Consider the following 1,087,491-nt stretch of genomic DNA (forward strand, 5'->3'; position numbering starts at 1 on the left):
GGACGGGTAGAGGAAAACATTTGCGTTCTCTCCTTACTCAAACCTCCAGTTCTTTACTGCCTTTATCAAAAACTCCCTCGGGGGCGCGTCAATGAGCAGCGTTGAAAGAAACAAACAAATAAAAATTGCCTCCCCCGTGGACTCAAGGAAGAATCTGCGGTGTCCCCAGTCGCCGCCATGTGACACCAGCCTGGCACCTGCTGCTGCTTCTCTCTCGGCCTTCCTTCCGTAACCGGGGCGGGGGGGGGGGAGCGCCTCCGCCAAAGTCCAACCCTCACTGCGGGGACTCTAGGGCTGAGCTTTGCCCGCCCTGCCCTGGCCCTGTGACGTCCCTCGAATAGTAGCTCGCGGCGGGTGATTCCTGTGAGGAGACGAGTGAAGGAGCAGCAAGTGCTGCGGCGGCCGCAGCTTCCCCCTTTCTTTTGGCTCAGGAAGGGCTTGCAGTGGGTCAGTTGCAGGGCACGCACTTACTCGAAGAAGAACTGCGCCTCAGTCCGCAGGGTAGCGGCGGCACTGCTGCTTTCCCTTGGCCAGGAGGAGAAGCTGTCCTCGGGTCTTGAGGGCAGGATGGCGCCAACAGCCCCTCCGCCTTGGGCGTTGCTCTGGCTCCTTCTCCTCTTGCCCTTTGCTGTAGTGCCTTCCAGACTGAACATCCCCAAAGTGCTGCTGCCGTTCACTCGGAGCACCAGGATTAACTTCACCTTGGAAGCAAGCGAAGGCTGCTACCGCTGGTGAGTGACGAAGGAAGGAGGCGGAGGAGCGGATAAAAAACCGCGGGGCCCTGCGGGGCTGAGGCACATGGCGCAGGTGTCGGCAACTCGCTTTGCTGTGCTTCGTACCACACGTGGGAGACCAAGAGCTCGGTTTCGGTTTGAGCTCTTCTCCCCTGCAGCACGCGACGCTGGCAGGCTGGGGGTGGGGGTCGAGTGCTCGGAACCAACCAACTCCTCTTTACTCACCCCACAGACTGCGCGGTGGTAGTTCCCTGTCCAAAGCGCTCGCAATTGCACCACGCATCGCCCGCCACGCTTTTTGCAGGTCATGCAAGTCTCAGCCCTATCCTATCCATTGTTAAGCGCGCCTAAATGCATAACATCAGACTGTTGGTTTTCTAGACTAGACAGAAGATACCACCCTCTCCACTCAGGAGCCCCGGTTCTGAGTCGGTGTATTTGGTGTGTGCTGCTGATTGAGTTATCAATAAAAAGAGTGGCAATCATGGAACTGTGTTTTTCAAATAATAAAGGTCTACAGTAGGGAAATCTCCAAAATTCTTGGAGTACATTGTGACACGAAACAACAAATTATTGTTTCTCCCAATATGGGAAGAAATGAAGCACAATTGCTGCCACAATACCTTGTTTTCTGACACTATTTGTTACATGTGAACATATGAAACAATTCCTCCTTTTACAAGTATTTTTGCCACTTAATTTTCTCCATCTATACAGGCACATATTCAATAAATGATGTTTGAGCCAGCATAGAGGCACTCTTACACCTGGATTTCAGGGCCTAAATCCAGGGCCTAAATCCAGGGCCTCCACACCAGTGTTCTACCTAACTTTTTTCATCTGTGTGCGGATCGCGTTTTGTTCGGTATCAAGACAGTGTGCACGCAATGCCTTTTGTTCTCGGCGACAGTATCAAGACAATGTGTGTGCACATATATTCAGAATCAGACCTACCTGATTCAATCTGAGTAGGAGCTAAAATTAACTGAGCGGACATCAAAAAGCTTGTGTGCGTGACTTAGAGGGAACACTCCTCCACACCCCTGGGGACCAACACATCCTTTTTAGTCTGTCCTGGGCGGCATGGTCGCTGCGCCGTGCTGTTGGCCCACACTGCGCTGGGCAGCTGAGTGTGATTGTGACCTATGCCAGGTGCTTTAGAGCCAGAAGGGGGAGTGGGGAAAGAAATATGTGGGGTGGGAATATGTTAAGTTGGTGTTGAAATTTATCGGCTAATGCATATTTGCGTAAATATACCTATTGTATATTCTTACATTCTTGTGAGTTCAGTTACTGTTTGTACCCTCAAGAACCCACTAGGGATGTGCACAAGCCTGTTCAGAGGCCCCTTTACGGGCCTCTGAACAGGTTCAAAAGACCAGTAGTTTGGTCTGTTTGAAGGCGGGGGAGATAATTTTAAGGGCGGGGTCTGGGGGAGGGTGCTCTTACCCCTCCCGCTGCATTCCCCCCCACCAGTGCTGGACTTTAAAAGGGTCTGGCGGGGCAGTAGCATACCTCCCTGCCTCCCTGTTGCCTCTTCGGACTGGAAGTGACCAGATGTACCTGGTCCACTTGCATGCGTCAGACGTGCACGCCCATACAAATACACCAGATGTGTGCACACACGCTGGGTACATCCAATTACTCCCGGTCCAACGAGGCAGCGGGGTGGCAGGGAGGTATGCTACTGCCCCACTGGATCCTTTTAAAGTGCAGCACAGGCATGGGAAATGTGGCGGGAGGGGTAAGAGCTCCCCCGCCCTTAAAGAAATTCCCCCCACATTTGAGCCACCCTTGCTGGTTCCATGCACATCCTTAGAACCTACGTGTTAAAAATATTGTGTGTGTCACGGTGTGTGTGTGTAGGGGGATGATGCTTAACTTACTCCAACAAGGCTGGGTGCGGGGTGTGGGGGGCTCCAAAGGCCTTTAGTTCCAGGCTCTAAAATTACCTAGGTGCACCTCTGAGCATAGATAAGGGAAAGCTTTGCTTATTCAAGTGTCACTTACTGTGTGTCTGCCTCCATATGCACAGGAGATAAAAGGTGATGAGAGTTCTTTCAACAGGACTGTTATTTAAATGAAGCTTCAAAATAGCTAATTCCACCTTTGATTAGGAAAGAGAGAGAAGAAAACCGCCACTGAAGAATTATAAGAACATAGAACAATTTATACAGCCAAGGGAAACCACCTCCTAATTTGCTTGTGAGTCCAAGCCTCTTGCTTGGAAGGGGACTGTATGTTATTTTTGCGTTCTCTAGCCATTGTTTTGTTCTCATAACCTTCACTCTTGTCATTGACCCTGGGAATTTAGGACTACATTGGCTACTTTGTACACTATGATACTTATAAAACACTAGTATTTTGAAGCCCGTTATAATAACGGGCGCTAGCCTTTTCCTCTCCCCTTTACTGTTTTTTTTTTAAATGCTGCCGCCGCCGTTGCCGCCGAAGTCCCACCCTCCCTCCCTCCCAACTTCCGGAACCACCTTACCCCGGCCCATGACAGTTGAGCAAAGAAAGACCTAAATTGAAGAGGGAGAGAGGAGCTCGCAAGCAGTGCTCCTCCGTCTGCAAAGCCTCTTTCCGAACTGGCGCTTGGGGCGGAAAGGCTCTGCCCGAGCCTTTTCTCAACTGTCATGGGCTGGGGTAAGGTGGTTTTGGAAGTTGGGAGGGAGGGAGGGTGGGACTTCGGTGGCAGTGGCGGCGGCAGCATTTTCACTTTCACTTTTCTTCGGCCTCCGCTCGGCCCCCGGTCCCGGCCTCTGTCTCCCTGGGCCGGTCTGGACCCCCGCCGCCATTCCCCCTCCCGCCACCCACTGCGGCCCGTGTCTCTGGCCGGGCCGGCCACCCAGGGCTCCAGTGGGCCCGCCGCCGCCCGCGGCTTCGGCCGGGCCCTCTGCTGCCCGGGGCCTCTGCCTTGTCGCCGTGGCGTGTCCTCTGGCCAAGGCGGCGGCGGCCAGTGTCCCCCGGTGCCGCTCACCCGGCTTCTTCGGGGCAGCCGCTTCTGGCCACCCAAGATGGCCACCGGGTGCCGGTGGTCGTGTCTCCCTTGCTTTGTTCTGGGCATGTGCTCCGCGCATGCCCAGAACAGACCAGGGAGGCACGGACACACGCTTGGTGTCCGTCCACGGACGGACACAAAGGGTTTTATTATAGAGGATATTGATCTTAAGTGTTTGAAATGTTGACTTTCATTCATTTCCTGGTGACCCATCTTATGTGCACACCATACTGATAGTAAATGTGTGTATGAAAGTTTAGTTTATTTCAGTGGAGATTACTTGATATAAGTGTGCTTTGGATAGAAGCCTCATAGTGTGATTCTAAGCATACCTAATAGAAGTAAGGTCCTCTGAGTTACATGGAACTTACTGAAGCTGTTCACACATGTGCCAAAAATTGGGTTAAGGAAGCTCAGCCCGGTTTTCAGTGCAGCCACCAGCGGCGGTGTGACAGCAAGCCCACTGCTTAGCCCAGGTTTTTGCTGCAACGGTGCCCAAAAAGCAAGCTAAATGCTTGTGTGTCAGTGCCGTGCAGCTTTATGTGGCACCTACACACAAGGAGCCTCCCGACCGGCATTGGAAGGCTCCCCGTAATGCACCTCCCAGTGCCCAAACCTCCCTGCTCCCTCGCTGCTACTGGCATAAGCCAGCAGTTGTCTGGCTAGCCGATCCACCTGCCCCAGGCGCAGAGCCTGACTGCGGTGGCCCCGCCTCCTGCATCTGATATCAGACACGGGGGCATGGTCTGGCTCCCAAATGGAGCCCCACAGCTCCATTTGGGAGTTGGTATTCAGGCCGGCACTGCATTTGCAGCACCGGGCATTTAACTCTCGAATGGGCTACGTGGCCTCTTCAGGAGCTAGACTGGGGCAGCGCGAGCCATTTAACTCCCGAAGGGGCTGTGTGGCCCCTTTGGGAGTTAGGTTTGGGCTGGAGCTGTGTTCGCAGCGCAGCCAGGAGCAGCCATTTAGCTCCCAAATAGGGGCCGCGTGGCCCCCACTCGGGAGCTAAACCAACACCCATGCGTCTGACGTCAGATGCGGGGGGCATGTCAGGGCTGCGAGGCGCGGCCTCTGATTGGGTGCAGCCCGGCTTCTTTGACCCCATTCACTCAATGGTGGCTCCACCCCTGGGCTGCCCAGCAACATGGACAGGGTCATCTGTGGGGGAGGCAACCTTTTTGCGGTTTCCTCCCCTTGCCCCGTCCAATCCATTCTCCAAATGTGAGAATGTGCTCACTGCCTAGTAAATATGTTTAGGATTGTAGCATTAGCTGGTCAGGGTGTACAGCTCTGATTGTTTGTTGGTTGCACTCTGTGGCTACAGTCCTAAATACCTTAGGAAATGTCCCATTGAACAGTGGAAGAGCATATGTTTTGCATGCAAAAGGTCTTCGATTCAATTCCTGACATCTCCAGGTGGGACAGGGACAGATCCCTGAAACTCTGGAAAGTAGTCACAGTCAATTAGTCAGTCCTAACCTGGATGGTCCTGTAGTCTGATTCTGAATAAGGCAGCTTTATGTTTATAGTGGGACCAAGTAAGCATGTGCTCTATGTATCTTAATTCTCACTTGGAAATACAAACCATTTTAGAATCTCAGAGTTGACGCCCACCAGTTGGTTGTGAAATCCACAGGAACTGTAATAGCAAACATGTACAAAGTGCATATATGTGTGTATTCAATCAGAATTTAGTGTATTGTTGGATTTTATGTATCCCTTCAGGGTCGTATTATACAAGGGAGGTGACTATGTAGCCACAATACTGCATGATGTTTTTTTCAGTCATGAAGTGTATCTATGCCATAAACTTCAGTCATGAAGTGTATCTATGCTATGTGTATCTACTGGGCATAGATTTGCCCAGTATATTAATGTTATGAAATTATATTTTAATTAACATGTTCTTTACATAACAGGATCATCATTTTGGTGTTACTGCTTGATTTGTTATTTCTGAGAAGCATGACATTTAGAGCAAAGCTGCTTAAAATGCAAATTTTGTAAAAATCTAATCCTATTTTAATGTAACAGAAGTATGCCCAGATCAGCTTAACTTGTATCCTGATCCTAAGCATGTTTACTTAGAGCAAGTCTCATTTGAATTAGTTAGGACTTACTTCCTTGTATAGAAACATGATGAAAGGCATCATATCATACTGCACGGGAGGGGGCAATGGTAAACCCCTCCTGTAATTTACCAAAGAAAACCACAGGGCTCTGTGAGTCTAAATTGACTCAATGGCACCCTTGACTTCCTTGTAAGTGGAGTTAAAGATTGCAGGCAACCATAGTGTAATTTAAATTTGAAAATAGCCACTGATCTTTTTAGACTGGCTTTTAATGATATTTAGTTTTTATTGTAATTTTAATCTGCTTTTATGATTTCAATCAGGAAGATTCCATTTCATCATCATTTTCTAGCAAAATTACATTCTTGTTGTCTAATATAACCTAAATACATATTCAGGGAACAGATGTAGGTTTCATTTTTAGAAGGTAGGTACACACTATAATAGATGCACATATCCCATAATGCTGTTTCATATGGGTGACTAGGCCATGCATTTCTTTGTTGCACTGTTTGCATTTTGCATGCATGCCTGTCTTATCCAAAGGTACAGGGACTTCATTAAATATTCCCAAATGAAATCTCATTTTTTGACCTGCTGCCATGATAGGGGTTTCCCTTCTACAATGGAGGATAAACTTGGAAAAAGTTTCCTCAGGACTGCATGCATGAATAGGTTCTGTTCACTTTTGGTTTCACTCTCTGGTCTCCTCCCCTATCCAAACTCCCCTTCAATGCCCAGATCTACTACATCCCCCCCAATCTTCTATTCATCCATTTTCCTTCTTTAATCCGATTCAGACATAATTCTATACAAATGTACAGATGTATCTACAATTTTACACACATTTGTATGAATGACTGTACCTGGTTTCATTAAAGAAGTGAATCTGAATACAGGCTCTTCAAATAAATGGTACAGACAGGAATTATACTGCTGTACCAGTGTTCAACATAACTTGTGTAAATGACTGTACCTGTGAACACTGTACACTTGTTGTACGAGTGTTGAACATAATGTGTGAATGGGCCTAATGTCTTTGCACTTTTAGCGAGGGGAACCAAGGGCTTAACTGCGTGTGCATGCTGCATGTACACCTCCTACTGAATAGGATTGAACAGGGCCTTTGTAAAGGCTCATAGTCATATACGATAAACTGAATTGGAATTAGAATTGGATTGATTAGGTCTGTTATCTCTCATCCCTATATTCTGCTGTTAATATGTTCATAGAATATAATTAGGTGATTAAATTCATGATGATATCTTTGAGCTAGGTTGTGTGTGTATATGTATGTATAAAACTAAAATCAGATTTAAAAATTAAAAATCTGATCTTTGATTTTTGATTTTAAAAAACAAAACATTATTAACCCTGGCCAGTATGCTACAAATGACTTGACACAGACATGGACATGTAGACGTGTACACTAGTAAAATCTTTGTGGTTTAGAAACTTTTTGAGGAAATTCTGCAAAGTTGTTCTGACTGATTGTTTTGTTTATTAAAATATTTATAAACCATCTTTGCCCTCTGAAGAGATGTCCAAGCAGCTAACATACAAAAGAGATCATAATAATATACAAAAGAAACACAATAAAATTACAAAAACCAGCAACAAGCACTCAGTAATAAAAGGCTAAGAAATAAAAACAGAGCTGCATATAGAGAGAAGGCCTGTCAATTCTTTAAAAAAACTTTTTAAAAGCTGTTGAAATGCCAGAAAAGGGTCAAATTTCCTATGGCAGGGAGTTCCCCAGTGTAGAAATGACCTCTTTGAAAGCTATTACCGAAATGGACTCCCAACTGAACACCAACTAGACTACCAAGAATGGCAGGAAATATACTTGTAAAAAATGCATTTTTTTTTTTTTGTTATTAGACCACCACATGATAGTTGGCAAATAGATAACTTTGCTCCACAAAAAATTGCCTGGTCATGTTTAGTTAATGCAGAAAGCACAAAATCACCTGTTATTTACAGGCTGATCTTCAATTCCTATCCTGTATATATTTAGCTGGGGTTTCAATTGTATTTATTGGGGTTAATTATCCTAGAGTTAATATCTTGGTTTCCAGATTTATTTATATATTGTGTTTCTGTACTACTAGCATGTCTCAGCGGATCCTGCAGGATAATAATAATAATAATAATAATAATAATAATAATAATAATTAATAATAATAAAATTCGATTCCTTCCAAAAATGGCTCAGGGCGGTTTACAAAGAGAAATAACAAATAAGATGGCTCCCTGTCCCCAAAGGGCTCACATTCTAAAAATAAACATAAGACACACACCAGCAACAGTCAATGGAAGTACTGTGCTGGGGGTGGATAGGGCCAGTTACTCTCCCCCTGCTAAATAAAGAGAATCACCACGGTAAAAGGTGCCTCTTTGCCCAGTTAGCAGGATGGCTTACATCAAAATGGTTATTAAAAACAGCTGAAAGAATTAAAGCATTATTTCCTGTTCAGAGACACAGGATAAGCTAAGGGAACATCTCCAAATAAATAAATTGACTTTAAACTGGAATTGGATCATTCTACAATAACCTGCATGCTTAAATGTTTAACTAGCCATAACTGACTGACATAATTAGATTTGCCCAGCAGAGCAATGCTCATGAGATGTTAACAATTATTTCTGTGTTCAGAGCTTCCCTGTTAAAACTGCTGGACAGTTGGCTTTTGACATGTATTTGGGAGCAACTGTGTGTAGTACTGCTTCCAGTTTCTGAAGTCATTTATCCATGAAGTATGCTTGTGCTGTTGGCTTGTATGGCTTGTGCTGTTGTGCTGTAGATGTGTCCTTGTGCTGTTTCTTCTGATTATATAGTACAAGTGAACTCTGTTTATCCACGGGGGTTTCGTTCTCCACTACAGCTGCAGATAATGGAACTGTGGATAATGGAACATTAAAGTGAATGGGACGGGGTGGGGTAAATTGCTGGAGGCTGGAAAATGGGCCAAAAAACTGAAACCAAACACACATACCGTATTTTATGGACTATAAGACTCACTTTTTTCCTCGAAAAATATCCGCCAAAATTCAGGTGCGTCTTATATGTTTTAACAGTTTAATATGTTAAAACTCTGAAAAACTGGATTAAAATTAAGGTGCATCTTATAGACCGTAGCGTCTTATAGTCCGTAAAATACGGTAAGCCAAATGTGCTCTGTGGGTCTCCAGCTGTCCAGAAATGCCCCCCGCAGCCCCAAATTCCCAACTTCCCCATGAAAATAACAGAAAAAAAAGTTTTTTAAAATAACCATATGAGCCATAAAATGGCTCCTCTTCAAAAAAAAAAAGAAAGAAAGAAAGAAAGAAAAGAAAAGGAACCAGAAATGACTTGGGGCCATGCCAAACCATGCCATAGAATCTTGGAGAGATTCCTTGACTCAATGCTGCTCAGAAGCAGACTGAGCTTCAGAAGTACACAAGTACTTCTGAGCCCTGCTACCCTCCCTGTGCTCTGCCTGGAAAGGTAAAGCATTTAGCTCCTCTCCTCTGCCTGCTCCTACAAAACTTATTGTCGGCGGTGGTATGCAAATATCCAAGGGTGTGATGGTATGGGAGAAGCCAGCTCTATAGTGTCCTTGAATCTAAGGGGGGCTGCCCCAGGAAGCTGAGGCTTTGAGGGAGACCCCAGCCCAGTTCTTTCAGATTGTAGTCTGGTGTCATGATCCCCTCTGAGACTAGTTCTGGTTCTGCCCTGGTGTCATGGTCCAGGGCTAGGTCTAATGCTGGTCCTGCCTTTCAGTGTCAGACTGAGTGGAGGCTGTGACAACAAATTGCTAAAATGTGAGCAAACGTTAGAACTAATGCAGTTTGTCAGTATTTTCATACCAGTTAAATATTCTCAGTGTTGTAGTGGTGTGAATGAGTGTGTCTGCATATAAATATTTCCAGTTTTGTATAGCCGTTGTTAAGAACAAATATTTAATAGCCTGATCCTACGTAGAGTTACACATGCCTAAAAATTGATTTCAATGGTTTAGGTACACCTAACTGTAAAGAATCTGCTAGAATCTTGCACTATAGGCGAGTGCATTTGCACCACCATTATCTCCCTTTTGACACAGCAAAATGTACGAAAACTCTCTATAATGCAGGCCTTTACTTAAAAAAATAAATAATCTAGGAGCCAGCCTGAAAATGTAGAAGCCGGACAGTGGACATGTGACAAAATTACTAGACTTCGTGTCAGACATTGGGGAGCGGGGGAAGTAAATAGACTTCTCTTTATCCCCTTTACAAGTAACATACTTAGAACAACAACAGGGCTGCCTGGGACAAATACAGATTGTATTAACAACTGTATTTGAATGTCCTAGTCTAAGCAACATGGCTCCATGGCACCTGGGTGTTGTAAAGATCTGCTTTAATGTTGCATTTTAGACTCCTTTTAACATCATATTTTAAATAATTAGTGGTGTACCCCATTACTGACTCCCTGGGCCCATCTATCTCCTGCACCTAAGAAAACCCAACAACCTCAGATTATTCAAAGAAAATCCAGATTTGTAAAGATTCTGTATTTTGCAGCATAATCCTATCTATGTAAATTAGGTCCCTGTAGCTGTCTGCTTGACAGCAATTCAATTATTTGAAATAGTTTATGATATTTTTGATATTTATTCCAGTTCAGATTTGTAACTGCTCTAGTTATTAATGTTTGAAACAAATGGAAACATAATTTCTACTGTATCAATAAATTTAGGTTGCCAATCAAATTCTGTGCACTAGAATTGTTTTGCTGTTCATTGCTTCTTGATTTGGTATTTTCCTTATCAGTATTTGATTCAACTGCTTAAGAGGTGTTATTTCTGCTGCACTGGGGAAAAAAACAACAGGAAGCAGAGTTGCATCAAAAGTGTGTTTAGTCTCATATTCTCTGGGTAAGAAAGAAAACGGAAGTATGATTTTAGATGTGGCTGGGTTTCCACCCACCTCCAGTTAAAACATTATTATACATTAGTATACAGTTTCATCTGGAACTGTAAAACAAGTGAAAATATACTCAATACATGTTGTATTGCTTTAATTGTAATGCTGTCTGGAGTCTAGCAACACACAGTTAATCTGCTATTGTAAATGAGAAAATGTGCAAATACACTAGTGATCTGATTTCATCCACTGTATGTGTGGGGAGCAGGTTAATGAGCTATTCACACATAATGTAATGTGTGTAGAAATTATGTACAGCCAGGGAGCAGGATTGCACCCTCCAGGTGCCCTTTCCCATGCTGAACCTGCACTCTTCACTCCCCATTGATGGATATCAGTTAATTACCAGTTGCAGGGCCACCTAATGGCACAGCGGGGAAATGACTTGCCTAGTGAGCAAGAGGTTGCTGGTTTGAATCCCTGCTGATATGGGAAACACCTATATTGAGCAGCAGCAATATAGGAAAGTGCTGAAAGGCAACATCTCACACTGCGCAGGAGGAAGCAATGGTAAACCTCTCCTGTATTCTACCAAAGACAACCACAGAGCTCTGTAGTCGCCAGGAGTTGACACCGACTTTACTTTATCAGTTGCAGGGGAGCAATGGCAGGAAAGAGGACATGCCCTCACTTCTTGTGCATGGGCTCCCCAGAGGCATCTGGTGGGCCACTGCATGAAACCGGATACAGGACTAGATAAGCCTTGGGCCTTATCCAGCAGGGCTGTTCTTAAGTTCTTATGATATGGTGTGATTTTCCCCACTCCAACTTGAAAAGTAAGAGTTATGCACATTGGGCCTGTGTCTGTTGGACTCAACTCACATTGGCCTAGATAAAAGTTACGCAGTGTGTGGGTGTAAGATGGACCTAGTGCTGAGACTTCTGGGGGATTGAGATGTATGTCCGTACATGTGTCTTTCTGCACAGCCTTATATTCATTACCACAATTCATGTGACTTCATTATCACAGTTCATACTGTCATTAAAGGTAAAGTTGTGCCCTCAAGTCAGTGTCGACTCCTGGCAACCACAGAGCCATGTGGTTATCTTTGGTAGAATACAGGAGGGGTTTACCATTGCCTCCTCCCATGCAGTATGAGATGATGCCTTTCAGCATCTTCCTATTTCACTGTTGCCCAATATAGGTGTTTCCCATATTCCCATATTCTGGGAAACAGATCAGCAGGGATTTGAACCAGCAACCTCTTGCTCGCTAGGCAAGTCATTTCCCTGCTGTGCCATTAGGTGGCTCATATTTTATGTGTCTGTTTAAATGTCTGTTTGTATAGTCTCATATTCTACCACTGTCTTTGCAAGGTGGAAAACCATTTCCCCCCCATTTCAAATGATACAATTTAGATCAAATTGTGACTGGCTCTTCATTTATTTTGCAACTTGTTTTCCCAGGAGATCTAAGATCTCAGTTATAGTACTGGGAGGTGATAATCGGTTGCCATCAACCCATCAACAGTGGGTCTTATGCTAATGCTTTGAATTGTGGTGAAACAATTTGATAAATATTCTTTTTTGCATTGGGGTTGCTCTCCAGAATACAACTGGCAGGATGTGTGGATGATGCATTGTATCTTTTTGTGAAATATATGGAGGAAGTGCAGTACTTTGTGACAAGTCAATTTGCTAGTCTGTATTTTCTGACTTGGCTTTTGTGCAAGACATAGATAAAATCAAGCTGGTTTGGTTATACAAATTGACCTGGTGCATGAGTGAAACAAATGCTGGGAGTCTTAAACAATTAAACAATGCAAGATTTTTGGCACATCTACACAACAAGTTCACAACAGTTTTATTTTTGTTTAGCAGGCATGGATTCCCTCACAGGGAAATCAGAGGTGCTTAATATTCCTTTTCAGCTCCCATTTCTCTGAAGAGATTAAATGACCACTATTACTTTTAAATGTATTTTACAGTGTACGTTTTTAAAAAATGTTATTGATATAGAATTGTTTACCCTGCTTTCCCCCCTTCAAACCAGAGGCACCCAAAGTGGCTATATCATAAAGCAACAGCAAAATGACAAAAGGGTAGGAACAGTGAGCCCACAGTGTCTCAAGAGATTGCACAATGAAGAGGAGGATGAGCTGCTGATAAAAATAGTATTTAGAAAGCAATTTCCTCTCTTACTATGGGCCATTTCACATATAATAGCATAACTATTATTTGGATATTTGTTTGATTCTCCGTCTCCACCTCTGCCCATGTGCTCCATTTACCTTTTAGCCATAGTTTCACATTACATCTGAATCAGCATATCTATCTATCTATCTATCTATCTATCTATCTATCTATCTATCTATCTATCTTTCTATCCATCCATCCATCTATTCATATTTGATTTATATACTGTCCTTCCTAAAGTGGCTCAGGGCAGTTTACACTAAAATAAAAAATACATAACAATTGCAATAAAAAATCAATTAAAATTACCATCAAAAACCAACTAAAAGCAGATTAAAATTACAATTAAAACTAAATATCATTAAAAGCCAGGCTAAAAAGATGGGGGTCTTTAAGGCTTTCCTGGAGGTCTCCAAGGAAGACAGTCCTCTTATATCCATGGGGAGCATGTTCTACAAACTAGGGATGACAAGAGATCCCAGGTCACCACCAAATGAACCTGTGGTGCCTGGGGACTGACCTCTCCTGATGATCTCAATGACCGGTGGGGATCTTGTAGAGAAAAGCACTCTCTCAGGTAACCCAGACCTAAGCCATTCAGGGTTTTAAAGTTAATAACCAGCAGTCTTGGTTATTTGTACTTTGTACTGAAACATAGCAGCAGCCAGCAGCCAATGAAACTGTTTAAGAACAGGCATAATGTGGTCTGCCCACCAAACCAAAATTGGAACCTGATATTTGATCGTGATTTTCAATTCTGCCTTGACAAGTACAAACCATAGTTTTCTTACCTGGATTTGAAGGCAAACTATGGCTTGATAAAATGAGGAATTCTGAGAAGGGATTGGAAGCAGGGTGGAGGGATGAGCCTGAGGCTTGCTCACATAAGGTTAAATCTTGGTTTGGCATAATATGTGAATCAAGGCACTGCACCTCCAACATGCCTGGTTTTATTTGCCTAGCTGTGAACTTGTGTCTTTATTGATTCTGCACAGCAGGGCATAGCAGGACTTCAGCACAGGGCTGGAATGTTTAAGTGCCGTTCAGTCAGGTACTGCATCTTCTGGCAGCTGAAAATGAGGAAGGAGAAAGAGTTACAAATTATATTCATTTTAAAATATGGATCTGAAACACAAAGGAGAGCAGGAGCTTTTCAGGTCATGCCATTATATAATTTTTATTTTTAAATGTTTCTGGATGTTAAAGGTACAGGATTAGAATAGATTAGGTTACTTTTTCTGTATTTGTTTCTGTATTTGTTCATGTATATTCATTTGGGAAAGAGCCTGAGTTGAGCTCTGGTTCTGTAGGCTGGAAAATGAAGACCATTGGTACCTGAGCAAGTGGGTTATTGTTTGATTATCTTCTGAAACAATCTGCCTTTCTTTGTAAACCTCAGTCAGCCTGCAAAGGTTAGTAGGAATCTATAATCTGATATTTGTACTCACTGAGGTTAAAGACAGACCTACAAAGTGTTTGCTGGAGTGATTATATATCTGATGCATTTAAGACAGACATTGAGGCTATTTTCATGAACAGCAAAAATTGGGCTAGGGAAGCCCAGTCTGGTTTTCACTGTGTGTGAGAACTGCCAGGAGTCATGTGGCTCCTGCTGGCAGCTCAGCATTAAGCCTGCCTAAATGCCCTTCCCCTTAGATAAGGTTAACTGAGCGAGTTCTCCATTAACCCCATTTTCCTGGTTGTATGTTATGACTTTGCAGCCACGGCAGGCACACTTGGGGGGGGGGCACTATTCCTCAAGGTGAGTGCATGCACGTTTGCGCACAAGTACCAGCCCCCCGCTCAGAGGAGTCCATCAGCCACGCAATCTCGCTGTGCTCCAATGGCTGCTTGAAGTGCTGGCAGTCTTTTCTCCCTGCTGCCACTTTGTCAGCTCTTGCTGTGGCCAGAGCGAAGAAATTGACTTTCCCCTCCTCTGCAAGCCAGAGGGCCAATTCTCCCATTTAGTAGTTCAGAGAAGGCCCCCGAGCAGCTTCCCAATCTCTTCCCTTCTGCCTCCCCACACCACTCCCTTCAGGTCAAGGCTTCCTTGTCCAATAGGAAAGCTGGGGGAGGGGCTTCTGCTGGGAGCTCCAGTGCTTAACATACTTTAAAAGCCCTTTATTGCAGTTACAGAGGTCTTATATATCAGCGGCTCATATCTCAGAAAGGAGTGTACCTAGCGGGAGGGTGTGTGAGAATGAGTGTGCCTAGAGGTACTGTGTGTGTGTGTATATATATAGAGAGAGGGAGATATGTGGGGTGGGAAGGGGAGGAGTTTACTAGAGGGGCTGTGTGTGTGTGTGTGTGTGTGTGTGTGTATGTAGAGGGGGATTGGAAGAGAAGGGGTGTACCTAGAGGGACTCTGTGTGTGTGTGTGTGTGTGTGTGTGTTGTATCTATAGTGTCACATAATAAAGAAAATGTGCGAACACTGCCTTGATGCTGTCGCCCAGAAGAAAACCCAGTTATTCCACTCACTGATTAAAAAAATTAGAGGGAACACTGGAATGGGGAATCATAGAAATGCACTGTGCAATTGCATGATGCATTACTGGGGCTCTGGGGGGCAGGGCGCTGTGCGGCAGAGCTTCCCTTCATCCGACCCCTGGAGTGCCCAAGCAAACTGCAGCTGGGCAAGTGAGCACTGGAGCAAAGCTGCTGCTTATCTGGGCGGGTGATCCGCCTGCCCAGGGAGAAAGTGTTGATTGTCTGTGGGGAGGTAAGCACTTTCGGGCTTCCTCCCCACAAATCAGGGTAGCCCATCACACTTGATCATGAGATGTATCCCTGCATCACCCTGATCTTCACTTAGTTTAATTTGATTTTTCAAAGCACAATAATTTTCTCTAGATGTGGGCATATATATGTTGAGCAAGCCTATTTTTCACCAGTTTGATCAGTGAGTAGGAAGATAGATCATCTGTGTACTTTGTAGGGCAGTAGAGCTTCAGGAATCCTGAGTCTCTGCTTTTTCTAAAGCCCACTAATTAATTGGGATGAAAATATTGTTCTCTGATGGTGGAGCCAAGATGGTGACTGGTGAGCAGCTTTGCATTGTTGCTTATGGAATGATGGAGCTTTTAATATGATTTAGTTGTTTTATCTCCTTTTGATTGGCTCCATTCCCTTCACCTGGATTAAATGACTCTTTTGGCTGCTATTTGGGATGTTTTGCTCTAGAGATAACTCACAGTGGGAAATAAACATTGCAATGGGAAATAAGCGTAGAAGGAAGCAAAGCCCCAAACAAGGGCTGGATCAAGCAATCCCCAAGGCAAATAAACAGTGCAAATTAGATGAAACGTTGACTAAAAAAAGTAACGGGCAGCTCTTCTGAATTTGTGGGAGTAAACTGGTTCGGATGTTTAGAACCTGAACCCAAACTGTTACTAAGAAATGCTGAAGATGATGACTTGGAGGAGGAGGAGGGTGTGGAGAAAAGAAGAGGGGAGGGAAACTGCTGACATCCACTGCCTCATACTCAATGTCCATCACCTAAATGGGAGTATCTCTAGTAAAGTATATTGACACTAATTGTTTATTTACAGCAGAAACTCTAATTAGTATTTGTAACGAATAGCATATTTAAGCCCAGCCTTTGTCTCAAGGCAAGCCCATGTGGGGAAAAGAAAAATGCTGATTCATTCCCTCCATGTTTGCTCAACAAAGGCTGTTCCTTTAAAAAACTTAAACTGTTTCCTCAGTAGCTGATTTGCTGCCACCACACCCTAATTATTACAGGGTTGCCCCCACCCACCGGATTTGTGTGAATGTCCAGGGAGACCCTCCTTCCCTTTTCTAAGGGAAAAGCCTTACATGTGCAGCCTATACGTCAAGAGAACACTTGGTTGTGATTTGCTGAGGAATTTTTGTTTGCATGTTTGCACCAGAGTAAAACTCTTTTCCTGTGTTAAAAATCCACTCAGGGAATAGGCAAAATGCAAAGAACAAAAAGAGAAAAACTTTATTCAAAATACTGCAGACTGCTTCAGACTGAGGCTCTCTCAGCTTTAAGCTACAGGTACAAGGAACACTCAGTAATTACAAGAATACTTCAAAAAGCACCTTCAGATTATATTGGGGCAGCAGACTTTAAAAACTGTTGTTACCCAGTTGGTTATGTTGGTTACCCAGTCAGTTATGTTGGTTACCCAACATAAATGCAAGAAAATACAAAAAGCCCCCTTGAGAGTTTACAGAGACTTTTACAGTGCCCTAGTTGGAAAAGGACATTGGCTCAGTTTGCCTTGATTTGTTACATTACAAATAAAAACACAATAAACCAGTTGTAAGGATTTGCATAGCACAAAAAGAAAGAAAACAGTCTAGCGCCAGCACACTATTCCCTGTCTAAGTCTTTCCGAAGCCCAAAAAGCCCTTGGCTTCCTTTTCCCTTGAACTTACCCCAAACTCCAGAAGATAATTCAAGTTTCTTGCAATCCTGTCTTTCAAGGATCTGCAGATGTCCTTCCATGAGAGAAGTCTCCAGGCTGGCTGTTGGCCATGAGGCAGCCAGGCTTCATGGCTGGTGCTCACAAAGCCTGCTTCCCATCCTCTCTCACCTGGCTCCTTCTGAGCACAAAGAAAAACAACATTTTCTGTCTCCAGGCCTTCTAGGTCCCAGCCACCATGTGCTGAGTGGCTGATCCCCAGAGGTCACTGCCTGTCAGTCAGGTCAGGGTTCACTTCCAGTTCACTCTTTACAGGAAAGCGAAAGCTGTTACTGCCTGATGGTTACAGTATTTTTGAAAAAATACACTCCCTTAGAGGTAAGATAGAGGTGCTTGGAACAGACATTCAGGCATTTATGAAAGAGCACTTGTCAAATCAAGATCACAGCCATGGCTATGGGATGAAGGCCTTAGAGGATAAATTCTTATCCTCCCCTGGTACTCAGACCAAGCAAAAACCACCCTTAATGAGGTCTGCAAACTTAAAACTTAAAGAATGATCCAGCCAAAAAGGTGGTATTATGTACAGAATGTACTTATAGGAACCAGGAGAGACGGGAGAACAGAAGGCAGGTGCTTCAGTCTCTGTCCCAGATCCTGAAGTGTGGAAAGGGCCAAATTGAACTGGATTCTTTTGAATTTGTGCCACCACAGCAGAACTTTAAGAGACTTTTAGATCAACGGTCCTTTCCCTCATGATACAGTGGCTGAAACCTCTCCTAAAATCCTTTTCTGTTTATGTATGCCACGTCTTCCAAGATTGCTGGCCACAGCAATTAATTACTCACAGAAAGAAATGCAGCCCAAGAGATGCGCCCAACAACGTCACTATGGAGATGTCCTTGGGTTTGCCAGCTAACTCTCTACTGAACTCTAATCTTTCTCAGACTGTGAAAAAACTTGAGCTGCCATTACAGTGATCTGGAACAGAGAAAGAAATCCCTTCTCCTGAGAAAATCTGTAATGAGAAATGGATAAGTTCAAAATTCTCTGAGATGCTTACCTCCAAGTTGAAAAATCAGCTGATCAGTTATACTACATACTCCAGAGGAAATTAGAGAAATAACAACCAGCCCTTTTTAATGAGGAACAAATAATAAACAGTGATGGATTGCTGGGGCAGGCTGCCAAGCAGGATTTACGTACTATTGTTAACCCTTTAGAGCAAATTATTTCTATGGTGATTGACTGCTAACTGGGCAAAGGAGGCACCTTTTTAACATGGTGATTCTCTTTATTTAGCTTATGTTTCTTTTTAGATTGTCAGCCCTTTGGGGACAGGGAGGCATCTTATTTATTTAATATTTATCTATGTAAACCACTTTGGATCAAAGTGCAAATGGCATTGAGGTCACCACTGGCTATCAAGAGATTTTTCTATACAAAAGGAGGAAAACGAATTCCAGCAGCCTTGAAGCTTTTTGAGGCCAAAGCTCTAGTCCAAATCTTATATGGGACAAAAGTGGGTGTTTAGCTCAACCGGGTTTCCCCAGGAGCAAATCCAAACAAAATTATTGCGTTCTATTCTTGCTGCCCCCAGATGTGTGCCTAATGTAGTGCTTAGATTGGAGACTGGGATGCCCAAAATTGAGGTGAGGGCCTGGAAGTGTGTGATCAACTATTGGCTTAAAGAGCAGTTCTTCCCAATTGGATTAACTCATTTGGGCCTTTCAGATGACCATCTGTCCAAGTGGAAATTGGAAATTACAAAGAAGTTACTGTCACTGGGTCTTTCAATAGAATTCCTTATTTCCTTAGGCTACAAGCAAGCCAAACAGACATTTTCTCAATGGGTAGATGATATAGAATATCAAAATGATGTTAACGGAATGTCCTGGTAAATTTTGTATGGGAACCTGCAAGTAATTTAACAATGCTTCCCTTCCCCAGTCTGCAAAAGGAATTCTTTAGGGCAAGACATAATGTTCTCCCCTCCGCAGTCTTGCAGGGTAGATACACAGAAGTGCCATTGGCTGATAGTACCTGCCCAAGTGGGGCAGAGAAGCCAGAAACAGTGCAACATGTCCTGTTATACTGCCCCTTTTACAAGGACTCCTACACAAGATCTATTTCCCCTCTATTGCAGAGTACCCAGAGAAATTGGAAGGGTTCTATACCAAGCTGTTGCTCTCCGATACAAATCAAACCATAACCTACACGGTAGCTAAATTTTGTGTAGCAGCAGTGAAAATACGACAACAATTGGCACAGTCATGATCCAGTTGGTTGTGATATGTTTATGTATGTATTGTTTGTTTTAAACTCTGTACTTGATCTTTGATCGAAATAAACATTGATTGATTGTTCTCTGATTAAAGATAATTATTTTCGGTAATTTTTTTTTTAAAAATAGCATAGACCCATTTTCTACCTGGCAGGGTAGCTAATAAATGGAAACTAAAGTATTTCAAGATTCAACATGGTAAAAGTGTTTGTCATAAGTAATAGGTAAAGTAATAACTTAAAAAATGATCAGCTTGAAAAATGTCTTATTTGAAACTTATTGCTAAAAATGGAAAGCAACTTCATATGTATGAGAGAAAGAGAGAGTGAAAGAGTGTGTTGCCAAAGCTGCATCAGATTTTCAGGTGGTTTAAGCTTACATATTTTCCATTTTTATGGCAGACCTGCTGAGGAAATAAATAATGTGTAAATTATAAAATATTAAGTAAACATCCGGATTTTCCCTAGGCCATTAGAAAAAGTTTTTCAGAGCTTCATCTCCATAAAAATTGGTAGTGTGAGCTGAGTATGACACCATTATTTTATTGGAATCTTTAGACATATATTCAGATATATAGATATACAGGATTACATTATTGGTACTTAGAATGTTTTCAGTTTACAAGATTTGTTAGAGCTATTTAGATGCTACAATAATCACATAGGGGGAAATGTGTTCATTTGCATTCAGTCTGAGTGAGACTATATCTACCCTGTTATCCAGCTGTAAAAGAAGAAAACACACGTGCATGTGCTATGTGTTTCTCTGTATATAAGTCTGTGTATACACAGAGTATAAGTGTATAAGTAATAATATCTGTTTGTATACACAGACAGATATTATTACATATATGAGGGCAGCAGCAATGTGGCAGGGATCTTTTTTCTGACAAGCATCTTAAGGCTAGAAGACAGAGTGTAGCCATACCTGTAGCCTCCATTTTTCTATATAGTTTGAGACCTGTATGTTTGCCATGTTTACTTGAACTAATATATCCTGAACATATGTGCAGTGAAATAAAGCAAAGGAATTGCTTGGAACCAAAATAAGAGAAATGTAGGAATTGCTTAGAACCAAATATTCAAGTGTGAATAAAACACAGATTCCAGTGCAGATGGTGCCGTGCCACACAGCCAACTGGATATTTGGCTAATACAGATATGGAAAACACAAATCAAGGTGCAGTGAACAACAAAACAAAACTAGTGTACATAGTTTGATTCACAGCCTAACTTTATTGACACCAGTGTGAATGCTGGTGCTGCATTGATAGGAGCTATTGATGCTCTAAATTTAAACTAGTATGGCTTTGCAATTTTTTAAATAGGTGCAAGCAATTATAGTTGACTTCTATTCCAGTACTTTGAAGAAGGTTTTATTTTTTATTTTTTAAAATACAGGTCTTCTACCAGGCCAGAAGTTGCCAGTATTGAAGCTGTAGAACAAGATGAACATCAGTGTTCACAGAAGGCTATTGTTCAGGCACGGTCATCACAGTCAACCCGTCTTACTAGTATTATTTTGGCTGAAGATGTTTGTAAGTACAATAATATTTGCCTTTTGTGTTTTTAGACCATTTTATTATGAGTGCAGTCTGCAACATTATAGGGTTTACATGTTTACCCCCGTGAAATCCTTAATGGACACCCTAGCTGGCATACTGGGCAGTCTCACAAGAGTGGAGTGAGAGCTTACCCTAGCAACAAGCCACTAAATTAACTGCAGGCAAAGCTTGGCTCTCAGTGCAGCGTGGACAGAGGGGCATAGAGAAGCAATTTTTGGATTTTCTCTTTCCCCAATATAGCTCTTTTCATGCTCAGGAATATGTCTCTGAGGGCTGCACAACCCTCAGGATCATAGTCCTGTATGCAGTGCCTCTCTGCCTGTGCTGTACTGTGAGCCAAGCTTCACCCACAGTTAGTATAGTGGTTCCTTGCTAGGACATTGCTCTTGATCTGCCTTCATAAGGCTGTGCCAAAAGTTGCCAACTGAGTGTAAAAGTATGTTTTCTTAGTTATGCCTGGCAAATTTGGAACCAGCATGGAAAAAGAGGGGACCCTCTTGAAGTTTGATTAGAACTAAAATGTGAGCATGCTTCCTGTTTACTTCTAGAAGCCACCTCCAATTTTTTTCAGCTGATTTATCTGGAAAGAAATATATGAACCTATCTCATTTTTATATAATCATAAAAATAATTATAATTATATATTATAAATAGTTATAATAATTATAATCATTTGATAAACAAAATGGCTGTAGCTGCAAACACAGGACACACCACAGAAATTGAAAGGCAGAGCAGGTTTGAGCTGTGTGCATTGAGTATGCATAGAGTATACCTGCATTACAACAATGTATGTATTGTATATATTACACGATAATACATTCAAAGTGCTTTGAACACTTGAAAGCTCTATACAAAGGTTAAGTATCTTCTTTATATATATTTCTCTAAGGCATACCCGTGGCTAATCCCTTGTGTGGCAGCTCTCACGAGAGTCCACGAGCAGCTGCCAGATAGCAACGGGTACGGGCAGGGAAAGAAAATGGTGGTGGCAGCTGGCTGGCTGGTGGGGAAAGAACAATGGTGAATGGTAGTGGGTGGCCACTGCCGCCAGGCAGAGAAAAGAGCAGCAATGGGCAGGTATGGGGGCGGGGGCTGGGAGAACTAGAGGCACAGATTCTATGCACCCGGCTCAGCTAGTTGTTATGATTTTACTTATTAGCAATTTACTTTCCTATTTTACTTATTGTTGCTGTTCTATGTGTAACAAAACCATTCACCCCATTATTTGAAAGATAATGGCTCGCTCTCTCACAGCATTTAAATCTATTAGACAAAAGGATGCTGTGGTTTGGGAGATTAAGATGATAAAGTAACTTGGTATTTTCTTGTGTCTTATCAAGTGACTGGCCAAGTGCTTCGCTGTGATGCTATAGTTGACTTAATTCATGGTGTTCACATTGTATCCACCACAAAAGAACTGTATCTAGAGGATTCACCCCTGCAACTGAAAATTCAAGCCTTAGATTCTGAAGGTAAGATTCTTTCTGTCCTATGATTACTAATCTAACACAACCCTTTTGCCCATGCAAGGATTTCTTCCTATTGTCATGTAGGAAGAACTTCCTGCTTTCCAAACACGAAACCTTGTACAGGTAGGCTGAGCAAGCAATTCCTTTTAATCTGATTGAGCTTTATATTTAAATTTCAACGGTGCTGATTTTTTTTTTTAGCTCAAAATTATTAATATTTATATGAATGGGATTTTAAATTCTCTCACTGTTGAACATGACTGACTATGTTTAGAAGCTATATCAGAGATGAAAGGCAAAAAGAAATGAAGGGAATAATAGCATTTGTGCAGCTGATCAATAACATCAATATTTGCCACTTTGGATAGCAGAGATGTCTTCTCATGAATTGGACTAATGGGAAAGTGCTGGTATCAGTTTAAGTAAATGAGAGTGTTGGTTTGATTTCCAAGGGAGTCAGGCTGTCTCCTCCAGGATATATTGGTCAATAGTACTGTAAGGTTCTGTAAGGCTGCTGTGGCAACGCATACTTTAAACCTTGTATTAACCATCCTGGATTAAATCTGATCTGGTTAGAGCCTGATATGGCTTCTGTGCCTTAGTCACATTGTGTTTGGATTGCAGCAGTGCACTCTACTTGGGGCTGCCCCTGAAAAGTATTCAGAAACTTACAAATGGTGCAGAATGCAGCAGCCAGATTGGTCTCTGGGACTGCTTACACTGCACATATTACTGCAGTCTTAAAGGCAGATTTGTTCTCTGTTGTCCCTGAGGACAGGCCTGGAACCACTGGGCTGAAATTACAAGGAAGCAAATTTAGGCCAGGTGTTAGGAAGAGCTTCTTAACTGTAAGAGCTAGGCCTGTGCACCAGGAAAAAACAAACAAATGGATCTGCCCAAATCAGACAGAGATATTGTCAGGTGACTTGCCTCACCCCCACCCTCAAGTATTGTAGTAGGAGTCAAGTTTGATCCAATATTTTCCTGACATTTTGTCATACTTCTCTTTCCCCCACTGCCCAGTTCCTGTCCTCCTGCCTTCCTCCAACCTTTCCATGCCTTTCCTTGCCTTCTCCTTGTTCCTCTTCCTTACCTGAGGATTGCTGCTCAATGTCCTATTCTGAAAACTGGAGCTGTAGCCAGGTGGCAGCTGACTTCCATTCCCATGGCTTGACTTCTAAAATACTCTTTTTTCTTTAAGGTCTTCATAGGATGTATTGTCAGTTTATTGTGGGGTGTATAGTTCTCTTGATACACTCTGATAGTATTCCACCAGTACAGGAGGGGTTTTATTGGAGTTCCAACTGTTGGAGGTTCCGTCTGTCTTGATGGAATTCATTCCAATAATGCCTGACATTTGGCATATCGGGTCTGACATGCCTGTCGGACTGACATGACTGCAGGGCCCTAGGTAGACATGACTGCAGAGCCCTAGGGTGACAGTGGAACAGTCTGCCTTGTGTGGTGGTAGGCTGTCCATCACTGGAGGAGACTAAGAGAGACTAAACAGCCATCTGCCAGGGATGCTGTAGCAGTTTCCTGCACAAAGGAGGGGCTTGGACTAGAAGACCTCCAAGGTAGCTTCCCACTCTAATATTCTATGATTCTGTGATATAGACATTATTGTTAAAGGCATAACAATGTAAATAAATTAAGGACCACCTTCAAATAGTCTCTGAAGGTCCAGAAAGATTTCTCAGTATAGGTCATTTTATATTAAGTCTTGTAAGCAACTTCCATTATTTTGAATTCACAGTTTCTGACACATAGTTGGGCATTTATAAGGGATGCATTACACAGGTTCTTAATTTCCTTCCAGTCCCAGATTACAATGTGGCACTATCATAAATGACTTACTTCTTTAAAAATCTTTTTAAAAACATTATTACAGAGAAACAAACTTTGTTAGTTATTAAAGTGATGCCATGAAATTGACACAATTGGATGATGAAGTGTCCCTAAATGAGAAACTGGCATTGAATAACTATTTATATTCTGTTTCCCCATATGACTGAAGATTGATGCAATAAGTTTTAATAAATGTTTATGCAGTAGTTTCTTTTAGGGTTTTTCAAGTGTCTAACCTCTCAAAGTTTATTGTGGCAACACAATTATTTGTTCAGTTAGGCTTGTGAGACACTTATACTCACAGGTTCCTTTGCAGGAATAACTGCTTATGCAAGTAATCTCTTTAAGTAGTGTAACATTAGGCATGTTTAAGTGTTAAGCTGGTCTATTAAGTATTAAGCTGGTCTAAGGACCATAATAAATTTACTACTACTACTTGGGAATGCATATCCTTTTATTTTGCAGTATCTGGTTTGTTTCATAAATGCCCATTGTAAGAAGTAGGCTAGGAAAAAGCAAACACCTTGAAGTATTTACTTACTGACTTGCTGTCCACTTATGAATACTAGAAAAAGGATTTTTTTTAAAAAAATCCATACAATACAGAACATGTGTGCATCAGAATTATGGAGGCTGTGTAGTGCCTTGCAGATTGTAGCTCTTGGCAAATGGTGTCAAAGAAAAAGAAATTGTATTTCTGAAAGATTAAATAATTAAAATTTCAGCTCTTAGGGTTAATTATGCACTGATGGCTCAGCCTTAATTCTAGCTTTTAATTTCCCACAATTGAAATATCAGTTCTTTCCATTCAAAAAACATGCCTTATTTTTAATTTTAACTTCATTGAGTATAGGTTACATAGTATATAATCTTAGCTTCATTGATGTTACATTACAGAATATACAAAGCTTTTGCTTCTGTTTGATAAGTGAATGTAACTCTGACTAACGTCACTTTTCCCCCAGCCCTTTCACTCACAATTTTATTGTTGCATTTAATTTTGTTGTGGTGGGTGCAATTCTTTCCAGGTGTGTGTATGCATATATATGTATGTGGTTCTGGTTCTTCGACGTGGTCTCTGTCTTCTACACATATGGGCTATGCACCTGCACAGAGACCTTGTCAGAATCCAACAAGCTCAATTTCTCCTTCTTTGGGTGGGAACCCCGCCCCCAGCCGCTGTATGCAGCTGCCCCAGCCCTCAGTCTTTCTTTGTCCGCACTTCAGCAAACATCATGGAGTCTTCAGCTCGGCAATGAGTAGGATCAAACATATCCCTTGATTTTTCTCCCTGCTTATCCTTTCCTAACCTCTTCAATTCTTTCTTTAATTTTCATGTAGTTGCATTTTTTCTTTGGCATTTTTATTTGATTGCGTTTCCTCTTTCTGGAGCTCCAATCTCAGCTGGGATGGAGCGTGGTGGCCTGCCAGCCTTCGACGTCTATGCTGGGCACAAAGAACTTTAAGAAGTGTGTCCGCTGCAGCTTGAAGATCCCTTTCCCTGATACGCACACCGAGTGCCTCTTGTGCTTGGGGGAATCCCACATTGTCTAGACCACACTGTCAGAAGTTTACAAAACAGGCACACAGAAATAGGGCTTTTCGCTTGTGTGTAGCCCTGTGGGATCTGGCTCTCCATTTGTCAGAAGCCTTGTCATTGAAACAGTCCTTGAAAATGGCTGCATCGATACTGTCGGACTGTATGGCGTCTGCTGCTGTGGAGACCAAAAACCAGACCCCGGCACTGGTATCGACACCATCGAATGCTCGGCCTTCGATAGATTCGAGTGAAAAGGCGCACTCAGAGGAGATCCCTTCATATCAGCCTCTGGTAGCACTCAAGGCCTCCCCAAACTCTTCAGGATCAGCGTCAAAATTAAGAAGCAGCTGAAATTACATAGACAACTGCCAGCTGGTCAGCATCTCCCTCTGATTCCCCAAAAGAAGAAGACAGAAGACGTCCTGATATTGGAAGCTCCGGTGCCTAAGAAGACTAAAACAACCTTGGATCATCCAGCACAAAAGTCATCGGTATCAATACGCCCTGGTTCACCCATAGCAGCAGAGTCATTCGATGTGACCCACGAGTGGATGTGGTCAAGCAGAGAATTGGTCGTGATGGATGAGCCGGCTTATGCTTCATCCGAGGAAGAAGCCTACGCTCCACCTAAGCCTGAAGAAAGTGCTTCATGGTTGCTTAGGCAAAGATCTCCCCCTCAACTGCATCAAGAAGATCGCTCCTCATCTTATCCACAGGATCTTCACTGGGAAAATCAGGATCGATATCGAGCACTGGAATATTGTTCCCCCTTATTGGATGCTGAGTCTTCCTGTGGTGCTTGGTGCTGAGACACTGGATCTTATGATCAATACCAGGCGGACTATAGATCGGACTACTCAGACTATACTCGACCTTGTTATGGGTCCCACTACCCAGAAGTCCCTGTGTACAGACAGCCTGTGGTAATGAAGACTTGGCGTGAGCCTTCCTCATATTCTGAAGGGCGACCGCTTTCCCGCTCACCGCATTGTTCCCCATGGGATCCAGCTGACTGAGGTGAACCACTTCCTTCAGTACTAGCGTTCCATCAAGATACTGTACCAGCCCAGGAGTTGCTATTGGATATCCCAGCTTCAGTAGTGAACAACCCCAATAGCACCTGGGCTCCCCTTCAGGTTCGATGCCCACAACACAAGACCCATCTGCCCCTCTGGACCCTGCCTATGAGAGTGATGATAGCTCTCAAGACTCTGAGATTGTATCCATGAGGTTGTCCCCACTTGATATCCAATCAGTCTCTAAGCTGGTCTCTCCATCAGAGAATCTCAAGCTGTACACGGCCTATGTGGCCCGTATGGCTTCAGCTTTGGGTGTAAACCTGGGTAACCAGCAGAAAGGTTAGCTGGACCCCTTATTCCGCTTGATCGATTCAGAGGCCAAGGTACCCACTGCCTTACCCTTAAATCCGGCCTTATTAAAGGTTATGAGAGCCAATGTGGTGTAGTGGTTAGAGTGCTGGACTAGGACCCGGGAGACCTGAGTTCAAATCCCCATTCAGCCATGAGACTAGCTGGGTGACTCTGGGCCAGTCTCTTCTCTCTCAGCCTAACCTACTTCACAGGGTTGTTGTGAGGAGAAACCTAAGTATGTAGTACACCGCTCTGGGCTCTTTGGAGAAAGAGCGGGATATAAAATGTTAATAATAGTAGTAGTAGTAGTAGTAGTAGTAGTAGTAGTAATACTGGAAGAAACCTAATACACTCTCTCAACCAAACAGACGTCTAGAGAACTTCTACAGAGTGCAGCTTCAGGATGACACAGCCTTTTTGAAAAATCATCCCATTCCAAATTCAGTCATCATGGAGGCATCTTTACAGAGGACCAGAGGCCATAGCCAGTCAACACCGAGCGATAAGGAAGGCAAAAAATTGGACTCCTTCGGGAAAAGACTTTATTTGGCTGCAGCCCTGCACTTACGTGTGGCTAATTATCAGGCCTATAATGCCCGATACAACCACTTTTCGTGGGGAAAGGTGGGCTCTTTCCCGGATCTCCTCCTGCAAGACAAGAGGGATCCTTCAAAGGCTTTTTTCAAGGAAGCTATTCAAGTGGCTAAATAAGAACTTTATTTAGCCCGACATTCAGTAGAGTGTGCTGCTAAGGTGATGGCCACACCTGTGGCGCTAAGATGCCATGCTTGGCTTCGGTCATCTGGTCTACACTATGAGGCCCGTGCCAGGGTGGAGGACCTGCCCTTTGAGGTCTCTTGCCTCTTCTCTGAACAAACTGGTGGCATGCTCCAGAAAGCCCAGAAGCTGCAGAGTACTGCACATTCAATGTCATATGCTTCACCGACTTCGAAACTACAGAAACCTGCCAGGTGGTCAGCTCATCGGGCACAGAGGGTCCTGGCCCAACATCAGTCGCCTTCGGAATGGTCCTTTTGGAGCAACAAGTTCCAACTCAGATACAAGTCAGGAGGCTAGTCCAGTAAGCTATCTTTTCAAAAACAGAGCCTGAGTGTTCCCCAAAAGAAGCAATGACTTGGGGCACTTCGGGACCCGCTTTGTCTCGTTCTCCGTGAGTTGGGACAAAGTGATTATGGACCAGTTGGTCCTTATGGATATATGTTTGGACTATGCCCTGGCGTTTGGCAGGTCACATCTGGTTTCTGGGATTGTGGTGACTCCCTGAACCCCAAAGTTGGATCAAGAGGTTGCTGCGCTCCTGGAAAAGGACGCGATTGAGAAAGTCTCCAATTCCGACAGCCCCAGGTTCTACCCCCGATATTTTCTTGTGCCAAAGCTGGATGGCGGTCAGCGCCCTATACTAGACCTCAGTGTTCTGAACAGACATTTGATCTACAAAAGGTTCTGGATGCTTTCGATACCAACCATCATGACCATCCTGGACAGAAACATGTGGATTGTTTCACTGAACTTAAAGGATGCGTACTATCATGTTTCAATATGCCCTCAACATCACCGCATCCTGCGGTTCCAGATGGGGGAATCCCCTATCAATTCAAGGCCTTGCCATTCGCCCTCACAACTGCACCGAGGGTCTTCACAAAATGCCTGGCTCCGGTGGTGGCGTTTCTGTAGGATCAAGGTTTACAGGTGCTGCCATTTCTAGATGATTGTCTAATTGTGGCAAGCACCAGACAGGCAGTTCTGGATGCCCTTGAGATCATGATCGATACCCTGCAGGAGTTGGGTTTCCAGATAAACTTCAAAAAATCTCAGCTGGAACCTAACTGTCAAATTCAGTTCATTGGGCTGATATTCGACACGGCCTTGGAGGTCTTCCTCCTGATAGGCTATATTGTAACTCTCCAGAGACTAGCTGCTGCTTTCCTAGCTGGGGGTCCACAGACCATGCGTTCCATACAATGCCTGTTGGGCCAAATGGCACCGAGTACATACGTTCTACCTCAAGCACGTCTTCAGATGCGCATCATTCAGAGATGTTTTTTGGACATGTTTGATCCTCTTCGTAATCTGGGCCATCTAGAAAGCTCGCCCCTTCTTTGGGTATGGGCAATGGCACAGTGGTGGACGGAATTTCGGCACCTGAGTCAACACAACCAAACCCCTCAAGCCTGCCAGGTTGTCATGACGGATGCGTCGGAGCTCGACTGGGGAGCTCACTTGGACGGGCTTCATCTGAGTAGACATTAGTCCCCCATGGAGTGGACTCGGCACATCAACTATCTGAAGCTGTTGGCTATTTTCAGCACTCTCAAAGGCTTCCTGCCCCTGCTAGGGGGTTGTTCGGTGCTGATACAGACAGACAATACAATGGCGAAAGCCTAAATCAATCACCAGGGTGTCACGTACTCGAGGAGCCTTTTGTTTCTGGCTCTAGACCTGTGGCATTCGTGCCTGCACATGGGGTATTACCTCAGGCAGGCCATATCCAAGGTGTGCTGAATGTTGAGGTAGACACTCTGAGCAGGATGACTGTGGTCTTCCACGAGTGGGAGCTGCATCGGGGTGTTCTGAGGGACATATTTGTGAATTGGGGGGTTCCAAATCTGGACCTGTTTGCTTCCCAGGACAATACACAATGTGCCCTCCTCCCCAGGGGAGGAGAGGGTGAGGATTCTCTGTGAGATGCCTTTGTCTTGTCTTGGATGGGCCCTCTTCTGTATGTGTTCCCTCTGTTTCCTCTCATTCCAAAGGTCTTATGCAAACTCAGGGTGGATCGGGCCAGGGCAATCCTGATAGCCTCTTGGTGGCCCAGGAGGCCTTGGTTTCCGACCCTAAAGCACCTGGAGCTGGACTGGAAATGCCTACCTGTCCTGCTGAACCTTCTATCTCCAGAACAGGGACGGGTGCTACACCCGGATGTTTGGTCCCTCCACTTGACTGCATGATGAGTCCTGCTGACTTCCCTTTGAGTCTGGTGTTGGTGGCAGTCCACGCGGAAGTTGTATATCATTTCATTTCCATTGCTTCCGGGAATGGGTTTGATGGCATTTATTTTGTCTGTACAATACATTTGTAACTATCTATTGTCCCTTAAGGAATCTGGTTTAAAACTTGCATCCCTCAAGGTATGTTTGGCTGCTATTGTGGCACGTTCTTCCTCTGACCAGCCTTCTTGGCTTAAAGATCTGGTGGTTAAAAGTTTCCTGAAGGGTCTGACACACTTGTTCCCAGATGATCAGGTCATGTTGCTGGCCTGGGACCTATCCATGGTACTGGCTGGTCTTCTACAGCCTCCCTTTGAGCCTTTAGCTTCTATTGACCCTCATCTCTTGACCTGGACGGTTGCCTTTTTGGTGGCCATTACCTCTGCCAGGAGGGTGAGTTGAGAGCCCTGAGGGCCTACCAACTGTACCTGCAGTTCCATAAAGTCAAGGTCGTACTCAGAGCGGATGTAAAATTCCTACCGAAGGTGGTGTCCATGTTTCACCGTTTGTACTCACTTTGCCATTTCTTTCCAAATCTTTCATCGGATGTGGAGAGGAGGCTACACCATTTAGATGTTCGAAGGGCATTGTCCTTCTACATTCAGAGATCTGCTGAGTGGAGAAAGTCTCCCTCCTTGTTTGTTCTATACGATGGACCATGTAAAGGGCTCCAAGTCTCAACCCAATCCATGTCCAGGTGGATAGTCTCCACTATTGAACTTTGTTATCAGTTGGCCCATAAACAGTTGCCTGCTACTGTGAAGGCACACTCTATGAGGTCCATGGTGGCCTCTGTGGCCTTTGATCGTACAGTCCCGTTGGACGCTATATGTCAGGCAGCTTCTTGGGCTTTGCCCCATTCATTTATTCACCATTATGCTATTGATATTAGAGCACAGAATGATGCTGTGTTTGGCAATCTATATTCAATTGAATTTGCTTGTTCTGCAATAAAATTTTCTGGCAGATTACATGTTGCCTCTGTTTCTTCCCTCCTCCTTGGGTGCTTGCTTGTTGTGTGCCCATATGTGTATAAGACAGAGACCACATCAAACTACAGGTTACTCACCTGTAACATTGGTTCTTCTAGTGGTCATCTGTACTTCTACATGCCCTCCCGTCCTCCCTGCAGGGTTCGCTGAAGCTGGATTCTGACTGAGGGGATGAGGAGTGGTGCAGCCGCATATAGTGGCTGGGGGCAGGGTTCCTGCCAAAAGCAGGATAAATCAAGCTTGTTGGACTCTGAGAAGGTCTCTGCACAGGCGCATAGCCCATATGTGTAGAATTACAGATGATCACTAGAAGAACCAATGCTACAGTTGAGTAACCTGTAGTTCTTTGCAGTTTCATTTTCATTTACAGAAACCCCTTCCCCCCTGCTCATTTGTAATTTTCCAGCATTTGTGTATAGTTGTATGGGTAATTTCCAAGTTGCAATAAGAATGTATTGCTGTTATGACTTCTGATATATAGTTTCTTGAATTATTTAAAGGAAACACTTTTAGCACTTTGGCGGGACTTGCTTTTGAGTGGACAGTAATGAAAGACCCGGAAGTTAATGGGTTCTCTGATTCTCACAATGCACTGCGGTAAGCATAATCTATGTTGGTTCTCATAATCCTTCAGTTGCTGTTGTTGTATATCTACCTTTATGCATAAAGAAGGGCAAGAGCTTGGCATTGCCCTCCTCTTCCTATCTTTGGCTTCTATGTCCCATAAGCCTCCTAGATCCCTTGATTCTTCCTTTCCTGTGGGCCTGCTTCTTTCTTCTGTCCTCATAGTGCAGTTGCCTGCCTCTTCTGGCAAAGTGTTTAAGAGCACATGGTGGATTTGGCATAAATTATCCCTCATGTATCAGATGATGATGATGATGATGATAAAACAACTGTATTTGTTAGCCGCCCCATAATAAATTGTTCTCTGGATGGCTAACAACACAGGATGAAACCATATAGTAAAAACACAACACATTAAATCATAACAGACAAAAAGGGGGACAAGAAAATACATAATACAATACAAAGCAGTTTAAAAACTCATTTTAAAATTAGTTAAAAATCAAATCAGATCTGAAAATCAGAATTTAAAAGTAGGAGTGTGCACGGAACCGCGGAGCTGCGGTCCGGCACTGGGGTGGAGGGTTCCTTTAAGGGCGGGGGAGGGTTTACTTACCCCTCCAACTGCTTTCCCCCCTCCGGCGCGCATATTCTCGTTAGTAATCAGGGCGGCAGGATACCTCCCTGCTGCAGTTTTCCCCGCATGGCTGTAAAAGGCTTCAAGAAGCCTTTTGCACGTGCGCACATTGCACGCACGCCGCACGCATGTCACGGAGACATGAAGCATGCGCGCAACGCGCACACGTGTAAAAAGCTTCTTGAAGCCTTTTGCAGCCATGCGGGGAAAGGGGCGTCAGGGAGGTATCCTGCTGCCTCGATTACTAACGAGAATACGCGCACCGGAGGGGGGAAAGCGGCGGGAGGGGTAAGTAAACCCTTCCCCACCCTTAAAGGAACCTCCCACCCCATCCATCTGAACTGCTCATGTCCGGACCGTTCCAGAGGCCTGTAGAATGGCCTCCAGACCGGTCCGGGCACATAACTATTTAAAAGGTCTGAGTGAACAAAAAGGTCTTTACTTTACATCTAAAAGAACAAAGTGATGAAGCCAGGCAAACCTCACTGGGGAGGCTATTCCATAGTCACCCGCCTCACCTCATTTGGCAGGAGCACCTGGAGGAGGGCCTCCGAAGAAGTTCTTAAAGTCTGGGTCTTCTTAAAGCAAGTCTTAAGTCCTCTTAAAGCAAGACGCTCTCAAAGATAACCCCAGCCTGTGAACCTGGTCCTTTATGGGGAGTGCAACCCCTTCTAGAACAGGCTGAACATCATTCATCCAGGCAGAGGATCCACCAATCAGCAGTTCTGTCTTCTCTGGACTGAACTTGTCTGTACTTCCGTCTTGTCTGGACTGAATCTCAACTTATTCACCCTCATCAAGCCCAATACTGCATCCAAGCACCGATTCAGGACACTCACCGCCTCACCTGCATCTGAGAGAGATACAACTGAGTGTTATTTGCATATTGATGACACCTCAGGCCAAATCTCTGGATGTCCTCTCCCAGAGCTTCCATGTAAATGTTAAACAGCATAGGGGAAAGAATGGAACCCTGCAGAACTCCATAGCATAACTGCTAAGAGGTTGAACAGTAATCCCCTAGCACCACTTTTTGGGAACAGGCCTCGAGGTAGGAGCAGAACCACCTCCAAACAGTGCCTTTCACACCCAACTTGGCCAGCCTATCCAAAAGAATACCATGGTTAATGGTACTGAATGCCACTGGGAGATCCAAGAGAATTAACAGGATTCCACTCTTACAGTATGTCTCTCTCTCTCTCACTGCATAGGTCATACCACAGAGCGACCAAAGCAGTTTCTGCACCAAAGCTGGGCCTGAAGTCAGATTGAAAAGGATCTAGATAGTCCATTTCCTCCAAAAGTGTCTGAAGCTGGTCAGCCACTACACTCTTAAGCACCAATTGAATCCCAGTTTTTCTTGTCAAAATATCCCAAATGGCTAGCAATTATAAAACATTAAAATAAACATAAAATACAGAAACTAAATAAAATGAATTACTGTCAATAGCAGAAAACAGGTATGGATATGGGTATTTCATGCCTTGATATGAAATATCAAGCCATCAGAAACAACTGAAATTATTTAAATGCTGTGAGTGGTGTGTGTATACAATTTTTATTTAAAAACATAACAAATAACATATAACACAATGCCTATTGGTTAACTGTATTTCAGTTTTCTCTGGCAGCTTCAGAAATGATACCAGGGACAGAATAGCCCCCCCTCGTGTGTGTGTGTGTGTGTGTGTGTAGACAGATAGATAGATAGATAGGAAAAAAGAATACTTCATTTTTTTCTATTTGGTACTATCAACACATTTGTCAATCGTGCATGAGAGGATGGGGCCCACTAGGTATTATTGGATAATCTTTACAAAACCTATTATAGCTAAGATGTATGAACCACAGCTAACTTCTGCAGTTCATGGATCTCCCCATGAGTGAGAACAGTGCAGAACTGTGGAAAGCAAAAATTGTTCATTTGCGTTTCTGCTTTCTTTGCTTCAGAGTTTATGCCAAAGAGTCACTTCATTGCTTTGAGATAGAATTCTTGTGTTTCAGTTTCCATTTTGGTTAAAATCCATCAGCTTTAAATGCTATCCAGGAGCTCTGTCTCTTTGGATATTTTTCATTTCAGGTTTCTCATGTCTTGCTGCTGCTGTGTTATTGATACTGACTCTTTGAAAATAGGTCTTCAGCAGAGCTGAATCTCTTTGTATATCCGAATTCTGTTAGTATCTATCATAATAAATGAAACAACAGGCATTCCATTTGCTTAATTTTCATGGAACCTCAAAAATACATTTCTAGTATATTTTGGAATTTCTGACAACATCCAAAAAGTACACAGAACACTACATCACATTTTCCTCCTATAAGCAGTTTTCACAGGTTAGAGCCAAACAGGACATTAAATTGATGCTCTTAATCAGGAAGCAGAGTCACAGTAAATTTAGCTCCACAGTAAATTTAAATCCATTTCAAGATGCTCATTTATTTTTTTAAAATGAACAAAACACAGCCAAAGTTAAGCACATTTAAGTTTCATTGCTTTCAGTAGAAAGGTGAAGCATGTGCTGAACTCTCTCACATTGAATTCAATGGGACTGAAATGTTTTCAGAGCCTAGCTGAGACACAGAGTTTGATGAAAATTATATCCTACCTTCCCCAAATTTCAGTCTTAAAAGCAACATACAAATGATTATTTGAAATAATACAAAGGGACTTTAAGTTGTGCAATCCCATCTGAAGCAACATGCTCTGCCCACTCTTTGCTTCTTTCAGATTACCCCCATTCACCTGCATTTTCTTCATGGTGCAGTACGTCAGGAAGTATGTTACACAATCTTGGACACCTCAGCTAGTGTTTTATTTCTTATTGGTATATATATTATGTACACCATATCTCAAAAATGGAATTGTAGTGCTGAAAAGGTACAGAGGGCAACAAAAATTATCATATATATTCCTTAAAAGGAAAGGCTATAGAGTTTCAAGCTTTTTAGTAGAGAAACTAGAAATGGGGGTCAAGTGATAATGAATCCAGGATGGACTAGTTAAGGAGAGCAATGGTGGGAGAGTAGGGTCTGCCTTTATCTCCTGCTTGTGGGCTTCTCAAAGATATCTGGTTGGCCACTGTGGGAACCAGCAGGTTCTTCTTAGGTTCTTATGTAAAGTATTTACATTTTTTACAGTATCCTGAAGTTCTCCGAATCAACATATATACCACCTTCTTATATACTGGGGATGGAAAAAGTTGCCAAACAAGGAGACATAGTTTTGGTGTCTGGGATGAAAACTGGGAGTTCAAAATTAAAAGCAAAAATACACGAAGCTGTTTATAAGGTAAGGTACTTTGTTGCTTTATGTAGCTTATTTACTATTCCCGTATCCCATCAGAATAATTACACCCCCCTGCACTATTGCCCAGTGGTTGTAGTAAAATATTTAGCATTATACATAAGTCCTTTTTGCACCAAAACTGACACAGGTATTGTGGCATGAGCTGTTGGAGGCAAAATGCATGAAGCAGACAGTGAAGGTGAGATATACAGACATGTATACACTGTGGAGGAAGAAAATGTTCTGCAAAGTCAGATTGAAAGATACCAGTGGATGTTGACAGCCACCTAAATGTAATTTTCAGCATTCACTTCATATGTTCTAGAAGCTGGAAACTTATATTTTGGGCATTCACAAAAGTCATCTGAGATTGTTGGCATTCACACATGAATGTCAGTATTCATCAGGTTTTGGACACTAACAGATACCTTGCTGTTATTTCCTTGCTTCGTTCTCATTCTGTTGCTCTGTTTTGCCCTTTCTCTTGTGACCACTCATCTTGCCTTCTCTTTACCTCAGATTCATTTGCAATTTCACGTTTAGGACTATTCCCCCATTTCATTATTTGTTATATTATTTTGTTGCTAGGGTTTTGAAGAACTCCTGAAGTGGTGAGATTTCTTTATAAGATTGTTGTAGCTGTTTTACTCAGAAATATTTTTTGAGACTACTTCATTGATTCCCTCCCCCACCTCAGTAAGGCATGCTATAAGTAGAACATTAAATAAGCATATAACCTAGGTTTCTGTTTTCAGGGATCAAAATTTGCAAAAAAGATGCATTGTCTTCTGCATATTACAGTCCCTTTGGGTATTCAGAGGTCTGACAGATAAAAATATGTATCCATAACAAGTGTGGATTTTGCAGCAGCAACAACATTACTGTGGCAAGTCAGCAGGATTCTATTCTGGTTGAACATTATCAGCAGAATTTTATGTGTTTGGAGTATTTGTACTTTTAAATCTGTAGCAAATTAGCTAGGACTCGTGGGGGGAATCTTCAAGGCATAATAAGGAATGATTCCAATTTCTTGATAGGTAAAAATGCAGATTGCTTAAGTCTTTTTTTTTTCTACTGAAGAATATATTCCAGAAACAAAATACTTATTTATATTCCATTTTGTAATAAAATATTCTTTAAAAATATTTACTAAATTTTCTTCTGGAAGTTGATTTAATGGAAATAAACATAGAAGGCAAATTCAGATATAATGTGAAACCATAGTTGTCTGCTATGAAAATAAGCCTGGGAGGCCTGCAAGGTTATTAATTTGTTCCTTCCTTGTCATTAATTTGTAATGGGAGGAGATGCAAAGCTTTCACTTTTGTGTAATGAATGTACAGACATGGGGAACTGTGGTTTAGATCAAACTATGGTTTCACGGCCTGGCTCATTGGCTGCCTTCGGACATCATGGGGAACCTGAGAAAAACTCAACTTGTTGTGCCCCAAAGTCACTTTTACATACTTGCCTGCTCAGGAGCCACATCAGAGTGAAAAGGAGCTTGGCTGCACTGCTACCCTTTGGTTACCTGATTGTAGTATGGGAATCACAGATCAAAACTGGTGAAAAGGTGACATAAGACCAATACCAAGACTTTGTGCAGTTTAAAACTTTATTGAACAAATAATAACACCATAAAGCAAGTCATATCCTAAAACCACCCTTGTATATACATGATAGGTATCTTATGTGTTTGAATGCATGTTAAAAAAATCAGTGTTACATCTAGCTACCAATATCCTCTTAAACAATCTAAGGAGGGGAAGGGTAGAGATGGAGACAGAGAGGAGGCTTGGGGGGGGGGTGGCAGTTATGACCGACTGGGCTGTCAGGAGAGAGAAGGAGGGAGAGGTCAGATGGATAGAGATCAAGGAGAGGTTGCAGAGTTCATCTTTACCAATTCCAGGTGATATCAGCTATGAGCATTCCTAGGATACGTAGCTTGAGAATGGTGGGGCAGCAGCTTAGGCAAGCAGATGGCAGGTCTTGGGGATTCTCTTCCGAAGCTGGCAGATCACAACTTGTTCCAGTTCCCTGCTACACAGAGGAGATTGCTAACAAGCCATGTCTTGTGGGATTTCTGTTTGGCTGGATAGCTTCACAGAGTCAGCAAGTTTGAGCAAATGATTGTTGAATTCATGCCTGCTGCTCCCCAGTCTTTATACTCATTTGATCCTTTGATCTGAACAATCCTTTGATCTGATCTCCATGGTGGTGGGGGTGGCGAAGAAATGCTTTTTCTCCACCTCCATTGCATCTGCTCAGTGCAGACCAGTGGAGCTGTTCCGTGTAGTGAAGACATTGCTGCACAAATTTCCCCAGATAAATGTGGAGGGAAAGCAGAGGAAGTGCACCCTCCCCCACCCTTAAAGTTGTCCCACCCCTGCCTTCAAACCCTTCAAACCGCCAGTGTTGAACCTGTTTGGAGGCCTGTAAAAGGGCTTCCGAACAGGTTGCTGCACATCCCTACAGGATAGGTCTGTCTGTAGTTGCCACTGGCTCATCTGGTGGCTACTCGGGGACCCGCCTTCTCCTCTGCTGCCCTAAATCTTTGAAATGTGCTCCCTGCTGAAATAAGAACCTCTCCATCTCTAACAACATTTAAAAAGATGCATTTGTTCACCCAAGTTTTTAATTAAATACTGTTTTAATATTTTATAGATATAGATATAGATATAGATAAAAATTAAATTGTTGTAATGTTTTAACTTTCTCTGTTACTTGTATTGTTTTATTGTAAACCACCCAGAGATGCAAGTTTGGGGTGGTATAAAATATTTTTTTAAAAAAATAAAAAGATTGTATAACATCTAAAAGAGGGTTGCACAACTCAAATACCGTGGTGGGCCAGAACCAACCATGACTTGGCGTGAGGGCTGTAGTAAATTTTCAGTGCATTATTACATTAATAATATTAATAAAAGCAATTGTTAGCTGCTTGTGGATCTTTCCGCCTCCCCCTGCCCTCCATCACGGGACCCAGCTCAGTCTACTCAGTCTACTCTCCCTAAATTGCTGTTGCTTACAGGCTGCAATTCTGGGCTTACTCTGGAGTAAGTCTCACTAGGTACACTACAGGATGTATTTCTGAACATATATGCATACAGGCTCAGACTGGCCCACAGTGCAACAGTGCATATTCCCAGCGCACCCCACCCATGGGGCGCCCCTGCTGCACTTGGCAGCAATGAATACTCCCACCCTTAAGTCCCTATTCTGCTCAAAACCAGGCACCCTTCCCACATACATTCCACCGCCCTCTCAGTGCTCCTAGTCCAGCCCTGCATGCATAGGATGGTGTTGTAAGGCAGTTTCTAGATAGGACAGAGAATGGCCCACCTCGGAGAAGAGTTCACGAGTTCTTCATGGCTCCTGCTGTTGCTGCAAGATATTCCAACCTGCCTGGGGGGCCTTTAAAAAGTGCTCTCAGACTGGATCCAGCCTGATTGTTGGTTGTACAGGACTCATCTAAAAGTGTAATAAATATGAATGAGTCTAAAAGTCTGTTAGTCTTATTGATTCTAATCTAAAAATCTGTTAGTCTAACTGATTCTTTTAGTCTATGGTTTATGAGATTGCTGACTTCATAAATAAACAAGGAGAAAGGAATGCCCAGGTAATGGAACAAAAGCCACTTTCTACTCATACTTTTCTAGTCCACCTGATGGACTGTTCTAGCAGGTTTTTTCCCCTTAGCTTTTTCTTAGCTTCATGTTTATTTTCTAGTAACATGATTTGGAATCACAATAAGAATTCTAACTGAAAGAAAGTATTGTATGAATTGCTTGCTTGTTCACTGTGAATTTACCTCATTCACTGGTTGCTTGAGTGCAGACATTTCCAATGCTTTGAAAATTAAATGAGAAATCACTCAGATTTGTATAGGACATGTATGACACCCATGCAACTATATGCAGTACAAAGAACATGCTATGGGATAGTGTTTTTGCCTTTCAAGTAATAAATTTAATATTTTTAGTTAGCATGTTAAGTCTTATTTTTAAAACAATATGCTACTTGTGCATGTTAGACACAAGATGTTCAGTACAAACTGTTCTTTATTTCCTATTCTTCTGCAAACATTAAAGTTACTGCTAATACAGATCTGTTAGTATTGACAGGTTTATAATGTGACAGACATGTTTTCTATTCAAAGAAAGATGAAACAAAGCCCATACTTCTGTCATACTCAAAGTAACAACCATATAAATAATAAATAATAATAAACTTTATTTATTAGCTGCCCCATAACAAATTGTTTTATGGACAGCTTACAATAAAACAAATTAAATCGTAACAGATCAAAAAAGAGTGGATGGGGCGGGGACAAAATACAAACCACAATACAAAACAATTTAAAATACAGCTTAAAATTTAAAAGGCCTGAGTGAACAAAAAGGTCTTCACCTGGAGTCTAAAAGAACAAAATGAGAGAATCTCACTGGAAAGGCTATTCTATAAACGTGGTGCAACAAATGAAAAGGCCCTCTCCCTAGTAGCGACCCACCTCACCTTGTTTGGCAGGCACTCAGAGGAGGACTTCGAAATAATATCTTAAGGTCTGGGTTGGGAAATGGGGATTACTCTCATATGTTACACAGGTTAATCTCAAGTAACTTGGTCCCAAGCCATTTAGGGCTTTCAGGGTTAACACTAGCATTTTGAATTGGGCCCAGAAATTGATTAGGAGCCAGTGCAGCTGACGGAGCACTGGCGTAATATGCTCAAAACGTCCAGTCCCAGTTAACAATCTTGCAGTCCTATTTTGTACCAGCTGCAGTTCCGGACCATTTTCAAAGGCATCCCCACGTACAACGCATTGCAGTAATCCAAATGAAAGGTTACCAGGGCATGAGTAACAGTGGCCAAGCTGTCTCTGTCCATGTAAGGTCACAGTTGGCATATCAGCCGAAGCTGATAAGACGCTCCGAGCCACAGAGGACACTTGAGCCTCTAGTGACAGTGCTGGATCAATGAGCATCCCAAACTGCAAACCTGATCCTTCAGTGGGAGTGCAACCCCATCTAGAACAGGCTGAACATCATTCACACAGGCAGAGGAACCACTGAACAGCAGTATTTCTATCTTGTCTGGACTGAGTCTCATCCAATCCATTACTGCATCCAAGCACCGATTCAGGACTGTCACCGCCTTGCCTGCATCTGATGAAAAAGAGAGATACAACTGAGTGTCATCTGTATACTGATGACACCTCGGGCCTAATCTCCAGATGACCTCTCCCAGCAGTTTCATGTAAAAGTTGCTAGGAAAATATAGGACCCTGGGGAAAATATAGAACTCTGTGGAACCCCAAAGCACAACTGCCAAGGGTTTGAGCAATAACCCCACCCCCCGCACCACCATATGTTTCAGTACTGAAGGGCCTTATGTGAGAACATATCTCAGTGGCAAAGCAGGGTTCATGCAGGTTGTTTGGACTTCCTGGCTCCACTTCTTATAGCCTGAGGCAAGCTTCCCAATCACTCTTTCCCAGCCAAAACTCTTGGATGCATGGCCCATTGCATGTAGGTAGGCTTTGAGATGGTGCTAATTGGGAAAACCAAGAAGCCTCAGCACACATTCAGCCAAATGCAGATGTTTGCCAGGGTAATGCACTGAGATACAGGATTAGAGCCAATCTTGCTGGAATGGGAGCTAGCTGGTGGATAGAGGTGGCTGCAAAAGAAAAAAGACAGCAGGAGATGGCTAGACGCTGACCCAGAGAAGCTGAGAGATCAATGCCTGTGAGGAGGAGGAGGAAGAAGAGGAACAGGATGTCTGAGAACTGCTACGAAGAACCCTACTGAGGTATCAAGTGAAGGAAGGGGAAGTTGGGGGAGGACAAGGCAGATGCTCAGCCATGTAATCTGACAAAGTTCAGATTTCTGTTGTTTTTTAAATCTTTGTATTCTGCCTTTCCCTCATAATTGCACCCCATGATGCCTTATAGTAAACTAACAAGGCTATCTCACTGCAGTATAAATAACAACAAAATAGAAATCATAGCCAGTAAAATATTTGTTTGTTTGTTTGTTTGTTTAACATATTTTTAACTCACGTCTCTGGGCAGTTTACAACAAAGCAAACAAAGAGAAAAGGTTAAAACATTAGTTAAAATAAATGACAACAGAAAACTTAAAACATTAGTTAAAACAAAATACACGATACAGTAAAAGTTAAAACATTTCAACCATTTACGTTTAAAAAAAACATTTAAAACTATAAATCTAATTAAAAGCCTGGGTGAATAAATGTGTCTTCAGTGCCTTTTTAAAAGTTGCCAGAGATGGGGAGACTCTTATTTCAACAGGGAGCGCATTCCAAAGTCCAGGGGCAGCAACGGAGAAGCTATGGTGCAGAGAAGCAACAGAGAATTTATGGTGCTGCTTCATTTGGAGTACTCAGTACAGTTCTGGTCACTATATCTTAAGAAGGATATTGCAGAACTGTAAAAGGTGCAGAGGAGGGCAACCAAGATGATCAGGGGCCTGGAGCACCTTCCTTATGAGGCAAGATTACAGCACCTGAGGCTTTTTAGTTTGGAAAAGAGGTGACTATGGGGAGACATGATAGCGGTGTGTAAAATTATGCATGGAGTAGATAGAGTGGACAGAGAGGATTTTTCTTGCTCTCTCACAACCTTAGAACCAGGGGTCATCCCATGAAACTGAAAGTTGGGAAATTTAGAACCAACAAAAGAAAGTACTTTTTCACACAGTGCATAATTAATTTATGGAATTATCTGCCATGGCATGTGATGATGGCTACTAGCTTGGATAGCTTTGAAAGGGGCTTAGGCACCCATGGAGAACAAGTCTATCCATGGCTACTAGTCTGGTGGCTGTGGGTCATCTCCAGCCTCAGAGGCAAGATGCCTCTAAATACCAGCTGCAGGGGAGCAACAGTAGGAGAGAGGGCAGGCCCTCACCTCTTGCCTATGGGCTTCTCAGAGGCATCTGGTGGGCCACTGTGTGAAAAAGGCCTGATCCAGCAGGACTGTTCTTATGCCTAGCGTATCTTCATGTAATATATGATGTCTGTATTGGCATATACATGGTTGTGGTCACCTGGATTTAACATTTTGCAGATATTTTGGTGCTGCTGTGATTGTTTTATGTTGTGTGTAAAGTGGTCTTGTGTAGCAATCATGAATTGTCCCTTTTGCTAAGAAGTACTTGCCTTGGTATGCATTTGAATGGGACACATGTGAGCACTGTAAGATATTCCCCCCGGGATGAGCAGCTGCATGCTTGCATGAAGAAGGTTTCAATTTCTCTTCATGGCATCTCCAAGATAGGGCTGTGAGGGACTCCTGCCTGCAACCTTGCCAGTCTGTATAGACAATACTGAGCTAGATCGACCAATGATCTGACTTGGTATAAGGCAACTTCCTATGTTTCTAGTATACTTCCAGTGGCACATCTTTGTGCATGAGGTGTTTTAGGGCAATTCTGTGCATATTTTGTGGTGATACCAATGTGTATGTAATGCCATATGACATGCTGTGACTCCCATGTGCATGCTGTGGCATGTTAGTGCTGAACATGTTTCCACACTGTACTGCATAGTATGCTGTGCATAGGTATGCTTGTTTCAGTTGGCTCTGTTAAATGGCTTTTCACACTTCCAGCATTTAGATCAGTCGTAAGCTTTTTTTACAAGCTGAAGGTCATGAAAATATCTAATCAGAGAATATACCACTGTGTGAGTCTGAATTCAGTGGGGTATTGTATTGACAATTTAAAAGATAAGAACTCTCAAGAGACAAATTGTACATTCTAGTACAGCGCTTACAAAATCCCAGAACACAGACAAAGCATAAAACAGCAAAATAGTATTGATTACAAAGGCCTTTTAATGAAAAAATAATTACTCTCAGCCAGGAAATTTAGGACCAGCAATCGGAGGTACTTTTTCACACAACGCATAATCAATTTGTGGAATTCTCTGCTTAAAGATGTGGTGGCAGCCAACAACCTGGATGGCTTTAAGAGGGATTTGGATAACTTCCTGGAGGAGAGGTCTATCATCGGCTACTAGTCAGAGGGCTATAGGCCACTTCCAGCCACAAAGGCAGGATGCCTCTGAGTACCAGTGGCAGGGGAGTAACAGCAGGAGAGAGGGCATGCCCTCAACTCTTGCCTGTAGGCTTCCAGTGACATCCAGTGGGCCATTGTGTGAAACAGGATGCTGGACTAGATGGGCCTTGGGCCTCATCCAGCAGGGCTGTTGTTATGTTCATACCTATCCACCGCTTTCTTCAAGCTGCTGAGTATCTGGTGAGGTGTCTGAAGACATTCTGACTTTCCATTTGCACCTTTTTGTCTTAAATTTCCTCATGACACTACACAAAAACATAACTAGAGATTACTAGATAACTAGAGCATTTCCAATATTCTGAAGTTTAAAAAGAGGGGGGAGGTGTTATGTTGTTTACATCCCCCTTACATATATAGTGACACAGGTCCCTAACAAATACACATGGCTTCCATGCTCTGTGTACGTCACAGAAAAAGGCCATCCAGTTTTTTTCTGAAGTAGAGGGGGCACCCAGACCATAGCCTCAACAGAAGATGGGAAGGCTAATATGGGACTAATATGGTTTGAATGGACAAAAGTGTTAATTTGAAATGTACCTGAAAACAAACTGAAACCTCATGCAAATCTTTAAGCACTGGCAAAATATAGCGAGTCCCAATTATTTATTATTTTATTTTATTTTATTTATTTAACATATTTTTATACCGCCCAAAACTTATGTCTCTGGGCAGTTTACAACAAAATAAAAACAGAAAAAGTAAAACATTAGTTAAAACAAAAACAAAACATTTAAAACCTGCAACCTGCCTGCAACCTTGGAGAAGCCGCTGCCAGTCTGTGAAGACAATACTGAGCTAGATAGACCAATGGTCTGACTCAGTATATGGCAGCTTCCTATGTTCCTAAAACGTTACAACAATTTAAAAAATTTAAAACAATATTTTAAAACAGTATTAAAATCATTAAAACAATATTAATTAAAAGCCTGGGTGAACAGATGCATCTTTAAAGAGTTTTTAAAAGCTGTTTGAGATGAGGAGGCTCTTATTTCACTAGGGAGCGAATTCCAAAGCTTCGGGGCAGCAGCGAAGGCCCGTCCCTGAGTAGTCACCAGTTGAGCCGGTGGCAACTGTAGATGGACCTCTCCTGATGATCTCATCGGGCGGTGGGGTTCTGATGAAGAAGACATTCTTTTAATAATAACCTGGCTGCTGTAATCTGAACCAGTTGAATTTGAACACTTTTCATAGGTAGCCCAGAACATATAATGCATTGCAGTAGTCTCATCTAGACATTGCCAAAGAATCAATAACTCTGATAAAATAGGATTTTCCCAGAAAAGGCCATACTTGGTGCACCAGCTATGTTGTTCCTGGTTCTGGTCTCCCAGAGAAAGAGCTGGGAAAGAGGCCCCACATTCCAACTGAATTCCAGACAGAAACCCATCAGAATAACTGGCACATATGCAGCCCTCACAGGTAATTTAGCTGACCCAATTCATATATCCAGTTCTGCAGCATTGCTAAATGTTTATAACGATTAATACCAGTGTCTACTGGTTGTTTTCCCCCCAGGATATCCTATCTGCCCATACTCGCACTCCATTCATTTATTGTTTGTTATTGTATCAACAGTAACAAGGTCAAGAGCGGTAAGCTGTTGGGACCTCTTCTCTCACCTTCCTAATGTCTGAAGGTCAATGCAATGCACAAGATGTGGACCACCCCCAATTTCACCTCTTAAAGTTCAGCTCCCATGCTAGACAAATAGGCAGTTTTAAAATCAGCATATGTTTGAATGAATTTGATATTGATTACTATATTACAAGTTGATTAAAAGTAGATTAAAATGCATTTTATCCTTATTTCAGTAAGGAAGATAGCAAGCATTCTTTATTAACATTTTAAAGTGGGGGTATTTCTCTTATTTCAGCAGGTTCACTCCTTTTTCATCAACTTTTTTTGGCTGAACTGACTGGGTTAATGGAAAATATTCTTTTGAGATTTTGAGGAATCCCTGCCCATTATGTTCTTCATACCCTTTGTGAAAGCTTAGAGAAAATTGAAAACTATACTTCATTCACCCACATGGCAATAAAGAATACCCACATTGCAATACGGAAAACTGTTGCTTAAGTTAACTTGCCATCTTCAATTTTCTTTGACAAGTTGACATCCATTTCTTGCCCCAAAGCACAGAACCTTCTGCTTTCAAGGCAATGTAATTATAACCACAGAATTTAATAATGTACACTTACTCTCAAAGCCACGGACTCAAATTTAAGCAAGGGAATTCTTCAGTTGTAGAGTTATAGATCTGTTTTTTAACCTTAGGGTTCTTAAAAAAAACAACAGACCTATGTACTGAGAAAAATATTTGTCAAATACCGTATTTTTACAAATTCTGAAGACCAAAATAACTTCTCCTTGAGCAGACGCCATAAATGATTGTATACTTTTGATCATCTATAGAACAGTGATGACTGCCCTTCATGCATCTATGTCCAAACACAGTAGACTTAAGGGTAGAAACTAGGTTGGTGGTGTCTTGCCATCTGCCTTTACAAGCTGAGGACTGCTGGGTTTTACACGATATGTTACCAGAAGATGGTACTGCCTCACAAACCTTTGTTTGAGCATTATGAGAAAATAAAACTGGCCAAAGTACGAAAGGCGTTTGGGGTACTCTAGTTTTAATTTTCTTGTGCATCCATTACTAAAATGGTAATGATATTATTCCAAAACAGAGGTAGAGATTTTATGCTTTGTATTCTTACTATTGATTTTTTTTAAAAAAATGTTTGTATGGTATCAAGAGGGATAGTAACCCTTTGAGAATGAGAAAAAAAATCCATGTTTTCCACCCTTCTGCAACTCCATTTCCAAATAAGGATCAACCTTAATGAGGTCAAGTGGCCTTAATATTAGGGATGAGCCTGAAGCGTTTTGGTGCCTCTTTGGAGAGGCACCGAAAGGCATTGGCTCCCTGGCACCGAAATGTTTCGGTGCAGACGAGGGGTTCCCTTAAAAGGAGGCAGACAGGGCCTACCTGACTATCTTCCAAGCCCCCACTGCCCCGCGCTGCCCCACTGCAGCTCTGTTCAAATGAAAATACCTCCTGCAAGCGGCATCGGCACGCAAATGGCATTGGCGCATGATTCAACACCATTTGTATGCTGACGCCATGCGAGGGATGCCAGGGTATGCATCCCATCGCCACGGCATGGCATTTTAAAGGGGCAAGCAGCATAAGCTGCCGCTTGCAGGAGGTATTTTCATGTGAACAGCACCATGGCAGGGCAGCGGGGGCTTGAAGGATGGGCAGGTAGAACTTGCCCACCTCCTCTTAAGGAAACCCCTTGCCTCACTTGGATGTGCACCAAAGCAATGCGGTTCACATCCTTACTTAATATGCTGTTTCATTTCTCATCCCCCTGTAATAATTTTTTTACTTTGATGGATGTTAGGGTATATATTATATCCCTTTTACATTGCATAGGAAACTGAAAGTTCCATGCACTTACAGTGCTAGCAATTCAATATTCCCCACAAAATTCTGCTTTAATTATATATTACTATTTATTCCTATAGATATTTAGGTCAGAACCTATTATTTCCAGTTGTTGTGAAAAAAGGAACACATTGCTTTGAAAATACCACCTTTTATCCTTCTTTTTTTCAAGGAATGTGGTGCATATAAAAGTATCAGTACAAATGGTTTGTGTGGTACATAATATACCAATGATGAAGTAATTTCCTTTCAAAGCTGAACTGTAGTAACATGTTTTTAATATTTAGAACCTTCTTTGCAAAACATTAAAATGTTTCTTTATGGACTTTACACCGAATATATACTTATTCTGTTTGAGAAGTTATTTTGCAAATTTTGCAAGCAACTTGCAGCTTCATGTCAGTAGATGGCCAGACTTAATAGTAATTTTCAATCAAGAAGCTTCAGACGACCCCTTGCAACTTGCTTACTTGAAATGTGGCTGGCATATTCACTAATGGTGCATTCATATAGTGAAAACAATCACACATGCACTGCTAGTGGTCCACTCATGTAAGCAGGGTGATTTTCACCAATCGCCTCCCCATAAGTGCTCCATATGATGTGGAAGTAGGTCCCTGAGGGATGCACAGCTCTCAGGGACCTACTTTCAGCTCGCATGCAGCTATTACAGGAAGTGGGATTGTTGGCTACCACCAGGGGTCCACCCGCACTCTGTGCATGCTCAATCAACAGGCACCAGAGTGAAGAGGAAACTGGTGCTGCAACTCCCACAATTCTGTTTCTTAATATGGTTCATGGATGGAAGACCCAAAGCTATGGAAGAAATGTAAGCTTTATTGTAAGAAAAGAGAACCATAACTTGAGCATCTGGGCAATACTGCATACAATGTTTAGCAATCAGAGTTCAAAGAACAATACTCGCTTCCTAATATTGGATGCATGTAAGCTGTTATCTACTGTCACTGAGCAAATTTGAAAACAAGAGTTTAAACTGAGAAGGGAGGGAGAGAAGACCAACTTAGATTAACGGAAGGAAAAGTTGGGTGGGGGGAAGTGAAGTGGTGAAAAAGGGAAGGGAAGAACAAGGCAATCAGCTCAGACACTCTGGGGCTGTTTGTCAGACAGAAGGGAGGGGGAGGGTTTTAAACAGAGAGGAATTTCCAATATGGCAAAGAGTGTAAATTATCCCATCTAGGCTCAGCAATCAAGCACAGAATCCCAGTTCTGGTCACTCAGGCTGACAAGTGTAGGAAGCAGACATCTCGGATCTGGCCCAGATGATGGTGTCATTAGGAGATTTGCCTCGCATGCCGATAGTGACAAGCCAAAAAACCGCTCTTTCTATGAAAATTGACCTCTGTCAATACTCAAGAGTTAGATGGATAGATAAGGTGGATTGCTTTCCTTATTGTTCTGCCGTATTCATAGGCGTAACTATAGGGGGGGCAGGGGGGCACGTGCCCCGGGCGCCACTTGGCAGGGGGCGCCAAAAAGAAAAAAATTATATATTTTTTTTGATTTATTTTTTTTTGCAGAGCAGTCCCCCTCCCCCGGTCCCGGCACCGCCCCGCCCCATTGGCATTGCTCATCCAGCACTGGGTGCCGCGGCGTCTTCGTAGTCCAAGTCTCTGACTCTCACTCCCCGGTGCGCCCCGCCACCAGTCACGCATGCGTCGAGAGGAGGACATGCACCAGAGCAAACTTCCTGAACAACTCCCTCTTCTGAACAACTTCCTGAACGCCCGAACCAGTTCCCCTTTTTGCTCATTCAAGTCCTTCCTCCCCTATAATCTAACCACGTTTTAACTGAAAAGGTTCAGGGAGGGGGAGATGGGGGGATGTGGAACCTTGGGTTCCACATCCCCCCATCTCTCCCTTCCTGGACTTTTTCACTATGTAATGCAAGCTAATTTAATTATATGTCATCATCAAAATGGATTAGCTGTTTCAGCCCATCAGGAAAGTCTAAACCTCCACCGATTTAATTAACCAGACTGAAAATCAGATGAACAGAGAATGTTTTAATGAAAGGTGGTATATAAATTTAACAATAAGTAAAACTATCATTAGGAGCAATTAGCGATTACTTAAACATTGGTGCTGCCAAGCAATTTGTAAATAAAACTTGGAGCCCTTTGAAAATAAGCTGGAATTAATTGTAGGTTGGGCAGGGGGTGAAAGTATATACTTCTAAACATTTATTGTTAAATGTATATACCACCTTTCATTAAAAACAACCCCAAAGTGGTTTGGTTTCAGTCATGGATTTTAATTTTAATTGCTCTTTTTGTCAATGTGATGAAGATTAGTTAAATCTGAGTGGTCTTAGGCAATCAATGTTGCATCTGAAATGCCATTTCATTTTTTTTGTCATAAATACTCTCCAACCAATTTAAATAGCAAAGGTGTATATTATCGCTTTATTCAATTGCAGGGAATCTCAAAAAAGCAGGATTTGCAACTAAGGCAGTGCATATCTTCTCTAAAATGGCCCTTTTATAGTTTTTCTAACTTTGAAATCGTAACATAAAACAAAGCATAAATGCATAAATGCTTCCCCCTCCATTTGAAACCTTTTCTGGTGTAAATAGCGCACGGTTTTGGAAAAGGGTAGTCTTTCTTTAACAGCGGGAGAATAAGGAGTCTTTAGCACTATCACCCTAGTCCCTCGAATTACTTTGGAGTCCTTGGTTTTCGTTTTGTTAAAATAGTCACTCACAAGGGAAAGTCAGGAACAGAACCAGGGCGTGAGGGAGGGGCATCATAATCATAATAATCATCATTGCATCATAATTCTGATGTTTGAGATACAAGCCAACTTCACAGGGTTGTTGTGAGGAAAAACCTAAGTATGTAGTGCATTTTGAAATTTTTGGTAATTTTTGTAATTTTTTAAAATTTTTAAATAAAAGTTTTCTGAAACGTGTGTCAGTCAGATGTATGTTGGGGGGGCAGCAGGGGGGGCGCAATTTCAGTGCTTGCCCCGGGCGCCGTTTTCCCTAGTTACTCCTCTGGCCGTATTGCCTAAAAACAACTTCCTTTATAGGGCTCCAGATGCGTAGATCTGCCCCTGTAGCTTTCAGATGGATTTTTCCATAACTGTCAATCATGCTGTAAACGATTGTTCTAGAATCAGCATATGCACTCCTGGCCGTCTCCATCTCTATGTGGGTCTCTTATCAATAAAACTCTGTCTCTGAAGAAGCATGTAAATAACTTGCATGGGCAACTCAGTGCCTCTGTCTGGGTCAAGACAGGGAGGGGTGTCAAGGAAGGAACAAAAGGAGGGGTGGGTACCACATAAGAATGCTGGATCATGGTTAAGTGGTCAGTGTTTCCCCACTACCATGCATTGCAGTATTGTTTAGCAAGCAGTCTTCACCATAGCACAACAATATTCAGACAGCTCCAGACAGATAGATTAAAAACTGGTACTTTCAGCATTACAGTAGAATAACAAAATTTTGGCAAGCAATACAAGATATGGCACTTGTATTCTTCATTATATAAGAAGAACATGTCTAGTAATTTCCCACTTTTCTCTGGGTGACTGGTTCACCTAATTTTCAGCCACACCTCTAACCAAAGTGTCTCTGGTAGGAATATTAGGGATAGACACATGCCTTAGTCTATCTATTTGGCGGACCCTTGAAGGTAGGTCACAGTTGGACCTCCTTCTCCTTACACAATCATTAAAAATCATTAAAAATTGCACACACACTCCTGCATGCAAGCATCCATGCTTCACAAGCGGGGTCACTAGCAGTGCATGTGTGGTTGGTTTGTTTTTGCTGGACATACACACTGTTAGTGATGTCAGCTATTATAGCTAGCAAAGTGCCTGGATTAGCCTGGATTTCATCTATCAAGCCTTCAGAAGGCCACTAAAGCCACCTAGGCTAGAGAAATAAAAACTACATTATTAGAGAGCATTGGAAGGGATATGTCCAAGACTATTTCACAGAAGCTTATTTCTCCAGTAAGTCACAGATATAAATACAGGTGGGCTGGCTGCTTCGTTCATATTCCTGCTGCTATTGCTGCTGATCTTGCATTTACATCTGGCTTCTGACAAACAAAGCAAAACAGCTTGCCAAAGAAGAATCTGCCAAGATATTCTTGGAGGATAGCTCAAATTTTGAAGGGTTCAGTGACCTGATTGCATCTGGGGGAAAGGGGGAAAATGTTATGATGATGTTCATTTTATATTTTTTTGTATATATTAAATAAATGATGGGGTACATAATAGCCCTCAAACAGTTTTTGTATTTTTATTAAATTAACACTGAAATAGCATTGACAACAATGACTTATTTTATATTCTAATCCATCACTTAAAAAAACAAAATAGTTAATAAAGTGTTGATTTTTTTTTTACAATGCAATTGGTGTTACAGTAAATCTCTAGTAAAATGCTACAGTAGGTCCCCAGGTTTTAATTTTATTTAAAAAATAAAAATAAACGAACTGTACATACTACAGTAACAGTACAAGTTACTTTAATTTTAAATTCCTTTTCTTTTTAATCAACAGAATGTTCCTGCTGCTGAAGTCAGGTTGTTTATTTTGGAAAACATCCTTCTAAATCCAGCTTATGATATCTACCTGCTGGTGGGAATGTCTGTGCAATATAAAGTTCAGAAAATACGGCAAGGGAAGATTACAGGTTTGTCTTTCTTCCAAGTTTGATATTGTATGGTCAACAGAAACATGCTTTCTCAAGAGATGGATGTAAATATATCTTAGGAAAAATAATTGCATGTATTAAGATAGTCACAGACCTATTTTATTTTATATTCATTCATTCGATTTCTATACCGCTCTTCCAAAAATGTCTCAGGGTGGTTTACACAGAGAAATAAGAAATAAATAAGATGGAGCCCTGTCCCCAAAGGGCTCACAATCTAAAAAGAAACACAAGATAGACATCAGGAACAGTCACTTACTGTGTTGGGGGTGGATAGGGCCAGTTACTCTCCCCCTGCTAAATAAAGAGAACCACCACATTAAAAGGTGCCTCTTTGCCAAGTTAGCAGGGTATTACTCTGGTGTCGTCTTATTTTCGGTAATAAGGCTGTAATAGTCTGTGGGATTTTTGAACTGCTTACTGAATCAACTTTTGATTCAGTCAACTTTTGATTCAGTCTGGCAGATTTCTTGTAGCCCTAGAAAGTAGCATGAAAATTTAAGTTGGGCTGCATAATATTGATCTGAATGTACTCCTACAAACACTGCCCCATGACAACTTTACAACAACGTATGTGCACATGCACAAAAAGGTAGTGCTATAATTATTTACCAGTGCTGTGTCTTAATGATGTAGCAGGACAGCACAGGTAAACTTACTGATAAGGTTGGTATGTGTGCTACTTCTGTCATAATATTAATCTTTGGTTAGTAAGTGCTGTCATACTCTATGGTCCAATGAATGCCACAGGCTACTTTAATTACGCTGCCCTGGACTGTTATGGTACAGCCTGATAGAACTCTTTGCCCATGCCACATTACTAATCTACTTGCCCACTTTGTGAGTGAGGAAAATAATGTTTTGTCGCTTGATTCTAAATATGTATATTAATGCTGTACAATGCCAGTGTCAATAACACATAAAATATTCAAAGCATGTTTAATTATTTCACATTTATATCCCTTCCCTTTCCTAAAGTAGCTCAGGATGATGTATGCTGGAGATAACTTTTTTTTCATCTCTCAAATAACCTCAATAGCAGTAGGGTAGGCTGAGAGTGGGCTTCATGAGTGAGCAGGGTTTTGAACCACATCTTCCCAATCCAAGTAGATAATAGTAGCCTGTAGAAAAACATTAAAGGAATCCAGAATTTAGCTGTAAACTAAATTCAGAGTGTTGGGATAAGTAATTGTAAACCACAGATGAAACTGGAAGAAAAGTTGACTGCTTTAAAGAAACTGAACTTAAAACCCCTTAATCTAATCATTTCCTAAAAACCTTTAGATTTGGCAATGGAAATTTTGATTACCTTTGTAGAAGATTTCCATTACCACACTTCAACGTTGTTCTGCTATTAGAGTCTTAAAAGCACGGTTGGAAATTTACATTTCCTATACCTGATAAAAATATTAAACAAGGTAACATTCTAGCTTAACACAAAAATGTGTTTCTTGTGAAAACAGTTAAAAATCCATTAACTATATAAGTGCTAGATACAAATTTATTGACATGATCCAAATAAGACCTTTTTGCTTTCATTGCTTCTCATGCTTCCTTTATGTACAGAATTAATGATGCCTTCCGATCAGTATGAACTGCAGCTTCAGAACAACACACTCAGCCCTGAGGGAGTTTCAACCTGGCCTGTTGCCAAGCTGGATCCAGCAACTTCCACAGTTACTGCATTGCAGCGGGGACAGACTAACGTTGTACTTGGCCACAAAAATATCCTTTCTGTGTGGTGTTCTTCAGATCAATGGATGTTCTATCTTTAGCCGAATATTTGTAGAAAGTAATAGTTCTGGTTCACATAGCAGCTGGGAATTAACTTCCATGTGTTCAGAGACCTCCAGGTTACCTTAACAGTAGCTGTTAGAAGCAATAGCTACAATACCTGCAGAAAGTACCAGCATTCATCACCACCATAATTGTTCACTGACAGTTAAATTCATTGTTCCTTTAAATGCATTTGTTGACCTTGTACGACTCCATTTCATTTTATAAATAGCATGGAAGGTGGCTATGGAAGTCCCGCCCGCATGGAAGTCCCGCCTGCATCGAAACCCCCATCCGGTCGGGGGTGGTGGTGGTTTGCAATTTATTTATTTTTAAAAATTTACTTTAAATACCTCTAGCCCCTTTGTGGGGCTTCCTATAGGCAGTGTGGGGGGGCGGTCCACGAGGGTTTCCCCTCCCCCTGCTGGCCTCTTAAATCACCACTGCGGGCCTGGAAAAGGCTGCTTTCTGGCTCTGTAAGTGCAAGCGGCGGCCATTCTGGTTGCCACTACTCAAGTGTAAATGGCCTCTGCAGGGCCCCAGGGGACCCCATTTACATATGCACGGCGGCGGCCAAAATGGCCACCACTCACATTTACAGATGCCCAAACGGGCCAGAAAGCAGCCTTTTCAAGGCCCGCCACGCTGATTTAAGGGGCCGGTGGGGGAGGGGGAACCCTTGTGAACCCCCCACCCACTGCCTACAGGAAGGCCCACGAAGGGACTAGAGGTATTTAAAGTTAATTTAAATTTTTAAAAAATTGCGGACTTGTCCAGGGGTTCAGTTCTGGTCTGGATGGAACCGGGTGGGGGGTGGGGCAGTTCGATTTGATCCCAAACTCCCGAACCTCCGGACCAGTCTGCATATCCCTAATGCAAACTGGATTCTAACCATGGCTGGGGCTGGAGGAAAAGTGAAGAGGATTAAAGCTTTGTCTTCACCATAGTTTCGATCCAGATTTTGTAACCCCACATGTACTATTTACATGTAGTACATACTATTTAATGTACTATGTACATTAGAACAATTTAATGGCTTCCATTTGTGCCAGTGCCTCACATGACAGTAGCAAAGTATTAAACCACTCTGTCCTCCACCATGGCTCTGATCTGATTCATGTGTTCCCATGCATACTATCTACAAATTCAGTTCAGTTCAGTTTTATTACGGTCATTGACCAAAAGAAAGCAAGTAAAATAAGTAAATATCAATAAGACATAAACGGCGGAAGTCCTTAATAACGATTTGGAATGGTGGACACCAATCCTGGCTTTCCTATTTACATTTATTGATAAGACTGCTTTGGTCCCTAATGATTGGGAAGTGGCGATAATTATCCCCATTTATAAGAAGGGGGACTGTAAGCTCCAAGCAAAAAAAAATTACTATTTACAAATTAAAATTGAGACTTGCAAGGTCAACAGATGCATTTAAAATTATAGGTGTGTTTACCCTAATTTGCTGCCAAACATCTGACATCTACTAACAGCAGAGAGCAACATGGATGTTACTGTGACAATCCTTCATTCTGACATTATCATTTCTATCATTAGAAAAAGGAAGTCGTTGCAGAATAAGTGAGCTTTAGTAAGTTAAAATGACGTTGAAAGGGCTGAATGGGGGTCTTCTAGACATGCCTTTCACTGGCGAATGGGACAACTGCTACAATCTCAGGGATGCCTCTGAAAATATGGAGGCTGGTTCATGGGCTGCTGTAAGATACAAACAATCATTTTTAGAATGGCTGGGGGAAGTGAGACATAGACCTGGTTCATGCAGTCTTTCAAACCTAGGTTTAATATGTCTTACTGATAATTAGCATGATTGTGTGTACCTATGCCAAGGTGGTTTGTGGTCTCAGATTCCCACCTTGGCATGAGTTCATAAGATCAGAACCCATTTTAAACATAGCTTCAAATAATTGTGTGAAAAGGGTCATCATATATTGAGCCACACAGTCCTCAGTTATTTCAAGTCCAGGACTCAATTTCATCTTGTATTTCTCCACTTTAAGCACCATACTACCAAATGCTGCCAAACTTCAGATAATATTTTGTTTGCTGATTGGTAAGACAACCTGTGCCAAATAGAAATGCATTTATAAAAAATATAAATTTCTTTCTTTAGTGGTTTTCTCCTCTGCAACATTTCTATCACAATTTTTGTTCCTTGACTAATTTTCAAGCATTAGTATGCAAGGTGCTTCCAAATTACCAAACAGCACTATTTATGTTGTGGACCCAGGATACTTAGGTCAGTATTTAATATACTGTAATCCGTCAGCTTTTCTTATTTACTTTATAAACAACCTTTGCATTCTTTGAAATAAATGCTTACATCTAGTAATAATAATAATAGAATAGCTCTATGTTCAGCTTCCATGTATTGTGTTAGTGTGTATGTAGTATAAATTATATTACACTTGTCAGTGGGTGGCTGTTAGTTCAGACACTTATCTAGTATCCCAAGACACTATTTTTTCAATAAAGTTGCAAATGTGTGAGCTGTCTGTTCATTCTGTACTTCCCTATGTTCCCAATCTTCTTTTCATCACATGTCCTTCCCTTTTACATTCTCCAAAGGGAAAAGAAATCAGTTCTTCACTACCTCAATATAAGATCTTACAACTGATTAGTTAGAAATATCAAACACGTGTATATGGTTTATATAATTTATTTCAGTCACATAATTTAATAATCTGCTGGATTTGCTTAGACATCTAGGTTGTAGTTATTAGAAGCCACCTTTTTATATATAGAACAAAGCTGCAGTATTTTTAGAAAGCTGTTTTTTTAAATCAAATATGCATGCCCATGTGGTACGATTTTCAATGTATTTGTGCTTTGTAGGATTTTCAATTCATCCGGGTGATAGGTGGGTCCTGGAAACAGAAAGGCTCTATGAAATAACTGTTGAAGTATATGATAAATCAAGTAACAAGGTGTATTTATCTGATGTAAGTGAAATGTAAGAATACCTTTTCTTATATATGTTAAGTATATACGTCTAATGAAAATATCAGAAATTGTCCTGTTGCTTTAAATTTAGGGTTGTGCTGGAAAGAATAGGCAGCACCAAAAACCCCTGAAAGAAGAAAGGACAAAGCACACCTCAAGCCACTGACTACTTTCAAGCAGTAGCTTTAACTTAAGCCTCCCATTTTCTTTAACATCTTTTTTTTTAAGTTCACAAGTTGCTTACTGGATGTCTTTTTTCCTATGTTGAACATTAAAAATTGTTTTTAATTCATTGAAATAGACGCAGTTTAAAAGTATATATATAATTTAATAGCCTAAATTGAAACTGAAATCAGCTATGGAAGCTGTTGACAGAAAAAGTCCCCTTTCCTTTGCAGCATCGCATGATGTCGTTGGGGGTGAGGTGGGGGTGGGTATCACTAAGAGGTCTTTGAAATGTTGCAAGGTTTTATGGGGATTGTCTTTTGGTGTCCTGCAAGCAGAGCCTAGAGGTTTTAAATCAATATGTCAGCAAGTGGATTTATATGACTGTGCAATTTAGGGTACATCAGTGGTATTAGGCAACCAGAGTGAGCTACTCTTGAATGAGAGTCATTGTTAGTTGAGCAGCTACTGTCCTGAGAAGTGATGACAGAGAACCACCATGGATTGGCTGCAACTCCAAAAATACCCATTCTCTTTCATCTCACTTCCTGAGAAGGATTAGACTATGGAGATCATGGGCCTAATAGTAGTAGGACTTTGTATAATGGTGGTTGGAGGCCTTCTTTTGAATACTTCTGCTGCTATATCCATGCCAGTTTTTCTGCTTCACCTCATTTGGAGAGGAGAGCTGGTCTTGTGGTAGCAAGCATGACTTGTCTGCTTAGCTAAGTAGGGTCCACCCTGGTTGCATATGAATGGGAAACTTGATGTGCGAGTACTCTAAGATATTCCCCTTAGGGGATGGAGCCTCTCTGGGAAGAACAGAAGGTTTCAAGTACCCTCCTTGACTTATCCAAAATAGGGCTGAGAGAGATTCCCACCTGCACCCTTGAAGAAGCCACTGCCAGTCTGTGTAGACAATACTGAGCTAGATGGACCGATGGTCTGACTCAGTATATGGCAGCTTCCTATTAGTGGTGTGCACAAACCGGTTCAAAGGTCATTCAAAGGCTTCCAAACTGGTTCGCACAGGTGCCAGCTCGATGGTTCGAGGCTGGGGGGGGGGTCTTTCTTTAAGGGCAGGGGAGGGTGCACTCACCCCTCCCACCGCTTTTCCCCTGCCGGCGCTCTGTTTTAACTTCTTGGGCTGGCAGCATACCTCCCTACCTCCCCTTCCCCCGTTCCTGGCTATAAGTGGCCAGAAGCAGCGACTGTGCATGTGCCCACCATGTGCATTGCACACATCTCATGGACACATGCACACTGTGCACGTCATGCGTGTGATGTGTGCAACGTATGTACGTGTGTGCGTGTGATGTGCACGGCGGGCACGTGCACGGCAGGTGCACATGCAGTCACTGCTTCTGGCCAGGAACAGGGGAAGGGGCAGCAGGGAGGTATGCTGCCGCCACAAGATGTTTCCTAAAAACGGATCACCGGCAGGCAAAAAGTGTTGGGAGGGGTAAGTGCTCCCTCCCCCACCCTTAAAGGAAGACCCCCCTGGCATCGGACCGCACCGTGTTGGTTCTGTGCACACCACTGCTTCCTATGTTTCTATGTTCCTATGTTGAAAGGGCTGCCCTTCAGAGAAGGGATGTATAACTTGGTTCAGGTATAATTCAGCTTAGTTGCTGCTGTTCATGGTGTTCAGAAATGCTGTAGCCATTTAAAATCCTAGATCATATTTGTGCTGAGTGGTTCTCAAGAATATATTAATCTGTGTCCCAAGACCAACAAAGTGGGTTTTTATTGGGGGTTTTTTAATGTAACATTTTATGCAAAGAAAACAGTACCTTGAACACATAATCAGAAATGCCACCATTATTTCTGCTTCATGTATTCATCTGTATTGTATTCAGAGTACCTTCTTATGCACTGTGTTCAATAATACAGTCACCTTTTTAAAATTTCAGAATCTAAGAATTGATATGTACTGGTCAAATGAATACTTCAGAGTTTTGAAATCTTCTCTGAATGGATCGTATCATCATGTGCAAGCAATAAAGGATGGACAAACCATTATTACTGCTGCTTTAACATCTGTTGTAGATCAGGTATGGCTGCAGAGAAACATTTTGACTTACACTTAAATTTGAAGCATTAAAGTTGAAGCATTTAACCTGAATGAAATCTAACTGATAGGAAATATAACTTCTTATGTGGTTCAAACTACAGCAAAGTCAATAGCAAAAGTCTTACTGATTTTAATAGAACTGCATTATATTATGCAGTTCAGTCATAAACATATTATTTGAAATAAGTCCTGTTAATATTTATGGAATTTACACTGCAGTGTGTGGACTCTACTCCTGACACTTCTTTAGGTCAATTTAATCCACTAGGGATGTGCGAACTGGTTCGAATCTGAACCGGTTCGAATCTGAACGTCGGCAGTTCGGATCCGAACTGAAAGAGTCATCCGGTTCGGGCTGCAGGTTCGAATTCGAACCGAACCGGGGTAGTTCTATTCGGACTGGTTCGGACTGGTTCAGATCGGTTCGGACACCCAATAATTGGTAGGATGGTAGCTGACACCCAGGGGTACCTGTCACCCAAACCCCAAAGCAATCAAACCCCAAAGCAATCGGACACTCGTACGATTTTTAATGAATTTTTGAAAATTATTTTTATTTTTTTCTCATAGGATATAATGGGACTCGAACCAGGCCATTATTCCTTATTGTGGAGCACCCATGGGTGCCAACAATCATGAAAACCCTGAAGCAATCAGACTCCCCTATGATTTTTTATGAATATTTTAAATATTTTTAATTATTTTTCTCATAGAATATAATGGGACCCGAACCAGTCCATATCCCCTATTGTGGCACACCTAGGGGCACAAAAGCGGGGTGGGTGGTAGACAGACAGGGGTGCCTACCACCCAAAAAATCCCAAGGCAATTGGACACTCCTCTGATTATTGGTGAATTGTTAAAGTATTTTTGAATTCCTCATAGAGAATAATGAGGATTGCAGCAAATGTATAGCTTCACGTCGGGGGGAAAGGGGTGTCGTAGAGTGGAGTGTGGTGGCTGGTAGTTCCTAGGGTGGGCAAGGAAGCTACCTGAATTACTTGAAAGGAATTGGGCAAAGGGGCGATTTTTAAGTGATTTTTGAAGTTTACGCGTCTTTAAGGTTTTTCTCCATAAAGAAGCATGGAGGTGTCAGCAAATGTATAGCTTCACATCGGGGGCAAAGGGGTGGCCTTTCTAACCCATGGGGTACAGGGTGCTGTTGTTTCAGAGGATTCTGAGTGTGGATTCTATGATAGCAAATGAGATTTTCAATGAGACACCATGAATCCACTCTAATATGCTATATTAGAAATCCCACAGAACATGATGGGGATTATGTTTGAGTAAACCTGCTTAGTAGGGATGTGCCCGAATCATTTCAGCGCCTCTTTGAAGAGGCACCAGAATGATTCAGCTCCTTGCAGCGGAAACATTTCGGCATGGGGCAAGGGGTTCCTTTAAAAGGAGGCCTACCTGTCCCTCCTGCAGTCCTCCACTGCCCTGCGCCACCCCATTGCAGCACTGTTCTAAGAGAAACATCCCCATGAAAGCAGTCTCCATTAAAACACCCCACCGCAGCGACAGGATGCTTCCTCCAGTATCCCTCGTACGGCGTCAGCATGTAAATGGCATCAGCGCATGTGTCAACGCCATTTGAAGGGCCAGCAAGCTGTTACTGGCTCCGCAAATGGCATTGATTCATGCGCAAGCACCACACGAAGGATGCTGGGGGAAGCATTGTGTCGCTCCCGCAGGGCATTTTAAAAGGGACTGCGGCACAGGCTGCCACTTTCATGGGGATGTTTCTCTTAGAACAGCACTGCGACGGGGTAGCATGGGGTGGCAGAGGCTTGCCAGGAGGGGCAGGCAGGACCTGCCTGCCGCCTCTTAAGAGAACCCCTCCCCGCCCCCTGGGATGTGTCCAGAGTATTTCCTGCCTACTGCTCCTGGTCTCTGCATTTTGACAGTTGCATTTTCTAGTATGTGAGTGTGGATACAAATATGTTTTTCAATACTGTGGCTGACTTCCTAACAAGCAAAGCACATGGTTAATGAGGGAGTGTGGGGATGTGAGTGGGGCTCATGTGTGATTCCCACTGTCCCTCTACCTGCATGCATTTGGCAAGTGGCTGAAATATTCTTGCTCTGTCTCTACTCTGAAAGTGCTGTGGAAGAGAGGAAAAACATTGCTGAGGGTCAGCGACATGTTTCATCTCTTCTAGAGCACTCCTAAGTGTGGGCAAAGCATGGACATTTTGCCAGCTTACACAATAGTGTGCACATAGAGGGACTGGATGGAGCAGTTGTGCACAAGTTCCAGTTGCATTCCTGAAGTCCCTCATTAACCAAGTCTTGGTTAGGATATCAGCCAATGTTTTTTAATTTAGCAGCACTGAGAGTCTCATTCCATGTACCTGTCCTGCCAATTACAGATGGAAAATGCATGCTGTTTTTTGATACCAAGATTCATGTAGGTATCAAAAAATTAACATGTGGAGCAGTTCTAACATTTTCTTGAACGGCTTCTTTTAAAATAAAGACAGAATTTGCTTTCAAGTAAGCACAATATTTAATTACTGTTTATTTTTATAGGATGGAGGTGTTCACACATTACCTGTTCCAGTCGCAAACCAGCAAGAAGTAGACATTTATGTTCCAATCACCCTTTCACCAAGCATTTTGACATTTCCATGGCAGCCAAAAGCAGGAGCCTATCAATATACAATAAAGGTATGTGTTGAAAGCTATTTAAATACAGAAAACAGTTACTTTAGCTATAGCTATCAGCTACTTTGTGATCCTTGCGTTTCTTATCAACTTTTGAGGCTGCAACCCTATTTTGATTAGAGAATGGAATTTTGCTACTATTGTGCCTCAATCTGACACCTGCTGTTTTAAAAGCTGCATTCTGTTTTATGACACAGTCTTATGATTAAGGACTTTTCCTTTAAACTAAGTATGATTGCAAAACATAACCTGTGGTAGGAGAAAGTGATGAATGGAAAACAAATAAAAATGCTTGTGGTTTACAGCATGTAGGCTTCATAAGTTAGCAGCTATATTGACTGCCAAGGAGATATCCAGACTCCAGAGAAGAATGAGCATCTCCCTAAAGCACTGACATTGACACACTTCACTTCCTCTGCTTCATTCACTATAGCAATAATATTGTTATTGGAAGGCAAAGGCCATGGCTTTATTTACTGTAGATCTTCCAACCATGACTTTTCTTCATGTTTTTTGCATTTTCAAGGAATAAGCTTAACCAGAGCTATCTTTTTATAAAAAGATTTTTGAGGGAAATAAATTCTATTATTCAAGCAATGTGTTTTTAAATAGGTAAAACAATTAAGGTTGTAGTTTACAAGATTTTCAGTCTTCCCTTCTCCCATCTATGTGAAATATACATACTGAACAGTTAAACTGATATATTAAAAACAGAAAAGCTAGGGCTCATTATTTTGTCAAACTGTTTTGTTAACCATCTGAAAGTAACATAGTTATATTATTAAAGGTCTATAAGGCTAAAATCCTATGCACTTTTACCTGAAAATAAGTCGCACTGTATATAGTAGGACTTACTTTTAAATAAATGTGTATAGTAACCGACTATAATATGTTCAAATGTTGGAGCTACCCTGGATAATTTGTTCCCTCAAACTCAAATCAAAACAGGGAGTGTAAAATCCTGAGTAGATGCAATACAGGTGGACCTCAATATTCGTGGAGGTTCTGTTCCCAGCTGCAGCCATGGTTATGGAAACTGCTCATATTGAGGCATTGGAGCTATGGGATCACACGGGTTAGGTTCCTTGTCAGTCAAAAATCAGCCAGTTTTCAGGGGGAAACATGGGGGTAAGCTCCTTACCCTGCTTTGCTGCTCCGCCCGAGTCATGCTGTGTCTCAGAATGCCCCCAAATCAGCTGAAAATCGATTTTAATTTTTTAAAAAAATTTTTTTAAAATTAATTTTAAAAAACTTAAATAGAGCTATTTTGTGGCTCCGACGAACAAAATGGCAACCAGAAATTATCTCCACGGTCATTTCTGGCCACCCCGTGGATACGTGAGGTCAATGTGTTTTTTTCTTTCTCCCCCTGCATATGCCGAGGTTGGGTATCTTTTACCCGACCGCAGATACACGAATCCACAGATACCAAATCCATGGATAATGAGGTTCTTCTGTATTTTACATTTGATGAAAAATGGAATTGTGGAATATTGTTGCTAAATATTTTGAAACTGGAGCCAGTTGTCAAAAAAACTTCTTTGATGTGTCTTCTACACAAATGGGCTATGCGCCTGTGCAGAGACCTCGTTGGAATCTAACAAGCTCAATTCTCATGCTTTGGGCGGGAACCCCGCCCCCAGCCGCTATATGCGGCTTCACCATTCCTCATCCCCTCATTCTTTCTTCATCTGCGCTTTAGTGAACATTGTGAGTCTGCAGCTTGGCAACAAGTAGATCTGGATCAAGTTCCATCGAGATCCATAAGAATGGGTTCTGCGCCTGCACAGAGACCATGTGGTAGCCATGCCTCAGCTTGTCGAGGCATCCAAGCCCCGCCTCCACGCTAGCAGCATGCTATTTAAGGGCAGGCTGGGCGCCATCCTCCTCAGTTCTTTTCTGACCGCCATAGCATTTAGACTTCGGTCTGCCGCCTCCTGTCGTTTAAGTTCCTCCATGAGTTCATCTGTTCTTTAAAAAACAAACAAAAAACCAACCCAAAACACACACACCCCTTTGATTATTCAGTGTATGACCTTGGACTGTCTGACGATCTACGTTTTGGCAAATTGACACGTTTTGGCTGACGGACTTGACTGGTTTATTCTGACTCGGAATGCCCCTGACCACCCAATTGCGCACCCCATTATGGCTGAGGAGAAAAAGTCCTTCAAAAGGTGCAACGGCTGTAAGGCTAAGCTCCTCTCAAAGGACTTACATGACTTGTGCTTACTGTGCTTGGGAGAAGAGCACAATGTCTCAACCTGTCGAATATGTTTGTCTTTCTTGAGGCAAACGCGCAAAAATAGAGTGCTTCGTTTAAGGGCTGCCATTTATGACGATGTCTTAAGTCCATCGACACTGGGCAAGCCGCATTCGTCGGCTTTGAGGTCAAAATCGCCCGCGAAATCGGTCTCAGCACCTCCCTCGATATCAACCCCCATCGGTCGAAGTCCACTAAATCGACCCCGGTGTCAACGCTGGCCCGTCCGGCATCGCACCCCTCCGCTTCAACATTGATGGCGCGCACTATTTCTACGACACCGTCCTCAGCGTTGAAATCTGCTCATGTACCACTGAAGCTTACACACTCGGCCTCGACATCCAAGCAATCTCTCTCGGCGTCAAAGCGTCCCAAGTCTAAGCACCGCGCTGACACCCACACCATCGCCTCCGTCAGCTTCGCATTCATCCATGGCTATACGCCACTCCCCAACATCGGAACCGTCGCCAGGGACTTTGGTGTCAACGACCCAACCTCCATCTCTAACACCGTTCTTTTCAACATCGAGAGCCAGGTCCCTGTCTCTCCGATCTCTTCTTCGGACACCGATCTCTTCTTTGGCTCCAACTTCACCGAGACCCCGAAGTACTGCACCGCTGGCGTTGACTCTCCATACAAGGGACTGGCATTTGATGGCATCGGACTTTTCAGTGAAGCCACAGATTCAACTATGGAGCAGCTCAAGAAGTCAAAATTCACTGCCAAGACATTTACAGCTCAAGCCTCCACTTCGTCCTACAACCCAAAGTATCGGTCTTACTCGGGAAGGCAATGATCTTCTTTCTGCCAGCAAGACCGTCGAGACTTCAGGAGACCATACTCAAGAACAAGTCCTCTCAGTCTCAGAGATCCAAGCAGCCTGATTCCCAGAAGCGTCTTTGAGATTCAGGTCTGCCCACGGACACCACTCCACTCCCCATCCCCACCAGCAGAGGCCTTACCACCAGCGCCAAGCAACAACACCAAGCTGGCAAGCCATGCCCCTGTATGGCACCACATAACATCAGAGCGGTGGTACTTGAAAATCATTTCGGTGGGCTACGCTACAGAGTTCAAGTCCCTTCCACATTATTCGGGGATGAGGATCACTCCATGCTCAGACACCTTACGGGAGCAGGTGCGGGAGTTGTTGGAGAAGGGTGCAATCACCCCGGTTCTGTGGGTACGCAGGCGGGAGGGATTCTACTCCTGCTATTTTCAAATTCCAAAAAGGGATGGGGGGATCCATCCCATCATGGATCTCCGCCACCTGAACAAGCTGACCAAGTAAGGAAATTTTGAATGATGGCGTTGCAAGAGATACATCCGCTGCTCCAGGGCGAACAATGGCTTGCAACTCTGGACCTGAAAGACACCTACTTTCACATCTTCATCAGAGAGCATCACAGAAAATATCTCCGCTTCACTGTGGGAGATCAAGTGTACCAATACACAGTGTTGCCATTCAGACTCTGTACCCACCCCCCCCGGGTCTTCACCAAGTGTATGGCTGCAGTGATCACCCATCTCAGGACCCAGGGGGTCACTATCTACCCGTATTTGGACGACTGGCTTTTGGCGTCCGACAGCAGAGGAGAGTTACTTTCGCAGATTCAGTGTGTATTATCACTTCTCCAAGAACTCGGTCTCGAGGTAAATTGGAAGAAGTCGCACCTAGAGCCATCCCAAAGGATCACCTTCATTGGTGCAGTCTTGGACATGATGGCACAAAAAGCATATTTGCCAAGGGACAGGTTCGACTCTATCCAGAATCTGGTATATCTCTTCCAACAACAACCCAGACAACCTGCATGACTCCTACAACGTCTTCTTGGTCTCATGGCATCATGCACAGCAGTGGTTCCTTATACTTGCTTGAAGATGCGAAAACTTCAGCTCTGGTTCCTGTCCATCTTCCATCCCATACGGGACGGCCAAGGGAAGCATCTGGAGTTGCCTCCACAAATCCTGAGATCTCTAACCTGGTGGTCAACTCTGAGAAACCTTCTGAGTGGGGTTCCCTTCAGAAATCCATCTCCGACAATTTTGATGACAACCGACGCATCTCTCCTCGGTTGGGGGGCTCACTGCAATGGTCATCGAACGCAAGGGAAATGGTCCCGGGCGCAGTCCCAACTTCATATCAATTTTCTAGAATTACTGGTAGCCTTTCAAGCTCTGCAAGCTTTTCTGCCGCTCGTCCACGACCAAGTGGTGCAGGTGCAACTCGACAGCCCTGGCATACATCAACTGCCAGGGGGGGACTGTGTCTCGAAGCTTGTGTGCCCTAAGTGTTTAACTGTGGCATTGGTGTATCCAGCATCAAGTCACGCCCGTGGCGATACACATCAAGGGCCTGGACAACGTCCTAGCCAACCATCTCAGTCATGTATTTCTGCAGGAACATCATCACGAATGGTCCCTCAAGGAGGACTGTATAGCCCCCCTCTTCCGCCGCTGGGTTCAGCCAACCATAGACCTCTTCGCGTCTGCCCTGAACACGAAATGTGTACGCTACTGCTCGAGGGCGGGACACGACCCTCAGTCCCTGGGGATGCTTTCCAACTGGATTGGAATCGGGATGCTTTCCAACTGGATTGGAATCATGATCCCTCCACATCCTATAATCAAATGGGTGGTTGCCCAGCTACTGACCTCCCTCACTTCGGGGATTCTGGTAACACCCTGGTGGCCCCACCAGCCATGGTTTCCTCAAGTACTCAAACTATCCCAGGGTCACTTTCTTCATCTCCCTCAAACACCGGACCTCCTGTCCCAAGACGACAGAGTGGTCTTTAACCCAGACATGCAGACTCTCCGTCTCACCGCTTGGCTAATCGGATGTTAGACCATATCCTGCTCAATCAGCGCAAATCTTCCACCAGACACAACTACTCAAGTAAATGGTGCAGATTCAAGTTTTATGCAAGAACACATGGGTTCCTCCCCTTGCGTGCTTCTATACGAGATGTTCTGCTGTATCTGACCACCTTGAAGTCTCAAGGCCTGGCCAACGTCTCTTTGAAGGTCCACCTGGCAGCACTTTCATCAAAACATCCGGGCTGGGAGGGGAAGACCTTGTTCTCACACCCACAAAGTAAGGCCTTCCTGAAAGGGCTCTCTAATGTATATCTGCCCATTCGGGCTCCGGTCCAACCTTGGAGCATTTCCCTAGTTCTCTCATCGCTAACTCAGGCTCCTTTTGAGCCCATGGCCTCTGCACCCCTGAAGCTTGTTTCCTTTAAAACTGTATTCTTGGTTGCCATAACAACGGCACAAAGGGTGAGCGAGCTGACTGCACTGAGAGTGGATCCGCCCTTCACTAGATTATTTCCGGAAAAGGTCCTGATGCGTCTGGATCATGATTTTTTACCCAAAATTGTTTCAGACTTCCATCTGAACCAGGATATAGTCCTCCCCATATTCTTCAGGAGCCCTTCAACCACGTTGGAGCAATCTATGCATGCACTAGACATTTGCAGAGCATTACTATACTACCTGGATAGAACTAAAGACTTCCGCTCATCTCCTCGCCTCTTTATAGCCTACAAAGGCTCTAAGAAAGGCACGAACATCACCAGGCAGAGATTATCCTCATGGCTGGTTGAACTCATCAAGTTTACCTACCACTTGCCTTTCGGGGATATCTTTCAAAGACATTTGCAAAGCAGCTACGTGGTCCTCGGAGATACCTTTTGTAAAGCACTACACGCTAGATGTACGCTCTGCTGTGGAGGCTAACTTCGGGAGAAGTGTTCTAAAAAGGGTGTTACAATAGCTTCTACTGCACCCTCCACCTTTGAGGGAGCTAGCTAAACACTCATTCTTATGGATCTCGACGGATCTCGATCCAGATAAACAGGTTGCTTACCTGTAACTGATGATCTGGGAGAGATCCGTCGACATCCATAAGACCCTCCCGAACCACCCCTCTGCAGTATGGCTAATCTAGGAGCGTAATGGTGTGTAGGCTGTTTTTTCTCCCTATCCACATATTCTTGATGAACTCACCTTCACATCTGGATGGTCGTCCTCCACGGCGGTCATCCAAAGAACTGAAGAGAATGGCGCACAGCCTGCCCTTAAATAGCATGCTGCTAGCGTGGGGGGGGGGCCTTGGATGCCTCGACAAGCTGAGGCATGGCTACTGCGTGGTCTCTGTGCAGGCACAGAACCCATTCTTATGGATGTCGATGGATCTCTCCCAGATCATCAGTTACAGGTAAGCAACCTGTTTGATATTGCTAAACCCCTTGTTGTTTTCTCCCTGCTTCTTTACAAATTTCATTTCTTTAATCTTTGCATAGTAGTGGTATCAATTTTATCAATTTTTATTATGGCTGTTGGCCAGCAGAAATAGGAGTAACAAATATTCCCAATACAACGATCAATAAACAATGCTAAAGCACTTAATAGGGACCTTAACCTGATGGCAATGTAGAAAAATTTAGCGCGTAGTAGTGGTTTTTCTTTGGCGTTTTGTTTGGTATCAGACAAACCAGGTAATGCCTCAGGACAGCACCGAGGGTCTTTACAAAATGTCTGGCCCCGGTAGTGGCATTTCTGCAGGAGCAAGGTTTGCAGGTGCTGCCGTAACTAGACGATTGGCTCATTGTAGCGAGCACCAGGTGTGCGGTCCTGGACGCCCTTGAGATTGTGGTCGATACTCTGCAGGAGCTAGGTTTTCAAATCGACTTGGGGGAAAAATCAGTTGGAACCCACCTGTCAAATTTGGTTCATTGGACTAGTATTTGACACAACCTTGGAAAAGTTCTTCCTTCTGATGGGCTGCATAGTTACTCTCCAGAGGCTGGCGACAGTTTTCCTAGGTGGTGGCCCATAGACTATACATTCTATTCAGCGCCTCTTGGGTCACATAGCATTGAGTACACACGTACTACCTCAAGCACATCTTCAAATGCGCATCATTCAGAGATGAGTTTTAGACGTGTTCCATCTCCTTCAAGATCCAGGCCTCGATGGGTACGGGCGGCAGCGGCGGAGTGGTGGATTGAGTTTCGGCACTTGAGTGTCAGTACTCCTTTTCAGGCCCCCTGAGCCCAATGGATAGTCATGACAGATGCATCGGAGCTCAATTGGGGGGCATTCCTGGAAGAATTCATCTGAGTGGACACTGGTCTCCCAAAGAGAGGACTCGACACATCAATTATCTGGAGCTGTTGGCCGTTTTCAATGCTCTCAAGGGCTTCCTGCTCCTGATTTGGGGTCATTCAGTGATAATACTTATAGATAATACGGTGGTGAAAGCCTACGTCAATCAACAGGGTGGCACATCCTCAAGGAGCCTTCTGTTCCTGGCTCTGGACCTTTGGGATTGGTGTGTGGCAATGCGGTAATGCCTCAGGCAGTTCACATACAAGGTTCCCTGAATATTCAGGCAGACACTCTGAGCAGGATGACAGTGGTCTCCCACAAGTGGGCATTGCATCCGGGTGTTTTGAGGGACATATTTGTAACTTGGGGGCTCCTAACTCTAGATCTAGTTGCGTCCAGGGACGATGCACAATATGCCTTCTATTGCTCCTGGGGGGGGGGGGCGAGGGTTCTCTAGGCAATGCCTTCGTCTGGTCTTGGACGGGCCCTCTTCTGTATGTGTTCCCCCCGTTTCCCCTCATTTTGAGGGTCCTACACAAATTTAGGGTGGATCAGGCCTGAGCAATCCTGATAAGCCCTGTGGTGGCCCAGGAGGCCTCAGTTTCTGACCCTGAGGTGCTTGGCAATGGAATGGAAATGCCTACCTGTCCTGCCGGACCTGCTGTCATAGGAGAAGGGACAGGTGTGCTACCCAGAGGTTCGGTTCCTCCATCTGACAGCATGGAAGGTCCTGCCAGCTTCCCGTTGAGACTTAAGGAAGTTTTGGTTGCTGCTAGAAAGCAGTCCACGCGGAAGTCCTACAATCACAAGGGGACTCGTTTCACTTCCTTCATCTCCCTAAATGGGTTTGATGCATTTAATCCATCTGTACGGAATATATGTAACTATCTATTGTCCCTTAAGGAATCTGGTTTACAGCTTTCATCCTTTAAGGTATATTTGGCTGCCATTGTGGCATGTTCCCCCTCTGACTGGGCTTCATGGTTTAAAGATCTGGTGGTAAAATGTTTTCTGAAAGGTTTAACACACATGTTCCCAGATGATCTGGTTATGTCACCGGCTTGGGACCTGTCAGTAATCTTGGCTGGTTTATTACAGCCGCCATTTGAGCCTTTGGCTTCAATTGATCCCCATCTCCTGACCTGGAAGGTCGCCTTTTTGGTGGCCATTACCTCCACCAGGAGAGTGAGTTAAAGGCCCTGAGGGCTGACCAACCGTACCTTCAGTTCCATAATGACAAGGTCGTACTCAGGACAGATGTCAAGTTCCAGACCAAAGTGATGTCTATGTTTCACCATTCGTCCCCACTCATTTTGCCCATGTTTTTTCCAAATCCTTCATCGGATGCGAAAAGGAGGTTACACCATTTAGATGTTCGAAGGTCGTTGTCCTTCTGTGTTCAGAGGTCTGCTGAGTGGAGAAAATCTCCTTCCTTATTCGTTCGGTATGATGGGCCACGTAAATGTCTCCAAGCCAATCCATGTCTAGGTGGATAGTGTCCACAATTGAACTTTGTTAGTAGTTGGCTCATAAGCAGTTGCCTACAGCAGTTAAGGCACACTCTGTTAACTCTGTGGCCGTTGATTGTGCGGTCCCATTGGACACTATATGTCAGACAGCTACTTGGGCTTCGTACTATTCCTTTATCCATCATTATGCAATTGATACCAGGGCACGGAATAATGCTGTGTTTGACAGGAGTGTCCTTCCATTTTCAGTTGATGTAGTTGTTTCTGAAATAAACAATCTGGCAGATTATATTTGCTTCTGTTCTTCCCTCCTCCTTGGGTGCTAGCTTGTTATGGGCCCATTTTTGTTGAAGAACAACACGTCGAAGAACAACAGGTTACTCACCAGTAACTTTGGTTCATCAAGTGGTCCTCTGTACTTCTACACACCCTCCCGTCCTCTCCGCAGGGGTCACTGAAGCTGGACTCTGTGACTGAGGGGATGAGGAGTGGCGCAACCACATATAGCGGCTGGGGGTGGGGTTCCCTCCCAAAGCAGGAGAATTGAGCTTGTTAGATTCCAATGAGGTCTCTGTACAGGAATATAGCCCATTTGTGTAGACATACAGATGGCCACTAGAAGAACCAAAGTTACAGGTGAGTAACCTGTTGTTATCAAGAATGCAGTCTTAATAAGTTTCCTTTGGTCTTGATTTGGAAATTCTTTCATATTCACTTTTTCTCAGACATGAAGATAATTCTCTTACTGCAAAAAGTAATATATAAACAAATCATTAAATCAGTTATGTAATAAAATATCCAACCTGGCTCCTGCTCAGACACCAATACAGAAAGAATAATTCTGTATAGCTTGGGAACTTGAAAAGCTTATTTCCAGTGTGAGTCATATTGTTCCTTTATTTATTGTTCCTTTGCTGTATTCCTCATTCTTTAGGTCCACCACAGCAGCCACACTCTTTTTATTTGATTAATTGATTCATTAATTGATTCATTAAAAGGACCATGTTCTGTAGCATAAGGGAGAGGAACAAGAGCTGCACCCTTGGAGAGAGGCTGCTATAGAACTCCGCCAAAGGCTTGTCCTGCAGCCCAGCATGTATGGAGCAGGAGCATTTTTCACTGCTTGCCCCTTCCTCCAAGTACCTTTATCTTCCAGAAATATGTCCCTCAGGGACATTTTTCTGGAACTTCTTATTTCACATCATAATGCTGCAGAAAATGTCAGCCACTATTTATATTCCATATTTCCGACCATAATGAGACCCTCAAGGCAGCTAACAATTATCATAAAAAACATATTGTAAATACCATATTTTTTAAAAAGTACAAAGCAATTGAACAAACCACCAGCGGCAGGAACATTAAATGAGCCTTAGCCGACCAAGTGAACGGGAGGATCAATTTTCACTGCTTTTCCCTTCCTCCATAAGTGCTATTTACTTTCCAGAAATATGCAGCCATCAGGGACATATTCCTGGAAGGCAAAAAGCACTTACAGAGGCCGGAGAGAGCAGCAAAAATCATTCCCCCACATGTGCATGCTCTTCTGCTTGAGAAGACTGGCCAAGTTAAGAGCAGTCTCTCCTTGTGAAAACACACCTCCTGCTGCATCCTTGGAAAAACACTGTTTCGGGTGGAGGCCATTATGCTACATAAATTAGCTGTTACAAAACCTGACAAATACATAATCTAAGGTTCCAATATGGTATGAGTGTATTTATTGTTTTAGATATATACTAGCTGACCCTGCACAGAGCATCTCCCCCCACCCCCCACCTTCTGCTCCACTCTTCACTTCCAGGCCCAGCCGCCTCTCCTCCGCACCACTGCCCCCCCACTCCCCCCCCCTTCCTGGGCCAGGCCTATCACTGCCTCTGACCTCTGCAGCCAGGCCTGCCGCTGCCGTGGCAACCAATCCTTCTGGCTGCGCCTCAGCCAATCAGGTGCGTCCACCGCCCAGCCAATCAGTTGATCCCGCACAGAGCATCTGTGTGCTCTTTGGGGCCAGCTGTTACCTCTTCTTCCCCACCTTCTACCCCAGTCTCCGCTTCCGGGCCCATCCACCTCTCCTCCCCACAGCCACTTCTGTGTCCCCCCCTTTCTTTCTCCCCTCCTGGGCCTAGCCTCCACAGCATCTGTGCGCTCTTTGGAGCTGGCAGTTACCTCTCCCCCGACCCCCACCTTCTGCCCCAGTCTCCGCTTCCTGACCACAGTTGGCCTGTGCCAGGCCCAGCCGCTTCTCTGCCCCACCACCACTTCTGCCCCCCCTCCACTTTCTTTCCTCGCTCCTGGGCCTTACCTCCGTGGCTGGGCCTGCCGCTGCCATGGCGACCAATCCTCCTGGGTGCGCCTCAACCAATCAGGTGCCTCCGCCGCCCAGCCAATCAGCTGGGTGCCGGGACACACATTCCAAGGCACACCCAGGAGAATTAAATATATAGATGATGCTTTGGGCAGATTTTGCCTATTGAATATTTTTTTTTTACATTAAATAATTTTAAGTCTAGTTGGTTTGGGGGCAATTTATTTTGTTTCAGTTTTCTGTTACATGTTTTAGCAAATTTATGGCATGATCCAATTCATAACCTTTGTGTCCCATATATACAGCTCCTTGCTCTTGTGAAAAGAGCAGGTCAGCAGGAGGGAATCCACATACAGAATAGTTCAAGGAGAGATGAGGAATTGTTGCTTTAATGGATTGTGTTATTAGTGTTTTTCTCTTTGCCCTAATTAATTACACTGATCAGATTAACAGTAACAGTATGCTACTTACAATGGCGAGGAAGCTCTGTGCTTCTGTATTTTTATTCAGCTATGGAGCTGAAACAGATGGTATACAACTTTGATATCCATTACATACACAGTTATCATGCTGCTTGATGTGCAAAGTCATTCATCTTTCCATAGTCACAGGCTATAAAAACAGTGTAAATTGCATCTCCTTGCCCAGCCTACAAAAATAACATCTTCAGAAATTTAACATAATCTGTTGTAGCCTGGATAGTTTTGATTTCAGGAAAGAGCCTAGATCTGAAGAGACAGATTTTATAGGTACTGGATCCTTTGCGGGACTGACTGAGGATGTAATGCGTAAATGTGTTGAGACCTCTGTGAGACTCATAGTCAATACAGACACTTTCCATTGTTGTCAGTCACTGACTTCTGGTGAATTTCTGGAGCTATGAGTATACGCCACTAACCTCCCCTTAAAGCCAAAATAGAGACATGATGACAGCAAGAAATCAATTTTCTCCCTTTTCTCTGACCCCTTTTACAATTTGTACTTTTCACCAATTCCCGTTGGTGGAAAACACTTTCAGCAGTACATAGGTTAGCTGCACTGAGACTTAAAATCATTCAGTTGGATGTTTCAGGCTCTTGGTAAAAGGAAATTAATCGGAGTTCTAAAAATGCAGGACTCTCATAACCTGGGCCTCTTGTGTGCTGACTTGTGAAATGACGTGCTGACTATAGGCATTATTAATCACTGAGATATCTCTGATTATCAACATTTTAGTAGGTGAGGGACAACCAAGAGAAAGAGAGAGACTTATCTGTGGCCGTTGTAACAATGGGCAGCAATCTATGTGTAAGATTAAAAAGAATTGGTGTATCAATAGCTAATGTTTCCAGTTTAACAGAAGGCTGTTTCTTTCAATGAATTTCTGATCTAGCAATACCGTGATAGACTATTGATATAATCTGAGTAATTTGTTTTGTGGTGGCACATGTATGAAAGCCAAGATACCTCAGTAATAATAACTAATGTTGTGATTTGTTTATGGTCTAGGCTCATGGTGGAAGTGGCAATTTCACTTGGTCCACATCTGACCAAAATGTTGCTACAGTAACAGTCAAAGGAGTAATGACAACTGGAAATGAGATTGGTGTCAGTGTTATACGTGCCAGTGATGTTCAGAATCCATTATATTATGGAGAAATGAAGGTAAACAATACATTTTGCATCTGTTTGCAAGAATCCCTTATCAAAAGCTGCAGAGAAAACATGTGGTGTTGTCAGTTGAGAAGCAGAGGAATTTCATAGTCTTGACCCTTCCAGTATCTAGGGACTTCTGTACGTGAGCTTCAGAGCCGGCAGGAAATGTTGGACATGCTTTTCTTCTCTTTCAGGAAAAGGCTTTCCTAGATGAATTATATCCACAATCTGAACTGAGCACATTTAACCCTAACAGTATTTAAAAAGCAGTTTGGCAACCATAGCAGTTTGGCAACCATCATTACAGGGGTGTAGCAAGGTTGTAGTGGGCCCAGAAGCAAGATTTTAAAATGCCCCAACCTTAATGAAGCTCAGCTCATGAAGTAAAGAAATCTTAAATGAAGCTGAATAGTGGTAACAAAAAACACAGTAAAATGTATGTATATAAAACCTATGTGCCACAATAGAACATCATCCTAAATTATTTTTTTAAAGGTTTTGTATATTGTGGATGATGCAAGTCATTTAATGGTACTAGAGAAAGACATGCTGTTCTAGTAGCTCCAGGTATTAACACTCACATCAATTTCGGAGGATGAATACAACTGAAGCGTACCCTGGGCGGGTGCATGGCTGGAGGAGTCAGTCATGTGACTTGCCTCTGGGGCCCCCCCCCCCAAGGCAGTGGGCCCCCAGACAACTCTCTCCCCTTGCCCTATTATAGTTACACCTCTGCATCATTAAGGGATAGAGCAGAATTCATACATCACCAACATCCTTTATACAGCTAGATCTCAAACAGTGCACTGTTTTGTCCGTGGAGCCAATGCTTTATTAGTGTTGACATGTTAGTATCTAGCTGCTGTAGATACTATCACCCTATAGAAGCTGATTTGAGAAACTGTTCTACACTCCATGCAAATTGTGTATTGGCGACACTTATGCACAAGCACACAAACTTGCACAAGCACACAGAATAAACTCATCTAAAACATTATTTGGCTAGAAAGGGAAGGAGGCTTCTTAAAATGCCTTCCAAATGATTGATTTTTCCTTATATAATGAAACCAGAATTCGTTTAAGCTTCTGTGAGCTGGGTTTCTCAACTTTCAGCTACAGTTATAGATAATATAATAACAACTGAGTTATATATTTTTATATATAATGACCGATCCATAGGGCTGGACATGAGGATTCCTGCACACTCATCTGACAACAAATAGGGGAAGTTATATTTGGAGTTATACTAATTTATTGGGGTACTGGATTCTTACCTCCCAAACATCCAAAAGATGATTGTCACTGTCAGAGTTGACCATATCAAATATCTATAATGAAATGATATGCAAACCCTATATAGCAGGCTTCCCCAAACTGCAGCCCTCCAGATGTTGCTGAACTACAACTTCCAGCATACCCAGCCACAAAAAATTGTGTCTAGGGATGCTGGGAGTTGTAGTTCAGCAACATCTGGAGGGCCGCAGTTTGGGGAAGCCTGCTATATAGCAATGATCACCATGTATGCAGAGCTTGATACTAAAAGTGTGTGTTGTGGGAGAATGAGCTGTTTTAGCCCATATAGGTAAGATCCAGAAGTCACCTAATGGCACAGCAGGGAAATGACTTGACTAGCAAGCCAGAGGTTGCTGGTTCGAATCCCCACTGGTACCCTATATCGGGCAGCAGCGATATAGGAAGATGCTGAAAAGCATAATCTCATACTGCGCAGGAGATGGCAATGGTAAACTCCACCTGTATTCTACCAAAGACAACCACAGGGCTCTGTGGTTGCCAGGAGTCGACACCAACTCGATGGCACACTTTACTTTCACTTTAGATAAGATCCAAATATGCCTAGCATGGAGGCACACTTCTGCTCATGCAAGGTGGATTCCTCAATTTCTGCTGATTTTTCTCTTTTACTACAGTCCCCTGTGCCCCATCCCACACTGTTCCAGAAGTTCTCCCCCACAACCATCAGTGTTGGATTTTGAGGAGGAGAAGTAGAGAGGAGATTGTTGCAGAGCCTCACTGATGAAGCAAAATTCCACTCACACCTGTCTAGATCCATCCCAGCATGTTTTTGCACAATAAGATTACATTCATCAATGATATCATACACACAATTCAGTAAGGTGAAAACAAATACATTAGTCGACACCAGGTCAATTGTTCCTATCAAATTCTGTGGATAGCAGCCAAGACACTTTTAAGCACATATGTTTCTATGCACACAGAGATATTTTTTAAGGGTCCCCACCCCCACCCCCACCCTGATCACAGATCCTTTGTGCTACATCAGAACTGGTTGTTCCCATTCCCCCTGAATGCGGGGAGTGGCTTATTGAGTCGAAAAGATAATATAGCTATGCTGGAATGGGAAGCCCTCAGAAGCATTACTGAGTTTATGGAACTCTTTGAAGATTCAGCCTATGTCTGCTAAGCAAATGATACTTTAATAAAGTACCATAATAAAGTAACAATAGTGCTTTTCACACTATTTAAATTCTTGTATAACGTAGCTTTTAATAATAAAGATCTAAATACAGTGTTGGATCATAGCAAAAGCTAAACTGCTCTGCTTTCTATAGCCAAATTTAGTTCATATGATAAGGAGTTCAGTTCCTGCATCTTTTCACATGGATTAAAAGCAAGCCATTTAAAAAAAAATACTGTTGTGGCTTTTACATTCAGTTGGCCTGTTCAGATTTTAAAAATTGGATTTTATCTGAAATTTCCCCAAATATATAAAATCCAAATCCAATTTTTTACAAAAATTGGAATGGTAAAATCAGAATTAATTCCAAAATATCAAAATTAAGTTTGGAAATATTTCAGAACTAGCAAAATGGAATAGGTTTTTTACCCATAGAGGTGAATGGAAAACACACAAATAATCACTCAAAAATCACTGATTGGTCCTAGAGCCTTCAAACTTGCCACACATGTGGAGAAGGAGGTCAGGACCCACTATAGTGAATTTGAAGATAATTGGTCAATCCTGGTTTGTGGTGAATTTTTGAAATTATTAAAAAATGGCTAAAAACTGTGAAATCTGGCTTGTTTCAAGCCAGCACTTTACAAAAACAACTGAACCTATAGCCCCTCCTTGGACCATTGTTCCACCAGTAGAGGAATCTGCCTTTTCTTTCATGAAAAGGGGAACCTTTTGCCCCCCACTTATATATTTCCGGAGTATATGGATACACAGCTATGAAACCTGGCACACATGAAGTTCACATTGGTAAGACTCTCTATTGGTTTTTTTTCAAGGCTCTGGGTAAAAAAGGACAAAGATCCTTTGATTGGGGGGGAATTATTTTTAAACTAAAAATAGAACAAGAGCTAAAACTGTCTTGTTTCAAGCCAGAACTTTACAAAAGTTCTGGATCTGAAACCCTCCCTAGGACCATCATTTCAACCTCGTGTGGAGGAACAAAGACATAACTGATTTTATATTAATTTTGTTTTCCCCATTGCAGAAGCACACTGTCATACAATTGAAAGTACTTTGAAAGTTTCTGTTTTTGTGATCAGAAAGAAACTCTCACTTCCCCTTCTAGTCATTAAGAGATTAAAAGGTGTGAAGTCTTTTAAATCCCTTTTAAAAGTTCTGCCTGTTCCTGCAATTGGGAAGCGGGAAGAAATATAAAATCAAAGGAATGCCATTTTTCCTCCAGATGGGGGTAGAATAATGGTCCAAGGAGGAACTTCAAATCCAGAACTTTTTGTAAAGTTGTGGCTTGCTTTAAGCCAGATTTCACAAATTTTAGCCATTTTAAACAAAATTTTCAAAAATTCACCAAAAACCAGGGGATTGACTCATAGCTTGGGGGCGGGGGATTACACGGAATTCTACCAATGTGGTCTTCATGTGTGCCAGATTTTATAACTGTATGTCCATCCACACCGGAAAATATAAAAGTGGGGGGGCATGCTGTTACCCCTTTTCATGAAGGAAAAGGGAAGAATCCTCCACATGCTGGTGGAAACATGGTCCAAGGCAGTTCTTGAGTTTCAGAAGGTTTTGTAAAGTTTTGGCTTTAAACAATATAGATTTCATCATTTTTAGCCATTTTTAACAAGGGATTCAAAAATTCACCAAAAATCTGGGGAGTGACCAATGTTCTTTAAATTCACTACAGCAGGCTCTGCCCTCCTTCTCTACATGCATGGCAAATTTCAAGTCTCTAGGACCTACCAGTTGCTTTTCGTAATTTTGTTTCTTATTTCCCCATTGACCACTATGGGGGGAAATCCAAATTTAAGTCAGGATTCAGGTTCTGAATCCCATCAGATTTCAACAGAGCCCATAGAATTCAAATTTTGGATCAGGTTGAATCAAAATTTTCTTAATGTGCACAGGCCTAACATGCAAATCATTTAGAGAAACCGGGTAGCGGTGAGAAAAGTGTTAAATTGTGTCTAACTGAAGAGAATAAAAGCCACCTAATGGCGCAATGGCAAAATGACTTGATTAGCAAGCCAAAGGTTGCCGGTTTGAATCCCTGCTGGTATGTTTCCCAGACTATGGAAAACACCTATATAAGGCAGCAGTGATATAGGAAAGATGCTGAAAGGCATCATCTCAAATTGCACAGGACATGGCAATGGTAAACCCCTCCTGTATTCTACTAAAGACAACCACAGGGCTCTGTGGTTGCCAGGAGTCAACACCGACTTGACAGCACACTTTACCTTTAAAGAGAGTAAAAGAGGGATGATTAAGAGCAATCAGTCAATACTATGCCTGGCTTGTTCATTTTGAGCCTTGAGTCCATAAACATGTTTGTCTGCGTAAACTAAAGAGAGAAATTATCTGTGTACCAGCATACTTATGCCAAACCAATTGTACACCTGTCTTCCAGGCTAGCTGCATGATTGTAATAATGCAGCAACTGGTGTGGAATAATGTGATAATATAGCCTCTTCCAGAAATTCTAATCAAAACCAATCAGAATCCTGACAAAGTCCATATTACATTTTTGTTTTCTAAAAGTCCTTTTGCTAGGCTGCATTTTGCAGGAACATTGTGACTATTCTAGAATGAAAAACCAATTATTAAACAGCCATTTTTGATGTAAAGGTAATATGTGTTTCAGGAAATATCTTTCTAAGCAAGTCTTTCTCACTATAATTGCATTTGCAGTGTCTTTGAAGCCTATAGCAGCTTGCTCTCAATTTATTTTAAGTAGTACATCTATCATCCCAAATGTAGTTTAAATGGACATTAAATATAGTGGTTAAATATTCAACTGTAATGTTCTTCTACTTGTTAGACCACTTTTAAAACAAGATAAAGGCTAGTTTATACTACTGATGTATGGACTGGGCAGTATCTGTGTCCCAAAGATATTGATTTTCAGCAAATGACAGTGGCCTGCACAAGGCTCAGAAATGATGCGTTTAATTAAAACTTTACTTTCAGATTCATGATTCAGAGCACATAGCAATCTGAGTACACTTCATCCCATTTGCACATTGCAGGAGCAAGCATTAAATGAAATGAGTGTCGTCCATTTAAAGATTTTAACTGCCTCTGTTAAACTGTCTCTTGCATCTTGTGTTTTAAAGCAAAAGCATCTGTCTGCTGACCTTGATTTATCAGGTTATGCAAGTAGTCTATAAGTTCCATGAGGATTACAATTTTAACACCGTACCATATGGTCCAACAATTTAACCTGAAGCAGTAGACAGATGGCTTGAAGTTACACACCAAATAAAAAGCTTTGATCAAGCAGTTGTTATGAGATGTTGCTATCCATCTGTGATGGTTTCTTTAATGATAGCAAGGAATAAAATATAAACATATAATTCAAGCATCTGATTATCCCCATGCTTGAGATAGCCTTTCCTCATGTTGTAAGTTTTAAAAGGTCACAATTCATGGCATGCTGACATGCACACACTGTTCCTTTGCACGCAGGTTTCCCCATTTACTTTCATAGACTGAGCAGCACCACATACACCTCCTATTATGTACATGAAGCTTCCTTTGGGGAAGGCCTTGTGCAAGTATGTACCATGTAAACACCAGAGCTTATGTGATTTTCAGGATTGTGTATGCTGACAACATGTCCATCCACATTTCCAAATATCCTGTCTATTTCAACAGTAATTTACCTACAACTAAGCACCTGTAAGCATGTATAGGCACTCAATTCATATTGGAATAAACAGCACCTCAGCAACTGTAAATGTAATAGGTCTTACTCTCTTACTCCTGGTAAATGTCTCCTTTAAATACTAATACTGTGGTTCTAAACCGTGGGATGGGATCCATTTGTGGGACTAGGGACAACAATCCAGCAAGCAATCAAGGGAGGATCCTGAAGGAGAGGCATCTGCCTCCTCCACCAGCCTAGACCTTAGTAGACCTTCACTGATTCTCCTGGGTGTTGAGGTGTCTGAACTCTTATCCTAGTTTGAGTTGAGAAGGATAGAGTTTGGAAAGAATTTCTGCTTTGTACTGGGCCTAGGAAATCCTGTTGGCAGCCCTGGGAGGGATCAGAGATCTTATTTTATTCCCCTTATAATTCTCCTTATTTTATTCCCCTTATAATATAACTACCCAACACGCAGCAGAAAATGTCTGAATACTGCTGTATGCAAGTTTCTCTGCACATTCATATGTGGGACAAATGATTGGTGCTGGATTGGACTCACTGATATTGAACAAGTTCAGTTTAGGCACTTTCACTGACAGCTTGTTATGAAATAAGAGCTGGATGCATTAAATTCTCCTTGCTAACAAAAGAGACATCCAATATAGATTAAATAAACAAAGAAATGGGTTTGTATTAATGTGAACTAGTTGATCAGGTGCAGAGCATCTGTGCCTCTAGTTCTCCATGTATCTCCTCCCCATCTTCATTCTGCTCCCACTTGAGCCCCAGTCCATTCTCCCCCTCCCAATCGGCACTCCGTTGCCTGCCTGGCCAGCGCTTTCCCTCACTGCCCACTGGTGGCACTTTCCCTCACTGGCCAGCCTTCTCCTGCCCGCCCCTGCCTTCTCCAGCCAGCCGCCCCCACTTTCTCCTTGCTCCTGCCGTCATTTGCCTGCCGCCACCATTATTTCCCCAGCCTACTTGTCGGATGGCTGCCACCACCATCATTTCCTTCCCCCACACGTCCCCATCGCTATCCGGCAGCTCATCATCATCATCATCAATTTTATTACAGCCGTTGGCCAGCAGAAATAGGAATAACAAATACACACAATACAACGATCAGTAAAACAGTGCTAAAACACAATAAAACAGAATACAATTCCTCATAATAAATTACTTAAAAACAATAGACAGCTGTCGCAATTAAGCACTTAATAGGGACCTTAGCCTGATTGCAATGTAGCCTGATGTGCAATTGTAATGCCCCCACTTTCTCCTTGCTCCTGCCGTCATTTGCCTGCCGCCACCATTATTTCCCCAGCCTACTCATCAGATGGCTGCCACCACCATCATTTCCTTCCCCCACCCGTCCCCATCGCTATCTGGCAGCTCTCCAAAATCTCATGAGAGCTACCATACATGGGATTAGCCACAGGTATGCCTTAGCAAATTATATACAAAGAAGATACACAGAGTTAATAAATACCTGAAGTTAGAGGTTTGCAAACACCCTCCTGGAGTACAGTACAAAACTGTCTCTCGCAACCACAATTTCTGGTGGTGGTGGAATCTTGGAATAATTAAGAATGTGTTCTAAATAAGAAACTTCCTTTTGAAGTTTTGCATTTTCTATTCAGTTGCTGTTCATTATTTCTGTTCTGACTGCTCTTTCTTACCTCATTATTGTCTCTTAGGTATATGTGACAGAACCTAGTGGCATGGAGTTCATACCGTGTCAAGTTGAGGCACGTGTAGGTCAGATATTGGATCTGCCCCTGAAGATTAATGGCTTAATGAATGTGGAAACCAGTCAGATGGTCACCTTGAGTGACTGTTCACATTTTGATTTAGTTGTTGAAGTTGAAAACCATGGTGTATTCAGTCCAATTCAAGGTGATTTAAAATGAATTCTATGTATCCTTTTATTTTTTTAAGACAAGTAAAAAGATAAACATGTCATACACTTATTGATATGTTAAGGTTTATTAATAGCAGATATTTTAAAATGAGTAAAAGGAACAATATGTCCCATAGATCAGCCTCCTAATTGGCTTATTGCATGCTCACAAGGAATAAGTAGCAATTGGCCTCAGGGAACACCAAAGAAGTAAACTGTACAATGCTGCAGTAGTTTATGCATTATTTTCTCTCTCCTACCATTGAATAGCTCCTCTTGATAGCTCTTAACAGTAGAGCTTTATGACTGTACTAGTAGGTGAGGCCCATTGTTGACCAGGCAAAGACATTTTTGAGTAGATTGCACTTATAAGAAAGTTCAAGAAATTAAATATATGTAGTATAATTTGTTATTAATGCGCTTGCCAATAGGAAGTAATTAGCAGTATACCTCTGCTAACTGAGCAAAGAGACACCTTTTAAAGGGGTAACACTCTTGTATTTAGCAGCGGGGAGAGCAACTGGCACTATCCAGCACAGCCTCCCTGCAGTGGCTCTTGCTGGTATCTGCTTTATGTTTCTTTTTAGATTGTGAGCCCTTTGGGGACCGGGGACCATTTTATTTATGTATTATTTATTTTTCTATGTAAATTGCTTTGTGAACTTTGTTTGAAGAGAGGTATATAAATATTCTTAGTAGTCCTATTCATAGTACTAGTTTGAAATTGTAGGGTTTTAACTTCAAACATTATTTATTTTATTGATTAATGACCATATATGGTAAATTGAAATCATAGTAAAATTTGAAACTGAGAAACATCTTCTGCTTTTCTTGGGCATGGTGTAATTTTGTAATTATTGATCTGATTATTGAATGTTAACTATCTACTGAGAACAATAACAGTTAAAATATGGTGATATTTTATATATTCAGAATTTTTATTTTTTTAAAAATTAAATCCTTTCCCCAGCATCTTCTGGTATAAAAGTAGTACATTCAGCTAATTTAAGTGGCAAGAGCATTCATGCAAAATTTGGTATCTGTTTGGTATCTGTAATTTGCTATCTATTAAAATCAGAAAGTATTATATTCAGAATTTCTTCCAAAAAAACTACCACAAAAATTATTTAATTTTTTGCCAAGCATATTCTGGTGTAAAAATCAGTGCATTCAGCTAATTTCAGTGGCAGCGTTGTGTATGCAAAATTTGGAAGTATGATTTTATTTTGCACAGATTCTTTAAAATATATAATAGATTTGAGCTTTCTGCATGCCTTTTTTCTATTCCATTTGCATTTTTGTCATTTCCTTTAGCCTGCAAGACTCATAAATAATGGTTTGTGGCCAGATTTGTCCACCCATTAACACTAGTGTATAACTAACACTAGTGTATAAACTGGATTAACACTAGTGTATAAACTGGAAGAAAATTTCTTGCACAACTGTATTACTGTAAAAAATAAAATTAAAATCCCCTACTGTATATTAAAAAGCTTAATATAAATGTTTTACACATTTATGCTCTGTTCATGTTTGCTTTTCTTAACAGGGAAACTAAAGGCAACTCCTGACTACTGCAGCGGAGTCAAAGTAAAAGCTGAAGCCCAAGGATACACAGCACTTGTAGTTAGTTACACACATGGTCATATTCACCTCAGCACCAGTATCATCATAGCTGCCTATCTACCACTAAAAGTAAGCTTATAGTTTTTCATTTTAGTTGGTATTTCTGAAAGTCATTTTGATTCTTAAATAAAATCTGATGTAAAATCATGTGTAAATTGAGCTAAACACCTTAGGTTCACCCTTTTGTCCTAACCAAGGCTTACGCTCACAATTAAATTAGCTCCATTCTTTTCCACCGAGATTACTGTGATGTTTTCTACCAAGGATGCGTCTTAATTTTTTTTCAGAGATTGCAGGGATTATAAAATGTCCAACCACTTGTAGGTACATTTACTTTGAGAACATGATGCACATTTTTATTAAGTTTGCACAGTCTCTATAAGCAAAATAATTAAACTGAAAAAATGTAGTTTTATAGAGCCCTCCATAAAATGTTCATTGCATATATTATTCATTCATTCATTCATTCATTCATTCAATTTCTATACCACCCTTCCAAAAATGGCTCACACAGAGTTTACACAGAGAAATAACAAATTTCTCTGCAGTTTACACAGAGAAACAACAAATAAATAGATGAATAAATAAATATATTAGACTAAATGTACCTTGTGGTTAAGAGTACTAGTTGTCCTGCTTGAATGGACAAAATCAGGAACTTTATAACCGCTGATTGTGTTATGTCTTTCTAACTGTTGATGTAGGGACTTCCTAACTTGCCATTTGCCTTTTGCATTCTCTAGTGGTACATTTCTGTGACATAATTTAGCCCTTTTCAGATATTCTGCGATTGGAAGCCACAGACTTCTGATCATGGTTTCAGCATTTGCCTCTTCAAACACATGTTCTAAGGATAAAAGTTCAAAAGCCTTACAGTATTTAAGTTACAAGACCTAACTTAAAGAACAATTAAAGAATTTAATAGAGACCTCACCAGTCCAAATAGTCTTTGATCAAAGTCCAGCAACACAAGGAGAAAAGCAATGGGGTGGTCAAGCCCTGAGCTAGGAAACCTGATATGAATTTGAAGAGAAAGAAGAAACAACTACACCCAACCTCATGACTTGTATAGTCCTTTTCTTAAGGGAAAGGTCTTAGTCTCCCTGGGGATGATCTTAATGTATTTGTTGTTTTGCAATAGGTTATTACAAATTAGAAGTCACTACCCATCTAATTTCCAAAGATGTCATTTAAAATGTATTTTACTGTAGGTTTTGATTACTGTCACCACCATGTTTGCAAAAAAATACTCTGGAGTATTGATGAGAAATATCACACACACACACGTGTCTTGAGTATTGATGAGAAAAAGGTGACCTATTGAGTATTGAGGAGAAAAGGTCATCAATACTCAAGGTTATCTAGGTGATCCCATCTATCACTTGAGCTTTTTTTCCTGCAATATTTTGTCCTCCATCATCAAACTAATGATCAAAACACTTTCAAATGTCAACTTCCAACAACATGAAACAGGGTCTTTTTACCCATTTCTTTTATGAAGCTGTATGATCTGGGTTGAGATCCATAAGAATGGGTTCTGCGCCTGCGCAGAGACCACGCGGTAGCCATGCCTCAGCTTGTCGAGGCGTCCAAGCCCTGCCCCCACGCTGTGCGCGTGCTATTTAAGGGCTGGCTGGACGCCATCTTCCTCAGTTCTTTTCCGACCGCCTCAGCGTGTTGACTTCGGTCTGCCGCCTCCTGTCGGATTCTTCCTTTTTCCTGTGAGTTCATCTACGAAATAAAAGAATAAAACGGACTGAATTACCCTGTGTATGACTTCGGACTGGCTGACGTTCTCCGGTAAATTGTTTCGACCCATTTTTTCTGGCTTCCCTGTCTCTTCTGGCGTTTCTCCGACCCGGACCGGCCCTGACTATTCGCTCACGCACCCCGTCATGACTGAGGAAAAAAAGTCCTTCAAGAGGTCCGAGGGCTGTAACGCCAAACTCCCCTCTAAGGACCTACATGAGCTGTGCCTGCTCTGTTTGGGAGAACAGAATAACGTTTCCACCTGCCGAATATGCTTATCATTCTCCAAACAAACTCGTAAAAATAGGGCGCTACGCCTGAGGGCTGCGATCTACAACCATGTCTTGAGCCCTTCAGCGGCTAGCCACCCGCATTCATCGGCTACCGCTCCTAAGTCGCCAGTACCGAAGTCATTGGAATCTCCCTCTATGTCGACCCCTCATCGCTCTCGGCCATCCAAGAACTTGGCTCCGACCTCGGTCTCGTTACCGACCACTCAGACTTCGACGTCGGCATCATCAACGCGCGGCCCACCGCCGCTTAAACACCGCTTGGGACACTCGTCTTCAAAGCACCGCAAGGCTAAGCACGGCAACCCTTCTCCAGGATCTCCAGTACCAACTAAGCACCAGAAAACGGTCGACCTCATGGGCACCCCGTCGCCCCCGACTGAGTCTCAGGTGCTCAGGCCTTCGCCCGCTTCTCCGGCAATGCACTCGTTACCGAACGTGGTATCGATGGCGGTCTCATCCATATCGATCCACTCGATATCGAGGGCTAGATCGCTTTCTCCAGCACCGATGCCAGTGTCCTCTTCTGCCCCTGCTTCGCCACACGCTCGAAGGCCTGGGCCATCAACATCGAGTCTCCACACTCCTCGAGTCTCGATGTCGACCGCTGTGTCTCCTAGCCGTCCATTTCCCGCTGCCAATGGCGACACCCAAGCATCTCCCGGCGCGGCAGCTTCGACGTTGGGCTCCTCTGCAGAACAGACTCTGCTATCGATGTTGGACTCTGCCACTACCGCTCCAACGCCATCGACATTCACGGGTTTTCCGGCGTCTACGGTTGACCCAAACACACCCGTCGTACCTCCAGACACCACTCTTTCTGCTGTCCACCTCCAAGACTTTTCTTCCTGGCATTCTTGTGGCTTCGTCCACCAGCCAGCGACGGCCCCCTCCGCGGACGATGCACGTACTGCTTCTCCAGCTGCCCCGTACGCGGATGATCACCTGAGACCATGGAGACCACTTCAACTTCATATCAACTTTCTAGAGCCCTTAGCTACGTTTCAGGCTCTTCAGGCCTTTCTACCCCTGCTCCAGGACCAAGTGGTGCAGGTTCAAATTGACAACACAACAGCTCTAGCATACATAAACCGCCGGGGGGAACAGTATCACGCAGCTTGTGTGCCCTAAGTGTTCAACTGTGGCATTGGTGTATCCGGCACCGGATCTCCCCCCAAGCGATTCACATCAAGGGTCTTCACAATGTCCTAGCGGACGACCTTAGCTGGGTATTCCTCGGGGAGCGCCACCACGAATGGTCTCTGAAGATGGACTGCATCGCTGTCCTGTTTCACCACTGGCTGCAACCGACCATAGATCTCTTCGCGACTGCTCAGAACTCGAAATGTGTGCGCTTCTGCTCCAGAGCAGGACACGATCCCCGGTCATTGGGGGATGCCTTTCAGCTAGATTGGACACAGGAAAGGCCATACATGTTCCCCCCACATCCGCTACTCGAGCGAGTGGTTGCCCGGTTGCTGTCCAACCCCACATCAGGGATTCTGGTGACACCATGGTGGCCCCGCCAACCCTGGTTTCCTCAGGTACTCAAACTGTCAAACGGTCTATTATCTCATCTCCCTCAGGTTCCAGACCTTTTGTCCCAAGACGACGGTCAGGTCCTGAATCCAGATGTACAGATTCTCCGTCTCACCGCCTGGTGAATCGGACGTTAGATCACATCCTTCTTAACCAACGTAAGCTGTCCACCAGACGTAACTATGCCAGTAAATGGTGCAGGTTCCGGCTCTATGCTAGAACACGTGGCTTCCTACCCAGATGTGCTTCCATTCATGATGTCTTGCTATATCTCATATCCCTGAAGTCTCAGGGCCTCTCTAACGTCTCCTTGAAGGTGCATCTGGCCGCCCTTTCGTCGAAACATCCGGGCTGCGACGGGAGGACCTTGTTCTCACACCCACAAAGCAAGGCATTCCTCAAAGGTCTGTTGAACGTTTTTCCACCCGTCAAGACTCCTGTACAGCCATGGAGCATCTCCCTGGTTCTCTCATCGCTCACAGAAGGCCCCTTTGAGCCTATGGCTTCGGCCTCCTTGAAACGTATCGCTTTGAAGACCGTGTTTTTAGTGGCCATAACTACAGCCAGAAGGGTGAGTGAGCTCACTGCATTGAGAATTAATCCGCCTTACACCAGATTTTTCCTAGATAAAGTCCTGATGCATCTTGACTCTTCATTCCTGCCCAAGGTGGTCTCGGACTTCCATCTAAACCAAGATATTGTCCTTCCCACCTTTTTCAGGGATCCCTCAACCACATTGGAATGCGCAATGCACGCTCTAGACGTTCGAAGAGCCTTGTTATACTACCTTAACAGGATGAAGGATTTTCGCTCTACTCCTCGACTGTTCATAGCCTACAAGGGCCCCAAGAAAGGCTCTAACATCTCCCGACAGCGCCCATCATCTTGGCTGGTCGAACTCATCAAACTTACCTATTGCTTACAAGGCAAGACTCCACCTGAAGCCATCAAGGCCCACTCAACTCGTGCCCATGCTTCATCGGCCGCACACCTTTCAGGGATTTCTTTCAAGGACATTTGCAAAGCAGCAAACTGGTCCTCAGAGATACCCTTCGTGAAACACTACTCTCTGGATGTGCGCTCTGCTGCAGAGGCTAGTTTTGGGAGGAGCATCCTTAAAAGGGTGTTGCAATAGCCTCTACTGCACCCTCCTCCTTGAGGAGCTGGCTAAACACCCATTCTTATGGATCTTGATGGATCTCGACCCAGATAAACAGGTTGCTCACCTGTAACTGATGATCTGGAAGAGATCCGTCGACATCCATAAGACCCTCCCGAACCTCCCCTCTTCAGTAGGGCTTAATCTAGTCTGCGTATGTTGTGTGGCCTTACCTGTCATCCTTACCTATGGCTCCTTCGATGAACTCACCTGTACCTGTCCTTAGATCAGCGGTCGTCCAAGAACTGAGGAAGATGGCGTCCAGCCAGCCCTTAAATAGCATGTGCACAGCGTGGGGGGGGGGGGCTTGGACGCCTCGACAAGCTGAGGCATGGCTACCGCGTGGTCTCTGCGCAGGCACAGAACCCATTCTTATGGATGTCGACGGATCTCTTCCAGATCATCAGTTACAGGTGAGCAACCTGTTTTTCCTGTCTGTTTCCATTTCTACACACCTGAGAGGCGGGGCAGTGGAGGAGGTTCTCCTTCAGAAGAACATGTTGAAAGCAATACAATAAGCCTGATGCCTAAGTTCTAGACACATTTATCTGATATGATGCCTGTTAATTTTAGTGTAACTCATTTCTAGAAAATATTATTAGGACCACAATATGCATGTGGATATATAGGACAAATTGTCCCAACACAAGGTGAGACATTTTTAAAGTGAGATGGCACCAGATCTAAATACACATAGTGGTTTCATGTGACCCACTTCCTTGGACAGGTTCCTGTAAAGTGATGCAAAGAAAAAAGCCCCCTGATCATTCATGGAAGAATTTAATGTCTGAAAATTTATTGTCCATATATTGAATAAATAAATCGAATAAATAAACTAAAAATAATATATCATGATTCATGATATATGCTTCAGATTGCAATACTCTTGATACAAGCTAAAAGACTTTAAGGTTGTTCAAACAACACAAGCTATTTGGGTAAACTACTATGACAATGATGAATATTTATATACCACTTTTCAACAAAAGTTCTCAAAACGGTTTACATAGAGAAATGAAAATAAATAAATAAAGATGGACCCCTGTCCCCAAAGGGCACACAACCTAAAAACCTCTGTCCTTCCCAAGGCAGCTGTGTTGTCTGGGAGACTAGCCCAGATCCGCTACCCAGGCAAAAATGAGGCTGGACGAAAAAGGAGCCTGTCCTACTTTACTTTTTGATTATCTGCTGCATTGGGACTCTGAAAACAGCCATAGAGCCCTGACTGCAGTGTGGCCAGGGAAGGGAGCCCTGCTGGATTGCAGAAGGCTGTCTATCTGCTGCTCATGCAGGGCATTGTGGGTTGCCCTTTCTTCTGGCAACGTGAGAGGACTTTCTTCTCCCAATCCCATCTCAGGTGACCACTGCAGTGCTGCTCATGTGGGTGTGCAAATGGCAGTGCCCCAAAGGCATGACGATTTTGTGGGGGAAGGTAGGTAGGATCCTGCCTTCACCCTCAGCCCTCCCAAACCCAAACGCCATGGGTTGTGTGAATGACCTTTTAATATGGAAAAATGTGGGATAAGTTGCTTAATGATCTTCATCCTAGAAATGGTAATACAGGACATAAATAAATGCACGTTTGTCCTCCAATATTCCATTAAAAAAGTCTAATGTCAATGTACTTTGAGTCTGCACTGAAAGCAAGTGGAGGAAAAGAGATGAGCTTTTAAGCCTGTGTTAACTGACATGTTAAAATAATAGAAATCTTTATACTGTCATCAAATTGTTCAACTCAAGAGGAGGAGGGCTGATTTTTGATAACTAAATGTGTAGAGTCAGGCAGGTCAAGTGTACCTGTACTGGCAGCAGCTATGCTATTGTTTGTAGCTTTAATATTTCTTAACCATGCCTGATTTCAAGATAAGCTGATTATATGAATCTAATTGGTTAAACCCTTGCTAACTGAGCAAAAAGGCACCTTTTAAAGAGGTGGTTCTCTTTATTTAGTGGGAGACTGCAACTGACCCCATCCAACCCAGCACAGCATCCCTCCAGTGGCTCTTGTTGGTGTCTGTCTGTCGTTACTTTTTCAATTGTGAGCCCTTTGGGGACAGGAAGTCATCTTGTTTGTTTGTTTGTTATTGCCAAATGTGGTATATAAATATTTGTCGTAGTAATAAATTTAAAGACTACGGTGAGAGAACGTTTGGTATTAAATGACCTTTTTTTCAGTATTGTGCATGATTTATATTTCAATCAGCATTAATTTCTTCTTCTTCTAGACTATTGACCCTGTTTCTGTTGCCTTGGTAACTTTGGGCTCTTCCAAAAATATATTGTTTGAAGGAGGACCCAGACCATGGGTTCAAGAACCATCCAAGTTCTTCAGGAACATCACTGTTGAAGAACCACAGAATGTTGGCTTATCCTTCCTAGGGCCATCTGCATCTAGGAATCCTTTCCAGCATTGGGTTAAAGCATCTTGCAAAGCCTTGGGGGAACAGGTAAGTGAGAAAGATTCATGTGCTATCTATCTATCTATCTATCTATCTATCTATCTATCTATCTATCTATCTATCTATAATTGTGGGCCATGGTAATTGAGAGAGACAATTTTAGCTGACAGCAAAGGCAAGAAGTCTTTCAAGAGGTAAGCAGCAGAAGAGCTCAAAGTAAAATGTGATCACTAAATTAGTTGCTGCTCTTTATGCTTTCTGATGAGTCAATATTGCTTGTGCGAATTATGAATTTTTAAGTTATGTTAACGTTATGAGTGCTTTTACACCATATTCCTATGTCGTGAAAGGTGTTAAAAGCTTTAACAGCTCAGTATATTTCCTGTGTATAAGAACATTGCCTGTTCTCAGAGGGCATTGAACCTGAACACATTTGATCATATTAGACATTTCCCTGATTTTGCTGAATTGTAGCAGTGTTTCACATCTTTCCTAATGTCCATACAATGTTTTTTTGGCATTTAGTACAACAGTATGTTATTTGCAGATCTGCTTAGGTGAAAGTAATATAGTGTCCATGTTCAGATATAGCTAAGCATGTTGCTAAGCAATATTACTCTAGCTGTTGATAAGTGCTTGGTGTTAAAATATGCACTGGAAAAGAATTCAGTGGGCCCTGGGCCCCAAAGATTTGAACATTGCTATCCACAATCTACTATGTTTGTTGAAGATTCTGACCTTTTTATTTGTAATGGCTTATCTGGAATATTGCATTACTTAGTTGACATTTCTTGATTTGTACACACACACACACACCTGCCAAAAATGAGCACTTTGTGTATTATCTGAGCACATAATTTCCCTTTAGCTCAGCATCTGAAAGGTATGCTAAACAATGATGACCAAATGCAGATCCTAATGAGTCATGTATGGATGTCCTGCACAAGCCCCATTGAATTGAACAGAAGCAGTGATTTTGGAAAATTGCTCCCATGCTATTTATATAACTTACATATGATATGAAAAATAAGGTGTTTATATACAAATATACTATATACAAATATCGCTCCTGTTGGTGCAGAAACAAAATGAAAACGTTGGGTACATCTACCTTACATTAAGTGCATTATTTACTTCCCTTTCCTGGAAGGAAGGAAGGGAATTTTTCTGTTTCAAAATTTTGAAACTTTAGTTTTTGGTTTTCTGTGTTAAATAAAGTAAAAAAGCAATAAGCAATGCAAAATTGTGCTTTGATAATGTACTGGAACTGCTTCTGAAATTCTATGTCAAAATGATGCCTCTTTATTAGTTAGCAGTACAGGTTATTACTGGAGCAGAAACTAATGTTGGTGAAAAGGTGTTTCTTTGGACTATGCATTAGGCTATTTGTATCTGCAAAATAAATATTTCTAAGCACGGCAGTCACTTTCTCTTTTCATGTGTTTCTTCATATCTTTATGCAGGTGATTTCATTAACAATTGGAAACAAGCCCACTGTTACTAACCCCTTTCCAGCTGTTGAACCTGCTGCTATGACATTGATCTGTGCCACTCCTTCCCGATTGACATTGACAGCTGTATATGCAAATACTCAGCTAGATATCTCCTGTCCTTTTCTTCGCCAAAGCAAACAAGGGGTAAGTGTAAAGAATGAGAAACAGAACACCCACTGCTGAGACCTAAATATCTGTATACATTACAGTTTTTTCTGTGGCTTCATCCCACAGTGCTGGTGAAACATCCAAAGGTAGCACAGCATCATTAGGGGCCAAATTGCACGGGTCCTTCCCACACAATTGTCATCCAATTTGGTGACTATTTTTGAGGGAAATAGTCCCAAACATTTTTTCTTTTGATGAATAAAGACTGTTGGATTGCAGGGCAACACTGCTTTTCTATGACTTTATACATAAATATTCTAAGGATCATTGTTTTCCTGTTTGTAAATCAAATTATTATTTTCTAGGTTCCTGTCTCAAATTATCACAAACCAGTATTGGATTTGGAGGTTTATGATCAACAGGGGCGTAAATTTGACAATTTTAGTTCCCTTAGTATTATCTGGGAATCAACAAAATATTCATTAGCCAGCATTGAGGACAATATGCCAATGGAGCTATCTCTGAAAAATCATGGAAGTGGTCAGAAGAAAATGCATGGTACAATTTTACATTTCATTCTACAATAAATTACTTATTGGGTTGTATCTTAAGAAAGTTAGTCATGACTATGCACCATTGAAATCAAATTATAACTAACTTAATCCTGTTCATTACTGAATACAGTCATTCAGTTGTTTGGTTGAACTGAGTGTACTTTGTATATATGCAGAGTTTTGGTGTGGGAAGGGATTTACTTTGGTCCTAAGCAAGATTTTGAAGGCATGTAACATTTTTCTCAACAAAACATAAATTTTAAAAAATTAAGTCTGCTTTAGGATATTTCAGATGAAATGGGAACATATTATTTACTTTAAGGACTATAATGCTATAGTCATATGCTTGTGATTAACCAATCCACTTTTATCTGCCATTTTTTTAGGTTTGCAGACTGTTTTAGTTCATCATAAACCTGGAACAGCTACTTTATCTGCTACTGCAACTGGATATCATCATTCTCATCTTAATGCTGCTGAAGTGAATAAACAGGTAATGCAATTTTCTTCCATATTTTGCTGTACTGTCGTAATGAAGAATATTTGCTGTCAGCATTTCCTTAGTATATTTTAGTACATTTCAGTGGCTTTAAAAATATGTGTCATAATACAGACATTTATGAGCCTTTCCCCCCTGACAGAGCCACTTAAATGCAGTTTTCAAACATTTAAGTGGCTCTGCTACTCTCCTACACTACTCTCCTTTTTCCTATAGTTACCAAATTAAACATTGTGGGCTCTCTTTCAGTCTTTGAATGTAGGTTTGAAAAAAATGTAGGTTTGGTTCTGTATTTTCACTTATTGGAGAAGTGGTTTTTAAAGTCTTAAAAATTAAAAATCATTACTGCAGATGTGACTGGGAAGGAATTATATTTATGATTTCACTGGGGAAAACAATGTGAGTGGTTTGCTATGTTCATGTCTAAAGCGCAACACATTGGCCACAATCCAGAAAACTGCAGTTGAGCCAACAAAGTGCTTGCATGAGCCAGGTGGCACTTCTAATTCATTTTTAGTCTCTCCTCCTCCGCCCTCCAAAATCCATGTCATATAACAAACTGCTTTTGAAACTGCCTTCTGTTTCTTAAGCCAGGGTTTCTTAACCTTGGGCCCCCAGATGTTGTTGGACTACAACTCCCATCATCCTCAGCCACAAAGGCCATGCCTGGAGATGATGGGAGTTGTAGTCCAACAACATCTTGGGGTCCATGATTAAGAAACCTTGTCTTAAGTTATCCTAGGTTAAGTTATTATTACATTCATTTAAAAAATGAACTATTCAAAATAAAGAGAGGGGGGGTTTAAGAGTAAACTAAACGAGTTTACATGCCCTCAAGATGCTCCTGAGCTGATATAAACCAGGTTTAAAGAGATGCTTGCCAAGTCAGTGGACATAACACTCCAAAGCATCTTATGGAAACAGAATCCTATACCTTGGCTAGTGCCATCTCAAGGCAACACATCTAGTTCCATTGATCCTCTCCACATTGGACATGAGAGACAAAATTGAAGAACTCCTCTTTGATGGAGAAGGTCTCTTTAGTTCTCAGATGGACTAAACCATGGAGAAAATGAAAAAATGAAAACGTCTTGGTCTGAGGGTAGAAACAATAGGAAGACCTTCTAATACTCTCAGAAATGTATTTTTCCTCAAAGACTTAGTCAACAACCACAAAAAAACCAAACTTCAGGACCAGTCCAAACAAAACCTTTGATTTCCTGGCCTTCCTGCCTGTTGGAGATTCTGGACCAACCAAGCTTGCCCTTTGCCTTTCCACAGGCGTCTTATCACATCCAACGCCTGGGTGCTAAGTTTCATCTCTACTGGCTATGCCATAAAGTTCCATACAGGAATAAAACACACACCCTCAACTCCTACCTTATTGACAGAGACTCAAGAACTACTGTCCAAGGGGATGATAGAACCAGTCTCGCAGAAGCACCAATGGACAGACCTCCCCAGATAAGTCCTTGTCGCCACCCTCATCTAGTCTGTGCTCAGCCTTCTGGATAACCTTGGTGTGGAAGTGAACTGGAAAAAGTCCATACTATAGTTCTACAGAGGTCCCTATAATACATAGGAGTGATTTTGCACAGGCACAAAGCCCATGTTGTGAATAATCACCGATGATCTTTTTGATCACCGAAAGATCAAAGGTTAAATGTGAGCGACCTGATTTTATGCATGCCAAGCAAGCACAATTGTCATTGGACTTTCTAAGCCCTACCTGGAGATGCCAGTGATTGAACCTGAAACCATCCGTTATGCATGCCAAGTAAGCACAGTTGTCATTGGACTTCCATCTTGGGGTTTTTTTAAGTAGCAGGCACAGGGGCTTCAGTCGTGACTGGGGACAGCATGGGGATTAGCCCTTTCTCCCCCTGGCATTGCCCTATTGAAAATTACCCCACCATGAAGCTGCTACTTGCTCTGGGAAGGAAGCAGGTCTTGTCATTCAACTATCATTTTCCCAGAAAAAAACTTAAATATTTTTATCTGAGGCTTTGTCACCATTTTATAGTGAAATATTGCTCTGAATTGTTGAAAAGGAAACAGTAAGAGATTATTGGTTACTCTCAGACACAGGCCAGCTGCTTAGAAATTGTCTGTATCCTGCCCACTGTTAGTCATCACTAAGCACCACTGATATACATTAGACGTTCTATGAATGACTACCTACTTCCATCTTAAGAACTTCTCCTGCAAACCCCTTTATGAACATAAGAACAGTCTTCCTGGAACTTAAGCCCTCTTCAATCTTTCCAAAAGAAAGGGTGGGATGCTGCACTCACATACAGCATCCTGAGAGTATACCTGCAAGCCCCAGCCTGGTGATTGCACACTCAAAAGCCTCACCCTCATGCTATAAATGTGAAAGAAATTGTTTCTCTGGTCAGAGCCTAGGGCAGCATCCAGTTCTTTAAGGTCTGAAGAGGGCTTTAGTCATGGCCCAGTGTAGCCTGGATCCTGTCCAGTGCTTTTCTCTTCTGCATCTTTTCCCTAGGGTTTTGTTTCATTGCATTTTTTTCCCTTGGGAAATGTGTGAACATATTTTAAAGGGTTGCACTGGCAGTAAGAGATCCAAATAATGTACTTGATTAAAATAAGCCCTGATCCAGAAAAGCACATATTAACAATAAACTCCCCATCTTGGTCTACAACCTGAGCTTCCATTTGAACAAGCCCTGCTACACCAGCACAAGCTTGTGCACATGCTTAGCAGGTATCTTTTGATCAATGCCAAGAGTCTTTCTCTTCTATATCCTATTGATGCGATCATTTATAAAAACTGGGGGGGAGACTATTTTTGCCAATATCTGTATTAAATGTAGATCTTTAATTACATTTGGAAAGGGTGATTGTCTACATGGGGAAATCAGAGCATTTCTGACCTCCCCAACGTGAACTTGCACAGCCCTACAGATAGACAGTGTTTTAAAAACTGCAATTACTCTGCTTAGTTTCCCAGAGAAATGGGCTAAAAAACCCACCGAAAATATTTTAAAAAACAAAACAAAGCCAGCTTTGTTAATCCCAAATGACCCAAGCCTCAAATCTTGCCTTTTTTGAACTAATCAGTTTATGAAGTCTCGGGTTTTTTTATTTTCTAAGCTTTAATTTTAGGGCCTATCTCTTTATCTTAACAGAGTGAATTGGTTTTGAAAGTGTTCATTGCTAACACTAGATATACAGTATATAGCTTGCTCCCGGGATCTCCCACTTTTATCTACTCTTTCATAAGCAAATGAACTGTGTACCAAACTGATTTTGCATATATTGTCTGACTGTAAATTTTATGCTACAGCCTTTTTTAAAAACCTTCTTTATTCCTTTCAGTATGAATCTCTTATACCTGTATCTGCAGCTATTGAACTGATTCTCGTGGAAGATGTAAAAGTGAGTCCCACTGAAGTGACAATCTATAATCACCCAGCTATCAAGGTAAGGGTTTTTTCCTTGCATATTTTGTTCTAATAGACTGAGAGAGAAAAAGATCAGTGTGAAGATGCAAATTATATAATGTGTATACTCTTTGCAGGCTGAACTTTTTATTAAGGATGGCTCTGGATATTTTTCCATTAATACTAGCATTGTCAATTTGGTAAAAGTGACTTATGAAGAAGCTCAAGGCATTGCAGTGGTGAGTATTATAATGCAAACTGTTGTCTTGCTTTGCCAAGGGATGGGGGGAGAGAGTCATTTAAATAGTAATTTTTGTAAAGCCCATTGAAAGTGTCAATGACAATTATTAAAATTAAGATTTCAAAGGAGATAATGAGTTTTAACTTAAATTGTAGGCCTTTGCACAGGAAAAACATTCCATTTAGAAACTTTAGAGATTTGGAGTGGGATAGGCCAATTTGTTTTGCTGCTTTGATTGTATGTTGTGCTTTGTTTCAATATGCTTTGGAGGCAAAGGTTTGACCATTGACATAAAGGGACTGTCTCTGAGGATATTTCTTGGAGGGTTTCTGGAAATCTAGGCTATGGAGGGATGGCAGACCCATCAAGGATCCTTGACCCTAGGATCTTTCATGGGGGATTGCCCTTCCTCTCAGAGAAAGTTTGGGTCTGAAGTAAAGCTAATGGAAGCACCACACTTTGCTTTGGAATGAAAAATAAACTGAAACCCTATTAAATTGCCCTTAGTTGTTCCTATAGAAACTATGGGCATAGCCCACTAGAAAATGCTCCCAGACTAAACTAATTGGAATGAACAGAAGATATGCAATGTTCTGTGTTTTATTTCAATAGGGCTTCTGTTTCTAGTGTCCAGTTCACCATATTCTTATGAGACTATAATTCAGACACTTTGGCACTGAAGTGAAAAATAGGGATGTGCACGAAAGGTTGTTCGGCACGGCGGGGGTAGGGCTTTAAGGGCGGGGGAGAGTGTACTCACACACCCCCGCCGCATTTCCCCCGCCGGCGCTCTCGGAATTAGAAGCCCCTCGGGACGGCAGCGTTCCTCCCTGCCGTCCCGTTGCCCCCGTCGGCCGGAAGTGGCCGGAAGTCCCGTTCGCGCGTGCGCCCGTCGTGCGCGCGCGCGGCCGTACGCGCGCGCGCATGACGTGTGCACGCGCAAACGGGACTTCCGGCCACTTCCGGCCGACGGGGGCAACGGGACGGCAGGGAGGAACGCTGCCGTCCCGAGGGGCTTCTAATTCCGAGAGCGCCGGCGGGGGAAATGCAGCGGGGGGGGGTGAGTACACTCTCCCCCGCCCTTAAAGCCCTACCCCCGCCGGCACCGAAACGCCGAATCGCCCCCACCACCTGAAACGTTTCGGCGGCCTTTTCAATGGCCGCCGAAATGTTTCGGGCTCAAGCCTAGTGAAAAACCCCAGTCTGGAAGTATATGTGCCTGGGAGATACAGAGTTTCTTCATTTCACTCTGATTGGCTCCCGTCTTTGTCCATTTAGTTATTCAAATTCATCAAGTTATTGGAAATTCATCAAGCTATTAAATCACTAAAAAGCAAAAACAAAATTCCTTCTCCATTATGACCAAATCCTCCCTAGATTAATTTGGTTATTAAATTCACCAACTTATTTATTTATTCATTTAAAATATTTAAAATATTTCTATCCCGCTCCTCCAGTACATTACTGCTCGGGTTGGCTCTCAACATTTATAAAACAGTTACAATAGCACATCGCATTTTAAGCATTTTTCTCCCTCTCATAACACTAGAACCAGCGGTCATCCCATGAAATTGATTGCCAGGAAATGTAGGACCAACAAATGGAAGTACTTTTTCACACAATGCATGATCAGCTTGTGGAATTCTCTGCCACAAGATGTGGTAACAGCCAACAACCTGGATGGCTTTAAGAGGGGGTTGGATAACTTCATGGAGGAGAGGTCTATCAACGGCTAATAGTCAGAGGGCTATAGGCCACCTTCAGCCTCAGAGACAGGATGCCTCTGAATAAAAGTTGCAGGGGAGTAACATCAGGAGAGCAGGCATGATCTCAACTCCTGCCTGTAGGCTCCCAGTGGCATCTGGTGGGCCACTGTGTGAAACAAGATGCTGGACTAGATGGGCCTTGGGCCTGATCCAGCAGGGCTGGATTGATTGATTGATTGATTGTTAAATTTATATACCACCTTTCATTAAAACAATCCCAAGGTGGTTTACAGCAAAATGTAAAAACAAGATTATAAAGAGCCATTTTGGAAGGGCGGTATATAAATCAATCAATCAATCAATCAATCAAATAAATAACAATGGCACAATTAAAATATTAAGCTAAAAATATAAAACAAATCTGATTAAAAAATTTAAAACACAAGCATAAAAACAATACAAAGATGTGACTGCTATGTAAGCTGTTCCTGGGACCCCGGAGCTGTTAAAACAATAGAGCTCAGCAACTACAGGGGCTTCCGTCATGAATGTGCCACTCTGCAAATTATGCTCTATGGTCCTTTCCCCGCAATGTGTTCGAAAGGGCTGGTCCCACTTCTTGCCCCTTCTCAACCAGAGGACAGCTAATGATGTAATGTGGGTTTTCAGTGTGCTGGTGATGTAATGCATTATGGGACACCCACCTCATGTTATAAAATTGCCCCGCTGTAGATGTATGCAGCAGGGTCAATGTGAAGAAGTCCCACCCCGCCGCATTATTCAGCAGCGTGCCCCACTTACAGTGGGGCTTGACTGAAAAAGAAAGTGCCCAAAGAATGATGGCAGGTGTTTCTGTGACTGTGAGGTGATTTTATATTGTCTCAATGAGGCTACCTTTTTCAATCCTTCGTGGACCCCGCTCTTATCTCTGCAAATGGATATGTGGATGCCTCAGTTGTCAGTGCAAGATTTGCAGAGCCAAACGCAGGCTCTGCATATCTGTCTGCAGTGGGGTAGGATATCTCCCTCTCCCACCAACTGTTTATATACTGTTTTCCAACAAGTTTTCAAAGTGGTTTACATAGAGAAATAAGAAGGATCCCTGTCCCCAAAGGGCTCACAATCTAAAAGAAAATGTAAAACATTTTCCCTGCTAACTTGGCAAAGAGGCACTTTTTACTGTGGTGATTCTCTTTATTTAGCAGGGGGAGAGTAACTGACCCTACCCACCCCCAGCACAGTACCAGCGACTGTTGCTGGTGTCTCTCTTATGTTTCTTCTTAGATTGTGAGCCCTTTGGGGACAGGGTTCCATCTTATTTGTTTATTTCTCTGTGTAAACCGCCCTGAGCCATTTTTGGAAGGGCAGTATAGAAATCAAATAAATAAATTAATTAAATAAATAAAATAGGCACCAGCAACAGTCACTGGAAGTACTGTGCTGGTGGTGGATAGGGCCAGTTATTCTCCCCCTGCTAAATAAAGAGAATCACCATGTTAAACAGGTGCCCAGTTAGCAGGGGTACCACCCACATATGGTCTGTGTGAACAGGCCTATTGCCTTCTCCTCATGATTGCTTCAGTGCTGTATAAATGAAATTCAGGGTAGGGAACATTTCTTCCTAAATGTAGGAAGGCCTATTTAAAATTTTTAAATGCATTCTCAGGCCTATTTAAAAATAATTATATTGTCAAAATATTGAATAAAACAAGTTTTTAAAATCTACCAAAAAATGTCTTGCAAGATTTGGGTAAATACAGAATAATTTCTAATTCAGTAAATCAAATACATTCATACTTCATCTGATTTTTCTTTGGTTTCCAGTAGTGAAACTAGGCTAAACCTTTTAGGAAGCATCACACTTCTGCATGATATATATACTTTAGCAGTTTATAAAGAATTTGGAGTGATAAAATATCATGACAGGCAATGCTACAGGAAACAGATTGATGACAGTACAGAAAAGTATATCACTTTGCAAAAGTATAACAACAATACAATTGTAATTAATAACATTTGTTGAAATCTTAAATTGTTTTCATTAAGTTGAGATCCTGTCAATTCATGTGAATCAATTGCAGTTAATGTAAATCATAATTGTCTGCCTTCACAGATATATCACTCTGATGGTGTAACCTAAAAATTCTTAACCCTACAAATAGGGATGTGCACAAAACCGGTTTGCCCAGTTCGGTTTGAATTTGAACCAGGTTCGAACCAGGAGGGGGTGGTTCGATTTTGGTTTTGCTTGAACCTCCCCCTAGTTCAGTTCGAACTTGAACCGTTTTGAAATGGTTCGAACCGGTTTGGACATCCAAAAATCAGTAGGATAGTAGCTGGCACCCAGCGGTACCTGCCACCCAAATCCCAAAGCAATCGGACACTCGTACGATTTTCTATGAATTTTTGGAAATTATTTTTATTTTTTTCTCATAGGGTATAATGGGACTCGAACCAGCCCATTATACCTTATTGTGGAGCACCCATGGCTGCCAACAACCACCCAAACCCTGAAGCAATCGGACAGTACTACAACTTTTTATGAATATTTGAAATATTTTCAGTTATTTTTCTCATAGAGTATAATGGGACCAGAACCAGCCCATATCCCCTATTTTGGAGCACCTAGGGGCACAAAAGCAGGGTGGGTGGTAGACAGACAGGGGTGCCTACCAACCACAAAACCCCAAGGCAATCGGATACTCCTCTGATTATTGGTGAATTTTTAAAGTATTTTTGAATTCCTCATAGGGAATAATTAGGATTGCAGCAAATGTGTAGCTTCACATCGGGGGGAAAGTGGTGTTGTAGAGAGGTGTGTGGTGGATAGTAGTTCCTAGGGTAGGCAAGGAAACTATCAGAATTATTTGAAAGGAATGGGACAAAAGGCTGATTTTTAAATGATTTTTGAAGTTTATGTGACTGTAAGGTTTTTCTCCATAAAGAAGCATGGAGGTGTCAGCAAATGTTTAGCTTCACGTAGGGGGAAAGGGGTGTCCAAGAGCAGAGTGTGGTGGGTGGTAGTTCCCAAGGGGGACCAGGAAGCTATCAGAATTATTTGAAAGGAATTGGGCAAAGGGCTGATTTTTAAGTGATTTTTGAAGTTTATGTGTCTTTAAGGTTAGCAGATGAGAGTGGATTCATGGTTTGTCATTGAAAATCTTATATGCTACCAAAGAATCTACACTCAGAACACTTCAGAAACAACAAAAACCAGTACTCCATGGGTTAGCAACCCATGGAGGTGGTTGGCACCCTCACTCTGGACCACCCCAGCACCCCCCAAGTGCAGTTATGGGCCTGCTGAAACCTCCATTCTTCCCTATAGAGAAAAACCTTAAAGCCATTTGTGGGGTGCTGGGGTGGCCCAGAGTGAGTGGTGGTCTAGTGCAAAGAGGGTGCCAACCACCCCCATGGATTGCGAACCCATGGGTTACTGGGTTTTGTTGTTTCTGAAGTGTTCTGAGTGTAGATTCTTTGGTAGCATATAAGATTTTCAATGACAAACCATGAATCCACTCTCATCTGCTAACCTTAAAGACACACAAACTTCAAAAATCACTTAAAAATCAGCCCTTTGCCCAATTCCTTTCAAATAATTCTGATAGCTTCCTGGCCCCCCTTGGGCACTACCACCCACCACACTCTGCTCTAGGCCACCCCTTTGCCCCTGATGTGATTTGCTGACACTTCCATGCTTCTTTATGGAGAAAAACCTTAAAGACGCATTATTTAATGATAATGATAATTTTCAAAAATTCATAAAATATCGTACGAGTGTCCGATTGCTTTGGGGTTTGGGTGGCAGGTACCCCTAGGTGTCAGCTACCATCCTACCAATTTTTGGATGTCCAAACCAGTTCAAACTGGTTCAAATCGAACCACCCCCGGTTCAGTTCGAATTCGAACCTGCAGCTCGAACCTGATGGCTGGTTCGGTTTGAATTCGAACCTTCGAACCACCCTGGTTCGAATTTGAACCGGTTCGAATTCAAACCGGTTCGCACATCCCTACCTACAAATGCTTCATTTTTTCCTTGGGTTTTCCATGCATTATCATTTCACGAGGTCATATTTTTAAAAGTTGACCTTTCTCAATGATTTGTACTTTATTTTTGTCTTACTGATGCCAATGGGAGAATACAGGATGAGAGGCTACATACTGCATTAGGATCCATTAATGAAGTTGCTACCTACAGGCCCTTTGCACTAACTCAGTGACATGAGATTGCTTAAGTATATTTTACAAATTAACTTGGAACAGCTTTTCCTTTCATAGAAAAATATGTATTTTTAATCTTAGTGCAATTCTCATTTTCTGAGATACCAGCGTTCAACTTATTGGTCTCTCTAAAAACAGTGGCTGATATGATGAGCAAAATTACTCAGAGTGGGCCCATTGAAATTAAAAGGATTTCCAAAAGAAATGTCACCATGTTAACCAGTCAAAGAAATTCAAAGCAGTTACATTAAAAATAGTTTTTAATTTTTATTTATTTCTGATATTTTAGATCTATCCATTACTTCCAGGGTCATTGACTGTAATGATTCATGACTTGTGTCTACCATTTACTAATCTTGCTAAAGCTGAAGTAATTGTGTCTGATATACAAGAAGTATATGTTGGTGTTGTTGACAAGGTTAGTATTTATTTCCAAATGAATTTATTGTTGCTTATAACATATTATTCTCAATTAATAGGGCTCGTTTATTTACATTTCATTTAAAGTTTATCCCGCCTCCCCCAGACACACGCAGTCACACATGTTTAAGACTTCTGGAACTAAGAGTTGTAGAGAGCTAATTCAGCACAGTGGCAGAGAAACTATTGAATTCACTAAACAAACTATTTCTCAGCCACCTGCAATGAGCCACCTATTGAGTTGTATAATAAAAAGTGTGAGTAGGATCAGGGTCATGCAAGTGAAATTCCTGCCCCTGCCTCAGCTCAATAGGAATTCTCAGTGCCTTCAGCTGCAGCCTGGCGGAAGGAAAGGCTGTGAGAAGGAAGCCTTTGAGCAACAGTCCCTGAAGATTGGAGGTTTCGGAGGCTCCCCAGAAGTTCTGGTTAATCATCCTTGCTAAGAATAAGTCCAGTATGTCAGAAAGCAGTTTGGAAGCTTCCACGAAACTTCTGCTTCTGCCAGATTATAGTTCTGTACTCCAGTTACTGGAAAAATGCTTTCTGCCATCAAAGTCTTTAGCCATAGCTTTGTATAGTGGACTATGGTGGCATCATGGAAATAGAATGGGAACAATTGGCTCATCCAGGCAATGACTTGTTATTGAGCTAATATGGCTTTGAGCAATCATGTCTCAAGAGGAATGAGACTGAGCCAGAATTAAACCTTGGCTTCACATGACATTTCAGAACACTGGAAGCATGAACCCACCCCCAATCACTTTCAGTCAAGACATCTGAGCCTGGCTTATTCTAACCAGATGTCTTAAAATAAACTACAGTCTGAACCCAAATTTTGACTCAGGTTCAGATCATGTTTTATTTTAAGAGGTTGTTAGAATAACCCAGGATCAATTAGTTTGGATATCATGGCTTGTTTCTAACCACAATCAGAAATAGAAATCTGTCAAGTCTTGGGCACATTCTAAGACTCTGAAACTTTGCACAATGCTAACGATCTCATCTTGGATCTGCGTGATGCCTGAGCCAGCCCAAAAACTTGCCCTTCATTGCTTTCATAGCAATAGTAATAGCACTTACATTTATATACCGCTGTATAGCCGGAGCTCTCTAAGCGGTTTTACAATGATTTAGCATATTGCCCCCAACATTCTGGGTACTCATTTTACCGACCTCGGAAGGATGGAAGGCTGAGTCAACCTTGAGCCCCTGGTCAGGATCGGACTTGTAACCTTCTGGTTACAGGGCGGCAGTTTTACCACTGCACCAACAGGGGCTCTTCATGGCACTATTTATTTATTTAACATATTTTTATACCACCCAAAACTTACATCTCTGGGAGGTTTACAAGAAGATAAAAAGAACATTAAAATTATTAGTTAAAAACAAAAACAAGAAATTTAAAATATGACAATTTAAAATTTTTAAAACAATATTCTAAAACATTAAAAACAATAAAAACAGTATCAATTAAAAGCCTGGGTGAACAGGTACATCTTTAAAGACTTCTTAAAAATTGTCAGAGATGGGGAGGCTCTTATTTCACTAGGAAGTGCATTCCAAAGCCTTGGGGCAGCAATGGAGAAAGCCCATCCCTGAGTACCTATCAGATGAGCTGGTGGCAAATGCAGATGGACCTGCAGCCGGTGGCAAATGCCACCAGTGGCAAATGCAGACGGTGGCAAATGTAAATGGACTAGCTCTTGTAGTTTGTACAGATGTAAATCAAAAGCTTTAATGAATAGGGAGAATTATTTGCAGAGGAAATATGACTGTTTGTGAACAAATGCATTGCAGGTAGAGATTGGCAAAATAGTTAAAGCACACGTCAGAGTGTTGGATGCCTCCAAGAAATATTTTCTGGCTAAATATTTCTCCTTCATGGACTTAAACCTAAAGGCAGCATCTCAGATCATTTCTTTGAAGTAAGTGTTGTTTTTCTTCATTTATGTTCTTACAGTCAGAAGAGACAAAAGTAACATTAAATGTATTTGCAGATAAGACATTACAACAATGTACATTCAGAAGGGAAAAACACTAATATATTGAGAGGAGTTTGAAATATTACATTAAAAGTTGCTGCATGGTTTAAATTTACATCTTCAATGAATACACATCTTTTGCACTGGACTGGTTGAACTCCAAACCCACTGGGATTTGCAGTTTGACTGAGCCCCTGTACCTGCTCTGAACTCCACCCTGCACTTTCCTCAAAGTACCTTTTTTTTTTTTTAACCCTATGGTTAAAGCTCTTGTTTAGTAAAACCACTAACCAGAGCATTAAGAATTTTTGACTCAGGACCTTAGTCTTGGAATCTTAATTTCTGAACAGCAGAAATAACTGAAGGAACTTTTCATGGTTCAGTCTGAGATACTCAGTGTAATCTTCTTTGCATATTAAAAATTATAATAAATTGTAATGCCCTCTCATCTTGCTTGTTCTGTCCTTATATTGTTAAAAGTTTTATGTACTATTGATGTTTCATACATATACATTTTATAACCTGACTATTGAGCACATATTGGTTTTATTTTATTTATATACCACCCTTCCAAAAATGTCTCAGGGCGGTTTACATCATATTGAGCATTTAACTTACTGTGATATTGTTGCTTCATCTTTGATTTAAAAAAAACTATTCCAGATTAAGTCATTTACAGTGCCATTTTGCATTTAAGCTGAAGCTCTAAATAAAATAAAATATTATTCTGTTTAGGGCATCATCATTATTAAAGCCTAGAGACTAGTCCCTGATACAGAAAGTCCTTCTCTCTTCCTTTTTACAGAAACCACCTTGTCTAATTAACTTGTGTTCATATTGCAGACCTCTCAGTGAAGCTCCTGATGAACACACTGCTGTTTTTCTAGTTCATGGCGTGGCCATAGGCCAAACCAGTCTTACAGCAGTTGTCACTGACAAAGATGGAGAGAGAATCAGTTCAGCTCCACAACAGATTGAAGTAAACATTTTCTTGTTAATAGATACTGGTTTTTTAATTACTTATAATGACAGGGTTGTTTGTATTCTAAAAGAACTAACTTCTCAAATTATTAGAATATCTGAAAATGCTGTTTTTTAAAATTGGCCAAATACAATTTGCATTAAGCAAAAAATATAGGCATGGTAGTTCATTCTAGGTGTTGAGTTTGCTGAAGCCAGGGAATATTTTACTTGGTAGCAGTAGTGCACTATGTGTGATGTCTAACAAAGATGTAATGCAACCCCTGTGTAGCTATTGTTCTTTTGTTTTTGTATTTCAAAAGATGGATGAAGGCACAAAGATAAACTGAGAGAAAAAGCTTCATGAAAATAGAAAGAATGGGGAAGAACACAAAACACAACACATGTGATATAGATTAGAGAGAATAATAGATTGATTGATTGATTGATCGATCGATTAAGTGCCATCAAGTCAGTGTTGACTCTTAGCGACCACATAGATAGATTATCTCCAGGATGAAGAGGAAATAATACCAGAAAAAAACTAAGAATTCCAAGACACCTTCATTGAAAATGTCGAAGTTATACTGTATGGAAGTTATACAGTTATAACTAAAGTTATACAGTATGGAACAGGGGGAAGACTGTACAACACACACAAAAATGTAAGCCAGGATCTGGGATCGGTAGATGACAGTAGTGAAGAAAGTACTAAGTTGTGCTTAGGAGGAGGAAAAGTTAAGAGAAGAACACTGGGAGAGGTTTGAGGATGACATTTATCAGAAAAAGGATTATGTATGCCACCCTGCAGCACAGGGACTAGTGAAAGAGGTGTAATTAGGAGAAGCCAGGTGTCTGAAAGTGGAGCATGTAGGAAGCAGCCAAGCATCACGAATGGCATGTTCAAGACACAGTAGAGATTACAATGGGAAATTGAATTTTTTAAAAATATTAATGCTTATTCTTTCGTTTCTAGGTCTTTCCTCCTTTTAGACTGATACCAAAAAAAGTCACTTTGCTCATAGGTGCAGTGGGTCAAGTGAGTTATTTTTAACATTATTGTGCCAAACTAATACTTGCCTAGAAAATTACTACAGTAAATGTATAAATAGAAACTATAATCTTATTTATTGGTCTCTCAATAGCTTCATACACAACCTATCTACTGTTATGAGCTCTACAATCAGAGAGCAGCCTCTTATGCTGCCCTCTGTGAATAATAATAATAATAGTTGTTGTTGTTGTTGTTGTTGTTGTTATTAAATATATTTCTGTACAGCCCAAAACTTGTGTCTCTGGGCAGTTTACAATTAAAATCATTTAAACAAACATTAAAATCATTTAAAACCCAACATTAAAAATATTAAAACTATAAATTAATTAAAAGCCTAAGTGAATGAATTTGTCTTCAGTGCCTTTTTTACAGTTGCCTTAGATGAGGATGCTCTTACTTTAATGGGGAGCGCATTCCAAAGTCCAGGGGCATCAATGGAGAAGGCCCATTCCCAAGTAGCCACCAGACAAGTTGGTGGCAACTGCAGATGAACCTCTCCAGATTATTTTAACTGGCAGCGGGGCTCATGGTGAAGAAGATGTTCCTTAAATACCCAGGGCCTAAGCAGTTTAGGGCTTTATAGGTAATAACCAGCACCTTGTATTTTGCCTGGAAACATATTGGCAGCCAGTGTAGTTCTTTCAACACAGGAGTAATATGGTCTCTCCTAGATTACCAGAGACCAACCTGGCTGCCGCAATCTGGAACAACTGCAGTTTCCGGACTACGTACAAAGGCAGCCCCACATAGAGAGCATTGCAGTAATCCAGCCTAGAGGTTCCCAGCATATGTACCTCTGTCTTATTTGGATTCAGTCTCAGTTTGTTATCCCTCATCCTGCTCATTACTGCCTCCACACAGGCATTTAGGGAAGTTATGCCTTCTCCTGATGATGTTGACATGGAGAAATAGATTTGGGTGTCATCAGATTTGGGTATCATCATATTGATAACACCCCACACCAAATCTCCTGATGATCTCTCCCCGTGGTTTCAAGTAGATGTTAAACAACATCAGAGACAATATGGAGTTCTGAGGGACACCATACGAAAGTTCAGATCTTGAAGAACAACAGCCTCCAAGAGACACCATCTGGAATCTGCTCATGAGATAGGAGCGGAACCATTGCAAAGCAGTGCCTCCCATCCCCAACCCCCTTAGACATTTCAGAGGATTCTATGGTCAATAGTATTGAAAGCTGCCAAGAGAACCAAAAGAACCAACAGTCACACTCCCTCTGTCAATTTCCAATTGGAGTTCATCCATTAGGCTGACCAAAGTAGTCCCCACCCCATAGCCCACCCGGAAGCCAGTTTGAAATGGGTCTAGATAATCAGTTTCTTCCAAGACCGCCTGGAGCTGGGAGTCCATCACCTTGTCCAGCCATGGAAAGTTGGAGACAGGCCTAGAGTTGCTTAACTCTGAGGGATCCAAGGTAGGCTTCTTCAGAAGTGGTCTAATGATTCCCTCCTTAAGGCAAGGAGGCATCCTGCCCTGCCCTCCCTCAGAGAAGCATTTATACCAGGCCTACCAGGCCCTCTACAACAGCCTCCCTACCAGATAGTATAAGCCATGTCGGGCAAGGATCAAGAGGGCAGGTGGTAGGCCGCACCATTCTGAGCTTGCCCACATTCTCAGGAGTCATGAACTGAAATTGATCCAGGGTCATCACATAAGAGGAGCTGCTGGACACATCGACATCAGGCTCTGTAACAATTGTGGAGTCGGCCCGAATACAAGAGATTTTGTCCACAAAAAAACTCTAGACCAGAACCCAGGTCTTCTGTAATTTCTAAGCAGAGGGGAAGCTAGGATGTGTTGTGTGCCATTGTTGACTGTTGTAATTATTTTTTTTCTTAACGAATTGCAGATTACATCTGAGGGAGGTCCACAGCCTCAATCCAACATTGCCTTCTCTGTCAGTGATACCAGCATTGCTTCTGTGAACAGCAGTGGTCTTATAACAGGCATCTCAGTTGGGAATGGTACAGTAACAGGAATGGTTCAAGCAGTTGATGCAGAGACTGGCAACATTGTGGTAGTATCCCAGGTAATCTTTTGATATATGCTTATTGTATAACTCTGAGCTAAGTTTAATTTGTCTGTGAGTGAGCATACCTGTGCTTGAAGGGATAAAGAAGGGCTTTCTGTAGCAGGGGTCAGAGGTTAAAACTGAGTTAGAGTTCTTTTTGAACCTTCATAGCATGTTCTTGAAAATAATTTGTTTTATTCGAGGAAAGATCACAGCTTGAAACTGTTTCAGCCTATATAGCTGCACAAGAGCAGAGCTTAAATGAACATACAAACAAAACTTTGTATTTGGAAGGTTCAGCATTGAAAGTGGAGCATTTCAAACTCTACAGAATGAAGTTCCCAATATTCCATATTTTATTTGTTTATTATAACAAATAAAGACTATATAAGGAAAAGGGTATATGTAGTAGGGAGCATCCTTCCTTAGGCACCTTTAGTTAATTTTGTAAATTCACAGTAGCACAATAGAAGATAATTATTTATAGGTCCATCCACCTTGATGCTAGTCATCCTCTCCTTATCATAAGTTATACAATATGCACATTGTTTTTATTTTAAAATGTAAGCTCCTGTGTTAATAAAACAATAATTATAGGATTTTACAATCCTTATTTCACTCATTCCCTAGAACAACTTTATGTGATATGTCATATCTGTTCCTGTCTCAGATGGGGAACAGAGATTGAATGACAGGGACTCTTAACAAAAATCATCCTGTGAGACCATGGCTGTGTTAGGATTTGATCCAAGTTCAACACTTCTATAAATTTTATGTTGGTTCAAATTAGAAGTCCATCTCCAATCTCACTTCTGTGCCTGTCTGCCTTTCTTTGTCCAATGAATACCTTCTGCCATTATTTTTTATGGTAAGCACCAATTAAAATGCCTCCATAAACCTGTGTTTCTGAATCTGATACCCTGCCTTCCTTATAGTGTCCTTTTTATAAAAAAGAATCTCAATTCTGTACTGTTGATATATTGCTTTTTCTTGTCTAGATTCTAGGAAAGCACTTCATCCTGAGCTGACTTTGATCTGTCATTGAGTTTTTACAGTTTCCTGATTTATATATCACATCTGAAGTTTCATGCACTGTACTGATATCTCTTTAAACTTCAGTTCTTCTGAAAACTTGTTTGTTGTCAAAACTCAATAGGGAAGAAAAATTGGGGGATGGGGATTAATTTGATTCACAGTAAGATTATCAGATTTTCCATTTAATCATTGTTATGAAAAAACAAATGTTTATACAGGTCTGGATGTCTTTCTTTCCTTCTAAAGACCAGTACAGATCTGTTAGATTTTTTAAAACTGAAACATGAAGGTCGTCAGCCAGACTCACACTGGCCAAACAGGTTCTGCTAGCCAGATGCACTAAGTCAGGAACTTGTGTTCCAGACTTGTGTTGCTTATGTTCCAGACTAGTGCAATTATGTTTGTGCTGGGTGGTGTGCTTCCTGCTGTGAAATCTTTCTTATGGGTTCTGCAGGAACTTTTGCACAAGAGCACAACTTTGAACATATCTGTGACTTACAGCTACACAACTTTCTTGCACTAGCACAACTTGGTTGTGCAAGTGCAGCATTAGTGTGGATGTTGGTCAAAGTTTCCAAACAAAACAGTGGTACAGTTACATACTAAAAGCTTCAGTGTGCCTTTTATTGAAAATAATTGATGATTGATTAAGTGCTGTCAGGTCTGTGTCAGCTCTTAGCAACCACATAGATAGATTCTCTCCAGGATGATCTGTCTTCAACTTGACCTTTAAGGTCTCTTGGTGGTACATTCATTGCTGTCCTAATCTAGTCCATCCACCTTGATGCTAGTCATCCTCTTTTTCTCTTTCCTTCAACTTTTCCCAGCATTATGGACTTCTCAAGGGAGCTGGGTTTTCGCATGTGTATGATAGTTTGAGTCTGGTCATTTGTGAAAATTCTGGTTTGATTTGTTATATTATCCATTTGTTTGTTTTCCTGGCTGTCCATGGTATCCTCAAAAGTTCAAAAGCATCAATGCTTTTTCTATCTTGCTTCTTCGAAGTCCAGCTTTCACATCCATAGAGTGTCACAGGAAAAACCATTGTCCGAACAATTCTGATCTTTGTAGGTATAGACATGTCACAGTATCTAAATATCCTTTCCAAGGCCTTCATTTCAACCCTACCAAGAGCTAGTCTGTGGCATATTTCTTGACTGCTGGATCCTTTACTGTTGATGGTCAATCCTAAAAGACAGAAGTTATCCACCACTTCCATGCTTTCATTATCAGTTCTGAGGCTGGTTGTTGTACCCGTTGTCATCAGTTTATAATAAACTGTTTATATTCAGTTTATATTCTGTCATCAGAATATTATAAAAAGGGTATTTTCTCTATCATTGTGCATGATTTCTGTCATATTCATTCACTCAATTTTTCCCTACTCTTTCTCTAAGAACTTCAGGGTGGCATTCATGGTTCCTTCCCCTTTTATCCTCACAACAACACTGGGAGGTAGCATAGTTTGAGAGAATGACTAATGAGTTTCATGGCCAAATGGGAATTCAAACCCAGACTGTATTGTTCACATTATATGTATATCAATGTAAGCAAGTGCTTTTGATCAAGATCCTACAACCAACATTGGTTACTTAAAGAGCTTGCCAACTTTGCATACCAGCATTTGAGTTGTCCATTTAGCAGTGTCATCGAGTCATCTCTCTAATTTTTTAGCATTTGACCTCAGTGAGATTTCTCAAAAGCAAAGCGAGTATATAAATGCCTTGCTGATTGGAAATAACCTCTTCCCTGAGCAATATTCCTGCCTGACATGTTGCTCTGACATGTCAGGTAGTAATACCCCACTGATAATTGGGTCAGTGTGCCAAGTTGAAACAACAAGGGCATTTTGGAAGTGTTTCTTGAAGACTTCTCTAAGCAAAACTTAAGCTTGAGTCAAGGGGCACCTTTTCAAGTTTACTTTTTACTAGCTTAACTCACGCAGAGCAATTGCGCACTAGTACTTGATTGCTCCCCTCAGCCCCCTCACCTCAGAGATCTCTCCACCCTCACCTAAGCGGCACTCCTCCTCCTCCATCCCATTGCTTCCATCCCCCTCACCCCTCTTGGTTGCAGCTGTGAGATTTCTGGCACCGATTGGCCAAGCCACAGCTCCCTAACCCCAGAGACCTCCCCACCCTCAGCCCGCTCCTCCCTGCCGGAGCAGCAACAACTGACCAGGCCCTTCTTCACTGCCGCCGCCATGGCTGCTCATTCCTCTCAGACCACTGACAGGCCTGGACCCATCCCTCATCCTTCCTTCTTTCTCTCATCCTCTCCTTTCTTTCTCTCTCTCTTTCACTCTCCTCTCGCTCTTCCCCTGTCTTTCTTCTCCTCCTCCTCCTCCTCCTCCTCTCTCTCTGACTTAACAGGTCTTGTTCATCTTGTTTCCTCATCTAATTCGGACAGTGGCAGCCTCCTTCTCCTGAAAGGGGTCTTTCCTTCCTCACAACCCCTCCCTTCGCAGAACCCTGCCCACTAACAGTTGCATTCCAACTGACCTTCACCATCACAGGCTCTTCCTCCCTATCTACATATGGAATCCCCACTGCCCAGTCAGGTGCTTCTGCTCATGAACTCTCACGAGAGCTGCCATGCACAGGATTAGCCATGGGTATGCCTTAGTGAAATATATATAAAGAAGGTTATTTAACACATTTGTATACCGCCCAAAACGCAAGTCTCTGGGCAGTTTACAGCATCTTTACAATAAAAATGGTTCTTGTAGTAGCAAGAATTGATCTTGTGGTAGCAAGCATAACTTGTCCCCTTAGCTAAGCATGGTCCATCCTGGTTGCATATGAATGGGAGACTTGATGTGTGAGCACTGTAAGATATTCCCCTCAGGGAATGGTGCTGCTCTGGGAAGAACAGAAGGTTACAAGTTCCCTCCCTGAGTTCTCCAAAATAGGGCTGAGAGAGATTCCTGCCTGCAACCTTGGAAAAGCCGCTGCCAGTCTATGTAGACAATACTGAGCTAGATGGGCCTATGTTCTGACTCAGTATATGGCAGCTTCCTGTCTTCTTATGTTCTCTTTATTTTAGAAGGGAGAGAGCAACTGTCATAAAAACAAGAATCCTGCTGGATCAGGTCCAAAGCCTGTCTAGTGCAGCATCTTGTTTCACACAGTGGCCCACCAAATGCCTCTAGGAAGCCCACAGGCAAGAGGTGAGGGCTTGCCCTCTCTCCTGTTGCTCCTCTGCAACTGGTATTTAGAAGCTTCTTGCCTCTTAGGCTGGAGGTGGCCCATAGCCCTCAGACTAGTAGCCATTGATAGACTTGTCTTCCTTGTATTTTTCTAAGCCCTTGTTAAAGCCATCCAGGCTGGTGGCTGTCACCACATCTTGTGGCAGAGAATTCCATAGCTTAATTATTTGTTATGTGAAAAGGTATTTCCTTTTGTCTGTCCTAAATCGCTTGGCAATCAGTTTCATGGGATGACCCATGGTTCTAGTGCTATGTGAGGGAGAATTTATCTTTCTCCACACCATGCATAATCGTATAGACCTCTATCATGTTGTCCCTCAGTCGTCTATTTTCTAAACTAAAAGCTCCCATGTTATAGCCTTACCTAGTAAGGAAGGTGCTCTAGGCCCCTGATGATCTTGGTTGCCCTCTTCTGTACCTTCTCCATTTCTATAATGTTCTTTTTGAGGGATGGTGACCAGAACTGTACACAGTACTCCAAATGTGGCTGCACCATAGATTTGTATATGGGCATTATTATATTAGCAGTTTAATTTTCAATCTCCTTCCTCATTTTTCCAAGCATGAAATTTGACTTTTTCACAGCTGCTGCACATTGTCAACACTTTCAGTGAGCTGTCCACTTCAACCTAAAGATCCCTCTCCTGGACAGTCACTGACAGCTCAGATCCCATCAGCGTATAAGTGAAGTTCGGGTTCTTTGTCCCAATATGCATCACTTTAAACTTGCTTTCATTGAACCGCATCCGCCATTTTGTTTTCCTACTCTCCCAGTTTGGAGATATCATTTTGGAGCTCCTCGCAATCTGTTTTGGATTTCACTACCCAAAAGAGTTTGGTATCATCTGCAAATTTGGCCACCTCGCTGCTTACCCCAACTTCTAGATCATTTATGAATACATTAAAAAGCCCTGGTCCCAGTACAGATTGCTGTGGGACCCAACTTCTTACTTGTCCCTATTCATCTCACCATAGTATCTCCCCTAGTTACTGCTTCCAATCTATCATATCATTGTCACGCCCTCGATCTCCGACAGCGAGGAAGAAGCTGTCAGCTTTCCAGCCGATTCAGGAGGGTCTGAGGGGCAGAGCCCGGCTGTCAGCGTTCATGAAATGGCTGTGGTAGATCCAACCGATGATTTAGAGCAGGCACGGCAACCTGAGTCAGCAGAAAGCGTGAGGGACCAATCTGGAGCTTTGCAATGAAACACCAATGACTCCACAACAGCGCAGGCTCACGAGGCATAGGACGCAATTAGAATCTATTAGAAGGAGCAAATGCCTCTTGCTGAAGGCTGATAAGCCGTGAATTATTGCCAGCTGGGAGCTATCGGCTTCCACTATAAATCCTGTCACCAGCTGTCTACTCCTTGCTGAAAAACAATGTACGTCATTCAGTCGACAGCGTTCAGCCAAGCCGTGAACTTCCCTGGCATTTGGCCAGACCGTGACAATCATTGCATCTAAACTATCATATCATTGCTTTTGCTGTGTAGATTGCTTTGTGAACTTCATGTTGAAAAGTAGAATATAAAACTTAATAATAACAATAACAATAATACTACCTTATATGAATTGATTTATTCAAGTGACACTGTAATTAACAGAATGCACTCTTAGTTGTGTTCATATTGGACTTTTGTCTTTCATTTTAGGCTAAAGTTGAAGTGGAGGTAATTCAGCTGAAGGCTATTAGAATCCATGCACCCATTACACGAATGAAAACAGGCACTCAGGTTGGTAGAATTACATGTTTTTGATTCAGTTGGTTGGTTGCTAAGTAAATGGTCCAGTAAAATAGACCCTGATGGCATAACTTCTTCCATTTTTTAGACATTAACTTTTTAAAAATGAACTGATTTTATTGTGATTTCTTTAAAAAGGATATACATCTGTTTCCTTTTTTCTAGATGCCAGTGTATGTGATGGGAATCACCAGTAACCAGACTCCTTTTTCATTTGGCAACTCGGTGCCAGGGCTAACATTTCATTGGTCTGTCACTAAGAGGGATATTCTGGATGTCAAGGCAAGATACAGTGAGGTAAACTCTCAATTTTCATATCAAGGTCGTTCTCGCAACCATTGCAGACCAGTGAGGAAGGCACGGGGGAAGGCAAGATCTGGCTTACCTTGCACCCAGATGATCTTCTTTTTGTCCCGGCTGTCTCCTGGCTCACATGAGCAGCTCTCCTGGGAGCCATGTGGCCATCTGGAGGCTGGGAAAATGTGTCCCAGCCTCCAGATATCCCTAAATACACTGCGCAAGGAGCACAATGCATTGAAGGATTTCCCCTCAAGCTGGGCTGTCTAAGCACCTGGCTTTGTGTCTACTTGGGCTGCCTACAGCCTGAGCAGACACACAGCCCCAGAACAAGGTGCACTCACACCCTTTTACCCAGGTAAAAGGCTGGGTAAAAATCCTGGGCTACCTGGGGAGGCAGCGCCAGGAACAGCCAGGATCCTGGTGCTTCACATGAGCAGTGCTGCCCAGGTAGGGCTGCCCATGCCTGTGTAGGGCTGCTCATGTGAACAGCCTCATTGTGTTTCATTTTCTAAACTTAAGGAGCTATATTTATCCGATTAGGATTGAAAGACAGCTTCTCGGTCAGAGTAGGATTCAAAGACAGCTTCTCGGTCACCTACTTTGTGTATTTCACAGAAGTGTGTGTTTTACTTTTATCTACAGTTTGTTGTTAGCCAGCTGTTCATCAGCTAATGACAATAGCTGCTGTTGTCAGAGCTGATATGATTTGGAGCAAAATGTTTGGAAGATGATATCATTACTATTAGGGGTGTGCATTTTGGAATTTTCTTGTTTCGATTTGTATCCGAATCAAAACACCCCCATTTTGTTTTGTACCCAAATTTTCTAAATCGGAATCAGCCCTGTTTTGTTTTGTAGCCGAATTTTCTGAATCTGAATCCGAATCGATTTGGATTTTTAAAAAGGGTCCCAGGGCAAAAAGAGTGGGTGGCGGTGGTAGTGTCCAATGGGTGGAAGCTACCACCCAAATTTCAAAGGAATTAGGCAAAGGGCTGATTTTTTGTGAATTTTTTAAGTTTACACATCTTTAAGAATTTTCCCATAGGGAATAATGGGGATTCCAGCAAATATATCGCTTCAAATCAAGGGGAAAGGGATGACCCAGAGTGGAGTGTGGTGGGTGGTACTGCCCAATGGGGGCAAGGAAACTTCCAGAATTGTCTCAAAAGAATTAGGAACATAGGAAACTGCCATATACTGAATCAGACCATTGGTCTATCTAGCTCAGTATTGTCTTCACAGACTGGCAGCAGCTTCTCCAAGGTTGCAGGCAGGAATCTTTCTCAGCCCTATCTTGGAGAAGCCAGGGAGGGAACTTGAAACCTTCTGCTCTTCCCAGAGCGGCTTCATCCCCTGAGGGGAATATCTTGCAGTGCTCACACATCAAGTCTCCCATTCATATGCAACCAGAGCAGATCCTGCTTAGCTAGGGAGACAAGTCATGCTCAGCCACAAGACCAGTTCTCCTCTCCATTGGGCAAAGGGCTGATCTTTTGTGAATTGTTGGTTTACGTGCCTTTTAAGATTTCTCCCACAGGGAATAATGGAGGTTTCAGCAGCCCCATAATTCCACTTGGGGGTCACTGGGGTTTCCCAGAGCGAGGGGTTGTGTAGTGCACATAGGGTGCCAACCACCTCCATACCCACAAGCCCTTGGCATACTGGGTTTTGTGTTTCTGGGGTGTTCATTGTAGATTCTCTGGTAGCATATGAGATTTTCAGTGAAAAACAAGAATCCACTCTCATATGCTACCAGAGAATCTACACTCAAAACACCACAGAAACAACAGAACCCAGCACCCCATGGGTTAGCAACCCTTCCCCTGGCCAATGTGGGGTCAGTAAAGAGTGGCAAGAAGCAAAAGAGCCAATGGGGAACAAGGAGGGAATTTTCAGCAGGTCAGCCCATGATTTAGGTCACCGATTAGAAGGCTGGAAGGGTGGGAAATTCAAAGAGATGTCAAACACAAAATGGAGACTGACTCAGAGATAACTACAAAATGGAAGTCCGAAACAACAAAATGTTTTGTAGCCGAAACAGGGACGTTTTGTTTTTTATACAAAACTTTTGGATCTGGAAAATTGGTGTTTTGTTTTGTCTACAAAACTCCAAAACAGACTGTTTTGGGTACAAAACATTTTGTATCCGAAACGTTTCGCACATCCCTAATTACTATGATATTCAGTGGGTTCCTTCATTGCTTAGCCTAATGTTTTGTTTTTCAGGCTTCTCTTCAGCTTTCTTCCCAATATAACTTTGCTATGGATGTTTATGGTAGAGGAAAAGGAAGAACAGGGTTGAAGGTGGTTGTGAAAGCCCTTGATCCTTCAGCTGAACAATTTTACCATATGGCAAGAGAATTATCAGATGAAATCCAAATACAGGTATTATACTGGTAACCATAAAGGCCAATCCTATAATTTATCATGTGAGGTGAAAATTGCTCCACTATTCTGCTGCCACTCTAAATATAGGAAGCAGTACAGGGGCTAGGTGTGCTTCACAATTCTACTTAAGCATAGAGAGGGAAAAGCCCATCAGTGCTGGTCACAGAATTGTTTTGGCCCTCTGAATCTGAGCTTTTTAAAAACAAAAACCCTTCATGTGAAAAAAAACTGAAAGTATGCAGGAAACACCTGGTGAAAAATCTCAATAGATAGAGCAGGGGCTGGAGATTTCTGTTCATCAAGAGGTAGATCAAATATTGTTTCTATTCATCAATATTTCTATTTGTCGAGGTAGGTCAAATATCATGTAGCTCGTTTTCTTCAAATTAGTTTAATTTGCATAAATGGAAGCCACTGACTTTAGTACAAATTTGTTGCTTTTTCTTAGTGCAGACTACACACAGTCCTGGGATTAAGCATTGGAGAGTACAGCAAAATACATAGATCAGTGTAACTGCAGTATTGCACCCAGGACCTTACATGAATAAGTTGTGTGCAGAAAGAGGAACATAGCAGTGCAAGGCACAGCAGTGGCAACACAGATCATAGTTATCAAGGAGATCAGCCCTTGCTTGAAACAGTTTTCAGGCTGACTTTAGATTTGCTTAGTCTAATAAAAACATTAGAGGTTGGTTGCTTGCCTGCTTTGGTCATATTTATATACTTCTTGATATTTGTATCTCTAGGTGGTGAATTATTGGAAACTATAAGTAGATCGTATATGTAGAGGAATTAATGGGTTTTGAACACCTGCTGGATCCTTTAATCCACTTGCTGGGGAAACTTGTTCATGTTTGGGGTGGGGAGTTAATAGGTAATATGCTTATTGTAGGAAGGCTCCTAATGGTAGAGAGTTGGTAATGACAGCCTTCTCAACTATTTGTGCACTAGAAGAGGAAGGTTGCATACAATGCTAATGCATAAAATGATACACTATAAATTAATTTGCAGATGCACAAATCTAAGGCTGACTTGGCACTGCTTTATTAGTGGATTAGTCTGAAACATCTCTGGGAAAATGTAAGGCAGGAAGTACATCCTATTATATAAAGGATAATTTGTTCCATGAAGTGCTTTGGAATATAATTTAAAGACTGTATATACATGATTTATACTGGCATAAGATATGGTTATGATATTGAAAGATCTCTATTCAGGTCTTGTAAATTGTCTTATAATTTAATTCTGAATGCTTTTTTCTCTTTTTTCATGTATACAGTATTTTTAATAAACATGTATAGTTTTTAAAAGAGAAGGCGAGGGAACCCACTTGAACCAGTACTTCATATTCATTCATTCATTCATTCATTCAGCTAGCTAGCTAAAGCCAAACCAACCCCCCCCCACCGCAAAAGTGGGGCTGGTCCGAGTTTGAACCGAACCAGGTGAAGCTAGGATCGAACTGGTTTGGCCCAGTTTGACCATGCTTGTTAGCTAGCTAGCATATTTATATAATGCCCAAAATTCGCGTCTCTGGGCAGTTTACAATAAAATAATAAACTAACATAAATTAAAACAACAATCAAAACATTGAACATCAAAACAGTTTAAAACAATTACAGATTCTATAAATCTAATTAAAAGCCTGGATGAATAAGTGTGTCCTCACAGTCCTTTTAAAAGCTGTCAGGGATAGAGGCTTTTATTTCTGCAGGGAGTGTATTCCAAAGCCCAGATGAGTAGCCACCAGATGAGCTAATGGTGAATGCAGACGGACCTTCCCAGATGACCTTAATATGCAGTAGGGCTCTAATGGAGAAGATGTTGCCTTGGGCCTTTTAAATACCCCAAGCTGTTTAGGCTAGGGTTGTGCACAGAACCGCCAGTGACTCTTCGGTTTGAATTCAAACCAAACAGCCGGTCCCCAAATTGGTTTGTTAGAACTGGTCAGTGGTTTGGTTCATGCTGTCAAACCAGTTCAACCTGGTTCGAATGCCTGGCTTGTACCTTGCTTGTAAAGGGGAATCTGATAAGGCCCATGGTGTGGGGAGTGCCAGCGAGACTGAGAGGAGCCACTGCTGCCGGAGAGCCACCACCACCATCACTACAGCTGGCAAGGTGCCTTCTTGCCCGTCCCTTGAACCCCTTTTGCTTGTAAAGGGAAATCCTGGCCAAATTCCCCATTATAAGCATGGTTCGACTGTGCCTGGTTCGGTTTGAACTTGGACCAGCCCCCCTTTTGGGGAGATCAGTTTATTTTGAGCTTGAACTGGTCAAACTGGGATGGTTCTAACTGAACCAGATTCAATTCAAACTGGTCTGCACACCCGTAGTTTAGGCCTTTATAGGTTATAATAAGCACTTTATATTTTACTTGGAAACGTATTGTAACCTGTGTGATTCTTTTCATATAGGTGTAATGTGGTCTCTTTGAGATGATCCAGAAACCAACCTAGCTGCTGTGCTTTGCTGTAGTCAAGTCTAGAGATTACCGGCATACGTATTACTGTTCTGAGGTTGTTTATCTCAAGAAACAGACACAGCTGGCATATAAACCTAAGCTGATAGAAAGCACTTCTGGCCACTGCCTCAACCTGAGACAGCAGAGAGGAGTTTGGATCCAAGTGATCCAAGATTCCCAGACTGTGTACCCGTTCCTTCTGGGGGAATGTAACCCCATCCAGGACAGGCAGATCAAAGTTGTGTCCTGAGTTCTGACCCCGCACATTAAGAACCTCTGTCTTACTTGGAACATAGGAACACAGGAAGCTGCCTTATATCGAGTCAGATCATTGGTCCATCTAATTCAGCATTGTCCACACAGACTGGTAGTGGCTTCTTTAACGTTGCAGGCAGGAGTCTCTCTCAGCCCTGTCTTGAGATGCCAGTGAGGGAACTTGGAACCTTCTGCATGCAAGCATGCAGATGCTCTTCCCAGAGTGGCCCCATCCCCCGAAGGGAATATCATATCATGCTCACACATGTAGCCTCCCATTCAAATGCAAACCAAGGTGAACCCAGCTTAGCAAAGGGTCCAATTCATGCTTGCTACCACAAGGCTAGCTGTCCTCCCATAAATATTTGGATTCAATATTATTCTATTATCCCTCATCCAATCCATTATCACCTCCAGGCAGGTATTTATGGAAAATTGGCCTCTTCTTGATAACATTGACATGGAGAAATAGATTTGGGTGTCATCAGCATACTGATAATACCCTGCACCAAATCTCCTTGTGATCTGTTCCAGCAGTTTCATTTAGTTGTTATGGAGACAGTATGGCACCTTGTAGGACTCTACAGAAGGTCTTGTTTTGAAGACCAACAGTCTCCTAGTGACACCATCTGGAATCTGCCACAGAGGTAGGAGTGGAACCACTGCAGTGCAGTGCCCCTTACTCCCTCAGTCGATCCAGAAGGATAGCATAGTTGATAGTATCAAAGCTGCCAAGAGATATTTATATCCCACCCCTCCAGTACTGTTCAGGGTGGCTCACAACAGTAAAACAATAAAAGTAATATGCTTTCTCAATGACAAATAAAACACAATATAGAATAAAAACAAAACAGATTAAGATTAAAAACCCATAAGGCTATAGTAAAACACATTACAAGCCTGTCTAAACAAGTAAGTTTTGAGGGAGGATGTATGGTGAAGCTCTTCTGGCACAGCATTCTAGAGCTAAGAAGCCACAACCAAATAGGCCCTGTCTGTTGACTTGCCAACTGAATCTCAGTCGATGGCAGGGCTCGAGATGATGAACGAAGGGCCCTTATAGATTAATATGGGTGAATGCAGTCCAACAGGTACCCCGGCCCCAAGCTGTGTAGGACTTTAGTCAAAACCAACCAGCACTTTGAATCTAGCCCAGAAGCAAACTGGCAACCAGAGAAGCTGCTGCAGGATGGATGTAATAATTGAGAAGCAACTTGCGCCCACAAGCATCCTTGCAGCTGCATTCTGGACCACCTGAAGCTTCTGGACCATTTTCAAGAGCAGCCTTATATAAAGTGCATTGCAGTAATCCAATCTGGATATTTCCAGAACATGAGTGACTGAAGTCAGGTCTGATTTCCCCAAGTAGGGTCGCAGCTGGCATACCAGCCGTAGCTGGTAAAAGGCACTCTTGCACACTGCCGCCACCTGTGACTCCAAGGACAGTATCAGGTCAAGAAGCACCCCCAATCTGCTAACTTGGTCTTTCAAGGGGAGTGTGACTCCATCCAAAACTAGTTTTAGCTCACCACTTGGATAGTCCAGTTATACTCATCCGCTGAAATCTTCAATGTATCTGGCACCAATGTTTTACTGCAATGTAAAAGCCACCTAATGGCACAGCGGGGGAATGCTTGACTAACAAGCAGAAGGCTGCCAGTTTGAATCCCCACTGGTACAATATCAGCCAACAAGCATAGCCATAAAGTTAACTACAGCAATGGCTGAAGACATTGCTGTAGTTAGGCTTATGGCTATGCTTGTTGGCTTGGCATATGCAGGGAACCAGATGGTTTGGTTTGAGTCCAAACTGGACCCGAACTGAACTGGGCCAGTACGGTTCAGCACCTCCTCGAACCCACCCACCATGGTTCAGTTCATTCCGGGGGGGGGGTTTGCAATTTTTAAAAATTATTTTTTAATTACACTTACCCCCTCTGGGGGAGTTGTTCAAGGTGGTGGTGGGGGCACGGAGGTTTCCCCTCACCCCACCAGCCGAAGCATCACCTGAACAGCCAAATTATGGCATAAGGGAGGCTGGTGGGGGGAGGGGGGATCTCCGCGGACCCCACCTGCCACCATGAACAACTCCCCCGGCAGGGGTAAGTGTAATTAAAAAAAAAAAAGTTTTTTAAAAATCGCTAACTCCCAGGGGGCCTCAGTCGAATCAAATGAAACAGGAAGTGGTTTGGTTCGACCCCGAACAGTTGAACCGAACCGGTTCGACGTTGATCATGTTTGACATCAGACCTGTTTGCACATCCCTATTGTTGGCTGCTAAGGGTGCTGCTATGCTGTGGCAGCTGTTGCAAGTAACGACCAGGTCAGAACTGTGTGTGAGAGAAACTTGTGCCAGTGATATTACTGCGGCACAGGCACTGTGGATTCTGAGACCTTGATTCTTTTTTGGACTTCTTTGGACTGTGTGTTTGCCAAAATGTGTTCTGTGTTGGGAAGGACTTTGTGTGCTGCTACTGGTCTGTAGTGTTGTTTTTCAAGGCAGGGTTGTAAAATGTGTGCAGTCACTCTCTGCTTGTTTTGCCCATAAGGAACAATAGGGAACTCAAATCACCCCATTGTTCCCCATGGGTAAGTCCTAGGGACACCAAAGTCAGTTGGATGGTACAGCATGATGGGTGCTACCTACCACCCAACCCACAAAAGAAATGAGCACAATCTTTTGTGGATTGTGTGGTATGCAGCACCACTCATGACCTACTATCCAACCCACTTTGGTGTCCGTAGGATCTATCCATTTCAAACAGTGGGGTGATCCGTGTTCCCCATTGTTCCCTATAGGTGAACATAAGAACAACCCTGCTGGATCAGCCCCAAGGTCCTAGTCCAGCATCCCATTTCGCACAGTGGCCCACCAGATGCCGCTGGAAGCCACAGGTAGGAGTTGAGGGCATGCCCTCTCTCCTGCTGTTACTCCCCCACAACTGGTACCCAGAGGCATCCCACCCCCAAGGCTGGAGGTGGCCTACAGCCCTCCCACTAGTAGCCGTCAATAGACCTCTCCTCCATGAAATTATCCAAACCCCTCTTAAAGCGATCCAGGTTGTTGGCTGTCACCACTATCTCGTGGCAGAGAGTTCCACAAGTTGATTATGAGTTGTGTGAAAAAGTACTTCCATTTGCTGGTCCTAGATTTCCTAGCAATGAGTTTCATGGGATGACCCCTGGTTCTAGTGTTATGGGAGAGGGAGAAGAATTTCTCTCTATCCACTTTCTCCACCCCATGCATGATTTTATAGACCTCTATTATGTCTCCCCACAGTCGTCTTCTTTCTAAACTAAAAAGCCCCAGGTGTTGTAGCCTAGCCTCATAAGAAAGGTGCTCTAGGCCCTTGATCATCTTGGTTGCCCTCTTCTGCACCTTTTCCAGTTCTACAATGTCCTTTATTAGATGTGGTGATCAGAATTGTACGCAGTACTCCAGGTGTGGCCACACCATAGTTTTGTATAAGGGCATTAGAATATTAGCAGTTTTATTTTCAATCCCCTTCCTAATGATCCCTAGCATGGAATTGGCCTTTTTCACAGCTGCCACACATTGAGTCAACACTTTCAACGAGCTGTCCACCACAACCCCAAAATCCCAGTCAGTCACCGACAGCTCAGATCCCATCAGCATGTACTTGAAGTTGGGGTTCTTCTTCCCAATGTGCATCACTTTACACTTTCCAACATTGAACCACATTTGCCACTTTGTCGCCCACTCCCCCAGTTTGGAGAGATCCTTTTGGAGCTCTTCACAATCAGTTATGGATTTCACTACCCAAAAGAGTTTGGTATCATCTGCAAATTTGGCCACCTCGCTGCTTACGCCTACTTCTAGATCATTTATGAATAAATTAAAAACACCGGTCCCAGTACAGATCTTTGGGGGACCCCACTTACTTCCCTCCATTGCGAAAACTCTCCATTTATACCTACCCTCTGTTTCCTGTCTTTCAACCAGTTAGCAGTCCACACATGTACTTGTCCCCTCATCCCATTACTGCTAAGTTTCCTCAGGAATTGTTGATGAGGAACTTTGTCAAAAGCTTTTTGGAAGTCCAGGTATACGATGTCAGCTGGATCACCTTGATCCACATACTTGTTGACACTCTCAAAGAACTCCAAAAGGTTGATCAGGCAAGATTTGCCTTTGCGGAACCCATGCTTGTTCACTCCCAGCAGGGCCTGTTCTTCTATGTGCTTTACAATTTTATCCTTGAGGATGCTTTCCATCAATTTGCCTGGAACTGATGTTAAGCTAACCGGCCTGTAATTTCCCGAATCACCCCTGGATCCCTTCTTGAAAATCGGTGTTACATTTGCTACTCTCCAGTCCTCTGGTACAGAACCTGATTGCAGGGATAAGTTATATATTTTAGCAAGGAGGTCGGCAATTTCACATTTGAGTTCTTTGAGGACTCTTGGATGGATGCCATCCGGCCCTGGTGATTTGTTAGTTTTCAGTTTTTCCAGACAGTTTAGAACAGGCATCCCCAAACTCTAGATGTTGCTGAACTTCAACTCCCAGCATTCCTACCATAATTTATTGTGTCTAGGGCTGCTGGGAGTTGGAGTTCAGCAACATCTGGAGGGCCGCAGTTTTGGGATTCCTGGTTTAGAACATCATCTCTCGTCACTTCTATCTGGCTCAGTTCTTTAGCTGCCATCCCCAAAAGCCTGGTTCAGGAACAGATATATGCTCAGTCTCCTCTGCCGTGAAGACGGACGCAAAGAACTCATTTAGCTTCTCTGCAACCTCCATATCCTCCTTAATTATCCCTTTCACTCCTTCATTGTCTAATGGTCCAACTGCCTCCCTGGCAGGTTTCCTTCTTCTGATGTATTTAAAGAAGTTTTTGTTTTTCCCCTTGATGCTTTTAGCTAAATGTTCCTCAAACTCTCTTTTCGCCTCCCTTATTGTTGCCTTGCATTTCTTTTGCCAGAGTTTGTGTTCATTTCTGTTCTCTTCATTTGGACAGGCCTTCCAATTTCAGAAGAAAGTCTTCTTCCCTTTTATGGCTTCCTTGACAGTACCCGTTAGCCATGCTGGCATCTTCCTGGACTTAGTGGTACCTTTCCTCTTTTTGGGTATACAGTCTAACTGGGATTCTAGTACTGTGGCTTTGAATAAACTCCATGCACTCTGGAGCGAAGTGACTCTCCTGATTTTCCCTTTCAGCTTCCTTTTCACCATACTCCTCATTTTAGAAAAGTTTCCTCTTCTGAAATTCAAAATGTCTGTGTTAGACTTCCTTAGTGATTCTCTCCCCACATGTATGCTGAATTTGATGGCACTATGGTCACTGTTCCCTAAAGGGTCGATGACACTGACATCACGCACCAGGTCCTGGGTGCCACTCAGAATTAAGTCCAAGATTGCCTTCTCTCTGGTCGGTTCCGAGACCAACTGTTCTAGGGCACAGTCATTTAGCGTATCTAGAAATTTGCCCTCTTTGTCACGACCTGACTGTGAATTTACCCAGTCTATGTGTGGGTAATTGAAGTCACCCATGATTACAGCCCTGCCTCTCCTTGACGCCTCCTTGATTTCCTCCTGCAACTCCCAGTCACTGTCAGCGTTTTGATCAGGAGGGCGATAGCACATCCCCAGTAGCACATTCCCTTTCAGGCCTTGTAATGTCACCCACAGGGTTTCTGTGGAGGACTCCAGTCCACCTAGGTTTTCTAGCTTGTTTGATTCTATGCCTTCTTCAACATACAGTGCTACTCCACCCCCAAGGCACCCCTCCCTGACCTTTCTATAGAGTTTATATCCAGAGATAGCAGTGTCCCACTGGTTCTCCCTGTTCTACCATGTTTCTGTTATGCCCACTATATCTATTTCTTCGTTAGCCACCAAGCACTCCAGCTCACCCATTTTGGCTCGGAGGCTTCTGGCTTTGGCATATAGGCACCTATATGCTGAATCTCTCACCTGATGTACACTATCTATCTTTTGACTCTTTGACCAACTGGCACAGTCTCCCATCTGCTCTTTATGTGGTTCTGCTCTGTCCCCTTCTGTTTTATCTGAATACTTTGCACCCTCACACTTTAAAGGATGGCTTTTGCCGAACGGGATACTGCCCCGTTCCCATCGGCTGTTCCCCAGGCATCATTTTAAAAGCTGCTCTGCAACCTTTTTGATTTTAAGTGCCAGCATCTGTTTCCATCTTGGTTCAAGTGCAGCCCGTCCCTTTTGTACAGGCCTTGCTTGCTCCAAAATGTATCACAGTGCCTAACAAATCTAAACCGCTCCTCCCGGCAACAACGTCTCATCCACGCATTGAAACCCCTCAGCTCTGCCTGTCTCACTGTACCTGTGCGTGGAACAGGTAGCATTTCTGAGAATGCTACCTTGGGGTTCCTGGACTTCAATATGCTACCTATCAGCCTAAATTTGACTTCCAGGACCTCCCAACTACATTTCCCCACATTTTTGGTGCCAACATGCACCACGGCAGCTGTCTCCTCCCCAGCACTGCCTAAAAGCCTATCTAGACGCTGCATGATGTCCACAACCTTCGCACCAGGCAGGCAAGTTACCGTGCAGTCAACACGTGGGTCACAAACCCATCTCTCTATACCTCTAATGATCAAATCACCTACTACAAGGAGGCTCCCACCCCCCAGAGGAGTATCCCCTGTACGAGAGGATATGGGCTCATCATCCATGGAAGGGGTCCCTTCTAAAGGAGCATTTCCCTCTTCCTCAGACCAATGTCCTTCTTGCCCAAGACCTTCATTCTCCCTGACAACAGAGGAGCTATCAGCCGTGGAGTGGGATGCCTCTATCACGTCCCTGAAGGTCTTGTCCACATGCCTCTCTGTCTCTCTGAGCTTCTCCAGATCTGCCACCTTGGTCTCAAGGGAATGAACTTGTTCCTGGAGAGCCAGGAGCTCCTTGCACCAAGCACACACCCATGACTTCTGCCCATGGGGCAAATAGTCATACATGTGGCACTCTGTGCAATACTCTGGGAATTGTCCCCTCCCCTGCTGGCCTTCTATCTTCATACTGTTTTTGTTGGCTGTTTACAGTATTTAGAGACAGCTTATTAGAAGGATAGGTCTCAGCTGTAATGGTCAGCTATTTACTGTCCAAACAGCCTTTCCCAAGAATATAAGAAAGGGATTTGTACTTACATTCTCTTCTCCACCAGTCTCCTTGTGATCACCAGGGCTTGTTCCAGGCTCCCCCGCACACTTCCCGCTAAACTCCTGCAAAACTCCTACGTCCTGCTTGCTATCCCTGTTCACTATGTTCTCGGCCCTAAACCTCTTATGTAGAGAGTAGTCTTCCAACTGACACAGGATGTGAGTCAAAGGAATGTGGGGCCTCCCACAGCCCTAGCTGATTCCACCCCCTCCAGGCAGGGACAATCAACAAACACTGGAGTAACCTAACCCTGGCAAATTCTAACCCTTGCAGGGACAAACACCAGAGTTAGCTAACACTGGAGTTAGCTAACCCTTGCAAACTCTAACCTTTGCTATTACTAACACACACAGAGAGACTAAGACTTATCCCTTAAAGAGGAACCAGCCCCTGAAAATCTCCCCTCCTCCTGTTAGTTGGTTTGAAGGGGGGAAGGGCTAGATGCTTAGAAAAGCTTGCTCACCTCCTCAAGATCTGTCTGCTCTTCACAGAGTAGTCTTCCATATGCATAGTAGTCTTCCATATGCATAGTAGTCTTCTATGCATATTTGTCAAACTAGGCAGCAATGGTTCAATGAATTGATTCAGATTTTTATTATTTGATTTGACTTTTTATCTAATTGCAAAGAATGATTTGTGAACACTTCTAGCAGGCACACAGTTAGTGAGCATGGTGGCTGAAACTATTCACTCAAGGATATTATTGAAACCTTATTTACTCCACTTTTATCCAGTTCACTGTGCTGGCAGCCTAAGAACTCACCAATGTTTCCACAATCCACATTCCATTAGGAAATTACATCCATCAGAAAACTATGAAGGTTTTTCTGGTAACCAATTCCAGTAATAAATTATTTATGATGGATTTCTCCTATTGCAAATTTCTGCATGCATTCCAGTAATATTAAAATACTTCTTATCTTCTTAAAGGGTAGGAAATCTCTCCGTCCTTTAGAATTTCTTCTGAAGTGAAACTGAATAGTAACTTTCTATATATTGTATATAGGTAATATTCCTATATTTCTTATATCTCCCTGTATCACATTATTTTTGTTAGTTGTTACTATATGCAGTATTAGTATTGCAGTTTGCCTTGATTTTTGGAAGCTGAAACATTAGCATGTTACTACTCATCATAATAAGAACCTAAGCAAAAATGTGTTATTCTCTAGGTATTTGAGAAGCTAGCTATCCTGGGAATAGAAGCAGAACAGATCTTAATGTCACCAAGCTCTTTTTTTAAAGTTGAAACAAATAGGTAAGTGATTCACATGTTTTTCACATTGTAACATTGTAGGTGTTCTTACAAATAATCTATATTATTAATAGAGTCTATAGCAAAATCAGAGATAGTGATAACCTACCAAAGTCTCAGAAAACAGAGTATTGTGCAGCTTAAAGAGTAATAGATTTACTTTAACATATAACCTTTATGGGCTGTGACCCACTTTTTCAGATACGTTTGATAAAGAAGACTCTAGTCTATGAAAGCCTATATCAAAATAAATCTGTTAGTTTTTAAGGTGCCAGAGTCAGCTGCTGCAGCAACAACAAACATAGCTTCATCTCTGGAATTTGTCATAGAAGTAGAAGATAGGTTCAATAAAAATATGCTATGTTCTATGTTTCTCGATTTACTGGGGTGGGTTCAACAGGGACACAAAGTAGGATTTTTTACTGTGGTGGCACCCACCTTACAGAATGCCCTGTCCATGTAGATATCTTTTGGCTGCCTTCTACCAGCAGAGAAAACTCTCTCTCCCCACCCCCCAAGTATTTCTCACTACTGGTTGTGCTGCTTTTATCTGAATTTGATTTTTTAAAAATTATTGTAACGTGTTGATATTTTTAGTTTTAACTTCATTCCTATATATTTTTATATTATTGTAAGCCACTTGATGTATGGGAAAAAAGAATAATATATATCATTTTGTGTTTGTAACACATCAGTTGATTTTTGTTCTACACTAAATACATGGTGAATAATGGTACTCATGCTAGCATCTGAAATAATGAACAAGGTGATTGTATACTGTTTTCTTCAAGTACATAGTCTTGGAAGTAGTCTTTTGAAATCAATTATTGCATTTAAGATAATGCTATTTACAATATTGTTATTCAGTAATAATATTATTCAATATTTACAATATTATTTACAATCAGATCTCAGTTTTGGAGCATTAACAGAAAACACTTACAAAATATTGTGAGTTGCACATAGACAAGTTACGGGACAGAGATTTCAAATGACTGTCCCCTAGAGATTTACATCATGAATAAGTTACCAAAACGTGCCTCAAAAGTAATTCTAGATTCTGGAAATGTAGCATTTTCAACTGCATCATTTATGTAACACCTGAGGAATAATTACAACTGAGTTACCATATGACATGCATTCATTTAACACTAAGCACACTTAACAGATCTGGAATGAGTACTGGCAAAAACAAATATGATCTTCAGATGGGAGGAAGGTATCTAAAGACCACTTCAAGAGTATACCTTGGTTTGTTCTTTACCTCTGTGTATATAAAATGGTGTGGGGGGGGTAGCTTAAAGAAACCACTTTTTAAAAGTGGGGCCAGTGAAGACAATAATATCACTAAGGATGAGTCAGTTTGCAAACTATAATAAGTGGAGAACCAGATCATTCCAAAGAAACAGCAAATGGCAGGTAGGTAGTCCATCTGGATAAGTCATTTCTGTAGAAATCAAAAAGGTATTCCTATGTTGAACACACATCTTCTATGCCCCTTTCAAGGATTTTAAGGGGCACTATTGCCCATCATCTCCATAGATTGGTGATGCCTATGAATGTAGGCATTGCAGTCTAACTTCATAAGCAGGGCAGCATCTCTTTCAACATGACCTGATTGTGCTGTCCTTGACTGACTCATCTTTGTTGCTTTGACAAAATGAGGCTTGAGTTGATGAAGAGAATGTCTTGATGCTGTGCATTTCTTTGACTTCATACAAAATGCCCACAGTGATTTCCATTGAAATTTAAGTTCTTCCTAAAACAGTGTATACTGAACAAAAAGCATTTTTTGTTTGATTCAATAATAACTAGGCTCTTTGTACTGCTTTATGTGTACTGACCAGTAATTACTTAACTTATAAGGAAAAGCAATATTTTTGGCTGAATGAAACAGCCAGTGCTGCTATGTGCCATGTCCAATATATGTTCATCATATTGTTAATACTGTAATGTCATAGAGAGGCATTACTTTAAAAATCAAGCTTTTGTACAAACAATTTCCAGTTACCTGCTGAGATCCGCTTACTCATTCCTCTGTCTTTATCGTTAATACCAACATTGACCCTGGCCGACTTATCTTGCTCTGAAGACTCTTTATCACAAATACTCTGAAGGCAGCATCCTGTACACTTGTCCATTAGTATTCTGAATCAAGTTTACATCAGTGAATAATAACACTGCAGGGCAGCAGACAGCAAGTAGACTGTAATATATGCACAAGCACAGATAAAACTTTGTACGAGGAGGCTTGAATCAACATCTGAAAACTTGAATCTTTGATAAAAATGCTTTGTAGGGTATATGGCAGCAAGGCAGAAATTGCATGCACCAATAAATGGCAACATGCTATGTATAAAAGGATGATTTAAGCCAGGCCTTGACAAATTTCGGCTCTCAAATTTTTGGCTGGTCCCTAGCTGTGTTCCCTCTAATATTTTTTTTATCAGAAGTCATAAATGTACATTCAGCAATCAGTTCAAACATATCAAATGAAAAACCAAGGAAGTATATGTATGCTGTGTTGCAAGTGAAGGACTATGTGCTGTCTCTTGTCTCAATGACAGTGGAGGACAGTGAGAGGGCTAGAGGGTCAAGACATTGGTCATCCCTTCTCTACTGCTCTGACACTATCCCTTTGGAATGTAGATTGCTACTCTCAGGGACTAACTTCCTTCCTTATTGCTTTGCACTTCCTCCTCTCCTTTCTCTTCCTGTTCCTTCTACCTTGCAACATGCAAGCTCCTCTCCCCTGCACCATGTGTGCAGAGATGCAGAATACATCTGCATCCAGCTAGGTAGATAGATTAGAGATCCTAACTCCTCACTTTCCTGTCTAGAATGGAGTTCTCTAATAAATACCATATATATTGATTTGAAACTATGAACTGGCTCCATGTTACTTTACTCTCAGCACACACGCATGCCTAACTAAATTCCACTGTGTTGTGCCTCTGTGCACTCTGCAATAATAAAAAAGGAATTCTCCTACCAGAAAGAATTCCCAACAGGCTGCAATGACTTCTCTGACTTTACCAATTTCCTTAATAAATATATTTTAAAATAGCTTCCCAGTCATACATTTGCAGTATAGTGTTAAGTAGATACTATTAAATAGATACTTTCGCAGAGAGTGAAAGGGAAGTGTGTGGCTGAATGAGTGAAGGGGAAGGAGTTGGATGAGTCTGTGGGGCAAGGGGTGGCTGCGTGAAGGGGAAGAGGAAGGGGGTGGGTGGGTGAGTGAGTCAAGGGGAGGGAAAGGAGCATAGCACCAGATTCTCAGCTGGTATTCCCTCTGATTTTTGCCGCTGCCAGCTGCTGCTCCAACAATTCTGCCAGACAGTGCTGCATGGCTGCTGTCACCCGCCTCCCCCTTTCCAGTCGCCAAGTTGATATTCCCAGTTAGTATTCCTTTTGCAGCTGCTGCTGCACTGCACAATGCCACCACTGCTGTGGGGGGTCTTGCACGGCAAGATCAGGGGAAGTGGCTCTGATCATCTGTTCACTGCCACCACCACTTGGGTTCTTGCTATGGCAAGAGCCCACACAGCAGCAGCAGTGAACAGGCACAAGAGTCAGGACTTGGAGCCGATTCCTGCAGTCTTGCAGCACAAGAGCCCGTGCAGCAGTGTTAGCAGCAGGGGGATGCAGCAGCCGTGGAGAAGACAGCACTGTCTGGAAGGACCGGGGGAGCACCAGCCAATGGCAGCAAAAGAGCAGCAAGAAAACATCTTCCAGGCAAGTGAGTGGCTCTTCAGGATCTCTGCATGGGGAGATTAAACTTCGTGCATGTTGGAGCTAGAACCCTGGGAGAATCATGCAATGTCTCATAGTGACCATGGGTGGGGGGTTAGGGTCATGGATAAAAGTGATGGACTCATCCTCTCTTTGTTATTCCAGTGTTAGTCTCCATTTTGTATCTAAAGAGATGGCTGTTCCTTTTGGTCTCTCTCTTCAGCCATGTGCTACAGCTGAAATAATCTGCAGGGTTTTTCACATTTGTTTGTAGCCTTTTCTGTAAGTAAATCTTTGTAGTTTTATTTGTATAAGAGCAAAGGCAACACAGCCTGCTTTTCTTTCACTCAAAGATAGAGAAACACAGCATCCTTTGGATCTGATTCATAATGATATTTGTGAAACTATGCAAGTTAATATATCAGGAGGAAATAAATATGTTCTTACTTTCATTGATGACTATTCTAGATATACATATACATACCTGTTAAGTGGAAAGGGACAAGTACTAGGAAGACTAAAAGAATATGTTGCAAGAGTGAGCAACAAGTTTGGGAGAAAGCCACAGATCCTCCACACTGACAGTGGTGGTGAATACACTGGGAATGTTGTCATAAGATTCCTTTAGGAAGAGGGCATTTAACACCAAAAGACTGTTCCTTATACTCTGGAGCAAAATGGAGTGGTGGAAAGAAAGAACCGTTCTCTAATGGAAATGATGCATGCTTATAGATGCTGGTTTGGCAACTAAATTTTAGGGAAAGGCAGTGATGACTGCTACTTACCTGCAAAACAGATTGCCAGAAAAGGCGACAGGAACAATGCCACATGAGTTATGGCATGGCAACACAGCCACTTTGAGTCATATAAGAGTGTTTGGATCTAAAGTATACACCTATATACCAAAGCCAAAAGGACCAAACTCAACTGTAGATCTGAGGAAGGAATACTTGTTGACTACTCCTTAGTATGTAAAGGATATAGGATTTTAGATCTTGCCACAGAAACAATAAAAATATGCAACATAGACTACTTCAATGAAAATGAAAAACCAACCACTTGTGAACTGCCAAAATTAGATCTCAATTATCAGTTGAAAAAAGAATCAAGGCAATATGACCAAAAAGAAGGATCCACTGTAAGTTTTACACTTGGCAGCGATTCAGCAGAAGAGGATGCTGATGATGAACAAAGGGTGTGGCATTCAACATGACAAAATAAAGGAGTTCTGCCTAAAAAAACGTTCCTACGTTGCAAAGAAAGAAAGGTTTCAAGAACCAAGCACATGGGAAAAAATTGATAACTTACCTGTAGCTGAAGCACAAAACTGGAAGGAAGCTGCAAAAGAAGAAATGGAATCATTGCACAAACATAACACATGGACACTCATAGAGCTACTTGAGAGAAGGAGGACTGTGGGGTGCAATTTAGATTGTCCAGCATTACGAAGCAAGACTAGTGGCAAAGGGATTCTTGCAGAATTATGGGGAAGATTGCGATGAGACATTTGCTCCCGTTGTAATACATACCTCCGTAAGAACACTTCTAAGCATTGCAGCAGCACAGAAAATGCAAGTGGATCACATGGACATGAAAACTGCATTTCTTCATGGAGACATCAAAGAAGATATTTATATTGAGCAGCCTCCAGGATTTGTGGAACCTGGTAAAGAAAAACTTGTATGTAAGCTGCAGAAAAGTATTTATGGAGTAAAGCAGGCTGCAGGAGCCTGGAATGTCATATTAAACTAGTTGCTAGTCAGTGAGGGATTCACCCAAGGAAAGGCTGACCGTTGCCTGTAATTTATGCTCAAAGACAACAGATAGACCCATATACTTACTTTCGTTGATGATCTGGTAACTTGTTATGAAAATAGAGAGGCCAGTCTTGAAATAATAAAGCATCTGAATAGTGAGATCGAAGTAAAAGAATTTGTGCCTGTTTCACACTGTCTTGGGATACACGCATAGAGAGAAGAGGATGGAAGCTATTTGCTTAACCAAAAACAGTAAATGATTTACTAGAGTATTTGGGCATTATAGAGGCCAAAGAGACTAGTACACCTATGGAAACAGGTTGCCTAAAACAGGAGGAGGAGAGTGAACTTCTTCCAGACAACAGTGAGTACAGCGATTGGAAAACTTTTATATGTAGCTATGATAACAAGACCGGATATAGCTGCATCTGTGGGAATCTTGAGTAGGAAAGCAGGCACACGCAGCAAAGATGACTGGACTGAGGTAAAGAGACTAGACAGGTACCTAAAAGGGACCATCTATTTAAAATTAAAGTTGCCTGCTAGTAGTGAGCCCAAATTAGTAGGTTGTATGGAGGCAGACTGGGCTGAGAATCAAACAGACTGGAAGTCTCTTTACATAACTAGTGGTTATATATTCCACTATTTACATGACAAGTGGTTATGTATTCTTTTATGGTGGTGGAGCAGTCAGTTGGCATAGCTGCAAGCAATCAATAGTTGCTCTCTCATCTATTGAGGTAGAATATGTATCTGCCACTCAAGCATGTCAAGAGGTGGCGTGGCTGCACAATCTAATGTTGGATTTCATCACAGATGAACCAAAACCCACTGAGATGTTTGAGGATAATCAAAACTGCATCCAGCTCTCACAAATGGAGAAAATGAAATTTAGAACAAAATACATTGAAACCAAATAGCATTGTGTGCAGGATGCACAAGAAAAGGGACATATAAAACTGATGTATTGTCCAAGTGAACAAATGGTAGCAGATGTGCTAACTAAGCCATTGCCCAGGGATTGTTTCAAAACCTTGAGAGAGAAGTTGGGACTCATAGACAGCAGCATGAGCTGATGAGAAGGAGTGTTGGAGCTAGGACCCTGGTAACTTCAGCTCTCAGCTGCAGTGTCTCATAGTTAACACAGGGGGTTTATAGGGGCATGGATAAAAGTGCTGGACTCATCCCCTCTTTGTTCTTCTAGTGTTAGTCTCCATTTGTCTCTCCAGAGATGGCTGTTTGTTTTGGTCTCTCTCTTCAGCCGTGAGCTACAGCTGAAATAAGCTGCAGCCTTTTTCACATTTGTTTGTAACCTTTAAAAAAAAATCCTTGTAGTTCTTCAATATTAAAGAACTGTCTCAAGACTTCTTGCTTTACTGGCTTCAAAACCAAATTGGTTTTGCTTTGCTATTTGGGGACTGGACTGCCATTCTTCCCCTACAGTGAATGTGTATGCGCAGCCACACAGCTTAGAGGGAATGATGGTCCCTAGGTCCAGATAATTGGCACTTAGCAAAATTCCCATACTTGGTGATGGACATTGTGGAGGGGCAGAGTAAATGGGCTTATCTTTATTACCTTTACAATTAACATACTTAGAACAAAAATAGTAACATATTTAGGACAAAGAGGGACACCCATTTTGCCCTTGTATGTCTAATCCGGGAAGGCGGTGATGCCCAGTGCTCCAAGCAACTAAGTGAGGGAATAGCCTTGATTAGCAGGCTTTTCCCTCCAGTAGGAGCGTGAGGAAGAAGGTTCAGCAGCTGAGAGCAGGAAGCAGGAGATTCCCTTCCTCGCAGCAAATTGGCTGTCTCTTTTCTTCCCTATTAGTCTCCTTCTGGGCTGGCTGGACACTGTGAGGTGGGGGTGTTTTTTTTGCCAGCCATGGGCTGTTTTCTATTACTTTGGCGGGGCAGAGTGTTGGCTGCTCCTGCTGTTAGATTTGAGTGACTCAAATCACTCAGCAGCTGTTATCTGTGAGTAGGCCCACTGGAAACAGTAGGATTACCCATGTGTAGTATTTGCTGTGTGGCTTTTACCTCTAGCATCCTTGCCACTGAATTTTAGTGTTTCTCTTGCTTAAGAGGGATGAATGGAACTGGTAGTGAATTACTGTTGGTCAGTCATTGACTCTGAGTAGCCGCAGCTTACAATAATTTTGTTTAAAGTTGCTTTTGATTCTGGTTAATGTTTTTGATTCAAATCAGGGATTTACTATGAGTTCTTGCAAACTAATGAAAGACCAGCTAAAACTTAATATAAGAACACATCTTGCTGCAGCTCAAAATAAAAGTTAAGTTTGAATATTTAGAATTAAATTAGTGGTCTCCTTCCTGTGATTGGAAGAGTTCACCATGCTGATCTCTAATCTGGCTTTAGTGTAGAGATACTCTCTATCAATACTTTCTGAGACAACCAAATTTGGCTTTTCTGAGTTTAAATAGTCTGGTTTTTTAGTTCCCTCTTGTGAAAATCATCTCATTTTTCAGACAGAATGGAGAATGGTGTTGGAGTGGGGAGGGGTCTGTAATAAAGCTGAAAAGAAAATATTGGCTGATTTTTAAGATCTGTAAAGCTGCATCTTGCTTTCTCATGCAGACTCATAGATGTATGAGTCTACTTTTGGAAGAGCAGCAAATTTACTCTTTAAAAACAAAGAACATTTGAAGAATTGCACTTTGGTGTAGCATGTTTAAAAGGATACCCAGTGAATTTGGAGGGAAGTCAATTGAGATACCATTTTAAATTCTATCACAAAGTAAACATGTTTTGTTCAAAACACCTCCATGGGTAGATAACACTCCTTTGTTTGAAAGCACCTTCGTGTCATAGTCTTTCAACATGTGATAAAGTGGTAAGCATATTGTTGAAGTAAGTGTGTGTTTACAGGTTGAGCTTTTGGGAATGATTATATTTTTAGTATTGCATAAAAATACAGGATATATAATAAATTGCTTAACTAAACTTGCAGCCTGTGTACTTGGTGGTAGGTATCTACTTCTCATACAGACTATTACATGTACTGTTTACAAAGCACAATTTGATTATACTTTTGCAGTTCGTTTACCATACATGGCCAAGGTGTCAGGCAGTGAGGCTATTTTCACGATCCCTGGAAAGCGGGCTAAGGGATCGTGGGAACCACAGGGCTCACAGGCTCCCAAGGCAGCTAGCCTGCCTAATTCCCCCTTCCCTTCAATGAGGTTAACAGAGTGAGCACTCTGTTAATCTCTTTTTTTTTTTTTTTTTTGCTTGTGTGTCGCTATGCACCATGGTGACACACAAGTAGACCCCCTACCGGGAGGCTGCAGCCAGCCTCCCAGGTTCAGGGGTCTGTCCAGGATGCCCTGCACACTTGCGCAGGGCATCCTGGGACTTCTGGGGGCTGTGCAGCTCCTGATCCCCACAACCCCCACTGGCTCCGTGACGGAGCCAGCAGTCTTGTGAGCGGCCGATCCAGCCGCCGAGGGCTGCACTTTGATCGTCTAAGGCGAGAGCAGACTAAGCCTGCTCTTCCCACAGACCCGACAGAAGCTCTTCTCACGGATCGTGAAAAGAGCTTCCGTGTCTATCAAGACAGTGTGTGTGCATGTGCATCCAGAGCAGCACCTTCTCGATTGACCCAGTGTGCCCCTGTGCCACCCACATTGGCTCCACCCACCCTGCTTGGCACCCACTCAGTCCCAGGAGTCACCGGCTGCTGCTGGATGCCACAGTTACATTTCTAGGTGCCTTGGCTCCCTAGTGCCTGGGATTTGTTGAGTCCTGGTGTAAGAATTGATTTTGTATTTCAAGAGTCTTGTGTTTACTTCTTTTTTTGTCAAGGGACAGAGTGGCATCTGTAAGTTACCATGTACTGGATGCTCGAGACAGAGTTCCTGTGGTAGAGATAGACGAGAGAGGGCTTCTTAAGTCTGGATCCCTTGTAGGACTGTCAACAATAGAAGTAATTTCACAAGAGCCATTTGGAATCAACCAGACCCTTATGGTTGCTGTCAAGGTAATGTTTTTCAGTTTCTTTTCATTAAGATTAGAATAGGATTATGGATAAATATTGTTTGCTCTGTTTAAAACTGTTTGTTATTATTAGAAAAAGAAAAGTAATTGAAACTTCAGTTTTGGCTGGAAAACATAACCTGAGCATAGCAGCCATCCATTATATTGCTGCACTGTTTTTCTTCTATTCCAAAACTTTAACATTTTAAAACTTTCCAAACATAGTAGTGGTGACCAGATTTAAGGACAGATTGACACACATGATCTAAGGCTTACTAGTATCTGAACCTCTTCTTAGGGATGTGCATAAAACCGGTTCTCCCGGTTCGGTTCGGGTCCGAACCGGGTCCGGACCGGACCGGGGTGGTTCGGTTTTGGTTTTGCCAGACCACCCCCCCGGTCCGGTTCGGTTTCGAACCGGTTCGGATCCGAACCGAACCGGTTCGGCTCACAAAAAGTGGCTGGTTTTGAAGGGGACATTGTGTTCTACCTGCCACCAAAATTTCAAGTCGATTGGACCTTCCTCTGATTTTTTACAAATTTTTTTCAAAAAATAAATTTTTGCCCATAACTCACAATGTGGAGCCCTTAGGGGCAAAAAAGCTGGGGTGGGTGGTAGCCACCCATGGGTGTCCTCCACCCCAAAAATCCCAAGGCAATTGGTGGCTCCTAGTATTATTGGTGAATTTCTGAAGAAAAATTTTTTTTCCATTGGCTAGAATGGGGGTTTGGGGCTGCCCCAGACCCACCTCTGTGGGGTGGCAGCACCCCCAAAGTGGGTCCGGGGCCATGGCAAAAATGCCCTCAGTCCCTCCCAGCAATCCCCGTAGAGATAGGAGTGATGGTTCTGTTGTTTTTCTGAGGTATTCTGAGTGTAGATTCTATGATAGCTTATGAGATTTCCAATGAGACACCATGAATCCACTCTCATTTGCTATCACAGAATCCACACTCACTCAGAACACCTCAGAAAAACAACAGAACCATCACTCCTATCTCTACGGGGATTGCTGGGAGGGACTGAGGGCATTTTTGCCATGGCCCCGGACCCACTTTGGCGGTGCTGCCACCCCACAGAGGCGGGTCTGGGGCAGCCCCGAACCCCCATTCTAGCCAATGGAAAAAAAAAATTTCTTCAGAAATTCACCAATAATACTAGGAGCAACCCAACAATTGCCACCCCATCTTTTTGGCGCCTCTCTCTGGGCGCCCTAACACGTAACACCTAGTCAGTCCATCTTAATGCCTACCTACTACCACCACTCCTATCCAAGCAAGTAAGAGGAGGACACTCAGAGAGACAACACCCACTCTCTGATCTAACAAAAAGGCCACTGCTGTGCTGCCTGCCAGCACAGCAGCAGCAGCGGAGCAGCACACTAAGCACAAGAGCAGCACACACAGAGAAGAAGCAGGAGGCGGAGCAGCAGAGCAGCAGACCTGCCGCTCTGCATGATGGGTGACGTGATGCCCAAAGAAACCACCGCCTCACTCAGTGCCTGCCACTGACTAGGCCCGACAGACAGAAGCCAGCCAACCTGCTCTGCTCTGCTCTGATGCTCCCCATGGATGATGCACACACACCCTACATCTGCATCCCAATGACCAGACCAGACCAGACCAAGTGCGCAGAGTCAGCACAGGCCAGCAGCCACCAGCCCAGCAACAACAACAGCTACTACTGCTACCACCACAACCAGTGTTGCCGCTACAATAACATTCCCAGTCCAGTCACGCGCGCCACAGCCTGAGCCTAGCACACAGCCAACAGCTGCTGCCAGCCAGTGCCTGGCAAGCCCAGCCAACATGAGGAGGAGAGAGCTAACAAGTAGACGGCGCACGCACATCACCAACCCATCACGACGGCGCAACTGCAAGGGGAGAGGGCACAATTACAGGCAGGAGGAGGAGGAGGAGGAGGCGGGCGAGGCAATCCTAGCACAGATTTGAAAGTTTAAAATCCACCAGGACATCTTCTAGAATCTAGACTTCTGTTTTTTCTACCACCAGCTGTAGTGTCTAGTTAGTCAGTGTGCTGTGCAGCTGAGCTGAGCTGAGCTGAGCTGAGCTGCATGTGAGGAAGGGTGATTGTAGCTAGTTCTTTAGTTTCAGCAGACTGAGCATTGAGCATGGGCAGTGGCCTTGGGAAGCAACACAATTACACGACACTCACCTGCTGCTGCTGGTTCTAGAAGTTGCCTCTTCTCGTCTTCACCTCTTTGTGTGTGTGTGTGTGTGTGTGTGTGTGTGCAGTGAGTGCATGCCTTTTGCCTTGCTGGAAAGAAATGCTTCTCTGGTCCACCACCACATATCTGCTCAAGGACACAGAGGCCCAAGGCAGAGGTGGTGGCACCAGTGTGAGTGCATGTGTGCTGGTGGTGTTTGCCACCACAGGTGTTTTGTGTGTGTATGTGTGCGCTGCTAGCTAGGAGGGGGGAGGGAGGCAGGGAGGGAGGCTGGGAGGCAGGGGGGAGGAAAGGGGAGGGGGAGAGGGATGTAGAGGGGATTGAAGGGGGGAGGGTCCGGCTCAGAGTTGGTCAGCCACATATTTGTGCACACACGTGCTCACGTGTGTGCTTCGGTGGGAGAGACCAGACTCTCATCATCTGCCAGACCGGGGTTGGGGGCAGGTGAGGCGGTGGTGGGCTGGAAGGGAGGGAGGATGGAAGGTGGTGAAGAGGAAGGGGAGAGGATGAGAGGGGAAGGATGGAGGGAGGCATGGGGGGGAGGAAAAAAAACATGTAGACAGACACACACCACACTACACACAGAAAGCATCCACACACAGAGACAGTGCTAGGCATCCATTCACACAGACAGACAGACAGACAGACACACAACAGGAAGAGACAGACTGAGCCTGCACCACACACACACACACAGACCCAATTCCCCCCCTGCACAGTTATCAATCAATATGTTGTGTTGGCAGCCAGTTCATTGCTATTCTGATGGTTTTGGGTTTTTTGCCATCAGCCAACATCAACAGTGACCACAATCAAGATGAACATAAGATGATAATAATTCATTCGTTTCATTTCAAAAAATCACCCAATCATTTTCTCCATGTAAACCAAGCCCCCCACACATGATTTCTGGTGACATTTTCAATAAAATCAATTCATTTGGCATTCATCATTTTGTTCTCCCTTTGTCACCTTTTTTTCTTTCTTTTGCATAATTTTGAGGCTTGATTTTGACATGGGGTTTTTAAAGAAAAAATTATTTACATGTTTATTTACATACAGTATTTACATATCTACACTGCATTTTTGAACGTATACCCGCCGCTGCCGCTAAGTCTAGTACTCCGTGGGCTGTGCTACTTTGGGGGGGTGTGCCGTGCCCACGCCAGGTCCCCAAATGCTGACAGGTGGATAGATAAAGGGCCTGTGCTGGTCAGCATTGGGTTTCTTTTTAGGTGGGCGTGGGCATTGTAAACATCTGGCCAGTCGCAGCACTACAACTACTACTACAACTGCATCTCTGTGTGGGCACACTACACGCTGCAACTGGCTGGCACGGCTCAGCATCTGTCACGTCAGCTCAGCTAGAGGTGGAAGGGGGGAGGGTAGGGATAAGCACAGAGTTCGAGCCAGGCAGGTGACCAACCATGGGGCAACCCACGGTAATTACTCGCCCGTCTCAAACTGCAGCTTGGGGTAGCCCAACAGGGGGAGGTTCACCTTAAGGAAGACCAGCTGCTCCACCAGACCAGGGTCCAAGCGGGAGCGAGAGGGTGTCACCACGTCCCCGGCACGTGAAAACACCCGCTCGCTCTGGACACTGGTTGGGGGGCAGGAGAGGAGGCGCACAGCCACCACCGCCAGGTCCGGCCAGACTTGGCGGCGGCTCGCCCAGAACTGTGCGCAGTCCACGCCGTCTCCCTCCACAGGCTCCTCCAAGTACTGCGCAACGCATTGCTCAGCACTGGAGGGGGGCCTGGCAGGTCAAGCCTCCCGCATACCAGGCATGGCGCCATAGCAGAACCGCTGAAACCACTGGGCGGATCTCGAGTCGGTAGCAAATGGCTGCTGCGATGGCGCCGCCTGGGATGCCGCGCTGCTGGACTGGGAAGAGGGAGGGGAAGGGGAAGCTGACGCCGGCTGGCCGCCCATGCTGCTGCTGGGTGCGGGTTGGGCCGCGAGGGCTGCCCCCGCACCACTACCAACACCCTGGTCTCTGCGGGCCCTAGCGGCCTCCTCCTCCCTAACCTTCTCGACCAGGATGCCCTTCCACCTGGGCAAGTCGTCGGCACTCACGGCATTGCCCTTGAGGGCTGGGTGACAGAGACAAGCGAGGACATACTCCTCCCTGTCTCCCAGCACATCAACGAGCCGCTTGTCAACCCCAGACCTCAGCCTCCCAGCCAGAGCACGACCCTCTGGCGTGGTCAGAGAGATATGGAGTCCACCCATCAGCTTCTCGAGACCAACAGCTGTGGGCAGCGCCTGGCTCAAGGGAGTGGTGTCGCCACACAAGCCCTTCGTGGCAAGCTGGAAGGGCTCGAGTGCCGACACCGCCTCGGACATCTGCTTCCACTCTGCGTTCAAGAAGTCGCAGACATCCAAGGACTCGTCCCTCGCCAGGGCGACAAGGGCTCTCTCCTGCTCCAACAGGCGCTGGAACAGGAGGAAGGTGGAGTTCCACCGCGTCTCCACATCCGTAGGGATGAGATGGCGAGGAAGGCCAAGGTCATCCTGCTTCTGGCGAAGCAGTCTCCTGGACTTCTCGCTGCGGTGGAAGTGGGCGGCCAGCTTGCGGGACTTATCCACAAGCGTGGCCGTGGCAGCAACAGCAGCTGCGATGGGGCGGGCCCCCTTCTCCTGGGACGCCTTCAGCTCCTTAAGGCCAAGGGCGTCCCTGACGGTCAGATGGAGCGTGTGTGCCATACACCGTATGTTCACACAGTCCATGACTGTCTCGACAGCGGCGGTAACGTTGGCTCCATTGTCGGTGACAATGAAGCCGCGGGAGAGTTGTGGACACCCGCCAATCCATTCCTCTATCTGGCGGTCGAGTACGGCCGCCACCTCCTCCGCAGTGTGCCTCGTGTCCATCGTCTCCACGTGCAGGACGGCCCACCTGTGCCGTAGTGCATCGGGAGCCGCGCCGGACCCGGAAGCATCGCCCGCGGAGGTCCCCTCACTCTCCGGTCCCCACCAGTGGGCAGTGAGGGCCAGGAAAGAAGCGTGCATCCCACTGACACTGGTCCAGAGGTCAGTCGTGAAATGCACGCTTGTCCCGGCCGGAGCTGCACGCAGCTCGGCCGACACGAGCTCCCTGCACCGGCGGTACAGGGAGGGGACCACGTTCCGGCTGAACGTCGTCCTTGAGGGGATGACTTATTCGGGAGCCAGGTATTGGAGAATCCGGCGGAAGCCGTTGTTCTCGACCACCTGAAACGGCTGGTCATCGGTGGAAATCATCTCCCCTATGAGGCGGGTGAGGTGATGATGGTCCACGCGAACAATACGCTGGCTGCCCGAGGACTGCGTCCACCGCTGGACGGGCAGTGTAGCCTGCCTGCTGGCTGGCACACTGCCGCTGCCCGCCCTAGTGGCAGATGCACAAGGCGCACTAGCGCTGCCAGCCTGTCCCCTGAGACCTGGGTGGTGACGCTCTAGGTGTCTCCACATAGGCGTCGTACCCAGGTGCGCAGGGTCCCTTCCACGGCTGACAAGCATCCTGCAGTGGACACAGCGGGCGTGGAATGGGGCATCTTGAGGGACCTCAAAATGCACCCATGCACCACTGCCCTTGGCCTCCTGCGCCCTGGGCGCCGTCCTAGGCCGTTTCTCGCAGGGTGGCTGCAGTCCTGGGGGGGGGGGGGCGGCCGCCGCTGCCTGCCCACTGCTGCCACCCAACCCGCCCCTTCCGCCCTCCACAGCGGAGGAAGGGCCCGGCTCAACTGGCATCGGAGAGGCAGGCCTCTCCTCCACCACCTCGCCAGACCGCTCCCCACCAGAGTGTCGGGCTTCACGAGGGGGGGCCCCACTGAGCGGCGAAAGGATAGGGGGAAGGGGCCCCAGAGGGAGGGAGAACCTGGCTGCATCGCTGCCAGCCGCACGGTCCTCACCGCCCTCTACCTGCTCTTCCAACTCCACAGTCTCCTCCACCTCAACAACTGGCGGTAGCTCAGCAGCACCTGGTGCCGCCGGCGAGGAGGGACCCGCCACAGCCCTAACAGTGCCTCTGCCTCTGCCGCGATTGGCGGCAGCAGGCGTGGGGAACTGAATCCTGCGCACCAAAGATGGGGCCGGAGCAAAGAATTCTCCAATGGGGAGAACTGGGGTGTCCTCAGGCTCCCCGCGTCCTCTCCCTCCCCGTGCCGCAGGCGCACCCCGCACCTGGCCTCTCCCACCTCTGCCTGCCAGCCTTGAGCGAGCCCTGCCCGCCACACGGCGCTCAGACATGCTGCTAGGTCAGAAGGAGGGAGACTTTAGGAAGAAGGCCAGACAGGGTCAGAAAAATAATTTGGAGGGGCTTAGGGGCCAAAAAAAAGGCAGCTGATTTGGAGGCGGCGGGGGGGAAGTTTGTTTTCAAAAAAGGAAGCCAATTGGGGGGAAAGGAAGACTTTTTGATATGGGGGGGGAAGCCAATCGAAGTGAGGGGGAGGGTGTCCTTTTTGAATTTGGGAGTCAACCACCAAGCCAATTGGGGAGATGGGTCTGGGAGGGGTTTTTTTTAGAAAAATGGGGGGTTAAAGGGTGGAACCCCGGTGTGGGAGGGTGGCACGGGCAGTTGGGTGGAGTAGTTGTGGTGTGGGTGGCAAGTTTTTAGCTTTTTGGGGGGGGGAGAGTGGATGGGGGGAGGGCACAGCACCTACCGGGGGTGGGGGAGGGATGCAGTCAACGCTTGGGAACCTGCAGATCAAAGGAGGAAACCCTTATTTAGTGAACTGGAACACAAAGTGTGGGTTCTGGGGGGTGGTTCTCAAGTAATGCTCCTGTGGGGGGAGCATCAAACTCAATGCAGCCTATTTAGTGACTCTAAATTGCACACAACCAAAACCAGAACCCAGTCACACCAACACAGAGGTTGAACCCACCCACTCTGTGACTCTGCCTGCCCAATGCCATGGCAAGCAAGCAGCAGCAAACACTTGATGGCAGCCTCATGGATTGAACATCATGATCATCATCATACGTGTGTATTGGCCCAGCATGTAGTGGCAGCATCAGAGCCCAGCCCGGACCCCACTCAGACTGCCCCAGAGGCAAGGAAGCACTCTGGCATGGCATGGGCCCAGCATGTAGTGGCAGCATCGCATCAGAACCCTGGACCCCACTCAGACTGCCCCAGAGGCAAGGAAGCACTCTGGAAGGCACCTGTTCAAAAACCACCTGCAAGACGCATGCAATGCAACGCAACACACAGCAGCAATTTCTTTACTGGGCATGGGCATGAAGACACAAGTTTTACAACAGTACATCTCCTCTCCAAGGTTCCCTCCCTCCTCCCCACACCCAAATGCATTTCAGAATAGGGGTGTCCCTATTTAAAACCGCCAGCTAGGGAGAGAAAGGGGCAACAAAAGGTGCACAATCGCACACGCACTAACCCCTCTTCTTCCGGTCCTTCTCCTGCCGCTCACTGCTGGTCACGGATTCGCCGCCGCCAGCCAGCCACCCTGGGCTGAGACACAGCAGGGCGGCCGCACGAGGCACACAGGCAACCGGGGTAGTTCAACAACGATGGAGGGGCAGAAGTGAGGAGACAACACTATTTGTGTCGCTCAACTCACCCCCAAGCAGAGACAAAATCAACCAAAAACTATAAAAAGAAAAAAAAACCGATGGCAGCCGCCAGGTGGGTAGGCTACTGTGTGTGGCTGCAGCTGTGGGAGAGGAGGTGGAAAGTGAAGGGGAGCAGAGAGAGAAAAGACTAAGAGAGAGAGAAAAGAGAGGGGGGGCAGGGACAAAGAGAAAGAGAGGAGAGAGAGAGAAAAGAAAGAGAGAGAGAGGAGAAAGAGAGATGATAGAGAGAAAGAGGAGAGAGGAGAAGCGCAGCGCAGCAGGGAGGGGGGATTCAGGTGTGGGGGGAGGACACAGCAGTAGCAGCGGTCCAAAGAGGTGGGGGGAGCAGAGAGGGTGTGTGTGGTTGGGGGCTAGTGTGTGGCAGGGGGCCTGGGGTAAGTGGAGAGAGTCGGGGGCAAGGAGAAAAAGAGGTGGGGTGGGGGGAGCAGAGAGGGTGTGTGTGGTTGGGGCTAGTGTGTGGCAGGGGGCCTGGGGTAAGTGGAGAGAGTCGGGGGCAAGGAGGAAAAGAGGTGGGGTGGGGGGAGCAGAGAGGGTGTGTGTGGTTGGGGGCTAGTGTGTGGCAGGGGGCCTGGGGTAAGTGGAGAGAGTCGGGGGCAAGGAGGAAAAGAGGTGGGGTGGGGGGAGCAGAGAGGGTGTGTGTGGTTGGGGGCTAGTGTGTGGCAGGGGGCCTGGGGTAAGTGGAGAGAGTCGGGGGCAAGGAGGAAAAGAGGTGGGGTGGGGGGAGCAGAGAGGGTGTGTGTGGTTGGGGGCTAGTGTGTGGCAGGGGGCCTGGGGTAAGTGGAGAGAGTCGGGGGCAAGGAGGAAAAGAGGTGGGGTGGGGGGAGCAGAGAGGGTGTGTGTGGTTGGGGGCTAGTGTGTGGCAGGGGGCCTGGGGTAAGTGGAGAGAGTCGGGGGCAAGGAGGAAAAGAGGTGGGGTGGGGGGAGCAGAGAGGGTGTGTGTGGTTGGGGGCTAGTGTGTGGCAGGGGGCCTGGGGTAAGTGGAGAGAGTCGGGGCAAGGAGGAAAAGAGGTGGGGTGGGGGGAGCAGAGAGGGTGTGTGTGGTTGGGGGCTAGTGTGTGGCAGGGGGCCTGGGGTAAGTGGAGAGAGTCGGGGGCAAGGAGGAAAAGAGGTGGGGTGGGGGGAGCAGAGAGGGTGTGTGTGGTTGGGGCTAGTGTGTGGCAGGGGGCCTGGGGTAAGTGGAGAGAGTCGGGGGCAAGGAGAAAAAGAGGTGGGGTGGGGGGAGCAGAGAGGGTGTGTGTGGTTGGGGCTAGTGTGTGGCAGGGGGCCTGGGGTAAGTGGAGAGAGTCAGGGGCAAGGAGGAAAAGAGGTGGGGTGGGGGGAGCAGAGAGGGTGTGTGTGGTTGGGGGCTAGTGTGTGGCAGGGGGCCTGGGGTGAGTGGAGAGAGTCAGGGGCAAGGAGAAAAAGAGGTGGGGTGGGGGGAGCAGAGAGGGTGTGTGTGGTTGGGGGCTAGTGTGTGGCAGAGGGGTGTTGGGGGAAAGGGGAGGGGGCAACAACAAACAGCAAAGGAGAAACTGGAACAACTCGGGCAGCAGCAGCGATTAGGCTGGATGGGGTGGTTGGGGGAGGAGCTGGGCCTGGGCTAGGGTAGGGTCTGGGAGGAGGGAGGGTGGGGGGGCAGGCGGGGGGGGAGGAGGAGGAGGAGGGTAGCAAAATATATAAAGCAATATATATCAAGAGAACACAAGCCAGAAGTTTAAAAAAAAAATTAAAAGAAAGACTATAACCAGCAGAAAAAACTTGGGGGTGGGGGTGTGGGGAGGGGGAACCAAACACAGACTCTGAGGGGGGCCACTAAGTGAACAGAGACAATGAAACCACAATTGCTGCAAATTAATAATAGCAAATGAATAAGTGGAACCAAGCAAAGAAAACTGGACTCGGTTTGGCAGCAGCAAACTTGGGAGAAGGCTGGATGGGGTGGGGTTGGGGTGGGGTGTGGTTGGACTTGGAGGGGCAAGTTTGGAGCAGGGAACCAAAACTGATTATATGGGACAACAAGAAACAACAACAGAATCCTCTGGGGGTGGGGGGGAGGGATTCAGGGAACCAACTCGCAGGGCAGCAGCAGTCAGCAGAAACAAACAAAATGGTACAATTTAAGCAAAACCAGCAAGCAATATATAACTGAAACCAATGGAATGCAATGTGAAAATCAAAAAGTTGGACAAAAACAAGGCAGGACAAAGAGCAATAATTAATGGAAGAAGATTTAAAGCAATGAGGATGCAGTGGGTGGGAGTGGGGGAGGGGGAGGGTAGGCCCAAAGGATGAGAAGGGAAAGGGGGGGGAGGGGGGGGAGAAAAGCAGACAGACAAGGAACAGGGAAAATTGGGGGAAATTAAGAAGAAAGTAAAGTGAAGTAACACACAGTATACAGACAAGAGACAGACAGAGAGAGGAGACACACAGAGAGTCACAAAGGGCAGGTGGACAAAGGATTAGACAGAGCACACACAGAGAGACACAGGACACAGTCAGGACTCACAGAGACACCAGAGCAGCCAGCAAAGGGCAAGCAGGTCTCAGAGATGATCCCACAACTGCAGCCAAGAGAAGTTTCCAGAGAAGAGGCTTGGGTTTATATAGGTTTGAAATTCCCTCCTTTGGGAGCCCCCACCTTTGCACTCCCCCCACGGCCAACAGGGTGCCAGCTCTCAACAGTGCAACAGCCAAGCAGCCTACCAGACCAAAGGACTCATTCTGGCCAATCAAGGATCAATAGCGCAGCCAATACAATGCCTGGAAATAGCATCACAAAATGGATGCAAGGAGGAGCAAAAGTTTCGGGAAGGAGACACAAAATGGAGGACACACTTGGAACTTTAAAGAGACACTCCAGAGACTCAATTTCATTCCCGAACCGGTTCGGGAAACCCGAGCCGGTTCGGTACCGAACCGGCTCGAATTCGGTCCGGCTCGGTCCCGGAAGGGCCCGATTCGGTCCGGGATCGAGCCGCCGGATCCGGACCGGTTCGGACGAACCGGTCCGGATCCGAACCGAACCGCACATCCCTACCTCTTCTGCTATTCACAGATGCAATTATATAGTGGAAGGGAAGGTGCAGACATGCAAAAATAATGTGGTACATACAAAATTATGCACTTCAGCATAATTTTGTATGAGATATACAAAGGGTAAACCCTTTCAAAGGATCTTGTTTAAAAGCTTGGCCTTGGAAATCAGGTGTTCCCTACTGGTGTAGGAGGTCATCCATCCTGGATTATCCCCACTGACATGCTCCAGAAGACAGGATTTGTGCAAATGAAGAACCCACTAAATATGCCCCCTGTGGGCGGTTCCTTCCAATTCTTTGTCCTGCCTTATCTCCAGAGGGCCACAGATAGCCTGCAGCTCTTCTTTTAGGCCTACCTTTCTGCAAAATATTCTCTCCTGTCCTTTTCCCTCCACTCTGCCTCCATTCTTTCTGCTTTTCCTCCTCATTTCAACTCCTTAAAAACTTACTTTGCATTGGAATCTTCTTCCCTCCTCTGTACTTTCCTGCCTTTTCACCCTCCAGCCTGATGTCGAACAAACAGATGAAGGCTACAGTTCTGGCTTTTAGAGCCAAGCACATCCAAATACAGCTCTTCCTGCTCAAAATGTGGGAGGCCTCCCTGGCAGGAGATTCCAAGGGAAGCTTTGCTGGCACCTTTGGGTCACAGCTGCTCCCCTGCCCCCAGAGCTCACCCAGATGCTGCAAGTAGAAACAGAACCTCTCCTCTCCCAAACAAGGAAAGCATGATTTGACCCCGGTGTGGAGCAAGCACATGGCCACATTGAAGGGCCTGACACCATCAAAGACACTCTCCTCTCTGCCTCCGATCTTCTCCCCAGCCAGGCACAGCTCGCCTGTGGGTGGACGCTCCTCCTCCACCATGCTCACATAGCAACTACAGCTGACCCTGCACAGGGAGAAAGAGGGGCTCAGTCATTCCAGGGGCTCAATGTCTACTCAGCCGGGTGGCTCCAGCAACACAGCCCATACGAATTACGAACTCGGGTGGCAACAGGGAGAAGGGTGGAAAGGAATGTGCTAACAGTAGCACACCTGCAAAGAATTTGGTGAGCCCTCTCCTTTCCCCCAGAGGAGCAAAGTCTAATATTGTTACTCCCTTGCTCCCTCCCTGCCTGTCCCAAAAAGCTTTCCCAGGGCTGGCAGGAGTGGGTCACCCAAGTCATTCAGAAATCGATAGAGGCCAGCCATAAACCTTTCAAGGGCCATGGGAAATGTAGAAGGCACATGAACAGCTCATCCTCATCCTCTGCTGATTCTGTTCCTGACAAGAGGCACAAAAAAATCTGTGAAGAGCAAGCAAGTGTCTTAGCTAACCACACCACTTCTCTGAGTCCTCAGGGTATGAGTCCCCAGATGTATTCCACCCTATGGGGCCCCTTGGAGACACCTGATTCAGTCCATGACCATGCAGCCTTGGAGGAGGGGGAAATATCAGAAGATTCCCCTCGTGCCCCAATCAAAGACTATTTCTGCAGGAGGATTTCCTCAGTTTCTCAAGCCATATCTCCACTGAGACTAAAGTGAATCCCACCTGATACACAGGAAATTTAGTCTAAGGGCTCCTTAGTTTTTCCCAAGCCCATGAGGCCTCGGGCTTCATCACCATGATAAAGCAGGAGTGGAACAAGCCTTCTACATCTAAGTGAACCTATACTGTTGCTAACAGATTTTACAGTTTCCAAGAGGATGCAATTGATTTGTTTAAGGTCCCCCTTACTGACATGCCAGTTTTGGCCCTGCTCAGTGCTGCAATGGTCCCAAAAGATGGGGACTCTACTTTGAAGAAGTCCACTGATAAGAAGGTTGAGGGGGCCATGAATAGGGCCCATGAGTCATCATCTATGGCTATCAGGGCAGACACTGCTGCATCTCTAATATCCAGAGCATCCATTCTCTAGATTGACGAAATATTAAATGACTTGCCTTCAGATCCCAGCAGATTGAGGCATAAACTGCATGTGCAAAGGGCTGCAGCATTTACTTCAGTTGCCACACTGGACTGCATTAGATTCTCTTCCAAGGCTATAGGCTCTAACATACTGACTTGGTGCAATATCTGGCTATGCCATTAGTGTGTGGACCACACATCTAAGGCTAACCTCACTTCAGTCCCTTACACGGGACAAAGCTATTTGAGGACAATGTTTTCATTGAGACAAGGGACAAATGCAAAGCCTCGCCATCCTCTGTTAAGAAGGAGGATAAGGGTTCCAACCGTAGGTTCAACTAACCATTCAGGGCATTCTGCCCCCTCTTTCAAGAGTTTCAGAGGTCCAGCAGGCCATTATGGAACAGGCCGAGGAGCCAGGGTAGACAGTCTTTCCACCCTCAGTCCAGATCCAGTCTCCCACCCCAGGCTAAAGGGCCAGGTAGCAATCCTGTTGCCACCTCTTCATTGGTAGATGGCCATATCATGGACTTTTGTCATGCCTGGGAAAGTTCAACTGCAGATCAGTAGTTGCTCTGGGTTACAAGGTGGAACTGCTGCACTCTCCAAGGAAGAAGTTCCTGCCAACACCAAGGTCCAGAAACCCCACGAAACACCTCAGCCTCTTTCAGGCCATACATCATCCACAGCACATCGGGGCCACAGAAACAGTGCCCCTTCTCAGTGGGGGAGGGGCATGTACTCAGTAATTTTCACTATGCCCCAAAAGGATGTATCCTTATGGCCAGTATTAGACCTGAAGGCAGTCAACAAGTTTGTGGTCAAGAAGCGTTTTCACATAGAGACGCTCAGGTTCAATTGCAGAAGCTCTTCAGAACAGCGACTACCTGGTCTGCATTGAACTGAAAGAAGCATACTTGCACATTCCTATACTTCCTATAAAAGCACCTTCTGTGCTTTTGCTACATGGCTCAGCATTATCAATACTGGGCCCTATCCTTCAGCCTATCATCAGCCCCCAGAGTCTTTACCAAGGCCCTGGTACTCATTGTCACCTACTTGCACTTACAGGGAACTCACCTTTAGTGTTACTTAGATTAGCTCTTTGGGTCCGGTCAGAGGAGGAGGCCAGGAGAGCTCTTCCAAAGACCCTAGTTTGTCTCGGGGAACACGGTTTTCTGAAATGAGAAGAGCCACTTCATCACTTCTCAGCACTGAAACATGTGGGGGTGATAATCAACATGAAGAGGAACAGTTTCTTCCTTCCCCCAGACAAAATTCAGATGCTAATGAATTCAGATGATAATTCTCCAGGGGGATACTGCATGCCGGGTCAGCAGCCATCCTTTGGCTAGCCAGACTGCTTGGTTTGATGGTGGCAGCTATGGAAGCAGTTTCATGGGCCAGACTTATTCTTCAGCCGCTTCAATGGGCGCTTCTGCCTTACCAACTACAATTAGCATGCAAACATCAGAAGATCATTCGGCTCACAGGACATCTCAAGAGTTTGCTATATTGGTGGACTCTCCCTGCCAGTCTCTCAAAGGGGAAACAGTACTCGAAACAATCAGAATTTTGGTGGCCATGGATGCAGGTTTGACCAGCTGTGGGGGCCCCACTGCCTGCACCTCCATGCCCAGGGCATGTGGATACCAAAGGAGCAGCAGCACAAGGCCCACCAGGAGCTGGCGGGGGGACAAGGTCCAAGTCATTATATCTGCTAGCTTTGACTTTCATTCAGTGGGCAGAAGGACACCAAGAGTCCATCCTGGCCCAGCATGTTCGAGAGGAGGCCAACATAAGAGCGGATTGGCTAAGTCACTGGATAACCCATCAGTTGGGCTCACCTCACATTGATCTCTTTGCTTCTCCCAACAACATGACGCTGCTGAAGTTCATTTCATATTTTCCAGTGGGGGGGGGGGGCAGAGGCGGCGGACGCTCTCCTGATGCTTGGCCGCCATTTCTCCTATACGCTTTGTCCCTGACACCAGGGCATTGCAGATTCTGATTTTTCCATTCTGGCCCAGGAGATTGGTTTTCTGAAATAGCGAGCCAGACAATGGAGGGTTTGCTCCACTTGCTGTTCTGGGAGGATCTCCTGTCACAGGGTCCTGTTTCTCATCCAGACTTGGAGTGGTTAGGGTTAACCACATGGAACCTGAGAGGGACCTCTTGAGTTCTCACAGGCTCTCAGGGATGATGTGAAGACGATTCTCATCTTGTTCAAATCTATTGCATCTATAAGACAACGTGGAGGACCTTCCTCCACTGGGCTGCCAGGATTTTTTATACCTATACATGACTGTAAGCTTGCGGAATTTCTAGTGTTCCTTCAGGGAGATCTCTCGCTAGGATTGAAAGCTAATACCTTGAAGAGGCAAGCCTCATGCCTTACACAGATGCTGTTTCAGGATGTTCCAGGTCCAACGGTACATCATCCTCTGTTGCAAAAATTCCTCCAAGTGGCAGCCCATCTATCACCTCTGATGTGTCATTGTTTTCTGACATGCGACTTGCATACGGTTCTTCGCATCCTCCGCCAGCTGCCTCTCAAACCACTGCGTAGTGCTCCACTTTGGATCCTGTCCATGAAGGTGATGTTTTTTGTGGTGATTACATCCACTAGACAGGTGTTGGAGCTTCAGGCGCTGTCTGTAAAGGAGGACCTGTGTATTTTCTCAAAGGAGGCTATGTACTTGATTCCTGATCCTTCATTGATTTCTGATCCTAAGGTCAACTCAGTTTTTCATAGATCTGAAAATATTTACTTAGCTTCCTTCTGCCCTAAGCTGCAACATACCAAGGAGAAACAGTGGCACAAGCTGGACATGTGCAGGACTCTGTGCATATAAATGGCTCACACTGGATCTTTTCATAGGACTGATTCCATGTTTGTCTCATTCCAGCTATGCACCTTGGGTCAGAAGGTCTCAGCGGCCACCCTTAGGCGCTGGGTAAAGGTGCATGTATCACAATGGTGTATGAGCTGCAGCATGTACCTGTACCACAATAAGTAACTGCTCACTCCACTAGGTCGGCTTCAACCTCAGCAGCGTTTTACACCAAGGCTTCTCTGGAAGAGACCTGCAAAGCTGCTACGTGGCAGTCACCATCCACAGTTTCACAGCATTATACACTGGATGTGCATGCCTCATCTAGGGTGGCATTTCCCAGAGGGTCCCACAACAGGTCCTGTCTGGGCAGTAGATTGGAGTCAGGCTTGTTCCCTCTTGTGAGTATGAGCTGTGGCATTTCCCACAGTGGGTTACCTCCTACACCAGCAGAGTAAGGAACATCGGTACTCACTGTGAAGGTTTCTTCTTGCTGGTGTAACGGAAGTCACCCATGCACACCCAGGGTTGGCACCCAGTTCTACCTCCTGGGGGGCTGGATTGGGTGGGCTTGGCTTCTTTCTTTGGTCTTGCCTCTGGCTTTCCTTGGCTGTTCTGCTGTATTTCTTATTCTGCAGCCTTGTATGGCATTGTTCTGTTTGTGGTTGTTTTGTCTGTTTTTGCTTTACTGCTTTGGTCTCTTACTTCAGTAGCTCAAGCTTTTTCTGGACTGGAAAGAACCACCTGTAGGGGGCATATATAGACACATAATGAGGCACATTACTATTTTCTTAGTTACTATTTTTAACCAAGGAGGTTTTTCCAGTCATGATTTATCTCCTACAGATGCTAAGATGTTTTAAAAAGATATCACATTATAGAATTTGTAGATAGTATATTTCCCACAAACATAGTTATGTATTATATACACTGTTCAAAGCATATTTATTAATAGCGTGACAGAGGATTAAGATCAAAACAGAAAAAGATATGAGTACTAAAGGATTTTACCAAATAGTAAATTTATGTAATTTATTTACTAAGTAGTAATAGATTATGTCATCTTTATTGTTTGTATATGAATCTTAGACAACAGAAAAAATAATTTCATATTCTGTTTTCCTCTTAACGTACCATACAGGTGGCTCCTGTTTCCTACCTAAGAATATCCATGAACCCAATTATCCACACACAAAACCAAAATACATTACTGGCATTACCATTGGGTATTAGCTTGTCCTTGACCATTCACTTCCATGACAATACTGGAGATATTTTCCACTCACAAAATTCTGTGCTTGGCTTTGCAGTGAACAGGTAATTGTCAATAGCAGGAATTTAATTTTTATTAACCATAGATACATTGTATGTGCTCGAATTCAAGAGCACATATAATGTATGTGCATCAACAACTGTATGCCCACTCAGGCAACTGTTAATACACTGGCTGATATCCTTATTTTATTGATTATTTATTTATTTATACATTTATATCCCACTCTTCCTTCCAAGAAGCCCAAAGCAGTGTATATAATTACGTTTGTCCTCACAACAACCCTGTGAGGTAAGTTAGGCTGAGACATAAGTGACTGGCCCAGAGTCACCCAGTGTATTTCATTGTTGAATGGGGATTTGAACTAAGGTTTCCCTCAGGTCTCCCTAGTCCATAAGAACATAAGAACAGCCCTGCTGGATCAGGCCCAAGGCCCATCTAGTCCAGCATCCTGTTTTGCACAGTGGCCCACCAGATGCCGCTGGAAGCCTCAGACAGGAGTTGAGGGCATGCCCTCTCTCCTGCCATTACTCCCCCGCAACTGGTACTCAGAGGCACCCCGCCCCCGAGGCTGGAGGTGGTCCACAGCCCTCCGACTAGTAGCCATTCATTTAGAGTAACTTCTGAGTAACACTGTTGAACAACTTTGTCTGGATTAGCAGATTTGAAGAACTGATGCACTGCTGGTGGGATATTCCCCTACCAGATTAATGGCCTGGAAAGTGCACTATGCACTTCCTTTTCATGCAGTTATTCCTGATCCTGCCTGGTTTGCTAATGTTGTGAGATTCAAAATAAAGACTTTGCCTATTTTTTGTGCTTGAATGCTGTTAACAATAAAAATTTAAAAACCATTCAAGCCAAGTCAACATCTTAAATGCTCCAGTTGGCATTTACAGTTATTATAAACACATGTCCTTGGACTAAATTCCAGTCACTTCTACAGAACCCCCAAGTACATAGGATCAAATGCCACTCACTTCTAGGAAAATAATCATTTAAATCAGTTACATAAGGAATTGTAAATTGGAGGTAAAGAACTATCGTAATGACCATACCTTAATGGCTTGGGTCCAGGGTACCTAAGAGAGTGCCTTCTTTGTCATGAACCCTGCCCCCTATTAAGTAGAGATGTGTATGGAACCGCACCTCCGCAGTCTGGCACTGGGGAGGGGGACTCTTTAAGGGTGGAGGAGGGGAGGGTGTACTTACCCCTCCCGCTGCTTTCCCCCCTCCAGCACTCTCGGTTTTTAAGGCATTTGGGGCAGCAGGGTACCTCCCTGAGGCCCCTTCTCCCATTCCTCTGCTAAAAGCTTCAGAAGATGGACTGCACGTGCGCATCACGTCCGTGCATCCCATGCGTTGTGCGCGCAAGTCTGATGCACACACGCACGGGGAGCATGGATGTGACACGCTCACAAGGCATGCACACGCACAGTCCACCTTTTGAAGCTTTCTGCTGAGGAATGGGGGAGTGGGTGGCAGGGAGGTACCCTGTAAGTACACCCTCCCCCACCCTTAAAGGTCCACACACCCCCCAAGCGCCAAACTGCCAAACCGGCTCCAGGTCTGGGCCAGCCCGGAGGTCCTTAGAATGGGCTCCGGACTGATCCGTGCACATCCCTACTATTAAGATCATCTGAGAGGTTTGGTTACAGTTGCCAGCGGCTCATTTTGGTGGCGACTTGGGACTGGGCCTTCTCTGTGGCTGCCCTGGGGCTTTGGCTCTGTTGCTAGATTTGGCTTTTTTAAAGCCAAATTTTGGGTTACGGCCCATTTGACTCACAAGTGTACCCCTTAGGTTCTGGCCACTGATACACTCCCAGTCAAAATAGCATCTCCACCTTTAAAAGATCCTCAAGACTCACCTGTTTTCTTAGGCTTTTAAATGAAAATTAAGTTTAAACTGTTCAATTGTTTTTATTCTGTGAAATTGTTTCAAGTGTTTTTATTCTGTTTTATATTCATTGTGTGTTAGGTTGTGTACACTGCCTAGAAATACATATATCAGACAGTATATAAATATGATAGATAAAGACTTATGTAGTTGACACTGCTTATTCTTTTATTAGATTTCTACCCTACCTTACGCAGGGTGGTTTATCATAGTTAAAAATACAGAACAGATTGACAGCATATAATTTATTTATCTGTTCATTTGTCATATTTTTGTTATGATTTTTATATCATAATGATAAAAAGCCAATTAAAACAAACAGTCTAAAAGGCCTGAGCAAATCAAAAGTTCTTCACCTTCACCTGGCACTGGAAAGCAAAGAAGCCTGACAGGTGAGTTTCCCTAGGAGAGCATCCACAAAGCATCTCTTTCTATAACATGCTAAGCGTGCATGAGTGATTTCTTCTTTTGCTATATTTTCACTTTCCTAAAATAATGCTTTTCTCCCTTGGCTACGACAATGTTTATTATTCAATATTTTTGTCTGCAGAGATGACATTGTACAGGCCGGGAAAGGTGTCTCCAACAACACATTGATAATCCGGACAATGAGTATAGGGCTAAGCTTACTTATGGTTTGGGATGCAAAGCACAGTAGTATTGCAGATTATGTTCCCCTTCCTGTGCAAAATGCCATCTACCCTGAGCTCATAGATATTGTCATAGGTGATGTCATCTGCTTAACGTCTTCACTGGTAAACCAAGAAGGTAAGAAATCACTGAATAATAATTGACATTAATTGGGAGTGAGAGAGTAAGAAACTGAATCAGGAATTGCCATGGAAACTTTGTATGGTTGTATGTGTGGTAGGCTTATGAGATCAGAACAACCAAATACATTATTCATTGTGTTGTTCACTAAACAGATGTAATCAGCTTTTCTGTTTTTAGCCTACTTTCCAGTAGGCTTATGAGATCAACCAGCATTTTGTGTCCATGTGTGTGTATTCCCCTATCAGCTGTGCAATGCCTGGACCAATATGAACCAATTCAGGTACTGTTGTTGTGACATGTAGTGACACCTCAACAGCATAGTTTGTGATTATGTCATCCACCCCAGTTCAAGATGGCAGAAGTGTAAACATTTGAGGCGCAAGTGGTCTAACCTGTGAACTGCCTAACCGATTTAAAACAAATTTGCTAAAGCTATAGGGACACATAGAGATGCCCCAACAGTGTGGTTTGTGATGATGTCATCCACCCCAGTCCAAGATGGCAGATGTGTGAACATTTGAGGTGCAAGTGCAGTAACCTGCGGACTGTCTAACCAATTTGATCCAAATTTGGTACAGTTTTAGTGAGTGACACACAGGGACACCTCAATGGTGTAGTTTGTAATGATGTCATCTCCCCCGATCCAAGATGGTGCACACATGAATATTTGAGGCACAAGAGGTCTAACTTGTGGATCTCAGTTTGAACCAAATTTAGTCCAGTTGTAGGGACAGTGAAAGGAAAGTAAGTAGATTAGTTCTTACTAGAAAAACCTGAGCCATTTTTGGAAGGGCGGTATAGAAATCGAGTAAGTAAGTAATAACTTGTTAATTATATCAGTTAAATATGTCATTTGTTCTGGATGACCGTAATTTCTATTAACATTACATATTTAGTATGTTACATGTAATATGTAGTTTACCATGTATCTATGGAAAAAAGCCAACTACTACTTTAGGCTATGTAAGTCATGATGCAGACCACATTAGTCCAGGAAGTATTGTCATCAAGCTGGGGTTCATGCTTTATAGAAGTCTCCATATATTTGATATACAGGTCCAAGAGAATGAGTTAAACCTATTGTGCCTCTAGAGATGGTATGACTTACCAGATTCTTGGTCTGGAAGGTCCTCTGTGCAGTTGTTTCTGGGCCACGTTGGAAGTAGTCCCGGTCAGGTACTGCACAGATGAGGTATTAGTTGAGTAGTGCCATTGTATTAGTGATTGCATTCAGGCATAGAAAGTTGATAAGTTCTTGGATGCCTTGACATAAATGACCAGGGAGGAGAACTGATCTTTTGGTAGCAAACATGAATTGTCCTCTTTGCTAAGCAGGGCCCACGCTGGTTTGCATTTCAATGGTAAACTACATGTATGAGCACTGTAAGATATCCCCCTTTGGAGATATGGCTGCTCTTTGGAAGAGCAGCTGCATGCTTGCAAGCAGAATGTTCCAGGTTCCCTTCCTGGCATCTCCAGATAGGGCTGAGAGAGACTCCTGCCTGCAGTCTTGGAGAAGCTGCTGTCAGTATATGTAGACAATACTGAGCTAGATGGACCAATGGTCTGACTTGGTATAAGGCAGCTTCCTATGTTCCTTTGCAGAAGGCAGGCAAGCACAGACACAGCAGTGTGGCTTTCCTCACACACTCCTCTGCCTCCAGAAGCCTCATCCACCTTATCTACAGCTGATTGTCGGGTGGGCAGGGAGGAGCAGCAGCCTGGCTTTCCCCACGCTCTGGAAAGCATCTCCTCTGACTTGTGAGGAGAGCTTTCAATTGGCTGGCACCAGTGGACAATTTAAAAGTTGCCGCCCACCCCATGCCAGCCCAGATATGGGGGAAATAGCATCCCAGGCAGGACTGCAGCTGCAGGGGGGAGAGAAACTTATGGAGAGGTGTGGAATGGACACCGCTATACATGGGCCTGAAGCTCAGAGATGTTGTGCATTTTTAGGTGTCATGTGGAAGTCATTAAACTTGCTCAACATTTAGGGTAACCGTACGTGTGCAGGGGTTCTGCACACTCACAGTCAATTTTTTCATATAGAAAAAAATTGGAGAAAACACTGACCACATGATGAGTTGTTGCCCATGAACAGCTTTCTATGCCATTTTAGATCAGTATCTACATATGTCACAACCTTAATGAGTAGACCAGACTTAAGATTACCCAGAGATCTGGAAGTGATCCATTGTCATCATGAGAAATGGGTTACTGTGCCTGCGCAGGGACCTCACAGATGGATTAACTAGGTCCTCACTGGCGCCCCTTCCTGCCGTGCACATGCCACGTGCCTTGCTTTTCTTGGCAGTCGGGCACCATTTTGTCTGAGTTTCTTTTCAACCGCTTATGTGTTCGGACCTCTGATGTATAGCCCCTCAGTTTAGAAAAGAAATTGTTACTTTGGACTGATTTTCTAATAAAACTTTGACTGTGACCTTGACTATTCTTCGGCCTTTCCCTTGGACTTCGTTCTCAGATACTTGAACTTTAGTTGCTCTCAGTGTTGAGCTAAGCTCCCCTCAACTGATGAACATGAACTCTGTTTACTTTGTTTGGGTGAGCAACATGTCCCAGCTACTTGCAGGATTTGTAGGTCCTTCTCAAAGCAAACACTGAAGAATTGCTCTTTACGCCTCAGAGTCGCTCTCTATGGAGACGTACTGTGGCGGCTGATACCGAGGCCGGAATCAACATCGATCTCTATCATCGATCTCAGTGTCGACATCAACATCCATGGGCCTTTTTTCGATGTCTGCCCTGGGGTCTGTCTGCGCACAGTCTAAAACCCTGTGGGATAATCTTGAGGAGATTGTCTTCAAGAAGCCCAAGTCTTCAGACCATGGATATAAGAAGCGTAAACAGCATCGTGTGGCCTTCGATAGCAACTCACCGCTTCAGAAAAAGCATAAGCCGAAGTTGGCTCATTCATTGGGGTCGAGGAACCCCTCGCCATCAACAGTCCAATATCGACCACCACTGCTATCGTCGAGTCTGTCGAAGCCAATGCCCACGAATGTGAGGGCTGATTTTTTCATGCCTTTTTCGGTGCCGTCATGTTCGGTGCTTCCGACACTTCCGTCGATCTTGACCACGACCACCATCTTGACATCAGTGTCAACGCCAGTGTTCCCGGTTCCGAGTCCTGCAGTTTTCCCTTCAACTTCCTCGATATCGATGGTTGATGCCGACACGGGTGTCCAGCACTGTATTCATCCATCACCCCTGATGGCTACCATTGTTCCTCAGCAGCATAAACTGCTGTCTCTTTCGCCTGCAAGGACGCCCTTAAAGTTAACCCTCACACTTTTTGATACCTCTGACGATGCCTGGTTGGATGACTGTACTGCTAAGTCCCTGTTGAGTGTTCTGGACTGTTGAGTGTTCTGTACTGCTAAGTCCCTGTTGAGTGTTCTGTTGATGTGCCTCTAAAGACGCCTTCGGTGTCTCCAGTTTGAATTGAAGCCAAGTCTTCTACCTATATGGTGCCGATGACTGTACCGGCAACTGCTGCTCCACCCTTGAAAACACTGCCCTCCTTTGTGCCACTTCCTTTGGTGCCGCTGAAGGATCCTGTTCATGCCTGCAGGTTCAAACACACTATTTCTCCATCCACACAGCTAGATTGGGCAGAGTTCCAATTGTGGAAAACTCAGCATATGCTGCAGAGCCACTGGTCACCCCTGTAGCACCAGGTCTGGACCGGCCCATGTATCTCCCCCCCCCCAGCTCCATTTGTGACAGTGGAGCCTTTGGAATCTTCAGAAGAGGACTCGTATCATTCTTCAGACTCTTCTGACACAGAAACAGACTGTGACGGTAATACACCCAGACATCCTTCCGATCTGCCTTCAGATGTACCTCCACATCTCCCAACACAGAGTTGGAATCATACACCAAAATGATTCAACAAATGGAGGACGCGCTTGAACTTGAGATCAAACATCCAGCTGCTGATCTTCAGGACCCTGTTTATAAGATGCTGGCAACTGTTCAGTCCATGCAGGTGGTTGTGTTGCCCATGTTGCCTGCCATCACCAAGGCGGCCAAGACTTTGTGGGACATCTTACAAACGTCGGCTCCTAGGTCAAAACGTTTAGAGACACTCTACTATGTACAGGAAGATGACAACCTTTACTTGCTCAAGCATCATCTCCCAAACTCCCTAGTAATTGACTGCGCTTCCTCAAAGTCTGGCCATTGCTGTGCTTCCTCAAAGTCTGGCCATTGCAGGGGTACCCTCTGACAAAGAGGGTAAGAAGCTCAGTGTGTTTGGGCGGCATATTTATTCAACTGCGAGTCTCTCCATTTGCATAGCAAACTATGCAGCCTGCATGGCCCGCTACTGTTACGTGTTTTGGGACACGTTTAGAAGCGAACTAACCACCTCTACTCCAGAAGAGCTGACTAAGAAGTTCGATGACATGCTTACAAAATGTGGAGATCTAATCCGCCAGCAGCTAAGCACATTTAAGCACTTGCCTGTAACTGAATCGAGAACCATGACCTCCACGGTTTCTCTTGGGTGCTTTGTTTGGTTGAGGTCCACTACTCTTAACCAAGCTATGAAGGACCATATTGAACATCTCCCGTTCGGGAAGGGCCTATTCAGTGAGTCTACCAATTCAACTATGGAGACCCTTAAAAAATCCAGATTTACAGCCAAAAGCTTCTTGGTTGCAGCTACTTCATTTCAAGCTTCATCCTGCTACAGATCGTACAACCATCAACTTGTGGGATTCAGATATCAAGACTGAAAGGACTATCAGAAACCATTCAAGCCCTATCATAAAAAAGGATACGGTCAATGCAGTAAACCTCAGAGCTCCCATACCAACAAAAACAACTCCAAGCAGTCTCTTTGATCTGGGAGACTGTCCACCGCTTGCACCATCATCGCCGGCCGATGCTTTGAACACCACTCCACTGGCCTCTTGTGGCATCCCTTCAATTCCACCTCATTTGCCACTCAACTTCATCAGCCTGGTCAGTCATGCCTTGGCATGGCACCAGATAACATTAGACCAATGGGTCTTATGGATTATCACCTCTGGCTACGCGATCGAGTTCATAACTTTGCCAAGTTTAGAGGACGTCAAATCTACCGGCTCTCGGGCAAGAGGTGCATGCTCTCTTGGAGAAAGGTGCAGTAGTCCCAGTGCAGTGGACCGATCATCTACGGGGGTTTTATTCTCATTATTTCCTTGTTCCCAAGAATGACTCAGAGCCATTATGGGTCTACGGGTTCTGCAGTAGTGGGTGAAAAGGCTGCACCCTCAACTGAGGGGAAAAGCTAGCTAGTCACCCATTTCTCATGATGACAACATATCACTTCCAGATAGACAGGCTGCTTACCTGTAACATGATCTGGAGGTAATCCATTGTCAGTCATAAGATCCACCTGTACCTCCCCGCTGCAGCTTTTTCACCTCAAGACTGACTTACCTGCTTGCCCAATGAATCCACACTGTGGGCCTACATTATCATCAGACGGGAGCCAGTTTCTCCAAGAAACTGGCTCCCCACTGCCAAGAAAAGCATGGTGCATGCACGACAGGGAGGGGTGCCAGTGATGAGCTAGTTAATCCATCCGTGAGGTCCCTGCGTAGGTGCAGTAATCCATTTCTCATGACTGACAATGGATCACCTCCATATCATAAGTTACAGGTAAGCAACCTGTCTTTCTCCCCATTCCATTTTTAGCCAGAGATCTATTCATCTCTATTTCTTTGCTGACTAGAAGCAGTGATTTTGAAACTAATGTTGACCAGAGTGGCCACACTGTGGCTTTTGCTAAGGTGGCTGTTACAACTGGATTGGATGCTAGTCTTTGCGCAGGACCAAAGCAGCAATATTGCAGGAAAGATTAAGCTCATTGAGGGAGGGGCTGGAGCTTTTGTAAAGAAATTCAGGTGGACATGAGCAGCACTTCCCCTGCTCCTCCTTAAAATTAATTACTTAATTTTAATTAAGTAATTAATTAAATTACTTTTTTGTACTTTTTTTTGCACTTTACAAAATAGTGATTTTGCAAGGTAATTTTTTGCATAGGAATATTCTGTATATTTGAGGAAGGTGTCAGTACACATTTCATTTACATCATGCATGGCTCATAATTCTGATTTAAAATCAATATTTCACTCTTCACAATCAGCAAGATTATATGTATGCAGTAGGTACTCATTGAAAAAAGAAGAATGAAGTACCTTAACGTTGCCTGTTGACATCTGCTTATGAAGTTACTTTACAAACAGCCTTTCCCCCCACAGGTTTGGCAGGAATATGGAGTTCTTCTGTAAACAGTATTCTTCAGGTTGATTCAAAGACTGGAGTAGCTATAGCAAGAAATTCTGGAACAGCTACAGTATATTATGAGATTCCTGGGCTACTTAAAACGTACAGAGAGGTGAGACATCTCTGATTTTCACTTCTACAGTTTTTATTATAGGTGGAGTTTTCCTGTGTCTAGAGGGGGTGCATATGCTATCTGTGCACTCCCTTCATATCAACTGCCTCTACAGAGCCCCCAAACTGCCTTGGAAAGTCCTCCAATTATAAAACACAATTTGGGATTTAGTGTGAGAGCTGTATAAAGCAGGCCTGTCAAACTGCCAGCCCACAGGCTGGATCCTGCCCATGGAGCTTCTTTTCCCAGTCCCCAAGTAGCTGTGTGTCAACCCTGGCCACCACACTTCCTTCCCCCTGCCCCAACACACAATGAAGCAGTGGCATTGCTCCCCACTTGCTGCAGCTGGCTGGCCAGCCTGTTTGTTTGCTTCTTCCTTTGTGCCGCTGCCAGCATCCCTCTCTTCCCCCACCATGCACTCAGAAGGAAGAATGTCTCCTTCCTCCCCTCCTGCATCCTCGTGGCTCCTCAGTGCGCAGAGGATTGAGGCAGGAGTCAGTGGAGGGCAAGGGAAAGAGGGAGAGGAGAAGAGAAAGAAAGGGAGAGAGTGAGAGAAAGAGAGGAGAACGACAAAGACCAAAGTTACTTTGACCTTCTAAATGGTTCTAAGGGAGAAAAACAAGCAAACTGCATTTTAAGTTTAGGTGCAGCTACTTAGAGGAACATCTATTTCCACCAAAAAGTTGTTTTTTTTAAATCTGGTATGTATTTCCCTCTTCTGCATTACAGCCATCATCTGTCAAAAACAACTATGTCAGCTAATCAGGGGCAGCTCTGTGATGAGGCCATATTAAGCTGTGTCCTTGGCAGTGTTCTCTCTAATTTTTTGCATCTGTGCATGGAATGAGTTTTGCTCTGAGCAGCAGTATCAAGGATTCAGAATGGGCCCTTCTTGATTCAACCAGAACAGGATCTAATATTAACTGAGCGTACATCAAAAAAACTTGTGAGCATGTGCATGTGCACACGCCTTAGAAGGAACACTGTTCCTCAGGTTGCAAGTGTGTGCCATGGGACGGCAAGAGTGGACATGCTTCCCTAAGTATCGCCCTACCTACCTGTTGCTGCCCCCAGTCTTTTGACCCCTCACACTGGGCTTTACCTCCCTCACCAGCCCACATGCCACCTGTATTCTCCATCCCAGCCTCACCTTCTGAGGAAAACTGCCACTGCTTCCTGTTTGCAAACTATGTGAGGGCAGCATGGAAGACACATTGAGCACTGCCAGCTTTGTGTTCTGGCTTCTCCTGTTTGCCATAGTTTTGCATCATGCATTCTCTCTCTCTCTCTCTCTCTCTCTCTCTCTCTCTCTCTCTCTCTTGCTCTCTCATCCCACCCCCACCCTCACTGTCTGCTCTGCAAGACCAAACTTTTCTGCTTTGTCTCTGGACAAGTTTGGTGCTTGAAGTGGGAGTGTGGGAGAGAGAAAACAATGGTGTTGGCTTAGTAGTTCAGCAACAAAGAGAGAAAAAGCCAGTGCCATCTCCTTTTTTCTCCCTCCCTCTCTCAACCCCAAAGACCAAACTTGTCTGGAGACAAATCAGACAGGTTTGGAGCTTGGAGGAAAGAGGCAGCAGTAAAAGAGAGAGAGAGAGAGAGCGCTAGTGTTAACTTGGCAACAGAGTGGTAAAGAGAACACAAGAACAGCCCTGCTGGATCAGGCCCTAGGCCCATCTAGTCCAGCATCCTGTTTTGTACTGTGACCCGCCAAGAAGCTGGCACTTCTTGAAGCATACTTCATACTGCTGCGTGTGGCATACAAACAGCAAGCAGAGGTGGCACCTCCCCAGACAGTGAGACCAGAGGGGAAACAGGGGTAGCATGCGGACCAGTGAGCAGGGAGGGCTGGAGACAGTGTAGGGCAGCATCTGCACCTGTCTCAGCTCAAGGGTAGGGTTGGCTCAGGGGGACGGTGGTTCATGGCATTTGCTTCAAGCAGCAAACGTCAGTGAGGCAGCGCTGCACCTAATATGTTTATTACTTGATCTTTTAGTCTTATGTTCATTTGTTTTCATGGCTAAAGGGTTTACAAGTTCTAAATTGCTTTTGGCTAAGCAATATTCTCTTCTGAATGAAACAACACATTTAAATTCAGTACTAACAAGATTAAGCTATAGTACAATTTTACTCTGCATTTAGTGTTATTACACGAAAATATTTGTTGTTTTATTTCAGCTTCATTTGGGTTTCATTTTATTTGACTTGTGTTTACTTGCATTTGTTTCTCTTCTCTATAGTCCTGTTCTTTATACAAACATCCATTTAAAAATAAAATAAAATTGAGAATAGCATATGAAACAGTATGATATATTTAGAATGCATATAGAGAGCATTTATTGCACACAGTAAATGGAAACATGCAACTAGCTCTCTACATCCAGCAGGCATATGCTTGTGTTCCTTAAACAGCATGAGCATGCACATGTGTACACACATATACACACACTCTTCACACTATACCACATTTGAAAATTTAGTTTTAGAAGGATTTTATAATACATTATTAAGGGAAAGAAGTACTCTCCTGAGTCTCCTCTTACAAGAAAAAATGTTAGAAGTCTCACTCACTATTGGGAAATGCATAGGCATTTCAAAAGTAAATTCCAGAATTGTAGATACCTTTGTGCAACATATTCTAAAATGAGAAAAATGCATTGAGGATGTTCACACAACAAAAACTGGGTAGGACAAGTGTTTGTACTCAGGTTTGGGAGCTCTGCATACTCCCAGTTTTTGGTTGTGTGGGAGCAAACAACTACCTAGGAGGAGAGAGATCATGTGGGAAACAGGAGCTGGGCAGAACAGCTTTTCTTCCTACCTTGGTCAAATGCTGGGTATAATAGCTGGGTAGGATAGCTCTGTACTGCCTAGCTCCTGTCTTCCACACAGTCACTTTTCCCTTCTCCTACCTAGTTGTTTGTTCCCACACAACCAGAAATTGGGAGCATACTCATCTCCCAGATCTGAGTAGGACACTTGTCCTATCCTGTTTTCAGTTATTTGAACAGCCTCATTATTTTACAAGAAATCAAATGTTTGTTTAACATAAAGGAAAATATCCATCTTGCAACTGCCATGTAGCCAGATCCTGTGCATGGATGTGTCACTCAAATGAATGGTACTTAGATTAACTTAAGTGTGTGTAGGATTGCAACCAAAATTTCATTCTGCAGCACTGACCATTTTCTTAGCTCCACAGTCAGTTATAGTGAGATCTCTTCTTTTTCTTTTAAGGTGCTGATTAATGTACCTCAAAGGATTGTAGCTACTCATGTAAGTGGAATGAAAACAAGCTTGCAGGATGATTCAACTTGCAAAATTATAGTTATAATTGGGCACCGAAATAAAAATCTGAAAGGTATCCTTATTAATCTTTCTGCTTGTCTGTTTGGTCCAAGGTTTGCACAATCAATCACCATCCTCTGCTTTTCTATGGTAACATTCATCTAATGTGTCAATATTACACCAAGTATGTCAGTGAATTGTCTGTTCGTACAGCTGCTTATATTTTATTATGGGAAGAAGTCTGAAGAAATATTTTAGAGCGTATATAATTTTTCAAGGTAGCGGAATCGATTAAGCTGAGTATGTTTTAGCAGAACACCCATCTTTTTGTGGAGGAACATCAACCAAGATCAGTGCTATTCAATTTGTACCTGTCTTGGCTCAGGCATGTTTTGCACCTCTTCTGTAATCTACCTCTGAGTCATTCCGTGAGGTCTGCTGCTTTGAAAGTTTTCTTGGAGACCAACAGCCTCAAGGCCAAGGATTGTTATTCTGCAGCAGAGGGAGCTGGTGCCCACATTCCTCCCTGCCACATTTACAAGGCACGATGTGAGCTGGGCACTCTGCTTTTAGGCACATATGGGTGGAAGCTCAGTTTCTTGTGATCTCCTCCTCCACAGAGAAAGATCATGCAGTCTTGTTGGTGATGTCCAAGCTTACGTGTGGAGCTCTTGCTCAATGATGCCTAGATAGCATCAGTGGAGAAGAATGCATTTACCCACACCATCCACCACAAAAATGCAATTTCTGGCTGAATGAGTGTGTGAACTGCCCAACTGTCTGCCAGGCTTGTGACCATTTAACACACCCCTCTTCATCCCTTTCAAATAACTATTAATTCATTATTATGTTTTGGTTCAGAATCTATTTGTCTTAAAGTTATCATCAAGAATGTTTAGAATTGTGGCAGATTTTACAGCATAACTAATGGTTTCTAACGCAAGTTTAAAATTTAATGATTAATATGCAAGTGTAATTTAACAATGCAATGCATAGTGTTCAGCAGTTCCTGATGTACTGAATACATTTCCAGTGGAATTAATGCCCCATTTCAATCCAGTAATAAATGATACCATTCATCTTCTTGACAACCTCTGGCAAACACATTAGCTAGATTTCCATAGTACATGAGACTTTCTAGGTTACAAGGCCTTGATCCAAAGTTTAAATGAAGTAAATTTGCCTGTGGTTCAATATGACCTGACAACAGTTTATACCTCATTCGCTTCCAATAATTATGGTTGCAAAGCTTTTACTGTTAAATGCTTCAAGTCATAGGTGAGAAAATGCACCTGTATAAGTCTTCTAATTCTAATCAACAGCAATTCTTTAAATCCTTAAAAATATAAGAAACATTATAGAGTGACATGAAATGTATTACCATATCTAATTCCAGAATACATTTTTGTTTTCTATTGTATCTTAACTCCTTTATACAATATTCTTTAGGAGAATGCTCACCTGCTCAAACTGAAGTTATTGAAGAAATGAGGCCTCAGTCATGTATCAGTTGCCAACTAAATTTCAACCATGATGCATTTGATTTCCCAGCCTCTGAATTTTTTATAGCAGAGCCTGGATTTGATATAGTATCAGGTAAGGTAAAAGTACCAAATAAAATTGTTGTGTTAAATGTGCAGCCATTTTTTCTGATAATGGTTCTGAATATATTGTAGAAGAAAAAACCCAGATCTTGACAATGTATATTAATATTTTTTCCACAATTCATAGGTTATAGTTACTACTGTTTTCAGGATTAAAAATAAGTGATTTATAACATGCTTACATATAATGAAACACTGTGGGTGTATACACATGGAAGCCCAGTTCAGACAATCCAAAAACCATATGTTTCTGGATTCTGAATGATAGCTTAAAGTTCAGTTCCCAAGCCTGTGTGTTCCTCCCCTCTTCACCCTCTCCTCAGCCTAGAACTATGACAAAAATGTCCTGGTTAGTTAAACTATTTCTTCCCATGGTGTTACCATACCATACTGGTGTTACCAGTATGCTGATGACACCCAGATCTATTTCTCCATGTCAACTTCTTCAGGAGCTGGCATATCCTCCCTACAGTAAATGCCTGCCTGGAAGCAGTAATGGGCTGGATGAGGGAGAATAAACTGAAGCTGAATCCAGATAAGACAGAGGTACTTATTGTGCGGGGTCAGAACTCCAGAGACAATTTTGATATGCCTGTTCTAGATGGGGTCACACTTCCCCAAAAGGAACAGGTTCGCAGTCTAGGAATACTTCTGGATTCACACCTCTCCCTGGTTTCTCAGGTTGAGGCGGTAGCCAGGGGTGCTTTCTGTCAGCTCCGGCTGATATGCCAGCTGCACCCATTTCTCAAGATCAATGACCTCAAAACAGTGGTACATCTGTTCGTAACCTCCAGACTTGACTTCTGTAATGTGCTCTATGTGGGGCTGCCTTTGTACATAGTCCGGAAACTTCAGTTGGTTCAGAATGTGGCAGCCAGGTTGGTCTCTGGGTCATCTCGGAGAGACCACATTACACCTCTGCTGATGGAGTTACACTGGCTGCCTATAGATTTCCAGGCAAAATACAAAGTGCTAGTTATAACTTATAAAGCCCTAAATGGCTTAGGCCCTGGGTATTTGAGAGAACATCTTCTTCATTATGAGCCCCACCGTCCATTGTGGTCGTCCGTGGAGGTCCGTCTCCAGTTGCCGCCAGTTCGTCTGGTGGCCACATGGAGACGGGCCTTCTCAGTTGCTGCCCCAGAACTATGCAATGCGCTCCCTATTGAGATACGATCCTCTTCATCTCTGACAATTTTAAAAAAAAATATTTTAAAACCCATCTTTTTACTCAGGCTTTTTCAGCTTCTTGATAATGTAGTTCAATTTGCAGTTCACAAATTTGCAGTTCACAAATTAATATGAAACCAGTATCAGACTCTGGCTTTATGTCCTGATTTGTAGACTTCGTTTATACACAGCCCCTGGATTCAGACAACATGTGGAGCTGTGGTTTAACTAACAGGTTTCCTGCCTCAGAATGAAGGGAGGAGAAAAGGGAAGGGGGAGAAAGAGTACACAGGTTTGGAATATGGCCACGTTCTAATCCAACAAAAAGCAGCTTTGTTGGATCATCTGCACTGGGCCATACTCTGCCTTAGATTCCTCCTCAAGCCCATTTTTCCATAAAGCCTTTAGGACAGCTCCTTAGTCCTTATCTCCTGCTGGAAGTCAGCCAAAATGTTTGCAGCTGAACATTGTTCTTCCCCTGTGTCATAACTCCTACCAGAGCCAGAGCGGGGAGTTCACTGGGATGAATCCTTGACTGCAAGGGATTCAAGTAGGCTGCCACCATCCACTTTATTTTAATGTGGGACAAACCACTCTTTCCACATAAGATTCCTGGAGGAGGTTCAAGTGGCAAAACCCTCCCTAGATGGGCTGAGCAGTCCTAGCCTCCAAAGACGTGTGACTAACGAAGACTCAAAATGAAGAGTAGCACACTTCACCAATGATGATTTATTATTAGATTAAAAGGAAAAGTTATGCATTAAGAACAATTGTCTTTTCATAAGGCAGATTTGTAAGAGAGAGTTTTCATTAACTTGGCAATTTTACTGTATTTCAAGCAAGATACATAGTAAAGGAAAATAACTTTCCTCACATGTCTAACTTATTACTCACAGGCTGTGGCCTTCCCATTTCCCCAGGAGCTCCTCAGCCAGCTGCTTCCTTGGAGCACTCCTGGGACAGAACTAACCAACTAAGCAAAGCTTTCTCCTCTCCAGTAGGTGGCTGTGTGTGCAGTTCCCACCCATTCCTCTGGACTGATCCTTCAGTTTTTAATTTCCCAGGCTTTTTTCTTTACTAGGAAAGTCTCATCCTCCCAACAGTTGCTCTAAGTGAGGTCTGGTCCTACCTTAAAGCCTTACTATCACTACACCCTGTTTATCATTGCCTCCATAGGCTTTCCCACTCTCTGTTGCTTCCCTCGTATGAGATGTTAGATTACAAGTTTCTTGGAAACTCTGCAAGATTAACCTAACGAAAGGGAACTAGCAGTACAGGCTGATTTATGAAGCGAAGATGCTCTGTTAGTGCCTCATTGTTAACACAATGAATGTTCCTGAGCATGTTTGGTAACCCCTATTGCTGTGATAAACACAGGGAATTCAGTTTCAATTACTTTCTGAAAATGGATTGTGACTTTTGGCATTGTAAACTACATTTACTACATTTCTCAGCATTAATGCTCGTAAAACTTTCACTAACAAAACTCTGGTCTTCAGTGCATGCTCCATTACATTATTTATCATATTAACCTAATTCTGAGTAATAACACTGAGAGTGAAAATAACTACCTAGCACATAAAAATAAAGTAACAACGAGCAACATGAGGATATGAAGGCACAATTGTGTCAGAAAAGCTTAATGATGTTGACAATTGGCTAGAATTACAGTGCTAAATGAAAACAGCCCAGCAGGAAAACTCTGGATATGGTACTGATTGGGGTGTTTTCATGACAAGACTTTCCTTAACTGGACTACCTTCTGAGCAGGGGGATTGGACTATAAGACCTCCAGGTTCCCTTCCAATTCTAAAATTATCTGAATCTAGAATTCTAAGCATGGTTAGTATCAGGAGGCAGAACACTTAACTGTGCTGTCATGTAGTCTGAAACACAGAGAAAAAATAAACAGAAGCTATTAACATTCAAACTATTTCCCCTTTTTAGGACATTACACTTGTTCCCTCACAATGCACAGGCTTGCTGACAGGCAGCTAAAGCAAATGAGTATGAGCAAAACCACTGTTGTGGTAACAGCTGCGATCCAGAACAGCCATATCTCTGCCGAGCAGATCAGTGCTGAAGTGCCATTTAATCCAGGATTTTATGCCAATCAGACTGAAATTATTTTAAGTAATCATTACACAAATTGTGATGTGAAAATCTTTGGAGCCATTGACATTCTTGAAAACCTTGAGGTAAGTCTTGACATATACTGTATTACTAATATTGAGAGTCTTAATGAGCAAATATACGTTTACTATGTACACCACTCTAACAAAGGGGCATTAACTTAGTAATCACATCCCTTGCATGTAGAAGGTCTCAGGTTTAACTCCTGGCATCTCCAGTGAAAAACATTGGTAGGAGATGCTGGAAAAGATGGTTGCCTGAAGAGCTATTGCCAGTATTTAACAAAACTGAGCTAGATGGACCAATAGTCTGGCTCAAAATAACACAGCTTCTTATGTTCATATTTTCAATTATGGAAACTTTTATCTAGATTGAAAAGTCAGAGCAAATTGGTTTTCAGCCACAGAAATTTTGAAGTCATATTGCCAGTCAGTGTTAAAGTTTAAAATAAAAAATTTAAGTACTTTGAAATGTGTTTAGATTCATTAGAGAGGCCACTGAAATGAGGTCAAAGCTAAGATATTAACTTAGATGGACTCAGGCTTTCATCTGTGTGTGTATATATAAAATTACAGTTTTAATATCCTTTAATTGGATGAATGTTATTTTAGGCCTCCTGTGCAAATTCACCTTCAATTAGTTTATATTAGCAAGCTAATAAAATTAGAAGTCTTATTAATTAAAGTTCATCTTCATGTGAACGTACCCATGGGTGTGAGGCAGAATTCAAGCATTATTAAAACTGATCTTTTTAAAAGTGTTTAAATGGATTTGTATTGTATTTTGTTTGGTTTTTTGGTATCATAATTTGATGTGTTATATATTTTTATTGGATGTTTTAATGTTGTGTTGTGGACTGCCTAAAGAACAATTTGTTATGGGGCAGCTAACAAATACAGTAGTAGTAGTTGTTGTTACTACTATTACTCTTACTCTTACTACTACTACTACTACTACTACTACTACTGCTGCTAAAAATGCTCAAGTTATATTCAGTTACTGAAACCATGGCAAAAATTACCACCAACATTTTAACTTTATCACATCTTGTTGAAGCTGTAGGTTAGTTTAGAAAGAAGCAGTTGACAATTAAGGGCATGCATTCATTTTAGGATTCATATTCAAATGGCACAAGCAGAACCCACCATTCTGTCCGGCATTTATCCAAGTCAAACACAATAGCCATAAAGCAATTGTTTGTAAGGGAGCAGTGATCTGTCTAGGCATTTGTGCCTGCTTCATTCCCTTGATTTGGGAATACAAATCATCCCCTTCAGAGCAGGGAAAACTTGACAAAGGAAACGTTTAAATAGTAAATTTCAACATATTCTTGCTGAAGTGTCTAAGGATGACAGGCTTCTTGAAGATACCATGGTACACTGTGGCAAGGGGAGGGATGTGTAGAAATATAAAACCCATGGCAGATGTGGTCTATTCATCTTTCTGCGGGAGTTGCATTGGTTGGGAGGGGAATTGTGTTTGGTGCTTGTTTCTAATTCCAGCAGAACATATTCCTTCAGAGCAGGGAAAACTTGACAAAGGAAACTTTTAAATTGTAAATTTCAACATATTCTTGCTGAAGTGTCTAAGAATGACAGGCTTCTTGAAGAAACCGTGGTACACTGTGGCAAAGGGAGGGATGTGTAGAAATATAAAACCCATGGAAGATGTGGTCTTTTCATCTTTCTGCGGGAGTTGCATTGGTTGGGAGGGGAATTGTGTTTGGTGCTTGTTTCTAATTCCAGCAGAACATATTTTTAATCCATTTTTCCCAGTCTGATGATATCCCATCTTTCTTATACCATGATGATATTCTGGGTTTGTGAGATCTCAGTGGTGAGATCTCAGCATACCTAGCCACAATACCAGCATACCTAGCCACAATAAATTGTGGTAGGAATGCTGGGAATTGTAGTTCAGCAACATCTGGAGGGCCGCAGGTTGGGGAAGCCTGCTCTAGCTAATTGAGGGCTGTTGTTGGGCTGTATTCCTTGCCTTGGCTTATTATTACTTAAAATAATTTTATTTGAATAAATACAGCTTGCAAGATTCAACAGATTTAGCATCATGCTATTCAATTTTTATTTCTATCTATACCATTAGTTTATATAGCAATTAGACTGTGTCTGCAGGTCCCTTTTTAATATACTTTAAAATTGGCTCATTTGGCTCTATCTCTGTGAAATTTGGCATTCTTGATCTCTTAAACAAATCCTCAAATACTTGCGGAGTTCATGTGTATTGGATGGAAAACTGCAATATTATAGGCAGGAAGAATGTTGATGGTTCTCAATGGAAACTAGTGGCTGACATCCAGATGTCAATCTCCCCTTTGCTGCATGACCCTCAGGAACATATTTTTAGCAGGTACAGTGGACTCAAGAATGAGGGGTGGAGAGCCGGTCTTAGGGTAGAAAGTATAAATTGTCCACTCTTTCTAAGCAGAGCTTGCCTTGGTTTGCATTTCAGTGAGTGACCACATGTGATCACGGTCTGCTGTAAGATGCTGCTCTTAGGAAATGGAGTCGCAGCTCAGTGGTAGAGCCTCTGCTTGCATGCTGAAGGTCCCAGGTTCATCCTCTGGCATCTCTATGTAGGACTGGGAAAGACTTCTGCTGAAACCTTGGAGAGCCACTGCCAATCAGTATAGACAATACTGAATTGGCCAATGGTCTGATTCCTTTGTTCCTGTGAGGGAGAGATCCACTAAAATCACTTCTGCCTCACAACAGTATTAGAGAACCAGTGCTGTTCGTCTGGATGTCAGCCAATGGAAACAGACTTATAAAATTAACAAACATGAACAAATTTCATGACAAATATGTGATAAAGATCTTTCTGCATTTTTTAAAATTTATTTAATCGATTTATATATCACCCTTTCTAAAGTGGCTCAGGGCAGTTTACACTAAAATGAAAAATACATACTGATTAAAATCAAAAGTCATTTAAAAGCAGATTAAAATAATATTAAAAGTAAATATTATTAAAAGCCAGGCTAAAAAATGGGTCTTGAAGGCTTTCCTGAAGGCCTCCTAGGAAGATAATCCCCTCATATTCACAGGGAATGAACAGACACACAAAACAATTTTTTTCTTGAACATCCCTGTTGGCAACAGGGATGTCCAACAAATGAGGCAATAAAAAAAACCTGTCACACAAGGAAGAAATTATTACCTATATTCAAGAAGAGAGACTACTAGGTATTCTCCATAAGAAATACATTTTATCTTGCAGGTGAAATCTGGCTCACCTATGGTAGTGGCCTTCGAGAAGGACAGATCATATGGCTTTCCTAGCTATGTAACATATACAGTCAGTTTATCAGATCCCAGCCTCACAAGCAAAGGGTCTTTATCTACCGTACTTACAATATCAAGCACAGAGACAGACCGGTCTATCACTATCCCAGTGACAATGATTTATGTATCTGACAGAATGGTGTCAGTGAGACGTAAGTATATTTTCTCTCTCTCTCTCTCTCGTCTCATTTTGTTAATATCGGAACTGTTCTTCTAGACTTTGGCATGTTTGGGACTGGTGGCATATATTTCATTTATGAAACTGATTATACTATTTAAATGTGCTTGTTTGCCACTGTCAGAACAGTTTGGCATAAAGGTTTTCTTCATCTCTCAGTTCGAGAGAGTTAAGAGTACATCCATGTCAGTATGCGTGCACCAAGGCTTCTGAGCTCCTTGTTCCTATAGCAGCCCCCTGTGCAGTGCGAAAATCTCTCCCAAGGTTGACAGACCTCCAGAATAGCATCGGTTGCAAACAGCAACTGCAATTGAAAGAGAAAATTGTGGAAGCCACAAGGCTTGGGTGTGCTTTGGGTGCACACATGGGAATGAGTTCTGGTTTCTTGTCTCAACATGGCTTCTCATCCATCATAGATCTCATAGGAAACACAGTACAATAGTCTTCATCAATAATACTTCACAATTATAAATTATTTAGGGCAATGGCTTACCACTTTCAAGAGTGATTCGTGTTTTGGGACTTTGGAAGCAATTTGTATTGTCATTTCAATATTTTTTTTCAGCTATCACTGAGAAGTACATTCTAGTAATTACTATCATAACCAAATGCACCCATGCTGTTTAAATAGATATGACATTAACACAAACAAACATTCATAACAAAGAATGCAAAATATGGATGCAATTGCATTCATATTAGAAAGATACATTTCTATTTATAAAATCAGTATCAGTATCTGTTCTTTTCAATCCATTCCACAGATGGAGTCAGCTTATTCGAACACTTCCTTGATTCCTATCAAGTCATGTTTTTCACACTTTTTGCACTGCTGGCAGGAATGGCTGTTATGATCATAGGTAAGAGAGCCAAGTGATACAAAAGTATTTCCCCCTGCTTTTTGAACATCTTGAGCCCTGATTTTAGATGCTTTCATTTTGCAATGTCTTTCAGCTCACTATGCCATGTTCTCACCAAAAGAACAGAAAATGCATCCAGCTTTTATCCCAAGGACATCTCCTCAGCACAGGCAAAACAGTAAGCTAATATTAACCAGTTAAAAGAGAAATAAACTGTTTATCGTGAATATTGCATCAAAGGAGATGTTTCTCATAGAGGTTGCCATGAATTAAGAATAGATACTGCATTTAAAGAGGGTGTTTGACACAGAGATGGTTGCTGGAGCAAAGTGGAACAGCTTGTACTTGGTAGGATACTAAAACTTATCAAATGTGGATCTAAAGTCATGTCCAGCTTTCTTATTTAGCTGTGGATCATCTGACTTCAGTGGAATTAGTGGTGACACTAAGGATCAGTCTAGTCATGCACCTATTTGCATTAGGTGCATGTCCACCCACCATTGTTACATGGTCATCGAATACTTCAATATATATGTATGTATGTATTTATTTATTTATAATATATAATGAGTATTTATATAGTAGAGTATTTTCACTGATTTATGTAACTTGTCTTTTGGCTAAAGTTTCCAGTTTACATGCCAGAAAGGCTGAAGTAGCCATCACTATCGGGTCTCCCTTTTTATCACAGTATTTAAAGGTTATCGGGGGTACTCTGATTCTGGCTAACTTTTTCTACTAAAAATTTGAATAGTCATTTAGAAATTCTGACTCCAGAAGTTTTCCTGTTTGTTAATTATTCTGCATTATTTTATTTATCATAGTTATAAAGCACCTGGTGTTTATCCCTAGGTGGTGTACATTATTTAAGAACACAGCAACCACAAAACAAAATAAAAACAATTAAAATGGTTTTACAGAATAAAAGCAGCAATTAAAACCTTTTAAAAGACCCTTAAGACACACCTGTTTGCTCAGGCTTTTAGTTAAAACATATTTAAACAGGTGTGTCTGAAGGATGTTTTTAAAGGCAGCCAGAGATGGAGAAGCTCTTATTTTGACAGGGCGTGCATTTCAGAGCCTTGGGGGCAGCCATAGAGAAGGCCCGGCCCAAATTTATTTTATTTATTTATTTATTGCTAAATTTGTATACTGCCTTTCATTGAAACAATCCCAAGGCAGTTCACCCAGAAAAGTTAAAACAGGACTATAAAAATTACACAATTAAAATATTAAGCTAGAATATAAAAACATAGATCTGACTTAAAATACAAGCACAATATAAGTTGGCACCAAACAAGCCAGTTGCAATCATAGCCGAATCTCCCCAGATGATCTTAATAGGCAGGAGGGTTCATGACAGCTCTCTTAAATATCCTGAACCCAAACCTTTGAGGACTTCATAGGTGATAATCAGCACGTTGTATTTTGTTCAGAAACATAGCAGCAGCCAGTGCTGTTCTTTTAAAAGCAGTGTTATATAGTATCTTCAGGTTATCCCAGTGACCAATCTGGCTGCTGCATTCTGCACTAATTGTCATTTCCGGACTTCGTACAAAGGCAGCCCCACGTAGACCACATTACAGGATTCAAGTCTGTAGGTTACCAGCATATGTACCTCTGTTTTAAGGTGGTTTATCTCTAGAAATATGTGTAGCTGGTGTATCAACTGAAGCTGATACCTGGTATTTAGAGGCCTCTAAATTTATTTATTTATTTATTTATTTTATTTCAGTTGCCCTCACCTCTTGCCTGTGGGCTTCCCAGAGGCACATGATGTGTGAAGCAGGATGCTGGGCTAGATGAGCCTTGGGCCTGATCCAGCAGGGCTGTTCTTATGTTCTTAAATTGATAAAAAGCACTCTTGGCTATTGCTTCAACTTAAGAAACCAGAGAGATTTTTGGATCCATGAGCACTCCCAGACTATGTACCTGTTCTTTCTGGGGGACTATAGTCCCATCTGGAACAGGCAGATTATTTGATTTAATTTATGTAGAGATTTGGTGGCAGTGGGGCAGGTTGGGGGTGAAAAATGCCTTAAAATAATGATTTTTTTAGATCACTGAGATCAATTATCTTTGGCATCATTGAGGTGAAGTGAGAATCTCCAGGATCCCGTGCTGGGATTTGTGATCAGTGGTATATATGAAAAAGTCCTATATGAAAATGTGAGGACCATAATTCTCCCCCACAAACATATTTTCGACACACACACAAAACCAAACATTTTCTAGTGTCCGATTTATTGACAATAAAAAAATGATGAAAAGATTTATATCTACAATAATCCATGGTTCACATACCATGCAGCTCTCCTTGGGCTTTCTTTTTTTCTTCCTTTCTTTTTCTTTTTCTTCTTTTTGCACTGCTGCATCTTCCAAATACAAGTTGTGCTAAAGTACACTTGCAAGAATGCCAAAATTGTGCAAGGGAGTTGCACAATCACATGGCCATTCAAAATAATAGCCATGTGACTGCATCTCCCTCACACAATTTCAGCATTTGTCCAAGTGCATTCTAGCACAACTTGCATTTGGAAGATGCAGCATTCTCCACACTATGGAATAACCTCCATGCAGCGCTGCACAGGATGTGAGCATTCATGACAGATTGATAGGAAAATTGCAGAGATTTGGAGGAAGGGTGTAATGCACTATTGTACTAGCTGTATCCAACATGTGCATTTCATTTTAAGTCCTTAACCAAGTCTACATGACTCCAGTAAGAGCCTTACACCAAGCCTACAAACAATCTGGCAATGCTCCTATTATATATAATAATTTCTGGGTGTTTGTTTTTTGTTTGTTTATAGCTGTAGGATTTCCTGTTCCATCTGCAACTGCTTTCAGTCCTACGCCATCAAGCAGAGAAAACAGCTCTCGCACCAGGTTATGGAGTCCTGCTTATGCTTCACATTAAAGAAAGCTATTTTCTACACAGTCCCCTGTTCAGATTTGTCGTGCCTTCAGTAGTTCAATACCACCTGGACATATGTCAACATAGATTTACTCTCGTTAATATAAATCTCTTTACTGAAAGAATGCAACACATTAAAAATATACTGTTTTTAATGTGTGTTTTCCATATTTGTATGAGATGGGTTCAGTGGCTGACATGCAGAACAGCATTAGGCTGCTTAACCCTCAAGGACAGATTCCTGGAAGCCAAAGAACCTTTTGGAGGGAGTGGAGAGCAGTGAAAATGATCCCTTCCCTCTGTGCATGCAACCTGCTGTTTGACAAGCCTTTAGCAGAGCTTGAAGCAGCCCTCACTGTGAGAGCACAACTCCTACTCCACCTTCCTAATGCTTTTTTCAGTGTCAGCCAGTTTTTGTAAATCTATTATCTGTCATTATTCTCAAAACGATAAGAAAAATTACTGGGTAATGACCAGAATCTGTGCTAAGCTAGCTTGCCTCCCCCCTGCCTTTTATATATTTCAGTTCATTTTAATTATACCTCTTCAGTGTCAGTACAGATGCACTGCGTTCGTTCATTTACTTCCTGTGGAAATTATATTTTTATAGTTTCATAATGAGGCTTCATATTATTAAAGCATAGTGACATAATAACTAAAACATGAGTCAGAGATGTGAAGACTGCTTCTAAAAGACTAATGTTTTAGTTTAGTTTGGGAAGGGATAATTGAGAAGGGAAGGGATCGTTTCTGATTTTATTAATTTATTTTGAAACTCAGGAAATGAATGTACTGCACTGATACCTTTTTCACTATTGAGCCTTATGCCTTATCTACAATTTGTCAGTTTAGAATGTAGTTATGCTGTAATAACTAAGCGTCATTGTGCTTTTTTGTGTTTGAATAAGAAGAAGATCATCTTATTCTCACAAAAGGTCAACATCAGTTTAGAAAATAGTTAGGCTATAATAACCATGAACAGTTGTGCATACTTGTATACGAGTCATAACAAAACCCCTTATTCTTACAAAAGGTCAAAATTAATTGCTTCATTAACTGCTGTAAAAATAAAGAATCTGTCATTTATTTGTGAATGATGCTCTTTGCTATAGCTACTGTATGTCTATGCAAACATTTTTTTAAAAAAATGAAGACTTTATTTTAACCACTTATTTTCTATACAAAAAAAAAAAGAATGTTAATATAAATGTGAAGGACAGTTCATCTTTATTATCTCTTTGCAAATCTCAAGTACCTCAGTAGAAACTGAGTCTCTCTGTGTATCTATCTGCTGACTTGTTACTGTGACCTGCATCAGCAGCTTCATCCTTCAAGTGCCACATAAGGGCTCTGAATGCCATTGAATTCTGAGCCAGAAATGCAGACCAAAGACCAGTTCAACTATCACAAACTAGCAAACATTTGTTATTTTTGTTATGCTGTCTGTAATATATGAATCTCCGGTGTGAACATATGCATAAGCGAAACAATACTTGAACATGTGCTCCATTGAAGTCTTATTCACTTCAGGCAGAACATAGTTTCTCCCACACATGCACACCTCCATGATATAAATGGTACAAATGATCCCTAGCTGGTTTAATGGGTACTTACTTTACAGCATGTATGTACAACTTAAGTTTCTCAACCTATTACTATATACTTGGATAAAATCAATTACAATCTCATTTCATTTGAATTATTGGAATTGATTGTGGGCTTTTTCTTTCTTTTTTCTGTCTCTGCTGCCAGGAGCTGCAAGTTTCCACTCACTATAGCTGCTGTAAACATTGTTTTGAGATCTTATAGCAGCAAAGAGCTTGAAGTTCACTGAGAGCAATGGTTTCTAAATTTTGATTCACTAACCCACATCTTCACTAGTGCACAGTGGTCCCAAATTTCAAAAGTGCTATTACTGGCCAAGCAGTAGGTTATCATGCAAATGCCATTTTGCAAACCAGCAGGAAACAAAGCTGCTAATAAAATACATTTTTATTTTGGCAAGGACTGAAAGAACAATGTGACGTTACTTTTTCTAAAGCTTTTCCTGGAATAAACATAGTTCTTCATTTGTAGTATAAAATACTGTATGTGATAACTGTATCGTAAAACCTTTTCTTGAAACTTCAGGTTAAATATTGTAACTAACAGTGACTGACTTCTAGACTAATGAATTGCTTGCTGGTAGTGATACTGCACATGCTACAAGTAAGGGGTGATTTTTGTCCATCTCACCTTACCTCTGAAGCCAACTGTGACTCTCCAAATAGGGACATATTTTTGTCAGGTACAATAGACTTCAGAAAGAAGAGGAGGTTGTCCCTCCCCCACCAGCACTAGTGCAGTGCTGTATTAGTCTCAGTGACTGACTAATCTAATCTAATCAATGCCATAAAGGTTGTGACTGAATAATCTGCTTAATCTTTTTTTGACCCATTAGTGAATATAATATTTAATAGAATTTTTTTAAGTTGTGCCAAAAAATCCTGTGACATAAGTTGTATTTGTAAAGTATTATTGAAAAGGCACATTTTAACTTGGATTTGTATAATTTATTTGCCATGATGTTGAGAAATAAAGATGTGCCTTGTCATGACAGTTGCTTGAACTGGTTATATGGATTTAAATATGAACATTTAACTTTTAAAACATATTTCTGAAATATTTTTATAATATAATCTAGGCATGTGCCCGAAACGTTCCAGAGGCCATTATGAAGACCTCCGAAACGTTTTGGCACTGGGGGCGGTTTCGGCGCCGGCGGGGGTAGCGCTTTAGGGGCGGGGGAGGGTGTACTCACCCCTCCCGCTGCATTTCCCCCGCTGGCGCGTTGTTTTTTTAAAGCCCCTCGGGGCGGCAGTGTTCCTCCCTGCTGCCCCGTTTTCCCCGTCAGCCGGAAGTGGCCGGAAGTTGCAAATGCGCATGCGCCTGTTGCATGCACATGCACGCCCTTCTGCCATGTGTGCGCGTGCGCACAACAGGCACACGCACACTTGTGACTTCTGGCCACTTCCGGCCGACGGGGAAAACGGGGCGGCAGAGAGGAACACTGCCGCCCTGAGGGGCTTTTAAAAAACGTGCCGGCGGGGGAAATGCGGCGGGAGGGGTGAGTACACCCTCCCCCAGCCTTAAAGCGCTACCCCTGCCAGCACCGAAGCTTTCCGTGCACATCCCTAATATAATCCCAACATTATGCAGGGGGTTGCATAATTTGGGAGGGGGGGATGAAAAACAAAATTGCATCACTCAATCAATCAATTAATTAAGAATACTTATTTTTTGATTTGATTTGATTTGATTTGATTTATATGCCACCCTTCCAAAAATGGCTCAGGGCGGTTTACAATTAAAACAAACTTGTAAAACAATGAAAAGCTAAAACAAATTAAAAACAATAACACAACAATTGACAATTTAAAAACATTTTAAAACACGAATTAAACATTGTCCCCAGACCCCAGCTCAAGAAGACACGTAGACTTAATATGGATGAAAAGGGCCACAACTTTATTAACTATTACACAGGCATGGCAGACTGGAACACCAGGTGATTAATCACCATTAGAGAACAGTGCGGGCCAATAGAAGCAGGTCAGAACTCTGAAGTCCTACCCTTCACCCTACTGGGCGACACACCCTGGCTCGGGAATGGGCAGGTATGCCCCACTCAATTCCTTCAAAGCCAACCCCCCCCCCTTCTGTAAGAGAGGATCTGGATACTTCTAGGCATTCGTCCACCCCGGACTGCGCAGCCCAAAGGTTGGAGAAGTCCTGAAGCAGGTTTCATGGCAATCATTTTCCCCGTGCCGCACAGGCCACAAAGGAGCGATTAACCAATCACCCTTTTACATATCCAAGGGTGCTCACCGATATTCTAACCATCAAATTACCACCCCGCCCGCACTGTTACTGCCATTGTGGCCAACCTAACTCTAACTATGCACCCAGAACACAGAACGGAGTAGGCGAAAAAAAACTACTTGTTTTCAACAAAAACGAAAAATATACTCGAAAAATATACTCGTTTTCAACAAAAGGTTCACATAGTGATTCACATATCAAAAGGGATGAAACTCAACCACACAACTTTACCTTTACTTTCTCCACACCATGCATAATTGTCCCACAATCACCTTTGTTCTAAACTAATAAGCCGCAGGTGTTGTAGCTCTTCCTTGTAAGAAAGGTGCTCTAGGTCCCTGATAATCCTGGTTGCCCTCTTTTGCACCCTTTCCAGTTCTATTTGCATCCTTTCTAGTTCTTTTTCATATATGGTGACAACAACTCTGCACAGTACTCCAAATGTGGCTTCACCATAGATTTGTATAAGGGCATTATGATATTTATTTATTTATTTATTTATTCTGTTTCTGTACCGCCCTTCCAAAAATGGCTCAGGGCGATTTACACAGAATAAATAAGATGGATCCCTGTCCCCAAAGGGCTCACAATCCCTTCTCTTCTTCTATACACTTAACAATTTTATAATTGAGAATGCTTTCCATCCCAGCACAGATGTTAAGCTAACTGGCTTGTTTTTTCCAGATACCCACTGGATCTCTTTTTGAAAATCGGTGCTACATTGGCTACTTTCCAGTCCTCTGGTACAGAGCCTGTACAAGTTACATCTTTTTGCAGGGCGTTTGGCAATTTCACATTTGAGTTCTTTAAGGACTCTCAAGTCGCTGTCATCTGGCCCTGGAGCTCTGTTAATTTTTAATTCTTCCATCCAGTTTAGAACGTCATCTCTCGTCACATCTATCTGACCCAGTTCTTTAGCCTCTGTCCCTGAGAACCTCAGTTCAGCACAGGTCTACACTCAGTATCCTCTGCTGTGAAGACAGATGCAAAGTATTCATTTATCTTCTCTGCAATCTCCATATCCTCCTTAATAATCCCTTTCACATGCCCTCATTATCTCATGGACTAACTGCCTCCCTGGCAGATTTCCTGATTCTGATGTATTTAAAGAAGTTCGTGTTATTCCCTCCCTGCACATATTGGGTTGTACCTAATGGCAAGCCATTGTTTTTCAGCATGAACAAAAGAATTGGGGGGGGGGAGTAGAGGGGCAGGCTTTCTGCTGACACTATCCCTTGTTGTGAGAATTCCTTTAAAATTAAATGGGTCTACATAGGAGAAGTCATGCTGATCTTATTCCTAATTAACCCAATTTTATCTCAAAGCAGCTGAGAATGCACACTACATTATGAATGTATACCCACTTCTATAGTTTTGTGGGAAGTACCCTCAAGAGTATTGCAGGCGGTTTCATAGTCCCAGGTTGGTAAAACTCCAGCTGGAAAGTACATTTGGCACAGACAGAATGTAGTAAATTATAGTTCAATAAATTCTTTCCCCTACAATGCTAGTCTGTTCCAAAAATCTTCCCCCATGTGCTTTTTTAAAAAAAACATTCAAGTATGAAAGTCACAGCATGTGTAAGAACAACTCTTCTGTGTTCAGAGTATTTGTTCAGTGCTCAGCATTAATAAGGATTACAAAAAAGAGACTGGCATGGCATCTTAAAATAAGTCTGATAAAATCCTAGTCAAACTGTGGCATCTGTCATTGAATGAACTCCTTCCTCAAAGGGATCAGAAAGTCATGCTAATAAAGCTGAAGATGTTTACTGAGTTATAGTTAGCTTGCAGTCAAGAATGAGAGTAGATCAGAATTAATGAATGGTCTTCAGAAAAGGACATGGGAGATAATGTTAAGAATTACCTAAGCTAAATTAACCTACTAGAGATCTTTCTCCACCTCCCCCGGTTTGAATCTACATAGGATCAATAGACTTCTGAAACCTCCTTTTTGCCTAATTAAAGTTAGCCTCAGGTTTTATGTGGCTTTTCATTTCCAGACCATGGCAGGATTAGTGTATAGGATTTTATTCTAACCCTTTGGCAAAATGGTTCAGATCTGTTGCAAAGGATTTACAGCCTGAACTAAATGGTGATGCTACAGTACTAACTTGAGGCAACATAAATTAGCTAAAATGTGTTTGGTGCTATTTCTTCTCTTCTTAATAGTTACGTTTTCCTGTCCTGTGTCATGCTCAGAACTATAAACTGAGTGGGAAATATCCTGAAATTGAATCAGCGATATTTGGTCCTTTAAAATCAGATACTGGCTGGCAACTAGACTGACGCTGCGCTCATGGAACCATGTTACACTAGTTCTAGGATGTTGCACTAGATATTTCCACTAAGTCACAAGTTTGAGTTCCAGGCTAGTGTTGTACTGAAACAACAGGGTGTGCTTGTGCAACCTTTGGCATGTCTCCTGGTGTGAAACCACTTCTTAGGTCCATATATGTTTTAGGGAATTATGCAAAGCTATCATAAGAACATAAGAGGAACCTCGCTGGATCAGGTCCAAAGTCTATTTAGTCCAACATTGTGTTTCACACAGCGGCCCACCAGGTATTTCTGGGAAACCCACAATCATGAGATGAAAGCATGCCCCTTCTCTTGCTGTTGCTCCCCTGCAACTGGTATTTAGAAGCAGTTGGCCTCTGAACCTGGAGATAGCCTATAGTCATCAAGACTAGTAGCCATTGATATACTTCCCTCCATGAATTTGTCTAAGACTCATTCAAAGCCATGCAAGCTGGTGGCCATCAACACATCCCTTGGCAGAGAATTCCATCTATTAATTATGTGCTGTGTGGGGGAAATGATTCCTTTTGTAGGCACTAAATTTCCTGGCAAACAGTTTCCCCCACTTCTTACAGTACATTTCTCCATTGTGAAATGTCAGTTTATTCCTACCCTCTATTTCCTGTCCTTCAATATTCACATGAACCCCGTCCCCTACTCCCCTAATCCACACATGAACCCTGTCCACTACACCCATAACTACTAAGTTTACTACTAATTTTATTCAAGAGCCTTTGATGAGGGACCTTGTCAAAAGCTTTTTGAAAGTCCAGATATACTTGGGGTAGAGAGCCAGTCTTGTGGTAGCAGGGGCATAGCTAGGGGAGAGTGTTCACCCCTCTCCTTGGCAGCCCTCAGAGTGAGGAAGATAATGAAGAAAATACTCGGGAAAGGTGGAGCTGGAAGGCCCTCAGGAGCTTGTGGGGGCTGGGTTCTTTGAACCCATCTGCTCAATTATAGCTACACCCCTGTGTGGTAGCAAGCATGAATTGTCCCTTTGCTAAGCAGGGTTACCTTGGGTTACATGTGATCATGGTCTGCTGTAAGATATTCCCCTTCGGGGATGGGGCCATAGCTCAGCAGTAGAGCATCTGCTTGCATGCATAGGGTCCTAGGTACAATCCCTGGTATCTTCAGGGAGGGCTGAGAGGGTCTTCTGCCTGAAACCTGGAAGAGCCCCTACCAATCACTATAAACCATACTGAGACAGATGGGCCAATGGTCTGACTCCGTGTAAGACAGCTTTCTAAGGTCCTATGAGGTGAAAATCAGCAAAAATCATTCCACCCTACCTCCAGCATAGCATTAGAGCACCAGTGTTGTGTTAGTTTGATATCAGCCAATGGGAGCAAACTTGTGAAATGAACAAACAAAAATGAAAAAAATTCATTACAAGTGCACAAATAGTTGAACAAGATCTTTCTACATGAAAATGAACAGACACACAAAACAACATTTTTTTCTTGGTTAGTGAGGTAAGACTTGCCTTTGCAGAAGTCATGCTGATTCTCCTTCAGCAAGGCCTGTTCTTCCGTACATTTAACAATTTTATTTTTAATTATGCTTTCCATCAATTTAATCAGAACAGATGTTAGGCTAACTGACCTGTAATTTCCTAGATCACTTCTGGTTCCCTTTTTGAGTTCTCACTTCTATTTGACTCAGTTTTTCACCCTCTGCTGAAAAAGGCATATATGCTCTATATTGTGAAGACAGAGGCAAATTCAGCTTCTCTGCAAGATCCCTATCCTCCTTAAGCACCCCTGAATTCCTTGTCATCTAATGGTCCAACTGCCTCCCTGGTAGCTTTCCTGCCTCTGATGCATTTAAAGATGTTTTTATTATTCCTCTTGATGTTTTTAGCCTATGTTCTTCAAACTATTTCTTTGCACCCCTTATTGTCTCCTTGCATTTTTTTGCCATAGTTTGTGTTCCTTTCTGTTTCTCTCCTTTAGGTATGACTTCCATTTTCTAAAGGAAGCCTTCTTGCCTTTTATAGTTTCCTTGGCTTTACATGTTAGCTGTGCTGGCATCCTTCTGGACTTGTGTGTACCTTTTCTCTTTTTCGGTATACCGTTACCCTATTATTTTATTTTATTTTAACATTTCTACAGTTTGCAAACTAAAACAAAATATAATCATTCACAAATCAAACATGAAACCATAAAATCAGAACAATTAGAACAGTTAAAACAAAACAATTTAAAACAGTTTAAAAACCCTGGAAGGCCAGACCAAACAAATAAGTCTTAAGGGCTCCCACAAAAACCAATAATGTATTTAAACCATGAATTTCTGTGGAGAGTGCATTCCAAAACCTAGGAGCGGCTACAGAAATACAAGGTGACACTGAATTTAAGATGAGCCCCTTAAATAATAGAGGTTAAGTACATGTTAGGTTATTTATGCAAAAGGAAGAGGATTCTGAATTTAAGATGACACCCTGATTTCAAACATCAAAGAACTTGGGGGTGGGGGTAACTAGTCTTGGGTTCAGATAAATACAGTAGTATACATTCTAACTGAGATTATATTATTATGCATTTAAATATGCTCCATGCACTCTGGAGTGATTTGATCCTCCCGACTTCCCCTTTCAGATTTCTTTTTACCAATCTCCTCGTTTTTGAGAAGCTTCCTCTTCTGAAGTCAAACATGCCCATGGTGGACTTCTTAGGCAGATCTCTACTCACATATATGCTGGATTTGATTGCATTGTGGTCACCGTTCCCTATTCATTCCATAACCCTTACATCTTCCACCAGGTCCTCAGCGCCACTCAGGATTAAGTCCAGGGTTGTTTTTTTCTCTGGTGGGTTCCATTACCAACTGTTCTAAGGTACAGCCATTTAATGTATCTAGACATTTGGCCTCTTTGAATTTACCCATTACCCTTCTTTAACAAATGCAAAGATTATGTAATTGAACCAAGAACACAAGATACAACCTTGAGCATCAACTGAGCTATGTGGCCTTCTTGCATGTGTGCATCTTTGTTCATTGCACTAGTGCAGCATTGCTTTGGATGTCAGCCTGTATTGCTGAATTTATTAAATCTCTATCATCGTCCATTGATCAACAACAACAACAGATATTTATATACTGCTTTTCAACAAAAGTTTACAAAGAGGTTTACAAAGAAAGAAAGAAAGAAAGAAAGAAAGAAAGAAAGAAAGAATCTTATTTTTGAATGGAATATTGTGGAGGAATTCCCTGGTTGATATTATCTCCCATGAAATAAGCAGAAGGACTCAGCAGTTCTATCATGAATTAGGTATGAAGAAAATTGCTTCTGGAAAGTTTTGGAAGAATCAAGAATAGATCCATCCACTCTATCAAAACTCTTTGGAATCTAGATTGCACTTCAGGCATGCATGGACCAGACTAACACAGTCTGAGGATCTCCCCTATCCTTGACTCACAACTGCAGAAATCTCAAGCATGTGAGGTGATATCTAGGCTGCTAGGCCTCTCTGTGCTTCACCCATCCTTGCTATTTCCAAAATAGGCCTGAAACCAGCTAGAAGGTAATGCATCGGAGGTCTGTTCCAGAATTCATTAAACACAGATTCCTCTTTGAGAATGATCTGTCCTCTTTTTCTGTACTGAATAGGAGATGTGCATAATTATACATTAGCACTCAAAATGTACCATCTGTGCTGTCACAATAATTTGTGGCATACTAATAACCTGAAAGGAAGAAATAAAACAAGAACCAATGTTTTTGCAACTTTCCCTGCTTGGTCAAGTTGAGGTAATTCTTATTACATGCAACCAGGCAAATTGCTACATTGTAATCTTACTTGGTAAACTTCCAGCCTGGTTCATATGTTGAAAAGTGCCCTGTGCAAAGCATTCCTGTTGCAGTAGCCATGTTGGGAAGTTATATAGTACCTACATCGATGTCTGAGCTTTGAAAGGCCCAGTACACATTATTCCCACCCTCCCATGCTGAGGGTGAGAAATCACATGAGCAGGTCTTCCAGAGAAGGGAATCTCAACGTTGGTTCCCCAGATGTTATTGAACTTCAGCTTACATAATCCCCATCCCCAATGGCCTTTGGTTGGGGATTATGGGAGTTGAAGTCCAATAACATCTGGGACCCAACATAGAGAATCCCTGTTCCAGAGGATCAGTCATTGATGTGGACATTTAGTCTCATATGAGACTTACCTCATGCACTGAGACCCATTTTGAAGATATGAACTAAGCAGAGCCCATTTAGCAAAAGCAGTCTAAAGTAGATGTGGATTTAAGTATTCTGCCTGAAAAACACTTTTTTAAACACACCAGATAAGCCTCATGCCCAAGCTGTTCTACTGATACTTTTACACAGAGTACTGTACAAGATTTTGGTTATAATAAACGAGCATTAGACAGTTGCAGACAATTAGCTGAGAGCATTCAACCCATGCCCCGTAGAAGATTTGTAAGCAACCCGAATGCAGAGCAATATTATGAGAAGCCCAATATCAGGCCCAAAGCTCAGCAAATCCAGCACCGTTTCACACACTTGTTCACAGAGGCGTAACTACCATTAGGCAAGAGGAGGCAGTCGTCTTGGGGCCCCACTGCCTCGAGGGGCCCCCCCAGAGGCACATCACATGACTCCCCACCCGCCCATGTTGCGCCCGCTATGAATTATGTTGAGTCTCTTGGAGATCGGCAGGAGCAGAGAGTAAAAAAACTAGTTTCAATATGAACTAGATATTCACCGTATTCATAATGGGGATGTGAGTGTGAGTGCATGTTATATTGTGAAGTGTGTTTGTGTGTGTATATCAGCGAGGGGCCCATTTTAAAATCTTGTCTCTGGGCCCCTTCCAACTTTGCTACGCCCCTGCTTGTTCATACTTGTTCACACTTTTGAAACACCCTGTTTCACACACAGTGAAACCAAAAGCCCTGAAAAGCAGACAGGAAAGAGATGAGGGCATGCCTTCTCTCCTCCTCTCTCAGGCCAGGCCCACTTTGGCTCAAGCTGAGCCCACCAGTCCGGTCCAGGGCCATGTTTGTTTGTTTTTTTCAGGGGGCAGGATGGCAGATTTACTGCCACTGCTGGGCTCCAAGGGGTGCTGTCACCACCATGGAGAGTGTCCCCTGATGTGCCCCTCCCCCCACCAGCCTCAGGAGATTCCCCCCCCCCATGGCCACAATGGCACTCCCAGAGCCCAGCAATGGTAGTAAGTCTGCCACCCCCCCAAAAAAAATATTATTTTTGTCCCACCCTCCCCCCGTGGCCTGAACCAGTTTGGTCTAGAGCTAGACTGGACCAGGCTCTAGTGTGTGCACAACCAGACTGGACTCGTACCGGGTTTTCCGGTTTTGTGTACACCCCTTTCTGCAATCTCCTTATCCTCCTTAAAAATCCCTTTCACGCCCTCATCAATCTCCTTATCCTCCTTAATAATCTCTTTCAAGGCCTCATCGCCTAACCACCTCCCTGGCATGTTTTCTGCTTCTGATATATGTATATAGGTTTTTGTTATTCCTCTTGACACTTCTAGCTATATGCTCCTTAAACGCGTTTTTTGCATCCCTTATTCTCTCCTTGCATTTCTTTTGCCAGACTTTCTGTTCCTTTCTATTCTCTTCATTTGGACAGGACTTCTACTTTCTGAAGGAGCTCTTCTTCCCTTTTATTGCTTCCCTGACTGCTTATTAGCCATGCTGGAGTCCTCCTGTACTTGGTACGTCTCCTCCCTCTTTATACATTCCAACTGAGCTTCTATTATTGTGGTTTTAAATAAGTTCCATGCTTTCCGGAGTGATTTAAACCTCCGGAGTTCCCCTTTCAGATTCCTTTTTACCAGTCTCCTCATTTTGGAGAAGTTTCTTCTTCTGAACTCCAACGAATCAGTATTGGACTTGCTTGACAATGCTCTACTCGCATATAAGCACAATTGGATCACAATATGGTTACTGTTCCCCAATGGTTGTACAACTCTGACATTTCACAACAGGTCCTGGGCACCACTCAGGATTAAGTCCAAGATTGCCTTCTCTCTGGTTGGTTCCACAACCAGCTATTCTAAGGCACAGTCATTTAACATGTTTAGAAATCTGGCCTCTGTGAATTTTCCCACTCACCCACATGTGAGTTTGCCCAGTCCATGTAAGGGTAATTGAAGTCATCCATTATTACAGCTCTGTATCTCTTTGATGCTTCTTTTGTTCGCTTCTCCAGCTCCAGGTCACTCTCAGCATTTTGATCCAGAGGATGATAACATGTCCCTAGTAACACATTTCCTTTCAGTCCTTGTATTGTCACCCATAATGATTCTGTGGAGGACTCCAGTCTTCCTAGGTTTTCTAGCTTGTTGGATTCTATCCCTTCTTTAATATACAATGCTGCCCCACCCCCAATCCCACCCACCTCCGTCCTTTCTGTAGAGCTTGTATCCAGGAATAACAGGGTCCCACTGGTCCTCACCATTCCACCAGGTTTCCATTATGACCACTATATCTATGTTTTCATTAGCTGTCAAGTACTCCAGCTCACCCATCTTGGCTCAGATGCTTCTGGTGTTGGTATATAAACACCTATATGCCAAGTCTGCTACCTGGTGTTGGCATGTCTTATCTCCCTTACAATCATTTGACCTTTACAATCATTTGACCAGCTGCCATGTGTTTTTGTCTGCTCTTTACCTGGTTCTACTCTGTCCCTTTCTGACTTCTCTGAAATGTTTGCACCCTCGCACCTTTTCTTGTCAGAGATGGGGAGGCTCTTATTTCACTAGGGAGCGCATTCCAAAGCCTTGGGGCAGCAACAGAGAAGGCCCGTCCCTGAGTGGCCACCAGATGAGCCGGTGGCAAGTGCAAACGGACCTCTCCTGATGATCTCAATGGGCGGTAGGATTCATAACGAAGAAGACGTTCTCTTAAATACCCAGTGCACAAGCTGTTTAGGGCTTTATAGGTTATAACTAACACCTTGTATTTTGCCCAGAAACATATCGGCAGCCAGTGTAACTCCTTCAATACAGGAGTAATATGGTCTCTCCTAGATGACCCAGAGACCAGCCTGGCTGCCGCATTTTGAACCAACTATAGTTTCCAGACTATGTACAAGGGCAGCCCCACATAGAGCATATTACAGTAATCCAGTCTGGAGGTTACCAGCAGATGTACCACTGTTTTGAAGTCATCTATCTCAAGAAACAGACACATCAGCCGAAGCTGACACCACCATGATCAGAATGAAAGACCAAATCCAGCGTGTGACCAGCAATGTGTGTCAGCTCCGAGACCACTTAGGATAGGCCCATAGTTGTCATGGCCACTATGAACTCCTGATCCGCCCTGGGCAAATTGGTCCCAAAGTGAACACTGAAGTTCCCCAGCACCACAAGCCTGAGGGACTCCAACACCAAGTCCGAGACCAAGTCCGTCAGCTCGGTTAGGGAACCTGTTGAGCAGCGGGGCGATCGGTACACGAACAGAAGTCCTAGTCTATCTCTGGTCCCCAGACTTAAGTACACACATTCGCTATGGTCCAACACACTAACAGGGATCCTAGTAAGGGAAAGGTTATTCTTATAGACCACAGCCACTCCACCTCCCCGCCCATGGTCCCTCATCCGCTCCTTAACAGAGTACCCCGGAGGAAGAAATTGGAACCACACTGGGCTCCCAGCCTCGCCCAGCCAGGTCTCTGTAATACATACCAGGTTGGCACCTTCATCCAGAATCAAATCATGAATGGTTTCTGATTTATTCTGGACCAATCTGGCATTACAGAGGAGCAAGCTGAGGTTCCAAGGGTGGTCGGCACTGCTCCCCAAGGTCAAAGAGCTGGCACGACAGCCAGAAGGGGAAACAGCTATTAGATTTCTATGCCCCCTTCCCATGTAATGGCCCGCTGACCTGCCAGCATTACTTCTTCTGTTCCCCACCACCACCGGAATGGCCACCCCACAGTCAGTGGATGCGCCCCCTGTCTCCCCATTTCCAGGTAAGCCCAGACACATCCTAGCATTATCTCACCCAGGACAAATTAAAACAGAAGCCCCACTATTAAATGGCCCCCCACATACCAATACATGGGCCAGGAGACCTGGCCCTCACGCTCACTGTCCCCCGAAGTGGCTCCCCCAAAGGGGCAACCCCCTTTGGTGTCTCCTCCGCTGCCACTGGCAGAACCTTATATAGCCCTGAGCAGGCAGCTCTAGGCAGATGGAATGCAGGAAACTGCTAAGTCACCCTCCTCCCGGGCCCCAGTCCTGCAAGGCCTCACCTCAGCACAGCAGCCAGTCCTGGGGGGCAGATAACAGACCGGGGGCAGCAGGAGAAGCAAATAGGCAGACACCCAGTCTCTTACCCTGGGGTCTACCTAGGAGCAGATGTTGTCTCCTCTTCTCTCTCCTGCAAGCTTCTTTGTCATGCTTTCTATAAGGGCCAGCAACTGGGTATGCCCTGTGCCAGATCTAGTTTCCAGAAGTGTACAGCCTGACCCTTTCAGTCCACTGATTGGGCAAACAAGGCTCCATGGGCACCCTAATAAGGCAGATGTTGTGTCCTGCCCATCTCCTGGCACCACAACAAGCAACAGAGGAAGGAGCGATTTTAACAAAGAGAGCAACAAGAAGAAAGAACTTTTGAGGCTCTAATCACAGGAGTGGCATTTCCTATTTTGAGTTGCTTTAAGCAATGAACAAGGCATTTCCCATCTTCTTCACCTGACAACCGGCCATTGTCTGTGCAACTTGAGGTAACACAAAAACAGCTGGAGCATTTCAGCTTTGCTAAGCAACACACAACAGTCGATCTGGAGGTAATCTATTGTAATTATATGTGAGCTTTTTTGTATTGCCTGCTGCCTTGAAAGGTAATTTATGATCTATATGTACAGCATATTTTGTAATGGAAAGAATTCCATTTGGATTTGTGGCAGGCAGATAAATATTTAGTATCACATTATTGTATATTGAATGAAGCCCATGATTACTCTCTAGTACAACTGTGTGCCGTCATTAGTTACCCAGCACCAGAGTTTATTACTGTGCTTTATAGGATCCATATGGAACATTCATCTTCACTTAGCCTCTGGCACACAGCAAAATGACTGGATGCACTAAGCTGATTTTTTTCACAATACTTTCATAAGATGGTGCTTTGCAAAGGTAAGGCTGGAATTGATTTTATTTGTTTCTTTACATAGAATATTTTTCATTAAGCTCCAAAACTACAGAAATGCCTGCTTTTATGTACTTAATGCATCTAGCAGAATCAATTCCTCACAATCCCTCTGTCCTTTCCTTTGCCCTCCCTACAATGAGTCTTTTGGGACTGCGAGGCTCTGAGCAAGGACCTTTGGGGGAGAGCTAATAGTAAAGTACCTAGGCACTATTTAATAGTGATGATAATGAAAATGGCTGACATGATGTACAGGCCTAATGGGGATAGGAAGGTATTGTGTGGCAGCTACTGTGGATGCGGAAGCCGTGATGCCACTGGTGAGAACACCCAGAGCATGGTTTAAGGGCACATGATTCCACCACCATGCTGAAGCTAAGCAGGTATTGGTGTGGTCTGTGCCTGATGTATGCCACTGTTGGGGCTGGCTGGAGCTCAGTGGTCAAGCATCTTCTTCACATTCAGAAAGTCCCTGGTTCAAGCCCTGGCATTTCCACATAGTCTGGAGAAAAGATTCTGCTTGTAACCTGGGGTCAGCTTAGGCCCTGGACCAACCCTAAACAACTTTTAAATTAGGCTGCTACTTAACCCATAATATGTTGCACTTAATAATGTAAACTGACTATATATGTGTGATTATTAACTGAAAGCCAAAATCCAATAAGATTATTGCAAAAAGATTATTAAAGCGGTGAAATTAATCATCATTGAGCAACATCCAGAATAAGTTAATCATGATGAAATCCCATGGATTAGTCATGACTAACTTGTCATTGATTGCAGTGGTGCTTAGTCATGACTAACCAGTCTGGATATTGCCCATTAATTAAATTACATTTGAGTCCTGCCTTTCCTACAAGAAGCTGAGGCAGCATATATAGTCTTTCCACCTCTAATGTTATCCTTACAATACCCTGCAAAGTAGCTTAGGCTGAGAAAGAGAGTTGCTCAAGATCTTCCAGTGAGCTTCATGGGTGAACAGAGATTTGAAACCAAGTTTTCCTCTGCCAAGGCCAACACTCTGCACTACACCAGCCTGGCTCATTTCTCAGCTGCCTCTAAATAATTAAATAAGGGCCACAGATTTGTGCCTACGGCTTCAATAAACCAGTATTTGCTTCTGTTTAACATGGACTGTTCATGAGTCTATGTACATTCCTTTCTGGTCAAGTAACTGTAGGGAAAGAATGGCAGTTCAGCTCCCATTAGCAGAGCAAAACCAGTTTGGTGAGAAAGCAGCAAAGCAAGAGGTCTTGAGACTGTTCTTTAGTATTGAAGAACTACAAGGATTTATTTAAAGAAAGGTTACAAGCAAATGTGAAAAAGCCTGCAGCTTATTTCAGCTGTAGCTCATGGCTGAAGAGAAAGAGACCTAAACAAAAAGCTATCTCTGGAGACACAAAAAATGGAGACTAACACTGGAAGAACAAAGAGGGGAGGAGTCCAGCACTTTTATTCATTATCCTAACCCCACCTGTGGTAACTATGAGACATTGCAGCTGAGAGCTGATGCTGCCAGGGTCCTAGCTCCAACAGTAACTGGCCACAGAATTTTGGCCTAGGGGTGTGCAAAATGGCTCGAAGGTTTGGGGTCAAGCCAAAGCACCACTGTTTCGGCTCGACCCTGAACTGAACCAACACCACCAGGTTTGGGGGTTCAATGAAGATTTTTTTAAAAACAAACTTTTTTTAACTTACCCTCTCCAGGGGGCTTCTCCAAGGTGGTAGTGGGTGTCTGCAGAGGTCATGATCCAGGCCACACAGGGTCCCACTGAGCAGGTGTGGTGGCCTCCAAAATGGCCACTGCACCAGGAAATAGGCCTGGAAAGGGCCAAAGATGCCCGAACCAGGCAATTTCTAATAGAAGGAAGCCTGGCAGGGGGAGGTGGAACCTCTGCGGACCCCCCCCCCCTCCACAACCACCTAGGAGAAGCCTCCCAGAGGGGCAAGTTAAACAAAAAGAGGATTATTTTTAAAAAAGTTTGCTGACCACCCCTCCCCAAACCGGAATGGAGGGAGGGGCCAAAACCAAACAGACCCAGTGTAGTTCGAGTTCGGTTCAAACTCAAACTGAAATAGGCTAGGTGGTTTTGCACACATCCCTGTTGCATTTGGGAAATTAGAGGACTTGGTTTTCGTTTATTCTGAGTGATTCCAGAATAAAAGAGAGTGTCACATTGCATAGTATGATCTAACACTGTTTTGTGGTCTGTTTTTGGTTTGATGCTGCTTTTCACTTCATTCCTGGAACTGGTTTCATTTCTGGCTTTTTGTTGGTGATGCATGCTTTGTTCCATCACAACTGTGTAATTACAGAGGAATCCACCATTATAGTCAATGTATGGCAGAGGAGGCAGAGGCAGGTAAGTTTTGGGACAGCTTTTTTCCTTCTAGCTGCAGCTTACCTGTAAGGAGACCTTCCACACAAATTTTGGGTGCTGTGTTCCTGATCTAGGACTTGCTTTTAGTATTTTTAGCATTCTTTGAAGGACTTGTAGTTGGTCTTGGAACTGCCTCTTTGTTAGTCTAGCTGAGGAATGTGTCTTAGCTTATTCAGGGATGGAGAACTAGGAGTGGTGGTTCCTCAGCAGGGGGCGGCAATTTCAATGGTGGTGGGGAACAGAAGAAGAAAGAGCATTGGCAGGTCAGCAGGCCATTACAGGGGAAGGGAAAACAGAGACTTAATAACCATCTCCCCTTCCAGCTGCCCTGTCAGCTCTTTGACCTTGGGGAGCAGTGCCAACTGTTCACAGAGCCTCATCTTGCTCCTTTGCAATGCCAGGTCAGTCTGAAATAAATCTAAAACTAGCTGACCCCGCACAGAGCATCTGTGCAGTTGTGCACTGACCCTGTGGCATCCCCCTGGAGCATTCTTGCTCATTCGCTTTCCCTCTGTACCTCGTTCACATGCTCCCCCCGCAGCTCACTCTCTCGCTCCCCCCACAGCTTGCTTGCTCTCTCACCCCCACAGTTCACTCACTCCCTCCGCAGCTCGCTCGCTCACTCTCCCCCCACAGCTCACTAGCTCACTTGCTCTCCCCCCACAGCTCGCTCTCTCGCTCCCCCCCACAGTTCACTCACTCCCTCCGCAGCTCGCTCACTCTCCCCCCACAGCTCGCTCGCTCCCCCCATAGCTCACTTGCTCGCTCGCTCCCCCTGCAGCTAGCTCGCTCGCTCACTCTCCTCCCGCAGCTCGCTCATTCCTCCTTGCAGCTAGCTCGCTTGCTCGCTCTCCCCTCCGCAGATTGCTCGTTCGCTCTCCCCCCCGCAGCTCGCTCACTCACTCGCTCTCCCCCCCGCAGCTCGCTCACTCACTCTCTCTCCCCGCAGCTCTTCCCATTGGGTGGGCCAGGGTCAGGTCATCCCGCCGCCGCCTTCCACCTCCTCCTCCCGGCTGGTAGGGCTTTGCCCACTGTCTGTTCACCTCCTCGCCACCACCATTATTTCTCACCACCACCACCTCCTCTTCCTGGCCAGTTGGGCTTTGCCCGCCATCCACCCACCTCTTCTGGCCAGAGGGGCTTCACCTGCCGGCCCCCCACCTTTGCATCCTGACTGCCGCCATTATTTCTCTCCGCTTCAATGCTGAAACTCTGGTACGCTCTAGAGCATCTGCGCATTAGTACTTGATTGCTCCCCTCACCTCAGAGATCTCCCCATCCTCACCTGTGCTGCACTCCTGTTCCTCCTCCATCCTGTTGCTTCCATCCACCTCACCCTTCTTGGTCGTGGCTGCAGCATTGCTGCCGCCTATTGGCCAAGCTGCAGCCCCCTATCCCCAGAGACCTCCTCAACCTCACCTGAACCCCGCTCCTGCTCCTCCCTCCAGCAGCAGTGGTTGACTGGGCCCTTCCTTGCTGCTACCACCACCATGGCCACTCATTCCCCTAAGGCTGCTGACAGGCCCAGGCCCGTCCTTGGCCTGCCTGCCTCCCTCTGACAAAGACCTCGGTAGCCCCAAACATCAGCAGTGGTTTAATGGGCCCTTCCTTGCTGCTAGTGCTGCCATGGCCGCTCATTCCCCTCAGGCTGCTGACAGGCTTGGGCCCGTCCCTTGCCCTTCCTTCTGTCTCTCTTTCCCCTCCCTTCTTTTTATCTTTCTCTCTCCTCCACTTGCTCTTGCCCACTCTTTGTTCCCCCTCCCTTCATGTTTTTTCTCTCTTCCCTCCTTCCCAGAGTTAACAGATTTTGTTCATCTTGTTTCCTCATTTAATTCACACCATGGCATCCTCCTTCTCCTGAAGGGGCTCTTTCCTCCCTCACAACCTGTCTTTTTGCAGACCCCTGCCTGCTGCCTTATAGATATATAGATTCATCTCCTCTACCATCAAGAACACCTTCCGACCAGTAACAGTTGCATTCCAAATGACCTTAACCATCATAGGCTCCTCCCCCCTATCTGCATATGGAATCCCCACTGCCCAATAACCATGGTGCTTCTTCTCTCACAGGCTCCTTCTCCCTATCTGCATATGGAATCCCCACTGCCCAATCAAGTGCTTCTGCTTGCAAACTCTGTCAGCCAATCGCCTCGTTTCTACCACGTCCCCATGCATGGCCCCATGCATGGCCCAATAATAATATAGATTATCCATTATTTGATTGTGGATGAGGGAGATGATCTGGCATGCAGTACAGAGACCTGGTTGGGCCCAGCTTGGGCCCAGCTTCTTCATACAGGATATTCTGTTGTGGAGCAGGTGAGAGGACGTGGGCAGGGAGGTGTCCAGGATCCCTGTCAGAGTATCTGCCTTTATTGAGCGTGTCCCAAGACGTCTTGGGACCAGGGATATATTGAGTCTTGGGACCAGGGATTGGGACCAGGTCTTGGGACCAAGGATAGATTGAGTCTTGGGACCAGGGATAGATTGAGCGTCTTGGGACCAGGGACCAGGGATAGATTGAGCGTCTTGGGACCAGGGATAGATTGAGTCTTGGGACCAGGGATAGACTGGGACTTCTATTGGTGAACCAATCACCCCGCTGCCCAACAGAATCCCTAACCAAGCTGTTGGATTTGGTTGCGGAATTGGCATTGGAGATGCCTAGATTGATGGTGGGGGCTGGTGGGTGACTTCAATGTGTACTTTGGGACTGAACTGGCAGGAGCTGCTTGGGAGTTCATAGTGGCCATGACAACTATAGGCCTTTCCCAAGTGGTCTCAGGTTTGACACAGGTTGCTGGTCACATGCTAAATTTGGTTTTTTGCTCTGATCAAGGAGGTATTCCATGGGTGGGGACTCCTATGATTGCCCCATTCATTGTCATGGACAGACCACCCCCTGCTGAAGGTTCAATTTGCAGCTGCTAGTCACCTCTGCAGGAATGAAGGGCCTGTTAAGATGGTCCATCCAAGGAGGATATTGCATCCAATAGGATTCCAAGAAACCTTGGAGGTTTTACTGTTGGCTCTGTCATTGATCTTGTTGACAACCTGGTAGAAAATTGGAATAATGAGCTCACTAGGCTGGTATACTTGATCACTCCTAAGTGTCCTCTCTGACCCACTTTTAAAGTAGCTCCATGGTATACAGGAGAACTATAGGAGCTGAAGTGACTAGGTAGACAACTAGAGTACAAATGGAAAATAGGACTCTACTCAAACCTGACAGATTACACAGAGTACACTTGAAGATCTATGCTCTGGCAATTTATGCAGCAAAGAAGCAATTCTTTGCTGTGCATATTGTGTCCACAGGTTCACGTCCAGTGGAATTGTCAAGGGTGGTGAGGTAACTTGAACATGCCCCCTTCCTCTCCAGCTTTGGAGCCAACATTTAGCCACTGTGACTCCTTTAATGAGTTTTTTTGTGGACAAAATCTCTCGTATTCAAGACGACCTGGATTTCACATTTGGTGCAGAGTCCTTAGCAGGGGTATCCAGTAACTCCTCTTGTGTGGTTAAATTGAATCCATTTCAGTTTGTGATTCCTAAGGATGTGAACAAGCTGCTTAGAACTGTGCATCCTACCACCTATTCTCTTGACCCTTATCCAACATGGCTTATATTATCAAGCCGGAAGATTGTTGGAGAGGGCCTTGTTGAGATCATAAATGCTTACTTGAGGGAAGGTAGGATGCGTCCTTGTTTAAAGGAGGCAATTATTAGACCTCTCTTGAAGAAGCCTACACTTGATCCCTCAGAGTTCAGCAATTATAGGCTTGTTTTCATTCTCCCATGGTTGGCCAATGTGATTGAGAAAGTGGAAGCTTCTCAATTCCAGGCAGTCTTAGATGGAACAGATTATCTAGACCCATTTCAAAGTGGTTTGGGGGCGGGCTTTGGGGTGAAGACTGCCTTCGTCAGCCTGATGGATGATCTCCAAGGGGGAATTGACAGAGGGAATGTGACTGTGTTGGTCCTTTTGGATCTCTCTGTGGCTTTCAATACCACCAAACATGGTATCCTTCTGGGTCGTCTGAGAGGACTGGGTGTAGGGGGCACTGCTTTGCAGTGGTTCTGCTCATACCTCTCAGGCAGATTCCAGAAGGTGTTACTTGGGGACTGTTGCTCTACAAAGAGAGAGCTTTTGTACGGTGTCACTCAGGGCTCTCTATGAGTACCCAGAATGTTGGGGGGCAATATGCTAAATCATTGTAAACCGCTTAGAGAGCTTCCAGCTATAGAGCGGTATATAAATGTAAGTGCTATTGCTATTGCTATTCTGTCTCCAATGCTTTTTAACATCTACATGAAACCACTGGGAAAGATCATAAGCAGATTTGGTGCAGGGTGTACGCTGATGACATCCAAATCTATTTCTCCATGTCAGCATCATCAGGTGGTGGTAAAACTTCCCTAAATGCTTGCGTTGAGGCAGTAATGGGCTGGACAAGGGATAACAACCTGAGACTGAATCCAAACAAGATAGAGGTGCTCATTGTAGGAAGCCACAGTTTGGGGAAAGGGATAGATCTGCCAATTCTGTATGGGGTTACACTCCCCTGGAAGGAATAGATCCACAGTTTGGGAGTACTTCTGGACCCAGCCCTCTCTCTGATACCTCAGGGGGAGGAAAGGGATACATCGCCAATTCTGTATGGGGTTACACTCACCCGGAAGGAATAGGTCCACAGTTTGGGAGTACTACTGGACCCAACCCTCTCTTTGATACCTCAGGTAGAGGTGGTAGTCAGGAGTGCTTTCTATCAGCTTTGTCTGCTTCGCCAACTGCGCCCTTTCCTGGAACTGAATGATCTTAAGACAGTAATGCACATGCTGGTAACCTCCAGGCTTGACTACTGCAATGCACTCTATGCGGGGCTGCTTTGTATGTAGTCTGGAAACTGCAATTGGTGCAGAATGCTGCTGCCATACTGGTCTCCAGGTTGTCCTGAAGAGACCATATTACTCCAGTTTTAAAAGAACAACACTGGCTGCTGATAAGTTTCTGGGCAAAATACAAGGTGCTCATTATAACCTATAAAGCCCTAAACAGCTTTGGCCCAGGGTGTTTAAGAGAACGCCTTTTTTGTTATGAACCCTGTCACCTATTATTTATTTATTTATTTATTTGATTTATATACCGCCCTTCCAAAATGGCTCAGGGTGGTTTGGGCCCTGAGATCATGCAATTAAGATCTTCAGGGAGGCTTTTCTGGTGATAGAGAGGCGAGCCTTCTCTGTAGTTGCCCAGAGCTGTGGAACTCACTTCCTGCTGAACTTAGAGCTGTTCCATCCCTGTTTACCTTTAGCAAACAACGAAAGACACATTTCTTCAGTGAAGCATTTTAGCTATTTAGTGATTTTTCACTATTTTAATTTGAACGTTTATATGTTTTATGTTTTTATTTTAATGTTGTGAACTAGATAGAGACTTTGGTAGTGGGTGGTAAACAAATATGCTAAACAAACAAACAAACAAATAAATGTAGCAAAGTGAAGCATTTTATATTCCAGACTTCTTTCAAGTTGGGAAGAACTGATAGTGGACCCAGAAAAATCTATACTATGTCACAGCATGAGGAGACAAGGCAGGAGAGCAAAAGAAGTAAACTAGGGATGTGCTAGAAACATGATATGGCATCTGAATTGCAGCACAATCCCTTTAAAACTTCACATGCGCAGAGGCCATGTGCATGCTGGCACCACACAAGGGGCAGCTGGGAGAGTGTGCCTCCAGTGCACGCTGATAGCTGGGGGGGGCGCGGGGGCAGGCGCCATGAATGTGGCCATGGCAGAAAGTGGAGGGGAAGCACAGATGAACCTGCTCTCTTCCATGTTAGAGGGGCTGTGGAAGCTCTTTTTGGTTTAAACTGATTGTGCTGTGATTCAGACACCGTAAAGTGTTTTGGCACATGGCTAATGTAAATCAAATAGGGTCAGTTAAAGCCTATATTAACATTACCTTTATCATGTGGTAGCCAATTGACAGATTCTCAGTGTCATGTATTCTTCAGGCTACTGCAATAATGGGCAAATCCTCTCCATGATTTTTATTTTTATTTTTATGTTCCGGAGCATTGGATGCCTCTGCAAAGAAAATGGAAAGAACCCTTGGTAGCTGTAATTTTTACACAGGGCCAGTGAGTTTATCCAACTTTAGTCTTTGAACAGCACAATTTATGCCTGATGAACTATACTCCCTAAAGAACTATATTGGAGGACAGACTACAGTAAATAACAAACTTCAGGAGACTTATAAGTAAGTTGAAATCATTATCCCTGATGGCAAAGAAAGGAAGTGGCAGTTTGGCACTGGATCATCTCTTGCAACACCTGATATAAATAATCTACTGATCTTGCTATAAATATATTTTGCCTTGTTACAAAATTATCTAGCCTTGACATAATTTTCAGTGTGTGCTTGTATGCAATCAGCAATCAGTCATAAATATATGGGCAGAGCTAATCCCACTGAACAAGAATCACTTTTCCTGTAATGCAGCCAAACAAGCTAGCATAGCTGAACAGTCTAGAGATGTGCATGAAAAGGATTTTATGTTCTGTTTCGAGCTGAAAACAAAACACAAAATGGATGAAATGTTCCATCGAAATAGGGGTCGAGCCAGCTGCTTTGAATTAACAAACATGAAATGTTTTTAGTGTTTCAGCTATAAGGAACAATAGCAAACTCAAAACATTCCATTGTTCTCCATGGGTATTTCCTAGGGACACCAAAGTGTGTTGGGTGGTAGGGCATGATGGGTGCTATGGGGGTTTGGGGGGAAGGTTAAAAATTTGTTTTAAATTGCCCACTTGCAATTTTCATTTACTGTTTTTGTGTGTGTGTAAGCCTTTTATTTTTCACTCGTGCAGTTCTGCTGCCGCTTTCTGTTAACTCACCGGGGAGTGCTGAAGGGGGTTGTTGGGTTAGCCAAGCTAACAAATTTATGACAGGTAGGTATGGTGGGTGCTACCTACCATTCAACCTACAAAATAAATGGGCATTTATTTTGTAGGTTGAATGGTAGGTAGCACCCACCATACCTACCTGTCATAAATTTGTTAGCTTGGCTAACCCAACAACCCCCTTCAGCACTCCCCGGTGAGTTAACAGAAAGCGGCAGCAGAACTGCACGAGTGAAAAATAAAAGGCTTACACACACACAAAAACAGTAAATGAATTAAGTCCCCTGAACTGCACTAGGTACTCCCCTCTAACAATAACTGAGTAATAAGTGAAAGAAAACACAAAGCAAAGGAATGAAAATAGCAAAGGACAACAGAAGCAAGGAATTAACAGAACAAAGCAGGAAGCATAAACAAGGCAGACTGGAACTCGGGCAAAGTTTGGGAATTCAATGGCACACTGTCAGCCAGCGAACATTGCAAACAGCACCTGAGCAATTGAGAGACTACCAAATATATATGGCTCAAGAGAACCAGCAGCCAATCAGGCTTCCCTGAATCAGCACTTCAGCTTCCTCTCTAGTGATCTCCTGCGCCAGCGTGACTTCTACAGAGCCTCCCTCTTGAGCCGTCTTCTCAAGACAGGTGAAATCCCAGGCTCCTCCCCATCAGAAATCATGTCTGGCAGCTGTTGCGAATCCTCAGCTCCAGAGTCTGGGCTCCCTGCCAAGTCCTGTTGCTGTGCCTCTCACTAGCAGGTGAATCCTCCCATTCCTGCTCTGACTCTTCTGAGTCAGAAGTCTGAGCCATGACACCACCACACAACCCACTTTGGTGTCCCTAGGAGCTACCCATAGGGAACGATGGAGTGTTTCGAATTTCCCCATTGTTTCCTATTGCCGGAACAAGTTGCACTCACAGAGTGCATTACACAAAAGTTCTGCATTGCAGTTTGCAATATATTTTGCAACTTTGTCTTCAAAAGCACCGCAGAAGCATACAGTAAAAGAGAATCTGTCCCTCCCAGCACAGAACACACATTTCAAACACTGTCCAAAAATGGCCCCCCAAAATTATCACTGACCCAGAATCCACTGCCGGCAACAATGTTGTAACATCATTACCACAAGCTGATCTCTCACACACAATTATGTTACTTCCTAGCATTTCAACAGCTGCCACAGCAGCACCCTTACTTAGCAGCAAGCATAGCCGCTCAACTGGAGCAACTCCAGCTACTGACTTACACCTTGCAATGCAGATTGAAGAGCAGATGGACAAGTGAGTCTCAAGGCCAGACACAGAGCTCATCATTGCAATCACCAAGAAATATTTTGCGCGCACGCACACACACACACACACACACACACACACACAACTGCTCCTGTCCAATTCTTGCCACAACACTATCTCACAAACCACAACTCAAGGAAGGCACCCAAGTTCTGCCTTTGTCGATCTGAGATCCAGCAAAACCAGATATAAAGCAGCAATTGCAGAGCATATTATACTCAATGCTGGGGGGGGGGGGAATCACAGAATCAAACCTTCCTTCCTCCTCTCCTGATGTATACTTTTATTCAAGAAAGGCACAATATAAAGGTGCTCTCTCTGCCTCCCAGTCCCTTTGAATTTGAAATTTCCTCCTTTTGTGTTTCCCCTCTCCCTTACCCCAGCCAATTGGAGGGCAGATGCCCATGGCAATACTTGATTTGTATGCTAACAAGAAGCAAGGAGATCAGAAGCCAATCAGAAGCCAGTGCCAGAAAACCATTCAGCAAGGGAAAAACAAACCTCCAAAATGATGCTCAGAATGTCATAACATTTTGATTGAAATGGGGGTTGTTCTGCTCTGAGCTTGAAATAGGCCCTTTATTTAAAGGGTGTTCTGTTTTGAGCACAAAATGGCCCATTTTGAGTCAAAATGTTTTGCTAGTGAAAAATTCTACACATTCCTAGTCTCATCAGTTTCCCTCCTTATAAGCCTTATGTAATATTTCAAATATTAAAACTGCCTTTTTGATTTTCCCAGAATTTGCCTACTTTCTCTTTCTTACTATATGGAGTAGTAATAGTAATTTATTACAGTAAATAGAGCAGAGTCACTGACTATATAAAAATGAAGCAAAACAAATCCAATTTTATACATGAGATACAATCTTGAAGGTTGCAGGGCAAAATACAAGAAAAATGTTGCCTTTTTTCCCCCCCTTGCACAAAAATGAAATGTTCAAATTTATAATACAGTCCCCCATCCTGTGACTGTAATATGATGTAGCCCAAAGTTTACTTTGGGAGCACTTCAGCAGTACATAGGAATGTAGGAATCTGCCTTATATCAAGTCAGACTATTGGTCCACTTAGCTCACTATTGTTACACAGACTGACAGCAGCTTCTCCAAGGTTTCAGGCAGGAGTCTTCTGTGGCCCTACCAAGAGACACCAGGACCTAGGACCTTATGCATGCAAAGCAGATATCTTATTTCAAGGGGCAGCTTCCAACCCTGTGAGTATAGGTTTGGGAGACCCAAACCTTCTTATGAGGTGAGCACAACCAGCTCCTTATTCATTTCTATGTCTATTGGTAATTATTGGCCTGGGGTTGGATAGGACAGTGTCTTACACAAAAACGAAGCATCAGGTCACACATAAGAATATAAACATAAGAACAGCCCTGCTGGATCAGGCCCAAGGACAATCTAGTCCAGCATCCTTTTCACACAGTGGCCCACCAGATGTCGCTGGAAGCCTACAGGCAGGAGTTGAGGACATGCCCTCTCTCCTGCTATTACTCCCCTGCAACTGGTACTCAGAGGCATCTTGCCTTTGAGGCTGGAGGTGGCCTTTAGCCCTCAGACTAGTGGCCATTGATACACCTTTTCTCCATGAAGTTATCCAAACCCCTCTTAAAGCCATCCAGGTTGTGTGCTGTCACCACATCTTGTGGCAGAGAATTCCACAAGTTGATTATGTGTTGTGTGAAAAAGTACTTTCGTTTGCTGGTCCTAAATTTCCTGGCAATCAATTTCATGGGATGACCCCTGGTTCTAGTGTTGTGTGAGAGGGAAAAGAATTTCTCTCTCTCCACTTTCTCCACACCATGCATGGTTTTATAGGCCTCTAGCATGTCTCCCCACAGTCATCTTTTTTCTGAACTAAAAAGCCCCAGGTGTTGTAGCCTTGCTTCATAAGAAAGGGGCTCTCTAGGCCCCTGATCGTCTTGGTTACCCTCTTCTGCACCTTTTCCAGTTCTACAATGTCCTTTTTTAGATGTGGACCAGAATTGTGTGCAGTACTCTAAGTGTGGCCGCACCACAGTTTTGTATAAGGGCATTATAATATTAGCAGTTTTATTTTCAACTCCCTTCCTAATAATAGCCGACGGGCAGTATCCGGTTCAGCAAATGCCATCCTTGAATGCCTGCTAACTTGGCAAAGAGACACTTTTTAACATGATGATTCTCTTTATTTAGCAGGGGGAGAGTAACTGGCCCTATCCACCTACAGCACAGTACCTCCAGTGACTGATGCTGGTGTCTATCTGATGTTGCGTTTTAGATTGTGAGCCCTTTGGGGACAGGGATCCATCTTATTTTTTGTTATTTCTCTGTGCTAACCCCCCTGAACCATTTTTGGAAGGGTGGTATAGAAACCTAATAAATAAATATAATAATAAATAAATATAATAATAAATAAATAAATAAATAAATAAATAAAGTGTGAGGGTGCAAAGGATTCAGATAAAACAGAAGGGGACAGAGCGAAACCACATAAAGAGCAGACAGAAGGCTGTGCCAGCTGGTCGAAGAGTCAAAAGAAATATAGCATACATCCAGTGAGAGATTCGGTGTATAGGTGCTTATATGCCAATGCCAGAAGCCACCAAGCCAAGATGGGTGAGCTGGAGTGCTTGGTTGCTAACACAGGAATAGACATAGTGGGCTTAACAGAAATGTGGTGGAACAGTGAAAACCAGCAGTGGGACACTGTAATCCCTGGATATAAACTCTATAGAAAGGACAGGGAGGGGTGCCTTGGAGGTGGAGTAGCACTGTATGTTAAAGAAGGGATAGAATCTAACAAAGTAGAAAACCTAGGTGGACCAGAAACCCTGTGGATGGCAATACAAGGCCTGAAAGGAAACGTACTACTGGGCACGTGCTATGATGCTAGGGCATCACTGTTTAATGTGTTATAGCCCTTCTTATGATGCTCATACTGATATTCCAGAGTTATATAAATGTCAACTGGCGTGTAAAGAAGTTCATATCATTATTTATGGTAATACTTCTTGACATAACTGTGAAACCCACTTTATGCTGTCTGTACAACTTTGGAAACTTCTTTATTGAATTTTCTTGCAATAGAAAACATTGGCCGACATGCAGAGTAACACAGGTGGTGCAGAACTGCCTGGGCTTCCACAGGGCTCTAACAGACCCAGCAATGCTGCTGTGCAAGAGAGCTGCTCCAGTAAAGCCTACCCTTGTGAAATCCGAGGTTTTGTGCCATTTGCACTGGGAATAAGCAATTAGCACATGACGTGTGACTGTGTAAGGGTAATCCTTCTCATGCAGCACTGTCACTGTGTGTGTGAGAAAGAGAGAACCCTCCAGCAATGTGGGTGGGTCTGCACCTCCCCTGTTACACTGCAGGATTTGTCAACCATTGGGTTAGAAACCAAGATTACTTTTGTACCATACTGAGATACCAGATACCAAACAGCAATACTCATCATGTTTATAGATGATGTTCTCACACATTCTGTGCAGCAAATGATGAAGTGTGAATGAATGAATGATGGCATGATATGAATAAGGAATTGGTGGTGTATACCCCCAAATTAATCATTGGACCACCCCAAAATCATGCATTCAGAGGACTGGGAGATTGGTCCCTATAATAGGGACCCTATTGTTCCCTATAAGAGGGGGCCAACCCTATAATAGTTTCCAACCCAATGTTTTGTCTTTTTCACAAGTTGCTATCAACATGCTAGTTGCTTGCTGATAATTGCCAATATATGTATACATGAATAAGGAACTGGATGATGCCCTCTCTTGTTCTGTGCACCGTATCATAAATTCTGCCCAAAGTTTCCCTTCCTTTATTATATGTTATCTTAAGTGCAGGTGTTTATTTTAGTCAGTTGTAACTTTTCTATGAGGGTCTATATCAGGATTGGACTATAACAATATTTTATTACAGATTCTATCAACAGCTGTCTCTTGAAATGTTATTCTTATATATGTTTGTTTTATTTATTATTTGGAGGGTGGTGGAATATTTGTGAAACCAGAACAAAGGGTATAACAGCTAATAGTTTTCTCTGTGTGGTGGAGAGACTGGGAGACATTAGGACAATTAGGTTCCTTCTGGCCCATCCCTATACATGTTTACTCGGAAATAAGTACCTTGGGAAATTCCTCCCAGGTAAGTTTGCATTTGATTGCTTTAATCATTTTTTTTTATTTTGATCCCTGTATAATGTTATTTTTAAATGATGTGGCCTTGTATCCCCTATAGACCTTTGATTTGGTTTAATTAATTAGATTGTGAGCTCTTTGCGGACAGAAATACATGTCTGCAAAAACAAAAACAAAAAGGATAAACAGTACGTTATAGATCTGGTAAACAGACAGCTTAAATAAGTCCTAAGACATGCTACCGTCACAGCACCCAAATCTCTCAAACTGGCTACTCCTACGTATTCTGTTCCATATCCCTTTGAAAGCCATTCAACATTTTGAACTGGTCAACAGTATCGCAGCCCTATTGTGGATCCAGGCTGCTACAGAGGTAGTCTTTGTTCTGAGAGCTTAATTGGCTTTCAGTTTGTGTTTTCAGGCACAATTTAAAATGCTAGTATGAACCTTTAAATCTCTAAATGATCTTGGCTGATGGTATCTGAAGAACATGTACTCTGACATCAGTCTTCCATATGGGGGACACTCCCTTTCTTCTATTTGCTTTCATTTGTGACACCATCTTTCATTAGGGAGCTGCAGGGATGATCACCAGGCCTGTTTTTTCATGGCCTTTAGGAGCCTAGCCAAGACAATTTTATTTGAAAGGCCTTTGTAGGAAAGAGCTACTCTAATTTTATTGGTACTTTCTGCATTTCACATTTTTAGCTCTTTAGTAATTGTGGTTTTTGTTGCTTGCCTTGCATCTTATTGGGCTCTTAATTTTGAGAAATTTTACCTCCTGAGAGCAGAAAAATTGTATATACATTTTAAGATAAACACATTGTATAATGTATTTAACTTCATGTATCTCATCTGAATGCTTTTATATTACATACCCCACCTCCCAGCCCTGTAAAATGTTTTGATTCAGACTATATGAGAAGACCTGCAAAATATAATTCAAAACTCAGAAGTGAAAAGACAACACAACTTCAGAAAGCCGTTAGATAAAATATGTTGGTCAACATCTCTATATATAATTATATGAGGCGTATCTGTGGCTAATCCTGTGTGTGTCAGCTCTCATGAGAGTTCTGTTGAGAGAGAGTTGCCGGAAGGGCAGCCACGGCCGAGGAGGGAGGGAAGTCGAAGTGGAGGAAAAGAAAGAAAGAAGAAACATTGAGCAATGGCATTCATCACCACCAAGTCTCCTTGTGAGGAGGACGGCTGAGCCAGGGTGTAAGAGTGCACTGAGGGCCATCTGAGCAGGCTAGAAGGGAAGTCCCAGCTTGGTCGTCCTCGCGAGGAGACTCAGCGGCGACGGGTGCTGTTGCTCAATGTCTGAGGGGAGACTGGCTGAGGAAAAATGACTGGCTGAGGGGAGACTAGCTGGGATGAGGGGAGACACTGAGGGGAGTGGGTGAGGGGAGCTGACCGGCTGAGAGGAGACTGTCTGAGGAGGTGAGGGGAGACTGGCTGAGGAGAGACTGGCTGAGGGGAGTGGGTGAGGGGAGATCACTGGCTGAGGGGAGGCTGGCTGAAGGGAGACTGGCTGGGGTGAGGGGAGACACTGAGGGGAGTGGGTGAGGGTAGATCACTGGCTGAGAGGAGGCTGGCCGAGGGAGTGAGGGGAGGCTAGCTGTGGGGAGACTGGCTGAGAGGAGATGACTAGTTGAAGGGAGACTGGCTGAGGGGAGTGGCTGAGGGGAGATGACTGGTTGAGGCATGGGGAGGAGATTGGCTGAGGGAATGAGTGAGCAATAAAGTGCAGATGCTCTGCATGGGATAAGCTAGTTTTAATGATTATTCCCCAGAAAAAGGTGGTGTTCTTTTCTTTTACAAGCCTCTCCAGGTGGAGTTTTTAACTCAGGAGAAACACAGGTGCAACACAGGCTTCTTCAAAAGAAGTCTAATAATTGCCTCCTAAAGACAAGGAGGCATCCTGCCCTCTATCAGAGAAGCATTCATGATCTCTACTAGACCTTCTACAACAGATACTATAAGCCATGTCAGACAAGGGTCAAGAGAACAGGTGGTAGGCCACACCATTCAAGCAGCTTGTCCACATCCTCATGAGTCACAAACTGGAACTGGTCCAGCCTGACCACATAAGAGTAGTTTCTGGACGCCTCCAATTCAGACACTGCAGTAACTGTGGAGTCTAAATCCAAGTCAGTCTGAATACAAGAGATTTTATCCACAAAAAATGCATTAAACACATCACAGCATGTAATAGCTGGTTCCAAGTTCTGATTCAAGGGAGGAGGGGCACTTACTAGCCCTCTCACAACCCTGAACAACTCCGCTGGACGTGAACTAGCGGACATAATACAGGCTGAAAAGATTTGCTTCTTTGCCACCCGTATTGCCAGAGCATAGATCTTCAAATGTGCTCTATGCTGTAATCTGTTGGATTTGAGTCAAGTCTCCCTCCACTTGCGCTCCAATTGTCTACCTCACCACTTCAGCCCCTGTAGTTCTTCTGTTTACAAAGTCTTTCTTTTAAGATTTTACCTTACAGGCAGGGCTTTGTTTCATTCCTTATTGATCAATAACCCAGTGCATTTTATACATTCCTGGACCATATTTAGAGTTCATAAGAATTACACAGAATTCTGCATATGTGTTTAAGTGCATTTATACATTAGTCAAACAATAAACAGTAGCTGAGATTTATTGAATGCCTTAAGGTGCTGTACTTTCAGAAATACAGAGTACAGAAAACAGCCACTCATTATTGAAGGGATTTGTGTGGAACGGGTTTCGGTGTTTAGATTTCTGGGAATGGAGTTGAGAGATGATCTGACATGGGGAGCAAACACGAAAGATTTGGTGAAGAGACCACAGCAGAGATTATACTTCTTGAGAACTCTCAGGAAGAATAATCTTTCAGATAATCTACTGTTGATGTTCTACCGCTGTACCATAGAGAGTGTGTTAACCTATGGAATCTGTGTGTGGTTTGGGAGTTGCACCGTTAGGGAAAGAGCATTGCTGTCCAAGTTTGTCAAGACTGCGGAGAGAATAATTGGGTGTACTCTCCCACTTTAGACCAAATTTATGCCACCAGGTGTTTTAACAAAGCGGTGGAGATAGTGCAGGATCCCACGCACCCTGGAAACGATCTCTTTCAGCTTCTGCCTCCAAGAAGGAGGTACGGGGTCATAAAGGCCAGGACCAGCCGCTTGAGAAATAGTTTCTATCCAAAAGCGGTTTTAGCTTTGAATGCAGCAAAATACAGTTTCTGACGGGGTTTTTGTTTTCAGTTTTTCAGAGTTTTTTTAGTGTTTCTTTTTAGAGTTTTTTAGGGCAATGGGTATATGGGGGGGGGGGTATATTGGGATATATTTAGCTATTTTTGTTAGGTCCTGTAGGGGTTGTTGTAGATTCTTTCAATCTCGTTGTTCTGTACAGGACAATGACAATAAAGATTTATCGTATCGTATCGTATCGTATCGATATGGGACCACCAGAAAAGTTTATTATACAAACTGTGTGAATCCATTCCATAATCCATATAGAAACAGGTGAACACAAAGACCATATTCTCCAAGTCAGTCCCAGAGCAAAATCTAGACAAACATCATTGGGAAGCAATAAAACTGAGCCGCTCTTCCAGATCATTATGATAATTAAAACATGCCCCAAACAAGCCCTGCAGTAGGTGAAGCTACGAACAACTACAGATATGGACCATTTTGGCCCATCAAAGATGCAGAAATAATTGCACACTGAATGTAGTAATTGTTTTTGAAGGGGTGGGTGTCTGCCTAGAGAAACGTGGTGCTAAATGGCTTCACCGCCTTTGCCAGGCTCAATTAAATACAACTAAATACTGCACAAACCTTCATACAAAATATTCCAGAGAAAGAAAGAAATGTACATCAAGTCCATCCCACAAATGACGAGCAGTGAGGCAGCCACTTCAAATAGATTGGCAGAGGCAGGTGCTCCACTTCCATCGGCTGCCTCATCTCTACACAGGCCACCCTGACTCTACCCTACCTGGCATTTCTCCCGCCACCACTCCTCCACCTCCTCCTCCTCGTCCTCGTCCTCCTCCTCCTCCTCCTCCCCACTTATTCCACTCCGCTCTCTGCCTTTTCAAATGACAGAGCTGTGGAACTGAGCAACAGGAAGTGTGGAAAAGTAGAATGGTGAACAAGCCCACCAATCTACTCCTCCATATTCCCTGTCCCTCTCTTCCCCACCTTCTGTTTTTGGGCAGGGCAGAACAGACGGGAGTAGGTAGAGGAGCAGGAATGGTGGTAGGTCAAGTGTGTGGAAAGGAGACTGGAGTGGAGGAAACTGGCATGCAGCATACTCTCTGCACTGCATAACTGAACAAAGAGACACCCTTAGTGGTGATTTTCTTATATTAGCAAGGGGAGAGGAACTGGCATTCTCCAACCCCAGCACAGCATCCTTCCAGTGGCTGTTGCTGGTGTCTACATTATATTTATTTTTAGATTAGGAACATAGGAACATAGGAAACTGCCATATACTGAGTCAGACCATTGATCTATCTAGCTCAGTATTGTCTTCACAGACTGACAGCGGCTTCTCCAAGGTTGCAGACAGGAATTCTCTCAGCCCTATCTTGGAGAAGCCAGGGAGGGAACTTGGAACCTTCTGCTCTTCCCAGAGCAGCTTCATCCCCTGAGGGGAAGATCTTGCAGTGCTCACACTTCTAGTCTCCCATTCATATGCAACCAGGGCGGACCCTGCTTAGCTATGGGGACAAGTCATGCTTGCTACCATAAGACCTGACCAGCTCTCCTTGTGAGCTCTTTGGGGACAGGCGACCATCTTTTTAATGTATTATTTATTTTTCTATGTAAACCGCTTTGAGAACTTTGGTCGAAGAGCCGTATATAAATATTTGTAGTCATCGACGTAGTAAGTGTTTGTGTGGAAGGGAAGGAGATCACAAGTTGGGAAATCATCGAAGGCACAGAGGCCTTTTGAAAAGGCAAAGCAGGGTGAGTAGAAGGAGGCGGAACAGGAACAAGAGCAGTAGTGGTTGTCACCAGCACATACATTGTATATGGAAAGGAGATTAGTGTGCAGCATATTCTGCACTCTGTAAGTTCATGGGGTGGGGGAGGGGTGGAGAGCATGTGGTGCACAGAGCGCACCACATGCTCTGTGCACCATGGCTCTGGGGAGGAATGGAGTCAAAGGCAGGGCAACTCTGCTTGCCAAGGTGAAGGGGGTGGGAGTCTGCCCATCTCTGTGCAGCTTTTATCTAAAGCATTAGAAAATGTCATTTTATTATTCCTTAATTCAAATAAGCATATTTAGGTGATTGTTCAAACTAACAAATATGCCAGAAAATTAATTTAGAGAGCCAGGAATGGGGCAAGAGTACAGAGAAAGCTAGAAAATGCTAACTACACCTTATTTTTTTACAAAGTTGGCACATAAATGACTGGAGCCCAAACACTCCATGAGTAAATATTGCCAAACAACTATCTAATCTTTGTTAGTACGTGCAGCATCTATTCCTGGTATATCATGCCAAATAAATATACCCTTACATAAGGGACAGTGCTATTCTATTCACTGCTTCTAATATGACTGCTGACAGCTATGCTTTTTCCTTTGCATTAGTTGACAATGTCAGCTTAATTATATAGGGCACCTGGCTTTCAACCTTGAAAACACAGATGTATTGCTAATTTCTGGCAAAAATCCAATCTGAGCACTCGTCTTCAAATCCAAACTTGATGGCTTTGCCTCTGCCTGCATGGTCCATCTTTTCAAATCTTCTGCCACTCTCTTTGACATCACTTTATTTATTTTATTTATTTATCTATATTATTAATTCTCCAAGACCAGCCATGCGTGGGGACATGGTAGAAAGGAAACGATTGGCTGACAGAGTTTGCAAGCAAAAGCACCTGATTGGGCAGTGGGGATTCCATACGCAGATAAGGAGAAGGAGCCTGTGAGAGCAGAAGCACCATGGTGACTGGGCAGTGAGGATTCCATATGCAGATAGGGAGGAGGAACTTGTGGCACCTTGGTAATTGGGCAGTGGGCATTCCCTATGCAGATAAGGAGGAGGAGCCTGTGATGGTTAAGGTCAGTTGGAATGCAACTGTTACTGGCTGGAAGATGTTCTTGATTGTAGATGAGAGGAATCTATATATATAAAAGGACAGCAGGCAGGGGTCTGCAAAAAGACGGGTTGTGAGGGAGGAAAGAGCCCCTTCAGGAAAAGGAGCCTGCAGTTATATGAATTAAATAAGGAAACAAGATGAACAAAATCTGTTAACTCAGGGAGGGAGGGAGAGAGGGGGGAAATGAAGGGAGGGGGAAGAAAGAGTGGGAGGAGCGAATGCAAGAGAGAGAAAGAGAAAAAGAAGGAAGGGGGAAGAGAGACAGAAGGAAGGGACAGGGACAGGCCCAAGCCTGTCAGCAGCCTGAGGGGAATGAGTGGCCATGGCAGCACTAGCAGCAAGGAAGGGCCCATTAAACCACTGCTGATGTTTGGGGCTATGGAGGCCATTGTCAGAGGGAGACAGGCAGGCAAGGGATGGGTCAGCGGCCTGAGGGTAATGAGCAGCCATGGTGGTGGCAGCAGCGAGGAACAGCCCCTTCAATCACTGCTGCTGCTCCTGGAGGGAGGAGCAGGAGCAGGACTTGGGTGAGGGTGGGGAGGTCTCTGGGGACAGGGGGCTGCAGCTTGGCCAATAGGCAGCAGCAATGCTGCAGCCACGACCAAGAAGGGTGAGGGGGATGGAAGCAACAGGATGGAGGAGGAGCAGGACTGCAGCTCAGGTGAGGGTGGGGAGATCTCTGAGGTGAGGGGAGCAATCAAGTACTAACGCACAGATGCTCTAGAGCGTGCAAGAGTTCCAGCATTGAAGCGGAGAGAAATAATGGCGGCGGCCAGGACGAGGTGGAGGGCCGGCAGGCGAAGCTCCTCCAGCCAGAAGAGGTGGGTGGACAGTGGGCAAAGCCCCGCTGGCCAGGAAGAGGAGGTGGTTGGCAGACAGTGAGCAAAGCCCTACTAGCCAAGAGGAGGAAGTGGGAGGCGGCAGTGGGATGGCCTGGCCCTGGCCCGCCCAATAGGGAGAGCTGCGGGGGGAGAAAGCGAGCGAGCAAGATTCTGAGGGAGAGCAAGCGAGCTGCGGGGGGAGCGAGCGAGCTGGGGGGGAGCAAGCGAGCTGGGGGGAGCGAGCGAGCTGGGGGGAGCGAGCGAGCTGTGGGGGCGAGCGGGCGAGCGAGCAAGAGCAGTGCAGGGGGAGCGAGCGAGTGAGAGCGGTGTGGGAAGTGAGCGAGCGAGAGCGCTGTGGGGGAGCGAGCGAGCAAGAGCCTGTGGGTTGGAGCAAGAGCGCTGTGGGCGGAGCGAGCGAGCGAGAGCGCTGCAGGGGGCGAGCGAGCGAGAGCGCTGTGGGTTGGAGCGAGCGAGCGGCAGGGGAGCAAGCGAGCGGCGGGGGAGCGAGTGAGAAAGCCACGGGGTGGGAGCGAGCGAGCAAGAGAGCCACGGGGTGGGACCGAGCGAGCAAGAGAGCAGCGGGGGAGCGAGCGAGTGATGGAGCCGTGGGGGGGAGAGTGAGTGAGAGAGCCGTGGGGAGAGAGAGAGAGCAAGCTGCTGGGGGGAGCGAGCGAGTGAGAGAGCAGTGGGGGGAGCGAGAGAGCTGCGGGGGGAGCGAGCGAGCGAGAGAGCTGCGGGGGGATGCCACAGGCTGACTGCACAACTGCACAGATGCTCTGTGCGAGGTCAGCTAGTTTTGTTTTATTTTTACATTTATATTCTGCTCTTCCTACAAGGAGCCCAGAGCAGTGTACTACATACTTAAGTCTGTCCTCACAACAACCCTGTGAAGTAGGTTAGGCTGAGAGAGAAGTGACTGGCCCAGAGTCACCCAGCTAGTTTCATGGCTGAATGGGGATTTGAACTCGGGTCTCTCCAGTCCTAGTCCAGCACTCTAACCACTACACCACGCCACTACACCACGCCAGCAAACACTTTGAGCATGATCAGGAATGGCTGCTGCACAAATGCTGTTTAAAAGAAATTTTGATGGTGCTTCTCAGTAGAGCTGTTTTTATTTATTAGATAGCACATAATACTATACCAGATTAAACCAACAAAATCTTACATGTAATCTTGCACTGATTTAAAAGTTGCCTTGTATACATATAGTAATGTAATGATACATAGTTCAGCGTAGCTTGATCAAAGTTTTTTGTGAAGTATCATGAGAATACCAAAGGTATTTCACACAAAACAGCAAGAATTACAATGCAGGCTAACTTCTATAACTGCTAGCATAATTATGTGGGTCACTATGGGAAACAAGATGCTGGACTGGATAGGCCTTGGGCCTGATCCAGCAGGGCTGCTCTTATGTTCTTGTGTTATGTGTCACAACTGTATTTTCAATATTGAATATATCATCACTTTAAAAGGCACTCAGTTTGATGATGTGTTGTGTTGCCCATCCGAGGGTTTTAATTTTTAATTTTATTTTTTGCTTACCAAGATGTATTTAAACGATATTCCGAAATTAATGGAAATAAGTGTTGCACTGCATGACATGTTGTGCTATGTTTTTTACGCTGTGTGTGTGTGTGTATGGGAGAGAGGCTCATTCAATTTCTTCCAGAGGTGAAACAAAACAAGGGAGAATACTGCCCAGGCCCCCCAAAAGGCTAAGGGACCCCAACATACAATTATTACTATCTGACAGCATGTGTGGGGGTACAGGAGGAGAGTTCAAATACTTTGTTTTGTCCTGTTCCTTTGCAGCCCTGGTTTCTCCTAACCATGGCACTTAGATTTTCATTGATTGATTTGATTTTCATTGATTTGATTTGATTTGATTTGATTTGTATACCGCTCTTCCAAAATGGCTCAGGGTGGTTTACAGCATGATAAAAACAATTAAAACAACTTAACAATTAAAATCCAACTATTAAAACACAATAAAACCAATTAAACAGCTAAAAACCCTGGAAATCAGGGCAACAATTTAAAACAGTCAATCATTTAAAACCCTGGAAGGCCAGGCCAAACAGATGGGTTTTAAGGGCTCTCCTGAAAGACAGTAATGATCTCAAATTACAAATTTCTGTTAGGAGTGCATTCCACAGCCCAGGAGCAGCTACAGAGAAGGCCCGCCTCTGAGTTGCCACCAGACGAACCGGTGGCAACTGGAGATGGATCTCCTCGGATGACCTTACTGTGCGGTGGGGGTCATGTAGAAGGCGGCGCTCTCTAAGATAACTCGGGCATAAGCCGTTCAGGGCTTTAAAAGTAATAACCAGCACTTTGTATTTTGTCCAGAAACATATCGACAGCCAGTGTAACTGTTTCAAAACAGGTATCATATTGTCTCTGGGTTTCCCCAGAGACCAATCTGGCTGCCGCATTCTGAACTAATTTAAGTTTCCAAACTATGTACAAAGGCAGCCCCACGTAGAGCACATTGCAGTAGTCAAGCCGGGAGGTTACCAGCTGATGCACCACTGTTTTGAGGTCATCCTCTTCAAGGAATGGGTGCAGCTGTTGAATCAGCTGGAGCTGATAGAAAGCACTCCTGGCCATGGCCTCCACCTGAGATACCAGGGTGAGGCCTGGGTCCAGGAGTACTCCCAAGCTGTGCACCTGCTCCTTCTCGGGGAATGTAACCCCATCCAGCACAGGGAGATCTAACTCACCCCTCAGATTCTGAGCCCCCACAAAGAGCACCTCCATCTTGCTTGGATTCAGCTTCAATTTGTTCTCCCTCATCCAGCCCATTACTGCCTGTAGGCAGACATTTAGAGAATGAGTGCCATTTCCTGAAGATGAAAAGGAGAAGTAGATTTGGGTGCCATCAGCATACTGATAACACTCAGCACCAAATTTCCTCATGACCTCACCCAGCGGTTTCATGTAGATGAAAAAAAAAAGCATTGGTGACAGAATGGAACCCTGGGGGACTCCATATAACAGCTCCTGTTTTGAGGAGCAACTGTCACCAAACTCCACCATCCAGAAGCTACCCGAAAGATAGGAATGGAACCACTGCAAAGCAGTGCCCCTTATTCCCAACTCCCCCAGGCGATCCAGAAGGTATCGAACATCGCCAAGAGATCCAGAAAAACCAGCAGAGTCACACTCCCTCTGTCAGTTCCCCAGTAAAGGTAATCCATCAGGCCAACCAAGGCTGTCTCAACCCCAGTTTGAAATGGGTCTAGATAATCAGTTTCCTCCAAGACTGCCTGGAGCTGGTCAGCCACCACCCTCTCAATCACCTTGCCCAACAAAGGGAGATTGGAGATTGGCCTATAACTATCCATCACTGAGGGATCCAGGGAAGGCTTCTTAAGAAAAGGTCTAACTATTGCCTCCTTCAAACATGGAGGCACCCTACCCTCCCTCAGCAATGCATTTATGATATTAACTAGGCTATCTCCAACAATCTCCCTGCTAGAGAGAAGCACCCAAGTCGGGCAAGGATCCAGAGAACAGGTGGTAGGCCACACCGACCCAAGCAGCTTGTCCACATCATCAGGACAAATGCTAACCTGCCTATGCTTTATCCAGATTGTCTACAAGAACAGCTTGTCATCTAGGCATCTAAAAAACCCAGAACCACCACTTCTGATAAATGAATATGCAGTTTTGAATGTGCATGTATTTTGACTAGCGGTGAGCTCAAGCAACCTACTTAGCTTTGGTTTACCTTTTTTATTATTCTAAAATGCCCAGTTTTTTCTATTTGCTTTCAAAAATGTCCCTTTAAAAAAAATCCAAGTACCGTTCACTGAAGGAAGTTGTGCAAGAATGAGCACTGAATGAATTGCACAGATGTTGCTTCTGCGTGGTCAGATTTAGACACTGCACTGGAAACATTTGAAATAGGGAGGGAACCATGTGTGGTTCCAGCACCACACTGTATCATTACAGAATGGATGTGGGGAAACCATTTTGGTATAAAAGAGTGATGCCTTTCAAACATTAAGAATGTGGCATGGAACCCAACATTACAGTAGTGGCCAACGCATTTCACAGGTAATGTAAGAAACAGTCCTCAGTAGCCATGTAACCATTGTCTACTTTGGACCTTGAACCCAGTTCTGGATTCAACCTAACAAAACAAAGGGAGAGAGCTTGATTCCATAGTAAACTTCTGTTGCCCACGTTTATCACATGAGACTTCTAATCCTTAACAAGCCAGCACTTTCCAACAATGGGAAAGGGATTCTCTTGGGGCTGCTCCCCACAGCTCTATACACTTGCTAAATGGAAGAAGTGGACTTAAAGATATTGCTGTCTGAGTCATTAACTTTCTCTTGGTTCTCCAGAAGATTATGGCGAATATAGAGCAAACACCTTGTGTCCAACATATTTCTTTTATCACTGCACAAATAATAAACCTATCTTCTGCTCAGTATGCCATGGGCTATTTCACAAATACTATTGGTGAGGTTTACCATGGATAACCTTATCCTAAATAACAGATGGAACCTGGAAGGACACTATGACAAGACTCATATATAGTTTATCTACTACATGTTAATAGCCCTTCACTTCTATTGATTCTTTGACATTTTCATCATTGGTTTTATATAGTGGCCTTTCAAATGCTAAATCATGTGTGAATTAGCAATATAAAATAAAGAAGTATCTATTAATGTTCCCAACAAAACTACAAGATGGCTTGTTCATATAATGAACACATACTACATTTTCTGTCTAGGGTTCTTTACAGTTTATTGCATTAGAAAAGATAAGAAAAATAGCCAATACAATTATATGTTTTACTTTCTAATAGACATTGATGCTCTCACACAGCTAAGAAGAGCAGGTTTTTGTGCATTTGTCATTTGCTGGATCAGGAACTGCAGGCATAAATCAGATGTGCATCCAAATGTGCATTGGAATATGTATTTGAGTGTGAATGGTGCCTATCTGCACAGCATTATTTTCAGTGAGCTGCACATTTGAACAGACATTCCCTCCACATTCATCCAGTCAACACTGTCCCTATCAGCATATGATGTTGATACATCCACCTTGCCAAGTGGATAAGGTTGCATATTCATATTGTAAACCATGTTAACAGTTTTTACCGATGTGTTACTAGTCACACAAAATACCTTGTTACATACAATTATTTCTGGAATTGGAATTTGTGTGAGGCATTGCATTCTAGATGGTAAGGATTAGTATGAGTATCTGAGCATCACTGATATAGTTAGATCAGCTCTCTTCCAGGTCTAAAGGATGTAGATCCCTTCCAAACCTAGAGGCTGTAGATTTATGTTTTTTCCTCCCTCTTTGGGCTGGTGGCCTATTAAGATGGTTTATCCTCAGTGACATCTCATTTCAAAGGGTTTCCTGATGTTGGAGGGATTTTCTTGGTACCAGGATTAATGACTCTGTTGATGCCCTGGTTGACCTGTTGACCTGGTTGACCTGTTGATGCCCTGGTTGGAGGAAATGACCCAGGTGGTTGACAATTGCATTAAAGTATTATCACCAGCTCTCTGTGTCTCCCTGGTTTATGGAGAGTTTCAGGGCAATGAAGCAGTTGGGATGATAACTGGAGCAACACTGGAGGGAAATTCACAATAAATAGAACCAAAAACAAAGCAGGGAAGCAACCTGCCTAGAGAGCAGGAGGCTGTTGGTTCAAATCCCTGCTGGTGTGTTTCCCAGAATATGGGAAACTCCTGTATCAGGCTGCAGTGATATAGGAAGGTGCTGAAAGGCATCATCTCATACTGCGCAGGAGATGGCAATGGTAAACCTCTCCTGCATTCTACCAAAGAAAACCACAGGGCTCTGTGGTCACCAAGTGTCAACATGACACCAACTCAACAGCACAACCTTTCCTTTTCTTTCCATGGCAGTAAAGAAATCTTACTTCACCACCTCCATCATTGCATTTGCTACGTGTCAGCCAGTGAAGCTGTTCCAGACTGTGTGGAACCTAACTCAATCAGGATTGCAGGGTTGAGTGGAAACTAACCCAATCAAGACCATAGCTTGGTGGCCTGCTGTGAACCATTTGCACTACACTTTGCAGATATATATTCCAACTTGGACAATGGGTCTATTCACACACACATGCAAAACCAGGCTAAGAGAACTCAGCCCAGTTTTGCATGTGCATGTGAGCCACCAGGATCGGGGCCAATCCCAGTGGCACCATGGAGACAAACCTGCCTACAGACCCTCACTTGAAAATGAGGTTAAGGGAGTGAGCACTCTTTTAAACCCATTTTCCAGAGTGTCTGTCAGCCGTGGCTGTAAGCAGCCATGGCTAGCAGACTCAGGGGGAGCTCCCTATAATGCACCACACATTCGCATTATTGGAACTCTGGGGATGGGGTGGCATGTCCTCACATGCCAAACCTCAGAGCTGCCAGCAGCAGCCGGTGCTCGTCTGGATGGGCAATCCACCCACCCAGGGAAGACGGCATGATTGTCTGTGGGGAGCTAAGCTCTTTAGAGCTTCCTCCCCACAAACCCTGTTGCCTTTTCTCACTGCTCATGAGAAAAGGCTCAATGAATTAGCAATTAAAAGTGAACTATATGGTCTTGACACTGACTTGTCAGTTATAGGTTCTTTTCAACTCCCCATGCCCGAGGATGTGAATGGAGGTCTGACACCAATCACATACTCTCAAGATCTGCACTTCTTGGATAATTTAGTCAGCAAGAGGCCACCTGGCACAGTAGGTTACACAGGCAGTGAGGCTATTCTACCATGATGGGGGGAAACTGGGCTAAAGGAGCCAAGCCCAGTTTTTCCCCATTGTGAGAACCACCAGACTCACAGGTGAGCCCAGTGGCAGCTAGCCCGCCAAGGTAGCCCTCCCCTTAACCCAGGTTAGCAGAGTGAGTGCTCCACTAACCTGGGTTTTCTGATCGTGTGCCACTGTGGCACAGCTCTGTGGCACGGTGGCACACGAGGTGACCCCCACTGGGAGGCTCAAACAAGCCTCCTGGTTCCGGTGGTCTCCCCAAGATGCCCCGCACACTCATTCGGGGCATCCTGTGACTATCAGAGACCATGTGGCCCTGATCCCTGCAACCCCTACCAGCTCCAAGATGGAGCTGGTAGTCATGTGGGTAGCCAATCGGGCCACCCAGCAATGAGTGGCTGCCCAGGGGAGAGCGGGCTAGGCTCTACACATGGATCGTGTGTAGAGCCTCAGTGAATGCCTTCTTGGTAAAGGAAGCCATGTTAGCTCCATTAAAGAAGAGAGTGGTGAGACCACCTTTGAAGAGAACCTCACTTAATCCCTCTGATCTTAATAACTATAAGACAGCATTAAACCTGCCATTTCGGTGCAAGGTGCTCAAGAGGGTGATAGTAACCCAACTCCAAGGGGTTCTAACTCATTTCCGTATGGCTTCCAACCCAAGTTTGGAAAAGAAATCACTTTGGTTGCCTTGATCTATGCCAAGAACCAGACAGGACAAGTGTGTCCTGTCTGCTGACCTAATCAGTAGCGTTCGATACCATTGACCATGGTATCCATCCAGACTGTCTGACCAGATTGGGGATTGGGGGCACAGTTCCGAGTTCACGTCCTTTTGGAGAGCATGTTCCAGAAGGTGGTAAAGGGGGAAGGTGGCATCCTTTGGAGTTCCATCCTTTCTTGCCTATTATTTAACATCTACACGAAACCCCTTGAACAAATAGTCAGGAGGTTTGGGTTGGTTGCCATTCCCTATCTCTACCTTTCTTTTTCAACTGGTTCCAAAGAGTTGTGAATGTCCTGAACTGGTGTTTGAGAGTGGTGGTGGACTGGATTTGGACAAACACGCTGAAAGTAAATACAGGTAAGACAGAGTTATTATTGGTCAATAAGACTGTCAAACTGGGTTTGGGGTTTTTACCAGCTCTAATTGGAGTGCTACTCCTCCCTGAAGGTCCACACTAATAGCTTGGGGATACTTCTGATCCAGCCTCTCCACACTTGCTCAGGTAGCAGCCATGGCTAGAGGTGCTTATGCCCAGCTTCAGGTTGTGCATCAGCCATTCCCTTTCCTAGGAAAAGCAGATCTGGAGACTATCACCCAGGTCTTGATTAAATAATACATGCTCTACATAGGCTGCCCATGAAAGGTTTCCAGAAATGTTAGTGCAGCATCTTGGAGCCAGTCTGTTATCGGGGGTCTATTATAAAGATTTTATAATGTCTATTTTTTATCATCTGCATCGGTTCCCTGCTAGGTGCAATTTCATGTTCTGTGTGTTTAAAGTTCCAAATGGTTTTAAAGCAGGTTTGTCTGTGCTAGCCCAGGTCCTACATTTGGCAGTGACTCAGGATAAGGCCTTTTCTATGATGGTACCCAGATTGTAGAATTCCTTCCCCCAGATGTTTGACACCCCCCCTTTCACTATGAGGGAAAAAAAAGATTCGTTTTGGCCAGAGCTTTGGTGGCCACTGATGGGATTTGCTGTGTTGAGGATCATAATTGATTGCTTGGTTTCCTCTGTACCTGCTGCTATTTTTTTAAAATTGCATTCTGTTTCTATTGTTTTTTTAAGTGTTTCATACACTGCTTTGAGTATCTGCTAGCAGAAGAGCAGTATGGAAATCTAAATATATAACAACAACACAACATGCAGTACACTAGCTGTGCAATGCTATGCATGTTTACTCAGATGTAAGTGCCTTTGCACATTTGCACAAGTGCACACTTGTGAAAATGCAAAAATTGCACAAAGGGAGTTGTGTGATTGCATGGCCATTGAAAATACTCTCCAGTTGCACAGTTTTTGCTTTTGCTCAAGAGCAAACCTACACAACTGTGTGCACATTATATTACACAAGTGAATTACGTCCCGTTGAATAACGGGCTCTAGTAACGGCGCTCCTGGCCCCCCGCCGCCATTCCCCCTCCCTCCGCCGTCCGGCCGCCCGCCCTCCCAGCTCCTTTGTGTCCCCCCCCACACACGTTTAAGGGCCAAATCGGCCCAGGCACTTGCCCCCACCAGGCCGGGGAGACGGAGGCCGGGACGAAGAAATATACATCAGACAATATGTTCCAAATAGTCAAGGTCCAAGGTGGCATAGGAGATTACAGCTGCTTTCTGGAATGTTTCAGTTTGCTGTGTGTCTTACTGAGCACTGTGTGGGAACTCGCAGGAGTACAGAAAGCAAAAGCAAGCAAAGTCAAGTAACAGGGCAGCTTATCTCAAGCCTAGTAGATTAAAAAGACAACACCACACACAACAAGAACAGCAATAAATAAGATTGTACAAACACATACCTTTAAAATCAGCCTTTACTAGGAAAGTAGGCAGAGTCAATGGTCTACACTGCTAAATTCAAGTCTGATCAGTTCTTCTTTTGGAGAACACTTCATTAGAAGCACAATTTCAGCATATGTGGTCAGTGCAGAAGTTCACAACTGGGACCTATATATGATTGCCATCAAGTGTGCAGTTAATGTTTTGTGGCATCCAGAAACTAACATTTTAATATTCTAAACAGAACTGATCGCATGAGGGGCAAGTATATTCAGAATGTTCACACAACTAGCATGCTACCCAGAGGAACAGTATATGGTAAAAATCTTGTCATAGAAAACCAGGAAGAACGGGAGATTTACAGTGTACTTCATAAACGCTCAAAATAGCAAAGAAGAAGAAGTCCTCTGTGTATTACTAAAACAGTGCATATAGTATTTCAGACGTGACAAGGACAAGGACACATCACGCCAGCATTTTGATCCGTCCTTGCTGCAGTAGTGCCTGTCACCCAGAGGCGACCAGCTAGCAGAAGTCTTCACAGCACTGTATTAATCCTCACTGTTTTTTGTGTTTTTTTTTTTACTGTACAGGTATTGCTTGTCTCCTCAGCCTTTGTCAGATGGAACTATCATGCTAAGAAATCTAGTATGATAGGAAAATGGCCCTGCTTTTCCAAAAAATAAGCTTGTTAGTGGGGGGAAATGTTATAGTGCTGTGGCAGGAAATAGGGCTATTGGTACCAGCTGCTGCAAAATGCCTCCTTTAGAGACAAGCCTAGATAAGGCCATGAGACTGAACTGTAGAAAACAGAATTTTGCAGCAGAAAAATGTATGAGTGGTTGGTCTTTATGATTTTCTCAGTAGCCTGATCAGTTGTAGAATCAAATGTACTAAAACCTAGTGGCTGTTACTCAGTTAGGTTGTCCTTTTTTGTTTTGGTTTTCCACAATCTTTGATCAAAAACTAAGATTATACAAAATTAGTACCCAATCCATATAAGGAGATCCACGTAGCAGGCTTCTGCCTGTGTGTGAATTGCTGGATCAGGAAAAGTGCAGTAGAAACTGATCTAAATGCATATCAGAATGTATATCCAGTGCTTGCTGTCTGCGCTTTTAATGAGATGTGCATTCAAATGTATTACCCACATTTTGAAGCAAAGAATCTTGTGCAAATGCCTGTTTAAAGTGCAACTAAAATTAGATCAAAGTGGAGATCTTGCTTAATTTCATAATATTTACTAGTGGCAAGATCTCAGCAAAATTTCCAGGGAATGTAAATTAAATCTGTAACTACAGGAGTCTGACTTCATCCACTCACAACCTGTTTCTCTGACAACATTTAACAGAAAGTTTTTTTAAAAAAAGACACACTACAAATAACTTGAATTTAAAAAGAGTTCCTAAAATCACATTCAGTTAATAGATATATGGCAATGAAGTACAGGGATATTATTAACAGTATGCTTTTGAAACAAAGACCTTACTAGCCACTAGAACCAGATTTGCTGGTATTATTTTTCTTTTGAATCATGGCTTACTGCTCTGAGTCACCTACAATCAGCTTCTTACTAAATTTATTCGTTGTTCTACACAATCATTATTGAGATGCTAAAATCTGTTCATTTCTGCTATTTCCTTATAGCACATTACAGTTTGGAACATGTGGAAAGACTATGAATGTTTTGAGTACTGGAGTACTGTGTACAATTCTGGTCACCACATCTAAAAAAGGACATTGTAGAACTGGAAAAGGTGCAGAAGAGGGCAACCAAGATGATCAGGGGCCTAGAGCACCTTTCTTATGAGGCAAGACTACAACACCTGGGGTTATTTGGTTTAGAAAAAAGACGACTGCGGGGAGACATGATAGTGGTCTATAAAATCATGCAAGGTGTGGAGAAAGTGGATAAAGAGAAATTCTTCTCCTTCTCACATAACACTAGAACCAGGAGTCATCCCATGAAATTGATTGCCAGGAAATCTAGGACCAACAAACGGAAGTACTTTTTCACATAACGCATAATCAACTTGTGGAATTCTCTGCCACAAGATGTGTTGACAGCCAACAACCTGGATGGCTTTAAGAGGGTTTTGGATAACTTCCTGGAGGAAAGGTCTCTCATCGGCTACTAGTTGGAGGGCTATAGGCCACCTCCAGCCCCAAATGCAAGATGCCTCTGAGTACCAGTTGCAGAGGAGTAACAACAGGAGGGAAGGCATGCCCTCAGCTCCTGCCTGTTGGTTTCCAGCGGCATCTGGTGGGCCACTGTGTGAAACAGGATGCTGGACTAGATGGTTCTTGGGCCTGATCCAGCAGCGCTGTTCTTATGTTCTTATATAAAAATGTTTCTGTCATTACAATGAATGAAATTTCTAAGACATAGAGAAAGTATTAAGAGGATCTCATGCTCCTTTCTCAGCAATTGATTCAATGTGGGAGGAAGAACCACAGATCTGCCCAATTGTGAGGGAGGTTGTTTGTGTGTGCGAGAGGAAAAGGGATGTTAAAGTTCACTAGTTTTTAATGTGACAAAGATGCAAGGAAGCATGAGACACTGACACATCCTCCCACTGAATTCAAGACTGAATTAGCTCTATGCCATCTCTGCATGTTTGGTTCTTTTTAAAATATGATAACAATGATTTTCCTCTACTAGCACATAAAAGAAGGGAGAGAGAAAGCCCCCAGAAAAATTACCATAGGTCAAGTTACGGTCTCAAACTCTGTAACAAGCATTGAAAATTATTATGTAACATATCTTTAAACATGATTTTAAAAGATTTGTATCTATATATACACAAGTTATTTTCCTCACATTTGACTTAAAATCATATAGACATAAGAGCAAGAACAAATCAGTACAGTAATTTGACATTGTGACAGCACACGGTTCACATCAGCTTTATGTAATTCGACTGTAGTGGCTGCAATATAAACTGTGTAATGTCATAAGTCACAGTCAGGGACATAATAGCACAGACTTGTTATTAAGTCTCTTCATCAACTAAACCAGTGCAGTTAGACCAATTGCTGACATTTAAAAACTATTATGTACATACTAATATATAAAATAACATTTATTATCAAAATACCTAATTATGCATGTGGGTTTGACATGAGATAGACAAAAATGATATGACATTAAAAGATGAAAATATACAGTATTTTAATCCAGAGAACTTTGAGCAGCAGCATGCAATTATAACACAGACATTTCTATTTAATTAATTGTGCTGCATCATCAATGAATACTTCGATCTATGCACTTTGGGGAAAAGAGAACACAAAGTGAAGAGAGAGGTTTTCTTTTTATCTGTCTATATCTGTTATAGTATTAGCAGTGGGAACTTTATTGTGAGCCATCAATGTTACCATTCCACAAGGATTTAGATATAAGGAGTGATTTCTACTAAGTAATTACTAGCACCAGCTTCAGGTTGGAGAGGTTAGGGTTAGAGCAGTGCCAGGCAGTGTTTTGTTCTGTTTTTTAAATTCTATTTTTGTCATTACAAGGGACTAGCAGAGGCTATGAAAGTGAAGCTCTTAGTGCCTCTGGCCACCACCTTGCTTTCCCAACATCCTCATTGCAGCATCATTCCCAGGGCTAGCCTCAAAGGCCAGCCAGGCCCAGTACTGGCCAGAGGGCCCACACCCCATCAGAAAACCCACTGGACTTTCAGTAGCCCTTAAGGCTACTGAGGCCATTGTCAGAGGGAGGGAGGCAGGCAAGGGACGGGCCCGGGCCCGGGCCTGTCAGCGGCCTCAGGGGAACAAGTGGCCATGGTGGTGGCAGCATCAAGGAATGGCCTGGTCAACCACTGCTGCTGCTGGGGAGGAGCAGAAGCAGGGCTCGGGTGAGAGTGGGGAGGTCTCTGGGGCGGAATCTTGTACAATAGGTGGCAGCAATGCTGCAGCCATGACCAAGAGGTGTGAGGGGGATGGAAGCAATGGGATGGAGGAGGAGGAGGAGGAGCAGGAGTGTAGCTCAGGTGAGGGTGGGGAGAACTCTGAGGTGAGGGGGGCTGTGACAGGGGGTGAGGGGAGCAATCAAGTACTAGTGCGCAGATGCTCTAGAGCGTGAGAGAGCTGCAGCATTGAAGCGGAGAGAAATAATGGCAGTGGCCAGGAGGCGGAGGTGGAGGGCAGCAGGTGAAGCCCCACCAGCCATAAGAGGTGGGCAAACAGCGGGCGAAGCCCTGCTGACCGGGACGAGGAGGAGGGATGAGGTGGCAGCAGCAGGCCCTGGCCTGGACGCATGAAGAAAGCGGCGGCAGGCCAGCCTAGCCTGGCCAGCAGCAGCGGGATGGCCTGGCCTGTGGGGGACAGGCGCGGGGGGGAGGGGAGTGGCCGATCGGCCAGCTAGAAAGCTGGACATCCCGGCGTGGGGGGGGGGGGACAGCTGGGCCCAACTAGAGGTGCAGATGCTCTGCACCTGGGCCCACTAGTGTTGATAAAAATTGTGACAAAGTCACCAGTGTGGTAACCATCATCTCTAGACCATTAAATATACCAACAAATAAAAGCCTTTATGAATAGGCTTGAGGTTCAACTCCATTCTATCACAATATGTTAAATTTGGACAGAATACTTTGACCTTTACTACAAAGTATGTTTTCTGTAGTGACTTGGAAGGATGTCACATGAACCTGGGAGGGACAAAAAGCCAAGCAGAAAGTTACCCTAGTGGTGCTTATTCACATTACCCCACCTACCCAGTTTCCAACTCATTTTTCATCCTACTGCTCAGAGCAAGTGGGCAGCTAAAACCGCTGACGTTTTAAGGTTAGATTAGAATACAGCTACAGTTTTTGAATTAATATTATGTTCTTTTGCAAAGGCCACTTGAACGATATGGTGTCTAGAATTACTCAGAGAGACATGTAAGGAGAATGTGGCTGGAGAGGCAGAAGGGCAATAGCACATAGCAGAAACCCAGCTTTATTGCTATGTAACACTGCACATGATTAGAATTTTATTATGCCACTTAGACTTCAGTGTGTCTCAGCTGGATGAGATTCAATATGGCTGTGAGGTGCAATAAGGCTGAGGATTACAGACTGAGCTGATAATTTAAATGACCAGAGGCTATAAATAAATCCTGATGTCAAGAATAGGATCTTTTCTTTTTGCCTTATACTAAGATATTGTTTCTGATGCAGTAGTAATCCTTCCTCTTTACTATTTATATTGCTTGCTTTAATATTCCAGGACTTTAAAAATAAAAAAGGAGTGAGGCTCACTTGTTCTGTGAAGGGTAAGAGGTAATAGCCCTATTCAGACATTATGTTGTATTCATACACACATAAATATTTTGTGTGTGAACAGGACTGCCTTACATATACATACATATAGAAATCAAGGATGGCTATGACTACCCTCTCCTCCATTGTGAGATACCAAGAAGCTTATGGCTAAAGACTATTATGGTCATGGTTAGGATGCTAAACATGGCATTCCCTTGGAATTCTTGACATACACAACCCACAATAATGTGTAAACATCTTCACCTTGGAGTGCATCCATCACGTTGTGAGTCTGCATGCTCTCGCTCAACATTCCGGGAGATTGCTGGTTGGGGCCATAGAGATTCCCAATGTGATCAGTGCTTCATGCGGCAAATATTTCTAGAATGGAATGGAGACAGAAACTTGCCGTTAGACATCATTTTTGGTGGCATCTCTGTGACTATCCATAATGTGTTCCAGCCATTTGATTGCAGCCCTACAAGCAATGCTATAGCAAAGCAGCTACAATCCATGCTTCTGTGCCAACAGAAATGCTTTTAGGGCCTGAGCCACCTGATACACATTGTGCTTTATTTAATTCTTCTGTGGAGGGAAGGAAGGCACTGCTTGAAGTTTTGGAAATGGAACAATTAAGCTGCAAATCTTGCACAGCTAAGAGGGAAGAAGTCCCTTAGTCGTTGTAAAATCTTTTAGCAGACCTGTAGTGAAAATGGTTATGCAGAAATCTTTGACTTTCTAAACATAACATGATCACATTTATCCTTTGTGCAATTCAAAACTTTGGCAGCACACCTTTTAAAAAGGTGATTCACCTGAAGTTCTTTTTTCATTTATATGCTACCTTTTACTGGAAGATTTTGAAATCTTTACAGAATATTTGTCCTCAAAACTCAAACTACTGACAAAGCAATATCTTTCTTGTCTGGAAGAGCTTGCAGGTCCTGCAGAACTTGCCATGGAGCTGCTAAAGGTCCTGGTACCTTGAAACTGATATCTGAGAGTTGCTCACCTTTGCTGTTCAAGCCTTGCTCGGCACCACAGACTCTTATTCTTACTAGCACAGGATACTGGCTGTTCCATAGGCCCAGAAATATTGAGGTGGGTCTCACGATCAAGGAGACCCACCTCGGAAGGGTTAGCGGGAAGAGCAGGCTTCACCCACTCTCCTGCACACGAGCAGTCAGTCTGCTCCGGGCGGCTGAACCGGCCACCCACACGACTGCCGGCTACGTTATGCGAGCACGCAGGGCATGCTAGAGAGACCCCCGAGCCAGGAGGCTGCTTTTGAGCCTCCCGGTTGGGGGTCTACTCGTGAGTTGCAGTGGCACGGAGCCATACGGGAGCCACACGATTAGAAAAACCGGGTTTGCGGAGCACTCGCTCCACAAACCTGGTTTAAGGGCAGGGCTACTGAAGTGGTTGACCTGCTTAGGAACCACCGGGCTCGCAGCCAAGCCCGTTGTTTTTCACGATGGGAGAAAATTGGGCTAGCCTCTGCTAGCCCAATTTTCTCCCATCATGTGAATAGCCTCACTATCTTTATTCATTTTCTCTAATGTTCAGCTCCTGACATCCAGAATTAATTACGCCAGAGTTGTCCTATTCCTGAGTAGTAGTATTAAGTAACTTAGTCTGGACGTCAGTCAGTGCAAAACAATACAACAACAACAACCATATTCAGTAGTTTCCTCCATTGGAAGTTGCTGCAAAACATTCAATAAGCAAGTGCATATGAATTCCAAGCACAGAACTCCAATGCTCAAACTGCAGAGGCAAACCAAGGAAGAGACAGACACCCATTTGAAAGTAAAATGGCCAGAATTTTATTAACAGAAATGTTACATTCTCAAAGATGCTCTAGACTGGGAGCAGGCTGCTATGCCCATTTTCTATCTCTTATCCCAGTATAGGCCTGGCTAGGTTCAAACCTGTCACATTTGTCCCCTACTGCCTAGCAGGCCAGAGGCCTGATTTAACACAGCTGGCAAGCCCTTCAGCAGTCATCAGCTGGAGGGGAAAGTGAAGGAGCAATCAGCAGCCTCCTAGTCTGCTGTTTTCTCGTCCATCAGTTTCCACAAGACTGATGAGCCCACACCAGCAGCATCCAACACAGAGTGGCCACCATCCTCCAAACATTGCAACAAAAGTAGAACACTTGTTTTAAAAGGTTGGGAAACCCTACTATATCAGAACACGGCAAGAAAAAGTATCTCTAAATAGTTAACTACGTAAGAATACTGTCTTTGATAATCAGACTAAATTATGGAGCCCCAGAATTATTTCGTAATGGAATTCTTTATTTACTTTTTGGTTCTCGGACCACATAATGGGTTAAAGTCATCTCCTTTACATTTTTAATTTTATGGTAGCTAAGAGAGAAAAACATCACTGACATTTTCTTAATGGAAAGTCTGAACTGCTTGCAGAAGGCATGGCAACAACATTTGATGAAAATCTTGCATGCTATGTTCTTTCAGGTATGGTAAACCTAGTCCTTGGCCATGTATTGAAAAATGTCAAATAAATTATTCAAATATGTTAGCTCTTGTCTTCTTCTTTTTGGAGTTTATAACTCAAAAGCTAGAATATAAACACAATAAATAAATATTCTTAATAGCAAAGCTATACATGACATCAAATTACCGAAATTCCACTCCTATTTCATCATATTGAAAGTCTATACTAAAATAGATTGTTTAATAAGTAATATATAGTGAAGAAAAGCAAAGAAAAATCTACTAAAGAAAGCCACTATTTAATCCTTATATATAAAAAGGGCACTTTTTCTTCACCTTCATAGAAATGGATAAAGCCTTTCCCACGTAGCAACAAAACAAATTTATCTTGATAAATGACAGGAAATATATCACTTTTCCCCCCTTTAAAGCTCTTTTGGAAATACTGTGTTAGCATCAGGAACACTCTGGTGAAGCCAGCCATGTTAAATGCTGACAGAAGGCTGCATAAATGAGAAAAATTATACATGCAGGAACATTTTGGCCAAAAGAGGGAGTAGGAGCAAATGGTTCTCTTTAGCTCTGACTCGGAAACTGTTTTAATATTTACAAATTCCCATTGTTTCTCATGGGAACTGGGCTTATTTTGGTATCTATAGACAGATGTGGCATTTTTCATCTCAATCCTTAATATACTTAGTTAGAAATAAGTTCCATTGATTTACAAGCTGAAGGACTATATCCTTCAAGTGTTGTTTTGTTTTGTGGCCATAATTCTGTCATTTTCTGTAGGGAAGAACTTTTCCAAGTCAAGAAACAAATGGTTATCTTTTGCAAATATAACTAAGTGCCTATTAATAAATTAATATTAATTATTAGTATTTAATTTGAATCCCACCTGTAACACTAAGTATTAGTATTTAATTTGAATAGTCCCCAGTGAAGATCTTGGCAACCAGCAGGTTCAGGTGGAAAAAGGTGGCCTTTGGGGTAGCATGGTCCCAAGAGCTTTAAGGGTTAAAACCAGCATATACAAAAAAATCAAGTAGAGATGAAGGGTTAGCATGCAATGTGAGCCCTTCACCCCTCCTGAAAGTGCAGGCTAAGTCAGAGGGAACATCAGGAGACCATCCAGTAACACCACAGCCTGCAGTGGTGAATGGCAAGAAACTTTCTCCCCCGCCCACCGTCATCTTTTTTGCCATCCCTGATCCTGTCCGAAAGCTCCACCAGGAAGATGTCGGAAATGACTTTTGGATCCTGAAGAGCCCAACAAGTGCTCCATCAGTGTATCCTCTCTAAACTACTGGACACACCACAAAGGCTGGGGGTTGAGGTCTGTATTCTCATTTACCTTCTCTTTACATTCCTAATAGCGAAGGGATGTCTGTCTCCATTAGCCTCACAGAGACCAGTTTTCACTGACCTGTTGTCCTCAAAGGGGTGAAAACCTGTTTCATACTTAAACCCAGAATGTGTTTTAGTTTATAAAACCGCGTGTGTGGGGGAGCTCAGAAGGGAGGGAGGGATGACTGGTTCTACTGATCTCTGCAATGTCAGGGAATCAGGAAATGGGAGATTTGCAAACTGTACACACCCGATATCTGACAATAAGAACCCGGAAATTTTTGTTGATGAGTTTGCACCATGCCAACCCAATATTTAAATGGGATTTTTATTTGTTTATTTATTTATTCAATTTATATACTGCCCTTCCTAAAGTGACACAGGGCAGTTTACATTAAAATTTAAAAAACATTAAAAATTAACTAAAAACAACAACAACCAGATTGGTATTAATCCTCGTTACATGGGTTGGTGCAGTGCCAACTTGACATTTAATTGCAATCCCAGTTAAATGTTGGGTTAGTGTGGTGACAACCCAGCCTCATCAAAAATTCCTACATGTTTATGTTCAAAAATCAGGAATGCACACAGCTTGCAAATCTCATGATTCACAGTTTGGAGGCATCGTGCAGGTTGTGAGAACCCAAAGAAAGAGGTCTGGTTGTGTGTGTGTGTGTGTGTGTGTGTGAAGTACCTTTAGCCTGCACAAGCTGTTCTGACAAAATACATTGGCCCACATATTGTGCAGCATTATGTGGGTGTTTCTGATTGGGTCATGCTGCTGTGGATGTCTAATGAAATGTCGAGGATAAATACCTAAAGCAGCACACCTACACATCAGGAATGCTAACTTTTTCCAATGTAAGTAGCATGCTCTTGCCCACCAACACTTCCTCAGACACTTGCAACAGTGCAAGCCAGTCAGAAATGCCCGTATAACATTGTGTAACATGGGAGCCATTTTATTGCTCTATTTAGTGGTTCATAATTCAGCAAAGTCCTTAAGCATATACTTTTCATTTTACAAGTATCATGAACTTGCCCTGAGGCAGCAGAAAACAGGACCATTTGGATAGTTTGCTGCATCAACACTTTTAAAAAGCAAAATCACATTAATCACCACCCTTCTGCGATTCAATTCCTTTGCTCCTTTATGATTTTCAGTTTAAGTTAAAATTATCCCACACCTGTACCTTGCAGGAAGCACCAAACTGCTGGACTTCTTACAACAATCTCCCCCATCAGCAAAACGTACACGTTTGGATCCTATAGGGAACCTTCCATTGAACCCACACCCGAGCCTCAGCGCAAAGGAAACAGACACAATAGCTAGGTCAAAGGACCACAACTTTATTGAGAAAACAGAACTGTAAAATCAGCCCCACCACAAAGCAGTGCGGGCCTATCAGATACACGTACCCTAGCCCAAGCCTAAATGGGCAACACACCCCAGCTCAGAGTCTACAAACAGGCAAGCTAATTGCTGTCCCTTTTGGCCAACACAATATGGATCAGGCCTCAATCGTGGGCTTCACCCCCTCAAGCCGTTCAGCCTTTAAGGATTGTGAAGCCCCTGAAGCAGGAAGGGGTGCCAATCTAGCCCCTGAGCTACAAAGCCTCTAGGATCTAATTGCCTGTCTTCCCTCATTTAAACCAGACCAAAGGTGTTTACAGAGATGTCCCCACCTAATCCTAGGCCCAGCCTGCACTGCTCCTGCTACAGGGAAAGGCCAGCCCAGATTGGCCTTACCCCTCAACCCCTCCAAGAATTTGACAAGCCCCACTCTGCAGCTCAAGAAAATAAATATTGTGCCCAGCCACAGAACGGTGAACTCCTCAGGTCTGAACAATTCCGGAAGAAAATGCTGAATGCCAGTGTGAGGAAGGCCCTCCAAAAGCCAGAACCTCCCTACTCAAATCCCTACTGACCTTGCCCCTAGTTTGCTCAAGCCCAAGTGGATTAGCAGCCCGCTCCAAACCCTACGCTGCAACAGATCAGACCAAAGGATAATCACGCACGGTATCCAGCGTGTGATGGTGGCAAAATTTGCCATGGTTTGTCAAATTAAGAAAAGGCTAGTCCTTTGAGCCAAATCATTCTCACCCAAATGAATAACTAATAAAGAGGGCAGGGCACTAGCTGACAGAAATTCACTAAGAGCCAGTAACAACTGGTCCCATAACACCCCCTTCCTTCCCAACTAACAAACAGAATTATCAACTCCTAGGCCCAATTGTGTTCCAATCCTGGAGGTGCAGGCCCATCTGTGTGCCTTGAATACAACTGAGTGGTCGCAGATCAGAATATGCACAGGAGTCACTGCTCACCCAGCACCTGTTGAGAAACCAGCAATATATAAATGCAATGCCATCAAAAAAGTGGGACAAACCATAAAACACAGGAAAAGCAGTGCAACCGGCACAAAACAAGGTAAAGATTAAAAGTGTGCATAACGCTTTAAAACTTTGGAGCACCAGCATCCAATATGACAAACACTGACATTGGACAAACCGGAGCTGGGCTGGCTACAGTAGTGGTGGCTCTAACCTGGAAGGAAACAGGCCAAACAGGTCAGGCAACTGACCAATGGTAACAAAAGCCTTATGCAGTAGTGCAGCATTATTATTGTTGTTGTTGTTGTTGTTGGTATATATTTTATTTTTATTTAAGAAAAGCAACTACAATTAAAGGAAACAAAAACTGAGAGGTACTCTAAAAACCACTACCCCCCCCCCACCACCAAAAGACCCAAAGATAATAGATTAAAAGAGGTGGGAGAGCCCAAGGGAATCCTGGGAGGTGGGGGCAGCAGCCCAGGAATGGCCTCTAAAGTGGTAAAGGTGCAACCCCCAAACACCAAACCAAGGATCGACTGCCCTAGGCACTCCAACCCACAGGACCCCCACCAAAGAGGAGGAAGAAATGGTCCAAACTCAATGAAGGGCTACAGGAGGTTGAGGCAGGGCTGCTGCTGCCACAAACAACAGCATGAGAAAAGGCATGGCTGAGGAGGGAGTAAAGGGCCAGAAATGGCAAACACTGCAAAGAAGGGTGGCCCTGAAAGGACCACTGCCCTGCTGCTGAAGCCACCACAGCTGCCAGTGTAGGGAAGCTGGAGGAACGGAGATGTCCTGCACAAAGTCCATCTCAAAGCCTGCCTAGCATGGAATGAGAGAGAGAGAGAGAGAGAGAGAGAGAGAGAGAGAGAGAGAGAGAGATGTTGCCATAACTGCCTTGGCCAGGCCTCCCTGTCAAACCCTGTGACTCCTGAGGATGTGGATAAGCTGCTTGGAGCGGTGAGGCCTACCACTTGTTCTCGTCACCCTTGTCCAACATGGCTTGTTCGATCTAGTAGGGAGGCTGTTGTAGGTGGCCTGGTGGAAATCATAAATGCTTCTCTGAGGGAGGGCAGGATGCCTCCTTGTCTTAAGGAGGTAATCATTAGACCTCTTCTAAAGAAGCCTGCATTAGATCCCTCAGAGTTGAGCAATTATAGGCCTGTTTCCAATCTCCCATGGTTGGCCAAGGTAATCTTGAGGGTGGTGGCCTCTTAGCTCCAGTCGATCTTGGAGGAAACTAATTATCTAGACCCATTTCAAACTGGTTTTCGAGAGGGCTATGGGGTGGAGACTGCCTTGGTCAGCCTGATGGATGATCTCCAATTGGCAACTGACAGAGTAAGTGTGACTCTGTTGGTCCTTTTGGATATCTCGGCGGCTTTCTATACTATCGACCATAGTACCATCCTGGAACGTCTGAGGGGGTGGGGGTGAGAGGCACTGTTTTACAGTGGTTCCACTCCTACCTCTTGGATAGATTCCAGATGGTGTTCATTGGAGACTGTTGCTCTTCAAAATCTGAGCTTAGGTATGGAGTCTCTCAAGGCTCCGAACTTTCTCCAATGTTTTTTAACATCTACATGAAACTGCTGGGAGAGATCATCAGGGGATTTGGAGCCGGGTGTTACCAGTACACTGGTGACACCCAGATCTACTTCTCCATGTCAGCTTCTTCAGGAGATGGCATATCCTCCCTAAATGCCTGCTTGGAAGCAGTAATGGGCTGGATGAGGGAGAATAAATTGAAGCTGAATCCAGATAAGACGGAGGTACTTATTGTGTGGGGTCAGAACTCTAGAGATGATTTTGATCTGCCAGTTCTAGATGGAGTCACACTTCCCCAAAAGGAATAGGTTCTCAGTCTGGGAGTCCTTCTGGATTCACACATCTCCCTGGTTTCTCACGTTGAGGCGGTGGCCAGGGGTGCTTTCTATCAGCTCCAGCTGAACTACCTCAAAACAGTGGTGCATCTGTTGGTAACCTCCAGACTTGACTTCTGTAATGCACTCTACTTGGGGCTGCCTTTGTACGTAGTCCGGAAACTTCAGCTGGTTCAGAATGCGGCAGCCAGGTTGGTCTCTGGGTCATCTCGGAGAGACCATGTTACTCCTTTACTGATGGAGTTACACTGGCTGCCAATAGGTTTCTGGACAAAATACAAAGTGCTAGTTATAACTTACAAAGCCCTAAACGGCTTAGGCCCTGGGTATTTAAGAAAGCATCTTCTTCATTACAAGCCCCACCACCCATTGAGGTCATGTGAGGAGGTCTGTCTCCAGTTACCGCCAACTCATTTGGTGGCTACACAGAGACAGGCCTTCTTGGTTGCTGCCCCGAGATTGTGGAATGCTCTCCCTGCTGAGATACGGTCCTCCCCATCTCTGGCAATTTTCAAAAAACACCTGAAAACTCATCTTTTCGCCCAAGCCTTTTCAGCTTCCTAATATTTGGGGGGTTTAATTTCTGGTTTATTTTTAAATTGTTAAATTGTTTTTAAGTTTTTGTATATGTTTTTAACTGGTTTTATGTTATTGTAAACCACCCGGAGACTAAAGTTTGGGGTGGTGTACAAATTTGATAAACAAACAAACAAACCCTCCAATAGCTTTCCTCAACCCAGGGGCCCTGAAAAGTGGCTGGGGCAAATATACCACCCTGGCATAGGCCAGGGGTGGCAATATTCTTGATGGTTCTTACCCACGAAGCCTGTTTCATAAGAAACCTTTGCACAGAAAAATAACTTCTATGGAGGGAAAGGATGTACACCATTCAATATGATACAGCACAAATGTCTATTTTACCATGATTCCATGTGCCTGAATACAAATACAAAACCTGATAACAGTTACACAGCTGCTATGTTGATTCAGTACCTAATCAGTTGGCCACTATTGTTTTACTTCCTCTTGTTACCCTGATTGGCTGTCATTTCCACATATTATCTTTACATTTTACAGTTGCATTTTACAGCATTTTTATTTTATTTGCACTTTATAAAAGAGGGAACATTACAGGAAAAGAACAGGATTTGTCAAGACTGATGACCTCATCAGGTCTATCTACATCTGTGATGGTGAAGTTTTTCAGCAACTATGCCACCATAGAAGTTATATACCTGATTTTTGTTGTACAATAGTGAGTGAAAGGAAAGTGGCAGGGAGAGAAGGCAGCTGCAATGGGCAGGATTATCTGAATGGCACTTTCCCATACTCTGTACTTGACTTGTGGCACAGTAGCCAAATACATTGACTACCAGAAGTTCACATTATATTGCAAGTTGTAAGCAATAGGAGTACATGCTTTTTCAGAAGTTCTAATCCGTGTTGTACTTTGGTTTTCTTGTATTACTAAGGTCTCTAAGGCTTAGCTCAAAACATGTTCATAAATATTCATGAAAAGAAGACCAAAACTAGTCTTTTCACACATAGGTGAATGTATGGAATGTGTTGGAAGGCACTGAGAAAAGTCAATGCAACATGTCTAGTTATGGACATATTAAGTTATGGAGTTTTATTTTATTCCAGCATCCCCACCCCCCGCCCCCGGAATGTTCTATCAGTGATCTTGAAGAATATATTGCCAAGATTTGTCCCCAAATTATTCCGAGAATGGGCCTATAGCGGCAGCTGGTGCCTGGTGAGGTTGGTGGGGTGGAGAGCAAGGCAGAGAATGGTAGGTGAAGCCAGTTGTATGGAGCAAGAGATGAACAGCCGGATCCATGTGCATCCATGGCTGAGAACTCAGAAACAAACATGAACTCCCCTTTATTAGAGTACAAGCCTATGCTTGTTTACTTGTAAGTCTATTAGAGCACAAGCCTATGGCTATTTACTTAGGATCATAGGAAGCTGCTTTCTACTAAGTCAGATCATGGTTCCATGTAGCTCTGTATTGTCTACACAGACTGGCTGTGGTTTCTCCAAGGTTACAGGCACGAGTCTTTCTTAGTCCTGGCACTAGGCAATTGCACATGACCTGGAACTCTCGGCTATTCACATTCAGGGCAGTTTGAATGTCTTAGGAGATTCTCTGAGTCAGACGCCTATAATCTCCCACAATTGGACACTACACTGCTCGGTCATCCGGAACCTGTTCCACCACTGGGGCACACCAACCATGGATGCCCTTGCCACACAAGCCAACCACCAGTGTGCTCAGTTTTGCTCAAGGATGGGAGTGGGTTTTCACTCCTTGGGAGATGCCTTTACCCTGTGTTGGGAGGGGATCTTCCTATATCTCTTCCCTCTGATCACCCTGATACCGAGGGTTCTACAAAAGCTAAAGAGGTAACCCACGATGGCAATCCTGGTAGCTCCCTACTGACCATGGAGAATGTGGTTCCCAGTTCTGTCGTCTCTTACTCTGGATGGCCCAATACACCTCCGCAACTGATCGGATCTCCTCACCCAGGATGTGGGTTCTGTGCGGCACCCAGACCCACCGCAGCATGGCTCCTCTCCTCAATGTAGACCCTCATCTGTGGGAAATCCTGGAGGCTGCACAGAAGCCTTCGACCCGCCCAACACACCCAAGAAAGTGGAAACGATTTGTGGAATTTGCAAAGGAGAAGGGGGCTGACCCCTACTAGGCACCTACCCTGCTCCCTTTTGATAGATTATCTGCCTCATTTAAAGTCTACAGGACTCACTATGTCTTCTGTCCAAGTACACTTGGCAGCAGTATTGGCACATGCTATGCCATGGAGTATGGAACCTCACTTTACAAATCCGGTTGTCAAGGGGTTTCTTAAGGGCCTGAACAACCTGTACCCTGATGCACCACTCACATCCCCCCATGGGACCTTCCACTATCACCCAGTTGATGGACAAGCCCTTTGAACCATTAGCTTCCTGTGACCACCACCTACTTACCTGGAAAACCACATTCCTGGTGGCTGTCACCTCAGCGTGCCAAGTGAGTAAACTGCAAGTCCTTCGGGTAGACCCTCCATATTTGGTCTTCCACAAGGACAAATTCCAGTTGTCTCTGGGCATTAGCTTTCTTCTCAAATTGGTAAGCATTTTCCATATGTCCCAAGTTCTGTCCCTGCCAGTCTTCTTCTCAAATCTGACCTCAGAAGTGGAGAGGACCCTCCACTGCCTAGATGTATGATGCTGCTTGGCGTTCTATAAGGAAAGAATGGATCAAATAAGGAAGACTCTAGCCTTATTCATCTCCTATGCCCCCAGATCTTTGGGTTCTCAACCAGCCACACAGTCTATAGCCCATTGGATTGTGAGCATGATCATTCTAGCCTATGAACACATGGGTAAGGACCCCTGCAATCTGTGAGAGCTAATTCCATGAGGGCGGTATCCACTTCCACCGCGTTTGCCAGGAATGTTCCACTTGATGCTATCTGCAAAGTAGCTACTTGGGCCACTCCTCACTCCTTTGTGATGCATTATGCGATAGACCTGCATTCCAGGTGTGATGCAGAGTTTGGGAGAACTGTGCTGCATTCTATCTTCCAGTGACTGTGGACCCACCGCTGGGTAAGTCAGCTTGCGATGCGCCCATTTGTGTGAACAACAGAGACCACGACGATGAACAACAGGTTGCTTACACTTACCTGTAAACCAAGTTCATCTAGTGGTCATCTCTTCGTTCACACTCTCTTCCCTTCCTCCCTGCTGCAGTCTCTTTCAGATTGGCGGACACTCGAACTAAGAGAAGGAGGGCGTGATGTCACCAAGGGGGAAGGGCTCCCACCAAAAAGCTAGTGCTGAAGAGAACTTTAGAAGGATCCTGGACAGACTTTGGGATGTGCCAGAACCGCACTGATGTGAATGAAAAGATGACCACTTCGTTTACAGGTAAGCAACCTGTTGTTCTGTGGCAAACATGTGACTGGTTGAAGTCTTCTGGCCCTTAAACTGCCATACAAGACAGATTATGTTGTAGTTTGTTTTATTTAAAAGATAAATGATTTTATAGGGGAAAAAATGTTTCTCAAGAGCACTTGAATCAACTTTCAAATTTTTCTTGTCACATTTGCTAGCTACAGAACATATCTGTGTAACAAGTGGCAAGTTGGCACACTCCATTCAAGAATCATTTCTTTATAGGTGACTAAGCTCTGTGACAGCACCAGATGGAAATTTGGAGAAGAGTGCATTTTTCAGCAAAAAACGTCACAATTCAAACTCAAGCTGAGCATTTTATAGATGGTGGGAGGGTTGACGCATACTGCACACACATAAGGTTCAGCAAAAAGGGGAGAGAAGAGCAGGAAATTCAAGTCCTGATGTAGTCTTCCTGTGATAGGGTTGTTCGGTACTTAATTAATTCTAGGGATATTTGAAAGCAGTTATGATCTACCACAAGGATTCCATCTGTAGTACAGGACAGGATGGAAGCAGGCACCAGTCCAGCAGAGCTCAGTCAGAGCTGTTTCTCCACTGGGTCTAGTTCTACCACATGCACAAATGCATGAGATATGCCCTTATACCCTTTGCCCATTTAAATTTAATCCTATGAGCTTCTGTGAGTACTGTGTAAGCCATCAGACTGAACAATAATGAAAAGCTTGCTTACCATCAGAACCATTCAGTGGAGCTCTTCTCACGATCAGTGGTTTGTGGGGCAGGTGGCTTTAACCTACCTTTTCCGTAGACCATCTTCCTGGACGGGGTCTTCCCCTGCACCTGCAGGGGTCGGGGTGCCAGGATATGCCGTCACATGTTGCACCACCCCCAGAGCTCCAAAGGATCCTCCCTCCCCACCCCCCTTTGATCACAGCTGGCACACAATTTAAAAAAATGAGGAGTGCTGGCTCCTTTAACCTCATTTTACATGGAGGCTACTTAAGTGGGTTTGCCGCCATGTACCCATTGGGATTGGGCCCGATCTCAGCAGTTTACATGTGCGTGCAAGACAAGGCTGGGATCCCTTAGCTCTGTGTTGCACACACATGTAAATAGCCTCATAATCTTCTTTTTGCGCTTGAAAATGTAAAGTTGCCATAATCTGAATTTTCTTCTTTTTGACATCAGTCTACTTTAGAAAGTAAATAAATAGAAAAAGCTAGAAAGGACAGAATAACCTCCTGCAAATCTTGTTACTGTGGAAGCAATTAAGGGGAAAGGATATGATAAAATATACAGATCAGATTACTATATAGGAATGTTATTTTCTTTGGTACAGTATATAAGTTGTTCATAGGAACATAGGAAGCTGCCATATACTGAGTCAGACCATTGGTTCATCTAGCTCAGTATTGTCTTCACAGACCAGCAGCGGCTTTTCCAAAGTTGCAGGCAGGAATCTCTCTCAGCCCTATCTTGGAGATGCCAGGGAGGGAACTTGGAGCCTAGATGCTTTGGAGCCTAGTTCCTTTGCTCTTATCCTGACTATTATCATGGGCATGACAACTCAGAAAAAAATCAGCTATACAAGACATAGAATTTAAAAAATACATATTATTATTATTATTATTATTATTATTATTATTATTATTATTATTATTATTTACACAATCAGACAGGTGTCATTGACTGGTTTGTTTTATCCAGACATCGAGTCCTTCCCAAGGACCCGGAATGGCTGAATTTTATTGTCAGTGTTGTTGCTGTTTTTATAGATATCGTCGCAGAATATAGGCTGTTCCCAGTGAAGTTGCTTTTTGTAATTGGCTGGTGGTGATTTCTATTATTGTTGTTGTTGTTGTTGTTTACACAGTTAGACAGGTGTTATTGACTGGTTTGTTTTATCCAGACATCGTTGTTATTATTATTATATTAGACATACAATCCAGATTCAGCCATGATACTTGCTGGGTGACTCTGGGCCAGTCACTTCTCTCTCAGCCTACCCTACTTCACAGGGTTGTTGTGAGGAGAAACTTAAGTATGTAGCGCTTAAGTTAAGAGCGCTGAGCTCTTTGGAGGAAAAGCAGGATATAAAATGTAAAATAAAATAAAAATAAATTATATTATTAATATTTAATTGATTAATATAATTAATATTTTAATTAATATTTTAATTTAAGTAATATTTATATTTAAGAATTTAAAATATATATTTTAAAAATATAGGCTGTATGCAGAATACTTTTTGTTAATGATTTGCATGGTATTTAATTATTTACAGCCTTTATTTCTGGGATTCATTATGAGACAGATTTTCTTACAGAAGCAGGTGCCTAAGTTCCTCAAGTCACTCAAATTTTAAGTCTATGCCATTCCTTTGTACAGGAAACAAACCTTCTTCACAAATGGTGTTGTTTTTGTTCAGGAAAGCAGCAGAAAACAAATGTTTGAATGACAGAAAAGCATGTATGCGCCACTACCGCCGCCTGCCCCCCTCCTCCATAATACTCTATTAGCTTCTTTTAGACAGAACTCATAATAAAAATACTGACTGCGATGACAATTGAAATGCCCTCATAGTTTGATGCAATCTGTTCTTTTTCAGCCTGAAAAAAAATGTAATTCTCAGAATGCCATGTTTGCCTGCTTTCCTCCTTGTACTCACAGCAGAGACAAGAGCAAGTAAAAACATGAGAATTCTGACATACTTGGAAGCTATACTGAAGAGTATATTATATTAAAATTATGAGAATCATTTTCCTCCACATTAGGAATATACTTTGGGGGGAAACCCATCTGCCCTTGTGCAACTTTGGGTGACTATGGAGCAGGTCTAACTTTTTGTTTAAAGCAAATTATGGACAGAAAATAATAAACCCATTCCTATGTGCTTCAGAATTTACTGTTTTTCAGATTTCACTGCTAGAACAGTCTCAGACTTCTCAACTGAGTGAGGGCAGAAGTCGTTTTAAGTTCTGATGGCTTAAAATGCAACTGATAAGAACAAATGATGTATATAATGTCATTTCAAAATTAAGATGAGACATCAATCATAAATAGCAAAATAAGAACTGTCCTGTTGGATCATGTTGGAGATGAACTTCCAGTGCATCAACCTTTTGCACCAACTATCCTAATGACCACTAGGGGCATTGGGAGTAGAGACAGTGAGTCGGGGTCTTCCTATCTGTCCCTACTCTATGACCCCTGAACTGACTCTGCAGCACTTTCTGTGCTGAGCCACAATCCTTCCTTTCCTCCTAGAGAGCAGATGGAAACATCTATCTCTCTCCTTACCTATCCACTATGTAGTCCTTTAGATTAGAGATAGGTCTTTCCTATTTAAGTGTATTTAACCAATAAATATTTAGTGTTTGGTCATACAAGGATCTCCAAGTGTTTTCTTTAAAAACTGCAGTATCTGAACCATCCTCTGCTACCTACTCTGTAACTGGAGTGTGTGCTCATTCCTTAGTGCTCTGCTGTTTTACCTATTGTGGGTAAAAATCAACAACCTCTAACAGGGTTATGGGCCCAGCAGGAGCAACAGGCTTCTAGGCACAAGCAGAGTTTATTTTATTTTATTTTATTTTTCATTTTGAAAGTGCAGCTGAGTTAGTTAGGAACTGCAGCATGGATCCTGTGACTACAGCCTACTCACGAATGGCTCCTTCTTTTCCCAAACTGGATGGCAATAACTACGAAACCTGGGCCCTCAAGATGAAAGCGATCTTCATGACAAAAGGAATCTTTGAAGTGCTCACGGAGAGACGGCCAGCCCAAGATGAAGCTGCTCAAGCCTCGTGGGACAAGAAAAACCAACACGCGTATGGCCTTTTAATTTTGAGTATAAGCGATGATTTATTGATCTATTTGGGGGATACTGATTTAGCCTCAGAAGCGTGGGATAGACTGAAAAATCAATGTGGCCAAGTCTCTGCAAATGCAGCTTTTCTCCTGTATAAAAGGCTATGTGAAAGGAAACTGCAGGAAGGGGGAGACTTTGAAGCCCACATAGCAAATATCTTAGAAATTAACAGGCTTTTGAAGAGTAACCAATGTGAATTGAATGAAACTATTCTAATTGGGGCAATCCTACAATCCCTGCCTAAAAGTTTTGAACCCCTAATTGTCACTCTTGAACTGTCTCACTGTGAACTGAAGGTTGATTATGTCGTGTCCACTCTGAGAAATTTTAATATAAAGTTGCAGCAGGAGAAATTTGAAAGCGATGGCACTCTGGCACATTTCAGCAGGCAAAGTAATTCCAGCATTAGCAAGCAAAGTAGCCTCAGTGACTCATCAGCATATAATTCAAAGAGCGGGAAACTCAGAGGGCACAGACCTGGTCACCATGGCAATGAAGTAAACACAGGGATGAGTCATGGCGACAAACAAAGAGGGGAGGAGGAGAAGCACAGACAAGGTGCCTTATCTGAAAGGGAGAGCAATGCCAAAAGCTACATTACCTTAAAAGAGCCAACAAAGGGTCACACTTTCATCCTGGACTCAGGTGCATCCCAGAATATAATCTGTGATCACAATCTATTTATCGAACTCAATAAAAGCCACAAATCTGTTGTGACCTTAGCAGATTCAAGGAAGCTAAGCGTGGCTGGCAAGGGGACAGCAAAGATACTTTGTGGCTCTGCTGCTGAAGCTTATGAGGTTAAGATAACTGATGCACTTTTCGTGCCAGAGATGCAGGTCAACTTGATTTCAATTAGGCATGGACTCAAGAAGGGGTGTAAAGCAATTTTTGAAAATGAAGCATGCTACATCTCTAAAGGTGATGAGTTAATCATGACTGCCCACATGTGGGATGATGGCCTTTTTGAAGTAGACTGTGCTACTGCACAAGCAAACGTGGCAAGTAGTTGCCAACACAAAAATTGTGATTTCTTATGGCACAGAAAATTGGGCCACCAAAGCCTAAACTTTGAAACTGACTCCCAAATGAGGGAACTAACCGAGAAATCAGTGCCAGATTCAGAAGGGGCTGGACAACCAGAACCCAAACTGAGGCACTCACAGAGGCATAACGAAGGGGTTCCACCTAACAGACTCTCACTCATGGCTAAAGGAGGAGAGATGCAAGAACCCACTACATGGCAAAATATAGAAAGGTTGCCGCCTGATGAAGCTGAGAAGTGGAGAAAAGCAGCAACGGAAGAAATTGATTCCTTGCACAAAAATGAGACTTGGAGACTTCTGGAACTACCCGCTGGAAGAAAGACTGTGGGATGCAAATGGGTCTTCAAAGTCAAGCAGGATGCAGAAGGGGATGTACAGCGCTACAAAGCCAGACTAGTAGCCAAAGGATACTCCCAAATCTATGGTCAGGACTATGATGAGACTTTTGCACCAGTCGTGAAACACACATCAATTAGAACATTGTTCAGTGTGGCAGCAGCCAAAGGGATGTAAGTTGAACACTTGGCTATAAAGACTGCCTTCCTACATGGGGAAATCGAGGAAGACATCTACATGCAACAACCACCAGGCTTTGAGGAACCTGGAAAGAAGGGGCTAGTGTGCAAACTGCAAAAGAGCATCTATGGCTTAAAGCAGGCAGCCAGAGCATGGAATGAGAAACTGAATCAATTACTACTTGAGGAGTTCACGCAAGGAAAAGCTGACCCCTGCCTATATTCTAGACTCAGAGACAATAGGTGGACTTACATTCTGACTTACGTTGATGATTTGATTCTTGCACACGAGGAAAGGCAAGACTCTTTTTCACCCTCTCCAGTTCTATAATGTCCTTTTTGAGGTATGGTGACCAGAACCACATGCAGTACTCCAAATGTGGCCACACCACAGATTTGTAAGAGCATTATAATATTAGCATTTTTATTTTCAGTCCCATTCCTAATGATTCCAAGCATGGAATTGACCTTTTTCACAGCTGCTACAGATTGTGTCAACACTTTCAATGAGCTGTCCAGCACATCCCCAAGATCTTTCTCAGTCACTGGCAGCTAGACCCCTTCAGTGTATATGTGAAATGGGCGGGGGGGGGGGGGTGTTGACCTGATATGCATCATTTTACATTTGTTAATATTGAATTGCATTTGACTTTTTTTCCCCCCATTTACCCAGTTTTGAGAGATCCCTTTGGAGCTCCTCACAATCTCTTTTGGATTTCACTACCCTAAATACCTTAGTGTCATCTGCAAATCTGGCCACATCACTACTTACCCAACTTCTAGATCTTTTATGAACAAGTTAAAGAGCACTATCTCAGTACCTATCCCTGGGACCCCACTTCTTACTTCCCCCTGTTTAGAGAACTGCCCATTAATTCCTACCCTCTGTTTCCTGTCCTTCAACCAGTTACCAATCCACACATGAACTGCCCCCCTGTCGCATGACTGCTAAGTTTTCTCAAGCGTCTTTGATGAGGAAATCCATAGAAAGCTTTTTGAAAGTCTAAGTATACTATGTCAACTGGATCATCTTTATCCACATGCCTGTGTTGACACTCTCAAAGAATTCCTCACTCAAAAGGTTGGTGAGGCAAGATTTATTTTTGCAGAAAACATGCTGGTTCTCCTTCAGCAGGGCCTGCTCTTCTATATGCTTAACAATTTTCTCTTTGAGAATGCTTTCATAAATTTGCTGGGAACAGATGTTAAGCTAACTGGCCTGTAATTTCCCAGATTCCCCCCTGGATCCCTTTTTGAAAATCAGTGCTACACTATGGTCTACTGGAACTTTACAGCAATAGAACTTCAAATGTTGGGGTCTGGTTTGAAATCTTCCAGGAATAATTCTTGAAAACATGGAATCATTTTTGAAGAATCAAATATGATTAACTCTGAATCCCCTCCAGTTCTCATTGGGCATATACATCTCACAAAAGAGCCTGATCAAGAGTTAGCTCCCTAAGGGCTTGATGTATTAAATCTAATGTTAACATATGCTGTTTGCAGTTAAATACCCAGGTGTTCTGGTGATCAGATTTCAACTGTTCCAAAATAAACATTTCTTGGGAATCCTGTCCTCCTCCATGTTAAGGAGTTTAAAACAATACTTGAACATGGCATTACTAAATTATACTATCTGAAGCCGCACAGAACATCTGTGCACTAGGACCTTGTTGCTCTCCTTGCCCCCACCCCCGCCACAGCCCCTGCTTTATTGCTCAGTGTCAGCCACCCCGCCCACCCCCTCCCCCTGTCCGTAACAGCTCCTGTTTATGTAATAGAAACTATATACCAAGTCTATTACTTGCTCGTTTACTTACCCAAGTCAGCAGTCTTCTGCATGAGCTATGTGGGTTCTGTAAAACACAACTCAGAGATACAGAATGTAGTTTTTGTTTCTACAAGTTTTGCCAAGCAGTAGGTAACTAATTCTTGATAAGATTCCCACCCTTTTCTGGCAGGGCCTCAATGTCTTTAACCCTGCATGGCAGACAAAATTTGAACAGATGCGGGTTTTCCTGTCATAGTAATGCAGTGCAGGGGAAAGCTGCATCTGTTGAATGTCTTCTGTTGTTAATAAGTCCTAAGCACCAGCTCCCTGCCAGGAGAAAGTGGTGACCTGCCAGGAGAAGGTGGTGATTTGATTTAACTTAATTTAATTTAATTCTTACATTTATATCCCGTTCTTCCTACAAAGAGCCCAGAGCAGTGTACTACATACTTAAGTTTCTCCTCACAACAACCCTGTGAAGTAGGTTAGCCTGAGAGAGAAGTGACTGGCCCAGAGTCACCCAGCTAGTATCATGGCTGAATGGGGATTTGAACTCGGGTCTCCCTGGTCCTAGACTAGCACTCTAACCACTACACCATCCCTTCTCCATATCTGATTTCCAGCAAGGTTTTATGCTCTTCTTAAGTTATCTATAAATAATGGCTGACTTTTTCTGCAGACCTACAGTGGATGAAGCATTACAGGAATATAAAGAGTATGGAAAGTAGCTGCATTTCTTCATTCTTCTGCAGGCCAGCAACAGTAGAAGGCATTTTGCTGCTCTCTCCTCCCTCCGAAAGGACTATTCCCTTGCTGGATGGTGTCATTGAGAGTTACACAGCCTTCGGGGACATACTCCTGCAATAGAATAGTCCTTGAGGAGGGAGGAAAGCAGGGGAGTACCATCCATTAGGCAAGGGGAGACAGTTATCTCCTGGCCCACTGCCTCAAAGGGCCCCCCAGAGGCTAGTCATGCACACCTGTCCCCCACGGCTGCGGTGGCCACCTAATTGCAGCTAGCCGCCTGGGTGGGTCATGCAATGGCTGGTGGCCTCGGTGAAGTGAGGGCAGCAATGGGGGGGGGGCTTTCCCTTCAAGGCAAGACCTGAGCAGCTGTGCCTGTGCGCCCTCTCTCTTCCGGTCCGGGTGGTGGTGGCCCCGGGTGGGGGCCTGCCTTGGCTGGTACTGGGACAATTTCCAGGGTGCCCCAGCCTGTTGTGCCCCCGCCTGCACCTGTTTGCCCCCACCTGCCGCCAGCTCTTTCTCCCCTCTCCGACCCTCTCCCGCACAGCCAGGGCTCCTCCTCCTTCTCTCCAGCTCTGGCCGCAAACCTCATCCAAAATCTCACACTAGAGTCCAAAGTCCCCTCTCATAAGAATTCCATAACTGCTGGTGGAGGTGGATGGCGGAGCGGAAGGGCGGTAGTGCAGCGCAGCCATCACCGGAACAAAAGCCACCATCGGACAGAGCAGCAGCCAGGATTGTAGACAGCAGATCTCACAGCAGAGAGTGCCACTGGGAAAAGAGAGTGTGGTACTGTAGCCCCCTAACTCCGTTTTCTCAATTTTCACAATACCTTTCAGGGAAGTTATTTCTTTGTGATGCATCTGAAGTGTTATTAATCATAATTCTAAAACTGTTGCATTGATAGACATATTAACTTTTGTCAGTGGTAGATAACGCCAGTTTATGAATAAATGTGCAACCAGATTTATCTCCCAGATGTCCTATATAGCCAGCATCTCTGCCCCCCCCCGCCCCATCCCCACAGTGAGAAGCAGTCCCTTTCCATGGCACCAGGAAGAGTGGAGGAGGCTGAGTGAAATGCTGGCAGAGGTTGGTACCGCTTATGCTCTCTCCATTAATTTTGCTCTCATTAACTATCCACCACAGTATAGAAATGTAATAAATAAATGCCATTATCCAGCAAGACCTTTCCAAATATACATGCAGGAAGTTGGGAGGCACACAGTGTGTGTGCCTGAGCCTGTGCATATCCTTCTCATTGAGCAGACTCCTTTCCATCCCTCTAAGTGCTGTTTAAGCTCACTAAAGTCCAGAGAGTTGGACTCAGACATAGGAAATGTGTGTGCCAACTACCATTCACCGAGGGCAAGTCACAAATCTGTCAAACTTCATTCCCCAGCTGCATAAATGTGGCCCAACCCAGCCTTGCTAGACCATTGGAAGTATTTGTCCATGGCAAATGCTGGAAGCATGGACAGCAAGCAGGTGGTGCTTCTGCGTGCATCAGCATGGGGACTAATCCCCGAGGTGTGCTCTCAGGACACTGTGCATAAGTACAGTGACGCTGGTTTCTTTTTTAAGAGCATCTGAAGAGGGCTGTAGGTGCTGTATAAGTGTTGTATAAATTAGTAATAGTCAGCTTCTTTGCCCTTGTGGGTGGACAATCCAGAGAGAGGAGTTGGGTCACCTGCCCCTGTTCTCCATGCATGCATATGAGTATCTCTAAAGAGTCCTCGTGTGTACATGCATTGGGCTCTCTCCACATGTCTGGGAATACTGCTTTTTCAGGTTTCCTGATTGCTCAAGGAGAGCCTGCTGTGTATACAGTTATGCATGCAATTCTGTGCAATGGCCCGCTCGCTGTTATGCATATAGTCACTTGGTGTTCTGGTCATTACGTGTTGACTGCATTTGTGAAGCAGGCTGATAATGCTTCTTGGGTGATGAGTGGGGATCTCAGTATGCTAATAAAACAGCACAAAGAGCCTTGCAAGATAGGCGCCCCGTCACACACATTTGGTGGATACAGAGCTGAGGCCAGATCAGCATTCTCTCTAATTTTTTCCATCTGTGTACGGTATGATTTTTGTTCTAGGCAGCAATGTGATAATACTATTTCCACCATACTAATATTGAAGTATTATCACTTGCCTTGTTTGTATTATACTTTATAATAAAATAGAGTAGAATTGTAAAATACACTTCTTTTTCCTTCCATATTTATGGTGCTTAGTCATTAATTACTAGTTTCAGTGTTAATAAGCTGAAGAAGAGGAGGAGGAGAAAGGTGGGAGTCGGGGTGGGGGAGATTAAAAAAAATTAAAATTAAAATGGGGTGGGGTGGGGTGGGGGCAGCCACCTTTTTCTTTGTCCCAGTGGGCCCCCCGTGTACTGAGCCACCTTTTTCTTTGTCCCAGTGCCCCCCCTGTGTAATTTTTTCTGCACCTAGTAGAAGGTGAAGGAGAGGAAGACAGTGAGGGGCCCATTTTAAAGTCTCGTCTCTGGGCCCACTCCAACCTTGGTGTGCCCCTGGAGGAAAGACCCACAAAAATAGACCCCCACCCGCACCCTTCCACTGTTGCTGGGCTGCGGAAGGGGCACAGCTAGTTCCTTCCAAACTCTTTATATCCCCACAGAGCTCCTTCCATGGTTGTAGCAGTCTGGGGAATATCAGCCAATACTGTATTTACCCAAATACAAAATGACTCTGAATTTAAGATGAGCCCTTCAACAAATAAAGGTTAAATACAGGTCATACCCCTATTTATCCAAAAGAAAAATGACTCTGAATTTAAGATGACATCCTGATTTCTCTCATCAAAGAACTTGGAAAAAACCTAGGCTTGGATTTAGGTAAATACAGAAGCTTGCTATCTACCTTGCTATCTCATAAAGTTGCTTTGCCTAGTTAAGTATTTCAATAATGGAGGCAGGAAAGGGTTGTGATACGGTTTTGTGTTTTTTTAAAGAATGTTATAGTATTTGCTGCATCAGATATCAATGGAACCACATGAAGACTTGTTAAAGCCAGCCATAAATTTCTGTGCCAACTATTTTATGAAAAAAGGATTCCTAAAATGATGTCAAAAGTGAAAATATACCCAAGTAAGGTAAAGGTAAAGTTGTGTCCTCGAGCTGGTGTTGACTCCTGGCAACAGAGCCATGTGGTTTTCTGACAGAGCCATGTGGTTTTCTTTGGTAGAATACAGGAAGGGTTTACCATTGCCTTCTCCCACTAAGTGTGAGATGATGCCTTTCAGCACCTTCGTACAGTATATCTCTGCTGCCCAATATAGGTGTTTACCATATTCTGGGAAACATACCAGCAAGGATTTGAACCTGCAACCTCTTGCTCGCTAGGCAAGTCATTTTTCCGCTGCATCATTAGGTGGCTGTAAGATGAATCAAATATCACAATAGGTGATATTTTGTGATTAGTGATCATGTAACCTGACCAGGAAATTCTGCAGTATGTTTGCACCCAATAGTAACACCTATTCAAGTTCTCAGTTCTGTCTAAGCTATAAGAAAAACATACAAGTTAAACATTCCACAATATCATGCCGAGTTTCATAATCTGAATGCTTGGATCTGGACAAAACACAATTTTAATTTGTTAATCTTAATTATTATTTTTATATTAGGTTTTCTTTTCTTTTCTTTTTTTTTTTTTTTTGGTAATAGCTCTTAATCTTTGTATCCCAAAAATTGGCATCATGGATTTTCAAAAATGCTGCAATTGATAAATTGGGTACATTTAAAAAAAAACACCAGTCCTTTGTTGCACTTGGAATTTGGATACAGGCACTGTGGGGCAAATTTTCTCTTCCAACAGAGACTAGGTAGAAGTCACTGGATTTGTGTTCCTTTGGACTACATGTTCAAAGATGCAACTGCTGCATGTTTTGTGGAAGAGCACCTTTGCTTTTAACAGGAAGTTAGCTTTCTGCTGTAGGGTTGCCTTACAACTTCATTCCTTGTGCTGCACACTAAAGACTCTACAGGACTACTTACAAACAAACATAGGCAATATTGTACATTTCTTGTATGGATATAGGTAAAACATGTTGGCATATATAAGCTAATGGTTTCATGCCAGAGTACTCAGATGTGCCTCTGACAAATGGAACAATGCTGACGTGCTTTGGGTGTTCCACAGGTTCTGTGTGTCACCTCTGATCTTTTCAATGTGACAAGGACTTCACGCTGTCAGAATGGCCCACCCCTAGCTTTTCAATTCCCTTTATCAGTATGAAGTAGCTTAAATGAATGCACAGATAAAAATAAAGCTTTTCTTTAAAGTTGTTTATACAAAGTACAAAGTACTCCTATTTATTGATTTTTATAGTCTGCTTATGGCTAGTGAATGGGAAATATGTGCTTTGACAATCTGGCAAAACAAACTTTAAAACTTCACTGTGATGAATTTGAGGTGAATTGTCTTCATTGGGAGACTGATATGAATTTCCAGAATGTTTTTGGCTGTGATTGCAAAAAATTCCTATCCCCACTCCCAACTTCCTCCAATTGTTACTGGAGAAAGGTCATCTATCTAATGACTACAAACAGTTCAGCTGAGAAGCCCAAGACCAATTTAGAAATATGTGCAGGTGGAAACAGACTATATAGGAGCTGATGTTCTGCACTACTAATTTCAATGACTCAAACAATTCGATAAGATTAACTCCCTCTTGGTAAACAAATCTCTCCCACCCCCCACTAGCAAATTATTTAATTCATCCCCCCACCAACAACCACTGTCTTTTCTGGCAGCCTTATTTTTGCCCATTGACTGGTAAGAAACTTGTAAAAATATGGGACCAACAAAGGAGGAATAAATTCTCCCTCAGGGCTATTTTTTGTATTTTCACAAAGATAAAACATATGTATCTTCATCAGTTTGGTTGCCATGGAGATGATTATGCTGACCCAGATGATTGCAGCTTCAGAGGATGAATAAGCTGTGGAGAAGATGGTGTACTCTAAAGAAACAGATATCTAATTCTCACTTTTCTGTATATAGGAAGGTAACTATATGGGAAATAACATAATAAAACTGCCATGCCCTGAAGAGGAAAGGGGTTTTATGCTGGATAAAAATGTGTTCCTTTTGAGTCAGAAAGAGCGTGTTTTGTGTATGCCATGGTACTCCATGTCTTTTAACTTTTTAACTAAATGTAAAAAACAAAAAGGACTCACTTTCCAGAGTAGTTGTACCAGGAATGTAAGCAGCAATATACGGATATACAGCAGGATGGTGACTTCTTAAAGGTTCTTAAAGTACATTAATATTGAGAAATACCTATGCTGCATCTCATCCTGCAAATAATATGCACTAGAATGGGAAGACTTTGGGTCTTAATATATTATTTTCTACATTTACTGTTTTGGTGAAGAAAGAACAAAAAGGCAAAATAAGAGAGTAATCGAGCTACTGTATAAGTAACTGCATAGCCAAAGACATTGGAAGAATGATAGCACAGGGACTTGGAACTCCATGAACTTGGTCCATGAAAGGACTTCTTACACATTACTTTTCTACGTATTAAGATGCTTTACTGTGCTTTCTAAACTCTGAGTGTACCATATTTATCTTTGTAAACATGGAAAGACGTTTAGACAACATTTATTAGGATTGGCAGCTTCCTGTCAAGTGTATTATTTGTGGTAAACCTAGATTTGCTACCAGATAATGTGTGAAATTACCCTAAATTAAAAAGGACAGGTCAGATTGGGTCTCTTCAATAAATGTCACAGAAAGGTATTCAGCCTGAGGAAACTTTTTGCCCTGGGTTGGTGTTAAGAACCTGTCCTGTTCATCTAAGACTGTTTTGTTCCTCCTTTTACCCAGGGTATTTACAGGGTTTGACAAATATTCTGAGCTTTACCACAGACCTTCATCCATAACTGCCAATGTGTCCTGCAGATATTTAACGTTTGGATGGGTTCGATTAGGACAGCAATGAATGCACCACTGAGAGACCTTAAAGGCCAAGTTGAAGACAGATCATCCTGGAAAGAATCTATGTGGTCGCTAAGAGTCAACACCGACCTGACGGCACTTAATCAATTATCAATCAATCTTCACTGGGATTGCTCAGGAAACTGGCTGTAGGTCTGTTACCTCCACTTTCTTGGTGAAGAGTCTTCCTAGTCTCCCACAGTACCCACTCTTCTTCAGATAATTAATGTTGCAAGGACATTTTGGACAGATATATTACCAGAACATAAGAACAGCCCTGCTGAATCAAGCCCAAGGACCATCTAGTCCAGCATCCTGTTTCAAACAGTGGCCCACCAGATGCCACTGGAAGCCTACAGGCAGGAGTTGAGGGCATGCCTTCTCTCCTGCTGTTACTCCCCTGCAACTGGTATTCAGAGGCATTCTGCCTCTGAGGCTGGAGGTGGCCTATAGCCCTCTGACTAGTAGCCAATGATAGACCTCTCCTCCATGAAGTTATCCAAACTGCTCTTAAAGCCATCCAGCTTGTTGGCTGTCACCACATCTTGTGGCAGAGAATTACACAAGTGGATTATATGTTGTGTGAAAATTTACTTCCATTGGTTGGTCCTAAATTTTGTGGCAATCAATTTCATGGGATGACCCCTGATTCTAGTGTTATGTGAGAGGGAGAAGAATTTCTCTCTATTCACCTTTTTTACACCATGCATGATTTTATAGACCTCTATCATGTCTCCTCACAGTCATCTTTTTTCTAAACTAAAGAGCCCCAGGTGTTGTAGCCTTGCCTCATAAGTTTGCTGCATGCTAAATTTAGAGCAATGTAATGACCAACATTTAGAGCAATGAATCATTTGTGGAAGGATGTTGAGTTAGTGCAAAACTGTTGCTCTGGAGCTTGTGCTTCAAACTAGTGTTGTGCTACCACAACAGTTGCACAGTTGTGCTACCACAACAAACTAGTGTTGTGCTGCACAACTGCAGCATGCCTTATTTGTTTTAGTGGAGACATCCGCACAAGAGCACTGTAGCATAATTCTGCAAATCCCCACTCTTTAGCACAACTGAACTAATTTCTTTCACTAGCACAATTTGCTCACACCAGCAATGGTTTATGACACTGAATGCCAGCCATAGTGTTTACTGGTAAATACACCCAATGGCAAAATCAACACATTGTTGGTTATATTATCAATCTGTGTTGTATTTATTTTTATTTGAAATAAATAAAAGATTTTTAAAAACCCAATATAGCTATTTTTAAAAAAAAACACCACAAAAACATAATTCTAACTTCTATTCTTATTCAGTATTGATGGAAGTTGCTGAGCCAGCACTAAGAGTTATAGTATTATTATTAAAAATATTTATATACCACTTTCCGACAAGAAGAACAAAATCTAAAAAGGGTCTACAAAGGATACTACAAAGTATCCTGCCTGAATGGATGATTTATTTGGTATTTTACTTTGCGATTCTTGAGCTGCACAGGTGCGTAACTATAATAGGGCAAGGGGAGGCAGTTGTCTGGGGGCCCACTGTCTTGGGGGCCCCTCCAGAGGCAAGTCTCATGACTGACTCCCCCAGCTGTGCACCTGCCCGGGCTTCCTTCAGTTGTATTCATCCTCCAAAATTGATGTGAGTGTTAAGACCTGGAGCTACCAGAACAGCATGTCTTTCTCTAGTACCATTAAATGACTTGCATCGTCCACAATTTACAGAACCTTTTAAAAAATAATTTAGGATGATGTTCTATTGTGGCACGTAGGAGGGAGAGATAGATAGATAGATAGATAGATAGATAGATAGATAGATAGATAGATAGATAGATAGATAGATGTGCTTTTTGTTACCTCTATTCAGCCTCATTTAAGATTTCTTTACTTCATGAGCTGAGCTTCGGGAGGGGGGGCATTTTAAAATCTTGTCTCTGGGCCCACTCCAACCTTGCTATGCCCCTGGATCTGCAGGTGACATTAAGGGTCTGAGGATTTTGATACAGTCAATGGTAAGTTAGTTGTGAAGCTGGACCTTTCAGGGTCCTTTCCATTACTACAAGATAAATAGGACAAGAAAGAAAATAACTGGTTTTCAGGACTGAGATGTTCTTTAACATCTACTTAGATAGGCATGGTCTATTGGCTCTTCAGAGGGGTAAGAAATGTTTTGGGGAAGAAAGATGAGATCCTTTTGGTACATCTGCCATTACCTAGATTGCATTTAATCAGCGTAGTCTCGTAGCAATCTTGGAGCCAGTTTAATTATTAATAGATTGCTGGTGTATCAAAATATATCCTAAAAGAGGGTTTTATTATTACAGTTGGCATGATCAGGAATTTAGGTCATCAAGTTGGAAGAGACTGGAGCTATCATTAAGTATCAGTGAGTTAGGGAAGGAAGTTGACTTTGGCAGCAACCTTTATCTTGAGGTGGAGCACAAAGCTGCTGTTGAGTTGGATGAAAACCATACAGAATCAGTAAGACATTGAAATGCTTTGCTGTGAAGAAAGTTACAGTATCTCTGCTGCAGCATTTCCCCTAGAAGTAAAATGAGCTAACAAAACAGAATAATACCAAAGATAAGAGGAGCAGAGAAAATAGCACAGCTCTAGCAAGGGGCAAATTCAAACTGAATAAAGTCCCAGTCCTTCAGGTTATTTTACTTTAACAAGATATGTACTGAAACCAGTAGCAATAACACTTGGCAATGTTGGCCATAGCCTGCGCTCTTTGTCATATCATGGACTATATTAAATCTGACAAATGTGTAATGAGATTAAATCTATCTGCTTTTATAGATTTATAGAGCACTAGTATGGAATAAACTTTGTAAGATCTCAGACTAATAACTACTTGAATTGTGATTAAGACATTACATCTGAAAAGCTCATATATTTTACCTGCTTGCATCCTCCCCACTTGGCAAGTGATTTCCAAAATGTGTTTGCATTAATGTAATCTTTTGACGAAACTGACTTCTAAAGAAATACTCCTAGATAAAATGGGACACAAGGTCATATACTTTTTACAGGACTTTTCTGGGATGCTTACACTAGTGGCAAGAGGCCAAGTGGCATGAGAAAGCCTCCAAGACAGGAGGCTCCAAGAGTAAGAGAAATGAATGCCTCATTTCCTACTGGTGGTGGAATTGCACAGCAACACTAGAGAGGAGATGATAAGGCCAGCACAGTGCAGGTATGCAGCTGGTGGCTGAGATGTATATGCCAATTCTGTCAGTGATTCATGAAGAACACTATTGGCCAGCCAGAAGCCTATATGTTGCTCTCACCAATCCTGCCTCCAGTTACATCAAGCTACATCCTTCAGTGAGGGCATGGGTCCCTATTTAGTTCTCTGTTGCCTCTCAACAGTGGCAGCTGCTTACTTCTGATGCATCACCTGATTGTCTGCCACTAGCTATACAGTGAATTATTTCTGAAATAAGAAGCATCTCCCATATACTTGATGCACAGAGACATTCTGAATCAGGGAAGATTGTACCATCAAGCTATTCCCATGATCAGTAGAAAGCTAAGGGAGCCTAGTCCTCTTTCTACTGATCATAGGGACCACCAAACTCGCATGCGAGCCCGGTGGTTTCTAGGTGGCTAGCCTGCCTAATTCCCCCTCCCCTTAAATGTGGTTAACTGAGTGAGTGCTCCATTAACCTCATTTTTTTGCTTGTGTACCACCACAGAACGTGGTGACACATGAGTAGACCCCTGACCGGGACACTGCAGCCAGCCTCCTGGCCTCTGGGGTCTCTACAGAATGCCCCACACACTTGCATGGGGCATCCTGGAACTTCCGGGGGCTGGGTTATCCCTGATCCCCGCAGCCTCCACCATCTCCGTAACGGAGCCGGCAGTCATGTGGGTGGGCGATTCAGCTGCCCAGGGCTTGGAGGCTGCTCATCTGTGGGGAGAGCGGGCTAAGCCTGTTGGGTCTGATCTATCGATCATGAGAAGAGCTTCAGTAAGTGAAACAAATTACTCCAGTTAGGGATTATGGTCTAATTTGCTATATCAGAAAATATATAGATATATAAATAAATAGATAGATATATTCCCTATATCATGGGAATAGGCCCTCGGGTCTTCATATCACAACTCATGATCTTGAGTTGATCTGACCCTAAGACTCAACAGATATGATTTTCCATAGGCTATCCTGGTTCAATGGATGCTGAGCAAAAAGCATCATCTTATGCTACTGTTTGCATTGCCACCAATACATAGCAATGCATTTTCTGATATTTTTGAGGAAGTCCTTGAAGCAGAACTTGTAACCTATTTACAGATAATTTAGGGTGAAAACTGTTGCTACATTGAGGCCAAAATGGCTGATCCAGGGATGTACCGGTCAATGACCATAATAAAGATTGGATTCCAATTCTGATCCAGGGTGGAAAGGGAAAGCCTGAGAAGCAACTCCTTAATTTTTCTGGGAAGTAGAAAAATATGTTTTGGAAGCAGTTCAGTTTCTTCAGGAGGGAAAAAATGTGTTCTGGGGGCAGTTTTGAGAAAGGATTCTTCAAATGCTTAGGGAAGGATCTGCACCCTTGGGCTAGTCTGACCTAAATTCAAGTACTTTAGCACAACTGGTTATGGATCAGAGTATTGAGGTACAATTTTTATCCAACGAAGTAAATTGTTAACTTTGTTAGTCACTGGAATGAGAATCCTTAGACACATGAAAGTGGCCTTGCTAGATGCTGAGGCTGTTCACACGAGCTGCCCTGAGCTGCCCTTGTGAAGCACTGGGATCAATGTGCCTGCCTCATAAGTCTGGAATTTACCCTAGACTTTAACCTGGGTTAAAGAGTGCAAGTGTGCCCTCTCAGGTTTGGGGTTACATGTGTGCTCAGGCTACATGAAGCCCAAGTCAGTCACACACATAGGTGGGCACCTAGAGCACCCGACTCAAACCGAAATCCCCCAATGCACTCTGCTTGTTGCACAGTGCATTGTGAGATGTCCGGAGACTGGGCATCCTTCACCCAGCCTCCTTGTTTGCTGTGCTGCTTGCCACAGTGGTGCTTGTCTGCATGTGGTGTGGCAAGCAGAGCTTCAGCTCAGATCGTGTGAGGAAAGGCAGGAGCAATCCTGCCTTCTGTCTGTCATTCCCCAGCTCCAAGAAAACAGGTCACGTGCACGACCTTCATGAATACTTAAGAGCCAACCAAGCACAGAATTTGTATAAGATTTGAATGTAGTCTGATAATGATTGTTTTTATATTTATATATCTGGTATCAGATTGTTTTTATATTTTTAGCTAAATACTCTTAATTCATTTTTATTATGTGTTTTAACTTTTGTAAACCGCCTTGTGATTGTTTTAATGAAAGGCGGTATATAAATCTAACAATAAATAAATAAATAAATAAAATGATGGTGTTGCCAGACAGCTCGATTTTGGGGTAGCCCAGAAAGCACTCCTCTTTTTGATTATGCTAACTCTATGGGACTATACGGGATCACGGTCTCCATTTTAGATGTTGCAGTTCATGGGTTCATGAATCTTTCACCTGCCTGGTGTAGCACAACCCACAGCTGGTCACTCAGCATGAGCTAAGCATAGGGCAATGCACCCTAGGGTCAAAATAGTGAAGACCGAATGGGCTGACCCCACCCCACACTTTCATAACAGAAGGTAATAGCCAGTGAGCAGACTCCATTTAATTTATTTTTTATTTTATTTATTTATTTTTACATTTATATACCACCTTTCGTTAAAAGAAAACCCCAAGGCGGTTTACAAAAGTTAAAACATACAATAAAAAGGCAATAAAAACATCAAGCAAAAAATATAAAAACATATAAAAACAGGCATAAAAACAATACAACAGATAAAAACACACAGAAGCAGCAGTAAAAATGATTAAGTAAGTCTTTACAAGCTTTCTAAAAGCCGTGATGGAATCCGAGGAACGAATGGCCACTGGGAGAGCATTCCAGAGTCTAGGAGCAGCAACAGAGAAGGCCCTGTCCCGAGTGCACGACAGCCGGGCCTCTCTCACTGTCGGCACCCGGAGCAGGGCCCCCTCAGATGTCCTCGTCAAGTGGTCAGCAACCCTTGGGAGCAGGCGGTCCCTCAAATACCCCAGGCCCAAACCATTAAGGGCTTTAAAGGTCAAAACCAGCACCTTGAATTGGACCCGGAAACGAACCGGCAGCCAGTGCAACTCTTTGGGGGTGATGTGTTCCCAACAGGCAGATCCGGATAAAACCCTCACTGCCGTGTTTTGCACTAGCTGCAGTTTCTGGATATTCTTCAAGGGCAGCCCCACGTAGAGCGCGTTACAGTAATCCAACGTGACTAAGGCATGGGTAACCGTGGCCAGATCTGCTTTCTCGAGAAAGGGACGCAGCTGGCACACCAGCCGAAGCCGTGCAAAGGCACCCCTGGCCACCGCCTCCACCTGAGCTTCCAAAAGCAGAGCCGGGTCTAGTAGTACCCCCAAGCTGCGTACTTGCTCCTTCAAGGGGAGTGCAACCCCATCCAGAACCGGTAGAATCGCCTCATTCCAATTGGCTCTCCTGCTGACCAACAGTACCTCCGTCTTATCCGGATTCAATTTCAGCTTGTTAGCCCACATCCAACCCATCACGGCCTCCAGCCCCTGATTCAGGACATCCACTGCCTCCCTAGGATCAGATGACAAGGAGAGATAGAGCTGAGTGTCATCCACATATTGCTGACAACTCAGTCCAAATCCCCGGATGACCTCTCCCAGCGGCTTCATGTAGATGTTAAACAGCATGGGGGACAAGACAGATCCCTGCGGGACCCCACAGGCCAAAGGCCACGGGGCCGAGCAGTAGTCCCCCAGCACCACCTCTGGACCCTCCCCCCAAGAAAGGACCGGAACCACTTCAACACAGTGCCTCCGATTCCCATACTCGAGAGGCGGCCCAGAAGGATACCATGGTCGATGGTATCGAACCATCAGGAAAGGAATCAGGAAAAGGAATCCTCTCTTCCTGATTAATCAGGAAGGGAATCCTCCCTCTGCAGAAGATAACGGCGGAGCACTCCTTGCAAGCCACACAGATAACTGGTGCATTTCCTAACCCATCTTTAAATGAACATTGTGGCTGGCAAGGACTCAGGGAAATGAGCGCATCAAAATTGAAGATGTGTAATCTTGAATGCCCATAGTTCTTGAAATAGTCAGTCCAGCAATAATATTCAACACAAGCAACCCATCTACATAACTTTACCTTTGCCAGGTAAATTTACATTCAAAGTCACCAATATTCCACTAGCAAAGGACTTTGTTTTGCATGAAATCTGCCATCTTCAGGGTGGGTAACATAGCTTGGAAACTGCTTCAGGACACATTTTAAGGAATATCTACCTCTAGCCAAAGCACGTTTTTGGGAATCTGTTTGGATCACTACCATATGGTCTGGTAGCCCTCCACTCCTCACCTTTCTTTCTGCCTGCTCCCCATGAGAAGAGGCCAACCAACGTGCAATGAATGCACTAACAAAGCTGGGAAAGAAACTAACATCTTGCCCTTCTAAGCCTCCTTGCCTCCCTCTCTTTTCAGTGTCTCTGCTTTCAAGCACTTCCCACGACAAGCCTTAAGCCAGGCTCTGTTTAAGTACCATGGCCAAGCCAATCTATTTCTAATTAGACCTTTACGCTAATTTTTTGCCAGTTGCATTCTTGCCTAGAATATCAGCTAGGATTTATTGTCTTGCCTAACTAAATATTTGCCTTCCATATCTCCATTTTAGCTTTAATAAAACTGTTGTACTGTATTTCTGCCTCTTTATCTTTTTCAAAACACCGAACTTGCTCACATTTGAAACTAGAACCAAACTGCTCCCACTAGCCAAGCTAATTCCCCATGCTATTTGGACAGTAGGGTAAAATGCTACTACAATATTAAAAAGATCTTTTGTTTTCACCAGAAAATGGCAAAAGAAGGACCACGCAAAACCTCTCTGAAAAAGGACAGGGGGGTTTTTTAACTGAGGAGTTCCCACTTAAAATGCCCTTTTTGCTGCACAACAGTCCAGGGCTAGACACTTAAAGTACTTTTAAAACATGGATTCATTCCACTCATTCAACATGTGCGTGTTTTTCCTGAGGCAGATCTAAGAAGTTATTAGATCTTCCTTGTTATTAGTTTCAATGTAAGTAATTAGGTTTAATGTAAGCAAGTATAAAGTGATGCACATTGGGACCAAAAACCCTAACTCCACATATATGCTGATGGGATCTGAGCTGTCAGTGACTGACGAGGAGAGGGATCTTGGGGTCGTAGTGGACAGCTCGTTGAAAGTGTCGACTCAATGTGTGACAGTGATGTAAAAGGAAAATTACAGGCTAGGGACCATTAGAAAAAAGGGGTTTGAAAACAAGAATGCTAGTATTATAATGCCTTGATACAAATCTATAGTGCAGCCAAATTTGGAGTAATGCATACAGTTCTGGTCGGTCACCATATCTTAAGAAGGATATTGTAAAACTGGAAAGGATGTAGAGGAGGGCATCCAAGATTATCAGGGGGCTATAGCACTTTCCTTACAAGGTAAGGCTACAACGCCTGGAGTTTTTCTTAGTTTAGAACACTAAAAAAGACTGAGGTCTATAAATGATAGGTCTATAAAATTATAAAACATGATAGAGGTATATAAAATTATGCATAGTGTGGAGAGAATGGAGAAAGAGAGAAACTTTTCTTCCTCTACCCTAACATTAGAACAGGTCATGCCATGAAACTGATTGCCAAGAAATTTAGGGCCGACACAGCACATAATTAATCTATGGAATTCTCTGCCACGGGATGTGGTAATGGCCACTAGCTTGAATGGCTTTAAAAGGAGCTTAGACAAATTCATGGAGGATAGGTCTATCAGTGGCTACTAGTCTGGTGGCTAGAGGCCACCTCCAGCTGCAGAGGCATGATGCCTCTGAATACCAGTCGCAGGGGAGGAACAGCAAGAGGGAGGGCATGCCCTCACCTCTTGCTTGTGGGCTTTCCAGAGGCATCTGGTGGGCCACTGTGTGAAACAGGATGCTGGACCTGATAGGCCTTGGGCCTGATTCAGCCGGGCTGTTCTTGTGTTCTTTTTGCCCTCTGACAAATTTGGTAAATAGAGGGTGCAAATAGTGCTGCATTTCCATACACACCCCTTCTGGCCTATTCTATGAGCCTTTGTGATAATATATTACACTTTAGCAAACCATGGGGAATTATATATATATATAGAGAGAGAGAGAGAGAGAGAGAGAGAGAGAGAGAGAGAGAGAGAGAGAGAGAGAGAGAGCTTAATACCAAGTTTATTGAAAGCCAGTTACATACCCTCCCCCTCAAGTTGGGCAGGGTACAGTCATGCCTTATGTACTGAGCAGCCAGCTTCTTACACACAGTAACTAAAGCAACACACTTTGGCCAGAGTGCAGGAGTTGAGAGGAGAGCCAACACCTCTGTTTAGTCGCTGGACTAGCCCAGGCTGAGGCAGTCAAAGAAGTACTCATCAAGGCTATCTTCATGGGCACGAGTTCACTTCGGCTTAGTCACATGCTCTCCCCAGCTTCTTCATCAACTTCACCTCTTCATCCAGGTAGTGAGCCTCCAGGAAGTCACACATATGGGGATTGACATGATATGTCACCATCTGATGCAACTCCAGCAGAGCTTGGTTCATGCTCTTCTCCAGTTGAAGGGCGGCCAGCAAGGCAAGAGCTCCATTCCCTCATTCATCCTGCTCTGGTTTTTTGACATCCTGGAGGACAACTCTCCCTCCATAGAGGTTCTGGAAGGTTAGGAGCCTCTCTGCTGGCTCATGCTTTTCCTCAGACAGGTGCCGGAAGAAGGATGCAAACTTGGATAAAGCCACATCATCCCTGGGTGATGTCATCATCCAAGGACAGGTAGGTGTAGCTGGCTTGGAGGAACTGGTTGACCTAGCAGTTCACACCCACTTTGTTGTTGGTGTGGGAGTTCTGGCGGACCTAGGAGCTCATGGTGTCAATTGGCGTCGGTTGGCTGGACTGGTGAAAGAATGAAGGGTGGGGTGGCCATGACTCTGCTCCATTCAAGCACTGTGGAAGCAAGAGCAAAGCAGCCAAGGCCAAGAAGCAGCTCGGTCTGAGACTGCACATATTTGTAAAGCATTGCTCATAATGCAAGAAGCCTCCCAGGCTCGGGGGTCTCTCCAGCATGTCCTGTGCACTCATGCGGGACATCCTGGAACTTCTGGGGGCCACGTGGCCCCTGATCCCTGCAGCCCCCACCAGCTCCATGACAGAGCCGGCAGTCATGTGGGTGGCTGATCCAGCTGCACAGGGCTGCCTTCTGCTCGGCTGCAGGGAGAGCGGGCTCGCTCTCCCTGCTAACCGCATAATGGCGAATCTCACTGATCATGAGACTCACCTCAATGAGTCTCCACAAGCAAACCTTATTGCTGCAAGGAGGTGGAAGAGCATGTAGGGCTCTAATCTGCATTGGATGATCCTGAGCATTATTTTGCTAGCATGTGAAATTAAGGATATTGTGCGATGGTTTGCGCAATCTGTTAAGTCTCCTTTCTTTGGTATGGGTATGTAGACTGACCTCTTCCAATCTGTTGGCCACTGTGTCATTCTCCAGATTTAATGGCATAGTTTGGTTAGAGCCTTGACTCTTCTTCTGTTGCCTGCCATATTTCTGTAGCTATTCCATCAATTCCTGTAGCCTTCTGACTTGGTAATGACCAGAGTGCTGATCTATCTTCATCTTCCCATACTAGAGGTTCTTGCAAGTAGGGAATATCTTCTAGAGTATCTTGGATGTTGACATTCCTGGGGTACAGATTTTCAGTATACTCCTTCCATCTCTGTTTGATCCTCTCTGAATCAGTTACTGGGGCTATTCTCATGATCAGCAAAAATCGGGCTAGCCTCCGCTAACCTGATTTTTGCTGATCGTGAGAACCATAGGGCTTGGCTGAAAGCCCAGTGGTTCTAGAGCGGGTAACCCACTCAAGTACCCCTCCCCTTAGCCCAGGTTTGTGGAACGGACGCTCCGCAAACCCGGGCTATCCAATCATGAGTAGCCATGGCATTGTGTGGCTACTTGCTAGTAGACCCCCGGAGGGGAGGTGAAAAGCCACCTCCCGGCTCCGGGGGTCTCCCCAGTATGCCCCGCGCACTCACACAGGGCATGTTGGGGCTTCCGGGGGACACGCGGCCCCCAAGCTCCCCAGCCCCCGCCAGCTCCATCATGGAGCTGGCAATCATGGAGCTGGCAATCAGGGCTCCCTCCCCACTCGTGTATGGGAATGGCAGGCTTAGCCCGCTTTCCCCGCACGCTCGCAAAAAACGGGTCTCACTGATTGTGAGACCCAGTCAACTATCTGTCCTTTGGTATCTCTTAACATACCAATTCAAGGTTGGAACCTCCTGAGTTCAGAGATCTTTTGGAAAACTTTCCTTGTTTTTCCATGTCTATTTCCATCCTCAAGGTCTTTACAGATATCATCGTGATACTGCTCCTTGTCTCTTCTAAGCTTTCTGAAATTCCCTATTAAGTTCTTTCCTGTAGTCTTTATCTTTCTTGACTTTGGCTTCTCTCCTCTTCTTGGCAATTTCCACTGTCTGTTCTGACATCCATTTTGCTTTCTTCTGTTTCTTGGTCTTTGGGAGTCTCTTTTCACATTTGTCCTTCTTCTTTGATTTCATTCCACAGTTCCTCTGGTTCCCTATCAATAAGGTTCAGAACCTCAAAGCGGTTCCTGATGTTTTCCTTGAAAATGGCTGGTACATTCTCAAGATCATACCATGTGAAATTAAGGATATTGTGTGATGGTTTGCACAATCTGTTAAGTCTCCTTTCTTTGGTATGGGTATGTAGACTATCCAGTGGAAGCTGGATAGTTTTGTTTTTCTCCTTTAGCTTGACTTGGAACTTGCACATGAGCAGTTTGTGCTCTGTTTCACAATCGGCCCCCGGCCATGCCTTTGCTGTTATAACTGAGCTCTTCCACCTCCTTGCACCAATAATGTAATCAATTTGATTTCTGTGTACTCCATCTGGTGGTGTCCATGTGTATAAGTGCCACTTTGGTTGTCTGAAGAATGTGTTAGCAATGAAAAGATCATTGGATTGGCAGAAACTAACAAGTCATTTTCTTGCTTCATTTCTGTTTCCTAGCCCATATAGTCCGACTGTGTTTTCCTTCTTACCTTTTCTATCTTTGGCATTCCAGCCACCACCAGCACATCTTGCTTGCATGTTCTGTCAATTTCAGACTGAACTTGAGCATAGAACTCATCAGCTTCCTCTACTTCTGCATCAGTTGTCAGAGCATAGACTTGACAATCTGTCATGTTAAAGGGTTGTCCATGAAATCTAATTGATATTAGTTGGTCCCTGACTGCATTGTACCCAAGTACTGTCATTGTCATTGTCCTTCCTGACTATGAAAGCAACACTGTTCCTTCTTTGTTTTTCAAGTCCTGAGTAGTAAACAGTATGATTTTCTGGCTGCAAGTGTCCATTTCCAGTCTATTTTTATCTGCTGATGCAAATTACATCTGTAGTCAATTCATTTCATCTTTCACTGTGTAGAGCAGGCTTCCCCAAACTGCAGCCCTCCAGATGTTGCTGAACTACAACTCCCAGGATACCCAGCCACAATAAATTGTGGCTAGGGATGCTGGGAGCTGTAGTTCAGTAACATCTGGAGGGCCACAGTTTGGGGAAGCCTGGTGTAGAGCTTTCCCATATTCTTACGTTCCACATTCCCATTGTAATCCTGTCTTTGCAGCTTCAGATTTTCCTTTCCCAAATGGCAACATCAGCCACTAGACATACAAAAGGCTTTAGCATAACTGCATCATAAACACCATCGGTACTCTGAGAGATCCTCAGCTCTTCCTCAGTAGCATGTTGAATACCATCTGACCTGAGGGGCCCATCATCTGGCACTATATCGACATTCTATTTTGTCTATCCATGTGGTTTTCTTGGTAAAATACAGTAGTGGTTTACCATTGCCTTCTCACAGTATGAAATGACGCCTTTGTCATTGTCACTAAAGTGACCATCTGCCTCCAGCACCTTCCTTTATCTCTGCTGCCCAATATAGGTGCCTGGTTGCTTTAGCTGGGCAGCTGGGATGACCTTCACACCTTGGGCTACCCTACTGCGAGTATACCTCTCAGCGTACTTCGCTTATCTCTCCCAGGAACACCCCCCCCTGCTACAATGAGGCAGCACAGCAGGATTTGGGGGGATTTGAGTATGGGGGATTGAGTATTGTAGCAGCAGCAAAATGTGCCATGCCTTTGGATGAGGTGTTCTCTCTTCACCTCAGTTCAAAATAGTGGTTTATTTATTGCAGTTGGATAGCATCACTCTCAAAATCTTATTCTTTAAGACCATTTACCATACAAAATACTAGACTCAATTAAATAGTGTACAAACCACCAGTCAATTTCCATCTATGCCAAATTCTTGTTGAGTTTCTCAAATTAACAATAAGAAGTAGTGATTATTCATAATGTCCAACAACCAAGGGCAAGAGGAAAGAAGGAATGTACCCAACTCACTTCCTAAAGCCACCTCCTCCTAGGCAGGATTTCTGTGATTCCAGTAGGAACTGACATCGCAGCTTAAAAAGAGAGGGGGTGGGGTAGAGAAGGAGAGGCAATGATTCACATATGTTCCATTTAATTGCTAGTTAACCCTGATGTGAGAAGATGAAGGCAGAGTTCATTGTCATTTATTATAGGAAGCAGCCTAAAGCTCTGACTAGATCAAAACTACATTCCAGAGAACAGCTTACAGTACAATACAATATACAGTAACTACATTCTAGAGACCAGGAGGCTTTACAGAAAGGGCGTCTACCCCAAATCTCCTTCGAAAGAGAGTGTGTGCATTCACACACCAGCCAAATTTACCCCAATGTCCCTTCAAGCTCCTTGGACCCACTCCACACACAAATAGGGCTTTGTTTTGCGAATTCTAGCTTATCTTGAGTTATTTCCAGGTTTTTAAAATGCTGGTTTTAAGCTACTTTTTCTGAAAGAGCTGGAGCAAATAATTAGCATGAAAAGAGGAATACTATCTTTGAAATGCAGATATAGCTCTTTAGTAATCTTCCCATCCCATTGGCTGTAAGGAAAATATGGAGGCATGCCATGTGAACTTACAAAAACAAAAACCAAGAGCAGAGGGGAAGGGCTACATCCCTCAATGCTATGAGTGTGATTTGAAGTGGGTTCACTCATCATTTACCCTGCAGCATGAAGTCATGTGCGAATAACTCCCAGTTTACAATATAATTGTAATATAATACACTGGCACTTCCCATGTATTGCACAGAGTGTCATATGTATGACTATTTGCTCCATCGGCAGAATTCATGGGTGTGTGCTCGGTGCAAGGAGATCCTGGTTCTCAGGGAACAAGTTCGTTCCCTCAGGACCAAGGTCTGGAGAAGCTCAGAGAGACAGAGAGGCATGCCGATGAGACCTTCAGGGACATGGTAGAGGCATCCCACTCCAAGGCTGATAGCTCCTCTGCTGTCGAGGAGAACGAAGGTCTCAGGGAAGGAGGAAGTCTGAGGAAGAGGGAAATGCTCCTTCAGAAGGGACCCCTTCAGTGGATTATGAGCCCATATCCTCTCACACAGGGGATACTCCTCCGGGGGGTGGAGGCCTCCTTGTAGTGGGCGATGCGATTATTAGAGGTATAGAGAGATGGGTTTGTGACCTGCATGTTGACCGCAAGGTGACTTGCCTGCCTGGTGCGAAGGTTGCAAACATCATGCAGCGTCTAGATAGGCTCTTAGGCAGTGCTGGGGAGAAGACAGCTGTTGTGGTGTATGTAGGCACCAATGATGTGGGGAAATGTAGTTGGGAGGCCCTGGGAGCCAAGTTTAGGCTGATAGGTAGCATACTGAAGTCCAGGACCCCCAAGGTACCATTCTCAGAAATGCTACCTGTTCCACACACAGGTACAGTGAAACAGGCAGAGCTGAGGGGTTTCAATGCATGGATGAGACGTTGGTGCTGGGAGGACGGGTTTTTACTTGTTAGGCACTGGGACAAGCAAAGCCTGTACAAAAGGGATGGGTTGAACTTGAACCATGATGGAACTAGACTGCTGGTGTTTAAAATAAAAAAGGTTGCAAAGCAGCATTTAAAATGAAGTCTGAGGAATGGCCGACAGGAGCTGGGCAGTATCCAGTTTGGCAGATGCCATCCTTTAAAGTGCGAGGGTGTAAAGGATTCAGATAAAACAGAAGGGGACAGGGCAGAACCACATAAAGAGCAGATGGGAGCCTGTGCCAGCAGGTCAAAGTCATAAGAATACTTCAGGTAAGAGATTCAGAGTATAGGTGCTTGTATGCCAATGCCAGAAGCCTCCGAGCCAAGATGGGTGAATTGGAGTGCTTAGTTGCTAACACAGAAATAGATATAGTGGGCATAACAAAACATTGTGGGACAGTGAGAACCGGTGGGACACTGTTATCCCTAGATATAAACTCTATAGAAAGGTCAGGGAGGGGCGCCTTGGAGGTGGAGTAGCACTTTATGTTAAAGAAGGGAACGAATCTAAAAAGCTAGAAAACCTAGGTGTACTGGAGTCCTCCACAGAAACCCTGTGGGTGACAATTAATGGCCTGGAAGGAAATGTACTACTGGGGATGTGCTATCACCCTCCTGATCAAAACGCTGACAGTGACATGGAGTTCCAGAAGGAAATCAGGGAGGCGTCAAGGAGAGGCAGGGCAGTAATAATGGGTGACTTCAATTACCCACATATAGACGGGGTCAATTCACAGTCAGTGATTCTTTCCCTGCATGTATGCTGAATTTGATCACACAATGGTCACTGTTCCCTAAAGGGTCAATGACACTGACATGCCCCAGGTCAATGTCATCGACCCAAGGAAATCTAACACAGACACTTGGAATTTCAGAAGAGGAAACTTCTCCCAAATGAGGAGTATAGTGAAAAGAAAGCTGAAAGGAAAAATCAGGAGAGTCACTTCACTCCAGAATGCATGGAGTTTACTCAAAACCACAGTACTAGAAGCCCAGTTAGATTGTATACCCAAAAGGAGGAAAGGTACCACTAAGTCCAGGAGGATGCCAACATGGCTAACAGGTAAAGTCAAGGAAGACATAAACAAGAAGACGACTTCCTTATGAAATTGGACGGCCTGCCCAAATGAAGAGAACAGAAAGGAACACAAACTCTGGCAAAAGAAATGCCAGGTGACAATAAGGGAGGCAAAAAGAGAGTTTGAGGAACATTTAGCAATAGCAATAGCAATAGCAATAGCACTTACATTTATATACCGCTCTATAGCCGGAGCTCTCTAAGCGGTTTACAATGATTTAGCATATTGCCCCCAACATTCTGGGTACTCATTTTACCGACCTCGGAAGGATGGAAGGCTGAGTCAACCTTGAGCCCCTGGTCAGGATCGAACTTGTAACTTTCTGGTTACAGGGCGGCAGTTTTACCACTGCGCCACCAGGGGCTCTTAGTTAAAAGCATCAAGGGGGAATAACATAAACTTCTTTAAATACATAAGATGCAGGAAACCTGTCAGGGAGGTGGTTGGACCATTAGACAATGAGGGAGTTAAAAGGATTATTGAGGATATGGAGGTTGCAGAGAAGCTCAATGAGTTTTTTGCATCCATCTTCATGGCAGAGGATACTAAGCATATACCTGACCAAGCTATTTGGGGATGGAGGCTGAAGAACTGTCAGATAGAAGTGACAAGAGATGAGGTTCTAAACTGCCTGGAAAAACTGAAAACTAGCAAATTGCCAGGGCCAGATGTCATCCATCCTAGAGTCTTCAAAGAACTCAAATGTCAAATCACTGACCTTCTTGCTAAAATATATAAATTATCCCAGCAATCAGGCTCTGTACCAGAGGACTGGAAAGTAGCAAATGTAACACTGATTTTCAAAAAGGGATCCGGGGCAATCTGGGAAATTACAGTCTCGTTAGCTTAACATCTGGTTCCAGGCAAATTTATGGAAAGGATCCTCAAGAATAAAATTGTAAAGCTCATAGAAGAACAGGCCCTTCTAGGAGATCCAGCATGGTTTCTGCAAATCAGAGGCAAGGAAATATCTTGCCTCATGAACCTCTGGGAGTTCTTTGAGAACTTCCAACAATTGTGTGGATCAAGGTGATCCAGTTGACATAGTATACCTGGACTTCCAAAAAGCTTTTGACAAAAGTTCCTCATCAAAGACTCCTGAGAAAACTTAATAGTCATGGGATAAGAGGACAAGTACATGTGTGAATTGCTAACTGATTGAAGGACAGGAAACATAGGTAAGTATAAACGGAGAGTTTTCACAATGGAGAGAAGTAAGAAGTGGGGTCCCCCAGGGATCTGTTCTGAGACCGGTGCTTTTTAATTTATTCATAAATGATCTAAAAGTAGGGGTAAGCAGCAAGATGGGCAAATATACAGATGATACCAAACTCTTTCAGATAGTGGAATCCAAAACAGACTGTGAGGAGCTGCAAAAGGATCTCTGCAAACTGGGGAAGTGGGCTTCAGTGTGCACATTGGGGGGGGGGCACAAAAAAACCCAACTTCAATTAAACGCTGATGGGATCTGAACAGTCAGTGAATGACCAGGAGAGGGATTTTGGGGTTGTGGTAGACAGCTTGTTAAAAGTGTTGACTCACTGTGCGGCAGCTGTGGAAAAGGCCAATTTCATGCTAGGGATCATTAGGAAGAAGGTTGAAAATAAAACTGCTAATATTATAATGCCCTGATACAAAATTATGGTGTGGACACACCTGGAGTACTGTATACAATTCTGGTGCAGAAGTGAGCAACCAGATGTTCAGGGGCCTAGAGCACCTTCCTTATGAGGCAAGGCTACAATACCTGGGGCTTTTTAGTTTAGAAAAAAGATGACTGCAGGGAGACATGAGAGAGGTCTATAAAATCATGCATGGTGTAGAAAGAGTGGACAGAGAGACACTTTTGTCCCTCTCACACAACACTAGAACCAGGGTCACCCCATGAAACTGATGGCCAGGAAATTTAGGACCAACAAACGATAGTACTTTTTCACACAACGCATTATCAACTTGTGGAATTCTCTGCCACAAGGTGTGGTGTTAGCTACTAGTTTGGATGGCTTTAAGTGGGATTTGGATAACTTCCTGGAGAAGTGGTCTATCAATGGCTACTAGTCGGAGGGCTGTGGTCCACCTCCAGCCTCAAAGGTAGGCTGCCTCTGAATACCAGTTGCAGAGGAGTAACAGCAAAAGAGAGGGCATGCCCTCAGCTCCTGCCTAGAGGCTTCCAGCGGCATCTGGTGGGCCACTGTGTGAAATAAGATGCTGGACTAGATGGTCCTTGGGCTTGATTCAGCAGGGCTGTTGTTATAATACACAGTGAAGCTTTTCTGACGATCACCAGAAAGTGGGCTAAAGGAGCCTAGCCAATTTCCTGTTGATGGTTGGACCACCGGACGAGCCCGGTGGTTCCAAGGCAGTAGCCCACCTAATTCCTCCTCTACATAAATGAGGTTAACGGAGCAAGCACTCCATTAACCTTGTTTTTTTATTTGTGTGTGCTACTGCAGCGCCTAGTGACACATGAGTAGGTCCCCAACCAGTAGGCTACAAGAAGCCTCACTGGCTCGGGGGTCCCCCCAGAATGCCCCATGCATTTGTGGCCCCCAATCCCTGCAGCCCCCACTGATTCAATGATGTAGCCGGTAGTCACGTGGGCGGCCAGTTTGCTGCCCAGGGCTCCGCAGGTGATTGTGTGTGGGGAGAGTGAGCTAAGCCCGCTCTCCTTGCAAACCACCTCGAGGCGCTTCACACTAATTGTGTGAAACGCCTCGGTATGTTTCCTGTGAGCTAAAATTGCATTCATATTTGAGTGATAATATGTGTATTAATGCCCAAATGAATTATACAAAAATTCACATGGCAATGTTAGCATGTTTTTCTTTCATAAAATATTAGCTTATTTTTGTGTTCAGAATGTGTAGTTAATTGTTCAGATTTTAAGTTCTGCTTTTTTAATGTCTAGAAAAGCAGTTTTAAGAGAAACAATTGGGCATTATTATATGAAACTGAACAATACAGCAGTCTCTTCTCTTCTGCTGTCACTGCACATTCCATTCAGGTGCAAAACTGAAATGGATTTAGTTACAGTCATAGAAAGAGCATTTTAATGAATTTCAAAATCCTGTCTTTTTTTTTAAAGCTTACACAATGCACCTGAACTGTAATCCCCCTGCCCCCACCAAGTCCTTTACTGTTTATTTCAGGTGGAAGAGTTATGATGCAGTAAACAAAAGTATTTTACAACTGCAGGCCTATACATAGTTTAGAATCTTGAACAGAATTAATTAAAAATACAATCATTGTACACCATAAATCAAGGAAGGAAGGAGACTGAGGTGGATGGTGGAGCAGAGAGGACAGCAGGTTGAATTACAATTTTTTTTTTAAAAAAAATGTATATATCAGGAACTGTATTAGCAAGGAGATATTTATTATCAGTTAACATTCTGAAGTAATAACAATGGGGAAAACATATGAAGTAGATACAAGTTTGCAGTTCTTGTTAATTTAATAGGACTGTGCTTGCTGTTGCTATAGCATTGAGCAAGCAAGCACATGCTAACAGCTGATCACTCCTATTTGGCCTTAGTTAATTTAGCAAGGAAAAGGTTATAAATATGGTTGGACTACTAATGAGGCTGAGTGAGGCTACCAGCTATGGCAAAAAATGAGGTAAGTGTGGGAAGTCAGAGCCAGGATGAAGCAGAAGAGAGTCTGGAAACCCTGTTGAAGCAGGGGGAGGGAAAATCACTTTGCACACTGCAGGCAGGGGAAGAAAAGCCAGAAATGGAGGAAGGGTGGCACACATTGCATGCTACTGGGAAAATGGTGGAAGGGTCACAAGCATTGTTCCCAGAAAAGCCAGTGGGGAAACGTGAACAGAAGGGAGAGAATAATCTTAACAGAATTCTTCTCAGAATTAGAAGGCAGGAAACAGATGAAGTGGTACCTCACTCAATCCATCCATTCCAAAGACTAACTGATGTATGCATGACTTTTTCTTCCAAACAATAAGCAGCTAAATCTCCCATTCTCACTGTATACGTTCTACTAAATTCAAGAAGACTTCCAAGTAATTGTGCATAAGATTGCAGCCTAAATCTTACACTGCCCACAAGGAGAAGAGGCTGCAGAAACCTGGCAAACAAGCACAGACCAATCCCAGCCATCCCTTTGTTCTGACTTCTTCAACAGTACATTTAAAACAAGCTGTGGTAAGTTGGTGGAACAGGTGTGTAGAACCAAAGAGTCAAGTTTCCATGGACTTGGCTTTCACAACCAGCAAGTTGCTAGGGCTATTCACACAGCTGCACGGGCAGGCGGTTGAGTGGGAAGGCAGACTACTTTCCCCCAGACTTGTTTTCCTATCCTCTGCATATCCCACAAAGCACTGCATGATGAGCACAGTGCCTGGGGGGGGGGGGGATTCCACCATCAGACAGGCACGGTAGGCACCCGTCTCTGTGTCTCCTCAAGATCTGTGGAGCCCGAGGAGACACATGAGCCCAGCACTTGCTGCCTTAACCTTGGCTAGGAGCTGGGCTTAAGAGTGGGATCAGGCTGGGCGGGAGCACTGGGATCCACGCAGATCCCGGGGATCTACATGAGCAGTTTAGCCTGGGCTAGGCTGCTTGTGAGAACAGCCTCACTGTGTTTTCATTCCTTTACTCATTTGCTTCTTCTAAGCCACGTAGTGTGGGTGTTTTCCTAGTGTCAAGTTGTATATGGTCCTTACTAGAACCTACATTTTCTGGCAGGGGTTATAGTTTTGCTAATATATACATTCAAGAAAAAACCCTTGTAACAACATGTTTATGCAGTCAGGAAAGCATAGGTCTATCACATCTCTGAGTTATAATTTATAAACACAAGTTGCATTGAGATGCCAGTGCAAGTTGCAACATTGTGCTAATACAACAATTATTATTGCTGACCATTTAAAAGTTCTTTGCAGGTCCATCAAATCCTCCTTAATTCTCCAATTAAGGAGCAGCCATTATATTTCCCATTATATTGGAGAGAAAGCTGTAGGGTGAAACATTGCTAAACTTGCTAACTTATTTTCCAAGCATCTCTTTTGCCAACATTTCTAAAAATAAAGGGGGAAAAGTAGTTGCTCCATTACAGTAGCCTCCCTTAGTGCCCAGAGTCATGAGTGTGTTGCCCTTGTGCAGCCAAGTAGACTTTGCTTTCTTCAGCCTCCAAATTCAGAATGTTCTACGTCATCCACATTGTAGGAGTTCAGAAGGTCTCCAAGCACATTTCCTTATCCTATCCAATAAATCAGCTGAACAACAGTTTTGCACCTGTGTTTATACTGGCCACTACCTCTCTTTCTAATCCCTTTTGCATTAACTGAATTCTTCAAAACAGCAGGATATGACCCACAGATGCCTTTTGATTCTAGCTAAAAGACAGTATAGTAGAAATCTGTCTGATATGACACAATAAAAATTTCATCTACACAGTTTTACTTTAAAAACAAAAACAAAAACAAAAAAAAACACTACCCAGTGTGTAATTTCTGAATACAGAAATTAAAGCAAGATGGATTGGTATTTTTTTTTAAATGGCCATCATTATGTCGCTCTTCTTGTACACTGCAAATATGTGCCCATAATATGTGCACAATTCCCTTTGATTTCAATGTATTTCAGTCATTGGCACACAGATGTGCACAGCATTTTCATTGATATGCAATTGCCACATAATTTGCCAAGCTATTCCCAAGAGCTCTTTTCTAACCAGGACTGGAGTCCTAATCATTATAACAGTGCATTGTCCAAGCCCAACCAGCATCTACTTTGATCCTGTGTCTCCTAATTGCATTATGGTCATGCAGAGGTGCTCTTAACCCTGGAATTCAGGATCGAAGACCAGGGTCTCCACACCCCCTGGGGCCCCCAAATCCTCCTTAGTCTGTACTGGGTGGTGTGGTTTGTGCCATTAAGAACCTATGTATTTAAAAAGTATGCTTAACTTGCAGTGTGGGGAGAGCTCCAAAGGCCTTTAGGTCCAGGCTCCAAAATTACCTAGGTGCACCGCTGTGGTCATGGTCTGACATGTTTATAAATATTCATCCACATCCATGTTGAAGGAAAGCCAGCCAACTGCAATATCACCCAGCCTGGTTCCAGGAAATGAATGATTTTCAAATACTTTGGATGGGTCATATGTATAAATGTATGTAGCAGATTTAAGTGCAGCCTTTGTTTCAGAGCAAGCCCACATGGGGGGAAGAAAAATGCTGAATCATTCCCTCCAGGTTTTCTCAACAAAAGCTGTTCCTTTTAAAAACTTAAACTGCTTCCTGAGTAGATGATTTTCTGCCACCACACCCTAATTCTTACAGGGTTCCCCCCCCCCACCGGATTTGGGTGAATGTCCAGGGAATCCCTCCTTCCCTTTTCCCAGGGAAAGATCCAAAAACCCTTTCATGTGCAGCGTACACAGGATAAGCACACTTGGTAGAGTGAGTTGCTGAGCAATGAAACTTGAGACGTGTTTGCACCAGAGTAAAACCCCTTTTCTTTCTTTTTTTTAAATAAATCAAGATTTTATTAAAACCCCTTTTCCTGAGTTAAAAATTAACACAGAGGCAGGTAAAATACCAAATCAGAGGCAGGTAAAATGCCAGGAACAAAAAGAAAAACTTTATTCAAAATACTACAGATTGCTTCAGTCTGAGGCTCTCTCCACTTTTGGTTACAGGTAACAGAAACACTCAGTACTTGCAAGAATACTTCGAAAAGCACCTCAGATGATATTGGGGTGGCACAATTTAAAAATCATGGTTACCCAGTTGCATAGAACATAAATGCAAGAAAATACAAAAAGACCCCTTGAGAGCTTACAGAGACTTTTGCAACGCCCTAGTTGGAAAGAAAGGGCAGAGGTTCAGTTTCTCTTAGTTGGTTACATTGCAAATAAAAAACAATAAGCCATTTGTAAGGATTTGTATAGCACAAAAAGAAAGAAATCTGACTAGCAAACTGTTTCCTCGCTAAACCCTTCAGAAGCCCAGAAGACCTGACTTGCTTTCCCCTTGAAACTCACCCCAAATGCCAGGAGAGATTTCAAGCTTCCTGCAATCCTGTCTCTCAAGGATCTGCAGATGTCCTTCCATGAGATAATGATGAGTGGCTGTTCCCCAGTAGTCACTGCCTGTCATTCAGGACAGGGTTAAGTTCCGGTTCACTCTTTAGGGTTAGGGAGGGCTGACTGCTACAATGTATTATCTTTTGGCAGGTGAGCATGAATGGAGACTCTCACACAAAGGCCACTCCTACATGCAAAAGTTCATAAATGGGCAAATGGCTATTATAAGAGCTACCACATTTTCTTGTCTGGCTGCTTTGACCAAAAGGACAGAAATTGGCATTTCTTTAGCTGTTCTGCTTGGAACTATAGAAAGGGAAGACGTCCCTACCCCACAACTGCTGTTTGTCTTCCAGCAATAGCAGATTAATCCCAGAGACCTAGCCCTTGCAACCATTCTTCTGTCTCAAGGGTGTCCCAATCTGAAGAGAATCTGGGCTACAAATTCTTGCTTAAGCAAATCATGTTATACAAGACTGAAATTTTAGGACTACACTTGTATCCTCACTGGCACCAACCATTTTGGTTCTTATAATCCATATATTTATCTTCCTCAATGCATTCCAACTAGTTGGACCATTTAATTAACTTACAAGTGCCAAATTAAAATGGATTTAAATGAGCAGCTTGCCTAGTGATCCAAGTACACTTTTCTTTGTTAAGAAAAAACTCCTCTGTGGCAACACTGTCACACTGATGCTGTGCGTCCCTTTTGTTTGACAATACATGCTGACACAATTGCTGCAGCAATGAGTCAAGAGGTTGAAAAAAAAAGCATTCTCCTGCCTATGTTCTGCATCCCAACTGGGTATTCTGCATATGGAAATTGTGGTGGGTGAGCTTTATACAATGGGATGATTCATAAAATTGCACAAATAAGATACAATTGTAAGCATTTACTGAAGAATGTGGCATAACCTCATCCTTTAACAATTCTGGCCAATTTATCTAGGATGGATTTCTTGTGCCCAGAGTTTATTAAAACATTCACTTGCATGCTTAATCCAATGTCTGCCTTTAGAATGCAAGGCACAGGAGCACTCCTAATGAGCTGCATTATTCTTACTGTCTTTCTAGTAGAAGCTTTTGAGATTATATAGATTCAGAATCACAGGTACTTTGTCCTGGAAGATATGGTCACAGTAATACCAGTTCAAGAAGATGATTTCCACGGGCTGTACTTCTCCAAGAGACAGCTCAGGCATTTGCTTCAGACAGAGCAGCTAAATCCTTTTTCTTCTTCCTCAAGACAATCTTACCTCTGAAAGAAAAGAATATTGAATTACCACTACAGGAAGCCACTGGCCATCTTTTAGGAAGTCAGAAAAATATTCATTACTTGGGCATTAATTTCAAATTCAGTTAAGAAAAAACCTAATCAAGACACAAATTATACAATTACTGTCGGTAATCAGTAGCAAATGACACTGAAAAAGTCAACATAGGGGCTTGTAACTCTCCCTTATGCAGCACAATAGTAATAGAATAAGTAACCCCTGCTAACTTGGCAAAGTGGCACCTTTTAACATGGTGATTCTCTTTATTTAGCAGGGGGAGAGTAACTGGCCCTATCCACCCCCAGCACAGTACTTCCAGTGACTGTTGCTGGGGTCTATCATGTTTCTTTTAGATTGTGAGCTCTTTGGGGACAGGGATCCATCTTATTTATTTATTATTTCTCTGTGTAAACCGCCCTGAGCCATTTTTGGAAGGGCAGTATAGAAATCAAATAAATAAAAATAAATAAAATAATAATAATAGTGCCCCCAGTGAAGCACTACCTTGGTGTGGTTGTGGGGCTTGTGTACTCTGAGGAAGGTGAGAGCTATGCCAGAGGTCAAACCATACTGGACAGGTCTCACCAGAGGAGCCAGACAAAGAGTGCCTCTCCCATCAACAATATGGTGAGACGTAACTTTAATAAATCTATACTGGATCGGTCGTCGCCCGGGTCAACAAGGACCGCACCAGGTGCTGGAGTCCCTGGACATCTGGTGGCAATTGGGCTACAGAACTCAGGATCTTCAATTGAGCAACCAGGGCTGAAGACAGCAAAGTTACTGGAAGAAACGTCGCTTAACCGGGGAAAAAAAATATGAAAAATGCCAACAAGGAAATAATGATCTGCTATAACAGGTCTAGTCCAACTAGAAGAGGTTATTTTAAAAGAATGTACCAAATTTGGAAAGAGAAGCATCCAGATACAGAAATAACAGAACAAAGGCTAGCACACCAGAGAAGATTCATAATAAGAAATAAAGTATTCACAGAAGTTGAGCTGGAAGAACTGCAAAGAGCAACACAGGCTCAAGACATGGAAGAAGAATTACCACCAATTGAAGAAGTTGCTCAGGCGCAGGTGGATGAGGTGCTGGAAATAGAGGATGCCACTGTTGCTGAACTGTTTCAAAATCAAAACCAGACAACCTCCCCTTTGCCTTCACCTCAAAAACCCCAATGCCATTTAACAGAAGAGCAACAAGAACTAAAGCAAAAAATAACTGAGCACATGAACCAAACAACCACCAGGGTTCGACTTCCAGCTCTAAAAACAGTTGCCAAAAAACAACTTGCTCAGGCATTAAAAGATATAAATGCTTCACTTGCAGAAATAACCAATAATCTGCACTGTACCAACTAATGTACAGTGCAGCAACAATAACAACACAAGAGCTTGGATATAAGGTCAGTGGACCTGTAAAAAAAGAAAGCAGTACATCACCTAAATGGAAGATTAGATTAGAAAATAAAATCGCCAGGCTTAGATCAGATGCTAGTCAACTGAAAGATATGAAAGACAAGAAGCTGAAGTATGAAGACACCAAACAGTATCTGATCCAAAAATACCACCTAGATTCAAGGAAAATTAGAGAAGTCCTGGAAATAATAAAGCAGCAAATAACAGCAGTGTCAAAGAAGATTAGCAGATACGAAGCCAGAATTACACAACACAGGCAGAATCTCCAATTCCAGTCAAATCAGAGATGTTTCTACCAAAGCATAGAAGGAGAAACTGCAAGAAACATAGACAGACCAAATAAAGAAGAAACAGTGCAATTCTGGGGGAAATGATGGGACAACCCAATAGATTATAATAAAAAAGCAGGCTGGGTGAAAGAGGTCAAAAAATGTAACCAAAAAATGCAAGATCTAAATACAACACCAGAATTAATAAGTGAAAGAGCAAAGAAAATTAAAAATTGGACTGTACCAGGCGACGATGAACTGCATGGTCTTTGGCTTAAACACCTAACAAGCCTTCATAAACAACTATCAAAACAGTTCAATCACACTACGCAAGGCGGTGATATTGAACAATGGCTAACAACTGGGAAAACTCATCTCATCATGAAAGACCCAGCAAAAGGTGCAGTTCCATGTAATTATAGATCGATAACCTGCCTGCCAACCATGTTCAAATTATTAAGTAGAATAATAGCAGATGAAGTAATGCAACACTTATTAACTAACAAACAGCTTCCAGTTGAACAGAAAGGAAATTGCCTGAACACCAGAGGCACAAAAGACCAGCTGCTGATTGACAAAATGATTTTAGAAAATTGTAAGAGAAGAAAAACAAATCTATGCAAACAAATGTTGCATAGATTGACTACAAAAAAGCCTTCGACTCATTGCCTCACACATGGATACTAAATTGTTTAGAAACAACTGGTGTCAGCAAAAACATTCAGATATTTATTTAAAAAGCAATCAGCATGTGGACTACACAGTTAACAATCAATGGCGAGACACTTGGACAGGTTAGCATTAGAAGAGGTATTTTCCAAGGGGACTCAATACCCCCTCACTACCCCCACTACTCCACTTTCACAAATACTAAACAAAACAGGCCTCGGATACCAAACATCTAAAACATCAAGTAAAATCAACCATCTGCTGTACATGGACGATCTGAAGTTGTATGGAAAGTTCCAGTCAGAAATCGAATCACTGCTAAACACTGTCCGTATATTCAGTAGCCATATAGCAATGGAGTTTGGATTAGACAAGTGTGCTGCATTAATAATGAACAGAGGGAAAATAAGAAAAACAGAAGGAATAGAACTGCCCAATGGAAGCAAGATCAAGAACCTGGAAGAGAAAGAACATTACATATACTTGGGCATTCTCCAGGCGGATAACATTGCACACACTGAAGTTAAAAGAAAAATTGGAAGTGAATACATCAGAAGAGTTAGAAAAACCCTAAAGTCCAAACTCAATGGCGGGAACACCATACACACCATAAACACCTGGGCTATACCTGTTATCAGATACACTGCAGGAATAATAGACTGGGCCCAGGCAGAGCTAGAGACGCTAGATCTTAAGACCAGGAAAATCATGACCATCAATCATGCTCTGCACCCCCGCAGTGATGTAGGTACGCTATACCTCCCTCGCAGCTCAGCTGGAATAGGAATGCTGCAAGTCCATCAAATATCAGAGGAGGAGAAAAGAGGCCTTGAAGAATATATCAAGGACAGTGAAGAAGATGCACTTCAAATGGCCAAGAACGAGAAACTATTCAACACCAATGAAACAAAGCAGGCCTACAAGAAAGAACAAGTCAAGAACTGAGCAGAAACATGGAAAAATAAGCCACTACTTGGTCAATATTTGCACATTGTAACTGGAAAATCAGACATCACCAAGACCTGGCAGGCTTAAGAATGGCAACTTGAAGAAAGAAACAGAGGCTGCACAAGAACAAGCACTAAGAACAAATGCAATAAGAGCAAAAGTCGAAAAATCAACAACAAACAGCAAGTGCCGCCTTTGTAAAGAAGCAGATGAAACCGTGACCACCTAATCAGCTGTTGCAAAAAGATCGCACAGACTGACTACAAACAAAGGCATGACAAGGTAGCACGGATGATACACTGGAACATCTGCAAAAAATACAAGCTACCTGTAGCCAAAAATTGGCGGCACCATAAAATTGAAAAAGTTGTAGAAAATGAAGATGTAAAAATATTATGGGACTTCTGACTTCAAACAGACAAACATCTGTAAACACAATACACCAGATATCACTGTAGTCGAGAAGAAAGAAAAACAAGTTAAAATAATCGACATAGCAATACCAGAGGATAGCAGAATAGAAGAAAAAGAAATAGAAAAATATCACAAAATACAAAGATCTTCAAATTGAAATTGAAAGGCTGTGGCAGAAGACCAAAATAATCTCAGTGGTAATTGGTGCCCTAGGTGTAATTCCAAAACACCTTGAAGAGCACCTCAACACCATAGGGGCCACAGAAATCACCATCAGCCTATAACAAAAAGTAGCTTTACTGGGAACAGCCTATATTCTGCGACGATATCTATAATAACAGCAACAACATTGATAATAAAATCCAGCCATCCCAGGTCCTAGGGAAGGACTCGATGTCTAGATAAAACAAACCAGTCAATAACACCTGTCTGACTGTGTAAACAAGAAATAAAATAATAATAATAATAATAATAATAATAATAATAATAATAATAATAATAATAAATAAAGATGTGAGGAGCCTACAATGTTGAATTACTTTACTTAACATTTGAAGAACAGATGGTCAGAGTGTTACTGGGACTAGCTTTTTTGTTGTTGTTGTTCTTAGACAAATATTCAAGACAGAGCTCTCACTCACTTACTCTCTGAAGAAATATGGTACCATCATGCTGTAAAATGTTATAGCACATTGTGCTAAGACCAATCTACTGAGCCCTTCCCACTCATTCAGATCTGAACTTGAGAATGATTTATAAGAGTTTTCTTGTTCAATCAGGCAATGGACCACCTAACCAAACAAACATTTTCCAACTAGTAGCTCCTCTGGACATTAACGCCATGAAGGCAATTGCCAACTAGCATTCACTGGTAGATGGCATACTACCTGTACAAAGTTTTCCTTCACTATCATAGCTAATAATATTTGATCTATTAATCATGATTCGCTTTTGCCTGCCAAGCAATGAAGGTAACAGTGAGGAAACATCAACTGTTTATATATGACTCTTCAACCACAGTTCTCAAAGCTGTTTATATGGAAAAATAAATAATCCATCAAGAGCTCTGGATTCAGGCCAACATCAGAATCAGCACAGGAACATCCTCTTGGCTGCCTGAGGACTCCCAATGGGCCTACTCAGAAGGTAGAGGCAGCAAGTATAAGCACAGACCTCAGATAAGGGCCAAGCAGTTTCCAAGATGAGGAGCATCATCCTGTTTCTAGATCAACCCTTCACTTGCATTCATGCTTTGGTGGTACAAGAGATCAACATGAGCAGCTTTCTGGAAAATCTACTTCTTTAATCTAAGGCTCCAGCCTGTTAGGCTTCTGATCCCTAGTTTCCACTTATGCTGTTCACTGCCTTGACTGCCCCTGTTCTAGCCTTGGCAGTCACTCCAGTCTCAGACCCTTTAGATGGGAGGGGGGAAAGTAAAAGCAGTCACTGCTGTAGGAGATTGGTCACCACATTGTACATTAAGACACATGAACTGTTGTAAATTAGTTAAAGAATTTCTAGCTGATTATGATAGGCATTTCCTGATGTATTACACATCAGGAATAATATGTACAACACATTAGTGCTCTAGAGAATCTAGGAGGAGGAATTTCCTATGACGATATCTTGAACTATAAGTTAGCATGTTATCTCAACTTTTTAAAGGAATAACTAGAGTTGGTTTGAAACATTTTCCATTAGATTATTCATTCCATGTAGCTATTTTATGGTAGTTCACACAATAAAATCTGATGTAAGTCTGATTTATGTCTAAAACACAAATCTTACTTATTCAACAATTCACTCTGACATATTCAAAGACAAAAGATGTGTGCATGCACACATTTTTTAAAAAAATTACATTTATATTCCACTCTGTCTCCAAGGAGTCCACAGTTAAGTACATAGTTAAGTTTCTCCTCACAACAACCCTGTGAAGTAGGTTAGGCTGAGAGAGAAGTGACTGACCCAGAGTCACCCAGCAAGTATCATGGCTGAATGGGGATTTGAACTAGGATCTCCTGGTCCTAGTCCAGGACTCCAACCACTACACCATGCTGGCTACACCATGTCACAGTCTTACTGCACTAGTTATTTGACTTCAGGATAGGTATTGAAACCTTAAATGTGTGGTTCTTGGAGAAGACAGGTTAAAGTTTAAGTTTATTTTTAAAGAGCTTTTCTTTTAAAGTTTATTTTAAAACTTTAAAGAACTCTGTACCAAGAGGTTTGTTTATTCATGTGATTTCATGTATCTTTAATTTTTCACACAGATACAGCTTCAAATGACAAAAACCAATTTCCTAATCTAATCTAAGAGCAGGCCTAATTTAAGAGCAGGCATCTACACATCATTTGCTAGTTTGCCAATGGTGAGTGCTTCCAGCCCTCTGGGGCAAGCAGGACACTCAGCACCACAGAAATCTGCTCCTCAATGGTCTCATTTCCACTGCTGTTTTTCAGAAGGTAAGAAACAGTAGGAATCCTTTCTGAGCAGTAGGGGTGGGTTCCCATCGTTTCTTACCATGACATGTGCAAGTGGCAGATGACACCCTTCTGCCTGTGGACCAGAAAAGGATCTGATGGAAGAGAGGGAAATGGAGGGAACCACAGGTAATGGCTGACTAGTGAAAGAAACCTAAGTTTGTGGGTCTCTGTCTAAGAGTCCTATCTATATTCTATCCAGTGTTAGTCCAACTGACTCTCCCATTTCTCAAATCTTAACTGCTCCCCTGCCAACATTCCAGCCTCCAAGCATCCTCTCTCTCCCTCATACCTCAACATTCCATGCAATAAGCCATTCCATGCTCTAAGGCAGGGGTTCCCAATAGGGGGTACTAGTATCCCCAGGGGTATTGAAGGGCTCCCAGGGAGTACTTTCTGCCACTGCACACTGCAGCCATGCTATTTGCATTAGAAGTGAGAGTTCTAAAGCATTGCTCTTAGCATTGCAATAACCTCTTCTGGCTGCTGGAGGCATGCACAGATGTTAATAGGTCTGTCTTAGTCAGTTAGAATTGTTCAGTTGTTGAAATATATGTTTGGGTGTATTGGTCTATGTCTCTCTCTTTCTCAGTATGAGGTAGAGAATTTTTTTTTAAACTCAACCTACTGTCTCCAGATAATTTATTGGGCTAAACCTCTTTACCAACAGTACAAACTCTACTGTGTGAGGGCTAATGTTTCTCCTCACACCCCTCAACAGGATTATGGACGCAGAGCTCTGAGACTTGTGAAGAATGTAATTAGCCTGATTAAGAAAACAAGGTTTTCTCAAAGGTGGAGACAGGAAAAATGCTTCAGAGGATTGATTGATTGATATACCGCCCTTCCGAAATGGCTCAGGGCGGTTTACAATTAAAACAGAAAACATTAAAAACAATTAAAACAGAGATACAAATATAAATACAAATTTAAAACAACTTAAAAAACAATTAAACTATCAAAACAATTAAAACCCTGAAAACAATTAAAACTGATTTAAAACCTTGAAAGGCCAGGCCAAACAGATAGGTTTTAAGGGCTCTCTTGAAGGACAGTAAAGAATCAAGATTACGAATTTCCACTGGGAGTGCATTCCACAGTCCAGGAGCAGCTACAGAGAAGGCCCGTCTCTGAGTCGTCACCAAATGAACCGGTGACAACTGGAGATGGACCTCCTCAGATGACCTTAATGTGCAGTGGGGATCATACAGAAGAAGGAGCTCTCTGAGGTAACCTGGACCTAAGCTGTTTAGGGCTTTAAAGGTAATAACCAGCACTTTGTATTTTGCCTGGAAACATATCGGCAGCCAGTGCAACTGTTTCAAAACAGGAATAATATGGTCTTTCTAAGTTGCCCCGGAGACCAATCTGGCTGCCGCATTTTGAACTAACTGAAGTTTCCGAACTACATACAAAGGTAGCCTCACGTAGAGCGCATTGCAGTAGTTGTGCCTGGAGGTTACCAGCTAGTGCACCACTGTTTTGATGTTGTCCTCTTCAAGGAATGGACGCAGCTGTCGAATCAGCCAGAGCTGATAGAAAGCACTCCTGGCCATGGCCTCCACCTGAGATACCAGGGTGAGGCCTGGGTCCAGGAGTACTCCCAAGCTACGCACCTGCTCCTTCTGGGGGAGTGTAACCCCATCCAGCACAGGAAGATCTAACTCACCCCACAGATTCTGAGCCCCCACAATGAGCACCTCCGTCTTGCTTGGATTCAGCTTCCATTTGTTCTCCCTCATCCAGCCCATTACTGCCTGTAGGCAGGCATTTAGAGAATGAATGCCATTTCCTGAAGATGAAAAGGAGAAGTAGATTTGGGTGCCATCAGCATACTGATAACACCCAGCACCAAACCTCCTGATGACCTCACCCAGCGGTTTCATGTAGATGTTAAAAAGCATTGGTGACAGAATGGAACCCTGAGGGACTCCATATAACAGCTCCCATTTTGAGGAGCAACTGTCACCAAGCTCCACCATCTGGAATCTGCCCGAGAGATAGGAATGGAACCACTGCAAAGCAGTGCCCCCTATCCCCAACTCCCCCAGGTGATCCAGAAGGATACCATGGTCGATGGTATCGAACGCTGCCGAGAGATCCAGAAGAACCAGCAGAGTCACACTCCCTCTGTCGATTCCCCAGTAAAGGTCATCCATCAGGCCAACCAAGGCTGTCTCAACTCCATAGCCTGTTCTAAAGCCAGTCTGAAATGGGTCTAGATAATCAGTTTCCTCCAAGACTGCCTGGAGCTGGTCAGCCACCAACCTCTCAATCACCTTGCCCAACCAAGGGAGATTGGAGATTGGCCTGTAGCTGTCCATCACTAAGGGGTCCAGGGAAGGCTTCTTTAAGAGTGGTCTAATCATTGCCTCCTTCAGGCAGGGGGACACCCTACCCTCCCTCAGCGATGCATTTACGATATTAATTAGGCCATCTCCAACAATCTCCCTGCTAGATAGAAGCAGCCAAGTCGGGCAAGGATCCAGAGAACAGGTGGTAGGCCGCACTGCCCCAAGCAGCTTGTCCACATCCTCAGGAGTCACAGATTGAAACTGATCCAATCTAGTATTGCAAGAAGGATTGCTGGACACCTCCTCCATAGACCTTGCAGAAATAGTGAAGTCCAAGTCAGCCCGAATACAGGAGATCTTATTCGCAAAGAACCCATTAAAGGCATCACAGCAGAGCAAACCCGGGGACTGATTGGAAGTAGAAGAAGGGGAAACCAAACTCCTCACAACCCAGGATATCTCCGCTGAGCATGAACCTGCAGCTGCAATGTGCGCAGACCAGAATCTCTTTTTTGCTGCGCGCACTGCCACCGCATAAGCCTTCAAATGGGTCACATGCTGAATCCTGTCAGATTCGAACCTAGTTCTCCCCCACTTGTGCTCTAGTCGCCTACCCAACCACTTCAGCCCCCGCAGCTCCTCAGTATATCAAGGGGCCCTTTTTGCAGCAGGTCGGAAGGGACGCTTAGGAGCAATCGTGTCTACTGCCCTGTTGAGTTCCCTGTTCCAGGTTCCCACCAGGGCATCGACAGAATCACCGGCCGCACCAACGTCAAAATCCTCCATGGCCTTTTGAAATCCCACTGGGTCCAGCAGCCTTTTCGGACGGACCATCCTAATAGGCCCACCACCCCTGCTGGGGTGGATTATGGCTGTGAGACCAACCTTAACTAAGCATACAAAGAAAAATGCATGGAAGCATGAAGAGAATAAGTCTGACAAACATAAAACATATGTTGCTAATACAGAGAATTTAAGAGCTAGTTCTACAAAATGTAGTGCTGGAATTTGTATTGATTCAGGTGCAAATTGGCAATTTCGTTAAGGAGAGAGAGAAAATTATTAGGTTGGACACAAATTATAAGGTTCCCATTTTTCTAGTGGATGGGAAGCAGATGTTTGCTGAAGGCAGAGGTTCTGCAAGGCTACACTGCAAACTGCAAAAAAGAGAAATTGTAAAACTGATGGTTCACGATGTATTGTTTGTTTCCATACTCAAGTCCAGTCTGAAGTCAGCTAAATATGCTACAGAGAAATGTTATGGGGTAAAATTCAAAGGAAAACACTGTTTTGTCACATATTTAAAAAGGTAAGCTTACTTATAATCATCATCATCATCATCATAATTGGATTTCTATACCGCCCTTCCAAAAATGACTCAGGGCGGTTTACAAAGAGAAATAACAAGCAAATAAGATGGCTCCCTGTCCCCAAAGGGCTCACATTCTAAAAAGAAACTTAAGACACACACCAGCAACAGTCACTGGAAGTACTGTGCTGGGGGTGAATAGGGTCAGTTACTCTCCCCCTGCTAAATAAGGAGAATCACCACGGTAAAAGGTGCCTCTTTGCCCATTTAGCAGGGGATGAAAGGGACTTTTCAAGAGTGGTCTATTTGAAGTAGATGGTATAAATGAAGAGGCCAAAATTGGAAAGCAATGTTCACATTTAAAATGCTTGAATATATAGCATAGAAGAATGGGACATAGAGATTCCAATGCGATACTTCAACTGGAGAAGGAGAATCTAGCCAGAGTTCTAAGTATAAGTCATTTAAATATGTCATATACTTAGAGTCCAAGTGTATATGCTGTGTAAGTGTGAAGGGAACAGAGACAGAAGCCTGTTGAGCCTGTTAACTTTCACAGATAATTATTCATTTACTTATTTGATTAGTAAAAAGAACCAAGTACTCGAAAAATTGAGAGAGTATGTTGCAAGAGTTTGCAATAAGTTTGGAAGGAAGCTTCAAATTCGGAGATCAGACAATGGAGGGGAATATACAGGAAATGAGATAACAATGTCTGAAAAAGGAGGGCACTGAACATCAAATGGCTATGCCATATACTTCAGAACAAAAGAGCACTGCAGGAATCAGTTTTTAATAGAAATGGCTAGATGCATGCTGCTGGATGCAGAACTACACAGTAGGTTTTGTGGAGAGGCAATTATGACTGCTACTTATTTAAAAAACAGACTGCCTACTAAAGTTATAAATACAAACCCGCTTGAATTGTGAAATGAACATAAGCCTAATATGGAGCATATTATAGTCTTTGGCTTAAAAGTGAATGCCTATGTGCCAGTCTAAAAGAACCAAATTGAACTGCAGGTGTGAGGAAGGGATAAATTGGCTATGCATCAGGATGTAAGTGATAAACAATACATAATCTTGCCACAGAAATCGTAAAGATGCATAATGTGGTGTATATTGATGAAAAAGAAAAGCCAACTGCTGATATACCAGATATTAAACTGGACATTCAGATGCAAAAGGAGCCTGAACAAGGGGAGGGGGGAGAAATCGGATACAGAAGTTGATGTAATTATCATGCCAACTAACTATCCAAAGCAAAATGAAAACACTAAGGCTCTGCCAGAGATAAGGTGCTCAGCAAGAACCAAGAGGTATTCCAGCAAAAAGATTCTCATATATTACTAGAGAAGAAAATTTGAAAGAGCCTAGCACATGGGAGGATATTGATAGAATTCCGCTGATCAAGCTTGCAATTGGAGAAAAGGGGCAGAAGAAGAGATCCTATCTCTACATTAAAAAAAAAATACTTGGATACTTGTGGGAAGAAAGACTGTTGGGTGCAAATGGGTTTTCAAAGAAAAGCATGATGCAGAAGGAGATGTCCAACACTATAAAGCAAGGCTAGTAGCTAAAGAAGGTGAGGATTATGATGAAACCTTTGACCCAGTAGTAAAACACTCTTCTATAAGAATGCTCCTCTGTATTGCAGCAGTGAGGAAAATATATGAAGACCATTTCATTTAGATGTCAAAACTGCATTTTTACAGGGTGATATTGAGGACATTTGCATGGAACAACCACCAGGGTTTGAAGAACCTGGTAAAGAGGGACTTGTGCGTAATGTCCAAAAGAGCATGTATGGTCTAAAGCAAGCAGCAAGAGCCTGGAACACAAATCAGTTGCTAGTTAAACAAGGATTTATTCGCGGAAAAGCTGACTCTTATCTATATTCAGGGTTTAGAAAGAACAGATGGACTTATATTCTTTCTAACATATATTGCTATTTGATTGTTGTCAAAACAGAGACGGTAGTGATGAAATTGTAAAACATTTGAATGGAGAAATAGAAGTAAAGGAACTGGTCAACATTTCAGTAGAATATCATTGTCTGGATATAAAAGATCACTACCAGCAGCATATCCTCATATGGCTTTATTTCCAGATGCTTCACCATCTTAAGGAAGTGAGCTTCCTTAAATTCCAGGTTGTTTTGTATTTGCAGTTATAAACTTAGAATCTATTTACTTCTGCCACCAGGTGGCACTTACAGTGGATTTATTACATTCAGGAAAATATTGTCCTCAACACTCTAAGGCAAAACATTAAAATCGATTAAAGAGCAGAACATTGTTTACAAATATGGGTTTTATATAAAGAACAACTGCTCTCACTTTTTTTGTAAGAATTTCAAATACTGGTTTTAAAAAACAAAATCACTGCTTGTCCAAAGTTTTTGTATATGAACAATACATATTATGTAAATAAGAATACATATTTGTAAAGATGATCATTTTTGTTGACATTTATGATGCCTGTTATCATGCAGTAAGAATCATAATGTAGTAATTATCCCATGATCACCCAAGAACCCATGACAACATTAATTAGATAAGTAGTAGCAACATTTATTTATGGGCTTTTTTTCTGTCCCAAAGTCACCCAAACAATATATAGCATTTAAAAATCTTAATACAAATAATAAGTAACACAAATTGTTAAACTCTACATTTAAACTAAATTCATGACTGCTCTATCAAAGCCTGCTTTTCTAGGTAAAAGAAAAAAAATAAGGTGGGAAGGAATAGCTGACTTCCAACGTAAAGCATTGTAAGTGACAACAGGTCATGTATTGTATTTATTATGTAAGTTATCAATATATTTGAACCTGACAACCAAATATCATGGGCATTTACTTTCCATTTTGCGAAAAACACTGTTGTACACATTAATCAACAGCACTTGCTTCTTGAAAATTCTAGGCACACTCACAATCCAAAGCACCTGTCTTCGGAAAGTATCCTTGTCTTCAAGTAAATGATCTGACCAAGTGTCCTTGCAGAAAGCATGAAACAGAAGACTATTATTTTCACAACTATCCACTCCTCATCTCTAAGCAGATATAGTTCTTTCCCCAATTATTATTAGGGATCTATTTTGTTTAAACAATATATTTTAATTCATATATTTACCTATTGGCATGCATCCTTTTTCAGGAAATACTAATGGGAGAGTTTATTTAAAACAATGGTTTAGTTTGCATTTTATTTTCTTGGTAATGTATAAAATAAAATCCATGCTAGTTTTTGCTCTTATGCCAACTGTACTAGCACACTCATGTACAGTGGCTCTTATGCCAACGGTACTAGCTTAGAATAGGCAAAATACAGAGTTGAGCTTGAATACTTAAGGTTTACTTCTTTAAGTAAAAGATAAGATCATGATTAATACCTGAACTTCACAGGATTACCAACATGCTGCTTATGTTGACATGTACCTCTGTGTAGATGTGGTTGTATATGGACCAATGGTAGACTCAGAACTCTGCATGATTTACTTTTTGCATGCTTTGGTGAACATAAACTCTATTTGAAACAGTGTACTGGTGGGAGAAAAATATCACACCAAATTGACAAGTTTATTTAAAATCAGAGCAGAATTGCGAAATTTATTTATAATCAATAAAGATCATTGGCAGAGGGCAGATCTCGTGACTACCCCCAGTGTACCATTTAGTCATTGAGGCGGTGATGTACACTTATAGAAATTGGCATGCCTTGACTTTTACAATGCCCCAAGCAAGATTTTGAGTGCTTTGAACAGCACAGGAAAGGTCAATGCAATGTTCCCTCTAACAGGGATTCCCAGATGTTGTTGACTACAACCCACATAATCCCCAAGCAAGAGCCAATGCAGCTGGGGATTATGGGAGTTGTAGTCAGCAACATCTAGGAATCCCTGCTAGAGGGAACACTGTCTATCAGTGACCCACACAGAACTGCCTCCACCCAAAGAGGTAGCCCTACCTCTGGAGGGAGCCATGAGAAGGGAGCCATGAGAATTTACCAGCTGTTTCTACTGAAACCAGAAAAAGCACTAAGCATGCCAGCTAGTCATTGGCACCAATGGGAATTTTGCTTGAGGGGCGGCAGTAGAACAATTGCAGAGGGCCCAGTCTGACTCAGGACAACAGAGGGACAAAGGATTATAGCCGTCATTCTAACACATGTGGTCCCAACCTGGATGAGGCCTCCAGAGCTCCCATTTAGAAAAAAAGCCACCTCATCTCTAATGACACTTCACATGACGCAACATGCAATTTATTTATCCCAAGAAGATATGCAAATATCTAGGATCTGGGTGGGCCAAGCAGTAACCCCTCTCTTTTTAGGAGTCAATAATTTGTATTAATTCCTCCTGTAGAACACTTTTATAACTGGAACCAACTTGTATTACCATGAATCCATAGTATGTGAAGCACTCTGCATACTGCCAGTATTGATGTAGCAAGGAAATCCTTTATGTACAAGTTAAATTTCCCCCCTCTTAATTGTTTTTTGTAATTTGCAAAGAACAAAGAAAAGGGCATTTCAGAACACCTTTTTAGATGGGAAACTCAACTCTTTCGATGGGATAACATCTTGTATCAGAAATCGGATTTAAGACTGTGGAGCAGGAGAACTCTTTGAGGCAATGTACTCTTACACAGCTAACCTGAGGTTGTACTTAGAAATATGGTAAAGGCAGGCAGGGTTTCTTGAAGCAGAAATCCAGCCTGCCTTTGCCATCTTTCTAAGCATATGGCAAAGGCATATGAAGAAAAGGGAAGACAACAAGAAACAGCCACAGAACCACAGATGGTACATAGATAGACAAGTGATGCTTATACATCCCTTCACAATAGCAAAGCAATAGAAAAATATTTATCTTTAATGGCATATATTTTTTAATCAATTGACAGGAAATGGCGTCTGTCTTTAATAAAGATCCAAGCACACTGACCAGACGTCCAATACAGCTCGACTAGCCTACATCACAGCTTCCTCTTGGTTATTCTAAGCAGCAGCATCTAACCAACATAAGAGAATACCATAGGTTGCCAAGACTGTACTCAGAAAGCAGACAGGCTAGAAAATGACAAGGCAGGTTACAATACCAAACTATTCGGGTATTTCAGCAGTGGTAGCAAAATTACTTCCTATGCTTCATGTTGAATATGTGTATTTAAGATCTGTATGGGTGGATTTTGCTACCAGGGATGAAGGCACTAGCTCAGATGGTTTTAAGAACTACAATAGGTTTGGAGGATATCTTACTAGCCCATGCACTATGGACAGTGGGGTCAACCATGCAATAAAGACTGTGCCTCTCTCCTATGAAACAAACCAAAAAAGCTAGTATCTAAGCCAAGCCTGCTCAACTTTGGCCCTCCGACAGATGCTGGCCTACAACTCCCATAATCCCCGGCTATTGGCCACTGTGGATGGGGAGTATGGGCACTCTAGTCCAAAAACAGCTGTTGGGGCCAAAGTTGAGCAGGCCTGGTCTAAGCTAAAACTTCCAGGCGCACACAATGCAAATCCTTCAAAATGGGGAGCTTCCCCCACCTCCCCATTGTTGAATTGTCTCCTTTGCTAAGCAGGGTCTTCCCTGGTTTTCATTTGAATGGGAGACTATGTGTGAGCACACTGTAAGATATTTCCCTTAGGATGAGGCCGCTCTGGGAAGAGCACCTCCATTCTTGCATGCAGAAGGTTTCAAGCTCACTCCCTGGCAACTCCAAGATAGGGCTGAGAGAGACTCCTGCCTACAACCTTCGAGAAGTTGCTGCCTTCACAGTAATCTGTGTAGACAATATTGAGCTAGATGGAGCAATGGTCTGACTTGGTATATGGCAGCTTCCTCTGTTTCTGTCTGGAATAGCTGCTAATCAGGCTATTCTGATTTCTATTCCTTGGGGGTGGCACCCTGCAACAAGCAACAAGTGTACTTTCCCGTTCATCTTGGGGGAAGTTACAGCAATGGGGAAGAGGGGCTGAAGGAAACTCTCTGCTACAGAGGATTCCAGTAAGTTTTAGCTTAGAAACTAGCTTTTGTTGCTATTATTGCAACACTATGTTTGGTGGGAGGGATTCCACTCCCTGCCTTTACTGACTAGCTGAAGAGGGTCAGTAGTAGGGGTGTGCGAACCGGCTCGTGTTCAAGCCAGTTTGCCATCGAACCAGGCCAGGCCCAGTTCAACCTCGAGCCAATCCCCCCAGGCCTGCTCAGAGCCAGTCTGGGGTTTGGTGTGTGTGTGTGTGTGTGTGTGTGTGTATACACATACACACACACAAAATTCACTGCCGGGCATGAGGTCATTCTTCCGCCTATAGGGGCTGCTGCTGCAGCTGTGCCAGAAGGAGATGTCCTGTAAAGCTTCTCCCTCCCTTACCGGCATCCCCCCGGTCTTTTCTGGGCCAGTTTGGCCTGGTTTGGAGCCTTTCCGGCCCTCTCCCAGTGGCAACTTTGAAGGCTGCCATGGATGTGCATGGGCTATTTGCATGCCCGTGTGTGGCAGCTTTTAAAATGTCCCCTGCGAGCCAGGAGAGGCCCAGAAAGGCCCCCAAATGGGCCAAACTGGCCCAGAAAAGGCTGGGGGAGACCAGTGGGGGAGAGGGAAGCTTCAAAGATTCATCTCACATGGCTGCAGCAGCACCCCCCAGAAGTGGCAGAATGACCCTGGGCATGGCGGTGAGTTTAAATTTAAAAAACAACCACATTCAAACCCCAGACTGGCTTGAATTCAAGCTGAACAGGGTGGTGTTCAGGGGTTAAAGGTATTGGATTGAGTTATGCAAAACCAAAGGCGTATCTAGGGAAAATAGCACCTACGGCAAGCACTGAAATTGCGCCCCCTGTCCAAACATCCGACACCCATCTTTCAGATAACTTTACCATATCAGCTGAAAAACACGAGTCAAGCTCATTAATCTTTAATATTTCAAAAACTATTTAGCAGTGGACGTAACCAGACCAAAAAATGATGAAAAACTACAAATTTCAGTATGCTGGGGCTCATGAAATACCCAAATACTACGTGGAGGTGTACTTGGAAAACTAAACAGAAGTGCCTGTCTAATTCTCTACTATGCATTGTAGCATCACTATTACATACGTTTTAAAAATAAATGGAGAATTTGACTTTTCCCAGGTACTCTGAAAATAATTAAAGGATATGCAGAGTAAACTGTGTCACTGCTTGGAATATATTGTAGTATTTCAGAAAGACAGTTAAAATGAAAGAAAGAGAGCAAGAAACTCCCAGTGGCCTTAATACTAAGGATTTCACACTGATTCAAAGACAAACTCCCCATTAATTTTATTAAGACATCACATTTAAATCACTTATCACAAGAAGCAAAGTAAGAGCAAATGAATACAATCCTGGTTCATAAGCTTCAGCTCAGTATTCACAAGCCCTGATTCTCTGTACATAGTGCCAATCTGAACATGTGCACAGTGACTTATATTTAATATTTTTTTACTTGTAGCCCCTTTGGGGGGCTTCCTAAAGGCCATGGGGGTTCTGCAAAGGTTCCCCTCCCCCCTGGCCTCTAGGGCCTCGCAGGGGCCATTTGAGCATGTGTGATGGCCATTTTAAAAAATAATTTTTTTAAAAAAAATGGCAGCTGAAAAAAAGAAGGCCACCATGCATGCTCAAATGGCCTCTATGAGACCTGGCATGGCCTAGGGCCTCACAGAGGCCATTTGAACATGTGCAGTGGCCATTTTGTTTTCGATGGTGATTTTTTTAAATTTTTAAAAATGGCGCCCCCTTCAAGTGGCGCCCGGGGCACGTGCCCTGCCTGCCCTACCCTAGATACACCCCTGTGCAAAACCAACCATGCCCAGACCAGTTCAAGTCCAGTCCAGACTTGAACTAGGCAAACTGCTTTTGTGCACACCCCTAGTCAGTAGAAATTTCTCCTCGAAAGAAGAGGGAGGGACTTTCACTTCAGTGTCTGGACTCTGCCTTACAGAAAACCCAGTTGATGAGCAGCCTCCCCACCTCCCACCCCGCATTCCCACCACTTTTCTCTGTGCCAGTGGACTTGGCCCACTAATGTGAAGGGAAGTGGAGAGAGGGGGCTCCTGCCTTGATGACTTCCTAAGGGGAGAGTCCAGTCACTGAAGCAGAAGTCTTCTCTTCAGCCATTCCCCATTCCAGCATGGGTACTGAAATACCCAAGCCTGCTGGCATGTAGGATTGCAGAAGGGAGGTTCCTGCTTCTGGGCTCTCCCCCGCCCCACTCTCCCTCCAGCCCCCATGCCCACCAACTGTTCCTGCTCTCAGTGCATCCTCCCTCTAATCATATGGCCCAGTAACACAAGTTATTAGGCAAGAAGTTGTCCTTTGCACAAGTTCTAATGAAGAACAGGTCTATCAGCAGCTATTAGTCATGACAACTAAATGCAACCTCCTTGCATTGAACCAGTATACTTCTCAAGAAAAACTGGAAATGGTGATAACTTTCATGCTGTGCTTGTAAGTTCTCAGGAACACCTGGCTGACTGTTGTTGAAATCGGAAAACTAGTCCAGATGAACCTTTTGGTTTGATCCAGGGAGGCAAGTGTGATATTACCTAGGTGTACATTGTTGCTTCATAGATAGAAACAGACAGCTAGGAGTTCTCCCTCAGTTCAACACTGCCAATATATTCAGTGCCAAAAGCTTTCCAACACTCCATTGTGTATGGTACCTCAGGGCTATCAGCTGCAGCAAACCTGTAATTCTTTCTGTTTTTAGTAATACTGTGAAAGTAATACATATTTTTTCTAAAAATGTATTTTCTAAAGTTGTCCATGGAAGTGGAAATACTATATGGTCTACACAATCTAGGGGGCCCCAGGTTTGCTTTGGATTGAGTAATGCAAAAATTAATCTGTTTCTATTCATTTTAAAGAAACTGACAGGGCTACAACCTTAAGTAATCAAATTCAACATTTAAGTTTTGTTTTTTTTAAAAGATTGCTTGGCTTGAAATGTCCTTTGTTTGTCTAACTGGGTAAAGTTAATACCATGCATCTTCATTCCCAGGCAGCTTGCAACTGGCTTTTATGTGTACAGAACTTGAATGCGATACTGATGCTATAAATATGCTTTTTCTCCCTCCTAGTTGGCAAGCTTTCTTAATTCATCTGGTGCAATGAAGTGCATAGGCTGCTTAAAGCTCCTGGGAAGAACTGCGATTTCTCTCTCTAAATGCTGCAGGCAGGATCCCAGCAGCATCTAGCAAAGTAGTGGATGTTCTTAGAGAACCTTTAAGCCAGCTTATGCAATACTTCTGCATTTTTGTCTCTTTCAAATTCCTGTAAAATGAGAAGTTTTAAGGTGATTCTGTCCAACCAAGGTAAAGTAGCTGTCCTTGACCGACAAGTGATCCTCCTAATTAACCTGTTAATGAACTCTGCAGTGTAGATACCACAGCCGATATCCTTAGAGAAAGGACAGGGACAAAGCCTTTGGGGGAAGCTTTTAACAAGCAGATGGAATATATCTAAGATATTTTCTTATCTGAGCTCTGTTGGCTTCTCTTAGAAAAACACAAATAAAGTGGTCTTAAAAGTTAAGTGGTTTTGTTAAGATCTGTAAATAATCTCCAGGAAAGAGATGTGATTTTTTGACATCTTTTTCCTCATGAAGGCTACCATGCCTTTAAATAGCGAATGACAGAATTTAGTTGCAACCTTCTCCCTAATCAGTGTATATGCTTATCACCAGAAGGATTACATTCTCAGAAGACATGAATCTGCGTGTTTATTTAGATAATCAGCATATGATCCCCTGGTGAAGATAATTATAGGCCAGTCCCCAACCTCTCTAGATCCATTTCAAACTGGCTTTAGAGAGGGCTATGGGGTTGAGATGGCCTTGGCTGGCCCAATAGAAAGCCTCTGCCAGGGAACTAACAGAAGGAGTGTGACTCTGCTGGTTCTTTTGAATCCCTCAGCAGCTTTCTATACCATTGACCATGGTATCCTTCTGGATCACCTGAGGCATTTGGAGATAGGAAGCACTGTTTTACAGTGGTTCCTCTCCTATGTCTCGGGTAGATTTCAGATGGTGGTGCTTGGTGACAGTTTTATTTATTTATTTATTTGATTTTTATACTGCCCTTCCAAAATGGCTCAGGGCGGTTTACAATTAAAACAAACCCTTAAAACAGTAAAGAGCTAAAAACAATTAAAATATATATATAACAATTAATTTAAAAACATTTTAAAACAACTATTAAACAATCGCAATAATTAAAAACCTTGAAACAGGGTTAAAATATTAAAACCAATTTTAAAACTCTGGAAAGCCAGGCCAAACAAATATGTTTTAAGGGTTCTCCTGAAGGCTAATAGAGAATTCAAATTACGGATCTCTGTAGGGAGTGCATTTGAAAGCTATAGAGAAGGCCCGCCTCTGAGTCGCCACCAGACGAGCTGGTGGTAACTGGAGATGAACCTCCTCAGATGACCTTAATGTGGGGTGGGGATCATGCAGAAGAAGGCACTCTCTGAGGTAACTCGGGCCTATGCTGTTCAGGGCTTTAAAGGTAATAACCAGCAGTTTGTATTCTGCCCAGAAACATATTGGCAGCCAGTGCAATTGTTTCAAAACAGGCGTAATATGGTCTCTCCGGGTTACCCCAGAGACCAGTCTGGCTGCCGCATTCTGAACTAATTGAAGTTTCAGAACTACGTAAAAAGGCAGCCCCACATAGAGTGCATTGCAATATTCAAGCCGGGAGGGTACCAGCTGGTGCACCACTGTTTTGAGGTCAACCTCTTCAAGGAATGGGTGCAGCTGTCGAATCAGCTGAAGTTGTTGAATCAGCCGAAGCTGATAGAAAGCACTCCTGACCATGGCCTCCACCTGAGATACCAGGGTGAGGCCTGTTGGGAATTCTCTCAGGTAGAAGAAACCCTTTTTCATTATAGCAGAGTGCACAGAAGCACACCACAGTGGAGTTTAGTTAGGCATGCATGTATGCTGAGAGTAAAGTAACTTGGAACCAGTTCATAGTTTCAAATCAATATATATGGTATTTATTAGAGAACTCCATTCTAGATAGGAAAGTGAGGAGTTAGGATCTCTAATCTAGCTAGCTAGCTGGATGTAGATGGATTCTGCATCTCTGCACACATAGTGCAGGGATAGGAGCTTGCATGTTGCAAGGTAGAAGGAAGAGAAGAGGGAAGAGGAAGTGGAAAGCAGAAAAGAAGGAAGTTAGTCCCTAAGAGTAGCGATCTACATTCCAAAGGGATAATGTTAGAGCAGTAGAGAAGGGATGACCAATGTCTTGACCTCTAGCCCTCTGACTCACTAGTCTGTCCTCCACTGTCTTTGAGACAAGAGCCAACGCAAAGTCCTTCACTTCCAACACCTGGCCATGGCCTCCACCTGAGATACCAGGGCGAGGCCTGGGTCCAGGAGTACTCCCAAGCTGCGCACCTGCTCCTTCTGGGGAAGCGTAACCCCATCCAGCACAGGAAGATCTAACTCACCCCTCAGATTCTGAGCCCCAACAATGAGCACCTCTGTCTTCCTTGAATTCAGCTTCAGTTTGTTCTCCCTCATTCAGCCCATTACAGCCTGTAGGCAGGCATTTAGAGGATGAGTGCCATTTCCTGAAGAAGTAGATTTGGGTGTCATCAGCATACTGATAACCGACCAAGGCTGTCTCAACCCCATAGCCCGTTCTAAAGCCAGTTTGAAATGGGTCTAGATAATCAGTTTCCTCCAAAACCACCTGGAGGTGGTTGGCCACCACCCTCTCGATTACCTTGCCCAACCAGGGGAGATTGGACTATAACTATCCATTGCTGAGCGATCCAGGGAAGGCTTCTTAAGAAGAGGTCTAACTATTGCCTCCTTCAAACAAGGAGGCATCCTACCCTCCCTCAGCGATGCATTTCTGATATTAACTAGGCCAGTGTTTCTCAACCTTTTTGGAGTCAAGGACTGCTAAATTCTTTGTGCAGAGTTTCAAGGACCACTACATTCTTCATGCACAGTTTCCTGGACCAGCAGTTAGTAAAGGGGTTTCAAATTTACGTTTGTCAGACTTCTATACTGCCCAAAACTTGCATCTCTGGGCATAAAATAATATAAGCATTAAAATAATTAAATTTGGAATCTTTTGCAAACATGGAATATTACAGGTTTTCAACCTTGGGTCCCCAGATGTTGGTGGACTTAAACTCCTATAACCCCCAACCACAATGGCATTTGGCCATTATGTCTGGGGATTATGGGAGTTGAAGTCCACCAACATCTGGGGACCCAAGGTTGAGAACCCCTGAATCTAAAAGCCTGGGTGAACAAATATGTCTCCAGTATGTGCAAGGTCGGGGTGCTTGTGATTACTCAATGGAGAGGGGATGTTGGGCCCTTAGAAAAATTCAAAAGCTACATGGGGCCAACAAAAACAACACACAAGCAAGCTTTTGAATTCCCCAAAACTCTTCATCAGGCTGGATGTCAAGCAAAGCAAAAAGGAGGTGAGGAGAGAGAATTGGGCAAGTTGTCAGTAGAGCTCGAAGTCTACAGTTTCACCCTCTCTTGATGGAGGTGGAGTTTTAGCAGGAGTTGTGTAGTTGCAGGGCCGGATCCAGACCACGTTAGTCAGGACCACCCACTTAAATTAATTTAGTCATCTCTCATTTGTGTCAATGCTGCTTAGTCATGATCACCTGGCTTGATCTGGATCCTGCTCTTAGATGTGCACTTTGTGAGGCGGATCTAATGAAACCCTTGCAGCTCCTTCAAAACAGTTAATGTGGCAGGTGCTGGGGATGGGTTTTTTTTAATGGTGAAAGAAAACGTGAAGAAGAGCAGTGGGCACCTGGTGTTAAAGGGAAGGAAAAAATTATGAGATAGCGGGGGATGCAGGGCATTGTAGTGGTGGATGCCTCGTCTTCCTCGCTGGGGAGATGAGGCACTGTTCAGGGTGGGCGAGGCAATGGTGCACTTGACCATGCTCAGAAGGTTGCCTGAGTCCAAGAGCTGTCACCGCAGTGCTTGTGCACCAGAGTGGAGCAGGTGTTCCCCCTTCCTCTCTTGCAGCGCACGCTTCTGTGCCCCCCTTCCAACTCTGCTGCATGCATCAATCACAACAGCCTGCCTTTGGGGCCACGCAGCTCATGTTGTCCCACATGCTGCCCGAGCGTCGCTGCGAGGTGAGCCAAGGCAGCCCTCCTCCCTCCCCCCACCGCTTAGCCCTCACTGCGGCATGATCCCAGCCAGAGGTTGTCCCCCCCGCCTGGTGATGTCATAAAGGGGACTGCTGTCTTCCACCGGTGGGGCAGAATAGGGGGTTATAGGAGGCAGAGGGACCACAATGCCCCACCAATGCAAGAGGGAAACGACATTCCCTCTCAAGGTGTCGTGGCCGCAACAGGCAGCTGGTTTTAAATCAGTTGGGATCGGACTCGAACCGTGCTGGGCATCAAATCCGCAGGATCACTTCTTTCCAGTGCCATTCATCCAATGACCCTTTTGCATGAATGCACAAAATGGTATCTTGCCTCTCCCCCGCACCACACCGCCTCCCTCTGCCACTTAGCCCTCCTTGGTACGCGTGCTTGCTCCCCCTCCCCTGAGGAAGGTCCACCTGCACTCCTTTTATTTATTTATTTATTTGAAACATTTGATATACCACCCACTCCGAAGACTCTGGGCGGTGTACAAAAGCATGCAAAACAAGACAGCATTAAAACTACATTCTAAATAAAACTAAAGTAACTAACAGCGGGCAGGGGGATAGATAAACTACAGGGTAAAAGCCTGGCAAAAAAGACAAGTCTTCAATAAAGATTTAAAAATCGACAAAGAAGGAGCTAAACGAATCTGCAGGGGAAGGGAATTCCAGAGAAGTGGGGCGGCAACCAAGAAAGCCCTTTCACGGGTTCTAGAGCCCCGAACCTCTCGGAAATTGGGGACTGACAAAAGGGCCATCTGACCAGATCTGACTGGACAGGATGTAACTGGATGGGAGAGGCGGGTCTGTAGGTAAACAGGTGCCAAACCCCACAAGGCTTTGGAGGTAAAAACTAGGAACTTAAATTGAACTCGGTAGCGAATAGGCAACCAGTGCAATGACTGCAGGAGAGCTGCTACCCTGTCATATTTTCTGGCACCAATAAGTAAATGAGCTGCTGCATTCTGGACCCGTTGTAGCTTTCCAATTGTCCTCAAAGGTAACCCTAGATAGAGGACATTACAATAATCTAGGCAGGAGATAACAAGGGCATGGGTCACTGTCATTAATGCTTGCTGATCAAGGGAAGGGCGTAATTGACTAATCAGATGGAGCTGGGCAAAGGCACTTCTGGCTGCAGCTTCCACCTGCTGTTCAAGCAGGAGGTGTGAATCCAAAAGGACCCCCAAGTCACGTACAAGCTCTTTTGGGTGCAGCGCCACCCCATCTAAAACAAGGTTCACATCCAGCTGTTGGCCGGTACGAGGGCTGAGTAAGAGTAGTTCGGTCTTGGTGGAATTCAGTCTGAGCTTATTTTGATTCATCCAGACTGTAACAGCTTCCAGGCATTGAGTAAGCACAGAAACAGCATCTCCAGAATGGTCTGGGATGGCAGAATACAGCTGAGTATCATCAGCGTATTGGTGAAATCTCACCCCAAACTGGGAAATGACCTGACCCAGCGGCTCCATATAGATGTTAAAGAGGACAGGGCAAGAACTGAACCCTGGGGAACTCCATAAAGGAGTGGCCATGGGTCAGAACATCTGTCCTCAATGCATTCTTACTGGACACACCCGCTAAGGTAAGAACAGAACCACTGTAAGACAGTGCCCTCGATACCCAACCCACGCAGGTGGTCAAGGAGGATAGCATGATCGATAGTGTCAAAAGCCGCTGAGAGATCTAGAAGGACCAGGAGAGGGACACTACCCTCATCAAGGTCCTGAAGAAGGTAATCTACCAGAGCGAGCAATGCTGTCTCTGTGCTATGCCGAGGCCTGAAACTTGACTGATAAGAATTAAGACAGCCAGTTTCCTCTAAGACCCTCTCAAGCTGGGCACATACAACCCTCTCTAACACCTTCACTACAAAAGGGAAGTTGGAGATCGGCCTATAGTTGTCAAGGACCTCAGGGTCCAGGGAGGGTTTCTTCAAGTGAGGGCGAACTATTGCCTCTTTAAGGGCTGCTGGTACGAAGCCCTCACTTAACGAGGAGTTAACCAACTCCTGTAGCCAAGTATTTGTTAGAGGTTGTTGATTTTTACCCACAATAGGAAAACAGCAGAGCACTAAGGTATGAGCACACACTCCAGTTACAGAGTAGGTAGCAGAGGATGGTTTGGATATTGCAGCTATTTAGAGAAAACACATGGAGATCCTTGTATGACTAAACACTAAAGATTTATTGGTTAAATACACTTAGATAGGAAAGACCTATATCTAATCTAAAGGACTACATTATGGATAGGTAAGGAGAGAGAGAGAGATGTTTCCATCTGCTCTCTAGGAAGAAAGGAAGGATTGTGACTCAGCACAGGAAGTGCTGCAGAGTCAGTTCAGGAGTCATAGAGTAGGGACAGATAGGGAGACCCTTACTCACTGTCTCTACTCCCATTGCCCCTAGTGGTCATTAGGACAGTTGGTGCAAAAGGTCGATGCACTGGAAATTCATCTCCAACAGAATTAACATTCCCACCAGCTGTTCTAACCAGCCAGGAGGGACAAGGGTTCAAGCAACATGTTGCCGCACCCATACCCAAGAGAATTGTGTCCATATCCTTGGCCAACTCAAAGGTGTCCCATATAACATCACAGGGCGGAATCTCCTCTATCTGATCGGATCCTACAGAAGTAGAGTCCAACTCTAGCCGAAGGTGGGTGACTTTATCAGCAAAGAATTGAGCAGATTGATCACAGTGGCCTGATTGAACATCTACCAGCTCCTCTCTCCTAAGAAGGGAGCAGGTAATCCGAAATAAGGCCGCTGGACGACAGTCAGCTGATGCGATAAGAACGGGGAAATAGTGGGATTTTGCCACTCTTATCATCCTAGAATATTCCCGAATATAAGCAAGTAGTCGTATTTGGTCATCTTCAGCACCAGTTTTCCTCCAATGGCATTCCAAGCATCTTTTGGTCTGTTTCATCTCCTTAAGCTCCTCAGGGAGCTGGGATCCACGAACCGTAAGGGGACGCTTGGGAGTAATTTCATCTAACGCCCTCGTGGCATCGATGTTCCAAGATTCCACGAGCTGTGATGGAGAAACGCCTACCAGATTGCAAGGAATGTCCACAAGAGCCTCCTGGAATCCGAAAGGATCCATGAGGCACCTGGGGAGGACCATCCATGTTGTTGTGCTCTCCCAGTAGAGACAGAGGGCCTCTGCAAAGCCTGAGCCAAGGTGGCCCTCCTCCCTCCCTCTGCCACTTAGCCCTCACCACAGCATGATCCCAGCCAGAGGTTCTACCCCCTGGCGAGGTCACAAAGGGGACTGCCATCTTCCACCAGCAGTGCAGACCAGGGGGTTACAGGGGGCTGAGGGACCACAATGCCTCACCAATGCAAGAGGGAAACAGCGTTCCCTCTCAAGGCGCCTCAGCTGCAATAGGCAGCTGGTTTTCAATCAATCAACCTTTGGCTGCAAACAATGAGCATGCAAGAACCAGCAACCCTTCAGGTGGCAACCCACTGCCATACTTTTTCCTCAATGCCCCCACACCGCATACAGTTTGAAGCTGTAAAGATAGGGAATGACAGCTGTAGGAAGATCTCAGCAGCATGTGGAGGCAAGGAGGAAGCAGAGTCCCACGCCTTCATGATACTCCTCCTCTTTCTCTTCTGTGCCATGTGAAAAATTGAGGAAGTGAGTGCCTTGATTGCAGTTGTTGGGTGTGGGGGGGGGGGAGTTGACTCCCAATCAGGGACCAGCACTCAACCCTTCATGGACCGGCAGCGGTCCAGTGACCGGTGGTTGAGAAACTGTGAACTAGTCCATCTCCAACAATCTCTCTGCTAGATCAAAGCAGCCAGGTTGGGCAAGGATCCAGAGAACAAGTGGTAGGCCATACCACACCAAGCAGCTTGTCCACATCATCAGGAGTCACAGTTGCTCTTCTATACGGGACCTACGTCTCTGGACAGTATTAAAAAAATACAAATTAAACAAAATTAAAATGATTAAAAAATTTAAATAATTAAAAACCCAACATTAAGAACTATTAGAAATATAAATCTAATTAAAAGCCTGGGTGAACAAATGTGTCTCCAGTGCCTTTTAAAAGGTTGCCAGAGATGGAGAGGCTCTTATTTAATCAGGGAGCACATTCCAAAGTCCAGGGCAGCAACAGAGAAGGCTTGTCCCTAAGTGGCCACCAGATGAGCTCGTGGCAACCACAGATGAACCTCTCCAGATGATTTCAATGGGTGATGGTATTCATGGCAAAGAAGCCGTTCTCTTAAATACCCAGGGCCTAAGCCATTCAGGGCTTTGTAGGTAATAATCGGCTGGTTATTTTGCCCAAAAACTGATCAGCATCTAGTGTAGCCCTTTCAGCACGTGAGCCTCTCCGAGATGACCCAGAGTCCAACCTGGCCATCACATTCTGTACCACAACTGCAGTTTCAAAACTACGTAAAAAGGAGCCCCACATAGTACACACTGCAGACATCCAGTCTGGAGGTTACCAGCATATGTTCTACCATTCTAAGGTCATTCATCTCAAGTAACGGACGCAGCTGGCATATCAGCCAAAGCTGACAGAAAACACCTCTTGCCACCACCTCAACTTGGTACACCACTGGGATAGGTTTGGATCCAGAACCACTCCCAGACTGCATACCTATTCCTTTCAGGGAAGCAGGACCCCATCCAGAACCAGCAGATCAAAATAGTGTCCTGAGTTCCAACACTGCACAATAAGTACCTCCGTCTTATCTGGATTCAGCCTCAGTTTGCTATTCCTCATCCGACCCATCACCTCTTCCAGTCAGGCATTTAGGGAGATTATGTCTTCTCCCAATGAGGCTGACATGGAGAAAGAGATCTGGGTGTCATCAGCATACTGCTAATATGCTGCACCAAATCTCCTGATCATCCCCTCCCAGTGACTTCATGTAGATATTAAACATCAGAGACAGAATGGAGCCCCAAGGGACACCATACGAAAGTTCAGATTTTGAAGAGCCACAAACTCCAAGAGACACCATCTATAACTTGCCCAAGAGGTAGGAGCAGAACCACCACAAAGCAGTGCCTCCAACCCCCAACCCCCTCAGACATTCCAGAAGGAAACTATGGCTGATAGTATTGAAGGCCGACGAGAGGTCCAAAAGGACCAACAGAGTCACACTTCCTCTATAATTCCCAGTTGGATATCATCGATCAGGCCATCCAAGGAAGTCTCCACCCCATAGCCCGCCCAGTTTAAAATGGGTCTAGATAATCAGTTTCCTCCAAGACTACTTGGAGCTGGGAGGTGACCACTGTCATGCCCCTGTCTTCAGATAGCGAAAGGGAAGAGGACACTGACAGCCCTCCAGCCGACGCAGGGGTACCTGAAGGGCAGAGCCCAGCTGTCAGTCCACAGGAAATAGCTGAAGCAGGACCAGTTGCAGTCTCAGAAAAAGCAGAGCAGTCACATGCAGCAGCGATGGGGAGTGGAGAGCAGGACCCTGAGTTAAACGGGGAGCCCCCTCTGACTCCGCAACAGAGGAGAATGACGAGATGGCAATAACAGCTGGAAGTTCTCAGAAGAAGTAAAACAACTCCTTAAAAAGGAAGATAAACTCTGAATCTGTGCCAGCTGAGAGCAATCAAGCCAGGCTATAAATCGAGTCTGCAGGCTGCAGTCGGATGCTGGAAAACAACGCAGTCTATTGTGGAGCATACACCAGCCCCCAGCCTGAGCAAAGAAGATTCCCAGCCATGTGCTGGCCTCTGCGACCCAGACTGGTTTCCCATTTGGACCCCGTCTCCTGCCGTGCCCTGCTCTGTTCCCTGCTTTGAACGCTGAACAGCTAGACTCCACTGCATCGTTCCTCCTGGGAGAGCGCCTTACTTTCTTGCTTCACACTGGCTCTGTGGAATCTGGTCGGAGGAAGCGTCCAATGACCATGACCTACCACCTTGACTCCAAGGCCGGGTGGACAGGCTGCTGACAACCACTCTCTCAATTGTCTTGCCCAGCCACGTAAGGTTGAAGACAGCCCTGTAGTTGCTTAACTGAGGGATCCAAGGCAGGCTTCTTCAAAAGAGGCTTCTTCAAAAGAGGCTTCTTCAGAAAATGCCTTGAGATTGTTTTAAGGAAAGGTGGTATACAAATTTAACAATAAATAAAATTAAAATAAATAAAATGAACACCTTCTTGAGAGAAGGAGGTATTCTGCCCTCCCTCAGAGAAGTATTTATAATTTCTACCAGACACTCTACAACACCTCCCTGCCAGATAATATAAGCCACGTCTGGCAAGGATCAAGAGGGCAGGTGGTAGGCCACACCATTCCAGAATGGAGTCCCTCATGGCTCCATTCTGTAACCAATGTTTTTAATATCGACATGAAACCACTGGGTGAAGTCATCAGGGGTGAGGTCAACTAAATGTCAAGAAGACTAAACTAATGACAATAGGTACAGCAACCAGTCTCAGAACTGACAATGAAGACAGTGAAGTAATGGATAGCTTCTGCCTTTTAGGATCAACCATCAATCATAAAGGATCCAGAAGTCAAGAAATACACCACAGACTAGCACTTGGTAGGCTAGCAATGATGGCCTTGGAAAGGATATTTAGATGCTGTGACGTGTCTACACCTACAAAGATTAGAATTGTTCGGACGATGGTTTTCTCCATGACACTCTATGGTTGTGAAAGCTGGACATTGTAGTAAGATAGAAAAAGTATTTATGCTTTTGAACTTTGGTGCTGTAGAAGACTTTTGAGGATACCATGGACAGCCAGGAAAACAAACAAATGGCTCATAAACAAATCAATCCAGAACTTTCACTCGAGGCACAAATGGCCAGGCTCAAACTATCATTCTTCAAACACATTATGCGAAGACCCAGTTCCCTTGAGAGAAGTCCATAACGCTGTGGAAAGCTGAAGGAAAGAGAAGAGGACGACCAGCAGCAAGGTGGATGGACTCAATTATGACAGCGATGAATGCACCACTGAGAGACCTTAAAGGCCAAGTTGGTCAGATCATCCTGGAGAGAATCTATCTATGTGGTCGCTAAGAGTCAACACCGACTTGATGGCACTTAATCAATCAATACAGGTGTATGGTTTAGGTCCAATCTATTTTATACGACTCAAACTGGGCTCGTTGCCATGCGATAACTCATATGGCGTTATTCCTGCGGCCTTTGTGGGCAATCTGTTTTGCAGGTAAGAAGCAGTCATCACTGCCTCTCCCCAAAATTTAGTAGCCAAACCAGCATCTACAAGCATGCATCTGGTCATTTCCATAAGAGAACAGTTCTTTCTATATGCCACTCCAGTTTGCTAGGGAGTATTAGGAACAGTCTTTTGGTGTTCAATGCCCTCCTTCTTTAGGAATCTTATCCCAGTGTAATCACCACCATTGTCAGTGTGGAGGATCTGTGGCTGTCTCCCAGACTTGTTCTAACTCTTGCAACATATTCTTTTACAAATTGGGTGCAGTCGTAGGGACACATCAACAGCATAGTTTTTGATGAATATAAGAACAGCCCTGCTGGATCAGGCCCCAGGCCCATCTAGTCCAGCATCCTGTTTCACACAGTGACCCACCAGATGCTGCTGGAAGCCTACAGGCAGGAGTTGAGGGCATGCTCTCCCTCCTGCTGTTACTCTCCTGCAACTGGTACTCAGAGGCATCCTGCCTTTGAGCCTAGAGGTGGCCTATAGCCCTCCAACTAGTAGCCGATGAGAGACCTCTCCTCCAGGAAGTTATCCAAACTCCAATTAAAGCCATCCAGGTTGTTGGCTGTCACCCAGGGTGGATTTGATTTAAATCAAACTGATTTAAATCACAATTTAAATCACGATTTAAATCACTAGCAGTTTGGATAAAAATAAAAAAAAATCCGATTTAAATTAAAAAAATCAGATTTTTTTTAATTTAAATTGGATTTTTTAAAATTTAAATTGGATTTTTTAAAATTTAAATTGGATTTTTTAAAATTTAAATTGGATTTTTTAAAATTTAAATTGGATTTTTTAAAATTTAAATTGGATTTTTTAAATTTTTATCCACCCTGCTAGTGATTTAAATCATGATTTAAATCAGTTTGATTTAAATCAAATCCACCCTGCTGTCACCTCATCTTGCGGCAGAGAATTCCACAAGTTGATTATGCGTTGTGTGAAAAAATACTTCCGTTTTCTGGTCCTAGATTTCCTGGCAATCAATTTCAAGGGATGACTCCTGGTTCTAGTGTTATGTGAAAGGGCGAAGAATTTCTCTCTATCCACTTTCTCCACTTCATGAATGGTTTTGTAGACCTCTATCATGTCTCCTTGCAGTTGTCTTTTTTCTAAACTAAATAGCCCCATTTGTTGTAGCCTTGCCTCATAAGAAAGGTGCTCTAGGCCCCTGATCATCTTGGTTGCCCTCTTCTGCACCTTTTCCAGTTCTACAATGTCCTTTTTTTAGATGTGGTGACCAGAATTGTACGCAGTACTCCAGGTGTGGCTGCACCATAGTTTTGTATAAGGACATTATAATATTAGCAGTTTCATTTTCAACCCCCTTCCTAATGATCCCTGGCATGTAATTGGCCTTTTTCACAGATGCCGTACATCGAAAATGTGTTACAAAGTTACAAAAGGATAGGAAAGCTGAGCTCAAGGCTGAAATGGGAGAGAGACTAAACCAACAACCATCTTTGGAGAGACAAAATAGAGACTAACACTGCAAGAACAGAGGGGGGACGAGTCCAGCACTTTTATCCATGACCCTACCCCCCCCCCCGCAGTGGTCACTATAAGATATTACAGCTGAGAATTGATGCTGCCAGGGTCCTAGCTCCAACAAAGATGCCCTTCTACCCAATGCTCTTAAAAGGGGGGGAGGGTGCACATAAGCGTAGAAACATTTGACACCCTGCCTCAAGTGCACAGTGGCCTTTAGCCACCGCTGGCTTTTATAAAGTAGTATATTCAATATTGTTACACTGTAAGGACGGGCATAAATGAGTACAGAATACATTATTTTGTACTAAGTACCTTAAAGAGTAACATTAACAATTTAGGAATAAGCCACCTAAGTTAAACAAGGAACATACTTATTACCCAGAATTAACCCCTTATCACATAAGAATGATTCCATAAATATCTACCAAACAATTCTACAAGATCTTAATAGTGGAGTGGGGGGGGGGGGTGCACGGCGGGACACAGCCTGGTATAATAGAAAGGGCCTAACCCATTTCCTTAAAGTTGATCAGCTATGTAGCCTGAGCCTAGCCATATCTACTCAAAAGTAGAAGACAATACTGAGCTAGATAGACCAATGGTCTGACTCAGTGTATGGCAGTTTCCTATGTTCCTAAGTAAGCCCCACTCAGTACTCATTAAGGATTTTTTAAAAGTAGAGTTTGATACCTTAAAAGCTGTTTTTATACAGCTCTCCAGCACAGAACTGGAAACTTGCCCCTCAGAAGATGACATGAATAATCTTTAGGAAGCCTAAATTTGGAAGGCAACTCTCACCAAGAATACTGCTTATTCAAATAAATCAATGCAATGCACAAACTGCAGAAACCGGGTTAGGCTATTTCTATAGAGGCCTGAGTGTTTCCATAGAGGCAAGAGGCCAAACAAAACTTTCCTCATACCACTGTTCATCAAAGGATATTTAAGAACTCCAAAGCATGCTCGAATTGGGTATCTTTAAAAAAGAAAAGAAACTGGGGAGGGGGGAACACGTTTAAGAAAAAGAAGGTTTATCTTCTTGATTCATCCTGTAAAGATGGTGTCTACATTGATCTATAAGAACAGTTAAAGACAACATCATTGATGATTGTTTACAGAATACTTTGGTTCAGAAATTGTGTTCATGGTAAAGTACAGCTACAGTAAAATTCTATAGCTATATTTCCCCCTTCCATCCTCTTTTGCATGAGTGAAGTGGGAATTTGAGATGCTAGACTATAGTTTCACGAGGTGCTCAGAGATATTATACCCCAGAAATAAATAATACTGAAGGCTGCTGTTTACAGTCCATTTGCTGCAGAGCAACTCTGCTAAAGTCAGTAGGTCTGCTCTGGAATGAGTGCATTTGAGTTGCTTTACAGGAGAAGTAAGGTCCATACCTATAATAGCTCTGCTATCAGCAGCCCTCAGGTCATCTCCTATGCTGAATCACCCTCTTTGCTCAAGCTGCCTTTTCTGTCAAGTATTAGCAAGAATCACAGCCCAGGTTCCAGAGGAGCTGACTTTGCAGAAGAGGGGCCAGTGAAATTAGTGAAGCAGCAAATGCTACTGCGGTATTTGGGTATCAATGAGAATTTAGAAACTTGGGAAAGAAAGGGAGGAGGGGAAAAGAGGAAAGGGAAAATGAATTATTTCTGTGAAGGCATGGTGGGGCGGGGGGGGGGGAGAAGAGAAGAATAAAGCACCACCACCACCTCCTCCTCCTCCTCCTCCTGTTACCTTTGTTTCCCCGCTCCCTAGTCAGCTTGCTTTTGATAAGCTCTTCAGTCAAGACCTCTGGACCTCAGCCAAGAGATTTCCCCACACCAGCTTCTCTCTTTCTCTCTCATTTCAGCCTGATGCGGATACAAGCGTTGCCACTACCCGAGGAATTCACACATCAAGCAACCCGAGAAGAGGCAGGTTGCTGCTTTGCTAGCCAGCAGTTAGCAACCAGAAGAAGCGCGACTTCTTAGGCATATGGCTCGAGAGCTGCTGCCTGGAGCGCCCGGGTGGTGATGTTTTCAAACAGCCTTCGCTCCTGGCAGCAGCAGCCTTCTGTCAGCCCATCGCTCTCCATAATATCCCCCCCGGGAGTGGGGGGGAGTGCGCGCGCGCTATTGGTCTCCACCTCGTGCCATCCTACCCCGCCCTGTTCTTGTCTTAGAAATTCAGTGTTTTCTTCGGAAATCCAGGAGCAACAGTCGTGCAAGTTCAGCACTGCTCTAAACAAACAACAACAACATCCGACTCAGAAAGAGGAGGGGCGCCAGAGGAGAGGAAAACTGCCGGCTTACCACCATTGGAGTTGATCTGAAGGGAACGAGAGAGCCGAGATAACTCCCTTCGGTGCTGCGTGCTCGGGTTTATTATCGGTCAGATTGCAATTGTGGGCTGGCTGCAAGCAAAAAGACGGCCAAATGACTTTAAAGGAGAAGCGAATACATTTCCAAAGAAAATGCACACCTTAGCCACTTTCTCCACACACGCACACATACACACCCTTACCTGACGGCGGGGCTTATACTTTGCCGGATCCTGGCCGCACCTGCTGCTGATAGAGATGTCTCCCAGCTTGGAGCGCGGGGGGACTCGGAGAGCGGAAAGGAGCGCTTTCCTCTCGCCAGCCCACCTGCCCGTGAAAGCGCCCTTCCGCGGGGCTTCTCGGAGCAGGTTCCCGCCAAAAGAGAAGCAACTCTGAAACGACTAGCCGCTCCTCAGCCAGTCCCAGTCCCCCCACCTTCGCAGCCATCCTGCATCTGTCATCATCCAGCCGTCCCTCCTCCTACTCTTGCTGTGGCTCTTCTCAGCCGTGCCTGCCTACTCGCCGGTCAGCAGCTGGGAGGACGCCGCGGTGACAGCAGCAAGCGGCGTAGGGGCTCTCAATCACTTAGTCAGCAGGCAAGGCGGCGGCGGCGGCGGCGTTGCTGGCAACCGCTCGGGACTAGCTCCCTTCTACACAGAGCCTGCAAAGCAGAGCAACACCCAGGACAGAGAGAATAGGCACTTTGCAAACTCCGGGTTGGTCCCTCCGCACCAGCAGGCGGAGAAGAAGAGGACTGTTGCTGCTTAAGAAGACCTGCGGCAACGGCGTGGGGGTAGCGCTTGCGCGAGGCAGGCGGAGTCGGCGAGGGCAAACTTGCTGCGCGTCCCTCCTGGGCTACTGGGCAGTGACTTTTTCAGTGGCTTAGCTGGCGAAGAGGAAGGAGCTTGTTGGCTCGCGCACTGGAGTCGAGGAACGGTCGGCCGGAGGACTTCTACGCGCAGCAGCAGTAGCAGCAACCCCGGTCGCTCAGCCAGGAGCGACCGGAGGGCCCGTAGGCAATGGCGGCCCGAAGTAGAAGCAGCTGCGCTGGGTCTCTTTAGCTGCGTAGCGGACTTGCATCCGCGCAGGGGCCAGGGCAGGTGAGGGGTCATCGGCGCGTGCTTGGGCCGGCGCTGCTGGGTTTGTTGTCCTTGGACATTCGCATTCGAACTGAGTGTCCAGACGTCGTCAGCAGCCCCCGGCCGGTGCCAAGGTGTGTGGCGGGCAGCAGGGCTGGCGGGGCCATGGAAAGCCCGGCGGAGAACCCCAGCAAGGCTGCGGAGTACCTCAAGGAACTCAACAAGATCATCGAGACGCAGCAGGAGCTGCTGGAGAAGCAGAAACACCGGATCGACGAGCTTGAGCAGCAAGTGGCCAAGCTCTATCACGAGAACGCTAGTCTGCAGGACGAGCACCAGCGACACCTGGCCACATGCAGGCTGCTGCTCTTGCAGCAGCAGGGAGCCCTGCCGGCCCTGCTGCCGCTGCCGCCGCCGCCGCCGGGGGACAGCCAGCAGATCTCCAAGGACGAAAAGTAAGGAATAGGGCGGGGAGGGGGGGCTTGGGCTGCGCTGTGCAATCCTAGTCATGTTTACTCAGAAGCAAGTCTCGCTGCTGTGCTAGATGGGATTGACTCGCATGTAAGTGCATAGGATTGTATTCCTCTTTGATTTTTTTCGGGCGTCGGCTTACCCACACAGTAGAGAACCGTCGACCTGCTAGTTTTGTGTCTTTAAAGAAAGCATTAAAGACTAGCCCACCGGGCAGTCCTTGGCGGGGAGAGACAGGGTGATTGGAGCTCGTGCCTCGGCTCCCTCTCTCCCAGGGGGCCTGGGACAAACACCTGGCAACTGAGGTGGGAACTACCTATGCCATTGGGTAGGCTATGGACTCCTGAATAAAAGCGTTTCCTCCCCACTCTCCGGGGTTGCTTCTGTGCGCTGTGCTCGCTCTGGGGTGCCAATGGTGTGAATCGAAGCTAAGACTCTTTCCTCCTCCTCGTATTCATCTACCCCTGTTTAGCAGCCGCAGGGCTGGCTTTTGTTGCTCACCAGCTCCCTTGAATTGCTCGCAAGTAAGAAGTTTGTGCCTTGCTTGAGGAAACGATGGTGGCGCTAACAGTATCGACCGTGCTTTCCTAGATCGTGGAGGCATTAGGGAGGGATGTTTGGGAAAGGGATGTTAAGCGGGACCCTGCTGGTGCCTTCCAGCTCCGGAGAAAGGGTCGGGCCTATAGCGGCAAGCAAAGCAGTGCAGTTAGTGGGTGGCATTTGTAAACTCGGCAGTGGACGGAGGAGTGACGAGCTGTTCATGCAACTGACAGAAAGGGGGTCAGTAAACATTGGCAAGTGGCCACCCAGCTAAACTGTGACTACTTCAAATCTAAACTTGTTGATCTTCAGGAACCCGTTTGCTCTCAATCTCTGTGTCTATTTACAGAGTACTCTAATCTTTAATTAATCATGTACTGCTTACTGCCTATGGGGAGCTGCTTAACTGAATTACTGCTTAAAATAAGGCCAATTCATGAGTAGTTAAAGAACTACACTTGCCCATTTTTTAAACTGTTTAAATATATTTAACACATTAAAGAAAAAATGGCAAACTCTTTCTTAATAAAAGGCCTTGGTATAAAAAGTTTAAAGCATTTGATACTTTGCTCTAGTAGTATATTTATTTCGTATATATCAAGAGTAAAACTTCTAGAGGCTTCTTCAGGAGGCATCAGCTTCAAGACCCTTCTCCTTAATACACTTTATAATTAGCTGCTTCATCTAGGGGCATAGCAAAGTTGTAGTGGGCCCAGAGACAAGATTTTAAAATGCCCCCCCTCACTGAAGCTCAGCTCATGAAGTAAAGAAATCTTAAATGAAGCTGAATAGTGGTAACAAAAAGCATAGTGAAATATATATATATCACACACACACACACACACACACACACATATATATATAACACCTATGTGCCACAGTAGAACATCATCCTAAATTATTTTTAAAGGTTTTGTAAATTGTGGACGATGCAAGTTCTGTTGGCCTTGGTCTTAACACTCACATCAATTTCGGAGGATGAATACAAGTGAAAGAAGCCTGAATGGGTCCGTGGCTGGGGCAGTCAGTCATGTGATTTGCCTTTGGGGGGCCCTCCAAGGCAGTGGGCCCCCAGACAACTGTCTCCACTTGCCCTATTATAGTTATGCCCCTGGCTAGGGATGTGCACGAATGGTCTTTGGCACCGGCGGGGGTAGTACTTTAAGGGTGGGGGAAGGTGTACTCACCCACCCGCCGCGTTTCCCCCACCGGCGCTCTGTAAATTTCAAGCCCCTCAGGGCGGCAGCGTTTCTCCCTGCTGCCCCGTTCCCCCTGTTGGCCAGAAGTTGCGAGCGCACGCACAATGGGCGCATGCACGCTCACAACCTCCGGCCACTTCCGGCCGACGGGGGGAACGGGGCGGCAGGGAGGAACGCTGCTGCCCAGAGGGGCTTGAAATCTACAGAGTGCCGGCAGGGGAAACGCGGCGGGGGTGTGTGTGAGTACACCCTCCCCCGCCCTTAAAGTACTACCCCTGCCGGTGCCGAAGCACTGAATACCACCCCAGCGCAGAAACGTTTCGGAGGCCTTTACAATGGCCTCCGAAACGTTTCAGGCACATGCCTACCCCTGGCTTCGTCAACCGTAGCATAGTTAAGGAACTGGTCTGAAGAACAATGTGTTTTTTTTCAGATGGGATTAAATGTTTAGCTGATTTTAAGAAAATATCTTGATTACTTGAACTGCAGACTTTTTTCTTTTTTAACACAAATTCAGGCAAAACCCAGCAGTGGTCCATGGCATCTTAGAAGAAGTATTCCTTCTCTTTTCCCTCTCACTGGAGAGAATGCCTCTTCTAAGACCTTGCCTGTTGCAACGTATGTGCATTGTGTAAAAACTGTATGTGCTTTTTTCTCCAATTACAACTGGTTTTAATCTTATGCAAACCTATGCAGAGTTAATTAAGCAACTAATCAATGTAACCTTATAAGACTAATTTCTGAAGATAGAGGTCTCTTGTGTATGCTATTAAGTTTCTTGGCAAAGGAAAGTGTAAGGATCTGATGTTGTGATTAACTTTATGTGTCTCTCTTGTGGTTCTATGTGGCCTGTAGACACAAATAAATGTAGCTTTTCTTCAGGGCAGTTTCTCAAACAATTGCACTGCAGTAGTATAAACAAGTCAAGCTAGGCTGATAAGAAATGTTAAACGTTTCACTTTGATATTTCATCTCTGGTGCACATCTCTCTTTCTGAAGGTCGTGGTGAAGAGTACTTTCCTTTACAATGTATATCTTTAAATCGGTTTGGCACTAATAGCAGCATGCAAAATTCTAGTTATGACTGGTCAGTTTTATGGATTAAATATACAATTCTGCCTTTCCTGCCAAGGAATCTCGCAGTCTTGGTGATGGTAGTACATACAGAACTTCAGAGAACTTGAAACGATGTGTAGAGCTGATTTTCAGCCAGGAATATTCGGTTGCAGTGGGATATAAAGGCCTGTGCTCAAACTTCTGCCGCTTACTACTTGATGTGGTGTCCCAGAAGCTCAACTTTGTGCTTTGCAGGCAGGCTTCTAAGCTGCATAGAGATATGTTTAAGTGACTTTTCATTCATTACACTGTGTCCTCTCAAATATTTGTTCCTAACTTCGCTGGTAGTTTGTCTGCCATAGTTATATAAAAGGTTGCTTTTCTTTGTTAAGGTGATATGGGCAACACCTAGAAAAAGTTAATAAGTTTAATTTAAATTCAAATTTAATTGATGGGACTAGTCTAATGTTGCTTGCCACTTTCAGAAATCTATAAGTATATTGTAACTAGTTCTTATTTTTTAATGCTCTATTCAACAGTTTGAAACATATTAGGGATATATCTGTACAAATAAATGTGCATGTAGGATAACTGAAAAAGCAGCAACTCCAACAGTTTCAAGGGCATACATTGCTCTTCAGAAAGCAAATATCTTTCTCTGATAAGATGATGTTTAGGACACCTTGCATTTTAAAAATGCAATTTAATTTTTAATTCAGTATCGTAGAATTCCTTCAATGGAGTTGACTTGTATGCTCAAACAGTCTTCTTCCACCCACACACCAGGCTCTGTCTTGTAACATACTAGAAATAACACAAATTTGTTAACATGGTTTTGCCATATGTGGGTTTTTTGTGTTTGTTTTTTTTTAAAATAAGGTTATTTCCCTTGGCTCTCTAAGGGAGCAATTCTGAGCTACAGCCTTGATGACTCAGTCTTTTAAAGTCTCTTAAGTGGATTTGATGTTGGGATCAGAATTAATCTGGGATATTTATGGAATAGTTATAATCGTTCTGAGGTATCGTCTAAAGAACTCAATGGGAAAGTTCAGATTTACTAGGCTTCTGTAGTCCTGTCCAACACGTAGAAGCTGAACTAGTGGGGTAGTGAGGATGTATAGGGCTAGCTCTCATAAACTGAATGTAGGAGTAGAAGGTGCATAGATTTTATGGGAAATGGGCTTTCTTCCTTGTTAAGCGATCATAAATTGCCAGAAGCTGCTGCCTTGGTTTTTTAGGGAACCAACATCCCATTGACTGATAATCGGTTCCATCTCCACCTGCATTGTTCCTAGGTTATAGGATAATAGGAGCCACCATATTTCCCAGTTATTGCAACAAAAGAGAAAATGTGTGGCTGTTCTTAGTTGTTTTCTGTGCTACTCACCACAGATGACCAAACATTGGTATGCTTTAGGGCTGTATAATGACAAAGGCTACCTGGAAATAAATTGTAGGCCAAAAATGTGATTAGAACTTCTCTCAATACCTGAAGTTCATTAGAGCCCCGCAGGAGACAAACATATTTATCCAGTTTCATTTAGTCTTGGATTGACTCTGACTGCTGTTCTGTTCTGCCTTCTGATTTTTATGGATAATTTCTAATTTGAAGATGGTACATGCACAGTTCCCTCATGACACAGTTTTTCTTTCATTTGAGTGACTTCCCCCCTGTAAGTGATGACATGACTGATGACAAGCACTGAAACAACACATAATCTAGCATGTGTTACTACTTACTACATTATATATTCCATATTTCTGCTATGCATCCCAAGCACTCTAAAGTTTAAAACTATGGCTTAAAATACAATACATGATGCACAAGGGCCAGGGAAGAAAGTAGAAAATAAGTAGATTCAGGATCTAAATCTTTCATACTGTTGGATAATGATAATTACTAACTGGTATGGCCACCTCAAGAAAATTCTGAATGGGAATTGAATCAAGCTCATTCCAGGAGCAATGAAAAGGGTTTCACTTCTCCTTCTGAAAAACAGAAATTGAATGGCTACTTATAGAGACATGAATATTCCTGTTGCTCAAAGCAGAGTGTCTTCAGTTAGCATGTTAGAGCAGTGCAGGCAGTTCCAGCACCAGGTGAGTGTGGGTTGCCGCACAGCAACTGCACTGGTACCAGTCATCTTTGTTTACCAAAAATGCAGTGCTCTCTCCCTATTGCATGGGACCTTGCTGACAGGGAATCACCGTCTCATTCCTCTTGCTAGGCATATTGCTTTGAAAACTCTTTTTATATTAAGTAGTATATGCAGTAAATATTTTCAATCATCTGGTGGTGCAATGCTGATGATGAGCATATTTAATGATAGATGAACAAAAATGGTGGGCTCAATCACATTTAATTTATATGTTAAATAAATAAATCAGTGTAGCTCCAGAAGTGCCATTGTGATAAGCCTCCACAGAGGTTTATGGGAAACATTCCTTGGCCTTTATGGTGGTGGCAGCAGTTTGAATTACTTATACGATCTGCCATTCTTTTTCACCAGAGTATCAGGAAAAGCTTTTCTCTGTTCCTGAAACTTGTAATGATACAGCGGTTTATTGACATTAAATAAACTAGGTTAGAGCAACAACCCATTCTTCTTGGTATTTATCTTCCATGCCAGCTAGGGTGGCAACATTGCCACTGCAGTGTGTGGAACTCTCTGATTGGAGGGGAACTGAGAAAATAATGCTTGCTCCCATAATGATGCAAACCAATTGACATGAAAAAACTGTTCTTGCTGAACTGTGTGTTCTGTTTTATTCACTCTTAAATACTTACATTTTGATAGAAACATAGCTAGTTGAAAAATGCAGCTGCTCAGTAGTTCCAGGCTAAGTATTTGGGAAGGAATGTAAGAAAATAGAGCAGGGTGGATTGATTTATATTAAAGTTATTTTAAAATATTGCTTGAAATACAGCTTTAAATCGCCAAGGGGAAAAAAGTCACAATTTGGATAATTGATTTAAATCAAATTAAATCACATATTTCTGAAAACAATGGTGCACTTAAAACATACATGTTAATTTACAACTCAGTAGAACATTTTACAATATCTAGGAGGGTATATTACATGTAATGCTTAGATAATTTGATTTTTTTTTCTAATTTAGGAAATCAGTGTGGTGTTTTTTTTTAATGTAATGGATAACTTTACTCATTCCCTGTGTCAAGCTGCTCTCCACCTCCTTGTTGCACTGCTCACATTTCACACATTTTCCTTTTTATCTAAGGAAAGCATTTCTTCAAAATATTCCCAGATGGGATGTTTCCTATTCCCAGATGCTTTTACAGTTTTAAAGTCACAAAATGTGAGGCAATACAGGAAGCTGTGTACTAAATAATGCCCTCCCTCTTTTCCCCACAGTTTTTCTACTTCACGTCCTTTCCTACATTGTTTCTTTGTCTTAACTCCTCTGAACATAAGAACAGCCCTGCTGGATTGCAATCACAAGGCCTATCTAGTGCAACATCCTCTTTCACAAACCTGCCCACTAGATGCCTCTGAGAAGCCCACAGACAAGAGGTGAGGGCATGCCCTCTCTTGCGGTTGCTCCCCTGCAACTGGTATGGGAGGTGGGTGGCCTCTAGCTACCAGACTAGTAGCCACTGATAGACCTGTTCTCCATGAATTTGTCTAAGCCCCATTTAAAGCTATCCAAACTAGTGGCCATCACCACATCCTGTGGCAGAGAATTCCATAGATTAATTATGTGCTTTGTGAAAAAATACTTACTTTTGTTGGTCATAAATTTCCTGGCCATCAGTTTCATGGGGTGACCCCTGGTTCTAGTGTTATGTGAGAGGGAGAAAATCTTCTTTCTGTCCACTCTCTCTACTCCATGCATAATTTTATACATCTCTATCATATCTCCCCAGGGGAACCTCTTTTCCAAACTTAAAAAGCCCCATAAGCTGTAGCCTTGACTCATAAGGAAGGTGCTTCAGGCCCCTGAATATCTTGGTTGCCTTCTTCTGCACCTTTTCCATTTCTACTATGTCCTCCTTTAGATGTGGTGACTAGAACAGTATTAACTACTCCAAATGTGGCCATACCATAGATCTGTATAAGGGCATTATAATATAATTTTATTTCATTTTATTTATTTATTAAACTTCTATACTGCCCAAACGTTTGTCTCTGGGCGGTTAACAAAAAAAACAATTAAAACACATATAAAAGTTGAAACAATGCAACAATAGAAAAACACCCATAAAATTAAAAACAGACAATTTTAAAAAGATGGGAAAGCTTTGGTGAAAAGATGGGTTTTCAGGCGTTTTTTAAAAATTGCTAGAGATGGGAAGGATCATATCTCATCAGGGAGTGCATTCCACAATCTTGGGGTAGTGACCAAGAAGGCCCATCTCTGTGTAGCCACCAGACGAATTGGTGGTAACTGGAAATGGACCTCTCTGATATTAGCATTTTAATTTTAATTTTCACAGCTGATGTGCACTGGGTCAATACTTTCAACAAGTTTCCCACCATGAACCCAAGATCTCCTGGTCAGTTACTGACAGCTCATATCCCATCAGTGTATATGTGAAATTGGGTTCTTTTGCCCCAATATGCATCATTTTACACTTGCTTACATTGAGCCGCATTTGCCATTTTGTCGCCCACTCTCCCAGTTTGGAGAGATCCTTTTGGAGCTCTTCATAGACTGCTTTGGATTTCACCACGCTAAATAGTTTAGTGTCATCAAGTGTTTTCTCTCTTTTTTTCATCTGTGTGTGGAATGAGTTTTGTTTTGTGTGGCAGTACTAAGATAGTGTGTGTGCACATGCATTCAGAGTGGGGCCTCCCTGATTTAACCTGAGCGGGATCTAAAATTAACTGAGCAGGCATAAAAAAATTGGTGAGCATACCCCTGCGCGGGGGTGTACCATTAATTAGGCAAAGGGAGACATTTGTCTCCTGGCTCACAGCCTCTGAGGGCCCCCCAAGGCCAGCCCTTTTCCTTTCCCCCATTTCTTACTCTTTCCCTTTTTCTGTTGTTGCAGCAGCAGCAGCAGCAGCAGCAGCAAAGTGGTCCAATATTGTTCTTCTTTGCCTCCTGCCTGCCTTTCAGTGTGGCTGCTCCCAGTTGGCTGTGCGCTGTGCAGACTCACTCACTGAAACCGAAAGCATGCCAATTGAGTGACGTCACACAGGCACGATTCAGGCAGCAGCAGCACTGAGAGGGAGAGCTGGAGGTTTGAAGCCAAGCTGCTGGCTGGAGCCTGCCTGGGGGCTGCATAAAAGCCTTGTTCTGGTTTTTGTTGCTTACATACTGACTCACAAGATCGGGATGAGGAGATTTTAACGGTTCTGGGTGGGGTTGCACTCCCCTTGAAGGAGCAAGTATGCAGCTTGGGGGTATTACTGGATCTGGCTCTGCTTTTGGAAGCTCAGGTGGAGGTGGTGGCCAGGGGTGCCTTTGCACGGCTTCGGCTAGTGTGCCAGCTGCGTCCCTTTCTTGAGAAGGCCAATCTGTTCAGTTACCCATGCCTTAGTCACGTCACGGCTGGATTACTGTAATGCGCTCTACGTGGGGATGCCCTTGAAGAATATCCGGAAACTGCAGCTAGTGCAAAATGCGGCAGCTAGGATTTTATCTGGAGCCTCCTGGTGGGAGCACATCACACCCATTCCGTTTCCGGGTCCAATTCAAGGTGCTGGTTTTGACCTTAAACGCCCTTCACGGTTTGGGCCTGGGATACCTGAGGGACCGCCTTCTCCCAAGGGTTGCTGCCCGCATGATGAGATTATCTGAGGGGGCTCTACTCTGGGTGCCAACAATGAGGGAGGCTCAGTTGTCATGCACGCGAGACAGGGCCATCTCTGTTGCTACCCCTAGACTCTGGAATGCTCTTCCGGTGGCTATTCGCTCCTCAGTTTCCATCAAAGCTTCTAGAAAGCATGTTAAATCCTGGCTTTTTACCCAGGCTTTTATATGATTATCTCTGCTGCTACTCTTTGTATTTTGTACTGTTTTTGTGCTTGTATTTTAAATTTTTAATTAGATTTGTTTTTATATTTTTAGCTTATATTTTAATTGTGTCATTTTTATAATCTTGTTTTAATTTTTGCTGTAAACCGGCTTGGGATTATTTTAATGAAAGGCAGTATACAAATTTAACAATAAGTAAATAAATGCAAGTCGTATTAGGTGGAGGAGGGGAAGAAGAATGTCAAGGAAAAGAAACTGCCTGATGGCTGCATAATCACATTGTTCTGCTGTGCTGACGGACCCTCAAGAAGGTTACTTTTATTTTTAAAAGTAACCATCTGGTCAAGAGAACAAGTGGAATGTGAAGAAAACAAAGGAAAAAGTAAGGAGAGATGGTGAGAAAGGGGTGGGGCCTGCCTTGGTACTGCTGTCTCACAAGAAGGGAAGGAACGATGGGAGGTAAAAGAAACTTGTATTTTAAAAAGTAAGCATGATGAGAACATTTGGTGTTCAGTGTTGGGGATCTTGCAGGTTGAGTCATCCATTTGATAAGAGTCTAAAGAGCTGCTGAATAAATGCTTTAAAAAAAAAAAGACTTGCATCAAAATAAGACTTTGCAAATCAGTTGATGGGGATATTTTTTAAGCTGCCTTTCTCTCATGTCCCTGAAATGCTTACTACTTAAATCCAAAGAAACTGGGATGTCTCCATGTATTTCATTCTGTTGTCTGGTATGAAATCAAATTAGGAGAGATAGAGATTGATTGTCTAAACTGATTACTGATTGCTGGTGGGTGACTTCTCTTTCTGTTGGCATAGCTCAGGGTAGTGCTTGTATGATTCTTTCTTTCTACTTTCATTCTTACAACAATCCTTTGAGGTGGGTTAGGATAAGAGAGAGTATCTAGTTTAAGATTATCCCCTGAGCTTCCTGGCTGAGTAGGGAAGAATTTGAACCCAATTCTCATCCAACACTCCAATCAGGCTTTTAACTAAGTGGGGTACTGAGTGCAGGAGACAAAGGAGACTAAACTCTTTATTTTAGCTATGAAACGAGTACTGGAGTGGCTAAAAATTAGTAAGGTTGGCTGGCATAAACTAAAAAATAACCTCACGCGTACACTTACTCCATAGTAAGTCTGTGTTCACTGGGATAAATTCAAGATTTTTTTTTTGTTCAGGACTGAATCTGTTCCCTATCAGTTGTTTGAGATATACATGGAAATGTGAAGTGGAAGAAAGGAAAAAACTGTGAAATCCATTTTTTCTTTCCTATTTGTAGATATGTGTGTGTACACTTGTATCTATAATGGCACATACAATTTGAACACATTGCCTTGATACTGTTGCCCAAAACAAAATTCATTCTGCACATGGATGAAAGAAAATAGGTGGACTACTGTTGCTGAGGGCTGGCTGACATCCAAAGCAGAAGAGCAGCAGCACAGGGTGAGAATCAGAGCAGATGGGCAAAGAGCAGACAAAGAGCCTTGTGGCATGTTAAAGCAGAAGCAGAAGGCATTGGGTAGATAGGCAACAGAAAGTTGATGATTCCCACTAACTTAACAAGAGCAAGTAAAAAAACACACACACCACACCTCTACCATGACTGGCCTTGTGCTAATTGCTTAGCTTTCAGCCTTGGTGTTCCTTACTAGCATGGTTCCCTTTGACTAGGTGTTTGTGCAGTTCTGCTTTCCAGTGTTTTGTGTTTTATGTTAGAATCCCTAATCTCTGTTAACTGTTGTATACGTTTGTCTGTTAGGGATCATGGGGCTATAGTTCTGTAAAAGAGCACATGTTTTGCATGCAGAAGGGGGGTCCCAGGTTCAAACCATGGCATTGTCAGATAGGGTTGGGATAGGGCCCCTGAAATTCTGAGTGGCCAGAATTTGACCAGTAGGTGGCCATTGGTCTATTAAGGGAAAGCATCCAGAGTAAAGTAATAACTTTATTGGGATCAACTAAAATATCCCAAACAAACTTTGAAGTTACCTTTTTTCAGGCTGAATGTTAGAGAGAGAAGGACAAGCTCCAAATCCTGGTGTTAGGCTTGAGATGGCATAAGGTTAAGACTGATAGGGCTTAAGTCGAGTGGGTGTGTGTCTCTGCCTTGAAAGAACTCTGGGTTTTGGGGTTTTTGGTGCTGGACATAGATTCAACTAACTGCTAGATTTTATATTAAACTGGAGGCAGGGCAGCCACCTTTTTCTATGTCCCAGTGCCCTCCTTCCGTACTGAGATCTGTTCTGCACCTAGTAGAAGGTGAAGGAGAGGAAGGCAGTGAGGGGCGCATTTTACAGTCTCGTCTCTGGGCCCACTCCAAACTTGGTACACCCCTGCATGTGCATACACCTTCGAGGGAACACTGGTGCCATCTGTAAATCTGGCCAGTCTACTGTTTACCGCAATTTCTAGATCATTTATGAACTTGTTAAAGAGCACTAGTCCTAATACAGATCTCTGGGTGACCCCACTCTTACTCTCCTCCGTTGTGAAAACTGTCCATTTATTCCTACCCAATGTTTCCTATCCTTCAGCCACCTCTACTAGGAGGCCTACCACCCCCAGAGGAGTATCCTCTGTCACTGTGTAACAGTATTTGGTTTCATCACCCAAGGAAAGGGTCCCTTCTGTTAATGGGACTGCTCCATGGTGACTGGCCAACATCCCTAAATGCGTTTGCACTTTGTGTGGGGAATTAGTGAGCTGGGGTGGAGCAGTCTCACATCAGAATAATGTTTGCACAAAGTTCTGGTCCCAGGAAAATGAATGGACAGAGGCTGAAGTTCAAAATAAAGTAGTTTTATTTGGGGTTCAGGAGTACAGTAGAATAAAAGTTGATTAAACAACATTACTACTAAAGACGTTATAAAGATGTATTATGTACTCTGGATTAGAGCGAAGTAGAAAAAGAACTGCAAGGGATATGACTGAATTTAATTGAAACTAGAAGATTTAGTTGAAACTAGAAGTGATAGTTGGGAAGGTTGAGGAAGGAAGTGTTCCATCGCCAGCTTAGAGGGAAGACTTGTCTCTTGCCATTCCAATCTAGCCTTTTCTGTTTATCTACATATGTTGTAAACAACAAGGGAGGCTTTCTGTTGTAGGTTTAAACAAACAATTGCATTACAAAATAGCTTTTTAATGCGTATAAATAATTCTAAATATATCTTTTAAGTGGCTTCCATGTTTAATGCAAGTGTAAAATTTAATGTGACTATAAAACTGACTTGTGTGTTGCAAGGGAGAGGCATGTGTTCGGAGAACAGTGGTGTATCTTTGGCACGTGTATTTAAATGATCCACTGCTGGAGTAAGATAAAGTATGCATGATCTGCATACATCCTTTGCCCTTGTTAAGATGCTCACATGGTTTGATTGCTGAAGATGAGGTTAGAAAGTGAACTTGTTGCTAATCTCTTCAGAAAAGACTCCTCACATATAACTCTGGAGGATGCTGCTGATTCCCAGCACTTACTAAAAAGTTTGTGGTAAGAAAAAAAGGACAGCTGTACACTATAGAGTCATTTATTTTAGAAATGTGTTCTGTTCATCAGAAAGATGTTAACTATTTTTGCTGAAAATGAATAAATGGAACCCCCTGCTTACTAGGTGGCTAGGTGACTATTATTGCATCCAATCCATTATACTCTAGTTTGATTACTAATAATGTTTAAGTGAATAGAACTAGAAACTGGAAATAGAAATATTTCTTGTTTTAAACAAATTGAGAAAATGCTAGATAAACATTAGAGTTAAACAATGTAGACATGGGTCTCTTTCTGAAATACAGTATAGGTCTCAAGAAAATTATAGGCAGAATTTCAGAGATGTATTCCAAAAAGTAGCTTTAGGTTTTAAAGGGAACTTGGAGGTAGAGCTGTTCACCCAGTGCAACCTATTTCTGCCAAATGGCCCCAAAGCAATTTAGGAGATGAAATGATAGAACTACAGATAAATTATTAGCACTCTCCATAGTTTCATTTTGTGGTTTTCTACCTAAATAATAGCTGGTTTGCCAAAAGTGAGCATTTCTGGCTTCTGTCATGCTTGGCAAGAGGATCTCAGCACGCTTGGAAGTACTTGCTCAACTTAAGTGACAGGATGGAGCTGAACACTTCTAAAAAGCTGATGACTTATTACTGATTTGGTTTATTTAATTAGAGAGTTGTCTGCCTAGTTTAAAAACAAAAAACAGTTTAGAGGCACCTTACAGAATACCTCATCTACTGTATGGGCTTTTGTAGCTGTACTACTTGATCAGATGAATATTGCCTCCTACAATAGCTCATGTCACAGTAAACAAGATAGTGATTCACACTACCATGTTCATCACTTGAGAACTGTAACATCTAGTTATGGCTTGCTTATGTAAATGAGCCATCGCAGATCTTGATACTTCATATTGTTCAATGATGTACTAAATGCATTTTTTACCAATAAGGTCAGCACATATTCAGGTTTCAGTCATCAAGTGTAAAGTAATTGGGAATAGAAAAATCAAAATAAGCAGGTAAAGCAGGATGAGATACGTCATCGTCCAAAACAGCAGGCCAATACGGCTGTTTTTTCTGAAACTTGACTCTGGTGGTAAATGCCATTTTAAGGATGCTTTTGTTTCAGTCAATTTGCAATGTAAATCCAAACTTGCATGGGCCAGAATATTCTTGTCTGTTGCCTTCTGTCACCATTACACTTTTACCTTATGGTAGGACGGAAGGCTAAACTCAGAGGTGATTTAAACCTTGCATATGAAAATGTTCTAAGCCTTATTGCATAACTAATCAAAGGAAAAGTCTGATTAGTACATTATTCCTCTCCTGTTAATGTGTGCAGCACAGCATCTGAAGCCATTTTTTTAAAATCCCATTTATCTAGTACTGCATTTTCTTTCATTCCAGACTAGGTTTTGTACTTGTCAGAATCTAGATGTGGTATGGGTATTCTGACCATACATTTGCTGTAATGGCAAGCTTGCAGACACTTAAGTCATTTGCTCATGGTTCTCCTCTGCTACAGAAGAGATTGTTGAAAAGAGGCTCACTCACTTAGCTTCATGGCAGAGAGAGGACTGAATCAGCTCTCACTTATCCAAGTCTCCAACTCTTCTGTTGTAGTTTTTATGGATGACCTATAGAGTTAAGTATAAGCTGGAGATTAATGCATGACAAAACATATATATTTTAAAATCTAAAATAATCCATAAATGACTTGGGAAACATTTAAAGCAACATCCATGGTCTGGTTATATTTGGGTCTCTTATTTTAAAAAGACTATCAAGTTAGAAATTATTTCACTATATAAGCTCATATTTAAAAGCAGAGGATTTAATAAAGCATCAAATGAATTTGTCAGCTAAAGTAATACTGGAATTTATAAAGTCTAAAACGCTTCTATACAAAAATATTTTGAGTACAGAAATAAACACTGTAAGTTGCTAGCAAATGAATAGAAATGTTTCAGATATTAAAAACAAGGATAAGATGCTTGCATATCTGAAAAATTATTGATAGATTTGCAAGATATTATCTTTGATACTTTGCATTATGATCTTGGATATAGGACACTGAACATGGGACAGTGCAAGAGCTAATGAGTTTTTGGAATAAAGGTAAAATGTCTTTACAACAGTCTCCCATTCTGAGTTATGCTGATGTTGATAAATGTGGTACTGGGCAACTAAATTCTCTCCAAAGCATATGGTTTCTGTTCATATCTTTAAAAACTAAACAAAAACACATCTATTACACAACACATTTTAGATGGCAAATACTTTACCAAGCATTCTGTAGAAGAAACAATACTGCCTTGCATAGAAAGGTAGTTTGTCATTTATACAAGCACAAAGTAATATGAAAATGTGAAATATAATACAGTATTAATAGAAAAACTCTTGAAACCAAAATGGAACCACATCAGTCTGATAAAAATTACAAAAAAATTTAAGCTCAGATCATATAGGAAAATTATATGCCTATTATAGGCGTATTATAAAATGCGCCTATTAGTAAAAAAATGATTATTATTGTTTAAAAAATAACCACCAAACAATTCATCTAAGTATTGAACTATATTTCACTTTAATTCCAGAATAAGTTATTCTTCCACAAAACCTTTCTTTAAGAGTTCTTTCTACCACAATCACTTTCAAGCTTTAAAACATCTTACTACCTGTGGCAGTATGCATGTGATTTCCCAGTAATAATAAAAATAATAAAATAAATAAATGTAAATAATAAAATGTGTGGACAGCCAGTAAAGATCGTTTGGATAATATCAGGATAGAATAATGGATTCTCCTTTAGTGGGTAATTCTGTATAAATGACAAACTCTTTTACAGCCTTTCAGTGTCTGCATTGAGCACCTTAAGGTTTTTTGAGGAACCTTTCTTCTTGTTTGATGCCTCCTGTTGTTCTCATTTGTTTATAAGCACATTTTTCTGAACAAAGGTATAAGTTTATTTTAAAATATTTGTATATAGTTTTTAAAACCTGGTTAATCATTATTAACAACTTCCCCAATAAAAATAACAAAACAAACAAAAGTAAACTTTTCAGGGGGCATTTACAGACATTTTGAAATTGAGGAGGTAATGGTGACAAAGAGAAGGTAAAGTTGCTCAGTTCCTATCTTGTCTTGGTTTTCTCCCAAAAAAGAAACTCTGTGCAACTTCAGGAAAGCAGTGTGAATGGGTGAGGCGTCAGGATTGCTGGTCAAGTTTGATGAAGAGTTGGTCAGGAAGCACCCATTTATCTTAATGAGCTTAAAACTTCAATGCTGTATGATTGCATCCTAGGATACTAAAAGAACTGGTTGACATACTCTTGGAACTTCTGTCTATAATCTGTAAAAGACCCTGAAGAATTAATGCCACAGGATGGATATAGGCTAATTTCCCAGTTTTAAAGAAACAGGATACAGGAAACTACAGATTGGTTGGCCTGTCTTTAGTATACAGTATACTGTATATATTTAGTATACAGTCTTTAGTATAGTTATGCATTTGTGAGGGTGGGGGGAGCATTAATATGGGATGAGGAATAGCTGACTTGGAAGTGGTACATGTGGTCAACTGCTATCCCAAGAGTTTTTTCACTAGTTGGACATGCATCCGAAATATAATGCAGCTGCAAAACTTCATTAATAGAACCATGTTTCCAATTCATGAGAAGTAATAGTTCCATTTTATTCTACTCTAGTAACACACAATCTGCAGTTCTGGGTGCCATTTTTTTTAAGAAGACTGTAGACAAATGGGAATGGGTTACAGAGAGGAATAATTAAAATGGTGAAGGGTCTGAAGAATAAGTCCTGTGAGGAAGGGTTGAAGGAAGTGGGTATATTTAGCCTGAAGAGGGTGTGTGCTCTCCAGGTATCGCTCAACGTTGTGTGCTCTCCAGGTATCGCTCAACTTTGAAGGGCAAAAACTCTTTCTTTCCACAAAGAGCAGGGCTTGATATAATGGGCACAAGTTACAAGGGATAGATTGCAGTTGATCATTGGGAGAAACTTCCTAAAGGTAAGAGCAGTTTGACATTGGAACCAATTTCCAGGTGGAAAAGTAGTGACTTTCTTTCACAGAGCAGAGTCTGTGCAGTGCATTCATCTGTTGCGGATGTATAAAACAGACAGAAAATATTAATTCAAAATTCTCAACATGTAAAGATACTCCAGAAAGAGGTAAAACAGGCTATTAAACAAGTATATGGATATTGTTTGAAAAACTAAATGGTGAATAAATTTTGGTTTGGATTCAGATGGTTGACAGTAGAAGGAGAAACTGAGCTAGTTCAGACTGTATGTACACTTGGGAGGAAATCTGTGCTTGTCCCATGTACATATCCCCCCCCCATTCCCTCTGCTACCACAGAGTGTACTACTAGTCCATTGCTAGTAGTTTTAGAAGTGGTTAGTCTGTTATACAATGGAACAACAGAGTGCTGGGTAAGGAGAAGATGTGTACATATGCAGTCCTTCCCATGGGGTTGTGAGTGGTCGGCAGCTATATTGTCTCAATCCTCCTAATATTTTAGTGCTGTTCTTTGTTACTAACACTTATGTGGAAATCCAGAGGGGCTATGATAAAATTCTAGGATCCTAGTGAATAGGGGTGTGCACCAAATCAGTTTGTTTGGTTCTAGTCCAGACCAGACTCAAACCAGACCAGGCATGTCTGGTTTTGGCAATCCGGATTGGCTCAAGTTTGAGCCAGTTCAGGAGTTCTAAATCTTTTTTTTAAAACCCTTTTTAAGCTTACCTGGCCTCTGGGAGTTGCTGCCATGGGGGCAGTCTCAGAAGGTTAAGCCCTGCCCACACCGGCCTCTCCCTGGTCCTTTTCAGGCTGTTAGGCGGCCTTTTCTGCCCTCTCCCAGCTCACAGTGGCCATTTTGAAGGCTCCCACACATGTGTAGTAGCTATTTGCATGCCTGGGTAAGCCTTAACCCCATCCCCCCCCCAAAAAACTTAGAATGTCTGAACCAGCTCAGGGAGGGGTCTGGCTTGTGGTTGAGTCGAACAGGGACCAGTTCGATTGTGCCCAAGCTCGATCTCGAGCCGGTTCACACATCCCTAGTGAATAAGGCTGAATATTCACTAGTATATATAAGCTTTTTTCCAAAACCTCTTTAATGCACAAGTAAAATAAAACATATGTTTCAGTATCACACATCAGCGAAGCTGATGAGTAACATCAAAACTTTTGCTACTTTGAACACCAGTTTTATGGTTTGTTTTACTTGCACATTAAAGAGATCTTGGAAAAAAGTTTGTGTTGCTTTGGGAGGATGTGTATTTTATTGCCATTATACCATCTTATTCACTAGTGAATAAGATACAAGCTGTAGCATATAAAGGTTTTGAAAGGAGCTTATACAATGACTTGCAGAAGAAACTGCAAATGGCTTTTCATGAAAGATCATGTCTGTGAGCAGAAGGACTGCATTATAACCAATCTTGCCTATCATAGGATGAGCAGTATGAATGCATATTTCCCATTTCCCCCATCTGGGCACACTATTCCACTTTACATAATTGTGCGTGGAGCAGTTGGTACCACCCCTCATTACACAATTAAAATTCTTTTTAAATGTATTTAAATTGCATGTGAAAGATGATTTGGAAGGTCTATCCCCCCACCCTTGCAATTATGTGAAGTGGAACAGTGAGCCAGGAGGGGAAGTGAGATGTGCAATGGGTGAGGCCAGCAGATGGTACAATCTGGACTGGCCAAATATATTGCTTGCAATTCCTCAGCAGTTAAACAATGCAACAGTCTCATTTTTCTTGCTTCCTCCAACAGTTTGAGAATGTTCACCCCTCTTCTGTTGTAAGTCAGACTCTTCTTGGACTTTAGCTACCTTGGGCTGCTAGCTACTTAAATGGATTGCATTTTCCTGAGATTAAGACCTGCTAATAGCTTAATAGTGAGAAGGGTTTTTTTTGTCTCTGGGGTAGTTTAAGAGTCTCGATGCGCAGACAATATACCAAACAATTTGCTTTCAATCTTCCTCCTTAGTTCAAAAGTAGTAAACAAATGGCTGTTAAAATTAACTTACGATAAACAGATAGAGATATTGATGGAACAGTTCATTATGTGTAATGATCCAGCAAAGAGCAATAATGGCAAATGCTCCTTGCACAAGGAGCTCAAGCATCACTTTCAGTTGATCCATTTTACTTGGAAGAACTGGAACTGCAATTATAAATTTATAATTATAATACTCAATCCAACCTTAATGTTTTAGTTACTGCACCTTGTCAAATGTTGGCAAATAGGATTTCATTTATATATATTCAGTGTTGCTGGTGCCTATTGGCCAAGCTGCAGCCCCCTATCCCCAGAGACCTCGCCACAGGAGCAGCAGCTGTTGTCCGGGCCCTTCCTTGCTGCTTCCACCACAATGGCTGCTCGTTCCCCTCAGGCCACTGACAGGCCCAGGCTCGTCCCTTGCCTGCCAGCCTCTCTCCGCCAATGGCCTCAGTAGTCCCAGACAACAGCAGTGGTTGACTGGGCCCTTCCTTGCCACCAATAGGTACTGCCATGGCCGCTAGTTTCCCTCAGGCTGCTGACAGGCTCGGGCCCATCCCTTGCCCTTCCTTCTTTCGCTCCTCTCCTTACTTCTCTTTCTCTCTCTTCCACTCTCTTTTACCCTCTGTCTTTCTTCCCTTCGCCCCTCTCTCTCTCCCTTTCTGAGTTCATCTTGTTTCCTCATCTAATTCACACAATGGCAGTCTCCTTCTCCTGAAAGGGCTCTTTCCTCCCTCACGACCCCTCTCTTCACAGATCCCTGCCCTCCCGCTCTATATAAAATCTCTTCTACAATCAAGAACATCTTCCGACCAGTAACAGTTGCATTCCAACTGCCCTTAACAATCACAGGCTGCTCCTCCCTATCTGCATAGGGAATCCCCACTGCCCAATCACCACAGTGTTTCTGTTCACGAACTCTCACGAAAGCTGCCACACACGGGATTAGCCATGGGTATGCCTTTGAGAATTATTTATATAGATGGAATCATGAGATTCATAACTGAGATTGTTCTCAGTTAATGTCATTGGGAGATCTTTTCCACTGATTCCTGGAAGTCCAAATTACAAAAATTGCTCTTATTCCAATTTTGTGTCCTGCCTTTTAAATGTATACATGTAAGCACTATTTGTTACTTCATAGGTTTGTCTTTGGAAAAGTTGCATTAGAAAGACTCCTGTTAGATGATGGACAGTTTTTTCATATTAAGATAATTCAGAGAGAAATATAGAATTCTAACAACTTTGTATAGAAATCATCATTGTTGAATACAAATTATAACTATTAATAACCTTCTAACACTTCTGAATAAAAACAGAAGGCTTTAAGCTAGTAACACTATTGTATATAAATGAAAGTATTACATTGGTGCTAAACATACTGAGAACTGTAGTGTGTAGCAGAATAACATTTGCAGTATTGGTATTTTCTGATTCAGCAGAGGCTTTTGAATCGGTACCTGTTGAATTCTGTCTAGCAGTCCTTAATGTTTTTTTAATTAGAAGGTTGTCCTTGTGGTGGATCCTATAGAGAGTGTCGGGGGTGGGAAAGGAGGAGCAAATGAAGTTTCTGGAATACATAGGAAGCTGCCATATACTGTGTCAGACCATTGGTCTGTCTAGCCCAGTATTGTCTTCACAGATTGGCAACAGCTTCTCCAAGCTTGCAGGCAGGAATCTCTCGCAGCCCTGTCTTGGAGAAGCCAGGGAGGGAACTTGGAATCGTCTGCTCTTCCCAGAGCGGCTTCATCCCCTGAGGGGAATATCTTACAGTGCTCACACTTCTAGTCTCCCATTCATATGCAACCAGAGTGGACCCTGCTTAGCTAAGGGGACAAGTCATGCTTGCTACCACAAGACCAGCTCTCCTCTCTTAGTTTAAACAAACAAAAGATTTCTTCATAAATACAAAGCAATCTGTTATAAAACAGTACCTTAGATTGATTTTAACAATGTACTTGTCTAAAAAATGCCTTGAGGCTTACACAAATTAGTGTTTGGTTTACATGCCAGCATTAGCACTTAGTGCTACCCTTACTGGCAGACTAAAAGGCCATATGCTGCATTAACTGAGAGAGGGCAAAACAAACTTTGAAAGTGAACGTTTCAATTACTGTTGTTGCTGATAAACTTCAAAATAAAATACTTTGTTTCTAGCAATATTGCAATTAGGTATCATACACACTAACTTTGGAATGTTCATTATCTCTTAGAACTGTTAGTACATCAGACAAAAAACATATTGATGTAGAAAGTAGTAATTTGAAAAATACATAGGGCAGGTTCAAGTAACTCAGGCAATAGTGAATCACTGCTGATACCTGCTCTTCGGCCCATTCAGACTTCCCCCTCCAGCGCAGTGGCCATTTTTGAGGCTGCCACGCCTGCACAATTGGCCTCTGCATGATCCAGGCCATGCAGAGGCCAATTGCGCAGGCACGGCAGCCTCCTAAATGGCCACTGCACCGGAGGGGGAAGGCCCAAATGGGCCAAAGAGCCAGTACAGGCATGAAGGAAGGGGGAAGGGCGAACCTCCGTGGACACCCCACACAAACCACCTCCAACAACTCCCCCAAAGTGGGTCAGTGTAAAAAAGCCTTTAAAAAATTATTATTGTTATTATTTTAGATGTCCACCAACAGCCAGGGTGTGTTTGGTCTGGGGTCAGACTGAACAGGGGATGGTTTGGTTTGGTTTGACTCTGAATGGTCGAACTGAATCAGTTCGTTGAACCTGTATGCACATCCCTAATGTGCATGTGCACATGCACACACCACCAGAAGTCAGGCTTGCTAGTGAGACCCAGGAACTGGTGATTTGCCATTTCCCGTATCATCTGAATGCTGCCAAATTAAAAATATTTCAAAACTTGTTTTTTTTTTAAAGGCACACTGCATATACATCTTAGTTTTCCATAATATCCACATTTTTGTTTAAATATTCAGAGCATGATCTAGGCAAAGCTAGGCACTTTTAAGTCCTGCTGATTTATGTGAAAGAGCATGTGCTTATATCCTTCCCATTGAAATCAATAGTACATAAACATGCTAAACTTTTCCTAAATCATGCTCTGTCTGTCCTTGTGCCACATGTTTTCTTTTTATTCAGTTCTCATCCTATACTTCTTGTCTATAATTGTAACAATCAAAATGCAAAGTGTTTCCTTCAGTGTTCTTACTTAAAACCATTTTATTTTTGGAGGTTTTGGACTGCTTAAGTTAAAACCGAGAGTGGTTTTGTTGCATGATTATTTATTTTGTGTTTCATGTTTAAAAACAAACAAAACAAAAAACAAAAAAAACCAGCTCGTGAAGAACAGCAAAAAGTTGGCCGGTTTTGAGCTTTGTGGTGTCATTGCTGGAGAGCTTGAAACTAAGGTACTCTACTGTGTTGTTTCTGCTTCCTTTGCACATTTTTTGTAACTTTTGCCAATTTTTGTGTGTGCAGGAACCTAACCCCTAGATTCCCATAGAGTTAAGGTCTGAGAACATAAGAACAGCCTTGCTGGATCATGCCCAAGGCTGTTACCAAGAGAGCCTGTTTGTGGTGGAAAGAGCACCCCTCTATATTTAGAGCTATGAGCCTGCACTACAGCTACAAGCTTGCACTTTGGATCTTATGGGACCATAAGATCTCCACTTTGTTTCATCTGTAGCTAACTCAAATGGCATGTCACTGTGGCATGTAGCCTGGGAGAAGGAACTCTTAGGTCAATTTCAAAGTGCAGGACTGCAAGAGGACCTCCCCAGGCTGTCAATAACTTGATTACTCATAGGTGGGAAGCTGGAGTCCACTTGTTCTCCCTATGTTGGCACAGTGGATCAGGTCAAGATAGCACCTTCTCAGGAAGGAGTACTATAAGAAAGTAGCAGGTCATCTCCTTTGCTAACAAGCATGTTAATGGCTAGCTGAAGGCACTGGAAGTTTGCTTATTTACATTTTAGCTACTCACAGATATTCTGATAGACATGAGAGAAACTCTGATGTGTTCATTTTGCCTCTCTCTACATGGGTCCCTTCAGACCTTCCATAGCTTTTGTCCAAGAAGAAGGTCCTCTCCTCATTTTTGAATAGAACTAAGTCCTGTTCTTTGTCCCTTTCGTCCACCTTTGCAAGGTGCACTTAACATAACAACTTCAGGCAAGAATTTTCCTATAACTGGTCAGGATATCATCAATCTGTATGCTTTCTGTGTCTCTTGGGATCTATGTGTCTACTGTGCCTTCTGGTTCACTTGGGTCCCTACCTCAGATTCACTAGGTGGTTCTTCCTCGGATCCACCATCTTTTTTCTACATTTTGGCACAGACACCTCCATTTTGCCCTGCCTTGACTCTCATTCTTGCTTTACTTTTCGCCTACAGCCCAGCCTTACTCCTAATCTGGTCTGTGTAGCACTCCTGGCTGTGAGATTTTTGTTTTTTGATTTTCTTGGCTGATAGACCCCTGCCTGGTCCCTGGGTTCCCATTCCTGTGCCTGCCTGCCTGCCTTGGAGGAGAGAAACCTCTTGACCACTAACAAGGGGCAAGGGTTAATAGCATTCCTCTGGGAAGGAATGAGATAGTATATAACCCCTATTCTCAAAATTATAATTTCCCTTCTCATTTCTCTTAAAATCCAAAAATGCCCATCACTCTTGTAAGCCTTGAGTGAACTTAATTCATAAACTCAAGCCAAATTGTCTCTTTGTAAGCTGTAACTTAGTGATTTTGCTAGTCTTGCTACTTTAATATTATTGCTCTTTAACCATTATTTTCTCTTCCTGTATCCCCAAAACCTTCAATAAACCTCATTTTATTTTCTGTTCAGTTCTTTCCACAACCAAAGCTTTGAACAAATTTATTCTGAAGGTTGGACTGCTCCATTCCAAGCTATCCAATTCCCCCACACAAGCCTAAAATGTAGCTCGGGGGGGCCCACCAATTTCCCGGGAGCCATTCCCTTAAGGCCCATCCAGTACAGTTCCCTGTTTCACACAGTGGCCCACCAGCAGTGTTCTCTCATTTTTTTACATCTGTGTGCAGAGTGAGTTTTGTTCTGGGCAGCAGTATCAAGGCAGTGTGTGCACACCTGCATTCAGAATGGGGCCTTCCTGATTGAACCTGAGTAGGATATAAAATGAACTGAGCACACAAAAAACATGTGAGCGTGTGTGCACACCTTAGAGGGAACACTGCCCACCAGATGCCTCTGAGAAGCCCTCAGGCAAGAGGTGAGGGCATGTCTTCTCCCTTGCTGTTGGTCCCCTGCAACTGGTATTGAGTGGCATCTTGCCTCTGAGACTGGGGATGGCTTATAGCTAGCAGACTAGTAGTAACTGATAGACCTGTCCTCCATGAACTTGTCTAAGCCCCTTTTTAAAGCCATCCAAGCTAGTGGCCACCACCATATCCTATGGCAGTGAATTCAATAGATTAATTATGTGCTGTGCAAAAAAGTTCTTCCTTTGGTTGGTCCTAAATTTCCTTGCCTTCAGTTTCATGGGACGACCCCTGGTTCTATTGTTGTGATGGGGGGAATTTTTCCTCTGTCCACTCACTTACTCCTTATTCTCTTAATTTTTTGCGATTGTAGGTGAAAATGGAACTCGCGTCAATAACTATGGCCTCCTGTATACCATCTGCAAAAAAGACAGTCGCTTTAATACGGGTGTTCTAATGCATGTGGAGGCAGAGTGTGATTTTTGGATATGGGCTCAACCCTGACCTATACCCTTTATTAGAACATATGTAGAAAGTGTGTATGAACACCCACACAGACCACTGTACTGGCTGAGTCTATATGAGTAGGGACCCTGCTTTTCTGAAGTTCCCAATCATGCATCCCTAATAAGAGAACAGTACTTTAGAAAGTATTTTCATGACAATTTAGCAGAATAACCTTTGAGAATGGAACCCCTCTTATCAGCAGGGGTTCCATTCCGCAGTGGAGGGAGATAGTGAAACCATGAATAAAGAGGCATTAGGGGAATGGGGGGCTGCAGTTTCCAAATGCAGTGGGGCAAAAGGGCTGATGAAAATGGGATGAAAAACAGACTCAAAGTGGGAAGGGGAAGCAGCCTAGTATGCTCTATGTGTCCCCACCTGTCAAGCAATACCCCCCAAAAGTAAAAATGAATGGGTTTTCTTCTTCTTCAAAAATGAACAACAAATATACACATATACATATTTTTATTTCCAAAATGGAAAAAAAGAACAAGATAGTTAAATAAATAAGCTAAAACTTGGTTCCTGGCCTTAAAATGGCCTTGGAGGTCATTTCCGCCCATCCCCAACCTACAGATAAGAGTCTTAAGCCTTTATTTGCCCCCCCCTCCACATAAACCGGGGTTGGGTGGCAGTTACCTAACTGCGGATGCATGAGACCGCAGATGCCGAGTCTGCAATTAACAAGGTTCTCCTGTAAATACTGAACTTCCCTCCCCAAGACTCCTAAATTACCTTCCAGTCTGAAAATCCATTTTTACATCAGTGCTGAGTTGCCCACACCACAAATGATTTAACTGATGGCTAGATAGAAAAAGTGTATCTTTTAATTAATCTGCTTTAATTTTTTGTGATAAGCTCTTAAGCTACACTGCCCCTCAGATATGGGGGAAATAGGCTAGAAGCCTATGCCAAATGTCAGGGTAATTGGGTAATATATTGCCCCTCAAGAAGAGAATGATTATGCAGTGCGCCTTTATTTTGTTTGGTCTTTAAATTTTTAAAAGACCGTTTATAATCAGGGTATCTCCACTATTAGTGATTCCCATGTTTGTATGTTTGTGAAATTTGGTTTCCTAGGAAACCAAATCTGTATAATATATTTTATGATGCAGCTGCCACCACCACACCATTTCTCTCATGGCCAGTTCCTGCATCTTGTCACTTAAGGCTTTTGTATCGTGCAAATACTTTGCTAGTATTTCTCCTCCATTGGGACCACTGATGCTAGGCCCCATGACCTGTGCATCATGTGAGCTAGCATAGGAAAGCAGCTTTGAAGTAGAAACCTACATCACAAAAAGTTACAAATGAATGACCCCAGATTTGAAAAATACTAACTGCCAGATATAGTATGTCTTGGAAAGAGACATAAAAGCTGTGGAATTTTACAGGCCTGATGTTTTGGGTTTTAATAGCCAAGTATAATTAGAATTCTTGTTAAGAGATATAGACTTTCAAGAGCCATTTGGGATAAATTCTCTTAGAAAAAAACAAGCTCATACATGTTTCTGGGAACTCTATAATCGGATCAACAAAATTGTCTGACTTGAAGGAACTGATCTTTAGGGAGAAATTTCTTATAATGGCAGATGGTGGTGGAAGAGTACAGAGTGAGATTTCAGACTACTTTTTAAATGGATACTGCCAAGGGAGGTAAATTATTAATTTTTAAAATGTGATGAATTATTAACTTCTTGTTGCAATCTAGCATTACCAAAACGTAGTCTTATTAGATACTTGTTGAAATTAGGAGGTTTTATTCATGTAATGGCAAAATGATTTTAAGTTGAATCATATTCATTATAAGTGTCATGATACAGTTCCCAAGAGGACAAAAAGTGGTTTTCTAGAAAGATTACAGCTGTACTAACTGGGCCGCGCGCAGAGCATCTGTGCCTCTAGTTCTCGGCTCCCTGTTCTCAGCCCTCACACACACACACACACACACACACACACACACACACACACACACACATATACACACACATATACACACACACAAAGAGCCCGGAAGTGTTTTAAGTTTCTGGCCAACCACTTTTTCTGGCCAGCTGGCCCCTACCCACACCGCCCCCACGCATGGGATTAGCAATGGATAGATATAGATATAGATGCTTAGTGGCAGTTGTATGCATGTTTGCCAGAAGCCTTCTACAGACTGGAGTCACGCATGTACTTTTTATGGACTGCAATCTGTGCACAGTTCTTCTAGTATTATCCCACTGAAGTTGAGGAGCTTTACATAGTCTATGCAGGAATACAACCAGGGTGACTTCCACAAGTGCCTTCAGTAGAGATCATTGTGTTGCACTGTGAGGCAGTAATGAAGTTTAATCTGTGTGTGTGTTGCTCTCTCTCATACATGTGTTGTCACAAACTTTTCAGTGAATTGTCTGAACAGTCTATTCTTTCTCTATAGAATATAGTTCTTGCCTGCCATTTCCATCAGTTTTGCTTATCCAGAGGCAGAGAGAACTTGGCTCTTCAGGATTGGTGTTGAGTGATGTTTTTACATTAACAGTTCAAGTAAAATGGCCTTTTTATTTTATTTTATTTATATACTGCCTAGTATAAAAATCTCAAGGCAGTGTACAGAATTAAAACAAAATATAATATAAAACATTAAAATTCATAAAAAGATAAAAATAATAGATGAAAACACATTAAAATTTAAAATTTAGTTTCAGTTGAAGGTCTGAGAAAATAGGTATGTCTTCAGGGTCCTCCTAAAAACAAACAGAGAAGGAGATGATCTTATTTCAGCATGGAGTGCGTTCCCAAACCCTGGGGCAGCCACAGAGAAGGCCCGGTCCCAAGTTGCCACCGGCCGAGTTGGCAGCAAATGTAGCTGGATCTCTCCAGATGATCTTAATAGGCAAAAGGGTTCATGACAGTGAGGGTGCTCTCTTAAGTACCCTGGACCTAAGCCGTTAAGGGTGAAAAGCAGAGAAAGGTTCTGGTTATCATTTCAGCAAACCCTCTTTGTGCAAGTCATAGAACTGCACTGGCTGCCAATATGTTTCCAAACAAAATATAAAGTGCTTGTTATTACCTATATAATTTTGTTTGGAAACGTATTGGCAGCCAGTGCAGTTCTATGACTTACACAAAGAGGGTTTGCTGAAATGATAACCAGAACTTTTCTCTGCTTTTCACTCTAAATGCCAATAAAATAGTAATGGTTTTGCCATTCTAAAAGACTGGGTAACTTGCACTATCCTTCTGTAAACAAGCTTCTAAGGCAAGTGAAACCTGGCCAACTTTCTTTTGTGTCGAGTGTGTTTTTCAAAATGTAAACTAATTAGTATTTTAGACTGCAATACTAGACCCAGTTAGGTCCCATTGAAACTAGGACTCAAATGCATAAATAAGTCTTGGTTTGCATCTGAATATAAAACCATAGTTAGTTATGTTGCTTATAAAAATAATATAGCAAGCCATGCTCCCTCTGGTGGTTCTTTAGCAATATTCCATTATTTTTAACATAGCTCTGATTTTATTATATATCCTAATAAACTCTAATATATATGTGAAGTTAATGTACAATGTGTAACCCATATAGGTGCATTTGGAATTTACTTTCCCAAGTTTGTTAAAGAGTGCTAATTCAGATTAAGGTGTTAGAAGAGACATTGTGCCTACTTTAGATCATTTCAGTATTTTTGGAGGAAAGCCAATTCGGCATAACACAATGAGTCTTTCTAACCATGCTTTGTTTCCAGTTGGCTTAAGCACTGGATAGACTAGAAATGCCTTGAGCTGAGACTTCTTTACAGTAATGTTAAGAGTAGGAATGTTCATAAAGTGTTTTGTGCATCAGGTGGAATGGTGCAACACAGAGCAGCTTTAAAAGGAGGAAGGCAGGTCTTAGCTGCCCTCGCCACTTGACTGCCTCCACCGTGACGCTGTCCAGAAGTTCCCTATTCTCAGCAGCCCACAGGCGGCGTTGGCATGTAAATGGCATCTGTGCATATGCACCTTTTGGTGCACAAACTGTGTTCCCAACTGAGCCAATAGTCACCTTGCATGCCAAGGGATAATCCTTCAGTAGGTGACAAGGACAAGTGCAGTAGCCAGGGAGAGGAGAGCAGAGCAGGAATGTGCTGCACCTACAGCTTCTTAGTGCTGCCTATATCGGGTGCTACTGTAGTAACTACTCTTATAATAGTCTTATAATTGCTGTTGTAAATTTGCAGAAAGGGGCATAAGTAGCTGTAGTGATTCCTTGTTCTGCCTATGTAAAAGGTGACATGGGAGACTTCCAGAGCAAGGAACTGCATGTGGAACTAATACTGTTGTGCTAGTACAAGAAGAGGTTTAGTTGTGATAAAATGGGTATTTGTGGAAGAGCAATATAGCACTCTTGCACAAAAGTTCCCATTAAACCTAATCAGATGTGCTGCAGTGGCACCAGCTCTTTGCGACTGCAGCCAGGCTTGTGGTTCTGCACTACTAGTCTAGAGTGCAAGTACCAGACTTGGCACAATGAGGTAGTGCAACAGCTTTGCACTAGTGCAGTTTCCTTCCACATAGGGTTTATTGCTATGGAATTATTATTATTTATTTACACAATCAGACAGGTGTTATTAACTGGTTTGTTTTATCCAGACATCGAGTCCTTGCTAAGGACCTGGGATGGCTGAATTTTATTGTCAGTGTTGTTGCTGTTATAGATATCATTGCAGAATATAGGCTGTTCCCAGTAAAGCTGCTTTTTGTAATTGGCTGATGGTGATTTCTGTGGCCCCTATGGTGTTGAGGTGCTCTTCAAGATCTTTTGGAACTGCACCCAGGGCGCTAATTACCACTGGGATCATCATCATCATCATCATCATCATCATCCATCATCATCATCTATATTTTCTATCCTGCTCTTCCTCCAAGGAGCCCAGTACTCTAAGGGGTACTACATACTGAAGTTTCTCCTCACAACAACCCTGTGAAGTAGGTTAGGTTGAGAGAGAAGCGACTGCCCCAGAGTCACCCAGCAAGTATCATGGCTGAATGGGGATTTGAACTTGGGTTTCTCCCCAGTCCTAGTCTAGCACTCTAGTGGAAGTGATACACTTGTTTATATAACAATGCTATGAAACTAAATTTTGAGCAAATATAGCCTTTGAGGGATGTTGGAGATAAGCCACAGTTGACATGGGAGCCCTACAGTAATCATTTCTGCATTGCAGAGCAGCCCATCTGTGTAGAAGAGGGGAAGGGACATCGCATAAGTCAAAATGAGAGCTTTTCTACCTCAGATTGCTTTTAAAAAGATCCTTAAGACATACCTTTTTTCTCAGGCTTTTAATAAAAACTAATTTTAAGCTGTTTAACTGTATTATTCTGTGAAATTATTTCAATTGTTTTTCTATTGTATTTTGGATTATGTACGCCACCTGGAGATTGGGCCGTATATAAAAATGAAGTAGAATCTCTGTGCTGAAGACCCATTGCATGGATTTATGATCAGCACAACTTTCTCACATACATGTTTTAAGGGAAAGAATCATGTGAATCAGGTGTCAGTGAGAAACACCCAATTTGTATATATGGTTATCTATGTAGTGGATAGAAAAGGGTTGTGTCTGCTCTTCCAGAACATGAAGAGAAGATCCATCAGAAAAAAATGCATAAATAAGCTGAATTTTTAAAACCCAGTTCTTTGATTGGGTAATAGGTTTGCAAGTCTCTTTAGAGACTTCTAGTCTTCTGATATATAGACAGGTAACTAAAGTAAGGTTTCTAGCAGAAAACCACATTTCTTGTGCATTATTGGCATGGAAAACTGCAAGAACTCAAATTAAGCCACCAAAAAACTCACAAGGAAAGACCAATATTCTCTCTGACTGGAAGAGAATGTAGCAGTTCCTTTGTTTCCTGTCTTTCCAATAAAGGAAGAACACACAGATGACAATAAAAAATGGGCTGGTTCAAGATTGAGCAGCACCTTGAATTGAGCCCCAGAACTAAATTGCTTCATACTGCTGATCTTCCGCTCCCCACTCATCTCCATATGCAGTCATCCCTCACCAATCCTGAGGGTTCAATTCCAGGAGAACCTTTCTGGTGGCAAATTTGCCGTTGGTGAGCAGTAGGAACGCATTGGAAACCGGGGGTTAGGGGAATCATGGCCAGGAACAGACCGGAAAATAAAAATAAAAACTTTTTAAAAAAACAACCAGAATCAGACAAAGTTAGAAAGAGGAGTGAGGGGGCACTCCAGAAATCACCCCCGCCCAATTGCCAAAAAATCCCGTCAAACTCCAGATATTCCGGTCATGGTTGGCAAGACCTGTCACAATTTCCCAGTTGTAGATACTTAAAACTGTGATTGGGCAACCCATGATTGGCGAGGGATGACAGCACACACTTGCAAACTGAGTTTTCTTATCTATTTAATATCAGTATCTCCTTTTAAAAATATTGAGTCCTTTTCTCATGATTGCATGAGAGGGATTAAGGGCAGGTGGCAGAGAAGGCAGCAGAAGCTTGCCTTCCCCACAGACAATGCAGCTGCCAGTTTGGGTCAGGGCATGCGGCACATGTGCCCAGATGGTCTGCTCCTGCTCCAGGCAATGCAGGGGTCAGGATGCATCATCCCACCCCCCAGAAACCCCACACTGAACAAGTGCATAGTGGGCATCCCACAATGGAGAGCTAGTCTTGTGGTAGCAAGCATGACTTGTTGCCTTAGCTAAGCAGGGTCCACCCTGGTTGCATATGAATGGGACACTTGATGTGTGAGCACTGTGAGATATTCCCCTCAGGGGATTGAGCTGCTCTGGGAAGAGCAGAAGCTTCCAAGTTACCTCCCTGGCATCTCCAGATAGGGCTGAGAGAGACAGCTGCCCGTCTGGGTTGACAATACTGAGCTAGATGGACCAATGGTCTGACTCAGTGTATGGAAGCTTCCTATGTTCCTATCCCCCTGGTGACAGCCGGGAGCCTTCTCCTGTGCCATTGCCAGCTGGGAGCAGCCAGCAGTCACACACAAGCTGAGTTAAGGGTACACTCATGCCCTTATCCTCTGCTCAGCAGCAGGCTCCATAGGCAGGTTTGCTGCCAGGTTCCTCACAGATCCTGGGGGTTCTCACAGGCAGCTAAGCCCAGGCTTGGCTGCCTTAGCCCAGTCTTGGCTGCTCGTGAGAACAACTTCATTATCTTCCCGTACCCCACCTTCTCAGGGCTCTAGGTTTTTCAGAAGCTCCACAAAATTGGCAAAAAACCTTTTACTCTATTTAGGATGAATGGTAGAGTAGCAGCAATGAGTAAGTGAAATGCCAATAAAGCACAATAGGTTTCCAGTCTTTATTCAAGGATCCTCCAAACCGAGGTCTTATTGCTGAACAGTGAGGGTGGGCAGGGGGTGGGCAAGTTCTGCTTGAGCATCAAAGAGACTCTCAGTCCTAGTCCTGCTTATGAATCTCTTTTGCTCCTCCTTTTTCAGATGGCTTTCAAAAAATAGTTTGTCCAAATATTTATCCATTGATTTGTTGCATTTTTATACTGCCTTTCTGCCTTGACAAAGGAACCCAAAGAAGTTTACAATATTAAACAACAAAGACATTACATAAGATTAAAATCATTTTGGCTCAGGCTGTTGGTCTTTTCAGGAGCTGAGGATAAGAGCTTGCTGGCCTGGGTGCTTCCTTTTTTGCCCTCCTCTTAGGGCACACTGGTCTTTCATTACTCCTGAATAGTAGAAGAATCCTCAAAAGAGGATATTCAAAAGAATATCCTGAATACATGATTGACTGAACACGTTAACATTTTTTGTATTTATGGATTCAGTTCCTGTTCAGGTTTAAAGTGGTCTAGAGACCTTAGACTCAGGCTTCATTTGGGTTTTGTAAGAGAAATTTTTGAATCAGTTCTTTGGTTTGGTTTGAATACTCCGCCCTAAGGAATGAGCTCACAACATTAATGCTGCATATAAGGTAGGAAATATTTACCATAAAGCCATCTATAACCTTTTTTGGGAAATATTTTGATAGTTACATTTGTGTTTTATCTGAAAAAGTAAGAACTGCCCTGCTGGATCAGGCCCAAGGCCCATCTAGTCCAGCATCCTGTTTCACACAGTGGCCCACCAGATGCCGCTGGCAGCCTACAGTAGGCAGGAGTTGAAAGGGGCATGCCCTCTCTCCTGCTGTTACTCCCCTGCAACTGGTACTCAGAGGCATCCTGCCTTTGAGGCTGGAGGTGGCCCACAGCCCTCCGACTAGTAGCCGATGATAGACCTCTTCTCCATGAAGTTATCCAAACTCCAATTAAAGCCATCCAGGTTGTTGGCTGTCACCACATCCCGTGTCAGAGATTTCCACAAGTTGATTATGCGTTGTGTGAAAAAGTGTTTCCATTTGTTGGTCCTAGATTTCTTGGCAATCAATTTTATGGGATGACCCCGGTTCTAGTGTTATGGGAGAGGGAGAAGAATTTCTCTCTATCCACTTTCTCCACACCATGCATGATTTTATAGACCCCTCTCATGTTTCTGCGCAGCCGTCATTTTTCTAAACTAAGTAGCCCCAGGTGTTTGTAGCCTTGCCTCATAAGAAAGGTGCTCTAGGCCCTGATCATCTTGGTTGCCCTCTTCTGCACCTTTTCCAGTTCTACAATGTCCTTTTTTTAGATGTGATGACCAGAATTGTACGCAGTACTCCAGGTGTGGTTGCACCATAGTTTTGTATGAGGGTATTATAATATTAGCCCTCATATTAGTATAATATTAGCCCTCATATAATATTAGCCCTCATATTAATATTAGTTTTATTTTCAATCTCCTTCCTAATGATCCCTGGCATGAAATTGGCCTTTTTCACAGCTGCCGCAAATTGATTCATAACTTTCAATGAGCTGTCCACCATGTCTCTAAGATCCCTCTCCTGATCAGTCACTGACAGCTCAGATCCCATCAGCATATACTTGAAGTTGGGGGTTTTCATCCCAATGTACATCACTTTACTCACCCAATTTGGAGAGATACCTTTGGAGCTCCTCACAATCTGTTTTCGATTTCAACATCCAAAAGAGTTTGGTATCATCTGCAAATTTGGCCACCTCACTGCTTACCCCTACTTCTAGATCATTTATGAATAAATTAAAAAGCACCGGTCCCAGTACAGATCCCTGGGGGACCGCACTTCTTACTTCCCTCCATTGTTAAAAGTCTCTGTTGATATCTACCCTCTGTTTCCTGTCTTTCAACCAGTTAGCAATCCACACATGAACTTGTCCCCTTATCGGAGTCTTTGATGAGGAACTTTGTTGAAAGCTTTTTGGAAGTCCTGGTATACTATGTCAACTGGATCACCTTGATCCACGCAATTGTTGACACTCTCAAAGAACTCCAAAAGGTTTATGAGGCAAGATTTACCTTTGCAGAAGCCATGCTGGTTTTTTCCCAGCAGGGCCTGTTCTTCTATGTACTTTACAATTTTATCCTTGAGGATCCTTTCCATCAATTTGCCTGGGATGGACGTTAAGCTAACTGGCCTGTAATTTCACAGATCACCCCTGGATCCCTTTTTGAAAATGGGTGTTACATTCACTACTTTCTCATCCTCCAGTACAGAGCCTGATTGCAGAGATAAGTTATATATTTTAGCAAGGAGGTCGGCAATTTCACATTTGAGTTCTTTGAGTTCTTTGAGGACTCTTGGATGGATGCGAATATCATCTCTTGTTACTCCTATTTGACTCAGTTCTTTAGCCTCCATCCCCGAAAAGCCTGGTTCAGAAACAGGTATATGCTCAGTATCCTCTGCCATAAAGATGGATGCAAAGAACCCATTGAGCTTCTCTGCAAGCTCCATATCCTCCTTAATAGTCCAACCACCTCCCTGGCAGGTTTCCTGCATCTGATGTATTTAAATAGGTTTTTGTTATTTCCCTTGATGCTTTTAGGTATCCCCAAACTTTCCTCAAACTCTCTTTTCACCTCCCTTATTGTCATTTTGCATTTCTTTTGCCAGAGTTTGTGTTCCTTTCTGTTCTCTTCATTTGGACAGGCCTTCCAATTTTGGAAGGAAGTCTTCTTCCCTTTTATTGCTTCCTTGACTTTACCTGTTATCCATGCTGTCATCCTTCTGGACTTAGTGGTACCTTTGTCCTTTTGGGTATATACTCTACTCAAAACCACAATACTAGAAGCCCAGTTAAACTCCATGCATTCTGGAGCATAGTGACTCTCCTGATTTTTTCTTTCAGCTTTCTTTTTGCTATACTCCTCATTTTGGAGATGTTTCCTGTTCTGGAATTCAAAGGGTCCGTGTTAGACTTCCTTGGAGATTCTCTTCCCACATGTATGCTGAATTTGATCGCACTATGGTTACTGTTCCCTGAAGGGTCGATGACACTGACATCCTGCACTAGGTCCTGGGTGCCACTCAGGATTAAGTCCAAGGTCACCTTCTCTCTGGTTGGTTCCAAGACCAACTGTTCCAGGGCACAGTCATTCAGTGTATCTAGAAATCTGACCTCTTTGTCATTACCTGACTGTGAATCTACCCAGTCTATGTGTGGGTAATTGAAGTCACCCATAATTACAGCCCTGCCTCTCCTTGATGCCTCCCTGATTTCCTCCTTCAACTCCCAGTCACTTTCAGCGTTTTGATCCAGAGGGCAATGTGTATGCTTAGTGTATGCTTAATGCGTTCATTTCTTTAAAGGTATATCTTTAAAGATAACATAATCCTTGAGTTATGTCATTGAGAGATCCCAGTTTGTAAGCTTCAATGTCTTAGGAAGCAACCTCTGTACTGGATTTCCTTTTGGAAGTGGCATAAGAACAGCTGAAGAGCTGTCTCCCTTTAAAGATATTCTATTAGAAGTGTCATGGAATGTTAAGTAACACAGAAGCTGTGCAGTATTTAAAAGATGGTGGCTATAATTTCATGAAAATCATGCTTTGTGTTTGTGCATGCTTGAATCAACCTTGGAAGTGAGTGTTCTGGAGGAACTAAACTTTCTGGAGGTCTGTAATTCAATTATGTAGTGTGTTGGAAAGTGCGTCTGCATCAACACTTTAGTTTGTAGAAGTGGACTGACACGTGTTGCTGCTTATCAAGTATCAAAAATGAAAGTATTAAAGTCAAAATTGAGACTTCCACCCATTGTTGACAATCTCAAGCCACAGTTGCTCACAAAGTCCTTTTGGAAGCATAAAAAAACCGGGGCTGCTTTGTTTGTTACTAGCACAAGTTGGTTGCTAATAATTGTGACTAAACTTGTTTGTAGCTCTTCTCTTTCTAAGTGCTGTACATCTCTTTCAAACTTTGCTACATTTATGAAGAGGCTGATAGTTTGCCACATTATTTCATATTCAGTACTGCACCCAGAACTTCATGGCCTGAAGGCCCAGGTTTGCAGAACCGCACAAATAAAGCTCTGGATGACTGCTCAAGCTGTATTTGTGCTGTTACAACTTGACAGATAAGCTTGCATTCGCAATGATGCAGGAAAGATGGAAGTATCCTGAATTTAATCTTTTGTAAGAACCAAGGAAGGAAGGGCAGATAAAAATCTGATTGTAGCAATAAGTGTGGAACTCTTTTGCAACCTATCACGTAAATAAAACAAATCTAAGCAGCCTACCAGTATTTAAGTCTTATAAATTACTTAAAGGAAAAGACGACTTTGCATGTGGTGGTTTTATCTGTAGGATTTAATCTGCCTAGATTAAAGAGTAATCTTAATGCCTTTAAATCTTTCATAGGGAAAACTAAAGTTATCTTCTGTGGAGTGTTGAGGCAAAATGTTGTAATTTTTCTGGGTGGTGGTAGTACATATAAAATACTAACAGGCCTATATTGCATGTGCTGTTACTGCCAGAACCATTGCCATGTAAACCAGTTCTGAAAAACAAAATATTCTACTGGATTGGAAGGAGAGGTCATTGAACATAGCTCTGCATCAGAAAATAGAAAAGCAGGTGGAATGAAATGCCAGGCATGTACCTATCTCCCCCATCCCAATACTTATGTGAATAAGTAGTAAACAGATGATGATCAACTCTAATTCAAAACCAATTAAAAACACCATGAGATTGTTTCAGGGTAGTTTTCTCTTATTTAACAGGTGTGCTTTGAAACTATAGTGAGCTGTTGTACGAGCAACTGGTTATTTGGTTCATTTGGGTTATATTGTGGGGGGGGGAGAGGGAGAGGGAGAGAGAGAGAGAGATGATCTTGTGGTAGCAAGCATTAATTGTCCCCTTAGCTAGGCAGGGTCTGCCCTGTTTGCATATGAATGGGAGACTTGATAGATATTCCCCTTAGGGGATGGAGCCACTCTGGGAAGAAAAGAAAGTTCCAAGTTTCCCTCCCTGGCATCTCCTTGGAGAAGCCACTGCCAGTCTGTGTAGACAGTACTGAGCTAGATGGACCTATGGTCTGACTCAGTATATGGCAGCTTCCTATGTGTGCAGTAATCTCAAAGGGCACTTCCTGTACATGTGTATGTTCTGAGACTAGAGATCCTGAATATCCAGGAGTTGTATTTGAGTTTCCTGAAAAAAATTCTAAGTTTAACCCCAATCCTTACTGAAGAAACTGGTGGTGGGTTGGGGTGTGTGTGAGTAAAAGTATCTGCTTTCTGAATATATTTATGCCAATGATTGCAAGGAATAAGAATTCTAATGCCAAACTCAAGGATTTATAAGCATTTAAAGTTTCTTTGTACATATGAATTGGTTAAGCACATGTAAGGAAAAACTATACCAGTTTACAAAATGGTACAAATCATAAAAAATATACATACAATGATATCATAAGGCTATTCTATGATAGGTTCTCTTCCACAAAATAGCATGTGGCTTGATAAAGAAAACCAAAACCAAACTTGCAGTCTCTTTCATTTAAGGAAAATTATCCCAAAAGCACTTTTGCGCAGTTCCCTAACCCTAACCTACAAGATGTCCCGTCACATGGGTGTGCAGCTGAATAGGTTCCAGGATGGGGACTTTTACCCTGGATTTTCAACTATTTAAAACTCCCTGCAACTATTGATTTGCTGAAATGTTCCAGTGATCCTGCTGCAAGCACCAAGTAGCTCAAAACTACCAGGGCTGTTACCTGTGAGTACCCATTGAAAAGAATGGGCTTACTCATGTATAACATTTGTTGTGTGGCAGCAGGAGGAGCTCATTTGTATGCTGCTGCCGTCCTGGCAACTCCCATCTCATTTCCCCAGCCAAGTGTTTTTTGCACCAGCCAGCCTGCCTTGTTTTCTCTATGACTCACTGTGACTGGCCCCGTGGCTCCAAGGAGGGACGACTTCTTTTGACTGTGTCAAGTGTCTTTGCTGCACTACAGCTGTGATGTGCAACTAGTAAGCTCCTTCCAGGTTAGGAAACTTATGCTTCCCTATATGCACCACTGTGGAGAGGTGGCTAGTGTTGAACTGTGGAGAAGGGGTGCACACCCACACCACAAAATTAAAATGCACCATTTTCCCCAAGGGATTATGTGATCCAGAGGTTGCTAGTGTTTGAATTGTTTGGAAAGGATTCTGTGGTGGTTTCTCTCCCCCCTTGAAAATGAAAATGAAAATAAAACACACCATTTATACCATAGGATTCTGTGATCCAGTTGAAGGAAAACTGGTGTTAGAGCTGTTTGAGAAAAGGTGTATGTGAGTTGTATGTATTCTTAAATGATCCTGTTTTTAGCAAAGCATGTGTATATATTATGCCAGTTAGCATATGTAAATTTTATGCAATTTTTAAATGCAAAATGGAGGCTTTTTAGGGAATTATTTGGTGAAAAGCACCAACTATTTCCACTTTTTGGGTAACAGATTTCAACTACTTTCACCACCTGGACCTGGCAGCCCTAAGCTGAAATGAAGAAAATGGACATGCAGTGAGCCGACTGGGCTTGTCCAGAGTCTCAGACTGGTGCACAACTTGTTTGAAGAGGAACTGCAATAGTTGATAAAATAGAGGGTTTCCAAATCCCATCCCCCCCCCCTACTCAGATCAGAGCTTTCTGCTTCTTGCTGGCCTGGAATTTCCAGAAGATACTGAGGACCTTCTGTTCAGAGGTGCACCTAGGTAATTTTGGAGCCTGGACCTAAAGGCCTTTGAACAGACAGACACACACACACACACACACACACACACACACACACACACCTGCAAGTTAAGCATCATTGTTTAACATGTAGGTTCTTGGGTGCACAAACCACACCACCCAGAACAGACTAAAAAGGATTTGGGGCTCCCAGGGGGTGTGGAGGCCCTGGACTTTGGCCCAGAAGTCCAGGGGTAATTGCGCCTCTCCTGCTTATTAACCTCATTGCTACACAAATGCATATAACCATTACAATATATATTTAACACAATTATTTCTTTTTGCAATATTGTGCTACAGCAACATCAACTTTCCAACCAACCCAGAGGTGAATACTATCCTACATAAAACCATTTCCCCTTTTTTCTCTTTATGAAAGGAGAGACCCTCTCTCCTTTACCCTGCAATAAAGAAGTTCATAAAACAGAGGGTTTCAAATCCGCTTTTCTCCATCTCAGTAAGAGCTATCTGCTTCTAGCTGGGCTGCAGACCTCCAGAAAATTCCAATAATCTTCTGAGCACACTCAGCTACTAATTAAGAAAGGGGAGGAGAGATCACTAAAACCTTTAGTTACCAAATTTAGGGAGCCTCTATAGTTAATCTAGACCCTAAGCTACCAATAATACCGGTAGTAACAGTGGGGGTTACATTTATAGTTCTAACTAATCAGTATCTTCTACCTGCTTGTGATCTCAGTTCAGATGCTAATTGTTTTAAAAGTTGAGCATCATATGAATCACTTTTGAATCTCTTCAAGTAAATTTAATGCAGAATAAGGTCAAACTCTTATGCTTAAAAGGTAATTCAGTATATAATTAACATGAGGATGATTTTTACAACATAGGTTGTGTGTATAGAATTATATATATTTAACATGAAAAAATTTTTGGTTTCGCTTTTTTCTATGATAGTCTTCAGAATGCATTCATGTAACTGTCTGAGGGACAAAATTAATTGTCTGTCTGGCAAGGTGCTTTTGCTACACAGACTTGAGTAATACAAATAGCAAATGTAGCTTTAGCCAACTAATTTACTTCAGGTCATCTTGGCATTCTTACAGATAAGTAGTTGATTGACTAAACTAATCCGGAAAGGAACCAATGCATTTTATGGACTCTGTTTTGACAATGTTTCATGCTGTTATCGGATTGATCAGGTGCTGCTGAATGTGTCTGAAAATCCATTAATTATTTGGAATATCAGACATAACTGTACAAACTGTCACTTTTATTTTGTCTGAGAGAAGTAGTTTGTACCTTGGACATGAAATGAAGGGTGGTGATGGCTGTTTATAAAGTACTTAGATTAGATTGTTTTGTGCTGTATACAAAATAAAAATGTTCTGTTCACAGGCTTAGTCTAAAGTAGAAATGCAACTTAGGGAGAAGCAGGTTAGAGGGCTTGACTTTTGCCCCCACTCCCCTCCCTGCTTGCCTGGACTTTAACATCTAGCTCCCGCTGGGCTGCATTCCCACCTTTCTGCCCTGATGAGAAGCTGCCTGTCAGCTTGCTGTGGTGTTCCAGCTGAAGAGTTCCAGCTGTTGCCTTCAGAGTGCCTGATATGTAACACCTGCTCTTAGCCCTGCAGCCTCTTGTGGCAGGAAGAGTTGCTGGGCTTTAGAGGCATATATAAAGCTCTGAAGGCATGCCTGTAGCATGGCCAGCAGTTTGGCCAGTCTGCCCCAAAAGGGAGGGTAGGGTGCCTCCATGTTTGAAGGAGGCAATTGTTAGAAGAAGCCTTCCCTGGATCCCTCAGTGATGGATAGTTATAGGCCAATCTCCCCTGGTTGGGCAAGGTAATCGAGAGGGTGGTGGCTGACCAGCTCCAGGTGGTTTTGGAGGAAACTGATTATCTAGACCCATTTCAAACTGCCTTTAGAATGGGCTATGGGGTTGAGAGAGCCTTGGTCAGCCTGATGGATTATCTTTACTGGGGAATCGACAGAGGGAGTGTGATTCTGTTGGTCCTCTTGGATCTCTCGGTGGTGTTCGATACCATTGACCATGGTATCCTTCTGGGTCGCCTGGGAAAGTTGGCAGTTGGAGGCATTGCTTTGCAGTGGTTCCGCTCCTATCTCTCCGGTAAATTCCAGATGGTGGAGCTTGGGGGGCGGCAGTAGCTTTTCTTTGCCCCTAATCCGCTCGTGGGGGGGGCGGCAGAGGTGGCTGGTTTCCAGCACCCCAATTATACTATAGAATACTGGCGCTGGAGGGGGCAAAGAGGCGGGAGAGGTAAGCAAGCCCTCCCCGCCCTAAAAGGAAGGCCCCCCTTCGGTGCTGGTCTGGACTGCTCCGGACCATGCACATCCCTATGGGTAACCGTGGCCCAGATCTGCCTTCTCGAGAAAGGGATGTAGCTGGCGCACTAGCCGAAGCTGTGCAAAGGCACCCCTGGCCACCGCCTCCACCTGAATCTCCAGAAGCAGAGCCGGGTCCAGTAATACCCACAAGCTGCGTACTTGCTCCTTCAAGGGGAATGCAACCCCATCCAGAACCGGTAAAACCTCTTCATCCCGATTGGCTCTCCTACTGACCAACAGTACCTCCGTCTTATCTGGATTCAATTTCATTTTATTAGCCCACATCCAACCCATCACGGACTCCAGCCCCTGATTCAGGACATCCATCGCCTCCCTGGGATCAGATGACAAGGAGAGATAGAGCTGAGTGTCATCCACATATTGCTGACAACTCAGTCCAAGTCCCCAGATGACCTCTCCCAGCGGCTTTATGTAGATGTTAAACAGCATGGGGGACAAGACCGAACCCTGCGGGACCCCACAGGCCAACGGCCACGGGGCCGAGCAGTAGTCCCCCAGCACCACCTTCTGGACCCTCCCCCCACGAAAGGACCAGAACCACTACAATGCAGTGCCTCTGATTCCCATACTCGAGAGGTGGCCCAGAAGGATACCATGGTCGATGGTATCGAATGCCGCCGAGAGGTCCAGCAGAACCAACAGGGACGCATTCCCCCTGTCTAGTTCCCGGCGTAGGTCATCCACTAGAGTGACCAAGGCAGTCTCAGTCCCATACCCAGGGCGGAAGCCAGATTGAAAAGGGTCCAGATAATCCGTATCATCCAAGACCCTCTGCAGCTGGGATGCCAGCACCTTGCCCCAAAAGGGAAGGTTAGACACAGGTCTATAGTTATCCAGGCTGGAGGGATCAAGGGAGGGCTTTTTTAATAGTGGTCTTACCACCGCCTCCTTGAGGCATGATGGCATCCTGCCCTCCCTTAATGAAGCGTTAATGATCACCTCCAACCATCTACCTGTCCCCTCCCTGGCAGCTTTTATTAGCTATGAAGGGCAAAGGTCGAGCGCACGAAGTCGCCCGCACACTGCCCAGGATCTTGTCCACATCCTCAGGCCGCACCAACCAAAAAGAATCCAACACAATGGGACCAGATGGGACCAGAGGCACATCTGCCGGAACTGCCAAAACTCTGGAGTCCAGGTCAGCACGGATGCAAGCGACTTTATCTGCAAAGTGACAGGCAAACTGATCACAAAGAGCTGTAGATGACTCCTCCCCCATTATCTGGGGGGATGTGTTGAGCAAGGTTTTTACCACACAAAACAGCTCTGTTTGTCTGCACTGAGCAGAAGCAATGGAGGTGGAGAAAAAGCATTTCTTCGCTGCCCCCACTGCCACAGAGTAGTCCCTAAAATGGGCTCTAGCCTGTGTTCGTTCGGATTAGTCACGACTCTTCCTCCAGCGTCGTTCCAGCCGTCGTCTGAGTTGCTTCATTGCTCTAAGCTCCGAGGAAAACCAAGGAGCAGATCGGGCTCCACCAAGCCAGAGAGGGCGTTTAGGAGCAACCGTGTCAACAGCCTGGGCCGTCTCTCCATTCCAGAGATCAACCAGGGCTTCGACAGGGTCACCAGCTCTGGACACTGGAAACTCCCCGAGGGCCGTCTGGAATCCAAGCTGATCCACAAGCCTCCGGGGGTGGACCATCCTAATTGGCCCACCACCCGTGCAGAGGACAGATGGAGCAGTCAAACTAAACCCCACCAGATGATGATCTGTCCATGACAAGGGAGTCGTCTCAAATTCCCCCACCACCAGATCATTTATTTTCCAGTCAGCAAAAACCAGATCCAGAGTGTGTCCTGCCATGTGGGTAGGGCCCGATACCAATTGAGACAGGCCCATGGTTGCCATGGAGGCCATGAATTCCTAAGCCGCACCCACTAGGGGGGCCTCAGCGTGGACATTGAAATCCCCCCAAATAATAAGCCTGGGGGAACCCAAGGCCACCTCCGAGACCACCCCCGCCAGCTCAGGTAGGGAGACTAAAGTGCAGCGGGGAGGTAGGTACACCAGCAGAATCCCCAGCCTATCTCGGAGGACTACCCTCAAGGGCAAACACTCAAAATTCTGAGATTGCCTGACCGGGCAATCTTGGGAGTACTACTGGACCCAGGCCTCACCCTGGTATCTCAGGTGGAGGCCATGGCCAGGAGTGCTTTCTGTCAGCTTCAGCTGCGTCCATTCCTTGAAGAGGACGACTTCAAAACAATGGTGCACCAGCTGGTAACCTCCAGGCTCGACTACTGCAATGCGCTCTATGTGGGGCTGCCTTTGTACATCGTTCGTAAACTTCAGTTAGTTCAAAACGCGGCAGCCAGACTGGTCTCTGAGGTAACTCAGAGAGACCATATTATGCCTGTTTTGAAACAGTTGCACTGGCTGTCGATATGTTTCCAGGCAAAATACAAAGTGCTGGTTATTACCTGAACAGCTTAGGCCCAGGTTGCGTTAGGGAGCACCTTCTTCTGCATGATCCTCACCGCATCTTAAAGTCACCTGAGGAGGTCCATTTCCAGTTACCACCAGTAGGTCTGGTGGTGACTCAGAGGCGGGCCTTCTCTGTAGCTGCTCTTGGACTGTGCAGTATGCTCCGTGCAGAAATCCATAATTTGAACTCTTTGTTGGTTTTTAGGCGAGCCCTTAAGACCCATCTGTTTGGCCTGGCCTTCCAGGGTTTTTAGATTGTTGTAGGGGCTTTTTTAATGTACCTGGTTTTTTAGGGTTTTTAAAACTGTTATATTGTTTAACTGTTTTATGGTGTATTATATTTTTAATAGTTGATTGATTTTAACTGTCTTTGTTTTATTTGTGAACCGCCCTGAGCCAATTTGGAAGGGCGGTATAAAAATTGAATGAATGAATGAATGAATAAACTTCATTCAACAATGCTTTCCCCCAACAGTTCTGTGGGTTACCTTCAGTACACTTTCTATGATGAAGAAGAGATGTTTTTTCATCTGTAATCTTACTGCAAATTAATTCCCAATATGGATCAGTCAAGATGAAAAACTGTTACCGGGGTCAGCTGGACGTGTCTCTACCAGGGTCCAAGTCTATGCTTTGCTTAGAGTGGCAGAAATTAGCATCAAATGGATGCAGACCCATGAACAGCAAGAAAATGCTTAAGGTATTGTAGGATTGTAGCCACAATGTGGACGCACTGGAAGGAGAAAAGAAAATGGGGACGTGGCTTTGAAAACAAAGAGTTGTTTTTTGTTTTTTGAGGAATATGAGGGTATAGGAAATGAAAAAGTGATTGGTTAGGCACATTACCAAGTTGCTATACTAGTAATGGGGATAGAGACTTAAGTGTGAAAGAGAAGAGAGAAAATGTATTTGTCATAGCTTCCTGGATCTAGCTGGGGAAATCATCCAGGGAGCTCTAGCATAAAGCCAGCTTATTGGGGTGTACCCAAATGGTGTGGGGTGTAGAGTCTGGTGAGAAGTATGGCAAATGCAGGAAGCAGAAGCCAGGCTGGCAAAATCCAGAAAGGGAAATGCAGTTGCTGATGCAAAAAGCAAAAGCAAGTTCCCAGCAAAAAGAAAAAAGCTAAATGTTTTGGCTCAAATGCAAGGGTACCCCAGGCAGAGTGCAAACTTGTAAGAAGGCTATGTGGCAAAAAACATGATGGCAGTTGCAGGGGGCAAAAACTCTAGCAAGAGGGCTGGGTGGCAAAAGCATGATTCCCTGTTTGAGGGGAATTTTTATAGACAAAAACACACCCTGAGGCATTGACTGGAGGCTAGAGAACTTCTTCAGGAGTTCTTGTTGATAAGGTGTGCATATTGGTTATTGATTAGGTTATTTTGAGTGGCTCCCTGTCAGGGGCATAATGAGGGTGGGGCAGGCAGGGCACGTGCCCCAGGCACCATTGCAGGGGGCGGAAAGTGCCTGCCATGCCCCGCCCCCGCTCCAACTGCTGTCGGAGAGGTGCCCCTCCCATGAGCACTTGCCGTTTATTTCAGGCAGCTGAAAGCATCTATTTCCCTTTCTTTTCCTCCGGAGAAGGAGAGAAAGGAAGAATAGAGGCTTTGTAAGCCTTGCCTGAAATGACTCCGAAGAGCTTGCTTAGGCTCTTCGGAGCTCGAGACCATGCCCCCTTTGCATGTGATGTCAAAGATAGATATGCCCCTGCTCCCTGTAAACGACTATAGACAAAGTTTCCTGAAAAGGGTGGCCAGGGGTGCCTTTGCACAGTTTCAGCTAGTGCTCCAGCTGTGTCCCTTGCTCGAGTAGGCAGATATGGCCACAGTTACCCATGTCTTAGTCATGTCACAACTGGATTACTGTAATGCTCTACGTGAGACTGCCCTTGAAGAATATTTGGAAACTGCAAACTAGTACAAAATGCAGCAGCTCAGATTTTATCAGGAGCTGCCCGCTGGGTAGGGATGAGTCCAGACCGTTCCGGAGGCCATTCTAAAGTCCTCTGGACATGGGCGGTTCGGGGTTTGGGTGATTCGGAAGGGAAGGTTCCTTTGAGAGCGGGGGGAGGGGCTTGCTTACCCCTCCTGCCGCTTTCTCCCTCCGGTGCCCGTAGTTCTTTTAATAATTGGGGCGGCAGGATACTTCCTTGCCGCCACTTCTTACATTTTGCTGCTGCAGCCTGCTGCTGCCGTTGGCTACACCCCCAAAGGCTTCAATAAGTCTGTAGCGCACGTCGCAGAGACGTGAAGCGCACGATGTGCGCGTGCGCTACAGGCTTATTGAAGCCTTTGGGAGCGTAGCCAACGGCAGCGGCAGGCTGCAGCAGCAAAATATAAGAAGGGGAGGCAGGGAGGTATCCTGCCGCCCCAATTATTAAACGAACTATGGGTGCCGGAGGAGGAAAGCGGTGGGAGGGGTAAGTAAGCCCTCACCCTGCTCGTAAAGGAATCGCCCACCCCAGTGCCAGACCGCAGTTCCGCGGTTCCATGCACACCCCTATCGCTGGGATCATATTATACCCATTTGGAAAGAGCTACATTGAGTGCCAGTTTCTTTCTGGTCCAATTCAAGGTGTTGGTTTTGACCTTTAAAGACCTTAATGGTTTGGGCCCTGGATACCTGAGGGACTGCTTCTGCCTGCTTGATGAGGTCATTGAAGAGGCCTCTGCTTCACATGCTGACAATGAGGGAGGCTCTGCTGCTGTGCACACGGGACAGGGCCTTCTCCCCCAGACTGTGGAATGCTCTCCTGATAGGCATCCGCTCCTCAGTCTCCATCACAGTTTTTAGAAAGCAAGTGAAATGTTGTTTTTATCCAGACTTTTATGCGTGGTGGTTATTTTTTATTTATTTTTGCTTCTGCTCTGAATTTAATGGTCATAGTGTGTGTGTGTGTGTGTGTGTGTGTGTGTGTGTGTGTGTGTGTAAAACTTTTAATTGATTTGTATTTTTATATTCCAATTTAATATTTTCATTGTCTAACTTTTATAGTCTTATATTTTAAATGTTTGTAAACTGCCTTGGGATTGTTTTAGTACAAGGTGGTGAAATTTTTTTAAGATAAAATAAATTCCCCTGGGCAATCACTGGAAAAGATTTTGTGTAGGGCAAATCAAGCATTCTGATGTATACTTGCTTAACTTTGATAACAGGAAGGGGGAAATGGGGTTAGGAGGTCCATGCAATCTTGAGATTATAGAAAGTGGAAGAGGCTTGCATTCTTTCCCTGTTTTATTTATTTATTTTATTGATCAATTTATATACCGCTTTTCATTAAAATCTCAAAGCAGTTTACAATATAGTTAAAACAATGCACAATTAAAATACAGAAAGTACAGCTATTAATATTAATATTAAAATATATAATCTATTTTAAAACCTATATAAAACAATAATACACAAAACACAGAGCAGCAGAAGTAAACACTAATCTCATTTAAAAGCCTGGGTGAAGAGCCATGCATCTACCTTTTTTCTAAAAACTGTGGTGGAATCTGAGGAGCAGATGCCAGCCGGGAGAGCATTCCAAAGAGCTTTTGTCTCTCTTGACTGTTCTCCATCTATCTATCTATCTGCTTGTGCTCTAATGCAATCAGAGGGGGTTTAGTGCAGTTCTTTGCAAATGAACCTGGAAAGCACTTTTAGAGAAAATGCCTTGCCAGAACAATCTTTTGCCTGGAATACAGCCAGCGTTTCTCTTCCAAACAGGCCAAGGGAAGAATACAAATACAAAAAGCAGTTTACATAGATATAAATAAATAAAATGGTTCCCTGTCCCCAAAGGGTTCACAATCTAAAAAAAGAAACTTTAGACATCAGCATCAGCCACTGGAGGAATGCTGTGCTGAGGATGGATAGGGCCAGTTGCTCTCCTACTGCTAAATAAAGAACATGGCTGAAAAGCTTAGTTTTAGAGGCACACTGAAGTACCCCCAAGATGGCATAGCAAGCCTGACTAGTAGTGACATAGCACGATTGACTTCCAAAGAAATATTTGCCCTTAACTACCTGCTTAATTTAATCAGTTCTTCTGAGTGCAAGAGAGCAGATTTGTCTCAAATATATTCAGTATTTAACATTTGAGTTCCAAAAGAGGGTTAAGAATTTTTTTAAGCCTGCATCTTCTGTTAGTTATAGCTCTAATTCATTGTTTGACAGACAATCAAGCAAAGCAGACTTCTCAGTCTCATTGCCTCATTTGATGTTGAAAATAAATCTAGATTAGGCTATTGTAAGGTCAGAATCTTTTTTTCATTTAATAATAGAAGGCTGTTGTATGCTATTGTACCAGCTTTGCTTGCAATAGTTTCTCTTCAGTTAGGGCAGTTCATCTGGTTGAGTCTGTATTTATGAATGCGACAAATATTTATATACTGGTTTTCAACAAACATTCCCAAAGTAGTTTATGTAGATATAAACAAATAAATAAAATGGCTCCCTGTCCCCAAAGGGCTCCCAATCTAATAAAGAAACATAAGACAGACACCAACAACAGCCACTGGAGGGATGCTGTGCTGGGGATGGATAGGGCCAGTTGCTCCCCCCCTGATAAATATAAGAAAATCACCACTTTTAAAAGGTGCGTCTTTGCTCAGTTAGCCAGGGCCTGCTAACTAGTGCTCAAAGTCTGTGTTACCCATGATTGTTTAAATTAGAAACATAGGAAGCTGGCTTATACCAGTCAGACCATTGGTCCATCTAGCTCAGGGGTGGGGAACCTTGGCCCTCCAGCTGTTGTTGAACTACAACTCCCATCATCCCCAGGGATGGGGGAGTTGTAGTTCAAAAACAGCTGGGGGGCCAAGGTTCCCCACCCCTGATCTAGCTCAATACATCTACACTGACTGGAAGTGGCTCTTCAGGGTTTGACAGGCTTTGTTCTACCTGGGTCTGAACTTGGGATATCTTGTATGGATAGTGCATGCACTATTACTGCTAGCTCCATCCCTAAAGATGGCATACATGGGACTCATATGCAAGTTCTTACTACTACTACTACTACAGATATTTATACACTGATCTTCAACCAATTTTCTCAAAGTGGTTTAAATAGAAAAAATAAATTCATAAATAAGATGGTCCCCTGTCCCCAAAGGGCACAGTCTAAAAAGAAACATAAGGCAGATATCAGCAACAACCACCGGAGGGATGCTGTTCTGGGGTTGGTTAGGGCCAGTTGCTCTCTCCCTGCTAAATATAAGAGAATCTCCACTATTTAAAGTGTGTCTTTGCTCAGTCACCAAGACCTAATTAGCTTCAGCAAGATGGCTATATTGTATGCCCTTAGACCAGCCCTGCTCAATTTAGGCTCCCCCAGCTGTTTTTGGAGTACAACTCCCATAATCTGCAGCCACAATAGCCAGAGCCGGTGATTATGGGAGTTGTAGGCCAACTTGCAGGAGGGCCGAAGTTGAGCAGGCCTGACTCAGACTGTGCTCTAGGACACTACATATACATTACTCTTGTTCACTTCAATGGTATCATCCTTAAATAAATGTTCATCTCTTATTTAAAGTATCATGATGCTATCTTGATATAAAAATGTTTGAAAGGATGCATTAGGTAATTATATTGTGTGTCAAATTGGTACTTTTCTAAATATCTTCAAGTAGATTAGGATAATTTTTCTTGCATCATAGAACTTTCTCCTCCTTTTAATCCAAAATGGAAACATGCCAACCTAAAACAAAATGGGAAAATGGCATTCTTCAGTATAGGTGTAACATATCCCCCCACTCCCGAAGTGTTGTCTTGATTTTCTGTAGCCTTAGTCATTAAACGGAAATTACTTATGAAATTGCTATCACTCACTTTATAGTCTAGCCCTTGTGATACTCCTCATTCTAATTAAATCAATAGGGTATTTATGACATGCTTTAACCTTGAGCAAATTACTTGTACCCTCACAATCAGTTGAACCAAACAAACATAAAGAAGTTGCAGAGGCTATTCAGGCCAATAACTTGCAGCCCAAATACATAATTCTAATACACCTTCACAGTACTACTCCAATGCTTAAAGCCATTTGTTGAATATACAGCTGGTGACAATATTATTTGCAACATTATTTTAAAATGTAAAACTGACTTGCAAGATTTGCAACTCCAGTGGTTCACTTCCCATAGAAGTAGGAATAGAAGTCTGGGAAAGGAAAGATTGTGCCGTCAAGTCAGTGTTGTTGTGAGCAGGCTGCAATGTCCTCCCTGGAAGGGAGAGAGGGAGCACACAGCCCCTCCCAACTTAGCCAACCGAGGCTCTTTTCATTGTTGAAGTCATAGCAATCCGGAATTCAGGGTGGAGGGAAGACGCCACCCACGCACATCTATAGTTTCATAGTTTTTATTAAAGTGATTGGTTACATATTGGCATCAAGCAAGCAAGCAATTCAATCAGTTAGTTTCCCAGTATCTTCTGTCTGTCTGTCTGTCTATAATGCTCCTGGGTGTGGCTTGGAATGTGCGTCCCAGCACCCAGCTGATTGGCAGGGCGGTGGAGATGCCTGATTGGCTGAGGCAGAGGCCAGGTGGCGGTGGCAGGCCTGGCGGCGGTAGGCCCGTTGGAGGCTGGGGTGAGAGGAAAAGGGGTGGCGGGACTTCCCTGTTCACTGCCTAGGAGGAGGACGGGTGGCAGCAGGGCCCTTTTCGGCCGCCCACCACCCGGTAAGGAGGGCCTGTGGTAGCAGTCATATCCAGCCGAAAAGGGCCTCCTGCCACTGCAAAATGCTCAGTGCGGGCGGAGGGGGAGGGTGGACAAGAGAGTGGGGCAGGAGGGAGGGTGGCAGGAGGGTGGAGAGAAAGAGAGTCGGGCAGGAGGGGTGAAGGAAGATGAGAGAGAGAGTTGGGTGGGAGGGGGGAAGTATGGAAGGCAAGAGAGAGTGGGGCAGGAGGGAGGGGGAGGAGGGCATAAGAGAGAGGGACAGGGGAGGGGGCAGATGGGAGGGGGCTAGAGAGTGGGGGGGGGAACAGCCGGCCCCAAAGAGTGCACAGATGCTCTGTGCGGGCTGGCTAGTATATTTAATTCTCTTAAACATACCCGTTGCTAATCCCATGCATGGTAGCTCTTGTGAGAGTTCACGAGCTGCTGCCAGACTAGGGATGTGGGAGAAAATAGGGATGGTGGCCACTGGGAGGAGGAGGTAGCAGTGGTCTGGCCTGGTCGCCGGGAGAAGGAGAAGGCAGCCTGGTGGTGGGAGGCAGCCGCTTTTGGGAGTTGGCGGGCAGGAGGAGGTGGCAGTCTGGCTTTCTAGCCAGCCCACCAGCCAGAAAGACAGAGGGGTGGGGAAGGGGGGGAGAAAAGAAGCGGGCAGGCCCGCCGGCGGGGCGGGGGGGCGGGGTGAGAGGCAGCCGTGGTGCTCCTCTGAGGCACAGATTCTCTGAGCCCGGCCCAACTAGTAGTGTAACTAAATGGTTAACCCAGTTTGCAGCTAAAACCATTTTATCTCACTATTAATTAAGTGTGTGTGTGTGTGTGTGTGTGTGTGTGTGTGTGTGTGTGTGAGAGAGATCTTGCAGCTGTTCTTTGCTAAGACAAAACAAATCAATGTTTCAGTTCAAGTGGAGAAAAGGAGAGGCTGGAAGAGGGAGGAAGGATATGCAAAGGGAAAAGGAGGAGGGGAGAAGATGCCCATTCAGGCATCCAGCGAACAGCCCAGAGAGGATGGAGAGGGGAGGAGGGGGAGGAAGGAAGAGTAAGTTGGATATGAGTGTGTGAGCTAAATCACAGGAAAGCTGACAGGCAAAGCTAAGGAGACAGAGGCTTTTATGGGAAGCAGTGGGAGGAGGAGGAGGAGTGGGGATATAAAAAAGGGAGGAGGGAATTGACTAGGAATGTTAGAAGAGGCTGGGCCACAGGCTACATCTGAGAATGATAATGACTGGTCCTGGAGATAAGCATCCAGATGTAGAGTTAATGAATGGGAGGCTTCAATGTGAAGTGAACTCCCCACCTTTGCAGGTGGCTTGGCAGAGGGATGAGAGCCAGCATGGTGTAGTGGTTAGAGTGCTGAAATAGGACCGGGGAGTCCCGAGTTCAAATCCCCATTCAGCCATGAAACTAACTGGGTGACTCTGGGCCAGTCACTTCTCTCTCAGCCTAACCTACTTCACAGGGTTGTTGTGAAAGAGAAACTTAAGTATGTAGTACATTGCTCTGGGCTCCTTGGAGGAATAGTGGGATATGAATGTACAACAACAACGACGATGACGATGACGAAGAAGACGAAGATGAAGACGAAGAAGCAGCAGCAGCCCCTGCATGGTCAATATTTGCACAATATAAGTGGAAAATCAAACATCACCAAGACCTGGCAATGGCTTAAGAATGGCAACTTGAAGAAAGAAACAGAGGGTTTAATACTGGCTGCACAAGAACAGGCACTAAGAACAAATGCAATAAGAGCAACAGTAGAAAAATCCACCACAAACAGCAAGTGCCGCCTTTGTAAAGAAGCAGATGAAACCGTGGATCACCTCATCAGCTGTTGTAAAAAGATTGCATAGACTGACTACAAACAAAGGCATGACAAGGTAGCAGGGATGATACACTAGAACATCTGCAAAAAAATACAAGCTACCTGTAGCCAAGAATTGGTGGGACCATAAAATTGAAAAAGTTGAAGACAATGAAGATGTAAAAATATTATGGGACTTCCGACTACAAACAAACATCTGCCACACAATACACCAGATATAACTGTAGTCGAGAAGAAAGAAAAACAAGTCAAAATAATTGACATAGCAATACCAAGGGATAGCAGACTAGAAGAAAAAGAAATAGAAAAAAATCACAAAATACAAAGATCTACAAATTGAAATTGAAAGGGTTGTGGCAGAAAAAGACCAAAATCGTCCCAGTGGTAATTGGCGCCCTGGGTGCAGTTCCAAAAGACCTTGAAGAGCACCTCAACACCATAGGGGCCACAGAAATCACCATCAGCCAATTACAAAAAGCAGCTTTACTGGGAACAGCCTATATTCTGCGACGATATCTATGACAACAACGACAATAAAATTCTGGCATCCCATGTCCTTGGGAAGGACTCGATGTCTGGATAAAACAAACCAGTCAATAACACCTGTCTGACTGTGTAAACAAGAAATATTAATAAATAAGCTATTGAATGGAGGTTCTTCTGATCTCCAAAGAGATCGGAGCCACTTCCATTCAACCAAGAGGGGATCCCTTCCGGATGAATGGCCTGCTAGGCGAGGGCTGGCTCAGAGGATAGGGGCTACATGCCACTTCTCCCATGGAGTGAGGACATGTCACCCCTTGTACTCCCTTGTACGGTGTTTGTGGGTGGGTTGAGTGGAATGATAGCCAAAAATCCTGTGTGTGTGTCTTCTCTTATAACTTTTTCCCGGTTCGTTATCCCTATATCATATCAGAAACAGCCATAACATGTATGTACCTCCAGTCAAGTGTCAACTCGTTTTCCCACCGGAACTCTCTTGCCATATTTGGTCAAGGAACCTGGTGTTTTGGGATTATATTCAGCACTTGTTTACTGAATCACATGAAGCTGTTTCCTTTTGATGTTCTCAAAACATTCCTGTCTCTGTCCAGATTGACAGGTCTGTGGTCAGCCTAAAGTAGACTTAAGGTGCCTTTTTGGTCCCAAGAAGAGTGTTAGCAAGATAAGATGTGCAGAATTTCAGCAATTAGTTGTGTGTAGATACATTTCATTGTTCTCATGAGAAACCTGTGCACAGGACAGGAAGTCACAGTCCAGACGGAACATGGTGAAACAGACTGGTTCCAGATCGAGTAAGACAAGGCGGTTCCAGTAAGACAAGGCGGTATACTTTCTCCTTCTTTATTCAATTTATATTCTGAACATATACTGAGGGAAGCTGGATTGGAAGAAGATGAGCATGGTTTTGAAGTTGGAAGAAGAAACATCAATAACCTATGCTACGCTGATGACACCACTCTGATAGCTGAGAATGCGGGTGATCTGCAAGCTCTAATAATGGAAGTCAAGGAGCACAGTGGAAAAAATGAGACTACAACTAAATGTAAAGAAGACTAGACTAATGACAACGGGTACAGCAACCAGTCTCAGAATTGACAATGAAGACATTGAAGTGGTGGATAGCTTCTGCCTTTTAGGATTGACCGTCAAACGTAAAAGATCCAGCAGTCAAGAAATATGCCACAGACTAGTACTTGGTTGGCTTGCAATGAAGGTCTTGGAAAGTATATTTTGATGTCGTGACATATCTACACCCACAAAGGTTAGAATTGTTTGGACAGTGGTTTTTCCTGTGACACTCTCTGTGACAGGGCTGACTCTGTGAAATCTAGCGCCAGCTTTTCCATTTGAAGCCTCATCGCTCTCAAGCCCCAGCAATGGACAAGTCCTTTGAAGCCTTCTTTGTGAACCTGGTGAGATGCCTATTCAACAAACAGCCCAGCCTGCTCCACCACCATCCCTCCTCCCTACTAATCACTGTCATCCCTTTCCTAAGCCCTCCCTTCTTTCTTCTCTCTCTGTTTCTCTCTAAATGTTTTATTAGGATTTCTTAGACAACTGTAATTATTAATTACACACACATGTGATAGCTAGGCACATTGCACTACACCTTGAATCGGAAACGTGTTTAATTTGGATGACCTGTTTGAATTTTATCCTGATGAGCAACTTTCTATAATAAAGCCCATTGAACGATCTGAATGTGTCTTCCTCTATCCCTGTGCGCCCAGATCCTACATGGTCACAATTTCCAAGAACCAACTCAGTTTACGTATGATGTGACTTTTCCTCTTTTCCTCTGAGCATATACAGAGTGCGAAACCAGGTGTAGCTCACAACATATAAGACAGGGAGGCATCCTGCCCTCCCTCATATAAGCAAATCTTGCCTCTTCTTTATAATATGTGAAGATGCCCTAAGTAGCAGAACAGCTCTAAATGTACCTGCAGATGTTTTATTCTAACCCAGCTCCCCACATATGTGCTTTCATGCTCACCTTTCTGATAGTGCTGGGGCTGACTGAGTGCTATTTGAATATTTTAACTTTATGGCCAAATTGGATACTGGAAAAACAGGCCAAATGAGACCGCAACTTATTAGCACACTTACTAGCAATGATATATGCGCTCTCTTTAGGATTTCCATATTGGCCACCTATAGGCAAAAATAATTTTATTATGTAAGTTAAACTAGTTTAGAATGCAGATGATCTGCAAGCTCTAGTAATGAAAGTTGAGGAGCACAGTGAAAAATAAAGGACTACAACTAAATGTCAAGAAGACTAAACTAATGACAACAGGTACAACAACCAGTCTCAGAATCTGTCATGAAGACATTGAAGTGGTGGATAGCTTCTGCCTTCTAGGATCGACCATCAACAGTAAAGGATCCAGCAGTCAAGAAATACGCTGCAGACTAGCTCTTGGTAGGGTTGCCATGAAGGTCTTGGAAAGGATATTTAGATCCATGACATGTCTATATCTACAAAGATTAGAATCGTTCAGACTATGGTTTTTTCCATGACACTGTATGGATGCGAAAGTTGGACTTTGAAGAAGCAAGATAGAAAAAGTATTGACGCTTTTGAACTTTGGTGCTGGAGAAGACTTTTGAGGATACCCTGGACAGCCAGGAAAACAAACAAATGGATTGTAGAACAAATCAATCCAGAATTTTCACTCGAGGCACAAATGACCAGTCTCAAACTAGCATACTTCAGACACATTATGCGAAAACCCAGCTCCCTTAAGAAGTCCATAATGCTGGGAAAAGTTGAAGGAAAGAGAAGACGAGGGTGACCAGCAGCAAGGTGGATGGACTTGATTAGGTCAGCAATGAGTGCACCACTGAGAGACCTTAAAGGCCAAGTTGAAGACAGATCATCCTGGAGAGAATCTATCTATGTGGTCGCTAGGAGTTGACATCAACTTGACAGCACTCAAGCAAGCAAGCAAACAAGGAGATCAGAAGCCAGTGCCAGAAAACCAATGTGGTGCTCAGAACACTTGGAAACTTCAGAGCTCACTTTGTCAGAACAACTGGCTTGACTGGCTGTTCCGATGGAACTTTCCAGGCATTTCCATCCCAAGCTCAGAACAGAACACAAATCCCATTCCATGCGCATCCCTAACTTTATTATATAGACTTGTACTTATTTAATCTATCGTTTTTATGGCCGGATACCTTCAACCTTTTCTAGTTTTGTTTTAGCTTGCTTTGCTATTCATTCATTTTTCTCATTTCTCAAAAATTAAAGAGTCTAGGTCAGGTGTGTCAAAATGCAGCCCTCCAGCTGTTGGACTACAATTCCCATCATCCCCACTGGCCATCCCCATTGGCCAGTACCTAGGAATAGTGGGAGTTTTAGGGAGAAGAGCTGGTCTTGTGGAAGCAAGCATGAATTGTCCCTTTTGCTAAGCAGGGTCCACCCTGGTTTGCATTTGAATGGGGGACCACATGTGAGCACTGTAAGATATTATGGCCACTCTGGGAAGAGCAGAAGGTTCCAAGCTCCCTTCCTGGCATCTCCAAGGTAGGGCTGAGAGAAACTCCTGTCTGCAATCTTGGAGAAGCCGCTATCTGTTCCTATCTGCAGGAGGACATAGTTTGACACCCCTAGTCTAGTTATTGACTTAAGGATTATTAAAAACTTTTTCTCCATGTTGGTGAAAGAAAATAGGACTTGTAAGCAAATGCTGGTGTTAAGTGTGTCTTCACCCCACAGATATATTTGAGGGAAGAATTTATGTTCTCTTAAGCAATCCACTAAAGTTTTGTCCTTGGTTTCAGTAGTCAAATTCACTTGTCAACTGCTACAACATATTCAGCTCTCTCTTGTGTCTGCCAAGAATTAGATCCAAATTCTTGCTTGTAGAAGGAGTGGTGCAGTTGCTGTGTTGCATGCCACCTATCTTCATTAATTGATGGGATGTATTAAGGTTGCAGAGCCTATATTGATAGCTAGGTCTTGCTTATTTTAGTGACAACATATTAAATATGAGCTCCTATTTGTAAGCTACAATGATGATTCACCATGCATGCTTTATATCACATCTTCCTCCTTGCATTGGCTGTTCAAGTAGATGAATGGTTAAGCTAAGTGCACTTGGATGCAATCATAGTCCTGGCCGTTATCTGTATACCAAGGCATATATTGTGGAAATGCAGTGTGTGTGTGTGTGTGTGTGTGTGTGTGTGTGTGTGTGTGTGTGTTCCACAATTGATTTGCCTCTTTCTGGATAGTCACCAAAGTTTGAGCATCTTTCAGAAATACTGGTAAAATCTTTGCTGGGCTTCTATTGTTGTCATTGGCCAATATATGTAGGAAGCCTTTTCCAGAAAATATTCTGTTGAGATTACATTTCATTTCAAGTTGTTATTCCTCAGAGCCTTTTAAGTGAGCTTAAAATACAAATAAGTGTAAAACAGAGTCTACCAAGAATACTTTTAACTGTTGAGTCTAACCCACTGCAGTCTTTCAGTGTAATGACAGGCTAGCCTGTGCCAAGTGCTTGGCAGTAATGACTGCTGATTTCAGACTAATAATGGTGAATGACAGGGAAAATTGGCAAGACTTCCAGCCTCAGCAGTTGCAAACAGCTTATAGTTCTCTTTATGAAAGGCAGTTTAGATGTGTAATGTATACCTTGGGGTGTAATATGATTTGAAAACTCATGTTGATAAAAGGACAAATGCTATTGGTATAAAAAGTAGCAATTTACATGCTGTTAGGAACAAAACATTCTTTTATAGTGGGTGAGAGGTAGACACCTCAGGAGTAATGTCTTATTAGCTAAGAACAATACAATTCTTATTACTCTTGGCGAGAGCTGTGGACAGAAAATGTTTGAAATATTCATTCCAAAATAAAATTTGTTTCTACCTGGAATTAAACCGGATTGTTGAATACCAGATTAACACTTTGTCATTCTACATTTTTTCACTCATAGGGAAAAACAAAGGCTTCTAGAAAGTGACTGGCTTGATTTTCATGGATGGGCTATAGAGATGTGTGCACAAAACTAGCTTGGCCTGTTTGGTTTGAATTTGATCCAGCTTCAAACCAGGGTGGGTAGGTTCTGGTTTTGCTCTAAACCCACCCACCCCAGCAGTTCGGTTCAAATTCAAACTGGTTCTAAAAAGTTCTACACAGGGTATAATGAGAACTTGAACCGGCCCATTATTATCTATATGGAGTACCCAGGGATGCCTACCACCCACCAAACCCCAAAGCAATTAGATACTTCTGTGACTAGTAATGAATTTTTGAAGATTTTTTCAGTTTTTGCATTTCTCCCGTAGGAAATAATTGTGTCTGGGGGCAAGGCAGATTATTCCAGAACTCCTCCCAGGCAGCCCAAAGTTGGTGGGGTTTATGGGGGGTTTTAAGGAATTTTTTCGTTCTGGCCTCTCCTAACAGTCTATCTCAGAGTGGATTCTCTAGTTTGTATATAATATTGCGAAAAGCTCTTCAGAAGGGCTGCCTGTGGGGAGTTCTGGCACAACCTGCTGTGCCACCAGACCCACTTTGAGGTGCCTACACAGTCTGTCAATCCCTCTCTCACATTTTTTCAGTCTTCTTTGAAGTAATGTAAATATCAAACTATTTTGCAAGATATATGACTACAAGCAGCACTTGAGTGACTTATATGAAAGCAATACAAGGCCCTTGTGTTCCTTTCTGATTGACAGTTGCATTTTCAAGAGAGGCCTAAAGGATTGGTCTGCCTGATCAATGTAAATGCTGTTGCATGAAATAATGTGAAAGGCTTTGGACTGCCATTTCACCAGTTGGATATTAGACTTGTATGTGTTCAGAAAATTTGGATTCGACTCGATCCTAATTTGACAATATTGGATTTGGATTCTATAGGCTCTGGTGATATTGGATCAGATTCAAAATGTGAATCCAAATTCCAACTTAAATTTGGATTACTGCCCCCGCCCCCATAGTAGTCAATGGGGAAAAGGAAAAATAAATCACTGATTGGTCCTATATTCTTGAAATATGCCACACATTTGAGGAAAGTGGTCATGCCCCCATGTGTTGAATTTGAAGAAAATTGGTCATTCCTTCAATTTATGATGAGTTTTTGAAAGTACATCCAAAGTACTTTCATTTTTACTGACTGTGTGCTTTTGCAATGGGGAAGATAACATTAAAGGAATTACAATTAAAGGAATGTCCTTGTTACCCCACATGGGGTGGAATCATGGCCCTAGGGAGGAGTTCATCCAGATTTTTCTTTTTTAAGTTTTGGAACAAGCCACTTTTACCCCTTTTTCTGTTTTTGTTCCCCTCCCCCCCCATTCTACCATCAGGTTCACCACAAATCAGAGCATTGATCAATTATCTTCAAATTCATTACAGAGGGCTCCTTCCCCACATGTGTGGCAAGTTTCAAGGCTCTAGGAACAACCACTGATTTCTAATGGAACCCTCCTCAATTCGCCTCTATGGTGAAAAATCCATTTTGCTAATTCCAAAGTATTTCCAAAATTAATTTTGATATTTTGTAGTTGATTCTGATTGGCTGCTTCCCCCGCTAGTTAATGTCTGTCTTCTTGTTCAAGGGTGGCAAACAGCAGTATTGTAAGAATGTTCCTTTTACAAAATAACCTTTATTTTGTATTATAGCCACACAACTGATGTAAGAGCTCTCTAAGTCAGAACAGCTAGTTTTCACTTTTGATTTTAGATCTGCTCACAGGTTCAATAATCCTCTTAAAGAACAGGACTCTATTCTCTTCTCCCATTTGCTGTCAGGATCTTAATGGCTTATTTGCATATGTCTTGTATGACATAATAGTGGGGCAAAACTTACGGTTCTGTGCAGAACATAATAAATAGTTCTATAATAGCATTTATATCTTGAACAAACTAGGCACTGTACAAACATATCAGTTATACAGGCCTATCTAAATTAGTTTATAATCTAGTGTAACTACCTCATTGGTACTTTTGGTGGGTTTTTGTTTTTTTTGTTTTTTTTGTTTTTTGGTCTCTTGGTTTCTTTTCCCATGAAAACAAATAGGAATTTATTGGCTTTGTCTAGTTTTCCTCCCTTCTCTTTTCCAGGACAAATGCTCATCCATACTAATTTGTGCAAGAGATGCTGCCAGTTTGTTGCAGTCTATTATATGGAACACTATAAACACAGTCAAAACCCTGTATCAACTATATTATCTATTCTGAATGTTCTTTCTGTGAAATTGCAATTCTTGGCACTGCTTTGTGTATACATAATGTGCTTTTACTCTTACTTCCATTCTACAGTCTCCTTTTTTAAAAGCAAGCATTTCTATGATACCTTAAAGAAGAGATGGAGAATACCTGCATATTGCATCACTGTGCAGAGCATGTATTAAGTGACAGGTGGAGGAGTAATATGCTGCCTGACAGTATCAGTTAAAAGCCTGGGTGAACAGATGCATCTTTTAAAAGAGTTTTTAAAAATTATCAGAGATGGGGAGGCTCTTATTATTTCACTAGGGAGCACATTCCAAAGCCTCGGGGCAGCAACAGAGAAGGCCCGTCCCTGAGTAGCCACCAGACAAACTGGTGGCAAATGCAAACGGACCTCTCCTGATGATCTCAATTAGTCACTATCAGATTTGTTAATTCTGTATAGTCCAGGGCTGCTCAATTTCAGTCCTCCTGTAGATGTTGGCCTACAATTCCCATAATCCCTATTGTGGCTGTTGGCTACTGTGGCTGGGGATTGTGGGAGTTGTACTTCAAAAACAGCTGGGCCAGCCTAAGTTTGAGCAGGCCTGGTATAGTCTGTTCAGTAAAACAAACATGGTGGTCAAACAATATTGGTGTTACGTTACAAGCAACTAAGTCTTCTTAGATAAGTCCTCTGGTGGTGGTGGTTGTGAACTACACCTGGTTTTGCACTATGTATATGCTCAGAGGGAAAGAGGGAAAATCACATCATACACAAACTGAATTGGTTCTTGGAGATGGTGACCATGTAGGATCTGGGCATGCAACAGAGAGGGGCACACTCAGAAAGTTCAATGGGCTTTATTATAGAAAGTTGCTCATCAGGATAAAATAATCTACATTAAAAACATGTTTCCGATTCAAAGTGTAGTGTAATGTGCCTAACTAATATAGGTGTGTGCAATTACACACAATATGTGTGTGTGTAATTACAGCTATCTAACAATCTTACAAATCCTAATAAAACGTTTAGAGAGAAGCAGAGGAAGAAGGAAGAGAAGGCTTAGGAAGGGGGTGGCAGTAATTAGTAGGAAGGATGGAAGAGGGATCCAAGGCTTGTGGAGGCAGCATATTACCAGGGTCAGAGGCTTTGAGAGTGGTGAGAATTCAGCTGAAGGAGAGACGCTGTAGCTGGGAACAGCAGCTTGGGAGTGATGGTCAAGCTCTGGTGGTCAAGCAGGCAGTTTGCTCAGAGCGAGGCAGAGAGTGAGAGCACCATGGTTGGGGAAGTCTTGATTTCTCACTGCACAGCAGAAGTCGCAGACAGTTCCTGTCCATGGACAGAGTTCCTGCTAGGCTTGTGCATTTTGATTCAGGTACAAAATGTTTTGTGCCCGAAAACGGCAATTTTGGAGTTTTTGTAACCAAAACAAAATCAAGAATTAAAAAACAGATATTTTTGTTTCCAAATCAAAATGATTGTGTTTTGGACAGAATGCTTTGTTCTTCAGAAAAGCATTGCAATTGAAATTGACTTCTCTGACTCTCTCCACTCCAGCTGAGGCACTGAGTGATTAGCAGAAGATAAGATATGCAAAAAGATGTTGAGCATGAATGGTTTAGTTAAGTATGTGTTGTATTCAGTGTGATTGAAATGCAAACTGACATTGCAAAGGGATTTGGAAGACAGCATTTTGAGACAGAAATACCCAAATATCTTTGGGAGCTCAATGCAATTCCAAAGCTCTTGCTAAAAGCCATGGTATAAATTGTGTGGAGAAGCTTTTCGAGAAGCTGGTTAGGAAAGTTCTGAAATTACACAGGTTTTTCTTTCCAAAGGTTTAGAAAGAATCTCTTGACTTGTTCAGGGGTCTTTTGAAGAGCTATTTTGTTCTTCTGATTTTTATGAGTTATAGTGGTGTCTAAGTTTTGTTGCCCATGTTGAGCAGTCTAATGTAATTTAGGCCACAATGTAATTTGGTGGGACATGATGTCTAAGCCAGTGGTTCACAACTTTTGCCGTGGCAGGGGCAGGTCATCCACATGGGACTACAGGAGACAAAAGGAGGGGGGGTGGGGAATATCCCTGTCAATCTATTGACATCCCCAGGAATCTTAGTTGCTTCTCTCTTTCTTGTAACTATGATCCATGGTTTTGCACTTTCCTAAATGCAGTGATGATAAATCTCAACAATTCTGAACAGTAGGCTGATTTGTTTGGGCTACGGCTCACTCCACTTCAGTTAAATGAACATTTGAAGCTGTTCCATAGTACAAAGACAGTTCATTGGTCTATCTTGCTATCTCAAATGACCTGTGGTCACTGTTCCATGGGGAGGGAGTGTTTTTATTGAAAGATTGCTTGAATCCACAAATGGGTTGTGCTGCTGTGCTAGTGCCACAGGGACGGGCTCACACCCACTGCAAAGTTCTCAAATAACTGTGCCAAAAAATTCAGTGGTGTTGTTGCTCATCATTCTCTTCACTCTTTCAACTTGTTTATGTGGGGCTTCAGGGGCAAAACAGTGGTTTGGGTGGCAGTGCCCCAAGGGTGGTGCACCCAGATTCCAAATAGGGCAAAGGGCTGATATCTTAGGAATTTTTGAGGTCTATGTGTCTTTAAGATTTCCCCCCATAGGGAATAATGGAGGCTTCAGCAGCCCCATAACTCCACCTAGAGGGCACTGGGATGGCCCGAAGTGAGTGGTGGTGTTCTGCACAGAAGGTGCCAACCACCCCCCTGGATTGCTAACCCATTGGGGTACTGGGCTTTGTTGTTTCTGAGGTGTTTTTAGATTCTCTGGTAGCAAATGAGATTTTTAATGAAAAACCGTGAATCCACTCTCATGTGCTCCTCTCAGAATCTACTCTCAGAACACCTCTAGAAAAACAAAATCCTGTACTTCATGGGTTGGCAACCCATGTGGGTGGTTGGCACCCTATGTGCACTACACCGACACTTGCTCTGGGCCACCCCAGTGCCCCTCAAATGGAGTTATGGGACTGCAGGAACCTCCATTATACCCTACGAGGAAAATCTGAAAGACGCGTAACTTCATTAATTCTTTAAAAATCAGCCCTTTGCCAAATTCCTCTGAAAAAAAATTGTGTTAGCTTCCTTGTACCAACTGGGCACTACCACCAACCACACTCCACTCTGGGCCACTCCCCCCGCCCCGGGCATGAAGCTATACTTTTCCTGAAACTTTCATAATACCCTATGGGGGAAATCTGAAAGATACACAAACTTCAAAAATTCACCAAAAATCAGCAGTTTGCCCAATTCCTTTGAAATTTTTGTGGTAGCTTCCAATCATTGGGCACTATAACCCCCACCCACTCTTTTGACCATGTGACTTATTTTTAAATCTGAATTAATTTGGATTTGGATTCAGATTAATTCGGATATAAAACAAAACTTGGTTGATTTGGAAGGCTTAATTCCGGACAAAATTAAAAAATGGGGTTAATTTGGATTTGTTACAAATCGAAACAGAAAAAATACAAAATGCGCAACCCTAGTTCGTGCCTGTTGCCCCGCAACTTAGCAGCAAACTCTGGGATGGCTCTTGAGCTAAGATCTGCTTGTTAGGCAAACCTTGCTGACTCTGTCCAGTAAGCCTCATTCTTTATAGTTGTATCTTCCTTGATCTCCATGGAGTCTATTCAAAATATCCCCACCCTTCTTGGGTCCCAAAAAGGTGGCAATTTGCTGTTACCTTCTGGATATTGTCTTTTAATTATTCAGGATATTAGCTCAGTCCAGGGAGATCTCAATCCCATCTTCTGTTAGCTGCTATTTAGGGGAGGGGGTGTTCTATTTTGCCCAAAACAAATCTGCATTTTTTCTTGTCCCCAGATTTCTGGTGCTTGGTCTCAGAAGGTGTTAATAAAATAAGAATTAAAATCTATAGGTGTCTTCTTTGTGTTCATTTACCTAGAATCAAATTCCTGTAGATAACAATTGAGCTCAGCTTCTCACTTCTTCAAGACATTATCTGATATTGGGTTAGATCTTATCGTTTGGATCGCTCAGGCCTGGCCTTTGTGTTTCTTTGAGTACCCATTTCACAATACAATGCTGGATTGCCTCTTCCTTCACAGAGCAGTTAGCTGAGGCAGTCATGAGACCTGGGTGTCAGTTCACCTTGAGTTCAGGCATGGAGTTCAGGCATTCCATATAATTCTGGGTTGGTAGGTACCTCTAGGTCTAATGTTGGGGTAAGGGGGTCTCCAACATAGTCATTTAGTTAGCTGCTCTGTTATCGGAAGTTGTGACAGTATTTGGTCCATACAGCTGGATTATTTGCAGCAGTAGAAAAGCTATGATTTTATGTTGCACCCAGATGTCAAAGAAAGGCAAGACAGAAGTGATGGATTTAAACTTTGGCCACTATTAACTTAACATAACATAATGGATAGAAATAACTCCTAAACACTGAGTGCGGACAACTCCTCCCATGAGATCCAGCTTCCTAGGGTCAGCTAAGATTCCACCAAGGTGAATCAGCTGGGTTTGGGGGTTGCCAGCTGTCGTCCTACAGCTGGCTCATCATCTAATACACATTTATTGTATTGAGGGAGGATTGCCCGAGTCACCAACCCCTAAGCCACAAAGTGGGTGAGGTGAGCAACTCTCCTAAGGCGGGGTATATTCCAAGCTGCCCTGAGCTACATAACCCTGTGGTGCTGTTCCATGGAATCCCCTTTCACTTCAAGGAGCCTCTGCCTGAACACTAATAACATAGGAACATATGAAGCTGTCTTATACCGAATCAGACAAATCCGAATCAGACAATTGGTCCATCTAGCTCTGTAATACCTACACAGATGGGCAGCAGCTTCTCTAAGGTGCAGACAGAAGTGTCTCTCCATCTTTATCGTTGAGATTCTAGGGAAGGAATTTGGAACCTTATGCATACAAGCATGGAGATGCTCTTCCCAGAGCTGCCCCAGCCTCTATGGGGAATATCTTACAGTGCTTACTTGTGGTCTCCTATTCAAATGCAAGCCAGGGTGCTTAGCAAAGGGGAAAATTCATGCTTGCTACCACAAGACCAGATCTCCTCCAATACCAGCTCTCCTCCTCATAACATATCACTAACTACCCCAGCCTGCACTCACCTGCCAAAAAACCAGCGACCAGCTCTCCTCCACAGGACCATGGTGGGCAGGTGGGTGCTAGTGCTGATGGGGTTGAAGATGTAAAGAAGAAGCAGAGCAGGAGGCTGCGGAGAGAAGGACTGTGCATAGTGGGTTCTAGTGTTAGCAGCTGAAGACAGCTGAATTTCCCTGTTCTATTTCAGTCCTCTAAGCTTCCATAGGCTCGGCAGAAAGGGGTCTGCCTGCAACCTTGCTTCTGGTGCCAAGTCCTGAAAGTGCCCTACTTGTATTTGGGAAAGAGTATCTGCTATACCATTGTCTAAACCTGAAATATACTGGGCCAAGAACACGATGTTATGCTGTAAGCAGTGAAGGGTGAAGCAACATACCCAATTCATAACACAAGAACTCCTGGAAGTCCTAGCGTTAATCACCTGCACTGTTGCAAACTGTCACACCAAAAATGCATGGGTCAGGTCAGAATGTCAGACACTCATATGTGTACTGCAACCACTACTGGAAAAAATTCCAAGAATGTCAAATTGTGGCACACCCCTTGATCAACCCACACAGTCAGCCATGGACCTGAATACCAGTGGCCCCCACAAAAACAGGCCAAAACTGTGGTCCCTAAAGCATCAGAGAAGATCTCCAGCTCTGGTTCCAGTAACAACTTGGAAGCTATTAAAATTAGCCAAAAATTGTAAAAAACAACAACAACCAAACAGCCACATCCTCCCTGATTTCCTTGGTGACCCTCAAGTGGTGGTGAGGAGCCCTAAGACCTTTAGTAGCATCATGCAGACACTGCAGAAAGACCCTGCCCAGTACGATCATCCTACATGCAAAATTAAGGTTACAGACAACTTGCAGCTCATGCAGTGTGACCTTTCTAGCTGAGTGAAGGGGCCGCAAATGGAATACCAGTTCCTCTATTGTATTCCATAGGACAATTGACCCACAGTGTCAACCTCAATACAATAAAACAAAACAAAAAACCAGATGCAGGACTCAGGTTTTTTGTGTGCTAAGGGAACTTCCAGCTTGCCAGCTAAATCCTGAAAAAGATACATGAGCTGTTCACACTGGGAAGACCATGAACAACTGCATCCACACTGGATTGGAACTGCACTACTCACTCAAGGAATGTGCTAAAACATTTGAATGCTGCACAAGAAATCAAGCAGCCTATAGGAAGAGCACAGTCTATGTACCAGGCCCCTTCAAAAGCAAACCCCAGCAGTTCAAAGTAATCTGGGTGAACCAGAAGGAGCTTAAAAGTGGATTCAATATTGGTCTTAAAAGAACCTGGATTACCTTCGGGAGCAGGAATCTGAAGAGCCAAATTCCCAGAGTGGGGTTGAACCCCTCTGCCCCATTGCCTGATTCCGTGCCAGTGCTGCTGGCAATCTAGTTAAAAGATTACCACTATCAGAGAAGTCACCCAACATTGGCTGGTTAGGCGTCATTTTCTGAAGCCAGATCTGTGTTTGGTGGCAGTCCCAGGGGTGGGTGGTGTTTCAGGCTGAGTGCATGCTTAAAGTCTCATCATAGCATGCCCAAGCCGGACTGTTACATTCCAAAAATGTGTTGTGCTGTATATAATATCTATTAATAATAATAATAATAAATAATTTGATTTCTATACTGCCCTTCCAAAAATGGCTCAGGGCGGTTTACAAAGAGAAATAACAAATAAGATGGCTCCCTGTCCCCAAAGGGCTCACATTCTAAAAAGAAACATAGGATAGACCCCAGCTACAGTCACTGGAAGTACTGTGCTGGGGGTGGATAGGGCCAATTACTCTCCCCCTGCTAAATAAAGAGAATTACCACGGTAAAAAGGTGCCTCTTTGCCCAGTTAGCAGGGGACACTTTACCATAGAAACAGTAAACACTCTACCATAGAAAGACCATGCCCGGGTGTTTCCACAGAAGTACTCCCATATAAATTGAGTATCTCACCAGCCACTTAGACCAGTTGCCATAAATTGACTTCCTCCTAATATTGTTCTGTTCTTCTTCACTGCCTCTGTCATTGGCCTTGGTTTCAGGCTCATACATCAAAAGAGAAAATATGTCCATAAACTTGTTTTTCAAAATTTTCTCCACTGTGGATACCTCCCTGTGGGGGATAATTCTCAACATGGCTGGCAGAGAAGCCGGTGTTTCTGATGGTGGAGGCAGATATGCTGCTGCGGGCACTACGGATGTACAAACATGTTTGCATTGAACTTGTTCAGTTCAACTGTTTGGGGTTGGACTGACCCCCCCCCCGGGTTCACAGCTTTTTAAAAATTGTTTAAATTAAACTTATTTCCTCCCGGGTAGTTGTTTGAGGCAGCAAGGGGCGGGTGTCTGTGGATGTCCCCCCTCCCCCCCCAGCATCCCTTATGCTGTAATTCAGCCTGTTTGTCCACTTGTCAGCCTTTCCCCCTTGATGCAGTAGCCATTTTGGAGGCCACTGTGCCTGCACAGTGGGCCTCTACATGGCCTGGGTCATCCAAAATGGCTGTTGCACAGAGGGGGAAAGGCTGACAAGCAGACAAATTATGGCATAAGGGAGGCTGGAGAAGGGAGGGGGAACCTCCGCAGACACCGCCCCACCACCTCAAACCGCTCCCCCGGAGAGGATAAGTGAAATTTAAAAAAAATTGTGGCCCCAGGCCAGGGGGGGTTCAAGGGGGTGCCAGACCAAACTGGCCCAGTCCAGTTCGGTTCTAGTTCAGACTCGGACCGGACCAGACCGGCTGGTTCCGGGCACACCCCTAGCAGGGTCCTGCTGCCACATCTTTTCCCACTGTGTCAACCACTGAGACTCTGCAGCAGGCGCCCTGGGCTCCAGAGCTCATGAGTAGTGGGCTGGAGTAGTGGTGTTAGCATCCACCCACAGTGGTAAAGGACATGAGGGATAAAGAGGCATGGATGGAATTTAGCCCCAAACACTAGCCATGGGACCCTAAGGTGATGGAGAAGTTCCACTAATTCCAAGGGCCCATGTCAGCATCCTGTCTGTTAGGCAGCACCATCCCCCCCGGCTCAGCTGGATGGTGAGGCTGATCCATCCTCGCCGTCCAGCTGGGTATGCTTCAGGGTATCTGGCACATCGTTGTCCTTTTTCAAAGCATCCAGGTGATCCAGCATTTGCTGCAAGAGTTGAGCAGTTTCAGTGCCCCATTAACTCTGCATCTTACACCCAGACTCACTGCCCCAACCCTCACCTGCCCCCCTTACGCCCTATGCCATAGCATCTGTTTTTATCCCAGATGGAATAAAAACAGATGCTATGGCCATCTTGCCCTCATCCTCAGAAGAGGACAGAGAAGACTCAAGCAGTGGGCTCTTTAAGTGCCAGGGCCTTCCCCTTCCTAGGGGTCAACACACTGTGCACCATATCAAATTTAGGCTTATTATTCAGTCAAATATAACTTGTTTGTTTGCCTCCATATTAATGTGTACAGTTGTTCAGCAATGTATGTAGGCACTGCTTAGGCAAAGCACTATGACCTATAGTCATATAAGCCAACAATCGCAATGGGGCCTGAAAGCACAGTCCTTTCCCCTCCCACTAGCTCTTGTATGCTCTGGGCCGGCAGGCTTTCAAAACACTTGCAGCTGCCATCATGCAATCAATTATTAGTATTAATCTGCCCTTCCCTATCCCAACTCACAAGGCTAATCCTGGACTGACAGGGACTGCCTTGCAAAGCTGCCTCCCTTCACTTTCACTTTCACCTTTACTTTTACTTTAGAGCATGGAGGTATTCTTCTTCACTCTGCATCACCACTAGGCAATATGGGGCAATGGTGGGGGCTGGCCTGGGGACACTCTCCTAGGCCCCACGCTGGCCACAATGTCAACCAGGCAGCAATGCAGCAGCCATAAACAAAATGGTGCCTGAGACTCTCACTTGACACCCATCCTGGCACAGCACCTAAAAACCTGCTGCGCCAAACGGCCCCACTATGGGAAGCAGAACTCCCTACTCCACAGCACATAATCAGAATGCATGTTCCGGGCTCGCTACATCTCCTACGAAAAAACAGCCCTGTTTTTGTTGGGGTTTTTTTGCTACTAGTGCTGATGGGGCCAAAGATGTAAAACACGAGCAGAGCAAAAGGCTGCATAAAGAAGTCTCCTACCCCACTCCTGATAGGCCAGTTTCCCACATGGCTTCTGATGACGTGCCCACTTGGCCTTGTCCAGAGCCAAGGACATATGAGCAATACCTTGCTAGTAAAGACTGATTCAATAGTCTGGAGCCCTTCTGTCAGAAAGAAACATACTTCACTTGTTAGTGAAACTGTTCTGGGTTGATTTGCAAACACCCTGAAATCTATCTTTTGGGTTCACGATTAGCTCAAAAAGGAACAGTTTCACTTTAGTTTTAATTTGTGCAACGTGTGGACTCAGGAAATGACTAAACTGAGGCAAGATTTAAGTTCCAAAAATAAAAGAAGATATTTATTTTAGGGAGGGGTACAGAGGAGAGGAATGTGTGGTTAAAGCAATATAACTATCAAAAATAGCTAAAAGTGTTTTAGCTTTGAGTCCTAGTTGTGTAAGTTCTCAGGCAGGCAAGAGAAAGAGGCTTTGAGAAGGAGCGGGTTGGATCTAAGAAAATGGAATCAAGATAAAATTTGGGCCCAAGGGGTGGTGAAGGTTCATATCACCTGGTCTGGATGAAGGGCTCTGGAGACCACCGATGAACTTGGTTCATCAGGAACAGGTCGGGTCAAAGGCGGTTGCAAGAAGGATGGAGAGGTTACTCAGTAGAGGTGATTCCAGGAGGGTGCTTCTTCCGCAGACCCAGCTTCCTAAGTTAGCTAGGAAGACTGGGCATATCAGGCTGGGCAAGAAAGCCGATCTGGAGAGTGGAATGAAATACTGAACACTGCCGTGCATGATGGCCATTGGACAAAAAATCTCCCCAAAAGCTGTTGGTAATGCAAGGTAGCTGGTGCATAGAGAGCATGCAGATCGTAAGGAGCGCGCAATGGATTTCCAAGTGAAGTGTACAAGGGAACACGCAAATCCCAGGCAGCACACTGGATCATGTCATTGGGGTTTCTTATACCCAAATACATATCCTGAGGGCAAATTCCAATTGACCATTGCTGTCTGACAGGTGTGTTAAGAGGGACCAGCAAGGATCCCACTGTTGCTGTTCTTTCTTCCTGAGTGTAACAATGTGGGTATTTCCTAGGTCTGCCAAGGCTTTTGTCATGAAAACAGAGTGCATAGATGTGAGAAGAGGAATCTGCATAGATGGAAAAGTCCAGTAATTTAACCAGTATTTTTTAAATGGATGCATCTCTTTGGTCCCTATCACTTACTCAACCTCTTTTGTGAGTGGGTGGGGAAGATTCCCTCCACAAGCCTTATCTGTGTTCCTTCCTGTGAAACTAATTGGCACAGACTGCTATCATTTTGTGATAGGAGGGGGGAAACAAGGCAGTTCACCCTGAGAGCAGAGTGGCCTTGGCAAAGAGTTAACCTGCTTTTACTTAACTTCTGAAACCTACTCAGAGTGCGAATCTGCTCCTCTTTGCAATTTGCTTGTTAGAAGCCAAATCTAGGGCAACTGTCCCATTCTCACTACAGTAAGTGACCTGTTCTCATGTGCTATAAACGGAGGGTTCACAATGCTGTGAGGCTCCTGCGCATATGCAGAGTGAGATCTCCAAGCCTGGAGACTTAAACACAAATGAGGGGGCTCTTGGGAGAAGACAGAAAAGTTTTGCCAGCAACACATTGGTGTTAAAATTCCAATGGTCCTTAGTCACACCCAACTAATCTGGTTACTATGCAATGTATATAATATGGGTAAACTGGCAAATATACATTTGCCACTGAATAGCTGTGTCAGTACTTACCTCTGTAGAGGGGGAAATAGGATAGCTGCCATGTCATGGGCCACCTTGACTTCTTAAAACAGGACTGAAGATAGAGTATGATCAGAGCCTAGTTTTATAAAATAATTTAGGAACCAAGTCAGCCTAAAACAGATCATACTATGATCAGAGAGCTAACCTGGAAAGTTATATTCCTTTCAAGCACTTGATCTGGTTCGGAGCATGAATACACTTTGCAGGGGGAACATTTCAGAATAAAGACAAGTGGACCACTAATTAGCTTGGACCACAGCTCTTTCCAAAACTTATCTACATCTTCTAACTGGAAGCTTAGGAATGGATGCAAATACATAAGGCATTTTCCTGTACAACTTCTTCTATCTGAAGAGTTAACATTTGGGAAAGAAAGAAAGTCTTAATTACACAGTGCTGTTAAAAGTAGCAGTGACACATCCTGCAATTCTGTGGCTACAGTCAGTAGATGGGATGCTTAACTATATTAGTTCAAAGTTTTGTTGATTGTGTACTTTTGGACTCCCTCAATATTATGCTGTTTGAAAGTCTGATGTAGCCCATGTTGCAAAATGTCTGCCAATGCTAAATTGCAGCTTAGTCAGCAAATGAGCATGCGTCTGCCATGTGCTAAATTTAGCATGTATTGCTTTTGCACAGGATGTCAAAAGCTGAAACATTTGTGTGTCAGTATTGCTGGTTACAGAACAGACTGATAAAACTGGAAGTTGGCACAGGGTTAAGATGGTTACATGAATGCTGCTCTCAACAGGAACACATAGATGGTCATATTTCATGCACTGAATGATTCAGAATGATGTGATTAGTCTGAATTTCTTTATCTTTTAATCTGCTTAACTACCACTCAGACAGGAAAAATGATTGAATGCTGATCAGGGGCATAGCAAGGTTGGAGTGGACCCAGAGACGAGATTTTAAAATGTCCCGTCCCCCCACTGAAACTCAGCTCATGAAGTAAAGAAATCTTAAATGAGGCTGGATAGTAGTAACCCAAAGCGTATGTGTATGTGTGTGTGTATATACTGTGGACGATGCAAGTCATTTAATGGTACTAGAGAAAGAGATGCTGTTCTGGTAGCTCCAGATCTTAACACTCACATCAATTTTGGAAGATGAATACAACTGAAGGAAGCCCGGGCAGGTGCACAGCTGGGGGAGTCAGTCATGAGACTTGCCTCTGGGCCCCCCAAGGCAGTGGGTCCCCCAAGACAGTGGGCCCCCAGACAACTGCCTCCCCTTGCCCTATGATGGTTATGCCCCTGATGCTGATATATATATTTTTCCTACTATAAACCTATGCTGTAATACGGAGACCTCATGTCATTTTCCCATTCTAATCTGTTTTAAATTATTATTATTTATTTACACAGTCAGACAGGTGTTATTGGCTGGTTTGTTTTATCCAGACATCGAGTCCTTCCCAAGGACCTGGGATGGCTGGATTTTATTGTCAAAGTTGTTGCTGTTATAGATATCATCGCAGAATACAGGCTGTTCCCAGTAAAGCTGCCTTTTGTAATTGGCTGATGGTGATTTCTGTGGCCCCTATGGTGTTGAGGTGCTCTTCAAGGTCTTTTGGAACTGCACCCAGGGCGCCAATTACCACTGGGATGATTTTGGTCTTTTTCTGCCACAGCCCTTTCAATTTCAATTTGCAGATCTTTGTATTTTGTGATTTTCTCTTTCTTTTTCTTCTATTCTGCTATCCCCTGGTATTGCTATGTCGTTTATTTTGACTTGTTTTTCTTTCTTCTTGACTACAGTGATATCTGGTGTATTGTGTGGCAGATGTTTGTCTGTTTGTAGTCGGCAGTCCCATAATATTTTTACATCTTCATTGTCTTCAACTTTTTCAATGTTATGGTCCCACCAATTCTTGGCTACAGGTAGCTTGTATTTTTTGCAGATGTTCCAGTGTATCATCCCTGCTACCTTGTCATGCCTTTGTTTGTAGTCAGTCTGTGCAATCTTCTTACAACAGCTGATCAGGTGGTCCACGGTTTCATCAGCTTCTTTACAAAGGCGGCACTTGCTGTTTGTTGTGGATTTTTTGACTTTTGCTCTTATTGCATTTGTTCTTAGTGCCTGTTCTTGTGCAGCCAGTATTAAACCCTCTGTTTCTTTCTTCAAGTTGCCATTCTTAAGCCATTGCCAGGTCTTGGTGATGTCTGATTTTCCACTTATATTGTGCAAATATTGACCATTCAGTGGCTTATTTTTCCATTTTTCTGCTCAGTTCTTGACTTAAATAATAACAACAACAATAATAATAATAGTTATTATTATTATTGATTCAGTTTATTGTTGTTGTTGTTGTTATTGATTCGAATGGCTCAGGGTGGTTTACACAGAAAAACAATGAATAAATAAAATGGATCCCTGTCCCCAAAGGGCTCACAAACTAAAAAGAAATATAAGATAGATCCCAGCAACAGTCACTAGGGATGTGCACAGAACCACGGAGGCATGGTCCGGCACTAGGGGGCATGTAGCTTTAAGGGGTGGTGGTAGTACTCCCCCCCCTGCCGCTCTTCCCCCTCCAGGGCTGGTGTGTTTTAAAATCTTCCTGGGGCGGCAGAGTTCCTCTCTGCCACCCCTGCCCCCGTCGTTGTCAACCCAAGCCTTCAAAGGAGTACAGCCAGTGGTGTGCATGCGCCCTGCGCAGCGCGCACACTTGTCTTCGCCACTTGTGCGCGCGCCGCATACATCACGGTGCACACGCCAGCGGCGGAGACAAGCGCACGCCGCACAGGGTGCATGTGCGCCTCTGGCTGTACTCCTTTGAAGGCTTGGGTTGACAACGACGGGGGCAGGGGCGGCAGAGAGGAACTCTGCCGCTCCAGGAAGATTTTAAAACACACCAGCGCCGGAGAGGGAAGAGCGGCAGGGGGGGGAGTACTACCACCCCCCCTTAAAGCTACATGCCCCTGCCCTCCCGGACCGCTGGACCTCCGGACCAATCCGGCGGTCTTTTACATTGTGCCCCGACTGAACCGTGCACACTCCTAACAGTCACTGGAGGTACTGTGCTGGGGGTGGATAGGGCCAGTTATTCTCCCCCTGCTAAATAAAGGGAATCACCACGTTAAAAGGTGCCTTTTTGCCCAGTTAGCAGGGGTGTCAGCACCCCTGCTAACTTGGCAAAATAGTTTGCTGTCATCACTATGAAGGATTTTACTAACAAATACAAATTGAATGATGATACAAAGCATATTGGTATAAATGAAACTTCGGTAGACATTAAATGGGAAGTATTCTTAGTTAAGTGTATATTTCAATGGTTGCATCACATTGTATTGCTCCTGTTAAAAACTTGGGGTATGTAAAAGAAACTTTGGTTGATATCTGTTCATTTTTGTGTCCAAATACCTTGTTCATGTTTGTGGGCATTCAAAGAAACCTTGTTCATATTGTTATGAAATTAGCTCATATTTATTTACAGATTTGTCCATTTACCCATTGCTTTCAGTGGAGCGGAACCTCTCCCATTTGGCTTTCCAGCCATTCTGCATGAAATTTGCAATGTTAGAGGTTTCCTCCAATTATGGTTGTCAAGTTTCAAATGGACAATCACTGGTCCCTACTCTAGAAAGGGTATATACTGTATATACAGGTGCAAGCTAACTGTAGTGTGATGTTGGATCACTTGTATCTTTGCAACTGTATTCCTTTAAATAAACTGTTTCATAAAAATAAGTCAGTGCAAAGTATGCCCATTGCTTTGGAAACAGTACCCTGTGATGCAGGGAGAGGAGTGTGTGTGGCGGGGGGGAGCAAAAAATCCTAAGAACCTTTTACAAATGAAAACTCTACTTAAAGCCCTCAATAAAAACAGGAGCCCAAAATGCAAGGGAAAAAGAAATAAATTGTGTGCTGGAAGATCAATAGTTCAAAGGATTTCAATAAGCAGCTTTAGCAAAAGTCAGAAACGTGTCCTCCTCCTCCAGCCCCAAATTCAAGCAATGCAAAAAAGAAAAAAAGAAAGCAGAATTACAATCTCTGAATGATGTCAGTATATAAAAAGAATGAAGTGGGGTCAGATTGGAAGAACATTGAATTAAAACAAACTGATTTAATTTAAACAACCTGGTTTAGTTCTTCTGTAAGAACTAATTTGCCTACTTAGCTTTCACTATAATCTTAATTAGGGGTGTGCACAAAACTGAAAAACCCAGTTTGGCTCAAATCAAACTGGACTTGAGCCAAACCAGGTCTGGTCCAGATTTGTGCACACTTGAACCGGGCCTGGTTTGGTTGAAACCGAGCCTAGTATGGAGGAGGGGGCGGGTTCAAAGCCATACTGGTAAAGGGGAATCTGGTAAGGATGCCACTTTACCAGTAAAGTGGGGGAGCAGGGGGAGTAGTTAAAGAGAGTTGGGGTGGGAGGAGAGTTAAATTTTTACCTTAAATTTGTTGCTGGCTGTGGTGGCGACAGGGACTCTTTGTTCCACCTCCAGGCGGAGCAGGCCAGTTCAGGCCTCAAATTGCCTCTGCACATGTGTGGAGGCCATTTTATTGCCTCCTCTAGGTACCAAAAATATGCCCCTGAAGGTCCATAAAGTTGCCAGGCAGTGGTGCAACTTTAAGGTAAAATTTAACTCCCCTCCCACCCCAACTTTCTTTAGCAAATCTCCCCCCCCTTTGCTCAACCTGAATCCCATAAAGCCAGCTCGCATACCCCTAATCGTAATTGATAATTACCATCTTCACAAGTTAGCCCGCATCCACCTCAAATGTTAACATATCCACTATCTTGAATTGGGGTGGATGATATAATCAGAAACTATACCATTATGACTCTATCCCAAATGATGGGATAATTTGGTCCAAATCCTAACACCTAACGATGCCAAATTTGGTACAAATCAGTTAAGCAGCTCAAAAGTTAGCTCACTTGTGCCTCAAATGTTCACACGTCTGCCATCTTGAATTGGGGTTGATAACATAGTCACAAACTGTGCTGTTGAGGTCTCACTATGTGTCCTACAGCTGTTTTTTAAATGGAAATTTGTTTTAAATCAGTCCAGGCATTGTAAAGTTTAGGAATGGTCATGCACACAAACACACGGGGATGGACATGGGGCGACAGAGAGAGCGAGAGCAGGGTGATCTTATAAGCTTACTTTCCTAAAGGAAAGAAAGAAAGAGAATGGTACTTTCTCTAGTTTATTTATTTATATCTATGTAAACTGCTTTAGGAACTTTGATTGAAAAATGGTATATAAATATTTGTCATATTCATCCTTGAGGAAAGTAGGCTAAAAATGCTCTGGTTCTGGGCAAACCAAATTCCAAACACACTGGCTGACATCCAGGCTAATGTTGTTGTGTGGGACAAAAAAATCACAACACATTTCACATGTGCCAACAGGAGAGGTGATATTTTTCAAATTCCCCCTTCCCTCTACAGATCACTGTGCCTCCCAAAAATATGTCCCTGAGTGTTGCAGTACCTCAGGGACATATTTTTGGGAAGCACAGGTGGCTGAAGAAGTAAGAGGGCATTTGCAAAATGCACCCTGCCCTATTGTGTGCGTAGAATGCTTTTCAGCCAGTGCAATGTTAGCATGGATGTCAACCTCCATGTTGAAATTAAAATCCTACATAGAAGTTGCTTTTTTTGCACAAAATAAGCACAGTCTTCAGTCTCGCTCTCTTTCCTTGTACAAATCCTAATGGAAGAATGAAGAGACTTGAGTCCTCTTCAGACATTATTTCTTCTGTTGGAGCTCATGTTTACAGCTCTAAATGCAGATAGGAAGTCCAGTCCTGGAGCTGTCATTCACTGCCTCCTGCTGGATGCTCATAGTTACAGGGTTGTTTGTCTGAAGAGGGAAGCATCGTAAGAGTTATAGCTGTTGCTTCCATGAACTGCAAGCTTGGGTGATCCAGGTTGCAGCTTACAGAAGAGCTGACCATCACAGATACCGTGCCTATAACTGTGAACATCTAGCAGGAGGCGACGAGTGACAGCTCCAGGGCGGGACTTCCTACTAGCTTTGGAGCTGTAAGTGTGAGCTCCAGTAGAAGAAGTAATGTCTGAAGAGGGCTTCTGTCCCTTCTGTGGGTTTTGATGTTACTTTCTGCAGTCTCTCTGCATTTTGTATTCACCCCTTCTCACTCGGTATTAAAAGGTTTTTCACAAAGCCTCAGACACTTTGAGAATATGTATGAGTTAACTGTCAGAAAGTTCTGTTGTCAGTTTTCCCCTTGTAAACTTTGTCTTCCTAACACCTAATTGTCTTAGCTGTGGATGACTATTGATTTGAAATGGAGGGAATTAGGCAAATCTGAAAGCTTTCAATGGATCACTGCTCACTCGAGCTGGTTCATGGCCATTGGATTCAGCTTGGATGAATGGTAAATGAAAGAGGGTTGCTGAATCAGGCCTATCACACTGTGTCCCACACTGGCCTACTAGATGCCTTGAGGGGGGGGAGCTCACAAGAAGAAAAGGAAGGCATCCTACCTCTCCTGCCATTGCTCTCCTCCATACTTCCTGTGAACCTGGAGGTAGCCTATAGCCATCAAGACAGTCCATTGATAGACTTGTCCACGATTAATCTGTCTCCCCTGCTTAAAGCCCTTAAAGCTTCAAGGGCTTTAAGCTGGAGGCCATCACCACATCCTGTGGCATAGAATTCCATAGAGTGATTACATGCTGTATGAAATCTGTCCTAAACTTGCCACTAATCAGTGTAATTGGATGACACCTGGTTCTGGTGGTATGTGAGGGAGAAAAACCTATTTTTCTTTCTCTCTCTCCACACCATGCATAGTCTTAAATCTCTCTCATGTATTTCCTTAGGGTTTTTTTCTAAACTAAAAAAGCCCCAAATGCTGTAGCCTTTCCTTGATAGAAAGGCTACAGCATTTTGGTTGTCTTCTTCTACACTTTTTCCAGCTTGACAATATCCTTTTGTGATACAGTGACAGAATGGAACACAGTATTCTAAATGTGGTTGAATCCTAGGTTTGACTAATGGCATTATAGTCTTAACCTTATTTTCAATAAATAAAAGTACTGATGATCACAATGATATAATTTGTAATCAGTGGAAAGGCCAAGAATTCCAAGTTCTTATTCTGGTATTGGATAAGTACAAGGCAATAAGCAACCATATGTAAATGCTAATAGGGCTGCTGTGGGGTGTCTTTGTTTGTTTTCATGTTGGTAGGTAGAAATTGCACTTCCATAAAGAGTTACTCAAGTTATTCAAAGAATTATTCAAGTTAGGAAGGCTGTAGGTATGTGTCTGAACACTCTGAATCGCTTCTTTTGTTATGGGTGGTTGATATATCTGGTAACTAGGGAAGTGCATGGAACTGGATTGGAGGCCCTTCGTGGGTCTCTGAACCAGTTCAATCGGCCAGCGGTTCCACTGGTTCAAAGAGGGGGGCATAGCTTTAAGGGTGGGGGAAGGAGCACTTACCCCCATCCTCTGCTTTCCCCCCACTGGCACTCCGTTGGTATAATCCCAGTTGGGGTGGCAGCATACATCCCTGCCACCCCATGCCCTCCTTGACTGGAAGTGCCAGGTGCACATGTGCATGCCAGGTGTGGGTGTGCACATGTCGTGCTCGTGCGCATGCCTGATGTGCATGCAAACGAGTGTAACATGCGTGCACATGTGCCCGGCATGTGCACATGTATCTAGCACTTCCAGCCAAAGAGGGTACGGGGAGGCAGGGAGATACACTGCCCCCCAATGTGGACTTTACAAATGGAGTGCTGGCAGGGGGGAAATGGAGGGAGGGGTAAGTGCAACCTCCCCCCGCCTTTAAACTGTTCCCTACCAGTTCTGTGCATATCGCTACTGGTAACAGCCCTAAATAACTCTTGATTGCATAATGAAACCACTCAAGTGTATTTGTACTGTGTATATAAAATGGAAAATGGCAAAATCATCATTCTATGTGTGGTCTGACAGTAATTGTGGTTCTGCAGATAAAGGAACTTCAAAAATCAGTACTGATCTATGATATGATCCATTCAGCCCTTTTCAAAATCCAGATGCATGTGGAGAACTTAGCAGGAGACATAGGGGAAAGGTTGTATGAATCTACTGTTCACTGAATTCTGAATGTCCTATATGACAGATATGAATGTTTAATGGTTGTGAAGGCAGCACACATATTGCCTTGTCAAGGCTCTAACTGTTCTCCTCTGCTAAGACAATATGAACAGATATTTCCATGATGCTTGCTACTTAGTTGCTAGGAAAGGATAAGTAGCATAAACAACATTTGTATCCAGAGTAACTTGTTTACCTTTTAACTTTTCAGTCCATCAAAAGATAATTACTCTCTTCCTGTTGTGTTCATAGTTTATTATAGCAATAAGTGCCAGATTGAGCATTTCCTGACTGGCAGCGGTTGGATAGATTTGGCATCCCTGGCTGCAACCCAGGCTTTTGAGTTCTGAAGCTGGTCATTAAGAAGTAGCAAAGGGCAAATCAGAGGTGTACAATTTAAATTACTACATGGGTTGCTAATGAGTTTTCATTGCAGACTCTAAAAACAATTTGAGACCGTGCAGAAAAGCAGTACATATCCATGACATCACAGACATAAGAGGGTTAGGGATAATGTTAATGATAAATGCATACCCTGGGCGGAACAAGTCATTAGTAAGGGATTAATTCACAGAAACAAAAATGGATTACTTACACCCAATCAGAACTATTCATTTTCTCCAATATTGGGGATACTGGTAGTGATTTTTATCTATCATTTCCCCCACATCAGTTGCAAAGGGCAAGCACAGCAAGTAAATCAAGCGCAGCAAGATTGGCATAGTAGGTGGGTCCAAGTACAGTGGTCCCTCGACTTACGTAATTAATCCGTTCCGAACGCACGTTCGGAGGTCGAAATTTTCGTAAGTCGAAGAGCGCACCACGGAAGTCTGGAAACATTCGTAAGTCGAGGAAACCGCATCTAAAAATTCATAGGTCGAGTAAGCTGAATCTAAACCGGCAACTACTTCCGGTCTTTTTTGTCGCTCGTAACTCGAAAACATCGGATGTCGAGTAGTTAGTAGGTCGAGGGACCACTGTACCTATTGTGATGACAAAAGCTAGAGCATGAAACTTCGTGCTATAACACACTTGCATGTCTACAAAATTCTGAAATCTCAGCTGCAATTGTTGGGCAGGATTAATAGGGGCATTGCTAGGCAGTGGCACGCCCAGGTCATTTGGGTGCTGGGAATTGAAGGGTATCAGAGCCCCCCCCCCATTGTGATTGTGGGTGGGGGAGTGAGGAGAAAGTCCCCCTCTTTTGCAGTGTTATTTAAAAGAAATGCTGCTGCACAGCAGCAGCATTACCTGTGGGGAGGGGGGTGCAAGTGGGAGAGTTCCCCTTTACCGCTATCTTTACCCAGGGCGAGGATGGGATGGGGGGCAAGGAGGGGAGAGTTCTCCCTTTACTGTCCAGGATGGACCTCCTCCCAAGTGAATGGATGGCTTCTCGCCTCTCTGTTGAGCAGGCTGTTTCCTGCCTTCCTCCACATGGAGGAAGCAGAGAGGCCTGTCTAGTCACCTGGGAGGAGGGAGCAGAGCTGGAAGGAGGTCACCGGCTTCCATCATGGATGGTAACGAGGGAGGGAGAATTCTCCCCTCCTCATCACCCCACCCTCCCTGCAGCTAGTGCTCCCGCCACACAGCAGTGGCTGTTTTTTTTAAAAAAAGGTGTGCTGGAGCGAGGTGGGTATGGGGCAGTGGGTTGGCACAGAGTGGCTGCAGGAGGCCCCCTTGGACCTTTGGAGGCCTCCCCCAGACCTAGGAGGCCACGGGCCAGTGCCCCAAGTCCCGGGGTAAGAGCGCCTCTGTGGCTAGGAAGCAGATCTCCATGAGCTTATGGGATCAGAAGATAACTGATAGAGAGAGGGGAGCTGAAGCAGGGATGGAGGAAGCTGAAGCAGAACCAACTGAGAGGCTTTGAAAATAGCGAGAGAGAAATGAAGGCAGCTAAATTCTAAGAGACAGGGGCAGATGATAGAGGTAAGCAGACCAAAGGAAAGGGGGCTGTTGGAAGCAGGTGCCCTGAGAGGGAAATGAAGGAAGGACTGAAATAAAAACATCTGGAGCAGAACAAGCTGGGAAGAGAGAATGAAAGCTATGGCTGGCACTCGGCCACATTGCCCTATATCCCATGCTTTTATCAATTTGTAAACATACCCTCATCATTTATACAGCATCCAGCTTTAAAAAAAAAAGAATTCAGGTTGATAAAAATTGCAATATATTCTTCTGACTTTCTTTGCAACCTGAGGCCTAGACATTATGTCTGTGCAAACCAGGGTGGATTTGATTTAAATCAAACTGATTTAAATCATGATTTAAATCACGATTTAAATCACTAGCAGGGTGGATAAAAATCAATGATTTTTTTAAAAAAATCTAAAAAAATCAAAATTTTTTTATTTAAATCGGATTTTTTTGATTTAAATTGGATTTTTTTGATTTTTGTTTTAAATCATTGATTTTTATCCACCCTGCTAGTGATTTAAATCGTGATTTAAATCAGTTTGATTTAAATCAAATCCACCCTGATGCAAACAGATTGTTCTTGCAAAGGCATCCTTTAATCATGCTTCCAGGCAGCATATTATTATCTGCTAGAGGTACTCTGAGGTATATCTATTGTTTCTTTAACTTTGCTGGAGAAGGGATATTGTCCTTCCCCTTTGGAATGTCTGTTCTTTGCTGTTATGTTATGTGCTCCTAATTATATCTCATGCAGCAAAGTAAGTGTTTGAAACTAAACTAATTACTTTGTCAAAAACAGTGGTTATCCATGGAGTAAAATCTGTTGTGTGCATATTTGTTGGTCAGTAATGCAGTGGTCTAAGTTGTCTGGAATACAGCCTCTTAACTCAGCAATTTGGTAGACTGCTTGTGTTAAAGTACATTACAAGCTCGAGGTTTATCACAAAGGATACAGATGTCATTTTGCTTTTCCAAATCTAACAGTTGCAGACATTTCTCTCTCTGCTGTGAAAAGATACTGCTGACAGCCTGAGTGAAAAGGAAGTTGAGAAAGAAAGCTGGCAAGAGCTCCTCTCTTTATTTTTGAAAAGACAATAATGACAGAAAGGTGGGTGGGGGGAATCTACATACATACAGGAAGCTCTTGTAATGTATTTAACTTCTCTTTACCTCTAGGGGTTTAAAGCTCAGTCGGATCCTAAGGTGTCCCTGCTCTGAGAGAGAGAATTTTAGGCTTCAGTCATATGTGTATTGTAATAAATGAAGATTATGATTGTCAGCCAGCATGGGAAAACTGATAAGAGTCTCTAGAGCAGGAATTCTTAACCTTTTTTCATTTAAAGACCCCACCCACAGATCCTCAAGCATTACTTATGGTCTACCACCTCATTTTTATATGTTGTTTATTCATTCATTCATTCATCCATCCATTCATTCATTTATTCTATTTTTATACCACCCTTCCAAAATGGCTCAGGGCCCCATTAAAAATGAGAGAGAAAAGTACTCAGGATAGTTATTTTCAGAAACTTTATTTTGGCCCACTGGAAGCTAGTTATATTTAGTGCAGCAAAGATGTTCCATGTACCACCTGGTCTCTTTAACATCTACATGAAACCACTGGGAGAAATCATCAGGGGATTTGGTGCGGGGTATTATCAGTATGCTGATGACACCCAGATCTACTTCTCCATGTCAACATCATCAGGAGATGGCATAACCTCCTTAAATGCCTGCCTGGAAGCAGTAATGGGCTGGATGAGGGAGAATAAACTGAGACTGAATCCAGATAAGACGGAGGTACTTATTGTGGGGTCAGAACTCCAGAGATGATTTTGATCTACCTGTTCTAGATGGGGTCACACTTCCTCAAAAGGACTGGGTATGCAGTCTGGGAGTACTTCTGGATCCACATCTCTCCCTAGTATCTCCAGTTGAGGCAGTGGCCAGAGGGGCTTTCTATCAGCTTTGGCTGATACGCCAGCTGCACCCATTTCTTGAGATAAACTACCTCAAAACAGTGGTACATATGCTCCAGACTTGACTTCTGCAATGTGCTCTATGTGGGACTGCCTTTGTATGTCATCCGGAAACTGCAGTTGGTACAGAATGCAGCAGCCAAGTTGGTCTCTGGGTCATCTCAGAAAGACCACATCACTCCTTTGCTGATGGAACAACACTGGCTGCCAATAGGTTTCCAGGCAAAGTACAAAGTGCTGTTTATCCTCTATAATAAAGAGCTAAAGCATGATCCCATGTCTTTGTGGCCCGTGTCTTTCTTGGCCGTTCTGGGCATGCGCGGAGCGCATGCCCAGAACGTCCGAGAAAGTTACGGCTGCTGAGACACAGGCGGCCATGTTGCCTACGGAGAGGGCAAAAGCGGCAGCAGGGGGGCCGGGAGAACAGAGGCAGCAGGGGGGGAACGGGGAGGGCTGAGGCGGCAGCGGGGGAACCAGGAGGGCAGAGGCTGCAGCGGGGGGGGGGGGACCGCGGGGAGAAAAGAGAAGGGAAAAAAGACGAGCCCGCAGGGGGACCGGGAGGGCAGAGATGGCAATGGCGAGAATAAAAAACTGCCGCGGCGGGGAGATGAGAGCGGGGAGAAGAGACCGGCCCGACCGCAGCGGCGGAAACATAATGGCGCCCATGTTGACTCTCGGCGCAAAAGAAAGAGAGGCGGGGACCAGGAAGGGCAGAGGCGACAGCAGCGGAACCAGCCTGAATGAAGGGCAGCAGAGAAGCAGTGGAGACCAGGGGAAGGCAGAGACGGCAGCGGCGGAACCAGCCCTGCTGCAAAAACAAACAATAGCAAACAGAAACCGGCGAGGGCAGACGCGGCAGCGGTGGGACCAGCCCTGCCACTAAAACGAATAAGAAGCGTGGACCGGGGAGGGCAGTGACAGCAGAGGCGGGTGGGTAGGTTGCAAGGAACACACACACACACACACACACACACACACACACACACACACACACTGAGTTTGCATTAAGCACTACACCCCCCCACCCGCCAAAACACCCGTAAGACAACACAAACACAATTAATTAAAATTAAAGCACCCAGAGGAGCAGCAACCCCCCCAAGCCCAAATCCATACCATAAATAAGCCCATCTCCCTCTATAAGTCTTGAGCGGGAAAACCACAATCATCATTTATGCATGCGTGGGGGAAAAACGGACCAGCGGAGAGAGGGAGAAAGAATAAAGGAAACAACAACCAAAAAAAGGTACTAGCGCCCGTTATTTTAACGGGCTTAAAAATACTAGTAACCTATAAAGCCCTAAATGGCTTAGGCCTTGGATATTTCAGTGAAAGTCTTGTTCATTATATGCCCCACTGCCCTTTGAGGTCATCTGGAGAGATCTGTCAGCTTGGCTGGTGTTGCTGCCAGCTTGGCTGGTGGCCTTCTTGATTGCTGCCCCAAGACTGTGGAATGCACTCTCCACTGAAATAAAATCCACCCCATCTCTTGCAGTTTTTTAAAAGCACTTGAAAACTCACCTCTTCACCCAAGCTTTTTCAGCTTTTAAAATTTTCAAATTTTAATCTGTTTTGACTTCTAGATTGTGTATGTTTTAACTTGTTTCATGTTATTGTTAACCACCCAGAGATGAAAGTTTGGGGCAGTGAACAAATTTGATAGATAGATAGATAGTCCATGTACCTGATTAGTGTTACCAAGTATCCTGTTCTGGATGAGCTAGGATCTCCATAAGAACATAAGAAGAGCCTTGATAGATCAGCATCAAGGCCTATCTAGTACAGCACAGAGTGTTCCACAGTGGCACACCAGATCCTTGGGAAGCCACACAGCCAGAAGATTTATATTTATATTTATATTTTATTTTTAAAAAATTTTTATATCCCACTCTTCCTCCAAGGAGCCCAGAGCAGTGTACCACATACTTCGGTTTATCCTCACAACAACCCTATGAAGTAGGTTAGACAGAGAGAAGTGACTGCCCCAGAGTCACCCAGCAAGTATCCTGGCTGAATGGGGATTTGAACTCGGGTCTACCCAGTCCTAGTCCTAGTCCAGCACTCTAACCACTGGCTCTCCCTCTCTCCTGCCATTGTTCCACAAAAGCATCGAGTTATGGACAGTTCTGTGGGCAAGAGTGAAACAAAGTATCATGGCTGGGAACTATAGCATAAGACAATGTTGTTTCAGCAAAGTCAAGCAGCAGACTGTTGGCCTTTATAGTTGCTACCTAGGTAATAAGCTTTTGCACTGAAGAAAAGGTCTGATTTGATCTGAAAGTAAAATTGTCATTCAGTATAATGCCGCCTCCCTGTTGAACTGTACTTCGAGATATCCAACTTGGTGGATTTCCCATATGGAAAGCCATGTTTATTGATGATGTGATGGAAAGATTTTCCATATTTTTGATGAGCACAACCATATGGTAATATAACTATTTCCAAATGATGAATGGTTCTCACCAATACGTTTCAGGTACCTTGAGGGGAAGTTCATAAAATTGCTATTTCTTTTGCTGTAATACTAATACAGCAATAGTATTGTATACAAAGACTAACATTTATATAGCACTTTAGAGTGTCCAAACTGCTTAACATACATTATCTTGCTGTAATCCTTAGAACAGCCATGTAAGCTAAATTGGTATTATCAGATGGAGAGTTAAGACTGGCATTGCCTAAGACCAGCTAGTGAATTCATTATGTTTAGATGAATTTGCAGAAAAAAAGGATAAAATAAATGGAAGTAAAATAATACAGCAGATGCTTCATGATTCATTACTAAGAGATTCTAGCTTTCCAAATACATGATGTTAGGCCTTTTGTATCACTTTTGAATTGGGAAGTTGCTTGTAGTGTTCTGCATACATTTATCTAAAGCAGTAAGAAAATATTTATATTTTCTTATAAATGTATAAGAATGGTCTGCATGAGGTAGAAGCTCTGTAAATCATATATACGACCCAATGGTATTTGTTTTTAAATCACCAACCAGCTGGGTTGACATGTTGTTTACTCCTGTCTTTCAGTGTCCCTGAATTGGATATAATTGTCATTTGTACCTACTTAGATTATTGGGTTTTAGCATTTCACTTGACATACAACTCCATATGTCACCATTGTACCATAAAGCAGCTCAATTAAAATCAAGGGCTTTAACTGCCCCTAATCATCATTCTAAACAGTTAAATTTATATCCTAATTTTGTGTGTTGAATATACCTCAACACTTCAATATTCTATCTGGTAATTTCTTCTTGCAAAATAATTTACTGATTGTTTTAAGCCTCAAGCTCTTTGACACTTAAGAGATTTGGGGCATGGATTATGAAGCACCATTTAATCTTCACATAGAGATCCATTGTCTATGGATTATTGATGCAATTAAGTCATTATGTCTGAACCTCTTAAATTTGCAGAGATTGACAATATAAATTGAACTTACACACTGAAATGTAAAAAGTTCCTGTGCAATGTTTATCTACTTGTTACATGTTGGCAGTCTTCTATTTTATTTTTATTTTTTTGTTTGAATGCAGAAATAGTTATGAGTTGAAAAATGAGTTCAAGTTTCATTGCTATAAACTTGCAATCACTTGAACATTTTGGAGGGAATATAAAAACAAATTAAAATAGATCTAAAATACGGATACAATGCGACAATAGAAAACATGTTGATTCTCTCTGCCTTTGATTTATATCTTTAAAAGTTTTGTACCCCCACTGTTGTAACTATCAATAAAACAAAACATTTTAAAAATAGAACCAGAGGGCAGCAACAAAGGGGAAAAAACCACTTGAGCTTAATAAAATCCAAAATGGCAAAAGATTCTATTTCAATAGTGAATGAAATCCCTTAGGACTTGAAAGAGATAAAGAAAACAGTGATATCTTAGTTTCTGCAACAAAAACAAAAAGGATAACCCATTAACAACAGAGAATGTAAAAATGGTATGAGGATGACAGGACAGAATCCAAACTCATTCCTATGAGCAATTCAATGACCTAGAAACAGGGAAGTAGGGATCAAACATTAAAAATGATGTAAACTGACCAAAGTTGGAGTCATTCTGTACTGAAATGTCTGAAGATCAATAATTCATGCATGTTTAACACTGATTCAGTTACAATCCAACTCGACATATTATTGGTGTATTTGCTTTTCTGATTAAACTAAAACATGCAGAGAAAAACCAATAAAAGCAAAACCTTGAACACTTACAGGAAAAGAAGGTTGCCTGTACAAGAATGTGCAGTGGATATTCAAAATTCTGATTCAGTTACTGCACACTACACATTTTGCATATTTCTTGCACTATAACCAAAGGTTTTGTAAAAATATGGTCTTTATAGTAGAAAATTTTATCTCCTTTGGGTGTACGTGTGTCTATAATTAGCTTGAAAATTCACTGATTAGAATAGTTGGTGCTAAAGGTCGATGCACTGGAACTCCATCTCCAAGACCCCATCTCATTGCCTGTCGCACTGGTTAGCTACAATTCCTAGCTTCTTGGGGGAAAGGCATGGGCATATGTTTCTGAATATGGAAAGCAATGCAGGAACATGTTGCAATGCAGAAATGCGTTGCTGTGGGTCAAAATAATCAGACTTTTTAAAAGTGTGAAAAGGAAGAGAGTCATGGCTAGGCCGAACCGACTAAAGACTTCAGATACCTAAGAAATAAGCCACACTCTCAGCCTTTGTATACATACACTTCACTATATTGTATTAGGCAAGCAGGTTGCATTGCAGTAAACTGGCAACAAGCTACGCTGCTACCAGAGTCTGTTGAAAACAGTGCAGTATGACCAAAGGGATAGAAAGCTGTCCTGGATTAGGTATCTAGGCTAGATAGGGAAGACCCTGAGCAATGAAATTCTTATTGGATATCAGATTGTGTTCAAATATCTGGAGGAGAACCTTTTGGCATGAAATATAGTTTCAATTTGACCCATACTGCTCAGCTAGTTCTCTAAAACATAAAATACACAGTATTCACTTCAGTGTCTTAAATATCCTTAAAACCAAGGATCAGTACTTAAATTTCTAACTGGAGATCACAATTTCCTGCCACCTGAAAGCAACTACTGCACATCAGCAACAAAATTAGCATTGCATAATGCCATAAAACACACTCTCCACTTTACAGATTGGTTTAAGCATGACCCTCTAGAGGGCAAAGCTCGGTTAAGCAATCCATATATTGAGTACCAACAAATACTACTATAGCTATTGCTGTAGGCAGTACCTATGCAGAACACTAATTTAAATGCTGCATTCAGTTGCTAACATCAGATAAAATATTTTAAATGGTTTTTATGTTGGGCTATGGCAAAATCATAGCCATGATATAATTACTAAAGAAAAACTGTGACTGAGCTTTTCTGATACCATTGGCTGCACTTTTGCTGAAGCATCCTGTTTTAAACATCTGTTCTGTTCATTACTTTAAAATCCTGTTCTGGGGGTGGGGATGTTCTTCACCGTCTCTCTGAAGGTGTAAGCACTTTCACTGTAACTGTTATCGAAGAACAACACACCTTTCTGTTGAATAATCTAAATGTCCTTGTTCTTGAAAAACATTGTTGCAAGTTCTTGTAACAAATTGTAGCTCCAGAATAAAACTGGATATTGAAGAGTGACATATTAAGCTAAACATGCACCAGCATGTCTAAGAAGATATATGCTTACCCCTTCCTGGGAAAGGAAAATACTGGACAATATAGGTTTTGAAGAATAGGAGTGTGCATTCATTTTGTAATGAATGGATAACTGATTTATTACTATTAACTAACTTAATGCTGGTGTGCTCTGATAAGTTTCAAATATCATATTTGTTTCATTGGAACTCTTCAGCAGTGGGTTCTGTTTGTCCCTCCTCTTTTTTGTGCTTCCAGAATCTTCATCTTGCATTGATTTCAATAGAGCAAGATATCTGAAAGCAATGAGAAACAAACAGGAATAGCTAAAATGAATGGATTAACATAACTAACTTTTGGATGAAATAACAATTTTTGCAAACCCTTCTGAGTGAGAAGTGGGGGACTATTAAACATTGGTAGGCAGTGCTCCCTATGAACCACAAGCAGCATAATGTTTCAGCAACAGAGGCAGCCAATAACACTTATGCAGGGCACCTAAGAACCTCTTTGCCTCTCTAGGATGCACCTTTTCTTTCTCAAACCCCCACCCCATGTGCTGCAACCTGTAAACAGCCCGGTGGAAATCATAAATGCTTCTCTGAGGGAGGGCAGGATGCCTCCTTGTCTTAAGGAGGCAATCATTAGACCTCTTCTAAAGAAGCCTGCATTAGATCCATCAGAGTTGAGCAATTATAGGCTTGTTTCCAACCTCCCATGGCTGGGCAAGGTAATTGAGAGGGTGGTGGCCTCTCAGCTCCAGGCGGTCTTGGAGGAAACTGATTATCTAGATCCATTTCAAACTGGTTTTCAGGTGGGCTATGGGGTGGAGACTGCCTTGGTCGGTCTGATGGATGATCTCCAATTGGCAGTTGACAGAGGAAGTGTGACTCTGTTGGTCCTTTTGGATCTCTTGGCAGCATTAAATACTATCGACCATAGTATCCTTCTGGAATGTATGAGGTGTTTGGGGGTGGGAGGCACTGTTCTACAGTGGTTCCGCTCCTACCTCTCGGATAGATCCAGTTGGTATTGATTGGAGACTGTTGCTCTTCAAAATCTGAGCTTAAGTATGATGTCCCTCAAGGCTCCATACTTTCTCCAATGCTTTTTAACATCTACATGAAACCGCTGGGCGACATCATCAGGGGATTTGGAACTGGGTGTTACCAGTACACTGATGACACCCAGATCTACTTCTCCATGTCAACTTCTTCAGGAGCTGGCATATCCTCCCTAAATGCCTGCCTGGAAGCAGTAATGGGCTGGATGAGGGAGAATAAACTGAAGCTGAATCCAGATAAGATGGAGGTACTTTTTGTGTGGGGTCAGAACTCTAGAGATTATTTTGATCTGCCTGTTCTAGATGGGGTCACACTTCCCCAAAAGGAATAGGTTCTCAGTCTGGGAGTACTTCTGGATTCACACCTCTCCCTGGTTTCTCAGGTTGAGGCGGTGGCCAGGGGTGCTTTCTATCAGCTCCGGCTGATACACCAGCTGCGCCCGTTTCTCAAGATCAATGACCTCAAAACTGTGGTACATCTGTTGGTAATCTCCAGACTGGACTTTTGTACTGCACTGTATGTGGGGCTGCCTTTGTACGTGGTCCGGAAACTTCACTTGGTTCAGAACGCGGCAGCCAGGTTGGTCTCTGGGTCATCTCGGAAAGACCATTTTACTCCTTTACTGATGGAGCTACACTGGCTGCCAATAGGTTTCTAGACAAAATACAAAGTGCTAGTTATAAATTACAAAGCCCTAAATGGCTTAGGCCCTGGGTATCTAAGAGAGCGTCTTCTTCATTATGAGCCCCACCACCCATTGAGGTCATCTGAGGAGGTCTGTCTCCAGTTACCACCAACTCGTTTGTTGGCTACACAGAGACGGGCCTTCTCCGTCGCTGCCCCAAGATTGTGGAATGTGCTCCCTGCTGAGATACGATCCTCCCCACCTCTGGCAATTTTCAAAAAACACCTGAAAACCCATCTTTTCACCCAAGCTTTCTCAGCTTCCTAAATTTTGAAGGTTTTAATATTTGGTTTATTTTAAAATTCAAAACCTGATTTTGGAGTTTTTAATCACTGTAATTGTTAAATTGTTGTTTTAAAATGTTTTAAAATTGTTAATTGTTATATTGTTTTTTAATTTGTTTTGGCTCTTCACTGTTTTAGTGGTTTGTGTTAATTGTAAACTGTCCTTAGCCATTTTGGAAGTGCGGTATACAAATCTTTAAAAAAAACAAAAAAAACCCACTTGCTGGTTTCTCCATTGTACCTGGAATGAGGAACAGATGGTGGAGAAGCCTGCTGGTTGTGCCAGCATGCAGTGCAGAGAAAGGAGAGGAACTTGCTGACCCAAGCAATTGTGCTAGGCCCACTAGCATTACTTACACCCATACACCCACACCACTTTGCAGGCCATAAAACATTTTCTTCTTTGGGGATTTTCCACACCTCCTAAGTGGGGATTATATATAATATTCAAGGAAAGGTGTTTTTGGGTGGGTTTTTTGTTTTTTGTTTTTGCCAGAGCTCCCTTGTACCCCTTTGAGTGGCATGACCAGAGCTAACCTTGAACGAAAAACCAACCAGTGCATTTCAGCTCTATAAGATGAGGATTAGGATCCACTCTCTCCCACATCCCCTCCACCCTGTCCTTTGAAATGAGCAGCAGTGCAAGAACAGCCTTTTCTTTCTTTCTTTTTCTTTCTTTCTTTCTTTCTTTCTTTCTTTCTTTCTTTCTTTGTTTCTTTCAGATGAAGGTGGGGGAAATAGGAGGAAAGGTTATTTCCAGATTTTTTCCAGAACGGTCGGTGGAATGAGTGAGTGAAGGGCTGAGATGACTGCCTATGGGGTCAAGGCAAGCACTTGCTTCTGAGCTGTGATAAAGCAAGCAAGGTAGCCACAGACACAGGAGCCTGCACAACTGAGTTTTTAAAAAATAAGACAGACTAAATGGGCTGCATAACTGATCTCTCAGCCACAGAGAAGGCCTAGTCCCGAGTCTCCACCAACCGCAAACAGATGATCTTAATAGGTGACAGTGTTCATGACAAAGAAGGCACTCTCTTAAGTACCCTGGGCCCAAGCCATTGAGGGTTTTAAAGTAATAGTCAGCACTTTGTATTTTGCTCAGAAACTTATTAGCAGAAAGTACGGAGACCAGGCTGGCTGCCTCATTCTATACCAATTGTAGTTTCTGGACTACATACAAAGCAAGCCCCGCGTAGAGTGTATTACAGTAGTCAAGCCTGGTGGTTACCAGCATATGCACCACTGTTTTAAGGATTAAAAATGTGGATTCTAGTAGTGCTGATTGTTTTAAATGGTTGTGTTTTTGTTTTTGTGTTTGATTATTGTACATCACCCAGAGCCTTTGGATGGATAGGGCAGTATATAAATAAATATATAAATAACTTCCAGAAATGGGTGTAGCTGATGTATCAGCCAAAGCTGATAAAAAGTGCTCCTGGCCACTGTGTTATCCTGAGAAACCAGACAGAGTTTTAGATCCAGGAGTACTCCCAAGCTTTGTACCTTACGTTTCAGAGGGAGTGTAACCCCATCCAGAACAGCCAAATCTAAAACATCTCTCAGGTCCCAATTTCCGCCCCTCCCAGTGAGTACCTCCATCTTCAACTTCAGTTTGTTATCCTTCATCCAGCCCATTGCTTCCTCCAGGCAGGCATTTAGGGAAGTTATGTCATTTCCATTTGATGTGGAGAAATAGATCTTGGTGTCATCCGCATATTGATAACACCCTACACCAAACCTCCTGATGATCTCTTCCAGTGGTTTCATGTAGGTGTTAGTGCTCCCCAATACTTTTCCCCAATCAAGGCCACCTCCAGCCTCAAAGGCAGGATGCCTCAGAGTACCTGTTGCAGGGGAGTAACAGCAGGAACAAGGGCATGCCCTCAACTCCTGTCTGTGGCTTCCAGTGGCATCTGGTGGGCCACTGTGTGAAACAGGAAGCTGGACTAGATGGGCCTTGGGCCTGATCCAGCAGGGCTGTTCTTATGTTCTAAGGCATTAATATTGCCAGGACTGTGTTTCAATTTTCCCTAGAGATTGATGCTTTTACTGGGACTCGGGGCCAATATCCGGAAGGTTGGCAACCCTGCCTAAATAAATCTCTCTGTCATAGACAAATAGTAGCCATGAACTCTGTTTCAATACTCATATTATGGGAAGGGGCCCATAATATTCTGCTGCCCCACCAGCCATTGTTCTTCAGAAGTTATGGGGAAGCATAATTTGACTGATGTTGGGGGGGAAGCTGGATGTGGATTTCATTAGTGCTGGCTGCCAACTTTTCTCCAAAAATCTGTACACTGGTTTAGTTGCCAAAATTGAATGAATTGTTGGTTTGAACTCTTTCTTCCTCTTAATAATGAGAGCCCTGACAACTTGGATCAAAGGTCCTGCTAATTCAACACTGTGATTCATAGAGTGGTTATCTAGATGCCTCTAAAGGAAACCCATGAGCAGAACACAGAGGCAATGACTCTTTTTTCTGTTGCCTACATTAGTAACAGAATTATTATTTGTTGAAAATTGAGTCTGATTCCTAAAATACAATAACAGTTGATGATTATGATGATGATGGTAATACTACTACTACTACTACTACTACTACTACTACTACTACTAAATATACTTAGTAGTATATTTACTATATAGTAAATGATAGTTGTAATCGCCATGAAAATAAAATAGTAGAAAAATAGTAGTAATCACCATGATTCCACTCTCACAAATACTAAACAAAACAGGCCTCGGATACCAAACATCTAAAACATCAAGTAAAATAAACCATCTGCTGTATATGGACGACCTGAAGCTGTATGGAAAGTCCCAATCAGAAATTGAATCACTGCTAAACACTGTCCGTATATTCAGTAGCGATATAGCAATGGAGTTAGGACTAGACAAGTGTGCTGCATTAATAATGAACAGAGGAAAAATAACAACAACAGAAGGAATAGAATTTGGTTTCAAGGTTGCCTGCTTCATAGCTGCTTACAATTGTCTTTCTACTGCATTTGTTTTCTTGAGTTCTCCACTTGAAATGTCCTTAAATCCTGCTAGGAGAAAAATGAAAGCTTTGTAGCTGCTTCAACCTTGATACAGTGTTTTGTTGTAAACTTGGCTACTGCCCAACTGAGTAAAAGTGGGGTCTTGGGTGGGGGAGCCAAACAATTAAATCGTGTTCAATAAATGTATGCAATAAAGCTTGTTATTTGTTCCTAATGTGTGTATACGAATGTGTACACATGTTTGTGTCTTGGATTGCTCCGAGACACATGGGGCCCTGAACAGCCTACATTAGTAGGAACAAGTAACAAGACACCATGTAATGGTACAGCAGACAGAGTAGTAGGATCTAAAAACAAAGTTGAGGAAGCAGTATGAGCAGGACTGCAGACAGATCTTGAATTATTCCCATAGAACTCTTTCTCAGGAAGCACATTAAAAGAGAGATGGAGAAAGATACCACAACTTGATCTCACTGTAAAAGAACTTCTGTCTGTATCTGGCACATGGTAAAACAGTAAAGCATGCACTGGCATGTTGTCTACACTTTGTATTTGTTATTTTACAGGCCTGTGCCAATTCAGATCCAATATAGCTGGAGCCCATAGAATCCAAATCCAATATTGTCTCATTCAGATAGGGTTGAATCCGAATCAGAATTTTCTGAACACACACAGGCCTTTTAGTTTATGAAACATGAAATAAAGAACCTCATTTGTGGAAGCCCTATACTTCATAAGTGAAACCAATTGTATATCTTGGTATTTCAATAATAGAATCTTAACACACTATTGTGTGAATTCTGTCAGTAGAAATGGTTCTTGAAAAGATTAAATGCATATCTGCATTTTCCCCCTTCAAACTGAAAAAAATTGACATTGACATGGGATGCAGTGAGAAGAAAGAGTTTGTGGAGTGGGAAGCCCTCAAATGAATATTTTGCTCCTGGGTATCTGAGGCTGAAAAATGCCCTGCAAAGCAGAGGGTGCATGGTGGCAGCCCGTGTTTGGCCAGCCCTGCATCTAATGGCAGACGCATGGTGCTGGCTAGCCACGTCCCTGTGTCTGATATCAGGCACGGGGGCATGGTCTCCCTCCCAAATGGGGCCTCGTGGCCCCATTTGGGGGTAGATCAGCCCCACTGCATTGGCAGTGAGGCTAGTAGCGGCTCTTCTTGCCTTTAAAAGGTCACTCTGGAGAGTCATTCGGGTCAGACTGCCAATGCAGTGTTGGCCGATATCTGTGTGTGTGTGTGTGTGTGTGTGTGTGTGTGTGTGAGAGAGAGAGAGAGAGAGAGAGAGAGTGTTACTTACACTGCCTTGATAGTGCCGCCCAGAAAAAAACTCTTTCCACTCAGTGATGATAAAAATTAGTGTTACCACTGTTCTACACCTGCCTCCTGTTTGCTTACATAGAGCTGACTGCTCTATGACACAGTAACATTTTGATTTTTATTTCTTTTTCAGTCTATCAGATCTAGTTTATCAGGGTCAATAAGTTTTGACCTTTCATTCAGCTCTTTTGCCTGGGGATGTAAGCATGAGACCACAGGCCTTGTCCATCTATTAAGCCACTAAAGAGGAAGATTCCCTTCCAGAAACTGTGTTCCTTGTCCTGTGGGTCTGAGGAATGTCATCTCCCCACCAAGATTCTCATTGGATTCTATATGCCTTTTTTGTGTGTGTCTGTATGCTATAACAAAATATTTCCATATAATATAATATAATATAATATAATGGAAACAATTTCTTATTGGTTGTAAGGATAACTTTGGACCTGCCTATGTCAGCCTGGTTTAAACAGTGAAATCACATTTCTGTCTCCCCAGTTCCTTTTTCTTCTGATGAATTGCAGCCATCCCTGCTTAAACTGGCTCAGGAAGACTAATCTGAAGGTGTTCCTGTAAAATTAGGCTTGTAGGGCTAGAAATTTGCAAGTTTTTACTTATATGCCTGTATTTTCCTCTACCCTGATGATGTTTTTGTTTGTTTTGTGAGTTTTCGTTTTTCTCTGAAGGGATTTTACCCTTTCATGTGCCTGTTTGGCTCACACAGTTTTTCTGAAACCCGACATTCAAAGGGGTATTAGCTATATCTTCCCATTTGTGCAGATAGGGAAGCCACTGGTTCCTAACTGTGGTCTTTAGGGTGGCATTAAGTGGGTAGTAGCAACAAGGACCGAAAGGGAAAAACTGAATTTGGAGAAGCTTAATCTCTGTCTGGCCCTCTCCCCCCACCAAGGCCCTCATCATGGCATCTATTAGCAAAGTGGTGTTTGTGGTCTTTTATTACGCTGGGAAACAATTTAAAACAGAAGTGCAGAAGTCGGTCTTGAAACCTTTTATAGTGTGTCTCGTGTGTTTCAAATAGCCTTTTTGAAAACTTGTCTCAAACACATTTGTGTGTGTGCATTTTATTTAGGGTCCTCATAGCTGAGGATCAGAGTCAGGGAAAAGACGTGAAAAAAATAGCATCAAAAAAGCAATGAGATATGTGTGTGTGTTTGTGTGTGTGTGTGTGTGTAATAAGGGAAGGAAAATAAGTTCATGCTAGCTGGGCTGAGCGCAGACCAACTGCACCTCTAGTTCTTCCCTCTTCTTCCCACTGGCCCACTGCCTCCGCTTTCTTCACCTGCCTGCCTCCGCCATTGCCATTTTCTCCCTCCCGTCATCTTTCCTGCCTCGCCCACAAGCCTGACTGCCGGCACCGGTGCTTTCCTCTCCCACTTTCTCGTGAGAGAACTCTTGTGAGAGCTGCCACACATGGGATTAGTGAAAGGGTATGCCTTAGAGAAATATCTAGATAGTGAAAATAGATATTGAAAATAAGTTGCTATGCTAAGGCTGATTGAAAATTTGAACCTCTGGTCCAAGACATAGTCCTAGAACCACTGCAACATACTGTCTCTAACAAGTTGGAAACCCCCATAGTTGCATTTCATTTTCTAAGAAGTGAGAGATACAGTAACTGATTGAGCACATAACTTGTAGCATGGCCTTAGGAGGAGAATAGCAACACAATTAGAGTCAATTAGTCTTTAAAAAGACTAAAGAGGAAATATGGAACATCATTTTCCTGCTAAAATATTTTGAAAGGTAAACTGACAACAATATAGATTTTACAATTAGAGTACTTTAACTGTATATGCTGTTTCTGCATTTTGATATTATATTTCCCCGCTAGCAAGTCTAATTAAAAACACTTAATGCTATATGTTGGCAAGAAAAAAGTAGTAAAGAACATCTTATCTTATCTTATCTTATCTTATCTTATCTTATCTTATCTTATCTTATCTTATCATCAAAAGTATGTAAACACAGATACTTGCCTAATGTCACTAATAATGTATACAGTTTTAATATTTCATGAGAGAGCAAAACATCGAGTGGAGAATATGTAAGATCGTTTGCCTGATTCTGTCAAAGGCTGCATCAGTAATCTATTTTTATTTAGGAAAGCTGATTTTTTTGTTGGTTTGAATCAGGTTAATTGCCATATTTTTAAAAAGTGTGGGCATATACAGGGTGGGGAAGAAGGTGTTTTGATCAAGAAGAGTCTAGTTACTTCAGGGTGAGGGACATGTTCAAAAGCAGTTTTCCCCTTCCTATACATGGAACACACTTATATTGAAATAAGCTTTGATGCAGAAAGAGTATCTGCTATTTGGGGATCAAAAACTCCTCTGCACTTATACAGACTCCTTAGTGTCTTTCTGCTTGTTCTTGGGATTGTAGTCCAGACAATGAAGTGCCTTTTTTGTTTTTTTTACCTGAGGAAAATATGATCACATCACCTTTTAAACTTCATTGTGCTCATCTATGTTTAAATAATCCCTTTGAAAATTAAAATTGTTTAATAGCTGTTTTAGGTTTGACTGTGTTGGCACTTTATTAGCCTTTCAGATGAATTAAAATAGTATTTGAGGAGTCAGGATAATAGGTTTCTGCAGTGTTTTTGTCTTATGACCCTTTGTTAAAAAGTGGAAAAGGTAACACATCTGTTGTATTATCTGCTTGCTTGTATGCTCTATTTGAGAGGAATCATAAGAATGCCTCTGAAAGCAAGTTGCAGGGGAGGAACAGCAAAAGAGAGGGCACGCCCTCTTAAAGCCTTCCAGGTTGTTGGCTGTCACCACATCTTATGCAGAGAATTCCACAAGCTGATTATGTGTTGTGTGAAAATTATAACTTTAAAAAGATTAAAGAAACCGCTTCCCTTTATAGCTCTTGTTAGTAACATTTGAAACCCTCTTTCAGTTTGTTACCTCTGCTTCAATAATTTTTAATTTAACAGTATTTTGCAGACGGTAAACAGCAGAGAAAATACACTGTAGAGGGCCAACCCAAGGATTTTTGGTACCCTAGACAAAGTATGACTGATATGCCCCCCACTTCAGTTAAAATTATATTCTGTGACATGCAGAATGAATATATATATATATATACACACACACACACACACACACACACACACACACACACACACAGTAATCCCTCGACCTACGAACTACTCAACTTACGTTTTTTTCGAGTTACGAGCGACAAAAAAGACCAGAAGTAGTTGCCGGTTTAGAATCAGCTTACTCGACCTACGAATGTTTAGATGCAGCTTCCTCGAATTACGAGTGTTTTGAGACTTCCGTGGTGCGCTCCTCGACTTACGAAAATTTCGACCTCTGAACGTGCATTCGGAATGGATTATTTACGTAAGTCGAGGGACCACTGTGTGTGTGTGTGTGTGTGTGTGTGTGTATATATATATATATATATATATATATATATATATATATATACATACATACATACATACATACATACATATACATACACACACACACACACACACACACACACACACATACACTGAATGTGCTAATGGTGTTTCCGTTTTTTGTCCTAGATTTCCTGGCAATCAATTTCATGGAATGACCCCTGGTTTTAGTGTTATGGGAGAGGGAGAAGAATTTCTCTCTATCCACTTTCTGCACACCATGCATGATTTTATAGACCTCTATCATGTCTCCCTGCAGTCATCTTTCTTCTAAACTAAATAGCCCCAGGTGTTGTAGCCTTGCCACATAAGAAAGGTGCTCTAGGTACCTGATCATCTTGGTTGCCCTCTTCTGAACCTTTTCCAGTTCTACAATGTCCTTTTTTAGATGTGGTGACCAGAATTGTATGCAGTACTCCATGTGTGGCCACACCATTGTTTTGTATAAGGGCATTATAATATTAGCAGTTTTATTTTCAATCCCCTTCCTAATGATCCCTAGCATGGAATTTTTCTTATTCACAGCTGCTGCACATTGAGTCGACACTTTCAATGAGCTGTCCACCATGACCCCAAGATTCCTCTTTTGGTCAGTCACTGACAGCTCAGATCCCATCAGCATATACTTGAAGCTGGGGTTTTTCCTCCCAATGTGCATCACTTGACTCTTGCCAACACTGAACCACATTTGCCATTTTGGCGCCCTCTCCTCCAGTTTGGAGAGATCCTTTTGGAGCTGCTCACAATCCATTTTGGATTTCACTACACGGAAGAGTTAGGTATCTCTGCAAATTTGGCCACTTCATTGCTTACCTCTACTTCTAGATCCTTTATGAATAAATTAAAAAGCACCAGTCCCATTACAGATCCCCGGGGGACCCCACTTCTTACTTCCCTCCATTGTGAAAACTCTCCATTCATCACTACCCTCTGTTTCTTGTCCTTCAACCAGTTAGGAGTCCACACATGTACTTGCCCCTTTATCCCATGACTGCTAAGTTTTCTCAGGAGTCTTTGATGAAGTTTGTCGAAAGCTTTTTGGAAGTCCAGGTATACTACATCAACTGGATCACCTTGATCCACACACTTGTTGACACTCTCAAAGAACTGCAAAAGGTTTGTGAGGCAAAATTTCCCTTTGTAGAAGCCATGCTGGCTCACTCCCAGCAGGGCCTGTTGTTCTCTGTGCTTTACAACTTCATCTTTGAGGATGCTTTCCATCAATTGGTCTGGAACGGACGTTAAGCAAACTGGCGTGTAATATTCCAGATTGCCCCTGGATCCATTTTTATTTTATTTTATTTTATTTTATTTATTCATTGTTAAATTTATACCCCATCTTTCATTAAGAAAATCCCAAGGTGGCTCAGAATAAAATTTAAAAACAAGATTATTTTAAAAAATGCATTAAAATATTGAGCTAAAAAAATAAAAACAAATCTGATTTTTTAAAAAATTAAAACACTAGCATAAAAACAGTACATAATACAAGAAGCAGCAGTGGAGACAATCATATAAAAGCCTGGATAAAAAGCCACGATTTGACATGCTTTCTAAAAACTGTGATGGAGACTGAGGTGCAGATACCCACCAGGAGAGCATTCCAGAGCCTGGGTGCAGCAATAGAGAAGGCCCTGTCCCGAGTGCACGACAACCTAGCGTCCCTCATTGTCGGCACCCAGAGCAGAGCCCTCTCAGATGACCTCGTCAAGTGGGCAGCAACCCTTGGGAGCAGGCAGTCCCTCAGGTTTCGCAGGCCCAAACCGTTAAGGGCTTTAAACGTCAAAACCAGCACCTTGAATTGGACCCAGAAACGAACTGGCAGCCAGTGCAACTCTTTCAAAATGGGTGTGATGTGCTCCCAACGGGCAGTCCAGATAAAACCCTACTGCAGTTTACGGATATTCTTCAAGGGCAGCAGTATTACAGTAATCCAGTAATCCAGCCGTGACCTGACTAAAGCATGGGTAACTGTGGCCAGATCTGCCTTCTCAAGAAGGGGATGCAGCTGGCACACTAGCCGAAGCCGTGCAAAGGCACCCCTGGCCATCGCTTCCACCTGAGCTTCCAAAAGCAGAGCCGGGTCCAGTAGTACCCCCAAGCTGCATACTTGCTCCTTCAAGGGGAGTGCAACCCCATCCATAACCGGTAAAATCTCCTCATCCCGTTTGGCTCTCCTACTGACCGACAGTACCTCCATCTTATCCGGATTCAGTTTCAATTTATTAGCCCACATCCAACTCATCATGGCCTCCAGCCCCCGATTTAGGACATCCACCGCCTCCCTGGGATCAGGTGACAAGGAGAGATAGAGCTGAGTGTCGTCCGCATATTGCTGACAACTCAGTCCAAGTCCCTGGATGACCTCTTCCAGTGGTTTCATGTAGAACAGCATGGGGGACAAGACCGAACCCTGCAGGACCCCACAGGCCAATGGCCATGAAGCCTAGCAGTAGTCCCCCAGCACCACCTTCTGGACCCTCCCCCCAAGAAAGGACAAGAACCACTGCAACACAGTACCTCCAATTTCAAGAGGCGGCCCAGAAGGATACAATGGTGAATGGTATCGAAAGCCTCCAAGAGGTCCAGCAGAACCAACAGGGACGCACTCCCCCTGTCTAGTTCCCGGCATAGGTCATCCACTAGAGAGACCAAGGCAGTTTCAGTCCCATATCTGGGGTGGAAGCCAGATTTAAAAGGGTCCAGATAATCCGTTTGAAAATCGGTGTTACATTTCCAGTCCTCTGGTACAGAGCCTGATTGCAGGGAGAAGTTATATATTTTGCAAGGAAGTTAGCAATTTCATATTTGAGTTCTTTGAAGACTCTTGGATGGTTGCCATCCAGCCCTGGCAGTTTGCTAATTTTCAGTTTTTTCAGACAGTTTAGAACATCATCTCTTGTCACTTCTATCTGACTCAGTTATTTAGTCTCCATCCCAAAAAAGCCTGGTTCAGGAACAGGTATATGCTCAGTATCCTCTGCCGTGAAGACAGACGCAAAGAACTCATTTAGCTTCTCTGCAACCCCCATATCTGTGTTAATAATCCCTTTCACTCCCTCATTGTCTAATGGTCCAGTCGCCATATCATCCACCCTAGTTCAAGTTGGCAGGTGCGTGAATATTTGAGGCATAAGAGAGCTAACTTGTGAACTGCCTAACTGATCTGAACCAATTTTTCTACAGCTGTAGGGACACATAGGGACACCTCAATGGCATAATTTGTGGTGATGTAATCTACCCAAATTCAAAATGGTGGATGTGTGTGTGTTTGAGGTACAAGTGGGAACCGATTTGGAACAAACTTGTTCCAATTGTAGAGATAGTGAAAGGAAAGTAAGAAGATTAGTTCTTGCAGGACAACTTGTTTGTTTTTTAAAATAACCAGTTGACTATTTCTTGTGTTATAGTCAACTGGTTCTTCTGTTATAGTCAACTCTGGAATGCACTTCCTAATTAAATTAGAGTTTCCCCTTTTCTGAATGTTTTTAAGAAGGACCTGGAAACATACCTGTTTAAGCCAGGCTTCTAGTTTACGGTTTTAAAGCTTTGGGTTTTAGAGTTTTTATATTTGTTTTTAAATGGTTTAAATTGTCAGTTTGTTAATGGTTTTTAGATTGTGAACTGCCCGGGGACTTTTGTATGGGGTGGTATAGAAATGTAATGATATGGATGTTCAGTAGTGCTTATCCACAAAACCACATTGTGAAAGGTCAAGATACTAACATTTTATGTGGGTTACGTTTGAGATAAGTTAAAAGAGATAATCTTTAAAAGTCTAAATTATTAAATAATTCAGTAGACATTTCACCTCTCCTGCCAAATCAGTCAGCAAATCAGTCTCAGCAACACAAAGGATAGAACCCAGAGAAAAATCACAAAAACTATAGCTAAAGCTTGAAGCCCAAAGCTAGGGGGAAAGTTCAGAGTGGGAAAGTTCAAAAATGAGGAGAAAAGTTCAAGAATCAAATCCATGGCCCAAACCTTTATAATCCACTGTCTCAGGGAAGATCCTAGCCTCCCAAGGGGATGGTTTTGGGTACTTGTTTTGATAGGTCACTTCTAATTAGAGTATAACACCCATCTTAATCAGAAAGATGTCAATTTAGAATATACAGTGGTCCCTCTACTTACGAAATTAATCCGTTCCGAATGCACATTTGTAAGTCGAAAAGTTCGTAAGTCGAAAAGCGGTTTCCCATAGGAATGCACTGGGAACGGATTAATGCGTTCCGGAGCCTAGAAAAAAGACCCAGACCCCCAGTAAGGCTTGCAAACTGCACAGGAACATTTCTTTTCAAGAATAAACAGGCAGTAAACAGGCAGGCAAGTCAAGGAAACTGCATGTAAAATTCGTAAGTCGAGGAAACCCCATCTAAAAATTTGTAAGTCGAAAAAACCGCATCTAAAACCGGATCTAAAACTGCCGTTTGTAACTCGAAAAATACTTCTGTCGAGTAGTTCGTAAGTCGAGGGACCACTGTAATTAAAATTGCATTACTGTTGCCTCTTTTACAAAAATTATGAATTGCTGACTCTTGTATCATTTGCAAATATATATCTGGATTAGGTGATCTCACCAGTCATAAGAGCAGACACTTGTTTGGGCGGGGCAGTTGTATTCCTGTCAGAAAACATTCAAACTGGGCTCTAATTTGTATAAATGACCCATAGTCAGCCAGACTTCCCTTTTCTTCCCAGCTACAGAGCGTGCAAAGCATTTAAAACAAAAAACAAAAAACTTGTCAGCAATAGGCCTGTATAAACAAACTTAAACCAAAGTTTGTCTTAACTTAAACAAGGTTGTCAGAGGGGCCTTTGCTCTGTGTGCCAATGTTGAGAGAGGCTAAATTGTCCCACATGAGACAGGGCCTTCTCTGTTGTTGCCCCCAGGCTTTGGAATGCTCTCCCTGTGAATTCCCACTCTTTGATATCTGTGGCTGCTTTTTTAAAAACAACGACTACTAAAGACCTTTTTATTTGTTCACCCCATAGAGACGGCCAGGTTTCTCAGCTTTCTTGCTTCTATGGTTGCTTTTTGGTGTGTTGTGGTTTTTACTGTTTAACTGATTTTTAAGGTTTTAAATGTGAATTTTATGAAATCTTATTGTATTTAATGCACCTTGGGATGCATTATGAAAGGCAGTATAAAAATGAAACAATAAACAAACATAAACTAAATAAAAAGTCTTCATATGTGGATTCCTGATTAAATACAGAGAAGCCCCTTATGTGATATGATTAAAATACTGTGATAAAGTGATCAAATAATGAGAATAATGTAACCAGGTGGTATATATGAGGTGTGTGTGTGTGTGTGTGTGTGTGTGTGTGTGTGTGTACAAACACACGCGCGCACATGCACACACACTGAATAATTCAAGCCCATCCTTCAAAGAGTTAATAAAAGAGACGTAAGTTTTGGGTGGTATAAAAATATGATAAATAAATAAATAAATAAATATCACTTAAGGGGAATCTGCCCTCCAGCAGGCTTCTTCATGTATATCAGTTGCTGAATGAAGTACTGGGTATATAAACTGGGCACTCATCTTAATGTGCATCCAATTGTGGATGTTGTTGATCCTCACTCCAGTGCTACTAATTAGATGTTCATTTGAATATTTATCATGTTCTGATTGTGGGACAACTACATACACATGCTGAGTCGATCAGGCTGCATATGATTAAGGGTTTTCACTGTGAGTATCATTATCTGCTTTAGAGACATAGAAGTTAATGAGTATAGATATATACTTCAGGTTTTCGGGCGTTTGAATTCACACCTAAATTATTTTTGTTTACAGGTCTGAAGGTGAAAGCTCAAGAAGCATTAGGTATGTATTTACACTTCTGCCTTATACAATTGCTATGGAACAGTGTCTTATTGAAATGATGTGCTTTTTAATCTCGATAGGGAAACTATTACAATTTTTTAGAAAAATAGCAGCATTCTTGCATCTTAATGCTGCTATCAAAAAACGTAAACATTTCAAGTTATGTGCTTAAGTTAAAAAGCAATCTCATTGTTTGATCTTTGACATATTTACAGAAACTTTACTTGTGAAAATTATTTTCTGTTCTGAAGGAAGAACTCAGTATTCTGAAAACTTGGGTATAATGTTCATCCTTGTGCAACTATTGTTCTGCGGAATAACTCTTGATAGGGGAGCATGAAGATAATTCCATAGACATGCATATTTCATGTCGTATCTTGTACTATTGTTTTCTCTGTCTGTTAGATTTGTGTCCTATCTTTAAAAAAACAAGTTATTTAGCAATTTTCATTTTTAGTAGACAGATTTCTTAAGAGAAGCAAATGCCTTTTCTTCAAGTAAAAGATATCTGGTGTCTCGTTGCAAATGTTGATCTTTAGCATAGCTATCTTCATCTCTTTCTACAAGAACAACTTTTTGCTGTGTTGCTCCTTGTATCACATTAGGTACTTTAACAGCTTTGACCATGACTATGTGCTGTTTGCTTGTTTCTTTATTTTAAACAAGGTTTTCTTGATGTGTAAGAAAATCATGTAAAATTAGTTGGGTTGTAGAACATACATATCTTTTTTTCATGTGTATGTGTCTGAGCTTCCAAAAATACATTTCAGAATTTGGGGAACTTTGTTGGTATCTCCCCACTAGCAATCGAACCCCTCCCCAACAGGCACAGACTCCTCACACTTTGTTTATCCATCAGGTGACAGGATCCATGATGGTGAATGGGAAAGAGGAGGCGTTTTTGTGTTACTAGGCAAACCAGCATGTCAGGCATAAAGCAGCTTTACCAGTTTTCCAGTACTGGAGTTCTCCAGGCAAAGTTTAGGGGTTGGCTAGGCCAAATGTGGGCTGACTGCCCACACTCATAAAAAGTAGACATCTGTCCAGCCGACCCTTCAATTTCCAAAAGGTCAGTTCTGCCACTGCTCTTTGCTTTCATCTGCTCCTGCATTGGCGCTGGTCCAATTGAGCATTGTGGTGGGTGCAGCAGCGACAGACAACATTCCTTCTTCTATCTGAATATTTACTGCATTTATGCTTGTGCATATTTTAGATACATATGAGGCAGTTTACAATAATACCTGGATTTTTGTAGCAAGTTTGTTCACTGAGCTGTTAAAAATGATACTGAAATCTTCAAAAGGTGATACTTCAGAAATTTCAAGACTGGTAAATAAGATTACACTTCTGTATACATTAGATATACATTTTTGCTTTTGTTTAAAGCAGACTGCTAAAAAGGTTCAGTCAGACTGATAATTTGATGTAGTTTTGTCATATCCAGTGTCTGCAGTACTTTGACTTTCTTACTTTCTATAATGTTTTGTTAACTACTGATTCAAGCTTCGCAAAGACAACATATAAGTTTTTATATGCAATTCCTTGAGAGGGCTGAAAACATAGATTTACATCAATACAATATCTACAATACAATATCTTTATTTTGGTCTTTGACCAGTGTATTATTATTATTATTATTATTATTATTATTATTATTTTACACAGTCAGACAGGTGTTATTGACTGGTTTGTTTTATCCAGACATCGAGTCCTTCCCAAGGACCTGGGATGCCAGAATTTTATTGTCAATGTTGTTGCTGTTATAGATATTGTTGTACAATATAGGCTGTTCCCAGTAAAGCTGCTTTTTGTAATTGGCTGATGGTGATTTCTGTGGCCCCTATGGTGTTGAGGTGCTCTTCAAGGTCTTTTGGAACTGCACCCAGGGCACCAATTACCACTGGGATGCTTTTGGTCTTTTTCTGCCACAGCCTTTCAATTTTAATTTGTAGATCTTTGTATTTTGTGATTTTTTCTATTTCTTTTTCTTCTATTCTGCTATCCCCTGGTATTGCTATGTCGATTATTTTGACTTGTTTTTCTTTCTTCTCGACTACAGTGATATCTGGTGTATCGTGTGGCAGATGTTTGTCTGTTTGTAGTCGGAAGTCCCATAATATTTTTACATCTTCATTGTCTTCAACTTTTTCAATTTTATGGTCCCACCAATTTTTGGCTACAGGTAGCTTGTATTTTTTGCAGATGTTCCAGTGTATCATCCCTGCTACTTTGTCATGCCTTTGTTTGTAGTCAGTCTGTGCGATATTTTTACAACAGCTGATCAGGTGGTCCATGGTTTCATCTGCTTCTTTACAAAGGCGGCACTTGCTGTTTGTGGTTGATTTTTCGACTTTTGCTCTTATTGCATTTGTTCTTAGTGCCTGTTCTTGTGCAGCCAGTATTAAACCCTCTGTTTCTTTCTTCAAGTTGCCATTCTTAAGCCATTGCCGGGTCTTGGTGATGTCTGATTTTCCACTTATATTGTGCAAATATTGACCATGCAGGGGCTTATTTTTCCATTTTTCTGTTCGGTTCTTGACTTGTTCTTTCTTGTAGGCCTGCTTTCTTTCATTGGTGTTGAATAGTTTCGCATTATTGACCATTTGAAGTGCATCTTCTTCACTGTCCTTGATATATTCTTCAAGGCCTCTTTTCTCCTCCTCTACTGTTTGATGGACTTGCAGCATTCCTCTTCCACCTGAGCTGCGAGGGAGGTATAGCCTATCGACATCACTGCGGGGGTGCAGAGCATGATTGATGGTCATGATTTTCCTGGTCTTATGATCTAGCGTCTGTAGCTCTGCCTGGGTCCAGTCTATTATCCCTGCAGTGTATCTGATAACAGGTATAGCCCAGGTGTTTATGGCTTGTATGGTGTTCCCACCATTAAGTTTGGACTTTAGGATTTTTCTAACTCTCCTGATGTATTCACTTCCTATTTTTCTGTTAACTTCAGTGTGTGCAATGTTATCAGCCTGGAGAATGCCCAAGTATTTGTAATGTTCTTTCTCTTCCAGGTTCTTGATCTTGCTTCCATTGGGCAGTTCTATTCCTTCTGTTTTTCTTATTTTCCCTCTGTTCATCATTAATGCAGCACACTTGTCTAGTCCCAGCTCCATTGCTATATCGCTACTGAATATACGGACAGTGTTTAGCAGTGATTCGATTTCTGACTGGGACTTTCCATACAATTTCAGATCGTCCATGTACAACAGATGGTTGATTTGAATTGACGTTTTAGATGTTTGGTATCCGAGGCCTGTTTTGTTTAGTATTTGTGAAAGTGGGGCCATGGCGATTACAAACAACAGAGGGGATAGTGAGTCCCCTTGGAAAATGCCTCTTCTAATGCTAACCTGTTCAAGTGTCTCACCATTGATTGTTAACTGTGTACTCCACATGCTCATTGCTTTTTTTATGAATATCTGAATGTTTTTGCTGACACCAGTTGTTTCTAAACATTTTAGTATCCATCTGTGAGGCAATGAATCAAAGGCTTTCTTGTATTCAATCCATGCAACACTTAGATTTGTTTTTCTTCTCTTGCAATTTTCTAAAATCATTTTGTCAATCAGCAGCTGGTCTTTTGTGCCTCTGGTGTTTGGGCAATTTCCTTTCTGTTCAACTGGAAGCTGTTTGTTAGTTAATAAGTGTTGCATGACTTCATCTGCTACTATTCCAGTAAATAATTTGAACATGGTTGGCAGGCAGGTTATCGGTCTATAATTACTTGGAACTGCACCTTTTGCTGGGTCTTTCATGATGAGATGAGTGTTCCCAGTTGTTAGCCATTGTTCAATATCACTGCCTTGCAAAATGTGATTGAACTGTTTTGATAGTTGTTTATGAAGGCTTGTTAGGTGTTTAAGCCAAAAGCCATGCAGTTCATCGTCGCCTGGAGCAGTCCAATTTTTAATTTTCTTTGCTCTTTCACTTATTAATTCTGGTGTTATTATTAGATCTTGCATTTGTTGGTTACATTTTTGACCTCTTTCATCCAGCCTGCTTTTTTATTATAATCTATTGGATTGTCCCATCATTTCCCCCAAAATTTCACTGTTTCTTCTTTATTTGGTGTTTCTATGTTTCTTGCAGTTTCTCCTTCTATGCTTTGGTAGAAACATCTCTGATTCGACTGGAATTGGAGATTCTGCCTGTGTTGTGTAGTTCTGGCTTCATATCTGCTAATCTTCTTTGACACTGCTGTTATTTGCTGCTTTATTATTTCCAGGACTTCTCTAATTTTCCTTGAATCTAGGTGGTATTTTTGGATTAGATACTGTTTGGTGTCTTCATTCTTCAGCTTCTTGTCTTTCATATCTTTCAATTTACTAGCATCTGATCTAAGCCTAGAGATTTTATTTTCTAATCTAATCTTCCATTTAGGTGATGTACTACTTTCTTTTTTTACAGGTCCACTGATCTTATATCCAAGCTCTTGTGTTGTTGTTGCTGCACTGTACATTAGTTGGTTTGTTTCTTGCAAATTATTGGTTGTTATTTCTGTAAGTGCAGCATTGACATCTTTTAATGCCTGAGCGAGTTGTTTTTTGGCAACTGTTTTTAGAGCTGGAAGTCGAACCCTGGTGGTTGTTTGGTTCATATGCTCAGTTATTTTTTGCTTTAGTTCTTGTTGCTTTTCTGTTAAACGGCATTTGGGTTTTTGAGGTGAAGGCAAAGGGGAGGTTGCCTGGTTTTGATTTTGAAACAGTTCAGCAACAGTGACATCCTCTATTTTCAACACCTCCTCCACCTGCGCCTGAGCAACTTCTTCAATTGGTGGTAATTCTTCTTCCATATCTTGAGCCTGTGTTGCTCTTTGCAGTTCTTCCAGCTCAACTCCTGTGAATACTTTATTTCTTATTATGAATCTTCTCTGGTCTGCTAGCCTTTGTTCTGTTATTTCTGTATCTGGATGCTTCTCTTTCCAAATTTGGTACATTCTTTTTAAATAACCTCTCCTAGTTGGATTAGACTTGTAATAGCAGATCATTATTTCCTTGTTGGCATTTTTCATATATATTTTTTGGTTAAGCGACGTTTCTTCCAGTAACCTTGCAGTCTCCAGCCCTGGTTGCTCAACTGAAGATCCTGAGTCCTGTTGCCCACTTGCCACCAGATGTGTAGGAACTATAGCACCTGGTGCGGTCCTTGTTGACACGGGCGACGACCGATCCGGTATAAATTTATTAAAGTTACATCTCACCATATTGTTGATGGGAGAGGCACTCTTTGTCTGGCTCCTATGGTGAGACCTGTCCAGTATGGTTGGCTCTCTGGCATAGCTCTCACCTTCCTCAGAGCACACAAGCCCCACAACCATGCCAAGGTAGTGCCTCACATTATTATTATTATTATTATTATTATTATTATTTCTATACCGCCCTTCCAAAAATAGCTCAGGGCAGTTTACACCGAGAAATAATAAATAAATAAATAAATAAGATGGCTCCCTGTCCCCAAAGGGCTCACATTCTAAAAAGAAACATAAGATAGACACCAGCAACAGTCACTGGAAGTACTGTGCTGGGGGTGGATAGGGCCAGTTACTCTCCCCCTGCTAAATAAAGAGAATCACCACGTTAAAAGGTGCCTCTTTGCTCAGTTAGCAGGGGCTAGATGTAGATGTACAGTTTGTCTTAGTGAAGGGAGTGCAGTCTGGACTGGACTGAAGGGGCAGTGTGCAGTTATTTCACACCTAAATATGACGCTCTGACCACATTTAGACAATTCTCCAGACCACTGAAAATCATGAATGTAACCATGTGTGTTCCTCTCTTCTTCTCCATGTTTGTGATTTGGAGGGACTGCTAAATCCACAGTTGGTCATCTGGATGTTATGGCAAATGTGGTTTGATTTAAACTGTGTGTGCTAGAGAATGAATAAGAGGGAAGAGGGTACATTGCACACATGGTTCATTCATAATCCTTCCAAGTATGGTTTTGAACATTATCTGGATACAGATAAATATTGATACCTTAGTGTAGTCATTTGTGGTTGTCTGTCATATCCCATTTCCCCCCAATTTTCAGAACTGCTACTATGAAGGAACTCACTGGATTCCTGCTGGAATCTCAAATTACATATTCACTAACTTTATCAAGAAGAAACATCATTCAAGAAAAAAACATCATTCCCCCTCAAACAATAAATATTGGACTAACAACATCCACAATATGATAGCATTGAATGTTTTATATTTATTAAGGCTGTGCGGTTGTATCAGTCCGGCAGGCAGGTCGAACCCAGTATGCTCTCTATCAGGCATTACTTTCATGACAACAGGGACCCCCAACAGTCAGAACACTGACAGAGTCCCCCGCTGTCCTAATAGAAGTCCATCAGAGTTGTTCATTGCTCTGTATGGATCGCTCAAGCAGCAATCTTACTTTCCATTACTTCTGTTTAAAAGGTAGGGTTTTTCGTCTCTCAGTTCCGTTTTAGGTTCCCCAGTGGCATGGGACTTGTGGGATTCATAGCTTCTTCTTTTTTTGAAGAATGTAGTCATGGCAGAAAGTATGTGACATAACATCTATGTGAGAAAGAGAGAGAAAGGATTCCTGTTGTGTTTTTAGGTAAATTTAGAGGAAGGAATATATTAGATCTATTTTGGTTTTAATGATGAACTGAACTGCTTTATGAACTTTGGTTTCATAGGCAGCAGAGTAGTTTTCTCAGAGATCAGAGTAGTTCCTCCTTCACATTTCAATAGAACTTGACCTTTAAAATCTGCTTCTTTAAAAAAAATGGGGGGGGGGGGCTGGGAGCCAAAGATCCATTCTTTAGACACACCCAGGGTTTTGCATGCCTGTACCATGGTGGGATTTTTTAATTCTTTGAACCTTGGTAGAACAATATCTCTTAGAACAGAAGGGTATTGATCTATGTAAACAAAAACAAAAAACCCCCACCAGTTTTTTAAAATTCCTTTTTTTTCAAAGTGGTATTAAGGGTACTGTTCATGCAGCAATGCCTAAATTCCACCATGGATATATGAAACTAGATCACCATTCTTTAGATACTAACTATAAGATGGAGTTAGTACGAATGAAATAGATTAGTACATATTTTGAGGAATAAAATATAATACTAAAACATCATTGAATTATTTCATAAACTTTGGGTATTTCCAGCACTCAGTCTCTTTTTGTTGAAGATAACTAATATGACTGCATCCCACAATACACATGCTTAAGGTGATATACACTAGTCTGCATTGCATAAGAACATCCCTGCTAGATCAGGCCAAGGCCTATCTAGTCCAGCCTCCTGTTTCACACAGTGGCCCACCAGATGCCTCTGAGAAGCCACAGGCAAGAAGAGGTGAGGGCACGCTTTCTCGCTTTCTGTCCTGCAACTGATATTTAGAAACTGCAACTTGGACTGCAGGCTTACACTCATTCATGGTTTCTCCATTACTACATTATAGTCTGAGACTTTACTAGGGGCATTAACTAAATACAGTTTAGTGTAGTGATAATTACATTGCTTATTAAGGGTAAAGATCCTGCTGCTGTTTCTGAGCAAAGCAGGACAATTTGATTGTTGGCTTGAGTGCAGGCTGTTTTTATTTCGCTTGTTACTAAATGGTTATCATCTTCTCCAAGAAAAGTAGAAAACTAATGACCCTGAGCCAATGAAGAAAGCAGAATAGGAAAAAGATGGTACTTACAACCTACCATAAGTACAGCTTTTATATCAACTGAAGAACTTGTAGCACTTCTTTAGCATTTGAGAGAGGAGGAGAAACAGGGGCAGCCCAAGATGTCTGTGCATGCAAGGCAGGGCCTTAAATGCCACTGTAGCCTTGTTCACACACTATCCATCCCCTCAAACTGTGGCAATAGCGGTCACTGCTTGATTTTATGCACACACGTTCTTGCCTCAGCTGCTTTCTCTTCATTTTCAGTGGCAATAGCTGCTGCCATATGAAGTACGCCCACCACCACCTCGCTTGTGGTGGGCATACTTCATATGATGATTAAAAAGGAGGGGGAAGCACAAGAGGAAAGGGAGGTAGAATACTGGAAAAGCTGCCTTTCCAGTACTTAATTGCCTTTTGCTCATTTCCTCTTCCCCTATTCATAAGTAGCCTAGGGGCACATAAGGCAGGGGCGGAAGATGTTCCAGGTATAATGCATGCCTTGCATCAAGGCAGACAGTGGTGATGGCAAAGGGAAGTAGGTGAGCCATGGCTGTTGCATGATTTGGTGACAATGGGGGAACAGCAGACGGAGGTAGGTGAGGTGGTACTGGCACCCAATGATCTACTGCCTGAGCAACTGCCTCCCCACATGGAAGGTACTGCTATTCAGAAGAAATACACTTCTGACAACTAGCATGTCAGGGCCAGCCTATCCACTAGGTGGCTGTCTAGGGTGCCAATTTGGGGGCCGGGGAGGGTGCTGTTGCCCCCACCTCCCGTGAATAGCTGCCCTCTACATTGTGACTGGGGTGGGGAGGATTGTGAGGAAGGCAGATTATGCCTCTAAAAGTCTGTAAGACTGCCACTGTCTGCTGCTTAGCTTCACACAAAGTCCATGGGATGGCCACCACACACCCTGCCCCTCATCTGATCGATGCACATGTGTGACAGCCATTTGAGGGGTCAAGCCTTTCAATATCTTTGCTGGGCAGACCCTTTAAATGGCTGTCTTGCATGAGCAGTGAGGGCAGGGCATACAACAACCATGGGCTCTATGCCCATGGACAGAAATATGGGGCAGCAGGCAGTAGTGGTCTTGCAGATATTTCAAGGTGTAATCTGCTTTTCTTTTTGTACCCCTGCTACAGCCAGCACCAGCTGCCAAGTATGCCTTTGATGCCCCATTTGCACATTCAGTAAATAAATATATATATTCTGCATGTTACAGAATATAATTTTAGCTGAATGGGGGAGGGGCATATTAGTCATACTTTGTCTAGGGTACCAAAAATCCTAGGGGTGGCCCTGTATAGTATATTTTATCTGCTGTTTACCGGCTACTAAATACTGTTAAATAAAAATTATTGAAGCAGAGGTAACAAACTGAAAGAGGGTTTCAAATGTTACTAACAAGAGCTATAAAGGGAAGTGGTTTCTTTAATCTTTTTAAAGTTATAATTTTTCTGCTATTATTGTTCATTAGGAATAAACAATTCCTAATAAATTAATATCCTAGTTGCATAATGGGTTTCATAATTGGAGATAATTGGATCAGTTTGTGAGCAGAGTAATAATTTATTGTATTTACAACACCTGGGGCTTTTTAGTTTAGAAAAAAGACGACTGCGGGGAGACATGATAGAGGTCTATAAAATCATGCATGGTGTGGAGAAAGTGGAGAGAGAGAGGTTCTTTTCCCTTTCACACAACACTAGAACCAGGGGTCACTCCATGAAATTGATTGCCAGAAGGTCTAGGACCAACAAACGGAAGTACTTTTTCACACAACGCGTGATCCACTTGTGGAACTCTCTGCCACAGGATGTGGTGACAGCCAAAAACCTGGATGGCTTTAAGAGGGGTTTGGATGACTTCATGGAGCAGAGGTCTATCAATGGCTACTAGTCGGAGGGCTGTAGGCCACCTCCTGCCTCAAGGGCAGGGTGCCTCTGAGTACCAGTTGCAGGGGAGTAATGGCAGGTGAGAGGGCATGCCCTCAACTCCTGTCTGTGGCTTCCAGCGACATCTGGTGGGCCACTGTGTGAAACAGGATGCTGGACTAGATGGGCCTTGGGCCTGATCCAGCAGGGCTGTTCTTATGTTCTTATATATGTCCCTCTGAGTATAAAAACTGCACAACATCAAGAGCAAGAGGACTCACAGGATAGGATATTCCTATCCTGTGATGATGTCATCAGCCTAGAAGGAAAGCACCTTTATTTATTTTGTGAGGTTGGCATCCAAAGAGTTAATGTAATCATCAAATGCTTGTGAATTTAATGGAGGTTTATTTGTTTTCTTTGAAAAGCAGAACACTCCATGTTATAGCAGTTCCCTCAGATTCAAAAACATTTTGGGGTATGTCTGGGAGTGTTAATAAATTCAAGGCTATGAAGAAGCAGGTGCATGGTTCTTCTGGATAATTACCCCTCATATAATGTTGTGTATAGCAATAGTGAAGTCACTTGATATGTAAACAAGCTGACAAATAGGCCTATATAATTGAAGGGTCAAATGATGTGCATATCGCCCTTGGCCCTGTGTGGAAGTGCCCATTCCCACCACTTGCCGCCATGTAGAGCACTGGGAAGTTCCATGCCCTGTGCACACCTTGTGCTATCTGCATCTCCAGTTGCCTTTGAAAAGGTCCTCCCCAGTGCTGAGCACAGTATTGCTCTGCATGTGAACAGTCCAGTCTGTGCAGGTTTGCTGTAATGTGCACATACTTTAGCTTCAAATATTCAGAGCTGAGTAATTGCACAGGCCTGTTGACCAGAGATGTATGAGGAAGTTGCTATGGCTTCCCTACATTTAAACGAATAGATGTACATACAAGAAAATGCAAATGATCATACCCAACCTAAACAATTCACAGGTGATACAAATTAACTTTGTTCTAATGCATTTTGTGATGGTAAGAATTTAGCACCAGAGCTCTTTCAATAACTGGTAGTGAGTCAGGTTGTATTCCATTTTTCGTTAAGAGAGAGAGAGGAGAGTGTGTGTCTGCCTGCCTGCCTGCCTGCACGCGTGCGCGCGCACACACACACACACACCTATGTTAATAGATTTTATGTCATTTTTATCTCATTTGCCTCTTTTTATCACCAAACCATTTAATTACTTAGATTGTGATTCCCTTGGGGATAGAAAGTGCTAGATTCAGAATGTGGTGGGGGCAGGAGGACTGCTGTAAACTGCTCTCAACTATCTCATCATAGACCAGGATATAAATCTTAACAGATAAGTGTATGAATGTGTCCTAGCATTGCTCAACTCCTGGCCTCCAGCCAGCCAGACCTGTTTTCTGATGGGAAACAGGCTGGTCCATGTGGTGGCAGCTTATCGCTTTCTGGGGTGGTGACAGTACCCAGTTTGGCACTGTTGGTGGGCTGCTGTGAGTTTTGGCCATCGCTTGAGAGGAAGGCAGGACATCAGAAAGCCAGTCTTGATGCTCTGCCAGTGCCAGTAGAAGGGAGGAGATTCAGTAGATATCTGGGACATAGCAAGATATGATGGCCCTGGCCAAGAAAAGGAATGGGTTACATACAGGTGAAACTCAAAAAATAAGAATATCGTGCAAAAGTTCATTAATTTCAGTAATGCAAATTAAAAGGTGAAACTGATATATGAGATAGACGCATTACATGCAAAGCGAGATAAGTCAAGCCTTAATTTGTTATAATCGTGATGATCATGGCGTACAGCTCATGAGAACCCCAAATCCACAATCCCAGAAAATTAGAATATTGTGAAAAGGTTCAACAGTCTAGGCTCCAGGTGTCCCACTCCAATCAGCTAATCAATCCATAACACCTGCAAAGGGTTCCTGAGCCTTTAAATGGTCTCTCAGTTTGGTTCATTAGGAATCACAATCATGGGAAAGACTGCTGACTTGACAGTTGTGCAGAAAACCATCATTGACACCCTCCATAAGGAGGGAAAGCCTCAAAAGGTAATTGCAAAAGAAGTTGGATGTTCCCAAAGTGCTGTATCAAAGCACATTAATAGAAAGTTGTGTGGAAGAAAAAGGTGCACAAGCAGCAGGGATGATCGCAGCCTGGAGAGGATTGTCAGGAAAAGGCCATTCAAAAGTGTTGGGGACTTTTACAAGGAGTGGACTGAGGCTGGAGTTAGTGCATCAAGAGCCACCACACACAGACGGATCCTGGACATGGGCTTCAAATGTCGTATTCCTCTTGTCAAGCCGCTCCTGAACAACAAACAACGTCAGAAGCGTCTTACCTGGGCTCAAGAAAAAAAGAACTGGTCTGTTGCTCAGTGGTCCAAAGTCCTCTTTTCTGATGAGAGCAACTTTTGCATCTCATTTGGAAACCAAGGACCCAGAGTCTGGAGGAAGAATGGAGAGGCACACAATGCAAGATGCTTGAAGTCCAGTGTGAAGTTTCCACAGTCTGTGTTGATTTGGGGAGCCATGTCATCTGCTGGTGTTGGTCCACTGTGCTTCATTAAGTCCAGGGTCAACGCAGCCGTATATCAGGAGATTTTGGAGCACTTCATGCTTCCTTCCGCAGACGAGCTGTATGGGGATTCTGACTTCATTTTCCAGCAGGACTTGGCACCTGCCCACACTGCCAAAAGTACCAAAACCTGGTTCCATGACCATGGGATTACTATGCTTGATTGGCCAGCAAACTCACCTGACCTGAACCCCATAGAGAATCTATGGGGCATTGCCAAGAGAAGGATGAGAGACATGAGACCAAACAATGCAGAAGAGCTGAAGGCCACTATTGAAGCATCCTGGTCTTCCATAACACCTCAGCAGTGCCACAGGCTGACAGCATCCATGCCACGCCGCATTGAGGCAGTAATTGCTGCAAAAGGGGCCCAAACCAAGTACTGAATACATATGCATGCTTATACTTTTCAGAGGTCTGATATTGTTCTATTCTTCAATCCTTGTCTTCTTGGTTCCATGTAATATTCTAATTTTCTGGGATTGTGGATTTGGGGTTTTCATGAGCTGTACGCCATGATCATCACAATTATAACAAATTAAGGCTTGACTTATCTTGCTTTGCATGTAATGCGTCTATCTCATATATCAGTTTCACCTTTTAATTTGCATTACTGAAATTAATGAACTTTTGCACGATATTCTAATTTTTCGAGTTTCACCTTTAGATGTGGGGAGAATGGTGGCCTATTTAGGGGAGAGGAATGTTAATTACGAAGTGGCATGTGGGTGAATTGTGGCTGAGGACCTGGGCTCCCAGTGAAGGGCCAGGTTTACAAGGTAGTTCAGGGCTGCACAACTTCCAGCTGTGGTTGGGCTACGGTTCCCATCACCCCTGGCTATTGGTTATTGTGGCTGGGGATTATGTAGTCAGACAGCAGCTGGAGGGCCAAAGTTGTGCATCCTTCTGATAGCTTATCCCTAGGAGGAGGCTCTTGATACTTTTCATCCCCTCTGCTGCATATGGAAGAAAGTAAGGGGGAAATTATGCCTCTGAGGAGACTGATACAAATGAACATGAAGCATTGACACTTGGCTGCATGATGATAAATGCAAACCAAAAATGATGCTGGCATATCTAGTTTTCATACTACAAAAGGATCAAGTTAAGTTCAAATATGTCACCTTCAGCATGAAGGATATAGCCATATGCCTAAATGATGCGTTTCTCCAATAAGAACAAGCAATACATTTTGGTAGATGACTTGCACATCTCTATTTATGCCTGTAAAAAATTGCTGATTGTGCAGCAATTACACCTTTAGTAAACTGAAACATTGGGACATACACATGTGGACAAATGCATTGGTACCCCTTCACGAAAAAAGAAGAACCCACAATTGTCTCTGCAATAACTTGAAACTGACAAAAGTAATTGGCACCCATCATTGTTTATTCCGCATTTAACAAAAGTCAGACTTTGCTTTAGAGTTTTGATGCAACAGAATATTTCAAATAATAACTCAAATGAAAATGGTGTGGACAAAAATGATGGAACCCTTAACCTAATATTTTGTTGCACAACCTTCAGAGGCAATCACTGCAAACAAGCGATTCCTGTAGCTCTCAGTGAGACTTCTGCACCTGTCAACTGGTAGTTTGGCCCATTCTTCCTGAGCAAACTACTCCAGCTGTGTCAGGTTTGAAGGGTGCCTTCTCCAGACTGCATGTTTCAGTTCTTTCCATAGATGTTCAATAGGATTCAAATCAGGGCTCATAGAAGGCCACTTCAGAATAGTCCAATGTTTTGTCCTTAGCCATTCTTGGGTGCTTTTAGCTGTGTGTTTTGGGTCATTATTCTGTTGGAAGATCCATGACCTGTGACTGAGACAGAGCTTTCTGACACTGGGTAGTACATTTCACTCCAGAATGTCTTGATAGTCTTGAGAGTTTATTGTTCCCTGCACAGACTCAAGCCATTCCGTGCCAGACTCAGAAAAGCAGTCCTAAAACATAACCGAGCCTCCTCCATGTTTCACAGTAGGTATGGTGTTCTTTTCTTTGAAAGCTTCATTTTTTCGTCTGTGGACATAGAGCTGATGTGACTTGCCAAAAAGCTCCAGTTTTGTCTCATCTATCCAAAGGACATTTTTTCCAGAAGCATTGTGGCTTGTCAATATGCGTTTTAGCAAATTCCAGCCTGGCTTTTTTATGTTTTTCTTTCAACAGTGGAGTTCTCCTAGGTCTTCTTCCATTGAGCCCACTGTCACTCAAAAAGCGACGGATGGTGTGATCAGACACTGATGGACCTTGACTTTGGAGTTCAGCTTATCTCTTTGGAAGTTGTCCTTGGCTTTTTGTCTATCATTCTCACTGTCCTTCTGCAAACAAGCCCATTCTGGGGTTGATTTTCCTCTTGCGGCCACTTCCAGGGAGGTTGGCTACAGTCCCTTGGACCTTGAACTTCTTAATAATATTAGCAACTGTTGTCACAGGAACATCAAACTGCTTGGAGATGGTCTTATAGCCTTTGCCTTTGTCTATAATTTTCTTTCTCATCTCCTCAGACAACTCTCTCCTTTGCTTTCTCTGGTCCATGTTCATAGGGGGACACACGATGATACCAAACAGCAGAGTGACTACTTTTCTCCATTTCAATAGGCTGAATGACTGATTGCACGATTGGAAACATGTGTGATTAAAGAAAACAGCTAAATTGAAAAATCACTCTAATCCAATTATTTATGATCTTTTCTATGGGTACCAACAAATGTGTCCAGGCCACTTTTGAATAACTTTGTAGAATAAGCAATACTTTATCACTTTTCACACTTGCTTTGCTTTACCCGAAGACACATCAAAGGCATGTAGGTATACATGGGGCAATTGCCTTTCATTTAATCGCTTTTCAGGAGGCACAAAACACTTTTTCAATGAGCTGTAAGGGTACCAACAAATTTGTTGACGTGTGTATTTTACTCGACCCTTACCCGTCATTGACATGGGGAATCAAAGTGAATGATCTTGGCAACAACTTTTTAAAAAGAAGATATTGTGAATTTTATAGGCACACTGTTCTCATCTGGATGAGCATTGTGCATGGCCAACTTATGGCCATTTATATCTTCACATATAAATCTGGGTGTAGATACCATCCTGTCTGTCACCAGTTGCACGACCCAGGTTAATACAATGCAACACATGTTTATAATAAATTGGTATGCTTTTGCTACTAAAATGAAATTTGCATTTCAGACACCCAAAACTTGTAATACAAGGTAACAAAAATATGTGAATAAAGGAAAAGGTTATCTCTAGCCAGTCATGGCTTTTTGACCTTGAATTTTCAACCATGTTTTGCTCATCTATTTCAGTACATTAAATACTTGCACGCACACCTAAAAGATGACTAGGCGTTTTCACTACTTTGAGATGGAAGTCAAGAATGCGAAGGCACCTTCATGCTGCTTGAGAATCTGGTCATTCATGTGTGAAATAAACAGTATTACATAGCTAAGATAAGGGTTGAATATTTTGGAATACTCTTATTAGAAAATTCTCTTGAGAATAGGAGAAATGCAAGGTCATGCACTTTGCATAAAGCATTGATTAATATTAATAATCCTGCAGTAGATGATAGATATACCATAAATAGCTATTTTTACTAGAAATTCTTGAAAACATGTGACTAGAGAAGTGTTACCGACTGCTGACACACAGACGTACTTTGGATTTCTAGAACTGATCTTGACCTATGCAAAATTGTTGTGTGCAACTGTTTCTGTTCTTTGCAGAACAAAATGTCCTCCTCTCAGCTGAATAAATAGCTTATTAAACATAACACCTAACATAGGTCAAACTTTGAATATAAAATACAATTTGTATTAACATTCAGACAAACTATATTTAAGTGTTTAAATCAGTTATCTTCTGTGCTAATGTTAGCTGGGAAGTTGATACCAGTTCATTTATCCTGACCATTTGAAATATAAGACCTGGCTCCTTCCAGCTGAAGACCAGGACTTTTAGCTCTCATTGGTTCTTCAACGTGGTCTCTGTCTTTTACACTAATGGGCTATGTGCCTGCGCAGAGACCTCATCGGAATCAAGTTAAAGTCTCTTGCTTTGGGCGGGAACCCCACCCCCAGCTGCTGTATATGGCTGCGCCACTCCTGATCCCCTCAGTCTTTCTTCATCCTCACTTCAGTGATCATTGTGGAGTTTGCAGCTCAACAATGAGTAGGATCTTTCTATCTGCTTGTTGTTTTTTCTCCCTGCTTCTTCATTTTCTTTCTTTATTTCTTTATTTCTTCCCATAGTAGTGGTTTTTTCTTGGCATTTTGGTTTTTACGGTTTCCCCCCTTTTCAGAGCTCCGATCCCGACTGGGACGGAGCATGATGGCCGTCTGGCCTTCGGTGTTTATGCCGGGCACGACGAACTTTAAAAAGTGTGTTCGGTGTGGATCGAAGATCTCTTCCCCCAATACTCATAGTGAGTGGCTCTTGTGTCTGGGGGAATCCCACATTGTTGAGACCTGTCTTCACTGTCAGAAATTCACGAAGCAGGCTCGCAAAAATAGGGCTTCTCACCCATGCGCAGCCCTGTAGGATCGGGCTTTCTGTTCGTCAGAAGCCTTGTTGAAGAGATCCGTGAAAATGGCTTCATTGGTGACATCGGAGTGTTCTGTGTCTGCTCCTGTAGAGGCCGAGAACCTGAGCTTGGTACCAGGCTCAACACCCCCTAAGTTTGTCCCTTCAATGACATCGAGTGAGCCGGTGCGCTGAGTAGACCCTGTGCAGCATTCGGCTACCGTGATACTGAAATCATCCTCGATTCCTGTGACTTCGGTACCTAAGATGATGATGAAGAAGCTGAAGTTTCAACATGAATTGCCAGCGGGTCGACACATCCCTCCTATACACAAGAGGAAGAAAACAGAGGGCGTTCCTGAGTCGGAGGACCCTGTAGCCAAGAAGACTAAAGTAGCCTCGGATCGTCCCATACAGAAGTTGTCGGTGTCAGCACAGCCTAGCCTAGCCCACCTGTGGTTGCGGAGTCTTTGGATTTGGCCCACGAGCAGGCTAGATCGAACAGAGAACTTTCGGTGGCATCGGATGAACCAGGATAATGCTTCATTGGAGAAGGAGGCCTATTCTCCAACCAAGCCCGCAAAAGATGCATCCTGGCTGCCTAGGCGTTGGTCACTCCCTCGAAGGCAACAGGAGTGTATTCCCCTGAGGGCCCATGGTGTCCATTGGGAATTGAAGAATGCTCCTCAACTTACAGATGGGATCGGTTCCAGAACCATCATGATCAATCATATCTGGATCGATACTGGGTGGTGGAATATCGCTCCTCGAGTTGAACCTTGTTATTGCGCTTGGCGCCAGGACTCTGGGTCATGTGATTGATACCAGGTGGACTGTCGGTCTGACTATTCAGACTATGTTCGGCCCCACTATGGGTCCCGTTACTTATATGGTCCTACATATGGGAAGCCCATAACAATGAGGGGTTGATGTGAACCCCTTACACTTGGAAGGGAATCTGTGTTCCTGCTCACGGCAACGCTTCCTGGGAGATTGAAATGAGCATCGTGAACCGCCCCCTTTGGCCCCAGTGATACAACAGGCTACCGTGCCTATCCAAGTATTGCCGGCAGAACTTTCCACTTTGGTATCGGACAATCCAGATAGCAAACCAGGCTCTCTTTCAGGTTTGATGCCCGTGGCACAAGTTCCTTTGGCTCCCCCGGAGCCCAAGTATGAGAACAATGCTATCTCCCAGGACTCTGAAGTTGTTTCCCTGGGCTCGTACCTGCTCAACATACAGTCAGACTCAAAGCCTGTCTCCCTGTTGGAGGACTTCAAGCTGTACTCCGCTTACGTGACCCGAAAGCCTTGGGAGTGAGCTTCGGTACCCAACTAAAGGGAGAACTAGACCCGTTATTCAGCCTTATTGATTTGGAGGCCAAGGTACTGGCCACTTTGCCCCTGAACCCAGCATTGTTGAGGGTCATGTGGAGTCACTGGAAGAAGCCGGGGACGCTTTCCCAGCCTAACAGGCACTTAGAGAATTTCTACAGGGTGCATTGCAGGATGATAAGACCTTCTTGAAAAATCATCCCACCCCAAATTCAGTTGTTGTGGAGGCGTCTTTACAAAGGGCCAGAGGTCACAGCCAGTCTGCACCGAGTGACAAAGAGGGCAGAAAATTGGACTCCTTCAGGACAAACCTTTATTCGGCCTCAGCCCTCCACTTGAGGGTGGCCAATCATCAGGCTTATAACACCCAATATAACCACTTTTTGTGGGGAAAGGTGGGTCCTTTCCTGGATCTTGTCTCACAGGACAAGAGGGATCTGGCAAAAGCGTTTTTTTCATGAGGCTGTTCAGGTGGTGAAGCAGGAACAGAACTTTATTCAGCCCGCCATTTGGTGGAATGTACAGCGAAGGTGATGGCCACATCTGTGGTGCTCAGATGACACACTTGGCTGTGTTCGTCTGGACTGAATTATAAGGCCTGTGTTAGGGTCGAGGACCTGCCCTTTGAGAGCTCTAGCCTTTTCTCTGAGCAGACTGATGACACACTCCAGAAGGTTCAGAAACTGAGGAGCACAGCATGATCCATGTCATACATTTTCGTTGGATACCAAACCACAGAAAACTGCCAAGTGGTCACCTTATCAACCACAGAGGTCCCCTTCCCAGCAATGGTAATCTTCCGAACGGTCCTTTCATGGCAACAAATCCCAATCAAGCTACAAATCAGGCACCCAGCCCGGTAAGCTGGCCTTTCAAAAACAGCATCCAAATACCTTCCAAAAGAAGCAATGACTCGGGGCTCTTCAGGACTCACCTGGCCCCATTCTCAGTGAGCTGGGACAGTGATTATGGACCAGTGGGTCCTTACAATCATACGTCTGGCCTATGCTCTAGAGTTTTGCAGAACACAGCTGGTGTTCGGAATTGTGGTGACGCCATGTACCCCAGAGTTAGACCAGGAGGTCGCTGCTCTCCAGTCAAAAGATGTGATTGAGAAGGTCACCAATCCCAACAGCCCTGGGTTCTATTCCCAGTACTTACTTGTACAAAAACCAGACGGTGATCAGCACCCCATACTGGACCTCAGGGCCCTGAACAAACATTTGGTCTACAAAAGGTTCTGAATGGCCAAAACAAGCTACTAAGTTTCATCGCTAGAGCTTGTCTTTATGCCTTTCTAGTATGTATTTCCATCCTCCCAGTGTAGAAAAACAATTCCATCTTAACTGTGAAAGAGGAGGAGTAATTTTCTTGGCAGTCTGTTGTTGCATTCAATTGAAGAAGAAGAAAATGATGCCCCTGGATTTAGCTTAAAGCAAAATTTGAGTTGGTTATGGAAAGTGCTGGTTAGGCAAAACATCTGTAGGACTCTTGAGGGAAGATGAAAGAATTTTGATAAAGATTAGCAGCGTTTCTCAAGGAGGTTTGTGCATCTCTAAACTTATTTAAGTTTATGTCTCATGTTTTTATACTATGCAAGAGTATACTAAACATTTTATGTTTTTCAAAACAATACGAGTTGTTTTTGCCTTGCCAGTGGACAGGCAAATTTTTCTTAAGGCAATGAATGTCATATAATATTAAGGGTGGTGAATTGTAAGACAAAAGTTAAGCATTATTTCAAATCTTTGTTCAACTTGTACAAGTGTTCTCTGTTTTAAAGAATTTCTTGGACACAAAGGTTCCTGCATTTGCAAGAGGTTTTAGATGTTTAGTGTTGAAGCATGAACATTTGAAGTTGACAGTTCTGTTAGTGCTACAGATCTTTCCTTGACCATACTTTACACTTCGAGTACTCTTTTTTTTTTTGTGAAGTCTGGAGCTCTTGCGAGATTTCCACCACACATTTTTTCTGACACGTCTTGGAGAAATAAGTATATAGATTATATATAGTAACATTTTAGCTTTGTTTAAAACTATTCTAGACATTAGCATGAATATGATGTGTTCACAAATTATTCAAATGTAAAACTTTTCCCTTTTTTCTTTCTACAAAGAGCTGTGTGATGTATAGATCTTACTGATATTTATTTGTCCACTAAAAGATAAATTAAGAAAAAGCATCTCGATTTACATTTTGTTACTACAGGAATATATTTGAAAGCATGCAAGACCAAACTCCATTACATATATTATGAAAAATGTAGTGAAAATAGTCTTCACCTGTTCATTAAAAACATTTTATTGCTTGATATAGAACATGATGTATAAAAGTGAATGTGTATCTGTCAGACTTCTAGGAGGAGCATAAATCCTTTAAGACAGGGATGCTGTTATCTATTAGATGCAATTTCTGATTGGTTCTGGGCCCTCAGTTGAACTCCCTCCCAACTATACCACCTAAGAGTGGTGTTTTGATATTTTCCACCCCAGCATGTTTACACATATAGGTGATTGAATAATTAATCATTAATCCCTGGTTATGCAGTTGAGGTAACGTATGTACTTAGTCCCCACTTGGGGTGGAGTCCTGGCCTGGTCTCTTGGTTTCCTGTGGAGAAATGGTGGGCCATAAACAAATTCAGCAAATATAAGTTATGGCTGTTGTAAAAACAAAATGTTTTTAATTACAATGAGACTGCACTTACTCTGGAGGTAGCAAATACGTTTATCAACCTTAAACTGAAAACAAATAGAAACATATGCTTCAAAACACAAGACGTTTGTTTAGACGACTGAGTGTGAAGGCAAGTAAACATTTTGCTTTAGAATATTTAGAAACCTCTTTTATCTGTACCCAGAATGACTCTGAGTGTACCATCCTGATCAAATGTACCAAAGAAGCAGTAAGTACTCTGGTGCAACTCATCAGTTTTGCTTTATGTAATGAAGAATCAGTGCCTGGAGCATTAAGGCTAAGAAATAATACTTATCACATGGATTCCTCTTCTATTCTCGCTTCAAAATGATTACCCTTCCTTCATCAATTACCTAAAAAAGAGAAGTTTGGCAAAAATGGCTTAGAGTGTGTTTTTGAATACTGCCCTACCAAGTGTCATTCAAGAATGTAAGTACATGTATAAATGCACTGCCAAGAAATGCTTTGGCTCAGTGCATTTCTTGATCAATAACAAGATGAAGTAAACTTTCTTCATCCAGTAAAAGTTGTCATCAATAGGTTCCACACAAAATTCTACTTCACACTAGGGGTGTGCATGGTTTGAGTATGAATCAGGTACAAATGGAACTGGGGATGTTTGGTCCCCCCCCAAAAAAAATATATCCCCAGTTTGGCTCAAATTTGAGCTGCTCTGTGGGTTCTAACAATTAAAAAAACCCACATTACCACCTCCAGGGGGTGCTGCTGTAGGCATGGGTGGAGGGCTCTGGTGATTCTCCCTCCCCCCACCAGCCCCCCATTCTCCAATTGGCCTAGTTCACACTGTCCATCTCCGTGGCCAGTGATGGCTAGTGCGCATGTGCAGCAGCCTCCAAAATGGTCACCGCCAGCACAAAGAGGTCCAGAAAAGGCCAAACATGGACTAAAACAGCCCAAACTGGGCTGATTGGAGACAGGGGGTGGGGGCAGCAGGGTGAGGTGGAATCCCCAGAGATCCTGCCACAGCAGAGCCCCCCACAGGCAGTGAGTTGTTGAAAATATATTTTTTGTTAGAGTTCAAGCTGAACTGGCTCTGGTTCAGCTAGTGGGCAGCTGGGGTTGAGCCTTCAAGCCGGCCAAGTTCAATGTCAGACCGGCTTGAACTTGAGCCGGTTTGCATATCCATATTTCACACAGAGCAGGACTGCCTTAAGATTGGTAAAATTGACAGTTGCTATATGGCTAGTGGGCATGCATATCTAAAATAGAACCTTGAAATTTGTCTGGAGAAATTATGCTGGGTTTCAAGGAATAAGGGATATTTCTCCCTCCTTGTGAGGTAAAAGGGAATTAAGTAATATTTTTTTAGCCTTGTTCTAATAATCCTAAAAACAATTATACAATATTTGCAGAGGAAAAGTGTGCAACATAGATGTATGTGCAGGTACTGTACATGATGGAATGCATGTGGGGGATGATTTGTTTGATAGTATTTCCACACCACATTTACCATGCGGAAAGCTAATATGCTAGGAATGAGGCTAGACTGCTCCATTTGGAGCACTCCAAAATGTCTGAAGAGGGTCAACAAAGATGGTTTTCAAAGCTTTTAAATAATGTTTTCTTCCTCCCTAAAGGTGGCTGGGCTGCGTGCTGGTTATGGCAGGATTGTAACCTGAGACCAAATAAAGTGTTACTAAAGCAAATCCTTAGTGATGAATATTGATCTACTGTTCAGGAACAGAGAGTTGCTTCAATAATCTCTGTAGATAGAGTTTTCTATCTTGGTTCGGTGGGGTGCTTAGCTAAGAATGGCTTTTTCATTCTGTGTACTGAGAACTGGGAACAAAGTGCCAATTACAGCTGTTCAGAAACTGGTGTAAGGACTGTACCAGCTGTGCTATCCCCAGCTGGCAGGCATTTAATAGGTTTACTGAAGTTCAAGACTGAGGGTGCAGTTGGACAACATTTATTGTGTAAAGTGGAGTAAGAGTACGAAGGAAGTATGTAATGTTGATGAAAATGGGTTGAATGTTCTAGATGTATGAAATTTCCATAAAGAATAAAAGTCTGTTTATTTTTAGGGACTTGGTTTTCTTTTGCCGTTCTGCCTAAGGCAAAATTTGTGTGCAGTTCAGATGTTTACCTAGTTTGGATAAAGTGTTTCTTTTCTGTGCACTCACATGCATGCACACATGCTCAGTAACAGTGCCATACTGCTAAAGATGTGTGCTGCAATTAGATGATTATTCATGTTGCTTTTCTAGTAGGCTAATCAAAGTGACTTGCTATGTATATAATAAATTATAAAATTAATGGAGACATAGAAACACACACACTGATAACCTTACTGCAAATATGTATTGCACAGAGTGCTACATGTATGACTATTTGCCCCATGGGCAGAGGTCATGGTTGTGTGCTCGTTGCAAGGAGATCTTGGCTCTCAGGGAGCAAGTTCGTTCCCTTGAGACCAAGGTGGCAGATCTAGGGAAGCTCAGAGAGACAGAGAGACATGTGGATGAGACTTCAGGGATGTGATAGAGACATCGCATTCCAGGGCTGATAGCTCCTCTGCTGTCAGGGAGAATGAAGGTCTTGGGCAAGGAGGACATCAGTCTGAGGAAGAGAGAAATGCTCCTTTAGAAGGGACCCCTTCCATGGATGATGAGCCCATATCCTCTCGCACAGGGGATACTCCTCTGGGGGGTGGGGGCCTCCTAGTAGTGGGTGATTCGATTATTAGAGGTATAGAGAGATGGGTTTGTGACCAGCGTGATGGCCGCACATTGACTTGCCTGTCTGGTGTGAAGGTTGCGGACATCACGCAGCATCTAGATAGGCTCTTAGGCAGTGCTGGGGAGGAGACAGCTGTCGTGGTGTATGTTGGCACCAATGATGTGAGGAAATGTAGTCGGGAGGTCACAGAAGCCAAATTTAGGCTGATAGGTAGCGTATTGAAGTCCAGGACAGTGACTGGGAGTTGCAGAAGGAAAACAGAGAGGCATCAAGAAGAGGCAGAGCTGTAATTATGGGTGACTTCAATTACCCACACATAGACTGGGTAAATTCACAGTCAGGTCATGACAAAGAGGTCAAATTTCTAGATATGCTAAATGACTGTGCCCTGGAACAGTTGGTCTCGGAACCGACCAGAGAGAAGGCAACCTTGGACTTAATTCTGAGTGGCACCCAGGACCTGGTGCATGATGTCAGTGTCATCGACCCTTTAGGGAACAGTGACCATAGTGTCATCAAATTCAGCATACATGTGGGGAGAGAATCACCAAGGAAGACTAACACAGACATTTTGAATTTCAGAAGAGGAAACTTCTGTAAAATGAGGAGTATGGTGAAAAGGAAGCTGAAAGGGAAAATCAGGAGAGTCACTTCGCTCCAGAGTGCATGGAGTTTACTCAAAACCACAGTACTAGAAGCCCAGTTAGATTGTATACCCAAAAAGAGGAAAGGTACCACTAAGTCCAGGAAGATGCCAGCATGGCTAACGGGTACTGTTAGCCATAAAAGGGAAGAAGACTTCCTTCCAAAATTGGAAGGCCTGTCCAAATGAAGAGAACAGAAAAGAATACAAACTCTGGCAAAAGAAATGCAAGGCAACAATAAAGGGAGGCGAAAAGAGAGTTTGAGAAACATTTAGCTAAAAGCATCAAGGGGAATAACAAAAACTTCTTTAAATACATCAGAAGCAGGAAGCCTGTCAGGGAGGCAGTTGGACCATTAGACAATGAGGGAGTGAAAGTGATTATTAAGGAGGATATGGAGGTTGCAGAGAAGCTGAATGAGTTCTTTGCGTCTGTCTTCACGGCAGAGGATACTGAGCATATACCTGTTCCTGAACCAGGGATAGCGGCTAAAGAACTGAGCCAGATAGAAGTGATGAGAGATGGTGTTCTAAACTGTCTGGAAAAACAGAAAACTAACAAATCACCAGGGCCGGATTGCATCCATCCAAGAGTCCTCAACGAACTCAAATATGAAATTGTTGACCTCCTTGCTAAAATATATAACTTATCCCTACAATCAGGTTCTGTACCAGAGGACTGGAGAGTAGCAAATGTAACACCGATTTTCACCGATCCAGTTGACATAGTATACCTGGACTTCCAAAAACTTTTGACAAAGTTCCTCAACAACGACTCCTGAGGAAACATAGCGGTCATGGGATAAGGGGACAAGTACATGTGTGGATTGCTAACTGGCTGAAAGACAGGAAACAGAGGGTAGGTATAAATGGAGAGTTTTCGCAATGGAGGGAAGTAAGAAGTGGGGTCCCCCGGGGATCTGTACTGGGACCGGTGCTTTTTAATTTATTCATAAATGATCTAGAAGTAGGGGTAAGCAGTGATGTGGTCAGATTTGCAGATGATACCAAACTCTTTTGGGTAGTGAAATCCATAACTGATTGTGAAGAGCTCCAAAAGGATCTCTCCAAACTGGGGGAGTGGGCGACAAAGTGGCAAATGCGGATCAATTTTGGCAAGAGTAAAGTGATGCACTTTGGGACGAAGAACCCCAACTTCAAGTATATGCTGATGGGATCTGAGCTGTCAGTGGCTGACCAGGAGAGGGATCTTGGGGTCGTGGTGGCCAGCTCGTTGAAAGTGTCAACTCAATATGTGGCAGCTATGAAAAAGGCCAATTCCATGCTAGGGATCATTAGGAAGGGGATTGAAAATAAAACTGCTAATATTATAATGCCCTTATACAAAACTATGGTGTGACCACAGCTGGAGTACTGCATACAATTCTAGTCACCACATCTAAAAAAGGACATTGTAGAACTGGAAAAGGTGCAGAAGAGGGCAACCAAGATGATCAAGGGCCTAGAGCACCTTTCTTATGAGGTAAGGCGACACCACTTGGGGCTATTCAGTTTAGAAAAAAAGACGACTGCAGGGAGACATAATAGAGGTCTATAAAATCATGCATGGTGTGGAGAAAGTGGATAGAGAGAAATTCTTCTCCCTCTCACATAACACTAGAACCAGGGGTCATCCCATGAAATTGATTGCCAGGAAATCTAAGACCAGCAAACGGAAGTACTTTTTCACACAATGCATAATCAACTTGTGGAATTCTCTGCCACGAGATGTGGTGACAGCCAACAACCTGGATGGCTTTAAGAGGGGTTTGGATCACTTCATGGAGGAGAGGCCTATCAAAGGCCACTAGTCGGAGGGCTGTAGGCCACCTCCAGCCTCGGGGGTGGGGTGCCTCTGGGTATCAGTTGCGGGGGAGTAACAGCAGGAGAGAGGGCATGCCCTCAACTCCTGCCTGTGGCTTCCATTGGCATCTGGTGGGCCACTGTGTGAAACGGGATGCTTGACTAGATGGTCCTTGGGCCTGATCCAGCAGGGCTGTTCTTATGTTCAATATCAAAAAGGGCTCTTGATATAACAAATAAAATCACAGTAAATCTAGCTGCTTCCTGCAAAAGTTCCATTGCTTCCTGCAAAAGTACATCACTTTCTAAAGTCTATAGGCTGTGACTTAAGTTGACTTGTTTGGAATTCCATTGTAAAGAGTGTGAGGTCATGACCAAGAAATATCCTACATATTTAATTTCATCAATAGAGGTAAAAGCAAGGCCTCTACATTTGATCTTAAAATAAGGGAAGGAATAGCTAGGCTTTAAAACACATCTTCTATATTTTAACTCTCTTCATGGTACCACAGGTTCTGATCAATTCAGTAATCTGTTATGACATACTATCAGATTGAAATAATGTGTGCAATTATCAATGGTCTACAGAATACATTAATGTAAGATAATAAATTAAGAACTCCATATTAGGTTTACAAAAACTGTTATACCAACTATGCTTTCATGTATTCCTATGGTTTTCTAGGCAATTTCATTTTTAAAAGTAGGCTTGTGTCATATTCTCTCTACTAATCATTTATGTTGTTGAGAAGTTTGTCTCAGTGGGGATCCTGTAAAAGGTGGTGGTGGGGGGATGGAGTCACAAAGGAAGGGGAAGGGGAAGGAGCACATAGAGTTGTTTCTGAACAAACCTTTATTTAAACCTACATATGACTTTTTTGTCTGAGGGAAGCAGCTATAAAAGATTTGGCAATGAGATTTTGAACCAGCTAAGTGTCTGATCCTGTAAATTTTATGACGCTTCTTGCAACCTCATTTCATTGCATTACTGGGCCTACGTTGCTGAACTGCTTTCTGCTGTCACTGCTGCTGATTATTTCTCCAGCTCCCTGACCTACACAACCCCTGAAGATGCTTTCCCCTTAGCCATCCTGGACTCAGTTGTCCATTGGATGCCCACTGCAGCATGGCTCAGATCCCACCACCTTCTCATTATACAGATCTCTTATTTTACTCCAGCAGAGCAGAAGGCTATATTGCTTCACTGCCTCGGCCCTTAAGGTCAAATAATATATAATCATTTGCCCTTGCCTGCCACATTGGAAGGGAATGCCAATTCTTATGAATCTTGTCTTCAAGCCTTAGATGATAATTTCATCCCTACTTTTGATGTGATTGCTGAACGTTACAGGTTCTGTTCTAGATCCCAACTGCCTGGTGAATCTATCGACCAATATGCCACAGCATTGCATGTCTTAAGTGTAACATGTGAGTTTTCCAACTTTACTGATAAAATGCTCTGGGATCAGATTGTTATGGAAATGCATGACAAACTGCTACTGGAGTGGAAACTTACCTTGGATAAAGATATAGATGTAACTAGGAGGGTGGAAGATTCTTCCCGCTCTGCCAAATCACTCTCTTTAGTAACCCAAACCCAACACCCTGAAATTCAGGCTTCTAGGTCTAAATCCTTCCAGTCCCAACATATGGCACTGCCCCACAAAGTAGCAGCACAAGAAAGGAAGAGCTACCACTGCTACTGATGTGGAGACTGTGCCTACAAAGCCAATTCTGATCACTGTCCTGCACGGAAAGTCACTTGCCAGAGATGGGGGGGGGGCGCGGAAAAGGGAACACTTTGCTAAGGTTTGTAAGTCCACTGTCCACTCCATTACTCATTCACTATATGATAAGGATGAGGCAGATGAACCACTTACAGTATTTTAAGTGTGACACAGTAAGAGTCTGTTTCTCCACATTCTCAAGTTAAACTCAATGGTCATATAGTGTGGATGTTGCCTGATTCTGGCTCTCTATACACTAATTTCCCATCTGATTTACGAGAAACTCCTTACTACATCAGACCTGCACCTTCAGCCTTCAGACATCCACCCATAGGGATATTGTTGCTAGCTCTGCTTTTTCTGCAGGCTTCCAGAAGCCTCTCTGCTTATGTTTGAGACTGCAGGTGAATGGGTCTCACAGAACCATGAGCTTTCCATTTGTTAATATACAGTGGTCCCTCGACTTACGATGTTAATCCGTTCCGAACGCACGTTCGGAGGTCGAAATTTTCGTAAGTTGAAGAGCGCATCCACGGAGGTCTGAAAACATTCGTAAGTCGAGGAAGCCGCATCTAAAAATTCATAGGTCGAGTAAGCCGCATCTAAAACGGCAATGACTTCCGGTCTTTTTTGTCATTCGTACCTCGAAAACATCGTAAGTCGAGTAGTTCGTAGGTCGAGGGACCACTGTATTGGGGAATAGTCAATCAGTAGGCAGTGGGACATTTACCCCTAGATTTAGGAGCTGCAAAGGAGCTGCAAATTGAAACGGAGCTTGCCTTGCGCCTTTCCAATGCTGAGTTAGTCTCCCAAAGTTACTTTGCAACAGTTAACTCTCCATTCAAGGTCTCTCTGTATGATTGACCCTCCTTGAGTTACTTCCCCTCCACAGGTGCCTCAAACTAGCTAAAAGCCAATTATTTCAGCAAGGAAGTCAGATAAGGCTCTGTGAATGTGAATGCACATTCCCTCCTTATCAAAAGAAGGCTGGAGTGGGCAATCAGAACCCAGAAATGTACACATTAAAACACTGATTAGTTCACTAGGTGTTTCTGACAGAAGAGGATTCCCATGTTTGCACATTCAGCCACTCTATTTGCATCATCCTATTCTAGGGATGTGTGAATTGAGTCACAAAATGATTTGTACCCAAATCTACCTGTTTTGGGCGATTTGTGGACAAAACCCACCAGATTCTAGCTGGCCAGATTCAGGTACAAAATAAATTGCCCAGATTCTGGACCTGAAAAATTTGTAGATTCAGACCTCCATTTTGTGGTGATCCCTCTTGCTGTCTCCATTTTGTGTCAGGGATTTTTTAAAACAACAACAAAATCCTGCCCTCCCAAGTTTCAGATAGGTATCTTACAATGTGCAATGATTGGCTGGCTATCCCCCCCCCCCAAAAAAAACACAACCCGGTTCCAGATTGGTTCCTTTCCATTCAAATCTTGGGTTGCAAGGGGTGACTGACCCTGCATTGGCTAGGGGAAGGGTCAAAGAAGGGACGGGGTAGGGGGAGTTCAAAGGAGGGATTTTCAAATGTACTTAAGGAGGCAGCCAACCACCATACTTCCTTTCTGCTTCATGGGAGAAGAGAAAGAGCGAGAGAGTCAGAAGAGCTTTGCTTTGCCTTGCCTGCATGCTTCCTGGAGTGGATTCTCTGCTTTTTGTTCCTGCTTTCCTGATTGAGGAAAAGAGAAGAGATTTATTTTTTGCACACCCTTGTTGCTGCTGAGAGAATCACTCCCTGCGCCTGCTGTCTGTGTGAATCGATTCGGGTACAAAATGATTTGTACCAGAATCTACCTCTTTCAGGAGATTTGTGGACAAAACAAATTGCCCCTGTGCTAGCTAGCCAGACGTGGACCCAAAACAAATTGGGGTGATTTGATTTGGGCACAAATCAAATAAAAAAAAATAAAGTGGTAGCAAGCATGACTTGTCCCCATAGCTAAGCAGGGTCTGCCCTGGTTGCATATGAATGGGAGACTAGAAGTATGAGCACTGAAAGATCTTCCCCTCAGGGGATGGAGCCACTCTGGGAAGAGCAGAAGGTTTCAAGTTCCCTCCCTGGCTTCTCCAAGATAGGGCTGAGAGAGATTCCTGCCTGCAACCTTGGAGAAGCCACTGCCAGTCTGTGAAGACAATACTGAGCTAGATAGACCAATGGTCTGACTCAGTATATGGCAGCTTCCTATGTTCCTATGTTCCTATCCCTATCCTATTCATTCATTTCATTGTAAAGCAGAAAGGCAGCGTGGACAACCTGCTGCTCACAGGCCATCACACCAGGCTGTGTCCAACTTTTCATGCCAATTTCCAGATCCTTTGTCTGGCTGAACACAATCTGCCCAGTTTTCCTCGCTAATACAGGAAGCTAGTCCAACGGAGAAGATACCCCCATGAATCCACTTCTATCATCTAACCCCTTTGGCTTTCTCACTCCTGCTTCTGACTGAGCTATCTCTGAGGAATGAGGTCCCTCAATTGTTCAGGGAGCCCTGAGGTTTATGCGCCGGTAGAAGCTCAGGAAATATGAACGTTTGCCCCTTGCTGGACCCATCTCTATCCCTGATCCTTTTTCTTAAATCCACCCATCTTATTCTCTAAAGCCTCTTTCTCTAGCTTGCCTGGGAATTCATACAATTAGGACTTTAAGCTAAAACATCTCTCTGCAGTTGAACATACCTTTAATAGGATTGCTTTAACCACACATTTCTTTCCGCTGTACCCCTCCCTCCAATAAACCCTTCTGTTGATTTCTGAAACTTCAACCTTGCCTCAGTCCAGTTATTTCCTGGGCGCACAACTTTGTGTAAATTTAATCTGACATGGAATTGTCCTACCCAGAGCTAATTTCCCCACACAAAGCCTGAACACAATTTTGGGGGTGTTACCAATCACTCTGGGGCACTCTCATTAACAATATGGAGGGTCCCCTATAGCCATAGATAGATACTTCACTGCTGTCCTGGAATACAAAGGGCATTGCCATACATTTCAAACATAAAATTCAGATGAAGGCAAATGTAATACCTGTACAACACAAAGTGAGTAACGTACCCTTAGCATTGTGCCAACCACGTAGCAAGGAGCTCTTAACACTACAGCATGCTGACATAACAGAGCCTGTTGATTCATCAGAATGGGTCTCTCCCATTGTTCATGTGAGGAAATCAAATGGTACACTTCAAATATACGCAGATTTAAGAGATGGTAACTCCAACATGGTAGTAGATTGTCATCCATTACCCAATATCAATGAAATGCTGCTTACTCTGAAAGAGGCCTCATTGTTCACAACTTTGGGCATCAGATTCCTCTGCTCAAGAGTTCTTGCAAATACACCGCCTTCATTACACCAGAGGGGGTTAAATACAAAAGATTTGGATCAGTCTCTGATGCTTTGGTTTTTCAATGAATGGTGCATGCAGTTGAGACTATGGATGGCATCACTGACTTTCAGGATGATCTTTTAGTATATGGCAAAAATATTGAGAGACATGATGCTAAACTGACAGAAGTCTTATGAAACCTCCCAATGCAGACTTAGTATTTCTCAAGAAAAATGACAGTTTTGCACATACTCTGTGACATACTTGGGACACACAATATCTCCATGGCATACATCCCAAAACAGACTTGGTGAAAGTTATTCAGGAAGCACCAGAGCCACACTTGGATCATTTTTAGGACTCTGTGAGTATCACTCTAAATTTGTTAGACAATTTGCTTCAAAAGATGCTCCATTGCATCTTCTTTTTAAAAAGAATGTAGCATTTAATTGGGATGCATCTTGCAAGGCTAGTTCTCAGACTACCAAAGCAGCCATTGCTGAAAGCCCTGCTTTCACTTCGTTTGGCACCAATAGGAATGCTATTGTAACTACTAATGCTTCTGAATATGGTTTGGGTGCTGTCTTGACCTGGAAAAAAGGGGACAGGGAAGTTAAAGTTGCCTGTGCTTACTGCTTCACAGGAGATTTATTCTGTCCTTGAAAAATGAGCTCTAGCATGTTCAAGGCAGTGATGCACTTCAGGACTGACTTGTGGAGCAGAAAATTCACTTTACAGTCAAACCATAAACCCCTATCTGCTTTATTTCATACTCGGGGATCAAGTTGAGCAACCCCAATAATAGCCAAATGGATCACCAGACTTACGGATTTTTATTTCCAGGTGGAATATCTTCCAAGTATTTGGGATACAATGACAGATAGTTTATCTCGGCTTCCACGTCCAAGAGGAGATCCCAGAAGATGATGGAGTAGTAATTCTGCAAATAGCTTCATCCACTCATGAAGTGATCACGTCTTCTGAATGGAAAGTGGCCTTCAGTGCTGATCAAGTGCTTACTGAAATTAAACCTTACATAACTAATGGATGACTTCAAAAACAGGGTACCTGAATATCTTCAACCATATATGCACGTCGCAAGTGAGCTGTCTTCGCAATGAGCTGATGCTGAAGACTGATGGTTTGGTGGTGCTAACCTCCTTGCAAGCAAAAGTGTTCAAAATTGCCCACGAAGGTCACCTGGGCATGAGCTTAACTAAAAGGCAAATCAGAGACCATTTTTGATGGCCTGATATGGACAAACACATTGAAGATGTAATCCGGCTTGTGGCTTGTGCTGTATCTGACAAATCACAGAAGACTTTTGCCACCCCCTTGACTCCAGTGGAGTATTGCAATGGTCCCTGGGGGAAACGTGCTCTGGGTATAATGGGGCCTTGCAGATGAGGCTGATTAAAGTGATGGACAATCCTCGGTACCAGGAAAAAACACTAACAGCTCCTGTGCCAGAGAACCCCAAGAATTGAGAGAAGTGTGCATGACAGGAGATTAGACTTCAAGACTTTGTAACTGAATTTTAAATTAATTCAGTTCTGGTGGTTATAAAGGGGGGAAATAGGTTGTGTTTGATCCAATAATCTTTTATGTTTTGTTGTTGAGATGTTTTGTTGCAGTTGGGATCCTGTAGAGCAGTGTTTCTTAATGTGGGGTCTGCCATATGTTACTGAACTACAACTCCTAGCATCCCCGGTCACAATAAATTGTGGCTGGGGATGTTGGGAGTCGTAGTTCAGCAACATTAAGAACCACTGCTGTAGAGAATGTCTCTGTGTGTGGGGGGGGGGGGGTGGAGTCAAAGGAAAAGGGAGGAGAAGGAGAAAATTGAGTTTTTCTGAATAAAGTCGGTTAAATTTTGTTACCAGCTGAGCTTATTCTGCCTGCTTCCAGAAGCCTCCCTGTTGCAACTGCAGGATTGGAGATTGCGCTTTTGCTATGCCCAGGAGCTGCACTGCAAAATGAGCTCCCAGTCTGTGTTATACATGGGGACAAGTCACCTAGTTGGCAGTGGACTGGTTGCCCCTAGAAATGGGATTAGATCCACACTCCCTTTCTGTGCGGGGGCCCTAGCTAAGCAGACTCCAGAACTGGCTACTGCAAGTGTCTGGCATTCAGGATCGTTTTAGTCTTGGAATGAAATCTAAACTCCCCTCTTCCTCTCACAAAGAGAGATAACACTTGTTAACAAAGCAATGAGGCCAGGAAGGGAAGGCAGGGAAGACAGACAGGACAAGTGCAACTGCAGCCTCCATTACAATAGGGATGAGTTAGTGGTGTAACTTTGAAAGTATGCCTATTGAAACTGTTGATAGAATTGTTGGGAGAGTCAGTCCCAGCACAGGAAACTCTTTTGACTCACCTGCATACTCTAGTTTTCATTACAATCAGCCTTGAATACCATAGGCTATTCACACACCTTCCTACCCAGGAAGGACAATGCATTTTTTTAAAGGTTGTCTGGGCTCCTCCAAGGTTGTCTGGGCTCCCCCATTCAGCAGAGCAGGACAAAAGAAATGTGCCCTCAAGGTGCGTTTTGGGATATAAGTATCCCTAACTCCATGACCCAGTGTACTTCCTCATGTGATTACACCTGGGACTCGCACTGTGGAACATCTCCGTGTTCCCTTGTGTGTCTCACTCTGGACCCCAGCAGACCGCAACAAGGAACTCCAGAAGACCACCTTGGTGTTCCCCCTCTCCAGGACAGGTGATATAGCCTCTTGCCCAGCTGGACCTATCCCTTTCTCTTATTTCTGAAGTCTTGCCCCTCTATCTTAAAGTTTCTCTCTAGCCCACCTGGGAATTTATGCATAATTGGGAACTTTAAGCTAAATGTGCCTTACAATAGTCTATTTTAAAACATATTTGCATTGCTTCTACTTTATTTAGTCTTATTATTTTTGCTTTAAATAAACTCCCTTTTGATTTAATTTAAACCTTTCTCTCAAGCCAGTTTTCTTGAGTTCATATGCTTTCACAAATTAAGTCTGATTGGAACTGTCTCCCCTTTTGAGCTAAATTCCCCACATTCGTCCAAACCAGGGGGTTCAGGCCAATCACCCTCGAGGCAGTTTCATCAACAATCTACATAAGACTTCTCTGTATCTATGAAGAAAGCAGCTTCAAATGAAAACCTGTTATCTGTTCTCTGCTACAACTTTGGATAATAGGGCATTAAGGTAATGGAAATAAGAGGCATTTGTTCCTGGAAGCTGAAAAAGGGCAACAATTGGTGAAATATTCCCAAAAATGGAGAGTGGATGTGCCAGTTCCCCAGGTCTTGGGTCTCCAGCTGTCCAGGGAACCGCCACCCCCTGGCAAAGTCCCAATTGCCCCATTTTTCTGTGGAAAATTACGGGAGTTCTGAAATGGTGGCTGGAAATTACCTCTGAGGTAATTAGTGGCCACTCTGACACCACAGATATGTGAAATTAACCCTTTAAAGCCCTTACCCCCTTGTATGCTGATGAGGTTGGGTGTCAATTATACAGGGGGTATAATTTCGCCACGTATGCCGAGTGTCCAGTATACAGTATACTAGCTATAGCTAATTGAGGTTAGCATGCTTTCTTTTGGAAAGGATTTGTTTGCTGTTTCTAGCCTACAAGAACCTTTTGGTATACTGTATCTTACCTTGAACTATTGCTTATTCTAGTTTAATCTTTAAATTCAGGTTTTGATGTAATAGTGGACACTTCTCTTCCCACTAAACATCTAAACATCTGTGACATCTATGGAGATGGAATGAAATTCTTGTAATTCATTGCTTGTTGACAGCTTTGATATCTTGGAATTCCAATATTGATGAAAAACAGAAGCTGACATCCTGACTTACAAAGCGCAGGAGTTACAAAGGAAACATATGTGCATTTGCTACCTTAAAGCAGTGTAGGCAGGTTACAAACCTTTTTTTTTTAATGACTGATTTTTCCAGGGTCATAAAGCACTTCAGAGAGGAGCAGGGACAGAGACAAAAATCACCCCCTGCCCAGCATGACTCCACCACCATGCTGCTTTATTTTGGCAAATGTGTGTGTGCTTCCTTAGCTGCACATGTGCTTCATACATCAGGATGTTGGCCAGAGTTCTGTGATCTTAAAAACAAACATGTTGGTTTTAACTCAAGTTAGCTTGTGCACATTTATGGAAATATGTATAGCAACTTGCTCCTTGTGCAGGAACATATAGGAATAAAACACATGAATCTTGACCAGGCATTTTCCACCTACTGCTCCAAATACACAAACCAGACAACCTCATTGTTCCAGGCATCAGTATTATCATTGTAGATTATATCAAACAATGTGGATTCTGTCCTCCAGCTTTGTCACCAGCATAGCTTCATGGACTCATCAACTTACTTCACCTGTGTTAAAGATTCCCTTTATTTCTAACAGTTTTATTAGGCAATGCCAGAAAGGCTTAAGGAAATATGGGATCAAGGCTAGTGTGTCCAGCCACTTAAATCTTGAAGCAACAGTTAGTAAGATCCAGAATATACAACAAAAAGTGTGAAACTAAAGCCTGCCCAGTCTGTGAAAATGGGGGAGGCAAATGCAAGCAGAAAGGGGTCATCCATAAAATCACTTGTGGAGAATGTGGTGAAAATTACACAGGAGAAACAGAAGGACATCTGGTCACCAGATTCAAAGAACACCTAGCAGATTCTAAATACATAAACAGGGAAAAACCATGGTCAATACATATGAAAAATAAACATAATGGAATAACAGTGCCTCTCCGAGTAAGCATTTTAGAATCTGAACATTGTACACTTAAAAGAAAGATAAAGGAAACATTATATTTGGATAAATTACAGTCAGAGGTTAATGGCAAAGAAGAAATGAGGGAAATCTTAAAGTACAGAGGCCATTAAAGGGTGCAAATAACATTTTTGTGTCATATCCTCCCTCTTACAGGTTTTTTCCTCTCTGTATCAGCGATAACCAGACATAGCTGTGAGTCATCATCCTTCTCCTCTCTCCTCCCCTGTTTGTTATGTATTATCTAGGTGTTCAGTTAGATTGGGGGCAAGTAGTGGGATATAGAGCACTGAAGCTGACGTATGTACATTGAAACGTCTATTCTTGGTTGCAATTCCCCTTCTTTCTATGTTTTAATTTACACAAAAGAAAAGGTATGGAGAGAAGTACTGATGATTTTGCTGATGACTTACTGATCATTTTGCATTCTATTTGCAATCTCCTGGGAAACATCGTCATGGCAACCATGGATGCAGAGGCTTTATACACCCTTATATATCAGCATTCCCCGTAGACAAAATGATATTAGGAATATTGATAACATAGCACATCTCTGTTAGCAATGCTGACATTTTATTCTCATTTAGTTATTTCACATTTTATGTCAATAGCACTGCCATGGTTCTATAGTGTGCCAACAGATTCATTGATGACTTAAAATAATGATTCCTCAGCTCCTGTCTCCAAATGCCTCTCTTCTCTACCTGATACACATGGATGACATATTCACCATCCGAACCTATGGGCAAGAGGCCCTTCAGAACTGCCATCTGGACTTTTAGCCCACCTGAACCTGGACCTGTCCATGAAGCAGAAATCGTTATTGGAAATTGTGTTGGTAATTTGATTTGACTGCTCAAAATGCTGAATCCTGAACTGTCAAATATCATGTCTATTTTTCTTTCCTTCCTGAATTATATCGCCAAAAACTACTAGTTCTTCCATGTCTTTGGGAAAGAGTTGCTCTACTTCTTAAATGAACTCATTTCAGCCCTATGTGAAAATTATATTGCATGAGTAACCAAAGGCTGCCATAACGGATATATCAAGAAAAATTGAGCATCCTGGATATTCTGGGACCAGCAATCAATCAAACAGATGGTACTTGTACTTTGTTAAGCCTTGCTGAAAAGCAATATATAAATATTTGATAATGGCACAGCTAGCATCAGTCTTATGGCATTAACATTCATTTGTAGAATGTTTAAATTGATTAGTAAAAACCAGTAGTGACTTTTGAAACTATTAACAGACTTTCAAGTTCTCTGTACACATCCCATTATGAAGGTGTACAGTTGGCCAAAAAGCATAGTTGATGTGGTTCTGTGCAAAAAACCCATGGTATTATGTATTGATGTGAACTGATATAGAATACTTTCTTTTTTGCTTTAATGAACTATAGTGCTCCAACTTCAGTTTTTCAGAACTGATGAAATAAGCCAGCAAAATCTATTTTTAGTAGTAAATTCAAATAATTATTTGGAAAATAGCTGCCCCTGCAAAATGCGGCAAAATTTACTGTGCCCTGTTTTGGTGAGTAGTAAAACATTGTTTGACTCAGATTTCATGTTTTGGACTACAAACACCATTAAAAATTGTGTTTATAATGCTGACCAAAATAGGGTATGCTGCCATACGTTAGGCTGAGAGAGCGTAAGCTTATCCCTCTGCCACAAGATGTGGTGACAGCCAGCAGCCTGGGTGGCATTAAGAAGGGTTTAGATAGATTCATGGATCATAGGTCTATTAATGGCTACTAGTTTTGAGGGCTATAGGCCACCTTCAGCCTCAGAGGCAAGAGACCTCTAAATACCAGTTGCAGGGGAGCAACAGCAGGAGAGAGGGGGTATACCCAGAGGCATGCGGTGAACCACTCTATGAAACTGGATGCTAGACTAGATAGGCCTTGGGCCTGGTCTAGCAGGGCTTTTCTTATATTCTTAAGCTCCATGCTGAGTAGGGAATTAAACCCAAGTATCCCTGGCCTGAGTCCAACACTCTGTCCACTGCATTGATGTGGTGGGAGTCCCACTATTTCCTGGGGACAAAATAGAGAGGAAAAAATACAAGATTACTTGTCCCTGAAACAGCAATGTAAACAATAGAGAAGTAATTTACTGCTGAAGTTAATTTGATCATAATGTGCCAAAAATGAGAAACTGAGATAAAAAATAGAAGACTCCATGCATTTTGCTAAGTACTTAAAATGCTATTTCAGTCCTGTATTGAAACTTGGGCATGGGGGCCTCTGAACAGTAATTGGCTAAAGTAAGTTATAAAATTTAGCCAGAGAAGTCAAGGATTTTCTTCCCACAACAGAGGCTTCAGGTATTTTGTAAAAATATTGAAACCTCTTTTCCTTGAGATAGGTGGCTCCCCCCACCCCCCGTTGTTTGTTCAGGCTACTGATAACTATAATCTTTTCAATGTTCTGAGTGTCAAATATGTTGAGAACCACAAATGTGCACAGCATAGAAAGGGTACTGTGACCCAGAATGTAATGAAAGAATATTAAAATAAAAACAGCAGAGTTTTCATGTTGTGCACAAAATGGATTTATGCTCTGTAAAACGGGCCCCTTAGGGCTTGCCTTGTAAACTAATAGTGATATGATTCACTCTCTGTTGCTAAATATAAATGTGAGGAGAACACTGGGATATTAGCTGCCTGTCCATGCATATAAAGTTAATGATTCTTAGAATGCACTGACTGCAACCTAAATGCTTCCTATCTATTTAACAAAAAAAGGTGGCAGGCGGCAGTGGGGTGGGGGGAGAATATCAAGCAGTAATTTTGTTGTTATTCTTCTGTCCTGGGCAGTGCATTTACAGTGAGCTTGACTATGATCTAAATTTGTTCTTGAGGTCACTCATGTTCAAGCACAGGACCTCACATGAATATCAGCAATAAAAATAAGACCTAAGATTGGGTGGTATTGCAGGCAGTAAAGGAGAGATAACAGCACCCTTTATGTCTTTCGTAAAGCAAGTCGGAGTAAACAACTCTTTCATAACTTGATCAGGAATAAATGTGTTCTTTTAAACAGCTGAATAAGTTTGTGGTACTAAGGAGCCTTCTGCACTATTGTTTGTCATCTTCTCCACCAGAACACATTTTAAACAGAAAAAATAAACAACCTAAGCTACAAGACCATGTGACTTGCAGTGAATGCATTAAAAAGATGTGTGCAGAATACATCTCTTACATAGACTAGGATTGTTCTTGTTTGACTGAATGAGCTGATTAAATATAAAGCTGTTATGAGAAAACAATAGGAAATGAACTCATGTGGAATTCATCATTATTAAATGGTGACCTGCAGACCATGTAGGATCAAGCAGCTGTGTTTCCAACCTGAAAGATTTACTGGATGTATTAACTGGATGGTTGATGTTACAGCAATTAGAAGATGTTACTACAAAGTCCATACTTCTCTGAAGGAATGTGCAGAATGTTCCAAACTCAGAACAGGCCGTTCTGAGTGTTCCAAGCTTGGAACAGAGCACTCTTCAAATGAAGGACCTATTCCAAGCTCAGAACAGAACGATCCCATTCTGATTGCCATTTGGGACTCCAAAATGGTGCTTTTCTGTCCTCTGTGCACATGTGACAGCCATTTGTGTGGTCAGCATGCATCGTCCAAAATGGCGATTGGAACATTGCGAGTGTTCCAAGCTCGTTCTGTCGGAACAACCAACCTGACTGGTGGTTCTGATGGACTTCTGGGCATTTCCATGATATAAGTATTTAAAAATGCTACAGTTTAGTCTACCTAAAGAGGGTTAATGTAAGAATCTAGAGCTGATCCAAACTCAGATTTCAGGGTGCTGCCAGGGATTCTAGGAGGGACAAAACTGGAACAATTGCTACCAGCTCTAGTGCTGCTGCTCCTCCCGAGGAATGGTTTAAAATGGTTGGGAAGAAAATTACTCCTCACCCAGCCAGTTCACCCCACAATTCTGAGAATGTTTCATCCTCCCAAAATTATTGAATGCCCCTCTTTTTGCCAACTGTGAATTAGGTGAAGAAAATGAGGTCTCTTTCAGTCAAGCTTTCCAATGAACATGTTTGCCAAGTGTATGTATCATACCTCTCTCTTGAATATATGCTTGCTGACAGCAACAGTTATGTGTTCTCTCTTGCCTTAAAATCCTATTGATTGAATAGGATTGAAACCCCATAATAATCAAGGTCTCATCTATAACTTCCCAGGTTATTGCGGTCTTATTAACTTGCTTCTAGTGACATATAAGAAGCACTTCTAGTGGCATATGAGACTAAATAAAAGGTGGGAGATGGGAAAGGGTCCCTCATCTCTTTTAATTTACTTTAAAAACTAACCATGGGGGAAGGGCCCAAATTATATTTGAACCAATGTGCTGAGTTAGACTTTCATCTCATTTTCATAATCTACATTGCTTCTCAATTCCCATTTACTCCATTAAGAGAAACAAATGTGTACTCATCTTGCTTAGTTGAGGAAAGAAGGGGCAATTCACAAGACATAATTCTTTATATCCCACCTGCTCAGTGTTTGATAAATATGGCTATAAGAGAAGCATTCTGGGTTTTTCTTGTCAATGACCTAAAAACAGCATAAAAGAACCAGTTAAGTGTTTGCTATTGATAATCTGTCCAGCCTTTGTTTTATAAGAAACAAAATAGTGTCTCAATACAATGTCCTAAGAGCCTGTAACTTTTCTTGATGAGGATGAGGGAAACATTTGAGTTTTTTAATGCTTTTCAACCATGTACTGTACCATGTGGGTACAGTAGCAGTACTTTGCACAGAATAATTCATAATTAGCTTTTAAACAATGTTTATATTGCGTATTGTTTATGAAGTAGGTATATTTATTTTATTATTTGTTATTTATTTATTCAGTTTTTATACCACCCTTCCAAAATTGGCTCAAGGCGGTATACAAATAAAACAAAAACAGTTAAACTCAATCAACAATTAATAGAAAGCTTTTAAAATACCATAAAACAATCAGTTAAACAATAAAACAATTTAAAAACCCTGAAAAACCAGGTACATTAAAACCCCTTGCAACAATTTAAAAACCCTGGAGGGCCAGGCCAAACAGATAACTTTTAAGGGCTCTCCGAAAGGCCGATAAAGAGTTCAAAATATGGATTTCTGCAGGGAGCGCATTCCACAGTCCAGGAGCGCCTACAGAGAAGGCCCGGCTCCGAGTCGCCACCAGATATACCGGTGGTAACTGGAGAATGACCTCCTCAGATGACCTTAACGTGCAGTGGGGATCATACAGAAGAAGGCGCTCTCTAAGGTAACCTGGACCTAAGCCATTCAGGGCTTTAAAGGAAATAACCAACACTTTGTATTTTGCCCGGAAACATATCAGCAGCCAGTGCAACTGTTTCAAAACAGGCATAATGTGGTCTCTCCGAGTTGCCCCGGAGACCAGTTTGGCTGCTGCATTTTGAACTAACTGAAGTATCTGAACTACGTACAAAGGCAGACCCACGTATAACACATTGCAGTAGTGGAGCCTGGAGGTTACCAGCTGGTGCACCACTGTTTTGAGGTCATCCTCTTCAAGGAATGGATGCAGCTGTCAAATCAGCCTAAGCTGATAGAAAGCACTCCTGGCCATGGCCTCCACCTGAGATACCAGGGTGAGGCCTGGGTCCAGGAGTACTCCCAAGCTGCATACCTGCACCTTCTCGGGGAGTGTAACCCCATCCAGCACAGGGAGATCTAACTCACCACTCAGATTCTGAGCCCCTACAGTGAGCACCTCTGACTTGCTTGGATTCAGTCTCAATTTGTTATCCCTCATCCAGCCCATGACTGCCTGTAGGCAGGCATTTAGGGAATGAACACCATTTCCTGATGATGCAGATGAAAAAGAGCAGTATATTTGGGTGGTGTCAGCATACTGATAACAACCAGCACCAAACCACCTGATGTCCTCACCCAGCGGTTTCATGTAGATATTGAAAAGCATTAGTGACAGAATGGAGCCCTGGGGGACTCCATATAACAGCTCCCATTTTGAGGAGCAACTGTCACCAAGCTCCACCATCTGGAATCTACCCAAGAGATAGGAGTGGAACAACTGCAAAGCAGTGCCTCCTATCCCCAACTCTCTCAGGTGACCCAGAAAGATACCATGGTCGATGGTATTGAACACTGTCAAGAGATTCAAGAGAACCAACAGAGTCACACTCCCTCTGTTGATTCTCCAGTAAAGGTCATCCATCAGGCCGACCAAGGCTGTCTCAACCCCATAGCCCATTCTAAAGCCAGTTTGAAATGGGTCTAGATAATCAGTTTCCTCCAAAACCACCTGGAGCTGGTTGGCCACCAGCCTCTCGATCACCTTGCTCAACCAAGGGAGATTCGAGATTGGCCTATAACTAACCATTGCTGAGGGATCCAGAGAAGGCTTCTTAAGAAGAGGTCTAACTATTGCCTCCTTCAAACATGGAGACACCTTGCCCTCCCTCAGCGATGCATTTATGATATTAACTAGGCCACCTCCAACAATCTCCCTGCTAGATCGAAGCAGCCAGGTCGGGCAAGGGTCCAGAGAACAAGTTGTAGGCTGCACTGCCCCAAGCAGCTTGTCCACATCATCAGGAGTCACAGATTGAAACTGATCCAACCTAACACTGCAAGAGGGATCACTGGACACCTCCTTCATAGACCCTGCAGAAATAGTGGAGTCCAAGTCGGCCCGAATATAGGAGATTTTGTCGGCAAAGAACCCACTAAAAGCATCACAGAAGAGCGCCTGATTTGAAATGTCAACATTTTCAAGGAAAGCTGCCAAGGTAAACAAGCTTTAAATAATTAAAATACATATTAGTGCAAGGTGAATTAAAGTGGATAACAAAGCCATCAAGCTGAGTGGATCAAAGATGATATTCTGTGGAAGGATTATCTAATAACATAATTCCAGAGGGCAGTGAGAGAGCTTTTATTTACAGTATCAAAGGATTTTATTTGATACTGAATGTTGAAGGGAAGTTCTATTTAGCAGCCTTTGTAGTGGATACTAAATACTAGGATTTTAGATATGACAATGCTTTTTTGGAAAATCCAGCTATCGCGATTGGTATTCCTGATTAGAGTTTTTTGTAAAATCTTCTTACACTTGAAATTTTTTGCACCAGAGATCTGACTTCATTCTCTGGTATAACAGACAATAAATGGTTTTTCTTTTCTTCCTTTTGATAACTCCAGTTCTAGGGAATTCATATTGTAAAGAGAAACATTAAAGTTGTCTTATCTGCGTTTGTAGCCTGAAACTGACCTCTCCTGGAATCTGACTTATAAGAGACATTAGCATTCCTGAAATGAATTCACATTGAGCCATGCAGACAAGTATATTAAAAAAAAAAAATCATCCAACAATTAAGAATAGTTGTATACCCTTTAGTCAAAATGTTAGTTGTATACCCTTTTAGCAAAATGTTATTGCTGCACACTTCATCATATAATAAGCATGTTTATTTTCCTCTTGTAGTGTAAGTAGGTTGGGTGATAGAGGTACCTACACCAAGTGCATCTTGGACAAATGAACACAACTTCCATCACTTGATATACATAGAATTTAAATTAAAATCATTGAACGGAAAACACTAAAACTTGCACAGTAGTAGATACATTAAAACTTGGTCAGATGCTCATAATGGTATAATTAATGGTTGTGTAGGGGAAGCAGTGTGTCATGGCAGCAAGCTCAGCCCTAAGCTATGCACATTCATTATAATCTGTAACATGGCCCCATGCATACAACTATAAGAACCGAGGGCTCTCTCCATGTCCTGTCCTGACAGCAAGTGGGTATCGGGACCTGCATAGGATGAGATGTGCTGGGCAAGGTCAACTGTTTGAGGTCATAAGCCAAAGGATCAAGGAGTAAGCATGAGTCAGGGTGAAGGCAAGCGTCAAGCTGCTAAATCAGGGAGCAGGTGAGAGTCAAGATCAAAGCAAGCAAAGGTCAAGTGGTAAGCAAGGCAATACATACACAATGATGTGGGGAGTGAGGCAAGGCCTACACAATGATGCTGCTTCAACAAAGTTCTTTTTCCTTTTTCTCTTAGAAGATTATGGTGTAGCAGACTAAGAAAGGCCCATGAATACCACCTACTGATCATCCGTTAACCTTCTATGATTACAGCGGTTTATAGAGGCCACACACAAGAATTTCCAGTGCTCTGATCATGAAGTCCCAAAGCTTCCTATTCTGGAAGACAGTCTCTAAATTCAAACCTCTAAATTCAATACCCAGTCGTGTAATTTCTCAAACAGTGTCTCCAATTTAAAACTGAAAGCCTAACAGTCCCAAAGGACATGATCAGCCATTTCCCCCAGACCATACACAACCATCAGTTCTGCCATCATGCTAGACCCACCCACTGACAGTCTATAACTGTCAATCTGTATGAATCCTGCAACAGTCATCCCACGTAGAAGAGTAAGACTTAAGAACATGGCTCTTAGTTAAGTAATAAGGCGCTTGCACCCAGGCACCCAGCTACTTCCAACTACTTCCAGCTAAAGAGGGCAGCAGGGAGGTATGCTGCCACCCCGACGGGTACTTTACAAACAGTGCACCAGTGGGGGGGAGCAGAGGGAGGGGTAAGTGCACCCTTAAAGCTATGCCCCCCCTTTGAACCAGCAGAACCACTGGCCGATTGAACTGGTTCGGAGGCCCATAAATGTCTTCCGAACCAGTGCCATGCACATCCCTATTCCACAGATCACTAAACTCTCAGCAGAAATGATAAACAGAAATTCAAGAACCGAAGTGCAGATTTCTCAGCCTTTCCCGTAATGAGATGTCTCAGAACTACTGACGTAAATCCTTGGGCCACTCAGCTACACTCATTACACTATATGGGGTTGTGAGAAAAGCTCCACAAATGATCTGCAAGACCTTTGTTGGAATAGAGACTATCCTTTGTAGCAACAACCTTGATGCCGAAGAGTAAGTTTTCATATAGAACATGCTGGTGCCAAGTTAGTGTATTTCCAAATCATCTCTAAGACAGGCACGGCCCGTGAACGTGCCTCGGTGGGGTGTGTGTGTGTGGCAGGCAGCTTCTTTAAGTGTAAACGGAGCCGGTGCTCCATGCTGCCCAGCAGCCCCTGTGGTGGGGAATCGCCTCTGCCACTCACCTGGCTGCTGGCGGGCTCGCCTCCATGGGAGCCAGGTGAGTAGCAGAGGCGATTCCCCACCACAGGGGCTGCTGGGCAGCATGGAGCACCAGCTCCATTTACACTTAAAGAAGCCCCCCCTGGAGGCGCATTCACGGGCTGCACCTGCTCTAAGAACATAAACTTTGACACCCTTTGAACCTGAGTACCATAAGACTTCAAATTAACCTGCTCAGGGTTCAATCTTCTTTATTATTATTTATTTAACACACCCATACACAAGTTGCTGGGTGGTTGACAATCTAAGAACACAACTTTTAAAACATTAACACAATTAAAACAGTTTAAAATACAGATAAAAACTTTGAAACTATAAACTAAAAGCTTGGCTAAAGAGGTGTGTCATATTTATTTTGATATCTTCCAGAAAAGATCATGCCTATATTCTTTGACAAGGAGAATCAAAAGACCCAAGACCTGCCCCAGCCTTCCAACTTGCCCAGTGCTGCTTTTAGCCTCTGTTCTGCCCATTTAAAGTCCCTACCCACATGGCACAATCATTGGGGACAACTGAAGGCAGGTCATTAATCATGATATTAAAAAAAATAGAGCTGAGCACACTTACCTATGGAATTGCATTCAGCACCAATCACGAGGCTGAGAACATTTCCCTCTGCAAAGGCAGAAAGCACAGATCTTGTGCCACTCTGGATCTGGAGATACAACTTTTTGGTGGCTTTCTTGATTTATAATTGCCTTCCTAATTACTTTGTGTTTTCCAAGAAAGCCTGAAACTTGTGAGCTGAAGCATTTTTATATTTATTTTATTTTATTTTATTTTATTCTGTTTATATACCACCCTTCCTAAAGTGAACTAGTAATCAGGACTTGCCCAACTGAATCTTATGTCAGTTAATTTGTCACGTGACATTAGGGGACTTGCCTAAGCCACGACTATTTCAGCTTTATTTTTAACAGCAATACAGGGATAATATTTGCCATAACAGGGCTATGGTAAGGGTAACAAGAAGGCACATGAAGCTCTCTTAACCTTTGAAAGCACTATATAGTTATTACAAAATAAAATTTCTTGTTACAAAATAAATTCTTTTCTATTGTCAGTAGGAGACCCAACTAGTATTTTGCTGCCTATAAGTTTGTGTTTTGTGCTCTATTTGAATGGCTTGGAATATTTCAGCATTATACTATTCCAAGGCATGATTCTGCTACAGGAGTAGCATCACAGGAACATAAGAAGGTGCCTTATACTGAGTCAGACCATTGATCTAGCTAGCTCAGCATTACCCACACTGTCTGGCAGCAGCTCTCCAGGGCTTCAGGCAGGAGTCTCTCCCAGCCCTAGAAGCAGGGAACCTGGGACCTTCTCCATGCAAGCAAATGCTCTATTACTGATCTACGGCCCCATCTTCTAAGAGCTATCTTTCAGCAGACAGTACTCACATGTATTCACCTAATCAAATGCACACCACAGTGGACTCTGCTTAGCAAAGGGAGATCGGAGATTAAACACAGTGGCATACTCCCAGAAAGGGTGTGTGTGTGTGTTACCGATTAACTTGCTTTGCCCCCCCCAATAAAGTTCTGTGGCTAACCATTTTTTAAATTTATTAAAAGATTTAATATACTGCCCAGTACAGAGACTCCACTTTGAAAGTGGATTTATCTCTCTTTTGTTGAAAGCAAGTGTATAACCGGATGAAAATATTTCAACCATTAAGTGTAAGTTAATTAAAAGATCACCTGTAAAAAAATAAATATTGGGTAATCACTGCAAAATTTTATACACGATACTGGAAGCCATCTAAAATGTCTCCATCAGAAAAGGAACTTGGTGATTTTATCTAAACTAACATAAAGATGTTATGTATTAGACAGTAATACACACACACACACACACACACACACACACACACACAATGTGCACAAACTGGTTCGGCAGTCCTTTTGCGGGCCACCAAACCGGTTCGAAGGTCCAGCAGTTCAGACTGGAGGTGGCCTATAGACCCATCTTCCACACTGTTCCTTCTAAGGCGTATGCATGTGCATGCACTCACACATTTTCTGATGTCTGCTCAGTTAATTTTAGATACTGCTCAGGTTGAATTAGGAAGGCCCCACCCTGAATGAATGTACGCACACACTGCCCTGGTACTGCCATCCAGAACAATACTCATTACACACAGAGATGAAAAAAATTAGAGAGAACACTGATCCTCCATGAATTTGCCTAAGCCCCTTTTAAAGCCATCCAAGCGAGTGGCCTCACCATATCCCATAGCAGTGAATCCCATTCTTTATTTATTTATTTAACATATTTTTATGTTGCCGAAAATTTGCGTCTCTAGTTTTATACACATCAACAACAACAATTTATATACCGTTTTCATCTCTCATGTCTCCCCGTAGTTGGCTCTTTTCCAAACTAAAAGGCCCCAGATGCTGTTGACTTTTTCAACAAGCTGTCCACCATGACTTCAATATCTGTCTCCTGGTCAGTTACTGACAGCTCAGACCCCATCAGTGTATATTTGAAGTTGGGTTTCTTTGCCCCGATATGCATCATTTTACACTTGCTTACACTGAACATTTGCCATTTTGTTGCTTACCTACCCATTATGGAGAGATTGTTTTGGAGCTCCTTATCATCTGTTTTGGATTTCACTACCCTAAATAGTTTAGTGTCATCTGCAAATCTTGACCATTTGGCTGGTTACCCCAAATTCTAGATCATTTATGAATAAGTTAAAGAGCACTGGTCCAAGTACAGATTCCCGGGGGGGGGGGAAGCAGTTCTTTTTTCTCCATTGTGAAAACTGCCCATTCATTACTACCCTGTTTCCTGTCCTTCAACCAGTTACCAGTCCACACCTGAACAGTCCCCTTATCCCATGACTGCTAAGTTTATTCAAGAGCCTTTGGTGTGGAACTTTGTCTAAAGTTTTTTGGAAGTCCAAGTATACTATAACAACCAGATCACCTTCTGGTTGATATAGACATTTTACCAGCTTTGCCCCAGGTGTCTCTTGTAAGAGGAAATCAGTAATCTGAATTCATTATTGGCCTTCAGGAAAGCTCTTAAGACCTATCTGTCTGGCCTGGCCTTCCAGGGTTTTTAAACTGTTTTAAATGTTTTAACTGTTAATTGGTTTTAATTGTTTTTATTTTAATGTAAACCACCCTGAACCATTTTTGGAAGGGTGGTATAGAAATCAAATTAATAAATAAATGTGTGTCAGCATGCTGTCCCACAGTTTAATAGAAAGAGTCTTGTGACTCCCTAATCCAACGGTACTTCAGTAATCAATTCAAGATAATTGTTTCCCATTTAATTTTGGTGCCTGCACTAATATCTATTGATCTCATATACATACATATTCTATGTGTGTGTGCGTGTGGCTGTGGCTGTGTAACCTCTTAATGAGTTGCCCAAGGTATCTTATAAATCTCATTTAAAACATCCAATGACAAATTATTTTCATAAGTGTGATGAGTGGCTCCATACTCATCAGCCTGGGACACTAGTAGTGGGGTGGGGGTGGGGGTGGGGTCTGTACCCAAAACTAGAGAAGTTAACAACCTTATGTGGACTAATATTACCAAAAAATTAATATGTATTTATCTCTACTTTATCTATCTTTCACTGCCACCACCAAGCTCTTTCTACTTGGGTTCCCCCCTTCCACCGACAACCTATCACCTATAGACACTGAGCCTGTCCTACCCAGTCCCTCCCTGGAACTCCACCAGTCCAAGAACAGACCCTATCTCTCTAGAGATCTTCTCACAATTCCTCTCCACCCCGAACTACCACTCTGAGCTTACAGAAAGTCAGTTTAGCTGCTACTCTCTGTTCCATTCTAAAGCCCCTCCCTTAGGAATCCCACCTGGAGAGCGGTTCCTTGAGCTTTAAAAGGTGTTTGACAGGACTGGAGCTGCTGCCAACTATCACATGACATGAAAACAGCAGCGGGGGGAAAGCAGAGAGGACATAAACCATTAAAACTGAAATGACCATCTCAGTCAAATTAAATGTCTGGCAAAACAACCAAGTTAGCGAGTGGAATTCTGGCAGACTAGAAGTCAGATGGATCTCTCAAGACAAAAAGTTCCTCAGGCTGAGTGCCATAACAGAAAATGCCCCCTCATGCAACTCTGCCAGCAGAACCTTCATTGGTAGTGGGATATCCACCTCAGGATCTCAGGCTTGGGGCATTTTATTGGGAGATGCAATCCCATTTAGTATCTGGGTACCTAAAATGTTTAGGGCTTTACAATAATTTAAATTGTACTTTAAAATTTGAAGGTGTGGCAAAAGTGAAGATGAAATTACAAAGGTGTGACACAGTCATGACCCCTGACTCTAGTCAATTACCGGGCAACTGCATTCTGCACCAATTATGTCCTCAAACAGTCTTCAAGCACAGTCCCATGTGAAGTGCATTACAATAATCTCAAAGTGATGACACCAGTGCATAGTTAACCATAGCCAGAGCTGACTGTACCAGAAATATGCACAGTTTATCCACTGACAAAAGTGGATGGAAGCACTTCGACCACAGCTGCCACTAGGAGCAAAGCTAAACATAGGAGTATTCCCAATCTGTGAACCTACTCCTTCAACGAGAGTGCAACCCCATCCAGAATTAACCAAAATTCCTCCACTGGAATGACAGTTCTTTTGACCAACCACACCTTTGTCTTCTGATATAATAACAGCTTCTTAGTCCTCATCCAATGTATCATTAACTCCAGCCAATGGTTCAGGACCTTCACCACCTCTCTAGTCTGAGGTAGTATAGAATTGGGAGTGTCATCTTCATATTGGTAATAGCCAGCAACAGATTTACAATGAACCCAGTTGTGTGGTGGCATGGAGGCCTCCACATATCTAACACCTGTCTGCTGCTCAGAGAGACTGTTGCTCTTAAAAACGGAAATGTTACATGAGAATTGATCAAGACAAGAGTCTGTCTCTCAGTCAAGTGAAGCAGTCTAACCCCTTTCACACACTTTTCCTGCTTGTGGGTGTGGTATCTGTGTGGGGTCTGTACCCAAAACTAGAAAGGTTAACAACCTTATACTTATGTAGACTTATGTGACTGTTATCACTGTTCTGAATTCACTCTGTGTGTGTGTGTGTGTGTGTATTGTGTTGTGTGTGTGTCTTCTAATCTTATTCACTACTCCTGGATGTTTTCTTCCTTAAAACACCACTGGTTGGTGAATATGATACCTGCAAAGTTCTCCTTGTGCTTATCTTTTATCACAATTTCAGACTGTGAACTGTCCAGGGACTTGCATATAGAGTGATAAAAAATTTGTTAGATAAAATAAATTTGCTTTCTGCCAGTAATTTGATTTCTGCATTATTATTACTACACAACAATAAAGTTCAAGTTATTTATATAACAAAAGTGATAGCTGCAGAGTGGTTTCCAATTCTGAAGCTTTCCCTTCTTGAAGGTTTCTCTCCACTCTATTATTTCACTGTATTTCCAGACTGACGTCAATGTTTGCTTCAGAGAAAGTTATTTTTATTTTTCACTTTTCCATTCTCGAGTTATGCAATTTTCAAGTGGTTTTTGCGGTGGGGAAGTAAGACTACAAAAGCCATTGTGATATATGCCACACTTTAAGTCCAGCAAAGGGGACTGGGTGTGGATGGGAGGAATTAAGTTGAGCGCAGGGCTACACTAACTCTAAGTCTGCATCTGATGACAGCTGGAATATCAGCTGCTGAAATATATTTTTCAGATGTTTCATGTAGATGTTAAAAAGTTTGGGAGTGGGGGATGGGCAAGGTGCCACAAAGAAGACTACTAATACCACCTTCTGGAATCTATGAGGGATTAGAACCAATAGAGAACCAAGCAGCATCCCAATAAAATGAAACTGAAAGGATACCATGGTTGGTGTAACCCAAAGGTCCAGTAGAACCCACAGGGACACATGCACCCTGCCTAGTCCACAATGTAGATCATGCTATGGCAATAAAGGTAGTTTCAGTGATTCAGTCCCAAACTCAGGCTGGAACCCAGACTGAAATGGATCAAGATAAGTTTCATTAGGAACACCTGGAATTCCTATTATGAGTTGCAGTTACGTCTTACAGATATCATGTTTTCAAGAGAATACTTAACCTATAGAAAACCAAAGAGACTTTGTGCTTTTAAAACCTTTTTAAATTAAGGTGCTAGTGTACCATACTTACTATGATGAGCAAAGGAATGTAAATGTTCCACCTGTTAATTTGTGTGGTGTTTATTCTTCAATGTAAAACTGTCTAAAAACCAGGCAGATAGATATAATTGAGTGGAGTGAGACAGATGTCCCTGGACCACCAGTGTTGGGAGGGGCTGCCTGTGGCCCCTTGATCCTGTGTTGTGAGTTACTGACCACGATGCACCTAATGTCACCGATACCCAATTCAGTCTAATAATGCTGTGTCATTGTCCTGGCCCCACCCCCTTCATAGGTATGGGGCCTGCTAGCCTGCCTTTGTAGCCCCTCTGGCCAGCCACCTACCCACACACAGCTGCAGCCTGTCTCCCTTTGCCAGGCCATGACATACTCTAAACATCACCATGGTTGAGCCTGTTCTCACTGGGATATAGGAGCATGGTCATGCCAGTGCAATGAAGTCATTAGACTGTCTCATTGAACAGCACAGGGAGGCAGGATGGGCAATGCGTGAGTAGCAGGTGGATGGGAGATACAAGCAGCAGCAGCAGCAGTGGGGAATACCTCAAATCTTACCCCAGAGTTGCCCTCACCATTGCTAAAATGCCACTCCTAAAAACCAAGTGAATTACTTGCTACAAGAATGTATCAAGTAATGCTTTATTACAAGTTATTATTTCTGCTAGTCAGCATTATTTCTTAGAAATGCAATAAATTTTGCATTTGCCTTCAGCAAAAGTGCTGACATCTGTGCTTTTCTTGGATTGATGGCTATCTTCATCGTATTTGCCCTTTCTCCCATGAAATGTTTGAGGTTCCAAATCTTAATTCTCATTTTTTCTGCCTTTAACATATTCTCTGTACCCTTGCCCTGTAGTTAGATGTGCTTTCATGGGGAAATGAATAAGGACTAGGTTTTGCTTGTTTTTCCTTTAACACTGACTTGTGTATTCTCTAGCCATTTTTATGTGGGACCAAGTGCCTTTCATGTTGTATGTGTTTAGTCGTTTGCACCTACTTTCCTGTCATTCTGCATTTTGTATTAAAAACAAATTCTACACATCAAGAATATTCTGTCCTACCTCCATGATCTGTTTCACTCCCATAAAATCGCTTTCTGCTTCTGCTGTTGGTGAACTCTTTGCAAGGAAGAGGGGTAATTTGGACACAGCTGTGATCTGTGCTGACCATTTTTCATCAGTGTAGCAACCTGTAGCACTTTCAGAAAGAAGAGACTCTTCAAATCCTGACTCTGGTTTTCAATTCTTAAGCTATCATCTTTCATTGCTCAGATGGCATTAGCATCCACGTATAACAACATTGCCTCTAAAAAAGCAGTGAATAGATACCCCTGAGGCTTGGATTTGTGCACCAGAGCTGAGATTTAAGACTTTAATCTGAGTGCGTAATACAGATTGAGGACATGTTCATTTTTCTGAGATAATGTATTCTGAAGCACTTTTAATCCTTCAATGAGCTATATAAATTCTTAGTATTATTTTCTTCTTGCTTAAGCCATTATTCCTTACTTCCTGAAGGGTCATCTTAGAGCCAAACTGTGTTAAATGTGTACTTCTGTCCTTGTGTAGTGGAGTTTTTAAAAAATAACCAAACCTTAAAGGGGTGATCCAGATTGGGAATGTGGTACCGGGGGTGGGGGGGCTTAATCCTTTACCTCTGCTGTAGCAGTGAATAGATACCCCTTAGGCCTGATACAGACTAAAACATGGAAAAGAGGGCTAAACCATCACCCCCAACTCATTGTGGTTCTGACCTGGACACATGCATGATTGTGGGGTATTTTCCTTAACAATAAAGCATGCAAGATCCTATGCAAAACAAAGGTTGCATGTGCTGATGCTTTGGGATAATATTGCTTAGGTGTTAGTAACTGGCTAATATTGACAGAGTGTCACATACCGAGGACTATGAGATTTGCAGCACAATCCTAAATCTTGTTCATATAGAAGTGCCAACAACTAATTTCAAGGAGAGTTGCTCCTAAGTATGTAAACTTGGAACTTCAGCCCAAGGTAGTTTTCTGTAGTCTGAGACTGTGATCCTATACAAAGCAAAGGAGTTAATCTTCTATTTATTTCAATGGGAATAAACCCCCTAACTACGTAGGATTGCATTCTAGAAAACTTGAGAACTGCCCTGTAGCCAGCATCAGTCATGGGTTTTAGTTTGTTCACATAATTGACTACTGCATTGATAGTACATGGCAACTGTTCTCCCACAGGATATAGGGACAAGTCACAGCAAAAAATAAATACTAGAAGTAGAGCTAAATCATATGATGGCATCTCTCTCTCTCTCTCTCTCTCTCTCTCTCTCTCTCTCTCTCTCTCTATATATATATATATATATATATACACACACACACACACACACACACACTTGTTTTTGGATGTTTATCTCTTTTTCTATTTAGGTTATGTAATGTCCAGGGAATGGTTTAAAAGCAGCACATTCCTTGGGGCTAGTAAATCGCATTTCTGTAACAGTTTGCTTAAAGGAACTCTTGGTTAAATACAAGTGATATATCTTCAGAACTAGTAATCAGACTTTGGGTTTAAAGCAATAAGCTGAAAAAAAAGAGTAATCATAAATGTCAGGACTGATGCTGCACTTACAGACTTCTCTGCATTTTAAGAGAAATCAGTAAACAACATCCATCATTACTAAGCATCACTGAAATCAATGTGCAAGTTAGTCATGACTAACTTAAACCCTAGTAATTTAAATATGACTTAATAATTAATTAGTCTGGATGTTGCCCAGTATGTTGCCCAGAACTGTAAACAATGAGACCAAATATCTATAGAATGTAAGATACGCAATGGCTGATTATTCTTCTGTGATAAGTATACTGTGCATGAGATAAGTAAAATGATGATTTACATCAGCAATAATAGGTGTCACTACAATCTTTGTGAATGTACTTCATACATCTTATGAAGTGGACACTATAAGCACACAAAAGCTTATGCTGAAATTAAATACAAGCACATCCACCCTACCCTACCCTTTATTTTCCAAATCAGGTTAGTTGTCCACTGTCCAGTAGTAGAGTCCCTCATTTTTTTCCCCTGGTTAGTAATAGTTTGGCCATGATAAGCAAGGATAACTGAGAGAAAGTGTTGGTAGCCAGGTAAAATATAAGCAACAAAAAGTCTTACAGCATCTTAAGTCTGAAAATGTTAATGTCAGCATAAGCTTTTGTGGGCTATAGTCCACTTCATCAGAAGTATGTAGTACAGCCACAAAGGTTGTAGTGACAACTATTATTGCTGATGTAAATTATCATTGTACTTATTGTACAACGTACAATTGTACGGTGCCGGCCTGCCACCGCCTCCTGTTCCTGGCGGCCAACCTGGCCTGGCCCGCCTCCGCCGCTGCCATTGTCTCCCTGTCCCCGTTGCTATCCTCAGGCAGCTGTTCTTGCGAGACCTGCCATGAATGGGATTAGCAACGGGTACACCTAGGAGAAATAAATATATAGATACTCAAGTAAATGAATCTAATGATGATTTAAAGGTTCCTGCAAACTGAAAAGACTATGCAAAGATGTGTAAACTGATCCAAGTCACTTCTGGTCATCTAAATCTTATTTATTTATTTATTTATTTATTTATTTATTTATTTATTTATACATACCACCTTTGATTAAAGCAATCCCAAGGCGGTTTACAGCAAAAATTTAAACACAAGATGGTAAAAAAGACACAATTAAAATATTAAGTGGGGAAAAATATTAAACAAATCTGATTAAAAATTTAAAACAAAAACATAAAAGCAATACAGACTATAAAGAGCAGCAACAGAGAATCAAATAAATGTCTGGGCAAAAAGCCAAGATTTTACACTTTTTCTAAAAGCTGCGATGGAGACCGAGGAGCGAATAGCCACTGGGAGAGCATTCCAGAGTCTGGGGGCACCAACAGAGAAGGCCCTGTCCCACGTGCACGACACCCGAGCTTCCTTCATTGTCGGCACCCGGAGCAGAGCCCCCTCAGATGACCTTGTTGAGCGGGCAGCAACCCTTGGGAGCAGGCGGTCCCTCAGGTATCCCGGCCCTAAACCATTAAGGGGTTTATGATAAACTGTTGTTCATTGCTGTTTCAGTAGATAAACTAAGGAAGGATTCCTCAATAGGGCAGACCCTTGAACAGGACAGCATAGAGCAGGACTGCTCAACTTTGGTCCACCTGCAGATGTTGGCCTACAATTGCTATAATCCCTGGCTATTGGCCACTGTGGCTGGGGATTATAAGAATTGTAATCCAAAAACAACTGGGGGCCCAATGTTGAGCAGCCCTGGGATAGAGGCTAAGGCCATGGAAGCTTTAGTACAGGATGAAATGATCCAATTTCAATTTCTCATCTGCAGTAATTCCAGAAAAAAATGATGAGGTTGAAATTTTTCTTAAGAATGAAAGGGGTATACCCAAGAAGATATTTTATAAATCAGTATCAAGCAGAACTAACTCACCCTGGACAGAATACAAAACGAAAGCAACTGGATGTACAAGATACTGGTGAGGACTGAATACAGTTGGAAGACGCTCTAATAATTCCTCATGTCCCAGGGACAGGCAAGCTTTGAGTCTTATTGCCTCAGAAGAATCTAGCTATAGGATGTGGTGACTTTTTTCTTATGATGGATCAGGGAAAGGACACAACATCCAGACATTGGTTCCTTCCCTGAAGCACTGAAGGTTGCTTGGCAGAGAGATAAAAAATGGCATTTTAAAGCGTTTCTGCTTTAAATTTCAAATTAGAACCAATTTCAAATTATATGAAAGAAGGGGACCTGCTTTTTTAATCCAGGTAAGCTCTCCACCTCCCAACTCAATGTATCAGCTTGATTTTCTGCATAAAACCCAGTGCATCACCAACATGAGGCTATTAAGTGGTTTCCAATTGCATATAGATAACTTGCTTGATGCACAGCCCTAGTACGTTAGTTCCATGCATCATACAAAGTTGACTGTTCATGGAAGTTTGTGCTGAAATAAATTTTTTAGTCTTTAAAGTATTATAAGACTCTTTGCTCTTGCAGCAACAGGCTAACATGGCTACTGGCTGCAAGTTAAAAACGTAAGGCATCCCTAAAATGTAGTGTGTATCACTTTAATGCAGAAAGGAAACAGTACTTGTGTTTTGTTTTACATGTCTTGGAATTAAAAACTTGCATGGGATTTGGCAGGCTGAATTGCAATTGCAGGTCACTAATAAAAGATTATTTTGCATCTATCATGGATATATTTCCTCTACAAGCATGCATATTTCTTGGTTACCATAACAATGGAAACATATTAAGGTTTTTAAAAGCCTTCACCGGACCTGGGTTAAACCGGGCACAGTTATGCCCTTCAACCCAGGTGAAAGCCTGGGTACAAAACTTGGACTATCAGGGGAGGCAGTGCCTGGGATCAGCTTCAATCTTGGCACTGCACATGAGTGGGCCTACCCAGGTAGGGCTGCCCTAACCTGGGTATGGTTGCACATGTGTACAGCCTCATTGTTTGCAACAAAATAAGGCCTATGTTCTTCTAAGAAACATAACCCAAAGGTTTTAGTCCACATTTTGCAGAACAGAATAATATCTGTTTAGTACACGTGAATAGAGACAGCCAAGATAATTTCATTTAATCACTCACTTGAAGATGCTATTGGTGGTGATCCTCACATAGTGGATGAGTAGCTCCTTCCCTCCACCATTCATGGAGCTCCTTTCCATCAGCATTCCCTTCCCTTAATGGAGGGAATGCTGATGTTTGATCATGTGCATAATCTGTTCATACAGTGCCCACCAACAGGGGCGTAATGATAGGGGGGACAGGGGGGGCACGTGCCCTGGGCGCCACCCTGGCGGTTCACGTGGGGGGGCGCCAAAAAGTGGCATCCCCCCAGATCGCCCGCTGAATCGCCGCCACCGCCACCGCTAGCCTCCTTGAAGCTCTGCCCAGTGCTGCCGCCGATGAGGCACTTGCCAACGCGAGTGCCCCGGCCGGCCCAGGCCACTCGGCCAGGCTGGGGCTCTCCCCAGCGTACAGCTCCTTCCGGGCCAGGCCCTGATCGCCGCCGCGCTCAGGCGCAGCAAAGCTGAAAGCGGGCGGGCCGCTAGCCCAACTCTCTGCTGGTCCCCTCGCCAGGGGCTCTGTTAGGCCAAGGCCGCTCGGCCTGGCCGGAGCTCCCACCGGTGCGCGGCTGTGCGGGCTGGGAAGATGGCGGCCGCAGAGGCCGAGAAGCCAGCAACCATGTGGGCCGGCAAGCCGAGCCAGGCCCCGCTCACCACCGCGGCAAGATTAATGCGGGTAGGCAGCTAGCCCGACTCTCAGCTATGCCCCCTCGCCAAGGGCTCCGCTAGGCCAGGCCACTCCGATACCGGGCATGGCAAGAGCTCCCTCGGACGCGTCTGTACTCTCCGCTTCCGAGAGTCAGACTGAGCTCACGCAGGCACGCTGCGAGCTCGGCACTTCAGGTTCCAACCGGAAGTGCCCAGCAGCCAATAGCAATCGGCTCCAAGTCCCACGTTCTCCTTAGCAAAGAGGACCGGGACAAACGAATTGCCGCCGCCTCCGCCGCACTCAGCGGGCGACCCGCCACTGCCCGCCACCGCCGAATCGCCGCCACCGCCGGCGATCTGCCGCCTGGGGCGCCGGGCCGGCACAGGCATGTGGGGGCCTGGGGGGGCGGGCGGGCGGGGGGTGCCATTTCAGGGCCAGAGCTTGCCCTGGGCGACGTTTCCCCCCGCTACGCCACTGCCCGCCAACCTTTTTATTTCAAGAGAGAAAAATCAAATGAACATGGCCACTGTACAATCAGGCAAGAGGCTGAAGCCCTGGCTTACAGAAAAGATGGGCAGGTGGGGGTAGCCACTTTGCTGGGGGTGCTTGCTGCCTTCCTCCCTCCACCCACCCAAGCCACCCTTGTATGTAGCATCATATACAGTCATAATTTCAGTACTGAATACATAGCAGAACGCAGGCAGGTAGAGGAATACAAGATCATGCATGGGGGTGGGACTTGGTGAACGATAATTGTAGATCATTGGGTGGCGTTTCTGGATCTTACCATCTATTGGCCAGTATCTGGGTTCAATAGAGGCCTAGTAATTATAAATACCATACTGAATTTATTGTGTCACACACTTGCAATGTTTGACCGCAAAGGTCAGTGGCTATATCTCTCTAGGCTACATGGAACTGATATTTCTAAATATGTATGTGATATTTCTAAAATGTATTTCTAATAAAATATGTTACAGAAAATATTTCTAATGAAATATGATAAAGGAATCTGTACCGGGATTTTCTGATGTTGTCATCACTGAGGGCTTTGATTTTGTTATTTGTTATTTTTCTGCCCATTTATAACCTGCTTTTCCTCGGAGGAGCTCAGAGCAGTGTACATGCTTATTTTTATTCTCACAACAACCCTGTGAGGTAGGTTATGCTGAGAGATACATGACTGGCCCTGAGTCACCCAGTGAGTTTCATGGTTGAATGGGGATTTGAATATCTCCCTTCGGAAACTTCTAGACCTGCTGAGGGTAACAGAACACTGATGGCAGCCTCTGAGGAATGATATTAGGAAAACTATGCAGGCCTTGGCACCCTCTCCTTGAGTGCCACTGTCCTGATCAGAATCTGAGCCCTCAGGGCTGCATTAAAGAAAACAATATCAACAATCCCAATATAGTTTTCCATTGTTAATTTTAATTTTAATTGTAAACCAGCCTGAGCCATTTTGGAAGGGCGGTATATGAATCAAATAAATAAATAAATATTACACTTTTGCTATCATGAAACAAGTATTTAAAATGAGATTGGTCCTTTCAAAGATAGCATGCTCAGATGAAGTAAGAGTAGGAGGAAGGACCCTTACATTCTGCATTTCTGTACTACAGAATTCACTCACTTTCTGAGTGAACAGAAAGTGAGTGAATGATCACTGCCATCTATTGGTAGTCACAGTAAATAAAAAATATTTGCTCTTAGAATGAATTTGACAATAGCAGGCTTATGTTTCTGAACCACAGTACACTGTGAATAATTTTTAAATGTATACCATTGTGGGTTAACAAGCATACTTTTCAGATTGTCATTCTGTACCTCACTGGTACAGGAACTGGATTGTACTTTAATAAAAATGTAGGAGGATGTGTTAATTGTACTAGGTTTACCATGCTATACCTAAAGATGAAGATTGTGGAGAAATGAATATTTTTCCTCAACAATTAAATAGAAAATAACTTTTGTAAAGCAAAACTCTAAGCTATAAATTATCAGTTGAAACTTAATTCTCCATAATATTAATAATATAATCTATTTTAAAATACTAGAGTCCCTTTATGAACTAGATTAACTACAAAGTTTTCATCGACTTCAGCTTACATTTTCTTACTTTCTAAATCTAGCTGATGATTATAATTTATTTATTTAAATATGTATATCCCATCCATCCAGTGCTATACTGCTCAAGGAAGCTCACAAAAATTGTAAAGCAAACATAATAAAACAATGTAATTTAGTAAAATTAGTAGCTATTAACCAAATACATGGCCCAGTTAAAATGAAAGTTGAAAGTTAAACCACCAGTTTGTATGAATGTGTTCTGACAGAAACCCAAGCCCCAACTCATGTGGGGCCTTAAAGGTCAAGGCTGTGACTTCCAGCCCAGAAGCAGATTGGTAACCAGTGAGCCTGCTGCAGGATTGGAATAATATTTGTGTATCAACTAGCACCCATAAGCATCCTTGCAGCAGCATTCTGGATTGGCTGGAACTTCCACGTTGTGATCAAGGACAGTCCCATGTAGAGCATAGGGCTTGAGTGCAAATCCGGTCTTGAAAGAGAAACCAAAGAGAGATAGTATTCAGTAAGGACTTAACCTGTGTAGCACCCATCCCTAGCAAAATTGGAGAACTGAAGAGGATAAGTCTGACCATCCAAGAAAGCTGTGTTGCATTGATAGGTCTGGTGATCTTTTCTTAAAGAGTCAGACCTGCTCTAACCTGTTCACAAATTCACTTTCTCTGCCTTTGCTCAGCCTACCCTTTGCTGCACTGGAGTAGGCACACATAGGAAGCCCTGTAGGGTGATAGAGAAATTCCCCAAACCCTATCAAAGTTGAGAGGCAACTAAAAGAGGAAAAGACACTGTCAAGAGTACATACCATATTGTACAAACACCATTTAACCCAAATCAAAGAAAAGCACCACATGGTATAAAAGCTACCATTTATCTAGAAGCTCCCAGGAAAAGAATAAGGAGGCTTGGGATTATTTGGTTTGGGGCAGTACAGATTCTTAGAGATAATGGAATCCATAATCATTCAGCTTCTTATCTTTCTCCCAGAGTGCTTCTGTAATGTTGATTAAAGAATCCCTTTCTCTGTCAAAGCCTTCTTTGTTAGATGCACTGTAATATTATTTCTTGTTTACACAGTCAGACAGGTGTTATTGACTGGTTTGTTTTATCCAGACATCGAGTCCTTCCTAAGGACCTGGGATGGCTGAATTTTATTATCAGTGTTGTTGCTGTTATTATTATAGATATCATCGCAGAATATAGGCTGTTGCCAGTAAAGTTGCTTTTTGTAATTGGCTGATGGTGATTTCTGTGGCCCCTATGGTGTTGAGGTGCTCTTCAGGTTGTTTTGGAATTGCACATAGGGTGCCAATTACCACTGGGATTATTTTAGTCTTTTTCTGACACAGCCTTTCAATTTCAGTTTGTAGATCTTTGTATTTTGTTATTTTTGTTATTTTTTCTATATCTTTTTCTTCTATTCTGCTATGCCCTGGTGATTATTTTAACTTGTTTTTCTTTCTTCTCGACTACAGTTATATCTGGTGTATTGTGTGGCAGATGTTTGTCTGTTTGTAGTCGGAAGTCCCATAATATTTTTACATCTTCATTTTCAACAACTTTTTCAATTTTATGGTTACAGGCAGCTTGTATTTTTTGCAGATGTTCCAGTGTGTCATCCCTGCTACTTCGTCATGCCTTTGTTTGTAGTCAGTCTGTGCGATCTTTTTACAACAGCTAATGAGGTGGTCCACTGTTTCATCTGCTTAATTACAAAGGCGGCACTTGCTGTTTGTTGTTAACTTTTCTACTTTTGCTCTTATTGCATTTGTTCTTAGTGCCTGTTCTTGTGTAGCCAGTATTAAACCCTCTGTTTCTTTCTTCAAGTTGCCATTCTTAAGCCGTTGCCAGGTCTTGTTGATGTCTGATTTTCCACTTACATTATGCCAATATTGATCATGCAATGGCTTATTTTACCATTTTTCTGCTTGGTTCTTGACTTGTTCTTTCTTGTAGGCCTGCTTTGTTTCCTTGGTGTTGAATAGTTTCACATTATTGACCATTTGAAGTGCATCTGTTTAATGTCCTTGATATTCTTCAAGGCCTCTTTTCTCCTCCTCTACTGTTTGATGGACTTGCAGCATTCCTCTTCCACCTGAGCTGTGAGGGAGTTATATTATTATTATTATTATTATTATTATTATTATTATTTAATTTACACAGTCAGACAGGTGTTATTGACTGGTTTGTTTTATCCAGACATTGAGTCCTTCCCGAGGACCTGGGATGGCTGAATTTTATTGTCAGTGTTGTTGCTGTTGCTATAGATATTGTCGCAGAATATAGGCTGTTCCCATTAACGCTGCTTTTTGTAATTGGCTGATGGTGATTTCTGTGGCCCCTATGGTGTTGAGGTGCTCTTCAAGGTCTTTTGGAACTGCACCCAGGGCGCCAATTACCACTGGGATTATTTTGGTCTTTTTCTGCCACAGCCTTTCAATTTCCATTTGTAGATCTTTGTATTTTGTTATTTTTTCTATTTCTTTTTCTTCTGTTCTGCTATCCCCTGGTATTGCTATGTCAATTATTTTAGCTTGTTTTTCTTTCTTCTCGACTACAGTTATATCTGGTGTATTGTGTGGCAGATGTTTGTCAGTGATCTACATCACTGCAGGAGTGCAGAGCATGATTGATGGTCATTATTTTCCTGGTCTTACGATCTAGCATCCCAGAAAAATAATAACCATCAATCATGCTCTGCACCCCTGCAGTTATGTAGATAGGCTATACCTCCCTCGCAGCTCAGGTGGAAGAGGAATGCTGCAAGTCCATCAAACAGTAGAGGAGGAGAAAAGAGGCCTTGAAGAATATATCAAGGACAGTGAAGAAGATGCACTTATAATGGGCTATTATGATGATTATTATTGTTACATTTATATCGCGCTCTTCCTCCAAGGAGCCCAGAGCGGTGTACTACATACTTGGGTTTCTCTTTCACAACATCCCTGTGAAGTAGGTTAGGCTGAGAGAGAAGTGACTGGCCCAGAGTCACCCAGCTAGTTTCATGGCTGAATGGGGATTTGAACTCGGGTCTCCCCGGTCCTAGTCCAGCACTCTAACCTGCCATCATTAACCTACTAGAAGCTTGCTTATCCTATACTCAAAAAATATCTTTTCCCTTCTTATTTATTTTTTCTTGAACTCCCAACTTGAAGATGTTTTATTAGAACTCTGCATGTCACATCTTCTTTAAACCAATGGTCTTCACTAGCAGGGCAAGACTCACAAGTGGGTTGTGGGTCACACCAGTGATACTGACTCTTTTCATTTGTTTGAGGGTTTTTTGAAAGATTGCTCTGTCATTTTAAGAAAGAGGATGACCAAAGAGAGCCAAGGAGGCCAGAGTTTGTTTATTTTAATAGTTTTGTAGAAGATATTTTGGTTGCTATGGCTTTTTCTCCCCTTCGTGATAAACTTCACATGCAAAAATTCAAGCATCTGTAGAACTGTTAAATATGAGTCATTCCCTTTGCATATAGTCACTATAAGTCAGAGTCATAAAAATAAATGTAAAACTTAAGTGGGAGCGGCTTTAAAATTAAGCATGGATCTTAGAACTGACAAGGTTGAAGACTAATGCTTTAAGCAATACACTTTGACCTTATTCCTGTTCAGGCATGATCAAAACTGGGGATGCTGTATGTGTATGGTGTCACTAAGTTTCACTGATATGCTCAGAAAAGTATTCGACAACAACTTCACCAGTTTCCTTAACTGGCCTAGGATTTCTCAGATACCTATGTTCTAAAACATTATGAAAGGACTAGTCTGTTTGAAATTACTTCTCTTTAGGATCTCAATTTGTAGAACAAAACACTTCTTCCTTACAGAACATTCGTAACTTCTCAGAGTTGCATGTGGTTTCCCCAGCTTGATTTGAATGTCGAGAGTCACTAGTCTGTGCCATAAAGAAACAATGCAACTTGGTGGGCAATGTTGCATCACATTTCTTACCCAAATTTATTTGCAAGACATACAGTATAGCTATAGCTCTGTTCTAGAGTAGCCTACATGGTGCTGGTTTAATACGTCTTGGTGTATGTGGGGGTGTGGGTGTCTCCATCTCCCTCCCTTCCCTCCCTCTCTCTCCAAAACATGGCCTATCTCATAATTCCAGAATGCAGAAAAGGCAGAGTGTTGTGGAGAAAGACTTTTTTGTGGGTGGGGGGAGAGGGAACTATAGAGATGTACAGTGCATTGCTGTAGGCAGGCTTTTGGATATAACATTAATTTTATTAAGTTGCCTGGTGGTAACAGATGCTGAAGGAAAGAAAATTGCTAAAGGCCACTAACAACTTCAAAAACATGTTTTCATCTCTGGTTCCTCTTGGATTGTAGCAATTTTGTAGTACAGATTTGAATTAATTAGTCTGTAGTTAAGTATGTATTTAAAAGTCTTCAACAGTATTTTCATTTGTGAGGCTTAAATGCAATGCCTTTTGAGTTCTGTTCAACTGGACTGATCACTTCAGTTGGTGTCTGAAATGTCAGAAAATGACTGTTATGGCCAGCATACATTTTTTACATTAACATTCATGTAGATGGCAAGAATGTAAAGGACAGACATCAGCAGTGGCTCCCCAGAGTGCTGAGCCCTTGGAAACTGTCCACAAATGAGCATGCCTGCTTGGGATCATCCAAAAAGAATGTAATGTTCTGCGCACATATCAGCTGGACCACACACACATCTTCAAAGCTTTGCAATTGATCAATTCAGCTGCCTGAAAAATGCCTGCTGTTGCCACCTTAGCTCCTTCTCACCCCTACCCTAAGGCCCTCAAGAACCTTATTTTGGGACAGGACAAGGCAGAATTGACAGCTTCAGGCATTCCAGATCCCAGTGCAGCGTAATTCCCACCGAAAATAAAGCCTTCAGAGCCTTCTCACCAATGGAATGCTGCACAGCGCTTTTTCCCACTGGGGATACTGGGACTTGCAGTCACAGTGAATGAGGATGCTTTATTGAGCCATGGAGTGCCTGTATACCACTTCCTCACCCCGGCCTGAATAATAGCCAATCCGATCTGCAGGAAAATTGCTGTTTAGTTCACTCTATGCCAATCAGTGTAGACTCAAAAGGAGAAGGGTCGGTTCAGAACTCACTTCAGAGCTTCACCCTCTGCCCTTCAGCCACTTATATAAGAACAGAGGGCCATCTTTCTTTTCTTATTGGAAAACGTGGGTGAAACTATGAAATGAAACTACCTCTTTCCCCAACTGCAGCACATTTACCTGAGTAAATTGTTTCAGTAATAGTTTGAGAACCTGCCTGGCAACTAATTATGGTTTTGACGATCAAGAGGAAAACTCTGCTATACTTAAAAATAAAATAAAATAATCCAGTAAATCAACTCATAGTTGAATGCAAACTGCCAGTCAGTGTATCTGAACTGATTAAATGTTTGTTTAAAAATAATCTCTCTCATCCTTTTTAATACTCTCTAGGCCTTTCCATCCTTCCAGGTTTGCTTGTTCAACTATTTTCTTTCTGGTTCTAAAGCCAAATGGTTCTTGCTTGTTTTGTAAAGCTGTCTAATGGATATTGTACTCTAGCAATGTAGTAGCTGATTGCACATTCTCCTATGTAATCAGCTGTTTGTTTGTGCTTCTACATCTGTAATTTTTATGCAAATTGCTGGTATAAATATACACCATCTCCAGACATTTCGTTATAAAAGTTTCAGGGCTGATTCCTTAAAGACACATGATTACCTTAACTACTGTAGTTTGAACACTGAGAACCCATTTTTGGAGCTGCAAAAATAGCATACATAAAATGATCACATTAAATTCTAATTATTTACATAATGCAAAGTGCAGTTAGTGCCACAGTAGAAACAGTGTTTGTTTTGTTTATAGTTAAGTTCCATCTATATGCTTCAACAAAAAAAAGTAAGTTCATTGGCTGAGTACATTCATTCAGTTGGTTACTGCCAACAGTTTGTGTTGCCATAAATGTGTATGTTAGTGTGCATTTTATTTTCTTGAAGGGCACACACATACCATATTGTGGGATAATTCATTGGCTTTGGAAACCAACATAACTGTTAGCTGGGTTCGAGGTCAAGCAGTGGGGTTCAAGACAGGCAGGCAGAATCTGTTGGAGCAGGAAATGAATATGTTAATTGAATCAGGCAGAAATGGCAGCTGGTGGAGCAGAAGGAGGGAATGAACAGAAGTGTGGTTACTCAGAGACAAATTGCTCAGCTTGAGGAACAAAGTCTGAAGCAACAGTTATGGGCCCAGTCAGACTCCTACTATATTGGTTTTGTTATTCCATTTGGCCTGTCTGGATTGATGAGCAGCAGTGAATTCTGGCCCTTGCTTGGCAAAGATTAAAACTCCTTCTCCCTGAGAGATGCCATGGGGATTCAGGTAGTAAGGTGTTACTGGAGGCCTTGGTGAGAGGAACAGGGACCTCAGTGCTTCACAGTAGTTCTATTGAACTCAGTGGGGCTAAGTAGTAGTAATTTATCTCATTTTTGTACTTGTTTTCTGGAAGTTGTACTATTTTAGACCTCTTGCGACCTCTTTCTTCCTGGTTCTGTCTGTTTATTTTCTATATTGACAATGTAGTAAGCTATTCAACAGGTCATTGCCAGGGGGGGGGATAATTACCATACCACTTTATCACCTCAGGTGCTTGTTCCTAAGCAAGACACTAGGATCTGGAATTAATTCCTCTTCCTGCTGCTCACACTCTCCCAGACTGTGAGCTTGAGATTGGAGTAAAAGCAGAAAGTTAACTACTGTCATCTTTGTTTCCCCAAAGATCTTTCATAATTTTAAACTGCTGTTTGTACTATATACAACATGACTGAATTATTCTTCCTACAACTCCCATACAGGGACTGTTAAAAATGACCCTTTAAATAACATTATAATATTTAAGTAGGGTTTCCTGTCAAGTTTCTTCTATCAAGCAAAATAGTTCATTCCATAAGCTATTCTCTTCAGGATCTTGTATCTATAATGGCAGGCCATCTAGTAGGAGTTCAGTTGCTGAGCCATAATCATTTGCAAAAAAAAATGCTATCAGAGAGAAGATAAAGGAAATGTGTATTTCCTAAGGTAAAAGTAGGGCAAGAGTTGTGTGAAATAAAGAGAGAAGAGAAAAATAAGCTTCTTAACCTTTTGCACCACTAACTGAAAGTAAATGATTTAGAACATTTGTATTATGCAATTGTTGAATAACTTGTAACATCTTGCCACATTGTAAGTGAAGCTCTTCTTACAAAGATATAAAAGAACTGCAGATTTCTCAGTTCATTTTCTTAAACTTGTTAAAAAGCATGTTTTTGGTGTCAATGAACTGCATTGGCTGCACACTGCACAAAATTCTGTCTGAGCTATCAACAGAGAAGCCTCTCTACACACTTCACTGAATTTAAAATCTCTGATATATTATCAGATTTCCCCTGGGCTCAAAATCTCTACATTCAGTAAAACAGTTACAAAATAACATTTTGTGGAAGAACCTTTAGCTTCTCTCTTTATAGTATGAAGAGGTTTCAAATGGGTTAGAGGTTCTGGCAGATGCTAGCTCGGTGCTTTTCTTTTCTGCTTGTCAAAAGAATGTAACAATCACATATCCTTGGATTAGGAAGGTCAAGAGATAGATGAGTGAAGAATTAAAGCCAGTATTTTTGGGGGGGGGGAGTAGAAAGGGTTAGGTTGAGTGGGTGGAGTGAACTCTTCACTCTTCGGTATGTAAGAAGAGAAAGTGGGAGACTAGATGGGATTATAATAATAGCTTCCTAACCGAAGTTGTTCAGAGTGGTCTGAATGAGGCTTTAGACTGCCACCTAGTGGAGTATATTGAGTAAATAAATAAGGCCTGCTAAGCCCTTAAAAGATGCTTCGATTAAGGTGTTTTATTTTGTTTTGTTGTCTGTAAAAGCACTAATGTATAATGTTTCATTGTGCCATGCTCGCTGTTTGTGAAGTGTGTGGGTGTGCTTTAGGCAGTTATTGTATGTGAAGTGCTGAAGTGTGTGACTAACATGGGTAGCTGAGTTAGAGCCCTAGAGACAGATACATGACAGAGAAGAGTGAGAGAAAATGTTAGTTAGTCTGGGTTACCAATACTAACTCCTACCCAGTTACTGTGAAGTCAAAGAGTTGAAATCAATGGAATACAGTTCTGTTGCAATAGGAAATTAGAATCTTGCCCTCGCTGTCTTAAAAAGTTGAGATCTACTTGTTTTCCTACTTGTTTGTCTGTGAGAAGAAGAAGAGAGAGAAAGGCTGCTAATCTACTTGTCTGGGGAGCTTGGACTGTGGCCTACGACCCACCCCCCCACTGGAGGACAAGGGCCTCTAAGGAGCACATGGTGGCTTCTGCAGTCAAGAATGAGAGGAACTGCACAGCCCTTGTTGCCTTGGGACTGAAAAGATCTGACTTGGTCATCTGTAATTAATCAGGGAAGCTTTTACTCAAGTAGGACCAGCTGCCCTGTTGTAGGTAAAATGAGTCCCAGATTGTGCTAGCAGGTAGATTCTGTCCTCATCCTCAGTCTGCTGTTTCTGTTTGGAATTTGCTGGCCTGCATTGCCAAAAACAGCATAGTGTAGTCCAGGGCAGAGGGCAGATATGATATGGATAAGGAATTGCTTATAAGCAAATAGAACAGATACTTTCTTGCAGTGTTTCAATCCAAAGCAATTGGTGTGTCTGATCTTGTCTATCATAGTTCATGGTGTCTTTATCCTTGTGTGCTTGACTACTTAAGATATATTAATATTGCTTGTCTGGATGTTTCCAGTGAAGCAGCAGCATTAGCCTAGAGAAATGTTGGAGAGACTGCTCTCTCTCAGTTGTATTGTTGAGCTAAGCTATGAGCTAAGCTATGGGTGGAAAGGGAGCAAAAGGAAAAGCTGGGAGAAGGAGGCAGAGGTTAGAGAAAAGACAACTGTTGCATAGGCAATGTCCTAGAACAAACTGGAAGGCTTTATAGGCTTTTTTGCATAAGACGGCCAAGTAGTTGGTCTGAGGGGCCCAGAACCTGGGAACTATTGCTCCAAAAGATGCTCCAGATTACAGCTCACCACACAAAGAAGTCCTGTACAGAGCTGAGGGTCTCTGATTCCTTCTCAGGCCCCTAAAAAGTATCCAATGTGAATAGGAAACTCAATTCCACCTTGAAGATTCAGCATGGATCTTATTGATTTAAGAAAAAAAAATCATCTAACTGAATCAGTTATAAAGGCATAATAGGCATTTATAAACACACCATATATGCTAGAAACATCTGAAAACAGCATGGACTGAGAGTTCAGTTGACTGAAACATTTCTAATCTATTCAGAATTAAGACTTGTGTGTCACTTTTCTACCATATGGCTTTTCAAAGTAAGTTAACTAGTACAAGGGAAACTTCCCCCACCCATTCACCTTTAGCATCCATATTGGAATTAATGAATGGGTGCTCTGTGCTCCAGAGCAGGGATCCTCAATGTTGGGCCCCCAGATGTTCTTGGACTTCAGCTCCCATAATCCCCAGCCAAAGGCCACTGGGCCTGGAAGTTGAAGTCCAAGAACATCTGGGGGCCCAACATTGAGGATCCCTGCTCTAGAGGGATGAGGTCACTGGAGTGCAGGTGACATTTGAATAAACTGATTCACTTCCGGGGTTGTTCTTTCCAAATGCTCTAGCTTTATGGAAATTGCCACTCAGCTTATTTGTTCAAAGTGGAAAATATCTGGTGGTTCTGGGCAATACCTGTCCAGAGGCTGAGATACCTCAGATACACTGTTGGCATAATCCACTGATACAGAAAAGGCACTTAGATAAATGTGAACAGCCACTTCTTATTTGGCCCACATGCATCCCATGTCCAGCTGCATCTTATTGGTTACTTACTTACATGTGACTTTATTGTGTACAGTTTTGAATTGGTGAGTTCAGAAAATCAAATCTTCATCTTGGGGACCCTCATTAGTTAATGCCTTATTTGGCTTCCATTTGAGGTTATTTTGCAACTTCAGGTACACCTAGATGCTTGGGAGGTTTTTTACTACTCATCAGACACATAGCTTTTGTATATCTGTGGGAGAGGGGTTGTGCACACACGTGCTTCTTCAGCTTCTTCATGGCAACAAAAAGGACCTAGAAGTAAACTTTATAGTGCAGGAAGAATGGCTTAGGAATTCCATTCCAAAATTTGATAAAACACGCAACATCCTTCAAAACAAATATTGCAATACAATGTTTTACACATGTAATTGCCCCGTACCCCAAGAAGACACAAGACACAAAGGTATTGGTGTAAATGAGGGCAACAATTTATTTAAACTTCAAAGGAACTTAATTAACAAGCAAGGATTGGCTCTCCACCTCTACATGCGGTGTCTAGTGGCACGCCCCCCAGGGCATGTCTCCCCAATAGCCTAGGGAGATGCACCAGGGCTCCAGGCAGCCCCAGTACTCTAGAGCAGGAGCTGCCCATCTTAGCTGGCCTAATGCTAGGCCTCTGCCATAGCAGCACCCCCCAGTAGCTGCCTAGCCATTCTGAGGAGCTTAGCCTGACAGAGCAGAATGGTCCAGGCCAGGTCTCCCTGAACCACCCAGCTTCTAGGGAGTTGACCGAGCTATAGCCAAATGCTTACTTACAGGTGCTCACTAACCTCAGATGTTATCCGCAACCGCACTGTCCCTGCCAAATTGTGACCAATGAAGGAATGCCTCACTAACTAGCTAAAATCAGTACAGTCCAAAGCAGGCAAAAAAGGACGCACACCACAGGCCAATAAGGTCACCCAAAAAATTCCTGCTTGGCCTTGAAAGATGACCAGCTTGTGTCACACAAGTGTGTGTGAGTTGTGTGCCTAAGGGAGCCCCCCCATGTGACTGACGTGATGTGACGTCAGTGAGGCTCTAGGGCTTTGAACTTGCTTCTGCAAAGCACCCCCCAGCTGCTACAGCTTTCCTCCTTCCACCCGGCGCCTTCTCTCTTTCTCTCCTCCATCTCCCTTCTCCGCTTCCCTAATCCCTCCCCATTGCAGTGCTAAACATAACGGGCTCCAGGATTCGGAAGCTGAACCTTGTTAAGGAATCGGTCCCTCTTCCTCCTTTAGGTTAATTAAGGGCACAAGGAGGGATGTGTAGCCTGCAGAGGATGGAGGAAGGGGCATTACAAGAAATGCTAAAGATCTTCTTGTAATGTCCCTTTCTCCACAAAACAGATGATGTAAATACATTGGGGTGAGGTGAGCCTGCTGTGTTAGCCTACATAGTGAATGCTGGTGAACTAGGTGGTAGTTGCAGCATCAGTCTTCTTAGATATGCACGATTTTTTTTTATCTTCCCCCCACACCAAGTCTCTAGGTTTGCAGGCTTTGTTCCACATCCATCTCCTGGTCTAGGTTTAAGAGCTCAAGGTCACCTGTTTCTCAGGTAGGATTTGTGGCTATAGTGGAGCCTTCATTTTGCCTACTCTGCTAATCACAGTAATAAAAAGCTTTGAAGCTGGAGAAAGTAAGGCAGAGTGCATGCAGTTCTGCTTCTTTGGAAAGATATAAATAGACAATTTCCTTTTCTGTACCAGATGGAATCATAGGGTGACTTTGGAAGTAGACAGGTGGTCTAGCTAGGTTGCTTGAGTTTAGCATCTTTCTTAAGGGACATCTTAAGTGGTGGTGTAGACCACATAAGGTGCCAACCACTCCCATGGGTTGATAACCCATGGAGTACTGGGTTCTGTTGTTTCTGAGATGTTTTGAGTGTAGATTCTCTGGTAGCATATGAGAGTGGATTCATGGTTTGTTGTTGAAAATCTCACATACTACCAGAGAATCTACAGGCTGGGCTCAGGCTGGCAACAAGGCAGGAAGAGGGAATGGCATGGCAGCTCTCAAGGGGGTGAAAAAAATTCTTCTGGAACAAAAAAGCAATGCAGCAGATAAATCCATTCCCAGGCTGGCATGCAGTAGCCATAGCAGGCTGGCAGTCTGAACTCAGGCAAGCAACAAGGCAGGCAGGCAGGCATAGGCAATGGCATGCCATCATCATGGCAACTTGAGGCATGCCATGCAATGCAAACTAGTTCTCTCTCTCTCTCTCTCTCTCTCTCTCTCCAATGAGGCGGAATGGCGAATGGGTAACTAACTTGTTGAATGAATTGAAAACCCCTCCTTGAACTCCCCCCAGCCTTGCCCCTTCTTTGACCCTTCCCCTGGCCAATGTGGGGTCAGTAAAAAGAGGCAAGAGGCAAAAGAGCCAATGGGGAACAAGGAGGGAATTGTTAGCAGGTCAACCCATGTTTTAGATCAGGGGTGGGGAACAATTGTGGCTGGGGATGGTGGGAGTTGTAGTTCAACAACAGCTGGAGGGCCAAGGTTCTCCACCCCTGCTTTAGAACACCGATCGTAATGCTGGAAGGGCAGGAAATTCAAAGAGATGTCAAACACAAAATGGAGACTGACTCAGAGATCACCACAAAATGGAGGTCCGAAACAACAAAACATTTTGTAGGCGAAACAGGGACATTTTGTTTTGTGTACAAAACTTTTGGATTTGAAAATTGGGCATATTGTTTTGTCTACAAAACACCCGAAATGGCCCGTTTCAAGTACAAAACATTTGTTTGTTTGTTTGTTTGTTTGTTTGTTTGTTTTATTACACTTTTATATCGCCCCACACACGTGTCTCTGGGTGGTTCACAATGATAAAATAGTTAAAACACATATAAAACCACATAAAAACAATTAAAAACTAACAATTAAAAACTAACAATTTAAAAATCAATCACAGAATTAAAACCTATACATTATTAAGAAGCTGAAAAGGCCTGAGTAAAAAGATGGGTTTTAAAATATTTTTTTAAAATTGTCAGAGATGGGGAGGATCATATCTCAATAGGGAGCACATTCCATAGTCCCGGGGCAGCAACCGAGAAAGCCCGTCTCTGTGTGGTCAGCAGACGAACTGGCAGCAACTGGAGACGGACCTCCAGAGAGGACCGCAATGGACAGTGGGACTCATAAAACCGCTCTGAGCCATTTTGGAAGGGCGGTATACAAATCAAATAAATAAATAAATAAATAAATAATGATGAAGATGTTCTCTCAAATACCCAGGGCCTAAGCCATTTAGGGCTTTATAAGTTATACTAGCACTTTGTATTTTGCCCGGAAACCTATAGGCAGCCAGTGTAACTCCATCAGCAGAGGTGTAACATGGTCTCTCTGAGATGACCCAGAGACCAACCTGGCTGCCGCATTCTGAACCAACTGAAGTTTCCGGACTACGTACAAAGGCATTTTGTGCCCGAAATGTTTTGCACATCCGCACTCTCCTCCATGAAGTTATCCAAGCCCTCTTAAAGCCATCCAGGTTGTTGGCTGTCACCACATCTTATGGCAGAGAATTCCACAAGTTGATTTTGCATTGTGTGAAAAAAATACTTCCGTTTGCTGGTCCTAGATTTCCTGGCAATAAATTTCATGGGATGACCCCTGGTTCTAGTGTTATGGGAGAGGGAGAAGAAGTTCTCTCTATCCACTTTCTCCACACCGTGCATGATTTTATAGACCTCTATCATGTCTCCCCGTAGTCATCTTTTTTCTAAACCAAATAGCCCCAAGTGTTGTAGCCTTGCCTCATAAGAAAGGTGTTCAAGGCCCCTGATCATCTTGTTTGCCCTCTTCTGCACCTTTTCCAGTTCTACAATGTCCCTTTTTAGAAGTGGTGTCCAGAATTGTATGCAGTACTCCAGGTATGACCGCACCATCATTTTGTATAAGGGCATTATAATTTTAGCAGTTTTATTTTCAATCCCCTTCCTAATGATACCTAGCATGGAATTGGCCTTTTTCACAGCTCCTGCTCACTGAGTTGACACTTTCAACGAGCTGTCCACCATGACCCCAAGCTCCCTCTCCTAGTCAGTCACCCGACAGCTCAGATCCCATCAATGTATACTTAGTTGGAGGTTTTTGTCCCAGTGTGCATCACCTTACACTTGCCAGCATTGAACTGGATTTGCCATTTTGTCACCCACTCCCCGAGATTGGAGAGACTTTATGGACTAACTTGAACCTGCTGCCTCAGAGTGCTAAATGACAGCCCTGTTTTCCTACAGTACTATAGTCCCACAGCTTCTTGGTTTGTTATCTTGCCCTAAATGAGCCAGCGTGGTGTAGTGGTTAGAGTGCTGGACTAGGACCAGGGAGACCTGAGTTCAAATCCCCATTCAGCCATGAAACTAGCTGGGTGACTCTGGGCCAGTCACTTCTCTCTCAGCCTATCCTACTTCACAGGATTGTTGTGAAAGAGAAACTCAAGTATGTAGTACACAGCTCTGGGCTCCTTGGAGGAAGAGCGGGATATAAATTTTAAAAATAAAATAAAAATAAAAAATAAATTGATAACACTCTGAATATGTCTATACAGGTCGGGAATCCTTTATCCGGACTCCCAAAATCCGGAAAGCTCAAAAATCCAGACACCACACCGAGAGAGAGAAAAATTGCTTGTAGCTTCAACCTCTCTCACACAAAAAAAACCCCTCAGCCCCCAACCAATCCTGGCCCCAACTCAGCAGCTAACAGAGTATATACAGTACTGTATAACAAAGCAGCAAAAAGCCCGCATCTCACAGAGAGAACATTATGGCAGCTCTGTAATCGGCTGGGAAGTGTTGGTGCCGGGATTGGGTGGGATGCGCAGTTTGCAGGAGTCATCACTTATGGCCCCTAAACTCACTGTTGTTGCTTCCGCAGCTCGTTAGCTCCCCTTTTAGTTCTTCCCCTCAGGCTTTGTTATCTGCCTTTTGTTTACTGCTTCTCAAGCACTGCCACTCACAGGCTTCTCAAGCCGGTCTGAGAGAAGGGAAGGCGGGAAGGAGTGTGATCTCATTGAAAAGCATGTGAGTGCAATCCCATTGAAAAGCATGTGAGAGAGGGAGGAGGGAAGGTGCTTGGCGGGAAGGTGCGAAGGAACTTCATTTTCATCTGAGTTTCATTTCCACCTAAAAGGCCATGTTTGAGTAAATTCAATGCTTATTTGATTATATACTTTAAATAAAACCTTTTTAAAAAAAACCAGTAACCTTTCATGCCCAAGATATCTCATTTATGAAAATATTCCGAAATCTGGAAAAATCAGAAATCCGGAACAGCTCTGGTCCCCAGCAGACCGGATAAAGGATTCTCAACCTGTAGTTGTATGATTTTATATGTCTCCATGATTTGCATATAACTTCTTAATGCATTCTCTCTATTATGCCTTTTTTACATATAATTTTAATGCATCTTTGCTTCTCTCTTTTATGCCTTTTTAAAATGTTATTTTTGTGATGCCTTTACCCATTTTTTTTTTAATGTTAACTGCAGTTCTTTGCTCTAGGTCATTATGGGTCATCTTGTTTGCAGTCTTAGACAGCCATAGTTTTATTTTAAATTTTACTTCCACTTTCTGATTCTTATAGTCTGATTCTTATAGTTTTTATCATAGCCTTTCCTTATATGCTTGTACTGTGCACTCTTAGGCTTTTAATATCTACTTTTACTTTTAATATGTAATATTTAATCACCCTTTATACTGGTCTATGACTGTAATAAAGATTTATTTGATTTGACCTTACAGCATATACCTTGTAGAAGTCACAAGTGACTATAAATCTTCAAACCATGTGCATGTGTGTTAGTCAGGTTTTCCAGATAGCAGTATGCTAGTTTTTAAAGATCCTATACTTTTCATGTGTGATATTTCTGGATTAGCAGGTTTACTGTAAGAAACACTTGTGTAATATTAGTAGTTCATACAACAAATAAAACTTTTGGAGCTGCCATAACTATGGATGTACAAGTCCACTTCTGTGCCTGCAACTTCAGGTTGCTTTGGAAGCCAGGAGCTGTGTTCTCACTAATGCCATCTGCTAATAAAGCTGTGGCTCTTTTACACATTTAAATGTGCATAGTAGGCCTTTGCAAAGTTGATTTGGTAAAATAACCTCCCCTTTTCTGGATGTTTTTAAGAAGGACCTGAAACCATACCTGTTTAAAACTATAAACTAAAAGCCTGACTAACGTTTTATGTGTTAGAGCTTTTTCTGTATTTTAAACTATTTTAATTGTGTTAATGTTTTAATGGTTGTGTGTTTAGATTGTGAACCATCCAGGGACCTGTGTATGGGATGGTATAAAAAATTGTTTGATGATGATGATGATGATGATGATGAATCAGACATGGTCCAATTTTACTGAAATCAGAAGGGTTCAGAGAGAGTCTGACTCCGAACTTGAATGGCCATGTTAGGACCTGACTTTTATGACCTCCTTCTGAAAAAATTAGACCTTTTTTTTTTTTTAGTGATCGTGGCAGTGGGGAGGGCGCATCTTCTGCTCTCTATTTGCCTGCCTGCCTGCCTGTGTGTGCGGGGGGAAACTCTTCTGGTTTGTCAGATTCCACCCCAACTCTGACCTCGAGTCAAAGGACCCCAAACTGACATTTTCAGGATTGGAGCAGATAGAATTGGACCCTATCCCAATTTGGTGCACAGGCCTAGTGTATAGGCAAATGTAGATCTGACTTTAGAATCTAAAGATGTCTGGAAGCATGTCTCTTGTGTTCAAGAAAGACAGGTTTATCTATTTGAGATGGTAATTTTTGTGTATGGAGCTTTTATACTTTAAAAGAATGTAACATGTTATCTTAATTGTGTATTGCTGTGATTGAAATTTTATTCTAGTGTTGTAGGGATTGCCATTATTTCTTCTGTTCACTGTGGACTGAACAAAATAGTGCTGTGCTTGATGAAGTAGATTGTATTCATCAGTGTTTGAAACAAAAATGGAAAATGTCCTTCACTACAAAAGGGAGGGGGAAAGTGACTAGATTTCCACGAAGTTTTTGGAACAATAACGGAGCAAAAATATGCACAGGTCTCTATGCATGTCATATTTAGGGCCAAAACTGGACACGGTTGACTAAGCAGCATTTTCTAGTTGGAAGTACTAAATTGACCATAACAAAATAAATTATAAATGGGTTTCATCTGTTTCTAATGTGTTCTGATCAAAGTTCATCTGAATCAGTAAAATCATGATGACATCAGTTGGAAGTGAAAGACACATAATGTGACACACAATGCAAATATGGATCTCCAGCTGTATCATGGATTCTTTATAATCCTCAACCATTTTCTGCAGAAATAATTTCATTCTATGTCTTATTAAAATATAATGGAAGACAGCAGTATTGGAGAAGGGGCATGGCTGCTTTTTCTTTCCTTTTCTTATGCCAGCCCTGAGCTCCTTTCACGCTTATATCTGTGAACAATCCTTTTCTTGGCAGATTTTCAGTGCATCCCTCCCCATGATGTAGAGGCTTTTAAAAAATTAAATATGGAAAATAACTACTCCCACATTCAAAAATTAGGGGTGTTCTCCTGAAATGTGTAGTTGGCAGTTGACAAAAGTGTGTAATTAAGCAGTTGCCACAGGGTGTGGTAATCACCATCAGTATGAATTGCTTTAAAAATGAGCTAAATACATGAAAGACAGTTATCTTAGTTATCGTGGCTTTCTGAGTTGGTGGTATCTGAGAGTGGAAGCTTGCACAATTGATAAGTTCATGAGTTTTGAGGAGATATCGTTATTAGCCTTGATGTATTATCCACTCTCCACATTTTTTAAGTTGTAAGGATTAAAATTATCTATATATTTATTTATCCTTGGCGTACCCATCGCTAATCCCATGCATGGCAGCTCTTGCGAGAGTTTGTGAGCAGCTGCCAATTAGTGATAGCGAGAAAATAGGGATGCTGGCCACCAGTGGGTGGCCAGCCAGCGGGAGCAGGCGGTGGCGGGCCAGCCCAGCCGGCGGGAATTGGCAGGCGGGCAGAGATGGCAGGCCAGTTCTTTGGCTGGCCCGCTAGCCAGAAACCATGGGCCGGCGGGAAGAAGTGGGCTGGGCCGGGCTGGGGGATCGGGCTGGCAGAGGTGCAGCTGCTTTGTGCCTGACCCAGCTAGTTGTATAGATTTTTGCATTAACTGATGATTGCTGTGTGGGCCAAATGAGAGTCCACCCTGACCTCTCGAGATGAGTTGAAAAATAAATGTTAACTGTTTAGTATGCTCAGTTATTTTTTATTCTTTATTCCCTGCAGATTTCTGGGTCAAAAGTCATTTCATAGGGAAGACCAAGCTCTCCATGCAACTATTGACAGGTTGGGCAAGTTGGCTATAACAAAGATATGGTAGTAGGAATGTGCACGAACCAAGGTTCGTACACTGGTTCGGCGCCATGGAGTGAGATATTCCCTTTTTTAAAAGGAGAGCAGGCCCTTACCTGCTCACCACCACTGCATGTGGCTTCCTGCTGTGGCAGCGCTTGTCCCAAGAATCCACGCACAGCACCTCATATTGATTACTAAAAGCGATTTAGCAATTTCACTTGAAAACTACCTCATGAAACATCCATTTCTGAATGTCTGAAAGAACTGCAAGGTTCTTTCTGTAAGTGGTATGAAGGGCATTTTAAACTAAGGCACCAGTTTGAATTGGCTTGGGTTTGGGTGAAGAAGCCAGTATTTTAAAAGTGTTTAAATTTTGGCTGATGCTAATGCCATGTTCTAAAATGATGTGAATGCTTAAACACACAGATTATTTTTTTATCTAGTGCAATGATGATTTGGAGATAATTGGGTCGGGGGGATCCTGAAGTAAATAAGTGCAATGATGTATTTTTCATTCAACAATGAAAAGTTGCTACACACTGTTGCCAGTGCTTTACTGGCAACGCTTGCCGAATACTTTTCTATTCAGTTTATAGATAATAATTCTTTGTTTTCAACAGGGAATAACTGCCCCCTTCTGGACAATGAATGTATTTCATCACAATGTGTGCCTGTTCTCTCTAGTAAAGAGAACAACAATACATATTCCTGTATATGTAGATTTATTGTAAATACACAAGTATATGCACAGATAGGAAAGTCAGACACTTAAAAAAATAATGGTAACTACAATAAATGAAGCTATTTTAAAAATCAGTATATATTGTTAATCGGAACAAATAAAATCAGTAGATTACTAATTTTTTTTTGCACTTTATTTTTATTAGTTTTTTACATATCACTGTGACTTCCCGTTCATCTTTCAACACAGTTATACTGCAACATCCCTATTTACTCTCATGTAAATATTTTCTTCATATTTATATATCTGCTTATTATGTCCTAATCCTTGTTTTCATCACTATAGTAATCTATTAGTTTCATTACTATAACAAATTCCCCAACTGTTATTTTTACATTTCAACTCCCGTCAATAAATCCAAATTCACATTGTTTTTCATACTAATTTACTAATTACTAATTTAAGTGATTTTATCAATGTTTATCATTATGGTTCTCAAAATGAACTTCAAATGTGTCTATCAATATTCATGAAAACAACCTATGAGTTGAGCATGTATTGTCATCTCTGATACCAAAATCACCGCTGCATGACTATCTGCCTGAGGGGCAAAAGTCGTGGGTGTGAGCTCAGTGCAAGGAATTCCTAGCTCTCAAGGAACAAGTTTGTTCCCTTGAAGCAAATGTGGCTGATCTGGAGAAGCTCAGAGAGGAGTTTGGATGAGACCCTAAGTGATAGAGGCATCCTACTCTCAGGCTGACGGTGCTTCTGCTGGAGAACGAGAGTCTCAGGGAAGGAAGACATCAGACTGATGAAGAGAGAAACACTCGCATAGCAGGGACCCATTACTTGGGTGATGCACACATATCCTCTTGCACATAGGATACTCCTCCAGGGGGTGGAGGTCCTTCCTAGTAGTGGCTGATTCAGTCATTAGGAGCATAGAGTTATGAGTCTGTGACCCACATGTAGACCACACAGTGGCTTGCCTGCCTGGTATGAAGGTTGCAGACATCACACAGTGTCTAGATAGGCTCTTAGGCAGTGCTGGGGAGGAGACAGCTGTCATGGTGGTCTGGATTCATCCACAGAAACCCTTTAGGTGACAATACAAGGCCTGAAAGGAAACATGCTAGTGGGAATGTGCTATCGCCCTCTGGATCAGAATCCTGAAATAAACTGGGAGTTGCAGCAGGAAATTAGAGAAGCATCAAGTAGAGGCAGGGCAGTAATAATAGGTGACTTCAATTACCCAAATATAGACTGGGTAAATTCACAGTCAGGTAATGACAGAGAGGTCCGATTTCTAGATGTGCTACATGATTATGCCCTAGAACAGTTGGTCTTGGAACCAAACAGAGAGAAGGCAACCTTGGACTTAATCCTGAGTGGCACCCAGGGCTTGGTGTTGTCAGTGTCATTGACCCTTTAGGGAACAGTGACCATAGTGTCATCAAATTCAGCATACATGTGGAGAGAGAATCAGCAAGGAAGTCTAACAAGGACATTTTGAATTTCAGAAGAGGAAACTTCTCCCAAATGAGGAGCATGGTGAAAAGAAAGCCGAAAGGGAAAATCAGGAGAGTCACTTTTCTCCAGAGTGCATGGAGTTTACTCAAAACCACAAAACTAGACGCCCAGTTAGATTGTATAGCCAAAAGGAGGAAAGTACCACTAAGTCCAGGAGGATGGCATGGCTAACAGGTAAAGTCGAGGAAGCCATAAAAGGGAATAAGACTTCCTTCTGAAACTAGAAGGCCTGCCCAAATGAGGAGAACAGAAAGGAACACAAACTCTGGCAAAAGAATGCAAGGTGACCATAAGGGAGGCAAAAAGAGAGTTTGAGGAACATTTAGCTAAAAGCATCAAGGGGAATAACAAAAACTTCTTTAAATACATCAGATGCAGGAAGCCTGCCAGGGAGGTGGTTTTACCATTAGACAATGAGGGAGTGAAAGGGATTATTAAGGAGGATATAGAGGTTGCAGAGAAGCTCAATGGGTTCTTTGTGTCCGTCTTTATGGCAGAGGATACTGAGCATATACCTGTTCCTGAACCAGTCTTTTCGGGGATGGAGGCTAAAGAACTGAGTCAGATAGGAGTAACAAGAGATGATATTCGAAACTGTCTGGAAAAAAGGAAAACTAGCAAATCGCCAGGACCGGATGGCATCCATCCAAGAGTCCTCAAAGAACTCAAATGTGAAATTGCTGACGTCCTTGCTAAAATATATAACGTATCCCTGAAATTGGGCTCTGTACCGAGGACTGGAAAGTAGCAAATGTAATACCCATTTTCAAAAAGGGATCCAGGGGTGATTCGGGAAATTACAGGCCGGTTAGCTTAACGTCCGTTCCAGGCAAATTGATAGAAAGTATCCTCAAGGATAAAATTGTAAAGTACCTAGAAGAACAGGCCCTGCTGGGAGAGAACCAGCATGGCTTCTGCAAAGGTAAATCTTGCCTCACCAACCTTTTGGAGTTCTTTGAGAGTGTCAACAAGTGTGTGGATCAAGGTGATCCAGTTGACATAGTATATTTGGACTTCCAAAAAGCTTTTGACAAAGTTCCTCATCAAAGACTCTTGAGGAAACTTAGCAGTCAGGGGATAAGGGGACAAGTGCCTGTGTGGATTGCTAACTGGTTGAAAGACAGGAAATAGGGTAGGGATAAATGGAAAGTTTTCACAATGGAGGGAAGTAAGAAGTGGGGTCTCCCAGGGATCTGTACTGGGATTGGTGCTTTTTAATTTATTCATAAATGATCTAGAAGAAAGGGGAAAGTAGAGAGGTGCCAAATTTGCAGATAATACCAACCACTTCCGGGTAGTGAAATCCAAAACTGATTGTGAGTAGCTCCAAAAGGATTGTTCCAAACTGGGTGAGTAAAGTGATGCACATTGGAACGAAAAACCCCAGCTACAAGTATATGCTGATGGGATGTGAGCTATAGGTTACTGACCAGGAGAGGGATTTTGGAGTCATGGTGGACAGCTCATTGAAAGTGTCAACTCAGTGTGCAGCAGCTGTGAAAAAGGCTAATTCCATGCTAGGGATCATTAGGAAGGGGATTCAAAATAAAACTGCTAATACTATAATGCCCTTATACAAAACTATGGTGCAGCCACACCTGGAGTACTGCGTACAATTCTGGTCACCACATCTGAAAAAGGACATTGTAGAACTGGAAAAGGTGCAGAAGAGGGCAACCAAGATGATCAGGGGCCTAGAGCACCTTTCTTATGAGGCAAGGCTACAGCTCCTGGGACTATTTAGTTTTCAAAAAAGACGACTGCTAGGAGACATGATAGAGGTCTATAAAATCATGCATCGTGTGGAGAAAGTGGATAGAGAGAAATTCTTCTTCCTCTCACATAACACTAGAACTGGGGGTCATCCCATGAAATTGATTGCTGGGAAATTTAGGACCAGCAAACGGAAGTACTTTTTCACACAACACATAATCAACTTGTGGAATTCTCTGCCACGAGATGTGGTGACAGCCAACAACCTGGATGGCTTTAAGAGGGGTTTGGATAACGTCATGGAGGAGAGGTCTGTCAACGGCTGCTAGTCGGAGAGCTATAGGCCACCTCCAGCTTCAAAGGCAGGATGCCTCTCAACTCCTGCCTGTAGGCTTCCAGCGACATCTGGTGGGCAACTGTGTGAAACAGGATGCTGGACTAGATGGACCTTGGGCCTGATCCAGCAGGGCTGTTGTTATGTTCTTATGTTCTCTAGGTGGTTCACAAAGATAAACACAATAAAAACAAAATAAAACCAACTATTAAAACAGCAATTAAACATTTTAAATTATTCAGAGATTACTAAAAGCCTGGCTCAAAAAATGTGTCTTAAGAGCTCTTTTAAAGGCTGGCAATGTTAAACCACAAATGTCTATATAGGGAGCACATTCCACAGACTAGGAATGACTACAGAGATAGCCTGCTCCCATTTCACCACCAGATGATCTGGCAGTATACAGAGATGGATGTCTCTCGATGATCTCAATGTGCAGTGGGGATCATTCAGAAGAAGGTGCTCTTCTAGGTACAGAGGCGTAACTAGGGAAAACGGTGCCCAGGGCAAGCACTGAAATTGCGCCCCCCCCCGCCGCCCCCCCAGCATACATCTGACTGACACACATGTTTCAACGAAAATTACCAAGTCACTTTAGTTTAATACTGATATAGTATTATTATTATTCTTTTGAAAACTTAGCCTACAGAACTGTTGCCACTCAGCTTTCCTTGTGGAGCAGGATCAACCACTGTTTTCTCAGGAGAAAGAGGGGGGCAGAGGCGTATCTAGGGAAAACAGCGCCTAGGGCAAGCACTGAAATTGCACCCCCACCCCACCCCCCAAATATCTGACACCCATCTTTCAGATAACTGGAGGGAGAGAAAGCGGAATAGACGCTTTCAGGCAGCAGTGGGGTGGGGGAAGTAATTTACTGGAATGATAGTGATGGTTTTCAAAGTGGGCAATGAGCTTTCCTGAGAAAATGCAAACAGCTACTGGGAGAGACAAACCCCCTTTGCCTCAACTATGGACACTTGGTATTACTTTGAGTGTTGCATTTATAATCCGTACAGCAGACTTGTAAATAACCACTCGTCAGCTGTGGCAAGTAAGACGTGCATTCAGATGATCAGGCAGGGAATTTCTAGTAAAATGGAACAGTTGGCATTCTAACACACACACCCCACCTTGCCCCGCTCCGTTTACAGACTGTATCAAAGACCTAAATGTAAACAAGACATAGGCTGGTGAATTTGGGCAGCAGGCAAGTAACAAAGTTTGTGAGCTAGTCACTTTTGTCAAGTAATTTGCAAGATTTTACACAGCATCAATAAGGTGCTAGGTGCTATTTCCCTTCACTTAGGAAAGCAGCAGCTGAAAGCCATCGTGTTTAAGGAAGTTCACTGTGGTAAAGTTAAGAGTATCACCATCACCCCAGTCTAAGATGCGTTGTGACAGGAGCCTTGGTTGCTTTGGAATTTGGGAGTTGGTGAGGGAAGACCTCACCCCAGATTCAAATCTCTCTGCTCCTGACCTTGGGCTAGTCATGATCTCTCAGCATAACTTACCTCACAGGATCGTTGTGAAGATGAAATCAGAAAACCTTGGATATGCTGCTTGCCCTCTGAGCTCCTAGCAGGAAGGGTGGGATACCAAGGAGTAACAAATAAATAATGATTTTTTATAGAAACATTGCAAAATATGTCAGACTAGGACCGGGAAGACCCGAGTTTGAATCCCCATTCTACCATGAAACTCACTGGGTGACTCTGGGCCAGTCGTGTATCTCTCAACCTAACCTACCTCACAGGGTTGTTGTGAGGATTCACATAACCATGTAAACCACTCTGAGCTCCTCGGAGGAAAAGCAGGATACACGTGTAAAAATAAATAATAATACATGTCCAAAAGAAAGGGTTTAAATTGCAATAAATAAATAAAACAATTCTTATTCTAAGTGAGGATTTTCCTATGGATTTTGTTGGAGGGATTCCCCCTCCCATAAAACCATGATTCTACATTCTACCTAACAGCGCTTCTGAAAAAGAGCCTTGATTTACAAGCGAAAAATGTATTCCTTGGACAAGGCAATGCATTATTTATGCAATATTTCACATCTTATCCTTTCCCTAGGCAGGCAGTTTTCTTAGGAAGGTAAGAAATACAACTGAAGCACCACTCCAGATATCCCTGGAGGAAACAAGCAATGGGGAGAGGAGGAAGAGAAAGAGAGAGAGCTACGAAATTACAGCTTTACACCTCAGAACTACACCGTCAAAAGCATCTCAGATTGCACAGGGCAGTCTTTAGCTAGATGCTTCAAAGACCAACCGGCTACAAGATGGTTTTGTTATAGCCACCATGCATGCCCTGTCATTCACACTCCTCTCACCTCCAGCCCCCATCCACCCACGCCCTTAACTCATCTCAGAAAGAGACCTTGCTTTGCCGCCTAAGAGGAGAAGAGAAAAACGGACGCGTAATCCTCCTCCTTCTGGCTCGTGTTGGCCCTGGGCGAGGGAGGAGGGGTAGGGAAAGCCCTCTGCTCATCACTGGCAGCAGGTCACCCTGACTTCCATGCCGAAGCTTGCCCGCTCCCGGCCAGAAGGCGAAAACTTCCAGGAAAGCTCTAATTGCTCCTCCTGCCCAGCTAAAAGGGCTGGAGTCGAGCTTTCCTGGCTTCTGAGCCTGGATCGCCTCCTCAAGCTGGAACTAAAGTGCAAAGAAGGGGGTGGTGGTAACCACATGCAAAGGCTCTCCTGCACTTCAGTTCCAGCTTGAGGAGGCGATCCAGGCTCAGAAGCCAGGAAAGCTCGACTCCAGCCCTTTTGGCTGGGCAGGAGGAGCAATTAGAGCTTTCCTGGAAGTTTTAGCTGGAAGTTTTCTCCTGCTCCAAGAGAGCCTTTGCATGTGGTTACCACCCCCCCCTTCTTTGCACTTCAGTTCCAGCTTGAGGAGGCGATCCAGGCTCAGAAGCCAGGAAAGCTCGACTCCACGAAAGGATCCTTCATCACGGCAGCCACGCTCTGCTAGTAGTCCGCGGTTTGCACACACGCACCAACAATCATCGAGGGGCAAACTTTGCAAGGAGCCTGTCTCTGCTACCCGGCAAGAGACTTTCCCTCCGTTTGTTCGCCCGGCCGTCGTACTGGGGGGATCAGGACTGTCGGGGAGAAGCCAGCAGCATGCAGCATGGCAGGGGAAGATTGACAAGGGGGCTCCATAACTGGCAGCAGTCTGCAGCGCTGCATTCCACTGCACACGTACGCACCCCAGCAGCAGCTCCTCTGGAAGAACTACCAGCTGCCTGCCTTAAGCAATTCTCTCCCAACAGAGAGTTCCCTTCCCGCCCGGGCTGAGTTCCCAGACACCGGAGTGCTTTGTGTGCAGGAGCAGTGGTGGCACTTACCTCGCTTGGAGTTTGGTGCAGCACTAATGACCTGCAAACTCTGCAGATCGGCGCCTCAGCAGCACAGCACTACCGGCATGCTCTTTTGCCCCAGTGGCTTGAGAAGCTGCAAAAGAATGAATTCTTGTGCAGCTCCTCCCATGGAGGAGCAGCCGCCACCTGAGCCACCCGTTCTCTTCTCCCGCCGGAAAGGAACACCGGCTTCTTTCCAAAAGCTTGAGTTGAGGGTTGGTGGCGATCCACTCAGAGAATGTGGGTTCATCCAGCCCGCAGAACCACCCGGCGCCCTCCCTTTCCCCTGCTTCCTGCTGCTTGCAACCGCCGCCCGCCGGGCTTCTCTAGAGGCAGCTGGTGCAGACGGTTGGCTGCTCGATCGGTCTGTGTGGTGGCGGCGGCGGCGGCAAAAAAAAATGGCGGCAAAAAAAAAATTTTCCGGAAATTTTTCGGGGAGTGGCGGGGGCACTTTTTGGCGCCCCCTAGCAAGTGGCGCCTGGGGCACGTGCCCCCCCTGCCCCCCCATCGTTACGCCCCTGTCTAGGTAAGCCTGTCCTAAGCCTTTTAGGGCTTTAAAGGGAATTACCAGCATTTTGTGTTTTGCCCAGAAACCTAATGATAGCCAAGAAAATCTGAACTAGATTAGAGTAACTTGCCAGTGCAGGGTCAGTTGAACTGTTAGCTTGCTGCAATATATTCCATTTTCTTCTGCTACACTAATACTTGACTCCAGAAGTTTTTTCAACAAACCGATGTCCAATATCCTGAAATGTTAGCAGTAATGTTACCCAACCCCTCTTCTTATCTCATGTCCAAACATTTGGAACAAAGTGCAGTGTAGGATCACAGGAAAGAAAATAAATGGAAAGAGTGTCATTTTTTCCCCTGGCGCTCTCTGCCTGCCAGCTTTCCAGTGCTCTTAATGACTTATATTTATATTTTTAGTAGTAGCATCCAAGTGACCAGGATTGTGTCCAGGATAAACATGATTTTTCCCCTTTTCCTGTGGTTTTTGAAATTGTGATAGTTCTAAAAGGGCAGATGAGGAGCCTAGCCAAATGGCATTGCAAAGAACAAAGTGCAAAATTTCCAGGTACTTTATACAATATGATGCATGATTTTTTTGTATTTTTCTTGTTAGAACAGTTTGATTCAACCATAGACTACTAGAGGCCCCAATTTATCTGAATGTAATATTGAAAAAAAAGTTGGTGATCTTGAATAAGAGGTATATACAATAGACTAATGCCCTAAGTAGCTAGTTCATTACTTCAACTCTTCCCCTATGTGTCTTATCTGCTGAAGATGTTCAATTGTGGTGGGAACTGGAAGTTCAGGTTTGAGAATTAGGTTATTTGTTCATATGATGAATAACAATTCCAAGATATGAAGAGCTTGAAAACCTTGGCAACCGTATTTGTGCCTAAGATACTGTGCATTTCCAAATTTCCATTACTAGATGCAAGAACAATCTAACAAGGCTATTAATAATAACTAGCTGAACCCACACAGAGCATCTGTGCACTAGTGCACTCAGCCTTTGGCTCCATCCCCTGTCACCCATTCCTCCCCCTGCCCACTCACCGGTCACCTGTTCCTCCCACACACACACTCACTGGTCGCCCATTCCCCCTCCCTCTGCTCGCACTAAAGAAGGAGGCTGTGCCGTCTCTCCAGAGAAGGAGGCTGTGCAGGCACAGGGAAGCCTCATTGGGCCCCAGTGTGGCCCGACCTGTCATTTGGCCATTAGGTGGGCTCTGATAGGGAGGCTGCACTGCCTTCTCCGCCGCCTGTTTGGCCAGTCTCGTAGGAGTGACAGCTGGACTGTCTGGGCACTCACCCCACCACCACCACCGCTTACTTTGCCCCTGCCCACACACCTGCCTGCCATTTTCTTTCTCCATCTGGCCATCTGGGCAGCTGCTGCCACTGCCCGCTGCTTCCTCTCTCCTTCCCCACCGCCCCAACCCATTCGCCTTTTTTTCAGCCACCTGCCACTCCCCCCCCCGGCTGCTGCTTCCTCTCCCCACCCGCCTGCCCATTGGCCTTATCTTCACTACCGCTGTCACATTCCTCTCCCTCTCCCAGCAGCTCACTGGCGAACTCTCATGAGAGCTGCCATGCATGGGATTAGCCATGGGTATGTCTTAGCAAATTTTATATATATATTTTAAACCCATAAACTTCCCATATATTATTCCAGTATGGTGTATACGCATATAACATCTGTGTTAACCTAGGCTTGTCATATTTTAGACATTTAACATTCTTAAATACTCTGAGAAGCATGGCTCCAAATTTAAAATAAGTTGTTATGGGTATGCATGGAACTGGCTGGCCTGGTTCAGTTTGAGTCCAAACCAGACCTGGACCAGATCAGGCCAATTTGGTCTGCACCCCCTCGAAACACTCTGCCCCAGTTGGTTCAGTTGGGGTGTGTGTGTGATTTTTTTAATAACTTTCTCCCTCTGGGGAACTTCCTTGCCACCCTAACTTGGGTCATCCCAGGCCACGCAGGAGTCCATTGTGCAGGCTGCTGCTCCAGAGAGGGGAAGGCCAAATGGGCCAAAGAGCTGGTTAGGGTGGCAAGGAGGCCGGAGAGGGGACACACACACCCCAACCACCTAGAGGAATGCCCCCAGAGGGCATAATTTATTCAAAAAATAAAAATAAAAAACCCACGAACCCCCAGTAGGGATTGGTCCAAAGTTGGACCGAACAGGATGTGGTTTGGTTCGACCCTGAACCTGTTTGTCCGCCACTACAAGTTGTTCTAGTAAGAATTAACCAGTCTACTTTCTTTGCACTGTCTCTACATCTGGACTAAATTTGGGGCAAATTGAGGTCCACAAGTTAGATCTCTTGCATCTTAAATGTCCATGTGTCTGCCCTCTTGGATCAGGGTGGATGTCATAATTACAGATTGCACCATTGAGGTGTCCTTGTGTGTCACTCACTACAGCTGTTCAAAATTTGATTCAAATCAGTTAGACAGTCCCCAAGTTAGTGCACTTGTGCCTCAAAGGTTTATGCATCCACCATCTTGGATCGGGGTGGGTGACATCTTCACAAACTACACCATTGCGGCATCCCTATGTGTCCATTCAGCTGTAGCAAATTTGGTTCAAATCAGTTAGACTGTCCACAAGTTAGTGTACTTGTGCCTCCAAAGTTTACGTGTCCACCATCTTGAATAGGGGTGGATAACATCATCACAAACTTTGCCATTGAAGTTTTCCTATGTGTCCCTTCAGCTGTAGCAAATTTGGGTCAAATTAGTTAAACGGTTCACAAGTTAGCTGACTTGCGCCTCAAAGGTTTATGGTTCCGCCATCTTGAATCAAGGTGGGTGGTATCATCACAGACTAAACCACTGAGGTGTCCCTGTGTGTCACTCACTACAACTGTCCCTAATTTGGTTCAAATCAGTTAGAAAGTCCACAAGTTAGTGAACTTGTTCTCAGATGTTCATGCAGCCACCATCTTGAATTGGAGTGAATGACATCATCAAACATCATGCCACTAGGGCATCCCTATGTGTCCCTACAGCTGTAGCAAATTCTGTTCAAATTGGTTAAGCAGTTCACAAGTTAGCCGACTTATTCCTCAAAAGTTTATGCGTCCGCCATCTTGAATCAGTGTGGACGACATTATCACAAACATTGCCATTGAGGTTTTCCTGTGTGTCATTCATTGCAGCTGTACCCAATTTGGTTCAAACAGGTTTGGCAGTCCACAAATTAGCCTGCTTGTGTCTCAGAAGTTCACGTGGCCACCGTCTTGAAATGGAGTGGATGACATCATCACACACCATGCCATTTGGACATCCCTATGTGTTTCTACAGATGTGGCAAATTTGGTTCAAAGTGGTTCACAAGTTAGCCCACTTTGGCCTCAAAAGTTTATTCATCCACTATCTTGGATCAGGGTAGATGACATCATCACGAACTATGCCATTGAGGTGTCCCTATGTGTCACTCACTACAACTGTACCTAATTTGGTTTAAATTGGTTAGACAGCCCACAAATTAGCTTGCTTGCATCTCAGATGTCCACACAGCCACCATCTTGAATTGGAGTGGATGATATCATCACAAACTACACTGTTGAGGTATCCCTATGTGTCCCTAAAACTGTACCCAATTTGGTTTATTTTGATCCTGGTGTTGCAAATTTTATAGGGGGGACACACAGATGGACCCACACACAGAGAATGCCAGGTGATCTCATAAGCCTACTGGAAAGTAGACTAAAAATTCAGAAAATATGAGTATGTAATAGTAGGCTGTGTACAGACTGATTAAGCAAGCTTTGGTATGACACTTCCGTTTCTTTGTGTCACTAATAATTGGCAGATCCAGAAATTTTTTTATTTAAAATATGATTTATCTAAAAGAAGTGTGCAGAAAAATACGCTAAAAGCCCTGCCCTGCCCTTTACATAGGTGTTTTGTTCAACATGTGAACAGAGATGCAAAGAGAAGGCAGATTCAGAAAAAATGTCATGTAGACACATCACGCATAAGAACAGCCCTACTGGATCAGGTTCAAGGCCTAACAGCATCCTGTTTCCCATAGAGGCCCTAGGTAGTCCCCAAACAAATAATAAAAGCATACCACTTCTCCCACTGTTTTTCTCCTGCAACTGGTATTTAGAGGCATCCTTCCTCAGGGCTAGTAGCTTTTGATAGACTTACCCTCCATGAATTTGTCTAAACCTCTTTAAAGCCTTTATGTGGGGGCACAGTTGCCCATGGCAATACTTTATCTTGATGCTAACAAGCCAACCAAGGAGATTACAAAACATTTGAAAGCCAATGCCAGAAAACCAACCAGGAAAGGAAAAACAGCCCACCAAAAAGGCACTCAAAACACCTGAAATGTTTCGAGTTGAAATGGGGTAGTTCCATTTTTTCTAAATAGGCCCTTTATTTTAAGGGCATTTTGTTTCAAGCTGGAAACACTCAAAATGTTTTGCACATCCCTTTAAAGTTGTATTCAGTAAAAAAAAATGTGTTTGAAGTTGCTCTAGTTGAAAGCATGGCTATGCTTGCTCTCAAGGTGCTGCTGTGGCAATGTTAGGAATGTAAGGACGTATTTGTGTGTGAGAGAACAGCTTGTGCCGATGATGTTACTGCAGCACAGGCACTGTGGCTGGCAGTGGATTCTGGCTCAGTGACACTTTTTTTGCCATTTTTGGACTGTCTTAGAAATGTGTGTTGCATGTCAGAAGAGACAGACTCCCTTTTACTGTTTGCAAGGTTGCAAAATGTGTGCATGGTCTTAGGGAACAATGGGGAACACTAAATACCCAATTGTTCCCCATGGGTAGCTCCTAAGTACACCAAAGTGTGTTGTGTGATAGGACATGAATTTTTGTTTAAACTTTCCTCCCAAAGCCCCCAGATTCTATGTGGCTTTTGGGGAAAGGTCAACAATTTGTTAAAAATTGCCCACTTGCCCATTCCTTTTGTGGGTGGGTGGTAGCACCCATCATGCCCTACTACCCAACCCACCTTAGTGTACCTAGGAGCAACCCATGGGGAACAATGGGGTGATTAGCGTTCCCCATTATCCCCTATGGTGGAAACACTCAAAACATTTCAATTGTTTTAAGTGTTTTGATGAAATGTTTCGAGCATTTTGTGTTTCATTTTGAGATTGAAACAAAATACAAAATACATTTTGTATGCATCCCTATAAACATGCATTTTAAACCTACAATGTATAAGAAGGATGTACAAAATGTGATGATAAAAGTATGTTTCCCCACTTTGAATAACCATCTGTAACATTTAACATTTTCTCTGTAGACCCATCTCTGAAATTCTAATCCTTTAAAATAATCTTTATAATAGAATAAATTATGATTTGGACAATATGATTAGTTTATTCTGAACTCATAAGAACATAAGAATAGCCCTGTTGGATCAGGCTCAAGGCCCATCTAGTCCAGCATCCTGTTTCCCACAGTGATCCACCAGAGGCCTCTGAGATGCCCACAGGGAAAAGATGAATGCATTCCCTCTCTCTTGCTGTTGCTCATAACGATTAATAACAAATGAGACAATGTTTTCTGATGTCGGCAATTCAATAGATGCAAAATCCTAACCTTGCATTTTAAGATGCATATTTTGTTTTTCATGATTCCGTATTACTGGAGAAAAGGGCACAATTTTGAGCCTTAGGACTGGTGCTTGAAATTGTGCTAGCTCCAGATGTGGGGCCACTTCAAGTGTTCAGAAAAAGAAAGAAAAAACAGTTGGCTTCTGGAGTTTGGCTGGAATACAGGTGACATAATCTTGTGACTGAATACTTTCCCCTGGCAAATCTAAAGTGGGACAGTCCAGGGAGGCTGTGCTCCATACTCTTCTGAATGTGTAGGTTGGCTTCATGCCACATGGCCCTTGGCTGCAGGCATACCAGAAGAAGAAGAGAGAGCCTGCAACAAAGTGCATGAGTCAAGAATAGAATGGTGCCATGACCTTGGTTGCAGCTGCACAGCTTGCTGCCATTGCCGATGATCCAAATGATTGGCTGTCTTAATTTTACAAAATGAGGTTGATTGCCAGAGATGTATCTAGTTCTGTAAGATATGAGAACATATCTATAGCCTGCACACTTTATTTCTGGGAACCAGATTGCCTGGGCAAAAGAATATCCTTTGTTACATCATATTATCACACTTTTGGACCTTCTTGTCTTGATCGGAAATTCAGAGCTATGTCATTATCAACACTGTTAAAATTTTTCATAGATTTTAGTCTTGTCGGGACTATAATTTATCTTATTATGTTCAGCATGCTCTCCTATAGCAGGGCTGTCTGTCTTTTCAGTATAAAATGACTCTTGTAAGAAAGCAAATATGATTTCTGCATACATAACAGGATTTAATGTGTTGAGTAAGGAAATGCCATGTTTTAATTTAAAACTGCTGAATAGGTGAATGAGTCATCATAATTATGCATGCAAATATATTTAGTAAGGCTTCCTGAAGTGTCCTTGACATAGAGTGTGTGTGTGTATGCTCACAGAGAGCAGGATGATTTGTGTGCTGTCTCTTTAGATAATTTTTTTTCACCTCAGGGATACAGCATTATTACTCAGTGACTCAGATGTCTATAAATAAATGCTAAACATAGGCAATCTAGTGCCATCTTTCATCACAATGCCTGAATAAATACTTGAAGTGGGAATCCTAATAGCAATGCAAGTTAGAAAGTAATCCCTGTCTCCAGTATATAAGGTCACATTTGATAAGGAATCCAAGGTATTAAGTTCTTTTGAATCATTTTGCGAGATGCAAACTGCACAGTAATCAGAAACACTAAGGTGGCTGAGAAACCAAGGACTTGGAATAACTCCAAAGCAACTTCTTCCTGTTGCAGTGAATAGCTTACTTGCATTTTCTGGCCTTCTAACCATCCTTTAGGCAAAAGGTTCATTTTATTTTATTTATTTTAAATAATTATCCCCTCCCTCCAGTACAGTATTGCTTGGGACAGCTCACAACAGTTCAGATATATATTTTTTAAAGTACATGAGTGACTGAAGTCAGATCTGACTTCTCCAAGTGAGGTCGAGCAGACATACCAACCGTAGCTGGTAAAAGGTGCTCCTGCACACTGCCACAACCTGTGACTCCAAGGACAGCATCAAGCCCAGAAGCATTCCCAAGGTGTGAACTGGGTCTTTCACGGGGAGTGTGACCCCATCCTGGATCAGTTTTACCGACACCTAGCACTTCTGTCTTATCTGGATTAAGTTTCAGGTTTTTTGCCGCCATCCAATCCAGAACAGCCTGCAGACACTGGCTCAGGACATCCACTGCCTTCCTGGCATTAGCTGACTTAAATGATAGGTAGATCTGGGTATCATCAGCACATTGATGACACTGTAGCCCATGTCCATGGATAACCTCTCCCAGTGGTTTCATGAAGATGTTAAAGAGCATGTGGGACAAATAAAACCCTGTGGCACCCCATAGGCCAAGAGTCAAGGCATCTCCCAGCACCACCTTCTGGGTGCCACCCTCAAGGTAAGACTAGAGCCACCATATCACAGTGTCCACAAATCCCAACCCAAAGAGCTGGCCCAGAAGGATACCATGGTGATGGTATCGAAAGCCACTGAGAGGTCTGGAAGAATCAATGTCTATCTCCCAGTGGTAAAAGCCTGAACAAATAAAAAGTTCTTTAGTTATTTAAAAGCAGCCACAGATGTCAAAGAGCAGACATTCACTGGAAGAGCATTCCAGAGCCTGGGGGCAACAACAGAGAAGGCCCTGCCCCACATACATGACAATTTAGCCTCTCTCAATGTCGGCACACAGAGCAAAGGCCTCCCTTGGCGACTTTGTTGGACAAGCAGAAACCCTTGGGAGCAGGCAGTCCTTCAGGTATCCAGAGCCCAAATTGTTAAGGGCTTTAAAGGTAATAAACAGCACCTTGAGTTGGATCTGGAAACAAATTGGCAGCCAGTGCAGTTCTTCCAAAATAGGTGTAATATGCCCCGAGTGAGCATTTCCAAAGACAACCCTGGTAGCTGTGTTCTGCACCAACTGAAGTTTCCGAATATTCTTCAAGGAAGGCCCCATGTAAAGCTCATTGCAGTAATCCATTGATGTGACTAAGGCATGGCCAGATCTGTCTATCCGAGAAAGGTATGCAGCTGGCAAACTAGCTGAAAACGTGTAAAGGCACTCCCGGCACCACCACCACATTATCATAAAAAGTAGAGCTGGGTCCAGCAGCACTGCCAATTGGCACACTTGTTCTTTCAGGGGGAGTACAACTCCATCTAGAGCTGGTTCAATCACCCTATCCTGATTGGCTTTTCTACTGACCAGCAGCACCTCCATCATGTCTGGATTTAACCTCGGTTTGCTAGCCTGTATCCAGCCTATCATGGCCTCCAGCCCCCAGTTCAGTACATCCACTGCTTCCCTAGAATCTGGGGAAGGTAGGTGTCAGGGAAAGGTAGAGCTGAGTGTCATATTGATGACACTTCAGTCCAAACCTCCTGATGACCTCTCCCAGCAGTTAATCTATATGTTAAACAACATGGGGGACAGTACTGAGCCTTGTGGGACTGCATAGGCCAAATGCCAAAGAGGTGAGCAGAATTCCCCAGCACCACCTTCTGGAACCTCCCCCTAAAAATGATCGGAATCACTCCAATGCATTATCTCCAATCCCTATACCTGAAATGCAGTCCAGAAGGATACCATTGTCGATGGTATTGAATGCCACTAAGAGGTCCAGCAGAACCAACAAAGACATACTTGCCTGTCTAGTTCGCAGTGTAGATCACCCACCAGGGTGACCAAGGCAGTTTCAGTTCCAAGCCAGACTGAAAATCGTCTAAATAATCAGTATCATCCAAGACCCTTTGCAACTGCACAGACACCACATTACCTTGCTTAAAAGGGGAAAGTTTGAAACAGCCCAATAATTCTCAAAGTTGATGGAATCAAAGGAAGGCTTTTTAAATAGTGGTCTTACCATCATTTGCTTGAGGCTCAATGGCATCTTGCCCTCCCTTAATGAAGCATTAATAATTGGCTCCAACCACCTAGCTGCTTCTTCCCCAGCAGATTTTATTAGCCACGAAGGGCAAGTGTCCAGAGGACATGATGTTTCCCACACACTGCCTAGGATCTTGTCCACTTCCTCAGGCTGCACTAACTGACCAGATGGTGGCTGCACAACTGGACCGGGTGGTTGCTGAGGCATGTCTCCTGCAACAGCCAAAATCCTGGAGTCCGCTTTATCTGCAGAGTGACAAGCAAACGGGTCACAGCAGACTGCTAATGGTTCTTCCCCCATCACACGGGAGTGTGAAGCACTGACTTTGCCACACAAAACAATTCCTCTGGCCTACACTGTGCAGACATCATGGAGAAAAAATGTTGCTTTGCTGCTACCACTGCTACAGAGTAGTCCCCAAAATGGGTTCTAGCCTGTGTTCAATGGGATCCATGATGGGTCTTCCTCCAGCATCACTCTAGTCATCCAAGTTGTTTCATTGCCCCAAGGTCCAAGGAGCAAAATGGGCTCCACCAAGATGGAGAGGGCATTTAGGAGCAACCATGTCAATAGCCCGGGCTGTCTCCACATTCCAGAGATTCACCAGGGCCTCAACAGTGTCACCAATTTGGGACACTGGGAACTCCTGAAGGGCTGTCCTAGAAACTGAGCAGATCCATAGGCCTTTGGGGGCAAATGGTTCTAATTGGTCCACCACCCCTGCAGAGATTGGTCGAAGCAGTCAAACTGAATTCCGCCAGATGACGATCTGTCCATAACAAATGAGTTATATCAGATTCTCTCACCCGCAGATCATTGCCTAGTTGGCAGAAAACCAGATCTAGAGTATGTCCCACTATGTGATTAGGACCCAGTATTAGTTGAGGTAGGCCCATGGTTGTCGTGGCAGCCATGAAGTCCTGAACCGCTCCTGCTTCAGTGTGGACACTGAAGTCCCCTAAGACAATAAGCCTCGGGGAACCCAACACCACTCCGGAGACCACCACCCCCTCCACCAGCTCAGGCAGAAAGACTAAGGTGCAATGGGGTGGTCGGTACATCAACAGAATCCCTATCCTATCTCATAGGCCCACTCTCAGGGACCAACACTCAAAATTCTGAAATTGTCTAACTGGGAATCTGGAGAGGGGAATGGACTCACTATAAATGACTGCAGTTCCTCCTCCACAACCCTCAAAGTGGGGTTGCTGTAGGATCGTGAAACCTGGAGCCCAAGCTGGGAGAGATTCACTCCACCAAGCTTGTCCAACAAGTCTCAGTCAAACATACCAGTTACCACATACCAGGTCAGCATGCTCACCCACAATTAAATTAAGAACGAGAGATGTTCTTGAAAAATATATTGTTACATGAGAGTTAACTTGACTATCTCTTGCTACTGCAGCATATGCTGTAAATTTTGTTGTAAACCGCCCAGTAACTTGCGTTTTGGCCGTTATACAAATGTGATAGATAGATAGATAGATAGATAGATAGATAGATAGATAGATGTTACACTTTATGTTGCAAACTACTGTATTCTGTTGTTACCTCTTATAATAATTGTTCTGTTTGTTTTAGTAATTGTCCTGTAGTGGAATAAAAAGATACTAATATACTACATTTTTAAATTATAAGTCTACACTCGTTATATTCACTATTTTTCAAGCAGGTGCTCCTTGGGCTGAAAGGGGTACCTCCATGTGAGAGGCCTTTGCATATTGCTGCAGTGTTCCCAGTGCTGGGGAGCAGAATGCTATAAAAGAAAATGAGCACTATCAGCCACCAGCATAATCTTGCAAGGCCACCGGAAAGTTTGGTGCTTCTTATTATTTGTCCCATACAGCTCTATAGGGAAAATTATGGTGAAGGGCTGCAGTTCCCAGCAATCTATGTGCACCTTGCAAGGTGGCCTGGAGCTTGACAGGACTCAGTTTTTCTTAAGGGGGCCTCCACTGGTGCTGGGTGAAGGGCAGCACTGTGCAGTGGGAATGGTCACCTTTGTGCAATGCCCAGAAGTCTATGCAGCATATTATATACACACACACACACACACACACACACACACACGGAATTGACCACTGCACTGTATTGTTATTTTTAATAGAGACAAGCATGTTTCTCTCTCTCTCTCTCTCTCTCTCTCTCTCCTCACTGCATTCTAGAGGTTGTAAAAAAGTTATTACGGTGTCTTAGAACCTACAGTAGCATATAGTTAAATAACCCCCGCCTTGGGGTTATCTTTTTAACGAAAGGCGGTATATAAATGCAAAAATAAATAAAAATAAATAAATAAATAAAATAGTTAAATGTGATTATTAAATTATAGTTTTCATTTTTTGCTTTTGCCATGTGTGGATTCAAACAGCAGATTTTCATAATACTATTTCTCTTTTTATCAACTAGAAAAGCTTAGAATGATATTTGTAAATGATTTGTGTAGAATTAAAAGCATTTGAATAAAAATGCTTGTGATAGGATAAAAATAGGTGTAATTAGCAGGAAGTGTATAAGGGATTTTAAGCACCTAACATTTATGAGAAGTATGTGGTTGCACTAATTGTCACATTTCAGGCTCAGTTTGCTTCTTAAACAGTGACTGGCTGCACAGAAGACTCTCTCTAGAGGTGGATACATGGGCATTTTGCTTGAGGCTTTCCATAGACTGAAGTCCATAGTGCAGTGTAGAAGTTCCATAGCTTTCCATTGAAGCTTTCCATAGACTGAAGTCCAGTCTAAAAAAAGCGCTCTGTCCAGAGGTAGAAGATTGATAGTATGTATGTATATATGTATATGTATGTATCCTATTTCTATACTACCTGATATGCATCTCTAGGCATTATACATAAGTTAAAATATAATATAAACACAGTATAAAACAATTAAAACTATTTTGACATAAAATGAATGAAAAGTAATTAAAAGCCTGAGAAACAAGTCTTTTTAAAAGCAGTCAGAGATGTAGAAGCTTTGATTTTAACAGGGAGTGAATTCTAGACACTGATCCGGCTCCTCAGACTGAACACAGCTCAGTCATGAATGAAACATCCCTTGCTCTCTGTGATCTGCTAGCAAAGAGACGTCGTGCAGCTGGAGGCCACTCGATGATCCTGGAATACGAAGACCCTAGCTGTTATGTGTGGGCCTTCTTATGTTAAGCTCAGTGCCGAATTAGATGTGATGTTGTGTTCCTTAATTGACACTACTACCATCTGTTTTCTTTTGTGAAAAAGAGTTGCAGGAATCCTGATTTGGATTGGGGCTGTGGTGTAGGAAGAAGGGAATCTCACGATGCTGAACCCTGATCTATAACTGACCAAACATGTGCTCTGCACATGGAATGCCAAGGGCAGGGATAAGAACATAAGAACAGCCCTGCTGGATCAGGCCTAAGGCCCATCTAGTCCAGCATCCTGTTTCGCACAGTGGCACACCAGATGCCTCTGGAAGCCATAGGCAGGAGTTGAGGGCGTGCCCTCTCTCCTGCCTGAAACTGGTACTCAGAGGCATCCTGCCTTTGAGGCTGGAGGTGGCCCACAGCCCTCTGACTGGTAGCCATTGATAGACGTCTCCTCCATGAAGTTATCCAAATCCCTCATAAAGCCATCTAGGTTGTTGGCTGTCACCACATCCTGTGGCAGAGGGTTCCACAAGTGGATCACGCGTTGTATGAAACAGTACTTCCGTTTGTTGGTCCTAGACCTCCTGGCAATCAATTTCATGGAGTGACCTCTGGTTCTAGTGTTGTGTGAGAGGGAGAAAAATTTCTCTCTCTCCACTTTCTCCACACCACGCATGATTTTATAGACTTCTATCATGTCTCACCGCAGTCGTCTTTTTTTTCTAAACTAAAAAGCCCCAGGTGTTGTAGCCTTGCCTCATAAGAAAGGTGTTCTAGGCCCCTGATCATCTTGGTTGCCCTTTTCTGTACCTTTTTCAGTTCTACAATGTCCTTTTTCAGATGTGGTGACCAGAATTGTATGCAGTACTTCAAGTGTGGTCACACCATAGTTTTGTATAAGGGCATTATAATATTAGCAGTTTTATTTTCAGTCCCCTTCCTAATTATCCTTATCATGGAATTGGCCTTTTTAACAGCTGCTGCACAATGAGTTGAGTCGACACTTTCAACGAGCTGTCTACCACGACCTCAAGATCCCTCTCCCGGTCAGTCACCAACAGCTCAGATCCCATCAGCATATACTTGAAGTTGGGGTTTTTTGTCCCAACGTGCATCAACTTACACTTGCCAACACTGAAACGCATTCGCTATTTTGCCGCCCACTTCCCCAGTCTGGAAAGATCCTTTTGGAACTCCTCACAATCCGTTTTGGATTTCACTACCCGGAAGACTTTGGTATCATCTGCAAATTTGGCCACCTCGCTGCTTACCCCTGCTTCTAGATCATTTATGAATAAATTTAAAAGCACCGGTCCCAGTACAGATCCCTGGGGGACCCCACTTCTTACTTCCCTCCATTTGAAAACTCCATTTGAAATGGAGTGAAAACTTGCCATTAATACCTACCCTCTGTTTCCTGTCTTTCAACCAGTTAGCAATCCACACATGTACTTGTCCCCTTATTCCATGACTGCTAAGTTTCCTCAGGAGTCTTTGATGAGGAACCTTGTCAAAAGCTTTTTGGAAGTCCAGGTACACTATGTCAACTGGATCAACTTGATCCACACACTTGTTGACACTCTGAAAGAACTCCAAAAGGTTGGTCAGGCAAGATTTACCTTTGTGGAACCCATGCTGGCTCACTCCCAGCAGGGCCTGTTCTTCTAGGTGCTTTACAATTTCATCCTGTGTTGGCTGCTCTATTCACTTATATTGATCAGACAGCCCACATCTCAAAGGACTGGAGTATGGCTATTGTTGTCCCGATTTTCAAGAAAGGGAAAAGAGAAGATCCATCCAGCTACAGACCAATAAGTCTCTTAAATATAATAAGCAAATTATATGTGAAACATCTATGCATAAAATTATGTTCCTGGCTGAGCAAGCCAGCTTTAGACAGGGCAGATCGGTTACAGATCATTGTTTAATCCTGCAACATCTTATTGAAAAGTACATTTCCTTGGGTAAACGATCACCTTTTGCTGCATTTGTTGACTTTTGTTCAGCCTTTGATTCTATTTCTAGAAATTTATTGTGGGCAAAATAGACTAATACATCAATTGATAAGCGGCTTTTACTGTTACTTTATAAGTTACACGAGAACTCTTCTATCTTGAACTCTATTGTTCACTTATCTAAAGCAATCCCAACTACAAAAGGTGTGAGACAAGGTTGTATACTTGCACCTTTTTTGTTTAATTTTTATGTAAACAATTTAATTAAGTGTTTACAGAAATTGGATACTTTTGCCCCTATATTAGCAAACAGAAGGCTGCCACTATTGATGTATGCTGACGACGCAGTGATTCTTTCCCAAACTAGTTCAGGCCTCAAAAGAGCTCTGGAGGCTTTGGTAACATATTGTCAGGAGGAACATCTGGTCATCAATTATTCCAAAATGAAAATAGTTTGCTTTAACAATAAAGCTAAGAGTTTTAGATGGACTGTTGGGAGACATCAAGTCGAAAAAGTAAAGCAAATAAAATATCTTGGTGTGATATTTCAATATAACAGGCAACGCACCCATGCTAGAATGGTTTCTGATCTGGCTCAATGAAGCGCGGTAGCTATTCTGAGATTTCACCATGCGCAGGGAGGAGGATATATTCCTGCCGCCATTAAATTGTTCCTCGCTAAAACTGTCCCGCAACTTTTGTATGGAGTACAATTGGGCCCCTTTGATAGTTTTATGCCCCTAAAAATTTTGTTACATCGCAATTAGAATTCGTAGTTCATTGATTGATGCTAAAGTTATTGACTGAGTTAATGCTGAATGCTGGAATTTATTCTTTGTGTTGTTGTTTTGTTTTGGCCATTGGCCGTAAAGTAAGTATCTATCGATCTCATCCATGAGGATGCTTTCCATCAATTTGCCTAGAACGGACATTAGGCTAACTGGCATGTAATTTCCCGGATCACCCCTGGACCCCTTTTTGAAAATTGGTGTTACATTTGCTACTCTCCAGTCCTCTGGTACAGAGCCCAATTTCAGGGATAAGTTATATATTTTAGCAAGGAGGTCGGCAATTTCACATTTGAATTCTTTGAGGACTCTCGGATGGATGCCATCTGGCCCTGGTGATTTGTTAGCTTTCAGTTTTTCCAGACAATTTAGAACATAATTTCATCACTTCTATCTGACTCACCTCTCTAGCCTCCATCCCTAAAGAGCCTGGTTCAGGAACAGGTATATATTCAGTATTCTCTGCCATGAAGACATACGCAAAGAACTCATTCAGCTGCTCTGCAACCTCCATATCCTCCTTAATAATCCCTTTCACTCCCTCATTGTCTAATGGTCCAACCGCCTCCCTGTCAGGTTTCCTACTTCTGATGTATTTAAAGAAGTTTGTGTTAGTTTCCTTGATACTTTTGGCTAAATGTTCCTCAAATTCTCTTTTTGCTTCCCTTTTTGTCACCTTGCATTTCTTTTGCCAGAGTTTGTGTTCCTTTCTGTTCTCTTCATTTGGACAGGCCTTCCAATTTTGGAAGGAAGTCTTCTTCCCTTTTATGGCTTCCTTGGCGGTACCCATTAGCCATGCTGGCATTCTCTTGGACTTAGTGGTACCTTTCCTCCTTTTGGGTATACAGTCTAACTGGGCTTCTAGTATTGTGGTTTTGCGTAAACTCCATGCACTCTGGAGCAAAATGACTCTCCTGATTTTCCCTTTCAGTTTCCTTTTCACCATACTCCTCATTTTGGAGAAGTTTCCTCTTCTGAAATTCAAAATGTCCGTGTTAGACGTCCTTGGTGATTCTCTCCCTGCATGTATGCTGAATTTGATGGCACTATGGTCACTGTTCCCTAAGGGTCGATGACACTGACAGCACGCACCAGGTCCTGGGTGCCACTTAGAATCAGGTCCAAGGTCGCCTTCCCTCTGGTTGGTTCCAAGACCAACTGTTCAAGAGCACAGTCATTTAGTGTATCTAGAAATTTGACCTGACCTGACTGTGAATTTACCCAGTCTGTGTGTGGGTAATTGAAGTCACCCATAATTACAGCCCTGCCTCTCCTTGACGGTGCCCTGATTTCCTCCTGCAACTCCCAGTCACTGTCGGTGTTTTGATCCGGAGGGCGATAACACGTCCCCAGTAGCACGTTCCCTTTCAGGCCCTGTAACCTTCCCAGGGTTTCTGTGGAAGACTCCAGTCCACCTAGGTTTTCTAGCTCATTAGATTCTATCCCTTCTTTAACATACAGTGCTATCCCTCCTCCAAGGTGCCCCTCCCTGTCCTTTCTATAGAGTTTACACCCAGGGATAACAGTGTCCCATTGGTTCTCACTGTTCCACCATGTTTCTGTTATGCCCACTATATCTATTTCTGCTTTAGCAAGCAAGCACTCCAGCTCACCCATTTTGGCTTGGAGGCTTCTGACATTGGCATATAAGCACATATACGCTGAATCTCTCACCTGATGAATGCTAATCTTTTGACTCTTTGACCAGCTGGCACAGGCTCTCGTCTGCTCTTTATGAGGTTCTGCTTTGTTCCCTTCTCTTTTATCTGAATCCTTTGCACCCGCAAACTTTAAGGGATGGCTTTTGCTAAATGGGATACTGCCCATTGGCTGTTCCACAGGCATCATTTTAAAAGCTGTTCTGCAACCTTTTTGGTTTTAAGCACCAGCCGTCTGGTTGCATCTTGGTTCAAGTGCAGCCCGTCCCTTTTGTACAGGCCTTGCTTGCCCCAAAATGTATCACAGTGCCTAACAAATCTAAATCCCCTCCTCCAGGCACCAAGATCTCATCCATGCATTGAAACCCCTCAGCTCTGCCTGTCTCACTGTACCTGCGCATGGAACACGTAGCATTTCTGAGAATGCTACCTTGGTGGTCCTGGACTTCAAAACGCTGCCTATCAGCCTAAATTTGGCTTCTGGGACCTCCTGACTACATTTCCCCACATCGTTGGTGCCAACCTGCACCACGACAGCTGTCTCCTCCCCAGCACTGCCGAAGAACCTGTCTAGACGCTGCGTGATGTCTGCAACCTTCGCACGAGGCAGGTAAGTCAATGTGCGGTCAATACATGGGTCACAAACCCATCTCTCTATACCTCTAATAATCGAATCACCCACTACTAGGAGGCCCCCACCCCCCAGAGGAGTATCCCCCGTGCGAGAGGATATGGGCTCATCATCCATGGAAGGGGTCCCTTCTAAAGGAGCATTTCGCTCTTCCTCAGACTGATGTCCTCCTTGTCCAAGACCTTCATTCTCCCTGACAGCAGAGGAGCTACCAGCCCTGGAGTAGGATGCCTCTATCACATCCCTGAAGGTCTTGTCCACATGCCTCTCTGAGCTTCTCCAGATCTGCCACCTTGGTCTTAAGGGAACGAACTTGTTCCCTGAGAGCCAGGATCTCCTTGCACCAAGCACACACCCATTACTTCTCCCCATGGGGCAATTAGTCATACATGTGGCACTCTGTGCAATACACTGGGAAGTGCCCCTTCCCCTGCTGACTTTCTATCTTCATACTGTTTTTGTTGGTTGTTTACAGTATTTAGAAATAGTTTATTAGAAGTAGTTTATTATCTGTTTATTAGATAGTGTATTAGAAGAATAGGTCTCAGCTGTAATGGTCAGCTATTTATCTGTCCAAACAGCCTTTCCCAAGAATATGAGGGGTATGAGGGAGGGATTTTTACTTACGTTCTCTTCTCCACCAGGCTCCTTGTGATCACAAGGGTTTGTTTGAGGCTCCCCCACACACTTCCTACTAAACTCCTGCAAAACTCCTACGTCCTGTTTGCTATCCCAGTCCTCTATGCTCTGTTCGCTATGTTCTCGGGCCTTCACCTCTTATTTAGAGAGCAGTCTTCCAACTGAGACACAGGATGTGAGTCAAAGGAATGTGGGGCCCTTCCCAGCCCTAGCTGACTCCACCCCTCCGGGCAAGAACAACAAACACTGGAGTTTGGTAGCCCTAGCAAATCCTAGCCCTGGGAAATTCTAACCCTAGCAAATCATACACACATACACACACACACACACACACACACACACACACACACACACAGACCTACCCCTTAAAGAGAAACAGCCCCTGAAAATTTCCCCTTTTCCTGTTAGTTTGTTTGAAAGGAAAAAGGTTAGATGTTTAGAAAAGCTTGCTCACCTTCTCAGCTATGTCTGCTCTTCATAGACTAGCCTTCTGCTCTGTGTGAGTACCAGAGCCATCATGTTCACTTTCCACTGGCCTCTACAGTCGCTGCTTACCACCACCACTAGCTTGCCCCCCTTTGCTGAACATGACTCAGTATAATGTCACCACCTCAACACTTCTCATCTCTGGTATGGGTTGTTCCAGGATGATGATGTTATTGGAGATGCAGCTCCTGATGGCATTGACTCTTAGTACCAGAAACCTTATTGACCACTAGGGGTAGAAATAGTGAGCAAGGGAATCCCTTCTCTGACTACTTCCCCTTTATTAGACTGATAGTCTCAGATTTCATTCTCTCCTTTTTCCTTCTTCGCCCTCCCCTCTTCCTGAATGTAGCTAGCAGTAAGGCCTTTAATCTATCTCCTTGATGGGATTTCCTAAATAAACTGCTTTGTTAAGAACTTTAACTCAGTGTATCCAGACAGTATTAATTAGCAGTGCTCTCCTTACCTGTGTACATCTGCTGCAGCTGGGGTAGATAGAGAACTTGGAGGAAAGATTTCTTTAACAGCTGTACCATATAATGGCTGGCAAAGGGAAGCAGGCTGGTGGTAATGGTGGCAGGTGAGAGGGGGCCATGAAGGCCAGCAGTAGAGGGCCTGGGGCTGTGATGAGTGAGTGCCAGCAGGGGAATGCCAAAAATCTAGCCGTGGGCTGCCACCAGTGTTACTGATACAACCCCTCCCTCAGAGCTGCTGTTATCCAAATTTACAGATACAAAAATGGTGCTGTAAATGTGTCTGCTCTGTGGCAAATAGCAAAAGGGACACTTGGATTAGGGCTGCAGTATAGGAGCAAAGGGTAATGCCCCTACATGCCCCTTGGCCCTAATCCGTTTTTGGGACACTATGGCTATTTTCTATAAAGACAGAAAATGGGAATTTCAACACAACTAACTTTGTCAAAATGTTGAAATGTCTGTGTTCTGCGTGTGTCACCCAGTGTGGCTATTGGAAACCCTTTATATCTGTTGCAGGACTTGTGTCAGAGTTAGTCTTTTCTCCTCTTCTTAACTATGTTAACCAGCTTGTAGACTTCCAACTTTGCCAGGATGCTAACCAGCTGGGCATGGAGGGCAAAGCCAGCCTGCTTAATGAGATGCAGTGAGGTGGTCACTGCAGGTGGTAGGTCAGGGATGGCAAGGGATAATTAGTGCAGGTGGAAATGGCACACAGTGCACTCTGTGCATCATGGGGAGGGCAGAGGATGGAGTGGTTGGCATACAACATGCCCAACAGGTTGTAAAGAATACTATCTCAGTTGCCAGGGGTGTGTGGCCCAGGCCTGAGTTGGACCATTTACTTTTCTCATTCTGTAGTTCCAAGAATTACATGTACATAGTGCCTTCCCTTGCCACTAAATAGCCACACGCAGAAGCCAGCACACATCTTAGACTTGGGCCTCTAATGCTTCTGATGTTTGATTTAAGCACTTAGAATTTTCCAAACCTGGAAATTTCCCCCATGAAACCTCACGTGTCTGGTATTATATAATGATATGTCTGGGGTTCAGGAGATACTTAGCTTTTTCTCATCCTCGCTGAGTTGTAACAATTGACAGAAATCACCTAAGAATTATACTTAATTTGATCTGTGCTGTAACTAATGCTGGACTGAAATTGTAAGTTGATATTGCTCAAACCAACTTCTCCATCCATGCTTGGTGACTGAAGGATTCTCTTATCAAGAGAAGCTCACTCCAAATAAGTCACTTCAAATGACACTTTATTTTTCTTCAAATAAAAAGGGGAAGTCCTCAGTTAACTTCCTCCTAGCGCTGATAGACTATTTACAGCCTGTTGTAAACACAAAAAACATTTCTGGATTTGTTCTAAGATACTGAAAGAAAGGCTATGTTTTGGTATGTGTTAAAGATCTCTAAGTGAGGCATAGAGCTCTTTGAGCAGTTGTATTGGTTTGTCTTTTCAGATTCTTAGTGATGCAGGATGGAAAATAACATTTAAGTGAATTTCTGCAGCTGAAGCAAATTTGAGAAAATTAGAATTACTTGTAAAACTAACTATCAATTTTTCACTTTTTGATACCAGCTTGAGTTAGGGTTGGGTCAAGGTAAGTTGTTAATGTATGGAACATAAAAGGAAGTTCTGCAGTACTTGAGGAGGAAAGGAAATTATTGCTCTTCAGCTATTGTAGTAAAAAAAAATCTACTTCATGAGCTATGCTGACTGGGAGCTACCAGTAAGCAATCTCTATTGTATGTTTATGTCAATTTTTCTTTTGTATATATCTCCACACTTTGTCATTGGCCACAATATCAATTTATTATTGATACAGCACTTAAGCTTGGAAGATAATATTACTTGCTTTTGATCGATAAATAGGTTAAGACAATGAACAGTGCTGGAGAGAGAATATAACAATTAGATGCAAAGTTCACTGAAAGTATTTGTCCTTAAATGATATTCAGGAGACAGGATAAATATGACTTTGTCTACATCATAGGGAACTTCATGAGGAATACTTTGCTGTATATTGCCGTCCCAGACCATTCTGGAGATGCTGTTTCTGTGCTTACTCGATGCCTGGAAGCTGTTAAGGTCTGGATGAATCAAAATAAGCTCAGATTAAATCCCACCAAGACTGAACTAATTTTACTCAGCCCTCGTACCAGCCAACAGCTCGATGTGAACCTTGTTTTAGATGGGGTGGTGCTGCCCCCGAAGGAGCTTGTACGTGACTTGGGGGTCCTTTTGGACTCGCACCTCCTGCTTGAACAGCAGGTGGAGGCTGCAGCCAGAAGTGCTTTTGCCCAGCTCCATCTGATTCGCCAATTACGCCCTTCCCTTGATCGGCAGGCATTAATGACAGTGGCCCATGCCCTTGTTATCTCCCGCCTAGATTATTGTAACACCCTCTATCTAGGGTTACCTTTGAGGATGATCAGAATGTAATCGTTTACTTATGGGTGCCAGAAAATATGACAGGCTAACAGCTCTCCTGCAGTCATTGCACTGGTTGCCTATTCGCTACCGAGTTCAGTTTAAGGTCCTGGTTTTGACCTTCAAAGCCTTGCGGGGTTTGGCACCTGTTTACCTACAGACCCGCCTCTCCCATCCAGTTACATCCTGTCCGGTCAGATCTGGTCAGATGGCCCTTTTGTCGGTCCCCGATTTCCAAGAGGTTCAGGACGCTAGAACCCATGAAAGGGCCTTCGCGGTTGCCACCCCACTTCTCTGGAATTCCCTTCCCCTGCAGATTCATTTAGCTCCTTCTTTGTCGATTTTTAAATCCTTATTTAAGACTTTCCTTTTTCGCCAGGCTTTTATCCTGTAGTTTATCTATTCCCCCCATGCCGTTAGTTACTTTAGTTTAATTTAGAATGTAATTTTAATGCTGTCTTGTTTTGCATGTTTTTGTACACCACCCAGAGTCTTCAGAGTGGACGGTATATCAAAGGTTTCAAACAAACAAACAAACAAACAAACAAACTTCTTTCACAATGTTATGATGGGCTGAATTGTATGTATTGATTATTCTGAAATTTACCACTTTGTTAGTGTTCTTAGAATCCTAGCCCTGCAGGATATTAATATAAGGGGGGAAATCAATATTTCTTTTGGCCATTTAATTGTATCAAAGTTTAAACAGATTTGCTTTGTTTGAGGAACACTGCAATTTATTCTAAAATGAATCTAAAAGTTTTCTCCAGAGTTTAAAGATGATAAATGACTCTGTTAATGCATTTTTGTTTCCATAAGTATCAGCAATAATAATTGAAATTTGTTTCTTAGCATCAACAATATTCTGTCTATCTGTCTGAAAATATTCCATCTCTTTTCATCCTGTTTGTTGCAGGTTGAAAAGTACAGCAACTTTTGTTGCAGTACAGTACTGTATCTTGAATGTTGGAATATCCTGCTTGTATACTTGGTGACTGATCTGGTTATGTGAGTGTAGAAATGGCATTACCCCTTGTGTCAGATCATGGTGTTGCACTCATGGATCAGTGTTGTATTCTATCAAGTAATCTTTTCTGTTTTGTTGTTTGGAGGTTTGTCCCAGTGGGGATCCTGTAAAGAGTGGGGAGGGGGAGGGTCGAGTCTGAAAGGAAAGGGAGGGAAAGGGAATGGAGAAAATAGAGTTGTTTCTGAATAAAGTCTTAGTTAAACCAGCATAAGATTTCTTCAAACATTTGCTGATGATATTTTGAAGCAGCTATGCATGAGAACCTGCAAGACTTGTGAAAGACCCTGCATCTTCTTTTCATTGTATTTCTGGGCCTACATTTCCGAAGTGCTGTATTGCACTATTGGCGCTGCTAATTGTTTCTCCAGCTTCATTACCCTGAAGGTACTTTTTCCTTTTCAATCCTGATCTCTTTTGTTCTCTGGATGCCCACTGCAGCATGGTTCAGATCCCACCACCACTTTTTTCCTTGTCCTCCCCAGAAGAAACCGCTCTTCCCTAGAAATAATGGTCCTATTTTTGCAATTACCTCCTCACTAACAAGACACCTGATTTGTGTGGATTCTATGATAGCATATTAGAGTGGATTCATGGTGGATTCATAGAATCCACACTCAATACCTCAGAAACAAGAGAACCCTGTACCCCATGGGTTAGAAACCCATGGGGGTGGTTGGCACCCTATGTGCACTACACCACCACTCGCTCTGGGCCACCCCAGCACCCCCCAAGTGCACTTATGGGGCTGCTGAAAGCTCCATTATAACTTATTATGAGGAAAAACCTTAAACTTCAACAATTAACCAAAAATCAGCCCTCTGCCCAAATCCTTTGAAAAAATTCAGGTAGCTTCCTTGCCCCTACCTGGCACTACCACCAACCCCACACTGCTCTAGGCCACCCCTTTGCCCCCAATCTGAAGCTATACATTTGCTGACACCTCCATGCTTCTTTATGGAGAAAAACCTTAAAGACGCGTAAACTTCAAAAATCACTTAAAAATCACCCCTTTGCCCAATTCCTTTCAAGTAATTCTTATAGCTTCCTCGCCCACCCTAGGAACTACCAGCCACCACACTCCACTCTATGACACCCCCTTCCCCCCAACTTGAAGCTATACATTTGCTGCAATCCTAATTATTCTCTATGAGGAATTCAAAAATACTTTAACAATTCACCAATAATCAGAGGAGTGTCCAATTGCCTTGGGATTTTTTGGGTGATAGGCACCCCTGTCTGTCTACCACCCACCCCGCTTTTGTGCCCCTAGGTGCTCCACAATAGGGGTTATGGACTGGTTTGGGTCCCATTATACTCTATGAGAAAAATAATTAAAAATATTTCAAATATTCATAAAAAATCATAGGGGTGTCTGATTGCTTCAGGGTTTGCATGGTTGTTGGCACCCATGGGTGCTACACAATAAGGAATGATGGCCTGGTTGGAGTCCCATTATATCCTATGATAAAAAATAAAAATAATTTTCAAAAATTCATTAAAAATCGTACGAGTATCCGATTGCTTTGGGGTTTGGGTGACAGGTACCCCTGGGTGCCAGCTACCATCCTACCAATTTTGGGGTGTCTGAACTGATCCAAACCAGTCTGAACCGGTCTGAATTGAACCACCCCCGGTTCAGTTCGAATTCAAACCTGCAGCCCGAACCTGATGACTGGTTTGGTTCGGATCCGAACCGCCCTGGTTCAGATCCAAACCGGTTCAGATCCGAACCGGTTTGCACATTCCTATTTCTGACAGCATTTTAAGTGTGACAGACTCAGAGCCTGCTTCTCCAAAATCTCAAGTTAAACTTAATGGCCATGAAATGCAGATAATGGCTGATTCTGGTTCTCTGTACACTATAATTTCCATCTGGTTTACAAGAAACTCCTTACTACATCAGATCTACACCTGCAGCCAACAGATTTCCACCCATGGGGATATGAAGGTTCCCCAGTTACCATAAATGGATTACTGCTATCCTAAAATACAAAGGATTTACTACAGAAGGAAAAGTGTATGTGTCACAAAAAGGAGTCTCCATATTGGGCTGGAAACATCAGAAAGATTTATGGATAGTACTAGAACCAAATAGCATGGAACCCATATTTCAGATGATGGAGAATTTATAGGCTGATATGATTCATTATTTCTCAGATGCTTTTGCTGATAATCCTGGCATTGCCATACATTTCAAACATAAAATTCAGATGAAGGCAAATGATGAACGTACCCAAAGCATTGCACCAACCACTTAGGGAGGAGCTCTTAAGACTACAGTATGCTGACATCATAGAGCCTATTGATTCATCAGAATGGGCCTCTCCAATTGTTGTTGTACATAAATCAAATGGTGCACTTCGAATGTGGGTAGATTAAGAGAGGTGAACTCCAGCATGGTAGTGGATATCATCCGTTACTCAATATCAGTGAAATGCTGCTTACTCTGAAAGAGGCCTCAGTGTTGACAACTTTGGACTTCTCTTTGGCCTATCATCAAATTCCTCTGCTCAAAGGTTCTCCCAAATACACAGCCTTCATTATCCCAGAGGGTCTTTTTCAATTCAAATGACTGCCCTTTGCAGCTTTGGCATTTCAAAAAATGATGCATGCAATTTTTGGGACTACAGAGGGCATTAATTAGTTTCAGGATACTTTAGAGTATGGCAAAGCTATTGAGGAGTATGATGCTAAACTGACAGAAGTCTTAAGAAAAATAAATCATTCTCTTCTAGAAATGGATACAGCTTGTGTATTGGCCGGAACTGATAAAAAGCACTCCTGATAATTGCTTTAATAGGAAGTATCAAGTAGGGGAGATATCAAAGGGATAATCCTGAAGCATTCCCAGATAGTGTATCTTTTCCTACTGGGGAAGTGGAAGACCTATCTCACCAAAGGCTCTTGAGTAATCTTAGGAGTCACAGGTTCATGTGCAGATCAGTAACTGGTTGAAGGACAGGAAACAGAAGGTAGGAATCAATGTACAGTTTTCACAATGATGGTGAAGTAGGAAGTGGGGTGCCCCAGAGATTGGATGTGGGACCTGTGTTCTTTAACTTGTTCATAAATGATCTAGAAGTTGGGGTAAGCAGCAAAGTGGCCAAATTTGCAGATGACACTAAACTATTTAGAGTGTGACACTAAACTATTTAGAGTAGCGAAATCCACAACATATTGGAGAGATCTTTTTACACCTCCTCATAAACTGGGGAGTGAGCCACAAAATGGCAGATGTGGTTCAATGTAAGCAAGTGTAAAGTGATGCATATTAGGACTACTCATTGAAAGTTTTGACTCAGTGCGTGGCAGCTGTTAAAAAGGCCCATGCCATGCTAGGGATCATTTGGAAGGGGATTGAAAATAAAAATGCTAATATTATAATGCCCTTATAGAAATCTATTGTGCAGCCATATCTGGAGTACTCTGTACAGTTTTGGTCACCGTATCTTAAGAAGGATATTGTAGAACTGGAAAAGGTGCAGAAGAGGGCAACCAGGATGATCAGGGGCCTAGAGCACCTTCCTATGGTATAGCTTAGAGCACCTTCCTTATGAGGCTCTTTTCTTCTGAGAACATTACCGAGGTGTATAAAATCATTCATGGAGTGGAGAGAGTAGACAGAGATAAATTTTTCTCCTTCTCTCATAACATTAGAACCAGGGGCATCCCATGAAAATGAAGGTCAGGAAACTTAGGACTGACAAAAATAAGTACTTTTTCACATCTATGGAATTCTTTGCCATGGGATGTGGTGATGGCCACTAGCTTGGATGGCTTTAAAAGGAGCTTAGACAAATTCATGGAGGACATATCTATCAAATGCTTCTAGTCTGGTGGCTTTGGGCCACCTCCAGCCTCAGAGGCATGATGCCTCTCAATACCAGTTGCAGGGGAGCAACAGCAGGAGAGTGGGCATGCCCTCATCTCTTGGCATCTGGTGGGCCACTGTGTGAAACAGAATGCTGGACTAGATAGGCCTTGGGCAGGGTTGTTCTTGTCCTCAGGCAGGTAGGAGATGAAAAATGAACAAACTCCTTCTTGCTCTTCACTCTTCACCTCCTTTAGAGCCCAGGGGCATTTGTTCTGACTCTCTTTCAATTATAACTCCACTCCTGAATAACTGTGTATCTGAACTTTAATTAAAATGTAATTAAAAAGGCACAAAAAACTTCACTGGCTACTAGAAGTATCTGGACTTGGACTAAATTAACATCAAGCACTGTGTTCAAACTTACTTTTGTAGCCATGAGTAATAGTAATTTTGTGTTTTAGTTAATTGCACAAGTTAGAGCATACAGTAAGCCAATGTTTGTAGTCATGAGGTTGGCATATGTCAACAGCACATATCTGTGGTATGCCTCTGGCATTATTTTGTTGCATAAACTATGGTGTGATTATTTTGATTTATTTATTTTTGATTGTGTCCTGCTCTCTTTGAAAGTATCTAGGAAAAGGTACTTGCATAATCCTGTAAGCTTCATAACACTTATATTAATTGCTTGTTTACCACCATAGTTCTGTGTGTGAACGTGTTAACTCTGTGTGTGTGTGTGTGTGTGTGTGTGTGTGCGCACGCGCATGCGCATGCCCACAACTTTAACAGTAATAGATAGAACCAGTAAGTAATTTCCTCTGTTGATAAAAACAAGAAGAATGAAGCAGAAAGTTTAAGGTAACAAAATTATGAAATTGTGTTTGTCAGAGTAAACACTTGAGCTGTAACATTAATAATTTTCAAGTATATAATGGATCATAGCACTCACCTTTGTGAGCTAACAATACACAAGGAAAGTGGTCAATTACTTGCATTATTTGTAACAGCACATTCTGTGAGTCAAAAAGAATGGAGTAATTCATCTCGTTGACAACTTGTGATTTTCAAGTCTTTTTGCCAGGTGTTTTTCTCTTGTTTTGTTTATAAAGAAGCCTAACAATTACACCAAGTGTTTAAGCAGGATGTGAATGCAATGCTAAGTCTTGAAGAAACTGCATCATGCCCATCATTGTTTCTCTAAAGAGCACAGCATTACAAAACCTACCTGATGCATAAAATATGTTAAAGCAGTAAGTTTAGGGAGGATGTGTGTTATCTATCTGGTCTAGTGTTGATAAGGACCTGTTGTACCTATCTTAAGTATGCAGCCTACTGTTCAAAGTGTCTGCCAGAAAGGATCCTGCTGTTTTAGCTGTTCAGCAACTATCTGTCCTCTCTACCTTAATCTATGTGCACCAGAATTATGTAATTGATTTGTACTTGCATGACCCTAAGGTTCAACTAGGTTCCACTCAACAAAGGTCTAGCCTGTGTTTTGCTGCTTTTCACTGCTGCTAACTATACAAATATACTTCTTACCTTTTTGCTTGTTTTATCTATTGTTCCTTTTCTCTGATCTGGAAATCTCTCCCCCATCTTATATTGGACATATTCTTCTAACCTCTCCCTTGCTGCACCAACATCAGCTGTCCCTTGTTCTGCTAGCAATTTTCCCGGAAGTTGAAATATGTGGGGGAAATGTGGGAGGGCAAGGTTAAAAAGGCAAATTAAGTGCCCTATTGTGCTCTTAGAGCCACATAGAGTTGCTTTCATGTTCATAAGTGAATCCCCCCCCATACTAAATGAATATAGCAAAGATCTTCTATCAGGATTCACATTATTTTAATTATTTATTTTATTTATTTATTGTTACATTTATATACCGCCTTTCATTAAAAACAATCCCAAGGCAGTTTACAAAAGTTAAAAAACATACAATAAAAATGACAATTAAAATATTAAGATAAAAATATAAAACCAATATAATTTAAAATCTATAAGATACAAACATAAAAACTATAAGTGAGTAAAACACATAGAAGCAGCAATAAAACAATCATGTAAAGGCCTGGATAAAAAGATTTAACAAGCTTTCTAAAAACTGTGATGGAGTCCGAGGAGTGAATGACCACTGGGAGAGCATTCCAAAACCTGGGGGCAGCAACAGAGAAGGCTCTGCACAACAGCTGAGTCTCCCTCAATGTCAGCACCCAGAGCAGAACCCCTTCAGATGACCTTGTCAAGCAGGCAGCAACCCTTGGGAGCAGGCGGTCCCTCAAGCACCCTGGGCCCAAACCGTTAAGGGTTTTAAAGGTCAAAACCAGCACCTGGAATTGGACCTGGAAACGAACTGGCAACCAGTGCAACTCTTTCAGAATGGGTGTGATGTGCTCCCACCGGGCAGCTCCAGATAAAACCCTAGCTGCCACGTTTTGCACTAGCTGCAGTTTCCAGATATTCTTCAAGGGCAGCCCCACGTAGAGCATGTTACAGTAATCCAGCCATCACGTGACTAAGACATGGGTATCTGTGGCCAGATCTGCCTTCTCCAGAAAGGGACGCAGCTAGCGCACTAGCCGAAGCCGTGCAAAGGCACCCCTGGCCACCGCCTCCACCTGAGCTTCCAAAAGCTGAGCCGGGTCCAGTAGTACTCTCAAGCTGCGTACTTGCTCCTTCAAGGGGAGAGCAACCCCATCCAGAACTGGTAAAATCTCCTTATCCCGATTGGCTCTCCTACTGACCAACAGTACCTCCGTCTTGTCCGGATTCAATTTCAGTTTATTAGCCCACATCCAACCCATCACGGCCTCCAGCCTCCAATTCAGGACATCCACCGCCTCCCTAGGATCAGATGACAAGGAGAGATAGAGCTGAGTGTCATCCACATATTGCTGACAACTCAGTCCAAGTACCCAGATGACCTCTCCCAGCGGCTTCATGTAGATGTTAAACAGCATGGAGGACAAGAACGAACCCTGCGGGACCTCACAGGCCAATGGCCATGGAGCCGAGCAGCAGTCCCCCAGCACCACCTTCTGGATCCTCCCCCCAAGAAAGGACCAGAACCACTGCAATGCAGTACCTCCGATTCCCATACTCGAGAGGTGGCCCAGAAGGATACCATGGTTGATGGTATCGAAAGCCGCCAAGAGGTCCAGCAGAACCAACAGGGACACACTCCCCCTGTCTAGTTCCCGGCGTAGGTCATCCACTAGAATGACCAAGGCAGTCTTAGTCCCATATCCAGGGCAGAAGCCAGATTGAAAAGGGTCCAGATAATCCGTATCATCCAAGACCCTCTGCAGGGTCTCATTATAGTTAAGACATTGCTATGGTGATAGAAACTGAATCTGAAGAAGTTTGGTGAAATTGCATGAAGTCTTGGGAATGGAGACTTGTAAAAAGACTGCTGTGGCTTAGGAACATAGAAAGCTGTTTTCTGCTGAGTCAGGCCATTGGTCCATCTAGCTCAGTATTGTCTACACTGATTGGTGGCTCTCCAAAGTTTCCACAAGAGTCTCTCCCAGCCCGACCTTGAGATGTTGGTGAGTGAACGTGGGACCTTCTACATGCAAGCACATGCTCTTCCACTGAGCTATGGCCCCATCCCCTTAGGTGAATATATTGCAGCACCTACATGTAGTCAGTCACCCATCCAAATGCAAACAAAGGCAGACTCTATTTAGCAATTCAAGCTACCACAAGACCAGATCTTTACCCCAGGCTAAAGCTTAAGTCTGTTGCTTTTGTATTAAATCTGTCTAAAGTCATGGAGATGAAATGCTTTGCTAGCAAGGTAGTTTAAGTTAAGTAGTTGGAAGTCAAGGGTAGAAAGACAGAGAAGTGGATGATTGGCCTTGGTGAAGAGAGACATCTCTTTAGGTAGGTTTGGATGGTATCTGAACAGCCACAGAAAGGGTTGGTATGATGAGAGACTTGTATGTCCCTGTGGTGGCAAAAGATTACCAATAGCCCTGGAGTAATGCACACTTTACCTGGATAGGGAGATAGGAATATAAGTAGCTTAAGAACACATCCTGGCCACCTAGAGGCTTGAATTGAACCATGATTACCATTTCCAAAACATTTTAAAAGGAAATATTTAATTTTAATTTTGTGCTTTAAAATTAATTTTGCTTTAATTTTGTGCAGCTGCCCTTTTAAGAACATAAGAACAGCCCTGCTGGATCAAGCCCAAGGCCCATCTAGTCCAGCATCCTATTTCACGCAGTGGCCCACCAGGAAGCCCACAGGCAGGAGCTGAGGGCATGCCCTCTCTCGTGCTGTTACCCCCTCTACAGCTGGTATTCAGAGGCATCCTGCCTCTTCACACAACATTGACACCACATAATGAATTATGTTGATACAGTTGATACAAACTCTGATACAGTTTGTACTTTTAAATGTGCTTGTAGGCCATCTTTAAGTGAAATTTGGGCATTATTATTTAAATGGAAAGTCACTTAACTATACACCTCTTGAGATAACTATTGCCAATCTCTTATAGTATGAAATCGGCTGTGTGTGTCTTTCTGTCTGTGTCTATGTGCATATGTGTGCTCCCCATGAAATGAAGAAAAATTGAGCATGACACACTGTTTAATGTTGAGAGGCAAGGACAGTGAAAAATATAGATGTTGCAACGTCAGTGAGAGGAAGATATAACAGCTTAAGACAGGAATTGTCACCCTGAGTCAACTCAAAACATATGGTCAGTGTTTATCAGTGTACACATGAAGAACATACTATATAGTCATTTTCCGAATTTATATTAAGTGTGCACGGAGAGGGCAGGGTCACATTCCATACTCTATGTGCATTCAATGTATATTAGAACATGCACAGAAGTTAGTATGGACTATCAGGTTTACATGCTCCATAACAGTATCACTAATGTTTGTTTATATCATGCTTGCTCAAAAACTAGGTTTTTTCTAATATCCCTTCCATGTGCATTTAGAAATTTGTTTCTCTTTATAGTTCTATAGTATAGTAACTTGTAAAAGCAGAAAGCTTTGAATGGTTATCAGACTTGTAAAACTTGCTTTGTCTGGAAAGTCTGTGGTGACTTCTTCAAGTTGACTTCTTCAAGCCTTCTGTATTCATAGGGCAATCAATTATGAAATGTTGTGACCTAATAGTGTATTATTCTGGGCAGAATAATATGTTTCAATTACAACATCTTGATATTTCCATAGATTGTCATAAATTGCTTCTATAATATTGGGAACAGCTTTAGGAGTTCAGATTGTGCTGTTCTGACCCCTGATTCTGTATGGCCAAATGGTGGTGGTGTCAATAACATGAGGCAACTGATGGGGAGCATAAGGAGGTGTAGTTTGACCCTGCCACTCAAAACACTGAAGTACCCTGCCTCACCATTAGCCACAATGAACAGAGTTGTTCTCTCTAAGGCGTGTGCACTCACTCACATATTTTTAAATGTCTGCTCAGTTAATTTTAGATCCCGCTCAGTCTAATCAGGAAGGTCCCACTCTGAATGCACGTGCACTCACACTGTCTTTATACTTTGGCCCAGAATAAAACTCATTCTGCACATAGACAGGGGGAAAATAGAGAGAACACTGATGCACAGCCTTATCTACATGCTGGTGATATAAAAATGAAATATGCATAATAAATATAATCCCTTATCTGAATGCAGAGAGGCAAAATTCAAACATAAAACATTGTCACCAAATTACTCATCTTTTTCTGTTATATTAACTATAAATTGATGAAAACAGATGCATTTCTCAAGTGTGTTTGTCTATGGGTTTTTGGGTTGTGTGTGTGTTTTGTTTTGTTTTTTGCCAGGGCTTGTTTCTGCCAAGCCTTGTTTTGATGAGACTTTCAGAGATGTGCTAGAGGCATCCCACTCCCAGGCTGATGGCTCCTCTGTTGTCTTAGAGAATGAAGGTCTCGGAAGGAGAACATCATTCCGAGGAAAAGGGAAATGCTGCCGTAGAAGGGACCCCTTCCATGGATTATGAGCCCATATCCTCTCACACAGGGGCTACTCCTCCGGGGGTTGGGGGCCTCCTAGTAGTGGACAATTCAATCATTAGGGATATATAGAGATGGGTCTGTGACCCACATGTAGACTGCATAGTGACTTGCCTGCCTGGTGTGAAGGTTGAGGCATCTAGATAGGCTGTTAGGCAGTGCTGGGGAGGAGTGAGCTATCGTGGTGCATGTCAGCAAGGACAAAGAGGGGGAAATTGGGGGTGTAGTAGTACTGTTTTTTAAAAGAAGAGATATAATCTAACAAGCTAGAAAACCTAACAAGATCCGAGTCCTCCACAGAAACACAGGGAAAGGTAACTCCAGGTCAAGTTTGACTCATGACTGAAAGAGGTCTCTTCCTCTGCTCTCCTCTGATTTCAGTGCAGGTGAGGAAGCCAAAGTAGACACAAGTTAATTAAGCGCTATTCCTCTAGCAGGGATAGCCAGTACTCCTCTCCACTTAGCACATCAGATTTCAAGCTTATCGCCTTTGCAGGAAGGAATAAGATAAGAGGTAACAGGATCATCTCTCTAACAGAAGTGTTAATGGCTGGTTCTAGGATTGTGAGGCACGCTTGTTAAAACATTCACAGGCACTCCCAAGGCACTCCCTAACTACATGAGATAAGCTCTAATGTGCCCACTTCACCCCATCCTGCACAGGTTTCTCAACCTCTTCACCTTGTGCTGGTAGAGCACACCCAGTGACGTTTGAACAGGACAAAATGTATTCTTTTGTCTATCACGTAGGTCACCCTTTTTCATCAGAAATCTGTGGTCAAGCCTACTTCTGTCCCTGAGATCACCAAGCAGTGTCTCTCTTCTCTGGATTCATCCATTGTGTGTTTGTGTATCTGGGCATCAGTTATACCATCTTGCAGTGCCATGGCTCTTGTACCCATCTTGCTTTTTGCCTCCAGACCAGCCCTGATCTGTGCAGCATGCTTGGCTGCAGCAAGAAACTGTTTCCCTGAGATCAGACCTCCTTTGGACTTTTCCTGGCTCCCTGACCCTTGAGTGGCACTTAGGTCTACACTCCTGCATCCTGCCTTCCCGCAAGAAGTCCCTTGACATTGGTCAAGCAACAAGTGTCCAAACACACCACCAGGAAAGGACATGAGTTATACTAATCTCTGCTCCCAAGTCTCTTGCTCCCATCTTTCCCAATCTCTAATTCTAAAGTATAAAGCTGTTCTCTAAGGCAGTTTTTCTAGTGAGCCTTGAATTGATTTAATTTGGATCTCAAGCCAAAATGCCTCTTATTGAACTTTAATTTAGTACTATTAATATTATTAGCCTGCTTAGCTTTGTTTGTTGATATTGTGTTGCTTGCTAATCAAGATTTCTTTCCTGTACCCCAAAACCCTAAAATAAACCCAATTCTATTTTTTGAACTTCAACTCTCTGTCAGTCATTTCCAAGAACAAAGATTTGCACAAATTTATTCTGCTCTCTCTAAACTCGCTGGTTCCCTACACAAGCCCCAAAGTTAGTCAAGACTTTTTGAAATTTCCCCAGGAGCAGTATCATTAACAGAGGCATCTAAGAGAGACAGAGCTGTAATAATCGGTAACTTCAATTACCCACACATAGACTGGACAAATTCACATTCAAGTAGTGACAAATATGCCAAATTTCTAGATACGCTGAATAACTGTTTCCTTGAACTGTTTCCTAGAACCAACCAGAGAGAAGGCAGAGTGGTGAACAGAACCTGGTGCAAGATTTCAGTGTTGTGGAACTTTAGGGAACAGTACCATAGTGCCACCTAATGGTGCAGTGGGAAAAAGACATGATTATCAAGCCAGAAGTTGCCGGTTCAAATCCCTGCTAGTATGTTTCCCAGACTATGGGAAACGCCCTATATCAGGCATTGATGCTGAAAGGCATTATCTCATACTGCACAGGAGGAGGCAATGGTAAATGCCTCCTGTATTCTACCAAAAGACGACCACAGGGCTCTGTGGTTGCCTTTAAATACATCAGAAGCAGGGAGCCTGCCAGGGATATGGTTGGACCATATATGATGAGGGAGTGAAAGGGATTATTAATGAGGTTACAGAGATTGCAGAAAAGCTAAATGAGTTCTTTGCATCTGTATTCACGGCAGAGGATACTGAGTGTACACCTATGCCTGAACTGAGCTTCAGAGACTGAGGCTAAAGAAATTAGTCAGATAAAGGTCAGGGCCAGATGGCATCTACCTGAGAATCCTTAAAGAACACAAATGTGAAATTGCCAACCTCCTTGCAAAAATATGTAACTTATCCCAATAATCAGGCTCTGTACCAAAGGACTGGAAAATAGCCATTGTAACTCTGATTTTCAAAAAGGGATCTGGAGAATTACAGGCTGGTTAGCTTAACTTCTGTGCTGGGTAAATTGATGGAAAGCATTCTCAAAGACAGAATGGCTTCTGCAAAGGAAAATCTTGCCTCACCAGTCTCTTAGAGTTATTTGAGAGTGTCAACAGGCATGTGGATAAGGGTGATCCAGTCGACATAGTATACTTGGACTTTCAGAAACTTTTGACAAAGTTTCTCACCAAAGGCTCTTGAGTAAACTTAAGAGTCATGGGATAAGGAACAGGTTCATGTGTGGATTGGTAACTGGTTGAAGGAGAGGAAACAGAGGGTAGAAATAAACTGACAGTTTTCGCAAGTGGAGTCTCCCAGGGATCTGTACTGGGACCAGTGCTTTTTAACTTTTTCATAAATGATCTAGAAGTTGGGATAAGCAGCCAGGTGGTCATATTTGCAGATGACACCAAACTATTTAGGGTAGTGAAATCCAAATCTGATTGTGAGGAGCTCCAAAAGCATCTCTCCAAACTGGATGAGTAGGCAACAAAGTGGCAAATGTGGTTCAATGTTAACAAGTGTAAGTGATGAATATTGGGGCAAAAAAACCCTCAACTTCACATATAGACTGTGGGGACTGAGCTGTCAGTTACTGACCAGGAGAGAGATCTTGGGCTTGGAGTGGATAGATGGTTGCAAGTATTGACTAAATGTGTGGCAGCTGTGAAAAAGGCCAATTCCATGCTTGGAATCATTAGGAAGAGGATTGAAAATAAAACTGCTAATATCATAATTAACTTGTACAATTCGATGATGCAGCCATATTTGGAGTACTGTGCACAGTTCTTGTCACCTTATCTGAAAAAGGATATTATAGAACTGGAGAAAGTGTAGAAAAGGGCAACCAAGATGATCAGTGGCCTAGAGCTTATGAGGTCAGACTACAATACCTGAGGCTTTTTAGATTAGAAAAAAGACAACTGAGGGGTGACACGATAGAGGTCTATAAAATTATGCATGGTGTGTGTGTGTGGGGGGGGTTCTCTCTCTCTCATATCATTAGAACCATGGGTCATTCCGTGAAACTGATTGCCAAGAAATTTAGTATGTAGAAAAGGAAGTACTTTTTCACACAATGCATAATTAACCTATGGAATTCTCTGCCACAAGAAGTGGTGACAGCCACCACCCTGGGTGGCTTTAAGAAGGGCTGAGATAAATTCATGGAGGACAAGTCTATCAACGGCTACTAGTCTGAGGGCTATTGGGCACCTCCAGCCCAAAAAACAAAATGCCTCAAAATACCAGTTGCAGAAAGGAACAGCAGGAGAGAGTGCCTAAGCTCTTGCCTGTGGGCTACCCAGAGGCATCTGGTGGGCCACTGTGTGAAACAAGGTGCCAGACTAGATAGACCTTTTCTTATGTTTTTGTATTTTTAACTACTGTTAAGTCATTGAATATGTAAATACTGTATTAACAAAACCTCATCTATTTATGCTGTTTAGGTATTTTAACAGGCATTGTGGTGATAACCAGCATTTGTTTGACAACCTTTCTCCTCCTCCTAGCTAGCTGAAACACTTCCAGGCTGTGGAATAGCCTTGAATTCATAACTTATCCATGAATATGAGCTGTCCTTGAAATATATCTAACTTTGTAATGGGAACAGATGGTCATCAAAGTGACTCATCAGCCAAGGGAGACAGATTGGCTATCTTAATTATGTGGAGTGAACACTGAATTGCTCTAACATGGAGGTGAGGGTGTAGGTTTCTCTTGCTCACATGGTAGTGAGTAAGAATGATAGGGATGAATTGATTCCTCAGGTCTCTGGCTAGAGTTTATTGCTTGAGGGAAAAGTGCAAACTCTCTTTGGTGTTTGTTCAATGAAAGCATAGCAGTAGGTGTGTGCTTTCCTGTGCTAGTAAAGCTGTTAATGAAAGACTGCGGTAGTGGAGCTTTAGTCACTCCCTGTGCTGTTTTGTATAAGCATTGTAGTAAAATTCATATTAAAGCATGTAGATGTAATATTTTGATTTTAAAAATGCTGTATGTTTACAATTGTCATTGGGATACATACAATGTATGGTGTACTTATTCTTCACACTCAAGAATGTGTTCCTAAATTACAAACATGGAGCAATGCCAGAAAAATAGTATTTTTTCTCCTTTTAGATCTAAATAATTATTGCTTCAGATTTAGTGAATAATGTATACTGTATACATATATAACATTTATCTGCTCATACTCGTTTTTATTCCTTATCAGTTTGTATCATAGTATATCACTATAAATTGACTTTGCAGTAAAGAAGGGTGTAGAATTTGCCTCCACAGATGCTGCTGTTACCATGGAGATAAAAGGACCAATGGCCTTTTCTTAGTTTGGACTGTACTATACTGTTCATAAAAAGATGGTGAATTCTAAAATGGCATCATTTTGATTTTTACATATGAAACGATATATCATATAAGAAAGTAATCTGAGTTTTATTTTAATGGTGTACTCTAATTATAAATTGAAGGTTTTTCATGAGACAAAATATAAATGCAGACAAATGTGTATCCTGTGTTAGTGGTTATACGTTTGCTAATCCTCCTCCTTAGAAAAACCTTTGGCTTTGCAAAATATAACCCCTTGGAGCCTTTGGGTTCATCTGATGCAGCATTTGCTGCTGGTTACATCACAGGCTCCCTTATCTGTGGTGTTTCTCTGTGACTGAGAGTGAATGAGCATGTGAAAGCTGTGAATGTGAATTTTGATTCTTGGAAAAAACGTGCTCTACCTCAGATTTCTGTAAAGAAGAAAGAAAACAAGAAGCATTCTTAAAAATCAAGGATGGCTTGCAGAAGGTGTCATTTGTAAGTATTTTCCCTGCTATCTAAACCTAGATATTTGTTGTCTGTTAAAAACAATCCAATCTAATGCAGACAGAAGTAGGAATAGCAGTGAATTTAGTGTTGCAGCTTTCTCTTCATGAACCATTTTTTGGGTGTTACCTCTCAGCAGTACACTGATGTGCATTTTAGAATTGTGCAGTTGGAAGGCTTGAGAGCTGCAGAAGTAGAAATAATTCAGCTGGTAGGAAAGAGACTAAAGACCTGTTTGTGGTTTGGTCAAACCGTGATGCTCAGAACATGGAATTTTAAGCACAAAGGAATGAGAGAAATTTTGTTTATAAGTCTTGATCCAGCAACTAATATATCTTACATTTTCCTAAATGCTTTGTTCAAAGCTTGTTTAAGGAATGGTTTTAGACTTTCCCAGACATTTTGTTGATGCATTTGTGACATAGTAATATTATAGTTCTATGCTGTGTGGTCATGGTGTGTTTGTGTCTGATACACAGTTGTTTATAGCATTAATACTACAGGAATTTAGTATTCAAGACCAAGGTGTGTGCCCCTAGTATTTAGTTGCAAATAGAGTTTAGTCAGACCTGGTGTAATTATTGCATCAAAATATTTAAGGAGATTACCTCAGGCAAATTTATTTAGAAGGGTCAAGTAGGCTTGATTTTTTCAGTAATAAAGTAAGTCAGTACCACTAATCTGTCCTACATCTTCTGCAAAAGGAGGACAAAAATGGGATGAATGAATGGTTCACTATTTCATTATAATTCATTAAATCCACCATTTTGTTTTGAAGCAAAGAATTCAGGATTTTACCATTACTCTTCTAGAAATACATGTTTATAGGAAAATATTATCTATCATTGATGTCAATATAAATACTGGAATGTAACAGTGTTGAGGACTACTATTGTCAAATACAACGGTGCATATTTGACTATCCAGTTCTCACTATGCTTATTCTACAAATAGACCCCTTGAAACCAGGCAGCATATAAATCACTTTCATTGCCATTTACACAACATCTAAGCTGAATCAAAGTTTTTAGATGTAAAACAATATTAACCCCATTTTAATAAGCAATTGATTAAAGGTTTGATACTCATAAGTAAGCATTGCTAAGTCAAAAAGGAGAACTAAAAACCTTGTTTCAATGGGACTAAACTGGCTTTAATCCAAGAAGTTGGTTTAGCTGGTTGTGGATCAAGGTCACTTCAATTAACTGTAATAGAGCTTTTCTTGAAAGAAAGATTGTTCAAGGTTTGTATCCTTCAACATTTGTAAAGATATGACTCTTGTTGAGAACTATAGCCGTAGAAGTAGGAAGAATGTCTCTAAATATGGTTATATTTGGATTATTATATGTTGTGGCAGTTTTGTTTTCTAAATTTTGACTAAATTATTATGGAATCTTCTATTTTATACATGGCATGCTATCTAATATATTAATTATATATTTATACATGTCATGCTATCTAATATATGCTAACTTATCAGATAATATCACGTGTATCCTGGATTCTACTCACATTAGCTTGTGGTAATTCTGATTTATGGTAATATCAGCAAGTACTGTAGAGACTTTGTAAAATATATGTAGCAAGCATATTCACAGATAAACTTTTTCCAAAAATAAAATTTTACTGTACTGTGGCTATTGCTGCCTCAACTGATATGTAACCAATATGAAATGCTATTTTATATCGATATCACATCACATATATCTATATTTTGTATACATATGTGGAGATAGGCGGTATAAAAATGCAAAAATAAATAAATAAATAAATAAATAAATAAATAAATAAATAAATAAATAAATAAATAGGCATGGCATGTGGCTTCTTATCACTACTTAATTCTTTGTCACACCATATTACTACTTGTTTGGATGTACAGTAGAAAGGTTTTGTGTGTGGATCTAATTAAATTTGAGTTGTACAGGTTGTTTCCTTTGAGAACAATGTTGGTACTGCATTTTTAGAACCAGACAGCAATATGTTTCTTTAGTTCATAACAAAACCCTATGAGCATATATGGTAGAACCTTAGCTTCTCATTTCATCTCATGTTCTTTATATTAGCTTGATTAAAAAATAATTGGGTTTCATCAAAGGCTATGTGTGAGCAAAACGTGCCCATTAAGAAATTCCAAAATATTTGCCTCTAGTAATTAGTCATGCATTTGGCATTTGGCATCTTTTCAACTTACATCTCTATAATTCAAATAATGTTTGTTAAATTATAAAATATTATGAACATATTTGTCTTGTTCATTTGGTGTCTTTGATATTGTGTATTGTAATGAATTGTGATGGAATTCTTAATTATCAGGAAAGTAGGGCTTTTACAGAATCTCTACTATTAATACAGTTAATGTAAAAGATATTTGTATGCTGCTCTTCCTCAGCTCTTGGATTCCCCCCCCCCCCCGGTATGTACAAAACTGCTTAATTCTAAAAATATACATTTTGAACTGGCTCTTTTAAGAATACAGTCATACTTATGGGAATTTAATGCTCGAGGAATAGGTGACTACCTATTAACAATGTAATTAAACTCACTCTGAGGAATATTCACTAGGTTGACTATTTTCCTTTTACTTGCATAACTGACATTTCATGCCATTTACTGTTAAAAATAATAATAATTGGTTACTTTGTGGTACCTAAAGAGAGAGGCTATTTTAGTTAGCCAATAGTGCATCATTATTATAAAATGTCTTAGATGTTCAGAATCAGTACTAATAGGCAAATAAAATCGGTAAGCTGGTATCTTTTATTGGGTAAACTTCTGATTGCCTAATTTTATGGTATAAACCATTTTTTTAATTCAAAGCAAAGACTGCATTGTATTCTGTTGGGATTTTAACACTGCTGTGTACTGAAGTTTTTGAGAGAGTTATGACCTGTAAAAAGTAGAAGATAAAAATAAGCCCCTGAAAATATGACTTGTAAAGAGAGAAGTCAAACCAGTGTGACTGCAGCCTTTAGAGAAGCCAGAGATTTGTTTTATGGATATATGGGAGTCAGGCATAGCACAATACCCTTTGGGTATTTTTAATAACAATTAGTAAAATTACTTTGCTTCCTCCATGAGAACATTCCACAAGAATGTTCCTATTGTGCTCAATCAAGGCTTGTCAGCAAGTCTTGATTGTTGATTAGACTAAAGAAATCTAGTATATTCTCCTTTTCACTAGCATGCAAATTGCCTTGCAAAAATGTAGTGCTACACACAGCAAGGTTTTTAGAGCTTTTCAATGCAACTTACAGCTGCACCACAGACCTTAAAGAATCTTAGGGTAGAGGGTACTTTCTAAAATATGCAGTCTATGTGCTGCCTTTTTCTGTATACAGTTGAAATATTTAAAGTCAAAAATCCAAGTGAATATATCCATTATTAATTAAGAAAGCTTTGATTGACCACAATAGGAACATTCTCATGGAAGGAGCAAAGTAGTTTTACTAATTAATGACACTTTTTCATTTGCAGTGAGCATCTTGCTTTACATTAAGTATTGCATACTACAGCACTGAGTCATAAAGGAATGCCATGCTACTGTATATGAATTGTCAAGCTTTTCTATCACAACACTTTAATATCCAATAGTAACATGATTCTATGGGATCAGTGGGTAACCTAATTCTATATTATTATTATTATTATTATTATTATTATTATTATTATTATTATTATTATTAATTATTATTGACTTCTCATTCTAATCAAGATTTAAAAAGCAGGTGAAAGAATGGCACATATAAATGTATAAACATTTATAATCTTATGGTGTTTTGTAAAAAGAGGAACTTTGGGCACAATACAACTTCACATGTATAGGATCCAACAGTGTGCTGTACCTTGCTGTAAAGTGTGCCGTCGAGTCAGTGTCAACCCCTGGCAACCGCAGAGCCCTGTGGTTGTCTTGGGTAGAATACAGGAGGTGTGTACCATTGCCTCCTCCTGTGCAGTAGGAGATGATGCCTCTTCCTGTATTGCTGCTGCACGATAGAGGTGTTTCCCATAGTCTGGGAAATGTACCAGCGGGGATTAGAAATGGCAACCTCTGGCTTGCTAATCAAGTCATTTCCCCGCTGCACCATAGTACCTAGCCCATTATGGCTATCCAAAGGAGATGCAGTGATGCATGAGTGTGTCTGTCCCCTTTCACGCAATAATTGTGTGTATAATCAGTGCATGATGGAGGGAGCAGATCACACTTGCCCTCCAACTCTGTGTGTTAATATGGTCTTCCGAACAGAACCTACATACATAGGCTCTGCACACAAGATTAGATCAATATATGGAGGCTGATTAAGGGCTATCCTCCTCCATGTACACTATTTTTTTAAAAAAATTCTAAATGCATTTTGTTGGCAATATAAATTGTACACAGAATTGTGTGAAAAAGCTTTTCTGTGTAGGTAAGATTCAGCCAGTGGCTTGGACTTGAGACTGGGGAGAACAGTAAGGGAATGTGTAGAAAGCCTTGCAGTGGCTACCCTAACCCATAGGTTAGTGTGTCATTGCAGGACGGAAGAAGCTGATGCTCATTTCTGCTTCCTCCCAATGCAGAGGAAGTCCCAGTTAACACTGAGACCTGCTCCTGCGCTAAAAGAGTTTTCCCTACTCAGCAGCAGCCTTGTTCCAGCAGCAGCTCAATAGTCAGAGGCAATATTCCTCCAAGCATATATATATTGTGCTACCATATGTTAGTGTCGGGATGCCATGTTACCTGGTCGCTTCAGTGGCCCTGTGGAGGCTGGAGAAGGGTGTGGCATCCCTCCTCTGAGTAGGGGTGTGCAAACAGGTTTGACATCGAATGTGTTTGATGTTGAACCGGTTCGGTTCGACCATTCGGGGTTGAACCGAACCACCCCCTGTTCGGTCCAACCCCAGACCGAACACACCCCAAAGTTCTGGGGGTTAGCAAGCTTAGGTTTGTTAAAAATAAAATAAAACAAAACAGTTTGGTACCTTTTACTCCGCTCCAGGGAGTTCCTGGAGGTGGTGGTGGTGTCTGTGGAGGTTCCCCCTCCCCCGACCGGCCTTCGAAATCACCCCCTCAGCCGGTTTTCAGCCTTCACCCGGTGGCCTGGTGGCCATTATATCGAAAACCAGCCGAAGAGCGGCTGAACCAGCCAAGAGGGTGATTTCAAAGTCCGGCGGGGTGAGGGGGAATTTCCACGGACCCCATCACCACCTCCAGGAACTTCACCAAGGGGAGTAAAAGGTACCAAAAAAAATTTATTATTATTTTTACAAAACTAAGCTTGCAAACACTGAACCAAACCAGGGCAACGTTCGAGGGGGTGCTGGACCAAATGGGCCCAATTGGGTTTGAGGCCAGTCCGGCCTCGAACCAAACTGGTTCAGCCGGATCTGTGCACATCACTACCTCTGAGGCTTTCGTTCCCTTTACAGGGCAGTGGGGATGAGAAGGGCTCAGGCTAGTTGGATCCTAGTGAGGTTGAGAAGGCAAAGCACGGAGAGCTGCAGGAAACAGCTCTAGGGATACAGCTAGGTTGGGTGTGGCAGGAAACAGGAAGCAAGATCAGGAAGGGGGTGGGGATGGAAGTAGGCTTTAAGCCCCGTCAGCTCTGCACTGGAATTTTTAAAGACAAGGTAGCTGATGATGAGGAGCTGCTTCTGAGAGAGAGGAGAGAGAGCTGGCTGAATGCAGCAATCCAGGAGGAGGACTGAGGTGACAAACTAACCTCCTCCCCTGGCTGTTCCTGAGGCTGACCTTTTTGGGGTTGCTCCAGTCATTCTTGAGTTAGGCTAGGAGCCCACCTCATCCCTTGGGAGTCTGACAGTTAGTGGTAATAGGACGCAACCATCATCTCCATGGTCTGGTTGAATGTTTTTCCAGAGGCATCTACTAGCTCAGCTGGCTGCTGTTTAAAACAGAATGCTGTACAATATGGGCCTTGATCTGATCCAGTAAGGTATTTTTGTATATGCTAGGAGTTCACTGTGCTCCACTCTATGTCTATGGGCCTAGACTCCTGGATGCCTAGGGTGAAACATGTAGTCCATATTGTCTCTAGCACACTTGGAATCTTTGGGTGTGCACTGTATCTGGTACACATCTGGCACACTGCCCCTGGGTGTTGGGGCAGAAGAATATGCTATTTTATGATCCAGATGAGCCTAGGCATAAGTAGAACATCTGCATTGCCCTTCCAAGCATAGTGTGACATGCCCCTTGTACATGGTAGGTTTTAAGAACTGTATAATCCCTAAGTAGATGAAACACAACACGTTATAATGTAGAGTGACTTGCTAAATGACTCTGCAAGCCATGATGAAAATGCCCCCCTGCCAAGTAGCCACCTACCCCAGAAGCACAAAGCAAACCTGAATTTCCAGGGGAGGGGTTAGGGGCACGGTGGGCTGACCGCAGGAATGTTGAATGGATCATGCCACATTCAAAATTCCTGGATCAGCCTGGCATGCCACCGTATGCAGATGTCCGAGTAGGAGATGTATCGGTAGGAGAGGGGATCCCTGGTTTCCAGATGCCTCTGGACAGTGGTATTGCCCCTGGAGGTGAAGGCAGGGGTGCACATCTTAACACGGATGGGCTGGCTGTCAGGGGGTATGTTTTTGCGGCAGCTTAGCCATGTTCCCCAAAACACGGAGAGCTGTCTCAGTGGCAGCACTCCCAACGACTGCCATCCAAAAAGTAACCTTGCTTTATTCAGAGCCCCCATGGCCTGACACTCTCATGAGAGGGCTGTCCATGGGAGATGAGGAGGTTTTGTGATCAGGCATCAGTAGAGTTCTCACTCAACAATTTTCTCCCCTCTACTCTGATGGTCCTTTGCATGAGTTGTTTGAGGTTGTCTCTATGGCCTGTAACTCTCTTGAACTGTTGTTTTTGGCACAGGTTCCAGTGATGGAGCATTGCCTATCCAACCATCTGGCCCTGCTCATGAGTAAGAGTGGGGAGCATGACCCCCCACAATAAAGGGGAAGGGGATGGGCCTCCCTTCCCAAACTTATATGTGAAAAAGTAGAGCTTTGCTGCTCCTGAATCTGTGCTTATGGGAGGCCCTGAAAGCTGGTCAGGAGAGCCCCCATGGGCTGGGGATGCCATGGCATACTGGCTATCCCTGCCATGAAGGGGCTATTTGCCAGGGTATACCTCCTTGCATGGACTGTGTGGACACGGGGGTTGGGCGTGGACCTTTAAGCTCATTCAAAGCTCCCGGGCTGGATTTGGGTCTGGGTCAGCACAGGAATTCCCAGGAAAGGAGAGCCCCAGTTTCCAGATGCCCTGGAACAGTGGGCTCGGCGGCCTTTGGGGCTGTGGGTCATGGTGCACACCCACACTTTCAAAAAGCTTTCGACAAGGTTCCTCATCAAAGACTCCTCAGGAAACTTAGCAGTCATGGGATAAGGGGACGAGTACGTGTGTGGATTGCTAACTGGTTGAAAGACAGGAAATAGAGGGCAGGTATAAATGGAGAGTTTTCACAATGGAGGGAAGTAAGAAGTGGGGTCCCCCAGGGATCTGTGCTGGGACTGGTGCTTTTTAATTTATTCATAAATGCTCTAGAAGTAGGGGTAAGCAGCAAGGTGGCCAAATTTGCAGATGATACCAAACTCTTCTGGGTAGTGAAATCCAAAACTGATTGTGAGGAGCTCCAAAAGGATCTCTCCAAACTGGGGGAGTGGGCGACAAAGTGGCAAATGCGGTTCAATGTTGGCAAGTGTAAAGTGATGCCCATTGGGACGAAGAACCTCAACTTCAAGTATATGCTGATGGGATCTGAGCTGTCAGTGACTGACCAGGAGAGGGATCTTGGGGTCGTGGTGGACAGCTCATTAAAAGTGCCCACTCAATGTGTGGCAGCTATGAAAAAGGCCAGTTCCATGCTAGATAGAGATCATTAGGAAGGGAGTTGAAAATAAAACTGCTAATATTCTAATGCCCTTATACAAAATGATGGTGCGGCAACATCTGGGGTAGTGCATACAATTCTGGTCACCACATCTGAAAAAGGACACTGTAGAACTGGAAAAGAATATGCAGAAGAGGGCAACCAAGATGATCAGGTGCCTAGAGCACTTTTCTTATGAGGCAAGGCTACAACACCTGGGGCTATTTAGTTTAGAAAAAAGATGACTGTGGGGAGACATGTTAGAGGTCTATAAAATCATGCATGGTGTGGAGAAAGTGGATAGAGAGAAATTCTTCTCCCTCTCACATAACACTAGAACCAGGGGTCATCCCATGAAATTGATTGCCAGGAAATCTAGGACCAGCAAACGGAAGTACTTTTTCACACAACGCATAATCAACTTGTGGAATTCTCTGCCACGAGATGTGGTGACAGCCAACAACCTGGTTGGCTTTAAGAGGGGTTAAGTCTACTGACAGAAAGGTGCAATCTCAAGGCCATTCTTCCATCTGTGCAGAGAGAAGTCAGTGTTTTTCTATGTTTGGAATACCAATACAACTTACAAAAAGGTTGTATTTCCAAAGTTTGTTTGTAAGTCAGATCTGTGAATGGGTAGGTATTTGTAAGTTGGGGACTGCATTAATGTAATATGTTACGGAGCTTTGTCTATATATATATATATATATATATATATATATATATATATATATATATATATATATGGATGTTTGATGTTTGTAACTCAGGGATTGCCTCTAACTAACTTATGCACTTAGGACGTTGTCCTGCCATGATTTATTTACTATGTCCAACTGACTTCAGTAGAACATGTATAACAAGCAGGAGCAGTATTACAGTCTTAAATTTGTAATTATACTAACAAACTGTTAAATGCATGTTTGCTTTCACACTTAGCCCTTTCTTTGGAATTGCCATCCTGATATTTTTAAATCGATTTTGCATAAGAAATCGTGCACTTTTGCTATGTGATTTCCAGAGCAGAAAGAAAGAAAATAGCAAATGATGAAATTTATAAAATATTGTGTCATGTCATGTCCATATTGCCAAATATGGTACTTCAAAGATGAATAAAGGTTTTCTGTCACAACAAATGCAATGTCTTTGTTAAGCTAGTAGTAATGTTTTAGTGAACAAGATCAGCAAATTGTGGTATTTTATGCTTTATTTTAGTAACCTATGAAACAGTCATTGTCTTCTACAATTATGCCGTATCCAATATCAGTTGTCCTAGTCATGTCATATATCAGTATAACAACAGGGTTGATAAAAATAATAAAATAATTTTTAAAAGTATGGTTTTTTAAAACCAGATTTTTACATTTTAATTTATTATTATTATTATTATTATTATTATTATTATTATTATTGATTTTAATTTAAAAAACAATTTATAAAAAATAACCTAAGTCAAAGATATAATCATGAATGTTAATCATAACTCCTAATTATAGTCTGTGAACTTGTTAACAGCAGTATATGGGGGTTGAGGGATAACAGACCTGATCAATCATGTTCTGCAGGTGTTGTACATGCACACACACATACAGTCAAACCTTTGTCCCTCTCTTTCTTCTCTAAAAGTGCATCGACATTAGACCTATTAAAAACTCATACGGGTGGACACTGTACACAGGTACAAATCTTACACAGTTGCAGTCACTCACATGTTACGTTGAACATCAGTACATTTTCTACCTGTACCATGCATTTGAAGGGCCTGTATACAGGTTCACTTTTAAAATGAACCAAGGTACAGTCATCCACACAAACGTGTATGAATGTACAGACATATGTACATTTGTACAGCATAATGTCTGAAATGGGCTAAAGAAGGCCAATGAATGAATAGATGGGGATGGAGTAGATCTGAGCAAGGAAGAACAGTCTGGATAGCAATGCAAGGGATAAGGGAGGGGAATTGAAAGTGAAACCAAAGTGAATAGAACATATATGCAGTCTTGAGGAACCTTTTTACCCCTGAGTGCATCCTTCATTGTAGAAGGCAAACGCCTATCATGGCCGCAGACCGTAAAAGAGAAAATACCTGGGGATATTTTAATAAAGTTCCTATGCCTGTGGATAAGACAGGCATGCATGCAAAATAGAAACAGTGCAACAAAGAAATGCAAGGCCTGGTTGCCCAAAGGAAACATCTTGATGTGTGCACTTATTAGAATGTGCACCTACCTTCTAAAAATGAAGCTATGTCTATATTAGACAAGAATGTGCTTGTACTAGAAAATTAGCTAATCCGCACAGAGCATCTACATGCTAGTACCTGATTGCTCCCCTCACCCACTGCCATAGCCCCCCCACTCACCTCAGAGATCTCTCTACCCTCACCTGAGCCGCACCGCTGTTCCTTCTCTATCTGGTTGCTTCCACCCCCCTCACTCGTTTTGGTCATGGGAAGGTGTCACCCAGGAATCTACTGACAAATGGAGGAAGATGGGACAGTCTTGTGGTCTGAAGGTCACAAGAATGGGTATCAATACGCAGGCAGAAGATATAGCATGGCTGCTAGTCCAACTTCCTTGTGTTCCTCCATGAATTGTTAGCCTGTATTACTGTGCCTGCTTGACAACATTACCCGGATGAACAGTGACCATGTGACTATGGTAGCAAGTTGCAGAAGCTGAAGTAGAATAAAGGAAATGAGTGTTAGAACTCCCTTTTGCAAGTGTAGGTTTCCATGACCATAACTGCCCTCAAGGTAGTACAACAGAATGTACATGATGTCAATTCTCTAATGTTCACTCATTATGCAAAGATGTAGCGTGCACCTGAAGACTGTTGCAAAACCATAGCAGCAGGGCAGCATAGTAGTATGGGTAAATTTAAAAAGTGTGTGTTTGAATCGCTGCCTTAAATCTTTTAATTTATCCGATATTTGTCTATGTGTTTTATTTTTGCGGAGCATGGGCAGAAACAGTGGATGGGAATTGGAAGGGAGAGTGAGCAGGATATTGGGGATAGTAGGGAGACTGTCGGTGACACACTGGGAAGGCAGAGAAGCCTTGGGGGACCAATATTTCATGACAAAATATATACAACATGTGGATAGGGGAACTGCAGGAAGAAATCTAGTACATGTGGACAACCTGTACTGCCTCCATGTAGAATTTAATTGTGATCATCCACTGAATCTCTCATATTTTACCCCTCTGTCTGGAAAGGTTCTAGCTAAAGTGCACTACTATAGGGAAAATCAAGCTATTTGGATTTCAGCTTGTAGGATAAGTCTGGTGCAACTTAAAATGTTCAACTTAGATATGCCAATCAATCATGCTGATATGACTACATTTGGACTGGATTTTGACTTGAAACATTTATCTGGACCCAGAATATCTCTGTATTCCTGAAGACAATATGTCCTCAAAACCATATGAATGATCATATTTAGAATCCTAAACTATTTAGAATTGTAATCTGATTTGACTTGGTGGTTTGCTCCATTATTTATGCAACGGTAGAATTCTACTAAGCACTGTGACAGAAGAAATGATGTTATATTGTAAGTGTAAGAATAGAAATAATTAATATAGAGCTGAATACACACTCATGGGAGCAAATGTATCTAGAGAATATGCTTACATTTAATTTACTGATCCTGTTGTCTGAGTTATAACCTTAGAGATTTTGCATCGTGATAGAACTCTATCTGGATTATACAGCATGCTTTAATGGTATGTGTCACTAGAGAAATATTTATCTGGTCTTACAGGCTACAATATGAATTTAAACAATCCAATATGTATAAATGCTGGCACAAAAAATAGTGTCACCTAATGCCATTACTACTACATTTTTATATACTGCTTTTCAACAAAAGTGCTCAAAGCAGTTTACATAGAAAAATAAACAAGTAAGATGGTTCTCTGCCCCAAAAGGGCTCACAGTTTCGAAAGAAGCTAAATGTAGACACCAGGAACAACCACTGTGGGTTAGATAAGGACAATTGCTCTTTGCCTGCTAAATATAAGAGAATCACCACATTAAAATGTGCTTCTTCGCTTGCTTAGCAGGGGTTCCTTACCACTGGATGGAACTTTACAATTGAAGGATTTCTTAAATCTGCAATGTTTCTTAAAGTTCCTAGTGACATTAGCTACAGACATGACAGGAGTATTTCAGTTTAATTTCAAAAGGACACTTCATTCTTCAGAAAATTGCAAACCCAAAGTCGATTGGTCTTGTTTTTTAAGCTATTAAACAGACAGCATCTGCCCTGCTCATAACAGACAGAGAATATGCCTGATGAACAGAACCCAGATGGTTAACTTGCAAATTTTGTATCCTTCCGTACTTCACACATGAAGATAGAAACGTTGCTGTGCTTCTCTGGGCAGAGTCTAGCAGCTCAGTGACATGACCTGGTGGAAAATGTTTGGGCTAACAAAAGCAAGACTTTAATATGCTGCAAGCAGGAACAAAAAGTGCGTACAAGCAGATGGCTGCAAATAAGCAAAAATAGTGAGGCAAACCACACTCTGCAAAACAAATCAAATACGTATTGTATACTATACTTGTGTGAAGGAATAGAACTGATCACTGGTGCAGTGGAGCTGGGACAGGGCGGATCGCTGACCTCTCACTTCTCCGGTTCCCAGGACACTGCCGGGTCACCCCCGCCCCCGCCACTACCTGCCTCAACTGGTCCAGCTGTCCTCTTGCGGCACACATTAAGAATATGGCCGGTTTCCCCACTGGCCACTGCTGCTGCGGAGTGCACCGCATACCTCGGCCTGCCCCAGCAAGCTGGCATTGCTGGCCAGCTGCCCAATGCCCTGAGCCAAGATGGTTTCCGTGCATTTGTTGGCATCTGAATCCACATATGCACCAAGGCAATCTGAGCCCTGGGGGCGGGGCAGCCAGCCGGGAATGGTGGCTTGCCAGCACTGGGGGCCAGGCCGAGGCACATGCTGGACTGGGTGAGGCACTAGCCAGTAATACGGGGTAGCTGGCCATATTCAGAGAGAGTGTAGCTCGGTGAGGCCAGGGTTGCTGCAAGCCAGAGCAGAACCAGCAATGCCAGAGAGGTGGAAGTGAAGGCAGTGCCAGGTCCTGGGCAGTGGCAGCTGCTGCCAGACAAGGTCTTGGGCACCGCCAACAGCAAGCCATGGAGCAGCAGGAGCATGGCTGCCCCACAGGCAGGGACATGGGGAAGGAGCAGAGCTTCATTGTATTGGCTGCAATCTGCAAGGAGAAGTGCAAGCAGAACTCTGCCCAATTTCTGGCTGGAAAACTCCATAGGCGGTGGTGGCTGCTGCTGCGGTGGGAAGGGAGAGAAAGCAGGGAATCTGCTGCTGTCCCCTGCTGCTCCTTGCCAAGCTCTCCTGCCCTGGTATACACTGTGCTCTGGGAGTGTCACTCCACCCCACCACTGCCTGCCTCTTGTCCTCTCACCCTCAAAACCCACAGCCGCAGCCTCCCTGCTTACATTTACCAGGCCTGCCCTTACGTTTGTTGTTAGGGATGTGCCAACAGGTTCAATTCCAAAACTGTTCAAAGTCAAACTGATTTGGTTTGATAGCTCAATGCTGAGCTAAACCCCCACCCCAGTTTGCTTGACATTGGACCGAATCACACCCCTCCACCGTCAGTTCAAAGACATTTTTTAGTGAAGGTTTTTTTATTATTATTTTTTGTACTTAGCCCAGGTAGGCCATGCAGGTGCCCATTGAGCACGTGTAGCGCCCTCCAAAATGGCCACCACAATGGGGGCAAGGCCTGGAAAGGGCACAAGATCACCCAAACCAGGTGCTTTTATAAATAAGAAAGGCCAGCAAGGAGAGAGGGAACATCCACGGACCACGTGCTCCCGTGGCCTTGGAAAAGCTCCCCAGAGGGGGTAAGTACAAAAAATAATTTTTTAAAATTTTAAAAAAATATTCGTAACCCCCCGAGCTGAACTGGACTGTGGGGGGATTCAAGGGGGCAAAACTGAACTGTCCTGGTCCGGTTTGAGGCTGGTTTGGCCTTGAACTGACACAGGCCAGCCAGTTTTGTGCACACGCCTATTTTTTGTAGCAACTAAACTGCTGCCCTCTACACAAACACCGTTTATAGCATGAGCCTCCCCGCAGAGTTGTCGGTGATTGACCAGGAGAGGGATCTTGGGGTCCTGCTGCACAGCTCATTGAAAGTGTCAACTCAACGTGCGGCAGCTGTGAAAAAGGCCAATTCCATGCTAGGAATCATTAGGAAGGGCGTTGAAAATAAAACAGCTAGTATTCTAATGCCCTTATACAAAACTATGGTGCTACCACACCTTTGTTATGAGGCAAGACTACAACACCTGGGGCTTTTTAGTTTAGAAAAAAGATGACTGCGGGGGAGACATGATAGAGGTCTATAAGATCATGCATGGTGTGGAGAAAGTGGAGAGAGAGAAATTATTCTCCCTCTCACACAACACTAGAACCAGGGGTCACTCCATGAAATTGATTGCCAGGAGGTCTAGGACCAACAAACGGAAGTTCTTTTTCACACAATGTGTGATCCACTTGTGGAACTCTCTGCCACAGGATGTGGTGACAGCCAACAACCTGGTTGGCTTTAAGAGCGGTTTGTATAACTTCATGGAGTGAAGGTCTATCAATGGCTAACAGTTGGAGGGCTGTGGGTCACCTCCAGCCTCAAAGGCAGGATGCCTTTGAGTACCAGTTTCAGGGGAGTAACAGCAGGAGAGAGGGCATGCCCTCAACTCATGTCTGTGGCTTTCTGCGGCATCTGGTGGGCCACTGTGTGAAACAGGATGCTGGACTAGATGGGCCTTTGGCCTGATCCAGCAGGGCGGTTCTTATGTTCTTATGTTCATTCTTCTCTGCCAGTTCTCTGTTTCCCACTTCTAAATGTCCCTCATCCCTTCCCCGACACCTCACAAGTGGCTAAAAGTGTGCTTAAAGTGGGCAGTTCAGCTCTCCAGTACTGGAGAAGGGAACTGTGCAGCCTGAACTAAATTTGAAGGAAAGGGGTTTTGTAGAATGGCTTTACTGCAAGGAGAGGAGGAGAGCTTGGCTGGCATTTGCAGGCTTATGCTTTGGTTCCCCTCCCTCCATTCTCTTTCTTTTGTAACACCAATTCTAGCTTCCCAGAAATAATAATTTCTGTTTTTTTAATCAGTCACAGCCTCGATCTGTTCATTTGTTAGAGGGAAAATGACACTCCCTTACAATAGGTACGACTAGCTGAAAGGTATTTGGATCCAGCAGGTGTAGCAAGGTTGGATAGGGCCCTGGGGGAAGAAGTGAAGATAGGCTCTGTGATGTAGTGTTGCATGGACAGACAGGGAATCCCTGCCCCCCCACCCCGGTACTTTTTTCCCCTCCAGGGTCTCATCAGGGATGCAAAGCCTTCGGCTTTCTACATGGAAATAATTTGCTGCTCTTGTTATTTCAGTTGTTTATTACCATTCTTCCTGTTTTAGGAACATAGGAAGCTGCCTTTATACTGAGTCAGAACATTTATCAATTTATCTCTGTGTATTGTTTACACTGACTGGCAGCAACTTTCTATATCAGGCAGGAGTCTTTCCCAGCCCTACCTGGAGATGATGCCAGGAATTGAATCTGGGACTGAAATCAAGTCCTACAGTAGACTAATGTGAGGACATCCTAAAATGCATGACTCAGAATGCCCACAGAAATGCAATGGTTTCTTCCAAATGGCCATGGAATGCATTGAATTTCAAAATAGCCAACAGCCATTCAGAAATTCCATGTATATGGTCCTTTGGAAAGAACTAGAGCATTTCAGGGGGCATTTCCTGTCATTCATTCTTGTATACATGATTTGATTTCTTGCAACAGCCTACCCCCCCTACCCCCCCCCCCCGGAAATTATTGTATCTAAGTCAGGGCTTGTGGCCATTGTGATGGGTGTGGCTGTCAAGGTGGGTGTGGCTATTGTGACTGTCAAGGAGAGTGTCTGCACTCCTGAATTTGCAACTACATCACTGGAAGTGATTCCTACAGTTTGCATTTGCTTCTGGAAGAATGTGTGTGTTGTTTAGTTAGCTAATTTCAATCCCAAAGGGTCATTTAGAGTTCAACTACAGGGCAAGAGGTTAGAAAGTAGTTCAGGAAACAATCTAATGTGTTGGGCAAAATAAAAACTTTAGGGGCCAGGTTAAGGTATTAACCTGTATTTCTGAGTATTTCGTGGATTTTAGGCATCTCACTCAGCGGTCATTTAGCCCATTAGCTCGCTAATATTATTGGCTTTCTTTTTTCTTTTTTTCTTTTTCTTTTTTTCTTTTTGAGCTAAGCTTTGGCCCTTGTAAAATCTGAGATATGGAACAAAATATGCAGGCAATCATTGTTGCCTTTGTGGTTTTTAGCAAGAATTCCCTACAATAGCTTACATTTTTCATATAAATCACTGCCTACCATGTTGTGTTGTAATATGTAAGATTTTTGGCTTTATAGCGGAATGTCTGCTCAGAAGTAGTTGTGTAGTCTTCATTTATTTTTTATTGATTTTTTTTAGTGTATTTATTTTGCTTTAATCTACCATGAATTGTCCCTGGCTCCTCCTCTTTTCCAGCCTATACTAGTATTGTAAATTAGTCATTTTGGTGTTACATTTTATGTGCTGGTCTCAGAATGTAAATGGCGAGAAGGCTCAAGCATATTGAAAACTTTAATTCCTAGCATAGAGTCAACGGTAGCATTCAGAAGTGATGAAAATGCACTTAGCACTACTCCTCAGCATGAGCTTTGATTGAGTCTCTTATCCAATAAATAGCATACTATATGGGTAGTAGTCTGCAGTTGGTGAGGAATCCATGACAGCACTGCACACAGCTAATTATGTAGCGGGAAAAAGTCCTCTGGAACAGTGCCCTCCTGTTTGATTCAGCCACTTGTGTTCATCCTTCTATCACATGGATAGAGAATGGGACATCTTGCCAGAACCAAAGAGAATTAGACAGAGTTCCCACAATTATACTTGTTGCCTGACTGAATGAAGTCAAATGCAGCAAGGATGCATGCTCAAAATAAGCTTTTTATTTCTTGATCAAGAAAGGCACGAGTACAGTCAGAGATAATCTGGCTGGTACTGCGCCTTGAAGCTGCACAGTTGACCAGTTTATATAGGTTTCAAGCAGACAAGCATATCAGTAAAGCAATTAATACATCATTGGTAGTTAAACATACACATTCCAGAGCTGCTATTTAGAGCCTGGGAAGATAAGTTACTACTTGGCCTTTCTGATAATCTTACTCCCTATCAGTATCTGGTGCCAGGGATATCTGTTTTTGCTTGAGTGAGGGATTTGGCTAATGGACTAGTTGCATACCTATGTTATCTATCTCCCCACAGGTTCTGGCATTTGTTATTTCTGGCCTCCTATCTCACATTCTTGAGAGTGGCCCACATTCCTGGTTTGAACACTTCTCCTGACTGAACAACTTTCTTTATTTTAAGGCTCATGGCTCTATATTATTTTAGGGACATGAACCGAACTAACTTTTATACAATTATTTGATACACTTTTATAAGCTGGGATTAAATAATTCCATATCAATTATACATGAACTTGTAACAACTGAATTTGTATATTAAAAAGTGTTGGGATATAAAGCCTAGGTGTTTAATGCTACATGAAATAGTCAGGTAAAAAGATCCTCATCAACTGTTGTTGGTAGATATCCAGAGCAGATATAAGTCAACTGGACATTGCATCAGTTAATGTGCATAATTTACATAATATGAACATTAGGCTGCCTGGATTTGGAGAGCTTGAATATGGCAATGTTTTTAACTCATAAATTTAGAACCACTGCCCTTCCAAATGGCCAAAACTATCGATGGGAAAGTCAAAATCAAACTATATAAGGTATAGGGAAATTCAAGAATTTAGTTAGGGATAAGAGAGAGCAAATCAGATAAGCCACAATGAGGCTAGGAAAGGAGATAGCTACTAAAGAAAATTTGTGGGAGCTGAAAGAAAATGGTGGGTTTTAGAACTTGGCTGATGTAGGAAACCAATATAGCTAGATGCATTACTTTGATAGATTATTGCTGTTATGGTTTTCTGCAGTGTTTCCTATCATACAAATCTGCTTATTGCTTTAACGAACATACCCAACTGTTAATGACTATGGTTTCTGAACCTGGTTTGCCTCGTCATCTCACTCTATTGAGGTCTGGTTGGCTGAGCTGTATAGTTTTACAGTTTAAAAGATGGAATCAATAATAAGACTGAGTTCTTTTGCTCATCTCCCCTCCTGCTGCTCATGGTGCAGGCTATCACTCTGACTGTGACAAACAATATTACATTACTTGTGAACAGATGGTAGAAATTTATATTATACTAGCTGTTCACATGCAATAAAATGTTCATCTTTACAGATCAAGATGGAGGCATAGCAAGAACTGACACATCCAAGATCAATTTGAGAAATCAGGGGAGGTAGTTCTTAATAAGTTAATAGTGCCTCTGAGACTATGCAGAGTGCTTTCTTTCACCAATGATCCATTTCACCCTTCACCTCCCCAAGCACTGAGCATTAAGAAGCAAAATTTACAGAGTGATGCTACGTAACCTAGATTAAAACCCCACAACTTCTATCTCTAAAAATTAGACCGGAACCTGGTTTCAAATCAATAATTAACCAGTATAAAGATAGAAGGCACTCTTTAAATTTTTAATGCTTTAAAAATGGTATAGTTTAAAAAGTATATAGCTTTTGACTGATAACAGTTTTTTTGGAAACTAAAGAAGTGGGTGAGGACTGATCCAAGCATGACCTTCTCCTAAATCTTTGTGCCCTCTATTCTATACCTCAGTAAATATTGTTTTCTGTAGATGTGAGTGAATGGGACTTAATGTTATAGCACATTAGCAAAACATGAAGATCCTCTTACCTAGACCATAGCAGTGCTTTATTTACAAAAGAACGCTATTTCAAACTACAGGATACAGACAAGTGTATGTAGGCATTGGTCAGGGGTGTGTGTGTGTGTTTGTTTGTTTGTGTATTAGTTTCACAAAATATTTATTTTTTAAAATAGAATGTTCAAAGTTGGGAGAGAACACTGGATTATTGTGCAAAATGATTGTATAGGGCTGTGTTCGATTGTAAACATCTCCAAGGTACAACCCTATTTGTAATACAAAAGGCAATGATTATGAGTCCCTGGTTTATATGGCTGTATTGTATTGAATACAGCAATATATTGCAGAATATATTCAGGTGTGAATTTCTTTCCACATGGTGTATAAGTAAATTATGAATCAATTTCTCAGATTCCAAAACTCTGCATTCAGGCTTTTCCCTCATGGCCTGATTTCTTATCATTGATACTTTGAGAACAAACTTCTTAAACTGCTGATTTTCAGGTTTTTTGGGGGGAAACACATCAAACTGTAATGAAAAATGAAATCTTGACAGCATTTTTTTTTCTTTTCATAGTCTTCTATTGTCTACTATACAGTAATTTGAAAATGTTTTCAAACAATTGATCAAACATTAGATTTTACTTTGTATTGTCACTAATATCATAACTCTGAATTTTAAAAATCATCAGGCAGCTATCACTGTTTTGTGTTAAAGTATGGCAACCTCAAGTCTGAACGTTTTGGATAAAGAATATAGAAGTCAATTAAAATATATAAGAATTATTTTCAGTAGTAAGAGTTGATATACAACATACGTTAACACATTGGGCTTTCATAATTTAAGGGTTGGAATGCCTTTTACAGAAAATAAAGTTCAAACTTTTCACAGTTTTGTGGAATGGGAAAGAACTTGAACTAGAAAAACCAATTATAAAATAGGATTATACACATATCTTTCACTTATTACATATCTTTTCCAGTATAGTCAAACAACCAGTTAACATGAAATGCCAAGCCATGGTTGGGCTATCTTTGGGCTTGGACACTTTATTTTCTCAATATGTCTCTATTTTAGGCAAGTTATAGTATGTCTAACTCTGCAAACTACAAGTTTGTCATCTAAACAAGAATTGGAAACCATGGTCTAAAGTGGGGTTCCAGTTCTGATTTAGTCCTCCTAAAGTGGACAAGAGCAAATAATAATTTCCCAGTTCATACATAATGATGAACTATATGGTTTGCCCAAACCAGGAAGTCATGTAAGTGACACAAAGAGGTTATACCCTCTTTGTGCCACTTCCCTGACTTTGTGGTTTGGAGCATGTTTTGTGTGTGTGTGTGAAAAATATGAGGCTGATCAAACCACAGTTTAGCATGAACATTGAACTGACATTAATGCTTAACTGACCTGTATTTATTTATTATTTATTTAAGTATTCATATCCCACCCAAAACTTATGTCTCTGGGCGGTTCACAATAAAATACAAATTACAACAAAATAAAAAGGATAAAAAAGGATAAAAGGACTCACAATAAAATACAGATTACAACAAAATAAAAAGGATAAAATCACAATAATTTAAAATGTAAACATTAAAAAACTATCAAAGCCATATCTAATGTAAAAGTCTGGGTAGATAAATGTGTCTTGACTGTCTTTTTTTAAATTGTCAAAGATGTCAGCCTCTGACAACTTTAAGAGTTGTCAGGCTATTATTTTGGCAGGAAGTGCATTCCAGAGCCCTGGGGCAGCAACAGAGAAGCCCTGTCCCTGAGTAGCCATCAGAGGAGCCAGTGGCAACTATAGACAACCCCCTCCTAATTATCTTAATGGGCAGTGGGGCTCATAGCGAAAAAGATGTTCTCTTAAATACCTAGGGCCTAAGTTGTTTAGGGCTTTATAAGTTGGTACCTTGTATTCTGCCTGGAAACTTATTGGTAGCAAGTGTAGCTCTCTCAACACAGGAGTGATATGGTCCCTCTGAGAAGACCTAGAGACCAACCTGGCTGCTGCATTCTGGACCACCTGCAGTTTCCGGACTACGTACAAAGGCAGCCCCACATTGCAGTAGTCAAGTCTGGAGGTGACCAGCAGATGTACCACCATTCTGAGGATGTTTATCTCAAGAAATAGACGCAACTGGCATATCACTCGAACCTGATAGAAAGCACCTCTGGCCACTGCCTCAACCTGGGAAACCAGGGAAAGGTGTGCATCCAGAAGCATCTCCAGAGTGTGTACCTGGTCTTTCTGCAGAAGTGTGATCCCATCCAGAACAGACAGATCAAAATAATCTCCTGCATTCTGATCCTTGTACTGAAAACTTGATATACAATTTAACTGTGAGGTTTTGTGACACCTGTGTATAGATCTACACCACACATTAGAATAGTGTCTATGAGCTCTGTTTCCTCTTCAGTTTCACATTTTAGGTGGCTCATTGAACACCTAAAATGTTTCTTAGCTGTTTTAACCTTTTCGAGCAAAAATCAGACAAATATGACTTTCATTTTAAAAAAGATTAATAATTGACTTCATCCCTTCCTAGACACAGAATGGCATTTTCTGCTTATTTCTTCTTTTTGATCTTTTAAAAGGATGAACTTGTAGAACTTTCTCTTTAATCACCTGAAACTAAAATACATTGTTCTCTTGAAAATCCCAGGAACATGCTGTGAACAGCAAAATGAGCAGTTGGAATGAATGAATATATATATCATATATATGAGAGAACTTGTTGACAGCCTCGTTTTATTCTGTAGAATGGATCACAGCTATTGCATACTTTTATCAGATCATTGACCTGGCTTTTCATTAATGCTGCCAAGTTTCCAGATTGCTGCATTCAGGAAATTTGATTTTATGGTGTCATCGCACAATATATTCTGCACTAAACCATGCTTAAAAATTTCTCAGACAAATGTCAAATATGAGTCACACTTCTGTGCATTTACATTTTAAATTATTTTTATTCATTCTGCTGTATCATATTGTGTTTCCTTGTGATACATTTTGATCTATATTTTGTTTTATTAATTTAATTGTAGATATATGCTGACAGAGAATGTTAAATATTTAATTATTTGTATAGTTAAAAACTGCTTATTTAAGATTCATCTTCCAGTCAAGGGAATTAATTTCCAATAGGAAAATAGGTTCTTGCAATATTATCAGATAGTTGTTATTTTTAAGGCACTAAGACATAAGTGCACATGACTTTATATTTATTCCAGCATCCTTTAATTTCCATAATGCCTGAAAGCACAATACAATTTAAAGTAACTTAACAGAAGAACGGCTAGACTGGTGCAGAGTAATCCACAGATCTTGTTTTGACATTTCTGCAGATATTCCAACTAACCCAGAGCTTTTTATCATTGCTACAATAATACAGCAGAGACAATTATTTTGGAATACATCAATTTTAAATACAACAAAATTTTGACTCTTCTTTGCAATCAATCATCAACTCATTTTGTATGTATGCATAACCTATATAGAGGCTATCCCCTTTATTTTCAGGGAATTTGACTTGACAGGATTTTTAATTTTTTTTAAAGTACAAATTGATTGAAACCTTTCGGATATTACTCTTAGCACCCACTTTTCCATTAGAAAGCCCCTTACTAGACACTTGGTATGTTGACTTTGTTTTTCCTTGTGTCGTAGGTCTATAAATACTCTGCACCAGTTTTGCTGTCCAGCTCCATTGTACCATACCCAGCTAACTGTCCCTGCCACACACTCAGAGTACAGGTAAGAGTAGTTATGGTCCACCCAATTATTCCTTTCATAGAGAGATAAAACTTTTTAAATAGTTCCATATGATAAAAAGTGAATATAACTTTGTTGTACAAATCACAACAAACTAGCTTAATGTTAAACTTTTATGTAAATACTTTAAACTTGGTGTAAATTTGGTAAGTCTATGAAGAATTTTTCATAAAAATAGGATAAAATGTCTAGTCTTCCCAGTTTCTGTACAAATGGCATGCCCATAAAATTTATTTATTTATTTTATTCAATGTATATACTCCCTTTTTATAAAACATATCCCAGGGAGGTTTACAAAAGCTAATACAATAGAATTCCATAAATCACAATAAAATATTAAAATAAACTTAGACCATAAAAACAAAAAAGCAACAGCCATAGAGTGACTGGCAAACCCCTAAGCAAAAGCCTGAACAAATAAGAGTTTTCAGTTGATTTTAAAAGCAGTCACATAATCCAGGTGCTCATGTGATGATCCCTTAGCTGCTTATACACAGAGGCGCACTAACCCCTGGAGCTTGGGGACCCAGTCCAGTCCTCCAAGGTCCAGGGGAGCCTCCAAATGGCCAGGACTGGGGGCCTCCGGCAGCCATCCTACGCCTGCCCCGCCAAAGCTCCGCTTTAAAAACAAAACAAAAAAACCTTCTTACCACAGCTGAGGAGTGGCTGCGGGGGGGGGAGGAGTGGAGCAGTCCATCTCCCTTCTCCCCCCCTCCCCCAGCAGTGGTGGGGTAGCAGGAGCGATGCCAGGCCCATCCATTCGGGCCAGCGTCTTTAAGCAACTGCGAGGGTGAGCAAATGCAGGGGAGTAACAGCAGGAGACAGGGCATGCCCTCAACTCCTGCCTGTGGCTTCCAGCAGCATCTGGTCAGCCACTGTGCAAAACAGGATGCTGGACTGAATGGGCCTTAGGGCTGTTCTTATGAGGTGCGCCTACGCAGTTTAGAGATCGTCGCAAGCCATGATGTCACGGGCTTGCGACGATCTCTGCAGTCCTTCTCCTTTCTACCCCTCCCCCGGCGGCACTGGGGTGTGAGCAGCAATGATGCTGGGCCCATCCATTCAGGCCAGCATCTTTAAGCAACTGTAAAGTGCGACTGCACAGAGGAGATCGTTGCAAGTCCGTGATGTCACAGGCTTGTGACGACGATCTCTAAACTGCACAGGCACACCCGGCGTCGCTCCTGCTCCCACTCCACTGCTTCCGGGGGAGGGTGGAGAAGGGAGAAGGACTGCTCCTCTCCCCCACCCCCCGCAGCCACTCCTCGGCCATGTTAAGAGTTTTTTTTTTAAGTGGAGCTTTGGTGGGGCCCTTCCAAGGAGATTGGGGGGTCTTGTGTCGGGTGGGGCTTACAGCTGGGTGGTCCAGTTACCCAAATTACCTAGGTGTGCCCCTGCTTATACAAATATGCATGATACTCAGAGAAGTACAATTTTTTGAAAAGAACACACATTCAGACCTGAGAGATCATGTCTTCTGAAACAATGTCTAACAATGCTGGCACAGGGAGCTAAAAGAGTGTGTAATGGAGACTGGAAGAAGAGCTAGCAATACGTTGGCTACTCTGGCCACTTTGTCTTTAAATCAGTCCTGGGGCCTTGTGTGAGAGAGGGCAGAGCCGCCTGCCTCAAGCTCCATGCACTACCTCCAGTCTTTTCTCAGTACAGAAGAAGCACACACAAGCTAAAATCAAACATCCTCAGAAGGTGCCAGAATTGTATCACATCTTTTCTAATCTGTGATTCAGATTAGAACTGCCCTGAGCCATTTTGGAAGGGCGGTATACAAATCAAATCAAATCATTAAATAAATAAATTCAGGAGAAAAAACAGTAAGACGTGTAGTCTTTTAGTAGTTGTCTGGTTTTAAATATTAGCTATCTGAGTCATACTTGTCCTTGGTGTTATTAAGAGACAAATAGTATAAGGATAGCTATGCAGGATAAGTTTTGTCCTTTCTTTTCTAAATTTTTCCACATAAATGTTATTTCCAGCATATAAGACTCTCCAAACTGAATAACGTAGTATAAAATAAACAGATATGAGACAGGTGTATTCCACATATAAACTGCGATTCCTGGTGACCAAATGGAGGTAGGATATATATGCAGTTCATAATATAGAGAGATGGAAATTATGAATGCATTGGGCATATAATTTCCTTGCTTACTTGGATTTTTAAAATTGATTTCAAATAAGTGGAAATTTGCCAGCTCATGAATAACATTTGTGCTAAATATTGATGGTATGGTACTTAAAATTTGTTATATTTGTCTTGTACTAGTAAAGAGAAGAAAATCAGCAATGAATCCTAAATCTGTAAATGCATATATGTAGTTTCTTGCTTTCTAAGATGTGTTTTCCCCTCATAGCTCATATGTTGCATATTTGTTTTCCATATTTAAGCATTTTGTTCCTCCTGTTTCTCCTTATATTTTACTTGCTTCCATCACAAATATATGCAGTTTGGTAACAGTGAATGTGTAACCCACTTGTATGTGTTCCCAATAGGTTAATTATACCTGTCTATTCCAGTGATATGGAATGGAGTTTCTCCATTTCTTTTTAAGTTCACTACCTTTAATTGCTGTAGAACAGACCTAGACATCTTGTGACTTTGCAAGCCAAATTCAGGTCTTCAGCTGTATATGGTAGCCTAGGAGGCTCAACAATTTTGCTGCTTTCAGGAATTCGAAAAAGAGGAGAATTTGTCACACAATTATTCCTAGTGGTCTGCACTTAGCTTAGTGGATCACAAGCTGCTAGGTTGCTGTAGCCAATGTGATACTACAGTAGCTGAGGAGGATAAACATTGCTCTGCTGAAGCAAGCTGAAAGGGACTCTTTTCCATTTCATTTTGCTGTGTTAGAACTTCAGTGCATATAATTACAATTGGCAATAACTTTAGAGTTGCAGCAATGATTTGCTTATTAATGCATAGTATATAATTATGCTAAATCCCTATTGTTAATTGGTAGTCTAACAAAGATCTATATATTTTAACATAAGGACATTTAGCATATTGTGCTAAATGCCATCATTGATTTGGCAAGACAAAATATGTTAATGCTATGAATTTTAAAGGAACTCTTAAAAATAGTTTAATTCGTAAATTACTTAATAGTCTTATAAAATAAATGATTTTTAATTCCAGTTTATTCCAATAACTTATTTTAATTAATTCTTATTGTGATCTTGAAAAATTGCAGTGCTCTTTTCATGGCTGAAAGTGTGCTAAAATATTTTATTTTCTGTAATGTGAAGCATAACTCTTTCTTCCTAAACTTTGATATGTGTGCAATCAGGATGATGGTTCCTGCATTGGAAAAAGCATTTCTGTAAAGTTCTGGCTTGATTGGCTTGGATCCAGCGGTGACTTATTCAAACAGAAAGGCATTTCCACTTGTGCAAAGAGAGTTTTTGCCATTTTTGGTAACTTCTCCTTTTATCTGTAATGCCCCATATCAGATCCTACATCATTTAAAAGCATCCTCTACCCTGACATTCAGGATTGGCCTTTCAGGAAGCTTGGGGCAGGGAGGGTGGAATTCTACTTTAAAATAGGAACACCATTTGCATTTATTTAAACTGTGTATTTCAATGTACCTAAAGCCACATAATGGCACAGTGGGGAAATGACTTAACTAGCAAGCCAGAGGTTGCTGGTTTGAATCTCCGCTTGTATGTTTCCCAGACTATGGGAAACACCTATATCAGGCAGCAGTAATATAGGAAGATGCTGAAAGGCATCATCTCATACTGCACGGGAGACGGCAATGGTAAAACCCTTCTGTATTCTACCCAAGACAACCACATGGCTCTGTGGTTGCCAGGAATAGAAACCGACTCAACAGCACACTTTACCTTTTAAAAGCTCTAAAACAAATAGTACTGTTTCATCAGCTAGGTACACATATCCTACGATAAGCTCTAGGTTGTGAGGCTTCTCTGAGCTGGACTGTGATAGCCTGAAGCCCTTTATGTTAACAATTCATGCCTTGGGTAGTGGGTTAATGGAAATCCAATCCCTTTGTTGCTCAGTTGATTCCAGATTAAATAATGTTGTGGCCCTTTGTCTCCAATTCAGCCTCATATTTTTATTGGTGTGGGTGCAATGCAAGTTACACAAGTATTTATCAATGATGACATGCATGCATTTACAGTATTATTTCAGTAAAGGCTCCCCATATTCCTCCTATAAATTTAGCACTGTGTAGGTCCATAGAACTAAGGTCAGCTCCACCACTTGCATAAACAGTTCCTATATGGACATGCTGCACTTTAAGTTGCATATTGGGGGAAATGGAGCAAGGGCTCCAACCTTTTCTAGGGTCTTCATGAGATCCTTGCCTCTATTTTGATCTGTCCCCACTTCTAATTTCAGAATTACTGTTGTACACAGCTATCTGAATGGATTTGGGATTCTATTTCTAGTTTGGTAAATGTTTTTGACTGAGATATTGCTTATTGTGGCACCAATGATCTTCGTGGTTATCTGCCAGCATTGTAACCACATTTAGGTTCTCATGTTCTTGTTTAAGCAGGATTGAAGCTTTCCAAGGGATTTAGCATGAACATTGTAAATGGAAAATTGGTAAGAAATGAAAGAGCTCATACTAGTATTTGCTTTTGTAAAAGGTCTTTTACCAAATCCACATTGTTGCTTTTTGAATTTGGAATTTTAAGCAGGGCGGCCTAACATCTTAAGGCACCCCTGAGGAGGGGTGCCAAATGCGCGCCCCCCAATCAGTAGTGCACAAGATTCCAGTGCTCTTACACCATGGCAATACAGCAGGTGTGAAGAGCTGCTTCTCTATTCAACCACCCACCACCCATCCCCGCTGCACTGGATTTTAAGAGGAGGAGGGATGGAATGGAAAAGAAAGAGTAGTGAACTACAGCATCTCCCCATCCCTGTCCTCTCCTCCCTCTTTTATTGTCCCCCCAAATAATCATTGCCTCAGTTCATATCATGGATATATGAGTCCTGATTTTAGAACAAAATCCAGATGAGTCCTGATTTTAAGAACTGCCTGGGTGGCTAGTGAACTTTACTCATAATTTAAACATACACATGGAAGACATTCACTTGTCGATCATTAACTCATTTGTAAATCAATTTTCCATGTTCTGTTTCAAACTTTAAATGTGTGAATTTTTGTCTTGCTACACATGGAATGGTATGGCAGCTCTCATCATCACCTTAGTGCTCATTCACCTTTTCCATTTCTTGCTTACATTTCTCTTCATGTCAATTTCTTAATGTGTTATCGAAAGACTTTTGTCTATACAGCTTGAAATTAGATACTTTTTTTCTTTTTCCCCCCAGTGATGCCTGTGAAAGCAAAAAGATATTGCAAAGGATGTTATAGTACCAAAGAAATTCCACCATTTTCTTACAGTATCTGCCTGCATAATGTATGTTCAACACCTCTATGAGGTAAAAAAAAAATATTATTCTGAGAATATTGTTCTTTGAAATTAATAGCAATATTTTTTTGTTTTAACAAATCATGGTGGATTAACATTTTAACAAATTTCCACTCGCAAATATTCTACTTTCCAAAGCAGAAAGATGTATAATGATCAACAATATTATTTATGCTGATTGCAAGCAAGTTGCTGCTTGACATTTATATATTTTCTGAATAGAAAGATGATTCCTGCACAGGTGTGATTGAAGGTTGCTATGAGAAGGGACCACTATGGTAGAAATATATGGCTCTAAAATGTTAGACCATATTATAGCGATGTAATTGAGAGGAGTTTGTAATGTCACCTGATATAACCAAGAGACTCAGAAATTATTAGGAAGAAGCAAATGCCTTAGACAGACTTTCTCTATCCCAGAGGCCTAGATATGTTAATAGCTAATGAAATAATTTTGTGTATTTTATCAAAGTCTGTTATCAAAGCTATGTAGACATTATTATCCTTTTCCAGCATACCCTATCCTCCATATTTTTATCATTGTGCTCTCACAATAATGTGTATTTCTATATATAGCCAACTTTTTAAAGGCCTCTGTAATATGTTTGCAGAATCGAAGAAACAGTGGTAAGAATGGCATGTCCATGGGATCCTGACTATGAACAAATTTGTAATGGAATGAATAGTGTGCAGTTTGATTGTTTAGCTCTTGATTCAGAGAAGATACAAGTTCTAAATTATCCCCTATTCATCTGCATAGAGAAGATTTTAAACAAATGTATGATTGTAATGATTGTTTTTAAAAAATAAAATAAATAGAAGTGTTGTGCCGGATGAATATTTACACTGAATTAATAAACAGACTACATTAAAACAGTATAAAGTTATTTTAATGGTTTCTAAGTATACATTATGAACTAGAGAACTATAGGACTCCGTCTTAAATTAGGGTTTTGCAGACACCTACCTATCATCTATCCTTTACATTAAAAACATTTTTGAAACCAAGGGACATTTTGAAAGCATATCTGATACAGCTGGCTGGGAATTAACCTAAGAAATAAGAGTCAAGAAACCCACTTAAAAGGCATACCAACTGTTAAGCAAGCACTTGTAAATTAACTTTTCTAGATTATAATGTACTGTAATTAAATTATAAAACCATACTGTCTGTCAGACAATATGTTTAATAAGAGTTTTAAGTTGTGACACACAATTCACTATATATTTTGTAGTAAACTCCATAGAAAATCACACTGCAGAACAAAATTGTTTTAATTTACTCATCTGTTATGTCTATGATCTAGTGGAAAAAATGTATTTTTCCCATTTGCTGCTGTTATTTATATATGAAATAACTGACAAAAATATGAGAGGTGGTGCTTTTCTAGATTTTATTATTTTCCTCCTTTTATCATATTCCTTTCCATCCTTATTCTTTAGCCTGCTATTTAATTAAAGGAAATGGCCAATGGCGGTGTCATTGGTAAAGAAGCGACTTCGTGCAAGTTTCCTGCTAGCCGGCATCATTTCCTCCCACCATAGAGTACAATATAGCTTTACAGATGTAGGTATTTCACATTGCTTTTGTAATTTGTGTGTTTGACTTCTGGTTTATAGCATTATTCATGATGCTGGCAACTTGGAAGAACTCTGGAAGCAGAGTTCTTGCCTATATATTCTTAAGAGAGTACAGCCACATCTGTAAGAAATAATTCTTCATGAACATGCTCCTGTATCTGTAACTGAAGTCCTAATTGAAATTTCTCTTTTGACCAATTAACTGAAAGCCTTGTGAAGTAGAGGCAGAATAAGTAAAGCATGCTTCAAGTGAAAGTAGGGAGTGCTCATGCCTGACCTGCTCCAAAAATCTGAATGAAATTTTGCTGAAACCTCCTCGTTTGTTTCTAAATCTCTAAAAATCATAACCCTTATCTACTAACTTACAAATGGGCTGTATTATTTTTAAATGTTCTATTCTCATAAATGTCCCTTTATGATTCTGTTCCTCTATCTCTTTTTCCCCCCTCCTTGGCAGGGAAGATAATGTTCTACACCAGTTCTGTTGTCCACCTTCTGGGTCTAGTAGTCCATCTTCAAGATAACAGAGAAGCTCTGAGTCGCTATACTGTACAGTCAGAGTACCACATCTGTACATTCCACACTCTCTCCTTTCTCTGGCTGGTGTGTATGGAACTAACACTAACTTGCATGGATACACTAATGGTTCTGGTTTACATGCAATACAAATATACAGAGAACAGTATATGGCTTCTTGGTAACTGCATTTTCTACTACAGCTGCATTTTCTACTACATGTTTTCATGACACTTGGGTTTTTTAATGTGATTTGACTGCATATGGAATGTTAACTAATATGTAAAAATTACATATTTGAACTAAAATAATAAAGTGCAATAAACCTGCATTCTGTACAGTTTAATTGCATACAGTGCTAGTTATTGTCCTAATTATCGTTCGTAATTATTCAAATAAATTCCATACTTTCTCTCTGCACCTCTCAACACATTCCCGCACATTGTCTTTTAATACTGTTGAATCTGTAATATCCAAAGGAATGTATGCAAAATTTAGATCTGGACCTGAATTTTCTTGGTTTTGGAATCTGGGGCTATGACCTCTTACAGTATATAGCATCTCCATCACAAATTTGTGAGCCATATTTCTTCAGTTTTTAAGAGAGAGTTTGCCTTTCTCAGTTGCATATCTGTTCAATGTGTGTTTTGAAATGATGCACATTCTGTGTGGGACACCAATCAACTCTTAACCTTTAAAATAGGAATATCAAAACTGGTCTTAGTGGATAAAAATAATTCTGTTTCTAAACTATGTGAAAGCCCACATGGGTCGTTGGTAGACATGAAAATTCCTTCTGCTATGCAAAATTAAATGTCAGATTTTTCCAGTGGGAAGACAAGTTTATATGATCCAAACAGTTGGTTGCCTTTTTTACAGTACTAGGAAATTTGCTAATTTATTATATGTTTGGCTATTTCATTTGTTTTATATTGTTCCTTTTCTTCTGCTTGGTAGTAGTCAAACCAAGTTCTATTATTTTCATACCAAGGGACAACATTTTCTGAGTTTTCTGTACAAATTTTACAGCAGAATTGTAACAGGTGTTAACAGGTTAGCTTTGTCACTCATATCTGTATGAATGAATTAGAATGTTCATATCTCAGCCTTACTTTTATTTTCAGTATTTTATTCTCTGCTATAAGATGCCAAGTAATAGACTGCTGTGGCTTAATTCTCCTCTTCTGATATAGATAATATTTCAGTCTTGTGCAAATCTTATTGGCATCTCTTTAGTCCTGCTTGCTTTTGAAAAAAATATTTCACTGAGGGGGCAAGGATTTATGTTACTTTTTAAACATCTTTTTTTACATACATAAACGATAATTACCTCTGCCCTTAGAGCTGTGAAGTAGCACTGTAATTACTCCTTTTCACGCTCGGAGATTTCTGGAATCTTTTAATCTAATTAAAATGTTTGTGGGATACGCAAATGGAAGGGCCTATTCTGCTCAGAAGATTCAATTTGAATACCAATTTGGAAGTTAAAATGAGAAGCTGATTATTCTGATCGTAGTTGCAATTAAAAGGCTATGCAAGTTGGATCTCTATAAGTAGCTGATGTTGAGATGATACCCTTGCTTGGTTCTATTTCTCCCCCCCCCTCCAATCAAGAGGACAGACTTTGAAACTGTTGATATGGGAAAGCCCTACATTGGTACACATAATGGCATTGGAACAACTATTTTGTGTCAGAAAAGTTTATCTTTCCTATTGAGGTGGAAGCCAGATATGCAATAGCGTCAATTTTTTCTTCTTAAATTAAACATGCTTGTATATCTTGGACTTCAGCACTGGATCTGGCAGAATTTTTCCCCTCATTAATTTGTCTTCAGTTTAAAGTAGGCAAATTAATTGCTTCATAAAACAGAAAGGAAAAGCTCTTGTGAAACAGGGGGGCCTTTTTCCCTCTGATCATTTTTTAAAGCTCCATATCTGGCAGCACAGTCTGTGCCTTTAGTTGTGCATGAATGGATCTTTCATCAAATGGGTCTTTAGTGTATACCTTTTTAAAAATAGAAAGCTTGGTGGCAAACTTGTTCCTTTTGGTACCCTGTTTGCTTCACTGATGTGAAGAAATTGTGTGCAGCCCCTGCAGAATGAGTTTGGAATGCTGCTATGAGAATGGTTTACAGAACAAAAGGGCTTTCTTTGACATGTTGACACTGGCATCGTTTAACATCCAGTTAGGAATTTCTACCAGGACTTCGCTCCAAAACCTGGTCTACCCTATGGGAGTATTAAAAAATAAAAATTAATAAAATGCCTCTGGTCATGTGCTGCATGCATGTCCTCCACTACTGAGGCATCACACCCCATCCTCTCACACCTGGAATTAAATGTCAGGATTTTATAAGGAAAAGGTTGCACGTTATAAGGACATTTGAGCATAGCACCCTTCTGCTTGGACACTAAAATGTCTAAATTTTTTTATTTAAAATTCAGCATCAATCTTTGGGTGAAAATGATTGAAAACATATTAGAAAATAATCTCCAGGAATTACTTTCAGTCAGAGTTGACATTCATATTTTATCCTACTTCCAGGATCAGATGCTTTTATTTATTGTTTTAGCTCTTGGTTCTTAGTTGTGCAGCATTTTTAACTTTGCCAACATGTGCAAAAATTCCTACTTCATTTCTAAAATAGATCATACTTTAAAATAGCTCAAAATTGTCATGACCGGAAATAAAACATGTTTTATATTATACTAGTTGGAACAAGTGGTTTGACAACTTTAGTTTTATATAAGCAAATGGTCCCAAGGTGGCACTCAGCCAAATCATAAGCAAAATCCAAGTAGGATCATTTGTGGAAAATAAAACTTCTGTAGCATTCACTGTTAATTAAGGAGTATTCTGTATTATTGTTCTAAACCCTCTGTTACCACACTTGCAGAAACACATTTATTCTACACAAGTGTGTATCTATATTTTTAGGAAAATGGGGATTTAGCTTGAAACCCAAATTTGTACGTGTGAATAATAAACTGCTGTCAGGACACAGGCAAATGCCAATGTTAGGGTACTCCAGAAGAGGAACACGCTCGGAGACAAGAGTTTGGACATAAAGTTTGATACAGCAGAATCACAATGTGAATTGTGGTATTTGGCAACTTTGTTCTGTCATAGTTGCATAGGGAGTGAAGGCAGTTCCCAGAGACTAGATGCAGGTTCTAATCAGAGGCGTATCTAGGGAAAATAGCACCTAGGGCAAACACTGAAATTGCACCCCCTGTCCAAGCATCTGACACCCATATTTCAGATAACTTTACCATAATATCAGCTGAAAAATACAAGTCAAGCTCGTTAATCTTTTAATATTTCAAAAACTATTTAGCAGTGGACTTAGCAAGACCAAAAAATGCTGGAAAACTACAAATTTCAGTATGTGGGGGCTCATGAAATACCCAAATACTATGTGAAGATGTACTTGGAAAACTAAACAGAAGTGCCTGTCTAATTCTCTACTATGCATTGTAGCATCACCATTACATAAGTTTTAAAAATCGATGGAGAATTTGACTTTTCCCAGATACTCTGTAAATAATTAAAGGAAATGCAGAGTAAACTGTGTCACTGCTTGGAATATATTCTAGTCTTTCAGAAAGACAGTTAAAATGAGAGAAAGAGAGCAAGAAACTCCCAGTGGGCCTTAATATTAAGGGTTTCACACTGATTCAAAGACAAACTCACCATTAATAGCCATATTAGCAAGACATCACATTTAACTCGCTTATCACAAGAAGCAAAGTAAGAGCAAATGAATACAATCCTAGCTCTTAAACGTCAGCTCAGTATTCACAAGCCCTGATTCTCTGTACATAGTGCCAATCTGAATATGTGTACAGTGTCTTATATTATATTTTTATTATTATTATTTTTACCTGTAGCCCCTTTGGGGGGCTTCCTAAAGGCTGGGGGGTTTGCAAAGATTCCCCCTCACCCCGCTGGCCTCTAGGGCCTCGCAGGGACCATTTGAGCATGTGCAGTGGCCGATTTTAAAAATATTTTTTTAAAGGCCACTGAAAACAAAATGGCCACCGCGCATCCTCAAATGGCCTCTGCAAAGCCTGGCATGACCTAGAGCCTCACAGAGGCCATTTGAGCATGCACGGTGGCCATTTTGTTTTTGGCGGCCTTTTTTTAAAAAAAAAAATTTACAAAATGGCGCCCCCCTTCAAGTGGAGCCCGGGGCACGTGCCCTGCCTGCCCTACCCTTAGATACGCCCCTGGTTCTAATGGCATTGTGGCCACTTGTCCTTGGAATGTGGGTGGAAAGAGGAGGGGGGAAGTCAAATGAGAACAGGTTGTTACCTGCCTGTATCTGCTGTTTTGTGTGTGATGTCAAAAGGGATGACCTCAACCTGAAGGGGTCTTTCACAGGAGTTTGCCAAGTGGGAGCAAGGATAGGGTGCCTATGTGGCTCCAGTGTTGCCCAGCTAGCAAAGGGGAGCACTGGAGTTCCCAGGTAGTCAGGCATCAGGGTTATCCCTTGGCAAGCCCATGTAGGAAAAAACCCAGCCTTGGCTTCTCTGTAGGTATTCTGCTCTGGAAGCTAAGGAGCTCTCATATAGTCAGGCACAGGATATCCCTGTGGCAAGCCTATATACAAAGTGACCCTAGGGCTCAGGCTTCCAAACGTGTCCAGTAAGGTCTCCCCACACAGACGTGCTGTTACCCCTGGACTTCAGGGCTAACGTTGAGGGCCTCCATACACCCTGGGGGCCCCCAAATCCTCTTTAGTCTGCCCTGGGTGGTATGGTTGCAGTGCCATGCCACGGGCCCACACTGCGCTGGGTGGTGGAGTATCATTGTGCTTTAGAGACGGGGGCATGGGGTGGGGTGGAGAAAATATTAAGTTGTGTGTTGAAATGTTTCTGCTAATGCATATTTGCATAAATATACCTGTTTTATATGCTTACATTCTTGTGAGTTCAGTTGCTGTTTTAGCCCTCAAAAACCCACATGTTAAAAATACTGCACGTGTCACAGTGTGTGTAGGGAAGTGAAGCTTAACTTGTAGGAAGGGACCTCCAAAATTACCTAGGTGCAACTGTGTCCCCTCAACTCTCTCACAAGTAGTGCTCAAGGCTAGTGATTTCAGCTCGGGAGGAATTCTGGACCATGCACTCGGGTGATAACCCAGTGATTCGGGTTTGGTTGGAAAAGGTGGGGGTATTGAGACTGGTACTAGTTGGGTGGGGTTTTGGTGTCACAAGCTGCAACTTCTGCTCCAAACTCTTACAACAGCAGCAGGCCATGGTGCTTCTTGGGAATCCTCTTCCAGGAACAAAAATCCCACACATGCATCTGGGGGAGGTGGGGGCTTTTGTAAGGTTCTGTGCTCTGCAAGATTTTAGAAATGGGAAAACGCTAGGGTTCAAGGGACCAGACTTGAGGATGATGTGGGTGTAACGGTAGCTGTTGAGGAGATTGAAGCATCCAGTCTCCATAACAGGTTTGGAGACCTGGCCTTGATTGTGTTCTGGGGTGTCTGGATAGGCTAAGACTACTCAGCTTCCTGTCCTTGAGCACCTCGGAGAGGATGAGCCATAGCTCAGTGGTAAAGCAGCAGCTTTGCATGCAAACCTTGGCATCTCCAGGGAGGGCTAGGAAAGACTCCTGCCTGAAACCTGGAAGAAGCTGCTGTCAGTCAGTACAGACACTACTGAGCTGGATAGACCAATGGTTTGAGCTGATATAAGGCAACTTCCCATTTTCACCAGGAACTCAAGTTTACTCAAGAATACACATGATGCAGTGGGAGATGTGCTTCCCTTCCCTTGCTCTGCTTAGTTTGCAAAATACTGTTACTGTTTGATCTGAGCAGAGGCCAGCCAAATGAATTAGGTCAGTTGTGGTTCTTGGAAGTTAGATAAGTTTGTGTCCCCGTCACTGAGTTTCACTTCTAACTGGAACATCCACTCTAGCCTTTGCTGTTTCATCATCATCATCATCATCATCATCATCATCATCATTAGTTTGATGTATATACCGCCCTTCCAAAATGGCTCAGGGTGGTTTACAATTCAAACAAGCCACTAAAACAGTAAAGAGCAAAAACAAATTAAAAAGCAATATAACAATTAACAATTTAAAAACATTTTAAAACAACAATTAAACAATTACAGTGATTAAAAACCTGAAATCAGGTTTTGAATTTTAAAATAAACCAGATATTAACACATACACCTCTAAATTTAGGAAGCTGAGAAAGCTTGGATGAAAAGATGGGTTTTCAGGTGTTTTTTGAAAATTGCCAGAGATGGGGAGGATTGTATCTCAGCAGAGAGCACATTCCACAATCTCGGGGCAGCGACCAAGAAGGCTGTCTCTGTGTAGCCACCAAAGGAGTTGGCGGTAACTGGAAATGGACCTCTTCAGATGACCTCAATGGGCATTGGGTCTCATAATGAAGAAGATGCTTTCTTTCTTAGATACCCAGGGCCTAAGCCGTTTAGGGCTTTGTAAGTTATAACTAGCACATTGTATTTTGTCCAGGAACCTATTGGCAGCCAGCGTTCGATACCATCAACCATGGTATCCTTCTGGACCGCCTCTCGAGTATGGGAATCGGAGGCACTGCATTGCAGTGGTTCCAGTCCTTTCTTGAGGGGAGGGTCCAGAAGGTGGTGCTGGGGGACTACTGCTCGGCCCCGTGGCCGTTGGCCTGTGGGGTCCCGCAGGGATCGGTCTTGTCCCCCATGCTGTTTAACATCTACATGAAGCCGCTGGGAGAGGTCATCCGGGGATTTGGACTGAGTTGTCAGCAATATGCGGATGACACTCAGCTCTATCTCTCCTTGTCATCTGATCCTAGGGAGGCGGTGGATGCCCTGAATCGGGGGCTGGAGGCCGTGATGGGGTGGATGTGGGCTAACAAACTGAAATTGAATCTGGATATGACAGAGGTACTGTTGGTCAGTAGGAGAGCCAATCGGGATGAGGAGATTTTACTGGTTCTGGATAGGGTTGCACTCCCCTTGAAGGAGCAAGTACGCAGCTTGGGGGTACTACTGGACCCGGCTCTGCTTTTGGAAGCTCAGGTGGAGGCGGTGGCCAGGGGTGCCTTTGCACGGCTTCGGCTGGTGCGCCAGCTGCGTCCCTTTCTCGAGAAGGCAGATCTGGCCACGCTTACCCACGCCTTAGTCACGTCGCGGTTGGATTACTGTAATGCGCTCTACGTGGGGCTGCCCTTAAAGAATATCTGGAAACTGCAGCTAGTGCAAAACGCGGCAGCGAGGGTGTTATCTGGAGCTGCCCGTTGGGAACATATCACCCCCATTTTGAAAGAGCTGCACTGGCTGCCGGTTCGTTTCCAGGTCCAATTCAAGGTGCTGGTTTTGACCTTTAAAGCCCTTAACGGTTTGGGCCTGGGGTATTTGAGGGACCGCCTGCTCCCAAGAGTTGCTGCCCGCTTAACAAGGACATCTGAGGGGGCCCTGCTCCGGGTGCCGACAATGAGGGAGGCCCGGCTTTCGTGCACTCAGGACAGGGCCTTCTCTGTTGCTGCCCCTAGACTCTGGAATGCTCTGGAATGGCCCCGGGTGGCCATTCGTTCCTCGGACTCCATCACAGCTTTTAGAAAGCTTTTAAAGACTTGGCTTTTTACCCAGGCTTTTACATGATCGTTTTTACTGCGGCTTCTCTGTTTTTATCTGTTATCTGTTGTCATGTTTTTATGCTTGTTTATATGTTTTAACTTGATGTTTTTATTGCTTGATGTTTTTACTGCTTTTATTGTATGTTTTAATTTTTGTAAACCGCCTTGGGGTTTTCTTTTAACGAAAGGCGGTATAGAAATGTAAAAATAAATAAATAAAAAATAACTCCATCAGTAAAGGAGTAACATGGCCTCTCCGAGATGACCCAGGGACCAACCTGGCTGCTGCATTCTGAACCAACTGAAGTTTCTGGTCTACATACAAAGGCAGCCCCAAGTAGAGCGCATTACAAAAGTCAAGTCTGCAGGTTACCAACAGATGTACCACAGTTTTGAGGTCATTGATCTCAAGAAACGGGCGCAGCTGGCGTATCAGCCAGAGCTGATAGAAAGCACCCCTGGCCACCACCTCAACCTGAGAAACCAGGGAGAGGTGTGAATCCAGAAGTACTCCCAGACTGCGAACCTGTTCCTTTTGGCGAAGTGTGACCCCATCTAGAACAGGCAGATCCAAATCATTTCTAGAGTTCTGACCCCACACAATAAGTACCTCCGTCTTATCTGGATTCAGCTTCAGTTTATTCTCCCTCATCCAGCCCATTACTGCTTCCAGGCAGGCATTTAGGGAGGATATGTAAGCTCCTGAAGAAGTTAACATGGAGAAGTAGATCTAGGTGTCATCAGCATACTGGTAATACCCAGCTCTAAATCCCCTGATGATCTCTCCCAGCGGTTTCATGTAGATGTTAAAAAGCATTGGAAAAAGTATGGAGCCTTGAGGGACGCCATACTTAAGCTCAGATTTTGAAGAGCAACAGTCTCCAATTGACACCATCTGGAATCTGTCCGAGAGGTAGGAGCAGAACCACTGTAAAACAGTGCCTCCCACCCCCATCCCCCTCAGACGTTCCAGAAGGATACTATGGTCGGCAATATCAAAAGCCACCAAGAGGTCCAAAAGGACCAACAGAGTCACACTTCCTCTGTCAATTCCAAATTGGAGATCATCCATTAGGCTGACCAAAGCAGTCTCCACCCCATAGCCTGCCCGAAAATCAGTTTGAAATGGGTCTAGATAATCAGTTTCCTCCAAGACCACCTGGAGCTGAGAGGCCACCACCCTCTCAATTACCTTGCCCAGCCATGGGAGGTTGGATACAGGCCTATAATTGCTCAACTCTGAGGGATCTAATGCAGGCTTCTTTAGAAGAGGTCTAATGATTACCTCCTTAAGACAAGGAGCCATCCTGCCCTCCCTCAAAGAAACATTTAGGATTTCCACCCGGCTGTTTACAACAACCTCCCTGCTAGATCGAACAAGCCAGGTTGGACAAAAGTGAAGAGAACAAGTGGTAGGCCTCACCGCTCCAAGCAGCTTGTCCACATCCTCAGGAGTCACAAACTGAAACCGATCCAGTCGAATCACATAAGAGAAGTCATTGGGCACCTCCAGCTCAGACATCAAATTAATTGTGGAGTCTCCATCTAGGTTGGCCCGAATCAGAGAGATTTTATCTGCAAAAAACTCTTTAAACACATCACAGCGGGTAACTGATGACTCCAAATTCTGGTTCCATGGTGGGAGGGCAGATACTAATCCCCTCACAACCCTGAACAACTCCGCTGGATGTGAACTCGCAGAGGCAATACGGGCAGAAAAGAACTGCCTCTTTGCTGCATGTATTGTCTGAGATAGATCTTTAGATGTGATTTATGTCACAATCTGTCAGATTCGAGTCGAGTCTTCCTCCACTTGCGCTCCAGTTGCCTACCTTGCCGCTTCAGCCCCCATAGATCTTCCATATACCAAGGGGCCAAATTTGAAGCGGGTCGGAGGGGACACTTGGGAGCAATCATGTCTACTGCCCTGGTGAGCAAGTTGTTCCAATTCTCAACCAGGGCATCAACAGGATCACCAGCAAAGCCAACATTAAATCCCTCCAAGGCTTCTTGGAATCTTAATGGATCCAGTAACCTCTTCGGGTGGACCATTCTAATGGGCCCCTCGCCCCTGCGGAGGTGGGAAGTGGTTGTAAGTCCAACCTTAACCAGATGGTGGTCTGGCCATGACAATGGGGAAATCACAGGAGTCCCCACCCACAGAACCTTCATGACCTGCACTCATAGAGAGAGCTGACTCTAATACTGTGGTTTCTCCCACCCTAATTATTGAATGATACTTGGGCTAGCGGTGTTCCCATTCTGTCCTAGGGTCACCATTAAAAAATATTAAGAATTAAACACACGTGCAAATGTTTTAAGGGCTGCAAAATGTGAATTTAGTGTGAAACACAATTGGGTCATTAAAGATTGAAAGTCTATGCTTTAGAGAAGCACAAAGGTTTAATGGGAGCAGCTGCAGCTCACATGGAGGTGGATGCCGTGTCTTTGGTAACTTTTTGATACCATTTTGTACAATGGAACATGTGTCTTTTGGTACAATAGTAGCTGCTTGCACTAGCAGTCTCTCTAGATATGTTTGGGGAAGAACACGTGAGTCAAAAATGAAGTGAGAGGCAAGAAAGAATAATCCCTAAAAGCACACCAAAGCCCTACATCTAGCAGCAGAAGTGGAAACCCAGAGTTTCTTGGACATGAAGCAAGTTTGACTTCTTTATAGGAGTAAGGTCACCTGACTTACTGTGGCCTATTGTGGATAACAATCTTTCCTTAATGATCCAGCTAACCTCTTTGAAGTTGATTCCTTTGACTAAAGGTGGTTCAGTTGCTGGTTGACAACCCCTGTCTTAGTTCAGGACCTGCTGCAACTGACCTTCCAAATGAATTTAACTCTGATCCCAGAAGGTTAATCTAATACAAGATATTATGGTTCATAATGGTACCTTAAGGTTGGAAGGCTAGCTACTGTGCATTTTGGTTCATTCATTTTTTTAAGAGTGCTGCCTACTCATTAAACTTATAATGAATGCATGGTGAGTCATAAATTCTTGATTTTAACAAACAGCAGTGCTTTGAGTATTAAATCTTGTAAAAACTATAAAAGTGCAACAATCTGTGAGTCATAGTAATACAAAATGTGCCTCCTTCTGCAATTGGATTTTAAAGGGCTATGAGCAGCAGCAGCACACCTCCCCTTCTGAAAAATGAAGGCAATTCACATTGTACAAGGGTTCCTGCATATGGAAGCTAGAGGGAGCTCTGATGCAGCAAGTTTTAAAGGTCTCATGAGTTTACCTTATCCTGGATTTTAGTTTGACGTTGTTTTAGTTTTGCATTTGCAAGTTTCTAAAAGCAAAAAGGAAATAGTGTTCCTTAGCCTTTATTGTAATACGTTATCAGGTTGTTGCAAGAACACATTGTATAGGCACAATCAAATTTGTTCATTGTCTCTTCCAAATCAGGTCAGTTTGATGAATGTTACACTGTTAAATTTCTTCAAATCATAAATCCATCAATCATAGAAACACTTCTGTTTTTATTGACATTTGAAGTCCAGTGTTTCTTACTCCAGAATTTTTCACCAGTGGTAGCCATTCAGGGAGTGCCAGACTTTTCTATAATGTGTATCTGCTACACACAAAAGGTAGATGTTATGGACTCGCTAAAATTTTAGCAGGGCCTTGCTGTCATAAGCAAAGAGCTCTTCTGTCATCTGGGGGATATAGAGAGATGGGGAAAACTGGGAAATAATGTTACCATATTAAAAATGCTTATTGAGAGCCTTTTCTTCTTATGATTGTATTGTAGTAAATATTGCTTTACATTAATTTCATTCTCTTGGAAGAGATAAGAAAGTTCACTTTGTACTACGGTTGGTTTGATGACGAGAGCTAGACTGAAATGAACGGAGCAGCTAGACTCCCTCCCACCTTAATTCTATATGGCAATGTGGTTTTGAAACTGAGGAGAATTTCAGAATCTGTTTTGTAATATTGAATGTAGGTCACAGGGTCTGCTGTTCAAAGAAAGAGATTCAGAAATGCTTCTGGGTATGCATAAGCCCTTGGGCATGACTAAGATAGCTTTGGATCCTGGCCTTTAATTTTCTACTGTAGAAAGACATTCTTGTCAGATTCTATGAGAGAGGCAATATTGACAAATCTATAGGGCATTGGATGCAGGACAGAACAGATTTGTTCAGATTGGGTACAAGTAAGTGGAGAAAGCGATAGCAAGGGCAAGGCATCTCTGTGAGCTAAATATAGCATCTTCACTGGTTCATGAGAGTTTGATAGACAGAAGAAGAAATGTTGCTGAAAATGTTTACACTTTGATAAAGGTATATATTACTGAGGAGCAGAACATTAAAAAATGCAGCTACCTGAAACAAAACTATAGCTAATCAAGCTCTCAAGAGGGGAAATAAATATTAGGTGGCATCACTTTCATTCAGTTTAAGGGATTTAGACTCGAACAACATGTAAATAGGTGACTTTGCTGATTTAGATCCATTAGCAGTTTTAAAATCACACTTTTATCAGTGCTAGATTAAATAACATGGCAGTCCAATGCACTGTACAGCTGAATCATATCTTCCCTATTCTGTAACTTTTCAAAATACCCAGAAATATGCAGTCAGGGTAAGCATGTACAAACACATTAAATCTGCATGGCGACAAACCCACAAATATAGTCATGACTCTTTCTTTATATGACCACGGAAAAGCGATCATATACTGATCTACAGAGTATGAAGGTCACTACAGAGAAATTAGGGCCAAACTACACAACTGAATGCATTGTTTGGCTCTGCATGTTGGAGTGTTTAAGCTGAATAGCAGCTGCGGGGGTGGGGCTGGGGGCACTACTTAACCCTTTCCTGCTGCACCACAGTCCAAGCAACATGCCTCTGATAGAGCTAATAGCCCTGGAACAGAAACTTACCTTCCCGGCCTCCGCACACACCTGCTATTTATTTAACTTGAAATAAAGACACAGGGCAGAACCACATATTTATCTGTAACATATCATATAGCTCCAAAATATGCTCTTAATTCTACTTTAGCAGTGGTTAGTCATTACTTCTCTGTTGCAAACTCAGTATTACCCATCTTGATGGCTCTTTGAATTGAAGGACGCAGTGTAAATCCAATGAATAGAAAAGAATAGAATAATGCTTAAAAACAGCCCTTATTATATTCTTCTAAAGGCCACAGAAGTTCAAACCAAAGATATAATCTGACATAATGAATTTGTTGGAAAACTACATCTATATCAGAGAAATGCAAAATAATTTGCAAAATAGAAAATTTGCTTTATTTTATATTCGACTCTTCCTTCAAGAATTGTAGAATAGTGTACAGGTGAAACTCGAAAAATAAGAATATCGTGCAAAAGTTCATTAATTTCAGTAATGCAAATTAAAAGGTGAAACTGATATATGAGATAGACGCATTACATGCAAAGCGAGATAAGTCAAGCCTTAATTTGTTATAATTGTGATGATCATGGCGTACAGCTCATGAGAACCCCAAATCCACAATCCCAGAAAATTAGAATATTGTGAAAAGGTTCAACAGTCTAGGCTCCAGGTGTCCCACTCCAATCAGCTAATCAATCCATAACACCTGCAAAGGGTTCCTGAGCCTTTAAATGGTCTCTCAGTCTGGTTCATTAGGAATCACAATCATGGGAAAGACTGTTGACTTGACAGTTGTGCAGAAAACCATCATTGACACCCTCCATAAGGAGGGAAAGCCTCAAAAGGTAATTGCAAAAGAAGTTGGATGTTCCCAAAGTGCTGTATCAAAGCACATTAATAGAAAGTTATGTGGAAGGGAAACGTGTGGAAGAAAAAGGTGCACAAGCAGCAGGGATGACCGCAGCCTGGAGAGGATTGTCAGGAAAAGGCCATTCAAAAGTGTTGGGGACTTTCACAAGGAGTGGACTGAGGCTGGAGTTAGTGCATCAAGAGCCACCACACACAGACGGATCCTGGACATGGGCTTCAAATGTTGTATTCCTCTTGTCAAGCCGCTCCTGAACAACAAACAACGTCAGAAGCGTCTTACCTGGGCTCAAGAAAAAAAGAACTGGTCTGTTGCTCAGTGGTCCAAAGTCCTCTTTTCTGATGAGAGCAACTTTTGCATCTCATTTGGAAACCAAGGACCCAGAGTCTGGAGGAAGAATGGAGAGGCACACAATGCAAGATGCTTGAAGTCCAGTGTGAAGTTTCCACAGTCTGTGTTGATTTGGGGAGCCATGTCATCTGCTGGTGTTGGTCCACTGTGCTTCATTAAGTCCAGGGTCAACGCAGCTGTCTATCAAGAGATTTTGGAGCACTTCATGCTTCCTTCCGCAGACGAGCTGTATGGGGATGCTGATTTCATTTTCCAGCAGGACTTGGCACCTGCCCACACTGCCAAAAGTACCAAAACCTGGTTCCATGACCATGGGATTACTGTGCTTGATTGGCCAGCAAACTCGCCTGACCTGAACCCCATAGAGAATCTATGGGGCATTGCCGAGAGAAGGATGAGAGACATGAGACCAAACAATGCAGAAGAGCTGAAGGCCGCTATTGAAGCATCCTGGTCTTCCATAACACCTCAGCAGTGCCACAGGCTGATAGCATCCATGCCACGCCGCATTGAGGCAGTAATTGCTGCAAAAGGGGCCCAAACCAAGTACTGAATACATATGCATGCTTATACTTTTCAGAGGTCCGATATTGTTCTATTTACAATCCTTGTTTTATTGGTTTCATGTAATATTCTAATTTTCTGGGATTGTGGATTTGGGGTTCTCATGAGCTGTACGCCATGATCATCACAATTATAACAAATTAAGGCTTGACTTATCTCGCTTTGCATGTAATGCGTCTATCTCATATATCAGTTTCACCTTTTAATTTGCATTACTGAAATTAATGAACTTTTGCATGATATTCTAATTTTTCGAGTTTCACCTGTACATAGTTCTGTTGCTCCTCACAACAACCCTGTGAGGTAGTTTAGGTGGAGAGATAAATGACTGGCCCAGAGACATCCAGTTTCATCCCTGAATAGGGATTTGAATTCGGGTCTCCCCAGTCCTATTGCAACACTCTAACCACTACTCCTACTGAGTGGATCCCTCAGTCTCTGCAGTCAAATTTGAAACATTAAACTATGAAAAATTCCATTATAAAATCAACATCAGGACCTCTTCACCCAAGACAAATTTTTCTCAATGGAAATTATGGCAAAATAGTTGAATTCTGTGTAGACATTTCCCCATGTCTTATGCTCATAGATTATGATTACTTCTAATACATTTTAAAACAACACACTTCTTGTGGATATTTGGATAGTTAAATTGAGTGTTTTTCATTTTCACACACAAGTTTGGAATTAAATATGGACACAATTCAATGTCACAGCTTTCTAACAAACTAATTTATGGTTTCTTGCTTCCATTTCTGTGCTGAATTCTGATGCCAGTTTTATAATGTCCCTACTAATCATGTTTAAAATGGTACATCCATATTGAAAAACTAGATAATGGGTTCAATATAGACAACACTCTGTTTATTGTTTAAATGAAGGCTACAGCTAAACAGATAAAGAGCTTGATTTATATAAATATATTTTGCTCCTTTGATAATGTCATCTTTTTGAATCATTGTACCTGTTTGTTCACTGCTACCAGTTTCTTTCTGTTACCTATAGCTTAACTTCGTAATTCCTGATTCCTATGCATTCCTGTCACATTTCATGCCTCATACATTATGTCCAATATATGACATCAAGATAATGCCATCTAAGATAACATTATAAACTTTCTAGACAGATATTTTTCACTATTTCACCTGAAATATGGAATCAATTTTTAAAAACATTTAATTATATATTCCTTTGTGTGTCGTTCCCTATTCCCTGTTTTCATGTGGAAAATGCCGCAATTTCCCCCCTCTCTTAAACGTTTTAAGAGACACGGAATGTCAGGTGCTTTGGTGATGCTTGGTCTGGCTTGTAGGTGCAGATTACCAGTTGAAAACCAAATGGCTCTAGTCAGATACAATAACTGATTTTCCTCTACAATGATTTTCTTGCATGGGCTGCTTGTTTCAGTGCTTGTGTTCTGAAGCCATTTCATAATATTCATTTGTCATTTGTTGATATTGTCTATTTTAGTAAGATGACTTTATTTTATTTATTCATTCATTCATTCGATTTCTATACAACCCTTCCAAAAATGGCTCAGGGCGGTTTACACAGACTTATACTTATTTTGTTTGTTTATGGGTAACATGATCATGTGAAGACTTTTCCTAAACATGGCAGATGTTTCTGACAAGTTTGCTTGGTCATGAGCCATAAAGAGTCTGATTAAAGCAATTTTCATTTTCTTTGTTCTTAGTTAATCAGTGGGCTGTCAGCTGAGTCCTATCAATACCAGATGCCCATGAAATTGACTAGATTGCTTCTTTGCTACTTTTGTCTTCCACTTTCATTCACCCCCAATCTACACGTTGTTCAAACACAGACTGTAGAACACAGATTATCTTAAAATATTGGAGGGAATGTAAATTACTAAAAGTAATTGTTTTGGTCATTTAAAATCCAGTAGAGAGTATCAGTTTACATTTGTTTATTAGTTATTGCTGCAAAGAAACAGTGTTTTAGTAGAAAAAGGACATTTTGACTAGTAGCTTTTGTTCATTATTCTTTTGACACAAACTGTAGAGTTAGATTCTGTTATGGTAATGCTTGCACAATTATATAAAATTGGCCCTTATTTCAGCAAAAATTATTAAAAGCATTTGCCCTTTTCACCAGAGAGCCCAGACTCCAGAGCAAAGAAAAAAAGTGGATTCAAGCACACAAGCTGCATTTTAGAGTGCAGAACCCTCTATTTCAAACCATCTAGCCATTTTTTTCTTCAGTTTCATTACTTTCGCAGCCCTCACTCTAATTCAATTATATTGATTTTTGTCTAAAACACTTTTATTCTGCTTTGTTGAATAAAAGTGAGATACATAATTCTATGCTGCAAATATTCTACATAGATAAGCTACTTTCTCTTTAAAGGTTCTATGGATATGGATGTGGTGGCTATTCTACTCCTGTAAAATGCTATAACAGGCAACAATGCTATATGCAAACCAGCTGATCTCCCTTCTTCCAGTTATTATGATGGCATTTAGCTTGCAAATATCAAAGATTAAAATCACCACTGAAGACGCCAAATAAAGTTGTGTCTGGGCTGAATGGGACTTTCTTGCATTTGAAGATAAGAGCATTCCCAAGGAAGTAGTAATTTCACTACTTACATATAATTATCTATTTTCTGTTTTGAAATAGATGTAGGAAGAAAATAGGTTCCTTGTTGTGAATGTGTTCCAAACCCACGGGTTGTCAGCTGCAGGGAGCCTTTGACCCTCTCTGTTGTATTACTTAATGTTGTCTATTCCTATGGTTTTCTTTGTCTTCAAATGCACTGTATGAAAACCACAGGGCTCTGTGGGTGCTAGTAGTCAAAATCAACTTGTCGGCACACTTTACCTTTACCTTTTTTTTTTTTTTTGAAGTCTGTATATACTAAATAGTTTGTGTTTCTAATCTACAATATATAATTCCTGTAATTCCAGGGCAAATGAAATCATTGTTTCCCCCCCTCAAAATTGCTTATGCAGGGGTGTGTGTGTGTGTGTGCGCGCGTGTGAGACATGCCTGGTAAATTCAGCTGTATAGTGCCGGAATTGTTTTACAATAAAAAAGGCTTGGCTTAAAGCACTGTGTACTACACTTCAAATGGATACCTTCTTTAACCTCTAGTCTTCCATAAATGGACAGAAGCAATAGTTATATGCTGTTCTTCCCCTCCTGATCTGTGACAGCACTGCAGAGTGGGATTGTGCTTCCTCTATCGCCTTGGTTATCAAACCATTGAGGATAGCCTAATGCGATGTGAGAGAATGGCCATCCAGCCTAAAGCTAAATATAGTTTTAAACAGTAGTTTAAACCCTAGAACAAAACTGTGCCCATAGGGATGCCAAGAAGGAAAGAGGATATTTTCTTGCCTCCAGGAAGGTGGTAATTACAAGAGTCTCTCTTTCTTATTATCTGGATTTAGAAGGGATGTGTGCTATTTTTAATGACTTTGTACACAAGCTGTTTCGTATCTGTGCTCTAAATCCCTGAGGTCACAAACGTGCTTAGTGTCATTCTGCACAATCAAGGTTTTGCTGGGACGATCAGCTAATCAGTATAGCTTAGTGTTTCATTAGCATAAGTTCACTATGTACAAGACAGTGTCATTCCATAAAGAAACTGGGTGCTTAGATATTGTAGTAACAAGAATTAATACAATTTTTAAAATGTTGTTTGAATTCAAGACAATGGCATATTCACCAACCAGTTGACACTTCCACATGAAGCTTGTGTTAATTTACTTGTTATTAAATTTAGTTTAAGTTCATGCTTTACAACTGACAAGTTAACAAAGACCTGCAAGAAGACACATGTAAGACACCTACTCAATATGCATCACTATTCAAAACTCCTGGACTGTGCTGAGAAGAAAGCAAAAGAAAGAAGAACACTTGAAATCTGTTTTAAAATGTACGTATGCTGTACAGTTGCAGAATGTATTGAACAAGCCTGTTTTCGTGTCTAAAAGTATTGAATACTTTGCAAACCCACATCTCATAAGAGATTTATACATGTTATAACTGAATAAAAGATCAGAAAATCAACTCAATAAGTTACTTCCAAATTGCATGCTAGTGTATTTTCTTTTGATATTATTTATAGAATTCAAAAACTATAACTAGGATTGCTTCCATGCTACCTGTTTCATTTGGAATTACCATCCAGAGTTTCATTCACTCAGTTCAATGGAGAATTCAGACTCTGTCATTGCCTACCTGTTGCATTTTAGTATTTTCTGTGTTGTCTGAAAAATGATAGAATGACCTGATTGAATGATTCGCTTCTTAAAATGCAATTGCAGCACTAGCCTGACCAGTGTGGACTGAAAATGCACAACTGGGGATCTCAGGGTGATGATGGTTTTTACAAGAAGCTTATTTGCTGTGGGTTCTACTCCTGTAATTGCAGTGGTAGGGCATTGCTGAGTTGTACCTGTTAGTTCCTGTTTACCACAGTGGAGGTAAGGGGGCCTTAATTGGCCACATGCTAAAAAAAAAGTCTGCTGGGAAGTTGTACTCCCCCACACACACTTTAAAGTACATCCTAGCAAGGGAAATGACTATCAAACCCATCAAGCTACAGGGCCTTACTTCCTCCCTCCCTGCCAAAATAACTACACTCTTCAGGAATGAAGAAGTGAGGAAAGCCTCTGTCATCAGCTGGAGAACAGGCAGGTCCAACTTCCAACGGTCTTTTTTGCCTGAACAGTATACACTTATACTGTATAACTAATTATAGTGTGCTTTACCAAAAGCAATTCAAAATTCACAGTGATAGCAGTATAAAAGAACCAGCATGACAACAACAGGCAGTAATGGGCTGGATGAGGGAGAACAAATTGAAGCTGAATCCAAGCAAGACGGAGGTGCTCATTGTGGGGGCTCAGAATCTGAGGGATGAGTTAGATCTCCCTGTGCTGGATGGGGTTACACTTCCCCAGAAGGAGTAGGTGCCAGCTTGGGAGTACGCCTGGACCCAGGCCTCACCCTGGTATCTCAGGTGGAGGCCATGGCCAGGAGTGCTTTCTATCAGCTTTGGCTGATTCGACAGCTGCATCCGTTCCTCAGAGAGGATGACCTCAAAACAGTGGTGCATCAGCTGGTAACCTCCCGGCTTGACTACTGCAATGCGCTCTACATGGAGCTGCCTTTGTACGTAGTCCGGAAACTTCAGTTAGTTCAGAATGCGGCAGCCAGATTGGTCTCTGGGGCAACCTGGAGAGACCATATTATGCCTGTTTTGAAACAGCTACACTGGCTGCCGATATGTTTCCAGGCAAAATACAAAGTGCTGGTTATTACCTTTAAAGCCCTGAATGGCTTAGGTCCGAGTTATCTAAGAGAGCGCCTTCTTCTACGTGATCCCCACCGCACGTTAAGGTCATCTGAGGAGGTCCACTGGTTTGTCTGGTGGCAACGCAGAGACGGGCCTTCTCTGTAGCTGCTCCAGGGCTATGGAATGCACTCCCGGCAGAAATTAGTAATTTGAGGTCATTGCTGTCCTTCAAGAGAGCCCTTAAAACCTACCTATTTGGCCTGGCCTTCCAGAGTTTTAAATGATTAACTGTTTTTTAAACTGTTTTAAACTGTTGCCCTGATTTTCAGGGCTTTTAGCTGTTTTATTGATTTTGTTGTGTTTTAATAGTTTGATTTTAATTGTTAATTTGTTTTAATTGTTTTTATCATGTTGTGAACCGCCCTGAGCCATTTTGGAAGGGTGGTATATAAATGAATGAATGAATGAATGAATGATGTTGCCCTAGTAATACTGTCACCACCCACCAATCACAACAAGAATATGAGCTTCCCGGGTAGCAAGAATATGAGCTGCCCAGCAGGGAGAATCACAGGAAAGGAAAGGAAATGGAAGTTCCCAAGCCCATGGATATGAGGTTATGAGGTAATAGATGCTCCAGTAGCTGTCACATTTGTTCTACATCTGTATTTGTGCTTTTGGCAAATCCCAATGCTACCACAGCTGTCCCTCTTCATGTAATAGATTGCCACTAGGTACAGATTATTTTCCCAGGAGATATTATCAGCCACTAGGGCTGTGCAAAGTCAGATTTCCAGTGTCAGAATTAACCTGACATTGGCAAAATTGGTAAAAACCAGATTATTTCCCATATGATATTGGATTTCTGATAACAGAAATGTCAGAATTTTGTCACAATTCAGATTCAGATTCAAGACAAGATGTCAGAAAGAAAGAAAAAACCCAGATGTTTCCCCATAATGGAAAATGGGGAAATTGAGAAAAGTTTTTTTTAATGACTGTATCTAGGGCTTTGAAATTGGGCACACATGTAGGGCAGAATGGCAGGACCTCCTGTATTAAATTGGAAGCAAATTGGTAAATGCAATGATTTTGAATGAATTTTTGAAAATACTTTTAAATGGCAAAAAACCCCAACCCCTAGCTTGTTTCAAGCCAGAACTCTACAAACACTATTGAAACTGAAATCCCCACACTTTGGTCAGTCATTCTGCCCCTGTGTGGAGAAATCTGCCCTTTGCCTTGATTGAAATGTGCAATCCCACCCCCTTTTCTCCCCAGCCCTTTATATTTTTTGAGTGGCTGGACATAGAGTTCTGAAATTGAGCGTAGATGTAGGCCAGGATTGCAGGACTCTTGTGTATTTTTTTATTTCAAGGAAATTGCTCAATCCTGTGATTTCTAAGAATTTTTTTTTTATTCCTATATAGGCTTAGTCAGCAGAAACATAGAGTAGAATACTTCACAGCCTTCTGTTTCTTTAATCTCTTATAGTGTTTTGCAATTTGGATTTTCAGTGTTTTGATTCGGATCCAAATCAAAACACCCCTGATTCGTTTTTGGGTCGAAATCTGACCCATCTGAATCACCACAGATTTGATTCGGATCCAAATTAATCTGAATCTGAATCAATTTGGATCAAGAAAAAGGGACCCAGGGCCAAAAGAGTGGAGTAGGGGGTTAGTGCCTAATGGGTGGAGGCTACCACCCAAATTGCAGAGGAATTGGGCAAAGGGCTGACGTTTGGTGAATTGGTGAAATTTTAGTGTATTTGGAGCAGATTTGGGGCATAAAGTGGGATCTGGGGTGGAAGAGTGGGGTGGGGTGGTAGTGCCTAATGGGTGGAGGCTACCACCCAAATTGCAGAGGGTTTGGGCAAAGGGCTGATTTTTGGTGAATTATTGAAGTTTACGCATCTCTTTAAGGTTTTTCTCCATAGAGAATCTTGGAGGTTTCAGCAGCCCCATAACTGCACTTGGGGGTTGCTGGAGTGGCCCAGAGCAAGTGGAGGTGTTGTGCACATAGGGTGCCAACCACTCCCATGGGTTTCTAACCCATGGGGTACTGGGTTCTGGTGTTCTGCGTGTAGATTCTCTGGTAGCAAATGAAAGTGGATTCATGGTTTGTATTGAAAATCTCTCATATGCATCAGCAAGTTTGCATCCAGCAGAGTTGTTCAGAGTTGTGAAGGACTGACTCAGATTCCCTCCTATTTGAACTTAGGTTTAGATTTCTAATCATCCCACTGTGATATTCTAAACAATTTTTAAATGGATAAAACCTCATTTGAGCCGACATGGACTCCATGGTTATGGCAAGGTCAATACTACAGTAACTCCTGTAGTTCCATTAGAATGGATCAGTTTCAGTTTGTGACTCCTGAGGATGTGGACAAACTCCTTGGAGGTGTTCGGCCTACCACATCCTTTGGATCCATGCCCAACATGGCTTATAATACAAAGCAGGCTCTTAGAAATTGCCTAGTTGATATCATAAATGCCTTGCTGAAGGAGGGCAGAGTGCCTCCATGTTTGAAGGAGGCAATTGTGAGACCTTTACTTAAGAAGCCTGCACTAGAGCCCTTGGTAATGGATAATTATAGGCCAGTCTCCAACTTCCCTTGGGTGGGCAAGGTAATTGAGAGCCTAGTGGCTGATCAACTCCAGGTAGTTGATACTAATTATCTAGATCAATTTCACTAATTATATAGATCCATTTCACTGGATTTAGAGCAGGCTATAGGTTAGAGACAGCCTTGGTCAGCCTGACAGATAATCATTACCAAGGAATGGACAGAGGAATTGTGACTCTTTTGGTTCTTTTGGACCTTTCTGCGGCTTTTGATAATATCAACCATGGTATCCTTCTGGACCGTTAGAGGGATTTGGGAATAGATGGTACTGCATTGCAGTGGTTCCATTCCTATCTCTTGAGTAGATTCCAGATGGTGTCACTCGGAGATAGTTGCTCTCTGAAACTAGAGCTATTGTATGGTGTCCCTCAGGGCTCCATCCTATCTCTAAAGCTTTTTAATATTTACATGAAACCATTGGATGAGATCATTATGAGGTTTGGAGCAAGGTGTTTTTGATATACTTATAACACCCAAATCTGTTTCTCCATGACATCATCATTGGGTAATGGCATAACCCCTCTAAATGCCTGCCTATAGGCAGTAATGGACTTGATGAGGGATAATAAATTGAAACGGAATCCAAACAAGATGGAGGTACTCATGGTAAGGGGTAATACTTTGAGGGACGTGATAGATCTTCCTGGTCTGGATGGGGTTGCACTCCCCGCAAAGGAAGAGGTACAAAGCTTGGGAGTGCTTCTGGACCTTGGTGTCACTCTGGTTTCTTATGTTGAGGCTATGGCCAGGAGCACTTTCTATCAACTTTGGTTGCTACGACAGTTGGGTCTGCTCCTTGAAGATAATGATTTCAGAACTGTGGTGCATTCTCTGGTAACCTCTAGGCTTGACTACTGCAATGAACTCTATGTGGGGTTGCCTTTGTAAGTAGTTGGGAAACAGGTTGGTCCAAAAAACAGTGGCTAGATTGGTAGATTGTTCTCCAGGGTTTTGGGGAGAGATGCCTGTTTTAAAACAATTGCAGTCTACCAAAAGGTTTCTGGACAAAATCCAAAGTGCTGGTAATTACCTTTAAAGCCCCAAACTGCTTAGGACCAAGTTACCTGGGAGAGCACCTTCTTCTCATGATCCCCACTGCACATGCAGGTCATCGAGAAAGGTCCGTCTCCGGATGCCGCCACCTCATCTGGTGGCATCACAGGAGCAGGCCTTCTCTGTAGTCACTCCTGGGCTGTGGAATGCATTCCCTATAGATATCCATGGCCTAAAACCTTTGTCAGCCTTTTTAAAGAGCTCGTAAGACTTTTATTTTCAGCCTGGCTTTTAGTAATCTTTGAATGTTTTAAAAATTGTTTTGCCTCATTGTTGTGTTAATAGTTTGCTTTTATGATGTTTTTAGTGTATTTATTGTTGTCTAGAGCTTTCAGAAGTATATAAACTAAATAAATAGAATAATAATAAATAATAAAAACTGTGGGGAGCAGGATTGTGAGGTATTGTGATATTATCAAAAGATACTGCCTCGTTGGTGGAGGAAAGCTACTGCTAAACTTAGTCCTATTCTGAAGACTACTAGGGCAAATAAAATATCCTGATGTTTTTCAACTGGGAAAGGGAGAAAGCCTGTCTGCTACCTCCATTACCACACAGAAAAATAACTGACATTCAAAGCTTCTATTGAACAGCATCAGACAACTATGTTTCCCCCATCCAGATAGGGAAAACATAGAACGAGTTCTGGAAAGTAAGATAGAATAATAGTGTCATCAACATTTTGACTAGCAAAGATCCTATGGTTCTGAAATTGCTACATGTCCATTCTATTAATATCTTTCAAAAAGTTTGAAAAGTATAAATGTTTATCACACAGTAAATATGTATTTACTTACGTAGAAACAAGTAGTTTAATTGGAATTTTGTCCTTTTTACAAAATGTTCTTTAGCACTTTTTATTAAAATTTAAAATGACTACATATAATCCACATATTTAGCAGGAGAATCTGAACTGGTCTTACCATACAAGTAGGGGCAAAGCCTATAGCATTACATCAGCAGAGGAAAATCTGTTGTTTATTTCTACTGCTTTAAAAAGAGCTGAGATATAAATTACCAAGGCTTTCCCTGGAAGCAAAAAAATAAAATAAAAATGTATCTCTTCATGCCCTTTGTTCTGAAGAGTCGTGTTCAATGAACGTCTCTCAGAAGAATTTTCCTTTTTCTTTACAGCTGTTATTATTCATATTGGGTACATTAAAGATTAAAGGGATAATTTCCCATCTATGTGTATATATGCAAATCCCAATGATCCCAGTTAACATTTTTCTTTGAAATGATCAATTAATTCACATTGTGCTCCTGTCTGTGGGATTTCTCTGTGTTTAGAGCCCTCTTTTGAAGCTCTTAGGGGTTCTTGCAAATGGAACAGTGACAGAATAGAAATCACTAATGTTAATAAGGGTTACACATGTGGCCAGACTGTTTGTCAGCATTTGTATACCCCCTCAAGTGTGTAATGTGGTTATTTCAGGTGCCTTTGATATGCCAGGTTCCAGGAAGACTAATTCTGTAAAAGAAGCTTTTCATATATATTGTGGCTTTTTGTGTCTTGCGCAGCAAGGTAGCAGTGGGAAATGAGTTCTGGTTTCTTTTTGAAGAAAGAACCACATTAGATGGATATCTAACTTCTCCTAGAGAAACTTGCATTTGCATATATCAATGTTGTCTCTTCCAAGGATTGTAGGTTATTTAAAATGCCAAGAGAAGTTCATATTTTCATGAACAGTGATTCCAAGGTGTAGCACATTAGAGCCTTTGTCCCAGAGCAAGCTCATGTGAGGAAAAGAAATGCTGACTCATCCCTGCAGAGCTTTCTGGCAAAGGCTACTCCTAAAACTCTTCTTTATTTTTGGTAGGTTCCAAAGGCTGCCACCCAGGGGCGTATCTAGGGTAGGGTAGGCAGGGCACGTGCCCCGGGCGCCACTTGAAGGGGGGCGCAATTATTTAAAATTATTATTTTTAAATGGCTGTCAAAAACAAAATGGCCACCACACATGCTCAAATGGCCTCTGTGAGGCGCTAGGCCATGCCAGGCCTCAAAGAGGCCATTTGAGCATGCGCGGTGGCCATTTTGTTTTCAGCGGCCATTTTTTTTAAAAAAACAATTATTTTAAAAATGGCCACCGCACATGCTCAAATGGTCCCTGCAAGGCCCTAGAGGCCCACGGAGGGAGGCGTAACCTTTGCAGATCCCCCCTCCATGGCCTATAGGAAGTGCCCTGAAGGGACTACAGGTAAAACAATTTTTAAAAAATTCAATATAATATAAATCACTGTAAACATATTCAGTTTGACACTATGTACAGAGAATCAGGGCTTGTGAATATTGAGCTGAAGCTTATGAGCTAGGATAGTATTCATTTGCTCTTAATATGCCTGTTAATGGTGAGTTTATCTTTGAATCCATGTGAAATCCTTAGTATTAAGGCCCACGGAGAGTTTCTTGCTCTCTTTCTCTCATTTTAACTGTCTTTCTGAAATACTAGAATATATTCCAAGCAGTGACACAGTTTACTCTGCATATCCTTTAATTACTTTCAGAGTATCTGGGAAAAGTCAAATTCTCCATTTATTTTTTAAATGTATGTAATACTGATGCTACAATGCATAGTAGAGAATTAGACGGGCACTTCTGTTTAGTTTTCCAAGTACACCTCCACATGGTATTTGGGTATTTCATGAGCCCCAGCATACTGAAATTTGTAGTTTTCCAGCATTTTTTGGTCTGGCTACGTCCACTGCCAAATAGTTTTTGAAATTTTAAAAGATTAACGAGATTGACCTGTATTTTTGAGCTGATATTATGGTAAAGTTATCTGAAAAATGGGTGTCAGATGTTTGGACAGGGGGGGCAATTTCAGTGCTTGCCCTAGGCGCTATTTTCCCTAGATACGCCTCTGCTGCCACCACCACCACATCTCTCTGTTACAGAGTTTGACCCTGCCTGGGCTTGGGGTGGAAATCCCAGGGGAAACTCTCTTTCTTTTGCGTCCACGTGCAAGCCTACATGTGGGGAGAATTAGCTGCTGAGTTCCTGGGGCATGTTTTGCACCAGAGAAAAAGCCCCCTTTCAGACCTCCCTTTCTCCTGAGTTAAAAATCCACTCAGATGAGGCTTGTAAATACAAGAACAAAAAGAAAAACAAGTTTATTTAAATGCTACAGACTGCTTCTGTTTGTGGATTTCTCAGCTTTTAGTTACAGGTAAAAATACTCAGTAAGTTACAAGACTACTTCAAAAAGCACCCTAGATTAAGTTGGGGCAGCACACTTTAAAAATTGTAGTTACTCATTTGCAGGAAACAGGTATGTAGAAAAATACAAAAGCACAGTTAAAACGTAGAGTCTTTTGCAATGCCCTGGCTGGATGGGTGAAAGTTAGTGTTTCTTAGTTTAGTTACGTTGCAGATAAACAATAGACCAGTATCAGGGATATACAAAGCACACACAAAAGAAAACAGGAAGTCTAACACAAATCTGACTAAACAAACTTTCCCTAGACTAAACTTCCTGAAGCCCAAAGTCTTGACTTCCTTTACCTTGAACTCTCCAAATCCTGGATGAGAATTCAAGTTTTATTTATTTATTTATTTATTTATTTTTACATTTCTATACCGCCTTTCGTTAAAAGAAAACCCCAAGGCAGTTTACAAAAATTAAAACATATAATAAAAGCAATAAAAACACCAAGCAATAAAAACACCAAGCTAAAAACATATCAAACAAGCATAAAAAACAAGACAACAGATAAAAATACACAGAATCAGCAGTAAAAACGATTATGTAAAAGCCTGGGTAAAAAGCCAAGTCTTTAAAAGCTTTCTAAAAGCTGTGATGGAGTCTGAGGAATGAATGGCCACTGGGAGAGCATTCCAGAGTCTAGGAGCAGCAACAGAGAAGGCCCTGTCCCAAGTGCACGACAGCCGGGCCTCCCTCATTGTCGGCACCCGGAGCAGGGCCCCCTCAGATGTCCTTGTCAAGCGGGCAGCAACCCTTGGGAGCAGGCAGTCCCTCAAATACCCCGTTTCCTGCCATCCTGTCTTTCAAGGATCTGCAGAGGTCATTCCATGAGAGAAATCTCCAAGCTAGCTTTGACCATGAGGGAGCAAAACTCCATTGCTCCTCTCAAAGCCTTTCCTCCTGTGCTTCTCTCATCTCCAGCTTAGCTTTCTCTAACAAAGAGCCTCTCCTTCTTCCCAATGGCTCTCTACGTCTCACCCACCTGGTGTGCTGATCGGTTGATCTCTGGAGTTCACCAGCCTGCCAGTCAGGACAGGGTTCACTTTTGGTTACCTTTTAGGGGAGATCTAGCTGGTCACTACACAAGGATAAAAGCATGTTGAAGGAGTTTGATTCCCTCTTGCATTCTTGCCTTTCTTGGGATTGCATTTTCAATGCTATTTCACTTCTGTTCTCCAAAAAGTGCAGGCAAAGAGTTTCCATCTTAGCAAAGTGAGGTGTTCTGGCACCCTAGAACAAATATAGCAGAAAATCAGGAGTCACATCAGGGTTGAAAAAAACATCAGTCCCAAAAAATGAAACTCAAGTACTTAGCTGATAAGATATATTGTAATATCAGTAGAATGAGAATATATACAATAGTAAAATATAGAAATGCAATATAAGTGACCCTATGGGTAATGACACAATTGACAAAAAAACCTGAGACTTGTAGCACTCAAATTTTTGAAAACTTCTAAAGTCAAATGAAATATCCAATATTCCAGTCACCATATTGTTGTAATCGTATCTGAAAGTCCTTCTCAAATCCAAATGGGAGCGAGTGATCTTGATGTCCACTCAATGTATTAACATTGTCTCTCTCAGTCTTAAGAAGAAGTAATTAGTCATACTTTCAAATGGACTTAAAAATAAAGGATGCAAGATACCATTGTAATGATTTTAAATCTTCATGAAGCAGTTCTCGATAGTACCTCCAATGGCTCTTATTTACCATTTACTAAAAAACAAAATGCACTTTCAAAAAAAAAAAAAAACCCACCAAAAAAACCCCAGCCATGTTTTATTATTCTTAAGCAATAGTTTGTTAGTAGTCAATTCTTTCAAGGAACACACTTGCAAAGGTTTTTGTGGCGATATCATAAGGTTGTTTCTTGAAAGAATTGACTAACTTACGATATTGTGACATTTTGAATCTCTTGTACTGTTGTTGAACAGAAAATTGGTTTGAATTGTATCATTTTATATTTTGTATTTATACTACTGAGTGATGGGGAAGGGTAGAAGAAGAAAAACGAATACATGGGTTCAAGGGGATACAAACTGTTATAAGATAAATAACATATAATGTCTAGGAATATTTTGTAGTTCAGTTAAAACTGGGTTATTCTGTACATATAGCACAATTGAAAACATTGTTTATACTTTCATCCTGTAAGAAGGAATTCACTAGGTTATAATTTTTGAGAAGAGAGACTGTAAGCCAGGCAGATCCAGTAACTTTAACATGACAGTTACATGGACAGTTACACTGACCCACCTCTTCTTTCATTCTTGCAGCAGCAGTTTTTATTACATGTGAGTGATAGCCGTTATACTTTTATGTGCACTTCCCATGTTGCCAAGTGGTGAAACATTCCAGAAGGAACTGCCCAGATCAGAGGCGTAACGAGACCCCTGGAGGCCAGGAGACAAAGTCTTCTTAGTGGGCCCCACGCCCCCGCCCGGCACCCTAAGCCATGCCTCCTGCATCTGACATCAGACACAAGGGGTGGGGCAACCAGCATCTCCCCGCCGCCATTCCTGCCTGCCAGCATTGCCCCACGGCTACTTAATTGTTGTCCTTCAGTGGTGGGGAGTGGGATGAGCCAAGCAGCAGCGGCGGGTGCTGTGGCTGCCTGGTGGGCCTTTCCTCTCCTCTCTGGCCAGCCAAACTGCATGACTGCGCAGTTCAAATATGGATGTCAGATGCCCATGCTTAGAGGAGAGGAATAGAGCTCCCACAAGGAGCAGTTCTTGTGGCTTTTATTTTTGTATTCCTGGTGCTCTTTTCTGTCTGTCCTAATGTGCAAAACATTGCCAGTTGGTTGTCTATACCTCCCACTGCTTCCCACCATCCACACAGAGACTTAAAAATAAATAAATTATGGTGTTTACATTTCTGATTAAGTGCACTGCTAGTTTATCAGACTTCTGCAGCAATCCCCCACCCCCACCCCATTTCTAGGAGAAGCTCCACAGACACGTTTGATATGGTTTTAAGGGTCTTCTAGTTCTCTGGACATTGTTGCTAATCGCTTAATAAATCACTTTCTGCAATTGTGCAGAATTGTTGCATTCCCCAGCCTGATTGTTGTCCTTTAATGGAGAAATCACACTTTCTTCCATTTAACTTAATTAGACTTAATTCAGAGTATACATGTATATATTGTATTGAAACCATAATTTCCTTTTTATTTTTAAAATAATAATAATAATAATAATAATAATAATAATAATAATAATAATAATAATAATAAATTAATATGTTAAATTGCTGGTCAAGTGTTCCAAATTACTGTGGGCGTAATTTGTTACGAGAACAGCCTGTTTGGGGGCTCCCAGCAGTACCCCTACCTGTGATTTGGGAATACAGGCTTGTAGTTTCCATTTTGACTCGCTGAAATTGCAGGATTGCGGGTTCACCATTGCCTACATGGGCTAACTCCCAAGGATAAGTCACTTAGCAGGTAGCATGGAAGGTAAATCCAGGTAAAGCCTTACATGCAGCTGAAAGGGGAAATATTCCCATGCTCTCCTCCATGCACAGAAGAGGTTGCTGAGAAGACCCAAGTTAAGAAGAAGATATTTGTCTAAAGAAGTAACCAAGCATCTCCTTATTGGCACAAAGGATTAGCCTTCTAGCTAATCACCTTCAAAGGAAGAACAGATAAGATTACAACCTCTAACCTTAGTGGTTGTCATGAAGCATGGGGAAAGTGCTCATTATGTTAAAGTAATTCCAGTCTTCCACCTGGAAGGTCTTCCTAACACGAAATAAGTTCTGAGTTCGCCTGTTCAATACTTTTACATACAGGTTGTCTAACTTCACCTCATTGTACTTTAGAGCACACCCACCTAGGACTGAATAGGACAAAATGTATTATCTTGTCCACCACAAATTTTTATTTATTTATTTATTTTACATTTAGATCCCACTTTTCCTCTGAGGAGCTCAGAGTGGTTTACATGGTTATGTTTATCTTCACAACAACCCTGCGAGGTAGGTTAGGCTGAGAGATACATGACTGGCCCAGAATCACCCAGTGAGTTTCATGGTTGAATGGAGATTCTAACCCGGCTCTTCCCAGTCCTAGTCCAACACTCTAACCACTGTGCTATGCAGCCAGTTGTTGTTGTTGTTGTTGTTAAAATGTTTCTATACTGCCCAAAGCTTGCATCTCTGGGTGGTTTACAATGCATCAAGATGCCACCCTTCTCAGGAAAGAGATGTGGTCTGCAGATGACCTGTAGATAGACCTTTGTCTATTTGTATCCCAACTCCCATCAGACAGTGTATCCCTTCTCTGGATTCATCTGCTGTATGTACGTGCATCTGGCATCAGCTATTCCATCTGCCTGTGCCTTGTCCCTTAGGAAACTGCCATATACTGAGTCAGACCATTGGTCTATCTAGCTCAGTATTGTCTTCACAGACTGGCAGCAGCTTCTCCAAGGTTGCAGGCAGGAATCTCTCTCAGCCCTATCTTGGAGAAGCCAGGGAGGGAACTTGAAACCTTCTGCTCTTCCCAGAGCGGCTTCATCCCCTGAGGGGAATATCTTGCAATGCTCACACATCAAGTCTCCCATTCATATGCAACCAGGGCAGACCCTGCTTAGCTATGGGGACAAGTCATGCTTGCTACCACAAGACCAGCTCTCCTCCCTTGTCCCTGCCATGCTTCCAACCTCTAGTTTGGCCCTATCTCCAGGCCCAATCTGTGCAGCACGCTTGGCTGCATCAGGGAACTGGTCTCCTGGGATCAAACCACCTTTAGACTTTACTGGCTTCCTGATTCGTGAGTGGCATATGGATCTCCACTCTTGTATCCTGTTTTCCTGCTTGTTTCTGGAGAGCAACAAGTCAGGGGCGTAACTATTATAGGACAAGGGGAGACTCTTGTCTCGGGGCCCACCACCCCAAAAGGGCCCCCCAGAGGCGTTACATGACCCTGACTCCCCAGCGCCCGACCCCAACTCCCCTGTGCCCACCGCTGCCGCAGAGTAGTGATGTGCACGGACTGGTCTGGAGGCCATTCTACAGGCCTCCAGACTGGTCTGATCATGGGGTGGTTCGGCGGTTTGAACGCTGGGGTGGGGGGTTCCTTTAAGGGTGGGGGGAGGGTGTACTTATCCCTCCCGCCGCTTTCCCCCTGTCAGCACACTTTTTTGTAAGCATTTGGGGCAGCAGGATACCTCCCTGCCACCCCTTCCCCCTCTTGGCCGACCCCAGTGCCGGACCGCAGCTCTGCGGTTCCATGCGCATCCCTACCACAAGACTTCCCACGGTATTCCTTCCTTCCAGAGGGACGGTATTTCGCTGTGCACTCCCTCCCTTCCATTACCCAGCTCCCTTTTGCCTCGGCTCTCATTGGTTGCGGGTGGACACGTGACCATGAGTGTCGGAGCCCTCCTCTGCACCATTGTTTTGAGAGAGCTCTGCTATCTACTGTATTCAGGCTGGTTTACTGCTTACTTATCTCTTCCTTCCCCCATTTTTCCTCCCATCTATCTTTCCTCCCTTATTCTCCTTAGTGTGCAAGGCTGGGTATTGTTTCTTTATCTAAAAGCTAAACATTTTTTCTGTTTGACCTATTTGACCAATTGGCTCAGTTTGTTTTTTAGTTTATTTTACTTTCATTTTTGCCAGTGCCACCACCCACTCCTATGGAGCCTGCTCATGCAGGGGACTTCTTAGGAGGCTCCCTGTCCAAGGGAACCCCCCCCCCCCCACACACACACTAAAAAAGGAACCTAGCAAGCCGAAGCCCTACCATCTTCACTTGTGTGGTTGCAAGCACTCACACTCTTCTTTCCTGGCCAATTGAATCCGGAGGTCAAGGAGAGGGGTGGGCTGAATAGCTGAGGTAGTTGCAGTGCCCCGGTGAGGAGGCTCAGTCGCCCTGCCGTGCTCGCGGGAGGAGAGGAGAGCCCGCCGTGATTGGGTTTCATTTGTCCCGGGAACCCTTCTTATTTCCTTTCTCCTCTCAAGATGGGGAGTTCCCAGCCAGCAGCCAGCCCCCCCTCTCTGCCTGTGTCTGCTCCTAACAACTTCCTAGACTTCTTGAAGGAGGAAATGCGAGCTCAGGTCCTCACCACAGGCATTATCTGATAGTAAGTTAAATTTTAGCATTTGGATAGATCAAGCCTGGCCATTGTATTTCTTTTGAGTACCCATTTCATGATACGATGCTGTATTGCCTCTTCTTTCACAGAACAATTAACATCAGTCTCAGAGGCAAGTCATGTACTGGTCAATTCACCTTGAGTTCAGGCATTAATTGATTCCTTAATAAAATGGAATCAGACACATGCCTGAATTCTACATAATTCTGGGTTGGTAATTCTGGGTTTAATGTTGATGTCAGGGTGTCCCCAAGACTATCTTGCTTCTTCAAAGTCCAGCTTTCGCATCCATAAAATGTCACAGGGAAAACCATGGTCCGAATGATTCTCATCTTTGTAGGTATAAACACATTCTGGCATCTAAATTCCCTTTCCAAGGCCTTCATTGCAATCCTATCAAGTGCCAGTCTGCGGTGTATTTCTTGACTGATGGATTCTTTACTGTTGATGGTTGATCCTAAAGGCAGAAGCTATCCACCACTTCAGTGTCTTCATTATCAATTCTGAGGCTGGTTGCTGTACCCATTGTCATTAGTTTAGTCTTCTTTACATTTAGTTGTAATCCCATTTTTTCATTTTGCTCCTTGACTTTCATTACTAGAGCTTGCAGATCATCCGCATTCTCAGCTGTCAGAGTGGTGTCATCAGCGTAGTGCAGGTTATTGATGCTTCTTCCTCCAATTTTAAAACCACACTCATCTTCTTCCAATCCAGCTTCTCTCAGTGTATGTTCAGCATATACATTGAATAAAGAAGGAGAAAGTATACAGCCTTGCCTTACTCTTTTGCTTATCTGGAACCAAATTGATGTCCATTTCCTTAAGGAGCACACTCCTTAGTGTGCATGCTTCTATTTCCAATTTAGCAATTTGAATGGATGCAGATCCCATACATTTATGATTCTGTTCTTTCCCCCTTCTCTCCCATTTTATTGCAAGGCTCTCCTATTAACAGTGGTAGGTCTACATCTGAGTAAACATGAATGGTTGTGGGTCAATCCTGGTCTCTGTTGTTGTTGTTGTTGTTGTTGTTTTTAAATAATGAACTGCAAGAGTCATGACCAGAAGTCAATTGGTCAAGTGGGAAGGTGCACTCAGGTGTGTGTGGGGGAATGCCATCCCAAACATCACTGCCTGCTTTGAAAACTACTCCACTCAGAATTGTGCTATAGTCTGCCCTGTCTATGTATTCTGCATCCATTGTGTACATTTTGTACTAGTATTTTCAATTCAAGGTGGGGGGGTGGAGTTTAAAAGAAACTGGTGTTCCTGTGCAAATAAGGCACAGGATCTGGGGAATGTCATCTGAATGCTGTGCAAAATCCCTCATAACAATCAGTTTTCATGATGAAATAATACATGTCTGGTAGTGTTCTCTCCCATAAGCATATACACTCTCACTCCTACTCTCTATACAACATTAAGGAATGTTAGCTCTTTTGTCAGATTCCAGATTCCAAACAGGCATTGTGCCAGGGCAAAACTGGAATGAGAGGATGCTTACAATAATCTGATTCCAAGTTTGTAACAGTATATTCATAAACAGTGCAGAGTGCCTACAACTGTTGTTATACAAATTGAAATAAATAATGTTTGTGCTAGAGGCCTGAAAGTCTTGTGTTATTTCTACATATTTAACATTCAAAAGCACTGCTTTGACATTTGAAAAGCTTTCTTCATGTGAGATTCAGCTATAATTACTTTTTCAAAACTAACTTGCATATTTAGAATCAATTTAAAAGCACATCATTTCATTCTGATAAGCTGGGGATTTTCAGGGGGAGAAATCTGAAATATATAAATTAATTTTACAGACTTGATACAGAGATTCTTTTGGGGTTTTTTTAAAAAATCAATCAAGTGTGTTAAATATTTTCAATTTTATTCTTTTGCAACTACCTCAGGACTTCCTTTGAAACAAGAAGCAGTGTTTCAGCTGATCTACTCAGGTACTGTAAAATATGTTGCATATTTTAAAATAGTAAAATGGAATGGTCAATTGCAGTACAACACAAATGAATTTCAGTTGGCAAACAAATGATTATCATGTGATTTGATAGTATTCTATACTAAATTCAAAACATTGAAACTTTATTTTCCTTACAAAACATACTTTAAGCAGTGTGTTTACAATCCTTTTCAGGTGTTAAACTCTTGAACAATTATTTGTTTGTTTGTCTGTCTGATTGACTGATTGATTGATTTGATTTATATACCATGCTTCGAAAAATGGCTCAGGGCGGTTTACATTTGTAAATTTGTGCCGTCAAGTCAGTATTGATTCCTTGTGACCACAGAGCTATGTGGTTTTCTTGGTAGAATACAGGAGTGGCTTACCATTGCCTTCTCCCACGCAGTGTGAGATGATGCCTTTCAGCACCTTCCTATATCACTGCTGCCTGATATAGGAGTTCCCCATATTCTTGGAAATACACCAGCGGGGATTTGAACCAATAGCCTCCTGCTCTCTATGCAGGTTGTTTCCCCACTGTGCCATTAGGTGGCTTTACATTTGTACAAAACTATTACTGAAGTGTGTTAAGACAAGAGTCCCAACGTATCACTTTTTCTAGGACATTTCTGATGCCAAGAGACAAGCTAACATAAAAAGTGTATAAACAGATATCACCAATTTCCCCCCAGGAAATATATTTCCATTTCTAAATAATGGACCACCACAGACTATTGCTTGTGAACACAGTCTGGTTTGTAGAACTGAACCACTGCATCCAGTTAAAATCAAAATTTTGAGAGAGTAACAGACAATTCTAGCAAGGTCATTTTAAAAGAAGGAATAGAAGATGCTTGTGTGGTTAATAATTCTCCTTTCCAATATTAATCCATCTTCAGCCCAACGGGCATTGCTGGAAAGTTACGCCACCATCATCACTCCTGCTGCCAGCTCTTAAAGCTGGTAGTGGAAAGTGCATGGCCTGGTGACCCAGGCCCAGTTCAGATAAATATTGCCCAGCACATGTGATTACATTGTGAACCCACTAAGAGTGCATGTACTCTTACGTCACCAGTGGACATCCTGACATGCTGTCAGTGCATCCTTTAATGATGGGAGAGGGGTATTAATATGAATCACCCATCTACATGTGCTACAAGATCCCAAGGGATTAAAGGACACACTGAGATCATGTTGGGAGTCCACCAGTGATGACAGGGTCATCATGTTCTCATCAGGTCCCCAACATTATCACATGTACTGGTCTATATGTTTCATTTGAACTGGCCAGTGGTGTTTTGCTTTGCTGCCCAACCTAGTTGATGATTAGAGCCTCATAGATATTCCTTCGCAGTCAGATTCAGGATGTGTACATATCCCTGTGTAGGAAATATCCCTGTGAAAACTGACAATAGGTAGATAATGCAATTACTCTTCACTTAATGGTTCCCCATTGCTTTGCCATCTCTCTTAAATTCTGGAATGGAAGGTAAGTAGAGTACAGTCATCCACTAGCCAACTTGTATGTTCCATTCTCTTAGCCCCTTGCCCAGAAGCTTTACCCTATGAAGCTTAGAAACATATATTTCCAAAAAAAGGATATCTGCCGTTAGATGAAGGTTCTGGGCCAAAAGCTAAGAATAGTACTAAAAGATGTGTGCAAGCACCTGAAAGTATTTAGGTGGTCTTTCAACAAGCAAAAAGGTGGGTCTGAGCATGTCCAAATACGCAAAAGCCCCTTGGTAAGGTATGAACAGCATGCTTCTTAACAGCTTTTTCTTGGACAAGCGCTTTGAATGTCTTCTGTGATTGGGATATGGAATTGTGAAAACTTGAAAACTATATGCAGTTGTTTCTAGAGAATGGAACGTGAGAGGGATATTGTAGTCAAGTATCTGGTAGTTCTGATGAAAGGAAATTACTTTTCTTTGTATTGCCTCACTTTCTCGTTGGTCTTATTTTCACACCCTGGTTCAAGGTTTTCTCTCCAACTCTTAAATATGACTGTTAAGTTATCTGATGGTGAGAGCACCCTGCTCATGCTCAGACATTATACTTCTGTGATGGAGCCATGGCATCTAAACTAGTTTCTTCGACGTGGTCACTGTGCTTTACATGATTGGGCTTTGTGCCTGTGCAGGGACTACATCGGAAACTCTCTGGAGCCCTGCCCCCTCCGATGATATGCGCCTGCATCCACTTTCCCTCCCTCAGTCTTTCTTTGTCCGCCAACAGATCGACTTACTCAGGAGCACTCCAAGCTTTTAAAAAAAATGTTCTTTATTATCTTGCCTCCCTTTTCTTTCTCTCTTTACTTACCTTAATTTAGTATCCTTTCCTTCCACGTTTTGTGTTTTTATTTCATTCACACCTCCCATCCCCAGCAACCCCAGTGTTCCAAGACAGTCAGGGAATCACCATTTCTTGGCATATGGCCAGCAAGAAGTGCTCATGATGCAGGGCCAAACTGCCCTCCAAAGACAGACACAACCACTGCCAGCTTTGCCTTGGCGAGGCCTATATTATGGACACATGCCCTCCGTGCTTGAAATTTACCAAACAGTCATGCAAGAACAGTCTCCAGGTTGTGCTCTTGGTTGTGGGAGCAAGTGTTACGATCCTCACAAATGGCTACTGTCCCTATTAGCATACAGTGTTGTTGTTGTTATTTTATTATTTTATTATTTTACATATTTTAATACTGCCCCAAACTTACGTCTGTTTGGCAGAGAAGACTCTGGAGCACTCTCAAACCACATCCTCGGGTTCACCCCTGACACCAATTGTCTTGCTGTTCACCATAGCTTCCACACAGATGCCCAGGACCATCTCATACTTCTCCTCTAGAGCCTTTGGTTCCGGTGGCCTCCACATCGATACCAAACACCTTGGTACTATTGGCTGGGGTACCTGTCAGACCACATTCACCCATATGAACCTGCCAGGGCCATCATCTCAGGCCCTGCTCATAGCCCTACCACTAACAGAGATCCAGTTGGTGTGGACTAGAGACAAGGTCCTTTTGGTTGTGGCCCCTTGAATGCCCTCCCTGAAGAGCTTCGCCATGTTCCTTCTCTCGGTGTTTTTACAAAACAACTAAAAACACATCTTTTAAAAAAGGCTTTTTAATGCTCCATCTTTGGTTATATCCATCTTTGGTTATATCTGGTAGGTTCTTTAGCCACAGCTTTATTAAATGATCAAATTAGCTAACTGAGTGTGGAATACACTCCACCCTCCAAAAGGCTGGGTTCAGACATTTATGTCCTTCCCTGTCCCTTGAATGGGTGACACACCCTGACTCAAGGATAGAAACAGAGCAAACCTGCTTCATCTCCATCATTGCCAACCCAAAAGGGTCAGGGCAACTTCTAGGGCTTCACACACACACACACACACACACACACACACACACACACACACACACACACACAGTTCAGCCTTTAAGGTTTGTGAAGCTCTGAAGCAGGTGTCATGGGGAATCAAAGTCCTCGATCCACCAAGCCTCTAAGGACCAATTGACCGATCCACCTTTCTTAAACTGCCCAAGGGTGCTCATTGATCTCAAACCCTTCTACACCTCCACCCAACCTGCACTGTACCTGCCACAGAGGGAAGTCGGCCTAGCTTGGCCTTCCTCCCCTGCAACCATCCAAGGTTTCAACAAGCCCACGGCACAGATTAGCCAAGTACAAATTGCACCCCTCTGTAGATAAATGAACTCCATCAGCCCAAAATATGCATGGTATTGCATCAGAGGTGTGCCATTGGCATGAACAAATAAGCACACTTCAGTGGGCGGCTGTAATGCCACATAGCGCCGCAAAGCCTGAACCGGGCATAAGTTGTAATTTCCTGCTGTAGTGAGCATGATCTTCTGACCTTTACCTTTCTGATCGGTATTTGACCTATGTGGGAGCAACTGCACCCCTAAACCCATGAAGGAAAGGTCAGCAGATTGCAAGCATCCTTCCCTAGGGCACAGGCCACTACGGGGGAGGACTGCAGCTGGCCTGAAGGCCCCCCAAAATTATGCTGTCACCGCTGCATGAATGAGCCCTGCCTCCTATGAAGAGTTACAAAGGGATTGCAACTGCAGGAAGATATCCTCCAAAAGCTCAGTGGTAATGGGCCACCTCTGATCCTGGGCCCTCGGCATCTCCCGAGCCTACTCCTCCAGCATGCACCAGACTGCCATATCTTTTTTTATCCTGCAAACCCCGAGCCTGAGATTCAAAGGACAGAGTGACCAAGTAGTCTGCTAAGATGGAAACCACCTGTCCAGAGGATTGCAGGTGTACTAAGTGGTGTATTAAGTACTGCATGAGATGGTCAGGGGGAATAGGCCAGGTGACAAGGAGGCCTTCTTGCTGACTAAATGTATGGAAAGAGGCTACCTTACTGCCCTAGTACTGGGAGCCAGACACACATCAGTAGCTCAACGGACTTCTATCCGCCAAGCTTCCACAGAGTCTCTGGCATCATTTCCAGTTCCACATTGGCTTCTGGAGCTAATTCCCTGAACCTCACCACCTGAAAATGAGATAGGGCATCAGGTGTGTCATTCTGTAGCCCCAGCACATGTTGCATTACAAAAAGGATGTTAAAGTGCAGGGACTGAAGGACAAAGGATCTGATCAGATGAGATTCTGCCTTGTGATGTTACATGGGACACCTTTACATGGGTCGAAGATATGGACACAATTCTTTTGTGTATAGGTGCGGCAAAATGTTGCTTGGACCCTTGTCCCTCCTGGCTGGTTAGAATAGCTGGTGGGAATGTTAATTCTTAGCTATGGGAGTTGGTTAACTCCTCGCTAGTTAGTTACTTTAGTTTTTAATTTAGAATGTCATTTTTAATGTTGTCTTGTTTTGCATGTTGATGTGCACCGCCTGGAGTCTTTGGAGTGGGTGGTATATTAAATGTTTCAAATAAATAAATAAATAAATAAATAAATAAATAAATAAATAAATAAATGGGGACCCCATAACCCTAGGTGAACAGGAGGTTTGAGAGTTCACAACCTGCGCTACTTCCTGACTGCCACACCAAAAGCAGGTGGTGGAGTCCCAAAACTCACCTGCCCACAGGTGCACAGCCTGTGGTTGGTTGGGTTGGCAATTCCTGAATCCTGAATTCCAGCCCTTTGCCTGGTTACAGGGAGAGCTGGTTCCCTGATATTGAATTTCCAGCATACCAGTTGGGGTTGAACTCACTGCTGGCCTGAACCCGAGGCATTGGAGGAACCCAATGCCCTAGACAGCAAGTGACCACTGTTGGCCCTGTCACTGTCTACCAGGTGCAAAGGGGACATGATGGGAAGCCACAGCTTGTTTGGGGGCATCCCATGGGAGGCACAGTGCAAGGTCTCCCACATTCTAAAATCTTCATGATACCTGGCCCATGAGGTGCCCGCAAAATCCATAATGGCCTGATGAAGGATGTCCATACATTTAACCAAAGCTGTGCCCCTAGCCAGCTGTGCTCTGAGAACCACCCCGATATAAATACTGAAGCCAGAGAGCCAATTGTTCCAGGTCCGTTTCATTGGTTTATGCTTGGTAACCTCCTGCTCCTTACTGGCATCGCTCTGCTTCTGCTTCTCCTCGGGCTCATGAAATAGCAAACTGAATATGTCTACATATTCACCCTTAAAAATCTTCTCCTTTGTCGCGAGCAATACATGAGCCCTGAGTGGAAGACCCAAGGCCCCATAAGGTGAATAGTGCGGGGATGGAACCACCCTCATGGGATAGCCACCCACAGTTCCTATTGGTGTTGGTGTGGTGCCCTGTGATGCAACTCCCTGCCAAACCTGCTCCAGAGCCCCTTGTGCTGCCATAGGTCCCCCAGGCATGCCCGGGAAGCCCCCGGAAGCCCAGGGTTGCATTGGTGTAGCCCAAAAGTGGTTACGGCCCCAAGCACCAAAAGGTGGCATAGTCCATGGGTATATGGGCCACGGCCCAGCCCCATCTTCCACAGGATACCCGTCTGCCTCACCTGCTAAACAGGAGGCTCCACTGGGGATGGGTCTGGCCATGCCATCATGGCAAGTGCTGAGACAGGAGGCTTGCTGGTGGCTGTTGGTTGCTGTCAGCTGGCTCTGCCAGAACCAGTGCAGGCTCTTCTTTGTCCTTTTCCAAGGAGGCCAGCCAGTCAGACAGGGCTTTCAATAACTCTGCATGTGCTACCCCCGTTATTTGCTTCCTGCCTTTGGCAGGCAGCCCCGAGGAGCATGCATCCTTCTGTTGTAGGGCATCCTTGCCTGCTCAAGCACTTCCATCCTGTAAATTAGCATGCATATCTACACCATATCCTCCTCATCCTCTGCTGAGGATGACTGAGGGCACAGCCATCTGGGGTTTCTAACAGGTCAACCCCCCTTTTTACCCAAAGCTTTCTTAGGAGGCATGGCAGGAGCCTTAGATTCAATTCTAAGGAGATAGCTATTAATACCACACTTCCCACAGAGCCAAACATAATCAAACTAGCCCTACAGAACTGTTCCATGGGCTCACCCCACCCAAAGAGCCCCAGAATGGCCCAAGACTCCCCCCCAATACTGGTCCCCAAGAGGCACCACAATTAATGCCAAAGAAATGGGCCATAGGCCACTAGGTTCCTGGCAGTGCCCTTTCCTTCTCTCCCGGTTCCCAGCCCCTAGCGAGCCCTCCCTCCAAAATTCCTTCCCAATCCTGGGGCAGGAGCCCCAAATAATCTGCCTGCTACGGCAAGGGCCACTGGGATCTTGGCCACCCCGGCCCTTTATTCCCACCCCCAACAGGCCCAAACATGCCCCACCCTTTCCCCAGGGCCGTGGCTCCAATGCCAAACCATCACAATGAGAGCTTCTGAGAGCTTCTGAGAGCTTCCAGGCCACACCTGCTCCTCCCGAACAGGCTCCCTCAACACTCTCCACTAATACCAGCTGCTCCTCTTAGGCCCTATAGGCCACATGGCTGTGAAGGAGAGCTCCCTTCCTGAAGCCAGACTGGAACAAACTGAAGAGGGGAGGCGAGGGAACAGCCTCAACAGCCTGCAAGCCCCACCTCCCCTCTAGCCCTGCCCAATCAGGACACTCCCTGTGGCTGTCTTCTGAGGAGATGGGACAAAGACCCATCCTCCAGCACAAGGCTGTAGGATAGGGCATTACAGTGCCAAAATGAGGTGGTGTCAAACATTTTCATCCCCTGAAGGAAGTGGTCTCCTTATAGTGATTTTTACACCACTTTTCAAAAGGGAGAAAAACAGTCACTAGAGGACATATGATGAGAGAAAATAAAACCCATCCCATTGTAAACAACTTGGCCAATGCTACCTCAACCCAATCCAATCTTACTAGTTTGGGGCAAGACATACATTTAGATGTGTGTGTAAATGTACATTTCAATGCAGGTATTCAGTGTAGATGCATATGATCTGCAGCCAAATGTTAATCCCCATCCACATTTAGGCCAAATTAGACTTCTTGTATGAAAAATAAAACAAGACCTGGATTACAGCAAAAGTCTTGTCATGGAGAGGTGCTAGCCAATGGAATTAGCGGCTTGGCATGGCAAGGTTGGGAGCATCAATCCAGCTTCCCAGGTAAATGGGCTGTATTCCCTACAAGAAGCATTTTGGTGAAACAATAGCTGTAAACTGTAGAGAGTAAACTGTAGAGAGTAGAAAGCTGTAAAGGGTAGAGGAGTCTTTGTGATTTATCTGCATCCTTAAAATTGCAACTTTTGCAGAAAATCAAACCTAATGGAAATGTAATGTAGCAGTAGTGGTACTCTGAACTGAAAGGAATTTGGGCTGGATTTAATTATATTGTACTAGTTTGTTATACATGTTATAAGACCAAGCAGGGCACAGGGGGAGCAAATGCTGGTCAGGGGCACAAAATCTGGTATCAATTAGCCCTCAACTGCAGGCACTTTCAGTATGTCTACTATATGGCATTTTACAAAATACGGGTACTTACTGCATGCAACACTATTTCTCTACTCTTAATTTTCAGTCTTAACACAACCCCCTTGAAGATAATCCTTAAATAGTAACTTGCTCTTATATACATAATTACCAGCTACGAACATGAGGATTGCTGTGTGTGTATTGTATTATATTATGTTATATTAATCTGGAGAAACAAACACAATTTGAATTTAAAATCAAGACAATCATTTTATAAGAGTCCATTTGAAAACAAAATGTTGTTTGATATGTTGCATAACATCAAACAAATTAGCAATTTAAGTTGGAGATGAAGTATTGAATACTTCAAATTATATTGGAGAATTCACTTGCAACATACAGTGCATTGTAACAGAATTCATGGGAGTGATTTGTCGAGTACAATAAATAATCTCCTGGGCTTCCCAAATAATGGCTGCTGGATAATAGCAGGAGAGACAGATACACTTGGACCATCTTAGAACAGGGTGGGTGCCTGTACTGTCACTGTCCATAAACAAAAAATAAAAGGCTGTCATGTGTTGACCTATGAAACATGATATATTGCTGTTTTTTTGTCCATGAGATGGACTTGCATGAAATAGATATAACTATAACTGTCGTCTTTGGCAGATTTATGTTGTTTTTTCAAGAGTATGATACAGGACAAATAATTTCCCTAGTACTAATCTTAATGTAAAGTGGCACATCATCTTCATCCAGGTGAAAGAGATGGAATAGCAAGAAACTGAAACAAAATGGAAGCAGGGAAATGTTCACATTGGTGATAGCCATTAATTTCCATTTTTACCTTGAAGATGCCATCCTCCCTGAGACATCTTTCTGCTGTCTTTTGAAGTGAGACAGCTTCCTTGTTAATATCATATCGTTAATTATTAATTATGTGTGTTGGGAGGCCTATTCTTACAGTAAATTGCAGGAGCAGATAATTGACATGAATTGATATTTTGCAGGATATGCACATGTTCAGCAAATCATGAAATTTCACAATATCCAGAGTCTGACACAGTAATATAATGAAATACAGTTAATTCAACCTGCTTCAGTATCTGTGGATATACTTGAAATCAGGTTCTGTTGACTGCAAGGTGGAAAAAATATTGTTTATACACGTTCCAATGCGTATTTTTATTTAGACTGAGTTTACACAATCACTAGGATCCTAATTAAAAAGTTAATCAGGATTAATGAGCCCTGTGGAGCTGATTTGTGAGAACTCAGAATTTCAGGGCAATCCTTATCAATTAGCTAGCTAATTGCTGATTCAGTCCTGTTATCTATCCTGTTTAAATACCAGAGCAGTTTGACCAGGATTGCCCTGAAATTCTGAGTTCTCTAAATATACTCCATAGGGCTCACTAATCCTAACTAGGTGTGATATGGTGCAGGTCAAGCTAAGGTCACCGAAGCCGAGGGTAAGGACACAGAGATTAGTCCATCCAGAATGGGCAAGGTCAGTCAAACAAGTGGAGGGTCAGAAGTCAGTCCATGAGGAACAGGCATGGTCAAGGTCAAACAAGAAGGGCGTCAGAAGCCAGAAATCCAAGAAGAGCAAGGAACAGGCACAAAGCAGAACATGTCCACAACAAAGTTGCTTCAGCAAACAGCAGAACCAAACTGAAGCATTAAGTACAGAACCAGCAATGCAGCCCTGCCAAAGACTGGAATGTCCCAGATCTTAAAGGGACTGTGCCTGCTTCTCAAGCTCTCTTCTCAAGCTCTTCTCAAGCTGGAAGGGATGGTGGTGCCTCTGCTTCATCCTCAGACTCAGAGGACAAGGGTAAATGTGTGTTGAGGTACAGGTGTTTCTGATAGAGGAGGCGAGGGCCCATCGAACCCCACCTAATCCTCTGTCTCATCCATGTCAGGGTTCATGATCATTTTCATCCTGAGACTCCTCAGTGTCAGACTCAGGGTTCATGACACTCCAATCCTTGTGACTGTGTGAACACCGCCTTATAAAAAGTTTCATTTGCCACCCTCTTGCCTTCAGAAGGACCAGGGTATAATCATGTGTACATAAGTTGATCAGAGGACAGGATGCAAAGCTCTAAAATATAAGAGGGTTGCAACATAAACTGCTGCTGGTGTGTTTTAAATTCATTGATAATGGAAATGCCATGAAAGAATGCTTTGTAGATACCTTGATATCTAGTTGTGATTTCCTTGGGCTTTGTATATGAAGTTCCGTATATCTTGGTATATGCAGCAGCTGAAACACAGATTCTTATCTTGCCTTCCAACTTATTTTCTCTGTTTTATTGTCCACAGTGCTCAACAGTTTTTGCACTCATAGTCTATGAAAGGACTTAAACAGATGAACTGCTCACACTTCACAATCAGAATTCATTCATTATTTTAAAATGGTAACCATGATGGGTTTCCCCCCAGAAAGCAATATAGTAATGAATAGTATGACAAACTTTATAGTAAATAGCTCAAAGTCACTATTCTTGGAGCAACAATTGTTTTTAAAAAAGTTAACTAGATCCCATTTTGCATTTTCTTAAGTAAAGTAAAGAGATTTTTCCTGGACTGCTTAATCTTCATTATTGTTCAAGAGGATTTTACTAGCATGTAGGCCGGAGTTGGCCAAATTCAAGCTTATGCTGTGTTTATTTTATAGAGTATTCTTTCACCAGTAGTGTGTATTATTGAAGCCTTGCTTCTGCATCACTGATTGCCAAGGCAACCTTTCTTTAAGAGGAGGTTCCTATGCTTTTTCTCCTTTTTCATCATAGCTTCTTAATGGCCTCTTAGAGAACTCTGTTCTCATTTGCTGCTAGCCACTGAATACCATAAATGAATATACAACAGCTGAACGCGGCTCACTGAGCATCACAATGCGGAAGCTGCACCACATCGAAAAGTTACTATGCTGTTTAAGCCTGTGAATTTGAAGACAAAGAAAGTAGCAGGGAAATGCCCTTTCAAAGAACCAGCTTTATATTCAGGCTGAGCGTGAGATGAAACTTAATGCATTTTACTTGTTTTCCAAGGGAAAAAAGATGGAGACCATATATGTTGTGATTGTTGCGCCTTTCATTCGTGAAAGTTCCCATTAGTTTTTTTCCTTCTCAACACAGTACAGTACAATAAATATTAGAGGTTGTCAGTGTCTGGATGAATAGCTTTTTAATCACTAAGAAGTTAAGAACCTATTTTTAAAATACAGAACACTTTTTTCTTCTTGCTGACAGAGCAGAAAGAGATCTGAAAAAACTGGAACTTTCTGTCATTTCATAGTCAAATGTTTTGATAGTGCCCTAGTTTTTCTCGTGATTACATTCCCCCATTTTGTTGTTCCTGAGGAAGGATTTTAATCAAGCTTCTCACGTTTGTTTCTTGGAGATGGAGGGAAATTTTTCTTGCTTGCTTATCTATACAGCTAAGCAAGAAAGAAAACATGATGTAAATGAGAAGACACTTAGTAATACTTTGTGAATAATGTTTAGATATAGCTAATAATTGCCCATGTGTGTGCCTTTTACATAAGTGAGGCAGCAATTTGCTTAAAGAATTTGGCAAACATGGTTTTATTTTATTATTTTAAGAAATTTCTTTATTAGTGCTCTGAAATATAAAGATAATCTACAGGTTTGTTTGTTTGTTTATGAAGTCAAAGCTCTTATAATGATTGAAAATTGGGGCATGGCATATTTAAACGTGACTGGAATGCTTGAGAGGAAGGAGCACAGTTGCACTCTAGTAATTTTAATGCTTTTAAGGTGGCAACTACAATATCAAAAGATCCAGATTTGATCCAATATATTATGTAATACATTAAATGTAACTGGTCCTCCTTTTGGATTTTTGAAACACACACATCACACACAGCTCTGCTAGTTTATTTTTAGTTGTTGCCAACTGTCAAGGATGCTGTTGTAGATATCTGCCCTGATCATGGTTGGACTAGAAGTTCTCCAATGGTACCTTCCAAATCTAAACTTCTGTGATTCAGCTAAATGGCCATTTTCCTTACCTGCTTGCTTGAGCAACTGAGTCTGAGCAATTACACAGGAATAAACTGGTGGTTTCCAGTGTCTTGGATGGAACATAAATTGCCCCCTCAATAACAACCTCTCACCACATAAATAACTAGAAAGATAATCTATTCTATATCATTTGTCAACTAATTTTCCTAGTCAAATTAAAGATTTACACTGTCAAAAGTCCTCATTTATGCCGAAGAGTTGGTGATTCTGGAGCAGATAATTCAGCAGCTATTTCAGGTCATAATTACTTGATATTATCTCCCTGTTTTGGGCACTGGGAGGCATGATTTGTGAGGAAGATGTTTTCTATATCTTAATGTAAAAATACCAGATTGCACTGGTTGTTTACAAGGACATAAAGATATAAGACAATAGTTCACTCGCAACCTAAACTGTATTAGGAATATGGTTTTGATCCTCTTTCCTCAGACATGTATATAGCTTGTTCTTTCTTATACTTCCAGGTGATGGTTTATTTTTATCATGAACACTGCTGGTTATGGAGGATTTTTTAAAGCAATCCATATGATCTCACATGTATCACATGTGTGATTAGGATTATCCTCATTAATCCTATTTCTCTTCACTGCTCAGATATTCTGAATTAGAAGTGCAAACAACTTACACAATGAGCAAAGGTGTATAACAGGGATGCTCACTTTTGACCCTCCAGCTGTTTTTGGACTACAGCTCCCTCTGTCCCCAGCCACACTGGCAAATAGTCAGGGATTATGAGAGTTGTAGGCCAACATCTGCAGGAGGGCTGAAGTTGAACAGCCCTGGTGGAGACATACCACAGTATAGGAAGGGTCTTAGGAGGAATGTTCTCTGTAGGTGAGTTGGCTTCAGACACACACCCTGTCTGCACCTGAGTGCACTTTTGCTTCTTTCCCAGTAGTCCTTTCCCATTTTGTTTCAAACTTGTATCACTCTTGCAATATCCCCCCTTTTATTTTATTTTTAGAAACAAAGCCTTCTCCCATTCGTGTTTACTCAGATATAAACCTCCGTATTTTATTCCGGGAATGGGGGATAGGGGAATTATGGGGGTTTTAGGGCAGAATATCAATTCAGATCACTAATCAGATTTTTAATATTGTCCTGTCCCAACTGTTCTGATTGTGGCAATTCAGAATTTTGAGCTTTGATATTTTGGCCTGCATGCTACATAGCAGTAGGTTGGTGAAAAAAGGGCTGTACATTTTCAGGGAGCCTTCAGTCATCCTCAGGAATATGTTTCTGAAAGCAGAAAGCTATTTGCAGTGAGGGGGAGAAGCGAGCATCACTTAGCTTCTGCACTTGCTCAACTGCACAAAAAATCTTTGCTTCAAGGATGTTAAAGACTACCTGCAAATACACAGCTCTTCTTCCACCCCCACTGCAGTGCAGCACATGGACCAGTGCCATTTGAATGTGTATGCATAGAAGTATGCATGTGTCTCCTTGAAATTTGTGTGGAATAATGTTTCATAGGTGTCTACCATGTGGGCAGTGTTCATCTCATTCTGACCAGAAACAAACCAGTTATGGGGTTGAGAATCCCCACCACCATATTATCAGGCTTTACAATTGTGTGTGTGTGTGCGCACGCACACACACACACACACACACATATGTAACAGGCTGAAATTTTAGGTGGTCATATTCCCTTCCAATGTACTAATATGTTTGTAATATTTATACAATTCTGATACCAATAATAATAATAATGTCAGTCATTTTTCATATCAAAGTGGTGGATACTGATAAAACTTTAAAGTGTGCCCACATGGAAACCATTAAAATTATTTCTTCTGAGGCAGCATGGCCTCAGAAAGGTGTGCTGTGTATAACAGTACACCTTTGTGTACTTCCACCCCCACCTCGTTGTGGTATCTGTCGGTTACACATGGGCTCTGCGCCTGCGCAGGGACAGCCTTTGGAATCTCTCTTCTCTGATTTTTGGCAGTAGCCCTGCCCCTTCCAGCCTCATTCTTGTTCCCCTTCCGGTCAGTTCTTTGTTGTCCGCTGAGGGATAAACAGCTTGTTGGTTTTTCTCTTGCTCTCTACAGTATAAAGAGGGCAAATTTGTTTAATTTTCTCTGTCCTCTTCTTTATAAGTTGTACTTTTATTCCTCCCTTTACTGTGAGTTTTTCTTCTGCCTTTCGCTGTTTGTGTTTTGCTTTGTTTTCAGTCCCGCCACCCCCATTCTTCATCCACCCCACTTCCCACACTTTCTGGCTGTGGGAAGCTCGTCAACTAATTTTTTGGTGGGGTCGGGAACTCTGCTCAGCCCATGCATGCTCAAAAATATTTTTCTGCCTTCTGAAATGTTCTGCCTTTCCTGCAGTCCCTTCAAGGGCAGCTTGACACACACACACCCTGCCACCGCCTCCACTGTAGCCATTCTCTTTGTGGCAGGGTAGAAAGCTCCCATTCCACCACCTCAATTTTTTTGTACAACTTTTTTTCCTTTGGAGGGTTTTTTTTTCATTTCCATCAGCCTCCCTCCTCACCAGCATTTAGGGTTTTACTACCCGATGTTCAATCAACCCCTAATTTTTCTCTTGGGGGGGGGGTTAAGTCCCTACTGCTATTTAAAAAAGAAAAGGGGAACACTTTTTACTGTACTAATTTTTTCAGAGGAGATATTCCTGCAGGAGTCACATTATTCCTCCCTGCCCCCCTCCCTTAATTGACGGGAAAGTTATCTTCAAGTGCTGTTTGCGCTGCCAGGTGAAGATCCCATTTTTGGATGGGCATTCATGTTGTTTAGTCTGTGTAGGTGAATTGCACAAGGTGGAATCATTGCACATTGCTTCAGTTCACCAAACAAGCCCGTAAAAACTGAACAAGTCATTTGCACTCCCTCTTGTGGGAGACACCCCTTGCCCCTCCGAAAAGCATGGCATCGGTACCGAGTACCTCTCAGGACACCTGCTGAATTGTTTCAGATCCTTCCACTTCTGGAGATACAAGGCTTAGAATGGAGACTTCTGGTGCTTCAGTGCCATCCATGGTAGTGAGCCTTTCAGTACCAATGGATCTGTCTTCTGTACCCACCACTTCTGCAGCTTCAGGCCAGGAGACTACCTGCAAGATCTCCCCTGTAAAGCTTAAGCTTTCTAAAATGCACAGTTTGGAACTGTCTACAAAGAAGAAGCCCCTGGCACCCGAGGCACCCTCACAGCCTCTGCCTAAGTGCCCAGTTCCAAAGGCACAGAATTTGCCTAAAATACCTACGAAACAGAAGCAATCATCGGAGAACACTCCATCAGATCCAGTGGCTCCAGATCAGGTTCCCATTGAGCCTGCACCCTTGGTTTCTGAACCTGTACTGGATGATTCTCCCCGGTCAGAATCTTGGTGATCTCCCCGTGATACATCGGATTATGAACCGGACCCATATAACCCTGAACCATATGAGCCTGATCGTTATGAGCCAGAACCTTATTATCCATGGTATCTACCTTATAGGGAAGATTACTGGGACCCTTATGATGACTGCCACTGCAGTTCTTAGGACTGGGACTATGATACCTATTCCAGATACCATCACTCTCCATCTGTGAGGTCCACGGTCTCATCAGTGGTCCTTCGCAGGCACACTTGGCTGCTGTCCTCAGGGCTGACTCCTGAGGTGAGAGCTAGGATAGAAAGCCTACCATTTGATGGGGAGGCTCTCTTTGGTACAAACACCGACAATACCATTGAAAACGTTAAGAAACGTAGGCCATAAGGGGAGGAAGCCATAAACAGTATCGCTGGTATCGACCATCGACCTCTAGGACCTCATCCTTTTTGCAGCAGTCAGACTTGTTGTCCTTTCATAGCCAACATCAGGGTTTGTACAGAAAGCCAGAACAGCAGTTCCAGACCCAGAAACAGGGATCCACTAGGCTCAAGTCTGGATCCAACACTAAGCAAGCCTGACTTCCACCATCCTTGAATAGGCACCCATCTGCGCTTTTTTCTACCTTGGTGGGAGACAATCACCTCCAACCAGTGCGTGTTAACCATAATTCAGGTGGGCTATGCCGTAGAATTCCAGGACGTACCATCTCTACTGTCCCATGTTCCACCGATCTGGCCCACCCCCCACCTCCACTGATCAAAGAGGTGAGAGCCCTTCTGGCAAGGGATCCGTAGAACCAGTAACATCTGCTTCCATACTTGGGATCTGCTTCCCTTTCTTCACAGTCCCCAAACACGATGTCGGGATGTGTCCTATTTTGGATCTCACGGGCCTCAACACCCATCTCCACCACAAGACGTTTAGGATGCTTATTGTGAAAGACATACTTGCCCTCCAACTCAACACATAGTTCATCTCTATCAACCTCAAAGATGCATATTACCATGTGACAATTCAGCCACAACATATAAAATTTCTTCATTTTCAAGTGGGTGCAGACAGTTTCTAATTCAAGGCCCTTCCTTTTGGACTCACTTCCACCCCCAGAATCTTTTCAAAATGTATGGCAGCAGTGGTGGAGCACCTTCAAGAACATGGTGTCTAAGTCCTGCTGTACTTATACAATTGGTTGCTGACAGCAGATTCCAGGAGGCTTCTGTTAGACAACCTCCATATAACCTTATGTTTGCTGTTGGACCCAGGCCTCCAGATAAACTACTATCTGCTTCATAGGCATCACTCTAGACTCTATCAAGGGATTGGCTTCTCTGCCTCCAGATCAAATGTCCTACATCACTTTTCTGGTGAAACACATGTCCTTTATCTGTTGCCACCCAGCGAAAAGAGTTTAATGTATGCTTGGACCCATGGCATCGGCGACATTGGTATTGCTGAATGCCCATTTGCACATACACATTTTGCAGTGCTGATTCCTGGACAATTTCAGACCAATGCACGATTGCCAGTCAAAGAGGTTCTGTATTCCTCCTTCAGTTTGCTGCAACCTTCTTTGGTGGACCTCCCCAAGGACCCTGAGCATGGGCACTCTCTTCTGGAGATCAGGTGGGAAGCCCACTGCATTTCAGCAACACTTCACAGTCTTTGGAGCCCAGAGGAAGCCCGTCACCACTTATACTACCTGGAGTTGCTGGCAGTCTTCAAGGCCCTAAAAGGTTTCCTGCCTATTTTGAGGGGCCGTTCCATACAAATACAGATGAACAATACCACAATGTAGTCCTATATCAACAGGCAGGGTGGGACAGGTTCGAGGACTTTCCTGCACCACACTTTGTGGCTTTGGGAATGGGTACTCTTGCATGACATGCAAATTTCAGCAATCCACATTCAGGAGGAAGAGACTATTCGCACAGATTCACGCAGTCATGCCCCGTTGGACTCCCATGTGTGAGGACTGGGTCCGGATTGTCTCGCCCACATTCTCACATTTGGGGATTTCTGGATATAGACATCTTTGCTTCCCAAGCCAACCACCAGTTTCCTCACTTTTGCACAAGAGTGGGTAAAAGGGGGAAGTGTTTAGGGGATGTCTTCTCTCTGGACTGGAGCAAGGGTTACTTGTATATGTTCCCTCCCATTTCGTTACTTGCCAGGGTAATCCAGCGTATTCGGAACCAATGAGCCAAGGTACTTCTGTTTGCACCTTGGTGGCCCAGGAGACCGTGGTTTCCACATCAGAAGCTCCTAGCCACTGGGGGGTGTATGTACTTAACTCGCTTATCCAATCTTCTAACATTTCAAAACTGCCTCATTCTGCATCCTGATGCATTGCACCTTCATCTCACGGTGTGTTTGATTCTTCCATCACAGACCTGGGCCTCATAGAAGTCCTGAGAGCTTCCGGAAAACCTTCAATGATAAAATCTTATAGTCACAAATAGGCTCATTTTTCTATACTGATGTGATCCTTGGGAGTGGGCCCAAAGGATCTACCTATTTCTGTATTGCTGACTTACCTGTTGGGCCTTAAATCGTCAGGACTCTTGTTGTCTTCAGTCAACGTACATCTGGTGGTTGTGACTTACTATTTAAATGACCCGGTTCACCCCTCTCTGTCATGGGCATGCTATCGGATGCTATCAGACTCCGAGGATGAGGAGGAGACAGGCAGTGTGACAGCGGAGGAGGGAGTGCAGCAAACTCAAAGGTAAGAAGTTGCAGAGGCAAGCGGGACCGACTCACAGGACGTTGAAAAAGAAACAGAGCCTAGTACGACAGCTCCTGTGGAGGAGGTGCAGCCAATCTCAGCTGTAAAGAGGCGTCAGTTGAAGAGACAGGAGGAGATAAGGAGACACATGCACAGAACAAGGAGACACATGCACAGAACAGCTCGACTAACAAGGAGAGCTGCTGAGTCAGGGACCCATGATTGAAAGCGCATGGCTTCAGCCTATTTGAGATGGCTTTGCCCCAGCCGCATTGCTGGTAGCAACATCGTGCTTTGGTGAGCTGGTGTCATGGCCCAGACCTCTGAGACAGAAGAGTCAGAGGAGGAGTGGGAGGATTTGGTTGGGAGAGCAGTCTCAGAAGCACAGCAGGAGGATTTGGCTGTGAGAAGAGACTCTGAAGCTGAGGTGGAACGGCAGCAGACAGGGGAATCTGAACAGCTGGCAGAGAAGTGTGCTGAGGAGACTGATCAGGTTGAAGCTGGAATTTCACCTGTGCTAAGAAGACGTCTCAAGAGAAAGGCTCAGTGGGAGACATGCAGGTGTAAGATCTCGTGGGAGAGGGAATAGAAATGCTGAGTCAGGACAGCCTGATTGGCTGCCAGTTATCTCGAGCCTTATATCAAGCAAACGCTGTTCCTGAGACGGTACTGTCAGCAACGTTGCCTACCGCAGACAGTGTCCCTCATGCTTATAATTATTCAACCTTTCTTGTTTCAGCCTGTCCTTGTTCTGTTCCTTCCTTGCTCCTTTATTTCAGTTATTGCTCAGATATCGTCGGGGGGGGGGGACCTAGTTTAGGGGACTTAATTTTGTTTCTGCTACTTTATCTTTGAGAGTCATCCTTCGCTTTCATCTGTGCACCTAAGCTGCTACTTTCCTATCTACAGAATTTCTATCTTGGTTCACAGAAGTGGAACTGGAGGGACCATAAATCCTGTTGGGTCACCTGTGCCAACATATGTACAACAGCTACCCAGCTGTGTTCCTGCTTGTTTTTGACTGTGCTTTGACTCCGGACCATTTGGACTCTTTTGTGGAATCCGACTTGGACTTGGTTTGACCAACTGGCTATTGTAACGACTCAGACTCGCTTTGGTTTGGAAATTGTTTACTGCTTGGATCTGACATTCTCCTTTTGACCCTTTTGCCTACTTCACGCTCCATCTGCTGATATATAGATCTAGATTAGCCTGACAGGTTTACAACATCTCCCTACTGTCAAGCGTTTCCTTCACGGACTGACCCTTAAGTATCCAGATACCCTGCGTATGGCCCCCTCCTGGGACCTTACCTTGGTGCTGATGCAACTGATGGGGGGGCGCGTTTGAACCTTTGGCCTCTTGTGACTTGAGACTCCTGATGTGGAAGACTGTGTTTTTGGTGACCATCATGTCTGCCCACAGGGTGAGTGAACTACGTGCCCTGTGGGTGGACCCACCTTACCTGGTTTTTCACAAAGACAAAGTTCAGCTTCATCTGGAAATTACATTTCTGCCTAAAATAGTATCTACTTTTCATTGTGCCCAAGATATCTCCTTCCAGAACCCTTCTTCAGAATCAGAGTGTAAGCTCGTTCTTTGGATGTTCGACAGGTACTTGCCTTCTATGTCCAGCAGACCAAAGACATTTGTAAATGACCTCACCTGTTTGTGTCTTATGCTGACTGTTCGCTGGGCTCTCAGCAATCTGTTCAAAGCCTGTCCAGATGGATAGTGGAGGCCATATGCCTGGCATATTACCTAGCAAAGAAACCCTTGTCAGACCCAATTCATGCCACTTCAGCATGCACTATGGCAATGTCAGTGGCTTTTGATGCTAACCTTTATCGGGATGCCATTTGTCGGGCTGCCACATTTGTGCCTCATTATGCGCATGATGTGCGTTCCAGACAGGATGTGATTTTTGGAAGGACGGTGCTCTGCTATATTTTCCAGTGACTGCCTACCCGCCTCATTTCAAGTAAGCTTGTGATGTGCCCATGTGTGACGGACAGAGAACACGACAAAGAACAACAGGTTGCTTACCTGTAACTGAGGTTCTTCTACTGGTCATCTGTCCGTTCACCCATCCACCCGTCCTTCCCCACTGCAGTCTCTGTTTTTCTTTTTACTCCATAGATCAGTGGACTCCAGAACTGACTGGAAGGGGAGCGAGAACGAGGCTGGAAGGAGTGGAGCTACCACCAAAAATCAGAGAACTGGAGAGATTCCGATGGCTGTCTCTGCGCAGGCACAGAGCCCATGTGTGAATGGACAGATGACCACTAGAAGAACCTCAGTTACAGATAAGCAACCTGTTATTTCATCCAGTTGGACAGGTAACAAAAAAGTTGCTTTAATGGCATCTATTATAGGCTATGGCTGAAGAAAACACTAACAGCAATATTTGCACTTTATCGCACATTCTCCTATCAAACCCCCAGTAATCAAAAGAGTGCCAATTAAACTTAAAATTAAAGGGTGGGGGGAATGGTCTCAGCAGCACACTCTATGCATGTTTACTCAAAGTAAGTCCCAGTTTGTCCAATGGGGCTTGCTCTCAGAAAGGTGTGCATAGGATTGTAGGCAGCCAAGTCAGCAATGTTCTAGCAGGAGAAAGCTATTTCAGGAAGTTATTAGCAGCAGCGTCTAGAGAAGCAGGAGACACTTTAAAGGCACAAGTATTTTATCTTTTATTTTTAATTGAAGCATCTCTAACCAATGCACATTTACTTAAATAGCACCCCTGTCCTATTTCAGGCTCCATGTGAGTCAGAGGAGTTTTAGAAGAAGCAAGGAATCCTGTAGAACTTTGGTAAACAAGGAGTGCACAGGTCTCAGTGGGGCAGGAGAAGGTACAAACAACTGGCAATGTTCTGCCTCCAGTGCAGACAGAAAATAGTGGTATGAGTATAAAAAATAAGAACTCATGAGAACTGCTGTATGTGGAAGCTCATTTACTCTTCTGGATATATATAAATAAGTGCAAATAATCTTTCAACCTGGAAATACCTGTAATTCTCTGAGTGAAAAGTCCTTTACTTGATCAATCTCTTGTTAAAATATGATAAATAATAAATAAATAACTGCATCCCTCCACATGTCAGGTTTTAGTAAATCCAGCTGAGATCTACTCAAGAAACAGCTCATAGATCTTTGGTTACTTGACTCAAAACAGCATTTGTATTTGTCAACAGAACTTTATACAAGTATAACATAAATATTCTGATAAATATTCTGACGGCTCTTCTGTGACTCTCATGGCAAGTTTCATTATTTAGATAAAGTAACCTGCCAAACCATTTGTGACTGGGTGATATGATGCAAATATTGCATGCTTTATGTTTCATGATGGTTTAGAATTCTGCTGATACAAGTTGAGAATCATGGCCCATTACATCTTGATGAAAATCTTGTTAAACCAGAAAGCATTCTGAGATCCTTGTTTATATACACATGTCAGTTGTATATGACATGCAGAATACTTCTGGATATCTAGTGTATCAATCCACCATTACTAGGAAATGTCCTGAAAATTGCAGTTGGGTTAATTCCCAGGGGGCAGTTCAGTACATGAAATGGCACCATATTTTCTCCTGGGCTGTTTGGCTGTGACAACTGGCCGTTATTTTGTGCCGTTCATATAGTTCAGTAGTGCAGCTGCATTCTTTTCATCTTGGGTTTCGTAGAACGTGGATTATTATTCTAGTCTTATCAAATGATGCCGTAGAGTCTCTCTGGGACTGTACTTTTTAATGTTTTAGGTTTGGGACTGCTGTGCACTCAGCACCACCTGACATCTGTGTCCAGGCCTTCAACACTTCACCTATCTCAACCACTTGCACCTACAACTCCATATGCTGAGAGTTCTTCACACAGTTGCAGCACAGGAACAGAATGATGAAATTCAGTCACTATAGTTTTGACTTATTGTCACAAGCTTCAGTCTTGTACAACTCCCACCACATTGCTTGCATGTGAACAGGGAGGTAATTTGCAACTTCCATTCCTGGTTCAGAATGGACTAAGATTTATCATTGTGTCCAAAGCCAACAACTTCTGGCTTTATGTAACCATCTGTGAGCAATCCATAATATCCTCGTTGGATACTTGCAGCTTTATCTAAATCACCCTAGTTTGACTGCCGAAGTAACTTAAAGATGAAAAGGATTGGTGGTATGTAGTTAATCGATTCTATTTTTGCTTCATACCTGTGTCTGTGTCCAAGCAAAAAATCCATGCCCTCACCTCTTGCCTATGGGCTTCTCAGAGGTACCTGGTGTGCCACTGTTTGAAACAGTATGCTGGACTAGATACCACTGTGTGACAGGATGTTACCATTTCACATAGGGCCATTGTGTGAGACACAGATGTTGGGAGCAGGGATGGTGTATGCAATTTTGTTTTTCTACTCCCCTCCCCAGTCCACATATAGTCAGTCTAACATCTGCAAATTGCTTACATTAGTTTTCATTTAAAAGTATGAGGCCATTTTGCAATTGACAGTGGATATGGCTGGATATTTTCACACAACTGTTCCTTTAAAAATCCTGTATTAAAAAAAAAATCTACAGTATGACATCTCTACCGTGTTTCCAATGTGGTGGTGTCTAAAATAGGTTAATAGTAATTTGGATGAAAAATAAAGCAACATTCATAGGCATGTCAACAACCTATTAATTTTTTTATTGGTGATGGTAAGGGTCACTTAATAAGATTTTCTATGTATGATGGCTTTTGAATATGGCTTTCATATTTATTTTCTGAATAGTCTAATTATAACTATCAGGGAGGCATGTGAAAGAAGCTACTGCTGAACATTACAGTAATTTAAACTATTGTAGAATTGGGCCTATAGTGTTTCTTAGAAGATAAGAGACCCAAATGGCTTGAGGTTTCAAAGGGCGGTAAATGAAAGCTACTTTTATCATTCCTGTTTCACCCAAAGGATTTAATAGAAATGTTTCTAATTTAAAATATTCTTTTTCTCAAAGCATCTCCTTGCTAATTGTTTGTGTGCTCCCCTTAGAATAAAAATGGTTTGGATTTGCACTGTAACTAAATGAGGACTAGCTGCTGTTGTACACTGCTGTTAATTAGCCCAGCCTCAAATTCATTCTCTGCTGATGAGAGTGCTAAGAGAGTTCCTGAGAAATTGCTTGTTACAGATGCATTATGTCCCTGTAAGCCAATGAAAAGCTGTCATCAGGCTTCCATTTTAGATTTTATCAATGTGTTTCTGTTCCCATAGTGACCAGAATCAACCTATCTTAGGGAGGCTTTATCTTGCTGGCTTTTATAGCTGGGAGCGTGCCCCACTGTGCACCATGTGGTTCAGATGATTAGTTTTTCTTCACACAGATCTAACCAGCAAAGTGTGTTGGGATTAAGATAAGCATAATTTATTTTGTAAGCAGGGAGGGCCCACACTTATGCTTGTCACTTCCCACCTCCTTTCCACTCCCAGTCATAAGGAACCAACATTTTTCATAGGTGCTAGCAGACAATGGAGCAGATGTGATTCACACCAGAAGAGCCGACCAAAAAAAAAAAAAAAGTTGCATTCAGCTTAGCTGGAGAACTGAGGAGTTTTCCATATGATGCGATCTTAAGTCTGCTGGGATCATAGGGCATTTGTACTCAGCTGTCTGTGATATTTGCTTGTCGTTTCCGAAGAACTGTGAGCATTAGGGATGCTTTCTAAGGGGCCTTCAAGAATTTTTACTGAAATGTAGTAATTATTTATCAATTAGCTTTTGAAATGGCCTGAAATTGTGTGTGTGTGTGTGCGCGTGTGTACGCTACAACAGCCACATTGGATATGTGGAAGAACTCTGGCCACATTAGCTGAAATCAAGAGAAACAAGCACAGTAAATGAATTTTTAGCCTTTGTGCTACTGTCTCTTTGTATTAAAGTAGTGCACTGTAGCTATGCAGGTGCAGTACCATGTGGATAAAGAGCTGCATGCATTGGTAGCAACTAGGAAATACTTACACTGCAGCCTGCTTAGAAAAGAGGAGGGGTATTCCATGTAATACAATTCAGTCTTTTTATCCCTAGAAAAGGTGGGATTTTTTTTTTTAAATTAAAGATAGTGGACAAGGCTCTACTTGCTGCAGCTGAACTGTTTTAAAATGCTGAAGTTAAAGGCCTTCTGTTTGGATTATTGGCAATTTCTGTGTCTCCAACCTCTTCATGGTTTCTATAAAAGGTAAGGAAATATTAAACCTTAAATGCTTTTCAGAATTGGATGGCTGCAGGCTGCTGCATTCACTTGCTATAAGACACATTTGCACAGCAGGGATAGGGGTGTGGTGGGAAAATTAATGCAGGCTTATTCTAAAGGTTGTAAATCTGTTTATTATTCCTTCACTATAGTAACGATTGCTATTTTCTTGCCTGGGTATTCAGATTATGCTGTGCTGTTGTTGCTGTTTATAATTTAAACTGGAAGAGCTCAAAAATAATTGGTCTAATTTTATCCTGATTCTTTTTCTCCACACCATAAGTAGAATAGCTGTTAATGTTTGCTTTGTTATACACAACACAAATAGTACCTCAGATGTTGTTTGGAATGTAATGGGTATTTATGTAATGCAGATTAATGTGTGTACAAGGAAAAAGTTTTAATAGAACAGTTTGTGTTTCATGTGATATAGAATCAATTGCACACACCACAGCAGCTCTGACAGAAAGCTGAAATGATAGATGGTGAGGCATGGTCAAAGGTAATGGGACTGGGTGTTGGATGCATTGTTCTTGCCAAAGTAATGGAACAGCAAAATAAGCAATTTAATCTGACATGCATGCTACACGTACCATGATGTTTTTATCTAATCTTCGAGGTCTCACTATTCAGAATAGCTTCTTAATGAAGAAAATCTGCCTTTGAGCACTACTGTGAAGATTGTATTTTTCCATAAAAATCTTACAATACTTTTTTTTAAAGTAGTGAATTTTTATCTTGGAGAGAAAGCCTTGTAGGAATGTTAATTTCAGCTTTATTTATTACAGAGTAGCAAAGGAACCTGCTCCAGTGATTTTCAAGGAACTGTGTGCTCTTTTTAATTATGCATTCTAGCAGACAAGTGATCCTTTGATTGAAAACACTGTAAATAAGGTATTCAAACTTCTTGTAAAAGTTTTAGTTCCCAAACCTAGCCAAATCCATATTGTGGAAGAAGCTGGGTATGTGGTTTACTCTTGTAGGAACTGTTTCAGCTAGATATAAAAATTAGATAATTTGTAGATAACAGTTGTGAAAATAACTTTGCTATTTGATAGCATCTTCCATTTTTGGCTAACATATGCCTAATTAGCATTATCTCAACTGAATGTGAATAATTTTTCAATAACTCAAATATTTTATTTAATATATTCAAGAAGTGTCTTATTTTCAACCACTTATGGTTATTGCTTACTCTGCAAGATGTAAGGCACATAATACAAACAAAACTGTGGCATGCGAATTTAAGCTTTTTCAAATGAGATGTTTAGGAAACTCAGGAATATGTAAAGTAAACCTTTTTGCTTTTTAAAACAAAGTGCCAGAAAATGGTGTGGAAAGTGTAGCACAGAATGATTAATGAATTAAAAATAGATCATCAAATTTCTATATTATTCTTCAAGAGAGTTTCAAGGCTGTTCTGAATGTTCTTGGGAAACTGCCTAAAGAAAAAAAAGTATGGGGGTGTGAGGTGGGGAGACTGTGTGTGAGAGAGAAAGTGTGATGCACAATCTGAAATGGAAATCTGAGTAGTATTTTACTTCCATAGTGTTCTGTCATGTTTGACAGTAGTAGCATTGAGGCTTTTACTGTCTGTTCACACCACAGGGACGAAGTACACAGTAAACATGTCTTGGAAAATTTTGTCACAGTACTTCAGTAGTCAGAAAAATAAACCGAATTTACCAACAATTTAAAAAACAACAACACAATTTACCAACAATTAAAAACAACAACAACACAAGGCAATATTGTATCATGGGTTCACAACCTGAACAGTAAGAAAACAAATGAAAAGGGTTGTGGTAGAACAGACAAAGATGCAAATTGTCTTAAATTTGAAAGACAAACTAGTGACCTTTCTGTGGACAATTTAGCTTAACTCTTTTTATTCAGGAACCCCTTACAATTACATTAATTATGGCAGTACAGGGCCTGTACACACAACCAGTTTAATATGTAAATAGCTCAGCATATGCAGAGCCAATCCACATGGTTCTTGGATTCCATCTTTCCCTGATTGCCCATGAGATCCCATTCTTATCCCACAGCCAACCCCAAATGCTCTTTCTTCAACTACTATATAATGATATCCAGTAGTCCAGTCCTTAGGACAACTTAATTCCCCTGGTCTACGTGCTCATGACATGCTCTGAAGGGGAGAAGGCACCTTCCTCCTTCCATTCCTTGCCAACACTGACAGAGTAGTAGCAGCTCCAACAACACCGAGGTAACTAGGTTGAAGAGCAGCAAGAAGGTTTGGAGCAGCTTCAAATTGTGAAGACAATTTGAAGCTAGCTAGTTAGGAGAAGAGAAATTAAGATCTCAGGCTGCCATAGATAGCAACTCTGTGTTTTTTATTTATATATGTTTGCAGTATACATTGATTTGTCATGGAATTAAAAGGATCATATTGTTCACCTTGTATCTGAGGCGAGCATTCCAAGCCTCATAGATTTGTATTTCCAAACTACAAATCTGTAGTTGAATCTATGGGATTTGGTCGGATCTGTAGTGCTGACTGTAATCAGGTGGTATGGTAAAAAAAAATACTTGGGAATTCCGCACATGAACAGACATTGGGTATCTTGGAACACTCAACCTTGCTTAACGTCCTAAAATACCTTAACCATGAAAGCATATTCTCCATAAGCATTGTAATTTTTTTAGGCAAGAAATGTTTATGCTCAAATAACTGTTGGTGACCTTTGGTGAAGTGCTTTCTTTTTCCATAATTGGTGGCAAAGCTAGTTTGAAGAATTATTCTGACCCTTAGCTTTAGATTAAATGTTGATTTCAAAACCTTTTTATTTTCAAAGAGTTCAGGAGTCTGTATATTTTTCTATGATGAAATGTAGTCAAAATTAACAAGTAACTTCTATATTTTGTCTGGTTTTGAGGGTTCTTATTTCCACTTAATCAGACAAACCAGGAAGAAGAACCATATGACAGTGCTCCAGGTTATATGAAAAAATGACTAAGTAAAGCTTCTCCTTCACCACTTTTATAATGCACTTTCAGTAGCTGGCATATATAGCCCAAGTGAGAAGTGTTGCCGCTATTAACACTGTATTAAAAATAAAGCAAAGGTGAGAAAAATATGTTCCTGACAAGGCGAAATATTGAATCTTTAGCATATTTTCAAGGTCAGGAGCTGCAATCCTCCATATTTGTTGAGAAAGAAGGATTAGTTATCATGGGGACTGCTGCAATCATGTTACATGTCCACACGCTAGCCAGCAGATGCCAAGAACATAGAACAGAGGTGTAGAGACTCCTAATGGCAGCTATCCCTGTGGCAAGCTGGTATTCTGCACCTTATGGCTGGAACAGGGATCACTCACAATAGGGAGGCAGTTTTTCTATCCTCTCCATGGTGTATGTAACACACTTCATCCACAAGCCTTTCTAGGATGAGCATTATAGTTCATTACATTTATTTGGTTGCATACAACTGATTGCACAAATCATTATGCAGCTGAAATGGACAGTACATCGGAGGGAAAGCTACTTATCTAAATATCCCTTGTTGCACAGAAGCTTGAGGCTTGTATTACTTTTCTGTCTATTTCTATCATGTTTACACTGAATTTGTACAATGGAGGCCACTAAGGGAGTAATCAGGCTTAATTAAAATGCAGTTTGAAAGGAAGGCACAGATGCAATTGATCATGTCTGTCATTATGCTCAGTGACTTCACTTCTGTTTAGGTCCCTATTTTGTTGTCCAGTTTCAGCTGCTAATAATGTAATGAGATTCATCCGCTTCCTTTAGGACACATTGCTGGTACTTTGAGGACAATGATAGTAGAACATAGTTGTGATACTTCGTCCATTTTAAGGCTTTTCTTTAGACTTGTGAGTGATTTCTCAAATGACAACCTTTTTTGTAAGAGGGCATGTGAGTGCCTCATGCTTCCTGTTCTCTTCATACTTCTTAAATGTTTGAAAAGGGGACCTTTGTATTCAGGGATATGCATGTGTTCGAGAACTGTTCATGCATCTCCTGTAGTGGAGAGCAGCAAATCTTTTGGAGGAGGGTGTTACTGAACAAACCCCAAAGCAAGATAAAGCACTTAAATTTCCTCCTTACCAATTATGTTGCTTCTGAAGCAGCCAAGTTTTGCAACTTTATCTTTAAACATGAACAAGTACTCTGTTGCTAAATCCTGCCCTATTTGTTCTCATATTTTTGTGAAGGCTAAACCATGAGTTAGTGAGAACTTTGAAGTCATCAGTTTGGAGGAAAAGGACAACATGGCTGATCCTTAAATAAATCTTGCTTTTACGTATCTTCTGAAACAAAAAGCTATCGGAGATGTACTGAGCTAGCTAATCTGAAAAGATCATTTTCATATTCTTTTCCTATTGGGTAGGTCAATCAAAGGGGAAAATAAATAAATAGAATCAAGTTAGAAAAAGTATTCATATGAAAGAGGGAAAACTGAAGTGTCAGAAGTGTTTATGAAATGAGAAGATGCTGTTTTGTTGAATATATTTATGTATGTATTGTCCCTGAAATGAAGGCCGACTTCATCTTACTCTTGCAGCCTGACCCTATGCATATTTACTTGGAAATCAGTTATGAATGTCAACTGGATCACTATGTCATCTTAAATAAGTCCCTTTCCTTAGGACCATCAATATCTCATGAGGAAAGTGAAGACAGTACAGTATGCTGTAAATCAAGTAGAAAAAATGAGTGAGGGCCTATTCTGAACTTGTATGTTGAGTTCTCCATTGTAGTTGTTGCTAGGATCAAATGGTTTGCTTTCATTTGACAGTGACTTCATCCAGAGCAAGGCTGTGAGTCATAGTGTGTGCAGGACAGCTCTGCAAGGAAGCCAGTGTTGGATAAATCTGCTGCAGCTACAGAGCAGCTGGGAGTCTGCATCCTCACTTCCCTCCTTTCTAACATACGCTATAAGTCCATGGGATTTTTACAGCATGTGCTGTACATTCTGCAGGGAGTCTGCTTCATAATAAAATAATGGGAGACAGCCAACCGAAACAAAGTTCCAAAAAGCACGCATGGAGCAAAAGACATAAATAATGCAGCAGCTTTCTGCAACTTTCTATACAAAGCAGTTTGTCTGTGTAGTCATTGCCGTTTGTGACCCTTTTCTTAGCTTTCTGGTTAAGAAAATGGCAAAACACCACTTTCTATCCTGTGCATTAAAATGTCTTCTGATACCTGCAGTCTCAACAGAGTGAGACATCCAAAGTCTGAAATGAATAGCTGAATGGTTTGCGTTATCATTAAAATTAGGGCAAAAGGTTTGATTTGAACTCTTGGCACCTTCCACTTCCTTGGTAATTTTGTTGTACCTTGTGAAACTAAAATGTGGGGCTAGAGAGTCTTACTTGTGTCTAATGCTAATAATCAAGAGACCTTGGATTCTAGTGCTTCAGTCTGTTACATGGGTATGCTTTTGCCTTCCAGTGGATTTGAAACATACCTGCACCATGTTCTTACATACACGGTGCTCCCGAAGGACACATTTTAAATGTCCTTTCTGATGATTTCTGTTATGATATTTGCAAATACCATGTGACTTAAAAGCACCCAAAGCATCACTAGTCTGCTAGAAATGACTATTCTGCTGTTTGCCTGTTCTCTATGCATAGAGAACAGCTCTATGCATTTTGTCTTCTATATAGTAAACTGCTGTTCCTGTGCAATAAAGTTATGTGAATGTTCCTCCTTTAGTTGCTATATTACTCTTGCTAGAATTTTGCCAGTTGGTTGTGAAGCATGGCAAAGTCAATTTTTTTGGTGAAAAAGAAGCAACACTGCTCTGCAAAGTAATGATGAACATAAGAATAAGCTCGCTAGATCAGACCCGACAGTGGTCAAGTCCAGCATGCTTCTGAGACATCACAAGTGAAGGCTGTGGTGGCTTTTCCTCATTGCTTGTACTCAATATCTGATACTCTCTTTGAATGGGGAGACTTCATTTAGCTTTCATAGCCAATAGCTATTGATCCCCCCATAATGCAAAAAACAACAACATATTTTCCATTTCATCTTTAAACTTCTAGACTGGGTTTTCCCATCTTATCTACTAAACTCAATGGCATGAGAATTGCTGTGGCATGGTTTTGCCACACACAAGAGAAGCATGGATGACTTTCAAAGGAGATGAGACACATTCATAGAGGGGAAAGCCTATCACTAGCTACTAGGCTTGACAGCTGTATGCTGTCTACAGGTTCCAGAGGCAGAATGGGGCTGAATACCAGTTGCAGGGGAGCAACAACAGGAGAGGAGCATGTCTTGATCTCCTGGTTGTGTGGCAGCCAGAGCATTTGGTGGGCCACTGTGGCAAACAGGATGCTGAACTACATTGGCACTGGGCCTGATCCAGCAAGGTTCCTTCTGTGTTCAGTCATGTGGGCAGGCAAAAGCTGACCTGGTTTCTTTCTCATACCAATATGACAATTTACAGGGCTGGGCAACTAAATGCTGAAAGTTGGCATGCTGCATCAGTTGGCATGCTCACATGCTTGCTTTTCTTCAAACATTGCTGATGACATCTCACTCCGAATCCCTGGATGACCTCAGCAGTTTCATGGGGCTGTTAAAGAGCACAGGAGACTACATGGACTGCAGGGCCTCATAGCATAAATTTTATGAGCCAAATTATATTCTTTTGACACTGCTTTTGGAATTGGCCTTCTGGGTAGAAAGGGAACCACGGAAGGAGTATCTCCATCCCCAGCCTAGAGGGAGCTACACAGAACCCATAACCATGGTTGATATAGTGCAATTGATCCAGGGAGCCTTATGTTGTACGGCCTCTAAGCCTGTGAAAACTTTCAGCTCTGAAATATCTAAAGCTGGATTTTCCAACAACATTAATGCTGTTGGCCCTGTGCAGACATGACAATTCCCACTGCTTACCTGTGCTTGGTGTGCTATTCACTGCACCAGGAGAACTCCTCATGGAGAACTGTGGAGAACCCCAGAAACATCTGGAAAAGAGCACAGGGAGCACTGGAAAGTGAAGTGCTTTCCAGCGTTTTCCCCATATTGCTGTACACAGAGGCCTAATTGCTGCCATCTGTCTTTAATGCTGACTGACATTTTCCTACCATAATATCAGTGCTACATGTATCCTCTTATTAGAACTGCCTTCTAAATTGAAGATATAACACACTAAAAATGTAATTAAAGTTCTGGACCATTCCTATCTCTGAACAAAGTTTTTTAAAAGTGGAAAATTCTGAAAAAGCATCATTTCTCCACCTACACTTACATGTGACTCCCCCCCCCAAATTGTGCTTTTTGCAGGTTGCAAGTGTAAAAATGTAGCATAGAACTATCTTTTTAAAACTAAGACCAATCTGAGACTTTCTAGCTCATGCCTGACATAAAAATACTGCCTTGTGTTTCAGACTGATTTTTAAAATTAACACTATTTTAATTCTGATGGAGGGTTCTCAAGATTGTATTGCACTTCATAAATAGCTACACTGCAATAAGGGCTACTTGCTGGATGAGAAAAAGAGTCCACTTTAGAGTTTCCAATAGTAACACACACACAGGCTCTCCAGCAGGTCATGGAGCCAATAGCTCTCAACCATTGCTTACCCCCCAGGAATGGCATTCAGAGGTATCATTGGCTCTGAATCTGGAAGATTTATTAAGCTCTCGTGGCCACTACCTGTTGATAGGCAAATGTGTGAAAGATAGATATATGTGATTACTAGACCTGTGCAAGCTGGAAAATGTTGGATCTGACCTGACCCAGAAGCAAAATTGATGGGAGGGCCAACATGCCCTGCCCCAAAATTGTCAGGTCTGTTCAGATTGGGTCGGAATGCTAACCTTTCCCCCTCTAACACTGCCCCTGCCCTTGCCAACATTCTCCTGACTCTCTTCATCTTCCTGCCTTGTGGGAAAAGCTGAAGATTTAAACATGTGGGAAACAAAAGAGAGCAGACACGATGTTGTCTTTTCTCCTGAAGCACAAGAGGCAGCCAGCAAACCACTTTCCTTTTACTGGCTGGAGATTTAAAGTTGTGCGGGGGGGGGGATCTCCACTGTAGGCAAGGGACTTGGCTAGCTCTTCTGCTCCAGGAGCAGAGGTTAGAGTGGGGGGTGGGGTAGGGGAGAGAGAAGGACAACCCTAATAGGATCTACAGCATTAGATTTCTCTTACTGAGGGTGGTTTTGAAGAGCTGAATCCTAGAAAACGGGGAGAGGAAGAAGGGGAACTCCTCAAAGGGAATTGTCTAGCCCTGTGGGTACCCTCTGGGAAGTTACCCTTCTCCTCCCCACATTCTCCAGGATGGAGTCCTTCAAAAGCACTCTTGGAGGCAAATAAGAGATATACATATCTTTTACTTGGCTGAGAGGGTGGCTTTGAAGAACTGCATCCTAGAAATGGGGGGGGACTCTCCATTGGGCACCCTGTGGCCCTGTGCATTCCTGTAAGGTTTGCCTTCTCTACTCCTGAAGCAGAAGAGTCAGCCTACACGCCACTTACACTCCCCAGGGCTTCAGACTTAAAACATTAAAAGGGTCCTTTCCCCTTTAAATCTGAAGCCCTGGTGAAAGACAAGCAGCTTGCAAACATGGAGTGGAGAGGACATGGAGCTTGCCCTCTCCTGCCTCCCGGTACTGGATGAAGAGAGGACATGCAAAGCTCCAGCAGAGTTTTGCAATGGATGAAGGGAATTTAGTCAGGGTTTCGACTGTTGGGGGTCCCTTGTGACATTACATGATGTGCAGGTCTTGCCATTACTTCTTAAAGCTGTGGATGTCAACACATCTTGTGGCAATGAATTCTGAAAGTATGCATTTTGTGATGAAAAACTTGTGTTGGTCTTTCATGAAACTACTGCTGGTCAATTTATTAGACAGACTTAATTTCCAGTGGTGGAAAAAGTTTATTTCTACTTTGTCCACATTATGCATAATTTTATAAAACTCTATCATAATAACACCCCTCCCCCTTCCGGTTGTCTTTCTCTTTTAAGTAAAAAGTCCCCAAGTGTTCTTTTAGCGATTTAAGTGAATTGCGAATGACAGATTCAAGCCCAGACATTGTCTTAAAGCAAGCCTATGTGGGGGGAAGAAAAGTGCTGCATCATTCCCTCCATGTTTGTTCAACAAAGGTTGTTCCATGTGTGTGGCTGTCACCACACCCACTTTTTAACAGAGTTTAATCCTGGTGTGGATTAATCAGGGTTTCATCCTGGTGTGAGCAAGATTGCAGGAAAACTCTCTTTCTTTTACCAAATGGAAAAATACAAAAACCTCCCATGTGCAGCCTACAAATGGTGAGAAAACTTGGTAGATTGCTGAACAATTAACCTTGAGGTGTGTCTGCACCAGAGTAAAACCCCATTTTCCTGAGTTAAAAATCCACTCAGAGGCAGATGAAATTACAAAGAATAAAGAGAAAACTTTATTCAAAAGCCTACAGACTGCTTCAGTCTGAGGCTCTAGCAGCTTCAGTTACAGTACTTGCAAGAATACTTCAAAAAGCACTCCAGTTGATAGTGGGAGTGGTACACTTTAAAATCATGGTTACTGAGTTGTAAAGATAATTCAAGGAGCACCTCCAATTGCAACAAATATTTAAAAGCACTTTTACAAAGTACAGAGATTTCTACAGAGCCCTAGTTGGAAGAAAGGGCTCAGGCTAGCATTGCTCTTAGCTTATGTTACAGATAAAAACACAATAAACCAGTTGTAAGGATTTGCAGTAGCACAAAAAGAATGAAATGTAATGCGAGTAAGCTAACAAACTGTTCCTCGCTAAACCCTTCAGAAAGCCCAGAAGCCCTGGCTTCCTTCCCCCTTGAAACTCACCCCAAACTCCAGGAGAGACTTCAGGCTTCCTGCAATCCTGTATCCTGAGGATCTGGAGATGTCCTTCCATGAGAGAGTTCTTCAGGCTAGCTTTTGCCATGAGGCACAAATTCCATTGCTTCTCACTAAGCCTTCCGCCCATCTGCCCTCATCTTCTGCCTTGCTGCTTCTGACCCAACTTCACTTCCTGCCTCAAGGCCTCCTAGGTCCGGGTCACCATGTGCTGAGTGGCTGATGCCTAAAGATCACTGCCTGATGGACAGGACAGGGTTCACTTCCAGTTAACTCATGAGGGTAAGAGAGGGGCTGATTGCTACAGCTATTTTAAAAGGAATAGTGCCCTAACCCTTTGGTTGCCCTTTTCTATGCCTTTCCCAACTTTATGATTTCCTTTTAGATGGGGTGACCAGAGCTATTTACAGCATTCCAAATATGGTTGTATCATATATTATAAAAGCATTATGATACTAGCAAGTGTATTTTCCTAATAATCTCTAACATGGAATTTTAGGATTTTTCTCCCCACTGCATACTCAGCTGATGTGTTCATTACCACTATAAAATATTTATTTCCTTGTTAGTCACTGCCAATTCATAACCCATCAGTATATGTGCCCAATGAACATTGGTTTACACCTTGAATCGTATTTGCCATGTTGTTATCAATTCATTTTATGCAGATAAATCCTTTTTGAGTTCTTGCAGTTTGCTTGGGTTTTCACCATCTTGAGTAATTTGAACACCAAAGGGATTAAATGAAGTATAATGTGTGTGGCATGTCAGGTATAGAATAGGGAGCAGAAGCTTCAGAAATATATGCCCATATTGTGCTGGCGGAAGCAAGGTGAATTGTATCTAGGGTCAGAGGGAGATACTCTTTGACTTAAAATGAAAATAGGTTAGCACTTTCTAGTTTAGGAACATGGAGCTATCCAAATTCAGTCAACCTTTATTACGGTCAGCGACTAGCATAAAATTACATGTTAAACGAGAGTGGTACTAAAAGGACTAAAAGAGAATACAAGTTAAAAGTTACATGTTAAAAAATACAGGAGGATAAAGGTGATTGCAAATACGATGATAGATATCATGAAAAGGCTAAAATTAAAGATAATTTCAATTTATAAAGAGACAATACCTGAGAGGCCCAGGGTAGCTAATTTTGCCTCACTTGTCTGAACCCAGCTAGATTGGTAATCACCATGAAGGGTTAGAGGGGCAAGACTAATTGGGCAAAAGAATAGTCTGAGCCAGTAGCAAAGAGTGGCCACCCACACCCTAGACTCAATCTTGATCTGACCTGTCTCCAGGCGCAGGGTGGCATTGGAGACCCATCTCAGTACATGCATTGCTGCCCTCAGGAACTTAGATTGCACATGTTCCAGAGTCACAATGTTGGGGAAAGGACCCAGTTGAGCTAATTAATGGGCTTTAAACAGTTCAAGAGCTGCGGGTAGATAGTGGCCTCCTCTTGTACACATGAATTGGAGGATGGCAGAGGAGCTTCTCTGAGCATTTAAGGCCACGTGTTCTCCATGGGCTTTTCCAGATTGAAAAACTACTCCCAGGTACTTGAAATGAGCCACTTGTTCGATCTTATGTCCTTCCATCCTCCAGTAGTGTATCTTGGGCCTCCTAGAAAAAGCCATGATTTTAGTTTTGTGATAATTAATTTCCAGGCCATCTTCCTTCCAGTACAACATCAGGGCCTTCCTTGCTCTTCTTAGGCCAATGGGAGTCCTTGAGAGGATGGCTGAGTCATCCGCATATAGTAGGATGGCAATATGTCTCCCTGAGCGCATTGGAGGGTGGAAATCTGTATTGCTGAGCTGGACCACCATTGAGTTGATGTAAAAATTGAATAAGAGAGGAGCCAGAATGCGTCTTGTTTGACACCCTTCTGTGTTAGAACAGCACTTGAGAGGTGACCTTGTGGGCTACATCTCACCTTAAGCGAAGTGTCTAGATGCAGGGTTCGAAGGAGATATAGCAGACACCGGTCAACAGAGGAGGCCTCCAGCTTCTCCCATAATTTAACATGTGAGATGGAATCGAATGCTGCCTTGAGATCAATGAAGGCAGCATATAGAGAGGTCGCCCTGGAGGAGGAGTATTTCCCAGTGAGGTGCTGTAGTACTAAGCACTGGTCAATGGTGGTGCGCCCCTCCCTAAAGCCTGCTTGTTCCTCAGCAAGGAGATTTTCCTGTTCCAGCCAGTCCCTAAGTTTCCCATTTAAGTGTCTTGCATAGAGTTTGCTAATAGTGTTGAGCAAACTGATGAGTCTATAACTGGAGGGGTCATCCTTCTTGCCCTTTTAAAATATGGGGACAATGATTACTACCCTCCCCAATCTTTGGGGATCTGGCCATTCATGTCAATATAGGTGAAGAGCGATGCCAGGATGGGGGCCCACCAGTCCAGATTGTTTTTTTACAGCCTCTGGTGGGTTATCCACATTTAACATAGTGCTTTGACCAGGGGTGTAGCTATAATTGAGTGAAAGGGTTCAAAGAACCTGGGGCCCCACAGCTCCAGCCCACCGTATTTTCTTCATTATCTCCCTCACTCTGAGGAGCTGCCAGACAGCGGGGTGAACATGGGCCCTCTCTCCCCTAGCTGCACCCCTGGCTTTGACATTGCAGGCCAATATCGCTGAAATATAAGCTACTGGTATACCTAACTTTTCAGATTCCATCACATGGGCAGGGGATACCTCAAGACAGTTGTGCTAATATTCTATATCTGTAGACAGAGTTTTGGACTTTAATCTGGGCTGGCTGGCCTAGAATGTGTACCTAGCATATGAATTAAATGCTGCTATTTCAGACAAAACAGCTTTCCTACAGATATCACTTTTTGAATAAGAAAACCATGTGTAATGAGTGACAAATGTACCAGTCTATTTTCCTGCATGTACACATCATGAGACCACGGTGAAATTGATGTCTTTATTGTTTATGTGTAAACACAGTAGATGATTGTCTTGTATGCTGTATCCCTTGCCTGGGTGTCTATTGGTCACTCAGTATTAAGGCTTGGATTCACATCTATAAAATGAAATGACCTAACTCACAGAGATTATTTGCAATCATATGAGGCTCAGGCTGTGTTATGTAAATTAGGAATAACAGTCCATAAAATAGTTGTGCATCATCTCTCTAAGATTGCAGTTGAAATAGATACAGTTCTAAACAGATAAAGGGATTTTATAATATGTTGATTGTGAATTGCAAAATAAAATAATTAGATAAAATTCAAAATAAAAGAATTTAGAATTAGGATAAAATTGGTTTCTTGTGGATGAGAGCAGGGAAAGTGAGTTGGGTTGTGTGGGTATAAATCATTGTATTGCTATAAACATTAGCTGGGATAACAGCTCTCCTCACATGATCCATAACCTAATATTTTAAGAAAACAATTTTGTGCTTGCCAATTCTATAGAGCTTTGTTTAACTGAGAACCACAACAAGGGTCAAAGCATAAAAGCATCCTTGTTCTGAAAGTGGCCTGAATTTGTCTCTTTGTGTTTCGGGACAGAAATGATACAAATACTGATTTTAGTCTTTTCACAAGCATCTGGGTTCTCTGCCTTGCTTTACATCTATCCTGTCCCATGAATTCAAAAGGAAGTAAGAAGAACATGATTTATATCCTAAAACTGTCTGGTGATGGTATTTGCAAAAGAGTCCATATAGGCTGGGTGATACTCAGCCAAGCAAAGATGGTTACTTTTACATTTTATTGTTGAAGATGAACAAAAATAATAATACTTAGTCATGCATACAGTCATTCTTGGCAATGTATGTGCTATATTATCAATCACTGGGCCGGTTCAAACATAATATGAAAACTCAGTTAAAGCCATGCTCCATGCGACATTCCTCATTATTGGGAATGCACCTTTCCCTCTCACTCCCATCCCCACACACCCATCTAGGTTAAAATAAAACAAGATTAGTCATAATGCTCAAACCCTCCAATCTCCAATCAAGTTCACATCCAGCGGAGTTGTCCATGGTTGTTAGGGGACTAGTAAGTGCCCCCACTTTCTTGAATCAGAATTTGGAGCCACCAGTTACCCACTGTGATGTGTTTAATGAATTCTTTGCAGATAAAATCTCTCAGATTCAGGCAGACTTAGATGGAGACTCTACAGTTACTGTGATGTCTGAATTGGAGGTGTCCGACAACTCTTATGTTGTTCGACTGGATCGCTTTCAGTTTGTGGCTCATGAGGATGTGGACAAGCTGCTTGGAGTGATGAGGCCTACCACTTGTTCTCTTGACCCTTATCCAACATGGCTTGTTCAATCTAGCAAGGAGGCTGTTGTAGGAGGCCTGGTAGGAATCATAAATCCTTCTCTGAGGGAGGGCAGGATGCCTCCTTGTCTTAAGGGGGAAATTATTAGACCTCTTCTAAAGAAGCCTGCACTAGACCCCTCAGAGTTGAGCATTTCATCTCATTTCTTGAGATGAATGACCTCAAAACAGTGGTACATATGCCAGTAACCTCCAGACTTGACTTCTACAGTGCGCTCTATGTGGGGCTGCCTTTGTACGTAGTCTGGAAACTTCATTTGGTACAGAATGAAGGCCCGGTTGGTCTCTGGGTCATCTTGGAGAGACCACATTACTCTTTTGCTGAGGGAGCTACACTGACTGCCAGTAGGTTTCCAGGCAAAATACAAGGTGCTGGTTATAATCTATAAAGCCCTAGTCGACTTGGGCCCTATGTATATAAGAGAACGTCTTCTTCATTATGAGCCGCACCACCCATTGAGGTAATCTGGAGAGGTCCATCTCCAGTTGCCGCCAGCTCACCTTCTTGATTGCTGCCCTGAGATTGTGGAATGCACTCCCTATGGAAATACGATCCTCCCCATCTCTGACAATTTTTAAAAAGCATTTGAAAATCCACCTCTTCACCCAAGCTTTTTCAGCTTTTTAAATTTAGGTTTTTAATCTGTGTTTGATTTTAAATTGTCTTAAATTGTTTTAAGTTTTTGTGTATGTTTTACATTTGTTTTTATGTTATTTTTAACTGCCCAGAGATGGAAGTTTGGGGCGGTGTACAAATCTAATAGATAGATAGATAGATAGATAGATAGATAGATAGATAGATAGATAGATAAGCAGAGATCTGTAATTTACTTCATAATTTGGGTACAGATCTCAGCTTATTTGAAATAACTAGGCCAGAATAAACAGAGATTTGTGGGTTTGGATGTCAGAACTAATCTTGGCTTTTTTTAACCTAGAAGGGAAATGATGAGATCTCCTCACGTGATGATAAGAGGGGGGAATCACACGCTCATGGGAACATAGGAACATCGGAAGCTGCCATATACTGAGTCAGACCATAGGTCCACCTAGCTCAGTATCATCTACACAGACTGGCAGTGGCTTCTCCAAGGTTGCAGGCAGGAATCTCTCTCAACTCTCTCAACCCTATCTCGGAGATGTCAGGGAGGGAACCTGGAACCTTCTACTCTTTCCATCCCAGCTCCATCCCTCGGGGGGAATATCTTAAAGTGCTCACACACCAAGTCTCCCATCCATATGCAACCAGGGCAGACCCTGCTTAGATAAGGGGACAAGTCATGCTTGCTACCACCAGACCAGCTCTCCTCTCCACAGACCAGCTCTCCTTTCCATGAGGCTCCCAAGGCTCAGAGCCATTGTGTGGAGCCTGGCTTTAGCTGAGGTTCGGTATGACATCTGGCCCAGCCCACTGTTACTGTGTGTGGCTACAGCCATATGAATTTATCCAACAATCATACAAGGCATGACTCATGCATAAAGGATAGCTAAAGGATAGTCGCATTTCCATTTCAACAGGAAATGCAGACGGAGTTCATATTGATATATATTGATATCGATATACTGTTCTATATATATGAAATGTTTAGATATTAATTCATGCACTGTGTGTTCATGTCCAGCATCGGAACATGAGTCGTTATTTCTTTTGGCACTTGAAAGTTTATTGCTGGGAGTTTATATAGCCTTCACGGTATGATTTAAATGTGTTTGATAAACACAGTTCTAGCAAATTATATTCTAGAGCCCAGTAGACCGACTATTTTTAAAGGGGTAAAGGATGATTATTTTTTCAAAGGACTTCTCTAGTTTTATTTTTCTATTTTGATAATATGAAACGGAGATACATTTACCTTCCAAACAGCTGAAAAATCTTTCCTAGTTGGTTAATAATGTAAACAATTCTTGTAAATTGTGAAGAAAGCAGTAATTTGAGACCTCAGATGGGAAAGCTGGCTTCCCTCTCTGTGTGAATTACACAGTTCAAGGCAGTGGAGGCAGGAGGAATCATTTTGTGATCATGAATCAGAGCCTGGCTGCCTCTTGAAAGTTGGCTAACTTTGCTGTGTTTCTGCTAAAAATACTTCTTGACTCGGGTCTTCAGAATAAAACTGATTTTTTGCAACACTGCTGTGGAGGTCATGAAGGGAGATGGCAGTGCAATGTGGAATCTGATGTGGAAATACTGCATTTCAGTCAGGACAATCAGGTATTGTTCTAAACTTTTTCTAAGGGCTCAGACTGTTAACAGTTGTCTATGGCCATATTGCATTGAAGAGACATCAGTCTGCTTAGAATTGTACAGTTCCTCTCTTAATGGTAAATTAAATGCTGACTTCTGAATATTATTTCCCCCCTCACTGGGTTTGATTCCCAAAACTTTCAAAAGTTTTACTACTGCATGGCACTGAAGGACTCCTTTTGCCCAGAAATGTATTTTGCATAGAGCTGAATGTGAAGAACTGGAGTAGATTTGTACCACTTTATTTTTGCTTTTTTAAGCTGCTTTTTTTTAAGAGCAGCTAAGAGTGAACTTTGTGAACATGAGCACAGTCTGCTTTTGGAAATAAACTAGAAAAGGACTAGCTTTTGTGCCTGTCTTTTGTATCACCTGTCTTACCTCTATATTTGGCTGCTGTGGAACAAATTGGTAATTTTTCTTATGGCAATTTGTATTTGGTATGCTGAATGTTTTTCCAATATCTGATGTAGTTTCCAGTGAAGCTTTTTTGGGGGAAGGACAGCATTAAGTAAGCTAACTGTGTGTAGTTGCAGTGACTCTTACTTCCTTAGTCCTTTCATTCTATGACTTCTTTATGTGGCAGGGCTGTATATTTTGAATGGGTGTTTTGTATACAAATCTCCCTCAAGGAAATGCATAATCTAAATAATTACTGCATTTCACACTCTGTAATTATTCACTGTGCCAAAGAAGCAGTCTAGTCTTGATTTTGCGTGAGTTTTCATAACCAGGTTTTTAATTTTATTTTAAGGAGCTTAACTTTTGTCTTAAAGATGTTTCTTTCTTAAATCTTAGAACAAAAACTCTGAGACAGCACATCCTTGGGGGTCCAAATTTCAAACTGATCATCATTGTAGAAAGTGGGATTGATTCCTCAAGAGCTTTCCCACAAAATGTGATCATTATTTCAGGTCACAAAAAGGAACACTACTGAAATATCTTCCAAGGGTCAATTTATATGAGTTTCTATGATTCTATCAAGAATATTCACCTTTGGTTGTATTCATGTTGAAAATTCAATTCTCACAAGGAAAGATGGGCCAATTTTTATCTCCCCTTTCCCTATCAGTTGGGGGCCCTCCGGAGCATGTTTCTGGGGGCTGCAGAGGAAAGTGTGAATCAGCAAAAATAGTCTCTTCCCCTTCTCCTTTGCATGAACAGAATGTGTTCTTAAGATATAATCTGTTGGATGTTAGGATATTAGATAGCAACTCTCAAAAGTATTCACAAAATGTAAATCCTAGCATATACTTTTTGAACGTCACAAACATCATTGCTTTGAGTAACTTGGGCACATCAGATGGTTTTGTCTTATATTACTGACAAATAGCTACTTCATTGTTTGTTAAATAAAATGTTATTTTTGAGTATGTGGGTTGGACTTTAGGTTTGTTCTGCTCCAATATGTTTATATGTAGCTGCCACAAGTAGTACATTCAAAAATAAGCAGTTTCATTGCTACTGAATTCTTGGAATGAGGTAGTTTTGTATGACATTTTGGCTAGAAGTCACATGATCTTCTAAAGTTAGCATTTTTGCTCATAAGACTGCACCCATAAGTCATCCCTATGAAGAGAATTACAACATCTGAAGGCTACTCTGATTTGTCAGTGCACAAGTTTTCAAGATATACATGCCTGACTATGTGATATGCATCTTTCTCACATTATAGTTTATGTGAATACGCAAACAAGCATTGTAATATTAGAAGTAACTTTGAGACAGCAAAGAAATTTACTTGTACTTATAATGCTTTTTGACTTTTTTTCTAGCAAAACTTTAAAATAATGTCATTCTATTCAAGTAAAAAGGCATGATAATATCCTTGTATGCTGTGGTGCGTCAACCCCCCCCCCTTTTTTTTTTTTTTGCTGCAATCCACAGGCTAGCTCATTTGAGATCTGAAAAATTGGGACATATCACTGTTTTGTTGTACCTGAGAACCACCCTGTTAGATCAGACTAAAGGCATACCATATCCAACATTCTCTTTTCCATCCTGGCAAACCAAAAAGCAGGGCGTGAAAGCAATAGCCCTCCCCTGCGTGCGCGCACGCACACACACACACACACACACCTCCAGCAATTCTGAGTCCAAAGACCACCTTAGAAGAGCAGAATCTGTTGGTATCCTAAAAGTCCTTATCAAACACTACCACTTTAGCATACAAACCATATAGGAATGTTTAGGATAAAGAAGCAATCGGAACTGGCCTTCAAAACCGACCAGGAACTAATGCAATCAGTTAAGATCAGGAAGTAATTGTTTCTTTCTGGTTCACATCAGCAGTAGAGCTGGGTAGCCACAGTCTGTACCAGATGCCGGGGTGGCTCAAGAGTGGGGTATGTGTGTGCAAGTGTCTTCTCAGACTAGTAGGTTACCCTACCACCTGCCCGCATTTCTATTTCAGAAATCTAACATGTGGGACACAGCTTTCCCACCCATAAATGCATTTCACTCCTTCCATACTCCCCTCAATTTTCTTCTGGTTCTGCCACTTTCATACCCAAGGTAGAGTACATGATGATGATGTGTGGTGGTGGTGGTGGTGGTGCTTTTCAACAAAAACCTCAAAGTGGTTTATGTAGCAAAAAGGTATGAGAAGAATGGTTCTCTGTTCCAAAATATATATCTCACACACAAAGACTCACACCGATCAGAGAGACCCCATGCTAGGTTGAATAAGAACAGTTAGTTCTCCCTGTTGCCTGCTAATATCAGTGATTTACCACTTTTTCCAGTTAGTATGCAAAAAGATTATTTTGATAATCTATTGATAATCTATTCACTAGATTATCAAAAGGCATGGGACCAGTTCAGATGATACTTTGTCCACCAGCCCAACCATATGTAATAAGGATGTGAGCCATGGGCATGTTGTCCCTTCCTCCTCTGCTGGTGGAAGGTCAATTTTCCATAATCACATGAGAGGGTGATCAGTTCAGTTCATCTGAACTGCTCCTCTATCCTATAAATGCTAATTTAAGGTATTTCTAGCATGTGTAGAAGAGCAGTTCAGACAAACCCCCTAACCTTCAGGATTAGGGAAAGGCAACCCAACATGCCAGTACGGAAGAATATGTGTATAATTGACATGCATGTGTCCTAATTGGCAGTAGAGCTGGTGTATTCAAATGCCAAAGGCTCAATTCTACAAGGGAGCCTGCTGCTGCTGCCTACCTTGGAGTCCTTTGAGGGGGACTAAGAATAACCAGCAGTCAGTAGCCACCCACAGAGTGGGCTTCTCTCTTCTTACTTGATTAGTGATCCAGCAAGTGTTGGTTGTAGGTAGTAAGAGAAACAGGCACTAGCTATGTCCCTACAATGTCTAGCTTTGCCCATAGGGCATTGTGGGCCAACAATCATGTGTGGGTTACAGTGCTACTGTTTCTGCCCCTGCCCACTGCAGCCAACATTCATCACCAGCCTACGGGGTGGATGGACCAAGATATGAAGTGTCTACCAGAAGACACCTTACCAAGAGCCCTCTCAAATCTGGACCTGATTCTAATTTTCAGAACCTTTTGTTCCATAAAAAATGCAATATCTGAGTTTATTTTGCTGAAACTATGTCCCTTCTTCTTGCCACTGCCACCATCTTTAACTCCAGCAGCATTTCTGTGTCCAGAAATACCTTATCTGTTTTCTCAGGCAAAGGAGATCCTATCAGTGACAGGTAACTCTATTGTTTCTGTAACCTTGGGATAATATATAATCATTGCCTCCAGTGTCTACAGATTAGGGGTGTGCAATTCGGATTTTTGGGTGATTCGGCTCGGACCCGAGCCGAATCACCCCCGTTCTGTTTTGTGCCCGAATCTGGGTCACCCGAATCACCCTTGATTCGGTTCGGATTCGGATTTAATCCGAATCCGAATCTGAATCGATTCGGGGGGGTAAAAAGGGGCCCAGGGGCAAAATTTTGGGGTGGGGTGGTAGTGCCCAATGGGTAGAGTCTACCACCCCAATTTCAGGGGGATTGGGCAAAGTCCTGATTTTTTTGTGAATTTTTAAAGTTTTAGTGACTTTGGGGCAGTTCGGGGGCATAGCATGGGATTTGGGCAAAAGGAGTGGGGTGGGGTGGTAGTGTCTAATGGGTGCAGGCTACCACCCCAATTTCAGGGGGATTGGGCAAAGGGCTGATTTTTGGTAAATTTCTGAAAATTTCATGTCTTTGGGGCAGATTGGGGCATATTGGGGCAGAAAGTGGGGGCTGGGGCAGAATAGTGGGGTGGGGTGGTAGTGCCTCATGGGTGCAGGCTACCACCCCAATTTCAGGGGGTTTGGACAAAGGGGTGATTTTTTGAGAATTTTTGAAGTTTTGGTGACTTTGGGGCAGTTTGGGGGCAGAAAGTGGATCTGCCCCAAAAGAGTGGGGTGGGGTGGTAGTGCCTAATGGGTGGAGGCTACCACACCAATTTCAGGGGGATTGGGCAGAGGGCTGATTTTTTGAGAATTTTTGAAGTTTGGGTGTCTTTGGGGCAGATTGGGGGCAGAAAGTGGATCTGCCCCAAAGGAGTGGGGTGGGCTGGTAGATAGTGCCTGATGGCTGGAGGCTACCACCCATCCCCAATTTAAGAGTGATTGGGCAGAGGGGTGAATTATGGTGAATTTATTTGTATGAGGTTTGTCTTCATAAGGTGAAGTGTGCTAAATTGATTACTTCCTCATATTATTCATAGTAAAGGAAAGTGTGAAAAAGTGAAAGTGGGGTCATGAGAGTTGTTTAATTGAAAAAAATCTCATTTGCTATGATAGAATGAGAATTCACACCTCAGAAGAAAAAATTCGGGGGGCATCGGGGGTGATTCGGTTCGGCCCCGAATCACCCGAAATTGTTCATTTCGGGCACAGATCGTTCTGTGCCCGAAATTTTTTGCACATCCCTACTACAGATGTTTATTGCAAAGTGGTTGAAGATTTAACTTTTTTTTTTTTTTTGCTAACTCTAATTTAATGGTCTTAGTGGAGGCTGGTAGAGTTTAGGCAGGCTAAAAAAAATATGACAAAGCTTTGCATTCCTTTGGCCAACCTAAAGTGACTTGGCCTGGTCTTCTCATACATCCTGCCCTTGCTTTGTGGCTTTTTGTATACTTATCAAGGTTACTTCATGGACTGCTTTTTCTCAGACTAGGCTAGACTTCATACTTCTCAATGAGCTCTGATACCTGATAGGATGAACCTGACGGGTCCGACTGAATTTATCACCTGCCCTTTTGACTTGCTTCATGCTTGGCCTCTGATTGCCGCCCTTCCTTTCATTTTTACAGGGAGCATTGGCAGGTGAAGGGTATGACTATTTCATCTCATGCTTATGGGGTTCCCAGTTGGCATCCAGTTGGCTACTGTGAGAAACAGCATGATGGACTAAATAGGCCTTTGGTCTCATCCAGATTTTATGTTTTCAACCCCACTCTTTCTAGTGCCCTGGAGAATGTGCACCAAGTACCCTTAAACTGCTTTTGCAACCAAATAATGTTATCTGGAATGTGCTTTCCAATGCAGTTGCCTAAGTAGATAGTGGTAGTGGCTAAATTTCTTTAGGAGAATTACAAATTTTCATAAATGGTTTTTCATACAACTTTGGAGGGCTGGCTATGCATATTTTGTCATGGTTTTGTTTTGTTTTTAATTTTGTTTGCAAACGTGTGAAATTCAGTCACCGGGCTCTGATCGTGGTGTAGTGGTTAGAGTGCTGGACTAGGACCGGGGAGACCAGAGTTCAAATCCCCATTCAGCCATGAAACTAGCGGGGTGACTCTGGGCCAGTCATTTCTCTCTCAGCCTAACCTACTTCACAGGGTTGTTGTGAAAAAGAAACTCAAGTATGTAGTACACCGCTCTGGGCTCCTTGGAGGAAAGAGCGGGATATAAATGTAAAAAAATTAAAAATTTAAAAAAAAACACACCCTGTTTTGATATTCACTTTAATAGGTGGATTGAACAGCATGTGTGTATGTTCTTAATGTTTTGTTCCATAGCTGCATAACCATACAAGTACAAAAGCAGAGTAACCTACAGTGTAGCAAAGAGGAGACAAATTAGTTATGTATTTCTAGTGTTTTTATAAGCATGCCCCTAAGTCATTTATTTCCAGGGTTTGGTTTAGTGGTTAGAAAAGTTGACTGGAACTGTCTTAGTCAGCAAACCCAGGGAATAAATTGCAGGGTTTACAAGAGAGTAATACATAGCTTTACGCTTGCGTCTTAAAGTTCCATGTGCCAGGAATGGAAGAAAAGAGTCTATAGTTTGCTTTCCACTCTCCACACATCTGGAAAAAGTAAAGCATTTGTTCCTTCAGCATGTGAGTTGTCACGGTGCTTTTTTCCTCCTCCTCCAGCTTTTCCCCATCTTGTTTTAGTCATGTTCCTTACATTAGTTATGCTGCATTTGGGGCAAAATAATGTTTGTTGTAGAAAAATAGCAAGCTTAGCATGTTTTCTAGTTGTGGATGCAAGTTGTAATGGAAGTGGAACTTGTGGTTTTCATGGGAAAGAAAGAAAGAAAGAAAGAAAAAGGAAGAGCAAGGCTCTGGGAACTGGGGATGGGAGAAACCACCAGTTCTACTCCGTTGAGTTTTAGTAGATGGTGAAATGAAAGTATCTTGTCTGCCAGAATTATCTGCAGAGTGTAGTAGAAGCAGGAATGGCTTCTGTGGTTCACTCAAGCATGTGCAGAAAAGCCTAGCAAATAGTCTGTCCATGTCTGATAGCTCTGTGATGCACTGATGGTTTAGAAAGACACCAAAACTGTCACTGCACTGGAGAGCATTACATTGTATGCAGAGTGCAAGTGCCCTTGAGATGTCCATGGTTACACAGCCATACAAGTACAAAAGCAGAATAACATACACCAGGGGTTCCTAAAATCTGGAACTCCAGATGTTGCTGAACTACAACTCCCATCATCCTCAGCCACCATACATTTTAGCTGGGTATGATGGTTGCTGTATCTGGTACCACCAGTACCACCAGTTGGGAACCCCTGACGTACACTGTAACAGGGTGGGGATAAAGTCAATTCACCACCAACACCATGGTACTTCAGTGCAGTTAAAGCACCATATTTTGAATCCCTCCCTTATTCCTAGAACGTTGCTCTGAGATAGTCTAGAATGCCCAAGAGACATCCTTAGGATATGCTTGGACTTTGCATTCTAATGCAAAGCTCTTTGATGCTGCAAGGATCTGTGCTAACCTTGCTTCATTAGAGAGCTTACCAGAGCTTAGGGATATACTGTACCAGATATCCACTGCATACCCAAAGATTTCCAAAGAAGGAGAGGCAAAAACAGAGAGGGGAAATTGTTGTTGTTAAAACCTGGCTTGGGGTCAGGATATTTGAAGGACTGACTTCTCCTGTGTGAGCATAACTACCTACTGATCATATGATGTCTTGCTCTGGATCCTGTTGTCATTGCATGTTGAACTGGCCAGGATTCAGGTTTTTCAAGTTTCAGAAAAAAATATTTACAAGAAACAATAGGTCTTGGGCTTACTCTGGAAAGGCTGCCCAGATGCTAATGGGCATAGAACTCCATGTTATTCTTAACTGGCAACGTATTGGACATACTGGAGCAGTACAATAGCATCAGGCTAGAAAACAATTTGAACAAAGTATGGATTAAAGCTACATGGAGGTGATAAGTTTAGCTCAGGGCATTATTAGGGAATTAGTACTTACCTGTTGCCCCCAGTACTCAGAATCTTACACACAAACAGAAGCCCTATTTGGATGTTCGTGAAAAAGGAAATGCTACCATGACTAGAGGCACACTCAAGGCACAAATGACCAGGCTGAAACTATCATACTTTGGATACATTATGCGAAAACCCAGCTCCCTTGAGAAGTCCATAATGCTGGGGAAAGTTGAAGGAAATAGAAGAAGAGGATTACCAGCAGCAAGGTGGATGGACTCGATTACGACAACAATGAATGCACCACTGAGAGACCTTAAAGGCCAAGTTGAAAACAGATCTTCCTGGAAAGAATCTATGTGGTCGCTAAGAGTCGACACTGACTTGATGGCACTTAATCAATCAATCAAAACATGACTAGAGTTCTCAAAGTGGGACCAGATGCTTCGATTTGGACTGTCACTCACCGCTGTCAACATGCCACTCACAGTCACAGTGGCATTCAACTGCAGAGGCAAATGCCATATCTGTGATGGCAGGCGTTTCCATGATTGGGAGGTTTTGGCACTGAACATATCTGAATAGGACTATAGCAATTGGTCTTTAGGAGCAGCCTGGAGAAGAGGGAATAGGTTTGACAAATAGAGGACTGGCAATTTTTCAGACACTGGTATCTAACCAGTCACCTTAGTTAGCTTTACTTCATGTTTAGATTATTCATATTCAGTTGTGGGGTGGGGGCATGCAGACTTTGCTAATCACCAGCTTGAAAACTGAAGTCCTTGATTATTGACCAAATTACTTTCTGTATTGTTTGACCAATCAAAAGAGAACTACTTGGTGTTCTTGAGCCAGATGTTGGTGCTTTATTATCTTAGCTTTGTGCACTGTTATGATAGAAAGTAATAATGAATAGCTGTATGAACTGGGTATCTAGTGAGTATGAGTCCCTGTAGTGGCTCAAAATCTCCATCAAGGATGAAGATTTGAAGTCGAAGAAAGGCTACATTTTAGAGGGCTATAGAAATATATATGCTTTCAATAGACTTGGGCAAGGGCAGCCTCCCATATGAAGATCTCTAGAGGGGAAAGTCACGTCGGTTATGCTTCTTAGTAATGAATGACATAAATCAGCCAAATCAAAACACTTTATCTCAAATTGATTTTAATCAGAAAGTTAAGTACATTTTTAAGTACATTAAAAGTTAAGTACATTTTTAACGATCTCCTATGGGAATCAGTAATACTTACTTAATACTGTAAGTATTACTTACAGTAATACTTACTTAAAAACTTGTAAAAGTTTTTAACCCTGATTGGAGCATGTTCAGCCTGGACTGAAGTTTATAGCAAACTCTATGTAGATGCTCTTGTTCTGCAGAAAGTTTACATACATATTTACATTTAACTACATTGACCTGAATTGAATCTTGCTTTTTGTGGTGTTTCTCAGTTGAATTGTTTAGTATATACCCACCAGCCTTTAGTCTTAAATTATGCTGAAGATCTGCAGTTTCATGAAATGGAGAACTGGCAGTATGTAGTGAAATACTAGACACTAGAAACCCAATCTAGTCTGGCTGGACAAGTTAACCAAAAGAGTTCTATTATTTATTTACCCAATGGCTTTTAGAAGTTTTTCTTGATGATCAAGTATTACTGGACTGACAAAGCTTTTACTTGTGACATGAGAATTATTCTTATTTAGTGTGCTGATGTTCACTTCATCTGTTGTTTACAATTCAAGATATTTCTTTGATCTGAGCAACACTTCTGGGAACAGAGATTCTGATAATGTTGAGTACATCTTTTTTGCTGATTTTACTGCTTTACAACTTCTTCAGCTCTTTTAGAATTCATGCCTCAGGACTAGCACTGACACAGGAGCATGACTGAGGTTTTCTTTGCTTTGTGCTGCTAAGTTCGGGGCATTTACTGTATGTTCTTCATCTTCTTGACAGTGGTATGTGTACAACTAAAGAGTTCTGTGTGGCTGAATCAAGTATAGGAGAATTTATGGAGATGAAATTCAAGTGTTGTAAATGCATATATTTTAGGGGTGTGCAATTCGGATTTTTGGGTGATTCGGCTCGGACCCGAGCCGAATCACCCCCGTTCTGTTTTGTGCCCGAATCTGGGTCACCCGAATCACCCTTGATTCGGTTCGGATTCGGATTTAACCCGAATCCGAATCCGAATCGATTCGGGGGGTAAAAAGGGGCCCAGGGGCAAAATTTTGGGGTGGGGTGGTAGTGCCCAATGGGTAGAGTCTACCACCCCAATTTCGGGGGGATTGGGCAAAGTCCTGATTTTTTGGTGAATTTTTAAAGTTTTAGTGACTTTGGGGCAGTTCGGGGGCATAGCATGGGATCTGGGCAAAAGGAGTGGGGTGGGGTGGTAGCGCCTAATGAGTGCAGGCTACCACCCCAATTTCAGGGGGATTGGGCAAAGGGCTGATTTTTGGTAAATTTCTGAAAATTTCATGTCTTTGGGGCAGATTGGGGCATATTGGGGCAGAAAGTGGGGGCTGGGGCAGAATAGTGGGGTGGGGTGGTAGTGCCTAATGGGTGCAGGCTACCACCCCAATTTCAGGGGGTTTGGACAAAGGGGTGATTTTTTGAGAATTTTTGAAGTTTTGGTGACTTTGGGGCAGTTTGGGGGCAGAAAGTTGATCTGCCCCAAAAGAGTGGGGTGGGGTGGTAGTGCCTAATGGGTGGAGGCTACCACACCAATTTCAGGGGGATTGGGCAGAGGGCTGATTTTTTGAGAATTTTTGAAGTTTGGGTGTCTTTGGGGCAGATTGGGGGCAGAAAGTGGATCTGCCCCAAAGGAGTGGGGTGGGCTGGTAGATAGTGCCTGATGGCTGGAGGCTACCACCCATCCCCAATTTAAGAGTGATTGGGCAGAGGGGTGAATTATGGTGAATTTATTTGTATGAGGTTTGTCTTCATAAGGTGAAGTGTGCTAAAGTGATTACTTCCTCATATTATTCATAGTAAAGGAAAGTTTGAAAAAGTGAAAGTGGGATCATGAGAGTTGTTTAATTGAAAAAAATCTCATTTGCTATGATAGAATGAGAATTCACACCTCAGAAGTTTTTTCTGAGGTGTGAATTCTCATTCTATCATAGCAAATGAGATTTTTTTCAATTAAACAACTCTCATGACCCCACTTTCACTTTTTCACACTTTCCTTTACTATGAATAATATGAGGAAGTAATCAATTTAGCACACTTCACCTTATGAAGACAAACCTCATAAAAATAAATTCACCAAAATTCACCCCCTGCCCAATCACTCTTAAATTGGGGATGGGTGGTAGCCTCCACCCATTAGACACTATCTAGCAGCCCACCCCACTCCTTTGGGGCAGATCCACTTTCTGCCCCCAATCTGCCCCAAAGACACCCAAACTTCAAAAATTCTCAAAAAATCAGCCCTCTGCCCAATCCCCCTGAAATTGGTGTGGTAGCCTCCACCCATTAGGCACTACCACCCCACCCCACTCTTTTGGGGCAGATCCACTTTCTGCCCCCAAACTGCCCCAAAGTCACTAAAACTTCAAAAATTCTCAAAAAATCACCCCTTTGTCCAAACCCCCTGAAATTGGGGTGGTAGCCTGCACCCATTAGGCACTACCACCCCACCCCACTATTCTGCCCCAGGCCCCACTTTCTGCCCCAATATGCCCCAATCTGCCCCAAAGACATGAAATTTTCAGAAATTTACCAAAAATCAGCCCTTTGCCCAATCCCCCTGAAATTGGGGTGGTAGCCTGCACCCATTAGGCACTACCACCCCACCCCACTCCTTTTGCCCAGATCCCATGATATGCCCCCGAACTGCCCCAAAGTCACTAAAACTTTAAAAAAATCGCCAAAAATCAACCATGAACCAAATCACCCGAATTTTTTTTGCCCGAAATTCGGGTGATTCGGCTCGTGTCCGAAAAAATTCGGGGGACATCGGGGGTGATTCGGTTCGGCCCCGAATCACCCGAAATTGTTCGTTTCGGGCACAGATCGTTCTGTGCCCGAAATTTTTTGCACATCCCTAATATATTTAGTTACCTTGATTGAGCAACATCACTCTTTAATTTAATTCAATCAAGATGAATTTGATTAATCTTATTCTTGAGAATCTGCTCTTTTTGTAGCTAGTTTTTATATAGCTAATTAAAATTTACATGTAATTAACTATACTTTTGTCCTACTATATAAATATCTTATTTAATTGTAAGGTAATATTAAGAAAGGTAAGACATAAGAAATGGTTCTCAGAAAATAAGTCTTCCTGAAGTGTGTAGTTACACTCTGTTTTCCCCCTATTCTATTCCAATTCTATTTTTAATAGAATTTGTGTCCCAGTATACATTTCCTTGTGTTTGACTTGAGACTCTTTACTTATTTATTTTATTTATTTGTTAATTTAACTTATATACCACCCAAACATTTGTCTCTGGGCGGTTAACAATGAAATTAAAACAAATATAAAAGGTTAAAACAATTTAACAATTTAAGAACAGCATAAAACGAAAACCTTCAAATTTAAAAAGCTGAAAAAGCTTGGGTGAAGAGTTGGGTCTTCAGACTTTTTTAAAAATAGAGAATACTGGAATACCTTATTGGAATAAGGTTGGATTTTTAAAAAAGTATACTACACTAGTTATACTAAAACTATGACCATGGTTATACTAAAAAGAATATTATTGAAAAATATTAAGTGTAATGTATATCTGTTTCCATTGTTTGAAAGCAATATGTATTATTTAAACACTGTTGGCCTAAGGAATGCTGAGGTTTTCCCCCTCTTGAAATGTTTGTTTTGGTGAGGATTGGGGGTACGCACACATTTTAAATTGAGTCTCAGGACCTGTTCAAATGAAGTAGTTTCTAGACATTATCATTTTTATTGGAATCTTGTGTTATCCTGTCAAACTCCTCTGTGGTTTTTATTCCCAACCCTGATACCTTGTGATGGCGGGTGGGGAAGGAGGAACTGCTATTCCTACTAAATCTTAGGGCATCCTTGTATTTTAGTGCTGTGAAGGAAGTGCCTCATGCTTCCTCTTCCTCTACATCTCAATGGCATCTAAAGCAGAACTTCCACATTTCCAAGAGAGATGCAAACTGGTCCATGTCAGAACTGAGGTAGGGAGATGCAGTTTCTATCTCACAAGACTGAGATGTTGAGGAATAGGCTGTCCCATTCAACCCCCCCTCCTTTTCTTTCTTTCATGTGGATTAGCACTTCAAGGATCATGGCCCAGCTGAATACTCATATTAATAGAGGCACAGTGACTTGTTTTTAAAATGATTGAATTGAATGAGTAAGGGTTGCTTTGTGTGTGTGTTTGAGGTTTTTTTGTATGGTGAGTATCACATTTTGAATTGGGCCTCATGTAGTCCTGGGTAGAAGCACTAGATATCTCTGTTGGGAAGAGACTTTAGGTACACAAAGTTCATGTGTCAGTAAACCACTATGCTGTTCCACCTTTTCCTTCTGAATTTTACACCATAAAGTCCTTGGACCATATTGACAGCTTGTTTTTTAATAAAAATACAATATAGGTAAACCAGTTCATCAAAACAAGGAAGCTTTCTTCTTATTAATGGCATATCTTAACCATTTAAAAATAAATACCTTTGTGTTTTGTCAGTTCCAGTTGTACTGACAGTTTCTTAATAGTAACAAATTACCCAGAAATTTCTTTTTGGTATTTGAATGCACAAATATTTGCTCAAGCCGTTACTTTTCCATATCTGGTGATGTGCATTCTGAACCAATGCTTCCCAATTGCTCAGAAATATTTTGTATAATCAAGTCCTAGATTCAGTTCATTTATATAACACTTAAGATTGCTTGTTTAGCTCTTGAAAGTGAAAAGTAGTAAAACACATGGCAAGATCTCAAGTCAGAGCTTGCTTTGTTTCTTTTTTCCTTTTTAAAGTGTGTGTTCCCTGCTCCTTTGAAGCATAGATCTTGCTAATTAAACAATTAGAACAACAAACACTGTCCAGCCACGGGTCAGGTAGAAAGTTCAAATCCCAGATGGTCCATAGCTACACATGACTCATCTACCAGATGGGTCCCCATCATGATGGTTTTTTCCCCCAGTGTTAAGCCAATTTGTTATAGTCTTAATCAAATATTTATGAGTCTCAGAGCTTTCACTAGGAAAGACTCGTGCTTCATTGAAAGACTTTTCTGCATATGTGAAAATAAACAGTGCCTTATAGGCTGAAACAACACAAGCTTTCAAGTGTTTTGTCCATAGAAAACAATGAGGAAACTCGAAACACCTCATTGTTCCCCATGGGTAGCTCCTAGGGACACTGAATTGGGTTGTGTGGTAGGGCATGATGGGTGCTACCTAACACCCAAACCAGAAAAGAAATGGGTAAGCGGATGATTTTTAACACATTTTTAACCTTTCCCCGAAACCCCATTAGTATTGTATTGAAAGGTTAAACATTTGTTTACAAATACAGCCTCTGAAGACAAGCCTAAGTAAACTGAAGTTAAGGACCAACTAGGCATGACAGGACAGCCATGTACATGTATTCCTGGGTCTGTCCTAGTCACATATAAAATGTGATGAGTCTGTCTGTCTGCACTAAATGAGCTGTAAGGGAAACAAAACCTTGTCCCCTCCACCCACTTACTTCACTGTGCTGCATGGCTTAAAGCCATCCCCCCCCACCCAGCCCAACAGGGAAAAGTGAGCCAGGCTGGGGATAAAATTGCTTGAAGTAATGGAGCGCAATGAAATAAGCTTAACTTGTCCATATGCTCCATTTCATGTAAAAGTTAAAATAGAGCCATTCCCACCTCATGCTTTTCATTGTGTATATGAATAAAATGCACATGACTGTCCTATCATGCCTATTTTCTACAGTTTAGCGCCCTCAGTGCACCTTAAAATTATATGGTTGAAAGTATATCTGTCAGTCATCTAGGACAACCTGCTCCCTGAAGTCAGATGCCTTATCCTATCACATCTCCCAAAGCTACAATATTTCCTTAAAACTTCCAAGATGATGATGTCCAGTTGGTATTACTCCATTGCTGAGAAACTTAGAGTACATGTAGCTATACCTGCAATCTGATACTAAATACATGAAAGATAGAAAAGGTTAAGTAGAAAAGACTTTCATTATATTCCATTTTAAAATATTTTTTGGAGAGAATTTGGCAGTTGTGGCAACAACTGATCCTTAGACGACCACTAGCTGGTGTTCCAGTAATGTGTGCATTTAGGATGGAGTTGAAAGAGCAGTTGACATTGGCTCAGTTCAGATGATGCAGCAGGTCTTAGGTTGTTGAATTGTAAATCATCGAGGAAGAACTGACAAGCCCAAGTGCTATCCTATTGCACCTGGCTAAATGGAAACTTCCCAGCAAGTTAAATAACAGTTTCCTGAGATGTCTGATCTGTGAAGCTCTGGTTTAAGTAAATCCTGAAAATTTGACCCCTAACTAGTTTGATTGTTGTTTAAACCACAATTTTCATGTGTGTTAAATTATGGGAAGCAAAGCAAGAAGCTTTCCACTTATCCAGGCAATTGAAAATGAAAAGAGCACAGTGCAACTGCTTTATTGTTGTAGTGTAGTATTTATTTTAAATGTGTCACATAATATAGAATAGTCAATCTTAGATTCTAAACATCTCAGAATCCAAGTCGGCACAGTAGAAGACATCCTTGGAAGTAAGACCTGTTGAAATGAAAGGGTAAATGTGTTTAGGATCTGGGTGAACTGGAAATTTAAGTCTGGTGTAACAATGTCTTAATGTGCCACTAGGCAGTTGATTCTGAAATATTCATTATGCAGTATTTGGTTACAGGCCTTTCCTCATGCAAGCCATATTAAGATGCTTAAGGATAGGGGTTTTTTTTCTACTAGCCTTTGTACTACTTTGTACTGTTAGTCATATAGAAGTTTAAAAAGCGTATGCTGAACAAGTCCTAACAAGTTACTTATACAGTTTTAATTTTATGTTAGTTATTTTATACAAGGCAATTAGATTGCAATGTTGATTTAACTTGCAGAATTTCCAAAGCTGCTAAACTTTGGGAACTAATTAAATTTAAGCTTCTAAACTAATGTTAGAAGCATTATTAAATTAAAAATAAAATAAAATGTCTGTGTTAGAATGTTAGTTTAATTTTTTCCCCTTGAATTTTGAAGGACTAAATAGGATTGTAGTGTTTATTAAGGATACAAATGGAACTGGTTTGGTCTGCTCAGTTCGAATCCGGACTGGAGTAGAACCAGTCCAGCCCAGTCCAGCTTCTGGCTCGGCCAAACCAGGTCCGGTCCAGTTCAGCTTGGTGGGTATACTTGTAAATCCATTGAGGATTCCCCTTTATAAGTACAGGGCATTCCCTAGAGTAAAGTGGGAGGGGGAAGAGAAAAGGTACTTGTAGCCTTTAAATTTCAGGCGGCGGGGGGGTGGCACAGACAGCAGTGGAAACTAGGGATGTGCATGAAGTGTTTTGTGCACATCTCCGGGAGTGCAGAGTGGAAGGAGACAGGTCTTGCCTGCCCCTCCGGTGCTCCTTTGGCATCCCACTGCATCACTGTTGCTTCCGAATGGCCACACCATCTCTGCAAATAAGCCATGCCATGCTAGGACTTCCTGCATGGGAACAGGAAGTTTCCTGTTCCCAGCATCCTGCGGGCGGCAGCAGTGTCACAACCTCACTGCTGCGCATGTGCCAATGCCATTACATGATGACAACACCCATGGGATGCAGGAAGCCTGTGGCATGGCTTCTCTGCAGACCCGGAAGGGTCATTTGGAAGTGATCGCACTACGGAGGAGCGCCGGAGGGGCAGGTAAGAACTGCCTCCCTCTATTTAAAGTACCCGCTTGCCCCCAGCCCAAAGGTTTCAGCCAGAGGAACTCAAATTGTTTTGGCACCTCACATAGAGGCACCAAGACGATTCTTGCACGTCGCTAGTAGAGACATTGGTTGTGAGGGCTCCTCCAACCCATCTGCTGGCCTCCCAAATGATAGCCTAGGCCAGCTGCAGCCTGGTTTGGACCTCTGCGAATGTGCAGATGCCATTTTTCATGACCTCGGTGTGTACACAAAGGCCATTTGCATCATCACTACTACTACTACTACTACTACTATTTATATACCGCTTTTCAACAAAGTTTCCAAAGCGGTTTACATAGAAAAATAAATAATACACAAATAAGATGGTTCCCTGTCCCTAAAGGGCTTACAGTCTAAAAAAATTACAATCTAATGTAATGTGGTGACATGATTTGTGTCACCAAGATTGCTCTGGTATCTGTTTCTTTTAAAGGACCCATCCACAGCATTGGGGAAAGTGCTGCATTGTGCAGAGGTCAGCACAGTGTGAAATACCTCTCCTATTAAAGGGTTGTTGTTTTGTTGCCAAAGTAGCCCCTATTTGAAAAACAGTAAAGATCACTGGCATAGCTTCTCAAGACTAATAGACTGAACGGTGACCTGTCTGAGCAATGACCTATGCAAGTCTGTGTGATAGTGATGGTTTATATCATGAATTCAAATAAATTGTACTGAAAGATAGGAGGTAGGAGATGCTGATCCCAATGGTGAATGTAACATCTAAACCAGCTCTAAAATTTTAGTGAAAGAAAAAGAAACCATTTTGGAGAAAATCTTATAATGGGCCTAGGAACTGGAAAAGTCATCAGATGGATCAGTGTAGATTACTGGTTAATTCTGTCATTAGCATTTATAGGCTTAACTTTCTTTTTTCTTTTTTCTTTTTAAAAACATTTTTTATCCCACTCTTCCTCCAAGGAGCGCAGAATGGTATACTACATACTTAAGTTTCTCCTCACAACAACCCTGTGAAGTAGGTTAGGCTGAGAGAGAAGTGACTGGCCTAGAGACACCCAGTGAGTTTCATTGTTGGGGATTTGAACTTGGGTCTTCCCGGTCCAGCACTCTAACCACTACACCATGCTGGCTACTTTTAAAAGTAAAAGTAAGAGCTGCATTGATCCTCAGTAGATCAGGGCCAAAGCAAAGGAGTCAAGGACCTTTACCCAATACCCATACCACAGTTGCAATCCTGCTTCCCCTCTAAGACAGGTGCTATCTGACAAGGAATTAAACTCACAGTCAACTGAAGTTTTTTTTCTTGGCAGACAGAAGTCACAGGGAGATCCAGATCAAGACTATGGAAGAGGATAAGGCTAAATTCCCTCTATTCCCCCCACAAATGCACAGTCCCAGTTCAATCCAGCTGCTATTTTAAAAATAAAATTAAAACCTAACAGTGCTAATTACATTAAGGTAGGATCTAGTTTGGCACTACGGCTGTTTTGCCTAGGTGAGTGATGATGGTGGGGTTTTACCTTTCTATTTTGTCTTTACTCCAAGTAGTTCAAGGCAGCACCTAAAAAAAAAAAAAATCCTTGCAACAACCCTGTGAATTGAGTTAGGTTGAGAGATAGTGACTGGCCCAAGAGGCATCTGGTGGGCCACCCTGGGATACAGGATGTTGGACTAGATGGGTTTGGGCCTGATCCAGCAGGGCTGTTCTTATGTAGGGCAGAGTAAGGATTTTAAGCTGGGTCTCTTAACTCCTTCTCCAGCATTTTGTCCCTACACCAGACTGGCTGGCTGTGGTATCTACATTTCACATATATTATTGTCCTGAAGAAAATCCTTATAACCAAAAACACACTAGTGCTCTGAATAGCTTCTTGGATTAATACATTTACTGTCTGCCTTTTATTTGCATCAGTCCTTGGTTCCATCACCTTTTAAGGTGGTCCTTAGAAGTGAGGCAGATCTGCAGTGAGGAGGATTTTGCACACATAGGAACAAGTTATATGAGCTTGCAGTTCATAAAATATTTCTTAGTTACTCTTGCTCATAGAGACTGCTCCTTCAGGTAGTTCAAATTTCAGACTACACAAACTGAGAACAGTTCTTGCATATGTGCTTCATGCTGATAAGCCTCTAATTTCCACTAGCTGCTTCGGGAAAAGGTGGCATAACATTTTTGTTATGCTTGTGTCAAGCTATTGCCTTATTTTGCAATGTGTTACTAGAAAACGGATGTGTGAGAAGCACATCCTCATTTGTCAAGGCATGCTTCACACATATTAAAAGGCTTGAATTGTCAGATGCACTAATTCCATGTGAGTCCATTTTAAAGTGTCTGAATGGTGTAAAGTGACATTCTTTATTGCTGCTGCTTAGATTAGATGAGAGCACTGCTGAGTGACTTGACATCGCCACATATGAAATCTAGAATTCATGAATGCCAGAAATTCATATTGATCTTCCCTCAGTGATGGATTCTCTTCCATTGAAGACCTGCCCAAATACAGACTTGAATGTTTAAGGGACTCCTTTTATGGAGATGGGAGAGGACAGTAGTTTTCAGCTGCCATTTAACTTGAGCCATGGAGAGTGGAACAGCAACTCTGTAATAGAGTTTTATTCTTGATGGTTAAAAACTAATTTTAAAATGTCTTGCTTTTAAAACATAGAAGCCAATACTGTATCATAGAAGAAAGGAACTGTAGTGTGAATGGAAACATTTAAACAACCTTAGACCAAAGCAGCATAAAAGTGTAGCTTTACAACCCAACACTTTGTATGTTTACTCAGAAGCAAGTTTCACTTTGTTCAAGGGAACTTGCTTATAAGCATTCTTACAAGAATGCATAAGATTTCAGGCTTTTTGAACTAAAAGCTGCTTGATGCTAGAACATATTAAAGCATTTGGTCAGTATTAGAGCATCTGCTTTACATTCAGAAGGTCCCAGGTTCAATCGCTGGCATCTAGCACCTGCCAAGAAAACAAAATGTAAACAATGGCAACAACCATTTCAACTAGTGCACATAGCGACTCACTGCTGCGGATTTCCACCGCCCAATTTGCTGAACCACATCCTCCCGCATCCCCATGAGAGCAGCTATGGTGGCAGCCCCAGTCCAGAAGGAATGCAATGTAAGTCCACCCATTGGGACCCCTTCCATTGCCAAGGCCTTCCTAATAACCACCAAGAACTGATACTGGGTCAGGGGATCCTTACTCTCATGCATGAAAAGGCATCCACCCACAATGGGTCCCAGCTCCACATAGTGCCTTAAAGCCGCTACCAGGCAAAACGTAGGATTGCTGGCTGCCGCCAGCCTAACCACCTGACCCCTACCCCTCTTATCTGTCTTGGAACAGTGTAGAAACAGCCGCGCTTCTTTGTCATCCATCAATGACAAATCGGCAAGCTGTAAGCAGCGGTCTCTAGGGGAATGCCCACTCCGTGGCAGAATCTCTGATGGCCTAAAGGCTCCAAAAAAAGCCACCAGCACATCTGCCTGAAAAAGGAGGACCTCCCATGGTGACTCGCAACAGCCCGGCAAGCACCTAACCAGCACCACCACCAGATCAAGAGTAAATGGCAGCCTGCTGTCCTTGGCCACATGGAGTCCCCAGGACCAACCCTTCAATATCCTCCTCACCCTGGGGTCACTAGAACGATCCTCCACTCCCTGGTTTGTAAGGACAATGCTGCCATGTAGCCACCTAACGTGGACACTGCCCGTTCCGCCCCATGTAAGTGGTCCAAAAACTGCAGTAAATGCACTACCAGTAGAGGCCACTCCTCTTCTAAGCCTGCCAATTTCCAAAAGCTGGAGAAAGCAGCTATCCTAGCAGCGTAACTCACCCTAGTGCCCGGCGCCAATGAAGCAGCTATGGCCTGCTGGGCCTCTGCTTGCCAAGACGCCACAGAAAGGCAGGCATGGGATCCGGATCCAGAGCTGACTCGGGCACTAACTCCCTGAACCTGAAAGCGAGACAGGGCATCAGCAATGTCATTCTGGATCCCGGGAACATGGCGGGCCAAAAACAAAATGTTGGCCTGAAGGCACTGCAGTACAAAAACCCTCATTAACCCCATCACCCTCTTAAAGCGGGAGGTTTGAGAGTTGACCACCTGGACTACCACGTGGTTATTGCACCAGAACCAAACCGTGGAACTGGCAACTCCTCAGTTCAAAGGTGTACCGCCACTACGATAGGAAAAAACTCCAGGAAGATCAAGTCTCGCGTTACCCCCCGCTGGGCCCAATCCGCAGGCCAGCGTGCCATGCACCACCGATCCCTGAAGAACACCCCACATCCCACGCCACCCGCAGCATCCAAATGCACCTGTAGGTCGGCCTCAAGGAGCTGTTCGCCCCTCCAAAATGAAACACCATTAAATCCCTGCAAAAATGTCTCCCAGACAGCCAAGTCTGCCCTAACACCCTCTGTAATGCAATGCAAACCCTGTGGTGTGGGGCACGAAGCCCCATCATGAGATCATAAATGTGGCTCAAAAAGGCCCTACCAGGAACTACAACCCTACAGGCAAAGTTAAGGTGCCCCGCCACCACCTCAAGCTCCCTCAGAGTAGCCTTACGGGCATGCCCAAGAGCCCTAACTAAGTCCAGCAGGACCCCCAACTTAGCCTGTGGCAAACAAAAGCAACCCGCCAGGGTATCGAGTTCGATTCCCAAAAAGGACAGCCATGTGACCGGCCCTTCTGTCTTGTCCTTGGCCAAGGGGACACCCAGGTCCCATGCCAAATCCATAAAGCAATGCAGCAGGTGTTGGCATTCAAAAGAATCGCCCCTCCCTGCAAAAAGAAAATCATCTAAAGAATGAGCCATGAATACTAAGCCCGCCCTCCACCTCACTGCCCATTCCAGAAAGGTGCTAAAAGCCTCAAAGGCTGCACATGAAATAGAGCAGCCCATAGGGAAAGCACGGTCAAAATAAAATTGACCCGCATAAGCGAAGCCCAACAAATCAAAATCTAAAGGATGAACAGGCAGCAGGCAGAAGGCGGACTCTATATCACACTTGGCCAATAATGCCCCGACCCCACGGTCCCTGACCAAATGGACCGCTGCATCAAAAGAAGTGTAGCGCACTGTGCAGAGCGCATCCGGGATTCCGTCATTGATGGAAGAACCCCTAGGGTGTGACAAATGGTGGATCAAACAGAATTCCCTGGGTGCCTTCTTGGGCACCACCCCCAAGGGAGAAACTCTCAACTCCAGGAAGGGGGGGGCGGGCAAACTGCCCCATCACCCTACCGGTGTCCACCTCCTTCTTAATCTTCTTAATGACAACAGGCTCCATGCCCACTACGGATTTTAGGTTGCGGGACGTAGCCGGTACTTGGCGAGAACTAGAAGGAATCAGAAAACCATCCCTGAAACCTGAAATTAAATAAAAAGCAGCCTCCCTATCTGGATAATCCAAGAACAAGTGCTCAAAGACCTCAAGCCTTATTGGGCTGGGGTCCTTTTCCCATAGGGGGTGGAGGGGGACCCCCTTTCTTAGTGCCACCTCCCCTGAACTTCAATCCTGCTCCCCCAGGCTTGGCCCTGGGGCAGATGGAACTCGGATGTTTAGCACCACAGAGCCCACACACGTGTCTGAAGTGACACATCGGCCTGGAGCAACGGCCACCATTGTTAAACTTCCAGCAGACCAAGTGGGGTTGAACCCACTATTGACCCGCTGCCACGGCAGATGAAACCCCATGCGCCCTAGAAAGCAAGTGTCCACTGTCCGAGCAATCCCCGTTGACCGGGCGGGAAGGACATATAATCACTAGCCACAAGCTTTTGCAAAGGCATGTTCCAGGGAAGGGTAGGGTCTAGCGCTGCACGCATTCGAAAACTTTCATCACATCTAATCCAGGCTGGGCCGGCAAAATCCGAAACGGCCCGGTGAATAATATCCATGTATTTAAGAAGCGCAGGCCCCCTAGCAGGCTGAGCCTGCAATATCACCCCCATATAGATTGTGAAGCCGGAAAGCCTGTTTTTCCAACTGGCTTATGCTTTGTGGATTCATGCTCCTTACATGACTCACCTTCTTTATGTTTTACCTCCGGCTCCCTAAACAACAAAGTAAATATGTTTATATTTAAGAATATAAACAAAGAAGACCACTGGCCGGTACCGCCAGGAGGTGTAGGTGCAATGGGCTTATCCGGTGCAATGGGCTTATCCGGTGCAATAGGTGCCAGCAGATCCGAAGGCAGAGGCACTGATGGATCCAAAGGCATTGGCAACACTGGAGCCGCAGGAAAAGGGACCGCCGGAACAGGAGCACCAGGAACAGCCAATCTAGGATCCTCTGGATCAACAGGAACAACAGGGCCAGATGGGCCCTCACCCCTCTCCAGCGTTTCCAACCTGTTGGAAATAGATTTTAGTAAATGCGTCCTAGCAGCCCCACGAGTGTGCCAAGGAACCTTCTTGGGTGCACCTGACGGGCCAGCACCCTTATCAGAGGGAGCGGCCTTGACTTTCTCTAAAGCCTCCATCCAGTTAATCAGCCCCCAAACAAGGACCATTTCTTCATCCTCATAATCCGATGAGTGGGGGGAGGAGCAGGCCGCTTGGGCTGTCGAATAGGCCGCCCACCAGTTTTACCTTGGGCTTTCTTAGGCATCTGCCTTAGTAAAATCAACCCAGGAATAAGCAGAAAAAACCCAGTCCCAGCCACCAGGGGGCCATCAACCACTCTGCAGAAAAAAGGCCAAACCACCCAGTCCCAGCCACTAGGGGGCCAATAACCACTCTGCAGCAAAAAGGCCAAACCAGGCCTATCATCACCAGGGGGACGTGAACACTTTGCTGAAAACCCCAGCCAGCCAGCCACCCACCACCAGGAGGCCGATAATTGTTGAAAAGGCCAAACCAGGCCTACCACCACCAAGGGGACATGAACACCAACCACCAGAGGGCCCAGTTGAAAAGGCCCAGCCAGGCTACCCACTGCCAGGGGCCGCCTTAAAATTGCTGCTGACAATGCCCACCCAAACAATAAAGCCCTACAGTGCTAGCCAATCCCCCAAAGAGGGGGAGGGGAAGGTGGCCCATGCAGCCAATGTTGCCAACCAAGCCCGCCCAGCTACAAGCCCAACCCCCACCTATGTCCAAGCACCCCCAATGCCCTAATGGGGTCAAACAGGGGCCAAAGCCCAAACACTGCTGCCCAAGCAGCACTGCAGTGTAGGAGCTCTGTCAACTAGCTCCTACACTAACGAACATCGAGCCCAGACTGAGAGACTAGGGGCGGGAACCAAAGACCAATGGTCCCGGGCCCCTCCCCCAAACCACCTCAGGCCAATCAGAAGGCTCTACTTTTGGGCTCAGGGCAGAGCAGGGCCGAGACAAACCCCCTCCCCTCTGCACGAGGCCTAGGGGAGGGACATTTTGAGATAACCAGGAGGATGACTGTTGCTCACTACCTAATGCAACCTGTGTTTCAACAAAATACCTTGTTACAGTACAAGATAACATGTTGTAATTGTAACAAACACTTTGTTTGAATAACATGTTTGTGGCTATCGTAAGGCAGTTTACAGCATGGCCTCACCAGGGATCCCATCTTTAAATCTGGCTGACTGCCCCTGCCTTAAAAACAAACAAACAACTCTTTCTTTGCAATGCATTTTGGACTGTTAGGAGACAACTTCTATGCCAAATATGAGAAATGAGAAAATTAGAGTCCAAAGGGTCTTATTCTCAATTATTGTTATCTTTTTCTAGACTGGTGAATTGGCAAAGATACTGTTGACTGAAGCAACCCACCTTAAACATGTCTGCTCATTGTGTAGGATTCAATGACTTAATTATGTCAGTTAATATCACTTCCAAATTACTATTGTATTGAGTTTGATCAACTCAATTTTTCTTGCAAATTAAGCAAATTCTACATTCTACATTTTTTTATTTAGATGTAAAAACAAAAGCCAAGCCAATCATATGGTTAATTTTGATTGCTATCTCTAGGGCCAGAGGGGACTGTCAAGCTGACTGGGCAGCTGGTAGGCCCACTTATTCATTCATAGAAGATAGACCCTGCACTCCCAGTCACTGTCCTCCACACAACAATCTGTCTTCTAGGACTAAATTAGAAGTGGTTTTAGCATATAATTAGCTGTGTAGTTAGATTGTGCAAGTATATGAAGAACAAAGCACACAAGAAGGCCCAACAATATATGCATCCTATTATTTGTGTTCCATGATTCACAAAGAACAATACATTTTCTAAAAATTACACTATTCAAAGGAACAATATTTTAATTTTACATGAATCTGCAAGAAACAACATGCATAGATACTGCAGTGCAAGCTTGTCAACCTAACATCACTTTATCAGGCTTGGATATAGGAACATACAAGGTACTGGATACAACTTGAAAAACAAACTAGGTCAAAACAGATTTTTCACATTATGCCATACATAAATTCCTTTAAGCTATTAGATATCTAGAAACCTAAAATCCAGGATTTGACTATAAGGTTCCAAAATGTTTGAGACTTATGGCTGATTCAGGCGTTACCTTCCCTACCCATCTGGGCACTGCTGTAAATGTCTTGCCACTGTGGTACTCCATATGGAAGTTGTAACATCTAAACACTTTATGCAACCATACTTTCTCTTGTGGAACAATTTAGGTGTTTGAGGTCCTATGACTCAATCAGGTTTTTGAGGTCCTTGGACAATGGGAAGTCTCAGTTGGGAGCAAAACAGTGTGGAAGAAGAATAAGCATGCTATGATAGGTGACCATTTACTCATCTTTATATCTTATATACATAACATTTATTAAAGCCTTTTTTGTAGATTACATTTGCATTTCTTCCACAAGTCATCCTGATCAGCTGTGTTTTACAGACTGGGTGGGCACTTTTGATTGTTTTGTAGGCTACTATTTGCCTTAGTGGTGGCCTTGCTAGATGCCTGATTTGTAGGTCCCTTTATTGTTTATATCCTTGGAATCTGAATTCATATCTATATTATCTAAGCTTTGAGAATGGAAGTCTAAAAAGAGGCTTTTATGGCATCCTCTGGGATAAATCTGTGTCCATCTTATGGGGATTTTCTCTCTGTAAGAGAGATTAAATCAGTTGATGCAAAGCATGTTGTATCATGAACACTTTCTGTACCCATCCTCTGTGTTGGTCCCCACACCCCATTCTGGCCTGCTCAGAACCTTTAGATCAGTCTACTACATTCTGTAATACTATAACATATAATACTGTAACATCATCTGCAATGCTGTTCCTATTCAGGTGACAACCGGGAACATTATTGCAGTCATCTCTATAGAGCCATGGACCTGGCCTCTGAAAAAGCCATGTTTGTTTGTTTGTTTATTAAATCTATAGCCCGCCCAAACTTATGTCTCTGGGTGGCTAACAACAATTAAAACACATATAAAAGTTAAAATAATACAATAATTTAAAAACCATAAAATTAACAAACACTACTTTTTAATGAGAAGGCTTGGGTAAAAAAAGGGTTTTCAAATGTTTTTTAAAAATAGCCAGAGATGGGGAAGATCGTAACTTGGCAGGGAGCGCATTCCACAATCTCGGGGCAGCGACCAAGAAAGCCCGTCTCTGTGTGACCACCAAACGAGTTGGCGGTAACTGGAGACAGACCTCCTCAGATTTCCTGAATGGGTGGTGGGGTTCGTAGTGAAGAAGACGCTCTCTTAAATACCCAGGGCCTAAGCCATTTAGGGCTTTATAAGTTATAACTAGCACTTTGTATTTTGCCCGGAAACCTATTGGCAGCCAGTGTAACTCCATCAGTAAAGGAGTAACGTGGTCTCTCCGAGATGACCCAGAGACCAACCTGGGCAATAATGGGAGTTGGTGATGCTGATATTTGATGATGATGGTATCCTGGTGCCCTGGAATCTTCTTTATATATAATTCTCCTAGACAGACCTGTTACTAATCCCATGTGTGGCAGCTCTCACAGGAGTTCACGAGCAACTGCCGATTAGTGACAGGGACGGCCAGCTGGGGACAAGCGGCGGCCCGTCTGCGGAGGAGAAGCAGTGACCCAGGTGGCCCCAAGGGAAAAGCGGTGTGGAGGAGAAGGGGTGGCCAGGCCGGCTGCTGAGGGAAAGTGAACTGGGGTGGGGTGGGAGCGCAAATAAGAGGAGAGACAGGGAGAACTAGGGGTGCAAATGCTCTGCACCTGGTCAACTAATTCTACTATAATTTTTAACATTATAAAAATTAAATCCACTTTCCCCCCCTGTACTGCACTGGACTGGACTTGCAAGGATTGTAGATAAACTCACTACATAGTTTAGTTTGGAGATCTGAATTTACAAAGTCATCACACAGATGCTAATGAAGACTTAAGCAATTAACTTCCAACATATTATGTACTTTAAAGTTTAATTATAGCTATTTAATCAGCTATAATATGGGCAAGCATGCAACGTCTATTCTGGAAATAGAACAGTAGTAATAATGAAGAGGTAAAAAGAGTTTTAGCACAAAAATATGGTAAGTACTGCTAAGGGCTCTTTTAAAGTACAATATTTTTGAAAGAACATTGTGTGGAAACTGTGACAATAAAATGAAGCCTTGATGTAGAAGAAAAGTATTGTATGCAGTGGGCTCTCTGATTTTCAGACAGAGGTTGGATGGTCATCTGCCAGTGATGCTGAGGCAAATTAGATTCATGCAAACAGCAGGCAGATGACTTCCAAAATCCCTTCCAACATTCTATGGATTCTGTGATAAATGCTTATTGGTTTGATGTATCGGCTTAATTTATTGGCTTATTTGTTGTACTCAAAATAAGTTAGTAGCTGAAGCTTTGAGAATAGGGAGCAATCTTCTCCTTATGCTTTTTCTATATAAACCACTTTATAAATAATCATAGCAGTAGTAGTAAACGTGTGCTAGGTTTATGTACCTAAAAGTCACTCTTGTTAACATCAATTTGGAGCTGCTGCCAGGCATTTCACTTTAAGGTGACTCGTCACACACTAAACACACTCTGAAAAAAGGAGAAATTATCCTCTTGGGCAGCTAAAATCATATTGTCTAAAGCAGATCAAATTTAAGGAACTCTAATTTTTGTAAGATTACTTGCTTTCAAAGAGGGTAGGTGACTTCTAGCTCAAAGATAGCTAAGAATTAGTCAGCCAGACTCATAGACTACTTAGTTCTACACCCCAGCGGTGTTGTTTGTAATGATGTCATCCATCCTATTCAAGATGGTGGAAGCATGCACGTTTGAGGCATAGCTGGACTAACTTCTGGACTGCCTAACTGATTTGAACCAAATTTGGTAGAGTTGTGACACAAAGTTACAAAGGGACACCTCAACGATGTAGTTTGTGATGATGTCATCCACCCCAGTTCAAGATGGCAGGTGTGTGAACATTTAAGGATGAAGTGGGCTAACTTGTGAAAATGGTAATTATCGGTTAAGATCATAGTGAAAGGAAAGCAGGCAGATTAGTTCTTACTAGAACTTGTTTTTCTTTCACACTTATTTCCAGTTGTTTGTTGTTGTTAAATATGCTGGTGGGGAGGAGAAGGGTCTGAGGCCTGCAGGATAATCTGACATGCTACAGGGATTCCTTGATCAGATGATTGTGCCTGATGGTTACTTTTGGGACTAGGTGTCAGCTTAGAACCTGATAATGTTGTTTCTATATAGCGGGGGTATGAGATGGTTCTGGAAAGTAAGAAAGGGAAAAGATCTCTGTTTCCCTTTTGAGTAGCATCACTGTTTAACTTTACTACTCCACAATTCCTAATCTGCCCATCCAGAAGATTTGCTATAAAGGTCCTTAGGCTGATTCCATCTCTCTTTTCCCATGCCCTCCATTTCAACAAGTACCTATACAGTGTGTGTAAGCTGCTTAATTCCATTGTTCTCAACTACAGATTTTAATTTTATTTATTTATTTTTATTTAATTTATTTATTTAATTTATTTATTTAATAAATATACCACCTGTTAGGGATATAATCTAATAGGGATATAGGCAGTGCAAACAGCCTGCTCAGCTGCTGATTTCCACTAGGCTGGCTGTTTTTTGTTTGTTTGTTTTGTTTGCCAAGTGTGGAAGTTGAGCTGCCCATAGAATATTATTCTAGCCTGGCTGTCTACCCCACCCCAAAGAAAAGCTGGCAACAAAGAAGAAGCTTCCCTTCTCCAGACTTTGTCTTGGAACAAGAAAACTACAAGCAGCAAGTTGTTCTCTTAATCTGTTGTCTGTCCTGCAAGATGAAGGGAACAGGGAAGCTGATCCTGAGGACTGGGAAACCCCAGGAAAGGTATAAGGAATAATGTGGGGGGTGCTTTCAATGAAGGGATAAATGTGGAACTTCCTTTCCTTCCTTACATGAGCAGAAGTGCTGTGCCACTCTCTCACAGACATGCTAGTGGTGAGCCTAATGAAGAAGGGGGAGTTCTAGTATTTTCTTATCTATGTGCCCTCAGTTAGGGTTGCACGTTTTGTATTTTTTCTGTTTCTATTTGTACCAAATCCAAATCAACCCCATTTTGTACTTTGTCTGAAATTAAGCCTTCCGAATCACCCCAGTTTTGTTTTGTATCCGAATTAATCCGAATCTGAATCCGAATTAATTCAAATTTTAAAATGGGTCACATGGTCAAAAGAGTGGGTGGGGGTAATAGTGCCCAATGAGTGGAAGCTACCACAAAAATTTCAAAGTAATTGGGCAAACTGTTGATTTTTGGTGAATTTTTGAAGTTTTCGCGTCTTTCAGATTTTCCCCATAGGGTATTATGAAAGTTTCAGGAAAAGTATAGCTTCACGCATGTGGGGGGGGGAGGGGTGGCCCAGAGTGGAGGGTGGTTGGTGGTAGTGCCCAGTTGGTACAAGGAAGCTAACACAATTTTTTCAGAGGAATTTGGCAAAGGGCTGATTTTTAAAGAATTAATGGAATTACGTGTCTTTCAGATTTTCCTCGTAGGGTATAATGGAGGTTCCTGCAGTCCCATAACTCCACTTGAGGGGCACTGGGGTGGCCCAGAGCAAGTGACGGTGTAGTGCACATAGGGTGCCAACCACCCACATGGGTTGCCAACCCATGAAGTACAGGGTTTTTTTGTTCTAGAGGTGTTCTGAGAGTAGATTCTCTAGTAGCATATGCAAGTGGATTCATGGTTTTTCATTAAAAATCTCATTTGCTACCAGAGAATCTAAACTCAACACCTCAGAAACAACAAAGCCCAGTACCCCAATGGGTTAGCAATCGGGGGGGGGGGGTTTGGCACCCTCTGTGCACTACACCACCACTCACTTTGGGACATCCCAGTGCCTTCTAGGTGGAGTTACGGGGCTGCTGAAACCTCCATTATTCCCTATGGGGGGAAATCTTAAAAGACGTGTAAACCTCAAAAATTCCTAAGAAATCAGCCCTTTGCCCTATTTGGAATCTGGGTGCACCACCCTTGGGGCACTGCCACCCAACCCAGTGTTTTGCCTCTGAAGCCCCACATAAACAAGTTGAAAGAGTGAAGAGAATGATGAGCAACAACGACACTGAATTTTTTGGCACAGTTATTTGAGAATTTTGCAGCAGGTGGGAGCCTGTCCCTGTGGCACTAGCACAGCAGCACAACCCATTTGTGGATTCAAGCAATCTTTCAATAAAAGCACTCCCTTCCCATGGAACAGTGACCACAGGTCATTTGAGATAGCAAGATAGACCAATGAGCCAGAGTGGTGTAGTGGTTAGAGTGCTGGACTAGGACCAGGGAGACCTGAGTTCATATCCCCATTCAGCCATGATACCAGCTGGGTGACTCTGGGCCAGTCACTTCTCTCAGCCTACCCTACTTTAAAGGGTTGTTGTGAGGAGAAACCTAAGTATGTAGTACACCGCTCTGGGATCCTTGGAGGAAGAGTGGGATAAAAAAGTCAATAAATAAAAATAAAATAAAACTGCCTTGGTACTATGGAACAGCTTCACATGTTCATTTAACTGAAGTGGAGTGAGCCATAGCCCAAACAAATCAGCCTACTGTTCAGAATTGTTGGGATTTATCATCACTGCATTTAAGAAAGTGCAAAACCATGGATCATGGTTACAAGAAAGAGAGAAGCAACTAACTAAGATTCCTGGGGATGTCAATAGATTGACAGGGATATTCCCCACCCCCACCCCTTTTGTCTCCTGTAGTCCCATGTGGATGACCTGTCCCTGCAATGACAAAAGTTGTGAACCACTGGCTTAGACATCATGTCCCACCAAATTACATTGTGGCCTAAATTACATTAGACTGCTCAACTTGGGCAACAAAACTTAGACACCACTATAACTTCAAAAGAGCCCTGAGCAAGTCAAGATATTCTTTCTAAACCTTTGGAAAGGAAAACCTGTGTAATTTCAGAACTTTCCTAACCAGCTTCTCAAAAAGCTTCTCCACACAATTTATACCATGGCTTTTAGCAAGAGCTTTGGAATTGCATTGAGCTCCCAAACATATTTGGGTATTTCTGTCTCAAAATGCTGTCTTCCCTTTGCAATGTCAGTTTGCATTTCAATCACACTGAATACAACACATACTTAACTAAACCTGCTCAACAGCTTTTTGCATATCTTATCTTCTGCTAATCACTCAGTGCCTCAGCTGGAGTGGAGAGGGTCAGAGAAGTCAATTTCAATTGCAATGCTTTTCCAAAGAACAAAGCATTATGTCCGAAACACAGTCATTTTGATTTGGAAACAAAAATCTGTTTTTTAATTCTTGATTTTGTTTTGGTTACAAAACCTCTGAAATTGCCATTTTTGAGCAAAAAACGTTTTGTACCCGAATCAAAATGCACAAGCCTACCCTCAATGTACTATAGAGTTTGAGAAACAAACACAGGGTAGTGGTTGTTTTTGAAGGTTTTATGATATTCTTTTTCTTTTAGTTTACAGACTTTGCTTCAGCATGTCTAGGAACTTGCCCAAATATTTAGAAATCATGTGTTCCAATAGATATCAACTTGAATTTGAAAAGGCACTATTGATTACAGAAGTGCTGGAAATTGTTTCTATTGTATTTATAATTCCAGATCTAATTATGTGAACTTGAATGAGAAATATATTATTTTATTATATATTAACATATTTAATATATATTTAATAAAATATGTCCGTTACTCTGAAATAGTTTTGTGATTCAATGTTACAGAGTCATATATGGTGATAATAGTGGGCCTATGTATACTGCAGACTTAAACAGGAGTAAGTCGTTCCCTTTTCAACAGGAATTCTGCGGATTGCAATTCTTCTGATGAATTAACATCAGTACCAATTAAGGTTTCCAGGATTTTGGGGAAGCCATGATCTAATGTGGCCAAGGGGGAAAATGCAACATAGTCTTGTGGCAGAGATATGCAGATTCTGTACTGATGTTTCATGTTCGTTTTGAGATATGGAAAAACTGGTATAGTTTTGATAAAAGCTAAACCTGAATTCTACTATACTAAACAATTCAAGTTCATGATCAAAAGGTGAAAATGACTTTCATCTTACAGTTCTGCTTTTTGTGCGACAGTTTTAACACCAGCTTTTGGCACATATCATGACAGATATGTTTAACAGCATTTCAGATATATATTGTACAGCATCCTCTATTACTTATTTAAATCAAATAATATACTGTAACCACCCATGGTTATTTTCTTAGGGCTAAAATGTCAGATTAAATGCTTTAAAGGTCAGTTCTCTTCAGGTTACTTTAATCAGTGGCCAAAGCAAAGTACTATGTGTTGTTTTGCTGGACTCCTAGCCATTGCTAGTTAAAAGCATTTCCATCAAAATATCTGTATATGATACTGAAAAATAGCATGTTGGTGTGACATTTGTTGCTACGTCATAATAGTTTCAGAGATTTTCCACCTTGAAGTCATGTAGTAATATCTCTGAAATATTTTTTTAATTGGCCTTTGCTTTTTAAAATAGTTTTACTCAGTGACTGACATTTGATTGCACACAACAGGCATACAGTCAAAGGGTGTACACCTGCAGTGGCTGTGCTACCACATTAGCAACATGGGCAGATGTGCAGGGGAGCTTGGATTTTAACTTGTTTAATTTGGTTAATTTTATTAATCTGATTTTATATTGTAAATGTTCTATAAATGTTGTGAGCTGCCCCGAGCAGTAATGTACTGGAGGGGTGGGGTATAAATGTTTTAAATAAATAGAAAGATAAATAAATAAATATTATTGGTTGCACAGAGCACTTCTGTGGGAAGGGGAGATGGATGAAAATCCCCCATGGACGACTTCCTGCTGCTCAAGTGGGAGTATAGCTACTAGGGATGTGTGAACCAGTTTGGGGGTTCAGTTCAGGGATTCAATGGTTCGGTGTCAAACCGAACCCACCCCCCACCCCCAGTTCCATCTGGACTGGGACTGAATCCCCCTGCCAGTTCGCAATTTTAAAACAAAATTATTATTATTTATTTACCTCTAGCCCCTTCGGGGGGCTTCCTAAGTGCTATGGGGTGTCCACGAAGGTTCCCCCTCCCCCTGCTGGCCTCAGTAATCACCGCTGCAGCCCTTTTTTACCCCTGATTTTGGCCTGTTCGGGCCTCTGTAACTCAGTATGGCGGCCATGTTGCCTGCCACTGTGCATGTGCAAATGGCCTCTGCGAGGCCTGGCACGGCTTAGGGCCTCACAAAGGCCATTTGCACATGCACGGTGGCCATTTTAAAAAAAATTAAGAAAATGGCCCTCGAGCATGTGCAAATGGCCTCTGTGAGGCCCTGGGCCATGCCAGGCCTCGCAGAGGCCATTTGCATATGTGTGGTGGCAAGCAACATGGCCACCTCACCGAGCTACAGAGGCCAGAATGGGCCTACACCGGGTTCTGGCGGTGATTACCGAGGCTGGTGGGGGAAGGGGAACCTTAAAGGACCACCCTGTGGCCCTTAGGAAGCCCCCCGAAGGGGCTAGAGGTAAATAAAAAAATTGTTTTTAATTTTAAAAAATCATGAACCACCACCCCCTGACCAAATCGAATGGGGGGGTGGGTTCAAAGGGGGGCCGGACCTAACTGGTCTGGTCAGATTCGCACTCGAACCGAACCGGGCCAGCTGGTTCCATGCACACCCCTAATAGCTACTGTGGACATGCATTATTTGGCTTCATACACAGAGCAATAGCTGGGTTTATGCTCCAGTAGTTCTTGGTGCTTCCAGGTTCCTACACTTCAGGGATCAGAGGAGTGGATGAGGTAATGCTGCATTAATTTGAGTCAGCTTGAACTGTCTGCAACATAGTTTCTGTGGAGACTGGGGAGGGAAATCCCCAATATGTTTGAGCCACTAGAGGGATGTTCTTTTTTATTCTTCCTGCCATTAATGTTACTAGCCACACTTGCTATGCTATTTTTGATGCTTCATTATACCCTTCAAATATAGCCACTTAGCTACTCTCTTCCCTTAGCCTACTTGGAAGAGAGATGGTGTTTGCTGTCTATGTGTCTGTGTGAAAGGTTATTCTGGCAAGCCACAGAGACCTCTTAATGTTACACGTGTAATGGCAGAACGCAGGATTGTGAAGTTCCCAAGAAATTAAGATGTTCAGATAAATTTCCTGGATGCTTCACAATTCTATATTCTCTCACCTATTTTGGCACACACTGCAGTTCTGCAAAAATATATATCCAAAAAAGCATTTATTATAGAAACAAATTAAGAGTCTGAACCCAAATAAAGTACTAGGACAAATGAGGTGCAAAACTGAATTAAACAAATGGTGGTCTGGCTGCATCCTGCCTAACACAAACCGTAACAAAGAAGTTACTATATAAGTGCAAATAAAAATAATGTACACATAGTGATTGTATCATTTTAAAAGATTCCTGCAGAAAGCTCACGGTTTACTTTGGCTGATTAATTCCCCAGTAGCAAGGAGGAGGTTCTAAAAGTGTTTATAAGCACTATCACATTCCTTTTCTAAATCAGAGTGCTCTTGAGCTATGAGCTTATTCAGAATGTTGCTAGTTTTGCTGATGTAAAAACCAGTGGAAAGTCACTGGTTTTCAACATGCAAATAGTGTGGTGCTTTCTTCATACTTTCTTTGTTCAATGTATACCCTACTTTAACTTTGTAAAAGAAACTTTAAACAGAAAACATGAAAGGTCATAAAAACAGTAAAACATCAAAATCCAAACAAAGCAAAATGAAAAGCAAAAATATCAAACAAATCTACAAAATTTACAGCTGCAAAAGGTATGCAAAAAACTCATAACCCTAAGATTTCATTAATCCAACAATCACAAAAATAAATCAACAGCAAAGCAGAAAATAAGCAGTGTCTGAAGATCACCTTAAACAGCCAGCCAGTCACTGGGGCTAGACAGCCCTTGTTCTGAAGGGCATTCCCAAATGTGGAACTACCTTTGAGAAAGCCCTGCCCTTGTGACACCCTGATGCAAGAATAAGAGTCATGTTTACCACTTCTTGATGTGTCAGCTACCTAATTCCCTGGAGATATCATACCTGACCACAGTCAATGATAAAATATAAACCTCTAGACTTGCAGGAAGTCAAATACTGAGTGCAATGCGACTGAAACATTTTGAATCTGTTTTTTTTTTTTAAAGGCTTGTAGGTTTTAAAATTTAAAATACGTTCAGTTTATGTGGCATATTGCCATATCTGAAAAATTGACCCATATAATCCACCTTCGAGTGGGTCAAGCGAATTCTAATTATTTTTTCATGATATGGTCAGATTTCATTTTGTTCACAAATCAAGATAATTTCAGTCATTCTCCTCCATCTAATTATTTACATATCTGGAAGGATGGTTAATGAATGTCATTATGTATCAGCTTTATTATTCATGTTTGTAATTGATTATTTATTTATTTATTTAATTAATAAAATTAATTAATTAGCTTTATTATTCATGTTTGTAATTATTGTAATTTAAAAAAAATATGTTTACCCTTATATAGTGAATCCGAAGCAGCTTACAAACAAATTCATTAGCTGTCATCCTAACGAAACCAGTGCTTCTTATGAAGATCTGCACTTTGTGTGTGCTGGTACTGCCCTCTGCACTAATACAGCAGGCACAGAAGGGGCAACAGCAGAAAAGGTCCTCCTGCATGTCACCTCAAACTGTGCTCTAGAGGGTGGTAGAATGCACAGGAGAGCTTCTCTACCTGATCATGTGGCATGGACAGAAATATGAGACAAGAGGACAAAAATGCAGTTACTATCTGATGTGGTTAAACCTCTATTTTGGATTAAGTTTCAGTTTTGTCACATTAGTCCTTCACAGCTGGCAGAAAACAGTTCAAACTTGCCACTACCTGCATAGAATCTCCTCAGCCCAAATCTCCAGATGACTTTCATATTTTGAAAGTAACATTTTTGTATATATGTATATGTATTGTATGCATGTATTTGTTGTACCCTGTGGAATATACTTTTAAAAATTGTCTGTCTTCAGAACCCATTGTGTTGTTTTGCATACACTCCATGACCAACACAAGCTTCTGATATTCCATATGGCAGGATTATAAAGATGGCTAGTTTTTAGTCTATCTGTTGGCTTTCATATAATTTATTAGAGAACTTTATGTATTGCTCTCTAAATAAGATCTATCCTTATTGTCCACCTAATCGATCATCATGTTTTCCTTTAATTCTTGTTGCTGGCCAGCCTCTATTCCTATTATTCTATTGGTTAAGCAAAATAATAGCTGCTTTATCTCTAAGCTGGAAATGGAAGGGAGTTCAATCAATCAATTTATTACAGCCATAGGCCATAAAGAGAACATACAAAGATTAAAACAAGATTAAAAACACAATATGCCAACAGTTATATAATACATAATAATCAGGACAAAACAATAGCTCCTGTGAATTAAACAAGATCTTAGTCTAATAGCGACATAAAAGAATTTCGCTGCCACCTTAGTAACCTCATTATTTTGATCCTCAAGACAGAAATTCAAATAAAAGGAGTCAGCTCTTCCTGGAAATTGCTCTAACTGAGGGAATATGAATTCTTTCCTAGTAGGAAGGGAGTTGCAGAGGGAAAGGGTTCTGATTGCTTGGGATTTGTAATCCCACTAAGGGTGGCTAACAGTGCTTTAGTTGATGGGTAATTTCTTAAAAGCAAAGATAAACCACATAAATGTACCCAAGAGAGGTCCAACAAAGATGAGAAAAATCCTGTATATACATATGAAATGGGACACAGAAACATCTAATGTTTCATTATTGCACATTGAATACAATATTTCAATATTTTACCCATTGACTCTGATCCAGTGGTTCTGAGTGTGGAGCAGCTAGGATTGTGTCTATGGAGCTCTTATTAGGCAAAATTTTCAAGAACAAAGAAGAAAAGCTGAAATCCTGCCACTACGAATATATCCATATTGCTTTTCAACAAAAGTGCTTAAAGCAGTTTTACCCAGAAAAATAACCCAAATGGGCTCACAATCTAAAAAGAAATATAAGGTAGACACCAGCAGCAGCCACTGTGCTGGGTTTTCCATGGGGACAGTTGCTCTCCCTGTGATCCATATAAGAGACTCATCACTTAAAAGATGCCACTTTGCTAGTTAGAAGAGGCTACTCAGTTGAATAAAGTGGGGAACTCTGCAAGTGTAACCTGTTGGTGCATGCATGATTTCACACCTAGCTAGGAATATCAGAGGTGCTCTAACCTCCAGGCCTTGGGGTCCTAGTCTGTGGCCTCCAAGGTTGGGGGTGCTTCCAAATGGCCGGGGGGTCTCCAGTAGCCACCTGTGCCCACCCCACCAAACCTCCATTCCCCCCCCCCCCCCAATTACAGCCTCCGTGTGGCCGAGGGATGGCTGCTGCGGGGTGAGCGGAGCAGTCCTCCACTCTCCCCTATACTCCCTCTGGAAGTGGCCGGAGCGATTCTGGGCCTGTCAGCTCAGGCCAGTGTCTTCTGCCAACTGCGAGCCACGCCTGCACAGTTGAGAGATAGTTGCAAGCCCATGCCTGTGACAATCTCTCAACTGTGCAGGCACGCCTCACAGTTGGTAGGAGACGCTGGCCCAAACAGACTGGCCCAGCGCTGCTCTGGCTGCAGCCACCGTAGGGGGGGATAGGGGAGAGTGGAGAAGGACTGCTCTGCTCACCCCCCGGCAACCAGCCTTCGGCCATGCGGAGGCTGTAATTGGGAAAACATGTGACGTGCACGATAGGTGCACACGCAGCAGCTACTTCCACCATTTCTTGCTAATGACGGGCAGGGGCGTCAGGGAGGAACGCTGGCGTCCCCAAAGCTTTGTTTTAAAACTGAGCACCGGAATGGGAAAAGCGATGGGAGGGGTAAATACAGCCCCGCCACACTTAAAGCGAGATTTCTCTCGGCACCAAACCGCACCTCCACAGTTCCGTGCACATCCCTAGTTGGAAGCAAGCAACTGCTTATTTATAGCTTGCATATGTGTGAGTAGAAATACTTATACCACTGTGATCTGGTTGATATCTAAGGGGAAATGAGACATTTGTAGGAGGCTATAGCATCCCTATTTATTCCTTTTGGTGATGGCATCATTAGCATGCATTTGTTCACCCACAGTACTGTTTGGAAAGTCATTGTTTTCCAAGGATTATTTTAAGAACCATGATATGAGAAAATCAACATCTTGCTTTCTCTCTGGCTCTCATCAAAACTTCCTGCTATTTCTTCCTGTTTGCCGATATAATTAATGAGTTCCCCTGAGATGTGTAAAGAATGGCATTGTGGTATTGCATTTATGTTGTCAATTAAAAATATAATGAGAGCCTCTCAGTGGTTATGTCAAGTCCAGATGTGGTGCCACTTATCAGCTCCTCTTTTGACTTTTAATGATCACATATAGCATGTAGGGGTGTCTGCTGAGGATCAGCTTGTTCTTGTTGTGCGTTTATAAACCAAGAGATCTGCATACAGCACTTTCAAATGCCAGCAAAATTTCCGCCAGTTTGATATTAAAACTGAAGGGGAAGGTTGCTCTTGTCAAGTTACACATTTGGTGTCAACTTACATCTTTCGACTGAGGGTATTTATTTGTAAGACTATGCAAAGAGAATCTTGCATTTGTTTTCACAGAAGGTCGGAAGTAGACCGTTCTTCCTAAAAATGGGCAGCTGAAATCATTTTGCGCAAATGAATTCTGGAAATTAGGCACAGTCATAAGGTCAGAGCTGGCACTGACCCATCACTCTCTGCTGGAAAGCAACATGTCTATGTTATTACTTTATTTTTTGGAGTAGTTTTCTGCCTGCCATCTTACTGGTTTAGCATTTCCAATCCAACTTCTGGAAAAATGAGGGAACTTTTCTGCAGGCGCCCAATACAGCAAGTAAATCCAGGACACCAGTAGTAAGAATAAATGCAGAAAGAGAGAGAGAGTGTGTATAAAAGCACACCTCTTGCACACATGTATGACACATGTGTGAATACACATTCACACCTGTATTATCCTAACTATCCTACTGTATCTTTTGGCATTTACATTAATTTTTAGAAGCTGCTTTTCTCCTCTAGCTTTGGGGAAAAGGTCTTAACCAGTTGTTGTACAGCATAATAGTTCATGTGTTTATACTATGGCTTGATACTTGGGGCTTATAGTGTAGTATAGAAAATTACCCTCTGTGTTTATATAACTGCAACCTGACTAATCAATTTTAAATAAATATTAAAATATAAGAATGCTGTGGTTAAAAATGAGAGTTAACATTATTACAATTTTCAGCTAGGCTGGGTAAGGCAGACATTCAAAAAGTCTAATTTCCTCCACTTTTCCATAGCTGTGGTGCCACCACAATCTGCTCTGTTCTTGAATGTAATTAAGTGAGATGCACTTTATTGTATACAGTGTCAATGAGTTCTACAGATCAGTTGGCAAAATTAATGGTAATGGCTATGAAATCTCTTCCATGTGCAGATATGCCATTTTCAGGTTTGTTAGGAGTTCTTAAATGCTTGGGAGAAATTAGTAGGAATGTGCACAAATCAGTTTTTTGCTATTCGATTCAAGGTCAAATCGAATAAGCCAGATTTGGTTCCAATCAGATTCATTTTGAATCCTTGTGCTGCTTACCCTGTGAGACTTCAGCCTGCTGCCTCTATGAACACCTGTGGGGAGTGTGTGCAAGACTGGGGCCAGGTGTGAGTGACTCAGCAGTTCCTGGGATCACCTGCCTAGCTCTGTGCCTTTATAGGAACACTGCAAAATCTTCTCTCAGCCTGCTAGAAGCCCACAGAGGAGAGGAAGAGCCCATCTGCTTCCCATCCAGTGCTGCCTGGTGTGAGAGACTGTATGTGCTGTTGGCTTCTTCTGCTGTCACCTGCCTGCTCCATGTCTCCCCTGTCAGACTGTGGCCTGCTGCCTCTGTGGGACATCTGTGGGCAGTGTGTGCAGGACTGCAGCTGGAGGAGGCTGGTGGCCCAGTCTTGTCCCATCTCCAGGGAAAAGGAGAAGGTTGAGGGGAAATGGGAAGTCTCTTCTCCTCAGTTGAGGAGAAGGAAAGGGGAAGTGGGTGGGGATGTAGAGTGGCTGTGGTCTATAAGAATGATCCCTGTCAAACTGTCTGAACATTCTATCTATCTATCTATCTATCTATCTATCTATCTATCTATCTATCTATCTATCTAGCATACTTCTATACCGCCCAAAACTTATGTCACTGGGCAGTTTACAATAAAAAAAGAAAAATCAAAGCTTTAAAACAGGTAAACGACAACAAAGAAATTAAAACATTGGTTAAAATAAATGACAGCAAAAAGTTAAAACATTACAACCATTTAAAACCTTAAAACAATGTTTTAAAACAAAGTTAAAAGTATTAAAATGGTATTTAATTAAAAGCCTGGGTGGACAAATGTGTCTTTAAAGATTTTTTTAAAAATGTCAGAGATGGGGAGGCTCTTATTTCAGCAGGGAGCACATTCCAAAGCATCAGGGCAGCAACGGAGAAGGCCCGTCCCCGAGTAGCCACCAGACAAGCCAGTGGCAACTACAGATGCCAGATGGAACTCTCCTGATTTTCTCAATAGACAGTGGGGTTCATGACGAAGAAGACGTTCTCTTAAATACCCAGGGCCCAAGCTGTTTAGGGCTTTATAGGTTATAACCAGCAGCTTGTATTTTGCCCGGAAACTTGTCGGCAGCAAGTGTAGTTCTTTCAATACAGGAGTAATATGGTCTCTCCAAGATGACCTGGAGATCAACCTGGCTGCTGCATTCTGAACCAACTGTTGTTTCCGGACTACAAAGGTAGTCCGGAACATACAGGCAGCCCCGCATGCGCATTACCATAACCCAGTCTGGAGGTTACCAGCATATGTACCACTGTCCTGAGGTTGCAAGGCAACTGTAAAACAAATAATTTATGACACTAGAGGAGTATGAAAGCTCCTCATGTTTAGACAGTGTCATCTAGCAGAATAGGAAGGAATTGGTCTTGATACATTATTAAATATTGAACATTCTTTAATATTATTATTGAATGCTTTCAGGTGAGGGAAGTACTTAAGGGAATCTGTGTCAAAAGCATTTTTAGAGTATTACCAGATGGTGCATTTGGGAGCGTTATCATTAAGCTCATATCCCAAGAGAATGTGGAAACAGCTACTGAATTTAAACGAGGACCCAGTTCTATTAATATGGTAAACAGTATTAAAAACAAGGAAATTAAGGCCATATAATCTAGAATAATCTAATACTGACAGCCTAATATGGGCAGTCTAGAATAATCTAATATGGGCAGACAGTGGGAACTGGTCACTTTAGCCATGTTTTCCGCATATCTTCCAGCTCTGACCCAAAAGTCCAATGGGCTCATTCTAATGCCATTCATACTCCCTATTCTGAAATGGCCCCAGTCTGCTTTCCTAAACCTAAACTAACATAGTCCTGGCTTGTTTAAATCTGGTTAGCCCCCAAGTACTAATTCTGCAAGCTGCTTCAGTCCCATGGGCTATAACTGATGGAACTCCTCATATCTGTGGAAATGCCAACAAAGTACTTGATAACTAAGTCCTATTCAGTCTTGCTTCTCCTTCAGTCTGAGTCTACTACCTGTTCTTGACTGAGCTAGGACTCTGCTCAGGCAGGATCTGGAAGGGACATCAGGTAGCTCCAAGCTGGAAACTCAGCTGATCTCCCATGAGAAATGGGCCTAATAGCATAAGAGGGGTTTTGCTCCAGTGGTTGATTGGAGCAGTTGCTGTGTTTATGGCCGTTTTCTTGTTAATTTGTCTTGTCTCTTTCCTGTGAAAGACTATGTTGCTTAAAGGCACCTTGACTGACTTCCTATGTACTGGCTCCATAAGTATTGGGGAACCTCTATTAGGGCAAGGAGGGTCTCCGGGGACTTCTCTGAGAGGTTGAAGACAGGATTGTGACCTTGGGTTGCAGTAGAGGTGCAGGTTCATGCTCCTCTGTGATGGGAGCCCCCAGCAGCGTGGAATCCCATGGGATTTTAAGGTTTTCTCACTCTGTCTAACCTTCTGAACTGCTTGCCTTTTCTTCCAAGTAGGTGAGTCTTGGATTCAGGGTCATGACATATACAGCCTAAGCTCCCCACAAGTGCCTGTGACACAGTGGTGGGCTGCTGACCCCATCACCACATCTCACCTCTTATTTCCTCCAACTCCCGCCCAGTCTCCTTCTCTATATGTCTTCTGGACATGAATTACTCCCTTTCACCACAAGACTTTTCCCCAATCCTTGCCTTCCCCCACAGCTTTCTTTATGTGTTGCTCATGGTCACAGCTCTGATCTTTGTCCTGGGTTGCCTTTTCAAAGAAAAGTGGTAGGAAATGATTCAACACATTTTCTGCCAGTGTTTGCCCACTCTTTGCTTGTGAACAAGCAATGTGGGAGGAAGGAGGATAAGGAAGTAAAGTAAAGTTTGTGGGAGCAAAGTGCAGCAGTTGGTCACCAGAGATGACCAGATTGCCACCTGTCACTTGAGGGAACCACCCTACTTAGCCTCATTAGCAGGCCAGCCCTGCCACCCTAATTGCCATAGCAGTCTAATTTTGAGTCCATTTAGTAATGGACCATTTCCTATCCTTCCCTTAAGGTGTGTGATCTGGACTTGCTTATTCTCCCATGTTAAAGTGAGGGACCACTATGGGTGAGTTTCTGCTTTGCTTACCTTACTGTGCCTAACCCACATATCACAAATGCTTAAGTAAGGGAAGAGGTGGTCACCTAAAGTTCTGTTGAAGCTGTGTGGATGGACAAAGATTCAGGTCAGCTTAGCTGATGTATCTGAAGATGTAAAATTAGGCAGGTATATTAGCTTGTGACAATTTGAAGCTTGTTTCTGCTGCCTTTGAAGAATACCCAGAAGCTTCAGTTGGTCCAGAATGCAGCGGACCGCCTGCTTATGGGTGCTAGAAGATATGATAGTGTTACACCTCTCCTGCGGTCACTGCACCGGTTACCTACTTGCTTCCAGGTCCAATTCAGAGTGCTGATTCTTACTTTTAAAACCCTTCAGGGCTTAGTGCTTCTTTACCTTCAGGACCGGCCAGTCCTGTCCCGTCCTGTGAGATCTTCTCAGGTTGCCCTTCTTTCGGACCCTGGTCTCAGAGAGGTCCATGGTGCTAGGGCCTGTGGAAGTGCTTTTATTGTTGCTGCCCCTTCACTCTGGAACTCTCTTCCCCCAGATTTGGTCTGCCTCCTTCCTTTCAACCTTTAAAACCTTATTGAAGACATTTATTTTCTGCCAGGCATTTGTCCTTTAGGGGATTTTTATTTGGGGGTGGGTGGGTGTTACATCTCGGATGTTCTTGTTTTGTACACTGCCTCGTGTCTGTGGATTGGGTGGTATATTAAATCACTAACTAACTGATTAGTGGCTTTGTGAAATAATTTAAAAGCTTCTATTCTTTAAGAAATCTGTAATTATTGTAACTAATAATTTGTGGTGCTGAAAGGCATGGAGGTTAATTAGTGTCAAATGCTTTCAGAATAGAATACTCAGTAGAAGTTATTGGTACTGTGGCTTAGTTTCCTTTAGAGTAAGTCCCATGTTGAGGAAAATATATGGAACAGTTATTGCCTTCTCATATGCACAGGGGCAGTTTTATGTGTGTCCAACACACAACATGTGACTGCAAACTGACTTCAGTATCTAAAACAGTGACAGAATGATGAGGTTTTCTGTTACTGACCATAAAAAGTTGGTATGACTAAAGTGTGGGAAATCTTAATAATTGATAAAATTTCAACACCGATTAAAACATCGATGAATTCCAAGATTTCAGATAGTTTTTAAAACATGTTATTTTCTCCCCTTTCACATGTAGACAAGACAAAGACATGCACCCAGCCATTCAGATTTGTATTTGTAAACAAATTTTAATTGAACTTTAATTAGTGTCTGTTGTTAGAGTATTGAAATGTTGAGATAGTTGCGGGGACATTAGTTATTTATTTTGCTTCTTGAATCAATTTAATTTATTTTGAAAATGTTATTTTTGGTTACTGGCTGAAATCTGGACTAACACTGCACTAGTGCAGTAAGCAAAGTTTTGCACATGCAAGAAAGTTGCATAGTTGCTCAGAGGTGTGAGTTCCTTGTGCTCTCAGTCCACTTGCACAACAAGGACAGCAGGACAGGAACTGGGCATCTACCTCTGTACAATGTTAACCCCAATGTAGCATGCAGTATCTTGATCTTCTGTGTATAATTCCTTGCAACAGATTATATGGACTGAGGAAGAGGAGGCATGCCACAGGCTGCATACTCCACTGAACCAGTGCCACGCTACTTTGGAACTCAAGTTCCTAACTTAGCAGAACAAGCTATTGTAACATCCTAGCACTATTGCAACATGTTGGCACAAGCACAGAGTTAGTCTGGATGTCAGCTGCTGAATATATCTGATGATGTTTGTATATAGGTTATCATTGGTTTTTTGCACTTGCTTCTTCTGTTATTTTTCTAAATATATCTGTAACATTTTTTGGGGGGGGAATAAAACTAATTAAAATGTTTAGAAAACAGGGTATATTAAACGGTATTTAGGAAGTAATGTAGAACTAGATAATTACTGAATGGGATTCCATAATTGCTGAATGATAATGCCGCTGCTGCAGCAGCTATTGTTGTTGTAATTGCTGAATGAGAGTACACAGAGCTCAACCTAAGTCTTTTACCAATCTAAGGTGGAATTGTTTAGATAACAGGAAGTTAATTTTTAAAAAGATACCAGGCACTGGTTTCCCAACATGCCCATATCCTTTGTTGTGGCATCATGTCAAGTTTTTCAGGTGTTTTTTTTTTTTTAAATCATACCTATTCTGGCCTTCTCATCTCTGATAAATGTCTTTCCTTTTAGGCCCTTTGTGTATATAGAGATGGGGGGGGGGGGGCCTTTGAGGCATATGTTAAATTGTGCCCAAGATTTAAGAGTACAAAGCAATACAATTCAAATTATCTCTGCAACGTTTCTGTATAATTTCACCTGCACTTTTAAAAGTGCCAGTATTCCTTCCAGGAAAATCTAATAAAATATATATACCTATGAATGTAGAAGGGTTGCCATTTCATTTCATCATTTCATCTCTAGCAGAGAGCAGCAGAGTGTTCATGAACAAAAGATGAACTTTTTCGCCCAAGGAAAAAAGAATAGTTACTTTTTTTCACAGTCTCCACCCCCCACCCCCAGATGAAAAGTGGTGGCCAAGCTGCACACATTAGCTGTATAACATATTAGTTGTGCAGTCCTTTCAGGGATCAAAGTCTGCACAAGACAATCTGATAAAAAAGAAACTTGTTTAACTTTAGACTTGACCTTGTCTGAGACAACCTATCCAGGGTTTCCAGATGCTGGAGTTAAAGGATTGGGATATCATGGCCTTCTTGTCTGAGCTTTTCAGGGACATCCAGCTGGCTACATTTTTGAAACCAATTGCTGGACTAGATTTTCCTGTTGTCTACTTTTCAAACCAATTCTTACATTCTTACAATATCAAACAATATATTCTATACCAATCAAAACAGATTCATTCATAATGCCACACTAGTCGCTTATCTCAAGAGTATCATTCTCCATAACCAATTCTGCTTTAGTTAATATGTTCCACCTGTGTGATTTGTAGTATTTGTTATTGGGGAGAAATACAGTATACTAACAGAAGACATGCAGTTGGTTGTGTATTTAATGATATCTAAAAGTTCATGGACAATCAACATAGAAGTAAATATACAGTACACAATGTGCTGTGGTCAGTTTGTAACATGGATAACACCTAGGGAAAAATCAAGGAATCTAGCAACAGAACTAATCAAAATATTAAAAAAAACTTGTTTACCTATGGAATTTGTTGGTTAAATTTGTGAAGGAAAGAAAAACTAATCATAGCAATGCTCAGTAAGAAAAATATACAAGGGCACAATATCACCACTCCAGAATCCATTGAAATTGGAAGTTGTTGGCAACTGAGAGTGTAAAACAATGTGTGCTCATTTGCTCTGAATGAGTGAGCACACAAAAATGAATATAATATTACTAGGAACCATGCTGTGAATGGAGAAACAAGAGCATGAGCGGGGTGGGGGGACAAGTGACAATGATAAGTCCACACGGAATGTAGTACTGTATGTCTGAGTCTTCGTGGAATAAGATGGAAGATGGAAAGACTGGTGAAGCAGATGTTAAAAGAAGATCTGAGGAGTTTCAACATATAATAGGAAGAAGAAAGGCAAAGATGTAGTGTGGCATGCCTGAGATTTGGAGCCTAGGAAATGAATTCAGTGGGATGAAAAATATAGGAAATCTAAAGAGTGAATTGTGATCAGTTGTGTGAGCACTTTTCTAGTAGCTATGTGCTTGGTTGATTCTGATGCTGAAGTACACTGGGTGACATCCAGACTATTATCATACTTGCAGAAGCATTCTGTTCATGCAAGGGGAAAGGAGCAATTTTGCCAATCCACCCCACCCCCCACTTCTGATGCCCCCTGAAAATGTGTCTCTGACTGAAGGCCAACAATCTGGATGGGTTTGGATAATTTCATGGAGGAGAGGTCCATCAATGGCTACTAGACGGAGGGCTATAGGCCACCTCCAGCCTCAAAGGCAGGATGCCTCTGAGTAGCAGTTGCAGGGGAGTAACGGCAGGATAGAGGGCATGCCCTCAACTCCTGCCTGTGGCTTCCAGCAGCATCTGGTGGGCCACTGTGAGAAACAGGATGCTGGACTACATGGGCCTTGGGCCTGATCCAGCAGGGCTGTTCTTCTGTTCTTAAGGACCTTGAGGAATATATTTTTGGGCAAACAGATGGATCTTGAAATGAAGAACCTTAAAGAATATGTGTTTTGGGCAGCAGATAGAGGAGTCAGCAAAAATTGCTTACCCTACTTCCCGAGCATGAACACACTTCTACAATTGGATCATTAGTCTGTATGTTGCATGCTGAAAGGAGGCAGTGTTCAGCAGGACTGGTCTAGTGGCAAGACCATTCACAATCTGGTGGGCCACTGTATGAAACAGGATACTGGACTGGATGGGTCTTGGGCCTGATCCAGCAGGGCTGTCTTTATGTTCTTATAGTAAGATGCTGTACAGACTGACTTTTATCATTATTTAGGGCTAAAGTACAATTTTACATTTACTTCTAAAGTGGTCCACTGAATTAGAGTTCTTGTGTTAAATCTTTTTACATTGAGCTGTTTTCCTGGTCTGCCCAAACTGCTGTTTGCTCCACTGGGGGAAAGAAAATGTTTCCCCAGCAGAGCAAACAGCAGTTTGGGATTGTGTTTGTTTTAGACCAGGCTAATTTTGCAGGCAAAATTAGCAGGCCCCACCACCTTGGCACTGCTGCTGTGATCAAATTGGGAACCCCAGTGGCTGCTTTAAAGTAAGAATGCAAATGTAATTATGTGGTCAGCGGGAATGGGGAGTTTCTAACATGGAAGTAACCCTTCTTGTGTGAGCAGTAGTGCCTTCTGCTCATGCAAGGGCACCTTTTGAAATCAAGCCTATGCTTTTAGTCTATGCTTTGGCACAGTGGCCAAAGGCCTGTGAGGTGTGAATGATTGCCAACAAATCTGTGGACCTGTTTGCAAATCTGTATTGTAGGTGAACGCTTCCAGGTGCTAATGAAGGGATTACTATTCTGCAGCAGTAAACCTTGTTCAGTCAAGGAACTGGATTCTCTTTGCTCCCATCATCACTCTTAAGCACAAATAAAACTAGTCAGTGTAGGAGCAAACATAATATCTGTGTGGGCAATAGCAATGAAAGAAGCCCAGCTTGTAGTAAGGACAGGTGAAGAGCTGTGGACTGAATTGTATTTTGTATTTGAATGGAATGAGTTGTATTTTTACAAAGTGTTGCATTGCCTCTCATTATTACAAGCATTTGAAAAATACTTTGAACTTACTTTAGAATGTAAAAAATTCATTTGGTACCCATCTTTTGTTGCTAACTTTCAGTCATCTCTTATGGTATCTCATAGATCGCTGTTACAGGTTGCAAGATTAAATTGGTTTAATAGCATTATCATGGTGTCTGCTGCAGGTCAGCTTTGCATTAAGTGTTTTGCTGATTGTTGGAGCTCTGATTCCCGAAAAGCATGCCATGAGAATAGTAGGACTGTATAGTGAGAGAGGGTGTATGGGGGTGTATTTGTGTGTGAGAGGGAGAGTGTGTGTGCAAGAGCACACAAGCACACTCTTCACAGTATGTGTTAAGAAATAAGCCTCTGTGTTAAACAACATAGATGTGTGATCATTTTGCCTACCCAAATAACCATATGTAGTTGTGTCTGCCCACAAATGGAGCAATCTTGTGAGGGCCGCAGCACCATGGAATCTCCTTTCTCATACTGTATATGGGCTAACAATTCACCAGCTTTCTTCCTTATACTATTTTCTTCAAAGTCCTAGAAATGTCACCATTATCCAAAGATCAGAGTCCCACCCATGAACCTGGACTGAGTCTGAGCACCAGGCAGGTCAGAAGCCTTTTGTTTTAATCAGAAATAAATTACCCTTTCCTTGAATGTCAGCCACATTCATATATTATGGTTATATTTCAGTCTTTAAAGGACCTGTATGTCAGCTTCCAACCCTGCCCTAAGGCAGGATCCTGAAGCATTCTGGCAGGTTCCAGCCTAACCTTTCCTTAGAAACCTCAAAAAGGTTCTACTGTCTCCTGTCATTACAATTTGGGCTTCTACAGTCATCTGTCCTTATTACAAGCTGGGCTTCTTTCACTGCTGTTGCCCACTCAGATATTATGCTTGCTTCTGCACTGAGATCCCCCCACCCCCTTCTGTCTCCCAGGGCCCAGTACAGGTGAAGGACAACTATTCATGAATATGGGTCCTTCACTTTGCACACAGGATACAGTTCATGAAACTATGAATCAACTTTTGGTGGTCTCTACTCCTGTCTGGAAGAGATTCCAAAGCCTTTGCATAAGTCTGCCCCTCACTGTCTGCCAGCCTACCTTAGTGAACAGCAGCAAAGCGACCACTTAGCTTACTGAATCCCAAACAGACACAAACAGGGTCCTTTTGGTTATTCTAATTTGGTCATTCAAAGACATAGAAAACAGAAATGCAGTTTCTAAGAAAGGGTGCAGGGCAGATTGCACTATCTTTATTGATGGTGTCAACAAACTCTGCTTGAGATGTCAGTTCTTGTAGGAAACAAGGGAGCAGTAGCAAAGGGATTGCAAAAGGTAGTTTTGGTGGCTTGGGGAAGAGGTTTGAGAGGATTTAGGCTGAGTCCACAATGTGTTGCCCCAATGGAAGTAATACTTGTCCTCAATCTGTGTCCCAATGGGACAAACAGCAGAGACTCACGTTACAAAAGGGATGGGAGATAGCTTTTGCACACTGTATGTTCTTTCCAGAGGTGGCTGGTGAGGGCGGTGAGAGGTACCTTTAAAAAGAAATTACCTGAAATCTGCCACGTGGAGGCTGCCCCATCTACAGCACTCATTGGGCCTCTGTGCATGTGCAGCAGACATTTGCATGGTCAGAATTATGTTGCTGACCACAAAAGTGGCTGCTACGCATGCGCAGAGGCTAGGTGAATGCCGTAGCCAGGTCACCCGCTGTGTGGGATGCCAAGTGGGATGCCACTGCTCCTAGCATCTTGCAGGTGCCAACGGCATTGCCCATTGCTGTTAATGGCTTTTTAAAGGTACCTCTCAACAACCCCTCTCCCAGCACCACCCTCAATGGCTGATTCTGTTTCTCTCTGTGGATGTCCTTCCAATAGCTTATTTCATAGGAACAAGCAGAGGAAGATCAAAACAAAAGCCTTTCCTTGTTTCACTGGCTATGCTAATTTGATTAATCCTCTTACTGGTGAAACTGACTTTGTTTGAAAGTTTGCAGTTGATTAGTTTTAGGTGAGTACCCTTTTTCTCTGGGAAAACTTATTAATTGATTTAGGAATTTCCATAGTTCTTGTCCTCCTGAAAAGGCTTTTGATTGGTCTCTTCATGAAGTGGTTGGCATGTGGATCAGCCTTGCCTATATTCTGACTAGGGGTTTTATTAGGCCCATGCTGTCATTCCTTATCCATATTTGGGTTTTCCATAGTAGTGAACTCTGGCTGTAGAGTCAGTGTATTCTCTAGGTTAATTAGCTTAATGGGTGGAGGAAACATTCCTGATGGTGAATGCAGGAGCATTCTTAATTAGAACTTCAGAAACACTTAAGACATAATTTATTATGCCTTAATTCTGATCACACACACACCTTTTCACCGCTCCTAAACTATCATGCCACAAACCCTTTTAACTCTTCCTTGGTCAAAATAAAGGAAGTGGGGAGACTGTGTGCTCCTGCACTCAAGTCTCTTTCAGAAAGCCATTTTTCTGCTCTCTGGTTTGCACTCTACAATTGGACTTGCAGTCCTTACTTCACCTGGGAGACAGTTGAGGTAGAGCCAAAATAGGGATCGTTTCTAATATTCTTTGTAACTCATGTGCTGACAGTAAGATACAAACCAAATTCATGGCACATGGGAGGTTGTTGTTGTTTGTTGTTATTGATTCACCATATTGGTTCAGGTTGATGATCATGCAAAATATATATATATCACCCATTTGTAACTCATGTCACCCATGTTAAAATAAGTAGGCTCCCTAAATAAAATGCTTGCTTATATTCCACATTGTATCAAATAAATATTGTTTACAAATTGATTAGAGTAAAAGGCTAATTTTCATTCCTTTTCACCACCCACACACAAACTACATATACTGAACACAGGGGAAGTAGGATCATGCCCCCTGCCCCCAACCTCCATATGTTTGTCAGAAAGTTAATGTGCTAGCTGAAGATTCTGCTATTCTTCTTCAAGGGCAGCCCCACATATGCACACTGCAATAATGTAGTTGCAACTTGGCCAAGTTATGGATCACCATAGCCAGATCTACCTTCTCAAGGCAGAGGGCAGTTGGTGCACTAGCTGAACCAGTGCAAAGACGCTCCTAGTCATGGCAGTCACCTGGGCTTTCAGAAGCAATGTCTCTTTCAGAGGGAGTGCAACCTTGTCCAGAACAGATTGAACCCTTTCTCCTCATTTGGCTCTTGTACTGGCCAACATCACATCCATCTTGTCAGATTAATCTTAAATGTATTGTTCCACATCCAGCCCATTACTACTTTCAAACCCTGATTCAGGGTGTCCACTTCCTTGGATCAGATGACATAGGAAGAAAGCAGAGTATCATTCACATACTTGTGATACTGCAGCCCAAACCACCACACTATCTTAGCATATCCATGCTAAACAGCATGAGAAACAAAATTTGATTTAAAATTTTGATCAAATGGGTTAATCAAAGATCAAAATTTGATCCCCAAATAATAGTCTCTCAACACCATCCTCTGTACTTTCCTATTGAGGTAGGACTAGAACCAGTCTAAGACAGTCCCACTCTTTCTAGGTGGTCCATAAGGATTACTGATGGTATCAAATACTGATAAGATATCTGGCATGGCCAACAGGGATGCACTCCTGTCCAGTTCCCAGTGTAGGCTTTCACAACAGCTAGGGCAGTTCCAGTCCAAATTCTGGGCAAAAGCCAGTCTGAAATTGATCAAGATAGTCTATATCAGGGATTCTCAACGTTGGGTCCCCAGATGTTATTGGACTTCAACTCTCATAATCCCCAGCCCCAGTGGCCTTTGGTTGGGGATCATGGGAGTCCCCAAGAACTTCTGGGGACCCAGCGTTGAGAATCCCTGGTCTATATTATCCAAGACCCTCTGAGTCACCACCGCACAGTCTAAAACCTTGCCCAAATAGAGGGGATTAGAAACAGGTCTATAATTTTTCAGGCTGAAGGGTGGTTGAGGGCTAAAGGGAGACGTTGCTTCTTTGAAATAAAATTGTACCTTACCTTTCTTCAGTGAAGTGGAGGTCTTGTGGTAGCTGGTCTTGTGGTAGCAAGTCCCCTTAGCTAAGCAGGGTCTGCCCTGGTTGCATATGAATGGGAGACCAGAAGTGTGAGCACTGTAAGATAGTCCCCTCGGGATGGAGCCACTCTGGGAAGAGCAGAAAGTTTCAAGTTCCCTCCCTGGCTTCTCCAAGATAGGGCTGAGAGAGATTCCTGCCTGCAACCTTGGAGTAGCTGCTGCCAGTCTATGAAGACAATACTGAGCTAGATAGACCAATGGTCTGACTCAGTATATGGCAGCTTCCTATGTTCCTAAGTTTTGATAATCCCCTCCAGCCATTTGGCTGTCCTCCCAAACAGGTCTATTAATCAAGATGAGGTAGGATCCAGAGCATGTTAAGCTGCCCACACAGTACTGAGGACCTTGTCCACATTATTAGCCTACATTATCTGAAACCTATCCAATACAACAGGATCGGATAGCACTTGAAGCAAGTGGCTAGATACTTCAGTAACTCTGAGCAGATATGATCAACTTTATCTGCAAAGTGGCATGCAAATCACTCACAGAGAGCTAATGAGAAATATTCCACATTAGAAACATTCCACTTTTTTTTTGCAAATTAAACTCATTCACAAGTGAGTTCTTAATACCACATAAATAATGAAGGAGGTGCTTAAATATACTTTTCAGTTTTGCATATGAAAAGACATTTCTGCTTGTTCTGCTCTTGTTTGCCATGCCCTGGCACACTGCATTTCTGTGTGCCCTGTTCTAAAGTATAAGAGAGAATATGGAAAACCTAAAACAAACCTAAAATATTGTATTAGACATTTTAGCTTTTGTTTAAGCTCTCTAGGTTTAGCAACACAGTTGCTTTAGGTTGCATTAATGTTGAGTATGTGAAGTCAATATGCCTTTTTTAGTCTATGATAAACGAGCATATGTGGCTAGTTTTACTATTACAGTAGTACATTTTCTTTATGTGCTTGCAAACACACCCACACACATACACACACTTGCTCGCACATTCTCCCTCCCCTTTCTCATAAGCTAGAAAAGGCCATTGACCTTCCAATGAGATTGTTTAACGGTCAGAAGCACCATAGAGATTAGGTATTACTTGGGTTATAGTAGCTTTGAAAGCTGCTGAGCAGAGATACAAGAGGTCCAGGACATCATAACAGCATTGGGTAAATTTGCTGATCAGGACAGAACATCTATCAGCAAAGAGCCCTGCACTCTGCTCCACAGTGAGGCACTGACCCAGCTTCATCCTCCTCTAGGACCAAGTAGCCTTTTTCCTCTCTGTAATGTTGTTCTTGCATATCTGCTGCGAAGGGAAACTGTGACAGAGCTCCACCTGGATGTTTGATTTTATTTTTTCATGGCCTGTGGAACAATGAAGTCAGAGGTAGGTGAATGATGCAGTGCAGGAAGTTACTGCAGCACTAGCATTTGCTGGGGAGATGATTTAATAGACCAGCGTAACATTAGAAGAAAATGTTGTTAAATGTTGTCTGTTGTTCATGGATTGGGCTGGAACAGAATAATACTGCCTTTTTCATATCTTCCTTGTTTTATGCCCTTCAGTTGTGCTGCGAATGTAGCACGTCAGAAAATAGATTTTGTTTTTCTAAAGAGAAGACAGACACTGTATTTTCTGGAGCAAGACGTACTTCTCAGCCGTGCAGATTAAGAGGATATTATAGTTTGTTTCTCTGGGTTGTGATAAGCTCATATCTAGAAATAAACATGCCTGTTGTTGCAACTGATGCATTGCTTATTTAGATGGTTTCTATTGATTCTGTGCTGTTATGTTCTGGCTTCTTATTTGCATTTAGTCAGCTAAGTATATATGTTCATCCTGAGTCACTTCTGGTGAGTTTCCTTTTACTGACTGATTTAAAAGGTTCAGAATTATTTATTCATTTATCTTTGCCCTTAAACAGGACACACTGTAAAACAATCCTGTTTTATGTCATCAGAGGCACAAGCCAATTAATATGAGAAAGCAAAGCAACCTTATTTTCCAAAATCTCTTGATACCTGCCCATTTTACAGGAGGAGGTTCTTTTCTAGGTCATCATCCTGTTCTTTCTTTCTTTTTAAATGAAGGGAATTCTCTTTATGCCCAAGTCATGTTGGTAGAGGAGGAAGCAAAATCATAACCAATTCCCCCCTCCCTCGGCAAATAAATTACCATAGTTTTAAAAATGCATTATAGTTACTGACTACAATAGAAAGACACTTTTTTCCTACCTATATGGCTGGAGGACATATGTGTGGCTGAGAGTTAGTGCTGTGTTGTAAAACTTGCATTTATCTAGCTGTCGGACAAGTTGTTGTGTTTGTTTCTAGCTATATAATTGGTTTGAGGTGATATAAATACAGATACAAATTGTATTTATGAAATTAAAGGGTTTAATTTTGTTTGTGTTTATTACATTCATACTTGGCATACAACTAGAAACTTTTTTTCTCCAACTGCTTATTTTTCACACTATTGTGAAACAAATGCAGAATGCAAGACAGCTGTTTGTTAGATTAACAGAAAAATAATCAAAATAATGTATGCAAATGATCAAGAAAGTCATATTGATGCCTGTGGCTTCATCTCACATAGCTTTTTAATTTTTTAGGTATGAAAAGTTGGAAGCATAAATGTGGAAAAAAACTGTTTAAATAATTAGTCAATGCTTCTGACACAATCAGTTAAAATTCATGATCAGGTAAAAGTTTTATGAGAAACTCTAATCTGTAAACAGGAAGAAATATGCCTTGTCTTGCCATCGGCTCTTTAACATAAATGTCAAAAATATTTATTAGCTACAACATGACTGTGTGGCTCAAATGAAAAATGTAGATTCAGGTTTTAGACACTTGGGATTTTAAAGATGTTTCTATCTGGAATTCTAATTAAGACTTTCACCCTACATTTCAATAAATATATTATTTATTTACATGTTCTTTAAATATTAGTATAATACTGCTATCTTCCCTTAGCTTTTGATATAGGGAGGTGATGGTGACTATATACTAGGAGAGAACATATCACGTTATAGAGATTAGGTTCACATCTTTCTTAAAGTTCACACATAGTGTGTGTCTGTATGATACTGGTACATACATGTACATATACTGCTACTCTCTGTGTTTTATATTTTCATTACTATATTGAAGAACAGCTAAAAGACCAATTTCCTGGCATTGTTGCCTTTATCACCTGGTTTAGTGTGTTGCACACTGCCTATCAATGAACAGGTTGGTCTTATGAATAATTTAACTCTAGTGTCTCTCAGCAAGTCAATATTCTGTGTTAATTGGCAAGCTATTAAGCAGCGTGGTTAAAAAAAACACCCTCTCTTTATGTGATAAAATTGCTAGTAAGTAGCAATGTATTTTCATTGTTTACACCTAGCAGTCTAATACAAACTACATAGATCTGAGATATGTATGTGATCAGTGGTTGGAAAATATAACAAAAATAAGGTTTTTTTCCTGTATTTCTAAGTTGCTGCCATTTGACCACAAACTCATACATGTGTCCAAACGTTGGAATTATCTTGATGACTTTAACTCTTTAAACTGTGTTGTAGCTGTTCAAGAGAGCCTTTCATAGTGGGGTTGCCTTTTAAAGTGAGGATACGATGAGGACCCTAAGCAAAAGTTACTCTATACTTTTAGTGCCCATTGAGAAGAAGCTAATTTTTCAGTGCAGCGCCATTGTATAAAAAAAGAAAAGCATCCTTAAAAATTATCTCAAAAATGTATATAATGTGTAGCTCCATCCTAATTGCCTCGTATTTTGGTAATTGTGCAGATAGGCAATCCATGTTAGATAAAGTACAGGTCACCCTTATTATTCACAGGGGTTCCATTCTCACCCATAGGCACAAATTCAGAAACCACAAATAAAGTTGTGTGTTTAGGTTGGGGTGTGTGTTTAGGTTCCAAACCCAAAAAACAGGGCCAAAAAGCAAGGCGGGGCAGAAATAAGAGAAGAAAAGGACAGTGCTTCCGGAGTGCAGGTGACCTGAGCAAAGTATTAGCATCTTGCAGAAAACTGCTGTACTTTGCCAGGAGCCAGCAGCAGTGTGGGGGATTAGCACCACCCACATTAGGCTGCTCTTGATGTCAGCCACTGGCAATATCAGCTCTTAATTATGCCCTGTCTTAAGAAACCAAATGCAGAAGACTATTGAAGTATAGGACCTTTTGGTAAGAAGAAGAAAAATAAATCATAATTGCTGTTTAGATACACAAATGAATATGTAATTATCTTCTAAACCATTCATCTGTGCAAGGCCTCTTCTGCCTTGGATATCACTACTTATGCCCCAAGTTTTTATCTATTTGGTAATATCCTGTATGTTTAATTGGAACTAGCGTAACCCACACAGAGCACCTGCATGTTAGTACTTGATTGCTCCCCTTACCTCCTTCCACAGCCCCCCTCACCTCAGAGATCTCTCCACCATCACCTGAGCCACACTCCTGATCCTCCTCCTCCTCCATTCTATTGCTTCCATCCCCCTCACCCTTCTTGGTCACTCCTCCGTCCCCCCAGTGGTTCCTATTGGCCAAGCTGCAACCCCTTATCCCCAGAGACCTCTCCACCTTCACCCAAGCCCTGCTCTTGCTCCTCCCCATAGGAGCAGCAGCGGTTGACCGGACCCTTCATTGCTGCCGCCATGGCCACTCATTCCCATCAGGCCACTGTCAGTCCCAGGCCCGTCCCTTTCCTGCCTGCCTCCACCGATGGCCTCGGTAGCCCCAAATTGCAGCAGTGGTTGACTGGGCCCTTCCTTGCTGCCAGTAGGCACTGCTGTGGCCGCTCATTCCCCTCAGGCTGCTGACAGGCTTGGGCCCATCCTTCTCCCTTCCTTCCTTCTCTCTTCCCCTCCTTTCTTTTTCTCTCCTCCACTCGCTCTTCCCCTTTCTTCCGCTCTGTTCTTCTCTCTCTCTCTCCCTCTCTCTCCCTTCTTCTTTCTCCCTCCCTCCCTGAGTTAACAGATCTTGTTCATCTTGTTTCCTCATCTAATTCACACAACGGCAGACTCCTCCTCAAGGGGCTCTTTCCTTCCTCACGACTCCTCTCTTCACAGACCCCTGTCCACTATCCTTTTATATATATATATAGATATAGATTCCTCTCCTCTACAAACAAGAACATCTTCCGTCCAGTAACAGATGTATGCCAACTGACCTTAACCATCACAGGCTCCTCCTCCCTATCTGCATATGGGATCCCCACTGCCCAATCACCATGTTGCCACAGGCTCCTCCTCCCTATCCGCATCACCCAATCACCACTGTACTTCTGCTCATGAACTCCCGCAAGAGCTGCCATGCACGGGATTAGCCACAGGTATGCCTTAGAGCCTTTCTTAACCTTGGGCCCCCAGATGTTGTTGGACTGCAACTCCCAGAATCCTCAGCTGCAATAGCTTTTGCTTGGGGATTATGGGAGTTGTAGTCCAACAACATCTGGGGGCCCCAAAACAAGAAACCCTGCATTAAAGAATTATATAGAGAGATAGGTCAGAATTATTCAGATTGCACACGATAGCAGGCAAAGATACTCATTTTGCCCTACTTTTAAATTTGTATTGTGTATTTTTTGTCACAGAATTATCTCATTGGTTCTTGTCCTTTTGTTATTCATGCTAATTCCTGACCTTTAAATGGAAACATATAGCTCACAAACATACATTTCCTCCTTGGAGGAAAAGCGGGATATAAATGTAATAATAATAATAATAATATTGTTGTGAGCAAGTGTACAATGACAATACAATGGTAAAAATAATCAGACAACCTCTTCTTTCTATTATATGAGGAATGAACACCTCCCTATGGACTTCACCATGCCCAGCTCTAGGGATCTTTCAGAAGTGTTTGGTCTGACCTGCTTCAGCACAGAGTGTGGTGTGGGGCCCAGACCCCAGGCAAGATTGATAGGGCTTGGAGAAAATTTAATAGGGGAATGGGTCAGTTTATTTCATTTCATGGGTGGGGGGAAGGAATTCTCCACCCGGATATTGTTTTTTCTTCTCCCTCGCTTTATAGAGGTGATGGTATTCACCTTTCCATCTTGGGACAGATATCTATTTGACAGACTTGCTGAAGGGATTGGCTGCTCTATTGAAGGAATGGTGGGAGGTGTGTGGGGCCAAGCTAGGCTAGCTTCGCACTGTGGCAGGTATCATGCGGATTGCAACCAATAGCATAGGGCTGGTGAGCACCTTAGACATGCCTTTAGTGGAGAAGAGGTGCCCTGGTCAGTTACTAGATGCTTCGTGGTGCAAGCTAGGGTTTCCTCTAATCTGCAGAAGCAGCACCTTCCTGAAAGGCTTAATGGATCCATGGGGGAGGGATGCTGTTTGCAGATGCCTGACATTAGCTTGGCTAGGGAGGGCACCTCAGCCATAGGGCAAGGAGGCTGTCTGGAGCCAAGGTATGTCACCCAATAAAATATAAATAAAGTTGTAGCCCTATAATATCAGTTTAATTGCTTTGTGTCTTCACTAGTCTGGGAGCAACTTCCTGTTTGGATGTGTACTGATATGCTTCTAGCAATGTTTTTCAGTTTCCCAGAAAATACATCAGCTGGGTACAAAGAACAATACCGTATTTATTGATTCACACATAGGCCAAGAAAGCACACTATAACACAAACAGCCATTTTGTCAACAGATCCTACTGTCAACAGATTTTGTCAACAGATCCAGACTACTTTCCTTCAGCATTATTTCTCAGTTAGCCACATGCTAAGGTGTTTCCTAGGCTGACATTCAGGGCAGGCTATTTCACTCACAAAGGATGGACAAAGTTATTGCCAAAGTAGTAATTCCTAGTTTTAAAGGGGCTGTCTAAGCTGTACCCACATGCTGATACTTTTCAGTCAAGTGGGTAGAGGCAAAAGGAAGATCAACTTGGTTTTAATTAGATGCTACTCTTGAGGGAAAAGACATTCTTCAGAGGCAGATTGCCTTTCAGAGTCCTGAGATCAGGAGCAACAGTCTGCAAAGAACTGACAATTTATATTTTATACAAATAAAATATATGTGCTGAGTTAAATAAAAGGATTTGTATTATTTCACTCTGTGGATGCAAGACTATTTCCATAGTACACTAACCTCTCTTGATTTGATGCCTGATGGTATGCTAGTGGAGTAGTAGTAGTGGTAGTGGTGCATCCCAAAACAGAACACTGTATATCAGACGAGCATAAAAGCAGTAATCTCTATTGAACTATTGAAAGCTTTGGGAAATTGATAATACTATTTCGCTTTAATAAGCAATATGATATATTACTTAAGGTGTAAATAGTATGCACAGAAAGTTGCAAAGTTTATTTTTTCAGTGTACTATGAACAAACATTAAAAAGAATGTGTCAGAGGCCAATGAGCAGGTCTTGCAAGCAGTTTAGTTGATAGGTCTTTAACCCTGCACATCAGTCTTTTACTCTGAATTGCACATAATATTTACTGCATCCATCCCAGATTTTACTTTTAATGGTAAAATAAAGTGGTGCATGTTACATCCCGTAGAGAGTTCAGCACTGAATACTAGAGTTCGAATCATAGTATTTACTTTGCATTTACTTGAAAGGCTTGTAATTTTTTTCCTCTAGTATTATTTTCAGTTTTAAATTATGCCTTTTGATTTCTCCTTGCTATTCATTCTGAAGCCTACTGTACAAATAAAAAGGCTTTGGTTAGACAATGGCTGGACTGTATGCTTGCAGTATTACAATAAGACAAATTTTTATGGATGGAAGCATTACAGTTGATGACCTATTCTGTCTCCAAATTGGACGCTTAATATTGATGTTATGCATTCCAGCTGTATTTTCCTATAATTTAAGCTCTAAATAGCTTCACTTATACAGTCCTCAAGGCAGCAATCAGCAGAAAAGAACAGGGATCAAAAGAGACCTTTTTGAGAAATGGCCCATCATGACACTATGCCATTATTATGTTATTCAGAGGGCGTAATAGAGGGTGTTAGTTCAGCTGCAAGCTCCAGACCCTTTCTGTTTCATTTAAAGAATTTTACAAGGCTCTCTGTTAGAGAAGGGAAACATAACATTGCTTTGGTGACATACTAGCTTTCTTCCTTTTCATCAACAGTTAAGAGTGAGCTGGATTCACATGCTCCTTTTCAGTACCAGAAACTAGGAAAACATTTCGCATTAGCAGGAGGGTAATGGAATGGTACTAACTTAATGTAGATTGGATATCTTAGTGTAACCAGGTGGTTTAGCAAGTTATTTTGGAAACTTCTGATTTCGAATAACAAATAGGCAAATGGTAAAAATAAAACCCCTCTATTTAACACATACACTTCTGCATATTTTAAGTACAAATAATGTGCAAATTACAGTGTATCTTTTAGATTATACATAATTCTTCCTTAGTCTTGTATTTCAAGAGATAAAGGAACAAACGGATCAATATGGCATCGAACTGAGCACAGTTTATGCTTTCTGTAGTTTTATTTTGTTTTATGCTGCCTTAAAATGGACCAGAAGGAAAGATTTTCAAGCTAAGGAAGACCACATGCTGTGTTTCAAGTTGGGCAAAAGTATCTAGGTTAAAAGCACAAATATGTGCCTCTGGGAAAAAACTGGCTTTTATAAGTCTCTGTTTCTTACTGGATGATCAGTAACAGAAATGGTATGATAAAATCATATCATGTTTTTGTGTGTTCTACTCTGATTGCACATAGGTGGTTAGCACATAGACTATTAAATCTACGTGTCACAAGCATTTATGAAAACAGTGCTGCATTTTTAGAATGACAAATACTGTCTACTTGGAGCAGACCGGAAGAAAAAGGCTAATCAAAATAAGTTCAGCTTACCCTTTCCTTGTTTACATGTTATTTCAAAGCCTGTTGTATTAGGATACAACTGTAATACCGTTTGTCTTGTCACTTCAAGTTACCCTGTTGATTTTTAATTTTTTTAGGCTTAGATATACTTTATAAGTTTTGCCTGACTGCTCTGTTCTCCCTCTACTAAATGACACTTTGGGAATATCTCCTACCTCTATTCAGCAAAAATAGTCAGCTATAATTTGATATCTAGGTTCCATATTGTATGTAATTAAATGTTTCTCATATTTCATTCTGCATTGTCTATCCTACAAACATTAACAGTAGCAAATAGTTCCCTTTGTTGATGCCAGGACCACAAACTTCATAAAAATGGGTAACAGAGATGATATATTTCCCTTGAGAGAGTATCAAAAGTAGCCTAGAAGCAAAAGAAATCTTTCATTAGTTTTGATCAATGTATGCCAAGATTACCAATCTAATTATGTTGATAGTTAAAAATATTAGTGCATAAAAAAGAAACAATGGCAGAGAAACAGTTCAGTTTATTGAAACAAGAAGCGCCCTATTTACACATTATGTTCCATGCATATATGTAATACAGTTATTCACCTAATGTTGAACATGCATACAGCAGTATACTTTCTGTCTGACTCCTGGATATCTGGGACCTGTGCCCAGATTCACTTTTAAAATAAATGCACATAAAGTCATTCACCCAGATACATGTATATGTGTATAGACATCCAAATTGCACATACAACATAATGTCTGAACAAGGCTAAAGAAACAGAAAATATTGGGCAAATAAACATTCTTAAAATATTAAATTTATCAAAAATGCTACTTAACATAGGATTTTAATTATGCATTCCTCCTAGTCTTAATGCTGCCTCAATCCTGGGGACTGCATGGTCTGATATTTACTTGCTGCCTGGGTATTTTTAACAGAACAGAAGGGTCAGTGTTGCGAATTGAAGTTTCTGCTTTTGGACACAGACTGTTTCAGCTATCCAAGCTGCTTAAATTGAATGTTCAAGGGGGGGAAACCTGATATGAAAAGTTATAAATATATACACCCCTGCTAATTGGGCAAAGAGGCACCTTTTACCATGGTGATTCTCTTTATTTAGCAGGGGGAGAGTAACTGGCCCTATCCACCCCCAGCACAGTACTTCCAGTGACTGTTGCTGGTGTGTGTCCTATGTTTCTTTTTAGAATGTGAGCCCTTTGGGGACAGGGAGCCATCTTATTTGCTTTATTTCTCTTTGTAAACCGCCCTGAGCCATTTTTGGAAGGGCGGTATAGAAATCGAATTAATAATAATAATAATAATAATAATAATAAATGCTAGCAAAATCCCTATGCCCAGGAATTGTTTTGGAAGTGGCATTGTATAGTCCAACATGATGAATAATTCCTGTATTTATAAATATGTGCATGAACTGCAAGAATCAGTATCAAAATGATGGCTAGAAGAACTGTTTTGTGAGCTATAGTAAAAATGCTGAATATTCCTGTTGACGTGAAGTACACCTATGGGTATATGTATATGTCTAGCTACACATCCCTGTCGCCTCTACCCAGCCTGGCTACGCTTATCGGGACCTCAGAGCAGGGACAGGGAGAGGAATGAGCATCACCCTGTGCCTCCTCTGTCCCAGGCTGCTTGTTCCTTGTGTCTGCCCCTCTCTGGGGCCCCTGACACTTTCCACCTGTCTCCTTCTCATCCCTGGCTGGCTCCTTGCATGCCTCCTCACAGGCTGTGCATCACCCACCCCCAATTATTGGGCCAACACCCTTCTTTATTACCTATAATTGATTACCCCTTACAGCTGTTGCCAATGGCTCTCCCCTTTCTCCTTTCTCCTGCTCAGACCCCCTCCCTTTGGGAGTCATGCTGCTGATGTTATCCTTGCTTGCCTCCCCTTTGGTCTTATCAGGGCTCAGCTCCTCCCCCACTGGAGCTGAGTCCCTGCCCATTGGCAGTCTTTCCTTCATCTCTCCCCTACTGCCACCCATCCCTGTCACCTTGGGCCCTTTCATCACTCCAGCCTCAGAGGTAGGGACAGCTGGCCTCACCCGACACACACACACCCCAAAGTCTCAGAGCTGCAGCAGGGGTTGGTGCTCTTGTGTAGGCAGGAGAGGAAGTCAGCATTCCTGTTGGCTGGACTCTTCTGTTGTATAACTGTACTACTGAAAGGTAACAAGGATAAGTACCAGCGCATGATTCAGGCATTGATGTTTTTCATTTTATGGAGCCATTGGAGGGGTTCCAAATTCATTTTATGGAGCCATTGGAGGGCCCCCAAATCCTCTTTAGTCTGTCCAGGGTGATGTGGTCACCCAACTAAGCATGATGGTGCTTAATTTCCACCGGGGGGGGGGGGCGGCGCTCCAAAGGCCTTTAAGTCCAGGCTCAAAAATTACCTAGGTGCACCTCTGCTGTGAAGGATACGAATATTTATATATACACACAAATTCAACTACAATTTATATACTACTTTTCAACAAAAGTTCCCAAAGTGATATAGATAGATAGATAGATATTAATAAATTAAATTAAATTACATTACATGGCTCCCTGTCCCCAAAGGGCTCACAATCTGAAAAAGAAAACAGCAACAGCCACTGGCGGGATGCTGTGCTAGGGATGGGTAGGGCCAGTTGTTCTCCCCCTGTTAAATAAAGAGAATCACCACTTTGAAAAGGTGCCTCTTTGCTCAGTTAGCAAGGAACCATCTGAAAAAACTGTTTATACTAAATGAAAGAAAATGAAGAGAAAGGAAGAAATATGCTAGCAAAGTGGTTTTAAAAAGGGGATGTGTCAAACTTTATGGAGCTCAGTGGCAGAACACCTGCTTTGCATGCAGAAAGTCTCAGTTTAAATGCCTGGCCTCCTGAAGTGTGGCTGGGAAAGATCTCAATTTGGCACTGTGGAGAACTGCTACAAGTCAGTGTAAGTAGTACTGACCTTAGCTGGTCTGAGGTAGATTGACGGTTACTTTTTATTTATCATATTCATATGCTGCCTGATATGTGTATCCCTAGACAGTATACATAATGTTAAAGTACAATAAATATAAAAACAGAAAAAAAGAAATTGAAAACGTTTTACAGAGTAAGGACAATTGTACAGTTTAAAATTAATTTTAACTAAAAGCCTAAGAAAACAGGTGTGTCTTGAGGGATTTGCTAAAAGCAAACAGAGATGGAGATGCTCTCATTTTGCATATTCCACAGCCCAGGGGCACCCTCAGAGAAGGCCTGCTCCCGAGTCACCACCAAACAAGCCAGTGGGAACCATAAGCGAATCTTTCAAGATTATCTCTGTAGGAGACAAAGACAAAGGAGGCACTCTCTGAAATAACCTGGACTCAAGCCATTAAGGGCTTTATAGGTAATCATCAGCACTGTATTTTGCTTCAAAACATATCACCAGCCTGTGCATTTCTTTTAATCTCTGTGTAATATGAACTCTTCAGGTTGTCCAGTCTGGCTGCTGCATTGTTAATCAGTTGTATTTCTGGACTATGTACAAAGGCAGTCCCATGTAGATTGCATTACAGTAGTCAAGCTGGGAGGTTATTAGCATATGTTTTAAGGTTGTCCACCTCTAGAAATGGGTGTAGCTGATGTATCAGCTGACAGTAATAGAAAGCAGACCACTATCTCAATCTGAGAAACCATAAAGAGTTTTGGATCCAATAGCACTCCCAGGCTATGTACTTGTTCTTTTGTGGGGAGTGTATCCGCATCTGGAACAGGCAGATCTAAACCATATCTTGAGTCTTTACACCCCACAATCAGTATTTCTATCATATTTGGATTCAACTTGAGCTGATCTGTTCAGCTAAGGAACAAACAGTCTAGGAAGACTGTGAAATCTCATCAGGGATACTTTTGTGGGCTATAAAACATTGGGTATGAAACTGACTCTGGGTGTCAAACAGAAGAATAACAACTATTAATGTCCTCTCTATCTCAACCTTTCTCCTTGGATGAGATAGAGGGGAAATATTAATGGAATCATTCTCTTATTATCCCACCCCCCTCACATGTAAGGCTAAGGCAAAAAGCTGGGCTTTTTGTAAGAAGGTGTGTGTGCTCCCATTGTAGGGACAGCCTATATCACAAATGCATGTGCTCCTCTTTCTTACTTTATTCCAATAGAATCAACAGCACCATTCACTCACACTCCTTTGTTGGTGCTTTTCAGTAATATGCAAAGTCATCCTCTGTCTTCTAAATGTTCTGTTTTACCTACACAAACAGTTCCATTATTAATTACTAACCAGCACTATTTAAGAAGTTTTGGTTGTTGAATTTCTAGGCTTCTCAGCTTGTACTCACTGGGAAGTTAAAAATATTTATTTAAAGGATAGTCTTAACTGCCTACATTTAAAAATAAAAAGTAGGATTGTTAACCAAAGGATGTTTGGACTGAACTTGTGTCAACATTAATTAGCAAGCACTAATTCAGATTATTTATTTATTTAGAATTACTGACAAAAATTGAAGGATTTTAGAAGAGAAGAGTCACTAACTGTCTAGAATACTCTTGAAATTGGGCTTCATATGAAGTGTGGTACTTGGAACTCATCAGTCTTTTGCATAGTCATTCTTATAGTTAATATACTTATTATTCTGTCACAATTTAAAACAAAATGTTCCACTCATGTGTTTCCTTCAAGAGAAGCAAAGAGCAAGCATTAAGTTTCCAGAACGTGAAGAAAGATGTATATTCAGAAAGCTTACATATTTGGTTGACTTTTGGCACTGTCTTTGCTCTTGGCAAATCTGAGGAATGTCTACCACAAGCTGAGGTTTGGCAAAGATTAAGTTCAAAATGTCCAACAGAAGAAGCCTAATCTTTAGAGGAAACTGAATGAACTATTTATGGATCTGTCTGTTGCGTAACAAGTTCAGACTTTCCTGGACTGAGGATTCCTTTCAAAATACTTCTCAAAAAGCTTCCTTTCTGAAAGGCTGCTGAAGGCACTGAATAAGCCTTTCAGCAAGTTAAAATAGTGTGTTTTAATGGGCACTAGTAGCATAACTGTGTGCTGATCTTTGTTTTTACAGTTTTGCTGTTAAGTTGTAGGCAATTCTAGTTAACTTTTTATTGTATACATTATGGAAAATTTACCATAGATTCATAGAATGTTAGAGTTGGAGATACCTTAAACTGAGTTTCCGTAGTTCAAGCTCTGCATACTGCAGGAATTTACTGCAACACCCCTGACAGAGACAGTTGTCCAGCTTCTGTTTGAAAACCTCCAGTGAAAGGGAGTTTACCACTTTCAGTCAGACTGTTCTACTGTCAGCCTGCTCTGGCAATCAGAAAATAGTTTATTTGTATACTACCAAATGATAAAATCTCATGACAGTTTACAGAATAGGAAAAAAACAGATAATTAAAACAATGGGTCCAGAGGTACACCCAAACTGCTTACCTACCTGTTCCTTCTGGGAGAGTGTAACTCCTAATTCTTAATCTCTCACAATGATGCCTCACAGTGAGCACCTCCGTTTTGTTTGGATTCAGCTTCAATTTATAATTTATTGAATTTATTTTCCCTTATTTACTGGTTATATCATCCCCTGATGAAGTTGTCATGGAGAAATAGATTTGGGTGTGATCTGCTTACTAAGAACATCCTGCACCATAGGAAGTGTTAGAAATACTTCTAGTCTGAATCTGCTTACATGTACTGTAGTTTCAACTCATTGGTTCTAGTTCTGCCCTAAGGAGCAAGCAGTTAAAACAGTTACAAAATTAGAAGCCACATTACACTTATTCATATTTTGAGATCTGGGGATCTGATAAGACTAGTCTGAAGAATAAATGGATGCTGGGTCCTTTGTAAGCCATATTTGAGAGTCAGTGTGGGTATGTGGGTAGGTCATGCAGAAATCTGCATGACTCCAAAAAAATCCTTTTGGCCCAAGCAAGTGTTTACCATAGCATATCCACAGAATTCCTTTCTTGTTTCAAGTACTTGTGTCCTTGACTTTGTAAAAGTTTACAGTTCTAAATAAGTTTATATAAAACTTAGCTTAAGCTTTCTTCAAAATATAGTGCTCTCCATGCAGGAGACTTCTCTTTCCACTCTTTGTGCCCATTCCGTTGCAAAGACACTTAAATCCTTTAATATCCTGGATTAGAAATAATAGGGCTCTCCTTGTGTGACCTCAGAATGAGTCAGCAAAATAAACTGTGCTGCTATGCAGGGCTCAGTCACATTACTCTGGAAAGTTTTGTAGAAGAGTGTTTGACTCCTTTCTGTGTCCAGAATTAGTTACATAATCCTAGGAAGACCTCTCCCAAAATTTGCTGAAATTTCCAAGACAGATATGTAGGAACTAAGTAACTTTGGATGTGTAGCAGTTGCAACTAACATCACCAGCAATCATTTTCTGTTTAAAGTATAAATATATGCTTACATGCATAAGCCTCTTGTTGCTAGGTAGTGGGCATTTTTAATCGCACACGGTGGCCTACAGTAATGAGGAAAACTAGCCAAAGTAGTCCCATTGAAATTAGGCATTGCCTAACTTATCCTTTTAATTTCAGTGGGACTACTTTGACTAGTTTTCTTCATCAGATCAGCCACTCACTAAGTTATTCCACATCTGAACATGAGCAAGGGTCCAACTTGCTTTCATAATATGCTATCACTTTGAAGCAGTTATGTATTAGATTTATTCTTGTAACAGTTCTGATAGTAATTTTAATCTATAATACAGATGCTATAACTTGGTACTGGTATTTTTGTGGCAGAAGTTTTTCATTGGATCAATTGTGAAAAGGGTAGCAAACATGACTTGTTCCCTTAGTTAAGGAGGGTCTGCCCTGGTTGCATATGAATGGGAGACTAGAAGTGTGAGCACTGTAAGATATTCCCCTCAGGGAATGGAGCCGCGCAGGGAAGAGCAGAAGGTTTAAAGTTCCTTCTCTGGGCTCTCCAAGATAGGGCTGAGAGAGATTCCTGCCTGCAACCTTGGAGAAGCTGCTGCCAGTCTGTGAAGACAATATTGAGCTAGATAGACCAATGGTCTGACTCGTATATGGCAGCTTCCTATGTTCCTATCTCATATTTCAATTAATGGTGTGTCCTTTAATGTGTCCTAATTGCCCTAACACTCCTTGTAGTAGTTTTATGCCTTCAGTATCATCCTCATATTGCGTCTGAGGCTCAGGTGTAGTGACTTACCACTTAATGATTCATGACAAAGGTGAGATTTGAACCAGAGAAGTTCTGATTTTAATATGTAAGCAATAATCTAGGGTACCACCAAGCTCACATAGGATGTTTACCAAACCTGTTGGAACTCACTATTGCCCAAGGCTATTCAGTTCATAGGAAGCTTAGTAGTTGTTGGCAAGGAGTTTTTCAGACAAACCTGTTGTCCATTACAGATCTTCTAACTGAGCAATTAATGCTGTGCTTCCAAGGAAACCAAGAGTTCTTCAGGAAACTTGAACATTACTGGTCTTCATTAAAGACTAGTATTTTTAAGCCCATTATGATAACAGGCGCTAGCTTTCTCTCACACCTTTTAGGGTTTTTTTTTTTGGTTTTTTTTTTAACTTTTCTGAGGCCGGGACCGGGGGTGGAGCGGTGGCCCTAGAAATCCTTTTTAAAAATGCAGCCGCGGCCGACGCCGCTGACCTACCACCCTCCCTCCCAACTGCCGAGCCCACCTTACCCCGGCCCATGTCAGTCGGGCGAAGATAATCCTTAATTTCAGAGGCAGAGAGGAGCTTGCAAATAGAGCTCCTCTCTGTGCAAAGGCTGTTCCGGAACTGGCAGCATGGACGTAAAGGACGCAGTAGGCGTCCTTTGCACCCAAAACGTCATTTGGGGAAGAGGCTTTGCACAGAGAGGAGCTCTGCTTGCGAGCTCCTCTCTGCCTCTGAATTTAAGGATTATCTTCGCCCGACTGACACGGGCCGGGGTAAGGTGGGCTCGGCAGTTGGGAGAGAGGGTGGTAGGTCAGTGGCGTCGGCCGCGGCAGCATTTTTTCCTCCCTCCCGCCCGGCTCCGACGGCGGCGCCAGGCCTCGGCGGCGGCTCTGCCACCACCTCGGCTGGCTTCCCCCGCCGCCTCTTCCCCCCGCCCGGCTTCGGCGGCGCGGCCAGGCCTGGGCTGCGCCGCGTCCTCTGGCCGAGGCGGCAGCTTCGCCGCCACCTCGGCCAGTGTCCCCCGCTGCTGCTTACCCGGCTTTTTCAGGCCGGCCGCTTCTGGCCGCCCAACATGGCCGCCGGGTGCTGGCGTTCGCGGCTCCCTTGCTCTGTTCTGGGCATGCGCTTCGCGCATGCCCAGAACAGGGAGGCATGAATGCACACTTGGTGTCCATCCACGGATGGACACCAAGCGTTTTATTAGAGAGGATGCTTTTGTTCACAAGTTGCAAGTTATGCTCAATATATGTGCAATCTGTATGCACATATATATTTAGATGCATATACCATTATTCACACATTATGTTCAACATATGTATAGTGGGACCCTATTAGGAATGTGCTCAAAACTGGTTTGCCTATTTGGTTCAAATTTGAACCAATTTTGGGGTGACAGGTGCCATTAAATTGTGTTTTTAAAAAAGGTTCTACTTACTGCCGCTGAAGGCTTTGGCAGCCTTGGGGGCTGCTGCTTGCAGCCACAAGGCGGTCCCTGGTAGCTTCCCCTCCCCAAACCAGCCTCCCCTGCCCACCAGCATACTCCCAAGTCTCCCGAGGCAGGTCCGGCCTGTTTCTAGGCCTTTTTGACCCTGTTTGTGCATGTAGAGCCATTTGTATGACCAGGTCAGTGCTCATGCGTCACCACCCAGAAATGGCTGAAATGCTCCCAAAATGTGATGAACTGGCCTGGGGAGACTGGGGGGAAGGCCGACAGGGGAAGGGAGAGCCTCCGGAGAGCCTCCTGTGGCCACAGTAGCACCCCCTGAAGCCGCTGAGGCCCTTGGTGGCCATAAGTAAAACTTTTTAAACACAATTTAATTTATTTTTATGTACTTATTTATTTATTTATTACATTTTATATCCCGCTCTTCTTCCAAGGAGCCTAGAGTGGTGTACTACATGCTTAGGTTTCTCCTCACAACAACCCTGTGAAGTAGGTTAGGCTGAGAGAGAAGTGACTGGCCCAGAGTCACCCAGCAAGTATCAAGGCTGAATGAGGATTTGAACTCAGGTGTCCCTGGTCCCAGTCCAGCACTCTAACCACGACACCACGCTGGCTACACCTGCAATCCCCGGACCAGCCCTGGATCAGCCCGGAGGGTTCAGCTCGACCTTGAGCCAAACCAGGGCTGGTTCAGTTCAAGGTCAAGCCCTTGAACCAAACCGAACTGGCTCGAGGATGAGCCGGTTCACACATCCCTATTTCCTATCTATACCCTGCATTTGAGGGGGTCTGTACCCAGGCTTATTTCTTCAATGAAACTATGGACAGCCATTCACACACAAACATGTGCATGTGTATAGGCACCTGTATGCACATACAACTTAATGCCCATATACTAGATACTTGCTTTGTAGTCCTGATTGTTCTACTTCAATCCACTTTTGTTTTGAAGTGGGAGAAATCCATATATTGTGTTATCTGAAATAATCTATATTAATAACAAATATACATATTATTCTATATTAACAAGAAATATCTTCCCCCATACACAAGTGTTCTGCTATTCTGGTTCTTTGGACCCTTCACTAACCAAGCTATTTTGCTTCGAGGCCCTCCTCTGGACCTGTATCTTCATTAAGGCAGTTCCAGAGTCACCTTGTAAATGGACTTGCTGCTGGTATGTCAATAGAGGTGCATTAATTTTACAACCGTATAATATATCCAGCATTATTATGTATTTACAGTAAGCATATTAGGGTCAGGAAGACCCAGCATGATAATTGACCACCAGCAGATTTTCATTGTCTTATATACTCAGTGTGGAATTTTGTGTCCTCCTGATCAAATACAACATACAGTTTGGACAACAGCCAGCATGTAAGTATGACTACTCAGTGGGTACAAGCCTTTCAGTTAATATACAGTTCTTAGCTTTCTAAATAGAGGTGTCTATACGTTAGCACAGTATAATATTGGAAAAGAATAGTTCAGCTGTTATTTGATTTATTGATTTGATTTGATTTGATTTGTATACCGCCCTTCCAAAATGGCTCATTTTGTATCATTGTAGTATCATCTAAAGCCAAGAATGATACTACTACAAGAAATATTTATATACTGTTCTTCAGCAAAATTCTCAAAGCAGTTTACACAGAAAAATAAATAATACATAAATAAAGGATTGTGTCCCCAAAGGGCTCACAGTCTAAAAAGAAACATAAGGTAGACACCAGCAACAGCCACTGGAGGGATGCTGTGCTGGGGTTGGAGTTGGTACGGTAGCACTTTTGTTATTGCTTTGTATGTCTGTGAATATATCTGTCTATATCAGAAATATATATATTCCAGAACTGGATAACACAGATCCTTTGTGAAGGTGAATATTCGCCTTTGTGAAGGTGAATATTAGAAATGGGAGCATTTGATTTAGTTATTTCTTCTTTCTTAATAACTGAGTCGAATAACAGCCAATTGTGGGTATAATGTTTTTAATATATAAAGTAATCCTATTTCACCTGAAAATTGTGTTAAGCACATTTGAATTTTCTCTTCGATTTGCCTGTTTTTATTTTGAAAATCTTTCATCAAAGTATTTATTCCTTCTTTCGCTCGTTGTGCTAGAAAATCTGTGAACTAATAAATTATGAAGACTATGACAGTGTAATTATAACAGTCAATTATACAGCTGGTGATGTGCCAGAAATTCCATCCAATTTTTAAAAATGACAGTTTGATTACACAAAGAGGTATATTTTCCTCTCATTTCTTTCTAAACATGCCCTATTAACTTTGTGGTTGCTCCTTTCTGTCACAGAAGGTTTGATGTTTTTTTAGCTTGTTCCCATTTCGTTTTTGTTTTACCTTATTTTAATAGATACATGGAAAGCTTCTCTCCATAGGTGGTAAGCAGCCAGAAGCTCTCTTGAAGTGTCTATAGTTAATTTTAGTGACTTGTATTCTTTGGGGAAATACAGGTGGAATTAACTGTATTCCTGTTTCAACCTGTGCTGTTTAACACCAGGGTATAAATATGCTATGTAGCTCAAAGATGACACAATATGATGAAGGGATATTTTTCACAATCTCCTTGAAATGAACTAGATAGGGCGTTTGAAGAGTTTTATTCCTAGTGCTGTATTTAAGATTGCTATAGAGATTAGGCTGTAGGTTGTTTTTATTTGTTGGCTTTTGAATAATATGTGAGTAGTGTTTGTTGCTAGGAAAAAGTAGAAAGTGGGATAACCCTTATGTATACTCAACTTGCTGAGGAAATAGTGAGATTGAAACATCTATCTATATATTTCATTCTCTAAGGTGTACCTGTGGCTAATACCGGGTGTGGCAGCTCTCGCGAGAGTTTGTGAGCAAAAGCACTTGATTGGGCAATGGAGTTTCCATATGCAGGTGGGGGGAGGAGCCTGTGATAGTTAAAGTCAGTTGGAATGTGACTGTTACTGGCCGGAATATATATATATGGCAGGGGTCTGCGAAGAGAGGGGTCATGAGGGAGGAAAGAGCCATTTCAGGAGATGGAGGCTGCTGTTGTGTGAATTAGATGAGCAAACAAGATGAACAAGATCTGTTAACTCAGGAAAGGAGAGAGAGAGGAGGGGAAGACAGACAGAGGAGGAAAGTGAGTGGGGGAGAGAGAAAGGGAGGGGGAAAGAGAAAGAAGGAAGCGTGAGGGATGGGCCCAAGCCTGTCAGCGACCTGAGGGGAATGAGTGGCCATGGCAGCAGTAGCAAGGAAGGGCCCAGTCAACCACTGCTGCTGTTTGGGGCTACCGAGTCAACCACTGCTGCTGTTTGAGCCATTGGCGGAGGGAGGCAGGCAGGCAAGGGATGAGCTCAGGTCTGTCAGCGGCCTGAGGGGAACAAGCAGCCATGACAGTGGCGGCTGAGAATAAGGGCACGGTCAACCACTGTTGCTGCTCCTGTGGGGAGGAGCAGGGGCAGGGCTTGGTTGAGGGTGGTGAGGTTGCTGGGGATAGGGGGCTGTAGCTTGGCCAATAGGTGCCAACAACACTGCAACCACGGCCCAGAGGGGTGAGGGTGATTGAGGAATGACCCAAGAGGGGTGAGGGGGATGGATTCAACCAGATGGAGGATGAGGAGAGGGTGGAGAGATCTCTGAAGTGAGGGGGGCTGTGGCAGGGGGTGATGGGAGCAATAAAATACTAGCATGCAGATGTTCTGTGTTGGTTAAGCTAGTGATTTTTTAAATCCCTATTTTTATTTATGAGGTGCTTCAAAAAAAATTTCTATGTGTTGTCTTCTGGGGCCCTCAAATCAAATGTGACTCCATTCACCACAAAATAGAGTGTTATATGAATATGACGAATATTTATATACTGTTTTCAACAAAAGTTCCCAAAGCGGGAGGGAGGGACGGACAGACGGGCAGACAGTCTCCCCAAATGGCTCACAAAAGAAACATAAGATAGACACCACCAACAGCGACTGGAGGGAATGGTGTGCTGTAGATGGATAGGGCCAGTTGCTCTCCCCCTGCTAAATAAAGAGAATCGCCACTTTTAAAAGGTGCCTCTTTGTTCAGTTAGCAGGGGACAAGCATGTATGAGAGTGTGGTACATACTCAGAAAAAGGGCAAGATGTGTGTCTTGTTCTTTTGTTCGTGATCCAGTTTTCTCTTTTACTCTCCTACCCTGTATTCAGTTGTATTTTCAAAGCATTATTTTCTTGTATTTAGCATTATGTTCAGTTGTATTTTCAAAGCAGTATTTTCAGTTGTATTTTCAAAGCATTATTTTCTTTAATGTGTTTTGCCAAGTCTCATTCACTTCATTATAAATGAGTTGACTGCATTGTCTTCCACTTTAAAGAACAGAAGTTCCATGAGTGAATATTCAAACAGCTTTATTTGACAGTTATTTTGTCAATATTTCAAACAGCATTATTTGACATCTCCCAGTCCATAAACACCTCCCAGTCCAGCACTTAATGTTTTCCTTTGCTGTGCCACATGAAGACTCAACTGCTCTCTAAGAGGCCCTACTCCTTGATCATAACTGTGTCTCTTAAAGGGATCATACACCAGATAGCTGCTAATCATACCTGCATCCCACTTCCTCCACAAACAAATTTCAATGCAACTAGAAGAGTGTCTGATGCACCTAAAATGTGACATAGTCCTCCTGTTCTTTGTGTTTCAGTTATCTCTCATATTTAGTGTGTTGCTCACACTTATTGGTTCCTCTGGGAAATTGGCCATTGGTGGCTCATGTCTGTGGTTCCTCTGCCATTTGATCCCACTGACTATTCCGTGTGGGTTTTTTCCCCCTCAGAAGATACCATATTATCTTTTGCTTCCTTCTTACAGGCTGCTTTTTCCATTGTAGTGGTAGCTTCTGCATCAGGAGCAACTCTCAGGTGCCTATGATTGCAGCAAAACAACTTTCTGTTCTCAGTCACAACTTTCTGTTCTCACAGTTGTGCTCTGAGGCTTTGACTGTGGCAGAGTGCCATTGCCCTCTGTGGCTTCACATAATTATATTGGAATTTGGGGGGAATTGATTTAACATGAAGTGTTTATTATAATAGAATTTCCATTTTCCATTTTCATCAAAACAATGTTCTTTCACCTGTTGGTGGTTGGTAGATTTGGGCTTTAAAAGGGACTCTTTGATAGCTATCTTGGGTTTGAGCCTTCAGCAAAACCTTTGTAAGGGTCTTGCTGACCTTGGTTAGTCTCCCCCCCCCCTCTTTGTACATATTTGCCTGCTAATCCACTGTGAGTAGTATCGGCTGCTAGTTCTTTGAAGGAATCCCCAGTCCGCTGCAAAACTGTGGAACTCCTCAGATGTGTATTGGGGCCCATTGTCAAGATCAGCTTGTCGCAATACTATGTCTTGCATGTATGCCTTTGTGTGGTTTACTATAAAGCTAGACAGGGTATTTTTTAGTTGTATTCTCATGAAATATGGACTGCATCAACTATTAAGTAGTGCTTTCTTTTTCCAGCTCAAAGATATTCATTGCCAAACACTGCTAGGCTCTGCTGGGCATTTCCTGAATGGACATGGAGTTCCATTCGGATGTTTTGAGAACACCATTTTCCATTCTGGTGTGCCATTCTTTGGAGTTCTGGTTCTGGTTTGCACAATCCACAGTTTCTGACTGTCATCTATTTGCACATTTATGCTGGACCAGTAGATGGAGTCTCTTGCTTATCTTGCACACTACCAACTCAAGATGTCCTTCATCATGGGCTTTTGTCAGCATCTCAATCTTCTTTTAGGAGATCTATCCTCTTCCCTTTTATGGCTAGGTAATCTTCTGCTGTTAGTTCTGTCTTACAATTTCAATAATCTTTTATGGCCAAGGGTGCTTGATATCTATGAGTGGATCATCTTCCTTGTATAGCATTTCTTAGGATAGTCAGTGCACTATATGTTGTCTTTATGATTTCTACCAGTTTATTCGTAGTTTCTGATAAGTGGTTTTCCAGTACCAAGTACAGATGCTCTTTCAAGTCGTCGTCTTCTTTGGCATTTTGCCCATATGAGCAAGTGTGTGGTAGCAGGTCTTCTATAAGGAATGTCTTTTCCAGGTCTTTGATTACTTTCAGTTGCAGTTTTGTAGTTACAAGATCATGTGTCTTGGTGGTATGGATATTAGTGGTTTCTCCAGGATGTTTTCTAGGGGGTTGTGATCTCTCTGCCAGGTGTCTATTGATTACAATTTTGGGCAACTGGATACAATGCCAAATAGTTCTTGTTTGATTTGAGCTCAGTTCTGCTGGTTAGATGTTAATGGTTGTGAGGTATATGCCACAGGATGTCCTTCTTGCAATAATGCTGCTCCAGCTGCCCATTGTTAGGCATCAGCCTAGTGTTTATGCTTCTGCTTTGCCTTTGAGCTGATCCCTTCTTTTGTGTTCAAAAGTCAAAATAAAAACAATTAAAATCAATTAACAATTAAAACCCAGACTATAAAAACAGTATTAAAATAGCTAAGCAGTTAAAAACCCTAGAGAACCAATCCAAACTCTCACAGAAGTTAAAAACAATTTACAAAACCCTGGAAGGCCAGGCCAAACAGATAGGTTTTAAGGGCTCTCCTGAAGGCCAGCAATGAACTCATATTACGGATTTCTGCCAGGAGTGCATTCCACAGCCCCAGGGCAGCTCAGAGAAGGCCAACCTCTGAGTCGCCACCAGATGAACTGGTGGTAACTGGAGACAGACCTCCTCAGATGACTTTAACGTGCGGTAGGGATCATGTAGAAGAACGCACTCTCTAAGTCTTGTCCAGGTTGCTGTCCCAGTACTATTCAGGAAAGCTGTGATTTCTGCTAATTTAGGAATGAAATTTTAGAATTGGAAACGACATGCCAAGTCTAGTTTCCAATTCTATTGGTGACATTGGCACCCTTAGCTGTTTTATAGCTTTCACTTTGTTTGGATCTGGCCTAATGTGTCCCTTTCAAGAATATGACAAGGCTTACTTCTTCCACTCCAGTTTGCATTTTGCAATGATTGAGTTTCAGTTTGCGCTCTCTGCAGCTTGTGAGATGTTCTAGTAAGGTTTTATCATGTTCCTTTCTTTGTGGTGCTTCGATGTACCAGAATATTATCAGTAAAAAATTGCATGCCTTGTAGGCCTTCCAATACTTAAGGGGTCTTTTTAAAACAAAGGCCTTGTGCTAATTAAATACCAAAAGGCATTCTCTTGCAACATGATCTCCCAAATGGGCTGTTGAAAGTGGTGAGCTTGCTACTTTTTTTGTCTGGCATAATCTGTCAGTAGCCTGATTGGGCATCAAGAATGCTGAATACCTTGGCAGCTTATAGCTTGTGAGTGTATGTTATGCAGTGTAGGTAGGCTGTAGTGTTCCCTCATATTGATTTGTTTATATCTCAGGGGTTTGCAGAGTGTTGCAGAGTGTCTGATTGCAGAGTGTTTTTTTCTACAGAATTGCAGATTGCAGAGTATTTTTTCTTTTTCTGTTTTTTTTTCTACAGCAATGGAACTGACCTACTCGGGTGGCTCTTGTACTTGATCAGTTTTCCCAGTTGTTCCATGTGGTATAGTTCCTTTTCCACTTTGAGTTTCATTGTTAGTGGGAGTCAATACAATGCATTAATAATGGGTGCTGTATTTGAATGATCTGCAGTGGCCTGTTGGCAGCCCATGCCTTCAGGCACATCTGGGAATATTTTCTTATGCAATGCTAGGAGTAGTTTATTTGTAGATTCAGCTGTGATTAAAAATTGTATTAGCCTTAAACATTGCAAGGACTTTAGACCTAACTGGTTTTGCTGGGTTGTTTATGAAATAGAAGTCCATATGGTTTATCTCTTTATTTGTGCTGTTGGCAGAGATTTTCCCTACAATATTGAGTTGATGTTCTTCATGTCCTACTAAGTAGGGATGTGTAAACAGGTTAGACCCCAAACCTGTTTGAGGTTGAAACGGTTTGGTTCAACCATTTGGGGTTGAACTGAACCTCTCCAGTTCGGTCCGACCTTGGACAGAAACACACACACCCAACAGTTCGGGGGGGTTCATGATTGTTAAATATATATATATATATACACACACATATATATATACACACACACTTCTAATATACCTCAAGCCCCTTCGGAGGGCTTCCTAAAGTCTGCAGGAGGGTCCATGAAGGTTCGCCCTCCCCCGCCGGCCTTGGTAATCATCGCCACAGCCCGTTTGGCTGCACTTTCTGGCCCGTTCGGGCATCCATATACCAGCGTGGCAGCCATTTTCTCCGCCATAGCGCACACGCAAACGGGCTCTGCGAGGCCTTTTGCACATGTGCAGTGGCCATTTTTTTAAAAATTAAAAATGGCCACTGCATATGCGCAAATAGCCTCTGTGATGCCTTGGGCCATGCCAGGCCTCGCAGAGCCCATTTGCACATGCGTGGCGGCAGAGAAAATGTCCACCGTGCCAGTATATGGATGCCCGAACGGGCCAGAAAGTGCGGCCAAACAGGCTGTGGCGATGATTACCAAGGCTGGCGGGGAGAGGGGGAACCTTCACAGACCCTCCTGCAGACTTTAGGAAGCCCCCCACAAAAGGGGCTAGAGGTAAAAAAATGTAATAAAAATAAATATTATCGAAACACACACACACCCCGGAACTGGACCAGGGGAGGTTGAAGGGCGGGGGGCGAACTGAACTGGCCTGGTCAGGTTCGAGTGCAGTTTGCACTTGAACCTAACCGGGCCAGCCGGTTCCGTGCACAACCCTACTACTAAGTGCTCGGCTACAGATGACACCGATTAAAGATGTTGTCCTAGTGTGCAGTTTCCCTGTGTGAAGATGCAGGCTGTGTCAATTTTGAATGTTACGGGCATATTATCTGGGCCTATTAAGATCCATAGGCTTCATCATTTTCCTTCCCCTTCACTTGAATGGTTGCGAGGAACATTGTGAGTCATTTTGTTTCATTTCTCTCCTTGTATGTTATGTGCAGTTGTTTGTACTGTGCTTTTTATGCTGCTTTGTGCATTTACTTGGCATGCTTGTGTAAAGTGGTTTGTTTTGTGGCAATTTGTCCATCTTTTCCCTAGAGCAGGTCTCCTCCTGCATACTGCAGTGGGCATCTTGTGCTGGTCCGATGTGCGGAGTTTCTTTTGTTGTCTGTTTTGATTTTGCTACAGCCTGTGTGCAACAACTTGCAGCTGGTTCCCTATTTTTCTGTTGTATCCCATCTATTTTTTGGTGGTAGTTAATAATAATTTTCAGTGGTGACATAGAGGTTTCATGTGCTCTGACTATTCTGATGGGTTTAACTAGTGTTAAGTTGGTCTCCATTAGTTAGGAACACAGGAAGCTGCCATATACTGAGTCAGACCATTGGTCTATCTAGCTCAGTATTGTCTTCACAGACTAGCAGCTAGGGATCTGCACGGAACCACAGAAGCGTGGTCCGGCACTGGGAGGAGTGTCTCTTTAAGGAGGGGCGGTAATACTTACCCCCCGCCACTCTTCCCCCTCCGGCGCTGGTGCTTCTAAAAACGTTCTTGGGGCGGCAGAGTTCCTCCCTGCCGCCCCTGCCCCCATCGTTGTCTCTGTAAGCCTTAAACTATGAAGAGCTGGCAGCGTGCATGCGCCCTTCACAGCGCGTGCTCTCGTCTCCGCTGCTTGCGCATGTGTGTAGCGTGATGTATGCGGTGCGCGCGCCAACGGCAAAGACCACCACTGGCGTGGACCGCCAGAATTCCAGACCTGTCCGGAGGCCTTTTCTATGGCCCCGGACTGGTCCATGCACACCACTACTAGCAGCAGCTTCTTCAAGGTTGCAAGCAAAACAGAGGGGGAGAAAAACCCAACCGTGACTAAGATAAAAGTATATTAAAAATCATGTGTATCAAACAAACAGTTAGAAATATGTATTACTATACAGTAGGCCTAGTAGTATCTAATTTCTTTCACTAATAAGAAAATAAATAGTTGAACCAAAGATAACAATTCAAGATGAAACATAAATAATAACATATACAATAATGATCAAAGACATATAGAGGAGATATGATTGAACAGGGCAAAAATGGGGCTGCTGGATAAAATAAGGTTCTCAGCTGTCTGTCCCTAGCTGGCTAACATAAACATGGCTCAAACCAGTGAAAAAAGCAAAAACCCGGGTAACCAAGGAAATGCAAAAATGACATAACAAGGAACAATAAATGCCAGTACGGAGGGACAAAAGGAAGATGATGTCAAAAACATGGCTGCCAGAAGGTATCGTAAATAGTGTGATCTCAATACCGTCCGTGCAGGAGTAAAAGTTTCAAGTTGCAAAGATAAGTCCAACCGAGTGTTGCCTCAGCAGAATGTGGGTATCATCATTCATAGACTAAGCCCCCTCATGCCCTTGTAGATGAATACAGACTTCACATGTCGTATGGCTCTTCCGGATATCAGCCGTTTTGCGAAGGTAGATTCATCAGCCTGTTCAATGTTAAACATAAATGCAGTCAGCCAGGAGTCAGTCCCAACAAACAGAATGCTGCAAAGAAAAATCTCAATACAAAAATACATACAGACCTCCTAAACATCATTCCTCAGGCTGAAAAGAGCCTCTGAGTATTGTCCGGCATATGTACTAGTAAAAGCTTCTCCAATTTATACCAACCTAGAAGAGAATTCCTACAGCTGTATACAGTCTCATCAACATGAAAGTCAGACATGTGCGCAAGCAAATAAATGAATGATTCAGCAGAAAGTAAATTAGAACATGTTAACAAATAATAAATTACCTAACAAGCATTAACGATAAAGAGTCCACAGAAATAAGCGGCAAAGAGCTGAGGCAATACTGCATTGTTATAACAAACCCATCTACCTACTGTATAGTAATACATATTTCTAACTGTTTGTTTGATACACATGATTTTTAATATACTTTCGTCTTAGTCACGATTGGGTTTTTCTCCCCCTCTGTTTTGCTTGGTTGTATTTCCGTGATTGCCTTTGCTTTTGTTTTGGTTTCTCTTCAAGGTTGCAGGCAGGAATCTCTCTCTCAGCCCTATCTTGGAGAAGCCAGGGAGGGAACTTGAAACGTTCTGCTCTTCCCAGAGCAGCTCCATCCTAGGGGGATTTCTTACAGTGCTTATACTTCTAGTCTCCCTTTCATATGCAACCAAGGCAGAACCTGCTTAGTTGAGGGGACAAATCATGCTTCCTACCACAAGACCAGCTCTCTTTTGCTTTTCCTGTATGTCTTTAGAGTTGACCCCATGATAATTCTATCCTTTAATGTGTCATATTCATTTGTGAAGGCACAATCTTTGAGTTTTAACTACAATTAGATGACCTCCTCATCAACAGATTCTGCTGGGCCTTGATTTATTTCATAGAAATGTTTCCTCTCTATTGAGGTGGGTTTGGGGTGGGGTGTGTGTGTGTTTTTTCCCCCCTTGGCTGGCAATATGATCAGAGCACACACAGCCTTTTTTTCTGAATTCCTGTAAGTATACCATCAGAAGCCCAGGCTCTTCAAATGAAACTGGCTCCTCTCCTTTTGTCCAATGCGTTGATCATACTAGAAGACAAAGCAGCTTTGCGGGCTGCAGACCACTTACTGTCTCTAGACCTGCAAATATCAGCTCCATTAACTAGCTCTATCTTTTCCAGTTGTCTGCTGTATTTCAAAATCCATGGCTGACATATTTCTAACATTGTTCTGTGTGAAGACCATGGTGCATCCCACTCTGTATGACTTCTGCTTTAAAGAACAAGGAGTTTGCAAGTGAATATCAGAACAGCATTATTCCACCAAAACACATTCTGTTTGCCTTAGCTAGGTCACATCAAGACTAGTTAGCTATCCAGAGGCCTGATTCCATAATCATATCTCTTAAAGGCACCATACACTAGATAACTGGTTTAGATCCAACATTCTGTCAGGTATGAAACCATCATTTAGTACACATCTACAAGATATTGTTTACTTATTGTGTTTTCTCTTAAGCTCTTTTGTGTATTGTTACACCTATCCAAATTACTAGCTTTCAGATAGAGACATTGATATATTATTCCTACAAAGTTGTAACCTCTCTATTTCAGTTCCTCCCTCATTTATCAACATATGAGTACAGCAACTGACACCATAAAAAAATACCAGAAAAAGAAGAAAGGTAGGGAAACTGTGCTTTGTCTAATGTAATCATTTTCTCTCTTTTCCCACATTAAATGAAATGCTGAGCTCCTCAACTGATTTTAAATTCTCTCTGATGTGGAAAACAGTAGCTTAATCAAATGAAGACAGAAGGAGAAACTGCTAAGGACATATGAAGTGCCAAAATGTTGATGCCAGGAAAGCTCTGAGCATTCTTCCTTTGACTCCTTAGGCAGACAGGCCCATATGCTCTTAAACAGTGTCACATAAAATAGGATTTAGTCTAGTCTAGTCCAATATGTTGAAAGTATGAAAAGAGAGAGAAGCAAAGATGAAAACATTTCCTGAAGCCAAGTTTGCTTTAGCTCACATCAAGCAAAGCTTGTACAACAGCAGCATTAGCCCTGGTGGAAGGTTTAGTGGGAACTGGCTGTAAATATTAGGGATGAGCAAATTGATTTGGGTACAAATTGATTTGTACCCAAATCTAGCTGATTCGGGTGATTTGGAGACAAAACAAATCACCCCTGTGGTCCATTGGCTAGATTTGGGTACAAATCGAATCACACCTGATTCAATTTGAATTGATTCAAGATTTGGTTCCATCCTATTAATTCCCCCAGATTCCCCCAAAATTAAAATGAGTACCCCACTGTCTTGCAGGTGGAGGGGTGTAGTTGGCACATAGCAGATGACAGTTGGCAGTGTCCAGTGACAGTCAAAATGAACAGAAGAAATGAAGGTGTGCAATGAATCCTTCATAGGGATTCATTATGAGGAAAAGTTATTATACACCAAAGAATCCAAACACTTGTAAAATAATGACTGCACATTTTGCTCCCTAACTCCACTTCTACAAGGGCTAGAGCTTAGATTTTTTTTTTTTAAATGAAAGCTGGGGATCCATTTTAGGGTTAGGATATGCCAAATCCCCATTTTTCCCCATGGTGGAAATGTTCAAAATCAGTAAAAACTAAAAAAAATCCATTAATATCAACAAAGTGTCCCATTGCCTTGAAATTTGGATGGTAGGTGTCACCCATGGGGACCTACTCACCACCCAAATCTAATGCCCCAGGACTTTGTTAAGTGGTCCAAATAGGTCCAAATCCGAATCAAATCAAAGCAAATACAAATTGAATCTGGTGTGATTTGGAGGGGATAGATTTGGATACAAAACAAATCAGGGGTGATTTGTTTGGGGCACAAACCGAATGGAAAAAAAATTGATTTGTGCACATCCCTAATAAATATTGTAGTGTCTTGGTAAGGACTTTTAAAGGACCTCCTCACTTGTTCTCAGAGGCACTTCTAGAATCCATGTTGACCATAAAAGAAAAATATTCTACTTCCAGAATATTTAAAAAGCATGTAATCTTTACCCTTGCCTTTTGCAGATGAAGCAGAGTGTTCCCTGCAGCTGTGTTACTACTGTTAACGAGCTGGGTTGGATGATAATTTGAACTATTCTGTAGGATTGTGTGCCTCGGTAAATTTGGATTTCCAGTGTCTGAAATTCCTGCCCCCACCACCAGGATTCATCAGAACCTGGTAGTTCAGTGGTGGTGGAGACCCTTTAACTGCCCACCCAGCACTGGCGTGGGGGCGGCTGGGCAGTGCAGTGGTTCTCGGGTGCTGGGGGCATGGGCAGGGAGCAATGCAGGCAGCCTGGCAAGCGTGTACAGCTTCTGAGAGGATGCATGGACATCTGGCAGTGGTAGAGCTCTGAGCACAACTACTGTCCCCAGATGCCCATGCATCCTCCCAGTGGCCGCATGGGCTTCCCAGGTTGCCCTGCATCACTTCCTGCCCGTCTTTCAAATAAAGGTAAAGTGTGCAATTGAGTCGGTGTCTACTCTTGGCAACCACAGAGCCCTGTGTTTTTCTTTGGTAGAATACAGGAGGGGTTTCCCATTGCCTCCTCCTGCGCAATATGAGATGATGCCTTTCAGCATCTTCCTATATCTCTGCTGCCCGATGTAAGTCTTTCCCATAGACTGGGAAACATAGCAGCAGGGATTTGTACCAGCAACCTCTGGCTTGCTAGTCAAGTCATTTCCCTTCCACTTTGTTTAGAACTAGATATTAGCATTGCTGCCACCAAAAACAGAAGCCCTGCTGGTTTCTGTCCTATCCCAATAACTGATGTTAGAACATAATACATGATATTATGCTGTGCTTAGAACTTCCCCATGCTTGCAGCCAGTGGCGTGAAATGGAAGTGGAGAACCTCTGAGTGTGTGGTCTCTCTTACTACTGCAAAGTGATAGAGGAAACAATGCAAAGTGGGGATATACTTGGCAGTAATCACATCTAACTAGTAAGGTCTACTTCTGGCTAACTATACTATGTTCATTCTAAAGTTTAATTGCTTCTGGTAATGACTGTAGGACAGCTAGGCCTTTCTGTACCTAGCTGTTGCCCAAACCAGACCATTCAGAAGCAGATAAAGGACTTGCTAATCCCACATATCTTCTGATATGAGTTGGGCAGGGGAAGGAGGGAGGGTAAGAGAGTGGGGCAGGAGGGAGGGGAGAACAGCTGGCCCCAAAGAGCACACAGATGCTCTGTACGGGTCAGCTAGAATTTTCAAGAATTATTATTCTTGAAAAATAATACAGATCACTGGCCTAGTATATAGAAATCACTATCTTGTTTTTGGTTGGGCTGTTTTCCTTACAAATTAGATACAATTATGTTAACAGACCCCAGTCAGAATCTATCTGGTTCTAACAATGCAACTTATTCCCATGTCTGCCTTGCAACACGTTCAGTTACCTAAGTCCCAAGAAGCAGAAGACACACTTAGCATTTCTGAAGTCCTGTTTGTGAGTTAGACCAAGGTTTCTTAACCAAGAAGGTTTCTTAACCAAGGCCCCCAGATGTTGTTGGACTACAACTCCCATCATCCTCAGCCACAAAGGCTGTGTCTGGGGATGATAGGAGTTGTAGTCCAACAACATCTGCGGGCCCAAGGTTAAGAAACCCTGAGTTAGACTTCCATTTGGTGAGATTTCTTTTCCAGGGTTGTCTGCTAATCCAGGCAATGAAAAAGCCAGTAATCTGAATCAGTCTAAATGACACCCTTCAACTGGATCATATTGCTGATTGGGGGAGCTTGGAAAGGGCATTGTGTCTTAAGTGTTTCCCATCTATCTCTTGCCCCTTTGAAGTGAACATTTGATCATAAAATGAATAACAAATCCAAAGATAGGTATTGTGCAAATGCTGGACAATTTAGGTTTTATATTCACATTGCAGACTGATGCAAGAACCTCTTTAACACCATAGTGTCAAAGCATCTTTAATCCCAGCTCCTTCTCCTCAAACAGATAAGAGTGGCACTGTCACAGAACTGTTCTTTTTCAGGATGGTGTGTGTCAGGAAAAGCTGTTGTGCTCTGTTCTCATTTCCACTCACATAACTGGTTAAAAGCATTATTAAAGGTAAAGATGCAGGCTCAAGTTCAGACTGAGATTGACTACAAAGGTTCTCCGAAGTGCAGTTTGATCACAAGCTGAGCATGAATCAGCAGTGTGATGCAGCCGCAAAACAGACAAACACGATTTTAGGCTGTATTAAAAGAACCATAGGTTTCAAGGCCTGCACAGTCGGGCAGAAAAAACCATCCTGTTTCACGCATACACAGGGCTGATCAGGTGTTAAGAACTGGAAGAAATATCTTGTGTACAGCTCAATGAAAACATTAGCCCAGTGTGTGGCAACTTTTAAAAAATTTGAATTCCATGCTTGGGGCCATTAGCAAAGGGATTGCAAATAAAACTTTCAGTGTTGTAATGCCCTTATAGAAATCTAATAAAAGGGGAAGTAAAATCTAATAAAAGGTTGGAGTGCCTTGCCCAGGGCTGCCTTCCAGATACCTGAGGCAGCATGGTGAGCAGTACTGCACCAAGCTTTTCCCACATGTGATCTCACCCTACCTGCCCTGCAGTGTACACTATGCACCATGTGCCAGTTCCACCCAATCACACCTTACTTGGTGGTGGTGACATTGGCTGCCTGTTCTCTTGGTGCTGTTCCTTCTCTCACTTATCCTGCCCTGCTTTTCAAAATGCCAGGAGGCGAGGAAGAACTTAGATAACCCACCGCTCTTCTTTTCTACACTTCCTGCTTCTGGTCATTGCCTTCTTCCTGTTGAAAATGCAGAGTAGAATGAATGGAAGAGGAGGAGGAATAGCAATGTTGCCACTGTCAAGTAGGGCAGGCGGTGCAGCTGCAAGGCTGAAGGTGGATGTGGAGATGGGATACTTGCACCCTCTGCCAATCTGCCACCTGATCGTGTGATAGAATGCATGTATTGGTGCATACATGTAAGTATTGCCCTCTTTTTGTAGCTTTTGCCTGCTTAGATACTCTACATTACTGATGCTACACCAGTTGTGAAGTCTACTTCAGATGTTACATAGAGTAATAAAAAGTACATGCATCAAATACACACATTAGTACAATTAAATCATTAATGTATTTGTCACTTACAGTTAAAATAAGAAGAAAAATGTAACCTGGATAAAAGTGCTGAGCTGCTGCAATCTCTTTGAGCATTTCTGTGTTTTTGTAATGTATGCTTCAGTTACATGCAGTTCACAATTTTAAACAAAAGATGTCATGCTATTCAAGCTTAACTATGTAGGGTAATAGCGTTCTAAGCCTGCTTTTTCTCATCCATATGATTCCTCTCAAAGTAGGCAGATCTTATGTTAGTAGAATGAGGTAAGCCATGGGCCTCTTTCATTGATTCAGCTGGGCTGTTTTCTTTGTATTGTTTATAATTGCTAAAATCGGATGCTCAAAGTAATATAGGTAAAGAAGAAAAGATTGGTTTTTATTCAGGCGAGGGTGAAAGGATTTTTAGTGGTGAATCTTAAAAGATTATGTCTAATCCATATGCTTGTTGCAAATAATTCAAACTGTAACTGTAACTTACCATGGTCAGAGACAAGTTAACTTTTTCCTTTCATGTACTAGTTTTCCAGTTTTTCTCTTAGTGTCCTTACCACAATTAATCAAAGTAATTATAGCTAAAAAAATATATATTTTACTTAGGAGACAAAACAAAAGTAAATGTTAGGAAGAATGAGCATGGGGTGGGTGAGTGGATGGACAAAGACTCTGGAGAGGTGGAAATATGAACATATTAAATTGGCTGTTCCCTAATGATCACTAACAATGTTCTTAGGGTGGGGAGGGGGAAATAGGTATACTGTGGACTATATTGCATTGACAAGGGGAAATACTTTCTCCTACCAGGGCCACCAAGGGTGGGTTTGGGCCCCAGTGAAAAAAATTTTCAGTACCTTGCCACGAGGCCCTCCCTCTCTGCTGCCCAGGGGCGTAGCAAGGTTGGAGTGGACCCAGAAACGAGATTTTAAAATGGGCCCCACCCTCAAAGTCCAGGGCCTCTGCACACGCCAGGCCCCCAAGGATTTAAGTCTGATATTTCAAAATAAGTATGCTGCTTGGAAATACATTTCACTGAATACACACATGCACACATGCACACTGCACAATATATAGTAATATAAATTGAATACTATATATTTGTGCTACTTTCAATGCCTAGAATACACTAGAAACACGAATTATTAAAATGGGCCCCTCGCTGCAGATTAGCAAAGGAGACTTTCACCCATGCAGTGTGAGCCTATGTATGTTTTCTCAGAATTCTGAACAAATTCAGTAAAGTTTGATTCCAGGAGGTTTTTCACACCGGGCTTTTAAAGCCCTTTAACACTTCAAAGCCCTTTAAAGCCCTCTGGAATGGAGGTGCTGCATTCACATGTTGGCCAGATTTACTCTGAAGTCCCTGTGAGTTATTGGGGAGCAGTTCACACACAATCAGGTTTTTCACTGTTCATTAGAGTGTAGCCTGATTTATATCCAGAGTAAAAAACAACAACACTATTTTGCGTTGGTTCTCTGGGACAACTTCAGTTTTGCAGTAAAGCCTCCCAGTAAACTTGCAGTAAAGCCGCCTGTGTGTAAAAGTGCCAGGTATGTGTGTGGAGAATTGCAGCCTCAGGCAGCAAATCTAACCACATTTAGCTGGAAGTACATTTCACTGAAACCTAAAGGACTTTCTAGCAAGGAAAGCATGTCTACTTAGCAATAGCAATAGCACTTACATTTATATACCGCTTTATAGCCGGAGCTCTCTAAGCGGTTTACAATGATTTAGCATATTGCCCCCAACATTCTGGGTACTCATTTTACCGACCTCGGAAGGATGGAAGGCTGAGTCAACCTTGAGCCCCTGGTCAGGATCGAACTTGTAACCTTCTGGTTACAGGGCGGCAGTTTTACCACTGCGCCACCAGGGGCTCCTCCTTAAAAATAAACTCCATTGCATTCAACTGTCTGAGATCCTTCCCTGGCAAGTGCATATAGGATTGCACATACTCAGGGATATAAAGCAAACCAAACTAATTTGTGCTCCCAGCTTATTTTGCTCCCTATAGGAGACCAGTAAGTCCCACTGAAGCAAGGAAGATAGGTGGGGAGTAATAGAGAAAAGAGCCAGAATTAGCACCGTTCCTTAGGAGAAAAAGAGGTGTGTGTGTGGGTGGGGGGAGATAGAATGAAGAATCTGCCTCTTCTTGATAAAAGTTTAAGATAGATGAGACATGCCAGAAGTTACGCCCTCTGTCCTAAGAGGCATTATTCCTCCTCCCCAATGTGGAAGTAGGGCTGGTTATGATCTCTCACTGTTCTGAGATAAAAACCACTCTCTGCAGGTGCTCAGAAGCAGGGTCATCCCTAGTAGGATGTGGGGCTGGGGGGCAAATCAGCATGTGCAGGGCCAAACCAGCATGTGCAGTGACATTTCATATCATTACAGAATCATACTGACTGATGACATACAGTGTAAATAGTGTGCGTGAGGTTTTTGGACATGTCCAACCAGCTTGGCATTTCTAAAGAAAAATAAAATAAAATAAAAGCACAACACATGCTTCACATTTCTCACTCAGACCTTCTGGGTTGCAAAATAACTTGAACATACGTGCATTTATGAATTAATATAATATAATATAATATATTGTTTGTTCCAGAAGTTTTTATAATTTTCTGCCATGAAACAAGCCACTTAGAGGACTTTTTAGATAGTTTTTTTTTTTAAAGCCAGCAAATTTTCCAATCTGTTTCAAATTAAATATTCAGAGACTTCTCAGTCTCTTTCCCCCCATATCAAAGCCCTACAGCAAGCAAGCAGATCCCTATATACTGTGGGGGGGGGGGTGTTAACCACAAAAAGGAATTCACATTCTATCTCCATTACTGTGGTAGGTAAGGGCGGCCAGCGCTAGCCACTCTTTCTGCCTCCTTCCTTCCTTGGGACCTTCCAGTACTCGAGTTCAGGCTTCAGGGAGGCCTGCACGGAGGCCTCTCTGGAAGACCTGCCCACCCGCTGATCAGCTGAGAGGCAGGGAGAGAAGGAGCTCTAGTAGCTTGCAGGCTGCTTAGATTGCCAGCCAGGAGGGCAAGCAGGAGAGAGGGCGAACAGGGCAAGTGGCTGAGGGGCCTTGGGGCTGGGCAGGAGGGCAATGCGACATGTCTCTGGAAGGCCCCTTGAGGCAGTGGGGCCCCCAGACAACTGTCTCCTGTTGCCTGGTCATAGTTCCACCCATGCCGCTGCCACAAGGCCGAACTGCCGATTTTAAAAATAATTCTAGCCACCATGTGTGCAGCCAGGAGGTGAGCCGAACACGCCCCTGTGGTGGCAGTAGGCAGAGTGGGAGTGGCCGCTGAGCCTGGCCATCCAGCCCAGTGGCCCTTGAGAACTGCGCCAGCACACTGGAGCGCCTTGCAGTTCAAGGGCTGCCGGGCCAGATGGTCAAGCTCAGCGGCTGCTCCCGCTCTTCCCGCCACCACCAAGGGGAGGGTGTGTGGTCAGCTCACCCCCGACCCCCAGCCACGCATATGGCAGCTAGAATTATTCTAAAGATCAGTGGTTCGGTCTCGTGGCAGCGGCGGGGCAGGCGTGGGGTGGTGGCAGGAGACAAAACAAAAACATATGCAACATAATTGGGCCCTGGGCACCGTTCTGGACTGCTGGGCCCCGGTAATTTGTACCAGCTTCCCTCACCCCCATCATCAGCCTTGTCTCCTACATGCACTTGCTCACATACCCAATTAAGATATTTTAGAAAAAATAGGCAAAGAGGCCCTGCCTTTCTTAACATTTATCTCTCTCTCCTTAGAGAGGTAATCTTTATACAGGAAGCCCTCAGATTTACAATACAATTGGTTCCTGAAGACTACATCTTAAGTTGAATAGTCTTAACTTGGGGCCTATTTTCCTTTAGGAAACAATGTGATAAATGTGGGGTTGGTTCCTGAACCAAGGCCAAATACCCTGTCTTTTCCTGCTGCGGTCAAAGCTGGTGGTGTGTTCAGTTGCACATGTGCAGCAGAGAAGTTGATGGCAGAGATTCAGAGGTTGCTCACACTTGCTATCCGCTCCCTTTCTGGCTCTTTCTGACTTTTTTGTGGAAGGAAGGGAGGCAACTAGGTAGCTCAGCCCTACCGCCACCATCTCCTCCTCGGCAAAGGTTAGATAGGGGAAGAAAGGAGGGTGAGCAGGAAACCGTGTGTGAGCTGGGAATGGAACCTCTCGCCATCACAGCACAGCAGCTAAACCTGGAAGAGGAGGAGGTCTAGAAGAAGCAGCCATGGCAGCAGCAGGGGGATTCCTTGAATGGGCAAGTCAGTCAGTCCCTCCACAGCCTTCAGGACTGTGAGTCTCAGTGTCAATGAAAGCTTGAGCCACCATTGGTACCTCCTCTTCTTCTAGCCCACATACTAGCAGCAAGGCAGTGGAACTTCCCTTCGCACAGCAGGTGTGAAATTGAGCACAGTTGAAGAACTGAAACTTCAGCAGTTTACAAACGTCTTGAGTGTTGTTAGTCTTCACTCAGAGTGTCTTAAGTTGACTGCCTGCACTACGACAGTAATAGTGCTACTATGTGTACATTCACTGATTGTGGGGGCGTGGGCAGTTATTGTCTACCAAACCAGTTTCTCTAGGTTTTGGCACAACGTATTGGCTACAGTTGCGGCCTCTTGCAGATTTTGTTTTTAAGTAGAAGTGCAGGTGGTGAATGCAGAACATCTGGCTGTCTACAATTGTCTAGTACCTCAGTTAGCCCCATTAGTCACCATACAAAAGGAGGAAACTGTTGGCTTTATCTAATTTATTTATAGAACCGCATGTTGGATATTTTACCACTTCTTTCCTCTTGATTGCCTATAAATATGTTATTTCCCCTTGATTGCCTATAACTAAATTGACTTTATTATTTGCACCATTTGCTTCAGTTGGCTGAGCTGGTTTGATAACATGGAATATTCACAACATGAAGATTGCCGTCATTCAGGGAGCAGAACTGGCTAAGTGTTTGCAGTTTGGTTTAGGAAAGGAAGATAAAACGGTCAGTTTGGTTCTAGAGATAAGAGTGGCCTCCTGTGAGGACTGGAAATTGTCCCAGGAGTCCCAGAAACAGAAGGAAGAGACTTGGAAGAAACCTGGGTCAAGGAAAGATGCAGCACTAGGTAATAAACAGGAACCTGACAGAACAGAAAAAGGAACCTGATAGAACCAGGAACCTGATGGAACAGAAACAGGAACCTGATGAAACAGGAACCTGATGAAAGTAGAATTGTAGAATCAAAAGTGAGTTTCACATATTAGTTTGAACTAAATCAATTATTTGGCCACAGGCTTCTAGTGGACCTATTACATTCTTAGCTTTATTTTTGAATAATTATCTTTGCAGCCTGCTTGATTCCTGTTCACTCTGCCATTTTGGTGAATTGTACTAGTTTTATGTAAGGTTTAATGTTAAAACATGTATCGCTTTCACAAACAAGGATCCAGGGGTGCACCTAGGTAATTTTGGAGCACAGACCTGAAGGACTTTGGAGCACACACACCCCCATCACTTGAGGGCGGGGCGGGGGAGTCAAATCTTTTTAAAAACATATTTTAAAGTGCTGCTGCATGGCAGGGACAAGAGATGCCAGAGAGTTTGAGGGCACTCAGGGGAGGAAGGCAGAGGCAAGAGCTCCTTCTCTGAGCCCGCCTGCCTCACAAATGACAGATTTAAGGGCTCTCTGTGCACACGCACATGTACGCAGAGGCCTGAAATGGGCCAGAAATGGCCCGATCTGTCATTTGGAAGGCAGGCAGGCTCAGAGAAGGAGCTTTTGCCGCCACCTTACTCTCCCGAGTGCCCGCACACCTGCTGGCAGCCCCCATACCTGCCGCGCAGCAGAGTTTTTAAAAAGGTTTTTAAAAAGATTTGACTTGCACAGTGGGCGTGGGGCAGCGGCGTGGCTCTGAGGAGGCTCCCCAGAACATTTGGAGGCTCCGCAGAAGACAGGAGGCAATGGATCAAATCCCCATGGTCCATGGCTAAGTGCGCCTCTTCAAGGATCAGTTCATCTCATCCTCTTTTGTGGTCATGGTACCTATCTTCCCAAACCTTCTACATGTCTTCATTCTGAAATGACCAAATTTGTCGCATTGAAGGTGACTGCTAAATTTGCAATGATTTCAGCAACATTGCCCATCTGGTGATTTTTATGAATGTTGTTTGAAGGAACATGAATTGAATGCCTTAATCTTTGAAGCTTTTTAATACTGCCTTTTGAAATTGGACTTTGCACAGATGTGCTTTCAAGCACACTGACAGCAGCAATACTAATTAGGCAAGGGAGTTTCAAAAAATGAAAAAAAATTATTTCCTCTCAACAATTCTTTCTTGTAAAGCCACTGTACCTATGTTAGCATGTGTTCTTGAAGCATATCTAAACAGAATGAAACAGTCACTACATCTTCCCAGTGAGTTCTGGGGGTTCTCTGAGGGACTGCCAAGAAATCATTCTCGGCACCCTCACTTAGCTGTCAATTCCCAGGAATCTTTGTAAGAAGCAAAGACAAACTGGTGTAGAACTGACACACATTCATAGGCTAGATAATGTGAGTGTGACACAACATAATGTGATTGTGACTCAACAGAGTGTGACTCTGTTCCTTCTGGATCTCTTGGCGGCTTTCAGTACTGTTGATGATAGTATCCTTCTGTAGCATCTGAGGAGGTTCCGTTGGGGTGGGGTGGGGAGCTGCTGCTTTGCAGTGGTTCTGCTCCTACCTCTCAGGCAGATTCCAGATGGTGTCTCTTGGAGACTTAAAAATCTGAACTTATATATGGTGTCCCTCAGCACTCCATGTTGTCTCCAGTGCTGTTTAACATCTACATGAAACCGCTGGGAGAGATCATCGGGAGATTTGGTGCAGGGTGCTATCAGTATACTGGTGAAACACAAATCTATTTCTCCATGTCAACATAATCAGGAGAAGGCATAATCTCCCTAAATGCCTGTCTGGAGATGGTGATGGGCTGGATGAGGGATGACAAATGGAGACTGAATCCAAATAAGATAGAGGTACATATTGTGTGAGGTCAGATATTGGAAGACTATTTTGATCTGCCAGTTCAGGATGGTGCCACACTTCCTCAGAAGGAATAGGTACACAGTTTGGGGCTGCTTCTGGATCTGAACCTCTCCCTGGTGTCCCAGGTTGAGGTGGTGGCCAGAAGTGCTTTCTATCAGCTTCGATTGATATGCCAGCTGCATCGGTTTCTTAAGATAAATGACCACAGAACAGTAGTACATATGCTGGTAACCTCCGGACTTGGTTAAATGTGCATGGACTAAATGCACTCTATGTGGGGCTGCCTTTGTACGTAGTCCAGAAACTGCAGTTGGTTCAGAATGTGGCAGCCAGTTTGGTCTCTGGGTCCTCTCAAAGATACCATATTACTCCTATTCTAAAAGAGCTAAACTGGCTACCAATAAGTTTCTGGGCAAAATACAAGGTGCTGGTTATAACCTATAAAGCCTTAAATAACTTAGGTCCTGGGTATTTAAGATAACATCTTGTTTGCCATGAGCCCTATCACTTATTGAGATCAACTGGAGAGATTTGTCTGCAATTGCCACAGGCTCATCTGGTGGCTATGTGGGGATGGGCCTTCTCCGTTGCTGCCCTGAGACTCTGGAATGTGTTCCGTACTGAAATAACAACCTTTCCATCTCTGACAACTTTTCAAAAGTCTCTAAATACTTATTTTTTTAACCCAAGTGTTTAAACTGGAATGTGGTTTTAAATTGCTCTAAGGTTTTCATTTTTAACCTGTTTTATGTTGTAAACTTCCCAGAGATGGAAGTTGGGGTGGTCCACAAATTTGGAATAGAATAGAATAGAATAATAGTAGTTGCTGGGGTTTAAAAAGTGGTGGGCACCAGCAAGGCCATTCTCCTCTTGCACCAAAGTTTCAACATTTCATATGCTTTTGGTGTTTTATTTAATACTTTTAAGGCTGTGTTATCTCTTTCCTAACACTGGCTGGAAATTATTTCCGGAGGTCTAGGGTGGGCCTTCTGGCAATCGGGCCACACCCACATGCATGTAATATCACATGCACAGGGCATCTTCTGCAGCCCTTTTCATTGGTGGCTTGGGTTTTTTTTAACCCTACCGCCCAATGGTGGCTCTGCCCCTGATCTTGTGATCTGGCAGAGCTTCAGTAACAGCCAGTGATGCTGGTCAGTGTGCATTCACAGCAGTCCGCAATAAGGTCTTGGGGAGAATGGGAAGGCTGAAGCCCTCCAATCCTGACTGGGAGCTTTTGCAACTGTTCAAGGAGCTTTTGCAGCTGTTCAAGAAACTATTGTATCACCATTAAAGGATGAAAATTGATAAAGCTATTGGGCTTTTCAGATTAGTTTAAATACTGCAAGAAGAGTCTTTTTATAACCACAGCTCGCTATGTAACAAATAAATGATGGTAGATGGTGCTGATGTGCCCGTATCACGTTTATTGTGAATTCAGCATCTCTTACTTTATTAAGATAACAATTTCACTTTCAGCTATCGCATTAGCTGTCATAACTTTAATCTTAGAGGACAACAAATAGTATTCACCCTTCAAATGAAGCAAACTGTTTTGCTCTTGCTTTACACAGGGCACTCCTGAGTGTTCTTGGGCATCCATCTACATAGACACACATCTATATTATTAATTCTCCAAGACGGGCCATGTGTGGGGACGTGGTAGAAAGGAGGCGATTGGCTGACAGAGTTTGCAAGCAGAAGAACCTGATTGGGCAGTGAGGATTCCATATGCAGATAGGGAGAAGGAGCCTGTGAGAGCAGAAACACCATGGTGATTGGGCAGTGGGGATTCCATATGCAGATAGGGGGAGGAGCCGGTTGCACTACAGTGATTGGGCAGTGGGGATTCCCTATGCAGATAAGGAGGAGGAGCCTGTGATAGTTAAGGTCAGTTGGAATGAAAATGTTACTGGTTGGAAGATGTTCTTGATTGTAGAGGAGAGGAATCTGTCTATATATAAAAGGACAGCAGGCAGTGGTCTACAAAAAGATGGGTCGTGAGGGAGGAAAGAGCCCCTTCAGGAGTAGGAGGATGCCATTGTGTGAATTAAATGAGGAAACAAGATGAACAAAATCTGTTAACTCAGGGAGGGAGGGTCAGAGAAAAAAACATGAAGGGAGGGAGAAGAAAGAGTGGGGAAGAGCAAGTGGAGGAGAGAGAAAGAGAAAGAGAGAAAAGGGAGGGGGAAGACAGACAGAAGGAAGGGCAAGGGACCAGCCTGAGCCTGTCAGCAGCCTGAGAGAAATGAGCGGCTGTGGCAGCACTGGCAGCAAGGAAGGGCACCGTCAACCACTGCTGCTGTTTGGGGCTACTGAGGTCATTTTCAGAGGGAGGCAGGCAGGCAAGGGATGGGCCTGGGCCTGTCAGCAGCCTTAGGGGAACGAGCGGCCATGGTGGTGGCAGCAGCGAGGAATGGCCCGGTCAACCACTGCTGCTGCTCCTGGGGGGAGGAGCAGGAGTGGGGCTCAGGTGAGGGTGGGGAGGTCTCTAGGGATAGGGGGCTACAGCTTGGCCAATAGGCAGCAGCAATGCTGCAGCCACGACCAAGAGGGGTGGGGGGGTGGAAGCAACGGGATGGAGGAGAAGGAGCAGGAGTGCAGCTCAGGTGAGGGTGGCAAGATCTCTGAGGTGAGGGGAGCAATCCAGTACTAATGTGCACATGCTCTAGAGCATGCAAGAGTTCCAGCATTGAAGTGGAGAGAAATAATGGCAGTGGTCAGGATGCAGAGGTGGAGGGCTGGCAGGCGAAGCCCCTCTGGCCAGAAAAGGTGGGTGGACAGTGAGGCGGGCAAAGCCCCACCGGCCAGGAAGAGGAGGCGGTGGTGGGGAGAAATAATGGCAGCGACGAGTTGGTGGGCAGACGGCAGGCAAAGCCCTACCAGCCGGGAAGAGGAGGTGGGAGGTGGCGGCAGGATGGCCTGGCCCTGGCCCGCCCAATGGGGAGAGCTCCAGAGGGAGAGAGCTGCAGGGGGAGAGCGAGGGGGGGGATGCCACAGGCTCAGTGCACAACTGCACAGATGCTCTGTACGGGGTCAGCTAGTAAGCGTATAATTCTGAATATAGTCAACAACAGTTTCTCCTATAATAGCAGAGCATCGTTCCAAGAATGGTAAAGCAATCTAGTGAATTCTGGAAGGACCTAAGAAAGTAACTTTTTTTACTGAGATGTTCATAGTTTATTCTTTCTTTTGTCTGCTCCTTTGGGAGTCAGCTTTCTTTATGGAAAGAAGTAATTTCAAATAAATGTGGTTCCTTAGGATTAGGTCTATTATTTTGTATCTATTATTTTGTTAATTAGCACAATGTCTTTCCAATTTATTTATTTTGCATTTGCAGTGAACATGATTTAATTAACATGTTCAGGGAAGTCAGCTGTATCACAGCAGATTAAGCCATTTACTTCCATTTAGTTAACAGAATGCGATTATAAGTTTTATGCCTTTTACATTTAAAAGCAAAGATTTCTATCTACAGTCTGCTCTTCACCAATCACCAAATATTGTGATTCAGTCTAAGGAAGATCTACTAGCAGAAAAGTCTTCCTTCATTTGTGCATTTTAACATAAATAATGTTGCTGTCCTTGAATCACTTTTACTTATTTACTGAATAGAAATAAGTAGAATGTTATAGAGCTTGTACTTAGCCTTTGAAATGAGACTTTGACTGGATATTGCTATTATTACTATGATTGCTTATCAGCATTTTAAAATCTTATTATTTTCCTCTTCAGTCCAGTGCCCAGCTGTGGCTAAATATAGTCTGCAAGATATTAAAATCTACTTCCGATGGATATGCCTGGACTCAAACTGTAATTAAAGTTAAACTGTCTGGGAATAATTTAAAATATATTCCAGTTCTCTTCAAGGAAACGATAACAACATGGCCATTGTCCAACCCAAGACAACATCCTTTTGTCACCTTTTCTCTAACTACATTATCCAGATTTTAGTTTACTGCAACCAGAGATATTCAGGGACCTCAAGGTGTCTTCAAAGCAGATAGCTATTTTGAAGTAGCTTGCATTAAACATCAAATGAAAACAATAAATGAAGTTTATTAAAGAAAAAAGATTTGTGATCGCATTACACTCAGTGCATTTTATTGGAAGGAAGACCCATTTGCCCTTTTTGCTTCATTTTATTTTAATCATCTGTGCCTAGTGGATGCGGTACAAAACTCACTGTTGTTGCTCATGCATGCTCCAATAAGCTCATAGTAGTATTTGGTAAATTCTACACATTCAGTCCTGCTGGTATGTTTCCCAAACTATGGGAAACACCTATATCAGGCAGCAGCAATATAGGAAGATGCTGAAAGGAATCATCTCATACTGTGTGGGAGATGGCAATGGTAAACCCCTCCTGTATTCTACCAAAGACAGCCACATGGCTCTGTGGTCACCAGGAGTCCCTTCTTTCTTTCTCTCTCCCCCACTTGCTCTTCCTCTCCTTTTTCTTTCTTTCTTTCTCTCTTTCTTTCTCTCCCTTCCTGAGTTAACAGAACTTGTTCATCTTGTTTCCTCATCTAATTCACACAACGGCAGCCTCCTTCTCCTGAAGGGGTTATTTCCTCTCTCATGGCCCCTCTCTTCACAGACGCTTGCCCTCTATCTATCTATCTATCTATCTATCTATCTATCTATCCTCTACAATCAAAAATATCGATTCGACAGCACACTTTACTTACTTTACACATCCTTCTAGTTTGCTTTGTGAGCTGTGGATAGCAGCACCTCATATGGCAGATAAGGTTGCTCATTACATATTATGGAAATGAGGCTTTCTGATCTTGGGCAAAAGCAGTTACATTGTGAGGCTAATTTTTTTTAAAATCATTAATTTAAGGTGAGGCAGGAAGCAGTCAATACAGCATCTTTAACCTAGTATTTATAACTATCTGTCTATATAATTCTGTAGGGTGTCTGCATACCTAATCCCGTGTGTGGCAGCTCTCATGAGAGTTCGCAAGCAGAAGCACCGTGGTGGTTATTGGGTAGTGGAGATTCCATATGCAGATAAGTAGGAGGCGCCTGTGAGAGCAGAAGCACCATGGTGATTGGGCAGTGGCGATTCCATATGCAAATAGGGGGAGGAGCCTATTATGGTTAAGGAAAGTTGGAACGCAACTGTTACTGTTCAGAAGATGTTCTTGATTGTAGAGGAGAGGAAGATATATAGATAGATAGATAGATAGGCAGGGGTCTGCGAAGAGCTGGGTCATGAGGGAGGAAAGAGCCCCTTCAGGAGAAGGAGGCTGCCGTTGTGTGAATTAGATGAGGAAACAAGATGAACAAGATCTGTTAACTCTGGAAGGGAGAGAGAGGGAAAAAAGAGAGGAAGGAAGAGAAGAAAGACAGGGGAAGAGCAAGTGGGGGGGGGAGAGAAATAGAATGAAAGAAGAGAGGGGAAGAGAAAAAGAAGGAAGGGCAAGGGACGGCCCTGAGCCTGTCAGTGGCCTGAGGGGAATGAGCAGCCATTGCAGCGCCTACTGGCAGCAAAAAAGGGCCCATCCAACCACTGCTGCTGTTTGGGGCTACCAAGGCCATTGGCAGAGGCAGGTATGGTAGGCAGGCAGGGGACAGGCCCGGGTCCATCAGTGGCCTGATGGGAATGAGCGGCCATGGTGTCGGTGGCAACAAGGAAGGGCCTGGTCAACCACTGCTCCTGCTCCTGTGGGGAGGAGCAGGAGCGGGGCTCGGGTGAGGAGGTCTTTGGGGATAGGGGGCTGCAGCTTGGTCAGTAGGCACCAGCAATGCTGCAGCCGCGACCAAGGTGGTGTGGGGGATGGAGTAAGGGGATGGAAGAGTAATCAGGAGGGGTGATGGGGATGGAAGCTACCAGATGGAGGAGGATTAGCAGGAGTGTGGCTCAGGTGAGGGTGGAGATATCTCTGAGGTGAGGAGGGCTGTGGCAGGGGGTGAGGGGAGCAATCAAGTACTAGCACACAGATGCTCTGTACGGGTGAAGCTAGATATAAATATTAGACTTGTGCAAAGTAAGAATGTCGGAATTGCTCCAATATCAGCAAAATTGGTAAACATCAGAATAACTTCATCTGATACCTGGTTCCTGACATCAGATCAGAATTATCAAAATTCATGTTGGAATGTCAGAAATAATATCTGAATTCAGACTGAATTTTCAGAATTACACAATGGCTTCTGGAGCATGCTTGTGGGGGGCGGGAGGCAGCGATATTTTCTGCCATATATCTATTTACCTGTCTGCCTATGCGTTTCTGAATTTATTTAGTCAATTTTTAATTTAACTTTTAACTTAGCACCTTAAAAAGCAAGTGATAGATTCTTGTATGTTATATTACTTCCTTTGTGATTCTTGGATGTGACATTACTGTTTGCCATGAATCTCACATATGAGGACAATTTCTGGGTTACTTTTAAAAATGAATTAAAAAATCAATAGATAGGCTGATTTAGTCAAAATTAAATACACAGAGTCCTGCCATCCTCTGCTATGTGTGTGCCAACTTTCAGAGCTCTCCACTCTTTTTTTTCTGAATTTAAAAATTTCTCCATAGATGTCTATGGGGATTTTTTTTAACCAATAATTGCTTTTCCCCCCCCTGTAATAAATCTGCCAGAATTATCCAATCCAGTCACTAATCCTAGGAAAAGTGAAAGTGTTTGTTCAGATGTAACAGTTCCACTTTTAGTCAGTATGAAGTACTCTATGGAGAGAGATATCTCTCTCCTGCAGCTTTACTACAGTAGGGGGAAATCACTAAATATCAACAGACTGACTGAATTTCTTGAAATTCAGTACACAGAGTCTTACTATCCTGTACTAATCTGTGCCCAGTTTTAGAACTCTATGCCCAGACATTCCGGAAATATGAAAGGTGGGGCAGAAAAGGGATGGTGTGCCCTTTTTCATGAAGGCCAAGGGCATATTCCTTCACATGGGGTTGGAAATATTTTCCAAGGGGAGCTTCAGGTCCAGACATTTTTTTAATTTTTTACCATCAAGCTACTTGTAGGACTTTTTTTGAAGTTTTTAAAAAATATCAAAAGTCAAATAATTGACCAATTCACTTCAGATTCAATACATGGAGTCCTGTCATCCTGTACTACTTGTGTGCCCAGTTTCAAAGTCCTAGGCCTAGAGGATTCCAATATTTTATTTTCCCCACTGACCTCTATGTAAAAATAAATCTCATTTTTTTACATTTCTGACTGGAAATCTGTCACCGATCCAATCTCAGACACCCCTAGCAGTCTCAAAATCCTATTTTCATATTGTCATTATTAGATCATATCATATATTTTCAGTGGTGCACAGCCCTAATAAATATAAACTAACATTGTTTAGCATAACATAACTGAACATTTGCTAATGCAGTTATTTTAATACAGTATTACCATAAAACTTATAGTGGTAGTGCTCTGTTAAAATCACTGTATTAGAGAAATTGCTAAAATAGATCAAGTTTGAGCAAATGTTCAGTTATGTGTCTGTCAATCATTTCAGCACATACCCCACTTAAATAAAATACCATCACAGTACCAAGGTTCATTAAATATTTAATTTAATTCATGTACCTTCATTTATTTTTGTAAGACAATAACTACCACAAAATGAGTCCATACAGATGTAGGTAATCTGAAAGTACCAAACATTAGGATAGACTTTAAAGCAGGGCTGCACAATCCTCTAGCTGTTTTTGGACCACAGCTTCCATCATCCTGATTATTGAACACTAAGGCTGATGATGATGGGAGTTGTAGTACAACATCTGGAGCACCAAAGTTGTACAATCAGCTCTAAAGGCACCAGCTGATATCCAAACTAACATTGTGCATTCACACTGTAAACTGTTGTGCACATGCAATGGGGAAGGGTTGATTTTCTCTTATCTCCTTTTTCTTCTGCAGCTCACTGTGCCTTCTGAAAGTATGAGCCTGAGTGGTTGCAGGACCCTAAGGAAGGAAAGACTGGTGAAAAACATCCCTGTCTTGTTACGCATGCACAACTTTCTTTGGTGTGTGTATGATGTTATCTGAATGTCAGCAACTATGTTTTCAGGCATTTTCAAAGAATTGTCTTCTTGAGTGGATTGAAATGGATCTAGTCCATGGCCTTGAAATGGATTTCATTTTCTACCCGTTAGGATAGTGTAATATCCCATGGATCCCACAGTGAGGTGATTGTAAAATATTGCTACATAGTTAAAAGGAACATTTATTCCTTTATGCAGCTTTATGCTTGTGCATCCTCCCTTTCTCTCTGTCGGAAACTTCAGAGAATCCACAGCTGCCACTGGGTCTGTGTCTACTGCAACAAGGAGTGACCTGTCATCAGCAGTTTTGTAGCCATTCTCTTACTACTACCACCAAGTATCTACATTCTGCCAATTAGGAAATGGTGTTCTAAGGTTCTCACTGTGAGGAAAGAATTGTACAGACTTGTGACCTGACTACGGGTGTGTGAGCGTGCTCAGAACCAGAGGAAAGCCTGCCCAAGGGCGGGTTGAGCCCAGCCCGCCATGAAAACCCACCTTGTGAGGTGACTCAAGGCTCGAATCTGGCAAGGATTCCCCTTTACAAGTAGAGGGCTAACTGCGGGGTGGGGAGCGAGGAAAAAGCAATCTTTGTCTTTTACCTTTTAAAACAAGCTGCATTTCCCTTTACAAGTATACCCACCAAGTCCCTCGAGTCGGCTTGATGGCAGACCGGGCCCAAGTTCGATTGAGCCCAAACCACCAGGGGCAGCTCTAATTTGGTCTGGATTCAAGCTGAAGCGGGCAAACCAGTTCTGTGCATAATCCTAGACCTGACCCTATACGTGCTTGGTTGAAAAAGCAGATGGCTCAATTATTTTCAAGCCAGCATCTTGCTCCATGATTTCTAACTGGACAATAGCGTAGTTTAGAAAAGGGATTCTCAACGCTGGGTCCCCAGAATTTATTGGACTTAAATTCCCATAATCCCCAACCAAAGGCAACATAATCCACAATGATTCCCAACATTGAGAATCCATGGTTTAGATCTTTCATGGGTTTTTTGATCTAAAAATAATTCAGTGCCCTGAGCTACTGTATTTGCTTCATTACCCACATAAACCACAATATTTTGAGTATAGGTTTTTAGGTTTGGAGTGGAGCCCTGAATAGTTTGTCCTATCATAATTCCATCTTGTTCTGTCTTTCAGAGTGATGCATGCAGGGAAATTTTAAAAGAAGTTCAGAAACTTGTGATTTAGAAGGAAAGTTAGAATTATTACATTGTTTGATTGACAGTCCTTGGGACTTGGTGACTGCAAATGGAGTATCACTGTTTCTTCGTAAAGGTCAAAGAAACAGGGATGAGAGAAGTAATAGTCTATAATGTATTGTGTGTTATGTTCTGCAATGTGCTAATTATATTGCATTTACTTCATATAGGTAGCTTAATTGCAAGTCTTACCATTAATGTAGCCTTGTTTTTTATATAGCTGAAGATTAGCAAATGTATTCTGTGGTGTATTTTAAACACAGCTTTATCTAATAAAACTCCTATCATAAAAACATGTAATGGATTTATATGGGAGACTTAAAAAGTGCAAGTAAACATAATACATGTGTATTAAATGCTTGTTGGATATGTTTAGGCTTGCACTGTGGTGACCCTTCAGAGCTGAGCTGAAGAGTGACCCTTCAGAGCTGAACATTTATCTACCAAAAGGGCCTGTCTGTATACAAGCCCTTGGCATTCTACCCTGCTATACAGCTGGTATCGCTTAATAAGATAGGTACAATAAGCATTCAGTGAAAACATTCAGAATGTTGAACAAGCCTAGGTGGTATTTTAAAAGGGTATGGCGGGCCAGGACCCAAAGAACTGTGGAATTAGTTCCTCAGGTTCTAATCATGTGTGTTTGGAAGTAAGTTTCTTCTGTATGTGTGGGACTTGGACTTACACATAAGTTGTTTAGGACTGCAGCCAAATAAACACATCATTTGCCAGAAAAGCTGAACAGTTTAATGTCAACATGAGGTCATTTTGTTCTGCTCTAGAAGTATAGTTCGGCCATATATAAAGAGATCCAAAATAAGATTTTGGTTTATTCGGCACTTTGCATAAATCACTGCAATTTAACATGTTAATAGCCAAGATATCCATGTTTATAAATCCCCTGGAGTGCAATAAATTCAATTTGTAATTACAAGCACATAGCAATTTGTACTACTTGTCATCTAAATCAGCAATAATTGTTACCCTGGCTAAGTGTAATTCCAAAGTTAATCACATTGATTGTACTGGAACCTTGTATACTCCTAAAAGTTTGAAGTAGATATTCAAACAGATTTTGCTTTGGATTAAAAAAGGAGAGGTCATGGAAAAGGCAATATAAGAAAAAGAGGTTAGGATTATCCTGAGAAATTAACATCATCGTAGTTGTACTTGGTTAATAATTGCACGAGTGACATGACAAGCAAATGTTTTATAAAGTTTAAAATTGATTCCTTAAGCAAAACACAGTGAATCGTAATCCATTTTTACTAGCGTTACTATTTTAGCCAAATAGTAATTTTAAAGCCACGTGTCTGGAACAAATGTGTAGAGGATGAGAGGAATGGTCTTTGCACAGTAGTTAGCTGACACAGACAAATGTATTTATGTAAGCTACTTTTTCCTTTCAGTTGTGGAGTTTTTGGAGGGAGTGGATGAAATCAGAGGTTCCATATACTGAATTACTGTGCATTAGAAGCATTACAACTTAGTAGAGAGAGAGAGAGCACCAATTTCTAGAAACTTAAGGCTAGATCCAGACTAGTGCTGTGTTTGCAAAATGTGAGACATAGGTGCCTGTAAGTGGTTTGTGCTACTTTCACATAAACTGTTTTGCCTTTTATGGTGTGAATGGGTTTGGAGTCAGATCTGGTAAATGTTTTGTCATGATTCAAGATTATGTCTCTTGGCATAACCCATATTTGAAGGTTTTCTAGGGTGTGGTGAACAGAAACCTCAGCATATGACAGAGGATATCCCAGGCTAGCTACCACTTTCAGTACATTTGAAGCATCATTTCAATGGCATGAGGAAAATTGAAATTAAAAGGACAAGTCCCGTTGAAATTAATAGGACAAGTTAGGCAATACAGGAGTACCTCATTATTCATGGTTCTGTGTTCCGCAGGGTGTCTAATAGACACTCATTTCTAGTATCTGCAGATACAATAGGGTTAAAACGCATGTAGCCATGGTTCCTAGAGGGCTGGAAGTGACCATGGAGGTCACTTACACCCTTCAATTTGGCTCAAAGAGCCATGATCTGTGAATCCTTTCTTCAAAACATCGGACTAATTTCCATGGATTTTCGAGGCATTTCTTCCTTTGTGTTCCATACATGCCACAGTAAGTTTGGGGCCAGTAAATTCTGGGCCATTTTTTCAGATTGTTCCCTCCACTCTGAAACCTAAGCCCCCTTTCCCCATAGCCGTAATGCCTTGTTACTCGTGGTTCCATTACTCATGGTAGTGAGTAATGAGCTTTTCCTGTATATAAATATCCATAGTAGTAGTAGTGCTTTTCCTCTTCTTGTAGGCCAGTGTGAATATGCTCTCTATTTCCATATCCAATTGGAGATTAAATCTAAATTTAGTAAAAGCAAATTATTTTATGTGTGTGTGAAGAGATATAGATGGCCTCTCAACTGCTGGTGGCTGTTAAGCCTATGGCAGCATTCCGCTAGTAATGGCATATAGGCTGTAGGGCTTCTTCCTCCCAAAAAACTGATTGTCAGGAATTTAGGACTGAAAAAAGGAAGCACTTCATACAGTGCCTAATTATTCAATTGAATTTTGTGCCATGGGATATGGTGATTCTCACTAGCTTGGATGGCTTTTAACGTGGCTTAGACAAATTCATGGAGGACAAGTATATCAATGGCTGTTAGTCATGATGCTATTGGCTCTTTTGAGGTTCAGAGGTAAGATGCCTCCAAACACCAGTTGCAGGGGAACAAGAGCAGAAATGGGGACATGCTTTCATCTCCTGGTTGTGGGTTTCCCAGAGGCATCTGGTGGGCTACTGTGCAATACAAAGTGCTGGACTAGAAGGCCTCGGGCCTGATCCAGGAAGGTGGTTCTTATGTTCATGTATAGCATCTCACTGAGGCTTCAGTGACATGCAGAACCAGGCAGCTGTTTCTGCTTGCAGCAAATAAGCTGTATGACTGACTCACTGCTATAGGCTGAAGGGGGAAACTGACATCACAAGCTGGGCACAAGCTGATATGGTCCCTAGTTTTGGAGAACTATAATTGAAGTAATTCAGTTTAACTGGACTGTTGTACAGATTCATTTTTCCTAGCCTCAGTATGTGTCATAAAAGTTTAGTTGTGGCTCTAAAGTCAAGTAGCAAAAAAGGGAAGTATGCTTCTGTAGAGCCTTCCCAATCTGAGACCAGGACTGTGACTTCAAGGCAGGCTGGGCATCAGAACTGGCCCAGCTGCACAAGCAGTCTAAAGACTTGCTTGTGGTAGTGTTATTCCTAAGGGAATAAATTAAGGGGATGAGGTGGATCTCACGATCAATTAGACCCACCTCCAGAGGGTTTGCAGGGAGACAAGCAGTAATCCCTAACTGGGCGGCTGCTGCGGCCACCCACACGACTGCCGGTTCCATCACTGAGCTGGCGGGGGCTTGGGAGTTTGAGGGCCACGTGGCCCCCAGTAGTTCCAGCATGCCCTGCACAAGCACGCAGGGCATGCTGGAGAGACCCCCGCGCGGGGAGGCTGCTTTTTAGCCTCCCAGTCGGGGGCATGCTCGTGAGTTGCTGCGGTGCGGAGCTGCACCACGGCAACACACGATCGCAAAGCTGTGGTTAGGGAGAGGGAATTAGTGGAGTTTGCTGCTGGGAACCGTGCGGCTCGCGTGGCAGCACACGATCCACTAAAAGCGGGCTAGGTTCCCTTAGCCCGTTTTTAGTGGATCGTGAGAATCTCCTCAATGTGTGATCCATGAGGTGTGCTCTAGGATTCCATGCAAGGTTGCAGAGGGTTCCGAGCACACCTCTCAAATGGTGCACTATCTGATCCTTGTTTTTAGCAATTTTCCTAATATACAGTTCTACACCCAATGTGCAGTTCTAAGCCAGATTTGTGAAGCTGTAATGGGAATTTTGTGCAGTTCTGAATCAGTAGTCAAATGGAGAAGATTAAGATTATTTTTCCATTCAATGCACTTTTGTTTCTTGTGCTACTGCAGTCCTCCAAATGACTTGTCTTCTCATGATCGGAGTTTCTGCCAACTTCATCCTCAGAAACGTCAAGTTCAACTTCTACAAATTGCCTTTTAGAATTAGCTTTAGGAAAAACATTATGACAATACCTTGCCTTTTGGTCTCTCAGTAATTCACTAGGATCACTTACTGATCCAGTAGAGTACTGAAGGCCTAGGATCCTACGGATATAGCTGCAGCACATTGTGGTAGACAAAGAGGTATTGGTTTTCAGTGTCTAAGTGCAAGCTCAACCTCCTAAAGACTTCAGGATATTATTAGAGCTGCTCAGATACTCCACATCTGCACTGTATGTCTTAGCAGCAAGACTGCCAGCGAGAATGTTCACAGTTGTGTCATGTTTAAACTGAGCAAGTATATGCACAATGTCTTTAACAGGTATTCTTAAGGCTTCCACCAACTTCTCCATGTGCATGAGCTCATGATATTAAGAGCCAGTGTGGTGTAGTGGTTAGAGTGCTGGACTAGGACCGGGAGACCCAAGTTCAAATCCCCATTCAGCCATGAAACTAGCTGGGTGACTCTGGGCCAGTCATTTCTCGCTCAGCCTAACCTACTTCACAGGATTGTTGTGAGGAGAAAACTTAAGTATGTAGTACACCGCTCTGGGCTCCTGGGAGGAAGAGCGGGATATAAAATGTAAAAAATAAAATAATAATAATAATAATTCAAGACCCATTTTTATTGGCCTAAATTAGAGATAATGATGCTATGTACTGCTTTCAGACCAGCGTCCAGATTCAAAAGATATTCTTCAACAGCAGCAACCCTCTGGGTTAGAATCTATTTCTAGAGAATCAATTTATTTCTAGGGAATCTGTTATTCCAGTCTTGACTGCTGTACTATGTCTATGGCCTGTTATAAATCTGTGATGTTCTTTGCACTGTCTCAGTATGGTATGTAGTGCCACTGCCTTCAGTTTTATCCTCTCTGCCATCATCCAAAGGTAGTTTTTTCAACACATTCCATGCAGTGGTGACTCTTTCAATCTGAGCAGATTTTTCTTCACATTAGGTATAAGTCTTTCTATGTCTAAGATAGTTTGAATGAAGGTTCTGCTAATAATGGAGAATGAAGTGAGAATTATCTGGAAAACCCAGCAGTTTGAGCTTCTCAGTGTATGTGAGGAAGTGAAGAAATTCATTTGCTGTCTTTTCTTTTGAGTTCTGGAAGAACACAAGTGCATGCCAGGATGTTATTGCATTGAGAAGACTGGAGGTGAATTCAGTTCGTCAAACCTCAGAAACCTTTGGCTACCTCATCAGATTCATGTTCTTGTAATCAGTCACTTGTTGGAGTTCATGGTTGTGTACTCCTGAGTTGTGGAAGAAAGAACACATCTCAATCAGTTAGAATATAAGGAAAGCCCTACTGAATCAATCCCAAGGCTTATCTAGTTTAGCATCCTTTTTCCCATAGTGGCTCACCAGATGCTTCTGAGAAGCCCACAGGCAGGAGATGAGGGCATGCCCTCTCTCCTGTTGTTATTCACTGAAACAGATATTTAGAGGCATCTTGCCTCTGAGGCTGGATGTGACCTATAGCCCATCAGACTAGTAGCCATTGATAGACCTGTCCTCCATGAATTTGTTTAAGCCCCTTTTAAAGCCATCTAAGCTAGAGGCCATCACCACATCCTGTGGCAGAGAATTACATAGATCAATTATGTGCTGTGTGAAAAAGTTTTTCCTTTTCTTGGTCCTTAGTTTGCTGGCAATCAGTTTTATGGGATGACCCCTGATTCTAGTGTTGGGAGAGCTGTTGAAAATATGACTCACTTCCACAACTAAGTCACCGACTGCCATGCCAGATTGGAACTATGCACAGCACATCAGTGTTTGAGCAGTCTGCATGTATGATTTGGTTCACATTGCATTCTTATACCCAGTCACAAAGACATGATGGTGAAAATCTTTTCACACAGTTTTGCTACAGTATTTGAGCATACAGGCTTAATGACAGCACATATGCCCTTTGTGCCTTCCTCTTGTGCCTCAGCAGCGCCAAGGTAATACTACTCTTACTCCCATTTTTGCCATGACCTTTGCCATAGCATACATTTGTCAATTTAGATCCTTTCATCCAACACTCTCATTGCAACACAGAAACAGCAAAACTCTCTCAAGAATTGTGTGTGAAATTTGCTATTGGTCACCCAGAACAAGGCACTCAGGAAATTCATGGTGGTCCTTAGTTTGTTGACCTCAGTATTTTTCAGTCACTTCTCATTCATTTTGCATGCATTTGCAGTCACTAATGTTACTGTCTTTCAGTAATTCAGATGTGAGTCTTGTACTGAAATAGTGTCAACTTTTATGGATGTGAATCAAGCAGCTCTTCTTTGAAATGTGTCCTGTTGATACTTTCTCCTCTGCTGGTGTAGATGACGGATTCTTCATTTGGGGTCACCATAGGTGAAAAAAAGCAATGGTGATTATTGCTTATAATTGGCCAGCTTCTTTAATGTGCCTTCCCCATGGCCTATGATCAAATGCGGCTGGATCTGCTCTAGGTTCTGTCCCAAGAGATGTCTCATCTCTTTTGCTCCTGAGCTGGGACCTACTGCAAGAAATGCATGCAAAAAGCTGGGACCCCTGCAGGAAGAATCCTTGGGAGAAATGGGAGGGGGAGCGCATAGCACCTAACTTTATTGTGGTCAGAATTCCACATCAGGCTTTTCTTCCCATGCTTTCTGGAGCCATTCCCTTCGTACCCCACCCTAGAAAAAAAATGTCTTGATTTTGGGGGAGGTTTGACTAAACTACTGCTAGCAGACTTATTGCCCAGGTTTTAGAAAACTTCATCTGATCATAGTTTATTGAAGGTATAGAGTAGAATTGTAGTCTTCTACTGCTTTTTTTTTTTAAGGCCCTATTTCTGCTGAATTGGAGGGCAAATCTTGTTGAATTTATTTACTTTTTAGGCACTTTGCTTTCTAAGAAGCTCTGAAATTGTCCATGATCTTTTGGCTGACCTTTTTAAAAAATGAACAAACATGTTTTTCTTGGATTAGGGTCTAACATTCCAGACTAAGCTTCCCCTTTCTTCAGTCTATGACAAGACCATGTGGCTATTGTGGAGTTCAGTGAAGACTTGTGAGGGGAAATCATTTGAAAAAATATCTGTACCGCACCCCCATACAAGTGAATGGATGGGCTCATCCATCCCCTATTCCTGACCAGGCAGAGCCAACTGAGTTGGAAGCAGGCTTGCCTGGCCTCGCTGGGAGACTGGGGCAGAAGTTGCTTCTTCTCACTATGGGAGTAAATAAAATGTTTCTTGAACTACCCAGTAGGATTTATAATAATTTAATCCATGCTATGGGTTCTTAATAAATACCTGGAGTGACTGGAGTCATTTCTTGGACTGGAGTCCCTTGCTAACTGAGCAAAGAGGCACCTTTTTAAAGCGGTGATTCTCTTTATTTAGCAGTGGGAGAGCAACTGGCCCTATCCATCCCCAGCACAGAATCCCTCCAGTGGCGGCTGCTGGTGTCTATCTCATGTTCTTTTTAAGATTGTGAGCCATCTGTGGACAGGGAGCCACTTCATTCTGTTCATTCATTCATTTATTTGTAAACTACTTTAGAAACTTTTGTTGAAAAGCGGTATATAAATATTCATCGTATTTGGACAGGAGTCATCCTTGGGCTTACCAGAGAAAGAGACAAATAGAAAAAGACAAGTTAGATCAGCACAATAGTGAGTATAAAACTCCACATGCTTAAGGTATTTTCTTCTGTTCTCCATTAGTGCTAACTGCTATAAAATTCCCTGTTCTGTGGGTTTTTTCTTCCACTATGTATTAGCGTTGAAATGTTATGAAATGTTGTTCTAAGAAAGCAATGAAGTGTGCACACATGAAAAATGCACAGATGTGTTGTAGCATTGTGTGTGCTATGCACACGAATAAAAATTGCATCACACTGTGCACTTTTAAATTTTCCTTAGGAAAACTGCCGTTCTGATATTTCAAGGCAATTGGCGGACACAAGAGGCACTGTGGACTAGCAATCTCTTTCTTAGAACATAAACCAGTTACTCAAGGTCAGCACACCCGTAAGGCAAAGTGAGGCAACAGCGAATGTGGACATCCTACCCCAAGGGCATCACTTTGCCTGCCTGGCACTGCCTTCTCCTGTTTTCTCCACCTTGTGTCTCACCTGCTTCCAGCCCTGATGTCAATGCCAGACCTGCCTCCCTGGCAGGTGCCGCCCTTCCCCATCTCATGCCTCCCGCACCTTCTGGGCATGCTGGTGTTTTAAACTGTAGGTCAACAGCAGCAACAGGGGCAAGAACAGAGCTTCTAACACAGAGCTGCAATCTTTACTTGTTGCTGCCACTTTGCTTGCTAGATTGCTTTCTCTCTCACTCTTCTTTCCCCATGTCTTCCTTCAACAGATAATGAAGCAGACAATGTGTACAAAATTGTTGGGGGAAGCTGAGGGAAGGGAAGAGAACAAAATGCAAAAACTATTCAGCTAGCAGAGTGACAGCAATGTACAGAGGCCTTCATTGACCTCCATCGCTGACCTGCAGTTTAAAACTCCACCATGCCCAGAAAGCAGGATGCTGGTATCAGTGTCAGCAGGATGAACCAGCATCTTCATGACTTCCCCAGAAGCCTCCCTGCCAGCACACCATTTACTCCCACTCCTGCCTCACACCTGGCGCTTGGTTTGCATCTCCTCCAGGATGGTGGGTGTGCGTTCACATATCAGCCAAATTGACCCTGAAGTCCTTGCGATCTATCAGCAAGGTCTTCATAAGAACATAAGAACAGCCCTGCTGGATCAGGCCCAAGGCCCATCTAGTCCAGCATCCTGTTTCACACAGTGGCCCACCAGATGCCGCTGGAAGCCACAGGCAGGAGTTGAGGGTATGCCCTCTCTCCTGCTGTTACTCCCCTGCAACTGGTATTCAGAGGCATCCTGCCCTTGAGGCTGGAGGTGGCGCACAGCCCTCCGATTAGTAGCCATTGATAGACCTCTCCTCCATGAAGTCATCCAAACCCCTCTTAAAGCCATCCAGGTTGTTGGCTGTCACCACATCCTGTGGCAGAGAGTTCCACAAGTAGATCACATCACACATGAATTCATTGAGTGTTAGAGTGCAGTCCAATTTATTAAAAACCCACTTTTTCCGTTGGTTTTTTTGGGCAACTTCGAACTTGTAAAGTAAAGCCTCTCAGTAAACCTGCTGTCTGGGAAAGCTCATGGTGATTGTGCAGATAAAATGTTGGCAGGTGGGAGAGAATGATATATCCCACCTCAGGGTTGTAGCCAGGGGAGGAGCCACCACTGGGCGAACGGGTTCAAAGAACCCAGGCTGCTGCCAATCAGGGGCCGTGCCTCGAGACCCCGACACGCCCCATCTGACGTCAGTTTAGCTCCTGAGCGGGGCCCACGGGGCCCCCGTTTGGGAGTTAAATGGCTACTGAGTTTGCGGCGTGGCCAGGAGTGGCTCTTCCCTGCCTTTAAGGGAAGAGTGGCTCCTGGCTGTGCTGCGAACGCAGCCCAAGCCCCAGTCTAGCTCCTGAAGGGGCCATGCAGCCCCTTTGGGAGTTAAATGGCTGGTGCTGCGTTCGCGGTGCACTCAGGAGCGGCAGGGCAGGTGCGCCTAAAAGGGAGGGAAGAGCTGCTTCTGTCCGCGCCGCAAACACAGCGCCGGCCAGACTAACTCCTGAACAGAGCTGCGCGGCTCCATTTGGGAGCCAGACCATGGCCCGCACATCTGATGTCAGGTGTGTGAGCGGGGCCGCCCCTGCGGCCGGACACAGGCCACTGGCAGTCTGGCTCCGCACCTGGTTGTAGCTATAATTGAACAAGTGGGACAAATATCTATGGACCCTTAGGAAAAGGGCCCTGCCAGCTGAGCGTGAGTTTGCTCTTCACTCTCTCTTCCCCTTCCTCCAAATAAGGCAGCAGGGTCAGGGAGGTGGGAGGGCAGGGACACATCTTCACCTTTTGCCCCATGGCCCATTCCAACCTTGCTACACTCTTGCCCTACTTGCACTGGTTGGAGGAAGGGTAAGGAAAGTTGTGCTGTTGAGTCGGCATCGATTCCTGGCGACCACAGAGCCATGTGATTTTCTTTGGTAGAGTAGAGTAGGGATGTGCACAGAACTGGCTCGATTGGCAGGCAGTTCCACCGGTTTGATGGTGGGGGGGTGCATCTTTATTAATTATTAGTATTACATTTATATCCCGCTTTTCCTCCAAGGAGCCCAGAGCGGTGTACTACATACTTGAGTTTGTCTTTCACAACAACCCTGTGAAGTAGGTTAGGCTGAGAGAGAAGTGACTGGCCCAGAGTCACCCAGCTAGTTTTATGGCTGAATGGGGATTTGAACTCGGGTCTCCCCGGTCCTTGTCCAGCACTCTAACCACTACACCATGCTGGCTTTAATGGTGGGGGCGGGTACACTTATCCTTCCTGCCACATTTCCCCCAACGGCGCTCCATTTTGTTAAAGCTGCTTGGGGCGGCAGTGTACCTATCTGCCGTCCCATCTCCCACACGTGACCGGAAGTAACAGATGCGCCAGGCACAGGTGGGCGTGCACGCAGTGTGCACATGTGTGTGTGACGTGCTTGTGCGCAGGCGTGTCTGTTACTTCCGGTCACTTCCAGGAGATGCGGCGACTGGGGATTCAAACCAGCAACCTTTTACTCGCTAGGCAAGTTACTTTCCCGCTGTGCCATTAGCTGGTTCTGAAGGAAGGGTAGGGTAAAATAAAAACAAGGTTGTGACAAAGCCTTTATAGTAGGGAAAAATGCAGTGGCAGTTGGAAAGTGAGGGTGATAAAAATGTATCAAAAATTTGTTATATCATATAACAAATATCTCAGACAGTGATAAAATATATTAGACTTGATCCTCATGCTACAATCCCTGCACTTATGTCATGCAGTAGGGCATAGGAACATATATTTTTAGAGTTAGTTGGTGAGCACCTGACTTGATCCTACATATCCCATTCCCATTGTAAAAATCAGATTCAGTTGGTATTCATTTCAACAAGCGGATCCTCGAAGACTGCAAAAAACCATTTGATCTTGTTCCAGCTGTGGGCGTGTAGAGTACTTAGTTTGCAGTTGAGGGTTCCGCAGTCTTTTCTCTTAAGACATTTTTTTTTAATTAACTCTGAGAGCAATTATGTGATACGCCCTTCCTGAAGCTAAGAGACAAAACTGCTTCCATTGCAAAGAGAAAATTCGCAGTTGTAGAAAGGGGCGAGAACTAGGGATGGTCTCTAAAACAGCTCCAAGCGATTTCAAAGCCAACGCAAACATTTGTTGCTACCAAAGCCAAGTGTGCGCCTGCCTGGGGGAAGCAGAGGCTTCCAGCGTCACCGAAGCTGCTGAATAGCAATGAAGTCTGCTTTCCCCAGTCTGAATGCGACTATTAATAGCGCAGCCCGAGGCCCCCCCGCTCGGCTTTCCGTCACGTGAAGAGAAGCAAAGAGGAAAGCGTGTGAGCGGGAGGCGGCGGCTGGCTGTATCCTCCCCCTCCCAGTCGCATTCTTGTAATGGTCAAGGAGAGCAAGTCGTGTGCTTCTCTCGGCCCAGGGTCAGACTCAGCTCCCTTCTTTCGGCAGCAGCGGCCAATTCCGCCCTCCGTCCCTCACCTTTTTGGGGGGTGGGGGCTGTGCTTTGGAATCCAGCCTCTGCTTAATAAGATCAGTGCACTCCTCCCACCTCTGGCATTTGTATTCCCTTCTCACACGACTGGCGCGCTGCTAGCTAGCGGAATGGCTGTGGGAGTGAGTGGGGGCGCGCGCACGGGGGCGCGCCCAGGCGCTGAAAAGGGTGGACCTCGGCGTGCTCGTGCTTTTCCAGACCCCCATCTCTGAGCTGTTCCCACTGGCCCACAGAGAGTCACGGGAGGGGGCGCTTCTCGGTGTGGCTCTTTTCCCGCTCGCCCGTCGCCCCAAGTTACTCTCTCGGCTGTTTCTTAGGGGGGACCGAAGGCGAGCCCCGGGAGAGGATATGCTAGCGGCTTGGGGCCCCCTCCTTGTTACTTCTCTCCAGCCATGTGGTGCTTGCACTGTAACTCGGAGAGGACTCAGTCACTGCTGGAGCTGGAGCTTGACAGCTGGTAAGCCATTACGGTGTATTGGAGGCAGCAGCAGCAGCTTCAGCAAGAAGGGTTTTCCTAAAACAGAAGAGTCAGTCTTAAGGGGCTGGGTGTTTTGTTTCCCTTCTGTTTCAGTCTCAAAACATCTTTGTTTTTAGATCCGAACACTGGTTGAGTGTGTGTGTTGGGGAACAGGCGAGAGAGACGGTGCCTAGGCAGGCAAAAGGTTCGGCTGCACAGACCGTACTGATCCCGTGACACAAAAGGCTGACTTTCTTCTTGTTAGCAAAATCATTTTCTATAGAAATGCATTTTAGCGAACCGAATAGTCCCAATGCCAATGCAGAAGTAAATGTGTGTTTCGACACACAGATCTACTCTTACTAAAAAGGTGGATAATATAAAGGCACACTTAAAAATCCATATTGCCTTTTCTCTGTACCGTAATAGGCAAGCAAGGATTCAGTTTGCATACTGCATGATGTAATAGATCCTGTTGCAAAGTTTTAAATGATTTGCAATTATATTTTGACTGCAGCCAACTGTAGCTTTGTTTCCAGTGTATCTTGTCTCAGGCACTCTTATGTTTCATAGCCCATTTGTTTGCTGTTCAAAAACAAAATACTACTGCAATGCCATCTGTCCTTCACATAAATGAAATTAACAGTTTAGGCATTTGAACATGAAATTAAAAGTTTAACTCTATATCCATCCCATTACTAACGTGAAATAGGAAACTTGCAGCAGCCTCTCCTAAGAATATTTCAAATATTTGCAGTTTCACACAGCCTCCTCCATTTTCCCCCATCACATACCTTCCTATGCATTTTCATTACTCATTTTAAGAATCCACACATTTTGAAGATGAATACCAATTTCTCTTTCAAAGGCTTCAATCCTCTGCACAGTTACTTGGAAGTAAGCATGATTGAGATTGGGTTGAAAGACTTAGTTGGCACTGCCCTTGGTGTTTGACATGGGTGATCTCGGAAACTAGAAACAATTTGTTGGTGATTGCAGTTCTGCACCTGGTTACAAATGCGGCGGGCCTTTGATTTCCATTGACTTAAGCATGCTTAGTCTGGATTCAAGGTTGAAACTATTATCCTTGATGCATCCACACCAGCACTTCTGTCACACTTCAGATTCATTCGGTTTATGTACCTTGCCATATCAATTCCAATCTTTATATGTTTTCTACATATTACAGTCTTTCTCCTCACCAACTCACAGATTTTCTGTGTGATCCTCTGCATATTTACTCAGAAGTAAAGCACATTGTGTTCAGAGCAATTTCCTCCAGGTAGCATGCCTAAGGCCACAATCCTATTATCTATACATTCTCTCTGTTGCACATATACACATTAATGCATTGGTGCACATTCTGAATCATTTTATGAAAAGCTCTAGGAATAAAGGAGCAGTAATGGGACAAAGATTTTGAAAAAGAACAGTATGAGATTTCTGTCCAGACTAATGGGGTGGTGGTTTGGTTCGCAATTTAAGTTCATGCTTTTGTTTGAGAGCGAAAATTGAGATTAGAGCATTAAAGCAGTAACAGAGCCTTGTGAATTCCACAGTGGCAATTCCAGTACCTATTCATATAAATATAAAGTCCAATTTACACTGAAATGTCAATGGTGTGGGCGCTGCTACATCTACAGTTGTTCTTAATGCTGCTTTGAGTAACACGCACATCTTCTGCTCACGTGACTGGGGGAATTGTGTGGTTTTACTACTTAAACAGTCCATCACATAATGGGGCAGATGTCCTCAACATTGTATTATTCCCATAATCTGCTATGGCCAAAAAGATGGGAGATATTAATTGGAAATGAATGCAAGAGTAGTGTGTTCTCTGTGGTAAAAAATTATCAAAGGGGCTCAAAATATAATTGATGCTCATAAAGCAAATTTAATCATTACATTTCTTGACTTACATATATTAATGACTGGATTGGAAATCTGCTTCAGTGGCCACTAGAAACTTTCTGAAGACTTCTTGAATAGAAATGTGGTATTTTACCACATAAATAGTTACTTAGAAGCACGATCCAAGCTTCAGCTGTTCTGGAGACAAGCAGTGGGCTTATTCCATACACACACATAGCCAGGAGGTTTCCCAGATGGACAGCTTCACTGTGGCAGGAAGTGCCTAAAGTTAAGCTGTTTTGAGCACTGCACCCATGTGCTTTTTTAGGACACATATAATACACAGTAACTGTGATTTGTCAGGAGCAAATCTGAATAATGCCCTTGGCTGTATGGGCAGAACCTTCTGTCATTGTCCTGATGTCGCTGTAAATGGTTCCCTCATATGAACTCCCCCCAATGTCTAAGTGTAGCGAAGCTGCGTTCAATCACCATTTGGAAAAGCTCCAGTAGTGTTTTCGTTTCTGCCCACTCCCCATCCTTAGATTGCTCCTTGTGCAAGATCACAAGGGTTCCTCAAGATCACTGCCACAACATTGCAAAGCAATGCAGCCCCAAGGCCAGGCTAATTCTTACAGTGTAAGAATCTGAGGTCCAAACTACACATGATACCTGGACATCTTTGACTGGGTCTCCCATGTTACTCCCATGTTTGTTTTTAAAGTAAATTTAGCCATAGGTTGGGAGATTTGTATTTTGATTGGGTACAGTGCTCAGAATGTGATAACCAATCCCCTTCAGCTTCTTTCTGTGTTGCGGGTACTGTACAAGACTTGTATGCTTTTTCTGAAGTTCTGGCATCTTAAGGGGTGATTTTAAATTTAAGAAAGGGATGGGGAAAATGTTTAAATCTCTCTTCCAAGTGTCTGTTCTGACCTCCCTCAACCCATTTACTTTTACTTTAACATAAAAAGTCACACACTCCAACATTACATTTGGTTTGGTGCTGAGGTGTTTCTGTTTCTTGTGCTGCTAGCTTAGTGCACAATCAATGACGTGTTATATCAACAGCTAGATCAGGAGGTTGGAACACAGGCTGGCTGCACAGTGGCACCACCATTATTTTCAAAGATTGTCTTGTATTAAGTTCCTTTCTTATAGAGTGGTCTTTTCCCACTAGGTCATTACTTCAGCCCATATGTTTTATGTATTTTCAGGATATGCTTCCCGATACAAAATGAACTGTAGAAATTTTAATTCCTATGCCTAAGTAATCTTCTCACTTACTTAGAGAACCACTCTTTTTACAATTAATGTCACAAATTTTGAACACAGCTGAGTGACACCTACAGAATGATAGAAAGTAAGAGTTGGAAGAGCCCTTGAAGGTCTTTCAGTCCATCCTCGTGCTCAGTGCAGAAAACGGCTACAGTATCTCTAATAGATGGATGGTGTACTCTGTTTGAAAAGCTCCTCCACTGCACAAGGCACTGTTCCACCGTCAAACAGTTGGGAAATTCTTCCGAACATCTAACCTAAATCTTCCTCCTTGTAAATTCAACCCATTGCTTCCAGTTTTCTCTCAGAAGAAACAGGCAAGGTCCACTCCTTCTCTGTGATAGCCCTTCAGATATTGGAAGATGGCTGTCATATTCCTCCTTTGTCTTTTCTTCAGCCTAAACATGCCCAACTCCTTCTTCATAGGTCGTGATTTCCAGACCCTTCACTATTTTCTTTGCCTTCTTCTGAGCCTGTTCCAGTTTATCAATGTGTTTCTTAAAGTGTGTTGTCCAAGACTGGACATAATATTCCAAGTGAGGTCAGACCAGCACAGAATAGAGTAGAACTTTATTTCTCCTAGTCTGGACAGTAGATCTCTGTAAATGCAAACTGCATCACACTGCTGGCTCATGTTCAATTTCTCCAGTAAGACACCAAAATCTAGTAGCGGCTGGTGTAGGCACCACTGGTGGCGGCGCGGCGGCAAGAAGCACCTTTAAGCATAAATTAGTAGGTGTGTACCTCTGCTTTGGCTACACTTGCAAGCTGCTCCAAGTAGCAGTGCACCGGCCAGCACTCCCTGCAGCGGGGGATTGGCTCCGCCACTCACCTGGCTTCCACAGAGCCGATCCCCCGTCAGCAGCCAGGTGAGTGGTGGAGCCGATCACAGGGAGTCCTGGGTGGTGCACTGCTGCTTGGAGCAGCTTGCAGGTATGGCCAGAGTGGAGGTAAGCGCTTCCTAATTTATGCTTAAAGGTGCTTTTTGCCATCCATCCCACTGGCGGCGCCCACACCGGCCGCTACTGCCTAAATCTCTTTCACGTGTAATGTTGCCAAACCAGGACTCCCCTATCCTGTGCCTGTACATTTGATTTCTTACCCAAATGCAGGACTGTTCGTTGGTCTTGGTCTAATATTCAAGTCTGTCCAGATCAGACTAAATCTTGATTCTGTCTTCTAAGCCATTAGCTATCCCTCTTGCACTTTGTGTCATCTACAGATCTGATAAGCACCCCCTCTACTCCATCCTTAAAGTCAATCATGAAATTGTTGGAACAGCACTGGGCACAGGATAGAACCCTGTGACACTCCACTTGACAGCTCCAGGATAATGCAGAGCCATTAATGAGTACTCACTGGGTAAAGTGATCAACCAGTTGTGAATTTATCTAAAAGTAGCATAATCTTCTAACAACTTGTGAACAATGATATTGTGGGAGACTTTTTCAAATGCCTTGCTGAAATCAAGATACACTACATCCACTGCATTGCTATGATCTCCTGAACAACTCTATTAAAGAACGAGAGAAACGTAATCTGGCATGACTTCTTCTCGAGAAGCTTTCTAAGTGCTTAGAGACTGACTGCTGAATAATCAGTTCTAAGATTTTGCCAGGTGTCTACATTTAAACTGACAGCTTTGCTATCTTTTTGTGTAGTACACATTATTTATTTACTATTTGTACACAATATATTAGTTCAATTAAGTTTAAATGCAGTTTAAAGAATAACCCTTGCAAAACGTTTATGATGTGTATCATTGTCAGTTGTGAGAACAAGCTGTTTTCAACTTGTACATTCAACTCATACAATGCTAAGAGTAATTTCCTTAGAATTACTCATTCTTATTCCTTTCATCGTTGGTCTGCCTTTGGTAAAGTAAGTGGCTTACTTCAGGTTGTCTGACTGTGAGTGCCTTGAGCTGTGTTTAGAATCTTCCTTTTTAGGAAGGTTTGTTTTTTGTTTAGCAAAATACTGCATGTGTGCTGCTGGAATCCTCAGTACTTTGTTCAAGTGAAAAGTTATGTCTGAGTTTGCTTTGTGGATTCCTACTCTCCGAAATCTTTATTTGTACAATCTCAGTTGGTTTCACTACTAAGTATCACAAGATATGCAGTTTTAATCAGAACCAAAATACACATACATAGGAATGTATGTTGCTCGAAAACTAGCAACTACTAGTTTTCATTATTAGTTGTTATGCAGGTCATAGTTTCATAGGAGGACTGTTCTATCATGCTGGATAGTAGGCTGTTGGAAATAAAATACTGTACTTTAATAGTATGACTGAAAAATCTCTTCATTCTGCAGTATTTGAACAGGTGGTATGGTTTCTAATAGTTCCCCCTGTTTCAAAAGAATGTTTTGTTGCGTTTTTCCAACAGAGAATTGGGGGGAAAGTAAATGTAAAATGATAGTGAAATCATAAAAGTTTCTTTCTAGAATAAACAAACTACAATCAACTCTCAAAACTCTTTAGATGAGAGACGGTAATTGAAGAAAATGCAGCTCGGCCCATTCTCCAGATTAATGTTTGTGTGTGGGTTTATATTAAGCCATTTGGGCTGTGTAGATATAATTGTTTTTAATGATAAATCTTTTACATCTTTTGACTGTATATTTGGTAGTGGGATTTGTGGAAAAACATCCTCTTCGTTATTTGTTTCCTTAGACCATCTTATAGTAGATCTTAAACACCTATGGACACATTTGGTCTTGTTTACCTTTGTTTCTCCAGAATAATCCTTGAATGCTCTTGGGTTTGTTTTGGTAACCTTGGAGTACCTCAAATAAACTTGTCTTTTGAAGTTAAAAACCTTTAACTTCAAAGGTAAGAATTATTGAGCTAAAGAATATGTGTTGCACTTGTTTTTGATGTGGTGAGCTTTTTAAAGCAGTAAAGAGAAAAAGCTAAATTAGTTCAAATGTGAACAGATTCCAGAAATTCTCACCTGGAACAAAAGCCTTTTAAAAGGCAACATAAAACCACATCTTAACCTTTTGGAAACTTTACATGTGTATCTGGATCTCAGCTTTATGGGCCTGGGTGATCTCTTTAGTGAAATATATAGAAGTTGTGTTAGTAGCTATAATAGCTTGGCTGTGGTGATCCTGGAAGATCTTGCAAGTTAAGCAGGGTCATGCTAGGTCATCACACACGCACAGGAGTATTCTGAGAAACAAAGCTACTATAAGCAATGCAGTAATAAAGATAGCAACACTCTGCTCTTTGAGTTCCAAAGAAACTGCAATAGGAAATTCTCTTGGAAGGGTCTACTATCGGTTGCTCTTCAAGACTGGATTGGAAAGCTCTTTCTGTAAAGGTACGAGCCCTACATTCTGGAATCTTGATCAACTGCCCGCTAATGCAATTACTTTTCTGTTGGCATCACTCCCCCCGCCACTTCAGTTTAAATATGGTATGGATTTTGCCTTTATTTCACTCCCTAAAGTGTCTTGTGATGGATGATATTAAAAAAACCAAAAACCACTATAGAACTGATTTAAAAAGTGGTCTATTCCTCCAATATTGCTGCACTCCACAAGAGAGTCTTGGTTAATGTTGATGTGCCAGTTATTGTTAGTTTTATGATAGCTGTCCTGCTCTGTCTTAAACAGAGCTGTGTGCCATTTTGCTTAACAAGTAACGTGATTATGAAACAGGGTGGTAGTTTTAGAGGATGTTATTTCTAGTTGGGGCAAGAGACTGCTTGAGCAAACAGCATCCCCACCCCCACCCTCTGGTGGCATATAAAATCAGATTCTCTGATGGTTTGAGTGTAATGCTAAAAAATCAGCTTCAGCCTCATTTTCTTTGTGATGAACTTTATGATAAAATCTTTGTGATAATTTGTGATAAAATGACTAGAAGAAACAAGAAAAGGCAAATTTAAAAGACTATATCATGTAAACCTGCTAACAACATGTTTGATTAAAGTTATATCTTTTGTGTTATATCTGCTACTGGTTTCAGAGTGCCAAAAAGTTCAGAAACTAATGTTTAAACAAATAAATAAAGTCTATTTTTGTTGGAAACTGGAATTATTTTATAAAGACCAATTGACTGTAAACATGGCTAAACATACGCATTTATTTGTCATCTGCCCATTCCTATGACCTTTATTAGTCTAGTTTTCATTAGTGACTCTAAGAACTCCTTGAGCTTCCACAGGAAGCTCAAGGAGTTCTTAGAGTCACTATTGAAAACTAGACTAATAAAGGTCATAAGGTTAGGCTTGAGTTCAGTTACACTCAAGCCTAACCCAAGGAGCTGACTTGATTCTCAGTAGGTCTGAGGGGATAAAGTAAATTGCCATTTGCTCCCATGATCTGGGGACTGTACAGAGTCATCAATTGAATTTAATGGCTGAATGGGGATTTGAACTTGGATTTCCCCAGCCTAGTGCAGCACACTAATTACTGCAGCACTCTGGCTCAGAGTTCTTTCTTTTTGTTGTTATTTATTAGTAGTAGTATTCACTTTTGAAATAATCAGGCAGACAGAGCTGCCTTGGTGACTTCAGAATACATTTACTCTCCACAGAAACAGCCTTTTGTAGCTGTTCTGTGCTGTACTTGTGGCTTGTACAGTTATTTTCCTTTCTGTGTGTGCTTGTGTTTTGATCTTGCTGTGTTAGATATATATCTACACACTGCTGTTGTCCTGTTAAGCACTATAAAGCAACTGATGTTTTCTGTATTTCTCTGTATCTCTGCTGATGAGTAATTGAGGTGTGTGTGTGTTTGTATTTTGATCCTACCTGTTAGCTACAAATCTACAGTTTAACACTTATTGCTAAGGCACCTGCCTAGTCCTGGCTCTGCCTTTGAAGCTGCCCATAATTGGCTCTCCCTCTCACTGCCTGTAGCTTCACCAATCACCAGCCCTGCCTAGTGCCCTCTCCCCCAGTCCCAGGAACCAACAGCTGCCACTGATACATATTATATAAAAAGTTGGTGCCGGTTGGTGTCTTGCAAGATTTTATAGATATTCTTCAGTTTGTACACTAGGAGGATGTTGACTGGATCCTTGGAGGTGTAAGGTCTACCATATGTGTGCTTGACCTTTGTGTCGCCTTGGTGATTCGAAGTGCTAGGGAGGATTGGAAGCCTAGTGGCAGAAATAATTCATGCTTTATTGTATTGAGGTGGTGTTCCATCTGTGTTCAAAGAGATGATGTTGAGGCTTTTGTTAGAGAAATCTCCAATTCTAATTCTGCCTCTAGCTTAGTTAATTATCAGCCGGTCTCATATTCTTGAGAGAGGCACTGGAGTGTATTGTTATCCAAGAATTTCTAGATGACATCAATTATCTGGATCCATTTTAGTCTGTTTTTAAAACTGGTTTTGGGGCCTGAAGTGGATTTGGGCCTGCTAAATGACTTGTGTGAAGAATTAGAAGGGGGAGTGAATCCTTATTCTGTTGGACCTCTCAGCTGCTTTTGATACCATCAGATATGATATTCTGCTAAGCCACTTAGAGGAGATAGCAGTTAAAGGTACTGTTTTCTGTGAGGATAGGTCTCAGGAGACGGTACTGAGGAACTTCTGCTTATCTCCATGTCAACTGGCTGTCTGGGTTCCATGGTGGTCTAGCTTGTCCCTTGTTTAACATATGCATGAAACCATTGGGAAATTCAGTTGAGGTACAATGTTGTTATGATGATGATGACGACACCGAGCTCTCTCTCTTTTCCATCTGTATCTAGGAAAGCTGTGGAAGTTGTGACTCTGTCTGTGGTTGATAAAGAACTGAATATGGCTGACAAACTGAAGCTTAATTCAGGCAAAGCAAAAGTACTGATTTATAGTAGGGAACACCAATCTGGTATGAAGGCTTCAACATAGGGTTGCAGCCCGTTAAAGCAACAGATGTGTAATTTGAGTGTACTTCTGGATCTAGTCTGTCTGTCTGTCTACTGGATAAAAGATGGCAGACATGACCAAGAGCAAGTTTGCTCAACTTCAGCTTGTTTACCAACTGTGGCCTTTCTTGGATAAGTCGATTAAACCCCTTGGTTACTTCCATTTTAGACTTCTGTAATGTGCTCTCTGTGGGGCTGCTTTGATTGTCCAGAAACTGCATCTGTGACAGTACACAGCAGCAAAGCTACTGATGGCAACCCAGGTCATATTACACAAATGTTACCCTGTGATATTTGGAGGAGAGGAGTATAAGTCTGGGCATTTTGAATAGCAGTTCATAGACTCTTAGCTCACTATCTTGGAAGTTGAACTTTCTACTTCTTTGAGCACATTCAAACAGAGGATTAAAATCGTTCCATTTCAAACATTTTATCATAATATCTGGGGTTTTGTTTTTTTGGTCCTACCTCTATGTTCTGTTGTTTTGTACTGATGCTGTTGAATTACCCTTTAATTATTATTATAATGTATTATTTTGTTGATCAATTGAATGGAAGTTTCTATGAGAATCCTATTTGGGTGACAGATGAGCTACAAATAAATTGAAGAAAAAAGTCACTGACATCCTAATGAAGCACAAATATAAGGACACTGTATGAGAATGTGTGCTGGGAGCACCCATCCACCAGGCAGGGCCGCTGCTAGGGGTTCTGGTTCTGCCGCTGCAACCTATAAATTGGTGCTCCCCCCTCACTCAGTTTTTTAAAAACTGTAAGCGGATTGCGTTTTGTTATGAGTGGCAGTATCAAGGCAGTGTGCGCACATGTGCATTATTGTGTGCCACTATAGATAATGAAGTATGTGTGCACACATGAACACACTCTCACTCCAGAGATAAGAAAGGGAAAAATGTATTTTACAATTCGATTATATTTAAAATCAGATTTTTACTTTATTTCACTTCACATTTAATTATAATAAAAACAAGGCAGAATCTAAAGGAAGCTAGAAGCAATGCTGAACGATTTAAACCTAAAAAAGAGCATACATTGCAAAGAATGATTTCTTTTTGGAAGGGGGTTTGATTCCTACCTGGGAGTTTATTCAGTGAGACACACAACTTTACAGTATTATTCCATTTGTATGATAGGTAGTGTTCCTTCCAGACAGTATTTACTTAATCAGAGTAAGTAAATATTTATAGGGACTTAAACAGGAACTTATTTATAAGTTCCTATATTTAATATTTTTGATTGTTGATACTTATTTTGATGAAGTAAACACAGTCTGGAATGAGCACCACCTAATGCAAATGGAATAATATTGTAAAGTTTTACCAGTGGGCTTGAGCAACTTCCCTACAAGCAAGGTAAAGTGTTTGGGGCTCTTGGATTTTAAAAACAACAACAACAACAAAACAAAAGGCAACCAAGGGAGGAAATTACAGAGATTTACAAACTTGACATCATGTAAAGAATGTGAATAGAGAGAAGCTTTTATCCCTTTCTCATAATACTAAAAAATGAAGGAAGGTCAGGATAGCCATAAAAAAGCACTACCACTTTCTGCTGGCCCTGCCCCCAGGCCTCTTATGTGTATTGTTATTTCTCTTTGTAAACCGCCCTGAGCCATTTTTGGAAGGGCAGTATAGAAATTGAATTATTATTATTATTATTTCTTGTTTACACAGTCAGACAGGTGTTATTGACTGGTTTGTTTTATCCAGACATCGAGTCCTTCCCAAGGACCTGGGATGGCTGAATTTTATCGTCAATATTATTATTATTATTATTATTATTATTATTATTATTATTATTATTATTACTGTTGCACCAGAAGGCTAAGGCTTCTGAACACTGCTCAAGCTTTGAAAGCTTTTTGTAAATTGGAAACACATCACTGATGGTTATGTGTGTTTCAGCCAATATTTTTTGCATAAAAGCCTGTGGAGTTTTAATAAGTATACAAATGAATTTTCATCAGTATGTATGCAATTAAAATTTTCCTGGATTATTCCTTGGCTCATCAATTAATATAGAGATGTCATAAGCAAAGTAGTATCTAAATTTGAAACTATTCATACAATGAATACTAACATATTGAAACTATTCACACAATGGTAGAAAACTGGGCTACCCTTCACTAGCCCGATTTTCTACCATCGCGAGAACCACCAGGCTCGGCTGCGAGCTCGGTGGTTCTTAAGCGGGTCACCTGCTTAAGTAGCCCTCCCCTAAGCCCAGGTTAGCGGAGTGAGCACTCCGCTAACTCGAGCTTTCCAATTGTGAGTTGCCGTGGCGTGGCTCCGTGCCACAGCAACTCACCAGTAGACCCTTGACCTGGAGGCTGAAAAGCAGCCTCCCGGCTCGGGGTTCTCTCCAGCATGCCCTGCGCACTCATGCAGGGCATGCTGGAGCTTCCAGGGGCCGCGCGGCCTCGGATCCCCCAGCCCCTGCTGGCTCCATAACAGACCCGCAGTTGTGTGGGCAGCCGGTTTGGTCGTCCAGAGCATACTGACTACTCATCTGCAGGGAGAGCAGGCTTAGCCCGCTCTCCCCGCAAACACCATCCACGCTCTTCTCACTAATCGTGAGAAGAGCCTCAGTATATATTCTCCAGTTGATTGTGTTGAGGAGGATTTTTGTCTGTACTTTATGCAGTGGTTTATAAAACTGTATTTCAAATTAATATGTTCTGTGAATCTTTTATCCTATTTTAGAATTGTTTATTTAAGGTGCAGTTCTGTGCACATTTAAATCCCATTGAACTCTGTGGGACTTGCATGTACAGAACTGGACAGTGCATGCTGCAGTGATATGTATTGGCAAAAAATAAAGCTTTATTGTGCTTCATGACTTTATGCAGCATAAAGATAAAGTTTTGCCCCACTTTTTTTCTTATTACCAGTACATGAGGCTGCTGGTACGTTCTTAGTTTGCTGACTAGTTATTTATACTTCCTTCTGCTTGTGAATATAGGGGTACTTGAAGGGAACAGATAGCTTGGACAAAAATTGTTCCCAGCTGTTTGGATTGTACCTTATTAGCATTCATTTCATATAGCAGAGAGGAAAATACTTTTACAATGAATCAAGTCACAGAATTCATCAGTATTATTTTATTAATATCCTGGCAAAAATTCATTGTCTGGATGATACCTCAACATATGATTCACTGAATGACAGTTAATTAAGGCTTTAAAAGCAAACAAAAATAATTCTCTCAAGTACACTAAGGGTGCACTAAGTTCCAATGGCAAGTAAAAGAGCAGATAGGCTTAACTGAGGTTAACCTCGGAAGCCAAGGATCATGCTGCAGACAATCTGGCAGCTGCAGTTCCATTGCCTCCACCTGCAGTCCCCTTCTCTCTTCCACCGAGCGCATCACTTGCCCAGCAACCATTGGTTCTTATATGAGAGGGGATGTGCTTGTGGGAGGAGTTTCTGTGCAAAGTCCAGGTGACTGCATTCAAACAACACTATAGGGTCAGCAGCAGGGTGGATTTGATTTAAATCAAACTGATTTAAATCACGATTTAAATCACGATTTAAATCACTAGCAGGGTGGATAAAAATAAAAAAAAATCCAATTTAAATCAAAACAATCTGATTTAAATCAAAAAAATCTGATTTTTTTTATTTTTTTTTTTAAATCATTGGTTTTTATCCACCCTGCTAGTGATTTAAATCGTGATTTAAATCAGTTTGATTTAAATCAAATCCACCCTGGTCAGCAGAGCTCTGGTTCCAGCAATGTATGAAACTTCAAGCCAAGGGTTCAGTCTGCAGTTTGGTTGTGGCAATTTCCCGCATTCAGATGATGAGAACACCGACCTTGGGTAAGTGTATTTGAGGGTTGGTGTGTCGTCTGAACTGGGCCAAATTGTATCAGCTACAAAAAGGACGTTGGCATCAATGTTGGAAAAGAACCAGAAAGCAGAAGCTTATACTTCACTTTCTATAAAGTCGAAATACCAACAAACTGAATGACTTGTGGGCAACGATGTCACCCAGTGTTGCCTCCCACACTGACTACTTCAACACAGCAGCTGAGTCCACAGTCAAGTGGAAATGCAGTGTTGGCTGGTATGAGGGAAAAGATTACTGTAATGTAGCAAATGCTGTCCCAGCTGTGCATACAGATCATCAACTGTTTCTTAACTTCAAAGAAGTCAAATCATTCTCTTTAAACCCGGGGGGCGTGGGTTGATAGATGGCTGAACTTGCCACATAAGCAAGACAAGCAGTGTAAACCTTTTTGCCAGCTTAAATAACTAGATGTTATTGAATAATAGCATAGACCCTTACATTGTAGAACTATTTGACACAATTATATTTGAAAGGCCTTTGCTTTTAAATGGTAAGTGGTAGTAATACTGTTTATTCTTAAGTATTCAGAGCAGTAGTTATCTCAGTGATCATTTTGACAACCATAAATGTTAGGCCAATATTATTGTACTACCCCATTTATTTATTTTTTTGTTGGATGTTGGGGAGGAAGAGAAAACACCAGCTAGTGGTTCGTGGGTGAGCTGAGACTCGACTTCCAGCTCATAGCTCTTACTCTTAACTTCTCTGCTCTATATGGCAGCATATACTTCTGGGTATATATGTTGTTATTGCCAGTTATTTTCTCCTTGCTGTTCTGTTCATGTCATCTCAGTGGTGCTAGTAGATAGCTGTGTCACCCCTCTGTTGGATTAGCATCTGGGCTGCACATTGTGCTTGCACTAAAAATATCCAGTTTAATTCTGTGATACTTAACACAACATGTTTGCTACAAGATATTGTTGACTTTGTTAATTTAACATTTGTATTATCTTTCTGTGTTGCCATATGAATCAAATTTAGTTGTTTCAGTGTGAAAAGCTGTTGATGTTGCTGATGCTAAAGGTGCAATCTGTGTGTGGCAAGCAGAGCTGACACATCTTTATCTTTCCACTATTGCCTTTAAAAGAAGGCAGTTCTTTTTACTATCTTTCGAAAATGGTGTTCTTGGCTCTGTGGCAGATGAATGATCCATAGTTTGACATCTAAGGGTATCAGTCACTCCTCTCACATTCAGATCCATTATTCATGTATTCATTCGTTAATTAGTCCTTTATAGTAACATGGATTGATGAGTTAAGTTGGTGCTCAAATAAATGTTATAGTATAGTATTATAATTAATTTATATTCTGATGTTTCTGTGGGTAGTGTTGTGGTGTTCAGTTATACAATTTAGTAGTTATTCCCTACTTTATTCTATGGCCCAGTTCAGACAAACCATGAGCAGACATACCTGAGGTTAAGCTCTGAAGCTGAGAATCTCACCACACATGAACCAGTAACTGAACTTTTCTTACCTCCGCCTGCTGCCTAGAATCATACCTCTCTCTTCCTAGTCCTCTCAGACTCAGTCCCAGCGTTTGTGGCACTGCTTGCATTGCCAAACTGTGGGCATGGCGTTGGCGCATCACTCACCCAGCAACCATTGGCTACAATGTGACCGGGGACCTGCACATTGTGCTTGGATTCCCTCATATCTTCTTGTCATCCAGCAACTGTCTTTGGCAGGGCAAAGACAACTTGACTTTTTCCTTTCCTCTCAACCATCCCATGGCTCTGCTCCAAGACTGAAAGTGTTTCCCCTGTTTATGAAGCCTGGTCAAACCCCACCCCACCCCTTTAAAAATTATTGGTTAAAAATATAACTCAGATGAAGAAAGTTCCATATGCACTAGTTTCAGCAGGGGAAAATCTAGTGTTCTATACTGCACCACTTCCAACCAACCTTCCTTTGGTCCCACAACTCCCCCACTCTCTCAGAACTCACCCACTTTAAAGGTGCCTCTTTGTCCAGCTAGTGGAGGAATATAAAGCATGCCGACTTGGGACTTTTCCACCCTTCCCATTTCTTATTCTGTGCCTTTAAATTAGGAAAATCTAGGAACATGGTCTGCCTGTTGCCAGGCAGCGAAAGGAGGGCTGAGGTGACAAGTTGCAAGGCAGCAGAAGGCAGAGCATTCACTCCAAGAAACAGCCAGTGAGAGATGTGGGCTGCCCAGAGCTGGTGCATTTCTGAGCTGTTCTAAGCCGCCTCCTCTATGAAAGGTTGCAAGAGGAACTTCAGCACGAACCTCAGGTTACAGCGGGTGCTGAGTTTGAATGGTGCAATGTGGCCAGCAGACTTGCAGTTTCAGCAACCTATCCAACTTGAAACCGAGGGTTCAAATTGAGGTTTCAGGACACTAACTGAACTGCACTTGGGAAGAAATCCTGCATTCAGAAGTCATAAATGCCGAACTCAGGTATGTTTAACTGTGGTTTGGCATTATGTTTGAATTGGGATTCTGAACAATCATTGAACATTTTTGGGGTGGAGTTTTTGGGTTGTGTGTTTTTGTGTGAAGACAGTTAAACATAAGTCAGAGTTTCAGTTTGAGAGAGACAAGGGCACAGTTGTTTAACCTTACTGCCTCACCTGGAATCTCAGGGTAATCTCAAGTAAGCTCTTTTTAGATTAGTATTTTTAGTTCTTAAACCTCTGAACCAAAGCATCCGAAAATGAAAATTATGGGAAGAGTGTTTCCCCCCCTTTTGTAGCCTAGTCTCCTAGACCATGTTATCTTTTTTGTTTGCTGTCATAAAAGAGGATTTTTCACTGAAGCCCAGTTGAGTTGAAATCAATTACATTTTGCTGCAATACACCTGATTTTGCTAAATGTCATTTACATAGTCCACGGTATGAGCATTATGTTTTGGAATTCTGGTTGCTGTATTGGGAAAGATTATTCTGCTAATATTTATTACATATTTTTCTACATAAACCAATTTGAGAACTTTGAAAATTCTCAAAGAAAGAATAGTTGTTGTGGTAGTGAGAACATTTATAAATATAAACTATCATGGACTATGGATGTAAATTTTACCATAAAACTGGCTGGCAAGCATTACTGCAAAGGCAATAGGGGGAATTGCCTACAGTGGCAAATCCAGGGGGCGCAGCAAATCTTGAGGCAGGGAACAGTTTTATTTTTATTTATTTATCTACTTTAAAAACTGCTGCTGTGTGGCGGTAAGAGACTAAGCCTTTTGCTGCCTCATTGCCACAGTGAGAATGTAGGGGTGGCAAGGAGGAAGTCCCCCTTTTTTCCCTTGTTGCCGCAGCAGCAGCGGGATGGGGGGCAGTGCTAGTGAAGGTCGCACTGCGGCTGCTGCAGAGAGCAGGGGATGAGGAGAAATCCTCATCCCCTCCTCCTTTACATTAAAACACTGCTGCCTGCACGGTGGAATGGGGTGGCAGCAGTTACAGCGGGGATGGTTGTGTTGGGGGAGGAAGTTCTCCTGTTTACCTTAAAGCAGCATCCATTGCCTGCTGGGGCGTGGTGGAACAGTGAGGGAGAACCTCCTCCAGCTCCTCTGTTCCAAATGAGTGCACACCTCGGCACAGCCCATTTGGGACCTTTCTCCGCATGTGGAGAAACATTCGTTTTGCTCTGCAAAGTCTTCTTAGTAAGATATAGAAGTGGCATTAGTCAGCCTCTGGACTTTGAACTAGGTTCTCTCACAAGCAGAATAGTTGCTTACTGGCATAAGTCGCATCTGAGTCGTACGGAGATTTTAGTAACATGCAGGAAACTGAAGAAATAATTTAAAGATGAGATGTATAGTTAGGTGCTTGTAGGGGTATGAAAAGCCAAATCTCTGCTGTATTTATCCTTATGGTAACAAAATAAAACTGCTAATATCATAATGCCATCATACAAATCTATGGAGGGGCTACATTTGGAGTACTGTGTACAGTTCTGGTCACCATATCTCAAAAAGGACATTCTAGAACTGGAAAAGGTGTAAAGAGGGCAACCAAGATGATCAGGGGACTGAAACACCTTCTGTACAAGGCAATTAGTCAGTGCACATGCACGGTGGCCTTAGCCGGAAAGGTCCCAAAATGGGCAGAACTGGCCTGGAAAAAATCAGGGGAGGGGAAAAACTCTCCATGGCTGTGGCAGCACCCTCCACAAAAATGGAGGGTGCTGCCTCCATTTGGCAAAATTACGGGCCTGCTGGTGATTGTTTTTTAAACAATTAACTTTTTGAACTCGAGCTGAACCAGGAGGGGTGGGGTTCAGGTTTGTACAAAACTGGAAATGCCCGGTCCGAGTCCGCTCCGGACTTGAACTTAACTGGGCAAGCCAGTTTTGTGCACACTGCTAATTGTGGCTTGTTCCAGGTGCTTTAAAGACAGAAAGGGGAGTGGGGAAAGAAATATGTGGGATGAGAATATGTTAAGTTAAATGGTTCTGCTAATACATATTTGCATAAATATGCCTGTTTTATATTATTATATTCTTGTGAGTTCAGTTGCTGTTTGTGCCCTCAAGAAATACTGTGTGTGTCATGGTGTGTGTGTGGGTGTGTAGGGGGATGATGCTTAACTTGTAGCGGGAGTGCTCCAGCAGGGTGGGTGGGCTCCAAATACCTTTAGGTCCAGGCTCCAAAATTACTTAGGTGTACTTCTGTTCACACAAAGCATAATACTTAACCTATGGAATTCTATGACGCAAGATGTGGTGACAAAGTTGCTTTAAGAGGGGCTTAGACAAATTAATGGAGAATACGTCTATCAATGGCTATTATTCTGAAGGCTAATTGGCCACATTCAGCCTTACTTAGAGGCAAGATGCCTCTAAATACCAGTTGCAGGGAAGGAACAACAGGCGAGAGGGCATGTGCTCACCTCTTGCCTGTGGACTTCCCAGAGGCATCTGGTGGTACAGGATGCTGGGCTAGATATGCCTTGGGCCTGATCCAGCAGGGCTGCTCTTGTGTTCTTATATTGCCCTATACAAATTCTTCACATTAAAAACTCACCAAAAAAGTATTGTTTATGAGATTCCAAAGGAACCATTTCATTGCTTGCATGATAAATTCCTGAAATGCTCAGACCACTTGATGCCAATGTGTTTTTTTAAAAAAATATTGGCGATTTACAATATAGTGTTGACTTGAATGAAGTAATAAGCCTGAAAAGCTGCTTCTTTCTGATACTGTATTTTCTATGGCAGACTATTATTTTATTGTATTTGTCTAATTTTTATTCCACCTCTCATAAGACATCTCAAGGTGGTTTACAAAATTACAAATACAATAAAAGTCAATTAAAATCACATTCTAAACCTTAATATCATTTAAACAGTAAAAACTATAAAGTACGCCCCGCCCCCCCCCGGCAAAACCCAACCAGCCTTAAAAACCATATATTGCAGCAATAGTTTAGGATGGACTTGAGGAGGAAGAAGAAAATTGGATAAAGGGAACTGGAGGCAGTGGGGTTGCTTGAGCAGAATTTCTGTAGGAAATTGGTGTATGGTTTCTATATTTCTGTAGGAAATTGAATTTCTGTAGGAAATTGGCCGTGCATAATTGTTTGGGAATAATTTGCATTAACTTTGATGAGACTTACTTCCGAATAAACATTTATGAGACTTACTTCCGAATAAGTCTCCGATGAGACTTACTTCCGAATAAACATATCTAGCACACAGTTGGATATTTACAGCACAAGAAAATGACCTTGGTCAGAAGATTATCAAATGACAGAATAGGAAAGAATCCTGTGCTCTGTTCTGCAACATACACTTATAATACTGCACTCACTATCTTCTGAATGTGTGAATTAAATTCATGCAAGCATAAAAACAGCACATGCAGCCAGCTAATTATGGCTGGACGCAGCTGGCATATCAGTCGAAGCTGATCAAAGGCACCTCTGGCCACTGCCTCAACCTGGGACACTAGGGAGAGTATTGTGTCCAGAAGCACCCCCAGACTGCGTACCTGATCCTTCTGGGGAAGTGTGACCCCATCCAGAACAGGTAGATCAAAATCATCTCCCGAGTTCCGACCCTGCACAATAAGTACCTACATCTTATCTGGATCCAGTCTCAGTTTGTTACCTCTCATCCAGCCCATCACTGCCTCCAGGCAGGCATTTAGGGAGGTTATGCCTTCTCCTGATGATGTTGACATGGAGAAATAGATTTGGGTATTATCAGTGTACTGATAGCACCCTGCACCAAATCTCCTGATGATCTCTCCCAGCGGTTTCATGTAGATGCTAAACAACATTGGAGACAATACAGAGCCCTGAGGGACACCATACTGAAGAACAACAGTCCCCAAGAGACACCATCTGGAATCTGCCTGAGAGGTAAGAGTGGAACCACAGCAAAGCAGTGCCTCCCACCCCAACCCCCTCAGATGCTCCAGAAGGATACTATGGTCGATAGTATCGAAAGCTGCCGAGAGGTCCAGAAGGACCAACGGAGTCACACTTCCTCTGTCAATTCCCAATTGGAGATCATCCTACCAAGGCACTCTCCACCCAAGGCCTACCAAGGCATTCTCCACCCCATAGCCCACCCGAAAGATGGTCTGAAACGGGTCTAGATAATCATTTTCATCCAAGACTGCCTGGAGTTGGGAGGCAACCACGCTCTGTTACCTTGCCCAGCCATGGAAGGTTGGAAACAGGCCTATAGTTGTTCAGCTCTTAGGAATCCAGGGCAGGCTTCTTCAGAAGTGGTCTAATAATTGCATCCTTAAGGCAAAGTGGCATCCTGCCCTCCCTGAGAGAAGCATTTATTATCTCTGCCAGGCCTTCTACAACAACCTCCCTGCCAGATAGTATTAGCCATGTCAGGCAAGAGTCAAAAGAACATGTGGTAGGCTGCACCGCTCCAAACAGCTTGTATACATCCTCACGAGTGACAAACTGAAACTGATCCAGCCTAACCACATAAGAGGAGTCTCTGGACACCTCCGATTCAGACACTGCAGTAATTGTGGGGTCTAAATCCCAAGTCGGCCCGAATACAAGAGATTTAATCCACAAATAAATCATTAAACACGTCACAGCGGGTAATAGATGGTTCCAAATTCTGATTCTAGGGAGGAAAGGCACTCACTAGCCCTCTCACAACCCAGGACAACTCCGCCAGACGTGAACTTGAGGATGCAATATGGGCCGAAAAGAATTGCTTCTAATGCAGTGGAATATCAAAAAAGACTTAAGGAACTATACTTAAGTATAGGTGTGTGTGTGTGTGTGTGTGTGTGTGTGTGTGTGTGTGTGTGTGTGTGTGTGATGGCAATGTTACATAATTATTACAAGTAAATATTCTTATTTAGGTGTTTATAACTGTTTTGACTACAGACAATTTTTGATAGAAAAGTTATTGGGCGGACTATGTTAATCTTGACTAGAGAGTTGGCTAATTCCAGATGGCATTTCACTGTGGTGGCTGGGAATTCAAGAGCGACAACAAGAAAGGCAGGGAGTCTCCTCTGCTCCATGGAACAAAGGTTGATGGGGGAAAGCAGCTAGTCTGCACTCACCTATGGAGTGTAAGGCATTGCTAGGGGTGAGCAGTAAGTTCACTCCCCCACATAGAGTGGAAGGAGGTGCTGGAGAAGAGTGGCAAATCTGCCCTATGCAGTAGAGGCTGTAGCTGTGGCTACCCTGCCATGGAGAGGAAGATATTGCTGAGGGCGAGTGGCAAGTCTACTACCCTGCCATGGAATGGAGACGAATAACAAGTCCACCCCTCTGGGAAGTCTGGCTTCTAAAATTTGGAGTGGATTCCTACTGCTTGGATTTAGCTTGTGGTGCAATAGCTGTCTCTGCAGTACAAAGTTTATTGAAAGTAGTGTTTGGGAAGGATGCACATTCTTGGAGCAGCAAAGGGAAAGAGGGCTTTGTTGATCGGCTGAACTTTTATGTTTGGTCATCACTCGGCAGACATAAGTAACACGGTGTCTGTAATTTACCCTTCCCCCGCTCCATCCAAGAGGATCACATTGAAGAAAATATGAAATGTTATAGAAAGTAAGAATTGCAGGCACATAGATGATTCAGTAGCAGCTGTGTTTGCTTTCAGATTTTCAAGACTTTATGGAGTCTTGGCTACCATTTCTGATAAGTGAGATTAAGCCACAGCCATGCTTAATAATAATAATAATAATAATAATAATAATAATAATAATAATAGCGATACCAGGGGATAGCAGGGGATAGCAGAATAGAAGAAAAAGAAATAGAAAAAATCACAAAATACAAAGATCTACAAATTGAAATTGAAAGGCTGTGGCAGAAAAAGACCAAAATAATCCCAGTGGTAATTGGCGCCCTGGGTGCAGTTCCAAAAGACCTTGAAGAGCACCTCAACACCATAGGGACCACAGAAATCACCATCAGCCAATTACAAAAAGCAGCTTTACTGGGAACAGCCTATATTCTGCGATGATATCTATAACAATTGACAATAAAATTCAGCCATCCCAGGTCTTTGGGAAGGACTCGATGTCTGGATAAAACAAACCAGTCAATAACACCTGTCTGACTGTGTAAACAAGAAATAATAATAATAATAATAATAATAATAATAATAATAAAGTCTGATTCCTTCTGTGGACCAGAATGTTGTTAATGTCATGGACAAAATGTGCAGTGATTTACCATTGTAGTGTACTTGTTTGTACCCTTTGCAGCTTGAAAATAAGGCATTTAATTATTTGGTAAGTCAATTAGTCCAGTTTTACTAGAAGATGCTTTAGTCATTGCAGCTAAAATGATATTATATGCTGGGCATGGGAAGAAGCCCCCTTAGTCCCTGTGATATAACACTTGCTAGTGCAATATTATATTGGCATGGCAAGCCTTCTCCATTAGCAATTTAGATCCATTGGTATACAGGATTAATTGATGCTTAGGGCAAATGTATCTCCGTTTTTATTTCTCTTACGTAAAAAATGTAATTCAATTTTTATTATTAGGAATACAGCGAATAATAGTGTGCATGAGACTGGAAGAGTATTTTAATTTCTTTCTGATGAAATGTGAAATTAATGCCCTTTCAACAAGGAAAAAGGTGGTCCTGTTATTTTTATATTACTAGAAATTCTGTTTTACATTCATGTCTTTACATCTTATTCTGCATTGTGGAACCACCAAAGCCTGTCTGCTTTTGAGCTAGTAACCATTAGTTTAGTGTTTAATATTGTAGTCCTGTACTACAAAAGCAACCATCTCATTATAGGGCATTGATGCTACTTTCTGATCTAAAGCTGCATGTTGTCTGGTTCTGCTTCAGATCTTACCGTATTGAGGGTGGGGAGGGATTCTATAACTAGTTCTTAATGCTTTTTGGATGTATGTTGCAACTTCAAAGGTCTCTGCATGTTGATTTAGATCTAGTTGAATAACAATAATAGTTTGGTATGTTAAATTGAATACAGGGTATTTTATAGTCGAAGTAGTTCAGACCCAAACAGATTGCATTACCTATTTATCTAAATTTTAAAATTAGTGGTCCTTTCACTATCCTTGTCTTTGGAAGGACATAATTTAAAAGGAGGCTTACCAGTGGTGGCACAGTGGCCTTTTTCCTTCTTTGCCTATGCAGGCAGTGACAGAAGTGCTGGAAATCTTACTGACTAATGGCCTTTGTCAGATGTCCCCTCACCACACACAGCTTTTTGACCCTGCATGCACTGTGAAAATTGCACTACAGTGTGATATAGATTCATTTCCCAGTATAGGGGTTTTTAAAAGGCAGGGAAGGGAAGGGGGTACCTGGGAAGTTTTACAGGGCTGCTGCTTCCACCTTTACAGTCAAGGCATTAAATGGCTTAAAGAAGGGTGAAAAAGGACATCCACATAGTTTTACACCTGAATAGACAGTATGCATATCAGGAGTCCACAAGTTAGATGGGTTTTATTTTTATCAATTTCTGTTTGCGTAGTGGTAATTTTATTTGATTGAAACAGAGCAGTTGTCTTTCTCTCTTTCCCCATTGTAGCAATCATAATTTCAATTCCATATGAATTAACTGACTCCTGAACTTCCCAATGAGAAAAACATATGATCTTGTTTGCACATAATGGTGTTTCAATTGATATATTGCAGTTTTAAAGGTAATACTATGGGGAAATTTGTAAGTCACCTAACATGCAACAAATAAATTGTTGAGAAGGAGGGGGGTGGGCTTTGAAGCTCACGTGTTCATATTTCATTTTGTTTTCCCCCCAAAGGAGTCATTTAGAGAGAAACAAACATGTTTCAAAGTATATATGCTCATTAATATGGACCTTATGTAAAATATACTGAAGTAATTATATTCCTTCAGTCCCTCCCTGCCCCATTTTACATCTTAGGAAAGTAATGCCAGATATAGACAAATCTAAGACAGAGGGTTGGTTCAGACATTAAGCAAACCTCTGTTAAATTTAGTTTAGGCTTATGAAATAAACTGCAGAGCCATTCTCAGTTTATCAGTGCTCAGATTGTTTCTCTTAACAATGAATTGTAAGTGGCATGCCTCCTGTCTTCATCTCCCATGAAGGGGCCTATATGTCTTTCTCTGGCCTGCTCCTGCCAAGCCTTTAACCCATCATCTACTTCCCAACCATAGGTCCTAGTTGCAAATGGGGCAGGCTTGCCTGGAACAAGCTCCCTCGGCTCTTTCTGCTTGCGTTTGTAACTCCAGAACATCTCGGCTCTCTACAGAATGCAAAGGAGCTGTTAAAAGCTAAACCTTCCATTCCCCAGCTGCAGTGTTGCATCAAGCACTGTTTACATTTTCTACCCACTTCCAGACTAGCTGAAAGAAACACTAAGGCCTATTGGGGAAGTTGAGAGGCATTGAAAGGAACCAGAATTAGGGAGGGGGGGGAGTGATGTACAGGGAGTCCCCAATTTACAAACAGATTGTGTTCCAAAAGTTCATTTGTAAGTCAGACATTCATAATTCAGAACGCATATAGTTCCCAAGCGCTGTGACTTCTTTGTATGTGCGAGTTTGTGTTTATAAGTTGGGGGCTTGCTTAATGTATTTTTAAAAAGCATTTATATCCCCCTCTCCAAGGATCCCAGAGCAGTGTACGTATTTATCCTCACAATGTAAACCTCATAGCATTATTGAAGTAGGTTAGGCAAGAACTTGACATAAATTGTTTACCTGAACAAAAGTAAGACAGATTGGCAGAAAATAGAGAGCTGTGGGAGGTAGAAGAGGAAACCTAGGAAAATTTCTTGTTGATGAAGTTCTACTGTGTAGAGAGAGGAGGAAATAGTAGGGGAGGATTACCCTGAAGTGTTAGAGCTATGAGAGGGAAAGAAGAAACAAAGTTTGGAGAGCAGAGCTTCATAGTGGTGTTTGAACATGAAACATCCTCATTCTTGAAAGCTTGTTCTGCATGCTTCTTGGGTTTTGTCAGCAGGTGACTCTGCAGGGCTGTACAAATGTCTCTTGAGTGTTCCTTCCTACAGATACCTTGCTTAAGTTTCCATTTGTAAGGGACAGCAGCAAGACATCCCCATTGGACTAACTGGCAAAAAAGGAGGAGGGACGTAGGAAGCTGCCTTTTACCAAGTCACACCCTTGGTCCATCTAGTTCAGTATTTTCTACATTGACCAGCAGTGGCTCACCAAGGCTTCAGGCAGGAGACTTTCCCAGCCCTACCTTGAAGATGTCATGGGTTAAAGCTGGGACTTTCTGCATGCAAAGCTCAGACACTGAGCTATGGCCCCGTTGCATAAGGGCAACATCTTAGACAGTACTCACAACCTGTAATGTCCAGCTTGTTGTTGTGACAGTGGACTACTGCATTTCAGCTCCTCTGCGAATGAGAGTTGCAGGAGGGCAGAGGCTTTAATTCTCTGTTTGAAAGCCTATGGATTTAAAAAGAAAGGTGAATCCTGCCTGTTCCTTTGTTTCTAGGCAAAGATTGGAGAGAGGGCATAAGAAGTTGCTCGGCAGACTAGGAAAACTTTCAGGTTGGCACTAGTTAGAAACACTTGCAGCCTTGAGTGGCTGTGTTGCATGGCTGTTCTGGGCTCTGTGAGCTGCAACCTTTGAAAGTGGAAGTCAGATAATCAAACTACAGTGTTAGGTTTGGCTGTAATGCAGAACTACAGCTATGCAAAACCTAGGTAGACAAATCAAATTCAAACATACAATTCAGATCTTGGTTCGATGGCGATATATAAATCACGGTTCTTCTTCTTCTTATTCTTATTATTATTATTATTACATTTATATGCCGCTCTTCCTCCAAGGAGCCCAGAGCGGTGTACTACATACTTGAGTTTCTCTTTCACAACAACCTTGTGAAGTAGGTTAGGCTGAGAGATGCGTGACTGGCCCAGAGTCACCCAGCTAGTTTCATGGCTGAATGGGGATTTGAACCTGGGTCTCCCCGGTCCTAGTCCAGCACTCTAACCACTACACCACGCTGGCCAGTACCATGATGTGGGTTTAGATTATAGCAAACTAGATTACATTAAAATAAATTGAGGTTCCATATGATATCTGAACCAGCCTAGACTCTTGCAGTTCTGTTACCCATTGATTAACCATTAGAATAGTCCTGGTTTCAGCTGTTACATGGATGGAACTAGGATATACTCTCCCCCTAGAACAGGGATGGGTAAGCTTGGCTCTCCAGCTATTGCTGAGATTAACTCCAATCATTTCCAGCTGCAATTTATTGTGGCCAGAGATGATGGGAGTTGTAGTTCAGCAAGAGCTGGAGAGCCAAGGTTGCCTACCACTGCCCTAGAAAGAGTCAGGATTGTCATGATAACTGATTTGAGTGATCCTGGTTTATTCTAGACAAAGTTTGCAAATAAACTAAGACCTGAAACTGGAATTGTATCCAGGATTGCTCAATTCAGATATTATAATATATCCTGGCTTCTTCTTAGCCAAATCAGAATCATTTTCCCCTCATTCATAAAGTGGCGGGAGAGATGCATGGGCTTGTGACTAAGGGATATCACATGAAATCAGGATTCATTACAACTGTGAAGTGTCATCTGAACTGGGCCAGTAAGGGTGAGAATATTAGATGTGAAGTATTAGATATCATTTACAGTTAAATTAGCAATAAAGCCCCGCACCACTTTGTATCTTGTTCTTTAAAAAAAAAAAAAAAAGGCCCTACAGTAATGTACTTTTTTAAAGTGTTATTTTAAAGTTTTGGTTTATGCAGGCTGTTGATGTTATAGGAACAATATGCTTTTTCATATTTTTAAATCTTTGCAGGCATCTTTCTATTGTTACTACAGATTTTTACACTGATAGAGGCTTTGTTCCACAACCCATTTTGAAGTCAGTATTGCTGTTCCAGAGCAGTAAGGTTGTGATTTGAATTAGAACGGAGCTCTTGCTTTCTTCTTGGGACTTAAATGCTGTTCCAGAACTCATGCGGGTCCTTCCAAAACCTTATTCCAAATAAGTAGCTTGATTATCATTAGTTCACTTAACATTCTCCTGACACTAGCCTTCTGTACTCTAGCTGGCTGCTCTGTTCATTCATCTCCACAGAGATTTGGCAGGAACTACTTCCTTCTTTTTTTGGTTTGGCATGCAATTCAATCTCATCCTCATGTTGAGGCATCTCTGTATCGTTCAGCTGTTTCATCTCTTAGCAATAGAGAGCCAGGTAACAGTTTTTCTTATTTTAGGAAGTTGCTGGAGTAAGGCTGACAGTGGAACAGCACAGAGGAGACTATTAAAATGATATAAGAGTAGGTCTGCAGTTATTTCTTGTTTCATACTATAGTTGCATACCAGTTCCTGTGACTGCACATACATTTTCTGGTGGCTCTCCAGAAGGAAACCACTTTTCCTAGTGCAGTCTTCAATGTATTGGCTGTAGAAGTAGTTGAAATATGGGGTTTTCCACTTGCTCTGGTCCTAAAATCTTGAAAGTACATTTTTAAAAGTACAGTCAGTCCCAATAGACCCACTAAAAGTGATCTAGAATAATAATATGCAGCTCTTCTCTTTAGTTATAAAGGGAGAGTCATTGACAGACAGACAGTATGGGAACCAGAGCTATGAGAAGGAAAAATAAGCTTAAATTGGATTTGTAAGACAAAAAAAGGACTTGGAAGCAAATGTGCTCCTATATACATGGTTTTTATTTAGATGCAAATGTGTCAGAATCCATTTATGCCCATTTATTTATTCCTTGAGCACCTAGCCTCTGCATTTTATGCAGATGCAGAACAGAGTGTCTTGTATACTCATAAAAAGACACAGTGGTGACATATCTGCACCTTACTGATGACACAAGACTGAATTCTTCTCCAACTTGTCATGATGTAGCAGCCATTTTAACATAATAGCACTAGCAATAGCAATAGCACTTACATTTATATACCGCTCTATAGCTGGAAGCTATATAATAGAAGGAAAGGTTGGGCTGACCTAACGACGGATCAGCCCAAGGCATACTGGATGGATATACCTTGAGCTGACTCTTCTTTAGGTATGATGTTCATATCTAAAATCTCAAAAGAACAGAATTTATGCAAATTTGGATACTGAAATCGGGATGCAAAATTTGGATTATCTTGCTATGTGCATGATTTTTTTTTAATGAACAGTTTTTTATCTGTCTAATGTGTAGCATCTTCAGTTGTCCTTTGTATGGAACATGAATGCTTTCTTCCAAGCATTGTTTTTCATTGTAAGGCTAGGGGCCAGTGGAGGCCCCAATCAACACTGTGTGGCCCTCTAATTGTTTGTTGGACTTGCGTGATTTATGAGCTCAACCTGAATACACTGTACAGTCTCCCTGGCACCATGTGGAAATGATTATTCACTGTGTAGTGCTGTACTTTGCCCAGCACTGGGGGCTCCTTTAAGGGAAACAGAACCCTTTTGAGCCTCTGCACCATATTGGCAGGCATGGACGGAGTGCTGGGAAATGTGGCCCTTACCAGCATTTTTCTCATAGAGCTCTTGAGAGGCTCTTAAAGGGCCCTCTCAGATCAGCACATAAATAATAGTGAATATTGCAAAGTGCTCCAAAGTAATGACTTCTGTTCCAAACTAAGAATAACTGTGAATGCTACCTAGAGTGTTTATTCAGTCAAATATTTCTGCTCAGAGGTTGCTACTTGACACAGAAATTTGCTGCTGACCTTGACAGGTAGACCAAACTATGATTTTTTCCAAAAATTCCACATGTGCTTAGAGATCATAGTGTATTGTTTATATCGCAGTAAGTCTGTTTTGCAGTGCCTGAGGTTTTTAAATACTTGTTCAGGGATTGTTTGTAGGATCTTTGGAAGTTCCTGGTCAGACTTTGCTATGGCTTTAGGATACCCAGCTCAGTCTTACTCATTGGTGTCAGACAGAATAGAATGGAAGTAATCTGAAATGCCTTCTAAGTGAACAAAGGTGAATTGATGACAAAAGCCCACTTCAGATCACTAGAAAGCAACATTAACTTAGCTGGATCTAAATTGTGCATACAAGGGTATAAAATGTTGGTTACAAACCAGAGATGAAAGCACAAACCATATCTTTATTTAAAAGTGTAGGTTGGTGGGAGACAATGTAAACTTGGAGCATCAGAAACTTTTCAGGAATAAGTGATATGCCCTGTTCTAAAACATTCTAACATCACACACAAAAATTGCTTAGAAAACAATCTTTCATATACAGTACATATTTCTTAAAACCAGTTCAGCACCACTGTGGTCATGTAAATGTGCTTACTGATCATAATAATTATGATTGCTATACCATCAGAAATGGTATAGCAATCATAATTACCATGATCAGTTAGAACAAATAATTTTGATTGAGTCAGAAGGATTATTAGTATCCTTGGTGTGATACTTGTAAAATTGATTATATATTTTATTATTGTGGGCATAAATTTTTATATATGTCCTATGGAAACAGTAAACAAACATCTCTGTGCTGTCTTTAGTGAAAAGAATGCAGGGAACCTTTCAGGTTCCCTAATAATTTTGGGCGGGGAGTGGGAAGAGGCTGAAAAGAGGTGTGTGCAGTTTCCTAAGGTCGTCGTCTTAAAGTTCAGATAAGGTAACCAGGTGGTTGTTGTAGTGGAGACATTGTACATGAGTTGTAACACATGGCGATATTCTTCCTGAGTTGTTAGAATGGATTTACACAGAAGAAGAGCATCTAAAGCAAAAATAAGTTGTGTTCATTTTTTTAAAGTGCTGAGTGAAACCTAATCGTAGCTACTCAAAAATTCTACTTTTGTGTATCCCATCCTAGAATCAGTTTCATTTCAACATATCAGACAAATCACTTGACATTTGTAACCAGCTCCAAATTTAGGTTACATATGTTGAGCTGCAAGGTGGAGGTGCTTCAGGATAAGCAGACATTTCTGGGTTCGAATGACGAAAGTACTGATTTGTTCCAGGAACATACATTTGCAAGGTGTGTGTCTTATGTTTCTTTTTAGAATGTGAGCCCTTTGGGGACAGGGAGCCATCTTATCTATTTGTTATTTCTCTTTGTAAACCGCCCTGAGCCATTTTTGGAAGGGCGGTATAGAAATTGAATTATTATTATTATTATTATTATTATTATTAAGGAACCAGCAGTTTGAGACAGCCACTTTACATGTAAAGTCACCTGTTGTGTCCAAAAGTACATGCATGTATGCACACAATATGAAATGTAGAAAGACAATTACTTTTTTCAAAGTAAACAGAAATACAAATATTGTACATACTTTCAAATTAATGTTTTATTATTATAAAAGGTTATTAATAAGATATGTGTTGTCATAAAAATGTCATTGTGGTGGTAATGATAGTTATTTATTATTTCTTGTTTACACAGTCAGACAGGTGTTATCGACTGGTTTGTTTTATCCAGACATCGAGTCCTTCCCAAGGACCTGGGATGGCTGAATTTTATTGTCAGTTGTTATAGATATCGTCGCAGAATATAGGCTGTTCCCAGTAAAGCTGCTTTTTGTAATTGGCTGGTGGTGATTTCTGTGGCCCCTATTGTGTTGAGGTGCTCTTCAAGGTCTTTTGGAACTGCACCCAGGGCGCCAATTACCACTGGGATTATTTTGGTCTTTTTCTGCCACAGTCTTTCAATTTCAATTTGTAGATCTTTGTATTTGGTGATTTTTTTCCATTTCTTTTTCTTCTATTCTGCTATCCCCTGGTATTGCTATGTTGATTATTTTGACTCGTTTTTCTTTCTCCTCAACTACAGTTATATCTGGTGTATTGTGTGGCAGATGTTTGTAGTCGGAAGTCCCATAATATTTTTACATCTTCATTTTCTACCACTTTTTCAATTTGATGGTCCCACCAATTTTTGGCTACAGGTAGCTTGTATTTTTTGCAGATGTTCCAGTGTATCATCCCTGCTACCTTGTCATGCCTTTGTTTGTAGTCAGTCTGTGCGATCTTTTTACAACAGCTGATTAGGTGGTCCACGGTTTCATCTGCTTCTTTACAAAGGCGGCACTTGCTGTTTGTTGTTGACTTTTCTACTTTTGCTCTTATTGCATTTGTTCTTAGTGCCTGTTCTTGCGCAGCTAGTATTAAACCCTCTGTTTTTTTCTTCAAGTTGCCATTCTTAAGCCACTGTCAGGTCTTGGTGATGTCTGATTTTCCACTTATATTGTGCAAATATTGACCATGCAGGGGCTTATTTCTCAGTTTTTCTGCTCGGTTCTTGACTTGTTCTTTCTTGTAGGCCTGCTTTCTATCATTGGTGTTGAATAGTTTCTCATTATTGACCATTTGAAGTGCATCTTCTTCACTGTCCTTGATATATTCTGCAAGGCCTCTTTTCTCTTCCGCTACTGTTTGATGGACTTGCAGCATTCCTCTTCCACCTGAGCTGCGAGGGAGGTAGAGCCTATCTACATCACTGCGGGGGTGCAGAACATAATTGATGGTCATGATTTTCCTGGTCTTACGATCCAGCGTCTCTAGCTCTGCCTGGGTCCAGTCTATTATTCCTGCAGTGTATCTGATAACCGGTATAGCCCAGGTGTTTATGGCTTGTATGGTGTTCCCGCCATTGAGTTTGGACTTGAGGATTTTTCTAACTCTCCTGATGTATTCACTTCCAATTTTTCTTTTAACTTCAGTGTGTGCGATGTTATCAGCCTGGAGAATGCCCAAGTATTTGTAATGTTCTTTCTCTTCCAGGTTCTTTATGTTGCTTCCATTGGGCAGTTCTATTCCGTTTTTGTTATTTTTCCTCTGTTCATTATTAATGCAGCACACTTGTCTAGTCCAAACTCCATTGCTGTATCGCTACTGAATATACGGACAGTGTTTAGCAGTGATTTGATTTCTGACTGGGACTTTCCGTACAACTTCAGATCGTCCATGTACAGCAGATGGTTGATTTGACTTGATGTTTTAGATATTTGGTATCCAAGGCCTGTTTTGTTTAGTATTTGTGAAAGTGGAGTCATGGCAATTACAAACAACAGAGGGGATAGTGAGTCCCCTTGGAAAATGCCTCTTCTAATGCTAACCTGTTCAAGTGTCTCACCATTGATTGTTAACTATGTACTCCACATGCTCATTGCTTTTTTTATAAATATCTGAACGTTTTTGCTGACACCTGTTGTTTCTAAACATTTTAGTATCCATGTGTGAAGCAATGAATCAAACGCTTTCTTGCAGTCAATCCATGCAACACTTAGATTTGTTTTTCTTCTCTTGCAATTTTCTAAAATCATTTTGTCAATCAGCAGCTGGTCTTTTGTGCCTCTGGTGTTTGGGCAATTTCCTTTCTGTTCAACTGGAAGCTGTTTGTTAGTTAATAAGTGTTGCATCACTTCATCTGCTATTATTCCAGTTAATAATTTGAACATGGTTGGCAGGCAGGTTATCGGTCTATAATTACTTGGAACTGCACCTTTGGCTGGGTCTTTCATGATGAGATGAGTTTTCCCAGTTGTTAGCCATTGTTCAATATCACCTCCTTGCAAAATGTGATTGAACTGTTTTGATCGTTGTTTATGAAGGCTTGTTAGGTGTTTAAGCCAAAAGCCATGCAGTTCATGGTCGCCTGGCGCAGTCCAATTTTTAATTTTCTTTGCTCTTTCACTTATTAATTCTGGTGTTATTATTAGATCTTGCATTTGTTAGTTACATTTTTGACCTCTTTCATCCAGCCTGCTTTTTTATAATCTATTGGATTGTCCCATAATTTCTCCCAGAATTGCACTGTTTCTTCTTTAATTGGTTTATATAGGTTTCTTGCAGTTTCTTCTTCTATGCTTTGGTAGAAACGTCTCTGATTCGACGGGAATTGGAGATTCTGCCTGTGTTGTGTAATTCTGGCTTCGTATCTGATAGTCTTCTTTGACACTGTTGTTGTTTGCTGCTTTATTATTTCCAGGACTTCTCTAATTTTCCTTGAATCTAGTGGTATTTTTGGATCAGATACTGTTTGGTGTTTTCATTCTTCAGCTTCTTGTCTTTCATATCTTTCAATTTACTAGCATCTGATCTAAGCCTAGAGATTTTATTTTCTAATCTAATCTTCCATTTAGGTGATGTACTGCTTTCTTTTTTTACAGGTCCACTGATCTTATATCCGAGCTCTTGTGGTGTTATTGTTGCTGCACTGTACATTAGTTGGTTTGTTTCTTGCAAATTCTTGGTTGTTATCTCTGCAAGTGCAGCATTGACATCTTTTAATGCCTGAGCGAGTTGTTTTTTGACAACTGTTTTTAGAGCTGGAAGTCGAACCCTGGTGGTTGTTTGGTTCATGTGCTCAGTTATTTTTTTGCTTTAGTTCTTGCTGCTTTTCTGTTAAACGGCATTTGGGTTTTTGAGGTGAATGCAAAGGGGTGGTTGCCTGGTTTTGATTTTGAAACAGTTCAGTAACAGTGGCATCCTCGATTTCCAACACCTCCTCCACCTGCGCCTGAGAAACTTCTTCAATTGGTGGTAATTCTTCTTCCATATCTTGAGCCTGTGTTGCTCTTTGCAGTTCTTCCAGCTCAACTCCTGTGAATACTTTATTTCTTATTATGAATCTTCTCTGATCTGCTAGCCTTTGTTCTGTTATTTCTGTATCTGGATGCTTCTCTTTCCAAATTTGGTACATTCTTTTTAAATAACCTCTTCTAGTTGGACTAGACTTGTAATAGCAGATCATTATTTCCTTGTTTGCATTTTTTCGTATATTTTTTTCGGTTAAGCGACGTTTCTTCCAGTAACTTTGCTGTCTTCAGCCCTGGTTGCTCAACTGAAGATCCTGAGTCCTGTTGCCCACTTGCCACCAGATGTCCAGGGACTATAGCACCTGGCGCGGTCCTTGTTGACCCGGGCGACGACCGATCCAGTATAGATTTATTAAAGTTGTTGTTGTTGTTGTTGTTGTTATTTATTAAACTTCTATACTGCCCAAACCTTTGTCTCTGGGAGGTTAACATAAAAACAATTAAAACACATATAAAAGTTAAAATAACACAATTTAAAAACAGCCTTAAAATTAAAAACAGACAGTTTTAAAAAGCTGGGAAAGATTGGGTGAAAAGATGGGTTTTCAGGTGTTTTTTTAAAACTGCCAGAGGATCGTATCTCAGCAGGGATCACATTCCACAATCTTGGGGCAGCAACCGAGAAGGCCTGTCTCTGTGTAGCCACCAAACGAGTTGGTGGTAGCTGGAGATGGACCTCCTCAGATGACCTCAATGAGCGGTGTGGCTCATAGTGAAGAAGATGCTCTCTTAGATACCCAGGGCCTAAGCCGTTTAGGGCTCTATAAGTTATAACTAGCACTTTGTATTTTTCCCGGAAACCTATTGGCAGCCAGTGAAGCTCCATCAGCAGAGGAGTAATGTGATCTTTCTGAGATGACCCAGTGACCAGCCTGGCTGCCACATTCTGAACCAACTGGAGTTTCCAGACTACATACAAAGGCAGCCCCCCATAGAGCACATTACAAACGTCAAGCCAGGAGGTTACTAACAAATGTACCACTGTTTTGAGGTCATTGATCTTGAGAAATGGGTGCAGCTGGCGTATCAGCCAAAGCTGATAGAAAGCACCCCTGGCCACCGCCTCAACCTGAGAAACCAGGGAGCGGTGTGGATCCAGAAGTACTGCCAGACTGCGGACCTGTTCCTTTTGGGGATGTGTGACCCCATCTAGAACAGGTAGATCAAGGTCATCTCTAGAGTTCTGACCCCGCACAATAAGTACCTCCGTCTTTTCTGGATTCAGCTTCAGTTTATTCTCCCTCATCCAGCCCATTACTGCTTCCAGGCAGGCATTTAGGGAGGATATGCCAGCTCCTGAAGAAGTTGACATGGAGAAGTAGATCTGGGTGTCATCAGCATACTGGGAACACCTGACTCCAAATCCCCTGATGATCTCTCCCAGCGATTTCATGTATATGTTAAAAAGCATTGGAGAAAGTATGTAGCCTTGAGGGACACCATACTTAAGCTCAGATCTCGATGAGCAACAGTCTCCAATTGACACCATCTGGAATCTATCCAAGAGGTAGGAGCGGAACCACTGTAAAACAGTGCCTCCCACCCAAGGACAGCAAGGTTGGAGTGGGCCCAGAGACAAGATTTTAAAATGCCCCTCCCCACTGAAGCTCAGCTCATGAAGTAAAGAAATCTTAAATGAGGCTGAATAGTGGTAACAAAAAGCATATATCTCTCCTATGTGCCACAATAGAACATCATCCTAAATTATTTTTTTTAAAGTTTTGTAAATTGTGGATGATGCCAGTCATTTAATGGTACTAGAGAAAGACATGCTGTTCTGGTAGTTCCAGGTCTTGACACATCAATTTTGGAGGATGAAAACTGAAGGAAGCCCGGGCGGGTGCACAGCTGGGGGAGTCAGTCATGTGACCTTCCTCGGGGGGGGGGGCAAGGCTGCCAGACTACTGTCTCCCCTTGCCCTATTATAGTTAGGTATAATAACTATATAATATAGTATAATAACTTTCCCCCGAAGAAAGCTCCCACCCCCAGCACTCTCAGGCGTTCCAGAAGGATACTATGGTCGATAGTATCAAAAGCCGCTGAGATATCCAAAAGAACCAACAGAGTCACACTTCCTCTGTCAGTTCCCAAATGGAGTTCATCCATCAGGCTAACCAAGGCAGTCTCCACCCCATAGCTTGCCCGAAAACCTGTTAAAGCTGATTTGACATATTACAAGTTCAATAATAGAGGAATGGAAAAAAATCTTGCCAAATAAGGAAAATATTATAAAGTATCGCCACATGGAATAAAGGGAACCTGATTGTAAAGTCTTGTACTAGTCTTGTGGTAAAAGTTCTGTATACAGTAGGTTCCCATTAGGTATACAAAAAAAATACTACAGTCTAGCAAGTCAGCAGTAATCAATATTGCTGCAGTAGTACTACTACTGCGGATATTTATATACCGCTCTTCAACCAAAGTTCTCAAAGTGGTTTACATAGAAAAATAAACAACACATAAATAAATAAGATGGTAATCCATCAGCAGTACTCCAAACCACCTAAAAACTTTGGTAGTGGGTGGTATACAAAGTTATTAAATAAATAAAATGAATAAATATATATAGTGATATATGGCCATATATTTTGAAATTCTGGAGATATATGGCATATATATCAACTCCTCTAGCTCAATTTGAATGGATCAGTTTCAATTTATGAAGTGTCCTGGGAATGTGAATAAGCTCCTTGGAAGTGTTCAGCCTACCACTTGTCCTTTGGACTCATGCCCAACATAGCTTATAATATCTAGCAGGGAGGCTGTTAGAGATGGTTGACATCATAAATGCCTCGCTGAGGGAGGACAGGATGCTTCCTTATATGAAGAAGGGAATTGTGAGACCGTTGCTTAAGAAGCCTACCCTAGAGCCCTCAGTGATGAATAATTATAGGCCAGTCTCCAAACTTCCTTGAGTGGGCAAGATAATTGAGAAGTGGAGGCTGATCAACTCCGGGCAGTTTTGGAGGATACTGATTATCTAGATCCATTTCAAACTGGCTTTAAAGCAGGGTGTGGGGTGGAGACAGCTTTGGTCCTGATGATTTCTATCAGGAACAAAGGGAGTGTGACTCTTTTGGTATTTTTGGACCTTTCTGTGGCTTTTGATACTATTGACCGTGGTATACTTCTGGATCGTCTGGGGGATTTGGGAATAGGTGGCACTGCTTTGCAGTGGTCCCATTCCTATCTCTCAGGTAGATTCCAGATGGTGTCACTCAGAGATAGCTGCTCTCTGAAATAGGAGCTACAGTGTTCCTCAGGTCTCCATCCTATCTCCAATGCCTTTTAACATCTACGTGACATCATCATCAGGAAATGACATATCCCGCCTAAATATACGTATTTACATATTAGGCAATATAGAAATACGATAAATAAATAAATAAATCCCTGCCTATGGGCAGTAATGGATTCGGCTTCAATTTATTATCCCTCATCCAGTCTATTAATTGATTGGATGAGGGATAATAAATTGAAGCTGAATCTAAGCAGGATGGAGGTACTTGTGGTAAGGGGGTCGTGCTTTGAGGGACGCGATAGATCTTCCTGTTTTGGATGGGGTTGCACTTCCCCCGAAGAAACAGGTATGTAGCTTGAGAGTGCTTCTGGACCCAGACCTCACCCTGGTTTCTCAGATTGAGGATATGGCCAGGAACACTTTTTATCAACTGGTTGATATGACAGCTATGTCCGATCCTTGAAGATAATGAGCTCAGAACTGTGGTGCACTCTCTGGTAACCTCTAGGCTTGACTACTGCAATGCAGTGTAGTTCGTAAATGTCAGTTGGTCCAAAATGCAGTGGCTAGATTGGTCTCCGGGGTGTCTCAGAGATACCATATTATGCCTGTTTTAAAGCAATTGCATTGGTTACAAATATGTGTCTGGGCAAAATAAAAGTGCTGGTAATTACCATTAAAGCTCTAAATGGCTTAGGACTGGGTTACCTGGGAAGAGCGCTGCCTTCTGCTCGATCCCCACTGCATATTGAGATAATCAAGAGAGGTGCATCTTTGTATGCCACCGGCTTGTCTGGTGGTGACTTGGGAAAAGGCCTTTTCTATAGTTGCTCCTAGGCTGTGGAATACTCTCCCTATAGACATTTGTGATTTAACATCTTTGCCAGCCTTTAAAGGAGCCCTTAAGAAGCATTTTTCCAGCCAGGCTTTTAGTAATCTCTGAATGTTTTAAATTTTTTAATTGCTGTTTTTAACAGTTTTTGTTGTGTTTATTTTTGTGAACTGCCTAGAGCGTTCGGAGTCAGGTGATATATAAAATAAATAATATATAAAACATACCTGTTTAGTCAGGCTTTTAGTTTATAGGTTTAAAGTTTTAGAATTTTTATTTGTATTTTAAATTGTTTAAATTGTGTTAGTGTTTTAATGGTTGTGTTTTTAGATTGTGAACTGCTCATGGACTTGCATATGGTGTGGTATTAAAATGTGTTAAATAAAATAAAATTCAAAATGATCTGCAAAAGAGTGGGCTAGGTGACTCTTGAATTCTGTTTAGAATAAATGCATCTGTATCTTTAAGACAAAAATTTCAACTTCAGTATTTTCAATATATGCATGCAAACACCCTTTGGATACTAAACCTTTAAAAGATAACAAAGTAGAAATGGCTGTAAATTGTAACTATCTACAATAGTAAAAACTCCAAGTTTTTCTTCAGCTACAGAGGAATTTAGACCTTTTTACCCTAGATCTCTTACGGAATTGATGTCCTCTGGAGAATGAACTTTTGTACTTTGAACTATTAGCTGGGTTGCTGAGAGATTTGTCTAACAGGGACAGAGATCATTTCAACAGTTGGAGTAATTTATGCTTGATTACAGTAGATAATGTTTATGTTCGATTACATTTGAGTCAGCAGTGTGTGTGTGTGTATTATGGAGAGATATATGGCATGTATATCATATTTAAAACATACCTGTTTAGTCAGGCTTTTAGTTCATAGTTTTAAAGTTTTAGAATTTTAGAGGAACTAAAAATAAAATCCTGAATGAGAAGAGATGAAATTCTTTAGGGTAGAATGTCTAGTACAGCTGGACCTCGATATTCACAGAGGTTCCACTCTGTGGCTGTACTGTGGATACAGAAATTGCGAATATCAGATCGTTGATCCCTTTCGGATCGCAGGGTTGAGCCCTATCGGATCACAGATTCCAAAGTGGCTGAAAATGGCCCCCAAATGGCTGAAAATCGACTGATTTTTGCAGGGGAGCCTCTTAACTTGCTCTACTGCTCTCCCGATTTGTGATGTGCCCCCCAAACAGCAAAAATCACGGTTCTTTGACAGGAGCCATTTGTCGCTACAATCCCTAAAATTGTGGCCAGAAATTATCTCCATGGTCATTTCTGGCCACCCCTGACCCACAGATATGTGAGGTCAGCGTGTCTCCCCTGGGTATTTTAATGCGTACACCGAGGTTGGGTGTCATTTCCCAACCGTGTATATGCAAAACCATGGATAATGACTCTGCAAATAAAGAGGTTTGCCTGTATACCTATTCTCAAAGGTTGGGGATTATTAAAGAGGATATGTAGGTTGCAGAGAAGCTGAATGAGTTCTTTGCATCTGTCTTCACGGCAGAGAATACTGAGCATATACCTGTTCCTGAACCAGGCCTTTTAGGGATGGAGGCTAGAGAGTTGAGTCAGAGAGAAGTGACAAGGGATGATGTTCTAAACTGTCTGGAAAAACTGAAAGCTAACAAATCACCAGGGCCGGATGGCATCCATCCAAGAGTCCTCAAAGAACTCAAATGTGAAATTGCTGACCTCCTTGCTAAAATATTTAACTTATCCCTGAAATCGGGCTCTATACCAGAGGACTGGAGAGTACCAAATGTAACACCGATTTTCAAAAAGGGATCCAGGGGCGATCCGGGAAATTACAGGCCGGTTAGCCTAACGTCCATTCCAGGCAAATTGATGGAAAGCATCCTCAAGGATAAAATTATAAAGCACCTAGAAGAACAGGCCCTGCTGGGAGTGAGCCAGCATGGCTTCCACAAAGGTAAATCTTGCCTCACCAACCTTTTGGACTTCTTTGAGAGTGTCAATAAGTGTGTGGATCAAGGTGATCCAGTTGACATAGTCTACCTGGACTTCCAAAAAGCTTTTGACAAAGTTCCTCATCAAAGACTCCTGAGGAAACTTAGCTGTCATGGGATAAGGGGACAAGTACATGTGTGGATTGCTAACTGGTGAAAGACAGGAAACAGAGGGTAGGTATAAATGGAGAGCTTTCACAATGGAGGGAAGTAAGAAGTGGGGTCCTCCATGGATCTGTACTGGGACCGGTGCTTTTTAATTTATTTATAAATGATCTAGAAGCAGGGGTAAGCAGCGATGTGGCCAAATTTGCAGATGATACCAAACTCTTCCGGGTAGTGAAATCCAAAATGGATTGTGAGCAGCTCCAAAAGGATCTCTCCAAACTGGGGGAGTGGGTGACAAAATGGCAAATGCGGTTCAATGTTAGCAAGTGTAAAGTGATGCACATTGGGACGAAAACCCCCGACTTCCAAGTATATGCTGATGGGATCCGAGCTGTCGGTGACGGACCAGGAGAGGGATCTTGGGGTTGTGGTGGACAGCTTGTTGAAAGTGTCGACTCAATGTGCGGCAGCTGTGAAAAAGGCAAATTCCATGCTAGGGATCATTAGAAAGGGGATTGAAAATAAAACGGCTAACATTATAATGCCCTTATACAAAACTATGGTGCGACCACACTTGGAGTACTGCATACAGTTCTGGTCACCACATCTTAAAAAGGACATTGTTGAACTGGAAAAGGTACAGAAGAGGGCAACCAAGATGATCAAGAGCCTAGAGCACCTTTCTTATGAGGCAAGACTATAACACCTGGGGCTTTTTAGTTTAGAAAAAAGACGACTGTGGGGAGACATGATAGAGGTCTATAAAATCATGCATGGTGTGGAGAAAGTGGATAGAGAGAAATTCTTTTCCCTCTCACACAACACTAGAACTAGGGGTCACTCCATGAAATTGATTGCCAGGAGGTCTAGGACCAACAAACGGAAGTACTTTTTCACACAGTGCGTGATCCACTTGTGGAACTCTCTGCCACAGGATGTGGTGACAGCCAACAACCAGGATGGCTTTAAGAGGGGTTTGGATAACTTCATGGAGGAGACGTCTATCAATGGCTACTAGTTGGAGGGCTGTGGGCCACCTCCAGCCTCAAAGGCAGGATGCCTCTGAGTATCAGTTGTAGGGGAGTAATGGCAGGAGAGAGGCCATGCCTTCAACTCCTTCTGTGGCTTCCAGTGGCATCTGGTGGGCCACTGTGTGAAACAGGATGCTGGACGATATGGGCCTTGGGCCTGATCCAGCAGGGCTGTTCTTATGTTCTTATGTTCTTAAGCAAAAGTTGGGTATTCAGTACTCCATCTAAGTTAAATGAACAGTTTCTTGGTTTAAATTCAATTTGACATTTTATTGCAACTTTATGACATATCAAAGAGAAAACTAATGTGATTTTCTTTCATATTTTGAAATGAAACCATATTTGTGCCACTTTCAGTGTTGTTCTTTTCCACACATCCAGGTATGTAATAGTAAGATTAAGAAACAGAGTTAAAACCTGATCAGCTAGAAAACATGTATTCCTATACCTCTAGTTGGATGAGGAACATAGGAAGCTGCCATATACTGAGTCAGACCATTGGTCCATCTAGCTCAGTATTGTCTGCACAGGCTGGCAGCAGCTTCTCCAGTGTTGCAGGCAGGAATCTCTCTCAGCCCTATCTTGGAGAAGCCAGGGTAGGAACTTGGAAACTTCTGCTCTTCCCAGAGCGGCTTCATTCCCTGAGAGGAATATCTTCCAGTGCTCACACATCAAGTCTCCCTTTCATATGCAACCAGGGCGGACCCTGCTTAGCTAAGGGGACAAGTCATGCTTGCTATCACAAGACCAGCTCTCCTCTCTAAAACAGATATTCCTTCCTGCTGTGACTCAGATGAGAAACTATGCATGTAAATGGGTGCTCTGTCATGGTCTCAGACCCAATCCAGCTGCCAGGTTGTGTATGTATAGCTGAGTCAGAAATTAATTGTCCAGCTGTTTAGGAGGGCAAAGGGACTAATTTTATTCTGCACAATGCCTATTCTTCCAAAGAGTTGATAGGCAATATCACCAGTTATTGCTATGTTATGTGTAATGGGATCCAGGGATTTCTTTTTTCTTTTTAAAAAACGGAAGTGTCTCTGAATATTCCTCTTTGAATGGGTGTTACCATGTTGAATGTTGCTTCCTTGAATGGGTGTGTGTGTATGTGGTGGGAACATGTGATGATTCAAAAATCAGTTTTCCACAGATAATCCAGACGAAGTCAAATAATGTAAAAACTCCAATCTCCATTCTCTTTGGAGCCACCATGCAAGTGGGAACCCCCAACAAAATGTTGCAGTGTGTCGCCATTCCTTAAGAGCAGTGCTGCTTCTGTTCAGGACTCTTGCAAGCTTGAAATAGGAAGCCTTGTTGATGGTGTTGCACCCACTTTTTCATCCCCTGCTGTACCACATAGTATTAGAGGGTCAGGTTTGAGGCTAGCTGCTAGTTTAATTCCTATATAATAAAGGAGGCGATCTGAGAGTGGGAAAGGAAAGGTACCCTTTTGATCTTTCTCCTGAAACATCCCTGTGTAGTGCAAGAAGGAAAGTCCCCCCCCCACACACACACACATAATACATGGCCCTAATCCCCACCCTCACCTGGGATAAGATGTTACGGGTTTGAGCAGACCAATTTCCTCTTTCCTATTCACTCCATTTTTCCTACTCCAGACCACTCTATTCCCTCCTCTTCAAACAAAATCAATATTCCCCATTTCCAGGAAATGAAAGGAGTTCTAATTTCCAAGCATATTTTGGAAGACCTTGGGAAACTCTCACAGATCCTAAATGCTAACAAAACCACTTTTAATAAAAAATATCTTTCTTTTATGTTAGAAACTTAGCTTGGGAGTCCCCACAGTAAGAAATCTTATTTTTTTAACTACCTTATTTTTGAATTGCCTTGTTTCACTTTCAAACTAATGAGCATTTGATTACTTGAGTTTATTATCAGTATACATAGTTTTTAGTCAGACATTATTACTAATGATTATATGACTTTGTGGTTCCGTAATGCTTAAGAAACCTAATGCTGAAAATCTTCATTAATTTTGTTGTGTTGCACTACAGATCTTAAAAAAAAACACCAACAACCTATTTCATTAGGCCTATTATGATTACCTATAGCTTCCCAAAACAAATGATTGCAACTGAATAGTACAAATATAATGAATGAATTCTGGATGTATTGATTGTATATGGAATAATAGCCTACTGGGATCTTTGCTGTGTGCTTAATTATATTTGTCTCCATCTTCTGTTTTTTTTTTTTTTTTTAGTGTTGAGGGTGAAGCTCCTGGAAGTGAAACTGGCACATCATTGGATAGCCCATCTACTTACCATCAAGGAGCTATAACTCACAGTTCAGCTATAAGCCCAGACCACTACGACCATTCTCCGTATGGGCTGTATTCTGTGTCTCCAGGGCAGCAAAGGCCTCGGAGGCCAAAACTTCAGCACTCAACATCCATACTAAGAAAACAAGCAGAAGAAGAAGCCATTAAAAGGTCAAGGTCACTTTCAGAGAGCTATGAACTCTCATCTGACTTGCAAGATAAGCAGGTATTTAAGCTGCATTTTGTTTAATTAATAAATACAATTTATAAGTGTATAACCTTTATAAAGTTATGAAAGAGAACTGGTTATTTATGTTTACCTGGAAAACAAATCATGTGTGTTTGTGATTTTGAGTTTATCCCATAATTTGGCACACAGAGAGAGCGCGCGCTTTGTTTCCTTCAGTTAGAACTAGTGTTATTTTACATATGCTTAACTTCTGAAACTATGTGAAATGAAAGTATATGCAGTTTAAAACCAGGAAGACCAGTTTAAAACCAGTTTAAAACCAGGAATATAGCTAGTGATATAAGTGCAAAATCAAGCAGTCCTATCATTTCAATGAAAACATTTGACTTTCATTTATGAGCAGGTACTAAATATGTTCCAAGTGCTGGATTTGACTATGACAGCTTTGACTGTAAGCCTAATGTGACATCGTGACTCTCCCACATTGAGCTTTATTGCACGTACAACTTTATATAGCAAGTTCCATATTATGACAAATAGTTAATTTCTCTTGAAAAGGCAATCATCATTTGTGTCACTTTTATTTGTGAAATCACTTTCATTTGTGTCACAGCTGTTTACAGTTGTAGTTATTGTAGTCTGATCAAATTGCATTCAGTGGCTAACATTATGTGCTGCCTTAGAAGGGTACAGAAAGAGTTTGTTGTATTCTGTCTAGCAAACCTTTATGTTTTGTTAATTAGAAGTTTGTCCTAATGGGGATCCTGTAGAGAGAGTTTTGGAGTGAGAAAGAAAAGGGAAGGAAAAGAGAAGGAGAAATGGAGTTGTTTTCTGAATAAAGTCTTAGTTTAATCTACATAAGATTGCTTTGTGTTTATGAATTTTTGCAAGGAACCACAGCTCTCAGGGATATATTTCTGGATGCGAAAAGGGCTTTTGTGGGGAGTGGAGAGAAGCAAAAGTCACTTCCCCATGTCTTGCTTACAGTTAGGTTGGTATCTCCTTGAAAGGACAAAGCTCTTGCTCCACCCTCTTAAGGCTGCACAGAATGTCAGCTACATACAAGTGAACGTAAATGAAGTTTTCTTAACAATGAAACATAAAAATAAACTGTTTCCTGTGAGTAATGGATAATGTCATGCCATTTAACTTGTGATGCCCATATTAATCTAGAATATTTAAATACCCAGAAAATTCCTAGATAATATAGTTCTTTATAAAAACTATCAGGAACATAGGAACCTGCCATATACTGAGTCAGACCATTGGTCCATCGAGCACAGTATTGTCTTCACAGACTGGCAGCAGCTTGTCCAAGGCTACAGGCAGGAATCTCTCTCAGCCCTATCATGGAGATGCCAAAGAGGGAATTTGGAACGTTCTTCTATTTCCAGAGTGGCTTCATCGCCTGAGAGGAATATTTTACAGTGCTCACACTTCTGGTCTCCCATTCATATGCAACCAGAGCGGACCCTCTGCACCTGGTTAGGAGGGAAGATGGTTTGTATTAATCAATGCAAAAATAACACTGTTCCAGAAAAGTATAAGTGGGATGAAACTTTTGACAGGTAGACCAGGGACATGTAGCATGGCCCTGATTCAAAGGTGGCTTCATGTGAAATCAATCAAGCGGTCAGTGTGACTGACCAATGCAGTTTAGTTTGAGAACATGTTTTACAGCATGCTGGAGAAAATATGCAGAAAAACAAAATATAATAAAATATTGGGACTTTTGAGTGATCTTCTGATATAAAGAATTGTTTGAATGAAATAGTTAAATGAGGTTTCAGTTTACAACTGATGAATCATATTTTGGACTTCTGTTATGGATAACCACATGATGTTTTAAAATGTATTTTGTTATATGTGAATTTCAACTTTACTTTGTTCTAATTTAAATGTCTTCTTTTGTATTACGGTTGTTAGCACTCTTTAAGATTACTGAAATGATGAAAATCATTTGTAGTATATGATAGTAACATAACGAATTTTCATAATTGAAAATGCATACTAAATGCTGGAAATAATAGAAAATAGATTGATATGAATAGATTGGGTTTCAATAACCTCTGCTAAATCTCCTTGGGGTGTCTCTACAATAGATACTTTTAATCCTACTTGATTAAAAAAAAAAAGGAACCCCAAGAGAGTAGTTTTGAACATGAAATGCCTTAAGTAAAATTGTTAATAAATGTTGAAAAAAATCTGAAAGGAAATTGATTCAATAAGATTCCAGAGGCACGGAGCGTGCCATTTCTTGGTTTGTTAAAAATTGATCATATCTGTAACAGTTATAATTGGAAAAACTGGTGAATGGTTGCCCTGAGTATAATTCCAGTTAATTAATCATAGATTTAATAACTTTGGCTAAGGGCCTTCAGTCCAGCTGAATCCAAGAACAATGCATTTGGAAACATTTCTGAGGGGGGGGCGTGCTTTAAAAAGACAAAAACGTGGACCTACAAAATCTTTCAAAAAGTTTGCTTTTTATTAAGTTACAAAAATTGTTGACATTTAATGTGGGTGAATAAATTATGTTTTTGTGAAAACTTTTTAGAAACCATGCAAGATGTATTCATTGATCAGACCATCAATTTAAATCATCTCTAGTTTTCTTACCAAACAAAATATGATTAAAATATAAAAACCTTTCTTATGCTTTTCTCATGTTTGATTAAATTGCTGCACTTGTTTTATATGGAAATAAGTTTCACAGAAATATAGGTGGTATCCCATTTTCTTCATTAATGCAACATTTGTGACAGTTATGAAACGTGTTTTCTGGATAATTTTATGTGCAGTCATTAAAGTGATCACACCTTTTTATTGGAGATTTTTTCTACTGGATATGTTCTGATCTCAAAAATATTTATGTAAATTTAATTTCAAGCAGATACAGTTTTCTGTGATGATTGTGAAGCACTTATCACCACAGTGACATGTAGAAGGCCATAGGGCATGAGCATTATATAATACTTATGTTTCCTTCTTAGGTTGAAATGCTAGAACGGAAATATGGAGGCCGTCTCATAACTAGACATGCTGCTCGTACTATACAGACTGCTTTCCGCCAGTATCAGATGAACAAAAACTTTGAGCGGCTTAGAAGTTCTATGTCTGAAAATCGTATGTCAAGACGCATTGTGCTATCCAATATGAGAATGCAGTTTTCATTTGAAGGACCTGAGAAAGTCCACAGTTCCTACTTTGAAGGGAAGCAAGTTTCTGTTACAAATGATGGGTCAAAATTAGGGGCTCTTGTTCAGTCTGAATGTAGTGACCTTGGTGAATCAGCTACTATGAAATCTCCAGCAGCATCCACTGACTTTGCTGATGCCATAACGGAACTGGAGGATGCTTTTTCAAGACAAGTAAAATCTCTTGCGGAGTCAATTGATGATGCACTAAATTGTCGTAGCCTGCATTCCGATGAGGTACAGATACCTGATCAAGTCAGAAGTCGTGAAATAGAGAGGGACAGTTGTGGTCAAACTAAACCAACAAGCCATAATGTAGACCATAGGAAACTTGATGAAATGACTGCATCATATAGTGACGTTACATTATATATCGATGAGGAAGAACTATCCCCACCGCTGCCCCTTTCTCAATCTGTAGATAGGCCGTCTAGCACAGAATCTGACCTAAGACTTCGGTCAATTAATCCATCTCAAGAGTACTGGTCTATGACACACAAGGATCATAAGATAGACACTGATACAAGCTGCAGAAGTACCCCGTCACTAGAATCCCAGGAGCAAAGAATGAGGATGGATCATCTGCCTTTGCTAACCATAGAACCACCCAGTGACAGTTCAGTGGACCTAAGTGATCGCTCAGAGAGAGGATCATTAAAGAGGCAGAATGCATATGATCGAGGAATAACTAGTCAGCAAGGTAGCCCAAAACACATCTCCCATGGCATCCCCACCAAGATACTATCCCGAGAGGAGCAGGAGACTAGACATAGGCCAAGGCCTATTGATAGCCACTTGGCAATTAATGGCACAGCAAACAGACAAAGCAAATCTGAATCTGATTACTCTGATGGTGACAATGACAGCATCAATAGCACTTCCAATTCTAATGACACAATAAACTGCAGCTCAGAATCATCTTCTAGAGACAGCCTAAGGGAACAAACCTTGAGCAAGCAAACATACCATAAAGAGACTCGCAATAGCTGGGATTCTCCTGCCTTCAGTAATGATGTCATCAGGAAACGCCACTACAGGATAGGACTGAATCTTTTTAACAAGTGAGTACAATGCTTTTTCTCTCGTTCCCACCATGAAGTGGTGTGTGTGTTTGTGTGGTTTTCTATTACTATAATTTGTGCAGCTGCATTGTTAAAGTTAATTTATGTGCAGGTGTTGTTTAAACATACCTGAATCTTTCAGTTCAGCATTCAGCCTCTCTTACTGCCCTTGTCCTGCAGTTGCCTGGTCAAGTTGTTCATCTTGGGCAAGTGGTCTTTAGCCAGCTTTTGTTTTCCTTCATAGAAGAGAGCATATTCAGGGAGAATCAAGAAACTTGACAGTGAAAAGCACTGATAAGAAAAATTAACAAAACGGGCTACTTCCTCCCTCTCTGTGCACTTTACTTCTCTCATCCAGCTTTGATTTCTACAGTTTATTGGAAAATAAAGTTCATTAGATTGAGTTTCTACATTTGTTAGTAATCAGCTGTTAGTAAATTTGCTCTGGTCAAAGTAGGCAACAGCATTAAACAAATCACATGTTTTCCTTAAGGCTGCCTTACTTTCCTTGAGCAATACATGCTTTTAGACCCCAAACATCCATCTCTGGGCATATATTGCCCAATTTAAAACCACAGCCAAGTTTAAAAGCTTGAGTGAATTAAAAAAAAGTCTTTAAGGGCTTTTAAAAAGTTGTCAGAGATTGGGAGGCTTTTATTTCAACAGGAAGCTGAAAATCAGAACTCAATTTATGTTTATTGCTTATGTAAATATCATCTGTCTAGCTAGGTAATAAATGTGATGGTTTTAATACTGAATGTGGCATTTAATTTATTTAGTATTTTCTGAGGTAAAGTCATTATCTTTTAGTTTTATTGGTAGAGGAGTGATCGATTGTCAAAATATCCTTTTTCACATGATGTATCCACTTATTTTCAATGTAGTACAATGCATAAAATGTTTTTGTTACATTTATAATTTTCTTCTCTTGAGCACTGAACTAATACTGACAACTTAAGGTATAATAAATAGGATTTTTTAAAACCCATGTTTTGCAAGCCTTACGGTAGCCTTGTACAAAAGTTCAATCTAATTAAACATATGTGATCTGATAGTGAGTAAGCTTTGATTCTATAATTGGCATATTCTTTCTTACCCTTTTGTTTCCTCAGTATGTTCTGTCCATAATTTAGCACACTGTTGAGCCTAAATAACAGTGCAATTCCCACTTCTGGTTTCTTGCATAACTATGGGGTGACAGCCCTGCTAATCCAAAGAATACCTAGGGTTCAGACAGTGTCTGACCCAGCCACGCAACAACCATTAATGCTGTTTCTGACATCACAGGAGTATTAGTGGTTGTTGCATAGCTGTAAGTATGCTTTGACTTTGCTAGAACCTTTCCATTTGATTACACTTTTAAATATGATTGTGTTGTTTTGAATAAACTGAACACAGTTCTTTCCCCACCTTGAGTCATTGATTTGTGTTTTGTTCTTGGTACTTGCTGAGATGTCTGATTTTCATGCACACATGCACACCATTTTTGTGATCTTGTAAGAAAAAGACTGCATGGATAAGTATTGGTGACTTATGAGAAATTATCAGATGATCCTTTGTCACTTGTTTGCTTATCAGTTAATAGAAATCTGTCCCAAGATAATGTCCTATTTGGAGAGATTGGTGTTCAAAATATTGTGGTGCATTGATGAGTACCAGGATAGAAGGAATTCTTTTGTTGATGCTGTGCTAGGTTTTGAAAACCAAGACTGGGTAATGTTACACAATAATCTTGGTTTGTTTACTGTATTATTTTTGTTAGTTGGTTCACTTTTTTCCCCCAGCTCAGCTCTCCTGTCATTCATCAGACTTATACTGAATTACTCTTATTTCAGGAATAGTACAGTCAACCAATAACGGTAAAAAAGCAATTTGTTTGGCATTATGAATTATATTTGACAGTTTGGGCATCACGTATTAGATAGTTTGCTTTGCATGGCTTAAATTAAATTCTAAACGATTATTATTATTATAAACTCTTCTTAATACTCTCATTCATTCATACTTTTGTTACTGTGAAGCACTTTCTAATAATAAGCAGTAGAATTCTCAGTAGTCTTACAGTAGTCAGGGCACTGTTTAGAAACAGCCGCAGGAGCCAAGTGTTTTCCCCCTTTGACCTAGAATATTTCTGATATGCATGGAATCTACATTCCATTTATGCACCACTACAACTAAAGCAGAATCTTCCTGTTCTACAAGTTGAGTAGAAATGTTCACATCATTGTACCTGCCTTTAAAAATAATCCTTGTCTCTGACCACCTGCTGACACATTTATCCTAGTGTTAAGGAGATGGTGCCCATCTGGTTGTAAGAATAAAGGTGTCCTGTCCCATACTGTATTGCTGAGTTCTCTGGGTCTGGTGGCTAATAAAGAAGTGGGGCAGAGTATAGGTGAAAAGGTGAGATGAGGTAAAGTTGAGGCAGAAAGGGTAAGTTCAAGTAACAAGGCAAGTCAGGCAGCCCCATGGACAGAGCCATGAAACATGTTGACCCATAGGGATGTGCATGAATCTTTTTTTTTCCATTTAGATTTGTACCCAAATTGAAACACCCGTGATTTGTTTTGGGTCCGAATCTCACCCCCCCCCCCCACAAATCACCCCAGATTTGATTTGTATCTGAATTGATTCAGATTTTTAAAGGGGTTCCAGGGCCAAAAGGGGGTGGTGGTAATGCCCAATGGGTGGAAGCTACCACCCAAATTTCAAAAAAATTGGGCAAAGGGCTGATTTACGTTTACACATCTTTAAGCTTTTTCCCATAGTGAAAAATAAGGATTTCAGCAGCCTTAGTTATAACTTCCGGAGGGGGAGGTGGCCCAGGGCGGGTTGTGGCTCTGGGCCAGGGGCTGGATCCAGTGTGGCGGCTCCTTCAGGAGAGGGAGCCAAGTCCAATGTTGGCTCAGCTACTTCCTGGTTGGTCTCCGACTCGTCAGTGAGGGCAGAGCTCATGACAAAAGGTGAAGTAACTGTACATTTTGTTTTAATAACCTGATAAGTGAGCATTCACATTTATTGTGGAAAGAACTTGGGAGTGCTTGGGAGTGCTTCATGCTCCCTGCTGAAATAAGAGCATCTCCTTCTCTGTTTGTTTTTAGGAGGACCCTAAAGACGTTCCTGTTTTCCCAGGCTTTTAACTGAAATCTATTTTTCTTTTGATGTGTTTTTATCTATTATGATTTTTATCTTTTTATGAATTTTAAATGTTTTATGTTTCATATTTTGTTTTAATTCTGTACACCTCCTAGAGATTTTGATGTTAGGTGGTATATAAATTAAATAAATAAAGGAAGAAAGGAAGGTTTAGTGGGTGCGTAGGGTAAGCACCTCACAGGAGATATGAGAGGGAAGCAAGCAGAGAATCAGAGATGAAAGAATCCGTTATGATGTCTTCAGGGCAAATGGACCTGACAACCCATCTCAGCAGAAGCACAGGCCATGTGCAGTAATAGGAAGCAGGAGAACATGCATAGCTATGTTCATAAAAGCATAGCATGACATAAAAGGTTGGGAAGAATAAGACTGAGGAGGGAGTTTTTCATAGCTCTACCCTGAATGCATGGAGGGATAGAGAAGGGATTAGGTGTTTGTTTAATTCCCTTCCTCTGGACTAAGGCATTTGCTCTATATGGACCCACCAAATGATTTTTACAAAGAGTACTATTTCTCCTAGTGCTGGCCCCACGGCACCCTTCTGCAGTAGATGGAATGATTCTAGGACTGAGGCTGTTATAGTGGCAGCTATCTGGACAGCAACCCGGTAGTGCCTTTTGGGTGGTGTGTCATCTAGCAGCTTCCTGATGTCCTTTATTTGGCTGGCATATTTTGTGCATGAGATTCTATCCATTCCCCCCACCCCCACCCCTGTGTGTAAAATAAGAACATTTATCTCTTTGGCGGTAAATCATACACAATTCTGTGTGAATTTTTAAAACCAGGATTGAGGTATTATGAACGCATTGCACATGCAGTATTGTATAAATCTATTACATGTGCATTATAACTCTATTAAAACATTTTTTCCTTTCAAATGCTGAATTAAGATGGGCATAAAATAAAAACAGCTCCCACTGTTTCTTTAAGCTTAGTGTGTGCCTAGCTTCACAACAAAAATGACAGATGTGCAAAATGATCAAATGCTATTTCATTCGTTAATCTTGTTTGTTTCCTTGTGCTTAAGATGGGCTGTCTGCTTTTTAAAAAGTTTGTAAAAGCACAGCATGATTGTGCATTAGTTTTTCTGTTCATTTACTGCCATGTCTTTTAAAAAAACCTTATATGTGTAAAACTGCTGTAGGATTGGGGTATTGCAGGAAATCAGCTGCATAGTCAACTTCTGCTGCAGATATGCAGAAACGTTTTTTCAGAGATCTACACTTGAGAAATGTTTTGCATTTAATTCACTGAGGGCATTTCCAGAGCAGCCTCACCACTTTATATATTTTGTATCTGTCTTCTTCCACTGTTTACATCTATATGTTGAGTTCAGTTTGAGTGCACTCAAAATTGTATTAAAATGAGTGAGACTAAGGCAACATTCTTATGCATATCTCCTTAGAAGTATTTCACTTTGGAAAACCTCATTCCAGAGATGCATAGGATTTGGCTGCTAAGTTTGCATATTGATTGCTTAAGCTAGAAGTGATTTGAATGGTGACTTAAGCCTTCATAACATACTTGAATTCTGTACACCACATAACAATTCTGTTAATAACCTTTTAAAATTCTTTTTGTAAAGTCACATCTAGCAAGTTTCTCATTTGCTAGGCTCCATAATGTCACCAAGAAATTGACTCTCAATTCATAGAACAGTTATTCACTTACAGAATAACTTTTGAACCTTTCAGCTATGTGACAAATTTATTCTTCTGAAGAACATACAGAGCAATAATATGAGATATTTCTGTTAAGGGTTTCTGTGGGAGTGCCTACTTAGCATTGTATGAAGAGTATCTGGAGTGCAGATTGCTCCATAACCACAACACAATCAATTTTCAAAGAAAAATACTTGATTTTTGCTTTAAAAGCACAAGAATCTGGAAAGAGTGTGAAAATGTTTATCATAGGACTCAGCTCATAGTTTAGTGAAATGCTTGCTGCATTCAGGGTGGGCGGGGGGAGCTGGGGAGTTCCCTTTCTATCATTTATAAAAAGCATATAAACCTTCCCAAGTATTGGAAATAAATTCTACGCTTCAGACGTCTTCAGTGCCAGCAAAAGCTGCTTGTAAATGTGCCCAGAAATTGAAACTGAGTCATTACATCATTATTAGCCAATCAGATTCTTCTAGTAGTATTCACCATTCTATGCCCGTCATTTCCTATAACTGTTCTGCATGCTAGGCCTGAGCAGAATTTCCTTGTCACAAAACCTAAAGAGCTGATTTATATATAATATTTTAAAGTGCCCACTATAAAAGCAAGTTTTTCATTGGCAACTGTCTGATTATAATTATGCAGGTCAGGAATTGCCAGCTCATGTATTGTTCTCTGGAATTCAGGGACTTTCCAGATGAAAAGCACACATCTGCATTTCATTAAGAATGACAGTTTATTAGTGCTGAACACACAGCAAGAAAGGGAAGGTTGTAATATGTAAGAAACAAGCAATAATGGCCAAAGGGAAGAAGCCTCCAGAATAGGAAAAACAAACAATATACAAGGAAATCAATTTAAACAGGTAAATAATCAATATCCATGGGCTCAAACATTCATCAGATTGTTGTTCAGAAGGTTGAAATAAACGAGAAATAAACTAAAATTCCTAAGAATTCATAACAACCCTATAAGAGGGATTCCTCTATTTTACCACTTGGTTCCTCTGTAGATTTTAATAACTTATAGTGTCAAAATTCCTGGAAATAGTTTGACAGCCCATTGCACATTTGGCTGTCAAACTAGCTACCCATTTCAAAGCCATGCTAATAATGACTCAACATGTTAACCCCTCTCTGGAGATCTTAAAACAGAAGTTTGACTGCCATCTGTTGGGATGCTGCAGCTCTGGATTTCCCGCATTGAGAAGGGGGTTGCACTAAATGGCTTAGGCCCACTCAAACGCTGTGATTCTACTAATATGTAGAATTAACCATGAGATTCCATAAGCAACATGATAATTGGGTGAAAGCAAGTAACAGAAACTCTTCTCCATGTTCTCTGAATTAAATTGACAATTTAGCTGAGGTGCTCATGACAAGCAAAGCTTAATTGGAGGGGGTGTTCATTTTAAAAAGCCCTCGGCATTTGCAATTCATAGATCTGCAGATATCATTTCCAGTTTGCTTTTTTCTCGTTTACCTGCTGTTTGTGATAACTTATGGTGAAGAATTCGCCAGAGCTCTCAGCTTTTATTTCTGTAGCAATTGTTGGTTTTTAAGGTTGTGTTTTCCAGAAGAGACTGCTTCTGCCCATAATTATATTGTCTGCCCATAATTTATATTATATAAATTATATGACAATACTCACCAAAAGTTAGATGCAATGCCAGTGGATTGCTTACTAACATGATCCTTACTCAGAGGTGAGTTAAGCAAGGCTATATCCTAGTGTCCCTGTGTTTATATCAATTCTATAGTCGAGCGTCTAAGCAATCTAGACCACCATCCTCCAAAATTATCCTCTAAGAATATTGCTGTATTCCACTTTGTGGATGTTGCTTGCTGCAATTCTTTCACATTGGGCTAAGAAGAGCCTTGTTGACTTTTGCTTGCTACTGTAAGGAAAATTTCTTGCATATTAATTTTCAGAAGACTAAAGTTATGAGGTTTGGCAACTTCCCTAAGAAATTGCATTGGTCAATTGATGGAATTATAATCGAGCAGGTAAATTGCTTCAAATACTTAGGATAGTTTTTCATGCTAAAGGTAACTCTAATGCTCAATGGAAATAAGTTACTCATAATGCTCAGAAATCTCTGCTATATTAACCTTTTTTTGAATGAGAGGTGGACAGTTCATTCCAGCTGCTGCTAGACTGTATGAAGTGAAAGCCTTGGCTAAAATTTTATAAGGTGCACAGATTGTGTGTTTTACTGATTTTATGTCGTTGGAAACTATTCAAACAAGATTCTTCATGAGCTTATTTCAAGTTCCATGCTGTGTTGGTAATGTTAGACAGGTATTTTTAAAGTGAAAGCTAAGGCCTGGCTGTTGACATGCAATTTCTGGCTAAAACTGACATGCACACACCTTCTTGGTTTGGGCAGATGGTTTCCTGTTTATCTGGAAATCGTAGATTGAAAGGAAATTATGCTGATATGGAATTTCTCCTGAAACTTAAGGGGGGTGACGAGCAGGCCAAACTAGCCCTCAAGCAGAAGATTTTGGATATTGTACAGCAAGAAGAGCTAAGTTGTGTCTCTAATAAAATTATCTATCAGAATTATTTGCCTAATATTAAATCTGCAAGATATCTTCATTTGCTTACAGTTCCTAAATATAGAAGAATATTTTCATTTGCACGCTTTAATGTGTATCTGTCTGCAGTTTTGGAGGGTAGTTTTTTAAAGGTTCCTTATGCAGCGCATTTATGCCCATGTGGTGATAGAATGGTTGGGTCAGTCTCTCAGGTTCTATTATATTGTATATTATTCTTGTTTACACAGTCAGACAGGTGTTATTGACTGGTTTGTTTATCCAGACATCGAGTCCTTCCCAAGGACCTGGGATGGCTGAATTTTATCATCAATACTGTTGGTTATTATAGATATCGTCGCAAAATATAGGCTGTTCCCAGTAAAGCTGCTTTTTGTAATTGGCTGATGGTGATTTCTGTGGCCCCTATGGTGTTGAGGTGCTCTTCAAGGTCTTTTGGGACTGCACCCAGGGCGCCAATTACCACTGGGATTATTTGGGTCTTTTTCTGCCACAGCCTTTCAATTTCAATTTGTAGATCTTTGTATTTGGTGATTTTTTCCATTTCTTTTTCTTCTATTCTGCTATGTCGATTATTTTGACTTGTTTTTCTTTCTTCTCGACTACAGTTATATCTGGTGTATTGTGTGGCAGATGTTTGTCTGTCTGTAGTAGGAAGTCCCATAATATTTTTATATCTTCATTTTCTTCTTTTCAATATTATGATCCCACCAATTCTTGGCTACAGGTAGCTTGTATTTTTTGCAGATGTTCCAGTGTATCATCCCTGTTACCTTGTCATGCCTTTGTTTGTAGTCAGTCTGTGCGATCTTCTTACAACAGCTGATCAGGTGGTCCACTGTTTCATCTGCTTCTTTACAAAGGCGGCACTTGCTGTTTGTTGTGGATTTTTCTACTTTTGCTCTTATTGCATTTGTTCTTAGTGCCTGTTCTTGCACAGCCAGTATTAAACCTTCTGTTTCTTTCTTCAAGTTGCCATTCTTAAGCCATTGCCAGGTCTTGGTGATGTCTGATTTTCCACTTATATTGTGCAAATATTGACCATGCAGGGGCTTATTTCTCCATTTTTCTGCTCGGTTCTTGACTTGTTCTTTCTTGTAGGCCTGCTTTGTTTCATTGGTGTTGAATAGTTTCTCGTGCTTGACCATTTGAAGTGCATCTTCTTCACTGTCCTTGATATATTCTTCAAGGCCTCTTTTCTCTTCCTCTACTGTTTGATGGACTTGCAGCATTCCTCTTCCACCTGAGCTGCGAGGGAGGTAGAGCCTATCTACATCACTGCGGGGGTGCAGAGCATGATTGATGGTCATGATTTTCCTGGTCTTACAATCTAGCGTCTCTAGCTCTGCCTGGGTCCAGTCTATTATTCCTGCAGTGTATCTGATAACAGGTATAGCCCAGGTGTTTATGGCTTGTATGGTGTTCCCGCCATTGAGTTTGGACTTGAGGATTTTTCTAACTCTCCTGATGTATTCACTTCCAATTTTTCTTTTAACTTCAATATGTGCAATGTTATCAGCCTGGAGAATGCCCAAGTATTTGTAACGTTCTTACTCTTCCAGGTTCTTGATGTTGCTTCCATTGGGCAGTTATATTCCTTCTGTTTTTGTTATTTTCCCTTTGTTCATTATTAATGCAGCACACTTGTCTAGTCCAAACTCCGTTGCTATATCGCTACTTAATATACGGACAGTGTTTAGCAGTGATTTGATTTCTGACTGGGACTTTCCATACAACTTCAGATCGTCCATGTACAGCAGATGGTTGATTTGACTTGATGTTTTAGATGTTTGGTATCCAAGGCCTGTTTTATTTAGTATTTGTGAAAGTGGGGTCATGGCGATTACAAACAACAGAGGGGATAGTGAGTCCCCTTGGAAAATGCCTCTTCTAATGCTAACCTGTCCAAGTGCCTCGCAATTGATTTTTAACTGTGTACTCCACATGCTCATTGCTTTTTAAAATAAATATCTGAATGTTTTTGCTGACACCAGTTGTTTCTAAACATTTTAGTATCCATGTGTGAGGCAATGAATCAAAGGCTTTCTTGTAGTCAATCCATGCAACACTTAGATTGGCTTTTCTTCTCTTGCAATTTTCTAAAATCATTTTGTCAATCAGCAGCTGGTCTTTTGTGCCTCTGGTGTTTGGGCAATTTCCTTTCTGTTTTTCTGGGTTTTTGAGGTGAAGGCAAAGGGGAGGTTGCCTGGTTTTGATTTTGAAACAGTTCAGCAACAGTGGCATCCTCGATTTCCAACACCTCCTCCACCTGCGCCTGAGCAACTTCTTCAATTGGTGATAATTCTTCTTCCATATCTTGAGCCTGTGTTGCTCTTTGCAGTTCTTCCAGCTCAACTCCTGTGAATACTTTATTTCTTATTATGAATCTTCTCTGGTCTGCTAGCCTTTGTTCTGTTATTTCTGTGTCTGGATGCTTCTCTTTCCAAATTTGGTACATTCTTTTTAAATAACCTCTTCTAGTTGGACTAGACTTGTAATAGCAGATCATTATTTCCTTGTTGGCATTTTTCGTATATTTTTTTCGGTTAAGCGACGTTTCTTCCAGTAACTTTGCTGTCTCCAGCCCTGGTTGCTCAACTGAAGATCCTGAGTCCTGTTGCCCACTTGCCACCAGATGTCCAGGGACTATAGCATCTGGCGCGGTCCTTGTTGACCCGGGCGACGACCGATCCGGTATAGATTTATTAAAGTTACGTATCACCATATTGTTGATGGGAGAGGCACTCTTTGTCTGGGTCCTCTGGTGAGACCTGTCCAGTATGGTTGGACCTCTGGCATAGCTCTCACCTTCATCAGAGCACAGAAGCCCCATAACCACGCCAAGGTATTGCCTCACTGGGGGGTATATTATTATTATTATTATTATTATTATTATTATTATTATTAATTCAATTTCTATACCGCCCTTCCAAAAATGGCTTAGGGTGGTTTACATAGAGAAGCAATTTTACAATGATGTTTGAATTTCACTTATTGCTCCACAGTTATGTAATTTTCCAGGCCGTTCAAATGATTTCTGTATCTGTTACTTGCTCTCAGACCACATTTCTGATGTTACTCATTGTGTGGCAAAGTTCTTTGTGGTAGCTAATAGAGTTAGACAGATGATGAAATCTACTATAATTAAGAAATAAGGTTACCAAGCTGTAATTTATGGTTGTATTGTGCTGTTATATATTTTGTTGTTTTTGCTGGTTGGAGACCAAGTAAAGTTGATGACGATGTTTTCTAGAAGATTTTGATTAAGTTTAACAGTGTGTGTGTGTGTGTGTGTGTGTGTTGTTTGTGTGTTGTTTGTGAGTGGCGGGTGTTAAGCATTAATGTTCTTCTTGTAGTAGGAAGAACAGCATGGAAGAGTAAAAGCAGCAGTCAGTGAAGTAAATGCAGTTCCCTGGCAAACTTGGCGGAATTTTTTTTTTCATTCTGCTTTTCTGTCAGGAATAAAAGAGTATTGCAGGAGGCATATGTCCCAAATCTATGAGTACTAAACTGAATATTGTGAATGAAATATATGTTCATTGGAGATGTAGCAGGTGGGGTCCTTAACCCTTAGCCCACTTACACTTTTTCTTCTGAAATCTCTCCTCACAAACATAAGAACAGCCCTGCTGTATCACGCACAAGGCCCATCTAGTCCAGCATCCTGTTTCACACAGTGGCCCACCAGATGCCTCTGGGGAGCCCACAGGAAAGAAGTATGTACATGCTCTCTCTCCTGCTGGTGCTCCCCTGACTGGTATTGAGAGGCATCATTCCTCTAAGGCTGGAGATGGCCCACAGCCACCAAACTAGTAGCCATTGATAGACCTGTCCACCATGAATCTGTCTAAGCCCCTTTTAAAGCCTTCCAAGCTGGTGGCCATCACCACATCCCATGGCAAAGAATTCCATAGATTATGCACTATGTGAAAAAGTACTTCCTCGTGCCAATCCTGAATTTCCCAACCTTCAGTTTCATGGGGTAACCCCTGGTTCTAGTGTTGTGAGAGAGGGAGAAAAATTTCTCTGTCTGCTTTATCTACTCCATGCATAATTTTATACACTTCGATCATGTCTCCCCTTAATCGCCTCTTTTCCAAGGTGAAGCACCCTAATGCTGCAGCCTAGCCTCATAAAGAAGGTGCTCCAGCCCCCTGATCATTTTGGTTGCCCTCTTCTGCACCTTGCCCAGTTCTACGATATCCTTAAGATACAGTGACCAAAGCTACTCCAGATGTGGCTGCACCATAGATTTGTGTCCATTTACCCAACACCGAAGTTAAGCTGGCCAGACTATAATTTCCTAGACACGCCCCCCCCGATCCCTTCTTGAATATTGGAGTCCCATTGGCTACTATCCAGTCCTGTGGTACAGAGCCTGATTGTAGGGATAAGTTATATATTTTTGCTAGGAGACCAGCAATTTCACATTTGAATTCATTCAGAAGTCTTGGGTGGGTGCCATCTGGCCCTGGTGATTGGTTAATTTTTAGCTTTTCAAGACAGTTTAAAACATCTTGCCTTGTCACCTCAAATTCGCCCAATTCCTTAGCCACTAAACTTGAAAGCTTAATTCTAGAGACGGTATATGGTCAGTACCCTCTGCCTTGAAGACAGAGGCAAAGAACTCGTTCAGCTTCTCTGCAATCTCCTTACCTTTCTCCTTACTTTTTCACACCCTCATCATCAAAGGGTCCAACCGCCACCCTGGCAGGCTTTCTACTTCTGATATATTTAAAGACGTTTTTGTTATTCCCTTGACACTTGTAGCTATATGCTCTAAACTCTCTCTTTGCATCCCTTTTTGTGTCCTTGCATTTCTTTTGCCAGAGTTTATGTTCATTCCTGTTCTCTTCAGTTGGGCAGGACTTCCATTTTCTGAAGGAGGTCGTCTTCCCTTTTATAGCTTCCCTGACTCTACTTGTTAGTCACTCTGGCATCCTCCTGAACTTGGTGGTACCTTTCCTCCTTCTTGGTATACATTCCAACTGTGCTTCTAGTACTGTGGTTTAAAATAAGTTCCGTGCTTTCTGGAGTGATTTGACCCTCCTGACTTTCCCTTTCAACTTCTTTCTTACCAGTCCCTTCATTTTTAAGAAGTCTTCTGAAGTCCAGCGCATCTGTGTTGGACTTTCTTGACAATTCTCCACTTGCCTGTAAGCCGAATTGGATCACACTATGGTCACTGTTACCCAATTGTTCTGCAACTCTGACATCTCACACCAGGTGGTCCTGTGCACCACTCAGGATTAAATCCAAAGTTGCCATCCTTCTGGTTGGTTACACGACTAACTGTTATAAGGCACAGTCATTTAGCATGTCTAGAAATTTGGCCTCTCTCTTATTACCTGAATTGAATTTACACATTTTGGTGTGGGTAGTTGGAAGTCACCCATTATTACTGCCCTGCCTCTCTTTGACACCTCTCTTATTTGTTTCTCCAACTCCAGGTCACTCTCAGCGCTTTGATCCAGAGGGCGATAGCACATCCCTAGTAACACATTTCCTTTCAGTCCTTGTAATGTTACCCTTAATGATTCTGTGGAGGACTCTGGTCCACCTAGGTTTTCTAGCTTATTGGAATCTATCCCTTCTTTGATATACAGCGCCACTTCTCCCCGAACCCTCCCCTCCCTGTCCCTTCTATAGAGTTTATATCCAGGAATGATCATGTCCCACTGGTTCCCCCCATTCCACCAGGTTTCTGTTACATCCAGTATATCTATGTTTTTATTAGTAACCAAGTACACCAGCTCACCCATCTTATCCATGTATCGAGACACCTCAGCTCCTCCTGTCTCGCTGTCTCTGCACGTGTAACAGGTAGCACTTCAGCTAACACAACCCTGGGGGTCCTGGACTTCAATATGCTACCTAGCAGCCTAAATTTGGCTCCCAGGACCTCCCAACTGCATATCTCAATTTGATTGGTGCCAATGTGCACCACGACAGCTGACTCGTCCCCAGCACTGCTTAACAACCTACCTAGATGCAGTGTGATGTCCGCAACCTTCGCACCAGGTAGGCAAGTCAATGTGCGGTCTACATGTGGGCCACAGACCCATCTCTCTATGCCTCTAATGATCGAATCACCCACTACTAAGAGATCCCCAACCCCTGGAGGAGTATCCTCTGTGCGAGAGGATATGGGCGCATCTCCCAAGGAAGGGGTCCCTGCTAAGGGAGTGTTTCCCTCTTCCTCAGACCGATGTCCTCCTTGCCTGAGAACTTCATTCTCCATGGCAGCAGAAGCACCGTCAGCCTGGGAGTGGGATGCCTCTACCACATCCATGAGGGTCTCATCCACACATCTCTCTGCCTCCCTGAGCTTCTCCAGGTCAGCCACCTTGTCTTCAAGGGAATGAACTTGTTCCCTGAGAGCCAAGAGCTCTTTACACCAAGCACACATCCACGACTTATACCCCTCAGGCAGATAGTCATACATGCAACATTCTGTGCAATACACTGGGAAGCAGCCCCTCCCCTGCTGGCATTCTACCTTCATAACTAGTTTTATTGGCTATTTAGAGTATATGGGGTTTGAAGCTAGGTACTGGGTACTGTTGTCAGCTAATTAATGATTTTTACTTTTGTTCTCCAAGAAAATTACAAAGGTTGGGTAGTACTCACCTTATTCTTGCATTCTGTGTCTCCCCACAGCTTCTCCCGCTAAACTCCTGCAAAACTCCTTTGTTATCTGTTAGCAAAGCTCCTGTGGTCCGAGCCTTGTATTCAACACCAGCAGTCAAACTGACTCAGCTCAGGAATGTGAGGCCTCCCACAAGTTGGGGCCCTCACCTGGAATGAATCCCCCACTCAGGCTTCTTCTCTGGCAAAGACTCAAACACTGCCAGCCAACCAGAAATCCAACCCTAGGAGATTTTCAGCCCTAGCAGACTTAGCTTCTCCTTCCCCTCTTGTTTTCTTGGTGATTTATTTATTTAGTTTATTTGCTTGCTGTGGAAATGTTGTTACAAGCTTGTTGCTTTCTCCCTCTTCAAGACCAGCAAACAACTGACTCTCAGGAATGCAGCTTCCTTGCTAAATTTTTTAAAAACATGTTTATTTTCTCATCCTTAAAAGCCAGATGGGGGCAAAGCAGTGTACAGGAGTTGTTGAAAAGAAAACTAGTGGACTCCTTGGGTTAACCATTCATGTCTGATGCCTTTTCTGTGAAAATGAAATCCCTGGGTTATAATCAAATGTTAGTTGAGAACATGGTTTGCTGAAGTTAACATAGTTCTTCCTACTGGAAGTGTTTTAATTCTTAAACTCATCAGTATATATTAATTATTTAATATGATGTCAAATAAGGTTTGTAGTTTAAGAGAATGTATATTCTTGCTATTCTCCCTCATTGTGGTGGGGTGTTCCTGGGAGGGATGAGCAAAGTACGCCGGGAGGTATACTCCCATTAAGGTCATCCAAAGCGCCAAGGTCATCCCAGATGCCCAGCTAAAGCAAGCAGACACCTGTATTGGGCAGCAGCAATATAGGAAGGTGCTTGAGGTGGATGATCACTTCAGTGACAACGACAAAGGCAGCATTTCATACTGCATGGGAGAAGTCAGTGGTAAACCATTCCTGTATTTTACCAAGAAAACCACATGGATAGAAAAAATGGTCTTTAATTTAATAATCTTTAATTGTCTATCAAAAGCAAAAATCTATTGTATTAATTCTCATAGACGTGCCTCTGTGGGGATGCGTCCCGGCAACCCAGCAGATTGGCTGGGCAGTGGAGGTGCCGGATTGGCTGGGCAGCGGTTGACCGTGTAGGGAAGTGGCTGCTTGAGGAGGAAAGGAAAGGAAGGAACATGGGCAAGTGGAGAGGAGAACTGAATGGACTGAGGCAGAAGGGAGGGGGAAGCTGAGGGGAGAGAAAGCGGCAGAGCCTGGCTGGGCAGAGACAAACGGCTGGCCGCTTCGAAAGATGCTCGCTTGAGAGAAGGCCCTGCAGGAAGGAGCCGGCTGAACGCTTGGTCACTTGACACCAGGGATTGGAGGAAGGAGGAGGCAGCAACAGCCAGCGGGGAAAACACAAGCAGGCTAAAAAGCGGCGGGGAGCAGAGCACAAATGAGAGAGAGAGAGAGAGAGAGAGAGAGAGAGAGAGAGAGAAGAGGGGGAAACGGAGGAGGGAGCAAGCTGGGGCAGAAGGCTTGGGGGGAGTGGACTGGGGCAGAAGGTTGGAGGGGAGTGGACTGGGGCAGAAGGCTTGGGGGGAGAGCAGACTGGGGCTGAAGGCTGGGGGGACTGGGGCAGAAGGCTTGGGGGAGGGGAGTAGGGCAGAGGATGGGGGGAGTGTACTGCCACACAGATGCTCTGTGCGGGATCAGCTAGTAGAATTTTTTTAAAGGATTTGAACTAATAGGCTATCTTACTTAATATTTTTGACAGATGTTTAGCTTCTTATAGCTGCTAAAAATTTGAAATCTTAAGAGTACTATGGTTTTAAGAATAGTTATTTTGGGTTCCACTGATACAAACAAGATCTACATTTTTTCCCTTCAGCACAACATAGGAACACAGTCTTGTATAGATCTCGTGCTGTTCCATTTTGAAGTTACAGAATGCAGACTTTCAGATGATGATCAGAAATTCTGAATTTTGTTATTCAGGAACAGTTAGACATAGCTTCTGCTTGGAGGAAAAAACTGTTCGGGATAGAAGAAATATTATTTTATTTTTGCTTTGGGGTAACAGCATATTATTTTATTTGTTTTCATGTGAAAATTTAAGACATAATTTTTAAGTTGTGATGACAATGCAGATTTTTAAAAGTTCTCAGTTTTTTGGGAAAATATAGATCTTTTATTTACTAGCTATCAAATTTATACTAGTGTACAGCAGAGTAAGCATGCTATGCTATTGATTATGTTTTCAGTAAACCACATGAAGAAAAGGATTGTGGACCATCTTGGTATAAAAATAGCAGGGTCACCTTGTTCTTGAAAATTGATTTCACTTGTATCAACAAAAATATGTATTCTTGATCTGCAAAGCTGGAAATCCATTTGTATTTTCTGAGTTGTAGTGCTTTAGAAAATGGAAAAGGCAATGAAAATATTGAATATATGGTCACAGTTGCATTACACACATTTTGTATATTTACATCACAACAGTTGAATGCATAATTTTAGTGACTACTTCTGCATCAGTTCTGCATTTGGTCTTAAATTTAAAATGCTGTAAGTAAAGAAATAGATGCACATTCAGCATATTTGTCAAAGGTAGTTGCACAATTTTTAATAATTTCAAATCTGAAAGTACAAAGTGCCAACTTTATGGCTATACAGTATATAAAACTAAATGCAAAAGGTGCTGCTTAAATGCCACTTGAAATTTGAAAAACCTACCATTTATTTCAGCTTTCAAGTTACCTTGATGTGGACATGAGAGCGGTTTGTGAGATGTTCCAGGAATTGTAACTGTGTTCTGTAGAAAGAAATGTTAAGCCTGATTCATACACAGTAGAATCCTATACATAGAACAGTGCCACGATTGCACCCATATGAATGAATGTATGACCAAATGGGATCATGTAGCTTCTCAGGCTTTTTTTTTTTTTTAACCTTTGTGTAAGTTGCTGCCAGGGAACTGCATTGTTCTGTTAGCTCATATATTACTTCCACCACGTAGCTTTGGCTATGGGATTAGTCTTTATGGGATATTTTTGTATGTATTAACCAGGCCTTAGACTTAAGAAGCAGCTATGCCTTTACTACAAAATTCCCCTCATACTTTGTTTGGATTATTTTTCATTATTTAAAGTGTATTTGGCTTGCTTCATGGTACTTTTGCCCACTTTCGCATAATTTCAGCAACGACTTCTGAGCATACAATTGTTCCTAGTGTGTGTAGGAAGAAGAGAGAGAAAACACTATGTGAACCAAGCAGAAAGGCTTACCTAGTTACAGGCACGTGGAAGTGTCCAACTGCATGAACAATTGTAATGCTTAATTGCTAGATCCAGCCAAAAATGAAAGCCAATCTGATGCAGTTCATAAAATGCTGGATTTGGACTGGCAGATCTCGGTTCAAATTGCCTCTCCACCACCTTTCATGAAGCCCTGGTTAACTCATTATCTCTCTATCGCCTAGTGTTGTTATGAAGGATGAGTGTAGGTGATGTTGGGGAGCCACCATGTTTGTCACCTGATGTAGGAAAGACAGTATAAAATATACAGTCAGTAAAAATTGCTGCGTAATTACATGTTGTAGCAGGGAAATGTAATCCCTCTTTAACTTGGATAAGTCTATAGTATGGTATACTTCAGTGACTATTTAAATTCTTGCCAGTATGTAAGATAGATACTTCAGGTATTATGTACATTTTTGTATGAATATATGAAACTGCCTTGTATGGGTAGATAGGGATGTGCAAAATGTTCCAACTTGAAACTGGCTGTTGCGAACTCGAAACATAATTCCCTCTAAAAAGGGGGCTTGTTTCGAGCTCAGAACAAAACAATCCTCTTTCAATCAAAATGTTTCGCCATTTCAAGCACCATTTGGGAGGCCTGTTTTTCCTTTGCTGATTGGTTTTCTGGTACTGGCTTCTGATTGGCTTGCAATTTCCTTGCTGATTGGCTGGCTCGCTATCATACAAATCAAGTGTTGTCATGGGCAACTGCGCCCCGATTGGCTTGGGGGACGAAGGGGGGAACACAAAAGGAGGGAGTTTCAAAATATATTCAAAGGGACTGGGAGGCAGAGAGTGCGCTTATAGTGATGTGCATGAATGGCCTCTGGACCGGTCTGGACACGGGCGATTCAGGGTTCGGGTGGATTGGGGTGGGGGTTCCTTTAAGGGCGGGGGGGAGGGCTTACTTACCCTTCCCGCCGCTTTTCCCCCTCCAGCGCATGTATTTAATCAGTAATTGGGGTGGCAGGATACCTCCCTGCCGCCCCTTCCCTCGCTCGGCTGCAAAAGGCTTCAGGAAGCATTTTGTGCATGCGCACATTGCGCGCGCTTCACGTCTCCGTGACGTGCGCACACGCAAAAGGCTTCCTGAAGCCTTCCCCAGCCAAGCTGGGGAAGGGGCAGCAGGGAGGTACCCTACCACCCCAATTACTGACTAAAATATGTGCGCCGGAGGGGGGAAAGCAGCGGGAAGGGTAAGTAAACCCTCCTCCCGCCCTTAAAGGAACCCTCACCCCAGTGCCGGACCGCAGCTCCGTGGTTCAGTGCACACCTCTATGCGCTTATAGTATGCCTTTCTTGTGACTGGCTAGTACACACTGTCAATCAAAAGGAATTTAAACTTAGGAACCTCCTCTGGAGAAAATTCCTAAGGGAGGGGCTATGGAATGGAGTAAACTGTTGTCTATAAAATGTAGTTGTAGCTAACTGACATTCTCAGATAGGGCTTGGATAAGCTAGAGATAAGGATGGATCTCTGGTTAGGGTCTCTAGAGCAGGTGTGAGAGTGGACTTGGAAGATTTGTATGTTGTATACACCTGGGAATATCTCTGCAAATCAAGCTTGACTGTCACTTTGTGAATTCTGGGAATGTATGGTTTAATATACAGCGTATACAGCCAGGGAGGTTGTGTTCCAGGAAAGGTGTTGAAAGTCTAGAGTCTTTTTTGAAAAAATCTTGATAGACACTTCAGTATCTTTACAGTAAAGCCTTTGTTGACACTGACACAATCTTATATAATTACCAGAATTTTGAATACAAGATTGAAATATAAGGTGGTGTACTGACTAGCAAGTAAATACTAAGGTTGTTATTTTGTTCCAGAAACCATTATGCATGTGATTCTACATTGTATTGAATAAGAAACTTCTGAAGCTATTGTACAAGAATAAAGTTGTTTTCTTTGGTTTGGAATTTTAAAACTGTTTCAGTTGTGTCTACTTCTCCCCACGTTATCACACGGGCACAATACGAAAGTTATAGTTTGAATCTCAAATTAGTATTTAATTTGGTGGTGGCAGCAAAAATATATAAAGGGTATTCAAGGAAATAAAAGGGTCACAAACATATTTATTGTTTATTGAAACATCTATATATATTTAATCACTAATTTCCCAGTCCTGACCTGAGGTGAGTCCTTTACAGCCTCTCTTGAAGAGGATGCATCAGGAGGAGAGGATGAAGGAATCAAGGAAGGTTTGATTTTGTGTTTTTCTCAGCACCGAGTATAATATGCTGTGCTGTTGCTGCTATAATTATATGGTTTTGCTAGATCTCAGATTGACAAAGGCAGAACTTAGGTGCCTGGCTTCCTTGAGTTATGGTTTGTTTTGCGGTAGTGTTGTAGTGAGAAATGGACAGTGGCAGCTCTCTCTATGTGGGGGGTGTGTGTGTGTGTGTGTAAGTAATATTCCTTGGTGATTGCAATGATAAGCTCCATGTCTGGCATTGAGAGACTGACTTGTGTTTCACTCACTGCTCTGGTCTGCTCTGTGATCTCCATTACAAGGTGTATTCACTCAGTCAAAATGTGCTAAAGTTACTTCAGTGGAGATTATGGCTATGCTTGATGCTAAGGGTGCTGCTGTGGCAGTTGTTGAAATGCTAGGAAGTAACATAAGGAGACATAATTATGTGTAAGAGAGCAATTTGTGCCGATGATGTTAGTACAGCGCAGGCACTGGATGACAGTAGATTCTAGGTTAGTGTTTTTTGTTTTTTGTTTGGCCATTTTTTGACTGTATTTGAAATGTGTGCTCTGTGTTGGGAGGGACAGATTCCCTTTTACTGTGTGCTTTGCAGTGCTTGTCAAGGCCCAAGGAGAGAGCAGGTCTTGTGGTAGCAAGCATGACTTGTCCGCCCTGCTTGCATATGAAAGGGAGACTAGAAGTGTGAGCACTGTAAGATATTCCCCTCAGGGGATGGAGCCACTCTGGGAAGAGCATCTAGGCTCAAAGTTCCATCCCTGGCATCTCCAAGATAGGGCTGAGAGAGATTCCTGCCTGCAACCTTGGAGAAGCCGCTGCTAGTCTGTGAAGACAACATTGAGCTAGATAGACCAATGGTCTGACTCAGAATATATGGCAACTTCCTATGTTTCTAAGGCAGGATTTCAAACTTCAATGCAAAATCTGTGTTTGCACTCTGAGTTCTGCTTGTTCTTGCCATAGGGAACAATGGAGAAACGCGAAACACCCCATTGTTCCTCATGGGTAGCTCCTAGTACACTAAAGTGGGTTGTGTGGTATGACATGAACAATTTTTTAACCTTTTCCCCCAAAGTCCCCAAATCCTATGGGGCTTTTGGGAAAATATTTGTTAAAATTGGGCTTTGGGGGAAAAGTTTGTTAAATATTGCCTGCTTGCCCATTCCTTTTATGGGTTGGGTGGTAGGTAGCACCCACCATGCCCTACCATCCAACCCATTTTAGTGTCCTTAGGAGCTACCAATGGGGAACAATGGGATGATTAGAGTTCCCAATTGTTCCCTATGGCTGAAACATGCACGTTTCATTGAAACAATTGTTTCTTTCGATAAAACGTTTTGGCCATTTGCATTTTGTTTCAAGCTCAGGGGAAAACGCAAAATCTATTTTGTGCACATTCCTACTGATAGATATATAGAGATATAGTTTATATTGTTAATGGTTTTCTGGGTCTAGGGGCAGAGCATAGCTAATGTAAGTTTCCAGTATTGTTGGGCAGCTGCCCAGGACGTTTAAAAGGCCCACTGTGATCCCTGTGACTTCATGTGTGCCCATAGCCTTCATGTGGTGGAGGTGGAGGTAGAGTGGTTCTCTCAGAACCACCTAGGCAGGAAGGAGCCTTTTCTGTCATTGGGGCATGTCTCCAATTGATCTATTCACCACATCCCAGAATGCACAATGCCCCATCCCTTGCAGCAGAGCAGGGCACAACCCCAACTCCATACATGATGCTTTCCTTTGTCCCTGGATACAGTACCTCCTTTTCATGCCCCCCCTCCTGTTGCTATATAGAGTTCTTTTAAAAAAAAAATCCAACAGGATGAGACCAATTGCCTCAACCATGGTTCTCAACTCTTCTGTCAAAAAGAGCTTGCCTCCACTTACCTCCTCACCTAGACTTGATTATGATCAATTATAGCTCCGTGTATCATCCTGACCTCCAAACTCACGACCTGGAGAATAAAAATGACATTGCCCTCCTCATACATAAAACAAATCCTCCTAGCCTCTCGTAAATCATCTACTAGATGTTCCTATGAGGCATATACTGAATGATGAGACATCTCTTTCCTGGAGCCATCTACTGTAGTTGCCGTGTAGAGTTGCCCCCCAGTGTTTCCACTTAAGGCGTGCACGTGTGCATGAGCACACAAGTTTTTGATGTCCGCTCAGTTAATTTTATATACTGCTCAGGCTGAATCAGGAAGGCTCTACTCTGAATGCATGTGCGCACACACTGTCTTGATATTACTGCCCAGCACAAAACTCATTCCACACATAGATGAAAAAAAATTAGAGAAAACACTGTTGCAAATAGGATGTGGGACCTTTGCTTTGATCCAGCAGATTCCTCTTTTATGTTCAGATAGACTGGGTGAGATAAAGAGAGAAAGAGGAAGTTGTTGAGAAATGGGGTCCAAAGAGAGAGATTAGATGGTGTTGCTGTGGGATGCAGAGAGACAAATGCTGTGGGAATATTAAAAAGCGCTGTTTTTTTTACAGAATTCTTTCCCATAGTTAATGCAACATTGTGGCATGTATGAGGTAATGAAAATGTGAACATGGCCTCAAAAGTTATCTGAGTTGTCGCAAAAATTATGAGTTGTCCATCTCTTCATTATAGACCAAAACATGTTAGTTTTGCTTGTGGAAGAGGCCTAAGAGAATCCTAATTTGTTGTTGCTATGCTCTTCAGAGAATGAGCAAATAGATTACTTTGAATTTGTGTTTTCCCCTAGAAAACCTGAAAAAGGAATCCAGTATCTGATTGAGCGAGGCTTTGTGCCAGATACACCTGTTGGAGTTGCCCATTTTCTTCTACAGAGAAAAGGACTCAGCAGACAGATGATAGGAGAATTCCTCGGAAATCGACAAAAGCAGTTTAACCGGGATGTATTAGAGTAAGTACTACTGTTGGAGTAACCATTATGCGTGTCTGTTCACTGTGAGGCTTTTAAAGAAACCGATGCTCACTGAGTGTTTTCTGCAGAAGCCAGAAGCAATTTCATAGAGAACAAAAATGCCTGGTTATGTAAAAATGAACCAAGAAAGGCATTTCTCATTACTGTTAGAGTCATGCACTCACGGCTCAACAAGACTAATCCAAAAGAATGTTTCTAAGGATTTATCCCCTCTACTATAATCCATGGTTATTTCAAATGCATGGGATAAGTTCATCCAGAATGAAACCTTCTATTATATATGAGGCTTTATATTGTTTGAAGAATGACATGATTGTCTACAATAAAAATATATTATGTGATATGTAAGACTTGACCAGTTGGGAAGTATAACTGCTGTTTCAAAGAGAACTATATTGTTCCCATGCTTGCTCAGCCCCATGTCTGGTGTGCATGTGTGCACACACTTGGGGCAGGGACACCGAATCATTTCTCCAGGAACTGATATCTGAATTACTCATTTATTTATTTATTTTTTTATTATTTGTTTGTTACTATACCACCTTATCCATCCAAAGGGTCCAGGAGGTGTACACAACCAAAAACAAAAGCAAACAACAATATAAAACAATCAGCTTAAAACAATATAAAAACAATTTTAAAACCAGTTTAAAACCAGTTAAAAACAAATTAAGAACAATTTTAAAACCTTGAAAGGCCAGGCCAAACAAATAAGTTTTCAGGGCTCTCTTAAAGGCCAACAATGAGCCCAAACTATGAATTTCTCCTGGGAGTGCATTCCACAGCCCAGGAGCAGCTGCAGAGAAGGCCTGGCTCCAAGTCACCACCAGACATACTGGTGGTACTCAGACACAGACTTCTCCAGATGAACGTGTGGAGGGGATCATACAGAAGAAGGCACTCTGTAAGATAAGCCATTCAGGCCTTTAAAGGTAATAACCAACATGTTGTATTTTGCCTGGAAACATATAGGCAGCAACTGTTTTAAAACAGCATAATATGGTCTCTCCAGGTTATCTCAGAGACCAGTCTGGTTTCCACATTTTGAACTAACTGATGTTTCCAAACTAAGTACAAAAGCAGCCCCATGTAGAGCACATTGCATTAGTCAAGTCTAAAGGTTATCAGCTTTGTTTCGACATTGTTCTCTTCAAGGAATTGATGCAGTTGTCGAATTAGCCAAAGCTGATGGAAGGCACTCCAGGCCATAGCCTCCACCTGAGATACCAGGGTGAGGCCTGGATCCAACAGCACCCCCAAGCTGCATACCTGTTCCTTCAGGGGGAGTGTAACCCCATCCAGCACAGGAAGCTGTAACTCATCCTGCAAATTCCAAACCCCCACAATGAGCACCTCCGTCTTGCTTGGATTCAGCTTCAGTTTGTTGTCCCTCATCTAGCCCATTACTGCCTGTAGGCAGTATTTAGGGAATGAGTGCCATTTCCTGATGATGATGATGATGAGTAATTCCCTTCTGCATCCAACTCTGACCAGCCAGGCAATTCAACATCTCTCCGATTGGTAGAATGGGCTCAGATCAACAAACACAGCATCCACAAGCAAGTGTAATTACAAATCACACTTAGGTCATGATGCATCAGTGAAAAGTAAACTAAAGGGCAAACAGGAGCCCCAGATCTCTCACAATAAATAGGTTTTATTAAAGGAGAACAATATAATAATCACATAATGAATATTGGCAGCTAGAGTGAGTGTGCCAAAGTGGCTCTGGAGGCCATTTCAGTGAGGATTGTGGAAATGGGGGGGTGATGACCAAAGTCAGGCTACTAGAGTGTGTGTTGGGGGTGGGGAGTTGTTTATACGTTTCTGCCCTGAAAAAAGAAAAAGAAAAAAACACCTTGTCAAAGAGACAAAAAGCATAAAAGGAGCCTGGAGACTTGGCTTCCATGACACAGTAAGACTGGATGGATTTCCAAAGCTGCTGGGCTGGCATCTAATTCAAGAAGGTTCAACAGCATCTGGATTCCAAGTAGGATTTTGGCACAGTATGAATGGGAGAACAGGCTCATGGCTGGGAATTCCAGGGGAGACTTGGGTACATGCCTGCCAGCAGGTCTGCTTTTGAAAGCACACTGTAGGTTTAGAGGATACATATAAATTACAGATCTGGAAACAACAAGCAGGAAAGGCTTTTGAATACAGATTCCTGGGTGAGAGAGAATGGTGTGTGTGTGTGTGTGTGTGTGTGTGTGTGTGTGTGTGAGAGAGAGAGAGAGAGAGAGAGAGAGAGAGAGAGAGAGAGAGAGAGAGAGAGAGAGAGAGAGAGTCAGGCTGAATGGATGGGGTAGTGCAATCTGGTAGGGATACATGGTAGAGCTCTGGATGTGCCAATTCAATAAATGGGAAGGAATTGTTCTCATTCAATTCCAAAACCTAGTGGGCTCAGGTTGGTCATTCAGACTTCCCTTTGCCCTCTGAACTTTCCTTGCCCACAAGCAATCCTCTGTTTAATTGCAAACATGCTGGGTACATTCTCAAGTTAGTAATTCTTCAGAAAAGAACTGTGAGCAGGATGTTACACTCTTGCCGGTGTGTCATCTGAAAAATCAATACAAATATTTACCCCTGTGTAGGAGGGTATCCTTTTAAGTAATGCCCACTTGCTTCTAGCAGACAGGATCTGATGCAGGAAACAGAGCAATCCCATGGTGCTTTAAGTCATGACCCTCCCAGTTCCAGTCTTGTCTTGCTCCTGCGCACAGGCTCTGCGGAGAGCTCCAGCCTTTTTCTTCTGATTGCTTTTCTTGTTCCTTCCCGTCCCCCTTCTCCTTTCCTCTCATTTGCCTTTTTTCTCCTATTCTTTTTAAAAAGCCTTTTATATTTTCTCCCCTTTCTCCTCCTATTCCACCTGTTGCTGGTTTTGGACATGCTATGCAGCGTGCACCATCATCGGACTCATTGTTTGAGGACCCGGAGCCAGTCATGAAGATTGAACAGCTCAAGGGCACAGACCGTGCAGTCTGAATGGACCACAACCAAATGGCCTCCAAACACGCACAAGCTTGCGGCAAGCAGGCCCACTCTGCTGCCTCCCATGCCAGGGAAGCTCCACAACAGCCCTTGGATCACTTTGAGTAGGAAGAGGAAGAAGTGTCTGTGCTGGCAGAGCCCACATCCCTGCTCAACTCTACTTATTGGTGGAGTTACTGCCAACCCAGGTACCTCCATCCCACGTGCTTCTCCAGGCGGCCTTCCCAAATAGCCCTCCCAGCCAGACTCCTTGTATCCAGAGGAGCACGTTTTGCACAGCAAGGATCAGGAGAGGAAGGACTTGTCTGATGAGGGCATCCAGGCACCACAGCATCAGATCACACTGGTTCTTATTGCCCTGGCTATTCAGGGTGTCTCAGTAAATACTACAAGGTTAGAACCCTTGTTCTGCCAGCCCACCTGCAGCCTTGCCACTCTTGTCCCAGAAGGCCAGGTTCTCACTGTTCTAGTTCAGACCTCACCTGCTCCCTCTACTCCGTGGAGAAAAATTGCCCACAGACTGGATGTGCACAGAACCAGGCAGGGGTGGTTCGAAGGCAGGGGGGTTGCTGCTTTAAGAGTGGACGAGGGTGCACTTACCCTCCCGCCGCTCTTCCCCCACCAGTGCTCCGGTTTTCTAAAGTCCCTTGGGGCAGCAGAATACCAGCGCACGTGCCCGACACGCACACCAGCGTACCCATAAAGGGTCTCTGAACCGGTTCTGTGTACATACCTACCCCAAACTTCTCTCATGGATTTGAGACTTGGTACAATAAAAATTATCTATCTATCTATCTATCTATCTATCTATCTATCTATCTATCTATCTGACGTGCCTCCTTAACCATTTATTTAAGAAAGAGCAGTGGTATTTATCATATTTTATTAAGGAGGTGGGAAGCCCAAGAGTTAGTTTTGCCACCAGGTCCCGCTCTCTCTCTGCAACCAGCTGTGCCACTGGCAGCACCACTTGCCCTTCCTATAAGGTGCCCTTAGTACAGGAGGGAGAGTTCTCAATCATCTATTTTGTCCACTCCTGCCCGTCTTCCAATTCCAGAATGTGAACAGGACAGATTTCAACCCAGGCCTCAAGCTAGACACCGGTCTAGGATCAGGTCATCTGATAGTGACTGCAAACATTCTCCAGACCTGCATGATCACACAAGGTTGAAACAAGGGACAAAAAGACAGCTGTGACTTCTATCAGAAAAGACAACAGGAGGCTCTTTAGATCCAACCAGTCTAATTTTCATCCCAACCAAAGCTTCTTTCCTCACACCAGATACAATAGGACAACAAGATTAGCCTGGCATCCTTCATAGAACTCCAGACCTAGACAGCCATTCAGACAAGGACAAACTAGCTGCAACTTTGGAGCCTCACAGTTCCCCAAGAACCTCAACAAGAAGCAACCACAGCAATGACTACAACACACACAGACACACACAGACACACCCTGTAGGAGGCCAGCTCAAAAAGTTTGTCAGCTGGCAAAGGTCTACCAAGGACCAATGGTTAATTTCCACCATCACAAATGGACCCTCCCTGGACTTGAAAGCATTTCCACCAGACCACTTCAGGATAACTTCCCTTTCCAGAAACACCAGGAAACATCACCTCATGACACTGGCCATTCAACACCTTCTCTATATGCTGGTCATCAAACCTGTGCCAATACCACTGCCCTCAGGTGAAGAGACTAGACACTCTTGACATCTCCATGGCCTAGGGGACTGCTGTATGCTATCCTCCCATTTACTCTGTTACCAAAAATCATCTAAAAGTTCAGGGAAGCAAAGCAAGATCGACTTCTGGTGGCACACTTTTGACCCAACATGCCTTGGTTTTCGGACCTTATGGACCTGATGACAATACCACCATTGTTCTCCCCAACTTCCCGGACCTCCTTACATGGCGGCTTCGTCACCCAGAACCGTAGTGGCTTCGTCTTAACACGTAGTGACTGAAGACATGCTCCTAGCATCCAAAGGCTACTCTGTAAGCATCCAAAATACCATCTTAGCAGCAAGATGATGATTCACTGTGATAATTTATCAGATCACTTGGATGGCCTTCCTGAAATGGTCTAAAACGAACATGTTTGTTTGTTTTTAAATTTATATACCGCCTTTCATTAAAACAATCCCAAGGTGATTTACAGCAAAATTTAAAAACAAGATTGTAAAAAAGACACAATTAAAATATTAAGCTAAAAATATAAAACAAATCTGATTGAAAATTTAAGACAAAAGCATAAAAGCAATGCAGAGTACAAAGAGCAGCAGTAGAGACAATCAAATAAAGGCCTGGGCAAAAAGCCAAGATTTTACACTCTTTCTAAAAGCTCTGATGGAGACCGAGGAGCGAATAGCCACTGGGATAGCATCCCAGAGTCTGGGGGCAGCAACAGAGAAGTCCAACAGCAACAGTTGTGCATGACAACTGAGCCTTCCTCATTGTCGGCACCCAGAGCAGAGTCCCCTCAGATGACCACGTCAAGTAGGCAGCAACCCTTGGGAGAAGGTGGTCCCTCAGGTATCCTGGGCCCAAATCGTTAAGGGCTTTAAAGGTCAAAACCAGCATCTTGAATTGGACCCGGAAACAAAATGGTAGCCAGTACAGTTCTTTCAAAACAGGTGTGATGTGCTCCCACTGGGCAGCTCCAGATAAAACCCTAGCTGCCACATTTTGCACTAGCTGCAGTTTCCAAGTTCCAACCATTGAAACACTCTGTATCACAGGTTCTGGCTTTTCTTCAGTCGAGTCTGGACAAAGGATCCAGTGGCCAATAGCCTTTGGCCATAGGCAATGGCACTCTCCTCAGTACTTCATTCTTCATAGAAAACTTCTTTGGCTGCTAACCCAGACATCAGGATATGCCTCAAAGGGGCCACAAGCCTAGCCCCTCCCATGGTGCATACATTTCCTCCTTGGAATTTAAATAAGGTTCTCAGTGTACTCACCAGAAGCTCCATTTGAGGTCCTCAGGACAACACAATTTTAAGCTTTTGTCTTACAAAGTCTTGTTTCTCATGGCCATCACATCCACCCACAGGGTTTGGAATTGTGCTATCTTAGTGCACAAACATCTGTGTATATTCCAACATCACTATGTGGTTTTTAAACCTGATTCAACTAGAAGTTGAATTGTCCAGAAGTCAACACAACGTTCCATAGGAACCAAGACATCATTCTTCCTTCCTTTTGCCCAAGTGTTTCCTTCCTAAACACCCAAAGGAAAGGTTATGGTACATTCTGGACATTAAGAGAGCATAAGAACATATTAATTAAGCCTTATGGATCGGCTTAAGGCTAATCAAGTCCAGAATCCTTTTTTATACATGGGCCACCAGATGCCTTTGAGAAGCCCACAGGCAGAGGGTGAGGGCTTGCCCCCTCTCCTGCTGTTGCTTCCATGCAACTGGTATTTAGTGGCATCCTGCCTCTGAAGCTGGAGGTGGCCTATAGCCACCAGACTAGTAGCCATTAATAGACATTCATAGAGCACTCAGGAAATGCCTGAGAAGGACTAAAGATTTTTGATGGTCAGACACTTTGTTCATCTCTTTCCATCTGGTGTCCATGGGGGCTAAACCATCAAAATCAACCTTAGCCCGTTGGGTAAAGGCCTACATCTCACTTGTGTATGGGTCATGTTCTCCTCTAAAGATCACGGCACATTCCACTGGAAGTGCAGCCACTTTTTTGGCTAATACACCCATATCAGAAATATGCAGGGTGGCAACCTGGTCATCTGTCTCACCATTCATCAGGCACTACAAACTTGCAGGTCCATCAATCAGCACAAGCAGCATTTGGACACACTGTACTGCCACAAGTAGTTTCTGTGTAGACTTTGTTTTTCTGCATAAACCTCTTCTCCCACCTGGTGACTACCGCTTTGGTATTTCCTGTCTTAAAAGATATCCTCTTAAGCTGGGGGAGAAAATAACATTGGTATACTTACTATGAAGTTTATTTCTCCAAGTATATGGAGGGTATTCGTCCCACCCCAGGTTTATGTGTGCAGTGCCTACACTATTGATTCTATTTTGAGTTCTCCCTCTGTTCTTTGCGGGGTGGGGCGGATGCCTTTTCTCTTTATCATTGTTCATGTTAGTGTTATCTTACAATTTATTGTCCCTTTATATGGTAGTACTGCCTGTTAGGCTGTGTCTTATTTTTATTTATTAATTTGTGCCTAACATCAAAATCTCTAGGTGGTGTACGAAATTAAGCAGAGAAGAAGATGCTTTTATTTCAGTAGGGAGCACATTCTAAAGTCCAGGGGGAGCCACAGAGAATGCCTGGTCCAGAGTTGCCACCAAATGGGTTCTCTCTCAGCCTAACCTACTTCACGGGGTTGTTATGAGGAAAAACTTATGAAGTGAACCACTCTGGGTTTCTTGGAGGAAGAGCTGGATATAAAATGTAAATTAATAATATCAGTAACCAGTGCAGTTCTTTTAGAATCGGTGTTATATAAAACCCTGCTAACTGCGCAAAGAGGCACCTTTTACCGTGGTGATTCTCTTTATTTAGCAGGGGCAGAGTAACTGGCCCTATCCACCCCCAGCACAGTACCTCCAGTGACTGTTGCTAGGGCCTGTCATGTTTCTTCTTATAATGTGAGCCCTTTGGGGAGAGGGATCCATCTTATTTGTTTGTTATTTCTCTTTGTAAACCGCCCTGAGCCATTTTTGGAAGGGTGGTATAGAAATCAAAATAATAATAATAACCCCCAGTGAGGCACTACCTTGGCGTGGTTGTAGGGCTTGCGTGCTCTGAGGAAGGTGAGAGCTATGCCAGAGGTCCAACCATACTGGACAGGTCTCACCAGAGGAGCCAGACAAAGAGTGCCTCTCCCATCAACAATATGGTGAGACGTAACTTTAATAAATCTATACCGGATCGGTCGTCGCCCGGGTCAACAAGGACTGCGCCAGGTGCTGGAGTACATGGACATCTGGTGGCAAGTGGGCTACAGGACTCAGGATCTTCAGTTGAGCAACCAAAGCGGGAGACTGCAAGGTTACTGGAAGAAATGTTGCTTAACCGGAAAAAATATATGAAAAATGCCAACAAGGAAATAATGATCTGCTATTACAAGTCTAGTCTAACTAGAAGAGGTTATTTAAAAAGAATGTACCAAATTTGGAAAGAGAAGCATCCAGATACAGAAATAACAGAACAAAGGCTAGCAGACCAGAGAAGATTCATAATAAGAAATGAAATATTCACAGGAGTTGAGCTGGAAGAACTGCAAAGAGCAACACAGGCTCCAGATGAGGAAGAAGAATTACCACCAACTGAAGAAGTTGCTCAGGTGCATGTGGAGGAGGTGTTGGAAACTGAGGATGCCACTGTTGCTGAACTGTTTCAAAATCAAAACCAGACAACCTCCCCTTTGCCTTCACCTCAAAAACCCGAATGCCGTTTAACAGAAAAGCAACAAGAACTAAAGCAAAAAATATCTGAGCACATGAACCAAACAACCACCAGGGTTCAACTTCCAGCTCTAAAAACAGTTGCCAAAAAACAACTTGCTCAGGTATTAAAAGATGTCAATGCTGCTCTTGCAGAAATAATAACCAATAATTTGCAAGAAACAAACCAACTAACATACAGTGCAGCAACAATAACAACACAAGAACTCGGATATAAGATCAGTGGACTTGTAAAAAAAGAAAGTAGTACATCACCTAAATGGAAGATTAGATTAGAAAATAAAATCTCCAGGCTTAGATCAGATGCTAGTAAATTGAAAGATATGAAAGCAAGAAGCTGAAGAATGAAAACACCAAACAGTATCTGATCCAAAAATACCACCTAGATTCAAGGAAAATTAGAGAAGTCCTGGAAATAATAAAGCAGCAAATAACAGCAGTGTCAAAGAAGATTAGCAGGTATGAAGCCAGAATTGCACAACACAGGCAGAATCTCCACTTCCCGTCGAATCAGAGACGTTTCTACCAAAGCATAGAAGGAGAAACTGCAAGAAACTTAGAAACACCAAATAAAAAAGAAACAGTGCAATTCTGGGGGAAATGATGGGACAATCCAATCGATTATAATAAAAAAGAACGCTGGGTGAAAGAGGTCGAAAAATGTAACCAACAAATGCAAGATCTAATAATAACACCAGAATTAATAAGTGAAAGAGCAAAGAAAATTAAGAATTGGACTGTGCCAGGCAACGATGAACTGCATGGCTTTTGGCTTAAACACCTAACAAGCCTTCATAAATGACTGTCAAAACAGTTTAATCACATTTTGCAAGGAGGTGATATTGAATAATGGCTAACAACTGGGAAAACCCATCTCATAATGAAAGACCCAGCAAAAGATGGAGTTCCAAGTAATTATACTGATAACCTGCCTTCCAACCATGTTCAAATTATTAACTGGAATAATAGCAGATGAAGTAATGCAACACTTATTAACTAACAAACAGCTTCCAGTTGAACAGAAAGAAAATTGTCCGGACAGCAGAGGCGCAAAAGACCAGCTGCTGATTGACAAAATGATTTTAGAAAATTGCAAGAGAAGAAAAACCAATCTAAGTGTTGCATGGATTGACTACAAGAAAGCCTTCGACTCATTGCCTCACACATGGATACTAAAATGACACAATTGGTGTCAGCAAAAATATTCAGATATTTATTAAAAAAGCAATGAGCATGTGAGTATACAGCTAACAATCAATGGCAAGACACTTGGAAAGGTTAGCATTAGAAGAGGTATTTTCCATTGGGACTCAGTATCCCCTCTGTTGTTTGTAATCACCATGACCCCACTTTCACAAATACTAAACAAAACAGGCCTGGGATACCAAACATCTAAAACATCAAGTCAAATCAACCATCTGCTGTACATGGACGATCTGAAGTTGTATGGAAAGTCCCAGTCAGAAATCAAATCACTGCTAAACACTGTCTGTATATTCAGTAGCGATATAGCAATGGAGTTTGGACTAGACAAGTGTGCTGCATTAATAATGAACAGAGGGAAAATAAGAAAAACAGAAGGAATAGAACTGCCCAATGGAAGCAACATCAAGAACCTGGAAGATAAAGAACATTACAACTACTTGGGCATTCTCCTTGGGCATTCTCCAGGCTGATAACATTGCACATATTGAAGTTAAAAGAAAAATTAGAAGCGCAGACATCAGGAGAGTTAGAAAAATCCTAAAGTCCAAACTCAATGGCAGGAACACCATAAAAACCATAAACACCTGGGCTATACCTGTTATCAGATACATTGCAGGAATAATGGACTGGACACAGGCACTGCTAGACCAGGAAAATAATGACCATCAATCATGCTCTGCACCCCCACAGTGATGTGGATAGGCTCTACCTCCCTCACAGCTCAGGTGGAAGAGGAATGCTGCAAGTCCATCAAAAAGTAGAGGAAGAGAAAAGAGGCCTTGAAGAATATATCAAGGACAGTGAAGAAGGTGCACTTATAATGGCCAATAATGAGAAACTATTCAACACCAAGGAAACAAAGCAGGCCTACAAGAATGAACAAGTCAAGAACCGAGCAGAACAATGGAAAAATAAGCCACTGCGTGGTCAATATTTGCACAATATAAGTGGAAAATCAAACCTCACCAAGACCTGACAGTTGCTTAAGAATGGCAACTTGAAGAAAGAAACAGAGGGTTTAATACTGGCTGCACAGGAACAGGCACTAAGAACAAATGCAATAAGAGCAAAAGTAGAAAAGTCAACAACAAACAGCAAGTGCCGCCTTTGTAAAGAAGCAGATGAAACCGTGGACCACCTAATCAGCTGTTGTAAAAAGATTGCACAGACTGACTACAAACAAAGGCATTACAAGGTAGCAGGGATGATGCACTGGAACATCTGCAAAAAATACAAGCTACCTTTAGACAAAGATTGGTGGGACCATAAAATTGAAAATGTTTTAGAAAACGAAGATGCAAAAATACTATGGGACTTCCGACTACAAACAGACAAACATCTGCCACAAAATACACCAGATATAACTGTAGTCGAGAAGAAAGAAAAACAAGTCAAAATAATCGACATAGCAATACCAGGGGATAGCAGAATAGAAGAAAAAGAAATGGAAAAAATCACAAAATACAAAGATCTACAAATTGAAATTGAAAGGCTGTGGCAGAAAAAGACCAAAATAATCCCAGTGGTAATTTGCGCCCTAGGTGCAATTCCAAAAGACCTTGAAGAGCACCTCAACACCATAGGGGCCACAGAAATCACCATCAGCCAATTACAAAAAGCATCTTTAATGGGAACAGCCTATATTCTGCGACGATACCTATAATAACAGCCACAACATTGACAATAAAATGCAGCCATCCCAGGTCCTTGGGAAGGACTCGATGTCTGGATAAAATAAACCAGTCAATAACACCTGTCTGACTGTGTAAACAACAACAACAACAATATGGTCCCTTCGTGTAAACCGAGAGACCAATCTGGCTGCCGCATTCTGAACCCATTGTAGTTTCCAAACTACGTACAAAGACGGCCCCACGTAGAGTGTATCACAGTAGTTAAGCCTGGAGGTTACCAGCACATGTACCACCGTTTTAAGGGGTTTTTTTCTCCAGAAATGGGCTTATCTGGTGTATCAGCTGAAGCTGATAAAAAGCACTCCTGGCCACAGTCTCAACCTGAGAAACCAGGGAGAATTTGGGATCCAGGAGCACTTCCAGACTATGAACCTGCTCTTTTAGGGGGAGTGTAACCCCATCCAGAAAAGGCAGATATGAACTATTTCTCGGATCCCAACCCCCTACAGACAATACCTCCGTCTTGTTTGGATTCAACTTCAGCCTGTTATCCCTCATCCATCTAAATATCACCTCCAGGCAGGCACTTAGTGGGGGTCATGCCATTTTCTGATTAAATTGGTATGGAGAAATGGATCTAGAACAGGGATTTTTGGAGAAATAGAAAAAGAACAGGGATTTTTCTCCCCTGTTCTCTCTTGCTATTTCTGCCTTTACTTCTAGAGCGTTTTTTCTTCCTTGAAACTTTTTGCCAGATGGTCCCGGAACTGGGAGGGTCATGACTTGAGGCACCATGGGAATACTAAGTTTCCTGAATGTGATCCTGTCTGCTGCGAGCAAGTGGGCATGACAACCCATCTTAAAGGATATTCTCCGTACACTGTGGAGAAAGAACCTTCATGGTAAGTTTACCAATCTTACTTTCAGTTTCAAAGCTGTGTGTTCCAGAAGCAATCTGATCAATGAAAACATTATGTTGGAATCTGGCTTAGGTATAACAAAGGAAGGCACTTGTGCTGGGAATTACAACACATGGAAATATTATTGGTGATATGTGAGATGTTGCCAAAAACATATGACCTACATCTAGACTAGCAAATTTAATTCTGGCCACCTCCCCTTCAAAAAAAATTCCACATGCTGAAACTCTTAACTCTTTATATATTAAATACTACCTTTTTGTTTTGTTATATTTATTTTTAAAGGCCATTCGATGATATTTGAGTATGCTTAATTGAGTGCTTGAATCTAGCCAGATAAATTAAATATACCAGTCCATCTCTCAGTTACAACAGTCAGTATTAAGAGTACCGAAAGCTTCCTATGCTAGTTTAAATCAGGGACAAGGAAATTATTTATTTTAATTATTTATTTTAATATGTTGCTTTTAAAAAAAGTATTATTTAATATGTTACTTACATTGCTGTATTGTTGATTGAACCATTGCACTTTTTAAAAAAGAAACAAAACAAAAATGCCTGTTTGTTGGTTTTTTTAAAATAGAACACAAATGAACAGAGCTATAGTTTTCGGAACATAAGAAATTACATTATAAACATTGATCAAACCACCAGTGGCAGCCATAGCTTCCTTTCTCTTCTCTTCTTTTCTCTAGGGAAGATGGCAAGTTTTGTTGCAATATGATAGCTAGCCAAGCCAGTAGCAGAAGGCCTGTCTTTTTGTATTGGCTATTTGTAGTTATTTTATGGCTGTGTGCCATAATTAATTGGATCATGGAAAAGATTTTCCAGTTGAGGCATTTTGTTCAGTGATTATAACGAACACCAGCATGCCAGCAAAAGACTTGATTCTAATCAGGAATAAATCATCTGACTAGCTGTGTCTGTTAACCCCACTGGGCTTAAGAAAAGCTAGTACAAATTTTACTCATAGAGTATCTGAGCTTTCCTGGATGAAAATCTCCTTTCCTTTGAAATAACATTTCCACTACATCCTCTCAGAATTAGGGTTTCTGTCGTGGTACAGATGTACTCTTGATCACACACTCCTCCACACTCCTCTTCCTGCTGAACTTCAAGTAAGGATTATTTTTGCACTAACTAGGCTAGCTAGGATTTGAAGTTATGGTTTAAAGCTCATTTCCAATCTTAGGTGCAAAACATGGTTAGTTCTTAGCCACAGTTTCTGCCTCTTCTGATGGTCAAGTTATATATTGTTTTATGTGCATGTTTTGCCAGTGCATACTTTTTTTAAAAAAAAGTTAAATTGATTCTGCCGCAGTCCTGGTCCAGACTGATATTGCAGCTGGAGGTAGGGTTGAAAGCCCTTCTCCCCCTGCCACGACCCCAATGCACAAGGATATAGTAAATGTGGTGTGTGGGTGCAGGCCATGAAAAAGGCAGGGAGGGGGCATATGCAGGAAAAGTGTGGGTAATTAGCTGGTCCCATTGATTTCTTGCCTAACTAGTCTGGATGCTGCCCTATGTTACTTTTCTTTAGAAAAAAGAATGGGTGTGTTTTCTTTGTGCTGTTGGCACAATGAAACCGGAAGGAAACTCAGTGCCTCTTTTAACAGCTATGGAGGACAGTAGAGAAAAGGGTTGGATGAGGTCAGAAAGGAGGTGAGAAGAATTAGACAAGGGAATGAGAGAGTTTGCTACAAGGGATCAGTTGCACACTAGTGTGAGGGGCTGCCTTTCTAGCTTAAAAAACCATGAGGCTATAGAGGCTATAGTAGCCTAAGTGGAAAAGGAGCAAGGTGTTTTGCTGCCTTTATGTTCTTCCCTTACTACATGACATTTTGTCACAGGATTCCACCGGTCATATTTTGGGAGCTTGGGAGTGCTTTCCTGGAGTGCTTTTTATCAGCTTTGGCTGATATGTCAGTTAAGCCCATTTCTGGAGGTAAATGACCTTAAAACTTTGGTGAATATGCTGGTTGATAACCTCCAGGCTCGACTGCTGTAATGCACTCTACAGGTGAAACTCGAAAAATTAGAATATCATGCAAAAGTTCATTAATTTCAGTAATGCAAATTAAAAGGTGAAACTGATATATGAGATAGACGCATTACAAAGCGAGATAAGTCAAGCCTTAATTTGTTATAATTGTGATGATCATGGCGTACAGCTCATGAGAACCCCAAATCCACAATCCCAGAAAATTAGAATATTGTGAAAAGGGTCAATAGTCTAGGCTCCAGGTGTCCCACTCCAATCAGCTAATCAATCTATAACACCTGCAAAGGGTTCCTGAGCCTTTAAATGGTCTCTCAGTCTGGTTCATTAGGAATCACAATCATGGGAAAGACTGTTGACTTGACAGTTGTGCAGAAAACCATCATTGACACCCTCCATAAGGAGGGAAAGCCTCAAAAGGTAATTGCAAAAGAAGTTGGATGTTCCCAAAGTGCTGTATCAAAGCACATTAATAGAAAGTTATGTGGAAGGGGAAAGTGTGGAAGAAAAAGGTGCACAAGCAGCAGGGATGACCTCAGCCTGGAGAGGATTGTCAGGAAAAGGCCGTTCAAAAGTGTTGGGGACTTTCACAAGGAGTGGACTGAGGCTGGAGTTAGTGCATCAAGAGCCACCACACACAGACGGATCCTGGACATGGGCTTCAAATGTTGTATTCCTCTTGTCAAGCCGCTCCTGAACAACAAACAACGTCAGAAGCGTCTTACCTGGGCTCAAGAAAAAAAGAACTGGTCTGTTGCTCAGTGGTCCAAAGTCCTCTTTTCTGATGAGAGCAACTTTTGCATCTCATTTGGAAACCAAGGACCCAGAGTCTGGAGGAAGAATGGAGAGGCACACAATGCAAGATGCTTGAAGTCCAGTGTGAAGTTTCCACAGTCTGTGTTGATTTGGGGAGCCATGTCATCTGCTGGTGTTGGTCCACTGTGCTTCATTAAGTCCAGAGTCAACGCAGCCGTCTATCAGGAGATTTTGGAGCACTTCATGCTTCCTTCCGCAGATGAGCTGTATGGGGATGCTGACTTCATTTTCCAGCAGGACTTGGCACCTGCCCACACTGCCAAAAGTACCAAAACCTGGTTCCATGACCATGGGATTACTGTGCTTGATCGGCCAGCAAACTCGCCTGACCTGAACCCCATAGAGAATCTATGGGGCATTGCCAAGAGAAGGATGAGAGACATGAGACCAAACAATGCAGAAGAGCTGAAGGCCGCTATTGAAGCATCCTGGTCTTCCATAACACCTCAGCAGTGCCACAGGCTGATAGCATCCATGCCACGCCGCATTGAGGCAGTAATTGCTGCAAAAGGGGCCCAAATCAAGTACTGAATACATATGCATGCTTATACTTTTCAGAGGTCCGATATTGTTCTATTGACAATCCTTGTTTTATTGGTTCCATGTAATATTCTAATTTTCTGGGATTGTGGATTTGGGGTTTTCATGAGCTGTATGCCATGATCATCACAATTATAACAAATTAAGGCTTGACTTATCTCGCTTTGCATGTAATGCGTCTATCTCATATATCAGTTTCACCTTTTAATTTGAATTACTGAAATTAATGAACTTTTGCACGATATTCTAATTTTTCGAGTTTCACCTGTATGTGAGGCTGCCTTTGTAGTCTGGAAACTACAATTGGTACAGAATGCAGCAGCCAAACTGGTCTCTGGGACAACCCGAAGAGACTGTATAACCAATTTTAAAAGAATTGCACTGGCTACCGATAGGTTTCCAAATGAAATGCAAAGTGCTGATTATTACCTATAAAGCCCTCAATGGCTTGTGCCCAGGATACTTATGAGAGTGCCTCTTTGGTCATGAACCCTGTCACCTATGGAGATTATCTGGAGAGGTCTAGCAATGGTTGCCACTGGCTCGTTTGGCGACTCAAGAGTGGGCCATCTCTGTGGCTGCCCTGGGGCTGTGGAATATGCTCCCTGTCAAAATAAAAGCATCTCCATCTCTGTTTTCTTTTAGTAAGACCCTCAGGACGCACCTGTTTTCTCAGGCTTTTAACTGAAATTAATTTTAAACAGTTTAATTTTTTTTTATTCTATGAAATTGTTTTTAGCTTTTTTACCCTGTGAAATTAAAACATTATAAAACAGTATAACAAAACAATTTCACGGGATAAAAAAGTCAAAAACAATTTCATAGAAGAAAAGCAATCGATCAATTGTGCATACCCACTAGAGGCACACAAAGGCAGTATATAAATAGGAAAAATAAATAAATAATAAATATTTTGAAATGTTCATGATCCTAGTTACAACTTATAGACATGATCCAGGGAATGCAGAAAGTTATTTCTGAATGTTGTGCAGTCAACACTTTACTCCTAGTGATTGTCTAAACTACAGTTCCCATTTACAGGTTTCAGAATCAGTGATTTGGATGCAAGAGCTGCACAGTAGGAAACCTGCTGGGAAAACAATTTGCATGTGTACAACAGACAGTTTCAGCAACAGCAGCTCTTATGACTAACTCTTGTACTCAGAAGGAATTTGAGATTTGATGGGGAATTGTGTTATAGAAAAATGCTTATAATAATGCTGGTACACTGCACATACATCAGAATTTGCAACAGTTTTTAACTGAATGAAAATAACTGGCAGGTAACCTCCTGTAAATAACCAAGTTCAGTATTGTTGTAGATATATAGGTCATTAGGAAATGAGAACTCAGGTTTGTCATAAGGGTATCCAGTTGGAATATAATGCTCTTTACAGCGCTGAGATTAACAGAATGCAGGTCCCAGTTGTAACCCAATATCTTTGACAGTGTGTCACGAGTTCTTTTCGAGGTCCTAGAGCTATAATTTCTGGACCTCTCCTAGTCCAACTTCCTAATATTCAGCGACGTATTCAATAAAAATCTTTTTAATATGGGTCATACATTCTTATTGCGACACCTGAATTAGTCTATTTTACTTTGTAGTGTTTGATCTCTAGTTTTATAACCTTAAAAGGCTTGTTAGAAGGAAAGAAACTGACAGGTTTTTAATTTGAAAGTTAGCATTTGAAAAGGCAATTAGGTCATGATTTTTGCCAAATGAAAATCATGTTAGTCCATCAGTCTTACAAATAAGTCCTTATGTGCTCAGGTCTCTCTCCATTTGCCCATTCTTCATCTTTTCCCTTTTTTTCTTTACATTGTTAAATAGAGTGTTGGCAGTAACCAGCACCCCCACTGTCAGACATTGGAAAGAATACTACTATTTCCATCTTCTCTCCAGTCAAAGGCATGCAAGTAGGAAAGTTAGAGCTCACTGACTCTTCTCTCCACCTTCTTTGTGACATGCACAGGAAAGGAGGAGGCTAATCTCTGTTGTTCTCCATCCAACTGCTCATTAATAATGTTGCTTCCCACAATGTAGGACAGGTTTATTTTATTTATTTATTTATTTATTTTTATTTTTATTTATCATATTCGTATACCACCCAAAACGCAAGTTTGTCCCACAAAAAAAGTGTGTTTACTTTTTTAGTACAGCCACCAATCATAAGATTCATTATGCTTCTTGGGAGCATAAAACTGATGATTATTTGTTAATATAGGGTGTCTCCTGCATTGATCAATATTCCAACAGCTCTGCAATAAAGAAAAATTAAGACCTGCTGAGATCAGCTTTTTTATGATATAGTGTGCCCTTCCATAATTGCATAATGCATTTGAATGAATGTCATACTCAGGTATAAAATATAAATGGATTAATACAGAAGACATGGTCGAACTAAAAAAAAGTTTTAAAATGGATGGTGACAAAATAAAAACAAATGAAAAAAAAATTATTTCTTGCCGTAGCTGTGTTGTGGATGAGATGGACTTTTCAGCTATGGAACTGGATGAAGCACTCAGGAAATTTCAAGCTCATATCCGAGTCCAAGGAGAAGCTCAGAAAGTAGAACGACTTATTGAGGCTTTTAGGTATGGCATAAGCTGTTAATTAATAGTTAATTAATTTGGATTTATTCTCTCATCTTTTGAATTGCAGTGGTAGTACAATTGAATATTCTCAGACGTATTGAGTTCTGTGTTTCACTTTGCAGAAGTGAATAGTTTCTTGATCTAAAATTCTACTAAGTTTATACTGTAGCAGCTTTGTTTCTTGTGTCATAAATTCTTAATTGAATCCTAAACCTGTCCGATTTCAGCTTAAATATTTAAAATGAAATGAAATATTATAGAATCTCAACTTATTGAAATGAAGGCATTGTTCTTTATTACATTTTGTAGTGTACTCTGTTGACCTTTAATTAAGCAGTTTAGCTTAGCTTAGTAAAGAGCATTAACTTATTAAAGCCTAGACAAGTGTTCTTTATACTTGGTGGGGACGTGGGAAGATATGTGGGAAGAAAGAATCTTCCAGTATTCTAAAAATAAAGTATTTGCCTCATAGGATACCATAGCTCTGTTGAAGCTATTGGCCAGAGAAATCAGGCATGTGGAAACGCTTGTATGTGCATGCTATATAGAGTATAAAACCTTCATATAAATATAAAAATCAAATAATGGATCAAAGTTGCATTGTGTTTTATTGCATAATCTGGCATGTTTGGGTCCCGTATGTTCAGACAGTAGGAGGCAAGGTTCACCAACACCAATGGTGCACTTCACATGAACTATGTTTGTTCTCAAAAGCTTGACATCTGTATTGCTTTATCTTGCTGGCAGATGCCTAAGATTCCCTCAAGATGGATGTATAGGCCATATGACTGTTATAATTTGCAGTAGCTTCCATTGAGCTTAGTTTTACATTAATGCGTGGACATGATTGACACCTGCATACAGTTTATTATGTATCGCACACATTTTGATAGTTAATTCTTTATGTTCCACAAGATAGTGCTTACCTAACTGTGTTGTTAGTCATATGCATCTGAATTCAGCTTGTGAAAGATTTGGGCGTACATGCTTTTCTGGAGCTGGATGTAGTTAAATGTAGATGCTAATGGAGCTAGTTGTGGTTAAATATAGCTTTGACCACAGAATTATCTAGACAGTAGTTTGGATATAATTGGTGTGCATAATAATAAATCATTATTATTACAGGTGCTATTATTAGCTGAGTGAACATGATAAAATGGTAAATAATTCTAGAGCAATAAATGTTTGTGATACAGTCATTATAAGTTGAGCATCCTTAATGGAACAGTTTATTAATTTGTTCTAAATGACACATCAATTCATCCCTGAATCTGACCTAGTCTTTTCCTTTCATGTATTTTGTAGTCAGAGGTACTGCATCTGTAATCCGGGCGTTGTGAGACAATTCAGAAATCCCGATACCATCTTCATCCTAGCTTTTGCAATCATATTATTAAACACAGACATGTATAGTCCAAATGTAAAACCAGAACGCAAAATGAAACTTGAAGATTTTGTCAAGAATCTAAGAGGTAGGTATATTCTGGTGCTTTATCAGAATCTAAAGACCAAATAGGTTGGTTTTGAACATGTGACTTTTATAGTCTTCTTTTAATTTTTCTGTGTGAACCGCCTTGGGATTATTTTAATGAAAGGCAGTATACAAATTTAACAATAAATAAATAAAACAAATCTGTTCCTGAACCTTATGAAACAAGTGTGGACAGCCAGCCTTTCCTGAAGCTAAAGGCTAACCCTTAAGTAATGCTTTACCAGGAGCATTCCCATACAGGCTTTTAGCTCAGAATGGAGAGTGTGTATTCACACATTGGCTGGATTTGCACCAAAGTCCATGTGAGATATTGGGGAGCACTTTACACATGAATCAGGTTTTTCATCGTGTGTTACAGCCTAGCCTGATTTATGTCCAGATTTTAAAAATCCATTTTTTGCGCGCGTGTGTGTGTGTGTGTGTGTGTGTGTGTGTGTGTGACAAATTTGAACTCTCAGTAAAGCTTCCCAGTAATCTGGAGGTGACTGTCTAGGAAAGTTTTCCTGTCTGGGAAAGCTCCAGGCAAGGAACACTTTGTAAAGGGGGTATGTAATGTTTTATGGGTGATAGTGCAGCATTGTCCTTTTTCACTTTTCAATGGGATCAAACTGATTCCTAGTACTTTGGCAAAAGGTTAGAAAATTCACAAGGTAGTTTTGAAAGTTAGTTGTAAAAATGGCGGTGTTGCTTTATTTGGGACGTAAGTAGTGCCGCAGAACTCTACCAGTACAAAAATCACAGAAGGATAATGTGTATTGTTCTAGTTAGCATGTTTGTGTCGTTCTCTTTATAAAAGGGTTGAAGTTTTAGAACTTTGAAGAAGCTGACTTGATCTAATTTATGATCTGAAAAGAAAGAAAATCAGTGCTAAAGCTGTGAAGTCTGCATGAGATAGTTCGGGCAGATATTCTTATTAATGAATAGACGTTCATGTTAATGAAGTGTTTATTAAAAAAGAGATGAATGTGGGAGCTGGACTATACATGCTTGGCCTTCTCCAAAGGCTAATTTAATTATTGTTAGTGAGAACTATATGAAGGACTACCTGTTTCTTCACCATACAAGAACAGTGGAGAGGGCTCTGCTCCACATGCCAACAGCAAGAAACTAGTTGTTGTGCACATGGGTCAGGGCCTTCTCTATTATTGTCCCCAGATTGTGCAATGCTCTCCCTGTGGCCATCTGCACCCTCCCACCCTTGTCTCACTTTTGATGGCAGACAAAGGCAGTGCTGTTCCCCTGTGCCTTTGGTCTCTGACTGCTATGCTGGTCTTATGCCGTGGTTATTTTTTACACACACACACACACACACACACACACACACACACACACACAGAGCCATAGCTCAGTGGTAGAGCATTTGCTTTGCATGCAGAAGGTCCCAGGTTCAATTTCTGGCATTTCCAGGTAGGGCTTGGAAAGACTACTGCCTGAAATGGAGAGTCACTGCCAATGAGTGTAAACAATACTGAGTTAAATGGACCAATGGTCTGACTCAGTAGAAGGCAGCTTCCTATGTTCCTCTCTCTCTGTGTGTCTGTTGGCTGTGATATGCTGTGTTTAAATTGTTTTTGTCTATTTTAATTTTGTGATTTTAATTTTTTTAAACTCTCTTGGGATTTTATATAAGGCAGGATGATGATAATAATAAATTGCCCATGCTGCAGCATGCCCTAAAGTGGTGGAGAGGTGAGGTTTTTCCCCCCACCTGGATGTATTTTCTTGAGGAACAAAGTAAGCCTGTTTAAAATTTATAGTAATCCAGCAAATGCTTTTTTGCCCACTATAAAATCTAACGGGAGGATGATTCTTGTAGATTTCCAAAATAGTTGAGTCCCCACACCCCACAAATTTAATAATGTAGCAAGCTATTGGGACCAGTTTTTATAAGAGACAATAGGTCTTTGTTTCCAGCTGATAGTAGTAATCATTTTGATCAAAGTATTATATCATGTAAGCAGTACATTTGGTGCTTCTTTTCACACAATTCTTGTCTCACTGAAAATAGAGAAAGTAAGATCTTACAATTCAAACTTATTTCCATATCCTTACAAGACGTGTTTCCTCTAACAGGGTTCCCAGATGATGTTGACTACAACTCCGATAATACCCAAGCAAAGGCTATTACAGCTGGAGATACTGAGAGTTGTAGTCAACAAAATCTGGAAATTCCTGTTAGAGGGAACACTGCTTACAATTATTTTGTAGCTGTTGTGATTCAAACTTCTCTTCATGCCACAAAAGCCATACCTAAAAAATAGCATCAGCTGCCTGAATATTTACGAGTTTAAATAATAATTGGCACGTACACGGTTATACTATGCAATGAGTATAATGATCCTATTAGAGTAAATTACGTTGAGCATCAAGTCTGAAATAATCTGGTAGCAAAAAATTTCATCACCAAAATTAAGCTATGTCATTGTCTCCTGCTGTTAGAAGATCATATTCCCATGAAAGTCAGGGGCCTCTCAGGAATAGAATGGCGTGTTGTGTGGCAGGGAATGGGAGAGCCCACCAGAATTGGGCAGAGGATACATGCACAGCTTGCCATCCACTCATGAGGTGCCAAAGCTCTCAAGAGTGACTTCTCAGGTGGCAGAAGAGGGTATAGGAAAGTCATTTGTACTCATATGGATCTGCAGGTTTAATACATTTGTTGTTGTTTTAAAAAGAAACACCTTGCTCTGCATAGGACATGGAGTGACCTGTTAACACAGTGATCTTCTGGGACAGAGACTGGAGTGTGGGTATTGGGGCAGATGCAGGTGTTTGTGTGAGGCATGGATGTGGTGTGATGTGATGTGTTGTGTTGTCTGCAGCATGCAGCCAAAGGCATTTTTGCGTGTGTGGCTATGAAGTCTAGAGCAATATGCTGTGTGATTCATTCTAGGTATGCGTGCAGGTAGCCAGGATTGACATAGGTTCATATGATCCATGGATCTTCTGACAGCGTCTGGCTGGATGACTAGCCCAGATCTTATTGTAAATTAAATGTCCTGGTGAACAACACAGAACTTAGCCAGGATTCCTGTTGTGCGGAAGTTCTCACAATTACACTAATGTCAGTCAACTGCATTTAACCAGGATTAACATGTTCATGAGAATGTGCTGTCTGCAGGCTAGCTATTCCTCAGGTAGAGCTGTATGGGTTGGTCAGTGATTAACCAGCCTGCACAGCTCTAGTTGACAAGTGGCCCGGTTGCAGGCAAAGCAGTTAAACACCTGAAAGTGGCAGGATAAGAGGAAGAAGCTCAACAGGAGCTGTTGGAAACCAGAGGGAGTTATGCCACATCCCCCTTGCCAAGGCAAGCTGCTACTAAATGCAACTGTTGTGAATGTTGCTGATGCTGCTACTTCTTGTGTATCATAATTACTCTTGAACCCTCTGGATAATGTGACAATGCACCAAGTAATGGATTGTCACAATAATGTGGTATCTAAAATTAGATTAATTTATTATTATTGGGCTCTGATATTTACATGTATCTGCTTCATGTGGTCTGTATGTGTGATCATCATACTACTGGAGCAACTTAGAGAAGATAAGCTGCATTGGAAGCTTCCATGAACAGGGATATCTGCTTCATCATTGTGCCATAGTCACAGAAGCTGTCACTGTGTCTATCTTGAGTAAACTTCTCCATCAAAAAGCTTCTGTAAATAATATCTGTGTACCTAATAATTCAATGCTTGTGTACATAATAATGTTTGTGTATCCAACTCCTTATATTATTAGGTATTGTACTCATAGCAGATTCATAACATTTGACTTGGTTTTTAGTGTGAATGCATCCATAATTGAGCCTCCTTGAAGGAATTCTGTTACTTTTAGCCTATTCGAGCATAAAACTATACAGATAGATCATTTTGCAAGATTCAGTTCTAATAGTGTGGCTTGAATTGTGGTCGAACAAGATATTATTGCTTGATGCACATAATTGGAGATAGTGTGATTGGGTTTGTTTTGTTTTTGTCAGTAAATAACTGCTTAGTCAGGCCCTTGTGGACCAAAACACCTCATAGGAGGGTAAGGGGTGCTTTAATCCTCACTTCAGTTATGGGCTTCATTCAGATCACTGCCCACAACTGCTTTTTGCCCCAGAGAGCTTCCTCCATATCCCAGGGAAATAGCAGCTTCTGGAGGAAGGAATCAATGTAAATCAGGACTAGAGGCTCCATTTAGATCCTTCTTCTATATAGACAATTTTAAAAAGCACTCTGAACCCATTCACATACTTAAAGTAACATCTAGTTTGAACCTTAACATCCCAAAGTTCCAAAAAGCACTCTGTAAATGTCAGATGTCCTTGGAAATTGCATTAGTTTAGTGGACACATGTATATTTTGTGACTGTTGTCCTGAGCCATCATTAGATAACTAAGGACCTGAGCATTATATACTGTAATCTGTTTACTGAACATTGATTGTGCAGCCTATATATTGCAATGTGGGAAACATGTGAAAACATTCCAAATGTCATAGAAAGAACAAATAGCATGTAATGTTGCCTTTTTTGTTTTTGAAATAGTATTACAGTTACTTTAATTGTTAAATAGCAGATTATGTGGATATTTGGGAACATGTTATGTAATTTAGGCTTTAGCAGAAATATCAGTGGTTTCAGTACAGGAGTTGATAATGCAAATAAGCATTACTATTTAATATCTTTGTTTTGCCCTTTAGGAGAGGAGCATCATCCTCAAACTGTGGAGATGTTTATGATTTGATAACTATTGGTTTTGAATGTGCAGGTGTGGATGATGGTGAAGATATCCCACGAGAGATGCTTATTGGGATTTATGAGAGAATTCGAAAGCGTGAGCTCAAGACAAATGAGGATCATGTGTCCCAGGTCCAAAAAGTTGAAAAACTCATAGTAGGAAAGAAGCCGGTAAGTTTGGTGAAACTTCACCCAATTATATTACACATTTGAGGACTGCTGGAAAACTGATGTGCTCTTAGGCTTGTCCTTCATTATAAATTGGTCACTCATGAAAGATAGTATGTCTCTAGGACAGACATGGCTAATAGGTGCTCAAAATTTGGGCTAAGTAACTGGCAGCTGTATTGCTGTAAAGGCCCAGAAGCAGGTTTTCTTCTTACCTGGTTCCTATCTTGTGAGCAGCTATAGTTTTCTATACACAAAGTTCTCCAATATTGTGGAGGTAAGATTCTTGGACAGTTTGGGATTGCCAAGTCTGCGATATTGGAATGCCTAACCTAACCCAAAGAATAGGTTACATACTCAGACTACATGAATGGCTGGCATACAGCAACTCATGCACCTTTATAAGCCTCCCTATGCACTAGCTGAGGAGCAGGGAGAGTGGCCATTGAAACTTTAAATCTCTTTTCCCATCAGCTGATGTTCAGTTAGACTTGAGATATGTTTAGGCATTAGATACATAGACAGCTCAGCGGGCAAATACGATCTATCTATAGTGATCACTGATGATCCAAATTTATAGAAGCCTGTTGATCGTGTAATAAAATCTTGTTTCACCTTGAATTATATTAATGTGCTTTTGAGACCATATAACAGCCAAATAATGTCTAAATGTGCCACAAGGAATGAGCTAATATATTCATTCCTGCTGACAGGTCCCTATTTCCCTGTTCATCTGAATGGGAAAATAGGGACATGCTGGCAGGTATGTACTTGCTGACTTTGCATACATGGTTAAATGGATTCCAGTTGGGTTACTACTGTTATAGCATTTAGAAACCTTGTGGGAAGGATAATGGTTGCCATCTTTGCAAGAGACTTTGCTGCTACCAGCACTGCCCCCCCCACCACTATGTACATTCTGGAAGGCACCAGCAGGTGAGGAGGAAACCCCCAAAGAGCCCAGTCTTTAATTTTGAAGGAGCTTTGCATTGTTCTTGCCCCTAATCACTACTTCTTTCTAGCCGCTTTTATGAAGTATCGTGCCATCATGTTGCTCCATACAAAAAAGGCAATTTTGGAGTGATGACAAATTTTGGAGTTTATGAGCAATGAAAAGATGGAAGTGGGCAGGGCCTTCTCTTCCTTTTGCCGATTTAATTCTGCAACTTTAGGCACAATAAGGAAGACTTCCAAATCTGTTCGTTGTGTGGGCTATCCTGTGGCCACAATTCACAACTTGCAACTAGTGGATTTTCCACTAATGGTTATCCTAACTAGTGAATTCCGTGAAACTATTATATTAAGAAAGGAAGAGATAAATTATTTGTACATACAAAGTTACCTTATACTGAATCAAATCATTGGTCTTTCTTTCCTCATTCTCTCTGCTAAGGATGACCAAGCCCCCTCTCACTCACCTCATATTGCCTGGTAAATTATTCAGTTTCTTTCCTCCCAAAATTGTGGTGGGGGGTGGGAACCCCAGATAATTTTCAAGGCAATTTGAGACTTGAAAAATGCCAGTCCTTGCTCCCAAAACACTGTTCCTACCAGCTCCCTTCTCGCTGCCCTTCAAAAACACACTCCCCTCCACTATTTATTTGCTATTAAAGGAAAATATATGATTGCTCTTGGGGTTAGTGGAGAGGAGAGGAGAGCTGGTCTTGTGGTAGCAAGCATGACTTGTCCCCTTGCCTAAGCAGGGTCTGCCCTGGTTGCATATGAATGGGAGACTTGATGTGTGAGCACTGTAAGATATTCCACCGCTCTTTGATTTTTCAACAGAGTTTGAAATTTAGTAATATTAGGAGGCTGAGTAGACTAAAATCGAGTTTGGTAAGATATAGGATATATATTTTGAATTATTATAGCAAGGGTCAATTGTATAGTTAGTGATTCGTGCTGATTGGTGAGCTGGAAGTCAATTTTTGTTTAATTAGATGTAATGAGATGTTCAAGACATTGTTAAAATCAATAAAAATTTAACGCAAAAGAAGATATTCCGCCGCTCTGGGAAGAGCCACTCAGGGAAGAGCAGAAGGTTCCAAGTTCCCTCTCTGGCATCTCCAAGATAGGGCTGAGAGAGATTGCTGCCTTTCAACCTTGGAGAAGCCGCTGCCAGTCTGTGTAGACGATACTGAGTTAGATGGACCTATGGTCTGACTATGTTCCTACTGTCAGTCAGTACCAAGGATTGAAGGCATATCAGGCAAGATGTGGTGATTATTATTATTATTTATTTGGACTTGAGATCACCTCTCCTTTGACATGAGCTTTTTCAAACTCCCAGAATTCTTCTCCAATTTTAAATGTGGATAATTTCTACACGGATAGCTCTGCACTGCCTCCTTCAATTGGTAACAGTTCTGCAAGGTCTCAGAGTTCTGTCCCCATCCATTCACCTTTTAACTGGCAATGCCTGGTATTGGAGGGTAGAGCACACATGAAAAAACTGTGCTTTACCTGCTGAGCTGTGTGTCCTACCAGCCTAAACATTTGAAGGCAGATTTCAGTACGTTAGAAGATAAATTGTCTGAAAGCTTGAATTGTTCAGCTCTGTATATGATTAGAGTTTTTTGTTTTCTGCCATGCCACACCCCACCTTAGCTACCTATTGGCGAAGCAGGGAAGTAACTTGCCTAGGGAGCAAGAAGTTGCTGGTTTGAATCCCAGACTATGGGAAACACCTATATTGGGCAGGAAGATGCTGAAAGGCATCATCTCATACCACGTGGGAGATGGCAATGGTAAACCCCTCCTGTATTCTACCAAATACAACCACAGGGCTCTGTGGTCGCCAGGAGTCAACACCGACTCAACGGCGCAACTTTACTTTTACACCCCACCTTAAACCACAGAGTAGTTTAGCTCCTCCAGTATGATGTATACAATAGCTCTTAGTGTACAGTCCCATGCAGTTTACTTGAGAGAGTCCTATTGAGCATATGAATAAATATGCAGATAACTTTACTGCATGCAATCCCTCATACAGCGGCTTAACCCCAAGTACCAAAAGCCTACCCAAATAAAGATCCCTTACTAACATTTGTGTACAGTATAGCAAGACTCTAAGGAAAAATCATCCAAATGTGCGGGGCAGCCATTGAGAATATATGCCCTTGTCTTCTCCATGCCCTTGGTGCATATGTGAGATGGGATGGGCATTCTCAATACACCTTTGCCTGTTTCCATAAAATTGCTTTTCTGAGAAGAACAGGTTACAATGTAGAATGGCCAAAGCCATATAAAGCAGAAAGTAGTATTTCAAAAGCAGGACACACTCTCTGCAATGTACAAGCTCTGTGTAAATATTATTTGGACTCATGGCAGTTACTATATCTCCTGTTGTGTTCCCATTAGTGATACTAACAGTAGAACAATGAGAGAGAGAAATCTGGAAGCAGTTGCTTATAATTATTTATAGGAGTGTTTTTATTTTATTTTATACGACTTTAGTCATATTAAGACCTTGAAGAATTTACTTGATATTATATGATTTTGTGTTTCTCTGAAGTTTAATGCACTTGTATGTATCTTTCTACTACAGATTGGATCTCTACATCATGGACTTGGTTGTGTAGGTATTTCCTTCACATTCATTTGTGTTCTAAAAGGACTGCTAATCAGAAAAGATTTTAAGCCTGACCTTTTCTGGTGTTTTAATGTTTTTAAATATTTTGTTGTTCTAATTTGGCCATTCAGAACTTTTCAATCAAATCATTCTATTAAAGCATAAATAATTGATCTAATGAACACTTTCCATTATGTAAAGTAGTCAGATGGTCACAGCATCACACAGATACCCTGTGATGTTCAGTTTCATACAGGGAAGACATTGAATGACAATACATATGCCCAACTACACATCCCTATCCCCTTTACCAAACTGGCTAGGCTTACCGAGTCCGCCCTCAGAGCAATGATGGGGAGGGGGTTGAGCATCACCTTGTGCCTGCTCTGCCCCAGGCTGCTTGCTCCCTGTGTCTGCCCCTTTCCAGTGGTCCCTTACATTCTCCACCAGCCAGCCTCTCATCCCAGGCCAGCTCCTCATATGCCTCCTCGCAGGCTATCCATCACCCTCTCCCAATTACGGGGCCAACACCCCTCTTTATTCCCTCTACCTTTTACAGCTGCTGCCAGTGCCTCTCCTCCTTCTCCCTCCCTTCTCCTGCTCAGACCTCCTCCCTCTGGGAAGTGTGATACTGATGTTGTCCCCACACGCATCCCATTTGGCCCTTTCAGGACTCTGCCCCTCCTCCACTTCTCCTCAGCTGCCATCTGTCCCTTCCTCCTCAGATCCCCTCACTACTCCGTCCTCGGAGGCAAGGACAGCCAATCTCACCGGGCACAGATATATTAAAGTGATTTATTAAAAAGTATGTTGTGTTCTTGCCACTCTTGCATAATGATTTCTTAAGCTAAAACTCAATTTTCCTTCAGATTTTTAAAAAACGTTATATTGCTTTGAAGCTATTATTATAACTATTTAACTATTATATGACCCTTCCTCCTAACAATTTCAGAGTAGCATGTTGGTGGGGCTGGGTCATTCTAGCCTGCAAAAATTTGGCTGGGAAAATCATTTGTCCAAAGTAACCCGGTAAGTTTTATGGCATTGTGGGGACTAAAACCTGAGTTGGGTCCAGCTAGGTTTATAAGAACTACTTAATGCTTTTCAATATAAATTAAAGATAAAACTTTCTATTACCTTCTCTGTATGAAATTGAACCTCACAGGGAAGCAGAAATTTGGTATTCTACAAAATTAATAATCAGCTCAGTTCAGACATAATAGTCAAACCATCGTTTGGCAATTAGGTCTGAGCCTCAGACTTCATTCACTTCTCTCCCCCTTGCAGACTTCAGTTCTCTCCCTCAGTTCCGGGTTTAGCTAAACCATCGTTTACTATTGCATCCAAATATGAAGAATTAGATTTGTGTGAACCATAGACTGTCTCCAAACCAGAAATAGAAACTATGATTCGGCAAAGTCTGGAACGTGAGAAGAGAGAATGGAGGAGTGGGGAGTGTGTGAGCCCAGAATGTGGCCCTAACTAGCTAAAGCACGGCTCGCATTATCTCCAAATTGAGTCATTCTGTTTGTATTTGAATTGCTTGAATTTCAGTTAAATGACAGACAAATTGATGTGTAATCTAATTTTGGATAATGAAAAAAGCTATAATTTATAATTGTTGTTAAATATTATTTTAAAAATCTACTTTTAAATATGTGTGTCATCTTTTCTTAATTTTGTGACTATTGTTAGGTCAAAATATTTGGTGGATATATTTTGCTTTCATGTTTACATTGCTTTTCTTTTGCCTTCCACTGCTGCATTGTCAATATAAGCTGACCATAAGTTTAGGTATCACAGAATTGTTGGACTGAGATATTCCTTATAACTTCCCTCCACCACATCACACACACAACTACAGCAAAATATATTTAGCAGCCCCTCTGTCCTCATACACTTCCTTTTTTAGAACGGTAACTACACACAGGAAACTTTGGGGTTTTGCTTTGGGTGGATTTAGTTTGAAAGCTTTGACAGAAAATCTCAGTAGAGCAGGACCCTTACTTATCTATATATATTTTTTCTCATGAAATTCTTAGTCCCATGAGCAGATCATTAACACACAAGCTTCAACAAAGTTCATGGTTCCCTGCACAGTAATATAATCCAACTTCCTCAAGCTGTAGTGATTACCTCTGGAAAAAATTAACTAACCCAGTAGTAACATCCAAGTTGAACACAAGAATAAATTTCCTCTTCACTGATGTCTAACATTAGACATAAAACCTAAGAATGTTCTTTGAACATTTTGTTTAATTAAAAATTGCAGAAATGGAAATTTTGCAATAATTTTTGCATTAGTTGGATTTCCAGCTTTGAGCTTTAGAAAACCTAGTTTGTGTAAAGTTGGAATACCAGTTGGTAATCTCCTTACTTGACTGTCATATAAAACACATAGAATTGCTATGGTTGCCCAAGTTACAGAACAGACTGTTAAATAGGATAATATGATCTCCAAGATAAAAACAAATATGGAGAATTCTTGTTGCAGTCATTTCATTATGTTATGAACCATATCATTAAACTGACCCAGTTTTTAAATTAAGGAATCGTGCATGGAATATATGCACTAAGGAATAGTGCATATATTAAATTGTATCTATAGTGGATATTTTAAATTGCACTATGTTGGGAGTCAGCATATGTTGGGTCATGTTAGCAGCTCATCATCCTGGTCAGCTTTTCTCCCTGCCCTCAGTGCCAGTTGTAGTTTTGAGGAGAAGGTTGTGTTATCGGTGCGGTAAGTTGCTGCACACAAAGAAGCTTACCTTGTAGTAGGGATGTGCGCAAATTGTGATTCTGTGTGAATTTCAAAACAAATTCTGGGTATCTTTAAAATGGAGGAGAGCAGGTGCATACCTGCATGCGCGAAGGCCATGTACATGCTGGCGTCGCACAAGAGCGCCGCCAGCTCACAAAGATAGCTGGGAGGAACGCCATCAATTCAGGAAGTGGCAGCGAGGGGCGGAGGAGCAGGTATGCACCTGCTCTCATCTATTTTAAAGGTGTTCAGGGATGTGATTTGAATCATGATTCATGCATATCCCTACCATGTGGTAACAGCATCACATGAGGTGATCTTAACGCAACCTCCATATGGTGCCCATAATGTACTCGCTGATCAAATTGCATAGAAATATTTGGCTGGTGTAAATAAAATAAATAAAATGTTAATTATAATGCAGCAAAGAATAAATTTATTTACAGTTGATGATTCTGTAGTTCAGAGATTTTTTGTAGAAAAACTGGGAAACTTGACTCAGATAAGAGCATGGAACATTTTGAAGTTGAATTTCCTTTCTGGAAATATATATCTATATTCTTTATGTTTACCATCTTTTCATAAGTATAATGAATGTACAAACTAAATTATAATCTCAGTGACTAATAGAAATAAAATTCCTCTGTTGACTATTATTTTATAAAAAGAGTGAAATTGTTTATGAAGATAGAGGAAAATTTGTAGTGACTTTGAAATACAGTATCCAATTCCTTGCAAAATATTTTCTACAATGAACTTATTGTTAATAATATATTACCCTTTCTGGCACATGTGTATCTCTATATATTGTTGACACTTTAAAGTCTACCTTTAAGGATGTTGCTAATATTGGGAAGAAAACCTCACAAAGTACCATAAATGGGCAACTCCAATAAACAACAGAAGTAAAAATCCAAAATGGTGCAAATGAGATACTTTAATGAACAGATCTTTTCATCAAAGCCTTCATTTGCACAATTTTGGATTTTAAAAAATTATTTATTTTATTTATGTATTAACATATTTTTATACCGCCCAAATCTTGCGTCTCTGGGCAGTTTACAACAAAATAAGAACAAAATAAAACATTCATTAAAAGAAAAATGAAAAGTTTACAACATTACAACAATTTAAATTTTTTAAACAATATTTTAAAACAACATTAAAACCATTAAAACAATATTAATTAAAAAATATGAAAAACACTTCACTTAAATAATACAAAACACTTGGTTATTAACTGAGGTCTGCACTGTGCATTTATCTATATCCCACAGGTTCTCTCTCTGCCACATAGAAGGCTTGTTTGCTACTGCAGGCTCTTTGAAGTTCCAGATCCAAATAAACCTCAGAAGCTTGGATTACACCAACGAGAAATATTTTTATTTAATGATCTCCTTGTGGTATGTATCTGACAGATGTGTGTTTTAATAACCTTTTAGAAGCTCTATTAAAATAGAGAGGTTTATTTGTATCAAATCAGTCCAATCCAGGTAGGACTGGACTGCAGATGTGCAAAAAAAGACTTCTGCAAACATATGCCTATCTGGATGGGAAACTTCATGTATATCTAGAGCTGTGCAGGGCTCCTGTATCTGAAACAGCACATCAGGGTTGAATGCGAATAGCTCTTTATAAAAAGGCTGTTTGGGGGCAGAGACTTAGAAAAATTTGAAAGCTTGCACCTAGTAGAGAACTTTGTCCCTGGAATGCTGCTCCTGCTAGGAATTGCATCTCTCCTTCCCCCTGTTCTAGGAAGCCATTAGTGCTTCTGTGACATTTGTAGTCATTTAAAAAAATCCATACCCTCGTCTTAAACCTACTTGCATGCCTAACATCCAGTATACCTCCCAAAGGCAAGGTGCTTAGCAGGCCTGGAAGCAAAGGTAGAAACGCAGCTAAGTAGCAGTGCAAGAAAGAAGTGCAGCAAGCCAGCTTGGGAAGCCAGCTGGCACTCATAAGAACATAAAAACAGCCTTGCTGGATCTGGCCCAAGGTCTGTTTAGTCCAGCATCCTGTTTCATACAGTGGACCACCAGATACCTCTGGGAAGCCCACAGGCAAGAGATTAGAGAATGCCCTATCGCTGTTGCTCCCTTGCAACTGATATTTAGAGACATCCTGTCTCTGAAGCTGGAGGTGGCCTATAGCCACCAGACTAGTAGCCATTGATAGATGCATCCTACATGAATTTGTCTAAGCCCCTTTTAAAGCCATCCAAGCTAGTGGCCATCACCACATCCTGTGACAGAGAATTCTATAGATTATGTGCTGTGTGGAAAAGTACTTCCTTTTGTTGGTCCTAAAATTCCCTACCTTCAGTTTCATGAGATTGACCACTGGTCCTAGTGTTGTGATAGAGGGACAAAATTTACTCTCTGTACACTCTCTATTCCATGCATGATTTTATACACCTCTACCATGTCTCCCCATAGTTGCCTCTTTTCCAAACTAAAAAGCCCCAGATGCTGTAGCCCTGCCTCATAAGGAAGATGTTTGAGGCCAGTGATCATCTTGGTTGCCCTCTTCTGCACCTTTTCCTGTTCTACAATGTCCTTTTTAGATATGGTGACCAGAACTGTACGCAGGACTCCAAATGTGGCCACACCATAAATCTGTATAAGGACATTATAATATTAGCATTTTTATTTTCAGTTCCCTTCCTAATGATCCCTAGCATGGAGTTGGCTTTTTTCACAGCTGCCGTGCACTGAGTCAACTAATGTGCTTTCAACTACCTGTCAACCACAATACCAAGCAGTGTTCCCTCTAACAGGGATTCCCAGATGTTGTTGACTACAACTCCCAGAATCCCCAGCTGTAACGGATTTTGCTTGGGTATTCTGGGAATTGTAGTCAACAATATCTGGGAATCCCTGTTAGAGGGAATACTGATACCAAGATATCTCCCTGATCAGTCACTGACAACTCAGAACCCATCAGTGTATTTGTGAAGTTGGGGTTTTTGCCCCAATATGCATCACTTTATACTTGCTTACCTTGAACTGCATTTGCCATTCTGTCGCCCACTCACCCAGTTTGGAGAGATCCTTTTGGATCTCACAATCTGTTTTGGATTTCACTACCCTAAATACTTTAGTGTCATCTGCAAATTTGGCTACTTGGCTGCTTACTCCAATTTCTAGATCATTTCTGAATAAATTAAAGAGCAGTGGTCCCAGTACAGAGGTTTGTGGTACCCCACTTTCTTACTTCCCATTGTTGGGGAAAGGGTCAATATATTCCTACCGTGTGTTTCCTGTCCTTCAACCAGTCACCAATCCACACATGGACCTGTCCCCTTATCCCATGACTACTAAGTTTACTCAAGAGCCTGTTGTCAAAAAAACCTTTTTGTGAGTCCAAGTGTACTGTGTCAATCAGATCATCTTTATCCACATGCCTGTCGACACTCTCAAAGAATCCTTAAGAGGTTAGTGAGGCAAAACTTGCTGTTGCAGAAGCCATGCTGGTTTTCCTTCAGCAAGACCTGTTCTTCAGTAGGTTGAACAATTTTGTCCTTAATCATGCTTTCCATTAATTTACCAGGCACAGAAGTTAAGCTAACCAGCCCGGATCCCCCCTGGATCCCTTTTCGAAAATCAGAGTTACATTAGCTATTTTCCAGTCATCTGGTACAGAGCCTGATTGTTACATATTTTTGTGAGGAGACTAGCAATAGCATATTTGAGTTCCTTCAGAACTCTTGCGTGGATGCCATCTGGCCCTGGCGATTTGTTGATTTTTAGTTTTTCAAGACAGTTTGGAACATCCTCTCTTGTCTCTTCAAATTGGGCCAGTTCTTCAGCCTCCGAGCTTGAGAAGCTCAGTTCCAGGGTACGTGGTCACTATCCTCCACCTTGAAGACAGATTTTTAAAAACTCATTCAGCTTCTCTGCAATCTCCTTATCCTCCTTAATAATTCTTTTCATGCCCTCATCATCGAAGGGTCCAACATGCCCTCATCATCGAAGGTGTTTTTTCCCTGATATATATTTTTAAAGTTTTTGTTATTCTGCTTGGTACTTCTAGCTATATGTTCCTCAGAGGTGGGTATATTTCTTTTATTTTCCTCTTTTTCTTTTTCTTTTTCCCCCTTTTTTTGCATCCCTTATTGTCTCCTTGCATTTCTTTTGCCAGAGTTTGTGTTCCTTCCTGATCTCTGTAGGGTTCCATGGTCACTCAAAACTAGGTCTCCTACCCCTGTGCAGTAAGCCACGGAAGACTCTTTAGCTCCTTTTAGGCGCACGCTGGCCCTTTAAGGCATAGAGATATCAGAGCCGTAAAGAGTGTCTATAGTACCAGTAGTAGAGCACCTCCCTCCTCAGTTCCTTCTTGTCTGCTGCTCATACTGTATCAAGGAATCTGCTCCTGTTGCTTGGGATCCTGTGAGAAAAATAGAGACTGTTTTTTCTGATTGATTTTTGGATTTGACTTTGGACTGTTCTTTCTGACTACTTCTACTTGAACACAAGAACAGCCCTGCTGGATCAGGCCCAAGGCCCATCTATTCCAGTATCCTGTTTCACACCTGGCCCACCAGATGCTGCTGGAAGACTACGGCAGGAGTTGAGGGCATGCCCTCTCTCCTGCTGTTACTCCCCTGGAACTGGTATTCAGAGGCACCCTGCCTCTGAGACTGGAAGTGGCCTGAAGCCCTCCGACTAGTAGCCATTGATAGACGTCTCCTTCATGAAGTTATCCAAACCACTCTTAAAGCCATCCAAACTAGTAGCCAACACCACATCTTGTGGCAGAGAATTCCACAAATTGATTATGCATTGTGTGAAAAAGTACTTGTTTATTGGACCTAAAATTCTTGGCAACCAATTTCATGGGATGACCCCTGGTTCTAGTGTTGTGTGTGAGAGAGAAGAATTTCTCCCTATCTACTTTCTCCACACCATGCATGATTGTATAGACCTCTATCATGTCTCCCCGCTTTTTTCTAAGCTTAATAGCCGCAGGTGTTGTAGCCTTGCCTCATAAGGAAGGTACTCTAGGCCTCTGGTCATCTTGGTTGCCCTCCTCTGCACCTTTTCCACTTCTACAACGTCCTTATTTAGATGTGGTGACCAGAATTGTACGCAGTACTCCAGGTGTGGCCACACCATAGTTTTTAATAAGGGCATTATATTATTAGCAGTTTTATTTTCAATCCCCTTCCTAATGATTCATAGCATGGAATTGGCCTTTTTCACAGCTGCCGCACATTGAGTCGACACTTTCAACAAGCTGTCTACCATGACCCCAAGATCCCTCTCCTGGTCAGTCACTGACAGCTGAGATCCCATCAATGTATACTTTAAGTTGGTATTTTTCGTTCCAATGTGCGTCACTTGACACTTGGCAACATTGAACCGCATTTGCCATTTTGTCGTCCGCTCACCCAGTTAGCAGAGATCCTTTTGGAGCGCCTCACAATCTGTTTTGGATTTCACTACCCTAAATAGTTTGGTATCATCTGCAAATTTGGCCACCTTGCTGCTTACCCCAACTTCTAGATCATTTCTGAATAAATTAAAGAGCAGTGGTCCCAGTACAGAGGTTTGTGGTACCCCACTTTCTTACTTCCCTTCATTGGGAAAAGGGTCGATATATTCCTACCGTCTGTTTCCTGTCCTTCAACCAGTCACCAATCCACACATGGACCTGTCCCCTTATCTCATGACTACTAAGTTTACTCAAGAGCCTATTGTCAGAAAGCTGTTTACATGTACTTGTCCCCTTATCCCTTGACTGCTAGGTTTTCTCAAGAGTCTTTGATGAGGAACTTTTGTTGAAAGCTTTTTGCAAGTCCAGGTATACTATGTCCACAGGATCACCTTGATCCACACACTTGTTGAAACTCTCAAAGAACTCCAAAAGGTTGGTGAGGCAAGATTTCTCTTTGCAGAAGCCATGCTGGTTCTCCCCCAGCAGGGCCTGTTCTTCTATGAGCTTTACAGTTTTATCCTTGAGGATGCTTTCCATAAATTTGCCTGGAACGGACATTAAACTAACCGATCTGTAATTTCCCAGATCACCCCAGGATCCTTTTTTGAAAATCGGTGTTACATTTAGTACTTTCCAGTCCTCCAGTACAGAGCCTGATTGTAGGAATAAGTTATATATTTTAGCAAGGAGGTCGGCAATTTCACATTTGAGTTCTTTGAGGACTTCTCGATGGATCCCATCTGGCCCTGGCAACTTGCTGGTTTTCAGTTTTTCCAGACCGTTTAGAACATCATCTCTTGTCACTTCTATCTGACTCAGTTCTTTAGCCTCCGTCCCCGAAAAGCCTGCTTCAGGAACAGGTATATGCTCAGTATCCTATGCCGTGGAGACAGATACAAAGAACTCAGTTAGCTTCTCTGAAACCTCCATGTCCTCCTTCATAACCCCTGTCACTTCCTCGTCGTCTTATGGTCCAACTGCCTCCCTGGCAGGCTTCCTGCTTCTGATGTATTTAAAGAAGTTATTATTTCCCTTTATTCTTCCTTAAATTCTCTTTTTACCTCTCTTATCGTCACTTTGCATTTATTTTGCCATGGTTTGTATTGCTTTGCTCTCTGGAGTGTTGCTAATCCTTTGGAATTGACTCAGACTGTTTCTGGACTCGGCTTGTTTACCCCCTCTGCTTTGGTTTTGCCTTTGATTTTTGGACTGACCTTGGAGCATATTTTGGATTATGACGATGTCTAACCCAAAAAGCTTCAGGTGTTGCTCCACCTGTAAAGGCACAATGTCCTCTTCTGATGGGCCTCCTGACTACCTGATTTTCTGGGGGACTCACATAACACCAGGGCTTGCAAAGTGTGTCTTTCCTTTTAGAAGAAAACACGACTGAGTTGTGAACTTTGTTTGAAAGCTTCCCTGTATAAGAATATACTTTGACCGGGAACTCCAAGACCGTCTTTACCTCCTCATGTTGTGGTGCCTATTAGGTCAGTGCCCTTGACGTTGATCTCGGTGCCCACTCTGTCAACAGACTCTTTTTAAAAGCCATGGGGCAGAGGGTGCAAAAGACACAGACATAGGCATGAGCAGGAGCATTTGGTGTTGTTGGAGCCTTGCAAGAAGAAAGATTAAAAAATATGGTTTGTCAGAGTGGTTGGCCAAGGCTAAACCAAAGCTGCTTGGATCAACTTTGGCTCCGGGATCGACATCGAAGGCTTCATCCTCGGCGCCGGCAAAGACACCTTCTCCATCGCCCGCGCAACTGGGAGCGTCTTATTCACCTCTCCCAGCACAAGCCACTTGGGTGTCGAGGCCCGTCGGCAAGTTGGCTTTGGTGCCAGGATTCTCAACACCTGCATCTCTGGCTTTGAAGCGTTCAGTGGCGGTGGTGTTGGGGACTCAAGTGGCACTGTCGGAGCTGGTGCCGATGCCAATTCAATTTTTGTCGAAAGATTCTCATCACTTGTCACCAATCTGCTTGGCGCCAATGTCTAGCTCTCCTTTACCAGTTCCTAGAACTCCTACTGGTGGTCTATCCAGTTTAATCCTGCAATGTCCTTCAGCATTGCCCTTCAGGGAATGCTACCACTTTTCGGCTTCATGGTCCCAGTGAGGTCCTATGGATTACAGCAGCTCCCCGGGGGCCTTTGACTCACCTCACCTCAGGCACAGAGAATTTCCTAGTTCATGTGTTCTTTCTGGTTCCCTGGTTCTCCCTTATTATTTTGTGGAGTACAGACTTTGGAAGACAAGGCGCCTTTGGGAACCCATTCAGGGAATGTGTTTTTCCTAACCCATTTAAGGTGCCTTAAAATGACACAGATGAGACCATGGGGTGGCTGAAAAGGTCTGGGTTTACTGCCAAGACTTTTGCTCAATCCCAGCAGTCAACCTCATACCATCAAAGGTATTTGCCTTTGTTTAAGCAACAGTACCAACCTCGTCCCACACAAGGAAACGGTTCTTGCCAAAGGGGATCTAGACAATACTCCAGACACTCTTTCCATCAGCGCCAAAAGGATGAACACAAAGTGAAGGCCTAAGAATAACCTAAACAGCCCTTTTGAGGTTTCTGGCTTGGAAGTACACACGTGGACAAATGTGTTGGTACCCCTCCACGAAAAAAGAAGAACCCACAATTGTCTTTGAAATAACTTGAAACTTACAAAAGTAATTGGCACCCATCATTGTTTGCTCCACATTTAACAAAAATCAGACTTTGCTTTAGAGTTTTGATGCAACAGAATATTTCAAAAAATAACACAAATGAAAATGGCATGGACAAAAATGATGGGACCCTTAACCTAATATTTTGTTGCACAACCTTTAGAGGCAATCACTACAAACAAGCAATTCCTGTAGCTCTCAATGAGACTTCTGCACCTGTCAACAGGTAGTTGAGCAAACTGCTCATCTGTCCAAATGACATTCTCCCAGAAGCATTGTGGCTTGTCAATATGCATTTTAGCAAATTCCATTCTGGCCTTTTTATGACAAAACTGGAGCTTTTTGGCAAGTCACATCAGCTCTATGTCCACAGATGACGAAATGAAGCTCTTAAAGAAAAGAACACCATACCTACTGTGAAACATGGAGGAGGCTCAGTTATGTTTTGGGGCTGCTTTGCATTGTCTGGCACGGGGTGCCTTGAGTCTGTGCAGGGAACAATGAAATCTCAAGACTATCAAGATGTTCTGGAGCGAAACGTACTGCCCAGTGTCAGAAAGCTGTCTCAGTTGCAGGTCATGGATCCTCGAACAGGATAATGACCCAAAACACACAGCTAAAAGCACCCCAGAATGGCTATGGACAAAACATTGGACTATTCTGAAGTGGCCTTCTATGAGCCCTGATTTGAATACTATCGAATATCTATGGAAAGAACTGAAACATGCAGTCTGGAGAAGGCACCCTTCAAATCTTTTACACTTAAAGTCTTCCGGCCTGAAATTATCCTCTCTTTGAGTACATTTGGTGGCTATTGTAGCGCACTCGCCTGGACCTGTGGTTTCTTGGTTTAAACATCCGCTAGTGAAGCAGTTTTTGAGAGGATTGTCGCATTCTTTACCAGATGACACTGTCATGGTTCTGACCTGGGATTTGTCAGTGGTGTTGGCCGGCCTTTTGCGTCCACCCTTGAAGCCACTGGCTTCAATTGAACCTCGCCTACTTATGTGGAAAACAGCCTTTTTGGTCGCCATTACTTTGGCCAGAAGGGTGAGTGAACTTCGAGCACTTAGGTCCAATTTGCCTTACTTCCGATTTCATTGCGATAAAATGGTGCTCCATCCAGATGTTCAGCTTCTCCCTAAAGTTTTTCCCACTTTTCACCATTCCCACCCAATTAACTTACCTGTATTTTTTCAAGATCCATCGTCTTCTGCAGAGTGCAGGTTGCATCATCTAGATGTCAGATGGGCCCAGGCCTTCTATGTTCAAAGTTCAGCAGCATGGAGAAAGGCGCCTTCTCTGTTTGTTTCATAAGAAGAGTCTCATTGGGGTTTACAAGTTTCTTCACAGTCGTCCAGGTCTCTGCCATTGAACTCTGCTACACGTTGGCGCATAAACAGTTGCCAGGGACTATCAAGGCACACTCATCTAGGAATATGGCAGCATCAGTTTTTGACCATGCAGTTCTGTTAGAGATCATCTGTCAAGCTGCTACATGGGCATTGCCCCTCTCGTTCATACAACACTATGCTATTGATGTCAGGTCACGTAGAGATGCTACGTTTGGCAGAGCTGTCCTGCAGTCTATTTTCAATTGAATTGCAATAGTTGTTTCAAATAAATCCTGTTTTTCATATTCACCTGCGTCTATGGTCTATTCGTGTTCAGGTTCTTCCCTCCTCCTTGGGTGGCAGCTTGTTATGCACCCATGGGTGTAAGAGACCATGTCAAAGAACTACAGGTTGCTTACCTGTAACTTTGGTTCTTCTAGCGGCCATCTGTCCTTTTACACACCTTTCAATCCACTCTGCTGGGGTCTACTGAAGGTGGGCTGCATGACTGAGGGGATGAGAGGCACAGCCGCATATAATGACTGGGGGCGGGGTTCGTGCCAAAAGCAGGGAATTGAGTTTGTTGGGTTCCAACAGGGTCTCTGTGCAAGCACAAGACAGGTGACCACTAGAAGAACCAAAGTTACAGGTAAGCAACCTGTAGTTGTATGGAATTCTTTGGGTACAGCGTTGCTTTATTGGTCTAGATAAGTAAACTGCCCTGAGCCATTTTTGGAAGGATGGTATATAAATGAAATAAATCTGACTCACTGTTTTATAGTTAACTAATATGTCTTCCAACATGCTAGTTATGGAACATACTTTGATTTTGTATCTATTGATTTAGGTCACCAAGATATTTCAAAAAAAGAAGAATTCAGTCACGTACAGTTTTCGGCAGTCCTTTTCCCTCTATGGAATGCAGGTCCTCCTTTTTGAAAATCAATGTAAGTCTGTTTTTAGCCCATCATATGGTTTTATGAATTGAGGAGAATGTGTTGCCTATGTAATGCATAAGTATAGCTATACTATGATGGAAGTAGTGATAGCTTGAATCGATGAGTGCTGCTGCAACATCCATCTGCTATTTTCTTGTCACTATGGCTGAATGACTTTATTCCCTTCTAGACTAGCTCTATGTGAACCATGGAAATTTTATATGAATTGAAAATGTGATAAACTAGGACACTGTACCTGCTAGACTGGTGGCTGACTGATTGTGTTTCCAGAAGTGTATGCCTGTAGTTCTAGCCTATAGTGACCTTTTTCATAGGTTAAGTCATGCTATATTAAAAACAAGGTCACCTCTGAATGCAGCAGGAAGGAAAGTAATTGAAATATATGTAGGTAAAGATTCCTGAGCATCCTGCCACCTTCTCCAACGGGCTAGATTATTTTAGTGTCCAAGTTGTGCAGTATCAAAGCTTTGCATGCAATCAGTACAAATGCGTGCAAAGTTCTGAAAAAACAGCCTGCTGCTGCCTCCTTTTCCCCCCTACCCCAGGGTCCTTCAGAACTTGACAATGGAAAGTGGCAGTGGCACTTGTTCTATGCTACTTCCCCCACTATCAGCCCCTCTGCTTCAAGGCAAAGTCAAGTTCTGTAACATACTGGTTGACATCATGATTAACGAATCATGTGTATATGGAGGGACTGATAGGTGGGAGCCCTTGCACAATCCCTGCATTCCTCAAGTGTGTATTTTATTGTGCAAGAACCATTAGAGTTTGGAGCACTCCTGACACTCTGGAAGCAATCTATAAGATCGGAAACACATTGCTGACCCTCAGATCCATGTTTCAAATCTTGCAGCATGCAGGGTGCTCTAACCCTAACCGGCTTGTGTTACCTTGTGGTAGAGAAGTTGTGTTATCTTGGGGAAATAAGGTATCTTACCTTAGGGCAGAGAAGTAAATGCTAAGACTGTGCATGGTGACTAGGGATGTGGAAACAGGACTGAACACCCTCCAACTGTTTGTGGGGTTCGTGGACATTTTTTTAAAAAATTCCCCTTCAGGGGAATTGGGGGGGGGGTCCACGGAGGTTCCCCCTCTCTTCCACCTCCCCAATCCCCCCTGGGTCACACAGAGGCCAATTGCATAGGCGCGGTGGCATCCAAAATGGCCACCGCTCCAGAGGGATAATGCCCGAACGAGCCAAAGAGCTGGCCGAACAGCTGGTGTGGGCATGAAGGGAGGCCCGTGGGGGAGGGGGAACCTCCACGGACACCCCTCTGCCCGACTCCGCCTCCAACAACTCCCCCAAAGGGGGTAAGTAATGTTTGTTTGTTTGTTTGTTTGTGTTCACGGATCCCCCCCAACTGAACCGAACTCGGTGGGTTCGAGGGGTTGCCAGACCGAACTGACCTGGTCCAATTCGGGTCCAATCCGGACTCAAACCGAACCGGACCAGCCGGTTCCGTGCACCCCCCTAATGGTAATTCGTATTCAGGTTTCTAATTTTTTCAAGGTTTTTAAAAAATAAATTAAATAACTGCTGAAGTTACTTTACCCTTATTCTGACTGTGCAGGACTCTTTTTGTGCTTTGGTGTAACACATTTATGCATCCTCTACCACTTACTGTGTGTAATATCCGGTGTCACTTCATATGGAGCTGAAACTGAGCATTGCTTCAGGGAGGCTCGAGGTGGTAAGGATTTAGGTGGTAACTGACAGTTTCTACAAAGTTGTGAATCTGCTTGGTGAGCACAGCTATGGGATTGTAGGTTCTTATCTGAAAAGTAAGTGTATAGACTTTTAATAATCACACTGCTATAGAACATCTTGATGCTGCTGTGTGGGGTTGAACTTAAACAATCCAGTTCTTTGAATTTTCAAAGACCCCACTCGGTATGTAATTGAAACCTAATGATCTTTAAGGGGGTCCATGGCCCCTCTTAGTTTGGGTTGTACGCATGCACAGAAGCCCTTGCAGAAGAATAACAAGCTGATCGAGGTGCTCTCAAGCCCGCCGCCTCACACGTGTGGCATCATGGTTAAATTTGGTGGGAGAGAGCCTTTTCCCTCAGTTCCTTCATGTCTGCCACACTAGCTGCTTCAGGAAGGTTTGCTCCTCACTTCTGTGGAGAAAACATAATTTTTTGTTAATCTTTTTCTGGCTTTTTGACACTATGGACTGTTTTTTGACTATGTCTTTGGACTTCGCTTTGGCTCCATCTCCCCATGCTTTTCTGGCTTTGACCACAGTCGATTTACTTCAGCTTCTCTTTTGTCAGCCATTTCTCAGTATCTCTAATGGACTTTTACAAAAATATTTAAGAGGTGTACTTACCCTCTTCTGACAAGCATAAACAATGTTTAATTTGTTTAGTGGAAAACCACAATGTTCACGCTTGTAAAATTTGTCTGTCTTTCTCCAAGCAAATGAGAAAAAGTAAAGGTAGTAGGGCAATCCCGCTGGATGTTATCTGTCAAGTGGTAACGTTGGCGACTCCACATTCTTCTATGCGGCACTATGCTTAGGATGTGCGCTCTCATAAGGATGCAGGCTTTGGCACAGCTGTCCTTCAATCACTCTTCCCCTGAATACCCACCTCTAGGTAAGAAATGCACAGGGTGCAGCTTGCTATGAACCCATTCGTGTAAAGCACAGAGACTACTTTGAAGCACATCAGGTTGCTTACCTGTAACTTGGGTTCTTCTAGGTCATCTGTACTCTTACACTTCTACCCATCCTGCCCTCTAAAGTTTCATAGGTTGACATCCTCAAAGACCGAACAGGGGAACACACGGACATGTGCACATCACCAGAGGGGAGGGGCTACCACCCAAATAGGCTAGAGAGAAATGAGCTTGGAGAAATTCCAAGGTCTCTGCGCAGGCGCGAAGCCCGTTCGTGTAAGAGCACTGATGACCACTAGAAGAACCCAAGTTAAGGATAATCAACCTGGTGCTGTGCAAGATTGCCCTTCCAGGTCTTTGGAATCTCTCATGAGGTCCACCACAAATACACCTTTGAGATTGACCTTTTAAAGGCTTTTCTCTTTTAGGCCTGGACACTGATGAGTTCTAGTGGCTGTCCTCCCCAAAGACTCAGGTCACACGCTTGCCGTGCCTATCTCTCCCATTAAGAGACCTGCAGCCCATGATACTCCTCAGGTCATTATGGAACATCAGCCTATCACCTTTCCACCAGACCAGGCAGTTACACATCCTTCTTGGCCAACTCCTGCGAAATTTCCTGACGTGCATGATCTTACTTCTCGACATGGCCAAAGCCCTCAACATGGCCAAAGCCCTAGGACTGGAAAGAAAGGCACCTGTACAAGAAGTTGCTGATCCATTCTACAACTTTATGTCTAGCTCTTCCTCTTCGCATCCAACATTGCTCCCAGTGTTACTAGTTCTAGCTAACTTGGCCAAGGTTGTCTAGGATGCCCCATCAACTTCTACCGCCACTTCTATGTGCTTTGAAAGTCTCTATAGTATTAAGGAGGATTCCTGCCTATTCTTGTTTAAACATCCCCCCCCCAAAAAAAAAAAAAATTCTGGTTGTTGACTGTGCCGTGAGCAGGAAACTGGAGAAATCACACTCTGTCCCAAGACATAAGCAGGGAAGGAAGCTCGATGGCATAGACAGGAAATTCTACTCTTCTTCCTGGCTAGCCATCAAAATTGCCAGCTACATAGTCTGTATGGCTACATATAACTTCTCTATTTGGGATTCTCTGAAACAAGATCTGATGTTCCCAATACCTTCAGGGACAAATCTAAAGCTGCCCTTGTTAAATCTGCTGAAATTACCAAACATCATCTTAGTGTGGCCACACACCTCACTGAGACTGAGTCCTGTGCTCTTGTTGGTGCTATCTTGATATCTCATCATGCTTGTCTAAGATCAACATTCCTCCAACAAGTCATAAAAGGAAAAAAAAATTGGAAATGTATCTTTCGCAGGTGAAGACCTTTTCAGTAATTTGACTGACAAAACTATGGAGAAAATGAAAAAATCCTGTTATGCGGCTAAAACATTCTCATCTCAACAGCCGTACTCCCAGTGCTACAGGCCTTACAACAAGTATAAATTTCAGTTCAGGTTTTGAGATAAGAAGGAATACAAAAAGCCTTTTCAATACAACCCTAAACATTCCTACCAGCCTAGACAAAAGCAACATCAGAGAGCTAAGAATCCGGATTTGATCAAACAATCTGTTTGATCGTTGTCACCTGGAGGTGCCTCAACTATCAACCCTTTCCATCCATCTGGCCTCCTTTTTGGAAACGTGGCATCATTACATTGGGTGCATGGGTGTTGAGCATAATTACCATTGTTCTTGCCATAGAATTTTCCATCCTCCCTACCATTACAGGGATCAAATACACCCACCCAGCTCCTGCTCTCCAAGGGTTCTCTTGCTGCTCCACAAAGGAGCCATAGAATCTTATCTGATGGGAGGACATGCGGTAAGGTTTTTACTTACTATATTTCCAGGGCCTCAAGTGAGACAGAGGCCCTTGTCCTATCTTGGACTTGAGATTTCTACATAACATCCTTTCTCTCCTAATACAAGACAAATGGTTCATAACCCTGGACCTGAAGGATGCTTATTTTCAAATTGAAATACTGGCACCACACAGAAAGTACCTTGGTTTTACTCTGGACACTCAAGCCTTTCAATTCAAGTACCTCCCTTTCAGTGTCACAGCTCCCAGGGTTTTCACCAAGTGCATGAGTGCCATCATAGCTCACTTGTGAACCCAGAGGTGGGTGTCAGTCTACCTTTAACTAGACGATTGACTTGTCACATAAGAGAACAAGGACTCCTTACTCTTGCAACTCCATTACACTCTGGATCTTCTAGCTTGTCTGGGAATCGAAGTAAACTGGTTGAAATCCAACCTGACCGCCCAGCGCCAAATACATTTCATTGGTACTCTTCTAGATTTGGATACAAGAAAAGCATACTTTCCGGAAAGCAGAAGCTCTCCATCCCAAACCTGATCTCCTCTTGCCTCATCAACCCTCTCCAGAGAGCTTGTACAGTACAGAGACTCCTGGGCCATATGGCTCTTGAACCACTGTCCCATATGCTCGCCTTCACATGAACACTCCAACTCTAGTTTCTGTTGGCGTTCAAACCGTACACTGACAGCCAGAATATGTGGCTTTCCCTTCCACCTCCAGTTCTAAAATCTCTCAGTTGGTGGATGGAACCGGCCTGTCTTTCCTCCTGCATGCCCCTCTGAAGGGCTGGGGGGACCATTGTTGGGGGTACCACACTCAGGGTCTATGGACCCCTCAACAGTGCTCTCTCCACTTAAACCTCGTGGAACTCCTGGCAGCCTTTCATGCCCTAAAGTCATTCTTTTCTCTGTTGAAAAACAAAATAGTTCAACAACTTTTCAACAATACAATGACAATAGCCTACATAAATCACCAGGGAGAGACTTCCTCCCCTCCTTTTTTTTTTTCACCAGCCTCTCATCTATGGGACCATGTCCACCTGGTGGCCTTACATATCAAAGTCACGGACAATGCTCTAGCAGACACCGTCAGCAGGGACTTCAATCAATCCCTGCCACATGATTGGGAATTGAATACTCCTGCTTTCCAAATATTCCAGCTTTGGAGAGCTCCTACAATAGACCTTTTTGCCTCCAAACACAACAAAAAGTGTGACCTGTATTGCTCCAGGGCTGCTGTGGTAGACAAAGCTCTGTGGAAACGCATTTCAACTACCTTGGACGGAATACTTTTTTTTACCTCTTCCCTGTTTTCCCCCTTCTTCCCAGAATCCTCACCAAAATCTTACAAGAGGGGATGCAATGGATCCTTGTCAACCCATGGTGCCCCCTTCAGCTCTGATTCACTATTCTCTTTCACTTATCCACCAATGTCTAAAACCAAAGTCTTCCCCTGCCTATCTTATTGCCATCACAACAGCCAGGAGAGTCAGCATGCTCACTGCCTTATGTACTGATTCGCATTATACAAATTTTTTTCCAGATAAAGTTGTCCTTAAACTGGATCCTTCATTCAAGCCCAAAATAATCTCTGATTTTTATCTAAATCAATACATCATTTTACCTACATTCTTCTTGAATCCTTGGACCTTCCTTGAAAAATCCACACACTCTCTTGAGGTCGGAAGGGCTCTGTCCTACTGCTTGGACAGAGTAAATCCATTGCAGAAATCAAATAGGCTCTTCATCTCCTACAAAGGCAAACATAAAGTCTACCGATCTCTAGACAACATTTGCCACACTGGCTTCTTGAACCCATTTTCATTTGCAATAACCAACAAGGAGTTAAACCCCACTCTTGGTTCAAAGTGCACTCTACAAGGGCCATAGCCACTTCAGCGGCACACATGTACAGTGTTAGTATGCAGGGCATCTGCAAAGTTGCCACCTGGTCCTCTGATCAACCCTTTGTCAAGCACTATGCATTGGACATTTGTTGGGCAGCCGAGGCCAACCTTTTTTGGGTGGTGCTTTTGAAAGGTTATGTAACTGTACCCTAGTACCCACCTCCACCTTGCTGAGCTTGCTGATTACCCAAGTTGTGAGGGACCATGGATCCCCTTAAAGATAAACAGGTTGCTTACTTGTAACGGGTGATTTTTAGGAGGATCCATAGTCACTCACAACACCCGCTCGACCTAGCCCACTTCTAGGATGATTTTTTTTTTTTTTTAAGAAAGTGGCTGGGGGTGGGAGGGAGAAAGACGAACAAAGAACCACCACCATCAAAGTACTTACCTGACTCAACTTCACCTCTCCATCTTTGCTCTATGCAATGTCCACTCAGGAACTGAAGGAATTTCAGTTTTCTCTCCCACTGAATTTGATGACGATGACACCATGCGCGCAAGATGGCGGGCTTGAGAGCACCTTGAGGAGCTTGTTATTCTTCTGTTAGGGCTTCTGCACATGCACACAGCCCAGGTTGTGAGTGATCATGGATCCCCCTAAAGACCTCCTGTTACAGGTAAGCAACCTGTTTTTTATATTTCTGAAACTCTGTTGTGTTATTTTATTTAAGGTGTTTAAAATATCGTGGTCCTATCACTTACTGTACAGACCTTTAAAAATAAAATATATGATACATTTTTGATCAGGCCTGCTCAACTTAGCCCCTCTCCCCCAGCTATTTTTGAACCTCAGCTCCCGTAATCCACAGCCACAGTGGTCAAAAGCCAGAGATTATGGGAGTTGTAGGCCAACATCTGCAGGAGGGCCGGAGTTGAGCAGCCCTGGTCTTGATCCATAGAAAATTGTGGCTACATTGGGATTAGAATTACACCCAGTATGTCTTAACAACAACAAAAATTAAGTTGTTTCTGGAGGCTAGAGTTCAGAATGTGTGCACATATGGGAAATTTGGGGGGAACAGAGGAGTTTAGTCCAACACAGTCTGTGACACTCAAAGTGTTCAAGGTTCTTACCCCATCAGCAGTTTTCTTATGTAATGTGGATATATTATTTTAGCTGAAGGTGGCAATCTGCAAACAACCCATCCAGCATATCTGCATGTTGCAGCTGCCAGATTCAAATTGTTCTCAAGGAAGGGAATTCACAAACCTCCTGAGGATTGTGTCAATTAAAGCAAAGGCAGCAAAACCATTCAGTTTGGAAGTTGCCGCCGTGATGGAAATGATTGGCATTGCAAAGTGGATAATAAGGGTAAATATATTTTGGGGATCAGTTAATTCTAGGAAAGGAAATAAAGTATTTATCTTCAGCACATTCGTAGGTCATGAGGGAAAAACAAAATAGATAGTTCCACATATTCTAGAACAAGCCTTCATTTTAAAGACAGTTTCTTTTCACTAGAGACGAAGTAACAATGAAAATGTATTTACTTATTGCATTCTGCATTCCAAATCTCACCTTCTAAAAGTCTTCTAAACTTTTTACTTATTTCTTCCTAAAATTTGACTACACAAATATTTAAGTATCCAGCTGTATAGATACTGCTTTTGTTTTAACTATGCATTGCTTTCCATTCTGTTTATGCAAAAGAAATTAAAAAATCAAATTTTATTATTTTATTTTATTATGGATGGTTTTTTAAAATAAGGTTTTTAGATCTTTGTGGCCTTACTGAAACACATGAGAAATAGTGTTTCCTATATTTCTCAGTATGGTTGGCTGAAGATATAGGTGATAAGAATATTGTTAGGGATACTATCATTTTTCTTAATGTTAAGGAATGATATTCCTTAATTATTGTGTACATTCCAGTATGTATAATTCCAGTATGTATAAAACCCGATATTTCAGTATGTATGTTCATATCCACTATATAGAATAAAGCATGCACATGGGGGTTTTCAGTTCTCCTTTGTGATCATAGTCCCCCAACAGCCCCAACCCAAAGATGAGGGCCTTCCAGACTTAGCACCCCTTGAGCTGCAGGGGACTCTCTCTGAAATTGGGTGCACACAGAGATCCATGTGCTTTGCCCTTACACCTCTCTGGATCCTGACCATATTATTTGAATATAATCTGCAGAATTGTTAGTTAATTTTTTTTGTCTGTCTAGTTTTATGACTATTTCATGCAGGTGTTTTGTAGGGATGTGTGAATCAATTTGGGTGCAAATCGATTTGTACCCATATCTAGCTGATTCGGGTGATTTGGAGACAGAACAAAAATTGCTCCTGTGATCCGTTGGCTAGATTCAGGTCCAAATTGAATCACGCCAGATTAAAATGAAATGAAAGTGTTCAATGAATCCTCATAGGGATTCATTATGAGGAGAAGTTATTATACACCAAAGAATCCAAACACTTGAAAAATATTGACAGCACATTTTGCTACATAACTCCACTTCTACAAGGGCTAGAGTTTAGCTTCTTCTTTTTTTTTAATGAAAGCTGGGGATCTGTGTTAGGGTTAGGATAGAGTGACTTCAAATCCCCATTATCTGCTATGTTGGTAATATACAAAATGAGTAAAAAATAACATAAAATCATTAAAAATAAACCAAGTGTCCCATTGCCTTGAAATTTGGGTGGTAGATGGCACCAGTGGGGACCTACCCACCACACAAACTTGGTGACCCTAGGACCTTGATAAGTGATCCAAATTGATCTGAATTGAATCAGATCAAATCCAAATTGAATCTGGGGTGATACGGGGGGACAGATTTGGACACAAAACAAATCATGGATGATTTGATTTGGGCGCAAATCAAATTAAAAAAATTGATCCCCCTAGTGTTTTGTAGAGATAATGTCCCTCTCTCAGTCTCTGTATTCCCAGATAGGTGAATTGGCCAAAGTCTGTTTGTATTGGGATTTGCTATTGTTGGGGAGAGGGCTTGGTCGTTTATCTTTGTACTGTACAAACAAAAAGTATTTGAAGTAGTTTTAGAGCATGTTCAAAGTGAGAAGTCAGGAAATACTCAGTTGGTGCTGCTTGAATGACTGGCATGTAGAGATTCGTTGCCTGGCAACTAGAAATGTATACTCCTTTGTATTATGTTTTATTCATTCAATTTCTATACTGCCCTTCCAAAAATGGCTCAGAGCGATTTACACAGAGAAATAATAAATAAATAAGATGGATCCCTGTCCCTAAAGGGCTCACAATCTAAAAAGAAACATAAGATATACATCAGCAACAGTCACTGGAAGTACTGTGCTGGGGGTGGATAGGGCCAGTTACTCTCTTCCTGCTAAATAAAGAGAATCACCACATTAAGAGGTGCCTCTTTGCCAAGTTAGTGGGGTTTAAGCAAGAGGCTTTGTTCCCAAGTTAGCAAGGGGTTTTGTTCCTTTGAAAATATTAAATAATACTTAGCATTTGTGTAGTGCTTTTTCAGTATACAAAGTGTTTCACGTGTATTATATTGTAAAATCCTATAACACACCCTGTAATAGTAAGTAAGTATTATTTTCTCCTTATTGCTGCTAGGGAACTGAGATTGCAAGGGGTGGCTTGCCTAAGGCCAGCTAGTGAATTTATGGTAGAGATGAGATTCAAACCAGAGAAGTTTTTATTTGTAGATTCGGCTCTTAGCCACGTCACTTCACCAGCTCTGTTTAATAATGGTTATGAACATTTCGATGTACAGTATAAGGTCTCTGGACCTTTAAAAAAATCTTAGTATTTATCCTGGTGACCTTCTCCTGATCACATAGTTAATGGAAATTTCACTTTGTGATTTATTATGAAAATGAATCCTTTGGCTGGCTTCTGGGCAGACCCCAATATATAGCCCATAAATAGCCTGGAGAGAGTTCTCTTTCAGGTCTGTTGCCAGAGTCCTGCCCTTCAGCCCTGTTGATTGACTGGGACAGGGTCTGACACTGCTGTGTGGCCAGAAACAAAATTCCAAGCCACATGAGCAGCACCATCTTGATTCTTATCTAGCCACCATGGACCCAGAAGACCCCACTGGGCAGTTGGACGGCCACTGCAGAAAATAACTTCTGCACGGGCATAAATTCATGCCCCTCTTTGTGGGTACTGAATATCTACACATTTTTACTTAAATAGCAGATACCTACTGGTTGTTTGACACTTGTTTTGCCAGAAGTTCAGCAGCTAACACTCAAGAATCAAATGCAGAAGACCTGATGTGTAAAAACCTCTTCACCAACACTGGGTTTTAATTAAATGTTTTAACAATCATTCTCATTACCTCAATCCTTGATACAGATATATAGGATAAACAACGCTGATTTAATGTATGAAACAACAGATGACATTCAAACTCTTCGTGCTGTTAGAGGAAGCAAATACTTTGAATTTGCAAATATACTTTTTGTAGTTAAATACGGAGAGTAAAATTGGGACCATTAGAAATACTTTTCTCATTTTCAGACAGATTTAAATAGCTGCTAGCTTTTGTATTTTCAAAGAGGAAGTGGTCATTGCTTCATTGTTACACTGTGTCTTGATGCAACCTGTGTTCTTCTGTTTAAATTCAAACTAATCATATTAGCCACAAATAACTTCCTTGATTGCATCTTGAGACTGTAGCATTTTGTACCTCAGTAACACTTTTCATTGTGTTTTATCTTCCCCTATATTAGCAGCATCTTTCCTCTTTTCCTCTTTTTTGTTCGCTTAACATTGATCATGAAGAAAATATCCATGAAACTCTCAACCTAGCTCGCTGTATTGTGATTTGTTGTTTTTGTTGATCCTGTCTGAATTCTTTATAAAGATCCCCATTGCAAACTGATTAGGATGGAGAAAACAAATCTGCCCACCATTAATTATCATTGGATTTGAACTTATTACAAAGCTTTACATTTGCTTTCCGAATGATTTTGGTTGGAAACACCCTGAGACAAAATTACACATTTAATTAGCAACATTCAGAGCTTTAGTCATTGCTAGTCCTATTTAAATTAGGGATGTGCAGAACCGGTTTGCTTGCGAACCAGACTGCCACAAACCAAGCCAGTTCGATCGTGAACTGCTAACTGAGCAAAGAGGCACCTTTTTAAAAGTGGTGATTCTCTTTATTGAGCACTGTCTCTATCCATCCTCAGCACGGCATCCCTCCAGTGGCTGTTGCTGGTGTCTAATCTTATGTTTCTTTTTTTGATTGCGAGCCCTTTGTGGACAGGGAGCCATTTTATTTATTTATTTGGAACTTGTTAGCCATGACTAAGTTGTCTTATTGATTTCAGTGGTGCTTAGTCATCACTAACTAGTCAGGGTGTTGCCTAGTTTGTGTTCCATTTATAGTTTCTATAATAATTTAAGATTGATTGTATGAAGCTTAACATTCCTTTATGGGAAGAGAGCTGGTCTTGTGGTAGCAAGCATGACTTGTCCCCTTAAGCTAAGCAGGATCCGCCCTGGTTGCATACGAAAGGGAGACTAGAAGTGTGAGCACTGTAAGATATTCCCCTTAGGGGATGGAGCCGCTCTGGGAAGAGCATCTAGGCTCCAAGTTCCTTCCCTGGCAGCATCTCCAAGATAGGGCTGAGAGAGTTTCCTGCCTGCAACCTTGGAGAAGCCGCTGCCAGTCTGTGTAGACAATACTGAGCGAGATGGACCTATGGTCGGACTCAGTATATGGCAGCTTCCTATGTTCCTATGTTCCTGTGCATCTTGTAGAGCTAAACATATAATCTATATTCATTCTAATATCTGTCAATAAAACACTGGCCAATACCTAGGCTAACATTCAATGGATGCACCAGGTTTTTCCATTGAGTGATGGGGAAGGGGCAGTTTTGAGCAATCTCCCCTTCTCTGTGCAGCTGCTTGTGTTTCCCGAAATTATTTCCTTGAGGGTCCCCCAACTCTCTGTCACAGGTAGCTACAAGAGAAAGGGAAATTGTCTAAAATTGTCCCTCCTCCCTCATTCAAGGGGAAAACCCTGACACAATTCACATGAGGTTAATCTGTATGTCTGCCACTATGTGTTAACATTTATTGAACACTTTAAGGTTTTGTTTTATAGTAATCTCTGAATCATTATGTGAAGTTTTGCATGTAGGAAACAAAAGAAGCAGCATTCATGTTGAAATGGAAACCTGTAACTTATTGAAAAATGTTTGGAGATACAAATTGTGGGGGAAACTCTGAAATTGAATTCATGTAAATATTTCCTTTTACTAGATTATCCAAATGGCATACGGCTCACATCAGCTGTTCCAGGAGCAGATATAAAAGTTCTGATAAATTTCAATGCACCAAATCCTCAGGACAGAAAGAAATTTACTGATGATTTGAGGGAATCTATTGCAGAAGTGCAAGAAATGGAAAAGCACAGAATAGAGTGTAAGTACAAAGTTACATATGTAGAGTGTTTAAGAATTAATTGCTGTTGGCCTATGTATAAAACAAATTTATTTATAAAATTAAAACTGGTTTTGAGTAGTACATGATATAAAATTGAGGCTTGAGATCTGGAAAACCGGCATGTTTTGCTAGCTGCTGCTGTGATGTATTATTCTCTGGAAGTATATTATGTTTCAAGTAGGGGTGTGCAGAACCAGGTTCGATTTAACCAGTTCAAACTCGAACTGAACTGGCCTCAAAAAAGGAGATCCATCCGAGTTTGAACCGGACCGGGCCCGGTATAATATGGACCAGTATGACCTGGTTTAGGGGTTATATCTGTAAAGGGGAATCCGGTAAGGATACCCCTTTACAAGTGAAGGGAAACCCTGCCTTTAAAAGGTTTCTATGGGTGGCAGCCAGGGATGTAGTGGTGGCAGCTCCCATAAATCCTGCCAACACTCTTCCCCAGCAGTGTGGGCCTCAGATGTGCGAAGTACATTTGTGTGATCTTCACACATGCACACAGGCCATTTCCATGACCACGCTGCTAGGACGGGGAAGTGCCAGTGGAGTTTAGAGGAGCCGCTGCCATTAAGGTGGCCTCTTGCTGCTGCCCCGGCCAAAAGGGTTAGTACCCTTTTAAAGGCAGGGTTCCCCTTTGCTTGTAAAGGGGAAGCCTCACTGGATTTCACTTTATAAGCATAGCCCTCAACCTGGTTCGACCAAACAGACCAGCTCGTAGACCAGCAGTTCAGATCAAATTCGGTTCCGTGCACACCCCTAATTTCAAGATCAGCTGTGAACCCACTTATAGATTGTGCACATAATACACTTCTAATAACTACTTGTTGCTTCTCTAGGAAGGCCTGGCAGAAAAACCTTAACTCAGGGGAATAGCTAGGGGAGAGGGGGCCCATGTTCACCCCTCTCCTCGGCGGCCCCTCAGAGTGGGGGAGATAATGAAAAAAATAGAGAGGGGTGGAGCTGGGGAGCCCTCTGGAGCTTGGGGGCCAGGTTCTTTGAACCCATCTGCTCAATTATAGCTATGCCCCTCCATTAATTAATGAAATAACAAGCACAATTTGCTACCTGGTTACTGTTCTGTCTGAGCCTAGCACTGGTCAGGACTTTTAAGAAGCCATTCAGACTCATTCACAAAGATCTCTATTGCAAAAAAAACTAAACTCTTCTCTTCAGTGCCTCACATGGCCTGTCTCATCTTAAGACCTTCTGGACTTTCCTCTTAAAGAGGGAGAATTTTGTTTATTTTTTTAAGTATTTATAATCCTACATTTCTTACTGGCACATCCCAAAGCAGTTCATAATACAAAGATATTCCTAAAATAGCATCATAAAAATAACATTGCACAATAGTAAATACCATGTGATGATGTGGTATTGTCACTCATTGATAACCTATTGGGAGGTGATTGTGAATGCAGACCTTCTAGGCCCAATATTCCTAGGCAAACAAAGGTGGGGAAGGTTCACTAGCAATGTTTTGCTGAATTCAGATGCTTCATGTGCTTCTGAGTCATCTTTCTGAGTCCAAGAAGTACTGAACATTCCATGTCTCACTAACTGTTCCTGATGTGAAAGGAGAAGGAAGGGAAACATCATGGAACGAATGGCATTGCCCCTCTTCACACGGGGCTCACTGTCCTTGGACCCCTTCCATTCATGACAGAGCTGCTGCATTGCTACACCTTTGCAAACAGAGCATTCTTTATTGTCCAGTTGCCAACCTTTTAAAAGTGATTAAAAGCGCTGCATTTGAGGTTATCCAAGTTATTAATAAGTAAGCTGAAAGCATTCCATCATTTACTGGCCGAAGGTAAAGTGTGCCGTCAAGTCGATTTCGATTCCTGGCACCCACAGAACTCTGTGGTTTTCTTTGGTACAAGCTGAAAAATCCAAAAAAGAGAAATCATAAATCATAAAATGATATGATGACTCCTCATGGAGGCAGCTTTCCATCAGTTCAGATGTAAACTGTACAAATGCTTTGTTTTTCAGCTGAACTAGAAAAGCAGAAAGGTGTAGTGCGGCCCAGTATGTCTCAGTGTTCAAGTCTGAAAAAGGAGTCTGGCAATGGGACACTGAACCGAGCGTGCCTTGATGACAGCTATGCCACTGGGGAGGGGCTGAAAAGGAGTGCCCTGAGCAGCTCTCTTAGAGACCTCTCTGAAGCAGGTAGGTTTCTTCCTTGTTAGATGCATATGTGTTGAAGGAATACCTGTGAATATTAACATTTCAAAGCATAATATGGAAAATGTAAACATGTGATTGTCTTATAGTTTCTAGTGTGAGTTTTTTCTGTGTTTTCCTCTACTTTATTCAAAAATTCCATTTGAAAATATTAAACTGTTGTAGCTTTCTATATATACTTTTAAAGGAGAAAGAAGACAGAGGAAAATTGTAAGTTTGTGATAAACTAATGGTTAATAATGCTAGGTTTAATGCTAGGAGTAATCTGTCTAGTTTTGCTTCTTTTTTCCTTATTTTTTTCCTTATATTAATGTAACTAGGAAAAACCCATCAGAATCATTGTGTATTGGCTGCTTTCTGTGCATTATGTGCTTACGTGTATCCATGTAGTATATTGATGAATGAAATTGAGTGAAGCCCTGCTAAATTCTATCTAGAGAAACACAAAATCAGATGTAGTGTGTGACTGATGCTACTTTTATTGTATTCCTCACAATGTAGACTCTAGATCTTGCTGAAACTGTGGCTTATGTATACTGCTGTTGCCAGCATAGTAGGCCTGCGCATGTTCAGAAAATTTGGATTTGACCCAATCCAAATTTGGCAGTATCGGATTTGAATTCTATGGGCTCTGGCAATACCAGACTGGAATCCAAATCCCGACTTAAATTTGGATTCTTCCCCCCTCCCCCGCCATAGTGGTCAATGGAGAAATAAAAATAAATCACTGTTTGAAACTAGAGACTTGAAACTTGCCACATGTGTGGGGAAGGAGGTTAAGGTGGGGCCCCTGTAGTGAATTTGAAGAGAATTAGTCAATCCTCTGACTTTTGGTGAATTTTTGTATTTTTTCTTTTAAAAAATGGCTTAAAATAGCGAAATCTGGCTTTACAAGCCAGAACTTTACAAAAGCTTCTGAAACTGAAGATCCTCCTTGGATTCCACCAGCATTGGCAGGACTCTGTAATGTTTTTCAAATCTATGGGTCAGTCACCTGATTTTTGAAACTTTTCTTTAAAAATGGCTAAAGATGGTGAAAGCTGGCTTGTTTCAAGCCAGAACTTTACAAAAAATTCTGCATCTGAAGCCCTCCCTAGAACCATCATTCCACCCCCATGTGGAGGGGAAAAGACATTCCTTTGATTTTATATTATTTTTTTTTCTTCATTATTACAGGAAAAGGCAGACCTTTTAAAAGAGATTAAAAGGACTTCACACTTTCTAATCCCTTAAGATTAGAAAGAAGGGGAAGTGAGAAATTCTTTCTAATAACAGAAACTTTCAAAGTACTTTCACTTTTCTGACTGTGTCCTTCTGCAAGGGCAAGACAAAAACTAATATAAAATCAAAGGAATGTCCTTGTTCCTGCACATGGAGGTGGAATGATGGTCCTAGGGAGGGCTTCAGATGCTTGAAACAAGCCAGATTTCACCAAGCCAGATTTTAAGCCAATTTTTAAAAGAAAATTTCAAAAATTCACCAAAAATCAGGGGATTGACCCATAGATTTGAAAGAAAATGACAGAGTCCTGCCAATGTGGACTTCATGAGTGCCAGGTTTCAAAAATGTATGCCCATTCTGGAAACCTAAAAGAGTGGGCAAAAGGGCCATGCTGTTGCCTCTTTTCATGAAGGGCAGATTGCTCCACATGCTGGTGGAATGATGGTCCAACGGGATCTTTAGTTTCAGAAGTTTTTGTACATTTCTGGTTTGAAACAAGCCAGATTTCACCCATTTTTACCCATTTTTATAAAACTTTCAAAAGTTCACCAAAAATCGTGGGATTAACCAATTATCTTCAAATTCACTACAGGGGGCTCTGTCCTCCTTCCCCACATGTATGGCAAGTTTCAAGATTCTAGGGTGAAACCAATATTTCCCCATTCACCGCTGTTGGGGGAAATTCTATTCCATTTTAATGCCAAATTTCTGAAGTATTTCCAAAATTAATGTCAATATTTCAGAATTAATTCTGACTTTAATGATCTGATTTTTTAAAAATCAGATTGTATTTTACTGATTTTTACTGATTTGCGGCAATTTTGTATAAAATCCAAATTTTTGAATCTGAAATTGCACAGGGCTACAGCTTAGTGGTGGTGTGGGGGCTAATTTGGCAATGTAGTAAGTTTACCACTGCTGTTGGACTTAAAATTTGAACTCATCTGGGTTGTGAGGAAAGTAAACATATTGAACAGTATAGATGTTTGCACCTATTTTTGAAATGTATGCATTCCTAAGATTCAAGCACTACATTTCACCTATGTATGTATGCGTAGCTTAGACACATGGCCTCTGCTGTTTTGATTAGAAATCATTGCCTTGGTGTATTCTGAATATCAAGCAATTCGTTTCAGTCATGTATGCAGAGTGTTAAACATATTATTGGTTCCTGCAGTTGCTAGTAAGAACATAGGAAGCTGCCATTTACTGAGTCAGACCATAGGTCCATCTCACTCAGTATTGTATACACAGACTGGCAGCAGCTTCTCCAAGGTTGCAGGCAGGAATCTCTCTCAGCCCTATCCTGGAGAAGCCAGGGAAGGAACTTGGAACCCAGATGCTCTTTCTAGAGCGTCTCCATCCCTTGAGGTCAATATCTTACAGTGCTCACACTTCTGGTCTCCCTTTCATATGCAACCAGGGTGGACCCTGCTTAGGTAAGGGGACAAGTCATGCTTGCTACCACAAGACCAGCTCTCATGCTACTTACAAGACCAGTAGCACATGGCTCTTCCTGTAAGACCATGCTGAATTATAAAATTTACTGGTAGTAAATTTAAATTAAAAATTTAGTTCACCTTTATCATATTTCTTGTTAATTTCTGTATAAAATTAAGTATTGCAATCTTTTTTGAATATCATATGTTCCCTTTAATAACACCAGCTTGGGATTTACTACATCAGTGGAGGAGAGGCTTTATCTCGGTTACAATAAATAGAAAATTTGTAAATATGCAAAATTATGTGCACATGTTTATTGTGCATTTAAATATACATATACAACACAATTACAAGGGGGGGAAATACAATTTTTTTAAACCAAATGGGTTTACTTTGTGTTGAACAAGCCATAGTTCTTTATTCATTTGCGCTTCTTAAGACTTTAGACAATTCAGTGAACTCTTTTAATTGACTTGCCCGTTGCATGGGACAATACATAGTGCAACAATTCACTGGATTAACTCTTAGGCTTTTATTAAAACATGGCTCTTGGATGGGTTTTGGATGAGGCCTTGGTCCCATTATTTAGTTTCATGTAAGAATGGTTTCACTTTTTTGTTGTGTGTTTGTTTTTTCCCCATTGAGAACTGCAACATTCATTTTTAGAAATAGGAGTTTCACTAATGTACCTATTACTTTACATGATTCCCAATTAACACTTTTCATCTTTCTAGGAGCTTTGCATTCTCTTATTTCAGACATTGTCATATAGTTAAATTCATTTGGAGGATTCTTTACAGTAAACAAGATGAATTCTTCATTATCATGAAAACATTCACTATGTCAACAATACATACCTTCTGTTGGCATATTCATCTCTGACAGTTATTTCCGTAGTTGAATATAGGCATCAGGCTAAAGGGTTTAAGCAATGAATGTGTTAAACCCAGCTAAACTTAATTTTAATATTGTATCAGCTTATAATTGTGGAGGGTTTTGTTTGGGCTTGTGCAGTGCAATTAATTTTTAAAAATTACACACCTGCAGTCTTGCATTGATTCATAAAACAGATGATCTTTCTCAGTCATTGATATATTGCAAAAATGCAGCTTTAATAAGGGGTTGAAATGTAGGAAAGCATTCTAACAGAAAACATCATCCATGCAATTGTAAGTCAGAGAAGAATACCATGGAAATGGTGCATGATAATGATAAATAATTCAAAGATGATCTGAGAATTCAGTTCTGTGTTTTGACTGGATTCTATTCATAGAATGTCTCAGGGCAAAATGTGTGGATAATGGCTGTCATCCATACTAAGCTTCCACAGATTTTTTTCAGATCTTTTTGTTGAGCAAGGGGGAACATTGCCCCCTTCCAACTTCCCCCTACAGCCGCCTGTGCCTCCTGAAACAATCTTCCTGAGGGCTCCCCCAGTTCTCATGAACATAATTTCAGGAGGTACTAGCAGCAGCAAGATGAAAGTAGAAGTTGCTGGAAATTTCCCCTCCCTCCTCAGATAACGGAAAAACCTCACCAGTCTGTGGAACGTTGGTCTGGATATCAATCTGCATCTTTTAACAAAAAAGTGTTTGCATGTATATCCACAGGAATCTTGCCAAAAAGCCATTCCAAGAATGCCCAAGATTATATTGGAATCGACATTCTCTATAATGAGTTTCCAAAGTATTTGACTGATCCAACACCTTTATTTTCATGCTAAAAGAACAACAGAAATATTGAATAGTTAAAAGGCTCTATAGTATTGCTTTGCTGCAGGATGGTGATAATGTATCTGTGTTTATGATATCTTATGCATATCTATTCTTATCTTTTTCAAAATATTTCTTTGGCCCTGACTCTTTTAATTATATTTAATTGATTTGTCCAATTTATGAAGTGTACCTGCATAATCTCCCTAATAACACAAGCTTTTTAATTTAATTTTTTGATGTTACAGAAACACATAATACTGTACAGTCTTAATTTTGGGTACAAGTTCAATTTCATTTGTATGTACTTGAATTTTTTTCCCCTTAAAAAGTAAAATTCTCCAAATTTTGAAGGCAAAACATCCTCTCTGACTTTTTTTTAAGCTCTGTGTTCAGAAAGCTTGGTCTAGTGTTTCTGAGTTTCAACACTGAACATGGCCCCAGCATTTTCTCTATATAGTTGCATAATACAATTCATTTAAAATAATACTGTAGCCTTTTTTGTCTGCTCAGTGCGACCAATGAGGTTAACTCATTTGTGGATCTGACTGCCCAAACAACATCCACAAATTGCTTCTTTTTGTGCTAAATAATTAATAAGTCCAGAAGAACGATATGAAAGATGAAATGCATTTGGATTTAAAAAGGTTAAATTGCAATTGGTTCTGATACCTCCGATGAGCTCCCTTGATAAATTAGAAGGTCATTTGGTATTAAGATTGACTTGAGCTAGAGTTGTAGTGCTTTAGAAATCTGACCATGATGAATGTTGGACATCACTTTCTCCACCAGCAGAATTAGATAAAAAATTTACCCATCTCACAGGGATATCTGTAAAATGCTCAAAAACTTGCTGGGGAAAAAATAACTTCTGTGATTGTGTTAAGATTGCAAAGTATAATGACCGAGGTACTAATATATTTACTAATTGTTCTGAGAAATATCTCAGGCTTTCCTGAGATAATCAAGATTTAAAAGTCTTGATGAACAGGCATAATAAAATATTGTCTCTAAACACATAAATGTTTTGTGGTTTAGAGTAGTGTTGTTAAACTCTAGTACCATTAACACCAATGTGGGAAAGATTTAATTTATCCTTTACGATAGAAGAAAGTTTTAGAACTATTTATTATTCCCAAAATATATGTGTAGTTGACTTCATATAGCTTCTAGAATTACATGTACATGAAGGTTATTCATTTCTTCTGAAACCCACCTCTCACTACATGAGTGTTAAGATATGCTTCCAGTGATGCTTTCCACCATCTATCAAGGATTGTGAGCAAACCAGCTGAACAGCATTTCCTTAAATAATCATACTTGTTAGTTGAGTGGACATGAGATTCTGAAAGGTGTATATTCATCAGTGATACAAAATGTATTGACTTTTTAGTGTTGACCTAGGGATATCGGGTGTAATCTCGCAAGATACACACTTTACTTAGATGCCATCATTTTTTTTATATAATTTATAAAATACTATAAAAATGAGAAAATTACACCAAGAGCATTGAAGCCATCAACCTGAACCTGAAAACTAGGCCTCGGTTTTATTTTTAGGGAACTGCAACAAAAACTGCATTTGACGTGTTGGTTGGCTTAAATATGAACCGCATGAACAAAATCTGGTACACTGTTCAGTTGAGTCATTAATGTGGTTATTAGATTTTATTCTAGTCATATTCTAAGGAGCTCAGAGCAGTGCACATGTTTTCCCCCTTTCTCCTCTTAACAACCCTGTGAGGTGGGTTAGGCTGAGATACTGCCCAGTGAGCTTCATGACTGAGCAAGGCTTTGAAGCCCTAGTCATAAACACTATACCTAAACCTAATTGCTTCTCAGTAATCAGATGCTCAAGTAGTTATTTTGGGCACAGTAAACAAAGGTTTCTGCTCTAATGCTGGAGGGGAGGGGCTAAAAGGAAGTATTTCCCAGGAAGTCACTGAAGGGGAGAGTGAAAAGCAGAAGAGGAGGTTTTTAGGGTTTTGAGGGTTTTTTCTTTTGTTCCCTGCATTTTCATCTACAGACAGTTTCAGAAGATGACAAGTTGCGTCAGTTTAGATAAATAATTGTGGTCTAATTTAAAGGTCTTGATGAGCTGAATGGGACAGATTTTCAGTCAGAAAGTTCTGGCTGTTTCAGAGAATGACCTACATATGAACCGCCCTGCTGGATCAGGCCCAAGGCCCATCTAGTCCAGCATCCTGTTTTGCACAGTGGCCCAACAGATGCCACTGGAAGCCACAGGCAAGAGTTGAGGGCATGCCCTCTCTCCTGCTGTTACTCCCCTGCAACTGGTACTCAGAGGCATCCTGCCTTTGAGGCTAGAGGTGGCCTATAGCCCTCCAACTAGTAGCCGATGATAGTCCTCTCCTCCATGAAGTGATCCAAACCCCTCTTAAAGCCATCCAGGTTGTTGGCTGTCACCACATCCCATGGCAGAGAATTCCACAAGCCGATTATGTGTTGTGTGAAAAAGTACTTCTGTTTGTTGGTGCTAGATTTCCTGTCAATCAATTTCATGGGATGACCCCTGATTCTAGTGTTATGTGAGAGGGAGAAGAATTTCTCTCTATCCACTTTCTCTACACCATGCATGATTTTATAGACCTCTATCTTGTTTCCCCACAGTCATCTTTTTTCTAAACTAAAAAGCCCCAGGTGTTGTAGCCTTCCCTCATAAGAAAGGTGCTCTAGGCCCCTGATCGTCTTAGTTGCCCTCTTCTGCACATTTTCCAGTTCTGCAATGACCTTGTTGTTTAGGCAACATGTGGCTCTTCAGATGTTGCTGAACTACACAGTTGCACGTTTAGGCATGGACCACAGGGCGGACCTTGCTGCTGCTGCCTGGCCCTCATCATTGCTGCCCATCTCCCACTTCACGCACCGCCACTATTTCTCCCTCTTCACCGCTGGAGGGGTGAGCAGAGCTGAACAGGCCATTGCCACCCTGGTGGCGGCAGGCGCAGGTGGGCCTCCTCCACCTGCACACATGCACAGTTGGAATATGGAGTGTCACATCCCATGAGGTCACCCCCCGGGGGGTGAAGAGGGGGAAATAGTGTCAGGGCGGGGGCTGGGCAACAGCAGCAGTGGCAGATCAGCTGTGAGGCCAGCAGGTTGCTAAGGAGATATTAAAAATTTTTTGGGGGGAGCCTCATGTCGGTGGGGGGTTCACAGTGGTGGGCCCTCCAAAGCCCCTTCAGCCTCAGGTCCAGGCGCCAAAAATACCTAGGTGCACCCCTGGAACTACAGCTCCCATCATCCCTAGCTGTAATGAACTGTGATTGGGGAGTTTTAGTTGAACAACATTTGGAGAGCCACACTTTGCATAGCTGTGCTTTAGTATGAAAATTTCAAGAAGCCAGAGACACATGTTTACTTCAGAATCCATGAACATATTAATATTTTCCGGGATTCAATTAACATGAAGATCTTTACTAATTTTCTCAAGATTCATGATATGTCATCAGGGGCTTCTCTAATTGTGTTGCTACATCAGAGAAGGTGCTACTTCTACAGACTGAACTTCACTTCTCAAAGAGTCTCCAGGGCAAATCTTAATAATTGGGAAGGTTCATAAGGGAAGCAGCATTTCCTAAGGCAGTAGTTCCAAAGATTTGGGTAGCATATCCCTCCCAAGACCTCAGACAATTGCAAATACCAACCAACTCTCCCCCACCTCTGCAATAACATAACATTTTATTGTTTTGCTTAGCATCTTGGGTATGGGGTATGACCATTTTCCAGGGGCTGAGATTTTCCACATCAATGTGGAAATAATTAGTGAATTAATTAATTCACAGTGATTGCAAAACAAACTTGCCAAAACTGGGGGAGAGGGGTATGATGGGATGCTACCCTTTTTGTTGTAGCAGTTGATGTTAAACCTCAATAGTGAAGCAACTGTCAGAAGAGAGCCCCAGAACAGATAACGTCTGGTCAACACAGAACTACAAAGTCCTCCCAGGAAAGCCCTCAAGTACTTGTGTATCCCTGCTCTTAGGCATTTGATTGGTAAATATATTCAGGTAGATCTGGATAGCAATCCAACGACATTCATAAATAATGGACCACTTCAAGTAAAACTTGTTAGCTCCTCATGACGCCCCCAACTGCCAACTGTTCATGCTCAGCGGCCATTAATATTGGCAGTTTGTCATCCTCCTTACAATTTCTTTCTGACCACCAATGCGATCACTTATTCAGATTACTTTACTCCTCAGAAAAAAAACTATAGTGAGAAAAAATAGAAATAAAACACCTTAGACATGTAATGGAAAGACTGCTCTATGGTTTGCAATAAGTATTTGATCATTTTACCATTTTTGGATAACAGAAATTTAACACTGATGGAAGAAGTCAAGGAATGGTTGGAGAAACAGGCGATATCTCTGGTTCAGTGGGCTTACATTCAAAAAGGATTTTACTCGCAATACTTTCAGATCCAAAAGAGGGATGGAGGCATTCGGCCAATAATAGACCTACGCTGGCTGAACCTGTATGTCGAGATCAAAAAATTTCTCATGATAACGCTGCAAGCAATCCTTCCACTTCTACACAAAGTGATGTGGATCGCAATGTTGAATTCGAAAACGTATACTTTCATATCAGCATACAGGTGAACCACAGGAATTACCTATGCTTCATGGTGGGCAAAGAAATATATCAATACAATGTACTACCCTTCAGCCTGGCAACAGCCCCAAGGGTATTCAAAAAATGTATGGCGGTAATCATAGGCTACCTTGGGACCCAGGGCCTCTCCATCTTTCCAAATCTGGACAACTGGTTGCTCACTGCGAAAACAGGAGAACAGTTACTATCACAAGTACAGTGTGTAACAACTCTATTGAATGACTTAGGGGTTCAGATCAATTGGGAAAAGTCACATCTAGAGCCTACCAAATGTCTACAGTACATTGGAGCAGTGCTGGACATATCTCCCAGAAGCATATCTCCCAGAAGACAGTTTCAAAAGGATAGTCCAGATGGTGGGGACATTTCATGCAAAACCACATCAATAGATAAGAGCAATACAGGTGCTTATGGGCCTAATGGCTTCTTGCACATCAATGGTACATTATGTGAAGCTGCGTTTAAAGAAAATACAGCTGTGGTACCTGATGTTGTTTCGCACCAATATTGATCCACCGAACAAGATATTGTACATACCAAAGAGGATGCTAGCATCACTACATTGGTGGACATGCAGAGCAAATCTCCTGCAGGGAATGCCATTCAAGGGTCCAGTACCCAGAGTGACTTTAACTACAGATACCTCCATGTTGGGCTGGGGGGCACATCTGTCAGATTTAAGGATACAAGGCCTTTGGATGGTTTAGGAAAAGCTGTTACATATAAACTTCCTAGAGCTCCTTGTGACTTACAGGGTGTTGAAGTCATTTCAAAGAGCCATTGCGAACCAAGCAGTGTAAATACACTACATGGAGAACACCACTGCGATTGTATATATAAACAACCAAGGCAGTACTGTGTCACGAACACTGTGCCAGCTCAGCCTACAGATGTGGAATTGGTGCATTGCTCAGAAGATACATATGGTAACCATCCACATAAGGGGAGAAGACAACATATTAGCAGGTCACAGATACTATTACAACATATCACAGATACTATTACTATTACAACAACATGAATGGGAATGAACCCATGTCTCCTGAAAGAACTATTCGCACTCTGGGGGACTCCATCGGTGAATCTCTTTGCTACACAAGAGAACAAGAAATGCAGACAACATTGCTCAAGGACAGGACTGAGATACCACTCAAAGGGTGATGCTTTCCAGTATTAATGGACTCAGAGTATATTTTATATACTCAGAGTATATTTTATAATGGATACCACCGTATCCATTGCTGAACAGAGTGGTTGCCAAGGTGTTACAGGACAAGACCAGAGGCATCCCAATAACTGCCTGGTGGCCAAGGCAACTGTGGTTTCCACAGCTATTCAAACTACCTGGCCGGAACCACAGGAAACTCCCTCAACGTCCTAACCAAATAAGTCAGGAGAAGAGACAACTGCTGCATCCAAATCTGCAGACACTGAATCTCACGGCATGGAGGATAGGCTACTAAGGAAGATCCTACTTAATAACAGGAAAGTTTCAGCCAGAAAGAACTATTGTGCTGAATGGAAGAGATTTTGTGAATATGCTAAAACAAAACACTTTAAACCCCAAAAAGCAACATTAAGGGAAGTATTGCTTTACCTCACATCTCTTAAAACAAATGGGGTGGCAAATGTGTCAAAGAGCATTTGGCTGCAATTTCTGCATATCATAATGGCTGGAATGGAAAAAATGTTTTCTCCCACTCAAAAAGCAAAAAAATCATCAAAGAAATAAATAATATGTATCCTCCTATTTGTCAACCTATGGACAAATGGAGTCTGTCACTGGTGCTCTCCACATTGACAGAAAAACCTTTCAAACCAATGGCAATCACTTCTATGAGATTAGTAACATTAAAAACAATATTCCTAGTGGCAATAACAAGTGCAAACAAAGCATGTGAGTAAACTCCTAGCGCTACCCATGGATGAGCCATATATCAAATTCCACACAGAAAAGGTGGTAATGTGTTTAGATCCTGAGTTACAAACATAGGTAGTCACTGACTTTCATCTAAACCAAGATGTGGTTATCCCAACTTCTTTCAGAAATGAATCCATTGCTTTAGAGCAATCAGTGCATTCTTTGGATGTACACAGGACACTGCTGCTCTACTTAAAAAGAACCAGGGAACTCAGAAAAACAAAGCAATTATTTGTATGTTTTAAAGGAGAGCGGAAAGGCTACTCTCCATCACACCAGCACATTTCACATTGGTTGGTAGAGACAATTTTAATAGCCTATAAGCAACAGAAGGTGACTCCACCAAAATCAGTCAAGGCCCACTCTACAAGTTCACAACTTCAGTGGCACATATTTCTGGAATAAGATACAAGGACATATGCATGGCTGCATCTTCCTCTTCAGACCAGACCTTCATTAAACATTATACTTTGGATCTTTGTTCTGCAGCACCAGCCGAATTTGGAAGAGACAGTACTTAAAAGGGTGCTACAATAGCTTGCAGCTCCCACCACCATTGAGGAAGCTTGTAAGTCCTCCATTGACATTCATAAAATCTAATGACATTCATAAAACACTCCCAACCAAACCGCCGATATTAACAGACATGGAGCATGCGCAGCCAGTGGTTGGGGGTGTCACGAGGAGCTGACAAGTTTTACCTGACGTGGTCTGCGCAGGCGCAGAATCCATTATTTATGAATGTCATTGGATCACTACCAAATCTCTGATACAGGTAAGCAACCTGTTTTTATCAAGTTTCAAGCTTGAGTTACATGTCTGCAGGGCACAGCAAATATCCACCCACAAAACTTTGAGCAGTCTCTGCAAAATTGGGCAATTTTATTCTCATTGTAATTGAAGTACAGTGTATTTCACTGTCTTTTCCCATGTGTTACATTAATCTCAAGAATTAGTGCATTGTCTACCACAATAATCTAGTAGCATGAATAGAAGGTGAAAGTTTTTTTTAAAAAAAACATTGAACCAATGCACCTGTATTTTAGCAAAGTTCATCAACTGGATTGCAAATGGGTTGCATTCTGAGGTTCTAAGGATGCTTAAAAGTGCATCCAGTTAAGTTCATTTTGGATTGGAAAGCCAGTGGCTGACATTCTGGCTATCGAAGCATCCACATTTCAAGCAGCTGCAAGGGACGTAGTGAGCTCCACAATGCAACCGCATGTAGGCTCTCTCTGTGTTCCCACAGGTGCTTAAAATGTGGAGTTTGAGTAGACTAGTTGTTAAGTAAGCATGAAAGCAGGCACGAGAAGTGGGACCTGCAACAAAATGCTTTATCTCCCCCACAATGCACATCTCCAGGCCTTTATAAGCAGGTCATTTTTCTTTGTTCTTCTCCACTGTTTTCTAGGGTCAGGGGGGTGAGGTTTTAGCGGCAGTTTCAGCATTCCGTGTTGGCTCTGTAGGCCATTGAGCAATTCTTATCAGCTGGGGTTTTTTTGGTGTATTCTTTTAAATTTACAAATGTATTTATTTCTATGCACTTAGAGGACCCAGAGTATGTGAAAACCTCTTCCTTATTTTTGGGTTGTCCCCTGATAATTTACTTCGCCAATGATAATTTACTAATGATTATGGGATTCAGAGAGTTGAATCTCTTGCCAAAGAGAGAGTTGTACATTATAAAAGAAACTTCAGAAATATGTAAAATAAAGTATAATATGACAACCAAAGTGGCCCTTCTAACGGCTCTTCTTTCCCTTCTCCAGCCAGTCTGACATGGCCTGCCCTTCTTAATGCCTGCCTGCAGCTGCTCCTCTTGCTTCCATCTCTCGATTAGTTTTAAGGCACGCCTGTTCAACTTAGGCCCCCTCAGCTGTTTTTGGACTACAACTCCCATAATTTCTAGCCACAGTGGCTAGTAGCAAGGGATTATGGGAGTTGTAGGCCAACATCTACAGGACGGCTGAAGTCGAGCAGCCCTGGTTTAGGGGGTGGCCGAGCCTTCCCTTGCTCCCTCCTGCTTTGGAAGAGCCACCTGAGCAGCCTGGCCCAGCTGTGCTGCTGCCACTACCACACTCTATCCTTGGGCTCCTGTCTTCCATCCAGCTCAGCCACTTATCCATCCCGTTTGAATGTTGCACCCAGCAGGAAGAAGCCCAAAGCAGGAGAACGGGTGGATAAGCAGCAGAGCTGGTTGGGACGTGATAGCTGACGGACGGAGTATGGCCGTGACAGTAGCCAGGCTGGCAAGAGATACAGCACCGCTGGCTACTTGGGTAGCTGTGCCTCTTCCACAAAAGGAGGGAACAAAAGGATGGTCCAGCCACTCCTGAAGTTGATCAAGAGATGGCAGCCAGAGGAAGAACTGCAGGTGGGCATGGAGGAGGGCAGGACATGCAGATGCGCATGGAGGAGGGCCATGCTGGCGAGAGGAATGATCAGAACTGTGGAAAGGGACAGATCCTCCAACAGTGTAGGATGTTTTTGGCCAAGGAACAGACAGGTAAACTTCTGCCAAAATTGGGGCTGCTGCCATGGTGCTGCAAGACCATACTCAGGTGATAATAGTTGTGCTGTGGTGGCCAAGACAGCCTTGGTTCACGCATCTACTCAGAATGTCCAGAGGGATTTTCAGGAGACTCCTTTGGTGGTCAGATCTAGTGACTCAGGACTGTGGGCGTGTACTGCACCCGGATCTATCAGTTCTAAGTCTGACTGCGTGGAAGATAGGCTATTGAGGAAGATTTTACTCAACATGAGGAAACTATCTACGAGATGTAGCTACAATGCAAAGTGGCGAAGGTTTTGCATGCACGCTGCCGCGAAGAGGTTTCGCCCCAAGCAGGCGAGCCTCAAGGAAGTGCTTCTATATCTTACTTCGTTAAAGAGCAAAGGTCTTGCAAACGTCACCTTAAGAGTTCATATGGCTGCTCTCAGCCCGACATGATGGATGGGACAGAAATACTTTGTTCTCCCATCCTAAGTGCAAAGATTTCCTTAAAGGAATCAATAACTTTTATCCACCGGTGAGGCCACCGACATTGAAGTGGAGCTTGTCACTTGTGCTCGCATCACTTACGGAATCGCCGTTTGAGCCAATGGCGAAAGCGACTTTAAAGCTGACAACTTTAAAAACTCTTTTCTTGGTGGCCATTACCACTGTGAGACGGGTCAGTGAGCCCGTATTGATGAACCCTATACCAAGTTTTATCCTCACTGGGTTATTATGCACCTAGATCCTGAGTTTAGGCCTAAGATAGTGACGAGCTTCCACTTAAATACTAATATTGTGTAACCAACATTTTTTAGGGATCCTTCCACTCCTCTGGAACGATCAGTGCATTCCCTGGATGTCCACAGAGCGCTCTTATTTTATCTCAGGGCGACGCACCTCGTCCGCCGGACGAAACACCTGTTTATTTGTGAAAAGGGGAAAATATAAAGGCCTGTCACCGAGCAGAGAAAAGCTCTCCTACTGGCTAGTGGAACTCATTAAAATGGCATATGATCTGCAAAATATGGTTCCACCTTCCATGTTGCATGTGCATTCAACTAGGGCTTATGCAACCTCGGCAGTGCATCTTGCTGGCATTAGATTTGAGGATATTTGTGCTGCTGTGACCTGGGCGTCACACCAAACCTTTGTGAAACACTATGTGGTGGATCTCCGCAATGCAGCAGCAGCGGAATTTGGAAGGGCAGTTCTAAAGAGAGTGCTGCAGTAGCTTGTGGCACCCGCCTCCAAAGAGGTGGCTTGTAATTCACCCATACTTATGGATGTCCAGGACCACTACCCAGATAAACAGGTTGCTTACCTGTAACAGGTGATCTGGTAGTGGTTCTGGACATTCATAAAACCCACCCGTCCATCCCCGCTGCAACACAAGCTAAACACATGCTAATGTACATCAGGATACCTGGCATCAACGATCAATAGACATCAGTGATCAGTAGTCGGCCATCAAGAAACTGAGTAAGAAGACGCCCAACCGCCACTAGAGGGTACTGTAGTCATGTGCAGAGGGCGGTTGTAGGCGTCTCGAGGAGCTAACAGATTCTAACCGAAGCTGATCTGTGCAGGCGCAGAACCACATAACTCCATATAACTCCCTTATTCATACCATGTTCATTAAGGAGGTATCAAGGCATTCCTATTATGGCCTTAGTAAAAAGTGAAAAATGGAAGGCTTCCCCTAGTTTCCTTAACCAAGGCTACATTGTTTTCATGTTACCTGTCTACTTCTTGTTAGTACTTTTCTATTAATCATTTTGCATAGGAGCAGTTATGTTATTTCTCTCCAAGGTTGTCATTTAGTGAATTGGCATGGTGGTTATACAAACTGAGCAGTAATACATCATATGCTCCTTGCCCAAGAAAAATGCTTAGGTCACAATTAAAGAGGCACCAGGGGGCAATCTTATCCGGAACTACAGGTCACAAGGAAGGGAGTTCTTGTTTTTCAGAATACAAACCAGACAAATTTCTGAAATCACTTCTAGCACTTGCTGAACAATCTTTTATATTTCTCTTCTGGTACATTAAGGAGCCTAGGAGCCCTGACAGACCCATATAAACACATGGTACTGCAGCAGACCCTTGGTTCCTCTCTAGTCTACTGACTCTGATTGGCAGCAGCTCTCCAGGTGTCTTTCCTCAGCCTTGTCTGAAGGTGCCCAGAACTGAATCTGAAACCTTCTGCATGCTCTGCCACTGAGCTACTACATTCCCCCATGCCTCCTTCTGTGATTTATTGGGAGAGTGCCCAAACTACTATGAGATTGTAAAAAACACAGATGCACAGAGAAGTTTTTGGGAAGGCACAAGCCATTTTGCTCTTTCTTGGACTCATTACCGAATAGACATTTAATTGAAACTCTAATTGGGATTTTTAAAAAAAAATTCCATAAGCCCCAGATTCCAGTTTACAATTTTACTCTGCCCTTCCCAGAGCCAATGAACTAGTTTGTTTTTCTTTGGCATCTGAGAGAAGAAAAAACATCCCCTTGTTCTAGTGGCTACCACAGGCAAAGTGATCACATTGTATATGTGCCTCATGAAGAGGCACATGAACAAAGCTTAAGAAATGTACCTTTCCTCTTATTCAGAAATGTATGTTTCCGGCAACTTTCAGTTATAGCATGGAAGAACACAAAGAATTAAATGTATTTGTGGGAGTAAGTGTCCAGAATATGCAAGCTCCTATATCGTAGTGGTGGGTAAAGGGACATTTAATCTGGGCACCCATCTTTGGCCCAAAGTAATAAACACTAGGCTATTCTGGAATATTTAAGCAAGCACTGCACAGTTAACAAACAAAATCTAGCCATAAATATAAATGGCATTACAATTCAATTTTTCTATATAAAATTAAGTTTAGTCTCTTTATCTTTACCATGAAGAAAACTATATGAAATCCACTATAATTAATTATTTGCATTTCTATTTCACAATTGCAAGATTTGAAAATGACGAAGCCTCACTCTTAGAGATCTTGTGTGCATACAATATTTTAGAACAGTATTTTAAAAGAATCTTTTAGAGCATCTACAGCTGACTTGTAGATTTGTTTAAAATATTATCTCAGTGCTATTTTAATTTAATTTAAAACTATTTAATCTTTTGTAACCAAAATGGCCATTATGATCTTGCTGCTAAATGCAGAAGCTCAAATGTAAATATTACACACATTATATAATATTGCAAGTGTAATATGCATATTATAGTTAGATGCATAGACCAAACATGAATATCCCCCCCCCATCCACCACTAGATACATGCAGTTAAACCAGCAGCCTGACATTTTAATGGTACCATTCTGATCCATTAAAATCCATGGGAGCTTCCCCATTGGCATCAGTGGGATGTGAATTGCATCCTAAGTGTGTCCTACTACAATGAAAAGTTCTTGTACTATCACAACATGCACAATCGATCTCTGAAAAACCCCTAGGTCACCTTACAGTGAATCAGGAAAGGCGGCTATTTTCACCTAGGTCTTGTCTCAGTCTCTAATCTATGGTATTGCATGTCCTGGGCAGGCAAGCGTGGGCGTCGCAGCAGTGCAGGATCGCTAGACAGCAATATGGAAGTAAGTAGGAAGTTACTGATGTCTAGCTGGATGTGATGTGCATTTCAAACCTTTCTTTTATATACATTTTTTTGCTCTTTTTCTTCTAACATATAACCTGCCTGCCTCAAATAAAATGCATGCCAAGGCTACTCACTGTATATTTTTAGCATTTTTTTTAAGAACACTATCTCCAGCTTGTTTTAGATCAAGCACTATTTCTTTATTTCAGCTAACCTTGTCCCCTTCTGTTCCTGCAAGCATGGTTAAATGAATATAATGTGTCCTCTTGCCACTATTTCAGTCTGGTCCCTGCTTAAAGGCCCAGTAGCTCTTTGTTACACAGTACATTGTTGGTGCTGTATGATATTTAACAAAAATTATTGACTTCATGCTTAGCCATTCATTGCTTATTTTCTATTTAAATTTCAAAACGTATGCAGTCATGACACCATGGAATTGCATAGATAGGGCATGGGAAGAGAAAACAACTAAGACGGATGAATTCAATGTGGATTTCATGAGATTTCATTCATCTTCAAACCATTTATATACTGTTCATGTCTTTGAATTCAGCCTGAAAATTTCTTTGTGTGTATGTGTGTGTGTTTGAATTAGATAGACGATAGTTTACATATAGCACACGATGCCTCATCATTGCTATGTCCCTTAGTTGTGTGGAAGAAAACAAAAGTCTACAGATTAACTAGACATTCGCAGGCTAAATAGTAGGAAACACTGGGCCATCGATCAGGAGATACATACAAAGCATACTGAAAAGACAGATACAAATATAGCCTCAATTTAACACTATCAGTGATAGAACGCTTATTTTCTTCAATTCAAAATAGAAGCAAATTATTTTTAAGTTTAGAGACAAATTCAACATCAAATCTGAATAGTAAGTGTGCTAGTAATTCCAGCATAATTCAATGTACCTGTATATATATTTGTCCTTGATGGGGAATTAAACCACATTAGTATAATATTTTGATTTTTAAAATAGTTTAAAACTAAATCAAAGAGTTTATATCAGTGATTAGTGATGATTTTTTGTTTAATATTTTCATTTTTTAAATAATCACTAATTTTTATAAATATGCACCTTCCCCTTACCTTGAACAGAGACATTGACATAGAGAGGGAGATTTCTCTTGTAATTCGTACAGAAATTTATCCATATAAGCTTTAAGGAAAACATGATGGTCGCTGTGAACTTTTTTCTTTTACACATATTTTAAGATTTTTTTAATTTTTATTTCTATTAATTTCTTTTTAGGGGTCCATCATTAACAGTCCTCATATGCGCCGAAGAGCTACATCAACCCGAGAGTGTCCATCTCGCCCTCACCAGACTATGCCTAATTCTTCCTCACTACTAGGGTCCTTATTTGGTAGTAAAAGGGGGAAACCTTCCCAAGGCCATCTAGCATCTGGCCCATCACAGCAGCCTCCACACCCCTCCATAATTCCACATCAGCAACACACACAGCATACTTCTGCCATGCACCACACAGGACCAGCTGAGGGACAGACCCAGGCACAAGTGCACACTCACCATTCTCAGTACTGTCACATGCAGAATCCACCTCCTTACCACCACCACCACCATTATCATCCACCCCAGCATATCCAGCACCCACACCAATACCACCATGTGCCACACTCACAGCATGTAGCACATTCACAGCATTCTTACATGCCACACTCGCACTCACATTCCCATGCTCCCCATCCTCCACTGCCACCTCCTCATCCTGCACACTCTTCCCATTCTTCACATCACCATGGACAGCCAGTTCCCCCTTCTACTTCAACCAGCACTAAGCCCAAACATAGTGGTATCAGCACAATAGTCTAGAACCAAACTACCCTGCCAATAACTGTAGCTCTGGGCATACCTGTAAAAGGCACTTACAAGAAGCAGAAGCAACCTATAAAACTGGATTTTTTTAAAAAAATCCAAACCAGAAACAACTTAATTGACTCGTTTGGCCTTAAGGATTCAATAGAACAATTCATCATATTAGCCTGATCAATGCTGGTCTTATGGTTGAACTCAGAGGTGACCTTCTCCCTCCTTTTCTTCAGTAGCCTTGGAAATATGCTGCTTGCTGAAAATGTTAAGCTACCTTTTCCCATTCCCATCACAATTTTAAATGCATAATGAAACATAATCTACTCAAAATAAAAGAAAAAATGAAATAGAACCAGGTGTTGCATTCTTGCTCCTTAATTGTCAGTGGGCAAAAAAAGTAGACCTCATATGGTTGATGAAAGTACGTAAGTAAACTTTATATAATATAAATATATAAATATATACATATATATATATATACTGTATAGTTAACATTTATGCTTAGGATAAAACTTTTGCAGTCCACAAAGCTAGCAATATATACTTTACCAGGAATTCCACATAAAGATAGAAGGGCAGTACAGTAGATGAACAGTTTGTGAAAGAGTAGACCAAAAACTAGAACAACTTTCACTGTTCTTATTAAAAGTTCTCTGGACTTGGGGAAAAATATCTCTAAGCAATCATTGCAAAATGTGCCAAGTAACATAGCGTTTAGCTGTTGCAGTCAAATATTGCTTTGTATAAATCTTTATTTTATTAACATAATATACTTAGTCAGTATTATAACTGTTCTGCTGTTTCAGGTAAGCAAACTAGTTAAGATGCAGTAACTATACAGTAGCAACATGAGACAACCTTTATTACGGGTTATCTCTAAATTTTGGTTACTCTGATTCTTAGACACTTTAAAGGCTGTGATAACTGTGAACTTACACATCCACATTTCTTTTATATTCATATTATAAACACATATGAAGTGTTAAATGGAAGGTACTTGCATATATGACATAACTATTCATCTCAGACCTTAAATACGAAACATCATCCCTTTCTTCGACCACATTGCCTCTTTACCATAACTTAGTTTATCTCAGTTAAAATAGACTGCAGTTCAGACTTTTTCCATATTAAAGTGATCTGAAACTTGAAGCTTATTTTAGTATTGAGTATAGATTTTTATAACTGTAATTCCATGTAGCCATGTGCTGGCAGCAAGATTTTCTTACCATTTTCTCATCACATTTGTTAGTTTTACCCAGCACTCAGCAGGCTGAGTCCATGCTGAAACTGTCATAGTCCAGTTAGTCGCAAGACATCTTGTAAAATCTGACTGTGCTGTTGTTGCTTATGTGTTGTAATGAGTCATTTGCAAGTCCATATGAGATTTTTTGTATCCCCGACTCCTAGTTGCTTTAAAAAAAAAATCATACATAGAGCATACTTTGTAGTTTCAGCATTTTGAGCCACCTCAGTCACAAGGACTGTACATCTAACTGGCAGAAACAAAAGGAACCACAGAACTGCACCAGCTGAATTGTCAGTGTGGTTTAAAAGAAGAAGAAAAACTCCAGCTGAAAGATGGGTAAAACCAAAAGCAGAAAAAGTATGTTGCTTCTGAATGTAAAAGTGATGTGAAGATAACTTTTTGGTGTTGGATTATTCCTAGTGTCTCCAGTTTGGTTTTTTTATCTTCCTCTCCTTCCTATGATGATTTTACCATGACCACCAGCAAAATTATAAACTGAGTATGTTTGTTAACTTGTATCAAGCAAAAACAACCACTTCGCATTTAGTCTGTTGTTTAAATTTGTCCTTTATTTCTCATGTGTGCAATACCTTTTTCTGTTTTGTTTGCCTATAAATTAACTTCATATTAAATGAAAGTAATAAAAGTAAATTGATGGTCATCCAGGCTGTCCTGAATTGTGCAGCTTACCTAAGAGGGCCTGCCTTAGCCCCCTGAGGCATTCTGTTCCTTGCAGTTTAAAAAAAAAAATGTTCTTATAAGGGATAATAGAATTGTCTGCATGTCCTCTAATGTTAATAGTGTTGAGGCTACACTCTACATATTGTATATTTGCAAAATATATCAGTGTTACTGTTGATAATAGTTGAAGTAAAGTGATAACATATTTCAATATGTAGACTTTTCTTCAGACCTTTGTACCAATAGTAGAGTCTAACTGTAATTTATAAGTTGTTCCAGAAAAGATAAGGCACAGGTGGATCTTTTCCCCCTCCCTCTCTCTTTATTGCTCATTGTATATTCTGCATGAAGAAGTTCTGGATACATGTACATGCACTGGATAGTCACATTGTTTTTCATTTGACACGTGAATATCTGCCACTCCTAAAAATACTTTTAAAATATGTTTCCCATCTATTTACATTGCTGATCACGATGATGTAGGGGACCCCATGGACATTTTGAAGCTTACATCAAACATATTTACATCATAGGTACATGTAGACTTATATCCCCCATAGGCATTCATTGAGGCCCAAATCATGGCTTGCTGTATGCACATGAAGCATATAGGGTACGGTACACATATATTAGAATCCTCCATGGAGTAAATAAGTATGGTGTATGTATTAGCACTAACGTTGAAACTCAATACATGTCAGAGAGAAAAACTTGGTGTTTTTCTATATTTTCAACAAATATGTGCTGTTGTGAGCATTAGAGTTTAAAATTACTGTTTTTCAAAGAACCAGTCTAAAGTTCCAGAATACCTTTTTGAATAGAAATACAAAATCCATTTCTTCTTTGACTGGGAAAATGATAGGTCACCATCATTAGCTTCTGTTTGCTGCTGGCATAAATAATTTTTCTAGCATGCAGCAGTGAAAGTAAGTTATTGAAAAGCTTTTGTTAGTTTTTTCTTATTGATTAAAAAACAGCACAAAGCGTTATTGAACCATATTCCCCCCCTTAATATTATGGTGAAGTAAAACCAAAAAATATGAAGAGATTAAAGGAAAGTCTTAAAAAACTTTGCAAAAATATCTTTTCTGGGACAACAGTCAAATATGTATTTATTTTTAATTCCTTTTATGTTAAGAATGAAATGTACAACAATGTAAAAGAAATAATCCTAATATAATGTACATGTCTTGTATTGCTAAAAAGAAGTCTTCAAGAATAACATTGTAGAATGATTTTTCCATCAAGCACTGCATGCAGCAGAAGCCTCTTGTTTCTTCATTTAAAATGAGCTGAAAGACAGTCAGCAGCTATTTAAACAATGACTCTCTACATGTTGACTTGCTGTTCCATATAAAGCTGTGCGTTTTCTGCAGTTAAGCATGCATTTTGCTGTTTCCGTTGTAAAACATCATCACACTTCTTGCCTGCAAAATGAGTAATTGTGTATATAGTTTAAAAAGAAGGGGGAGGGGACAATAAGATAAAATTTGAGGGAGGGAAAGGGGTAGCGGAAACAGGACCAAGTAGGGGAAATAGCGAATTGTCTAAATTGTATATAGTGTGTAAATTAGTATTAATAGAAGTCTGCAGTCACTTTCAGGTTGCATACAGTACCTGTCTCCTGCTCGAAACTTTAATCCCAGCTTTGAGTTGCATTATTAAACTGTTAGAATTAGGTCTTGAATGCAGACTGTTAAAAGACTTCAAGAAACATCATGCTCATGAAAAGCTTCTGTTCTGGGAGGCTCAAGATCCATTTTGTAACCGTTGGGAAGAAAGAGTGCTTTCATTTTAATATGCATTGTTTGTAAGTAGTATCAGATCTTATCGTTGTAAAACTATAACTGTGATTATGTGGGAAATCAAATAAATCACTTTGAACTCATTCGGTTTCTCATCCTTTGTAGAAAGTTTCATACTAAATGAATAAAATACTATGCCACTTCAGTGTTTGGCCATCTCGTTTTGTGTTGTTTTAGGGAGAACCATCAGATGCAAAATATGGAATTTGATAGCACTGTCTTTTCTTCATAGGTGAGGCATCCAACTCAGTTTTACTATATTTTCCTATCACACATAAAAAATAACAGCTGACATGCTTTTCACACTGCAAAGAGATGCCCTGCTGCTGTTGTGCCCACGCATGCAGGGGGTGTGGGATTCAGCAATCATCTCTGCCTCCAAAAGTACACTGTGCCTTCCTGAGGATTGCACAGCTCTTGGGGAAATATTTTTGGAAGGCACAGAACACATTCACCACCCCTTCCCAATGGGAAAGCCTTGGGTTACAACATTAAGAGCAACCTCTGCCTGTGAGGTTCTTCTAATGAACCTCAGGTTCCTTTACAAGATGCTCAGACTGTAAGCGTGCCTGCTTCATTGGCCAGCGGTGGTAAGATCATTGACTCTATTGCATGCAGTTGCTGACCATGAATTATCTTATGAAGAGTCTACATTATGTGGGAATTTTAACTCTTAACCTGGACTGTCGGTCTCATTCTAGGGAACCAAACCTCCAGTTAAATGCTGATTATACCTGCCCTGATCTCAGGGTTTCGAACAATGGATCAGCTGCTCAGGAGTGCTGCTGCTCTTTGCCAGCTAGTTGCGCGTACTACTAGCTTTTTTGAAATAATATTATAATAATTATAATAATACTTCTGGAGACTAGGGACTGTACAATAGTTAAAACAAATCTTGCTCATTATTTATAATCAAAACACAAGTAAAAGAAGGGACACAGAGATCAGATTTAAAGGCAATGGGAAAGAGAGACAATGGCACGGTTCAAATGGTACTCTGACCAGTTCCCTTTAATTGTGTAGGGGAGGAATATGGGCACATGGCTCCCTCCCCACAACTCCCAATGTGCCCTCACCTAATGGCAATTCAAATATTATTTTGAAGTAAAAAACCTTCTTCCATGTGTAAATAGGTAGTAGTCATATTTAGAAGAAAGTACTTTAAGTAGCCTGGGAAAGAATAGCAGAGCAAGCCATCCCTTAGGGCAGTATGGTACTCTCCCTGTTGACATTTCCTAACAAGGTCCTTTTATATCATTCCTGTCAACTAAAATATTCTATACATGTCAACTTTATCTCTCCTAGGCTCTCTCACTATGTGTCTGGGATCAACCAATACCTACCTAATTACATCATACAGACGTGTACTTTCCTGACACTGCCCTCTTTCCTAACATGATTTTCCCCTAGCTTTTCCTTCAAACATAAGTTCCTGTTCTGAAATCGTATTCCAACCTCTGTTATCCTTTTTACTCCAAACTGCAGGTGTTGATTTCCACTAATAGTCTCCAATCCTGTAACTTCTAAGTTCTGTACATTTTATTTGTGATTTCTACAATGAATACACCGTTATATGCCCTGTACATATGTTTAGCACAGTATCAGTTACAAGCTGACAAACAATACAGAAAACCCATACTTCTAATTCCAATACTGAAGCAATCTCTATTCCATATATTATATTCAAGGCAACCTAAAGGGTGATTGGGAGATCTCGGGCTCTGCTGCGCAGGCTGCTTTTACTTCAGATTTAGTATAGCAACTTCTAGGAGCAAAGCGTTTACAAACTTTGGAATGCCTTCTCTATTGAGAAGGATGCTTATTTCTAGTTTCCTTTTGGAATAGTTGTACAGCCTTTTGGTTCTAGCTTACACTTAGCTGGTTTTTCCAGTGAAATGTTGGTTAACTTAGTTGCTGATAGAAACAGTGTAGCAGAAGCACTGCTTACACTACCACCTGTTCGTCCCATTTTCTGGGCTGCCCTCCAGCTCCATAGAAGCCCTTTTCCAGATCATGAAAGCTACTTTGAGCAATTAAAAAAAACAGCACATGCTCCCAAGGTGTTTAAAATAAATAATATCACTTTGCAATTACAGTGTTGTTTAAGTTATAAATGAATGTGTTTTATGCTCTTAGATTTTTAAAATTTTCAAATGTTATATATATTCAGTTAGCCCAAATCTACCCTTCTACTCAAACTATTATAAGCCAGTCCAAAAATATAGTCATTGCCTCAATTTTTTCATATGGTTTTTTTTCCTAACTACAAAAGAAGGTTCTGTAATTAAAATAAGGATAACTTAAGTAGCTATAATTAAATTAGTGGGAGATACTATGTGCTTGAGTTTAAAAATCAAAATATTGTATAGGACTGGTTCACACAATGAGTTTGTCAGGTAAACAAAAACTGGTGATCCCAACAGCACATGCTCCCATGGAGCTAATGGTCTGAACCCAGAGTTGGTTATTTATTTATTGGCTGATCTTAGTTTGGTGTCACAAAAATACCATAATTTACGCTGAGATAATTAATCTTCAATTTGAACTCAACTTGACAATGTTGGCTTAATGACAGGTTTTTGTGGTGCAAATCTGAGATTGATGAACAATCCTGAGTTCAGACAACATGTTCCATGGGAGCGCGTGTGCTGCTGGGAACTCTGTTTCTTGTTTACCCAACATTAAAGTCACTCTGTGATTAGTGAACAATGCTTTTTACTTAAATGAAACACATCTAGGATAAAATATATTCTGCAATAAGAAAAGCACTCCTTCCTGAGAAGGAAAAAAGCCTTTACCATCAAGTGCATATAGAAACACACATGTATAAGCATGTGCATGTGCGTATATGCGCGCGCACACACACACACACACACACACCTTGAGGCCTGCTACAACAGGAATTGTTGCCTACCACTGCTTGCTCAACAAGAAAGAAATAGGCTCCCAAGAGAAATAGTTGATTTATGGGTTGTTCTAGAGATGTTCAGGATTAACAGCTATCCTTTTTATTGCTGACCATTATTATTATTTATTGAATTTATATACCGCCTAGTATAAAAATCTCTTAATTTTTACAAAATTAAAACATACAATATAACACATTTAAAGTTCATAAAAAGATAACAATTATAGATAAAAACACATTAAAAACACATTAAAATTTAAAAACTGAATCTCAGTTGAAGGCCTGGGAAAACAAGTACGTTTTCATAGTCCTCCTAAAAGCAAACAGAGAAGGAGATGCTCTTATTTCAGCAGGGAGGGCGTTCCAGAGCCCTGGGGCAGCCACAGAAAAGGCCCAATTCCGAGTGGCCACCAAACTAGATTGCGGCACCCGTTGTCGGACCCCTCAAGATGATCTTAATAGGTGACAGGGTGCATGACAGAGAAAGTGCTCTCTTAAATATCCTGGACCAAAGCCTTTAAGGACCTTATAGGTAATAACTAGCTCTTTGTATTTCATTTGGAAACCTATCGGCAGCCAGTGCAGTTCTTTTAGAATTGGTGTTATATGGTCCCTTCGGGTAAACCCAGAGACCAGTCTGGCAGCCACATTCTGTACTAATTGTAGTTTCCGAACTATGTACAAAGGCAGCCTCATGTAGAGTGCATTACAGTAGTCAAGCCTAGAGGTTACCAGCATATATACCACCGGTCACTAGTCTCCAAGAATGGACATATCCAGCGTATCAGCTGAAGCTGATAAAAAGCTCTCCTGGCCACAGCCTCAACCTGAGAGACCAGGGAGAGTTTGGGATCCAGGAGCACTCCCAGACTACGAACCTGATCTTTTAGCGGGAGTGTAACCCCATCCAGAACAGGCAGATCTAAGCCATCTCTCGGATCCTGACCCCCTACATACAGTACCTCTGTCTTGCTTGGATTTAACTTCAGTCTGTTATCCCTCATCCAGCCCAGTATTGCCTCCAGGCAGGCACTTAGGGGGGTCATGCCATTTCCTGATGAAGTTGGTATGAAGAAATAGATCTGGGTGTCATAAGCATATTGATAGCATCTCAGACCAAACTTCCTGAAGATCTCTCCCAGAAGTTTCATGTAGATGTTAAAATGCATAAAAAGCATTATAGTGATGCAAGCAGTCAAACTTGCTAGTAAACAAACTTATATCATTGTCCAATATTTGGCTAGGGACACATCTGCATTACTATGTCCAATAGTTGCTCAACACAGGAAAAGTACTGCAAATAATAATTACTCCCTCTGAAACTTTTTGAATTTTCACAAGTCTCTCCTTGTAAAAACGGATGATAATAAACTTGATATCAGCAAACTTAAGGCTTTTGTTCCTATTGTAGTTATAAAGCATTATCTCCCTGGGACAGTTGTAAGAACCCTCCCTGCGTTCAACTAAGCATGTGATTGATTGATTGATTGATTGATTAAATACCATCAAGTCAGTGTCGACTCTTAGCGACCACATGGATAGATTCTCTCCAGGATGATCTGTCTTCAATTTGGCCTTTAAGATCTCTCAGTGGTGCATTCATTGCTGTCGTAATCAAGTCCATCTACCTTGCTGCTGGTTGTCCTTTTCTTCTCTTTCCTTCAACTTTTCCCAGCCTTATGGATTTCCCAAAGGAGCTGGGTTTTTGCACGTGTGCAGAATTTGTGCCTCAAAAATTCTGGATTGATTTGTTCTATGATCCATTTGTTTGTTTTCCTGGCTGTCCATGGTATCCTCAAAAGTCTTCTCCAGCACCAAAGTTCAAAAGCGTCAATACCTTTTCTATCTTGCTTCTCCAAAGTCCAGCTTTCGCATCCATAGAGTATCACAGGGAACCATTGTCCGAATGATTCTCATCTTTGTAGGTATAAACACGTTGTGGCATCTAAATACCCTTTCCAAGGCCTTCATTGCAACCCTACCAAGTGCTAGTCTGAAGCATATTTCTTGACTGCTGGATTCTTTACTGTTGATGGTCAATCCTAAAAGGCAGAAGCTATCCATCACTTCAATGTCTTCATTATCAATTCTGAGGCTGGTTGCTGTACACATCATTAGTTTAGTTGTCTTTACATTTAGTTGTAGTCCCATTTTTCCCCCCTGTGCTCGTTGTTTTGAAAGCACATGGTAGTAAAGGCCTTCCTCAAAGATGGAGAATAGCAATTAGTCCAATATTGCGACAAGGTTTTGTGTTTTTTATAATGTTGAAACCAGGAGAAAGCATCAGAAAGTTGAGCCATAGCAGCATCCATAGATTGAAGAAAACCCTATAAATCTAATTAGGGGTTCCCCCCAACTATAAAGGGATAGGTAGGGGAAATAAATTCTTCTGTTTCTCTGTACACATCTTCTTTATATATTTTTTTCCAAGGCGTACCTGTCGCTAATCCCATGGGTGGCAGCTCTCGTGAGAGTTTGCGAGCAGCTGCCTGGCTAGCTACAAGCACGGGGCAAGAAAATGGTGGTGGCAGGCGGGTGGGGAGGGAAAGCACCGACCAGGCCAGCCAGTGAGAAAGCGTTGCCAGCAGGCCGGCAGGGAATGAAAGTGCCCGCCCGGCGAGGGAAAGTGCTGCTGGTGGGTGAGGAGGGAAAACGCCGCTGGCATACGGGGAGGGAAAGCACTGGCCAGGCTGTGGTGGGCAGGAAATGAGAGTGCCGCCGGTGGGCAGGGAAGGAAAGCGGACTGGGAGGGGAAGAATGCACTGGGGCTGAAGGAAGGGGGGTGAAAGGAGAATGGACTGGGGCTGAAGGTAGGGGGGAAATGAAGATGGGGCGGAGAGACAGGGAGAACTAGGGGCACAGATCCTCTGCACCGGATCAGCTAGTTTGATTGAAATGTGTACAGAGAACATATCTAGAACTTGCCAGTTTTTCCATTTTGTTTCCTCTTGCTTCCTTTTCTTTGATCAGTCTATTCTACCCTACATCTCACAGTTAAGCTTGCAAGTCTTTTTTTTCTCCTTCACCCTGTATTGTGATTCCCTTTGAAACTGAACCTTTGAAAGAACCAAGGATTGTGAACATCCTTCACAATAAATGCCTAATGCACCTCAGATAAACCCCTGGAAATTAGTGCATGAGCCTTGCAGAGACTATGTTAAGCACTTGTGACTGTGGCGCCAAGATAATTGCATCATTGCAACATTTCAACTACTGTATTTAGCGTAGAGTAACAACTAGGGGTGTGCATTTTGGAATTTTCTTGTTTCGATTTGTATCCGAATGGAAACATCCCTGTTTTGTTTTGTACCCAAATTTTCTGAATCCGAATCAGCCATGTTTTGTTTTGTAGCCAAATTTTCAGAATCCGAATTGATTGGATTTTTAAAAAGGGTCCCAGGGCAAAAAGAGTGGGTGGTGGTGGTAGTGTTCAATGGGTGGAAGCTACCACCCAAATTTCAAAGGAATTAGGTAAAGGGCTGATTTTTTTGGTGAATTTTTTTTAAAGTTTACACATCTTTAAGAATTTTCCCATAGGGAATAATGGGGATTCCAGCAAATGTATCGCTTCAAATCAAGGGTAAAGGGATGACCCAGAGCAGAATGTGGTGGGTGGGAGTGCCCAATGGGGGCAGGGAAACTTCCAGAATTATTTCAAAGGAATTGGGCAAAGGGCTGATCTTTTGTGATTTGTTGAAGTTTACGTGTCTTTAAGATTTCTCCCATGGGGAATAATGGAGGTTTCAGCAGCCCCATAATTCCACTTGGGAAGCACTGGGGTTTCCCAGAGCGAGGGGTTGTGTAGTGCACATAGGGTGCCAACCACCCCCACCCCCACAAGCCTGTGGGGTACTGGGTTTTGTTGTTTCTGAGGTGTTCATTGTAGATTCTCTGATAGCATATGAGATTTTCAGTGAAAAACAAGAATCCACTCTCATATGCTACCAGAGAATCTACACTCAGAACACTACAGAAACAGCAGAACCCAGCACCCCATGGGTTAGCAACCCTTGCCCTGGCCAGTGTGGGGTCAGTAAAGAGTGGCAAGAAGCAAAAGAGCCAATGGGGAACAAGGAGGGAATTGTCAGCAGGTCAGCCCATGATTTAGGTCACTGATCAGAAGGCTGGAAGGGTGGGAAATTCAAAGAGATGTCAAACACAAAATGGAGACTGACTCAGAGATCACCACAAAATGGAGGTCCAAAACAACAAAATGTTTTGTAGCCAAAACAGGGACGTTTTGTTTTGTATACAAAACTTTTGGATCTGGAAAATGGGTGTTTTGTTTTGTCTACAAAACACCCAAAACAGGCTGTTTTGGGTACAAAACGTTTTGTATCCGAAACGTTTCGCACATCCCTAGTAACAAACACATATAAAATAAAATTTTTAAAGCTCTGCATTCTGTAAACTTCCAGTATCATCTTTAAATTTAAAGGAAAATATGTTGCCATTATCCTTTAAAAGCTTTGGTCGTTTTATGGAACAACTTCATATAGACTAATTTTGCTGTCTTGAAAAAAAGTAATGTGTTTATAATTAAAATTCAGAAACTACAGTGAAATCATTTCCTTTCCTTTGCTTATGAGTAGATGTGTTTTTTTCCAAATTGTGTAATAGCCACAGGAGACAACTATTAATTCAAATTACACTCACCCCACCCTTTTCACTTACACATTTCTGCAAACATTTTTAATTGCCTTTTTCTCCACAGCCAATGTTAAATTTTTATCTAGCGATATTTTAATTTTTTAAATATTGTACTCTATAAGCTTTTTGAAACACCAACCCTCAAACATTCTGACAACCAAGTTTTAATCAGGATCACAATAACAAATGACTCAGGTAGAACTGAATCTGCTGTCTGGAAGAAAAGAATTAACATTGACAGCAGTGCAACCAACAGAAATATTCCACACAGGTATGTATTAAACATAGCATCAATTCTTACTCTGCTCCAGGACAAAGTCAAAGAATTTCAGGGGCTGCCTCTGAGAATAACATTGCAGAATTGGGCACAGAACCTCAAGGTATGAATCTTGTTTTTTAAAAAGTTTTTAATATTTAGTGGCTCATAGATTAAGCCCTTTATAGCTCTTTTGCCTGCACTCTTTCTTCCATAGGAATAAGGTATCATGACTACACCTGGGTTACACTGAAGTATGTTCTTAAATATTTCATGTTTTTAAATATTTGGCCTATACAAAAACAAAAAGCCAGGGCCAAATTCCCCCACCTCCTGCCAAAGATTGTTTCTATATACCACCTATTTCTGAAAGCAGAAATTTTCCTTTTCCAGAAATGTAAAGTATAACATGAACCAGTCCTCCGGGCATTTTACTGGATACTTTTCTGGAAGATTTGAGCTAAAGTAATGTGGAAAATGAACAGAGTTTTTAAAATCATACTTTCAAAAATGGTCAAATACTGGTCTTGGCTATACTAAACGAGGGGTCTTCTGTTCGCTGAGTTGTACAGTAGCACATTCATTCTTGATCATGATAAGGCTGCTGCACATTTGTTTGTTCTCTGTTTTTTCTTTCTCTCTGGCACTGAAGTCTGTAAATAGGCTCCTAGCTTTAACGTGTGTGCATATCCTGTCCATTCCTGTCATATCTGGACTTAAATAAAATCATAAGAACATAAGAACAGCCCTGCTGGATCAGGTCCAAGACCCATCTAGTCCAGCATCCTGTTTCACACAGTGGCCCACCAGATGCCGCTGGAAGCCACAGACAGGAGTTGAGGGCATGCCCTCCCTCCTGCCATTACTCCCCGGCAACTGGTACTCAGAGGCAACCTGCCTTTGAGGCTGGAGGTGGCCCACAGCCTTCCGACTAGTAGCCATTGATAGACCTCTCCTCCATGAAGTCATCCAAACCCCTCTTAAAGCCATCCAGGTTGTTGGCTGTCACCACGTCCTGTGGCAGAGAATTCCATATGTGGATCACGCATTGTGTGAAAAAGTACTTCCATTTGTTGGTCCTAGACCTCCTGGCAATCAATTTCATGGAGTGACCCCTGGTTCTAGTGTTGTGTGAGAGGGAAAAGAATTTCTCCCTCTCCACTTTCTCCACAACATGCATGATTTTATAGACCTCTATCATGTCTCCCCACAGTCATCTTTTTTCTAAACTAAAAAGCCCCAGGTGTTGTATTCTTGCCTCATAAGAAAGGTGCTCTGGACCCCTTATCATCTTGGTTGCCCTCTTCTGCACCTTTTCCAGTTCTACAATGTCATTTTATAGATGTGGTGACCAGAATTGTACGCAGTACTCCAAGTGTGGTCGCACCATAGTTTTGTATAAAGGCATTATAATATTAGCCGTTTTATTTTCAACCCCTTTCCTAATGATCCCTAGCATGGAATTGGCCTTTTTCACAGCTGCCGCACATTGAGTCGACACTTTCAACGAGCTGTCCACCACGACCCCAAGATCCCTCTCCTGGTCCGTCACCGACGGTTCGCATACCATCAGCATATATGTGAAGTTGGGGTTTTTCGTCCCAATGTGCATCACTTTACACTTGCTAACATTGACCCGCATTTGCCATTTTGTCACCCACTCCCCCAGTTTGGAGAGATCCTTTTGGAGCTGCTCACAATCCATTTTGGATTTCACTACCCGGAAGAGTTTGGTATCATCTGCAAATTTGGCCACATCGCTGCTTACCCCTGCTTCTAGATCATTTATGAATAATTTAAAAAGCACCGGTACCAGTACAGATCCATGGGGGACCCCACTTCTTTCTTCCCTCCATTGTGAAAACTCTCCATTTATACCTACCCTCTGTTTCCTGTCTTTCAACCAGTTAGCAATCCACACATGTACTTGTCCCCTTATCCCATGACTGCTAAGTTTCCTCAGGAGTCTTTGATGAGGAACTTTGTCAAAAGCTTTTGGGAAGTCCAGGTCAGCCTGATCACCTTTATCCACAAACCTGTTGACACTCCTAAAGAAGTCCGAAAGGTTGGTGAGGCAAGATTTACCTTTGCAGAAGTCATGCTGGTTCATTCCCAGCAGGGCCTGTTCTTCTATGTGCTTTACATTTGTATCCTTTAGGACGCTCGGCTTTCCTGGAGCAGACATTAAGCTAAGCGGCCTGTAATTTCCCGCATCGCCCCTGGATCCCTTTTTGAAAATTGGTGTTACATTTTGCTACTTTCCAGTCCTCCGGTGCAGAGCCTGACTGTAGGGATAAGTTATATATTTTTTCAGGGAGGTCAGTGGTTTCACATTTGAGCTCTTTAAGGACTCTTGGATGGATGCCATCTGGCCCTGGCGATTTGCTAGTTTTAAATTTTTCCCGTTTCGAACATCATCTCTTGTCACTTCTATCTGACTCAGTTCTTTAGCCTCCATCCCTGAAAAGCCTGCTTCAGGAACAGGTATATGCTCAGTATCCTCTGCCATGAAGACAAATGCAAAGAAATCATTTAACTTCTCTGCAACCTCCATAACTTCCTTAATAATCCCTTTCATTCCCTCATTGTCTAATGGTCCAACCGTCTCCCTGGCAGATTCATCTGATGTATTTAACTAAATGTTCCTCAAACTCTCTTTTTGCCTCCCTTATTGTCACTTTGAATTTCTTTTCCAGAGTTTGTGTTCCTTTCTGTTCTCGTCATTTGTGCAGGCCTTCCAATTTCAGAAGGAAGTCTTCTTCCCCCTCATAGCTTCCTTGACTTTACCTGTTAACCATCCTGTCATCTTCCCGGTCTCGGTGGTACCTTTCCTCTTTTTTGGTATACTTTCTACCTGGGCTTTTAGTATTGTGGTTTTAAGTAAACTCTATGCATTCTGGAGCAAAGTGACTCTCCTGATTTTCCCTTTCAGTTTTATTTTCACCAAACTCCTCATTTTGGAGACATTTCCTCTTCTGAAATGCAAAGTATCTGTGTTAGATTTCCTTGGCGATTCTCTCCCCACATGTATGCTGAATTTGATGGCACTAAGGTCACTGCTCCCGAAAAGGCCCATGACATCATGATCCAATCCTTTGGATCCTAGCCACTGACCAAAAATTGCATTCAGTTTTCAAAGATGTTTCCCCCCAACTGTTGGTATCAATACAATTCACAGAAGGGACAGCTTTGGAATTCAAAGGCTTTCTTTTAGTACATTTTCACAAATGTTGCTAAGTTTCAAACAGTTGAAAGTTTGGGGGGGGAGCGGGGGAGTCTGTTTTTCCTTCTCACCCACCACCCCTGCAAAGCTGTCCTCTGCAGTAGACTGCAATTAGGGAGTGATTTAAAAAAAAAACAAATTTAAACCTTTTCCTATCCTACAGGTTTCTTTTTAAGGTATACACAGAACTGGTTTTCCTGGTTCAGCTCGAATCCAGACTGGATTCAACCCGCCTTGGGAGGCTTGGGCTTGACTGAGCCTGGCCAAGCCACCCTGTGAGCTCGAGGGGCTCAGTGGGCTTTTCTAATAGTAAAAGAGGGTGGGGAAGGGAAAGGGTAGCCTTTAGGTTTACCTTTTAAAACCAAGCTGGTGGTGCCCCCCCCCCCCGGCCTCCCAAATGACAGGCCTGGCAGGCTGTGGCCCGTTTTGGGCCTCTGTGCATGTGTGGCCACCATTAGAATGACCTCCACACATGCACAGTGGCCATTTGCATCACCACACGATTTGCTTGCTCTGTCTCATTTGGGAACCCGGCAGGGTAGTGAGAGGAGCTGCCACATGTTTTTAAAGGTAAAGACAGCCTAAAGACTACCTTTTTCCTCCCCACCCCCACATTTACTAGCAGAAAAGCCTTTTACTTGTAAAGGGGTATCCTTGCTGGATTCCACTTTTCAAGTATACCGCTGCAGAGCCCTTCGAGCGGCAGGTTTTCGAGCCAGGCTTGGCTCAAACTTGATCCGGCTTCCCTCTCTATGGGGCCAGTTCAGCTCGAGCACAAGTCTGAAAGCTGAGCTTGCTTGACTCCAAGCCAGGTCACATATGCCTAGTTTCCTGCTAAAAATTAGCTGTTCTTCTTCCTTGGGGTGGGGTGAAAGTACAGGTACAGATGTACAGCTTCTCATGTCATTGGCTAGTGCACCAGGATAGACACTTAGAAGCTGGTCAGTAAATACTTCAGTAAAGAAAACCACAGGGCTCTGTGGGCACCAGGACTCGTGACGGCACACTTTACCTTTAAACCTTGAAAGAATAAATCTTATGCATAAAGCACACTCATTTGGAAACAAGGACATGGGAAGCCAAGGCCTTCTTTATGATTTGAGAGGCCTTAGGCTCATTTTTTTTAGTAAAGTTTTTATTTGCTGTCTTTTACGCAAGTAGGTAGTAGCCACAACTGTCTGATACCTTTCCACAAAACAATACCCACACGAACCCCACATCCTCCCTTTTGCACTTTACCGTGTGCACAATAAACAGGCATTTCAAGCTTTCTGGCTGTCATGATGTTTGTGCCCCCACCCCGTTTTAGTTGAAGTCAAGTCAACCATCTTTCTAATCAACAGTTTTTGTATGACTTGGGTACACCAATTTAATTAGCGCGAGGCAATTTAGCACCCCTGCTAACTGGGCAAAGAGGCACCTTTTAACGTGGTGATTCTCTTTATTTAGCAGGGGGAGAGTAACTGACCCTATCCACACCCCAGCACAGTACCTCCAGTGACTGTTGCTGGTGTCTATCTGCTGTTTCTTTTTAGATTGTGAGCCCTTTGGGGACAGGGATCCATCTTAATTGTTTGTTATTTCTTTGTGTAAACCGCCCTGAGCCATTTTTGGAAGGGCGGAATAGAAATCGAATGAATGAATGAATTTGGCTGAATGTGTATTTGACCCACCCCCGCTCCGGCACTTCTCCCTGGCACTGTTTATTGGTGGTTTTTTAGCTTCCTTCCACAGGCAAGTCCCGGGCGTTTTGCTCACATGGTATCCTCCCTCCCCTTTTCGCCACCAAAGGGTTGCAGTTAGCGTTTATTGCCTAGTACGAAACATGATAGTAGGATGCTATAAAACGGGCCCAACGACATCAGCACTGTACACACGCTACACCTGCGCGCCCAAGAAAAGGAGAGGCGGTCTGGCCGTTTCACTGGTGGCCACACAGACACGCTCGTGCTGCCTGTTGCCGAGCCCCAGGAGAACGGCCCCGGGCTGTTCGGCGGCTCGGCCAGCCCCCACATTCCACCAGGGAGCGCTCAGCCTGAAGCGCGCTCAGCCACTGGCCGGGTCCCATCGCGAAGAGACAGCGGGGGCGGGGCGTTTTTCTTGACGCCGGCCGGGGTGTGTGTGTGTGAGAGTCCGTCGCCCGCCATTGCGTCATTGGCGCGCGCCGCCCATGTTCCTGAAGGGTGGGAGGAAGGAGAGCGGCTGTGGTCGACATGAGTGGCTTCGGGTTGCTTTTTCGAGTGGGGCGCGCGGCTCTCCCCTGGGGGGTCAGGCAGCTCCGCACCGGCTGCCCTCGTCCCGCCTTCGCCAAAGAGCTTTTCATGGGGAGGATGCGGAAGGTGAGGCTTGTCCGGGCTTTTCGAGACGTCTGTAGTCTGAGCTGTGGTGGGACGCGGCTGGGCTGAAGTCTGTCTTCGAGCCGGAAAGAGGAGGAGTTGATTGGGGGGGGGGGGGTCGGGGGTCCGGCGCCTTCTTGGCACTGAGGGGGTGGTGGTGGCATGGTGCCCCCCCGGCTACACTGCCAGTCGACTAAAAACATCACAGGAAGGAACTATTCTATTTTGTATCGAATACATACTGTTCTATATGGAATCTATCCATCCATCCTATAGAGCATCTTTAAATCCCAAGAGGTGCCACTTCTCTGGTGTGTTTTTAGTTTCTGAAGCTGTTAGAAGGGATATCTTGACAGGGTTTCTTTCTGAGTAAACATAATGCATAGGCTTGTATTGCTAGGAAAGAAAACATTTTTGTTGTTTACTGAAATCATAGCCTAAATCTTGACTGTTAATTTCGTTTCATATTTATTATTTCAAGGGTTGGAAGCTTGATAGGGAGCATATAAAGTTCAGTTAATGGTTTTCATATTTTCCCCTTTTATACTTTAAAAAAATAAAACTGATTTGTGGGTGTTCTTATTCCTAAGCAAGGCTGTAAGTGGGTTCTAACAGTGTTCTCATGTGTTCCTAGCCGGTTTGTTTTCCTTCTTATTAACCTCTATGGTGTCTAGGTCAGTGTTACACCATTGGATCGATCATGCTGCAATTTAAGTTGCACTTTGAACAGAAAACGTAGATTGTTCTGTATTCTATGACTTTGTGCCTTGTGCACACACCTTTTTTTCAAAAGTTGTGGAGATATCACATTTGCTCTCCTGTCACACTGCAGTGTTCTATTCTGAAAAATAATATTATTTTCTCAAAAAAGAATAATGCCTTGGGTGAAGAGAGCCTCAAAAGAGAAATCTGTTGCTACACTGTATCTTATCTTGCTGTAGTGTTAGGCCAAAACCTTGATCTAACAACTGAATTAGTCACAGGGCTGTAGTACAAAAATCTCTAATGTTGGCAAATGTTGAATAAAATTGAAATTCTGAGTTATGAAGTATGTCTTATGAAGTAATGAAAGGTCTGCAGCTTTTTCTAAAACTCTGTTCCTTCTAAATAAGTATTATGTGATTCAAACACCAGATGTAACTACATCTAGTTGAGAGGAGTTTTGATTAAAATAAGGGTATCTGCACCTAATGTCGTTGCACATTGTTGTCCTATATGGTCTTGGAAGTAAGCCCAACTACTTTTTCTGAAGAGCTACTAATCTAAAATAAGATGACAGAGTGAAGGGATTGTCATAAACATTAAGCTGATTTGTTAACTACTGTTTAAAAAGTAGATATTGACACATTTTACTCCTTGGTGTCTATTTTGTATTACTAAATGCTTTGAATTGTAGAATTCCACTTTCTCTGATTTCTGGGAGATTCCAGGAATGGAAGACTGGCATGAGTGCAACTTACATTCATGTCCAGGTTAAGACACTAGCGGAAGTTGGAGCAAGAATGTGTTGGTGTAGTGAGACAAAAGCCTAACAGAACTTCCCAACTAACTGCATGAGGAGGGGGCAATTTTTGATGTCCTTGCTTTCCACAGGAAGCCCTCTGTACTGCCCACAGGGGCATATTTTGAGGTGGCACAATTTTTGATGTCCTTGCTTTCCACAGGAAGCCCTCTGTACTGCCCACAGGGGCATATTTTGAGGTGGCACAGGCAGCTTTCTGGAGAAAGTGTCAAAAATTTCCCCTGCCCCGCTGCATCTCTGCAGTGAGTTGGGAAGTTTTGTTGGGCTTCTCTCTTGGTGCACCAGAAGAGCCTTGCTCTGTACGTCAGCCAGTGTTTTTCTCTGTATGTAGCCTCTGCCAGGGAAAGAACACGTATGCAAACAGTGGTCTCCTTCCCCTGCCACAGAAGTTGCACATGGACGCTCAGTTAGAACCTAAATGGTTATTTAACTCATCAAATTCCAAAGGTGCTAGCAGTTTACTGTCCACTTGTGAGTGGGAGATGATGACTATGCATTAATAAGCATCAGTTTAAGCTGCTTTTGTGACAACTCTACTACTATTTATATGGTGCTTTTAAACAAAGTTCTCAAATCCTCCCTTCAAAGAGTTTAAACAAGTCAGGAAGATGCTATCCATTCCCAAAAGACCCAGTCATATGCTTTCTGGCTTAAGTGAAGCCACACTTCTGCATCTTTCTGCACAAAATGACAGTGACTCCCCAGGTGGAACCTTTTTTCTTTTATTATCTTCTAGTTTTGTACAAAAATACAGCTTCACTTTAGCCAGGCATTGGCCAAGCATTCTCTGTCATAGAAATGATACATCTCACAGGCATTGGACTTAATGCATAAGGAGCTTTTTCTGGGCACAATGAACTGTTGTTCAGATTGTTATTTGATTGCAACTTCTAGAGTTTCTGTTCCCATAATTATTAGCTGAGCTGTGAGGTGGGGGGAATACTATGGAAACATTAGGAACATGGCATGCTAAGCAAACTTACTTATTTCACATTTTTGAAAATACACTAACTATACTCTACAGTTCCAGCATGCTTGTTGCTTTAAATCAGTATCCTCACTTAAGTCAATCTCTTCCTTAGTACTTCATGTATTTTCTAAAGGAGAAAAGTGGATATCCTAATTTTATTTGCAAGGACGATACCAGGATTGAGAGGAAGAGCAGTGTCATATGAATCTAGCTAATGTTTGCCTGGCTTCATCACTTTGTCCTTTTAGGTGCCAGGTAAAGACCTTTTTGTTCACCCAGGCCTTTTAAATTTGGGTTTTTCAGATTTGATCTGGCTTTTAACTAATTTTAAAATGAGTTTTTAAGCTATTTTGTATTGTATCTTGTATTTTCTTTTATTCTTTTTTGTCTGTTATGATTTAATATGTTATGTGTTTTTGTTGTATGTTTTAATCCTTTGTTGTGAGCCGCCCAGAGAACAATTTGTTATGGGGCAGCTAACAAAGTTGATGATGAAGGGGCGGCTAACAAATAAAGTTGATGATGATGGTTATGTTATTCTATAGGAAGACAGATGAGTTACCCTTAGCACAGCCATTTTACATATACTTTAAACAGGAGGCTTTAAAATGGTTACTTACAGTTCAAGCAGCAATATCCACATGAACATTTGAATTGTCTGCAGTTTCTCATTCTCCATCATGGAACTGATATATCACACCTGAGCCTTCACTTAATAATAATATTAATAACCCTATTAAAATGTGTCATTCTAGGAAGAGGTTTTTCCTTTTCCTGAGATTAGCAATGAAGAATTGGAGGAGATCAATCAGTTTGTAGGACCAGTAGAAAAATTCTTCAATGAAGAAGGTACAACTTGTTTTCCTTCCATAAGGGCTTTTTGTCTAGCATGTATAACACTAAGAATTATTTATTTATTTTATTTATTAATTAATCAAATTTGTACACTGCCCCAAACATTCGTCTCTGGATGGTTAACAATAGCATAAAACAAGTTTATATATATATATAAAAAAACTTAAAACAATTTAAAAATCACCTACAAATTAAAACCTTGACATTTTAAAGAACTGAAAAAGCTTGGGTGAAGAGGTGGGTTTTCAAATGTTTTCTAAAGATTGTCAGAGATGGGGAGGATCGTATCTCAGTAGGAAGCGCATTCCACAATATCGGGGCAGCAAACAAAAAAGCCCGTCCCCTTGTGGCCACCTGCCGTGCTCGTAGGAACTGGAGACGGATCTCTCCGGATGACCTCAAAAGGTGTTAGGGCTCGTAATGAAGAAGACGTTCTTTTAGATACCCAGGGCCTCTCAGACGTTCCAGAAGGATACTGTGGTCGATAGTATCAAAAGCTGCCGAGAGATCCAAAAGGACCAACAGAGTCGCACTTCCTCTGTCAATTCCCAATTGGAGATCATCCATCAGGCTGACCAAGGCAATCTCCACCCCATAGCCCACCCGAAAGCCAGTTAGAAATTGGTCTAGATAATCAGTTTCCTCCAAGACCGCCTGGAGCTGAGAGACCACCACCCTCTCAATTACCTTGTCCAGCCATGGGAGGTTGGAAACAGGCCTATAGTTGCTCAACTCTGAGGGATCTAATGGAGGCTTCTTCAGAAGAGGTCTAATAATTGCCTCCTTAAGACAAGGAGGCATCCTGCCCTCCCTCAGAGAAGCATTTATGATTTCTACCAGGCCTCCTACAACAACCTCCCTGCTTGACAGAACAAGCCATGTTGGACAAGGGTCAAGAGAACAAGTGGTAGGCCTCACCATTTCGAGCAGCTTGTCCACGTCCTCAGGAGTCACAAACTAAGACTGATCCAGTCGAACCCCATAAGAGGAGTTGCTGGACACCTCCAGTTCAGACATTGAATTAATAGTGGAGTCTCCATCTAAGTTGGCCCAAAACCGAGAGATTTTATCTGCAAAAAATTCTTTAAACACATCACAGCAGGTAACTGATGGCTCCAAATTCTGATTCAAGGAAGGGGGGCAATACTATCCCCCTCACAACCCTGAACAACTCCGCTGGACATGAACTTGCAGATGCAATACGGGCAGAAAAGAACCGCTTCTTTGCCGCACGTATTGCCTTAGCATAGATCTTCAAATGTGCTCTATGCTGTAATCTGTCGGATTTGAGTTGAGTCTTTCTCCACTTGCGCTCCAGTCGCCTACCTTGCCGTTTCAGTCCCCGTAGATCTTCCGTATACCAAGGGGCCAGTTCTTAAGTGGGTTGGATGGGACGCTTAGGAGCAATCGTGTCTATTGCCCTGGTAAGCATGCTATTCCAATTTTGCACCAGGGCATCAACAGGATCACCTGCAAAGCCCACATTAAATCCCTCCAAGGCTTCTTGGAATCCTATTGGATCCAATAACCTCTTCAGGCGGACCATTCTAATAGGCCCCTCAACCCTGCAGAGATGGAAAGTGGTTGTAAGCCTAACCTTTACCAGATGTTTGTCCGTCCAGGACAATGGGGAAATCACAGGAGTCCCCACCCATGGAACACCACCCTGATCAGAGTAAAAGACTCAAGCATGTGACCTGCAGTGTGCATCAGTCCGGAGACCACTTGGGGTTGGCTCATAGTTGTCATGGCCGCTCTGAACTCCTGAGCTGCCCCGGACAAGTTGTCTCGAAATGAACATTGAAGACCTCCAGCACCAAAAGTCTGGGAGACTCCAATGTGAGTTCCAAGACCAAGTCCGTGAGCTCAGTAAGGGATTCCGTTGGGCTGTAGGGCGATCAGTACACCAACAGAAGTCCCAATCTATCCCTGGTCCCCAAACTTAGGTACACACATTCAATATGGTCAGATACCTTGACAGAGACCCTGGTAAGGGAGATGTTCTCCTTATAGACCACAGCCACTCCACTTCCCTACCCAAATCCCTTCACCTGCTCCTCTACAGAATACCCTAGAGCAGTGATTCTCAATGTTGTTGGGTCCCCAGATGTTATTGGACTTCAACTCCCATAATCCCCAACCAAAGGCCACTGAGGCTGGGGATTATGGGAGTTGAAGTCCAATAACACCTGAGGACCCAAGATTGAGAATCCCTGCCCTAGAGGAAGAACCTGGGACAAGACTGGGCCACCAGCCTCCCCCAACCAAGTCTCGGTGATACACACCAGGTCAACCCCTTCGTCCATTTGTACTCAACTTTCATCCTTCATCCTTCTTTCAACCTTCATCTATGTGTACTCAGTATGTGATTTAGCCAGCAATTAATGTAAAGTGACATGTATCTTGCGCTGTGGAAGTTTTCTGTGGCGTTTAAACAGCTCCCAGAATATCTCTTAATTAAAATATTTTCCTGCCCAGTGTCTTATTATTAAGAATCTTTATGACAATAATTGAGAGAGCCCAGATAAGGAATTGATTCAGTGCAGTTTATTATTAAAATATTATGAAAAGGGTATTGCCTTTACAAAAATGGTGTTTTAAATCTGCTGTTGAGACATGCTCTTAGCTCCTTTCACCCCCTAGAAGGCCACTCAATTCACTGTCCTAGTGGTGTCATCAGATCCAAACCGAAGCTCATGTATAATGTTAAAAACCAACCAACCTGTAGGCCAGAGTGGCTTGAACAGTTGCCTGGCACTTTTGACTTCTTACAGAAGTAAAAACTGTCTGATTGTTGACAGAAACTAATTCATAAGCAAACTTCTGGTACACTGGCTGAATGTGTTTGTGATCAGTAGACAATGTATAATTTAATGCATCATTGGCTTTCAGTGGATTCAAAAAAAATTGACCAAGATGCTAAAATTCCGCACGAAACCCTTAATGGACTGAAGAACCTGGGGCTCTTTGGCATACAGATTCCAGAAGAATATGGTGAGTAAGAGAGTATGGAAAATGCAGCTTTGCAGTTTGTTTGTTCGTTCTGCTATGAGACCTTTTGAGAGATTGTGTGCACTTTGTCCTCCACTAAGTAAATATTATGCAAGAATATTGCCTATATGACAGATGTTGTTTACCTCTCAGCTGCATTAAGACTGAGAATTCAAATTATCCCCTTTACTAAGTAGGGTCCACCCTGGTTTGCATCTGAATGGGAGACTACATGTGTGGGCACGAAGATATTCCCCTTGGTGGATGGGGCCGCTCTGGGAAAAGCATGGTTTCAAGATCCCTCCACGGCATCTCCAGATAGGGCTAAGAGAGACTCCTTCCCTCAACCTCAGAGAAGCTGCTGCCAGTCAGTGTAAACAGTACTGAGCTGGATGGACCTATGATCTGACTTGGTAGAAGGCAGCTTCCTGTGTTCCAAAAACATAGCTTTCTGTGTGGTTTTTAAAGCCTCTGGGAGCATAAAGTTTAGTGCTGCTGTTCTGACCAGGGACTTTCTGGGTCAAAAAGCCAAAACACTCAGATATCTTTCTCATACATGCACACCTTTGCATTATGAAGTCATGCAGTTACAGGAAGACTGAACCATACTCCCTCCCCTCGCCTTCCCCCCCCTCCTCTTCCTCCTCCTCCTTTTTGAGAAGCAGAACTGGTCATAAGATAACTGGTCATAATAAGAGCCAGCGTGGCGTAGTGGTTAGAGTGCTGGACTAGGACTGGGGAGACCTGAGTTCAAATCCACATTCAGCCATTAAACTAGCTGGGTGACTCTGGGCCAGTCACTTCTCTCTCAGCCTAACCTACTTCACAGGGTTGTTGTGAAAGAAAAACTCAAGTATGTAGTACACCGCTCTGGGCTCCTTGGAGGAAGAGCGGGATATAAATGTAAAAATAATAATAATAATAATATCACTCTTTCTTGAACCTTTGGAAGAACATTGTAAAATTGTCTCAAAAGTGCAAACTTCTGCGATACTAAACGGCTTGCACATTCAAACCTGTCATGTAGGTGTCCTATCAGTGATATTGCCTTCCTCCACTTTTGCTGATACTTGCAAGTGTTCTTGATTCAAAACAAGCCACAAATCCTATATGTTGCAAAGCTTCAAATGGTATTAGGGCTGCTGGTAGCCTGCCCTTGTAGCAAACCAGTGTGTTTGGCAAGCAGTAGAAGTCAGACTAACTGATCACAGGCAAAACATGCAATGTGAGGTTTTGTTTTTAGCCTTTCATTCTACAAGGCAAGGCATCTTTAATACTAGCATAATAAAGCAGTGGAGCCGCCTAATGTCACAGTGGGAAAATGACTTGACTAGCATGCCAGAAGTTGCCAGTTTGAATCCCCGCTGGTATGTTTCCCAGACTATGGGAAGCACCTATATTGGGCAGGAGCGATATAGGAAGATGCTGAAAGGCATCATCTCATACTGTGTGGGAGATGGCAATGGTAAATCCCTCCTGTATTCTACTGAAAGACAACCACAGGGCTCTTTGGTTGCCAGGAGTCGACATCAACTCGATGGCACAATTTACTTTTTAATAAAGCAGTGGCTGAAAACCCAATCCTATTGAGCAGAGGTTGCCAACCAGTATTCCCTGTAACAGCGATTCCCAGATGTTGTAGACTGCAATTCCCATAATCCCCAACCAAAGGCCACTGCAGCTGAGGATGCTGGGAGTTGTAGTCAAGATCTGGGAATCCCTGTTACAGGGGGCACTGTTGTCAACCTTTCTTGACAAGTGTACCCTTTATTTCACAGACTTTCAATTCAGGTACCTCATAGAGATTTTATGTGCACACAAATTTATGTGTGTGTACAGCTATGAGACAAGCTGTTAAAGTCATTGGCTTACATCCAAACTAAGTTATTTGTGAATACTCCTATTGAAATTAGTGGGACAGGCTTACTTTGGTACTCAGTGCTAAATGTTCTGAAGCCTGTCATTCAGGCTGAGGGGAGGGGTTTGCTGAGCTTCAGCACGTAGCCCGCCAATCAGTAGCAGAGGAGGGTCTTTACCCTCCTCCTCCCCTCCTGCAGTGGATACATCACTGAGGAAACATTTTTTTCACACAACGCGTGATCCACTTGTGGAACTCTCTGCCACAGGATGTGCTGACAGCCAACAACCTGGATGGCTTTAAGAGGGGTTTGGATGACTTCATGGAGGAGAGGTCTATCAGTGGCTACCAGTTGGAGGGCTGTGGGTCACCTCCAGCTTCAAAGGCAGAATGCCTCTGAGTACCAATTGCAGAGGAGTAATGGCAGGAGAGAGGGCACACCCTCAACTCCTGCCTGTAGCTTCCAGTGGCATCTGGTGGGCCACTGTGCAAAACAGGATGCTGGACTAGATGGGCCTGATCCAGCAGGGTGGTTCTTCTGTAACATTGGCTTCAAGCCGGTGATGGGGAACAAATGGGGATCAGATAGCATGGCTGCATCATAGGAAGGCAGGAGTACCCTAGTAGCCTTTCAAGTACCGCTAATGATACAAACAGGTGGGTGGACCCCTTTTTAGAACCAGGGCCTGCTCTGAGACTCCCAAAAGGCTAGATTGAGGCCTGCATTTGAATTGTCGTTTTGGCAGGAAGCTGAAACCTGACTTTGATTTCTCTCTCTCTCTCGCTCTCTCTCTCTCGCTCTCTCTCTGTAAGCCAAGCCAGTGAACAGAAATGCTATTCTTGAGAGTCTGGGAGAGGAGGGGAATTTTCCGTCACCCTCCCAGCCTTGAAGCTGTTTACTATATTGCAAAAAGGCTTGGGCTGCTCATGACTTGCTAAAACCAATCATGAGAACTAGTTTGACATGTCAAGCATAATCGTATCTAGCTGATTTAAGAAATCATAAGAAATCACATATTGATACCGCCTGTGCCGTGCTATGGGGCCTAACACATCCATATAACACTTGCTTATGTAACATTCTCTGTCCTTCTGACATGTTTCTGTGGGCTGAAGAACATCAACAAGGATCTGAAATGGCTACAAGCCAGGGCCAGCTGGACATAGAAAAGTGTCTCTATCTTGAATTTAATCAAACAAAGAGCCAGGCCAGGTTCCTGATTCGCTCCTCCCTGAAGGGCGAGAGAGGAATTTGGAGAGCCGGGCTGGAGTTTGATAATCAAAGAGGAGACACTCTGAGTAGATGAAGTGATTATTTTGGCTTTGAGAAGTGTCCAAAAAGGTATAAAAAGCTGCAGACAGCCATTCATGGAAGAAGGGTAGGCATGGGCTTCTTCATGGAAGAGGCACCATGTAGCCCCTCCCTGTATCTCCAGAGCCAGTCACCCTCTCACCAGAGAAGCCAGCGGAGATTTCATTCCAGCTCACCTGGAAACTGGTAAATATTGCCCAAAGCCATGCCGTCACAAACCAGCCACTTCTGACTAACACACTCGTTTCCCCCCCTCTGTCCCTGGATCTTCTATCTTACCTATCCTGAGCTCCAGTGAAGCCCCTGCTGCGGCCATCATTTGCCAGGTGGCACGAAACTATGTCTGGTCTGTCTCCCCCTCTCCTCCTTCCGGTTCCTCCTCCTTCCCACTTTCCTAAGGTGCTTTAATGGACATTCTTCTTGTGGGTCTTTCTCCCTCCTTGAAAACTGTACTTTTGTTTTTTTCTCTCTCTGCCAACACAGCTTCTAGGATTGTTTTGGAACAGTCAGGAGATAGCAAAAGCCTTCAGCTACTTGCTCCTAATGAAATGAAACTGTTTTAAACTATTCAGCTTTTAGTAGAAGGGATAGAAAGAAATGCTATTTCGGTTAAGAGTCAAAGATGCCTTGCATTTATTATTGGTATGAGTTAACTGTCATAGAAATTATTAGACCAAATTAAAGGGAAACACTGATTGAACTGTGTGCTTTGCAGTCAGAACTGAGCTGGGGAAAATTGTTGTGGTTTGTAGCTTAGGCAACTAGACAGATAAGATATTTCTCACACAGAACTGAATTTCTAAGCTGCCTGCTTTTGGTGAGGCTAAATTGATCCCTAGTTAGCAACTCTGCATTTTGGCAAAGGGAAAAATGATTTTAGGAATGCTTTTAGCTGTTACTGAACACTACACCACAATAATAGAAAAATGAAATTGGTAACTACTTGCCTATATGCCTAATCACCTACACTTGTAATCATTAACCTTAATAAAGACCATTAAAACTCACAGTTGTGAGAGTCTGTGTGTGATCTTTCATTCTTCAGAATCACCCATGAATCTCAGAAAACGAACATTTGAGACAACTTGTTGACTACATGTGGTAGGATAAGAGGGAAATCAACCACCACCAATGCCCACTAGGGATGTGCGAACCGGTTCGAATTCGAACCAGGGTGGTTCAAATTTGAACCAGACCAGCCATCAGGTTCGAACTGCATGTTCGAATTTGAATCAAAAAGGGGGTGGTTCGATTTGAACTGGTTCGAACCTCCAAAAGCCTGTGGGGTGGTAGCTGGCCTCCATGGATACCTACCACCCCAAACCCAAAGCAATCGGACATTCGTACCTTTTTAAATGAATTTTTGAAATTTATTTTTCCCCCTCATAGGATTAAAAGGAACTTGAACCAGCCCATTATTCCCTATTGTGGAGCACCCATGGGTGCCAACAACCACCTAAACCCCAAAGCAATCGGACACTCCTACGATTTTTTAATGAATATTTGAAATATTTTTAATTATTCTTCTCATAGGGTATAATGGGACCCAAACCAGCCCATTATCCCCTATTGTGGAGCACCTAGGGGCACAAAATTGGGGTGAGTGGTAGCCACTCAGGGGTGCCTACCACCCCCAAAACCCCAAGGCAATTGGACACTCCTCCGATTATTGGTGAATTTTAAAGTATTTTGAATTCCTCATAGTGAATAATGAGGATTGCAGCAAATGTATAGCTTCACGTTGGGTTCGAGTTCCATTTAACTTTTTAACATAAAAAATCATACAAGTGTCTGATTGCTTTGGGGTTTGGGTGGCAGGTACCCCTGGGTGCTAGCTACCACCCTACCCATTTTTGGATGTCCAAACTGGTTTGAAACGGTTCGAATTCAAACTGAACCAGGTGGAGGTTCGAGCAAAACCAAAATCGAACCACCCCCCTCCTGATTCAAACCTGGTTCAAATTCGAACTGAACCGGGCAAACCGGTTTTGTGCACATCCCTAATGCCCACCCCCTTATCGTATCATTAAGGATATTAGTACCCCCTGTTGAGAATCCCTGCTATAGATGGATCACTGGAGCAACAGACTATAGTTTGTGAGGCTGAGATGTGTTAAAAAAAAAATCCATGATTGCCAAAGAGCTTATCCAGGGCCAGCTCAGAAAATAACTTTGGGGCATGCTGTGCCTGCTTTGCAGGGCTGCTGAATCTTTATTTGATTCAGATTAGAATACAAGCTGAGAAGAATTGCTGCCATCTCTGGCTGAAGGGTTGTCCCGGGTCCCTGTGAAGTGAGCAAAGAGGCACCTTTAAGATGGTGGTTCTTTTTATAATTAATGGGGAGAGCAACTGTCCCTATCCAACCTCAGCACACCATCCCTTCAGTGGTTGTTACTGGTGCCTACCTTAGGTTTCTCTTTAGATTGTGAGCCATTTGGGGACAAGGAACTGTCTTATCTATTTATATTTTTCTCTATAAACTGCTTTTAGAACTTTTTTGTTGCAGAGCAATATATACATATTTATAACAAGAAAATGCTGGGACTACCTGCAAAGGGGTGGGATGGAGTTGAGGTTTAGCTCAGCTGGTTTAGCAGCTAGTGATCACACATCCTGTACTGGTGGAGCTGCTGAGACCAGTGATCCCCAGTTGCCAAAGCAGTCAGTCTGGCCTCTGACTTCAGAGAAATCAAGAGGCTGCAAGAAGAAAACCCAAGGGTGAGGAGGAGCCCCAGCTCCCATGGGAGAGAGACTTCCCCTTCTCCCTCAGTTTTTCTCTCTTGTACACTCTTGATTCTCCTCTGTTTCAGTTGGATGAAGGGGCGATAACGGACTGAAGAGCTGCATGCACACACCATGGAGGAGAGAGTCTCCCTCCCCTTCTTTTTAATGGAATGGAATAACTAAGGTCGTTACATTAAAGAGGAAGAGAATCAAGAAGCTGAGTAGTCGCTCATTTTTCTGGGTCTTGGATTGGCTTTAGCAAATGATTTGAGATCTTGCCTTTTGTAAAGATTTGTGTTCATTTTTTAGCTCTGGCTAAGCTTGGAAGAGTTTTTCGTCTCTAGTAAAAATGTAATCCTAGATGTAGTTGTTCTCTCCTTTTTTAGAATAGGAATGGCTCTTAAACTTCTCTTAAGGGGAAAAGAGCAGAATTTGGAAGGCATTACTGGTTATGGCATTTCTCTTTGTCCTGGTCATGGCATCTCTATCTTGTTCGTTGCAGCAAGGTGATTCAGTACGTTTCATTAGTCAAACACAGCAGTTGGTCTCAACTGGAGATCTTTCATTTGACATTTTTGTCTTCACAAGCACTGCCTGCTTCCTCATTCAAAAGACCAAATGTTTTTGAACCACCTGATCATGCAGATACTTCAACAATTGTCCCTTTGCCTTGTAAACATGTTAGCATCAGTTAAAGACTTGCCTGTTGCTGGCAGGTTTGCCTTATGAACATAAGGCATGATCAGCATGTTGAATAAACCTGGTTTTTGACAGTGAGCATGCAGTTTGATGCTATTTCTCTAGAAATTGTCCTGTTCAAAGCAGCCCTTCCTATAAGGCATCCTGAAATCTAAGAATATAACTGATGTTGTCCTGTTTTTTCTACTTTAGTGGCTTTTTCAAAGACTGTTTTCCTTTGTGTTTTGACAGCAGATTCCAGTAATTTTAGTGGGAATTGAATAAAATAAATATTTTTACAGGTGGCCTTGGACTTTCAAATACTATGTATGCACGTTTAGGAGAAATCACTTCTCAAGATGGAGCCATTGCAGTAACTTTGGCAGCTCATCAAGCTATAGGACTAAAGGTAATTTCTCATTATTAGTATTCATGCCAAGTGTCTGCAGCTCTAGTATTTCAAGTGTCAGATAAAATCAAGAAAGAATGAGTTCCCTTCACAGATTATACTTTTGAATTTTAGATAGTCCTCTAAGCCTGGGTTAAATGTAAAATGTACCAGGGTGCAGTGTTCCATTTTATTTTATTTTTCCATCATTGAGCAGAATAAATATTGTTCTGGTTGACAGTTAGGGGGGTGCACAAAACCATCTGGCCCAGTTTGGTTCTGTACCCACTCAAACCCCCACCATTTTGGTTCTGGGTGTGTGTGGTGGGGGGAGGTTCACAACCTTTAAAAAAAAAGTTTGTATTTTTGACCCAGGACACACAGAGGCCTGGAAAGATTTCCAATGTCATGGATTGAATGTTTATCTGCCATGCAGCTATTAAAGTACAAAGGTTTGCCAAAGAACCCCAGGGAACATCCCGTGAAGGACCTATACTCACCATAACTCTCTAAGCTGGGTATGCTATGCTAATAGAGAGCGCTTGCTTGCTTGCTTGCTTGCTCGCTCACTCACTCTTCCCCCCGCCTTCAGTCCCTACTGTTCTATTAATTCCTTTTACTATATCATATATGTGAACCATTTCTAAAATGGTTTATTCAAGGTGCATATCTTCTTATGAGTCTCATAAAACTTCTGGCTATTGTAAAGAGAATTTCCCAGAGGGCAGTGTGTTTATTGAGAATATAAGGACTAAACAAAAGTATTATGAAGAGCATGACTCTCATTCCTATATGTGATAATATGAATTTGAGCAATCAGCTTGGTATTGGACAAATATATCACTGCTACAAGGTAGTGATTTCACAATATGTACAGCTTATTTAAGCATTATTTGCTTATTTTGTTTTATGGAAGTATTAAAAACCTATATTTGGCATGAAAGGCACAACACTAAAACCAAATATAGCAATTAAAATATTAACCAAGAGAGTCAATTATGCAGCAGGATGGTGCTAAAGCCAGCACAAATCAGGGGTGGGTAGGTGGGATGGGACTCAATCTAGCAGGCAGGCAACATTAATTTCCACACTCCAAATACCTGCTGAAACAGCACAGTCTTTGTGTTTGAAAAAAGTCAGTCAGACTTGGCAGCAGCACACACTTGCTTCAAGAATTGTAGAAGAAATGAAATCTTTATCAACTGCCACTCGCTAACAAAATATACATGCAAAGCTTGAAAGAGAGAAATCATCTTTCTTCTCTGCCCCCTCCCACTTGCTGAAAACTTCTGCCAAAAAATATGTTGTAAGAATGGCTTTTAAAGAGTCCAGGTCCATGAGCAGGAAGAAGATAAAAGCACAGGGCAGAGTAGGCAGGTTTCCCCTTACCTCCCCCCACCTCCGCCGCACCATTTTAACTCCTTACCTTCCCACACCATTTTAACTTTAAATGCAGGGCTCAAAATTTAGAGAGAAATCATCTTTCTTCTCTGCTTCTCCCCCACCCCTCGCTTGTGAAAACTTATGCCAGGACATAGGTTATAAGAATGGATTTCAAGAATGCCCTGCATCATTTTAACCCCCATGTTTTCCTCACCTCTGTCCATTTCCACAGATGGACAGAGGCGCAATTCTTTGCTGGTGCTCATTGTTCACAAACATTTTACAAGGAAGCCTGGGGTTGGGTGAAGTGCTGTGCTAGAAATGGCTGCAGAAGTCACCCAAGTGCTGCTTCCCCTCTTTGGAGTTTCCAGCCAGAACGTTTAAAAGGAGGTGGGGTTGGGGGGGGAGGAGAGTGGCTTCTTTGCATTATTTATACCCTCTGAAGACCTGCCCATTTCTATAAGGGCTCTACAGGTTACTGAGGCGGGCAGGGGCGGGGGTTGTTTTTCATATTCTAAGCAACTAAATCCCCGGTGACAGGAATACCATAATAGAAGGCTTGGGCCAGGCACAGGGGAACAACAAAGCAAAGGAGAAGCGATCAGCCTTTTAGACTAGATTGCAGAGAAATTCTCTGTAACTTCCTCCCCAAAGGAGGGAAAGTGAAAGTGAGGGGTGAGGAAGGCAGGAGTGGAGAAGGGAAGCAGCACACTGACGAGAGGAAATCTAAACGCAGGTGCACTGGGGGGGCAGGAAACCAATTTAGGGGAATGAACCCTGGAGTTGCTTTTCCAAAGCAAATACTTTTTAGTTTTTTGCCCTTAGTATACTTTTTCTCGAGTATAGTGTTTGACTGCAGCAAAAGATGCTGTGCCAGGGAAGTGCCTCCTTGTGATTAGTAATTCTGTGTTAATAGTCTATACTACTACTATTTATATACTGTTTTTCAACCAAGTTTCCAAAGTGGTTTGCATAGCAAAATAAAGAATAAATAAATAAGATGGTTCTCTCACCCTAAGGGGCTCACAGTCTAAAAATGAAATATAAAAGGTAAACACCAGCAACAGCCACTGGAGGGATGCTGTGCTGGGGTTGGATGGAGCCAGTTGCTCTCCCCTGCTAAACATAAGACAATCACCACTTTGAAAGGTACCTCTTTGCTCAGTTAGCAGGGAGCACAGGAAGTAATTCTTCCCCAGTGCAGCATTTCCTGCTGCAGAGAAACACTGTAGCTTCCAGTTATGAGAAGGCTAAAGGGGACTGGTTGCCTTCCTGGATTCCTAAATGCTTGGCTGCTATCAACTAAACAGACAGGATTGTAGTCTTGGTGTTTTGCCCTAGAAAAAGCTTGATGCCAGCCTAACTGAAGAGTGAAGATGATGCAATTCTCCTTTTATTAAAAGGTTATTTTTTAGTCATTAACCTTTCTCCTGAACCTTTAAACCAAGGTTTGTGAGAGTGCTTTGCCTGCCTTTACCAGCTGAACATTACTAAAAAGTCCATTTTGCTTTTTTTCTCTTTGGCAGGGAATCCTTATTGCAGGCACTGAAGAACAAAAGAAAAAGTACCTACCAAAGCTAGCATCTGGGGAACATATTGCTGCATTTTGTCTCACAGAACCAGGAAGGTAACATTAGAAGTTGCTCAGGTATACTATAGCTAGGAGGCTGCACCACAAATCGAGACGTGTCTGGTCAGAATCTGAACTTGTGCCATAAGGACTTCTAGCTCATCATCTGCGGTATGGAGATAATACTGACCTGCCCTACAGGATTGTTAAAAGCATTAAAGTGACCTAAGATGAGTGAAGGTCAATTGAAAATACTATATAAATGCTAATTATTATTTCAAAGAAGATCTATAGTAACTGTTGTATTGCCACCTATATTGATTGGCTCAAATTTGTAGACTGCCCCAAACTTTCATCTCTAGGCAGTTTACAACATAAAACAAATTAAAAATGAAAACCTTAAAACCACAGTCAAGTGAAAAAGCTTGGGTGAATAAATGAGTCTTTAGGGACTCTTTAAAGTTGTCAGAGATGAGGAGGCTCTTATTACAGCAGAGAGAGTACTCCAGAGTCTTGGGGCAGCAACAGAGAAGGCCCATTCCCATGTAGCCACCAGATGACCTGCTGGCAACTGCAGATGAACCTCTCTGGGTGATCTCAGTGGGTGATGGGGCTAATAGTGAAGAAGATTTTATCTTAAATACCTTGGGACCAAGCTGTCATGGGCTTTATAGGTTATTATTGATTGATTGATTTGATTTCATTTGATTTGTATACCACCCCTCCAAAATGGCTCAGGGTGGTTTACAAACACACCACTAAAACAGTAAAGAGCTAAAACAAATTTAAAAACAATATAACAATTAACAATTTAAAAACATTTTAAAACAACAATTACAGTGATTAAAAACCCCGAAATCGGGTTTTGAATTGTAAAATAAACCAGAAATTAAAACCCCCACAATTTAGGAAGCTGAGAAAGCTTGGGTGAAAAGAAGGGTTTTCAGGTGTTTTTTGAAAATTGCCAGAGATGGGGAGGATCGTATCTCAGCAGGGAGCACATCAGGGCAGCAACCGGGAAGGCCCGTCTCTGTGTAGCCACCAAATGAGTTGGCAGTAACTGGAGATGGATCTCCTTAGATGACCTCAATGGCTGGAGGGGCTCATAACGAAGAAGATGCTCTTTTAGGTACCCAGGGTCTAAGCTGTTTAGGGCTTTGTAAGTTATAACTAGCACTTTGTATTTTGTCCAGAAACCTATTGGCAGCCAGTGTAACTCCATCAGTAAAGGAGTAACATGGTCTCTCCGAGATGACCCAAAGACCAGTTTGGCTGCTGCATTCTGAACCAATAGAAGTTTCCGGACTATGTACAAAGGCAGCCCCACGTAGAGCGCATTACAAAAGTGAAGTCTGGAGGTTACTAGCAGATGTACCACAGTTTGAGGTCATTGATCTCGAGAAAGGGGTGCAGCTGGCGTATCAGCCGGAGCTGATAGAAAGCACCCCTGGCCACTGCCTCAACCTGAGAAACCAGGGAGAGGTGTGAATCCAGAAGTACTCCCAGACTACGAACCTGTTCCTTTTGGGGAAGTGTGACCCCATCTAGAACAGACAGATCAAAATTGTTTCTAGAGTTCTGACCCCGCACAATAAGTACCACCGTCTTATCTGGATTCAGCTTCAGTTTATTCTCCCTCATCCAGGCCATTACTGCTTCCAAACAGGCATTTAGGGAGGATATGCCAGCTCCTGAAGAAGTTGACATGGAGAAGTAGATCTGGGTGTCATCAGCATACTGGTAACACCCAGCTCCAAATCCCCTGATGATCTCTCCCAGCGGTTTCATGTAGATGTAGAAAAGCATTGGAGAAAGTACGGAGCCTTGAGGGACACCATACTTAAGCTCAGATTTTGAAGAGTAACAGTCTCCAATTGACACCATCTGGAATCTATCCGAGAGGTAGGAGCGGAACCACTGTAAAACAGTGCCTCCCACACTCAACGACCTCAGACGTTCCAGAAGGATACTATGGTCAATAGTATCAAAAGCCGCCGAGAAATCTAAAAGGACCAACAGAGTCACACTTACTCTGTTAATTGCCAATTGGAGATCATCCATCAAGCTGACCAAGGCAGTCTCCACCCCATAGCCCATCCGAAAACCAGTTTGAAATGGGTCTAGATAATCAGTTTCCTCCAAGACTGCCTGGAGCTGAGGCCACCACCCTCTCAATTACCTTGCCCAACCATGGGAGGTTGGAAACAGGCCTATAATTGCTCAACTCCGAGGGATCTAATGCAGGCTTCTTTAGAAGAGGCCTAATGATTGCCTCCTTAAGACAAGGAGGCATCCTGGCCTCCCTCAGAGAAACATTTATGATATCCACCAGGCTGTCTACAACAACCTCCCTGCTAGATCAAACAAGCCATGTTGGACAAGGGTCAAGAGAACAAGTGGTAGGCCTCACCGCTCCAAGCAGCTTGTCCACATCCTCAGGAGTAACAAACTGAAACCGATCCAGTCAAATCACATAAGAGGAGTCGTTGGGCACCTCCAGCTCAGACATCAAATTAATTGTGGAGTCTCCATCTAGGTTGGCCCGAATCCGAGAGATTTTATCTGCGAAAAACTCTTTAAACACATCACAGCGGGTAACTGATGACTCAAAATTCTGGTTCAAGGGAAGGGGGGCAGATACTAATCACAACCCTGAACAACTCTGCTGGACGTGAATTCACAGAGGCAATACGGGCAGAAAAGAACCGCCTCTTTGCCGCACATATTGCCTGAGCATAGATCTTTAGATGTGCTCTATGTCACAATCTGTTGGATTCGAGTCGAGTCTTCCTCTACTTGCGCTCCAGTCGCCTACCTTGCCATTTCAGCCCCCATAGATCTTCTGTATACCAAGGGGCCAATTTTGAAGCGGGTCAGAGGGGACGCTTGGGAGCAATCATGTCTACTGCCCTGGTGAGCAAGTTGTTCCAATTCTCAACCAGGGCATCAACAGGATCACCTGCAAAGCCAACATTAAATCCCTCCAAGGCTTCTTGGAATCTTAATGGATCCAATAACCTCTTCGGGCAGACCATTCTAATAGGCCCCTCGCCCCTGCGGAGGTGGGAAGTGGTTGTAAGTCCAACCTTAACCAGATGATTATAACCAGCACTTTGTATTTTGCCCAGAAACCTATCTGTAGCCAGTGTAGTTCTTTTAGTATAGGAATGATATGGTCTCTCTGAGATGATCCAGAGACTAAGCTGGATGCTGCATTCTGTACCAACTGCAGTTTCCGGACTACATACAAAATCAGCCCCACATAGAGCGCATTGCAGTAGTCAAGTCTGGAGGTTACCAGCATGTGTACCACTGTTCTGAGGTCATTTATCTCATTTATTGAACTTGTGTTCCTTAACATTAAGTGATATCTGAGTGTTACCTACCTCATCTTGTGCAATTTTAATTATGACTAAATGTTGTACATAGTATAAATTGGACTTGATCTCCCATTTACATTATATTTTTATTAAGCTTGTAAGTTGTGTGGGTAGGTACTTGCAGACAACTCTTCTAAAGATTATAAATGTACTAAACAAAACTGACATTCAACTTAACTTTTGAAAGGGTTTGGCACAATTGCAGCAAAAGCAATTTAGGAAGCCATTTTTATAAAGTGAAACCAGAATAGTCATGTGTGTAGTGGCTCCTGGTGAATACTTAAAGCTTCATTTACTTTCAGGTGTGTGGACTACTATCCAGTCTCAGATTGCATTCTTTGGCTAAGTTCCTATTTACTCAACTTATTTTTATTTCAGTGGAAGTGATGCCGCATCCATCCAGAGTAGAGCTACATTGAGTGAAGATAAGAAAAGTTTCTTGCTAAATGGTTCAAAGGTACTTATCCACAGAAAAGCATGGTTACATTAATTTTTTTCTGCATATCCCTAGTATTTCTGTGTTTTTTTCTGCCTGATCCTTTGTGTCTAATGGAATGGTGGCTAAGTAAACAAGATCCAAAGCCAGCAAAACTTTCTCAGAACATAGAAAGAAATAATGAATAGCCTTGAACACAAGCCTAACCTGGCAGCAATAATATCTCTGGTGGTTTTTTGTCCACCAGAGTTTCTCACTCTTTAGTTTTCCAAGCTGTATGTTAAACCTTGGCTGAAAAAATGTCAGGCCTTCTTTTAAAAGCCAAATAATCCATACTAAAGACCTACATAGTAATATTTGGAAAGATGAAAAACAGGAAATCTGCCAATAAGTTCTTGTATTAATGAGCAAAGTAAGTATCCTTGCCTTCCAAGCATAACTAAAGTAAGTTTGTCTTTTTCAATTTCAGATATGGATATCAAATGGTGGTATTGCGGATATTTTTACCGTGTTTGCAAGGACTGAAATCGTTGACAAAGATGGTGCTGTAAAAGACAAAATTACTGCTTTCATTGTTGAAAGAGCTTTTGGTGGAATCACTAATGGAAAGCCAGAGGACAAGCTGGGCATTCGGGGATCTAATAGTAAGAATACCCAACACTGCTTGGGACAATACTGAATTAATAGTCAACTGAAAGGAAATAGTCAACTGAAAGGAAATCCAGGTTCTTGGAATTGGATACATTTTCTCAGGTAGCGAGATGGGTCTCTTCTTAATTGTAAGTGAAATAAAATATACTATGGTGAATGTACTTTGCAAATCACTAATAGCGATTTTTAACCTGCTTTCCTTAAGGAAAGTAAGTTTATGAGATCATCCAGCGTTCTGCGTAAGTCCTTGTGTGGCAACTTTGTATCAGCTTCACAATGCCTGGACCAATATGAACCAGATTTGGTGCAGTTGGAGGGACAGATAGGAACACCTCCACGGTGTAGTTTGTGGTGATGTCGTCCACCTCGATTCAAGGACACATGAACGTTTGAGGTGCAAGTGGTCTAACTTGTGAACCACCTAATCTATTTGAACTAAATTTGCTACATCTGTGGGGACACGTAGGGAAGGCTTAAGGGTGCCACTTGTAATGATGTCATCCAGCCTGATTCAAGATGGCAGACGTGTGGTGGGCTAATTTGTGGACCGCCTTGAAGTGCAAGTTTGCTAACTTGTGGGCCTCTTAACCACTTTGGACCAAATTTGGTGCAGTTGTAGTGAGTGACACCAAGGGACATGTCAGCAGCACAGTTTGTGTTGATGTAATCCATCCTAGTTCAAGATGGTATATGTGAATGTTTAAGGCTGACATGGCCTAACTTGTGAGGATGGTAATTATCAATTAAAAATATAGGGAAAGGAAAGTAGGCAGATTAGTTCTTACCAAAACAACTTGTTGAATGTAAGTCTTTTTCTCTGTTTGCACCTAGACTTCAGATTTTCATATATGCAGAATTCCATAATGGTAGTCCAAGTGAAAATGTGCCCAGAGTACCAATAACCCAGACTTTAAAGAATGAGAAGGATATGTTCCCACTTCATCAGTCTTTGTGATTTGCAACCCTGTAAACTTCAGGTCATTTGGAGTCAGGGGTTTCTGTGTTGCATCAACCTTTCCTCTCACTTAATGTTTTGTCATTTTGGAGATGTAGTGTGCAGAAATCCTAGAGTGATAGGTGAAATTAGCATCTCTCTCTCTCTCTCTCTCTCTCTCTCTCTCTCTCTCTCTCTCTCTCCCTCCCTCCCTCCCTCCCTCCCTCTCCCTCTGTAAAGTTTCAACAGGTAATGCAGGAGCAAGTGTGAGAATTCTGTAGCAGCAGCTCTATGCAAACAATATTGGAACTCCTAATATAGTTTTTAGCTGAGTTACACTTCACACTTTGTAATAAATAGGTGTTTCTACATTTCCTGTCTGCTTTGTGTGATACATATTACTATATTAAGCTTCTTAGCAAGATAGACCTAATTGGCAGTGAAACCTAGAGCTAGACTCAGGAGAGTGCTATGTTCTGTGTGCCATGCCTTGTTCCCCAGCCTCCCGCTACCCAGCTTTAATCACTTTGAAAACTCTGGTATAATTGGAATTCTCTGAGTAAGTTTAGGAATGTACCTGGTTTCACTGCAACATGGTCTGGTGATGGTTACAGATCATGAAAAACTGGTTCGAGGAGCAGGGGTGGAAAACAATGGATAGAAGGGAAGGTTGGTGGAGACTGCCAGAAAGCAGAAGGGAGAGAGATCTGTGAGACCTCAGGGGCTCACTGCCAGACCATAAACCCCGGTTCTTCTGTTCAGGTCCTAAAAAGTAATGTGTGTTTCTGTACTGAAAAAGCTATTCAAATACAGCAAAATTAGCCCACATTCTTTCTCTTACAGCTTGTGAAGTGCATTTTGAAAATACAAAAGTCCCTATAGAGAATGTTATTGGAGAAATAGGAGGGGGATTTAAGGTAAGAAGCAGAAAATAACTATACTTGCCACTTAAGTGTACCTAATAACACTTAGATTAATTTCACACTGTGAGAAGGAAGAAATGGAATTGGTGTGATAGAATCTTAATAGATGATAAAGAGCAGTTTGGGGGAAATTAAGGGGGGAGCTATATATATTTTTAAGGTAACATGTTTGCCAGCCATACATTTTTACATTTAAAGCTGTTGTAGACTAACATAATGTAAAACAAGTAACTTTTTAAACACCTGCAATAGGCTGAAATCAAGGAACAAGTAAGTAAAGTTGAGCACAGAGGGCAGCTGTGTCCAGCAATGATGGTTTTCTGGTTCAATGTGGTTTCATTTTATTATTCAAATAGTGATCTCTTAAAGCTGGAGTAGTGCTTCTACAGTGGAATGCAAGTGTCTTCTTGGGAAGCTCACAAGATTGACCTTAGTAGCTATTGACAAATATGATGTAAAGGCAGCAAATATTTAACTTATCAAGTGGATGTCCATTGTGCAGAAGGAAGGGCTTCTGATGGCTGGGTGCAAATTTCTTTTTTAAGTGTCCTTGAACAAAGACTGTTTATCTTCACTACAGATTGCTATGAATATTCTCAACAGTGGAAGATTTAGCATGGGCAGTGCATCTGCTGGAGTGCTCAAAAAACTGATAGGTAAAACGAAGCTTGCTATATTGCTGGGTGGGATGAGATTTCTGTCTTGGTTCTGCTTTAGCAAAAGAAACTTATCTTCTGTGCAAAGGCTAATGCTGTATTATATAGACTGTAAACAATTAAGTGGCCAATTGAGACACCCTGATGTATGCCCGCTGCTTGATCATAAACCCTTGTCTGCACTCCAGATCTTCCAGTGTTTACTACCATGAACACCAGTGTCCGTACTTGCCTGTGACATAAGTGTGCATTTGATCAAGCCTTCTAAGGATGTGCATGAACCGGTTTGAAAAGCCAGCTGTTTGCTGGTTCAAAACCGGGGGTGGGTCGGACATTAAGGGCAGGGAAGGGTCCACTTATCTCTCCCTCCACTTTCTCCCCACCGGTGCTCCATTTGGAAAGCCTCCTTCGGGGCGGCAGCCTACCTCCCTGCCGCCCCGTTTCTTCCTTGGCTGGAAGTACCCAGCACATACGCTCTGGGTACTTCTAGCCAAGGAAGAAACGGGGCGGCAGGGTGGTATGCTGCTGCCCCAAAGGAAGGTTTCCAAATGGAGTGCCGGTGGGGTGAAAGTGGAGGGAGGGGTAAGTGCACCCTCCACAGCCTTCAAGACCGACCCCCGCCTTTGAACTTCCCCCACCCAGTTCCATTCGCATCCCTAAAGCCTTCCTTTCCATAAGTGCATGTTTTTAGAAGTGAATTGTGCTCTCCTACTATTTCTGACTGCTAGCTCCTTTCTAGGAGAAATGTGTATTAATTACCAGCATTGCTTGGCATTCTTGAGCCGTGCTTTCTTTGGCATAGGCAGAGTGTAAGAAGTTATCACAACTTCAGTGTTGGTGTATTGACCTAAAGAGCTCTTACAGCCTGATCATAAGAACAACTGCATCAAGTCAGAAAGCACAAGGTTGCAAATGTACACAGTTGGTGTGGCAAGGATGGCACAAGAGGTGGCATCCTGATCTGATGCAGTACAAGTTGCACCTTTTCATGCTGAGTGCAAGTCTCAGTTACAATAACTCTTAAAGCGCCTTGACAAATATTATTTAACAAATGACTAAATTTTCAAAATCTCTTGTCAGTTACAGCCTGATCTAATCTTTTATTTAGAAATGACAGCAGAATATGCTTGTACAAGAAAACAGTTTGATAAGAAGCTGAGTGAATTTGGATTAATTCAGGTAACAGAAAACTCTGTTTTGATCTGATTTTATCTGTATCCTGAGGAATTCAGGGTAAATTTTTAATTTCAAAATGGGTTAAAAGCTGCTGCCAGTGTATAATGGTGTATTGGATCCAAATAGCTATATTTGGTGGACTGTGAGGTCTAGCAGACTTGTCACAGAGCAGAGCCACAATATAGGGAGTTGTGTTGCCGTATGAGGAATGTGATAAGGAAGATAAAGTGGTAGTATAGCACAGATACCTTTGTAGACCATAAAAAGGTATCAAACAGAGCTTGTGCAAACAGAAAAACCTCTTGATTTGTGCCCCACTCTGCCATATGTAACATGCTGTATCAGAAACAGCCTGCCCTTGAGCAGAAGAGGCTTTCCACTAGCCAGACGATACCTTTGGTTTCAAACCAGTGTCTGTGGAGCTGGTTTAAAACTATAAAGTCTACTTATTTTTGGTAGAAGTTATTAGTAAAGTAAATTACTGATTATTCTTCCTAAACTTAAAGGATAATGCACCAAATACTAATCATCTTAAGGCCATGATAAATGACTTTTGAGCTTCCTGAATTGTTGTAATTGCAAAACTGCAGTTTCACTTTTTCCAAAATCATTTAAATGTGAATGGCATCTCTTAAACTTGTGTTTATTTTAAATCAGGAAAAGTTTGCCCTTATGGCTCGGAAAGCATATGTAATGGAGAGCATGGCCTACCTCACTGCAGGGATGATGGACAGACCAGGGGTTCCCGATTGTTCAGTTGAAGCAGCCATGGTTAAAGTAAGCTTTATATGGATTTGCTACAGGTATTTGTACTAGTGGTCAAGATTAAGTATGATCCTCAAATGATGGATGTCTGTAGAGAGAAGTGTGCTTTCTTTTTCATATGCATCCATGTGCTGTCTTAACTGTTCCTTGTATCTGTTCAAGTAGATTGCATGACAGTTTTTTTAAAAATAAAACTATAATACATTATTTGAATGTATTTGAAGATATCTGGTTGCAATGAGAGCTCATGTTTCAATTGTTGAGGCAGGGGGAAGATACTAGGAGTCAAGAGAGCTATTAGTGATGATAACCTGAAACTTCAAGGTGAAAGTAGAATAGCAGGTAATCCAAGATAATTCAGATAATTCTGTCTTGTAGTGTTCCATCTACTGGGTGGATGTCGGTATCAGTTATGATAAGTATTTCAGCATAGTTAGAAATTGATGCTCATGGATTTCCTTTTTGATTCATAGCCACACATACTTAGAAGGGCCCCAAACCAGGTGCACCTTTTTGTTATGGAGAACTCAGTAGTGGTTACTAGGTGCAGAGCCTTAACCTTACCTCTGCATAGCCCTAGTTAGGGCTCACTTTCTTGAACACACTGATGTGTGATGGGCCCTGACTAGAACTTAGGAACCAACTTTTTTTAGATTCCCAAGTTTTAAAAAGAAGATGCTGGCTATTCTTGTAAGAATAACTGTGATTATTTCAATGGTTATTGACAGGTGTTTAGTTCTGAAGGTGCATGGACTTGTGTGAGTGAAGCCTTACAAATTCTTGGAGGCCTTGGTTACATGACAGATTATCCATATGAACGCTATCTCCGGGATTGCAGAATACTTCTGATTTTTGAGGTAAGTATAAACATTCTTCTCCTATTAAGTTGCATTGTCACCAGTTCAGAGTATTGGACTACTGTGTGACATTCTAAGGGCTGCCTATGTGGCCTTGGAATTGCCACCCCGAAAAGGTGTAGTCCTGTCTATCTTCTGAGATGTGGGAGTATTTGTGGGGAATTTTTTTCCCTTTTATGTACTAATATTATAAAAATGTTATCTATTAAACAGTGAATAATACTGCTAATTGAACAGTATATAGTCCATTTATGGTAGAAATGAGTGTCTTCAGCTGGCTTCACTTACGTTGGACTTGTATCATGTTAATGAGTATTGGGCTGACATTGTGGTATAAAGGAGGATATTATAATATGAAAGCAAATTAACAAACCCAAAATGTACAAGTTTAGCATTGAAAGCTAAGTACATACATGATAGTAGCAGCCAGAATTGTCTTGCTTCCAGAATGTTGCCTATACAAGATCCAGAAGGTATTTAAAATTGTGCACATTTGCAGTGATGGCTTAGTTAATTTAAATTTGTGAAGGCAGGAGCCATATGCATTTAACTCCAAATGGTTGTTCTTGATTCTGTAATTTAAATTTGACATGTGAATATTAGAATAATTGAGTTTGGAATGCTGTAGCTAGGATTCTGTGACCAAACTAGTATTCAGTTTTGAATTTTAAAAAAATAAAAAATTAAGGGGACTGTCTTAGGAAGTAGAGCATGAAAGATGGCTTTCCGTCGCTGGTGAGGCACAGAATGCCACTGCTCACAGCTGCAGTGTAAAGAGTGTTTGCCTTATCACAGCAGCCAGAGCACACCATGTGGATTGGTGTGTACATCTTGAAATGGCATATGTACACTTCCCTCCAGGTCATCTCTACTGACCTGGTCACTTTGGAAACATTCTGTTTTAGTTTCCAAAACAAATTTAAGCAAGCCTTACAGTGGAGAACTCTGTTTAAAAGATGTATGCTTTGCCAGCTCTGGTGGTTCTGTAGATGCATAACAGAAATCATAATACAAAAGATTCAGAAATGCATAGTATAAAGTGATCTTGGGCAAAGTTTTGATTCAAAGGGTTTTGTGAATCTTTGATTAAAATTGGATAACGTTAAAGTGGTGAAAATTTGTGGACATAATTGGGAAACGGAAGCAGATAGCTTTAGTAGAGCCCAATCTAATTTTTGAAGAAGGCTAGCATCTTGGAGATCACCTTGCCTGAGGGAGTCTAAGACCAGTGTGACTTCATAATCTTCTTATTCAGCATTCTGTTGGGATACAGAATGAGAGACAGAAGTGGTGAAAAATCTAAAGTTACTTACTTGTTTACTCATAATATTGGATCTGAAACCAAGGAGCAATCCAGAAAGGCTGGTTTTTCCATTGAGAACCTGTTTATAATTTCTTTAACCTGTTTATAATTATAGCCAACTATGTAACATGCATCTGTTTAACTTGGTATACCTAGTCAGTGTATGTAATAATTTTAATTAGCTTGTTGTTCAGCCATCTGTTCATTTGTAAAGCTTTAATTGCTAAGCAGCACCTGCTAAAAGTGTAATGTAGTCCTAGTCTGTCAGCATTTTATTATAATTTAAAATCATGCACTCTAAAATGTGGATGTTTTCCTTTCAAATTATACAGATGTCAAATTGTTTCTTCAGCTTCCATAGATGGTCATATAATATGTTTGTAAAGTATTGCTTACTTTACTGATTATTTCAATTCTTGGTGTGTATTGCAGGAAAAAGTGGCTTTTTATATTTTGAAAAACTGCTTCAAGTTCTTATTTTCCATACAGAATAATTTTGTGTAGAGAACTGTCACACTAGCCTACATTTGCTGTGTCTAGTTGGATCATTTTTCTATGGGTATTGCATAAAATTTCATTTAATTCACCCAGTTACCCAGGTGCTGATTGAGATTTTGTAGTTTTTAGTTGACAAACTGTAGCTAGGAATGTGGTGTTGTGTGCAGATTGCTTTATGGTCTTTATTATATATATTCTTACAACCCAAAGTATATATATTTTAATTTGTATATATTCCCAAGGCTTATTGAGAGCAATTTGCTCAAAGCTATCAAATGAATTAATGGTTGGGCTAGACATCAGACTTTACTGGCTCAAATTGAAAAATGTTAAATTCTAAAAGTGATGTGCTCAACCAAGGTTGAGCAGAAGGTAGTTCAGGATATACTGCTCTGCGAATAGATTGGTAAGGGCTTCAGTGTAGCATTTTTTACAATAATAAGTTGTTCTAGTAAGAACTAAATCTGCCTACTTTCCTTTCACTTTCTCTACAACTGGACTAAATTTGTTTAAATCTAGGTCCACAAGTTAGACCGTTTGCGCATCAAATGTTCACGTGTCTGCTATCTTGAATCGGGGTGGATGACATCACAGACTACACCATTGAGGTGTCCCTGTATGTCATTCACTACAACTGTACCTCACTTGTTTCAAATCAGTTAGGCAGTCCTCAGGTTAATGCACGCACCTCAAATGTTCACACGCCTGCCATCTTGGATCAGGGTGGATGACATCACAACTCCCCCATTGGGGCATCCCTACAGCTGTATCAAGTTTGGTTCAAATTGGTTAGGCGGTTCACAAGTTGGCTCATTTGCTCCTCAAAGGTTTATGCATCTGCCATCTTGAATTGAGGTCGATGACATCATCACAAACTATGTCTACAGCTCTCTATGTGTCCCTACAACTGTACCTGATTTGGTTCATATTGGTCCAGGCATTGTGAAATTGATAGGGGAGGACACACACATGGACTCACAGAATGCCGAGTGATCTCATAAGCCAACTGGAAAGTAGGCTAAAAACACAAGAAAGGTTTACAGTGATTAAGGGTGCTGTGAATTCTCTTTATAAGTATGCTAAGACGATGCTAGTCTTCCCCTAAAATTTTTAAGAGCAAAATATGGAAAGTGAGCACTGCATACAGTATCTTTACAGTTCACCACATTAATTTCAATTGTAGGTGAGTAGTGGCAGCTGCTGCAAATGCAGCTACTCAGTCTGTCCCAAATTTATCTTGGTTAATCAGTAAAAATATAGTTCTGGCTTTTTCATTAACATTAGTCATGTCCCTTATTGGGTTCAAAATAATTTTCTCCTTTTGATTCAGAATACAAAGAACAATATAATAAAGTAGCTTAACCTGTGCAGAGCATCTGCACTCTAGTACTTGATTGCTCCCCTCACTCCTGACACAGTCCCCCCTTACCTCAGAGATCTCCCCACCCTCTCCTGAGCTGCACTCCTGCTGCTCCTCCTCCATCCCTTTATTCCATCCCCCTCGCAGCTGCAGCATTGCCAGCACCTATTGGCCAAGCTGCAGTCTCCTATGCCCAGAGACCTCCCCACCAAAGCCCAACTCCTGCTCCTCTCCACAGTAGCATCAGCAGTGGCTGACTGGGCCCTTCTCACTGCCACCACCGCCATGGCTGCTCGTACTCTTCAGACTGCTGACAGGTCAGGGCCCGTCCCTCGCCTGCCCGCACCAATGGCCTGGGTAGCCCCAAACAGCAGCAGTAGTTGACTGGACCCTTCCTTGCTGCTGGTGCCACTGTGGCCGCTCATTCCCCTCAGGCTGCTGACAGGCTCGGGCCCATCCCTTGCCCTTCCTTCTGTCTCTCTCCCCCCCCCCTTCTTTTTCTCTTTCTCTCCTCCACTTACTCTTCCCCACTCTTTCTCCTCCCTCCCTTCATGTTTGTTCATTCTCTCTCTCCCCACCCCTCCCTGAGTTAACAGATCTTGTTCATCTTCTTTCCTCATCTAATTCACACAATGGCAACCTCCTTCTCCTGGAGGGGCTCTTTCCTCCATCACAACTGCTCTCTTTGCAGAACCCTGCCTGCTGTCCTTTTCTAAATAGATAGATAGGTAAGAACAGCCCTGCTGGATCAGGCCCAAGGCCTATCTAGTCCAGCATCCCGTTTCACACAGTGGCCCACCAGATGCTGCTGGAAGCCACGGGCAGTTGAAAGCATACCCTCTCTCCTGCTGTTACTCCCCTGCAACTGGTACTCAGAGGCATCCTGCCATTGAGGCTGGAAGTGTCCTATAGCCCTCAGACTAGTAGCCGATGATAATCTCTGAAGTTATCCAAACCCCTCTTAAAGCCATCCAGGTTGCTGGCCATCACCACATCTTCTGGCAGAGAATTCCACAAGTTGATTATGCGTTGTGTGAAAAAGTACTTCCGTTTGTTGGTCCTAGATTTCCTGGCAATCGATGTTATGGGATGACCCCTGGTTCTAGTGTTATATGAGAGGGAGAAGAATTTCTCTCTATCCACTTTCTTCACCCCATGCATGATTTTATAGACTTCTATCATGTCTCCCTGCAGTTGTCTTGTTTCTAAACTAATTAGCCCCAGGTGTTGTAGCCTTGCCTCATAAGGAAGGTGCTCTAGGCCCCTGATCATCTTGGTTGCCCTCTTCTGCACCTTTTCCAGTTCTACAATGTCTTTTTTTAGATGTGGTGACCAGAATTGTACGCAGTCTCAGTGCGTACAATTGTCTCTACGTTTTTTGATCACTGATTCCTTTCCTGGCACTGGCTTCTGATTAGCTTGAGATCTCCTTGGTTGGTTGGTTAGTTGTCTTTCAAATCTAGTATTGGCAGGGGCAACTGTACCCCCATTGGCTGGGAGGAGGGGGGGGAGAGAGGCCAAAGGAAAGAGTTTCAAAACATATATAAGGGGCTTCTTGGAGGCAGAGAGAGCTATATAATGAGCCCCTGGTGGCGCAGTGGTAAAAACTGCCGCCCTGTAACCAGAAGGTTTCAAGTTCGATCCTGACCAGGGGCTCAAGGTTGACTCAGCCTTCCATCCTTCCGAGGTCGGTAAAATGAGTACCCAGAATGTTGGGGGCAATATGCTAAATCATTGTAAACCACTTAGAGAGCTTCCAGCTATAGAGCGGTATATAAATGTAAGTGCTATTGCTATTGCTTTTGTGCCTTAGGTGAGTAGTGGAGAATTCTGATATAGACAGAGAGAGACTACAGTAGCACTGAGGAAAGCCGAGAGACTGTGGTCTGGGCCCACCTGCCTGCCCCAGCAGTGAGTGGAGAAACACAGTGCCTGCTCTCTTTCCCTTAAATTTTTTTAAAAAAACCTTTTAATTGCAGTGCCTGCCAATGCCAACAGCTTTATCCCCTCCCCACCCCACTTGTTTCCAGCAGTAGCAGTGCCTTTAACTGGGTCCTACTTGAAATTCTATTCATTTATTTCTAAATAACTGGGGTGTGCTGTGGATGTGGGTTTTTTATTTTATTTTGCAGCCCTGCTGCTCTCTGTGTGCTGCCTGCCTAAACCTGGTGTGTGCTTTGGTTGTTTGCCTGGTGTGTGGTGCCCAGCCTGCCAGGCTCCCTCTGTACCTGTTGTGGGTGAGTGGGCACCTGAATGGTACCCACTTGCCTTCCCCCCAGCTGTCGAGTAGTGGTATCTGCCCAGCCCAAGAGTGCCTCTGAGAGACTCTAGTCCTTGAAGACTCTAGTCAAAGATGCCCCTGGAGGCCCCTAACCAAAGGCACCAGATAGGTGAGATCCCACCACATTGCTCTAGTGGTTTGTGGAAGGGAGGGATTAGGTAGCTGCTTTATTTCTGAGAACATATATGTATTTTTAACCGTGTCTCTGTACACCACATTTCTATAGGTAGCACTGTGTGTGGCAGACAGAGCATAAATACACCATCCCCAACCCCACACCCCTTTAAAGATAGTTCTCCTCTCCGCCCCCCCGCCCCAGGTTAAGGGCTTAAATTTAAAAAAACAAAACACCCTAAGATGTCTGGGAGGGTGCAAAGCAGAGGGAGTGAGCAGTGTTGCTGGTTGTGCTGGGCAACAGCAAGTGGGGCCTACTCCCCGAATCATCTGTCCCACTGAAGCAGTTGCACATAGGCTCATCTAATCAGTGCAGCCTTGCCTGGCAGCACAGCTGCCTGTAGTGGCTGAGGTGGAAGTAGCGGGCAGGTCCTCGATGATCCACTCCACACTGTCTGCACCCGCTGCAGGACACAGGTCAGCAGAGATAAGGACCCCAAGTGTCTGGGAATACGGGGATGTTACAGCATGTGCAGTGGTCTCACCGGGTGTCCTTGTTCCTGATGGCAGCCATAGGCTTGGTGTGTCCTCGGCTAGCAGAAGCAAAGCACCTCCTTTTGCTCCCAAGCAGAGGAAGTTGGTTGTGCAGTGGGTGTTGTCAGAGAGCAAGCCTAGAGCTTCAACTCACCACCTGGGCTATTGCCAAGATGTTTGTTTTGGACGATCAGCCATTCCAAGTGGTGAACGCCAGCTTCTGCTCAGACAACCAAATCCCCTCATGCACCACCTTCAGTAGGTAGGTGGTGTTCTCTCTGTCTTGGCCATGCAGGCAGGTCATGTCAGGGCTGCTGTGTGCAGCAGGACATGGCACCAGCATGTACTTTACTGCAGAATTGTGGAACAGTCCCAGAGGGAACCATGCTGTTTTCCTGTCCCTCACGGCACACTGGTGAGGGCAGGAGCATCCCTCAGGATGTTCCAACCCGGTGGAACTCCACCTTTGTTTTGCTCCAGCACCTGCAGGAGCAAGACTGCCATCCACACCCTGGCAAAGAGGTGCGGCTTGGGAGTGTGTGACCTGTCCAACGCGGACTGAGCGTTGCTTTCCAAGATTGTCTTGACACTTGAGTCATTCTGTGTTGCCACAAACAGCTTGTGTGCCAAGACAGCAACAATGAGCCAGTCTTTGCCTGCTGCTCTTCTCCTCAAGAAGACAATGGGTGACCATGCAGAAATCACCTTGGTTGGTTGGCTGAGGACTGGTGTTTCGGCTCACAGCATCTTGGGTTCATCACCAGAGCATGTTCTGTCCTACCCATGTGATCCAAGGATGAAGGGCAAAGCAGTCACCCCTGCCCAGCTGGATGGACTTCCTGGTTGCAGAGGTTAGATGAAGAGAGGCGACTTGGCTGCAACCAGGAGGAGGGTGCTGGAGTGCCTACCGCTAGTAGGGCTGTGCACAACCCAAAAATCACGATTCAAACTCGAACCAAACCATGCAGTTCCGTACTTTTTTGGTCGAATTGACTGGTCGAGTCCATTTGACTGAAAGTTTGGCAGTTCGAGAGGCTGATACTTGTAAAGGTGCATCCAGTGAGGATTCCCCTTTACATACACCCCTTTATGGGGTGGGTGAACCTGAGGAGCTAAGGAGAGGGGCAACAAAAGAAGTATTTAAAGGGTCTTACCCAGCCATTGCAGCTGCTGGTGCCACCGCTCCCATCCCCTTGGCGCAGCTCATAGCCTAAGGGCGGGATGTGCAAACCAGTTCAAATTTGAACCGGTCCAGTTTGATGGTTCGAATTCAAACCGAACCAGCCATCAGGTTCGAGCTGCAGGTTTGAATTCAAACCAAACGGGGGGGGGGGGTGTCAATTCAAACCGGTTTGGACCTCCAAAAGTGGGTGAGGTGGTAGTTGGCACCCATGGGTGCCTACCACCCAACTCCCAAAGCAATCGGACACATGTATGATTTGAGATTTATTTTTATTTTTTCTCATTCGGGTATAATGGGACTCGAACCAGACCATTATTCCCTATTGTGGAGCATCCATGGGTGCCAATTGCCACCCAAACCCCGAAGCAATCAGATACTCCTACAATTTTTAATGCATTTTGCTAACCCATGAGGTACAGGGTTTTGTTGTTTCTGAGGTGTTTTGAGTGTAGATTCTCTGGTAGCAAATGAGAGTGGATTCATGGTTTGTCATTGAAAATCTCATATGCTACCAGAGAATCCACACTCAGAACACTTCAGAAAAAAACAAAACCCAGTTGGCACCCTCTGTGAACTATACCAGCACCCACCGCCCAAGTGCAGCTATGGGGCTGCTGAAACCTCAATTCTTCCTTAGGGAGAAAAACTTTAAAGACGCATAAACTTCAAAAATCCCTTAAAAACCAGCCCTTTGCCCAATTCCTTTCAAATAATTCTGGTAGCTTCCTTGCCCCCCTTGGGAACTACCACCCACCACACTCCTCTCTAGGCCACCCCTTTCCCCCCAATGTGAAGCTATACATTTGATGAAATCCTCATTATTCTCTATGGGGAATTCAAAAATACTTTAACCACCCATCCCACTTTTGTGCCCCTAGGTGCTCCACAATAGGGGATAATGGGCTGGTTCAGGTCCCATTATACCCTAATGAGAATAAATAAATTTCAAAAATTCATTTAAAAATCATAGGAGTGTCCGATTGCTTTGGGGGTTGGGTGGCAGGCACCCATGGGTGCCAGCTACCACCCCACTCACTTTGGGAGGTTTGAAACGGTTTGAACCGAACCAGTGGGGGGGTTGAGCAAAACCGAATGTCTCCCTCCTGGTTCGAACCTGGTTTGAATTCAAACCTTACCGGGCAAACTGGTTTTGTGCACATCCCTAATTAGTACACCGTAGAGGCTGGAACTGTGGCACTGGCATGCTAAAGGGGCATTGTGGCATGTGCTTAGCCTATGGGTTGCACTGAGGGGATGAGTGGTGGAGCTGGCAGCTGCACTAGCCTCCCCCCAGTCCACCCGAACCAGGCTGGAACCACCCATGGCTCCCAATCAAGCCGTTGAATCAGCCTGTTTCGAGACAAACTGGTTGAATGGTTCATGCACACCCCTAATGGCTAGTGTGCATTCCACCCCTAGTAGCAACGCTACTATTACTACTGCTTCCAGGTCCAGCAGGGTGGTGTCCCTGGCAGGCACTCACCCATACTCCTTGATCTACTAGTAAAATTCAAAATTTCATTAAAAATTGCCCCATTGCTTTGTGGATTGGGTGGTAGATAGGTTGCATCATGCCCTACCACCCAACTCACTTTGGTGTCCCTAGGACATACTCATGGGGAACAGTAGTAGTAGTTGTTGTTGTCGTCTTTATTTGTTAGATGCCCCATAACAAATTATTCTCTGGGGTTATTCAACAATGAGTTGAATCCATTGTTGAATCACATTGGTTTGATTCACTAGTAAAGCAAATTGCACACATGCAAAAATTAAGATTTGTGCACACCCCAAGTCAAACCTCAAACCTCAGCCCTGCAAGTCAGCTGTGGGAGAATCTTAGTCAAGGGTTTCCTATTTCCCCTTCGTTTAATACTAGCAACATCAAAAAGGCTTCTTCTAGCACCCAAATTAGCTTGGGATTTTTGATCCATAGTAATTCAGTTGTGGACATGTGCAAGTCGAGTTACCCCTGCTAAGGCAAAGGGGCATTTCAGAGTGGTGGTTCTCTCATGTGGAGCAACAGCTGAATCCCTTTTTCTATTCAATTTAATTTTCATAGTGAAGGGTTTTTTGTTCTCAGCACATTCCATCAAACCATGGTTTAGAATTTGTTTGATAGGGTGCTTTCCTCCTACATTTAATACGTCAGTGCTAACAAATGAGTAAGTTTATTATATTGGTCTCAAAAAAATATTTGGAAAATTTGCTGCCAGGAGATAACTACATAATCTTTGACATTCTTCAGTGTGCAATAGTTCCAGCACTGCATTTTCCAAATATACATTCTGTCTTACATGAGAGATCCTAATATCAGTTGTAGAGTTTAAGTGGAGAGTTTCCTTCATAGATAACCTACAGGGGGCTTCAAAAACAAAGTATCAGGGCAGGAATATATCAAGAAAACTAATCAGTATAATTCAGGAACCATCTAGACCAGGGGTGTAGCTAGGGGAAAGGGGGCCCATGTTCACCCCTCTCTCTGGCCACCCCTTGGCATGAGGGAGATAATAAAGAAAATAGGAAGGAGTGGAGCTGAGGGACCCTCAGGAGCTCGGGGGTCTGGGTTCTTTGAACCCATCTGCTCAATTATACAGTAGCTTTACTCCTGGCTCTAGACACAATTACATAATCTAGGGTAACCACTTAAGGCTGCTCCAATGTATAAATTCTGTTGGGTGATCGTTGGTCATAAACACACTGAATCTAATTCATTTCTCGCCAGAACTGTGCAGAAAGCTGCAGAATTACAGTACTGGACCTTAAAATGGCAGAAAAATTGTACCCATCTTTTAATCTTGGAAGAAAGCAATCAGATTGATCATATAATTCCTTCCCAGTCTAGCATTTGAATCCCCTCCTAATATAAAATGTGCATGAGGATAGAGGATTCTCGCATGTTTAGCTGGGGGAAAACAACCTGCTTCTCAATCAGCCCTTCTGCATAGCATCCCTCCCAGTGACTTGCTGGTGTTTCCCTTGAGTTTCTCTCTACATCAATGATCTCATTTCAGGACAGGGAACCATTTTCTTATTCCTCTTGCTATGTAAACCATGTTTCTTTACAAGAAAATACTGTATGCGTTGGCTACTTTCACAGTGATATAGTAACAGTGAGGTAGAGTGGTGTTTGTGTTTTTCAACTTCTGAGATCTAAATATATTTCCTTGACCTGTTGAGGGAAATAATTCTTATACTTAACATGTAAATATTTATGATTGGCAAATTCATAAGCAAGTGGCCTAAATGAAACATTTTTCTTTTCTTTTTTCAGGGAACAAATGAAATTCTACGAATGTATATTGCTTTGACAGGAATGCAGTATGCAGGCAAAATATTAACTGACAAAATAAAGTATGTCCTTTTTGAAAATAGTCTTAACTGAAATATTATTGAATACAGTTTGAAAATTAGTAGGTGGCAACAGACACAGAAGGAAGGGTTGCATCAAGACCTTTTTCTTATGTAATTGTCTGAAGAAACAGAGTTTCTACCTAAAAGGTGTTCTTTCTAGTTGGTTGGTTGATCACTGCTGCTGTGTGACCTACGTTCATTTCAGTGGAGTGTATGGAACCCCTGAGAAAGCAATATGTTGCACAGTAGCAATGATTCCAGAAATGTTGGGATTTGACTGCTGTCCCTTGATGGCTGTTGCTAGTAAATACAGCTGGTAGGTGTCAACATAAGAACTGCCCTGCTGGATCAAGCCCAAGGTCCATCTAGTCCAGCATCTTGTTTCACACAGTGGCCCACCAGATTCTACTGTGGGCATGCCCTCTCTCCTGCTGTTACTCCCTGCAACTGGTATTTAGATGCATCTTGCCTCTTGGACTGGAGGTGGCCTAAGACGAATAGACTTGTCCTCCATAAATTTATCAAAACCCTTCTTAAAGCTACTCAGGCTGGTGGCTGTTACCATATCTTAAGACAAATAATTCCATAGGTTAATTATGCATTCTGTGAAAAGTACATCCTTTCCCCCCTAAATTTCTTGGTGATCAGTTTCATGGCTTGACCCCTGAAATTCTCCCTATCCACTCTCCACATCATGCATACTTTTATGGACCTCTATCATGTTACCCCTAAGTTTTCCAGGAGGAGTATCCCCTGTGTGAGGATATGTGTTCATCATCCATGGTTTCCACACTAGCCCACTGAACTGGCTAGCTGAGGTCAGGTGCTGCTTTCTGCTTTTGAAGAATGGGAAGCATTAGAGGGACAAACAAATTGTGTAAAAAAAGAATACGATTTAGAGGGAGGAAAGATTAACAGGTATTTCTAAGAAAAAATGTTAGTATGCCACAGTTTAAAATAATTTTGGGAAGTGGCCTCATGCTGAAGCAGTCTATGTATCTTTGACCCTGCAGGGAAATCAAGAAGGGAAATGTGGGCGTGGCATTGGCTTTGTTTGCAAACAACATACGTGATGCCATTGGCCGAAAAGTAGATTTAGGACTAGTTGGTAAACATGGAGTGGTGCATCCCAGTCTAGAAGTAAGTACTTAGGCATTCCTGAAAATATTTGTGTAATATAACTGTCAGCCTACTAAATCATAAATACATTTAATTTTCTTTACCACTTCTCAGGAAAGTGCCAAGAAACTCGAACAAAATGTGTATTATTTCGGAGTTACAGTAGAAAGCTTGCTGAAGAGGTTTGGCAAGGTAAGCAGGGGGTTGCTGAAGCTAAATTGCAATCTTTTGGCGCCTCCTCTTCCATCTCCACTCACCATGGTCTGTTTTCCTCCTACAATAATCTAACTTTTAAAGGGACCTGATTTCAAATTCTCTCTAGTAATTTTTAAATACATGTTAGAAGAATCATGGAAGACAAAGATTATGTGCTAGGATGGGGGAGTAATTGAAGACTTTATTAAATAGCTTGAATGGATGTACAGAATCTAAAAGGACACAAACTCTTTAATTCCCACCTACATGGATATGGATACTGGCAAACAGGCATTGCTGCTTTGATCTTCTAAAACATGCACTCTTGTTCATTAGCCAGTTCCGGATGATGACTAGTAAACTGGCAAGTTATTGGGGGCTGTGTTTTGTTTTTGTGTTGTTAGACTATTGTGGATGAGCAGCTGGTTCTTAAGAGAGTGGCAGACATCCTCATTAATCTGTATGCAATGACAGCCGTGATTTCCAGAGCTAGCCGATCTATCAGTATTGGTTTGCGCAATCATGATCATGAGGTGAGTGCATCTGTGTATAGAACTACCTAAAGTGGTGATGCAACATGAATAATGTATTAAGCAGACAGATGGGAAAATGTAGAATAACTTATGGGTATTTTTAAACTTGGCAACAGTTTGAGACATATTTGGCTTTGCAAGAAAAGCAGCATGTTTTATAGCAAAAGGATCTTCCAGAAAGCCAGATTCTTTCCTTATTTTGAAGTTATAGTGGCATAATATGGGGTAATAGCATAGACTTTATGCACATCCTTGACAAATTGGTATCTCTTATTAAACATGATAGCTAAATTAAACCTCCATCAAAGGTGGTTTGTCTGAGTACTAGATAGTGCAGAGTCTGTGGGCTAGATGGCCTTTTAACTTGAGTTCCCAGGGTAATGATGATTATCTCCCAAGAGCACCTAGAACAACTGTGTGTCAATATTGAACTATGTATAACAGATTATTGTACAATCCCCCAAATGTGCTTAAATTTGCTCAGTATTGGCTATAATATAAAACTAATTGTAGCCGCAAGTGTTAAGGACTCTTGTGAAAGGTCTGTTAGAATCACTCAGCTCTGGGGCAACAGTAACTGTGGATAAAAGGGAAAAAACTGTTAGTTTTTTTGAAAAACTGGAAACACACAGAGTCTTGCATTTTGGGAGGTATATAAATGTTAAATAAATAGATAGTTCTTGCCTCCTGGACAAGTAACAGGGTGTAGCTAAAACAAAACTTGAACAAGTGGATGTTGCATGCTCTCTGGCATTTGAGTTCCCATACAGGAATAGATTTTGCATAAGGTTACATTCTAGCAAAGCATTAAATACAAAATCATTTCAAACTACTCATGGCTTAACTGGCTTCCTAGGTGCTGCTTGCCAATATTTTCTGCACTGAAGCTGCTTTCAAGAATAACTATGCACTGGCAGAGTTAGCAAAATGTAAGTGTTACAAATTTCTAACATTTTATTTATATTAAGACACATACTTGCTTAAATAACTATGTAGAAAATCCACTGTGCTGTTACTACTATTCTTACTGAGATGTGTCTTCACAAAGAGTCTAAATGCCAAAACAGGCCTTGATACTTCCCATAATTAGTGTTAATGTGGCAGATGCTGCTACCCGCGAAACAGCTTGTGTTTACAGTCTTAGACTTTAAAAATGCTCTTTCATTAATTTTGTTGTTGCTCTAAAGGAACTGTTAATTCTCTTTTCCATTTTCTCTAGTTGCTCCTGAAAACATGGATGACAGTATTAAAAAAGTGGCAAAGCAGGTGCTGGAAAAAAGAACATATATCTGTTCCCACCCACTTGAAAGAACGTTCTGAAGGCTTCAACATGGTCACTAAAAGTGCAATCTGAAGTGTTGCTGCTTTGCCTACAGGGGGCCAAATACCTCACAGTGCAAGTGAATGTAAACAAAGCAATCTTCAGTTTTTCAGTCAGCCATGAGACAAAATGTATGACCAACAGTCAGCATGCTAACAAATGTATTCAGCAGCAGCAAATTTTTATAAAATAAAAATTATTCAATTTAAGTGCCTGAACCCAACTAAAAATCTCAAGAGATCTAGGCCAGACCCTAGACTCGGAGTGGGGAGTGCTGTCCCACTATCTTTCACTTCAAAACCCCAGCATTGTGTTTTTCAATACCATGCATAAAGAGGCTGCCTTACACTGGCCCAGCCCGTGGAGCTCAGTAGTGTCTTCCTGGTGGCAATGGCTCTCCAAGGTTTCAGGCAGGAGTCCTTTCCAGTCCTACCCGAAGATGCTAGGTATGCTTGGAGATGCATTTCATGCAGAAAGTCCTGTCACTGAGCCACAGCTCCATCCCCAGCTAGACAGGTCTACTGAAATGCATGGAAATTTCCATCTCAAGCAAACCCTACTTTTTGTCTGTCCTAAACAGTCTCATTGGCGCAGTCCTGATTTTAGTGTTGAGATGAAGACAAACTGTACTCTCACCTATTCACACCTCCTACTGTGCATGATTTTATAAACCTCTACCAATTCTCCCCTTAATCACCTTTAATTTAAAAATCCAACCAAAAGTGCATATAGTATTCTGTCCCTAGAACTCACTATTTAACTTTAGAAATGGTCACATCAGGTTTCCACAGTGACTTTGCTCACAAGTCTATTGCAGCACAGGAAGTGGATCACTGGATGTTATATCTACATGATCACTTGAGGTTACATCACAACCAGATGTTCACTCTCAGATTACCTGTTTATTCTGCTGTTTGATTCAAGGGCCATTTTCGTGAAGGCCACCTCTTGTAGTGAAATGAATTACTTCTTGTAAATAATCTGGAAAATAGAATAGGCTCTTTACTGGAAACAAACTCCTGACATTTACTTAGGCTCACTCTCTTACTATTATTTATACAGGTGACCCTCATTATCTGTGGGTCATGGTTTCACATATCTGTGGTTTGGTCTTAGAGATGTAGTTTCTTTATTTGCAGGTAGAAAAAAATCACTTATATGTGTTTTTTACCCGGAAATGACTTCTGATGTCATCTCTGGCCACCATTTTACAGTGGAGAGCCATTTTGTGGCTCTCTTTAAAAAAAAAAAACACAAAAAAAACCGCTGGTAAATATTTGACTGGGTTTGGGGGCATTGCTAGAGACCTGAATAATAAAGTACAGTGCTTTTCTCCTTATTTCTCTCTCTCTCTTTTTTGCCCTTATTTGTGTTAAGAACCTAGATTCCTGCAGGGGTGAGGTATTGTTAGGGGTGCCCGTATTTGTGCCTATAGGCAGGAACGGAACTTGTGCAAATAACTAGGGCCACCTGTATACCACTTTTGTCTCTCTAGAGAGGCAGGATTTTGTGTTTAAAAGCATTTTTGTTGAAGCTTTTTTCCTACTCTTCTAATCAGAAACTTAAAGATGCGGGTTGTGTAGTTTCTTGCAACTTTAGGATTCTCTATAACACCAGTGCCTCATTCAGACATTACCTTGAAAGGAGAGTGTACTCAGGACAGGAACAGCAGCCCTGCTCCACCAGCGTGTCCATCATTCCCCTCAGCCACCTTTCCTGTGGCACTCATGCTTGCAGCCCTCCTCTGAAGCAGCGAGGCTGTAAGCATGATGGCAGGCACTTCTACAATCGAGAGATTCAGTGGCCTGCCCTTCCCACTCATGAAAGCATCTGCCATCACACTCCATTCACTCATTCAATTTCTAAACCACCCTTCCAAAAATGGCTCAGGGCGGTTTACACAGAGAAATATAAATAAATAAGATGGATCCCTGTCCCCAAAGGGCTCACAAGCTAAAAAGAAACATAAGATAGACACCAGCAACAGTCACTGGAAGTAATGTGCTCGGGGTGGATAGGGCCAGTTTCTCTTCCCCTGCTAAATAAAGAGAATCACCATGTTAAAAGGTGCCTCTTTGCCAAGTTAGCAGCCTTTGCCACTTCAGATGAGGCCTACAAGTGTGAGCAGTGTATTGGGGAACCTTTAGGGTCCCCCCCACCAAGGAAATAACATTTGAAATAGTCTTGGGATGATCTTGTCAAATTCCAGCTTCATGATGGACTGGATATAAACCAATGGTTATATCCAGTCCATCATGCTTTTAATCAAAAAGGAAGTCTGGTTTAAATCAGAAAGCAATTTTCATTCACTTCCCCTCTCTCATCTTTCTTTAGCCACCTGTAGCTCAAAAAACTTGTTAGGAGGTTGGGATTCTCAATAGCATGGAGGACTGCAGAAGGCAAGTGGGAACTGATATAGAGCACACACCCTTTGTGCAACTAGAATGGTCTTTTGTTATCAGAACACATCGTTGAGGATTTAAGTAATGCTTCAGTATGACAGCCAGGCCTTGCATCTCCATGGTGTACTGTTTTTGCCACATTGGTTTACCAAGATAAGGCATTAATTCAAAATATTCCCTAAAAGGGGGTCTTTCATGGCTGTAAAGCCATGACATGTTTTTGCAGACAGATTATAGGTGCTCCATTCTCTTTTCAGAAATGAGTATAATGGAAAACAATGAAGACCCACAAAACCAAGAACTATTTGTCTTAGACACTTTTTCATCCTAAGTAGGGTATGGAGAGTTCCCTGCAACTAATACTAGCTGGGATTGGATTTAGAAGGGAATGGACTGGCATACTGTGCAAGAGTGTCAGCCCAGTAATGTTACTCTTACACAAATGCAAAAGCTGTGTATAGTTACACAAGATGGGCTTACTCTTGTATAACAATTTGTGCAAACATTACTAGGCTGATGTACCCTTGCACAATATGTCAGCCAATACATGTAACACTTCATACATGAGTTCATGACAGCAAGTCTTTCTAAGGGCAGATTCACACAATGCACAACCTATTTGCAAAGTTAGTAACTGACATGTTTGTGACTGATTGAACCTACACCAAGGTAGGAAGCTGAAGTTAACTTGGGACCCCAAACCTACATGTGTAACAAAGCTTTGAAGTTGGTGTGTGTTATATCTGAGCAGAGAAGGCTTGCCAGTTGAAGGACAGTGCAAGGCAGAGTGAGATAGCAGCTGGGGTTTCGGTGTGCCCCAATCCCAGGGCCTACATCTGGCTCAACCCAGCTACTTCCAAAAACCAAGACATTCAGTTGGCTGCAGTACTAAAAACAGGTTGCTTACCTGTAACAGATGATCTGGAAGTGGTTCCGTACATTCATAAAACCCGCACACATGGAACCTGAGGTTTGCCCAGCCCAGGATACGGAGGGAACCTGAAGATCTGGAAAGTGGTTCCAACATTCGTAAGTAGTGGGTTCTGTGCATGCGCAGATCAGCTTCTGACAGAATTTGTTAGCTCCTTGCGACGCCAGCAACCGCCGCCTGCACGTGACTGCAGTACCCTCTAGCGGCGGTTGGGCGTCTTTTCCCTCAGTTTCTTTCTGACCGCCATAGCGATCAGTCCTTGGATTAGTTGGCTCCTCGGAAAAAGTTTATTTCTCTAGTAAATCAACCCTCTGACTTGGAACGGACTTCTTTTGTCAACCCTCTAACAACTTGGAACGGACTTCAATTCTGAGTGTTTAAACCTTTGGATCTGGTACGTTTCTGAGTCTCCACTATCGACGCTTGGAACAGACTTAGACGACTCTTTCTCTACTCCTTTGGTATGGCGCTATCTCTCTCTCTCCCCCTAAACCTCGGATTGTACGACCATTTTCACTTCTTTGCTGGAAAATGTCAGGAAAGGCAAAACCAGGTAAGGAAAAGACTACCTTTAAGTGGTGCAGAAGCTGCCACAGAAAGATCCCCTCAACTGATGGCCACACCCTCTATTTGTTTTGTTTGGGAGAAGCACACAATACCAAACAATGTTCTGTCTGTGCAACTTTTAACAAACAGGCATTGAAAACCCGCGAGGCGCACCTTAAAGTATACTTCTTGGAGGAGGCGTTGTTACCTAATAAGGCCTCCACGCTCCCGGTGGGGAAAGAGAGTTTATCAGCGTCTAAAACCTCAGCGTTGAGTGACAAGGATCTCTTTAGAAAGCCGGAGGGCCCACGAGCCAGCTCAAAAAGGAAGGGCGGGGCTTCTGCATCAGAGCCTCCACAGAAGAAGCATAAGCATAAGAAGCACCATGCTCAGGTTAAGGTCCACACCCCCTCAACATTGGGCCTCCAGGCTCTGCAAACACCACAACAGCGGGCGGCTTCTTTGTCCCCGGCGCCCACACCATGACAATCACCATTGATGCTGTGCACAGTGCATAGAGGACACTCGACGTCAGGGGAACCGTGTTCAAAGCCCTCAGAACGGCTGTCGGTTTCGACTTCGACATCGAGAGATTGGCGAACAAAGCTCACAGATCCACTGTTGACACCCAGGGCAACATCAGCGTCGGGCAGTCTTGTGACGGTGTCAACAACTAAGACCTTGGCAGCCTCGACTTCGAGCTCAGCCTCGAACCTGAAGACTACCTCGATGTCAAAAGCAGCACAACTGGAGGAGACAGTGGCAGTGATTGTAGACACAGAGCTCAACAACAAATTCGAGTTTGAGGAGCACCAAAATTGCATTGAAGTTATTCCGCTGCAATAGAACACTGCAGGTTGCCCGCGGTCGCCCATGCATGAGGGCATACACGACCGGAGTACCACCCGACTGGCTCGCTTGCTACACTCGGAAGAGAGCACACCTTCCACGGGGACCTTTACGGGGTTTCAGGACTTTGACATCGTGGCAGTACCTAGGACCCCATCTCTCTCACTGAAGGGCACTCCAGTAACTGGACTCTTGCCCCTTGGGGGTTGGGGGGGACTCCTACTTAGTAACTGGAGAGTACTCTCTCCTCTCAGTGGCTGAGGGAAAGGGATCAAGAGCCTCCATTGCGACAACAGATGAAGGAGACTGCAGTGCAAATGTCTGTTCCTCCAGTGTTACAAGTGGAGTCGGCCGTTCAGGCCTGCCTACCATTGGTGTCTCAACACATTGTGTCGTTCTAGACTACGCCCCAGTTAGTTCGTCCTCCAGGGCTGGTGCTATGCCAGACGGCTACAGAGACGATGCAGCTTGCCCTTCTACCACAACCGATTCCAGATGCCTCCACGGTGACAGGAACCTCACTTATTTCCTCGGATGTTGCTGACGACAATGAAGATGATGACTATGACCCAGACCCAATAGAACCGAAAGAGCCAAGTCTGCCAGACCCAGATTTGAATATGGCAGCAATCCCATCCACATCGCCTAACGAAGAGATGAAAGGGTACCACCAACAGGTGGCTGAGATGGCGCGGGTATTAGGTTTGCACCTCAAACAGAAGACTACCGAATTGGAAAATCTGGTGTACAATATCATGAAATTGGCTACCAGATTACAACTTGTGTTGATACCCATGCTACCTCATATAACCAGAGCGCATCCTAGGCATCCTACCTCATATAACCAGAGCAGCAAAATCGGCATGGGAGGTGCTGCAAACTTCGGCACCCACTTCCAAGCAATTGGAGGGGTTGTATCATATCCAAGAGGAAGAAAACGGATACCTGATACGCCACCCATCTCTTAACTCTTTGGTGGTGGATTGCGCTACCACATCCAAGAGTGGCAAGAGACATACGACCCCAGCTGATAAAGAGGGCTGTAAACTAGATGCCTTAGGCAGGTGCACTTATTCCACAGTCTGCTGCTTGTCTATAAAAATTGCTAACTACATTGCTTGCCAAGCAAAATATACTCATTCCCTTTGGGAGGCCTTGTTTGACCAACGAGCAAACTTAGAGCCAAGTGAATTTGTAAAGAACTTTGAGTTAGTGTTTGCACAGACAACCGCCACGACCCATCAACAATTGGCAAATGCGAAACATCTGGCAAAATCAGAGTCGCGGACATTAACCACGTCCATTGTTTTAAGGAGACATGCCTGGTTACGAGCGACCGGCCTGCAACCGGACATGAAGGACTGCATCGATAACTTACCTTTTGATGGAGACGGTCTCTTCCCGGACAAGATCGATGAGAATATGGAGCAGTGGAAGAAATCTAAGATCACAGCACGCTCCTTTACAAATCCACATTATTCTGCTTCTAAATACCAGCCGTATAACCACTACCAAAGAAAGACTTCTTATCGCCAACCTGACCGTAGGGACTACAAGTGCCCCTATCAACAATACAGTAACAAAAATCCTTATTACCCCAGGAACAAAATAGCCCAATCGGGCCATGCTAAAGGTGCACCACAAGCCAAGCAGCAGCTTTGATCTGCATCAGGGCCTGACTGCACACCACAGGGTGCCTCTTCTACGCAACTGCAACCTCAAATTAGAAACTCCAAAGAAAACCACCCCAAGGACCACCATCTCCTTGTGTTCAGCCAGGGAATCCATCAAACTGGCAAGCCATGCCAAAGATGGCTTATGACCAGCAAGGTCAACAACCTCCAGCCTCCATTAAAGTGCATTCGATGAAGGCGTATGCCACACTGGCTACACACCTGTCAGGCATTCACTTCAGTGATATCTCTGGGGCGGCTACCTGGCCATCTCATCAGACGTTTGTAAAGCACTACACCATAGATCTTCGGAATGCAGCCGCTGCGGAATTTAGACGGGCTGTCCTTAAACGAGTGCTACAGTGACTTGTGACACACACACACCTCTATCAGGGCAGCTCATAATTCACCCACTACTTATGAATGTTGGAACCACTTTCCAGATAAACAGGTTGCTTACCTGTAACAGATGATCTGGAAGTGGTTCCATACATTCATAAAACCCGCCCATCTGACCCCACAGCGTAACGACAAGCCACTGGACCACCAACACATAACGACAAAGCAAGTGTCAACACAACACGTCGGTCATCAAGAAACTGAGGGAAAAGACACTCAACCACCACTAGAGGGTACTGCAGTCACATGCAGGTGGCGGTTGCTGGCGTCGTGAGGAGCTAACGAATTCTGCCCAAAACTGATCTGCGCAGGCGCAGAACCCACTACTTGTGAATGTATGGAACCACTTTCCAGATCTTCAGGTTCCCTCCATATCCTGGGCTGGGCAAACCTCAGGTTCCATGTGTGAACCCAGCCTAAAACTCCTCTTGCTAAATACATTGCAAAGCAGCTGGGAGACTTACCTGAAGTCTGCGCCTTTTAGAGTTTTAAATACATTGTGTTCCCGGTTGTGACAGGGAATAATATTTCCATTCCACTTCAAGCTGTGGTCGGCTTCTATGCCTGGAACAAATCCTCTGCAGATGTTTTCTCCTCCCACTTCATCTAGAAACCCTACATCTGGGCTAGGCTAATAGAACAGAAACATGAGATTTCCAGCATTGTTTCTTGCTATCTAACTATACAGCTTCAGCTATATATTTTATAGAAATGGGTTTCAATCTAAACCTTAATATCAAGTACACTGGAGGTTATGCACCCTGAAGCTAGGAAACTTGCCTAAAACAACCTTTTAAAAAATTAGTTGAAGACTGATGTGTCAGTATTTTTCTAAATAAATAATAGGGGCCTTTATCTAAAACTGTGTCTAGACTGACATTTTGAATTCAATTCAAAATGAATTCAATTTATCAGTAGAACTGAGTAAACTATATTTGACTTCAAAATATTTTTGCAAAGCACATAATAAAATGACATCTTGCCACCGTGTAGCAAATGTGTGTTTAAGAATTGATAGGTCTGACATTTCTGAGCAATAGCTTTACCTGTAGCTTTAGGGACAATTTGGCTGGTTTATCCTTCAGAAGGCCCTGGAGGCGTGCTAGCTGGCAACTAGCTTTAGGACCACTGGCGATGAGCTCAGTTTCTAGGCAGCACCTATGAACTTTCAGTGCCGTATTGCAACGCACATCCTTTTCAGGCTCTTTTGTTCAGAAAGTTGTCCATTAAAATACATAGAACAGAATAAGATAAACATCAGTTGGGTTTTCTAATATACAATAACTTTCTTTTAGATAAACATTGCCAGTTATTAATTGTGAAGTCTTTTGTCTATGACGTTTTTCTATTATCTCTGTAAATACCATGCATTTCCTCTTACTTGCTGCTCTATAGGTTGATTTTGAGATCACACTAGACTTTTTCCAGCATCCTGGAACAGCAACAATGGGACAACACTTGTGCAGTCAATACCTTAACAGAGAATACAGTGCATGGTAATGCAGTATACAAGGTTCCACAGTGCTGCTGTTCCCATGTTTTGGTCCCTTAAATTTTAGTTTGCCTAAAAGCTTCCCTCCAAATCCATTGATCCCATTAGCTTAGGCAAGTATGTAGGAAAAGATGGAGTAAAAAAGTAATCTTTCAGAAAGCCTAATATGAGGAAATACATTTTACATACTGAAATGTTTATAGTGTGGGGGCACATCTCCTAAATTCTACCATCTGGCTTTGCAACCTTTGCATCAGAAAATGCAGCCGTTATTACAAGCTGCTGTAGAAAAACCAGTTTTTTACAAGATCAGCCACAAATCAAGCTGTACTGACCTCTTCCTATCTGTCATGACATGTTCAAGAATGAAGACACTCTTCAACTTTCAAGCACCAGCATGGGAGCCACACTCTTCCCCCAGTGCTACTATAATGTTTAAGGGCCTGCAGCCATGTTACCGCAGTGCTGCAGGACAAGCTCACAGAAAAAAAGTTCCCCTGCCATGTAAGGTGTAAAGAATACATGACTTCTAGAACCTAGTACCATAAATGGCAATTACTGATATTCTATGGCTGGCATGTTTTGTAATTGGATTATGTATAAGTAGGTTACATTAGCACCTGTATCTCATAAGAACAGCCCTGCTGGATCAGGCCCAAGGCCCATCTAGTCCAGCATCCTGTTTTGCACAGTGGCCCAGCAGATGCCGCTGGAAGCCACAGACAGGAGTTGAGGGCATGCCCGCTCTCCTGCCATTACTCTCCTGCAACTGGTACTCAGAGGCATCCTGCCTTTGAGGCTGGAGGTGGACAACAGCCCTCCAACACTATATATACTATATGCATGATGTGACTGTCATGTCAACATAAGCACCGTTTTTATTGTTATATGAGTTGCTGGTTACTCAAAATGTTTAAAGCAGCAACTCCGCTTACGTTGCTGATATACACTATATGCATAATGTGACTATCATGTCAACATTATTATTATTATTATTATTATTAATTTATTTATTTTACACACTCAGACAGGTGTTATTGACTGGTTTGTTTTATCCAGACATCGAGTCCTTCCCAAGGACCTGGGATGCCAGAATTTTATTGTCAATTGTTATAGATATCGTCGCAGAATATAGGCTGTTCCCAGTAAAGCTGCTTTTTGTAATTGGCTGAGGGTGATTTCTGTGGCCCCTATGGTGTTGAGGTGCTCTTCAAGGTCTTTTGGAACTGCACCCAGGGCACCAATTACCACTGGGATTATTTTGTTTTTTTCTGCCACAGCCTTTCAATTTCCATTTGTAGATCTTTGTATTTGGTGATTTTTTCTATTTCTTTTTCTTCTATTCTGCTATCCCCTGGTATTGCTATGTCGATTATTTTGACTTGTTTTTCTTTCTTCTCAACTACAGTTATATCTGGTGTATTGTGTGGCAGATGTTTGTCTGTTTGTAGTCGGAAGTCCCATAATATTTTTACATCTTCATTGTCTTCAACTTTTTCAATTTTATGGTCCCACCAATTTTTGGCTACAGGTAGCTTGTATTTTTTGCCGATGGTCCAGTGTATCATCCCTGCTACTTTGTCATGCCTTTGTTTGTAGTCAGTCTGTGCGATCTTTTTACAACAGCTGATTAGGTGGTCCACAGTTTCATCTGCTTCTTTACAAAGGCGGCACTTGCTGTTTGTTGTTGACTTTTCTACTTTTGCTCTTATTGCATTTGTTCTTAGTGCCTGTTCTTGTGCAGCCAGTATTAAACCCTCTGTTTCTTTCTTCAAGTTGCCATTCTTAAGCCATTGCCGGGTCTTGGTGATGTCTGATTTTCCACTTATATTGTGCAAATATTGACCATGCAGTGGCTTATTTTTCCATTTTTCTGCTCATTTCTTGACTTGTTCTTTCTTGTAGGCCTGCTTTGTTTCATTGGTGTTGAATAGTTTCTTGTTATTGACCATTTGAAGTGCATCTTCTTCACTGTCCTTGATATATTCTTCAAGGCCTCTTTTCTTCTTCTCTACTGTTTGATGGACTTGCAGCATTCCTCTTCCACCTGAGCTGCGAGGGAGGTATAGCCTATCGACATCACTGCGGGGGTGCAGAGCATGATTGATGGTCATGATTTTCCTGGTCTTACGATCTAGCGTCTCTAGCTCTGCCTGGGTCCAGTCTATTATTCCTGCAGTGTATCTGATAACAGGTATAGCCCAGGTGTTTATGGCTTGTATGGTGTTCCCACCATTGAGTTTGGACTTGAGGATTTTTCTAACTCTCCTGATGTATTCACTTCCAATTTTTCTTTTAACTTCAGTGTGTGCGATGTTATCAGCCTGGAGAATGCCCAAGTATTTGTAAGGTTCTTTCTCTTCCAGGTTCTTGATCTTGCTTCCATTGGGCAGTTCTATTCCTTCTGTTTTTGTTATTTTCCCTCTGTTCATTATTAATGCAGCACACTTGTCTAGTCCAAACTCCATTGCTACTGAATATTATTATTATTTCTTGTTTACACAGTCAGACAGGTGTTATTGACTGGTTTGTTTTATCCAGACATCGAGTCCTTCCCAAGGACCTGGGATGGCTGAATTTTATTGTCAATGTTGTTGCTGCTGTTATAGATATCGTCGCAGAATATAGGCTGTTGTTGTTGTTGTTGTTGTTACATTTATATCCCGCTCTTCCTCCAAGGAGCCCAGAGCGGTGTACTACATACTTGAGTTTCTCTTTCACAACAACCCAGTGAAGTAGGTTAGGCTGAGAGAGAAGTCACCCAGCTAGTTTTTTTTTTTTTTAATGGCTGAATGGAGATTTGAACTTGGGTCTCCCCGGTCCTAGTCCAGCTGTCTAACCACTACACCACGCTGGCTCCACAAGCCATAAGCTTTGTTTAAAGCAGCAACTCCACTTGAGGGGCTTCTTAAACAGAAGATCTAACAGCAACAGTTCATATGTGTGTGACTTTGGGCTTCTTTTCTGCAAACAAGAGTCCACATGAAACCCACTTTTGAAACTCAGGAGACTTTCTAAGGCAGTTTGTCATATGGCATTGTGGGAGGAGTGGCTACTGCACTTTCTTTTCAGGAAAGAGCTGAAAATTCTACTGAGCTTGCCCAGTCCCTGAGGCAGGGCACCTCAACAACTTTGGATCCTTACCACTGACTTCTTTTTTAACACCAGATTTGCAAGAATGGACTGTTTCATCAGAACCTAGAACTACAATAGACAAGTCGCAATTACCTTCTCTGGATGTATCAAGGACCACTATGGGCTCTGGTAGTTTTTTATATAGCTCAAAATCAACATTCCGCTTATCCCAGCTCCACCTGTCCCGGTCCAGCACTGGCTTTAGCTGGCTAGTATTAAGAAGGTTCTCTTGCCATTTCTAAATGAAAATTACAATCTTTTAGAAAGCAGAAAAGCTACCATGCTGAAAATAGCGTGTTAATCACACAGTAACATACTAGTTTGTCAAATACACTGTACTGAAATCCAAAGTAATTTGCAATAAGTAACCTTATGATGAATGGGGGATAGGCGGAATCAGCACTTCTGATCAATGCTAATTCTTGTCATAAGAACAGCCCTGTTGGATCAGGCCAAAGGCCTATCTAGTCCAGCATCCTGTTTCCCACAGTGGCCCACCAGATGCCTCCTAGAAGGCCACAGGCAAGAGGTGAGGGCCAGTGTTTCCTCTAACAGCAATTCCCATATGTTGTTGACTACAACTCCCAGAATCCCAAAGCAAAAGCCATTGCAGCTGGGGATTCTGGGAGTTGTAGTCAACAACATATGGGAATCCCTGTTAGCGGGAACACTGGTGAGGACATGCCCTCGCCTGTTGCTCCTCTGCAACTGGTATTCAGAGGCATCTTGCCTCTGAGGCCAGAAGTGGCCTATAGCCACCAAACTAGTATCCATTGATAGACCCATCCTTTGTGAATAGTGGTAATCACCTCCACATCCAAGCTAGTGGCCATTACCACATCCCATGGCAGAGAATTCAATTGATTGATTAATTGTGTGCTGTGTGAAAACGTACTTCCTTTTGTTGATCCTAATATGCCTGGTCTTCAGTTTCATGAAATGGAACTGGTTCTAGTGTTGTGAGAGAGGGAGAAAAATTTATCTCTCTTCACTCTCTCTATGCCATGCATAATTTTATACACCTCTATTATGTATCCCTGAACTCGTATATTTTCCAAACTTAAGAGCCCCAGATGCTGTAGCCTTGCCTCATAAGGAAGGTACTCCAGGCCCCTGATCATCTTGATTGCCTTCTTCTGTACCCTTTCCAGTTCTATAATGTCCTTCTTAAGATATGGTGACCAGCTGAGTCATCATATGGTCAGCTGAGACAATACTGTCAGAATACAATATACCACACTGCTAATCCTGAATGTGCAAGGGGACTTTGGGTTTAGATTTCTCTGACAGCAGCTACCTCTACCATATGATGAACACTTGTAAAACATGGGGGCTTGCTGTTTTAAGAGGAGAAATGGTTTTTAAAAACAGTGAACACTGGGTAGGCCCGAGCCCTCTGTTATGTCTAAAACAGCCCTCTGCATCCAAATTTGGGGCTACAGTAAGCATTAACAAACAACAGATGAATCAATTACTTTTCAACTCCTCTTTCAGCTTCTTGACTTGATTCGGAATAATAATAAAGCTCTGTCTCTAGGCACCAGTGCTCAGTGGCCTTCAGAGAGCAACAGGGACAAGGAGCATTTTTGAACTGTACTGTCAGAGTTTATGTTGTATACCAGTTGGATTCTGGGCCAACATTCCAAAAATGTACTGCTCAGCTGTCATCTTCAATGGCTCTACTAGCAATAATTTATAACATAGTACTTTAACACAAATGCCCCAACTGAGGATACACATGTGGACATAGGCTTCTATGTTTTCATTCATCAGCTGGATTAGGAATGGTTTGGTTAAAGAAAGTCTGCATATGCAATTTCCCTTCCCAGTCCAAGAACCAGAATGCATGCACACACAGAGCTCTAACTGCTAAAATCCTGCTGACTGCCTGTTGTGGGGTGAGGCTGGAATAAACATTGTTGAACTGGAGAAGGTACAGAAGAGGGCAACCAAGATGATCAGGGGCCTAGAGCACCTTTCTTATGAGGCAAGACTACAACACCTGGGGCTTTTTAGTTTAGAAAAAAGACGACTGTGGGGAGACATGATAGAGGTCTATAAAATCATGCATGGCGTGGAGAAAGTGGGGGGAGAGAGATTCTTTTCCCTCTCACACAACACTAGAACAAGGGGTCACTCCATGAAATTGATTGCCAGGAGGTCTAGGACCAACAAACGGAAGTACTTTTTCACACAACGCGTGATCCACTTGTGGAACTCTCTGCCACAGGATGTGGTGACAGCCAACAACCTGGATGGCTTTAAGAGGGGTTTGGATGACTTCATGGAGGGGAGGTCTATCAATGGCTACTAGTCAGAGGGCTGTGGGCCACCTCCGGCCTCAAGGGCAGGGTGCCTCTGAGTACCAGTTGCAGGGGAGTAATGGCAGGAGAGAGGGCACGCCCTCAACTCCTGCCTGTGGCTTCCAGCGGCATCTGGTGGGCCACTGTGCGAAACAGGATGCTGGACTAGATGGGCCTTGAACCTGATCCAGCAGGGCTGTTCTTATGTAAAGGTGGGGGGGACTAAACAAGCTAGATTCAGTCCCTCACACTCCCCCATTTTAAGAAGCAGGATTTTGGTTTTTGAAAAAGCTCTGTGCATGCTGTGTTGGGTTGAAGCCCACATGTCTAACACATTTTGTATATACAAAACCGGCATCTAAGCAGCCTGCAAAACAGGCTATATATAATTCCCCTTTCACAGATGAAAAATAGTCCAGACCCACTCTGCCGGTGAATTTTTCCTAAATAGCTCTTGAAGAGTGTGTGAGTGTGGGGTGGGGGTGGGGAGGGAAGAGCAGATACATTGCACAAAAATGTTGTGTGTCTTTTGTCATACATACAGATCTTTGGGAGTTATGGCACTCTGCTGCTTCCAGAAACATACATGTCTCCAAATAAGGCACTTGCAGGCTTGCACTTGCAATGTGCATATTAACTCCAAACTTTCAACAAAAAGACCTTTTTATTGCACAAAGAAAAACTAAACGTTGGTAAACATAAAACATTTGGGTGTGACACACCATCCTCAGTTAAGTAAAACAAATGAAAACCTCAGTTCCCCACTGTTAAATTCCTTAGATTGGATAACACACAGTCCCCTGACTGGTGGAGAGATAATGAGCATGGGGGGAGGGCGAGAGAAGCGAGGAAAGACCCAATTCTTCTCAGAGGCTAATAAACTTCATGGCATTGGCCAGTGCCTCCAGAGCATTAACGTCAGGTCTCAATTTCTCTATAAATTTTGCTTCTTTGTAGGTTCCTTTCAATCCCTAAAACAGATATTTTAGTAGGCACCATTTGGCCTTCATGCTTAATCCTCATATGACCAAGGTTTCATTCTCTTTGCACAATGCCTCATATCTGCAAAATGTTCTTTATATCTATCTTTCAATGACCTGCCAGATTCCCCAATATAGAATGAAGTGCAACTGAAGCATTTAATTTTCTATATTGTACCTTTCTTTCCACAGTTTCATTCCTCCTGTTTACAGGTTTCACAATCTTGTACATCGCATCTCCCATCATACAATCTAGAGTTAACTAACAATTGCTTAAGTGTCATCCATAAATCCATAGGACAAAACTTGCTCTCTGCTATATAGAACTTTCTTCCTTTTCTCTCCATTCCTCTTCCTTTCAGGGTAAGGATTCTTCAGTCAACTGGATACTTTTGCATTACCAAAATGCCTGTCAGCCTGTCAGAACTTATTATATTTCTGGTCAGCTCAGCTGCTATCTCATCTCTCTGGTGTGAAATACAGACAGCTATATTGTCTTGTCAGCCACTATTAAGCTGGATGGCTTTAAGTGGGGCTTAGACTCATTCTCCATGAATTTGTCTATCAGTGAGGTTGTTCACATGACCAGCCCTACGGGGGTAGGACAGGATTACCCCAGGTAGTGCTGGTCATGTGCAGAACTGGGATTGCGCCTGATCAAGACGCTCCACGCCTGGGTAGCCCTGCTTTCAAACTCGGGCTAGAAGTGAGGCAGGAGGACAAGCACGCACCTCCTACCTCCTATCCCTACTGAGGGTCTACTGGCATGTGTGAAGGCTCCTGAGTGCCGAGGTGTTGGCACCTCAATATTCGTAGGCCCTGGGGTATTTTCAGATCTATCACAGCACTTTTAGCAGCATTCCTGAAATCTATGCCTTTAGATATTAGTTATGTACATGCTGCATCCTTGCATTTCAAGGAATGAAGGAAGTGAGGAAAAGCTTGTGCCCAGGGTCCAAGTCTTTGTGCATGACAAATTTAACTACAAAAGGTCAAGATTTGCACTGAGTCTACACATTTAAAACAACATCCAAATTGGCCTTCTTTTACTCAATTGATTCACTAGCCAGCATGGCATGCTGTGGTTGCAGCCGTGTTGGACTTTGGTGGTGGATCACACTCTCACATTCATACAACTTCCTCACAAGATTGTTAAGATAAAACACCACTCTGAATAGATTACAGATGTGTCTCATAAGTCAGTGGAAAGATAAAGCTCAGTTACCTCAGTTAGCTCCAACTGCCGTGCCTCATCAGGCATACGAGGATGCATGTTACATTCTACACTGCTCTTGAATCCAGGAAATACAAATCCTTTTGATGACAGCCACATTTCCTTGGATTGCTCAATGGATTTCTTCAGGGCAATATCTTCATCCACTGGGTCAAACATGCCTGATAGATATTGGTGATTATGAGCAAACCTCTTTTCTGGCTCCTGAAGAAGATAAATGTTATGAAATACTCCTGTATCTATTATCCTCTAGAGTTCACCATAGGTCTTTTAATTTAATAACTAAGATGTATGGTTACCCCTATATATTCTATAGCAATACACGGGCGCAGATTCAGAAATGTCTGAGAGGCATAGGAACCAATGACATGTAAAACAGTGTGTGGCAGCCTTTATGGATTGTACAGAACTACCCACCACTGCTGTTTTTCTTCATCTCAGGGATCCTGCAGAGTTGTTGGGGAATCACAGAATTTGAGAGCTGGAAGGGGCCTTGGAGGTCTTCTACTCCACCCCCTACTCAGTGCAGAAAACTGCCACAGCATCCCTGACAGATGGCCATCCAAGATAAGGAGAGTTAACATTAGGAAATTCTTCCCAACATCTAGCCTATATCTGCTTCCTTGATATTTGAAACCACTGGTTCTTAGTCCTGCCTTCAGAAGCAACACAGAAAAAGTCCACTCCTCCTCCTGTGAGACAGCCCTTCAGACATCTGAAGATGGCTATCACAACCCGCTTAGTCTTATCCAGGCTAAATGGACCCAGTTCTTTTAAATTGTCCTCACAGGACTTGATTTCCAGACCTTTCACCATCATCGATGCCCTCCTCTGAACCAATTCCTGTTTATCAATAACTTGCCTAAAGTGTGACACACAGAACTGAATTCAATATTTTCCCCTGCTAACTTGGCAAAGAGGCACCTTTTAATGTGGTGATTCTCTTTATTTAGCAAGGGGAGAGTAACTGGCCCTATCCATCCCCAGCACAGTACTTCCAGTGACTGTTGCTGGTGTCTGTCTTATGTTTCTTTTTAGATTGTGAGCCCTTTGGGGACAGGGATCCATTTTGTTTATCTTATGTATTTGTGATTTCTCTGTGTGAACCACCCTGAGCCATTTTTGGAAGGAAAATCGATAGAAATTGAATAAATAAAAAATAAAAATATTCCAAATGTGGTCTGACCAATGCTTAACTCAGTGGAACACTTCTCATCATCTAGACACTAGGCTTCCATTAATGCAGCCTAAGATTACATGATGGGGTGTGTGTGTGTGTGTCTGTGTGTGTGTGCGTACGTCTGTGCGTTAGCGGCTACACCAAACTGCTTGCTTGTGTTCAATTTGAGATCTACGAAGACACTCAGATCTTATTCACATGTACTGTGGTCAACCTAGGTCTGTCCCATCCTATACTTGTGCATTTTATTTTTTCTTACCCAAATGCAAACTTTACATGTGTGGAACTTCATTTTGTTGGTTTCGAGCTTGTCCAGCTGAATATTGATTCTGTCTTTTAAGGTGACAGCTATCCCCCTCAACTTTGTATCATCTGCACGTCCTTCCTCCAATGCGTGCACATGTCCTTTTTGCTTCTCAGCTGTTCAGAGAGCTTTCAGTGTATCCACATTGGTTTTTTAGTTTTTTCTCAGGTTTCCTTCTCATGAGATTTATTTGCAATTGTGCTTTCAGTATCTTGCTTTTCAGAATCTCGCATAGGATTTCTAGTCATAGAAATTGCCTAATTTCCCCCCGAGTTCATGGAAATCAGCTTTCCTGAAGTCAAGGGTGTCCAGCTTCCTGCAGTTTCCCTCCTCTTGATATTCTGAATTTCAAGATGACAAGGTCACTTTCCCCCCATCGTTTCCCCCACTTTTTCCTCATCAACCAGTTCTTCCCTGTTGATAAGACTAAGTCCAGGTTACCCAATCACCTTTTTCCTTCTATTTTCTAAAAGCAAGTTGAAAACTTGCTTGAAGTTTTCAAGCAAGGCAGATCAAGATTTTATTATACCTCCCACTTCTAGCCGAGTTATTCAAGCAGATGTCAGGATAGTTGACATCTTTTATTTCTACTACCACCTTGAAAGCTTGGAAATCAGAGTAAGGGGAGTATTGTCCAAGTCTTTTGCTTGGCCAGGTTGTCTATAGTAAGCTCCCATTATGACATCATTGTTTTTATTTTTACCTAGATACTTTTGACTGAGCTTCCATCTCAAATTCATGGATTTCTGTACAGATGTATACATTCTTTAAAATAATGCAATTCCCCCTCTCTTCCTGCTGAGTCTATTCCTTTTGAACAAGCTACACTGTTTAAGTGCTATAATTCAATGATGAGTCGCATCCCATCAAGTTTGTTGATACCTACCAGATCACATTTGCCTTCCCATGTCAGAATTTCAAGTATTACTTGTTTGTTTTCAATTCTCTAGTGTATAGACATCAGAGACTATGGGTACCACCATCTATTTAATCCCTGCTGTAGCTTCTAGCAAATTGGTGGTTGCCTCCTCCACCATAATTGGCTACTAATTTGGATGGCTTTAAGAGGGATTTAGATAACTTCATGGAGGAGAGGTCTATTGACAGCTACTAGTCTGAGGGCTATAGGGCACCTCCAGCTTTAGAGGCAGGATGCCTCTGAATACCTGTTGCAGGGGACTAACAGCCTGTAGGCTCCCAGTGGCATCTGGTGGGCCACTGTGTGAAACAGGATGCTGGACTACATGGGTCTTGGGCCTGATCCAGCAGGGCTGTTCTTATGTTCTGTTCATTCTGCTTTTATCTTTGTCACATTTTCAAATCCCTAGCTATTGCTTTATAATTGGTTCTGATCTTTTGTCTCTCTTCCCCACAGGATTCTATTTAAAGCCCTTTTGATGAAGTTGTTGAAGTTCTGGCCAAACATATTCTTCCCAGTCCTTATGATACACAATCCATCTAGGTCTAGGAGTCATTCATATTGGTGGAAGAGGCTGTGGTCCGAGATCACAGACCTCTCTTGATGATGCCATCTTTGTAGTTAACTATTTACTTCCAGGATCCTACTTCCTCTTCTTATAGTCTTGATCTTTCACATGAAGGATAGATGAATATACCACTTGTGCCCTCGGCTCCTTCAGTTTCACATCGTGTCTAGTAATATCTGAGAACCATTTCAGACCCATTCATTCCCATGACATCAGTACAAAATGGTAGTGGTTGGTATGTTAGAGTCCTGGCAACCTCTCCATCATATCCTGGATGAGTGAAAAAGGTAGACAACACACCTCCTTTGAGTACTATCATTCTGCACACCATCCTCCCATCCATAGGGGATTGAGTGCTTTTAACCATGGTATGTGGAGCGGGATGACAAACCTTGACTAGGTAGCCATGGATGTTATGGAGAGTGCAGGGAGGATGCTCCATATGAAGAGCTTCATAACCCCTGCTAACTTGGCAAAGAGGCACCTTTTAACATGGTGATTCTCTTTATTGAGCAGGGGGAGAGTAACTGGCCCTATCCACCCCCAGCACAGTACTTCTAGTGACTGTTGCTGGTGTCTATCTTATGTTTCTTTTTAGATTGTGAGCCCTTTGGGGACAGGGATCCATCTTATTTATTATTTCTTTGTGTAAACCGCCCTGAGCCATTTTTGGAAGGGCGGTATAGAAATCGAATAAAATAATAATAATAATAATAATAATAATGGCTGCTCAGCTCCAGTGGCACTGAATGCCTTCCGATTCTCCTGGTCCTGTGTGTCACATGCTTCCATGTGCATATCTCTTTTGATGGGTTTTCATATTTCATGGAAACGTTCTCCTCTTGTCTTTCCTGGAGAGCTTCTTCTTTTCTGTTCAGGAATTATTCAGTCTTCCCTGATAAATTGCAGTGTAGGGCCCTTCACCTTCTCTTCCATTAGCTAGCAGTTGGAAGCAGATGTTGCTCAAATTCTCTTCAGATAGGAAAACAAACATAGCACATGCACTGCAGGTAACCACACCACCACACTTCCCTGTATGTTGTTTGCAGCTTCTGAATGCTTGGTGTTCCTCTCCTGTAAACTTCCCCAATAAACTACCATGCAAAATTCCCTTATTACATGATAAGGCTGGTGCTCCTATTGAAACCATATGCAATCTGTAGGATATAGGCTAGACAGTTGACCATTTGGTCTTCAGTGCTCTCTCCCACAATGCAGGGCCCAATCAGTTTTTCAGTTTTCCAGGGACCTGAGGGCAGTGAAGCAGGCTGGGAGATGGCTAGAATGCAGGTGGCAGAAAACTTGGTGAGAATCTGACCAAACAAAAAGGAAAGAGCTCAGACATAACACATCATTGTGTCTGCAAAATGTGGTACTTTTCAAATTGATTTGGGACTTGTTGCAGTATGCCACCCTGTGGGCCAGATAAGAGCCCTGCTACAGATTTGTGAAGCACTTTAGAAATAAAATTATTCAGATCCACAGCAACTAGGAAGCTATTCTGCAGGTCAGTCAATAGAAGTCTCCAGTGCACCATCTGGTCTTGTGTTGTGAGTTGAGTTTTAGCTATTGTAGGTTGATGGCAAGGACAAAGTGCTCTGAGGAGTGCTGCCTACTGAATGCCTATTGCCCCTTGTGGCTTATTACATCTAGCAGGAGACTGACCAGCTGGGTCCAGGAGATGATAAATGTCTTGCTAATGCAGGAAGTGGTCCCAAGTGCCTTGAGGGAGGCAGATGCAGGGCTACCTGAATACATTCTTGTTGTAGCACTAATGAAGAACATACAACATCTCGAACCATCCAGTACTCCATGTTAATTATGTAGGTTCATAACATTGCCTATAGCTGGAAAGAGGGTCCACCTTTTCCTAATGGGACTTATTTCTAGAAAGGGAGCAGTCATGGCAAACATGAATTGGTCAGACCAGCAAATGTTAGGAGGAGATGTGGTAAGTAATATCATTGTAAGCTAAGTGCACGTGGACTAAGTGTAAATATGCTGTAACAATTGTGTATACCTCCCTTATATAAGCCTTAGAGCTCTCCAAAATTAACCCTAAATCTCTGGGATATTGGCTGAAAAGAGGAACAACAAAGTTTGAAAATGTAGTCCTGTACATGGAAGAGTCTGGAACGAATAGACAATATGAGCAGTCAGCAGCTTCCAGCAACCACCACATATGAAGACAACTGCTTGCATTAGCCCTCATAGATGTGTCAGTCACCTGCATTTTCTCAGATGTTTTTGGCCAGTTAGTAAGTACTAAATTAGGAACCATGTGTATCTCCAAGAATGTCCTTTAGTTTGGCTTATGCCCCCAACTGCCATTTTTTCAAGCAACAGATTTGGGTCCTAGAAAACATATGGGTCCTGGCAACATATGAGTAGACCCCCAACCAGGAGGCTACAAGAAGCCTCCCAGGCTTCGCCCCCGCCCAAATCCTGGGACTTCCAGGGGCCAAGCAGCCCCGATCCTCGCAGCCACCACCTGCTCCATGACGGAGCCGGTAGTCGTGTGGGTGGCCGATCCGGTTTCCCAGGGCTGGGGGTTTTGATTGTTTGCAGGAAGAGCACGCCAAGCCCACTCTCCTCGCCAAACTGTCTGACATTTCACATGGGTCGTGTGAAGCACCTCACTCACACCCACCAGAAGGCTTTAAATGTCAGTTCTATGGGCTTCTCTGCTGGAACAGTGGCTCTAAAGACCAGGCTGTGTGTCAAAATTTGAGATTTCATGTGTTGTCAGGGAGAGGCAAAGTGGAATCTTTTCAGTCCTGCATCTACACAGCTCTTATATGATGGGTGTACATTAGAACAAGGCAGACTCAAGTCTGCAGATGATAAAGAACTGTAAGTGTGACGCACTAGTGTCATGCAGTACAGCTGCTTTCTTACCTGTGCCATCTTCTCACGAAGCAGCTTCTTTGCAATTTCTGCAGAATTCAAGCTCTGAGAACTATAGTTGAAGACAGATTTGAAATCGGAAGGGAAAGCCCTGATGGTTTTAGCAGCCTTTCTTCTAATCATCTTGCTGAGCAGGTCCACATTCACAATATTAGCCTGAAAGAAAAGTTAACTTGTGAAATTCCTTTGTCCAGAAGGGCAATGATTTGTTGGTAGAGCTTTTCCCATAGGCTGCCAGCTGCCAACCACTTTTCTGTGGAATCAACAGCTTGTTCTTCTTCACCATTTCCCAAAAAAACAGGTTGCTTACCTGTAACTGATGATCTGGAGGTGATCCGTTGTATTCATATGAATGGGTTCTGCGCCTGTTCAGGGACCTTGCGGACCGATTAGCTAGCTCCTCGTGATGCCCCCAACTGCCATGCACGAGCCCGTGCTCCCAATATCCCTTGCAGTTGGGGCGTGATCTACTCAGTTTCTGGTGGACCGTCAGTTGCTTCCATGACGATCTTCATGAGCTCTGTCCTGCCCTTCAGTCCTGCTCTTAACTTGCAGGGAGGTTTGGGCGGGTTTTATGAATACAACGGATCACCTCCAGAGCATCAGTTACAGGTAAGCAACCTGTTTATCTGGATCGTGATCTGTTGCATTAATATGAATGGGTGATTAGCCAGCTGAGGCCCTGGTGGAGGGTTTGCATGCTATTAATTTAGGGCAGGATGCGTTTTAGCACTCCCCGCCCAAACTTTCCTTCTGACGTTTGGTGTAAATCTATCACATAATGTTGTATGAAGGGTTGGCCTGAAGACCAGGTTGCAGTTTTGCAGATCTCTGCCATCGAAACCCCTGCTAAATCAGCCGCCGATGAAGCATAAGCTCTAGTGGCATGTGCTCTAATGGTTCCTGGCAGGGTGCTCCCTTGAGTAGTATAGGGAAGCTTAATGGCTTGAACAATCCACTGGGCCAACCTCTGTCTAGAAGCAGGTCTTCCCTTAGCATTTCCTTTATACAGGACGAATAGTTTACTTGTGCTTCGTATTTGTTTTGTAGCTTCTAAGTAGTATAGAAGTGCTCTCCGGACATCCAGAGAATGCATAGCCCTCTATAGATCTGATTCTGGGCTTTGAAAAAAGGTTGGCAGTGTTATATCTGCAATGATGTGAAAATCTGTCGTCACCTTTGGTCGGAAACGTGGGTCTAAGCGTAGCAAAACTTTGTGCAGGAAAAACTGTGCGTATGGGCGATCCGCTCTTAAGGCCGCAAGTTCGCTTACCCACCACGCTGTAGTGATAGTGATTAAGAAGGCAGTTTTTAGAGTCTTTAAACGTAGGCTCGCCATAGCCATAGGTTCGAAAGGTTGGCGTAGCAAAGCCTGCAGCACTAACTTCAAGTCTCATTGCTGCTGTGGCTTCCGTACTGGTGGAAACAAGTTGTTCAGGCCCTTGATGAACCTTTTGCAATGAGGATGGGAAAAAACCGTAACACCTCCCCATCTGCCATGCTCTGAAGAGATAGCTACCAAATATACTTTCAAAGAAGCATTAGCTAGGCCCCCCATCTTCAACGTTGTCATATATAACAGTATTTGTTCAACAGTAGCTCTTTTTGGGGGGGAAACCTTTTCTCTTGGCATATGATTTAAAATGCCTCCATTTGCTACCGTAATTTAGTCGTGTGGATTGTTTTCTATTATTCAACAGTATTTTTCTCAATAATCTATGTGCCACGCCATCAGTTTCAGCGTCCCTAACTGTGGGTGTTGAATTGTGCTGTGACTCTGTGTTAGTAAGTCCAGGTGATTTGGTAATCTCCGGTACACCTTCCTCGACAGATGCAACACTGTCGGAAACCACTGTTGCCTGGGCCACCATGGTGTTATCAAGATGCCCCTTGTGGCATCTCTCAGCATTTGCAAGACCACCCTCGTTATCAGTGGTTGTGGAGGAAATAGATAAAACAGGCTCCTGGTCCACCTGAATTGAAACGCATCCCCTAGTGAACTTTCGCCAACTCCTGCACGCGAACAATATCTTTGACATTTTTTGTTTGCAGCAGTCGCAAACAGATCCACATCTGGCCAGCCCCAGTCTTTGAACAGGGTCTCCAGAAAAATCCTGCCTAACTCCCATTCATGGTGTTGATTGTGAAGCAACGTTCGACTGAGGCCATCTGCCTGAACATTGTCTGTCCCTTTTATATGCAACACCGTCGGGGTTATACCCCGAATTAGGCACCATTTCCAGATTTGCTGGCTTAGTAGGCAAAGTTTCCTTGACACAGTTCCTCCCTGCTTGTTCAGGTACGCCATCGCCGTGGTGTTGTCCAAGTGAATTTGAACCACTTTCCCTTGTATCATTGGCTGGAATGCCTTTAGAGTTAAAAACACAGCAAGAAGCTCTAGATAATTTATGTGCATCTCTTGTTGGTGAACAATCCACCTTCCTTGAATCTGATGGTGTTGACAATGTGCGCCCCAGCCTCTTAGGGAGGCATCCGTAGTTACAGCACATGTGGGGGTGAGCGGTTGGAACGGTGCTCCCAAACACAAGTTGGTAGGAACCGTCCATCAGTCCAATGCCTTTAATACTATCTGTGGTAGTGTTAGCCATTTCTGTTGACTGTCATGTTTTGGACGGAAGTTCTTGAGATACCACATTTGAAGCGTGCACATGTACAGATGCGTGTTGCGCACCGTCGCACTGCATGACGCCATGAGACCAAGTAACCTCTGAACTAACACGGCCGGGTGCCTCAGTTGTCTTCTGAACAAACAAATCAGTTCCTTGATCTGCAGAAACCTGGACTCTGGTAGATACGCCCTTTTCTCTAGCATATCCAGTTCCGCTCCTATGTAACTCACTCGTCTCTGGGGTTCCAACTTTGATTTTTTTAAAGTTCACCATGATTCCCAAATCGTGTAGGAGACGGAGCACATAGTGGATTTGCGAAAACAACTCCTCCCTTTTGTCGCTGACCAGAAGCCAGTCGTCCAAAAAAGGATAAACTATGATTCCACTTGTTCTTAGGTATGCCATGACTGCTGCCATCACCTTGGTGAAAACTCGAGGCGCTGTGGACAGCCCGAATGGCAAAACCACATACTGGTATGCTGTATCTCCTACAGTGCACCTTAGGTATTCGTGATGCTTGTCGCGTATGGCTATATGGAAGTACGCATCTTTCAGGTCCAGGGTCACAGCCCACTCTTCCTGAACTAGTAGGTGGCGAATTCCCTGAAGTGCAATCATCCTGAACTTCCTAGTGTCCACATAACAGTTCAAATTTCTCAGATCCATAATCACTCTTATACCCCCGTCCTTCTTGGGGATTTGAAAGTACCGGGAGTAAAACCCCTTCATCCTGTCCATCCACTTCACCTGAACAATTGCCCGCTTTTCCAACAACACTTGCACTTTGTCCATCAGTATCTGGGTCAGCCTGGTATACTTTACTCCCTGAAAGAGTTCATAACTTTGCCACCCTATCGCATAGCCAGATCTTATAATCTTCAAAACCCACTGATCTGATGTTATGTTGTGCCATGCTTGGGCATGGCTTGCCAGCTTGATGGACGTGCTGACACACACAAGACCGGTGTTTGGGGTCTTGGGCACTATAGCTTGTGTTTGTGGAATCTCGAGCGGTTGAAGTGGATGGACCTGCCCATCAAAGAGACTGCTTCGGCTGGTCTTTGCCTTGCCTCTGTCCTTTTTGACGCTGGGTATAGGGTTTGTTGCGTTGGAAAGGCTTATATTGTCTCCTATAATCCCTCCTATCCTGTCTATATGAAGAACGCCCTTGTTGTTGCCTCCCATATGTTCGGTTACATGATGGTTGGCTCCCTGTAGCAGCCATAAACGCCTTTGCCGTGAATTTTGATTGTTTCCAAGATTGCATGGTTGCATCTGTAGTCTCGGCAAAAAGCCCCTTCCCATTAAAAGGCAAGTGTTCCACCCTATCACGCATTTCTTGTTGTAAATTCATGGAACGAATCCATGTGTGGCGTCACAGGGTCACTGCTGTTGTCATTGCGCGAGACTCTGTCTCTGCTGCATGCTTGAATGTGCTTAACAGGTGCCTAGTAACAACCATAGTTTTCTCATAAGTTCCCTTAAAATTCTCCTGAAATTCCTCTGGCGACATTGTCGCAGAGTCTTGAAAAAGTACATCCCATAAGTGATGTCCATAATGTGTTAAACAGGCAGAATAGTTAGCTACAAGCCGACCCACGCACAGAGGATCTGTGCGTTTTTTGGGGCCGGCAACCTCTCTCCCCCCCACCCCAGTCTCCGGCCGGGCCGCTGCTGCCTCCTAGCCTGGACTCCTCACCAGGCCGGATCCACCGCCTCTCTCCCCCCGCCCAAGTCTCGGGCCGGCCGAGTGCCGCCACCGCGGCCAGGCCCACCGCTGCCTGGCATCCGGGCCTGCCGCCGCCGGCCTCCGCGTTCGGGCCGGGCCCGCCGCCGGCAACCTCTCTCCCCCACGCCCCAGTCTCCAGCCGGGCCGCCACCGGCCTCCGCATTCGGGCCGGGCCTGCCGCCGCCGGCCTCCGCGGCCAGGCCCACCACCGGCCTGGCCTCCATGGGCCACTTCTGTCCTCCACCACAGACGCGCCTCAGCCAATCAGGTGTGTCCCTCCGCTCCGCTGCCCAGCCAATCAGCTGGATTGCCGGGATGCATCCCCACAGAGGCACGTCTACGGGGATTAAATATATAGATCTTAATAGCCAAACTCGACGTGGCATAGATTTTCCGGCCCAAGACGTCCAGCTTTCTGCCTTCCTTATTTGGTGTAGAAAGGCGCTGTCCGCCTTTCGCAGAGGCACATTCAGTTACTAAGGAGTTCGGTATCGGATGCTTCAACAAGTAGACATTGTCTTCCTCCTGCACACGATATAGTCCCTCAAGTTTGCGAGAGGTAGCTGTTGAAGTTTGCAACACTTCCTAGGCAGTCTGTGCTGCCTTCGTTATTGCAGGCAGCATAGGCAAGGATACCGGATGGGCAACTTTAGCCCTTGCCACCACATTATATACTGGGTCTTTTAAATCCAACTCTGGCTGCTTCAATTCGAGGCCTAGGGCCTCCGCCATCTCCCATATTTGGATGTGGTAAGCCTTTAGCTCTTCAGTTGGTGATACTGAAGTAGTCGGGGGCACATCAACTGGAAGCTCTGGGTCCAAAGGTCCTTCCAGGATTGTAGGCTCGTCATCAGTATCTGTTGTATCAGAGGAATCGGCATCTCCTGAATCTGAGACTTCAATCGGTGCAACTGATGTGTTCTGCCCATGTACCACCGAATGTGTTGTTGGTCTGGGTCCTAAGGGCACAGACATAGATGTCTTCGAATGATCTTGTCTAGCCTCTACTTCAGACAAGTGTGAAGGAGCCTGGGCTGGCACAGTCCTTGCTTGAGCAACCCTGCCAGGTTCTTGTTGCAGCAGCGGCTGCACCAGACCTGCCTGCTATTGAGCTTTCCACATTTTATAGTCTGCATAATCCACTGGGTATACCACCGGTGGGGCATGTGAAAAACCACATAAATGTGCTGACGAAGAGCATAAATGTGCTGACGGGCGAATAAATAGCGGAGACTGCCCAGTCAATGTTGCCCTATCAGTCATTGCCTTCTGGAAATGTACAGGGCTTGTGGCTGCTGACACCAAATGTATAGGTCTCGGTAACAACAGCTGTTGAGTCGGTGACATTGAAGGAGTCTTCGGCACCAGTTGGATAGTAGGCGTCCTAGGTACCGATAAGTGTCCGGTGCCGAGCCCAATCTCGACACCCGAGAATCCATGAAAAGTCGATCCTGTTGGCGTGTTATCCATCGAATCTAGGAGAGCCAGCAAGTCAGTCCTAGCTTTAGCAGTTGCTGATATTTCTTTCTCCGCAGCATCTTCTCCAAAATCAAGATAGTCCTCTGTCTTGGAGTCATGGCAGGAGACACAAGTGGGGTATGCGCGGGCGTAAGCCCCATTGCTCCACAACGCTGCTGCACTTCCTTCGATCCAGAAGAATCAGAAATCCTATATGCTGAAGTGTCTTCAATTCCCGACACCGTGCTGGGCATCGGTATCGACACCAACTCAGTCGCTTTATGTGTCGTAACATCCGGTATCGACGGCATGATCATCGAGTTCAACACCATCGACCCTGACGGCACTGACAAGTTTGGGCTCTCTATCGATATCGTGGCCCACGGTGTCAAAGTGTCTGACATCGTAGTGTCCCAGTCCTCAAAGTCCGATTGCAATGCCGTCGGCGATGGAGTCCCGCTATGAACTCGAGTCTTTTTTTACTTTTTCCTTGGCGGTGAAGTTTCAGGCTCATCCTCAGTCGAGGATTTGCGCTTATGATGTTTGTGTCAGTAGGGCTTCTTCTCAAACACCTCAGGCTGCTTGAATTCATGTGCCTTGGCGGCTTTCGACTGCTGTTTAGCAGAGTCCGCCACAGGAACACTTGAGCTTGGCTTCGAAGTGCCCAATGTCGAAGGGCACGGCATTGAGGGACACGGCATCGAGGATTCGACCTCAAATCTCGACATCGAAGCCAAGGGTCTCGGTGTTGGCGGGTGCAGAGCGTCATCATAAAGGGCTGTCCGCAACTTTAGCACTCGATTTTTTAGCGTTTGCTTCAAAAAAGATGAGCAGATGGTACACTTTGCCGGGTTATGCTGCTCCCCCAAACACAACAAGGAAGAGTCATGTGTATCAGTTGAGGGCAACTTTGCTTTGCATTCTGAGCAGCGTTTAAAAGTTGTTTTCGGCTTGTCCTTGGCAGACATAGTATCAGACATCACTCGTGGGTCAGTGGAAATAATCGGTTTTTTACTTGTTGTGTTAGGAGTGTCCTTAGCCAGTTCCTTTAAACGGTCCAAAGTTCTGTTCGTAGTTCCTATTCTGTTCTGAGTCTTTTCCAAATAATCCAACAATATCTGAGGACCTATCTAGTCCGAGGTGTAGACGCAACGGTGGTCTAACAGAAACTGAGTAGATCACGTCCCAACTGCAAGGGGTATTGGGAGCACGGGCTCATGCATGGCAGTTGGGGGTGTCACGAGGAGCTAGCTAATTGGTCCATGAGGTCCCTGCGCAGGCACAGAACCCATTCATATGAATGCAATGGATCACGATCCAAATCAAAAAGTTTCTTTCATGGACATTTTTATTCTAGCAATAAGTAGCTAGACCTCTAAGACAGTATCTACAACCGTGCTGGCATTTGCAATGAGCACCTCACTGTGTTCAAGAAGATGTCTGCCTGGTCTGTGTCTGTGTCACAGAGATGGCAACTTTCACAGAAGATTCCTTCCCTATACGAATTGACGTTTTAGCCTGCAGTTCTGCTGCCATTATACTGAAACAAGCAGAAGTAAGCATTGTTTACACTGAGAAATTTCTGAAAGAAACTTTCTACACTCAGAAGCATTTCTAATGTGAAAACTGGACTGTTGAGTTAACACGAGGCAGATCATTAAGACTACCAGGATGGCTCACATTAAGAGTCCACTCGAATAGTCAGAACAACACTTGATGCTCTCATATGCTTGTGCTGCTTTAAAACAGAAAATTCACTATCTGAGTCTTTTCCTAATGCATAAGATTTTTACATGCCAGAATAGTTTTATGTGGAACTGCTTTCAACTCCACAATACCCCCCATTATGCATGCTGAGGTAGAAAGGGCTCACAAGAGGACTATGGGAAAGTAAAGTGTGCCGTTGAGTTGGTGTTGACTCCTGGTGACCACAGAGCAATGTGGTTGTCTTTGGTAGACTACAGGAGGGGTTTACCATTGCCATCTCCCATGCAGTATGAGATTATGCCTTTCAACATCTTCCTATATCGCTGCTGCCTGATATAGGTGTTTCCCATAGTCTGGGAAACATACCAGCAGGGTATGTATGTTCAAACCAGCAACCTCTGGCTTTCTAGTCAAGTCATTTCCCCACTGTGTCACTGTATTGGAAATGGGCATCTCTGAATCAGCTTTTACACAACTCCTGAGCACTCACCTGTATATAGTCTTCTGGTAGTTGACTTTCCATTTCCCTTTTTCTGAGGACATACTCTTCATTGTGGTTATCCAAACGGAAGTGCTTATCTTGTTTCATGTGAATATACTTGGGTGGAACCTTGTATATGTGTGAGATCTCTGGGCACTGCTGAAGGAGCAGCTCATCCATAGTCAAGGGAAGCCCAAACTCTTGGCTCAACATCATGATCATTTCTGCAGAGGGCAGCAGATCATAATGGACTACATCTCTTAACTTTGTACTGCGGCAAATATAATCCAGCCTGCAGAACAAAGCATGGGGGAAAAACAGGCTGGCTATGCATTGTCAGAAAAACTAACATTTTCTTTTGAACAAGTGAAATAAAAACTGGTAAATATATTCAGTCAATTAGGGATGTGCCTTGTCTGGAGCAGTCCGGACCGGCACCGAAGGGGGGCCTTTCTTTTAGGGCGGGGAGGGCTTACTTACCCCTCCCGCCTCTTTGCCCCCTCCAGGGCCCGTATTTTACTGTGTAATTGGGGCGCTGGAAACCAGCCACCCCCGCCGCCCCCCTGCGTGCGGATTAGGGCCAAAAGTAAACTACTGCCGCCGTCGCCCGCTCTCCCTTCCTCCCAGCCGCCCGCCCGAGTCCTCACCACATGTTTTTCCAAAAAAGAGAGGAGCTCGCGAACAGAGCTCCTCTCTCGGCAAAGTCTCGGCTCCAACTGGGGCCTTGGGCGCGCGCGCCACAAAGGATGACTGGGAGTTCCGCCGGAGGCCCGGTCTACCCGCTGGCAGGGGAAGAGGCCAGGTAGACCGGGCCTTCAGCGATCAGAGGCCCTTCCTCTGAATGACCACATATCTGCTGACATCAGATGAAGTTCTCATAGGAACACAGGAAGCTGCCATATACCAAATCAGACCATTGGTCCATCTAGCTCAGTATTGCAGGCAGGAGTCTCTCTCAGCCCTATTTTGGAGATGCCAAGGAGGGAACTTGGAACCTCAGATGCCCTTCCCAGAGCAGCCCCACATGTAGTCTCCCACTCAGATGCAAGCCAGGGTGGACTCTGCGTAGCAAAGGGGACAATTCATGCTTGCTACCACAAGACCAGTTCTCCTCTCAAATCTAGTCAGCATCACAGGTAGGCAGGCAGACACACCATTTCCAGCTAATAAAGTGAAAAGCAGAAAGTGTTGCTCTCCTCTCCTCAATTCCAACTCTTAGCTTAATTGCAACCATAATCCAATTTAGGATAAAGAACCTGTCAGCTCACTTGGAGCTATTACATCACCGGGGTGGGGGGAGAGAAAGAGCATGCAAACAAGCAACACTTGCTGTTCTGCCACAGAGGCAAAAGTATTATCATGGGTGTAGGGGGCTAGGAAACAAAAATTCTGCATTTATTACCAGCAATATATTCTTATCTAAAAAAGATTATGTTTAGCCCACATCATCCCATACACTAAGGTTTTTCACTGTATCTCCATTAGCAAGAGTTGGCCTAAACAACTAATGATCATTATTGCTGTGGTCATCCTTAGAATAAGCCCAAGTATCCAAAGGAACTATGCATCCTTGGTTGTTGAAGGGCTGGGGCTCAGTGGGAGAGCATATACTTGGCATCTCCAAATAGGGCCAAAATCTAAAACCCCAGAAAGTCACTGCCAGTCAGTGTAGCTAGTGCTGAGCTAGATGGATCAGCAGTCTAATATAGTCAATAAAGAGCAGCTTCATGAATTCATATATAATTTGGAGAACAACTCAGTCTCAGCAGCTATGAAATGACAGAGAGGTTTAGAGGAAGGCAAAATTAAGAATAGTCAGCACTGCATGTACTCACTGCAGAAACCTAATAATGTTTAGGAGTAACATTCACGGCCCTTACACTTCCTGGGAGTAAGAGATTGGATGGGGTTGGCTTTGCTTGATCTGGCACCACCATCATTAAGCAGCAGTTGGGATAAAGGCCTTGCAGTTTCTAATCACTGGAAGTCATTGCCATAGCACTGTAGGCAAGTCCAGAGGAATGATATAATTTGAAAAATAGCTTTTTAAAAAGGAGTGATGCATGCCATGTGCTCATCCCTATCTCAGGTGTTTATCTCTTTTTCCAGTAAAAGATCCAAGGATAGAAAAATGATATAATCCTAGCTGTTGCTGTAGGAGCCACGTTACCTGTGCACTGTAATTACACATTTTAAAAAAAATTATATTTTACATTTATATCCTACTCTTCTTCCAAGGAGCCCAAAGGCTCCTGAACATGGTTATGTTGATCCTCACAACAACCCTGTGAGGTATGATAGGCTGAGAGGTACATGACAGGCCCAGAGTCACCCAGTGAGTTTAATGGCTGAATGGGATTTGAACTCAGGTCTCCCCAGCCCTAGTCCAATACTCTAAGAAACTATTGTCTCCCTCTAAATGGGATGCTTTCTATTTTTGGATATGCAAGTAATTCCTCCCATCCCCCTACCACCAAAGATTAACTATATGTTCCTATCCTTTGTGCTGCTCCGTTCCCACCTCTTCTATACATTAAACTAGTTGGGAAGAAAGTTTATCAAAGGAAAATGGATGGAGTGGGCCACAGAAACAGTTGCAGGGGAGTAATAGCAGGAGAGAGGACATGCCCTCAACTCCTGTCTGTATGCTTCCAGTGGCATCTGGTGGGCCACTGTGTGAAACAGAATGCTGGACTAGATGGGCCTGATCTACTGTAGCAGGGCTGTTCTTATGTTCTTATACCATTAAAAGTTTTTAAGTTCTTGGAGGTCAGAAATAAGAGATTAAATAACTTTGTGGGGGAGGGGGAGTTCTCTAATCACATGCATTTGTAGTTAAGGAACTGGAAGTTGTGCTCTGTGATAAGAACAAGTAATTATGCGCTTCACGCATACCTGCAGAAATGGGGCTATGCTATCTACTGTAGCTACATCATAAATCAGGCACTGTTGGTTTTACAACTGAACTTTGATTCTGCTTTCTCAACAGGCATTCTGGCTATCATGGCCCTGACTGATTCAGAGCTACAAGCATCCAGCAGTGGGCAGCCCACAAGTGTTTCTGTGTACATATATGCCCAGTGTCAATTACCCACTGTGGGGGGCACAACTGCATACAAGGTTTCCAATCCCACCCCCACCCCCCAAAAAAGATCCGACACTAGCAGAGATTACAGTGCACAACTGCTGCACAGAGTTTCTGGCACAGTAGAGATGTAAGGCTGCTTTTGGCACTTGGGTCACCTTTGTAAACAGAAGAGCAAATGTGGCTAGAATTCAATACATATAATGAAAAACACTTATTTGCTCCATGTATCTTAATGTCTTTAGAGGAAATGAAGTGATGGGGCCCCAAGGCAACCAGTTAACAACACAATGACTAACACTGGGGAGAGGAATAATTGTAAAAGGTGTAGGACAAAACTGACACATTTCTCCCAAAGTGATCAGTGGAGGTTTCACCATATCCAACACATAGACTTCCAGCTCTACCTAAAACAGAATGTGCAAAATCTAAGAGCAATCCAACCTGGTCAGAGCCTGGAAACATGCCTGAGGAACCATTTCTCTGATGTACAGCAAAGACTGCTTCATGATACTAGAAAGTGGCTTGCAGAGATGGATATGAAACAGCATGGCCTCAAGGTCTACATACAGACGCTGATGGAAAGATATATGCGAGTTATATAATATTTGCAGTCTTCCCATTTTAGCTTCCTTTATCCTGTAACAAAGAATAAATAAGACTGTGGAAAATATTCCATAACCTCTTGTTCCAGAAGTTTTTAAGGTGACATTTCCTTTAGATGCATAATTAACTAGACAGAAATAGTTTCCAATCAGTCAATCTCCTTTGCAACCTAGAGAACTTCAGGGGCAGGTGCATTTAGAAATGAACATAAAGCAAACAGGTTCCTCACATGACATTTCTACACCCCAGACTACTAATGTTAGCGCAAGACTAGCACTATGGTGGTAGTAGTAGTAGAGGGGAAGCTATTCCTGTTTTTGTAAAGAAATAGTCTGTACACAGACACAAGTGCACACACACCAGAGCTCATGGGCTCTAATCCTGAAAAAGAAAATGGCAACTATAGCAGGTTGTATTTTACGATTATAACTTTTATTTTGAACTCCCACTGTCAAAAGGCAATACAGGATACATTTTTGGTTCCGAGTGTATTTGGCCTGCATACAGACAATGATTTCTTTAGAAAAGCAGAGTGACTTCCACTTTACTACCGTGATAGCAGGAGCTCTGAACTACCAGCAGTAGCACGACATGCACAAATGTCATGGGGGAGTCTGTCTTCCCATTTGCTTCTCCAGGATGCAGCTTGTAGTGCTACGAAAAGCCTCAAAACTGGTTGGAAGCAGCAGCCATTGGAATACACAGAAAATGAATACATGAGCTGGTGGTAATGACGCCCTTAACAAGCCTGTCTCCAAGTTTCTGAAATGCTCTCATCAGTAAACAAACAGCCTGCGCCTTTCATATTCCTTCCTCCATCTTGCATTCTGTCAGAATAATGCCTTTAAAATGGGACAGTGGCTTACAGTGCATCTGGAACATGCATTCAACATTTGCAAGGAAGCATGACATTAAAGTGCTCCATTCATAATTTCCTTATATTTCCTTGATTTTGGTGAAGATTATCCAAGTGAAAGAGAAATAACCAATAGCTTACTATAAACAGCAGAATGAATGTATGTAACAGAAACATTTGCTTGCAAACTGACTCAGCCTTAAGGCTCAAACTGGTCATAGCTAAAGTTTCCAAGATGCAGAAACCAAAGCTCAACATTATGCACAAAATCCACACCATATCAACACTAACATACAGTTGAGTATGACTTCAAACATGTACACATGTATGTGTACACATGTACACACACACAGGGACTACTCAGGCCTGTGTGAGTAGTTTCTCCCATTTGTTATGTATGCTAATTGGCTAGTACCCTCTAATCTATTCCAATACCCCAATTGTGGCACAAATATATGGGTTGACCTGAATTCCAATAGAATCCTTAGTTGTTAGTTCTGAATGCATGAAAGACCTGCCTCCTGCATCCATCTGCACAAAGAGCAGAGGGGGGGGAGAGAGAGAGAGAGAGAGAGTGAGCCCCCCGCCCCGTGTCCAGGGACGAATTCAAACATGAAATCTGCCACCTACAATCTGAAGCATATAGCCCAGAAAAGGCTCCACCATGTGATTGCTTTGATCATTGTTTCAACTTCTGGTGTATTTCACCCATCCACCCGCAAACAGGACAGAAGGAAGAGCTACATAAGAAACAGACAGGAAGGTGTTTCTCTATAGGATATAAATCTTGAGTGAAAATACAAAAGATGGGTCTAACAAATTGCCTGTGTTAGAAAAACAATTACTACATAAGAAAGTAGGTTTGAAAAGTAAGATCATTCCAATTACCGATTTATTCTTCTATTCCACAGTCTTTTAAGTGCTTTCTCCTTAAGGCCTTCCACAACAAGGAGATGAATGGATCCATCCACAATGTGAAATCCAGTAATAATGTCCATTTGTGAAATCTCCTCTAAAGTGAGCTTGTGATTCAGTTTCAATGTATTAAGAGATTTTTGAATTATATGCAGGGGATAACCCTCTAATTGGAGGGCCTCTGCATTAATTTCTGTAATTTCTTGCAGCAAATAACTTAAGAGTGATGTATTTTTATAGTCAAAAACATAGATCATGCAGCCATAGGGGCAATATACATCTTCAGCATCAGATATGTCATCTTTAGGACTTAACGGAGCAGATAATTCAATTCTCACTTTAAGATACGACTCTGAGTTTATGTAATCCCCCACTGGAAACCGAAGTAGCTCATTGCTGTCAGCTCCCCCAGTCTTCTGAGCGGTATTTTCTCCTTGGTAGATGCTTGCATCTTGAACTGGGCAGTTATGAATTGGGGTATAGAAATTAAAGTTCTTTTCACCTAGCAATAATTCAGTCAAGTTGATTTTAGCTATCCCATGTGGGTGCCATATTTCTTCGGTGCCTGTAATGGGATTCTGGACCATGTACCTGGAAGTGACAATGCTCAAGTTACTTAGCTTGCTGTCTCCTGGCTCCTCACCAAATAATGAAGGCTTTGTTTTGATAGCTTCAATTTTCTTGTCTCTGTCATGAACTTCAATTTCCAAGGGTGGCCCTCTTAGATATTCATGCAGTTCCTCAGAATTGATAGACCCTAAAAGAATCACATTGAGATCCTTGAAGAAGACTTCAGTCCCATGATCTCGACCACATGTTTGATGAGGAGGAAAATTGTGGAATTTGTATTTGCAATAAACAGGAGCACATGAATTCTATCAAAAGAAAAAGAAAGAAGAGCTAGAATATTTATTTGTGTCAATACTATTTCATTTCTAACTGTCTACACCCATTTCAGTATGGCTTCTGGCTTGATCTTGTTTTGGGAGTCACTGTTACTCCAATCTAGGAGAAGACCTTATTGGAGGAAGAGCTCACAGCCTGAATTCCTGATCCTGATGATAGCTCTCCAAACCCTTCACTGCCAGAGCAGATGGAGCCAGTCACCCTCTCAAAGCAGCCCTGGAGCAATGGGGACCTGCAGCTCCAAAGATGGAGGGAGACTTGGCCTCTCTCCTGATGGGCCTTACTTGGACTGGGAGAGCTGGAGGCTAGCTAGAGCAGAGCTGGCCTGAAGATCCAGGAACGGGAAGTGGTCTTGCTGGCTTCCTTTGAGAGCTTATGCCTTCAGCTGCCCTGATTGACACAGGTTTGGACATTTTAGGACTTACATTGCCTTAGTTACCTTAGTGGGCAACCTTTGCTAGGAGAGGAACAGAGGAAGCACAACTCTGTTGGTCCTCCTGGACTCCTCATCAACTTTTGACACTGGTATCCACCTGGGTAGCCTATGGGGATGTGAAACTGTGCCACTCATTGGCAGATTAATTCCAGAAGATGGGGGTGGGAAATTTGCAATATTTATGCTACATGGTGCCATAAGGATTTATCTTGTTCCCTGTACTTGACATCTGTGTCAAACCACTGGGGGAAATTGTTCAGAGATTTGGAGTGAGATGTCAGTGTGTTGATGATGCCCAGGTATTCCTCCTCTTCATCAGATCTAGATGCAGCTTTCAAGATCCTTAAAAGCTGCCTATATTCAGAAATGAGTGAGAGCAATGAATAAAGCTCAAACTAGAAAAAGATTAAGGCGGTATAAATAGATTACACAATTGTCCACAGAGATGGTATTCAGCCTGTCCTTGATAAGAGTTCCACTGCCCCCTTAAGGAGATTAGTAGTTGGGGGGGGGGGGGGTTGGAGGGGGGTTGCTCTTAGATTCAGCCTTTTCATGTATGGCCAAGGGACCTCCATGGCTCAAAGAACATGCTACCAACATGACTGGTATGTCAGCTGCAGCTCTCTTGGAAAAATAAAATATTGCCATAGTTATCCATGGAGTAGCGACATCCAGGTTAGATAACTGCATATTAATGGGGCTGCCTTGGAAAAGTGGTTTTGAAACTTCAACTAGTTTAAGAACATGGCAACCAGGTTAAAAACTGGGACCTACCATACTGATCATATTTTATCTGTGTTGAAAGATCCTCACTGACTTCCAGCTAGTTCGAGAGCACAATTCAGAGTGCCAGTTTTGACCTATAAAAACTGGACATGATTTCAAACATGCTTTGCTAGGTTTTTTGGCCCAGGTGAAAACCATTTTACTATCTTAGACCTTTGGCAGGGTATCACGATCATGGTTCATGGTTTTTTTATTGTTTCTAATGCTGATACTCTTTATTGTTGCTTTTAGTCATCTTAATTTCTCTATGTTGCCTGCCTTGGAGACCAGAGATGGAAAGGTGGGTTTTTATTAATTAATTAATTAATTAATTAATTTGATTTCTATACCACCTTTCCAAAAATGGCTCAAGGCGGTTTACACGGAGAAATAACAAACAAATAAGATGGAACCCTGTCCCCGAAGGGCTCACAATCTAAAAATCTTATTACTATTATTTCACTTTCTATCCAGGTAAATGGTGACAGTTAATGAATACAGAGAGTATACAAGGAGAGACTGGCTTGGGAGATAAAGTGAAGACTGGTCATGGAGATACTGAGTTGAAGCAGATTATGCCATGCCCTTTTGCTGCCCTGTAGCTAGCTGATCATTTGCTAATGGAAGGTGACCATGTATCACCCAAGCCCCAGATGATACAAGAAATTAGCCGTCAGAGGGGAAGTTAGCAGAAAAAGCAGGTCAGGCAGGCCTCCCTACTTGGAGGAGAGAACTGGAATTCCTTAGCTGGCTGACCAGGTGCTGAGAATGAGCTGGCCCCATCCCATTTTTTTTTTAAAAAAGATTAAAATACAACTCTTTTAAATAAACAAGCAAACAGCACCTTCAACCATGGCCAATAGACAAACTCATTCTGAGAAAAAAATCTATGTACAAGTGTGGACTGATTAGAGATCTACAACTAGATCATGTTTATTATTTTTTACCCTCTCTGGAAAGATCAGTTTTTTTCATAACTAAATTTAAAAATGTAATATAGCCACAAATTCATTGCAGGATATTTATCATTCCAGGGTACTTTGAACCAGTAACAAACACACTAAATTACCTGTAGCACTTTAATTGGAACAGGGGTGGTTGGTAAGCATCTTGCAGAATGAATCCTAATAATCAGTGGATTTAATTCACGTTTTTGTTTCTCAGTCATGAGAGGAGATTCAACAGAAAAACCTAGGTATGCATCCAAAAGTTTAGGAGATTTCTCTGCCAGCTGACTCGCCAGATAACGTTCTCCTAGACATGGGGTGGGTAGAGGGATTAAATTATTTATACAATACATGTATGAAGCATGATGTTTAGTGTCATTGCTCAACAGATCTATCCTCCAGGTGGACCACATCAGATTTTCCATACACAATTACTATTTAAGCAAATGCCAATATCTTGAAAATGGAGTATGGGTAGGGAAGATTACTATCATACTATATTCCATTCTAGCCAACTCAATACAGGAAACAAAAAAGAGAAGGGAACAATAAGGGAATCTTCCTATTATGCAGAATAATTTAGAACACCACTGGATACCATATTGCCTTCAAGGCAGAACTGTATGCTGAATCTTCCAGCTTAAACAAATAAATATAAAAGGAAAAAATGGAAGACACACACACATATTTGAAAATATTAGAAACAATAAAGCTAGTTTTTTAAAAAAAGAGCCCAGAGGGAGAACTCGATGCTGAACTTTCCTTTGTGAGTTTACTGAAAATGAGCATGCAAGATAAAAATATAGATAATCTAATCATCACTTTCTAAACAGATTATGGTACTAAGGAATACAAAGGCAGTTTGCCCTACTGTGCCACAATTTTACAGATGCATTTCTTACCCTGCTCCCTGTCTCCCCTACTCCCGCCAAACATCAGCAGGAAGCAAACAAATCTACAAATTTTCAGCTTTACAATGTATTTAACTGTTACTACTACCAGGGATCAGGAGAAGGCAATGGTAAACCGCTCCTCTATTCTACCAAGAAAAGCACATGGCTCTGTGGTCACCAGGAGTCAACACCAACTCGACAGCACAACCTTACCTTTCCTACCAGGGATGGTTGTCCATGAGGTGAGGTGACAGGAGGCGAGACAACAGCCACAGGCAGCACCTGCATGGTAAGATAGCTAGGGTGGGCATCCCACTCCCCACCATCCATGGCTTCACTTGCTTGCCACCATGGCTCCCTGGCCACCTCCCCTTACATCCATGTATCCCACCAGTCTGGGGTTGCTGCTTGCTGGTGGAATGAGTTTGAAGTAAGCTATACCCTTCAGATATCTTCCCAGTCTTTTGACTGTGGTCTAGTCATTCTTGGTTGGTGCACTTACTCTTCTGCTCAGAATTCCCACTACTGCAGCTTTGTCTGGGCTTGTGACTGCTGCTATGTACAGAAGTTTCGCAATTGCTCTTCTGTATTGACTGTTGTCTGACAATGGCTTACTGGCTAGATCTTGCTTCAGGAAGTTGGCTTCTGTCAGTTTCATGCATTCTAGAAGATCCTTTATCTTCTCTTTCTGGTTGAGAAGGTAACATCCATCCTCTTCACTTTCCATTTGAATGCTAAGATAAAAGGAAATGCTTCCTAATTCTTTCACTTCTATTTCTTTGTTCAGGTGCTCCACAAACATGACTGCCTTGTTTCCTCTCATGGCAAATAATCAAGTCATCAGCGTAAGACAATTGTAAGTCTATCTATCATTTTTGAATCTTAGTCAGGGTCAGCTTTTCCTTGCGTGAACCCCCGCTTCAGTAACATCTGATTCAGCTTCTCATTCCATGCTCTAGCAGCTTGCTTCAAGCTATAGATGCATTTCTGGAGTTTGCATACAAGCCTCTCTTTTCCAAATTCTTAAAATCCTGGTGACTCCTCCATGTAGACGTCTTCCTCTATATCTCCATGCAGAAATGTAGTTTTCACATCTAGGTGATCAACTTACATCTTTCTTGCTGCTTCTATGCCGAGAAGTGTTCTTGTTGAAGTATGTTTCATGACAGGTGCAAATGTCTCATCATAGTCTTCACCATATTTTTGAGAGTGTCCCTTGGCTACTAATCTGGCATTGTAGTACTCAATGTCACCTTCTGCATTGTATTTGGTTTTGAAGACCTATTTGCATCCTACTGACTTTCTTCCAGTGGGTAGTTCCACAAGTGTCCAAGTTTTATTTTTGTACAGAGATTCTCTCTCTTCTTCTGCAGCTTCCCCCCACTGTTTAGTAGGCTTGAGCCCGAAACATTTCGGCGGCCATTGAAAAGGCCGCCGAAACGTTTCGGGTGGTGGGGGCGATTCGGCGTTTCGGCGCCGGCGGGGGTAGGGCTTTAAGGGCGGGGGAGAGTGTACTCACCCCCCCCCCCCGCCGCATTTCCCCCGCCGGCGCTCTCGGAATTAGAAGCCCCTCGGGACGGCAGCGTTCCTCCCTGCCGTCCCGTTGCCCCCGTCGGCCGGAAGTGGCCGGAAGTCCCATTCGCGCGTGCGCCCGTCGTGCGCGTGCGCGTACGGCCGCGCGCGCGCGCACGACGGGCGCACGCGCGAACGGGACTTCCGGCCACTTCCGGCCGACGGGGGCAACGGGACGGCAGGGAGGAACGCTGCCGTCCCGAGGGGCTTCTAATTCCGAGAGCGCCGGCGGGGGAAATGCGGCGGGGGGGTGAGTACACTCTCCCCCGCCCTTAAAGCCCTACCCCCGCCGTGCCGAACAACCTTTCGTGCACATCCCTACTGTTTAGCTTCATGTGTTGGCAGTCTTTCAATTTCTTCCCATGTGCAGGGTTCCTGGGTCTCTTCCTTTCTGGCCATGTAGGAGAGCCTACTGGGTGGAACTCCTTTGTTGGGTCTTTGGGAGCATTCTTACTTCTGGCTCAACTTCTACTTCTCTTCTGGTTCTGGTCCACTCTGGGCTAATGGGAATTTCTTCTTCTCTTGGTTCCTTTTCCATCTGGATCTCTGGTCCAATTTCTGGCACTTCGCTTATAGTTGGCCTTTGTCTTTCATCAAAGTATACTATATTGTGTATTCTCACTGTTTCAATGGCCACATCAAGGATTCTGTATCCTTTTCCTCCTAGTGTATGTCCAGAGAGTATTCCTTCTTCACATCTGCAGTTCAGTTTCTTTTCTCTTTAGGAACATATGTATATGCTTTTCACCCAAACACTCTGATAATCCAAGTTAGGTTTGTTCCTAACAATTGCAGGTTTGTTCCTGCAATGATCTTTTTGCAATGACCTTTCTGCCATCTGTCATGCTTATTAGGGTTTTATCATTCAAGTCCAATTCACTAAACAGTTCCTTATCCTTAATCAGATTTTCGGTAGCATTACCATCAACAACTAGATCTCCACAGTCATTTTTGCAATAACTTTCAACTTCTCCTTCAATAGATTCAAAAATTTCAAGAATGGTTCCAAGCCCTTTTTCTGTTATTTTCTTTTAATCTCTGTTAGTGTGGTTTTCTGGCTTGGAGAGATTCTTGATGAGTCATCCCTCTTGGAATTTCTTTCAGCAGCTCTGCTGTGGCCAGGGCCTTTGTTCTAAGGACAACTGACTTGCAAATGGCCTGGCTTCCTACACAACCAACACACTTTGCTCTTTTGTTTGGTGTGAAATGCTGTAACCTGACTCTTGGTCAGAGACTTCACTAGAGACTGCATCTGATCTCATATCAAAATCCTGAAGTCTAGAAATGCCAAATTGCAAATTAATCTCCTCTTTTGATTCCAAAGCAAAATGTATTACTTGAAATCATTTTCTTATACACATCTCTTTGCAATGTCTAGAATTTGATTAATATGCTCAGTTAAATTCTGTCCTCTGAATTTCATATTACACAATCTGACAACCAGATTAATCAAAGTATTAGTTGTCTTTCTAGCATACTGGCATTTAAAGTTCTCCCAAGCTTCCTTAGCTATCCTGGCCTTTCTCAAATGCACGATTGGGTCACTCACACGCAAGCAGATGAGTCCATAGAGTTTTCTGTTTTTAGCATCCCACCCTGCTTGTTCCTCAGCTGCTTCAAGTCTGTCCTCTTGCAAGATGCTTTCCAGTCCCTGAGCCATGACAAAGGTCTCCATCCTGAATGATCATGTTTCATAATTAAATCCATCCAGTCTTGGGATCACTGGCTGCCACTGTGCTGCAGTCTCCATGGCAAAAAAGCTCCTCTGCCTTTTTCTCTGGAACTCCTTTCCGATCAAGCAAGCATTCCACTTACTTACTGTGCCTCTTTGGTGCTTTCTAGATTACACCCTATAACAGTGTCACTACATATCCATTAAGTGTGCTTCCATATTGCCTGTGTTTCAACATCATGGACCTTGTGTTGTCAGCAAGTGTCATTCACATTCCCGATACCTTCTTTTGGGTTTTATCTTTGCATTACGGTACTAAAACGTTGCCAAAAAAAGGGGTGTATTTTCCCATTGTAGGAAAGTTCACACAAGCTAGGAAAAAAGACTGCTCCTCCTGCTAGTGGCTTTGTGCAACACCCTTTATGGTTTTGACGATCCTGCCAAGCCCACGTAAATTACCACTGTTGTAGTGTGTAATTTGGAAAGCAGCTTTGACTGCTTTCCATAGGCTCTGTTTGTCTTTGGGTGCTTTCTAAGAGTTCACTGGGCCCATCACCCTGTTAAGAGAGCTCGGAGGGAAGATTTCTTTATCTACCCCAGCTTCAGCAGAAGTGTACAGATAAGGAGAGCACTTCTAATTAATATTGTCTGGAGGCATGGAGCTAAAGTTCTAAATAAAAGTAGTTTATTTAGGAAATCCATACCTCCCAAGAACTCTCCCAACTACTCTGTGAGGTAGTTTATGGTGAGAGAGTGACTGGCCCAAACTCACCCAAACAGCTTCATTTTTATTATTATTACAAAGTTTAAAAATATACAAGAATCCATGTACTTTAGAAACAAGATATCAAACAGCAGAACCCGACAATATCATACAACAATCATAAAAGCTAAAATACACACCAAACATAACACCTGAATACATAATTCCACAATATTTATGTGGCATATAAACATCTTTCAACACATCAATAAAAAACAACATACTAATTAGGATCAATACTACACCGCTCATTCATAAATCTGCAAATGAGAACCAAGTTTCTATTTGACTTTTCCCCTCCTTCAAATATACAGTCATTTCCATTGTCTCTTTGTCTTCAAAGTTCTAGCCAATCAATATTTTCTAGCTGGCAAATTACAAATTTGCCAGTTGGCTATAACAAGAATCCTACCTGCTGCAAGAAGGTTCCAGTGTAATTCATAAACTTACCCTTACTTGGCCTTTTTTCATAGCCTAACAATGATGGGTCAAATGGAACAATAAAAAATTAATCCAATAATATGATGGATTTTTTTCCTCCAGTAAGAGATTGTCTTAGAGCAAGCAAGTCTCCCAATTATACCCAAAATCTTGTGTTCATCTCCAAACCTGATATTTAATTGTTTTTAATAATTTTAACTGCCCTGAGCCATTTTTGGAAGGGTAGTAAAGAAATTGAAATAACAACAACAACAACAACAACAACATTTTAAATTTTAATTATTATAATGTTTTAATCTTTTTATCTGTTTTTAATGTTGTAAACCGTGCAGAGACTTGCATTTTGGGTGGTATATAAATGTTTTAAATAAATAAATAAATAACTATTATACATTGCTATATATTTGTTGTAAGGTGCAGGTGTCAAATGCCACTGATATATTAAATGATATAAATTTTATCTTATATTCAAAAATGGGGTCATTGCTGGATCTTGAACAAATATAAAACCCTAAATTTGATCAAGTATGGCAGTTCCCAATCTGTGATCTCATTAAAGACTACATTTGTTCTGTGTGTCACCAGTAGATATTTAAAATGTTAATCAGTTTTAATATTTTCCAATACGAGTATGCTATTTCATACATCTATCAAAACTAGATAGATTCAAACCTATTTTCTCTAATCTTTCCTGTGAATTTAGGGATATCTGAACCATTGCATGTGTTATAATTTTTGGCCAATATCTACACTAAAAGATGCCTCTTTATATAACATCTCTAATCCTTAGGGCATCATATAATACACAAACAGTAGTACTATGCAAGTGAAATTGATTATAATATATAAAGGGGATCAGAATCATCAAAAGGCAAGGCCTCAAACTCAAAAGGAGATCCAATCTGCCAAGGGCCAGCTTTAGTAGTTGCATTCTAACTTAGAAATGCCATAGGTCACCAACAGGGGGAGCTCACAGATCAGCAGCAGAACCTCATAGGCACTGGAAAATAGGATGTCACAAAAGGCAGTACTTGAAAGAAGTAAAATAATTTTACAAATTATTTCACAGTGAAATTATGCAAATCTCTCTTTTTTTGGAGGCACAAATTTCATTTGTGACAAGGCAAGGAGCATGTTTTTTTTAAAAAAATAATTCTTTATAGCGTATCTTCTTAAAATAATGCATTAAGGGGGGGAAAACAGCCTAACTTTAGAATGTGCAGACATATCAGTAATGGTGCATTGAACAAACACTGCAAAATGCAAGAGCATTGAGAGAAGCTCTGAATATAGCAGACAATAATTCAATTAATGTATCAATGCCCTTGCAGCCTCAACTTCAATTACAGCACACCATCAGGAAACGTGGTAAAGAGGAAATTGGTATGCAAGCTGTCAGCTATGCCAACAAGGCAGCAGGCAGTCTCAAGGGGCTGCTGCGTTCTCTTGCATTTTAAATAAAAGTGAAATTATCATGAACTTTTACTTTCAACCTTTTATACTACATGCCACAAAGGTATCAAAAGAGCATATGCATCTCTCCTAATTATATCAGTCACACAGTTCTATTAACACAGCACCTCTATACTCTAAAGGAAACCATATCTCAAAATAATGTGCTGCTTAAAAACTGAGATAGTTATGACCTCTTTGCTTCACAAGGAGTTTTAAAAGAAGTCTCTTTTAAACAACGTCACTGCATGCAACCTTCGAAAAGCTAATGGCATCATGTTTCCGGGAGGCTGCTACACCTTTCCTGTCTGAACATAATCTTCCTGTGGGAATGAACACACACACACACACTTATGGCAATGGCCAGCCTGGATACTTGTGGCAGAACAAACAGTTGTGCAGCAATTCTACATAGGGAATACCCACTGTTTTCCCATCGATTAAAGACTAAGAAAAATTTAACCAGCCACAAATTAACTTGATCCTCTTAGCCTGTAGTGATATGGAACAAAAAATGCACATTTTTACTAGATTTAGACTGAAATCCTATGCACACAACTCCAATTAAATACAATGATATTTATTTCCAAATAAAACATGCATATGATTGTGCTTCTCAGCACAAACTGAAGATAATAGAAACTAAAAAAAACCCCTCACCAAAACCTAATTGTATTTTGCCAGTTGAAATGATCTCTATACAACTTTTCAACTAAGAAAATAGTTTACATCACAGATAGGTTTTCATCCTAGCATCCAAGTGCTTCTTTCAACAATAAAATGAACTTTCTTCCCAGTTTGCTTAATGAAGAATGGCTCCATCATTTCTTTTTTAAAGATAGGAAAATCAAACTAATATAACCCAGTATAAGAGACGGGGAGGGAAAAGATACCTGCTAGGAGGGGCATGAGGCCCAGTTGTAAAACAGCTATTCCAAACTTCCGAGCCTGTGCTGACAAAGTAGCATCTCTGGATGATTTATGGGTGCCCTGCCTTTTTTCTAGAGAAGAAACTATGCTTTTTCGTTGATCTCTCTTCTTTTCTGATAACTGGAGGAAAACTGGGGGGGGGAGGATGGGGGGGGAGAAATGGAGTTATACATAAAGCATGTAATGTATCTAATCCTACCCAGCAATATGACCACACAACAGTATTAGAGAGAGCAAGCAACTGGCCTTCTGAAGAGCTGGGCAATTGATACCCAAGACTTTTCTGGCAGGTGACCGGGAAACAGAATCACCAGCTTGAAACAGAGGGGATGCACACACAGTTCACCTGCCCTATAAGCTGTAAAGGCCATTGCACATGGGCAAAGTATTTCCACACAGCCTTCCACTAACTCCTGTGCCCAGTCAAATGACCTGTGCTTGTAGTACCAACTCAGCCCCTACATTCCAACTGGGAAGTAAGGAAGTCCATCTCTTCATCAAGAGAGAAGGAAAGATTGATCCCGGAACACACAATGAATATGTCATTTGGAATAAGGCAACACATAGTTGTTTTTTAGCATTTCCTTTTTCAGACAGAAAAAGTCCTTGAAGTTACATAATAAATATTGACCAAGTAAATTATAACAGCAAAAATTGACAGGTAGTTCTGGTAAGAACTACTGGACTTAATTAATTGATTAATTAATTAATTGTTCGATTTTTATACCGCCCTTCCGAGCTGGCTCAGGGCGGTTTACAATTAAAAAACAGAAATCATTAAAAACAATTAAAACAGAAATACAAATATAAACACCAATTTAAAAACATCTTAAAAACAATTAAACTATCAAAACAATTAAAACACTGAAAACCAGGTTTACATTAAAACAATTAAAACTAATTAAAAACCCTGAAAGGCCAGGCCAAAGAGATGGGTTTTAAGGGCTCTCTTGAAGGTCAGTAAAGAATTAAGATTACAAATTTCTGCTGGGAGTGCATTCCACAGCCCAGGAACAGCTACAGAGAAGGCCCGCCTCTGAGTCGCCACCAAACGAACCGGTGGTAACTGGAGACAGACCTCCCCAGATGACCTTAAATTTGGTGCAAATCGGCTAGGCAATTGACAAGTTAGCCCATTTTTGCCTCAAACGTTCATGCATCTGCTATCTGGAATTGGGGTGGATGACACCATCACAAACTACACCACTGAAGTGTCTCTTTGTGTCCCTACAGCTATAGCAAATTCGATTCAAATCAGTTAGATTCAAATCAGTTAGGCGGTTCACATGTTAGCCCTCTTGTGCCTCAAACGTTTACGCGTTCGCCACCTTGAATCAGGGTGGATGACATCATCAGAAACTATGCTATTGAGATTTTTCTGTGTCCCTACAACTGTACAAAATTTGGTTCATATTGGTCTAGGCATTGCAAAGTTGACAGGGACAGATAAAAGGACGGACGGACACACACACACAGCTGGGTGATCTCACAAACTTACATTTTTTAAGGAAAGTAGGCTAAAATGAAATTACCAACTAGAACATATGCATAGAACTGTGAGAATGAGCAATCTTATTTATTTATTTATCCCCGATTCTATCATTCCAAGTCATTAAACAAACAATAGTGCTTTCATATGTGTAAAGGGTGGATCTAGCAGGAAATAACAGGGGGTTCAACAGGAATGTTTTTCCCATAATATTTTTTTAAATATTTAAAAATATTGGGGCTTGGATTTTATTTCTCTTGCAAATGCACTATGTCAGGGGTGTGAAACCCAAATCTTGTGGTGGGCCAGAGTGGATTCCGATGCACCTCTGGGGAGCCATACATATTCATGTGCCACCTTCTGTCACCTCACACCTTCTGTCTTCCTCCTCCTCCTCCTCCTCCTCCTCCTCCTCCTCCTCCTCTCTGCTCTCTCTCATTCCTTTTCTCCACCCTCACCCCACTTAAATTAGCTGAATTCACTACTTTTTACACCAAAATTCACTCAGGCAAAGATTGAATATTTTAATTTTATTTTTGAATAAATTCTGAAGATACCTGCTGACACCAGATTTTGCATGGACAATCCTGCCACTCTCCCCTCTTCCTCGCTCCCTTCCAGAGGTTTTGTTAGGTACTTAAAAGATCCAGGGTGTGGGCCTGCTCGAAGCCCACAACCTCCCCACATTTAGGGGAAACATGTTGAAAAAGAACAATTTTCTCAACCCATTTTGAGAACTTTGTTGCTAAAAAAAGCATCATATAAATATTTTAATGGGGGGAATTAGAGCTATAAGCAATTTAGTCTTTTCAGAAACAAAAGGCAGGAACAAAATCAGAAACAGATCCATTTTGTCAGAGCATTTTTTCTTCCCTCTTATTCTTTTAAAAGCTTTTAATACTTTGTTTTGTAATGACTAATTTCCTCACAAGAAGGCATATTGTTGGGATGGGATGGTTTTTCTTACAAAATTGAACTAGAACAGTTTTGTCTTATACTTTGAAAATGATTTTTTTAAAGGTTTAAAACTCACGCTCAAGAAACATATGCACACAAATTGAAAATTTTCAAGTGAGAGTGGGACTTCTCTCGCACGCACACACGGTTCATACAGGCTGGGGGAGAGAAACACAGTGGCTTAAGAAAGGGGAACAAATCACACACAAAACAAACAGATAAGGGTTGGTTTTTAAAAATGTTTTATTTTCCTTCCTTGAGGGAGACAAGCCAACAGTCAGCTTCCACCTCCCATTCAGCTCCTCCTGTGGCTTCCTAGCTCTGCAATTACATTCAAGTGCTGAGCAGGGGAGGAGCACAATACTCCTGGATAATCAATAAGGTTAGGAGACAGCAGGACTAGCAGCAGAAAGGGAAGTAAACCCTCTTTTTATTCTCTGCTACTGCCAGTCTCAATGAAACTCAATCCAAATTCACAGGGGGTGCGACTGGATCTGCCCTTGGTATGTGTTACACAACTCTGTGTGGTAAAGCAGTACTGTCAGGACAGCGTGTCCATTCATCTGCAGTCACACTGTGCAACCATAAATTTTATACCAAACACAAAAACCAACACCCTAATAAACTTAACGTTTTTCTTTAAAAGAAGAAGTTTCTAGCCCTTAGGACTATAGACTCAAGACTGAAAATGTGTGAGCAGCACCTCATAAAATCTCAAAAAGCAGGAGGAAGACTAGACAGGACTTTCAGTACCAAGAAGGTGAAGGCCAGAGGTTAGTGCTTAATTTAGTGAGCTGTCTTGGATTGGGTGTCCTCATACTTCAGAGTCTCCTTCAAATGGAGCCCCATCAGCCCTCCTACTGGCAGGCAGTATAAAGCCTCTGAATTGGCTAGGCCTGGTATACAGAATAGGGGCCTTAGCCAACATCCTGACTACTGCAGCAAGGTTGCAGGAGGCTGCTCCTAACACAGCCAAAGGCTTCCCCACTTCTGTAGTGCATGTGACCCTCAGGGACATATTTTTGGAAGGCACAGTGCATTTCTGGAAGCACAAAAGATCAGCAAAGATTTCTGCCCCCTGCCTGGCTGCAATGGGGAATCCTCCAGCTGTGAGGATGTAGTCTCCCAGTGCATTCACCTTTCCATTCAAAGTGTCAGCCATTGTCTTCAGCCTTAACTTTGTCAACAGAGCAGTACTTCTTCTTGCTGCACTTCAGGGTCTGGCTTCCAGTGTAAGCCACAGACCTCAGCAACCCTGAGACAGAAGATGTGGACTTCAGAATGGTCACCCATGCAAACAAAAAGCATTCACCTGCTTTTACAGATGAACACTTTGCCTCATTAAAATTTACTACCGAAAGGTCTAATACTTGGTCAAAGTATTGCCAGCTGGAAATACTTTTTTTGGTATGATGGTCCCCATGCATTCCTGGTTTGGCCCCGACAGAAGCTGATATTAAACATAGCCAAATGCTCTGCTGCACACATTCAAGTTTTTGCAAAGGGCTCAGGATTACAGCCCTATGTAGCAGCTAAACCTGTACTTATTCTAGATCTCAGCCTTTTGGCTTAAGCAAAGCTTCTCTTTGTGGAGAGTAGGATTTCTTTCCTCTTCTCTCTTTTCTGCATTTTTCCCCTGAGCAATTATTGCAAGGGTTGCTATTAATTATGAAAGAGTGGTGTTCATCTCAACCCTGGCAGAATGCTACCGAGCTTTCTCTATACACTAGTAGCTCTTTGTCATTCATATCAGAAGGACCCAGAAGAGCATGTCTGTCCTTGGTCAAACAAAAAAGATCAAAAATCCAACCCTGTTGGTTTAGATTTCGAATCGCATGAAAACAAATTACTACTACTATCTTCTTTTGGAAAGGAAAATGTGAAGAAATAATTATAGCACAGTGAGCAACTCCAGGAAAAAGAAATCCAACCATGTCTCAACAGGCCTAAATGATAACTAGCAAGCAAAGCTCCTCAGAAAGTGTGTAAATGCTTATCAACAGTATTTAGAAGAAAAGGCCCCAACTGTCTTCAATGTAAAGGAAATAACAGCTTGGAGATTAAGATGCAATACGTGGAACTGATCTCATAAGTCACGGGTCTCCAGAGTCATGGGAAAGAGGGGCTTAAAGAGAGCTATAAAATAAACAAAGCAGGCGTGGCAAAGGGTTAAGCTCCTCAAGCAGGCCATTCCTCTACTGCAAGCAGAGACGCCTGCTTCTAATCATTATGCATGAGTGCAAGCTACAAAATCATCCCTATTCTGCCCCCCTTTGCTTTAGATGCAGCAAGGGCCTCATCCACAGCAATTAGTTCTCTAAAGTATCAGCAGGCTTCAATACTAGACTTTGGAAGGCAAGAATCACAGGGCAGAAACACAACCTTTGAGAGAACAGTAATTATAGGGAGCTCACACAGAAACTATTGTATGAAGTATCCGAGAGGACACTTACAAAGGCAGGCCTCCAGATTACTTAGGAAATGTATCCAAGCAGCCATCACTCACAAGCATCCATGAATGCGCATCTGATTATCACGTAAAGAGAGACAGCTCGTACATAACTTGAGGGTTAGAAACTTTAAAAAATTAAAAAGTAGGAGCAAGTTCTGAAATTGGATGATAATGATGATGCCAGAGTCAAGTATGTTTTCACTATCATTCCTCAAAACACATTAATTTCTTGTTTTTACAATTCTATGAAACTAATGGCTTCAGCTTCCTTATTATTTCTCTATACCAGTGTCGGGGTGGGGGCGGGGCAGATTAAAGCAAATAACTTAAATTCTGCATAAACTAAAATCCTGTCATTAAAACAAGGATAGTTAAACAATCACCCTCTTGTGATGGTGCATAAAATATGCACTATCACAAGTGGGGGATTGCAGAGCTGGAGTTATTTACCACAGCACATTGAATCCCTTATTAAATGACCAAGCATCTACACACCGTACAAAACTCTTGTAAGCATAATGGATTTCTACTCTTAAGAGGGTTTCTATGTTTAATTGAAGTCACATAGATACTTACCTCCACCTAATGAATGCATCTTGTTTGACTGTTCTGGTCCCAAGCCAAGATTTGGCATATTTGACTGCTTACCACTAGATTTCATTGAATGGTATTTTTGCTTTATTGTTTTGGCCTCCTGGATAGTTTTTTCTTTAAGAGAAGAGGTTATGCTTCCAGAAAGACTGATTGCACTTAAAGAAGAAGAAGAAGAAGAAGAAAAAAAAGGGGGGGGGGGGAAATAGTATTCTATTATTCTAGAGGATTTCTTACACTAGAAGACCTCCAAAGCCCCTTAGAACTCTAAAGTGCTATGATTTAATGAACATACACAAACACAAATGCTTTAGAAATAAATAAAAAACCTAGCAATTTTGCTTATAGCAAGGGATACACTCAAGCAATACTACAGTACATATACTTTTGATGATATCTATGAATTGTGTGAAAAGTTATATGACTTCATATGTACACTATAAGCAATACCAATGCTGTGAGCAGCCTCATTTTGATGGCTGAAATAAAGGTAAGTTACAAATTGTATATAGCATGTATTTTGGCATTAATTCATTCATTTTTAAACAATATATTCACCACTTTTTAAATCATCTACAAAGGTATTCAGGATTGCTTACACAAATGCTAGAACAATAACCATATAGCAATCAAACACATTAAATGCAAAAAGTATTAAGAGCAAATGTGGGCAACTCAGAAATGAAACAAGGACCAATCAAAAAGCTAAGACACATCCTCAAAGCAATTAACATAGCAATAATCAGCATAGCAATAAAAACAATTTACGACTACCAACAATTGTTGACGTTTTGGTAACGGTAAACAGGACAAACATCACCTGGTGCCTAAATGTTGCTATTTAGGATCTGTGATCTTTCCAGGATCCAAAAATACCTCAACCAAACAGTTAAGTTTGTTGCAGATGCTTTTGCTTATTTTTATCCAAACAGATACCCCCTAGGCCTTTCCCCAAAGAACAAGTTAGTTAGGGACAACTTCAATCTTCTTCAGCTTGCTTTGCCTAATCCAAAAGAGTTAACTGTCTCCATTCCATGGGAGAAAAAGACAGCCTCTTCCCAGGATGCTGGTGGCTTTGTCTTGGCTGTGGACTTGAAGCAACTACCCATGGGGAAAATTCCCATCAACTCCAATTCCAGTGCCCACTCTGTTGACTTTTTCAAGGCAGGATCCAAACCACTACTCTAATTGCCAGTAACCTACCACTCCCTACTGCTGTATCAGGACTCATGCACCATCAGCTCAAAGACATCTTTTAATGATGTCATTTTCAGATGCCACCAGTCACAGCCAAGTGGGCTTTCCAGCAGCACACAGCTGGGACACAAAATGGCATGTTCCTCATGTGAGCCTATGATATGATATGAGGCTTTTTGCTAACTCAGTGAAGTTTTTATTTGATTTTATTTAACCCTCATCCAGATTTTTGGTAGATTCCCATCCCCAGCTATGTAAAGGTGCATAAACAAAACAACCACTGTACTCCAAGTAGGGTGTGCACAGAATCGGCTGGTCTGATTTGCTTTGAGTCTGAACGGGACCCAAACCAGACCGGGCCAGTTCGGTCCGGCACCACCTCGAAACCACCACCACCCTGGCCGCAGTCCGGTCGGGGCGGGGGGGGGGTTTCTCTATTTTTTAAAAAACTTACTTCCTCCAGGGGAGTTGCTCAAGGTGGCAGGGGTGTGTGTCCATGGAAGTTCCCCCTCCCCCCATCAGACTCCCTTACTGCCCAAACTGGCCCATTTGGCAGTTTGGGCCTTCCCCCTCTGGCATGGCGGCCATGCACCTATGCAATTGGCCCCTGCGTGCTGGGTCATGCCGGAAAGAGAAGGCCTGAAGAACTGGCCAAATGGGCCAGTTTGAGCACTAAGGGAGGCTGGCAGGGGGAAGGGAGAACCTCTGTTGATCCCCCTGCCACCTTGAGCAACTCCCCTATACGAGATAAGTTAAAATAAATAAAAAATTAAAAAAGAATCGTGAATCTGCTGAATGGCGGGGGGGGGGGGTTGGGTCGGTTTAACCCCAAACAGTCAAACTGAACAGCGTTGACATCAAATTTGTTTGCACATCCTAACTCCCAGCTATGCCCTTGTTATCAAATTCTTACTTGGACTTTGGTACACGATATATCCACAGGTATTGCCCCTCACTAGTTAGTAAATTAATAAAAATATGACACAGGTTAGAAAACCACCCCAAAAGGAATTGACTCCCTTTGGTGGGGTAATTTCTATCCTATTCCTATGCCAAGTCACTTGGGAGGAAAACCCACCCCAGAAATTAATGGAATCCCTATGGTGGGGTGGTTTCGATCTCATTCCCATTACAGAACCACTCCAGGATTCAATGGGCTTTCTGTGGTGGGGTAGTTTCTATCCTATGCCCATGTTAAGCCATTTGGAATGGGGGAAACCACCCTGTTTCTCTTTGGAAATGTCAGTATTGTTTCCCCTGATGATAGTGTCTCAAAACCAGTCTGAGGCACTGCATAATTCTGTGTTCCCGAGTTAGAACAAATGAAACCAGCCCCTCCCACAATGTCAGACCTAGTGTTTGGAACAAGCATTCAGCAGCATCTGACCTTGCAGAAGCAAGGATTTTAGCCAACAGAACAAAGTCAAAAGTATCACAACAGCAGCATGTTAGCTTCAGTAAACCTGGCATCAGTGGATCAACCATCCATAGTACATCTCTGATCTTTTCCCATTTCTCCTAGTGAGTTAAAGCACAGAAGGAGTGGGGACTGGAACTTGGTTTCAGGTGGAGAGAGCAAGACAATGTACTGTAGAGGTGGGATATGTGGCAGTGAATCTTACTCACCTGCCAGTGAAGGTACCAAGATAATGGATTACATGATAAGCAGAAATGGTGGACCACAACCAGTTTATCACTCACCCACTGCACAGTGATGACATGGGGTCTGGGTCCTCCAGTGAGAGGCCATACCAAGAGAAGTTTAGTCCAGCAGACAAAGAGAGGTTTAGTTCAGCAGAAGGAGGCAGTGAGTGAAGCAACTCCCTCCCCTGCAATCCGAGACCGAGAGAGAGGGGTGGGGACCATCATGAACCCTGAGCAAGGAATCAAAATACTGCCTGAACTCCTGCAAAGCCACTGCCAGTCAGAGTGGAAAATGCTGCTTTAGGTAGTAGGCATCAGCTTCCTATGTTCCAATGGAAGCACCTTAACCTAGCAGAAAAACAGGTTGCTTACTTGTAACTCTTGATCTGGAAGTGATCCGTTGTAGTAATAAAGAATGGGTTCTGTGCCTGCGCAGGGACCTCACAGGCTGATTGAGTAGCTCCTCATGACACCCCGCCCCACCAGCCCGTGCTGTGCTAAGTTAAGAGTGGCAGTTGGCACGTCCCTTCTTCAGTTTCTTGCAGACCACCTATGGTGACGATCCACAAGATCTACTGAATAGTCCTTTTCCGCTTTCTTGTACTGCAGCAGGGATGGTTCAGGAGGGGCTTATGACTACAACGGATCACTTCCAGATAAAGAGTTACAGGTAAGCAACTTGTTTGTCTGGATCATGATCCATTGTAATCATAAGGAATTGGTGATTAGCTAGCTTTGCTCCTGGAGGTGAGTGCAGTAGACCCCAAGCTCATGCTAATACCCTTTTTAGTACATTTCTCCCGAAATTCGCCTCCTGTGCCATTCTTAAGTCTATCGCATAATGCTTGATGAACAGCTGCTGAGAGGACCACATAGCCGCCATGCAGATATCTGACATCCTGATGCCCGAAAGGTAGGCAGCCGATGTAGCATATGTCCTAGTTGAATGTGCACATACAGTCCTGGGAGGTGCGATCCCTTGACATTTATACGCCAGGAAAATCAGCTCCACCAACCAATGTGATAGACGTTGGCGTGAAATTGGGCGGCTCCTGCATTTGCCTTTGTAGCCCACAAACAGCTTTCTGGATTTTCTAAAGTCATGGGTTCTCTGCAGGTAAAACAGAAGGACCCTCTATACATCTAATGAGTGAAGTGCTATCTCCAAGGGAGTTTTGCTCCTTGGAAAAAAGTTGGCAGGATTATCTCCTGATTCAAATGGAAGTCAGTTATTATTTTAGTACAGAAGCATGGATCTAACCTCTGACCACCTTGTGGGGATAGAACTGGGTATAAGGCTCATCTACCCTGAGAGCCGTTAATTCACTCACGCTGACGTGATTGCCACCAGGAAAGCAGTCTTTAGTGTGAGTAGTTTGATAGGCACTGTTGCCAACGGCTCAAAAGGATGTTCTGTTATAGTCGACAGCACCGAAGACAAGCTCCATTGTTCTATCAGCTTCTGCACTGGCGGATACAAATTATTGAGTCCCTTCATGAAATGTTTGCATTCCGGATGGGAAAACACAGTAGTTCCATCCCATCCCTTATGCCATGCTGAAATGGCTGCCAAATGTACTTTGATTGACACATTAGCCAAGCCTTTCAACTTCAGAGAGGATAGACAGTGCAGCACCTGTTGCGGAGTGGCGTGTAAGGGTTTGAATCCTTTGTCCTTCATATAGGTCATATAGCACTTCCATTTGCTTGCATAATTTTGCCGTGTTGCCAGTCGCCTACTGTTTAGTAGGACGTCTCTCATAAATTGATCTGCCATGCTGTCATCCGCAGGGTGTGGACCTTGGGATGTAGAACTTTTCCTTCCTCTCTTTGTAAGAGGTCTGGTGCTTGCGGGAATTTGTGGAAGTTCCCCCCTGACAACTGCAGTAGTGGAGCAAACCATGGTTGACGCGGCCACCATGGCATCAGTAGTATGCAGGTCGCTCTGTCCCTTATTATTTGCGCTAGCGCCTGTCCTATCATCGGCAATGGTGGAAATAGGTATAGTAGTCCCACACACCAAGTGTGCTGAACGCATCCCCTAGGGACCCCTGTCTGATGCCCGCATGTGAGCAGTAGTTGGCACACTTTCTGTTGGCATGCGTTGCAAACAAATCTACCAAGGGGACTCCCCACTTGTTGAACACCACCTTGAGGTATGAGTTCTTTATCTCCCATTCGTGTCTCTGGCCGTAAATGGTGACCCGACTGAGGTTGTCGGCAAGGTGATTGTCCACTCCTCTTATGTGGAGTGCCAGTGGATAGATGGCATGTTGTACGCACCAGTCCCAAATCCTTTGGGCGAAAACACAGAGCAATATGGAGACCATTCCCCCCTGCTGTTTGATGTAGGCTATCGCTGTCGTATTGTCCAACTTCACTTGCACTACTGCCCCTTGTAGTAATGGTTCGAATGCTTTCAGTGCTAAGAACACCGCCATCAACTCCAAACAGTTGATATGCTGCTGGGTTTGGGGCTGTGTCCAAGTTCCTTGAATGCAGTGGCCCGCACAATGAGCCCCCCAACCTGTTAGTGATGCATCCATCGTGACACATCGGCTTGGGGCTAAAGGTGTGAATGGAACCCTTTGAGACAGATTGTTCTCTTCCATCTTCCATGTTGTAATGTGCGCATGCGTAACCGCATGGTACAGGAGGCCATCAGACCCATCAGCCTCTGAATCTGCACCGCCGGCTGCAGTGGCTGGTTCTGAAATTGTCGTATGAGGGAGAGTATCTCCTCCATGCGTTCCCAAAGTAAATATGCACGTTTCTTCTCTAAGTCCAAGTCCATACCTATGAAACTCACACGTCTCATAGGGGTGAGGTACGATTTTTTCCAATTGATATTGATCCCTAGGTCTTCGAGTAAGTGGACCATGTGTTGGATCTGTTCGACAAGCAGTCCTTATTGTGGCTGACAAGGAGCCAATTGTCTAAGTACGGATAAACCACTATCCCCTGTGTCCGCAGGTAGGCCACCACCACTGCCACTACCTTGGTGAATACTCTTGGTGCAGTCAAAAGGCCAAAAGGTAGAACTGCATATTGGTAGATCTGATCACCTACCGTGAACCTGAGATATTTGCAATGGCTCTCCTGGATGCCTACATGGAAGTAGGCATCCTTCAGATCCAATGTCGCTGCACATCTCCCCTGGGCCAAGAAGGGTAGAATTGCCTGTAGAGTTGTCATACAGAATATCCTGGTTGTGATGTAGTAATTGAGGCCCTTAAGGTCCATTATTGCTCTGATTCCACCATCCCTTTTGGAATCTGGAAGTACCGGGAGCAGTAACCCGATAGTCTGTTCGCCCACTGTACTGGAACAATTGACCGCTTCTCCAGTAGCACCTTCACTTCCTCTCAGGGTGGATTTGATTTAAATCAAACTGATTTAAATCACGATTTAAATCACTAGCAGGGTGGATAAAAATCAAAAAAATCCGATTTAAATCAAAAATCCGATTTAAATCAAAAATCCGATTTAAATTTAAAAAATCGGATTTTTTTTATTTAAATCGGATTTTTTTGATTTTTATCCACCCTGCTAGTGATTTAAATCGTGATTTAAATCGTGATTTAAATCGTGATTTAAATCAGTTTGATTTAAATCAAATCCACCCTGCTTCCTCTTGTAACACTGCCGTGGCTGTGGTAAACTTTATGCCCGAAAACGGCGGCTTGACCTTGAATTCTATTGCATAACTCGTTTGTATTATGTGGGTGACCCAACAATCCGATGTTATATTGTGCCATGCTTGGGCATGGCTTGCCAGTCTGATGGTATTCCTGGCAACTACAGGACCGATGGTAGGGGTCCTGGCATGATTGGTGATTCTAGATGGTAATGCGCCAATGGTGTGGGTGTTGGTCAGTGAAGGCAAGAGCAGTGGGTGAACAATCCCGTCAAAAGGTCTGTTTTGTATTGTCCTTGTTTTGGCGGGTATTTTTCCCTTTGGGTTGAACCCCTTAGACCGCTGATAGGGCCCGTATTGCCTTCTGTAATCCCTCTTTTCTTGAAATTTATAGGGCCTCTGCCGAGAGCAGCTGCGGTTTCTTGACGAACCACCTGCTGCAGCTGTAGCTGTCATAAAGGTACGTGCTGTGAACCTTGACTTCTTTAATGATTCCATCGTCGTATCCGTTTCATCATGGAAAAGGCCTTTTCCATCGAAGGCAAGGCTTTCCACCCTGTCCCTCATATCTTGTAGTAAGGAACAGAGCCAGGAGTGTCGACGCATGCTCACTGCCGTGACCATAGTGCGCGACTATCGCAAGTGTCATGACTCCTGCCAGAGTAGGAGGAGGAAGTTCACTGGGGTGAATCCTTAACTGCAAGGGATTCAAGCAGGCTGCCACCATCCACTTTATATTAAAGTACGACAAAACAATCTTTCCACAATCTTTCCTGCGGGGGGGGGGGTGTTAATGTGGCAAAATTCTCCCTAGAACGGCTAAGCAGTCCTAGGCCTACAATGGCATGTGACTAGGGCAGACCCAAAATGAAGTGTAGCACACTTAAGCAACAAGGATTTATTATCAGATTAAAAGGAAAAGGTATGCAATAAGAACAATTGTCTTTTCATAAAGCAGATTGTAAGATTGTAACCGCCTAGAGACGTGAGTTTTTGGCAGTATTAAAAATATGTTAATTAATAAATAAAGAGTTTTCATTAACCTGGCAACACAGATTCCAAGCAAACAGTAAAGAAAAATAACTTCCCTGGCATGTTTAACTGACTCAGTCCTAACTTGTTACTCATAGGCTGAGGCCTTCCCGAGCAATAGCCAGCTGCTTCCTTGGGGCCCTCATAGGTCAGACTAAGAGAACAAAGCTTTCTCTTCTTCAGTAGGTGGCTGTGTTGGTAGTTCCTGCCCTGTCACTGGGATTAATCCTATTTTGAATTTCCTGGGCTTTCCCCTTATTAGGAAAGGCCTAGCCTAACAGCAGTTGCTCTGAGTGAGGCCTAGTCCTCCCCTGAAGCCCTACCATCACTACAACCCCCTGCTTAAAATGAAACCCAGGAAGTGAGAGGTTTTCACAATCTGCTTTGAGTCAAGTGACAATTTCAACTGGTGCTGTTAACTGGAGATAACCTAGCTGCAACCTAAAGAAACAAGTTGTTCTAGTAAGAACTAATCAGCCTACTTTCCTTTCACTGTCTCTACAACTGGACTAAATGTGGTTCAAATCGAGGTCCAAAGGCCATCTTTGTGGAGAGCCAGTGTGATGTAGTGGTTAGAGGGGTGGACTAAGACAACTCAGGTTCTAATTCTCAAGTTCACTGTCAAAACGGCCCAAGGAAGCAGGATGGGAGTAAATCCAGAAATCTAGATTCTAAAAAACTCAAGGGGGCTTGGATGATTCCCCAGAACTCAAAGCATCAAAAGGCCAGGAGTGGGTCGTGAAAAATTTGCCTGACCTTGCTTCTCAGCATCTGAGAGGCTGCGCACCCTAGAACAGTGAATGGTGTAAAGAAGACAAAATTCACTCCTCAAAAGATGACCATGGAGGATATGCTGGGGGTTCCCAAGGAAGACAACAGTATACACATAACACAAAAGAAAAACACAAAGATCTGGATCTGTTTGGAACACAATAGGCCTGTTTTCCCACCTCAAAAGCATCAAAAGTCTGGATCACTGAAAATAGTTTTCATTCCCTTTACAGTTACCCATTTCCACAGATGAATCTGTAGCAACTACTTTAGAGAAAAAGGATTCAAGGCATAGTAATCTCTTTCTCTAGCCAAAGTAGGCTACTATTAATTTAAAAGGTCTTGGAAACTCCATCCTTGCCGCTTAGAAAGTCAATATATTGTTGGCATATAATGAGACAGTTAATAAGGCATGTGTTATTAAAATGTTAGATTGATAATCAATCCAAGACATAAACAACTTATGCTAGGTAAGGCTTAGCTTTAAATATTGCTTCACAATATTTTGTGGCAACCATGGCCAAGAACAATTTAAAATATTCTGGCAAAAGCTCACTTGGAGCTATATTATATATTGGCAAGAATTTATTATGAAATTAATCATCACTGAACACTGGCTTATGACATTAAGTAGAATGGCTGTAAAATATAGATGAAATATGACCACTGCTATGAGATTTTACAGAATCTGACATACCGGATAATCAAGTAAAAATGATTTATGTTCACATCAGTCAAGCAAATAATTATGCAACACAATGTGTGGAATAGCTGATATTACCAGAAACAGAATAAGTACTCAGGATGGGTAACAGAGATCCAGGACTGAAACTTAGCTATTTGTTCCTTAGAGATGTCAAAGAAATAAACAGAACAGTCAAGTTTTAAATTCCTATTCAGGTCCCAATGATGGAGAGGCATGACAAATGTGACTGCAGGTTCAACAGATAGTAACTCTCTCTCTCTCTCCCTCCCCCCCTCTAATAAAACTATATATAAAGCTGCTTGGGCCTCACTGACGGGCATCAAACTCCAAGAACAGACCATGAAAAATAGAAGCATGCCACAAACTCTGGGAAATAAATTAAATTTTCAGAAAATGTGGGGAGAGTCTCCCATTGGAAAGCAGGGGAAATGCTACCTCATAGAGCTACACAACTACTGGAATCACAGAAAGATGTGGTGGCCATTTGAGTTGCCAGCTTAGCACTCGACTGCCATGCTGACCACTCAAATGGCTGTCGTACATGTACAGAAGCCATCTGAGAGCAGGCGCGGATTAACACATGGGTATCATAGGCACTTGCCTATGCTGGCAAATTTTGAGGGGTGGCAAATTTTGAGGGTGGTGTGCTCCACTACCCTTTAAAAAACCTTTTAAAGCTGCCGCTGTGCAGAGCAGTGTGCACAGAGTCCCGAAAGAAACCGAAAACGGCCCAACATGTCATTTGGGAGGCAAGCGGGCCCATGGGAGCAGCTCCTTCCACAGGCCAGCGTGCCTCCCAAATGACAGATTTCGGGCCATTTCAGGGCTCTCTACGCAAGAATGCACATACACAGAGACCCAAAATTAGCCAAATACGGTCCAACTTGTTACTTGGGAGGCAGGTGGGCCTGTGGAAGAGTTCTCACCTTCGTCTCCACTACCATCCCTGCTGCAGAGTGGTGGATTTTTTTAAAAAAAGGAAGAAAAGGAAGATTTAACTTATTTTCAACACAGAGACAGAGAGTGGCAGCCAATCTTTAGTTGCCTACCGGTAGCAAAAAGCTTAATTTGCCCCCTGGGTAAGAGGTGGGACAGCTTCCCCACAAGATGCTGCTTAGATCTGCCTGGTTTCCTACAGGATGCCAGGTACCAGCAGTGGTGACATTTGCCTTTTTTAAAAAAAGGTATCTGCCCCTGCCCCTGCCCCCACCTCCACCCCCACCCCACCCCCATGGAGCCACTGTCACAGGAGGAATGCTTGCAAACTGCAAGCCTGTCTTCCTAACTGAGTATAGAAAGTCACAGATTCAGTTCACAATAAACAGATTAGTAACTCACATTAGGCATGTCCCTCCAAAGTTAAACATTTTGAAGTCCCATTCATTTCTATAAGAAAGATTTCACCACATCCTTAATTTTCTTACTTAAATCAATAGGATTTAACACTATTTAGCAAAGTGACACCTTTTAAAGTGGCGATACTCTTCTGTTTTAGCAGGGGGAGAGCAACTGGCCCTCTCCAGCTCCAGCACAGCATTCCTCCAGTGGCTGTTGCTGGTATCTGCTTTATGTTTCATTTTAGAATGTGAGCCCTATGGGGACAAGATCATCTTTAATTAATACTGGGTTTTAAATGTTTTTTAAAATTTTAATGTTTTAAATTATTTTAATTGTTAAGTAATTTGATGTTTTAAATTATTTTAATTGTAAACCACCCAGAGACTCAAGTTTTGGGCGGTACAGATATGTATTAAATAAATAAAATAAAAGTATTCATGTGATAATTACAGCTATGATAGCATGACTGTGGGAAATAGCTATTGTCTGACAGACAGGTCATTTCAATAATGAGAACTGACAAGTTTAGCCAAATATCATTTCCCTAAGCCTTAATAAAAGTTACTTTTACTTGTATGTAAACTGGCCTGAGATAAATGGAGAATTTTTTTCTTTGAATCATCTCTTTTGTTTCAACTATCAGGCTCACCCTTTCATAGAGGTTAATGGAGAAAGTTATAGGATGAAATGTTCATGTATAAATTTACATGTCAGATGAGAGAGAGACAAAAAAATCCATCCAAGTTAGACAGATGGTTTTCATTCCTTGGTCAAAGAACAAAACAAAAAGCTCCCCACAATATTGATATATAGATATAACTGAAATTAACATTAAGAGTCACCTATGGTTTCACATATTTGTTCTAAGCATTTATACTGTATTTTCATTTGGCTCTGCACTGATTTAATGTGCTGGTAAAAATGCTGAGAAAGAAGCAAAGGGTTAGGTTGTTGAGTGATGGATGGTTGCTAGGACGGGCATTGCTATGTTCTCAGTAGAGAGTTATGTAGATGAGTGACAGCAGGAGAGAGGGCCTTCCCCCAGCTCTTGCCTGTGGGCTTCCTGGAGGCATCTGGTGGGCCACTGTGTGAAACAGGATCCTGGACGAGATAGGCCTTGGCCTGATCCAGCAGGGCTGTTCTTATGTTCTTAAACATCTGCCACCATCTCCCAAATACTTATATAACCAGAGTATCAGAATAGAATTGACAGCCATAAGAGCTATTACATGAAATTTAAATGGGATTTCAGTTCCTGGCACTCTAGGCCTGATATCTGTACCAGCGAATCTGTTTGCAGACAGCGAATCTGTTTGCAGAAGGCAACATTCCTATAATGGCCAGTATCATCGTGCTTTGGGGTGTTGCCTGTTAAAGACACTTGCTGTGTCTGCAAGTCTTACAAGTTGACTATATATCACTTAAGTTTTCAGAGAGGCCAACCTCCTGCCATCCACCCATCCCAAATTAATAAAAATTAAGTCTGTTTTTATAGTACCAACTATAAAATATTCAGCAAAATTGGATTATGGAGTTATTAAACCTTACTCAATATGTTATTAAAATCAACATGCAGGCCTGTCTTCCTATTGGGGAATAACAAGTAAAAGAAAATTATTAAACTGGCAAGGACTTCAAAATACATGGTCTGGAAATGTTTATTCAGTCTACAAATCAGGAACTAACAACTGTTAAACAAGAGAGGCAAATTGAAAGACAGCCTTAAAATAGCAGCAGTGGCAGATTAGACACACCATATAATTTCTCAAAAATTAAAATCCAAATAAGATAAGCACCAGGCATCAAGCATTTATAATGTCCAATGAAATACCAACACCTCAGTTCTCTACACATTATTTTGAAGTTCACTGGGTCTTGCTTTCTGATTCAGAAGATCATTCCCAACCAGATTTCCAAACCACAATTCAAGTTTATTTTGGCTTAGTTAGTAGTTTGTCAATCAGTGTGAGTGGGGTAATATTAAATAAATATATAAAAGCTCCATATGCACATGCACTACTGCACATCAGGATTGCAGCTGATGTATCTAAATGGGATGGCAAGTCTGTACAGATAGAAAACCCATTTTTATGTAAAGGATGTCTCTCGTCCAACAAAGCATCCTTTGAAATAAACACAGTCATCTTGCTTGCACACACAGACTTGTATGACCATTACCAAGCTGTATTTATGGCACCCTCTCTCACTTGGGTGGCTTTCTGCATTTACAACCATGATTACAACACAGTAATTTGAGGTTCAGAAAAGTGCCTGAAATGGAGAACATTTTAAGGAGTTTAATTTCTCTAGTTTATCAACAAGATTAAAGGTCACTTGAACACACTGTATAATTACCTTCAAAAAGAAAAAGGTAACAAATGTAGCAGGCCTTTATAATCTAGAGAAGAAGCAATAATTAGAAAGCAAGCTGCTATGGTTGCTGCCTCTGCCTCTAGTATCTAGCTCCTGGCAAAGGCAGTCAGAAGCACTTAGAGGGCAGTCCAGCCTGCTTTGACTTCCTCTCCTTTCCATTTACTCAAGGAGGCAAAGACTCAAACAAGCAGTTGCTTTAGCCCTGCACTGTGGAGAAAAACCATAGAGCTAATGTCAGCTAGTCCTCCTGGATCCCTCCTATCTTAAAAGCCAGGGGACAAGAAGGAATGCAGAAGAGCGGTAAAGAAAGCAACAGACAGGAGCAGTATCCATCTCCTGAATACAGAGCTGCAATGCTGGATTAAGCCAGCTGGCCCTTGCACCAACCAAGCTTTACCCACAAATCAAGGTGAGAGTGTGCTTGTAGCAATGCTCTGAAGAAAGCACTAACTAGTCAATTACAACCCATTTGAACTTGTTACGTACTACAAGCTACGCAGTTCAACCCTGAAGTTTATAAATACCTTTACACACACACACACCCCGCCTACAATCTCATAATGAAAGATACAGTCAATAGAAACAAATCAAACAAATCAAACTCAAATGAAAAGCTTTTTCTTTGTTTCCTTATGAGAAGCCATCCAAAAACACATGCTCAAAACATGTTTTCTTTTTGCTGCTTCCTCTCGCACTCAGTGTAGTTCCCACTTAAAGCACAATAATTCTACTCCTTATCAACATGTAAATATGACTGAATACAGAGCTACAACAAGATTCTTGTACAGCCTTGTAATGATGCCCACAACAGTTCACCTGAAAAGAAAGAAATAATACCACCACAGTACTTGCCTATGGATAATACAGAATTTGAAAAGGTAACCCATATGTGATTTTGACAAGAAAGCAGTGCTGTCAAATTCATTTGAAATTCTCTATGAGCTGAAGAGGCAATGGGTTTTAAAGTTTACACATTAGTTTTTTCTTCAAGCATCCATGGCCTTCTTTTCAAGAATCACCCCCTCATGCACACACTCACAATTTCTAGCTGTGTAAGTCTGTTGTAGCATAAACCAGAAGTCTTGTGGCACTTAATAATGAATGTAATTTTCAGCTTTTGCTGAAATAAAATTTGTTTCTCTTCAAGGTGCCACAAGGTTTGTTATCATTTTTATGCCTCATGGCAGAGGCTGCAGGATAATCTCTCAGGGTGAGAGATCTGCAGAAGACTTGATTCTCATCAGGAGCTTGGCAAATTCAAGGGAAGAAGCCAGGGCTTATGGCTTTGGGAACCCAGCATAAGGAACAGTTTATTTAGTCAAACTGTGCATCAGGAAGTTATTTTGCTTGTGTGTGTGTGCCTTGCATTTTCCTCAAATATCTGTTCTTTGCAACAAAGTAACTAAGATTTCAAAGTGTGCCATCTTTAGAACCAGCAAGGTGTATTGAAACATTCTCGTAACCAAGTTAAATATTTTTAAAGGTAATTAAAAAGCTAAGAAGCCTCAGATGGAACTAGTCTGTAGTAATTTTAATAAAAAGTCTTTTTAAAAATCTGTTCTTTACTTTTTACCAGCTTCCAAGGGTTGGATTATTAAACCAGCAGGGACAGGGAGAGGGGAACAAACCCACTGGTGCAAAACACATCTCAAAGAGCTTAGCCAGCTAACAATTAACAATTAGCTCCACATGCAGGCAAATGAACGGGAGGAAAATGTTTTTCTTTATTCTTGCCTGTTAGCAAGGGGGAGTATACTTGCCCAATACCCAGTTACAGGGAGACCCAGGTCTAAAGCACTCGGACAGACCATGGTCAGAACCCTGAAAGTTCGGAGTGCTTGGTGGCACTCAGAATTACACTACCAGAATATTTTTCTTTAACGTTCTGGGTTTGGAAAGTTAAAGGTTCTTAACAGCCAAGCAGCTCCTCAGAGCTCTCAGACAAATGACTCAGTTGATAAGAATCATTCATGAGCTAGGTAACTGAGGAAGCAGCTAAGGACTGGTTTAGACTGGTCAGGGAGAGTAATCATTTATCTGGCCAGAGTCAGAAGGATAGGAAAATTTCCACAAGCCAATTCACCACAACTACATACAATGCACCACTGTTGCACACTGAACAGTGCACACAATGTTTTAAATCTATTTTACAATGTATTTTTCTTCTTCTTTAATTTTCTATATTTTGAAAGGAAACAACATATTGTACTGTGTAATGTACAGTGCAGCACTGTGATATTCATCTTGTTAATTGCTGAACGCTTGCCATTCTGCACATTTATCAAATGGCGAGGGGGTGTGTGCTGCTGTGCAGCACAACTGTGCTGCACGTGTGCTGTTATGTACATGTACTATACCAATGTATTTCTTCCTCCACAGTCACGGTGAGCAAGCATGCAGCGGAGAGGTCTGCCAAGGTGGCAAAAGTTCATGCAAGGATGCAACATGCCATCCATTGGCCATTATTATAGGGTCAATGGGCCATTCAATTAAAAAATGAGAAGCCAGCATCTGGGGCAGTGTGATCTTTGGAACATCGCAGAGTCTGAAGGTACCATTCCATTCCTGTGAGCCCCACACGGAAAGGATGGAGAAAGCATTCACTTTGGATCAAAGATCAGGTACGAAAGAAATTTCACTGAGCAAACCAGTAATCAGCAAGAAGGAGCTAAGGATCTACAAGCACTTTGTGAGAGAAGGTGGTCAAGCGGTGGCAACATCAGAAGGTGCTGGTTCCAGTTTCCAGGCCATCAGGGGCTGGATTGAAAAGTTCAAGCACCACTACAGCTCTCCACAATGTAAAGTTGTTGGGGGAAGTGGCATTGGCTGACCACGAGGGGGGGCAGAATGTGTTGGAATATGCAACAACTGCAACCTTACTGTGTATAATTTTCATGTAATCTGCTAAGAAGCCAGAGGGGGCACTGTAGCTTCCTCAGTACTGGTTGGGCTAACTGGTTGGAGTTTCTATTCTCCTTCCTGTTCACGTGTGTGAGTCAGCAAGTTCTGTACTCATAGTGCAAGCCCCGCCCCTGATGCAGTGCACTTATTTGAGAGGGAGGAGGGGAGCTGGAAGTGGCTCTCTCTACTGCTCTTGTTAACTGCTGGTTCCTCCACAGAGCAGAAGCTGCTTTAAAGTAAACAACTCTCCCAGTCCCCACTGCAGCCAGCTGCCCCATTCCGTCCAGTGACATTTTAATGTAGAAGGGGGGATGGACTTGCCTCTCGTCCCCCACTCCCTGCGGCCGCTGCAGCAGCATTTAGAAGTTTAAAAGGGGGGGCTTCATCCTCACCACAACCCCTACCCTCCTCGCTGTGGTGGGGGCAGAGAATCCTTGGCCGCCTATAGGCGGCAAAAGGCTTAATCCGCCCCTGTCTGTACTGACCTCTAAGCGTTTGTCTCACAAGTAAAGCTGTCTTAAACCTTGCACTGGTGTTTGTTCTGAAACCACACAGACAGTTCATATTCTGCAACAGAATGTTACCCAGCAGAGTTCCAGTAGCTGATAGAGTCTGGAGGGCACAGGCTAGAGCAGGTCTTCAATACAGATGAGATGGGCCTGTTCTGGAAGTGGATAACTTCCAGCTCATTTATCAGGAAGGAAGAGAAAACTGCTCCAGGCTTCAAGGCAGCAAAGGACCACCTGAATTTGCTGGTTCGTGGTAATGCTGCAGGGGACTGCATCATCAAACCCATGCTGCTTTTCTGAGCGCAGAATCCTCGTGCTCTCAAAAGGACAGAAGAAAGACCAGCTTTCCATCTTCTGGAGGGCAAACAGGAGAGCATGGGTGACCACAGCAGTGTTCACAGCGTAGGTGAACAATTGCTTTCATGTGGTTGCTGCTAAGAACTTGGCCTTCAGAGTCCTGCTGGTGTTGAACAACATCCCTGGCCACCCCAAAGCACTGCAGTTCGTGCACCTGGACACCACTTTGCTAATCCAGCCCATGGACTAACTTCTCATAAAGGTAAAATGTGCTGATGAGTCGATGTCGACTCCTGGTGACTACAGAGCCTTGTGGTTGTCTGGCAGAATACAGGAGGGGTTTACCACCTTTAAATCATACTACACACAATGCACCTTCAGGAGGCTGCTGGATATGATGGAGGCAGATCCCTGAGTGACATCCAGCGATTGCTGAAAGCACTACAGCATCGCTGACTGCATTGAGAATACTGCAGCGTCCCTCTCTGAGATCAAGCCCCATTCATGGAATGCTGTGTGGAGGAAGTTGCGACCTGGGGCTGTCACATCTTTACATACTGCAGTCGTTTCCTCAGTGGCAGAAGTGCAACGCAGAGGTGTGGGCATTAAGATCCTTGCACACGCTGTTGGTGATCAGGGCCTTGGTGACACTGAGGCACATGAGGTGCAGGAGCTCCTTGAATCACACCAAGAGTTGCTAATAACAGAAGAACTGGAGGAGATGCTGCAGGCAGGAAGGGTAAGGAGAAAGAAGAGATGCCTCCCAAGCCCTTCACCATGCAGGGACTCTCCAAAATCCTCCAATTACCAGCTAGGATCAGTGTTGTCAGACAAGGTGTTCGAGCTTGACCCACTAATGGCGTGGAGCATACACTTCAAAAACGGCAGCTGCAGGCAGCTTTGAAGCCAAACAAAAACAGTTATAGGACGATGAAAAGCAAGGCAAAGCAGTCCAGCATCACCACATACTTTTCAAAGGCCGAAAGTACCTCCACTGCTGCTGCAGCTGAGCAGTGTCACTGGACATCATAAACAGAAAGCAACACCAGCACTTTTTTCTGGCTTTGAGGGAGATGATGGTGACAGTGGCAGCAGGTTTGCCTCTACAGGGACTCCTTCAGCAGTGTGAACTGTTTGTGCTACACACTCCAGCAAGGGAGTGAGGAAACTCCACTGCTGCTTTTGTTTTATTTTTGTCGTCTTAGGAAACTGGATGGAGTGCTGTCAACTCCAGCAGGGAACTCCACTACTTCTTTATTTTTATTTATTTTTTCTATATTTTTAAAGAAATAGAGTAACACTAGAGAATTCACTTCTTGGTGCATTTCCCCTCTCCCCCAATATAATTGCATGTTTCTCATAGAAGGAAAGAATAATTGCAGATTTCACACAGCAAGCAGGATTCCTCCAGTTTCAGGTCAACTGTGGGGCTTTAACATCTCCCCGCAAAGCCCCACCACACCAAATTAAGACCAAGTAGACCAAGTGAGTCTACCTACCTACAGCACAAATTCTAGCTTGAGGCTGGCTCTCCCATATTTAGTCCAAGCCCCAAAGCATGCAGAGTCAACTCCATTCAGAGATACAGGCCTCAGTCCTCAACAAATAGCCACACAGTAGAAGCAAGCAAGTAATTTAAAAAAAAAAACAACCATAAAACTTTTGCTTTAAGCCTCAACAACATGATCACATGGTCTACTGGCCATGGAGTTCTGAGCTATCACAGAACTCAATAAGAGTGTTGGGGGAGGGCCTGCACTTTCAGTTGGGCCCCCAAGGAGCACAGTGCACAGCAGGAAGGAAGCACAAATCTCGGGCGTGGGGCAGGGCAAGTGAGAGCAAGAGCCAGCGAGCCAGAGGAGGTGGGGCTATTGGCTGGGCTGTGTGGGGCAGGAATGGAACATTGCAGCAAGTCAGAGAAGATGGGTTGTTGTTTTTCTCACATCATGGAGATGGCATGGGGAACAACAATCACTTGATCTGTCCTGCTTGCTCTGAGTTTGCAGTGCTGGGCTGGGTGAGTGGTGATGGCAGGGGACAGTGAGTTGCTGCTCCTGCAGAGAGGGAACAGCAAGCAGGGGCAGGCTGCTCTGCCAATATGCGCCAAGCCTGTCCAAGTGTGGGGCTGGGGGCAGGCAACCTGGTTGCCCTGCCCTAAGGACAGCCCTGACAGGAGGAGTAGGACGTGAAACTACAGACTAGGGATGTGCACGAATCATTTTTTTCAATTTGATTTGTACCCAAATTGAATCACCCCCAATTTGTTTTGGGTCCGAATCTGGCCAGCTAGCACAGGGGCCATTTGTTTTGTCCACAAATCTTCTGAAACAGGTAGATTTGGGTACAAATCGTTTTGTACCCAAATTTATTTGCACAGACAACAGGCACAGGCAGTGATTCTCTCAGCAGCACAAAGTGGGGGGGAATTATCTTCTCTTTTCCTCATTCAGGAAAGCAGGAACAAAAAGCAGAGAATCCACTCCAGGCAGCAGGCAGGCATGGCAAAGCAAAGCTCCTCCGGTGCGCTCGCTCTCCAGGCCCATAGCCAACAGATGACATGGTGTGTACATGCCGCACCAAAAAGTTCTCTTTCCTCTCCAGCTTTTCTATCTCCAATTGCTTTTTAAAAGATTCTTAAAACACAGCCATTTTCTCAGGCTTTTAATTAAATCTAATTTTAAATTGTTTTACTCTGTGAAATTGTTTTGTTTTTATTCAGTGAAACTGTTTTGTTTGTCTTATACTGTAACTTGGATTATGTCCACCACCTAGAGAGATATAGCAGGTGGTATATAAATATGATAAACAAACAAATATTGTCAGTCAGTAGAGCTGGTGCAATGTGTTTGTTTGTTTATAATATTTATATACCGCCTGATATATACATCTCTAAGCGGCGTAAACAACCCAGATTACAATAGAAAAAATTAAAAAAACAGGTTGCTTACCTGTTACAGGTGATCTGGCAGTGATGCCTCGACATTCATAAAAATGGGTTCTGCACCTGCGCAGGACTGCTTCGGGTAATACTGATTAGCTCCTCGCGACGTCTTTTAATTGCCTGTGCATGCGCCATGCAGTACCTATATTGGCAGTTAGGTGTCTGTTGCTCAGTTTCTGGATGGCAGACCGACAATATTAAATGTCAAAGTCCTCCATAGAAATTATTTGGTTTTGGTCTTGTGTGTACCTGCAATGTCTCAATCGCTTGCCCTCTGTAGCAGGGCTGGCTGGGTAGGTTTTATGAATGTCGAGGCATCACTACCAGATCACCTGTTACACATAAGCAACCTGTTTATCTGGATAGTGAGGCCTCAACAGTCATAAAAATGGGTGAATCATGAGCTACCCAAATGGTGGTGGGCATTGCAAGCTATTGAAGCACCCTCTTAAGAACGGCCCTGCCAAATTGTGCCACCTCTACAGAGCAAAGGTCTAGTGCATAATGCTTCACAAAGGTTTGATCCGAGGCCCAGGTGGCCACCATACATATATCCCTGAATTTTATTCCAGAAAGATGAGCTGCTGAGGCAGCGTGCGCCTTCATTGAATGGGCTCTAATAGAGGATGGCGGAATGACTCCCTGAATATCACAGGCCATCTTAATGAGTTCTACCAACCAAAAAGACAGCTTTTGGAGGGATGGTTGAAGGCCTCGGTTCTTCCCATTTAAGGCAATGAAAAGGCTTTCTGTCTCTCTTGTTCTCTGTAGGTAGGATGGCTCTACGCATGTCTAGCATGTGCAAAGATGTCTCTAGCAGCGTGGATGGATTTCTGAAAAAGGTAGGTAAAACAATGTCTGCATTCAAGTGAAAATCAGTAACTATCTTTGGCCGGAATTCTGGGTCCAAACACATAACTACTCTCTCAGGGAAGAACCGAGTATAAGGATCATCCATACGTAGAGCAAGCAATTCGCTCACGTGTTATAACAGACGTAATTGCCACTAGGAATAAAGCCTTTAATGTTACCAATTTCAATGAAGTGGTGGCCATAGGATCAGAAGGCTTCTCCATCAAAGTCGAGAGAACCAAAGAGAGGCTCCATTTATCAGACAGCCTTTGCACTGGGGGGTAAAGGTTATTCAGGCCTTTCAAAAATTCTTTGCACTTTGGACGAGTAAACACAGTCTTGTGATCCCAGCCACTATGACGAGTGGAGATGGCTGCCAAATGGACTCTTATTGATGTATTGGCCAACCCGCTGGATTTCAAGGAGGTTAGATATAGCAAAACTGCCTTCACGGAGGCCTCCTTTGGCACGAATTGGTGGTCAGTGGCATATGATGAGAACCTCTTCCATTTGGAGAGATAATTCCTCCTAATAGATAGTCTCCTGCTGTTCCTTAATATCTTCCTCAGTAACCCACTCTCCACGCTATCAGATTGAGGACAGACAGGTTGGGATGGAGTATTTGTCCTCTTTGTTGAGATATCAGGTCCTCTTGCTGAGGTAACCTCTTGTACGTGTGGTTTGATAGACATAAAATCTGGGGGAACCACAGCTGTCTGGGCCACCAAGGGGTGACAAGAATTGCCCTGGTGCTATCCTGCAGAAGTTTGGCTATGACCCTGTTTAATAGGGGATATGGAGCGTACAAGCAAAATATACTTTGCGTCCAACGGTATTGGAAGACATCCCCCTTGGATAGGTGGCCCTCCCCCATATTGGAACAGTATTGGCTGCATTTCTTGTTCGTTGATGTCACGAACAGGTCGACAGTCAGAGTCCCCCAGGTGAGGAATAGCCAGAGGCGTAACGGGGGGAAACGGCGCCCAGGGCAAGCTCTGCCCCTGAAATTGCACCTCCCCCGCCCCACCCCCCCACATACCTGCGCCCCCCTGGCCGGAGTGAGTGCGGCGGTGGCGGGCGGATCGCCGAGTGCGGCGGCGGCGGGCGGATCGCCGAGTGCGGCGGCGGCGGGCGGATCGCCGAGTGCGGCGGCGGCGGGCGGATCGCCGAGTGCGGCGGCGGCGGGCGGATCGCCGAGTGCGGCGGCGGCGGGCGGATCGCCGAGTGCGGCGGCGGCGGGCGGATCGCCGAGTGCAGCAGAGCGACGCCGAGGCCTGAAGTCTGGCACGGCGTCGCTTCCCAACTGCGAGGCACACCTGCGCAGTTGGTAAGCGACGCCGGGTCAGACGGCAGGCCTCGGCGTTGCTCTGCCGCACTCGGCAATCCACCGCCACCCGCCACCGCCGCACTTGGCGATCCGCCGCCGCCCGCCACCACCACATGCGGCGATCCGCCACCGCCCGCCACCGCCGCACTCGGCGATCCGGCGGCACCGCCGTGCTCACTCCGCGATCCGCCGCCGCCCGCCACCGCCGTGCTCACTCCCGCCGCCGCCCGCCGTGCTCACTCCCGCTGCCGCCCACCACTGCCGTGCTCACTCCTGCCGCCGCCCGCTGCCGCCGCCGCCGCGCAATCCAGGGGGGGTCGGGGGCATGCACTTTTTGGTGCCCCCCCACATGACCCACCAGAGTGGCGCCCAGGACACGTGCCCTGCCTGCCCCCCCTATCGTTATGCCCCTGGGAATAGCTCCTTCAATAACTGGGGGTTGAGTTCCCACTCATGTTGCTGAAGGGCGGGATACCTGCTAGGACATTGTCCTGCCCTTTTATGTGTATTGCAACCAGATGTATGCTCCTTGAAATGCACCAGTTCCACATTGGAGCCCTAGATGACACAATAGTTTTGACACCTTTGCCCCCTGATTGTTTATGTAAGCGATTGTGGTGGTATTGTCCATCTGTAGTTGTAGCACTCCCTCCTGAAGGATGCCTTGAAAGGCTTGTAGCACTGTGAATGCTGCCAGAAGCTCTAGGAAACTGATATGATGCTTTGTCTCTCGCTGGTTCCACAGGCGTTGTGCCCTGTGGTCTCCTAGATGAGCTCCCCATCCGAGCATGGAAGCATCTGTGGTCAACGTGCAAGTAGCTATCGGAGTCTGGAATGGCACCCCATCTGCATGTTTGTGTCTCTCGTCCACCATAACAAGGAGTGCAGGATTCGGTGAGGAATCTGAAGGGACAGATCCTGTGGATCCACATTGGGGTGAAATACACTCAGGTACCACACCTGCAGTTTCCTCATGCGAAGCTTTGCGTAACGAACAGTTGAAGTACAAGAGGCCATCAGACCCATTAGAACCTGGATTGACCTGGCCTGTTGTTGTGGATTGGCATGAAAGTGTAATACCATCTCCTTTATGCAAATGAATCTGTCTTGTGGGAGGAATGCCCTGTGGCAGTCCATGTCTAGTTCTGCGCAGATATATTTTAGGCGCTTTGCAGGAGTAAGGTGAGACTTCTCCAAGTTTATCTGTATGCCCAGGTCATGTAGCAGTGTAGTCACTGTCTGAATATGGCCGTCCAATTGCATCATGGTCTTTCCTGTAATAAGCCAGTCATCGAGGAACGGAAATATCCAGATGCCTTGCATACGTAGGTAGGCTATGATGACAGCCATGCACTTTGTGAAGACTCATGGAGCTGTAACAAGGCTGAAGGGCAGCACATTGTATTGAAAATCTTATTGCCTAGAGTGAAACGCAAATATCTCCTGTGTGATTCCTGTATGCCGATGTGGAAATAGGCATCTTTCAAATCCAATGTTGCAATCCATTGCTCCTGGTGAAGAAGAGGCAGGATTGCTTGCAGCGTTATCATCCAAAATTTCCTCACATCGACAAATAGGTTCAGCCACCTGAGATCCATGATTGGGCGAATGCCTCCGTCCTTCTTGGGTATCTGGAAGTACCTCAAATAAAAGCCTCTCTGAGCCTGAGCCCACGGTACTAGTGAAATTGCTTGCTTTTCCAACAGAAGCTTGACTTCCTCTTCTAGTGCCAGTGTCTCTGGGGTATACTTTATCCCATTGAACTGAGGAAGAGTATTGAATTCGATAGAATATCCTGTTAGGGATATGCATAACTGGTCCAGCGGTCGGCGGTCTAACAGTTCAGTCCGGGGGTTCGTGATCGAACCAAACCCCACCCCCACCCCCCACAGTTCTGTCTGGACCGGAACCGAACCATCGGTCCAGTCCCGGACCGATCCACAAACTTTTTTAAAAAATAAATTAAATTAAAAGTAAGTACCAGTAGCCCCTTTGGGGAGCTTGTTGTAGCCGTGGGGGAAGGGGTCTGTGGGGGTCCCTCTCCCCCTGCCGGCCTCCTTCATCACCACCACGGCCGGGTCAATGTAGCCTTTTTGGCCCTTTCAGGCCTCCATAAAGGTGAATGGCTGCCATTTGGCCGCTGCCGCACATGCGCAAATGCCCTCTGGGAGGTCGGGTCTTTAGGAAAACAGTATCAAAACTTTTTTGGAATTCCTCTGATGTTAAAGAGTTTCTCTGTACATGTAGACCTTCCCACAAGGAGTAAGTATACTTTGCAAGGCAAGCTACGTAGTTTGAGATTTTTATGGATAGGCAAGCTGTAGAGTAAGTCCTTTTCGCAAGAACATCAAGTTTCCTGCCCTCCTTGTCTGCTGGTGTAGTATGTCTTCTCTCCAATTTTGCCGAGGAAGCGCAGTCAATAACCAGTGCATTAGGCACTGGGTGTTTAATCATGTATTCGTTGTCTTGTTCCTTTATCCTGTACAGGGACTCAAGGTGTTGTGAGGTGGCCGTTGGAGTCTGCAAGATCTCCTACGCAGACTTAGTTGCCTTTGTAATCATTGGGGGCATTGGCAGATAAACTGGTTGTGAACCAGTTGACTTCCTCAAGAAATTATATACGGGATCGTCTATGTCTGTTGTCTTCTGAGTCAGATCGAGACCTAGCACTTCTGCCATCTCTGCTATTTGCTAATTGTAGGATCTCATTTCTTCTGTAGGTGAATCCGAAGAGCTGCAACATCTTGACCGGGGTCCTGTGGGAGCTGGTCGTCCGAGTCATCCTTGGGATCATCCCCTGAGGAGTCAGAAGGGTACACCTCTTCTTCAGAGGATAAAGGCACATCATCTGGTAAGTCTGCTGGTCCCAAATGCAATGACTCCTCACGCCTGACACGTAACGCTTGGGTAGCAGGTGATGGTAGTGGTGGTAAAAAAGTCTGAATAAATACCGTTCTAATAGGGCAAACCTGTGGGATGGTAGCCTGCACTGAGGAATCTTTTACAGATGGCTTGCTTAGTTGAGGCTCTAAGGTCTGAACAGCAGTATGAACAGCAGGATTTATGGGCTTGTGCACATCCCATAAAGGAGTGTTAGTCTGAACTGAAATTTAAGTAGTAGGGAGGATGCACGGTGTAGTCTGAGTCGTGACAGCAATGGTGTGGTCAGGGAGCTGGGGTCCTCTAGGTTTCTCTAACTGCCACTCTCTGAATAATGCAAATTCTTCAGGAGAAAGAGTAATGCTTTCAGCACCCCATCCCCCTAATGGACATAGACCTACTGGTGTTTTCTGAGCAATGACTGGTGTGAGAAAAGATGTCTTTGGAGGAGGTAGACTAACATCATCGTTATCATCATCCAAACCTTGGGAAATAAATCCCTGAAAAGTAGAAGTGGAAGGAGTCGTGTGCCCTGATTGGAGGAGTTCAGGAGATCAGGGTCTACATATGTGATATGATATGATGAATATTTATATACCGCTTTTTAACAAAAAGTTCCCAAAGCAGTTTACATAGATATAAACAATTTTTTAAAATGGCTCCTTGCCCCCAAAGGACTCACAAACTAAAAATAAACATAAGACAGATACCAGCAACAGCCACTGGAAGGATGCTGTGCTGGGGACAGCTGGACCAGTTGCTCTCCCCCTGCTAAATAAAGCAAATCACCACTTTCTACCACTTCAGCTGTTGGAGCAATTTTGACCTGCATTTCAACATCTAGGATTTCCTGATCATCATCAACATGGGATGCTGAGTGCCCCAAGCCTGCTGTAGATGCTGCAGCACCTTTTCCCTCTGATCTTGATGTGTTCAGGGCTTCTCCTTTGTCGGCATGCTTCCGATGTCGAGTAGGGGGATTGAACTCAGGGTAGAAGGTGATTGCCGAGGGGTTGGGGCAGGTGACAATGACCTTGCCCTGTATCGCACAGGTTCTGCTTGAAGCCCTGATGGAGACAGAGTATGCTCTGTGGTTTTATGCCTCTTCGCTGCTGTGTGTGAAGATGACGAGGAGCATTGACGCTTAGGGCTTCCGCTCTTTGGCACCGAGGGCTCTTTAAACAGGCTTGATTTCGAAGCATTAAGGGATGATCCCATACTATTGTGAGCAGACCCAGACACCGAGAGTTTAGACTGCGTTAGAGCAGCTCTTGGCAGGGAAGATGAGGCAGACGGGTAGAGCGTGTCCTCCATTAAGGATACCTTCAGTCGTGCTGCCCTATTCTTCAGAGTTTGTCTAGAAAAGGTCTTGCATATAGGACAAGTAGTCGTGGAGTGTTCTTCTCCAAGGCAGAGGAGGCAAAGCTGGTGTCCACCTGTTGACGGGAGGTTTGTTCTGCAGCGGATAAACCTTTTAAAGGTGGTTTTCTCTTTCACAGACGTACTCCTGGGCAAATGATTCAACAACTGTTTGGCTTTCTGTTTTACTAAACTTATTTTGCCCTTGTTGTTGTAGGGGAAGTCAGAAACACAATCCAGGGTCAAGCCTTGTAGGCAGATAAGGGACAAAGTTGGAAACACTAGACTTGCTGATTGTTGTCGCCAATCCGTGGTCAATCGGTCTGTCCAAAAAAACTAGTTATGTTCTTTTCTGTTTAGGGGTAAGCGAAGAATGGTCATGGAACTGTCCTAAGGTCGTACTGTCTGAGCTAAAACAATAAATATCTTTCCAAGGAGCAACAAGGTTTCCGAGGTCCGAACGCATCAGAGGTCAGGAAGAAACTGAGCAACGGACGCCTAACTGCCAATATAGGTACTGCATGGCGTGTGAACAGGCAGTTAAAAGACATCACGAGGAGCTAATCAGGATTACCCGAAGCAGTCCTGCGCAGGCGCAGAACCCATTTTTATGACTGCCGAGGCCTCACTATCCAAATCTAACAATTAAAACACTTTCACATCATCACAAATGCCATTTATTTATTTATTTATTTATTTATTTATTTATTTTTGCATTTATATACCGCCTTTCGTTAAAAAGATAACCCCAAGGCGGTTTACAAAAGTTAAAAACATACAATAAAAAGACAATAAAAACATCATGTTAAAAATATAAAAACATAAAACAGGCATAAAAACAGTACAACAAATACAACAAATAAAAACACAAAGAAGCTGCAGTAGAAAACGATCATGTAAAAGCCTGGGTAAAAAGCCAAGTCTTTAAAAGCTTTCTAAAAGCCGTGATGGAGTCCGAGGAACGAATGGCCACTGGGAGAGCATTCCAGAGTCTGGGGGCAGCAACAGAGAAGGCCCTGTCCCGAGTGCACGACAGCCGGGCCTCCCTCATTGTCGGCACCCGGAGCAGGGCCCCCTCAGATGTCCTTGTCAAGCGGGCAGCAACCCGTGGAAGCAGGTGGTCCCTCAGATACCCCGGGCCCAAACCGTTTAGGGCTTTAAAGGTCAAAACCAGCACCTTGAATTGGACCCGGAAACGAACCGGCAGCCAGTGCAGCTCTTTCAAAATGGGGGTGATATGTTCCCAACGGGCAGCTCCGGATAAAACCCTCGCTGCCGTGTTTTGCACTAGCTGCAGTTTCCGGATATTCTTCAAGGGCAGCCCCACGTAGAGCGCGTTACAGTAATCCAGCCGTGACGTGACTAAGGCGTGGGTAACCGTGGCCAGATCTGCCTTCTCGAGAAAGGGACGCAGCTGGCGCACCAGCCGAAGCCGTGCAAAGGCACCCCTGGCCACCGCCTCCACCTGAGCTTCCAAAAGCAGAGCCGGGTCCAGTAGTACCCCCAAGCTGCCATTGAGGTGTCCCTACAACTGTACTCAATTTGGTTCATATTTGTCCAGGCATTGCAAAGTTGATGGTGGGGGGACACCCACACGGACATATGGAATGCCGGGTGATCTCATAAGTCTACTGGAAAGTAGGCTAAAAACAATTAAACAACAATCCAAAGAATGAACCAATCAAAATAATTTCACAGGATAACACACTTCGTGTAATCCCAGTTTAAAATTAATTTTAATTAAAAGCCTAAGAAAAAAAGGTGTGTCTTTACTACTACTACTACTATTATTATTAATTCAGTAAGAGTCTTTTAAAAAGAAATCAGAGACTGAGAAGCTCTTATTTTGACAGGGAGTGCATTCAAAAGGCCTGGGGCAGCCACAGAGAAAGCCCTAAGTGACCTCCACACAAGCCAGTGGCAACTGTAACAGGACCTCCCCAGATTATCTTAACAGGCAGCAGGGTTAATGAGAAAAAAGGCAATCTCTTAAATACTCTGGAATTAAGCCATTTAAGGCTTTATAGGTAATAACCAGCACTTTGTATTTCACTTAAAAACTTATCAGCGGCCAGTGCAATTATTTCAGAATCGGTGTTATATGGTCCCTTTGTGTTGTCCCAAAGACCAACCAGGCTGCTGCATTCTGTACCAGTTTTAGTTTCCGAACTATGTACAAAGGCAACCCCACATAGAGTATATTACAGTAGTCAAGCCTGGAGGTCACCAGCATATGTACTACTGTTTTAAGGTCATTTACTCCAGAAATGGGCATAGCTGACATATCAGCTGAAGGTGATAAAAAGCACTCCTGGCTCCTGCGAAGCCAGAGAGAGTTTTGGATCCAGGAGTACTCCCAAGCTATGTACCTGATCTTTCAGGAGAAGTGTAATCCCATTGAGATTAGGGTTATAAAGTCCAGAGGCCAGCCCCACTCAGCAGCCTCGCAGCATTTTACAGCATCTCAAGTTTCCGAGTACTCTTAAATGCCAGTTCTACATAGAGCATGTTATAGTAATCCTAAAACTAAATTTATATATAATAGTACTATGCATTTCCAGTAGCAGAACTGGCCTGGCAGACAGAAAATTTTAAGTAATGTAATATTAAAAAACCCCTATCAATAATGGCAAATAAGTCAAAATGTACTTATTGCAAAAATATGCTTCATACTGTCTGTGCATTTTTAAATTACTGGGGCTTTGTGACAGAAAAGGAGTTCAAAAGATGTTGGCAAACTGATCTCAAAAGTTATATATCCAGGAGAGACTTACCTTAGTGAATTAAAGTCCTCAGACCTCGAAGGAGGCTGTGCAGAAGTAGTTCTAGGAAAAGATGGTAGTACATCAGCAACAATAGGGTATGCTTCCAGGCCCTTGCTTGTTGTGGAAACAGGACCTACAACAAATATTTGACAGTAGTATTTCTTAATTACCAATAGCATCACAATAAAGCTTCCACCAACTAGTAAGAATGGAATTTTGTTTTAACAAAATTACATTTAACTGATCTTTATATCAAGTTTCATTTTTACAGCTAGACAGACATATTATTATTATCAATAATACTATTTAATCTTATCAGGGGTTTTTCCGTACATGACCCAAGCCAGGGACATCATATCAGGCAATCATGCTAGATGTTATTAAACTTGTGTACTTAGTGGTCATTGTTAAGCAAATCATGCTGAGTCACACAATGACCCCTTGTGTTAGTGCAACTCTCCTTCCAGTTCACAGGAGATTCCACCCGTCATGCTGTGTTGCAGAAAAAAACGGGATTCTGCTCTAGACCTGGACATTGTTATTATATTATTCCAAAGCTCAAAGGAGTTTCTGAGCTAAATTCCAACTGTTGGTGCTTATCTTTTAAAGCCCAATACAGCTGAAGACTTGGAAACCTGAAAGAACTCCTGCTCCAGTACACTGCTACCCATGCAATGAGATCTTCTTCAGAGGTGGGTACCCCTGTCTTCTCAGCTGGATGGCAATTTTGAAGAGGGTCTTCTCTGCTGGGGTGCCCTGCTTGTGGGATTCTATCCCTGGGAAGGCTTGCCTGCCACCTATGTTACTGTCTTTCATACAGCAGGCAAAGATATTTCTATTCTCCAGTCTTTTAGATAGAATAGTTTTATCTTCCAGGTTAAGTGCTGTTTTAAAAGCTGCCGTGCTTTTAATGCATTCCTTTTGTTTAAATTGTTTTTATTGGTCATGAATGTAGGCTACTTTGTGTATTTCTGTGTTTAAATAGAAAAGAAAAATATTCTAAGAAAATGTGGCTTCATGCTCAGACTATCATACCTGCTGTAGTGGTGACTGCTGATTTCTTTTGTATACCAGATTCTTCTGCTGCACTAATTTTTGTGTAACTGGGTTTAGGCTGACTGCTTTCCAAGTAGTCTCTTATATGCATAACCATACACTTTACTGAGCCTTGAAAGAAGAAAGCAAAAAGAAACCGTGACGGCTCATGGTTAAGTCTTGTATGTGGTTATACTGTGCTGGTCTCGCATGAACTTTCCATTCATTTAAGTGATTTTAAAAGAGGCAAAGCTTTATCTCCAAATTATGGTCTTCCCTACCCTCAGGCTTCATATCTGGCTTCACTAAATAACCTCCAACCAAGCAAAACAGGAGACAAAGTATCACGGTGCTGTGTACTATTATTGAAGCCCAATGCATTTCAGGCTCAGAGACCTTCTTCATAAAGATCTTAAGCAAATAGCCTATAAACCGCCTAACACATACATCCCAAGGTGGTGTACAGCAATTTAAAACAATAAAACAACACACAAAATAAAATAATTTTGGCTCCAGTTGATCTGATGAGGCTGCAAAGCAGTCTCCTGTCTAGGCACTTACCAGACATGCTTAGCTTTAACAATGCAACAACATCCTGTACTCTCTAAGACCATTCTTCAGTTACCCACACACCCACCCCCGCTCCCCCACAAAAGGTTGCATATGAAATGTGGTCAATTTAGTCATTTTAGCAATGTGATAGATTAATCACTGATGGTTAAACACAAAAATGCTAATACAGAGTTTGATAACAGGCTTTAAATACTCAACTTACCTCCAATCTCTGCTTGATCCATAAGTGGTAAACCCTTTGTTTTATTAAATCTGGCTTTCGCACAAACCTTTTCTTTGGTATCCCATAATCTCAACTTTATGTTGTGATCTCTTAGCTTTGATAGAAATTCTTTGGTAACATTGATTTCAATACTATGATTCCATGCCACCCATATTTGATCATTTTCAAGCCATGGTTTCACAACCTATAGATAGATAGATAGATAGACAGACAGATAAATAGATAGATAGATAGATAGATATTTAAGGAGCATAAAACAGTAACCAGAAGTACTGAAATAATATATTCTAGATAGATTACATTTCAGACATTAGACTTGCAGGAAACATCAGAATAATTTAATGCGAGCTGTACAGCTTACAAGGCAGAGAAGAATCAAAACTTTTTTCTTCATCTAGGATATAAAATTGCAGCATACTTAAGTATTATCATTTACATTAAAATAGAGTGACAATAGCCTCCCAGACTTTTTCCGAAAGAACCTCAATCAGATCTTACTACAAAAGTTGTGTTCTGAAGATAACTTTCATAATGATTAATCATTCTATTATATGAAATACAGGTTAGTTTGTTGTGAAAAATCTCCTTTGCCCAGTGCATGCAGATTCTGTTAAATTGCAGCTTTGCAAAAACAAGACTGAAGGACTGTCGGGGTGGAGGGGGGCTGAACCATGGGCAGTGACAACTACATGAAACACGTAGATGGCCAGTATCTAAAATACATGTATTTTAAAATATGTATTTTCAATACTTTTGTATTTTGTATCTAAATTACTTTTCAGAACAGTATTTTGTATCTTAAAATACATTTGTTCGGGTATTTTATACTTTTAAAATACATTGCCAAAACCATCAGCCAGTCATTACTTTCATTTTTATTTTATGTTTTGCTTCAGGAGTTGCCTTTTTATTGAAAGCAAGCAGCCCATTGGCATCAGCAACCCTGTATGCTCAAGTTCATCAGTCAGCTGAACAACCCAGTCAGTCCTGTGTTGTCTTTGTAGCAACTCAGCAAGCAAGTTCTTAGGAGGCACACCCTTTCCCTCAAGGATTCTCTGATTAGAAGTAGTATAACAAGGAGAAAAGCAAGTGATAACTGGCTTGACCAGTTTGAAGTGACCAGGCTAATGTCTTTCAATGATCAGTGACACCCACATTGGGATGCAAACTCAATCCCCATCCCCTTGGAATGGGGGAGGGTTTGCAGATATGTGGATTAATTGAGATTTGCCTACACATTGTCCTTCTCTGGTCTACAGTACAGCAACCAGCAAAGTGCAGTTAGGAGGACAAGAGGTAAATAATTTTTTAAATCTTCTTAAAAACCCTTTGTAAACACTTTGGGCTCAGGGCTGGCTGGGAATCAAACTCTGATTTCCAACCAGCAGCTACCCTGTTTGTTAGGTATTTGGGGGGTGGGGGGCTGTTCCATCCTCGGTACTGTATTCTTTTATAGGGTTGTAATGGGTGAGAGAGTGTGGGATTTTCATTTGCTTCCTAATTACAAAAAGGTGAGAGAAACTGAGAATCTTTACGTTTGTGTGGCTGGGAAAAGGTCCTATGCTTCCTGTGTTTAGGGTCCAGTGCCTATCCAGTCCAGCATCCTGTTTCACACAGTGGCCTACCAGATGCGTTTGGGAAGCCTACAGGCAAGAGCTGAGGGCATGTCCTCTCTCTTGTTGTCAGAGGCAAGAGAGACCCTCGGACCTTGGGGATCGCGGCCCCCAGGTCAGGAGGGGCTCAAAATGGCTGGGGGATCTCCAGCAGCCACCTCGCCCCTGCCCCACTGAACCTCTGTGTTTGATTTTTAAATTACAGCCACTGCGTGGCCGAGGGGTGGCTGCCGGGGGGTGAGCGGAGCAGTACTTCTTTCCCCTCTCCCCTGGCAGCGGTGGCCGGAGCGACGCTGGGCCTGTCCATTCAGCCCAGTGTCTCTAGCCAACTGCAAGGTGCTCCTGAGCAGCTGAGATAGATTGTCGCAAGTGATCATGTTGGTCCATTGCCTGCATGAGCCAGATGGACATGACCAAAAGAAAGAGGGAGCAACCCACTCTCTTCTTGCTTATTCACTCCTCCTCCTGATCATGTCTGCCTATCACCTGCCTAGGCCACATGGACACAACCAGGAGGAAGAGTCCACCTCCCACAGAGAGCAGAAGGCATTTCTGGGGGAACACAGAAAGTTCATCTCTCCCTATGAAACAAAGGGCATTGCTGCAGTTGAGCAGTGAATCTACCTCCACAGAAAAGACGGTTATCTGGCTCTGAATTTTTGGTCTGGCTCCTAGAGCCAAAGAAAATTTATCAAGGCCTGGGGTATTTATTTATGTATCTGTTACATTTCTATATTTATTTATTTATTTAGCATATTTTTATACTTCCACACACTAATGTCTTGTGACAGTTTACAAAACAACCCACCAAAACAAACATGGGAGGATTTGGTCCTCTCATGCCCAATCCATACATAACGTGCTACCTGGAGTGCTTGTGATGAGTGTTTAGAACTTTTATCTAGCATAAAATGAAGTAGCCATTTCCTGATGTAGGGGGTCACTCCAAGCACATTACAGTTATGGTCTAGAACCTACACTTGCTCCCTATTGTCTTCCAGGCACAATTCTAATACTTAGCTTTGACTTACAAAAAAAAAACACTTCACAAGGTTGGGTGCAATAGTCGTGTGTTCCTTAGTGAACCATCACAGACTCTCAGACTGCCCAAGGGTGATGGTGATTGCCATCGCATAACAACACAGGAAGCTGTCATATAGCAAGTCACATCACTGGTCCATATAGCTTAAAATTATGTACACTGATTGGCAACAGTTCCAGGGTTTCAGAAAGGGTCTTTCCCTGCCAAAAACTGGAGATGTTTTAACACCTATGGAGATGCATCATTGAATGATCCCACTATTCTAGAATATGGCCTACCATAAACTGGAAAGCCTTAATCTCTGTAATACATATGGACATAACAGGCAGTATCCACACTAAGTTAGTCTAATTGAAATTAATGAGATTAAAGCTTATTATAACTAACCTGAGTCACATTAATTTTAATGGGATTTGAACTAGTTCAAATAACTTGTCTGGATGCCGCTCAGTTGTATGCCACAATCCATGCACACAGGCAAATAGAGTAGCAGAAACCTACACTGCCCATCCCAGATTTAGAAGACATGTAACTCATCTCTAGCACTTCCTTATGATGTTATCTCCACTCACTGAGGCATGCAATGTGGTTGACTTTCTTGACTTGGACCGATTATTGTCCTTTGGAGTCCCTGACTCCTAAGCAAACAGGAGAAAAGCAGCAAGTGCAGATGGTTTAAAAAAAAAAAAGAAGAAGACAAGAAAACAGAGATATGAAAAGAGCTAAAAGAGCATATATCAACAATACATAACCAATAAACAACTACTTCTGATCGATTAATACATCATTACTTATATATTTTAAACTAGTAAAATGTCTTGCCATTTGCAAGCATGCCTCTGTACCACAAAGTCTGGACTTTCTGTGTCTAGAAATACCCAAGAAAACTGCGAAAGATTGTTCAAACTGTTCCCCTAACCCATGTTTTCCAATGAGAGAGTTTCCTCACATTTTCTGGAAACTTAATGAATTTTGTAGGGGAAGATTGGTGGTGGCAGTGGCGGGGGAGGGGGGTCCCTCTCCTCCCCCCATTTCTTTCTTTCTTTTTGGTAGTCTGAGTGAGGTCTGGACCATACCTTCAAAAACAGCATGTTTCTCTTTCATGGCTTGGTCTGGGAGTTTCATGTCAGTGAGTAAGTTAGAGTAAGCTAACTGAGCAAAGAGGAACCTTTTACTGTGGTGATTCTCTTTATTTGGCAGGGGGAGAGTAACTGGCCCTATTCACCCTCAAGCATGGTGAACCAAGGAAGACATGGAACCAAGAAGACAAGGATTGAAGAAAATAACAATATCGGACCTCTGAAAAGTATACAGTATACTGTGTTTGATTGGCCAGCAAACTCTCCTGACCTGACCCCATAGAGAATCTATGGGGCATTGCCAAGAGAAGGATGAGAGACATGAGACCAAACAATGCAGAATTGCTGAAGGCCGCTAATGAAGCATCCTGGTCTTCCATAATACCTCATCAGTGCCACAGGCTGATAGCATCCATGCCACGCCGCACTGAGGCAGTAATTGCTGCAAAAGGGGCCCAAACCAAGTACTGAATACATATGCATGCTTACACTTTTCAGAGGTCCGATATTGTTCTGTTCTTCAATCCTTGTCTTCTTGGATCCATGTAATATTCTAATTTTCTGAGATTGTGGATTTGGGGTTTTCATGAGCTGTATGCCATAATCATCACAATTATAACAAATTAAGGCTTGACTTATCTCGCTTTGCATGTAATGCGTCTGTCTCATATATCAGTTTCACCTTTTAATTTGCATTACTGAAATTAATGGACTTTTGCACGATATTCTAATTTTCCGAGTTTCACCTGTAGGTCCCTCACCCCTGCAGAGCTGGAAAGTGGCTGTAAGCCTAACCTTGACCAGATGGTGGTCCGTCCATGACAATGGGGAAATCACAAGAGTCCCCACCCACCGAACACCACCCTGATCAGAGTAAAAGACCAAATCAACCGTGTGACCTGCAATACGCGTCGGTCCAGAGACCACTTGGGATAGGCCCATAGTTGTCATGGCAACTATGAACTTCTGAGCTGCCCCAGACAAACTGGTCCCAAAATGAACACTGAAGTCCCCCAGCACTAAGAGTCTGGGAGACTCCAACTCAGGTTCTGTGACCAAGTCCGTGAGCTCAGTAAGGGATTCTGTTGGGTGATCGGTACACCAACAGAAGTCCCAATCTATTCCTGGTCCCCAAACTTAAATACACACATTTAATATGGTCTGATACCCCAACAGGGACCCGGGTAAGGGAGATGTTATCCTTATAGACCACAGCCACTCCACCTCCCCACCCACGTCCCCTCACCTGCTCCTCTACAGAATACCCTGGAGGAAGAAGCTGGGATCAGACTGGGCCACTAGCCTCCCGCAACCAAGTCTTGGTGATGCACACCAGGTCGGCTCCTTCATCCACAATCAAATAATGGATGAGTTCGGGTTTATTTTGGACCGACCTGGCATTGCAAAGGAGCAAGGTAAGGCTATGTGGGTTAGCAGTGCTCCCCGAGGTCACAGAGCTGGCAGGACAGCTGGAGGAGGAGACAGCTATTAAATTTCTGACTACCCTTCTCCTGGAACGGCCTGCTGACCTGCCAACGTTAATTCTTCTGTTCTCCACCACCACCGGAATAGCTGCCACACATTCAACCAAGGCGCCACCTGTCTCCCCATCTCCAGACAAACCCAGACACATTATAACTACTTTAACCCAATCTCAGTAACAAAGTTGGCACACTTACTGCTGCAACTCCTCAAACAGCCAAACTGAATATAGTGTAGCCCAACCTTCAGCCCTACAGCAAAGGCTGGCACCAAGGCCAGTCCCCTTTGGCAGCCGCCTGCAGGCTGGCCATGCTGCCTGCCGCAGCCCCCTTCCTTTAAAAGCCTCCAGAGTCCTTCCTCTCACAAAGGACTCTGGGCAAGGCTGATGTAATCAATCAGTGCCTGCAAGTGGTAAAGTTCTGGCACTTGGAGGATGGGAGGTTCCCAGTCAGGCAGCAGGACTGTGCTGGTCTGAGTTGTTCCGGCCAGCAAACTAAGGGTGGGGAGAGGCAGCTAAAAGACTCCCAGCCATCCAGCAAAGGAGGCTAGATGTTGAGTCAAAGCTCACCTCCTCCAATCTTTGACAAGTCCTGTTGTCATGGAAGGAGGAATTAGTGGAGCAGCCAGATTGTCTGAAGGAAGGGCAAAAGGAGCAAAATGAAGAGGAATTGCCTCTGAAAGGTCTATGGGAATCAGCTCTGACAGAGGACATGGATTTTTTCTTGTCCCTCATCTCGATAAGAATGGGGTAAAGGGCACTGCCAAAAAATTTAGTTCCCTTGAAGGGGGTAGATGCCAGGTTCAATTTTGACTTAGAATCCTATAGCCTGACCACTTTCCAGTGTTTGAGCCATAATCTTCTCCTGATACCTATGGCCTCAGTCATATATCTAGATGTGTTCTGTGAGCAATCTAGACTAGAATCTGCCATGAAGGCTGCCGCCTTAGCGATTTTGTTGACCCCTTGGCAGAGTTTAGTGTTTTCAGGTGGAATGTACTGAGCAATCTCCTTGGCCCATAGAACTGAGGCTCTGGCAAAAATGGAATTTGCAGCTGAGACTTTGAGGAAGTGCGATAACCAGTTCCCCCTCCCCCGATTTAGTACTAGACTATGATTTTGCCGGCAATAAAATGGCACCTGTCTGAGCCGCCTTAGCTTTTGCTCCCTCATGTGTGAGCAAATGAGGTGAGGGGAAGCAGCATGGGTGATGCTGCTGGCATACTGCCTGCAAAAGCAGGTGCTTGCTCAAGCGAGCTATGGGCAACTTGTTTTTCTTTTTCTTCAGCTTGTCTGGTGGAGGCCCCAAGCTGGAGCCCAGGTTTTTGGCTTCCTTTTTTACCCTTTTTGCTGGGCTGCACTAAGGGCTCAGCAGCAGCCGCAGGAGCGGTAGGATCAGCAGGAGGAACACCCTCGGTAGCCAGGGAGGGTGAGAGGTTACGTTTTCTCTTTGTGGATGTTAAGGTCTGAGCCAATGCCAGGGTGTCTGAATGGGGGCCCTCCGATAACGAACCAATAAGGGCTTCTATTGTTTGGGCTGGGTCCATAGTGGATTCTCCAAAAGAAATTAAGAAAAACAACATAAACCTTCCAATTGCTGAATTAGAAACAGGAAAAGTGTTTGGAATTTGTGTAAAGAAACTCAAAAAATTCCCTTCACGCCCTTGTACAAAAGGAGGGGGAAAGAGGAAGGGAAGGAAGGATAGGCAATTCAAACAAGCTTGCAAAGTTATAGAATCCAAGGCTTGCTCTCTGTTTGCTGCTCATTGAGGTGAGAGAGGAAAGGAACTAGGGCTCTACCTACTACAGACTGCAAATTTGCTGAAATAACTATCTGTCTGTTTCTGGGGCATGATGGATACACAACCCTATGGTACGGGATGGGCTCTGATTACATCAGGGAAAAAAACAATATATAAATATTCTTTAACTACTGCCACTACCATATTTTTCAGAACTTAAAATCAGCCACAAGGAGGAGGGCTGTAAAGTCCCTTTGTTTCCCCCAATTAACATTGCTCTCTGAAGCTGCTGTTAGTTCTGCTGAGGAAAAAAGGTACTATATAGGTACCTATATTTCCCCCACAACTGAGCTGCTGGGGATGTATGCGATTTCAATTGCTCTGAGTTTCGACACCCCCTGTCCCCATCTTGTCTAATTTGCCCCTTAGTAGTCAATCAGTCCTATCCCTTTGTGGTCAGCCTTCTCCTATTCAACCAGTCTATGCTGATCAATTTAAAATAACTCCTCAGCCTAAATTGTGTAGGTTAGAAGGGCAAATAATAAAACCATAACTTCAGGAAGATAGAATCTATCTTTAAAAGTCTTACTTTTTCTTCTCACCAAGATAAAGACAGCTGATAGTCTATATCTATATCTATATCTATATCTATATCTATATATATTTATTTTCCTCCTGGGTGTGCCAGGGAAAATGCGTTGCGGCAGCCCAGCTGATTGGCGGAGGCGCCTGATTGGCTGGCACAACGAGGAAGAGGAGAATTGGCCGGCTGTGAGCCAGGGCCACTGGCGGGCCCAGCCTGGCGCCGGGTGGTGGCCAAGGGCCCGGCCCGGCCGCAGCAAAATGGTGGCGGGCCCAGATGAGGGCCGAGGTGGTGAGGCAGCCGGCGGGCAGCCAGCGGCCGGGCACCAATACTGGGGCAGAAGGTGGGGGTGGGGGAGAGGTGGCTGGCCTGCAGCCGGCCGCAGATTGGCAAGCAGCGGCAGTGGGCACGGAATGCCGTGGAGGCGGCACTTGGCATGGTGGGCCTGCCGGCGGGACAGGCCACAGAGGCGGCTCTTGGCCAGGCGGTGCCAGGTCCGGCCGCCGAGGCCAGGAGGAGCTCATGGGAGACTGGGGTGGGAGGGAACCAGGTGGCGGGACTTTCCTGTTTGCCGCCGGGGAGGAGGAGTGGCGGCGGTGGCCCGGTAAGTAGAACTTTTTAAAATGCAGTGGGAGGGGGGAGGGGGCAGGGGGAGGGCAAGAGGGAATGGGGCAGGCGGAGGTCAAGAGGGAGTGGGGCAGGGAGAGGGGAGGGAGGGCAAGAGAGACTGGGGCAGGAGGGTGGGAGGAAGGGGAGGGCGAGAGAGAGTGGGGTGGGAGGGAGGTGAAGAGAGGCAAGAGTGTGGGGCAGAAGGGAGGGAGGGAGAGTGGGGCAGGAGGGAGAAGGGAACAGTCAGCCCCAAAGAGCGCACAGATGCTCTGTGCGGGTTGGCTAGTAATCTATATGTTTCAGCAAGGCGTTTATAAGAAATAACTATAGAGTTATTTCTGTAGCAGTGTTAACCTGCAGGAACAGATATTCACCAGTAGAAAGGGCTTCTGGAGGGAGGGAATAAATGCAAAAAATTCCTCCCCACTCCACCTCTGCATTCAATCTACTGTTCAAAATAACCTTCAGTGCAGAGATGCTGAAGGCTGCTAGTGGATCCACAGCCCTCTGCAACTTTATTTCCATCACAAGAAGGCTGTGGGTCATTTGTTACATTAAAAAAATAAAATCACATTAAGGAACATAAAAACATATTGTATCATACACTGCTCTCGTGTGCATAGTCAAGTGCAGGATAGAATTATTAAAAATTCAGGACTATTAGAATCTCTCTAAAGCTGCCTGGATTGCTATTTTGAGACATAGTGCCTTCAAAAGCTACAGAATACTTTCATATGTTCCAGCTAAAGCATGAGTTAAATTAGAAAATTATCTAGATTGTTCTGTCTGATGGCTGTGCCAGATTTCCATCCATCAGTGCCTGCTTGGAAGACTGCTTAATAGTTCCGTACATAAGCCATTCTGAATTATCCACTCTTTAAAGTAAAGTTGTGCTGTTGAGTCGGTGTTGACTCCTGGCGACCACAGAGCCCTATGGCTGTCTTTGGTAGAATACAGGAGGGGTTTACCATTGCCATCTCCCACATTGTATGAGATTATGCCTTTCAGCATCTTCCTATATTGCTGCTGCCCTATATAGGTGTTTCCCATAGTCTGGGAAACATACGAGTGAGGATTCAAACCAGCAACCTCTTGCTCGCTAGGCAAGTTAATTCCCCACTCTTTCTTAGGAGATATCATATTCAGCCCTCATGCCATACCAGAGAAAAAAAGTGCAGCCTTGCTAGATCAAGCCCAAAGCCCATCCAATCCAGCATCTGGTCTCTCACTAGATGCTCTCAGGATGCCCACAAGCAGGAGATGAAGGTAAGCCCCCTCTCCTGCCACTGCTCCCCAGCTACTTTCGTCTTGTTTTAAGAATGTCATGTGTTGATTAGACTAGAACATAATGAGTAATTTATTCTTCTTACCTTGGATTCAGTTTCCAAATATAGCTTAGCCACCGGACCATACAACACCAAATCTAATTTTCGAGGCTCGATATCATCTGGTAGAAGAAAATACTCCATATGATAAAAACGCTGCATTTTTGGAATGTATCCTTCTCTTGTTTTAGATGATGTTCTGCGAATATCTTTCTTAGCAGACATCCATGTTCTTTGTGCTAGACAAAAGTTGCAACAGAACGGGGGGGGGACACCCAAAATATTATAAATAATCATGTAAGCAGATCTTCCCAGGAGGTTCATTCACTAGAAATATGAACTCTTTATAAAGCAAAGTTTTAGTAAGAAGATATATTTCTCCAACAGATTCTATGCTGTGGCAGATGCTCATAAGTCTCTCCACATGGACTAGTCCAAGTACACCCAAGAATGATGCTGACATGGAGGAAACACTCATCCACTAGGGATGTGCACAGAACCAGCAGTTCCGCCAGTTCGAAGGTGGCGGGGGTCTCCCTTTAAGAGCGGGGGAGGGTGCCCTTACCTCTTCCACCACTTTTCCCCTGCCAGCATCCGTGTTTCTTAATGCCCATCGGGGCGGCAGCGTACCTCCCTACCACCCTATTGCCATCATCCTCTGGATATGACCAGAAGTTACCTCACTGCCACGGGTCCGTGCACATCCCTATCGTCCACACTTAAGCAACAGGAGTGTGTGAAGCTTTGATTTGATTCCAAGGACTTTAAAGGACTGCAGGAGAAGCAAGGCACTCATAGCAGAGAGGGGGCAGCAGGTGTGACACACAGCTGCTCTTTCAAATGGAGGCCAAAGAGGGTTTGTTTTTTTTTAAAAGAAAGAAAAAGCACCCTGCAGTCCTGGGAAAGGAGCAGAGTTCTCTGAGAACTGCATACCTTCCAGGTGCTTTTACTACTGCAGAAGCTTCAGAAAAAGAATACAATTCTCAAGAAACCATGAATCTTTCCCAGGATTGCAGGGTAAGAACAACAAAATTAACCCCACCTCAAAAAAACCCAAACTGACTTAACATGAAAGAGAAGCTGCTACTCGCAGCCCTGTTCCCTGTCAGGTGGATCTCACCTCTCCTGCAGCCCAGTAAGAGAGGGCACTGAAGGTTTAACTGCAAATCGAAGCAACCTCCTCAAATGGAGCCAGGACAACTTCACCCCTCTTTGCTATGGTTCCATTTAAAAGAGCAGCTGTGTGTCACAGCTGCTGCACCCTCACTGCTATGAGCTCCTACAGCCCACTAAGGTAAATAAGGGGAGGCAAAGATGCTTCAGAGGCCAAATTAGTTCCAAATCAAAAGCTTAACTTGGATTGTACCTATGAAGCTGAACCACTCTTGGCAACAACACTCAGTTCAGTGCACTCTCAATAAGATCACACCAGAAAGAGGCCCATAAATAGCCTGAAGCAGACAAGCTGCCCATCCATGCTAAGTACCAAAACTGACCCCTGCTAACAGGCAAAGAATCAGCTTTTAAGTGGTGGTTCTCTTATAAGAACAAAGCAAGCTGCCTTATACTGAGTCAGAACATTGATCCATCTAGTTCAGTATTGTCTACCCAGACTGACAGCAGCTTCTCCAAGGTTGCAGGCAGGAGTCTCTCTCAGCCCTATCTTGGAGATGCTGACAGGGAGAGAACTCTGAACCTTCTGCATGCAAGCATATATGTCTATGTAGCAGGGAGATAAGCAACTGTCTGTTCAGCACAGCACAACATTTTTCTAGTGGCTGTTTGCTGTCCCCTTCTCTCCCCACTGCTTAAAAACAAAGATTGTGATTCAATTTGTTATAGAGAACAAACATTCTATTCCATTTCATATCTTTTGCTATGTAAACTGGTTTGTGGAAATGTCTGTTGAAAAGCAGGATATACATGTTGCAAAAGAACTTACACCAGTGCCTTTTACCTACCTGGAAGCACAAGTGGGACAGCCAGCAGGATTGAGAATGTACATGTAACATTGTGTGGAGCATCAACATCTTCACTTTTCACTGAGTACGAAAGCATCCTGCTTTGATCTTCAGGAGTGGGGTGACCACCACCCAGTGCCTCCACACTTTCAGTTCCATAGGTACTCTCTGAACCCCCAGTGTTGAAATCTGCCTCTTCCACTTCTCCCTCTTCCTCATGTTCCTCAGCTCCATCATCTGACATTTTACTTGCCACCCTAAAATAGATTATTTGTGTTTCCTTCTGCAATGCATATATGTCTTTATTCCACCTTTTAGACATATACAAGGAGGAATCTCCATGCTCTGCCACAAATAGAACATTTCCTAGTATTTTTCACCTGCATATCACTTCCCAGATAACATAACTCACAGTGAAGTGATGTCGCCTCTATGAGCACAATTGATCAATTTCATTTTAAGCCAGAATTACATTGTAACTATGGTGAATAGCTGAGAGAAGCATTAATCAGCGCAGAACACCATGTCACAAGCATACCAACGATAATAGTATGTATATAGCACTTAAGTCTTTAAGGTGCTTCAGGTCATATCAAAGGACAAGTTCAAATATACTTACACAGTTATCTGAGGACCACATCAAGTGATGACTTGCACATGAGATAGCCACCACAAAACAAACATCACCTCGGACACACCTTTTCATACCACTTCGGACACAAGGTTTTTGAGTGGAGAAGGTTTACACAAGGGGTAACAAACTCAATCGTGGGATAGACCTGATTGGATTCTGATCCACCTCCAGGGGGCCGCACATAGCCTCGCACCTCCTGTTACCTTATGCCTGCCTCACGCCACCTTCCGACTTCCTCCTCCCTCTTTCTCCTACTCTCTTCCTTTATTACTCCCTCCCTTGCCCTGCCACTTAAATTAGCTGAATGCACTACTTTTACACCAGAATACGATTGGGGAAAGTTTAAATGATGTTTTGGTAGGTTTTTTTGAAGAAATTCTGAATACTAGCTGACCCCGCACAGAACATCTGTGTGGTATTTGGGGCCGGCGTCTCCCACCCAGGCTGGTCCTTCCCCCCTCCCCGCTTGCCGTTTCTGGCCGGCTTTAAAGCCAGCCCGTCCCCTCCTGGGCCATATCCTCTTCCTGGTGGCCCAGCTGCCTCCTCACCCCGCCGCCGCCTCACGGCCGGCGAGGTTCCCTCGGCCAGCGAGATTCCTGAGGTTCCCACAACCCCAAGGGACATTTTTTTGTGAGGGGCAGAGTGGATTGTAGAGGGAAGAGGAGAACAGAAGATCAGAGCCATGCGCATTAAAGCACTAATCACCTGAGGGGAGAGGATGGAAACTCCTTTCCCCCTGCTAACAGGTCAATAATCCTCACCAAGATTTAATTCAGCATAGTGTGAATATTCTTATATGCTACCTGTACAATTTTATGAGTTAATCTAGTAGAAAAGTGTAGGAGAAATGTGTAGTGCTAATGCATTTATTAGATGAAATCCAGATAAAGTCAAATAAATGTACATTTGAAGTCAATGGAGCATTAGCAAATAGTCTTGCCAATTTCAGTGAGCATCACACTTTATTGTACTTTCCTTAGATTGCTCTCAAATCTTTAGTACTTAACTTTCCCATCACTCTGTGCATTCACCATACAATACACACATTGCTTAATCAATCATCACTACACTCCCAGTATGTCAAATGGAGCAAATAACATTGCTTAGTTGCATGGGAAAATTATTACTGCACAAAATATATGGGGTGGAGAGAGGGAACAGGTATTTGTTCAGTTTTGCCACGTTAGATGTTACTTCATGTATAACCCACAGAAAATCTGAAGCGAGTGTAACACTGAAAAATCTCCTTACTATATGCAACACAGCCCCTAGTTTGTGTAGCATCTGCCAGCCAATGCTGCATGCCCCGATGGCAGTGACCATGGCAAACAAAGGCTACTGCGGCAGTGATTCCACTAGTACTAAGCAAATTTTAAATATCTCGTTTCCTGCACACAGATGGGTGTGTGTGTGTGTGCTGTGCATGTGGTATATTTTATTTATTTAATACATTTGTACACTGCCTGCTACAAGAGTCTTAAGGCAGTTTACAGACCAGTAAGAACAGCCAAAAATTATACAGAATTCATGTGAAAACCATTTAAAACAAATAAACAATAAACATTCAACTAAAAGCCTGGCTGAATGGGTGCATCCTTAGTTGTTTCCTAAAAGCCATCAAGGATGGAGCAGCTCTAATCTCAGCAGAAAGTGTGTTCCACAGCCCGAGAGCAACTACAGAGAAGGCTTGCATCCAAGTCACCACCAGACGAGCTGGCAGCACATTCTGATGAACCTCCTTTGACAGTTTTAATAGGCAGGGGTTCATAACGAAGAAGGCATTCTCTTAAATGCCCTGGGTCCAGGGGTGTAGCATTAATTGAGCAGATGGGTTCAAAGAACTCAGGCCCCCCAGCTCCACCCCTCCCAATTTCCTTCATTGTCTCTCTCACTTCAAGGGGTCACTGGGGAGATGGGTGGACATGGGCTCCCTCTCCCCTAGCTATGCCCCTGCCTGGGCCCAAGCCATTAAGGAGCATTACTCATTATTGTTGCAAGATCTTGTATCATCCAATTACACTACTGTAAGGAGGTGCCCCTTGAAGGCATTCAGAAACTTAAACTGGTTCAGAACATGGTAGCCAGACTTTTGATTTGAAGCCATAGTTTTTGAAAGATTTGCACTGACTTGTAGTCAAGTCAGAGATCCTGTCAAGCCATTTTGTGTTAACATTTTCTATAAACCATTATTGAGCATACATTTATTAAGGAGTCATACATGAGTGATCCTGCTTCGAAATGCAGCATGTGCGCATGCACAGTGAATGTAAACTCATGTATATTGTACTGAAACATGGAGATCATTCCAACAAAAAGTGCACTATATATATATATATATATATATATATATATATATATATAAAACACATACACCCTATCAAATGCACCATTTAATAGGGTGTATCCAGCAAAAATGAACACACATTAACCTTTGGCTGGTAGCCACACAAAAACTAGACAGCCCAGAGCAGAGGGTCTTTCCTGAGTCAGCAGGAGCCTTTTCTTCCTTGGCAAATAGCAGCCATAGATAGGAGGTGATCCAGATCGGGATTGTTGCAGGGTAAGGCTAAAACCTCCCACTTCCATCCCAACTTCCATGGACAGAAGGTGCAACCCAGCTGCTATTTTGAAAAGAAAAACTAAGCAGGCCAGGAGCTTTGCCAGACAGCAGACTTTACTACAGGTTTACTGCGAGGCTTTACTGCAAGTTCGGGCATCTCGGATATTCTGACACAAAAAGTTAATTTTTTTTACCCTGGACAGGCTCCAATACACAGGGGGAAACCCAAATCATGTATGGAGTGCCCTCGGATATGCCACACAGACTTTGGGGTTAATCTGGCTGATATGTGAATGCACATCCTCCATTCCGGTGGAGACGCGTGCTAAAGGCCCCACCTGGGAATGCTCCAGTGCTAACAAAGCCGCCCTGAGACCTTGGGTTAGGGCGGTATAAAAATGTGCTAAATAAATAAATAAAAATAAATAAACAAAGGGCTTAATCTAATGTGAAGTTTGGGCCTGCATCTCAGTGCGGCATCCATTGGGCTGCCACCACCCTCGACAGTTAGCTTGAAGGCAAGAAGCAGGATACCAAATTCCAAAATATATACACTAAAGCTCTTGGCAAGCATGCAGTCCTTCTCTCCACTAAGGGGAAGCCACACTGTGCACTAGTCATGATCTGAACCATTTTGCCCTGATGTCCGATTCTGAAAAACAGAAAGCAAAACTAGGATATCTACAAACATAAATGGATGCTCATTTTATTTTTATGGTCGACGACTATTGGAAGCAAATGAAATGCCTCAGGAAAGGAAGAAGCCAAACACACAAACACCACCACCACCTCCAAACCCTCACTCAGGGAGACAAACTGTAACGAACATTAAACGAACTGAGCCACATAACGGGCGGAGTGTGTGGCACGAGCTTTCCTAACAGACAACTTCGTCCCCCTGCCAAGCTAGCAAGGACTTCACGGGATGCCTTCGCAGCAAGTGGGGGCAGACAGGAGAGCTCAGCCCGTCTCGAAGGAGACAGGAACTAGCAGCCCAAACATTACCTGCACCTGAACCACCAGAGTCGCCAACCGGCCGGCGGCAAACGCGCGGCAACATCAACAAAACATGCGTTCTGAGTGTGCAGCGTCCTTCCATCTCCATCCGCCTCTCCAAAGAGTCCCGCTCGCTCTCAGTGCCGCAGGAAAGTTGCTCTGCAGCCGGCCAGCGCTTTGATTGATTAGCCTTCGGCGTAGGGATCCCAGGAAGAAGTTGCTAAGGGATTTGTTGTTGGTCTACCTGCAGTGAAACACACTATCCAGGGAAGGCGCTGGTGACAGAGATTCGGATGGGTCGGGCGCCTACTCATTTGACTCTTTCTAGAGAAACGTAGAAATCAAACGGAATTCAAACGAATGCGGAGCGGAGGAATGCTGGGAACTCCACAGGCTTCACCAAGAAACGTGCCAGTCTGTGCCTATGCCCCCCTCCATTGCAACACTTTCCGCTTGCAGTACGTGCATTCTGGATACTTACTGTTCTTGGGTACAGAGAACAGGGCAGGGAGAAAACAGTCGGGATGCATTCGTATACAGCCGCTCGAATGTGTTGGGCTTGTTAAGTGGAGAAATGTGCGAATTTGTTTGTTTTTGAGGTTTTAGAAACAAAATAATGTGTATTTTTAAATTGACAGTTTTTCATTGTCAAAACTGTCACATAATTGTAACTGGGCAAAGAGAGGCACCTTTCAAAGTGGTGATTCATAATTAAGCAGGGGGAGAGCAACTAGTCCTATTCCTATTCCACCTCAGCGCAGCACCCCCCTTAGTGTCTACCGTCGTGTTTCTTTTTGGACTGTGAGCCCTTTGGGGAGAGGATATTATCTTTTTTCCCGGTGTAAACCCCTTTGAGGACTTTTTGTTGAAAAGTGGTACATAAATAGTAATAGTAGTAGCAGCAGCAGCAATACAGGTTTTCATATTCTACATTATCTCCCCAATCATCACCTTTGATTAACTTGTATCATGACACTCCACCATTACATACCCCATTCTTCAGATTATACCCAACCCTATGATAACTTCAGGAAAGAGAGACAGGTCAAATAACATTTCCTTTTAAAAATTCCAATGCAACCAGACCCACCCACCCTCACACATCAGTCTTCAAAGCCACTATTATTATAGGTATTTAAAAGTGATTAAAGAATTTTAAATGAGAACACTTGGTAAATTGCTTCGAGGTAAGATAGGGTAGGATTGAGATGCTCAGAAACAAAGAATATGGTGTTACAGATAGTTCCTACGTGTGTGCATATATGTGAAACAAGTTGTTGAAGATAGTGAAGGTGTTTGGGTGTGTGCAAAAGAGAGGTGGGGGGGAGAGGTGTGCAAAAGTTTAGGGTTAGGGTTTCCAATAACCATCGGGGCTTGAGAAAGTGACACCAGTTGAAGGGAGGAGGCAGAAAGAAAGCAAAAACCGTTTTGATGAAAAGAAATTGAGTTTCTGGCTAGAGTTACCTGGAACTGTTGGTGTAACTTTGAGAAAGCAGAATGAGTTGCTCTCTAGAGATCTGCTGCCTGCTGAAAGCACGCATCGTTGCTTCCAATATACTGTGCTTACATAGTTCTAAATATAGCACATATATCAAAGATACCACAAATCTCCAGTGCTCTGACAATATCATGCAAAGGGAATGATTGTAGCATTGCCTCCAAAACTTCTAATCAGTCAGAACTGGGAAGCACATCACAATATCTTAATAATGTTAGCTTATTCCTTTACATAATATCCCTTAGTCTGTCTTATTTTGTTTCCTGCTCTTCACCAAAATTAGGCTTGCTGTCATACTATGTTGAACATACTGACCACTTTCTATTCTTGCATATTTCCCTGGCTAGAAATTAAAACCATATCTCTGCAGTGAGTTAAAGAGAACAGCCAACACCCATCATCTACCCCCTTTGAGTCCCCCAAATGTCTCCCACCCAGTTACAAAATCCTCCCAACCCAACACAAGTGCTTATGAGACAAGAGAAGAATCACAGCTGCTATTGGTATAGATGCCAGAACTTTTTTCTGGTAGCTAGTGAATGGGAAGGACATACAATGAGAGAGTTTTACATCACTTCAAGCAAAGGTTGCTGATAGAATGAAATACTTAACATGACATAAGGGTTTTGATTAGTGTGTCACTCACTCTAATTACTTATGTATATTGGGCAATTTTAATTTTATTGAATATCTAAATATTCAATATTCAAAAGGTTTATATTATTACATAAGTAATAATACATTTCTTGCATAAGTAATAATTTTTAAAATTTGGCACTACTTTTATCAACAATGTATCAATACAGAAAATAATGAAAACTAAAGTCAAATATTTCATCTATTTCCAATAGCTAGTGATAGATACTGATAACCAACAATTTGCAATTTATAACATAATTTGTTTATTATGCATAATAATTAGTGGAGCTATTCAATGAATATTTTTTACAATGAATACTCCCCCCCCCAGGCAATACTATCCTGTTGTATAATACAATAAATTACAATATTTCTTCATCATATGAAAGGATAATAGAGCCTTGGGAGCTTGCTCTATAGTTTGTACAATCTTGTTTAAATCTTGAGCATCCCACATTTAATATAAAAACTTAGCTTCTAGTTCTCAGGGTTGCAAACTAAAGATAAGATTGAATATATAACATTTCCCGTGCTTCTCAATAGCAAATGCATTTTCCATTTTTTCTCAAGCTATCATTAGTATACAAGGAATTCAATCATTTTCAGTATTCTGGCAACCTTTCCCAAAAGGATAATCATGTTAGTATGTCCAGCAAAACTGACAGGATCTTATGGCACCTTAAAGACTAACACAGATATTTTATGAATTTTATCAGAAAAATCTGATGAAGTAGGCTCTAACTAGGGATGTGCGAATTGATTTGGGTACAAAACAATTTGTACCCGAATCTAGCTGATTCAAGTGATTTGTAGATAGCACAAATCACCTCTGTGCTCAGTTGCCCAGATTTGGGTACAAAACAAATCACCCCAGATTCAGACCTGAAAAATTCAGATATTGGGACCTCTATTTTGTGACCAAAGAGGGTTGGGTGGTAGTGCCTAATGGGTGGAAGCTACCACCCCAATTTCAAAGAAATTGGGCAAAGAGGTGGTTTTTGGTTTTTTGTTTATTGCTGTTGGTGCGTCTTTTAAGCTTTTCCCCATAGGGAATAATGGGGATTTCAGCAGCCTTATAACTCTACATGGGGGACACCAGGGTGGCCCAGAGTGGGTTGTGCTGGGTGATAGTGCCCAATGGGTGTGAGGAAGCTACCACCCAGATTTCAAAGAAACTGGCGAAAGGGGTGATTTTTTTTAAAGTTAATGGTCTTTAAGCTTTCCCCCCATAGGGAATAATGGGGAATTTCAGAAGCTCCATAACTCCACTTGGGGGGCACTAGGGTGGCCCAGAGCAGGTTGTGGTGTTGTGCACATAGGGTGCCAGCCACCCCCAAAACGACAAGCCCATGGGACACTGGGCTTTGTTGTTTTCAATGTCTGAAGTGTTCTGAGAGTAGATTCTCTGATAGGAAATGAAAGTGGATTTTTTTCTAAATGTATTCATCATTTTGCACCAGATTATGAATGAATAAAGATGAACAGCGATTGTGGATTCTAAGTTGGAAACCCAGTGTGCCATGGGCTTGTCAGTTAAGGGATGGTTGGCACCCTATGTTCACTATGCCACAACTCACTCTGGACCACCCTGGTGCCCCCCAAGTAGAGTTATGGAGCTGCTGAAATCTCCATTATTCCCTAAGGGGGAAAAGCTTGAAGGCAAACTTCAGGGGGGAAATAAAAATCACCCCTTTCACCAATATCTTTGAAATCTCGGTGCTAGCAGGCACCCATTGGGGCACTACCACTTGACCCACTCTTCTGCTCCCGAAACCCCTTTTCTCTCCGAATCTGCCACAAAGACATGCCAACTTTAAAAAATTGTTAGAAATCACCCCTTTCCCAAATAAACAACTTTATTTGCTTGCTGCCCCATAACAAATAGTTCTCTGGGCGGTGGCTGTAGCATTTTGGTTGTATTAAATAAAAATGAAAAGGATCTGTAAAAGTAGTAAATAGGACTGGCCCTTCTTATGTGGCTCCTCCATAATCCAAGCATTGGCAAAACTATCCTAGTAATTTTATACATTGTGTTGCTCAAGGGACTTGAAAGAAACTAGCATGGCCAAGCAGACCTATAACAGAGACAACATGGTGGCAGGTTCTTAGAGACTGACTGACATGACTACTAGATAATGACATGCGGCTCTGGTTTATGTCTGCTTGTATAAACAAGAGGTTCTGGTCCTTGATGCTAACAGACCACTATGTAAATCCACTCAGATGTATGGTTTTGACTGTAGATAGGAGACAGATGATGTTAAGTTGCACAATGTCCCAATGAATTGGCAAGGGGAAGAATAAGCTTCATAGGCAGATCAAAAGGTTCAAAGTGTATTTATTTGTTCCTTGTGAACAAGGATCTCAGTTGCTATTGATCACTGTGAGTTCCATTAGTGTATGGAACTAAAAGCAGTACAAATAATCTGAAGCAAAGCTCTTTATTAAAAGATATTAAATAAGTTACAGGGATTTTCCCTATGCCCTGACACTAGATACAGGTAAGGAATATTTTCTACTGGTTAAGTAGCTTTCCAAACTCCCTGCTTCTATTTCTGGATATGCTTCTCACTTTACTCTTTCCCCCTAAAAATACCACATGATTGTACAAATCAGACTATCAAAACATTATCACATGATATGTCAAGCATTCAGACAAAAATGGTTGTAGAAAGGTAAAACAATGAGCATTAAACGATTTTCCTTTAAAGAGGAGCAAACCTGTTAAATGTATTCATGTTAAGTGTAGCACAGTTGATTAGAGCCAGCGTGGTGTAGTGGTTAGAATACTGGACTAGGACCGGGGAGACCCGAGTTCAAATCCCCATTCAGCCATGATACTGGCTGGGTGACTATGGGCCAGTCACTTCTCTCTCAGCCTAACCTACTTCACAGGGTTGTTGTGAGGATAAATTTAAGTATGTAGTACACCACTCTGGGCTCTTTGGAGGAAGAGCGGAATATGAAATGTAAATAATAATAATAATAATTGCCATGACCCCACTTTCACAAATACTCAACAAAACAGGCCTGGGATACCAAACATCTAAAACATCAAGTAAAATCAACCATCTGTTGTACATGGACGATCTGAAGTTGTATGGAAAGTCCCAGACAGAAATCGAATCACTGCTAAGCACTGTCCGTATATTCAGTAGCGATATAGCAATGGGGTTTGGACTAGACAAGGGTGCTGCATTAATAATGAAAAGAGGAAAAACAACAAGAACAGAAGGAATAGAACTACCCAATGGAAGCAAGATCAAGAACCTGGAAGAGAAAGAACCTTACAGATACTTGGGCATTCTCCAGGCTGATAACATTGCACACACTGAAGTTAAAAGAAAAATTGGAAGTGAATACATCAGGAGAGTTAGAAAAATCCTCAAATCCAAACTCAATGGCGGGAACACCATACAAGCCATAAACACCTGGGCTATACCTGTTATCAGATACACTGCAGGAATAATAGACTGGACCAGACCAGGAAAATAATGGCCATCAATCATGCTCTGCACCCCCGCAGTGATGTAGATAGGCTATACCTCCCTCACAGCTCAGGTGGAAGAGGAATGCTGCAAGTCCATCAAACAGTAGAGGAGGAGAAAAGAGGCCTTGAAGAATATATCAAGGACAGTGAAGAAGATGCACTTCAAATGGTCAATAACGCGAAACTATTCAACACCAATGAAAGAAAGCAGGCCTACAAGAAAGAACAAGTCAAGAACCGAGCAGAAAAATGGAGAAATAAGCCCCTGCATGGTCAATATTTGCACAATATAAGTGGAAAATCAGACATCACCAAGACATGGCAATGGCTTAAGAATGGCAACTTGAAGAAAGAAACAGAGGGTTTAATACTGGCTGCGCAAGAACAGGCACTAAGAACAAATGCAATAAGAGCAAAAGTAGAAAAGTCAACAACAAACAGCAAGTGCCGCCTTTGTAAAGAAGCAGATGAAACCATGGACCACCTAATCAGCTGTTGTAAAAAGATCGCACAGACTGACTACAAACAAAGGCATGACAAGGTAGCAGGGATGATACACTGGACCATCGGCAAAAAACACAAGCTACCTGTAGCCAAAAATTGGTGGGACCATCAAATTGAAAAAGTGGTAGAAAATGAAGATGTAAAAATATTATGGGACTTCCGACTACAAACAGACAAACATCTGCCACACAATACACCAGATAGCACTGTAGTCGAGAAGAAAGAAAAACAAGTCAAAATAATCGACATAGCAATACCAGGGGATAGCAGAATAGAGTTTTTTAAAAAAATAAAAATAGAAAAAATCACCAAATACAAAGATCTACAAATGGAAATTGAAAGGCTGTGGCAGAAAAAGACCAAAATAATCCCAGTGGTAATTGGCACCCTGGGTGCAGTTCCAAAAGACCTTGAAGAGCACCTCAACAACATAGGGGCCACAGAAATCACCATCAGCCAATTACAAAAAGCAGCTTTACTGGGAACAGCCTATATTCTGCGACAATATTTATAACAACTGACAATAAAATTCAGCCATCCCAGGTCCTTGGGAAGGACTCGATGTCTGGATAAAACAAACCAGTCAATAACACCTGTCTGACTGTGTAAACAAAAAATAATAAATAAATAACTGAATGTGGTCCATGAAAAAGCCTGGAAACTTGGTGGGGGTGGGGGGGGAGAGAGAGATCCCTTTAAAAGGCAGCAGTGGCAGCTGGAACACCTGGGAGCAGGTAAGGACTGTTGACATTTATCCCCCTTCCACCAACAACAACAACCGCCTCCCCCCCAATAGTGGCATCACTGCCACCATGGAGGAGAGCAAGTAAGCCAGTAGAAGAAGAAGCCGAGTGGAGCCTGTCAGCATTCTTAAACATTAGACTGTGGCCTCTGGCAATGGTGGTTCTGCTCCCTTGCTGTCATATCTGTAGGGATGACATTTCCTCAGGCTTGATGCAGGCAGCGAAGCAGAACCAAATGGCGTAACTTTCAGTGTTGCCACTTTGAATGCTACAGTGAGGACAAGGGACCCAAGCTTTTTTCCATGTGACATTTAATTGTGACATTTAATTGCCAGTGACATTTAATTGTTTGGTCGACCATAGCAAGGAAAACCCAGGTCCAGATCAGGACCCTCAGCCATGAGGCTTGGGTCAGTCACTTTAGCCTACGTGTCCAATCAAGGTTATTGTGAGGATCAAATGAGGCAATCCATACCCATTCTGAGTTCAGTGAAGGAAAGCTGGGGGATATACATGTGAACAACAACAACAATAATGTTGTTCGAAGGGATAAATGGAAACTTGCCTATAATTCCCTTGATGAGAAGGGGAGTTGGTCAATATTGTTTACCCCAGCTGAGAGCTTGGGGGGCGGGGTGCTTTCTGGTAGTAAAGGCCACAACTATGACTGTTCAAGTTTATAAAAACTCCCATTATAGAAACTGGGTGGGTGAAAGAAGTTAGTTACTTCTTTCAGTCACTAGTTCAGTTATTTGTTCCATGACTCTTTCTACTTTGAGTTTTTAATATATTCACATATCCTGCATTTTGTAAGTTATATTACCTTGCTGCTAAATTCATCTCTTTTTATGTGGCTTTTGGCATTGTGCACTATATTGCATCATTGCTGTTACTGTTCATACTGCTATAATTATTTAATTGTTTATTGTAATTTATAGTTGGTATGAGTTGTCTTGGATATACTTGGGTTAGTATTTATTTGGGAGGTTGTGGGGTAAATACAAGCATATTAATATTTGACTGTTGATAATTATTTGTAGCTATAGTAGTATTTTGTTAGCTTATATTTTATTGTAATATTGATTAAGATGGATTGTTATTGTTTGATATACAGTCATCCCTTGCCAACCATGAGGGTTCCGTTCCGGCAAAAGCTTGCCATTGGCAAATTCGCGGTTGGCAAGCAATTGAAATCAATGGGAAACAGGAGGTTAGGGGAACTGCGGTCACGAAAAGACCAGAAAATCAAAGAAAAAATATAAAGAAATGCCAAAAATCATCCGAAATCCCTTAAAGTCACCAAAAATAAGCAAGAGGAGTGAGCAAGTTGAACCTCTGGAAAATGTTAAACCTCCCCCCCCCCACAATCACTTGAAGGCATTTTTGAACCTCAAAAAACCACTCAAAGTCACTTTAAATTGTGAGGAGTTGGCACAGCCAGAGAAAGGAATGAGCGGATTGAACCTCTGAACCCCTTCCCCCCAAATAAATTGCAGAAAAAAACCCAAAATCACTAAAAAATCTCACCAAACCATGGATACTTGGGACGGGTCATGGTTGGTGAGACTGGTCACAATTCCCCTGTCGCAGATACTCAAAACAACAATTGGTAAAATTGCAGTTGGCAAGGGATGACTGTATTAATGGATTTGAATTGGTTTAACAGATATGTGTTTATTTAGATGTACTGATTGATATCAGTTTATTATTAATTTTGCCTTGGTTACTTGTGTTAATTGTTTTTTTAATTGTTAGTTGTTAGTCCACTTTGGGCTTCTTTCAGAAAGGAAAAGCAGGATAAACACAATTCATGAAATAAGATGAAATTAAATATTAGTTTTATTGAAAAAGGGTGAGAGTTTCCTTTGATGCAGCCCCTGCCTCTTGCCTGCTGGTAAAGGTAAAGTGTGCCGTTAAGTCCATGTCGACTCCTGGCACTCACAGAGCCCTGTGGTTTTATTTTGGTAGAATACAGGAGGGGTTTACCATTGCCTCCTCCCGTGCAGTCTGAGATTATGCCTTTCAGTATATTCCTATATTGCTGCTGCCCGATAATAGGTGTTTCCCATAGTCTGGGGGAAATACCAGCAGGGATTCAAACCGGCAACCTTCTGCCTGTTAGTCAAGCATTTCTCCACTGCACCGTTAGGTGGTTAATTATTATTACAGTTCCAGCCTCTGATTCCAGTAGTTCCAGAAGGCTGTAGAACTGCCCTCCTCTTCTCAAGCAGCTCTGCTTGCAAAGAGAAGCTTAAACCTGTCTCCCCTCGTTCCTCCCCTTTTACCAATCACCAGATCCACTTACAAACAAGCATTGGAAGTCACTTTGCAAAAGAACAGGGTGGAGCCTTATAGAGCTCATGTAGCATAGTGGCTAAAAGACTAAGCTATGGATCAAGAAGTACCCAGTTCAAACATTGCCTTTGCTATGAACTCATCGCTTTTAGCAAGAAACCCTTTCATCCTCAGCTCTTCTCCATCCGCAATATGAGGATAATGTAAAGATTACAAAAAGATAATTCATGTGGAACAGTCAGTTTTAAAGGCTGAAAATGCTATACAGATGCTAAGTATTATCATTATTGAAACCCTTCTTCACTAGTGGATCTACTTGTTAGTAAGAATATGTAGGCACTGAAAATCTACCAAATAATTAAACAACTCGAAGTTCCCTTAGTGGTATCAGTACAGTTTGAGTCAAGCCTGTAATTTGCTCTTGGTATGGATTTTAAGAATGATGCAATATTTGTGCGGCTGACCAGCACTGAAGATAGTCCAGGATCCCATGGAGCAGAGATAATAGCTGTTTCCTGCACTTACAACACATCCTAGATCTGCTGCAAATCGGAAAGAATTCAACTTTAAAAAACAGACCTAGTTACAACTGAATCTATGTAATGGAACCAGCTTATTAAATAATGCCAAGATACAAATCAACAGCTGTCTGAATTCAGCCTGTGAATGCCTCACAACACATCATTCTCGCTTATTTCCATGACAAGCATTTTATGTTGCTGGTGTTGTGTATGTGTGTGTTTTTTTGCAGCTGCTCTTACAACATTCTAATATCATTACATTGTTTGGCTCCAGCTGTCATGCTGTAGTAATTATTGCAAAACATTTCCACACAAGGTAATCTATGCTCTAGTTGGCAACAATGGAAGCCATAATCACAGCCAAGTGGCACTGGTGAATGGATATTTACCTTTGTGTTGTGTTACTGAAACAGCTTGTCTTGGAGCTGCCAGCAGCACCTCTCTACAGTATGTGATTTGGAGTTGCAGGCTTGCAACTTCCATCTTGGATACTTGAGCTCACAAGATTGTGAACTCCACAAATGCTCAGATATGCTATTTGGTAGGGATGTTCAAATCGATTCCGTTTCAAATCGATTTGGGTGATCCAAGCTGGAAACAAAACTGCCCAGACATTCCTGGCCAAATTTGAGCTCAAATCAAATCATGCCAGATTCTATTTGAATTGATTCAAGATTCTGGTTCCTCCTGTTAATTCACCCAGATTCCCAGCTTTCATTTAAAAACAAAAACAAAAACAAAAAACCTAAGCTCCAGCCCTTGTAGAAGTTATGGAATTGCAGAAGGAGTTATGGAGTCATAGAAGGAGTTATGAAGGAGTTATGCAGAAAGAGTTCCTTGTAGAAGGAGTTATGGAGCAAAATGTGTGGTCACTATTTATCAAGTGTTTGGACTCTGTGGTGTATAATAACTTTTCCTCAATGAATCCCTATGAGGATTCTTTGCACACTTTCAGTTCTTCTATTCATTTTGACTGTCTTTGGACAGTGCCAACTATCAACTGCCATGTGCCAACTACACACACCCCACCCGCAAGGCAGTGGGGTACTACTCAGTTTATATTCTAGGAATTTTTTCAAGTGTGTGTTTGTTTCAAATGACAATCAAAATGAACAGAAGAAATGAAGGCATATAATGAATCCTCATAGGGATTCATTATGAGAAAAGGATATTAGACACCAAGGAATCCTAACACGTCAATATTTCTAAAAAATAAACTGAGTACCCCAGTGCCTTGCAGGGTGTCTGTGTGTGTGTGTGTAGTTGGCACTTGGCACTAGGGATGTGCAAACAGGTTTGGAACCAAACCGGTTCAAAGTCAAACTGGTTTGGTTTGAAGGCTTGGTGTTGAGCCAAACCACCCCTGGTTCAGCTCGACTCCGAACCGAACCCGTTCAGTGGGGTCAGCGGAAGATGATAGATAGATAGATAGATAGACAGATAGATAGATAGATAGATAGATAGAATTTATAAAATCTTACCCCCTCCGGGTGGTTCTTCAAGGCAGCAGGGGGTTCTGTGGAAGTTCCCCTTCCCCGCCATGCCTTTGCAATGGGCCTGGACCCAGGCCAGACCCAGGCCACATTTTGGCAGCCTCCAAAATGGCCACCATGCCAGGGGAAAGGCCTGAATGGGCCAAAGAATGGCTGAATGAGCCAGTTTTGGAAGTCAGGGAGGCCGGTGGGGGAGGGGGAACCTCTGCAGATACACACACACCCCGCTTCCGCAGACAACCACTACCATCCTGGAGGGGGTAATGGAGGAATCCCCCCCATTTTTAGCCTTAAAATGTTCACCAATCCCCCCTGGACAGAACCAAACTGGGCGGGGGGGGGGTGAGGGGATGCCAGACTGAACTGGTCTGGTTTGGGTCCAGTTCGGGAACTGAACTGGACCGTCTGGTTCTGTGCATGCCCCTACATGGCAGTTGGCACTGTCCAATGACAATCAGAAGAAATGAAAGTGTTCAATGAAATCTGATAGGGATTCATTATGAGGAAAAGTTATTATTCACCAAAGAATCCAAACACTTGAAAAGTAATGAAGGCACATTTTGCTCCATAATGCCACTTCTACAAGGGCTAGAGCTTAGCTTTAAAAAAAATTAAAGCTGGGGATCCATGTTAGGGTTAGAGATAGGCCAGCTTTGAATCCCCACTATTTCCTATGGTGGGAATATACAAAATCAGTTAAAACTAAAACAAAATCATTAAAAATCAACCAAGTGCCTCACTGCCTTCAAATTTGGGTGGAAGGAGGCACCCATGGAGACCTACCCACCATCCAAGTTTGGTGCCCATGGGACCTTCAGAAGTGGGCCAAAGCATTCAAAATCCAACTCAAATCGAAGCCAACTCAAATCAAATCTAATCAGATTAGAGTTTGCATATTCAAATTTGAATCAAATCTGGCTCATTCAATCCGACCTCGAATTGAATTGCAAAAAATTGATTTGTGCACATCCCTACTATGTGGTCACTTGGCACAAGCAAACATGGGGCTGCATTGCCCAGGGTCAGAAGAACAAACGATTGTAGAAAGTCCCCCATGACCTCTCTTTTGAAGAAAGGGGAAGCTAGAAAGTAGACCCAGGTAAAGAAAGACCCTCACAAGAGAGATAGTTTACTCCCTCCTTTGGCAATGGGATTAACTCCACTAATAGCTCATACAGCACTCACATAAGCACAGACCATTCCCAGCCTCCTATCACTCCATTAATGAGTTAGCAGGGACCCAAGGCAGGGTTGTTAGCAAGAAAAGAAACCTATCTGACTCAGGAAGAGATGCCCTGGTCTCAGATAAAGTTTTTGACCGCACCTATTCAATATTCCCCACACACCTACAGACCAGCCATTTCACCTTTTGTTTCCTAAAGAGCACACCTTGTTGGTTAGTTCATGCAAGCATGAACTTCTTTGTTACACATGAGTTTCTCCTCCTGCTGCTGGAGAACACACCTTTTCTACCCCAGGACACATTTTTGGGTACAAGTACCCAAGTTCACACGTATAGAGAACTCAGACCACTCTATACACAAAGAACAGTGGGAGCCACTTGAACACCAGGAGCTCTTAGACATGTTAGAACATCCAGGACATTTTCAGTACCCTTATTCTCTTCTTCTGACCCCCTTGTGGAACTGAGCAATAATATTCACTGCATAGATCCACATGATAGGAAATCAAGAGCAAGCAATTGTGTGTCAGATAATATGTCATATAATATTCACTGAATATGTCCTCACATGCTTAGGAAAGGAAGTTAAAATGTGTTGTGGCAATGTACAAGCCAGTAGATAAAATGTTATTATTGAACTGGATTATTAAATTTTACCTCAGCTATCATCAAGTGGAGTTCAACATGTTGGTAGCTTTCAGTCTAATTTTCTCAGCTACAAGAAGATAATAGTGATAATAATAATAACTTGCCTTACAGCATTGCTAAAAGCTTAACATATATTAACAATTCTCTATAAGGGCTCAGATTGTATGTTACATAACTGCATATTAACTACTTCAAAATGGAACTCAGAGGGCATTATTACACATATGGAACTGTTTGTATGAAATAGTTTCCCACACAGTTTAGCATTTTGCTATAAACCCTCTTTTTTCAGATGATTGTGCTGGCATGATCAAAACCAGCTGAATCACATGGAGTCTGGAGACCAACTTCACACCTCTCACAGAGTCGAGCCGCACCCACACAGGTTCCTTCAGTTGGCTACCATGGCACTAGTGTAACATATTGCTACTACATGATACCCCACAAAAACATCAAGGGGTGGTTCACCATCTGTGATGGTAATATAGCCTAGGCATCCCAATACAGTTATTAGTTGTGAAACCTTCAGCTTCTGAAATCTGAAGTATGAGTTTTGTAACCAAAATATTGTATTGGTCTTTATACCTTTTTAAATAGCAGGAACTCCTCTTATGGATGCAATGCAGTTATTTGGAGTTGTTTGAAGTTGGGCTGATGGATAAAATATCACCCAAACCAGCCCAATATGTAAATGTCTGCATGTTCCAACAATAGCCTTAAGGTCAATTAACCTAATCCTTATAAATAACTGAATCACTTGCCTCCCATTGCTAAGTAATTGCCTGATGTATTAAGAGAAGGATGTACTTGACAAATTTAATAATGTAAGTATCATATGTTCTAGTAATAGTTCCCCTATATCAAAAAGGAAGCATTAAATATATACTCAGCCTCCATCTGTTTGCCCATTTTTGTCCAATATAGGCAAGATCTTGAAATAAGCCTACTGTATATGGTTATATGGACTCTGTTGTACTGCATTATTTCATTTCTCTCACAATGAGAAGGATCTTGCTGTGGAAAACAATCTGATATTCGAGTAATGGTGGTGGGGATGTGTTTATACCTCAAATACCACATCCACTTATTTATTTCAGCCTGTGTGAACATGAATGTAATTGTTGTCATGTTAACTAGCACATTTCCTTGTTATCTTGCTGAATGAAAAGTCAAAGATTTACCTTACTAATTATTCATCCTCTGTTCTTTTACAACAGAAGAACAGCAGATGGGCAGTTAGCAATTCAACAAAGGCCTAGTGTCCTTCCGCATCATTTTAGTGCCTTTATTCTGGTGAGAGAAATGACCAAGAAACTCAATAGCCACTCATGTGGAAACTGCAGGTGTTGTGGTAAAATTTATGCTGACATGTTTATAGTCTGATAAAGGTTTTGTTAGTCTTTAAATCAATTTTCTTAACTGAGGAATGTTCTACTATTCAGAATAGCTGGGTCAAACCAAATGTAATTGTTTCAACATCTGCCCCCTAGGAACCTTCTGCCTTAGTTCTCGCTCGAGGTCCATTCAGTTAATACATGCAGATAACAGATGTGACTATATAATATTCGGGTGAGGGGGAGGGATGTAGGCTTTCCCATCATATTTAATGATATAGAATATGTCACTGTAACCTAGAAATTGTCATTTTCATTATGATAATCTAAGAGTAGTATTCTCCCTTTGGAGATTGACTATTGTGGCATGGGTTTTTATAAGTACAGCCTTCTTCTGTATATGAGAGACACATGATGGCATTTGCTCCAGACCAACAGGATTTCTATTCCAAAATGAATTATGTAAAGAGATATGAAATGAGGATTTATATTTTCCAGAGCCTTTGGATGGGTATGGTGGTCTAGAAATGTAATTAATTAATTTGCATGAAATAAAGTAGCCCTATATTGGTGAGTTGTTTTATTTAAAATGCATTTCATGTGTTCTTCTTGCAAGATACATCTGAATCAACTGATTTTTTCATATGCAGAAAATAAAATATATTTTAAATTTTCTCTACTGCCCCAAACTTGCGTTTCTGGCCATTAAAATCATATAAACATTAAAATCATTAACATTAAAATAATTTAAAACCCAACATTAAAAGTATTAAAACTATAAATCTAATTAAAAGCTTGGGTGGACAACTACGTCTTCAATGCCTTTTTAAAAGTTGCCAGAAATGGGGAGGCTCTTATCTCAACAGGGAGTACATTCCAAAGCCCAGGGGCAGCAACGGAGAATTAATTATCTAATTCTTTAATTATCAATATTGTTTAAATTTAATTATTCATGCAGCATAAATAGGCAGGCTGATCTTATGGTCCTTCTATGCCAATGTTGTTTCAGTGCAATGTTGTTAGGATCCTGTGTCTTCCCAGCAGCAGCAATGTAGAAAGTAAAACAATACCAGCAGAAGTGAGATAATATGATAACACCAACAGCCATAGTGTCATTGGCTACTACACGAATGCCAGTCACAAATCACAATCCTGTTCACTGATGACATGCACAGAAGATAGTAGTCAACACATGGTGATGGCCAAATGACTCCAGTACATTGTTTATCCCAGTCTGCCATCATACTCACACACCCAATACCCAAGCAGGCAGCTAGGAAGTGATCACAGTAGCTATCACTTAGATGGCGCAGTGGGTGCAACTTAGATGGTACAGATGGTGCAACTGATGCTTGTAGTCATAGACACCCCATAGCAAACAGGTCTGAGCAGAGAGTTGCAGCTAAAGTACGGGCAGCAGCAGGGGCGTAACAAGGCTGGAGTGGGCCCAGAGACAAAATTTTAAAATGGGCCCCTCGCTGATACACACACACAATTCACATGTGACTTGCCTCGGGGGGGGCCCTCGAGGCGTGGAGGCCCCCAGGCAGCCACCTCCCCTTGCCTAGTAGTAGTAATGCCCCTGGGCAGCAGTAGTAGCATGAGCACGAAAGTCATTTTACAAGGAAAAGGCCAGGACCACAGAGGGAAGGAGGGAGTTCTATTCCTCCATAACTGTCATTCCGTTTCACAGTGTCATGTTTAGGAAGAGGACTGTATGGAGAGTCCATAGATGATAGGTCTCCTGGGAGAAACATTTCAGTTCTACTGTGGTACCAATGATTCCACACAGAGATTGCACATAACACATCTGTATTGTTGTTTGTGTGATAGGAACAGGCATTATGCAATAGAATTCTCAGGGAGAAGTAATAGGAACTGCCTGGTTGCTCAGTGGGACAGCGCAATGCAGTAGAATGTAGAAAATATGAGATTGGAATAGAGATGTGCAGTCCTGGGGGGAAAATGCCTCCCCTTTCTCCCCGCCCCCCCACCTGGTTATTTCCAGGCCTTCACATCACTAGTTTGGGAAGCTGTTGACATAACATCTGCAAGGCAGTACTTTTATTTTGGGAATCCCTCCAACAACAACAACAAAAACATTAGATGCAAAACGGTAATCCGTACAAGAGTCCAAGGTTCCCACTTACACAAAGCAGCTCCCTAATCCCAAAGCCAACAAAGTCCGCAGAAGGTAGATTCCCAATGGGATCTTTGTAGACTGCCAAGCACCCTGCCTGGCAAGCCCAGAACTGAAGGCCACTAATATGAGACACTTGCCCCTGCTAACTGAGCAAAGAGGCACCTTTTAAAATGGCGGATCTCACACATTCAGTGGGGGAGAGCAACTGTCCCTATCCATTCCTAGCACAGCATTCTTCCAGTGTCTATTCCTGGTGTCTACCTTATGTTTCTTTTTAAAATATGAGCCCTTTGGGGCCAGGGAGCTGTCTTTATTATTTGGGGCTTTGGACTTTGGAAGATGCTCCCTGCTGAAATAAGTGCATCTTCTCTGTTTGTTTTCAGGAAGACCTTCAACTCACCTGTTCTCACAGGCTTTTAATTAGAACTAATTTTAATAATTTGTTTTAATAACTGCCTTATGCTATTGTTCTTACTGTGTTTTGTGGATTTTAATCTGTGAATTTTATATTGGTTTTAAATTTTGTACACCACCTAGAGATGTATATATCAGGTGGTATGAAAATATGATAGATAAATAAATACATAAATAAATTTTCTATGTACAGCATTTTGAGAACTTTTGCTGAAAAGTTGTATATAAATGGCAGTAGTAATAGTAGTAACACAGTGGACCAGCACAGGCTTGGTATGCAAGAGCTCCAGAGATCAATCCCTGGTTGAAATATCACAACAAAAAAGGCTGAGAAAGGGCTTATACACCTGAGGCAGTTCCCTGGCTCCAGTCCTCCTAAAGAAGAATGTAATGAGCAAAACAATTTTAAAACTTAAGTCAATTTTGAAAATCAAATATAAAAATCAAATTGAAAAGGCCTGAGTGAACAGAAAGGTATTTTACCTGGCATCTAAAAGAAAAAAGTGATAATGCCAGTCGAACCTCATTAGGGAGGCTGTCCATAAATGGGGTGCAACCACCAAAAAGGCCCTCTCCCTAGTAGCCACCCGCCTCACCTCTTTTGGCAGGGGCACTTGGATCAGGGTCTCTGAATAAGATCTTAAGGTCTGAGTTGGGACATATGGGGCAAGATGCTCTCTTGGGCAACCCAGGCCATTTAGAGCTTTAATGGTTAAAACCAGCACTTTGAATTGGGCCAGGACTGGGAGCCAGTGCAGTTGATGAACCACTGGCATATGATCAAAACACCCAGTCCCAGTTAATAATCTTGCAGCCCTATTTTTTACCAAATGGTTTCCGGACCATTTTCAAAGGCAGCCCCACTTACAGTACATTGCAGTAATCTCAGCAAGAAGTTACTAGAGCAAGAATAACTGTGGCCAAGTTATTTCTATCTAAGTACGGTTGTAGTTCGTGTATCAGCCGATGCTGATAAAAGGCACTCTGAGCCACAGAGGCTACTTGAGCCTCTAGTGGTAGTGCAGGATCGATGAGCACCCCCAGGCTGTGAACCTGGTCCTTCAGGTGGAGTGCAACCTCATTTAGAACCGGCTGAACATCATTCATCCGGGCAGAAGAACCACCAACCAACAGTTCTTCTGTCTTGTCTGGATCGAGTCTTAACTTGTTCACTCTTATCCAGTTCATTACTGCATCCAAGCACTGATTCAGGACAGTCGGCACCTCACCTGCATCTGTTGAAAAAGGAGATACAATCAAGTGTCATCCATACACTGATGACCAAATCTCCAGATGACCTCTCCCAGCAGTTTCATGTAGATGTTAAACAGCATAGGGGAAAGAATGGAACCTTGTGGAACCCCAAAGCACCACTGCCAAGGGGTTAAACAGTGATCTACCAGCACTCACCTTTTGGAAATGGGCCTCGCAGTAGGAGCAGAACCACCTCCAAGAAGTGCATCCCACACCCAACTCAGCCAGCCTATCCAAAAGGATACCATGGTCAATGGTATTGAAAGCTGCTGAGAGGTTCAAGAGAATTAGCGGGGTTGCACTCCCCCTGTCTCTCTTTCTCTCTCTGCACAGGTCATTCTATAGGGTGACCAAAGCAGTTTCTGTTCCAAAGCTAGGCCTAAAGCCTGATTGAAATAGATCTAGATAAGGTGTTTCCTCCAAGAGTGTCTGGAGCTGGTCAGCCATTACATGCTCAAGCATCTGGCCCAGGAAGGGAATATTGGCCACAGGATTATAGTTGTTTACATCCTCAGGGTCCAGACTAGGTTTCTTTAGGAGTGATCAAATAACAGCTTCCTTCAATTGAGCTGGGACTACTCCCTCTCTCAATGAGGCTGCCAGGAGACAGTGGGCACGGAGTGAGAAAAGACTTAACTTACCCCATCATTGGGGAGAACCCGGTCATAGCGCCATGAGCCCCGACCACCGCACCAACTTGAGGGGGAGGGCATTTCAGATGGGGGCTTGTTGAAGCCAAACTGGCCCAGACAGAGAGGGATGCCTGAGAATGTGGCTGGGGTAGAGGTTTTGGATGGTCTAAAGGAACTCTCACGAGATCTCAGGATGGTATCTCATTTTGGCCTGAGATCTCACGAGATTTCTTGGGATTGCCAGGAGCTGTATAAAGATTGTCTGGCCAATGATGAGAGACCAGTTATCAATGAGAGCTCCTACTGGCAAGAGCTCTGTGAATCGGAAAGAGTATGCACTCTGGAGGTTCTGTGAATGAACTCAACCTCCAAACCAGTAAGTGCTCTCTTTAAAACCTCTGAGGCTGAACTTTACTGGACAGTAAGAAAGATAGGTGGCCAGAGGCAACCAGTGGACTCAGGAACTCAACAGAGGCATTTAGAACCTGCTGGACCCAGATAAATCCTTCCCTACTAGATTTAATGAGCCATGAAGGGCAAGGGTCAAGCATGCACGCGGTCAGCTAAACTCAATTGAACACCTTGTCCACATCCTCAGGCACCAATAATTGAAACTTTTCCAGCAAAACTGGACCAGGTGGTACTCTGGATACCGCTTGGAATAACACTGCATCAACTGCAGAGTCCAACTCCTGGTGAATACGAATGACTTTACCCTCAAAGTGCTGTACAAATGCATCATAGCGTGGTACTGAGGGTTCAAATGCATCTTGCCTGGGCCAGATTTCAAGAGACCCTGCACTACCCAGAAAAGCCCCCCTGGACAACACTGAGAGGATGCAGTGGTGGAGGGGGGGAGTTTCTATCCCATCACTGCCACAGAATAGGCTGAGTAAAGAGCTCTAACCTCTGTTCTCTCAGATTCACCCCAAGTTTTCCTCCACGTATGTTCCAGCTATCTCCGAGTTTGCTTCATTGCCCTCAGCTCAGGTGTATACCAAAGCGCTGGGCTCTGCTTTGTGGGAGAGGGCACGTGGGAGCACTCATGTTAACCGCCCGTGCTTTCTCTCAATTCCATAGAGCAACTAGAGCTTCGACAGGAGTGCCTGCCATACCAGCTGGAAAATCCCCCAGAGCCCTCAGGAATCCATTGCAGTCCATCAGTCTCTGGAGGCGGACCATATTAATAGGTCCCCACCACTGCAAAGTGATGTGGCTGCTGAAACTCTAAACCTCAGAAGGAAGTGATCTGACCATAACAAGGTCAGATCATATTGCCACTTTCAAATCACCATTCTCCTACCCAGTTGAAAAAACTAGATCCAGAGTGTACCCCAATTCATGTGTTGGGCCAACAACATGTTTGGGTAGCCTCATAGTTGTCATGGTGGCCATGAAGTCCTGAGCCACCCCTGACAAGGCAGCCTCAGTATGGATGTTGAAGTCACCAAGAACAATCATTCTGGGAGTCCTCAACACCAAATCCAAGACCACCTCTCTGAGCTCAGGCAGGGAGACAGCTGGGCAGTGGGGTGGGCAGTACACCAATGTACCCTAACCAATGTACAACCCTAACCTTAGCTCTAACCCTAACCGGGTTACATTGGTGTACCACACCAATGTTACACCAATGTACTCCACTTGGTCCCAAGAGCCCAACACCAGGTACAAACACTCTGAGAACCAGCACTCACTTGGACAGGGGACCTAGAGAGGGAAACAGAGCTTTTATAAATTAGAGTGACCCCTGCCCTGACCCTCCAGCCTATGCTGATGCTGCACTAAATGCCCAGGAGGACACAGCTGGGAAAGACTAATCTCTCCCAGCTCCCCCACCAGGTCTCCATAATACAAACTAGGTTGGCCCCTTGCTCCACAATTAGATTGTGGGTGATAGAGATTTTAGTCTGGACTGACCTGGCATTAAACAGCAGTACCAGCAGGCCAAAGGGCAAGCAGGTAAGGCAGCCAGGAACCCTCCTATTAAGGGAACAGCCAGAAGAAGGGATAAGAATGAGATGTTGAACCATTCTTCCCCTCTTCTGATGAAAACGAAGCCTCACGCCATACCTTCCCCTACCTGTAACTGCTCTAATTCAAGCACCCCCAACTCTCCCCAGGTTCATATCCCGATTTGGGCATATAATTAAAGAGCTAAAACTCAGATCTCCCTCCTTTCTGCCACGGTTATCACTGCCATTGTTGTTGTAGCCACCAGCTGGCCAGATGATCAGCAAAGATATGGTGGGGCAGCAGTCAATGAGGGACAGGGAGGTTCTTCTCCTCTAGTTTTGATTATTTCTTTTATTATTTATTTATTTGATTTGTATACCGCCCTTCCAAAATGGCTCAGGGCGGTATTATCAGAGCCAGAAAATATTCTTCAGACTGTGAAGCTCACTCCATAATGTAGATGAGCATCATGAGCTAGTTTGTTTCTGAGTCAGGGAATTACAAACTTTGACACCATCACTAGTCTTGAAATAGGTTTTCTCTGTTTTCTTCCTTGCTGGGCTAAATGCCTTGTTTGCTATTGTTAGCCACCAAATTAGTCAAAATCCTATCCTCTAATCTGTCTGGAAGCAGAAAGGGAGCTGGTGATGGGCCAGACATCTTGGTATCACCACTGGCTTCAGTGAGAATGTTTTAATTTACAGTATTCCTTTTGTTACCAAAGCATTCTGCCATCATCAGGGATAGAATTAACCTCTGGAGTCTGAACAAGCATAGGAGTCCAACTAACTTCTGATCCTTTGCCACCGTATCCTTAATCCCTCCACCCCGCCATGCAATACTAGTGTGTTGCCAGCTTATGCTGGCATTGTGTCATGCCTGTGCAATGCAACAGTAATGCTATGTGAGCATAAATCTACACTACTGGCATAACATTTTGTTCCCCTATTTTAACTGCCTGTTAGGGGAAGGAAACTAAGGAAGTGGCAGCTAGGCTAAAACGTCACCATCACAATCTCCACCTCCAAATGCCCTTCAAGCTTCATTGGAATGAGCTTCTCTTTCCTCTTATAGAAACACTGGCTGCCTGGGAGGAGATAGAGGATTCACTTGTTTTATTGTAAACATATATATTTTTATTGATGTTGTAAGCCCCTTTGGGGTCTACAGACAAAAGGTGGATGAAAGGTGGATAAATGTGAAGACAAATAAGGGATTGGAGGATGAAGTGAGCCTTGAGGATAGGATCAATCGCAAGTGATCAAGTATGACAATATTGTGATTGTACGGCCTGATCACTTGTCTCTTCAGATGCATGATTATGGTGCTGGATGCTTGAAAGAAAGGTCATAACTGTACAATACTCAGTGTGCATGGGAACACAAAACTTTAATCCTATACTTGTTGTCTCATTGGGGTTCTAGCAGCAGAAATCCTAAAGAGTGCTTTATGTTATCAATGTGTACTTCTCATCATATGAATAGTCAGAAATCTGAGTTTCATTAAAGCAGACAGGTCAATAGGCTTCTTTGTTCCTCAAAAATGTTTTGCCTTGGATATTCACAGTCGGATGAAATTAAGTAACTATTCTCAACTCACAGTGAAAGAAAGACAGTCATTTTGGTCAGCAAATATAACACCATAAGCTGCCTCTCCTAATTGGGTCAGGCGTCCATCTCAATTTGTTGCAACTCATGTGAAAAAGAGGATAGCTTTAAAATCTGCATACTACATACACAATTAAACTACTTTATGTTTTGCCAAGCATGCTTAAGTTTAAGGGGCAAATTACATCATCAGAGAAATATTTCTGCCTTCACTGCTTTTTTGAAAAGACATTGATTTCAGCAAGATTCTGTTAATTATACACCATGTAGCAAATAAACATATTTTAAGATCCATCTAGTAAATCACAAGACAGAATGTTTTTGCCACAAGTCCATGGAATCTATAGAGAATTACAAAAGAACCACAGCAACACAAAAACCAGTTCTGAACCTTGCAACTTACTTTTAAGCACATGGCTACCCATGAACACTGGTAGTTTCATACAATCATAGAGTTGGAGGTGGCTTGTAGGGCATCTAGTCCAACCTCTGGCTTGTCTTGATGCAGGAAATCCAAAGCTAAAGCATCTTCAGCAGATGGCAGTCCAGCCTCTGCTTAAACACCTCCAGAGAGGTAGAATTACTCTCTGCTCTGCAGGTCAGTGGTTTGCAGGAGAAGCTCTCTCATTGGGTCATGTAAGGTATGCTCTTAGGAGGCAAGTGTGCCATGGGGAGGAAAGTGCAGGTATCCCACCCATCTTTGAGCCTTCTTCCCCCTTCCTTGCTCTTTCCCTCTCAGTAGCCCAAACTGCCTTCCTCACTGTTCAACCCTTGCCCCACCAGTCTCAACACCACACACTGCTTCCCCTCTGTGGCCTCACTGGGGCTTGCCACTGTTTGCTATTGTAGGCCAGCAAGGCAGTGTGGCGTTAGCATCCCGTGGTGGCAGCTTCGTCCACTGCCTCTCCTCAGTGCTTCACCAGCTTCCCCCCCGCCCCCCGCCATCCGGTCTCTCCCCTCCTGCACCAAACATGTCCACTTTCACTCCTCCATTTTGGGACCAAAGCGGACAAGTTTGGTGTTGGGAGGAGAGAGAATGCGGGTGAGCTGGTGTTGGCACAACAATGGCAATGAGGAGAGACCAGTGAGTGAAGCTCACACCACTGCAGGGGTGTAGCTATGATTGTGCAGATGGGCGCAAAGAACCCAGCCCCTCAAGCTCCTGAGGGTCCACCAGCTCCACCCCGTCCTATCTTCTTCATAGAGGCTCTACACACGATCAACGTGTGGAGCCTAACCGGGCTCGGCAGGGAGAGCAGGCTTAACCCACTCTCCCCGCACATGAGCAGGGAGCCATCCCTGGGCAGCCGGAAAAGCCACTCACATGATTACCGGCTCTGTCAAGGAGCCAGTAGGGGTGGTGGGGATCGGGGGCAGCCTACCCCCTGGAAGTCCTAGTATGCCCCACATGAGTGTGCAGGGCATTCTGGGGAGACCCCCGAGGCCGGGAGGCTTGTTGGAGCCTCCTGATTGGGGGTCTTCTTGTGAGTCTGTGCAGCACGGAGCTGCGCCACAGCGTCTCATGGTTGGAAAAACCAGGTTAATGGAGCACTTGCGCCATTAACCTGGTTAAGGGGAAGGGTATTTTTGAAGGCTTGCTGCCGAGAGCCGCACAGCTCCTGTTGCAGCACATGAACGCATGGAGCTGGGCTGGCCTCCCTTAGTCTGGTTCTGTGCAGTTGTGAGAATAGCCTCATGATCTCCCTCACTCCAAGGGGCCTCCAGAGAGGGGGGTGAACACGGGCGCCCTCTCTCCTAGCTACACCCCTGCACCACTGGATGAACACTCCACATTGCATTGCCAGCCTACACAGCAAGCAGCAGCATTCTCTGGAAGGAGGAAGAGGGAAAGCCTCAGGGACAGTGAGGCAGGGAACAGGATGGCAAAGGAGTTTGGGGTGGGGCCAATGAGTGCCAACTCTGACGGGGGGGGGAGTCTGTTGTTGTTCACCTAAAGTGAACTGTTTAAATGTTTCTCCCAATGTTCAACCAAGCTACTCCCCTGAAACTTAAGCCCATTAGGTCTAGTCCTGCCCTCTGAAGCAGCAGTGAAGAAGAGTTTGTCCTCTTCCATGCAACAGCCGTTTAGGTACCATGTCTCTTCTCAGTCTTTTCTTCTCCAGGCTACACAAAGAGGTCACTCACACAAGTGAAAATTGTGTTCTACCCAGGTTTGGGAGATCCCAATGTTCAGTTGTACGGAAGCAAGGCATGAGGAAAACCTGGGTAGAAGTGATTGTATGGAAGCAAGGTAGGAAGAAAAGCTACCCAGGTTTTCCTCATATCTTGCTTCCACAGAGTCGCTTCTACCCAGGTTTTCCTCCTACATTGCTTCCACACTACCAAAAATCGGGAGTACACATGCTCCCAAACCCTGGTGGAACACAACATAGTTTTTGATTGTGTAAATGACCTCACACTCTTTTCCTTCAACCTTCCCACATAGGGCTTGTTTTCCTAACCACTGATCATCTTTGTTTCCCTCTTCTGAACTCATTTCAATTTGTTTACATCATTCCTAAAGTGCAGTGCCCAGAAATTGACAGAGCATTTAACTGCTATCCACCTCATTGAAATTAAACATATACTTTTATTGGTCCTTGAAAAACTGAGGCTATAACATTTCCACTCTTAGTGACAGCTTCATTCTTGAAACTTTATGGTTAAGAAATGAACACCAAGCCGAGCACAAATGTAAGAGAATATAACCTCATTGCTGACAAAAACCAGCAACGAATATGTTGGAGTCAAACACTTTGATCCTTCAAAAAACACATTGTGGAATTATTACTTTGGCTTTTAAATGGCACTGTTATAATGAAGAGCCTGTAAGCATTTCCATTTATTTTTCTGTTTTTACAGATTAATTACACTGAAAAATTGCTTCAGGTTCATGGTTATTCTATCTATCTATCTATCTATCTATCTATCTATCTATCTATCTATCTATCTATCCATCTATCTATCTACCTATCTATCTATCTAA

General features: G+C 42.6%; 4 protein-coding genes, 3 long non-coding RNA genes and 1 pseudogene across 24 annotated transcripts; 4 read left to right on the forward strand and 4 right to left on the reverse strand.

Moving 5' to 3' along the window:
* The first annotated feature begins 301 nt into the window (after positions 1-301).
* NUP210 (nucleoporin 210) lies at positions 302-183,169 on the forward strand. The gene is made up of 40 exons (XM_053299000.1): positions 302-731; positions 20,977-21,113; positions 22,484-22,615; positions 31,871-31,967; positions 35,710-35,860; positions 51,947-52,079; positions 53,667-53,823; positions 56,060-56,130; positions 56,727-56,833; positions 58,913-59,053; positions 61,609-61,746; positions 74,381-74,536; positions 82,332-82,530; positions 84,084-84,229; positions 91,123-91,344; positions 92,760-92,933; positions 93,263-93,455; positions 93,838-93,944; positions 97,290-97,394; positions 97,492-97,593; positions 103,812-103,940; positions 105,740-105,867; positions 106,768-106,903; positions 107,861-107,923; positions 109,809-109,988; positions 115,869-115,949; positions 116,124-116,255; positions 118,485-118,643; positions 129,697-129,782; positions 139,100-139,274; positions 155,911-156,086; positions 158,490-158,707; positions 164,986-165,122; positions 168,357-168,480; positions 169,857-170,003; positions 173,129-173,379; positions 176,552-176,768; positions 177,559-177,654; positions 177,749-177,832; positions 180,468-183,169. The coding sequence occupies exons 1-40, from the start codon at positions 568-570 to the stop codon at positions 180,572-180,574; spliced, it is 5,658 nt and encodes a 1,885-aa protein (XP_053154975.1). The 5' UTR covers positions 302-567; the 3' UTR covers positions 180,575-183,169.
* LOC128346098 (uncharacterized) lies at positions 175,874-235,859 on the reverse strand. Its single transcript, XR_008316780.1, has 5 exons — positions 234,435-235,859; positions 232,303-232,419; positions 226,810-226,957; positions 204,221-204,345; positions 175,874-176,002 (listed from the first exon to the last, which is right to left on the reverse strand). It is a non-coding gene; the product is annotated as an uncharacterized LOC128346098 (long non-coding RNA).
* A 31,505-nt stretch (positions 235,860-267,364) lies between these two features.
* LOC128346415 (ferritin light chain, oocyte isoform-like) lies at positions 267,365-267,888 on the reverse strand (annotated as a pseudogene).
* A 48,294-nt stretch (positions 267,889-316,182) lies between these two features.
* On the forward strand, positions 316,183-911,503 carry IQSEC1 (IQ motif and Sec7 domain ArfGEF 1). Of its 14 annotated transcripts, none has more exons than XM_053303424.1 (17): positions 316,183-317,867; positions 421,026-421,055; positions 566,417-566,503; positions 608,480-608,524; positions 805,655-805,937; positions 808,895-810,159; positions 832,405-832,566; positions 850,613-850,735; positions 852,041-852,207; positions 856,982-857,121; positions 860,666-860,695; positions 864,731-864,856; positions 873,741-873,840; positions 886,448-886,609; positions 888,629-888,805; positions 905,799-905,848; positions 907,107-911,503. In XM_053303424.1, the coding sequence occupies exons 1-17, from the start codon at positions 317,578-317,580 to the stop codon at positions 907,686-907,688; spliced, it is 3,819 nt and encodes a 1,272-aa protein (XP_053159399.1). In that variant the 5' UTR covers positions 316,183-317,577; the 3' UTR covers positions 907,689-911,503. The 14 variants fall into 14 exon arrangements, with proteins under 14 accessions (XP_053159399.1, XP_053159402.1, XP_053159415.1 ...); XM_053303438.1 differs by having other exon boundaries at positions 316,187-317,867; positions 909,137-911,503; XM_053303427.1 differs by lacking the exon at positions 608,480-608,524 and having other exon boundaries at positions 316,184-317,867.
* LOC128347992 (uncharacterized) lies at positions 664,383-672,864 on the reverse strand. Of its 2 annotated transcripts, XR_008317867.1 has the most exons (4): positions 670,899-672,864; positions 669,482-669,601; positions 667,154-668,601; positions 664,383-664,503 (listed from the first exon to the last, which is right to left on the reverse strand). It is a non-coding gene; the product is annotated as an uncharacterized LOC128347992 (long non-coding RNA). The 2 variants fall into 2 exon arrangements; XR_008317866.1 differs by having other exon boundaries at positions 669,482-672,864.
* Positions 911,504-924,597: 13,094 nt separating the features above from the next.
* On the forward strand, positions 924,598-965,954 carry ACAD9 (acyl-CoA dehydrogenase family member 9). Of its 2 annotated transcripts, XM_053294374.1 has the most exons (19): positions 924,657-924,796; positions 927,398-927,540; positions 928,041-928,134; positions 931,033-931,134; positions 938,007-938,113; positions 941,002-941,102; positions 944,804-944,882; positions 945,331-945,505; positions 947,290-947,363; positions 947,950-948,025; positions 949,134-949,204; positions 949,859-949,978; positions 950,695-950,823; positions 961,368-961,447; positions 962,461-962,587; positions 962,681-962,758; positions 963,166-963,294; positions 964,151-964,223; positions 964,514-965,954. In XM_053294374.1, exons 2-19 carry the CDS (start codon positions 927,487-927,489, stop codon positions 964,612-964,614), a joined length of 1,770 nt encoding a protein of 589 aa, XP_053150349.1. In that variant the 5' UTR covers positions 924,657-924,796; positions 927,398-927,486; the 3' UTR covers positions 964,615-965,954. The 2 variants fall into 2 exon arrangements, with proteins under 2 accessions (XP_053150348.1, XP_053150349.1); XM_053294373.1 differs by lacking the exon at positions 927,398-927,540 and having other exon boundaries at positions 924,598-924,796.
* Positions 962,944-1,062,262, reverse strand: CFAP92 (cilia and flagella associated protein 92 (putative)). 3 transcript variants are annotated; one of them, XM_053294370.1, is made up of 20 exons: positions 1,062,164-1,062,262; positions 1,057,965-1,058,221; positions 1,056,049-1,056,242; positions 1,049,758-1,049,823; positions 1,046,510-1,046,714; positions 1,045,735-1,045,866; positions 1,044,709-1,044,832; positions 1,016,156-1,016,328; positions 1,010,645-1,010,812; positions 1,003,081-1,003,265; positions 999,878-1,000,779; positions 997,972-998,166; positions 994,452-994,734; positions 986,429-986,593; positions 980,551-980,763; positions 976,136-976,280; positions 972,462-972,619; positions 971,880-972,046; positions 965,514-965,596; positions 962,944-963,871 (listed from the first exon to the last, which is right to left on the reverse strand). In XM_053294370.1, the coding sequence occupies exons 2-19, from the start codon at positions 1,058,206-1,058,208 to the stop codon at positions 965,518-965,520; spliced, it is 3,798 nt and encodes a 1,265-aa protein (XP_053150345.1). In that variant the 5' UTR covers positions 1,058,209-1,058,221; positions 1,062,164-1,062,262; the 3' UTR covers positions 962,944-963,871; positions 965,514-965,517. The 3 variants fall into 3 exon arrangements, 2 of the variants coding, with proteins under 2 accessions (XP_053150345.1, XP_053150347.1); XR_008315818.1 differs by lacking the exon at positions 971,880-972,046; XM_053294372.1 differs by lacking the exons at positions 1,049,758-1,049,823; positions 1,056,049-1,056,242; positions 1,057,965-1,058,221; positions 1,062,164-1,062,262 and adding an exon at positions 1,049,573-1,049,739.
* On the forward strand, positions 1,034,349-1,038,610 carry LOC128344372 (uncharacterized). The gene is made up of 4 exons (XR_008315819.1): positions 1,034,349-1,034,437; positions 1,035,026-1,035,135; positions 1,036,288-1,036,358; positions 1,038,441-1,038,610. It is a non-coding gene; the product is annotated as an uncharacterized LOC128344372 (long non-coding RNA).
* Positions 1,062,263-1,087,491: the final 25,229 nt, after the last annotated feature.

Source organism: Hemicordylus capensis, chromosome 2 (assembly GCF_027244095.1).
Source record: "Hemicordylus capensis ecotype Gifberg chromosome 2, rHemCap1.1.pri, whole genome shotgun sequence".
Taxonomy (NCBI): Eukaryota; Metazoa; Chordata; class Lepidosauria; order Squamata; family Cordylidae; genus Hemicordylus; species Hemicordylus capensis.

Bases quoted from the DNA above. Each gene is read 5' to 3' on its own strand.
- NUP210 (XM_053299000.1), top strand. From the start codon at position 568: ATGGCGCCAACAGCCCCTCCGCCTTGGGCGTTGCTCTGGCTCCTTCTC. The intron at 156,087-158,489 runs GTAATTGTCAAT...TTTTGTCTGCAG, and splicing joins CTTGGCTTTGCAGTGAACAG to AGATGACATTGTACAGGCCG. The intron at 170,004-173,128 runs GTAAGGTAAAAG...TCCCCTTTTTAG, and splicing joins TGGATTTGATATAGTATCAG to GACATTACACTTGTTCCCTC.
- IQSEC1 (XM_053303424.1), top strand. From the start codon at position 317,578: ATGGAAAGCCCGGCGGAGAACCCCAGCAAGGCTGCGGAGTACCTCAAG. The intron at 873,841-886,447 runs GTAAGTCTGTTT...TCCTTTTACTAG, and splicing joins CCTCCTTTTTGAAAATCAAT to ATTATCCAAATGGCATACGG. The intron at 905,849-907,106 runs GTAAGTAGGAAG...ATTTCTTTTTAG, and splicing joins CGCTAGACAGCAATATGGAA to GGGTCCATCATTAACAGTCC.
- ACAD9 (XM_053294373.1), top strand. From the start codon at position 924,671: ATGAGTGGCTTCGGGTTGCTTTTTCGAGTGGGGCGCGCGGCTCTCCCC. The intron at 949,979-950,694 runs GTAAGCTTTATA...GGTTATTGACAG, and splicing joins TTGAAGCAGCCATGGTTAAA to GTGTTTAGTTCTGAAGGTGC. The intron at 961,448-962,460 runs GTATGTCCTTTT...TTGACCCTGCAG, and splicing joins ATATTAACTGACAAAATAAA to GGAAATCAAGAAGGGAAATG.
- CFAP92 (XM_053294370.1), bottom strand. From the start codon at position 1,058,208: ATGTCAGATGATGGAGCTGAGGAACATGAGGAAGAGGGAGAAGTGGAA. The intron at 1,045,867-1,046,509 runs GTAAGTTGAGTA...TCTTCTTTCAAG, and splicing joins GGATCAAGCAGAGATTGGAG to GCTCAGTAAAGTGTATGGTT. The intron at 965,597-971,879 runs GTAAGTCTCCCA...TCTATTTTCCAG, and splicing joins CTAAAAGGCGCAGACTTCAG to ATTATTTACAAGAAGTAATT.